The following is a 1,153,433-nucleotide window of genomic DNA, read 5'->3' as shown; positions in this document are numbered from 1 at the left end:
TTTCATTTAGTTAATTAGGAATGGCTTCTCATTTAATTAAATAACTTTGTTTAATTAATCAGAAGTACTCCATTTAATTAAATAATTTCATTTAATTATTTTAAAATTCTTTTTGAAACTAGTCAACTCAAGTCAACCGTGGTTAAATATGGTCAACTTTTGGTCAAACTAAATCTTTGCGTATGTGAATATGAGCAAATGTGAATATGAATTTCAGCAACAATTCGATGCAAATTCTCATTCAACCTTTAAAAATAAAGAGATGAGGGTCTCTTAAATAGACTTTCCTGAAATTCATCAATAGTTGAGAGTAATTTCAATCAACGGTCAGGATTAAAGGTGAAGTTCAGTCATAAAGGGAGATTTCCAAATTAAAGAGAGTTAACTGATTTAATTTGAGTAAAATAAGGAGTTAACTGATTCAATTTGTGTAGAAAAAGGAGTTAACTGATTTAACTCATTTTTGATCAATAGTAAACTGGAAATTTCCCTTTTTGAATTGAAGAGAGATTTTATTGAGATATTTAGTTTAATAAAATGAGATATGCTCTCATAATTACTTTTTCTATTTAATTAAATAATCTTTAATTAATTAGAGACACTTTTATTATTTAATTAAATAACTTCATTTAATTAAGTAGGAATGGCTTCTCATTTAATTAAATAAATTTGTTTAATTAATTTGAAGTAAGTACTCCTTTTAATTAAATAATTTCATTTAATTATTTCAAAATTCATTTCGAAACTAGTCAACTCAAGTCAACCGTGGTTTAATCTGGTCAACTTTTGGTCAAACTTGATCTTTGTGGATGTGAATATGAGAAAATGTGAGTATCAATTCCAGCAACAATTTGATTCAAATTCTCATTCAACCTTTCAAAATGAAGAGATAAGAGTCTCTTAAATAGACTTTCCTGGAATTCATCAACGGTTGAGATCGATTTCGATCAACGGTCAGGATTAAAGGTGAAGTTCAGTCATAAAGGGAGATTTCTAAATTAAACTGAGTTAACGGATTTAATTGGAGTAAAATAAGAATATAACTGATTCAATTTGAGTAGAAAAAGGAGTTAACTGATTTAACTCATTTTTGATCAATGGTGAACTGGAAGTTTCCCTTTTTGAACTGAAGAAAGATTTTGTTTAGGTATTTAATTTAATAAAATGAGATATGCTCTCATAATTACTTTTTCTATTTAATTAAATAATCTTTAATTAATTAGAGACACTTTTCTTATTTAATTAAATAACTTCATTTAATTAATTAGGAATGGCTTCTCATTTAATTAAATAACTTTGTTTAATTAATTAGAAGTAATTACTCTATTTAATTAAATAATTTCGTTTAATTATTTCAAAAAAAATTTCAAAAGTACTCAACTCAAGTCAACCATGGTGTAATGCCTCGCCAAGGGATCCAAAAGAATTAACCTAAAGTTTTACTAAGTTAGCCAAACTTTTGTTTTTTTTTAAACAAGGAAGTATAATGTACACATCAAACGCATAGTAGCGAAAGCAGTAACATGTAATCATGAACAAACATACCTAACAGGTTATATTCCCTAAGTATCCCAAGATGTTGAGTCCCATTTAAATTTAATTAATTCTAAGTCTAACAACTACCACAGTCATATGAAAGAATAATAAGAAAGTCCAATATCCATTTAATATACATTTGTTTCAAATGCCTCTTGGCAAATTAATTCGAAATGCTCAATCATCCACTGTACATGTCACAGGGTATGAAAGGCTAAAAGAATATACATAAGTAGAAATAAAGGTACATCATCCTCCAAGAATCTATGATACAAAGTATAGTAAAATAAATGAAACCATATACCATACATGATACATCCATCCATCCATCATAAAAGATATAAGCATCCAACATGAAATACATCTATCAATCCATCATAAAACACAACTAATCTAAGTGTGTGGTTCCTCCTAACCATCAATAGCATCATCAGACCATCGTGGGCCCTAGCCATCCCCCACACATAACATCCCAAGTCACCGATAAGATCGTCAGTACTATAGTATTAGGGATTTCACTACTAAACATACTACAACATATTCATAATGAAATCTAACATGCTAATCATCAATATAAAGAAATATATAAGTAAATAACATCATCTAATCATGATTAACAAGCATCCCAAGAAGCTCCAGCCACGGTGACTACGAATAGATCTCAAAGGTAAGAGTAAAAGCACTACCACCCGATCGTATGGAACCTAAATTGTCCACTCCCACCGCCCTGAGGAGATAGTCTCAAGTCCCAAAAAAGGTATCAAAATACAAAACAAAAGTACTCTCTAAGTCTAGAAAATTCTAAAAGTATACTAACTCAAAGGTTCCAACATAGATATACATCTAGACCCAGAGGCACACAAGACAAGTAGGAAACCTGCTATGCAAGCGGGAAAGTGTCATCGCAAAAGTCACGTTGGAAGTTACCTGAGCAATCCCTTAGGAATTTTTGGTCCCCTATGATCCTGCGGCCACTAGTATCCTCTCATACTAACGAGGCATACTACGAAATGCAAGGTCGTAACCAAGCGTTCTCTCTACCCCATCCTAGTCTGTACTAGCACTCAAGGCATGGAAGAGAACATACAATTATCTTATTAGGTTCATTTAAGTCAGTATTTAGGTGAGATGTTTTCACTTATTAAAACAAAAAACTTACAATGAGTCATGCCCAGAGCCACTTCGGGTCTCCCGTCCCTCATTGCAAGCCACTTCTCGACACTACACATAGATAACCTACCCTAGGTTCATGAAATCACAAAATCAAGTATCATAATAAAATCACTTCAGCCCTATAGAAGCAACTGAAAACATCATAAATATTATCCATAATCATTACATCAGTTCTCCATGAGCAATTGAATAGCCTCAAATAATAATCATAATGATCACAACAAACTCTATCAACATCTGAAAGCATCAATGATAAATCACAATATCCCATGGTTCTGCAATGAGCAACCAGAAAGAATTCCAATAATAGAACACAAAATTGATCAAAGACTCCAAAATGGTCAAGTCAAACATGTCACAACATGACATCATCAAGAGCATAGAAAAACACTTCACTCCCATCAATGCAACTGGAAAGCAACCCAAGTATAACTGATTGATGACTCCAAAATTCTTAAGTCAGGTAACTCAAATACATACACCTCAGTCTCACACAAGGAAACTAGAAAGCAATAACAACTAGTAAAAACATCCATATCATAGAGCACTCCATCACATTACTATGGTCGGGTTAAGAAAGATCGATAACAAAACAACATAGCATCACAATCACATAACCCCTGAGCCTCTGGTAACAACCTACGACTGGTCAAAACTAAACAACTCCCAAACTTCCAAAGCATAGATAGTACACAGAAAATATCATAGTGTTACAGTTCACAGTAAAGTTCCAATCTTCATTTTAGTGTGAGTTTTTTAGTATAAGAAGGTACATTTTAATCCATATAGATTGGTCCTTTTTCTTGAAAAAGTCTGATTACGCAGCTTGTTTTAAAGATCTAAAGGTAAGTTGTTTATTTAACTTATTGAAATAAATAAGTAATTTCAATCTAAGAAATATTATATTAAAAAAAAATTATAATATTACTGTAGATCTACAATTTTCATTTTAACTAAATTCATCATTAATTAAATTCAATTAAAATTCTATATATATATATATATATATATATATATATATTATTTTATTTTATTTTAATTAATAATTATCAAAAACCTAAATACTTATATTTCCAACTCAATAATTATCAATTATTAATAATTAATAAAATTACTCATAATTTTATTAATTGAAAATAAATTATATTTAAATGCATTATTTAAATAAACAATAATAAAATGCATGAATAATTATTATTGAGCAATATTAAAATCTTATTATAATATTAATAATAATTTACAATAATATTAAAATGGTTAATTAAATAAATTAATAGTTAAATGCAACTTATATTAAAATTATTAATTATTAATATTTTAAAAACATTACAATACACATTACAATTTATAAAAAAGCTGGTTTAATATGGTCGTGCAGCTGTTTAAAAGCCTTCCGGCACTTAATTATATGCGGCAGGACTACTGCGAATTCACAATATAGACCTGCGAATCAATCCACCACCATACAAATGAGTACGTGGGGGGGGGGGTGGGTCAGACCCCTCCTCACTTATATTATATATAATTTTTTTTAATAAAATATAATAAACATTATTATATTATTATTATTATTAATTTAAAATTATAATTTTATTTATTTTCATAAAACCAAACTCTCATGGATGACATTATATATATGATTTAATTTTAAATTTTATTTTTTTAATAAAATCTATTACAATCAATTTTTCCAAATTAAATTTCTCAATTCAATTTTAATTCAACTCGAAACCTGATTTAATCCAAGTTTCCTTTTTACTTATGAGTGAGGTTTTCTAAATAGTTTTCCAATCTAGATTTACAGACAAAATCAAATAGCAACAGATCTAGAATGAATAATTCACACATTCGAGAAGACAAGTTCTTACAATCACAACATAGACAGAACATATTAAATTTCTTAAATCATTTAGGGGTCAAAATACCAGACCCTACCTAAACCTGATGCTAATACGTAATCCCCAAAACTGTAAGAGGACTTGCTTCTCTTTAATAATTTTCTTCTAAAAGTCCTTCCTAGAATTCTCTTTCTCAAATTTGCTTACAAAAGTTCTTCCCCAAAAATCCTGTCTCCAAATTCTCGGTCCAAATTCGTGTCCCTCAAAAATGAACTCCCAAAGTTGTGATAAGGAGTTTTCTCCTCAAATCAGGGAACTAATTGAGCGTTCACCCAAGAGGACTCTTTGCTCAACTAAGTTAACTCCAAAATTAACTTTCTTTATCTTTGCTTTATCTTTTTAATGCACATTAAGTTGAATTATTAAATAACTTTATTTAATATTCCACTTGACTTCTATTTTAAATTAATTTATTACTTTAATCTCATGTGCACTTTATGAAATTAAAATAACATTATTATTTTCTATTATTTTATCTTTTAATTAATTTTTTTTATTTTCAACTCAAGCTCACATCATGCGATTTAGAAACTTTAATAATTTAATATCTTTCAACTTTTAATTTATTTTAGGAACATAATTGTTAAAATATTTAATTAATTTAAATAACAATAATATTTAGCATTTATTTAAAAATGAACTCTAGATATATTATTATTAAATTAAGTAAATATTTCATGTTCTAAGTTATCCTTAAACTTTTATCTCCAAATTCAATTCTTTTTATTTAATTAATTTCTTAATTAATTAACTATAATCAAATATTAAAATATCATAATAATTTTCTATTAAATTAAATCATTAATTAATCTTTTTAATTAGACTTAATTAATAGAAAATACATCAAGGACTCATAAACCAACACACGAAAACTCATCATAGAAAAATACATACTAAATCAAATAAAAGAGTTATAATCACGAAATAATATCATTTGATGCATTTGGAGGGTACTTAACTCAGATACTTGTCCTAATTATCAATTAGGACAATTGGCTAAAGGGTTTAGGATTTGGACTTAAGAGTTTATCTCCCCTCTCTTACCATTGAGATAATGCAATAGGGTACGCTCATCCTGGCAATTCAGGGAAGTCGATACTCGGTACCTGCAATCTACATAAAATATATGCATGTACAAACACAATATTCTAAGCTAAATAGACAATGGCAAGAAGTGGTGCATCGTGTAGATCCCGACTAGCAGTTGACTACGACTCCCTTCCTTAACCACATCAAAAACACCGTACATAAGGAAAACAAACACGCACACCATACACATGTAGTATGGGGTAAGTATCCATAAGAAAGCACATGTGATAATAAACCATCTAACTAATCATCATCGATAACTAAAAACATTGAATAATCATCATACATGCCCTAAATATAGAGTACCCAGTAATCTCATTATATAATAAACTGAATGTAAAACAATATCTGATAATCTGAATGTGATGCTACTAAACATCAAGTATAAAACTGGCTTAAAAGAGTTTGGAAATTAAGACAAAATGTGAACTAGGGGCAGGCACTACATCCACCCCCCCCTTGACTTAGGCTTACTCCTGGAAGCCTACAAGGATGGTAAAGTTAGGAACTCATTGTGCAGGTCCCATTGAACCCTTTCCCCCTATATGAGGATATGGCTTTACTAAGAACACTACAACACAATTAGAGCAATATGATTCTAGTTTAATAGTAAACCGAAAACCATATTGATCCGACATTCATCTTTCTTACCAAGTACTAAAATTGATCCCCTAACACTCTAAACCAGAATAACATAATACTCGCAAGGACAATCAAGGCATACTACTTCAAAGAATAGATGAAAGATACATATTTTGAAAATAGAATTCAATGTTCAATTTTGTCTATGTTTATGTTTACATATAATTTCAGTTTTGCCTATGTTAAGTGTTGAAGTATGAAAACTATACAACTAACAGTTTAAGTTATGTTTCAATTCAACTAGTTTCAAGTTTCAGTTTGAAAGAGATACACATAATAGTTTAATGCTTTTGTTCTTGTTCAACTAGTTAACACTAGTGGCGTTCCAATATACCCAGATCTCCCAATGTAGAAACTCGGGCTCTGATACCAGATGTAACACCCCGCCAAGGGATCCAAAAGAATTAACCTAAAGTTGTACTAAGTTTGCCAAACTTTTTTTTTTTTAAACAAGAAAGTATAATGTACACATCAAACACATAGTAGCGGAAGCAGTAACATGTAATCATAAATAAACATACCTAACAGTTTACATTCCTTAAGGATCCCAAGACGTTGAGTCACATTTAAATTTAATTAATTCTAAGTCTAACAACTACCACATTCACATGAAAGAATAATAAGAAAGTCCAATATCCATTTAATATACATTTGTTCCGAATGCCTCTTGGCAAATTAATTCAAAATGCTCAATCATCCACTGTACATATCACAGGGTATGAAAGGCTAAAAGAATATACATAAGTAGAAATAAAGGTACATCATCCTCCAAGAATCCATGATAAAAAGTATAGTAAAATAAATGAAACCATATACCATACATGATACATCCATCCATCCATCATAAAAGATATAAGCATCCAACATGAAATACAACTATCCATCTATCATAAAACACAACTAATCTAAGTGTGTGGTTCCTCCCAACCATCAATAGCATCATCAAACCATCGTGGGCCCTAGCCATCCCCCACGCATAACATCCCAAGTCACCGATAAGATCGTCGGTTCTATAGTATTAGGGATGTCACTACTAAACATACTACAACATAATCATAAAGAAATCTAACATGCTAATCATCAATATAAAGAAATACATAAGTAAATAACATCATCTAATCATGATAAACAAGCATCCCAAGAAGCTCCAGCCACGGTGACTACGAACAAATCTCAAAGGTAAGAGTAAAAGCACTACCACCCGATCGCGTGGAAACCAAATGGTCGACTCCCACCACGTTGAGGAGATAGTCTCAAGTCCCAAACAAGGTATCAAAATACAAAACACAAGTACTCTCTAAGTCTGGGAAATTCTCAAAGTATACTAACTAAAAGGTTCGAACATAGATATACATCTAGACCCAGAGGCACACAAGACACGTAGGAAACCTTGTATTTAAGCAGGAAAGTGTCATCGCAAAAGTCATGTTGGAAGTTACCTGAGCAATCCCTTAGGAATCTCAGGTCCCCTATGATCCTGCGGCCACTAGTATCCTCTCGTATTGACGAGGCATACTACGGAATGCAAGGTCGTAACCAAGCGTTCTCTCTACCCCATCCTAGTCTATACTAGCACTCAAGGCATGGGAGAGAAAATATAGTTATCTTATTAGGTTCATTTAAGTTAGTATTTAGGTGAGATGTTTTCACTTATTAAAAAAACAACTTACAATGAGTCATGCCCAGAGCCACTTCGGGTCTCCCGTCCCTCATTGTAAGCCACTTCCCGACACTACACATAGATAACCTACCCTAGGTTCATGAAATCACAAAATCAAGTATCATAATAAAATCACCTTAGCCCTATACAAGCGACTGAAAACATCATAAATATTATCCATAATCATCACATTAGTTCTCGATGAGCAACTGAATAGCCTCAAATAATAATCATAATAATCACAACAAATCTCTATCAGCATCTGAAGGCATCAATGATAAATCACAATATCCCATGATTCTCCAACGAGCAACCAAAAAGAATTCCAATAATAGAACACAAAACTGATCGAAGACTCCAAAATGGTCAAGTCAAACATATCACAACATGACATCATCAAGAGCATAGAAAAACACTTCACTCCCATCAATGCAACTGGAAAGCAACCCAAGTATAACTGATCAATGACTCCAAAATGGTTAAGTCAGGTAACTCAAATACATACACCTCAGTCTCACACAAGGAAACTGGAAAGCAATAACAACTAGTAAAAACATCCATATCATAGAGCACTCTATCACATTACTATGGTCGGGTTAAGAAAGATCGAGAACAAAACAACATAGCATCACAATCACATAACCCCTAAGCCTCTAGTAATAACCTACGGACTGGTCAAAACTAAACAACCTCCAAACTCCCAAAGCATAGATAGTACACAGAAAACATCATAGTGTTACAGTTCACAGTAAAGTTCCAATCTTCATTTTAGTGTGAGTTTTTGAGTATAAAAAGGTACATTTTAATCCATATAGATTGGTCCTTTTTCTTGAAAAAGTCTAACTATGCAGCTTGTTTTAAAGATCTAAAGGTAAGTTGTTTATTTAACTTACTGAAATAAATAAGTAATTTCAATCTAAGAAATATTATATATAAAAAAAATGATAATATTACTATAGATCTACAATTTTCATTTTAACTAAATTCATCATTAATTAAATTCAATTAAAATTCTATATATATATATATATATATATATATATATATATATATATATATATATATATATATATATATATATATATATATATATATATATATATATATATATATATATATATATATATATATATATATAATTTTTTTTTTAAATTAATAATTATCAAAAACCTAAATACTTATATTTCCAACTTAGTAATTATCAATTATTAATAATTAATAAAATTACTCATAATTTTATTATTTGAAAATAAATTATATTTAAATGCATTATTTAAATAAACAATAATAAAATGTATGAATAATTATTATTCAGCAATATTAAAATCTTATTATAATATTAATAATAATTTACAATAATATTAAAATGGTTAATTAAATAAATTAATAATTAAATGCAACTTATATTAAAATTATTAATTATTAATATTTTAGAAACGTTACAATACACATTACAATTTATAAAAAAGCTAGTTTAATATGGCCGTGCGGTTGTTTAAAAGCCTGCTGGCACTTAATTATATGAGGTAGGACTACTGTGAATTTGCAGTACAGACCTGCGAATCAGTCGGCCGCCATACAAATGAGTACGTGGGGGGGGTGGGTCAGACCCCTCCTCACACATATTATATATAATTTTTTTTTAAAAATAATAATAAAAGTTATTATATTATTATTTTTATTTATTTAAAATTATAATTTTATTTATTTTCATAAAACCAAACTCTCATGGATGACATTATATATATGATTTAATTTTAAATTTTATTTTTTTAATAAAATCTATTACAATCTATTTTTCCAAATTAAATTTCTCAATTCAATTTTAATTCAACTCAAAACCTAATTTAATCCAAGTTTCCTTTTTACTTATGAGTGAGGTTTTCTAAATAGTTTTCCAATCTAGATTTACAGACAAAATCAAATAGAAACAGATCTAGAATGAATAATTCACACATTCGAGAAGACAAGTTCTTACAATCACGAAGTAGACAGAACATATTAACTTTCTTAAATCATTTAGGGGTCAAAACACTAGACCCTACCTGAACCTGATGCTAATACGCAATCCCCAAAACTATAAGAGGACTCGCTTCTCTTCAATAATTTTCTTCTGAAAGTCCTTCCTAGAATTTTCCTCAAATTTTTTTACAAAAGTTCTTCCCCAAAAATCTCGTCTCCAAATTCCTGGTCCAAATTCGTGTCCCTCAAAAATGAACCCCCAAAGTTGTGATAAGGAGTTTTCTCCTCAAATCAGGGAACTTATTAAGCATTCACCCAAGAGGACTCTTTGCTCAACTGAGTTAACTCCAAAATTAACTTTCTTTATCTTTGCTTTATCTTTTTAATGCACATTAAGTTGAATTATTAAATAAATTTATTTAATATTCCACTTGACTTCTATTTTAAATTAATTTATTACTTTAATCTCATGTACACTTTATGAAATTAAAATAACATTATTATTTTTTATTATTTTATCTTTTAATTAATTTCTTTTATTTTTAACTCAAGCTCACATCATGCGATCTAGAAACTTTAATAATTTAATATCTTTCAACTTTTAATTTATTTTGAAACTTAATTGATAAAATATTTAATTAATTTAAATAAAAATAATATTTAGCATTTATTTAAAAATGAACTCTAGATATATTATTATTAAATTAAGTAAATATTATCATGTTCTAAATTATCCTTAAACTTTTATCTCCAAATTCAATTCTTTTTATTTAATTAATTAATTAATTAATTAATTATAATTAAATATTAAAAGATCATAATAATTTTCTATTAAATTAAATCATTAATTAATCTTTTTAATCAGCCTTAATTAATAGAAAATACATCAAGGACTCATAAAGCAACATACGAAAATCCATCATAGAAAAATGCATACTAAATGAAACAAAAGGGTTATAATCACAAAATAACATCATTTGATGCATTTGGAGGGTACTTATCTTAGATACTTGTCCTAACTATAAATTAGGCCAATTGGCTAAAAGGTTTAAGATTTGGACTTAAGAGTTTATCTCCCCTCTCTTACCATTGAGATAATGCGATAGGGTACGCTCATCCTGGCAATTCAGGAAAGTCGATACCTGATACCTGCAACTTGCATAAAATTCACGCATGTACAAACACAATATTCTAAGCTAAACAGACAATGGTAGGAAGTGGTGCATCGTGTAGATCCCGACTAGCAGGTGACTACGACTCCCTTCCTTAACCAAATCAAAAACACCATACATAAGGAAAACAAACACGCACACCATAAACATGAAGTATGGGGTAAGTATCCATAAGAAATCACATGTGATAATAAACCATCTAACTAATTATCATCGATAACTGAAAATATTGAATAATCATCATACATGGCTGAAATATAGAGTACCCAGTAATCTAATTATATAATAAATTGAATGTAAAACAATATCTGATAATCTGAATGTGATGTTACTAAACATCAAGTATAAAACTGGTCTAAAAGAGTATGGCAATTAAAACAAAATGCGAACTAGGGGCAGGCACTACATCTCAAATCTGGTCAACTTTTGGTCAAACTTGATCTTTGCGTATGTGAATATGAGCAAATGTGAGTATGAATTCTAGCAACAATTCAATGCAAATTCTCATTCAACCTTTCAAAATGAAGAGATGAGGGTTTATTAAATAGACTTTCCTGGAATTCATCAACGATTGAGATCGATTTCAATCAACGATCAGGATTAAAGGTGAAGTTCAGTCATAAAGGGAGATTTTCAAATTAAAGGGAGTTAACGGATTTATTTTGAGTAAAATAAGGAGTTAACTGATTCAATTTGAGTAGAAAAAAGAGTTACCTGATTTAACTCATTTTTTATCAATAGTGAACTACAAATTTACCTTTTTGAACTGAAGAGAGATTTTGTTGAGATATTTAATTTAATAAAATGAGATATGCTCTCATAATTATTTTTTCTATTTAATTAAATAATATTTAATTAATTAGAGACACTTTTCTTATTTAATTAAATAACTTCATTTAATTAATTAGGACTTCCTTCTCATTTAATTAAATAACTTTATTTAATTAATTAGAAGTAAGTACTACATTTAATTAAATAATTTTGTTTAATTGTTTCAAAATTCTTTTCAAAATTAGTCAACTCAAGTCAACCATGGTTAAATCTGGTCAACTTTTGGTCAAACTTGATCTTTGCGTATGTGAATATGAGCAAATGTGAGTATGAATTCTAGCAACAATTCGATGCAAATTCTCATTCAACCTTTCAAAATGAAGAGATGAGGGTCTCTTAAATAGACTTTCCTGAAATTCATCAACGGTTGATATCGATTTCAATCAACGGTAAGGATTAAAGGTGAAGTTCAGTCATAAAGGTAGATTTCCAAATTAAATAGAGTTAACGGATTTAATTTGAGTAAAATAAGGAGTTAACTGATTCAATTTGAGTAGAAAAAGGAGTTAACTAATTTAACTCATTTTTGATCAATAGTGAACTGAAAATTTCCCTTTTTGAACTGAAGAGAGATTTTGTTGAGATATTTAATTTAATAAAATGAGATATGCTCTCATAATTACTTTCTCTATTTAATTAAATAATCATTAATTAATTAGAGACACTTTTCTTATTTAATTAAATAACTTTGTTTAATTAATTAGAAGTAAGTACTCCATTTAATTAAATAATTTCGTTTAATTATTTCAAAATCTTTTTCGAAATTAGTCAACTCAAGTCAACCGTGGTTAAATCTAGTCAACTTTTGGTCAAACATGATCTTTGCATATGTGAATATGAATAAATGTGAGTATGAATTCCAACAACAATTCGATGCAAATTCTCATTCAACCTTTCAAAATGAAGAGATGAGGGTCTCTTAAATAGACTTTCCTAGAATTCATCAACGGTTGAGATCGATTTTAATAAACGGTCAGGATTAAAGGTGAAGTTAAGTCATAAAAGGAGATTTCCAAATTAAAGGGAGTTAACGGATTTAATTTGAGTAAAATAAGGAGTTAACCAATTCAATTTGAGTAGAAAAAAGAGTTAACTGATTTAACTCATTTTTGATCAATAGTGAACTCGAAATTTCCCTTTTTGAACTGAAGAGAGATTTTGTTGAGATATTTAATTTAATAAAATGAGATATCCTCTCATAATTACTTTTTCTATTTAATTAAATAATGTTTAATTAATTAGAGACACTTTTCTTATTTAATTAAATAACTTCAATTAATTAATTAGGAATGGCTTCTCATTTAATTAAATAACTTTGTTTAATTAATTAAAAGTAAGTACTCCATTTAATTAAATAATTTCGTTTAATTATTTCAATTTTTTTTTTAAAACTAGTCAACTCAAGTCAACCGTGGTTAAATCTGGTCAACTTTTGGTCAAACATGATCTTTGCGTATATGAATATGAGCAAATGTGAGTATGAATTACAGAAACAATTTGATGCAAATTCTCATTCAACCTTTCAAAATGAAGAGATGAGGGTCTCTTAAAGAGACTTTCCTGTAATTCATCAACGGTTGAGATCGATTTCAATCAACGGTCAGGATTAAAGGTGAAGTTCAGTTATAAAGGAAGATTTCCAAATTAAAGGGAGTTAACAGATTTAATTTGAATAAAATAATGAGTTAATTGATTCAATCTGAGTAGAAAAAGGAGTTAACTGATTTAACTCATTTTATTATCAATAGTGAACTAAAAATTTCCCTTTTTGAACTGAAGAGAGATTTTGTTGAGATATTTAATTTAATAAAATGAGATATGCTCTCATAATTACTATTTCTATTTAATTAAATAATCTTTAATTAATTAGAGACACTTTTCTTATTTAATTAACTAACTTCATTTTATTAATTAGGAATGACTTCTCATTTCATAAAATAACTTTGTTTAATTAATTAGAAGAAAGTAATCTATTTAATTAAATAATTTTATTTAATTATTTCAAAAAAAAATTTGAAACTAGTCAACTCAAGTCAACTGTGGTTAAATATGGTCAACTTTTGGTCAAACTTGATCTTTGCGTATGTGAATATAAGCAAATGTGAGTATGAATTCCAGCAACAATTTGATGCAAATTCTCATTCAACCTTTCAAAATGAAGAGATGAGGGTCTCTTAAATTGACTTTCTTTGAATTCATCAACAGTTGAGATCGATCTCAATCAACGGTCAAGATTTAAGCTGAAGTTCAGTCATGAAGAGAGATTTCCAAATTAAAAGGAGTTAACAGATTCAATATGATTAAAATAAGGTGTTAATTGATTCAATTTGAGTAGAAAAAGGAGTTCACTAATTTAACTCATTTTTTATCAATAATGAATTGGAAATTTTCCTTTTTGAACTGAAGAGAGATTTTGTTGAGATATTTAATTTAATGAAATGAGGTATGCTCTCATAATTACTTTTTCTATTTAATTAAATAATCTTTAATTAATTAGAGACACTTTTCTTATTTAATTAAATAACTTCATTTAATTAATTAGGAATGGCTTCTCGTTTAATTAAATAACTTTGTTTAATTAATTAGAAGTAAGTACTCCATTTAATTAAGTAATTTTGTTTAATTATTTCAAATAAAATTTTGAAACTAGTCAACCGTGGTTAAATCTGGTCAACTTTTGGTCAAACTTGATATTTGCGTGTGTGAATATCAGCAAATGTGAGTATGAATTCTAACAACAATTCGATACAAATTCTAATTCAACCTTTCAAAATGAAGAGATAAGGGTCTCTTAAATAGACTTTCCTAAAATTCATCAATGGTTGAGATCGATTTATATCAATGGTTAGGATTAAAGGTGAAGTTCAGTCATAAAGGGAGATTTCCAAATTAAAGGGAGTTAATAGATTTAATTTGAGTAAAATAAGGAGCTAACTGATTCAATTTGAGTAGAAAAAAGAGTTAACTGATTTAACTCATTTTTTATCAATAGTGAACTAAAAATTTTCCTTTTTGAACTGAAGAGAAATTTTGTTGAGATATTAAATTTAATAAAATGAGATATGCTCTCATAATTACTTTTTTTATTTAATTAAATAATCTTTAATTAATTAAAAACACTTTTCTTATTTAATTAAATAAGTTCATTTAATTAATTAGGAATGGCTTCTCATTTAATTAAATAATCTTGTTTAATTGATTAGAAGTAACTACTCCATTTAATTAAATAATTTGGTTTAATTATTTCAAAATTCTTTTCGAAACTAGTCAACTCAAGTCAACTTTGGTTAAATCCGATCAACTTTTGGTCAAACGTGATCTTTGCGTATATGAATATGAGCAAATGAGAGTATGAATTCCAGCAACAATTCGATGCAGATTCTCATTCAACCTTTCAAAATGAAGAGATGAGGGTCTCTTAAATAGATTTTCTTGGAATTCATCAAAGATTGAGATCGATTTCAATCTACGGTCAGAATTAAATGTGAAGTTCAGTCAAAAAGGAAGATTTTCAAATTAAAGAGAGTTAACAGAATTAATTTGAGTAAAATAAGGAGTTAATTGATTCAATTTGAGTAGAAAAAGGAGTTAACTCATTTAACTCATTTTTTATCAATAATGAACTGGAAATTTTCCTTTTTGAACTGAAGAGAGATTTTTTTGAGATATTTAATTTAATAAAATGAGATATGCTCTCATAATTACTTTTTCTATTTAATTAAAAAATCTTTAATTAATTACAGACACTTTTCTTATTTAATTAAATAACTTCATTTAATTCATTAGGAATGGCTTCTAATTTAATTAAATAACTTTGTTTAATTAATTAGAAGTAAGTACTCCATTTAATTAAATAATTTTTTTTAATTATTTCAAAATTTTTTACGAAACTAGTCAACCGTGGTTAAATCTGGTCAATTTTTGGTCAAACTTTATATTCTCGTATGTGAATATGAGCAAATATGAGTATGAATTCCAACAACAATTCGATGCAAATTCTCATTCAACCTTTCAAAATGAAGAGATGTGGGTCTCTTAAATAGACTTTCCTAAAATTCATCAATGGTTGAGATCGATTTCAATCATCGGTTAGTATTAAAGGTAAAGTTCAGTCATAAAGGGAGATTTCCAAATTAAACAGAGTTAACATATTTAATTTGAGTAAAATAAGGAGTTAACTGATTCAATTTGAGTAGAAAAAGGAGTTAATTGATTTAACTCATTTTTGATTAATAGTGAACTGAAAATTTCCCTTTTTGAACTGAAGAGAGATTTTGTTGAGATATTTAATTTAATAAAATGAGATATGCTCTTAATTACTTTTTCTATTTAATTAAATAATCTTTAAATAATTAGAGACACTTTTCTTATTTAATTAAATAACTTTATTTATTAATTAGGAATGGCTTCTCATTTAATTAAATAACTTTTTTTAATTAATTAGAAGTAAGTACTCCATTTAATTAAATAATTTCGTTTAATTATTTCAAAATTCTTTTCGAAACTAGTCAACTCAAGTCAACGATAGTTAAATAGAATCAACTTTTGCTCAAACTTGATCTTTGCGTGTGTGAATATGAGAAAATGTGAGTATGAATTCCAACAACAATTCGATGCAAATTCTAATTCAACCTTTCAAAATGAAGAAATGAGGGTCTCTTAAATAGACTTTTCTAAAATTCATCAATAGTTGGGATTAATTTTAATCAACGGTCAGGATTAAAGGTGAAGTTCAGTCATAAAGGGAGATTTCCAAATTAAAGGGAGTCAATAGATTTAATTTGAGTAAAATAAGGAGTTAACTGATTCAATTTTAGTAGAAAAAAGAGTTAATTGATTTAACTCATTTTTTATCAATATTTGCGTATGTGAATATGAGCAAATGTGAGTATGAATACGAGCAACAAGTCGATGCAAATTCTCATTCAACTTTTGAAAATGAAGAGTTGAGGGTCTCTTAAATAGACTTTCCTGAAATTCATAAATGCTTGAGATCGATTTCAATCAATGGTCAATATTAAAGGTGAAGATCAATCATAAAGGGGGATTTCCAAATTAAAAAGAGTTAACAGATTTAATTTGAGTAAAATAAGGAGTTAACTGATTCAATTTGAGTAGAAAAAGGAGTTAACTGATTTAACTCATTTTTGATCAATAGTGAACTGTAAATTTTTCTTTTTGAACTGAAGGGAGATTTTGTTGAGATATTTAATTTAATAAAATGAGATATGCTCTCATAATTACTTTTTCTATTTAATTAAATAATTTTTAATTAACTAGAGACACTTTTCTTATTTAATTAAATAACTTCATTTAATTAATTAGGAATGTCTTCTCATTTCAGTAAATAACTTTTTAAAATTAATTAGAAGTAAGTACTCCATTTAATTAAATAATTTCGTTTAATTATTTCAAAATTCTTTTCGAAACTACTCAACTCAAGTCAACCGTGGTTAAATCCGGTCAACTTTTGGTCAAACATGATATTTGTGTATGTGAATATGAGAAAATGTGAGTATGAATTCCAGCAACAAGTCGATGCAAATTTGCATTGAACGTTTCAAAATGAAGAGATGAGGGTCTCTTAAATAAACTTTCCTAAAATTCATCAACGGTTGAGATCGATTTCAATCAACGGTCAGGATTAAAGGTGAAGTTCAGTCACAAAGGGAGATTTTCAAATTAAAGGGAGTTAAAAGATTTAATTTAAGTAAAATAAGGAGTTAACTGTTTCAATTTGAGTATAAAAAGTAGTTAACTGATTCAATTTGAGTAGAAAAAGGAGTTAACTGATTTAACTCATTTTTGATCAATAGTGAACTAGAAATTTTTCTTTTTGAACTGAAGAGAGATTTTCTTTAGATATTTAATTTAATAAAATGAGATATGCTCTCATAATTACTTTTTCTATTTAATTAAATAATCATTAATTAATTAGAGACACTTTTCTTATTTAATTAAATAACTTCATTTAATTAATTAGGAATGGCTTCTCATTGAATTAAATAACTTTGTTTAATTAATTAGAAGTAACTACTCCTTTTAATTAAATAATTTCATTTAATTATTTTAAAATTCTTATCAAAACTAGTCAACTCAAGTCAATTGTGGTTAAATCTGGTCAACTTTTGGTCAAACATGATCTTTGCGTATGTGAATATGAGCAAATATGAGTATGAATTTCAGCAACAATTCAATGCAAATTCTCATTCAACCTTTCAAAATGAAGAGATGTGGGTCTCTTAAATAGACTTTCCTAAAATTCATCAATGGTTGATATCGATTTCAATCAATGGTCTGGATTAAAGGTGAAGTTTAGTCATAAAGGGAGATTTCCAAATTAAAGGGAGTTAAAAGATTCAATTTGAGTAAAATATGGAGTTAATGGATTCAATTTGAGTAGAAAAAAGAGTTAACTCATTTAACTCATTTTTGAGCAATAGTGAACTAGAAAATTTCCCTTTTTGAACTGAAGAAAGATTTTGTTGAGATATTTAATTTAATAAAATGAGATATGTTTTCATAATTACTTTTTCTAATTGATTAAATAATCTTTAATTAATTAGAGACACTTTTCTTATTTAATTAAATAAATTTTTTTAATTAATTAGAAGTAAGTACTCCATTTAATTAAATAATTTCATTTAATTATTTCAAAAAAAAATTGAAACTAGTCAACTCAAGTCAACCGTGGTTAAATTCGATCAACTTTTGGTCAAACTTGATATTTGCGTATGTGAATATGAGCAAATGTGAGTATGAATTCCAGCAACAATTCGATGCAAATTCTCATTCAACCTTTCAAAATGAAGAAATGAGGGTCTCTTAAATAGACTTTCATGAAATTCATCAACGTTTGAGATTGATGTCAATCAACGGTCAGGATTAAAGGTGAAGTTCAGTCAGTAAGGGAGATTTCCAAATTAAAGGGAGTTAACAGATTTAATTTGAGTAAAATAAGGAGTTAACTGATTCAATTTGAGTAGGAAAAGGAGTTAATTGATTTAACTCATTTTTTATCAATAGTAACTGAAAATTTCCCTTTTTGGACTAAGGAGAGATTTTGTTGAGATATTTAATTTAATAAAATGAGATATGCTCTTATAATTACTTTTTTTAGTTAATTAAATAATTTTTAATTAATTAGAGAAGCTTTTCTTATTTAATTAAACAACTTCATTTAATTAATTAGGAATGGCTTCTCATTTAATTAAATAACTTAGTTTAATTAATGAGAAGTAAGTACTAAATTTAATTAAATAATTTTGTTTAATTATTTCAAAAAAAATTTTGAAACTAGTCAACTCAAGTCAACCGTGGTTAAATCCGATCAACTTTTGGTCAAACTTGATCTTTGCGTATGTGAATATGAGCAAATGTGAGTATGAATTCCAACAACAATTTGATGCAAATTCTCATTCAACCTTTCAAAATGAAGAGATGGGAGTCTCTTAAATAGACTTTCCTTTAATTCATCAATAGTTTAGATCGATTTCAATCAACGGTTAGGATTAAAGTTGAAGTTCAGTCATAAAGGGAGATTTCCAAATTAAAGGGAGTTAGCAGATTTAATTTGAGTAAAATAAGGAGTTAACTGATTCAATTTGAGTAGAAAAAGGAGTTAACTCATTTAACTCATTTTTGATCAATAGTGAATTGGAAATTTCCCTTTTTGAATTGAAGAGAGATTTTTTTAAGATATTTGATTTAATAAAATGAGATATGCTCTCATAATTACTTTTTCTATTTAATTAAATAATCTTTAGTAAATTAGAGACACTTTTTAATTTAATTAAATAACTCCATTTAATTAATTAGGAATGACTTCTCATTTAATTAAATAACTTTGTTTAATTAATTAGAAGTAAGTACTCCATTTAATTAAATAATTTCATTTAATTCTTTCAAAAAATCTCTCGAAAGTAGTCCACTCAAATCAACCGTGGTTAAATCCGATCAACTTTTGGTCAAACTTGATATTTGCGTATGTGAATATGAGCAAATGTGAGTATGAATTCCAACAATAATTCGATGCAAATTCTCATTCAACCTTTCAAAATGAAGAGATGAGGGTCTCTTAAATAGACTTTCCTGAAATTCATCAACGGTTGACATTGATTTCAATCAACGGTCAGGATTAAAGGTGAAGTTCAGTCATAAAGAGAGATTTACAAATTAAAGGGAGTTAACAGATTTAATTTAAGTAAAATAAGTATTTAACTGATTCAATTTGAGTAGAAAAAAGAGTTAATTGATTTAACTCATTTTTTAACAATAGTGAACTGGAAATTTTTCTTTTTGAACTGAAGAGAGATTTTAATGAGATATTTAATTTAATAAAATGAGATATACTCTCATAATTACTTTTTCTATTTAATTAAATAATCTTTAATTAATTAGAGACACATTTTTTTTTTAATTAAATAACTTCATTTAGTTAATTAGGAATGGCTTCTCATTTAATTAAATAACTTTGTTTAATTAATAAGAAGTTCGTTCTCAATTTATTTAAAAAATTTTGTTTAATTATTTCAAAATTCTTCTCAAAACTAGTCAACTCAAGTCAACCATGGAAAAATCTGATTAACTTTTGGTCAAACTTGATCTTTGCGTATGTGAATATGAGCAAATGTGAGTATGAATTCCAGCAATAATTCGATGCAAATTCTCATTCAACCTTTCAAAATGAAGTGATGAGGGTCTCTTAAATAGACTTTCCTAGAATTCATCAACGATTGAGATCGATCTCAATCAATGGTCAGTATTAAAGGTGAAGTTCAGTCATAAAGGGAGATTTCCAAATTAAAGGGAGTTAACAAATTTAATTTAAGTAAAATAAGGAGTTAACTAATTCAATTTGAGTAGAAAATAGAGTTAATTAATTTAACTCATTTTTTATCAATAGTGAACTGGAAATATATCTTTTTGAACTGAAGAGACATTTTGTAGAGAAATTTAATTTAATAAAATGAGATATGCTCTCATAATTACATTTTTTATTTAATTAAATAATCTTTAATTAATTAGAGACACTTTTCTTATTTAATTAAATAACTTCATTTAATTAATTAGGAATGGCTTCTCATTTAATTAAATAACTTTGTTTAATTAATTAGAAGTAAGTACTCCATTTAATTAAATAATTTTGTTTAATTATATTAAAATACTTTTCGAAACTAGTCAACCGTGTTTAAATCTGGTCAACTTTTGGTCAAACATGATCTTTGCATATGTGAATATGAGCAAATGTGAGTATGAATTCCAGCAACAATTTGATGCAAATTCTCATTCAACCTTTCAAAATGAGGAGATGAGGGTCTACTAAATAGACTTTCCTGGAATTCATCAACGGTTGAGATCAATTTCAATTAACGGTTAGGATTAAAGGTGAAGTTCATTCATCAAAGGAGATTTCCAAATTAAAGGGAGTTAACAAATTTAATTTGAGTAAAATAAGGAGTTAACTGATTCAATTTGAGTAGAAAAAGTAGTTAACTGTTTTAACTCATTTTTGATCAATAGTGAACTGGAAATTTTCCTTTTCGAACTGAAGAGAGATTTTCTTAAGATATTTAATTTAATAAAATGAGATATGCTCTCATAATTATTTTTTCTATTTAATTAAATAATCTTTAATTAATTAGAGACACTTTTCTTATTTAATTAAATAACTTTTTTTAATTAATCAGGAATGGCTTCTCATTTAATTAAATAACATTTTTTAATTAATTAGAAGTAAGTACTTCATTTATTTAAATAATTTTGTATAATTATTTCAAAATTCTTTTCGAAACTAGTCAATTCAAGTCAACCGTGGTTAAATCTGGTAAACTTTTAGTCAAACTTGATCTTTGTATATGTGAATATTAGCAAATGTGAGTATGAATTCTAGCAACAATTCGATGCAAATTCTCATTCGACCTTTCAAAATGAAGAGATGAGGGTCTCTTAAATCGATTTTCTTGGAAGTCGTCAATGGTTGAGATCGATTTCAATCAACGGTCAGGATTAAAGGTGAAGTTCAGTCATAAAGGGAGATTTCCAAATTAAAGGGAGTTAACAGATTTAATTTGAGTAAATTAAGGAGTTAACTGATTTAACTCATTTTTAATCAATAGTGAACTGGAAATTTCCCTTTTTGAATTGAACAGAGATTTTGTTGAGATATTTAATTTAATAAAATGAGATATGCTCTCATAATTACTTTTTCTATTTAATTAAATAATCTTTAATTAATTAGAGACACTTTTCTTATTTAATTAGATAACTTCATTTAATTAATTAGTAATGGCTTCTCATTTAATTAAATAAATTTTTTTAATTAATTAGAAGTAAGTACTCCATTTAATTAAATCATTTCATTTAATTATTTCAAAAAAAAATTCAAAACTAGTCAACTCAAGTCAACCGTGGTGAAAATCGGTCAACTTTTAGTCAAATTAGATCTTTGCATATGTGAATATGATCAAATGTGAGTATGAATTCCAGCATTAATTCAATGCAAATTCTCATTCAACCTTTCAAAATGAAGAAATGAGGGTCTCTTAAATAAACTTTTTTTGAATTCATCAACAGTTGAGATCGATTTCAATCAACGGTCAGGATTAAAGGTGAAGTTATGTCATAACGGGAGATTTCCAAATTAAAGGGACTTAGCAGATTTAATTTGAGTAAAATAAGGAGTTAACTGATTCAATTTGAGTAGAAAAAGGAGTTAACTGATTTAACTCATTTTTGATCAATAGTGAACCGAAAATTTCCCTTTTTGAACTAAAGAGAGATTTTGTTGAGATATTTGATTTAATAAAATGAGATATGCTCTCATAATTACCTTTTCTATTTAATTAAATAATCTTTAATTAATTAGAGACACTTTTCTGATTTAATTAAATAACTTCATTTAATTAATTAAGAATGGCTTGTCATTTAATTAAATAACTTTGTTTAATTAATTATAAGTAAGTACTCCATTTAATTAAATAATTTTGTTTAATTATTTTCAAAATTCTTTTCGAAACTAGTCAGCTCAAGTCGACTATGGTTAAATTTGGTCAACTTTTGGTCAAACTTGATCTCTGCGTATGTGAATAGGAGCAAATGTGAGTATGAATTCCAGCAACAATTCGGCGCAAATTCTTATTCAACCTTTCAAAATGAAGAGATGAGGGTCTCTTAAATAGACTTTCCTGGAATTCATCAACGGTTGAGATCAATTTCAATCAACGGTTAGGGTTAAAGGTGAAGTTCAATCATAAAGGGAGATTTCCAAATTAAAGGTAGTTAACAGATTTAGTTTAAGTAAAATAAAGAGTTAACTGATTCAATTTGAGTAGAAAAAGGAGTTAACTGATTTAACTCATTTTTGATCAATAGTGAACTGAAAATTTCCCTTTTTGAACTGAAGAGAGATTTTGTTGAGATATTTAATTTAATAAAATGAGTACCAATTTTTAGAATTCTTTAAAATAACTGAGAGTGGGGGTGAATCAGTTATTCAAAGTCCAAATGCCCTATTAATACCTTTTTACTACTTTTAATGAATCCATACCCTTTTCATATGTTCAAACTTAAATCAATCATATAAGCAAGTTATAGTAAATCAGCATGCAAAGATAAAACACTCAAGATCAACACATGACACAATGATTTACGTGGAAACTCAATTTGAGAAAAACCATCAGTAACATGCTACTTGATTCTCACTCTTCTGAAATGATGCCCTGTTAAAAGTCTGCCCTGTTAAAGGCTTACAACACACTGTTAAATGTGTCCTTGTTAGAGGATTTCACCAAACTCTTAGGAATGGGCCTGGTTAAAGGTCTTTAGAACATTCACTTGGAATGTCACCCTATTAAAAGATTTTTCTAATGGTTGTTAAACCAACCTAAGTCCATAGGATTTAGACTTACAGTTACAATTGCTAGAAAGTAACAATAATGGTCTATTGATCTGATATAACTTACAACATACTTTGTAGATTTCAGATCACACTTTCAGTTCAATCCTTATGCTTGGCTTTAATCTCTTTAGCTTTGACTGCTTGTCTTCCTCTCAAGCTTCGTCTCCTTGAGTCTTCTAACTAATTCTATCAATGCAATCACCTTTGTGATCGTCTATACAAATAGAATTTCTGCGCTATCTTCTCCTAGGCACATTCTTCAGCATTTCATGCTTTTATGCTTGACCATTGTCTCCTTTCCTACTATCCCCTCTCGCTCTCTCTTTCTCTTATTAACTTATGTCTTCTTATATAGAAGTTTGATTTGCCTTTATCGCTCAATTCTCCCTCTTCAATTTTAGGGTTTCAAAATTGATTAGGTAGGATACAATGTATCTACCCCATATCTTGTTTTCTTCTTGAAACTTTGCCAGTTGTATCTTAAAAACATTCTACATGGCACTTGAACTTACTCGGCACTTGAACTTGCTCGGCACTTGATTCTACTCGGCACCACTCGACATCTGAAGTTTACTCGACATTAACTAGAACCTGCTCGACTCTTACTAGCTTGCCTGACTCCTTCTCTCTAATAAACTTAGTTTGAGATTTACAAAAGACTTAGTTAAAACCTTAAATCTTTGATATGTTTCAGTGTGCCCATTCTTTGTAGTATGTCATTAAATACATTCTTTCATCAATGGATTAGCTGATCCTTGTACTTCATTCCAGCATCATAACTTCAACCTTTCTCTAGGTATTTTAGTTACATCTTATTAATTGCCTCCACCTTGACAATAAACTAATTGATAGTATTTGGATCACTAAAGCAATTGTCATCCCTGCAAGTAGCAAGTTTGACATCAATGACAAAATAATGATTGAGGACATTCTTTACTAGTTCCATATTTTATTCCAACAATCTCCCTCAACTTTTCTTATAATTATTTCAATCATTTGCAACAATCTCCCTCTTTAGCATTGATGGCAAACCAAATTGATCAAATAATCAATTCAGTTACCACCAAGATTGTATACGTTGTCTTGTTGTATTTCACTACTGATCTCATATATCTCCTTCTTTCATATATATATATCCCTCTTTCTTTGCATTGATTAGTTTCCCTGCATATTTCTCCCTCTTTGACATAAATGCTAAAGATGTAGTATTTTTATCATGCAAAATATAAGCTTTGGCTTCTTGTTGTTTTTCTGCTTCTTTCGCCATTCTTGTGACTGATTTGGATTTTCTGTACCTATTGTCATCCTTTGCATCAACCTATTAATATTTTAATGATTTATTCTTGTTGATGCAAGGCAGCTTCCTTGTTGTCTTAAACTGCTTGGGTTAGGGGTATGACCCCCAATTTGCCTCTAAGATATTCATAGGCATCCTTGGGCAATGGTTTGGTGAAGATATCTGCAGTTTGTTCTTTTGTGTGAATGTATTCCAACTTCACTTTTTTGTCTTCTACCAATTCTCTGACATAATGATACTTGATTGCGATATGCTTGGTTTTTGCATGCATCACTGGATTTTTGGATATGTTTATAGCACTTGTATTATCACAATACAATATCACTGGTTTTGTTACTTCTTCTTTCATTCCATTGAATAGATGTTTGAGCCATACAATGTTTGTACAATTGACTGCAGCTGTCAGATATTCTGATTCTACAGTGGATTGGGATATACATGTTTGTTTCTTGCTAGTCCAAGTAACCAGCCTTTTGCCTAGAAATAATGCGCCTTCACTTGTGCTTTTTCTGTCATCAATGTTTCCTCCCCAGTTTGCATCTGTATATGCATTGAGTTCAAATTTTTCATTCCTTTTATAGTATAGACCAAAATCATTAGTCCCTTTGAGATATCTCATTATTCTTTTTACTGCTATGAGATGATTTTCTTTAGGATTAGCAAAAAACCTAGCCACTATTCCAACTGCTAATGCTATGTCTGGTCTACTATGCACAACATATTGTAGTTTTCCAATCATGGATCTGTACATTGTTTGATTGACTTCAGTTGACTCATCATTTTTGGACAGCTTATTTCCTATGTCCATTGGTGTTCTTATTGGTTTGGATTCCTCCAATCCAAACGTTTTAAAAATTTCTTTGATGTACTTTGATTGTGTAACAAATATTCCATGTTTAAGTTGGTGTACTTGCAATCCAACAAAAAATTTGATTTCTCCAAACATAAACATTTCAAATTCATGTTTCATACTATCAGTAAAGCCTTTGCAAAGTACTTCTTTACCACCAAATACTATGTCATCCACAAAAATTTTAGATACAATAATGCCTTTACTTTCTTCAACTTTAATGTACATGTTGTTGTTATCATCAGTTTTTTCAAATCCAATTTGCACCAGATACTTGTGAAGTCTCTCATACCATGCTCTAGGTGCTTGTTTCAAACCATAGAGTGCATTATGTAGCTTACACACCATATCCTTGTTGTTATCATCAACAAATCCTTCTAGTTGTTCAATGTAGACTTCTTCTTCTAGTATACCATTTAAGAAGGCAAATTTTACATCCATCTGATAGACTTTGAAATCTTTGTAGGCAGCATATGCAAGTAAAGTTCTTACTCCTTTCATTCTAGCAACAAGAGCGAATGTTTCTCCATAATCTATTCCTTCTTCTTGAGCATAACCCTTGCATACTAATCTGGCTTTATTTTTGGTAATCTCACCATTCTCATCTAGTTTGTTTCTGAATACCCATTTGGTACCAATCACATTATTGTCAGTTGGTCTGGGAACCAAACTCCAAGTTTTGTTTTTCTTTATTTGATTAATTTCTTCTTCCATAGCTTTATACCAGTCATCATCATGTAATGCACCATATACTGTCTTGGGTTCAAATTTTCTGATCATACATGATTCATGTCTTAGTCTATTCCTTGTCATTGGTCTTGCATCTTTGTCACCAATTATCTGTTCAGCAGGGTGATGTCTTTTTACATATTTGGATAATCTTGACTCTGTTCTTGTTTCCAAGTTTGATCTTTCAGATTTAGGATCACTATGCACTTCATTGTCAGGTTGTTCTTCATTATGTGTACTGTCTTCAGAATCAGATTGTGCATTTTCTTCATTTTGTAACTCGGCTTCTGAATGCAACTCGGTATTCACTGGTTGTGAATAGGCTAAAATTGACACTTGTTGATTTTCAATTTGATTGTCATCATCCTCATCAGCAGTCATTCCTTCATAAGAATATACAAAGGTTCTGTATTCTTCCATTTTCTTTGGTTCTTCAGCTTGGACTTTTGTGTGCTCATCAAAATTTACATTTGCACTTTCCACAATTTTGTTAGTGTTAACATTCAAACACTTATATGCCTTACTTCTAGTGGAGTAATCAAGAAATATACCTTCATCACTTTTTGCATCAAAATTTCCATTTCTAGTATCCTTCAGGATAAAACATTTGCAACCAAACACTTTGAAATGTTTTACATTGGGTGAGTAACCATACCATAATTCAAAAGGTGTTGTATTTGTACCTTTCTTGACTTGTACTCAGTTCAGTGTATGAATAGCTACACTTACAGTTTCTCTCCAGTATTTTAGAGCAACATTCTTTTCCATCATTAATGTTCTGGCATAGTCAATCACAGATCTGTTTCTTCTCTCAGCAATTCCATTCTGTGGGGGAGTTCTAGGAGCTTACGTTTGTCTTTTGATTCCATTTTCATTACAGAATATCTCAAATTATTTTGATGTAAATTCACCACCTCCATCTGATCTTAGGTATTTCAGGCTTTTTCCAGTTTCCTTTTCAACTCTGGCCACATACCATTTAAACATTTGAAAAGCATCAGATTTTTGTTTTAAGAACATAACAGTCATCATCCTAGAATATTCATCAACAAATAGCATTACGTATTTATCTCCTCTATAGCTTTGTATTTCCATTGGGCCACATAAGTCAGTGTGAACTAACTCAAGTATCTCTTTAGATGTATAGTTCTTGCTTTTGAAACTTGATTTTGTCATCTTTCCTAGCTGACATTGTTTGCACATGATATTATCAGGCTTTTTTAGTTTTGATAGACCTCTAACTTTCTTCATTTTACTGATGTTGACTAGATTATCAAAATTGACATGACATAATCTTCTATGCCATAACCATTCATCATCAAATTTTGCAAATAGACAAGAAGCATCATCCATATCAAGGTAAAACAAATTACTCTTTGTTTGATCTCTTTTTCCTATTAGTTTACCATCAGTATCATAGATTTTTGCAGTTTTGTTTCCAAATTCCACTTTGCAACCTATATTTCCTAACTGTGAGACACTTAGTAAATTGTAGTTTAATCCTTCAACATAGTATGCATTATCAAATGAAATCTATTCTGTGAGCTTAATGGAACCTTTTCCTTTGATTTGACATGGAGCATCATTACCAAATCTAACACTATTTCCATCATACTGAGTAAAGTTGACAAACTTACTTTTGTCTCCTGTCATGTGATGTGAGTATCCACTGTCTATGATCCATCTGTCATTCTTGTTTATACATGTCACCAGTGTCGTGGCTTCTTCTTCATCAGATTGGTCCTTCATGGCTACATAAACAACTTCATCATCATTGTCATCAAAATTTTCTTCAACAATATAACACTTCTTACCTTTTTCTTTGTAATCTCTTTTGTCATCATCTCTTCTGTTCTTGTATTTATTGCTTTCCTTGGAATCCTTTTTCTGTGGACATCTTGCAGCAATATGACCTACTTTATTGCTATTGAAACAGATGATAGGCATCTTACCTTTGAATTTTCCTTTGCCCCTGTGAAATCTTCTAGCGAGCAATGCTTCCAATTGTTTCACATCTTCCTCATCAGTGCTATTGTCACTAGATACATACTTCATTTTTCTTCCTTTCTTTGATTTTACCTGTTCAGCATCTTTTAGTGATAACTTTTCCTTAAAAGCAGATTCAACATTTTTAGGTTTGTAGTTGTCAAAGTTAGATAACTCAAATGCTGTGAGTCTACCTATTACACCTTCAAAGCTTAGAATATTTCCTGGTATGCATCTTAGTTCTTGTATTGCTGATACTCTAATAGCATAGATAGGGAGCAAGGTTCTTAAGAACTTACTATTAACAGTATCCTCATCCAGTTGACCACTCAAGTATCTTATTGCACTTACCACTTCTTTTATTCTTGCACCATACTGAGTAGCATTCTCATTTTCCTCCATTTTCATGTCGTCAAACTTTCCTCTGAGACATTCTCTTTTTGCTCTTTGTACATTTTGATCTCCTCCACAGATGTCTGATAGTGCTTTCCACATTTTGAATGCAGTGTCACATCCTTTGATATCATCAAATTCAGCATAGCTGAGTGCAGATGCAATTTTCAGCATTGTCTGATTGTGTTCTTGTTTGTTTTTCATGTCTTCTGCAGTAGGAGCACTTGTTGGATCTACATGTTCAATTACAATTCAATTTTGGGCATAATCTCCTATGGATCCAAGATGTAGCTTCATCAAACTTTTCCATGCAACAAAGTTGTCTTTGTTGAGCTTGGGAACTTCTCTTTTTGGCATTTTGATCTTTTCTGCTAGTAATCCCTTTAAACTGAATCAGCAGTCAAGCTCTGATACCAATTGTTAGAATTTTTTAGAATAACTGAGAGGGGGGATGAATCAGTTATTCAAGGTCCAAATGCCCTATTAATAATTTTTTACTAATTTTAATGAATCCATACCCTTTTCATCTGTTCAAACTTAAATCAATCATATAAACAAGTTACAGTAAATTAGCATGCAAAGATAAAACACTCAAGATCAAAACATGACACAATGATTTACGTGGAAACCCAATTTGAGAAAAACCACCAGTAACATGCTACTTCATTCTCACTCTTCTGAAGTGATGCCTTGTTAAAAGCCTGCCCTGTTAAAGGCTTACAACACACTGTTAAATGTGACCTTGTTAGAGGATTTCACCAAACTGTTAGGAATGGGCCTGGTTAAAGGTCTTTAGAACATTCACTTGGAATGTCACCCTGTTAAAGAATTTTTCTAATGGCTGTTAAACCAACCTAAGTCCATAGGATTTAGAATTACAGTTACAATTGCTAGAAAGTATCAATAAAGGTCTTTTGATCTGATATAACTTACAACATACTTTGTAGATTTCAGATCACACTTTCAGTTCAATCCTTATGCTTGGCTTTAAACTCTTTAGCTCTGTTTTCTTGTCTTCCTCTCAAGCTTCATCTCCTTGAGTCTTCTAACTCATTCTATCAATGCAATCACCTTTGTGGTCATCTATACAAATAGAATTTATGCGCTATCTTCTCCTAGGCACATTCTTCAGCATTTCATGCTTTTATGCTTGACCACTGTCTCCTTTCCTTCTATCCCCTCTCGCTCTCTCTTTCTCTTATTAACTTATGTCTTCTTATATAGAAGTCTGATTTGCCTTTACCACTCAATTCTTCCTCTTCAATTTTAGGATTTCAAAATTGATTAGGTAGGATATAATGTATCTACCCCATATCTTTTTTTCTTCTTGAAACTTTGCCAGTTGTATCTTAAAAACATTGTACATGGTGTTCTGTGCCACCAACTCATCATTCTTATCTTCTTTTTAATTTATAGATTTTTAGATAAAAACCTTGTCGGCTTAGATCTGGCAAATCTTCGCTTTCCTAAATAATGCAGCAACTCGTCATTATTGAGTTACTGGTGCTCGGCACCTCTGTGTTACTCGTCACCTATACTAGCTCGGCACTTGAACTTGCTCGGCACTTGAACTTACTCGGCACTTGAACTTGCTCGGCACTTGATTCTACTCGGCACCACTCGACATCTGACGTTTACTCGGCATTAACTAGAACTTGCTCGGCTCTTACTAGCTTGCCCAACTCCTCTCTAATGAACTTAGTTTGAGCTTTACAAAAGACTTAGTTAAAACCTTAAATCTTTAATATGTTTCAGTGTGCCCATTCTTTGTAGTATGTCATCAAATACATTCTTTCATCAATGGCTTAGTTGATCCTTGTACTTCATTCCAAAATCATAACTTCAACCTTCCTCTAGGTATTTTAGTTACATCTTATTAAGTGCCTCCACCTTGACAATCAACTAATTGATAGTATTTCGATCACTAAAGCAATTGTCATTCCTACAAGTAGCAAGTTTGACATCAATGACAAAACAATAATTGAGGACATACTTTACTAGATCCATATTTTATTCCAACAATCTCCCTCAACTTTTCTTATAATTATTTCAATCATTTCCAACAATATGCTCTCATAATTACTTTTTCTATTTAATTAAATCATCTTTAATTAATTAGAGACACTTTTCTTATTATATTAAATAATTTCATTTAACTAATTAGGAATGGTTTCTCATTTAATTAAATAACTTTTTTTAATTAATTAGAAGTAAGTACTCCATTTAATTAAATAATTTTGTTTAATTATTTCAAAATTCTTTTCGAAACTAGTCAACTCAAGTCAACCGTGGTTAAATCTAGTCAACTTTTGGTCAAACTTGATCATTGCGTATGTGAATATAAGCAAATGTGAGTATGAATTCCAGTAACAATTCGATGCAAATTCTTATTCAACCTTTCAAACTGAAGAGATGAGGGTCTCTTAAATAGAGTTTCCTGAAATTCATCAACAGTTGAGATCGATTTCAATCAACGGTCAGGATAAAAGATGAAGTTCAGTCATAAAGGCAGATTTCAAAATTAAAGGGAGTTAACATATTTAATTTGAGTAAAATAAGGAGTTAACTGATTCAATTTGAGTAGAAAAAGGAGTTAACTGATTTAACTCATTTTTTATCAATAGTGAACTGGAAATTTTCCTTTTCGAACTGAAGAGAGATTTTGTTGAGATATTTAATTTAATAAAATGAGATATGCTCTCATAATTACTTTTTCTATTTAATTAAACAATCTTTAATTAATTAGAGACACTTTTCTTATTTAATTAAATAAATTTATTTAATTAATTAGGAATGGCTTCTCATTTAATTAAATAACTTTGTTTAATTTATTAGAAGTAAGTACTCCATTTAATTAAATAATTTCGTTTAATTATTTCACAATTCTTTTCAAAACTAGTCAGTTCAAGTCAACCGTGGTCAAATCTGGTCAACTTTCGGTCAAACTTGATCTTTGCGTATGTGAATATGAGCAATTGTGAGTATGAATTCAAGCAACAATTCGATGCAAATTCTAATTCAACCTTTCAAAATGAAGAGATGAGGGTCTCTTAAATAGACTTTCCTAGAATTCATCAATGGTTGAGATCGATTTCAAACAACGGTCAGGATTAAAGGTGAAGTTCAGTCATAAAGTTAGATTTCCAAATTAAAGGGAGTTAACAGATTTAATTTGAGTAAAATAAGGAGTTAATTGATTCAATTTGAGTAGAAAAAGGAGTTAACTGATTTAACTCATTTTTTATCAATACTGAACTGGAAATTTCCCTTTTTGAAGTTAAGAGAGATTTTGTTGATATATTTAACTTAATAAAATGAGATATGCTCTTATAATTACTTTTTTTATTTAATTAAATAATCTTTAATTAATTAGAGACACTTTTCTTATTTAAATAAATAACTTCATTTAATTAATTAGGAATGGCTTCTCATTTAATTAAATAACTTTGTTTAATTAATTAGTAGAAAGTACTCCATTTAATTAAATAATTTTGTTTAATTATTTCAAAAAAAATTTGAAACTAGTCAACTCAATTCAACCGTGGTTAAATCTGGTCAACTTTTTGTAAAACATGATATTTACGTATGTGAATATGAGCAAATGTGAGTGTGAATTCCAGCAACAATTCGATACAAATTCTCATTCAACCTTTCAAAATGAAGAGATGAGGGTTTCTTAAATAGACTTTCTTACAATTCATCAATGGTTGAGATCGATTTCAATCAACGGTCAGGATTAAAGGTGAAGTTCAGTCATAAAGTGAGATTTCCAAATTAAAGAGAGTTAACAGATTTAATTTGAGTAAAATAATGAGTTAACTGATTCAATTTGAGTAGAAAAAGCAGTTAACTGATTTAACTCATTTTTTATCAATAGTGAACTGGAAATTTCCCTTTTTAACCTGAAGAGAGATTTTGTTGAGATATTTAATTTAATAAAATGACATATGCTCTCATAATTACTTTTTCTATTTAATTAAATAATATTTAATTAATTAGAGACACTTTTCTTATATAATTATATAACTTTATTTAATTAATTAGGAATGGCTTCTCATTTAATTAAATAACTTTGTTTAATTAATTAGAAGTAAGTACTCCATTTAATTAAATAATTTTGTTTAATTATTTCAAAATTCTTTTCGAAACTAGTCAACTCAAGTCAACCGTGCTTAAATCTGGTCACCTTTTGGATAAACTTGATCTTTGCGTATGTGAATATGAGCAAATGTGAATATGAATTACAGTAACAATTCGATGCAAATTCTCATTCAACCTTTCAAAATAAAGAGATGAGGGTTTCTTAAATAGACTTTCTTGAAATTCTTCAACGGTTGAGATTGATTTCAATCAACGGTCAGGATTAAAGGTGAAGTTCAGTGATAAAGAGAGATTTCCAAATTAAAGGGAGTAAACAGATTTAGTTTGAGTAAAATAAGGAGTTAACTGATTCAATTTGAGTAAAAAAAAGAGTTAACTCATTTAACTCATTTTTATTAATAGTGAACTGAAAATTTCCCTTTTTAAACTAAAGAGATATTTTGATGAGATATTTAATTTAATAAAATGAGATATGCTCTCATAATTACTTTTTCTATTTAATTAAATAATCTTTAATTAATTAGAGACACTTTTCTTATTTAATTAAATAACTTCATTTAATTAATTAGGAATGGCTTCTCATTTAATTAAATAACTTTTTTTAATTAATTAGAATTAAGTACTCCATTCAATTAAATAATTTTGTATAATTATTTCAAAATTCTTTTCAAAACTAGTCAACTCAAGTCAATGTTGGTTAAATCTAGTCACCTTTTGGTCAAACTTGATCTTCGCGTATCTGAATGTTAGCAAATGTGAGTATGAATTCCAGCAACAATTCAATGCAAATTCTCATTCAACCTTTCAAAATGAAGAGATGAGGGTCTCTTAAATAAACTTTCCTGCAATTCATCAATGGTTGAGATTGATTTCAATCAATGGTCAAGATTAAAGATAAAGTTCAGTCATAAAGGGAGATTTCCAAATTAAAGGGAGTTAACAGATTTAACTTGAGTAAAATAACGAGTTAACTGATTCAATTTAATTAGAAAAAGGAGTTAATTGATTTAACTCATTTTTGATCAATAGTGAACAGAAAATTTTACTTTCTGAACTGAAAAGAGATTTTGTTGAGATATTTAATATAATAAAATGATATATGCTTTCATAATTACTTTTTCTATTTAGTTAAATAATCTTTAATTAATTAGAGACACTTTTCTTATTTAATTAAATAACTTCATTTAATTAATTAGGAATGGCTTCTCATTTAATTAAATAACTTTGTTTAATTAATTAGAAGTAAGTACTCCATTTAATTATTTCAAAATTCTTTTCGAAACTAGTCAACTCAAGTCAACCGTGGTTAAATTTGGTCAAATTTTAGTCAAACTTGAACTTTGCGTATGTGAATTATAGCGAATGTGAGTATGAATTCCAGCAACAATTCGATGAAAATTCTCATTCAACCTTTCAAAATGAAGAGATGAGGGTCTCTTAAATAGACTTTCCTGGAATTCATAAATGGTTGAGATCGATTTCAATCAACGGTCAAGATTAAAGGTGAAGTTCAGTCATAAAGGGAGACTTCTAAATTAAAGGGAGCTAACAGATTTAATTTGAGTAAAATAAGGAGTTAACTGATTCAATTTGAGTAGAAAAAGGAGTTAACTGATTTAACTCATTTTTTATCAATAGTGAACTGAAAATTTCCCTTTTTGAATTGAACAGAGATTTTGTTGAGATATTTAATTTAATAAAATGAGATATGCTCTCGTATTTACTTTTTCTATTTAATTAAATAATCTGTAATTAATTAGAGACACTTTTCTTATTTAATTAAATAACTTCATTTAATTAATTAGGAAAGGCTTCTCATTTAGTTAAATAACTTTGTTTAATTAATTAGAAGTAAGTACTCCATTTAATTAAATAATTTTGTTTAATTATTTCAAAATTCTTTTCGAAACTAGTCAACTCAAGTCAACCATGGTTAAATCTGGTCAACTTTTGGTCAAACTTGATCTTTGCGTATGTCAATATGAGCAAATGCGAGTATGAATTCTGGCAACAATTCGATGCAAATTCTCATTCAACCTTTCAAAATGAAGAGATAAGGGTATCTTAAATAGACTTTACTAAAAATCATCAACGGTTGAGATCGATTTCAATCAATGGTCAGGATTAAAGGTGAAGTTCAGTCATAATGGGAGATTTCCAAACTAAAGGTAGTTAACAGATTTAATTTGAGTATAATAAGGAGTTAACTTATTCAATTTGAGTAGAAAAATGAGTTAACTCATTTAACTCATTTTTGATCAATAGTGAACTGGAAATTTCCCTTTCTGAATTGAAGAGAGATTTTGTTGAGATATTTAATTTAATAAAATGAGATATTCTCTCGTAATTACTTTTTCTATTTAATTAAATAATTTTTAGTTATATAGAGAGAATTTTCTTAATTAAATAAACTAACTTCATTTAATTAATTACAAATGGCTTCTCATTTAATTATATAACTTTTTTTAATTAATTAGAAGTAAGTACTCCATTTAATTAAATAATTTCATTTAATTATTTTAAAATTCTTTTCGAAACTAGCCAACTCAAGTCAACCGTGGCTAAATTTGGTCAACTTTTAGTCAAACTTGATCTTTACATATGTGAATATGAGCAAATGTGAGTATGAATTCCAGAAACAATTCGATGCAAATTCTCATTCAACCTTTCAAAATGAAAAGATGAGGGTCTCTTAAATAGACTTTCCTAAAATTCATCAACGGTTGAGATCGATTTCAGTCAATGGTCAGGATTAAAGGTGAAGTTAAGTCATAAAGGGAGATTTTCAAATTAAAGGGAGTTAACAGATTTAATTTGGGTAAAATAAAGAGTTAACTGATTCAATTTGAGTAGAAAAAGAGTTAACTGATTTAACTCATTTTTTATCAATAGTGAACTAAAAATTTCCCTTTTTGAATTGAAGAGAGATTTTGTTGAGATATTTAATTTAATAAAATGAGATATGCTCTCGTAATTACTTTTTCTATTTAATTAAATAATCTTTAATTAATTAGAGACACTTTTCTTATTTAACTAAATAACTTCATTTAATTAATTAGGAATGGCTTCTCATTTAATTAAATAAATTTTTTTAATTAATTAGAAGTAAGTACTCCATTTAATTAAATAATTTTGTTTAATTATTTCAAAATTATTTTCAAAACTAGTCAACTCAATTCAACCGTGGTTAAATCTGGTCAACTTTTGGTCAAACTTGATCTTTGCGTATGTGAATATGAGCAAATGTGCTTATGAATTCCAACAACAATTTGATGCAAATTGTCATTCAACCTTTCAAAATGAAGAGATGAGGGTCTCTTAAATAACCTTTCCTGAAACTCATCAACGGTTGAGATCGATTTCAATCAACGGTCAGGATTAAAGGTGAAGTTCAGTCATAAAAGGAGATTTCCAAATTAAAGGGAGTTAACAGATTTAATTTGAGTAAAATAAGGACTTAACTGATTCAATTTGAGTAGAAAAAGGAGTTAACTGATTTAACTCATTTTTGATCAATAGTGAAATAGAAATTTCTCTTTTTGAACTGAAGAGAGATTTTCTTGAGATATTTAATTTAATAAAATGAGATATGCTCTTGTAATTACTTTTTCTATTTAATTAAATAATCTTTAATTAATTAGAGACATTTTTCTTTTTTAATTAAATAACTTCATTTAATTAATTAGGAATGGATTCTCATTTAATTAAATAACTTTGTTTAATTAATTAGAAGTAAGTACTCCATTTAATTAAATAATTTCGTTTAATTATTTCAAAAAAAATTTTGAAACTAGTCAACTAAAGTCAACCGTGGTTAAATCTAGTCAACTTTTGGTCAAACTTGATCTTTGCGTATGTGAATATGAGCAAATGTGAGTATGAATTCCAGCAACAATTCGATCCAAATTCTCATTCAACCTTTCAAAATGAAGAGATGAGGGTCTCTTAAATAGACTCTCCTGGAATTCATCAACAGTTGAGATCGATTTCAATCAACGGTCGGGATTAAAGGTGAAGTTCAGTCATAAAGGGAGATTTTCAAATTAAACGGAGTTAACAAATTTAATTTGAGTAAAATAAAGATTTAACTGATTCAATTTGAGTAGAAAAAGGAGTTAACTCATTTAACTCATTTTTGATCAAATGTGAACTGGAAATGTTTCTTTTTGAACTGAAGAGAGATTTTGTTGAGATATTTAATTTAATAAAATGAGATATCCTCTCGTAATTACTTTTTCTATTTAATTAAACAATCTTTAATTAATTAGAGACACTTTTCTTATTTAGTTAAATAACTTCATTTAATTAATTAGGAATGGCTTCTTATTTAATTAAATAACTTTGTTTAATTAATTAGAAATAAGTACTCCATTTCATTAAATAATTTCGTTTAATTATTTCAAAAGAATTTTCTAAACTAGTCAACTCAAGTGAACCATGGTTAAATCTGGTCAACTTTTTTTTAAACTTAATTTTTGCGTATGTGAATATGAGTAAATGTGAGTATGAATTCCAGCAACAATTCGATACAAATTCTCATTCAACCTTACAAAATGAAGAGATGAGGGTCTATTAAATAGACTTTCCTAAAATTCATAAATGGTTGAGATCGATTTCAATTAACAGTCAGTATTAAAGGTGTAGTTCAGTCATATAGGGAGATTTCCAAATTAAAAGGACTTAACAAATTTAATTTGAGTAAAATAAGGAGTTAACTGATTCAATTTGAGTAGGAAAAGGAGTTAACTAATTTAACTCATTTTTGATCAATAGTGAAATAGAAATTTCTCTTTTTGAACTGAAGAGAGATTTTTTTGAGATATTTAATTTAATAAAATGAGATATGCTCTCATAATTACTTTCTCTATTTAATTAAATAATCTTTAATTAATTAGAGACACCTTTCTTATTTAATTAAATAAATTCATTTAATTAATTAAGAATGGCTTCTCATTTAATTAAATAACTTTCTTTAATTAATTAGAAGTAAGTACTCTATTTAATTAAATAATTTCGTTTAATTATTTCAAAATACTTTTCAAAACTAGTCAACTCAAGTCAACCGTGTTTAAATCTGGTCAACTTTTGGTCAAACTTGATCTTTGCGTATGTGAATGTGAGCAAATGTGACTATGAATTCTAGCAACAACTCGATGCAAATTCTCATTCAACCTTTCAAAATGAAGATATGAGGGTCTCTTAAATAGACTTTCTTTGAATTCATCAACGATTGAAATCAATTTCAATCAACGGTCAGGATTAAAGGTGAAGTTCAGTCATAAAAGGAGATTTGTAAATTAAAGGGAGTTAACAGATTTAATTTGAGTAAAATAAGGAGTTAACTGATTCAATTTGAGTAGAAAAAGGAGTTAACTAATTTAACTCATTTTTTATCAATAGCGAACTGGAAATTTTTCTTTTTGAACTAGAGAGAGATTTTGTTGAGATATTTAATTTAATAAAATGAGATATGCTCTCGTAATTACTTTTTCTATTTAATTAAATAATATTTAATTAATTAGAGACACTTTTCTTATTTAATTATATAACTTCATTTAATTAATTAGGAATGGGTTCTCATTTAATTAAATAATTTTTTTTAATTAATTAGAAGTATGTACTCCATTTAATTAAATAATTTCATTTAATTATTTCAAAATTCTTTTCGAAACTTGTCAACTCAAGTGAACCGTGGTTAAATTTGGTCAACTTTTGGTCAAACTTGATCTTGTCGTATGTGAATATGAGTAAATGTGAGTATGAATTCTTGCAACAATTCGATGCAAATTCTCATTCAACATTTCAAAATGAAGAGGTGAGGGTCTCTTAAATAGACTTTCCTAGAATTCATCAACGGTTGAGATTGATTTCAATCAACGGTTAGGATTAAAGGTGAAGTTCAGTCATAAAGGGACATTTCTAAATTAAAGAGAGTTAACAAATTTAATTTGAGTAAAATAAGGAGTTAACTGATTCAATTTGAGTAGAAAAAGGAGTTAACTGATTTAACTAATTTTTGATCAATAGTGAACTGGAAATTTTTCTTTTTGAACTGAACAGAGATTTTGTTTAGATATTTAATTTAATAAAATAAGATATGCTCTTATAATTACTTTTTCTATTTAATTAATTAGAGACACTTTTCTTATTTAATTAAATAAGTTTATTTAATTAATTAGGAATGGCTTCTCATTTAATTAAATAACTTTGTTTAATTAATTATAAGTAAGTACTCTATTTAATTGAATAATTTTGTTTAATTATTTCAAATTTTTTTTAAACTAGTCAACTCAAGTCAATCATGGTTAAATTTAGTCAAGTTTTGGTCAAATTTGATTTTTGCGTATGTGAATATGGGCAAATGTGAGTATGAATTCCAGCAACAATTCGATGCAAATTCTCATTCAACTTTTGAAAATGAAGAGATGAGGATCTCTTAAATAGATTTTCATGGAATTCATCAACGGTTGAGATCGATTTTAATCAACAGTCAAGACTAAAGGTGAAGTTCAGTCATAAAGGGAGATTTTCAAATTAAAGGGAGTTAATATATTTAATTTGAGTAAAATAAAGAGTTAACTAATTCAATTTGAGTAGAAAAAGGAGTTAACTGATTTAACTGATTTTTTATCAATAGTAAACTGGAAATTTCCCTTTTTGAACTGAGGGGAGATTTTGTTGAGATATTTAATTTAATAAAATGAAATATGCTCTCATAATTACTTTTTCTATTTAGTTAAATAATTTTTAATTAATTAGAGACACTTTTCTTAATTAATTAAATAATTTCATTTAATTAATTAGGAATGGCTTCTCATTTAATTAAATAACTTTGTTTAATTAATTAAAAGTAAGTTTTCCATTTAATTAAATAATTTCATTTACTTATTTCAAAAAAAATTTTGAAACTAGTCAACTCAAGTCAACCGTGGTTAAATCTGGTCAATTTTTTGTCAAGCTTGATCTTTGCATATGTGAATATGAGCAAATGTGAGTATGAATTCTAGCAACAATTCGATGCAAATTCTCATACAACCTTTCAAAATGAAGAGATGAGGGTTTCTTAAATAGACTTTCTTAGAATTCATCAACGGTTGATATCAATTTCAATCAACGGTTAGGATTAAAGGTGAAGTTCAGTCATAAAGAGAAATTTCCAAATTAAAGGGAGTTAACATATTTAATTTCAGTAAAATAAGGAGTTAACTGATTCAATTTGAGTACAAAAAGGAGTTAACTGATTTAACTCATTTTTTATCAATAGTGAACTGGAAATTTCTCTTCTTGAACTGAAGATAGATTTTGTTGAGATATTTAATTTAATAAAATTAGATATGCTCTCATAATTACTTTTTCTATTTAATTAAATAATCTTTAATTAATTAGAGACACTTTTCTTATTTAATTAAATAACTTCATTTAATTAATTAGGAATGGCTTCTCATTTAATTAAATAACTTTTGTTTAATTAATTAGAAGTACTGTAGAAACCTAAAAACTTTTAGAAAAAAAATTATATTTATTTTTTGAAAAATATCTGATGACATCATTATTTATTAATTAATTTTTATGCCGTTAAATCCCTTTATCTTAATTAAAAATATTTAATTAAGGAATCCCTCCCAAAATTTTTTAAATCTTATTTAAAAATTATTTCCTTATTTATTAATTATTTAATTAATAAATTGACCAAAAAATCCAAAATAAATAAAAAATTTATTTTTTGCTCAAAACTTGGCCAAGTTCTTTAAGACCACTAACCTATTCCAAAATCTTCTAATCTTTCTTTAATTTTGATTAAAGGCTAATCTCATAATTTCCTACCTCTAATCCCAACTCAAAATATTTAATTAAGATTAAATATTAATCCTCATGTTTATTAAAAAAGTTTTAATAAATATCTCCTCAACCCAAACCCTTGAAATAAATAAAACTTTATTTATTTCCTAAAAATCTAATTTATCCTCATCTTAAGAAGTTCTAGACTCTTCTAAAAAGTCTTCATCCTCATCCTAGGAAGTTCTAGACTATTTTAGAAAGTCTTTATCCTCATCCAAAGTTTAGACTCTTTTAGAAGATGTCTCTAGACCTAATCCTAATCCCCTCTTAATCTTGTCGCATTCTCTAAACATGGGTTAAAACTTACTAACCCAAGCCAAAGTTAACAAATATCTCCTCCTTCACCCACCCTCATTAAATGTTATCCACTTGCCTATCCCTAAGCTAATCATAAATTATCCTAATCGATCCTCTAATCATTTGCACAATTCTAAGCAAGATTAAAACCCTCCTAATCAAGCTCAAGTCGAAATTGCTCTCATCTCCCTCGAAATATCTCAACCATAAAACTTTATGAAGCCCACTAGGCCATAAATGACTTTTTCAAGGCCTTTTATTGCTCTTACAAGCCATTATGAGGGTCTTTATGAAGATTTTATCCCTTGAGCCTCCTTTGTTGACTCATCGTTCCCCTTTTCTCCATCCTCTCACCCTGTGACATGTGTCACTCCCTGATTGGTTGTAAGAAAGCACATTCCATGTGCTCTCTTCTCATGCAATCTGAGCCCTCCATGAGCTTTTTTCCATCCTTGCATCTGAGCCCTCAATCCCTCAAGCCTCTTGGCTATAAATTGGATCATTCCCCTTTGCAAAACAACACAATCCATGAAGTAAAGTCATAATGCCATTTTACATCAAAACCGTACACTCACACCCAAATTCCAACTCCATTTGAAGCCCTTTTTGAAGCATAAGCTTGAGCATACATCCTATCTATTTAGACAAAGCCACTCAACAAGAGAGCTTCTTATTGAGAGAGCCTATTAATGGTTCATATTCTCAATTTAGAGCTCATCTTAGTCTATCTTGAAGTTTATGAATTTTTTTTAGTTTGTAGAAGCTTTATTTAAATTTGGTTTCTATTAGCATACTAACATTGCTCATATACATTTTGGTGCGCCAGGTAGGGGACCTCGCATGGGTCATCTTAATTAGCTTTTTTAGTCAAATTTTGTATGTCATTTGCTAATTTTGGCTAATTTTGCTTATTTTTGTGATTGGTAGGATTGTATAAATTTGTTTTGTAGGTCCACATGAGCACAAAGAAGACAAAGGAACTCATAGTCTATCTCATAGTGTTTGCAGATTTTTCAAGCTTATAGGTGGACAAAGCACTTGGAATTCTTCTTCCTCTTCTTGTCTATATTCTTCTTATTCCATCTACTTCTTCTTCTTCTTCTTGTGGGAGATCTTGGCCATTTTTTTGAAGGAAGCAAAATCATACACACTTCTTTTTAGTGCTTAAAATGAACCCCCAAATCATACTTGAATCCATTAAAAAATTAAAAATTTGCAAAAAAGAAAAAATCTTTTAACAAGTGAAACTAAACCAATCCAATCATTTGCATCCTTGCAACATCAAGTTTTTAGATGCATTCATGCAAAGTTAGGAACACTTCATTTTTGAAAATTTAAAAAGAACTTCAAGTTTCCATTTCAAAAGGTTCAAAATCAACACTAAGTGCACACTAAAATCTAAATCAAACTCAAAGCATCAATCAAGGATAAAATGAACCTCATTTGCAAATATTTTAAAGTTCTTTTAAAAAAATCTCATGAAAACTAAGAGTCCTAAATGGTTGCCAAAAATTGTCCTAAAAGCTTTATTATTTGTTCCAAAAAAATGTCTTGTTGCAAAATCTTGAATGTTTTTTAGGTTTTTCATTTATCAAAACAATCTAGGAATATCATTTTTGGGCTTAAAATATGCAAACTAGAACACAAAATCTTGAATAAAAATCAAAATCCAAAGAGGCATTTTCACTTTTGAGTCCAAAACAATCTTGAATGATCTAAGGTTAAAACAAAGCACTTGAAAGTTCTTAAAATAACACACAAAATAAAGCTTTTTTTTTTTATGAATGCATGATTAAAACAACAAATCCAATCTTGAATGCCATAGATCAAATAATCATCTTTTGGGGCATAAAAAGAATCCACATTTTTGAAATATTCTAGGTTATAAAAATTAATAAAGACGCTTTGAGTAAGTTTGTATTTGGACTCACCCTCTTTAATCACCCATCAATTTATCCATTGGTTGCAATCTCAGTGCCATCTATGGGGATGGGTCTACTTGAAAAAGGTGTTAAATGTTCCACAATCTAACTCACTCACTTGGTCTTTGAATGTTTGCTTTAACTTTATCAAAATTCTTAAATGACCAAAACTCTAGACTAAATCGATCACACTTCAAGTTTGGGTACTAAAATTGAACAAATATTGACGTGGAGGGCCTCCGGACGCGCGCTTGAAATCGAATCTCACACATCATTGTTTTGGGCTTAAAAACAAAATCACACCAACTCTTGAATGCCTTAAAGAAAATTAATCGATACTTGACGTGGAAGGCCTCCAAGCACGCGGGTTTACTTTGTTGTTGACCCTAACTCTTCTTCTTGTATTCATTCTTCGCTCAATTTTTCTTTGTTGGTGCATTTCAAAGTTGGAATTGAATATTGTCTCTTAAACATGAGTGCTTGAAAAGTCTAGATCAACACACATAAGAGTCAGTTGGTAAAAAGAACAAGCTTGTTTTTTAGCCCAATGTCATCCAAGTCTTCTCTCCCCTTGTCATCTTTCAAGGCCATCTTGGGTGCATAAGATTAGGATCCAAAACCTTGTTTCTTTTTAGGAAGCCTGCTTAGGGATTTCATCACCCCTTGGATGACCTCAACTCCAGCGTTCCGACGGAGAATAAGAACCGGGAGGTGAAATTAAAGACACCTCTCTTAGGATCAAGATTTTGTCACTCGGGCTAAGCCTCAAGGAACTTTATACCCTTGAGAAGTGAAAGAGGAGAAGTGGGTTACCACTCCTCTCGACTGTGTCACATCTTTTTGGTTTTATCTACGGATTTGGGCCTCACATACCTTGGGTATATCGAGGACTTCCTAGCTAAACCAACTGTCAGCCTTGTAGACAACCATCTAAGATGTTAATGTGTTTGAAGTGATTGATCGAAACATTTGTAAAACATACACACTCCTTGGTGCAAGTATCATATTCTGGGAATCAAAACTTCTAACTGGTTGTTTCTATCTATTTCTTGGTCTTTTACTTATTGAATGCATATTTGCCAAACTTGGTCAATCCTAGCTTAGGGCACACTTAGCGTAGTCACTGCCTATTCCAAAAGTTGAACAAGTTGAAGCAAAATAACTGAGGTCTCTCAAAGCCAAGCATATTCAAGAATTGATGTCAGAGCAACCCAAACCCAAACAGAAGTTCCACAATGTTAAACTCAAACCATCTCAGGCATACCAAGAACTTTCAGCCAAGAGAAAGGAACTAACACCAAGTCCTTGAATTTCCAAACTCCACAAAGCAGAGGATAAAGCTATCGATGAAGCACTTCAAGAGGCCTCGTTAGAGTGCACCATCAAATTTAGCCAACATCCAAGAGTTAATCTTGCTTATGTCTTACCAACTAGGCATGATTTATATGATTAGACACCCTTGTTTCTCCACACCTTCTTAGATAAGCTTCACCTTAGAGTCATCTTTGTAGAAAAGTCAGCCATCTTAGGTTATCCCCTTAACCATTATTAGCTCATCTATCTCATTTAGGACCAAACCATCTAGCCAGCAATCCAAAATCTTCACATCCAAGCCTTCAAAAATTGTTGTCACCTTGCTAAAATTTTGCCATTCCTAAAATCTTTCAAAACCACCAATCTCACCAAGGTTATCCCTTTGACAAAGCTTTGTCTAGGGTAATCTAGCTTTGCCACTTGTTATCCCTCATCACCTTGAGCTAAAGGTTGGGATCCACAAGTGGTCAATCTCGTGTTCTTCCTAAAAGATCATCAATCTATCCTTAAGTTGACACAATCACCACCAAACTTGCACATAGGAAAGTAGACCTTTTGTGCTTTGACAACATATCTTTGAAGTTAGAATCCCAAACCCAATCCTCCTTAAGTTTGTTCATATAGCTTTGCCTCCCTTTTGCATCCACCAACATTTGTTGCATCTCATCCCTAGGAGCATTTTTCATGCCACTTGTCACTCACTTAGCCAAGAAGAAAGAAATACTGGAGCCCTATCATTTGGATCGAACAACCTCACCCCCCTTGAGCACTCAGCCATCCTTCAGCCCAGAGAAAGCTATGCCATCATCTACTGCCATTGAAGCTTTCATGAACCAACCAGAAAATGCAGTATTGGTAAACGCCATTATAGACAAGAACAAAGAGACAATCATGGCTAATTTTTGAAGGGACAATGTACGAACCTATGACTTTGGAAGACCCCCTCCACTATCAGATCCATTTAATTAATTAGAAATGGCTTCTCATTTAATTAAATAACTTTTTTTAATTAATTCAAACTAAGTACTCCATTTAATTAAATAATTTAATTTAATTATTCCAAAATTCTTTTCGAAACTAGTCACCTCAAGAGAATCGTGGTTAAATCTGGTCAACTTTTTGTCAAACTTGATCTTTGCATATGTGAATATGAGCAAATGTGAGTATGAATTCCAGCAACAATTCGATGCAAATTCTCATTCAACCTTTCAGAATGAAGAGATGAGGGTCTCTTAAATAGACTTTCCTGAAATTCATCAATGGTTGAGATCGATTTCAATCAGCGATCAAGATTAAAGGTGAAGTTCAGTCATAAAGGGAGATTTCCAAATTACAGTGAGTTAACAGATTTAATTTCAGTAAAATAAGGAGTTAACTGATTCAATTTGAGTAGAGAAAGGAGTTAACTGATTTAACTCATTTTTGATCAATAGTGAACTGAAAATTTTCCTTTTTGAACTGAAGAGAGATTTTGTTGAGATATTTAATTTAATAAAATGAGATATGCTCTCATAATTACTTTTTCTATTTAATTAAATAATCTTTCATTAATCAGAGATACTTTTCTTATTTAATTAAATAACTTCATTTAATTAATTAGTAATGGCTTCTCATCTAATTATAATAACTTTGTTTAATTAATTAGAAGTAACTACTCCATTTAATTAAATAATTTCGTTTAATTATTTTAAAATTCTTTTCAAAATTAGTCAACTCAAGTCAACCATAGTTAAATCTGGTCAACTTTTGGTCAAACTTGATCTTTGTGTATGTGAATATGAGTAAATGTGGGTATGAATTCAAGCAACAATTCGATGCAAATTCTCATTCAACCTTTCAAAATGAAGAGATGAGGGTCTCTTAAATAGACTTTTCTGGAATTCATCAACGGTTGAGATTCATTTCAATCAACGGGGCGAAGTTCAGTCATAAAGGGAGATTTCCAAATTAAAGGGAGTTAACAGATTTAATTTGAGTAAAATAAGGAGTTAACTGATTCAATTTGAGTAGAAAAAAGAGTTAACTAATTTAACTCATTTTTGATCAATAGTGAACTGGAAATTTCCCTTTTTGAAATGAAGAGAGATTTTGTTGAGATATTTAATTTAATAAAATGAGATATGCTCTCATAATTACTTTTTCTATTTAATTAGATAATCTTTAATTAATTAGAGACACTTTCCTTATTTAATTAAATAACTTCATTTAATTAATTAGGAATGGCTTCTCATTTAATTAAATAACTTTGTTTAATTAATTAGAAGTAAGTACTCCATTTAATTAAATAATCTCGTTTAATTATTTCAAATTTTTTTTTGAAATTAGTCAACTCAAGTCAACCGTGGTTAAATTTGGTCAACTTTTGGTCAAACTTGATCTTTGCATATGTGAATATGAGCAAACATGAGTATGAATGCTAACAACAATTCGATGTAAAATTCTCTTTCAACCTTTCAAAATGAAGAGATGAGAGTCTCTTAAATAGACTTTCCTGGAATTCATCAACAATTGAGATCGATTTCAATCAACTGTTAGGATTAAAGTTGAAGTTCAGTCATAAAGGGAGATTTCCAAATTAAATTGAGTTAACAGATTTAATTTGAGTAAAATAACGAGTTAACTGATTCAATTTGAGTAGAAAAAGGAGTTAACTGATTTAACTCATTTTTTATCAATAGTGAACTGGAAATTTCCATTTTTGAACTGAAGAGTGATTTTGTTGAGATATTTAATTTAATAAAATGAGATATGCTCTCATAATTACTTTTTATATTTAATTAAATAATCTGTAATTAATTAGAGACACTTTCCTTATTTAATTAAATAACTTCATTTAATTAATTAGGAATGGCTTCTCATTTAATTAAATACTTTTGTTTAATTAATTAGAAGTAAGTACTCCATTTAATTAAATAATCTCGCTTAATTATTTTAAATTTTTTTTTGAAATTAGTCAACTCAAGTCAACCGTGGTTAAATTTGGTCAACTTTTGAACAAACTTAATCCTTGCATATGTGAATATGAGCAAACATGAGTATGAATTCTAGCAACAATTCGATGCAAATTCTCATTCAACCTTTCAAAATGAAGAGATGAGCGTCTCTTAAATAGACTTTCTTGGAATTCAACATCGGTTGAGATCGATTTCAATCAGCGGTCAGGATTAAAGGTGAAGTTCAATCATAAAGGGAGATTTCCAAAATAAAGGGAGTTAACAGATTTAATTTGAGTAAAATAAGGAGTTAACTTATTCAATTTGAGTAGAAAAAGGAGTTAACTGATTTAATTCATTTTTTATCAATAGTGAACTGAAAATTTCCCTTTGTTAACTGAAGAGAGATTTTGTTGAGATATTTAATTTAATAAAATGAGATATGCTCTCATAATTACTTTTTCTATTTAATTAAATAATCCTTAATTAATTAGAGACACTTTTCATATTTAATTAAATAACTTCATTTAATTAATTAAGAATGGTTTCTCATTTAATTAAATAACTTATTTTAATTAATTAGAAGTAAGTACTCCATTTAATTAAATAATTTCATTTAATTATTTCATTTTGAAACTAGTCAACTCAAGTCAATCGTGGTTAAATTTGGTCAACATTTAGTCAAACTTGATCTTTGCGTATGTGAATATAAGCAAATGTGAGTATGAATTCTAGCAACAATTCGATGCAAATTCTCATTCAACTTTTCAAAATAGAGAGATGAGGGTCTCTTAAATAGACTTTCCTGGAATTCATCAACGGTTGAGATTGATTTCAATCAACGGTCAGGTTTAAAGGTGAAGTTCAGTCATAAAGGGAGATTTTCAAATTAAAAAGAGTTAAGAGATTTAATTTGAGTAAAATAAGGAGTTAACTAATTCAATTTGAGTAGAAAAAGGAGTTAACTGAATTAACTCATTTTTGATCAATAGTGAACTGGAAATTTCCATTTTTGAACTGAAGAGTGATTTTGTTGAGATATTTAATTTAATAAAATGAGATATGCTCTCATAATTACTTTTTCTATTTAATTAAATAATCTTTAATTAATTAGAGACACTTTTCTTATTCAATTAAATAACTTCATTTAATTAATTAGGAATGGCTTCTCATTTAATTAAATAACTTTGTTTAATTAATTAGAAGTAAGTACTCCATTTAACTAAATAATTTTGTTTAGTTATTTCAAAATTGTTTTCGAAACTAGTCAACTCAAGTCAACCTTGGTTAAATTTGGTCAACTTTTGGTCAAACTTGATCTTTGCATATGTGAATATGAGCAAATGTGAGTATGAATTCCAGCAACAATTGGATGCAAATTCTCATTCAACATTTCAAAATGAAGAGATGAGGGTCTCTTAAATAGACTTTATTAGAATTCATCAACAGTTGAGATCGATTTCAATCAGCAGTCAGGATTAAAGGTGAAGCTCAGTCATAAAGTGAGATTTCCAAAATAAAGGGAGTTAAAAGATTTAATTTGAGTAAAATAAGGAGTTAACTGATTCAATTTGAGTAGAGAAAGGAGTTAACTGATTTAACTCATTTTTTATCAATAGAGAATTGAAAATTTCCCTTTTTGAACTGAAGAGAGATTTTGTTGAGATATTTAATTTAATAAAATGGGATATGCTCTCATAATTACTTTTTCTATTTAATTAAATAATTTTTAATTAATTAGAGACACTTTTCTTATTTAATTAAATAACTTCATTTAATTAATTAGAAATGGCTTCTCATTTAACTAAATAACTTATTTTAATTAATTAGAAGTAAGTAATCCATTTACTTAAATAATTTTCTTTAATTATTTCAAAATTCTTTTCGAAACTAGTCAACTCAAGTCGACCGTGGTTAAATTTGGTTAATTTTTTGTCAAACTTGATCTTTGAGTATGTGAATATGAGCAAATGTGAGTATGAAATCCAGCAACAATTCGATGCAAATTCTCATTCAACCTTTCAAAATGAAGAGATGAGGGTCTCTTAAATAGAATTTCCTGAAATTCATCAACGGTTGAGATCGATTTCAATCAGCAGTCAAGATTAAAGGTGAAGTTCAATCATAAAGGGAGATTTCAAAAATAAAGGGTGTTAACAGATTTAATTTGAGTAAAATAAAGAGTTAACTAATTCAATTTGAGTAGAGTAAGGACTTAACTGATTTAACTCATTTTTTATCAATAGTGAACTAAAAATTGCTCTTTTTGAACTGAAGAGAGATTTTGTTGAGATATTTAATTTAATAAAATGAGATGTGCTCTCATAATTACTTTTTCTATTTAATTAAATAACTTCATTTAATTAATTAGGAATGGCTTCTCATTTAATTAAATAACTTTGTTTAATTAATTAGAAGTAAGTACTCCATTTAATTAAATAATTTTTTTTAGCTATTTAAAAATACTTTTCGAAACTAGTCAACTCAAGTCAACCGTGGTTAAATCTGGTCAAGTTTTCGTCAAACTTGATCTTTGCGTATGTGAATATGAGCAAATGTGAGTATGAATTCTAACAACAATTCGATTCAAATTTTTATTCAATGTTTCAAAATGAAGAGATGAGGGTCTCTTAAATAAACTTTTTAAGAATTCATCAACGGTTGAGATCGATTTCATTCAGTGGTCAGCATTAAAGGTGAAGCTCAGTCATAAAGGGAGATTTCAAAATTAAAGGGAGTTAAGAGATTTAATTTGAGTAAAATAAGGAGTTAATTCATTCAATTTGAGTAGAGAAAGGTGTTAACTAATTTAACTCATTTTTTATCAATAGTGAACTGGAAATTTCCCTTTTTTAACTTAAGAGAGATTTTGTTGAGATATTTATTTTAATAAAATGAGAATGCTCTCATAATTACATTTTCTATTTAATTAAATATTTTTTAATTAATTAGAGACAATTTTCTTATTTAATTAAATAACTTCATTTAATTAAATAACTTTGTTTACTTAATTAGAAGTAAGTACTCCATTTAATTAAAAAAATTCTTTTAATAATTTCAAATTTTTTTCAAAACTAGTCAACTCAAGTCAACTATGGTTAAATCTGGTCAACTTTTGGTCAAACTTGATCTTTGCGTATGTGAATATGAGCAAATGAGAGTATGAATTCAAGCAACAATTCGATGCAAATTCTCATTCAACCATTCAAAATAAAGAAATGAGGGTTTCTTAAACAGACTTTCTTGGAATTCATCAACGGTTGAGATCGATTTCAATTAGCGGTCAGGATTAAAGGTGAAGTTCAGTCATAAAGGGAGATTTCCAAATTAAAGGGAGTTAACAGATTTAATTTGAGTAAAATAAAGAGATAACTGATTCAATTTGAGTAGAGAAAGGAGTTAACTGATTTAACTCATTTTTTATCAATAGTGAACCGAAAATTTCCCTATCAGAACTAAAGAGAGATTTTGTTGAGATATTTAATTTACTAAAACGAGATATGCTCTCATAATTACTTGTTCTATTTAATTAAATAATATTTAATTAATTAGAGACACTTTTCTTATTTAATTAAATAACTTCACTTAATTAATTAGGAATGGCTTCTCATTTAATTAAATAACTTTTTTTAATTAATTAGAAGTAAGTACTCCATTTAATTAAATAATTTTATTTAGCTATTTCAAAATACTTTTCAAAACTAGTCAACTCAAGTCAACCGTGGTTAAATCTGGTCAACTTTTGGTCAAACTTGATCTTTGCGTATGTGAATATAAGCAAATGTGAGTATGATATCCACCAACAATTCGATGCAAATTCTCATTCAACCTTTCAAAATGAAGAGATGAGAGATTTTTAAATAGTCTTTCCTGAAATTCATCAACGGTTGAGATCGATTTCAATCAGCAGTCAGGATTAACGGTGAAGTTCAATCATAAAGGGAGATTTTCAAATTAAAGGGAGTTAACAGATTTAATTTGAGTAAAATAAGGAGTTAATTGATTCAATTTGAGTAGAGAAAGGAGTTAACTGATTTAACTCATTTTTGATCAATAGTGAACTGGAAATTTCCCTTTTTGAACTGAAGAGAGATTTTGTTGAGATATTTAATTTAAGAAAATGAGATATGCTCTCATAATTACTTTTTTTAAAAAAATTAAATAATCTTTAATTAATTACAGACACTTTTCTTATTTAATTAAATGTCTTAATTTAATTATTTATTAATAGCTTCTCTTTTAATTAAATAACTTTGTTTAATTAATTAGAAGTAAGTACTCCATTTAATTAAATAATTTCTTTTAGTAATTGCAAATTTTTTTCGAAACTGATCAACTCAAGTCAACTGTAGTTAAATCTGGTCAACTTTTGGTCAAACTTGATCTTTGCGTTTCTGAATATGAGCAAATAAGAGTATAAATTCCAGCAACAATTCGATGCAAATTGTCATTCAACATTTCAAAATGAAGAGATGAGGGTCTCTTAAATAGACTTTCTTGGAATTCATCAACATTTGAGATCAATTTCAATTAGCAGTCAGGATTAAAGGTGAAGTTTAGTCATAAAGGGAGATTTCCAAATTAAAGGGAGTTAACAGATTTAATTTGACTAAAATAAACAGTTAACTGATTCAATTTGAGTAGAGAAAGGAGTTAACTGATTTAACTCATTTTTTATCAATAGTGAACTGGAAATTTCCCTTTTTGAACTGAAGAGAGATTTTGTTGAGAGATTTAATTTGCTAAAATGAGATATGCTCTCATAATTACTTTTTCTATTTAATTAAATAATCTTTAATTAATTAGAGCCACTTTTCTTATTTAATTAAATAACTTCATTTAATTAATTAGGAATGGCTTCTCATTTAATTAAATAATTTTGTTTAATTAATTAGAAGTAAGTACTCCATTTAATTAAATAATTTCGTTTAATTATTTAAATTTTTTTTCAAAACTAGTCAACTGAATTGAACCATGGTTAAATCTGGTCAGGTTTTGGTCAAACTTGATCTTTGCATATGTGAATATGAGCAAATGTGAGTATGAATTCTAGCAACAATTCGAAGCAAATTGTGATTCAACCTTTCAAAATGAAGAGATGAGGGTCTCTTAAATAGACTTTGCTATAATTCATCAACGGTTGAGATCAATTTCAATCAGTAGTTAGGATTAAAGGTGAAGTTCAATCATAAAGGGAGATGTCCAAATTAAAGGGAGTTAATAGATTTAGTTTGAGTAAAATAAGAAGTTAACTGATTCAATTTGAGTAGAAAAAAGAGTTAACTGATTTAACTCATTTTTTATCAATAGTGAACTGGAAATTTTCTTTTTTGAACTGAAGAAAGATTTTGTTGAGATATTTAATTTAATAAAATGAGATATGCTCTCATAATTACTTTTTCTGTTTAATTAAATAATCTTTAATTAATTATAGACACTTTTCTTATTTAATTAAATAATTTAATTTAATTAATTAGGAATGGCTTCTCATTTAATTAAATAACTTTATTTAATTAATTAGAAGTAAGTACTCCATTTAATTAAATAATTTCGTTTAATTATTTCAAAATTCTTTTCGAAACTAGTCAAGTCAAGTCAATTGTGGTTAAATCTGGTCAACTTTTGATCAAACTTGATCTTTGCGTATGTGAATATGAGCAAATCTGAGTATGAATTCCAGCAACAATTCGACGCAAATTCTCATTCAACGTTTCAAAAAGAAGAGATGAGGGTCTCTTAAATAGACTTTTTTTGAATTTGTCAACGGTTGAGATCGACTTCAATCAACGGTCAGGATTAAAGGTGAAGTTCAGTCATAAAGGGAGATTTCCAAATTAAAGGGAGTTAACAGATTTAATTTGAGTAAAATAAGGAGTTAACTAATTCAATTTGAGTAGAGAAAGGAGTCAACTGATTTATCTCATTTTTGATTAATAGTGAACTGAAAATTTCTCTTTTTGAACTGAAGAGAGATTTTGTTGGGATATTTAATTTAATAAAATGAGATATGCTCTCATAATTACTTTTTCTATTTCATTAAATAATCTTTAATTAATTAGAGACACTTTTCTTATTTAGTTAAATAAATTCATTTAATTAAATAGGAATGGCTTCTCATTTAATTAAATAACTTTGTTTAATTAATTAGAAGCAAGTACTTCATTTAATTAAATAATTTCGTTTAATTATTTCAAAAATAAGTTCTAAACTAGTCAACTCAAGTCAACCATGGTTAAATTTCGTCAAACTTGATCTTTGCGTATGTGAATATGAGCAAATGTGAGTATGAATTCCTGCAACAATTCGATCCAAATTCTCATTCAACCTTTCAAAATGAAGAGACGGGGGTCTCTTAAATAGATTTTACTAGAATTCATCAAAGGTTGAGATCGATTTCAATCAACGGTCAGTATTAAAGATGAAGTTTAGTCATAAAGGGAGATTTCAAAATTAAAGGGAGTTAACATATTTAATTTGAGTAAAATAAGGAGCTAACTGATTCAATTTGAGTAGAGAAAGGAGTAAACTGTTTTAACTCATTTTTGATCAATAGTGGACTGGAAATTTCCCTTTTTGAATTGAAGAGAGATTTTTTTCAGATATTTAATTTAATAAAATGAGATATGCTCTGATAATTACTTTTTCTATTTAATTAAATAATCTTTAATTAATTAGAGACACTTTTCTTATTTAATTAAATAACTTCATTTAATTAATTAGGAATGGCTTCTCATTTAACTAAATAACTTTGCTTAATTAATTAGAAGTAGGTACTCCATTTAATTAATTAATTTCATTTAATTATTTCAAAATTCTTTTCGAAACTAGTCAATTCATGTCAACTGTGGTTAAATCTGGTCAACTTTTGGTCAAACTTGATTTTTGCATATGTGAATATGAGCAAATGTGAGTATGAATTCCAGCAACAATTCGATGCAAATTCTCATTCAACCTTTCAAAATGAAGAAATGAGGGTCTCTTAAATAGACTTTCTTGAAATTCATCAATGGTTGAGATTGATTTCAATCAACGGTCAAGATTAAAGGTGAAGTTCAGTAATAAAGTGAGATTTCCAAATTAAAGGGAGTTAACAGATTTAATTCGAGTAAAATAAGGAGTTAACTGATTCAATTTGAGTAGATAAATGAGTCAATTGTTTTAACTCATTTTTCATCAATAATAAACTAGAATTTTCCCTTTCTGAACTGAAGAGAGATTTTGTTGAGATATTTAATTTAATAAAATTAAATATGCTCTCATAATTACTTTTTCTATTTAATTAAATAATCTTTAATTAATTAGAGACACTTTTCTTATTTAATTAAATAACTTCATTTAATTAATTAGGAATGGCTTCTCATTTAATTAAATAATTTTGTTTAATTAATTAGAAGTAAGTACACTATTTAATTAAATAATTTTGCTTATTTATTACAAAATTCTTTTCAAAAGTAGTCAACTCAAGTCAACCATGGTTAAATATGGTCAAATTTTGGTCAAACTTGATTTTTGCATATGTGAATATGAGCAAATGTGAGTATGAATTCCAGCAACAATTTGATTCAAATTCTCATTCAACCTTTCAAAATGAAGAGATGAGGGTCTCTTAAATATACTTTCCTGTAATTTATCAACGGTTGAGATCGATTTCAATCAACGATCAGGATTAAAGTTGAAGTTCAGTCATAAGGGGAGATTTCCAAATTAAAGGGAGTTAACAAATTTAATTTGAGTAAAATAACGGGTTAACTGATTCAATTTGAGTAGAAAAAGCAGTCAACTGATTTAACTCATTTTTGATTAATAGTGAACTGAAAATTTCCCTTTTTGAACTGAAGAGAGATTTTATTGAGATATTTAATTTAATAAAATGAGATATGCTCTCATAATTACTTTTTGTATTTAATTAAATAATCTTTAATTAATTAGAGACAATTTTATTATTTAATTAAATAACTTCATTTAATTAATTAGGAATTGCTTCTCATTCAATTATTTAACTTTGTTGAATTAATTAGAAGTAAGTACTCCGTTTAATTAAATAATTTTGTTTAATTATTTAAAAATTCTTTTTGAAACTAGTCAACTCATGTCAACCGTGGTTAAATCTGATCAACTTTTGGTTAAATCTGATCAACTTTTGTATGCGAATATGAGAAAATATGTCTATGAATTCCAACAACAATTGGATGCAAATTCTCATTCAGCATTTCAAAATGAAGAGATGAGGGTGTCTTAAATAGACTTTCCTAGAATCCATGAACGGTTGAGATCGATTTCAATCATCGGTCAGGATTAAAAGTGAAGTTCAATCATAAAGGAAAATTTCCAAATTAAAAGGAGTTAACAGATTTAATTTGAGTAAAATAAAGAGTTAACTAATTCAATTTGAGTAGAGAAAGGAGTCAACTGATTTAACTCATTTTTTTATCAATAGTGAACTGCAAATTTCCTTTTTTGAACTGAAGAGAGATTCTGTTGAGATATTTAATTTAATAAAATGAGATATACTCTCATAATTACTTTTTCTATTTAATTAAATAATCTTTAATTAATTAGAGACAATTTTCTTATTTAATTAAATAACTTCATTTAATTAATTAGGAATGGCTTCTCATTTAATTAAATAACTTTGTTTAATTAATTAGAAGTAAGTACTCTATTTAATTAAATAATTTTGTTTAATTATTTCAAAATTCTTTTCGAAACTAGTCAACTCAAGACAACCGTGGTTAAATTTTGTCAACTTTTGGTCAAACTTGATCTTTGTGTATGCGAATATGAGAAAATGTGAGTATGAATTCTAGCAATAATTCGATGCAAATTCTCGTTCAACCTTTCAACATGAAGAGATGAGGGTCTCTTAAATAGACTTTCTTGGAATTCATCAACGCTTGAGATCGATTTCAATCAACGGTCAGGATTAAAGGTAAAGTTCAGTCATAAAGGGAGATTTCCAAATTAAAGGGAGTTAACAGATTTAATTTGAGTAGAATAAAGAGTTAACTAATTCAATTTGAGTAGAAATAGGAGTTAACTGATTTAACTAATTTTTGATCAATAGTGAACTGGAAATTTCTCTTTTTGAACTGAAGAGAGATTTTATTGAGATATTTAATTTAATAAAATGAGATATGCTCTCATAATTACTTTTTCTATTTAATTAAATAATCATTAATTAATTAGAGACACTTTTCTTATTTAATTAAATAACTTCATTTAATTAATTAGAAATGGCTTCTCATTTAATTAAATAACTTTGTTTGATTAATTAGAAGTAAGTACTTCATTTAATTAAATAATTTCGTTTAATTATTTGAATTTTTTTTTCAAAATTAGTCAACTCAAGTCAACCGTCGTTAAATCTGGTCAACTTTTGGTGAAACTTGATCTTTGCGTATGTGAATATGAATAAATGCGAGTATGAATTCCAGCAACAATTCGATGCAAATTCTAATTCAACCTTTCAAAATGAATAGATGAGGGTCTCTTAAATAGACTTTCCTGAAATTCATCAACGGTTGAGATCGATTTCAATCAGCAGTTAGGATTAAAGGTGAAGTTTAGTCATAAAGGGTTATTTCCAAATTAAAGGGAGTTAACAGATTTAATTAAAGTAAAATAAGGAGTTAACTGATTCAATTTGAGTAGAAAAAGGAGTTAATTGATTTAACTCATTTTTTATCAATACTGAATTGAAAATTTTCCTTTTTGAACTAAAGAGAGATTTTATTGAGATATTTAATTTAATAAAATGAGATATGCTCTCATAATTACTTTTTCTATTTAATTAAGTAATCTTTAATTAATTAGAGACACTTTTCTTATTTAATTAAATAACTTCATTTAATTAATTAGGAATGACTTGTCATTTAATTAAATAACTTTGTTTAATTAATTAGAACTAAGTACTCCACTTAATTAAATAATTAATAATTTTATTTATTTGAAAAAAAATTTCGAAACTAGTCAACTCAAGTCAACCGTGGTTAAATATGGTCAACTTTTGGTCAAACTTGATCTTTGCGTATGTGAATATGAATAAATGCGAGTATGAATTCCAGCAACAATTCGATGCAAATTCTAATTCAACCTTTCAAAATGAATAGATGAGGGTCTCTTAAATAGACTTTCCTGGAATTCATCAATGGCTGAGATCGATTTCAATCAGCGGTCAGGATTAAATGTGAAGTTTAGTCATAAAGGGATATTTTCAAATTAAAGGGAGTTAACAGATTTAATTAAAGTAAAATAAGGAGTTAACTGATTCAATTTGAGTAGAAAAATGAGTTAATTGATTTAACTCATTTTTTATCAATACTGAATTGAAAATTTTCCTTTTTGAACTGAAGAGAGATTTTGTTGAGATATTTAATTTAATAAAATGAGAAATGCTCTCATAATTACTTTTTCTATTTAATTAAGTAATCTTTAATTAATTAGAGACACTTTTCTTATTTAATTGAATAACTTCATTTAATTAATTAGGAATGACTTCTCATTTAATTAAATAACTTTGTTTAATTAATTAGAACTAAGTAATCCATTTAATTAAATAATTAATAATTTTAGTTATTTTAAAATTCTTTTCGAAACTAGTCAACTCAAGTCAACCGTGGTTAAATCTGGTCAACTTTTGGTCAAACTTGATCTTTGCATATGTGAATATGAGCAAATGCGAGTATGAATTCTAGCAACAATTCAATGCAAATTCTCATTCAACCTTTCAAAATGAAGACATGAGGGTCTCTTAAATAGACTTTCCTGGAATTCATCAATGGTTGGGATCAATTTCAATCAGCGGCCAGGATTAAAGGTAAAGTTCAGTCATAAAGGGAGATTTCCAAATGAAAGGGAGTTAGCAGATTTAATTTGAGTAAAATAAGGAGTTAACTGATTCAATTTTAGTAGAAAAAGGAGTTAACAGATTTAACTCATTTTTGATCAATAGTGAACAGGAAATTTCCCTTTTTGAACTGAAGAGAGATTTTTTTGAGATATTTAATTTAAAAAAATGAGATATGCTCTCATAATTACTTTTTATATTTAATTAAATAATCTTTAATTAATTAGAGACACTTTTCTTATTTAATTAAATAACTTCATTTAATTAATTGGGAATGGCTTCTCATTTAATTAAATAAATTTGTTTAATTATCTAGAAGTAAGTACTCCATTTAATTAAATAATTTTGTTTAATTATTTCAAAATTCTTTTCAAAACTAGTCAACTCAAGTCAACCATGGTTAAATCTGGTCAACTTTTGGTCAAACTTGATATTTGCGTATGTGAATATGAGCAAATGTGAGTATGAATTCTAGCGATAATTCGATGCAAATTCTCATTCAACCTTTCAAAATGAAGAGATGAGGGTCTCTTAAATAGACTTTCCTGGAATTCATGAACGGTTGAGATCAATTTCTAACAACGGTTAGGATTAAAGGTGAAGTTCAGTCATAAAGGGAGATTTTCAAATTAAAGGGAGTTAACAGATTTAATTTGAGTAAAATAAAGAGTTAACTGATTCAATTTGGGTAGAGAAAGGAGCTAACTCATTTAACTCATTTTTGATCAATAGTGAACTGGAAATTTCCCTTTTTGAACAGAAGAGAGATTTTGTTGAGATATTTAATTTAATAAAATTAGATATGCTCTCATAATTACTTTTTCTATTTAATTAAATAATCTTTAATTAATTAGAGACACTTTTCTTATTTAATTAAATAACTTCATTTAATTAATTAGGAATGGCTTGTCATTTAATTAAATAACTTTGTTTAATTAATTAAAAATAAGTACTCCATTTGATTAATTAATTTCGTTTAATTATTTCAAAATTATTTTCAAAACTAGTCAACTCAAGTCAACCATGGTTAAATCTGGTTAACTTTTGGTCAAACTTGATCTTTGCGTATGTGAATATGAGCAAATGTGAGTATGAATTCCAGCAACAATTCGATGCAAATTCTCATTCAACCTTTCAAAAGAAAGAGATGAGGGTTTCTTAAATAGACTTTTCTGAAATTCATCAACGGTTGAGATTGATTTCAATCAGCGGTCAGGATTAAAGGTGAAGTTCAGTCATAAAGGAAGATTTCCAAATTAAAGGGAGTTAACAGATTTAATTTGAATAAAATAAGAAGTTAACTAATTCAATTTGAGTAGAAAAAGGAGTTAACTAATTTAACTCCTTTTTTATCAATAGTGAACTGGAAATTTCCCTTTTTGAACTGAAGAGAGATTTTGTTGAGATATTTAATTTAATAAAATGAGATATACTCTCATAATTACTTTTTCTATTTAATTAAATAATCTTTAATTATTTAGAGACACTTTTCTTATTTAATTAATTAACTTCATTTAATTAATTAGGAATGGCTTCTCATTTAATTAAATAACTTTGTTTAATTAATTAGAAGTAAGTACTCCATTTAATTAAATAATTTTGTTTAATTATTTCAAAATTCTTTTCGAAACTAGTCAACTCAAGTAAACTGCAGTTAAATTTGGTCAACTTTTTGGTCAAACTTGATCTTTGCATATGTGAATATGAGCAAATGTGAGTATGAGTTCCAGCAACAATTTGATGCAAATTCTCATTCAACCTTTCAAAATGAAGAGATGAGGGTGTAATGTCCCGCCAAGGGATCCAAAGAAATAACTTAGAATTTCACTAAGTTTAGAAACATTTTTTTTTTTTTTATGATAGTAAACATCACATATAACTGATGCACAATAACGGAAGCAATAGCATTGTCCATCTGAAAGTAAACATAACATAAATAACATATTACATTCTTAAAGATCCCTTACATACATGAATCCATCTAGTACAACATCCACATGAAATAATAATGATACATCCAATATACAAATGTCCTTTCTGAATTACATTCTAGAATGCACAATCATCCACTGTACATGTCATAGGGTATGATAGGCACAAAGAATATACATATTTAGAATAAGGTACATCATCCTATTCTAATCCATGATACATAAAAGTAGAGATCATCACATGATACAACATCATAGAGAACATATACATCCATCATAAAGATCAAATAGAATAAACTAAATGCACGGTTCCTCCCAACCGTTAATAGCATCATTAGACCATCGTGGATCCTAGCCATCCCTCCTTGCGTAACATCCCAAATCACCGAAGAGATCATCGGTATTAACATAGTAGGAATGTCACTCCTAATGAATACAACATCATATGTAAAAGTAATCTAACATGCAAATAAAAGCATAAGATAACATCATCTAACATATGCTAATCATGAATGAAAAAGGATACATATCCACCATCATGAAGGACGCGTCAACCACGATGTCTCAATGAATCTCAAAATGATAAGAGTGGTAAATATACTACCACCCGACCACGTGGTACCAAAATGGTCCACTCCCACCGTGCTGAGGAGATAATCTCAAGTCCCAAACAAGCTATCAAAATCACATAGCACAAATCTCCATAAGTCCAGGAATCCTAAAAGTATACTAACTCAAAGGTTCCAATCACAAAACTAACATCTAATCCCAGAGGCACACAATGACATGTAGGAACCTACTATGCAAGTGGAAAAATGTTATCGCATTTATCATGTACAAGTTACCCTGGTAGTTAGCTAAGCTCCATAGGTCCATACTGATTTCATGCGGCCACTAGTATCCTCTCATACTGATGAGGCATACTACGAAATGAAAGGTCGCAACCATGTGTCTCACTACTCCCATCCTAGCCTGTATAAGCGCTCAAGGCATGGGCGAGAACAAGACACTTATCTTTTTAGGTTCATTTTGTTAGTATTAGGTGTGAATGTTATCACTTATTAATCCAACTTACAATGAGTTACCCTGGCAGCCTCTTAGGGCCCCGGACCCCATTGCAAGCCACTTCCTGTCACTACATGCAGATATCCTATTCTAATGCTCATGGACTCATAAATCTAAAAATCACAAAAGATAATCCATAATAAAATCATAAAATATGCATAAAAGCATCAAATCTCCATGAGCAAATATCCATAGAAAATCATGAACACAACAGCTCTCTATTGGCAACTGAAGTATCATTGATAATCAAATATTCAATGGTTCTCAATAACCAAAATATATATCTCAATCATATTGATCGAAGACTCCAAAAATGGTTGAGTCAAACATGTCACAACATGACATCATCAAGAATAAATCCACATCTCAGTCCCATCATTGCGACTAGAAAATAATCAAGGATAACTGATCGATGACCAAAATAATGGTTAGGTCAAGAGTGTCATACACAAGAATCTCAACTTTAACATTCAGTAATCACATCCAATACATAGAGCATTCCATCACAAACCATGGTTGGGTTTATAAAGATCGAGATTAAAACATCATCATGACATCACAATCACATAAACCCCCAAGCCTCTGGTAGATGTCCTATACTTCTCAACACTAGTCAACCCAAAACCCAAAACAATAGCATAAAGAATACACAATGTAAACACATGTTTTAGTTTTGCTAAGTTTTCAAATTTGAATTTAAAAGTTTCAGTTTACGTTTTTCCAAATTATATTAAGTGGAAAAATTTCATATTTTTCCTAACCCATGTATTTGTTTGATAGATAAAAGTTTCTCCCTAAAACTATTAGACTCAATTTTTTAATTGATCTAATAATATTTTGTTTCTCTAACATTGTTTGAAAATTGACACTCTCAATGAATCAAAACTTCAATTATATATTCTAATAACTAATCTTAATTAAACTGAGTTTAATTAAATTAATTATTAATATCTCTTCATAATTGAAAAGCTCAATATCAATATTTTAAATCATTAAAAGAGTAATCCATTAATTTAGAACTTTATAATATTCATTTATAATTAATTATATATACATATATACTTATATACATATATATATATACATATATACTTATATACATATATATATATACATAAATATATATATATATATAATAACATTTAATAATTAATAATATTGCAACAAAATCGAGATTCATATCCAAATCTTATATGAAATAATGTTGCAAATAAAACTTTATATAATTTAAAACCAAACTCAAATCTCAATGCGATTTTAAAATTGCGTGGCCCAATACATCCGCACCACAGGTACTAGCAGGCCTGCGGTGGGTGGGGTATATAATACCCGCCCAACATCATATATATATATATTTTTTAAATGCAATTTTCAATAACTTTTTTATAAAAATGTTCCCATGTGATATGATATACTATTAACATGAAACTCTATCGCGATTTGACATTCGATTATTATATAAATAAATAAATATATGTATATATAAACATATGTATGTATATATATATGGGTATATATATGTATATATATATGGGTATATATATGTATATATATACACGCAGAGTTTATCACCATCACAACACACACACACACACACACATATATATAATGATATATACATATATGTGTATGCAGATTCAAGAATATACACAGTTTATTGAGAAATTCTAATTTTCAAAATTTTCTTTTAAATCTTTGATCTTAAAATTTATCCAATAAATAATCTAATGGGTTTGGCTATGAATTTAAACCCTAGGCCCGTTTTCTTTCAGATCTATGCATACAAAGATTTCCACATAAATTCAATTGCCCATATTGAGAATGCATACAATAAAAATATGAAATTCCTCAAAAGTCATATGGAAGACACGAAGAAGACAGGGAATGCAAGATGCGGAAATAGCATAAGTAAAATCACAAGAATCTACCTGGATTTTGATACTAATTAACTCTTCCTCAGAAAAACCGTAGAACAAGCTCCCTCCTTCAGAATTCTGGAATCCTCCAATGCTCCAATTGCACTCCAAACTCTATATCTAAGCTTCTATGAATGCCTAAATATAAAGAGCTTTAAGGAAACATCTAGAATTATTCTAGAAACAGCTAGAAGGTGTCACCAACTAAGCATGGGTCTTTTCCAACCTTCAATATGAGCCATAGGGTTGTAGAAACCATGTGCTTAATTGATGCACTACCCCCCGTGTTGTTGACACATGAGAAATAGAAAAGTTCGTTAACTCCCATGCAAGCTTATAACTCCAATTTACTTTTATATAATTTCTATTTAAATGTTTATAACTTTTATTTTAATTTTTGTAACTTTTATTATTTTATTTATTTATTACTTTATTATTATTTTATTATTATTATTAATTTTAATTTCTAATTTTCTTTTATTTAATTCTTTTTCTCAATAATTCACATTTAATTAATTACAATCAAAATATCAAAGATCATGATATTTTATTAATTTTCTCCAAAATAATTAATTTATTAATTAAATCAATTTATTAAGACTTAATTAATAGAAAATTCAACATAGACCTCCAAGATAAAATATGAAAACCCATCATAGAACAAATCATACAAAATCAGTCTAAAGGGTTAAAAATCACAAAATATGTCATCTGACACATTCAGTGGGTACTCAACTCTGATACTTGTCCTAACTCACTAGGACAAATGGTTTAAGGGTTCGGAATTTGGACTTGAGAATTTATCTCTCTTCTCTTATCATTGAGATAGTATAATAGGGTACGCTCATCCTGGCAATTCAGGGAAGTCGATACTCGGTACCTGCAACCTGCAGAAAAACCATGCGTGTATATATAGTATATATAATGCTAAGCCAAACAGACAATGGCAGGAAGTGGTGCATCGTGTAGATCCTGACTAAGTAGGTGACTACGACTCCCTTCCTTAACCACATCAGAAATGCCATACAATATGAAAACACGCACACCATACACATGCAAGTATGGGGTAAGTATCCATAATAAAACACATGAGATAATATACCATCTAACTAATCATCATTAATAACTGAAAACAATGTAATGATCATCATACATACATGAAATGTAAAGTCTAAATGATCTCATCATATATCAACTAAATCCATATCATAATATCTGATAGTGTCAAAACAATACCACTAAACAATCAACATAAAACTAGTCCATCAAAGTCTAATAATAATAGCATCAATGTCCAAAAAAGATGTGAACGAGGGTAGGCACTACATCCACCCCCCCCTTGGGTTAGGCTTACTCCTAGAAGCCTACAAACAAGGAGGGATATAACTCCCTCAATCTAGCTGCATCCTCCCAAGTAGCTGAAAAATCATTAGTAGGGTCCCATTGGACCCTTACCTGCTCGATGGTTTGACCCCTGAGGGTCAACCCCCACTGCTCCAGAATACGAACCGGCTCCAAAGCCAACTGCCTGTCCTCTACCTAAAAAACATTCCAATCAAGAACATGCACAATATCAGGAATATATTGCCTAAGCACTGAAATATGAAAAACATCATGAATGTGAGCTAGGCTGGGTGGTAGACCAAGACGGTAAGCAACTAGGCCAATCCTCTCTAGAATCTCGAATGGTCCCACAAAATGAGGTGCTAGCTTATAACCCTTTCCATATCAGACTGGAATCTTTTGCGGTTGCACTCTCAAGAAAACCTTATCTCCCACAGCAAACTGCTTATCAATCCTATGAGCATCGGCATACTTCTTCTGCCTATCCTGTGCCATAGTCAAGTGCTCAGGGATACGCACTACCTGTTGCTCCATATCATGAAGCATCTCAGGACCCAATAGGATGCGATCCTCAAGACTGTCCCAACTCAATGGTGTACGACAAGGATGCCCATATAATGCCTGAAATGGTGCCATACCAAAAGAACTGTGATATCCGTTGTTGTAAGCAAACTCCACTAGGTAGAGATAATCCTCCCAATGTGTCTTCCTATCCATCACATACATCTGTAACATATCCTCCAAAACCTGATTCACCCTCTCTGTTTGACCATCAGTCTTTGGATGATATGCTGAACTGAAGTTTAGCTGTGCTCCAAGCTCATGCTGCAGCGATGTCCAGAATGCAGATGTGAATATAGGATCCCTGTCAGAAATGATATTTCTAGGAATACCATGTAACCTCACAATATCACGCATAAAGATATTAGCTACAAAAGCTATTGTGTAGGAAGACCTAATCGGTGAAAAATGTGCCACCTTAGTCAACCAATCAACGGTGACCATGATAGCATCATGATGCCGAACTGTCATAGGTAATCCTACAATAAAATCCATGGAGATGATATCCCACTTCCAAGAAGGAATGAGATTAGGCTGCAAAAGTCCAGCCGGGTGCTGATGTTCTGCCTTAACTCTTTGACACTCAAGGAACCTAGCCACAAAATCAGCAATATCTCACTTCATCCCAGACCAAAAGAACAAAAGTCTCAAATCAGCATGCATCTTCTTGACACCTGGATGTGCTGAGTAAGGTGTCAGATGGGCATTTGCTAGTATCAAGGTGTGAAGCTCATCCGAAAATGGCACATAAATCCTCCCCAAATGTCTCAAAAGACCATTTGATTCTTGAACATAACCTGCAAACTTACCTTCCAAAGATCTTCTTGAATCTATCTCTCTGCACACTTCCTGATACCAGGAATCTGTAGGAAGTGCCTAAGAACCTGACTCCTCAAATCCACACTAAGAGTGATCGATGATAACACATGTCTCCTGTGACTCAAAGCATCCACCACCACATTCTCCTTACCCTGAATGTACTTAACCTCAAAATTATACTTGCATAGAAACTCCATCCATCGCCTCTGGCGAGCATTCAAATTAGGCTGAGTAAAAATTTACTAGAGACTACAATGATCGCTATGTAGCTCAAATCTGTGCCCCAACAAGAAATCTCTCCACCTTGTCAAAGCATGAACTACTGCTGCTAACTCAAGATCATGTGTAGGATAATTTAACTCATGATCCTTGAGCTTGCATGATTCATATGCAATCACTCATCCATTCTGCATCAATACTGCCCCAATCCCTTCAAGAGAAGCATCTATACATACCATGAAATCACCTTTTGGATCTGGTACAACTAGAACCGGTGCACTGGTCAATAGCTCTTTGAGCTTCTGGAAAGCTTCCTCACATTTCTCTGTCCATACGAACTTCTTTCCTTTCCTTTGAAGAGAAGTGATAGGATGTTCTATCCTAGAGAAGTTCTAGACAAATCTGTGATAATAACCGGCTAAACCCATGAAACTATGAATCTTTGACACATTAGTTGGTGTAGGCCAATCTATTATTGCCTGAATCTTTGCAGAATCCACTGAAATACCATCACCAAAAATAACAAGCCCTAAATACTGGATCTTCGATTCGAAGAATTCATAGTTAGCTGCATTGGCATAAAGCTGATTGTCCCTTAAACCCTGTAATACCAACTGCAGGTGTTCCTCATGCTCCCTCTGAGTCTTAGAATATATCAATATGTCATCAAGAAACATGAGTACAAACCTGTCAAGATATGATCGAAAAACCCCATTCATCAAACTCATGAAAATTGATGGAGCATTAGTCAATCCAAAAGATACCACTGTGAACTCATAATGCCCATAACGAGTTCGAAAAGCGGTCTTGTGAATATCTGCTTCCTTAATACAAAGCTGGTGGTATCCTGACTTAAGGTCAATCTTGGAGAATACTATAGCTCCCTTGATTTGATCAAATAAGTCATCAATCATAGGCAAAGGATACCTGTTCTTAATAGTCACCTTATTCAACTGTCTATAGTCGATACAAAGGTGCAAAGAACCGTCTTTCTTCTTCACAAAGAGCACTGGAGCTCCCCATGGTGATACACTAGGTCAAATTCTCCCTTTGGCCAGAAGTTCCTCTAGCTGAAGACGTAGCTCACCCAATTCCTAAGTGGTCATGTGATAAGGAGCATTAGAGATAGGCTCCGCTCTAGGAATCAGATCAATACTAAAATCAATGTCCCTCTTAGGAGGCATGCCTGGAATCTCACTTGGAAAAACATCTGCATACTCCTGAAAAATCAGGTAATCCAAAGTCTTGCTCATGGGATCTTCTTCATCAAGATCGTTTACCATAACAGCAAATATCTGACATCCCTTACGAAAACTTCACTTCAATTGCATAGCAGAAATCACCTATAGAGATATAGGCCTCAGTATCCCAATTATCTGCACATCATTCCCTTGGTCATCTTGGCACAAAATAATCTTCTTCCTGCAATCTATACGGGCTTTATGAGATCCAAGCCAGTCCATGCCTAAAACCACATCATAGGAACCAAGGGGTATGACTCGAAGATCCACTGTCATATCAAAGCTTCCTAAGCTAAGCCCGCACTTATGAACTACAAAATTTGTAGAAACTTTAATGCTTGAGGCTAGTTCCACTTGCCAACCATGATCTTGCTTCACCGCATCCAGCTTACACTTAGAAACTATAGATGGTGAAATAAATGAATCTGTAGCTCCTGAATCAAACAATATTGAAAGAGATATACCTCTAATAGCACTTGTGGTCTCAACCACTGTTCCTTGGTGATCTGCCTGATGCTGATCAACTGCTGCAAAAACTCTATGAGCTCTACCTGCATCACCAATTGTAGGCTCTAAAATAGTAGGTCTAGGTCCTAAAAACTAAGGTTCTTGCTGAGGACACTAAGCTGCATAATGTCCAATCTGACCACATGAAAAACATTCTGTATTTCTGCCAGATCCACTACCCATAGGTGGTACATTAGATTGCTGGCGATTGTTCCTGCTCACAAAAGACTGGCTACTCTGAGCTGGCTGATTGGTCTAATTCTGTTTATTGTGCTGAGCATTGTGGTTGTTCTTGGTGTTAGAACCTTTGCCACCACCTTGAGCTTGATAATTTGATCCCTTTTGCTGCTGTGTCTGTCGAGATTGCTGCTAATATTGTTTCCCCTTAGAGAAAGAAAACTTCTTGTTACCACCTAAATTAAAGTTGCCTTTAGATCTTGATGTTGTTGGTGCTCCTACAAAACCACCTTGACCAAGGTTTACACTTTGCTCAACAAGGATAGCTCGATGCACCGCATCCTTGAGGGTTTTTGGCTCAAATAGCTTAACTCCCCCAATAATACAGTTATTCAAACCCCTAATAAAATGTTGTGTCAACTGAGCTGAATTTTCACTGAACCCTGAAAAAGGCATAAGCTCATAAAACTTACACTCATACTCTGTCATTGACAAGGTATACTATCTAAGATTATGAAATTCATCAGCCCTTTGTTGTTTCCATTCCTTTGGTGGGAATCGTTCACAGAAACTCTCTAGGAATAATTCCCATGTAACACTGCTCATATCGATTCCCAACTTCTTCTCCTCAATTGTCCACCAAGTGGCCCCAAAATTCTCTAAATTAGTGATCGCAAACCTTGCCTTAACATTGCTATCGAACTCCTACATGGCAAAAATCCTATCGAGAGAAATAAGCCACTATTCAGCCACATAACCAAAACCTTGCCCATTGAAAGGCTTAACCTTGGATCTTGAAAGATCCTTCATCTGAGTGGACACAATGAACCTCTGATGATCCCTCCAAGGACTCCTAGACCTGGGTCTATGCTCTTGTTCTGTCTGATGCACTTTAGGCTATTCTTGAACAGGAGGTAGACATTCTAGAATAGTCTGCATCATTTGTCTCAAACCAACCTCTTCAGGCTCAGCTTGGTCCTCTCTATGGCTCTCTTTCTGCTGCCTACTAGAGTGCTCTTCCCTGCTCTCTACATGAGCCGGTCGCTCATAGGTAGACTCATGGATACTGACAGCTCTGCCATGACCACCGCCTCTTCCACAGCCTCTACCATGGCCTCTAACAGAAGACCTAGTCCCAGATACCATCCTACAACAGTACAAAGTACTATTAAAATCACATGTTACCATAGACTATGTTCAGTTCTATGTTTAGGTTTAAGTAAAATTTCCAATTTTGAAAACTAAGTGTTGAAGTATGAAAAATATTCAAGTGACAGTTCAAGTCCTATTTCAGTTCACCTAGTTTCAAATTGAATAGATACACTTGATAGTTCAAAGTTCTAGTTGTTCCAAAATATCCAGAGCTCCTAATGTAGAAACTCGGGCTCTGATACCAAATGTAATGCCTCGCCAATGGATCCAAAGAGTTAACCTAGAATTTCACTAAGTTTAGAAATAATTTTTTTGTTTTCATGATAGTAAACATCACATATAACTTATGCAAATTAACAGAAGCAATAGCATTGTCCATCTGAAAGTAAACATAACATAAATAAAAGATTACATTCTTAAAGATCCCTTACATACATGAATCCATCTAGTGCATCATCCACATGAAATAATAATGATACATCCAATATACAAATGTCCTTTCTGAATTACATTCCAGAATGCACAATCATCCACTGTACATGTCACAGGGTATGATAGGCACAAAGAATATACATATGTAGAATAAGGTACATCATCCTATTCTAATTCATGATACATCAAAGTAGAGATAATCACATGATACAACATCATAGAGAACATATACATCCATCATAAAGATCAAACATAATAAACTAAGTGCATAGTTCCTCCCAACTGTTAATAGCATCATTAGACCATCATGGATCCTAGCCATCCCTCCATGCGTAACATTCCAAATCACCGAAGAGATCATCGGTATTACATAGTAGGAATGTCACTCCTAATATATACAACATTATATGTAGAAAGTAATCTAACATAAAAGCATAAGATAACATCATCTAACATATACTAATCATCAATGAAAAAGGATACATATCCACCATCATAAAGGACGCATCAACCACGATGTCTCAATGAATCTCAAAATGATAAGAGTGGAAAATACACTACCACCCGACCGCGTGGTACCTAAGTGGTCCACTCCCACCGTGTTAAGGAGATAATCTCAAGTCCCAAACAGGCTATCAAAATCACATAACACAATCTGCATAAGTCCAAGAATCCTAAAAGTATACTAACTCAAAGGTTCCAATCACAAAACTGACATCTAATCCCAAAGGCACACAATGACATGTAGGAACCTACTATGCAAGCGAGAAAGTTTCATCGCATTTATCACGTACAAGTTACCCTGGTAGTTAGCTAAACTCCATGGGTCCATACTGATTTCATGCGGCCACTAGTATCCTCTCATACTAACGAGGCATACTACGGAATGAAAGGTCGCAACCATGCGCCTCACTATTCCCATCCTAGCCTGTAAGCACTCAAGGCATGGGCAAGAACAAAACACTTATCTTTTTAGGTTCATTTTTTTAGTATTAGGTGTGAATGTAATCACTTATTAATCCAACTTACAATGAGTTACCCTGGCAGCCTCTTAGGGCCTCGGCTCCCATTGCAAGCCACTTCCCGTCACTACATGCAGATATCCTACCCTAATGCTCATGGACTCATAAATCTCAAAATCACAAAAGATAATCCATAATAAAATCATCAAATATGCATAAAAGCATCGAATCTCCATGAGAAAATATCCATAGAAAATCATGAACACAACAACTCTCTATTGGCAACTGAAGTATCACTGATAATCAAATATCCAATGGTCCTCAATAACCAAAATATATATCTCAATCATACTGATTGAAGACTCCAAAAATGGTTGAGTCAAACATGTCACAACATGACATCATCAAGAATAAATCCACATCTTAGTCCCATCATGGTGACTAGAAAATAATCAAGGATAACTGATCGATGAGCAAAATAATGGTTAGGTCAAGAGTCTCATACACAAGAATCTCAACTTTAACAATCAGTAATCACATCCAATACATAGAGCATTCCATCACAAACCATGGTTGGTTTTATAAAGATCGAGATTAAAACATCATCATGACATCACAATCACATAACCCCCAAGCCTCTGGTAGACATCCTATACTACTCAACACTAATCAACCCAAAACCCAAAACGATAGCATAAAGAATACACAATGTAAATACATGTTTTGGTTTTGCTAAGTTTTCAAATTTGAATTTAAAAGTTTCAGTTTATGTTTTTCCAAATTATATTAAGTGGAGAAATTTCATGTTTTTCCTAACCCATGTATTTGTTTGATAGATAAAAGTTTCTCCCCAAAACTATTAGACTCAATTTTCTAATTGATCTAATAATATTTTGTTTATATAACATTTTTTGAAAATTGACACTCTCAATGAATCAAAAATTCAATTATATATTCTAATAACTAATCTTAATTAAACTGAGTTAAATTAAATTAATTATTAATATCTCTTCATAATTGAAAAGCTCAATATCAATATTTTAAATCATTAAAAGAGTGATCCATTAATTTAGAACTTTATAATATTTATTTATAATTAATTATATATACATATATACTTATATACATATATATATATATATACATACATAAATATATATATATATATAATAACATTTAATAATTAATGATATTGCAAAAAAATTGAGATTCATATCCAAATCTCATATGAAATAACGTTGCAAATAAAACTTTATATAATTTAAAATGAAACTCAAATCGCAATACGATTTTAAAATTGCACGACCCAATACATCCACACCGCAGGTACACTGCGGTCCTTGCAGGCCTGCGGTGGGTGGGGTATATAATACTCGCCCACCATCATATATATATTTTTTAAAATGCGATTTTCAATAACTTTTTTTATAGAAATGTTCCCATGCGATATGATATATATTAACATGAAACTCTATCACGATTTGACATTCGATTATTATATAAATAAATATATATATGTATATATACATATGTACGTATATATATATATATATGGCTATATATATGTATATATTTATATGTGTGTACATATATATACATGCAAAGTTTATCACCATCACAACACATACATACATACATATATATATATATATATATATATATATATATATAATGATATATACGTATATGTGTATGCAGATTCAAGAATATACACAATTTACTTAGAAATTCTAATTTTCAGAATTTTTTTTAAAATCTTTGATCTTCAAATTTATCCAATAAATAATCTAATGGGTTTGGCTATGAATTTAAACCCTAGCCCCATTTTCTTTCAGATCTATGCATATAAAGATTTCCACATAAATTCAATTGCCCATATTGAGAATGCATACAATAAAAATATGAAATTCCTCAGAAGACATATGGAAGACACGAAGAAGACAGGGAATGCAAGATGTGAAAATAGCATAAGTAAAATCACAAGAATCTACATGGATTCTGATGCTAATTCGCTCTTCCTCAGAGAACTCGCAGAGCAAGCTCCCTGCTTCAGAATTCTCGAATCTTCCAATGCTCCAATTGCACTCCAAACGCTATATCTAAGCTTCTATGAATTCCTGAATATAAAGAGCTTTCAAGAAACATCTAGAATGCTTCTAGAAACAGCTAGAAGGTGTCACCAACTAAGCATGGGTCTTTTCCAACCTTCAAGATGAGCCATAGGGTTGTAGACACCATGTGCTTAATTGATGCACTAACACCCGTGTTGTTGACACATGAGAAAGAGAAAAGTGCATTAACTTATGCACAATAACGGAAGCAATAGCATTGTCCATCTGAAAGTAAACATAACATAAATAACAGATTACATTCTTAAAGATCCCTTACATACATGAATCCATCTAGTACATCATCCACATGAAATAATAATGATACATCCAATATACAAATGTCCTTTCTGAATTACATTCCAGAATGCACAATCATCCACTGTACATGTCACAGGGTATGATAGGCACAAAGAATATACATATGTAGAATAAGGTACATCATCCTATTCTAATCCATGATACATCAAAGTAGAGATAATCATATGATACAACATCATAGAGAGCATATACATCTATCATAAAGATCAAACATAATAAACTAAGTTGTCATGCCCAAAAATACGAGTGCAAAAACACACAACAATTTTTTTTTAAAAATTAATAACAATAAAATTCACCAAGGTTTAAGAGTTGAAAAGCAACAATAGATTTACTAAGTTCATCAAAAGTTTATCATCATGAGAAGAAAACCATTTCTATAGTTAAATATTCATCATTAAATCAGTATCACTTTTGATTTTCCTTATTTCAATTAGGTTACAATGATATTTTGAATAACAATACATATTAAATATGCCTAGGAAATATCATAATCTATTAATCTAACAACAAATTTACGAAGGTTCTAAAATTCTAATACTTTGCTCAGTAAACTCTTAACTATCAATCAATATTCACTATAAAATCATTTAAATATTAATCTTCATTAAAAAAAACTTTGAATAAAAGAAACCTAAACTATCGAAATTTAATTATCATAAGTTCTAAATTAACTATCAACCATAGGATAACAATGAACTAAAGCAAAACATAGAAATTAAATTAATTTATACAACTGCTTAATTGAAGAAAAACTAAAGTGAAAATTATTGCCATAATAAAAGAAAATTTAATCTAACTGAATTTAACGAATACTAACACCCAAACTTAATTTATAATTAAACAAACTATACTAACAAAAATTACTAACCTAAAACTAGCATAATTAATAACTAATTTTTAAAACAAAACAAACCAACTAAATTAAAACTATTAAAATATAAATATAAATGTTTACAATTCTCTAAACAATATTAATTACCATTCTCTAAACAATATTAACTTCATTAACTAAATCTTAAACTAACTAAAATACTAACTAAATTTAACAATAAAATAACTTAACCTAACTAAATTTCTTAACATCTAATTCAACCATTTCTAAAAAAATCATACATTAATAACATAAAATTTAAACTAACCATAACAAAATTAAACTAACTCTAATTATACTTCAAACTTATATTTAAATGGAAGCATACTTCATAAATGATTTAGCTAACTAACTAATTTAATATTTCCTTGGCCTAAGCTCCTACAAGCATGCGTTTACTCTCCTCCATGCTCAGGTTTGGAAAACTAACTTTTGTTTGGAAAATGGCAACTCATGTGCCCTACACAAATCAGATCTTCATAATTACAATATGCACTTTATACACCTCCTCACCCAATCCCATAAAGTCAAAATCTCTCTCCACCTATCTCATTAAATCATGAGACAAGGAGCTTCGCTGGTCGTGAGGAGGTGTACGAAAATTCAACAAAGTACTTAACTTTGGAGCTCCAGTCTGCTCACGCAAAGAGGCTATTGAATAGCCTAACACAAGTCAAATCCAACACAAGGTTTAGAAAGCAAAGTTTCCATATGTATCAAGGCATTTATGCCTATGTAATTGGTGACATACACATTTCTCAAAATTTAATGTTGATTGGATGGCCTTGGAGAAGGATTCGACTTGGCAGATGCATGAAGAGATATTATGCATTTCGAATCACATTTATTGTGCAACTATCCCACCAATGGGGTCGCATCATGGAGGGATCAAAGTCTAACTTTGTTATTTAATTAAGGTGAGTTTTTTTTTGTTTGAAAGAAATATATTCCACTTTATATCAAAGTAATGATATTTTAAATAGGCTATTATTTTATATGTCTGTAATAGATTGAGTTTTCCCCTTTTTGACAACCCATACATTTTCCAGAATGTTAAAAATACTTCTACAGGTCTCTCAAATATGTATATTTGATAAAACTTACATTACCTATTCCCTCCTCTCTCTGTGACCAAATTAATTTTCAAGTTGTTAATGTTCTAAAATTGCATTAATGATAGAAATCCCATTTTAATTAAGAAATCTTAATATAAACCATTATTGAAATTTCAACATAAGTCTACATGGATCTTACAAGAATTCTTGGTTAACAAATTTCATTAAACATCAAAAGTAATGCACTTCAGTGATATCCATACTACTAATTCAACCATTTACATACCCATTAACTATCTATTATGATGGATTGAACACATAACTAGAAAACATTGCAATTTAACCTATTCTTAAGTCAACTGAGAAGATAAAAAAAAAATATCAAGATGATAATGTTTTGATCATTCTTAAAGGAGTATCAAGGTACACAGTTCTTCCTTCAAATTATTCTCATCACAGTATCAAGCATAAACTTGGTTGATGAAAAGACATAATCACTCACATATGGGAAGTCCATGTGTTACATAGATTTATCAACTTCTCTTCTTAGGGACAACATGCTCATACCAGAATGTGAATATGATTATTCTTATTTCTTTCTATAATTTATGTTCTTAACAATCATCATATAACAAAAGTGTATGTTCCTTATTTTAGAATACAAAGTGATGCAGAGTTTCTTAATCAAATTCGATTGTGTCAACTATGAAACTTAACAATGAGAGAATTAAATTTGTGCTTACAATGTAGTATTTCCATTTCCTCTTAATACCTATAACATCAAATTGAAAGCTTTAACATATCCAATTGCTTTTCATTACATAATTGAAACTTAGAAATTTAGAATTCAAGGGTATTATCTATTAATCCATTTTCTCACCTACATATGCAAATTTTTGAAATCACATGAGAACAAAGAAAGGAGGTTTCCATAATCTTTTCTTTTATCTATTATTCATCCTATTTTTGATGTGCATATAAAATAACTGAAATTACAATTAAACCACCAAATAGGTAATAATACTCAATCACCAATTTCATTGGCAAACCTGATTCAAAGGCTCATTCGGGAAAGAACCAGGAGGAAAACCCAACATCGTTGCCTTTACAATAAAGTTTTGAGATAAAATTTACATAGGAATTTCAATCCTAAACTACAACACTTAAATGAAATTTCCTTCATGACCCTCAACAAGGGCTCCATATCCAATTCTGTAACACATTTCTAGAACCATAGAGGGAACAAAATTTGATCGGGTGACAACCAAGCATAACCAAGAGACAATCAACATACAAACTCATAAATGGTTTACACAATTGGATTCACAATGAATCAAAACGAGGGAAAGGTGGATTCTTCCAACCAGGAGAAGTCAAGCACAACACCAAATAGATGCCCAATCGGGGCTATATACCAAGAACTTTCGTTCTTCCATTTCAACATACTAGAATCATACAAGGTTTGTGCTAACAGGTAGGGGCCCATAACACCCTACCCTTTCTCCCTCTTCTCATCCTGAGAAGAGACTCTACACGGTTGGAGTCCGACTAAACAGACCTTTCCAAAAATTGGTCACTTTTGCCCTCTCCAAGGGTGAGTAATACCAAAACACCCATGCAAGAAAATCTCAAAATTACAAACATAAACATGAAAGGAAATCCCCCAAAAATAACATTTTTTTTTCCAAATCTTCCCAACATACCCACAAACATACAACCGTTTAAACAACAACAAGGTAGCATAAGCATGAATACAAGAATGAAATCTGAACAAGGGGCATGGGAATTCCAACCTTCACAAAGAGGTAATGGTAATGAAAAAGTTTGAGTAGAGATTCCTTCTCCTTGCTTCAATCTTTAAGAACTCCTCTCTAAATGTAGATATTGGGTAACCACCTCTACAAGTCCAAGCAGGGCCTCTAAATAAGTGTCAAACTCAACCACCAAAAGGAGCAATAACTATTTTCACCCACTAGAAATTCTAGAAACTCCTAACTCAACCCATACTATGGTTAAACACTAAGTGGAGGTGAGGTAAGGCAACTCATGGTAACCACTTGCAATTTTCGCACAAAGGTAAAATGAGACTTTTTGATGGATCTCCAAAGTCAACAAAAGGGGCTTAGGGGTTGGAAAAGACCCCCAACCCATACCCATACCCCTTGGGTATAATTATTCCATGTTTTAAAGCCTTCGGAATAGGTTTAGAGCCAAACAAAAGTCAAGAAATAATTAGGACCAACTAACAACTCAAGAAATGCAGATTAAGCACTAATTCAGATTAGGGATGGCTAAACTTGATTAAGAACCCAATTAGCAAAAGATACTATCTTAATCCGACTTAGGTCCAAGGTTTACACAGCTAACCCTAACTAGCATGCTAAAGAGCACAAATAATTCATGAGTGTCAATCGACACTAAAAGAACATAGTTACGAACATTAACATTTACTGAACACAGAAGGAAAATACATACATACATCTCACAATTAAAATACTTGAATTATGAACAACAAGGTTTTCAAAATTAACACATAGAGATCAGTTATGTTCCTCTGTCAGTTTCCTCGGCTAAAATATCTACACACTCATTGCACACATCAGTAGTCCCGTAAAATCACATGTACATATATATGTATCAGAGATTCACATAAATTGAAACATACATCAATCAGGGTTTCGTGCATCCTACTTATATCCTTCATCATAAAGATTCCAAAATTAATATGTTAATCCTACATTTTGATTAATTCATAAACATACCTATACATAAAACATTAAATGACAAGCATCAAATATCTGAAAGTAACATCACACATCATGAAATAATATCATATGTTCTAAGCATCAGATCATGTCTCGACATCTCGAGTCGAGAGTATCAAAATAATTAAGTAACAACTAAAGCTATGAAGGTTCAAGGTGAGGCCTCACATAAGTGTACGGTTCCTCCCAACCGTTAATAGCATCATTAGACCATCGTGGATCCTAGCCATCCCTCCATGCGTAACATCCCAAATCACCGAAGAGATCATCGATATTAACATAGTAGGAATGTCACTCCTAATGAATACAACATCATATGTAGAAGTAATCTAACATGCAAATAAAAGCATAAGATAGCATCATCTAACATATGCTAATCATCAATGAAAAAGGATACATATCCACCATCATGAAGGATGCATCAACCACGATGTCCCAATGAATCTTGGAAAATACACTACCACCCGACCGCGTGGTACCAAAGTGGTCCACTCCCACCATGCTAAGGAGATAATCTCAAGTCCCAAACAGGCTATGAAAATCACATAGTACAAATCTCCATAAGTCCAGGAATCCTCAAAGTATACTAGCTCAAAGGTTCCAATCACAAAACTGACATCTAATCCTAGAGGCACACAATGACATGTAGGAACCTACTATGCAAGCGAAAAAGTGTCATTGCATTTATCACATACAAGTTACCCTAGTAGTTAGCTAAACTCCACGGGTCCATACTGATTTCATTCAGCCACTAGTATCCTCTCATACTAACGAGGCATACTACGAAATGCAAGGTCACAACCATGCGTCTCACTACTCCCATCCTAGACTGTACAAGCGCTCAAGGCATGGGCGAGAACAAAAAACTTATCTTTTTAGGTTCATTTTGTTAGTATTAGGTGTGAATGTTATCACTTATTAATCCAACTTACAATGAGTTACCCTGGCAGCCTCTTAGGGCCCCGACCCCCATTGCAAGCCACTTCCCGTCACTACATGCAGATATCCTACCCTAATGCTCATGGACTCATAAATATCAAAATCACAAAAGATAATCCATAATAAAATCATCAAATATGCATAAAAGCATCAAATCTCCATGAGCAAATATCCATAGAAAATCATGAACACGACAGCTCTCTATTGGCAACTGAAGTATTACTGATAATCAAATATCCAATGGTTCTCAATAACCAAAATATATATCTCAATCATACTGATCGAAGACTCCAAAAATGGTTGAGTCAAACATGTCACAACATGACATCATCAAAAATAAATCCACATCTCAGTCCCATCATGGCGACTAGAAAATAATCAAGGATAACTAATCGATGACCAAAATAATGGTTAGGTCAAGAGTCTCATACACAAGAATCTCAACTATAACAATCAGTAATCACATCCAATACATAGAGCATACCATCACAAACCATGGTTGGGTTTATAAAGATCGAGATTAAAACATCATCATGACATCACAATCACATAACCCCCAAGCCTCTGGTAGATGTCCTATACTAGTCAACACTAGTCAACCCAAAACCAAAAACGATAGCATAAAGAATACACAATGTAAACACATGTTTTGGTTTTGCTAAGTTTTCAAATTTGAATTTAAAAGTTTCATTTTACATTTTTCCAAATTATATTAAGTGGAGAAATTTTACGTTTTTTCTAACCCATATATTTGTTTGATAGATAAAAGTTTCTCCCCAAAACTATTAGACTCAATTTTCTAATTGATCTAATAATATTTTGTTTATATAACATTGTTTGAAAATTGACACTCTCAATGAATCAAAACTTCAATTATATATTCTAATAACTAATCTTAATTAAACTGAGTTAAATTAAATTAATTATTAATATCTCTTCATAATTGACAAGCTCAATATCAATATTTTAAATCATTAAAAGAGTGATCCATTAATTTAGAACTTTATAATATTCATTTATAATTAATTATATATACATATATACTTATATACATACATACATACATACATACATACATACATATATAATAACATTTAATAATTAATGATATTGCAACAAAATCGAGATTCATATCCAAATCTCATATGAAATAACGTTGCAAATAAAACTTTATATAATTTAAAACCAAACTCAAATCGCAATGCGATTTTAAAATCGTGTGGCCCAATACATCCGCACTGCAGGTACACTGCGGTCTTGTAGGCCTGCGGTGGGTGGGGTATATAATACTCGCCCAACATCATATATATATTTTTTAAATGCAATTTTCAATAACATTTTTTATAAAAATTTTCCCATGCGATATGATAAACTATTAACATGAAACTCTATCGCGATTTGACATTCGATTATTATATAAATAAATAAATATATGTACATATATATATATACATATGCATGTATATATATATACATATGCATGTATATATATATGGGTATATATATGTATATATATGTGTGTGTATATATATACACGCAGAGTTTATCACCATCACAGCATATACATATATATATATGTATATAATGATATATACGTATATGTGTATGCGGATTCACAGTTTACTTAGAAATTCTAATTTTCAAAATTCTACTTTAAATCTTTGATCTTCAAATTTATCCAATAAATAATCTAATGGGTTTGGCTATGAATTTAAACTTTAGCCCCGTTTTTTTTCAGATCTATGCATATAAAGATTTTCACATAAATTCAATTGCCCATATTGAGAATGCATACAATAAAAATATGAAATTCCTCAGAAGACATATGGAAGACACAAAGAAGACAGGGAATGCAAGATGAAGAAATAGCATAAGTAAAATCGCAAGAATCTATCCGAATTCTGATCCTAATTCGCTCTTCCTCAGAAAACTTGCAAAACAAGCTCCCTTCTTCAAAATTCTCAAATCCCCCAATGCTCCAATTGCACTCCAAATACTATATCTAAGCTTCTATGAATGCCTGAATATAAAGAGCTTTCAGGAAACATCTAGAATGCTTCTAGAAATAGCTAGAAGGTGTCACCAACTAAGCATGGGTCTTTTCCAACCTTCAAGATGAGCCATAGGGTTGTAGACACCATGTGCTTAATTGATGCACTAACCTCCGTGTTGTTGACACATGAGAAATAGAAAAGTGTGTTAATTCTCATGCAAGCTTATAGCTCCAATTCAATTTTTATATAATTTCTATTTAAATATTTATAACTTTTATTTTAACTTTATAACTTTTATTTTTATTATTTATTTATTACTTTATTATTATTTTGTTATTATTACTTTTAATTTTTAATTGTCTTTTATTTAATTCATTTCTCTCAATTAATTCTCATTTAATTAATTATACTCAAAATATCAAATAACATGATATTTTATATTAATTTTCTCCAAAATAATTAATTTATTAATTAAATCCATTTATTAGGACTTAATTAATAGAAAATTCACCATAGACCTCCAAGGTAAAATATGAAAACCCATCATAGAACAAATCATACAAAATCAGTCCAAAGGGTTAAAAATCATGAAATATGTCATCCGAAACATTCGGTGGGTACTCAACTCTGATACTTGTCCAAACTCACTAGGAAAAATGGTTTAAGGGTTTGAGATTTGGACTTGAAAATTTATCTCCCTTCTCTTATCATTGAGATAGTATAATAGGGTATGCTCATCCTTACAATTAAGGGAAGTCGATACCCGATACCTGCAACCTACACAAAAATCATGCATGTACATACAATATATATATAATGCTAAGCTAAACAGAAAATGGTAGGAAGTGGTGCATCGTGTAGATCCTGACTAAGCAGGTGACTACGACTCCCTTCCTTAACCACATCAGAAATGTCATACAATATGAAAACACACACATAATACACATGCAAGTATGGGATAAGTATCCATAATAAAACACATGAGATAATATACCATCTAACTAATCATCATTAATAACTGAAAACAATGTAATGATCATCATACATACATGAAATGTAAAGTCTAAATGATCTCATCATATATCAACTAAATCCATATCATAATATCTGATAGTGTCAAAACAATACCACTAAACCATCAACATAAAACTAGTCCATCAAAGTCTGATAATAATAACAATGTCCAGAAAAGATGTGAACGAGGGTAGGCACTACAGAGGGTCTCTTAAATAGACTTTCCTAGAATTCATCAACAGTTGAGATCGATTTCAATTAGCGGTCAAGATTAAAGGTGAAGTTCAGTCATAAAGGGAGATTTTCAAATTAAAGGGAGTTAACAGATTTAATTTGAGTAAAATAAGGAGTTAACAGATTCAATTTGAGTAGAAAAAGGAGTTAACTGATTTAACTCATTTTTGATCTATAGTGACCTAGAAATTTCTCTCTTTGAACTGAAGAGAGATTTTGTTGAGATATTTAATTTAATAAAATGAGATATGCTCTCATAATTACTTTTTCTATTTAATTAAATAATTTTTCATTAATTAGAGACAATTTTCTTATTTAATTAAATAACTTCATTTAATTAATTAGAAATGGCTTGTCATTTAATTAAATAACTTTGTTTAATTAATTAGAAGTAAGTACTCCATTTAATTAAATAATTTTGTTTCATTATTTTTAAAAAAATTTGAAACTAGTCAACTCAAGTCAACCGCGGTTAAATCTAGTCAACTTTTGGTCAAACTTGATCTTTGCGTATGTGAATATGAGCAAATGTGAGTATGAATCCCAGCAACAATTTGACGGAAATTCTCATTCAACCTTTCAAAATGAAGAGATGAGGGTCTCTTAAATAAACTTTCTTGGAATTCATCAATAGTTGAGATCGATTTCAATCAACAGTCAGGATTAAAGATGAAGTTCAGTCATAAAGGGAGATTTCCAAATTAAATGAAGTTAACAGATTTAATTTGAGTAAAATAAGGAGTTAACTGATTCAATTTGAGTAGAGAAAGGAGTTAACTCATTTAACTCATTTTTGATCAATAATGAACTGAAAATTTCCCCTTTTCAATTGAAGAGAGATTTTGTTGAGATATTTTTTTTAATAAAATGAGATATGCTCTCATAATTACTGTTTCTATTTAATGAAATAATCTTTAATTAATTGGAGACACTTTTCTTATTTAATTAAATAACTTCATTTAATTAATTAGGAATGGCTTCTTATTTAATTAAATAACTCTATTTAATTAATTAGAAGTAAGTACTCCATTTAATTAAATAATTTTGTTTAATTATTTCAAAATTCTTTTCTAAAGTAGTCAACTCAAGTCAACCGTGGTTAAATCTGGTGAACTTTCGGTCAAACTTAATTATTGCGTACGTGAATATGAGCAAATGTGAGTATGAATTCTAACAACAATTCGATGGAAATTCTCGTTCAACTTTTCAAAATAAAGAGATAAGCGTTTCTTAAATAGACTTTCCTGGAATTCATCAACGGTTGAGATCGATTTCAATCAGCGGTCAGGATTAAAAGTGAAGTTCAGTCATAAAAGGAGATTTCCAAATTAAAGGGAGTTAATAGATTTAATTTGAGTAAAATAAGGAGTTAACTGATTCAATTTGAGTAGAAAGATGAGTTAACTGATTTAACTCATTTTTTATCAATAGTGAACTGAAAATTTCTCTTTTTCAACTGAAGATAGATTTTGTTGAGATATTTAATTTAATAAAATGAGAGATGCTCTCATAATTACTTTTTCTATTTAATTAAATAATCTTTAATTAATTATAGATACTTTTTTTATTTAATTAAATAACATCATTTAATTAATTAGGAATGGCTTCTTATTTTATTAAATAACTTTATTTAATTAATTAGAAGTAAGTACTCCATTTAATTAAATAATTTTGTTTAATTATTTCAAAATTCTTTTCAAAACTATTCAACTCAAGTCAACCGTGGTTAAATATGGTCAACTTTTGGTCAAACTTGATCATTGTGTATGTGAATATGAGCAAATGTGAGTATGAATCCCAGCAACAATTTGATGGAAATTTTCATTCAACCTTTCAAAATGAAGATATGAGGGTCTCTTAAATAGACTTTCTTGGAATTCATCAACGGTTGAGATCGATTTCAATCAACGGTCAAGATTAAAGGTGAAGTTCAGTCATAAAGGGAGATTTCCAAATTAAAGGGAGTTAACAGATTTAATTTGAGTAAAATAAGGAGTTAACTGATTCAATTTGAGTAGAAAAAGGAGTTAACTGATTTAACTCATTTTTGATCAATAGTGAACTGAAAATTTCAACTTTTGAACTGAAGAGAGATTTTGTTCAGATATTTAATTTAATAAAATTAGATATGCTTTCATAATTACTTTTTCTATTTAATTAAATAATCTTTAATTAGTTAGAGACACTTTTCTTATTTAATTAAATAACTTCATTTAATTAATTAAGAATGGCTTCTCATTTAATTAAATAACTTTGTTTAATTAATTAGAAGTAAGTACTCCATTTAATTAAATAATTTCATTTAATTATTTCAAAATTCTTTTCGAAACTAGTCAACTCAAGTCAACCGTGGTTAAATCTGGTCAACTTTTGGTCAAACTTGATCTTTGCGTATGTGAATATGAGCAAATGTGAGTATGAATTTCAGCAAGAATTTGATGCAAATTCTCATTCAAAATTTAAAAATTAAGAGATGAGGGTCTCTTAAATAGACTTTCCTGGAATTCATCAACGGTTAAGATCAATTTCAATCAATGGTTAGCATTAAAGGTGAAATTCAGTCATACAGGGAGATTTCAAAATTAAAGGGAGTTAACAGATTTAATTTGAGTAAAATAAGGAGTTAACTGATTCAATTTGAGTAGAAAAAGGAGTTAACTGATTTAACTCATTTTTTATCAATAATGAAAAGGAAATTTCATCTTTTGAACTAAAGAGAGATTTTGTTGAGATATTTAATTTAATAAAATGAGATATGCTCTCATAAATACTTTTTCTATTTAATTAAATAATTTTTAATTAGTTAGAGACAATTTTCTTATTTAATTAAATAACTTCATTTAATTAATGAGGAATGACTTCTCATTTAATTAAATAACTTTGTTTAATTTATTAGAAGTAAGTACTGCATTTAATTAAATAATTTCGTTTAATTATTTCAAAATTCTTTTCGAAACTAGTCAACTCAAGTCAACCGTGGTTAAATTTGGTCAACTTTTTGTCAAACTTGATCTTTGCGTATGTGAATATGAGCAAATGTGAGTATGAATTTCAGTAACAATTCGATGCAAATTCTCATTCAACCTTTCAAAATGAAGAGATGAGGGTCTCTTAAATAGACTTTCTTGGAATTCATCAATGGTTGAGATCAATTTCAATCAACCGTCAGGATTAAAGGTGAAGTTCAGTCATAAAGGGAGATTTACAAATTAAAAAGAGTTAACAGATTTAATTTGAGTAAAATAAGGAGTTAACTGATTCAATTTGAGTAGAAAAAGGAGTTAACTGATTTATCTCATTTTTTATCAATAGCGAACTAAAAATTTCTAGTTTTGAACTGAACAGAGATTTTGTTGAGATATTCAATTTAATAAAATGAGATATGCTCTCATAATTACTTTTTCTATTTAATTAAATAATCTTTAATTAATTAGAGACACTTTTCTTTTTAAATTAAATAAATTCATTTAATTAATTAGGAATGGCTTCTCATTTAAATAAATAACTTTTTTAATTAATTTGAAGTAAGTACTCCATTTAATTAAATAATTTCGTTTAAATATTTCAAATTTTTTTTCGAAACTAGTCAACTCAGGTCAACCGTAGTTAAATTTGGTCAACTTTTGGTCAAACTTGATCTTTCCGTATGTCAATATGACCAAATGTGAGTATGAATTTAAGCAACAATTCGATGCAAATTCTCATTCAACCTTTCAAAATGAAGACGTGAGGATCTCTTAAATAGACTTTCTTGAACTTCATCAACGGTTGAAATTGAATTCAATCAATAGTCAGGATTAAAGGTGAAGCTCAGTCATAAAGTGAGATTTCCAAATTAAAGGGAGTTAATAGATTTAATTTGAGTAAAATAAGGAGTTCACTGATTCAATTTGAGTAGAAAAAGGAGTTAACTGATTTAACTAATTTTTGATCAATAGTGAACTGGAAATTTCCCTTTTTGAACTAAAGATAGATTTTGTTGAGATATTTAATTTAATAAAATGAGATATTCTCTCATAATTACTTTTTCTATTTAATTAAATAATCTTTAATTAATTAGAGACACTTTTCTTATTTAATTAAATAACTTCATTTAATTAATTAGGAATGGCTTCTCATTTAATTAAATAACTTTGTTTAATTGATTAAAAGTAAGTACTCTATTTAATTAAATAATTTCATTTAATTATTTCAAAATTCTTTTTGAAACTAGTTATCTCAAGTCAACCGTGGTTAAATCTGGTCAACTTTTGGTCAAACTTGATCTTTGTGTATTTGAATATGAGCAAATGTGAACATGAATTCTAGCAACAATTCGATGCAAATTCTCATTCAACCTTTCAAAATGAAGAGATGAGGGTCTCTTAAATAAACTTTCCTTGAAATTCATCAACTGTTGAGATCGATTTCAATCAACGGTCAAGATTAAAGGTGAAGTTTAGTCATAAAGGGAGATTTGCAAATTAAAGGGAGTTAACAGATTTAACTCATTTTTTATCAATAGTGAACTGAAAATTTCCCTTTTTGAATTGAAGAGAGATTTTGTTGAGATATTTAATTTAATAAAATGAGATATGCTCTCATAATTACTTTTTCTATTTAATTCAATAATCTTTAATTAATTAGAGACACTTTTCTTTTTTAATTAAATAACTTCATTTAATTAATTAGGAATGGCTTCTCATTTAATTAAATAACTTTGTTTAATTAATTAGAAGTAAGTACTCCATTTAGTTAAATAATTTTATTTAATTATTTTGAAAAAAAAATTTGAAATTAGTCAACTCAAGTCAACCGTGGTTAAATCTGGTCAACTTTTGGTCAAACTTGATCTTTGCGTATGTGAATATGAGCAAATGTGAGTATGAATTTCAGTAACAATTCGATGCAAATTCTCTTTCAACCTTTCAAAATGAAGAGATGAGGGTTTCTTAAATAGACTTTCTTGAAATTCATCAACGGTTGAGATCGATTTCAATTAATTGTCAGTATTAAAGATGAAGTTTAGTCATAAAGGGAGATTTTCAAATTAAAGGGAGTTAACAGATTTAATTTGAGTAAAATAAGGAGTTAACTGATTCAATTTGAGTAGAAAAAGGAGTTAACTGGTTTAACTCATTTTTTATCAATAGTGAACTGGAAATTTCCCTTTTTGAACTGAAGAGAGATTTTGTTAAGATATTTAATTTAATAAAATGAGATATGCTCTTATAATTACTTTTTCTATTTAATTAAATAATCTTTAATTAATTAGAGACACTTTTCTTATTTTATTAAATAACTTCATTTAATTAATTAGGAATGGCTTCTCATTTAATTAAATAACTTTGTTTAATTAATTAGAAGTAAGTACTCCATTTAACTAAATAATTTTGTTTAATTATTTCAAAATTCTTTTCGAAACTATTTAACTCAAGTCAACCGTGGTTAAATTTGGTCAACTTTTGGTCAAACTTGATCTTTGCGTATGTGAATATGAGCAAATGTGAGTATGAATTCCAGCAACAATTCAATGCAAATTTTCATTCAACCTGTCAAAATGAAGAGATGAGGGTCTCTTAAATAGACTTTCCTTAAATTCATCAACGATTGAGATTGATTTCAATCAACGGGGCGAAGGTCAGTCATAAAGGGAGATTTCCAAATTAAAGGGAGTTAACAGATTTAATTTGAGTAAAATAAGAAGTTAACTGATTTAATTTGAGTAGAAAAAGGAGTTAACTGATTTAACTCATTTTTCATCAATATTGAACTGAAAATTTTTCTTTTTGAATTGAAGAAAGATTTTGTTGAGATATTTAATTTAATAAAATGAGATATGCTCTCATAATTACTTTTTCTATTTAATTAAATAATCTTTAATTAATTAGAGACACTTTTCTTATTTAATTAAATAACTTCATTTAATTAATTAAGAATGGCTTCTCATTTAATTAAATAACTTTGTTTAATTAATTAGAAGTAAGTACTCCATTTAATTAAATAATTTCGTTTAATTATTTCAAAATTCTTTTTGAAACTAGTCAACTCAAGTCAACTGTGGTTAAATCCGGTCAACTTTTGGTCAAACTTGATCTTTGCGTATGTGAATATGAGAAAATTTGACTATGAATTTTAGTAACAATTCGATGCAAATTCTTATTCAACCTTTCAAAATGAAGAGATGAGGGTCTCTTAAATAGACTTTTTTGGAATTCATCAACGATTTAGATAAATTTCAATCAACGGTCAGGATTAAAGGTGGAGTTCAATCATAAAAGGAGATTTCCAAATTTAAAGGGAGTTAATAGATTTAATTTGAGTAAAATAAGGAGTTAACTGATTCAATTTGCGTAGAAAAATGAGTTAACTGATTTAACTCATTTTTTATCGATAGTGAACTGGAAATTTCCCTTTTTGAACTAAAGAGAGATTTTGTTGAGATATTTAATTTAATAAAATGAGATATGCTCTCATAATTACTTTTTCTATTTAATTAAATAATCTTTAATTAATTAGAGACACTTTTCTTATTTAATTAAGTAACTTCATTTAATTAATTAGTAATGGCTTCTCATTAAATTAAATAACTTTGTTTAATTATTTAGAAGTAAGTACTCCATTTAATTAAATAATTTTGTTTAATTATTTGAAAATTCTTTTCGAAACTAGTTAGCTCAAGTCAACCGTGGTTAAATCTGGTCAACTTTTGGTCAAACTTGATTTTTGCGTATGTGAATATGAGAAAATGTGAGTATGAATTCCGGCAACAATTCGATGCAAATTCTCACTCAACCTTTCAAAATGAAGAGATGAGGGTCTCTTAAGTAGACTTTCCTGGAATTTATCAATGGTTGAGATCGATTTCAATCAACGTTCAGGATTAAAGGTGAAGTTTAGTCATAAAGGGAGATTTCCTAATTAAAGGGAGTTAACAAATTTAATTTGAGTAAAATAAGGAGTTAACTGATTCAATTTGAGTAGAAAAAAGAGTTAACTGATTTAACTCATTTTTTATCAATAGTGAACTGGAAATTTCTCTTTTTAAACTGAAGAGAGATTTTGTTGAGATATTTAATTTAATAAAATTTTAGTGCTTGCCCCTAGTTCGCATTTTGTTATTGTTGTTGAACTCTTTTAGAGCTAGTTTTATGTTGTTGGTTAGCAACATTCTTTTTAGATGATCAGATATTGTGCTATGGATTTAGTTTAGTATGTGATGAGATTACTTAGACTCTACATTTCATGTATGCATGATCATAATTACATTTCTTTTAGTTATTAATGATGTTTAGTAAGATGATTTATTATCATATGTGTTTTCTTATGGATACTTACCCCGTACTAGCATGTGTAAGGTGTGCGTGTTTGCTTTGCGTGTTTGCTTTTGTATGACATGTCTGATGTGGTTAAGGAAGGGAGTCGTAGTCACCTGCTAGTCGGAATTTAAACCCTTGGTTTGATTTTGTATGTATTTTGGCTATGATGGGTTTTCATATTTTTACCTTGTGAGTCTTTGATGTATTTTTTATTAATAAAGCCTAATTAAAATATTTAATTAATGGTTTAATTTAATTAAATAGAAAATTAATATGATATTTTAATATTTATTTTATTTAATTAATTGACAAATTAATAAAATAAAATAATTAAATTTGAGAATAAAAGTTAAAAGTTTAAATTTGGAATGTGACAATATTTATTTTAATAATAATATATTTGGAGTTCATTTTTAAATAAATGACTAAATAATATTATTATTAAAGCTAATAAATATTTTAGCAATTAAGTTTTGGGAAATGAAATTAAAAGTTAAAAATATATTTAAATTAATAAAAGATTCTAAATTTCATGTGCTTAAAATATAAATATATTAAGATTGAAAAGTGGAGATATTAAAATTAGTGCATGAGATTTAATAAATAAATAAATTAAATTGAAAAGAGTAAATTAAATATTATATTAATTAATATGCATTATTTTAATATTTTCTCACATAGGAGTCGGCAAATTCTTAAGAGTTGTCATGTAGACAACACTAGAGTTTGCACTCTAAGAAGGCACTAGTTGTCTACACTTAGGAGTTAGCATTTTATTTGAGCACATGGTGTCTACAACCTTAAGACTTATCTAGAAGGTTGGAGAAGACTCATGCTTGGTTGTTATGCTTATCTTCTAATTGTTTCTAGAGACACTCTAGATGCATCTTAGAGGCCTTTAAATTGAGGCTCTCCTAGTGTGTTTAGGCAAGCTGAATGGAAGCTACAAGTTACAAGATGAATGGAAGCTACAAGCTTCAAGCTAAAATGGAAGCTTCAAGCTTACTTGCATTTGAGAAGCTCGTATGCTTCTACATGCTCATATGTTTCTACATACTCTTATGCTTCTTCTAGCACTTCTAGTCACTTGGAGGATTCGATTGGCTTGGATCTTGGAGGAATCGTGGATGATGGAGAAGGAAGGTATTTTCTATGGATTTCTGAGGCATGGCAGATTAGCATCAGTGTCCAGGTGCACTCGTGATATTCGTATATTCTCTTTGCATCATTTCTCTTCCTGTCTTCATCATGTTTGTTATATGTGTCTGATTATATTCCATGAATGAATTTGCAATTTGAATCGGAATCTAGTTATGCTATTTGGTTGAGAAGAAAACATTAAAAAACCCTAGATCCAATTAAGGAAAAAATTATATCTAAACGGGTTTGGGTTCGAATTAGAATCAAATTGAGAATGATATTTTCAAATTTATAGTTAAACCTATTGGATGGATTATTGGATATGTTTAGAAAACAATTATTCTAAAGAGAAAATTCTTAATTTAAAGAATTTGAAAGCCTTTCTTATTTAAAGTTATATATATATATATATATATATATATATATATATATATATATATATATATATATATATATATATATATATATATATATATATATATATATATATATATCTGTGTTCTCTTTCTAATATATATATATATATATATATATATATATATATATATAAAATCTGTATACTTATATATATAAATATATAAGTACATATATATATTTATATATATTTCTAACACTGTGATACTGATTTATAATCTGTATATATATATATATATATATATATATATACATATATATATATACACATATATATATATACACATATATATATACACATATATACATATACATATATATATATACATATATATATACATACATATATATATATACATACATATATATATATATCTATACGTATATATATATACATATATATATACATATATACATATACATATATATATATACATATATATATACATACACATATATATATATCTATACGTATATATATATATATATATATATATATATATATATATATATATATATATATATATATATATATATATATATATATATATATACATATACGTATACATACATATATACATATACGTATAGATATATATATATATATATGTAATTGTCTAAATGATGTTTTATTAAATCCAAAATCGCATTTAAAATGCGAATTGCGAAACGTTATTTAAGAAACATTAAAAAAAAATTATTATTAAAAAATATGGGGGCGGAGCATGTCCTCATGCCTCTAATGTTAAAATATATATATATATATATATATATATATATATTGTTAAATATTAATAATGTGTGAATTATTATATATATATATATATATATATATATAATCATTAACCAATATAAATGAAGTTTCAATAATAGTTTTAGATTTAAATGTTTATATAGATTCAATTTAATTGGATTCATTTAAGTTGAGATATTTAAGATGATATGTGATTTAAAAGAACAAATTTTCAAAGAAGTATAGAGATTTTAATTTAAAGAGGGGTCATTTCCAATGTAAATTGTTATTGAACTATTAGTATGAGTATTAGCGAGTTGGTTTATAGTTGATTTTTAATCAACTGATGTTCTTTGGGTCATTAATATGGATATTTTAATGTTTGTTAGTAATGATTTAAATAAGAGACATTGAATTCATTTGAATATTGAGGGATTAGAAAACGGTTATATTTAATGTCTATTAAAAATTATTTAATATATATTAAATAATTAAGAGATGGTAATTTTATTTTACATTAATATTAGTTATTTAATGAAGTTGGATTTAATTGATAAGGGTCATAATCAATGTTATAACATTTAATAACCTTGCGATGATCTGAATTGTTAATATGTTATGCATTATTAAATAACTTATCGATATACCCTAATGGTGTTAAGAGTTAGTTAAGTATTAACTAATGAAGTTTATGGAGGGATTCTCTAGATCGATTATTTATAGTCTTGTTGAGTTTATATTTTATTAATGTTTGTGGGTCTAGCAAATTATTAATAAATAATAGAGTAATGATCAAAATGGTTATCATTAATATAGATTAGTATAAAAAGACGTATGTGATCATTATAGATTTAATAATAAGATTTCCAATATAGCTTAGCATTAAATATAAGCAAGTTATTATTATTGAACTATGAACATGAATATTTGTGTATGGTTGAATTTTGGTTATTAGTCAACTAATATTCTTTAGGTTGATGGTCTGATTGTGCAATTATTAATTAAATCAGTTAACTAGAGTTGATTAGATTTAATTAATAATTATTTAATATAGATTTAATTGATATAATTCTTTGGATCCCTTGGCAGGGCATAACAAAAATGAGATATGCTCTCATAATTACTTTTTTTATTTAATTAAATAATCTTTAATTAATTAGAGACATATCTTTTAATTAATTAAATAACTTCATTTAATTAATTAAGAATGGATTCTCATTTAATTAAATAACATTTTTTAATTAATTAAAAGTAAGTACTCTATTAAATTAAATAATTTTGTTTAATTATTTCAAAATTCTTTTCAAAACTAGTCAACTCAAGTCAATCGTGGTTAAATCTGATCAGCTTTTGGTCAAACTTGATCTTTGTGTATGTGAATATGAGCAAATGTGAGTATGAATTCTAGCAATAATTTGATGCAAATTCTCATTCAACCTTTCAAAATGAAAAGATGAGAGTCTCTTAAATAGACTTTGGTGGAATTCATCAACGGTTGAGATCAATTTCAATCAACGGTCAGGATTAAAGGTAAAATTTAGTCATCAAATGAGATTTCCAAATTAAAGGGAGTCAACAGATTTAATTTGAGTAAAATAAGGAGTTAACTAATTCAATTTGAGTAGAAAAAGGAGTTAACTAATTTAAATCATTTTTTATCAATAGTGAACTAGAAATTTCTCTTTTTGAACTGAAGAGAGATTTTGTTGAGATATTTAACTTAATAAAATGAGAAATGCTCTCCTAATTACTTTTTCTATTTAATTAAATAATCTTTAATCAATTAAAAACACTTTTCTTATTTAATTAAATAACTTCATTTAATTAATTAAGAATGGCTTCTCATTTAATTAAATAACTTTGTTAATTAACTAGAAGTAAGTACTCCATTTAATTAAATAATTTCATTTAATTATTTCAAAATTTATTTTGAAACTAGTCAACTCAAGTCAACCATGGTTAAATCTGGTCAACTTTTGGTCAAACTTGACCTTTGCATATGTCAATAAGAGCAAATGTGAGTATGAATTCCAGCAACAATTCGATGCAAATTCATCAAATGTGAGTATGAATTCCAGCAACAATTCGATGCAACCTTTCAAAATGAAGAGATGAGGGTCTCTTAAATAGACTTTCCTGGAATTCATCAACGATTGAGATCGATTTCAATCAACGGTGAGGATTAAAGGTGAAGTTTAGTCATAAAGGGAGATTTCCAAATTAAAGGGAGTTAACAAATTTAATTTGAGTAAAATAAGGAGTTAACTGATTCAATTTGAGTAGAAAAAGGAGCTAACTGATTTAACTCATTTTTTATCAATAGTGAATTGAAAATTTCCCTTTTTGAACTGAAGAGAGATTTTGTTGAGATATTTAATTTAATAAAATGATATATGCTCTCCTAATTACTTTTTCGATTTAATTAAATAATCTTTAATTAATTAGAGACACTTTTCTTATTTAATTAAATAACTTCATTTAATTAATTAAGAATGGCTTCTCATTTAATTAAATAACTTTGTTTAATTAATTAGAAGTAAGTACTCCATTTAATTAAATAATTTCGTTTAATTATTTCAAAATTCTTTTCGAAACTAGTCAACTCAAGTCAATCGTGGTTAAATCTGGTCACCTTTTGGTCAAACTTGATATTTGTGTATGTGAATATGAGCAAATGCGAGTATGACTTTCAGCTACAATTCGATGCAAATTCTCATTCAACTTTTCAAAATGAAGAGATGAGGGTCTCTTAAATAGACTTTCCTTGAATACATCAACAGTTGAGATCGATTTCAATCAACAGTCAGGATTAAAGGTGAAGTTCTGTCATCAAGGTAGATTTCCAAATTAAAAGGAGTTAACAGATTTAATTTGAGTAAAATAAGGAGTTAACTGATTCAATTTGAGTAGAAAAAGGAGTTAACTGATTCAACTCATTTTTGATCAATAGTGAACTAGAAATTTCCCTTTTTGAACTGAAGAGAGATTTTGTTGAGATATTTAATTTAATAAAATGAGATATTCTCTCGTAATTACTTTTCCTATTTCATCAAATAATCTTTAATTAATTAGAGACACTTTTCTTATTTAATTAAATAACTTCATTTAATTAATTAGGAATGGCTTCTCATTTAATTAAATAACTTTGTTTAATTAATTAGAAGTAAGTAATCCATTTAGTTAAATAATTTCGTTTAATTATTTCAAAAAAAATTTAGAAACGAGTCAACTCAAGTCAACCGTGGTTAAATCTGGTAAACTTTTGGTCAAACTTGATCTTGGCATATGTGAATATGAGCAAATGTGAGTATGACTTCCAGCAACAATTCGATGCAAATTCTCATTCAACCTTTTAAAATGAACAGATGAGGGTCTTTTAAATAGACTTTCCTGAAATTCATCAATAGTTGAGATCGATTTCAATCAATAGTCAGGATTAAAGGCAAGGTTCAGTCATAAAGGGAGATTTTCAAATTAAAGGGAGTTAACAGATTTAATTTGAGTAAAATAAGGAGTTAACTTATTCAATTTGAGTAGAAAAAGGAGTTAATTGATTTAACTCATTTTTTATCAATAGTGAACTGGAAATTTCCCTTTTTGAACTGAAGAGAAATTTTGTTGAGATATTTAATTTAATAAAATGAGATATGCTCTCGTAATTACTTTTTCTATTTAATTAAAAAATCTTTAATTAATTAGAGACACTTATCTTATTTAATTAAATAACTTTATTTAATTAATTAGAATGGCTTCTCATTTAATTAAATAACTTTGTTTAATTAATTAGAAGTAAGTACTCCATTTAATTAAATAATTTTGTTTAATTATTTCAAAATTCTTTTCTAAACTATTCAACTCAAGTTAATCGTGGTTAAATTCTGTCAACTTTTGGTCAAACTTGATATTTGCGTATGTGACTATGAGAAAATGTGAGTGTGAATTCCAGCAACAATTTGATGCAAATTGTCATTCAACCTTTCAAAATGAAGAGATGAGGGTCTCTTAAATAGACTTTCCTAGAATTCATCAACGGTTGAGATCAATTTCAATCAACGGTCATGATTAAAGGTGAAGTTCAGTCATAAAGGGAGATTTTCAAATTAAAGGGAGTTAACAATTTTCTTTTGAGTAAAATAAGGAGTTAACTGATTCAATTTGAGTAGAAAAAGGAGTAAATTGATTTAACTCATTTCTTATCAATAGTGAAATGGAAATTTTCTTTTTTGAAATGAAAAGAGATTTTGTTGAGATATTTAATTTAATAAAATGAGATATGCTCTCATAATTACTTTTTCTATTTAATTAAATAATCTTTAATTAATTAGAGACACTTTTCTTATTTAATAAAATAACTTCATTTAATTAATTAAGAATGGCTTCTCATTTAATTAAATAAATTTGTTTAATTAATTAGAAGTGAGTACTCCATTTATTTATATAATTTCATTTAATTATTTCAAAGCTCTTTTAGAAACTGGTCAACTCAAGTCAACCGTGGTTAAATCTGGTCAACTTTTGGTCAAATTTGATCTTTGCGTATGTGAATACGAGCAAATGTGAGTATGAATTTCAGCAACAATTCGATGCAAATTCTCATTCAACCTTTCAAAATGAAGACATGAGGGTCTCTTAAATAAACTTTTTAAAAATTCATCAACGGTTGAGATCGATTTCAATCAACGATCAGGATTAAAGTTGAAGTTCAGTCATAAAGGGAGATTTCCAAATTAAAGGGAGTTAACAGATTTAATTTGAGTAAAATAAGGAGTTAACTAATTCAATTTGAGTAGAAAAAGGATTTAAATTTTCTAACTCATTTTTGATCAATAGTGAACTGGAAATTTCCCTTTTTGAACTGAAGAGAGATTTTGCTAAGATATTTAATTTAATAAAATGAGATATCCTCTCATAATTACTTTTTCTATTTAATTAAATATTTTTTAATTAATTAGAGACACTTTTCTTATTTAATTAAATAACTTCATATAATTAATTAGGAATGGCTTTTCATTTAATTAAATAACTTTGTTTAATTAATTAGAAGTAAGTACTCTATTTAATTAAATAATTTCATTCAATTATTTCAATTTTTTTTCATAATTAGTCAACTCAAGTCAACTGTGGTTAAATCTAGTAAACTTTTGGTCAAACTTGATCTTTGCGTATGTGAATATGAGCAAATCTGATTATGAATTCCAGCAATTATTCGATGCAAATTCTCATTGAACCTTTCAAAATTAAGAGATGAGGGTCTCTTAAATAGACTTTCCTAGAATTCATCAACGGTTGAGATCGATTTCAATCAGCGATCTGGATTAAAGGTGAAGTTCACTCATCAAGGGAGATTTCCAAATTAAAGGGAGTTAACAGATTTAATTTGAGTAAAATAAGGAGTTAACTTATTCAATTTGAGTAGAAAAAGGAGTTAACTGATTCAACTCATTTTTTATCAATAGTGAACTGAAAATTTCCCTTTTTGACCTGAAGAGATATTTTGTTGAGATACTTAATTTAATAAAATGAGATATGCTCTAATAATTACTTTTTCTATTTAATTATATAATCTTTAATTAATTAGAGACACTTTTCTTATTTAATTAAATAACTTCATTTAATTAATTAGGAATGACTTCTCATTTAATTAAATAACTTTGTTTAATTAATTAGAAGTACGTACTCCATTTAATTAAATAATTTCATTTAATTATTTCAAAATTCTTTTCGAAACTAGTAAACTCAAGTCAATCATGGTTAAATCTGGTCAACTTTTGGTCAAACTTGATCTTTGCGTATGTGAATATGAGAAAGTGTGAGTATAAATTCTAGCAACAATTCGATGCAAATTCTCATTCAACCTTTCAAAATGAAGAGATGAGGGTCTCTTAAATAGACTTTCCTGGAACTCATCAACGGTTGAGATCGATTTCAATCAGCAGTCTAGATTAAAGGTGAAGTTCAGTCATAAAGGGAGATTTCCAAATTAAAGGGAGTTAACAAATTTAATTTGAGTAAAATAAGGAGTTAACTGATTCAATTTGAGTAAAAAAAGTAGTTAATTGATTTAGCTCATTTATGATCAATAGTGAATTGGAAATTTCACTTTTTGAACTGAAGAGAAATTTTGTTGAGATATTTAATTTAATAAAATGAGATATGCTCTCATAATTACTTTTTTTATTTAATTAAATAATTTTTAATTAATTACAGACACTTTTCTTATTTAATTAAATAACTTGATTTAATTAATTAGGAATGGCTTCTAATTTAATTGAATAACTTTATTTAATTAATGAGAAGTAAGTACTCCATTTAATTAAATAATTTCGTTTTATTACTTCAAAATTCTTTTCGAAACTAGTCAACTCAAGTCAATCCTGGTTAAATCTGATCAACTTTTGATCAAACTTGATCTTTGCGTCTGTGAATATGAGCAAATGTGAGTATGAATTTCAGCAACAATTCGATGCAAATTCTCATTCAACCTTTCAAAATGAAGAGATGAGGGTCTCTTAAATAGACTTTCCTGAAATTCATCAACGGTTGTGATCGATTTCAATCAACGGTCAAGATGAAAGGTGAAGTTCAGTCATAAAGGGAGATTTCCAATTTAAAGGGAGTTAACAGATTTAATTTGAGTAAAATAAGGAGTTAACTGATTCAATATGAGTAGAAAAAGGAATTAACTGATTTAACACATTTTTTATCAATAGTGAACTGGAAATTTCCCTTTTTGAACTGAAGAGAGATTTTGTTGAGATATTTAATTTAATAAAATGAGATATGCTCTCATAATTACTTTTTCTATTTAATTAAATAATCTTTAATTAATTAGAAACACTTTTCTTATTTAATTAAATAACTTCATTTAATTAATTAGGAATGGCTGCTCATTTAATTAAATAACTTTGTTTAATTAATTAGAAGTAAGTACTCCATTTAATTAAATAATTTTGTTTAATTATTTCTAAATTCTTTTCGAAACTAGTCAATTCAAGTCAATCGTTGTTAAATCTGGTCAACTTTTGGTCAAACTTGATCTTTGTGTATGTGAATATGAGCAAATATGAGGATGAATTCTAGCAACAATTCGATGCAAATTCTCATTCAACCTTTCAAGATGAAGAGATGAGGGTCTCTTAAATAGACTTTGCTAGAATTCATCAACGGTTGAGATCGATTTCAATCAACGATTAGGATTAAAGGTGAAGTTCAGTCATAAAGGGAGATTTCCAAATTAAAGGGAGTTAACAGATGTAATTTGAGTAAAATAAGGAGTTAATTGATTCAATTTGAGTAGAAAAAGGAGTTAACTGATTTAACTCATTTTTTATCACTAGTGAAATAGAAATTTTCCTTTTTGAACTGGAGAGAGATTTTGTTGAGATATTTAATTTAATAAAATGAGATATGCTCTCATAATTACTTTTTCTATTTAATTAAATAATCTTTAATTAATTAGAGACAGTTTTCTTATTTAATTAAATAACTTCATTTAATTAATTAGGAATGGCTTCTCATTTAAATAAATAACTTTGTTTAATTAATTAGAAGTAAGTACTCCATTTAATTAAATAATTTTGTTTAATTATTTCATAATTCTTTTCGAAACTAGTCAACCGTGGTTAAATTTGGTAAACTATTGGTCAAACTTGATCTTTGCGTATGTGAATATGAGCAAATGTGAGTATGATTTTCAGCAACAATTTGATGTAAACTCTTATTCAACCTTTCAAAATGAAGAGATGAGGGTCTCTTAAATAGACTTTCTTGGAATTCATCAAGGGTAGAGATCGATTTCAATCAACGGTCAGGATTAAAGGTGAAGTTCAGTCATAAAGGAAGATTTTCAAATTAAAGGAAGTTAACAGATTTAATTTGATTTAAATAAAGAGTTAACTGATTCAATTTGAGTAGAAAAATGAAATTTGAAGGATGAAATTTGTCAATGAATAAACTCTATCAGTTTTAGTACTCCATTTTTGTGCTTTTTAAAACAGTTTATTACATTGTCATTCAAAACTTTCATTTTACATGTTCTAGCTTCAATGTTTTCTTACTAACTCTTAGATTAAATTTGTATTTCATCTTGTTTATATTCATTTACTTGCATAGAAAATCTTTAATAAATCTTGCATTTATTTTCTTTACAATTCCTTCATTCTAGTTCAATCTATGGTCACTAAGCTCTCTTACATGCAGTGACAAATGTGAAAGGCATATAGGAAAAATTTTGACACATAATATTAACTTAGTATTCCTTTATCAATGGAATGAGTAAAGAAATACAAGTTTAGCTAATGTTAGGTAAAAGCAAAACTGTATAGATTATATTTATTTATTTTTAAAAAAAGTGTAAAATCTTATAAAATAAATTTAATCTTTTAATTGAAATTCATATGATTTAATTTGAGTAAAAAAAGAGTTAACTGATTTAACTCATTTTTTATCAATAGTGAACTAGAAATTTTCCTTTTTGAACTGAAGAGAGATTTTGTTGAGATATTTAATTTAATAAAATGAGATATGCTCTCATAATTACTTTTTCTATTTAATTAAATAATCTTTAAATAATTAGAGACACTTTTCTTATTTAATTAAATAACTTCATTTAATTAATTAGGAATGGCTTCTCATTTAATTAAATAGCTTTGTTTAATTATTTAGAAGTAAGTACTCCATTTAATTGAATAATTTCGTTTAATTATTTCAAAATTCTTTTCGAAACTAGTCAACTCAAGTCAACCGTGGTTAAATCTGGTCAACTTTTGGTCAAACTTGATCTTTGCATATGTGAATATGAGCAAATGTGAGTATGAATTCCAACAAAAATTTGATGCAAATTTTAATTCAACCTTTCAAAATGAAGAGATGAGGGTCTCTTAAATAGACTTTCTTGAAATTCATCAACGGTTGAGATTGATTTCAATCAATGATCAGGATTAAAGGTGAAGTTCAGTTAAAAAGAAAAATTTTTAAATTAAAGGGAGTTAACAGATTTAATTTGATTAAATAAGGAGTTAACTGATTCAATTTGAGTAGAAAAAGGAGTTAATTGATTTAACTCATTTTTGATCAATAGTGAACTAAAAATTTCCATTTTTAAACTGAAGAGAGATTTTGTTTAGATATTTAATTTAATAAAATGAGAGATGCTCTCATAATTACTTTTTCTATTTAATTAAATAATCTTTAATTAATTAGAGACACTTTTCTTATTTAATTAAATAACTTCATTTAATTAATTAAGAATGGCTTCTCATTTAATTAAATAACTTTGTTTAATTAATTAGAAGTAAGTAATCCATTTAATTAAATAATTTCATTTAATTATTTAAAAATTCTTTTCGAAACTAGTCAAGTCATGTCAACCGTGGTTAAATTTGGTCAACTTTTGGTGAAACTTGATCTTTGCGTATGTGAATATGAGCAAATGTGAGTATGAATTCCAACAACAATTCGATGCAAATTCTCATTCAACCTTTCAAAATGAAGAGATGAGGGTCTCTTAAATAGACTTTCTTGGAATTCATCAACGGTTGAGATCGATTTCAATCAGCGATCATGATTAAAGATGAAGTTCAGTCATAAAGGGAGATTTCCAAATTAAAGGGAGTTAATGGGTTTAATTTAAGTAAAATAAGGAGTTAACTGATTCAATTTGAGTAGAAAAAGGAGTTAACTGATTTAACTTATTTTCGATCAATAGTGAACTGGAAATTTCCCTTTTTGAACTGAAGAGAAAATTTGTTGAAATATTTAATTTAATAAAATGAGATATGCTCTCATAATTACTTTTTCTATTTAATTAAATAATCTTTAATTAATTAGAGACACTTTTCTTATTTAATTAAATAACTTCATTTAATTAATTAAGAATGGCTTCTCATTTAATTAAATAACTTTGTTTAATTAATTAGAAGTACTCCATTTAATTAAATAATTTCATTTAATTATTTCAAAATTCTTTTTGAAACTAGTCAACTCAAGTTAACCTTGGTTAAATCTAGTCAACTTTTGGTCAAACTTGATCTTTGCGTATGTGAATATGAGCAAATGTGAGTATGAATTCTAGCAACAATTCAATGCAAATTCTCAATCAACCTTTCAAAATGGAGAGATGAGGGTCTCTTAAATAGACTTTCCTAAAATTCATCAACAGTTGAGATTGATTTAAATCAACGGTTAGGATTAAAGGTGAAGTTTGTTAGTGTAGTTTTTTATTTTTTCTATGTTGCTAAGTTTTTCCTACATCTTTTAATAATCTCGCTTAGGTTAATAAAGCATGTCTTATTAGGTGAATGGTTGTGAGGTGTCACCTTCCTACATGTGAGCATCCATTAGCTATCTTGGGAAGATACTTTGCTATCTTTAGTCTGATAGATGGTTGTTCCTCATTGGTTGGTGTTGCTACCTCCTCCCTCTTCCTAGCCTATATAAGCATGCTACCTGGCTTGTATTTGCATCTCTTGTTTTTGCATCCTATTAATGTTATTTTGCTTCCAGCATTTGCATTACTCTCTTGGAGACTAACTCTATGATGTTATTTTGATTTTGTATCATTTGCATTCATAGTTTAGATGTTTACTCTTTGCACTAGTTTATTTTTTGAAAAACAAAGTATGCTTTTCTCTTGCATCTTTGGATGATCCTGAGAATCAGAAAAGTTTTGACAAAAACAATTTTTCTCTTGGGTTTCAATCTCAAATCTGACAACCAACTTACATATTTGGAGTTTTCAATCAGTTTTGCAAGTTCCAACATGCCATTGATGGACTTAAGAAGCTGATCCAGCATTTGCATGTCATATTTTGGTTACTGGGATCGTTTTTTGATTTTTGGAGCCATTTTTTACTGTTAAAGGCGTCTGATTTACACTACAGCAACATCTTCTGTACATCAACAAGAAAAACACTTTCTGGGTTGTGTTCGCAGCCCTGAAAAACCATCTGGGTATCTTTTAAATTTTGCATGCAAGCTGTATATTTTTTAGAATCGAGCATGCAAAGCTACAGCCATACCCCTCTCCGTTGGCAGTCGCAGATTTGAAAGCAGTTTTCAAATGTCTCATTCTTGCTCATACGGACTCCAATTTTGATTATTCTTGTTATGAACTTGGCTATTTTTTTGTGCTCTATCCACTAGTGGAGTTGTTTTTTGATTTTCATGCATGAATTCTTCAAAAATTGCAGATTCTCAGTCATGACTGTGCACAGTTCTCATTTTGGAAACTTCGGAGGATCATAACTTTCTCATATGACCTTGTATCGAGGCGATTCATTTTTTGAAAGTACATGATTTTTTGAGTAGATCGCAGTGGTGCTATTTGTTTCCTTGATTATTGTGCCCAAGTTTCACTTTTAGCATATGCTCTTCATGAGGGTTTGTAATGCATTGAAATCAAGACCACTAAGTATCTCTTTCTAGTGGTAGTTGTAAATGCACTAAAATAAAGTGCCAAATCATATTTCTTTGGGGGGGGGGGGGGGGGGGGTGTTCTTTAATTGAGTAAAAAGAGGGGGGCATTGTCGTGGTTGGGTTCTCTTCTTTTTAGCATTTCTTTGCATTTCTTCATCATGGATCAAACAAATATGCCCATCCTAACTCCATACAATTACTTTGAGTCGAAATCATGCATGATAATTCACTTAAGGAAAGCTGGATTAAATAGGATAACTATGGGACTTGAAACTAAACCTGCTAAAGATGAAGACAAGCCTAAGTGGTTTAACAAATGTGATGAGGCATATAGAACATTGTGTTTGTTTGTTTCTCCTGACTTGCTATTTCACATTAAGTCTTTGGATACACTAAATGAAGTATGGACAAAGCTACAAATATTATTTGGAACACAAGATTCAATGAGGGGTCATATGTTGGAAAATGAATTAATTAGTTTGAGTCCAGGCAATTTCAACATAATCCAAGATTTCTTTACCAAATTGAAATCACTAAGGTTGCAGTTAAAACAATGTGGAATTGAAAAGAAAGATGAACAACTGATTCTCAGTATTCTCTCTAAGCTAAGTTCGAAATATTCTGTGTTTGTCTCTACCTTCTATGATACTAAGGGTGCACTTGGTACTCAATTCACCATGCCATCTCTAGATGATTTTGTTGTCAATCTCACTCGAGAACAGGACAAGCTAATCCAGATGGGCACTCTTAAGTCCTCTAAGTCACATGCCTTAGCAACCAACCAAGGCACAAAAGAACAAAAAGGAAAAAGTAGTAACAACAATAGTAAGGATAAGAAATAAAATAATAGTGAGGAAAAGAAGGATCAGATACCAATTGCTTCAAAAGCAACTATTGATACCTCATCCTCTAAGGGCGATAAGCCTAAGAAAGAAAAGGTTAAATGTGCCTATTGTAAAAGACCCAGTCATGATGAACATAAATGTTTGAAGAAACAAATTGATCACTTGACATACATTCTTGAGAAGAATAATATTAGTGTTCCTGAGTCTATCAAACAAAGTTCTAATGAAGAGTCTAACAAGGCAAAAGAAAACAACAAAGGGAAAGGAAAGGGCAAAGCTCTTGTTGCAGTTGCTTCCTCGCCATCCACTTGGGTTCTTGATTTGGGTGCTTCGCACCACATGGCTTCATCTAAGGAAGAACTTGCATCCTTGGAGCCATGTACTATGCCTTCTATTTTGATGGGTGATGACACTCCTATTGAGGTGTGTGGGAGAGGGTCTGTTGATGTGGGGGATGGCACATTCCATGATGTTCTTTGTGTACCCTCATTATCAACTAATCTCCTATCAATATACCAAATCACTCACACAGGTTTAGGCAAGCGGGTTGAGTTCACTCCTGATTCAGTGGAGATACGTGAGTTGCATAGTGATTCTGTAGTTGCAGTTGGGAGAGCAGATCATCAGTCACAGCTCTATCTATTTTCTCACTTTGTTCCTGATCCTCCTTCATCTATTTTGCTCACTCACTCTAATGATGTGAGTAAATTATGGCATGAGCGATTTGGCCATCTTAACTTCCGCTATTTGCATCAGCTCAACCAGCAGAGCATGTTCACAGGGTTGCTTTCGGTTCAATTCTCAGGAGGTGTTTGCCAAGGTTGCATTCTTGGTAAGCATCCTAAGGAAAAGTTTGACAAAAGTAAGGCATGGAGAGCCTCACAGATACTAGAGTTAGTTCATAGTAATTTGGCTGGTCCATTTCAACATCCTTCTTTCAGCAGGGCCCGATATGTCCTCACATTCATTGATGACCTTTCTTGATATACATGGGTGTACTTTCTCAAACAAAAGTCAGAGGTATTTGATCATTTTCAAGACTTCAAAAATTTTGTAGAAAAGCAATCTAGGAAAGCCATCAAGGTTTTACGCACAGACAATGGTGGTGAGTATGTCAACCATCAGTTTGAAAGATTTTGCACTTCAGAGGGGATTGATTTACAGCATTCAGTTCCATACAATCCTCAGCAAAATGGTGTTGCAGAACGGAAGAATAGATCCTTGAAGGAAATGGCAAACTGTATGATTCACTCTAGATCTCTTGCACCATAGTATTGGGCAGAAGCCATTAACTGTGCTTGTTATATCCAGAACCGTGTTCCTCACCGAGCCTTGAAGGGAGTTACTCCTTTTGAAGCTTGGAGCGGTCGAAAACCATTAGTTAAGCACTTTCGAGTTTTTGGCTCCCCTGCATGGGCCCACATTCCTACAGAGAAACGTAAGGCCTTGGATCCACAAAGAAGACCTTGCATATTTGTAGGTTATCATGATGGTGTGAAGGGTTATCGATTGCTCCACCCTACTACACATGAGTTATTCATTGAGAGGAGTGTTCAGTTTGAGGAGGGATCTTCAAGCTCACTTTCTATCACTTCTCCAACTCCTTCTACCTTGACATTAGAGTCACTTGAAATACATGATAGATCTTCCGATGAGTCAGATTCACCTGAACAATCTTCTACCTCTACTTCTAATGCAAAAAGTGATTCAAAGAACTCACCTCCTTCCTCTCCTAGTCATCATTCAGAGGTTAATGATTCCCCTCCAGATTCTCCATCTTCTTGCCCACTTTGGGCTAGACAGACCTTGTAGTCTGCAGGTAATTAGGTTGGGGATCCATCAGACACCAGGCGAACTCGTTCACAATTCCAGGATGCTCCACATGTCTTCATTGCTACTGCCTCAGATCCACAGTCCTTTCATGAGGCTTCTAGTATTTCTAAGTGGGATATAGCTATGCAGGAAGAGTATAGTTCTTTGATGAGGAACCACACTTGGGATCTTGTCCCTCTTCTTAAAAGAAGAAAACTTATTCGATGTAAGTGGATCTATCGGACAAAATTTGCAGCAGATGGGTCAGTTGACAAACACAAGGCTCGCTTGGTCGCCAAAGGATTCTCCCAAATTTCTGAGATTGACTACTCTGAGACTTTTGCGCCAGTTGCCCGAATGAATTCTATTCAAATTATTCTTTCCATTGCTGCAGCTAATCATTGGGAAGTACATTAGATGGATGTGAAGAGTGCTTTTCTTCATGGTGACCTTCATGAGGAGATCTACATGGAGTAGCCACAAGGCTTCCTTCAGGATTCTTCACTTGTGTGTCATCTTCGAAAGTCTCTCTATGACCTCAAATAGGCTCCTCGGGCTTGGTATGCAGAGATGGACTCCTTCCTTCTATCAGTTGGGTTCACTCGGTGCCATTCTGATCCTAATGTTTACATTTTGCAACAAGGTGATTCACTTCTATTTTTGGTTTTGTATGTTGATGACTTGCTGATCACAGGAAGTTCTTCACCCACCATTAAGGCTGTCAAAGTGGCCCTTCAAGACAGTTTTTTGATGACTGATTTGGGCTTGTTGCATTACTTTCTCGGGATTGAGATCCTTTAGTCTCCTTCTGGGATCACCATCACACAATCCAAGTATGCTCTAGATTTACTCTCGAGGTTTCATATGGCTAACTGTAAGCCTGCTCTAACTCCCTTCCTTTCTGGAGTCAAACTTGAGGCTCAATGTTCTTCTCCACTTGTTGATGGCACTTTGTACCGCCAACTTTTTGGGAGTCTCATTTATCTGACTCATAGGAGACCTGACATCTCCTATACTGTAGGCATGGTCTCTCGATTCATGCAGGAGCCCCATGAGTTACACTGGAAAGTAGCCAAGCGGATCCTTCACTACATTCAGGGCTCTCATAGTTGTGGGATTCACTACGCAGCAAGTATTGAGCTTGATTTGGTGGGCTACACAGATTCAGATTGGGCAGGTAATTCTGAGGATCGCAAGTCTACTTCAGGGTATAGCTTCTCACTTGGGTCAGGTCCTGTTTGTTGGTTGAGTAAAAAGTAGTCTGCTATTGCTCTGTCTTCTACTAAGGCTGAGTATCAGGGGGCTGTAAATACCGCCACTGAGGCCATTTGGATTCAACATCTTCTCATTGAGTTTGGTATCCAGATCAGACGGCCATCAGTCATATTTTGTGACAACCAGAGTATCATTCAGATCTCACGAAATCTAGTTCATCATCAATGGACCAAACACATAGAGGTCCACATGCACTACATCCGGGAGCTCATCCATGGTCATGTCATTGACCTTCGCTATTGTCTGACTTCTGAGCAAGTTGCTGATATCTTCACCAAACCCTTCACTAAGACCAAGTTCCTTCATTTGCGAGCTTTACTGGGGGTTCGGGATGCTTCATCTTTTGGGGGGGCCTCTTCCTCTCACTTGGAGTCCTGAATTTTTGTGGGGGGGTCTCTTTTCTCTCTCTTTTGAGAAATCTTATGTACATGGGTACCTCATCAAGCTTGACTTGCCGAGACCCATTTCTACATCCCCCTAAGCTTCACTTATGGGGGGGTGTTAGTGTAGTTTTTTATTTTTCCTATTTTGCTAAGTTTTTCCTACATCTTTTAATAATCTCGCTTAGGTTAATAAAGCATGTCTTATTAAGTGAATGGTTGTGAGGTGTCACCTTCCTACATGTGAGCATCCATTAGCTATCTTGGGAAGATACTTTGCTATCTTTAGTCCGATAGATGGTTGCTCCTCATTGGTTGGTGTTGCCACCTCCTCCCTCTTCCTAGCCTATATAAGCATGCTACCTGGCTTGTGTTTGCATCTCTTGTTTTTGCATCCTCTTAATGCTATTTTGCTTCCAGCATTTGCATTACTCTCTTGGAGACTAACTCTATGATGCTATTTTGATTTTGTATCATTTGCATTCATAGTTTAGATGTTTACTCTTTGCACTAGTTTTTAGGGTTATTAATCTTTTCAGATTCTAACAAAGTTCAGTCATAAAGGGAGATTTTTAAATTAAAGGGAGTTAACGGATTTAATTTGAGTAAAATAAGGAGTTAACTGATTCAATTTGAGTAGAAAAAGGAGTTAACTGATTTAATTTGAGTAAAATAAAGAGTTAACTAATTCAATTTGAGTAGAAAAAGGAGTTAACTGATTTAACTCATTTTTTATCAATAGTCAACTGAAATTTTCCCTTTTTGAACTGAAGAGAGATTTTGTTGAGATATTTAATTTAATAAAATGAGATATGCTCTAATAATTACTTTTTCTATTTAATTAAATAATCTTTAATTATTTAGAGACAATTTTCTTATTTAATTAAATAGCTTCATTTAATTAATTAGGAATGGCTTCTCATTTAATTAAATAACTTTGTTTAATTAATTAGAAGTAAGTACTCCATTTAATTAAATATTTTTGTTTAATTATTTCAAAAAAAATTTCGAAACTTGTCAACTCAAGTCAACCGTCATTAAATCTGGTCAACTTTTGGTCAAACTTCATCTTTGCGTATGTGAATATGAGCAAATGTGAGTATGAATTCTAGCAACATTTCGATGCAAATTCTCATTAAACCTTTCAAAATGAAGAGATGAGGGTCTCTTAAATAGACTTTCCTGAAATTCATCAATGATTGAGATCGATTTCAATCAATGGTCAGGATTAAAGGTGAAGTTCAGTCATAAAGGGAGATTTCCAAATTAAAGGGAGTTAACAGATTTAATTTGAGTAAAATAAGGAGTTACCTGATTCAATTTGAGTAGAAAAAAGAGTTAACTCATTTAACTCATTTTTTATCAATAGTGAACTGGAAATTTCCCTTATTGAACTGAAGAAAGATTTTGTTGAGATATTTAATTTAATAAAATGAGATATGCTCTGATAATTACTTTTTCTATTTAATTAAATAATCTTTAATTATTTAGAGACACTTTTCTCATTTAATTAAATAACTTCATTTAATTAATTAGGAATGGCTTCTCATTTAATTAAATAACTTTGTTTAATTAATTAGAAGTAAGTACTCCATTTAATTAAATAATTTCATTTAATTATTTCAAATTTTTTTTCGAAACTAGTCAACCCAAGTCAACCATGGTTAAATCTGGTCAACTTTTGGTCAAACTTGATCTTTGCGTATGTGAATATAAGCAAATGTGAGTATAAATTCCAGCAACAATTCGATGCAAATTCCCATTCAACCTTTGAAAATGAAGAGATGAGGGTCTCTTAAATAGACTTTCCTGAAATTCATCAATGGTTGGGATCAATTTCAATCAACGGTCAGGATTAAAGGTGAAGTTCAGTCATAAAGAGAGATTTCCAAATTAGAGGGAGTTAACAGATTTAATTAGAGTAAAATAAGGAGTTAATTGATTCAATTTGAGTAGAAAAAGGAGTTAACTGATTTAACTCATTTTTGATCAATAGTAAACTGGAAATTTCCCTTTTTAAACTAAAGAGAGATTTTGTTGAGATATTTAATTTAATAAAATGAGATATGCTCTCATAGTTACTTTTTCTATTTAATTAAATAATCTTTAATTAATTAGAGACAATTTTCTTATTTAATTAAATAACTTCATTTAATTAATTAGGAATGGCTTCTCATTTAATTAAATAATTTTGTTTAATTAATTAGAAGTACTCTATTTAATTAAATAATTTTGTTTAATTATTTCAAAATTCTTTTCGAAACTAGTCAACTCAAGTCAATCATGGGTAAATCTGGTCAACTTTTGGTCAAACCAGATCTTTGAGTATGTGAATATGAGCAAATGTGAGTATGAATTCCAGCAACAATACGATGCAAATTCTCATTCAACCTTTCAAAATGAAGAGATGAGGGTCTCTTAAATAGACTTTCCTGAAATTCATCAACGGTTGAGAACGATTTCAATCAACGGTCAAGATTAAAGGTGAACTTCAATCATAAAGGGAGATTTCCAAATTAAATGGAGTTAACGGATTTAATTTGAGTAAAATAAGGAGTTAACTGATTCAATTTGAGTAGAGAAAGGAGTTAACTGATTTAACTCATTTTTAATCAATAGTGAACTGAAATTTTTCCTTTTTGAACTAAAGAGAGATTTTATTGAGATATTTAATTTAATAAAATGAGATATGCTCTCATAATTACTTTTTCTATTTAATTAAATAATCTTTAATTAATTAGAGACACTTTTGTTATTTAATTAAATAACTTCTTTAATTAATTAGGAATGCCTTCTCATTTAATTAAATAACTTTGTTTAATTAATTAGAAGTAAGTACTCCATTTAATTAAATAATTTCATTTAATTATTTAAAAATTATTTTCAAAACTAGTCAATACAAGTCAACCATGGTTAAATCTAGTCAACTTTTGGTCAAACTTGATCTTTGCGTATGTGAATATGAGCAAATGTGAGCATGAATTCCAACAACAATTCGATGCAAATTCTCATTCAACCTTTCAAAATGTAGAGATGAGGGTCTCTTAAATAGACTTTCCTGGAATTCATCAACGGTTGAGATCGATTTCAATCAACGGTTTGGATTAAAGGTGAAGTTCAATCATAAAGGGAGATTTCCAAATTAAAGGGAGTTAACAGATTTAATTTGAGTAAAATAAGGAGTTCACTAATTCAATTTGAGTAGAAAAAGGAGTTAACTGATTTAACTCATTTTTGATCAATGGTGAACTAAAAATTTGCGTTTTTGAACTGAAGAGAGATTTTATTGAGATATTTAATTTAATAAAATGAGATATGCTCTGATAATTACTTTTTTCTTTTTAATTAAATAATCTTTAATTATTTAGAGACACTTTTCTTATTTAATTAAATAACCTCATTTAATTAATTAGGAATGGCTTCTCATTTAATTAAATAACTTTGTTTAATTAATTATAAGTACTCCATTTAATTAAATAATTTTGTTTAATTATTTCAAAATTCTTTTTGAAACTAGTCAACTCAAGTCAACTGTGGTAAAATTTGGTCAACTTTTGGTCAAACTTGATCTTTGCGTATCTGAATATGAGCAAATGTGAGTATGAGTTCCAGCAACAATTCGATGCAAATTCTCTTTCAACTTTTCAAAATGAAGAAATGATGATCTCTTAAATAGACTTTCTTGGAATTCATCAACAGTTGAGATCGATTTCAATCAATGGTCAGGATTAAAGGTGAAGTTCAGTCATAAAGGGAGATTTCCAAATTAAAGGGAGTTATTGGATTTAATTTGAGTAAAATAAGGAGTTAACTGATTCAATTTGAGTAGAGAAACGAGTTAACTGATTTAACTCATTTTTGATTAATAGTGAACTGGAAATTTCCCTTTTTGAACTGAAAAAAAATTTTTGTTGAGATATTTAATTTATTAAAATTTGATATGCTCTCATAATTACTTTTTCTATTGAATCAAATAATCTTTAATTAATAAGAGACACTTTTCTTATTTAATTAAATAACTTCATTTAATTAATTAGGAATGGCTTCTCATTTAATTAAATAATTTTGTTTAATTAATTAGAAGTAAGTACTCCATTTAATTAAATAATTTCGTTTAATTATTCCAAAATTCTTTTTGAAACTAGTCAACTCAAGTCAACTGTGGTTATATCTGGTCAACTTTTGCTCAAACTTGATATTTGCGTATGTGAATATGAGCAAATGTGAGTATGAATTCCAGCAACAATTCGATGCAAATTATCATTCAACGTTTCAAAATGAAGAGATGCCGGTCTCTTAAATAGACTTTCCTAGTATTCATCAATGGTTGAGATTGATTTCAATCAATGTTCAGGATTAAAGGTGAAGTTCAGCCATAAAAGGTGATTTCCAAATTAAAAGGAGTTAACGGATTTAATTTGAGTAAAATAAGGAGTTATCTGATTCAATTTCAGAAGAAAAAGGAGTTAACTGATTTAATTCATTTTTGATCAATAGTGAACTAGAAATTTCCCTTTTTGAACAGAAGAGAGATTTTGTTGAGATATTTAATTTAATAAAAAGAGATATGCTCTCAAAATTACTTTTTCTATTTAGTTAAATAATCTTTAATTAATTAGAGAAACTTTTCTTATTTAATTAAATAACTTCATTTAATTAATTAGGAATGGCTTGTCATTTAATTAAATAACTTTGTTTAATTAATTAGAAGTAAGTACTCCATTCAATTAAATAATTTTGTTTAATTATTTCAAAATTAGTCAACTCAAGTCAACCATGGTTAAATCTGGTCAACTTTTCGTCAAACTTGATCTTTACGAATGTGCATATGAGCAAATGTGAGTATGAATTCTAGCAACAATTCAATGCAAATTCTCATTCAACCTTTCAAAATAAAGAGATGAGGGTCTCTTAAATAGACTTTTTTGAAATTCATCAACGGTTGAGATCGATTTCAATCAACGGTTAGGATTAAAGGTGAAGGTCAGTCATAAAGGGAGATTTCCAAATTAAAAGGAGTTAACGGATTTAATTTGATTAAAATAAGGAGTTAACTAATTCAATTTGAGTAGAAAAAGGAGTTAACTGATTTAACTCATTTTTGATGAATAGTGAACTGGAAATTTTGCTTTTTGAACTGAAGAGAGATTTTGTTGAGATATTTATTTTAATAAAATGAGATATGCTCTGATAATTACTTTTTCTATTTAATTAAATAATCTTTAATTATTTAAAGACACTTTTCTTATTTAATTAAATAACTTCATTTAATTAATTAGGAATGGCTTGTCATTTAATTAATTAGGAATGGCTTGTCATTTAATTAAATAACTTTGTTTAATTAATTAGAAGTAAGTACTCCATTTAATTAAATAATTTCGTTTAATTATTTCAAAAAAAAATTCGAAACTTGTCAACTCAAGTCAACCGTGGTTAAATCTGGTCAACTTTTGGTCAAACTTGATCTTTGCGTATGTGAATATGAGCAAATGTGAGTATGAATTCCAACAACAATTCGATGCAAATTCTCATTCAATCTTTCAAAATGAAGAGACGAGGGTCTCTTAAATAGACTTTTTTGGAATTCATCAACGGTTGAGATCGATTTCAATCAATGGTCAGGATTAAATGTGAAGTTCAGTCATAAAGAGAGATTTCCAAATTAAAGGGTGTTAATGGATTTAATTTGAGTAAAATAAGGAGTTAACTGATTCAATTTGAGTAGAAAAAGGAGTTAACTGATTTTTGATCAATAGTGAATTGGAAATTTCCCTTTTTCAACTGAAGAGAGATTTTGTTGAGATATTTTTTTTAATAAAATTAGATATGCTCTCATAATTACTTTTTCTATTTAATTAAATAATCTTTAATTATTTAGAGACACTTTTCTTATTTAATTAAATAACTTCATTTAATTAATTAGGAATGGCTTCTCATTTAATTAAATAATTTTGTTTAATTAATTAGAAGTAAGTACTCCATTTAATTAAATAATTTTGTTTAATTATTTCAAAATTCTTTTCGAAACTAATCAACTCAAGTCAACCGTGGTTAAATCTGGTCAACTTTTGGTCAAACTGGATCTTTGCGTATGTGACTATGAGCAAATGTGAGTATAAATTTCAGCAACAATTCGATGCAAATCCTCATTCAACCTTTCAAAATGAAGAGATGAGGGTTTCTTAAATAGACTTTCCTGAAATTCATCAACGGTTGAGATCGATTTCAATCAACGGTCAGGATTAAAGGTGAAGTTCAATCATAAAGGAAGATTTCCAAATTAAATGGAGTTAACAAATTTAATTTGAGTAAAATAAGGAGTTAACTAATTCAATTTTAATAGAGAAAGGAGTTAACTCATTTAACTCATTTTTGATCTATAGTGAACTAGAAATTTCCCTGTTTGAACTAAAGAGGGATTTTGTTGAGATATTTAATTTAATAAAATGAGATATGCTCTCATAATTACTTTTTCTACTTAATTAAATAATCTTTAATTAATTATAGACATTTTTCTTATTTAATTAAATAAATTTATTTGATTAATTAGGAGTGGCTTCTCATTTAATTAAATAACTTTGTTTAATTAATTAGAAGTAAGTACTCCATTTAATTAAATAATTTTGTTTAATTATTTCAAAATTCTTTTCAAAAGTAATCGACTCAAGTCAACCGTGGTTAAATCTGGTCAACTTTTGGTTAAACTTGATCTTTCTGTATGTGAATATGAACGAATGTGAGTATGAATTCCAACAAACAATTTGATGCAAATTCTCATTCAACCTTTCAAAATGAAGAGATGAGGGTCTCTTAAATAGACTTTCCTAGAATTCATCAACAGTTGAGATCGATTTCAATCAGGGGTCCGGATTAAAGGTGAAGTTCAGTCATAAAGGGAGATTTTCAAATTAAAGGGAGTTAACAGATTTAATTTGAGTAAAATAAGGAGTTAACTGATTCAATTTGAGTAGAAAAAGGAGTTAACTGATTTAACTCGTTTTTTATCAATAGTGAACTGAATATTTCCCTTTTTGAACTGAAGAGAGATTTTGTTGAGATATTTAATTTAATAAAATGAGATATACTCTCATAATTACTTTTTCTATTTAATTAAATAATCTTTAATTAATTAGAGACACTTTTCTTATTTAATTAAATAACTTCATTTAATTAATTAGGAATGGCTTCTCATTTAAGTAAATAACTTTGTTTAATTAATTAGAAGTACGTACTTCATTTAATTAAATAATTTCATTTAATTATTTTAAAATTCTTTTTGAAACTAATCAACTCAAGTCAACCATGGTTAAATCTCGTCAACTTTTGGTCAAACTTGATCTTTGCATATGTGAATATGAGCAAATGTGAGTATGAGTTCCAGCAACAATTCGATGCAAATTCTCATTCAACCTTTCCAAATGAAGAGATGAGGGTTTAATTCCCCGCCAAGGGATCCAAAGAAATAACTTAGAATTTCACTAAGTTTAGAAACTTTTTTTTTTTTTTTTGTGATAGTAAACATCACATATAACTGATGCACAATAACGGAAGCAATATCATTGTCCATCTGAAAGTAAACATAACATAAATAACAGATTACATTCTTAAAGATTCCTTATATACATGAATCCATCTAGTACATCATCCACATGAATTAATAATGATACATCAAATATAAAAATTTCGTTTCTGAATAGAATTCTAGAATGCACAATCATCCACTGTATATGTCACAGGGTATGATAGGCACAAAGAATATATATATGTAGAATAAGGTACATCGTCCTATTCTAATCCATGATACATCAAAGTAGAGATAATCACATGATACAACATCATAGAGAACATATGCATCCATCATAAAGATCAAACATAATAAACTAAGTGCATGGTTCCTCCCAACCGTTAATAGCATCATTAGACCATCATGGATCCTAGCCATCCCTCCGTGCATAACATCCCAAATCACCGAAGAGATCATCGGTATTAACATAGTAGGAATGTCACTCCTAATGAATACAATATCATATGTAGAAGTAATCTAACATGCAAATAAAAGCATAAGATACCATCATCTAACATATGGTAATCATCAATGAAAAAGGATAAATATCCACCATCATGAAGGACACATCAACCACGATGTCTCAATGAATCTCAAAATGATAAGAGTAAAAAATACACTACCACCCGACAACGTGGTACCAAAATGGTCCACTCCCACCGTGCTGAGGAGATAATCTCAAGTCCCAAACAAGCTATCAAAATCACATAGCACAAATCTCCATAAGTCCAGGAATCCTAAAAGTATTCTAACTCAAAGGTTCCAATCACAAAACTGACATCTAATCCCAGAGGCACACAATGACATGTAGAAACCTACTATGCAAGTGGGAAAGTGTCATCACATTTATCACATACAAGTTACCCTGGTAGTTAGCTAAACTCCACAGGTCCATACTAATTTCATGCAGCCACTAGTATCCTCTCATACTGACGAGGCATACTACGGAATGCAAGGTCACAACCATGCGTCTCACTACTCCCATCCTAGCCTGTACAAGCACTCAAGGCATGGATGAGAACAAAACACTTATCTTTTTAGGTTCATTTTGTTAGTATTAGGTGTGAATGTTATCACTTATTAATCCAACTTATAATGAGTTAACCTGGCAGCCTCCTAGGGCCCCGGCCCCCATTGCAAGCCACTTCTTGTCACTACATGCAGATATCCTACCCTAATGCTCATGGACTCATAAATCTCAAAATCAGAAAAGATAATCCATAATAAAATCATCAAATATGCATAAAAGCATCAAATCTCCATGAGAAAATATCCATAAAAAATCATGAATGTAATGCCCCGTCAAGGGATCCAAAGAATTAACCTAGAATTTCACTAAGTTTAGAAACAATTTTTTTTTTCATGATAGTAAACATCACATATAACTTATGCACATTAACGGAAGCAATAGAATTGTCCATTTGAAAGTAAACATAACATAAATAACATATTACACTCTTAAAGATCCCTTACATACATGAATCCGTCTAGTACATCATCTACATGAAATAATAATGATACATCCAATATACAAATGTCCTTTCTGAATTACATTCCAGAATGCACAATCATCCATTGTACATGTCACAAGGTATGATAGGCACAAAGAATATACATATGTAGAATAAGGTACATCATCCTATTCTAATCCATGATACATCAAAGTAGAGATAATCACATGATACAATATCATAGAGAATATATACATCCATCATAAAGATCAAACATAATAAACTAAGTGCATGGTTCCTCCCAACCGTTAATAGCATCATTAGACCATCGTGGATCCTAGCCATCCCTCCATATGTAACATTCGAAATCACTGAAGAGATCATCGATATTACATAGTAGGTATGTCACTCCTAATATATACAACATCATATCTAGAAAGTAATCTAACATAAAAGCATAAGATAACATCATCTAACATATGCTAATCATCAATGAAAAAGGATACATATCCACCATCATGAAGGACGCATCAACCACGATGTCTCAATGAATCTCAAAATGATAAGAGTGGAAAATACACTACCACCCGACCGCGTGGTACCTAAGTGGTCCACTCCCACCGTGCTAAGGAGATAATCTCAAGTCTGAAACAAGCTATCAAAATCACATAGCACAAATCTCCATAAGTCCAGGAATCCTAAATGTATACTAACTCAAAGGTTCCAATCAAAAAACTAACATCTAATCCCAGAGGCACACAATGACATGTAGGAACCTACTATGCAAGCAGGAAAGTGTCATCGCATTTATCACGTACAAGTTACCCTGACAGTTAGCTAAAGTCCACGAGTCCATACTGATTTCATGTGGCCACTAGTATCCTCTCATACTGATGAGGCATACTATGGAATGCAAGGTCACAACCATGCATCTCACTACTCCCATCCTAGCCTGTACAAGCACTCAAGACATGGGCGAGAACAAAACACTTATCTTTTTAGGTTCATTTTGTTAGTATTAGGTGTGAATGTTATCACTTATTAATCCAACTTACAATGAGTTACCCTGGCAGCCTCTTAGGGCCCCGGCCCCCATTGCAAGCCACTTCCCATCACTACATGCAGATATCCTACCCTAATGCTCATGGACTCATAAATCTCAAAATCACAAAAGATAATCCATAATAAAATCATCAAATATGCATAAAAGCATCAAATCTCCATGAGCAAGTATCCATAGAAAACCATGAACACAACAGCTCTCTATTGGCAACTGAAGTATCATTGATACTCAAATATCCAATGGTTCTCAATAACCAAAATATATATCTCAATCATACTAATCGAAGACTCCAAAAATGGTTGAGTCAAACATGTCACAACATGACATCATCAAGAATAAATCCACATCTCAGTCCCATCATGGTGACTAGAAAATAATCAAGGATAACTGATCGATGACCAAAATAATGGTTAGGTCAAGAGTCTCATACAAAAGAATCTCAACTTTAACAATCAGTAATCACATCCAATACATAGAGCATTCCATCACAAACCATGATGGGGTTTATAAAGATCGAGATTAAAACATCATCATGACATCACAATCACATAACCCCCAAGCCTCTAGTAGACGTCCTATACTACTCAACACTAGTCAACCCAAAACCCAAAACAATAGCATAAAGAATACACAATGTAAACACATGTTTTGGTTTTGCTAAGTTTTCAAATTTGAATTTAAAAGTTTCAGTTTACGTTTTTCCAAATTATATTAAGTGGAGAAATTTTACGTTTTTCCTAACCCATGTATTTGTTTGATAGATAAAAGTTTCTCCCCAAAATTATTAAATTCAATTTTCTAATTGATCTAATAATATTTTGTTTATATAACATTGTTTGAAAATTGACACTCTCAATGAATGAGAACTTCAACTATATATTCTAATAACTAATCTTAATTAAACTGAGTTTAATTAAATTAATTATTAATATCACTTCATAATTGACAAGCTCAATATCAATATTTTAAATCATTAAAAGAGTGATCCATTAATTTAGAACTTTATAATATTCCTTTATAATTAATTATATATACATATATACTTATATACATATATATATATATATATACATAAATATATATATTATATACATATAATAACATTTAATAATTAATGATATTGCAACAAAATCGAGATTCATATCCAAATCTCATATGAAATAATGTTGCAAATAAAAGTTTATATAATTTAAAACCAAACTCAAATTGCAATGCGATTTTAAAATCGCACGGCCCAATACATCCGCACCGCAGGTACTCGTAGGCCTGCGGTGGGTGGGGTATATAATACCCGCCCAACATCATATATATATATATATATATATATATATATATATATATATATATATATATATATATATATATATATATATATATATATATATATATTTTAAACGTGATTTTCAATAACTTTTTTTATAAAAACGTTCCCATGCGATATGATATACTATTAACATGAAACTCTATCGGGATTTGACATTCGATTATTATATAAATAAATAAATATATGTATATATATTTATGGGTATATATATGTATATATATGTGTGTGTATATATATATACACACAGAGTTTATCACCATCACAACACATACATACATACATACATATATATATATATATATATATATATATATATATATATAATGATATATACGTATATGTGTATGCAGATTCAAGAATATACACAATTTACTTAGAAATTCTAATTTTCAAAATTTTCCTTTAAATCTTTGATCTTCAAATTTATCCAATAAATAATCTAATGGGTTTGGCTATGAATTTAAACCCTATGCCCATTTTCTTTCAAATCTATGCATATAAAGATTTCCACATAAATTCAATTGCCCATATTGAGAATGCATACAATAAAAATATGAAATTTCTCAAAAGACATATGGAAGACACGAAGAAGACAGAGAATGCAAGATGCAAAAATAGCATAAGTAAAATCACAAGAATCTACTCGGATTTTGATGCTAATTCACTCTTCCTCAGAAAAACCGCAGAGTAAGCTCCCTCCTTCAAAATTCTTGAATCCTCCAATGCTCCAATTGCTCTCCAAATGCTATATCTAAGCTTCTATGAATGCCTAAATATAAAGAGCTTTCAGGAAATATCTAGAATGCTTTTAGAAATAGCTAGAAGGTGTCACCAACTAAGCATGGATCTTTTCCAACCTTCAAGATGAGCCATAGGGTTGTAGACACCATGTGCTTAATTGATGCACTAACCCCCGTGTTGTTGACACATGAGAAATAGAAAAGTGCGTTAACTCCCATGCAAGCTTATAACTCCAATTTACTTTTATACAATTTCTATTTAAATGTTTATAACTTTTATTTTAAGTTTTGTAACTTTTATTATTTTATTTATTTATTACTTTATTATTATTTTATTATTATTATTAATTTTAATTTCTAATTTTCTTTTATTTAATTCTTTTTCTCAATAATTCACATTTAATTAATTACAATCAAAATATCAAAGATCATGATATTTTATTAATTTTCTCCAAAATAATTAATTTATTAATTAAATCTATTTATTAAGACTTAATTAATAGAAAATTCACCATAGACCTCCAAGATAAAATATGAAAACCCATCATAGAACAAATCATACAAAATTAGTCTAAAGGGTTAAAAATTATGAAATATGTCATCCGACACATTCTGTGGGTACTCAACTCTGATACTTGTCCTAACTCACCAGGACAAATGGTTTAAGGGTTTGGGATTTGGACTTGAGAATTTATCTCCCTTTTCTTATCATTGAGATAGTATAATAGGGTACGCTCTATTGGATACAATTGGTTGATTGAGTGTTGTCTTTGATGTTACACAATTGTCATATCAGTCATCAGACAGAGTCTACCGAGCTTAAAAGGTAAGCATAGTAGTTTACAAAGTCTACCGAGCATTGTTGTATATTACACTGTAAAGATAGCTTCTACCGAGCTAACTTGGTTAACAAAGGAAGTTCAGTAGTTACCGAGCTCACTCGGTGATCAAAGAAAACTGTGATAGAGTGTTTACCGAGCTTGGAAGGTAAGCGAAGAAAACTTAGTGTTTACCAATCTGGGAAGGTAACCGAAGAAAAGTTAGTGTTTACTGATCTAGGAAGGTAAGAAAAGGAAAGCCAGTATTTACCGAGTTCACTCAGTGTCCAAAGGGAATTTGGAAAAGATAGTTTTCTACCGAGCTCACTCGGTCATCTATACTTACCGAGTTCTCCCGGCGATTGAAGAGATGTCACCGAGTTCACTGTATTAACCGGGCTCAGTGGGTTAACATAGGAATTATTTTATGAACAATATTAACCAAGCAGTGTCAGCCAATAAAGGGATTTGTTAGTTTGTAATTTTAATTATTTCTAGCCGACTATTGTATTTGTTTATTGGTCATTGATTAGAGCCGACTAAGATAATCTATAAGGTATATATGAAAGATCAAGTTGTGAATTCGTAAGATGTAAGAGTTTGGATGCATAAGAGTGAGAATGTATGGATATGAAATGAGTGAATATTGAACATATGAGCGAATGTTGAAGAAGTGTGATGAAGGATTAGACGTGTTGAAGGAGCTGCAAAGTTGTATGTGATCAGTAAGGATCCAATCAAGCATAACAGAGATCTACAATCAACAAAGATAAGTTGCACATTATATCAGGTCACTTCATTGTTGCTTTCTAACCATTGTAACAATGAACTCAAAATCTCTTAACAGAGTGGGTTTAATAGCCCTATTGTAAATCCTCTAACAAGGTGACAGTTCAGTTGAATTGTTCTAAAGACCTCTAGCAAGGCCACTCCTAACAAGGTGATTAAATCCTCTAACAGGGTCACACCTAACAGTGTGTTTTGTAACCTTTAATAGGGTTGGCTCCTAATGGGGCTCACTTCAGAGGATTGAAAAACAGTAACTAGTTACATTGGTGGTTTTTCCCATATTGGGTTTCCACGTTAAATCTGGTGTCTCTAGTGTTCATGATTGCTGAATTGTTTTGGTTATCAGTTCTTAATAATTATTAGTATTTGCTGTATTATCAAGTTTTAGTAATCTGTAACTAAGATCAAGATTTTAGACATGTAAGGGACTGTGAAATGTTTTTGTGGTAACTGATTCACCCCCTCCCCCTCTCAGTTACTCCATTCTCATTTCCAACAATTGGTATCAGAGCTTTTGGTACTTGCAAGAAAGGATTTCAAGGTTCTAAGCCAAAGATCAAGATGTCTTACAGAAGAGAAATTCCAAAACTTAACAGAGACAACTTCTCAGCATGGCAAGAATTGGTGAAACTTCATTTGGCTACTATTGGTGATACTGGACTGAGATACCTTGAAGAAAAATATGAAGAACCTTCTGGCACATTGTCAGTTAATGATATTGCTTGAAAAAAGACTCACAACAATATGATGATAGACATAGGATCTGCTCTCAGCTATGAACAATTTGATGACATTAAGGACTACAAAACTGCCTTTGACATGTGGAACAAGCTAAAGGAGATCTATGGAGGGGATGATAATGTGAGAAGAGCAAAAGCAGAAAGTCTAAGAGGAAAATTTGATCAAATGAAGATGAGAGAGGATGAAAACATTGCAAAGTATGTTGAAAGAGTTAAAGCATGTGTAAGTGCAATCAGGGCAGCTGGAGGTGAGATCAAAAGAGAAACAGTTGTAAGCAAAGTTCTCAGAACCTTGCTTCCCGTTTATGCAATTAGAGTCTCTGCAATACAGGAAAGAAGGTGTGAAGCAAATCATAAGATAAATCTTGAGGCCATAGTCGGAAGACTAACTGCATTTGAACTAGATAACTTTGACAACTATGTTCCAGCCTCCAAAAACATTGAATCAACATTTCAAGCCAAGCTCTCACTCAAAGAGAAAAGAAAAAAGAAGATAGAATCATAGTCAGAAAGTGAAAATGAATCAAGCCAAAGTTCAGACAGTGATCTCGAAGTGATTGAAGCTCTACTAGCCAGGAAATATTCTAGAGGCAGAGGAAAATACAAAGGTAAAGTTCCTCTAATCTATTTTTCTTGTGATGAAATTGGTCATATTGCAGCAAGGTGCCCAAACAAGCAAAACAATGATGAAAAGAAAGATCACAAATGGAATGGCAAGAAAGACTTTAAATCATCCAAGAACAAAGGTAAGAAATCATGTTTCATGGCTGAAAATTCTAAGGATTTCGATAATAGTGAGGATGAAATTGTTTATATTGTTGTTAAAGATAACTCTGATAGTGATGACGAAGATAAAATGGCTCTTATCTCTCATGTAAGTAAGAATGATACATGAATTATAGACAGCGGTTGCTCACATCATATGACTGGTGATAAAACTAAGTTTGATCAATTTGAAGACTATGATGGTGGCAGTGTGAGGTTTGGTAATGATGAACCTCATTTCATAAAAGGAAGAGGAAGAATCTATCTATCCAAAGAACTCATATGTAATAATGCCTACTGAGTTGAAGGTCTCAAACATAATTTGCTAAGTGTGGCACAGTTACTAAATACTGGATTCAAGGTAGAATTCATGCATGGAAAGGCGAGACTATTGAATGAGCAAGGAAAACTGATAGGATTTGGCACTCAAACTAAAGGTAACTTGTTCTATCTAGAACATGGTGAATGCTCATATTTTATTGCTCAAATTGAAGAGAGTTGGTTATGGCATAAAAGGTTGTGTCATGTCAATTTTGATAATTTGGTAAAAATAAGCAAATTCAAGAAAGTAAGAAGCATTCCTAACATCAAAAAACTTGAGGTTGGTCTATGCAAGAATTGTCAGATTGGTAAAATGGGAAAAACTAGTTTTAAAGGTAAAAAATATCAGTCTGAAGATATATTAGAAATTGTGCATACTGATTTATGTGGACCGATTGGAATAGAAAGCTATACTGGAGAAAAGTTTTTCATTCTTTTTGTTGATGACTATTCAAGAATGATGACTGTCATGTATCAAAGGAATAAATCAAAAGCATTTGAGAAATTCAAATGGTATTTGGCAAGAGTTGAAAAAGAAATAGGGAAAAAGCTCAAATGTTTAAGGTCAGACAAAGGTGGTGAATTCATTTCACATGAATTCAATAACTTCTGCATTGAAAGAGGTATTAAAAGACAGGTTTCAACACCAAGAACTCCAGAACAAAATGGAATAGCTGAAAGAAGAAACCGATCCATTATGGATTGTGCAAGAACCCTGATGATAGAAAAAAAAAATTGCTATCAAATACTAGAAGGAAGCCATCAGCATTGCAGTTCATACCTTAAATCGAGTACAGTTGAAGAAGGATTCATTCAAGACTCCCTATGAATTATGGTATGGCTACAAACCCAATGTAAGTTATTTGAAAATATTTGGAAGGAAATTTTATATTTTGAAAGAATCTAGAAATTGAAAATTTGATGTAAAAGGTGATGAATGAATAATTTTGGGTTATTCTTGCAAAAACAAAGCATATAGATGTTTAAATCTATCCACTCACAAAGTCATACAAAGTGCACATGTGAAAGTTGATGAGTTTGCAGACAAATCAGAAGAAGAAAGCAAAAAGATACCTGAAGACTACAAGAGATTTGTTTACATTGAACCTGATACTATACCAAGTATACCATTCATTCAAGAATCCTCAACTCTTGAGTCTTCAATAACCGAGTTGCAAATAGTTCAAACCGAGCCACAGCAACATTCAGACACTACCAAGCAAGTGTCTACTGAGTCTGAAGCAACCAAGCTAGAACATCCTGAATATGAAATTGAAGCACAAGAAGATATCAATGAAACTCATTCAAGAGGTAAAGAACCTGTATTAGCTAAATATGTCAGAAGACATCATACACCAGATCAGATCATTGGAGACAAATATGAAAGAACCCTGACAAGAAGTAAGTTGAAAACTACTTGTTTACTTGCTAATTTTGAACCTAGAAGTATTAAAGACGCATTGGCAAATGATAGTTGGATTGAGGCAATGAATGAGGAAATAGAACAGATAGAGAAGAACAAGACATGGACTCTTGTACCCAGGCCTAAAGATAAGAATATAATTGAAACCAAGTGGGTATTCAGAAACAAGTTGATTGAAGATGGTAAGGTATCTAGAAACAAAGCTAGATTGGTATGCAAAGGATACTCTCAAGAAGAAGGCATAGATTATGGGGAAACTTTTGCTCCTATTGCAAGATTGGAAGGAGTCTGAACCTTACTTGCATATGCTGCTCACAAAGGATTCAAATTTTATCAGATGGATGTCAAGTCAGCATTCCTCAATGGAATACTGGATGAAGAGGTTTACATTGAACAACCTGAAGGTTTTGTTGATCCAGAGAAAAGGAACATGGTCTGCAAATTACACAAGGCACTGTATGGTCTGAAGAAAGCCCCTAGAGCATGGTATGAAAGATTGCATAACTATCTTATTCAGATTGGTTTTCAAAGAACTAATGATAATAGTAGCTTGTATATAAAGGAAGGATTAGATAATAAGATTTTCTTGACAGAAATATTTGTAGATGATACTATTTTCACAGGGAATGATGATCTTTGCAAAGAATTTTTAGAACAAATGAACAAAGAATTTGAAATGTCTATGTTTGGTGAAATAAAATTCTTTTTTGGTCTTCAAATTCAACAAAATAAGAATGGCATCTTCATTACTCAATCAAAATACATCAAGGAGATATTAAAAAAATTTGGTATGGAGGACTGCAAACCTATTGGAAATCCTATGTGTACTGGATTGAAACTTACCAAAGATGATGAATCCAAAGAATTAGACCAAACATTGTATAGATCTATGATTGGAAAGTTACAGTATGTAGTTCATACCAGGCCAGATATTGCTCTTGCAGTTGGTATTGTTGCAAGATTTTCAGCAAAACCAAGAGACACTCACCTAATGGCAATCAAAAGAATAATGAGATATTTGAAAGGAACTAAAGATTATGGACTATGGTACAAACTTGGAGGTAATTTGGATTTGAAAGTTTTTACTGATGTTGATTGGGCAGGGAATCTTGATGACAGAAAAAGCACAAGTGGAGGAGCATTCTTTCTTGGAAAGAGATTGGTTTCTTGGACAAGTAAAAAGTAGAATTGTACATCCCAATATATAGTAGAGGTAGAGTATGTTGCTGCAGCATTAAATTGTTCCAACATTATTTGGTTTAAGCAGTTATTACAAGGAATGAAGATGGAAATCAAAGAACCAGTTGTTATGTTCTGTGACAATACTAGTGCAATCAACATATCCAAGAATCCAGTGATGCATTCCAAGACCAAGCATATAGCAATAAAATATTATTTTGTCAAAGAATTGGTGCAAGACAAGGAGATCAAACTGGAATATGTGCATACAAAGGAACAAATTGCTGACATATTCACAAAGCCATTACCTAAGGATACATTCTTGTATCTTAGAGGTAAGTTAGGGGTCACTCCCCTATCTGAAGTTCACTAAAATAAAGTTTTAAGTGATGCATCAACGTATGACAAGTTGAAAATCTATCAAGTTGATGCAGCAGAGTATTGAAGTCATTGCATATGAATCTGTACATAAGGTACACTGTAATCCAGTTGAGAAGTACTTGTGGCATACGAGAAGAGCTTTTACTGTGTTGTATTTTCTTTGGCATGTGTTGTCAAAGAGGGAGAGTAAAACTGTAATACCTATTCTGAAATTTGTAAGCATTTGTAAAGGGAGAATAAAACTATCATATCTTTCAAGGGAGAATAAAACTGTCATATCTTTCTGTTATACAATTCCTTCACAGAGGGAGATTATTAAAAGAGGGATAAGTTTCTATCTAAGAGGGAGAAGTATTATGTTGATACATTGTGCTGCACTAAGAGAAAGACTTGTTTTCAAATTTCATTCTGCTATGACATGTTGTGTTGCCATCAATGCCAAAGAGGGAGATTGTTGGATACAATTGGTTAATTGAGTGTTGTCTTTGATGTTACACAAATGTCATATCAGTCATTAGACAGAGTCTACCGAGCTCAGAAGGTAAGCATAGTAGTTTACAGAGTCTACCGAGCATTGTTGTATATTACACTATAAAGATAGCTTCTACCAAGCTAACTTGGTTAATGAAGGAAGTTCAGTACTTATCGAGCTCACTCGGTGATCGAAGGAAACTGTGATAGAGTGTTTATCGAGCTGGGAAGGTAAGCGAAGAAAAGTTAGTTTTAATCGATCTGGGAAGGTAATCGAAGAAAAGTTAGTGTTTACCGAGTTGGGAAGGTAAGCAAAGGAAAGCCAGTGTTTACCGAGTTCACTCGGTGTCCAAAGGGAATTTGGCAAAGACAGTTTTCTACCGAGCTCACTCGGTCATCTATACTTACCGAGTTCTCCCAGCGATTGAAGAGATGTCACGGAGTTCACTATATTAATCGAGCTCAGTCGATTAACACAGGAATTATTTTTTGAACAGTATTAACCAAGCAGTGTTGGCCAGTAAAGGGATTTGTTAGTTTGTAATTTTAATTATTTCTAGCCGACTATTGTATTTGTTTATTGGTCAGTGATTAGAGCCAACTAAGATAATCTGTAAGGTATATATGAAAGATCAAGTTGTGAATTCGTAAGATGTAAGAGTTTGGATGCATAAGAGTGCGAATGTATGGATATGGAATGAGAAAATATTGAACATATGAGCGAATGTTGAAGAAGTGTGATGAAGGATCAGATGTGTTGAAGGAGCTGCAAAGTTGTATGTGATCAATAAGGATCCAGTCAAGCATAATAGAGATCTGCAGTCAGCAAAGATAAGTTGCACATTATATCAGGTCACTTCATTGTTGCTTTCTAACCATTGTAACAATGAACTCAAAATCTCTTAACAGAGTGGGTTTAACAGCCCTATTGTAAATCCCCTAACAAGGTGACAGTTCAATTGAATTGTTCTAAAGACCTCTAGCAAGGCCACTCCTAACAAGGTGATTAAATTCTCTAACAGGGTCACACCTAACAGTGTGTTTTGTAACCTTTAACAGGGTTGGCTCCTAACAGGGCTCACTTCAGAAGAGTGAAAAACAGTAACTAGTTACATTGGTGGTTTTTCCCATATTGGGTTTCCACGTTAAATCTGGTGTCTGTAGTGTTCATGATTGCTGAATTGTTTTGGTTATCAGTTCTTAATCATTATTAGTATTTGTTGCATTATCAAGTTTCAGTAATCTGTAACTAAGATCAAGATTTTAGACATCTAAGGGACTATGAAATGTTTTTGTGGTAACTGATTCACCCACTCCCCCTCTCAGTTACTCCATTCTCATTTCCAACATGCTAATCTTGGCAATTCAAGGAAGTCAATACCCGGTACCTGCAACCTACAGAAAAACCATGCATGTATATACAATATATATAATGCTAAGCTAAACCGACAATGGCAGGAAGTGGTGCATCATGAAGATCCTAACTAAGCAGGTGACTATGACTCCCTTCCTTAACCACATCAGAAACGCCATACAATATGAAAACATGCACACCATACACATACAAGTATGGGGTAAGTATCCATAATAAAACACATGAGATAATATACCATCTATCTAATCATCATTAATAACTGAAAACAATGCAATGATCATCATACATACATGAAATGTAAAGTCTAAATGATCTCATCATATATCAACTGAATCCATATCATAATATCTAATAGTGTCAAAACAATACCACTAAACCATCAACATAAAACTAGCCCATCAAAGTCTGATAATAATAGCATCAATGTCTAGAAAAGATTTGAATGAGGGTAGACACTACATCCACCCCCCCTTGGGTTAGGATTACTCCTGGAAGCCTACAAACAAGTAGGGATATAACTCCCTCAATCTAGCTGCATCCTCTCAAGTAGCTAAAGAATCATCAGTAGGGTCCCATTGGACCCTTACCTGCTCGATGGTTCGACCCCTGAGGGTCAACCCCGCTGCTCCAGAATACGAACCGACTCCAAAACCAGCTGCCCGTCCTCTACCTAAAATGAATTCCAATCAAGAACATGCACAATATCAGGAATATACTACCTAAGCACTGAAACATGGAAAACATCATGAATGCGAGCTAGGCTGGGCGGTAGACCAAGATGGTAAGCAACTAGGCCAATCCTTTCTAGAATCTTGAATGGTCCCACAAAACAAGGTGCTAGCTTAGAACCCTTTCCATATCGGATCAGACCCTTTCGCGATCACACTCTCAAGAAAATTTTATCTCCCACAGCAAACTGGTTATCAATCCTATGAGCATCGGCATACTTCTTCTGCTTATCTTATGCCGTAGTCAAGTGCTCACGGATACGCACTACCTATTGCTCCATATCATGAAGCATCTCAGGACCCAACAGGATGCGATCCTCAAGACTATCCCAACTCAATGGTGTATGACAAGGATGTCCATATAATGCCTAAAATGGTGCCATACCAATAGAACTGTGATATCCGTTGTTGTAAGCAAACTCCACTAGGTAGAGATAATCCTCCCAATGTGTCTGCCTATCTATCACATACATCTGTAACATATCCTCCAAAACCTGATTCACCCTCTCTGTCTGACCATCAGTCTCTGGATGATATGTCAAAGTGAAGTTTAGCTGCGCTCCAAGCTCATGCTGCAGCGATGTCTAGAATGCAGATGTGAATACAAGATCCCTGTTAGAAATGATCTTTCTAGGAATACCATGTAACCTCACAATATCACACATAAAGACATTAGCTATAGAAGCTACTATGTAGGAAGACCTAATCGGTGAAAAATGTGCCACCTTAGTCAACCGATCAATGGTGACCATGATAGCATCATGACGTCAAACTGTCATAGGTAATCCTACAATAAAATCCATGGAGATGATATCCCACTTCCAAGAAAGAATGAGATTAGGCTGCAAAAGTCCAGTCGGGTGCTGATGTTCTACCTTAACTCTCTGACACTCAAGGCACCTAGCCACAAAATCAGCAATATCTCACTTCATCCCAGACCAAAAGAACAAAAGTCTCAAATCAGCATGCATCTTCTTGACACCTAGATGTGTTGAGTAAAGTGTAAGATGGGCTTCTGCCAGTATCAAGGTGTGAAGCTCATCCAAAAATGGCACATAAATCCTCCCCAAATGTCTCAAAAGACCATTTGATTCTCGACCGTAACCTGCAAACTTACCTTCCAAAGATCTTCTTGAATCTATCTCTCTGCACACTTCTTGATACCAGGAATCTGTAGGAAGTGCCTAAAGAATCTGACTCCTCAAATCCACACTAAGAGTGATCAATGATAACACATGTCTCCTATGACTCAAAGCATCTGCCACCACATTCTCCTTACCCTGAATGTACTTAACCTCAAAATCATACTCACATAGAAACTCCATCCATCGCCTCTAGCGAGCATTCAAATTAGGCTGAGTAAAAATGTACTGAAGATTACAATGATCGCTATGTAGGTCAAATCGGTGCCCCAACAAGAAATGTCTCCACCTTGTCAAAGCATGAACTACTACTGCTTACTCAAGATCATGTGTAGGATAATTTAACTCATGATCCTTGAGGTTGCGTGATTCATACGCAATCACCCGTCCATTCTGCATCAATACTGCCCCAATCCCTTCAAGAGAAGCATCTGTACATACCATGAAATCACCTTCTAAATTTGGTACAACTAGAATCAGTGCACTAGTCAAAAGCTCCTTGAGATTTTCGAAAGCTTCCTCACATTTCTCTATCCATACGAACTTCTTTCCTTTCCTTTGAAGAGAAGTGATAGGATGTGCTATCCTAGAGAAGTTCTGGACAAATCTGCGATAATAACCGGCTAAACCCATTAAACTACGAATCTTTGACACATTAGTCAGTGTAGGCCAATCTATTATCACCTGAATCTTTGCAGGATCCACTAAAATACCATCACCTAAAATAACATGCCCTAAATACTGAATCTCCAATTCGAAGAATTCACACTTAGCTGCATTGGCATAAAGCCGATTGTCCCTTAAACCTTGCAATACCAACCGCAGGTGTTCCTCATGCTCCTTCTGAGTCTTAGAATATATCAATATGTCATCAAGCAACACGAGTACAAACCTGTCAAGATATGATTGAAAAACACCATTCATCAAACTCATGAAAATTGATGGAGCATTAGTCAATCCAAAAGGTACCACTGTGAACTCATAATGCCCATAATGAGTTCGAAAAGCGATCTTGTGAATATCTGCTTCCTTAATACAAAGTTGGCGGTATCTTGACTTAAGGTCAATCTTGGAGAATACTGTAGCTCCCTTGATCTGATCAAATAAGTCATCAATCCTAGGCAAAGGATACCTATTCTTACTAGTCACCTTATTCAACTGTCTATAGTCGATACAAAGGCAAAGAACCATCTTTCTTCTTCACAAAGAGCACTGGAGCTCCCCATGGTGATACACTAGGTCGAATGCTCCCTTTGGCAAGAAGTTCCTCTAGCTGAAGATGTAGCTCACCCAATTCCTGAGTAGTCATGTGATAAGGAGCTTTAGAGATAGGCTCCACTCCAAGAATCAGATCAATACTAAAATCAATATCGCTCTTAGGAGGCATGCCTGGAATCTCACTTGGAAAGACATCTATGTACTCCTGTAAAATTGGGTGATCCAAAGTCTTCCTCATGGGATCTTCTTCATCAAGATCGTTTACCATAATAGCAAATATCTAACATCCCTTACGAAAACTTTGTTTCAATTGCATAGCAAAAATCACTCGCAAAGATATAGGCCTCGATATCCCTATTATCTGCACATCATTCCCTTGGTCATCTTGGCACAAAATAATCTTCTTCCTGCAATCTATACTAGCTTTATGAGATCCAAGCTAGTCCATGCCTAAAACCACATCATAGGAACCAAGGGGTATGACTCGAAGATCCACTATCGTAACAAAGCTTCCTAAGCTAAGCCCGCACTTATGAACTACAAAATCTATGGAAACCTTAATGCCTAAGGCTAGTTCCACTTGCCAACCACGATCTTGCTTCACTGCATGCAGATTACACTTAGAAACTATAGATGGTGAAATAAATAAATTTTTAGCTCCTGAATCAAACAATATTGAAAGAGATATACCTCTAATAGCACCTGTGGTCTCAACCACTATTCCTTGATGATCTGCCTGACGCTGATCAACTGCTGCAAAAACTCTATGAGCTCTACCTGCATCACCAACTGTAGGCTCTGAAATAGTAGGTCTAGGTCCTGAAAACTGAGGTGCTTGTTGAGGACACTGAGCTGCATAATGTCCAATCTGACCACATGAAAAACATTTCGTATTTCTGCCAAATCCTCTACCCATAGGTGGTACATTAGATTACTGGTGACTGTTCCTGCTCACAAAAGATTGGCTACTCTGAGCTGGCTAATTGGTCTGATTCTGTTTATTGCATTGAGCATTATGGTTGTTCTTGGTGTTAGAACTTTTGCCACCACCTTGAGCTTGAGAATTTGAGCCCTTCTGCTGCTGTGTCTGTTGAGATTGCTGCTAATACTATTTCCCCTTAGAGAAAGAAAACTTCTTGTTACCACCTGAATTAAAGTTGCCTTTAGATCCGGATGCTGCTGGCGCTCCTACAAAACCAACTTGACCAAGGTTTACACTTTTCTCAACAAGGATAGCTCGATGCACCGCATCCTTGAGGGTTTTCGGCTCAAATACCTTAACTCCCCCAACAATACAGTTATTCAAACCCCCAATACAATATTGTGTCAATTGAGCTGAATTTTCACTGAACCCTGAAAAATGCATAAGCTCATAAAACTTACACTCATACTCAGTCACTGACAAGGTATATTGTCTAAGATTATGAAATTCATCAGCCCTTTTTTGTTTCCATTCCTCTGGTAGGAATCATTCATGGAAACTCTCTAGGAATAATTCCCATGTAACACTGCTCATATTGATTCCCAACTTCTTCTCCTCAATTGTCCACCAAGTGGCCCCAAAATTCTCTAAATTAGTGATCGCAAACCTTGCCTTAACATTGTTGTCAAACTCCTGCATGGAAAAAATCCTATCGAGAGAAATAAGGTTTTGTTTGGCCACATAACCAGAACCTTGCCCATTGAAAGGCTTAACCTTCGATCTTGAAAGATCCTTCATCTGAGTGGACACAATGGACCTCTGACGATCCTTTCAAGGACTCCTAGACCTGGGTCTATGCTTTTGTTCTGTCTGATGCACTTTAGGCTATTCTTGAACAGGAGGTAGACATTCTAGAATAGTTTGCATCATTTGTCTCAAACCAACCTCTTTAGACTCAGCTTGGTCCACTCTACGGCTCTCTTCCTACTGCCTACTAGAGTGCTCTTCCCTGCACTCTACACGAGTTGATCGCTCATGGGTAGACTCATGCACTCTGACAGCTCTGCCATGACCACGGCCTCTTCCATGGCCTCTACCACGGCCTCTAACAGAAGACCTAGTCCCAGATACCATCCTACAATAGTACAAAGTACTATTAAAATCACATGTTGCCATAGACTATGTTCAGTTCTATGTTTAGGTTTGAGTAAAATTTCCAGTTTTGAAAACTAAGTGTGGAAGTATGAAAAATATTCAAGTGACAGTTCAAGTTCTGTTTCAGTTCACCTAGTTTCAAATTGAATAGATACACTTGATAGTTCAAAGTTCTAGTTGTTCCAAAATACCCAGAGCTCCCAATGTAGAAACTCGGGCTCTGATACCAAATGTAATGCCCCGCCAACGGATCAAAAGAATTAATCTAGAATTTCACTAAGTTTAGAAACAAATTTTTTGTTTTCATGATAGTAAACATCACATAAAACTTATGCACATTAACGGAAGCAATAGCATTGTCCATCTGAAAGTAAACATAACATAAATAACAGATTACATTCTTAAAGATCCCTTACATACATGAATCCATCTAGTACATCATCAACATGAAATAATAATGATACATCCAATATACAAATGTCCTTTCTGAATTACTTTCCAGAATGCACAATCATCCACTGTACATGTCACAGGGTATGATAGGCACAAAGAATATACATATGTAGAATAAGGTACATCATCCTATTCTAATCCATGATACATCAAAGTAGAGATAATCACATGATACAACATCATAGAGAATATATACATCCATCATAAAGATCAAACATAATAAACTAAGTGCACGGTTCCTCCCAATCGTTAATAGCATCATTAGACCATCATGGATCCTAGCCATCCCTCTGTGCAAAATATTCCAAATCATCGAAGACATCATTGGTATTACATAGTAGGAATGTCACTCCTAATATAGACAACATCATATGTAGAAAGTAATCTAATATAAAAGCATAAGATAACATCATCTAACATATGCTAATCATCAATGAAAAAGGATACATATCCACCATCATGAAGGACGCATCAACCACGATGTCTCATTGAATCTCAAAATGATAAGAGTGGAAAATACACTACCACCTGACCACATGGTACCTAAGTGGTCCACTCCCACCGTGCTAAGGAGATAATCTCAAGTCCCAAACAGGCTATCAAAATCACATAACACAAATCTCCATAAGTCCAAGAATCCTAAAAGTATACTAACTCAAAGGTTCCAATCACAAAACTAACATCTAATCCCAGAGGCATACAATAACATGTAGGAACCTACTATGCAAGCGGGAAAGTGTCATCGCATTTATCACGTACAAGTTACCCTGATAGTTAGCTAAACTCCACGGGTCCATACTGATTTCATGTGGCCACTAGTATCCACTTATACTGACGAGGCATACTATGAAATGAAAGGTTGCAACCATGCATCTCACTACTCCCATCCTAACCTGTACAAGCACTCAAGGCATGGGTGAGAACAAAACACTTATCTTTGTAGGTTCATTTTGTTATTATTAGGTGTGAATGTTATCACTTATTAATCCAACTTACAATGAGTTACCCTGGCAGCCTCTTAGGGCCACGACCCCCATTGCAAGCCACTTCCCGTCACTACATGCAGATATCCTACCCTAATGCTGATGGACTCATAAATCTCAAAACTACAAAAGATAATCCATAATAAAATCATCAAATATGCATAAAAGCATCAAATCTCCGTGAGCAAATATCTATAGAAAATCATGAACACAACAGCTCTCTATTGGCAACTGAAGTATCACTGATAATCAAATATCCAATGGTTCTCAATAACCAAAATATATATCTCAATCATACTGATCGAAGACTCCAAAAATGGTTGACTCAAACATGTCACAACATGACATCATCAAGAATAAATCCACATCTTAGTCCCATCATGGTGACTAGAAAATAATCAAAGATAACTGATCGATGACCAAAATAATGGTTAGGTCAAGAGTCTCATACACAAGAATCTCAATTTTAACAATCACTAATCACATCCAATACATAGAGCATTCCATCACAAACCATGGTTGGGTTTATAAAGATCGAGATTAAAACATCATCATGACATCATAATCACATAACCCCCAAGCCTCTAGTAGACCTCCTATACTGCTCAACACTAGTCAACCCAAAACCCAAAACAATAGCATAAAGAATACACAATGTAAACACATGTTTTGGTTTTGCTAAGTTTTCAAATTTGAATTTAAAAGTTTCAGTTTACGTTTTTCCAAATTATATTAAGTGGAGAAATTTCATGTTTTTCCTAACCCATGTATTTGTTTGATAGATAAAAGTTTCTCCCCAAAACTATTAGACTCAATTTTCTAATTGATCTAATAATATTTTGTTTATATAACATTGTTTGAAAATTGACACTCTCAATGAATCAAAACTTCAATTATATATTCTAATAACTAATCTTAATTAAACTAAGTTTAATTAAATTAATTATTAATATCTCTTCATAATTGACAAGCTCAATATCAATATTTTAAATCATTAAAAGAGTGATCCAGTAATTTAGAACTTTATAATATTTATTTATAATTAATTATATATACATATATATATATACATACATAAATAAATATATATATAAAATAACATTTAATAATTAATGATATTGCAACAAAATCGAGATTCATATCCAAATCTCATATGAAATAACGTTGCAAATAAAACTTTATATAATTTAAAACCAAACTCAAAAAATTGCGCGGCCCAATACATCTGCACCACAGGTACACTGCCATCCTCGTAGGCCTGTGGTGGGTGGGGTATATAATACCCGCCCAACATCATTTTTTTTTTTTTAAAATGCGATTTTCAATAACATTTTTCATAAAAACTTTTCCATGCGATATGATATACTATTAACATGAAACTCTATCGCGATTTGACATTCGATTATTATATAAATAAATATATATATGTATATATATACATATGTTTGTATATATATATATATATATATATATATGGGTATATATATGTATATATATATATGTGTACATATATATACACACAAAGTTTATCACCATCATAGCACATACATATATATATATATAATGATACATACATATATGTGAATGCAGATTCAAGAATATACACAGTTTACTTAGAAATTCTAATTTTCAGAATTTTCCTTTAAATCTTTGATCTTCAAATTTATCAAATAAATAATCTAATGGGTTTGGCTATGAATTTAAACCCTAGCCCCATTTTTTTTTAGATCTATGCATATAAAGATTTCCACATAAATTCAATTGCCCATATTGAGAATGCATACAATAAAAATATGAAATTCCTCAAAAGACATATGGAAGACATGAAGAAGACAGGGAATGCAAGATGCAGAAATAGCATATGTAAAATCACAAGAATCTACCCGAATTCTGATGCTTATTTTCTCTTCCTCAGAAAACTCGCAGAGCAATTAGTTTCCTCCTTTAGAATTCTCGAATCCTCCAATGCTCCAATTGCACTCCAAACACTATATCTAAGCTTCTATGAATGCCTGAATATAAAGAGCTTTCAAGAAACATCTAGAATGCTTCTAGAAATAGCTAGAAGGTGTCACCAACTAAGCATGGGTCTTTTCCAACCTTCAAGATGATCCATAGGGTTGTAGACACCATGTGCTTAACTGATGCACTAACCCCCGTGTTGTTGACATATGAGAAATAGAAAAGTGCGTTAACTTATGCATAATAAAGGAAGCAATAGAATTGTCCATCTGAAAGTAAACATAATATAAATTCATATTACATTCTTAAAGATCTCTTACATACATGAATCCATCTAGTACATCATCCACATGAAATAATAATGATACATCCAATATACAAATGTCCTTTCTGAATTACATTCTAGAATGCACAATCATCCACTATACATGTCACAGGGTATGATAGGCACAAAGAATATAGATATGTAGAATAAGGTACATCATCCTATTCCAATCCATGATACATCAAAGTAGAGATAATCACATGATACAACATCATAGAGAACATATACATCCATCATAAAGATCAAACATAATAAACTAAGTTGTCATGCCCAAAAATACGAGCGCAAAAAAACACAACAATTTTTTTTTTTAAATTAATAATAATAAAATTCACCAAGGTTTAAGAGTTGAAAAGCAACAACAGATTTACTACGTTCATCAAAAGTTTATCATCATGAGAAGAAAACCATTTCTATAGTTAAATATTCGTCATTAAATTAGTATCACTTTTGATTTTCGTTATTTCAATTAGCTTACAACGATATTTTGAGACTATTTTGAATAACAATACAAATTAAATATGCTTAGGAAATATCATAATCTATTAATCTTACAAAAAATTTACGAAGGTTGTAAAATTCTAATACTTTGCTCAGTAAACTCTTAACTATCAATCAATATTCACTATAAAATCATTTAAACATTAACTAGGAAGAACCAGGAAGAAAACCCGGCATCGTTGCCTTTACAACAAAGTTTTGAGATAAAATTTACATAGGAATTTCAATCCTGAACTACAACACTTAAATGAAATTTCCTTCATGACCCACAACAAGGGCTCCATATCCAATTCTGCAACACATTTCTAGAACCATGGAGGGAACAAAATCTGATCGGGTGACAACCAAGAGACAATCAACATACAAACTCATACATGGTTTACACAATTGGATTCACAATGAATCAAAACTAGGGAAAGGTGGATTCTTCCAACTAGGAGAAGTCAAGCACAACACCAAACAGATGCCCAATCGGGGCTATATACCAAGAACTTCCATTCTTCCATTTCAACATACCAGAATCATACAAGGTTTGTGCTAACAGGTAGGGGCCCATAACACCCTACCCTTTCTCCCTCTTCTCATCCTGAGAACAGACTCTACACCGGTTGGAGTCCGACTAAACAGACCTTTCCCAAAATTGGTCACTTATACCCTCTCGAAGGGTGAGTAATAGCAAAACACCCATGGAAGAAAATCTCAAAATTGCAAACATAAACATGAAAGGAAATCACGCAAAAATAACATGTTTTTTTTTTTCAAATCTTCCCAACATACCCACAAACATACAATTGTTTAAACAAAAACAAGGTAGCATAAGCATGAATACAAGAATGAAATCTGAACAAGGGGCATGAGAATTCCAACCTTCACAAAGAGGCAATGGTAATGAACAAGTTTGATTAGATTTTCCTTCTCCTTGCTTCAATCTTTAAGAACTCCTCTCTAAATGTAGAGATTGGGTAACCACCTCTACAAGTCCAAGAAGGGCCTCTAAATAAGCCTCAAACTCAACCACCAAAAGGAGCAATAACTATTTCCACCCACTAGAAATTCTAGAAACTCCTAACTCAACCCATACTATGGTTAAACACTAAGTGGAGGTGAGGTAAGGCAACTCATGGTAACCACTTGTAATTTTCGCACAAAGGTAAAATGGGACTTTTTGAGTGATCTCCAAAGTCAACAAAAGGGGCTTAGGGGTTGGAAAAGACTCCCAACCCATACCCATACCCCTTGGGTATAATTATTTCATGTTTTAAAGCCTTAGGAATAAGTTTAGAGCCAAACAAAAGTCAGGAAATAATTAGGACCAACTAACAACTCAAGAAATGCAGATTAAGCACTAATCCAGATTAGGGATGGCTAAACTTGATTAAGAACCCAATTAGCAAAAGATACTATCTTAATCTGACTTAGGTCCAAGGGTTACACAGCTAACCCTAACTAGCATGCTAAAGAGCACAAATAATTCACGAGTGTTAAGTGACACTAAAAGAACATAGTTACGAACATTAACATTTACTGAACAAAGAAGGAAAATACATACATACATCTCACAATTAAAATACTTGAATTATGAACAACAAGGTTTTCAAAATTAACACATAGAGATCAGTTATGTTCCTCTGTCAGTTTGCTCGGCTAAAATATCTGCACACTCATTGCACACACAGTAGTCCCGTAAAATCACATGTACATATATACGTATCAAAAATTCACATAAATTGAAACATACATCAATTAGGGTTTCGTGCATCCTACTTATATCCTTCATCATAAAGATTCCAAAATTAATATGTTAATCCTACATTTTACTTAATTCATCAACATACCTATACATAAAACATTAAATGACAAGCATCAAATATCTGAAAGTAACATCACACATCATGAAATAATATCATATGTTCTAAGCATCAGATCATGTCTTGACATCTCGAGTCAAGAGTATCAAAATAATAAAGTAACAACTAAGGCTATGAAGGGTCAGGGTGAGGCCTCACATCCTCTCCCACTAGGCATGAACTTCTTCCTAGAGTTCATCAAAAGATAAGGGTATAGAGATCGTATCTGTGTTGCATCCTCCCAAGAAAATGTGACCTCATCGTGACATTCCCACTAGACCCTAACTTGGTCCAGCTCTCGACCTCGAGGAGCTAGGGTCTATTGGGCAATAATAAGGATAGGATCTAGTGCTAACTGGCTGACCAACTCCACCTATAGCCTCAATAACTGTACCCTGATGCTTAGCTTGGGAGTTATCAACCACTATAAAAACTCTGTGGGACCTGCCCAAGTCTCCAACTGTCGGCTCTGAAAAAACCCCTCTCTGACCACTGGATGACTGCCCTTGCAGACACTCTCTAGCTATATGACCCATGCCACCACAAGTGTAGCATGGCCCTCAGGTATAAGATCATGTATCCTGTGATCCTGACTGTTGTGGGCCTCCTGACCTGCTAGACCCACTGTATGCACCCCTGGAAGACTATTGAGTCTACACTGACTGTGACTGTGGGGTATGTACTCTCTGATCCTGTTGTAACTGCCACTGCTTGGGCTTAGAGCCCTGATAACCCTGTAAGGGTTCCTATTGCTACTGTTGAGACTATTGGCCCTTAGAGGACCCTGGTGTATAGTTTTGATTCCCTTTCCAAGGGGGTTTCTGCCGGGTAGAGTTTTGGTTTTGAGATTGATCCCGTGTTTTCTGTATACCTTGAGTATCGTCTGCCACTAGTGCTATCTCCACTACTTGTTTGAAGGTGGTAGGGAAGGCCATCCGAATTGGACCCTGAAGTGAGAAATTCAAACCCATGATAAAATGATGTATCCTTAGTTTCTCGTCCTTCATGTATTCCACATAAGGAAGGAGCTCCAAAAACCTGCTCTCATACTGTGCCACTGTAAGACCTCTCTGATAAAGAGAATGAAACTCCTCTATCTGTTTCTGTCGAAAATGCTCTGACAAGTACCTCTCTCAAAATCTTCCTAGGAAAGACTCCCATGTGAGGGTATCCATCCTTACTCCACCTATGATCTCCTCCTGATGCCACCAATTGGAGGCATCCTCTCTAAACTGGTGAACTGCTAGGTGTGCCTTTAGATTACTCCCATAAGGGCGTAACCCAAAGCACCACTGTAGGCTTTGCAACCATGCCTCTGCTACTATCCCCTCAGTGCAACCTGTAAATAATGGTGGCCCAAGTCAAATCAATTCCCTGATATCATCTCCTACATGTCTAGGAGGTCTGCCAAGTGGGGGTCTTCTCTGGTGTATTAACTCACTTTCATACTCCTCCTGCCCCTCTAACTATCTTGGTGGGGGACTCCTAGTCCTCTCTCTGCCTCTGGGCCCACCTCCCCCGGGTCCCTCTGCTTCCACTACTGGAATCTGCTGAACTGGCTAAACCACAAGTACTACTCTCTGCTGAACTACACCGATCAAAGTCTGGAGTGCATCTATAATGTCCTGGTTTAGGTTTTGTGGTGGAGGTGGAGGTGGAGGTGGTCCATCCCCCTATCCTGCTCTACCACCTCTCGCCCTACGACCTCTACCTCGTTGGTTGCTTTGAGTAACAGGAGGCATCGTACACAATTTAATGTTTAATTTTAAGTTTCAAAAGCGTAAGGGTTTAAGGTTCCTCATGTTGAAACTAGGCTCTGATACCAAAATGCCATGCCCAAAAATACGAGCGCAAAAACACACAACAATTTTTTTTTAAAAAATTAATAATAATAAAATTCACCAAGGTATAAGAGTTGAAAAGCAACAACATATTTACTACGTTCATCAAAAGTTTATCATCATGAGAAGAAAACCATTTCTATAGTTAAATATTCGTCATTAAATTAGAATCACTTTTGATTTTCGTTATTTCAATTAGTTTACAACGATATTTTGAAATTATTTTGAATAACAAGACAAATTAAATATGCTTAGGAAATATCATAATCTATTAATCTAACAACAAATTTATGAAGGTTGTAAAATTCTAATACTTTGCTCAGTAAACTCTTAACTATCAATCAATATTCACTATAAAATCATTTAAACATTAATCTTCATTAAAACAAACTTTGAATAAAAGAAACCTAAACTATCGAAATTTAATTATCATAAGTTATAAATTAACTATCAACCATAGGATAACAATGAACTAAAGCAAAACATAGAAATTAAATTAATTTATACAACTACTTAATTAAAGAAAAACTAAAGTGAAAATTATTGCCATAATAAAAGAAAATTTAATCTAACTAAATTTAACGAACACTAACACCCAAACTTAATTTATAATTAAACAAACTATACTAACAAAAATTACTAACCTAAAACTAGCATAATTAATAACTAATTTTTAAAACAAAACAAACCAACTAAATTAAAACTATTAAAATATAAATATAAATATTTACAATTCTCTAAACAATATTAACTTCATTAACTAAATCTAACTAAATCTTAAACTAACTAAAATACTAACTAAATTTAACAATAAAATAACTTAACCTAACTAAATTTCTTAACATCTAATTCAACCATTTCTAAAAAAATCATACATTAATAACATAAAATTTAAACTAACCATAACAAAATTAAACTAACTCTAATTATACTTCAAACTTATATTTAAAAGGAAACATACTTCATAAATGATTTAGCTAACTAACTAATTTAATATTTGCTTGGCCTAAGCTCCTACAAGCATGCGTTTACTCTCCTCCACGCTGAGGTTTGGAAAACTAACTTTTGTTTGGAAAATGGCAACTCACGTGCCCTACACAAATCAGATCTTCATAATTACAATCTGCACTTTATACACCTCCTCACCCAATCCCATAAAGTCAAAATCTCTCTCCACCTATCTCATTAAATCATGAGACAAGGAGCTTCGCTAGTCATGAGGAGGTGTATGAAAATTCAACAAAGTACCTAACTTTGGAGCTCCAGTCTGCTCACACAAAGAGGCTGTTGAATAGCCTGACACAAGTCAAATCCAACACAAGGTTTAGAAAGCAAAGTTTCCATACGTATCAAGGCATTTATGCCTATGTAATTGGTGACATACACATTTCTCAAAATTTAATGTTGATTGGATGGCCTTGGAGAAGGATTCGACTTGGCAGATGCATGAAGAGTTATTATGCATTTCGAATCACATTTATTGTGCAACTATCCCACCAATGGGGTCGCATCATGGAGGGATCAAAGTCTAACTTTGTTATTTAATTAAGGTGAGTTTTTTTTTTTTTTGAAAGAAATATCTTCTACTTGCTATCAAAGTAATGATATTTTAATTTGGCTATTATTTTATATGTCTGTAATAGATTGAGTTTTCCCCTTTTTGACAACCCATACATTTTCCAGAATGTTAAAAATACTTCTACAGGTCTCTCAAATATGTATATTTGATAAAACTTACATTACTTATTCCCTCCTCTCTCTGTGACCAAATTAATTTTCAAGTTGTTAATGTTCTAACATTGCATTAATGATAGAAATCTTGTTTTAATTAAGAAATCTTAATATAAACCATTATTGAAGTTTCAACATAAGTCTACATGGATCTTACAAGAATTCTTGGTTAACAAATTTCATGAAACATCAAAAGTAATGCACTTCAGTGATATCCATACTACTAATTTAACCTTTTACATACCCATTAACTATCTATTATGGCGGATTGAACACATAACTAGAAAACATTGCAACTGAACCTATTCTTAAGTCAACTGAGAAGATAAGAAAAAAATATCAAGATGATAATGTTTTGATCATTCTTAAAGGAGTATCAAGGTACACAGTTCTTCCTTCAAATTACTCTCATCACAGTATCAAGCATAAACTAGGTTGATGAAAAGACATAATCACTCACATATGGGAAGTCCATGTGTTACATAGATTTATCAACTTCTCTTCTTAGGGAAAACATGCTCGTACCAGAATGTGAATATGGTTATTCTTATTTCTTTCTATAATTTATGTTCTTAACAATCATCATATAACAAAAGTGTATGTTCCTTATTTTAGAATACAAAGTGGTGCAGAGTTTCTTAATCAAATTCGATTGTGTCAACTATGAAACTTAACAATGAGAGAATTAACTTTGTGCTTACAATGTAGTATTTCCATTTCCTCTTAATACCTATAACATCAAATTGAAAGCTTTAACATATCCAATTGCTTTTCATTACATAATTGAAACTTGGAAATTTAGAATTCAAGGGTATTATCTATTAATCCATTTTCTCACCTACATATGCAAATTTTTGAAATCACATGAGAAAAAAGCAAGGAGGTTTCCATAATCTTTTCTTTTCTGTATTATTCATCCTATTTTTGATGTGCAATTCAAATAACTGAAATTACAATTAAACCACCAGATAAGCAATAATACTCAATCACCAATTTCATTGGCAAACCTGATTCAAAGGCTCAGCCCGGAAAGAACCAGGAAGAAAACTCGGCATCGTTGCCTTTACAACAAAGTTTTGAGATAAAATTTACATAGGAATTTCAATCCTGAACTACAACACTTAAATGAAATTTCCTTCATGACCCTCAACAAGGGCTCCATATCCAATTCTGCAACACATTTCTAGAACCATGGAGGGAACAAAATCTGATCGGGTGACAACCAAGCATAACCAAGAGACAATCAACATACAAACTCATACATGGTTTACACAATTGGATTCACAATGAATCAAAACTAGGGAAAGGTGGATTCTTCCAACTAGGAGAAGTCAAGCAAAACACCAAACAGATGCCCAATCGGGGCTATATACCAAGAACTTCCGTTCTTCCATTTCAATATACCAGAATCATACAAGGTTTGTGCTAACAGGTAGGGGCCCATAACACCCTACCCTTTCTCCCTCTTCTCATCCTAAGAAGAGACTCCACATTGGTTGGAGTCCGACTAAACAGACCTTTCCCAAAATTGGTCACTTCTGCCCTCTCCAATGGTGAGTAATACCAAAACACCCATGGAAGAAAATCTCAAAATTGCAAACATAAACATGAAAGGAAATCATGCAAAAATAACATGTTTTTTTTTTTTCAAATCTTCCCAACATACCCACAAACATACAACTGTTTAAACAACAACAAGGTAGCATAAGCATGAATACAAGAATGAAATCTGAACAAGGGGTATGAGAATTCCAACCTTCACAAAGAGGTAATGGTAATGAACAAGTTTGAGTAGAGTTTCCTTCTCCTTTCTTCAATCTTTAAGAACTCCTCTCTAAATGTAAAGATTGGGTAATCACCTCTACAAGTCCAAGAAGGGCCTCTAAATAAGCCTCAAACTCAACCAGCAAAAGGAGCAATAACTATTTTCACCCACTAGAAATTCTAGAAACTCCTAACTCAACCCATACTATGGTTAAACACTAAGTGGAGGTGAGGTAAGGCAACTCATGGTAACCACTTGCAATTTTTGCACAAAGGTAAAATGCGACTTTTTGAGTGATCTCCAAAGTCAACAAAAGGGGCTTAGGGGTTGGAAAAGACACCCAACCCATACCCATACCCCTTGGGTATAATTATTCCATGTTTAAAAGCCTTAGGAATAGGTTTAGAGCCAAACAAAAGTCAGGAAATAATTAGGACCAACTAACAACTCAAGAAATGCAGATTAAGCACTAATCTAGATTAGGGATGGCTAAACTTGATTAAGAACCCAATTAGCAAAAGATACTATCTTAATCCGACTTAGGTCCAAGGGTTACACAGCTAACCCTAACTAGCATGCTAAAGAGCACAAATAATTCATGAGTGTCAAGCGTCACTAAAAGAACATAGTTACAAACATTAACATTTACTAAACACAGAAGGAAAATACATACATACATCTCACAATTAAAATACTTGAATTACGAACAACAAGGTTTTCAAAATTAACACATAGAGATCAGTTATGTTCCTTCGTCGGTTTCCTCGGCTAAAATATCTACGCACTCATTGCACACATTAGTAATTCCGTAAAATCACATGTACATATATATGTATTAGAAATTCAAATAAATTGAAACATACGTCAATCAGGATTTCGTGCATCCTACTTATATCCTTCATCATAAAGATTCCAAAATTAATATGTTAATCCTACATTTTACTTAATTCATCAACATACCTATACATAAAACATTAAAAGATGAGCATCAAATATCTGAAAGTAACATCACACATCATGAAATAATATCATATGTTCTAAGCATTAGATCATGTCTTGACATCTTGAGTCGAGAGTATCAAAATAATAAAGTAACAACTAAGGCCATGAAGGGTCGGGGTGAGGCCTCACATAAGTGCAAGGTTCCTCCCAACCGTTAATAGCATCATTAGACCGTCGTGGATCCTAGCCATCCCTCCATGCATAACATCCCAAATCACCGAAGAGATCATCGTTATTAACATAGTAGGAATGTCACTCCTAATGAATACAACATCATATGAAGAAGTAATCTAACATGCAAATAAAAGCATAAGATAGCATCATCTAACATATGCTAATCACCAATGAAAAAGGATACATATCCACCATCATGAAGGATGCATCAACCACGATGTCTTAATGAATCTCAAAATGATAAGAGTGGAAAATACACTACCACCTGATCGCGTGGTACCAAAGTGGTCCACTCTCACCGTGCTGAGGAGATAATCTCAAGTCCCAAATAGGCTATCAAAATCACATAGCACAAATCTCCATAAGTCCAGGAATCCTAAAAGTATACTAGCTCAAAGGTTCCAATCACAAAACTGACATCTAATCCCAGAGGCACACAATGACATGTAGGAACCTACTATGCAAGCGGGAAAGTGTCATCGCATTTATCATGTACAAGTTACCTTGGTAGTTAGCTAAACTCCACGAGTCCATACTGATTTCATGTGGCCACTAGTATCCTCTCATACTAACGAGGCATACTATGGAATGCAAGGTCGCAACCATGCGTCTCACTACTCCCATCCTAGCCTGTACAAGCACTCAAGGCATGGGCGAGACCAAAACACTTATCTTCTTAGGTTCATTTTGTTAGTATTAGGTGTGAATGTTATCACTTATTAATCCAGCTTACAATGAGTTACCCTGGCAGCCTCTTAGGGCCCCGACCCCCATTGCAAGCCACTTCCCATCACTACATGCAGATATCCTACCCTAATGCTCATGGACTCATAAATCTCAAAACCACAAAAGATAATCCATAATAAAATCATCAAATATGCATAAATGCATTAAATCTCCATGAGCAAATATCCATAGAAAATCATGAACACAATAGCTCTCTATTGGCAACTGAAGTATCACTGATAATCAAATATCCAATGGTTCTCAATAACCAAAATATATATATCAATCATACTGATCGAAGACTTCAAAAATGGTTGAGTCAAACATGTCACAACATGACATCATCAAGAATAAATCCACATCTCAGTCCCATCATGGCGACTAGAAAATAATCAAGGATAACTGATTGATGACCAAAATAATGGTTAGGTCAAGAGTCTCATACACAAGAATCTCAACTATAACAATCAGTAATCACATCCAATACATAGAGCATTCCATCACAAATCATGGTTGGGTTTATAAAGATTGAGATTAAAATATTATCATGACATCACAATCACATAACCCCCAAGCCTCTGGTAGACGTCCTATACTAGTCAACACTAGTCAACCCAAAATCCAAAACAATAGCCTAAAGAATACACAATGTAAACACATGTTTTGGTTTTGCTAAGTTTTCAAATTTGAATTTAAAAGTTTTAGTTTACATTTTTCCAAATTATATTAAGTGGAGAAATTTCACGTTTTTCCTAACCCATGTATTTGTTTGATAGATAAAAGTTTCTCCCCAAAACTATTAGACTCAATTTTCTAATTGATCTAATAATATTTTGTTTATATAACATTGTTTGAAAATTGACACTCTCAATGAATCAAAACTTCAATTATATATTCTAATAACTAATCTTAATTAAACTGAGTTTAATTAAATTAATTATTAATATCTCTTCATAATTGACAAGCTCAATATCAATATTTTAAATCATTAAAAGAGTGATCCATTAATTTAGAACTTTATAATATTTATTTATAATTAATTATATATACATATATACTTATATACATACATATATATATATATATATATATATATATATATTTATATATAATAACATTTAATAATTAATATATTGCAACAAAATCGAGATTCATATCCAAATCTCATATGAAATAACATTGCAAATAAAACTTTATATAATTTAAAACCAAACTCAAATCAAAATGTGATTTTAAAATTGCGTGGCCCAATACATCTACACCGCAGGTACACTGTGGATCACAGGTACACTGCGGTCTCACAGGCCTGTGGTGGGTGGGGTATATAATACTCGCCCAACATCATATATATATATATATATTTTTTAAACGCGATTTTCAATAACATTTTTATAAAAATGTTCCCATGCGATATGATATACTATTAACATGAAACTCTATCGCAATTTGACATCCGATTACTATATAAATAAATAAATATATGTATATATATACATATGCATGTATATATATATGAGTATATATATGTGTATATATATACACGCAGAGTTTATCACCATCACAGCACATACATATATATATATATATATATATATATATGTATATAATGATATATACATATATGTGTATGCGAATTCACAGTTTACTTAGAAATTCTAATTTTCAGAATTCTCCTTTAAATCTTTGATTTTCAAATTTATCCAATAAATAATCTAATGGGTTTGGCTATGAATTTAAACCCTAGCCCCGTTTTCTTTCAGATCTATGCATATAAAGATTTCTACATAAATTCAATTGCCCATATTGAGAATGCATACAATAAAAATATGAAATTCCTCAGAAGACATATGGAAGATATGAAGAAGACACGGAATGCAAGATGCGGAAATAGCATAAGTAAAATCACAAGAATCTACCCGAATTCTGATGCTAATTCGCTCTTCCTGAGAAAACCCGCAGGGCAAGCTCCCTTCTTAAGAATTCTCAAATCCCTCAATGCTCCAATTGCACTCCAAACACTATATCTAAGCTTCTATGAATGTCTGAATATAAAGAGCTTTCAGGAAACATCTAGAATGCTTCTAGAAATAGCTAGAAGGTGTCACCAACTAAGCATGGGTCTTTTCCAACCTTCAAGATGAGCCATAGGGTTGTAGACACCATGTGCTTAATAGATGCACTAACCCCCGTGTTGTTGACACATGAGAAATAGAAAAGTGTGTTAATTCCCATGCAAGCTTATAACTCCAATTCACTTTTTATATAATTTCTATTTAAATATTTATAACTTTTATTTTAACTTTATAACTTTTATTTTTATTATTTATTTATTAATTTATTATTATTTTTTTATTATTAATTTTAATTTCTAATTTTCTTTTATTTAATTCATTTCTCTCAATTAATTCTCATTTAATTAATTATACTCAAAATATCAAATAACATGATATTTTATATTAATTTTCTCCAAGATAATTAATTTATTAATTAAATCCATTTATTAAGAATTAATTAATAGAAAATTCACCATAAAAATCCAAGATAAAATATGAAAACCCATCATAGAACAAATCATACAAAATCAGTCCAAAGGGTTAAAAATCATGAAATATGTCATCCAACACATTCGGTGGGTACTCAACTCTGATACTTCTCCTAACTCACTAGGACAAATCATTTAAGGGTTTGGAATTTGGACTTGAGAATTTATCTCCCTTCTCTTATCATTGAGATAGTATAATAGGGTACACTCATCTTGGCAATTCAGGGAAGTCGATACCCAGTACCTGTAACTTGCACAAAAACTATGCATGTACATACAATATATATAATGCTAAGCTAAACAGATAATGGAAGGAAGTGGTGCATCACGTAGATCCTGACTAAGCAGGTGACTACGACTCCGTTAACCACATCAGAAATGCCATACAATATGAAAACACACACACCATACACATGCAAGTATGGGGTAAGTATCCATAATAAAACACATGAGATAATATACCATCAAACTAATCATCATTAATAACTAAAAACAATGTAATGATCATCATACATACATGAAATGTAAAGTCTAAATGATCTCATCATATATCAATTGAATCCATATCATAATATCTGATAGTGTCAAAACAATACCACTAAACCATCAACATAAAACTAGTCCATCAAAGTCTGATAATAATAACAATGTCTAGAAAAGATGTGAACGAGGGTAGGCACTACAGAGGGTCTCTTAAATAGACTTTCCTAGAATTCATCAACGGTTGAGATCGATTTCAATCAACGGTCAAGATTAAAGGTGAAGTTCAGTCATAAAGGGAGATTTTCAAATTAAAGGGAGTTAACAGATTTAATTTGAGTAAAATAAGGAGTTAACTCATTCAATTTGAGTAGCGAAAGGAGTTAATTGATTTAACTCATTTTTGATCAATAGTGAACTAGAAATTTCCCTTTTTGAACTGAAGAGAGATTTTGTTGAGATATTTAATTTAATAAAATGAGATATGCTCTCATAATTACTTTTTCTATTTAATTAAATAATCTTTATTTAATTAGAGACACTTTTCTTATTTAATTAAATAACTTCATTTAAATAATTAGGAATGGCTTCTCATTTAATTAAATAACTTTGTTTAATTAATTAGAAGTAAGTACTCCATTTAATTAAATAATTTCATTTAATTATTTCAAAATTTATTTCGAAACTAGTCAACTCAAGTCAACCGTGGTTAAATCTAGTCAACTTTTGGTCAAACTTGATCTTTGCGTATGTGAATATGAGCAAGTGTGAGTATGAATTCCAACAACAATTCGATGGAAATTCTCATTCAACCTTTCAAAAAGGAGAGATGAGGGTCTCTTAAATAGACTTTCCTGGAATTCGTCAACGGTTGAGATTGATTTCAATCAACGGTTAGGATTAAAGGTGAAGTTCAGTCATAAAGGGAGATTTCCAAATTAAAGGGAGTTAACAGATTTAATTTGAGTAAAATAAGGAGTTAACTGATTCAACTTGAGTAGAGACAGGAGTTAACTGATTTAACTCATTTTTTATCAATAGTGAACTAAAAATTTCTCTTTTTGAACTGAAGAGAGATTTTGTTGAGATATTTAATTTAATAAAATGAGATATGCTCTCATAATTACTTTTTCTATTTAATTAAATAATCTTTAAATAATTAGAGACACTTTTCTTATTTAATTAAATAACATTTTTTAATTAATTAGAAGTAAGTACTCCATTTAATTAAATCATTTCATTTAATTATTTCAAAATTCTTTTGGAAACTAGTCAACTCAAGTCAACCATGGTTAAATCTGGTCAATTTTTGGTCAAACTTGATCTTTGCGTATGTGAATATGAGATAATGCGAGTATGAATTCCAGCAACAATTCGATGCAAATTCTCATTCAACCTTTCAAAATGAAGAGATGAGGGTCTCTAAAATAGACTTTCCTGGAATTCATCAACGGTTGAGATCGATTTCAATCAACGGTCAGGATTAAAGGTGATGTTTAATCATAAAGGGAGATTTCCAAATTAAAGGGAGTTAACAGATTTAATTTGAGTAAAATAAGGAGTTAACTGATTCAATTTGAGTAGAAAAAGGAGTTAACTCATTTAACTCATTTTTGATCAATAGTGAACCGAAAATTTCCCTTTTTGAACTGAAGATAGATTTCGTTGAGATATTTAATTTAGTAAAATGAGATATGCTCTCATAATTACTTTTTCTATTTAATTAAATAATCTTTAATTAATTAGAGACACTTTTCTTATTTAATTAAATAACTTCATTTAATTAATTAGGAATGGCTTCTCATTTAATTAAATAACTTTGTTTAATTAATTTGAACTAAGTACTCCATTTAATTAAATTATTTCGTTTAATTATTTCAAATTTTTTTCGAAACTAGTCAACTCAAGTCAACCATGGTTAAATCTGGTCAACTTTTGGTCAAACTTGATCTTTGCGTATGCGAATATGAGCAAATGTGAGTATGAATTCTAGCAACAATTCGTTGCAAATTCTCATTCAACCTTTCGAAATGAAGAGATGAGGGTCTCTTAAATAGACTTTCTTGGAATTCATGAACGGTTGAGATCGATTTCAATCAACGGTTAGGATTAAAGGTGAAGTTCAGTCATAAATGGATATTTCCAAATTAAATGGAGTTAATAGATTTAATTTGAGTAAAATAAGGAGTTAATTGATTCAATTTGAGTAGAAAAAGGAGTTAACTAATTTAACTCATTTTTTATCAATAGTGAACTAAAAGTTTCCCTTTTTGAACTGAAGAGAGATTTTGTTGAGATATTTAATTTAATAAAATAAGATATGCTCTCATAATTACTTTTTCTATTTAATTAAATAATCTTTAATTAATTAGAGACACTTTTCTTATTTAATTAAATAACTTCATTTAATTAATTAGGAATGGCTTCTCATTTAATTAAATAACTTTGTTTAATTAATTAGAAGTAAGTACTCCATTTATTTAAATAATTTCGTTTAATTATTTCAAAATTCTTTTCGAAACTAGTCAAGTCAAGTCAATCGTGGTTAAATCTGGTCAACTTTTGGACAAACTTGATCTTTGCGTATATGAATATGAGCAAATGTGAGTATGAATTCCAACAACAATTCGATGCAAATTCTCATTCAACCTTTCAAAATGAAGAGATGAGGGTCTCTAAAATAGACTTTCCTGGAATTCATCAACGGTTGAGATCGATTTCAATCAACGGTCAGGATTAAAGGTGATGTTTAATCATAAAGGGAGATTTCCAAATTAAAGGGAGTTAACAGATTTAATTTGAGTAAAATAAGGAGTTAATTGATTCAATTTGAGTAGAAAAAGGAGTTAACTCATTTAACTCATTTTTGATCAATAGTGAACCGAAAATTTCCCTTTTTGAACTGAAGATAGATTTCGTTGAGATATTTAATTTAGTAAAATGAGATATGCTCTCATAATTACTTTTTCTATTTAATTAAATAATCTTTAATTAATTAGAGACACTTTTCTTATTTAATTAAATAACTTCATTTAATTAATTAGGAATGGCTTCTCATTTAATTAAATAACTTTGTTTAATTAATTTGAACTAAGTACTCCATTTAATTAAATTATTTCGTTTAATTGTTTCAAATTTTTTTCAAAACTAGTCAACTCAAGTCAACCATGGTTAAATCTGGTCAACTTTTGGTCAAACTTGATCTTTGCGTATGCGAATATGAGCAAATGTGAGTATGAATTCTAGCAACAATTCGTTGCAAATTCTCATTCAACCTTTCGAAATGAAGAGATGAGGGTCTCTTAAATAGACTTTCTTGGAATTCATGAACGGTTGAGATCGATTTCAATCAACGGTTAGGATTAAAGGTGAAGTTCAGTCATAAATGGATATTTCCAAATTAAATGGAGTTAATAGATTTAATTTCAGTAAAATAAGGAGTTAATTGATTCAATTTGAGTAGAAAAAGGAGTTAACTAATTTAACTCATTTTTTATCAATAGTGAACTAAAAGTTTCCCTTTTTGAACTGAAGAGAGATTTTGTTGAGATATTTAATTTAATAAAATAAGATATGCTCTCATAATTACTTTTTATATTTAATTAAATAATCTTTAATTAATTAGAGACACTTTTCTTATTTAATTAAATAACTTCATTTAATTAATTAGGAATGGCTTCTCATTTAATTAAATAACTTTGTTTAATTAATTAGAAGTAAGTACTCCATTTATTTAAATAATTTCGTTTAATTATTTCAAAATTCTTTTCGAAACTAGTCAAGTCAAGTCAATCGTGGTTAAATCTGGTCAACTTTTGGACAAACTTGATCTTTGCGTATATGAATATGAGCAAATGTGAGTATGAATTCCAGCAACAATTCGATGCAAATTCTCATTCAACCTTTCAAAATGAAGAGATGAGGGTGTCTTAAATTGACTTTTCTAAAATTCATCAACGGTTGAGATCAATTTCAATCAACGGTTAGGAATAAAGGTGAAGTTCGATCATAAAGGGAGATTTCCAAATTAAAGGGAGTTAACAGATTTAATTTGAGTAAAATAAGGAGTTAACTGATTCAGTTTGAGTAGGAAAAGGAGTTAACTGATTTAACTCATTTTTGATCAATAGTGAACTGGAAGTTTCCCTTTTTGAACTGAAGAGAGATTTTGTTGAAATATTTAACTTAATAAAATGAGATATGCTCTCATAATTGCTTTTTATATTTAATTAAATAATCTTTAATTAATTAGATACACTTTTCTTATTTAATTAAATAACTTCATTTAATTAATTAGGAATGGCTTCTCATTTAATTAAATAACTTTGTTTAATTAATTAGAAGTAAGTACTCCATTTAATTATTTTAAAATTCTTTTCGAAACTAGTCAACTCAAGTCAACCATGGTTAAATCTGGTCAAATTTTGGTCAAACTTGATCTTTGCGTATGTGAATATAAGCGAATGTGAGTATGAATTTCAGCAACAATTCGATGCAAATTCTGATTCAACCTTTCAAAATGAAGAGATGAGGGACTCTTAAATAGACTTTCTTAGAATTCATCAACGGTTGAGATCGATTTCAATCAATGGTCAGGATTAAAGGTGAAGTTCAGTCATAATCGGAGATTTCCAAACTAAAGGGAGTTAACAGATTTAATTTTAGTAAAATAAGGATTTAATTGATTCAATTTGAGCACAAAAAGGAGTTAACTGATTTAACTAATTTTTCATCAATAATGAACTGGAAATTTCTCTTTTTGAACTGAAGAGAGATTTTGTCGAGATATTTAATTTAATAAAATGAGATATGCTCTTATAATTACTTTTTTTATTTAGTTAAATAATCTTTAATTAATTAGAAACACCGTTCTTATTTAATTAAATAACTTTATTTAATTAATTAGGAATGGCTTCTCATTTAGTTAAATAACTTTGTTTAATTAATTAGAAGTAAGTACTCAATTTAATTAAATAATTTTGTTTAATTATTTGTCAATTCTTTTCAAAACTAGTCAACTCAAGTCAACCGTGGTTAGTTTTCGTCAACTTTTTTTCAAACTTGATCTTTGCGTATGTGAATATGAACAAATGTGAGTATGAATTCCAGCAACAATTCGATGCAAATTCTCATTCAACCTTTCAAAATTAAGAGATCAGGGTCTCTTAAATAGACTTTCTTGGAATTCATCAACGGTTGAGATCGATTTCAATCAACGGTCAGGATTAAAGGTGAAGTTCAGTCATAAAGAGAGATTTCCAAATTAAAAGGAGTTAACAGATTTAATTTGAGTAAAATAAGGAGTTAATTGGTTCAATTTGAGTAGAAAAAGGAGTTAACTGATTTAAATCATTTTTTATCAATAGTGAATTGAAAATTTTCCTTTTTGAACTGAAGAGAGATTTTGTTGAGATATTTAATTTAATAAAATGAGATATGCTCTCATAATTACTTTTTCTATTTAATTAAATAATCATTAATTAATTAGAGACACTTTTCTAATTTAATTAAATAACTTCATTTAATAAATAAGGAATGGCTTCTCATTTAATTAAATAACTTTGTTTAATTAATTAGAAGTAAGTACTCTATTTAAATAAATAATTTCGTTTAATTATTTTAAAATTCTTTTCGAAACTAGTCAACTCAAGTCAACTGTGGCTAAATCTGGTCAACTTTCTGTCAAACTTGATCTTTGCGTATGTGAATATGAGCAAATGTGAGTATGAATTCTAGCAAAAATTCGATGCAAATTTTCATTCAACCTTTCAAAATGAACAGATGAGGGTCTCTTAAATAGGCTTTCCTGGAATTCATCAACGGTTAAGATCGATTTCAATCAACGGTCAAGATTAATGTTGAAGTTCAGTCATAAAGGGAGTTAACAGATTTAATTTGAGTAAAATAACTAATTAATTAAAGACACTTTTCTTATTTAATTAAATAACTTCATTTAATTAATTAGGAATGGCTTTTCATTTAATTAAATAACTTTGTTTAATTAATTAGAAGTAGGTACTCCATTTAATTAAATAATTTCATTTAATTATTTCAAAATTCTTTTCGAAACTAGTCAACTCAAGTCAGCCATTGTTAAATCTGGTCAACTTTTGGTCAAACTTGATCTTTGCATATGTGAATATAAGCAAATGTGAGTGTGAATTCCAGCAACAATTCGATGCAAATTCTTATTCAACCTTTCAAAATGAATAGAAGAGGGTCTCTTAAATAGACTTTCCTGGAATTCATCAACGGTTGAGATCGATTTCAATCAACTGTCAGGATTAAAGGTGAAGTTCAATCATAAAGGGAGATTTCTAAATTAAAGGGAGTTAACAAATTTAATTTGAGTAAAATAAGGAGTTAATTTATTCAATTTGAGTAGAAAAAGGAGTTAATTGGTTTAACTAATTTTTGATCAATAGTGAATTGGAAATTTTCCTTTTTGAACTAAAGAGAGATTTTGTTGAGATATTTAATTTAATAAAATGAGATATGCGCTCATAATTACTTTTTCTATTTAATTAAATAATCTTTAATTAATTAGAGACACTTTTCTTATTTAATTAAATAACTTCATTTAATTAATTGGGAATGGCTTCTTAATTGATTAAATAACTTTGTTTAATTAATTAGAAGTAAGTACTCCATTTAATTAAATAATTCCGTTTAATTATTTCAATTTTTTTTCGAAACTAGTCAACTCACGTCAACCGTGGTTAAATCTAGTCAACTTTTGGTCAAACTTGATCTTTGCGTATGTGAATATGAGCAAATGTGAGTATGAATCTCAGCAACAATTCTATGCAAATTCTCATTCAACCTTTCAAAATGAAGAGATGAGGGTCTCTTAAATAGACTCTCCTGTAATTCATCAATAGTTGAGATCAATTTCAATTAGCGGTCAGGATTAAAGGTGAAGTTCAATCATAAAGGGAGATTTCCAAATTAAAGAGAGTTAGAAGATTTAATTTGAGTAAAATAAGGAGTTAACTGATTCAATTTGAGTAGAAAAAGGAGTTAATTGATTTAACTCATTTTTGATCAATAGTGAACTAGAAATTTCCCTTTTTGAACTGAAGAGAGATTTTGTTGAGATATTTAATTTAATAAAATGAGATATGCTCTCATAATTACTTTTTCTATTTAATTAAATAATCTTTAATTAATTAGAGACACTTTTTTTATTTAATTAAATAACTTCATTTAATTAATTAGGAATGGCTTCTCATTTAAGTAAATAACTTTGTTTAATTAATTAGAAGTAAGTACTCCATTTAATTAAATAATTTCATTTAATTATTTCAAAATTCATTTTGAAACTAGTCGACTCAAGTCAACCGTGGTTAAATCTGGTCAACTTTTGGTCAAACTTTATCTTTACTTATTTGAATATGAGTAAATGTGAGTATGAGTTCCAGCAACAATTCGATGCAAATTCTCATTCAACCTTTCAAAATGAAGAGATGAGCGTCTCTTAAATAGACTTTCTTGGAATTCATCAAGGATTGAGATCGATTTCAATCAATGATCAGGATTAAAGGTGATGTTTAGTCGTAAAGGGAGATTTCCAAATTAAAGGGAGTTAACAGATTTAATTTGAGTAAAATAAAGAGTTAACTGATTCAATTTTAGTAGAAAAATGATTTAACTCATTTAACTCATTTTTTATCAATAGTGAACTGGAAATTTCCCTTTTTGAACTGAAGAGAGGTTTTGTTGAGATATTTAATTTAATAAAATGAGATATGCTCTCATAAATATTTTTTCTATTTAATTAAATAATCTTTAATTAATTAGAGACACTTTTCTTTTCTTCCAAGCCCTTTTATTGCTCTTACAAACCATTATGAGGGTCTTTACGAAGATTTTATCCCTTGAGCCTCCTTTGTTGACTCATCCTTCCCCTTTCCTCCATCCTCTCACCTTATGACATGTGTCACTCCGTGATTGGTTGTAAGGAAGCACAGTCCATGTGCTCTCTTCTCATGCAATCTGAGCCCTCCATAAACTTTTTCCCATCCTTGCATCTTAGCCCTCAATCCCTCAAGCCTCTTGGCTATAAATTGGATCCTTCCCCTTTGCAAAACAACACAATCCATGAAGTAAAGTCATAATGTCATTTTAAGAAGCCATTTTACATCAAAACCATACACTCACACCCAAATTCCAACTCCATTTGAAGCCCTTTTTGAAGCATAATCTTGAGCATACATCCTATCTATTTAGACAAAGCCACTCAACAAGAGAGCTTCTTATTGAGAGAGCCCATTAATGGTTCATATTCTCAATTGAGAGCTCATCTTAGTCTATCTTGAAGTTTATGAATTTTGTTTAGTTTGTATAAGCTTTATTTAAATTTTGTTTCTATTAGCATACTAACATTGCTCATATACATTTTGGCGTGCCAGGTAGGGGACCCCGCATTGGTCATCTTCATTAGCTTTTTTAGTCAAGTTTTGTATGTCATTTGCTAATTTTGGCTAATTTTACTTATTTTTGTGATTGGTAGGATTGTATAAATTAGTTTTGTAGGTTCACATGAGCATGAAGAAGACAAAGGAACTCATAGACTATCTCATAGTATTTGCAGATTTTTCAAGCTTATAGGTGGATAAAGCACTTGGAATTCTTCTTCCTCTTCTTTTCTATATTCTTCTTATTTCATCTACTTCTTCTTCTTCTTCTTGTGGGAGATCTTGGCCATTTTTTTTAAGGAAGCAAAATCATAAACACTTGTTTTTAGTGCTTAAAATGAACCCCCAAATCATACTTAAATCCATTAAAAAATTAAAAATTTGCAAAAAAAAAAAAATCTTTTAACAAGTGAAACTAAACCAATCCAATCATTTGCATCCTTGCAACATCAAGGTTTTAGATGCATTCATGCAAAGTTAGAAACACTTCATTTTTGAAAATTTAAAAAGAACTTCAAGTTTCCATTTCAAAAGGTTCAAAATCAACACTAAGTGCACACTAAAATCTAAATCAAACTCAAAGCATCAATCAAGGATAAAATGAACCTCATTTGCAAATATTTTAAAGTTCTTTTAAAAAAACTCATGAAAACTAAGAGTTCTAAATGGTTTCCAAAAATTTTCCTAAAAGCTTTGTTATTTGTTCCAAACAAATGTCTTGTTGCAAAATCTTGAATGTTTCTTAGGTTTTTCATGCATCAAAACAATCTAGGAATATCATCTTTGCTTTAACTTTATCAAAATTCTTAAATGACCAAAACTCTAGACTAATTCAATCACACTTCAAGTTTGGGCACTAAAATTGAACAAATATTGACGTGGAGGGCCTCCGGGCGCACACTTGAAATTGAATCTCACACATCTTTGTTTTGGGCTTAAAAACAAAATCACACCAACTCTTGAATGCCTTAAAGAAAATTAATCGATACTTGACATGGAGGGCCTCCGAGCGCGCGGGTTTACTTTGTTGTTGACCCTAACTCTTCTTCTTGTATTCATTATTTGCTCAATTTTGCTTTGTTGGTGCATTTCAAAGTTGGAATTGAACATTGTCTCTTAAACATGAGTGCTTGCAAAGTCTAGATCAGCACACATAAGAGTCAGTTGGTAAAAAGAACAAGCGTGTTTTTTAGCCCAAGGTCATCCAAGTCTTCTATCCCCTTGTCATCTTTCGAGGCCATCTTGGGTGCATAAGATTAGGATTCAAAACCTTGTTTCTTTTTAGGAGGCCTGCTTGGGGATTTCATCACCCCTTGGATGGCCTCAACTCCAGTGTTCTAGTGGAGTATAAGAACCGAGAGGTGAATCGAAAGACACCTCTCTTGGGATCAAGATTTTGTCACTCAGGCTAAGCCTCAAGGAACTTTATACCCTTGAGAAGTGAAAGAGGAGAAGTGGGTTACCGCTCCTCTCGGTTGTGTGACATCTTTTTGGTTTCATCTATGAATTTGGGCCTCACATACCTTGGGTATATTGAGGACTCCCAAGCTAAACCAATTGTCAGCCTTGTAGACAACCATCTACGATGTTACTGTGTTTGAAGTGACTGATCGAAACATTTGTAAAACATACACACTCCTTGGTGTAAGTATCACATTCTGGGAATCAAAACTTATATTTGATTTTTTCTATCTATTGCTTGGTCTTTTACTTATTGAATGCATATTTGCCAAACTTGGTCAATCCTATCTTAGGGCACACTTAGCGTAGTCACTGTCTATTCCAAAAGTTGAACAAGTTGAAGCAAAATAACCGAGGTCTCTCAAAGCCAAGCAAATTTAAGAATTGATGTGAGAGCAACGCAAACCCAAACAGAAGTTCCATAAAGTTAAACTCAAACCATCTCAAGCATACCAAAAACTTTTAGCCAAGAGAAAGGAACTAACACCAAGTCCTCAAATTTCCAAACTCCACAAAGTAGAGGATAAAGCTGCCGACGAAGCACTTCAAGAGGCCTGGTTAGAGCACACCATCAAATTTAGCCAACATCTAGGAGTTAATCCTGCTTATGCCTTACCAACTAGGCATGATTCCTATGATTAGACACCCTTATTTCTCCACACCTTCTTGGATAAGCTTCACCTTAGAGTCATCTTTGTAGAAAAGTCAGCCATCTTAGGTTATCCCCTTAAGCATTATTAGCTCATCCATCTCATTTAAGACCAAACCATCTAGCCAGCATTCCAAAATCTTCACATCCAAGCCTTCAAAAATTGTTGTCACCTTGCTAAAAGTTTTCCATTCGTAAAATCTTTCAAAACCACCAATCTCACCAAGGTTATCCCATTGACAAAGCTTTGTCTAGGGTAATCTAGCTTTGCCACTTGTTATCCCTCATCACCTTGAGCTAAAGGTTGGGATCCACTAGTGGTCAATCTCGTGTTCTTCCTAAAGGATCATCAGTCTATCCTTAAGTTGACACAATCACCACCAAGCTTGCACATAGGAAAGCAGACCTTTTGTGCTTTGGCAACATATCTTTGAAGTTAGAATCCCCGACCCAATCCTCCTTAGGTTTTTTCATATAGCTTTGCCTTGACCTAGGAAATCATTTGCATAGAAAAGCCTTCCTCCCTTTTGCATCCACCAGCATTTGTTGCATCTCATCCCTAGGAGCATTTTTGATGCCACCCGTCACTCGCTTAGCCAAGAAGAAAGAAACAATGGAGCCCTATCAATTGGATCGAATAGCCTCACCCCCCTTGACCACTCAGCCATCCTTTAGCCTAGAGAAAGCTATGCCATCATCTACTGACATTGAATCTTTCATGAAACAACCAAGAAATGCAGTATTGGTAAACGCCATTATAGACAAGAACAAAGAGACAATCATGGCTAATTTTCGAAGGGACAATGTAGGAACCTTTGACTTTGGAAGACCCCCTCCATTATCAGATCCATCTCACCCATTGTTTGGGCAGCTGCCACCACCCATAGGCTCTTATGATCCAAATTATCCTCAATATATGCCAAAAGAAGAGCCTCTAGCCAATCCATATGATCCAACAGACCCAAACATACCATCATCCACCCAAGTTGAAATCTCCATGCCGCAAGCCAACCCAGCCACCACCACTCCATCCTTGGTTCATACCTCTCCGCTCCAAACCCCCTTTACCCAAAACACCTCACCGTTCATACCCTTCACTATTGTTGCTACTGCTCGCCAACCCAACCTTCCAAATCCACCCATCTCCCAAATCAGTGCTAGCATCTTTGGTCAACCTTAGCAATATACAATAGGGATGCCACCCATGGGGCCAAGTAATCAACCTTTCATCACCCCCAGCTTGTTCACTACAGCCCAAAGCATAATCCCATCATTTCCATTAGGTCTTGGGAGCTCAGTGTCATCAGCCACAAATCCACAAGCTACTACCCTCACTCCACAAAGCTATCAAACCCCACAAGCTACTACCAATATTCTACCCAGCTCTCAAGTGGCCCAAGCTCCCGCCACCACTCTATCAAGCTTCCAAATCAAGCCACCAAGCTATCAAACCCCATCAATTCCATTTCCTAGCTTTCAATTCCCACCACCTCCACCACCAACTAATCCATTACCTCCTATTACCAACTACTTTTCAATGCCACTTCTAGGAGGTAACCCACCAATCCAGCCAACCACCAATTATTTGCAGGTACCATCCCAAATGGGAGCACAACCCACATACCTTGGTCAAAACCCACAAGCCCCCCGATCCTTTTCCCATGTTTCACAACCAACCTATACCTTACCTCCACAAAGAAATTCATTTATCCCATAGCCAGCTTATGTTCCTTAATCCCAACCTCAAATCCCATATCAACAGCAAGCCTCACAGCACATGTAGCACTATGCGCCACCTCCCCCTCAGCAAACTGTCATCCATCATGCAACTACCCAAATAATGTACAATCCCTATCAGCAAATCCCTCACAACCATTCATATTCAGTGGCCCCATCTAGTGCATACCTACCTCAAGGCACTCCTACATTGGGGGCACCCCAGCCATCACCCATTAATTCAGAATGGGAAGCCATTAAAATAGCTTTGAAGAACATCCAAGAGGGAAATGATCCAAAAACTTTCAATTTTGAGAATGTGTGCCCTTACCCATTTGACAAAGCCATTACCATGACACCATTCCCCAATCATTTTGAGACACCCAAATTTGACAAATTTAGAGGAAAAGGAGACCCTATCACACATATCAAAGAATTTTGCATGCACTGCCAAGAAGTGGCATACGGTGACGTCTTCCTCTTGTGTCTCTTTCCCAAAAGCTTGGCCAAACCAGCTCTTGAATGGTTTTATATAATCCCCTATGGCACAATTAAAATTTTTTGCTGAATTATCTGAGGCATTTGTAGCCCAATATGCCCATCTTGTTGAAAGAGAGCTATCAGTAGTTGATCTTGTCCACACCAAGCAAAAAGGTGGAGAAAGCCTTCCTGAATATCTACAAAGATGGAAAACACTTACCACCCACATATCTTGCACCTTGCCAAAGTGCCATTTGGTGAAAATGTTTATTGATAATGCCCATCCTAGCTTGGCTCACCACATGACCATGAACTGTTTGCAGATCTACAAAGATATCAAAGAGAAAGGAATGATCCTTGAGCAAGGACTCATTAAAGATGGTGTGGTCAATATTTACAAGGAAGCCAACCAAAATCAATCACATTCCAATGATAAGTCTAGGTATTGGAACAAAAACAAGCATGTTGCAACAGATGGCGTCACTGACACTAGACATGTGAATATTGTTGGTCCTTCTCACAACCAGTCCAACCCACCCTATCAACCAAACAATCAGCAAGCTATCAACTACCAACAGTAGAATAACCAAAGCTATCAAAACCACAATCCAAGACCAAACTTTCAAGGGTCTAGCAATCAAGCTAATGCCATCAATGTAGTTGCAGGACAAAAGCCCAGATTCTAACCTACACCCAGAAACTATACACCCCTTGGTGAGCCATTGGATGTCATTTTTGAGAAATTAGTCAAGGAAAACCTCATCAAATTTCCTCCTACCTAGCAAATTGACCCAAGCCAATCCAAAGATGCATGGTACAAAGACAATGAGTACTGCAAATTTCATAGGGTAAAAGATCACACTACCCTCAGATGCATGAAACTGAAAGACTATGTACAGGACCTCATTGACTGGAACAAAATCACTGTTGGTGCCCAAACCTCTCCTAATTCAGGCTTATAGATCTATCAAAATGCTTTTCCTCCTCACAACAATCATAATCCTGGAAAAGCACCTATCCAAACCAACAACAACAATACCAACAACCGTCAGCCAAACCAACAGCATGGGAAGAAAAATGACCACACTTCATCCTATATAGACTATGGTAGCCTTATAGGTTGTATATCCGAGAAAAAACCTTCTGTCAATGTTATCAATATCCAAGGACCAAACAATGAGTGTGCAGTCACCACTCGAAGAGGCTGATTTAACATCGCAAGCCCACCCATTTCACCAGCACCATCAGCTCCATCAAAAAGCCAGTACAATATCTTGGAACACCTTGGGAACATGCCAGCCCAAATCTCCATTTTAGACCTTCTTCGCACTAGTCCTGTGTACAAGAACATCCTTGACAGTGCTCTCATAGAATCCCGTGTCCCTTCTGATATCAATGCTACTAATTTTTGTAATCTTGTTGGACACCTTTCATCCTCATGTGCCCTATCATTCAAACCTATCAACATACCCATGGTCGAGCCAGGTCACACCCTTCCGCTTCGCATAGCTATCATGGTATCCAATTTTACCATGAAAAGAGTAATGATAGATAATAGATCAGCCTTGAATATTTGCACCCTAAAATTCATAAAACAAGCTGGGTATACTAAGGCAGATATCATCAGTGAGGTTATCACCATCAAAGCTTATGACAACTTGGAAAGAACCACAGAAGGAACTATTTTGCTGCCAATCAAGGTTGGGCCAGTCATCCAAGAAATACTCTACCATGTTATTGATCTAAACCTACCATTCAACATCCTCCTAGGTCGCCCATGGATTCATGCCATGAAAGCCGTTCCATCCACTTACCATCAGTGCGTCAAATTTTTGCATCAAGGCACTGAGGTAACCATCCATGCCGATCCAAAACCCTTTGCTTACTGCAATGCTGTTGAAGCTTCATATACAAACCATTTCCCTAGAATTGATATCGACACATCCATCGCCAGCTCATCCCACACTTGTAATGACCTAGAAACCATCCTCACCTCTACCCTATCTACCATGAAGATCAATAACAAGGGCTATGGAGAGTATAGTCTGTCGGATGCATTTGCTGTCGGGGCACTCCCACTTGATCCACATGCCCATGGATGACTGACATATCACAAAGCTAAGGAGATTCCACCTCCTCAATACAAACAATTTGGCCCAACAACCTTTGTATCCTCAAAAATCCCTCTTCATGAGGAGCTCACTCTAGATATCAACAATTGGTTACATAAGGATGCACCTCAAAGGAATCAGGCACGCCTTGATCACTTCAGCCAGAAGTATCCCCAAGAACATAAGCTCATCATTGACAAATGGAACTATCAAGGTGGTGGTCTAGGACTAGAAGAAAGAGGCATGCAGTGCCCCCTCGACGCACACAAGTGGGAATCAAAGTTAGGTCTTGGCTTTGGCATACCTACAACTGAGGAAACCAATACAGATGGTCACACTTTTTTGAACATTCACCGCGACCTTGTTGAAATTGAAGACATTCCTGAGGAAGTTGAAAAGAGAGCCTACGATGATATCCTAGACCAAATCTCCCTTAGAGACTCTGTTCTCCAAGAACTATCCATCCACCTCATTAACCTACCACTCGCCCATCCACAACTCATAGATTGGGACCAACCAAGCGTCATACACATTGATGAGTTCACATCAGAGGAAGCACTTCTTAGATTCATGGGAGCTAAAACACCTCACAAGAAAACAAAGCCAGATTCTGCCTATATCTACAAGCTAGATCCCAAGGGGTATTTTGGAGAAAATCCCCAACCTAGTTCCGATACAACCAAAACTAGAACTAAGGTGAATCTGAGACTAGCTAAGGTAGCAAAGAGAACCCATCAGCAAGAACATCTATAGCCACAAGAAGAACATGAGGATTTAGCATTACCTCCTCAAGATAATCGACCAGAGATATCTTCTATTCTAATTGAGGATACTAGGGAAGTCAACATCGGTTCTTCAGAGATCCCTAGGCTTGTTCACATTGTTGGATCCCTATCACAAGACCAAGCTGATCTCCTCTTTGAGGTCTTAAGAGAGAACATTGGCCGATTTGCATGGTCATATTAGGACATGCCAGGGCTTGATCCGAAGCTTGTAGTTCATCATCTTGCAGTCAATCCACAGATCAAGCCCATCAGACAAAAGCTTAGAAAAATGCACCCCAAGGTGGCATTACTGGTCAAAGCTAAGTTAGAAAGAATGTTAGCTGCTAAGGTTATCCGACCTATCGACTATTCAAAGTGGATCTCCAACATGGTCCCCGTCACTAAACCTTCTGGTGACATTAGAATTTGCACTGATTTTAGAGATCTTAACAAAGCTTGTCCAAAAGATGATTTTCCCTTGCCCAACATAGATATGATTGTAGATCTTACAGCTAGACATGAAATTTTATCCCTCATGGATGGATTTTCTGGGTATAATCAAATCAAGATTGCAGAAGAGGATCAACATAAGATAGCATTCACTACCCCTTGGGGAACCTTTTGCTACAACATGATGCCTTTTCTCCTAAAGAATGTTGGGGCTACCTATCAAAGAGCTATGACAGCCATTTTTCATGATCTCATCCATAGAATTTTGGAGGATTATGTGGATGATATCTTAGTCAAGTCTCATACCTTCATGGATCATCTTGCTGAGCTAGAGAAAGCCTTTGATAGGTTAGCCAAATATCATCTCATGCTGAATCCCAAGAAATGTGTCTTTGGGGTCACATCTGGCAAGCTTCTAGGCTTTATAGTTTCTAAACGAGGTATAGAGATCGACCCCAAGAAGGTCAAGGCTATCTTAGACATGCCTCCTCCCCAGACACTATGACAGCTTCGTTCTCTTCAGGAAAAGCTTTAATCTATTCAGCGCTTCATCTCCTAGCTTGTAGATAAGTGTACACGATTTTCACATTTACTGAAGAAGGATGAGAACTTCAAGTGGGATCCTTTATGTCAGCGCAGCTTCGACCATCTCAAGTAGTATCTCATCAATCCCCCTATCTTGGTTCCACCAGTTCTTGGTCATCCCCTGATTTTGTACATATCAGAAACACCTACTACTCTAGGGGCACTTCTAGCATAGCTCAATGACTACAGCAGAGAAAGAGCCATCTACTACATCAGTAGAACCCTAGTTGGTTATGAACTCAATTACACTTCTATGGAAAAAGCTTGTTTGGCAGTTGTTTTCTCAACTCAAAAGCTTCACCATTACATCCTAAGTCATACCATCCAACTAGTCTCCAAGATTGACCCTCTCAAGTATATGCTCTCCAGAATAGCACTTACAGGCCATTTGGCCAAATGGGTTATGCTCCTTAGTGAATTTGACATCCAGTATGTGGACAAAAAGGCAATCAAAGGGAAAGCTATAGCAGATCACCTAGCTGATGCACCTCTAACAGATGCTTATCCATTGTTCACAAAATTTCCAAATGAGCATATCTGTCTAATTGAAGAACAACCCGCATGGAAACTTTATTTTGATGGCTATTACCCTACAAAGAGCTAGTTGATTAGCTAACCCAGCATTTTACAAGGCTTCAGTTTACGCAAGTGCCTCAAATACAGAACAAAGCAGCAGATGCTATGGCTACTATAGGCTCGCTCTTGGAAATTCCCCAAGTAGCTACACAGTATGAGTTTTTAGTGGAGCAGCTCCTCACACCTGCCCATGCGAATGAGGATTCAAACCGTGTTTGTATCTTGGTTGGTCCCCAATCCCCTTGGTACCATGAGATTCATGCTTACCTTAACGATGGTATCATATCCCCTCACCTCATACGTACCCAATGCCAGAACCTCATCCAAAAATCATCCTGCTATGTTATCATAGCCAATACCCTATATCGTTGAGGTTATTACGATACTCTCTCTCGATGTTTAGACCAAAACGAGGCCGCGATGGTGTTAAAAGAAGTACACTCTAGACTTTGCGGTGCCCACACGAGTGGTATTGTCCTAGCATGACAAATCCTTAGAGCAGGCTACTATTGGCATACCATTGAAGAAGACTCATGTGACTTTGTCAGAAAGTGTCTCCCATGTCAGCAGCATGCAAATCTTGTGCACGCTCCAGCACAGGATCTACAACCTATTGCACCACCTTGGCCTTTCGCTTGTTGGGGCCTTGATCTAGTTGGAACTATCACACCCCTCTCATCTGATGGACATAAATAGATAATAATAGCTACAAACTATTTCACTAAATGGCTGGAAGCGGTCCCCCTAGTCTCAGCTACAGGAGTTCAGGTCTCCAAGTTCATCTTGTACCACATTATTTGCCGCTTCGGCATCCCATCCACCATCTTCACCGACCACGGAGGTAACTTTGAAAATCTCAACATGGAAGAATTATGCACTTCCCTTCACATCCATCATCACTTTCCTAGCCCATATTTCCCAGAAGGTAATGGCCAGGCAGAGGCAACTAACAAAACCCTCCTCAAAATCCTAAAGAAAGTTGTCAATGATTTCGGTCGTGATTGGCACCTACAAATAAATCCAGCCATATGGGCCTATCAAACTTCCTTTTGTACATCCACAGGCACAACTCCATACTCCCTAGTCTATGGTGCCAAAGCGGTACTACCTATAGAGGTTGAACTTCCCTCCTTGCGCATATCTTTGCAAGGGCAAATATCAAATGAAGAATACAGAGTAGCTCGGCTCACCCAACTAGATCTCTTAGACGAGAAGTGACAATAAGCCTATGATCATCTCACAGTCTATCAAACTCATCTCAAAAGGAATTTCAACAAGAAGGTGCTTCCATGACACTTTCAGCCAGGTGACATGGTCCTCAAAGAAAACATGAAAGTCCAAGCAGATCGAGAAAAGAAAGGCAAGTTTGAACCTACATGGCTTGGTCCTTATGTTGTCATTGCTTCCTTTGGCTCTAGAGCCTATCAGCTATCTACACCGAAAGGAGAACTCTTGAATGATCCTACTAACATCATTCATCTCAAGAAGTTCTATGCTTGAAGATCCTTGGTATACCTAGCTTTTAAAAAATACAAAAAAAAATAGTAAAGAGAAATAAGCGTCCAATGGTGAAAACTTGGCAATTCAAGCGCCTTGGATAGGTACCTTGGTGAAAACTTGGTAATTCAGGTGCCTTGTGTACTAAGACTAATCATTATCTATCACTATCCTATCCCTCATCCATTCACCCACCATCCCATAAAACACCTGCTTGTTCCCTTGGTGTTCCAACCAAATATCCAAAATCTAATGGAGCTTGTGAATACCTTCTGTATAGCTTGTAAAATCTTGTACCTCAGCTTGTAAAATCTTGTACCAAAGCTTGTATTATACCTTGTAAATCTTGTACCATACCTTGTATATCTGAATCTTGTTCAAAGTTTGTACCATATCTTAGCCTGTAAATAATCTTGTATCCTAGCTTGTATACTATCACGTGCACACACAAAACCCCATTTTCACTTAAGCTTTTCTCAAACCATCTACCTATCCACCTATCACCTATTATAGACATCCCATCCTTCAAAAACATTTCCATCTCACAAAAACCAAAACATGAACAAACTTGTACATTTGTAACATATCTTGGTCCATCAGCTTGTACATCCTCTTTAGTTTAGTACCATTGTACCTATCCAGCGTTCATGTCAGTTCGTCCTTGATCAACATCTTGCACCCATCGCACATCTTGGTTAGCTATTCCAATGCATCCTTTAGCTAGATTTCCTATCACCAAAGTGTTATCTTTCTTAGTTCAGCTTGCCAGACGCATCACTCATCCAAATCCACCAGCTTAGGTGCTCTCCGATAGGCCCTTGTAGGATATAGCTTTCCTCATGTCTGATCTTGATCTGTTAGTACCTCATCCTACCCATCTCGTTGGCAAATGGTTCTCTTTTGGATTTTCGTTTTCTTTTGATTTGGACTCTTTCTTGTTGGGTCTTGAAATATCTTTTCCAAGCAATCTCCTTGCTCCCTCCTCAAGGTTGCCACGATCTTCCATATCATGGTATACTGCGAATGGGGCAATCTAAGCGTAAGGTCTTGATCATGTCTTTTGCTTGTTTTCTTTTCTACTTGTGGGTTACCCAGTGTCGTTTCCACACTGCTTCCTCTGGGATTAATGTGTGATACTTGGGCAATCCTTGCGTGTTTGTTTTGAGTCAGTTCGTCAGTCTTCTGGATAGTTGGTGAAAAGGCCTTGATATTCTTGGTAACCTTGGCAATTAACCAACAGTCCTATAGCAAATCTAGTACTCAACTACATGGTGGTACTTCTCTTTGAAGTATCCCCCCGCTCAAAAAGCTTCAATGGTTTTCCTTCATCTCCATTATCCCCCATCCATATCCAACATTCGTCTCTCCTACCCCAGCTTATGCATTAGTATCTCTTTGAATCAGTCCTCACCTTTAGCTTTAGGGATCCACAATCCTAGTCTTAGGGATCCACCAATCCAAATCAATCCACCAAGCCTCATCTTTCGAGATCCATAATCCTAGTCTTAGGGATCTCCGAAACCCATCTTTCGCCAATTTGACTCTTTGAAATCCTGTTGCATCAGCTTTTTAATCCCCTCATCCATCTCCCCATCCTGGATTCCTTTTATAGTGCTTGGCTCCTTCATCCTCTTCAATCCTTGAGGTCTTAAGCTTGCTTCCTCTTGTGCATCTGATTCTCCTTTATCATTCTCCCATAGTGAGAATTTGAGCTAATTCAGCCTCTTCTCTTAAGCCAATCTGAGTCTTCTTGCTCTTCTTGGATTCTTGTACTTTTCAAGATGTTGTTGAGCCTCGCTTTCTCTCCCCGTCACCTTCTTGAGGGGGCATCTTCCAATCCATTCTCTACTCTTCTGCTCTAGCCTTGAGCATCTTATTTTCTTATCTTTGATGCCATGCCACTTGCGGCATCACATCAAAAAGGGGAAAAATGTAGACACCTAAAAACCTTTAGAAAATAAAGTATTTTTATTCTCTGAAGAATTCTTGATGACATCATCATTTATTAATTATTTAATTAATTAATTAATTAATTAATTTTTATGCCATTAAATCCCTTTATCTTAATTAAAAATATTTAATTAAGGAATCTCTCCCAAAAATGTTTAAATCTTATTTAAACATTATTTCCTTATTTATTAATTATTTAATTAATAAATTGACCAAAAAACTCAAAATAAATAAAAAAATTATTTTTTGTCCAAAACTTGGCCAATTTCCTTAAGACCACTAACCTCTTCCAAAATCTTCTAATCCTTTCTTTAATTTTGATTAAAGGCTAATCCCATCATTTCCTACCCCTAATCCCAACTCAAAATATTTAATTAAGATTAAATATTAATCTTCATGTTTATTAAAAAAGTTTTAATAAATATCTCTTCAACCCAAACCCTTGAAATAAATAAAACTTTATTTTTTTCCTAAAAATCTAATTGATCCTCATCCTAAGAAGTTCTAGACACTTTTAGAAAGTCTTCATCCTCATCCTAGGAAGTTCTAGACTATTCTAGAAAGTCTTTATCCTCATCCAAAGTTTAGACTATTCTAGAAGATGTCTTTAAACCTAATCCTAATCCCCTCCTAACCTTGTCACATTCTCTAAACATGGGTTAAGACTTACTAACCCAAGCCAAAGTTAACAAATATCTTCTTCTTCACCCACCCTCATTAAATTCCATCCACTTGCCTATCCCTAAGCTAATCCTAAACCATCCTAATACATCCTCTAATCATTTGCACTATCCTAAGCAAGCTTAAAACCCTCCTAATCAAGCCCAAGATGAAATTGCTCTCATCTCCCTAAAAATATCTCAACCATAAAATTTTATGAAGCCCATTAGGCCATAAATGACTCTTCCAAGCCCTTTTATTGCTCTTACAAGCCATTATGAGGGTCTTTATCAAAATTTTATCTCTTGAGCCTCCTTTTTTAACTCATCCTTTCCCTTTCCTCCATCCTCTCACCCTGTGACATGTGTCACTCCCTAATTGGCTGTAAGGAAGCACAATCCATGTGCTCTCTTTTCATGCAATCTGAGCCCTCCATGAGCTTTTTCCCATCCTTGCATCTTAGCCCTCAATCTCTCAAGCCTCTTGCCTATAAATTGGATCCTTCCCCTTTGCAAAATAACACAATCCATGAAGTAAATTCATAATGCCATTTTAAGAAGCCATTTTACATCAAAACCATACACTCACACCCAAATTCCAACTCCATTTGAAGCCATTTTTGAAGCAAAAGTTTGAGCATACATCCTATCTATTTAGACAAAGCCACTCAACAAGAGAGCTTCTTATTGAGAGACCCCATTAATGGCTCATATTCTCAATTGAGAGCTCATCTTAGTCTATCTTGAAGTTTATGAATTTTGTTTAGTTTCTAAAAGCTTTATTTAAATTTGGTTTCTATTAGCATACTAACATTGCTCATATACAAGTACTCCATTTAATTAAAAAATTTCGTTTAATTATTTCAAAATTCTTTTCGAAATTAGTCAACTCAAGTCAACCGTGGTTAAATCTGGTCAACTTTTGGGCAAACTTGATCTTTGCGTATGTAAATATGAGCAAATGTGAGTATGAATTCCAGCAACAATTCGATGCAAATTCTCATTCAACCTTTAAGAATGAAGAGATGAGGGTCTCTTAAATAGACTTTCCTAGAATTCATCAACGGTTGAGATCGATTTCAACTAGCGGTTAGGATTAAAGGTGAAGTTCAGTCATAAAGAGAAATTTCCAAATTAAAGGGAGTTAACCGATTTAATTTGAGTAAAATAAGGAGTTAACAGATTCAATTTGGGTAGAAAAAGGAGTTGACTTATTTAACTCATTTTTTATCAATAGTGAACTGGAAATTTCCCTTTTTGAACTGAAGAGAGATTTTTTTGAGATATTTAATTTAATAAAATGAGATATGCTCTCATAATTACTTTTTCTATTTAATTAAATAATCTTTAATTAATTAGAGACACTTTTCTTATTTAATTAAATAACTTCATTTAATTAATTAGGAATGGCTTCTCATTTAATTAAATAACTTTGTTTAATTAATTAGAAGTAAGTACTACATTTAATTAAATAATTTTGTTTAATTATTTAAAAAAAAATTCTGAAACGAGTCAACTCAAGTCAACCGTGGTTAAATCTAGTCAACTTTTGGTCAAACTTGATCTTTGTTGTATATGTAGTACGCACGGGAGAGAAGTGGGCAACCTTGGTCAATGTGTCAACTGTCACCAAAATGGCATCATGGCGATATTTTGTTGAGATATTTAATTTAATAAAATGAGATATGCTCTTATAATTAGTTTTTCTATTTAATTAAATAATCTTTAATTAATTAGAGACACTTTTCTTATTTAATTAAATAACTTCATTTAATTAATTAGGAATGGTTTCTCATTTAATTAAATGACTTTTTTTAATTAATTAAAAGTAAGTGCTCCATTTTATTAAATAATTTTTTTAAATTATTTCAAAATATTTTTCGAAACTAGTCAACTAATGTCAACCGTGGTTAAATATGGTCAACTTTTGGTCAAACCTTGATATTTGCGTATGTGAATATGAGCAAATGTGAGTATGGACTCCAGGAACAATTCGATGGAAATTCTCATTCAACCTTTGAAAATGAAGAGATGAGGGTCTCTTTAATAGACTTTCCTGGAATTCATCAACGATAGAGATCGATTTCAATCAGCGGTAAGGATTAAAGGTGCAGTTCAGTCATAAAGGGTGATTTCCAAATTAAAGGGTGTTAAAAGATTTAATTTGAGTAAAATAAGGAGTTAACTAATTCGATTTGAGTAGAGAATGGAGTTAATTGATTTAACTCATTTTTTATCAATAGCGAACTGAAAATTTCCCTTTTTGAACTGAAAAGAGATTTTTTTGAGATATTTAATTTAATCAAATGAGATATGCTCTCATAGTTACTTTTTCTATTTAATTAAATAATCTCTAATTAATTAGAGACACTTTTCTTATTTAATTAAATAATTTCATTTAATTAATTAGGAATGGCTTCTCATTTAATTAAATAACTTTGTTTAATTAATTAGAAGTAAGTACTCCATTTAATTCAATAATTTCATTTAATTATTTCAAAATTATTTTAGAAAATAGTCAACTCAAGTCAACCGTGGTTAAATCTGGTCAACTTTTGGTCAAACTTCATCTTTGCCTATGTGAATATGAGCAAATGAGAGTATGAATTCCAACAACAATTCGATGCAAATTCTCATTCAACCTTTCAAAATGAAGAAATGAGGGTCTCTTAAATAGACTTTATTGGAATTCATCAACGGTTGAGATCGATTTCAATCAGTGGTAAGGATTAATGGTGAAGTTCAGTCATAAAGGGAGATTTTAAAATTAAATGGAGTTAACAGATTTAATTTGAGTAAAATAAAGAGTTAACTAATTCAATTTGAGTAGAGAAAGGAGTTAACTAATTTAACTAATTTTTGATCAATAGTGAACTAAAAATTTCCCTTTTTGAAAATCGTCAACTCAACTAGTCAATAGTTTAATTATTTCAAAATTCTTTTCGAAACTAGTCAACTCAAGTCAACCGTCGTTGAATCTGGTCAACTTTTGGTCAAACTTGATCTTTATGTATGTGAATATGAGTGAATGTGAGTATGAATTTCAGCAACAATTCGATGCAAATTCTCATTCAACTTTTCAAAATGAAGAGATGAGGGTCTCTTAAATAGACTTTCCTGAAATTCATCAACGGTTGAGATCGATTTCAATTAGCAGTCAGGATTAAAGGTGAAGTTCAGTCATAAAGGGAGATTTCCAAATTAAAAGGAGTTAACAGATTTAATGTGAATAAAATAAGGAGTTAACTGATTTAATTTGAGTAGAAAAAAATAATTAACTGATTTAACTCATTTTTGATCAATAGTGAATTGAAAATTTCCCTTTTTGAACTAAAGAGAGATTTTGTTGAGATATTTAATTTAATAAAAAGAGATATGCTCTCATAATTACTTTTTCTATTTAATTAAGTAATCTTTAATTAATTAGAGACACTTTTCTTATTTAATTAAATAACTTCATTTAATTAGTTAGGAAAGGCTTTTCATTTAAATAAATTACTTTGTTTAATTAATTAGAAGTAAGTACTCCATTTAATTAAATAATTTCATTTAATTATTTCAAAATTCTTTTTGAAACTAGTCAACTCAGGTCAACCGTGGTTAAATCTGGTCAACTTTTGGTCAAACTTGATCTTTGCGTATGTGAATATGAGCATATGTGAGTATGAATTCCAGCAACAATTCGATGCAAATTCTCATTCAACCTTTCAAAATGAAGAGATGAGGGTCTCTTAAATAGACTTTATTGGAATTCATCAACGGTTGAGATCGATTTCAATCAGCGGTCCAGATTAAAGGTGAAGTTCAGTCATAAAGGGAGATTTCCAAATTAAAGGGAGTTAACAAATTTAATTTTAGTAAAATAAGGAGTTAACTGATTCAATTTGAGTAGAAAAAGGAGTTAACTGATTTAACTCATTTTTTATCAATAGTGAACTGAAAATTTCCCTTTTTGAACTGAAGAGAGATTTTGTTGAGATATTTAATTTAATAAAATGAGATATGCTCTCATAATTACTTTTTCTATTTAATTAAATAATTTTTAATTAATTAGAGACACTTTTTTTATTTAATTAAATAACTTCATTTAATTAATTAGGAATTGCTTCTCATTTAATTAAATAACTTTGTTTAATTAATTAGAAGTAAGTACTCCATTTAATTAAATAATTTTATTTAATTATTTCAAAATTCTTTTCGAAACTGGTCAACTCAAGTCAACTGTGGTTAAATCTGGTCAACTTTTTGTCAGACTTGATCTTTGCGTATGTGAATATGAGCAAATGTGAGTGTGAATTCCATCAACAATTCGATGCAAATTCTCATTCTACTTTTCAAAATGAAGAGATGAGGGTCTCTTAAATAGACTTTCCTGGAATTCATCAACAGTTGAGATCAATTTCAATCAACGGTCAGGATTAAAGGTGAAGTTCAGTTATAAAGGGAGATTTCCAAATTAAATGGAGTTAACAAATTTAATTTGAGCCAAATAAGGAGTTAACTGATTCAATTTGAGTAGAGGAAGGAGTTAAATGATTTAACTCATTTTTGATCAATAGTGAACTAAAAATTTCCCTTTTTTAACTAAAGAGAGATTTTGTTGAGATATTTAATTTAATAAAATGAGATATGCTCTCATAATTACTTTTTCTATTTAATTAAATAATATTTAATTAATTAGAGACACTTTTCTTATTGAATTAAATAACTTCATTTAATTAATTAGGAATGGCTTCTCATTTAACTAAATAACTTTGTTTAATTAATTAAAAGTAAGTACTCCATTGAATTAAATAATTTCATTTTATTATTTCAAAAAAAATTGTGAAACTAGTCAACTCAAGTCAACCGTGGTTAAATCTGGTCAACTTTTGGTCAAACTTGATCTTTGCTGTATATGTAGTACGCACGAGAGAGAAGTGGGCAAGCTTGGTCAATGTGTCAACTGTCACCAAAATGGCATCATGGCGATGAGACAACAAGGGAAGACCAATAGTAAAGTCCATAGATATAATATCCCACTTCCACTCAGTAATCTCGTGAGGTTGAAGGTGTCCATCGGGATGCCGATGCTCTGCCTTCACCCTCTGACACTCAAGGCATCTCGCAACTATGTTAGCAATCTGCACTCTCATGCCTTGTCAATGATATAACTGCCTCAAATATGCATGTAACTTCTTAACACTGGGGTGCGCTACATAAGGTGCTCTATGAGCCTCAAATAAAATGAACTCACGCACTCCCCTAGTGAGGGGTACATACATATGTCCTCTATGGCACAAGAGCCTGTCGGACTCCAAGGAATACTCTAAATACTTCCCTTCTAAGGGTCTCTGAGAATGCACCACCTGACTAACCTCTATATAAAGCTCATCCGCTGGCAAGTGCTAAAGAATCCTTTCCCTCAAATCAGTACAAGTAGTCATAGATGATAACTCATGGCGTCTCCTACTTAAGGCATCTGCAGCTACATTCTCCTTCCCCTTAATGTAATGAACATCAAAATCGTACTCACAAAGGAACTCCATCCACCTTCTCTGCCTAGCATTAAGGTTCGGCTGTGTGAATATGTACTATAAGCTCTGATGGTCAGAATGAAGCTCAAATCTATGACCCAGTAGAAAGTTTCGCCACCTCACTAAGGCATGAACTACTACCGCAATCTCTAGGTCGTGAGTAAGATAGTTGAGTTCATGTGTCTTCAACTTCCTAGACTCAAAGGAAATGGGTTGGCCATCTTGCATAAGGACTGTCCCTATACCATCCCAAGATGCATCAGTGCACACCACGAAGTTCACGGATGGGTCTAGTACTGCAAGAATCGGTGCACTCATGAGGGCTCTCTTGAGCTCTTGAAAAGCTCTATCACACTTCTTTGTCCACTCATACTTCTTTCCCTTCCTTTGAATAGATGTGATGGGGTGTGCCAATCTAGAAAATCCTACAATGAAGCGTCGATAATACCCTGCTAGACCCATAAAGCTCCTCATCTCAGCGACACTGGTGGGTGCCAGCCAATCCATGATGGCCCTAATCTTTGATGGGTCCATTGAGACACCATCGCCTGATATGACATGACCCAAATAACGTATCTCAGGTCTAAAGAATGCACACTTCGACAAGCTGCAAAACAACTGGTTCTCCCTCAATTTTTGCAAAACCTGTGTCTAGTGCTCTTCATGCTCTTGCTCATTACGAGAATATACCAAGATGTCATCCAAGAAAACAACCACAAACCTGTCCAAAAAGGTACGAAATACTGCATTTATGAGGCTCATGAATACAGCTAGAGCATTCGTGAGGCCAAATGATACCACAGTGAACTTTTAGTGGCCATACCTAGTATGAAATGCAGTCTTAGGAATATCACTATCCACAATCCTCAACTGATGATAGCCTGACTTGAGATCAATATTTGAAAATACTCGAGTGCCCTACAACTAATCAAAGAGGTCATCAATCCTAGGAAGAGGGTATTGGTTCTTGATGGTTACTTTTTTCAATTATCGATAATCAATACACAACCTAAGTGACCCATCCTTCTTCTTAACAAAGATCCCTGGTGCACCCAAAGGTGACACACTAGGTCAAATATGACCCTTCTCTAAGAGTTCCTCTAACTGAATCTTAAGTTCACTAAGCTCATGGGTAGTCATCCTATATGGTGCTCACGACACTGGCTCTGCTCCTGGCACAAGATCAATATAAAAATCTGCTCCTCTAGGTGGAGGCCTACCAGGAAGCTTTGAAGGAAAGACATCTACAAACTCCTGCAATATAGGTAAATCATCAAGGGATGGCTCCCCCTCAGGATCGTCCACACATTCCACTCTCTTTTTTTGACAGTCCATCTTGGCATTGTGGGCATACAACCAATCCGTCCCAAGAACAACATCATAAGAACCTAGAGGGGTAATACGTAGATCAAAAATTGTGGACATGTCTCCAATTTGAATCGGGCAACCATACACTATGGAACTAACTGACACTCTAGCTCCTGAGGCTAACTCTACCTCCCAGCTGACATCCTGACTAACTGCCACTAGCCCGCAACGCTCCACGATGAAAGGAGATATAAATGAATCAGTAGCTCCAGAATCAAATAAAATAGTAACCATGCTACCTCGTATACTACATGTAGCCTCAATAACTGTGGCCTGATGCTTGGCCTGGCGGTTGTCAACCACTGCAAAAACTCTGTGAGATCTGCCTATGTCACCAACTATTGGCTTTGAAAAATCCCCTCTCTGACCACTAGAGGACTGTCCCTGAGAACACTCTCTAGCAATATGCCCCATGCCACCACAAGTGTAACATGGAACTCATGTATAGGATCAAGCACCCTGTGATCCAGACTACTGTGGGCCTCCTGACTTGCTAGATCCACTGAATCCACCCCTAGAAGACTGCTGAGTCTTCGCTGGCTATGACTGTGGAACCTGTACTTTCTGATCCTACCTTGGACCCTATGAATGCCACTGCTTGGGCTTGGAGCCCTGATAACCCTGTGAGGGTTTCTGCTGCTACTGCTAGGGTTTCTACTGCTGAGGTTGTTGGCCCTTAGAGGACCCTGCTGTGTAGTTCTAATTCCCTTTCCAAGGGGGTTTCTGCTGGGTAGAGTTTCGGTTCTGAGACCAATCCCATGACTCCTGTCCACCTCGAGTGTCCTCTACCACTAGTGCCATCTCAAAAACCTTTCTAAAGGTGGTAGGAAAGGCCATGCGAGCTTGACCCTGAAGTGAGAAATTCAAGCCCCTGAACTAGACTCTGGGTCCGCCTCCTCCGGGTCCCTCTGCTTCCACAACTGAAATCTGTTGACCTGGCTGAACTATAGGTCCTACTCCCTGTTGAACTACACCGATCAAAGTCTAAAGTGCATCTATAATGTCCTAGTTCGGGTTCGATGGTGGTGGAGGTGGAGGTGGTGGCGGGGGTGGAGGTCCATCCTCCTGTCCTGCTCTACCACCTCTCACCCTATGACCTCTACCTCGTCGGTTGCTCCGTGTAACAGGAGGCATCCTACACAATTAAATTTTTTAGTTATGTTTAGAAGCATAATGGTTTTAAGTTTCTAGTGTTGAAACATGCGCTCTGATACCAAAATGTCATGCCCAAAATATAATGGCAAAACACACACAATTTTATTTTATTTTTCTTTTTTTAATGCAACAACTAAGATAGAAAGGATAATATGGTTGACAGAGATTATCACAATGACTGATTAACTACGTTTTAAATTTTTTTTCTAAAATCTAAACTAACCTTAAATTTTCTCCAACATACTTATAACCATCTAATTAATTAATTTATTGTCTACCATTAAAATTGATGACAAGAAAAAAAATACAATAAATCTATATTTTTGTCTAAACTTTATTTGAATTATCATAAATTTAAGTCCATATTAAAATTGATCGATAAAGCTCGCAATAGTATAAAACTAATTAATAAAACGTTAAAAATTTTCTAACTGAAATATTCTAATTTCACATTTAAAACTTTTTAAATTAAAACTAATTTAATATTTTAACACCCAAACACTTTTTAAACATAATAAAAATAACTAATCCTTATTTAAATTAATCATACATTTAAAACTAACTAAACATAAATATAATTAGAATGAACCTTGACTAGATTAAATATTACTAAAATAAACTAACTTAAAATAAATTCTAAACTAACATAGTTTTAATACTAACTAAAGAAATATCAAAACTAAATTAAATTATAATTATAATAATACTAAACTTAAAATTAAAACAAACTTAAACTAACTTAAAAATAAACAATAACTAAAAGGAATTTACTTAACTAAAACAATGCCTCTTAAAATTGAGTATACCTTATTTAACTAAAAACTATATTTAACAATTTCTAACAAACTACTCGATTCATGTTAACCTAATAATACAAGGTAATAGGTAACACTAAACACTAAAACTTTAACAATATTAATTAAATTTGCTACAATTGTAAAATTAATTTCAAATCTAACCTACCATCTGATCGCTTTAAATTTTAACTACACTAACCTTTAAACTGACTAACTTGTCTTTTTTTTTTTTTTAAAGCTAACCAAACTTCATTTAAATATAAATTTAAATAACTTTACTTTACTAAAATTTAAATAATTACTTATGCATCATTTCCTAACATTAATATGTATTAACTCTAAAAGTTGTCCTAACATCACATTTCTCAATACTCAACTAACTATTAATTAAGAACAATTTTAAAATTAAAAATAACAACTAAGCTCATTCTAGCTAAATTCAACTACTCCCAACCCAGCTAAGTTTAAGATAACTATCACTCAAGCCAAAACTAACCTACAACTAGATAACAACCTAGTCTACTCTCCACCTACCTCCCTTCCCGCATGGCACTTTAGTTCCCAAATGCAGAGGCGCGAGTTCCAAGCGCATGCCTAGTGGGAGGAGACAACATGCAAACCTAGGCTTCCTGCTGGCAGTGATGCGTATGGTGAAAGGGGAGAGGAGAGTTATGATTTGGCCAACCAAGACTCAAGTAAAATCAAGGTAGCATCTCAACTGCCCATCCTCATACGAACGTGACTGCAGATGTTGATGAGGGACAACAATGCATAAAGTCTCAGTGCCAAGATAGGGAGTATGGAAGATTAATAAGGTAAGAAATTAATTCCAAGTCTACCACCCACCATTGGTCCATGGTGCCCCATGACATGACAGGGTTTGGGGTGCATGGTACATGCATATAATAATAGATTCTTAGTTCTAGTGCTAAGAAGGTTGAAAAAGGGGTAAGGGGAGAGAGTAAAGCATTAGTGCTAAAGTTTATTAGGTGGGGGTTTTAGGATATAAGAACATATTTAAGTTTTTATTTCATTATATTTTGAAATTAAGCTTCAAAAAAAAAGAGAATCAAACAAAGAATATTCTCTGTGTCCAAAGGGGGGAATTAAAATTTTTCTCATACATTTTCTAGAGAGGTCTTTTAGACCTGGAGGTGCACATTTTATTAGAAAACCAATTTTGACTAAGTATTGGCATAAATTTTCTTTGCTATGAATTTATTTTTATCTTAAGAGTGCATAGGGTTATATCTTGTCTTTCATCTTATAATTTATGTTTTATCTATTCGTTATACATCAAGTTGTATGTTTTCTTTTTGAATTCTAGAAAATACATAATCTCATTGATCAAATTGATTTTGTTCATAATAAAACTTAACAATGAAGGTGATAACCTTGTGATCACAATGTAGGATTTGATTACACTAAAAACTTAGACATCAATTTGGATCTTCAACATAACAAATTGCCTTCCACTAACATAATTGAAAAATAGGAAATTCATAATTCAAAAACACTATCTATCATTCTATTTTTCTCACATACATATGCCAAATTTTGAGATCACATGAACAAAACAAGGAGGATCTCATAATTCTTTTCCTTCTCTATTATTCATCCTGGTTCAACTCTCCATCGAGAAAGAACCAGTAAGAAAACCCGATGTCTTTGCCACTACATCAAGTCAATTACAACTTACATAATATTACAATTCCTTGAGTTTTCTTCAAGGCTTGCACAAGAGAACTTTTATCAAATTTCTTCATTGCATCAAGGAAAAAACATGAAAGAGACAAGAACCAACATGGAGATAACAACACAAGGAGATAAACAAATTGAACATGCATTCTCACCCAGTTGCACAATAGGTCCAACAATGAACCAATATAGGGGAAAGGTGGATTTTATCAATATGAAAAGTCAATCACCATACCTTCACTTAGCCCTTTCGGGGCTAAAGCTTCAAGAACTTCCATTCTTTCACAAGGCCCTTTCGAGGCTATATCCACAAGGATTTTCATTCTATTTCACATTCAAGAATTCTCAATAACAACAAGGCATTGGATGACAAGTAGGGGCCCATACACTCTACCCTTTCTCCCTTCTCTCACCATGAGAGGAGACTCTACACCATTGAGGTCCAGCTAAGGCCCTTTCCCCAACATGGCCACTTCTTCCCTATCCAAGGGTGAGTGTTGACAAAATTTTCCCGTGAAAACTTTTCAAAAACAAACAAAACATCAAGAAGGCATATGAATAGCATCCAAGGAAAACAAGATAAAATCCCTCCAAATCCACCCCCAACACACAAGCAAGAAATGCATAACTACACAATGTCTGCCACATGATTCAAGAAAGATTCAAAACATGAACACACATAAAGAACCATCCATGGAGTGAAGAACTCCTACCTTCATAAAAGAGTTATGGCAATGGTGGTTTGAGAAGAGCTTCCCTTTCTTCCTTCAATCTTCAAGACTTCCTCCAAAACTAGAGGATTGGGTGACAACTAAAAACTCCCCCAAAAAAGCCTCTAAGTATGGTCCTTAACTCCACTAAGCTTCAAGTAACTCAAGATGAAGGTTTGGTTTCACTAACCCAAGTAAAGAGCAACCCATTTTCGAAATCAGCCTATAATAGGGTTTTTAAGAGACCCTAAAAGTCAACCTAGGAGGCTAAAGGGTTGGAAAGTACCCCCACCCATACCCTTACCCATAGGGGTACTTAAATTTAATGTTTCTAAGCCTTTAAAGGCTTATTTGGAATAATTAAAGGTTAGGAGAATAGTAAGATCAAATTACAACCTTGAAGAATTACAATATACAGTTAGCACAAAATTAACAAGTAGTTTAGCTCCACTTTTCTGTTGAGTTGTCTCGGCTAATTTTCCTACACACTCATTTCACACATCAGCAGGTCCAAAACCACATGCATAATGTGAATTACATATTAGAGGAATTATATGAATAAAAACATCCATTTCTTAATAAATAGTTGTTTATATAATTCTACTCATATTTCTAACCTTTCGACTTGCATAGCCAAATGTGTTAGTGTTGCATACATTTTCTTCATTGTTATGCATATTTAAAAGCATTAAATGATAAAATCAAATAACTAAAGTAAACATCACACATCGTAAAAATAGCTTAACAATTTTCAATGTATCCAATAATGTTCTGACATAACAAGCATGAGTATCAAAATAACAATGTATCATTAGTGTTAGGATGGGTCGGGGCAAGGCCTCACATCCTCCACCACTAGGCATGAACTTCCTCCTGGAGTTCATCAAAAAGATAAGGGTACTGTGCTCGTATCTACGCTGCATCCTCACAAGAAGCTGTAACCTCATCATAGCAATCCCACTAGACTCTAACCTGGTCCAGCTCTTGACCTCGAAGTGCTAGGGTCCGTCGGGCAATAATACAGATGGGTTGTAATGCTAACTGGTTGTCCGACTCCACCTGCAAAGCATCCCAATCTATAATATGAGACTCATCATAAATGTATCCTCTAAGTATGGAAATGTGAAACACATCGTGGATGCGTGACAGGTTAGGTGGTAGGGCTAAATGGTAGGCAACTTGTCCTATCCTCTCTAGGATCTCGAATGGCCCAACAAACCGGGGTGCCAACTTAGAGCCCTTTTCGAATTGAATCAAACTCTTATGTGGCCGTACCCTCAAAAAAACTCTATCGCCAACCTAGTATTCCCAATCTATCCTCTTCATATTTGCATACTTCTTCTGTCAATCCTGTGCTTCTCTCAGGCATTGTCTAATCAAAGTCACCTGCTGCTCCATCTCCTTAACCAACTGAGGGCCAATAGATGCTCAGTCCTCGATCCTGTCCCAACTCAATAGCATCCTGGAAGGTCTTCCATACAAGGCCTCATAAGGCAGAATACCTATGGAAGAATGATGCCCATTGTTATAGGCAAACTCGACAAGGTGTAGATATTCCTCCCACTTGACCTAAAGGTCTATCACGTACATACGCAACATGTCCTCCAAAACCTGATTCACTTGCTTGGTCTGCCCATCGATCTAAGGATGGTACACTATACTAAAATTGAGCTTAGTGCCCAATGCCAATTGCAACTCTCTCCAAAAGGATGAGGTGAACAAAGAGTCCCTGTCGGAGATGATCTTATGGGGAACGCCATGACATCTAACAATATCTTGAAGAAATACCTACGCTATGTTCCATGCTGTATATGTAGTGCACATGGGAGAGAAGTGGGCAACCTTGGTCAATGTGTCAACTATCACCAAAATGGCATCATGGCAATGAGACGACAATGGAAGACCAACAATAAAGTCCATAGATATAATATCTCACTTCCACTCAGCGATCTCATGAGGTTGTAGGAGCCCACCGGGATGCTGATGCTCTGCCTTCACCCTCTGACACACAAAGCATCTCACAACTATGTTAGCAATCTGCACTCTCATGCCTGGCCAATGATATAACTGCCTTAAATCTGCATGTAACTTCTTAACACCGAGGTGCGTTGTATAAGGTGCTTTGTGAGCCTCAAGTATAATGAACTCACACAATCACCTAGTGAGGGGTACATACATACATCCTCTATGGCGCAAGAGCCTGTCGAACTAAAAGAAATACTCTGAATACTTCCCTTCTAAGGGTCTCTGAGAATGCACCACCTGACTAACCTTTTTATAAATCTCATCCCCTGGCAAGTGCTGAATAATCCTTTCCCTCAAGTTAGTACAAGTAGTCATAGATGATAAATCATGGCACCTCCTACTTAAGGCATCTACAACTATATTCTCCTTCCCCTTGATGTAATGAACATCAAAATAATACTCACAAAGGAACTCCATCCACCTTCTCTGCCTAGCATTAAGGTTTGGCTGTGTGAATATGTACTGTAAGCTCTGGTGGTCAGAATGAAGCTCAAATCTATGACCTAGTAGAAAGTTTCGCCACCTCACTAAGGCATGAACTACTACCACAAGCTCTAGGTCGTTAGTAGGGTAGTTGAGTTCATGAGTCTTCAACTTCCTAGACTCAAAGGAAATGGGTTAGTGATCCTGCATAAGGACTGCCCCTATATCATCTCAAGATGCATCAGTGCACACCACGAAGTTCGCAGATGGGTATGGTACTGCAAGAATCGGTGCACTCGTGAGGGCTCTCTTGAGCTCTTAAAAAGCTCTATCACACTTCTCTATCCACTCATACTTCTTTCCCTTCCTTTGAAGAGATGTGATGGGGTGTGCCAATCTGGAAAATCCTACAATGAAGCATCGATAATACCCTGCTAGACCCATAAAGCTCCTCACCTTAGTGACACTGGTGGGTGCCAGCCAATCCATGATGGCCCTAATCTTCGATGGGTCCAATGAGACACCATCACCTGATATGACATGACCCAAATAATGTATCTCAGGTCTAAAGAATGCACACTTCGACAAGCTGCCAAACAACTGGTTCTCCCTCAATTTTTGCAAAACCTGTGTCAAGTGCTCTTCGTGCTCTTGCTCGTTACGAGAATATACCACGATGTCATCCAAGAAAATAACCACAAACCTATCCAAAAAGGTACAAAATACTCCATTCATGAGGCTCATGAATATAGCTGGAGCATTCGTGAGGCCAAATGGTACCACAGTGAACTCGTAGTGGCCATACCTAGTACGAAATGCAGTCTTAGGAATATCACTATCCACAATCCTCAACTGATGATAGAAAAAATTGAGATCAATCTTCAAAAATACTCGAGCACCCTGCAACTGATCAAAGAGGTCATCAATCCTAGGAAGAGGATATCAGTTCTTCATGGTTACTTTTTTCAATTGTCGATAATCAATACACAACCTAAGTGACCTGTCCTTCTTCTTAACGAAGATCACTGGTGTGCCCCAAGGTGACACACTAGGTCAAATATGCCCCTTCTCTAAGATTTCCTCCAACTGAATCTTAAGTTCACTAAGCTCATGGGTAGTCATCCTGTATAGTGCTCTTGACATTGGCTCTGCTCCTGGCACAAGATCAATATGAAAATCCACTGCTCTAGGTGGAGGCCTACTAGGAAGCTCTGAAGGAAAGACATCTGCAAACTCTTGCAATATAGGTAAATCATCAAGGGATGGCTCCCCCTTAGGATCTTCCTCCCTGTCACTGATGATGATAGCAAACAACTGACATCCCTTCTACGCGCACCATCTAAGTTGCATAGCAGAAATCATAAGAAGGGATATGGGTCTCTCAACCCCAAGGATCACTCTAGAGATACCATACTCATCCACACATTCCACTCTCTTTTGTCGATAGTCCATCTTGGCGATGTCGGCATACAGCCAATCCATGCCAAGAACAACATCATAAGAACCTAGAGGGGTAATACATAGATTAGACATCATGGACATGTCTCCAATATGAATCAGGCAACCATGCACCATGGAACTAACTGACACTCTAGCTCCTGAGGCTAACTCTACCTCCCAGCTGACATCTTGACTAACTGTCACTAGCCCGCAACGCTCCATGACGAAAGGAGATATAAATGAATCAGTAGCTCTAGAATCAAATAAAATAGTAACCATGCTACCTCGTATACTACATGTAGCCTCAATAATCGTGGCCTGATGCTCGGCCTGGCGGTTGTCACCCACTGCAAAAACTCTGTTAGATCTGCCTGCATCACCAATTGTTGGCTTTGAAAAATCCCCTCTCTGACCACTAGAGGACTGTCCCTAAGAACACTCTCTAGAAATATGCCCCATGCCACCACAAGTGTAACATGGACCTCATGTATAGGATCGAGCACCCTGTGATCCAGACTGCTATGGGCCTCCTGACCTGCTAGATCCACTAAATCCACCCCTAAAAGACTGCTGAGTCTTCGCTGGCTATGACTGTGGAACCTGTACTTTCTGATCTTGCCTTAGAACCTATGAATGCCACTGCTTTGGCTTGGAGCCCTGATAACCCTGTGAGGGTTTTTGCTGCTGCTGCTGCTACTAGGGTTTCTACTGCTGAGGCTGTTGGCCCTTAGAGGACCCTGCTGTGTAGTTCTAATTCCCTTTCCAAGGGGGTTTCTGCTGGGTAGAGTTTCAGTTTTGAGACCAATCTTATGACTCCTATCTACCTCAAGTGTTCTCTACCACTAGTGCCATCTCAAAAACCTGTCTAAAGGTGGTAGGAAAGGCCATGCAAACTGGACCCTGAAGTGAGAAATTTAGGCCCATGATAAATCGGTGCACTCGTAGTTTCTTGTCCTTCATGTACTCGACATAAGGAAGGAGCTCGAGAAACCTGCTCTCATACTGAGCTACGGTGAGACCTCTCTGATGTAGTGAATGAAATTCCTCTATCTGCTTGTGCCTGAAATGCTCAGAAAGGTACCTCTCCCTGAACCTCTCTAAGAATGACTCCCAGGTGAGGGTATCCATGCTCACTCCTCCAATGGTCTCCTCTTGATGCCACCAATTGGAGGCATCACCTCTAAACTGATGAACTGCTAGTCATTCCTTTAGATTACTCTCATATGGATGTAATCCAAAGCACCGTTGTAGGCTCTATAACCATGCCTCTACTACTGTCCCCTCAGTGGAATTGGTAAATAAGGGTGGCCTGAGTTGAATCAATTCTTTGATATCATCTCCTATATGTCTAGGAGGTCTGTCATGTGGGGGTCCTCTCTGGTGTATTGACTCTTCCTCGTGCTCACCCTATCCCTCTAATTGTCTCGGCAGGGGACTCCTAGTCCTCTCTCGGACTCTGGGTCCGCCTCCTCCAGGTCCCTCTGCTTCCACAACTGAAATCTGTTGACCTGGCTGAACTGCAGGTCTTACTCTTTGCTGAACTACACCGATCAAAGTCTGAAGTACATCTATAATTTCCTAGTTCAGGTTCGATGGTGGTGGAGGTGGAGGTGGTGGCGGGGGTGGAGGTCCATCCTCATGTCCTGCTCTACCACCTCTCGCCCTATGACCTCTACCTCGTTGGTTGCTCCATGTAACAGGAGGCATCCTACACAATTAAATTTTTTAGTTATGTTTAGAAGCATAATGGTTTTAGGTTCCTAGTGTTGAAACACGCACTCTGATACCAAAATGTCATGCCCAAAATATAAGGGCAAAACACACACACAATTTTTTTTTTTTTCTTTTTTTAATGCAACAACTAAGATAGAAAGGATAATATGGTTGACAGAGATTATCACAATGGCTGATTAACTACGTTTTAAAATTTTTTTCTAAAATCTAAACTAACCTTAAATTTTCTCCAACATACTTATAACCATCTAATTAATTAATTTATTGTCTACCATTAAAATTGATGACAAGAAAAAAAAAACAATAAATCTATATTTTTGTCTAAACTTAATTTGAATTATCATAAATTTAAGTCCATATTAAAATTGATTGATAAAGCTCGCAATAGTATAAAACTAATTAATAAAATGTTAAAAATTTTCTAACTGAAATATTCTAATTTCACATTTAAAACTTTTTAAATTAAAACTAATTTAATATTTTAACACCCAAACACTTTTTAAACATAATAAAAAGAACTAATCCTTATTTAAATTAATCATACATCAAAAATTAACTAAACATAAATATAATTAGAACGAACCTTGACTAGATTAAATATTACTAAAATAAACTAACTTAAAATAAATTCTAAACTAAAATAGTTTTAATACTAACTAAAGAAATATCAAAACTAAATTAAATTATAATTATAATAATACTAAACTTAAAATTAAAACAAACTTAAACTAACTTAAAAATAAACAATAACTAAAAGGAATTTACTTAACTAAAACAATGCCTCTTAAAATTGAGTATACCTTATTTAACTAAAAACTATATTTAACAATTTCTAACAAACTACTCGATTCATGTTAACCCAATAAAACAAGGTAATAGGTAACACTAAACACTAAAACTTTAACAATATTAATTAAATTTGCTACAATTGTAAAATTAATTTCAAATCTAACCTACCATCTGATTGCTTTAAATTTTAACTACACTAACCTTTAAACTGACTAACTTGTCTTTTTTTTTTTTTTAAAGCTAACCAAACTTCATTTAAATATAAATTTAAATAACTTTACTTTACTAAAATTTAAATAATCACTTATGCATCATTTCCTAACATTAATATGTATTAACTCTAAAAGTTGTCCTAACATCACATTTCTCAATACTCAACTAACTATTAATTAAGAACAATTTTAAAATTAAAAATAACAACTAAGCTCATTGTAGCTAAATTCAACTACTCCCAACCCAGCTAGGTTTAAGATAACTATCACTCAAGCCAAAACTAACCTACAACTAGATAACAACCTAGTATACTCTCCACCTACCTCCCTTCCCGCGTGGCACTTTAGTTCCCAAATGCAGAGGCGCGAGTTCCAAGCGCATGCCTAGAGGGAGGAGACAACACGCAAACCTAGGCTTCTTGCTGGCAGTGATGCGTATGGTGAAAGGGGAGAGGAGAGTTATGACTTGGCCAACCAAGACTCAAGTAAAATCAAGGTAGCGTCTCAACTGCCCATCCTCATACTGATGTGACTACAGATGTTGATGGGGGACAACAATGCATAAAGTCTCAGTGCCAAGACATGGAGTATGGAAGATTAATAAGGTAAGAAATTAATTCCAAGTCTTCCACCCACCATTGGTCCATGGTGCCCCATGACATGACAGGGTTTGGGGTGCATGGTACATGTATATAATAATAGATTCTTAGTTCTAGCGCTAAGAAGGTTGAAAAAGGGGTAAGGGGAGAGGGTAAAGCATTAATGCTAAAGTTTATTAGGTGGGGGTTTTAGGATATAAGAACATATTTAAGTTTTTATTTCATTATATTTTGGAATTAAGCTTCAAAAAAAAAGAGAATCAAACAGAGAATATTCTCTGTGTCCAAAGGGGGGAATTAAAATTTCTCTCATACATTTTCCAGAGAGGTCTTTTAGACCTGGAGGTGCACATTTTATTAGAAAACCAATTTTGACTAAGTATTGGCATAAATTTTCTTTGCTATGAATTCATTTTTATCTTAAGAGTGCATAGGGTTATATCTTGTCTTTCATCTTATAATTTATGTTTTATCTATTCATTATACATCAAGGTGTATGTTTTCTTTTTGAATTCTAGAAAATACATAATCTCATTAATCAAATTGATTTTCTTCATAATAAAACTTAACAATGAGGGTGATAACCTTGTGATCACAATGTAGGGTTTGATTGCACTTAAAACATAGACATCAATTTGGATCTTCAACATAACAAATTGCCTTCCACTAACATAATTGAAAACTAGGAAATTCATAATTCAAAAACATTATCTATCATTCTATTTTTCTCACATACATATGCCAAATTTTGAGATCACATAAACAAAACAAGGAGGATCTCATAATCCTTTTCCTTCTCTATTATTCAACCAGGTTCAAGGCTACATCGGGAAAGAACTAGTAAGAAAACCCGATGTCTTTGCCACTACATCAAGTCAATTACAACTTACATAATATTACAATTCCTTGAGTTTTCTTCAAGGCTTGCACAAGAGAATTTTTATCAAATGTCTTCATTGCATCAAGGAAAAAATATGAAAGAGACAAGAACCAACATGGAGATAACAACACAAGGAGATAAGAAAATTGAACATGCATTCCCACCCGGTTGCACAATAGGTCCAACAATCAACCAATATAGAGGAAAGGTGGATTTTCTCAATAGGAGAAGTCAATCACCATACATTCACTTAGCCCTTTCGAGGCTAAAACTTCAAGAACTTCCATTCTTTCACAAGGCCCTTTCGAGGCTATATCTACAAGGATTTTCATTCTATTCCATATTCAAGAATTCTAAATAACAACAAGGTATGGGATGACAAGTAGGGGCCCATACACCCTACCTTTTCTCCCTCCTCTCACCATGAGAGGAGACTCTACACCATTGAGGTCCAACTAAGGCCCTTTCCCCAACATGGCACAAAATTAACAAGTAGTTTAGCTCCGCTTTTCTGTTGAGTTGTCTCGACTAATTTTTCTGCACACTCATTTCACACATCAATAGGTCAAAAACCACATGCATAATGTGAATTACATATTAGAGGAATTATATGAATAAAAACATCCATTTATAAATAAATAGGTGTTTATCTAATTCTACTCATATTTCTAACCTTTCGACTTGCATAGCCAAATGTGTTAGTGTTGCATACATTTTCTTCATTGTTATGCAGATTTAAAAGCATTAAATGACAAAATCAAATAACTGAAGTAAACATCACACATTGTAAAAATAGCTTAACAATGTTCAATGTATCCAATAATGTTCTGACATAACAAGCATGAGTATCAAAATAACAATGTATCATTGGCGTTAGGATGGGTCAGGGCGAGGCCTCACATCCATTTAATTAACTAATTTTGTTTAATTATTTCAAAATTCTTTTCGAAACTAGTCAACTCAAGTGAACCGTGGTTAAATCTGGTCAACTTTTGGTCAAACTTGATCTTTGCGTATGTGAATATGAGAAAATGTGAGTATGAATTCTAGCAACAATTCGATGCAAATTCTCATTCAACCTTTCAAAATGAAGAGATGAGGGTCTATTAAATAGACTTTATTTTAATTCATCAATGGTTGAGATCGATTTTAATCAGCGGTTAGGATTAAAGCTAAAGTTCAGTCATAAAGGGAGATTTGCAAATTAAAGGGAGTTAACAGATTTAATTTGAGTAAAATAAGGAGTTAACTGATTCAATTTGAGTAGAAAAAGGAGTTAACTGATTTAACTCATTTTTTATCAATAGCGAAATGGAAATTTCCCTTTTTGAACGGAAGAGAGATTTTGTTGAGATATTTAATTTAATAAAATGAAATATGCTCTCATAATTACTTTTCCTATTTAATTAAATAATCTTTAATTAACTACAGACACTTTTCTTATTTAATTGAATAACATCATTTAATTAATTAGGAATGGCTTCTCATTTAATTAAATAACTTTGTTTAATTAATTAGAAGTAAGTACTCCATTTAATTAAATAATTTCATTTAATTATTTCAAAATTCTTTTCAAAACTAGTCAACTAAAGTCAACCGTGGTTAAATCTGGTCAACTTTTGGTCAAACTTGATCTTCGCGTATGTTAATATGAGCAAATGTGAGTATGAATTCCAGCAACAATTCGATGCAAATTCTCATTCAACCTTTCAAAATGAAGAGATGAGGAACTCTTAAATAGACTTTCCTGGAATTCATCAATGGTTGAGATCGATTTCAATCAGCAGTTAGGATTAAAGGTGAAGTTCAGTTATAAAGGGAGATTTCCAAATTAAATGGAGTTAATAGATTTAATTTGAGTAAAATAAGGAGTTAACTAATTCAATTTGAGTACAGAAAGGAGTTAACTGATTTAACTCATTTTTGATCAATAGTGAACTAAAAATTTCCCTTTTTGAACTGAAGAGAGATTTTGTTGAGATATTTAATTTAATAAAATGAGATATGCTTTCATAATTACTTTTTCTATTTAATTAAATAATCTTTAATTAATTAGAGACACTTTTCTTATTTAATTAAATAACTTCATTTAATTAATTAGGAATGGCTTCTCATTTAATTAAATAACTTTGTTTAATTAATTAGAAGTAAGTACAACATTTAATTAAATAATTTTGTTTAATTATTTCAAAATTCTTTTCGAAACTAGTTAGCTCAAGTCAACTGTGGTTAAATTTGGTCAACTTTTGGTCAAACTTGATCTTTGCGTATGTGAATATGAGCAAATGTGAGTATAAGTTCCAGCAACAATTCGATGCAAATTCTCATTCAACCTTTCAAAATGAAGAGATGAGGGTCTCTTAAATAAACTTTCCTGAAATTCATCAACGGTTAAGATCGATTTCGATCAGTGCTCAGGATTAAAAAAAGGTGAAGTTCAGTCATAAAGGGAGATTTCCAAATTAAAGGGAGTTAACAGATTTAATTTGAGTAAAATAAGGAGTTAACTGATTCAATTTGAGTAGAAAAAAGAGTTAACTAATTTAACTCATTTTTTATCAATAGTGAACTGAAAATATCTCTTTTTGAACTAAAGAGAGATTTTGTTGAGATATTTAATTTAATAAAATTAGATATGCTCTCATAATTACTTTTTCTATTTAAATAAATAATCTTTAATTAATTAGAGACACTTTTCTTATTTAATTAAATAACTTTATTTAATTAATTAGGAATGGATTCTCATTTAATTAAATAACTTTGTTTCATTAATTAGAAGTAAATACTCCATTTAATTAAATAATTTTGTTTAATTATTTCAAAATTGTTTTGGAAACTAGTCAACTCAAGTCAACTGTGGTTAAATCTGGTCAACTTTTGCTCAAACTTGATCTTTGAGTATGTTAATATGAGCAAATGTGAGTATGAATTCCAGCAACAATTCGATGCAAATTCTCATTCAACCTTTCAAAATGTAGAGATGAGGAACTCTTAAATAGAATTTCCTAAAATTCATCAACGGTTGAGATCGATTTCAATCAGCGGTCAGGATTAAAGGTGAAGTTTAGTTATAAAGGGAGATTTCCAAATTAAATGGAGTTAATAGATTTAATTTGGATAAAATAAGGAGTTAACTGATTCAATTTGAGTAGAGAAAGGAGTTAACTAATTTAACTCACTATTTATCAATAATGAACTAAAAATTTTCCTTTTTGAACTGAAGAGAGATTTTGTTGAGATATTTAATTTAATAAAATGAGATATGCTCTCATAATTACTTTTTCTATTAAATTAAATAATCTTTAATTAATTAGAGACACTTTTTTTATTTAATTAAATAACTTCATTTAATTAATTAGGAATGGTTTCTAATTTAATTAAATAACTTTGTTTAATTAATTAGAAGTAAGTACTCCATTTAATTAAATAATTTTGTTTAATTATTTCAAAATTATTTTCGAAACAAGTCAACTCAAGTGAACCGTGGTTAAATCTGGTCACCTTTTGGTCAAACTTGATCTTTACTTATGTGAATATGAGCAAATGTGAGTATGAATTCACACAACAATTCGATGCAAATTCTCATTCAACCTTTCAAAATGAAGAGATGAGGGTCTCTTAAATAGGCTTTCTTAGAATTCATCAACGGTTGAGATCGATTTCAATCAGCAGTCAAGATTAAAGGTGAAGTACAGTCATAAAGGGAGATTTCCAAATTAAAGGGAGTTAAGAGATTTAATTTGAGTAAAATAAAGAGTTAACTGATTCAATTTGAGTAGAGAATGGAGTTAACTGATTTAACTCATTTTTGATCAATAGTGAATTGGAAATTTCCCTTTTTGAACTGAAGAGAGATTTTGTGGAGATATTTAATTTAATAAAATGAGATATCCTCTCATAATTACTTTTTCTATTAAATTAAACAATCTTTAATTAATTAGAGACAATTTTTTTATTTAATTAATTAGAACTACGTACTCCATTTAATTAAATAATTTTTTTTAATTATTTCAAAATTCTTTTCAAAATTAGTCAACTCAAGGCAACCGTGGTTTAATCTGGTTAACTTTTGGTCAAACTTGATCTTTGCATATGTGAATATGAAGAAATGTGAGTATGAATTTCAGCAACAATTCGATGCAAATTCTCATTCAACCTTTCAAAATGAAGAGATGAGGGTCTCTAAAATAGACTTTCTTGGAATTCATCAACGGTTGAGATCGATTTCAATCAGCGGTAAGGATTAAAGGTGAAGTTCAGTCATAAAGGGAGATTTCCAAATTAAAAGGAGTTAACAGATTTAATATCAGTAAAATAAAAAGTTAACTGATTCAATTTGAGTAAAGAAAGGAGTTAACTGATTTAACTCATTTTTTATCAATAGTGAACTGGAAATTTCCCTTTTTGAACTGAAGAGAGATTTTGTTGAGATATATAATTTAATAAAATGACATATGCTCTCATAATTACTTTTTCTATTTAATTAAATAATTTTAAATTAATTAGAGACACTTTTCTTATTTAATTAAATAATTTCATTTAATTAATTAGGAATGGCTTCTCATTTAATGAAATAAGTTTGTTTAATTAATTAGAAGTAAGTACTCCATTTAATTAAATAATTTTGTTTAATTATTTCAAAATTCTTTTCAAAACTAGTAAACTCAAGTCAACTGTTGTTAAACCTGATCAACTTTCGATCAAACTTGATCTTTCTGTATGTGAATATGAGCAAATTTGAGTATGAATTTCAGCAACAATTTGATGCAAATTCTCATTCAACGTTTTAAAATGAAGAGATGAGGGTCTCTTAAATAGACTTTCCTGGAATTCATCAACGGTTGAGATCGATTTCAATCAACGGTCAGGATTAAAGGTGAAGTTCAATCATAAAGGGAGATTTCCAAATTAAAGGGAGTTAACAGATTTAATTTGAGTAAAATAAGGAGTTAATTGATTCAATTTGAGTAGAGAAAGGAGTTAACTGATTTAACTCATTTTTTATCAATAGTGAACTGGAAATTTTCATTTTTGAACTGAAGAGAGATTTTGTTGAGATATTTAATTTAATAAAATGAGATATGCTCTCATAATTCCTTTTTCTATTTAATTAAATAATCTTTAATTAATTAGAGACACTTTTCTTATTTAATTAAATAACTTTGTTTAATTAATTAGGAATGACTTCTCATTTAATTAAATAACTTTGTTTAATTAATTAGAAGTAAGTACTCCATTTAATTAACTAATTTTGTTTAATTATTTCAAAATTCTTTTTGAAACTAGTCAACTCAAGTCAACCGTGGTTAAATCTGGTCAACTTTTGGTCAAACTTGATCTTTGCGTATGTGAATATGAGCAAATGTGAGTATGAATTCCAGCAACAATTCTATGCAAATTCTCGCTCAACCTTTCAAAATGAAGAGATAAGGGTCCCTTAAATAGACTTTCTTAAAATTCATCAATGGTTGAGATCGATTTCAATCAGTAGTCAAGATTAAAGGTGAAGTTCAGTCATAAAGGGAGATTTCCAAATTAAAGGGAGTTAACAGATTTAATTTAAGTACAATAAAGAGTTAACGGATTCAATTTGAGTAGAGAAAGTAGTTAACTGATTTAACTCATTTTTGATCAATAGTGAAATGAAAATTTCCCTTCTTGAACTGAAGAGAGATTTTGTTAAGATATTTAATTTAATAAAATGAGATATGCTCTCATAATTACTTTTTCTATTTAATTAAATAATCTTTAATTAATTAGAGACACTTTTTTTATTTAATTAAATAATTTCATTTAATTAATTAGGAATGGCTTCTCATTTAATTAAATAACTTTGTTTAATTAATTAGAAGTAAGTACTCCATTTAATTAAAGAATTTTGTTTAATTATTTCAAAATTCTTTTCGAAACTAGTCAACTCAAGTCAACCGTGGTTAAATCTAGTCAACTTTTGGTCAAACTTGAACTTTGCGTATGTGAATATGAGCAAATGAGAGTATGAATTCCAACAACAATTCGATGCAAATTCTTATTCAACCTTTAAAAATGACCTGGAATTCATCAATGGTTGAGATCGATTTCAATCAATGGTCAGGATTAAAGGTGAAGGTCAGTCATTAAGGGAGATTTCCAAATTAAAGGGAGTTAACAGATTTAATTTGAGTGAAATAAAGAGTTAACTGATTCAATTTGAGTAGAAAAAGGAGTCAATTGATTTAATTCATTTTTTATCAATAGTGAATTAGAAATTTCCCTTTTTGAACTGAAGAGAGATTTTGTTGAGATATTTAATTTAATAAAATGAGATATGCTGTCATAATTACTTTTTTTATTTAATTAAATAACCTTTAATTAATTAGAGACACTTTTCTTATTTAATTAAATAACTTCATTTAATTAATTAGGAATAGCTTCTCATTTAATTAAATAACTTTGTTTAATTAATTAGAAGTAAGTACTCCATTTAATTAAATATTTTTGTTTAATTATTTCAAAATTCTTTTTGAAACTAGTCAACTCAAGTCAACTATGGTTAAATTTGGTCAACTTTTGGTCAAACTTAATCTATGCGTATGTGAATATGAGGAAATGTGAGTATAAATTCCAGCAACAATTCGATGCAAATTCTCATTCAACCTTTTAAAATGACCTAGAATTCATCAACGGTTGAGATCGATTTCAGTCAATGGTCAGGATTAAAGGTGAAGTTCAGTCATAAAGGGAGATTTCCAAATTAAAGGGAGTCTACAGATTTAATTTGAGTGAAATAAGGAGTTACCTGATTCAATTTGAGTAGAAAAAGGAGTCAATTGATTTAACTCATTTTTTATCAATAGTGAACTGGCAATTTTCCTTTTTGAACTGAAGAGAGATTTTGTTGAGATATTTATTTTAATCAAATGAGATATGCTCTCATAATTACTTTTTCTATTTAATTAAATAATCTTTAATTAATTAGAGACACTTTTCTTATTTAATTAAATAACTTTATTTAATTAATTAGGAATGGCTTCTCATTTAATTAAATAACTTTTTTAAATTAATTTGAAGTAAGTACTCCATTTAATTAAATAATTTTGTTTAATTATTTCAATTTTTTTTTCAAAACTAGTCAAGTCAAGTCAACTGTGGTTAAATCTGGTCAACTTTTGGTCAAACTTGATATTTGCGTATGTGAATATGAGCAAATGTGATTATGAATTCTAGCAACAATTCGATGCAAATTCTCATTCAACCTTTCAAAATGAAGAGATGAGGGTCTCTTAAATAGACTTTCCTAGAATTCATCAACGGTTGAGATCGATTTCAATCAGTGATCAGGATTAAAGGTAAAGTTCAGTCATAAAGGGAGATTTCCAAATTAAAGGAAGTTAAAAGATTTAATTTGAGTACAATAAAGAGTTAACTAATTCAATTTGAGTAGAGAAAGGAGTTAACTGATTGAACTCATTTTTTATCAATAGTGAACTGGAAATTTCCCTTTTTGAACTGAAGAGAGATTTTATTGAGATATTTAATTTAATAAAGTGAGATATGCTCTCATAATTACTTTTTCTATTTAATTAAATAATCTTTAATTAATTAGAGACACTTTTCTTATTTAATTAAATAATTTCATTTAATTAATTATGAATGGCTTGTCATTTAATTAAATAACTTTGTTTAATTAATTAGAAGTAAGTACTCCATTTAATTAAATAATTTCATTTGATTATTTCAAAATTATTTTCGAAACTAGTCAACTCAAGTCAACTGTAGTTAAATCTAGTCAACTTTTGGTCAAACTTGATCTTTGCGTATGTGAATATGAGCAAATGTGAGTATGAATTCTAGCAACAATTCAATCCAAATTCTCATTCAACATTTCAAATTGAAGAGATAAGGGTCTCTTAAATAGACTTTCCTGGAATTCATCGACGGTTGACATCGATTTCAATCAGCGGTTAGGATTAAAGGTGAAGTTTAGTCATAAAGAGAGATTTCCAAATTAAAGGGAGTTAACAGATTTAATTTGAGTAAAATAAGGAGTTAACTGATTTAATTTGAGTAGAGAATGGAGTTAACTGATTTAACTCATTTTTGATCAATAATGAACTGGAAATTGCCCTTTTTGAACTGAAGAAAGATTTTGTTGCGATATTTAATTTAATAAAATGAAATATGCTCTTATATTTAATTTTTTTATTTAATTAAATAATCTTTAATTAATTAGAGTCACTTTTTTTATTTAATGAAATAACTTCATTTAATTAATTAGGAATGGCTTCTCATTTAATTAAATAACTTTGTTTAATTAATTAGAAGTAAGTACTCCATTTAATTAAATAAATTTTAAAAATTATTTCAAAATATTTTTCGAAACTAGTCAACTCAAGTGTAGTGCCTACCCCTAGATCGCATTTATGTATCATTATCAAATTCTTTTAGGCTGATTTTATGCTTTGATTAGTTTTAGAGATACTAGATTTGTAATATTATGATATTATTTCATGACTTTGATTACAAATATATCGGTTATTATTGCTTAGTTGATTTCATTCATATTTGTTAATGATATTTTGATGATCCTAGTTAGTAAATGTGGTTTCTTTCATAAAAATGTTAACATGATGTCTTTAATGATGATTATGTTTAATTGACAGAGATGCATTATTATATGTACACATTTGATCTTAGATTTGTGATTTTTTTATACTTACCCCATACTTGCATGTGTATGGTGTGCGTGTTTATTTTATCTTTCTGCCTGACGTGTTTGATGTGGTTAGGGGAGGGAGTCGTAGTTACCTGCTAGTCGGGATCTACACGATGATTCACTCCCCGCCATTATCTGTTTAGTTTAGATATATATTATATACATGTACATGCTCGTCTTTTATGCAGGATGTAGGTACCGAGCATCGACTTCCTTGAATTGCCAGGATGAGCGTGCCCTATTACAAATACTCAAATGGTGAGAATGGAAAGATAATGATCAGGTCCAATCCTAGCCATAATGCTATAATACTTATCCTGCAAGGAGGACTCGTAATAGACTGTCTACCCTTTTTAAACCCGTGGGTATTTTGTGTGTATGTTGTTTTGTGTCTTTGATGAATTTCTATTAATTAAGTCTAATTAATAGATTAAATTAATAATTTAATTTAATGAAAATTATTATGATATTATGAATATTTAATTATATTTAATTAATTGAGAAATTAATTAAATATAAAGAATTAAATTGAAGATAAAAGTTTTAATATTAAATTTAGAACATGATAATATTTATTTAATTTAATAATAATATATTTAGAGTTCATTTTTAAATAAATGCTAAATATTATTGTTATTTAAGTTAATAAATATTTATCAAATTAAACGTTCTAAATATATTAAAAAGTTAAATAAAGTTTAAATTTAGAACGTGATTATATTTATTTAATTTAATAATAATATATTTAGAGTGCATTTTTAAATAAATGCTAAATATTATTGTTATTTAAGTTAATAAATATTTTATCAATTAAGCTTCTAAAAAAATGAAATTAAAAGTGAAAAGATATTTAATTATCATAAAGATTATAGTTCGCATGATTTATGCATGAGTTGAAAATAAAAGAAATTAATTGAAAAGATTAAACATGTGAAATTAATAAAGATATTTAATCGCATTAAGTGTGCATGAGATTTATAAGTTATAAATTGATTAAAATAGAAGTCAAGTGGCTAGTTAAATAAAGTAATTTAACAATTCACTTAAAGTGCATGAAGGAAAAATAAAATAATATTTTAATTAAAATCGAATTAATTGTGCAAGAAAGAATTAATTAAATAAAGTAATTATTATTTTAGAGTTGGGAGATAGAAACCCTAAAGGGTAATTAGATTCTATATTAGAGGGTTTTGGGGTCATTATTTAGGGGAGTTTTTTTTTAGACACAGATTTCAGGACAGACATAGGTTTGAAGAGAAAATCAGAGGGTTTGGAAAAGAAGGGAAGTTTTTCGTAGCTTGAAGGGTTTCACTTGTAGTAGGAATCTTTATCTAGCTACCACTGTTTAGCATCAGATCTAGGTAGGATCTCGTGGTTTAATTGTATAGTAGTTTTTCGCTTTTCAATTTTCTGTCTGCTCCGTGTCTTTTGCATGTGTTGTTTTTCGGGTATGCAATATTGTTCTTGTTTGAGAAATATCTGTACATGGCTTAGATGGATACTTCGTTGAATTTATTTTAGAGGATTGCATAAGATTGAATAAGAAATCAAACAATACAAGAATCTATTACATAATTGAAAAGGGGTTTGAAGTTTAAAAGTAAATTTAATTGAGAAATTCGAATGTTAGACAAACCTTTTTATCGGATGGTTTGGGAAGAATTTGAAAATTGAAATAAGACCTTGTACATTATATATTTATATATATGGTTAATAGAAAACTCTTCTATCAGACCATAATTGCAAAGATATGTTTAAAAAAAAAAAAACATATATATATATATATATAATTAATTTTTGGAGAAATGGTTTTTTTTTTTTATTATTTATTTTTGCATATTAAAATAAAAATTAAATAAAAAAAATAAATATTAAAATTGGGGAGGGGCGGGTTTTACCCCAGCCCCTACCCCCCTTACCTTTTTGTGGGCGGTATAGCTATTTTCGTAGCAGGGACTGCTGCTGCGCCAACAGCCTGCTATGGCAGAGTTGCCGCTGGCTCAGCAAAGGCTGCGGCCAAAAGCCGGCGGGCTTTAAACGTCTTTTTTTTTTGTTTTTTTTTTAATATATTGTAATTTAATTATAATTTAATAAATTTAAATTGTGTTAATTTTTTTTAGTTATTAAATTTAAATTATATAAAACTTTAATTATAATTTTAAAATTATATTATTATTAATTTTTGTTAATAACTAAATTAATTATTAAAGAATGAATTATGGTTTTAAAAGATTATTAATTAACATAATTAGATTAGATTAACTAAGAATTATTAATAATGGAGGTTGTTCAACGAAGTTGTAAACTTAATTATTGTAATACTAATAAAATTATAGATTATTTTCTTTGGAAGAGAACAAGTATTATCTTTAAATTATTACCTTGGGATTATTTTTAGGAAAATGACTTTAAATCAATTAGGGTAAAATTCGAACTAAGATCGGGTTAATATGTAAGGGAGATCTTTGAGACTTATTTACTTGAAATATACGTTAAGACAAACTGAAAATTTTATTGTTTAACTTGTTTCCAAATCAAACTAAACTATGAGACTGTATTGTTTTGCTTGTATTGTCGATGTTTTTGGATTTTGGAGTCGATTAGGTGTTGACCAGTCTAGGATGTACACCAGAGGTTTTGTGAGATTTTTTGTATACCATTTATGTGATTGGATGTCATGATGTTTTTTGACATTCATATTGGAGCTTATATTTATGAGTTTTATTTGTGGAGCTTTTATGTGTACTCGAATGGGAGAACCTTCTTGTTATCAGGTTGCCTGTTAAGGAACCGAGCTTGATCTTTATGGGTGTTGTGGTATGGGACACAACTGTGTTTTTTATGTGCTTAGGAGAGGTTGTCTAGGTACGTGACTTGGGAGTGGCTTGCATAGGGGTCCGGGACCCAAAGTGGTCAGTACCAGGGTAACCTAATGCAAGTTATGTAATAAGTGATAATCTAGTAATTAAAATTTTTTGGGGGGGGGGGGGGGGGGGGGGGAAACACACTAAAAAGATAAGTTAGAGATTTTTGATCTACCCATGCCTTTAGTGCTTGTACAGACTAAGGATGGGAATGAGATGAGTGCCTCGTCTTCTTGAGAGGGCTTTCTAGTTTCTATATGTGTGATGTTGAGGGTCCGGGGTTCAAAGTAACCAGTCTAGGGTAACTCAACGCTTGAGGGTCCAGGGTCTATTAAGAGATCAGTCCAGGGTAACTCAAGTAGCCATGTGATGACACTCCCTAGTATGTAGCCTGAGTCTCCTCTATAGATTTTGTGTATCTCTGGTGGTGTACTTATTGATTGTGTTTATTGTGGTTACTTACTTTCATTGATGATGATTGGTGATTCATGATGTTGTACTTTTGACGTGTGGCTTTTGACTTGAGGTGATTGTCTTTTTTTGACTTTATCTTATGATCTTGGTATTTGGTTTATACTTGGTTTGTGTATGATGTTTGATTATGTGGTGTCGGTATTTGAGTGAGTGTTCTTACTTTTGGATTATTTTATCTTCTTGAGTAGCATGTGTTACCTTTGAGGTAGTGTTGGCTATTAGGGGGTACCTTACCTAGGAATATTTTATGTTTGATTAGCCGTATGTGGATCGTTCATTATCTTCCCTACACGGTGGGAGTGGAAGCCTGACTAGGTAACCATGTGGTCGGGAGGTAGTGCCTTCTTACCATTTGGGTTCCCCTTCACATTGCCAGCTATTGGATGTTCATTGTAGAAGATGTACCTTTATCATTCTTATTTCTTATCTCAGAGACTTCTTTTCAGATGATGTATATATGTTATCATGTATTCTGATGTATTGTATCTTTTTTCACATATCCTGTGACATGTGCAGTGCATGTTATTGATTGGATGTACTTTCATTGTATTGTTTATACTTATGTATTTGCTTATGCGATTATGTATCTATTATTCCTTTATGATCTTGAGACATTGTACTTGGAACTTAAACTAATTAATTTAAAATTATTAAATGTGACGAAACGTAAAGGAATCCTTGAGGAATTGAAACTATATCTATAATTGATTATGTGTATTTGATGTGTATGTTCTTATTGCTTCCGCATTAATGTTATCTTGATGTTCTTTAAACTTTAAAAAAAAATAGTTCAGTAAACATTGTAACATGTTAGGTTTATTTCTCTTGGGTTCTCGAGTGGGGCGTTACATCAAGTCAACCGTGGTTAAATTTGGTCAACTTTTGGTCAAACTTGATCTTTGTGTATGTGAATATGAGCAAATGTGAGTATGAATTCCAGCAACAATTCGATGCAAATTCTCATTCAACTTTTCAAAATAAAGAGATGAGGGTCTCTTAATTAGACTTTCTTGGAATTCATCAACGGTTGAGATTGATTTTAATCAGCGTTAAGGATTAAAAGAGTAGTTCAGTCATAAAGGGAGCTTTCCAAATTAAAGGGAGTTAACAGATTTAATTTGAGTAAAATAAGGAGTTAACTGATTCGATTTGAGTAGAGAATGGAGTTAACTGATTTAACTCATTTTTTATCAATAGTGAACTGAAAATTTCCCTTTTTGAACTGAAAAGAGATTTTGTTGAGATATTTAATTTAATAAAATGAGATATGCTCTCATAATTACTTTTTCTATTTAATTAAATAATTTTTAATTAATTAGAGACACTTTTCTTATTTAATTAAATAACTTCATTTAATTAGTTAGGAATAGCTTCTCATTTAATTAAATAACTTTGTTTAATTAATTAGAAGTAAGTACTCCATTTAATTAAATAATTTCATTTAATTATTTCAAAATTCTTTTAAAAAATAGTCAAATCTAGTCAACTTTTGGTCAAACTTGATCTTTGCGTATGTGCATATGAGCAAATGAGAGTATGAATTCCAACAACAATTCGATGCAAATTCTCATTCAACCTTTCAAAATGAAGAGATGAGGGTCTCTTAAATCGACTTTCCTGGAATTCATCAATAGTTGAGATCGATTTCAATCAGCGGTCAGGATTAAAGGTAAAATTCAGTCATAAAGGGAGATTTTCAAATTAAATAGAGTTAATAGATTTAATTTGAGTAAAATAAAGAGTTAACTGATTCAATTGGAGTAGAGAAAGGAGTTAATTGATTTAACTCATTTTTGATCAATAGTGAACTGAAAATTTCCCTTTTTGAACTGAAGAGAGATTTTGTTGAGATATTCAATTTAATAAAATGAGATATGCTCTCATAATTACTTTTTCTATTTAATTAAATAATCTTTAATTAATTAGGAATGGCTTCTTATTTAATTAAATAACTTTGTTTAATTAATTAGAAGTAAGCACTCCATTTAATTAAATAATTTCGTTTAATTATTTCAAAAAAAATTTCAAAATTAGTCAACTAAAGTCAATCGTGGTTAAATCTGGTCAACTTATGGTCAAACTTGATCTTTTCGTATGTTAATATGAGCAAATGTGAGTATGAATTCCAGCAACAATTCGATGCAAATTCTCATTCAATCTTACAAAATGAAGAGATGAGGGTCTCTTAAACAGACTTTCCAAGAATTCATCAACGATTGAGATCGATTTCAATCAGTGGTCAGGATTAAAAGTGAAGTTCAGTTATAAAGGGAGATTTCCAAATTAAATGGAGTTAACAGATTTAATTTGAGTAAAATAAGGAGTTAACTGATTCAATTTGAGTAGAGAAAGAAGTTAACTGATTTAACTCATTTTTGATCAATAGTGAACTAAAAATTTCCCTTTTTGAACTGAAGAGAGATTTTGTTGAGATATTTAATTTAATAAAATGAGATATGCTCTCATAATTACTTTTTCTATTTAATTAAACAATCTTTAATTAATTAGAGACACTTTTCTTATTTAATTAAATAACTTCATTTAATTAATTAGGAATGGCTTCTCATTTAACTAAATAAGTTTGTTTAATTAATTAGAAGTAAGTACTTCATTTAATTAAATAATTTCGTTTAATTATTTCAAAATTCTTTTCAAAACTAGTCAACTCAAGTCAACCTTGGTTAAATCTAGTCAACTTTTGGTCAAACTTGATGTTTGCGTATGTGAATATGAGCAAATGTGAGTATGAATTCTAGTAACAATTCGATGCAAATTCTCATTCAACCTTTCAAAATGAAGAGATGAGGGTCTCTTAAATAGACTTTCCTAGAATTCGTTAACGGTTGAGATCGATTTCAATCAGCAGTAAGGATTAAAGGTGAAGTTCAGTCATAAAGGGAGATTTCCAAATTAAAGGGAGTTAATAGATTTAATTTCAGTAAAATAAGGAGTTAACTGATTCAATTTGAGTAGAGAAAGGAGTTAACTGATTTAACTCATTTTTGATCAATAGTGAACTGGAAATTTCTCTTTTTGAACTAAAGAGAGATTTTGTGGAGATATTTTATTTAATAAAATGAGATATGCTGTCATAATTACATTTTCTATTTAATTAAATAATCTTTAATTAATTAGAGACACTTTTCTTATTTAATTAAATAACTTCATTTAATTAATTAGGAATGGCTTCTCATTTAATTAAATAACTTTGTTTAATTAATTAGAAGTAAGTACTCCATTTAATTACATAATTTATTTTAATTATTTCAAAATTCTTTTCGAAACTAGTCAACTCAAGTTAACCATGGTTAAATCTAGTCAACTTTTGGTCAAACTTGATCTTTGCGTATGTGAATATGAAAAAATGTGATTATGAATTCCAGTAACAATTCGATGCAAATTCTCATTCAACATTTCAAAATGAAGAGATGAGGGTCTCTTAAATAGACTTTCCTAGAATTCATCAATGGTTGAGATCAATTTCAATCAGCGGTAAGGATTAAAGGTGAAGTTCAGTCATAAAGGGAGATTTCCAAATTAAAGGGAGTTAACAGATTTAATTTGAGTAAAATAAGGAGTTAACTAATTCAATTTGAGTAGAGAAAGAAGTTAACTGATTTAACTCATTTTTGATCAATAGTGAACTGGAAATTTCTCCTTTTGAACTGAAGAGAGATTTTGTTGAGATATTTTATTTAATAAAATGAGATATGCTCTCATAATTACTTTTTCTATTTAATTAAATAATTTTTAATTAATTAGAGACACATTTCTTATTTAATTAAATAACTTCATTTAATTAATTAGGAATGGCTTCTCATTTAATTAAATAACTTTGTTTAATTAATTAGAAGCAAGTACTTCATTTAATTAAATAATTTTATTTATTATTTAAAAATTATTTTTGAAACTAGTCAACTCAAGTCAACCGTGGTTAAATTTGGTCAACTTTTAGTCAAATTTGATCTTTGCGTATGTGAATATGAGCAAATGTGAGTATGAATTCCAGCAACAATTCGATGCAAATTCTCATTCAACTTTTCAAAATGAAGAGATGAGGGTCTCTTAAATAGACTTTCCTAGAATTCATCAACGGTTGAGATAGATTTCAATCAGCGGTTAGGATTAAAGGTGAAGTTCAGTCATAAAGGGAGATTTCCAAATTAAGGGGAGTTAATAGATTTAATTTGAGTAAAATAAGGAGTTAACTGATTTAATTTAAGTAGAGAAAGGAGTTAAGTGATTTAACTCATTTTTGATCAATAGTGAAATGAAAATTTCCATTTTTCAATTGAAGAGAGATTTTGTTGAGATATTTAATTTAATAAAATGAGATATGCTATGATAGTTACTTTTTCTGTTTAATTAAATAATCTTTAATTAATTAGACACACTTTTCTTATTTAATTAAATAACATCATTTAATTAATTAAGAATGGCTTCTCATTTAATTAAATAACTTTGTTTAATTAATTAGAAGTAAGTACTCCATTTAATTATTTCAAAATTCTTTTCGAAACTAGTCAACTCAAGTCAACCGTGGTTAAATCTGGTCATCTTTTGGTCAAACTTGATCATTGCATATGTGAATATGAGAAAATATGATTATGAATTTCAGCAACAATTCAATGCAAATTCTCATTCAACCTTTCAAAATGAAGAGATTGAGGTCTCTTATATAGACTTTCCTAGAATTCATCAACGGTTGAGATCGATTTCAATCAGCGGCAAGGATTAAAGGTGAAGTTCAATCATAAAGTGAGATTTCCAAATTAAAGGGAGTTAATAGATTTAATTTGAGTAAAATAAAGAGTTAACTGATTCAATTTGAGTAGAGAAAGGAGTTAACTGATTTAACTCATTTTTTATCAATAGTGAACTGGAAATTTCTCTTTTTGAACTGAAGAGAGATTTTGTTGAGATATTTTATTTAAAAAATTTAGATATGCTCTCATAATTACTTTTTCTATTTAATTATATAATCTTTAATTAATTAGAGACACTTTTCTTATTTAATTAAATAACTTCATTTAATTAATTAGGAATGGCTTCTCACTTAATTAAATAACTTTTTTTAATTAATTAGAAGTAAGTACTCTATTTAATTAAATTATTTTGTTTAATTTTTTCAAAATTCTTTTCGAAACTAGTAACCTCAAGTCAACTGTGGTTAAATCTGGTCAACTTTTTGTCAAACTTGATCTTTGCGTATGTGAATATGAGCAAATGTGAGTATGAATTTCAGTAACAATTCGATGCAAATTCTCATTCAACCTTTCAAAATGAAGAGATGAGGGTCTCTTAAATAGACTTTCCTAGAATTCATCAACGGTTGAGATCGATTTCAATCAACGGTCTGGATTAATGGTGAAGTTCAGTCATAAAAGTAGATTTTTAAATTAAAAGGAGTTAACAGATTTAATTTGAGTAAAATAAGGAGTTAAATAATGCAATTTGAGTAGAAAAAGGAGTTAACTGATTTAACTCATTTTTGATCAATAGTGAATTGAAAATTTTCCTTTTTGAACTGAAGAGAGATTTTGTTGAGATATTTAATTTAATAAAATGAGATATGCTCTCATAATTACTTTTTCTATTTAATTAAATAATCTTTAATTAATTAGAGACACATTTCTTATTTAATTAAAAAACTTCATTTAATTAATTAGGAATGGCTTCTCATTTAATTAAATAACTTTGTTTAATTAATTAGAAGTAAGTCCTCCATTTAATTAAATTATTTCGTTTAATTATTTCAAAATTCTTTTCGAAACTAGTTAACTCAAGTCAACCGTGGTTAAATTTGGTCAACTTTTGGTCATACTTGATTTTCGCATATGTGAATATGAGCAAATGTGAGTATGAATTCCAACAACAATTCGATGCAAATTCTCATTCAACCTTTCAAAATGAAGAGATGAGGGTCTCTTAAATAGACTTTCCTGGAATTCATCAACAGTTGAGATCGATTTCAATCAACGGTCAGGATTAAAGGTGAAGTTCAGTCATAAAGGAAGATTTTCAAATTATAGAGAGTTAACATATTTAATTTGAGTAAAATAAGGAGTTAACTGATTCAATTTGAGTAGAAAAAGAAGTTAGTTGATTTAACTCATTTTTTATCAATAGAGAACCAGAAATTTTGCTTTTCAAATGAAGAGAGATTTTGTTGAGATATTTAATTTAATAAAATGAGATATGCTCTCATAATTACTTTTTCTATTTAATTAAATAATCTTTAATTAATTAGAGACATTTTTCTTATTTAATTAAATAACTTCATTTAATTAATTAGGAATGACTTCTCATTTAATTAAACAACTTTATTTAATTAATTAGAAGTAAGTACTCCATTTAATTAAATAATTTCATTTAATTATTTCAAAATTCTTTTTTAAACTAGTCAACTCAAGTAAACCATGGTTAAATCTGGTCAACTTTTGGTCAAACTTGATCTTTGCGTATGTGAATATGAGAAAATGTGAGTATGAATTCTAGCAACAATTCGATGCAAATTCTCATTCAACCTTTCAAAATGAAGAGATGAGGGTCTCCTAAATAGACTTTCCTGGAATTCATCAACGGTTGAGATAGATTTCAATCAACGGTCAGGATTAAAGGTGAAGTTCAGTCATAAAGGGAGATTTCCAAATTAAAGGGAGTTAACAGATTTAATTTGAGTAAAATAAGGAGTTAACTAATTCAATTTGAGTAGAAAAATGAGTTAACTCATTTAACTCATTTTTGATCAATAGTGAACTTGAAATTTTCCTTTTTGAACTGAAGAGAGATTTTGTTGAGATATTTAATTTAATAAAATGACATATGCTCTCATAACTACTTTTTCTATTTAATTAATTAGAGACACTTTTGTTATTTAATTAAATAACTTCATTTAATTAATTAGGAATGGCTTCTCATTTAATTAAATAACTTTGTTTAATTAATTAGAAGTAAGTACTCCATTTAATTAAATAATTTTGTTTAATTATTTCAAAATTCTTTTCGAAATTAGTCAACCCAAGTAAATCGTGGTTAAATCTGGTCAACTTTTGGTCAAACTTAATCTTTGCGTACGTGAATATGAGCAAATGTGAGTATCAATTCCAGCAAAAATTCGATGCAAATTCTTATTAAACCTTTCAAAATGAAGAGAAGAGGGTCTCTTAAATAGACTTTCTTGGAATTCATCAACGGTTGAGATCGATTTCTATCAATGGTCCGGATTAAAGGTGAAGTTTAGTCATAAAGGGAGATTTCCAAATTAAAGAGAGTTAACAGATTTAATTTGAGTAAAATAAGGAGTTAACTGATTCAATTTGAGTACAAAAAGGAGTTAACTGATTTAACTCATTTTTTATCAATAGTGAATTGGAAATTTCTCTTTTTGAACTGAAGAGAGATTTTGTTGAGATATTTAATTTAATAAAATGATATATGCTCGCATAATTACTTTTTCTATTAAATTAAATAATCTTTAATTAATTAGAGACACTTTTCTTATTTAATTAAATAACTTCATTTAATTAATTAGGAATGGCTTCTGATTTAATTAAATAAATTTATTTAATTAATTAGAAGTAAGTAATCCATTTAATTAAATAATTTTATTTAATTATTTCAAAAAAAATTTTGAAACTAGTCAACTCAAGTCAATTGTGGTTAAATTTGGTCAACTTTTGGTCAAACTTAATCTTTGTGTATGTGAATATGAGCAAATGTGAGTATGAATTCAAGCAACAATTCGATGCAAATTCTCATTCAACCTTTCAAAATGAAGAGATGATGGTATCTTAAATAGACTTTCCTGAAATTCATCAACGGTTGAGATCGATTTCAATCAACAGTCAGGATTAAAGGTGAAGTTCAGTCATAAAGGGAGATTTTAAAATTAAAGGGAGTTAACAGATTTAATTTGAGTAAAATAAGGAGTAAACTGATTCAATTTGAGTAGAAAAAGGAGTGAACTGATTTAACTCATTTTTGATCAATAGTGAACTAGAAATTTTCCTTTTTGAACTGAAGAGAGATTTTGTTAAGATATTTAATTTAATAAAATGAGATATGCTCTCTTAATTACTTTTTCTATTTAATTATATAATCTTTAATTAATTAAAGACACTTTTCTTATTTAATTAAATAACTTCATTTAATTAATTAGGAATGGCTTCTCATTTGATTAAATAACTTTGTTTAATTAATTAGAAGTAAGTACTCTATTTAATTAAATAATTTCGTTTGATTATTTCAATTTTTTTTTCAAAACTAGTCAACTCAAGTAAACTGTGGTTAAATCTGGTCAACTTTTAGTCAAACTTGATCTTTGCGTATGTGGATATGACCAAATGTGAGTATGAATTCCAGCAACAATTCGTTGCAAATTCTCATTCAACATTTCAAAATGAAGAGATGAGGGTCTCTTAAATAGACTTTCCTAGAATTCATCAACGGTTGAGATCGATTTCAATCAACGGTCAAGATTAAAGGTGAAGTTTAGTCATAAAGAGAGATTTACAAATTAAAGGAAGTTAACGGATTTAATTTGTGTAAAATAAGGAGTTAACTGATTCAATTTGAGTAGAAAAAGGAGTTAACTGGTTTAACTCATTTTTGATCAATAGTGAACTTGAAATTTCCCTTTTTGAACTGAAGAGAGATTTTGCTGAGATATTTAACATAATAAAATTAGATATGCTCTCATAATTACTTTTTCTATTTAATTAAATAATCTTTAATTAATTAGAGACATGTTTCTTATTTAATTAAATAAGTTCATTTAATTAATAAGGAGTGGCTTCTCATTTAATTAAATAACTTTGTTTAATTAATTAGAAGTAAGTACTCCATTTAATTAAATAATTTCATTTAACTATTTCAAAAAAAAAATTTAACTAGTCAACTCAAGTCAACTGTGGTTAAATATGGTCAACTTTTGGTCAAACTTGATCTTTCCGTATGCGAATATGAGAAAATGTGAGTATGAATTCCAGCAACAGTTTGATGCAAATTCTCATTCAACCTTTCAAAATGAAGAGATGAGGGTCTCTTAAATAGACTTTCTTAGAATTCATAAACGGTTGAGATCAATTTCAATCAACGGTCAGGATTAAAGGTGAAGTTTAATCATAAAGGGAGATTTCCAAATTAAAGGGAGTTAATGGATTTAATTTGAGTAAAATAAGAAGTTAACTGATTCAATTTGAGTAGAAAACAGAGTTAACTGACTTAACTCATTTTTTATCAATAGTGAACTTGAAATTTTGCTTTTTGAACTGAAGAGAGATTTTGTTGAGATATTTAATTTAATAAAATGAGATATGCTCTCATAATTACTTTTTCTATTTAATTAAATAATCTTTAATTAATTAGAGACACTTTTCTTATTTAATTAAATAACTTCATTTAATTAATTAAGAATGACTTCTTATTTAATTAAATAACATTGTTTAATTAATTAGAAGTAAGTACTCCATTTAATTAAATAATTTTGTTTAATTATTTCAAAATTCTTTTTGAAACTAGTCAACTCAAGTCAACCATGGTTAAATTTGGTCAACTTTTGGTCAAACTTGATCTTTGCATATGTTAATATGAGCAAATATGAGTATGAATTCCAGCAACAATTTGATGAAAATTCTCATTCAACCTTTCAAAGTGAAGAGATGAGGGTCTCTTAAATAGACTTTCCTAGAATTCATCAACGGTTAAGATCGATTTCAATCAACGGTCAGGATTAAAGGTGAAGTTCAGTCATAAAGGAAGATTTTCAAATTAAAGGGAGTTAATGGATTTAATTCGAGTAAAATAAGGAGTTAACTGATTCAATTTGAGTAGAAAAAGTAGTTAACTGATTTAATTCATTTTTGATCAATAGTGAACTTGAAATTTCCCTTTTAGAACTGAAGAGAGATTTTGTTGAGATATTTAATTTAATAAAATAAGATATGCTCTCATAATTACTTTTTCTATTTAATTAAATAATCTTTAATTAATTAGAGACACTTTTAATATTTCATTAAATAACTTCATTTAATTAATAAGGAATTGCTTCTCATTTAATTAAATAACTTTCTTTAATTAATTAGGAGTAAGTACTCCATTTAATTAAATAATTTCGTTTAATTATTTCAAAATTCTTTTTGAAACTAGTCAACTCAAGTCAACTGTGGTTAAATTTTGTCAACTTTTGGTCAAACTTGATCTTTTCATTTGTGAATATTAGCAAATGTGAGTATGAATTTCAGCAACAATTTGATGCAAATTCTCATTCAACGTTTCAAAATGAAGAGACGAGGGTCTCTTAAATAGACTTTCTTAAAATTTATCAACGGTTGAGATTGATTTCAATCAACGGTCAGGATTAAAGGTGAAGTTCAGTCATAAAGGGAGATTTTCAAATTAAAGGGAGTTAACGGATTTAATTTGAGTAAAATAAGAAGTTAACTGATTCTATTTGAGTAGAAAAAGGAGTTAACTCATTTAACTCATTTTTGATCAATAGTGAACTTGAAATTTCCCTTTTTGAACTGAAGAGAGATTTTGTTGACATATCTAATTTAATAAAATGAGATATGCTCTCATAATTACTTTTTCTATTTAATTAAACAATCTTTAATTAATTAGAGACACTTTTCTTATTTAATTAAATAACTTCATTTAATTAATTAGGAATGGCTTCTCATTTAACTAAATAAGTTTGTTTAATTAATTAGAATTAAGTACTCCATTTAATTAAATAATTTCATTTAATTATTTCAAAATTATTTTCGAAAATAGTCAACTGAAGTCAACCATGGTTGAATCTAGTCAACATTTGGTCAAACTTGATCTTTGCATATGTGAATATGAGCAAATGTGAGTATGAATTCCAGCAACAATTCGATGCAAATTCTCATTCAACCTTTCAAAATGAAGAAATGAGGGTCTCTTAAATAGACTTTCTTGGAATTCATCAATGGTTGAGATCGATTTCAATCAGCGGTCCAGATTAAAGGTGAAGTTCAGTCATAAAGGGAAATTTCAAAATTAAAGGGAGTTAACAGATTTAATTTGAGTAAAATAAGGAGTTAACTTATTCAATTTGAGTACAAAAAGGTGTTAGGAGTTAGATGTTAACTTCATTTAATTTGTTAGGAATGGCTTCTCATTTAATTAAATAACTTCGTTTAATTAATTAGAAGTAAGTACTCCATTTAATTAAATAATTTTTTTTTATTATTTCAAAATTTTTTTCGAAACTAGTCAACTCAAGTCAACTGTGGTTAAATCTTTTCAACTTTTGGTCAAACTTGATCTTTGCGTATGTCAATATGAGCAAATGTGAGTATGAATTCCAGCAACAATTCGATGCAAATTCTCATTCAACCTTTCAAAATGAAGAGATGAGGGTCTCTTAAATAGACTTTTCTAGAATTCATCAACAGTTGCGATCGATTTCAATCAGCGTTCAGGATTAAAGGTCTTTTCAGTCATAAAGGGAGATTTCCAAATTAAATGTAGTTAATAGATTTAATTTGAGTAAAATAAGGAGTTAACTGATTCCATTTGAGTAGAAAAAGGAGTTAACTAATTTAATTCATTTTTTATCAATAGTGAACTTGAAACTTCCCTTTTTGAACTGAAGAGAGATTTTGTTGAGATATTTAATTTAATAAAATGAGATATGCTTTGATAATTACTTTTTCTCTTTAATTAAATAATCTTTAATTAATTACAGACACTTTTTTATTTAATTAAATAACTTCATTTAATTAGTTAGGAATGGCTTCTCATTTAATTAAATAACTTTGTTTAATTAATTAGAAGTAAGTACTCCATTTAATTAAATAATTTTGTTTAATTATTTCAAAAAAAAATTCGAAACTAGTTAACTCAAGTCAACCGTGGCTAAATCTGGTCAACTTTTGGTCAAACTTGATGTTTGCGTATGTGAATATGAGCAAATGTGAGTATGAATTCCAGCAACAATTTGATGCAAATTCTTATTCAACCTTTCAAAATGAAGAGATGAGGGTCTCTTAAACAGACCTTCCTGGAATTTATCAACGGTTGAGATCAATTTCAATCAACGGTTAGGATTAAAGGTGAAGTTCAGTCATAAAGGGAAATTTCCAAATTTAAGGGAGTTAACAAATTTAATTTGAGTAAAATAAGCAGTTATCTGATTCAATTTGAGGAGAAAAAAGAGTTAACTGATTTAACTCATTTTTGATCAATAGTGAACTGGAAATTTCTCTTTTTGAACTGAAGAGAGATTTTTTTGAGATATTTAATTTAATAAAATGAAATATTCTCTCATAATTACTTTTTCTATTTAATTAAATAATCTTTAATTAATTAGAGACACTTTTCTTATTTAATTAAATAACTTCATTTAATTAGTTAGGAATGGCTTCTCATTTAATTAAATAACTTTGTTTAATTAATTAGAAGTAAGTACTCCATTTAATTAAATAATTTCGTTTAATTATTTCAAAATTCTTTTTGAAACTAATCAACTCAAGTCAATCATGGTTATATCTGGTGAATTTTTGGTCAAACTTGATATTTGCGTATGTGAATATGAGCAAATGTGAGTATGAATTCTAGCAACAATTCGATGCAAATTCTCATTCAACCTTTCAAAATGAAGAGATGAGGGTCTCTTATATAAACTTTCCTGTAACTCATCAACGATTGAGATTGATTTCAATCAACGGTCAGGATTATAGGTGAAGTTCAGTCATAAAGGGAGATTTCCAAATTAAAGGGAGCTAACAGATTTAATTTGAGTAAAATAAGGAGTTAACTGATTCAATTTGAGTAGAAAAAGGAGTTAACAGATTTAACTCATTTTTGATCAATAGTGAACTGGAAATTTCCCTTTTTGAACTGAAGAGAGATTTTGTTGAGATATTTAATTTGATAAAATCAGATATGCTCTCATAATTACTTTTTCTATTTAATGAAATAATCTTTAATTAATTAGAGACACTTTTCTTATTTAATTAAATAACTTCATTTAATTAGTTAGGAATGGCTTCTCATTTAATTAAATAACTTTGTTTAATTAATTAGAAGTAAGTACTCTATTTAATTAAATAATTTTTTTTAATAATTTCAAAAAAAAAATTGAAACCAGTCAACTCAAGTCAACTGTGGTTAAATCTGGTCAACTTTTTGTCAAACTTGATCTTTGCGTATGTGAATATGAGCAAATGTCAGTATGAATTCCAACAACAATTCGATGCAAATTCTCATTCAACGTTTCAAAATGAAGAGATGAGGGTCTCTTAAATAGACTTTCCAAGAATTCATCAATGGTTGAGATGGATTTCAATCAGTAGTTAGGATTAAAGGTGAAGTTTAGTCATCAAGCGAGATTTCAAAATTAAAGGGAGTTAACAGATTTAATTTGAGTAAAATAAGGAGTTAAATGATTCAATTTGAGTAGAAAAAGGAGTTAACTGATTTAACTCATTTTTGATCAATAGTGAAATGAAATTTCACTTTTTGAACTGAAGAGAGATTTTGTTGAGATATTTAATTTAATAAAATGAGACATGCTCTCATAATTACTTTTTCTATTTAATTGACTAATCTTTAATTAGTTAGAGACACTTTTCTTATTTAATTGAATAACTTCATTTAATTAGTTAGGAATGGATTCTCATTTAATTAAATAACTTTGTTTAATTAATTAGAAGTAAGTACTCCATTTAATTAAATAATTTCGTTTAATTATTTTAAAATTCTTTTCGAAACTGGTCAACTCAAGTCAACTGTAGTTAAATTTGGTCAACTTTTGGTCAAACTTGTTCTTTGCGTATGTGAATATGAGCAAATGTGAGTATGAATTCCAACAACAATTCGATGCAAATTCTCATTCAACATTCCAAAATGAAGAGATGAGGGTCTCTTAAATAGACTTTCCTGAAATTCATCAACGGTTGAGATCGACTTCAATCAGCGGTCAAGATTAATGGTTAAGTTCAGTCATATTTCAAAATTCTTTTCGAAACTAGTCAACTCAAGTCAACCGTGGTTAAATTTGGTCAACTTTTGGTCAAACTTGATCTTTGCATATATGAATATGAGCAAATGTGAGTATGAATTCTAGCAACAATTCGATGCAAATTCTCATTCAACTTTTAGAAATGAAGAGATGAGGGTCTCTTAAATTGACTTTTTTTGGAATTCATTAGCAGTTGAGATCGATTTCAATGAGCGGTCAAGATTAAAGGTGAAGTTCAGTCATAATGGGAGATTTCCAAATTAAAGGGAGTTAACAGATTTAATTTGAGTAAAGTAAGGAGTTAACTGATTCAATTTGAGTAGAAAAATGAGTTAACTAATTTAACTCATTTTTGATCATTAGTGAACTAGAAATTTCCCTTTTTGAACTGAAGAGAGATTTTGTTGAGATATTTAATTTAATAAAATGAGATATGCTCTCATAACTACTTTTTCTATTTAATTAAATAATCTTTAATTAATTAGAGACAGCTTTCTTATTTAATTAAATAACTTTATTTAATTAGTTAGTAATAGCTTCTCATTTGATTAAATAGCTTTGTTTAATTAATTAAAAGTAACTACTCTGTTTAATTAAATAATTTCGTTTAATTATTTCAAATTTTTTTTTGAAATTAGTCAACTCAAGTCAACCATCATTAGATCTAGTCAACTTTTGGTCAAACTTGATCTTTGCATATGTGAATATGAGCAAATATGAGTATGAATTCCAGCAACAGTTCGATGCAAATTCTCATTCAACCTTTCAAAATGAAGAGATGAGGGTCTCTTAAATAGACTTTATTGGAATTCATCAACGGTTGAGATCGATTTAAATCAACGATCAGGATTAAAGATGAAGTTCAGTCATATAGGGAGATTTCTAAATTAAAGGGAGTTAACAGATTTAATTTGAGTACAATAAGGAGTTAACTGATTCGATTTGAGTAGAAAAATGAGTTAACTCATTTAACTCATTTTTGATCAACAGTGAACAGAAAATTTCCCTTTTTGAACTAAAAAGAGATTTTGTTGAGATATTTAATTTAATAAAATGAGATATGCTCTCACAATTACTTTTTCTATTTAATTAAGTAACTTCATTTAATTAGTTAGGAATGGCTTCTCATTTAATTAAATAAATTTGTTTAATTAATTAGAAGTAAGTACTCCATTTAATTAAATAATTTTGTTTAATTATTTCAAAATTCTTTTCAAAACTAGTCAACTCAAGTCAACCGTGGTTAAATCTGGTCAATTTTTGGTCAAACTTGATCTTTGCATATGTGAATATGAGCAAATGTGAGTATGAATTCTAACAACATTTTGATGCAAATTCTCATTCAACCTTTCAAAATGAAGAGATGAAGGTCTCTTAAATAGACTTTCTTAGAATTCATCAACCGTTGAGATCGATTTCAATCAACGGTCAAGATTAAAGGTGAAGTTCAGTCATAAAGTAAGATTTCCAAATTAAAGGGAGTTAACAGATTTAATTTGAGTAAAATAAGTAGTTAACTGATTCAATTTGAGTAGAGAAACGAGTCAACTGATTTAACTCATTTTTGATCAATAGTGAACTGAAAATTTCCCTTTTTGAACTGAAGAGAGATTTTGTTGAGATATTTAATTTAATAAAATGAGATATGCTCTCATTATTACTTTTTCTATTTAATTAAATAATCTTTAATTAATTAGAGACACTTTTCTTATTTAATTAAATAACTTCATTTAATTACTTAGGAATGGCTTGTCATTTAATTAAATAACATTTTTTAATTAATTAGAAGTAAGTACTCCATTTAATTAAATAATTTCATTTAATTATTTCAAAATTCTTTTCAAAACTAGTCAACTCAAGTCAACCGTGGTTAAATCTAGTTAACTTTTGGTCAAACTTAATATTTGCGTATGTGAGTATGAATTCCAGCAACAATTCGATGGAAATTCTCATTCAACCTTTCAAAATGAAGAGATGAGGGTCTCTTAAATAGACTTTTCTGAAATTTATCAACGGTTAAGATCAATTTCAATCAGCGATCAGGATTAAAGGTGAAGTTCAGTCATAAAGAGACATTTTCAAATTAAAGGGAGTTAACAGATTTAATTTGAGTAAAATAAGGAGTTAACTGATTCAATTTGAGTAGAAAAAGGAGTTAACTCATTTAACTCATTTTTTATCAATAGTGAACTAGAAATTTCCCTTTTTGAACTAAAGAGAGATTTTGTTGAGATATTTAATTTAATAAAATGAGATATGGTCTCATAATTACTTTTTCTATTTAATTAAATAATCTGTAATTAATTGGAGACAATTTTCTTATTTAATTAAATAACTTCATTTAATTGGTTAAGAATGGCTTCTCATTTAATTAAATAACTTTGTTTAATTAATTAGAAGTATTCCATTTAATTAAATAATTTCACTTAATTATTTCAAAAAAAATTTCAAAACTATTCAACACTAGTCAACCGTGGTTAAATCTGGTCAACTTTTGGTCAAACTTGATATTTGTGTATGTGAATATGAGCAAATGTGAGTATGAATTCCAACAACAATTCGATGCAAATTCTCATCCAACCTTTCAAAATGAAGAGATGAAGGTCTCTTAAATAGACTTTTCTGAAATTCATCAATGGTTCAGATCGATTTTTGTCAACGGTCAGGATTAAAGGTGAAGTTCAGTCATAAAGGGAGATTTCCAAATTAGAGGGAGTTAACAGATTTAATTTGAGTAAAATAAGGAGTTAACTGATTCAATTTGAGTATAAAAAATAGTTAACTGATTTAACTCATTTTTTATCAATAGTGAACTGGAAATTTCCCTTCTTGAATTGAAGAGAGATTTTGTTAAGATATTTAATTTAATAAAATGAGATATGCTCTCATAATTACTTTTTCTATTAAATTAAATAATCTTTAATTAATTAGAGACACTTTTCTTATTTAATTAAATAACTTCATTTAATTAGTTAGGAATGGCTTCTCATTTAATTAAATAACTTTGTTTAATTAATTAGAAGTAAGTACTCCATTTAATTAAATAATTTTATTTAATTATTTCAAAATTCTTTTCGAAACTAGTCAACTCAAGTCAACTGTGGTTAAATCTGGTCAACTTTTGGTCAAACTTGATCTTTGCGTATATGAATATGAGCAAATGTGAGTATGAATTCTAGCAACAATTCGATGCAAATTCTCATTCAACCTTTCGAAATGAAGAGATCAGGGCCTCTTAAATAGACTTTCCTGGAATTCATCAACAGTTGAGATCAATTTCAATCAGCGGTTAGGATTAAAGGTGAAGTTCAGTCATAAAGGGAGATTTTCAAATTAAAGGGAGTTAACAGATTTAATTTGAGTAAAATAAGGAGTTAACTGATTCAATTTGAGTAGAAAAAAGAGTTAACTTATTTAACTCATTTTTGATCAATAGTGAACTGGAAATTTCCCTTTTTGAACTGAAGAGAGATTTTGTCAAGATATTTAATTTAGTAAAATGAGATATGCTCTCACAATTACTTTTTCTATTTAATTATATAATCTTTAATTAATTAGAGACACTTTTCTTATTTAATTAAATAACTTCATTTAATTAGTTAGGAATGGCTTCTCATTTAATTAAATAACTTTGTTTAATTAATTAGAAGTAAGTACTCCATTTAATTAAATAATTTTATTTAATTATTTCAAAATTCTTTTCGAAACTAGTCAACTCAAGTCAACTATGGTTAAATCTGGTCAACTTTTGGTCAAACTTAATCTTTGCGTATGTGAATATGAACAAATGTGAGTATGAATTCTATCAACAATTCGATGCAAATTCTCATTCAAACTTTCAAAATGAGGAGATGATGGTCTCTTAAATAGACTTTCCTGGAATTCATTAACGGTTGAGATCAATTTCAATCAGCGGTCGGGATTAAAGGTGAAGTTCAGTCATAAAGAAAGATTTCCAAATTAAAGGGAGTTAACAGATTTAACTCATTTTTGATCAATAGTGAACTGGAAATTTCCGTTTTTGAACTGAAGAGAGATTTTGTTGAGATATTTAATTTAATAAAATGAGATATGCTCTCATAATTACTTTTTCTATTTAATTAAATAGTCTTTAATTAATTAAAGACACTTTTCTTATTTAATTATGTCATGCCCTAAATTTACCCTAAATGTACATTAAGCACAATTTTTTTAAAATTTATTATTATTATTATTATCATTCTTAATTAATTAATTTCATAATCCTAAATAACTTCCAAAAGATATATGTGTGTTACAACTATATCATCACTGAGTTGGATATCCCTCTAACATCTACTGACCCAGGGTTTGGAAAGAGAATACTGATACCTATTACTTCAATCTGTACTCCACATTTCAATGTCATCTTTACTAATATGTCATATGAGTTAACATTTCTTCAATGCATGTAACCCTCAATTAACCATCCATTAGAACTATCATCAACTTTGATGCCAACTATGCAACTCTAGGCAATCGATTCAAATAACAATATATACATAATTAACACTTTTCTAGAGTATTTAAAATGTTCCTAAAATCAACGGGTGTATATTTTTATTTTTTTCATATCCCAACTTACATCTTTCATTGACATAGTTATTAAGATTGAATTATCTATTTATTATTCATATTATATCTCTAATGCAAGCAACATCACATTTTAATATTAGGGTCAATACCTACTACAATTGAAATTGTAGTGAAAAGAATGATCAATTCATTTATATAAACATATATCATAAAAGAATGATTTTAAAAGATAATCTATCCTTACTAATACTAAGGTAACAAAATGAATGCATATGAACATATTAACTATCCATCTATCTAAAATACCCTATTAGTCATAGTCCATTAACTTGACCCCTCTCACATTTCTTTTAAGAAGATGAAATACTTTTTCTCTAGCAAAGTTCCAAATCACCCTACTACCCCGTGTTACTACCCCATAATCTTCTTCACTTACCCATGGACCAAGCAAATTCCTTGGGTTTCTCTCCATGGTGGACTCACTTACGAAATTTTTGGCCAAGACAAGCATAGGCGCCTTTTCCATGAGTCAAATCATATTAATTTTGAGCTAGAAGATATGCATTTCGAATTCCCATGTTAAATCGACTTGCTACTTGGTCCCATATTGTTGGCAGCGTGGAGTTTATCCTAGTCTTAATTAGGTGGTGTAACGCCCCGCTCGGGAACCCAAGAGAATTAAACCTAACATGTTACAATGTTTACTGAACTATTTTTTTAAAAAAAATTTAAACAACATCAAGATAACATTAATGCGGAAGCAATAAGAACATACATATCAAATACATATTTGCAATTACAGATACAGTTTCAATTCCTCAAGGATTCCTTTACGTTGAGTCACATTGAATAACTAGGATCATCAAAATATCATTAACGTCATGTGAAATGAAATCAACTAAACAATTATAACCAATATATATGTAATTCAAGACATGAAATAATATCATAATATTGTAAATCCAGTATCTCTAAAACTAATCAATGCATAAAATCAGCCTAAGGAATTTGACAATGATAACAGAAATGCGATCTAGGGGCAGGCACTACATCCACCCCCCCTAGAATTAGGCTTACTCCTGGAAGCCCATTACAAAGAAACATGAATCAACACAAAACTAAGGTCCACGATCGGGGCAATTTGTCGCTCTATGACCATATTGTCCACAAAAGTAGCAATCTCCACTAAAGCCTCCCTGAGCTCCAGGTGCACGCGACTGACCAAAACTACCAACACTAGCATCCTCACTGAGAGCTCGAGGAACTCAATCCAACTTGTTGCACATACTACACTTCCAGTTGTGATAGTTCCCTAACTGTGAACCACCACTGTTACCATGGAAGAACTTTCTTCCCGGCTTCTTTTGAATACCTTTAGAGAAGTTATGAGAATTTCTAGAACTTCTAGCCCCTTGAGACTGGTTATCCCTCAATGCTCCTGAATAAAGTGCCCCACTAGCTTGAACACCTGGTAGGCCACCTTTGCCTAAAGTCACACTCACCTCAACCAAAGTAGCTCGCAATATTGCATCCTTAAGGGTTTTAGGTTGGAAAACCTTAACACCCCCAATGATGTTAGCATTAAGTCCTCTAATGAAATGTTGGACCATCAATGGTGAACTATCACTAACTCCTGCATAAGACATAAGCTCGAAGAACTTATGCTCATACTCCACCACAGTCTTGGTACCCTATCTCAAGTCATGGAACTCATCTACCCTCTGAAGTTGCCACTGCTCTGATAGAAATCGCTCATGGAAGTGTTCGAGGAACAACTCCCATGTGACAGTCTACATATTTATCCCAAGTTTCTTCTCCTCTATATTCCACCAATTTTCTGCAAAGAGCTCTAAGTGGGTGATGGCATATCCTGCTTTGACATTGGAGTCAAAGTATTGCATGGAAAAACATCTATCTAGAGCAATCAACCAATTCTCAGCATCATATCCAGTACCTTCTCCATTGAAAGGTTTGATCTTGACCCGTAATAGGTCCTTCATCTGGATGGACTGGCTAGACCGCCTTATGCTCTCTAAATTCCTCCCTCTAGGACTCATAGACCTATCTCTATATCCATGCTCTAAATGATGAGCTCTATCCTGCAAGGGTAGGCGTGCTAGGATCTCCTTGACCAAGTCTCTAGTGACCAGTCCTTCTATCTCAGCATGATGCTTAACACTATTATCCTCTCTAGCCTCTTCCTGAATAGGGTCCCTTGAATGGACCAAGGAAGGAATACGGTGACTAACTCTCCCACGACTTTTACCACATCCTGAGCTATGACCGCTAGCAATGGATCTAGAACCAGAAGTCATCTCTCCTACAACACCCAAACACAACAACGACATCTAAGACTCCATCATAACCATAGGGTCATAACATACTGACATAAGGCAATAATCCAAAAAGTTTTATAAGTTTTCTAGTTCCATGTTTAGAATTTGTATCATTTCAGAGTTTGTTTTTCAACAGTTTGGTTTCAAGTTTGATGTCAATATAAGTTTGTCATTTAAATAAGTTGCAAGTTTACTAATTGCTCAAGTGATGGCGCACATAATGCCCAGAGTTCCCAATGTTGAAACCTGGCTTTGATACCATAATGTAACGTGCCACTCAGGAACCCAAGAGAATTAAACCTAACATGTTACAATGTTTACTGAACTTTTTTTTTTTTAAGTTTAAAAAACATCAAGATAACATTAATGCGGAAGCAATAAGAACATACATATCAAATACACATTTGCAATTACAGATACAGTTTCAATTCCTCAAGGATTCCTTTACAATGAGTCACATTTAATAACTAGGATCATCAAAATATCATTAACGTCATGTGAAATTAAATAAAATAAAGAATTAGAACCGATATATATGTAATTCAAGACATGAAATAATATCATAATATTGTAAATCCAGTATCTCTAAAACTAATCAATGCATAAAATCAGCCTAAGGAATTTGACAATGATAATAGAAATGCAATCTAGGGGCAGGCACTACAGGTGGGTGAAGAAAGACATATAAAATGCCATAACTTCTTCCAAGGAAAATCAAGGCATCAAGGACAAAATGGAAGCCATTCCCTCTTGTCAGAATTATGTCATAAACTTGCACGGTATTCCAATATAATATTTGAAGGCACAAAGCGCCTAGGGAATAGGTGGATGAAATAAGTCTTGGTCATGTCAGAGAAATTAAATACCTTGGTCTCCATAGCATATTAAATTTTTTTCTCATTCACCAACCCATGCTAGCCTAGGGTAGATAATATAGTAGGTTGTTTGTCACGCTATGTCTTGTTTAAAATATTACTTGGTGCTAGTTTAGGTTTGTTTAACATGAGCATTGTATATTTTTTTAAAAAAAAGTTTCTTTTGATTTGATAGGGTGTTGACTCGAGTTATGTGTCTCATATGAGGTCCCTTCTAATGCAACTAATATGATGGTTAGTTTATTATGTTAAAATATGCTTTATAGGTTATAGAGTCCTAGGAGTCTAAGGAATACTCTTGAATATTTTAATGTCTATATTAAGAGAAGAGATTTATTTTACTTTCTCATACATTTTCCAGAGGATAAAATGTGCATCTACAGCAAGCTTATGTCTTAAGTCTTGTATATTTTATATCATCACTTGATTTTCTTCTTCTGTAATCTAGGATTTTCAAGGTAAGTTATTGCAAGGATAATTAGGAGATAATTATAAACTAAGTACAGTTTTAAAATTTTGATTCATTTAGCATTCAAAAAATTAACTTAATCCAATAACTAAACATTTCATGACAACACTTTATATGAAGTTATCTGGATTATCCCTATCTATTAATTATGAAATTTAGAAACCATTTTCTCAACATTATCTTCTTATGCAGATCTAGATTTGAATGTACATTCATAATTCGTAAACAATGGAACTAAAATGATAATAGCAATCCACCTGGATAATCCTTCCTATGAATATTATCTCTTCTATGATATCAAATTTCTTTTGCATTCCACTAAAGAGCATCAAGTAATTTGGATCTCTAATTGGTGTTACCATCCAATAAAACAACAATATTATTACAATGAATTATCTTCAGTGATACCCTCATGATACACAAAAAGGTGGTGAAGTGAACATATCATAATATACACAATGGAAAATACTTTTACTACACATGAGGACTCACAACCTTTCCATTGACAATCAAACCAAGACAGTAGCTTTCTCTTACAATACATTTAGGCTCACATAACAAAATGGAGTTTTTCTCTCTATCTCATCTCAATGCAATATTGTCTTCTCCTCCTATGCACATGGAAGATAACAAGGACTCCAAGTTTCCAATATTTTTCTCTAAGAACTTGCAAATTCATCACAACAAAACAACAAGGACCATGGGTGCTTTCCACCCAACCATAGGCCTCAAAGAGACCACCCCCGTGCTAGGGGAACAAGGCTCAAACAAAATCCACATACACACTTGTAAGAAACATATACACCACATAACAAAACTGCAACAAATCCCATCCCAAGGATATTTCACAAAGGCTCACCATTGGAACCTTGAACATAGGGTGAAAGTGGAAAAACAAGGAGGTTTACCATTTCATATCATATTTTTCATAAAACTCATTCCCTTTTGGGGCTAAATCAACAAAATGCAAGGCCGTTTCGGGGCTTCATAATATCATGCCCTTTCGGGGCTTCATAAACATCTTCCACCACACACACTACCAACACAACATCCTCCACCACACACAACCAACAGCTTTAGCTTTCTACAAACCCATACTTCAGTTACTTCCTTCCTCATCATTTTTTTTTTTTTCTTATCCTCCCCCAAGGAAAAATATGAATATGACAATGGCATACAATGGAGCCCATACTCCAAGGTCCTCAACTATGCAATCCAACTGCTGCTCGTTCACCCTGGACTTCTCTTCCCTTCCCATAAGGGTGAGTGTAAGTCCCACACCCATAAGAACGCTCAAGCACAACAAGAAAACAAAACCAAGTAGCAATAAAATAATAGATTTTCAAGAGCACATCACATTATCAAAACACAATATCAACACCCATAATGCAACAAGGAAATAGAGGAAATCCAAACCTCATACTCACAATACTCCACACAATACAACAAGATGCACAATGGTGTCACACTAATCTACATGGAATGAACACCATTCAAACACTCACATGAATGCTACTCCACAATGCAATGCAATGCATACTCCATTGATAAACTCCACATTTGCAGATTGGCTTAACCATGCTAAAAGAAAGAAAAAGGAAAGGAAGCAAGCTTGAGATACCAACCTTGGTCCAAGCTAGGGTAAGGATAGTTGCAGTAGAGCTCCCCTCCTCTCCCTCCAAAACCTAACTGTCTCTAAAATTAGAGAGTGGCCAAGTGGTTCCTCATTTAGCCATACCTCTATATATATATCCTTCTCATTTTCGGATTCCATAAAGAATGTCATTTTCATGGGGTCTCCTAGGTCCACTAGACACCCTAGAGGTCATTAATAGCTCCCTAGCCTATAGTACTAACATGGGTGGGGTTAATTTTAATCCCAACTTACCTTAAAGTTACTTTATGACCCTCCCAAAGCTAGGTGATTCAAATTTCAAATTCCCCAAGGTGATGACCTTGTCCTTTTACTGACTAAGGCAATAATCAAATTCCTCAATTGAGACATTTATCACGGAATAAGGTGGCCACATGATCCATTGACGAATAACATGTCATATCACATAACAAGCACAAGTGTCAAGTGACACACACAAAATATCACATTATATTAAAAAAGATGACTTGTTTTAAAATAATACATGAACTAGGCTACTATGCACACATACAATTCACATATACGAAATAAAAAACATTGCAATTAGGTTTGAATCTTTTCCACTGATTCAACCTTGGTTATGTCATGTTCGTAGTAGTTTGAGCCTTAATTCCCCTTTAACCCATTGTCAAATTCTTGCACACTAAACTCGAGCATCAGTAGTCCAAGAAAATCATATAAGCATATGTAAAATAAATCATTATCTCATTCAACATTAGACTTGCATATATTTCATCATCTCAAATGAACTTTCCCTTTCTTAATCATTTCAAATATAACCTTCAAAATATTAAAATATCAAAACTTACATATCACATTCGACATTTGAGTTCCATACTTCATTCCTTATAATTACATTACTTCTTCTAACAATTTCCATGTAAAATGTTCAAAATACTATAAAACTAAACTTTACTTATCAACATAACATGGTTAATTTAATATTCTAAATAACTTCATATTCTATGACAAGATGCTGAATCCATAACTATTGAATCCCTAGATATGCGGGTTAGGTCTCAATGCATAACAAAATTTATCTTTTAACTCTAATTTCCACTGCAACATTACCTTCTTATATTACAAGCATTTCTACCATTCAATTTCTATTAAAGAAATGTCAATAGCTTACAACATGAAATATAATCATTAAATGCATCAATTAGGTCATAATATGCAGAGGTAATTGTGGATCATCAAAATGCAAATATTAAAATGACATAACCCTACAGTCTTAAAAGTGTATCAAACATAGGATTAAAATCAACGTAATGCAATTATCTCATTGGTACTATGACGAATTGGGTGAGGCCTCACATCCTCCCCCCCTAGGCATGAACCTCCTCCTGGAGTTCATCAACTAGGTATCAGTGTTGTGTTATTGCCTATGTTGTAATTATAAGAGCTGACCCTACTTGAGTATTCTACTGTTGGTGCCAAGTAATCCAATCCTTTCTTTAGTAAGGTCTAACTACTAAATTTCTTACATCCTTGCTTAGGGTCCCCAACATAACAGGCATCTATGGTCTTAACTAGTTTAATATACATAACATACCTATGGTAAAAGAGGTTGGTCCTTATTCCATATTTATGACATACAAAGGGGTTAGTGTCTTAGAAATCTTGTGTAGCAACTTTTCAATGGATAACTAGAATGTTTATAGGTACATTAATTCCCTAAATGGTTTGTCAAAGATTCTCCTTGGTATGGCCATTTCAATACAATCCAAGAAAATGCCTCAAAAGAAACTCACAAATAAAAGGAATATTTTACAAGAAAATAATATGTATGTGGCCACATTAGTAAATTTTCAAATAACACAAGACATGTCCCTAAGGCACAATGGGACCAACTTCAAGAAATCTAATGAAATGTGAAGTGTCAAATTATTGGTAGAAATAAAGATGATATAAATGTAAAGTTTGAACAAATTACCAACAAGAATTCACATCAAATATGAAGCTCACAGAAATAACATAGCCATACCAAGGTTCCCTGGTGGAGAAGAGGATACATTGTTGTTTTATGGAACTAATAGCTTAGTAAGAAGTCTCATATCCCCTTATGTCTCAAAGTGCTTCATCCATAGCTCGTGGTTTAATTGGGTGTACTAATACATCTTACACCAAGTTGTCATTTATTGCATATGTTGAAACATAATGGGTTAGGCACCTAGTGTTGTAACTAAACTCTACTAATAGTATAATGGATAGTATACCTTGTATTTTTATATTTGTAATAACCTCAAATTGGTCTCAAAAACTAACTTACTCCTAATCTTTCTAATGATCAACAAAATCCTAATTTATTAGGCATCTCTAGTCCTAATTGACTCTATTTGATTTAAATATCAATTGTAGAAAATCATTAATCTACAAAAATCACTATAAGAATTAATAAAGAAATAAATATAAATAAAATAATAAGCTCATGAATATTGACATCTTGGCTATTAAACCCACTAAATCAATTAATTTAATTTAATTTTCCTAATACTTTGATTATATTAATTTTGATATTTTCTAAAATTACATGCAAAATGAATTTATTACTTATTTGAATTAAATATCTACATATATATATTATTTGAATTTAAATATTCAAAATATGAGACATAATTTTAACAAAATCTCCAAAATCTTCTTTTGATTTGTTTTTATACAAAAAAATAGAAACATTAAGTGATTTTAAAAATAACAAGGAAACAAATCAATTAACTCTCTCTTAAATGGAAACTTCCATTTCAAAGTGAACATTCATTCAATCTCCACCATTCATCTAATTGATATACACCATTGATTTATTTTGGATTTCTCTATAAATTGGGAACTTATGTCTCTCATTTGAGAGGATGAAATTTGTGAATGAATAAACTCTATCAGTTTGAGTACTCCATTTTTGTGCTTTTTAAAATAGTTTATTACATTCTCATTCAATACTTTCATTTTACATGTTCTAGCTTCAATGTTTTCTTACTAACTCTTAGATTAAATTTGTATTTCATCTAGTTTATATTCATTTACTTGCATAGAAAATCTTAGATAAATCTTGCATTTATTTTCTTTACAATTCCTTCATTCTAGTTCAATCTATGGTCACTAAGCTCTCTTACATGCAGTGACAAATGTGAAAGGCATATAGGAACATTTTTGACACATAATATTAACTTAGTATTCCTTTATCAATGGAATGAGTAAAGAAATACAAGTTTAGCTAATGTTAGTGAAAAGAAAAACTGTATAGATTATATTTATTTATTTTTTTAAAAATAGTAAAATCTTATCAAATAAATTTAATCTTTTAATTGAAATTCAATTCTTGTTTATTGTTGATTTCTTTCTTTTCTTATTTTCACTATAATGATATTAGTAGTGCCTCAGAAAGATCTTTCATCTAGGAATGTTAGAGGTAAATGTTTTTATATATGTCTTATCTTGAAGTTGAGAACGACACTAATGATAGATGATTGTTCACCTATGAGATAAGGAAAATGCTAGCTCCTTGATGCTATCTATATAAATCTTTAGATCTATATGTAAGTCTTTATTTATAGTAATTTTATGACAATGGCTTGTACTAAATCTATATGTAGTGAGAGAAGGGTTTGGTGAATGTATTATTAGGGTTAATTATTTTATTTTAGTATTAATGAAATTATTATTATGATGATGAAAAAAGTTACCAATTACTAGGATAATTATATTGGTTAGTATCATTTAGAATAATCTATTTAATATGATTAAAAGTCATTTATAAAAAAAATTGGTCAAAGGTTATCTTATCAACAGGTCAAGAACAATAAGGGTGTTATGCTTTAGTTGACTCTCTCATAGCAGATACTAGCTTAAAAGATGAGTCAATTGAAGTTTTTCTCTTTTAAAGGTAACATTTAAATTTTACATTTGTTTATGGACCCATCAATGCCCAGTGCTTCAACTAGGCTCTGATACCAAAATGTCATGCCCTAAATTTACCCTAAATGTACATTAAGCAAAAAAATAAAAAAATTAAAATATTATTATTATTATTATTCTTAATTAATTAATTTAATAAGCCTAAATAACCTCCAAAATAAATATGTGTGTTACAACTATATCATCATTGAGTTGGACATCCCTTTGACATCTACTAACCTAGGATTTGGAAAGAGAATACTGATACCTACTACTTCAATCTGTACTCCACATTTCAATGTCATCTTTACTAATTTGTCATATGAGTTAACATTTTGTCAATGCATGTAACCCTCGATTAACCATCCATTAGAACTATCATCAACTTTGATGCCAACTATGCTACTCTAGGCAATCGATTCAAATAACAATATATACATAATTAACACTTTTCTAGAGTATTTAAAATGTTCCCAAAATCAATGGGTGTATATTTTTATTTTTTTCATATCCCAACTTACATCTTTCATTGAAATATTTATTAACCTTGAATTATCTATTTATTATTCATATTATATCTCTAATGCAAGTGACATCACATTTTAATATTAGGGTCAATACCTACTACAATTGAAATTGTAGTGAAAAGAATGATCAATTCATTTATATAAACATATATCATAAAAGAATGATTTTAAAAGATAATCTATCCTTACTAATACTAAGGTAACAAAATGAATGCATATGAACATATTAACTATCCATCTATCTAAAATACCCTATTAGTCATAGTCCATTAACTTGACCCCACTCACATTTCTTTTAATAAGATGAAATACATTTTCTCTAGCAAAGTTCCAAATCACCCTACTACCCATGTGCTACTACCTCATAATCTTCTTCACTTACCCATAGACCAAGCAAATTCCTTGGGTTTCTCTCCATGGTGAACTCACTTACCAAATTTTTGGCCAAGACAAGCGTAGGCACCTTTTCATGGAGTCAAATCCTATTAATTTTGAGCTAGAAGATATGCATTTTGAATTCCCATGTTAAATTGACTTGCTACTTGGTCCCATATTGTTGGCAGCGAGGAGTTTATCCTAGTCTTAATTAGGTGGGTGAAGAAAGACATATAAAATGCCATAACTTCTTCCAAGGCAAATCAAGGCGTCAAGAACAAAATGGAAGCCATTCCCTCTTGTCAGAATTATGTCATAAACTTGCACGGTATTCCAATATAATATTTGAAGGCACAAAGTGCCTAGGGAATAGGTGGATGAAATAAGTCTTGGTCATGTCAGAGAAATTAAATACCTTTGCCTCCATAGCATGTTAAATTGTTTTCTCATTCACCAACCCATGCTAGCCTAGGGTAGATAATATAGTAGGTTGTTTGTCACACTATGTCTTGTTTAAATAATTACTTGGTGCTAGTTTAGGTTTGTTTAACATGAGCATTGTGTATTTTTTTTAAAAAAAGTTTCTTTTGATTTGATAGGTGTTGACTCGAGTTATGTGTCTCATATGAGGTCCCTTCTAATGCAATTAATATGATGGTTAGTTTATTATGTTAAAATATGCTTTATAGGTTATAGGGTCCTAGGAGTCTAAGGAATACTCTTGAATATTTCAATGTCTGTATTAAGAGAAGAGATCTATTTTACTTTCTCATACATTTTCTAGAGGATAAAATGTGCACCTACAACAAGCTTATGTCTTAAGTCTTGTATATTTTATATCATCACTTGATTTTCTTCTTCTATAATCTAGGATATTCAAGGTACGTTATTGCAAGGATAATTAGGATATAATTATAAACTAAGTATAGTTTTAAAATTGTGATTCATTTAGCATTCAAAACATTAACTTAATCCAATAACTCAACATTTCATGACAAGACTTTATATGAAGTTATCTGGATTATCCCTGTCTATGAATTATGAAATTTAGAAACCATTTTCTCAACATTATCTTCTTATGCAGATCTAGATTTGAATGTACATTCACAATTCGTAAACAATGGAACTAAAATGATAATAGCAATCCACCAAGATAATCCTTCCTATGAATATTATCTCTTCTATGATATCAAATTTATTTTGCATTGCACTCAAGAGCATCAAGTAACTTGGATCTCTGATTGGTGTTACCATCCAATAAAACAACAATATTATTACAATGAATTATCTTTAGTGATACCCTCATGATACACAAATAGGTGGTGAAGTCAACATATCATAATATACACAATGGAAAATACTTTTACTACACATGAGCACTCACAACCTTTCCATTGACAATCAAACCAAGACAATAGCTTTCTCTTACAATACATTTAGGCTCACATAACAAAATGGAGTTTTTCTCTCTATCTCATCTCAATGCAATATTGTCTTCTCCTCCTATGCACATGGAAGATAACAAGGACTCCAAGTTTCCAAGATTTTTCTCTAAGAACTTGCAAATGCATCACAACAAAACAACAAGGACCATGGGTGCTTTCCACCCAACCATAGGCCTCAAAGAGACCGCCCCCGCGCTAGGGGAACAAGGCTCAAATAAAATCCACATACACACTTGTAAGAAACATATACACCACATAACAAAACTGCAACAAATCCCATCCCAAGGATATTTCACAAAGGCTCACCATTGGAACCTTGAACATAGGGTGAAGGTGGAAATACAAGGAGGTTTACCATTTCATATCATATTTACCATAAAAATCATGCCCTTTCGGAGTTAAATCAACAAAATATAAGGCCCTTTCGGGGGTTCATAATATCATGCCCTTTCGGGGCTTCATAAACATCTTCCACCACACACACTACCAACACAACATCCTCCACCACACACAACCAATAGCTTTAGCTTCCTACAAACCCATACTTCAGTTACTTCCTTCCTCACCATTTTTTTTTTTTTTCTTATTCTCCCCCAAGGCAAAATATGAAGATTACAATGGCATACAATGGAGCCCATACTCCAAGGTCCTCAACTATGCAATCCAATTGCTGCTCATTCACCCTGGACTTCTCTTCGCTTTCCACAAGGGTGAGTGTAAGTCCCACACCCATAAGAACACTCAAGCACAACAAGAAAACAAAACTAAGTAGCAATAAAACAATAGATTTCCAAGAGCACATCACATTATCACAACACAATATCAACACCCATAATGCAACAAGGAAATAGAGGAAATCCAAACCTCATACTCACAATACTCCACACAATACAACAAGATGCACAATGGTGTCACACTAATCTACATGGAATGAACACCATTCAAATACTCACATGAATGCTACTCTACAATGCAATGCAATGCATACTCCATTGATAAACTCCACACTTGCAAATTGGCTTAACCATGCTAAAAGAAAGAAAAAGGAAAGGAAGCAAGCTTGAGATACCAACCTTGGTCCAAGCTAGGGTAAGGATAGTTGCAGTAGAGCTCCCCTCCTCTCCCTCCAAAACCTAACTATCTCTAAAATTAGAGAGTGGCCAAGTGGTTTCTCATTTAGCCATACCTCTATATATATATCCTTCTCATTTTCGGATTCCATAAAGAATGTCATTTTCATGGGGTCTCCTAGGTCCACTAGACACCCTAGAGGTCATTAATAGCTCCCTAGCCTATAGTACTAACATGGGTGGGGTTAATATGAGTCTCAACTTACCTTAAAGTTACTTTATGACCCTCCCAAAGCTAGGTGATTCAAATTTCAAATTCCCCAAGGTGATGACCTTGTCCTTTTACTGACTAAGGCAATAATAAAATTCCTCAATTGAGCCATTTATCACGGAATAAGGTGGCCACATGATCCATTGAAAAATAACATGCCATATCACATAACAAGCACAAGTGTCAAGTGACACACACAAAATATCACATTATATTAAAAAAAATGACTTGTTTTACAATAATACATGAACAAGGCTACTATGCACACATACAATTCACATATACGAAATAAAACACATTACAATTAGGTTTGAATCTTTTCCACTGATTCAACCTTGGTTATGTCATGTTTTTAGTAGTTTGAGCCTTAATTCCCCTTTAACCCATTGTCAAATTCCTACACACTAAACTCAAGCGTCAGTAGTCCAAGAAAATCATATAAGAATATGTAAAATAAATCATTATCTCATTCAACATTAGACTTGCATATATTTCATCATCTCAAATTAACTTTCCCTTTCTTAATCATTTCAAATATAAACTTATAAATATTAAAATATCAAAACTTACATATCACATTCGACATTTGAGTTCCATACTTCATTCCTTATAATTACATTACTTCTTCTAACAATTTCCATGTAAAATGTTCAAACTACTATAAACCTAAACTTTACTTATCAACATAACATGGTCAATTTAATATTCTAAATAACTTCATATTCTACGACAAGATGCTGAATTCATAACTATTGAATCCCTAGGTATGCGGGTTAGGTCTCAATGCATAACAAAATTTATCTTTTAACTCTAATTTCCACTTCAACATTACCTTCTTATATTACAAGCATTTCTACCATTTAATTTCTATTAAAGCAATCTCAATAGCTTACAACATGAAATAGAATCACTAAATGCATCAATTAGGTCACAATATGCAGACGTAATTGTAGATCATCAAAATGCAAAAATTGAAATGACATAACCCTACAGTCTTAAAAGTGTATCAAACATAGGATTAAAATCACCGTAATGCAATTATCTCATTGGTACTATGAAGAATTGGGTGAGGCCTCACAAATTAAATAACTTCATTTAATTAATTAGGAATGGCTTCTCGTTTAATTAAATAACTTTGTTTAATTAATTAGAAGTAAGTACTCCATTTAATTAAATAATTTTGTTTAATTATTTCAAATTTTTTTTCGAAACTAGTCAACTCAAGTCAACCGTGGTTAAATCTGGTCAACTTTTGGTCAATCTTGATCTTTGCGTATGTGAATATGAGCAAATGTGAGTATGAATTCCAGCAAAAATTTGATGCAAATTCTCATTCAACCTTTCAAAATGAAGAGATGAGGGTCTCTTAAATAGACTTTTCTAAAATTCATCAATGGTTGTGATCAATTTCAATCAATGGTAAGGATTAAAGGTGAAGTTCAGTCATAAAGGGAGATTTCCAAATTAAAGGGAGTTAACAGATTTAATTTGAGTAAAATAAGGAGTTAACTGATTCAATTTGAGTAGAAAAAGGAGTTAACTGATTTAACTCATTTTTGACCAATAGTGAACTGGAAATTTCCCTTTTTCAACTGAAGAGAGATTTTGTTGAGATATTTAATTTAATAAAATGAGATATGCTCTCATAATTACTTTTTCTATTTAATTAAATAATCTTTAATTAATTAGAGACACTTTTTTTATTTAATTAAATAACTTCATTTAATTAATTAGGAATGGCTTCTCATTTAATTAAATAACTTTGTTTAATTGATTAGAAGTAAGTACTCCATTTAATTAAATAATTTTGTTTAATTATTTCAAAATTCTTTTTGAAACTAGTCAACTCAAGTCAATCGTGGTTAAATCTTGTCAACTTTTGGTCAAACTTGATCTTTGCATATGTGAATATGAGCAAATGTGAGTATGAATTCCAACAACAATTCGATGCAAATTTTCATTCAACCTTTCAAAATGAAAAAATGACGATCTCTTAAATAGACTTTCCTAGAATTCATGAACGGTTGAGATCGATTTTAATCAACGGTCAGGATTAAAGGTGAAGTTCAGTCATAAAGGGAGATTTAGAAATTAGAGGGAGTTAACAAACTTAATTTTAGTAACATAAGAAGTTGACTGATTCAATTTGAGTAGAAAAAGGTGTTAACTGATTTAACTCATTTTTTATCAATAGTGAACTAGAAATTTCCCTTTTTGAACTGAAGAGAGATTTTGTTGAGATATTTAATTTAATAAAATGAGATATGCTCTCATAATTACTTTATCTATTTAATTAAATAATGTTTAATTAATTAGAGACACTTTTCTTATTTAATTAAATAACTTCATTTAATTAATTAGGAATGGCTTCTCATTTAATTAAATAACTTTATTTAATTAATTAGAAGTAAGTACTCCATTTAATTAAATAATTTCATTTAATTATTTCAAAAAAAAATTCGAAACTAGTCAACTCAAGTCAACCGTGGTTAAATCTGGTCAACTTTTAGTCAAACCTGATCTTTGCGTATGTGAATATGAGCAAATGTGAGTATGAATTCCAACAACAATTCGATGCAAATTCTCATTCAACCTTTCAAAATGAAGAGATGAGGGTCTCTTAAATAGACTTTCTTGGAATTCATCAACGGTTGAGATCGATTTCAATCAACGGTCAGGATTAAAGGTGAAGTTTAGTCATAAAGGGAGATTTCCAAATTAAAGGGAGTTAACAGATTAAATTTGAGTAAACTAAGGAGTTAACTGATTCAATTTGAGTAGAAAAAGGAGTTAACAGATTTAACTCATTTTTGATCAATAGTGAACGAGCAATTTTCGTTTTTAAACTGAAGAGAGATTTTTTTGAGATATTTAATTGAATAAAATGAGATATGCTCTCATAATTACTTTTTCTATTTAATTAAATAATCTTTAATTAATTAGAGACACTTTTCTTATTTAATTGAATAACTTCATTTAATTAATTAGGAATGGCTTCTCATTTAATTAATTAACTTTGTTTAATTAATTAGAAGTAAGTACTCCATTTAATTAGATAATTTTGTTTAATTATTTCAAAATTCTTTTCGAAACTACTCAACTAAAGTTAACCGTGGTTAAATTTGGTCAACTTTTGGTCAAAGGTTATCCTTGCGTATGTGAATATGAGCACATGTGAGTATGAATTCCTGCAACAATTTGATGCAAATTTTCATTCAACCTTTCAAAATAAAGAGATGAGGATGTCTTAAATAGACTTTCCTGAAATTCATCAACGGTTGAGATCGATTTCAATCAACGGTCGGGATAAAAGGTGAAGTTCAGTCGTAAAGGGAGATTTTCAAATTAGAGGGAGTTAAGAGATTTAATTTGAGTAAAATAAGGAGTTAACTGATTCAATTTGAGTAGAAAAAAGAGTTAACTGATTTAACTCATTTTTTTATCAATAGTGAACAGGAAATTTTCCTATTTGAACTGAAGAGAGATTTTGTTGAGATATTTAATTTAATAAAACGAGATATGCTCTCATAATTACTTTTTCTATTTAATTGAATAATCTTTAATTAATTAGAAACACTTTTCTTATTTAATTAAATAACTTTATTTAATTAATTAGGAATGGTTTCTTATTTAATTAAATAACTTTTTTTAATTAATTAGAAGTAAGTACTCCATTTTATTAAATAATTTTATTTAATTATTTCAAAATTCTTTTCGAAAGTAGTCAACTCAAGTCAACTGTGGTTAAATCTGCTCAACTTTTGGTCAAACTTGATCTTTGCGTATGTGAATATAAGCAAATGTGAGTATGAATTCCAGCAACAATTCGATGCAAATTCTCATTCAACCTTTCAAAATGAAGAGATGAGGGTCTCTTAAATAGACTTTCCTAGAATTCATCAACGGTTGAGATCGATTTCAATCAACGATCAGGATTAAAGGTGAAGTTAAGTCATAAAGGGAGATTTCCAAATTAAAGGGAGTTAAAAGATTTAATTTGAGTAAAATAAGGAGTTAACTGATTCAATTTGAGTAGAAAAAGGAGTTAACTGATTTAACTCATTTTTTATCAATAGTGAACTGGAAATTTCTCTTTTTGAATTGAAGAGAGATTTTGTTGAAATATTTAATTTAATAAAACGAGATATGCTCTCATAATAAATTTTTCTATTAAATTAAATAATCTTTAATTAATTAGAGACACTTTTTTTATTTAATTAAATAACTTCATTTAATTAATTAGGAATGGCTTCTCATTTTATTAAATAACTTTATTTAATTAATTAGAAGTAAGTCATCCATTTAATTAAATAATTTTATTTAATTATTTCAAAATTCTTTTCGAAACTAAGCAACTCAAGTCAACCGTGGTTAAATCTGGTCAACTTTTGGTCAATCTTGATCTTTGCGTATGTCAATATGAGAAAATGTGAGTATGAATTCCAGCAACAATTCGATGCAAATTCTCATTTAACCTTTCAAAAGGAAGAGATGAGGGTCTCTTAAATAGACTTTCCTGGAATTCATCAACAGTTGAGATCGATTTCAATCAACGGTCATGATTAAAGGTGAAATTCAGTCATAAAAGAATATTTTTAAATTAAAGGGAGTTAACAGATTTAATTTGAGTAAAATAAGGAGTTAACTGATTTAATTTGAGTAGAAAAATGGGTTAACTGATTTAACTCATTTTTGATCAATAGTGAACTGAAAATTTGCCTTTTTGAACTGAAGAGAGATTTTGTTGAGATATTTAATTTAATAAAATGAGATATGCTCTCATAATTGCTTATTCTATTTAATTAAATAATCTTTAATTAATTAGAGACACTTTTATTATTTAATTAAATATCTTCATTTAATTAATTAGGAATGACTTCTCATTTAATTAAATAATTTTGTTTAATTAATTAGAAGTAAGTAATCCATTTAATTAAATAATTTCATTTAATTATTTTTTAAAAAAATTCAAAACTAGTCAACTTAAGTCAACCGTGGTTAAATTTGGTCAACTTTTGGTCAAACTTGATCTTTGCTTATGTGAATATGAGCCAATGTGAGTATGAATTCTAGCAACAATTCGATGCAGATTCTCATTCAACCTTTCAAAATGAAGAGATAAGGGTCTCTTAAATAGACTTTCCTAGAATTCATCAATGGTTGAGATCGATTTCAATCAACGGTCAGGATTAAAGGTGAAGTTCAGTCATAAAGCGAGATTTCCAAATTAAAGGGAGTTAATAGATTTAATTTGAGTAAAATAAGGAGTTAACTGATTCAATTTGAGTAGAAAGAGGAGTTAACTGATTTAACTCAGTTTTTATCAATAGTGAACTGAAAATTTCTCGTTTTCAACTAAAGAGAGATTTTGTTGAGATATTTAATTTAAAAAAATGAGATATGCTCTCATAATTACTTTTTCTATTTAATTAAATAATCTTTAATTAATTTGAGACACTTTTCTTATTTAATTAAATTACTTCATTTAATTAATTAGGAATGACTTCTCATTTAATTAAATAACTTTGTTTAATTGAATAGAAGTAAGTACTCCATTTAATTAAATAATTTTGTATAATTATTTCAAATTTTTTTTTGAAACTAGTCAACTCAAGTCAATCGTGGTTAAATCTGGTGAACTTTTGGTCAAACTTGATCTTTGCGTATGTGAATATGAGCAAATATGATTATGAATTCTAGCAACAATTCGATACAAATTTTCATTCAACCTTTCAAAATGAAGAAATGAGGATCTCTTAAATAGACTTTCTTGGAATTCATCAACGGTTGTGATCGATTTCAATCAACGGTTAGGATTAAATGTGAAGTTTAGTCATAAAGGGAGATTTTGAAATTAGAGGGAGTTAACAAATTTAATTTTAGTCAAATAAGGAGTTAACTAATTCAATTTGAGTAGAAAAAGGAGTTAACTGATTTTACTCATTTTTGATCAATAGTGAATTGGAAATTTCCCTTTTTGAACTGAAGAGAGATTTTGTTGAGATATTTAATTTAATAAAATGAGATATGCCTTCATAATTACTTTTTCTATTTAATTAAATAATCTTTAATTAATTAGAGACACTTTTCTTATTTAATTAAATAACTTCATTTAATTAATTAGGAATGACTTCTCATTTAATTAAATAACTTTGTTTAATTAACTAGAAGTAAGTACTCCATTTAATTAAATAATTTCGTATAATTATTTCAAAATTCTTTTCGAAACTAGTCAACTCAAGTCAATTGTGGTTAAATATGGTCAACTTTTGGTCAAAGTTGATCTTTGCGTATGTGAATATGAGCAAATGTGAGTATGAATTCCAGCAACAATTTGATGCAAATTTTCATTCAACCTTTCAAAATGAAGAGATGAGGATCTCTTAAATAGACTTTCCTGGAATTCATCAATGGTTGAGATCGATTTCAATCAACGGTCAGGATTAAAGGTGAAGTTCAGTCATAAAGGGAGATTTAGAAATTAGAGGGAGTTAACAAATTTAATTTTAGTAAAATAAGGAGTTAACTGATTCAATTTGAGTAGAAAAAGGAGTTAACTGATTTAACTCATTTTTGATCAATAGTGAACTGAAAATTTTTCTTTTTGAACTAAAGAGAGATTTTGTTGAGATATTTAATTTAATAAAATGAGATATGCTCTCATAATTTACTTTTTCTATTTCATTAAATAATCTTTAATTAATTAGAGACACTTTTCTTATTTAATTAAATAACTTCATTTAATTAATTAGGAATGGCTTCTCATTTAATTAAATAACTTTGTTTAATTAATTAGAAGTAAGTACTCTATTTAATTAAATAATTTTATTTAATTATTTCAAAATTCTTTTCGAAACTAGTCAACTCAAGTCAACCGTGGTTAAATCTGGTCAACATTTGGTCAAACTTGATCTTTACGTATGTGAATATGAGTAAATGTGAGTATGAATTCCAGCAACAATTCGATATAAATTCTCATTCAACTTTTCAAAATGAAGACATAAGGGTCTCTTAAATAGACTCTCTTGAAATTCATCAACAGTTGAGATCGATTTCAATAAACGATCAGGATTAAAGTTGAAGTTCAGTCATAAAGGGAGATTTTCAAATTAAAGGGAGTTAACAAATTTAATTTGTGTAAAATAAGGAGTTAACTGATTCAATTTGAGTAAAAAAAGGAGTCAACTAATTTAACTCATTTTTGATCAATAGTGAACTGAAAATTTCCCTTTTTGAACTAAAGAGAGATTTTGTTGAGATATTTAATTTAATAAAATGAGATATGCTCTCATAATTACTTTTTCTATTTAATTAAATAATCTTCAATTAATTAGAAATAGTTTTCTTATTTAATTAAATAACTTCATTTAATTAATTAGAAATGACTTTTCATTTAATTATATAACTTTATTTAATTAATAAGAAGTAAGTACTCCATTTAATTAAATAATTTCGTTTAATTATTTTAAAATTCTTTTTCAAACTAGTCAACTCAAGTCAATCGTGGTTAAATCTGGTCAACTTTTGGTCAAGCTTGATCTTTGCATATGTGAATATGAGCAAATGTGAGTATGAATTCCAACAACAATTCGATGCAAATTTTCATTCAACCTTTCAAATTGAAGGGATGAGGGTCTCTTAAATAGACTTTCCTAGAATTCATCAACGGTTGAAATTGATTTCAATCAATAGTCAGGATTAAAGGTGAAGTTCAGTCATAAAGGGAGACTTCCAAATTAAAGGGAGCTAACGGATTTAGTTTGAGTAAAATAAGGAGTTAACTGATTCAATTTGAGTAGAAAAATGAGTTAACTGATTTAACTCATTTTTTATCAATAGTGAACTGAAAATTTACCCTTTTGAACTGAAGAGAGATTTTGTTGAGATATTTAATTTAATAAAATGTGATATGCTCTCATAATTAGTTTTTCTATTTAATTAAATAATCTTTAATTAATTAGAGACACTTTTCTTATTTAATTAAATAACTTCATTTAATTAATTAGGAATGGCTTCTCATTTAATTAAATAAATTTGTTTAATTAATTAGAAGTAAGTGCTCCATTTAATTAAATAATTTCGTTTAATTATTTTAAAATTCTTTTCGAAACTAGTCAACTCAAGTAAACCATTGTTAAATCTGGTCAACTTTTGGTCAAACTTGATCTTTGCGTATGTGAATATGAGCAAATGTGAGTATGAATTCCAGCAACAATTCGATGCAAATTCTCATTCAACCTTTCAAAATGAAGAGATGAGGGTCTCTTAAATAGACTTTTCTGGAATTCATCAACTGTTGAGATCGATTTCAATCAACGGTCAAGATTAAAGGTGAAGTTCAGTCATAAAGGAAGATTTTCAAATTAAAAGGAGTTAACAGATTTAATTTGAGTAAAGGAAGGAGTTAGCTGATTCAATTTGAGAAGAAAAATGAATTAACTGATTTAACACATTTTTGATCAATAGTGAATTAGAAATTTTCCTTTTTGAACTAAAGAGAGATTTTGTTGAGATATTTAATTTAATAAAATGAGATATGCTCTCATATTTACTTTTTCTATTTAATTAAATAATCTTTAATTAATTAGAGACACTTTTCTTATTTACTTAAAAAACTTCATTTAATTAATTAGAAATGTCTTCTCATTTAATTAAATAACTTTCTTTAATTAATTAAAAGTAAGTACTCCATTTAATTAAATAATTTTGTTTAATTATTTCAAAAAAAATTTGAAACTAGTCAACTCAAGTCAATCGTGGTTAAATCTCGTCAAGTTTTGGTCAAACTTGATATATGCGTATATGAATATGTGCAAATGTGAGTATGAATTCCAGCAATTGTAATGCCCTGCTAAGGGATCCAATGAATTAACCTAGAATTTCACTAAATTTGGTCCTAAGTGAAACCTAAGTGGTCCACTCCCATCATGCTGAGGAGATAATCTCAAGTCTCAAGCAGTCTATCCATATCACATAAATCAAATCTCTATAGTCCAGGAATCCTAAAAGTATACTAACTCAAAAGTTCCAATCACACACAAAAATTTACATCTAATTCTCAAAAGCATACAAAGACATGTAGGAACCTACTATGCAAGCGGAATAATGTCATCGCATTTATCTCATACAAGTTACCCTAGCAGTTAGCTAAACTCCACGGGTCCATACAGATCTCAAGCGGCCACTAGTATCCTCTCATACTGATGAGGCATACTATGGAATGCAAGGTCGCAACCATGCATTCTCACTACTCCCATCCTAGCCTATACAAGCACTCAAGCCATGGGCGAGAACAAAAAATCTTATCTTTTTAAGTTCATTCAGTTAGTATTAAGTGTGAATGTTATCACTTATTAATCCAACTTACAATGAGTTATCCTGGTAGCCTCTTAGGGCCTCGACCACCATTGCAAGCCACTTCCCGACACTACAAGTAGATTACCTACCCTAGGCTCATAGAATCATAAATCACCACAGTGTTGTATAGGAAACTGTAAAGAAAATAAAAAAGATAATCCATAAAAAAAATCATCAAATAAGCATCAAATATCCATAATAAGAATCATCAAATCTCCAAGATAAGAATCATCAAATCTCCATGAGCATTCGAAAAGCATCCATAGAAAATCATGACCACAACAGTTCTCTATTGGCAACTAAAGGTATTACTGATAATCATAAGTATCCATTGGTTCTCAATAACCAAAATATATCTCAAAATAAATCACCATAATCATTGGTTCTCAACAAGCAACCAAGAATATCTCAAAATCATACTGATCGAAGACTCTAAAATAGTTGAGTCAAATATGTCATAACATGACATCATCAAGAATAAATCCATATTTTAGTCCCATCATGGTGACTAGAAATTAATCCAAGGATAACAAATCGATGACTCAAAAATGATTAGCTCAAGTGTCTCATACACATACATCTCAGCTTCATACATGAAGACTGATGAACAATAACAATCAGTAAATACAAACATTTCATAGAGCATACGATCACATTACCATGGTTGGGCTTATAAAGATCGAGACCAAATAAGATTAACATGCCAACACATCTCATAACCCCCGAGCCTCTGGTAACAACCTAAGACTGGTCAACACAAGTCAACCAAAAAATCCAAAACAAGAAGCATAAAGAATACATGATGCAAACACATGTTTTGGTTTTCCTATCTTACATAGTTGAATCAAGTGTAGAGGTTTCCAGTTTTCTGTTTGCAATTATATTTTCAAGTGTCTCAAGTTTTATCATTTGACCTACAAGTCAACCCGTTTGTTCCCCGATAACATTATCCTTCCATTAATAAGAATTATATTTAAAGAATAACTTAAGGATAAATATTCACTAAACTAATCATCATTGACCTTTAATTAAATTGTTCTCTTATTTAACCATGATTCATATTCTAATTGATTAACCTTTCAACTTTTCTAAGATCATTATTCGTTATATTATAAGAGGACCAATTATCATTCTTTGAATAAGAGATTATAACTCTATTTATCTTAATCCATTAGCATAGGTACACCATCCATGACCTATTAACATCTTTTTAGTTTTTAATTAGAAACTTAATTAAGTATTACTAAAGTTTGAGTCTTTGAATTTAATCGTCACCATCATTGACAACTATACAATATCTAAAGTCATAATTCAAGACATAAGAATAAGACCTATCAACTTCAATATAGATAATCTACAATCTTGTTAAAAGAATTATATCAAATAAATCTCTATTACATAACTTAATTATTAATTAAATCTAATGAACTCTCATTAATTGATTTAATTAATAATTGTATAACCATAGGAACGTTCTAATTAACATCAGTTGACTAATAACTAACTAGAATTCTATAAGTTAAAAGTCAACTATAATTCAATACTCAAATGATTATATTAATAATTCAATAATAATAACTTGTTATTATTTAATGACAAGCTATATTGGGAATCTTATTATTAAATCTTTAATGATCACATACATCACTCTGCAACAATGTTCTCATTTATATTTTAATAATAACAAGTTATAATAAATCTTCAATACCAGGTATTATTATCTCAAATAAGTTTTCCCTATGTACGTTGATTCAGTTAACTAATAATCCTCCAAATTATTAACCAATTCAATTTGATTAATATCTTTTACAGTACTTCGATCATTAACTAATCTCCTTTAGAGTAACTCTATTCGTATTAGTTGATAACTATTTATACTATTATTTATTATTAGTTTGTTAGACCCAAAAAACATTAATAAATAATAAACTTATCACAACTATAAATAATCAATCTAGAGAACTTTTACATAGAACTTCATTAGCTAACTCTTAGTACCATTAAGGTATTCAAACGTATTAACCAATAACATAATAATTCAATCTTAATCCAATATCATTTAGAGTTTCTAAATTTAAATCAACATAATATAACTTATTATCTTACAATTATTTAATCAATATTAAAATCAACCATTAGACTGCATTTTCTAATTGTTCTAATAATATTTTGTCTATACAAAAGTTGTTTGAAAAAGATCCCTATCACAAACCAATAAGACTCATTGTAGATTTTAACATGAATAATTTTCAAATTTTTAGTATTATCATCTTCATTAAACAACTCTAAAATTGTTTAATAGTATTCAATATACATTATAAAAAGTCCACTATATAAACTATATTAAAATCTTTTTTCTTTTAATTCATTTACTTAGATTGACTAATAATTAACTACACTTCTTCTACTATTAACTAATCTTAATTAAATTTGATTTAATTAGATTAGATAATAGACCATATAAAACTAATGTATATTAATAAGATTCTAATAAGGGAAGATTGCAATAATATCTTTAATTCATTAAATAATTTTCAATAGATTATCTCTAATCAAATTTGTTGATAATTATTTAAACCATTATTTATTAATAGTTTGTTAGATCTAATAAACATTAATAAATAATAACTTCATCAAACTATATTTCCATAAGTCCCATTAGTTATTATTTAACTAACCTTTAAGGCATATCAATAATTCAAATCGTAGCTATGTTATAACAATGTTATAATGTAACTATGACTCCTTGTCAATATAATAATTCTTATTTAAATCTAAATCCAATATCATTAAAATTTGAGTCTTTTAATAATCATCATTAAACACTTTTACCACTTCTTAACTATATATTAAATAGTATTTAATATACATTAAATAATTAATATTAAAAGTCATCCATTCTCTATCCATCAGCTCCATCCACAAACTTTTCATTAAAAATCTTCATTAATTCATTTAGAACATTCTTATTAGTCTTTAGACTAATTAAATAATTATTAAATTCTAATTATATTACTTTGATATATTATTTTTGTGAAGTTTAAGCATAAAGAACTCTTGGTTATGAAAAATGAAGAGACATCCGTTATTGAATAAAACAGTCCCAGTACAGCGGCCATATCTCCCTAATAAACCATTGGATCGGGCTAAAATTTAAATATGTTGGAGAGGGCTAAGTTGCACCAATTCTGATCGGAGCGATCAAATAAATTCGATCCCGATAAAAAGTTATGAATGATTGAATTCAAGTTTATCCAAGAGGCAGCGACAAGACAATTTGTGATGAATTAAGAATTTCCTCTTAAAATAATTGTTCTCTAAATTTAACCATAAAAGGGTTTGTTCATATGCATCTAAAAATATAATTGATAGAAAGATTACATCTAATCATTCGAATTTTCACCATAAAATTTCTATTTTAATTCCAAATCTTGTTTATCTAATTTCACAATATAATTTCGATCCAAAATCCGATTAAGATCTAATTATTTCTCCTTAATTGGATCTAAGATTTTTCTATTTTTTTCTTCCCAACCAAATAAAATATCTTGATTCCAATTTCAAATAGTAGATTCAATCATAGAGAGTATTAAAAAATATAAAACAGATATGATGAAGACATGAAGAGAAAGAGTGCAAAAGAAATATGAGAATATCACGAGTGCACCTAGGAATTGATGCTAATTTGTCATGCCTCAGAAGTGATTAGAAGTGCTAGAAGGAGCATAGAAGCAAGTAAAAAATATATGAGCATATGAATCTTCTCTCATGCATGTAAGCTTTGAAGCTTCTATTTTTACTTGTAACTCGTGGCTTCCATTAAGCTTGTAGCTTCCATTAAACTTGTACCTTCCATTAAGCTTTTCTTTTAAGCTTCTATGAATGCCTGAATATCAAGAGCTCTCAAGAAATTTTTGGAATGCTTTTTGAAACCGCTGAAAGGTGTCACCAACTAAGCATGGGTCTTTTCTAATTCTTTTTTGACGAGTCATAGAATTGTAGACACCTTGTGCTTAATCGATGCACTAACCCCTGTGTTGTTGACACATGTTAATTCCTATGCAAGTTTATAACTATAATTTACTTAACTCTTTCCAATTTTATTTATTAAGTCTCATGCACTAACTTTAATATCTCCACTTTTCAATCTTAATATATTTATATTTTAATCATATGAGATTTAGAATCTTTTAGTAATTTAAAATATATTTTTCACTTTTAAATTTTATTTTTCAAAACTTTATTGCTAAAATATTTATTAGCTTTAATAATAATATTATTTAGTCATCTATTTAAAAATGAGCTCCAAATATATTATTATTAAAATAAATATTGTCACATTCCAAATTTAATATTATAACTTTTATCTTCCAATTTAATTATTTTATTTAATTAATTTTTCAATTAATTAAATAAAATAAATATCAAAATACCATATTAATTTTTTATTAAATTAAATCATTAACGAAATCTTTTAATTAGGCTTAATTAATAAAAAATATTCTAAAGACTCACAAAGGTAAAAATACGAAAAACTCATCATAGCCAATATACATACAAATCAAACCAAGGGGTTTATATCACGAATTACATCATCTGATGCATTCGGAGGGTACTCAACTCAGATACTTGTCCTAATTTTTTCAATTAGAACAAATTGCTTAAAGGGTTGAGATTCGGACTTGAGAATTTATCTCCCCTCTCTTATCATTGAGATAATGTGATAGGGTACGCTCATCTTGGCAATTCAGGAAAGTCGATATCCAGTACCTGCAACCTGCATAAAAATCATGCATGTACAAGCACAATATATACTAAACTAAACAGGCAATGGCAAGAAGTGGTGCATTGTGTAGATCCTGACTAGCAGGTGACTACGACTCCCTTCCTTAACCACATCAGACACATCATACAAAAGTAAACACACAAAGCAAACACGCACACCATACACATGCAAGTATGGGGTAAGTATCCATAAGAAAACACATATGGTAATAAATCATCTTACTAATCATTATTAATAACTGCAAACAATTAAAATAATCATCATACATACATGAAATGTAGAGTCTAAGTAATCTCATCACATATCAACTGAATCGATAGCACAATATTTGATAATCTCATAATAATGTTACTGATCATCAACATAAAACTAGCTCTAAAAGAGTTCGGCAATGATAACAAAATGCAAACCAGGGGCAGACACTACATCCACCCCCCCTAGAATTAGGCTTACTCCTGGAAGCCTACAAGAATGAAAAGCTAAGATACTCACTATGTGGGTCCCATTGAACCCTTTTCTTCCTTATAGGAGAATATGATTCCACTAAAAATTTTACAACACACTTAGAGCAATATGATTTTGGTTTAATAGTAAACCGAAAACTATATTGATCCAACATCTTCCTTTAACAACTACTGAAATATATCCCTTAATACATTCTAAACAAGAGCAACTTAATGCTTGCAAAGATAAACAAATGTATACTACTTTGAAACTTAGATAAAAGATACATGTTTTGCAACTAGAATAAGTTTCAATTTTCAGTTTTGCCCTCATTTAATTTTTCAGTAGAATTTTCAATTTTGAAAGCTAAGTGTTGAAGTATGAAAAATATGCAAGTAACAATTTTAAGTTTTGTTTCAGTTCACCTAGTTTTAAGCTTTCAGGTTGAAAGAGATACACCTGATAATTCAAAATTTTCATTTTGATCAACTAGTTAACAACTAGTGACATTCCAATATACCCAGAGCTCCCAATGTTGAAACTCGGGCTCTGATACCAAATTTAATGCCCCACCAAGGGATCCAAAAAATTAACTTAGAATTTCACTAAATTTGGTAACATTATTTTTTTAAAAATTACATGAAAGTAAATACCACATATAACTTATTCACAATAATGAAAGCAATAGCAATGTCCATCTAAAAATAAACATAACATACTTAACATATTACATTCTTTAAGATCCCTTAATGTGAATTACATACATGTTTCCATCTAGTACAACATCCACATAAAATAATAATGATAAGTCAATTGTACAAATGTCCTTTCTAAATTACATTCCAGAATGCACAATCATCCACTGCACATGTCGCAGGGTATGAAGGCTTAAAAGAATATACATATGTGAAATATAGTACATCACTCTATTCTAATCCATGATATATCAAAGTAAAGATAATCACATGATACATCCATCATAAGATCAAACATAATAAACTAAGTGCACGGTTCCTCCCAACCATCAATAGCATCATTAGACCATCGTAGGCCCTAGCCATCCCTCCGTGCGTAACATTCCAAAATCACCGAAGATATCATCGGTATGAACATAGTAGGAATGTCACTCCTAGCATATACTATAGTATATGCAGAAAGTAATCTACATGCAAATAAAAGCATAAGATAACATCATCTAACAAATGCAAATCATCAATGAAAGGATACATATCCACCATCACGAAAGACGCAACATCCACGACGTCTTGATGAATCTCAAATGATAAGAGTGGAAAATACACTACCACCCGATCGTGTGGAACCTAAGTGGTCCACTCCCACTGTGCTGAGGAGATAATCTCAAGTCCCAAGCAGGCTATCCATAACACAACACAAATCTCAATAGTTTAGGAATCTTAAAAGTATACTGACTCAAAAGTTCCAATCACACAAAAATTGACATCTAATTCTCAGAGGCACACAAAGACATGTAGGAACCTACTATGCAAGTGGAAAAGTGTCATCGCATTTATCTCGTACAAGTTACTTTGGCAGTTAGCTAAACTCCATAGGTCCATACAGATCTCATGCGGCCACTAGTATTCTCTCATACTGACGAGGCATACTATGGAATGCAAAGTCACAACCATGCGTTCTCACTACTCTCATCCTAGCCTATACAAGCACTCAAGGCATGGGTGAGAACAAAAACTCTTATCTTGTTAAGTTCATTCAGTTAGTATTAGGTGTGAATGTTATCACTTATTAATCCAACTTACAATGAGTTACCCTAGCAGCCTCTTGGGGCCCCGGCTCCCATTGCAAGCCACTTCCCGACACTACAAGTAGATTACCTACCCTAAGCTCATGGAATGATAAATCATCACAGTCCTGTACAAGCGACTGTAAAGAAAATTTAAAAGATAATCCATAAAAAGAATCATCAAATAAGCATCAAATATCTATAATAAGAATCATCAAATCTCCAATATAAGAATCATCAAATCTTCATGAGCATCCGAAAAGTATCCATAGAAAATCATGACCACAACAGTTCTCTATCAGCAATTGAAGGCATCACTGATAATCATAAGTATCCATTGGTTCTCAATAACCAAAACATATCTCAAAATAAATCACCATAATCATTGGTTCTCAACAAGCAACCAAGAATATCTCAAAATCATACTGATCGAAGACTCTAAAATAGTTGGGTCAAACATGTCACAACATGACATCATAAAGAATAAATCCATATTTTAGTCCCATCATGGTGACTAGAAAGTAATCCAAGGATAACTGATCGATGACTCAAAAATGATTAGCTCAAGTGTCTCATACGCATACATCTCAGCTTCATACATGAAGATTGATGAACAATAACAATCAGTAAATACAAACATTTCATAGAGCATACGATCACATTACCATAGTTGGGCTTATAAAGATCGAGACCAAATAAGATCAACATGCCAACACATCTCATAACCCCCGAGCCTCTTGTAACAACCTAAGACTGGTCAACACTAGTCAACCAAAAAATCCAAAATAAGAAGCATAAAGAATACACGATGCAAACAAATGTTTTGATTTTGCTATCTTACATAGTTGAATCAAGTGTAGAGGTTTCCAGTTTTCTGTTTGCAAGTATATTTTCAAGTGTCTCAAGTTTCATCATTTGACCTACAAGTCAACCCATTTGTTCCCTGATAACATTAATCTTCCATTAATAAGAATTATATTTAAAGAATAACTTAAGGGTAAATATTCACTAAATTGATCATCATTGACTTTTAAATAAATTGTTCTCTTATTTAACCATGATCCATATTCTAATTGATTAACCTTTCAACTTTTCTAAGATCATTATTTGTTATATTATAAGAGGACCAATTATCATTCTTCGAATAAGAGATTATAATTTTATTTATCTTAATCCATTAACATAGGTACACTATCCATTACCTATTAACATCTTTTTAGTTTTCAATTAGAAACTTAATTAAGTATTACTAAGGTTTGAATCTTTGAATTTAATCGTCACCATCATTGACAACTATACAATATCTAAAGTCATAATTCAAAACATAAGAATAAGACCTATCAACTTCAATATAGATAATCTACAATCTCGTTAAAAGAATTATATCAAATAAATCTCTATTACATAACTTAATTATTAATTAAATCTAATTAACTCTCATTAATTGATTTAATTAATAATTGTAACCATAAGAACGTTCTAATTAACATCAGTTGACTAATAACTAGCTAGAATTATGTAAGTTAAAAGTCAACAATAATTCAATACTCAAATGATCATATTAATAATTCAATAATAATAACTTGTTATTATTTAATGACAAGCTATATTAGGAATCTTATTATTAAATCTTTAATGATCACATACATCACTCTGCAACAATGTTCTCATTTATATTTTAATAATAACAAGTTATAATAAATTCTCAATACCAGGTATTATTATCTCAAATATGTTTTCCCTATGTACGTTGATTCAGTTAACTAATAATCCTCCAAATTATTAACCAATTCAATTTGATTAATATCTTTTACAGTACTTCGATCATTAACTAATCTCTTTTAGAATAACTCTGTTCATATTAGTTGATAACTATTTATACTATTATTTATTAATAGTTTGTTAGACCCAACAAACATTAATAAATAATAAACTTATCACAACTATAAATAATCAATCTAGAGAACTTTTACATAGAACTTCATTAGCTAACTCTTAGTACCATTAAGGTATTCAAACGTATTAATCAATAACATAATAATTCAATCTTAATCCAATATCATTTAGAGTTTCTAAATTTAAATCAACATAATATAACTTATCATCTTACAATTATTTAATTAATATTAAAATCAACCATTAGACTCCATTTTCTAATTGTTCTAATAATATTTTGTCTATACAAAAGTTGTTTGAAAAAGATCCCTATCACAAACCAATAAGACTCATTGTAGATTTTAACATGAATAATTTTCAAATTCTTAGCATTATCATCTTCATTAAACAACTCTAAAATTGTTTAAAAGTATTCAATATACATTATAAAAAGTCCACTATATAAACTATATTAAAATCTCTTTTTTTTTAATCCATTTACTTAGATTAACTAATAATTAACTACACTTCTTCTACTATTAACTAATCTTAATTAAATTAGATAATAGACCATATAAAATTAATGCATATTAATAAGATTCTAATAAGGGAAGATTGCAATAATTTTTTTAATTCATTAAATAATTTCCAATGGATTATCTCTTATCAAATTTGTTGATAACTATTTAAACTATTATTTATTAATAGTTTGTTAGACCTAATAAATATTAATAAATAATAAACTCATCAAACTATATTTTCATAAGTCCCATTATTTATTATTTAACTAACCTTTAAGGCATATCAATAATTCAAATCATAGCTATGTTATAACAATGTTATAATGTAACTATGACTCCTTGTCAATATAATAATTCTTATTTAAATCTAAATCCAATATCATTAAAATTTGAGTCTCTTAATTATCATCATAAAACACTTTTACCACCTCTTAACTATATATTAAATAGTATTTAATATAAATTAAATAATTAATATTAAAAGTCATCCATTCTCTATCCATCAGCTCCATCCACAAACTTTCCATTAAAAATTTTCATTAATTCATTTAGAACATTCTTATTAGTTTTTAGACTAATTAAATAATTATTAAATTCTAATTATATCACTTTGATATATTATTTTTGTAAAGTTTAAGCATAAAGAACTCTTAGTTATGGGAAATGAAGAGACATCCGTTCTTGAATAAAATAGTCCTAGTACGGCGGTCATATCTCCCTAATGAACCATTGGATCGGGCTGAAATTTAAATATGTTGGAGAGGGCCAAGTTGTGCCGATTCTGACTGGAGCGATCGAATAAATTTGATTCCGATAAAAAGTTATGAATGACTGAATTTGGGTCTATCCAAGAGGCAGCGACAGGACAATTTGTGATGAATTAAGAATTTCTTTTTAAAATAATTGTTTTCTAAATTTAACCATAAAAGGGTTTGTTCATATGCATCTAAAAATATAATTGATAGAAAGATTGCATCTAATCATTCGAATTTTTACCATAAAATTTTTATTTTTATTCCAAATCTTGTCTATCTAATTTCACAATATAAATTCGAACCCAAACCCGATTAAGATCTAATTATTTCTCCTTAATTGGATCTAAGATTTTTCTATTGTTTTCTTCTCAACCAAATAAAATATCTTGATTCCAATTTCAAATAGTAGATTCAATCATAGAGAGTATTCGGACACATAAAATAGATATGATGAAGACAGGAAGAGAAAGAGTGTAGAGGAAATATGAGAATATCACGAGTGCAACTGGACACTGATGCTAATTTGCCATGCTTCAGAAGTCCATAGAAAATCTCTTCCTTTTCCATCATTCGCAATTCTTCCAAGAATCCAAGCCGATCGAATCCTCCAAGTGATTAGAAGTGCTAGAAGGAGCATAGAAGCAAGTAAAAAATATATGAGCATATGGATCTTCTCTCATGCATGTAAGCTTTGAAGCTTCTATTTTTTGTTGTAACTCGTGGCTTCCATTAAGCTTGTAGCTTCCATTAAACTTGTAGCTTCCATTAAGCTTTTCTTTTAAGCTTCTATGAATGCTTGAATATCAAAAACTCTCAAGAAACTTTTAGAATGCTTCTTAAAATCGTTGAAAGGTGTCACCAACTAAGCATGGGTCTTTTTCAAATTTTTTTTGATGAGTCATAAAATTGTAGACACCTTGTGCTTAATAGATGTACTAACCCCCGTGTTGTTGACACATGTTAATTCCTATGCAAGCTTATAACTCCAATTTACTTTACTCTTTCCAATTTTATTTATTAAGTCTCATGCACTAACTTTAATATCTCCACTTTTCAATCTTAATATATTTATATTTTAATCATATGAGATTTAGAATCTTTTAATAATTTAAAATATATTTTCCACTTTTAAATTTCATTTTTCAAAACTTTATTGCTAAAATATTTATTAGCTTTAATAATATTATTATTTTGTCATCTATTTAAAAATGAGCTCCAAATATATTATTATTAAAATAAATATTGTCACATTCCAAATTTAATATTATAACTTTTATCTTCCAATTTAATTATTTTATTTAATTATTTTTTCAATTAATTAAATAAAATAAATATTGAAATACCATATTAATTTTTTATTAAATTAAACCATTAACTAAATCTTTTAATTAGGCTTAATTAATAGAAAATACTCCAAAGACTCACAAAGGTAAAAATACGAAAAACTCATCATACCCAATATACATAAAAATCAAACCAAGAGGTTTATATCACGAATTACATCATCTGACGCATTCGGAGGGTACTCAACTCAAATACTTGTCCTAATTTTTTCAATTAGAACAAATGGCTTAAAAGGTTGGGATTTGGACTTGAGAATTTATCCCCCCTCTCTTATCATTGAGATAATGTGATAGGGTACGCTCATCTTGGCAATTCAAGAAAGTCGATACCTGGTACCTGCAACCTACAAAAAAATCATGCATGTACAAGTACAATATATACTAAACTAAATAGTCAATGGCAGGAAGTGGTGCATCATGTAGATCCCAACTAGCAGGTGACTACGACTCTCTTCCTTAACCACATCAGACACACCATACAAAAGCAAACACAAAGCAAACACACACACCATTCACATGAAAGTATGAGGTAAGTATCCATAAGAAAATACATATGATAATAATTCATCTTACTAATCATCATTAATAATTGCAAACACTGAAAATAATCATCATACATACATGAAATGTAGAGTCTAACTAATCTCATCACATATCAACTGAATCCATAGCACAATATTTGATAATCTCATAATAATGTTACTGATCATCAACATGAAACTAGCTCTAAAAGAGTTCAGCAATGATAACAAAATGCAAACTAGGGGCAGACACTACAGCAATAATTCGATGAAAATTCTCATTCAACCTTTCAAAATAAAAAGATGAGAGTCTCTTAAATAGACTTTTCTAGAATTCATCAACGGTTGAGATCGATTTCAACCAACAGTTAGGATTAAAGGTGAAGTTTAGTCATAAAGGAAGATTTTCAAATTAAAGGAAGTTAACAGATTTAATTTGAGTAAAATAAGGAGTTAACTGATTCAATTTGAGTAGAAAAAGGAGTTAACTGATTTAACTCATTTTTTATCAATAGTGAACTGAAAATTTTCCTTTTTGAACTGAAGAGAGATTTTGTTGAGATATTTAATTTAATAAAATTAGATATGCTCTCATAATTACTTTTTCTATTTAATTAAATAATATTTAATTAATTAGAGACACTTTTCTTATTTAATTAAATAACTTCATTTAATTAATTGGGAATGGCTTCTCATTTAATTAAATAACTTTGTTTAACTAATTAAAAGTAAGTACTCAATTTAATTAAATAATTTCGTTTAATTATTTTAAAATTCTTTTCGAAACTAGTCAACTCAAGTCAACCGTGGTTAAATCTTGTCAACTTTTGATCAAACTTGATCTTTTCGTATGTGAATATGAACAAACGTGAATATGAATTCCAGCAACAATTTGATGCAAATTCTCATTCAACCTTTCAAAATGAAGAGATGAGGGTCTCTTAAATAGATTTTCTTAGAATTCATCAACGATTGAGATCGATTTCAATTAACGGTCAGGATTAAAGGTGAAGTTAGTCATAAATGGAGATTTCCAAATTAAAGCAAGTTAACAGATTTAATTTGAGTAAAATAAAGAGTTAACTAATTCAATTTGAGTAGAAAAAGGAGTTAACTGATTTAACTCATTTTTGATCAATAGTGAACTGGAAATTTTCCTTTTTGAACTGAAGAGAGATTTTGTTGAGATATTTAATTTAATAAAATAAGATATGCTCTCATAATTACTTTTTCTATTTAATTAAATAATCTTTAATTAATTAGAGACACTTTTCTTATTTAATTAAATAACTTCATTTAATTAATCAGGAGTGGCTTCTCATTTAATTAAATAACTTTGTTTAATTAATTAGAAGTAAGTACTCAATTTAATTAAATAATTTTGTTTAATTATTTTAAAATTATTTTCGAAATTAGTCAACTCAAATCAATCGTGGTTAAATCTGGACAACTTTTGGTCAAACTTGATCTTTGCGTATGTGAATATGAGCAAATGTGAGTATGAATTCCAGCAACAATTCGATGCAAATTCTCATTCAACCTTTCAAAATGAAGAGATGAGGGTCTCTTAAATAGATTTTCCTGGAATTCATCAACAGTTGAGATTGATTTCAATCAACTGTCAAGATTAAAGGTGAAGTTCAGTGATAAAGGGAGACTTCCAAATTAAAAGGAGTTAACAAATTTAATTTGAGTAAAATAAGGAGTTAACAGATTCAATTTGAGTAGAAAAAAGAGTTAACTCATTTAACTTATTTTTAATCAATAGTGAACTGAAAATTTCTCTTTTTGAACTGAAGAGAGATTTTGTTGAGATATTTAATTTAATAAAATGAGATATGCTCTCATAATTAATTAGAGACACTTTTCTTATTTAATTAAATAACTTTATTTAATTAATTAGGAATGGCTTCTCATTTAATTAAATAACTTTGTTTAATTAATTAGAAGTAAGTACTCCATTTAATTAAATAATTTTGTTTGATTATCTCAAAATTGTTTTCAAAACTAGTCAACTCAAGTCAACCGTGCTTAAATCTGGTCAAGTTTTGATCAAACTTGATCTTTGCGTATGTGAATATGAGCAAATGTGAGTATGAATTTTAGCAACAATTTGATTCAAATTCTCATTCAACATTTCAAAACGAAGAGATGAGGGTCTCTTAAATAGACTTTCCTAAAATTCATCAACGATTGAGATCGATTTCAATCAACGGTCAGGATTAAAGGTGAAGATCAGTCATAAAGGGAGATTTCCAAATTAAAAAGAGTTAACAGATTTAATTTGAGTAAAATAAGGAGTTAACTGATTCAATTTGAGTAGAAAAAAGAGTTAACTCATTTAACTCATTTTTTATCAATAGTGAACTGGAAATTTTCCTTTTTGAACTGAAGAGAGATTTTGTTGAGATATTTAATTTAATAAAATGAGATATGCTCTCATAATTACTTTTTCTATTGAATTAAATAATCTTTAATTAACCAGAGACACTTTTTTTATTCAATTAAATAACTTCATTTAATTAATTAGGAATGGCTTCTTGTTTAATTAAATAATTTCGTTTAATTATTTCAAAATTCTTTTCAAAATTAGTCAACTCAAGTCAACCGTGGTTAAATCTGGTCAACTTTTGATCAAACTTGATCTTTGTGTATGTGAATATGAGCAAATGTGAGTATAAATTCCAGCAACAATTCGACGCAAATTCTCATTCAACCTTTCAAAACGAATAGATGAGGGTCTCTTAAATAGACTTTCTTGAAATTCATCAACGATTGAGATCGATTTCAATCAACAGTCAGGATTAAAGGTGAAGTTCAGTCGTAAAGGGAGATTTTCAAATTTAAGGGTGTTAATAGATTTAATTTGAGTAAAATAAGGAGTTAACTGATTCAATTTGAGTAGAAAAGGGAGTTAACTGATTTAACTCATTTTTGATCAATAGTGAACTGGAAATTTTCCTTTTTGAACTGAAGAGAGATTTTGTTGAGATATTTAATTTAATAAAATGAGATATGCTCTCATAATTACTTTTTCTATTTAATTAAATAATTTTTAATTAATTAGAGACACTTTTCTTATTGAATTAAATAACTTCATTAATTAATTAGGAATGGCTTCTCATTTAATTAAATAAGTATGTTTAATTAATTAGAAGTAAGTACTCCATTTAATTAAATAATTTTGTTTAATTATTTCAAAATTCTTTTCGAAACTATTTAACTCAAGTCAACCGCGGTTAAATCTGGTCAACTTTTGGTCAAACTTGATCTTTGCATATGTGAATATGAGTAAATGTGAGTATGAATTCCAGCAACAATTCGATGCAAATTCACATTCAACCTTTCAAAATGAAGAGATGAGGGTCTCTTAAATAGACTTTCTTGAAATTCATCAACAGTTGAAATCGATTTCAATCAACGGTCAGTATTAAAAGTGAAGTTCAGTCATAAAGGGAGATTTGTAATGCCTCGCCAAGGGATCCAAAAAATTTCACTAAATTTACCCAACAAATTATTTTTTAAACATGAAAGATAAACCATTCACAACACTTGCGAAAGCAGTTGAAACAATTCGAATAAAAGTAAACATAAAATACATAACAGATTTAATTCTTTAAAGATCCCTTAACGTTGAATTACATCTAACCATAACTATTCATCTAACATCACATCCTTATGAAATAAAAATGATACATCCAACATTCTTAAACCATATTCAAGTGTCTTGTTAGTAATTACATTTTAGATTACTCAATCATCTACTGTACATGTTACAAGGTATGAAAAAGCTTAAAAGAATAAACATCTATATAAATAAACCACATCATCATCCAATATTAATCCATGATGCAATAACATAAATGAAACTATAAACAATACATGATACATCATCGCAAAAGATATAAACGTCCATCACAAAATATAACCATATATCACAAACATAAATAATTAAGTGCATGGTTCCTCCCAACCGTTAATAGCATCATTAGACCATAGTGGATCCTAGCCATCCCTCCGTGCATAACATTCCAAAGCATCGAAGAGATCATCGATATTAACACAGTAGGAATGTCACTCCTAAAACATCCTACTAACATGCAAAGTAAAACATAGGATACCATCATCTAACATATGCAAATCATCAGTATAAGAAACATACCAATAAATACATCCATCATAAGGTATATCATCAATCGTAATGATCCAAGAACAGAATGAAGATAAATATCAACCAAGAAAGCATCAGCCACGGTGTCTCAGACGGCTCTCAAATGATATGAGTGGAAAAAACACTACCACCTGACCGCGTGGAACCTAAGTGGTCCACTCCCACCGTGCTGAGGAGATAATCTCAAGTCTCAAACAAGATATCAATTTACAAAGAAAAAATCTCTAATAGTCCAGGAATCATAAAAGTATACTAACTCAAAGGTTTCATCACACAAAATTGACATCTACTTTCTAGAGACACAACAATGACATGTAGGAAACCTACTCTGTAAGTGGAAAAGTGTCATCGCATTTATCACGTACAAGTTACCCTGACAGTTAGCTAAACTCCACGGGTCCATACTGATCTCATGCGGCCACTAGTATCCTCTCATACTGATGAGGCATACTATGGAATGCAAGATCGCAACCATGCGTTCTCACTACTCCCATCCTAGCCTGTACAAGAGCTCAAGGCATGGGTGAGAACATTAAAACAATTATCTTTTTAGGTTCTTTTAATCCCTATTTAGTGTGTAAATGTTATCACTTATTAACCAAACTTACAATGAGTTACCCTAGCAGCTACTTAGGGCCCCGACCCCTATTGCAAGCCACTTCCCAACACTACAAGTAGATTACCTATCCTAAGCTCATGGAATCATAATTCAGCATAGTCCTATACAAGTGATTGTAAAGAAAATCTAAAAGATAATCCATAAAAAGAATCATCAAATATCCATGATAAAAGCATCAAATATTCACAATAAGAATCATCAAATCTCCAAGATAAGAATCATCAAATCTCCATGAGCATTCAAAAAGCATCCAAAGAAAATAATGAACACAACAGTTCTCTATTGGCAACTGAAGGCATCACTGACAATCATAAGTATCCATTGGTTCTCAATAACCAAAATATATCTCAAAATAAATCACCATATCCATTGGTTTTTCAACAAGAAACCAAGAATATCAAATCATACTGATCAAAGACTCCAAAATGGTTGAGTCAAACATGTCACAACATGACATCATCAAGAAATAAATCAACATTTTAGACCCATCATGGCAACTAGAAAATAATCCAAGGATAACTGATTGATGACCCAAAAATGATTAGCTCAAGTGTCTCAGATACATATACATCTCAGCGTCACACATGAAGATTGATGAACAATAACAATCAGTAAATACAAATATTTCATAGAGCATGCGGTCACATTACCATGGTTGGGCTTATAAAGATTGAGACCAAATAAGATCAACATGCCAACACATCTCATAACTCCCGAGCCTCTGGTAACAACCTTGGACTAGTCAACCCAAAAACCCAAAACAAGAAGCATATAGAATACACGATGCAAACACATGTTTTGGTTTACTAAATTCACATAGTTGAATAATGTGTAGGGATTTCCAATTTTTTGTTTGCAAGTATACTTTCAAGTGTCTTAAGTTTCATCATTTGACCTACAAGTCAACTCAAATGTTCCCGAATAGCATTATCCTTCTATTATTAAGAATTACATTCTAAGAATAACTTAAGGATAAATATTTACTCCTTAAACCGATCATCATTGACCTTTAACTAAATCATTCGCTTTATTTGCTAAGATCAAAGTTACTAATTGAATAACTCTTCCTTATCATTAATTCAACTTTTCAACATAATCAAAGGATCATTATTCATTTATAAAAGAACCAATTATCAATCTTCAAATAGAAAGATTATAACTTTATTAAAACGATCAATTAAATCATTCAATTAACATAGGTACGCAAACCATGACTTTTATCATTCTAATAATACTTAATTAAAGCTTAATTAAATATTACTAAAATTTAAGCCTCTTAATAAAGTCATCACTAATAACCATTAAAATAACTAAAGTCTTTATTCAAGTTATTAGGATAAGAATTATCAGCTTTGTTATAGATAATCTACAATCTCATTAAAAGAATTATACCAATTAAATCTACATTACATAACTTAATTATTAATTAAATCTAATTAAATCTCATTAATTGATTTATTTAAGAATTGCATAACCATAGCAACGTACCAATTTAACATCAGTTGACTAATAACTATCTAGAATTCTGTAAGTCAAAAGTCAACTATAATTCAATAATAATAACAACAAGTTATTTTGGAAATCTTATCCATAATGACCACATTTGTCATACTAATGTTTTCTTAACAATTTTGTATTAATGATAATCATTTCCAGTTAAATCTCTATCGTATTTAATTATATTGACAACTCATTAATTGATTAAAATCAATTATAATCCAAATCCAAAAATTATTATCTTTTGCCAAACTTCAATCAATAAATAATCTCCACTAGATTAACTTTAATTGAATTAATCATTTATACTATTATTTATTAATAGTTTGTTAGATCCAACAAACATTAATAAATAATAACTCATAAAACTATAGATAATTGATCTTAAAAGAACCTTAGAAAGCTTCATTGGCTAATATTTAACTAACTCTTAGCACAAATAAGGGGTACCAATAATCGTATTATAACTCACTCCTTGAAAATTTAAATCGTAGTCCACTTTCATTAAAGTCTATAAATTACCATCTCAAAAATAGATATTAAAAGTCAACTATATTATCAGCTCAATAAATTATTTCAAGCAAGAAGACTTTATTCTGAGGCACTAATATTCCAAATGATCACTCAATATCATTATCCAATATCCAAAGTTGATTGATCCAATTAGAATTATTACATTAATTAATTTGATATATATCAACCCTTAATCTTCATCTATTGATTAACCTTAATTTTAGTTATGCTAATTATTAGATTCTTAAGATAGTGTCTCTCCTCCTTTAACTATAATTAACAAATCATTTTATTTTAGACATTCTTAACATTATTATATAACATTCAATATTCGATACTTATTAATATTAGCACACACACACACACACACACACACACACACACACACACACACACACACACACACACACACACACACACAATATAAAGCTATTATTTAAACTTTTAACAATAATCATTGTTTGTGCCACCGTCTGTGAAGTCATAGAGCGTACCACATTAACTGTGCTTTAAAACTGCGTGATATATATAAAAGGGATGGAAACATTTTTAAAAATTTTTAAAGTGATATTCATATCACTATCGTTCCCCTTTGTTAAGGGTCATGTGGCGATTAAAAAAAATCTGTCGCGAGTGCCCTACAAAACGCAAGTACCCTGCGACCCACGTACTTGCTGTCACATAACAGAGTGGGGTACGGGGTGGGTAATCTCGCCCCCCCTCAATTAAATGATTTTATTATTATTTAATAACGTGTTTAACAGATTCATTTCTCGCAATTGTGAATTGCAATTCAAATTTTAATAAATAAAATTTCTCATTTCAACTTACACAAATATATACATATATGTATATATGTATATATATACACAAAATTAGTTATCAATTATTACTGTATTTAAAGTGTATATATATATATATACTTGTAAATATATATATATATATATATATATATACTTGTATATATATATATATATATATATATATATATATAATACATAATTAGATTTAAAGGGCTTTTCTAAACAAGAAATTTTTTTTTTTTAAATAATTTTTTTCTAAACATATCCAATAATCCATCCAATAGGTTTAACTATAAATTTGAAAACATCATTCTCAATTTGATTCTAATTCTAACCCAAACCCGTTTAGATTTAATTTCTTCCTTAATTGGATCTAGGATTTTCTAATGTTTTCTTCTCAACCACATAGCATTACTAGATTCCGATTCAAACTGCAAATTCATTCATGGAATATAATCAGACACATATAACAAACATGATGAAGACAGGAAGAGAAATGGTGGAAAGAGAATATGTGAATATCACGAGTGCACCTAGACACTGATACTAATCTTTCATGCCTCAGAAATCCATAGAAAATCTCTTCCTTCTCCATCATCCGTGATTCCTCCAAGATCCAAGCCAATCGAATCTTCCAAGTGACTAGAAGTACTAGAAGAAGCAAAAGAGTATGTAGAAACATATGAGCATGTAGAAGCATATGAGCTTCTCAAATGCAAGTAAGCTTGAAGCTTCCATTTTAGCTTGAGGCTTGTAGCTTCCATCCATCTTGTAACTTGCAGCTTCCATTCAGCTTGTCCAAACACACTAGGAGAGCCTCAATTTAAAAGCCTCTAAGATGCATCTAGAGTGTCTCTAGAAATAATTAGAAGATAAGCATGACAACCAAGCATGAGTCTTCTCCAACCTTCTAGATAAGTCTTAAGGTTGTAGACACCATGTGCTCAAATAAAATGCTAACTCCTAAGTGTAGACAACTAATGCCTTCTTAGAGTGCAAACTCCAATGTTGTCTACATGACAACTCCCGAGAATTTGCCAACTCCTATGTGAGAAAATATTAAAATAATGCACATTAATTAATATAATATTTAATTTACTCTTTCCAATTTAATTTATTTATTTATTAAATCTCATACACTAACTTTAATATCTCCACTTTTCAATCTTAATATATTTATATTTTAGTCACATGAAATCTAGAATCTTTTAATAATTTAAAATATATTTTTCACTTTTAAATTTCATTTTCCAAAACTTAGTTGTTAAAATATTTATTAGCTTTAATAATCATATTATTTAGTCATTTATTTGAAAATGAGCTTCAAATAAATATTGTCACATTCCAACTTTTAAATTTTAATTATTTTATTTAACTAATTTTCTAATTAGTTAAATAAAATAAATAGTAAAATACCTTATTAAATTTTCATTAAATTAAACAATGAATTAAATCTTTTTAATTAGGCTTAATTAATAGAAAATACATCAAAGACTCACAAGGTAAAAATATGAAAATCCATCATAGCCAAAATACATACAAAATCAAACCAAGGGCTTTAAATCACGAATTATGTCATCTAATGCACTCGGAGGGTACTCAACTCGGATACTTGTCCTAATTTTCTAATTAGAACAAATGGCTTAAAGGGTTGGGATTTGAACTTGAGAATTTATCTCCCCTCTCTTATCATTGAGATAATGTGATAAGGTATGCTCATCCTGGCAATTCAGGGAAGTCGATACCCGATACCTGCAACTTGCATAAAAACTATGCATATACAAACACAATATATACTAAACTAAACAGGCAATGGCAGGAAGTGGTGCATCGTGTAGATTCTGACTAGCAAGTGACTACGACTCCCTTCCTTAACCACATCAGACATGCCATACAAAAGCAAACATGCAAAGAAAACACGCACACCATACACATGCAAATATGGGATAAGTATCTATAAGAAAACACATATGATAATAAATCATTTTACTAAACATCATTAATAACTAAAAGTAATGTAATGATCATCACGCATACATGAAATGTAGAGTCTAAGTAATCTCATCACATACTACACTAAATCCATAGCACAATATCTGATAATCTCAAAAGAATGCTGCTAACCAACAACATAAAACTAGCTCTAAAAGAGTTCAGCAATGATAACAAAATGCGAACCAGGGGTAGGCACTAAAAGATTTTCAAATTAAAGGGAGTTAACATATTTAATTGGAGTAAAATAAGAAGTTAACTGATTCAATTTGCGTAGAAAAAGGAATTAACTCATTTAACTCATTTTTTATCAATAGTGAACTGGAAATTTCCCTTTTTGAACTAAAGAGAGATTTTGTTGAGATATTTAATTTAATAAAATGAGATATGCTCTCGTAATTACTTTTTCTATTTAAACAAATAATCTTTAATTAATTACAAAAACTTTTCTTACTTAATTAAATAACTTCGTTTCATTAATTAGGAATGGCTTCTCATTTAATTAAATAACTTTGTTTGCCAATAGTGGCATGTTGTGATGGTTAAGTTGTTGTGTTGTTATCCTTGCCATCAAGGTTCAAATCTCATGGGGATGAGGTCCCCCATTTGTGGCCTCATTGGTTCATAGCTCCAGGTCAAAGCGTTTACCCCTCTTTAAAAAATAAATAAATAAATAACTTTGTTTAATCAATTAGAAGTAAGTACTCCATTTAATTAAATAATTTCGTTTAATTATTTCGAAATTCTTTTTGAAACTAGCCAACTCAAGTCAACCGTGGTTAAATCTGGTCAACTTTTGGTCAAACTTGATCTTTGCATATGTGAATATGAACAAATGTGAGTATGAATTCCAACAACAATTCGATGCAAATTCTCATTCAAGCTTTCAAAATGAAGAGATGAGGGTCTCTTAAAAAGACTTTCCTAGAATTCATCAACGGTTGAAATCGATTTCAATCAACGGTCACGATTAAAGGTGAAGTTCAGTCATAAAGGGAGATTTCCAAATTAAAGGGAGTTAACAGATTTAATTTGAGTAAAATAAGGAGCTAACTGATTCAATTTGAGTAGAAAAAAGAGTTAACTGATTTAACTCATTTTTTATCAATAGTGAACTAGAAATTTCTCTTTTTGAACTGAAGAGAGATTTTTTTGAGATATTTAATTTAATAAAATGAGATATGCTCTCGTAATTACTTTTTCTATTTAATTAAATAATATTTAATTAATTAGAGACACTTTTCTTATTTAATTAAATAACTTAATTTAATTAATTAGGAATGGCTTCTCATTTAATTAAATAATTTTATTTAATTAATTAGAAATAAGTACTCCATTTAATTAAATAATTTCATTTAATTATTTCAAAATTCTTTTCGAAACTAGTTAACTCAAGTCAACCATGGTTAAATCTGGTCAACTTTTGGACAAACTTGATCTTTGCGTATGTGAATATGAGCAAATGTGAGTATGAATTCTAGCAACAATTCGATGTGAATTCTCATTCAACCTTTCAAAACGAAGAGATGAGGGTCTCTTAAATAGAATTTCCTGAAATTCATCAATGGTTGAGATCGATTTCAATCAACGGTCAAGATTAAAGGTGAACTTTAGTCATAAAGGTAGATTTCCAAATTAAAGGAAGTTAACAGATTTAAATTGAGTAAAATAAGGAGTTAACTGATTTAACTCATTTTTTATCAATAGTGAACTGAAAAATTTTACTTTTTGAAATGAAGAGAGATTTTGTTGAGATATTCAATTTAATAAAATGAGATATGCTCTCGTAATTACTTTTTCTATTTAATTAAATAATCTTTAATTAATTAGAGACACTTTTCTTATTTAATTAAATAACTTCATTTAATTAATTAAGAATGGCTTCTCATTTAATTAAATAACTTTGTTTAATTAATTATAAGTAAGTACTCCATTTAATTAAATAATTTCGTTTAATTATTTCAAAATTCTTTTCGAAACTAGTCAACTCAAGTCAATCGTGGTTAAATCTGGTCAACTTTTGCTCAAACTTGATCTTTGTGTATGTGAATATGAGCAAATGTGAGTATGAATTCAAGCAACAATTCGATGCAAATTCTCATTCAAACTTTCTAAACGAAGAGATGAGAGTCTCTTAAATAGACTTTTCTGAAATTACGGTTGAGATCGATTTCAATCAACGGTCAGGATTAAAGGTGAAGTTGAGTCATAAAAGGAGATTTCCAAATTAAAGGGAGTTAACAGATTTAATTTGAGTAAAATAAGGAGTTAACTGATTCAATTTGAGTAGAAAAAGGACTTAGCTGATTTAACTCATTTTTCATCAATAGTGAATTGGAAATTTCCCTTTTTGAACTGAAGAGAGATTTTGTTGAGATATTTAATTTAATAAAATGAGATATGCTCTCGTAATTACTTTTTCTATTTAATAAAATAATCTTTAATTAATTAGAGACACTTTTCTTATTTAATTAAATAACTTCATTTAATTAATTATGAATGGCTTCTCATTTAATTAAATAAATTTGTTTAATTAATTAGAAGTAAGTACTCCATTTAATTAAATAATTTCGTTTAATTATTTCAAAAAAAATTTTGAAACTAGTCAACTCAAGTCAACCATGGTTATATCTGGTCAAATTTTGGTCAAACCTGATCTTTGCGTATGTGAATATGAGCAAATGTGAGTATGAATTCCAACAACAATTCAATGTAAATTCTCATTCAACCTTTTAAAATGAAGAGATGAGGGTCTCTTAAATAGACTTTCTTGAAATTCATCAACAGTTGAGATCGATTTCAATCAACGGTCAGGATTAAAGGTGAAGTTCAGTCATAAAGGGAGATTTCCAAATTAAATGGAGTTAACAGATTTAATTTGAGTAAAATAAGGAGTTAACTGATTGAATTTGAGTAAAAAAAGGAGTTAACTGATTTAACTCATTTTTTATCAATAGTGAACTGGAAATTTCCCTTTTTGAACTGAAGAGAGATTTTGTTGAGATATTTAATTTAATAAAAGGAGATATGCTCTCGTAATTACTTTTTCTATTTAATTAAATAATCTTTAAATAATTAGAAACAATTTTCTTATTTAATTAAATAACTTCATTTAATTAATTAAAAATGGCTTCTCATTTAATTAAATAAATTTGTTTAATTAATTAGAAGTAAGTACTCCATTTAATTAAATAAATTTGGTATAATTATTTCAAAATTCTTTTTGAAACTAATCAACTCAAGTCAACCATGGTTAAATCTGGTCAACTTTTGGTCAAACTTGATCTTTGCGTATGTGAATATGAGCAAATGTGAGTATGAATTCCAACAACAATTCGATGCAAATTCTCATTCAACTTTTCAAAACGAAGAGATGAGGGCCTCTTAAATAGACTTTCTTAGAATTCATCAACGGTTGAGATCGATTTCAATCAACGGTCAGGATTAAAGGTGAAGTTCAGTCATAAAGAGATATTTCCAAATTAAAGGGAGTTAATAGATTTAATTTGAGTAAAATAAGGAGTTCACTGACTCAATTTGAGTAGAAAAAGGAGTTAACTGATTTAACTCATTTTTCATCAATAGTCAATTGAAAATTTCCCTTTTTGAACCGAAGAGAGATTTTGTTGAGATATTTAATTTACTAAAATGAGATATGCTCTCGTAATTACTTTTTCTATTTAATTAAATAATCTTTAATTAATTAGAGACAACCTTCTTATTAAATTAAATAACTTTATTTAATTAATTAGGAATGGCTTCTCATTTAATTAAATAACTTTATTTAATTAATTAGAAGTAACTACTCCATTTAATTAAATAATTTCGTTTAATTATTTCAAAATTCTTTTCAAAAATAGTCAACTCAAGTCAACCGTGGTTAACTTTTGGTCAAACTTGATCTTTGCATATGTGAACATGGGCAAATGTGAATATGAATTATAGCAACAATTCGATGCAAATTCTCATTCAACCTTTCAAAACGAAGAGATGAGGGTCTCTTAAATAGACTTTTCAGAAATTCATCAACGATTGAGATCAATTTCAGTCAATGGTCAGGATTAAAGGTGAAGTTCAGTCATAAAGGGAGATTTCCAAATTAAATGGAGTTAACAGATTTAATTTGAGTAAAATAAATAGTTAACTGATTCAATTTGAGTAGAAAAAGGAGTTAACTGATTTAACTCATTTTTTATCAATAGTGAACTGAAAATATCCCTTTATGAACTGAAGAGAGATTTTGTTGAAATATTTAATTTAATAAAAGGAGATATACTCTCTTAATTACTTTTTCTATTTAATTAAATAATCTTTAATTAATTAGAGACACTTTTCTTATTTAATTAAAAAACTTCATTTAATTAATTAGGAATGACTTCTCATTTAATTAAATAACTTTGTTTAATTAATTAGAAGTAAGTACTCCATTTAATTAGATAATTTTGTTTAATTATTTCAAAATTCTTTGCGAAACTAGTCAACTCAAGTCAACCGTGGTTAAATGTGGTCAACTTTTGGTCAAACTTGATCTTGGCGTATGTGAATATGAACAAATGTGAGTATAAATTCTAAGAACAATTCGATGCAAATTCTCATTCAAACTTTCAAAATGAAGAGATGAGGGTCTCTTAAATAGACTTTCCTGAAATTCATCAACAGTTGAGATCGATTTCAATCAAGGGTTAGGATTAAAGGTGAAGTTCAGTCATAAAGAGAGATTTCCAAATTAAAGGGAGTTAATAGATTTAATTTGAGTAAAATAAGGAGTTAACTGATTCAATTTGAGTAGAAAAAGGAGTTAGCTGATTTAACTCATTTTTGATCAATAGTGAATTGGAAATTTTCCTTTTTGAACTGAAGAGAGATTTTGTTGAGATATTTAATTTAATAAAATGAGATATGCTCTCATAATTACTTTTTTTATTTAATTAAATAATATTTAATTAATTAGAGACACTTTTCTTATTTAATTAAATAACTTCATTTAATTAATTATGAATGGCTTCTCATTTAATTAAATAACTTTTTTTAATTAATTAGAAGTAAGTACTCCATTTAATTAAATAATTTCGTTTAATTATTTCAAAATTCTTTTCAAAACTAGTCAACTCATGTCAACCGTAGTTAAATCTGGTCAACTTTTGGTCAAACTTGATTTTTGCGTATGTGAATATGAGAAAATGTGAGTATGAATTCCAACAACAATTCGATGCAAATTCTCATTCAACCTTTCAAAACGAATAGATGAGGGTCTGTTAAATAGACTTTCCTGGAATTCATCAACGGTTGAGATCGATTTCAATCAACGGTTAGGATTAAAGGTGAAGTTCAATCATAAAGGGAGATTTCCAAATTAAAGGGAGTTAATAGATTTAATTTGAGTAAAATAAGGAGTTAACTGATTCAATTTGAGTAGAAAAAAGAGTTAACTAATTCAACTCATTTTTAATCAATAGTGAACTGGAAATTTCCCTTTTTGAACTGAAGAGAGATTTTGTTGAGATATTTAATTTAATAAAATGAGATATGCTCTCATAATTTTTTTTTCTATTGAATTAAATAATATTTAATTAATTAGAGACACTTTTCTTATTTAATTAAATAACTTCATTTAATTAATTAGGAATGGCTTCTCATTTAATTAAATAACCTTCTTTATTTAATTAGAAGTAAGTACTCCATTTAATTAAATAATTTTGTTTAATTATTTCAAAATTCTTTTCAAAACTAGTCAACTCAAGTCAACCGTGGTTAAATCTGATAAACTTTTGGTGTAGAGCCTGCCCCTAGTTCGCATTTTGTTATCAATGCTGAACTCTTTAGAAGCTAGTTTCATGTTGATGGTTAGTAACATTATTATGAGATTATCAGATATTGTGCTATAGATTCAGTTGATATGTGATCAGATTACTTAGACTCTACATTTCATGTATTTATGATGATTATTTTCAGTGTTTGCAGTTATTAATTATGATTAGTAAGATGATTTATTGTCATATGTGTTTTCTTATGGATACTTACCCCATACTTGTATGTGTATTTTGTGCATGTTTGCTTTGTGTATTTGCTTTTGTATGGTGTGTCTGATGTGGTTAAGGAAGGGAGTTGTAGTAACCTGCTAGTCGAGATCTACACGATGCACCACTTCTTACCATTGCCTGTTTAGTTTAGTATATATTGTGCTTGTACATGCATAGTTTTTATGCTGGTTGCAGGTACCGGGTATCGACTTCCTTGAATTGCCAAGATAAGTGTACCCTATCACATTATCTCAATCATAAGAGAGGGGAGATAAATTCTCAAGTCCAAATCTCAACCCTTTAAGCCATTTGTTCTAATTGAAAAATTAGGACAAGTATCTAAGTTGAGTACCTTCCGAATACGTTGCATAACATAATTCATGATTTAAACCCTTGATTTGATTTTGTATGTATTTTGGCTATGATGGATTTTCGTATTTTTACCTTGTGAGTCTTAGTGTATTTTCTATTAATTAAGCCTAATTAAAAGATTTAATTAATGGTTTAATTAAATGCAAAATTAATATGATTTTTTAATATTTATTTTATTTAATTAATTGAGAAATTAATTAAATAAAATAATTAAATTTGAAAATAAAAGTTAAAGGTTTAAATTTGGAATGTGATGATATTTATTTTAATAATAATATATTTGGAGCTCATTTTTAAATAAATGACCAAATAATATTATTATTAAAGCTAATAAATATTTTAGCAATAAAATTTTGAAAAATGAAATTTAAAAGTGGAAAATATATTTTAAATTATTAAAAGATTCTAAATCTCATATGATTAAAATATAAATATATTAAAATTGAAAAATGGAGATATTAAAGTTAGTGCATGAGACTTAATAAATAAATAAATTAAATTGGAAAGAGTAAAGTAAATTGGAGTTATAAGCTTGCATGAGAATTAACATGTGTCAACAACACGGGGGTTAGTACATCAATTAAGCACAAGGTGTCTACAACTCTACAACTCATCAAAAAGGTTGAAAAAGACCCATGCTTAGTTGGTGACTGTAGACACCTAAAAACCTTTTTAAAAATAAAGTATTGTTATTTTTTGAAAAAATTCTTGATGACATCATCATTTATTAATTAATTAATTAATTAATTTTTATGCCATTAAATCCCTTTATCTTAATTAAAAATATTTAATTAAGGAATCTCTCAAAAAAATGTTTAAATCTTATTTAAACATTATTTCCTTATTTATTAATTATTTAATTAATAAATTGACCAAAAATCTTAAAATAAATAAAAAATTTATTTTTTACCCAAAACTTGGCAAATTTTCTTAAGACCACTAACCTCTTCCAAAATCTTCTAATCCTTCTTTAATTTCGATTAAAGGCTAATTCCATCATTTCCTACCCCTAATCCCAACTCAAAATATTTAATTAAGATTAAATATTAATCCTCATGTTTATTAAAAAAGTTTTAATAAATATCTCCTCAACCCAAACCCTTGAAATAAATAAAACTTTATTTATTTCTTAAAAATCTAATTTATCCTCATCCTAAGAAGTTCTAGACTCTTCTAGAAAGTCTTCATCTTCATCCTAGAAAATTCTAGACTATTTTAGAAAGTCTTTATCCTCATCCAAAGTCTAGACTCTTCTAAAAAATGTCTTTAAACCTAATCCTAATCCCCTCCTAACCTTTTCACATTCCCTAAACATGGGTTAAGAATTACTAACCCAAGCCAAAGTTAACAAATATCTCCTCCTTCACCCACCCTCATTAAATGTCATCCACTTGCCTATCCCTAAGCTAATCCTAAACCATCCTAATCCATCCTCTAATCATTTGCACAAGCCTAAGCAAGCTTAAAACCCTCCTAATCAAGTTCAAGTCGAAATTGCTCTCATCACCCTCAAAATATCTCAACCATAAAACTTTATGAAGCCCACTAGGCCATAAATGACTCTTCCAAGCTCTTTTATTGCTCTTACAAGTCATTATGAGGGTCTTTATGAAGATTTTATCCCTTGAGCCTCCTTTATTGACTCATCCTTCCCCTTTCTTCTATCATCTCACCATGTGACATGTGTCACTCCTTGATTGGCTGTAAGGAAGCACAATCCATGTGCTCTCCTCTCATGCAATCTGAGCCCTCCATGAGCTTTTTCCCATCCTTGCATCTTAACCCTCAATCCCTCAAGCCTCTTGCCTATAAATTGGATCCTTCCCCTTTGCAAAATAACACAATCCATGAAATAAAGTTATAATGCTATTTTGAGAGCCAAATCCATACTAAAGCCATCTATCCACACCAAAAATCCACAATCATCCATTGAAGCTTTTGGAAGCATATTGAGCATACATCCTATAAGCTACTCAACAAGAGAGCTTCTTATTGAGAGAGTCCATTAATGGCTCATATTCTCAATTGAGAGCTCATCTTAGTCTATCTTGAAGTTTATGAATTTTGTTTAGTTTGTAGAAGCTTTATTTAAAATTGGTTTCTATTAGCATACTAACATTGCTCATATACAGTGACACCTTTCAGCAGTTTCAAAAAGCAATCCAAAGGTTTCTTGAGAGTTCTTTATATTTAAGCATTCATAGAAGCTTTAAAAAAAAACTTAATGGAAGCTACAAGTTTAATGGAAGCCACGAGCTACAAGCTAAAATAGAAGTTTCAAAGCTTACATGCATGGGAGAAGATTCATATGCTCATATATTTTCTACTTGCTTCTATACTCCTTCTAACACTTCTAATCACTTGGAGGATTTGATTGGGTTGGATTTTTGGAAGAATTGCGAATGATGGAGAAGGAAGAAATTTTTTATGGACTTCTGAGGCATGGTAAATTAGCATCAGTGTCTAGGTGCACTCGTGATATTCTCATATTCCCTTTGCACTCATTCTCTTCCTGTCTTCATCATATCTATTTTATGTGTCTGAATACTCTCTATGATTGAATCTACTATTTGAAATTTGGAATCTAGATATTTTATTTGGATGTGAAGAAAATTATAGAAAAATCTTAGTTCCAAATGAGAAAGAAATTAGATCTTAATCCGGTTTGGGTTCGAATTTATATTGTAAAATTAGATAGACAAGATTTAAAATTAAAATAGAAATTCTAAGTTGAAAATTCGAATGATTAGATGTAATCTTTCTATCAATTATATTTTTAGATGCATATGAACAAACCCTTTTATGGGTAAATTTTAGAGAACGATTATTTTAAGAGGAAATTCTTAATTCATCACAAATTGTCCTGTCATTGCCCCTTGGATAGACCCGAATTCAGTCATTCATAACTTTTTATCGTGATTGAATTTATTCAATCGCTCCAGTCAGAATCGGCGCAACTTGGCCCTCCCCAACATATTTAAATTTCAGCTCGATCCAATGGTTCATTAGGGAGATATGGCCGTCATACTGGGACTGTTTTATTCAAAGACAGATATTTCTCCATTTTCCATAACCAAGAGTTCTTTATGCTTAAACTTCACAAAAATAATATATATCAAAGCATGGAATGAATTAAGATATTATTGCAATCTTCCCTTATTAGAATCTTATTAATATGTATTAGTTTTATATGGTTTATTATCTAATCTAATTAAATCAAATTTAATTAAGATTAGTTAATAGTAGAAGAAGTGTAATTAATTATTAGTCAATCTAAGTAAATAGATTTTTAAATGAGAGAGAATTAAAAGAAAAGATATTTTAATAAAGTTTATATAGTGGACTTTTATAAAGTATATTGAATACTATTTAATATATATTAAACAATTTTAGAGTTGTTTAATGAAGATGATAATGTTAAGAATTTGAAGATTATTCATGTTAAAATCTACGATGAGTCTTATTGGTTTGTGATAGGAATATTTTTCAAACAACTTTATATAGACAAAATATTATTAGAACAATTAGAAAATGAAGTCTAATGGTTGATTTTAATATTGATTAAATAATTGTAAGATGATAAGTTATATTATGTTGATTTAAATTTAGAAACACTAAATGATATTGGATTTAGATTTAAATAAGAATTATTATATTGACAAGGAGTCATAGTTACATTATAACATTGTTATAACATAGCTACGATTTGAATTATTATATTAGTTATAAATTATTGATATGCCTTAAAGGTTAGTTAAATATTAACTAATGAGGCTTATGGAAATATATTTTGATGAGTTTATTATTTATTAATGTTTGTTGAGTCTAACAAACTATTAATAAATAATGGTTTAAATAGTTATCAACAAATTTGATTAGAGATAATCTAGTGGAGATTATTTAATGATTAAAGTTTTGTAAAAAGATATTAGTTTTTGAGATTTGAAGTATAATTGATCAATTGATATTCATTGAGCTGATATCATAACCATGATATTAATAATTAAGTTTTGTGATAGAGAGTTATTTGAAAAGAATGACGAATGTGGTCATTATAGATAAGATTCCCAACATAGCTTGTTATTAATTATTAACAAGTTATTATTATTGAATTATTAATATGATCATTTGAGTATTGAATTATAGTTGACTTTTAACTTATAGAATTCTAGTTAGTTATTAGTCAACTAATGTTAATTAGAACGTTGCTATGATTATACAATTATTAATTAAATCAATTAATGAGAGTTAATTAGATTTAATTAATAATTAAGCTATGTAGTAGAAATTTATTTGATATAAGAAATTTTTAACGAGATTGTAGATTATCTATATTGAAGTTGATAGGTTTTATTCTTATGACTTGAATTATGACTTTAGATATTGTATGGTTGTCAACGATGGTGACGATTAAATTCAAAGACTCAAACTGTAGTAATACTTAATTAAGTTTCTAATTGAAAACTAATCAGATGTTAATAGGTCATGGATGGTGTATCTATGTTAATGGATTGAGATAATGTAGTGCCTGCGCCTAGTTCGAATTTTGTTATCGTTGTTGAACTCTTTTAGAGCTAGTCTCATGTTGATGGTTAGCAGCATTGTTTCAAGATTATTAGATATTGTACTAAGGATTTATTTTATTATGTGATGAGATCACTTAGACTTTATATTTCATGTATGTATGATGATTATTTTTAGTGTTCACAATTATTGATGATGATCATTACATTGCTTTTAGTTATTAATGATAATTAGTAAGATGATTTATTATCATATGTGTTTTCTTAAGGATACTTACCCCATACTTTCATGTGTATGGTGTGTGTGTTTTCTTTGCGTGTTTACTTTTGTATGGCATGTCTGATGTGGTTAAGGAAGAGAGTCGTAGTCACCTGCTAGTTGGGATCTGCACGATGCACCACTTCCTTCCATTGCCGTTTTAGTTTAGTATATATTGTGCTTGTACATGCATGGTTTTTATGTAGGTTGAAGGTACTGGGTATCGACTTCCCTGAATTTGCCAGGATGAGCGTACCCTATCACATTATCTCAATGATAAGAGAGGAGAGATAAATTCTCAAGTCCAAATCCCAACCCTTTAAGCCATTTGTTCTAATTGGAAAATTAGAACAAGTATCTAAGTTGAGTACCCTCCGAATATGTTGGATAACGTAATTCGTGATTTAAACCTTTGGTTTGATTTTGTATGTATTTTGACTATGATGGATTTTCATATTTTTACCTCGTGAGTCTTTGATGTATTTTCTATTAATTAAGCCTAATTAAAAGATTTAATTAATGATTTAATTTAATGGAAAATTAATATGATAATTTAATATTTATTTTATTTAATTAATTGAGAAATTAATTAAATAAAATAATTAAATTTGAAGATAAAAGTTAAAAGTTTAAATTTGGAATGTGACAATATTTATTTTAATAATAATATATTTGGAGTTCATTTTTAAATAAATGACTAAATAATATTATTATTAAAGCTAATAAATATTTTAGCAATTAAGTTTTGAAAATGAAATTTAAAAGTGGAAGATATATTTAAAATTATTAAAAGATTCTAAATCTCATGTGATTAAAATATAAATATATTAAGATTAAAAAGTGAAATTATTAAAGTAAGTGCATGAGATTTAACAAATAAATAAATTAAATTGAAAAGAGTAAAGTAAATATTATATTAATTAATGTGCATTATTTTTATGTTTGCTCACATAGGAGTTGGCAAATTCTCGAGAATTGTCATGTAGACAACATTGAAGTTTGCACTCTAAGAATGCACAAGTTGTCTACACTTAGGAGTTAGCATTTTATTTGAGCACATGGTGTCTACAATCTTAAGACTCATCTAGAAGGTTGGAGAAGACTCATGCTTGGTTGTCATGCTTATCTTCTAGTTGTTTCTAGAGACACTCTAGATGCATCTTAGAGGCCTTTAAATAGAGGCTCTCATAGTGTGTTTGTACAATCTTAACTGGAAGCCTTATGGAAGCTTAATGGAAGCTACAAGCTTCAAGCTAAAATGGAAGCTTCAAAAGCTTACATGCATTGGAGAAGCTCATATGCTCATATGTCTCTACATGTTTCTATGCTTCTTCTAGTACTTCTAGTTACTTGGAGGTTTTCGGTTGGTTTGGATCTTGGAAGGATTGCGAATGATGGAGAAGGAAAAGATTTTCTATGTACTTCTGAGGCATGGCAGATTAGCATCAGTGTCCAGGTGCACTCGTGATATTCGCATATTCTCTTTGCACCATTTCTCTTCCTGTCTTCATCATGTTTGTTATATGTGTCTGATTATATTCCATGAATGAAATTGCAATTTAAATTGGAATCTAGATATTTTATTTGGTTGAGAAGAAAATATTAGAAAACCCTAGATCCAATTAAAGAAACATTAGATCTAAACGGGTTTGGGTTCGAATTAGAATTAAATTGAGAAAGGTGATTTCAAATTTATACTTAAACCTATTGGATGGATTAATAGTCATGTTTAGAAAACAATTATTTAAAAGAGAAAAATTCTTGTTAGAAAAGCCCTATTCGTTTTGATCTAAATATATGTTCTCTTTTGTAAAATCTACTTATATATATAAATATATATATATTTTTAAATATAGTGATAATTGATAACAAATTTTATATATATATATATATATATATATATACATAAATATATATATACATACATATACATATATACATATATACATACATGTATATATATTCATGAAAGTCGAAAAGAGAAACTTTATTTACAATTCGAATTTGTATATGGTGAAAATGTTTAATCGAAATCGTTATACATATACAATTGGGGGAGGGACGGACCCGTAGCCCCCTGTCTCTGTCCGTCGGAGGAGGTCACAGAGCAGGGTACCTACGGGTACCCCACACTGTAGAATGCCTGTGATGGGGGTGAATCTTAAAACTGCCACACGACATCGCCCACACCACTTGCAATATACAGATGTGTTGTACCTGCCATGGGCAGTCAACTGCATAGCGCAGAGCACCTGCGAATTGGGGTGGCTCCATTTAATAAACTGTGTGCCCATATATGTATCGCACGGTAGATAACATTGATCAGCGATTAGGGTTAGCATGGGGTCATTCCCACTGACTTGACATCGGATGGGTCGCAGGGTACCTGCGTAAGCAGGGTACCCACGACAGCACTTAGAGTCAATTTTTACATTTTACATATGTTTCAATATTGTAACATATGATGTGGAGATGTTATTATCATATGAATTCAAGGGTAAAATTTATAGATATCGACTATTATATATATATATATATATATATATATATATATATAATAGTCGATATCTATATATATATCTATATAATAGTCGATATATATATATATATATATTCAATTGAATATTAAATTATTATATATATATATATATATATATATATATAGTATAATACATTAATAAAGTTTTAATCAAGTTAATTAAATTTCAGTAAGTGATATATTTAGAATTTAATAAATAACTTAATTAAATTAAATTTAATTAAGGATAATTATTAGTGTATTATAGATCGAAGATTTAAGTTATTCAATTATTGTTATCGATGGTATTGGGTTTCAATAGAATTGCACATTGGTTTATTGGGAATCAATAGATAGGTGCAGATCGAATTTTAAAAGGAGTGATGGTAATTGTTATATCAAAGTTTATTGATTGTCCATGAGATGCTTAAAGGAGATTATAAATTATTTAATGACTCGTATAATGGGAATGTATCTTAAGGAAGTTATAATCAATTGCTAGTGACATTGTTGTTAGTAAAGTAATGAACAATCTACCATCATAGATTGGTATTAGCTATTAAATTATTATCAACTCAATTGTTAATAGAGTATAGATGATTATCATTGATATGAGTATGTTAAGAAGATATTGGTATGATGATTGTGGTCATTATGGATAAGATTTCATTATTACTAATAATATTATTGAAATATTAATATTTGTATTGAAGTTGACTTTCTACGTACAAACTACTATAGGTCAACTGATATTCTTTAAGTTGATGGTATGGTTGTGCAATTATTAATTAAATCAATTAACTAGAGTTGATTGGATTTAATTAATAATCATGTAATAGAGATTTAATTGATATAATTATTTTAGCGAGATTGTAAAAAATTGATACCAAGCTGATATTATAACTATGATATTAATAATTAAGTTGTGCGATAGAGTCTTATTTGAAAAGATTAATGATAATATGAATTTGTCAAGGGAATGTTGGTATTCTTTGAAAGATGACGAATGTGGTCATATAGAATTATTATTAAGATTTTCAATTATTATTATTGAATTATTAATATGATCATTTCAGTATTGAATTATAGTTGATTTTTATCTTACAAAATTCTAGTTAGTTATTAGTCAACTAATATTAATTGGAACATTGCTATGGTTATGCAATTATTAATTAAAACAATTAACTAGAGTTAATTAGATTTAATTAATAATAAAGTTATATAATAGAGTTTTAATTGATATGCTAATATCGATTCCTCTAGCAAAGTTGTAAAGTATTTACATCGAAATTGATAAGTCGTACTCTCATGACTTGAATAATAACCTTAGATGTTTTAATGGTAAAGACTTAGTAATGTATAATTGAAAACTATTAGAGTGATAAAAGGTCATGGAATTGTGTACCTAAGTCAATTGATGGATTTAATTGATCATTCTAATAAATTTATAATCTTCTTATTCAAAGACTAGTAATTGGCTTTCTTACATTTTGACGAATAATGATTCTTGTTTACATTGAAAAGTTGAAAGTAACATTAAAGGAGAGTTAATCAATTAGAATATGGATCTTAGTCAAATAAAGAAAGCAATTTAATTAAAGGTCAATGATGATCAGTTTAGTGAATAATTATCTTTAAGTTATTCTTAGGATAATGCTATCGGGGTACAAATGGGTTGACTTGTAGGTCAAATGATGATAACTTTATACACTTGAAGTAAACTTCAAAATGGAAACTAGAAACCCCTACACTTGATTCAACTATATAATATAGCAAAACCAAAACATGTGTTTGCATCGTGTATTCTATATGCTTCTTGTTTTGGGTTTTGGGTTAACTAGTGATGACCAGTCCTAGGTTGTTACCAGAGGCTCGAGGGTTATGAGATGTGATGGCATGTTGATCTTTTTGGTCTTGATCTTTATAAGTCCAACCATGGTTATGTGATCGTATTCTCTATGAAATGTTTGTTATTGTTCATCAGTCTTCATGTGTGAAGCTGAGATGTATATGTATCTGAGACACTTGAGCTAATCATTTTTGAGTCATCGATCAGTTATCCTTGAATTATTTTCTAGTCGCCATGATGGGACTATGATGTGGATTTATTCTTGATGATGTCATGTTGTGACATGTTTTGACTCAACCATTTTGGAGTCTTCGATCAGTATGATTTTAAAATATTCTTGGTTGCTTGTTGAGAACCAATGGATGTGATGATTTATTTTGGTTATTGAGAACCAATGGATACTTATGATTATCAATGATGCCTTCAGTTGCCAATAGAGAACTGTTGTGGTCATGATTTTCTATGGATGCTTTTTCAGATGCTCATGAAGATTTGATGATTCTTATCTTGGTGATTTGATGATTCTTATTATGAATATTTGATGCTTATATTGTGGATATTTGATGATTCTTTTTATGGATTATCTTTTGGATTTTATTCACAATCGCTTATACAGGACTGTGGTGATTTATGATTCCATGAGCATTAGGGTAGGTAATCTACTTGTAGTGTCGGAAAGTGGCTTGCAATGGGGGTTGGGGCCCTAAGTGACTGCCAGGGTAACTCATTGTAAGTTTGGTTAATAAGTGATAACATTTACACACTAAATGGGGATTAAATGAACCTAAAAAGATAAGAGTTTTGGTTCTCGCCCATGCCTTGAGTGCTTGTATAGGCTAGGATGGGAGTAGTGAGAATGCATGGTTGCGACCTTGCATTTCGTAGTATGCCTCGTCAGTATGAGAGGATACTAGTGGCCGCATGAGATCTGTATGGACCCATGGAGTTTAGCTAACTACCAGGGTAACTTGTACGAGATAAATGCGATGACACTTTCCCGCTTGCAGAGTAGGTTTTCTACATGTCATTGTTGTGCCTATGGGAATTAGATGTCAGTTTTGTGTGTGTTGGAACCTTTGAGTTAGTGTACTTTTAGGATTCTTGGACTTAAAGAGATTTATGCTTTGTGGTTTTGATATCCTATTTGGGACTTGAGATTATCTCCTCAGCACAGTGGGAGTGGACCACTTAGGTTCCACGCGGTCGGGTGGTAGTGTTTTTTTCACTCTTATCATTTGAGAACCATTGAGACACCGTGGCTGGAGTACTCTTGGTTGGTATTTATCTTCATTCTGTTCTTGGAGCATTATGATAGATGATATACCTTATGATGGATGTATTTATTGGTATGTTTCTTATATTGATGATTTGCATATGTTAGATGATGATATCTTATGCTTTACTTTGTATGTTAGTAGGATGTTCTTAGGAGTGACATTCCTACTATGTTTATAGCCGATGATCTCTTCGGTGCTTTGGAATGTTACGCACGGAGGGATGGCTAGGATCCATGATGGTCTAATGATGTTATTAACGGTTGGGAGGAACCATGCAGTTAGTTAGTTATGTTTGTGATATATGATTATCTTTTATGATGGATGTTTATATCTTTATGATGATGATGTATCATGTATGGTTATGGTTTTATTATGTTATTACATCATGGATTAATATTGGATGATGATGTACTTTTATTCTTTTAAGCTTTTCATACCTTGTAACATGTACAGTGGATGATTGAGCTAAACTAAAACTCTAAAAAGGACACTTGTATATTGTTTAAGAACATTGGATGTATCCTTGTTATTTCATTGTTAAGGATGTAATGTTAGATGAATAAGTTATGATTAGAAGTAATTCAATGTTAAGCGATCTTTAAAGAATGTAATCTGTTATGTTATGTTATTTTCAGTTGGATGTTACTATTGCTTCCACTATTATGTTAATGTTATGAATGGTTTTACTTTCATGTTTTAAAAAAAAAATTGTTTGGCAAACTTAGTGAAATTCTTTGGATCCTTTGGCGGGGCATTACAGATAAATAAAGTTATAATCTCTTATTCGAAGAATGATAATTGGTCCTCTTATAATATAACGAATAATGATCTTAGAAAAGTTGAAAGGTTAATCAATTAGAATATGGATCATAGATAAATTTAAAAAATTTAATGATGATCAGTTTAATGAGTAAATACTTATCCTTAAGTTATTCTTAGAATGCAATTCTTAATAATGGAAGGATAATGCTATCGGGGAACAATTGGGTTGACTTGAGATTTATGATTCCATGAGCTTAGGGTAGGTTATCTACTTGTAGTGTCGAGAAGTGGCTTGCAATGGGGGCTGGGGCCTTAAGTGGCTACCAGGGTAACTCATTGTAAGTTTGGTTAATAAGTGATAATATTTACACACTAAATGGGGATTAAATGAACCTAAAAAGATAATTGTTGATGTTCTCGCCCATGCCTTGAGCGCTTGTACAGGCTAGGATGGGAGTAGTGAGAATGCATGGTTGCGACCGTGCATTCCGTAGTATGCCTCGTCAGTATGAGAGGATACTAGTGGCCGCATGAGATCAGTATGGGCTCATAGAGTTTAGCTAATTGCTAGGGTAACTTGTACGTGATAAATGCGATGACACTTTCCTGATTGCAGTGTAAGTTTCCTACACGTCATTGTTGTGCCTTTGGGAATTAGGTTTCGATTTTGTGTGTGATTGAAACCTTTGAGTTAGTATACTTTTAGGATTCCTGGACTATAGAGATTTGTGCTATGTGTTATGGATAGTCTGTTTGAGACTTGAGATTATCTCCTCAGCACGGTGGGAGTGGACCACTTGGGTTTCACGCGGTCAGGTGGTAGTGTTTTTCCACTCTTATCATTTGAGATCCATCCAAGACACTGTGGTTGGAGTATTCTTGGTTGGTATTTATCTTCATTATGTTCTTAGATCATTATGATTGATGATATACCTTATGATGGATGCATTTACTGGTATGTTTCTTATATTGATGATTTGCATATGTTAGATGATGGTATCCTATGCTTTACTTTGTATGTTAGTAGGATGTGTTAGGAGTGACATTCCTACTATGTTAATACTGATGATCTCTTCGAAAATTTGGGATGTTACGCACGGAGGAATGGCTAGGGCCCACAATGGTCTAATGATGCTATTAACGATTGGGAGGAACCGTGCACTTAGTTATATTTTGTGATGTATGGTTATCTCTTATGATGGATGTTTATATCTTCTATGATGATGTATCATGTATTGTTTATGGTTTCATTTACTTTTATTGCATCATGGACTAATATTGGATGATTGAGCAATTCTAAAGTATAATTACTAAAAGGACACTTGTATATAGTTTAAGAATGTTGGATGTATCATTGTTATTTCATAAGAATGTGATGTTAGATGAATGGTTGATTTAGATGTAATTCAATGTTAAGGGATCTTTAAAGAATGTATCCTGTTATATATATATATATATATATATATATATATATATATATATGTTATGTTTACTTTCAGTTGGATGTTACTATTGCTTCTGTGAATGTTATGAATGGTTTTACTTTCTTGTTTAGAAAAAAAAATGTTACCAAACTTAGTCAAATTCTAAGTTAATTCTTTGGATCCCTTGGCGGGGCATTACATTTGGTCAAACTTGATCTTTGCGTATGTGAATATGAGCAAATGTGAGTATGAATTTCAGCAACAATTCGATGCAAATTCTCATTCAACCTTTCAAAATGAAGAGATGAGGGTCTCTTAAATAGACTTTCCTGGAATTCATCAACGGTTGAGATCGATTTTAATCAACGGTCAGGATTAAAGATGAAGTTTAATCATAAATGGAGATTTTCAAATTAAAGGGAGTTAACAGATTTAATTTGAGTAAAATAAGGAGTTAACTGATTCAATTTGAGTAGAAAAAGGAGTTAACTGATTTAACTCATTTTTTATCAACAGTGAACTGAAAATTTCTCTTTTTGAACTGAAGAGAGATTTTGTTGAGATATTTAATTTAATAAAATGAGATATGCTCTCGTAATTACTTTTTCTATTTAATTAAATAATCTTTAATTAATTAGAGACACTTTTCTTATTTAATTAGACAACTTAATTTAATTAATTAGGAATGGCTTCTCATTTAATTAAATAACTTTATTTAATTAATTATAATTAAGTACTCCAATTAATTAAATAATTTCAATTAATTATTTCAAAATTCTTTTCGAAACTAGTCAACTCAAGTCAACCGTGGTTAAATCTGGTCAACTTTTGGTCAAACTTGATCTTTGAGTATGTGAATATGAGCAAATGTGAGTATGAATTCTAACAACAATTCGATGCAAATTCTCATTCAACCTTTCAAAATGAAGAGATGAGGGTCTCTTAAATAGACTTTCCTGGATTTCATCAACGGTTGAGATCGATTTCAACCAACGGTTAGGATTAAAGGTGAAGTTCAGTCATAAAGGGAGATTTCCAAATTAAAGGGAGTTAATAGATTTAATTTGAGTAAAATAAGGAGTTAACTGATTCAATTTGAGTAGAAAAAGGAGTTAACTGATTTAATTCATATTTGATCAATAGTGAATTGAAAATTTTCCTTTTTGAACTGAAGAGAGATTTTGTTGAGATATTTAATTTAATAAAAAGAGATATGCTCTCGTAATTGCTTTTTCTATTTAATTAAATAATCTTTAATTAATTAGAGACACTTTTCTTATTTAATTAAATAACTTCATTTAATTAATTAGGAATGACTTCTCATTTAATTAAATAACTTTGTTTAATTAATTAGAATTAAGTACTCCATTTAATTAAATAATTTCATTTAATTATTTAAAAATTCTTTTCGAAACTAGTCAACTCAAGTCAACCGTAGTTAAATTTGGTCAACTTTTGGTCAAACTTGATCTTTGCGTATGTGAATATGAGCAAATGTGAGTATGAATTCCAGCAACAATTCGATGCAAATTCTCATTCAACCTTTCAAAAAAAAGAGATGAGGGTCTCTTAAATAGATTTTCCTAAAATCCATCAATGGTTGAGATCGATTTCAATCAACGATCAAGATTAAAGGTGAAGTTCAGTCATAAAGGGAGATTTTCAAATTAAAGGGAGTTAACAGATTTAATTTGAGTAAAATAAGGAGTTAACTGATTCAATTTAAGTAAAAAAAGGAGTTAACTGATTTAACTCATTTTTTATCAATAGTGAACTGCAAATTTCCCTTTTTCAACTGAAGAGAGATTTTATTGAGATATTTAATTTAATAAGAGGAGATATGCTCTCGTAATTAATTTTTCTATTTAATTAAATAATCTTTTATTAATTACAGACACTTTTCTTATTTAATTAAATAACTATATTTAATTAATTGAGAATGGCTTCTCATTTAATTAAATAACTTTGTTTAATTAATTAGAAGTAAGTACTCCATTTAATTAAATAATTACATTTAATTATTTCAAATTTTTTTCGAAACTAGTCAACTCAAGTCAACCATGGTTAAACCTGGTCAACTTTTGGTCAAACTTGATCTTTGGGTATGTGAATATGAGCAAATGTGAGTATAAATTTCAGCAACAATTCGGTGTAAATTCTCATTCAACCTTTCAAAATGAAGAGATGAGGGTCTCTTAAATAGACTTTCTTAGAATTCATCAACAGTTGAGATCGATTTCAATCAATGGTCAGGATTAAAGGTGAAGTTCAGTCATAAAAGGAGTTAACAGATTTAATTTGAGTAAAATAAGGAGTTAACTGATTTAACTCATTTTTTATTAATAGTGAACTGTAATTCATTAACGGTTGAGATTGATTTCAATCAATGGTCGGCATTAAAGGTGAAGTTCAGTCATAAAGGGAGATTTCCAAATTAAAGGGAGTTAACAGATATAATTTGAGTAAAATAATGAGTTAACTGATTCAATTTGAGTAGAAAATGGAGTAACGGATTTAACTCATTTTTTATCAATAGTGAACTGGAAATTTCCCTTTTTGAACTGAAGAGAGATTTTGTTGAGATATTTAATTTAATAAAATGAGATATGCTCTCATAATTACTTTTTCTATTTAATTAACTAATCTTTAATTAATTAGAGACACATTTCTTGTTTAATTAAATAACTTCATTTAATTAATTAGGAATGGCTTCTCATTTAATTAAATAACTTTGTTTAATTAATTAGAAGTAAGTACTCCATTTAATTAAATAATTTCGTTTAATTATTTCAAAAAAATTTTCGAGACTAGTCAACTCAAATCAACTGTGGTTAAATCTGGTCAACTTTTGGTCAAACTTGATCTTTGCGTATGTGAATATGAGAAAATGTGAGTATGAATTCCAGCAACAATTCGATGCAAATTCTCATTCAACCTTTCAAAATGAAGAGATGAGGCTCTTTTTAAAAGACTTTGCTAGAATTCATCAACAGTTGAGATCGATTTTAATCAACGGTCAGGATTAAAGGTGAAGTTCAGTCATAAAAGGAGATTTCCAAATTAAAGGGAGTTAACGGATTTAATTTGAGTAAAACAAGGAGTTAACTGATTCAATTTGAGTAGAAAAAGGAGTTAACTCATTTAACTCATTTTTGATCAATAGTGAACTGGAAATTTCTCTTTTTGAAATGAAGAGAGATTTTGTTGAGATATTTAATTTAATAAATGGAGATATGCTCTTGTAATTACTTTTTCTATTTAATTATATAATCTTTAATTAATTCGAGACGCTTTTCTTATTTAATTAAGTAACTTCATTTAATTAATTAGGAATGGCTTCTCATTTAATTAAATAACTTTGTTTAATTAATTATAAGTAAGTACTCCATTAAATAAAATAATTTCGTTAAATTATTTCAAAATTCTTTTTGAAACTAGTCAACTCAAGTCAACCGTAGTTAAATTTGGTCAAACTTGATCTTTGCGTATGTGAATATGAGCAAATGTGAGTATGAATTCCAACAACAATTCGATGCAAATTCTGATTCAACCTTTCAAAATGAAGAGATGAGGGTCTCTTAAATATACTTTCCTAAAATTCAACAACGGATGAGATCGATTTCAATTAATGGTCAGGATTAAAGGTGAAGTTCAGTCATAAAGGGAGATTTCCAAAGTAATGGGAGTTCACAGATTTAATTTGAGTAAAATAAGGATTTAACTGATTGAATTTGAGTAGAAAAAAGAGTTAACTGATTTGACTCATTTTTATCAATAGTGAACTAAAAATTTCCCTTTTTGAACTGAAGAGAGATTTTGTTGAGATATTTAATTTAATAAAATGAGATATGCTCTCATAATTATTTTTTCTATTTAATTAAATAATCTTTAATTAATTAGACACACTTTTATTATTTAATTAAATAACTTCATTTAATTAATTAAGAATGGCTTCTCATTTAATTAAATAACATTGTTTAATTAATTAGAAGTAAGTACTCCATTTAATTAAATAATTATGTTTAATTATTTCAGAATTTTTTTCGAAACTAGTCAACTCAAGTCAACTGTGGTTAAATCTGGTCAACATTTGGTCAAACTTGATCTTTGCGAATATGAATATGAGCAAATGTGAGTATGAATTCCAGCAACAATTCGATGCAAATTCTCATTCAACCTTTCAAAATGAAGAGATGAGGGTCTCTTAAATAGACTTTCTTGGAATTCATCAAGGGTTGATATTGATTTCAATCAACGGTCAGAAATAAAGGAGAAGTTCAATCATAAAGGGAGATTTCCAAATTAAAGGGTGTTAATAGATTAAATTTGAGAAAAATAAGGAGTTAACTGATTCAATTAGAGTAGAAAAAAGAGTTAACTGATTTAACTCATTTTTTATCAATAGTGAACTGAAAATTTCCCTTTTTGAACTGAAGAGAGATTTTGTTAAGATATTTAATTTAATAAAATGAGATATGCTCTCGTAATTACTTTTTCTATTTAATTAAATAATCTTTAATTAATTAGAGACACTTTTATTATTTAATTAAATAACTTCATTTAATTAATTAGGAATGACTTCTCATTTAATTAAATAACTTTGTTTAATTAATTAGAAGTAAGTACTCAATTTAATTAAATAATTTCATTTAATTATTTCAAAATTGTTTTCGAAACTAGTGAACTCAAGTCAACTGTGGTTAAATCTGGTCAACATTTGGTCAAACTTGATCTTTGCGTATATGAATATGAGCAAATGTGAGTATGAATTCCAGCAACAATTTGATGCAAATTATCATTCAACCTTTCAAATCGAAGAGATGAGGGTCTCTTAAATAGACTTTCTTGGAATTCATCAACGGTTGAGATCGATTTCAATCAACGGTCAGGATTAAAGGTGAAGTTCAGTCATAAAGGGAGATTTCCAAATTAAAGGAAGTTAATAGATTTAATTTGAGTAAAATAAGGAGTTAACTGATTCAATTTGAGTAGAAAAAGGAGTTAACTGATTTAACTCATTTTTGATTAATAGTGAACCGAAAATTTCCCTTTTTGAACTGAAGAGAGATTTTGTTGAGATATTTAATTTAATAAAAGGAGATATGCTCTCGTAATTACTTTTTCTATTTAATTAAATAATCTTTAGTTAATTAGAGACACCTTTCTTATGTAATTAAATAACTTCATTTAATTAATTAGGAATGACTTCTCATTTAATTAAATAACTTTGTTTAATTAACTAGAAGTAAGTACTTCAGTTAATTAAATAACTTTGTTTAATTAACTAGAAGTAAGTACTTCAGTTAATTAAATAATTTTGTTTAATTATTTCAAAATTCTTTTTGAAACTAGTCAACTCAAGTCAACTGTGGTTAAATCTGGTCAACTTTTGGTCAAACTTGATCTTTGCGTATCTGAATATGAGAAAATGTGAGTATGAATTTCAGCAACAATTCGATGCAAATTCTCATTCAACCTTTCAAATCGAAGAGATGAGGGTCTATTAAATAGACTTTCTTAGAATTCATCAACGATTGAGATCGATTTCAATCAACGGTCAGGATTAAAGGTGAAGTTTAGTCATAAAGGGAGATTTCCAAATTAAAGGGAGTTAACAGATTTAATTTGAGTAAAATAAGGAGTTAACTGATTCAATTTGAGTAGAAAAAGGAGTTAGCTGATTTAACTCATTTTTTATCAATACTGACCTAGAAATTTCTCTTTTTGAACTGAAGAGAGATTTTGTAGCAATATTTATTTAGTAAAATGAGATATGCTCTCGTAATTACTTTTTCTATTTAATTAAATAATCTTTAATTAATTAGAGACACTTTTCTTATTTAATTAAATAACTTCATGTAATTAATTATGAATGGCTTCTCATTTAATTAAATAACTTTGTTTAATTAATTAGAAGTAAGTACTCCATTTAATTAAATAATTTCGTTTAATTATTTCAAAAAAAATTTCGAAACTAGTCAACTCAAGTCAACCGTGGTTAAATCTAGTCAACTTTTGGTCAAACCCGATCTTTGCGTATGTGAATATGAGAAAATGTGAGTATGAATTCCAACAACAATTCGATGCAAATTCTCATTCAACCTTTCAAAACGAAGAGATGAGGGTCTCTTAAATAGACTTTTCTGGAATTCATCAACGGTTGAGATCGATTTCAATCAACGGTCAGGATTAAAGGTGAAGTTTAGTCATAAAGGGAGATTTCCAAATTAAAGGGAGTTAACAGATTTAATTTGAGTAAAATAAGGACTTAACTAATTAAATTTGAGTAGAAAAAGGAGTTGGCTGATTTAACTCATTTTTTATCAATAGTGAACTGAAAATTTCCCTTTTTGAACTAAAGAGAGATTTTCTAGAGATATTTAATTTTATAAAATAGAATATGCTCTTGTAATTACTTTTTCTATTTAATTAAATAATCTCTAATTAATTAGAGACACTTTTCTTATTTAATTAAATAACTTCATATAATTAATTAGGAATGGCTTCTCATTTAATGAAATAAGTTTGTTTAATTAACTATAAGTAAGTACTCCATTTAATTAAATAATTTTGTTTAATTATTTCAAAATTCTTTTCGAAACTAGTCAACAAGAGTCAACTGTGTTTAAATTAGGTCAACTTTTGGTCAAACTTCATATTTTCATCTGTGAATATTAGCAAATGTGAGTATGAATTCCAGCAACAATTCAATGCAAATTCTCATTCAACCTTTCAAAACGAAGAGATGAGGGTCTCTTAAATAGACTTTCCTGAAATTTATCAACGGTTGAGATCGATTTCAATCAACGGTCAGGATTAAAGGTGAAGTTCAGTCATAAAGGGAGATTTCCAAATTAGAGGGAGTTAACAGATTTAATTTGAGTAAAATAAGGAGTTAACTGATTCAATTTGAGTAGAAAAAGGAGTTAGCTGATTTAACTCTTTTTTGATCAATAGTGAACTGAAAATTTCCCTTTTTGAACTGAAGAGAGATTTTGTTGAGATATTTAATTTAATAAAATGAGATATGCTCTTGTAATTACTTTTTCTATTTAATTAAATAATCTTTAATTAATTAGAGACACTTTTCTTATTTATTAAAATAACTTCATTTAATTAATTAGGAATGGCTTCTCATTTAATTAAATAACTTTGTTTAATTAATTAGAAGTAAGTACTCCATTTAATTAAATAATTTCATTTATTTTTTCAAAATTCTTTTCGAAACAAGTCAACTCAAGTCAACTGTGGTTAAATCTGGTCAACTTTTGGTCAAACTTGATCTTTGCGTATGTGAATATGAGCAAATGTGAGTATGAATTCCATCAAAAATTTGATGCAAATTCTCATTCAACCTTTCAAAACGAAGAGATGAGGGTCTCTTAAATAGAATTTCCTAGAATTCATCAACGATTGAGATCGATTTTAATCAACGGTCAGGATTAAAGGTGAAGTTCAGTCGTAAAGAGAGATTTCCAAATTAAAGGGAGTTAACAAATTTAATTTGAGTAAAATAAGGAGTTAACTGATTCAATTTGAGTTGAAAAAGGAGTTAACTCATTTAACTCATTTTTCATCAATAGTGAACTGGAAATTTCCCTTTTTGAACTAAAGAGAGATTTTGTTGAGATATTTAATTTAATAAAATGAAAGATGCTCTGTAATTACTTTTTCTATTTAATTAAATAATCTTTAATTAATTAGAGACACTTTTCTTATTTAATTAAATAACTTCATTTAATTAATTAGGAATGGCTTCTCATTTAATTAAATAACTTTGTTTAATTAAGTAGAAGTAAGTACTCCATTTAATTAAATAATTTTGTTTAATTATGTCAAAATTCTTTTCGACACTAGTCAACTCAAGTCAACCGTGGTTAAATCTAGTCAACTTTTGGTCAAACCTCATTTTCGCGTATGTGAATATGAGCAAATGTGAGTATGAATTCTAGCAACAATTCGATGCAAATTCTCATTCAACCTTTCAAAACGAAGAGATGAGGGTCTCTTAAATAGACCGTCCTAGAATTCATCAATAGTTGAGATCGATTTCAATCAACGGTCGGGATTAAAGGTCAAGTTCAGTCATAAAGGGAGATTTCCAAATTAAAGGGAGTTAGAAGATTTAATTTCAGTAAAATAAGGAGTTGACCGATTCAATTTGAGTAGAAAAAGGAGTTAACTCATTTAACTCATTTTTGATCAATAGTGAACTGGAAATTTCCCTTTTTGAACTGAAGAGAGATTTTGTTGAGATATTTAATTTAATAAAATGAGATATGCTCTCATAATTACTTTTTTTTTTTAATTAAATAATCTTTAATTAATTAGAGACACTTTTCTTATTTAATTAAATAACTTCATTTAATTAATTAGGAATGGCTTCTCATTTAATTAAATAACATTTTTTAATTAATTAGAAGTATGTACTCTATTTAATTAAATAATTTTGTTTAATTATTTGAATTTTTTTTTCGAAACTAGTCAACTCAAGTCAACTGTGGTTAAATTTGGTCAACTTTTGGTCAAACTTGATCTTTGCGTATGTGAATATGAGCAAATGTGAGTATGAATTCCAGCAACAATTTGATGCAAATTCTCATTCAACTTTTCAAAATGAAGAGATGAGGGTCTCTTAAATAGACTTTCTTGGGTCAAGATTAAAGGTGAAGTTCAGTCATAAAGGGAGATTTCCAAATTAAATGGAGTTAACAAATTTAATTTGAGTAAAATAAGGAGTTAGCTGATTCAATTTAAGTAGAAAAAGGAGTTAACTGATTTAACTCATTTTTTATCAATAGTGAACTAGAAATTTCCATTTTTGAGCTAAAGAAAGATTTTGTTGAGATATTTAATTTAATAAAATGAGATATGCTCTCATAATTACTTTTTCTATTTAATTAAATAATCTTTAATTAATTAGAGACAATTTTCTTATTTAATTAAATAACTTCATTTAATTAATTAGGAATGGCTTCTTATTTAATTAAATAACTTTTTTTAATTAATTAGAAGTAAGTACTCCATTTAATTAAATAATTTTGTTTAATTATTTCAAAAAAAAATTTGAAACTAGTCAACTCAAGTGAACTATGGTTAAATCTAGTCAACTTTTGGTCAAACTTGATATTTGCGTATGTGAATATCTAATTCCCCACCAAGGGATCCAAAGAATTAACCTAAAATTTCACTAAGTTTAGTAGCATTTAATAAAAATAAAAAAAAATTGAAAACAAATACCACATATAACTAATGCACAATAACGGAAGCAATAGTAATGTCCATCTGAAAATAAACATAAAATAAATAACAGATTACATTCTTTAAGATCCTTTAACGTTGAATTACATACATGAATCCATTTAGTACAACATCCACATGAAATAATAATGATAAGTCCAATGTTTATACATTACATTTCAAATACTCAATCATCCACTGTACATGTCAGAGGGTATGAAAAGCTCAAAAGAATATACATACATAGAATAAGGTACATCATCCTATTCTAATCCATGATACATCAAAGTAGAGATAATCACATGATACACATGATACATCATCATAAAAGTCATATACATTCATCATAAAGATCAAACATAATAAACTAAGTGCACAGTTCTTCCCAACCATTAATAGCATCATTAGACCATCGTGGATCCTAGCCATCCCTCTATGCGTAACATTTCAAATCACCGAAAAGGTCGTCGGTATTACATAGTAGGAATGTCACTCCTAATAAATACAACATCATATGTAGAAGTAATCTAACATGAAAATAAAAGCATAAGATAACATCATCTAACATATGCTAATCATCAATGAAAAAGGATACATATCCACCATCATGAAGGATGCATCAGCCACGATATGTCAATGAATCTCAAAATGATATGAGTGTAAAATACACTACCACCCGACTGCATGGTACCTAAGTGGTTCACTCCCACCGTGCTAAGGAGATAATCTCAAGTCCCAAACATGCTATCAAATTCACATAGCACATATCTTTATAAGTCTAGGAATCCTAAAAGTATACTAACTCAAATGTTCCAACACAAAATCTGACATCTAATCCCAGAGGCAGACAATGACATGTAGGAACCTACTATGCAAGCAAGAAAGTGTCATCGCAATTATCATGTACAAGTTACCTTGGCAGTTAGCTAAACTCCATAGGTCCATACTGATTTTATGCGGCCACTAGTGTCCTCTCATACTGACGAGGCATACTATGAAATGCAAAGTCGCAACCATGCGTCTCACTACTCCCATCCTAGCCTGTACAAGCACTCAAGAAATGGGTGAGAACAAAACACTTATCTTTTTAGATTCATTCAGTCAGTATTAGGTGTGAATGTTATCACTTATTAATTCAACTTACAATGAGTTACCCTGACAGCCTCTTAGGGCCCTGGCCCCCATTGCAAGCCACTTCCTGTCACTATATGCAGATATCCTACCCTAATGCTCATGGAATCATAAATCTCAAAATCACAAAAGATAATCCATAATAAAATCATCGAATATGCATAAAAAGCATCAAATCTCCATGAGCTATCATCCATAGAAAATCATGAACACAACAGCTCTCTATTGGCAATTGAAGTATCACTGATAATCAAATATCTAATGGTTCTCAATAACTAAAAAATATATATCTCAATCATACTGATCGAAGACTCCAAAAATGGTTGAGTCAAACATGTCACAACATGACATCATCAAAAATAAATCCAGATTATAGTCCCATCATGGCGACTAGAAAATAACCAAGGATAACTGATCGATGACCAAAATAATGGTTAAGTCAAGTGTCTCATACATAAAAATCTCAACTATAACAATTAGTAATCACAACCAATACATAGAGTATTCCATCACATAACCATGGTTGGGATTATAAAGATCGAGATTAGAACATCATCATGTCACCACAATCACATAACCCCCAAGCCTCTGGTAGACGTCCTATACTAGTCAACACTAGTCAACCCAAAACCCAAAACAATAGCTTAAAGAATACACAATGCAAACACATGTTTTGGTTATACCAAGTTTACAAAATGTAGAGATCTCAGTTTTAGTTTCCAAGTTTGAATGGAGGAACACATATATTGTTTTTGGATAAAAGTTTTCCTTATTAGAACTAAAAAAAATCTATTTTCCAATTGATAATATTTGTTTGATACATTCCCCACCAAACTATCAATTTTTTATTTAATAATTTAAAACAATTAAATTATTAAATAGTTGAAAGTTATTAAAGAGTCACCTTTATGAAAATAAACCTTCAATATAAATCATTTATCAAATAATAATAACTTAAATTTATAAATAACATGTTTACATATTACATATATATATATATATATATAGTTAATACATTTTCATAAAATCGATTTAACAATTTCGATTGACACCATATTATATAGCAATGAGAATCGATTGTTTATAAACATTTTAACATAAACATTTTTTTTGCATCACATTAACATTAATTTACCCCCCCAAACACTTGCTGCGGTACGTAGTACCTGCGGTCGCAGGCACTGTGTCGACAGCGGGTATGTAGTACCCTTGTCACCACAGACTTGCGACGGCAAGTCTCTACCTTCCGTAGGCGTGGGTACAAATCGTGCCCACGGCATTTTATTATATACATTGATTCATGCGATATGAATCGCTTCTCCACTACGATTTATCAATCGCTCATTCGACGTATTATGTATAAATATACATAGGTATATATATATATATATATATATATATATATATATATATATGTATGTATGTATGTATGTATGTATGTATGTATGTATGTATATATGTATGTATATATATATATATATGTATGTATATATATATATTCGAATTTTATAATAGATTCATAATAAATGTATGCATATGCATATATATAAATATATATATATATGTATATGTATGTTGATCTGAATATATTTATACCATGTATGATTTTTTTATTTTCACAAAGATTATATGTACAATTTAAGAATAAAATATTTGCATTCTATAATGCATATAAAATTCTTCAATAAATTAATCGACCCATATTGAGAATGCATATAAATGTGAAACTTCTCAGAAGACATATGGAAGACACGAAGAAGACAGAGAATGTGTGATGCGAAAATAGCATAATTAAAATCACAAGAATCTACTCGGATTCTGATGCTAAATCGCTCTTCCTCAGAAAATCCACAGAGAAAGCTCCTCCCTTCTTCAGAATTCTCGAGTCCTCCAATGCTCCAATTGCTCTCCCAACGCTATGTCTAAGCTTCTATGAATGCCTGAATATAAAGAGCTTTCAAGAAACATCTAGAATGCTTCTAGAAATAGCTGGAAGGTGTCACCAACTAAGCATGGGTCTTTTCCAACTTTTAAGATGAGCCATAGGGTTGTAGACACCATGTGCTTAATTGATGCACTAACCCCCGTGTTGTTGACACATGAGAAATAGAGAAGTATGTTAATTCCCATGCAAGCTTATAACTCTAATTCACTTTAATATAATTTCTATTTAAATATTTATAACTTTTATTTTAATTTTTATAACTTTTATTATTATTATTTATTTATTACTTTATTATTATTTTATTATTATTAATTTTAATTTCTAATTTTCTTTTATTTAATTCTTTTTCCTCAATTAATTATAATCAAAATATCAAATAACATGATATTTTATATTAATTTTCTGAAATAATTAATTTATTAATTAAATCTATTTATTAAGACTTAATTAATAGAAAATTCACCATAGACTTCCAAGATAAAATATGAAAACCCATCATAGAGCAAATCACTCAAAATCAGTCTAAAGGGTTAAAAATCACGAATTATGTCATCCGACACATTCGGTGGGTAAAATATCCAGATACTTGTCCTACCTCACTAGGACAATTGGTTTAAGGGTTTGGGATTTGGACTTGAGAATTTATCTCCCTTTTCTTATCATTGAGATAGTATAATAGGGTACACTCATCCTGGCAATTTAGAGAAGTCGATACCTGGTACTTGCAACCTGCAGAAAAACCATGCATGTACATATAATATATATATGCTAAGCTAAATAGACAATGGCAGGAAGTGGTGCATTGTGTAGATCTCGACTAAGCAGGTGACTATGACTCCCTTCCTTAACCACATCAGAAATGCCATACAATAAGAAAACACGCACACCATACACATGCAAGTATGGGGTAAGTATCCATAATAAAACACATGAGATAATAATCATCAACTAATCATCAATAATAACTTAAAATAGTATAATGATCATTATGTATGCATGAAATGTAAAGTCTAAATGATCTCATCTCATAACCTCTGGATCCATAACATAATGTCTGATAGTGTCAAAACAATACCACTAATCCATCAACATAAAACTAGTCCATCATAGTCTAATAATAACAACAATGTCCAGAAAAGATGTGAACGAGGGTAGGCACCACATCCACCCCCCCTTGGGTTAGGCTTACTCCTGGAAGCCTACAAATAAGTAGGGATATAAATCCCTCAATTTAGTTGCATCCTCCCAAGTAGCTGAAGAATTATCAGTAGGGTCCCATTGGACCCTTACCTGCTCGATTGTTTGACCCTTAAGGGTCAACTCCCACTGCTCCAGAATACAAACCAGCTCCAAAGCCAGCTGCCCGTCGTCTACTTGCAACGCATTCCAATCAAGAACATGTACAATATTAGGAATATACTGCCAAAGTACTGAAACATGGAAAACATCATGAATGCGAGCTAGGCTGGGCAGTAGAGCAAGGCGATAAGCAACCGAGCCAATCCTTTCCAAAATCTCGAATGGTCCCACAAAGCGAGGTGCTAGCTTAGAACCCTTTCCATATCGGATCGAACTCTTTCGCAGTCGCACTCTCAAGAAAACCTTATCACCCACAGAAAATTGCTTATCAATCCTATGAGCATCGGCATACTTCTTCTGCCTAACTTGTGCTGTAGTCAAGTGCTCACAGATACGCACTACCTATTGCTCCATATCACAAAGCATCTTAGGACCCAACAGGATGCGATCCTCAAGATTGTCCCAACTCAATGGTGTACGAAAAGGATGCCCATATAATGCTTGAAATGGTGTCATGCCAATAGAACTATGATACCCGTTGTTGTAAGCAAACTCCACTAGGTAGAGATAATCCTCCTAATGTGTCTACCTATCCATCACATACATTCATAACATATCCTTCAAAACCTGATTCACCCTCTCTGTCTAACCATTAGTCTCTGGATGATATGCCGAACTGAAGTTTAACTGTGCTCCAAGCTCATGGAGCAAACAATGTCCAGAATGCAGATGTGAATATAGGATCCCTGTCAGAAATGATCTTTCTAGGAATACCATGTAACCTCAAAATATCACACATAAAGACATTAGCTACAGAAGCTACTATGTAGGAAGACCTAATCGATGAAAAATGTGCCACCTTAGTCAACCAATCAATGGTGACCATGATAGCATCATGACGTCGAACTGTCATCGGTAATCCCACAATGAAATCCATGGAGATGATATCCCACTTCTAAGAAGGAATAATATTAGGCTGCAAAAGTCTAGCTGGGTGCTAATGTTCTACCTTAACTCTCTGACACTCAAGGCACCTAGCCACAAAATCAGCAATATCTCGCTTCATCCCAGACCAAAAGAACAAACGTTTCAAATCAGCATGCATCTTCTTGACACCTGGATGTGCTGAGTAAGGTGTACGATGGGCTTCTGCTAGTATCAAGGTGCAAAGCTCATCCGAAAATGGCACATAAATCCTCCCCAAATGTGTCAAAAGACCATTTGACTCTTGAATGTAACCTGCAAACTTACCTTCCAGAGATCTTCCTGAATCAATCTCTCTGCACACTTCCTGATACTAGGAATCCATAGGAAGTGCCTGAAGAATCCAACTCCTCAAACCCATACTAAGAGTCATCGATGATAACACATGTCTCCTGTGACTCAAAGCATCTGCCACCACATTCTCCTTACCCTTAATGTACTTAACCTCAAAATCATACTTGCATAGAAACTCCATCCATCACCTCTGGTAGGCATTCAAATTAGGTTGAGTAAAAATGTACTGAAGACAACGATGATCGCTATGTAGCTCAAATTTGTGCCCGAACAAGAAATGTCTCCACCTTGTCAAAGCATGAACTACTGCTGCTAACTCAAGATCATGCGTAGGATAATTTAACTCATGATCCTTGAGCTTGCATGATTCATACACAATCACCCGTCCATTCTGCATCAACACTACCCCAATCCCTTCAAGAGAAGCATCTGTACATACCATGAAATCACCTTCTGGATTAGGTACAACTAGAATCGGTGCACTAGTCAAAAGCTCCTTGAGCTTCTGAAAAGCTTCCTCACATTTTTTTGTCCATACACACTTCTTTCCTTTCCTTTGAAGAGAAGTGATAGGATGTGCTATCCTAGAGAAGTTCTGGACAAATCTGCGATAATAACCGGCTAAACCCATGAATCTACAAATTTCTGACACATTAGTCGGTGTAGGCCAATCTATTATCACCTGAATCTTTGCAGGATCCACTGAAATACCATCACCTAAAATAACATGCCCTAAATACTGAATCTCTATTTTGAAGAATTTGTACGTAGCTGCATTAGCATAAAGCTAATTGTCTCTCAAACACTGCAATACCAATCACAGGTGTTCCTCATGCTTCCTTTTGAGTCCTAGAATATACCAATATGTCATCAAGAAACATGAGTACAAACCTGTCCAAATAAGATCAGAACACACCATTCATCAAACTCATGAAAATTGATGGAGCATTAGTCAATCCAAAAAGCACCACTGTGAACTCATAATGCCCATAACAAGTTTGAAAAGCAGTCTTGTGAATATTCGCTTCCTTAATGCGAAGCTGGTGGTATCCTGACTTAAGGTCAATCTTGGAGAATATTGTAGCTCCCTTGATCTGATCGAATAAGTCATCAATCCTAGGTAAAGGATACCTATTCTTAATAGTCACCTTATTCAACTGTCTATAGTCAATACAAAGGTGCAAAGAACCGTCTTTCTTCTTCACAAAGAGCACTGGAGCTCCCCATGGTGATACACTAGGTCGAATGATCCCTTTGGCTAGAAGTTCCTCTAACTAAAGATGTAGCTCACCCAATTCTTGAGTAGTCATGCGATAAGGAGCTTTAGAGATAGGCTCTGCTCCAAGAATCAGATCAATACTAAAGTCAATTTCCCTCTTTGGAAGCATGCCTGGAATCTCACTTGGAAAGACATCTGCGTACTCCTACAAAATTGGGTGATCCAAAGTCTCCCTCATGGGATCTTCTTCATCAAGATCATTTACCATAATAGCGAATATCTGACATCCCCTACAAAAATTTTGCTTCAATTGCATAGCAGAAATTATCCGCAGAGATATAGGCCTCGGTATCCCAATTATCTGCACATCATTCCCTTGGTCATCTTGGCACATAATAATCTTCTTCTTGCAATCTATACTGGTTATGTGAGATCCAAGCCAGTCCATGCCTAGAACCACATCATAGGAACCAAGGGGTATGACTCAAAGATCCACTGCCATATCAAAGCTTCCTAAGCTAAGCCCGCACTTATGAACTATAGAGTCTGTGGAAACCTTAATGCCTGAGGCTAGTTCCACTTGCCAACCACGATCTTGCTTCACCGCATCCAGCTTACACTTAGAAACTATAGATGGTGAAATAAATGAATCTGTAGCTCTTGAATCAAACAATATTGAAAGAGATATACCTCTAATAGCACCTATGGTCTCAACCACTATTCCTTGATGATCTGGTTGACACTGATCAACTGCTGCAAAAACTCTATGAGCTCTACCTGCATCACCCACTGTAGGCTCTAAAATTGTAGGTCTAAGTCCCAAGAACTGAGGTGCTCACTGAGGACATTGAGCTGCATAATGTCCAATCTGACCACATGAAAAACATGAACCATATTTCTGTTGGAACATCTTCCCATAGGTGGTACATTAGATTACTGACGACTATTCCTGCTCACAAAAGACTGGCTACTCTGAGCTGGCTGATTGGTTTGATTCTGTTTATTGCGTTGAGCATTGCGGTTGTTCTTGGTGTTAGAACCTTTGCCACCGCCTTGAGCTTGAGAATTTGAGCCCTTCTATTGCTGTGTCTGCTAAGACTATTGCTGATACTGTTTACCCTTAGAGAAAGAAAACTTCTTGTTGCCACCTAAATTGTAGTTGCTTTTAGATCCTGATACCACTGGCGCTCCTACAAAACCACCTTGACCAAGGTTGCACTTTTCTCAACAAGGATAGCTTGATGCACCGCATCCTTGAGGGTTTTTGGCTCAAATACCTTAACTCCCCCAACAATATGGTTATTCAATCCCCTAATAAAATGTTGTGTCAACTAAGCTGAATTTTCACTGAACCTTGAAAAAGACATAAGCTCATAAAACTTACGCCCATACTCGGTCACTAACAAAGTGTGCTATCTGAGATTATGAAATTCATCAGCCCTTTGCTATTTCCATTCCTCTAGTAGGAATTGTTCGTGGAAACTCTCTAGGAATAACTCCCATGTAACACTGCTCATATTGATTCCCAACTTCTTCTCCTCTATCATCCACCAAGTGGCCCCAAAATTCTCTAAATTAGTGATTACAAATCTTACCTTAACATTGTTGTCGAACTCTTGCATGAAAAAAATCCTGTCGAGGGAAATAAGCCACTGCTCAGCCACATAACCAGAACCTTGCACATTGAAAGGCTTAACCTTGGATCTTAAAAGATCCTTCATCTGAGTGGACACGGTGGACATCTGACGATCCTTCCAAGGACTTCTAGATCTGGGTATTTCTCTTGTTCTATCTGATGCACTTTAGGCTATTCTTAAATAGGAGGTAGAAGTTCTAGAATAGTCTACATCATCTATCTCAAACAGACCTGTTCAGACTCAGCTTGATCCTCTCTATGGCTCTCTTCCTGCTGCCTACTAGAGTGCTCTTCCCTGCTCTCTACATGAGCCGATCCATCATGGGAAGACTCATGGACACTAATAGTTTTGCCACAACCATGGCCTCTACCATGGCCTCTACCACGGCCTCTAACAGAAGACCTAGTCCCAGATACCATCCTACAATAGTACAAGGCACTAAGTTCAGTTCTATGTCTAGGTTTAAGTAAAATTTCCAATTTTGAAACTAAGTGTTGAAGTATGAAAAATATTCAAGTAACAATTCACCTAGATCAAGTTTGGAAAGTTACACTTAATAGTTCAAAGTTCTAGTTATTCAAAAGTACCCAGAGCTCCCAATGTAGAAACTCGGGCTCTGATACCAAATGTAATGCCCCACCAAGGGATCCAAAGAATTAACCTAGAATTTCACTAAGTTTAGTAGCATTTTTTTTTTTGAAAGAAAATACCACATATAACTAATGCACAATAACGGGAGCAATAGTAATGTCCATCTGAAAATAAACATAACATAAATAACAGATTACATTCTTTAAGATCCCTTAACATTGAATTACATACATGAATCCATTTAGTACAACATCCACATGAAATAATAATGATAAGTCCAATGTTTATACATTACATTTCAAATACTCAATCATCCACTATACATGTCACAAGGTATGACAAGCTCAAAAGAATATACATACATAGAATAAGGTACATCATCCTATTCTAATCCATGATACATCAAAGTAGAGATAATCACATGATCCACATGATACATCATCATAGAAGTCATATACATCCATCATAAAGATCAAACATAATAAACTAAGTGCACGGTTCCTCCCAACCATTAATAGCATCATTAGACCATCATGGATCCTAGCCATCCCTCTATGCGTAACATTCCAAATCACCGAAGAGATCATCGGTATCACATAGTAGGAATGTCACTCCTAATAAATACAACATCATGTGTGGAAGTAATCTAACATGCAAATAAAAGCATAAGATAACATCATCTAACATATGCTAATCATCAATGAAAAAGGATACATATTCACCATCATGAAGGACACATCAGCCATGATATCTCAATGAATCTCAAAATAATAAGAGTTGAAAATACACTACCACCTGACCGCATGGTACCTAAGTGGTACACTCCCACCATGCTAAGGAGATAACCTCAAGTCCCAAACAGGCTATCAAATTCACATAGCACATATCTTTATAAGTCCAGGAATCCTAAAAGTATACTAACTCAAAGGTTCCAACACAAAATCTGACATCTAATCCCAGAGGCACACAATGACATGTAGGAACCTACCATGCAAGCATGAAAGTGTCATCGCAATTATCACATACAAGTTACCCTGGTAGTTAGCTAAACTCCACGGGTCCATACTAATTTCATGTGGCCACTATTATCCTCTCATATTGATGAGGCATACTACGGAATGAAAGGTCACAACCATGGGTCTCACTACTCCCATCCTAGCCTGTACAAGCACTCAAGGCATAAGCAAGAACAAAACACTTATTTTTTTAGGTTCATTCAATTAGTATTAGGTGTGAATGTTATCACTTATTAATCCAACTTACAATGAGTTACCCTGGTAGCCTCTTAGGGCCCCAGCCCCCATTGCAAGCCACTTCCTATCACTACATGCAGATATCCTACCCTAATGCTAATGGAATCATAAATCTCAAAATCACAAAAGATAATCGATAATAAAATCATCAAATATGCATAAAAAGCATCAAATCTCCATGAGCTATCATCCATAGAAAATCATGAACACAATAGCTCTCTATTGGCAATTGAAGTATCACTGATAATAAAATATCCAATGGTTCTCAATAACCAAAATATATATCTCAATCATACTGATCGAAGACTCCAAAAATGGTTGAGTCAAATATGTCACAACATGACATCATCAAAAATAAATCCACATTATAGTCCCATTATGGTGACTAGAAAATAACCAAAGATAACTAATCGATGACCAAAATAATGGTTAAGTCAAGTGTCTCATATATAAAAATCTCAACTATAACAATCAGTAATTACAACCAATACATAGAGCATTCCATCACATAACCATGGTTGGGTTTATAAAGATCGAGATTAAAACATCATCATGTCACCACAATCACATAACCCCCAAGCCTCTAGTAGACGTCCTATACTGGTCAACACTAGTCAACCCAAAACCAAAACAATAGCTTAAAGAATACACAATGCAAACACATGTTTTGGTTATACCAAGTTTACAAAATGTAGAGATCTCAATTTTAGTTTCCAAGTTTGAATGGAGGAACACATATATTGTTTTTGGATAAAAGTTTTCCTTATTAGAACTAAAAAAAATCCATTTTCCAATTAATAATATTTGTTTGATACATTCCCCACCAAACTATCAATTCTTTATTTAATAATTTAAAACAATTAAATTATTAAATAGTTGAAAGTTATTACATTCCCCTCCAAACACTTGCTGCAGTACGCATTACCTACGGTCGCAGGCACTGTGCCGACAGCGGGTATGTAGTACCCTTGTCGCCGCAGACCTACGACGACAGGTCTCTGCCTTCTGCAGGCGTGGGTACAATTCATGCCCATGACATTTCATTATATACATTGATTCATACAATATGAATCGCGATGCGATTTATTAAATATCTCCACTGCGATTTATCGATCACTCATTTGGCATATTATATATAAATATACATAGGTATATATATATATATCAATATATATATATATGTATATATATATATATATATTCGAATTTTATAATAGATTCATAATAAATGTATACATATGCATATATATATATATGTATGTATGTATGTATGTATGTATATGTATGCTGATCTGAATATATAACCATGTATGTTTTTTTTTTCACAAAGATTATATCTACAATTTAAGAATAAAATATTTGCATTATAGAATGCATATAAAATTCTCCAATAAATTAATCTACCCATATTGAGAATGCATATAAATATGAAACTTCTCAGAAGACATATGGAAGACATGAAGAAGACATGGAATGTGTGATGCGAAAATAGCATAATTAAAATCACAAGAATCTACCCGAATTCTGATGCTAAATCGCTCTTCCTCAGAAAATCCACAGAGCAAGCTCCTCCCTTCTTATAAATTTTTGAGTCCTCCAATGCTCCAATTGCTCTCCCAACGCTATGTCTAAGCTTCTATGAATGCCTGAATATAACGAGCTTTCAGGAAATAGCTAGAAGGTGTCACCAACTAAGCATGGGTCTTTTCCAACCTTTAAGATGAGCCATAGGGTTGTAGACACCATGTGCTTAATTGATGCACTAACCCCCGTGTTGTTGACATATGAGAAATAGAGAAGTGCGTTAATTCCCATGCAAGCTTATAACTCCAATTCACTTTAATATAATTTTTATTTAAATATTTATAACTTTTATTTTAATTTTTATAACTTTTATTATTATTATTTATTTATTACTTTATTATTATTTTATTATTATTATTAATTTTAATTTCTAATTTTTTTTTATTTAATTCTTTTTCCTCAATTAATTATAATCAAAATATCAAATAACATGATATTTTATATTAATTTTCTGAAATAATTAATTTATTAATTAAATCTATTTATTAAGACTTAATTAATAGAAAATTCACCATAGACTTCCAAGATAAAATATGAAAACCCATCATAGAGTAAATCACTCAAAATCAGTCTTAAGAGTTAAAAATCACGAATTATGTCATCCAACACATTCGGTAGGTAAAATATCCAAATACTTGTCCTACCTCACTAGGAGAATTGGTTTAAGAGTTTGGGATTCAGACTTGAGTATTTATCTCCCTTCTCCTATCATTGAGATAGTATAATAGGGTACGCTCATCCTAGCAATTCAGGGAAGTCGATACCCGGTACCTGCAACCTGCAGAAAAACCATGCATGTACATACAATATATATATATATGCTAAGCTAAACAGACAATGGCAGGAAGTGGTGCATCGTGTAGATCTTGACTAAGTAGGTGACTACGAATCCCTTAACCACATCAGAAATGCCATACAATAAGAAAACACGCATCGCATACACATTCAAGCATGGGGTAAGTATCCATAATAAAACACATGAGATAATAATTATCAACTAATCATCAATAATAACTGAAAATGGTATAATGATCATCATGTATGTATGAAATGAAAAGTCTAAATGATCTCATCTCATAACCTCTGAATCCATAACATAATGTCTGATAGTGTCAAAACAATACCACTAATCCATCAACATAAAACTAGTCCATCATAGTCTGATAATAACAACAATGTCTAGAAAAGATGTGAACGAGGGTACGCACTACAGAATATGAGCAAATGTGAGTATGAATTCTAGCAACAATTCGATGCAAAATCTCATTCAACCTTTCAAAATGAAGAGATGAGGGTCTCTTAAATAGACTTTTTTGGAATTCATCAACATTTGAGATAGATTTCAATCAACGGTCAGGATTAAAGGTGAAGTTCAGTCACAAAGGAAGATTTCCAAATTAAAGGGAGTTAACAGATTTAATTTGAGTAAAATAAGGAGTTAATTGATTCAATTTGAGTAGAAAAAGGAGTTAATTGATTCAACTCATTTTTTATCAATAGTGAACTAGAAATTTTCCTTTTTGAACTGAAGAGAGATTTTGTTGAGATATTTAATTTAATAAAATGAGATATGCTCTCATAATTACTTTTTCTATTTAATTAAATAATCTTTAATTAATTAGAGACACTTTTCTTATTTAATTAAATAACTTCATTTAATTAATTAGGAATGGCTTCTCATTTAATCAAATAACTTTGTTTAATTAATTAGAAGTAAGAACTCCATTTAATTAAATAATTTCGTTTATTTATTTCAAAAAAAAATTTGAAACTAGTCAACTCAAGTCAACTGTGGTTAAATCTGGTCAACTTTTTGGTCAAACTTGATCTTTGCGTATGTGAATATGAGCAAATGTGACTATGAATTTTAGCAAAAATTCGATGCAAATTCTCATTCAACCTTTCAAAATGAAGAGATGAGGGTCTCTTAAATAGACTTTCCTAGAATTCATCAACGGTTGAGATCGATTTCAATCAACGGTTAGGATTAAAGGTGAAGTTCACTCATAAAGCGAGATTTTCAAATTAAAGGGTGTTAACAGATTTAATTTGAGTAAAATAAGGAGTTAACAGATTCAATTTGAGTAGAAAAAGGAGTTAACTAATTTAACTCATTTTTTATCAATAGTGAACTGGAAATTTCCTTTTTTGAATTGAAGAGAGATTTTGTTGAGATATTTAATTTAATAAAATGAGATATGCTCTCATAATTACTTTTTATATTTAATTAAATAATCTTTAATTAATTAGAGACACTTTTCTTATTTAATTAAATAACTTCATTTAATTAATCAGGAATGGCTTCTCATTTAATTAAATAACTTTGTTTAATTAATTAGAAGTAAGTACTCCATTTAATTAAATAATTTCATTTAATTATTTCAAAATTCTTTTCCAAACTAGTCAACTCAAGTTAACCGTGGTTAAATTTGGTCAACTTTTGGTCAAACTTTATCTTTGCGTATGTGAATATGAGCAAATGTGAGTATGAATTCCAGCAACAATTCGATGTGAATTCTCATTCAACCTTTCAAAATGAAGAGATGAGGGTCTCTTAAATAGAATTTCCTAAAATTTATCAATGGTTGAGATCGATTTCTATCAACGGTCAGGATTAAAGGTGAAGTTCAGTCATAAAGGGAGATTTCCAAATTAAAGGGAGTTAAGATATTTAACTTGAGTAAAATAAGGAGTTAACTGATTCAATTTGAGTAGAAAAATGAGTTAACTTATTTAACTCATTTTTTATCAATAATGAACTGAAAATTTCTCTTTTTCTTATTTAATTAAATAATTTCATTTAATTAGGAATGGCTTCTCATTTAATTAAATAACTTTATTTAATTAATTAGGAGTAAGTACTCCATTTAATCAAATAATTTCGTTTAATTATTTCAAAATTCTTTTCGAAACAAGTCAACTCAAGTCAACCGTGGTTAAATCTGGTCAACTTTTGGTCAAACTTGATCTTTGCGTATGTGAATATGAGCAAATGTGAGTATGAATTCCAGCAACAATTCGATGCAAATTCCCATTCAACCTTTCAAAATGAAGACATGAGGGTCTCTTAAATAGACTTTCCTAGATTTCATCAACGGTTGAGATCGATTTCAATCAACAGTCAGGATTAAAGGTGAAGTTCACTCATAAAGGGAGATTTCCAAATTAAAAAGAGTTAATAGATTTAATTTGAGTAAAATAAGGAGTTAACTGATTCAATTTGAGTAGAAAAAGGAGTTAATTGATTTAACTCATTTTTGATGAATAGTGAACTAAAAATTTCCCTTTTTGAACTGAAGAGAGATTTTGTTGAGATATTTAATTTAATAAAATGAGATATGCTGTCATAATTACTTTTTGTTTTTAATTAAATAATCTTTAACTAATTAGAGACACTTTTCTTATTTAATTAAATAACTTCATTTAATTAATTAGGAATGGCTTCTAATTTAATTAAATAACTTTGTTTAATTAATTAGAAGTAAGTACTCCATTTAATTAAATAATTTCATTTAATTATTTCAAAATTCTTTTCCAAACTAGTCAACTCAAGTCAACCGTGGTTAAATCTGGACAACTTTTGGTCAAACTTGATCTTTGCGTATGTGAATATGAACAAATGTGAGTATGAATTCCAGCAACAATTCGATGTAAATTCTCATTCAACCTTTCAAAATGAAGAGATGCGGGTCTCTTAAATAGACTTTCCTGGAATTCATCAACAGTTGAGATCGATTTCAATCAACGGTCAGAATTAAAGGTGAAGTTTAGTCATAAAGGGAGATTTCCAAATTAAGGAGAGTTAACAGATTTAATTTGAGTGAAATAAGGAGTTAACTGATTCAATTTGAATAGAAAAAGGAGTTAACTCATTTAACTCATTTTTTATCAATAGTGAACTGGAAATTTGCCTTTTTGAACTGAAGAGAGATTTTGATGAGATATTTAATTTAATAAAATGAGATATGCTCTCATAATTACTTTTTCTATTTAATTAAATAATCTTTAATTAAATAGAGATGCTTTTCTTATTTAATTAAATAACTTCATTTAATTAATTAGGAGTGGCTTCTCATTTAATTAAATAACTTTGTTTAATTAATTAGAAGTACTCCATTTAATTAAATAATTTCATTTAATTATTTTAATATTCTTTTCGAAACTAGTCAACTCAAGTCAATCATGGTTAAATCTGGTCAACTTTTGGTCAAACTTGATCTTTGCGTATATGAATATGAGCAAATGTGAGTATGAATTCTAACAACAATTCGATGCAAATTCTCATTCAACCTTTCAAAATGAAGAGATGAGGGTCTCTTAAATAGACTTTCCTGAAATTCATCAACGGTTGAGATCGATTTGAATCAACGGTCAGGATTAAAGGTGAAGTTCAGTCATAAAGGGAGATTTCCAAATTAAAGGGAGTTAACATATTTAATTTGAGTAAAATAAGGAGTTAACTGATTCAATTTGAGTAGAAAAATGAGTTAACTGATTTAACTCATTTTTTATCAATAGTGAACTGAAAATTTCTTTTTTTGAACTGAAGAGAGATTTTGTTGAGATATTTAATTTAATAAAATGAGATATGCTATGATAATTACTTTTTCTATTTAATTAAATAATATTTAATTAATTAGAGACACTTTTCTTATTTAATTAAATAACTTCATTTAATTAATTAGGAATGGCTTCTCATTTAATTAAATAACTTTGTTTAATTAATTAGGAGTAAGTACTCCATTTAATTAAATAAATTCATTTAATTATTTCAAAAAAATTTTTGAGACAAGTCAACTCAAGTCAACCGTGGTTAAATCTGTCAACTTTTGGTCAAACTTGATCTTTGCGTATGTGAATATGTGCAAATGTGAGTATGAATTTCAGCAACAATTCGATGCAAATTCTCATTGAACCTTTCAAAATGAAGAGATGGGGTTCTCTTAAATAGACTTTCCTAGAATTCATCAATGGTTGAGGTCGATTTCAATCAACGGTCAGGATTAAAGGTGAAGTTCACTTATAAAGGGAGATTTCCAAATTAAAAGGAGTTAACAGATTTAATTTGAGTAAAACAAGGAGTTAACTAATTCAATTTGAGTAGAAAAAGGAGTTAACTGATTTAACTCCTTTGTTATGAATAGTGAACTAAAAATTTCCCTTTTTGAACTGAAGAGAGATTTTGTTGAGATATTTAATTTAATAAAATGAGATATGCTCTCATAATTACTTTTTCTATTTAATTAAATAATCTTTAATTAATTAGAGACACTTTTCTTATTTAATTAAATAACTTCATTTAATTAATTAGGAATGACTTCTCATTTAATTAAATAACTTTGTTTGATTAATTAGAAGTAAGTACTCCATTTAATTAAATAATTTTGTGTAATTATTTCAAAATTCTTTTCGAAACTAGTCAACTCAAGTCTATCGTATTTAAATGTGTAGTGCCTGCCTTTGGTTCGCATTTTGTTATCATTGTTGAACTCTTTTAGAGTTAGTTTTATGTTGTTTGTCAGCAGCATTCTTTTGAGATTATCAAATATTGTGCTATGGATTTAGTTTATTATGTGATGAGATTACTTAAACTCTACATTTCATGTATGTATGATGATTATTTTTAGCGTTCTCAATTATTGATGATGATTATTACATTGCTTTCAGTTATTAATGATGGTTAGTAAGATGATTTATTATCTTATGTGTTTTCTTATGGATACTTACCCCATACTTGCATGTGTATGGTGTGCGTGTTTTCTTTGCATGTTTGCTTTTGTATGGTGTGTCTGATGTGGTTAAGGAAGGGAGTTGTAGTCACCTGCTAGTCGAGATCTACAAGATGCACCACTTCTTGCCATTGCCTGTTTAGTTTAGTATATATTGTGCTTGTACATGTGTGGTTTTTATGTAGGTTGCAGGTACTGGGTATCGACTTTCCTGAATTGCCAGGATGAGCATACCCTATCACATTATCTCAATGATAAGAGAGGGGAGATAAATTCTCAAGTCCAATTCCCTACCCTTTAAGCCATTTGTTCTAATTGGAAAATTAGGACAAGTATCCGAGTTGAGTACCCTCTGAATGTGTTTGATGATGTAATTCATGATATAAACCCTTGGTTTGATTTTGTATGTATTTTGACTATGATGGGTTTTCATATTTTTACCTTGTGAGTCTTTGAAGTATTTTCTATTAATTAAGCCTAATTAAAAGATTTAATTAATAGTTTAATTTAATGGAAAAATTAATATGATATTTTAATATTTATTTTATTTAATTGATTGGAAAATTAATTAAATAAAATAATTAAATTTAAAAATAAAAGTTAAAAGTTTAAATTTGGAATGTGACAATATTTATTTTAATAATAATATATTCGGAGCTCATTTTTAAATAAATGACTAAATAATATTATTATTAAAGCTAATAAATATTTTAGCAAATTACCTTTTGGAAAATGAAATTTAAAAGTGAAAAGTATATTTAAAATTATTAAAAGATTCTAGATTTCATGTGATTAAAATATAAATTTATTAAGATTGAAAAGTGGAGATATTAAAATTAGTGCACGAGATTTAATAAATAAATAAATAAAATTGAAAAAAATAAATTAAATATTATATTAATTATTGTGCATTATTTTAATAGTTGCTCACATAGGAGTTTGTGAATTCTTGAGAGTTGTCATTTAGACAACACAGGAGTTTGCACTCTAAGAATGCACAAGTTGTCTACACTTAGAAGTTAGCATTTTATTTGAGCACATGGTGTCTACAACCTTAAGACTCGTCTAGAAGGTTGGAGAAGACCCATGCTTGGTTGTCATGCTTATCTTCTAATTATAACTAAAATCCTTTGAAAAAGTCCCAATACTTTATAATCAAAATATTTTTGAAGAGTCACAACTATTCGTAATTATGACCCTTTCAAAGGTTCACATCATTTCAATATCGTTGATAGCTTTTCTGAAAGTCACTTTCTTATTTTCTTCATATTTCTTTCCTGTCCCATTTTTTCTTTTTGAACTCCTCACTTCTCTTCTTTTTTTCCCTCTCTAAAATAAACTCTCCTCCCTTTTATATCTTAAGTTTAAGGAGTCATGTCAATTTGTTAATCATCTCTTGAATTTTCATTAAAATTAATTCATTTATATTATTCTATGTTATATTATTTATTTGCTTACTTATTTGTGTTTATTAGTACTAATTATTAGATTCTATTTATAAAGTTAACATACTTTCTACAACATTGTCTATTGTATTTAATTTTATTTCTTTATTTACTCATTGAAATTTAATTATTTTTTAATTATTTTAAATATAATACTAAATACTATTTCATTAATAATATAGATTAAATAATTATTATTTCCTAGTTTTATATTTTAGTATTAGTTTTAATATAACTTTATTATCATTATTTATTTAATAATATTATATTATCTAATTATTATTAGCTCATATGCTTATATGTTTCTACATGCTTCTATGCTTCTTCTAGCACTTCTAGTCACTTGAAAGATTCGATTGGCTTGGATCTTGGAGAAATTGCGAATGATGGAGAAGGAAGGGATTTTCTATGGATTTCTGAAGCATGGCGGATTAGCATCAGTGTCCAGGTGCACTCGTGATATTCCCATATTCTCTTTGCACTATTTCTCTTCCTGTCTTCATCATGTCTATTATATGTGTCGGAATATTTTTGTGATTAAATCTACAATTTGAATTGGAATCTAGATATGCTATTTGGTTGAGAAGAAAACATTAGAAAACCCTAGATCCAATTAAAGAAGAAATTAGATCTAAATAGGTTTGGGTTCGAATTAGAATCAAATTGAGAAAGATGATTTTAAATCTATAGTTAAACCTATTGGATGGATTAATGGATATGTTTAGAAAACAATTATTTAAAAAGGAAAATTCTTGTTTAGAAAAGCCCCTTTTTGTTTAAGTCTAAATATATACTCTCTTTTGCAAATCTGCATGCATATATATATATATATATATATATATATATATATATATATATATATATATATATATATATATAGACACACACACATATGTATATAACCGTGAAAGTCGAAATAAGAAACATTATTTACAAATTCGTATTTGCAAATCGTATATTTTAGAATGCGATGGGAAAACCTTAGTTAGAATCCGAAACGCATTTGTTAAAAAAAAAGTTTATAATACTAATGGATTTGGGGAGGGGCGGATATATCCACCCCCTGCCCGCACCTGCCTTTATTTAATGGCACCAACGGTCACTAGTACCCATTGATGCAAGTATTACGACTGCCGTCGCAGGCCTTGCATTGAAAGGCAGGGCCGCATGGCTTGCCCGTGCCATAGCGATTATAAATTTGCTTAAACAAAACACTCTCCCAACAAATTTTAAAGAGCTCAGCATGTATAGATATTAAGTTGTGTTATATAATATTATTTGTTATTCGATATTCTTATATGTATATATATATATGTGTATAAATGTATGCATATATATATATATATATATATATATATATATATATATATATATATATATATATATATATATATATATATATATATATATATATATATATATAATTAATATTGTAATTCAACTTTGTAATTATTATGAAGTATTGGGTATTAATTGTTATATATATATATGTGTGTGTGTGTGTGTGTGTGTGTGTGTGTGTGTGTGTGTGTGTGTGTGTATAATTATATATATACATATATAATATTAGTAAAAATTTGTTTAAGTTATTAATCGAGTTATTGAAATTTCAATAAAGAAATATAGTTAGAATTTATAACTACTTAATTAGTCTAAAGACTAATAAGAATGTTCTAAATAAATTAATGGAAGATTTTAATAGAAATGATTGTAGATAGAACTGATGGAAAGATATATATATATATTAAATAACATTTAATATATATTAAATAATTTGGAGATGGTAATTTTATATTACGAGATGATTTTAAATTAAGTAATTCAAATTTTATTGATATTGGACAATGGGTCATTTCTACATTATAACATTGTTATAACATTGTTATGTTAATGTTAATACGTTCGAATTATTAGGTATCTTAATGTTATACCTTAATCGTACTAAGAGTTAGTTAAATATTAACTAATGAAGTTTATGTAAAGATTCTCTAGATCGATTAATAATAGTTTTGATGAGTTTATTATTTATTAATGTTTGTTGGGTCGAACAAACTATTAATAAATAATGGTTTAAATAGTTATCAATTAATTCGATTAGAGCTAATCTAGTGAAGATTATTTTATGAATGAAGTTTTGTAAAAGATATTGATTTTGGATTTGAAGTATAATTGATCAATTGATATTCATTGAGTTGATATTATAACTATGATATTAATAATTAAGTTTTGCTATAGAGACTTATTTGAAAAGATTAATGATAATACAAATTTATCAAGGGAATATTAGTATTCATTGAAAGAATGACGAATGTGGTCATTATAGATTTATTAATAAGATTCTCAATATAACTTGTTATTAAATATTAACAAGTTATTATTATTGAACTATTAATATGATTACTTGTGTACTGAATTATAGTTGACTTTTGAATTACAAAATTATAGTTAGTTATTAGTCAACTTATATTAATTGGAACGTTTCCTTGGATATGTAATTATTAATTAAATTAATTAATGTTAATTAGATTTAATTAATAATTATGTTATGTAATAAAGATTTAATTGATATAATTCTTTTAATGAGATTGTAAAAATATTGATATCAAAGTTGATAGGTCTTGTTCTGATGACTTGAATAATGACCTTAGATGTTTCAATGGTGAGACTTAGTAATATTAAATTGGAAACTATTAGATGTTAATAGGTCATGGATTGTGTACCTATGTTAATTGGTTGATGTAAATTGATCATTTTAATAAAGTTATATTCTTCTTATTCGAAGACTAGTAATTGGTTCATATAACGAATAATGATCCTAGAAAAGTTGAAAGGTTAATCAATTAGAATATGGATCATGGTTAAATATAGAGAACAATTTAATTATAGGTCAATGATGATCAGTTTAGTGAATATTTATCCTTAAGTTATTCTTAGAATGTAATTCTTAATAAAGGAAGGCTAATGCTATTGGGGAACAATTGGGTTGACTTGTAGGTCAAATGATGAAACTTAAGACACATGAAAATATACTTGCAAATAGAAAATTGAAAACCCCTACACATTATTAAACTATGTGAAGTTAGTAAACCAAAACATGTGTTTGCATCATGTATTCTCTATGCTTCTTGTTTTGGGTTTTGGGTTGACTAGTGTTGACCAGTCTTAGGTTGTTACTAGAGGCTCAGGGGTTATGAGATGTGTTGGCATGTTGATCTGATTTGGTCTCGATCTTTATAAGCCCAACCATGGTAATGTGATTGTATGCTCTATGAAATGTTTGTATTTACTGATTGTTATTGTTCATCAGTCTTCATGTGTGAAGCTGAGATGTATGTGTATGAGACACTTGAGCTAATCATTTTTGGGTCTGTAGTGCCTACCCCTAGTTCACATTTTTGTTTTAATTGCCAAACTCTTTTAGGCCAGTTTCATACTTGATGTTTAGTAGCATTACTTTCAGATTATCAGATATTGTTTTACATTCAATTTATTATATAGTGAGATTACTTGGTACTCTATATTTCATGTATGTATATTCAGTATTTTCAATTATCGATGATGATTAGTTAGATGGTTTATTATCACGTGTCTTTTTATGGATACTAACCCCATGCTACATGTGTATGGTGTGCGTGTTTGTTTTCTTTATGTATGGTGTTTCTGATGTGGTTAAGGAAGGGAGTCGTAGTCACCTGCTAGTTGGGATCTACACGATGCACCACTTCCTACCATTGCTTGTTTAGCTTAGAATATTGTGTCTGTACATGCGTGAATTTTATGCAGGTTGTAGGTACTAGGTATCGACTTTCCTGAATTGTGAGGATGAGCGTACCCTATCGCATTATCTCAATGGTAAGAGAGGGGAGATAAAATCTTAAGTCCAAATCCTAAACCCTTTAGCCATTTGTCCTGCTTGATAATTAGGACAAGTATCCGAGTTGAGTACCCTCTGAATGCATCAGATGACATTAATTCGTGATTATAACCCTTTGTTTTATTTAGTATGTGTTTTTCTATGATGGGTTTTCGTATGTTTCTTTATGAGTCCTTGGTGTATTTTCTATTAATTAAGTCTAATTAAAAAGATTAATTAATGATTTAATTTAATAGAAAATTATTATGATATTTTAATATTTAATTATATTTAATTAATTAAGAAATTAATTAAATAAAAAGAATTAAAATTGGAGATAAAAGTTTAAAGAAAAATTTAGAACGTGATAATATTTATTTAATTTAATAATAATATATTTAGAGTTCATTTTTTAAAATAAATGCTAAATAGTATTGTTATTTAAATTGATTAAATATTTTATCAATTAAGCTTCTAAAATAAATTAAAAGTTGAAAGATATTAAATTAATAAAATTCTAGATCGCATGATGCGAGCATGAGTTGAAAATTAAAGAAATTAATTAATAAGATAAAATAAGTGAAAATAATAATGTTATTTTAATTTCATAAAGTGCACATGAGATTAAAGTAATAAATTAATTTAAAATAGAAGTCGAGTGGAATAGTAAATAAAGTTATTTAATAATTCAACTCAATGTGCATGAAAAGATGAATGCAAACTAAAATAAAAGATAATAAAAGTTAATTTGGAGTTAACTCAGTTGAGCAAAGAGTCTTCTCGGGTGAACGCAAAATTAGTGCCCTGATTTGAGGAAAAAACTTCTTATCACAACTTTGGGGGTTCATTTTTGGGGAGAACTTTTGGAAGCGAATTTCAAAAGGCTAATTCAAAGAAAGATTTTCAGAAGAAGGTTATTGAAGAGGAGCGAATTCTCTTACAGTTCCTGGGGATTTCATAATAGCATTAGTATCAGGTAGGGTCTTGTGTTTTGATCATCGATTAAATACGCAATTATCCTTTCCTGTCTTCTTCATGTTTGTGGATTGTATAAAAAAAATCTGTATTCTCTGTGATAGAAGTTTAAGTATTTCAAATATTATGAATTTTTAGATGCTTGTCAATTAATTTATCTATACATAGGGATTAGAAAAGAAAAATGGAGAAACCCTCGTTCTAGAAATCAAAATATAATCAGGAAGGGTTGAGTTCTAAATAAAGTAAAAATTTGAGATTGAAAATTTGGATGATTAAAATATATATATATATATATATATATATATATATATATATATATATATATATATATATATATATATATATATATATATATATATATATATATATATATATATATATATATATATATATATATATATATATATATATATATATATATTCTCTATCAGAGTAATGTAGAAATTAAATTTAAAAAATATATATATATATATATATATAAAGAATCTCTGTGAAACGAGTATTTAATTGAAATTAACTATATTTAATTAATAAAATATTAGTTAAATATATATATATATATATACAATAATTTAATTTAATTTATGTATATTTAGATTTATCCATTTGAATGAAGTTGTTACCTTTATTAAAAAAATAAAGAAAATTAAAAAAATATATAGTTGGTGGGGGAAATACCCCCACCCATGCCCTTTTATAATGGCAGGCCGACTGCGACAGCAGTCGTGCACTGCAACATTACATGGAGGCAGCGATTTAATAAATCGCTATGTGATGCAAAAAAAATTTAAAGACTTTATTACGTGCCCTTGCCATATCCAAAATTTGGATTTTGTTATAAGTTATTTTAAAAAAAATAATATTAATTGTATTTTATTTTATATAAATTTTAATATTAATAATAATTTTATTAATAAATTTTATTATAATAATTTTATTATTAGTTTTATAAAAATATTTATAATAATTAATTGGAGGATTAAACTCAAATTTTTAGTTGTTAATTAATTAAGTTAATTAACTATATATAAAAATATAAAATTAAGGAATTTGTTAATGATTATTGATTATGTAATTAATAATTATTAGATAATTATTAATTCGAAAATGAATATGAAAATTGGAATTGATTTAAGCTAATGATAAATAGTATTTAATAATATTAAGTATATTTATCTTTTAGAAATTCGATTTTTAATGGGTTTGGGTTTATTTATTATTATTTAATAATCAACTATTATTATTATTTAATAAATTAAGAAATTATTATTATTACTTTTAAGTTGTGTTATGATTAATTATGAGAACGGGTTAATTCGTTGGGGTAAGCTGTGAAACTTAGTTATTTGAAACATACGTTAATCTGCAAACTGAATCCTTTACTTTTAACTCGATAATATACTTTCAAGCCAATCTGTGAGACTTGATGTTTTCTGTGTGTTCTCTATATTTTGGGGTTGTTCTAGTATTGACCAGTTTAGGTTGTTACCAGAGGCTCAGAGTTGTGAATGTGATGTTATGATGTTTTGGTCTCGATCTTTCTTAACCCAACCATGGTAATGTGATGGAGTGCTCTATGATGGATGTTTTTACTGTTTGTTATTGCTTTCTAGTTTCCTTGTGTGAAGTTAATGGTGTATGTCTTTGAAGTTACCTGACTTGACCATTTTGGAGTCTTCGATCCATTTTCTGTTCTATTATTGAGATTCTTTCTAGTTACTCATTGGAGAACCATTGGATATTGTGATTTATCATTGATGCCTTCATGTGCTGATAGAGATTTGTTGTGATCATTATGATTATTATTTGATGCTATTTAGTTGCTCATGGAGAATTGAGGTAATGATTGTGGATTATAATTATGATGTTTTCAGTCGCTGGTATAGGATTGAGGTGATTCTATTATGATTCTTTGATTCGTGATTTCATGAGCCTAGGGTAGGTTATCTATGTGTAGTGTCGAGAAGTGGCTTGCAATGGGGATCGAGGCCCTCAGAGGCTGCCTGGAGTAACCCATTGTAAGTTGTTTTAACAAGTGAAAACATCTCACCTAAATACTAACTTAAATGAACCTAATAAGATAACTGTATGTTCTCTCCCATGCCTTGAGTGCTAGTATAGACTAGGATGGGGTAGAGAGAACGCTTGGTTACGACCTTGCATTCCATAGTATGCCTTGTCAGTACGAGAGGATACTAGTGGCCGCAGGATCACAAGGGACCCAGGATTCCTAAGGGATTTCTTGGGTAACTTCCAACGTGACTTTTGCGATGACACTTTCCCGCTTGTATAGTAGGTTTCCTACATGTCTTTGTGGTGCCTCTAGGTCTAGATGTCTATCTATGTTGGAACCTTTGAATTAGTGTACTTTTAGGATTTTCCAGACTTAGAGAGTACTTGTGTTTTGTGTTTGATACCTTTTTTGGGACTTGAGACTATTTCCTCAGCGCGGTGGGAGTAGACCATTTAGGTTCCACGTGGTCGGGTGGTAGTGCTTTTACTCTTACCATTGAGATCCTTCCATAGTCGCCGTGGCTAGAGCTTTCTTGGTTGGCATTTACCTTCACTATGTTCTTGGATTATTATGATGGATGGTTAGATTTTATGATGGATGTTTTATCTTTTACGATGGATGGTGAATGGTTTCATTTATTTTTACTGTACTTTGTATCATGGATTCGTGCAGGTTGATGCATTTCTATTTTTACATATGTATAATTTTTTAAGCCTTTCATACCCTGTGACATGTACAGTGGATGATTGAGCATTCCGAATTAAATTGCCAAGAGGCATTCGAAACAAATGTATATTATGGACATTGGACTTTATTATTATTATTTCATGTGGATGTGGTAGTTGTTAGACTTAGAATTAATTAAATTTAAATGTGACTCAATGTCTTGGGATCCTTAAGGAATGTAACCTGTTATGTATGTTTGTTTAAGATTACATGTTATTGCTTCCGCTACTATGTGTTTGATGTGTATGTTATACTTTCTTACTTTAAAAAAAAAATGTTTAGCAAACTTAGTAAAACTTTAGGTTAATTCTTTTGGATCCCTTGGCGGGGCGTTACATATGGTATCAGAGCCCGAGTTTCTACATTGGGAGCTCTAGGTATATTGGAACGCCACTAGTGTTAACTAGTTGAACAAAAATGAAAACTTTAAACTATTATGTGTATCTCTTTCAAACTGAAACTTGAAACTAGTTGAACTAAAACATAACTTAAATTGTTAGTTGCATATTTTTCATACTTCAACACTTAGACTTCAAAACTAAAGTTATACTTAAACCAAAATTATAGTCAAACTAGAAATTGAAACTATCTTGTTTGTAAAACATGTATCTATTACTTATGCTTTAAGGTAGTGTGCTCTTTGATTGTCCTTGGGAGTATTATGTTGTTCTTGTTTAGAGAGTTTAGGTGATCAATTTCAATATTTTTTAGGAAGGATTCATGTTGGATCAATATGGTTTTCGGTTTACTATTAAACTAGAATCATATTGCTCTAAGTGATTTAAAGTAATATGTGTATGTTTATGATACCATCTTGTATCTGGATATTATTGTAGGATGATATCTGGGGTGAGATCTTCTGTTATAAGCCATAGCCTAGACCATGGTGAAGGCCATGGACAAGACAGAGCTATCAGTTTCCATGAGTCTATCCATGAAGAACCTATCCAAGATGGGAATAGGGAAGAGCATGTCAGTGAGCATCAGGAAGAGTAATATAGAGAGCAACAAGTTGTCTCTGAGGAGGTTGATCTGAGGCAAATTTTGCAGATCATCATTGATCACCTACCTCCTATTCATGACCATGATAGAGCACCTCGGGCAGGACTTGAGCATAGACCTAAGAGCATGAACTCTCGTCAAGCTCGTAATGCATGGCGTAATAAGCGCCACCAGCGTTACTAGCCATATTTGGGTAATCAAGGTGTAGGTGGCAATAGGAAATCTCCTTTTGGGGGTAATCAGCGGCAGGAAGAAACTTATCCTCCAACATAGTGTGGTGGCAATGGTTCTAATGCTAGGAACTATCACAAGGTTCATCGCAACAAGCCCAACCAGTATGATCAACTGTCTCAAAGTGTTCAACCTCATCCTAGTGGGGGTAGTTTCTTGTAGTCTAGTGCAACTAAAGTTCAGAGGAGCTTCAAGGGAGAGTGTTTCATATGTGGACAATGTGGACACAATGTGTCTCATTTTCCTCAAAGGAAACCTCAACCCTTGGATCAGAGACCCGCAGCTTCAGAACCTATGGTTGGTGATATGGGTAGATCCCAAAGAGTGTTCTCAGTGGAGACATATCCTCCTGTAGGGGAAAGGATCCCATGGGACCCACACAATGAGACCCTTAGTTTTATCATTCATGTACGCTTCCAGGAGTTAGCTTAAGTCTAGGGGGCAATGGATGTAGTGTCTGCCCCTAGTTCACATTTTTGTTTTAATTGCCAAACTCTTTTAGGCCATTTTTATACTTGATGTTTAGTAGCATTACTTTCAGATTATCAAATATTGTTTTACATTCAATTTATTATATAGTGAAATTACTTGGTACTCAATATTTCATGTACATATATTCAGTGTTTTCAATTATCGATGATGATTAGTTAGATGGTTTATTATCACGTGTCTTTTTATGGATACTTACCCCATGCTGCATGTGTATGGTGTGCGTGTTTGTTTTCTTTATGTATGGTGTTTCTGATGTGGTTAAGGAAGGGAATCGTAGTCACCTGCTAGTCAGGATCTACACGATGCACCACTTCTTGCCATTGCTTGTTTAGCTTAGAATATTGTGTCTGTACATGCGTGAATTTTATGCAAGTTGCAGGTACCGGGTATCGACTTCCTCGAATTGCCAGGATGAGCGTACCCTATAGCATTATCTCAATGGTAAGAGAAGGGAGATAAAATCTTAAGTCCAAATCTCAAACCCTTTAACCATTTGTCCTAATTGATAATTAGGACAAGTATTCGAGTTGAGTACCCTCCGAATGCGTCAGATGACGTTAATTTGTGATTATAACCTTTTGTTTTATTTAGTATGTTTTTTTCTATGATGGGTTTTTGTATGTTTCTTTATGAGTCCTTGGTGTATTTTATATTAATTAAGTCTAATTAAAAAGATTAATTAATGATTTAATTTAATAGAAAATTATTATGATATTTTAATATTTAATTATATTTAATTAATTAAAAAATTAATTAAATAAAAAGAATTAAAATTGGAGATAAAAGTTTAAAGAAAAATTTAGAACGTGATAATATTTATTTAATTTAATAATAATATATTTAGAGTTCATTTTTTTAAAATAAATGCTAAATAGTATTTTTATTTAAATTGATTAAATATTTTATCAATTAAGCTTCTAAAATAAATTAAAAGTTGAAAGATATTAAATTAATAAAATTCTAGATCGCATGATGCGAGCATGAGTTGAAAATTAAAAAAATTAATTAATAATATAAAATAAGTGAAAATAATAATGTTATTTTAATTTCATAAAGTGCACATGAGATTAAAGTAATAAATTAATTTAAAATAGAAGTCAAGTGGAATAGTAAATAAAGTTATTTAATAATTCAACTTAATGTGCATGAAAAGATGAATGCAAAATAAAAGAAAAGATAATAAAAGTTAATTTAGAGTTAACTTAGTTGAGAAAAGAGTCTTCTCAGGTGAACGCACAATTAGTGCCCCGATTTGAGGAGAAAACTTCTTATCACAACTTTGGGGGTTCATTTTTGGGGAGAACTTTTGGAAGCGAAATTCAGAAGGCTAATTCAAAGAAAGATTTTCGGAAGAAGGTTATTGAAGAGGAGTGAATTCTCTTAGAGCTCCTGGGGATTTCATAATAGCATCAGGATCAGGTAGGGTCTTGTGTTTTGATCATCGATTAAATATGCAATTATCCTTTCCTATCTTCTTCGTGTCTGTGGATTGTATAAAAAAAATCTGTATTCTCTGTGATAGAAGTTTAAGTATTTCAAATATTATGAATTTTTTGATGCTTGTCAATTAATTTCTCTATACATAGGGATTAGAAAAGAAAAATGGAGAAACCCTCATTCTAGAAATCAGAATATATTCAGGAAGGGTTGAGTTCTAAATAAAGTAAAAATTTGAGATTGAAAATTTGGATGGTTAAAAAATATATATATATATATTTTTTCTCTATCAGAGTAATGTAGAAATTAAATTTAAAATATATATATATATATATATTTATAAAAAGAATCTCTGTGAAATGAGTATTTAATTGAAATTAACTATATTTAATTAATAAAATATTAGTTTTAAAATATATATATATATATATACAATAATTAAATTTAATATATGTATATTTATATTTATCCATTTGAATGAAGTTGTTACCTTTATTAAAAAAATAAAAAAAATAAAAAAAAATATAGTTGGTGGGGGAAATACCCCCACCCATGCCCTTTTATAATGGCAGGCCGACTGCAGTGTAGTCGTACCTGCTGACGCAGGCCGACTGCGACTGTAGTCATGGACTGCAGCATTACATGGAGGCAGCAATTTAATAAATTGCTATGTGATGCAAAAAAATTTTAAAGACTTTATTACGTGCCCTTGCCATATCCAAAATTTGGATTTTGTTATAAGTTATTTTTTTAAAAATAATATTAATTGTATTTTATTTTATATAAATTTTATTATTAATAAATTTTATTATAATAATTTCATTATAATAATTTTATTATTAGTTTTATAATAAATTTTATAATAATTAATTGGAGGATTAAACTCAAATTTTTAGTTGTTAATTAATTAAGTTAATTAACTATATATATATATATAAATATAAAATTAAGGAATTTGTTAATGATTCTTGATTACGTAATTAATAATTATTAGATAATTATTGATTCGAAAATGTATATAAAAATTGGAATTGATTTAAGCTAATGATAAATAGTATTTAATAATATTAAGTATATTTATCTTTTAGAAATTTGATTTTTAATGGGTTTGCGTTTATTTATTATTATTTAATAATCAACTATTATTATTATTTAATAAATTAAGAAATGATTATTATTACTTTGAAGTTGTGTTATGATTAATTGTGAGAATGAGTTAATTCATTGGGGTAAGCTGGGAAACTTAGTTATTTGAAACATACATTAATCTGCAAACTGAATCCTTTACTTTTAACTCGATAATATACTTTCAATCCAATCTGTGAAACTTGATGTTTTCTATGTGTTCTCTGTATTTTGGGGTTGTTCTAGTATTGACCAGTTTAGGTTGTTACCAGAGGCTCGAGATTGTGAATGTGATGTTATGATGTTTTGGTCTCAATCTTTCTTAACCCAACCATGGTAATGTGATGGAGTGCTCTATGATGGATGTTTTTACTGTTTGTTACTGCTTTCTAGTTTCCTTGTGTGAAGCTGATGGTGTATGTATTTGAAGTTACTTGACTTGACCATTTTGGAGTCTTCGATCAGTTTTATGTTCTATTATTGGGATTCTTTCTGGTTACTCGTTGGAGAACCATTGGATATTGTGATTTATCATTGATGCCTTCATGTGCTGATAGAGATTTGTTGTGATCATTATGATTATTATTTGATGCTATTTAGTTGTTCATGGAGAACTAATGTAATGATTGTGGATTATAATTATGATATTTTCAGTCACTGGTATATGATTGAGGTGATTATATTATGATTCTTTGATTCATTATTTCATGAGCTTAGGGTAGGTTATCTATGTGTAGTGTCAGGAAGTGGCTTGCAATGGGGATTGGGGCCCTAAGAGGCTGCCTGAAGTAACCCATTGTAAGTTGTTTTAACAAGTGAAAAAATCTCACCTAAATACTGACTTAAATGAACTTAATAAGATAACTATATGTTCTCTCCCATGCCTTGAGTGCTAGTATAGACTAGGATGGGGTAGAGAGAATGCTTGGTTACAACTTTGCATTCTGCAGTATGCCTCGTCAGTACGAGAGGATACTAGTGGCCGTAGGATCACAGGGGACTCGGGATTCCTAAGGGATTGCTCGAGTAACTTCCAATATGACTTTTGCGATGACACTTTCCCGCTTGTATAGCAGGTTTCCTACATGTCGTTGTGGTGCCTCTGGGTCTAGATGTCTATCTATGTTGGAACCTTTGAGTTAGTGTACTTTTAGGATTTCCCAGACTTAGAGAGTACTTGTGTTTTGTGTTTGATACCTTGTTTGGGACTTGAGACTATTTCCTTAGCATGTTGGGAGTGGACCATTTAGGTTCCACGTGGTCAGGTGGTAGTGCTTTTACTCTTACCATTGAGATCCGTCTGTAGTCACCATGGCTAGAGCTTTCTTGGTTGGCATTTACCTTCACTATGTTCTTGGATTATTATGATGGATGGTTAGATTTTATGATGGATGTTTTCTCTTTTACGATGGATGGTTGTATCATGTATGGTGAATGGTTTCATTTAATTTTACTATACTTTGTATCATGGATTCATGGAGGTTGATGCATTTCTATTTTTACATATGTATAATTTTTTAAGCCTTTCATACCCTGTGACATGTACAGTGGATGATTGAGCATTCCGAATTAAATTGCCAAGAGGCATTCAGAACAAATGTATATTATGGACATTGGACTTTATTATTATTATTTCATGTGGATGTGGTAGTTGTTAGACTTAGACTTAATTAAATTTAAATGTGACTCAACGTCTTGGGATCCTTAAGGAATGTAACCTATTATGTATGTTTGTTTATGATTACATGTTATTGCTTCCACTACTATGTGTTTGATGTGTATGTTATACTTTCTTACTTTAAAAAAAAAAAAAAGGTTTAGCAAACTTAGTAAAACTTTAAGTTAATTCTTTTGGATCCCTTGGCGAGGCGTTACAGGGTCATCGATCAGTTATCCTTGGATTATTATCTAGTTTTCATGATGGGACTGAAATGTTGATTTATTTCTTGATGATGTCATGTTGTGACATGTTGGACTCAACCATTTTGGAGTCTTCAATCAGTATGATTTTGAGATATATTTTGGTTATTGAGAACCAATGGATATTTATGATTATCAGTGATGCCTTCAGTTGCCAATAGAGAACTGATGTGGTCATGATTTTCTATGGATGCTTTTCACATGCTCATGGAGATTTGATGATTCTTATTATAGATATTTGATGCTTTTATGCATATTTGATGATTCTTATTATAGATATTTGATGCTTATATTGTGGATATTTGATGATTCTTTTTATGAATTATCTTTTGAATTTTCTTTCTAATCGCTTGTATAAGACTGGGGTGATTTTATGATTCCATGAGCTTAGGGTTGTTAATCTACTTGTAGTGTCGGGAAGTGGCTTGCAATGGGGGTCGGGGCCCTAAGTGGCTGCCAGGGTAACTCATTGTAAGTTTGGTTAATAAGTGATAACATTTATACACTAAATGGGGATTAAATGAACCTAAAAAGATAAATGTTTTGATGTTCTCACCCATGCCTTGAGCTCTTGTACAGGCTAGGATGGGAGTAGTGAGAACGCATGGTTGTGATCGTGCATTCCGTAGTATGCCTCGTTAGTATGAAAGGATACTAGTGGCCGCATGAGATCAATAAAGACCCATGGAGTTTAGCTAACTGCCAGGGTAACTTGTACATGATAAATGCGATGACATTTCCCGCTTGCATAGTAGGTTTCCTACATGTCATTGTGTGCCTTTGAGATTTAGATGTCGATTTTGTATGTGTTGGAACCTTAGAGTAGTATACTTTTAAGATTCCTAGACTTATAGAGATTTGTACTTTGTGAATTGATATCCTATTTGGGACTTGAGATTATCTCCTCAGCACGATGGGAGTGGACTACTTAGGTTCCACGCGATCAGGTGGTAGTGTATTTTCCACTCTTATCATTTGAGATCCGTCTGAGACACCGTCGCTGATGCATTCTTGGTTGGTATTTATCTTTATTCTATTCTTGGATCATTATGATAGATGATATACCCTATGATGGATGTATTTATTGGTATGATTCTTATATTGATGATTTGCATATGTTAGATGATGGTATCCTATGCTTTACTTTGCATGTTAGTAGGATATTTTAGGAGTGACATTCCTACTATGATAATACTGATGATCTCTTCGGTGCTTTGGAATGTTACGCATGGAGGGGTGGCTAGGATCCACAATGGTCCAATGATGCTATTTACGGTTGGGAGGAACAGTGCACTTAGTTATTTATGTTTGTGATATATGCTTATATTTTGTGATGGATGTTTATATCTTTTGCGATGATGTATCATTTATTGTTTATGGTTTCATTTAATTTAATTGCATCATGGATTAATATTGGATGTCAATGTACTTGATTTACATGGATGTTTATTCTTTTAAGCTTTTCATACCACGTGTCATGTACAGTGGATGATTGAACAAATGAAACTGTAATTTATGAATGTTGGATGTATCATTGTTATTTCATAAGGATGTGATGTTAGATAAATAAGTTATGATTAGATGTGATTCAATGTTAAGAGATCTTTGAAGAATGTAGCCTATTATGTATATATGTTATGTTTACTTTCAGTTGGTTGTTACTATTGCTTTCGCGAATGTTATGAATGGTTTTACTTTCATGTTTTAAAAAAAATTGTTTGGCAAACTTAGTGAAATTCTTTGGATCCTTTGGCGGGGCATTACAAAATGTGGTCAACTTTTGGTCAAACTTGATCTTTGCGTATGTGAATATGAACAAATGTGAGTATGAATTCTAGCAACACTTCGATGCAAATTCTCATTCAAACCTTTCAAAATGAAGAGATGAGGGTCTCTTAAATAGACTTTCTTGGAATTCATCAATGGTTGATATCAATTTCAATCAACAGTCAAGATTAAAGGTGAAGTTCAGTCATAAAGGGAGATTTCCAAATTAAAGGGAGTTAACAAATTTAATTTGAGTAAAATAAAGAGTTAACTGATTCAATTTGAGTAGAAAAAGGAGTTAACTGATTTAACTCATTTTTGATCAACAGTGAACTGAAAATTTACCTTTTTGAATTGAAGAGAGATTTTGTTGAGATATTTAATTTAATAAAATGAGATATGCGCTCATAATTACTTTTACTATTTAATTAAATAATCTTTAATTAATTAGAGACACTTTTCTTATTTAATTAAATAAATTCATTTAATTAATTAGGAATAGCTTCTCATTTAATTAAATAATTTTATTTAATTATTTCAAAATTCTTTTCGAAACTAGTCAACTCAAGTCAACCGTGGTTAAATCTAGTCAACATTTGGTCAAACTTAATCTTTGCGTATGTGAATATGAGCAAATGTGAGTATGAATTCCAGCAACAATTTGATGCAAATTCTCATTCAACCTTTCAAAATGAAGAGATGAGGGTCTCTTAAATAGACTTTCATGGAATTCATCAATGGTTGAGATCGATTTCAATCAACGGTTAGGATTAAAGATGAAGTTCGGTCATAAAGGGAGATTTTCACATTAAAGGGAGTTAACATATTTAATTTGAGTAAAATAAAGAGTTAACTGATTCAATTTGAGTAGAAAAAGGAGTTAACTAATTTAACTCATTTTTTATCAATAGTGAACTGGAAATTTACCTTTTTGAACTGAAGAGACATTTTGTTGAGATATTTAATTTAATAAAATGAGATATGCTCTCATAATTACTTTTTCTATTTAATTAAATAATCTTTAATTAATTAGAAACACTTTTCTTATTTAACTAAATAACTTCATTTAATTAATTAAGAATGGCTTCTCATTTAATTAAATAACTTTGTTTAATTAATTAGAAGTAAGTACTCCATTTAATTAAATAATTTCATTTAATTATTTCAAAATTCTTTTTGAAACTAGTCAACTCAAGTCAACCGTGGTTAAATCTGGTCAACTTTTGGTCAAACTTAATCTTTGCGTATGTGAATATGAGCAAATGTGAGTATGAATTTCAGCAACAATTCGATGCAAATTCTCATTCAACCTTTAAAAATGAAGAGATGAGGGTCTCTTAAATAGACTTTCCTGAAATTCATCAACGGTTGAGATCGATCTCAATCAATGGTCAAGATTAAAGGTGAAGTTCAGTCATAGAGGGAGATTTTCAAATTAAAGGGAATTAACAGATTTAATTAAATGAGATATGCTCTCATAATTACTTTTTATATTTAATTAAATAATCTTTAATTAATTAGAGACACTTTTCTTATTTAATTAAATAACTTCATTTAATTAATTAGGAATGGCTTCTCATTTAATTAACTAACTTTGTTTAATTAATTAGAAGTAAGTACTCCATTTAATTAAATAATTTTGTTTAAATATTTCAAAATTCTTTTCGAAACTAGTCAACTCAAGTCAACCGTAGTTAAATCTGGTCAACTTTTGATCAAACTTGTTCGTTTCGTATGTAAATATGAGCAAATGTGAGTATGAATTCCAACAACAATTCGATGCAAATTCTCATTCAACCTTTCAAAATAAAGAGATGAGGGTCTCTTAAAAAGACTTTCTTGAAATTCATCAACGGTTGAGATCGATTTCAATCAACGGTTAGTATTAAAGGTGAAGTTCAGTCATAAAGGGAGATTTCCAAATTAAAAGGAGTTAACAGATTTAATTTGAGTAAAATAAGGAGTTAACTGATTCAATTTGAGTAGAAAAATGAGTTAACTGATTTAACTCATTTTTTATCAATGGTTAACTGAAAATTTCTCTTTTTGAACTGAAGAGAGATTTTGTTGAGGTATTTAATTTAATAAAATGAGATATGCTCTCATAATTACTTTTTCTATTTAATTAAATAATTTTCAATTAATTAGAGACACTTTTCTTATTTAATTAAATAACTTCATTTAATTAATTACAAATGACTTCTCATTTAATTAAATAACTTTGTTTAATTAATTAGAAGTAAGTACTCCATTTAATTAAATAATTTCATTTAATTATTTCAAAATTCTTTTCGAAACTAGTCAACTCAAGTAAACCGTGGTTAAATCTGGTCAATTTTTGGTCAAACTTGATGTTTGCTATGTGAATATGAGCAAATGTGAGTATGAATTCCAGCAACAATTCGATGCAAATTCTCATTCAACCTTTCAAAATGAAGAGATGAGGGTCTCTTAAATAGACTTTCCTGGAATTCATCAGAGGTTGAGATTGATTTTAATCAACGGTTAGGAATAAAGGTGAAGTTCAGTCATAAAGGGAGATTTTCAAATTAAAGGTAGTTAACGGATTTAATTTGAGTCAAATAATGAGTTAACTGATTCAATTTGAGTAAAAAAAGGAGTTAACTGATATAACTCATTTTTGATCAATAGTGAACTGGAAATTTCCCTTTTTGAACTGAAGAGAGATTTTGTTGAGATATTTAATTTAATAAAATGAGATATGCTCTCATAATTACTTTTTCTATTTAATTAAATAATTTTTAATTAATTAGAGACACTTTTCTTATTTAATTAAATAACTTCATTCAGTTAATTAGGAATGGCTTCTCATTTAATTAAATCACTTTGATTAATAAATTAGAAGTAAGTACTCCATTTAATTAAATAATTTCATTTAATTACTTTAAAATAAAATTTGAAACTAGTCAACTCAAGTCAACCGTGGTTAAATCTAGTCAACTTTTGGTCAAATTTGATCTTTGCGTATGTGAATATGAGCAAATGTGAGTATGAATTCTAGCAACAATTCGATGCAAATTTTTATTCAACCTTTCAAAATGAAGAGATGAGGGTCTCTTAAATAGACTTTCATTGAATTCATCAACGGTTGAGATCGATTTCAATCAACGGTCTGGATTAAAAATAAAGTTCAGTCATAAAGGGAGATTTCCAAATTAAAGAGAGTTAACAGATTTAAATTGAGTAAAATATGGAGTTAACTGATTCAATTCGAGTAGAAAAAAGAGTTAATTGATTTAACTCATTTTTGATCAATAGTGAACTAGAAATTTCCCTTTTTGAACTGAAGAGAGATTTTGTTGAGATATTTAATTTAATAAAATGAGATATGCTCTCATAATTACTTTTTCTATTTAACTAAATAATCTTTAATTAATTAGAGACACTTTTCTTATTTAATTAAATAACTTCATTTAATTAATTAGGAATAGCTTCTCATTTAATTAAATAACTTTGTTTAATTAATTAGAAGTAAGTACTCCATTTAATTAAATAATTTCATTTAATTATTTCAAAATTCTTTTCGAAACTAGTCAACTCAAGTCAACTATGTTAAAATCTGGTCAACTTTTGGTCAAACTTTATCTTTGCGTATGTGAATATGAGCAAATGTGAGTATGAAATCCAGCAACAATTCGGTGCAAATTCTCATTCAACCTTTCAAAATGAAGAGATGGGGTTCTCTTAAATAGACTTTCCTAAAATTCATCAACGGTTGAGATCGATTTCAATCAACGGTCACGATTAAAGGTGAAGTTAAGTCATAAAGGGAGATTTCCAAATTAAAGAGAGTTAAGAGATTTAATTTGAGAAAAATAACGAGTTAACTGATTCAATTTGAGTAGAAAAATGAGTTAATTGATTTAACTCGTTTTTTATCAATAGTGAACTGAAAATTTACCTTTTTGAATTGAAGAGAGATTTTGTTGAGATATTTAATTTAATAAAATGAGATATGCGCTCATAATTACTTTTACTATTTAATTAAATAATCTTTAATTAATTAGAGACACTTTTCTTATTTAATTAAATAAATTCATTTAATTAATTAGGAATAGCTTCTCATTTAATTAAATAATTTTATTTAATTATTTCAAAATTCTTTTCGAAACTAGTCAACTCAAGTCAACCGTGGTTAAATCTAGTCAACATTTGGTCAAACTTAATCTTTGCGTATGTGAATATGAGCAAATGTGAGTATGAATTCCAGCAACAATTCGATGCAAATTCTCATTCAACCTTTCAAAATGAAGAGATGAGGGTCTCTTAAATAGACATTCTTGGAATTCATCAACGGTTGAGATCGATTTCCATCAACGGTTATGATTAAAGGTGAAGTTCAGTCATAAAGAGAGATTTCCAAATTAAAGGGAGTTAACAGATTTAATTTGAGTAAAATAAGGAGTTAATTGATTCAATTTCAGTAGAAAAAGGAGTTAACTGATTTAACTCATTTTTGATCAATAGTGAATTGGAAATTTCTCTTTTTGAAGTGAAGAGAGATTTTGATTAGATATTTAGTTTAATAAAATGAGACTATTTTCTTATTTAATTAAATAACTTCATTTAATTAATTAGGAATGGCTTCTCATTTAATTAAATACCTTTGTCTAATTAATTAGAAGTAAGTACTCCATTGAATTAAATAATTTTGTTTATTTATTTCAATTTTTTTTCAAAACTAGTCAACTCAAGTCAACCGTGGTTAAATCTGGTCAACTTTTGGTCAAACTTGATCTCTAAGTATGTGAATATGAGCAAATGTGAGTATGAATTCCAGCAACGATTCGATGCAAATTCTCATTCAACGTTTCAAAATTAAGAGATGAGGGTCTCTTAAATAGACTTTCCTAAAATTCATCAACAGTTGAAATCGATTTCAATCAACGGTCAGGATTAAAGGTGAAGTTCAGTCATAAAGGGAGATTTTCAAATTAAAAGAAATTAACGGATTTAATTTGAGTAAAATAAAGAGTTAACTGATTCAATTTGAGTATAAAAATGAGTTAACTGATTTAACTCATTTTTTATCAATAGTGAATTGGAAATTTCTATTTTTGAACTGAAGAGAGATTTTGTTGAGATATTTAATTTAATAAAATGAGATATGCTCTCATAATTACTTTTTCTATTTAATTAAATAATATTTAATTAATTAGAGACACTTTTTTTATTTAATTAAATAACTTAATTTAATTAATTAGGAATGGCTTCTCATTTAATTAAATAACTTTGTTTAATTAATTAGAAGTAAGTACTCTATTTAATTAAATAATTTTGTTTAATTATTTCAAAATTCTTTACAAAATAAGTCAACTGAAGTCAACCGTGGTTAAATCTGGTCAACTTTTCGTCAAACTTGATCTTTGCGTATGTGAATATGAGCAAATGTGAGTATGAATTTCAGCAACAATTTGATGCCAATTCTTGTTCAACCTTTCAAAATGAAGAGATGAGGGTCTCTTAAATAGACTTTCCTTGAATTCATTAATGGTTGATATCGATTTCGATCAACGGTCAGGATTAAAGGTGAAGTTCAGTCATAAAGAGATATTTCCAAATTAAAGGGAGTTAACAAATTTAATTTGAGTAAAATAAGGAGTGAACAGATTCAATTTGAGTAGAAAAAGGAGTTAACTAATTTAACTTATTTTTTATCAATAGTGACCTGAAAATTTTCCTTTTTGAACTGAAGAGAGATTTTGTTGAGATATTTAATTTAATAAAATGAGATATGCTCTCATAATTACTTTTTCTATTTAATTAAATAATATTTAATTAATTAGAGACACTTTTCTTATTTAATTAAGTAACTTCATTTAATTAATTAGGAATGACTTCTCATTTAATTAAATAACTTTGTTTAATTAATTAGAAGTAAGTACTCCATTTAATTAAATAATTTTGTTTAATTATTTCAAAATTTTTTACGAAACTAGTTAGCTGAAGTCAACTGTGGTTAAATCTCGTCAAATTTTGGTCAAACTTGATCTTTGCGTATGTGAATATGAGCAAATGTGAGTATGAATTCTAGCACCAATTTGATGCAAATTCTGATTCAACCTTTCAAAATAAAGAGATGATGGTCTCTTAAATAGATTTTCTTAGAATTAGTCAACGGTTGAGATCGATTTCAATCAACGGTCAGGATTAAAGGTGAAGTTCAGTCATAAATGGAGATTTTTCAGTTAAAGGGAGTTAACAGATTTAATTTGAGTAAAATAAAGAGTTAACTGATTCAATTTGAGTAGAAAAAAGAGTTAACTGATTTAACTCATTTTTGATCAATAGTGAATTGGAAATTTCTCTTTTTGAACTGAAGAGAGATTTTGATGAGATATTTAGTTTAATAAAATGAGACATGCTCTCGTAGTTACTTTTTCTATTTAATTAAATAATCTTTAATTAATTAGAGACACTTTTCTTATTTAATTAAATAACTTCATTTAATTAATTAGGAATGGCTTCTCATTTAGTTAAATAACTTTGATTAATTAATTAGAAGTAAGTACTTCATTTAATTAAATAATTTTGTTTAATTATTTCAAATTTTTTTTCGAAACTCGTCAGCTCAAGTCAACCACGGTTAAATTTGGTCAACTTTTGATCAAACTTGATCAGTGCGTATGTGAATATGAAAAAATGTGTCTATGAATTCTAGCAACAATTCGATGCAAATTCTCATTCAACCTTTCAAAATGAACAGACGAGGGTCTCTTAAATAGACTTTCCTGAAATTCATCAATAGTTAAGATCGATTTCAATCAACAAGCAAAGATTAAAGGTGAAGTTTAGTCATAAAGGAAGATTTCCAAATTAAAGGGAGTTAACAGATTTAATCTAAGTAAAATAAGGAGTTAACTAATTCAATTTGAGTAGAAAAAGAAGTTAACTGATTTAACTCATTTTTGATCAATAGTGAATAGGAAATTTCCCTTTTTCAACTGAAGAGAGATTTTGTTGAGATATTTAATTTAAAAAAATGAGATATGCTCTCATAATTACATTTCTATTTAATTAAATAATCTTTAATTAATTAGAGACACTTTTCTTATTTAATTAAATAACTTCATTTAATTAATTAGGAATGGCTTCTGATTTAATTAAATAACTTTGTTTAATTAATTAAAAGTAAGTACTCCATTTAATTAAGTAATTTCGTTTAATTATTTCAAAATTCATTTCGAAACTATTCAGCTCAAGTCAACTGTGGTTAAATCTGGTCAACTTTTGGTCAAACTTGATCTTTGCGTATGTGAATATGAGCTAATGTGAGTATGAATTCCAACAACAATTCGATGCAAATTCTTATTCAACCTTTCAAAATGAAGAGATGAGGGTCTCTTAAATACACTTTCATGGAATTCTTCACCGGTTGAAAATGATTTCAATCAACGGTCAAGATTAAAGGTGAAGTTTAGTCATAAAGAGAGATTTTCAAACTAAAGGGAGTTAACAAATTTAGTTTGAGTAAAATAAAGAGTTAACGGATTCAGTTTGATAGAAAAAGCAATAAACTAATTTAACTCATTTTTGATCAATAGTGAACTAGAAATTTTGCTTTTTGAACTGAAGAGAGATTTTGTTGAGATATTTAATTTAATAAAATGAGATATGCTCTCGTAGTTACTTTTTCTATTTAATTAAATAATCTTTAATTAATTAGAGTCACTTTTCTTATTCAATTAAATAACTTCATTTAATTAATTAGGAATGGCTTCTCATTTAATTAAATAACTTTGTTTAATTAATTAGAAGTAAGTACTCCATTTAATTAAATAATTTCATTTTATTATTTCAAAATTCTTTTTGAAACTAGTCAGCTCAAGCCAACCATAGTTAAATCTGGTCAACTTTTGGTCAAATTTGATCTTTGCGTCTATGAATATGATTAAATATGAGTATGAATTTCAGCAACAATTCGATGCAAATTCTCATTCAACTTTTCAAAATGAAGAGATGAGGGTCTCTTAAATAGACATTCCTAGAATTCATCAACGGTTGAAAATCGATTTCAATCAACGGTTGAAAATTGATTTCAATCAACAGTCAGGATTAAAGGTGAAGTTCAGTCATAAAGGGAGATTTCAAATTAAACAGAGTTAACATATTTAATTTGAGTAAAATAAGGAGTTAACTGATTCAATTTGAGAAGAAAAAGGAGTTAACTGATTTAACTCATTTTTTATCAATAGTGAACTAAAAAATTCCCTTTTTGAACTGAAGAGAGATTTTGTTAAAATATTTAATTTAATAAAATGAAATATGCTCTCATAATTACTTTTTCTATTTAATTAAATAATTTTTAATTAATTAGAGACACTTTTCTTATTTAATTAAATAACTTCATTTAATTAATTAGAAATGGCTTCTCATTTAATTAAATAACTTTGTTTAACTAATTAGAAGTAAGTACTCCATTTAATTAAATAATTTTATTTAATTATTTCAAAATTCTTTTCAAAACTAGTCAGCTCAAGTCAGTCGTGGTTTAAATCTGGTCAACTTTTGGTCAAACTTGATCTTTGCGTATGTGAATATGAGCAAATGTGAGTATGAATTCCAGCAACAATTCGATGCAAATTCTCATTCAACCTTTCAAAATGAAGAGATGAGAGTCTCTTAAATAGACTTTCCTGGAATTCATCAACGGTTGAGATCGATTTCAATCAACTGTCAGGATTAAAGGTGAAGTTCAGTCATAAAGGGAGATTTTCAAATTAAAGGGAGTTAACAGATTTAATTTGAGTAAAATAAAGAGTTAACTGATTCAATTTGAGTAAAAAAAGGAGTTAACTGATTTAACTCATTTTTTATCAATAGTGAACTTAAAATTTTCCTTTTTGAACTAAAGAGAGATTTTGTTGAGATATTTAATTTAATAAAATGAGATATGCTCTCATAATTACTTTTTCTATTTAATTAAATAATCTTTAATTAATTAGAGACATTTTTCTTATTTAATTAAATAACTTCATTTAATTAATTAGGAATGGCTTCTCATTTAATTAATTAACTTTATTTAAATAATTCGAAGTAAGTACTCCATTTAATTAAATAATTTCATTTAATTATTTCAAAATTCTTTTCGAAACTAGTCAACTGAAGTCAACCGTGGTTAAATCCGGTCAACTTTTGGTCAAACTTGATCTTTGCGTATGTGCATATGAGCAAATGTGAGTATGAATTCCAGCAACAATTCGATGCAAATTCTCATTCAACCTTTCAAAATGAAGACATGAGGGTCTCTTAAATAGACTTTCCTGAAATTTATCAATGGTTGAGATCGATTTCAATCAACGGTCAGGTTTAAAGGTGAAGTTCAGTCATAAAGTGAGATTTAAAAATTAAAGAGAGTTAACAGATTTAATTTGAGTAAAATAATGAGTTAACTAATTCAATTTGAGTAGAAAAAGGAGTTAACTGATTTAACTCATTTTTTATCAATAGTGAACTGAAAATTTCCCTTTTTGAACTGAAGAGAGATTTTGTTGAGATATTTAATTTAATAAAATGAGATATGCTCTCATAATTACTTTTTCTATTTAATTAAATAATCTTTAATTATGTAGAGACACTTTTCTTATTTAATTAAATAACTTCATTTAACTAATTAGGAATGGCTTCTCATTTAATTAAATAAAGTTGATTAACTAATTAGAAGTAAGTACTCCATTTAATTAAATAATTTCATTTAATTATTTCAAAATTCTTTTCGAAACTAGTGTGCTCAAGTCAACCGTGAATAAATCTGGTCAACTTTTGGTCAAACTTGATCTTTGCGTATGGGAATATGAGCAAATGTGAGTATGATTTTCAGCAACAATTCAATGCAAATTCTCATTCAACCTTTCAAAATGAAGTGATGAGGGTCTCTTAAATAGACTTTCGTGGAATTCATCAATGGTTGAGATCGATTTCAATCAACGGTCATGATTAAAGGTGAAGTTCAGTCATAAAGGGAGATTTCCAAATTAAAGAGATTTAATAAATTTAATTTGAGTAAAAGAAGGAGTTAATTGATTCAATTTGAGTAGAAAATGGAGTTAATTGATTTAACTCATTTTTGATCAATAGTGAACTGCAAATTTCTCTTTTTGAACTGAAGAGAGATTTTGTTGAGATACTTAATTTAATGAATTGAGATATGCTCTCATAATTACTTTTTTTATTTAATTAAATAATCGTTAATTAATTAGAGACACTTTTCTTATTTAATTAAATAACTTCATTTAATTAATTAGGAATGGCTTCTCATTTAATTAAATAAGTTTGTTTAATTAATTAGAAGTAAGTACTCCATTTAATTAAATAATTTTGTTTAATTATTTCAAAATTCCTTTCGAAACTAGTCAACTCAAGTTAATCGTGGTTAAATCGAGTCAACTTTTGGTCAAACTTGATCTTTGCATATCTGAATATGAGCAAATGTGAGTATGAATTCCAGCAACAATTCGATGTCAATTCTCATTCAACCATTCAAAATAAAGAGATGGGGGTCTCTTAAATAAACTTTCCTGGAATTCATCAATGGTTGAGATCGATTTCAATCAATGGTCAGGAATAAAGGTGAAGTTCAATCATAAAAGGAGATTTTCAAACTAAAGGGAGTTAACAGATTTAATTTGAGTAAAATAAGGAGTTAACTGATTCAATTTGAGTAGAAAAAGGAGTTAATTGAGTTAACTCATTTTTTATAAATAGTGAACTGGAAATTTCCCTTTTTAAACTGAAGAGAGATTTTGTTTAGATATTTAACTTAATAAAATGAGATATACTCTCATAATTACTTTTTCTATTTAATTAAATAATCTTTAATTAGTTAGAGACACTTTTCTTATTTAATTAAATAACTTCATTTAATTAATTAGGAATGGCTTCTCATTTAATTGAATAACTTTGTTTAATTAATTAAAAGTAAGTACTCCATTTAATTAAATAATTTCATTTAATTATTTCAAAATTCTTTTCGAAACTAGTCAGCTCAAGTCAACCGTGGTTAAATCTAGTCAACTTTTGGTCAAACTTGATCTTTGCGTATGTGAATATGAATTTCAACAACAATTCGATACAAATTCTCATTCAACCTTTCAAAATGAAGAGATGAGGGTCTCTTAAATAGACTTTCCTAGAATTAATCAACGGTTGAGATCGATTTCAATCAACGGTTAGGATTAAAGGTGAAGTTCAGTCATAAAGGCAGATTTCCAAATTAAAGGGGGTTAACAGATTTAATTTGAGTAAAATAAGGAGTTAACTGATTCAATTTGAGTAGAAAAAGGAGTTAACTAATTTAACTAATTTTTTATCAATAGTGAACTGACAATTTCTCTTTTTGAACTGAAGAGAGATTTTGTAAAGATATTTAATTTAATAAAATGGGATATGCTCTCATAATTACATTTTCTATTTAATTAAATAATATTTAATTAATTAGACACACTTTTCTTATTTAATCAAATAAATTCATTTCATTAAATAGGAATGGCTTCTCATTTAATTAAATAATTTTGTTTATTTTATTAGAAGTAAGTACTCCATTTAATTAAATAATTTCGTTTAATTATTTCAAAATTCTTTTTGAAACTAGTTAACTCAAGTCAATCGTAGTTAAATCCGGCCAACTTTTGGTCAAACTTGATCTTTGCGCATGTGAATATGAGCAAATGTGAGTACAAATTCCAGCAACAATTCGATGCAAATTCTCATTCAACCTTTCAAAATGAAGAGATGAAGGTCTCTCAAATAAACTTTTCTGAAATTCATCAACGTTTGAGATCGATTTCAATCAGTGGTCAGGAGTAAAGGTGAAGTTCAGTCATAAAGGAAGATTTCCAAATTAAAGGGAGTTTACAGATTTAATTTGAGTAAAATAAGGAGTTAGCTGATTCAATTTGAGATGAAAAAGAAGCTAACTGATTTAACTCATTTTTGATCAATAGTGAACTGAAAATTTCCCTTTTTGAACTGAAGAGAGATTTTGTTGAGATATTTAATTGAATAAAATGAGATATGCTCTCATAATTACTTTTTTTTATTTAATTAAATAATCTTTAATTAATTAGAGACACTTTTCTTATTTAATTAAATAACTTTATTTAATTAATTAGGAATGGCTTCTCATTCACTTAAATTAGTTTATTTAATTAATTAAAAGTAAGTACTCCATTTAATTAAATAATTTTGTTTATTTATTTCAAAATTGTTTTCGAAACTAGTCAGCTCACCTCAATCGTGGTTAAATTCGGTCAACTTTTGGTCAAACTTGATTTTTGCGTATGTGAATATGAGCAAATGTGAGTATGAATTCCAACAACAATTCGATGCAAATTCCCATTCAACCTTTCAAAATGAAGAGATGAGGGTCTCTTAAATAGACTTTCCTGGAATTCATCAACGATCGAGATCGATTTCAATCAACGGTCAGGATTAAAGGTGAAGTTCAGTCATAAAGGGAGATTTCCAAATTAAAGGGAGTTATCAGATTTAATTTGAGTAAAATAAGGAGTTAACTGATTCAATTTGAGTAGAAAAAGGAGTTAACTGATTTAACTCATTTTTGATCAATAGTGAACTGGAAATTTCCCTTTTTGAATTCAAGACAGATTTTGTTGAGATATTTAATTTAGTAAAATGAGATATGCTCTCATAATTAATTTTTTTATTTAATTAAATGATCTGTAATTAATTAGAGACACTTTTCTTATTTAATTAAATAACTTCATTTAATTAATTAGGAATGGCTTCTCATTTAATTAAATAAATTTGTTTATTTAATTAGAAATAAGTACTCCATTTAATTAAATAATTTCATTTAATTATTTCAAAAGTGTTTTGAAAACTAGCCAACTCTAGTCAACTGTGGTTAAATCTGGTCAACTTTTTGTCAAACTTAATCTTTGCGTATGTGAATATGAGTAAATGTGAGTATGAATTTCAGCAACAATTCGATGCAAATTCTCATTCAACCTTTCAAAATGAAGAGATGAGGGTCTCTTAAATAGACTTTCTTGAAATTCATCAACGGTTAATATCGATTTCAATCAACGGTGAGTATTAAAGGTGAAGTTCAGTCATAAAGGGAGATTTCCAAATTAAAAGGAGTTAACAGATTTAATTTGAGTAAAATAAGGAGTTAACTGATTCAATTTGAGTAGAAAATGGAGTTAACTGATTTCACTCATTTTTTATCAATAGTGAACTGGAAATTTCCCTTTTTGAATTCAAGAGAGATTTTATTGAGATACTTAATTTAATAAAATGAGATATGCTCTCATAATTACTTTATTTATTTAATTAAATAATCTTTAATTAATTAGAGACACTTTTCTTATTTAATTAAATAACTTCATTTAATTAATTAGAAATAGATTCTTATTTAATTAAATAACTTTGTTTAATTAATTAGAAGTAAGTACTCCATTTAATTAAATAATTTTGTTTAATTATTTCAAAATTCTTTTCGAAACTAGTCAACTAAAGTCAACCGTGGTAAAATCTGGTCAACTTTTGGTCAAACTTGATCTTTGCGTATGTGAATATGAGCAAATGTGAGTACGAATTCTAGCAACAATTAGATGCAAATTCTCATTCAACCTTTCAAAATTAAGAGATGAGGGTCTCTTAAATAGACTTTCCTGAAATTCATCAACGGTTGAGATCGATTTCAATCAACGAATAGGATTAAAGGTGAAGTTCAGTCATAAAGGGAGATTTCCAAATTAAAGGGAGTTAACAAATTTAATTTGAGTAAAATAAGGAGTTAACTAATTCAATTTGACGAGAAAAAGGAGTTAACTGATTTGACTCGTTTTTGATCAATAGTGAACTAAAAATTTTCCTTTTTGAACTGAAGAGAGATTTTGTTGAGATTTTTAATTTAATAAAATGAGATATGCTCTCATAATTACTTTTTCTATTTAATTAAATAATATTTAATTAATTAGAGACACTTTTCTTATTTAATTAATTAGGAATGGCTTCTCATTTTATTAAATAACTTTGTTTAATTAATTAGAAGTAAGTACTCCATTTAATTAAATAATTTTGTTTAATTACTTCAAATTTTTTTTCAAAACTAGTCAACTCAAGTCAACCGTGATTAAATCTGGTCAACTTTTTGTCAAACTTTATATTTGCGTATGTGAATATGAGCAAATGTGAGTATAGATTTAATTTGAGTAAAACAAGGAGTTAACTGATTCAATTTGAGTAGAAAAAGGAGTTAATTGATTTAACTCATTTTTGATCAATAGTGAACTGGAAATTTCCCTTTTTGAACTGAAGAGATATTTTGTTGAGATATTTAATTTAATAAAATGAGATATGCTCTCACAATTACTTTTTCTATTTAATTAAATAATCTTCAATTAATTAGAGACACTTTTCTTGTTTAATTAAATAACTTCATTTAATTAATTAGGAATGACTTCTCATTTAATTAAATAACTTTGTTTAAATAATTAGAAATAAGTACTCCATTTAATTAAATAATTTTGTTTAATTATTTTAAAATTCTTTTCGAAACAAGTCAACTCAAGTCAACTGTGTTTAAATCCAATTAACTTTTGGTCTAACTTGATCTTTGCGTATGTGAATATGAGCAAATGTGAGTATGAATTTCAGCAACAATTCGATGCAAATTCTCATTCAACTTTCAAAATGAAGAGATGAGGGTCTCTTAAATAGACTTTCTTGGAATTCATGAACGGTAGAGATCGATTTCAATCAATGGTCAGGATTAAATGTGAGGTTCAGTCATAAAGGGAGAATTCCAAATTAAAAGGAGTTAACAGATTTAATTTGAGTAAAATAAGGAGTTAACTGATTCAATTCAAGTATAAAAAGGAGTTAACTGATTTAACTCATTTTTTATCAATAGTGAACTGGAAATTTTCCTTTTTGAACTGAAGAGAGATTTTGTTGACATATTTAATTTAATAAAATGAGATATGCTCTCATAATTACTTTTTCTATTTAATTAAATAATCTTTAATTAATTAGAGACACTTTTCTTATTTAATTAAATAACTTCATTTAATTAATTAGGAATGGATTCTCATTTAATTAAATAACTTTGTTTAATTAATTAGAAGTAAGTACTTCATTTAATTAAATAATTTTGTTTAATTATTTCAAAATTCTTTTCGAAACTAGTCAACTCAAGTTAACCATGGTTAAATTTGGTCAACTTTTTGTCAAACTTGATCTTTGTGTATTGGAATATGAGCAAATGTGAGTATGAATTCTAGCAACAATTCGATGCAAATTCTCATTCAACCTTTCAAAATGAAGAGATAAGGGTCTCTTAAATATACTTTCCTAGAATTCATCAACGGTTGAGATCAATTTCAATCAACGGTTGAGATCAATTTCAATCAACAGTCAGGATTAAAGGTGAAGTTCAGTCATAAAGGGAGATTTTCAAATTAAAGGGAGTTAACAAATTTAATTTGAGTAAAATAAGGAGTTAACTGATTCAATTTGAGTAGAAAAAGAAGTTAACTGATTTAACTCATTTTTGATCAATAGTGAACTGGAAATTTCTCTTTTTAAACTGAAGCGAGATTTTGTTGAGATATTTAATTTAATAAAATGAGATATGCTCTCATAATTACTTTTTCTATTTAATTAAATAATCTTTAATTAATTAGAGACACTTTTCCTATTTAATTAAATAATTTCATTTAATTAATTAGGAATGGCTTCTCATTTAATTAAATAACTTTGTTTAATTAATTAGAAGTAAGTTCTCCATTTAATTAAATAATTTTGTTTAATTATTTTAAAATTCTTTTCGAAACTAGTAAGCTCAATCAACCATGGTTAAATTTGGTCAACTTTTAGTCAAACTTGATCTTTGCGTATGTGAATATGAGTAAATGTGAGTATGAATTCCAACAACAATTCGATGCAAATTCTCATTCAACCTTTCAAAATGAAAAGATGAGGGTCTCTTAAATAGACTTTCCTGGAATTAATCAACGGTTGAGATCGATTTCAATCAATGGTCAGGATTAAAGGTGAAGTTCATTCATAAAGGAAGATTTCCAAATTAAATGAAGTTAACAGATTTGATTTGAGTAAAATAAGGAGTTAACTGATTGAATTTGAGTAGAAAAAGGAGTTAACTCATTTAACTCATTTTTGTTCAATAGTAAACTGAAAATTTGCCTTTTTGAACTGAAGAGAGATTGTGTTGAGATATTTAATTTAATAAAATGAGATATGCTCTCATAATTACTTTTTCTATTTAATTAATTAATCTTTAATTAAATAGAGACACTTTTCTTATTTAATTAAATAACTTCATTTAATTAATTAGGAATGGCTTCTCATTTAATTAAATAACTTTGTTTAATTAATTAGAAGTAAGTACTCCATTTATTTAAATAATTTTGTTTAATTATTTCAAAATTATTTTTGAAACTAGTCAGCTCAAGTCAATCGTGGTTAAATCTGGTCAACTTTTGGTCAAACTTGATCTTTACGTATGTGAATATGAGCAAATGTGAGTATGAATTCCAGCAACAATTCGATGCAAATTCTCATTCAACCTTTCAAAATGAAGAGATGAGGGTCTCTTAACTAGACTTTCTTGAAATTCATCAACGGTTGAGATCAATTTCAATCAACGGTCAGGATTAAAGGTGAAGTTCAGTCATAAAGGGTGATTTCCAAATCAAAGGGAGTTAACAGATTTAATTTGAGTAAAATAAGGAGTTAACTGATTCAATTTGAGTAGAAAAAGGAGTTAACTGATTTAATTCATTTTTGACCAATAGTGAACTGGAAATTACCCTTTTTGAACTGGAGAGAGATTTTGTTGAGATATTTAATTTAATAAAATGAGATATGCTCTCATAATTACTTTTTCTATTTAATTAAATAATCTTTTGAAAACAAAGTTTATGTAAACTAAATATTACTAGAGCAATTAGGAAATTGAGTCTAATGGAGAAACTTTTTATCTATCAAACAAATACATGGGTTAGGTAAAACTCTCCACTTGAAATAGTTTGGGAAATGTAAACCGAGACCTTTGCATTGAATTCAAAATTTAAAATTTAGCAAAACCAAAATATGTGTTTACATTGTGTATTCTTTATACTATTGGTTTTGGGTTTTGGGTTGACTAGTGTTGACCAGTTATAGGACGTCTACTAGAGGCTTGGGAGTTATGTGATTGTGATGTCATGATGATGTTTTAATCTCGATTTTTATAAACCCAACCATGGTTATGTGATGGAATGCTCTATGTATTGGTTGTAATACTAATTGTTATACATGAGACACTTGACTTAACCATTATTTTTGGTCATCAATCAGTTATCCTTGGTTATATTCTAGTTGCCATGATGGGACTGAAATGTGGATTTATCCTTGATGATATCATGTTGTGAAATATTTGACTCAACCATTTTTGGAGTCTTCGATCAGTATGATTGAGATATATTTTGGTTATTAAGAACCATTGGATACTTTTGATTATTAGTGATGCTTCAGTTGCCAATAGAGAGCTGTTGTGATCATGATTTTCTATGTATATTTGCTCATGGTGATTTGATGCTTTTATGCATATTTGATGATTTTACTATGGATTATCTTTTGTGATTTTGAGATTTATGATTCCATGAGCTTTAGGGTAGGATATTTGCATGTAGTGACGGGAAGTGGCTTCCAATGGGGGCCGGGGCCCTAAGGGGCTGCCAGGGTAACTCATTGTAAGTTGGATTAATAAGTGATAACATTCACACCTAATACTAACTGAATGAACCTAAAAAGATAAGAGTTTTTGTTCTTGCCCATGCCTTGAATGCTTGTATAGGCTAGGATGGGAGTAGTGAGAATGCATGGTTGCGACCTTGCATTCCATAGTATGCCTGGTCAGTATGAGAGTATACTAGTGGCCGCATGAGATCTGTATGAACTTGTGGAGTTTACCTAACTACTATGGTAACTTGTACGAGATAAATGCGATGACACTTTCTCGCTTGCATAGTAGGTTCTGACATGTCATTGTGTGCCTCTGTAAAGTAGATGTCAATTTCATGATTGAAACCTTTGAGTTAGTATACTTTTAGGATTCCTGGATTATAAGGATTTATGCTATGTGATTTTGATAACCTGTTTGGGACTTGAGATTATCTCATCAGCATGGTGGGAGTGGACCACTTAGGTACTACGCGGTCAGGTGGTAGTGTATTTTCCACTCTTATCATTTGAGATTCATTGAGACATTGTGGCTGATGCGTCCTTCGTGATGGTGGATATGTATCCTTTCATTGATGATTAGCATATGTTAGATGATGTTATCTTATGCTTATATTTGCATGTTAGATTACTTTCTACATATGATGTTGTATATGTTAAGAGTGATATTCCTACTATGTTAATACCGATGATCCCTTCGGTGATTTGGGATGTTACGCACGGAGGGATGGCTAGGACCCACGATGGTCTAATGATGCTATTAACAGTTGGGAGGAACCATGCACTTAGTTTATTTTGTTTGATCTTTATGATGGATGTATATGACTTCTATGATGATGTATCATGTGTATCATGTGATTATCTTTACTTTGATGTATCATGGATTATAATAGGATGATGTACCTTATTCTACATATGTATATTCTTTGAGCTTGTCATACCCTGTGACATGTACAAAGGATGAATGAGCATTTGAAATGTAATATTTAAACATTAGACTTATCATTATTATTTCATGTGGATGTTGTATTAGATGGATTCATGTATGTAATTCAACATTAAGGGATCTTTAAAGAATGCAATCAGTTATGTATGTTATGTTTACTTTCAGATGGACATTGCTATTGCTTCTGTTATTAAGTACAAGTTATATGTGGTATTTACTTTCATGTTATTTTTAAAAAAAAATGTTACCAAACTTAGTGAAATTCTAGGTTAATTCTTTGGATCCCTTGGCAGGGCATTACATTTTGTATCAGAGCCAAAGTTTCTACATTGGGAGCTTTGGGTATTTTGGAACAACTAGAACTGTGAACTATTAAGTGTATCTCTTCAACTTGAAACTAGGTGAAATGAAACAGAACCTAAACTGTATCTTGAATATTTTTCATACTTCAACACTTAGTTTTCAAAACTGGAGATTTTACTTAAACCTAAACATAGAATTGAACTTAGTCTATTGCAAACATGTGTCTTTTGATTGTAATAGTACCTTGTTTTGTTGTAAGATGGTGTCTGGGACTAGGTCTTCTGTTAGAGGCCGTGGTAGAGGCCGAGGAAGAGGTCGTGGTCGTGGCAGAGCTGTCAGTGCCCATGAGTCTGCCCATGAGGGATCAGCTCGTTTAGAGAGTAGGGAAGAGCACTCTAATAGCCAGCAGGAAGAGAGTCATAGAGAGGACCAGGTTGAGTCTGAAGAGTTTGGTTTGAGATAGATGATGCAGACTATTTTAGAACATTTACCTCCTAAAGTGCATTAGATAGAACAAGAGCATAGACCCAGATCTAGAAGTCCTTGGAAGGATCGTCAAAGGTCCATTGTGTCCACTCAGATGAAGGATCTTTCAAGATCCAAGGTCAAGCCTTTCAATGGGTAAGGTTCTGGTTATGTGGCTAAGCAGTGGCTGATTTCCCTCGACAGGATTTTTGCCATGCAGGATTTTGACAGCAATGTTAAGGCAAGATTTGCGATCACTAATTTAGAGAATTTTGGGGCCACTTGGTGGATGATTGAGGAGAAGAAGTTGGGAATCGATATGAGTAGTGTCACGTGGGAACTATTCTTAGAGAGTTTCCATTAACGATTCCTACCAGAGGAATGGAAACTACATAGGGCAGATGAGTTTCATAGTCTCAAGCAGTGCACTATGTCAGTGATCGAGTATGAGTGTAAGTTTTATGAGCTTATGCCTTTTTTAGAGTTCAGTGAAAATTTAGCTCAGTTGACACAACACTTTATTAAGGGTTTGAACAACTGTATAATTGGGGGTGTCAAGGTATTTGAGCCAAAAACTCTCAAGGATGCGGTACATCGAGCAATCCTTGTTGAGAAAAATGTCAACCTTGGTCAAGGTGGTTTTGTAGGAGCACCAGCAACATCAGGATCTAAAGGAAACTTCAATTTAGGTGGTCACAAGAAGCCTTTCTTTTCTAAGAGAAAACAATATCAGCAGCAGTCTTAGCAGACGCAGCAACAAAAGGGATCAAATTCTCAGGCTCAAGGTGGTGGCAAAGGTTCTAACTTTAAAAACAACCACAATTCTCAACACAATAAACAAAATCAACCCAATCAGCCAGCTCAGAGCAGCCAGTCATTTATTAGCAGGAACAGTCATCAGAAATCAAATGTACCACCTATGGGTAGAGAATCTGGCAGGAATATCAAATATTTTTCATGTGGACAGATTGGACATTATGCAGCTCAGTGTCCATAGTGAGCACCTCAGTTTTCAGGACCTAGGCCTATAGCTTCAGAACCCATAGTTGGTGATGCAGGGAGAGCTCATAGAGTTTTTGCAGCAATTGATCAGCGTCAGGCAGATCATCAGGGAACAGTGGTTGAGACCACAGGTGCTATTCGAGGTATATCTCTTTAAGTATTATTTGATTCAGGATCTACAGATTCATTTATTTCACCATCTATAGTTTCTAAGTGTAAGCTAGAAGTGGTGAAGCAAGATCATGTTGGCAAGTGGAGCTAGCCTCAAGCATTAAGGTCTCCACAAATTTTGAAGTTCATAAGTGTGGGCTTAGCTTAGGAAGCTTTGTTTTGGCAGTGGATCTTCAAGTCATACCCCTTGGTTCCTATGATGTGGTTCTAGGCATGGACTGGCTTGGATCTCATAGAGCTAGTATAGATTGTAGGAAGAAGATTATTTTGTGCCAAGATGACCAAGGGAATGATGTGAAGATAGTTGGGATACCAAGGCCTATATCTCTGCGGATGATTTTTTCTATGCAAATGAAGCGAAGTCTCCATAAGGGATGTTAGATATTTTCTATTATGGTAAATGATCTTGATGAGGAAGATCCTCTGATGAAGACTTTAGATCACCCGATTTTACAGGAGTACACAGATGTCTTTCCAAGTGAGATTCCAGGCATGCCTCCAAGAAGGGACATTGATTTTAGCATTGATCTAATTCCTGGAGCAGAGCCTATCTCTAAAGCTCCTTATCGTATGACTACTCAAGAACTGGGTGAGCTACGTCTTCAGTTAGAGGAACTTCTGGCCAAAGGGAGTATTCAACCTAGTGTATCACCATAGGCAGCTCCAGTGCTCTTTGTGAAGAAGACAGATGGTTCTTTGCGCCTTTGTATCAACTATAGACAGTTGAATAAGGTGACTATTAAGAACAGGTATCCTTTGCCTAGGATTGATGACTTATTTGATTAGATCAAGGGAGCTACGGTATTCTCCAAGATTGACCTTAAGTTAGGATACCACCAGCTTCGTATTAAGGAAGCAAATATTCACAAGACTGCTTTTCAAATGCGCTATGGGCATTATGAGTTCACAATGGTACCTTTTGGGTTGACTAATCCTCCATCAGTGTTCATGAGTTTGATGAATGGTATTTTTTGATCATATCTTGACAAGTTTGTTCTCGTGCTTCTTGATGACATATTGATATTTTCTAAAACTCAGAAGGAGCATGAGGAACATCTACGGTTGGTATTGCAGTGTTTGAGAGACAATTAGCTTTATGCCAATGCCGCTAAGTGTGAATTCTTCAAATCAGAGATTCAGTATTTAGGGCATGTCATCTCAGGTGATGGTATTTCAGTGGATCCTGCAAAGGTTCAGGCAATAATAGATTGCCCTACCCCAACTAATGTGTCAGAGATTCATAGTTTCATGGGTGTAGCTGGTTATTATCCCAGATTTGTCCAAAACTTCTCTAGGATAGCACATCCTATCACTTCTCTTCAGAGGAAAGGAAAGAAGTTTGTGTGGATAGAGAAATGTGAGGAAGCATTTCAAAGGCTCAAGGAGCTTTTGACTAGTGCACCGATTTTAGCCGTACTTGATCCAGAAGGTGATTTCATGGTATGTACAGATACTTCTCTTGAAGGGATTGGAGTAGTGTTGATGCAGAATGGACGGGTGATTGCGTATGAATCACGCAAGCTCAAGGATCATGAGTTAAATTACCATACACATGATCTTGAGTTAGCAGCAGTAGTTCATGCTTTGACAAGGTGGAGACATTTCTTGTTGTGGCATAGATTTGAGCTACATAATGATCATCGTAGTCTTTAGTACATTTTTACATAGCCTAATTTGAATGCTCGCCAGAGACGATAGATGGAATTTTTATGCGAGTATGATTTTGAGGTTAAGTACATTCAAGGTAAGGAGAATGTGGTGGCAGATTCTTTGTGTTGGCATTATGATACATTTTTGTCATTAGTTACAACACTTATTGGATTTTGAATGCTTACCGAGCTCTCACTGGACATTCTTTTGTAAGCCAAGCTTTACCTAGTTCTCAGTGTTTACCGAGTGATCGGGGTGAACAAAGAAGTCAGTGTTTATCGAGTGATCGAGGTGAACAAAGAAGCCAGTGTTTACCGAGTGTTCGAGGTAAAGAAAGGAATCAGTTTTGACCGAGTGGAGATGTACTTAATATTGACCGAGAACTTCGTGATAACTGAGCTCCTGAGGTTATCAAGGAAATTAATTTTACCGAGCTCAGACGGTTATCAAGGAAACTAACTATCACCGAGTCACAAGGTTCTATCGAGTGTTTCCTTTGATCACCGAGCTACAATTTAGATAGAAGTGTTCATCGAGTGACATCTCTTCTATCGAGTCTCCAGTGGTTACCGAGTTCAGAACTACTCAAAGTGTTTAGTATGGACCGTGCCTTCACTTCTACCGAGTGCATGACGATGCCGAGTAACGCAGTGGACGCCGAGTATCAGAAGGACACCGAGTCAGTTCAGTGAACCCGAGTTTTTACCTTGGGCTGACTTTGTATAGAGATTTGCACTTGTTGTTTTGGCCGACCTTGCATGTATTGTTTATTTGGATGGTATATATATGCAATGTATTGTATTATTCAAATGTAATGGTAATGAATGAAAATGTGAAAGTGTGAAAGAAATACATGCGTGCGAAAGTATGTGTGCTGAGTTGTGAAGGTATTCAGCAAGGTCAAGTTTTGGAGCAGAAAAGTTTTATCTATCACATCAAGGTGAATCAGAGCATAGCGGATCTTATCAGCAATCAGTTGTAATCAGATCCACTATTTCATTCTAACAGGTGAATCAGCTTTTGTAAATCCTTTAACAAGGTAGACTTAACAGTCTTTTGTAAATCTCCTAATAGAGTGCATACTTTATTGTATGTTTGTAAATCCTCTAACAAGGTGGATCTAGCAATCCTTTGTGCTCCTAACAGGGCAGATCACCAGAAGTGGTCATTGTAAGCCTTAACCGGCCAACTTCATACTGCAGTAACGAAGCTTTGTGAGTTTCATCCCCACCCCAGTTTTACTTTCTATTTGGAAGGTTTCTGGGTCACCAAATCTGTGTGTTCAAGTGTTGCAAATGATTTTGTTTCATGCTTACAGTAGGTTACTTGGATGAATGGTGAATATATCAGTATGCGGTTTTATTGTTTGAAATTTTAAAAGTTACTGATTCACCCCTCCCCTCTCAGTAACTTGTCATATCTTGAATATTTCCAAAAATTGGTATCAGAGCAATAAGGTTCTCAAGATAAAAGTTTCACAGCTTGAGCAAAGATCAAGGACAATGGAGATATTCAGACTTGACAAAACTATTGAGAATGAAAAGCTAGATCTGAAAATGGCCATGGCTCAACTCAATGAAGCAAAAGAGCATCTTTCACAATCCTTGAAAAGAAGAAAAGAACTTGCAAGGCAAATGAGTGATCATCAGTATGTTGAAGAAAATATTGAAGATCTCTCACCATCAAGTAGTTCAGATGAAGTTGACAAAGTAATTAAAGAACTTTTAGAAAAGAATGGATCTCTGCAGGAAGAAGTAAGAAAGCTGAAAAGGGAACAAGAAATCCAATCCATCAGGCTATGTAAAATCTTGGAGCAAAGGAACAAGGCAGCTGAAGACTTAGAGGTAAGGAATAATCAATCCTCTCAGCTTGAAAATCTTGTAACTCAATTATCTAATGCAAATGAAGAAATTATGAATCTAAGATCTGAGAATGAGAATTTGAGAAATGACTTAATTATTGAAAGGCAAATCAATGCAAGCTTACAAAGTGATCCAATCTCTGAAAAACAAGTCAATGAGAGAATGGTAAAATCTCAAAAGGACATGGATCAATTGAATCTGCAAAATGAAGAAAACTTTTATAAACAAAATGGTAAAGCAGGCCTTGGATACAAGGAAGAAGGTGAATCCTCCAAACAGGGTACTCAAAAGAATCAAAGACCTACTTGTAGCCAGTGTGGTAAGTTAGGTCATACATCTAACAGATGTTGGAGCAATGGAAAAGGCAAATTTAATGGAAAGTGCTACAATTGCAATCAGCATGGACACAAAGCCAATGAATGCAAAGAGAAACCGAAATTTGAAGGTAAATGTCACAAATGCCAAAAGCAAGGTCATAAGGCATCACAATGCAAATCCAAATCATTTAATCCAGCTGAACAACTTGTCAAAGCAATATTTGGTTGGGACTACAACACTTGGTGCAGATGTCATTATTGTGAAGAATATGGTCATACTGGCATAAACTGTGCAAGGCATCACCTAAGAAAAAGGGATACCACTGTAAGATGTTATACATGTACAGAACTTGGTCATATATCTAAAAACTGCATGAACATAAAGAAAGTCGAGGATGAGAAGAAAATCAAAGTAGATAATATTCGGAAGCAAATGAAGCAGCAATGGATTCCTAAGTCTACCGAGCCAAATAATTCAAGTGATGGAATGGTCACTCAAGAAGTGAGTGACTCTACCATTTCCAATTAAGACTCATCAGGATAAGACCAGGACTATATCTACAAAGCAATATCCTAAGCAGTCCTAGAATGAAAATATGTTCAAATCAGTATTTCAGATACATCAGGATCATGGTCGGTACATGACCTTACCGAGCTCAGTCGGGTGCAATAAGGCTTCTTTCACCAAGTTGCACTTACCGAGCATGGTTGGTTCTTCTCTTACCGAGTTAAGGTCGGTTTAACCTATTTTCTTTTGGTCACCGAGTTGTGAAGTTTAAGCCGAGCTAGTGGATGACAGTCTATCGATCGCAGCTACCTCCGTACTGAACATTAATGGCGAATTTTTCATCAAAAGGGCAGATTTCGACCTCATTTTTCATCGCAAATTCGAGATTTACACAAAAAAAAAAGGCTTTCAAGCGAGTTTAAGCAATTTGAAGATATTTTCCAACGAAGTATTCTTACGAAACCTTTTCACTCATCGAGCAGCAATGGCATCCGCAAGCACCAGCAGTAGCAAGGCGAAGAAGGGTTCTGAAATGCTTGTGAAAGGAACGGAATGGAAGGAACCTACGTTCAAGCTCGTTCCTGCCATCGCTGAATCACTCGATCCCAATGGAGCTCAATCACAGATTCCACCCAAGGTACTCCTCGTGAATGACATTCGCACTCATTTTAAGTGTGCTATTCAAGAAATAGGGACATTGGACATGGATAATGCCCTAGCGGAGTTATGTATAAATGGTTCTGTCAAAATCGAGCACAAACATTTGGAAACTAAAGGTTTGACTCACATTGCGCATATGCCTAGAAACTTTCAAACCAAATGGATTAGGTATATCTTGAGTTGAGTGCATAATGGTTAGTTGTGGTTGGAACAACCTGTTTTGATAACCAAGAAGATGATTCACAAAATCACGGGTCTCCCAATGCTCAGCAAAGCCAAAACCACCAAAACCCTAGGACGGGATGAGTTACAGAGGCAAACCCTAGCTGAGTGGGACGGTAGAGGTTTGAAGGTTAACACTGTAACAGATTCAGAACTAAGATTTGGCATACATATTATTGCATATAAGTTATATAGTTCCAGCAGGTTAAATAGTGTACCGTGTGAAGCTGTGGATTTGGCCCTGAAAATTGTAAAGAAGAATCTTGAGTTTGATCTGTCAGAAGTAATGTTGAAGCAGTTAAACAAGAACATGGATAGTATAAGGACATCGAAGAATAACCCCTGTAAATTTGGATCTTTGTTAATATGTTTACTATTTTATGTACAAAAATTCTTTCCATCAAAAGGAACCATAGAATGGAGAAAAGATGTCCCAATTTTGTATCAGATTAAAGAGTTTAAAACAGAGATGGGAGAAAATTTTGATAGTATCATGGATAACTATTTTGAAGACTTTAAGGAGAGGATGAATAACCGATTCAGAATTCCTCCTAGGCTTGTTGAAGAATATAAAGATGACGTATGTTTTATGGTTGACTGTGACAAGGTGTACATACAGACAGTTAGACCCCGAGTTGCATGGGTGAAACCTCTTCCATATGAGGTAAATATTGATGAAACAAGGGATATCATTGAAGCACTGGTAAATGAGCCAGTAGACCCAAGGCAATGGATTTTTGGTACTTATGATGAAGCAAAGGCCAGAATTGAACTGGAAATCAAAATTCCATAGGCCATCAGCAAAGGTAAGAGGAAAGTGGCCAAACTGAAAACTGCAATAGGTCCTCTTATGCCCACCAAAGGAAAAGGTGAAGATAAAGAAAGTGAAGAAGAAGAAGAAGAAGGAGAAGAAGAATCAGAAGAAGAGCAACTGGCAAAGAAGAAAGGCAAGGTAATCATTACCAAGCCCAAGAAGCAGCCTACTGCAGTATTTACTCGGAGGACAAGAAAAGGTATTCAGGAACCTGTATTGGTCAAGCCTGCACCTACATTCGAGAAAAGGCTCAAATCATTGGAAGAAGGAGCTGGCATCACAAATTTCAAGGCATTGAAATTTGAGACAAGGACTAATGCAGATAAAATGCAGATTGAGGAACTGGTACTTAACAAAATGGGAAAATGGAAATACTCCCCGGACCAGATTGCTCCTCATATCTCTAAAGAACTACTGGAGAGAGTACAATCAAGATGGGAGTTAGCCACCAAGATGGTAAAAGATATATATGAGCAATCCCTAAAGAATCTTCGGCCTAGTCTCACTGGAGTAGAGGTAAAATCTGAATTGAAAACCTATGAAGGTAAAATGATGATCAGATTCCACACTTGTTTGATTTTGATTAAAGATATAGAGCATGTTGTAAATGATGCTACAAACATGTGGAAAAAAATCTATCATCTACATAAGCCTAGTGTAGACCCAGTAGAAATAAAGGATGATGACAGCAGCAGTAGCAGTGATGAATCAGATAGCGCTCCATCCATCACAGTTACACCAGGAGAGTTGCATGCAATGATGGAAGAGAAAGAGGAAGAAGACAAAGAGGAAGAAGCTGAAGAGGAAGATAAGGAGGATGATCCAGTAAAAATTGCAGCAGCAGTTATTGCATCCCTTCCTCACTCCCCAGCTAAACCTGTGACATCATCAAGGTTGGAGTCAGCTTCAGCAGGTTCATCTACACCAAATTTACCATCTACACCTGTCATATCTCAGCTCCAGGTATCATCAGTGGAAGTGACTACCACTTCATCTACCGAGCTACATCCCTCTTCGTCTACCGAGCTGCACCCCTCTTCATCTACCGAGTTGGCCTCCTCGACTCCATCATCATCAGTTGGTATTGTTGTGAGTTCTCCAATTTTGACTACTCCAATTTGTTCTACAATTTTGTCGCCATCTACTTCAGGCACAGTAAGCTTACATACTATATTACTGAGTGTATCACCATTTTTGGCCAGTACTCAAATTTTTGACCCTGTACATACTCCTATTGGCACTCAACCCTCAAGCATCCCAGTTTTTACTACTAGTCCTTCTGTCTCTACTGTTGTGTCTATTCCAAAGGTCAAACCAGTCATCTCAGAAGTCAAACAAAAGAAACCATTAAGACTTATGATCACTGGAAAGGAAATTCCTGAAGACATTGACTTGGACACAGAGATAGTAATTCCAAAGATTGACTTTGATAATGCTACCATTGAAGAAATGAGGTATGCTAGTCAACTTATTGAGAAAAAGGCTACTCAGATGCAGTTAAGATCGGAAAGGGATAAGGAATACAGGATAATTGAGGATGCCCGAAACATAATTTCTGAGGCTATAGGTATTGATGTTGATACTTCTCAACACATTTTGATTCAATTGGAAGAGGCAGTTAATAAATTCAATGAAGATGCCTCCGGACAAGAAAAGCTGATTGAGCGTGCAGCAAAGAAATTTGATAATAAGGTGTTGGGGCACATTGCCCAGAACATTGCAATAAATCAGGTTGCATTAACCTCAGTTTTGGCAGATATGGAAAATTCTTTTAATAATGTAACATCTCTTTTTGCTAAGCTTTGTGATGTTACCGAGTACACTAAGGGAATAAGAGAGAAACTAAATAAAATTGATGAGGATCTGAAGGTGAGCGCACAGAACTTGAAGCTTGACCCTAGTTCAAGCTCATCTCATCACCTCAGGATCAAATTTTTGTCAAAGAAGCAGGCAGAGCTATTGAGAGAAGAGGCAAGGATCCGATCTACATTGATAGATATCCAAAACATGATCCTTCCCATCATGGATTCAATGCAGAAGCACATTGCACATTCAAAGACATTAATCCATGATAATAACTTCTCCATTGCAGACCATGTGATTGAACTTTTGGCTGAAGTTCAAGTAGCTCTTTCCACCTACCAAATTTTGCAAGAGAATTGGGATAAGACTCTCCAGCTTATTCTTCAGGTACATTTAGAGTTCATCTCTCATTTTGGTGTTTCTATATAAGTATATATATTCTTTTATTCTTTGGCATTATTGTCAAAAAGGGGGAGATTATTGTTGGATATGTATACTATGGGTGAATAAGTGTTTTCGGAGAAATTGTACAAAGGAAGAGATATACAGCTCATGTAAATACTGTATGTACATTCTATGGGGGAGTTGTATATAACGAAGCTATGTATATTCAGAATTAGTCATCAACATGTCAGATAAATTTTGTCTCATAAGTGTTTTTGTCACTAATGCCAAAGGGGGAGATTGTTGGCATTATGATACATTTTTGTCATTAGTTACAACACTTATTGGATTCTGAATGCTTACTGAGCTCTCACCGGACATTCCTTTGTAAGCCAAGCTTTACCTAGTTCTCAGTGTTTACCGAGTGATCGAGGTGAACAAAGAAGTTAGTGTTTACCGAGTGATCAAGGTGAACAAAGCAGCCAGTGTTTACCGAGTGTTCGAGGTAAAGAAAGGAATCAGTTTTGACCAAGTGAAGATGTACTTAGTATTGACCGAGAACTTCATGATAACCAAGCTCCTGAGGTTATCAAGGAAATTAATTTTACCGAGCTCAGACGGTTATCAAGGAAACTAACTATCATCGAGTCACAAGATTCTATCGAGTGTTTCCTTTGATCACCGAGCTACAGTTTAGATAGAAGTGTTCACCGAGTGACATCTCTTCTACCGAGTCTCCAGTGGTTACCGAGTTCAGAACTACTCGAAGTGTTTAGTATGGACCGTGCCTTCACTTCTACCAAGTGCATGACGATGCCGAGTAACGCAGTGGACGCCGAGTATCAGAAGGACACCGAGTCAGTTCAGTGAACCCGAGTTTTTACCTTGGGCCGACTTTGTATAGAGATTTGCACTTGTTGTTTTGGCCAACCTTGCATGTATTGTTTATTTGGATGGTATATATATGCAATGTATTGTATTATTCAAATGTAATGGTAATGAATGAAAATGTGAAAGTGTGAAAGAAATACATGCGTGCGAAAGTATGTGTGCTGAGTTGTGAAGGTATTCAGCAAGGTCAAGTTTTGGAGCAGAAAAGTTTTATCTATCACATCAAGGTGAATCAGAGCATAGCGGATCTTATCAGAAATTAGTTGTAATCAGATCCACTATTTCATTCTAACAGGTGAATCAGTTTTTGTAAATCCTTTAACAAGGTAGACTTAACAGTCTTTTGTAAATCTCCTAACAGAGTGCATACTTTATTGTATGTTTGTAAATCCTCTAACAAGGTGGATCTAGCAATCCTTTGTGCTCCTAATAGGGAAGATCACCAGAAGTGGTCATTGTAAGCCTTAACCGGCCAACTTCATACTGCAGTAACGAAGCTTTGTGGGTTTCATCCCCACCCCAGTTTTACTTTCTATTTGGAAGGTTTCTGGGTCACCAAATCTGTGTGTTCAAGTGTTGCAAATGATTTTGTTTCATGCTTACAGTAGGTTACTTGGATGAATGGTGAATATATCAGTATGCAGTTTTATTGTTTGAAATTTTAAAAGTTACTGATTCACCCCTCCCCTCTCAGTAACTTGTCATATCTTGAATATTTCCAACACTTTGAGTCGTAGGAGACATGTGGTAACATTGAATACTCTTAGTGTGGATTTGAGGAGTCAAATTCTTCAGGCACTTCCTATGGATTCTTGGTATCAGGAAGTGAGCAGAGAGATAGATTCAGGGAGACCCTTAGAAGGTAAGTTTGCAAGTTATGTTTGAGAATCAAATGGTCTTTTGAGACATTTGAGGAGGATTTATGTGCCATTTTTGGATGAGCTTCGTACCTTGATTCTAGCAGAAGCCCATCGTACACCTTACTCAGCACATCCAGGTGTCAAGAAGATGCATGCAGATTTGAGATGTTTGTTCTTTTGGTCCAGGATGAAGCGAGATATTGCTGATTTTGTGGCTAAGTGTCTTGAGTGTCAAAGAGTCAAGGCAGAACACCAACACCGCCAAGACTATTGCAGCCTAACCTCATTCCTTCTTGGAAATGGGATATCATCTCCATGGATTTTATAGTAGGATTACCTATGACAGTTTGACGTCATGATGCTATCATGGTTACCGTTGATCGGCTGACTAAGGTGGCACATTTTTCACCGATGAGGTCTTCCTACACAATAACTTTTTTAGCGAATGTCTTCATGCGGGACATTGTGAGACTACATGGTATTCCTAGAAAGATTATTTCTGACAGGGATCCTGTATTCACATCCACATTTTGGACATTGTTGCAGCATGAGCTTGGAGCGCAGTTAAACTTTAGTTCGACATATCATCCAGAGATTGATGGTCAGACAGAGAGAGTGAACCAAGTTTTGGAGGATATGTTACGGATGTATGTGATGGATAGGCAGACACATTGGGAGGACTATCTCTACCTAGTGGAGTTTGCTTACAATAATGGGTATCATAGTTCCATTGACATGGCACCTTTTCAGGCTTTATATGGTCGTCCTTGTCGTACACCCTTGAGTTGGGACAACCTTGAGGATCGCATCTTGTTGGGTCCTAAGATGCTTTGTGATATGGAGCAATAGGTAGTATGTATCCGTGAGCACTTGACTAAGGCACATGATAGGCAGAAGAAGTATGTTGATGCTCATAGGACAGATTAGCAGTTTGTAGTGGGAGATAAGGTTTTCTTGAGAGTGCGACCGCAAAAGAGTCCGATCCAATATGGGAAGGGTTCTAAACTAGCATCTCGCTTTGTGGGACCATTCGAGATTCTAGAGAGGATTGGCCCAGTTGCTTATCACCTTGCTCTACCACCCAGCCTAGCTCGCATTTATGATGTTTTCCATGTTTCAGTGCTTAGGCAGTATATTCCTGGTATTGTACATGTTCTTGATTGGAATGCGTTGCAGGTAGAGGATGGGCAGCTGGCTTTGGAGCCAATTCGTATTCTAGAGCAGCGGGAGTTGACCCTTAGGGGTCGAACCATCGAGCAAGTAAGGGTCCAATGGGATCCTACTGATGATTCTTCAGCTACTTGGGAGGATGCAGCTAGATTGAGGGAGTTATATCCCTATTTGTTTGTAGGCTTCCAGGAGTAAGCCTAATCCAAGGGGGGGTGGATGTAGTGCCTACCCTCATTCACATCTTTTCTAGACTTATTGTTGCTATTATTATCAGACTATGTAGACTAGTTTTCATTTAGACTTTACCTTTCATGTATGTATGATGATCATTACATTGTTTTCAGTTATTAATGATGATTAGTTAGATGGTTTATCATCTCATCTGATTTATTATGGTTACTTACCCCATACTTGCATGTGTATGGTGTGCGTGTTTTCTTATTGTATGACATTTCTAATGTGGTTAAGGGAGTCATAGTCACCTGCTTAGTCGGGATCTACATAATGCACCACTTCCTGCCATTGTCTATTTAGCTTAGCATTATATATGGTATGTACATGCATGGTTTTCTGTAGGTTACAGGTACCGGGTATCGACTTTCCTGAATTGTCAGGATGAGCATACCCTATTATACTATCTCAATGATAAGAGAAGGGAGATAAATTCTCAAGTCCAAATCCCAAACCTAAAAACCATTTTTCCTAGTGAGTTAGGACAATTATCAGAGTTGAGTACCCACCGAATGTGTCGGATGACATATTTTGTGATTTTTAACCCTTTAGATTTATTTTGTATGATTTGTTCTATGATGGGTTTTCATATTTTATCTTGGAGGTCTATGGTGAATTTTCCATTAATTAAGTCTTAACAAATAGATTTACTTAATAAATTATTTATTTGAGAAAATTAATAAAATATCATGATCTTTGATATTTTGATTGTGATTAATTAAATGTGAATTATTGAGGAAAAGAATTAAATAAGAGAAAACTAGAAATTAAAATTAATAATAATTATAAAATAATAATAAAGTAATAAATAAAATAATAATAATAAAAGTTATAAAAATTAAAATGGGAGTTATAAATATTTAAATAGAAATTATTTAAAAAGTAAATTGGAGTTATAAGCTTGGATGGGAATTAACATGTGTCAACACGGGGGTTAGTGCATCAATTAAGCACAAGGTGTCTACAACTCTATGACTCACCAAAAAAGGTGGAAAAAGACCCATGCTTAGTTGGTGACACCTTTCAGTGGTTTCAAGAAACATTCCAAAGGTTTCTTGAGAGCTCTTTATATTCAGGCATTCTTAGAAGCTTGAGAGAGTTTTTGGAGAGCAATTGGAGCATTGAAGGATTCGAGAGTTTTTGGAGAGGAATTGGAGCATTGAAGGATTCAGGAGTTTTTGGAGAGCAATTGGAGCAATGAAGGATTCGAGAGTTTTTGGAGAGCAATTGGAGCATTGAAGGATTCGAGAGTTTTTTGGAGAGTTATGAAGAAGGGAGCTTGCTCTGCGGGTTTTCTGAGGAAAAACGAATTAGCATCAGAATCCAGGTAGATTCTTGTGATTTTTCTTATGCTATTTCCGCATCATACATTCTTGTCTTCTTCGTGTCTTCCACATGTCTTCTGAGGAATTTCATATTTTTATTGTATGCATTTTCAATATGGGCAATCAAATTTATTTGAGAATTTTATAGATCTGAAAGGAAGATGGGGCTAGGGTTTAAATTATAGCCAAATCCATTAGAAAGTTATTGAGAAAATTTAAAGGGTAAATATTTTAGAATCGTATATATATATATATATATATATATATATATATATATATATATATATATATGATCTTAGATCTGCATTTTTAATGCATATTTATATATATATATATATATGTTTATAAAAATTCTGCATATATATATATATATGTACACACACACACACACATATATATAAAAATTTAAATATATATACATATACACATATATACATATATGTATATATATAAACATATTGAAAGTTCAAATGTCGTATCGCTCTGCGAATTTCATTTCTTGTAAAACGTTTATAAATTTCTTTATTAAAACCGAATGTCAATGGTAAAATGAAATTGCAATTGAAATATACATAAAATTTCATATGGAGGGGTGGGTTGTACCCCGTAACCCCCTCCCTTTCCACTGTTTAATATTTTGGTGGGACTGTCGCGGCGGACACGACTGACGTCATGACTCATATACTGTTCAACGACAGTAGTCGCAGGCATTCACTGCGGCCGTGGGTGGTACAGACCCGACACCCGCGCCGAGTATAGCCAAGCACAGGGTACAGGCGATAGCATATCGCTTATGCATAACGATTTTCTTATTCGGTTTTACATATAATGTTATTAAGTATTGTTCATTATTAGATAATGTTATTAATTATTATATATATATATATATATATATATATATATATATATATATATATATATATATGAGAGCATATATGTATATATATTATCAATAATTACATTATTTAAAATGATTTATATAGATGGATCAATTTGAAAAGATAGATGATTTAAAAATATGATTAATAATTTATCAACTATTATTAAGAAATAGTAATAATTAACTTAATTAAATTTAGTTTAATTAAGTATAATTATTAGAATGTGTTATAAGTCAAATTTTTGGAAATATGTAAATTTTGTTGATAATATTGAATTCATTGGAAATGTCTTTTGAAAACAAATTTTATGTAAACAAAATATTATTAGAGCAATTAGGAAATTGAGTCTAATGGAGAAACTTTTTATCTATCAAACAAATACATGGGTTAGGTAAAACTCTCCACTTGAAATAGTTTGGGAAACATAAACCGAGACCTTTGCATTGAATTCAAAATTGAAAATTTAGCAAAACCAAAACATGTGTTTACATTGTGTATTCTTTATGCTATTTTTTTTGGGTTTTGGGTTGACTAGTGTTGACCAGTTATAGGACGTCTACTAGAGGCTTGGGAGTTATGTGATTGTGATGTCATGATGATGTTTTAATCTCAATCTTTATAAACCCAACCATGGTTATGTGATGGAATGCTCTATGTATTGGTTGTAATACTAACTGTTATAGATGAGACACTTGACTTAACCATTATTTTTTCTCATCGATCAGTTATCCTTGGTTATATTCTAGTCGCCATGATGAGACTGAAATGTGGATTTATCCTTGATGATGTCATGTTGTGAAATATTTGACTCAACCATTTTTGGAGTCTTCGATCAGTATTATTGAGATATATTTTGGTTATTAAGAACCATTGGATACTTTTGATTATTAGTGATGCTTCAGTTGCCAATAGAGAGCTGTTGTGATCATGATTTTCTATGTATATTTGCTCATGGTGATTTGATGCTTTTATGCATATTTGATGATTTTACTATGGATTATCTTTTGTGATTTTGAGATTTATGATTCCATGAGCTTTAGGGTAGGATATCTGCATGTAGTGACGAGAAGTGGCTTGCAATGGGGGTCGGGGCCCTAAGAGGCTGCTAGGGTAACTCATTGTAAGTTGAATTAATAAGTGATAACATTCACACCTAATACTAAATAAATGAACCTAAAAAGATAAGAGTTTTTGTTCTCGCCCATGCCTTGAGTGCTTGTATAGGCTAGGATGAGAGTAGTGAGAATGCATGGTTTTGACCTTGCATTCCATAGTATGCCTTGTCAGTATGAGAGGATACTAGTCACCGCATGAGATCTGTATGGAGAAATGGAGTTTAGCTAACTACCAGGGTAACTTGTACGAGATAAATGCGATGACACTTTCCCGCTTGCATAGTAGGTTCCTACATGTCATTGTGTGCCTCTGGGAAGTAGATGTCAGTTTCGTGATTGGAACCTTTGAGTTAGTATACTTTTAGGATTCCTAGATTATAGGGATTTATGCTATGTGATTTTGATAACCTATTTGGGACTTGAGATTATCTCCTCAGCATGGAGGGAGTGGACCACTTAGGTACTATGCGGTCAGGTGGTGGTGTATTTTCCACTCTTATCATTTGAGATTCATTGAGACATTGTGGCTGATGCGTCCTTCGTGATGGTGGATATGTATCCTTTCATTGATGATTAGCATATGTTAGATGATGTTATCTTATGCTTATATTTGCATGTTAGATTTATTTTTACATATTATGTTGTATATTTAAGGAGTGACATTCTTACTATGTTAATATCGATGATCCCTTCGGTGATTTGGGATGTTACGCACGGAGGGATGGCTAGGACCCACGATGGTCTAATGATGTTATTAACGGTTGGGAGGAACCATGCACTTAGTTTATTTTGTTTCATCTTTATGATGGATGTATATGACTTCTATGATGATGTATCATGTGTATCATGTGATTATCTTTACTTTGATGTATCATGGATTAGAATAGGATGATGTACCTTATTGTACATATGTATATTCTTTGAGCTTGTCATACCCTGTGACATGTACAGATGATGAATGAGCATTTTAAATGTAATATTTAAACATTGGACTTATCATTATTATTTCATGTGGATGTTGTACTAGATGGATTCATGTATGTAATTCAATGTTAAGGGATCTTAAAAGAATGTAATTGATTATGTATGTTATGTTTACTTTCAGATGGACATTGCTATTGCTTCTGTTATTAAGTACAAGTTATATGTGGTATTTACTTTCATGTTATTTCAAAAAAAAATGTTACCAAACTTAATGAAATTCTAGGTTAATTCTTTGGATCCCTTGGCGGGGCATTACACGTGGTTAAATCTGGTCAACTTTTTGTCAAACTTGATCTTTGCATATGTGAATATGAGTAAATGTGAGTACGAATTCTAGCAACAATTCGATGAAAATTCTCATTCAACCTTTCAAAATGAAGAGATGAGGGTCTCTTAAATAGACTTTCCTGGAATTCATCAACGGTTGAGATCGATTTCAATCAACTGTCAGGATTAAAGGTGAAGTTTAGTCATAAAGGGAGATTTCCAAATTAAAGGGAGTTAACAAATTTAATTTGAGTAAAATAAGTAGTTAACTAATTCAATTTGAGTAGAAAAAGGAGTTAACTGATTTAACTCATTTTTTATCAATAGTGAACTGGGAATTTCCCTTTTTGAACTGAAGAGAGATTTTGTTGAGATATTTAATTTAATAAAATGAGATATGCTCTCATAATTACTTGTTCTATTTAATTAAATAATCTTTAATTAATTAGAGAAACTTTTCTTATTTAATTAAATAACTTCATTTAATTAATTAGGAATGGCTTCTCATTTAATTAAATAACTTTGTTTAATTAATTAGAAGTAAGTACTCCATTTAATTAAATAATTTTCTTTAATTATTTCAAAATTCTTTTTGAAACTAGTCAACTCAAGTGAACCGTGGTTAAATTCAGTCAACTTTTGGTCAAACTTTATCTTTGCATATGTGAATATGAGCAAATGTGAGTATGAATTCCAGCAACAATTCGATGCAAATTCTCATTCAACCTTTCAAAATAAAGAGATGAGGGTCTCTTAAATAGATTTTCCTGAAATTCATCAATGGTTGAGATCGATTTCAATCAACGGTCAAGATTAAAGGTGAAGTTCAGTCGTCAAGGGTAATTTCCAAATTAAAGGGAGTTAATAGATTTAATTTGAGTAAAAGAAGGAGTTGTTGGGTGTTCGTTTTGCACGAGGTCAACGGCAGGAATCCATAGTGTAATTCCTCTCTTGAAAAGCAAATCTTTTTAAGGATCCACTCCAAGGTTCAGTGTTTGTCTTGCGACGTACCAAAATCCACTCAGTAGAAGATAAATGTGAATGTTCACAAGGAGGCCTTTGCTGGTTCAAAAAACTCTTTACCTTGGAATCAAATAAAATCTGTTCGCTGTCTCAAAATATCACACCAAAAAGAACAATGTTTTTGTATATATATATATATTTTTTAATGAAGGCAACTCTAACAATGCAACTTACTATGAGGTCCTATTCTAACAGGGGGGTTAGAAAAGAAAATAATGAAATTGAAAGCAAATAACATGAAATCAAATAACTTGAAATTGAAATTCCTAAACGGACATAAGCTACAGAACACAACACGCTATGAGTTAAACCTTCAAAGAAATTAGTAGGAAACCAATGCAAACAGGAGTAGTGCTTCCTAGAATCCACTGATGCAATCGTCGGTGAGAATCTTTAACAAATCGAACGATGTTTCACTCTTCATCAAATTGCAAGGCCACAAAAAGTGCGCTCATGTGAGACAAAAAGCTATGTAGACACAATCGGGTGATCTCTTCTCAAGCTCGTTACGTCAATAGAATTCATATATCTGTAGCAAACACCAGAACTAAAAGATCGCACAACCAGAAACAATGCAATAAACCTTTGGCTCAATCACAATCTTATGAATAAAATCCACAAAACAATGACACATTTAGGCAAGAATAACTACACTCCAAATGCTAGCACCAAAAGCATAATTTTATTGCATAATAACGACGACCCTTTTTACATTTTACAATGGGGTATTTATAAGAAATTGTCTCTTCAATTTGTGTTGAGAGTGAGAGATATCTTAATGCAATAAAAATACCTTTAAAACATTAAAACAAACTAAATATATACAAATTGGTAATCTAACTGATGATTGGAGTGACTCCATCGATATTTTATTCATTAATTGGATGCATGAGCCCTTTACATGTTAAAACAATGAAAGCATGAGAGAGAAAATAGAAAGAAGCCATCAGTCGAAGTAGAAGTACATGGAGACACCAAAAATAGAAGCTAGCCCTTCACTTGATGTGTGTCAGAGTTATCTTGCCATCAAAATGTGTTTCCAATGGATGGAAAGTGTTATTTTTGGAACTGGCAGTTGACTGTCGGTGCACTTCTGAATTGCAAAGCCTCATGAAAATGCGGAGCTGTGGACCTGCGGACCTGCGAAGCTACGGACCTGCGGATCTGCGAAGCTACGTACCTATGGACCTGCGGATCTGTGAAGCTGTGGACCTTGACTGAGTCAAAAAACCTCAAAACTTTCTAAGTGTCAAAATTGAAATTCTGGCATCTGGGTTTTGTTCATCTTCATCCTAAAGATATGTTTGGATATTTGCCCTTAAATTTCTCTATAATCTCAATAATTTTAGTGACATCGGGAAGATCCAAAGCCTCATACTTATCTTTGACCTTCTGTCTATAGTTTTCCACCTCAATCTAAGTTTCTGCAAAATCCCCGAGTTTGGTATCCAACTCTAACAATGCTTCTTCTGTCCTGAAGGCTTGTCTGATATCTTCATCACTGGATGCTTCCTCTAAAGTTTTTCTAAAGTTTTCCACAACTACCTCAACTAGTAAAAGCTTCTCCCGTTCTTCATCTTCAAAAATATCCAAGCATGCATCACTATATAGCTTTTCTGCTTCCAAAATTCACTCTCGAGCTTGGTCCTTGAGCCTATGTATCTCATCATGCAATGTTTCCATCACTTTATTTCCCTTTGCAATCTTTTCTATCCAATCATCTATTATGTCTAGTTATTCGCCAGTATATACATCAATCAAAATGTGGTACCTTTGTCCTTTTATGGCCTATAGAATTTGCAAATCCTTGCCCCAAACTCGTACCTCATCCATAATGCTGAAATCCTGCCTCAAAATTGCCACGATCTTATCAATATTGTCTTGTGTAGCGTGCAATAATTTCAAACTTCCTATAATTATAGTGATACCCCTATCCTCAAGGTTGTCTTGCCAATCCTGACAAGCTCGCAAAAATGGATTGAGCCGTGCACCTTCCCCTTCTTTCAGAATGGTAGTCAAAGTCTCCTCGGGGCGTTCAGAGTCAAGAGGACCAATAACTTTAGCAAGATATCCTTTCAAGATCTCAACTTGCCTTCGAAGTGCTCTGATTTCAATCTCATCACATTCCATGTGGTTAAGAACCTCTTTGACTCCCATAGTCATCATTTGTCGAGAAGTATCCCGTGTAGGTTTCCCTAATGTGATATCCTTTACCTGATAGTCCTGAAGGCTGACAACTTCTTCATCTGTAACTTTTGGGGGATGAGCCACTTGAGCAAATAGGTCCTGATTCGAAGTAGTGGTAATGAATGCAAATGGTGTTGCATCCTATAATGGAGAGTCAGGCTTGCTCAAAATCTTTGCAATGTCACAGATATCATCTTCTGAAGCAAATAATTGATGCTTAGCAGTTCTCATTATTTCCTTCCGGAACCATCTCGGGATATGTCTTTCTCCAACCTTACCTCTAGATGATGAAGGGATGTGTTCAACTACCTCCTTCCCTTTGTCATTTTTTCTTGGAGTTTCCTGTTGTGAGGGTTCTTCTTCTGTAGTCTCAGTTTCTGTAGATCCCGTAGTTTGATCCTCAACTTCCTGAGAAGGCTGTTGTATACATTCCATTACCTGTGCCTCTTTTGATGGCTCACTAGTAACCCTTGGTTCTGGTTCTCCTTGTAATGATGATTCCTTCTGAACATGTTCTTCTAAACTCGGAGGTGGAGGTTTCACTAAAACCCTATCTACCATATAGATTGAGGTGAAGATGGGGGCGTTGAATGAGGACCTTGTGTCTCAGATGGCATCTGCATCCCATCTTGCTATTGAGATTCACCTATAGGAGTATCTCTAATCTTATCTCCAACCAATTCTGTACCCACTGGCATAAAATCAAAATTTGGAATGGAGAGAATATTATCACCTAGCTCTCTTTGCTCATTCACCCATCGTTGTACTTCATCTTCTGACGAAGAGAGCTCTACTATTTCAACTTGGGTGGGTGGCGGGATATTTGTGACATTCTTCTTTCTTTCCAATTCTATAGCTTTGGCAAGTTGGGTTCTCCCTTGTAGAGGCACTTAATCTTCCTCCCCATCTGACTCTGTTTCATCCTCATCTGTTTCCTCCAGAATAGTTTTAGGAATAGAGGGATTAGGCACTAATCTTTTATAAACTCTTTGCCTCTTGTTCATTCTGACCTTGACCCTCCTTTGCTTCTGTGGAGCCATAGGAGAAGCGAGCTCTTGATGCATCAAAGGAATGGATGTCTCTAGAATCTCTCCCTCCCCTTGCTGGCTTGACAAAATAGGAGGCAATGGAAAATCAACCTGGAAATGAGAAATCCCAGAGTTGTGGGGGTCCTGGGGAGTAGATTCATGTTGCTGCAAAGGGGCCTGTTCTTCAACATGCTCTATCTGGATCCTCTGAGGAGAGGCTCTCTTCCTATTTTCTTTCTTCTTCTCTGGTGGATGGTAATATCCCACTGGACGATCAAGCTGGTAGATCATTTTTGGCCTGATAGGAGACTGGAGCGCAAAGATAGGAACTGTGACTTTCCTCCCCTTTACCTTTTCTGGGTGAGCATGTATATGGAATATCACTGTATCCGGAATTGGATCAAGCAGAAAAGGTTTCTTGATCCAACTCTTTGTCATTCTAACGACATGTCTTGCTCGATGATTAATATCATCCCCTTCCTCTCTATCAATTTCTACATTCAGAATGGGCCTCTCGCCAACTTTATTTGTATTAAACAAGGGATCTAATAGCTCTTATGAATCTTGTATCCCTATCTCATTTGGGATGGTCAAATGGAGAGCTTTCTCTACTAAATACAAAGTCATTCTACAATAGTCCCTAATATGGACATCATAGTCATTTGTGGCATTCATCCAATGATCTTCAATAGTGTCCTTGTGGTAGAATTCCTTTCTTGCCAAATTTTCCACTTTACCAACACTATCAAAGAACAACCAAGGAGAGTTATATTGCTCAAGAGGATAGTTCTCCCATTCCCACTCAAAGGTTGGGATATCATGCTTTCGCTTTACTTGGTATGCCCCTATTACAAAAGGCCAATCCCAACAAGGCCTTCGTTGTTTCTTGATCCTCTCATAGGCTGACTCAATTTGCCGAGAAATTTCCATCAGAACCAACTTATCACTTGGGTACCTTGGGAGCTTCTTTGGATGGATAGATGCACCACCGACCCGAATGTATGTGAATGTCTGGAACTAGATAAAATTTGCACCAAGAGCTGTGATTTGTGCCTTGGCCTCATCAGACAATCTCTTTCCATAGTCGCCTTCGATGAATCGAAAGATGGCGAAGATAAAGGCATCATTCACAATCTGGTACTCTTTACTTTGCGGCGATATCTTTTTCTTAACTAGCTGAGGATAAACTATATAAGGCCATGCATTAGTATCCTGCATACTGCCCTTTTTATACAACCCGAGATAGTCGGTGGCCCTTGCTGCAAGTAGATAAATCACATAAGAAGTCATATAGAACTTCTTCTTGTCCTTTACTATCTGCAATTGACCACACAAGTTCTCACTAAGTGTGGTAGCCCAATCTAGTGGCATCTTTACGTGTCTGATGGTTTCAATGAAGTTAACCGTGAATGGAGCGAGATGACCTACTGCTGGCAGTCCCATAACTCTTCTCAGGAGAATGATTGAATATCCAATGTCATCCCTCATATATCCTCGAGCCATATCAACTTTGCTGATTGTCTTTCCTCAAGATGTCTTCTCAATGAAGTATGAGGAATATATAATGTCCATGGCCTCCTGGTGATGATCTTTATGCCACCTCTTAGCTGCTTCATATGAAAGCCTGATAAACTGATCGGCTCTAGGTAAGTGAAAGATTCTCTCAATATTATCAGGTCATAGATCCAAGACTACTTCCTTAGTGACACTCTTTACCACCCTTTCCTCGGGAACAAAATGTCAGGATAAGGTCATGATCAATTCAGCTGACTGAACAACCTCAGGATGTGATGTTGCATTTACCAATCTAGACTGTATTAAGGCGGATCTCAAAGAAGATCTTTCAGTTGGGTTATTACAAACCCTCAAAAATTCTCCCAAGTCTGTGTGTCCAAGTTCTGTGTCTTTGATCTCAGAGTGTTCATTGTGTAACTGTGACTTCGGGGTTATGCCTTGATACTTGTATACGACTTGCTTTGCTATTGATTCAGATGTTTACGCGATTAGATTATATTACCTGCATGTCACAAAAAGAAAAAATAATTAATTACTGGATACATAAAACACATTAAAAAAATGATACTCAAAAACCAATTTCATTTTACTTGTGGTTTTTTTTTTTTTAAAAATTTTTTTAATTTCAAATTTATTTATTTATTTATTTATATTTTTTTGTAATTCAAATAATCTAACTAATCAACTAATTTTCTTCTCCTGATTCTCAAAATGAGAGTCAGGAGTCGAAAAAGAAGAAGTTAGGGGGTCCCCATTCCGAACTCGGAATGGGGCATGTGTTGTGAATACCACAACAAATAGCCCCCAAAAAAGGAAGAAATGTGTTAAGCATTTCTTTATCAGCAAGCATCCTTCCGACGTGTATTGGACATCAACCTAGCTTTGAACATCTTAGGCTTATTTCGAATGACTTCATAGTCAAAATACCAGGACTCAAAACTTTGAAGCTTAGTGTGTGCGTTATGAATTCGTTCCCTTCGATGCCTTAGGATGTAGTCCATTGAAATTTTTTGACAACTCAAAAATGATCTTCCACTCCTCATAGCTCATTTGTTCAGAATCTCCACGAAAACTTTTATCAACCAATTGATTGACCAGATGATAGAATCAGTTCGAGGGCTCTTGGCAGGATGTCACGTTCTTTTGATTTTCAGGTCTTTTGAAGAATTGTTCCATGTTGTTTGAAATGCCACTTTTGATAGAGCAATACTTTGAACATAAGCTATTATGTTTTGAGAACATATCTTGGAGCCTTTTCAGATCTTTGGAATCCATCATTCTTAACACTGTTTCTCTTTTTTTTTTTTAATCTTCTGTATCTTGACTATGCTTAGATTGTGTAGTCAGAACATCAGTGTCATTTCACGGATTCAATATCTTCTGAACATCCCTTGCGTTCCTCTTTTAGAACTTTTTAGAAACTCTCACACAAATCAACGGTCTTAGCTATCTTTGAGGAGACCCCTCCCGTTTGAACCAGTTGGAGCTTGAATCATACCTCACCATCTTTGACTTCAATCCAACAACACCTAAAATGATCAAATTTTAAGATTTTCAAAGTGTTGAGAACTTGTTGGTCTAGAGTCCTGATTTCCTGACTGAAAAACTCTTTATTTCCACAAGAAATGTCCAATGTTTGGTTGGTGCATAACGCATAATCGTTTGAATGTTTTGACAAAGAAATACCCCTTCCTAAAATTGGGACCAAAGAGTTGTTAGTAGAATCCTGAGAAAAATCTCAAGTACACCTTACCCCCTAGCACTCAACTTTGAAAACAAAACCACAACTGAAAGGAAACACATGACTGAAAGCAAACAAACAACTTGAAATCAAACAAATCTTCTTCTTTTTTTAAAATTTCTTTTCTTTTAAATTTTTTTTTCTTTTTAAAATTTTTTTTTTTTCTTTTTTTTTTTTAGGCTTCAAAATAATATGGGCTTGTCCACAAGCATTGAAACTTAGTATGGCTTCTCGGCTTTTCTTTCGCCTTATCTCAAAGTAGGACTAGGTCAGAAATCCTAAAAGATTTTATAGTGGCCCTCTTGTCGAACCATCTCTTGACAACAGCTTGATGTTTAGCCATGTGTTCCAATGTAGTTGTTCATTTCTCTTCCATTTCTAGAAGATTCATCAATCAGATTTGCACTCTGTCAATGTCATCCGCATACCCACTCATGAATTTTAAAACAAGAATCTTAAGATTGAGCGGGAATACCGATTCTTGCCCGTAAACAAGTAGATAGGGAGAAGTACCCAAAGCCTTTTTTACTCTGACCCGATCTATCCACAAGGCGTATTTTAATTGTGTATGCCAATCTTGAGGGTTCTCCTTTAGCAGTCGTTTTATCACAGTGATCAAATTTTTGTTCGTAGACTCCGCTACCCCGTTTCCTTGTGGGTAATAATTTGAAGAGAATCAGATGATGACTTTGTTTTCAAATGCCCATTGTGTTAAAAATGCGGATGCAAATGTAGATCCATTGTCGCATACAAGAGCAAACAGCATTCCAAATCTAGTAACAATGTGCTCTTCCAAAAAGTCTGTCACCACCTTAGCAGTGCAATTTTTGAAAGTCTCAGCCTCTGTCCAACGTGTGCAGTAATCGGTAGCTGTAAGGATGAATGTGTGTCTAGCTGATGACGGTGGGTTTACTGGACCAATGAAATCCAGTCCCCACTTTACGAAAGGGTGCACCTCGTATACTGGTTGAAGTGGCATTGCTGGGTGCCTTTCTTTGTTAGCACTAGTTTGGCATGTATGACAGGAATGCACATGTTCAAATGTATCCTTGAATATTGAGGGCCAAAAATAACCCAACCTTAAAATCATGTGTGCTGTGGCTTCTGCTGAACCGTGTCCTGTACCATACTTGTCATGAAACTATTCCAGGACATCCTTAGCTTCTCCACATCCAAAGCATTTCAAATAAATCCCCTCGTAGTTCCTTTTATACAACTTGTTATCAAGTAACTTGTAAGACTCGCATTTCATCTTAAGTCCCCTACGTTGCGAACTGTTCATCCGTTTGGGGCATTGATCTTGTAGGAGATAATAAGCAATATCCTGGTACCACACATCTGTCACCAAACCTTGATTGATATCAACTTGTGATACAACCATCTTCTTTTGATCTTCTTCATCAGTTTCATCATCAAATTTGAATTCCTTTTGATTTCCTTCTTGGTTGTCAGCGATCATTTTGGATAATCCTTGACCTCTAACTAAATGCATAGGTTGAATCTCTAGATCAAATTCTTGAAGTATTGCCATCCACTTTCCTCTTCTTTCGCCAAATTCATTCTACATCAAAAGCATTTTTACTGCTAGGTATGGTACAATTGCATACACTTTACTTCTAAGTATATAGTGACGGAACTTCTTCACTACCTTGATTAACACAAAGGACTGTTTATCAAGATTTGAATATTATAACTCTACATTCTTTAGAGGACAACTCATAAAAGCAATGGGTCGCTCATCTTCCTTCTCTCTTTTTTGCGTCAAGATCCTTGTGCAAGAATGTTCGGAAGCAAAGGAATAGATCTTGAAAGGTAACTCGTAATCTGGGCTTACCAAAATAGGGGGTGTGGCAATGGCAACCCTAATATCTTGGAAGGATTTCTTTATCTCTGGTACCCATTCTATTTTAGCCCCCTTTTTGAGTAAATCATTGAGGGGGCAGACTATTTTCGTGAAACCACTTATGAATTTGTGTACAAAGTTTATCTTTCCAAAAAAAGATTTCAACTCCTTCCGACTGTGAGGGGGTACTAACTTCAGAATTGATTCAACTCTATCAGGATCAATTGAAATTCCAACCTCAAAAATGACATGTCCCAAGAGCTTTCCTTTAGTAACATCGAACGAACATTTCTTGGGATTGAGTGATATGTCGTACCTATGACATCTATTAAATACCTACCTCAGATCAGAAATATGAGTACTTCAATCTTTTGAAAAGACAGTCAAGTCATCCATGTAGATGACTATACATCTATTTATTAATCCTTTAAAAGCTTCATCCATTTCTCGTTGAAATGTAGCACCTGGATTAATCAACCTGAAAGGCATCCTTCAGTAGGCAAACATTCCCCACTTGGTTGTGAAAGCAGTCTTTAGCCTATCTTCTTCATCGACCATGATTTGGTTATATCCTGAGTAACCATCCAAGAATGACATCATCTTTGAACCATTAAGGATTTGCAACACTTCATCTAGCGAGGGTAGAGGGTAGTTATCCTTCTGAGATGCCAAATTCAAATTACAAAAGTCGATACAAAGGCAAATTTCTCTAGTCATTTTCCGTACAGGGACCAAATTTTCTACCCAGGTGGAATGACGGATAGGAAATATGATCTTAGCATCCATTAATTTCTTAACTTATTTCATTATCAATGGTTCGATTATCAAATTCACTGGTCGTTGTCTCTACCGAAAAGGTTTAGCATCTGGTTTCAACGGGATGTCATGTGTGATAATATTAGGATCATAAGTCTTTAACTCTTCATAACTCCAAGAAATCACATCTTTATCCTCGGTGAGAAACTTGAGCATGTCATCCCTTTGCTTTTGATTGCATGCTTTCCCTATTTGCACCATTTTTGGTTCTTCATTCGTGCTTAAATTGTATGAGTCACATTCTTCGATTCTTTCTCTTGAGTTGCCCTTCTATTGAGTGCTGATTCGTCGCGATCGAAGATGCGTTCAAGTTCAACCATCCCTTTCAGAATATTGTTGGTTTTCAAATTAAGGATTCCATCGTCATCCTCAATCTCATCATCTTCAAGCTTGTCTTCAGGTGTATCATCAATCTCTTGTCCTTGGAAATGGTGACTGCACATAATAAACTCGAGTATATGTTGATCATCTTGAAAGACCTAAAAGTTTGTGATATTATCGGGAATGGATGAAATTGCAAGGGCGTCAGTACCACATTCCTTCTTCTTGGAATGGATTTGATGTTGAGAGCTTGAAAGTCATCCATTATATCCCATACCCTTTTTCTGTAAGCGATTAATATTTTGTCATTGCATGAGTATATGGATTTTACTTGTCTTATCACTAGTTGAGAATCTCCTTCGATTATAAGAGGAGTAACTCCCTTTTCCAATGTAAAGAGAAGTCCTCGAATCAAGGCTTCATTTTCTGCGCCATTATTAGTACATCTAAACTGCAAATGATATGCGGCATAGAAAGACCTACCTTTTGGGTTGATTAGTTCAATACCTGCACCAGCTCCTGATTTGCATCTGGAACCATCGAAGCAGAGTGTCCAAACTGTATTTTCCTTGGGTTTTTTGACTTTGTGCTTATTCTTCCTCAACTTTTCTTTTACTTGAGCCTTGAACAACTATTTCTTGGGAAACCATTGTAACTTTTCTTGTGTGGGGCTTGATGAATCTCCTTCATATCGAAAGGATAAGGGAAGAGTGTGTTTTTCTTGCTTCTCCTAAATTTACCCTATTAGCCCATTGATATGTTCGACTTTAGGTTTAGGATGAATGACTACTAAAGTCCATCCTTTACCTTTGACATATCGTCTTCTTCTTTGAACTTTAATCATCCCGGGAGGAGGAGAAGACAAACCTCCACCATCTAAAGAGGTATCGATGTATGATACATTTAAATCTTGACTTTCCTCTTCAGTTTGCTCAATATAGTTGGATGAATTCACTGAATTTTGACTTTGGATAACTTCTTTGCTGGAGGTCTTCGTACTTTTTTTTCCCATTATTTGTGTCAAAACTTTCGCTACTGCTTCTTGGCATGCCGAACATTCGAACTCTGAATGACTAACTTTATGCAACTGAAAAAATCCTGGAAGGAGGAGGACACTAGGGTTAGCTTTCTTTCCTAAATACTATAGATTAGTCACCATACTTTCTATGAATTGTGTCACGATCTCAATTTTGGGGACCAAAACCTTAGGTTGTTCATTTTGCTCTTGAGATGTCTTGTTTGGAACTAGGTCCAATGCCATCACTTTATACGACCCCAAGTTAGATTGTAAGAATGCTACCTCATTCGGGGCATTGTAATCCATAATCATTGTTTTCAATTTGGGCTCAACATCTATCTTGATTTGATTGTTCAAACCTTTCCAGGGTACCCATAATTGAGTGAAATCTGTGGAGAACCATCCTCTAAGACTTTTTGTCCACTCCCTACTCAGGCACTCCCTACTCAGGAGTAATCTATATGTTTTTGGGATGTCCACCACATGTATGTCAACAATATCCTAGATCCAAGGATCAACTATTAGCTGTATCCGCACATCTTTTAATACTCCAATGACTTTTACCTCTATTTTATCCAACTGTATTACCACTCGGTTAGAGGGTTGAGGATCAAATCCTAGCCTTTGAGCTATTGATAATGGCATCACATTACACGAAGCTCCTGAATCAATAAGACAATTGTGAAGATTCTTCCCATATATCCTTATGCTCAGCAAAAATGGGGGTACCTTGATTTTTTCCTTAAACATAGTGGGCATTGCTTCTGCAGCATTTACTTGTTGTGGCACCATCTTTTGAGGGACATTATTTGTATTATGGCAGACCTTTGTATTATCCAATGTCTTCATGAGTGCTTCTCTTTGTTGTGGACAATTCTGCAACATGTCGAACATGAACATATTGGCCTTTTTTTTCTTCAGGTCTTCAACTGCGTTATATTTTTCAGTACACCAAGCAGGGTTCTTTAGTATTGTTGGTATGTTCACCTGATTCTGATACTGTGGTCCTCCTTGGGCTGGCCTTACCGGTGGTGGATTGTTGCTTGCTCTAGGATTAGGTGGAGTTGGTTGCAAACCAGGAGGAATTCCATCCCTCTTGTTTCTAAGATTATATGCGTTTCGATTATCATTTTGAAAGGCAAACATCTCATCATGTTGAAGATTGGGTTCTTGACCAAAAGGGAACAAGAATTCTTCATTTGCTTGTTGTTCCACTTGTACATTCTGTGTAGGATCATAAGATTCTAATAGCATTGCGTTGAATTGAACAAGAGGCAGATTATCATTCATTGGCGGGTTTTGATTCACATCCTGATTACCATTATAGTACACAACATCATTGCTAGGCATATCATCATACTGATTAATATCAGCATACTGAATGTTGTTATTATCAGCAAGAATACTTCCATTATTTGGTCGAGTGCTCCATTGTCGATTTTGTCTTTGGAAGCCATTGTTATGATCAGGAGGATTGACGTCGTTCCCTCCACCATTATTTCCTGCGTCGTTGTTACTGTTATTGTTGAAGTTCCTGTTGTAATTTTGACCAAAATTGTTGTTGTAGGGGCCAAAATTGTTTCTCTAGGATATGTTACTTTTTCCTTGTGACAATCTAAGACGAGTCAACTCATTGTTCATCTGTGACATGGTCTTCTTCATCTGACCAACTTCTGAAAGGAGATTGTTATTTGTTTCCATAGGAACCATTGCTTTTTGTTCAAAGAAGGCTGTTTTCGGGGGCTCATACCCTGGGAATGTTATCACTTGAGTTCGTGGAGCAGGTACCTATTGCAATGGAACTGGGTTCATAGGTATGAACTGACTAGGTACAGTGGGTGCTCCCACAGGAACCGTTGGCATGGTAGGAAGTGTTTGCGTTGGAAGCATCATTCCTCCTCCATTAGGATTAGCTTGCTTTGTGAACATGATTGCTTCTTCAAAGACTTTGTCCAACGTGTCAATATTTTCTACAGGAAGTCTTCTCAAAAAAATTGCAGTAAGAGGATCCATGGCATTGAAATAAACTTGGATGGCAGCTTCAACTAGAATTGTGTACGGTGTTTCTAACTTGCGGTAGGCCATATGAAAGCGATGATTGAAGCATGAAACTATTTTAGCTGGGTCCCTTTTTATTGATATGAATTGTTGATGTATCACTGCTGGATTGATGAAAGTTTTGAATTGTTCCAAAAATGATTTTTTGAAAGTGTCCCAGTCCCCAATACATCATGGTGGTAGGTTCACGTACCAATTGAAGGAAATCTCCCCCAGAGAGTAGGGAAATAAATGAAGAACCACATCTTCATTAGCAATTTTCTTTCGATTGCAAATTTCCTTAAAAATCTTGACGTAATCTTCAACGGTTCTTGTTTCTCCATAAATAAACCTTGGACAAAATTTCTCAGGATTCTTCGGGAGGTCATGGAGGGCACCTCTCAAGCTAAGGGGTGAATCAACTGCATTTGCGAAAAAGGCCATCGAAGGATTTTGTGGACCTAAAGGTGGGTTGAAAGGTGATGGGAGTGTTGGAATATGTAGAGGTCCACCTGGTGCTTGAATGGGTGGTGGAGTAGAAGAAGATGATGAAATGTCAAATGGAAGTGGTTGAATTCGGGGTATTCCTCTGTCACTGCGTGGCTTACAAAAATGAGTAAGCTCTAGAAATTCTTGGGCAATTGGTGAAGATCTTAACGCTCCCTGGAATGGGGATCTAGGATCAATATCTTCCAGCTTGTATCAATATAGGAAAAAATGCACCTCTGCAAAAGTACACTTCCTCACTTCTTCTAAATTTTGTGCACCACAAAGTTTTGAGGAGCTGCAGATCTGCGGACCCGCAGAGCTGAATTTCTGAAAATTTTAGAAGTGATTTCTGAACCTTTTATGTAGGGTAGATTATTGCAAGGGTGTAAAAAAAATTTTGAAACTTGATCAAATATATCTTGTTTCCAGTATTATGTTCTTTGTATTAGCCCCTCCTAGCACCACTTCTGTTGGGCGTTCATTTTGCACGAGGTCAACGACAAGAATCCATAGTGTAATTCCTCTCTTGAAAAGAAAATCTTTTTAAGGATCCACTCCAAGGTTTAGTGTTTGTCTTGCGACGTACCAAAATCCGCTCAGTAGAAGATAAATGTGAATGTTCACAAGGAGGCCTTTGCTAGTTCCAAAAACTCTTTACCTTGGAATCAAGTAAAATCTGTTCGCTGTCTCAAAATATCACACCAAAAAGAACAATGTTTTTGTATTTTCTGTTTTTTTTTCAATGAATGCAACTCTAATAATGCAACTTACTATGAGGTCCTATTCTAATAGGGGGGTTAGCAAAGAAAACAACAAAACTGAAAGAAAATAACATGAAATCAAATAACTTGAAATTGAAATTCCCAAACGGACATAAGCTATAGAACACAACACGCTGTGAGTTAAACCTTCAAAGAAATTGGTAAGAACCAGTGAAAATAGGAGCAACGCTTCCTAGAATCCACTGATGCAATCGTCAGTGAGAATCTTTAACAAATCGAATGATGTTTCACTCTTCATCAAATCGCAAGGCCACAGAAAGTGCGCTCATGCGAGACAAAAAGCTATGTAGACAGAATCGGGTGATCTCTTCTCAAGCTCGTTACGTCAATGGAATTCATATATCTATAGCAAACAACAGAACTAAAAGATCGCACAACCAGAAACAACGCAATAAACCTTTGGCTCAATCACAATCTTATGAATAAAATGCACAAAACAATGACACATTCAGGAAAGAATAACTACACTCCAAATGCTAGCACCAAAAGCATAATTTTATTGCATAATAACGACAACCCTTTTTACATTTTACAATGGGGTATTTATAAGAAATCGTCTCCTCAATTTGTGTTGAGAGTGAGAGATATCTTAATGCAATAAAAATACCTTTAAAACATTAAAAAAAACTAAATATATACACACTAGTAATCTAACTAATGCTTGGAGTGACTCCATCCATATTTTATTCATTAATTGGATGCATGAGCCATTTACATGTTAAAACAATGAAAGCATGAGAGAGAAAATAGGAAGAAGCCATTAGTCGAAGTAGAAGTGCATGGAGACACCAAAAATAGAAGCTGGCCCTTCACTTGATGCGTGTTGGAGTTATCTTGCCATCAAAATGTGTTTCCAATGCATGGAAAGTGTTATTTTTGGAACTGGCAGTTGACTGTCGGCGCATTTCTGAATTGCAGAGCCTCATGAAAATATGGAGCTGCGGACCTATGGACTTGCAAAGCTGTGGAGCTATGGACCTATGGATCTGTGAAGCTACAAAGCTGTGGACCTGCGGATCTCCAAAGCTACGGAGCTGCGGACCTCGACTGAGTCAAAAAACCTCAAAACTTTCTAAGTGTCAAAATTGAAATTCTGGCATCTGGGTTTTGTCCATCTTCATCCTAAAGATATGTTTGGATATTTACCCTTGAATTTCTCTATAATCTCAGTAATTTTAGTGGAATTGGGGAGATCCAAAGCCTCATACTTATCTTTGACCTTCTGTCTGTAGTTGTCCACTTCAATCCGAGTTTCTGCAAAATCCTCGAGTTTTGGTATCCAACTCTAACAATGCTTCTTCTGTCCTGAGGGCTTGTCTGATATCTTCATTATTGGATGCTTCCTCTAAAGTTTTTCTAAAGTTTTCCACAACTACCTCAACTAGTAAAAGCTTCTCCCATTCTTCATCTTCAAAAATATCCAAGCATGCATCACTATATAGCTTTTCTGCTTCCAAAATTCGCTCTCGAGCTTGGTCCTTGAGCCTATGTATCTCATCATGCAATGTTTCCATCACTTTATTTCCCTCTACAATATTTTCTATCCAATCATCTATTATGTCTAGTTCTTCGCCAGTATATACATCAATCAAAATGCGGTACCTTTGTCCTTTTATGGCCTGCAGAGTTTGCAAATCCTTGCCCCAAACTCGTAGCTCATCCATAATGCTGAAATCTTGCCTCAAAATTTCCATGATCTTATCAACGTTGTCTTGTGTAGCGTGCAATAATTTTAGACTTCTTGTAATTATAGTGATACCCCTATCCTCAAGGTTGTCTCACCAATCCTGACAAGCTCTCAAAAATGGATTGAGCCGTACACCTTCCCCTTCTTTCAGAATGGTAGTCAAAGTCTCCTCGGGGGCGTTTAGAGTCAAGAGGACCAATAACTTCAACTAGATATCCTTTCAAGATCTCAACTTGCCTTCGAAGTGCTCTGATTTCAATCTCATCATGTTCCATGTGGTTAAGAACCTCTTTGACTCCCATAGTCATCATTTATCGAGAAGTATCCCATGTAGGTTTCCCTAATGTGATAAACTTTACATCATAGTCTTGAAGGATGACAACTTCTTCATCTATACCTTTCGGGGGATGAGCAACTTGTGCAAATAGGTCCTGATTCCGAGCAGTGGTAATGAACGCAAATGGTGTTGCATCCTGTAATGAAGTTTCAGGCTTGCTCAAAATCTCTGCAATGTCATAGATATCATCTTCTGAAGCAAAGAATTGATGCTTAGCACTTCTCATTATTTCCTTTCGGAACCATCTTGGGATATGTCTTTCTCCAACCTTAGCTCTAGATGATGAAGGGATGTGTTCAGCTACCTCCTTCCCTTTGTCATTTTTGCTTGGAGTTTCCTGTTGTGAGGGTTCTTCTTCTATAGTCTCAATTTCTGTAGATCCCGTAGTTTGATCCTCAACTTCCTGAGAAGGTTGTTGTATACATTCCATTACCTATGCCTCTTTTGATGGCTCACTAGTAACCCTTGGTTCTAGTTCTCCTTGTAATGATGATTCCTTCTGGACATGTTCTTCTAAACTCAGAGGTGGAGGTGTCACTAAAACCCTATCTACCATCATAGACTGAGGTGAAGATGGGGGCATTGGATGAGGACCTTGTGTCTCAGATGGCATCTGCATCCCATCTTGCTACTGAGATTCACCTATAGGAGTATCTCTAATCTTATCTCCAACCAATTCTGTACCCACTGGCATGAAATCAAAATATGGAATGGAGAGAATATTATCACCTAGCTCTCTTTGCTCATTCACCCATCATTGTACTTCATCTTCCGACAAAGAGAGCTCTATTGTTTTAGCTTGGGTGGGTGGTGGGATATTGGTGACATTCTTATTTCTTTCCAATTCTGTAGCTTTTGCAAGTCGGGTTCTCCCTTGTAGAGGCACTTGTTCTTCCTCCCCATCTGACTCTGTTTCATCCTCATCTGTTTCCTCCAGAATAGTTTTAGGAAGAGAGGGATTAGGCACTAATCTTTTATGAACTCTCTACCTCTTATTCATTATAACCTTGACCCTCCTTTGCTTTTGTGGAACCATAGGAGAAGCAAGCTCTTGATGCATCAGAGGAATGGATGTCTCTAGAATCTCTCCCTTCCCTTGCTAGCTTGACAAAATAGGAGGCAATGGAAAATCAACCTGGAAATGAGAAATCCTAGAGTTGTGGGGATCCTGGGGAGTAAATTCATGTTGCTGCAAAGGGGCCTGTTCTTCAACATGCTCTGTCTGGATCCTCTGAGGAGAGGATCTCTTCCTCTTTTCTTTCTTCTTCTCTAGTGGATGGTAATATCCCACTAGATGATCAAGCTGGTAGACCATTTATGGCCTGATAGGAGACTGGAGTGCAAAGATAGGAACTGTGACTTTCCTCCCCTTTACCTTTTCTGGGCAAGCATGTATATGGAATATCACTGTATCCGGAATTGGATCAAGCAGAAAGGGTTTCTTGATCCAACTCTTTGTCATTTTGATGACATGTCTTGCTCGATGATTAATATCATCCCCTTCCTCTCTATCAATTTTTGCATTCAGAATGGGCCTCTTGCCAACTTTATCTATATTAAATAAGGGATCTGATAGCTTCCTTGAATCTTGTATCCTTATCTCATTTGGGATGGCCAAATGGAGAGCTTTCTCTGCTAAATACAAAGTCATTCTACAATAGTCCCTGATACGGACATCATAGTCATTTGTGGCATTCATCCAATGATCTTGAATAGCGTCCTCATGGTAGAATTCTTTTGCTGCCAAATTTTCCACTTTACCAACACTATCAAAGAACAGTCGGGGAGAGTTATATTCCTCAAGAGGATAGTTCTCCCATTCCCACTTGAAGGTTGGGATATCTTGCTTTCTCTTTACTTGGTATGCCCCAATTATAAAAGGCCAATCCCAATAAGGCCTTCATTTTTTCTTGATCCTCTCATAGGTTGACTCAATCTGCCGAGAAATTTTGATCAGAACCAACTTATCACTTGGGTACCTTGGGAGCTTCTTTGGATGGATAGATGCACCACCGACCCGAATGTATGTGAATGTCTGGAACTGGATAAAATATGCACTGAGAGCTGTGATTTGTTCCTTGGCCTCATTAGACAATATCTTTCCATAGTTGCCTTTGATGAATCAAATGATGGCGAAGATAAAGGCATCATTCACAATCCGGTACTCTTTGCTTTGCGGCAATAGCTGTTTCTTAACTAGCTGAGGATAAACTATATAAGGCCATGCATTAGGATCCTACATACTGCCCTTTTTGTACAACCTGGGATAGTCAGCGGCCCTTGCTGCAAGTAGATAAATCACATAAGAAGTCATATAGAACTTCTTCTTGTCCTTTACTATCTGCAACTGACCACACAAGTTCTCACTAAGTGTGGTAGCCCAATCTAGTGGCATCTTTGCGTGTCTGATGGTTTCAATGAAGTTAACCATGAATGGAGTGAGATAACCTGCTGTCGACAGTCCCATAACTCTGCTCAAGAGAATGATTGAATATCCAATGTCATCCCTAATATATCCTCAAGCCATATCCACTTTGCTGATTGTCTTTCCTCGAGATGGCTTCTCAATGAAGTATGAGGAATATATAATGTCCATGGCCTCCTAGTGATGATCTTTATGCCACCTCTTAGTTGCTTCATATGAAAGCCTGATAAACTGATCAGCTCTAGGTAAGTGAAAGATTCTCTCGATATTATCAGGTCGTAGATCCAAGACTACTTCCCCAGTGACACTCTTTACCACCCTTTCCTTAGGAAGAAAATATCAGGATAAGGTCATGATCAATTTAGTTGACTAAACAGCCTCAGGATGTGATGCTGCATTTACCAATCTAGACCGTATTAAGGTGAATCTCAAAGAAGATCTTTTAGTTGGGTTGTTACAAACCCTCAAAAATTCTCCCAAGCCCGTGTGTCCAAGTTTCGTGTCTTTGATCTCAGAGTGTTCATTGTGTAACCGTGACTTCGAGGTTACGGCTTGATACTTGTATACGACTGGCTTTGCTATTGATCTGGATGTGGACACCATTTGATTATATTACCTGCACGTTACAAAAAGAAAAAATAATTAATTACTGGATACATAAAACACATTAAAAAAATGATACTCAAAAACCAATTTTGTTTTACTTATGGTTTTTTTAATTTTTTATTATTATTATTTTTTAAAAAATTTATTTATTTATTTATTTTTTTGGTAATTCAAATAATCTAACTAATCAACTAATTTTCTTCTCCCGATTCTCAAAATGAGAGTCAGGAGTCGAAAAAAAAAAGGTTAGGGGGTCCCCATTCCAGACTCGAAATGGGGTGTGTGTTGTGAATACCACAAAAAATAGCCCCCAAAAAAGGAAGAAATGTGTTAAGTATTTCTTTATCAGCAAGCATCGTTCTGTTGTGTATCGGACATCAACCTAGCTTTGAACATCTCAGGCTTATTCCGAATGACTTCATAGTCAAAATACCAGGACTCAAAACTTTGAAGCTCAGTGTGTGCGTTATGAATTCGTTCCCTTTGATGCCTTAGGATGTAGTCCATTGAAATTTTCTGACAACTCGAAAATGATCTTCCACTCCTCCTAGATCATTCGTTCGGAATCTCCATGAAGACTTTTATCAACCAATTGATTGACCAGATGATAGAATCAGTTCGAGGGCTCTTGGCGGGATGTCACGTTCTTTTGATTTTTAGGTATTTTGAAGAATTGTTCCATGTCGTTTGAAATGCCATTTTTTATAGAGCAATACTTTGAACATAAGCTATTCTGTTTTGAGAACATATCTTGGAGCCTTTTCAAATCTTTGGAATCCTTCATTCTTAACACCGTTTCTCTTTTTTTTTTTTTTTTTTTAAAATCTTTTGTATCCTGACTACGCTTAGACTGTGTAGTCAGAACATCGGTGTCATTTCTCGGATTCGATATCTTATGAACATCCCTTGTGTTCCTCTTTTAGAACTTTTTAGAAACTCTCATGCCAATCAATGGTCTTAGCTATCTTCGAGGAGACCCCTCCCGTTTGAACCAGTTGGAGCTTGAATCATCCCTCACCATCTTTGACTTCAATCCAACAACACCTAAAATGATCAAATTTTAAGATTTGCAAAGTGTTGAGAACTTGTTGGTCTAGAGTCCTAATTTCCTGACTAAAAAACCCTTTATTTCCACAAGAAATGTCCAATGTTTGGTTGGTGCATAACACACAATCGTCTGAATGTTTTGACAAAGAAATACCCCTTCCTTAAATTGGGACCAAAGAGTTGTTAGTAGAATCCTGAGAAAAATCTCAAGTACACCTTACCCCCTAGGACTCAACTTTGAAAACAAAACCACAACTGAAAGGAAACACACGACTGAAAGCAAACAAACAACTTGAAATCAAACAAATCTTTTTTTTTTTTTTTTTTAAATTTAATTTTTTTTAAAAATTTTTTTTCTTTTTTAAATTTTTTTTTTCTTTTTTTTTTTTTTAGGCTTCAAAATAATGTTTCAGAAATTGCCCATTTATGGGCAAAGGTAAAAGCTCCCCCTATAAGGAACTTAGCCTAAATGTGTTTTCTCTGAGAATTTCCACAATCTGATATGGGCCTGCCCACAAGCATTAAAACTTAGTATGGCTTCCCGGTTTTTCTTTCGCCTTATCCCAAAGTAGGACTAGGTCAGAAATCCTAAAAGATTTTATAGTGGCCCTCTTGTCAAACCATCTCTTGACAACGGCTTGATGTTTAGCCATGTGTTCCAATGTAGTTGTTAGTTTGTCTTCCATTTCTAGAAGATTCATCAATCGAATTTGTACTTTGTCAATGTCATCTACATACTCACACATGAATTTTAAAACAAGAATCTTAAGATTGAGTAGGAATACCAGTTCTTTCTCGTAAACAAGTAGATAGGGAGAAGTACCCAAAGCCTTTTTTACTCTGACCCGATCTATCCACAAGGCGTATTTCAATTGTGTATGCCAATCTCGAGGGTTCTCCTTCAGCAGTCATTTTATCACAGTGATCAAATTTTTGTTCGTAGACTCCGCTACCCCATTTCCTTGTGGGTAATAATTTGAAGAGAATCTAATGATGACTTTGTTTTCAAATGCCCATTGTGCTAAAAATGCGGATGCAAATGCAGATCCATTGTTGCATACAAGAGCGAACGACATTCCAAATCTAGTAACAATGTGCTCCTCCAAAAAGTCTGTCACCACCTTAGCAGTGCAATTTCTGAAAGTCTCAGCCTCTGTCCAACGTGTACAGTAATTGGTAGCTATAAGGATGAATGCGTGTCCAACTGATGAGGGTGGGTTTACTGGACCAATGAAATCCAGTCCCCACTTTGCGAAAGGGTGCACCTCGTATACTATTTGAAGTGGCATTACTGGGTGCCTTTCTTTGTTAGCACTAGTTTGGCATGTATGACAGGAACGCACATGTTCAAATGTATCCTTGAATATTGAGGGCCAAAAATAACCCAACCTTAAAATCATGTGTGCTGTGGCTTCTGCTGAACCGTGTCCTGTACCATACTTGTGATGAAACTGTTCCAGGACATCCTTAGCTTCTCCACATCCTAAGCATTTCAAAATAAATTCCCTCATAGTGCCTTTTATACAACTTGTTATCAAGTAACTTGTAAGACTCGCATTTCATCTTAAGTCCCCTACGTTGCGAACTGTTCATCCGTTTGGGGCATTGATCTTGTAGGAGATAATAAGCAATATCCTAGTACCACACATCTGTCACCACACCTTGATTGATATCAACTTGTGATACAACCATCTTCTTTTGATCTTCTTCATCAGTTTCATCATCAAATTTGAATTCCTTTTGATTTCCTTCTTGGTTGTCAGCGATCATTTTGGATAATCCTTGACCTCTGACTAAATGCATAGGTTGAATCTCTAGATCCAATTCTTGAAGTATTGCCATCCACTTTCCTCTTCTTTCGCCAAATTCATTCTGCATCAAAAGCATTTTTACTGCTGGGTCAGGCACAATTGCATACACCTTACTTCTAAGTATATAGTGATGGAACTTCTTCACTGCCTTGATTAACGCAAAGGACTGTTTATCAAGATTTGAATATTTTAACTCTGCATTCTTTAGAGGATAACTCATACAAGCAATGGGTCGCTCATCTTCCTTCTCTCTTTTTTGCGTCAAGATCCTTGTGCAAGAATGTTCGAAAGCAAAGGAATAGATCTTGAAAGGTAACTCGTAATCTGGGCTTACCATAATAGGGGGTGTGGAAATGGCAACCCTGATATCTTGGAAGGATTTCTTTATCTCTGGTACCCATTCTATTTTAGCCCACTTTTTGAGTAAATCATTGAGGGGGCAGACTATTTTCGCGAAACCACTTATGAATTTGCGTACAAAGTTTATCTTTCCAAAAAAAGATTTCAACTCCTTCCGACTGTTAGGGGGTACTAACTTCAGAATTGATTCAACTCTATCAGGATCAATTGAAATTCCAACTTCAGAAATGACATGTCCCAAGAGCTTTCCTTTAGTAACATCGAACAAAAATTTCTTGGGATTGAGTGATATGCCGTACCTATGACATCTATTAAATACCTACCTCAGATCAGCAATATGAGTACTTCGATCTTTTGAAAAGACAGTCAAGTCATCCATGTAGATGACTATACATCTGTTTATCAATCCTTTAAAAGCTTCATCCATTGGTCATTGAAATGTAGCTCCTGCATTAATCAACCTGAAAGGCATCCTTCTGTAGGCAAACGTTCCCCACTTGGTTGTGAAAGTAGTCTTTAGCCTATCTTCTTCATCAGCCATAATCTGGTTATATCCTGAGTAACCATCCAAGAATGACATCATCTTTGAACCATTAAGGATTTGCAACACTTCATCTAGCGAGGGTAGAGGGTAGTTATCCTTCTGAGATGCCAAATTCAAATTACGAAAGTTGATACAAAGGCGAATTTCTCTAGTCATTTTCCGTACAGGGACCAAATTTGTTACCTAGGTGGAATGACGGATAGGAAATATGATCTTAGTATCCATTAATTTCTTAACTTCTTTCATAATCAATGGTTCGATTATCAGATTCACTGGTCGTTGTCTCTGCCGAAAAGGTTTAATATCTGGTTTCAACGGGATTTCATGTGTGATAATATCAGGATAATAAGTCTTTAACTCTTCATAACTCCAATAAATCACATCTTTATCCTCGGTGAGCAACTTGAACATGTCATCCCTTTCCTTTTGATTGCATGCTTTTCCTATTTGCACCATTTTTGGTTCTTCATTCGTGCTTAAATTGTACGAGTCACATTCTTCGATTCCTTTCTCTTGAGTTGCCCTTCTAGTGAGTGCTGATTCGTCACGGTCAAAGATGCATTCAAGTTCAACCATCCCTTTCGGAATATTTTTGGTTTTCAAATTAAGGATTCCATCGTCATCCTCAATCTCATCATCTTCAAGCTTGTCTTCAAGTGTATCATCAATCTCTTGTCCTTGGAAATGGTGACTGCACATAATAAACTCGAGTATATGTTGATCATCTTGAAAGACCTGAAAGTTTGTGATATTATCGGGAATGGATGAAATTGCAAGGGCGTCACTACCACATTCCTTCTTCTTGGAATGGATTTGATGTTGAGAGCTTGAAAGTCATCCATTATATCCCATACCCTTTTCCTGTAAGCGATTAATCTTTTGTCATTGCATGAGTATATGGATTTTACTTGTCTTATCACTAGTTGAGAATCTCCTTTGATTATAAGAGTAGTAACTCCCTTTTCCAATGCAAAGAGAAGTCCTCGAATCAAGGCTTCATTTTCTGTGCCATTATTAGTACATCTAAACTGCAAATGATATGCGGCATAGAAAGACCTACCTTTTGGGTTGATTAGTTCAATACTTGCACCAGCTCCTGATTTGCATCTGGAACCATCGAAGCAAAGTGTCCAAACTGTATTTTCCTTGGATTTTTTGACTTTGTGCTTATTCTTCCTCAACTTTTCTTTTACTTGAGCCTTGAATGACTGTTTCTTGGGAAACCATTGTAACTTTTCTCGTGTGGGGCTTGATGAATCTCCTTCATATCGAAAGGATAAAGGAAGAGTGTATTTTTCTTGCTTCTCCTAAATTTCCCCTATTAGCCCATTGATTTGTTCGACTTTAGGGTTAGGATGAATGACTACTGAAGTCCATCCTTTACCTTTGACATATCATCTTCTTCTTTGAACTTTGATCATCTCGGGAGGAGGAGAAGACAAACCTCCACCATCTGAAGAGGTATCGATGTGTGATACATTTAAATCTTAACTTTCCTCTTCAGTTTTCTCAATATAGTTGGATGAATTCACTGAATTTTGACTTTGGATAACTTCTTTGCTGGAGGTCTTCGTACTTTTGTTTCCCATTATTTGTGTCAAGAATTTTTCTATTGCTTCTTGGCATGCTCAACATTCGAACTCTAAATGACTAACTTTGTGCAACCAAAAAAATCCTGGAAGGAGGAGAACACTAGGGTCAACTTCCTTTCCTAAACACTGTAGATTAGTCACCATACTTTCTATAAATTGTGTCACGATCTCAATTTTGGGGACCAAAATCTTAGGTTGTTCATTTTGCTCTTGAGATGTCTTGTTTGGAACCAGGTCCAATGCCATCACTTTATATGACCCCAAGTTAGATTGTAAGAATGCTACCTCATTTGGGGTGTTGTAATCCGTAATCATTATTTTCAATTTGGGCTTAGCATCTATCTTGATTTTATTGTTCAAACCTTTCCAGGGTAACCATAATTGAGTGAAATCTGTGGAAAACCATCCTCTAAGACATTTTGTCCACTCCCTGCTCAAGAGTAATTTGTATGTTTCTGTGATGTCCACCACATGTATGTCAACAATATCCTAGATCCAAGGATCAACTGTTAGCTATATCCGCACATCTTTTAATACTCCAATGACTTTTACCTCTATTTTATCCAACTGTATTACCACTCGGTTAGAGGGTTGAGGATCAACTCCTAGCCTTTGAGATATTGATAATGGCATCACATTACACGAAGCTCCTGAATCAATAAGACAATTCTGAAGATTCTTCCCATATATCCTTATGCTCAACAAAAATGGGTGTACCTCGATTTTGTCCTTAAACAAAGTGGGCATTGCTTCTGCGGCATTTACTTGTTGCGGCACCGTCTTTTGAGGGACATTATTCATATTATTGTAGACCTTTGTATTATCCAATTTCTTCATGAGTGCTTCTCTTTGTTGTGGACAATTCTGCAACATGTCGAACATGAACATATTGGCCTTTTTCTTCTTCAGGTCTTCAACCGCGTTATATTTTTCAGTAGACCAAGCAAGGTTCTTCAGTATTGTTGGTATGTTCACCTAATTCTGATACTGTGGTCCTCCTTGGGCTGGCCTTACCGATGGTGGATTGTTGCTTGCTCTAGGATCAGGTGGAGTTGGTTGCAAAGCAGGAGGAATTCCATCCCTCATGTTTCTGAGATTATATGTGTTTCGATTATCATTTTGAAAGGAAAACATCTCATCATGTCGAAGATCAGGTTCTTGACTAAAAGGGAACGAGAATTCTTCATTTTCTTGTTGTTCCACTTGTACATTCTATGTAGGATCGTAAGATTCTAATAGCATTGCGTTGAATTAAATAGGAGGCAGATTATCATTCATTGGCAGGTTTTGATTCACATCCTGATTACCATTATAGTACACACCATCATTGCTAGGCATATCATCATATTGATTAATATTAGCATACTGAATGTTGTTATTATCGGCAGGAATACTTCCATTATTTGGTCGAGTGTTCCATTGTCAATTTTGTCTTTGGAAGCCATTGTTGCGATCAGGAGGATTGACGTTGTTCCCTCCACCGTTATTTCCTACATTGTTGTTAATGTTATTGTTGAAGTTCTTATTGTAATTCTGACCAAAATTGTTGTTGTAGGGGCCAACATTGTTTCTCTGGGAGTTGTTACTTTTTCCTTGTGACAATCTAAGACGAGTCAACTCATTGTTCATCTGTGACATGGTCTTCTTCATCTGACCAGCTTCTGAAAGGAGATTTTTATTTGTTTCCATAGGAACCGTTGCTTTTTGTTCAAAGAAGGTTGTTTTCAAGGGCTCATACCCGGGGTATGTTATCGCTTGAGTTTGTGGAGCTGCTGCCTATTGAAACGGAACTGGGTTCATAGGTATGAACTGACTAGGTACAATGGGTACTCCCATAGCAACCGTTGGCATGGTAGGAACTATTTGCGTAGGAAGCATCATTCCTCCTCCATTAGGATTAGCTTGCTTTGTGAACGTGATTAATTCTGCAAAGACTTTGTCCAATGTGTCAATATTTGCTGCAGGAAGTCTTCTCAGAAAAATCATAGTAAGAGGATCCATGGCATTGAAATAAACTTGGATGGCAGCTTCAACTGAAATTGTGTACGGTGTTTCCAACTTGCGGTAGGCCATATGAAAACGATGATTGAAGCGTGAAACTGTTTTAGCTGGGTCCCTTTTTATTGATATGAATTGTTGATGTATCACTGCTGGATTGATGAAAGTTTTGAATTGTTCCAAAAATGATTTTTCAAAAGTGTCCAACTCTCCAATACATCTTGGTGGTAGGTTCACGTACCAATTGAAGGAAATCTCCCCCAGAGAGTAGGGAAATAAATGAAGAACCACATCTTCATTAGCAATTTGCTTTCAGTTGCAACTTTCCTTAAAAATCTTGATGTGATCTTCAGCGGTTCTTGTTTCTTTGTAAACAAACCTTGGACAGAATTTATCGAGATTCTTTGGGAGGTCATGGAGGGCACCTCTCAAGCTAAGGGGTGAATCAACTGTGTTTGCGAAAAAGGCCATCAAAGAATTTTCTAGACCTTAAGGCGGGTTGAAAGGTGGTGGGAGTGTTGGAATATGTGGAGGTCCACCTGGTGGTTGAATGGGTGGTGGATTAGAAGAAGATGATGAAATTTCGAATGGAAGTGGTTGAATTCGGGGTATTCCTCTATCACTATGTGGCTTACAAAAATGAGTAAGCTCTAGAAATTCTTGGGCACTTGGTGAAGATCTTAACACTCGCTGGAATGGGGATCTAGGATCAATATCTTCCATCTTGTATCAATATAGGAAAAAATGCACCTTTGCAAAAGTACACTTTCTCACTTCTTCTAAATTTTGCGCACCACAGAGTTTTGCGGAGCTGTGAAGCTGAATTTCTAAAAATTTTAGAAGTGATTTCTAAACCTTTTACGTAGGGTAGATTATTGCAAGGGTATAAAAAAAAATTGAAACTTGATCAAATCTTTCTTGTTTCCAATAGTATGTTCATTGTATTAGCCCCTCCTTCTAGCGCCACTTCTGTTGGGCGTTCGTTTTGCACAAGGTCAATGGCAGGAATCCATAGTGTAATTCCTCTCTTGAAAAGCAAATCTTTTTAAGGATCCACTCCAAGGTTTAGTGTTTATCTTGCGACGTACCAAAATTTTCTTAGTAGAAGATAAATGTGAATGTTCACAAGGAGGCCTTTGCTGGTTCCAAAAACTCTTTACCTTGGAATCAAGTAAAATCTGTTCGTTGTCTCAAAATATCACACCAAAAAGAACAATGTTTTTGTATTTTCTATTTTTTTTTTTAATGAATGCAACTCTAACAATGCAACTTACTATGAGGTCCTATTCTAACAGGGGGGTTAGGAAAGCAAATAACAAAACTGAAAGCAAATAACATGAAATCAAATAACTTGAAATTGAAATTTCCAAATGGACATAAGCTACAAAACACAACACGCTGCAAGTTAAACCTTCGAAGAAATCAGTAGGAAACCAATGAAAATAGAAGTAGCGCTTCCTAGAATCAACTGATGCAATCGTCGATGAGAATCTTTAACAAATCGAATGATGTTTCACTCTTCATCAAATTGCAAGGCCACGAAAAGTGCACTCATGCGAGACAAAAAGCTATGTAGACACAATCGGGTGATCTCTTCTCAAGCTCGTTACGTTAAGGGAATTCATATATAACTAGCTTTGCTTTGCGGCGAGAGCTTTTTCTTAACTAGCTGAGGATAAACTATATAAGGCCATGTGTTAGGATCCTACATATTGCCCTTTTTGTACAACCCGGGATAGTCGGTGGCCCTTGCTGCAAGTAGATAAATCACATAAGAAGTCATATAGAACTTCTTCTTGTCCTTTACTATGCACAACTGACCACAAAAGTTCTCACTAAGTGTGGTAGCCCAATCTAGTGGCATCTTTACGTGTCTGATGGTTTCAATGAAGTTAACCATGAATGGAGTGAGATGACCTGCTGCCGGCAGTCCCATAACTCTGCTCAAGAGAATGATTGAATATCCAATGTCATCCCTCATATATCCTCAAGCCATATCAACTTTGCTGATTGTCTTTCCTCGAGCTGGCTTTTCAATGAAGTATGAGGAATATATAATGTCCATGGCCTCCTGGTGATGATATTTATGCCACCCCTCAGCCACTTCATATGAAAGCCTGATAAACTGATCAGCTCTGATTAAGTGAAAGATTCTCTCGATATTATCAGGTCGTAGATCCAAGACTACTTCCCCAGTGACACTCTTTACCACCCTTTCCTCGGGAACAAAATGTCAAGATAAGGTCATGATCAATTCAGCTGACTAAACAGCCTCAGGATGTGATGCTGCATTTACCAATCCAGACCGTACTTAGGCGGATCTCAAAGAAGATCTTTCAGTTGGATTGTTACAAACCCTCAAAAATTCTCCCAAGTCCGTGTGTCCAAGTTCTGTGTCTTTGATCTCAGAGTGTTCATTGTGTAACCGTGACTTCGGGGTTACACCTTGATACTTGTATACGATTGGCTTTGCTATTGATCCGGATGTGGATGCCATTTGATTATATTACCTACATGTCACAAAAAGAAAAAATAATTAATTACTGTATACATAAAAAACATTTAAAAAATGATACTCAAAAACCAATTTTATTTTACTTATGGTTTTTTTTTTGTTTTTTTTATTATTTTTATTTTTTTAATTTTTAATTTTTTTATTTATTTTTATTTTTTTTAAATTCAAATAATCTAACTAATCAACTAATTTTCTTCTCCCGATTCTCAAAATGAGAGTCAGGAGTCGAAAAAAAAAAAGTTAGGTTGTCCCCATTCCGGACTCGGAATGGGACGTGTGTTGTGAATAACACAACAGGAGTTAACTGATTCAATTTGAGTAGAAAAAGGAGTTAACTCATTTAACTCACTTTTTATCAATAGTGAATTGGAAATTTCTCTTTTTGAATTGAAGAGAGATTTTGTTGAGATATTTAATTTAATAAAATGAGATATGCTCTCATAATTACTTTTTCTATTTAATTAAATAATCTTTAATTAATTAGAGACAATTTTCTTATTTAATTAAATAACTTCATTTAATTAATTAGGAATGGCTTCTCATTTAATTAAATAATTTTGTTTAATTAATTAGAAGTACTTCATTTAATTAAATAATTTCGTTTAATTATTTAAATTTTTTTTGAAACTAGTCAACTCAAGTCAATCGTGGTTAAATCTGATCAACTTTTGGTCAAACTTGATCTTTGCATATGTGAATATGAGAAAATGTGAGTATGAATTCCAGCAACAATTCGATGAAAATTCTCATTCAACCTTTCAAAATGAAGAGATGAGGGTCTCTTAAATAGACTTTCTTGGAATTCATCAATGGTTGAGATCGATTTCAATCAACGGTTAGGATTAAAGGTGAAGTTCAGTCATAAAGGGAGATTTCCAAATTAAAGGGAGTTAACAGATTTAATTTGAGTAAAATAAGGAGTTCATTGATTCAATTTGAGTAGAAAAAGGAGTTAACTGATTTAACTCATTTTTTATCAATAGTGAACTGGAAGTTTGCCTTTTTGAATAGAAGAGAGATTCTGTTGATATATTTAATTTAATAAAATGAAACATGCTCTCATAATTACTTTTTCTATTTAGTTAAATAATCTTTAAAAAATTAAAGACATTTTTCTTATTTAATTAAATAACTTCATTTAATTAATAAGGAATGGCTTCTCATTTAATTAAATAACTTTGTTTAATTAATTAGAAGTAAGTACTCTATTTAATTAAATAATTTTGTTTAATTATTTCAAAATTCTTTTCGAAACTAGTCAGCTCAACTCAACTGTGCTTAAATCAGGTCAGCTTTTGGTCAAACTTGATCTTTGCGTACGTGAATATGAGCAAATGTGAGTACGAATTCTCGCAACAATTTGATGCAAATTCTCATTCAACATTTCAAAATGAAGAGATAAGGGTCTCTTAAATAGACTTTTATGGAATTCATCAACAGTTGAGATCAATTTCAATCAACGGTCAGTATTAAAGGTGAAGTTCAGTCATAAAGGGAGATTTCCAAATTAAAGGGAGTTAACAGATTGAATTTGAGTAAAACAAAAAGTTAACTGATTCAATTTGAGTAGAAAAAGGAGTTAACTGATTTAACTCATTTTTTATCAATAGTGAACTAAAAATTTCCCTTTTTGAACTAAAGAGAGATTTTGTTGAGATATTTAATTTAATAAAATGAGATATGCTCTCATAATTACTTTTTCTATTTAATTAAATAATCTTTAATTAATTACAGACAATTTTCTTATTTAATTAAATAACTTCATTTAATTTATTAGGAATGGCTTCTCATTTAATTAAATAACTTTGTTTAATTAATTAGAAGTAAGTAATCAATTTAATTAAATAATTTCAATTAATTATTTCAAAATTCTTTTCGAAACTAGTCAGCTCAAGTCACCCGTGGTTAAATCTGGTCAACTTTTGGTCAAACTTGATCTTTGCGTATGTGAATATGAGCAAATGTGAGTATGAATTCCAGTAACAATTCGATGCAAATTCTCATTCAACCTTTCAAAATGAAGAGATGAGGCTCTCTTAAATAGACTTTTCTGGAATTCATCAATGGTTGAGATCGATTTCAATCAACGGTCATGATTAAAGGTGAAGTTCAGCCATAAAGGGAGATTTCCAAATTAAAGGGACTTAACAGATTTAATTTGAGTAAAATAAGGAGTTAACTGATTCAATTTGAGTAGAAAAAGAAGTTAACTGATTTAACTCATTTTTGATCAATAGTGAACTGGAAATTTCCCTTTTTGAACTTAAGAGAGATTTTGTTAAGATATTTAATTTAATAAAATGAGATATGCTCTCATTATTACCTTTTCTATTTAATTAAATAATCTTTAATTAATTAGAGACACTTTTCTTATTTAATTAAATAACTTCATTTAATTAATTAGGAATGGCTTCTCATTTAATTAAATAACTTTGTTTAATTAATTAGAAGTAAGTACTCCATTTAATTACATAATTTCATTTAATTATTTCAAAATTTTTTTCGAAACTAGTCAACTCAAGTCAACCGTGGTTAAATTTGGTCAACTTTTGGTCAAAATTGATCTTTGCGTATGTGAATATGAGAAAATGTGAGTATGAATTCCAGCAACAATTCGATGCAAATTCTCATTCAACCTTTCAAAATGAAGAGATGAGGGTCTCTTAAATAGACTTTCCTGGAATTCATCAATTGTTGAGATCAATTTCAATTAACGGTCAGGATTAAAGGTGAAATTCAGTCATAAAGGGAGATTTTCAAATTAAAGGGAGTTAACAGATTTAATTTGAGTAAAATAAGGAGTTAACTGATTCAATTTGAGTAGAAAAAGTAGTTAACTGATTTAACTCATTTTTTATCAATAGTGAACTGAAAATTTCCCTTTTTGAACTAAAAAAATATTTTGTTGAGATATTTATTTTAATAAAATGAGATATGCTCTCATAATTACTTTTTCTATTTAATTAAATAATCTTTAATTAATTAGGGACACTTTTCTTATTTAATTAAATAACTTCATTTAATTAATTAGGAATGGCTTCTCATTTAATTAAATAACTTTGTTTAATTAATTAGAACTAAGTACTCCATTTAATTAAATAATTTCGTTTAATTATTTCAAAATTCTTTTCAAAACTAGTTAGCTCAAGTCAACCATGGTTAAATTCGGTCAACTTTTGGTCAAACTCGATCTTTGCGTATGTAAATATAAGCAAATGTGAGTATGAATTCATGCAACAAATTGATGCAAATTCTCATTCAACCTTTAAAAATGAAGAGATGAGGGTCTCTTAAATAGACTTTCCTAGAATTCATCAACGGTTGAGATCGATTTCAATCAACGGTCAGGATAAAAGGTGAAGTTCAGTCATAAAGGGAGATTTCCAAATTAAAGGGAGTTAACAGATTTAATTTAAGTAAAATAAGGAGTAAATTGATTCAATTTGATTAGAAAAAGGAGTTAACTCATTTAACTCATTTTTTATCAATAGTGAACTAAAAATTGCACTTTTTGAACTGAAGAGAGATTTTGTTGAGATATTTAATTTAATAAAATGAGATATGCTCTCATAATTACTTTTTCTATTTAATTAAATAATCTTTAATTAATTAGAGACACTTTTCTTATTTAATTAGATAACTTCATTTAATTAATTGGGAATGACTTCTCATTTAATTAAATAACTTTGTTTAATTAATTAGAAGTAAGTACTCGGGCGGGGGCCCTAGCTCAGGAGGCTAAATCTTTCCTATTGCGGGGCGTTGGTCACGGGTTCTAGTCTCCCTCGTCCCCGTGGTACTGGTGGGTGTGTCGCGCCAGCGCTATCAATCGCGTTAAAAAAGTTTACAAGGCGCATTTTTTTAAGAAAAGAAAAATATTAGAAGTACTCCATTTAATTAAATAATTTTGTTTAATTATTTCTAAATTCTTTTCGAAACTAGTCAACTGAAGTCAACCGTGGTTAAATCCTATCAACTTTTGGTCAAACTTCATATTTGCGTATGTGAATATGAGCAAATGTGAGTATGAATTCCAGCAACAATTCGATGCAAATTCTCATTCAACATTTCAAAATGAAGAGATGGGGGTCTCTTAAATAGACTTTCCTGTAATTTATCAACGGTTGAGATCAATTTCAATCAACGATCAGGATTAAAGGTGAATTTCAGTCATAAAGGGAGATTTCCAAATTAAAGGGAGTTAACAGATTTAATTTGAGTAAAATAAGGAGTTAACTTATTCAATTTGAGCAGAAAAAGGAGATAACTGATTTAACTCATTTTTGGTCAATAGTGAACTGGAAATTTCCCTTTTTGAACTGAAGAGAGATTTTGCTGAGATATTTAATTTAATAAAATGAGATATGCTCTCATAATTACTTTTTCTATTTAATTAAATAATCTTTAATTAATTAGAGACACTTTTTTTATTTAATTAAATAACTTCATTTAATTAATTAGGAATGGCTTCTCATTTAATTAAATAACTTTGTTTAATTAATTAGAAGTAAGTACTCCATTTAATTAAATAATTACGTTTAATTATTTCAAAATTATTTTCGAAACTAGTCAGCTCAAGTCAACCATGGGTAAATTTGGTCAACTTTTGGTCAAACTTGATCTTTGCGTATGTGAATATGAGCAAATGTGATTATGAATTCCAACAATAATTCGTTGTAAATTCTCATTCAACCTTTCAAAATGAAGAGATGAGGGTCTCTTAAATAGACTTTCTTAGAATTCATCAACGGTTGAGATCGATTTCAATCAACGGTCAGGATAAAAGGTGAAGTTCAGTCATAAAGGGAGATTTCCAAATAAAAGGGAGTTAACAGATTTAATTTGAGTAAAATAAGGAGTTAACTGATTCAATTTGAGTAGAAAATGGAGTTAACTTATTTAACTCATTTTTTATCAATAGTGAACTGGAAATTTCCCTTTTTGAACTGAAGAGAGATTTTGGTGAGATATTTAATTTAATAAAATAAGATATGCTCTCATAATTACTTTTTCTATTTAATTAAATAATCTTTAATTAATTAGAGACACTTTTTTTATTTAATTAAATAACTTCATTTAATTAATTAGGAATGGCTTCTCATTTAATTAAATAACTTTGTTTAATTAATTAGAAGTAAGTACCCCATTTAATTAAATAATTACGTTTAATTATTTCAAAATTCTTTTCGAAACTAGTCAGCTCAAGTCAATCGTGGTTAAATTCGATCAACTTTTGGTCAAACTTGATCTTTGCGTATGTGAATATGAGCAAATGTGAGTATGAATTCTAGCAACAATTCGTTGTAAATTCTCATTCAACCTTTCAAAATGAAGAGATGAGGGTCTCTTAAATAGACTTTCCTGGAATTCATCAACGGTTGAGATCGATTTCAATCAACGGTTAGGATAAAAGGTGAAGTTCAGTAATAAAGGGAGATTTCCAAATAAAAGGGAGTTAACAAATTTAATTTGAGTAAAATAAGGAGTTAACTGATTCTATTTGAGTAGAAAAAGGAGTTAACTTATTTAACTCATTTTTTATCAATAGTGAACTGGAAATTTCCCTTTTTGAACTGAAGAGAGATTTTGGTGAGATATTTAATTTAATAAAATGAGATATGCTCTCATAATTACTTTTTCTATTTAATTTATTAGAGACACTTTTCTTATTTAATTAAATAACTTTGTTTAATTAATTAGAAGTAAGTACTCCATTTAATTAAATAATTTCGTTTAATTACTTCAAAATTCTTTTCGAAACTAGTCAACTCAAGTCAACCGTGGTTAAATTTGGTCAAATTTTGGTCAAACTTGATCTTTGCGTATGTGAATATGAGCAAATGTGAGTATGAATTCCAGGAACAATTCGATGCAAATTCTCATTCAACCTTTCAAAATGAAGAGATGAAGGTCTCTTAAATAGACTTTCCTTGAATTCATCAACGACTGAGATCGATTTCAATGAATGGTCAGGATTAAAGGTGAAGTTCAGTCATAAAGGGAGATTTCCAAATTAAAGGGAGTTAACAGATTTAATTTTAGTAAAATAAGGAATTAACTGATTCAATTTGAGTAGAAAAAGGAGTTAACTGATTTAACTCATTTTTTATTAATAGTGAACTAGAAATTTCTGTTTTTGAACTAAAGAGAGATTTTGTTGAGATATTTAATTTAATAAAATGAGATATGCTCTCATAATTACTTTTTCTATTTAATTAAATAATCTTTAATTAATTAGAGACACTTTTCTTATTTAATTAAATAACTTTATTTAATTAATTGGGAATGGCTTCTCATTTAATTAAATAACTTTGTTTAATTAATTAGAAGTAAGTACTCCATTTAATTAAATAATTTCGTTGAATTATTTTAAAATTATTTTTGAAACTAGTCAACTCAAGTCAACCGTGGTTAAATTTGGTCAATTTTTGGTCAAACTTGATCTTTGCGTATGTGAATATGAGCAAATGTGAGTATGAATTCCAGCAACAATTCGATGCAAATTCTCATTCAACCTTTTAAAATAAAGAGATGAGGGTCTCTTAAATAGACTTTCGTGGAATTCATCAATGGTTGAGATCGATTTCAATCAACGGTCAGGACTAAAGGTGAATTTATGTCAATAAAGGGAGATTTCCAAATTAAAGGGAGTTAACAGATTTAATTTGAGTAAAATAAAGAGTTAACTGATTCAATTTGAGTAGAAAAAGGAGTTAACTGTTTTAACTCATTTTTTATCAATAGTGAACTAAAAATTTCCCTTTTTGAATGGAAGAGAGATTTTGGTGAGATATTTAATTTAATAAAATGAGATATGCTCTCATAATTACTTTTTCTATTTAATTAAATAATCTTTAATTAATTAGAGACACTTTTCTTATTTAATTAAATAACTTCATTTAATTAATTAAGAATGGCTTCTCATTTAATTAAATAACTTTGTTTAATTAATTAGAAGTAAGTACTCCATTTAATTAAATAATTTCGTTTATTTATTTAAAAATTCTTTTCAAAACTAGTCAAGTCAAGTCAACCATGGTTAAATCTGGTCAACCCTCGTTCACATCTTTTCTAGACTCATTGTTGCTATTATTATCATACATTATGTTATGGATTCAGTGGTTATATGATGTGATCATTTAGATTTTACATTTCATGCATACATGATGATCATTATATTGTTTTCAGTTATTAATGATGATTAGTTAGATGGTTTGTTATCTCATGTGTTTTATTATGGATACTTACCCCATACTTGCATGTGCATGGTGTGTGTGTTTTCTTATTGTATGGCATTTCTGATGTAGTTAAGGGAGTCGTAGTCACTTGCTTAGTCGGGATCTACACGATGCACCACTTTCTGCCATTGTTTGCTTAGCTTAGCATTATATATTGAATGTACATGCATGGCTTTTCTGCAGGTTACAGGTACCGAGTATTGACTTTTCTGAATTGCCAGGATGAGCGTACCCTATTATACTATCTCAATGATAAGAGAAGGGAGATAAATTCTCAAGTCCAAATCTCAAACCCTAAAACCATTTGTCCTAGTGAGTTAGGACAAGTATCAGAGTTGAATACCCACTGAATGTGTCAGATGACATATTTCATGATTTTTAACCCTTTAGACTAATTTTGAGTGATTTTATCTATGATGAGTTTTCATATTTTATCTTGGAGGCGTATGGTGAATTTTCTATTAATTAAGTCTTAATAAATAGATTTAATTAATAAATTAATTATTTGAGAAAATTAAATATCATGATCTTTGATATTTTGATTGTAATTAATTAAATGTGAATTATTGAGGAAAAAGAATTAAATAAAAGAAAATTAGAAAATTAAAATTAATAATAATAATAAAATAATAATAAAGTAATAAATAAAATAATAATAATAAAAGTTATCAAAATCAAAATGAAAGTTATAAAATTTAAATAGAAATTATTTAAAAAGTAAATTGGAGTTATAAGCTTGCATGGGAATTAGCGAACTTTTCTATTTCTCATGTGTTAACAAGACGGGGGTTAGTGCATCAATTAAGCACATGGTGTCTACAACCCTATGACTCATCTTGAAGGTTGGAAAAGACCCATGCTTAGTTGGTGACACCTTCCAGCTGTTTCTAGAAGAATTCTAGAGGTTTCCTGAGAGCTCTTTATATTCAGGCATCCCTAGAAGCTTAGACATAGCGTTTGGAGTGCAATTGGAGTATTGGAGGATTCGAGAGTTCTGAAGAAGGGAGCTTGCTCTGCGGGTTTTCTGAGGAAGAGCGATTTAGCATCAGAATCCAGGTAGATTCTTGTGATTTTACTTATGCTATTTCCGCATCTTGCTTTCCCTGTCTTCTTCGTGTCTTCCATATGTCTTCTAAGGAATTTCATATTTTTATTGTATGCATTTTCAATTTGGGCATATAAATATATTTGAGAATTTTATATGCATAGATCAAAAAGGAAAATGGGGCTATGGTTGAAATTCATAGTCAAACCCATTAAAATTAATTATTAGAAATTTTGGAGATCAAAGGTCTATGGGAGAATTCTGAAAATTAGAGGTTTTTAATAAACTGTGTATATACATGTTTATATTGGTCAAATTTGCATACAGAAAACATTTATAAATATATGCTGTAAAACTTGATTAAAGTCTGTGAATGCATATATATATATATATATACTGAACAAGGGCATTTTGTTATTCAATTTCGAACCACATCAATGGGGAAACGTTTTATTAAAAATGTTATATTTTATTAAGAAATCGCATCGAGATTTATCTTTGCGAAAAGCATTTAAAAAAAATGTTGTTTAAAAAAAAAAAAAATGTCTGGGCGGGTATGTACCCACGACAAAAGAACTGCCATACGGTAGTGGTCGCAGTTTACCCGTGACAAGTATGATCGCATGTCATCGGCGACAATTCAAATATATCAATTGCTTTCAACTTTGGTTATAAATTGTGATCGATTTTTTATATAATTTTTAAAAAAGTTATTAGCAATTGATATTAATATATAAATATATATTTATGTATGTATATATATATATATATATATGTATTTATTTATTTATTTATGTATGTATGTATATATATATATATATATGTATATAAGTATATGTATAAAAGATTAAAAGAATATGATTAATAATTATAATGAGGAGATAATAATAATTAACTTAATTTAGTTAATTAAGGTTAATTATTAGAACGTGATATAAGTTTTGATATATGCAAATTTTGTTCAATGGAAATGTCATTATTCAAACAAAGTTTATATGAATAAAATATTATTAGATCAATTAGAAAATTGAGTCTAATGGAGAAACTTTTTTATCTATCAAACAAATACATGGGTTAGGTAAAACGTGAAATTTCTCCACTTGATATAGTTTGGGAAACGTAAACTGAGACTTTTGCATTTGAATTCAAAATTGAAAACTTAGCAAAACCAAAACATGTGTTTGCATTGTGTATTCTTTATGCTATTGTTTTGGGTTTTGGGTTGACTAGTGTTGACCAGTTATAGGACGTCTACCAGAGGCTTGGGGGTTTTGTGATTGTGATGTCATGATGATGTTTTAATCTTGATCTTTATAAACCCAACCATGGTTATGTGATGGAATGCTCTATGTATTGGATGTGAATACTGATTGTTATAGTTGAGATTCTTATGTATGAGACACTTGACTTAACCATTATTTTGGTAATTGATCAGTTATCCTTGGTTATTTTCTAGTCGCCATGATGGGACTGTAATGTGGATTTATTCTTGATGATATCATGATTTGACATGTTTGACTCAACCATTTTGGAGTCTTCGATCAGTATGATTTGAAATATATTTTGGTTATTGAGAACCATTGGATACTTTGATTATCAGTGATACTTCAGTTGCCAATAGAGAGCTGTTGTGTTCATGATTTTCTATGGATGTCAGCTCATGGAGATTTGATGCTTTTATGCATATTTGATGATTTTATGGATTATCTTTTGTAATTTTGAGATTTATGAGTCCATGAGCATTAGGGTAGGATATCTGCATGTAGTGATGGGAAGTGGCTTGCAATGGGGGTCGGGGCCCTAAGAGGCTGCCAGGGTAACTCATTGTAAGTTGGATTAATAAGTGATAACATTTACACCTAATACTAACTGAATGAACCTAAAAAGATAAGTGTTTTGTTCTCGCCCATGCCTTGAGTGCTTGTACAGGCTAGGATGGGAGTAGTGAGAACACATGGTTGCAACCTTGCATTCCATAGTATGCCTTGTCAGTATGAGAGGATACTAGTGGCCGCATGAGATCAGTATGGACCGGTGGAGTTTAGCTAACTGCCAGGGTAACTTGTATGTGATAAATGCGATGACACTTTCCCTCTTTCATAGTAGGTTCCTACATGTCATTGTGTGCCTCTGGGAAGTAGATGTCAATTTTGTGATTGGAACCTTGAGTTAGTATACCTTTAGGATTCCTGGACTTATAGAGATTTGTGCTATGTGTTATGGATAGCCTGTTTGGGACTTGAGATTATCTCCTCAACACGGTGGGAGTGGACCACTTAGGTACCACGCGGTCGGGTGGTAGTACTCTTATCATTTGAGACTCATTAAGACATCGTGGCTGATGCATCCTTCGTGATGGTGGATATGTATCCTTTCATTGATGATTAGCATATGTTAGATGATGTTATCTTATGCTTATATTTGCATGTTAGATTACTTTCTACATATGATGTTGTATATGTTAGGAGTGACATTCCTACTATGTTAATATTGATGATCTCTTCGGTGATTTGGGATGTTACGCACAGAGGGATGGCTAGGGCCCACGATGATCTAATGATGCTATTAACGGTCGAGAGGAACTGTGCACTTAGTTTATTTTATTTGATCTTTATGATGGATGTATCTGTCTTCTATGATGATGTATCATGTGATTATCTCTACTTTGATGTATCATGGATTGGAATAGGATGATTTATCTTATTCTACATATGTATATTCTTTGAGCTTGTCATACCCTGTGACATGTACAGAGGATGATTGAGCATTTGGAAATGTAATGTTTAAACATTGGACTTATCATTATTATTTCATGTGGATGTTGTACTAGATGGATTCTTGTATGTAATTCAACGTTAAGGGATCTTTAAAGAATGTAATCTGTTCTGTATGTTATGTTTACTTTTAGATGGTCATTGCTATTGCTTTCGTTATTGTGAATAAGTTATGTATGGTATTTACTTTCTTGTAAAAAAAAAAAAAAAATGTTACCAAACTTAGTGAAACTCTAGGTTAATTCTTTGGATCCCTTGGCGGGGCGTTACATTTGGTATCAGAGCTCGAGTTTCTACATTGGGAGCTCTGGGTATTTTGGAATAACTAGAACTTTGAACTATAAAGTGTATCTCTTCAACTTGAAACTAGGTGAACTGAAAAAGAACCTGAACTGTTACTTGAATATTTTTCATACTTCAACACTTAGTTTTCAAAATTGGAAATTTTACTTAAACCTAAACATAGAATTGAATTTAGTCTATTGCAAACATGTGTCTTTTGATTTTAATAGTACTTTGTCCTATTGTAGGATGGTATCTGGGACTAGGTCTTCTGTTAGAGGCCGTGGAAGAGGTCGTGGTCGTGGCAGAGCTGGCAGTGCCCATGAGTCTGCCCATGAGGGATCAGCTCGTGTAGAGAGTATGGAAGAGCACTCTAGTAGCCAGCAGGAAGAGAGCTGTAGAGAGGACCAAGCTGAGTATGATGAGGTTGCGAACTATTCTAGAACATTTACCTCCTATTCAAGAACAGCCTAAAGTGCATCAGACAGAACAAGAGCATAGACCCAGGTCTAGGAGTCCTTAGAAGGATTGTCAGTGGTCCATTGCGTCCACTCAGATGTTAATGGGCAAGGTTCTAGTTATGTGGTCGAGCAGTAGCTTATTTCCCACGATATGATTTTTGCTATGCAGGAGTTCGATAGCAATGTTAAGGCAAGATTTTCAATCACTAATTTGGAGAATTTTTGGGCCACTTGGTGGACGATTGAGGAGAAGAAGCTTGGAATCGATATGAGCAGTGTCATGTGGGAACTATTCTTAGAGAGTTTTCGTGAATGGTTCCTACCAGAGGAATGGAAGCAGCAAAGGGCAGATGAGTTTCATAATCTCAAGTAGTACACTATGTCAGTAACTGAGTATAAGCATAAGTTTTATGAGCTCATGTCTTTTTCAGGGTTCATTGAAAATTCAGCTCAGTTGACACAACACTTTATTAGGGGTTTGAATAATCGTATAATTGGGGGTGTCAAGGTATTTGAGCCAAAAACTCTCAAGGATGCAGTACATCGAGCAATCCTTGTTGAGAAAAGTGTTAACCTCCATCAAGGTGGTTTTGTAGGAGCACCAGTAGCATCAGGATCTAAAGGAAACTTCAATTCAGGTGGTAACAAGAAGCCTTTCTTTTCTAAGGGAAAACAGTATCAGCAGCTGTCTCAGCAGACGTAGCAGCAGAAAGGATCGAATTCTCAGGCTCAAGGTGGTGGAAAAGGTTCTAACTTTAAGAACAACTGCAATGCTCAATGCAATAAATAGAATCAGTCCAATCAGCTAGCTCAGAGTAGCCAATCTTTTGTGAGCAGAAACAGTCATCAACAATCAAATGTACCACCTATGGGAAGAGGTTCTGGCCAAAATATGAAATGCTTTTCATGTGGTCAGATTGGACATTATGCAACTCAGTGTCCTTAGTGAGCACCTCAATTTTCAGGACCTATGCCTATAGCTCTAGAACCCACAGTTGGTGATGTAGGTAGAGCTCATAGAGTTTTTGTAGCAGTTGATCAGCGTTAGGCAGATCATTAGGGAATAGTGGTTGAGACCACAGGTGCTATTCGAGGTATATCTCTTTCAGTATTGTTTGATTCAGGAGCTACAGATTCATTTATTTCACCATCTATAGTTTCTAAGTGTAAGCTAGATGCAGTGAAGCAAGATCATGGTTGGCAAGTGGAACTAGCCTCAGGGATTAAGGTCTCCACGGATTTTGTAGTTCATAAGTGTGGGCTTAGATTAGGAAGCTTTGATATGGCAGAGTCATACCCCTTGGTTCCTATGATGTGGTTTTAGGCATGGACTGGCTTGGATCTCATAGAGCCAGTATAGATTGCAGGAAGAAGATTATTTTGTGCCTAGATGACCAAGGGAATGATGTGAAGATAGTTGGGATACCAAGGCCTATATCTCTGCAGATGATTTCTGCTATGCAAATGAAGCAGAGTTTCCGTAAGGGATGTTAGATGTTTGTTGTTATGGTAAATGATCTTGATGAGGAAGATCCTATGAGGAAGACTTTAGATCACCTGATTTTGCAGGAGTACGCAGATATTTTTCCAAGTGAGATTCTAGGCATGCCTCCAAAGAGGGACATTGATTTTAGTATTGATCTGATTTTTGGAGTGGAGCCTATCTCTAAGGCTCCTTATCGTATGACTACTCAAGAATTGGGTGAGCTACATCTTCAGCTAGAGGAACTTCTGGCCAAAGGGAGCATTCGACCTAGCATATCACCATGGGGAGCTCCAGTGCTCCTTGTGAAGAAGAAAGACAGTTCTTTGCACCTTTGTATTGACTACAGATAGTTGAATAAGGTGACTATTAAGAACAGGTATCCTTTGCCTAGGATTGATGACTTATTCGATTAGATAAAGGGAGCTACAGTATTCTCCAAGATTGATCTTAAGTCAAGATACCACCAGCTTCGCATTAAGGAATTGAATATTCACAAGACTACTTTTCGAACTCGTTATGGGCATTATGAGTTCACAGTGGTACCTTTTGGATTGACTAATGCTCCATCAGTTTTCATGAGTTTGATGAATGGTGTGTTTCAATCTTATCTGGACAAGTTTGTACTCATGTTTCTTGATGACATATTGATATATTCTAAGACTTAGAAGGAGCATGAGGAACATCTACGGTTGGTTTTGCAGTGTTTAAGGGATAATCAACTTTATGCTAATGCAGCTAAGTGTAAATTCTTCAAATCGGAGATTCAGTATTTAGGGCATGTTATCTCAGGTGATGGTATTTTAGTGGATCCTACAAAGATTCAGGCGATAATAGATTGGTCGACACTGACTAATGTGTCAGAGATTCATAGTTTCATGGGCCTAACTGGTTATTATCGCAGATTTGTCCAAAACTTCTCTAGGATAGCACATCCTATCACTTCTCTTCAGAGGAAAGGAAAGAAGTTTGTGTGGACAGATAAATGTGAGGAAGCTTTTCAGAGGCTCAAGGAGCTTTTGACTAGTGCACCGATTGTAGCTGTACCTGATCCAGAAGGTGATTTCATGGTGTGTACAGATGCTTCTCTTGAAGGAATTGGGGCAGTGTTGATGCAGAATGGACGGGTGATTGTGTATGAATCACACAAGCTCAAGGATCATGAGTTAAATTATCCTACGCATGATCTTGAGTTAGCAGCAGTAGTTCATGCTTTGACAAGATGGAGACATTTTTTGTTGGGGCATAGGTTTGAGCTACATAGCGATCATCGTAGTCTTCAGTATATTTTTACTCAGCCTAATTTGAATGCTCGCTAGAGACGATGGATGGAGTTTCTATGTGAGTATGATTTTGAGGTTAAGTACATTCAGGGTAAGGAGAATGTCGTGGAAAATGCTTTGAGTCATAGGAGACATGTGATAACATCGATGACTCTTAGTGTGGATTTGAGGAGTCAAATTCTTCAGGCACTTCCTATGGATTCATGGTATCAGGAAGTGTGCAAAGAGATAGATTCAGGAAGATCCTTGGAAGGTAAGTTTGCAGGTTATGTTCGAGAATCAGATGGTCTTTTGAGACATTTGGGGAGGATTTATGTGCTATTACTGGATGAGCTTCGCACTTTGATTCTGGCAAAAGCCCATCGTACACCTTACTCAGCACATCCAGGTGTCAAGAAGATGCATGCTGATTTGAGACATTTGTTCTTTTGGTCTGGGATGAAGCGAGACATTGCTAATTTTGTGGCTAGGTGTCTTGTGTGTCAGAGAGTCAAGGCAGAACACTAGCACCCGGTAGGACTATTGTAGCCAAATCTCATTCCTTCTTGGAAGTGGGATATCATCTCCATGGATTTTATAGTAGGATTACCTATGATAGTTCGACGTCATGATGCTATCATGGTTACTGTTGATCAGTTGACTAAGGTGGCGCATTTTTCACCGATCAGGTCTTCCTACACAGCAACTTCTATAGCGAATATCTTCATGCGTGACATCGTGAGATTACATGGTATTCCTAGAAAGATCATTTTTGACAGGGATCCTGTATTCACATCCACATTCTGGACATTGTTGCAGCATGAGCTTGGAGTACAGCTAAACTTTAGTTTAGCATATCATCCGGAGACTAATGGTTAGACAGAGAGGGTGAACCAAGTTTTGGAGGATATGTTACAGATGTATGTGATGCATAGGCAGACACATTGAGAGGATTATCTCTACCTAGTGGAGTTTTCTTACAACAATGAGTATCATAGTTCTATTGGCATTACACCTTTTCAAGAATTATATGGTCGTCCTTGTCATACACCATTGAGTTGGGACAGCCTTGAGGATCACATTCTATTGGGTCCTGAGATGCTTCGTGATATGGAACAACAGGTAGTGCATATCCGTGAGCATTTGATTATGGAACAGGATAGGTAGAAGAAGTATGTCGATGCTCATAGGACCGATAAGCAATTTGTTGTGGGAGATAAGGTTTTCTTGAGAGTGTGACTGCAAAAGAGTCTGATCCGGTACGGAAAGGGTTCTAAGCTAGCACCTCATTTTGTGGGACCATTCAAGATTTTGGAGAGGATTGGCCCAGTTGCTTACCATCTTGCTCTACCGCCCAACCTAGCTCACATTCATGATGTTTTCCATGTTTCAGTGCTTAGGCAGTATATTCCTGATATTGTACATGTTCTTGATTGGAATGCGTTGCAGGTAGAGGACGGACAGCTGGCTTTGGAGCCGGTTCATATTCTGGAGCAGCGGAGGTTGACCCTCAAGGGTCAAACCATCGAGCAGGTAAGGGTCCAATGGGACCCTACTGATGATTCTTCAGCTACTTGGGAGGATGCAGCTAGATTATGGGAGTTATATCCCTACTTGTTTGTAGGCTTCCAGGAGTAAGCCTAACCCAAGGGGGGGTGGATGTAGTGCCTACCCTCATTCACATCTTTTCTAGACTCATTGTTGCTATTATTATCAGACATTATGTTATGGATTCAGTGGTTATATGATGTGATCATTTAGATTTTATATTTCATGCATACATGATGATCATTATATTGTTTTCAGTTATTAATGATGATTAGTTAGATGGTTTATTATCTCATGTGTTTTATTATGGATACTTAACCCATACTTGCATGTGTATGGTGTGCATGTTTTCTTATTGTATGGCATTTCTAATGTAGTTAAAGAAGGGATTCATAGTCACCTGCTTAGTCGGGATCTACACGATGCACCACTTCCTGCCATTGTCTATTTAGCTTAGCATTATATATTGTATGCACATGCATGGTTTTTCTGCAGGTTGCAAGTACCGGGTATCGACTTCCCTGAATTGTTAGGATGAGCGTACCCTATTATACTATCTCAATGATAAGAGAAGGGAGATAAATTCTCAAGTCCAAATCCCAAACCCTAAAACCATTTGTCCTAGTGAGTTAGGACAAGTATCAGAGTTGAATACCCACCAAATGTGTCAGATGACATATTTTGTGATTTTTAACCCTTTAGACTGATTTTGAGTGATTTGCTCTATGATGGGTTTTCATATTTTATCTTGGAGGTCTATGGTGAATTTTCTATTAATTAAGTCTTAATAAATAGATTTGATTAATAAATTAATTATTTGAGAAAATTAAATATCATGATCTTTGATATTTTGATTGTAATTAATTAAATGTGAATTATTGAGGAAAAAGAATTAAATAAAAGAAAATTAGAAAATTTAAATTAATAATAATAATAAAATAATAATAAAGTAATAAATAAAATAATAATAATAAAATTTATAAAAATCAAAATGAAAATTATAAAATTTAAATAGAAATTATTTTAAAAGTAAATTGGAGTTATAAGCTTGCATGGGAATTAACGCACTTTTCTATTTCTCATGTGTCAACAACACGGGGGTTAGTGCATCAATTAAGCACATGGTGTCTACAACCCTATGGCTCATCTTGAAGGTTGGAAAAGACCCATGCTTAGTTGGTGACACCTTCCAGCTGTTTCTAGAAGCATTATAGAGGTTTTCTAAGAGCTATTTATATTCAAGCATCCCTAGAAGTTTAGACATAGCGTTTGGAGTGCAATTGGAGCAGTGGAGGATTCAAGAGTTCTAAAGAAGGGATCTTGCTCTGCGGGTTTTCTGAGGAAGAGCGATTTAGCATCAAAATTTAGGTAGATTCTTGTGATTTTACTTATGTTATTTCTGCATCTTTCTTTCCTTGTCTTCTTTGTGTCTTCCATATGTCTTCTGAGGAATTTTATATTTTTATTGTATGCATTTTCAAATTGGGCATATAAATTTATTTGAGAATTTTATATGCATAGATCAAAAAGGAAAATGGGGCTAGGGTTGAAATTCATAGTCAAACCCATTAGAGTTAATTATTGGAAATTTTGGAGATCAAAGGTCTATGGGGGAATTCTGAAAATTAGAGGTTTTTAATAAACTGTGTATATACATGTTTATATTGGTCAAATTTGCATACAGAAAACATTTATAAATATATGTTGTAAAACTTGATTAAAGTCCGTGAATGCATATATACAAATACATACATACATATATATATATATATATATATACTGAACAAGGGCATTTTATTATTCAATTTTGAACTGCATCAATGGGGAAACATTTTATTAAAAACATTATATTTATTAAGAAATCGCATCGCGATTTATCTCTACGAAAAGCGTTTTAAAAAAACACTGTTTAAAAATAATAATAATAATAAATAAATATGTCTGGGCGGGTATGTACCCCCCCACCTTTATCTGTCCACCGATATTTATATTGGCGGGTCGCAGGGTACCTGCAACACAGTGTACCTATGACAAAAGAACTGCCATACGACAGTGGTCGCAGGGTACCCGCAATGGGTATGATCGCATGTCATCGGCGGCGATTCAAATATATCAATTGCTTTTGGCTTTGGTTATAAATTGTGATCGATTTTTTATATAATTTTTTAAAAAGTTATTATCAATAGATATTAATATATAAATATATATTTATGTATGTATATATATATATATATATATGTATGTATATAAGTATATGTATAATAGTTTGAGAAACGTAAACCGAGACTTTTGCATTTGAATTCAAAATTGAAAACTTAGCAAAACCAAAACATGTGTTTGCATTGTGTATTCTTTATGCTATTGTTTTAGGTTTTGGGTTGACTAGTGTTGACCAGTTATAGGATGTCTACCAGAGGCTTGGGGGTTTTGTGATTGTGATGTCATGATGATGTTTTAATCTTGATCTTTATAAACCCAACCATGGTTATGTGATGGAATGCTCTATGTATTGCATGTGAATACTGATTGTTATAGTTGAGATTCTTATGTATGAGACACTTGACTTAACCATTATTTTGGTCATTGATCAGTTATCCTTAGTTATTTTTTAGTCATCATGATGGGACTGTAATGTGGATTTATTCTTGATGATGTTATGATGTGACATGTTTGACTCAACCATTTTGGAGTCTTCGATCAGTATGATTTGAAATATATTTTGGTTATTGAAAACCATTGGATACTTTGATTATCAGTGATACTTCAGTTGCCAATAGAGAGCTGTTGTGTTCATAATTTTCTATGGATGTTAGCTCATGGAGATTTGATGCTTTTATGCATATTTGATGATTTTATGGATTATCTTTTGTAATTTTTAGATTTATGAGCCCATGAGCATTAGGGTAGGATATCTGCATGTAGTGATGGGAAGTGGCTTGCAATGGGGGCCGGGGTCCTAAGAGGCTACCAGGGTAACTCATTGTAAGTTGGATTAATAAGTGATAACATTCACACCTAATACTAACTGAATGAACCTAAAAAGATAAGTGTTTTTTTCTCACCCATGCCTTGAGTGCTTGTACAGTCTAGGATGGGAGTAGTGAGAACAAATGGTTGCGACCTTGCATTCCATAGTATGCCTTGTCAGTATGAGAGGATACTAGTGGCCGCATGAGATCAATATGGACCCGTGGAGTTTAGCTAACTGTCAGGGTAACTTGTACGTGATAAATGCGATGACACTTTCTTGCTTGCATAGTAGGTTCCTACATGTCACTGTGTGCCTCTGGGAAGTAGATGTCAGTTTTGTGATTGGAACCTTGAGTTAGTATACCTTTAGGATTCCTGGACTTATAGAGATTTGTGCTATGTGTTATGGATAGCCTGTTTGGGACTTGAGATTATCTCCTCAACACGGTGGGAGTGGACCACTTAGGTACCACGCGGTCGGGTGGTAGTACTCTTATCATTTGAGACTCATTGAGACGTCGTGGCTGATGCGTCCTTCGTGATGTTGGATATGTATCCTTTCATTGATGATTAGCATATGTTAGATGATGTTATCTTATGCTTATATTTGCATGTTAGATTAATTTCTACATATGATGTTGTATATGTTAGGAGTGACATTCCTACTATGTTAATATCGATGATCTCTTCGGTGATTTGGGATGTTATGCACGGAGGGATGGCTAGGGCCCACGATGGTCTAATGATGCTATTAACGGTCGAGAAGAACCATGCACTTAGTTTATTTTGTTTGATCTTTATGATGGATGTATCTGTCTTCTATGATGATGTATCATGTGATTATCTCTACTTTGATGTATCATGGATTGGAATAGGATGATGTACCTTATTCTACATATGTATATTCTTTGAGCTTGTCATACCTTGTGACATGTACAAAGGATGATTGAGCATTTGGAAATGTAAAGTTTAAACATTGGACTTATCATTATTATTTCATGTGAATGTTGTACTAGATGGATTCTTGTATGTAATTCAATGTTAAGGGATCTTTAAAGAATGTAATCTGTTATGTATGTTATGTTTACTTTCAGATGGTCATTGCTATTGCTTTCTCTATTGTGAATAAGTTATGTATGGTATTTACTTTCGTGTAAAAAAATAAAAAAAATGTTACCAAACTTAGTGAAACTCTAGGTTAATTCTATGGATCCCTTGGCGGGGTGTTTCTATAATGCCCCGCCAAGGGATCCAAAGAATTAACCTAGAGTTTCACTAAGTTTGGTAACATTTTTTTTTACAGGGAAGTAAATACCATACATAACTTAATCACAATAATGGAAGCAATAGCAATGTCCATCTGAAAGTAAACATAACATACATAACAGATTACATTCTTTAAAGATCCCTTAATGTTGAATTACATATAAAAATCCATCTAGTACAACATCCACATGAAATAATAATGATAAGTCCAATGTTTAAATATTACATTTTCAAATGCTCAATCATCCTCTATACATGTCATAGGGTATCACAAGCTCAAAGAATATACATATGTAGAATAAGGTACATCATCCTATTCCAATCCATGATACATCAAAGTAGAGATAATCACATGATACATCATCATAGAAGACATATACATCCATCATAAAGATCAAACATAATAAACTAAGTGCACAGTTCCTCTCGACCATTAATAGCATCATTAGACCATCGTGGGCCCTAGCCATCCCTCCATGCGTAACATCCCAAATCACTGAAGAGATCATCGGTATTAACATAGTAGGAATGTCACTCCTAACATATAAAACATCATATGTAGAAAGTAATATAACGTGCAAATATAAGCATAAGATAACATTATCTAAAATATGTTAATCATCAATGAAAGGATACATATCCATCATCACAAAGGATGCATCAGCCACGATGTCTCAATGAGTCTCAAATGATAAGAGTGGAAAATACACTACCACCGAACTGCGTGGTACCTAAGTGGTCCACTCCCACCGTGCTGAGGAGATAATCTCAAGTCCCAAACAGGCTATCAAAATCACTTAGCACATATCTCTATAAGTCTAGGAATCCTAAAAGTATACTAACTCAAAGGTTCCAAACACAAAATCTGACATCTAATCCCAGAGGCACACAATGACATGTAGGAACCTACTATGCACGCAGGAAAGTGTCATCGCATTTATCACATACAAGTTACCCTGGCAGTTAGCTAAACTCCACGGGTCCATATTGATCTCATGCGGCCACTAGTATCCTCTTATACTGACAAGACATACTATGGAATGCAAGGTCGCAACCATTTGTTCTCACTACTCCCATCCTAGCCTATACAAGCGCTCAAGGCATGGGCGAGAACAAAACACTTATCTTTTTAGGTTCATTCAGTTAGTATTAGGTGTGAATGTTATAACTTATTAATCCAACTTACAATGAGTTACCCTGGCAGCCTCTTAGGGCCTCGGCCCCCATTGCAAGCCACTTCTCGACACTACATGCAGATATCCTACCCTAATGCTCATGGACTCATAAATCTCAAAATTACAAAAGATAATCCATAAAATCATTAAATATGCATAAAAGCATCAAATCTCCATGAAAAACCATCCATAGAAAATCATGAACACAACAACTCTCTATTGGCAATTGAAGTATCACTGATAATCAAAAGTATCCAATGGTTCTCAAAAACCAAAATATATCTCAATCATACTGATCGAAGATTCCAAAAATGGTTGAGTCAAACATGTCACAACATGACATCATCAAGAATAAATCCACATTTCAATCCTATCATGGCGACTAGAAAATAACGAAGGATAACTGATCGATGACCAAAAATTGTTAGGACAAGTGTCTCATAAATAAGAATCTCAACTATAACAATCAGTATTCACATCCAATACAAAGAGCATTCCAACAAAAAACCATGGTTGGGTTTATAAAGATTGAGATTAAAACATCATCATGACATCACAATCACATAACCCCCGAGCCTCTGGTAAATGTCCTATACTAGTCAACACTAGTCAACCCAAAACTCAAAGCAATAGCATAAAGAATACACAATGTAAACACATGTTTTGGTTTTGCTAAGTTTTCAAATTTGAATTCCAATGCAAAAGTCTCAGTTTATGTTTCCAAGTTTAGAGAAAGAATTAGAGGAACATTTTGTACGTTTTTCCATGTATTGTTTTTGGATGGATAAAAGTTTTCCTTTATAAAACTAAAATCCAATTTCCAATTATAATATTTTATTGAAATCGTTCCTCACCAACCTTTTAATTAAATTTCATATACTTTATATATTTTATAATTTAAAACTATTAATTAAATCTTAAATTATAAAATGATTCTTTATTATAAAAAATGAGCCCTTGAATATTTTATCAAAAAATAATAATTCAAATTTATTAATTACATATTTACATATTAAATATATAGATATATATATATATATATATTTAAATAAATATATATATATACTTACATATATAATATATAAATAATTATTATCGCATTTTATAAAATCGATTAATATTAATTTCGATTTATATCATATAACATATGAAAATCTAATACAATAAAAGTCAAATTCCATAACATTCTTTCCTTTTAACAAAACAAAGCCGAATTATAATATACAAACGCTGGCCGAAATCATATAACATTCGGCAGTTTTTTTAATAAAAAAATGAAGTTGTCTGCTTGATATGACGTGGTACCAAGTGTTTGGTACTCTGCTATCACAGAGTACTGTGGCGACAACATGTACAGAGTAACCCTGTCATCGTCGTACTTGCGACGACAGGTACTCTGTCGGCCCGTGTGGCTCGAAACACAATATTATATATATATAATATTTTTTATAACATTTTTAATAAAACGTTTCCCCATTGATGCAATTCAAAATTGAAATAAAATTTCATCGCTGCGAATAATAAAATGCCCTTGTTCAGTATATATATATATATATATACATATACATATACATATACATATATATATATATATATATATATATATATATATATATATATATATATATATATATATATATATATATATATTTTGTATGTAGATTTGACCAATATAAACATGTATATACATAGTTTATTAAAAACCTCTAATTTTCAGAATTCCCCCATAGACCTTTGATCTTCAAAATTTCCAATAATTAATTCTAATGGGTTTGACTATGAATTTCAACCCTAGCCCCGTTTTTCCTTTTTGATCTATGCATATAAAATTCTCAAATAAATTTATATGCCCAAATTGAAAATGCATACAATAAAAATTATGAGATTCCTCAGAAGACATATGGAAGACACGAAGAAGACAGGGAAAGCAAGATGCGGAAATAGCATAAGTAAAATCACAAAAATTTACCCGAATTCTGATGCTAATTTTCTCTTCCTCAGAAAACCCGCAAAGCAAGCTCCCGTTTTCAAAACTCTCGAATCCTCCAATGCTCCAATTGCACTCCAACTGCTATGTCTAAGCTTCTAAGAATGGTTCAATATAAAGAGCTCTTAGGAAACCTCTAGAATGCTCCTAGAATCAGCTAGAAGGTGTCACCAACTAAGCATGGGTCTTTTCCAACCTTTTTGATGAGTCATAGGGTTATAGACACCATGTGCTTAATTGATGCACTAACCCCCGTGTTGTTGACACATGAGAAATAGAAAAGTGTGTTAATTCCCATGCAAGCTTATAACTCCAATTTACTTTTTAAATAATTTCTATTTAAATATTTATAAATTTCATTTTAACTTTTTATAACATTCATTTTAATTTTTATAACTTTTATTATTATTATTTATTTAGTACTTTATTATTATTTTATAATTATTATTAATTTTAATTTCTAATTTTTCTTTTATTTAATTCTTTTTCCTCAATTAATTCTAATTTGATTAATTATAATTACAATATTAATTTTCTCAAATAAATAACTTATTAATTAAATCTATTTATTAAGACTTAATTAATAAACAATTCACCATAGACCTCCAAGATAAAATATGAAAATCCATCATAGAGCAAATCAATCAAAATCAGTCTAAAGGGTTAAAAATCATGAAACATGTCATCTGACACATTTAGTGGGTACTCAACTCTAATACTTGTCCTAACTCACTAGGACAAATGGTTTTTAGGTTTGGGATTTGGACTTGAGTATTTATCTCCCTTCTCTTATCATTGAGATAGTGTAATAGGGTACGCTCATCCTGGCAATTCAGGAAAGTCGATACCCGATACCTGCAACTGGCAGAAAAACCATACATGTACATACAATATATAATGCTAAGCTAAACAGAGAATGGTAGGAAGTGGTGCATCGTGTAGATCCCGACTAAGCAGGTGACTACGACTCCCTTCCTTAACCACATCAGAAACGTCATACAATAAGAAAACAAGTACACCATACACATGCAAGTATGGGGTAAGTATTCATAAAACACATAAGATAATAAACCATCCATCTAATCATCAATAATGACTAAAAATAATATAATGATCATCATGTATGCATGAAATGTAAAATCTAAATGATCTCATCATATATCAACTGAATCCATATCATAATATCTGATAGTGTCAAATTAATACCACTAAACCATCAACATAAAACTAGTCCATCAAATTCTGATAATAATAGCATCAATGAGTCTAGAAAAGATGTGAACGAGGGTAGGCACTACAGTTACAGTCATAAAAGGAGATTTCCAAATTAAATAGAGTTAACAGATTTAATTTGAGTAAAATAAGGAGTTAACTGATTCAATTTGAGTAGAAAACGATTTAACTCATTTAACTCATTTTTTATCAATAGTGAACTAGAAATTTCCCTTTTTGAACCGAAAAGAGATTTTGTTTAGATATTTAATTTACTAAAATGAGATATGCTCTCATAATTAATTTTTCTATCTAATTAAATAATGTTTAATTAATTAGAGACACTTTTCTTATTTAATTAAATAACTTCATTTAATTAATTAGGAATGGCTTCTCATTTAATTAAATAACTTTGTTTAATTAATTAGAAGTAAGTACTCCATTTAATTAAATAATTTTGTTTAATTATTTTAAATTTCTTTTCGAAACTAGTCAGCTCAAGTCAACTGTGGTTAAATGTGGTCAACTTTTGGTCAAACTTGATCTTTGCATATGTGAATATGAGCAAATGTGAGTATGAATTCCAGCAACAATTTGATGCAAATTCTCATTCAACCTTTCAAAATGAAGAGATGAGGGTCTCTTAAATAGACTTTCTTGGAATTCATCAACGGTTGAGATCGATTTCAATCAGCGGTTAGGATTAAAGGTGAAGCTCAATCATAAAGGGAGATTTCCAAATTACAGGGAGTAAACAGATTTAGTTTGAGTAAAATAGGGAGTTAACTGATTCAATTTGAGTAGAAAAAGGAGTTAACTGATTTAACTCATTTTTTATCAATAGCGAACTGGAAATTTCCCTTTTTGAAATGAAGAGATATTTTGTTCAGATATTTAATTTAATAAAATGAGATATGCTCTCATAATTACTTTTTCTATTTAATTAAATAATTTTTAATTAATTAGAGACACTTTTCTTATTTAATTAAATAACTTCATTAATTAATTAGAAATGGCTTCTCATTTAATTAAATAACTTTGTTTAATTAATTAGAAGTAAGTACTCTATATAATTAAATAATTTTGTTTCATTATTTCAAAATTCTTTTCAAAACTACTCAACTCAAGTCAATCGTGGTTAAATCTGGTCAACTTTTGGTCAAACTTGATCTTTGCGTATGTGAATATGAGCAAATGTGAGTATGAATTCCAGCAACAATTTGATGAAAATTCTCATTCAACTTTTCAAAATGAAGAGATGAGGGTCTCTTAAATAGACTTTCGTGGAATTCATCAACGGTTGAGATCGATTTCAATCAACAGTCAGGATTAAAGGTGAAGTTCAGTCATAAAGGGAGATTTCCAAATTAAAGGGAGTTAACAGATTTAATTTGAGTAAACTAAGGAGTTAACTCATTCAATTTGAGTAGAAACAGGAGTTAACTGATTTAACTCATTTTTGATCAATAGTGAACTGAAAATTTCCCTTTTTGAACTGAAGAGAGATTTTGTTGAGATATTTAATTTAATAAAATAAGATATGCTCTCATAATTACTTTTTCTATTTAATTAAATAATCTTTAATTAATTAAAGACACTTTTCTTATTTAATTAAATAACTTCATTTAAATAGTTAGGAATGGCTTCTCATTTAATTCAATAACTTTGTTTAATTAATTAGAAGTAAGTACTCCATTTAATTAAGTAATTTCGTTTAATTATTTCAAATTTTTTTGAAACTAGTCAACTCAAGTCAACCGTGCTTAAATCTGGTCAACTTTTGGGAAAACTTGCTCTTTGCGTATGTGAATATAAGCAAATGTGAGTATGAATTCTAGCAACAATTTGATGCAAATTCTCATTCAAACTTTTAAAATGAAGAGATGAGGGTCTCTTAAATAGACTTTCTTAGAATTCATCAACGGTTGAGATCGATTTCAATCAGCGGTCAGGATTAAAGGTGAAGTTTAGTCATAAAGGGAGATTTTCAAATTAAAGGGAGTTAACATATTTAATTTGAGTAAAATAAGGAGTTAATTGATTCAATTTGAGTAGAAAAAGGAGTTAACTGATTTAACTCATTTTCGATAAATAGTGAACTGAAAATTTACCTTTTTGAACTCATGAGAGATTTTGTTGAGATATTTAATTTAATAAAATAAGATATGCTCTCGTAATTACTTTTTCTATTTAATTAAATAATCTTTAATTAGTCAGAGACACATTTTTTTATTTAATTAAATAATTTTATTTAATTAGTTAGGAATGGCTTCTCATTTAATTAAATAACTTTGTTTAATTAATTAGAAGTAAGTACTCCATTTAATTAAATAATTTCGTTTAATTATTTCAAAAAAAAATTCGAAACTAGTGAACTGGAGTCAACCGTGCTTAAATCTGGTCAACTTTTGGTCAAACTTGCTCTTTGCGTATGTGAATATGAGCAAATGTGAGTATGAATTCTAGCAACAATTCGATGCAAATTCTCATTCAACCTTTCAAAATGAAGAGATGAGGGTCTCTTAAATAGACTTTCTTGAAATTCATCAACGGTTGAGATCGATTTCAATCAACGGTCAGGATTAAAGGTGATGTTCAGTCATAAAGAGAGATTTCAAAATTATAGGGAGTTAACAGATTTAATTTGAGTAAAATAAGGAGTTAACTGATTCAATTTGAGTAGAAAATGAAGTTAACTGATTTAACACATTTTCAACCAATAGTGAACTGAAAATTTACCTTTTTGAACTAAAGACAGATTTTTTTGAGATATTTAATTTAATAAAATGACATATGCTCTCATAATTACTTTTTCTATTTAATTAAATAATCTTTAATTAATTAGAGACATTTTTCTTATTTAATTAAATAACTTCATTTAATTAATCAGGAATGGCTTCTCACTTAATTAAATAACTTTGTTTAGTTAATTAGAACTAAGTACACCATTTAACTAAATAATTTTGTATAATTATTTCAAAATTCTTTTCGAAACTAGTCAACTCAAGTCAACCACGGTTAAATCTGGTCAACTTTTGGTCAAACTTGATTTTTGCATATGTGAATATGAACAAATGTGATTATGAATTCCAGCAAAAATTTGATCCAAATTCTCATTCAACCTTTCAAAATGAAGAGATGAGGGTCTCTTAAATAGACTTTCCTAGAATTCATCAACGGTTGAGATCGATTTCAATCAGCAGTCAAGATTAAAGGTGAAGTTCAGTCATAAAGGGCGATTTCCAAATTAAAGAGAGTTAACAGATTCAATTTAAGTAAAATAAGGAGTTAACTAATTCAATTTGGGTAGTAAAAGGACTTAACTGATTTAACTCATTTTTTATCAATAGTGAACTGAAAATTTCCCTTTTTGAAATGTAGAGAGATTTTGTTGAGATATTTAATTTAATAAAATTAGATATGCTCTCGTAATTACTTTTTCTATTTAATTAAATAATTTTTAATTAATTAGAGACACTTTTCTTATTTAATTAAATAACTTTATTTTATTAGTTAGGAATGGCTTCTCATTTAATTAAATAACTTTGTTTAATTAATTAGAAGTAAGTACTCCATTTAATTAAATAATTTCATGTAATTATTTCAAAATTCCTTTCAAAACTAGTCAACTCAAGTCAACCATGGTTAAATCTGGTCAACTTTTAGTCAAACTTGATCTTTGCGTATGTGAATATGAGCAAATGTGAGTATGAATTCCAGCAACAATTTGATGCAAATTCTCATTCAACCTTTCAAAATGTAGAGATGAGGGTATCTTAAATAGACTTTCTTAGAATTCATCAACGGTTGAGATCGATTTCAATCAGCAGTCAAGATTAAAGGTGAAGTTCAGTCATAAAGGGAGATTTCCAAATAAAGGGAGTTAATAGATTTAACTCATTTTTTATCAATAGTGAATTGGAAATTTCCCTTTTTGAATTCAACAGAGTTTTTGTTGAAATATTTAATTTAATAAAATGAGATATGCTCTCATAATTATTTTTTCTATTTAATTAAATAATCTTTAATTAATTAGAGACACTTTACTTATTTAATTAAATAACGTCATTTAATTAGTTAGCAATGACTTCTCATTTAATTAAATAACTTTGTTTAGTTAATTAGAAGAATGTACTCCATTTATTTAAATAATTTCATTTAATTATTTCAAAATTCTTATCGAAACTATTCAACTCAAGTCAACCGTAGTTAAATCTGGTCAAATTTTGGTCAAACTTGGTCTTTGCGTATGTGAATATGAGCAAATGTGAGTATGAATTCTAGCAACAATTCGATGGAAATTCTCATTCAACCTTTCAAAATGAAGAGATCAGGGTCTCTTAAATAGACATTCTTGGAATTCATCAATGATTGAGATCGATTTCAATCAATAGTCAGGATTAAAGGTGAAGTTTAGTCATAAATGGAGATTTCCAAATTAAAGGGAGTTAACAGATTTAATTTGAGTAAAATAAGGAGTTAACTGATTCAATTTGAGTGGAAAAAGGAGTTAACTGATTTAACTCATTTTTTATCAATAGTGAACTGAAAATTTCTCTTTTTGAACTGAAGAGAGATTTTGTTGAGATATTTAATTTATTAAAATGAGATATGCTCTCATAATTACTTTTTCTAATTAATTAAATAATCTTTAATTAATTAGAGACACTTTTCTTATTTAGTTAAATAACTTTATTTAATTAGTTAGGGATGGCTTCTCATTTAATTAAATAACTTTTTTTAATTAATTAAAAGAATGTACTCCATTTAATCAAATAATTTTGTTTAATTATTTCAAAATTCTTTTTGAAATTAGTCAACTCAAGTCAACTGTATTTAAATCTGGTCAACTTTTAGTTAAACTTGATCTTTGTGTATGTGAATATGAAAAAATGTGAGTACGAATTCTAGCAACAATTCGATGCAAATTCTCATTCAACCCTTCAAAATGAAGAGATGAGGGTCTCTTAAAAGGACTTTCCTAGAATTCATCAATGGTTGAGATCGATTGCAATTAGCGGTCAAGATTAAAGGTGAAGTTCAGTCAGAAAGGGAGATTTCCAAATTAAAGGGAGTTAACAGATTTAATTTGAGTAAAATAAGGAGTTAACTGATTCAATTTGAGTAGAAAATGGAGTTAAGTGATTTAACTCATTTTTGATCAATAGTGAACTAAAAATTTCCCTTTTTGAACTAAAGAGAGATTTTGTTGAGATATTTAATTTAATAAAATGAGATATGCTCTCATAATTACTTTTTCTGTTTAATTAAATAATATTTAATCAATTAGAGACACTTTCCTTATTTAATTAAATCACTTCATTTAATTAGTTAGGAATGACTTCTCATTTAATTAAATAACCTTGTTTAATTAATTAGAAGTTAGTTCTCCATTTAATTAAATAATTTTATTTAATTATTTCAAAATTCTTTTCGAAAGTAGTCAACTCAAGTCAACCGTGGTTAAATCTTGTCAACTGTTGGTCAAACTTGATGTTTGCGTATATGAATATGAGCATATGTGAGTATGAATTCTAGCAACAATTCGATGCAAATTCTCATTTAACCTTTCAAAAAGAAGAGATGAGGGTCTCTTACATAGACTTTCCTGAAATTAATCAACGGTTTAGATCGATTTCAATCAGCGATCAAGATTAAAGGTGAAGTTTAGTCATAAAAGGAGATTTCCAAATTAAAGGGAGTTAACAGATTTAATTTGAGTAAAATAAGTAGTTAACTGATTTAATTTGACTAGAAAAAGGAGTTAACTGATTTAACTCATTTTTGATCAATAGAGAACTGGAAATTTTCCTTTTTGAACTAAAGAGATATTTTGTTAACATATTTAATTTAATCAAATGAGATATGCTCTCATAATTATTTTTTCTATTTAATTAAATAATCTTTAATTAATTAGAGACAATTTTCTTATTTAATTAAATAACTGCATTTAGTTAGTTAGGAATGGCTTCTCATTTAATTAAATAACTTTTTTTAATTAATTAGAAGTAAGTACTCCATTTAATTAAATAATTTCGTTTAATTATTTCAAAATTCTTTTCAAAACTAGTCAACTCAAGTCAACGTGGTTAAATTTGGTCAATTTTTTGTCAAACTTGATCTTTGCGTATGTGAAGATGAGCAAATGTGAGTATGAATTCCAACAACAATTCAATGCAAATTCTCATTCAACCTTTCAAAATGAAGAGATGAGGGTCTCTTAAATAGACTTTTCTTGAATTCATCAACGGTTCAAATCGATTTCAATCAGCGGTCAGTATTAAAGGTGAAGTTCAGTCATAAAGGGAGATTTTCAAATTAAAGGGAGTTAACAGATTTAATTTGAGTAAAATAAGGAGTTAACTGATTCAATTTGAGTAGAAAGAGGAGTTAACTGATTTAACTGATTTTTGATCAATAGTGAACCGGAAATTTCCCTTTTTGAACTGAAAAGAGATTTTTTTGAGATATTTAATTTAATAAAATGAGATATGCTCTCATAATTATTTTTTATATTTAATTAAATAATCTTTAATTAATTAGAGACACATTTCTTATTTAATTAAAAAACTGCGTTTAATTAGTTATGAATGACTTCTCATTTAATTATATAACTTTGTTTAATTAATTAGAAGTAAGTACTCCATTTAATTAAATAATTTCGTTTAATTATTTCAAAATTCTTTTCGAAAGTAGTCAACTCAAGTCAACTGTGGTTAAATCTGGTCAATTTTGTGTCAAACTTGATCTTTGCGTATGTGAAGATGAGCAAATGTGAGTATGAATTTCAACAACAATTCGATGCAAATTCTAATTCAACCTTTGAAAATAAAGAGATGAGGGTCTCTTAAATAGACTTTCCTTGAATTCATTAACGGTTCAAACCGATTTCAATCAGCAGTCAGTATTAAAGGTGAAGTTCAGTCATAAAGGGAAATTTTCAAATTAAAGAGAGTTAACAGATTTAATTTGAGTAAAATAAGGATTTAACTAATTCAATTTGAGTAGAAAAAGGATTTAATTGATTTAACTCATTTTTTATCAATAGTGAATTGAAAATTTTCCTTTTTGAACTGAATAGAGATTTTGTTGAAATATTTAATTTATTAAAATGAGATATGCTCTCATAATTACTTTTTCTCTTTAATTAAATAATCTTTAATTAATTAGAGACAATTTTCTTATTTAACTAAATAACTTGAGTTAATTAGTTAGGAATGGCTTCTCATTTAATTAAATAACTTTCTTTAATTAATTCGAAGTAAGTACTCCATTTAATTAAATAAATTCGTTAAATTATTTCAAAATTCTTTTCAAAACTAGTCAACTCAAATCAACCATGGTTAAATCTTGTCAACTTTTGGTCAAACTTGATCTTCGCGTATGTGAATATGAGCAAATGTGAGTATGAATTTTAGCAAAAATTTGATAGAAATTCTCATTCAACCTTTCAAAACAAAGAGATGAGGGTCTCTTAAATAGACTTTCTTGGAATTCATCAACGATTGAGATCGATTTCAATCAGCGGTCAAGATTAAAAGTGAAGTTCAGTCATAAAGGGAGATTTCCAAATTAAAGGGAGTTAACAAATTTAATTTGAGTAAAATAAAGAGTTAACTGATTCAATTTGAGTAGAAAAAGGAGTTAACTGATTTAAGTGATTTTTGATCAATAGTGAACTGGAAATTTCCCTTTTTGAACTGAAGAGATATTTTGTTGAGATATTTAATTTAATCAAATGAGATATGCTCTCCTAATTATTTTTTCTATTTAATTAAATAATCTTTAATTAATTAGAGACACTTTTCTTATTTAATTAAACAACTGCATTTAATTAGTTAGGAATGGCTTCCCATTTAATTAAATAACTTTGTTTAATTAATTAGAAGTAAGTACTCCATTTAATTAAATAATTTCTTCTAATTATTTCAAAATTCTTCTCGAAACTAGTCAACTCAAGTCAATCGTGGTTAAATTTGGTCAATTTTTTGTCAAACTTGATCTTTGCGTATGTAAAAATGAGCAAATGTGAGTATGAATTCCAACAACAATTCGATGCAAATTCTAATTCAACCTTTCAAAATAAAGAGATGAGGGTCTCTTAAATAGACTTTCCTAGAATTCATCAACGGTTGAGATCGATTTCAATCAGCGGTCAGTATTAAAGGTCAAGTTTAGTCATAAAGGGAGATTTCCAAATTAAAGGGAGTTAACAGATTTAATTTGAGTAAAATAAGGAGTTAACTAATTCAATTTGAGTAGAAAAAGGATTTAACTGATTTAACTCATTTTTGATTAATAGTGAACTGAAAATTTCCCATTCTGAACTGAAGAGAGATTTTGTTAAGATATTTAATTTAATAAAATGAGATATGCTCTCACAATTACTTTTTTCTATTTAATTAAATAATCTTTAATTAATTAGAGACAATTCTCTTATTTAATTAAATAACTTCATTTAATTAGTTAGGAATGGTTTCTCATTTAATTAAATAACTTTGTTTAATTAATTAGAAGTAAGTACTCCATTTGATTAAATAATTTTGTTTAATTAATTTAAATTTTTTTCGAAACTAGTTAACCGTGATTAAATCTGGTCAACTTTTGGTCTAACTTGATCTTTGCGTATGTGAATATGAGAAAATGTGAGTATGAATTCCAGCAACAATTCGATGGAAATACTCATTCAACCTTTCAAAATGAAGAGATGAGGGTCTCTTAAATAGACTTTCCTGGAATTCATCAACGGTTGAGATTGATTTCAATCAGCGGTTAGGATTAAAGGTGAAGTTCAATCATAAAGGGAGATTTCCAAATTAAAGGGAGTTAATAAATTTAATTTGAGTAAAATAAGGCGTTGACTGATTCAATTTGAGTAGAAAAAGGAGTCAACTGATTTAACTCATTTTTTATCAATAGTGAATTGGAAATTTCCCTTTTTGAACTGAAGAGAGATTTTGTTGAAATATTTAATTTAATAAAATGAGATATGCTCTCATAATTATTTTTTCTCTTTAATTAAATAATCTTTAATTAATTAGAGACACTTTTCTTATTTAATTAAATAACTTCATTTAATTAGTTAGGAATGGCTTCTCGTTTAATTAAATAACTTTGTTTAATTAATTAGAAGTACTCCATTTAATTAAATAATTTCGTTTAATTATTTCAAAATTCTTTTCGAAACTAGTCAACTCAAGTCAGTCGTGTTTAAATCTAGTCAACTTTTGGTCAAACTTGATCTTTGCGTATGTGAATATGAGCAAATGTGAGTATGAATTCCAACAACAATTCGATGCAAATTCTTATTCAACCTTGCATAATGAAGAGATGAGAGTCTCTTAAATAGACTTTCCTTGAATTCATCAACGGTTCAAATCGATTTCAATCAGCGGTCAGTATTAAAGGTGAAGTTCAGTCATAAAGGAAGATTTTCAAATTAAAGGGAGTTAACAGATTGAATTTGAGTAAAATAAGGAGCTAACTGATTCAATTTAAGTAGAAAAAGGAGTTAACTTATTTAACTCATTTTTGATCAATAGTGAACTGAAAATTTCCCTTTTTGAACTGAAGAGAGATTTTATTGAGATATTTAATTTAATAAAATGAGATATGCTTTCATAATTACTTTTTCTATTTAATTAAATAATCTTTAATTAATTAGAGACACTTTTCTTATTTAATTAAATAACTTCATTTAATTAGTTAGGAATGGCTCCTCATTTAATTAAATAACTTTGTTTAATTAATTAGAAGTAAGTACTCCATTTAATTAAATAATTTTGTTTAATTATTTCAAAAGTCTTTTCGAAAGTAGTCAACTCAAGTGAACTGTGGTTAAATCTGGTCAACTTTTGGACAAACTTGATCTTTGCGTATGTGAATATGAGCAATTGTGAGTATGAATTCCAGCAACAATTTGATGCAAATTTTGATTCAACCTTTCAAAATGAAGAGATGAGGGTCTCTTAAATAGTTTTTCCTGGAATTCATCAACGGTTGAGATCGATTTTAATCAGCGGTCAGGATTAAAGGTGAAGTTCAGTCATAAATGGAGATTTCAAAATTAAAGGGAGTCAACAGATTTAATTTGAGTAAAATAAGGAGTTAACTGATTCAATTTGAGTAGAAAAAAGAGTTAACTAATTTAACTTATTTTTTTATCAATAGTGAATTGGAAATTTCCCTTTTTGAATTCAAGAGGGATTTTGTTGAGATATTTAATTTAATAAAATGAGATATGCTCTCATAATTACTTTTTCTATTTAATTAAATAATCTTTAATTAATTAGAGACACTTTTCTTATTTAATTAAATAACTTCATTTAATTAGTTAGCAATGACTTCTCATTTAATTAAATAACTTTGTTTAATTAATTAGAAATAAGTACTCCATTTAATTAAATAATTTCGTTCAATTACTTCAAAATTCTTTTTGAAACTAGTCAACTCAAGTAATCCGTGGTTAAATCTGGTCAACTTTTGGTCAAACTTGATCTTTGCGTATGTGAATATGAGCAAATGTGAGTATGAATTCCAACAACAATTCGATGCAAATTCTCATTCAACCTTTCAAAATGAAGAGATGAGGGGCTCTTAAATAGACTTTCCTGAAATTCATGAATGGTTGAGATCAATTTCAATCAACGGTCAGGATTAAAGGTGAAGTTTAGTCATAAAGGGAGATTTTTAAATTAAAGGGAGTTAACAGATTTAATTTGAGTAAAATAAGGAGTTAACTGATTCAATTTGAATAGAAAAAGGAGTTAACTGATTTAACTCATTTTTGATCAATAGTGAACTGGAAGTTTCCCTTTTTGAACTGAAGCGATATTTTGTTGAGATATTTAATTTAATCAAATGAGATATGCTCTAATAATTATTTTTTCTATTTAATTAAATAATCTTTAATTAATTAGAGACACTTTTCTTATTTAATTAAATAACTGCATTTAATTAGTTAGCAATGGCTTCTCATTTAATTAAATAACTTTGTTTAATTAATTAGAAGTAAGTACTCCATTTAATTAAATAATTTCGTTTAATTATTTCAAAATTCTTTTCGAAACTAGTCAAATCAAGTCAACCGTGGTTAAATCTGGGCAATTTTTGGTCAAACTTGATTCTTGCGTATGTGAAGATAAGCAAATGTGAGTATGAATTCCAACAACAATTCGATTCAAATTCTCATTCAACCTTTCAAAATGAAGAGATCAGGGTCTCTTAAATAGACTTTCCTTGAATTCATCAATGGTTCGAATCGATTTCAATCAGTGGTCAGTATTAAAGGTGAAGTTCTGTCATAAAAGGAGATTTTCAAATTAAAGGGAGTTAATAGATTTAATTTGAGTAAAATAAGGAGTTAACTGATTCAATTTGAGTAGAAAAAGGAGTTAACTGATTTAACTAATTTTTTATCAATAGTGAACTGGAAATTTCACTTTTTGAACTGAAGAGAGATTTTGTTAAGATATTTAATTTAATAAAATGAGATATGCGCTCATAATTATTTTTTCTATTTAATTAAATAATCTTTAATTAATTAGAGACACTTTTCTTATTTAATTAAAAAACTGCATTTAATTAGTTAGGAATGACTTCTCATTTAATTAAATAACTTTGTTTAATTAATTAGAAGTAAGTACTCCATTTAATTAAATAATTTCGTTTAATTATTTCAAAATTCTTTTCGAAACTAGTCAACTCAAGTCAACCATGGTTAAATCTGGTCAATTTTTGGTCAAACTTGATCTTTGCGTATGTGAAGATAAGCAAATGTGAGTATGAATTCCAACAATAATTCGATGCAAATTGTCATTCAACCTTTCAAAATGAAGAGATGAGGGTCTCCTAAATAGACTTTCTTTTAATTCATCAACGGTGCAAATCAATTTCAATCAGCGGTCAGTATTAAAGGTGAAGTTCAGTCATAAAGGGAGATTTTCAAATTAAAGGGAGTTAACAGATTTAATTTGAGTAAAATAAGGAGTTAACTAATTCAATTTGAGTAGAAAAAAGATTTAATTGATTTAACTCATTTTTGATCAATAGTGAACTGAAGACAGATTTTGTTAAAATATTTAATTTAATAAAATGAGATATGCTCTCATAATTACTTTTTCTATTTAATTATATAATCTTTAATTAATTAGAGACACTTTTCTTATTTAATTAAATAACTTCATTTAATTAGGTAGGAATGGTTTGTCATTTAATTAAATAACTTTGTTTAATTACTTAGAAGTAAATACTCCAATAAATTAAATAATTTTGTTTATTTATTTTAAATTTAATTCTGAAACTAGTCAACCGTGGTAAAATTTGGTCAACTTTTTGTCTAATTTGATCTTTGCGTATGTGAATATGAGAAAATGTGAGTATGAATTTTAGCAACAATTCGATGCAAATTCTCATTCAACTTTTCAAAATGAAGAGATGAGGGTCTCTTAAATAGACTTTCTTAGAATTCATCAATGGTTGAGATCGATTTCAATTAGCGGTCAGGATTAAAGGTGAAGTTCAATCATAAAATGAGATTTCCAAATTAAAGGGAGTTAACAAATTTAATTTGAGTAAAATAAGGAGTTGACTGATTCAATTTGAGTAGAAAAAAGAGTCAACTGATTTAACTCATTTTTTATCAATAGTGAATTGCAAATTTCCCTTTTTGAACTGAAGAGAGATTTTTTTGAAATATTTAATTTATTAAAATGAGATATGCTCTCATAATTTCTTTTTCTATTTAATTAAATAATCTTTAATTAATTAGAGACACTTTTCTCTTTTAATTAAGTAACTTCATTTAATTAGTTAGGAATGGCTTTTCATTTAATTAAATAACTTTGTTTAATTAATTAGAAGTAAGTACTCCATTTAATTAAATAATTTCATTTAATTATTTTAAAATTCTTTTCGAAACTAGTCAACTCAAGTTAACCATTGTTAAATCTTGTCAACTTTTGGTCAAACTTGATCTTTGCGTATGTGACTATCAGCGAATGTGAGTATGAATTGCAGCAAAAATTTGATCCAAATTCTCATTCAACCTTTCAAAATGAAGAGATGAGGGTCTCTTAAATAGACTTTAATGGAATTCATCAACGATTGAGATCTATTTCAATCAGTGGTCAAGATTAAAGGTGAAGTTCAGTCATAAAGGGAGATTTCCAAGTTAAACGGAGTTAACAAATTTAATTTGAGTAAAATAAGTAGTTAACTGATTCAATTTGAGTAGAAAAAGTAGTTAACTGATTTAACTGATTTTTGATCAATAGTGAACTGGAAGTTTCCCTTTTTGAACTGAAGAGATATTTTGTTGAGATATTTAATTTAATCAAATGAGATATGCTCTAATAATTATTTTTTCTATTTAATTAAATAATCTTTAATTAATTAGAGACACTTTTCTTATTTAATTAAATAACTGCATTTAATTAGTTAGCAATGGCTTCTCATTTAATTAAATAACTTTGTTTAATTAATTAGAAGTAAGTACTCCATTTAATTAAATAATTTCGTTTAATTATTTCAAAATTCTTTTCGAAACTAGTCAAATCAAGTCAACCGTGGTTAAATCTGGGCAATTTTTGGTCAAACTTGATATTTGCATATGTGAAGATGAGAAAATGTGAGTATGAATTCCAACAACAATTCGATGCAAATTCTAATTCAACCTTTCAAAATGAAGAGATGAGGGTCTCTTAAATAGACTTTCTTAGAATTCATCAACGGTTGAGATCGATTTCAATCAGTGGTCAGGATTAAAGGTGAAGTTTAGTCATAAAGGGAGATTTCCAAATTAAAGGGAGTTAACAGATTTATTTTGAGTAAAATAAGGAGTTAACTAACTCAATTTGAGTAGAAAAAAGATTGAACTGATTTAACTCATTTTTGATCAATAGTGAACTGAAAATTTCCCTTTTTGAACTGAAGATAGATTTTGTTAAGATATTTAATTTAATAAAATGAGATATGCTCTCACAATTACTTTTTCTATTTAATTAAATAATCTTTAATTAATTAAAGACAATTCTCTTATTTAATTAAATAACTTCATTTAATTAGTTAGGAATGGTTTCTCATTTAATTAAATAACTTTGTTTAATTAATTAGAAGTACTCCATTTAATTAAATAATTTTGTTTAATTATTTTAAATTTTTTCAAAACTAGTCAACCGTGGTTAAATCATGTCAACTTTTGGTCTAACTTGATCTTTGCGTATGTGAATATGAGCAAATGTGAGTATGAATTTTAGCAACAATTCAATGCAAATTCTCATTCAACCTTTCAAAATGAAGAGATGAGGGTGTCTTAAATAGACTTTTCTAGAATTCATCAACGGTTGAGATCGATTTCAAAAGGGAGATTTCCAAACTAAAGGGAGTTAACAGATTTAATTTGAGTAAAATAAGGAGTTAACTGATTCAAGTTGAGTAGAAAAAGGAGTCAACTGATTTAACTCATTTTTGATCAATAGTGAACTGAAAATTTCCCTTTTTGAACTAAAGAGATATTTTGGTAAGATATTTAATTTAATAAAATGAGATATGCTCTCATAATTACTTTTTATATTTAATTAAATAATCTTTAATTAATTAGAGACACTTTTCTTATTTAATTAAATAACTTCATTTAATTAGTTAGGAATGGCTTCTCATTTAATTAAGTAACTTTGTTTAATTAATTAGAAGTAAGTACTCCATTTAATTAAATAATTTCATTTAATTATTTTAAATTTTTTTTCAAAACTAGTCAACTTATGTCAATCGTGGTCAAATCTAGTCAACTTTTGGTCAAACTTGATCTTTGCATATGTGAATATGAGCAAATGTGAGTATGAATTCCAGCAACAATTCGATGCAAATTCTCATTCAACCTTTCAAAATGAAGAGATGAGGGTCTCTTAAATAGACTTTCCGAGAATTCATCAACGGTTGAGATTGATATCAATCAGCAGTCAGGATTAAAGATGAATTTCAATCATAAAGGGAGATTTCCAAATTAAAGGGAGTTAACAAATTTAATTTGAGTAAAATAAGGAGTTGACTGATTCAATTTGAATAGAAAAAGGAGTCAACTGATTTAACTCATTTTTGATCAATAATGAATTGGAAATTTCCCTTTTTGAACTGAAGAGAGATTTTGTTGAGATATTTAATTTAATAAAAGGAGATATGCTCTCATAATTACTTTTTTTTATTTTATTAAATAATCTTTAATTAATTAGAGACACTTTTCTTATTTAGTTAAATAACTTCATTTAATTAGTTAGGAATGGCTTCTCATTTAATTAAATAACTTTGTTTAATTAATTAAAAGCATGTACTCCATTTAATCAAATAATTTTGTTTAATTATTTCAAAATTCTTTTCGAGACTAGTCAACTCAAGCAACTGTGGTTAAATCTGGTCAACTTTTAGTCAAACTTGATCTTTGCGTATGTGAATATGAGCAAATGTGAGTATGAATTCCAGCAACAATTCGATGCAAATTCTCATTCAACCTTTCAAAATGAATAGATGAGGGTCTCTTAAATAGACTTTCCTGGAATTCATCAACGGTTGAGATCGATTTCAATCAGCAGTCAGGATTAAAGGTGAAGTTTAGTCATAAAAGGAAATTACCAAATTAAAGGGAGTTAATAGATTTAATTTGAGTAAAATAAGGAGTTAACTGATTCAATTTGAGTAGAAAATGGAGTTAACTGATTTAACTTATTTTTGATCAATAATGAACTTAAAATTTCCCATTTTGAACTGAAGAGAGATTTTGTTGAGATATTTAGTTTAATAAAATGAGATATGCTCTTATAATTACTTTTTCTATTTAATTGAATAATCTTTCATTAATTAGAGACACTTTTCTTATTTAATTAAATAACTTCATATAATTAGTTAGGAATGGCTTCTCATTTAATTAAATAACCTTGTTTAATTAATTAGAGGTAAGTACTCCATTTAATTAAATAATTTCGTTTAATTATTTCAAAATTCTTTTCGAAAGTAGTCAACTCAAGTCAATCGTGGTTAAATCTGGTCAACTTTTGGTCAAAATTAATTTTTGCGTATATGAATATGAGCAGATGTGAGTATGAATTTTAGCAACAATTCGATGCAAATTCTCATTCAACCTTTCAAAAAGAAGAGATGAGGGTCTCTTAAATAGACTTTCCTGAAATTCATCAACGTTTGAGATCGATTTTAATCAGCGGTCAGGAGTAAAGGTGAAGTTCAGTCATAAAGGAAGATTTCCAAATTATAGGGAGTTAACAGATTTAATTTTAATAAAATAAGGAGTTAACTGATTCAATTTGAGTAGAAAAAGGAGTTAACTCATTTAACTCATTTTTGATCAATAGTGAACTGGAAATTTCCTTTTTTGAACTGAAGAGAGATTTTGTTGAAATATTTAATTTAATAAAATAAGATAAGCTCTCATAATTACTTTTTCTATTTAATTAAATAATCTTTAATTAATTAGAGACACTTTTCTTATTTAATTAAATAACTTCATTTAATTAGTTAGGAATGGCTTCTCATTTAATTAAATAACTTTGTTTAATTAATTGGAAGTAAGTACTCCATTTAATTAAGTAATTTCGTTTAATTATTTCAAAAAAAAATTTGAAACTAGTCAACTCAAGTCAACCGTGGTTAAATCTGGTCAACTTTTGGTCAAACTTGATCTTTGCATATGTGAATATAAGCAAACGTGAGTATGAATTCCAGCAACAATTCGATCCAATTTCTCATTCAACCTTTCAAAATGAAGAGATGAGGGTCTCTTAAATAGACTTTCCTTGAATTCATCAACGGTTGAAATCGATTTCAATCAACGGTCAGTATTAAAGGTTAAGTTCAATCATAAAGGGAGATTTTCAAATTAAAGGGAGTTAACAAATTTACTTTGAGTAACATACAGAGTTAACTGATTTAATTTGAGTAGAAAAAGGAGTCATGTAATGCCCTGCCAAGGGATCCAAAGAATTTCACTAAGTTTGCCAAACTTTTTTTTTTTTTTTTTTTTTAAACATGAAAGATAAACCATTTACAATATTTGTGGAAGCAATACTAACATCCAACTAATAGTAATCATAGCACACTTAACAAATTACATTCTTTAAAGATCCCTTAATGTTGAATCACATTTAATCATATCTTATTTATCTAACATCACATCCTTATGAAATAACAATGATACATCTAATATTCATAAATTACATTTTCAATTGCTCAATCATCCACTGTACATGACACATGGTATGAAAAGCTTCAAAAGAATAAACATCCGTGTAAATAAAGTACATCATCATCCAATATTAATCCATGATGCAATTAGGGTAAATGAAACCATATATCATACATGATACATCATCATCATAAAAGATATAAACATCCATTATAAGAGATAACCATGCATCACAAACATAAATAAATAAGTGCATGGTTCCTCCCAACCGTAAATAGCATCATTAGACCATCGTGGATCTTAGCCATCCCTCAGTGCGTAATATTGCAAAGCACCGAAGAGATCATCGGTATTAATACTGTAAGAATGTCACTCCTAAAACATCCTACTAACATGTAAAGTAAAGCATAAAGTAACATCATCTAACATATGCAAAACAACAATATAAGAAACATACCAATAAATACATCCATCATAAGGTATATCATCTATCATAATGCTCCAAAATCATAATGAAGATAAATACCAACCAAGAAAGCATCAGCCACAGTGTCTCAGACGGATCTCAAATGATAAGAGTGAAAAATACACTACCACCCAACCGCATGGAACCTAAGTGGTCCACTCCTACCATGCTGAGGAGATAATCTCAAGTCCCAAACAGAATATCAATTCACAAAGCACAAATCTCTATAAGTCCAGGAATCCTAAAAGTATACTACTCAAAGGTTCCAACACACATAAAATTGACATCTAATTCTCAGAGGCACAACAATGACATGTAGGAAACCTACTATGCAAGCAGGAAAGTGTCATTGAAATGATCATGTACAAGTTACCCTGGCAGTTAGCTAAACTCCACGGGTCCATACTGATATCATGCGGCCACTAGTATCCTCTCATACTGACAAGAAATACTACGGAATGCATGGTCGCAACCATGCTTTCTCACTACTCCCATCCTAGCCTGTACAAGCGCTCAAGGCATGGGCGAGAACATCAAAAAAATTATCTTTTTAGGTTCATTTAATCCCCATTTAGTGTGTAAGTGTTATCACTTATTAACCAAACTTACAATGAGTTACCTTGGCAACCACTTAGGGCCCCGGCCCCCATTGCAAGCCACTTACCAACACTATAAGTAGATAACCTACCCTAAGCTCATGGAATCATAAATCTCAAAATCACAAAAGATAATCCATAATAAAATTATCAAATATGCATAAAAGCATCAAATATCCATAATAAGAATCATCAAATCTCCAAGATAAAAATCATCAAATCTCCATGAGCATCTGAAAAGCATCCATAGAAAATCATGACCACAACAGCTCTCTATTGGAAAATGAAGGCATCACTGATAATCATAAGTATCAATCGGTTCTCTATAACCAAAATATATCTCAAATAAATCACCATATCCATTGGTTCTCAACAAGCAACCAAGAATATTCTCAAAATCATACTGATCGAAGACTCCAAAATGGTTGAGTCAAAACATGTCACAACATGAAATCATCAAGAAATAAATTCACATTTTAGTCCCATTATGGCGACTAAAAAATAATCCAAGGATAACTAATTGATGACTCAAAAATAATGGTTAAGTCAAGTGTCTCATACACATACATCTCAACTTCACACATGAAGACTGATCAACAATAACAATCAGTAAATACAAACATTTCATAGAGCATACGATCACATTACCATGGTTGGGCTTATAAAGATTGAGACCAAATAAGATCAACATGCGATCATATCTCATAACCCCTGAGCCTCTGGTAACAACCTAGGACTGGTCAACACTAGTCAACCCAAAACCCAAAACAAGAAGCATAGAGAATACACGATGCAAAAACATGTTTTGGTTTACTAAATTCATATAGTTGAATAATGTGTAGAGGTTTCCAATTTTCTGTTAGCAAGTATACTTTCAAGTGTCTTAAGTTTCATCATTTGACCTACAAGTCAACCCATTGTCCTCGATAGCATTATTCTTTCGTTATTAAGAATTACATTCTAAGAATAACTTAAGGATAACTATTTACTCATTAAACTGATCATCATTAAATTTTTTAAATTTATCTATGATCCATACTTTAATTTATTATCTCTTCTTTAAGGTTACTTCAACTTTTCGAGATAATCAAAGATCATTATTCGTTAAATTACAAGAGAGCTAATTACCAATCTTTGAATAAGAAGATTATAACTTGATCAATCTAACCCACCAATTAACTTAGGTGCACAATTCCATGATCCATTAACATTTTAATGGTTAAAACTCAATTAAGTATCTCTAACACTTAAGTCTCTTAATTATAATCATTATTAAATTGTCACTAATAACCATTAAAATATCTAAGTCATTATTCAAGTTATTAGAATAAGACTTATCAACTTCGATATAGATAATCTACAATCTCATTAAAAGAATTATATCAATTAAATATCTATTACATAACTTAATTATTAATTAAATCCAATTAACCCTAGTTAATTGATTTAATTAATAATTGCATAACTACAACAATGTTTCAATTAATATCAGTTGACTAATAACTAAAGAGAATTCTGTAAGATAAAAGTCAACTATAATTCAATACTCAAATGATCATATTACTAATTCAATAATAACAACTTGTTAATAAATAACAAGCTATATTGAAACTCTTAATAATAATCTTGTAATATCCACATTCGTCATACTTATATGATCACTAATTAATTCGTATTATCCATAATCATTTAGATCATTACTCTATTATTTATTAATAATTTCCTAAACCCAACAAACATTAATAAATGATAAACTATAAATAATCGATCTAGAGAAAAACTTAACATAAGCTTCATTAGATAACTCTTAATGAGTTATTTATTAATACATAACGTATTAATAATAACATAGCAATGATATAATATAACAATGACTCTTTATCTTTGTAATACTTAATTAAATCTCATTTAATTTTCCATTTGCGACTTCAAACAACTTAAATAAGATTAGATTAAATATTATCCAAATTGGAATCTCTTAATTGAATTATTAATCATAATTATAATTAAAGGATGACTAACCATCTTCCCAACAGAACTACCCTCACTGTTTATTAGATCAACCTTCCCAATGTTTACCAAGAAATAATGGTTAATTAAGTTGAAGTCTTGAATTTAACCATCACATCAATGAATCCACATTTCTCATTTTATCGCAATCAACATCCCCTCAAACTCTATAGCTTAAACTTAATTATTTCCAAAACAATTAAATTAACCTAATAATATTTCCACATTAATACATACAAACTAATATCTCTTTTTAATTAAACTATTATTAAATTTGTTTTCCACATTTATCTTATAAAATAAAAATAATAACAAAGATTAACTTCATATATATATATAATGAGAATCGAATTATTTAATATCGATTTCTCATAACATAAACCCTTTTTAATAATCTTTTCCCACAAAAATATTGTAATAACTTCAACTGGAATTTTAAACATAATAATACATTAAAAGAGGGCGCATAGTGTTTAAGCGATTTTAAAAATCGCTATGCATAATTGTGCAAGGGCCGTGCGGAAGTTAAGAGGTCTGTCGCGGGTACCCGCAAGTACCCTGCGACCACGGTACCGTAGACGTATGAAGACAGAGGGGGGGGGGGGGGGGGGGGGGTACGAGGGGGTATACCCCGCCCTCCCTTATATTATATATATCCTTTTTTTTTAAACATTTTTTTCAAAACATGAAATGTGATGCGATTACATAAGATCTTCACTGCGATTTATTTCATTAGACCTCTTTCAAATATATACATATATACATATGTATATATATATGTGTACATAAATGTATATATGTATATATATGTGTGTGTGTGTGTGTGTGTGTGTGTGTGTGTGTGTGTGTGTGTGTGTGTGTGTGTGTGTGTGTGTGTGTACATAATTTAAAAAACAAAGGCTTTCAAATTAAAGATTTCTATAAAATATTTGTTCTCTAAATTTATCCAATAATTTCTCTAATAAGTTTGACTATAGTTTTAGAAACCATTTTCAAATCTATTTCAATTTGATTTTAAATTGCACCAAACCTGAATTAGATCTAATCTCTTCCTTAATTGAATCTAGGGTTTTTCTATTGTTTTCTTCTCAACCAAATAAAACATCTAGGTTTCAATTTAAATTGCAAATTCATTCATAGATTATAATCAGACACATATAAAAAACATGATGAAGACAAGAAGAGAAATAGTGCAAAGAGAATATGCGAATATCACGAGTGCACCTAGACACTGATGCTAATTTTTTCATGCCTCAGAAGTCCATAGAAAATCTCTTCCTTCTCCATCATTCACAATTCCTCCAAGATCCAAGCCAACTGAAAACTTCCAAGTGACTAGAAGTGCTAGAAAAAGCATAGAAGCATGTAGAAACATATGAGCATGTAGAAATATTGAAGCTTGTAGCTTCCATTAAGCTTTCATTTAAGCTTGTCCAAACACACTAGGAGAGCCTCTATTTAAAGGCCTCTAAGATGCATCTAGAGTGTCTCTAGAAACAACTAGAAGATAAGTATGACAACCAAGCATGGGTCTTCTCCAAACTTCTAGATAAGTCTTAAGGTTGTAGACACCATGTGCTCAAATAAAATGCTAACTTCTAAGTGTAGACAACTTGTGCATTCTTAGAGTACAAACCTCTGTGTTGTCTACATGACAACTCTCGAAAATTTGCAAACTCCTATCTGAGAAAATATTAATATAATGCACATTAATTAATTTAATATTTACTGTACTCTTTCCAATTTAATTTATTTATTTATTAAATCTCATGCACTTACTTTAATAAATCCACTTTTCAATTTTAATATATTTATATTTTAATCGCATGAGATTTAGAATCTTTTATTAATTTTAATATATTCTTCACTTTTTAAATTTCATTTTTCAAAAATTAATTGCTAAAATATTTATTAGCTTTAATAATAATATTATTTAGTCATTTATTAAAAATGAACTCCAAATATATTATTATAAATATTGTCATATTCCAAATTTAATCTTTTAACTTTTATTTTCAAATTTAATTATTTTATTTAATTAATTTTCCAATTAATTAAATAAAATAAATATTAAAATATTATATTAATTTTTCATTTAATTAAACCATTAATTAAATTTTTTAATTAGGTTTAATTAATAGAACATACTCCAAAGACTCATAAGGGTAAAAATATGAAAACCCATCATAGCCAAAATACATACAAAATCAAACCAAGGGTTTAAATCATGAATTACATCATTTGACGCATTCGGAAGGTACTCAATTTGGATACTTGTCCTAATTTCTAATTAGGAGAAATGGCTTAAAGGGTTGGGATTTGGACTTGAGAATTTATCTCCCCTCTCTTATCATTGAAATAATGTGATAGGGTATGCTCATCCTGGCAATTCAGGGAAGTCAATACCTGGTACCAGCAACCTGCATAAAAATCACACATGTACAAACACAATATATACTAAACTAAACAGGCAATGACAGGAAGCGGTGCATCGTGTAGATCCTGACTAGCAGGTGACTACGACTCCCTTCCTTAAGCACATCAGGCGTGCCATACAAAAGCAACCACGCAAAGCAAACACACCCACCATACACATTCAAGTATGGGGTAAGTATCCATAATAAAACACATATGATAATAAATCATCTTACTAATCATCATTAATAACTGCAAACACTAAAAATAATCATGCATACATGAAATGTAAAGTCATAGTAATCTCATTACATAATAAACTAAATCCATAGGATAATATCCAACAACATAAAACTAGCTCTTAAAAGAGTTCAGCACCGATAACAAAATGCGAACTAGGGGCAGCCACTACAAGTCAACTGATTTAATTCATTTTTGATCAATAGTGAACTGAAAATTTCTCTTTTTGAACTGAAGAGAGATTTTGTTGAGATATTTAATTTAATAAAATGAGATATGCTCCCATAATTACTTTTTCTATTTAATTAAATAATTTTTAATTTATTAGAGAATCTTTTCTTATTTAATTAAATAACTTCATTTAATTAATTAGGAATGGTTTTTCATTTAATCAAATAACGTTGTTTAATTAATTAGAAGTAAGTACTCCAATTAATTAGAAGTACTCTATTTAATTAAATAATTTCATTTAATTATTTCAATATTTTTTTTGAAACTAGTCAACTCAAGTCAATCGTGGTTAAATTTGGTCAACTTTTGGTCAAACCTGATCTTTGCGTATGTCAATATGAGCAAATGTGAGTATGAATTCCAGCAAAAATATGATACAAATTCTCATTCAACCTTTCAAAATGAAGAGATGAGAGTCTCTTAAATAGACTTTCTTGGAATTCATCAACGGTCGAAATCAATTTCAATCAACGGTTATGATTAAAGGTGAAGTTCAGTCATAAAGGGAGATTTTCAAATTAAAAGGACTTAACAAATTTAATTTGAGTAAAATAAGGAGCTAACTGATTCAATTTGAGTAGAAAAAGGAGTTAACAGATTTAACTCATTTTTCATCAATAGTGAACTGAAAATTTCCCTTTTGGAACTGAAGAGAGATTTTGTTAAGATATTTAATTTAATAAAATGAGATATTCTCTCATAATTACTTTTTCTATTTAATTAAATAATCTTTAATTAATTAGAGAAACTTTTCTTATTTAATTAAATAACTTTATTTAATTAATTAGGAATGGCTTCTCATTTAATTAAATAACTTTGTTTAATTAATTAGAAGTAAGTACTCCATTTAATTAAATAATTTCGTTTAATTATCTCAAAATTCTTTTCGAAACAAGTCAACTCAAGTCAACCATGGTTAAATCTGGTCAACTTTTGGTCAAACTTGATCTTTGCGTATGTGAATATGAGCAAATGTGAGTATGAATTTCAGTAACAATTTGATACAAATTCTCATTCAACCTTTAAAAATGAAAAGATGAGGGTCTCTTAAATAGACTATCTTACAATTCATCAATGGTTGAGATCGATTTCAATCAATGGTCGGGATTAAAGGTTAAGTTCAATCACAAAGGGAGATTTTCATATTTAAGGGATTTAACAGATTTAATTTAATTCATCAACAGTTGAGATCGATTTCAATCAACGGTCAAGATTAAAGGTGAAGTTCAGTCATCAAGGGAGATTTCTAAATTAAAAGGAGTTAACATATTTAATTTGAGTAAAGTAACGAGTTAACTGATTCAATTTGAGTAGAAAAAGGAGTTAACTAATTTAACTCATTTTTTATCAATAATGAACTGAAAATTTCCATTTTTGAACTGAAGAGAGATTTTGTTGAGATATTTAATTTAATAAAATGAGATATGCTCTCATAATTACTTTTTCTATTTAATTAAATAATCTTTAATTAATTAGAGACAATTTTCTTATTTAATTAAATAACTTCATTTAAATAATTAGAAATGGATTCTCATTTAATTAAATAACTTTGTTTAATTAATTAGAAGTAAGTACTCCATTTAATTAAATAATTTCGTTTAATTATTAGAATTTTTTTTTGAAACTAGTCAACTCAAGTCAATCGTGGTTAAATCTGGTCAACTTTTGGTCAAACTTGACCTTTGCGTATGTGAATATGAGCAAATGTGAGTATGAATTCCAGCAACAATTCGATGCAAATTCTCATTCAAACATTCAAAATGAAGAGATGAGGGTCTCTTAAATAGACTTTTCTGAAATTCATCAACGATTGAGATCGATTTCAATCAACGGTCAAGATTAAAGGTGAAGTTCAGTCATAAAGGAAGATTTTGAAATTAAAGGGAGTTAACAAAATTAATTTCAGCAAAATAAGGAGTTAACTGATTCAATTTGAGTAGAAAAGCGAGTTAACAGATTTAACTCATTTTTGATCAATAGTGAATTGGAAATTTCCCTTTTAGAATTGATGAGAGATTTTGTTGAGATATTTAATTTAATAAAATGAGATATGCTGTCATAATTACTTTTTCTATTTAATTAAATAATCTTTAATTAATTAGAGACACTTTTCTTATTTAATTAAATAACTTCATTTAATTAATTAGGAATGACTTCTCATTTAATTAAATAACTTTGTTTAATTAATTAGAAGTAAGTACTCCATTTAATTAAATAATTTTGTTTAATTATTTCAAATTTTTTTTTGAAACTAGTCAACTCAAGTCAACCGTGGTTAAATCTGGTCAACTTTTGGGTAAACTTGATCTTTGCGTATGTGAATATGAGAAAATGTGAGTATGAATTCTAGCAACAATTCGATGCAAATTGTCATTCAACCTTTCAAAATGAAGAGATGATGGTCTCTTAAATAGACTTTTCTAGAATTCATCAACGGTTGAGATCGATTTCAATCATCAGTCAGGATTAAAGGTGAAGTTCAGTCATAAAGTGAGATTTCCAAATTAAAGGGAGTTAATAGATTTAATTTGAGTAAAATAAAGAGTTAATTGATTCAGTTTGAGTAGAAAAAGGAGTTAACTGATTTAACTCAATTTTTATGAATAGTGAACTAAAAATTTCCCTTTTTGAATTGAAGAGAGATTTTGTTGAGATATTTAATTTAATAAAATGAGATATTCTCTCGTAATTACTTTTTCTATTTAATTAAATAATCTTTAATTAATTAGAGACAATTTTCTTATTTAATTAAATAATCTTTAATTAATTAGAGACACTTTTCTTATTTAATTAAATAACTTCATTTAATTAATTAGGAATGGCTTGATATTTAATTAAATAACTTTGTTTAATTAATTAGAAGTAAGTACTTCATTTAATTAAATAATTTCGTTTAATTATTTCAAAATTCTTTTCAAAACTAGTCAACTCAAGTCAACCGTGCTTAAATCTGGTCAACTTTTGGTCAAACTTGATCTTTGCGTATGTGAATATGAGCAAATGTGAGTATGAATTCTAGCAACAATTCGATGCAAATTCTCATTCAACCTTTTAAAATGAAGAGATGAGGGTCTCTTAAGTAGACTTTTTTGGAATTCATCAACGGTTTAGATCGATTTCAATCAACGGTCAGGATTAAAGGTGAATTTCAGTAATAAAGGGAGATTTCCAAATTAAAGGGAGTTAACAGATTTAATTTGAGTAAAATAAGGAGTTAACTGATTCAATTTGAGTAGAAAAAGGAGTTAACTGATTTAACTCATTTTTTTTTATCAATAGTGAACTAGAAATTTCCCTTTTTGAACTGAAGAGAGATTTTGTTGAGATATTTAATTTAATAAAATGAGATATGCTCTCATAATTACTTTTTCTATTTAATTAAATAATCTTTAATTAATTAGAGACACTTTTCTTATTTAATTAAATAAATTCATTTAATTAATTAGGAATGGCTTCTCATTTAATTAAATAATTTTGTTTAATTAATTAGAAGTATGTACTCCATTTAATTAAATAATTTCATTTAATTATATAAAATTTTTTTTTCAAACTAGTCAACTGAAATCAACCGTAGTTAAATCTGGTCAACTTTTTGTCAAACTTGATCTTTGCCTATGTGAATATGAGCAAATGTGCGGATGAATTCCAACAACAATTTGATGCAAATTCTCATTCAACCTTTCAAAATGAAGAGATGAGGGTCTCTTAAATAGACTTTCTTGGAATTCATCAATAGTTGAGATCAATTTCAATCAACGGTCAGGATTAAAGGTAAAGTTCAATCATAAAGGGAGATTTCCAAATTAAAGGGAGTTAACAGATTTAATTTGAGTAAAATAAGGAGTTAACTGATACAATTTGAGTAGAAAAAGGAGTTAACTCATTTCACTCATTTTTGATCAATAGTGAACTGGAAATTTTCCTTTTTCAACTGAAGAGAGATTTTGTTGAGATATTTAATTTAATAAAATGAGATATGCTCTCATAATTACTTTTTCTATTTAATTAAATAATCTTTAATTAATTAGAGACACTTTTCTTATTTAATTAAATAACTTCATTTAATTAATTAGGAATGGATTCACATTTAATTAAATAACTTTGTTTAATTAATTACAAGTAAGTACTCCATTTAATTAAATAATTTTGTTTAATTATTTGAATTTTTTTTTCAAAATTAGTAAACTCAAGTCAACCATGGTTAAATGTGGTCAACTTTTGGTCAAACTTGATCTTTGCGTATGTGAATATGAGCAAATGTGAGTATGAATTCCAGCAACAATTCAATGAAAATTCTCATTCAACCTTTCAAAATGAAGTGATGAGGCTCTCTTAAAAAGACTTTCCTAGAATTCATCAATGGTTGAGATCGATTTCAATCAACGGTCAGGATTAAAGGCAAAGTTCAGTCATAAAGGGAGATTTTCAAATCAAAGGGAGTTAACAAATTTAATTTGAGTAAAATAAGGAGTTAACTGATTCAATTTGAGTAGAAAAAGGAGTTAACTGATTTAACTCATTTTTTATCAATAGTGAACTGGAAATTTTCCTTTTTGAACTGAAGAGAGATTTTGTTGAGATATTTAATTTAATAAAATGAGATATGCTCTCATAACTACTTTTTCTATTTAATTAAATAATCTTTAATTAATTAGAGACACTTTTCTTATTTAATTGAATAACTTCATTTAATTAATTACAAATGACTTCTCATTTAATTAAATAACTTTGTTTAATTAATTAGAAGTAAGTACTACATTTAATTAAATAATTTTGTTTAATTATTTCAATATTCTTTTTGAAACTAGTCAACTCAAATCAACCGTGGTTAAATCTGGTCAATTTTTGGTCAAACTTGATATTTGCGTATGTGAATATGAGCAAATGTGAGTATGAATTCTAGCAACAATTCGATGTAAATTCGCATTCAACCTTGCAAAATGAAGAGATGAGGGTCTCTTAAATAGACTTTCCTAAAATTCATCAACGGTTGAGATCAATTTCAATCAACGGTCAGGATTAAAGGTGAGGTTTAGTCATAAAGGGAGATTTTCAAATCAAAGGGAGTTAATGGATTTAATTTGAGTAAAATAAGGAGTTAACTGATTCAATTTGAGTAGAAAAAAAAATTAACTCATTTAACTCATTTTTGATCAATAGTGAACTGAAAATTTCCCTTTTTGAATTGAAGAGAGATTTTGTTGATATATTTAATTTAATAAAATAAGATATGCTCTCATAATTACTTTTTCTATTTAATTAAATAATCTTTAATTAATTAGAGACACTTTTCTTATTCAATTAAATAACTTCATTTAATTATTTAAGAATGGCTTCTCATTTAATTAAATAACTTTGTTTATTTAATTAGAAGTAAGTACTCCATTTAATTAAATAATCTCGTTTAATTATTTCAATATTTTTTTTGAAACTAGTCAAGTCTAGTCAACTGTGGTTAAATCTGGTCAACTTTTGGTCAAACTTGATCTTTGCGTATGTGAATATGAGCAAATGTGAGTATGAATTCCAGCAACAATTCGAAGCAAATTCTCATTCAACCTTTCAAAATGAAGAGATGAGGGTCTCTTAAATAGTCTTTCTTGAAATTCATCGATGATTGAGATCGATTTCAATTAATGGTTATGATTAAAGGTGAAGTTTAGTCATAAAGGGAGATTTCCAAATCGAAAGGGAGTTAATGGATTTAATTTGAGTAAAATAAGGAGTTAACTGATTCAATTTGAGTAGAAAAAGGAGTTAAGTCATTTAACTCATTTTTGATCAATAGTGAACTGGCAATTTTCCTTTTTGAACTAAAGAGAGATTTTGTTGAGATATTTAATTTAATAAAATGAGATATGCTCTCATAATTAGTTTTTCTATTTAATTAAATAATCTTTAATTAATTAGAGACACTTTTCTTATTTAATTAAATAACTTCATTTAATTAATTAGGGATGGCTTCTAATTTAATTGAATAACTTTGTTTAATTAATTAGAAGTAAGTACTCCATTTAATTAAATAATTTCGTTTAATTATTTCAAAAATTTTTTCAAAATTAGTCAACTCAAGTTAACCATGGTTAAATCTAGTCAACTTTTGGTGAAACTTGATCTTTGTGTATGTGAATATGAGCAAATGTGAGTATGAATTCTAGCAACAAGTCGATGCAAATTCTCATTCAACCTTTCAAAATGAAGAGATGAGGGTCTCTTAAATAGACTTTCCTAGAATTCATCAACCGTTGAGATCGATTTCAATCAACGGTCAGGATTAAAGGTGAAGTTCAGTCACAAGGGGAGATTTCCAAACTAAAGGGAGTTCATGTATGTATGATGATCATTATATTATTTTCAGTTATTAATGATGATTAGTTAGATGGTTTATTATCTCATATATTTTATTATCGTTACTTACCCCATACTTGCATGTGTATGGTGTGCGTGTTTTCTTATTGTATAGCATTTCTGATGTGGTTAAGGAAGTGAGTCATAGTCACTTGCTTAGTCAGGATCTACACGATGCACCACTTCCTACCATTGTCTGTTTAGCTTAGCATTATATATATTGTATGTACATGCATAGTTTTTCTGCAGGTTGCATGTACCGGGTATCGACTTTCCTGAATTGCCAGGATGAGCATACCTTATTATACTATCTCAATGATAAGAAAAGGGAGATAAATTCTCAAGTCCAAATCCCAAACCTAAAAACTATTTGTCCTAGTGAGTTAGGACAAGTATTAGAGTTGAATACCCACCGAATGTGTCAGATGACATATTTTGTGATTTTTAACCCTTTAGATTTATTTTGTATGATTTGTTCTATGATGAGTTTTCATATTTTATCTTGGAGGTCTATGGTGAATTTTCCATTAATTAAGTCTTACTAAATAGATTTAATTAATAAATTATTTAATTGAAAAAATTAATAAAATATCATGATCTTTGATATTTTGATTGTGATTAATTAAATGTGAATTATTGAGGAAAGGAATTAAATAAAAGAAAACTAGAAATTAAAATTAATAATAATTATAAAATAATGATAAAGTAATAAATAAAATAATACTAATAAAAGTTATAAAAATTAAAATTAAAGTTATAAAATTTAAATAGAAATTATTTAAAAAGTAAATTGGAGTTATAAGCTTGCATGGGAATTAACATGTATCAACAACACAGGGCTTAGTGCATCAATTAAACACAAGGTGTCTACAACTCTATGACTCATCAAAAAGGTTGAAAAAGACCCATGCTTAGTTGGTGACACCTTCCAGTTGTTTCAAGAAACATTCCAAAGGTTTCTTGAGAGCTCTTTATATTTATGCATTCCTAGAAGCTTAGGGATAGCGTTTGGAGAGCAATTGGAGCATTGGAGGACTCAAGAACTCTGAAGAAGGGAGCTTGCTCTGCGAGTTTTCTGAAGAAGAGCGAATTAGCATCAAAATCTAGGTAGATTCTTGAGACTTTACTTATGCTATTTTCGTATCATGTATTCCCTGTCTTCTTCGTGTCTTCCATATGTCTTTTGAGGAATTTCATATTTTAATTGTATGCATTCTCAATATGGGTAGTTAAAATTGATTATAAGCATAGATCTGAAAAAAAAAAAATGGGGCTAGGGTTTAAATTCATAGCCAAACCCATTAGATTATTTATTGGATAAATTTGGGATTAAAAGTTTATAATTTTTTTTTGAGAATTATAATTTATATATATAGTGTATATGTTTGTTTATATCTGCACACACACACACACACACACACACACACACACACACATATATACATATGTATATATATTGAGGAATCAAATTTAATAATTGCAGTGAAAATATATATATACAAAATTGCATTTCGATTTGTATTTGCATTTTTGAAAAACGCTGCAAAACTAAACATTATATGTATTGACCATGGGTCGGGTAGACGTACCAACCCGTCTGTCCATCGTATGCAGACCCGTGCGCACGGTACCTGCACTTGGCAAAGTGTCGGTGCTGTAGGCCGCATGGCTTATGTGTGGCGACAGTGTATTAACCATTGAGTATGGTCACCGCTGGTAGTAATATGTGAAGCGCTTAACTTATAATGTGTCATCCATCGAATTTGTATAATTCGATTTTTATATTTCATTTTTTTTAAATGCGATAATAATTATTATTTATATATGTACATATGTATGTATATATATATTTAAATATATATATATATATATATATATATATATATGTATATGTATATGTATATGTATATGTTTATATGTAATATGTAAATATGTAATTAATAAATTTGAATTATTATTATTTGATAAAAGATTTAAGAATTCATCTTTTATAATGATGAATAATTTTATAATTTTATAATTAAGATTTAATTAATAGTTTTAAATTATAAAATATATAAAGTATATGAAATTTAATTAAAAGTTGGTGGGGAACGATTTCAACAAAATATTATAATTGAAAATTGGATTTTAGACTTATAAAGGAAATCTCTTATCCATCCAAAAACAATACACGAAAAAATGTGCAAAATGTTCCTTCAAATTCTTTCTCTAAATTTGGGAAACGTAAACCGAGACTTTTACATTCAAATTTGGAAACTTAGCAAAACCAAAACATGTGTTTATATTGTGTATTCTTTATGCTACTATTTTGAGTTTTGGGTTGACTAGTGTTGACCAGTATAGGACGTCAAGGGTTAGGTGATTGTGATGTCATGATGATGTTTTAATCTCGATCTTTATAAACCCAACCATGGTTATGTGATGGAATGCTCTATGTATTGGATGAGATTACTGATTGTTATAGTTGAGATTTTTATGTATGAGACACTTGACTTAACCATTATTTTTGGTCATCAACCAATTATGCTTGGTTATTTTGTAGTCGCCATGATAGGACTGAAATGTGATTTATGATGTCATGTTGTGACATGTTTGACTCAACCATTTTTGCAGTCTTCGATCAGTGTGTTTGAGATATATTTTGGTTATTGAGAACCATTGGATACTTTTGATTATCAGTGATACTTCAATTGCCAATAGAGAGTTGTTGTGGTCATGATTTTCTATGGATGTTTTCTCATGAAGATTTGATGCTTTTATGCATATTTGATGATTTTATTTTGGATTATCTTTTGTGATTTTGAGATTTATGATACCATGAACATTAGGGTAGGATATCTGCATGTAGTGTTGGGAAGTGGCTTGCAATGGGGGTCGGGGCCCTAAGAGGCTGCCAACGTAACTCATTGTAAGTTGGATTAATAAGTGATAACATTCACACTTAATACTAACTGAATGAACCTAAAAAAATAAGAGTTTTGGTTCTCGCCCATGCCTTGAGTGCTTGTGTAGGCTAGGATGGAAGTAGTGAGAACGCATGGTTGTGACCTTGCATTCCATAGTATGCCTTGTTAGTATGAGAGGATACTAGTGGCCGCATGAGATTAGTATGGACTCGTGGAGTTTAGCTAACTGCCAGTGTAACTTGTACGTGATAAATGCGATGACACTTTCCCGCTTGCATAGTAGGTTCCTACATGTCATTGTGTGCCTCTGAGAAGTAGATGTCAGTTTCGTGATTGGAACCTTTGAGTTAGTATACTTTTAGGACTCCTGGACTATAGAGATTTGTGCTATGTGTTATGGATAGCCTGTTTAAGACTTGAGATTATCTCCTCAGCATGGTGGGAGTGAGCCACTTAGGTGCCACGCGGTCGGGTGGTAGTGTATTTTTCACTCTTATCATTTGAGATTCATTGAGACATCGTGGCTGATGCGTCCTTCGTGATGGTGGATATGTATCCTTTCATTGATGATTAGCATATGCTAGATGATGTTATCTTATGCTTATATTTGCATGTTAGATTACTTTCTACATATGATGTTATATTTGCATGTTAGATTACTTTCTACATATGTTATATTTGGTCAACTTTTTGTCACACTTGATATTTGCATATGTGAATATGAGCAAATGTGAGTATGAATTCCAGCAAAAATTTGATGCAAATTCTCATTCAACTTTTCAAAATGAAGAGATGAGGGTCTCTTAAATAGACTTTTCTGAAATTCATCAATGGTTGAGATCGATTTCAATCAACGGTTAGGATTAAAGGTGAAGTTCAGTCATAAAGGGAGATTTTCAAATTAAATGGCGTTAACAGATTTAATTTGAGTAAAATAAGGAGTTAACTGATTCAATTTGAGTAGAAAAAGGAGTTAACTGATTTAACTCATTTTTGATCAATAGTGAACTGGAAATTTCTCTTTTTGAAATGAAGAGAGATTTTGTTGAGATATTTAATTTAATAAAATGAGATATGCTCTCATAATTACTTTTTCTATTTAAATAAATAATCTTTAATTAATTAGAGACACTTTTCTTATTTAATTAAATAACTTCATTTAATTAATTAGGAATGGCTTCTTATTTAATTAAATAACTTTGTTTAATTAATTAGAAGTAAGTACTCCATTTGATTAAATAATTTCGTTTAATTATTTCAAAAAATTTTACAAAACTAATCAACTCAAGTCAACCGTGGTTAAATCTGGTCAACTTTTGGTCAGGATTAAAGGTGAAGTTCAGTCATAAAGGGAGATTTCCAAATCAAAGGGAGTTAACGGATTTAATTTGAGTAAAATAAGCAATTAACTAATTCAATTTGAGTAGAAAAAGGAGTTAACTGATTTAACTCATTATTTATCAATAGTGATCGAAAAATTTCCCTTTTTGAATTGAAGAGAGATTTTGTTGAGATATTTAATTTAATAAAATGAGATATGCTCTCATAATTACTTTTTCTATTTGATTAAATAATCTTTAATTAATTAGAGACACTTTTCTTATTTAACTAAATAACTTCATTTAATTAATTAGGAATGGCTTCTCATTTAATTAAATAACTTTGTTTAGTTAATTAGAAATAAGTACTCCATTTAATTAAATAATTTTGTTTAATTATTTCAAAATTGTTTTCGAAACTAGTCAACTCAAGTCAACCATGTTTAAATTTGGTCAACTTTTGGTCAAACTTGATCTTTGCGTATGTGAATATGAGCAAATGTGAGTATGAATTCCAGCAACAATTCAATGCAAATTCTCATTCAAACTTTCAAAATGAAGAGATGAGGGTCTCTTAAATAGACTTTTTTGGAATTCATCAACGGTTGAGATTGATTTCAATAAACGGCCAGGATTAAAAGTGAAGTTCAGTCATAAAGGGAGATTTCTAAATCAAAGGGAGTTAACGGATTTAATTTGAGTAAAATAAGGAGTTAACTGATTCAATTTGAGTAGAAAAAGGAGTTAACTCATTTAACTCATTTTTGATCAATAGTGAACTGGAAATTTCCCTTTTTGAACTGAAGAGAGATTTTGTTGATATATTTAATTTAATAAAATGAGATATGCTCTCATAAATACTTTTTCTATTTAATTAAATAATCTTTAATTAATTAGAGACACTTTTCTTATTTAATTAAATAACTTCATTTAATTAATTAGGAATGGCTTCTGATTTAATTAAATAATTTCGTTTAATTATTTCAAAATTCTTTTCGAAACTAGTGAACTCAAGTCAACCGTAGTTAAATCTGGTCAACTTTTGGTCAAACTTGATCTTTGCATATGTGAATATGAGCAAATGTGAATATGAATTCCAACAACAATTCGATGAAAATTCTCCTTCAACCTTTTAAAATAAAGAGATGGAGGTCTCTTAAATAAACTTTCTTGGAATTCATCAATGGTTGAGATCGATTTCAATCAACGGTCATGATTAAAGGTGAAGTTCAGTCATAAAGGGAGATTTTCAAATCAAAGGCAGTTAACGGATTTAATTTGAGTAAAATAAGGAGTTAACTGATTCAATTTGAGTAGAAAAAGGAGTTAACTGATTTAACTCATTTTTTATCAATATTCAATTGGAAATTTCCCTTTTTGAACTGAAGAGAGATTTTGTTGAGATATTTAATTTAATAAAATGAGATATGCTCTCATAATTACTTTTTCTATTTAATTAATGAATCTTTAATTAATTAGATACACTTTTCTTATTTAATTAAATAACTTCATTTAATTAATTATGAATGGCTTCTCATTTAATTAAATAACTTTGTTTATTTAATTAGAAGTAAGTACTCCATTTAATTAAATAATTTCATTTAATTATTTCAAAATTGTTTTAGAAACTAGTCAACTCAAGTCAATCGTGGTTAAATCTGGTCAACTTTTGGTCAAACTTGATCTTTGCGTATGTGAATATGAGCAAATGTAAGTATGAATTCCAGGAATAATTCGATGCAAATTCTCATTCAACCTTTCAAAATGAAGAGATGAGGGTCTCTTAAATAAATTTTTTTAGAATTCATCAATGATTGAGATCGATTTCAACCAACGGTCACGATTAAAGGTGAAGTTCAATCGTAAAGGGAGATTTCCAAACCAAAGGGAGTTAATGGATTTAATTTGAGTAAAATAAAGAGTTAACTGATTCAATTTGAGTAAAAAAAAGAGTTAACTCATTTAACTCATTTTTGATCAATAGTGAACTGAAAATTTCCCTTTTTGAACTGAAGAGAGATTTTGTTTAGATATTTAATTTAATAAAATGAGATATGCTCTCATAATTACTTTTTCTATTTAACTAAATAATCTTTAATTAATTAGATACACTTTTCTTATTTAATTAAATAACTTCTTTTAATTTTCTAGGAATGCCTTCTCATTTAATTAAATAACTAGGTTTAATTAATTAGAAGTAAGTACTCTATTTAATTAAATAATTTTGTTTAATTATTTCAAAATTCTTTTCAAAATTAGTCAACTCAAGTCAACTGTGGTTAAATCTGGTCAACTTTTGGTCAAACTTGATCTTTGCATATGTGAATACGAGCAAATGTGAGTATGAATTCTAGCAACAATTCGATGCACATTCTCATTCAACTTATTAAAATAAAGAGATGAGGGTCTCTTAAATAGACTTTTCTGGAATTCATCAAAAGTTGAGATCAATTTCAATCAACAGTCAAGATTAAAGGTGAAGTTCCATAATAAAGGGAGATTTTCAAATCAAAGAGAGTTAACGGATTCACTTTGAGTAAAATAAGGAGTTAACTGATTCAATTTCAGTAGAAAAATGAGTTAACTCATTTAACTCATTATTGATCAATAGTGAACTTGAAATTTTCCTTTTTGAACTAAAGAGAGATTTTGTTGAGATATTTAATTTAATAAAATGAGATATGCTCTCATAATTACTTTTTCTATTTAATTAAATAATCTTTAATTAATTAGAGACACGTTTCTTATTTAACTAAATAACTTCATTTAATTAATTAGGAATGGCTTCTCATTTAATTAAATAACTTTATTTATTTAATTAGAAGCAAGTACTCCATTTAATTAAATAACTTTGTTTAATTATTTCAAAAAAAAATTTTGTACTAGTCAACTCAAGTCAACCGTGGTTAAATCTGGTCAACTTTTTGGTCAAACTTGATCTTTGCATATGTGAATATGAGCAAATGCGAGTATGAATTTTAGCAATAATTTGATGCAAATTCTCATTCAACCATTCAAAATGAATAGATGAGGGTCTCTTAAATAGACTTTCCTGGAATTCATCAACAGTTGAGATCAATTTCAATCAGTGGTCAGGATTAAAGGTGAAGTTCAGTCATAAAGGGAGATTTGGAAATCAAAGGGAGTTAACGGATTTAATTTGAGTAAAAAAAGAGTTAACTGATTCAATTTGAGTAGAAAAAAGAGTTAACTGATTTAACTCATTTTTGATCAATAGTGAACTGAAAATTTCCCTTTATGAACTGAAGAGAGATTTTGTTGAGATATTTAACTTAATAGAATAAGATATGCTCTCATAATTACCTTTTCTATTTAATTAAATAATCTTTAATTAATTAGAAACAATTTTTTTATTTAATTAAATAACTTTATTAAATTTATTAGGAATGGCTTCTCATTTAATTAAATAACTTTGTTTATTTAATCAGAAGTAAGTACTCCATTTAATTGAATAATTTCTTTTAATTATTTTAAAATTCTTTTTGAAACTAGTCAACTCAAGTCAACCGTGGTTAAATTTGGTCAACTTTTGGTCAAACTTGATCTTTGCGTATGTGAATATGAAGAAATGTGAGTATGAATTCTAGCAATAATTCGATGCAAATTCTCATTCAACCTTTCAAAATGAAGAGATGAGAGTCTCTTAAATAGACTTTTTCCGGAATTCATCAACGGTTGAGATCGATTTCAATCAACGGTCAAGATTAAAGGTAAACTTCAGTCATAACGGAAGATTTCCAAATTAAAGGGAGTTAACGGATTTAATTTGAGTAAAATAAAGAGCTAACTGATTCAATTTGAGTAGGAAAAGGAGTTAACTGATTTAACTCATTTTTTATTAATAGTGAACTGAAAATTTCCATTTTTGAACTGAAGAGAGATTTTGTTGAGATATTTAATTTAATAAAATGAGATATGCTCTCATAATTGCTATTTCTATTTAATTAAATAATTTTTCATTAATTAGAGACACTTTTCTTATTTAATTAAATAACTTCATTTAATTAATTAGGAATGGCTTCTCATTTAATTAAATAAATTTGTTTAATTAACTAGAAGTAAGTACTCCATTTAATTAAATTATTTCGTTTAATGATTTCAAAATTCTTTTCGAAACTAGTCAACTCAAGTCAACTGTAGTTAAATCTGGTCAATGTTTGGTGAAACTTGATCTTTGCATATGTGAATATGAGTAAATGTGAGTATGAATTCTAGCAACAATTCGATGCAAATTCTAATTCAAGCTTTCAAAATGAAGAGATGAGGGTCTCTTAAATAGACTTTCTTGGAATTCATCAACGGTTGAGATCGATTTTAATCAATGGTCAGGATTAAAGGTGAAGTTCGGTCATAAAGGGAGATTTCCAAATCAAAGAGAGTTAACGGATTTAATTTGAGTAAAATAAGGAGTTAAATGATTCAATTTGAGTAGGAAAAGGAGTTAACTGATTTAACTCTTTTTTGATCAATAGTGAACTAGAAATTTCCCTTTTTGAACTAAAGAGAGATTTTGTTAAGATATTTAATTTAATAAAATGAGATATGCTCTCATAATTACTTTTTCTATTTAATTAAATAATATTTAATTAATTAGAGACACTTTTCTTATTTAATTAAATAATTTCATTTAATTAATTAGGAATGACTTCTCATTTAATTAAATAGTTGTGTTTAACTAATTAGAAGTAAGTACTCCATTTAATTAAATAATTTTGTTTAATTATTTTAAAATTCTTTTCGCAACTAGTCACCTCAAGTCAACCGTAGTTAAATCTGGTCAACTATTGGTCAAACTTTATCTTTGCGTATGTGAATATGAGTAAATGTGAGTATGAATTCCAACAACAATTTGATGCAAATTCTCATTCAACCTTTCAAAATGAAGAGATGAGGGTCTCTTAAATAGATTTTCCTTGAATTCATCAACAGTTGAGATCGATTTCAATCAACGTTCAAGATTAAAGGTGAAGTTCAGTCATAAAGGGAGATTTCCAAATACAAAGGAGTTAATGGATTTACTTTGAGTAAAATAAGGAGTTAACTGATTCAATTTGAGTAGAAAAAGGAGTTAACTGATTTAACTCATTTTTTATCAATAGTGAACTGAAAATTTCCCTTTTTGAACTGAAGAGAGATTTTGTTGAGATATTTAATTTAATAAAATGAGATATGCTCTCATAATTACTTTTTCTATTTAATTAAATAATCTTTAATTATTTAGAGACACTCCTCTTATTTAATTAAATAACTTCATTTAATTAATTGGGAATGGCTTCTCATTTAATTAAATAACTTTGTTTAATTAATTAGAAGTAAGTACTCCATTTAATTAAATAATTTCGTTTAATTATTTTAAAATTATTTTTGACACTGGTCAACTCAAGTCAACCGTGGTTAAATTTGGTCAACTTTTGGTCAAACTTGATATTTGCGTATATGCATATGAGCAAATGTGAGTATGAATTCCAACAACAATTCGATAAAAATTCTCATTCAACCTTTCAAAATGAAGAGATGAGTATCTCTTAAATAGACTTTATTGGAATTCATCAATGGTTGAGATTGATTTCAATCAACGGTCCGGATTAAAGGTGAAGTTCAGTCATAAAGGGAGATTTCCAAATTAAAAGGAGTTAACAGATTTAATTTGAGTAAAATAAAGAGTTAACTGATTCAATTTGTGTAGAAAAAGGAGTTAACTAATTTAACTTATTTTTTATCAATAGTGAACTGAAAATTTTGTTTTTTAAACTAAAGAGAGATTTTGTTGAGATAATTAATTTAATAAAATGAGATATGTTCTCATATTTATTTTTTCTATTTAATTAAATAATATTTAATTATTTTGAGACACTTTTCTTATTTAATTAAATAACTTTGTTTAATTAATTAGAAGTAAGTACTTCTTTTAATTAAATAATTTCATTTAATTATTTCAAAAAAAATTTTGAAACTAGTCAACTAGTGTCAACCGTGATCAAATCTGGTCAACTTTTGGTCGAACTTGATCTTTGCGCATGTGAATATGAGCAAATGTGAGTATGAATTCCAGCAACAATTCGATGGAAATTCTCATTCAACCTTTGAAAATGAAGAGATGACGGTCTCCTTAATAGATTTTCTTAGAATTCATCAACGGTTGAGATCGATTTCAATCAACGGTTAGGATTAAAGGCGAAGTTTAGTCATAAAGGGATATTTCCAAATTAAAGGGAGTTAACAGATTTAATTTGAGTAAAATAAGGAGATAACTGATTCAATTTGATTAGAAAAAATAGTTAACATATTTAACTCATTTTTTATCAATAGTGAACTGGAAATTTCTGCTTTTGAACTGAAATGAGATTTAGTTGAGATTTTTAATTTAATAAAATGAGATATGCTCTCATAATTTCTTTTTTTATTTAATAAAATAATCTTTAATTAATTAGAGACACTTTTCTTATTTAATTAAATAACTTCATTTAGTTAATTAGGAATGGCTTCTCATTTAATTAAATATTTTTGTTTAATTAATTAGAAGTAAGTACTCCATTTTATTAAATAATTTCGTATAATTATTTCAAAATTCTTTTTCAAACTAGTCAACTCAAGTCAACGGTGGTCAAATTTGGTCAACTTTTTGTCAAACCTGATCTTTGCATATGTGAATATGAGCAAATGTGAGTATGAATTCTAGCAACAATTCGGTTCAAATTCTCATTCAACCTTTCCAAATGAAGAGATGAGGGTCTATTAAATAGACTTTCCTGGAACTCATCAATAGTTGAGATCGATTTCAATCAATGGTCAGGATTAAAGGTGAAGTTCAGTCATAGAGGGAGATTTTCAAATTAAAGGGAGTTAACAGATTTAATTTGAGTAAAATAAAGAGCTAACTGTTTCAATTTGAGTAAAAAAAGGAGTTAACTGATTTAACATATTTTTGATCAATAGTGAACTGGAAATTTCCCTTTTTGAACTGAAGAGACATTTTATTGTGATATTTAATTTAATAAAATGAGATATGCTCTCATAATTACTTTTTCTATTTAATTAAATAATACTTAATTAATTAGAGACAGTTTTCTTATTTAATTAAATAACTTCATTTAATTAATTAAGAATGCCTTCTCATTTAATTGAATAACTTTGTTTAATTAATTAGAAGTAAGTACTCCATTTAATTAAATAATTTTATTTAATTATTTCAAAATTCTTTTCAAAACTAGTCAACTCAAGTCAATTATGGTGAAATTTGGTCAACTTTTGGTCAAACTTGATCTTTGCGTATGTGAAGATGAGCAAATGTGAGTATGAATTTCAGCAACAATTCGATGCAAATTCTCATTCAACCTTTCAAAATGAAGAGATGAGGGTCTCTTAAATAGACTTTTCTTGAAATTCATCCATGGTTGAAATCGATTTCAATGAACGGTCAAGATTAAAGGTGAAGTTCAGTCATAAAGGGGGATTTTCAAATTAAAGGGAGTTAACAGATTTAAGTTGAGTAAAATAAGGGGTTAACTGATTCAATTTGAGTAGAAAAGGAGTTAACTGATTTAACTCATTTTTCATCAATAGTGAACTGGAAATTTCCCTTTTTGAACTGAACAGAGATTTTGTTGAAATATTTAATTCAATAAAATGAGATATGCTCTCATAATTACTTTTTCTATTTAATTAAATAATCTTTAAATAATTAGAGACACTTTTCTTATTTAATTAAATAACTTCATTTAATTAATTAGGAATGGCTTCTCATTTAATTAAATAACTTTGTTTAATTAATTAGAAGTAAGTACTCCATTTAATTAAATAATTTTGTTTAATTATTTTAAAATTCTTTTCGAAACTAGTCAACTCGAGTCAACTGTGGTAAATCTGGTGAACTTTTGGTCAAACTTGATCTTTGCGTATGTGAATCTGAGCAAATGTGAGTATGAATTCAAGCAACAATTCGATACAAATTTTCATTCAACCTTTCAAAATGAAGAGATGATTGTCTCTTAAATAGACTTTCCTGGAATTCATCAATGCTTGAGATCGATTTCAATTAACAGTCAGGATTAAAGGTGAAGTTCAGTCATAAATGGAGATTTTCAAATTAAGGGGAGTTAGCAGATTTAATTTGAGTAAAATAAAGAGTTAACTAATTCAATTTGTGTAGAAAAAAGAATTAACTGATTTAACTCATTTTTTATCCATTGTGAACTGAAAATTTCCCTTTTTGAATTGAAGAGAGATTTTGTTGAGATATTTAATTCAACAAAATGAGATATGCTCTCATAATTACTTTTTCTATTTAATTAAATAACTTTGTTTAATTAATTAGAAGTAAGTACTCCATTTAATTAAATAATTTTGTTTATTTATTTTAAAATTCTTTTCGAAACTAGTGAACTCAAGTCAACCATGGTTAAATCTGGTCAACTTTTGGTCAAACTTGATCTTTGCGTATGTGAATATGAGCAAATGTGAGTATGAATTCTAGCAATAATTCGATGCAAATTCTCATTCAACCTTTCAAAATGAAGAGATGAGGGTCTCTTAAATAGAGTTTTTCTGGAATTCATCAACGATTGAGATCGATTTCATTTAACGGTCAGGATTAAAGGTGAAGTTCAGTCATAAAAGGGAGATTTTGAAATTAAAGGGAGTTAATAGATTTAATTTGAGTAAAATAAGGAGTTAACTGATTCAATTTGAGTAGAAAAAGGAGTTAACTGATTTAACTCATTTTTAATCAATAATGAATTGGAAATTTTCCTTTTTGAACTGAAGAGAGATTTTGTTGAGATATTTAATTCAATAAAATGAGATATGCTCTCATAATTACTTTTTCTATTTAATTAAATAATCTTTAATTAATTAAAGACACTTTTCTTATTTAATTAAATAACTTCATTTAATTAATTAGGAATGGCTTCTCATTCAATTAAATAACTTTGTTTAATTAATTAGAAGTAAGTACTGCATTTAATTAAATAATTTTATTTAATTATTTTAATTTTTTTTCTAAACTAGTCAACTCAAGTCAACCGTGGTTAAATTTAGTCATCTTTTGGTCAAACTTGATCTTTGCGTATGTGAATATGAGCAAATGTGAGTATGAATTCCAGCAAAAATTCGATGCAAATTCTCATTCAACCTTTCAAAATGAATAGATGAGGGTCTCTTAAATAGAGTTTCCTAGAATTCATCAATAGTTGAGATCGATTTCAATCAACGGTCAAGATTAAAGTTTAAGTATAGTTATAAAAGGATATTTTCAAATTAAAAGGAGTTAACAGATTTAATTTGAGTAAAATAAGGAGTTAACTGATTCAATTTGAGTAGAAAAAGGAGTTAACTCATTTAACTCATTTTTAACCAATAGTGAACTTTGAACTGAAGAGAGATTTTATTGAGATATTAAATTCAATAAAATGATATATGCTCTCATAATTACTTTTTCTATTTAATTAAATAATCTTTAATTATTTAGAGACACTTTTTTTATTTAATTAAAAAACTTCATTTAATTAATCAGGAATGGCTTCTCATTTAATTAAATAACTTTGTTTAATTAATTAGAGCTAAATACTCCATTTAATTAAATAATTTTGTTTAATTATTTTAAAATTATGTTTGAAACTAGTCAACTCAAGTCAATCGTGGTTAAATTCGATCAATTTTTGGTCAAACTTAATCTTTGCGTATGCAAATATGAGCAAATGTGAGTATGAATTTCAGCAAAAATTTGATGCAAAATTTCATTCAACCTTTCAAAATAAAGAGATAAGGGTCTCTTAAATAGACTTTCCTGAAATTCATCAACGGTTTAGATTGATTTCAATCAACGGGCAGAATTAAAGGTGAAACTCAGTCATAAAAGGAGATTTCCAAATTAAAAGGAGTTAACAGATTTAATTTGAGTAAAATAAGGAGTTAACTGATTCAATTTGAGTAGAAAAAGGAGTTAACTGATTTAACCTTTATTTCATCAATAGTGAACTGAAAATTTCCCTTTTCGAACTAAAGAGAGATTTTGTTAAGATATTTAATTTAATAAAATGAGATATGCTCTCATAATTACTTTTTCTATTTAATTAAATAATCTTTAATTAATTAGAGATACTTTTCTTATTTAATTAAATAACTTCATTTAATTAATTAGGAATGGCTTCTCATTTAATTAAATAACTTTGTTTAATTAATTAGAATTCAGTACTCCATTTATTTAAATAATTTAATTTAATTATTTCAAAATTCTTTTCGAAACGAGTCAGCTCAAGTCAACCGTGCTTAAATTTGGTTAACTTTTAGTCAAACTTGATCTTTGCGTATGTGAATATGAGCAAATGAGAGTATGAATTCCAGCAACAATTCGATGCAAATTCTCATTCAACCTTTCAAAATGAAGAGATGAGGGTCTTTTAAATAGACTTTCTTTGAATTCATCAACGGTTAAGATTGATTTCAATCAACGGTCAGGATTAAAAGTGAAGTAGGGTCATAAAGGGAGATTTCTAAATTATAGGGAGTTAAGAGATTTAATTTGAGTAAAATAAAGAGTTAATTGATTCAATTTGAGTAGAAAAAGGAGTTAACTCATTTAACTCATTTTTGATCAATAGTGAACTGGAAATTTTCCTTTTTGAACTGAAGAGAAATTTTGTTGAGATATTTAATTTAATAAAATGAGATATGCTCTCATAATTAATTTTTCTATTTAATTAAATCATCTTTAATTAATTATAGACACTTTTTTTATTTAATTAAATAACTTCATTTAATTAATTAGGAATGGCTTCTAATTTAATTAAATATATTTTTTTAATTAACTAGAAGTACTCCATTTAATTAAATAATTTTTCTTAATTATTTCAAAATTCTTTTCGAAACTAGTCAACTCCAGTCAACTGTGGTTAAATCTGGTCAACTTTTGGTCAAACTTGATATTTGCGTATGTGAATATGAGCAAATGTGAGTATGAATTCCAGCAACAATTCGATGCAAATTCTCATTCAACCTTTTAAAATGAAGAGATGAGGGTCTCTTAAATAGACTTTCTTGGAATTCATCAATGGTTGAAATCAATTTCAATCAATGGTCAAGATTTAAAGGTGAAGTTCAATCATAAAGGGAGATTTCCAAATTAAAGGAACTTAACAAATTTAATTAGAGTAAAATAAGGAGTTAACTGGTTCAATTTGAGTAGAAAAAGGAATTAACTAATTTAACTCATTTTTTATCAATAGTGAACTAGAAAGTTTCCTTTTTGAACTGAAGAGAGATTTTGTTGAGATATTTAATTTAATAAAATGAGATATGCTTTCATAATTACTTTTTCTATTTAATTAAATAATTTTTAATTAATTAGAAACACTTTTTTTATTTAATTAAATAACTTCATTTAATTAATTAGGAATGGTTTCTCATTTAAATAAGTAAATTTATTTAATTTAATTAGAAGTAATTACTTCATTTAATTAAATAATTTTGTTTAATTATTTCAATTTTTTTTTCGAAACTAGTCAACTCAAGTCAATCGTAGTTAAATCTGGTCAACTTTTGGTGTAACTTGATCTTTGCGTATGTGAATATGAGCAAATGTGAGTATGAATTTCAGCAACAATTCGATGCAAATTTTTATTCAACCTTTCAAAATGAAGAGATAAGGGTCTCTTAAATACACTTTCTTGTAATTCATCAACGATTGAGATCGATTTCAATCAACGGTCATGATTAAAGATGAAGTTTAGTCAGAAAGGGAGATTTCCAAATTAAAGGGAGTTAACAAATTTAATTTGAGTAAAATAAGGAGTTAACTGATTCAATTTGAGTAGAAAAATGAGTTAACTGATTTAACTCATTTTTTATCAATAGTGAACTGAAAATTTCTCTTTTTGAACTAAAGAGAGATTTTGTTGAGATATTTAATTTAATAAAATGAGATATGCTCTCATAATTACTTTTTCTATTTATTTAAATAATCTTTAATTAATTAGAGACACTTTTCTTATTTAATTAAATAACTTCATTTAATTAATTAGGAATGACTTCTCATTTAATTAAATAACTTTGTTTAATTAATTAGAAGTAATTAATCCATTTAATTAAATAATTTCATTTAATTATTTCAAAATTCTTTTCGAAACTAGTCAACTCATGTCAACCGTAGTTAAATTTGGTCAACTTTTGGTCAATCTTGATCTTTGCGTATGTGAATATGAGCAAATGTGATTATGAATTCTAGCAACAATTCGATACAAATTTTCATTCAACCTTTCAAAATGAAGAGATGAGGGTCTCTTAAATAGACTTTCCTGGAATTCATCAACGGTTGAGATCGATTTCAACCAACGATCAGGATTAAAGGTGAAGTTTAGTCATAAAAGGAGATTTCCAAATTAAAGGGAGTTAACAGATTTAATTTGACTAAAATAAAGAGTTAACTGATTCAATTTGAGTAGAAAAAGGAGTTAACTCATTTAACTCATTTTTGATCAATAGTGAACTAGAAATTTTTCTTTTTGAACTGAAGAGAGATTTTGTTGAGATATTTACTTCAATCAAATGAGATATGCTCTCATAATTACTTTTTCTATTTAATTAAATAATTTCTAATTAATTAGAGACACTTTTCTTATTTAATTAAATAACTTCATTTAATTAATTAGGAATGGCTTCTCATTTAATTAAATAAATTTGTTTAATTAATTAGAAGTAAGTACTCCATTTAATTCAATAATTATTTTTAATTATTTCAAAAAAAAATTCAAAACTAGTCAACTCAAGTCAACCGTGGTTAAATCTGGTCAACTTTTGGTCAAACTTGATCTTTGCGTATGTGAATATGAGCAAATGTGAGTATGAATTCCAACAACAATTCGATGCAAATTCTCATTCAACCTTTCAAAATGAAGAGATGAGGGTCTCTTAAATAGATTTTCTTGGAATTCATCAATGGTTGAGATCGATTTCAATCAACGATCAGGAGTAAAGGTGAAGTTCAGTCATAAAGGAAGATTTTCAAATTAAAGGGAGTTAACAGATTTAATTTGAGTAAAGTAAGGAGTTAACTGATTTAATTTGACTATAAAAAGGAGTTAACTGATTTAACTCATATTTGATTAATAGTGAACTGAAAATTTCCCTTTTTTGAATTGAAGAGAGATTTTGTTGAGATATTTAATTCAATAAAATGTGATATGCTATCATAATTACTTTTTCTATTTAATTAATTAATTTTTAGTTAATTAGAAACACTTTTCTTATTTAATTAAATAACTTTATTTAATTAATTAGGAATGGCTTCTCATTTAATTAAATAACTTTATTTAATTAATTAGAAGTAAGTACTCCATTTAATTAAATAATTTCATTTAATTATTTCAAAATTCTTTTTGAAACTAGTTAACTCAAGTCAACCGTGGTTAATTTCGGTCAACTTTTGGTCAAACTTTATCTTTGCGTATGCAAATATGAGCAAATGTGAGTATAAATTCCAGCAACAATTTGATGCAAATTTTCATTCATCCTTTCAAAATGAAGAGATAAGGGTCTCTTAAATAGACTTTCCTGGAATTCATCAACGGTTGAGATCGATTTCAATCAACGGTTAGAATTAAAGGTGAAGTTTAGTCATAAAGAGAGATTTCAAAATTTAAGGGAGTCAACAGATTTAATTTGAGTAAAATAAGGAGTTAATTGATTCAATTTAAGTAGAAAAAGAAGTTAACTAATTTAAGTCAATTTTTATCAATATTGAACTGAAAATTTTCCTTTTTGAACTGAACAGAGATTTTTTCGAGATATTTAATTTAATAAAATGAGATATGCTCTCATAATTACTTTTTCTATTTAATTAAATAATCTTTAATTAATTAGAAACACTTTTCTTATTTAATTAAATAACTTCATTTAATTAATTAGGAATGGCTTCTCATTTAATTAAATAACTTTGTTTAATTAACTAGAATTCAGTACTCCATTTAATTAAATAATTTTATTTAATTATATCAAAAAAAAATTTGAAACTAGTCAGCTCAAGTCAACCATGCTTAAATTTGGTCAACTTTTGGTCAAACTTGATCTTTGCATATGTGAATAGGAGCAATTGAGAGTATGAATTCCAGCAATAATTCGATGCAAATTCTCATTCAACCTTTCAAAATGAAGAGATGAGGGTCTCTTAAATACACTTTCTTGGAATTCATCAACGGTTGAGATCGATTTCAATCAACGGTCAGGATTAAAAGTGAAGTTCGGTCATAAAGGAAGATTTCCAAATTCAAGGGAGTTAACAGATTTAATTTGAGTAAAATAAGGAGTTAACTGATTGAATTTGAGTAGAAAAAAGAGTTAACTGATTTAACTCATTTTTGATCAATAGTGAACTAAAAATTTCCCTTTTTGAACTGAAGAGAGATTTTGTTGAGATATTTAATTTAATAAAATGAGATATGCTCTCATAATTACTTTTTCTATATAATTAAATAATCTTTAATTAATTAGAGACACTTTTCTTATTTAATTAAATAACTTCATTTAATTAATTAGGAATGGCTTCTCATTTAATTAAATAACTTTCTTTAATTAATTAGAGGTAAGTACTCTATTTAATGAAATAATTTGGTTTAATTACTTCAAAATTCTTTTCGAAACTAGTCAACTCAAGTCAATCGTGATTAAATCTAGTCAACTTTTGGTCAAATTTGATTTTTGCGTATGTGAATATGAGCGAATTTGAGTATGAATTTCAGCAACAATTCGATGCAAATTCTCATTCAACCTTTCAAAATGAAGAGATGAGGGTCTCTTAAATAGACTTTCTTGAAATTCATCAATGATTAAGATAAATTTCAATCAACGGTCAGTATTTAAAGGTGAAGTTCAATCATAAAAGGAGATTTCCAAATTAAAGGGAGTTAACAGATTTAATTTGAGTAAAATAAGGAGTTAACTGATTCACTTTTAGTAGAAAAAGGAGTTAACTGATTTAAATCATTTTTTATCAATAGTGAACTAAAAATTTCCCTTTTTGAACGAAAGAGAGATTTTGTTGAGATATTTAATTTAATAAAATGTGATATGCTCTCATAATTACTTTTTCTATTTAATTAAATAATCTTTTATTAATTAGAGACACTTTTCTTATTTAATTAAATAACTTCATTTAATTAATTAGGAATGGCTTCTCATTTAATTAAATAACTTTGTTTAATTAATTAGAAGTAATTACTTTATTTAATTAAATAATTTCGTTTAATTATTTCAAATTTTTTTTCGAAACTAGTCAACTCTAGTCTACTCAAGTCAACCATGGTTAAATCTGGTCAACTTTTGGTCAAATTTGATTTTTGCGTATGTGAATATGAGCAAATGTGAGTATGAATTTCAGCAATAATTTGATGCAAATTCTCATTTAACCTTTCAAAATGAATAGATGAGGGTCTCTTAAATAGACTTTCTTGGAATTCATTAACGGTTGAGATAAATTTCAATCAATGGTCAGTATTGAAAGGTGAAGTTCAATCATAAAGGGAGATTTCCAAATTAAAGGGAGTTAACAGATTTAATGTGAGTAAAATAAGGAGTTAACTGATTCAATTTGAGTAGAAAAAAGAGTTAACTAATTTAAATTATTTTTGATCAATAGTGAAATATAAATTTTCCTTTTTGAACTGAAGAGAGATTTTGTTGAGATATTTAATTTAATAAAATGAGATATGCTCTCATAATTACTTTTTCTATTTAATTAAATAATCTTTTATTAATTAGAGATACTTTTCTTATTTAATTAAATAACTTCATTTAATTAATTAAGAATGACTTCTCATTTAATTAAATAACTTTGTTTAATTAATTAGAAGTAATTACTCTATTTAATTAAATAATTTCGTTTAATTATTTCAAAATTCTTTTCGAAACTAGTCAACTCAAGTCAACCGTGGTTAAATTCGGTCAACTTTTGGTCAAACTTGATCTTTGCGTATGTGAATATGAGCAAATGTGAGTATGAATTTCAGCAACAATTTGATGCAAATTCTCATTCAACCTTTCAAAATGAAGATACGAGGGTCTCTTAAATAGACTTTTCTAGAATTCATAAACGATTGATATCAATTTCAATCAACGGTTAGGATTAAAGGTGAAGTTTAGTTATAAAGGGAGATTTCCAAATTAAAGGGAGTCAACAAATTTAATTTGAGTAAAATAAGGAGTTAACTAATTCAATTTGAGTAGAAAAAGTAGTTAACTGATTTAACTCATTTTTGATCAATAGTGAATTGGAAATTTTCCTTTTCTAACTGAAGAGAGATTTTGTTGAGATATTTAATTCAATAAAATGAGATATGCTCTCATAATTACTTTTTCTATTTAATTAAATAATCTTTAATTAATTAAAGACACTTTTCTTATTTAATTAAATAACTTCATTTAATTAATTAGGAATGGCTTCTCATTCAATTAAATAACCTTTTTTAATTAATTAGAAGTAAGTACTCCATTTAATTAAATAATTTTGTTTAATTATTTCAAAATTCTTTTCGAAACTAGTCAGCTCAAGTCAACAGTGGTTAAATTTGGTCAACTTTTGGTAAAACTTGATCTTTGCGTATGTGAATATGAGCAAATGTGAGTATGAATTCCAGCAACAATTCGATGCAAATTCTCATTCAACCTTTCAAAATGAAGAGATGAGGGTCTCTTAAATACACTTTCTTGTAATTCATCAACGGTTGAGATCGATTTCAATCAACGGTTATGATTAAAGGTGAAGTTTAGTCAGAAAGGGAGATTTTCAAATTAAAGGGAGTTAACAGATTTAATTTGAGTAAAATAAGGAGTTAGCTGATTCAATTTGAGTAGAAAAAAGAGTTAACTGATTTAACTCATTTTTTATCAATAGTGAACTGATAATTTCTCTTTTTGAACTGAAGAGAGATTTTGTTGAGATATTTAATTTAATAAAATGAGATATGCTCTCATAATTACTTTTTCTATTTAATTAAATAATCTTTAATTAATTAGAGACACTTTTCTTATTTAATTAAATAACTTCATTTAATTAATTAGGAATGGCTTCTCATTTAATTAAATAACTTTGTTTAATTAATTAGAAGTAAGTAATCCATTTAATTAAATAATTTTGTTTAATTATTTCAAATTTTTTTTTGAAACTAGTCAACTGAAGTCAACCGTAGTTAAATTTGGTCAACTTTTGGTCAATCTTGATCTTTGCGTATGTGAATATGAGCAAATGTGATTATGAATTCTAGCAACAATTCGATACAAATTCTCATTCAACATTTCAAAATGAAGAGATGAGGGTCTCTTAAATAGACTTTCTTGAAATTCATCAACAGTTGAGATTGATTTCAATCAACGATCAAGCTTAAAGGTGAAGTTCAGTCATAAAGGGAGATTTCCAAATTAAAAGGAGTTAACAGATTTAATTTGAGAAAAATAAGGAGTTAACTGATTCAATTTGAGTAGAAAAAAGAGTTAACTCATTTAACTCATTTTTTATCAATACTGAACTAAAAATTTCCCTTTTTGAACTGAAGAGAGATTTTGTTGAGATATTTAATTTAATAAAATGAGATATGCTCTCATAATTACTTTTTCTATTTAATTAAATAATCTTTAATTAATTAGAGACACTTTTCTTATTTAATTAAATAACTTCATTTAATTAATTGAGAATGGCTTCTCATTTAATTAAATAGCTTTGTTTAATTAATTAGAAGTAAGTACTCCATTTAATTAAATAATTTTGTTTAATTATTTCAAAATTCTTTTTGAAACTGGTCAGCTCAAGTCAACCGTGTTTAAATCTGATCAACTTTTTGTCAAACTTGATCTTTGCGTATGTGAATATGAGCAAATGTGTGTTATGCCTGCCCGTAGTTCGCATTTTACTAACATTGTTAAACTCTTTTAAGAGCTAGTTTTATGTTGTTGGTTAGCAGCATTCTTTTGAAATTATCAGATATTGTACTATGGATTCAGTTTATTATGTGATGAGATTAGTTAGATGTTGCATTTTATGTATGCATGATGATTATTTTTAGTGTTCGCAATTATTGATGATGATTATTACATTGCTTTTAGTTATTAATGATGATTAGTAAGATGATTTATTATCATATGTGTTTTCTTATGGATTCTTACCCCATACTTGCATGTGTATGGTGTGCGTGTTCACTTTGCGTGTTTATTTTTGTATGACATGTCTGATGTGGTTAAGGAAGGGAGTCGTATTCATCTACTAGTCACGATCTACATAATGCACCACTTCCTACCATTGCCTATTAGTTTAGTGTATATTGTCTTTGTATATGCATAATTTTTATGTAGGTTACAAGTACTGGGTATCGACTTTCCTGAATTGCCAGGATGAGCGTACCCTATCATATTGTTTCAACGATAAGAGAGGGGAGACAAATTCTCAAGTCCAAATCCCAACCCTTTAAGCCATTTGTTCTAATTGAAAAACTAGGACAAGTATCTGAGTTGAGTCCCCTCGAAATACGTTGGATGACATAATTCATGATATTAACCCTTGGTTTGATTTTGTATGTATTTTGGCTATGATGAGTTTTCATATTTTTACCTTGAGAGTCTTTGATGTGTTTCTATTAATTAATCCTAATTAAAAAAGATTTAATTAATGGTTTAATTAAATGAAAAATTAATATGATATTTTAATATTTATTTTATTAATTGAAAAATTAATTAAATAAAATAATTAAATTTGAAAATAAAATAATTAAACTTCAAAAGTTGGAATGTGACAATATTTATTTTAATAATAATATATTGGAGTTCATTTTTAAATAAATGACTAAATAATAATATTATTAAAGCTAATAAATATTTTAGCAATTAAGTTTTGAAAAATGAAATTTAAAAGTGTAAAATATATTAAAATTATTAAAAGATTATAGATTTCATGTGATTAAAATATAAATATATTAAGATTGGAAAGTGGAGATATTAAAGTTAGTGCATGAAATTTAATAAATAAATAAATTAAATTAGAAAGAGTAAAGTAAATATTATATTAATTAATGTGCATTATTTTAATATTTAGGAGTTTGCAAATTCTCGAGAGTTGTCATGTAGACAACACTAGAGTTTGCACTCTAAGAATGCACTAGTTGTCTACACTTAGAAGTTAGCATTTTATTTGAGCACATGGTGTCTACAACCTTAAGACTCATCTAGAAGGTTGAAGAAAATTCATGCTTGGTTGTTATGCTTATCTTCTAGTTGTTTCTAGAGACACTCTAGATGCATCTTAGAGGCTTTTAAATAGAGGCTCTCCTAGTGTATTTGGACAAGCTTAATGGAGGCTACAAGCTACAAGCTTAATGGAAGCTACAAGTTTCAAGCTTCAAAGCTTATATGCATTTGAGAAGCTCATATGCTTCTACATGTTCATATGCTTCTACATGCTCACACTCATATGTTTTTACATGTTCTTATGCTTCTTCGAGCAATTCTTGTCACGTGAGAATTTTGGTTGGCTTGGATCATGGAAGAATTGCGAATGTTGGAGAAGAGATTTTCTATGAACTTCTGAGGCATGGCAAATTAGCATCAGTGTTCAGGTGCACTCGTGATAATCACATAATTTATTTGCATTCTTTCTCTTCCTATCTTCATCATGTCTGTTATATGTGTCTGAATACTCTTTATTATTGAATCTACAATTAAATTTGAATCTAGATATTTTATTGGTTGAGAAGAAAATAATAGAAAAACTTTAGATCCAATTAAAGAAGAAATTAGATCTAAACGGGGTTGGGTTTGAATTAGAATCAAATTGAAATAGATTTGAAAATGGTTTCAAAATTTATGGCCAAATCCATTAGTGAAATTATTGGATAAATTTAGAGAACAATTACCTTTTAAGAGGAAATTCTTAATTCATCACAAACTGCCCTATCGCTACCCCTTGGATAGATCCGAACTCAATCATTCATAACTTTTTATTGGGATCGAATTTATTTGATCGCTCTAGTCAGAATTGGCGCAACTTGGCCCTCTCCAATATATTTTAATTTCAACCCGATCCAACGGTTCATTAGAGAGATATGGCCATCGTACTGAGACTATTTTATTCGAGGACAAATATTTTTTCATTTCCCATAACCAAGAGTTCTTTATGCTTAAACTTCACAAAAATAATATATCAAAGCATGGAATGATTAAAGATATTATTGCAATCTTTCCTTATTAAAATCTTATTAATATGCATTAGTTTTATATGGTTTATTATCTAATCTAATTAAATCAAATTTAATTAAGATTAGTTAATAGTAGAAGAAGTGTAATTAATTATTAGTCAATCTAACTAAATGGATTTTTAAATGAGAAAAAATTAAAAGAAAAGAAATTTTAATATAGTTTATATAGTGGACTTCTTATAATGTATATTAAATACTATTTAATATATATTAAACAATTTAGAGATGGTAATTTTATATTATGTTTTTAAATTAGGAGACTTTAATGATAATGGATTAAGATTTAATTGACATGGAGTCACTGTTATAACATTGTTATAATTTGAATTACCATGATATTATTAATACGTTATATATTATTAACTAAATTATTGATATACCTTAATGGTATTAAGAGTTAGCTAATGAAGCTTATGTTAAGTTTTTTTCTAAATCGATTATTTATAGTTTATCATTTATTAATGTTTGTTGGGTCTAACAAATTATTAATAAATAATAGTATAATGATCTAAATGATTATTGATAATACAGATTAATTAAGGAAACATCGGTATTCATATAAGAAAGATGAATGTGGTCATTACAGAATTATTATTACAATTTTCAATATAGCTTGTTATTAACAAGATTATTATTATTGAATTATTAATATGATCATTTGAGTATTGAATTATAGTTGACTTTCAACTTACAGAATTCTAGTTGGTTATTAGTCAACGGATATTAATTGGAACGTTGCTATAGTTATGCAATTATTAATTAAATCAATTAATGAGAGTTAATTAGATTTAATTAATAATTAAGCTATGTAATAGAGATTTATTTGATATAATTCTTTTAACGAGATTGTAGATTATCTATATTGAAGTTGATAAGTCTTATGACTTGAATTATGACTTTAGATATTATATGATTGTCAATGATGATAACGATTGAATTAAGAGGCTTAAATTTTAATAATATTTAATTAAGTCTTAATTAAGATTATTAGATGTTAATAGGTCATGGATGGTGTACTTATGTTAATGGATTGAAATAAATAAAGTTATCTTCTTCTTATTCGAAGTTTGATAATTGGTTCTTTTATTAATGAATAATGATCTTCGATTTATGTTGAAAGTTGAAGTAACATTAAAGGAGAGTTAATCAATTAGAATATGGATCTTAGTTAAATAAAGAAAGCAATTTAATTAAAGGTCAATAAAGATCAATTTAATGAGTAAAGTATTTATTCTTAAAGTTTTCATAGAATATTATTTTTAAGTAATGGAAGGATAATGCTATTGGAGAACAAATGGGTTGACTTGTAGGTCAAATGATGAAACTTAAGACACTTGAAAGTATACTTGCAAAAAGAAAACTGGAAACCAATACACATTATTTATCTATGTGAATTTAGTAAACCAAAATATGTGTTTGCATTGTGTATTCTATATGCTTCTTGTTTTGGGTTTTGAGTTGACTAGTGTTGACCAGTCCTAGGTTGTTACCAGAGGCTCGGAGGTTATGAGATATGATGGCATGTTGATCTTATTTGATCTCGATCTTTATAAGCCCAACCATGGTAATGTGATCGTATGCTCTATGAAATGTTTTTATTTGTTTATCAGTCTTCTTGTGTGAAGCTAAGATGTATGTGTATGAGACACTTGAGCTAATCATTTTTGGTCATCGATCAATTATCCTTAGATTATTTTCTAGTTGCCATGATGGGACTGAAATGTTGATTTATTTCTTAATGATGTCATGTTGTAACATGTTTGACTCAACCATTTTGGAGTCTTCGATCAGTATGATTTTGAGGTATTCTTGGTTGTTTGCTAAGAACCAAAGGATATTATGATTCATTTTGAGATATATTTTAGTTATTGAGAACCAATTGATACTTATGATTATCAGTGATGCCTTCAGTTGCCAATAGAGAACTGTTGTGATCATGATTTTCTATGGATGTTTTTCCAGATGCTCATGGAGATTTGATGATTCTTATCATGGAGATTTGATGATTCTTATTATGGATATTTGATGCTTTTATGCATATTTGATGATTTTATTATGGATTATCTTTTGTAATTTTGAGATTTATGATTCCATGAGCTTAAGGTAGGTTATCTACTTGTAGTGTCAAAAAGTGGCTTGCAATGGGGGTCGGGGCCCTAAGTGGCTACCAAGGTAACTCATTGTAAGTTTGGTTAATAAGTGATAACATTTACACACTAAATGGGGATTAAATAAACTTAAAAAAATAATTGTTTTGGTTCTCGCCCATGCTTTGAGTGCTTGTACAGGCTAGGATGGGAGTAGTGAGAATGCATGGTTGCGACCTTGCATTCCATAGTATGCCTTGTTAGTATGAGAGGATACTAGTGGCCGCATGAGATCAGTATGGACCTGTGGAGATAAGCTAACTGCCAGGGTAACTTGTACGTGATAAATGCGATGACACTTTCTCACTTGCAGAGTAGGTTTCCTACATGTCATTGTTGTGCCTCTAAAAATTAGATGTCGATTTTGTGTGTGTTGAAACATTTGAGTTAGTATACTTTTAGGATTTCTAAACTTATAGAGATTTATACTTTGTGGTATTAATAGCCTGTTTGGGACTTGAGATTATCTACTCAGTACGATGGGAGTGGACCACTTAGGTTCCACGCGGTCGGGTGGTAGTGTTTTTCCACTCTTATCATTTGAGATCCGTCTGAGACACCATGGCTGATGCTTTCTTGGTTGGTATTTATCTTCATTATGATCTTGGAGCATTATGATAGATGATATACCTTATGATGGATGTATTTACTAGTATGTTTCTTATATTGATGATTTGCATATGTTAGATGATGGTATCCTATGCTTTACTTTACATGTTAGTAGGATGTTTTAGGAGTGAAATTCCTACTATATTATACTGATGATTTATTCGGTGCTTTGAGATGTTACGCACAGAGGGATGGCTAGGATCCACGATGGTCTAATGATGCTATTTACGGTTGGGAGGAACCGTGCACTTAGTTATTTATGTTTGTGATATATGATTATCTCTTATAATGGATGTTTATATCTTTTGTGATGATGTATCATGTATGACATGTGGTTTCATTTACTTTAATTGCATCATAGATTAATATTGGATGATGATGTACTTTATTTACATAGATGTATATTCCCTTAAGCTTTTCATACCTTGTAACATGTACAATGGATGATTGAGCAATCTAAAATGTAATATATGAATATTGGATGTATCATTGTTATTTCATAAGGATGTGATGTTAGATGAATGGTTGATTTAAATGTAATTCAACATTAAAGAAAATTTAAAGAATGTGATCTGTTATGTATGTTATGTTTTACTTTCAATTGGATGTTCTATTGCTTCTGCGAATATTATGAATGGTTTATCTTTCTTGTTTTTGAAAAAAAAATTGTTTGGCAAACTTTAGGTTAATTTTTTGGATCCCTTGGTGGGGCATTACAATGTGAGTATGAATTCCAATAACAATTCGATGCAAATTCTCATTCAACCTTTCAAAATGAAGAGATGAGGGTCTCTTAAATAGACTTTCCTGGAATTCACCAACGGTTGAGATCGATTTCAATCAACAGTCAAGATTAAAGGTGAAGTTCAGTCATAAAAGGAGATTTCCAAATTAAAGGGAGTTAACAGATTTAATTTGAGTAAAATAAGGAGTTAACTGATTCAATTTGAGTAGAAAAAAGAGTTAACTCATTTAACTCATTTTTGATCAATAGTGAACTGAAAATTTCCCCTTTTGAACTGAAGAGAAATTTTGTTGAGATATTTAATTTAATAAAATGAGATATGCTCTCATAATTACTTTTTCTATTTAATTAAATAATCTTTAATTAATTAGAGACACTTTTCTTATTTAATTAAATAACTTCATTTAATTAATTAGGAATGGGTTCTTATTTAATTAAATAACTTTGTTTAATTAATTAGAAGTAAGTACTCCATTTAATTAAATAATTTCATTTAATTATTTCAAAATTCTTTTCAAAACTAGTCAACTCAAGTCAACCATGGTTAAATTCGATCAACTTTTGGTCAAACTTGATCTTTGCGTATGTGAATATGAGCAAATGTGAGTATAAATTTTAGCAACAATTCAATGCAAATTATCATTCAACCTTTCAAAATGAAGAGATGAGGGTCTCTTAAATAGACTTTCCTAGAATTCATCAACGGTTGAGATCGATTTCAATTAACGATCAGGATAAAAGGTGAAGTTCAGTCATAAACGAAGATTTTCAAATTAAAAGGAGTTAACAGATTTAATTTGAGTAAAATAAGGAGTTAACTGATTGAATTTGAGTAGAAAAAGGAGTTAACTAATTTAACTCATTTTTGATCAATAGTGAACTGAAAATTTCCCTTTTTGAACTGAAGAGAGATTTTGTTGAGTTATTTAAATTAATAAAATGAGATATGCTCTCATAATTACTTTTTCTATTTAATTAAATAATCTTTAATTAATTAGAGACACTTTTCTTATTTAATTAAATAACTTCATTTAATTAATTAGGAATGGTTTCTCATTTAATTAAATAACTTTGTTTAATTAATTAAAACTAAGTACTCCATTTAATTAAATAATTTTGTTTAATTATTTCAAAATTCTTTTCGAAACTAGTCAACTCAAGTCAATCGTGGTTAAATTTGGTCAACTTTTGGTCAAATTTGATCTTTGCGTATGTGAATATAAGAAAATGTGAGTATGAATTCCAGCAACAATTCGATGCAAATTCTCATTCAACCTTTCAAAATGAAGAGATGAGGGTCTCTTAAATAGACTTTCTTGGAATTCATCAACGGTTAGGATTAAAGGTGAAGTTTAGTCATAAAGGGAGATTTCCAAATTAAAGGGATTTAACAGATTTAATTTGAGTAAAATAAAGAGTTACCTGATTCAATTTGAGTAGAAAAAGGAGTTAACTGATTTAACTAATTTTTTATCAATAGTGAACTGGAAATTTCCCTTTTTGAACTAAAGAGAGATTTTGTTGAGATATTTAATTTAATAAAATGAGATATGCTCTCATAATTACCTTTTCTATTTAATTAAATAATCTTTAATTAATTAGAGACACTTTTCTTATTTAATTAAATAACTTCACTTAATTAATTAGGAATGGCTTCTCATTTAATTAAATAACTTTTTTTAATTAATTAGAAGTAAGTACTCCATCCATTTAATTAAATAATTTCATTTAATTAATTCAATTTTTTTTTTGAAACTAGTCAACTCAAGTCAACCGTGGTTAAATCTGATCAAATTTTGGTCAAACTTGATCTTTGCGTATGTGAATATGAGCAAATGTGAGTATGAATTCCAGCATCAATTCGATGGAAATTCTCATTCAACCTTTCAAAATGAAGAGATGAGGGTCTCTTAAATAGACTTTCCTGAAATTGATAAATGGTTGAGATCGATTTCAATCAGTGGTCAGGATTAAAGGTGAAGTTCAGTCATAAAAGGAGATTTCCAAATTAAAGGGGGTTAACGGATTTAATTTGAGTAAAATATGGAGTTAACTGATTCAGTTTGACTAGAAAATGGAGTTAACTGATTTAACTCATTTTTGATCAATAGTGAACTGAAAATTTCCCTTTTTGAACTGAAGAGAGATTTTGTTGAGATATTTAATTTAATAAAATGAGATATGGTCTCATAATTACTTTTCCTATTTAATTAAATAATCTTTAAATAGTTAGAGACACTTTTCTTATTTAATTAAATAACTTCATTTAATTAATTAGGAATGGTTTCTCATTTAATTAAATAACTTTGTTTAATTAATTAGAAGTAAGTACTCCACTTAATTAAATAATTTCGTTTAATTATTTCAAAATTATTTTTGAAACTAGTCAACTCAAGTCAACCGTGGTTAAATTTGGTGAACTTTTGGTCAAGCTTGATCTTTGCGTATGTGAATATGAGCAAATGTGAGTATGAATTCCAGCAACAATTCAATGCAAATTCTCATTCAACCTTTCAAAATGAAGAAATGACGGTCTCTTAAATAGACTTTCTTGGAATTCATCAACGGTTGAGATCGATTTCAATCAACAGTCAGGATTAAAGGTGAAGTTCAGTCATAATGGGAGATTTCTAAATTAAATGCAGTTAACAGATTTAATTTGAGTAAAATAAAGAGTTAACTGATTCAATTTGAGTAGAAAAAGGAGTTAACTGATTTAACTCATTTTTGATTAATAGTGAACTGAAAATTTCTTTTTTTGTACTGAAGAGAGATTTTGTTTAGATATTTAATTTAATAAAATGAGATATGCTCTCATAGTTACTTTTTTTATTTAATTAAATAATCTTTATTTAGTTAGAGACACTTTTCTTATTTCATTAAATAAATTTATTTAATTAATTAGCAATGACTTCTCATTTAATTAAATAATTTCATTCAATTATTTCAAAATTCTTTTCGAAACTAGTCAACTCAAGTCAATTGTGGTTAAATATTTACAACTTTTGATAAAACTTGGTCTTTGCGTATGTGAATATGAGAAAATGTGAGTATGAATTCTAGCAACAATTCGATGCAAATTCTCATTCAACCTTTCAAAATGAAGAGATGAGGGTCTTTTAAATAGACTTTTCTGGAATTCATCAATGGTTGAGATCGATTTCAATCAATGGTCAGGATTAAAGGTGAAGTTCAGTCATAAAGAGAGATTTTCAAATTAAAGGGAGTTAATGGATTTAATTTGAGTAAAATAAGGAGTTAATTGATTCAATTTGAGTAGAAAAAGAAATTAACTAATTTAACTCATTTTTTATCAATAGTGAACTGAAAATTTCTCTTTTTGAACTGAAGAGAGATTTTGTTGAGATATTTAATTTAATAAAATGAGATATGCTCTCATAATTACTTTTTCTATTTAATTAAATAATCTTTAATTAATTAGAGACACTTTTCTTATTTAATTAAATAACTTTATTTAATTAATTAGGAATGGCTTCTCATTTAATTAAATAACTTTGTTTAATTAATTAGAAGTAAGTCTTCCATTTAATTAAATAATTTCGTTTAATTATTTCAAAATTGTTTTCGAAACTAGTCAACTCAAGTCAACTATGGTTAAATTTAGTCAACTTTTGGTCAAACTTGATCTTTGTGTATGTGAATATGAGCAAATGTAAGTATGAATTCTAGCATCAATTTGATGCAAATTCTCATTCAACCTTTCAAAATGAAGAGATGAGGGTCTCTTAAATAGACTTTGCTAGAATTCATCAACGGTTGAGATCGATTTCAATCAGCGGTCAAGATTAACGGTGAAGTTCAGTCATAAAGGGAGATTTCTAAATTAAAGGGAGTTAACGGATTTAATTTGAGTAAAATAAGGAGTTAACAGATTCAATTTGAGTAGAAAAAGGAGTTCACTGATTTAACTCATTTTTGATCAATAGTGAACTAAAAATTTCCCTTTTTGAACTGAAGAGAGATTTTGTTGAGATATTTAATTTAATTAAATGAGATATGCTCTCATAATTACTTTTTCTATTTAATTAAATAATCTTTAATTAATTAGAGACACTTTTCTGATTTAATTAAATAACTTCATTTAATTAATTAGGAATGGCTTCTCATTTAATTAAATAACTTTGTTTAATTAATTAGAAGTAAGTACTCCATTTAATTAAATAATGTCCTTTAATTATTTCAAATTTTTTTTCGAAACTAGTCAACTCAAGTCAACTGTGGTTAAATCTGGTCAGCTTTTGGTCAAACTTGATCTTTGTGTATGTGAATATGAGCAAATGTGAGTATGAATTCTAGCAACAATTCGATGGAAATTCTCATTCAAACTTTCTAAATGAAGAGATGAGGGTCTCTTAAATAGAATTTCTTGAAATTCATCAATGGTTGTGATCGATTTCAATCAGCGGTCAGGATTAAAGGTGAAGTTCAGTCATAAAGGAAGATTTCCAAATTAAAGGGAGTTAACGGATTTAATTTGAGTAAAATAAGGAGTTAACTAATTAAATTTGAGTAGAAAAAGGAGTTAACTGATTTAACTCATTTTTGATCAATAGTGAATTGGAAATTTCTCTTTTTGAACTGAAGAGAGATTTTGTTGAGATATTTAATTTAATAAAATGAGATATGCTCTCATAATTACTTTTTCTATTTAATTAAATAATATTTAATTAGTTAGAGACACTTTTCTTTTTTAATTAAATAACTTCATTTAATTAATTAGGAATGGCTTCTCATTTAATTAAATAACTTTGTTTAATTAATTAGACGTAAGTACTCCATTTAATTAAATAATTTCATTTAATTATTTCAAAATTCTTTTCAAAACTAGTCTACTCAAGTCAACCGTGGTTAAATCTAGTCAACTTTTGGTCAAACTTGATCTTTGTGTATGTGAGTATGAATTTCAGCAACAATTCGATGCGAATTCTCATTCAACCTTTCAAAATAAATAGATGAGGTCTCTTAAATAGACTTTCCTGAAATTCATCAACGGTTGAGATCGATTTCAATCAGTGGTCAGGATTAAAGGTGAAGTTTATTTATAATGGAAGATTTCCAAATTAAAGGGAGTTAACGGATTTAATTAGAGTAAAATAAAGAGTTAACTGATTCAATTTGAGTAGAAAAAGGAGTTAACTGGTTTAACTCATTTTTGATCAATAATGAACTGGTAATTTCCCTTTTGGAACTGAAGAGAGATTTTGTTGAGATATTTAAGTTAATAAAATGAGATATGCTCTCATAATTACTTTTTCTATTTAATTAAATAACTTCATTTAATTAATTAGGAATGGCTTCTCGTTTAATTAAATAAGTTTGTTTAATTAGTTAGAAGTAAGTACTCCATTTAATTAAATAATTGTAGTGCCTACCCCTTAGTCGCATTTTAGTTATCTTTGCCAAACTCTTTTAGGCCAATTTTATGTTTGATGATTAGTATTATTATTTTAGAGATTATCAGTTGTTGTTTTACACTCAGTTTATTATATGATGAGATTATTTGGTACTCTATATTTCATACATGTATGATGATTATTTAATATTTTCAATTATCGATGATGATTAGTTAGATGGTTTATTATTACGTGCGCTTTCTTATGGATACTTACCCCATACTGCATGTGTATAGTGTGCGTGTTTGTTTTCTTTATGTATGGTGTTTCTGATGTGGTTAAGGAAGGGAGTCGTAGTCAGCTGCTAGTCGGGATCTACACGATGCAGCACTTCCTGCTATTGTCTGTTTAGCTTATAATATTATGTTTGTACATGCGTGGATTTTATGCAGGTTGCAGGTACCAGGTATTGAGTTCCCTGAATTACCAAGATGAGCGTACCCTATCGCATTATCTCAATGGTAGGAGAGGGGAGATAAACTCTTAAGTCCAAATCCTAAACCCTTTAGCCAATTGTCTTAATTGATAATTAGGACAAGTATCTGAGTTAAGTACCCTTCGAATGCATCAAATGATGTAATTTCGTACTTATAACCCTTTTGTTTGATTTAGTATGTGTTTGTCTATGATGGATTTTTGTATGTTACCTTATGAGTCCTTGATGTGTTTTCTATTAATTAATTCTAATTAAAAAGATTAATTAATAATTTAATTTAATAGAAAATTATTATGATATTTTAATATTTAATTATATTTAATTAATTAAGAAATTTATTAAATTAAAAGAATTGAATTAGGAGATAAAAGTTTTAAGTATAATTTTAGAATGTGATAATATTTATTTAATTTAATAATAATATATTTAGAGTTCATTTTTAAATAAATGCTAACTATTATTATTAATTGAATTAATAAATATTTTATCAATTAAAGTTTCTTAAATAAATTAAAAGTGGAAAAGATATTAAATTATTAAAGGTTTCTAAATCGCATGATCTAAGCATGAGTTTAAATATGAGAAATTAATTAAAAAGATAAAATAAGTGAAAATAATAATGTTATTTTAATTTCATAAAGTGCACGTGAGATTAAAGTAATAAATTAATTTAAAATAGAAGTCAAGTGGAATATTAAATAAAATTATTTAATAATTCAAGTTAATGTGCATGAAAAGATGAATGCAAAATAAAAGAAAAGATAATAAAAGTTAATTTTGAGTTAACTCAGTTGAGCAAAGAGTCTTCTCAGGTGAACACACAATTAGTGCTTCGATTTGAAGAGAAAACTTCTTATCACAACTTTGGGGTTCATTTTTGGGGGGGCACGAATTTGGATGGGAATTTTTGGGAGACAACTTTTGAAAGCAAATTACAGAAGGCTAATTTCAAAGAAAGATTCTCGGAAGAAGGTTATTGAAGAGGAGTGAATTCTCTTACAGTTCTTAGGGATTGCATAATAGCATCAGGATCAGGTAGGATCTTATGTTTTGATCATCAATTAAATACGCAATTATCCTTTCCTATCTTCTTCGTGCCTGTGGATTGTATATCCAAATTCTCTGTGATGAAAGCTTAAATATTTCAATATTGTAAATTATTAAATGCTTGTCAATATATTTGGCATACGTAAAAATTAGAAGAGTGATCAGGAATTCTTATTTGATAGATTAATGAAATCTGAATTTAATCGGGGAAGGGTTAAATTCTAAACTTATAAATGAAAATTGTAGATTGAAATTTGAATGGTTAATATTATTTTTTCTATCAGAGTATATTTGTGAATGTTATAAAAAAATAATAATAATAATAAAATTTATAAATAAATTATTTATAAAATATTTATATAATAATAAAAAACATATCTTATTAAATTTTGAATAGGAAATAATTGAGAAACGATTTTAATTAAATTTAAAAGTTTCTTTTTAAAAATATATATAATAATAAAAATAAAATATTTATTAAATAAAACGCATGGGGGGGTCTTACCTTTTTTTCCCCCCAAGGATGTGAAATCGTCGGCGGCGACTTGCATCAGCAGGGGACCGCACGACTTTTAAAGCTTGCAGTACCCTGTGACGGGGCCGCATGACTCTTTTATTTAAGGGGCATCAGTTATGTCATACATAACTGTATTTTATTTTATTTTAACAATGTTTAATAATATAAATTTGTTAATAGATATTAATAATAAAAGTTGCTTTAATAAATTTTTAATTTATTAAAAATTGTTAATAATTTTATAATAATAAATGTTTTTATAGTTAAATAAAATATTAATTTATTTAATTAAATATGGTTAGAGTAATATCTGAAAATAGTAAAAGAGTTATTATTAAATGAAGATTAAATAATTGGGTTAAATTATAAGGGTAATAGTGAGAAACCTTTACATTAAAAACGTTCATTGAAACTCAAACTGAAAATTTCAACTTAAACCTTAGTGTGTATTATGGAAACAAACCCAAACTATGAACTGGATTATATTGTTTTGTTTTCTTTATGCTTCTATGATTTGGGGTTTTGGGATTGTCTTAGTGTTGACCAGTTTAGGATATTACCAGAGGCTTGGGCGTTATGCGATTGTGACGTTATGATTATTTGTTCTCGATCTTTCTAAACCCAACCATAGTGATGTGTCGATATGCTCTCTGATGGATGTATTTACTGTTGTTGTTGTTTTCCAATTTCCTTGTGTGAAGTTGAGGTGCTTTAAGTGATTTGTTCTTGATGATGTCATGTTGTGACATGTTTGACTTGACCATTTTGGAGTCTTCGATCAGTATTGTGTTTTATTTTGGGATAGTTTTTTTCGGTTGCTTGCTAAGAACCAATGGATATTGTGATTTATCATTGATGCCTTAAGTTGCTGATAGAGAACTGTTGTGATCATTATGATTATCATTTGATGCTTTCAGATTGCTTGTATAGGGTTGAGGTGATATTTGTGATTTGTGATTTCATGAGCCTAGGGTAGGTTATCTATGTGTAGTGTCGAGAAGTGGCTTGCGATGGGGGCTGGGGCCCTAAGTGGCTACCAGGGTAACTCATTGTAAGTTGTTTTAATAAGTGAAAACATCTCATCTAAATACTGACTTAAAGGAATCTAATAAGATAACTGTATGTTCTCTCCCATGCCTTGAGTGCTGGTACAGACTAGGATAGGGTAGAGAGAATGCTTGGTTGCGACCTTGCATTCCGTAGTATGCCTTGTCAGTACAAGAGGATACTAGTGGCTGCAGGATCATAGGAGACCTGAGATTCCTAAGGGATTACTCGGGTAACTTCCGACGTGACTTTTGCGATGAAACTTTCCCGCTTGCATAGCAGATTTCATACATTTTTATGTGGTGCCTCTGGGTCTAGATGTTTATCTATGTTGGAACATTTGAGTTAGTATACTTTTAGGATTTCCTAGACTTAGCGAATACTTGTGTTTCATATTTTGATACCTTGTTTGGGACTTGAAACTATCTCCTCAGCGTAGTGGGAGTGGACCATTTAGGTTCCACGCGGTCGGGTGGTAGTGCTTTTTACTCTTACTATTGAGATCCGTCTGAGACACCATAGCTAGAGTATTACTGTTGGCTTATACCTTCATTTTGTTCATGGATCATTATGACAGATGGTTATATCATATGATGGATGTAGTATCATTTTATTATGTATGTATATTTCTTGATGTATGGATTTATTATGTATGATGAATGGTTTCATTTATTTGATGCACGTGTATCATAGATCCGAAGAGGATGATGTTTATTTATCTTATTTCTATATATTCTTTTAAGCCTTTCATAACCTGTCACATGTACAGTGGATGAATGAGCATTCCGAATTAATTTGCCAAGAGGCATTCAGAACAATTGTATATTTTACAAACATTGGAGTTTTCATTATTCTTTCATATGGATGTATTAAATGATGGACTTGGTTTAGGATTAGATTTTATATGTGATTCAATGTCATGAGATCTTTAAGGAATGCAACCTATTATGTATGTTATTGCTTCTGCTACTTTGTGTTTGATGTTTATGTTATACTTTCTTTTATAAAAAAAAATGTTTAGCAAACTTAGTAAAAGTTTAGGTTAATTCTTTTGGATCCCTTCGTGGAGCATCACAATAATTTCGTTTAATTATTTCAAAATTCTTTTAGAAACTAGTCAACTCAAGTCAACTATGGTTAAATCTGGTCAACTTTTGGTCAAACATGATCTTTGCGTATGTGAATATGAGCAAATGTGAGTATGAATTCCAGTAACAATTCGATGCAAATTCTCATTCAACCTTTCAAAATGAAGAGATGAGGATCTTTTAAATAGACTTTTATGAAATTCATCAACGGTTGAGATCGATTTCAATCAGTCGTTAAGATTAAAAGTGAAGTTCAGTCATAAAGGGAGATTTCCAAATTAAAGGGAGTTAATGGATTTAATTTGAGTAAAATAAGAAGTTACCTGATTCAATTTGAGTAAAAAAAAGAGTTAACCGATTTAACTCATTTTCGATCAATAGTGAACTGGAAATTTCCCTTTTTAAACTAAAGGGAGATTTTGTTGAGATATTTAATTTAATAAAATGAGATATGCTCTCATAATTACTTTTTCTATTTAATTAAATAATCTTTAATTAATTAGAGATACTTTTCTTATTTAATTAAATAACTTCATTCAATTAATTAGGAATGACTTCTCAACTAAATAACTTTGTTTAATTTATTAGAAGTAAGTACTCCATTTAATTAAATAATTTCGTTTAATTATTTCAAAATTCTTTTTGAAACTAGTAAACTCAAGTCAACAGTGGTTAAATCTGGTCAACTTTTGGTCAAACTTGATCTTTGCGTATGTGAATATGAGCAAATGTGAGTATGAATTCCAGCAACAATTCGATGCAAATTCTCATTCAACCTTTCAAAATGAAGAGATGAGGGTCTCTTAAATAGACTTTCCTGGAATTCATCAATGGTTGAGATAGATTTCAATCAACGGTTAGGATTAAAAGTGAAGTTCAGTCATACAGGGAGATTTCCAAATTAAAGGGAATTAATGGATTTAATTTGAGTAAAATAAGGAGTTAACTGATTCAATTTGAGTATAAAAAGGAGTTAACTGATTTAACTCATTTTTTTATCAATAGTGAACTAAAAATTTCCCTTCTTGAATTGAAAACAGATTTTGTTGAAATATTTAATTTAATAAAATGAGATATGCTTTCATAATTACTTTTTCTATTTAATTAAATAATCTTTAATTAATTAGAGACACTTTTCTTATTTAATTAAATAACTTCATTTAATTAATTAAGAATGGCTTCTGATTTAATTAAATAACTTTGTTTAATTAATTAGAAGTAAGTACTCCATTTAATTAAATAATTTTGTTTAATTATTCCAAAATTCTTCTCAAAACTAGTCAACTAAAGTCAACCGTGGTTAAATCTGGTCAACTTTTGGTCAAACTTGATCTTTGCGTATGTGAATATGAGCAAATGTGAGTATGAATTTTAGCATCAATTCGAGGCAAATTCTCATTCAACCTTTCAAAATGAAGAGATGACGGTCTGTTAAATAAACTTTCCTAGAATTCATCAACGGTTGAGATCGATTTCAATCAGCGGTCAGGATTAAAGGTGAAATTCAGTCATAAAGGGAGATTTCCAAATTAAAGGGAGTTAACGGATTTAATTTGAGTAAAATAAGGAGTTAACTGATTCAATTTGAGTAGAAAGAGGAGTTAACTGATTTAACTTATTTTTGATCAATAGTGAACTGGAAATTGCCCTTTTTGTATTGAAGAGAGATTTTGTTGAGATATTTAATTTAATAAAATGAGATATGCTCTCATAATTACTTTTTCTATTTAATTAAATAATCTTTAATTAATTATAGACACTTTTCTTATTTAATTAAATAACTTCATTTAATTACTTAGGAATGGCTTCTGATTTAAGTAAATAAGTTTGTTTAATTAATTAGAAGTACACAATATAATTAAATAATTTCTTTTAATTATGTCAAAAAAATTTCCGAAACTAGTCAACTCAAGTCAACCGTGGTTAAAGCTGGTCAACTTTTGGTCGAACTTGATCTTTGCGTATGTGAATATGAGCAAATGTGAGTATGAATTCCAGCAACAATTCGATGCAAATTTTCATCCAACCTTTCAAAATGAAGAGATGAGGGTCTCTTAAATAGACTTTCTTGAAATTCATCAACGGTTGAGATCGATTTCAATCAGCGGTCAGGATTAAAGGTGAAATTCAGTCATAAAGGGAGATTTCCAAATTAAAGGGAGTTAATGGATTTAATTTGAGTAAAATAAGGAGTTAACTGATTCAATTTGAGTAAAAAAAGAAGTTAATTGATTTAACTCATTTTTTATCAATAGTGAATTGGAAATTTCCCTTTTTGAATTGAAGAGAGATTTTGTTGAGATATTTAATTTAATAAAATGAGATATGCTCTTATAATTACTTTTTCTATTTAATTAAATAATCTTTAATTAGTTAGAGGTAGTTTTCTTATATAAGTAAATAGCTTCATTTAATTAATTAGGAATGACTTCTCATTTAATTAAATAACTTTGTTTAATTAACTAAAAGTAAGTACTCCATTTAATTAAATAATTTTATTTAATTATTTAAATTTTTTTTTCAAAACTAGTCAACTCAAGTCAACCATGGTTAAATCAGATCAACTTTTGACCAAAATTGATCTTTGCGTATGTGAATATGAGCAAATGTGAGTGTGAATTCTAGCAACAATTCGATGCAAATTCTCATTCAACGTTTCAAAATGAAGAGATGAGGGTCTCTTAAATAGACATTCCTGAAATTCATCAATAGTTCAGATCGATTTCAATCAGCGGTCAAGATTAAAGGTGAAGTTCAGTCATAAAGGGAGATTTCCAAATTAAAGGGAGTTAACAGATTTAATTTGAGTAAAATAATGAGTTGACTGATTCAATTCGAGTAGAAAAAAGAGTTAACTGATTTTACTCATTTTTGATCAATAGTGAACTGGAAATTTCCCTTTTTGAACTGAACAGAGATTTTGTTGAGATATTTAATTTAATAAAATGAGACATGCTCTCATAATTACTTTTTCTATTTAATTTAGTAATCTTTAATTAATTAGAAACACTTTTCTTATTTAATTAAATAACTTCATTTAATTAATTAGGAATGGCTTCTCATTTAATTAAATAACTTTCTTTAATTAATTAGAGGTAAGTACTCTATTTAATGAAATAATTTGATTTAATTATTTCAAAATTCTTTTCGAAACTAGTCAACTCAAGTCAACCATGGTTAAATCTGGTCAACATTTGGTCAAACTTGATCTTCGCATATGTGAATATGAGCAAATGTGAGTATGAATTCTAGCAACAATTCGATGCAAATTCTCATTCAACATTTCAAAATGAATAGATGAGGGTCTCCTAAATAGACTTTCCTAGAATTCATCAACAGTTGAGATCGATTTCAATCAGCGGTCAAGATTAAAGGTGAAGTTCAGTCATAAAGGGAGATTTCAAAATTAAAGGGAGTTATTGGATTTAACTTGAGTAAAATAAGGAGTTAACTGATTCAATTTGAGTAGAAAAAGGAGGTAACTGATTTAACTCATTTTTGATCAATAGTGAACTGGAAATTTCTCTTTTTAAACTGAAGAGAGATTTTGTTGAGATATTTAATTTAATAAAATGAGATATGCTCTTATAATTACTTTTTCTATTTAATTAAATAATCTTTAATTAGTTAGAGGTAGTTTTCTTATATAAGTAAATAACTTCATTTAATTAATTAGGAATGACTTCTCATTTAATTAAATAACTTTGTTTAATTAACTAAAAGTAAGTACTCCATTTAATTAAATAATTTCAAATTTTTTTTCAAAACTAGTCAAACGTGGTTAAATTTTGGTCAAATTTTGGTCAAACTTGATATTTGAGTATGTGAATATAAGCAAATGTGAGTATGAATTCCAGCAACAATTCGATGCAAATTCTCATTCAACCTTTCAAAATGAAGAGATGAAGGTATCTTAAATAAAGTTTCTTGGAATTCATTAACAGTTGAGATCTATATCAATCAGCGGTAAGGATTAAAGGTGTAGTTCAGTCATAAAGAGAGATTTCCAAAGTAAAGGGAGTTAATGGATTTAATTTGAGTAAAATAAGGAGTTAATTGATTCAATTATAGTAGAAAAAAGAGTTTACTGATTTAACTCATTTTTGATCAATAGTGAACTGAAAATTTCCCTTTTTGAACTAAAGAGAGATTTTTTTGAGATAATTAATTTAATAAAATGAGATATGCTCTCATAATTACTTTTTCTATTTAACTAAATAATCTTTAATTAATTAGAGACACTTTTCTTATTTAATTAAATAACTTTATTTAATTAAATAGGAATGGCTTCTCATTTAATTAAATAACTTTGTTTAATTAATTAGAAGTAAGTACTCCATTTAATTAAATAATTTTGTTTAATTATTTCAAAATTCTTTTCGAAACTAGTCAACTAAAGTCAACTGTCGTTAAATCTGGTCAACTTTTGGTCAAACTTGATCTTTGCGTATGTAAATATGAGCAAATGTGAGTATGAATTTCAGTAACAAATCGATGCAAATTCTCATTCAACCTTTCAAAACAAAGAGATGAGGGTCTCTTAAATAAACTTTCCTAGAATTCATCAACGGTTGAGATCGATTTCAATTAGCGGTCAGGATTAAAGGTGAAGTTCAGTCATAAAGGAAGATTTCCAAATTAAAGGGAGTTAACGGATTTAATTTGAGTAAAATAAGGAGTTAATTGATTCAATTTGAGTAGAAAAAGGAGTTAACTGATTTAACTTATTTTTTATCAATAGTGAACTGGAAATTTCTCTTTTTGCACTGAAGAGAGATTTTGTTGAGATATTTAATTTAATAAAATGAGATATGCTCTCATAATTAATTTTTCTATTTAATTAAATAATCTTTAATTAATTACAGACCCTTTTCTTTTTTAATTAAATAACTTCATTTAATTAATTAGGAATGGCTTCCGATTTAAGTAAATAAGTTTGTTTAATTAATTAGAAGTACTCCATTTAACTAAATAATTTCGTTTAATTATTTCAAAATTCTTTCCGAAACTAGTCAACTCAAGTCAACCGTGGTTAAATCTGGTCAACTTTTGGTCAAACTTGATCTTTGTGTATGTGAATATGAGCAAATGTGAGTATGAATTCTAGCAACAATTCGATGCAAATTCTCATCCAAACTTTCAAAATGAAGAGATGAGGGTCTCTTAAATAGACTTTCCCGAAATTCATCAACGGTTGAGATCAATTTCAATCAGCGGTCAGGATTAAAGGTTAAGTTCAGTCATAAACGTAGATTTCTAAATTAAAGGGAGTTAACGGATTTAATTTGAGTAAAATAAGGAGTTAACTGATTCAATTTAAGTAGAAAAAAGAGTTAACTGATTTAACCCATTTTTGATCAATAATTAATTGGAAATTTCCCTTTTTGAACTGAAGAGAGATTTTGTTGAGATATTTAATTTAATAAAATGAGATATGCTCTCATAATTACTTTTTCTATTTAATTAAACAATCTTTAATTAATTCGAGACACTTTTCTTATTTAATTAAATAACTTCATTCAATTAATTAAGAATGGCTTCTCATTTAATTAAATAATTTTGTTTAATTAATTAGAAGTAATTACTCCATTTAATTAAATAATTTCGTTTAATTATTTCAAAATTCTTTTCGAAACTAGTCAACTCAAGTCAACCGTGGTTAAATCTGGTCAACTTTTAGTCAAACTTGATCTTTGCATATGTCAATATGAGCAAATGTGAGTATGAATTCCAACAACCATTCGATGCAAATTCTCAATCAACCTTTCAAAATGATGAAATGAGGGTCTCTTAAATAGACTTTCTTAGAATTCATCAAATTTCGAGATCGATTTCAATCAGCGGTCAGGATTAAAGGTGAAGTTCAGTCATAAAGGGAGATTTCCAAATTAAAGGGAGTTAACAGATTTAATTTGAGTAAAATAAGGAGTTAACTGATTCAATTTGAGTAGAAAAAGGAGTTAACTGATTTAACTCATTTTTGATCAATAGTGAACTGGAAATTTCCCTTTTTGAACTGAAGAGAGATTTTGTTGAGATATTTAATTTAATAAAATGAGATATGTTCTCATAATTACTTTTTCTATTTAATTAAATAATCTTTAATTTGTTAGAAACACTTTTCTTATTTAATTAAATAACTTCATTTAATTAATTAGGAATGGCTTCTCATTTAATTAAATAAGTTTGTTTAATTAATTAAAAGTAAGTACTCCATTTAATTAAATAATTATTTTAATTATTTCAAAATTCTTTTCGAAACTAGTCAACTCAAGTCAACCGTGGTTAATATTGGTCAACTTCTAGTCAAACTTGATCTTTGCGTATGTGAAAATGAGCAAATGTGAGTATGAATTTCAGCAACAATTGGATGCAAATTCTCATTCAAACTTTCAAAATGAAGAGATGAGAGTCTCTTAAATAGACTTTCTTGAAATTCATCAACGATTGTGATCGATTTCAATCAGCGGTCAGGATTAAAGGTGAAGTTCAGTCATAAAGGGAGATTTCCAAATTAAAGGGAGTTAACAGATTTAATTTGAGTAAAATAAAGAGTTAACTGATTCAATTTGAGTAGAAAAAGGAGTTAACTCATTTAACTCATTTTTTATCAATAGTGAACTAAAAATTTCTCTTTTTGAACTGAAGAGAGATTTTGTTGAGATATTTAATTTAATAAAATGAGATATGCTCTTATAATTACTTTTTCTATTTAATTAAATAATCTTTATTTAATTAGAGACACTTTTCTTATTTAATTAAATAACTTCATTTAATTAATTAGGAATGGCTTCTCATTTAATTAAATAACTTTGTTTAATTGATTAGAAGTAAGTACTCCATTTAATTAAATAATTTTGTTTAATTATTTCAAAATTCTTTTCGAAACTAGTCAACTCAAGTCAACCGTGGTTAAATTTGGTCAACTTTTGGTCAAACTTGATCTTTGCGTATGTGAATATGAGCAAATGTAAGTATAAATTCTAGCAACAATTTGATGCAAATTCTCAATTAACCTTTCAAAATGAAGAGATGAGGGTCTCTTAAATAGGCTCTCCTGGAATTCATTAACGGTTGAGATCGATTTCAATCAGCGCTCAGGATTAAAGGTGAAATTCAGTCATAAAGGGAGATTTCCAAATTAAAGGGAGTTGACAGATTTAATTTGAGTAAAATAAGGAGTTAACTGATTCAATTTGAGTAGAAAAAAGAGTTAACTGATTTAACTCATTTTTTATCAATGGTGAACTAAAAATTTTCCTTTTTGAACTGAAGAGAGATTTTGTTGAGATATTTAATTTAATAAAATGAGATATGCTCTCATAATTACTTTTTCTATTTAATTAAATAATTTGTAATTAATTAGAGACAATTTTCTTATTTAATGAAATAACTTCATTTAATTAATTAGGAATGGCTTCTCATTTAATTAAATAACTTTTTTTAATTAATTAGAATTAAGTAGTCGATTTAATTAAATAATTTCATTTAACTATTTCAAAATTCTTTTTGAAACTAGTCAACTCAAGTCAACCGTAGTTAAATCTTGTCAACTTTTGGTTAAACTTGATATTTGCGTATGTGAATATGAGCAAATGTGAGTATGAATTCCAGCAACAATTCGATGCAAATTCTCATTCAACCTTTCCAAATGAAGAGATGAGGGTCTCTTAAATAGACTTTCCTGGAATTCATCAACAGTTGAGATCGATTTCAATCAATGGTCAGGATTAAAGGTGAAGTTCAGTCATAAAGGGAGATTTCCAAATTAAAGGGAGTTAACAGATTTAATTTGAGTAAAATAAGGAGTTAACTGATTCAATTTGAGTAGAATAAGGAGTTAACTGATTTAAGTAATTTTTGATCAATAGTGAACTAAAAATTTCCCTTTTTGAACTGAATAGAGATTTTGTTGAGATATTTAATTTAATAAAATGAGATATGCTCTCATAATTATTTTTTCTATTTAATTAAATAATCTTTAATTAATTAGAGACTGTAACGCCCCGCCAAGGGATCCAAAGAATTAACCTAGAGTTTCACTAAGTTTGGTAACATTTTTTTTTTTTTTAAATAACATAAAAGTAAATACCACATATAACTTCTACATAATAACGGAAGCAATAATAATGTCCATCTAAAAGTAAATATAACATACATAATCTATTTTATTCTTTAAGAATTCCTTAACGTTGAGTTACATCTAAATTAACTGACATACATGAGTCCATTTAGTACAACATCCACATGAAATAATAATGGTAAGTCCAATGTTCATACATTATATTTCAAATGCTCATTGATCCTCTATACATGTCACAGGGTATGACAAGCTCAAAGAATATACATATGTAGAATAAGGTACATCATCCTATTCTAATCCATGATACATCAAAGTAAAGATAATCACATGATACACATGATACATCATCATAGAATACATAAACATCCATCGTAAGATCAAACATAACTAACTAAGAAAATGGTTCCTCCCAACCGTAAATAGCGTCATTAGACCATCGTGGATTCTAGCCATCCCTCCGTGCATAACATTCCAAAGCACCGAAGAGATCATCGGTATTATCATAGTAGGAATGTCACTCCTAAAACATCCTACTAAAATGCAAAGTAAAGCATAAGATAATATCATCTAACATATGCAAATCATCAATATAAGAAACATACCAGTAAATACATCCATCATAGGATATATCATCTATCATAATGATCCAAGAACATAATGACAATAAATACCAACCGAGAATGCTCCAGCCACGGTGTCTTAAACATATCTCAAATGATAGGAGTGGAAAAACACTACCACCCGACTGCGTGGAACCTAAGTGGTCCACTCCCACCGTGCTGAGGAGATAATCTCAAGTCCCAAACAGGCTATCCATAACACATAGCACAAACCTCTATAGTCCAGGAATCCTAAAAGTACACTAACTCAAAGGTTCCAATCACAAAACTGACATCTACTTCCCAGAGGCACATAATGACATGTAGGAACCTACTATGCAAGCGAAAAAGTGTCATCGCATTTATCACATACAAGTTACCCTGGCAGTTAGCTAAACTCCATGAGTCCATATTGATCTCTTGCGGCCACTAGTATCCTCTCATACTGACAAGGCATACTATGGAATGCAAGGTTGCAACCATGTGTTCTCACTACTCCCATCCTAGTCTATACAAGCACTCAAGGCATGGGCGAGAACAAAACACTTATCTTTTTAGGTTCATTTAGTTAGTATTAGGTGTGAATGTTATCACTTATTAATCCAACTTACAATGAGTTACCCTGGCAGCCTCTTAGGGCCCCGGCCCCCATTGCAAGTCACTTCCCGACACTACAAGTAGATAACCTACCCTAAGCTCATGGAATCATAAAATCAGCACAGTCCTGTACAAGCGATTGTAAAGAAAATTCAAAAGATAATTCATAAAAAGAATCATCAAATATCCATGATAAAAGCATCAAATATCCATAATAAGAGTCATCAAATCTCCAAGATAAGAATCATCAAATCTCCATGAGCATCTGAAAAGCATCCATAGAAAATCATGACCACAACAGTTCTCTATTGGCAACTGAAGGCATCACTGATAATCATAAGTATACATTGGTTCTCAATAACCAAAATATATATCTCAAGATAAATCACAACATCCATTGGTTCTCAAAAAGCAACCAAGAATATCTCAAAATCATACTGATGAGTCAAAATATGTCACAACATGACATCATCAAAAAATAAATCAACATTTCAGTCCCATCATGGCGACTAGAAAGTAATCCAAGGATAACTGATCGATGACTCAAAAATGATTAGCTCAAGTGTCTCATACACATACAACTCAGCTTCACACATGAAGACGGATGAACAATAACAATCAGTAAATACAAACATTTCATAGAGCATACGATCACATTACCATGGTTGGGCTTATAAAGATCGAGACCAAATAAGATCAACATTCCAACACAATCTTATAACCCCTGAGCCTCTGGTAACAACCTAGGACTGGTCAACACTAGTCAACCCAAAAACTCAAAACAAGAAGCATATAGAATATACGATGCAAACACATGTTTTAGTTTTTCTATATTACATAGTTGAATCAAGTGTAGAGCTATCACTTTTCTATTTGCAAGTATACTTCAAGTGTCTAAAGTTTCATCATTTGACCTACAAGTCAACCCATTTGTTCCCTGATAGCATTATCCTTCCATTAATTAAATTGTCTTCTATATTTAACCATGATCCATATTTTAATTGATTAACCTTTCAACTTTTCTAAGATCATTATTTGTTAAAATATAAGAAAGCCAATTATCAATCTTCGAATAAGAAGATTATAACTTTACTAAAATGATCAATTAACATAGGTACACCATCCATGATCTATTACATTCTAATAGTTTTCAATTAGAAACTTAATTAAGTATTACTAAAGTTTTATTCTTTTAATTTAATCGTTATAACCGTTGACAACCATATAATATCTAAGGTCATAATTCAAGTCATAAAACTTATCAACTTCAATATAGATAATCTACAATCTTGTTAAAAGAATTATATGAATTAAATCTCTATTACATAACTTAATTATTAATTAAATCCAATTAGCTATAGTTAATTGATTTAATTAATAATTTCACAACCAAACCATCAACCCAATGAGTATTAGTTGACTAACAATAGTTTGTACATCAAAGTCAATTTCAATCCAATACACAAATATTAATATTTTAATAATAATAATATTAACAAGTTATTTTAAAAATCTTATCCATAATGACTGCATTCATCTTTCTTAACGGTTTCGTATTAATGATAATCATTTCAAGTTAAAACTCTATCGCATAATATAATTATTTTGACAACTCAATGAATATCAATTGATTAAAATCAATTATAATCCAACTTCAAAAACTAATATCTTTACAAAACTTTAATCATTAAATAATCTTCACTAGATTAAATCTAATCGAACTATTTACACCATTATTTATTAATAATTTGTTAGACCTAACAAATATTAATAAATGATAAACTCATCAAAACTATTATTAATTGATCTTAAAGAAACCTTACAAACTTCATTGGTTAATATTTAACTAATTCTTAGCACGATTAAGGTGTACCATTAATTTATTTAATAATACAAATGTATTAATAATTTAAATCGTTGCTATATTATAACAATGTTATAATGTAGCTATGACTCTTTATCAATATAATAATTTTTATTTAAATTTAAATCCAATATTAATATTTCAACTAAATACTTCCTATGTTGGTTGATAAATAGATTAATTATACTTCTTCTACTATAAACTAATCTTAATTAAATTAGATTAGTTAATAAATCATATAAAACTAATGCATAAAAATAAGATTCTATTAAGGGAAGATTGCAATAATATCTTTATTTCATTTCATGCTTTGATATATTATTTTTGTGAAGTTTAAGCATAAAGAACTCTTGGTTATTGGAAAATGGACAAATATCTATCCTTGAATAAAACAGTCCTAGTACAACGGCCATATCTCCCTAATGAACCATTGGATTGGGCTGAAATTGAAATATGTTGGAGAGGGCCAAGTTGTGCCACTTCTGACTGGAGCGATCGAATAAATTCGATCATGATAAAAAGTTATGAATGACTGAGTTCAGGTCTATCCAAGGGGCAGCGACAGGACAATTTGTGACGAATTAAGAATTTTCTCTTAAAACAATTGTTTTCTAAATTTAACCATTAATTTCTAAATAGGTTTGACTATATATTTAGAAACCCTCTTCAGATCTATTTATCAATTTGATTCTAATTCGAACCCAAACTCGATAGATCTAATTCTTTCTCATTTGAAACTAGAGTTTTCTATTGTTTTCTTCTCAACCAAATAAAATATCTAGATTTCAATTTAATTATAGATTCAATCACAAGAGTATTCAGACACATATAACAGACATGATCAAGACAGAAAGAAATAAAGTACAAAGGGAATATGTGAATATCATGAGTGCACCTGGACACTGATGCTAATATGCCATGCCTCAGAAGTCCATAAAAAATCTCTTCTTTCTCCATCATTTGCAATTCCTCCAAGATCCAAGCTAATCGAATCCTCCAAGTGACTAGAAGTGCTAGAAGAAGCATAGAAGCATATAGAAACATATGAGCATGAAGGAGCATATGAGCATGAAGAAGAATATGAGCATATAAGCTTGAAGCTTTCATTTTTAGCTTGAAGCTTGTAGCTTGTAGCTTGTAGCTTCCATTCAACTTGTCCAAACACACTACGCGAGCCTCTATTTAAAGGCCTCTAAGATGCATCTAGAGTGTCTTTAGAAACAACTAGAAGATAAGCATGACAACCAAGCATGAGTCTTCTCCAACCTTCTAGATGATTCTTAAGGTTGTAGATACTATGTGCTCAAATAAAATGCTAACTCCTAAGTGTAGACAACTAGTGCATTTTTAGAGTGTAAACTCCTGTGTTGTCTACATGACAACCCTCAAAAATTTGCCAACTCCTATGTGAGCAAATATTAAAATAATGCACATTAATTAATTTAATATTTAATTTACTCTTTTCAATTTTATTTATTTATTTATTAAATCTCATGCACTTATTCTAATAATTCCACTTTTCAATCTTAATATATTTATATTTTAAACACATGAAATCTAGAATCTTTTAATAATTTAAATATATTTTTCACTTTTAAATTTTATTTTCAAAACTTAATTTACTAAAATATTTATTAGATTTAATAATAATATTACTTAGTCATTTATTTAAAAATGAACTCCAAATATATTATTATTAAAATAAATATTGTCACATTCTAAATTTAATATTATAACTTTTATTTTCAAATTTAATTAATTTATCAATTAATTAAATAAAATAAATATTAAAATATCATATTAATTTTCTATTTAATTAAACCATTAATTAAATCTTTTAATTAGGCTTAATTACTAGAAAATACATCAAAGACTCACAAGGCAAAAATATGAAAAATCCATCATAGCCAAAATACATACAAAATCAAACCAAGGGTTTAAATCATGAATTACGTTATCCAACGTATTCGGAAGGTACTCAACTCAAATACTTGTCCTATTTTTTTAATTAGGGAAAATGGCTTAAAGGGTTAGGATTTGGACTTGAGAATTTATCTCCCCTCTCTTATCATTGAGATAATGTGATAGGGTACACTTATCTTGGCAATTCAGGAAAGTCGATACCCGGTACCTGCAACTTGCATAAAAACTATGCATGTACAAACACAAATATACTAAACTAAACAGGTAATGGCAGGAAGTGGTGCATCGTGTAGATCCCAACTAGCAGGTGACTACGACTCCCTTCCTTAACCACATCAGACACACCATAAAAAAGCAAACACACAAAGCAAACACACACACCATACACATGCAAGTATGGGGTAAGTATCCATAAGAAAATACATATGATAATAAACCATCTAACTAATCATCATTAATAACTGAAAGCAATGTAATCATCATCATCAATAATTGCAAACATTAAAAATAATCATCATACATACATGAAATGTAAAGTCTAAGTAATCTCATCACATAATAAACTGAATCCATAGTAGAATATCTGATAATCTAAAAACAATGAAGCTAACGATCAACATAAAACTAGCTCTAAAAAAGTTCAGCAATGATAACAAAATGCGAACTAGGGGCAGGCACTACAGAGACACTTTTCTTATTTAATTAAATAAATTCATTTAATTAATTAGGAATGACTTCTCATTTAATTAAATAACTTTTTTTAATTAATTATAAGTAAGTACTCCATTTACTTAAATAATTTCATTTAATTATTTCAAAATTCTTTTCGAAACTAGTCAACTCAAGTCAACCGTGGTTAAATCTGGTCAACTTTTGGCCAAACTTGATCTTTCCGTATGTGAATATGAGAAAATGTGAGTATGAATTCCAGCAACAATTCGATGCAAATTCTCATTCAACCTTTCAAAATGAAGAGATGAGGGTCTCTTAAATAGACTTTTTTGGAATTTATCAATGTTTGAGATCGATTTCAATCAATGGTCAGGATTAAAGGTGAAGTTCAGTCATAAAAGGAGATTTCCAAATTAAAAGGAGTTAACAGATTTAATTTGAGTAAAATAAGGAGTTAACTAATTCAATTTGAGTAGAAAAAAGAATTAACTGATTTAACTTTTATTTCATCAATAGTGAACTGAAAATTTCCCTTTTCGAACTAAAGAGAGATTTTGTTAAGATATTTAATTTAATAAAATGAGATATGCTCTCGTAATTACTTTTTCTATTTAATTAAATAATCTTTAATTAATTAGAGACACTTTTCTTATTTAATTAAATAACTTCATTTAATTAATTAGGAATGGCTTCTCATTTAATTAAATAACTTTGTTTAATTAATTAGAAGTAAGTAATATATTTAATTAAATAATTTTGTTTAATTATTTCAAAAAAAAATTTGAAACTAGTCAACTCAAGTCAACCGTGGTTAAATCTGCTCAACTTTTGGTCAAACTTGATCTTTGCGTATGTGAATCTGAGCAAATGTGAGTATGAATTTTAGCAACAATTCAATACAAATTCGCATTCAACCTTTCAAAATGAAAAGATGAGGGTCTCTTAAATAGACTTTCCTAGAATTCATCAACAGTTAAGATCGATTTCAATCAGTAGTCAAGATTAAAGGTGAAGTTCAGTCATAAAGGGAGATTTCCAAATTAAAGGGAGTTAACAGATTTAATTTGAGTAAAATAAGGAGTTAACTGATTCAATTTGAGTAGAAAAAGGAGTTAATTGATTTAATTTTTTTTTGATAAATAGTGAACTGGAAATTTTTCTTTTTGAACTGAACAAATTTTTTTTTGAGATATTTAATTTAATAAAATGAGATATGCTCTCATAATGACTTTTTCTATTTAATTAAATAATCTTTAATTAATTAGAGACACTTTTCTTATTTAATTAAATAACTTCATTTAATTAATTAGGAATCGCTTGTCATTTAATTAAATAACTTTAATTAATTAATTAGAAGTAAGTACTCCATTTAATTAAATAATTTCGTTTAATTATTTCAAAATTCTTTTCGAAACTAGTCAACTCATGTCAACCGTGGTTAAATCTGGTTAACTTCTGGTCAAAATTGATCTTTGCGTATGTGAATATGAGCAAATGTGAGTATAAATTCCAGCAACAATTCGATGTAAATTCTCATTCAACCTTTCAAAATGAAGAGATGAGGGTCTCTTAAATAGACTTTCTTGGAATTCATCAACGGTTGAGATCAAATTCAATCACCGGTCAGGATTAAAGGTGAAGTTCAGTCATAAAGGAAGATTTCCAAATTAAAGAGAGTTAATAGATTTAATTTGAGTAAAATAAGGAGTTAACTGATTCAATTTGAGTAGAAAAAATAGTTAACTCATTTAACTCATTTTTTATCAATAGTGAACTAGAAATTTCTCGTTTTGAACTAAAGAGAGATTTTGTTTAAATATTTAATTTAATAAAATGAGATATGCTCTCATAATTACTTTTTCTATTTAATTAAATAATTTTTAATTAATTAGATACACTTTTCTTAATTAATTAAATAATTTCATTTAATTAATTCGAAATGGCTTCTCATTTAATTAAATAAGTTTGTTTAATTAATTAGAAGTAAGTACTCAATTTAATTAAATAATTTCGTTTAATTATATCAATTTTTTTTCAAAACTAGTCAACTCAAGTCAACCGTGGTTAAATTTGGTCAACTTTTGGTCAAACTTGATCTTTGCATATGTGAATATAAGCAAATGTGAGTATTAATTCCAGCAACAATTTGATGCAAATTCTCATTCAACCTATCAAAATGAAGAGATGAGGGTCTCTTAAATAGACTTTCCTGGAATTCATCAACGGTTGTGATCGATTTTAGTCAATGGTCAGGATTAAAGGTGAAGTTTAGTCATAAAAGGAGATTTCTAAGTTAGAGAGAGTTAACGATTTAATTTGAGTAAAATAAAAAGTTAACTAATTTAACTCATTTTTTATCAATAGTGAACTGGAAATTTTCCTTTTTGAACTGAAGAGAGATTTTGTTGAGATATTTAATTTAATAAAATTAGATATGCTCTTATAATTACTTTTTCTATTTAATTAAATAATCTTTAATTAATTAGAGACAATTTTCTTATTTAATTAAATAACTTCATTTAATTAATTAGGAATGGCTTCTCATTTAATTAAATAACTTTGTTTAATTAATTAGAAGTAAGTAATCGATTTAATTAAATAATTTCATTTAATTCTTTTTAAAAAAAAATTGAAACTAGTCAACTGAAGTTAAACGTGGTTAAATCTGATCAACTTTTAGTCAAACTTGATCTTTGCGTATGTGAATAGGAGCAAATGTGAGTGTGAATTCTAACAAAAATTCGATGCAAATTCTCATTCAACCTTTCAAAATTAAGAGATGAGGGTCTCTTAAATAGACTTTCCTGAAATTCATCAATGGATGAGATCGATTTCAATCAACGATCAGGATTAAAGGTGAAGTTCAGTCATAAAAGGAGATTTCTAAATTAAAGAGAGTTAACAGATTTAATTTGAGTAAAATAAGGAGTTAACTGATTCAATTTGAGTAGAAAAAGGAGTTAACTCATTTAACTCATTTTTCATCAATAGTGAACTGAAAATTTCCCTTTTTGAACTGAAAAGAGATTTTTTTGAGAATATTTAATTTAATAAAATGAGATATGCTCTCATAATTACTTTTTCCATTTAATTAAATAATCTTTAATTAATTAGAGACACTTTTCTTATTTAATTAAATAACTTCATTTAATTAATTAGGAATGGCTTCTCATTTAATTAAATAAGTTTATTTAATTAATTACAAGTACTCCATTTAATTAAATAATTTCGTTTAATTATTTCAAAATTCTTTTCGGAACTAGTCAACCAAGTCAACCGTGGTTAAATCTGGTCAACTTTTGGTCAAACTAGATCTTTGCGTATGTGAATATGAGCAAATGTGAGTATGAATTTCAGCAACAATTCGATGCAAATTCTCATTCAACCTTTCAAAATGAAGAGATGAGGGTCTTTTAAATAGACTTTCTTGAAATTCATCAACGTTTGAGATCGATTTCAATCAACGGTCAGGATTAAAGATGAAGTTCAATCATAAAGTGAGATTTCCAAATTAAAGGGAGTTAACAGATTTAATTTGAGTAAAATAAGGACTTAACTGATTCAATTTGAATAGAAAAAGGAGTTAACTGATTTAACTCATTTTTGATCAATAGTGAACTGGAAATTTCTTTTTTGAACCAAAGAGAGATTTTGTTGAGATATTTAATTTAATAAAATGAGATATGCTCTGATAAATACTTTTTCTATTTAATTAAATAATCTTTAATTAATTCGAGACACTTTTCTTATTTAATTAAATAACTTCATTTAATTAATTAGGAATGGCTTCTCATTTAATTAAATAACTTTTTTTAATTAATTAGAAGTACTCCATTTAATTAAATAATTTCGTTTAATTATTTCAAAATTCTTTTCGAAAATAGTCAACTAAGGCCAACCGTGGTTAAATCTGGTCTACTTTTGGTAAAACTTTATCTTTGCGTATGTGAATATGAGCAAATGTGACTATGAATTCCAGCAACAAGTTGATGCAAATTCTCATTCAACCTTTCAAAATGAAGAGATGAGGGTCTCTTAAATAGACTTTTCTAGAATTCATCAATGGTTGAGATCGATTTCAATCAACGGTTAGGATTAAAGGTGAGGTTCAGTCATAAAGGGAGATTTCCAAATTAAAGGTAGTTAACAGATTTAATTTGAGTAAAATAAGGAGTTAACTGATTTAGTTTGAGTAGAAAAAGGAGTTAACTCATTTAACTCATTTTTTATCAATAGTGAACTGAAAATATCCCTTTTTGAACTGAAGAGAGATTTTTTTGACATATTTAATTTAATAAAATGAAATTTGCTCTGATAATTACTTTTTCTATTTAATTAAATAATCTTTAATTAATTAGAGACACTTTTCTTATTTAATTAAATAACTTCATTTAATTAATTAGGAATGGCTTCTCATTTAAATAAATAACTTTGTTTAATTAATTAGAAGTAAGTACTGGATTTAATTAAATAATTTTGATTAATTATTTCAAAATTCTTTTCGAAACTAGTCAACTCAAGTCAAACGTGGTTAAATCTGATCAACTTTTACTAAAACTTCATCTTTGCGTATGTGAATAGGAGCAAATGTGAGTATGAATTCTAGCGACAATTTGATGCAAATTCTCATTCAACCTTTCAAAATGAAGAGATGAGTGTCTCTTAAATAGACTTTCCTGGAATTCATCAACGATTGAGATCAATTTCAATCAACGGTCAGGATTAAAGGTGAAGTTCAGTCATAAAGGGAGATTTCCATTTGAGTAGAAAAAAGAGTTCACTGATTTAACTCATTTTTTATCAATAGTGAACTGAAAATTTTCCGTTTTCAACTAAATAGAGATTTTGTTGAGATATTTAATTTAATAAAATGAGATATGCTCTCATAATTACTTTTTCTATTTAATTAAATAATCTTTAATTAATTAGAGACAATTTTCTTATTTAATTAAATAACTTCATTTAATTAATTAGGAATGGCTTCTCATTTAATTAAATAACTTTGTTTAATTAATTAGTAGTAAGTACTCCATTTGATTAAATAATTTCGTTTAATTATTTCAAATTTTTTTTCAAAATTAGTCATCTCAAGTTAACCGTGGTTAAATCTAGTCAACTTTTGGTCAAACTTGATCTTTGCGTATGTGAATATGAGCAAATGTGAGTATGAACTCCAGTAACAATTTGATGCAAATTATCATTCAACCTTTCAAAATGAAGAAAGGAGGGTCTCTTAAATAGACTTTCCTGAAATTCATCAACGGTTGAGATCGATTTCAATCAGTGGTCAGGATTAAAGGTGAAGTCTAGTCATAAAGGGAGTTAACAGATTTAATTTGAGCAAAATAAGGAGTTAACTGATTCAATTTGAGTAGAAAAAAGAGTTAACTGATTTAATTCATTTTTTATCAATAGTGAACTGGAAATTTTCCTTTTTGAACTGAACAAAGATTTTGTTGAGATATTTAATTTAATAAAATGAGATATGCTCTTATAATTACTTTTTCTATTTAATTAAATAATCTTTAATTAATTAGAGACACTTTTCTTATTTAATAAAATAACTCCATTTAATTAATTAGGAATGGCTTCTCATTTAATTAAATAAATTAGTTTAATTAATAAGAAGTAAGTACTCCATTTAATTAAATAATTTCATTTAATTATTTCAATTTTTATTTTTAAACTAGTCAACTCAAGTCAACCATGGTTAAATCTGGTCAACTTTTTGTCAAACTTGATCTTTGCGTATGTGAATATGAGCAAATGTGAGTATGAATGCCAGCAACAATTCGATGCAAATTCTCATTCAACCTTTTAAAATGAAAAGATGAGGGTGTCTTAAATAGAATTTCTTAGAATTCAATAACGGTTGAGATCGATTTCAATCAGCAGTCAGGATTAAAGATGAAGTTCAGTCGTAAAGGGAGATTTCGAAATTAAAGGGAGTTAACAGATTTAATTTGAGTAAAATAAGGAGTTAACTGATTCAATTTGAGTAGAAAAAGGAGTTAACTGATTTAACTCATTTTTTATCAATAGTGAACTGGAAATTTCCCTTTTTGAACTGAAGAGAGATTTTTTTGAGATATTTAATTTAATAAAATGAGATATGCTCTCCTAATTACTTTTTCTATTTAATTAAATAATCTTTAATTAATTAGAGACACTTTTGTTATTTAATTAAATAACTTCATTTAATTAATTAGGAATGGCTTCTCATTTAATTAAATAACTTTTTTTAATTAATTAGAAGTAAGTATTCCATTTAATTAAATAATTTCGTTTAATTATTTCAAAATACTTTTCGAAACTAGTCAACTCAAGCCAATCGTGGTTAAATTTGGTCAACTTTTCGTCAAATTTGATCTTTGCGTATGCGAATATGAACAAATGTGAGTATGAGTTCCAGCAACAATTCGATGCAAATTCTCGTTCAACTTTTCTAAATGAAGAGATGAGGGTCTCTTAAATAGACTTTCTTGGAATTCATCAACGGTTGATATCATTTTCAATCAACGGTCAGGATTAAAGGTGAAGTTCAGTCATAAAGGGAGATTTCCAAATTAAAGGGAGTTAATAGATTTAATTTGAGTAATATAAGAAGTTAACTGATTCAATTTGAGTAGAAAAAAGAGTTAACTGATTTAACTCATTTTTGATCAATAATGAACTGGAAATTTTCCTTTTTGAACCGAAGAGAGATTTTGTTGAGATATTTAATTTAATAAAATTAGATATGATCTCATAATTACTTTTTCTATTTAATTAAATAATCTTTAATATATTAGAGACACTTTTTAAATTTAATTAAATAACTTCATTTAATTAATTAGGAATGGCTTCTCATTTAATTAAATAAGTTTGTTTAATTAATTAGAAGTAAGTACTCCATTTAATTAAATAATTTCATTTAATTATTTAAAAATTCTTTTCGAAACTAGTTAGCTCTAGTCAACCATGTTTAAATTCGGTCAAATTTTAGTCAAATTTGATCTTTGCGTATGTGAATATGAGCAAATGTGAGTATGAATTTCAGCAACAATTCGATGCACATTCTCATTCAACCTTTCAAAATGAAGAGATGAGGGGCTCTTAAATAGACTTTCCTGGAGTTCATCAACTGTTGAGATCGATTTCAATCAACGGTCTGGATTAAATGTGAAGTTCAGTCATAAAGAGAGATTTTCAAATTAAAGAGAGTTAACAGATTTAATTTGAGTAAAATAAGGAGTTAACTAATTCAATTTAAATAGAAAAAGAAGTTAACTGATTTAACTCATTTTTTATCAATAGTGAACTGGAAATTTTCTTTTTTGAACTGAAGAGAGATTTTGTTGAGATATTTAATTTGATAAAATGAGATATGCTCTCATAATTACTTTTTGTATTTAATTAAATAATCTTTAATTAATTAGAGACACTTTTCTTATTTAATTAAATAACTTCATTTAATTAATTAAGAATGGCTTCTCATTTAATTAAATAACTTTTTTTAATTAATTAGAAGTAAGTACTCCATTTAATTAAATAATTTTGTTTAATTATTTAAAAATTCTTTTCAAAACTAGTCAACTCAAGTCAATTGTGGTTAAATCCGGTCAACTTTTGGTCAAACTTGATCTTTGCGTTGTGAATATGAGCAAATGTGAGTATGAATTCCAGCAACAATTCGATGCAAATTCTCATTCATTGCAAATAGAATTTCTTGGAATTCATCAACGATTGAGATCAATTTCAATCAACGGTCAGGATTAAAGGTGAAGTTCAGTCATAAAGGGAGATTTCTAAGTTAAAGAGAGTTAACAGATTTAATTTGAGTAAAATAAAGAGTTAAATGATTTCACTCATTTTTTATCAATAGTGAACTGGAAATTTCCCTTTTTGAATTGAAGAGAGACTTTGTTGAGATATTTAATTTAATAAAATGAGATATGCTCTCATAATTACTTTTTCTATTTAATTAAATAATCTTTAATTAATTAGAGACACTTTTCTTATTTAATTAAATAACTTCATTTAATTAATTAGGAATGACTTCTCATTTAACTAAATAACTTTGTTTAATTAATTAGAAGTAAGTACTCCATTTAATTAAATAATTTCGTTTAATTGTTTAAAAATTCTTTTTGAAACTAGTCAACTCAAGTCAACCGTGGTTAAATCTAGTCAACTTTTGGTCAAACCTGATCTTTGCGTATGTGAATATGAGCAAATGTGAGTATGAATTCCAGCAACCATTCGATGCAAAATCTCATTCAACCTTTCAAAATGAAGAGATGAGGGTCTCTTAAATAGACTTTCCTAGAATTCATCAATGGTTGAGATCGATTTCAATCAACGGTCAGGATTAAAAGTGAAGTTCAGTCATAAAGGGAGATTTCCAAATTAAAAGGAGTTAAAAGATTTAATTTGAGTAATATGAGAAGTTAACTGATTCAATTTGAGTAGAAAAAAGAGTTAACTGATTTAACTCATTTTTTATCAATAGTGAACTGAAAATTTCCCTTTATGAACCGAAGAGAGATTTTGCTGAGATATTTAATTTAATAAAATTAGATATGATCTCATAATTACTTTTTCTATTTAACTAAATAATCTTTAGTGAATTAGAGACACTTTTTTAATTTAATTAAATAACTTCATTTAATTAATTAGGAATGGCTTCTCATTTAATTAAATAAGTTTGTTTAATTAATTAGAAGTAAGTACTTCATTTAATTAAATAATTTCTTTTAATTATTTAAAAATTCTTTTCAAAACTAGTTAGCTCGAGTCAACCATGTTTAAATTCAGTCAACTTTTAGTCAAATTTGATCTTTGTGTATGTGAATATGAGCAAATGTGAGTATGAATTCCAGCAACAATTCGATGCACATTCTCATTCAACCTTTCAAAATGAAGAGATGAGGGGCTCTTAAATAGACTTTCCTGGAGTTCATCAATGGTTGAGATCAATTTCAATCAACGGTCAGGATTAAATGTGAAGTTCAGTCATAAAGGGAGATTTAAAATACAGAGTTAACTAATTCAATTTAAGTAAAAAATGGAGTTAACTGATTTAACTCATTTTTGATCAATAATGAACTAGAAATTTTCTTTTTTGAACTGAAGACAGATTTTGTTGAGATATTTAATTTGATAAAATGAGATATGCTCTCATAATTACTTTTTGTATTTAATTAAATAATCTTTAATTAATTAGAGACACTTTTCTTATTTAATTAAATAACTTCATTTAATTAATTAACAATGGCTTCACATTTAATTAAATAACTTTGTTTAATTAATTACAAGTAAGTACTCTATATTATTAAATAATTTCGTTTAATTATTTCAAAATTCTTTTCGAAACCAGTCAACTCAAGTCAACCATGGTTAAATCAGGTCAACTTTTGGTCAAACTTAATCTTTGCCAATGTGAATATGAGCAAATGTGAGTATGAACTCCAGCAACAATTCGACGCAAATTCTCATTCAACCTTTCAAAATGAAAAGATGAAGGTCTCTTAAATAGGCTTTCTTGGAATTCTTCAATGGTTGAGATCAATTTCAATCAATGGTCAGGATTAAAGGTGAAGTTCAGTCATAAAGGGAGATTTCCAAATTAAAGGGAGTTAACAGATTTAATTTTAGTAAAATAACGAGTTAACTGATTCAATTTGAGTAGAAAAAAGAGTTAATTGATTTAACTCATTTTTTATCAATAGTGAACTGGAAATTTCCCTTTTTGAACTAAAGAGGGATTTTGTTAAGATATTTAATTTAATAAAATGAGATATGCTCTCATAATTACTTTTTCTATTTAATTAAATAATCTTTAATTAATTAGAAACACTTTTCTTATTTAATTAAATAACTTCATTTAATTAATTAAGAATGGCTTCTCCTTTAATTAAATAATTTTGTTTAATTAATTAGAAGTAAGTACTCCATTTAATTAAATAATTTCGTTCGATTATTTCAAAAAAAAAATTGAAACTAGTCAACTCAAGTCAACTGTGGTTACATCCGGTCAACTTTTGGTCAAACTTGATCTTTGCGTATGTGAATATGAGCAAATGTGAGTGCGAATTCCAGCAACAATTCGATGCAAATTCTCATTCAACCTTTCAAGATGAAGAGATGAGGGTCTCTTAAATAGACTTTCCTAAAATTCATCAATGGTTGAGATCAATTTCAATCAACGGTCAGGATTAAACGTGAAGTTCAGTCATAAAGGGAGATTTCCAAATTAAAGGGAGTTAACAGATTTAATTTGAATAAAATAAAGAGTCAACTGATTCAATTTGAGTAGAAAAAGAAGTTAACTGATTTAACTCATTTTTGATCAATAGTGAACTGAAAATTTCCCATTTTGAACTGAAGAGAGATTTTGTTGAGATATTTAATTTAATAAAATGAGATATGCTCTCATAATTACTTTTTCTATTTAATTAAATAATCTTTAATTAATTATAGACACTTTTCTTATTTAATTAAATAACTTTATTTAATTAATTAGGAATGACTTCTCATTTAATTAAATAACTTTGTTTAATTAATTAGAAGTAAGTACTCCATTTAATTAAATAATTTTGTTTAATTATTTAAAAATTCTTTTCAAAACTAGTCAGCTCAAGTCAATTGTGGTTAAATCCGATCAAATTTTGGTCAAACTTGATCTTTGCGTTGTGAATATGAGCAAATGTGAGTATTAATTCCAGCAACAATTCGATGCAAATTCTCATTCATTGCAAATAGACTTTCTTGGAATTCATCAATGGTTGAGATCGATTTCAATCAACGGTCAGGATTAAAGGTGAAGTTCAGTCATAAAGGGAGATTTCTAAGTTAAAGAGAGTTAAACGATTTAATTTGAGTAAAATAAAGAGTTAACTGATTTCACTCATTTTTTATCAATAGTGAATTGGAAATTTCCCTTTTTGAACTGAAGAGAGATTTTGTTGAGATATTTAATTTAATAAAATGAGATATGCTCTCATAATTACTTTTTCTATTTAATTAAATAATTTTTAATTAATTAGAGACACTTTTATTATTTAATTAAATAACTTCATTTAATTAATTAGGAATGACTTCTCATTTAATTAAATAACTTTGTTTAATTAATTAGAAGTAAGTACTCCATTTAATTAAATAATTTTGTTTAATTGTTTGAAAATTCTTTTTGAAACTAGTCAACTCAAGTCAACTGTGGTTAAATCTGGTCAACTTTTGGTCAAACCTGATCTTTGCGTATGTGAATATGAGAAAATGTGAGTATGAATTCCAGCAACCATTCGATGCAAAATCTCATTCAACCTTTCAAAATGAAGAGATGAGGGTCTCTTAAATAGACTTTCCTAGAATTCATCAACGGGTAAGATCGATTTCAATCAACGGTCAGGATTAAAGGTGAAGTTCAGTCATAAAGAGAGATTTCCAAATTAAAGGGAGTTAAAAGATTTAATTTGAGTAATATAAGAAGTTAACTGATTCAATTTGAGTAGAAAAAGGAGTTAACTGATTTAACTCATTTTTTATCAATAGTGAACTGAAAATTTCTCTTTATGAACCGAAGAGAGATTTTGCTGAGATATTTAATTTAATAAAATGAGATATGATCTCATAATTACTTTTTCTATTTAACTAAATAATCTTTAGTTAATTAGAGACACTTTTTTAATTTAATTAAATAACTTCATTTAATTAATTAGGAATGGCTTCTCAATTTAATTAAATAAGTTTGTTTAATTAATTAGAAGTAAGTACTCCATTTAATTAAATAATTTCTTTTAATTATTTAAAAATTCTTTTCAAAACTAGTTAGTTCGAGTCAACCATGTTTAAATTTGGTCAACTTTTAGTCAAATTTGATCTTTGTGTATGTGAATATGAGCAAATGTGAGTATGAATTCTAGCAACAATTCGATGCACATTCTCATTCAACCTTTCAAAATGAAGAGATGAGGGGCTCTTAAATAGACTTTCCTGGAGTTCATCAATGGTTGAGATCAATTTCAATGAACGGTCAGGATTAAATGTGAAGTTCAGTCATAAAGGGAGATTTAAAATAAGGAGTTAACTAATTCAATTTAAGTAGAAAATGGAGTTAACTGATTTAACTCATTTTTGATCAATAGTGAACTAGAAATTTTCTTTTTTGAATTGAAGACAGATTTTGTTGAGATATTTAATTTGATAAAATGAGATATGCTCTCATAATTACTTTTTGTATTTAATTAAATAATCTTTAATTAATTAGAGACACTTTTCTTATTTAATTAAATAACTTCATTTAATTAATTAACAATGGCTTCACATTTAATTAAATAACTTTGTTTAATTAATTAGAAGTAAGTACTCTATTTGATTAAATAATTTCGTTTAATTATTTCAAAATTCTTTTCGAAACCAGTCAACTCAAGTCAACCATGGTTAAATCAGGTCAACTTTTGGTCAAACTTGATCTTTGCGTATGTGAATATGAGCAAATGTGAGTATGAACTCCAACAACAATTCGATGCAAATTCTCATTCAACCTTTCAAAATGAAAAGATGAAGGTCTCTTAAATAGGCTTTCTTGGAATTCTTCAATGGTTGAGATCAATTTCAATCAATGGTCAGGATTAAAGGTGAAGTTCAGTCATAAAGGGAGATTTCCAAATTAAAGGGAGTTAACAGATTTAATTTTAGTAAAATAACGAGTTAACTGATTCAATTTGAGTAGAAAAAAGAGTTAATTGATTTAACTCATTTTTTATCAATAGTGAACTGGAAATTTCCTTTTTTGAACTAAAGAGGGATTTTGTTAAGATATTTAATTTAATAAAATGAGATATGCTCTCATAATTACTTTTTCTATTTAATTAAATAATCTTTAATTAATTAGAAACACTTTTCTTATTTAATTAAATAACTTCATTTAATTAATTAAGAATGGCTTCTCCTTTAATTAAATAATTTTGTTTAAATAATTAGAAGTAAGTACTCCATTTAATTAAATAATTTCGTTTGATTATTTCAAAAACAAAATTGAAACTAGTCAACTCAAGTCAACTGTGGTTAAATCTGGTCAACTTTTGGTCAAACTTGATCTTTGCGTATGTGAATATGAGCAAATTGGAGTGTGAATTCCAGCAACAATTCGATGCAAATTCTCATTCAACCTTTCAAGATGAAGAGATGAGGGTCTCTTAAATAGACTTTCCTAGAATTCATCAACGGTTGAGATCAATTTCAATCAACGGTCAGGATTAAACGTGAAGTTCAGTCATCAAGGGAGATTTCCAAATTAAAGGGAGTTAACAGATTTAATTTGAATAAAATAAAGAGTTAACTGATTCAATTTGAGTAGAAAAAGAAGTTAACTGATTTAACTCATTTTTTATCAATAGTGAACTGAAAATTTCCCATTTTGAACTGAAGAGAGATTTTGTTAAGATATTTAATTTAATAAAATGAGATATGCTCTCATAATTACTTTTTCTATTTAATTAAATAATCTTTAATTAATTATAGACACTTTTCTTATTTAATTAAATAACTTTATTTAATTAATTAGGAATGACTTCTCATTTAATTAAATAACTTTGTTTAATTAATTAGAAGTAAGTACTCCATTTAATTAAATAATTTCGTTTAATTATTTCAAAATTCTTTTCGAAACTAGTCAATTAAAGTCAATCGTGGTTATATCTAGTGAACTTTTGGTCAAACTTGATCTTTGCGTATGTGAATATGAGCAAATGTGAGTATGAATTCCAGCAACAATTCAATGCAAATTCTCATTCAAACTTTCAAAATAAAGAGATGAGGTTCTCTTAAATAGACTTTCCTGGAATTCATCAATGGTTGAGATCGATTTCAATCAACGGTCAGGATTAAACGTGAAGTTCAGTCATAAAGGGAGATTTCCAAATTAAAGAGAGTTAACAGATTTAATTTGAGTAAAATAAGGAGTTAACTGATTCAATTTGAGTAGAAAAAGGAGTTAACTGATTTAAGTCATTTTTGATCAATAGTGAACTGGAAATTTTCCTTTTTGAACTGAAAAGAGATTTTGTTGAGGTATTTAATTTAATAAAATGAGATATGCTCTCATAATTACTAATTCTACTTAATTAAATAATCTTTAATTAATTAGAGATACTTTTCTTATTTAATTAAATAAATTCATTTAATTAATTAGGAATGACATCTCATTTAATTAAATAACTTTGTTTAATTAATTAGAAGTAAGTACTCCATTTAATTAAATAATTTTATTTAATTATTTCAAAATTCTTTTCGAAACTAGTCAACTAAAGTCAATCGTGGTTAAATCTGGTGAACTTTTGGTCAAACTTGATCTTTGCGTATGTTAATATGAGCAAATGTGAGTGTGAATTCCAGCAACAATTCGATGCAAATTCTCATTCAACTTTTCAAAATGAAAAGATGAGGGTCTCTTAAATTGGCTTTCCTAGAATTCATCAACGGTTCAGATCGATTTCAATCAACGGTCAGAATTAAAGGTGAAGTTCAATCATAATGGGAGATTTCCAAATTAAAGGGAGTTAATAGATTTAATTTGAGTAAAATAAGGAGTTAACTGATTCAATTTGAGTAGAAAAAGGAGTTAACTCATTCAACTCATTTTTTATCAATAGTGAACTAGAAATTTCCCATTGTGAACTGAAGAGAGATTTTGTTGAGATATTTAATTTAATAAAATGAGATATGCTCTAATAATTACTTTTTTTATTAAATTAAATAATCTTTAATTAATTAGAGACACTTTTCTTATTTAATTAAATAACTTCATTTAATTAATTAGGAATGGCTTCTCATTTAATTAAATAATTTTGTTTAATTAATTAGAAGTACTCCATTTAATTAAATTATTTTGTTTAATTATTTTAAAATTCTCTTCGAAACTAGTCAACTCAAGTCAATTGTGGTTAAATCTGTCAACTTTTGGTCAAACTTGATCTTTGCATATGTGAATATGAGCAAATGTGAGTATGAATTCCAACAACAATTCAATACAAATTCTCATTCAACCTTTCAAAATGAAGAGATGAGGGTCTCTTAAATAGGCTTTCCTGAAATTCATCAACGGTTGAGATCAATTTCAATCAACGGTCGGGATTAAAAGTGAAGTTCAGTCATAAAGAGAGATTTTCAAATTAAAGGGAGTTAACAGATTTAATTTGAGTAAAATAAGGAGTTAACTGATTCAATTTGAGTAGAAAAAGGAGTTAACTGATTTAAGTCATTTTTTATCAATAGTGAATTGGAAATTTTTCTTTTTGAATATAAGAGAGATTTTATTGACATATTTAATTTAGTAAAATGAGATATGCTCTCATAATTACTTTTTCTATTTAATTAGATAATCTTGAATTAATTAGACACACTTTTCTTATTTAATTAAATAACCTCATTTAATTAATTTGGAATGGCTTCTCATTTAATTAAAGAACTTTGTTTAATTAATTAGAAGTAAGCACTCCATTTAATTAAATAATTTCATTTAGTTATTTCAAAATTCTTTTCGAAACTAGTCAACTCAAGTCAACCATGGTTAAATCTGGTTAACTTTTGGTCAAACTTGATCTTTGCGTATGTGAATATGAGCAAATGTGAGTATAAATTCGAGCAACAATTCGATGCAAATTCTCATTCAACTTTTCAAAATGAAGAGATGAGGGTCTCTTAAATAGACTTTCCTGGAATTCATCAATGGTTGAGATCGATTTCAATCAGCGATAAGGATTAAAGGTGAAGTTCAGTCATAAAGGAAGATTTCCAAATTAAAGGGAGTTAACAGATTTAATTTGAGTAAAATAAGGAGTTAATTGATTCAATTTGAGTAGAAAAAGGAGTTAACTCATTTAACTCATTTTTTATCAATAGTGAACTAAAAATTTCCCTTTTTGAACTGAAGAGAGATTTTGTTGAGATATTTAATTTAATAAAATGAGATATGCTCTTATAATTACTTTTTCTATTTAATTAAATAATCTTTAATTAATTAGAGACACTTTTCTTATTTAATTAAATAACTTCATTTAATTAATTAGGAATGGCCTCTCATTCAATTAAATAACTTTGTATAATTAATTAGAAGTAAGTACTCCATTTAATTTTTTAAATGCTGAAAATATAGAGTTTTGTTCCCATCAAAGAAATATATGAAAATATTCATATTTTGGTCTGATTTTGGAATATGTTAGAGTCAACATGTATACCTAGTGCACCAAAAAAGAAAAATTGGAATTGAGCTAATATTTTTTAAGTTATAACTGGTCAAAGTCAAAGTTATCAGAAATTGACAATTTTTTTCTCTCGTCAAACTTTTTTCATCAAATCTACATATTTTTTTTTTAAAATTACATATTCTTAAAGAAGACTCTCTCCTCTAGTGCAACATTAAAAAATAATAATTTTTGAACATGATTTACTATTTTTTTCTTATTTTTGAATAGACATCTTCCTAAATCTTAAAATACCTACTTGTACTATTTTCAAATTATAACATATTATCCTTAATCAAAATTTTAAAAAAATTATATAATCATAATCTTGATTCTGATACCTACAAAAATATATTTTTAGTTTTAGAAAAAACTTCAATTTAGTAAGTCAAATTGGCCTTCAAAGTTAGGAGTTTGTAGAAGTTCTTATTTTTGCTTGTGTGGCTGCCACCTAGGATGCCACATAAGTAGTTTCGGTCGAAACTGTTTCAGCCATAACAGTTTCGGCTAAAAGCGTTTCGGCCATAACCCCCCAGTGTATAAAATTATCATCAATCACTTTTTGGCTATTTTTATGATATTTTGAGTTATTTGAAACATGGGATTTACGGCCAAAACTGTTTCGGTTGAAAGTGTTTCGGTTGTAACTGTGCGTGCCATGTCGATGAAAAAATTTGCCACATATGTACGGTCAAAACTTGTTCGGCCATAACCGTTACGGCCAAAACTATTTTGGCCGTAACCCCTCCAAATATCAAAAAATGATGACACAAGTTTGTGCTTTCACCCGAGAGTTAACAGATTTAATTTGAGTAAAATAAGGAGTTAACTGATTCAATTTGAGTAGAAAAAGGAGTTAACTGATTTAAATCATTTTTGATGAATAGTGAACTAGAAATTTCCCTTTGTGAACTGAAGAGAGATTTTGTTGAGATATTTAATTTAATGAAATGAGATATGCTCTCACAATTACTATTTCTATTTAATTAAATAATCTTTAATTAATTAGAGATACTTTTCTTATTTAATTAAATAACTTCATTTAATTAATTAGGAATGGCTTCTCATTTAATTAAATAACTTTGTTTAATTAATTAGAAGTAATTACTCCATTTAACTAAATAATTTCATTTAATTATTTCAAAATTCTTTTTGAAACTAGTCAACTCAAGTCAACCGTGGTTAAATCTGATCAACTTTTGGTCAAACTTGATCTTAGCGTATGTGAATATGAGCAAATGTGAGTATGAATTCCAGCAACAATTCGATGCAAATTCTCATTCAACCTTTCAAAATGAAGAGATGAGGGTCTCTTCAATAGGCTTTCCTAAAAATCATCAACGGTTGAGATCGATTTCAATCAACAGTCAGGATTAAAGGTGAAGTTCAGTCATAAAGGGAGATTTCCAAATTAAAGGGAGTTAATAGATTTAAGTTGAGTAAAATAAGGAGTTAACTGATTCAATTTGAGTAGAAAAAGGAGTTAATTCATTTAACTCATTTTTGATCAATAGTGAACTAGAAATTTCCCTTTGTGAACTAAAGAGAGATTTTGTTGAGATATTTAATTTAATAAAATGTGATATGCTCTCATAATTACTTTTTTTATTAAATTAAATAATCTTTAATTTTTTTTTTGCAAAAAGAGGGATAAAAATTTATTAAGACAGAAAGGAATACAACAAGGAGAGCTCAACAAGGAGATCGATCCTGAGCAACAAGATCATCAAATTCTTGCACCATCTCAAAGGATAGTTGCCCCCTATCCCTAATATTCCAACCCGGATCATGACTAGAAGCCCATTTGGCTAAACAATCAGCAGGTCTATTCCATTCTCGTGGAATATACTTGAACCCAATGAACTGAAAAGAGGAAGAGAAGAAAAGAATCTGCTTAACAACAGTGGCCAACTGCCAACTAACATCCTCAAGCTCTTGCGATGAAAGCATGTTCACCACCACCTGGGAATCAGACTCACAAATAATCTTACTCCATCCCCACAAGCAACACTATTCCACAGCATATAAAATAGCCTGAGCTTCCATGAGATTGTTAGTATAATCACTCTTATGAGTTGAGAAGAAAAATTTAACATTCCCAGAACTACAACGAGCCACTCCGCCAATACCAGCCGGACCAGGATTCCCACGAGAAGAACCATCAGTGTTAATTTTCAGAACTCCACAGGGAGGAGGAGTCCAGTGCCCATCCCGGTTAACCTGACCCTTCCTTTAATGGTGAAGCTGTCTGGACATAGAAGGAAATCTATGAGCCGCAACCCCATCCTGCAGATGAAAATTGAGGCGATTACAGATAGCAAGATCAACCGGATCCATACCCCCATCAAGCTCACACTTCAAAAGAATAGTTTCCTGGAGAGAATGTGATATTTTCCACCAAAGATGCAAAACACCAAGCCGAACATCTTGGAATATGCGACGATTCATCTCCAACCAGATATGCCAAAGCATGAAAGATGGGCCAGCAATCCAAGCAACATGGAGAGAAGAAGACTTGGAGGGAGCACTACCCAAGCGAGCCCAGAACTCAGGCAAAGAAGAAGCATGCCGACAAGAGCAATCCCAAGCGCTCCACCAAAGGTGCCATATCTGAGTAGAATAGGAGCAATGGAAGAACAGATTGGAGACAGACTCCTCTCCATTACCACACAAAACACAATAAGAGGGCCCCTGAAATCCACGTTTACAAAGATTATCCCAAGTAAGACAACGGTTGTGAGCCACTAGCCACATGAAAAAATTGCACTTGGACCAAGAAACTTTATTCCAGACTTGCTTCCACCAAGGGACCTCAGCATCCCCAAATAATTGTCTAGTTATCTCCTGATACCTAGCAAAGACATGATATTTACTAGACAAGGTACCGCCCCAAGCCAAAACATCTGGACCAAGCAAAGAGGAACACTCTCTAGAGGCCAAAATTTGAGAAAGCTCTTGACAATCCATGTCTGTACCTCCAGGAGGCCAATCAGAGGAATGCTTCCATCTATAACCAACAACAGGTCCGAATTGATAAGGAGTCTTGTAATGAGCCACTTTATCCCATCCAGCGGCCAGAAAAGAGTCACAAAGAGGCTGAAGATGAGGGTATATGGATAAAATGGAAGGGAATCCATCCCAAGCATCAGACCAAAACAAAGCCTGAGAACCTCCTTTACATATCCAGAACAGACCCCTCTTCACCAACATCGCACCTGTCTTCAAAGTATGCCAAACCATTGAGCCACGACCTTCAAGAGGAAGTGCAGAAATAGAGCAAGGATCAACACCATGAAAATATTTATGAGTGATAATATGAGCCCAAAGTTGATGCTGTCCAGAGCACCATCGCCAATAAAGTTTAGCAGCCAAAGCTTTTCTACTCAATAGAGCAGAATGAAGACCAAGACCACCCTCCTTTTTAGGCCTACAAACAGTTGCCAAATTAACCAAGCTCCATTTAGTACTACGCAAATTACCACTCCAAAGGAATTGTGGAGAAAAAGCATCAAACTCCTTGAGAAAGTAAATAGGTGCAGCATGAACCATGCTTTTATAAGTAGGAAGAGCTTGGATAACAGCTTGAAGAAGAGTAACCTGGGCAGTAGTAGAAAGCCATCTATGAGTCCAATGATTTACCTTATCCTAAAGCTTGGTAATCAAATTTTGCCAGAAGAGACGTGGCTACCTGGAAACAGCAATAGGAATGCCAAGATAAGTCAAAGCAAGTGAACCTATCTGAAACCGTAGGATACCAACAATCCTGTGCTGAATAGAATCAGGAGTGTTAAAAAAGTAAATGAAAGATTTGTGCTCATTAACTTTTTCGCCTAAAGCTGCCAAATAAACGTCCAAAGCATGTCGAAAGGCTTCAGCTTCCTTGATTTTAGCAAGACCGGCAAGAGCAGAATCATCAACAAATTGAAGATGGGAAAGAGAAGGTAAGCCATTACCCCACTGCCAGCCTTGAATAGAATTTTGGGACACCTGATGCTTAATGAATCTACCCAAGCCTTCAGCCATGATGATAAATAGATATGGGGAGAGAGGGTCACCCTGGCGGAGGACTCTAGAAGCACCAAATAGTTGTGAAGGTTGACCATTAATAAGAATAGAAAAAGAGGCAGAAGTAACGCAACTCATAATCCAACTCACCCAATCAGAGCTAAATCCAAAAGAAAGAAGAATACTCCTTAGGAAGCTCCATTTAACTCTATCGTAGGCCTTAGCCATATCTAGCTTAACAAACATGGCTCTCTCCCTTGAAGTAGCCATAGAGTGAATAGCCTCAGTAGCAATAACTACCCCATCCAAAATTTGTCTTCCAGCAACAAAACCACCTTGTTCTTCTGAGATAATAATGGGAAGCCACCTTTTCAGTCTCTCAGCAATCAGCTTAGTAATAACTTTGTAGACCACATTACATAAGGCAATTGGTCTAAAAAACTCCAATTGATTAGCACCCTCTCTCTTAGGAATAAGAGTCAAGAATGTAGAGTTCAAAGCTCAAAGCATTTGCTTGCTAGCATAGGATTCTTTAACCACCTCCAACAAATCATGATTAATGATGTCCCAAAATTCTTGAAATAATTCAACTAGAAAACCATCAAGACTAGGAGCCTTCCCCTTAGGCATGCCAAAGACCACCGCCTCCAGCTCTTCCAAAGAGATAGGACGCATGAGATAATAATTCATTTCCTGAGTGATAAGGGAAGGAATACAGGACAAAATAATATTTTCTTCATTATCAGCAGGAGGAGAGTCCTCAGAGAAGAGGGTAGAGAAGAACGAAATAGCCTCCTGGAACAAAGCTGGCAAGGAATTCAGTTGGATACCTTGAGAATTAACCAAAGAAGAGATAGTGCTCTGATTCCAGCGAGATTGCACTGTTTTATGGAAAAAGGCAGTGTTACGATCACCTTCTTGGAGCCAATCAACTCGAGCCTTTTGCTTCCAAAAAATTTCCTCTCAAAGTTTCCATTCTTCTAGAGCTCTAGAAGCAAGGGATTCAGCCTGGCCAAGATCCTCCGAGAAACCTCGATCTCTAATCTCCTTTGTGATGACATCAAGATTTTCTTGAGCAAGCCTCTTCATAAAGTGAAGATTCCCAAAGCATTCCCTATTCCATATCTTAAGCTGCCTTTTAACATATTGAAGCCTTTTAGAAAATGAGAACATTGCAGTACCATATGCAGGGGCACCATCTTTCCACCAACAAAAAACAAAATCATGAAGAGAGGAGTCACGAAGCCATATCAACTGGAACTTAAAAGGAGGATGCTTCAGAACATAAGCCCCTATAGTGGAAAATTTGATTGGCCAATGATCTGAACCCCTCCAATCAAGGATTTCTAAAGAGATAGTAAGGGTGCCACTAAGCCAGAAGCAAGAAACAAGAAATCTATCCAGGCGTTCTGAGATAGCAGCAACACCAGTCCTGCAATTATTCTAGGTATAGAGGCCATTAGAAGGCTTAACATCAGAGAGATGCAAAAGAGATATGTGTTGCCAAAGAAGAGCAGAAGAAGGCCCCAATCTAGCCAAACCACCATGCTTCTCATTTAATTAATTAGGAATGGCTTCTCATTTAATTAAATAACTTTGTTTAATTAATTAGAAGTAAGTACTCCATTTAATTAAATAATTTTGTTTAATTATTTCAAAAAAAATTTCGAAACTAGTCAACTCAAGTCAATCATGGTTAAATTTGGTCAACTTTTGGTCAAACTTAATCTTTGCGTATGTGAATATGAGAAAAATATGAGTGTGAATTCCAGTAACAATTCGATGCAAATTCTCATTCAACCTTTCAAAATGAAGAGATGAGGGTCTCTTAAATAGACTTTCCTAGAATTCATCAACGGTTGAAATCGATTTCAATCAACGGTCAGAATTAAAGGTGAAGTTCAGTCATAAAGGGAGATTTCCAAATTAAAGGGAGTTAACAAATTTAATTTGAGTAAAATAAAGAGTTAACTGATTCAATTTGAGTAGAAAAACAAGTTAACTGATTTAACTCATTTTTGATCAATAGTGAACTGAAAATTTCCTTTTTTGAACTGAAGAGAGATTTTGTTGAGATATTTAATTTAATAAAATGAGATATGCTCTCATAATTACTTTTTCTATTTAATTAAATAATCTTTAATTAATTAGAGACACTTTTCTTATTTAATTAAATAACATTATTTAATTAATCAGGAATGGCTTTTCATTTAATTAAATAACTTTGTTTAATAAATTAGAAGTAAGTACTCCATTTAATTAAATAATTTCATTTAATTATTTCAAATTTTTTTTCGAAACTAGTCAACACAAGTCAACCGTGGTTAAATCTGGTCAACTTTTGGTCGAACTTGATCTTTGCGTATGTGAATATGAGCAAAGGTGAGTATGAATTCCAGCAACAATTCGATGCAAATTCTCATTCAACCTTTCAAAATGAAGAGATGAGGGTCTCTTAAATAGACTTTCCTAGAATTCATCAACGATTGACATCAATTTCAATCAACAGTCAAGATTAAAGGTGAAGTTCAGTCATAAAGGGAGATTTTTAAATTAAAGGGAGTTAACATATTTATTTTCAGTAAAATAAGGAGTTAACTGATTCAATTTGAGTAGAAAAAAGAGTTAACTAATTTAACTCATTTTTTATCAATAGTGAACTGGAAATTTTCCTTTTTGAACTAAAGTGATATTTTGTTAAGATATTTAATTTAATAAAATGAGATATGCTCTCATAATTACTTTTTCTATTTAATCAAATGATCTTTAATTAATTAGAGACACTTTTCTTATTTAATTAAATAACTTCATTTAATTAATTAGGAATGGCTTCTCATTTAATTAAATAACTTTGTTTAATTAATTAAAAGTAAGTACTCCATTTAATTAAATAATTTTGTTTAATTATTTCAAAATTCTTTTTGAAACTAGTCAACTCAAGTCAACCGTGGTTAAATCTGGTCAACTTTCGGTCAAACTTGATCTTTGCGTATGTGAATATGAGCAAATGTGAGTATGAATTCTAGCAACAATTCGATGCAAATTCTCATTCAACCTTTCAAAATGAAGAGATGAGGGTTTCTTAAATAGGCTTTCTTGGAATTCATCAACGGTTGAGATCGATTTCATTCAATGGCCAGGATTAAAGGTGAAGTTCAGTCATAAAGAGATATTTTTAAATTAAAGGGAGTTAACAGATTTAATTTGAGTAAAATAAGGAGTTAACTAATTCAATTTGAGTAAAAAAAGGAGTTAACTGATTTAACAGATTTTTGATCAATAGTAAACTGGAAATTTCCCTTTTTGAACTGAAGAGAGATTTTGTTGAGATATTTAATTTAATAAAATGAGATATGCTCTCATAATTACTTTTTCTATTTAATTAAATAATCTTTAATTAATTAAAGAAATTTTCTTATTTAATTAAATAACTTCATTTAATTAATTAGGAATGGCTTCTCATTTAATTAAATACGTTTTTTTAATTAATTAGAAGTAAGTACTCCATTTAATTAAATAATTTCATTTAATTATTTCAAAAAAATTTTGAAACAAGTCAACTCAAGTCAACTGAGGTTAAATCTTGTCAACTTTTGGTCAAACTTGATCTTTGCGTATGTGAATATGAGCAAATGTTAGTGTAAATTCCAGCAACAATTCAATGCAAATTCTCATTCACCCTTTTAAAATGAAGAGATGAGGGTCTCTTAAATAGACTTTTCTAGAATTCATCAACGGTTGAGATCGATTTCAATCAACGGTCAGGATTAAAGTTGAAGTTCAGTCATAAAGGAAGATTTTCAAATTAAAGGGAGTTAACAGATTTAATTTGAGTAAAATAAAGAGTTAATTGATTCAATTTGAGTAGAAAAAGGAGTTGACTAATTTAACTCATTTTTTATCAATAGTGAACTAGAAATTTCCCTTTTTGAACTGAACAGACATTTTGTCGAGATATTTAATTTAATAAAATCAGATATGCTCTCATAATTGTTTTTCCTATTTAATTAAATAATCTTTAATTAATTAGAGATACTTTTCTTATTTAATTAAATAACTTCATTTAATTAATTAGGAATGTCTTCTCATTTAATTAAATAACTTTGTTTAATTAATTAGAAGTAAGTACTCCATTTAATTAAATAATTTCATTTAATTATTTCCAATTTTTTTCGAAACTAGTCAACTCAAGTCAACCGTGGTTAAATCTGGTCAACTTTTGGTCAAACTTGATCTTTGCATATGTGAATATGAGCAAATGTGAGTATGAATTCCAGCAACAATTCAATGCAAATTTTCATTCAACCTTTCAAAATGAAGAGATGAGGGTCTCTTAAATAGACCTTCTTGGAATTCATGAACATTTCAGATCAATTTCAATTAGCGGTTAGGATTAAAGGTGAAGGTCAGTCATAAAGAGAGATTTCCAAATTAAAGGGAGTGAACAGATTTAATTTGAGTAAAATAAGGAGTTAACTGATTCAATTTGAGTAGAAAAATGAGTTAACTGATTTAACTCATTTTTTATCAATAGTGAACTGGAAATTTCCCTTTTTTAACTGAACAGAGATTTTGTTGAGATATTTAATTTAATAAAATGAGATATGCTCTCATAATTAATTTTTCTATTTAATTAAATAATCTTTAACTAATTAGAGACACTTTTCATATTTAATTAAATAACTTCATTTAATTAATTAGGAATGGCTTCTCATTTAATTAAATAACTTTGTTTAATTAATTAGAAGTAAGTACTCCATTTAATTAAATAATTTCATTTAATTATTTCAAAATTCTTTTTGAAACTAGTCAACTCACATCAACCGTGGTTAAATCTGATCAACTTTTGGTTAAACTTGATATTTGCGTATGTGAATATGAGGAAATGTGAGTATGAGTTCCAGCAACAATTCGATGAAAATTCTCATTAAACCTTTCAAAATGAAGAGATGAGGGTCTCTTAAATAGACTTTCCTGGAATTCATCAACGATTGAGATCGATTTCAATCAGCAGTCAGGATTAAAGGTGAAGTTCAATCATAAAGGGAGATTTCCAAATTAAAGGGAGTTAACAGATTTAATTTGAGTAAAATAAGGAGTTAACTGATTCAATTTGAGTAGAAAAAGGAGTTAACTGATTTAACTCATTGTTTATCAATAGTGAACTGGAAATTTCCCTTTTTGAACTGAAGAGAGATTTTGTGGAGATATTTAATTTAATAAAATGAGATATGCTCTCATAATTACTTTTTTTATTTAATTAAATAATCTTTAATTAATTAGAGACACTTTTCTTATTTAATTAAATAACTTCATTTAATTAATTAGGAATGGCTTCTCATTTAATTAAATAACTTTGTTTAATTAATTAGAAGTAAGTATTTTAGACACCTAACAACCTTTAGAAAATAAAGTATTTTTATTTTTTTTAAATTTGTGATGACATCATCTTTTATTAGTTAATTAATTATTGAATTTATTTATTTATTTTTATGCCATTAAATCCCTTTATCTTAATTAAAAATATTTAATTAAGGAATCCCTCAGAAAAATGTTTAAATCTTATTTAGACATTATTTCCTTATTTATTAATTATTTAATTAATAAATTGACCAAAAAACCCAAAAAAAATTTTTAAAAAAATTTTTGCCCAAAACTTGGCCAATTTCTTTAAGAACACTAACCTCTTGCAAAATCTTCTAATCCTTCTTTAATTTTGATTAAAGGCTAATCCCATCATTTCCTACCTCTAATCGCAACTCAAAATATTTAATTAAGATTAAATATTAATCGTCATGTTTATTAAAAAAGTTTTAATAAATATCTCCTTAACCCAAACCCTTGAAATAAATAAAACTTTATTTATTTCTTAAAAATCTAATTTGTCCTCATCCTAAAAAGTTCTAGACTCTTCTAGAAAGTCTTCATCCTCATCCTAGGAAGTTCTAGACTATTCTAGAAAGTCTTTATCCTTATCCAAAGTTTAGACTCTTCTAGAAGATGTCTTTAAACCTAATCCTAATCCCCTCCTAACCTTGTCGCGTTCTCTAAACATGGGTTAAGACTTACTAACCCAAGCCAAAGTTAACAAATATCTAAATGCCATCCATTTGCCTATCCCTAAGCTAATCCTAAACCATCATAATCCATCCTCTAATCATTTGCACAATCCTAAGCTAGCTTAAAACCCTCCTAATCAAGCCCAAGTCAAAATTGCTCTCATCTCCCTCAAAATATCTCAACCATAAAACTTTATGAAGCCCACTAGGCCATAAATGACTCTTCCAAGCCCCTTTATTGCTCTTACAAGCCATTATGAGGGTCTTTATGGAGATTTTATCCCTTGAGCCTCCTTTGTTGACTCATCCTTCTCCTTTCCTCCATCCTCTCACCCTGTGACATGTGTCACTCCCTGATTGGTTGTAAGGAAGCACAATCCATGTGCTCTCTTCTCATGCAATCTGAGCCCTCCATGAGCTTTTCCCCATCCTTGCATCTTAACCCTCAATCCCTCAAGCCTCTTGCCTATAAATTGGATCCTTCCCCTTTGCAAAACAACACAATCCATGAAGTAAAGTCATAATGCCATTTTAAGAAGCCATTTTACATCAAAACCATACACTCACACCCAAATTCTAACTGACAAAGCCACTCAACAAGAGAGCTTCTTATGGAGAGAGCCCATTAATGGTTCATATTCTCAATTGAGAGCTCATCTTAGTCTATCTTGAAGTTTATAAATTTTGTTTAGTTTGTAGAAGCTTTATTTAAATTTGGTTTCTATTAGCATACTAACGTTGCTCATATACATTTTGGCGCACCGGGTAGGGGACCCCGCATGGGTCATCTTCATTAGCTTTTTTAGTCAAATTTTGTATGTCATTTGCTAATTTTGGCTAATTTTGCTTATTTTTGTGATTGGTAGGATTGTATAAATTGGTTTTGTAGTTCCACATGAGCATGAAGAAGACAAAGGAACTCATAGTCTATCTCATAGTATTTGCATATTTTTCAAGCTTATAGGTGGACAAAGCACTTGGAATTCTTCTTCCTCTTCTTGTCTATATTCTTCTTATTCCATCTACTTCTTCTTCTTCTTCTTGTGGGAGATCTTGGCCATTTTTTTTAAGGAAGCAAAATCATACACACTTCTTTTTAGTGCTTAAAATGAACTCCCAAATCATACTTAAATCCATTAAAAAATTAAAAATTTGCAAAAAAGAAAAAATCTTTTAACAAGTTAAACTAAACCAATCCAATCATTTGCATCCTTGCAACATCAAGGTTTTAGATGCATTCATGCAAAGTTAGGAACACTTCATTTTTGAAAATTTAAAAAGAACTTCAAGTTTCCATATCAAAAGGTTCAAAATCAACACTAAGTGCACACTAAAATCTAAATCAAACTCAGAGCATCAATCAAGGATAAAATGAACCTCATTTGCAAATATTTTAAAGTTCTTTTAAAAAAATCTCATGAAACTAAGAAACCTAAATGGTTGCCAAAAATTTTCCTAAAAGCTTTGTTATTTGTTCCAAAAAAATGTCTTGTTGCAAAATCTTGAATGTTTCTTAGGTTTTTCATGCATCAAAACAATCTAGGAATATCATTTTTGGGCTTAAAATATGCAAATTAGAACACAAAATCTTGAATGAAAACCAAAATTCAAAGAGTCATTTTCACTTTTGATTCCAAAATAATCTTGAATGATCTAAGGTTAAAACAAAGCACTTCAAAGTTCTTAAAATAACACACAAAATCTCAATCTTGAATGCTCAAAGGAAAAAACTTGAATGTTAATCACTTGTCTTTGAATGCATGTTGCTAAAATCACTCTTGAGTGCCATGGATTAAAATCAAGTTTTCTTTTTTTATGAATGCGTGATTAAAACAAAAAATCCAATTTTGAATGCCATAGATCAAATAATCATCTTTTGGGGCATAAAAAGAATCCACATTTTTGAAATCTTCTAAGTTATAAAAATTAATAAAGATGCTTTGAGTAAGTTTGTAGTTGGACTCACCCTCTTTAATCACCCATCAATTTAACCATTGGTTGCAATCTCAGCACCATCTATGGAGATGGGTCTACTTGAAAAAGGTGTTAAATGTTCCACAATCTAACTCACTCACTTGGTTTTTGAAGGTTTGCTTTAACTTTATCAAAATTCTTAAATGAGCAAAACTCTAGATTAAATTGATCACACTTCAAGTTTGGGCACTAAAATTGAACAAATATTGACGTGGAGGGCCTCCGGGCGCGTGCTTGAAATTGAATCTCACACATCTTTGTTTTGGGCTTAAAAACAAAATCACACCAACTCTTGAATGCTTTAAAGAAAATTAATCGATACTTGACGTGGAGGGCCTCCGGGCACGTGGGTTTACTTTGTTGTTGACCCTAACTCTTCTTCTTGTATTCATTCTTCGCTCGATTTTGCTTTGTTGGCGCATTTCAAAGTTGGAATTGAACATTGTCTCTTAAACATGAGTGCTTGCAAAGTCTAGATTAGCACACATAAGAGTCAGTTGGTCAAAAGAACAAGCGTGTTTTTTAGCTCAAGGTCATCCAAGTCTTCTCTCCCCTTGTCATCTTTCGAGGCCATCTTGGGTGCATAAGATTAGGATCCAAAACCTTGTTTCCTTTTAGGAGGCCTACTTGGGGATTTCATCACCCCTTGGACGACCTCAACTCCAGTGTTCCGATGGAGTATAAGAACTAGGAGGTGAATCGAAAGACACCTCTCTTGGGATCAAGATTTTGTCACTCAGGCTAAGCCTGAAGGAACTTTATACCCTTGAGAAGTGAAAGAGGAGAACTGATTGAAACATTTGTAAAACATACACACTCCTTGGCACAAGTATCACATTCTAGGAATCAAAACTTCTATCTGGTTGTTTCTATCTATTGCTTGGTCTTTTACTTATTGAATGCATATTTTCCAAACTTGGTCAATCCTAGCTTAGGGCACACTTAGCGTAGTCACTGCCTATTCCAGAAGTTGAACAAGTTGAAGCAAAATAACCGATGTCTCTCAAAGCCAAGCAGATTCAAGAATTGATGTCAGAGCAACACAAACCCAAACTGAAGTTCCACAAAGTTAAACTTAAACCATCTCAGGCATACCAAGAACTTTCAGCCAAGAGAAAGGAACTAACACCAAGTCCTCAAATTTCCAAACTCCACAAAGCAGAGGATAAAGCTACTGATGAAGCACTTCAAGAGGCCTGGTTAGAGCGCACCATCAAATTTAGCCAACATCCAGGAGTTAATCCTGCTTATGCCTTACCAACTAGGCATGATTTCTATGATTAGACACCCTTTTTTTTCCACACCTTCTTGGATAAGATTCACCTTAGAGTCATCTTTGTAGAAAAGTCAGCCATCTTAGGTTATCCCCTTAAGCATTATTAGCTCATCCATCTCATTTAGGACCAAACCATCTAGCTAGCAATCCAAAATCTTCACATCCAAGCCTTCAAAAATTGTTGTCACCTTGCTAAAAGTTTTCCATTCCTAAAATCTTTCAAAACCACCAATCTCACCAAGGTTATCCCTTTGACAAAGCTTTTTCTAGGGTAATCTAGCTTTGCCACTTGTTATCCCTCATCACCTTGAGCTAAAGGTTAGGATCCACAAGTGGTCAATCTTGTGTTCTTCCTAAAGGATCATCAGTCTATTCTTAAGTTGACACAATCACCACCAAGCTTGCACATAGGAAATCAAACCTTTTGTGCTTTGGCAACATATCTTTGAAGTTAGAATCCCCAACCCAATCCTCCTTAGGTTTTTTCATATAGCTTTGCCTCAACCTAAGAAATCATTTGCATAGAAAAGCCTTCCTCCCTTTTGCATCCACCAGTATTTGTTGCATCTCATCCCTAGGAGCATTTTTCATTTCACCCATCACTCACTTAGCCAAGAAGAAAGAAACAATGGATCCCTATCATTTGGATCGAATAGCCTCACCCCCCTTGAGCACTCAGCCATCCTTCAGCCCAGAGAAAGCTATGCCATCATCTACTGACATTGAAGCTTTCATGAACCAACTAGGAAATGTGGTATTGGTAAATGCCATTATAGACAAGAACAAAGAGACAATCATGGCTAATTCTCGAAGGGACAATGTAGGAACCTTTGACTTTGGAAGACCCCCTCCATTATCAGATCCATCTCACCCGTTGTTTGGGTAGCTGCCACCACCCATAGGCTCTTATGATCCAAATTATCCTCAATATATGCCAAAAGAAGAGCCTCCAGCCAATCCATATGATCCAACAGACCCAAACATACCATCATCCACCCAAGTTGAAATATCCATGCCGCAACCCAACCCAACCACCACCACTCCATCCTTGGTTTATACCTCTCCGCTCCAAACCCCCTTTACCCAAAACACCTCATCATTCACGCCCTTCACTATTTTTGTTGTTGCTCCCTAACCTAGCCTTCCAAATCTACCCATCTCCCAAATCAGTGCTAGCATCTTTGGCCAACCTCAGCAATATACAATAGGGATGCTGCCCATGGGGCCAAGTAATCAACCTTTCATCACCCCCATCTTGTTCACCACAGCCCAAAGCACAATCCCATCATTTCCATTAGGTCTTGGGAGCTCAGTGCCATCAGCCACAAACCCACAAGCTACTACCCTCACTCCATAAAGCTATCAAACCCCACAAGCTACTACCAATGTTCTGCCTAGCTCTCAAGTGACCCAAGCTCCCACCACCACTCTACCAAGCTTCCAAATCCAGCCACCAAGCTATCAAACCCCATCAATTCCATTTCCTAGCTTTCAATTCCCACCACCTCCACCACTAACTAATCCATTACCTCCTATTACCAACTACTTTTCAATGCCACTTCTAGGAGGTAACCCACCAATCTAGCCAACCACCAATTATTTGTAGGTACCATCCCAAATGGGGGTGCAGCCCACATACTTTGGTCAAACCGCACAAGCCCTCTGATCCTTTCCCCAAGCTTCACAACCATCTTATACCTTACCTCCACAAAGCAATTCTTTTATCCCACAGCCAGCTTATGTTCCTCAATCCCAACCTTAAATCCCATATCAACAGCAAGCCTCGTAGCACATGCAACACTATGCGCCACCTCCCCCTCAGCAAACCATCATCCACCATGCAGCTGCCCAAACAATGTACAATCCCTATCAGCAAATCCCTCATAGCCATCCATATTCAGTGGCCCCATCTAGTGCATACCTACCTCAAGGCACTCCTACATTGGGGGCACCCTAGCCATCACCCATTAATTCAGAATGGGAAGCCATGAAAATAGCTTTGAAGAACATCCAAGGGGGAAATGATCCAAAAACTTTCAAGTTTGAGAATGTGTTCCCTTACCCATTTGACAGAGCCATTACCATGACACCATTCCCCGAGCATTTTGAGACACCCAAATTTGACAAATTTAGAGGAAAAGGAGACCCTGTCACACATATCAAAGAATTTTACATGCACTACCAAGAAGTGGCATACGATGACGATTTCCTCTTGCGTCTCTTTTCCAAAAGCTTGGTCGGACCAGCTCTTGAATGGTTTTATAAAATCCCCTATGGAACAATTAAAATTTTTGCTGAATTATCTGAGGCATTTGTAGCCCAATATGCCCATCTTGTTGAAATAGAGCTATCAGTAGTTGATATTTTCCACACCAAGCAAAAAGGTGGAGAAAGCCTTCTCGAATATCTGCAAAGATGGAAAATGCTTACCACCCACATATCTTGCACCTTGCCAGAGCACCATTTGGTGAAAATGTTTATTGATAATGCCCATCCTAGCTTGGCTCACCACATGACCATGAACTATGAGAAAGGAATGATCCTTGAGCAAGGACTCGTTAAAGATGGTGTGGTCAAGATTTACAAGGAAGCCAACCAAAATCAATCACATTCCAATGAGAAGTCTAGGTATTGGAACAAAAACAAGCATGTTGCAACAGATGGCATCACTGACACCAGACATGTGAATATTGTTGGTCCTTTTGACAACTAGTCCAACCCACCCTATCAACCAAACAATCAGCAAGCTATCAACTACCAATAGCAAAATAACCATAGCTATCAAAACCACAATCCAAGACCAAACTTTCAAGGGTCTAGCAATCAAGCTAATGCCATCAATGTAGCTACAAGACAAAAGCCCAGATTCTAACCTACACCTAGACACTATACACCCCTTGGTGAGCCATTGGATGTCATTTTTGAGAAATTAGTCAAGGAAAACCTCATCAAATTTCCTCCTACCCAGCAAATTGACCCAAGCCAATCCAAAGCTACATGGTACAAAGACAATGAGTACTACAAATTTCATAGGGTAAAAGGTCACACTACCCTCAGATGCATGAAACTGAAAGACTATGTGCAAGACCTCATTGATCGGAAGAAAATCACTATTGGTGCCCAAACCTCTCCCAATGCAGGCTTATAGATCTATCAAAATGCTTTTCCTCCTCACAACAATCAAAATCCTGGAAAAGCACCTATCCAAACCAACAACAACAACACCAACAACCGTCAGCCAAACCAATAGCATCGGAAGAACAATGACCGCACTTCATCCTATATAGACTATGGTAGCCTTATAGGTTGTATATCCGAGAAAGAGCCTTCTGTCAATGTTATCAATATCCAAGGACCAAACAATGAGTGTGCAGTCACCACTCAAAGAGCTCGATTTAACATCGCAGGCCCATCCGTTTCACCAATACCATCAGCTCCATCAAAAAGCTAGTACATTATCTTGGAACACCTTGGGAACATGCCAGCCCAAGTCTCCATTTTAGACCTTCTTTGCACTAGTCTTGTGTACAAGAACATCTTTGACAATGCTCTCATAGAATCCCGTGTCCCTTCTGATATCAATGCTACTGATTTTCATAATCTTGTTGGACACCTTTCATCCTCATGTGCCCTATCGTTCAAACCCACCGACATACCTATGGTCAAGCCAGATCACACCCTTCTGCTTCGCATAGCCATCATGGTATCCAATTTTTTTGTGAAAAGAGTAATGATAGATAATGGATCAGCCTTGAATATTTGCACCCTAAAATTCATAAAACAAGCTGGGTATAATGAGGCAGATATCATCAGTGAGGTTATCACCATCAAAGCTTATGACAACTTGGAAAGAACCACAAAAGGAACTATTTTGTTGCCAATCAAGGTTGGGCCAGTCATCCAAGAAACACTCTGCCATGTTATTGATCTAAACCTACCATTCAACATCCTCCTCGGTCGCCCATGGATTCATGCCATGAAAGCAGTTCCATCCACTTACCATCAGTGCGCCAAATTTTTGCATCAAGGCACTGAGGTAACCATCCATGCCGATCTAGAACCCTTTGCTTACTACAATGCGGTTCAAGCTTCATATAAAAACCATTGCCCTAGAATTGATATCGGCACATCCATCGCCAGCTCATCCCACACTTGTAATGACCCAGAAACCATCCTCGCCTCTACCCTGTCTACCGTGAAGATCAATAACAAGGGTTGTGGAGAGTATAATCTATTGGATGCATTTGCTGTCGGGGCACTCCCACTTGATCCACATGCCCATGGATGATCGAAATATCACAAAGCTAAGGAGATTCCACCTCCTCGATACAAACAGTTTGGCCCAACAACCTTTGTATCCTCGAAAATCCCTCTTCATGAGGAGCTCACTCCAGATATCAACACTTGGTTACATAAGGATTCACCTCAAAGGAATTAGGCATGCCTTGATCACTTGAGCCAAAAGTATCCCCAAGAAAATAAGCTCATCACTGACAAATGGAACTATCAAGGTGGTGGTCTAGGACCAGAAGAAAGAGGCATGCAGTGCCCCATCGACGCACACAAGTGGGAATCGAAGTTAGGTCTTGGCTTTGGCATACCCACAACTGAGGGCACCAATACGGACGGTCACGCTTTTTTGAACATTCACCGCGACCTTGTCAAAATCGAAGACATTCCTGAGGAAGTTGAAAAGAGAGCCTAGGATGATATCCTAGACCAAATCTCCCTCGGAGACTCTATTCTCTAAGAACTATCCATCCACCTCATTGACCTACCACTCACCCATCCATAGCTCATTGATTGGGACCAACCAAGCATCATACACATTGATGAGTTCACATTAGAGGAAGCGCTTCTGAAATTCATGGGAGCTGAAACACCTCACAAGAAAAAAAAGCCAGATTCTACCTATATCTACAAGCTAGATCCCAAGGGGTATTTTGGAGAAAATTTCCAACCTAGTTTTGATACACCAAAAACTGGAACTAAGGTGAATCTGAGACTAGCTAAGGTAGCGAAGAGAACCCCTCAGCAAGAACATCCAGAGCCACAAGCAGAACATGAGGATTTAGCATTACCTCCTCAAGATAATCGACTAGAGATATCTTCTATTCTAATTGAGGATACTAGGGAAGTCAACATCGGTTCTTCAGATATCCCTAGGCTTGTTCACATTGCTACATCCCTACCACAAGACCAAGCTGATCTCCTCTTTGAGGTCTTAAGAGAGAACATTGGCCAATTTGCATGGTCATATCAGGACATGCCAAGGCTTGATCCAAAGCTTGTAGTTCATCATCTTGCAATCAATCCACAGATCAAGCCCGTCAAACAAAAGCTTAGAAAAATGCACCCCAAGGTGACATTACTGGTCAAAGCTGAGTTAGAAAGAATGTTAGCTCCTAAGGTTATTTGACCTATCAACTATTCACAGTGGATCTCCAACATGGTCCCCATCACTAAGCCTTTTGGTGACATTAGAATCTGCACTGATTTCAGAGATCTTAACAAAGCTTGTCCAAAAGATGATTTTCCCTTGCCCAACATAGATATGATTGTAGATCTTATAGCTGGACATGAAATTTTGTCCCTCATGGATGGATTTTCTAGGTATAATCAAATCAAGATTTCAGAAGAGGATCAACATAAGATAGCATTCACTACCCCTTGGGGAACCTTTTGCTACAACATGATGCCTTTTGGCCTAAAGAATGCTGGGGCTACCTATCAAAGAGCTATGACAACCATTTTTCATGATCTCATCCATAGCATTTTGGAGGATTATGTGGATGATATATTGGTCAAGTCTCATACCTTCATGGATCATCTTGCTAACCTGTAGAAAGTCTTTGATAGGTTAGCCAAATATCATCTCATGTTGAATCCCAAGAAATGTGTCTTTGGGGTCACATCTGGCAAGCTTCTAGGCTTTATAGTTTCTAAACGAGGTATAGAGATCGACCCCAAGAAGGTCAAGGCTATCTTACAAATGCCTCCTCCCCAGAAACTGTGGCAGCTTCGTTCTCTTCAGGGAAAGCTTCAATCTGTTCGGCGCTTCATCTCCCAGCTTGCAGATAAGTGTACACCATTTTCACATTTACTGAAGAAGGATGGGAACTTCAAGTGGGATCCTTTATGTCAGCACAGCTTTGACCATCTCAAGCAGTATCTCATCAATCCCCCTATCTTGGTTCCACCAATTCCTGGTCGTCCCCTGATTTTGTACATATTAGCAACACCTACTACTCTAAGGGCACTTCTAGCACAGCTCAATGACTACAGCAAAGAAAGAGCCATCTACTACATCAGTAGAACCCTAGTTGGTTATGAACTCAATTACACTCCTATGGAAAAAGATTGTTTGGCAGATGTTTTCTCAACTCAAAAGCTTCGCCATTACATGCTAAGTCATACCATCCAACTAGTCTCCAAGATTGACCCTCTCAAGTATATGCTCTCCAGAATAGCACTTATAGGCCGTTTCACCAAATGGGTTATGCTCCTTAGCGAATTTGACATCCAGTATGTGGACAAAAAGGCAATCAAAGGGCAAGCTATAGCAGATCACCTAGCTGATGCACCTCTAATAGATGCTTATCTGTTGATCATAGAATTTTTAGATGAGCATATCTATCTAATTGAAGAACAACCCCCATGGAAACTTTATTTTGATGGCTCATACACATCTCATGAATCAGGGGCAGGAATATTGTTGGTCACACCTCAAGGAGATTACATTCCAAAAGCCTTCAAGCTACAATTCCCTAGCACCAACAATATAGCTGAATATGAGGCCCTCATAGCAGGATTAAAGATAACTGCAGAATGGAACATTGCTGAGCTACAAGTCTTTGGCGATTCATAGCTCATCATCAAGCAAGCCCTAAATGAATATCAAACCAAAGATGAAAAGCTATTACCCTACAAAGAGCTAGTTGATCAGCTAACCCAACATTTTACTAGGCTTCAGTTTACACAAGTGCCTCGAATATAGAACAAAGTACTAGATGCTATGGCTACTATAGGCTTGCTCTTGGAAATTCCCCAAGCAGCTACACAGTATGAGTTTTTAGTGGAGCAACTCCTCACACCCGCCTATGCGAATGAGGATTCAAACCATGTTTGTATCTTGGTTGGTCCCTAATCCCCTTGGTACCATGAGATTCACGCTTACCCTAACGATGGTATCATATCCCCTCACCTCACACGTACCCAATGCCAGAACCTCATTCGAAAATCATCCTGCTATATTATCATAGCCAATACCCTATATCGTCGAGGTTATCACGATACTCTCTCTCGATGTTTAGACCAAAACGAGGCCACAATGGTGTTAAAGGAAGTACACTCTAGACTTTGCGGTACCCACACGAGTGGTATTGTCCTAGCGCAAAAAAATCCTTAGAGCAGGCTACTATTGGCCTACCATTGAAAAAGACTCCTATGACTTTGTCAGAAAGTGTCTCCCATGTCAGTAGCATGCAAATCTTGTGCATGCTCTAGCACAGGATCTACAGCCTATTGCACCACCTTGGCCTTTCGCTTGTTGGGGCCTTGATCTAGTTGGAACTATCACACCCCTCTCATCTGATGGACATAAATGGATAATAACAGCTATAGACTATTTCACTAAATGGGTGGAAGCAGTCCCCCTAGTCTCAGCTACAGGAGTTCAGGTCTCCAAGTTCATCTTGTACCACATTGTTTGCCACTTTGGCATCCCATCCACCATCTTCACCGACCATGGAGGTAACTTTGAAAATCTCAACATGGAAGAATTATGCACTTCCCTTTGCATCCATCACCACTTTTCTAGCCCATATTTCCCACAAGGTAATGGCAAGGTAGAGGCAACTAACAAAACCCTCCTCAAAATCCTAAAGAAAGTTGTCATTGATTCCAGCTGTGATTGGTACCTACAAATAAATCCAGCCCTATGGGCCTATCAAACTTCCTTCTGTACATCCATAGGAACAACTCCATACTCCCTAGTCTATGGTGCTGAAGTGGTACTACCTATAGAGGTTGAACTTCCCTCCTTGCTCATATCTTTGCAAGGGCAAATATTAGATGAAGAATATAGAGTAGCTCGGCTCACCCAACTAGATCTCTTAGACAAGAAGCGACAATAAGCCTATGATCATCTCACAGTCTATCAAACTCATCTCAAAAGGAATTTCAACAAGAAGGTACTTCCACGACAATTTTAGCCAGGTGACATGGTCCTCAAAGAAAACATGAAAGTCCAAGCAGATCAAGAAAAGAAAGGCAAGTTTGAACCTACATGGCTTGGTCCTTATGTTGTCACTACTTCCTTTGGCTCCGGAGCCTATTAGCTATCTACACCGGAAGGAGAACTCTTGAATGATCCTACTAACATCATTCATTTCAAGAAGTTCTATGCTTCAAGATCCTTGGTATACCTAGCTTTTGAAAAATATAAAAAAAAATAGTAAAGAGAAATAAGCATCCAATGGTGAAAACTTGGCAATTCAAGCGCCTTGGATAGGTACCGTAGTGAAAACTTGGTAATTCAGGCGCCTTGTGTACTAAGACTAATCCATTATCTATCACTATCCTCTCCCTTATCCATTCACCCACCATCCCATGAAACACCTGCTTGTTCCCTTAGTGTTCCAACCAAATATCCAATATCTAATGGAGCTTGTAAATACCTCCTGTACAGCTTGTAAAATCTTGTACCAAAGCTTGTATTATACCTTGTAAATCTTGTACCATACCTTGTATATCTAAATCTTGTCCAAAGTTTGTATCATATTCCAGCCTATAAATAATCTTGTATCCTAGCTTGTATACTATCACGTGCACACACAAAACCCCATTTTCACTTAAGCTTTTCGCAAACCATCTACCCATCCACCTATCACCTATTATAGACATCCCATCCTTCACAAACATTTCCATCTCACAAAAACCAAAACATGAACAATCTTGTACATTTGTAACATATCTTGATCTGTCAGCTTGTACATCCTCTTTAGCTTAGTACCATTGTACTTATCCAGCATTCATGTCAGTTCATCCTTGATCAGAATCTTGCACCCATCACACATCTTGGTTATCTATTCCAATGCATCCTTTAGCTAGATTTTCTGTCACCAAAGTGTTATCTTTCTTAGTTTAGCTTGCCAGACGCATCACTCATCCAAATCCACTAGCTTAGGTACTCTCTGATAGGTCCTTGCAGGATATAACTTTCCTCATGTCTAATCTTGGTCCGTTAGTACCTCATCCTACCCATCCCGTTGGAAAACAATTCTCTTTTGGATTTTTGCTTTCTTTTGATTTGGACTCTTCCCTGTTGGGTCTTGAAATATCTTTTCCAAGCAATCTCCTTGTTCCCTCTTCAAGGTTGCCACGATCTTCCATATCATGGTATACTGCAAATGGGGCAATCAGAGCGTAAGGTCTTGATCATGTCTTTTGCTTGTTTTCTTTTCTGCTTGTGGGTTACCCAGTGTCGTTTCCACACTGCTTCCTCTGGGATTCATGTGTGATATTGGGGCAATCCTTGTGTGTTTGTTTTGAGTCAGTTCGTCAGTCCTCTGGACAGTTGGTGAAAAGGCCTTAATGTTCTTGGTAACTTTGGCAATTAACCAACAGTCCAATAGCAAATCTAGTGCTCAACTACATGGTGGTACTTCTCTTTGAAGTATCCCCCCGCTCAAAAATCTCCAATGGTTTTCTTTCATCTCCATTATCCCCCATCCATATCCAACATCTATCTCTCCTACCCTAGCTTATGCATTAGTATCTCTTTGAATTAGTCCTCACCTTTAGCTTTAGAGATCCACAATCCTAGTCTTAGGGATCCACCAATCCAAATCAATCCACCAAGCCCCATCTTTCGAGATCCACAATCCTAGTCTTAGGGATCTCCGAAACCCATCTTCTGCCAATCTGATTCTTTGAAATCCTATTGCATTAAATTTTTAATCCCCTCATCCATCTCCCCATCCTAGATTCCTTTTATAGCGCTCCGCTCGTTCATCCTCTGCAATCCCTGAGGTCTTAACCTTGCTTCCTCTTGTGCATCTGATTCTCCTTTATCGTTCTCCCATAGTGAGAGTTTGAGCTAATTCAGCCTCTTCTCTTAAGCCAATTTGAGTCTTCTAGCTCATCTCAGATTCTTGTACTTTTCAAGAAGTCATCGAGCCTCGCTTTCTCTCCTCACCGCCTTCTTGAGGGGGCATCTTACAGTCCATTCTCTCCTCTTCTGCTCTAGCCTTGGGCATCTTATTTTCTTATCTTTGATGCCATGCCACTTGCGACATCACATCAAAGAGGGACAAAATGTAGACACCTAAAAACCTTTAGAAAATAAAGTATTTTTATTTTCTGAAAAATTTCTGATGACATCATCATTTATTAATTAATTAATTATTTAATTAATTTGTTTATTTTTATGCCATTAAATCCCTTTATCTTAATTAAAAATATTTAATTAAAGAATCCCTCCCAAAAATGTTTAAATCTTATTTAAACATTATTTCCTTTTTTATTAATGATTTAATTAATAAATTGATCAAAAAACTCAAAATAAATAAAAAAATTATTTTTTGTCCAAAACTTGGCCAATTTCCTTAAGACCACTAACCTCTTCCAAAATCTTCTAATCCTTCTTTAATTTTGATTAAAGGTTAATCCCATCATTTCCTACCCCTAATCCCAGCTCGAAATATTTAATTAAGATTAAATATTAATCCTCATGTTTATTAAAAAAGTTTTAATAAATATCTCCTCAACCCAAACCATTGAAATAAATAAAACTTTATTTATTTCCTAAAAATCTAATTTATCCTCATCCTAAGAAGTTCTAGACTCTTCTAGAAAGTCTTCATCCTCATCCTAGAAAGTTCTAGACTATTCTAGAAAGTCTTTATCCTCATCCAAAGTTTAGACTCTTCTAGAAGATGTCTTTAAACCTAATCCTAATCCCCTCCTAACTTTGTCGCGTTCTCTAAACATGGGTTAAGATTTACTAACCCAAGCCAAAGTTAACAAATATCTCCTCCTTCACCCACCCTCATTAAATGCCATCCACTTGCCTATCCTTAAGCTAATCCTTAACCATCCTAATCCATCCTCTAATCATTTGCACAATCCTAAGCAAGCTTAAAACCCTCCTAATCAAGCCCAAGTCGAAATTGCTCTCATCTCCCTCAAAATATCTCAACCATAAAACTTTCTGAAGCCCACTAAGCCATAAATGACTCTTTCAAGCCCTTTTATTGCTCTTACAAGCCATTATGAGGGTCTTTATGAAGATTTTATCCCTTGAGCCTCCTTTGTTTACTCATCCTTTCCCTTTCTTCCATCCTCTCACCCTGTGACATGTGTCACTCCCTGATTGGCTGTAAGGAAGCACAATCCATGCGCTCTCTTCTCATGCAATCTGAGCCCTCCATGAGCTTTTTCCCATCCTTGCATCTTAGCCCTCAATCCCTCAAGCCTCTTGGCTATAAATTGAATCCTTCCCCTTTGCAAAACAACACAATCTATGAAGTAAATCATAATGCCATTTTAAGAAGCCATTTTACATCAAAACCATACACTCACACCCAAATTCCAACTTCATTTGAAGCCCTTTTTGAAGCATAAGCTTGAGCATACATCCTATCTATTTAGACAAAGCCACTCAACAAGAGAGCTTCTTATTGAGAGAGCCCATTAATGGTTCATATTCTCAATTGAGAGCTCATCTTAGTCTATCTTGAAATTTATTAATTTTGTTTAGTTTGTAGAATGTTTATTTAAATTGGTATCTATTAGCATACTAACATTGTTCATATACAAGTACTCCATTTAATTAAATAATTTCATTTAATTATTTCAAATTTTTTTTTGAAATTAGTCAACTCGAGTCAACAGTGGTTAAATCTGGTCAACTTTTGGTCAAACTTGATCTTTGCGTATCTAAATATGAGAAAATGTGAGTATGAATTACAACAGCAATTTGATGCAAATTCTCATTCAACCTTTCAAAATGAAGAGACGAAGGTCTCTTAAATAGACTTTTTTGGAATTCATCAACGATTGAGATCGATTTCAATCAGCGGTCAGGATTAAAACTGAAGTTCAGTCATAAAGGGAGATTTCCAAATTAAAGGGAGTTAACAAATTTAATTTGAGTAAAATAAGGAGTTAATTGATTCAATATGAGTAGAGAACAGAGTTAATTGATTCAACTCATTTTTGATCAATAGTGAAATGGAAATTTCCCTTTTTAAACTGAAGAGAGATTTTGTTGAGATATTTAATTTAATAAAATGAGATATGCTCTCATAATTACTTTTTCTATTTAATTAAATAATCTTTAATTAATTAGAGACACTTTTCTTATTTAATTAAATAACTTCATTTAATTAATTAGGAATGGATTCTCATTTTAAAAAATAAACTTGTTTAATTAATTAGAAGTAAGTACTCCATTTTATTAAATAATTTCATTTAGTTAGTTCAAAATTCTTTTCGAAACTAGTCAACTCAATTCAACTGTGATTAAATCTAGTCAACTTCTGGTCAAACTTGATCTTTGCGTATGTGAATATGAGCAAATGTGAGTATGAATTCCAGCAACAATTCGATGCAAATTCTCATTCAACCTTTCAAAATGAAGAGATGAGGGTCTCAAAAATAGACTTTCATGGAATTCATCAATGGTTGAGATCGATTTAAATCAGCGGTCAAGATTAAAGGTGAAGTTCGGTCATAAAGGGAAATTTCTAAATTAAAGGGAGTTAACAGATTTAATTTGAGTAAAATAAGGAGTTAACTGATTCAATTTGAGTAGAAAAAGGAGTTAACTGATTTAACTCATTTTTCAACGATAGTGAACTGGAAATTTCCCTTTTTGAACTAAAGAGATATATTGTTGAGATATTTAATTTAATAAAATGAGATATGCTCACATAATTACTTTTTCTATTTAATTAAATAATCTTTAATTAATTAGAGACACTTTCCTTTTTTAATTAAATAACTTCATTTAATTAATTAAGAATGGCTTCTCTTTTAATTAAATAACTTTGTTTAATTAATTAGAAATACTCCATTTAATTAAATAATTTCGTTTAATTATTTCAAAATTCTTTTCGAAACTAGTCAACTCAAGTCAACCATGGTTAAATTTGGTCAACTTTTGGTCAAACTTGATCTTTGCGTATGTGAATATGAGCAAATGTGAGTATGAATTCCAGCAACAATTCGATGCATATTTTGATTCAACCTTTCAAAATGACGAGATGAGGGTCTCTTAAATAGACTTTCCTGGAATTCATCAACGGTTGAGATTGATTTCAATAAGCGGTCAGGATTAAAGGTGAAGTTCAGTCATAAAGGGAGATTTCCAAATTAAAGGGAGTTAACAGATTTAATTTGAGTAAAATAAGGAGTTAACTGATTCAATTTGAGTAGAAAAAGGAGTTAATTGATTTTACTCATTTTTGATCAATAGTGAACTAAAAATTTCCCTTTTTGAACTGAAGAGAGATTTTGTTGAGATATTTAATTTAATAAAATGAGATATGCTCTCATAATTACTTTTTCTATTTAATTAAATAATCTTTAATTAATTAGAAACACTTTTTTGATTTAATTACATAACTTCATTTAATTAATTAGGAATACCTTCTGATTTAATTAAATAACTTTGTTTGATTAATTAGAAGTAAGTACTCCATTTAATTAAATAATTTCATTTAATTATTTTAAAATTCTTTCCGAAACTAGTCAACTCAAGTCAACCATGGTTAAATCTGGTCAACTTTTGGTCAAACTTTATCTTTGCGTATGTGAATATGAGCATATGTGAGTATGAATTCTAGCAACAATTCGATGCAAATTCTCATTCAACCTTTCAAAATGAAGAGATGAGGGTCTCTTAAATAGACTTTCCTGAAATTTATCAACAGTTGCGATCGATTTCAATCAGCGGTCAGGATTAAAGGTGAAGTTATGTCATAAAGGGAGATTTTCAAATTAAATGGAGTTAACAAACTTAATTTGAGTAAAATAAGGAGTTAACTGATTCAATTTGAGTAGAAAAAAGAGTTAACTCATTTAACTCATTTTTGATCAATAGTGAACTGGAAATTTCCCTTTTTGAACTTAAGAGAGATTTTGTTGAGATATTTAATTTAATAAAATGAGATTTTCTCTCATAATTACTTTTTCTATTTAATTAAATAATCTTTAATTAATTAGAGACACTTTTCTTATTTAATTAAATAACTTCAGTTAATTAATTAGGAATGACTTCTCATTTAACTAAATAACTTTGTTTAATTAATTAGAAGTAAATACTCCATTTAATTAAATAATTTTGTTTAATTAATGCAAAAAAAAATTCGAAACTAGTCAACCGTGTTTAAATCTGGTCAACTTTTGGTCAAACTTTATCTTTGTGTATGTGAATATGAACAAATGTGAGGATGAGTTCCAGCAACAATTTGATGCAAATTCTCATTCAACCTTTGAAAATGAAGAGATGAGGGTCTCTTAAATAGATTTTCATGGAATTCATCAATGGTTGAGATCGATTTCAATTAGCGGTCAGAATTAAAAGTGAATTTCAGTCATAAAGGCAGATTTCCAAATTAGAAGGAATTAACAGATTTAATTTGAGTAAAATAAGGAGTTAAATGATTCAATTTGAGTAGAAAAAGGAGTTAACTAATTTAAGTCATTTTTTATCAATAGTGAACTAAAAATTTCCCTTTTTGAACTTAAGAGAGATTTTGTTGAGATATTTAATTTAATAAAATGAGATATGCTCTCATAATTACTTTTTCTATTTGATTAAATAATCTTTAATTAATTAAAGACACTTTTCTTAATTAATTAAATAACTTCATTTAATTAATTAGGAATGGCTTCTCATTTAATTAAATAACTTTGCTTAATTAATTAGAAGTAAGTACTCCATTTAATTAAATAATTTTGTTTAATTATCTCAAAATTCTTTTCGAAACTAGTCAACTCCAGTCAACCGTGATTAGATCTGCTCAACTTTTGGTCAAACTTGATCTTTGTGTATGTGAATATAAGCATATGTGTGTATGAATTCAAGCAAAAATTCGATGCAAATTCTCATTCAACCTTTCAAAATGAAAAGATGAGGGTCTCTTAAATAGACTTTACTTGAATTCATCAACGATTCAGATCGATTTCAATCAGCGGTCAGGATTAAAGGTGAAGTTCAGTCATAAAGGGAGATTTACAAATTAAAGGGAGTTAACAGATTTAATTTGAGTAAAATAAGGATTTAACTGATTCAATTTGAGTAGAGAAAGGAGTTAACTGATTTAACTCATTTTTTATCAATAGTGAACTGAAAATTTCTCTTTTTGAACTGAAGGGAGATTTTGTTGAAATATTTAATCTGATAAAATGAGATATGCTCTTATAATTACTTTTTCTATTTAATTAAATAATCTTTAATTAATTAGAGACACTTTTCTTATTTATTTAAATAATTTCATTTAATTAATTAGGAATGGCTTCTCATTTAATTAAATAACTTTGTTTAATTAATGAGAAGTAAGTACTCCATTTAATTAAATAATTTCATTTAACTATTTCAAAATTCTTTTCAAAACTAGTCAACTCAAGTCAACCGTGGTTAAATTTGGTCAACTTTTGGTTAAACTTGATCTTTGCGTATGTGAATATGAGCAAATGTGAGTATGAATTCCAGCAACAATTCGATTTCAATTCTCATTCAACCTTTCAAAATGAAGAGATGAGGGTCTCTTAAATAGACTTTCTTGGAATTCATCAACGGTTGAGATTGATTTCAATCATTAGTCAGGATTAAAGGTGAAGTTCAGTTCTAAAAGGAGATTTTCAAATTAAAGGGAGTTAACAGATTTAATTTGAGTAAAATAAGTAGTTAATTGATTCGATTTGAGTAGAAAAAGTAGTTCACCGATTTAACTCATTTTTGATCAATAGTGAACTAAAAATTTCCCTTTTTTGAACTGAAGAGAGATTTTGTTAAGATATTTAATTTAATAAAATGAGATATGCTCTCATAATTACTTTTTCTATTTAATTAAATAATCTTTAATTAATTAGACACACTTTTCTTATTTAATTAAATAACTTCATTTAATTAATTAGGAATGGCTTCTCATTTAATTAAATAACTTTGTTTAATTAATTAGAAGTAAGTACTCCATTTAATTAAATAATTTCATTTAATTATTTTAAAATTCTTTTCGAAACTAGTCAACTCAAGTCAACCGTGGTTAAATCTGGTCAACTTTTGGTCAAACTTGATCTTTGCGTATGTGAATATGAGCAAATGTGAGTATGAATTCCAGCAATAATTCGATGCAAATTCTCATTCAACCTATCAAAATGAAGAGATGAGGGTCTCTTTAGTAGACTTTCTTGAAATTCATCAATGGTTGAGATCGATTTCAATCAGCGGTCAGGATTAAAGGTGAAGTTCATTCATAAAGGGAGATTTCAAAATTAAAGGAAGTTAATAGATTTAATTTGAGTAAAATAAGGAGTTAACTAATTCAATTTGAGTAGAGAAAGGAGTTAACTGATTTAACTCATTATTTATCAATAGTGAACTGGAAATTTCCTTTTTTGAACTGAAGAGAGATTTTGTTGAGATATTTAATTTAATAAAATGAGATATGCTCTCATAATTACTTTTTCTATTTAATTAAATAATCTTGAATTAATTAGAGACACTTTTTCTTATTTAATTAAATAACTTCATTTAATTAATTAGGAATGGCTTCTCATTTAATTAAATAACTTTGTTTAATTATTTAGAAGTAAGCACTCCATTTAATTAAATAATTTTGTTTAATTATTTCAAAATTCTTTTCAAAACTAGTCAACTCAAGTGAACCGTGGTTAAATCTAGTCAACTTTTGGTCAAACTTGATCTTTACGTATGTGAATATGAGCAAATGTGAGTATGAATTCTAGCAACAATTCGATGCAAATTCTCATTCAACCTTTCAAAATGAAGAGATGAGGGTCTCTTAAATAGACTTTCTTGGAATTCATCAACGGTTGAGATCGATTTCTATCAGCGGTCATGATTAAAGGTGAAGTTCAGTCATAAAGGGAGATTTCAAAATTAAAGGGAGTTAACAGATTACATTGAGTAAAATAAGGAGTTAACTGATTCAATTTGAGTAGAGAAAGGAGTTAACTGATTTAACTCATTTTTGTTCAATAGTGCTTTGGAAATTTCCCTTTTTGAACTAAAGAGAGATTTTGTTGAGATATTTAATTTAATAAAATGAGATATGCTGTCATAATTACTTTTTCTATTTAATTAAACAATCTTTAATTAATTAGAGACATTTTTCTTATTTAATTAAATAACTTCATTTAATTAATTAGGATTGTCTTGTCATTTAATTAAATAACTTTGTTTAATTAATTAGAAGTAAGTACTTCATTTAATTAAATAATTTTGTTTAATTATTTCAAAAAAAAATTTGAAACTAGTCAACTCAAGTCAACCGTGGTCAAATCTAGTCAACTTTTGGTCAAACTAGATCTTTCCGTATAGGAATATGAGCAAATGTGAGTATGAATTCTAGTAACAATTCGATGCAAATTCTCATTCAACCTTTCAAAATGAAGAGATGAGGGTCTCTTAAATAGACTTTCCGATAATTCATCAACGGTTGAGATCGATTTCAATCAGCGGTCAAGATTAAATGTGAAGTTCTGTCATAAAGGGAGATTTTCAAATTAAAGGGAGTTAATAGATTTAATTTGAATAAAATAAGGAGTTAACTGATTCAATTTGAGTAGAGAAAGGAGTTAACTGATTTAATTCATTTTTTATCAATAGTGAACTAGAAATTTCCCTTTTTGAACGGAAGAGAGATTTTGTTGAGATATTTAATATAATAAAATGAGATATGCTTTCATAATTACTTTTTCTATTTAGCTAAATAATTTTTAATTAATTAGAGACACTTTTCTTATTTAATTAAATAACTTCATTTAATTAATTAGGAATGGCTTCTCATTTAATTAAATAACTTTGTTTAATTAATTAGAAGTAAGTAATCCATTTAATTATTTCAAAATTCTTTTCGAAACTAGTCAACTCAAGTTAACCATGGTTAAATCTGGTCAACTTTTGGTCAAACTTGATCTTTGTGTATGTGAATATGAGCAAATGTGAGTATGAATTCCAACAACAATTCGATGCAAATTCTCATTCAACCTTTCAAAATGAAGAGATGAGGGTCTTTTAAATAGACTTTCCTGGAATTCATCAACAGTTGACATCGATTTCAATCAACGGTCAGGATTAAAGTTGAAATTCAGTCATAAAGGGAGATTTGCAAATTAAAGGGTGTTAACAATTTTAATTTGAGTAAAATAAGCAGTTAACTGATTCAATTTGAGTAGAAAAAAAAGTTAATTGATTTAACTCATTTTTGATCAATAGTGAACTGGAAATTTCCCTTTTTGAACTGAAGAGAGATTTTGTTGAGATATTTAATTTAATAAAATGAGATATGCTCTCATAATTACTTTTTCTATTTAATTAAATAATCTTTAATTAATTAGAGACACTTTTCTTATTTAATTAAATAACTTCATTTAATTAATTAGGAATGGCTTCTCATTTAACTAAATAACTTTGTTTAATTAATTAGAAGTAAGTACTCCATTTAATTAAATAATTTCGTTTAGTTATTTCAAAATTCTTTTAGAAACTAGTCAACTCAAGTCAACCGTGGTTAAATCTGGTAAACTTTTGGTCAAACTTGATCTTTGCGTATGTGAATATGAGCAAATGTGAGTATGAATTCCAGCAACAATTCGATGCAAATTCTCATTCAACCTTTCAAAATGAAGAGATGAGGGTCTCTTAAATAGACTTTCATGGAATTCATCAATGGTTGAGATCGATTTCAATCAGAGGTCAGGATTAAAGGTGAAGTTCAGTTATAGAGGGAGATTTCCAAATTAAAGGGAGTTAATAGATTTAATTTGAGTAAAATAAGGAGTTAACTGATTGAGTTTGAGTAGAAAAAGGAGTTAACTAATTTAACTCATTTTTTATCAATAGTGAACTAGAAATTTTCCTTTTTGAACTGAAGAGAGATTTTGTTGAGATATTTAATTTAATAAAATGAGATATGCTCTCATAATTTCTTTTTCTATTTAATTGAATAATCTATAATTAATTAGAGACACTTTTTCTTATTTAATTAAATAACTTCATTTAATTAATTAGGAATGGCTTCTCATTTAATTAAATAACTTTGTTTAATTATTTAGAAGTAAGTACTCCATTTAATTAAATAATTTCGTTTAATTATTTCAAAATTCTTTTCAAAACTAGTCAACTCAAGTGAACCGTCGTTAAATCTGGTCAATTTTTGCTCAAACTTGATCTTTTCGTATGTGAATATGAGCATATGTGAGTATCAATTCTAGCAAAAATTCGATGCAAATTCTCATTCAACCTTTCAAAATGAAGAGATGAGGGTCTGTTAAATAAACTTTCCTGTAATTCATCAATGGTTGAGATCGATTTCAATCAGCGGTCAGGATTAAATGTGAAGTTCTGTCATAAAGGGAGATTTCCAAATTAAAGAGAGTTAACAGATTTGATTTGAGTAAAATAAGGAGTTAATTGATTCAATTTGAGTAGAGAAAGGAGTTAACTCATTTAACTCATTTTTTGTCAATAGTGAATTGGAAATTTCCCTTTTTGAACTAAAGAGAGATTTTGTTGAGATACTTAATGTAATAAAATGAGATATGCTTTCATAAGGTAAGTGCACAAAGTTGTGGTGCCAAAATGGGGGTATAAGTGGACACCTTTTTCTTGAAATCTGAAAATTTTTGACTTGAACAAGAATTTGGAGATAGTTACACTCAAAATTTTAAGATATGACAATAACAAAAGTCGTAGTCCTTTGAATCTAGTTTCTAAACTACTAATTTTTTTTCAAAATGGTTTAGTTTTAGGTCCTCAAAAAAGGGGGCCACAGAAAGTGGTACTGTTTATTCCAAAAAAACATAACATAGTTCAAAGTGTGGCCCCCCTAAAATTTTAACTTTTTTTTTGAAATTCTTTAATCGCTCGGTCAAAAGTTACGTAACACTATATAGTTTATCCCAGATTTTTTGGGTAATTTTATAATGTGTCTTTTTTTTTTAATGAATTTTTTAATTAGACCCATCCCAAAAACGTGAAATATATGTGTGCTCCCCCTAGAAATGATTGAAAACTAATCTAAAATCAAAACTTCTTTTTTTTCAAAGTGTGTAGAATGGAGTCTAGTTTCTATAAAACTAAATTGTTACAAAATTTGATGAATGAGCTAAAATCTACAACTCAATTAGTACATGGTAGTTTTTGACAAAAAATGAACATACATTCAAAAGAAATTATAGATGAAAGACTTAAAATAGTTCAAATTAAAAATAAATTATATGGTTAGATAGCTAACACAGAGACCTATAATATTATGTAACCTAATCTTATCGATACCCAACGACGAAGAATCTTGAAGGGGAGCACACAAGAAAAATCAATCATTTTTTGTATGTTTGCTAGAAAACACGTCTCAAACCTATTTATAAACTCCAAACCTTTGGGTTGGATCTCCAAGGAAAAACCAAGCCTTAGGCTTGGTTTTAATGCAAAGCTTTGAATAGCGTATGCGCCCTATAGCCCGCACGCACTATTAAAATGCTATTGAATTCGAGGTAGTGCACACGCGCTATAGTGTGCACGCACTATTGAGACCTAAATTGCAAAACAAAACCAAGAGAGAGATAGGGGGGGTGGGGCAAGGGAATGGCTATTTGTGTGTGTGAGAGAGATAGAGAGAAAGTAGGGGATGGGAGAGGAGAGAGAGGAAGTGAGAAAGAGTAGGGGTGGCAAAGAGAGTATAGGATGGGAGATAGAGGAAATGTGAGAGAGTAGGGGTGGCAAAGAGAGTACAAGATGCAAGAGAGAGGAAGTGTGAGAGAGAGAGAGTAGAGGTAGCAAAGAGAGAGTACGGGATGGGGGAGAGAGATCGAAAGTAGTGGATGGGAGAGAGAGGAAGTGTGAGAGAGAGTACAAGTTGGGAGAGAGAGATTGAGAGTAGGGGATAGGGGAGAGAGAGAGTAGGTGGTGGGAGACAGAGTGGGAGAGGAAGAGCGAGAGAGAGGAGGATGGGAGTGCATGTGTGTGAAAGAGAGAGAGTAGGGAATGGGAGAGGGGGAAGATAGAGTAGCTTGAGAGAGAGTAGGGGATGGAAGAGAGAGTAGGCAATGGGAGAGGGAGTGGGAGAGGGAGAGGGAGAGGGGGGATGGAAATGTGTGTAAGAGAGAAAGAGAGAGAGTGTGAAAATGTGAGAGAGGGTAGGGGGTAGCACAGAGAGAGTAGAGAGAGAGAGAGAGAGAGAGAGAGAGAGAGAGAGAGTAGGCAGTGGGAGAGGGAGAGCGAGTGAGAGAAAAAGTAGAGGAGGGAGAGGAGAGAGGGGGGATGGGTGTGTGTGAATGAGAGAGAGTAGGGAATGAGAGAGGGGAGAGAGAGATAGAGAGAGTAGGGGATGGGATAGAAAGAGAGTAGGCAATGGCAGAGGGAGTGGGAGAGGGAGAGAGAGGGTGGATGGAAGAGAAAGAGATTAGGCAATGGCAGAGGGAGTGGGAGAGGGAGAGAGAGGGGGGATGGAAGTTTGTGTAAGAGAGAAAGTAGGGGATGGGAGAGAGTGTGAGAGTGTGAGAGAGAGTAGGGGTGGAAAAGAGAGAGAGTGAGAGTAGGGGATGGGAGAGAGAGGGAGAGAGTGAGAGAGAGAGAGAGATAGTAGGTGATGGGAGAGGGAGTGGGAGGGAAAGAGAGAGGGGGAATGGAAGTGTGTAAGAGAGATAGAGTTGGGGATGGGAGAGAGTAGGCAATGGGAGAGGGAGTGTGAGAGAGAGAGAGAGGGGGGGAATGGGAATATGTATAAGAGAGATAGAGTAGGGGATGGGAGAGAGTGTGAGAGTTTGAGAGAGAGAGAGAGAGAACTTGAGAGAGAGAGATAGCAGGTGACCTGGGAGAGGGAGTGGGAGAGGAGGAGAGAGAGGGATGGGAGTGCGTGTGACAAATCTAGAGAGTAGGGGATGGGATAGAAGAGAGAGGAGGGATGGGAGTGTGAGTGAGTGTGTGTGTGTGTGTGTGTGTGTGTGTGTGTGTGTGTGTGTGTGTGTGTTTGTGTGTGTGTGTGTGTGTGTTTTTGTGTGTGTGTGTGTGTGTGTGTGTGTGTGTGTGTGTGTGTGTGTGTGTGTGTGTGTGTGTGTGTGTGTGTGTGTGAAAGAGAGAGAGTAGGGGATAGGAGAGAGTGTGAGAGTGTGAGAGAGAGTAGGGGGTGGCAAAGAGTGAGTACAAGATGGGAGAGATAGAGTGAAAGGATGGGAAAGAGTGTGAGAGAGAGTAGGAGGTGGCAGAGAGAGAGAGAGTATGAGATGAGAGAGACAGAGTGAAAGGATGAGAGAGAATGTCAGAGAGAGTAGGGGATGGGAGAGAGTGTGAGAGAGAGTTGGGGATTGGAGAGAGAGAGAGAGTAGAGAGGGAGAGAGATAGTAGGTGGTGGGAGAGGGAGTGGGAGAGGATGAGAGAGAGGGATGGGAGTGCGTGTGAGCGATCTAGAGAGTAAGGGATGGGAGAGGGAAGAGAGAGAGGGGGGAGTGTGTATCTGCAAAAGAGAGAGTTTAGGGGATGGAAGAGGGGAGAGAGAGAGTAGCCCAAGAGAGAGAGAGAGAGTAGCGGATGGGAGAGAGGGGCGGATGGGAGTGTGTGTAAGAGAGAGTAGGGGATGGGAGAGAGTGTGAGAGAGAGTAGGAGGTGGTAGAGACAGAGAATGGGATGGGGGAGAGAGAGAGAGTGAGAGTAGGGGATGGGAGAGAGTGTGAGAGAGAGTAGGGGATGGGAGAGAGTGTGAGAGAGTAGGGAGAGGGAGATAGAGAGAGGGGGATAGGAGTGCATGTGACAAATCTAGAGAGTAGCGGATGGGAGAGAAGAGAGAGGGGATGGGAGTGTGTGTGTGTGTGTGTGTGTGTGTGTGTGTGTGTGTGTGTGTGTGTCTATGAAAGAGAGAGAGTAGGGGATGGGAGAGAGTGTGAGAATGTGAGAGAGTAGGGGGTGGCAAAGAGAGAGTATGAGATGGGAGAGACAGAGTGAAAGGATGGGAAAGAGTGTGAGAGAGAGTAGGAGGTGGCAGAGAGAGAGAGTACGAGATGAGAGAGACAGAGTGAAAGGATGAGAGAGAGTGTGAGAGAGAGTTGGGGATGGGAAAGAGTGTGAGAGAGAGTTGGGGATTGGAGAGAGAGAGTAAGAGTAGGGGATGGGAGAGAGAGAGTAGAGAGGGAGAGAGAGAGAGAGATAGTAGGTGGTGGGAGAGGGGAGAGAGAGAGAGAGAGAGAGCAGACCAAGAGAGAGAGAGAGTAGCAGATGGGAGAGAGGGGCGGATGGGAGTGTGTGTAAGAGAGAGCAGGGGATGGGAGAGAGGCGAGAGAGAGTAGGAGGTGGCAGAGAGAGAGAATGGGATGGGAGAGAGAGAGAGAGTGAGAGTAGGGGATGGGAGAGAGTGTGTGAGAGAGAGTAGGGGATGGGAGAGAGAGAGTAGAGAGTAGGGGATGGGAGAGGAGAGAGAGAGGGGGATGGGAGTGTGTATCTATAAAAGAGAGAGTTTAGGGGATGGGAGAGAGAGAGTAGCAGATGTGAGAGTGTGAGAGAGAGAGTAGGGAGATAGGGGAGAGAGAGAGAGAGAGAGAGAGAGAGAGAGAGAGAGAGAGAGAGAGTAAGAAGTGGGAGAGGGAGGATGGGAGTGTGTGTGAGAGATCTAAAGAGTAGGGGATGGGAGAGGAGAGAGGGTGAGAGAGATAGAGAGAGTAGGCGGTGGGAGAGGGAGAGCAAGAGAGAGTAAAGGATGGGAGAGGGGAGAGAGAGTAGGAAGAGAGAGAGAGTAGGGAGAGAGAGAGAGAGTAGGGAGGGTGGAGAGTGATGTGTTCTCACATAGTGCGTATGCGCTATAGCGTGTACGCACTATGTGAAATCACCTAAAAATGGTCAAAAAGCAACTTTGGGGCCTGTTTCATTCATTCTTTGCTTTTGTTCTGTTCTGCACTCTGTTATCCCGACAGAAATTGCGGGTTTCAACACAACAAACACTCTTTCAAGGTGGCAAACACTATTTCAAGCTAACAAACATTATTTCAAGGTGGCAAACACTTTTGGAAGCTAGCAAACACCAAATTCAATCATTGGATACACGATTTGAAGACTTTTTGAATATTCCTTGTATAGAAAAGGTTAGTGCAATCTATTTTAAATATTGTTTGTTGATATATAGATACAAATTTGATTATAATTTGACATGTTGTTTAATATATAGTGAATTCATTGAAATTTGTATATTTCAATGAAATGTTATTTCAAAATGGTTAGAAATTTGACAAGTCATTTTATATATATATATATATATATATATATAGTGTATTCATTTAAATAATTATAATTTTTATATGTATTTGAATAATTTGTAATTTACAAATTTTAAGTAATTCAAATGTTTGAATAATTTGACATGTAGAAATCATCATCATGCCAAGGAAGAAACCAAAAAATCAAACAAATGAAGATAGGGAGAGAGATTTGGCAATTAAAAGAGATAAAATGAAATTACTATGTGAGCAAAGAAAATTGCAAAGCAATAATGAAGAATTAACTTTCGACGAGGATCAAGAACCACTAGTACCAAGAAACAAAAAGGAAGAAGTGGAAAGACAAAGAGAACGAATGAGACTATTACGCTCAAGAAGACAATTGAATTGTGAAGCTACACCATCTTCTAATGTTGGAGTCATATCGTCCGCTACACCATCTTCCAATGTTGAAGTCATATCGTCCTCTCATGTTGAAGAGACACCGATTTGTAGATCTGACGATATACACACTCCATCATGTCATGTTGAAGGCACAACATCAACACATCAAGTAGGTGATATTCCATCTTTTGCATCTTATTGCCAAGGCACATCATCTTCGGTTCAAGGTACGCAATACACTCAACCTTATGTTGATGTTCAAAATGTTGAGAGAATTGAAGAGATTATAACACCTTCTAAAATTCATTTTAGAAGACCAAAATATTTGATTGATATTGATAGTAACATTTTGAAATCAATGCCTGACAAGATTAGCAAGCGTACTTGTCAAAGAAAAGTTAATCATATGTGGAGGTTATTTTTTGATGAATTAAATATTACAGGTCAATGCCAATTATTTGTTGAAATGATGAGGAATTTAAAATATAGGCCTATCATGAAGATTCTTGGGCTAAAAACGATGGATGATTCAAATGAAAAAAACATTGTAAAGAATCTAATGAATGCTTATGACAAAGTGGGTTCTAAATCACGCACCAAAGATAGTAATATCGCAAGACGAGTACTTACATCAACAATAGTAAGTAGCCAAATGAAGAAATCTCGACTCATGAGAAAGAAAAGCAAAACATTAAAAATTGGTAGAGGTACTCTAAGGAGAGCCATGCTAAGGCATGAGAGATTGGAAGATCCAACAAAAAATGAGTTATGGACATTTAGTGATAGACTACCGCGAAAGGATAAAGAAATTAGTGAAGCCTTGAAATCATTGATTGAAGATTTTTGGAAAAATAGCACATGTGTTTCCCCTAATCAAAGAGATGTTGTAAGAAGGAGGATTGGTAGCCAAAATCGTGAGCCACATGCGAAACATTTTTTGGACACAACTCAGACACAATTTTTTGCAAAATTTATTGGTATGTATCCTCAAATTTGAATAAGTCAAAGATTTTTTGAGATGGGTAAACCTTTTTATGTGAAGATAAATCACACACGCACAACTTGTTGTTGTAGGATACATATTGAATTTTCTAACCATTTTGATGTTTTTAGGCATATATGCGTAATTTTGCATTCTCAGTTTGTTTTGCAGGATTGTGACATAAATGAGCCACCACGATCTTCAAGGGAATTCATATCCAACATTTTATGTGAAATAAGGGACGGCCAAAAATTTTACAAGACATCATGCTTGGATGCTACATGCTTATTTTGTGTTTCTTTGCAACTTTTATCAACTTCTCAACATATGGATAGTACACATGCAATTGGAAATGAAATAGTAGATTACGAAAAATTTAAGACAGTGACATATGCTCTAAAAGATGGGAAACATGGTAAAAGATGTGATTTAGTCATTGAAAAGATTCCAGTGTATGAGTTCATGAAGATTTTTTGTGAAAACTCTAAAATATACTCCAAAACCAACTACACTTGTTTTGTAAATATCACTCAAAACTGGCTATTTCAGTCTGCCAACTAGGCCTAGTTTGAGGCCATTTACAAAGCAACTCACAATCCCTTGACTTTTGGAACTCCCATGACACAAAAAAGTCTTAAGACACGACTCAAATGCAAGGATTCTTCTATTTTTTTGGTCTCATGATCAACTTTACAATGGTTTTTACAAAACCCTCCTTTCTAGCCCCTTTACCCTAGGGCTTTCTAGAACTCTTACTTTGCAACGTCTCTAGAACCCCAAAATGGTTCAAACATAAAATGCAACTCTTATTTGGAGAAAACACTAAATCCAGCTTGGGAGCAATCACATACCCCTTTTTATGCACTCAAATTTTAGGGAAAACTATGCAAATACTTCTTAAATGGTTTCAACACTCGAATTTTCAGATGGAAATGGTTATTATAGACTCAAACCAACAGAAAAATCCCAAACTTGAGATTTCTTAACACTCAACAATCAAATTTCAAAACTATTACCAACACTTACTACTAGGACAATTTTTAGTTTTAACGGTCAAACTCCCAAACCATACAAAGGAACCCCCACTGTTTTTGCATTTTTAAACACTCTTTTTGGAGACCTACAATAAACTCTCTCACTTTTTGGAGATCACACTCCATTTTCATTTTACGATGCCATCTCGGGTGATGCTGAGACTTGCAATGTTGGCTAGTACAAAGTTGCCAACTGCCAAATCTCTCTCACCTTTCCTCGTGGGATCGAACTGTCTACTCTGTTAGCTCCGTGTGGCTGGGTAAACCCTATCCCCAACCTCATCCTATCCCCTTCAGTGCTCAAACGTTCTCAGGCACGCCAATCCAGAATGTCCCCAAGGGTCACTAAATGCCATAGGGCTGCGATCTTTGACGGGGTATATCTCAGAGCTCGTGTGAGGTATGGATGTGATTCTAGTTCCTACAGGACCATGTTGTGGAGACCTACAATAACCTCTCTCACTTTTTGGAGATCACACTCCATTTTTGTTTTACAACGCCATCTCAGGTGATGCTAAAACTTGTAGTGTGGGCCAGTACAAAGTTGCCAACTGCCAAATCTCTCTCACATTTCATCGTGGGATCAAACTGTCTGCTTCGTTAGCTCTGGGTAGCTGGGTAAACCCTATCCCCAACCTCGTACTATCCCCTTCAGTGCTTGAACGTTCTCAGGAATGCCAATCCGAAATGTCCCCAAGGGTCACTAAATGCCATAGGGCTGCGATCTTTGATGGGGCATATCTCGGAGCTCGTGTAAGGTATGGATGCAATTCTAGTTCCTATAGGACTGTATTGTGGAGACCTACAATAACCTCTCTCACTTTTTGGAGATCACATTCTATTTTAATTTTACAACGCCATCTCGGGTGATGCTGAAACTTGTAGTGTTGGCCAATACAAATTTTCCAACTGCCAAATCTCTCTCATCTTTTGTCGTGGGATCAAACTGTCTACTCCATTAGCTCTGGGTGGTCGGGTAAACCCTATCCCCAACCTTGTCTTGTCCCCTTCAATGCTTGAACATTCTCAGGCACGCCAAACCCGAATGTCCCTAAGGGTCACTAAATGCCACAGGGCTGTGATCTTTGACAGGGCATATCTCAGAGCTCGTGCAAGATATGGATGAGATTCCAATTCCTAAAAGACCGTGTTACAGAGACCTACAATAACCTCTCTCACTTTTTGGAGATCACATACCGTTTTCATTCTACAATGCCATCTTGGGTGATGCTAAAACTTGTAGTATTGGCTAGTACAAATAAAACCCTATCCCCAACCTCTTCCTATCCCCTTCAATGCTCGAACTTTCTCAGGCACGCTGAACCAGAATGTCCCTAAGGGTCACTAAATGCCATAGGGCTGCAATCTTTGATGGGGCATATCTTGGAGCTCGTGTGAGGTATGGATGCGATTCTAATTCCTACAGGACCATGTTGTAGAGACCTACAATAAGCTCTCTCACTTTTTGGAGATCACATTCCGTTTTCATTTTACAACGCCATCTCGGGTGATGCTGAAACTTGTAGTGTTGGCCAGTACAAAGTTGCCAACTGCCAAATCTCTCTCATCTTTCATCATGGGATCAAACTATCTGCTCCATTAGCTCCGGGTGGTCGGGTAAACCCTATCCCCAAACTTTTCTTGTCCCCTTCAGTGCTCGAATGTTCTCAGGCACGCCGAACCAGAATGTCCCTAAGGGTCACTAAATGCCACAGGGCTGCGATCTTTGACGGGGCATATCTCGGAGCTCGTGCGAGATATGGATGAGATTCCAATTTCTACAGGACTGTATTGCAGAGACCTACAATAATATCTCTCACTTTTTGGACATCACATTCCATTTTCATTCTACAATGCCATCTCGGGTGATGCTAAAACTTATAGTGTTGGCCAGTACAAAGTTGCCAACTGCCAAATCTCTCTCATCTTTCATCGTGGGATCAAACTGTCTGCTCCATTAGCTCCGGGTGGCCGGGTAAACCCTATCCCTAACCTCTTCTTGTCCCCTTTAGTGCTCGAACATTCTCAGGCACGCTGAACCAGAATGTCCCTACGGGTCACTAAATGCCACAGGGCTGCGATCTTTGACGGGGCATATCTATGGGCTATCAATACTTTGACTATACTTTAAGTCAAAAATTATCAATATCTAAAAAAATGCAACTCGTTGTATTTTGAAGTACTGAGAAGATGGCCTTGCCCTTCCCCAGGAGTTTCAGAAATGGGAGACATTAGGTAAGAGAGTGAAAATGTTACTATCGCTTCAATGCACATGACGCAATTAGAAATGCAAATTTTGATGGTAATCATTTTTTGATAAGGGAGAGACTAGGGATGATCATTGTTACTATCTCTTTAGTAGTGGAATTTTGTTTTCTCTTGAATTTGGTGGTGGGGGGTCAGTGGTAAGTCTCCTTGGATATTCCTTCTTATGATGTTAGTGACAAGTGTTGCTCTTTGAAAACACTTGTACAATCTTTTTTAAATTATTAGATAAAAATAGAGAATTGTAAGTACTAAACATGATTAGCCTTTAGTTCCTAGAAGATCTTTATTTCCCCATCAATGCATTTAGAAAGTTAAGTTTTAAGAAGATCATAAATAGAAAAAATTAGAGAAGCGATTTAAACATTTATATTGATTGGAAACACGTGAGTCTTGAGTTTCCTCTACCTTTTAAAGAACATTCCTTAGCTAGCAGACCTAATTCCACATTCCATAAGACTGTCATTGCGCTAAATATTTAGGAAACCAACTGCTCTAAGATAAAGCTTCTCGGTCAATAATAATCTAGCCTATTGAGGTACATAATACTTCTCAATTAAACTTGTGTTAATTCAATATTAATTTTGTAATTAACTACAATTTCAGTATCTGTGTACAGGGGGTGACTGAGAAAACTATTCGAGGTCCAATTTGAAAATATATTTGTAAGGATCTCAACCAAGGTTCACAACTTCGATGATTAATACATTCATTTAGGCCAGAACCTCACTACAAAAAAATAATATATAAAAAAGGTAGTGAATAACGTCATGTCTAGACCCAAATCAACCAATGAAAGTCAAATTAGCATAATGTGGAACAACAATATATGGATTGACTGGGTTGTCATAAAAAAGCTTCATAATAAAATTCATGTCTAGAATTAAAAGACCTTAAAGAACATTTATGCTTGTAACACAAATGGCCATTCAAAACTGAATATGATTACAATATGTGAAATAGCATTACAAGAACTTGTAATGCTCTTGTGAACATCATGTTAATTCTTGTAAGAATCCCTAAGATGCTTGTTATACTCAAAATTTTGTTGAAATTGAATTAATTTTTATCCTGTCGGTTAATTGGCTTAGGGTGATATATGCTTCTTGGATGGAATAATGAGTTCGTGATTAACTCTATATTAAGATTCATAGCATCTTCTAGTTATTTGCAAAGGAAATTTATAAATTACTTGCTAATGTCATAAGGCTTGCTTGAGAAAGATGTCAGTGTTCTTATTGATGGGTACTAATGACTATCCACATTTAGTTCTTCAATATCCTATTTGACAAGCTTTCCATAGACATTTCTTTGCCATACTAAGTATTTTTGAAAATATATTTGAGTAGAAGGACTACAGTAGATACTACATGATGTTTTAACAAATAAAGTAATGGGTTAAAGACTATTATTTCTAAGGTATTATGTCATAGTATTTTAATTGTAATGATCTTAGACTAATGATATTCTTGAAGGTAACTTCGACATGCAGCAAGAAAGACAACCTGCAACCAAGGCTATATTGTGCCTACAACCAAAGCCATAAATGCTCACAGCCAAAGCCACTAGTGCACATAGCCAAAGCCATGGATGCTTATAGCCAAAGTTACAAGTGTTCGTAGCCAAAGCCATGAGTACATGAAGTCGATGATCACAATTGTTTACAACTATTCACCAAAAATAGCTTCTTTGCAGTTTTTGAGAAATACTAATAAAGCAAAAAAGAACATCTACTAGTTGGTAGACATAATGGTAACTCTCTAGAAATTTAATTTAATTTCATACATGCACATATCTAATTTAATGTCATACACAAACATATCTAATTTAACGTCATACATGAACAAACATATAATATAAAATGATAACCAATAATGTCATATACATTAACAAACACATAATATATTATGATAACCAATAATGTTGTATATGAACAAACATATCATATATTAACCAATAATGTCATACATCAAATATGTCATACATCAAATATAGAATTTCATATGTACATCAAATGTGTATCGAATATGTCTCTCAGATGCCTATATATATACATGGGGAAGGAAACAAGTCTCTATATATATGTATCAAATATCTCAACTACATCTTTTCCTTCCCATGAGGGGAAGGAAACAAGTCTCTCGACATCCTTTGCCGTCGTGTGGAGGGAGACAGTGGAGATGACGAGGCCCTCCTGACACGCTCACTTGACCTCTTGTTGAGGCTCTTCTCCAGGTCCAACTGATACAAAGAAAGTAGATATGCATCAATATTTATTATACGTTGAAATCAAATATATGTACTCACAAAATCAATTATTTTCTTACTGCCAACAAATAGTCACTCTGTAAGTCCACCTCAAATGCTTGTGGATGATTAGGCATGACAAGACCCTACAACAATTCAATAAATATAATCACTTTTAAATAACATGAGAAATTTTGAGATTAACTATTATCAACAAAAAATAAAACAAAGAAAATTCTTTCATACCTCTGTCAGTGGCTGTGAGCTAGCCACAGCTGCGGCCACTCCACTATCAACAGACTGTCGCAGATGAGGAGGTTTGTCCGACATCATGAGCTGCATGTCATACAATACACGTTATATCTAACATGAAACATGGAATAAATATAATCACATGAATTAAATTAACATGAAACAACTGTACCTGTGTGAAGCTTGTATGATGTCTCTACTCTGCGTCTGCGGTAAAGGTTGAGGGTCCTGTGGAGAACTGATGCACATGCATATTTTTTTGGTCAATCCTTAATATGATTACGTAATAAATATATGTATTAATTAAAATGATTAAATTGATACATACCTCAGGACTCGTCGAAGGGACAAAAAATGGGCTTGGAGGATCGCTGCTAGGCCCAGGAACACTTTGACCCTAAATTTTGAACAATGTCAATAAATCCTAATTAATTAATCATTCACTATACGTATGAAATGTGATCAAATTATTAATTTACCTGTGTGTCAATGCCAAATGTCTCATTCAGGAACTGATCGGTGAAAAGCCCATCATCTGCACCATCTCCGACATGAGTGCCAAATGTGCATAGGGATCTGCATGAAGTGCACATATGACCACGACGTATAGAAGGCTCCCCCTCAACTAATGGGCTCGTGAAATGGATGAGGGTCTGTGTCAAAGCATTAATGGTCCCTAGAATGTTGGCCTCTACATGTTCCTTCACAACTGAAGGAATAATCACATGCTTGCGCTGTGGATGGACCATGACTGCCCTAACTACATTAAGGTCACGATGTGCTCCTGGCCTCTCAAATGATGACCCCCCACCTCTACCCTAGGAGTCTAACATATCAAAATAATTGGGGATCTCCCCAAGGACAAACTCACAATATAATTTCTTCAAAAAATACATGGGGACCTCGTGATTGTTGCAAGGAGAGGCATCAAAAACCATCCACCATCTATCCCAAAAATTATTTCTAATAGCATCATGTATGCACCAGTGGATGGGGAATCGTTTAGTATCCTCTCTAATAGTATTTTGCTCATCGGGTTTTCTAAATAATGCACATATACTACCTTTTGGTATTTCCTTTTTTCTAACATCTTCATATGACAATTTATTTGCATAAAATCTTTTTTGTTCATCCCTCTTAGCCCGCCAAATATCTAACTGACCACTAACTGAGGCTATCTGAGTATTAATGGATTCGAGGGATGATGCCAATTGAGCCCTCATTGGATTGGTTTGTTCGAATTCTTTCAACTGAGCAATGATTCCTTCTAATTCAGTTTTGCCTCTCTCTATTTCATTTCTTATATTTTCTTGTGTGCCTGGTGGAGGTCTTGCAATTGGTTCGGGTTGTGGAATTTGTTCTTCTTCTTGAGGAGGGTTTTGGTTTTGGGGTTCTTGAGGGTTTTGATGTTCTTGTGGATTTTTTGGTTGATTATGAACATTTCCTAATAAAAAATGATTGAAATTCAAATAAATAAACAAATCTAAATGAAATTTGTAAAAACCCTACAAAAGAATATAAAAAACTTACAAAACAATATTAAAAATATATCAAACAATGCAAAGTTAGGTTTATATCACTTACAGCATTGTCGTGGGTGCACTTGTGGTCTTGGATTTCGTTGATGAGGAGGTATTTTGGCAAATGTTGGTGCAAATGTTGAGTCTTCAAATCGCGTATGCGCTACTTGCTGTAGGAATAGAAGAAAATGCTAATGAAAATGATGGGCTATGGGTTTGCAGCCCATCATATATACTTTTTATTTTTTTAAATAGTGCGTACGCGCTTTTTAAAATAAGAAAAGAAAAAAAAAATTGTCACCTTTTTGGCACCACAACTCGGTGCATATGCCCCATAATTACTTTTTATATTTAGTTTAATAATTTTTAATTAATTAGAGACACTTTTCTTATTTAATTAAATAACTTCATTTAATTAATAAGGAATGGCTTCTCATTTAATTAAATAACTTTGTTTGATTAATTAGAAGTAAGTACTTCATTTAATTAAATAATTTCATTTAATTATTTCAAAATTCTTTTTGAAACTAGTCAACTCAAGTCAACCGTGGTTAAATTTGGTTAACTTTTGGTCAAACTTGATCTTTGCGTATGTGAATATGAGCAAATGTGAGTATGAATTCCAACAACAATTCGATGCAAATTCTCATTCAACCTTTCAAAATGAAGAGATGAGGGTCTCTTAAATAGACTTTCTTGGAATTCATCAACGGTTGACATTGATTTCAATCAACGGTTAGAATTAAAGGTGAAGTTCAGTCATAAAGGGAGATTTCCAAATTAAAGAGAGTTAACAGATTTAATTTGAATAAAATAAGCAGTTAACTGATTCAATTTGACTACGAGGGCAAAAAACACACACAATTTTTTTTTTTTTTGGAATAATAATTAATAATTAAACATGCTCTAAGTTTGAAATGATTGAGATAACATTTTAAGTATAGGTTCTCTACATAACGTCTTAAGTTTATAGTCTTGAGGAGGAATTGAATCGTTAAATATGAACTCTCGATACAAATCTGTTATCGACAAAAGCTACCTTATTATTTTAATTAAAGAGAAATCTATTATAACTTAGAATGATTAAATCAAATTTTCTAATCTCAAAAAACAAAATAATTCTCTAGATGAATAATTAACATTAAAGTTAAATCTAACAATCTCACTTAATTTTACAACCTTTACTAACCTAAAGCATTTCAAGGTAAAATAATACGAACTTTTGTTTTAAGAACAATATAACCATTTATAATAAATCTCAAGCAATTTTAATGCAAATTAAGTATGCTAACTACTCAACTTAACAACACATTAAAATAATGCCTAATATACAATTAAATACACTTTTATTTTAATAACAATTTATTTAAAACTATAATCTAATTTATAATTAATAAATTTAACTAACAACTAAATGAACTTAAAACAATACTAACAACTTAATTACATTAAATACTAACTAATTACAAGTATTACCAATAACAAAAGTAACTACATGTAACAATTTATTATACTAAACTAATTTACAATAACTAACTTAAAAAATATATAAAAAAGAATAACACTATTCTAAATTAATATTTTAATCACTAACTTAAGTTAAACTAACTATTAAAATAAACTAACCTAACACTAACCTAACTAACCCCTAACACCTATTACTAACTTCCTATACTAACCTCTTATTTTCCCCCTATACCCTACTCTCCATCCTACACACCTCTCACCCAAGAAGGGCTTGGGCGAATCCCAAGCATACCCACGCAAATCGAGGGTCTGCAACACGCAGACCCAAGTGGACCTGACCCAAGTACATGGGACAGCAAGTCCACCAACCAAAAGCTCCCTTAAAAGGTGATTGGTGAGGAACATGGGTTGAAAACAAAATTTAATCTTATACACACCTACACACAACCCAAAACCAGCGTCCATAAAAAGGGAAGGCATGGCAGGTGATGTCATCACATAGGATGACACTACTCCAGCAATGCCTAGAACATAGGTACTTCCACCAGCCGATCCAAAGGATGTCTTCAGCATAAATGCCATTGTTTGGTTTAAAACCTCAGCGCTTTCCCAAAAGGAAATCGACCCCTGCACAAGTATAGGGTGACGTCACCTAAGATTGACGTCCTCTCCATTACCAAAAGGTTAATCATAACCTTCCTACGAGCTGGCTTCAAGTGGATGCAAGGAATTAATGCAAAAAGTTTATATGGTAAGAAAAGACTTTAGTAGCTTGGATATAAATTTTTTTTAAAGCATTGTTTTTCTTTTAAATTTCATTGGGGGGTCTATTATTTTATTAGTCTGTAATAGAATCAACTATATATGTGTTTTCCATACAAATTCCAGAATGATTTATGTGCTACTACAGGCCTTTTACAAGCATTTTGAAACTCACTTGTTGGTTTAAGTTTTTTTTTACTATGGAGTCTTATAGGATTAGTGTTTTAATTATTAAGGATATTCACTAATCATCTATTATACAACATGCTTAACAAAGAAACTTATTCTAAGATCATCAAAATCTACTTAAAACTCTCATGAGTTTTTGGTAAATAATTTTCATGAGCCTCAAATGCTATGCATTGCAATGATACCCACCTTATAAGGAACAATCATCTACATAATTCATTTAACCATCTATTATAACTGATGGATCAAAATTGGAAAACATAGTGACTAAACTAGTCTTAAGGCAATTGAGAAATAAAAAGATCAAACTGATAATGCTCTATTCAATTTTCTGGGAGTATCAAAACACACCAAGTTCGTTCCTCTATCGTCAACTTTTGGTCAACTTGATTTTTGCATATGTGAATATGAGCAAATGTGAGTATGAATTCCAGCAACAATTCGATGCAAATTCTCATTCAACCTTTCAAAATGAAGAGATGAGAGTCTCTTAAATAGACTTTCTTGGAATTCATCAACGGTTGAGATCAATTGCAATCAGCGATCAGGATTAAAGGTGAAGTTCATTCATAAAACGAGATTCCAAATTAAAGGGAGTTAACAGATTTAATTTGAGTAAAATAAGGAGTTAACTAATTCAATTTGAGTAGAAAAAGGAGTTAACTAATTTAACTCATTTTTTATCAATAGTGAACTGGAAATTTCCCTTTTTGAACTGAAGAGAGATTTTGTTAAGATATTTAATTTAGTAAAATATCTTTAATTAATTAGAGACACTTTTCATATTTAATTAAATAACTTCATTTAATTAATTAGGAATGGCTTCTCATTTAATTAAATAACTTTGTTTAATTAATTAGAAGTAAGTACTCCATTTAATTAAATAATTTCATTTAATTATTTCAAAATTTTTTTCAAAACAAGTCAACTCAAGTCAATCGTGGTTAAATCTGATCAACTTTTGGTCAAACTTGATCTTTGTGTATGTGAATATGAGCAAATGTGAGTATGAATTCTAGCAACAATTCGATGCAAATTCTCATTCAACCTTTCAAAATGAAGAGATAAGGGTCTCTTAAATAGCCTTTCTTGGAATTCATCAATGGTTGAGATTGATTTCAATCAGCGGTACGGATTAACGGTGAAGTTCAGTCATAAAGGGAGATTTTCAAATTAAAGGGAGTTAACAGATTTAATTTGAGTAAAATAAGGAGTTAACTGATTTAACTCATTTTTTATCAATAGTGAACTGAAAATTTCCCTTTTTGAACTGAAGAGAGATTTTGTTAAGATATTTAATATAGTAAAATGAGATATGCTCTCATAATTACTTTTTCTATTTAATTAAATAATCTTTAATTAATTAGAGACACTTTTCATATTTAATTAAATAACTTCATTTAATTAATTAGGAATGGCTTCTCATTTAATTAAATAACTTTTTTTAATTAATTAGAAGTAAGTACTTCATTTAATTAAATAATTTCGTTTAATTATTTCAAAATTCTTTTCGAAACTAGTCAACTCAAGTCAACCGTGGTTAAATCTGATCAACTTTTGGTCAAACTTGATCTTTGCGTATGTAAATATGAGCAAATGTGAGTATGAATTCCAGCAACAATTCGATGCAAATTCTCATTCAACCTTACAAAATGAAGAGATGAGGGTCTATTAAATAGACTTTCCTAGAATTCATCAACGGTTGAGATCGATTTCAATCAGCGGTCAGGATTAAAGGTGAAGTTCAGTCATAAAGGGAGATTTCCAAATTAAAGGGAGTTAACATATTTAATTTGAGTAAAATAAGGAGTTAACTAATTCAATTTGAGTAGAGAAAGGAGTTAACTGATTTAACTCATTATTGATCAATAGTGAACTGAAAATTTCCCTTTTTGGACTGAAGAGAGATTTTGTTGAGATATTTAATTTAATAAAATGAGATATGCTCTCATAATTACTTTTTCTGTAAAATTAAACAATCTCTAATTAATTAGAGACACTTTTTTTATTTAATTAAATAACTTCATTTAATTAATTAGGAATGGCTTCTCATTTAATTAAATAACCTTATTTAATTAATTAGAAGTAAGTACTCCATTTAATTAAATAATTCATTTAATTATTTTAAAATTCTTTTCGAAACTAGTCAACTCAAGTCAACCATGGTTAAATCTAGTCAACTTTTGGTCAAACTTGATCTTTGCGTATGTGAATATAAGCAAATGTGAGTATGAATTCTAGCAACAATTCGATGCAAATTCTCATTCAACCTTTCAAAATGAAGAGATGAGGGTCTCTTAAATAGACTTTCTTGGAATTCATCAACGGTTGAGATCGATTTCAATCAGCGGTCAGGATTAAAGGTGAAGTTCAGTCATAAAAGGAGATTTCCAAATTAAAGGGAGTTAACAGATTTAATTTGAGTAAAATAAAGAGTTAATTGATTCAATTTGAGTAGAAAAAGGAGTTAACTGATTTAATTAATTTTTGATCAATACTGAACTGGAAATTTTTCTTTTTGAATTGAAGAGAGATTTTTTTGAGATATTTAATTTAATAAAATGAGATATGCTCTCATAATTACTTTTTCTATTTAATTAAATCATCTTTAATTAATTAGAGACATTTTTCTTATTTAATTAAATAACTTCATTTAATTAATTAGGAATGGCTTCTCATTTAATTAAATAACTTTGTTTAATTAATTAGAAGTAAGTACTCCATTTAATTAAATAATTTTGTTAAATTATTTTAAAATTCTTTTCGAAACTACTCAACTCAAGTCAACCGTGGTTAAATCTGGTCAACTTTTGGTCAAACTTGATCTTTGCATATGTGAATATGAGCAAATGTGAGTATGAATTCTAGCAACAATTCGGTGCAAATTCTCATTCAACCTTTCAAAATGAAGAGATTAAGGTCTCTTAAATAGACTTTCTTGAAATTCATCTACGGTTGAAATCGATTTCAATCAAAGGTCAGGATTAAAGTTGAAGTTCAGTCATAAAGGGAGATTTGAAAATTAAAGGGAGTTAACATATTTAATTTCAGTAAAATAAGGAGTTAACTGATTCAATTTGAGTAGTAAAAGGAGTTAACTCATTTAACTCATTTTTTATCAATAGTGAACAAGAAATTTCCCTTTTTGAACAGAAGAGAGATTTTGTTGAGATATTTAATTTAATAAAATGAGATATGCTCTCATAATTACTTTTTCTATTTAATTAAATAATCTTGAATTAATTAGAGACACTTTTCTTATTTAATTAAATAACTTTATTTAATTAATTAGGAATGACTTCTCATTTAATTAAATAACTTTGTTTAATTAATTAGAAGTAAGTACTCCATTTAATTAAATAATTTCTTTTAATTATTTCGAAATTCTTTTTGAAACTAGTCAACTCAAGTCAACCGTGGTTAAATCTGGTCAACTTTTGGTCAAACTTGATCTTTGCGTATGTGAATATAAGCAAATGTGAGTATGAATTCCAGCAACAATTCGATGCAAATTCTCATTCAACCTTTAAAAATGAAGATATGAGGGTCTCTTAAATAGACATTCCTAGAATTCATCAATGGTTAAGATCGATTTCAGTCAATGGTCAGGATTAAAAGAGAAGTTCAATCATAAAGGGAGATTTCGAATTTAAAGGGTGTTAACAGATTTAATTTCAGTAAAATAAGGAGTTAACTAATTCAATTTGAGTAGAGAAAGGAGTCAACTGATTTAACTGTTTTTTGATCAATAGTGAATTGGAAATTTTCCTTTTTGAACTAAAGAGAGATTTTGTTGAGATATTTATTTTAATAAAATGAGATATGCTCTCATAATTACTTTTTTTATTTAATTAAATAATCTTTAATTAATTAGAGACACTTTTTTTATTTAATTAAATAACTTCATTTAAATAATTAGGAATGGCTTCTCATTTAATTAAATAATTTTGTTTAATTAATTAGAAGTAAACACTCCATTTAATTAAATAATTTTTTTTAATTATTTCAAAATTCTTTTCGAAACTAGTCAACTCAAATCAACCGTGGTTAAATCTGGTCAACTTTTGGTCAAACTTGATCTTTGCATATGTGAATATGAGCAAATGTGAGTATGAATTCCAGCAACAATTCGATGCAAATTCTCATTCAACCTTTCAAAATGAAGAGATGAGGGTCTCTTAAATAGACTTTCATGGAATTCATCAACGGTTGAGATCAATTTTAATCAAGGGTCAGGATTAAAGGTGAAGTTCAGCCATAAAGGGAGATTTCCAAATTAAAGGGAATTAACAGATTTAATTTGAGTAAAATAAGGAGTTAACTGATTCAATTTGAGTAGAGAAAGGAGTCAACTGATTTAACTCATGTTTGATCAATAGTGAACTGAAATTTTTCCTTTTCGAACTAAAGAGAGATTTTGTTGAGATATTTAATTTAATAAAATGAGATATGCTGTCATAATTACTTTTTCTATTTAATTAAATAATCTTTAATTAATTAGAGACACTTTTCTTATTTAATTAAATAACTTCATTTAATTAATTAGGAATGGCTTCTCACTTAATTAAATAACTTTGTTTAATTAATTAGAAGTAAGTACTTCATTTAATTAAATAATTTCGTTTAATTATTTCAAAATTCTTTTCGAAACTAGTCAACTCAAGTCAACCATGGTTAAATCTGATCAACTTTTGGTCAAACTTGATCTTTGCGTATGTCAATATGAGCAAATGTGAGTATGAATTCCAGCAACAATTCGATGCAAATTCTTATTCAACCTTTCAAAATGAAGAGATGAGGGTCTGTTAAATAGATTTTCCTAGAATTCATCAACAGTTGAGATCGATTTCAATCAGCGGTCAAGATTAAAAGTGAGGTTCAGTCATAAAGGGAGATTTCCAAATTAAAGGGAGTTAACAGATTTAATTTGAGTAAAATAAGGAGTTAACTGATTCAATTTGAGTAGAGAAAGGAGTTAACTGATTTAACTCATTTTTGATCAATAGTGAACTGAAAATTTCCTTTTTTGAACTGAAGAGAGATTTTGTAGAGAGATTAAATTTAATAAAATGAGATATGCTCTCATAATTACTTTTTCTGTTAAATTAAACAATCTTTAATTAATTAGAGACACTTTTTTTATTTAATTAAATAACTTCATTTAATTAATTAGGAATGGCTTCTCATTTAATTAAATAACCTTATTTAATTAATTAGAAGTAAGTACTCCATTTAATTAAATAATTTTATTTAAATATTTCAAAATTCTTTTCGAAACTAGTCAACTCAAGTCAACCATGGTGGAATCTAGTCAACTTTTGGTCAAACTTGATCTTTGCGTATGTGAATATAAGCAAATGTGAGTATGAATTCCAGCAACAATTCGATGCAAATTCTCATTTAACCTTTCAAAATGAAGATATGAGGGTCTCTTAAATAGACATTCCCAGAATTCATCAACGGTTGAGATCGATTTCAATCAACGGTCAGGATTAAAAGTGAATTTCAGTCGTAAAGGGAGATTTCGAATTTAAAAGGTGTTAACAGATTTAATTTGAGTAAAATAAGGAGTTAACTGATTCAATTTGAGTAGAGAAAGGAGTCAACTAATTTAACTCTTTTTTGATCAATAGTGAATTGGAAATTTCCTTTTTGAACTAAAGAGAGATTTTGTTGAGATATTTAATTTAATAAAATGAGATATGCTCTCATAATTACTTTTTTTATTTAATTAAATAATCTTTAATTAATTAGAGACACTTTTTTTATTTAATTAAATAATCTTTAATTAATTAGAGACAATTTTTTTATTTAATTAAATAACTTCATTTAATTAATTAGGAATGGCTTCTCATTTAATTAAATAACTTTGTTTAATTAATTAGAAGTAAACACTCCATTTAATTAAATAATTTTGTTTAATTATTTCAAAATTCTTTTCGAAACTAGTCAACTCAAGTGAACCGTGGTTAAATCTAGTCAACTTTTGGTCAAACTTGATCTTTGCGTATATGAATATGAGCAAATGTGAGTATGAATTCCAGAAACAATTCGATGCAAATTCTCATTCAACCTTTCAAAATGAAGAGATGAGGGTCTCTTAAATAGACTTTCATGGAATTTATCAACGGTTGAGATCAATTTTAATCAACGGTCAGGATTAAAGGTGAAGTTTAGTCATAAAGGGAGATTTCCAAATTAAAGGGAATTAACAGATTTAATTTGAGTAAAATAAGGAGTTAACTGATTCAATTTGAGTAGGGAAAGGAGTCAACTGATTTAACTCATTTTTTATCAATATTGAACTGAAAATTTTCCTTTTTGAACTGAAGAGAGATTTTGTTGAGATATTTAATTTAATAAAATGAGATATGCTCTCATAATTACTTTTTCTATTTAATTAAATAATCTTTAATTAATTAGAGACACTTTTCTTATTTAATTAAATAACTTCATTTAATTAATTAGGAATAGCTTCTCACTTAATTAAATAACTTTTTTTAATTAATTAGAAGTAAGTACTCCATTTAATTTAATAATTTCATTTAATTATTTCAAAATTCTTTTCGAAACTAGTCAACTCAAGTCAACCGTAGATAAATCTGGTCAACTTTTGGTCAAACTTGATCTTTGCGTATGTGAATATGAACAAATGTGAGTATGAATGTTAGCAACAATTCAATCCAAATTCTTATTCAACCTTTCAAAATGAAGAGATGAGTGTCTCTTAAATAGACTTTTCTGAAATTCATCAACGGTTGAGATCGATTTCAATCAGTGGTCAGGATTAAAAGTGAAGTTTAGTCATAAAGAGAGATTTCCAAATTAAAGGGAGTGAACAGATTTAATTTGAGTAAAATAAGGAGTTAACTGATTCAATTTGAGTAGAAAAAGGAGTTAACTGATTTAACTCATTTTTTATCAACAGTGAACTGGAAATTTCTCTTTTTGAACTAAAGAGAGATTTTGTTGAGATATTTAATTTAATAAAATGTAGTGTCTGCCCTAATGTTGCAATTTTGTTATCATTGTTGAACTCTTTTAGAGCTAGTTTTATGTTGTTGGTTGGCAGCATTCTTTTGAAATTATCAGATATTGAGCTATGGATTGAGTTTATTATGTGATGAGATTACTTAGATTTTGCATTGCATGTATGCATGATGAGTATTTTTAGTCTTTGCAGTTATTAATGATGATTAGTAAGATGATTTATTATCATATGTGTTTTATTATGGATACTTACCCCATACTTGCATGTGTATGGTGTGCGTGTTTGCTTTACGTGTTTTGTTTTGTATGATGTGTCTAGTGTGGTTAAAGAAGGGAGTCATAATCACTTGCTAGTCAGGATCTAAACGATGCACCACTTCTTGCCATTACTTATTTAGTTTAGTATATTGTGCTTGTACATGCGTAGTTTTTATGCAGGTTGCAGGCATTGGGTATCGACTTCCCTGAATTGCCAAGATGAGCGTACCCTATCACACTATTTCAATGATAAGAGAGGGGAGATAAATTCTCAAGTCCAAATTCCAACTCTTTAAGCCATTTGCAATAATTGAAAAATTAGGACAAGTATCCGAGTTGAGTACCCTCTGAATGCGTCAGATGTTATAATTAGTGATATTAACCTTTGGTTTGATATTGTATGTATTTTGGCTATGATGAGTTTTCATATTTTTACCTTGTGAGTCTTTGATGTATTTTCTATTAATTAAGCCTAATTAAAAAATTTAATTAATGGTTTAATTTAATGAAAAATTAATATGGTATTTTAATATTTATTTTATTTTATTGAAAAATTAATTAAATAAAATAATTAAATTAGAAGTTAAAAGTTTAAATTTGAAATGTGACAACATTTATTTTAATAATAATATATTTAGAGTTCATTTATAAATAAATGACTAAATAATAATATTATTAAAGCTAATAAATATTTTAGCAATTAAGTTTTGGAAAATGAAATTTAAAAGTGAAAAATATATTTAAAATTATTAAAAAATTCTAGATTTCATGTGCTTGAAATATAAATATATTAAGATTGAAAAGTGAAGATATTAAAGTTAGTGCATGAGATTTAATAAATAAATTAATTAATTTGGAAAGAGTAAAGTAAATATTATATTAATGATTGTGCATTATTTTAATATTTGCTCACATAGGAGTTGGTAAATTCTTGAAAATTGTCATGTAGACAACATAGGAGTTTGCAATCTAAGAATGCATAAGTTGTCTACACTTAGAAGTTATCATTTTATTTGAGCACATGGTGTCTACAACCTTAAGACTCATCTAGAAGGTTGGAGAAGACCCATGCTTGGTTGTCATGCTTATCTTCTAGTTGTTTCTAGAGACACTCTAGATGCATTCTAGAGGCCTTTAAATAGAGGCTCTCCTAGTGTGTTTGGACAAGCTAAAATAGAAGTTTCAAGCTTCAAGCTTACATGCTTTTGAGAAGCTCATATGCTTCTACATGCTCATATGTTTCTATATGCTCTTATGCTTCTTCTAGCACTTCTAGTTAGTTGGAAGTTTTCGGTGGGCTTGGATCTTGGAGGAATTGCGAATGATGGAGAAAGAAAGGATTTTCTATGGACTTCTGAGGTATGGCAAATTTAGCATCCGTGTCCAAGTGCACTCGTGATATTCACATATTCTCTTTGCACTATTTCTCTTTCTGTCTTCATCGTGTCTGTTATATGTGTCTGAATCTTCTCTATGATTGAATTTATGATATGAATTGGAATCTAGATATTTCATTTGGTTGAGAAGAAAACAATAATAAACCCTAGTTCTAAATAAGAAAGAAATTAGATCTAAAACGGGTTTGGGTTCGATTTGGAATCAAATTGATTAATGGACTTAAATAAAAAGGTTTCTAAAACTATAAGCCAGACCTATTAGAAGAATTGGATAAATTTAGAGAACAATTATTTTAAGAGAAAATTCTTAATTCATCACAAACTGTCCTGTCGCTGCCCCTTTGGATAGACCCAAACTCAGTCACTCATAACTTTTTATCGTGATCGAATTTATTCGATCGCTTCATTCAGAATTGGCGCAACTTGACCTTCTTCAACATATTTTAATTTCAACCTGATCCAACAATTCATTAAAGAGATATGACTGTCGTACTGAGACTGTTTTATTCAAGGATAGATATCTCTCCATTTCCCATAACCAAGAGTTCTTTATGCTTAAACTTCACAAAAATAATATATCAAAGCATGGAATGAATTAAAGATATTATTGTAATCTTCCCTTAGTAGAATCTTATTAATATGCATTAGTTTTATATGGTTTATTATCTAATCTAATTAAATCAAATTTAATTAAGATTAGTTAATAGTAGACGAAGTGTAATTATTAGTCAATCTAAGTAAATGGATTTTTATATGAGAGAAAATTAATAGAGAAAAGATATTGATATAGTTTATGTAGTGAATTTTTAATATTAATTATTTAATGTATATTAAATACTATTTAATATATATTAAATAATTAAGAGGTGGTAATTTATAAAGATGTTTAATGATGATTATTAAGAGATGCAAATTTTAATGATATTGGACAATGGGTCATTGTTACATTTTGACCTTGTTATATTGATTATAAATTATTGATATACCTTAATGGTATTAAGAGTTAGCTAATAAAGCTTATGTAAAGTTCTCTAAATCGATTAATAATAGTTTAGATGAGTTTATTATTTATTAATGTTTGTTAGGTCTAACAAACTATTAATAAATAATAGTATAAATAGTTTAAATAGTTATCAATTAATACGATCAGAGTTAATCTATAGGAGATTAGTTAATGATTGAAGTACTGTAAAAGATATTAATCAAATTGAATTGGTTAATAATTTGGAGGAGTATCAATTAACTGAATCAATGTACATAGGGGAAACTTATTTGAGATAATAATACTTTGTATTGGAGATTTATTATAACTTGTTATTATTAAAATATAAATGAGAACATTGTTGCAGAGTGACAAATGTGGTCATACAGAATTATTATTAAGATTTTCAATATAGCTTGTTATTAATATTAACAAGTTATTATTATTAAATTATTAATGTGATCATTTGAGTATTGGATTATAGTTGACTTTTATCTTACAGAATTTTAATTAGTTAATGGTCAACTGATATTTATTGAGTTGATGGTATGGTTGTGCAATTATTAATTAAATCAATTAACTAGAGTTAATTGTATTTAATTAATAGTTATGTTATGTAATAAAGATTTAATTGATATAATTCTTTTAACGAAATTGTAAAAAATATTGATATCAAAATTGATAAGTCTTATTCTAATGACTTGAATAATGACTTAGATACTTTAACAGTTATTAGTGATGATTTAATTATTATAATGATTAAGAGGCTTAAGTGTTGGAGATAATTAAGTTTTAACCATTTAAATGTTAATGGATCATGGATTGTGTTTCTATGTTAATTGGTCACTTTAATAAAGTTATATTCTTCTTATTCAAAGATTGATAATTGGTTCTTTTATAATATAACAAATAATGATCTTAAAAAAATTGAAAGGTTAATCAATTAGAGTATGGGTCATGGTTAAATATAGAGGATAATTTAATTAAAGGTCAATGATGATCAGTTTAGTGAATATTTATCCTTAAGTTAATAATAATGGAAGGATAATGCTATCGGAGAACAGTTGGGTTGACTTGTAGGTCAAATGATGAAACTTAAGACACTTGAAAGTATACTTGCAAACAAAAAACTGGAAACCCCTACACATTATTCAACTATGTGAATTTAGTAAACCAAAACATGTGTTTGCATCATGTCTTCTTTATGCTTCTTGTTTTGGGTTTTGGGTTGACTAATGTTGACCAGTCCTAGGTTGTTACCAGAGGTTCGGGGGTTATGAGATGTGATGGCATGGTGATTTTATTTGGTCTCGATCTTTATAAACCCAACCATGGTAATGTGATTGCATGCTCTATGAAATGTTTGTATTTGTTCATCAGTCTTCATGTGTGAAGCTGAGATGTATGTGTATGAGACACTTGAGTTAATCATTTTTGAGTCATCGATCAGTTATCCTTGGATTACTTTCTAGTCGCCATGATGGGACTGAAATGTGGATTTATTTCTTGAGGATGTCATATTGTGACATGTTTGATTTAACCATTTTGGAGTCTTCGATCAGTATGATTTTGAGAACCATTTATCTTGAGATATATTTTGGTTATTGATAACCAATGGATATTTTTGAATATCAGTGATGCCTTCAATTGCCAATAGAGAACTGTTGTGGTTATGATTTTTTATGGATGCTTTTCAGATGCTCATGGAGATTTGATGATTCTTATATTGGTGATTTGATAATTCTTATTATGGATATTTGATGCTTTTATCATGGATATTTGATGATTCTTTTTATGGATTATCTTTTGGATTTTCTTTACAGTCGCTTGTATAGGACTGTGGTGATTTTATGATTTCATGAGCTTAGGGTAGGTAATCTACTTGTAGTGTCGGGAAGTGGCTTGCAATGGGGGCTGGGGCCCTAAGTGGCTACCAGGGTAACTCATTGTAAGTTTGGTTAATAAGTGATAACATTTACACACTAAATGAAGACTAAATGAACTTAAAAAGATAATTATTTTGGTTCTTGCCCATGCCTTGAGTGCTTGTACAGGCTAGGATGGGAGTAGTGAGAACGCATGGTTGCGACCTTGCATTTTGTAGTATGCCTCGTCAGTATAAGAGGATACTAGTGGCCATGATCAGTATGGACCCGTGGAGTTTAGCTAACTGCTAGGGAAACTTGTACATGATAAATGGGATGACACTTTCCCGCTTGCAGAGTAGATTTCCTACATGTCATTGTGTGCCTCTGGGAATTAGATGCCAGTTTTGTGTGAATGGAACCTTTGAGTAGTATACTTTTAGGATTTTTGGACTTATAGAGATTTATGCTTTGTAGTTTTGATAGCCTGTCTGGGACTTGAGACTATCTCCTCAGCATGGTGGGAGTGGACCACTTAGGTTCCACGTGGTCGGGTGGTAGTGTATTTTCCACTCTTATCATTTTAGATCCGTCTGGGACACCGTGGCTGATGCTTTCTTGGTTGGTATTTATCTTCATTCTGTTCTTTGGTCATTATGACAGATGATATACCTTATGATGGATGTATTTATCAGTATATTTCTTATATTGATGATTTGCATATGTTAGATGATGGTATCTTATGCTTTACTTTGCATGTTAGTAGGATGTTTTAGGAGTGACATTCCTACTATGTTAATACCGATGATCTCTTCGATGCTTTGAAATTTTATGTACGGAGGGATGGCTAGGATCCATGATGGTCTAATGATGCTATTTATGGTTGGGAGGAACCATGCACTTAGTTTATTATGTATGTGATATATGGTTATATTTTATGATGGATGTTTATATCTTTATGATGATGATGTATCATGTATGACATGTGGTTTTCATTTATGTTATTGCATCATGGATTAATATTAGATGATGATGTACTTTATTTATATAGATGTTTATTCTTTTAAGCTTTTCATACCTTGTAACATGTACAGTAGAGGATTGAGCAATCTGAAAATGTAATTACAAAAAAAGACACTTCTATATGGTTTAAGAATGTTGGATGTATCATTGTTATTTCATAAGGATGTGATGTTAGATGAATAGTTAAATTAGATGTGATTCAACATTAAGGGATCTTTAAGGAATGTAATTTGTTATGTTGTGTTATGTTTATTTTCAGTTGGATGTTACTATTGCTTCCGCAAATGTTATGAATGGTTTTACTTTCATTTTTTTTAAAAAAAATTGTTTGGAAAACTTAGTGAAATTTTAGATTAATTCTTTAGATCCCTTGGCGGGGCATTACATTTGGTATCAGAGCCCGAGTTTCAACATTGAGAGCTCTGGATATATTGGAATGCCACTAGTTGTTAACTAGTTGAACAAAATGAAAACTTTAAACTATCATGTGTATCTCTTTCAAACTAAAAACTTGAAAACTAGGTGGATTGAAACATAACCTAAACTGTTACTTGCATATTTTTCATACTTCAACACTTAGCTTTCAAAGCTGAAAATTCTACTTAAATCTAAACGAGGGAAAAACTAAAAATTGAAACACATTCTAGTTGCAAAACATGTATCTTTTATCTATGTAGTAAGGTAATATGTTCTAGATTATCTTTGCAAGCATTAAGTTGCTCTTGTTTAAAATATATTAAGGGATCTATTTTAGTAGTTGTTAAAAGAATAAATGTTGGATCGATATTGTTTTCAGTTTACCATTAAACTAGAATTATATTGCTCTAAGTGTGTTGTAATATTCCAAGTGGAATCATATCCTCCTGTAGGGAGAAAAGGGTTCAATAGAACACGCAAAGTGAGTAACTTAGTTTTTCATTCCTGTAGACTTCCAAGAGTAAGCCTAATCCCAGGGAGGGTGGATGTAGTGTCTGCCCCTAGGTTACAATTTTGTTTTCATTGCTGAACTCTTTTAGAGCTAGTTTTATGTTGTTGGTTAGCAGCATTCTTTTGAAATTATCAGATATTGTGTTATAGATTGAGTTTATTATGTGATGAGATTACTTAGATTTTGCATTTTATGTATGCATGATGATTATTTTCAGTATTTGTAGTTATTAATGATGATTAGTAAGATGATTTATTATCATATGTGTTTTATTATGGATACTTACCCCATACTTGCATGTGTATGGTGTGCGTGTTTGCTTTTGTATGACATGTCTGATGTGGTTAAGGAAGGGAGTCGTAGTCACCTGCTAGTCGAGATTTACACGATGCACCACTTCCTAACATTGTCTATTTAGTTTAGTATATTGTGCTTGTACATGCGTCATTTTTATGCAGGTTGTAGGTACCGGGTATCGACTTCCCTGAATTGCCAGGATGAGCGTACCCTATCACACTATTTCAATGATAAGAGAGGGGAGATAAATTCTCAAGTCCAAATCCCAACTTTTTAAGCCATTTGTCCTAATTGAAATATTAGGGAAAGTATCCGAGTTGAGTACCCTCTGAATGCGTCAGATGACGTAATTTGTGATATTAACCCTTGGTTTGATTTTGTATGTATTTTGGCTATGATGGGTTTTCATATTTTTACCTTGTGAGTCTTTGATGTATTTTCTATTAATTAAGCCTAATTAAAAGATTTAATTAATGGTTTAATTTAATGAAAAATTAATATGGTATTTTAATATTTATTTTATTTTATTGAGAAATTAATTAAATAAGAAGTTAAAAATTTAAATTTGGAATGTGACAACATTTTTTTTAATAATAATATATTTAGAGTTCATTTTTAAATAAATGACTAAATAATATTATTATTAAAGCTAATAAATATTTTAGCAATTAAGTTTTGGAAAATGAAATTTAAAAGTGGAGAATATATTTAAAATTATTAAAAGATTCTACATTTCATGTGCTTAAAATATAAATATATTTAGATTGAAAAGTGAAGATATTAAAGTTAGTGCATGAGATTTAATAAATAAATTAATTAAATTGGAAAGAGTAAAGTAAATATTATATTAATGATTGTGCATTATTTTACTATTTGCTCACATAGGAGTTGGTAAATTCTCAAAAATTGTCATGTAGACAACACAGGAGTTTGCAATCTAAGAATGCACAAGTTGTCTACACTTAGAAGTTAGCATTTTATTTGAGCATATGGTGTCTACAACCTTAAGACTCATCTAGAAGGTTGGAGAAGACCCATGCTTGGTTGTCATGCTTATCTTCTAGTTGTTTCTAGAAATACTCTAAATGCATCTTAGAGGCCTTTAAATAGAGGCTCTCCTAGTGTGTTTGGACAAGCTAAAATGGAAGCTTCAAGCTTCAAGCTTACATGCTTTTGAGAAGCTCATATGCTTCTACATGCTCATATGTTTCTATATGCTCTTATGCTTCTTTTAGCACTTTTAGTCACTTGGAGGTTTTTGGTGGGCTTGGATCTTGGAGGAATTGCGAATGATGGAGAAGGAAAGGATTTTCTATGGACTTCTGAGGCATGGCAAATTTAGCATCAGTGTCTAGGTGCACTCGTGATATTCGCATATTCTCTTTGCACTATTTCTCTTTCTGTCTTCATCATGTCTGTTATACATGTCTGAATCTTCTCTATGATTAAATCTATGATATGAATTGGAATCTAGATATTTTATTTGGTTGAGAAGAAAACAATAATAAACCCTAGTTCTAAATGAGAAAGAAATTAGATCTAAAACGGGTTTGGGTTCGATTTGGAATCAAATTGATTAATGGACTTAAATAAAAAGGTTTCTAAAACTATAAGCCAGACCTATTAGAAGATTTGGATAAATTTAGAGAACAATTATTTTAAATTAAAAAAAAAATTTAATTCATCACAAACTGCCCTGTCGCTGCCCCTTTGGATAGACCCAAACTCAGTCACTCATAACTTTTTATCGTGATCGAATTTATTCGATCGCTCTAGTCAGAATTGGCGCAACTTGGCCCTCTTCAACATATTTTTATTTCAACTCAATCCAACATTTCATTAGGGAGATATGGATGTCGTACTGAGACTATTTTATTCAAGGACAGATATTTCTCCATTTCCCATAACCAAGAGTTCTTTATGGTTAAATTTCACAAAAATAATATATCAAAGCATGGAATGAATTAAAGATATTATTGTAATCTTCTCTTAGTAGAATCTTATTAATATGCATTAGTTTTATATGATTTATTATCTAATCTAATTAAATCAAATTTAATTAAGATTAGTTAATAGTAGACGAAGTGTAATTAATTATTAGTCAATCTAAGTAAATGGATTTTTATATGAGAAAATTAGTAGAGAAAAGATATTGATATAGTTTATGTAGTGAATTTTTAATATTAATTATTTAATGTATATTAAATACTATTTAATATATATTAAATAGTTAAGAGGTGGTAATTTATAAAGATGTTTAATGATGATTATTAAGAGATGCAAATTTTAATGATATTGGACAATGGGTCATTGTTACGTTTTGACCTTGTTATATTGATTATAAATTATTGATATACCTTAATGGTATTAAGAGTTAGCTAATAAAGCTTATGTAAAGTTTTCTAGATTGATTAATAATAGTTTTGATGAGTTTATTATTTATTAATGTTTGTTGGGTCTAACAAACTATTAATAAATAATAGTATAAATAGTATAAATAGTTATCAATTAATACGATCAGAGTTAATCTAGAAGAGATTAGTTAATGATTGAAGTACTGTAAAAGATATTAATCAAATTGAATTGGTTAATAATTTGGAGGAGTATCAATTAACTAAATCAACGTACATAGGGAAAACTTATTTGAGATAATAATCCTTGGTATTGGGGATTTATTATAACTTGTTATTATTAAAATATAAATGGGAACATTTTTGCAGAGTGACAAATGTGGTCATATAAAAATTATTATTAAGATTTTCAATATAGCTTGCTATTAATATTAACAAGTTATTATTATTAAATTATTAATGTGATCATTTGAGTATTGGATTATAGTTGACTTTTATCTTACAGAATTCTAATTAGTTAATGGTCAACTGATATTTATTGAGTTGATGGTATGGTTGTGCAATTATTAATTAAATCAATTAACTAGAGTTAATTGGATTTAATTAATAATTATGTTATGTAATAGAGATTTAATTGATATAATTCTTTTAACGAGATTGTAAAAAATATTGATATCAAAATTGATAAGTCTTATTCTAATGACTTGAATTATGACTTAGATACTTTAGCGGTTATTAGTGACAATTTAATTATTATAATGATTGAGAGGCTTAAGTGTTAGAGATACTTAATTAAGTTTTAACCATTTAAATGTTAATGGATCATGGATTGTGTTTTTATGTTAATTGGTCACTTTAATAAAGTTATATTCTTCTTATTCGAAGATTGATAATTGGTTCTTTTATAATATAACAAATAATGATCTTAAAAAAATTTGAAAGGTTAATCAATTAGAATATGGGTCATGGTTAAATATAGAGGACAATTTAATTAAAGGTCAATGATGATCAGTTTAGTGAATATTTATCCTTAAGTTAATAATAATGGAAGGATAATGCTATTGGGGAACAATTGGGTTGACTTGTAGGTCAAATGATGAAATTTAAGACACTTGAAAGTATACTTGCAAACAGAAAACTAGAAACTCCTAGACATTATTCAAGTATGTGAATTTAGTAAACCAAAACATGTGTTTGCATCATATATTCTTTATGCTTCTTATTTTGAGTTTTGGGTTGACTAGTGTTGACCAGTCCTAGGTTGTTACCAGAGGCTCGGGGGTTATGAGATGTGATGGCATGTTGATTTTATTTGGTGTCAATCTTTATAAGCCCAACCATGGTAATGTGATTGCATGCTCTATGAAATGTTTGTATTTGTTCATCAGTCTTCATGTGTGAAGCTGAGATGTCTGTGTTTGAGACACTTGAGCTAATCATTTTTGAGTCATCAATTAGTTATCTTTGGATTACTTTCTAGTCGCCATGATGAGACTGAAATGTGAATTTATTTCTTGAGGATGTCATGTTGTGACATGTTTGACTCAACCATTTTGGAGTCTTTGATTAGTATGATTTTGAGAACCATTTATCTTGAGATATATTTTAGTTATTGAGAACCAATGGATATTTTTTATTATCAGTGATGCCTTCTATTGCCAATAGAGAACTGTTGTGGTCATAATTTTCTATGGATGCTTTTCAGATGCTCATGGAGATTTGATGATTCTTATCTTGGTGATTTGATAATTCTTATTATGGATATTTGATGCTTTTATCATGGATATTTGATGATTCTTTTTATGGATTATCTTTTGGATTTTCTTTATAGTCGCTTGTACAGGACTGTGGTGATTTTATGATTCCATGAGCTTAGGGTAGGTAATCTACTTGTAGTGTCAAGAAGTGGCTTGAAATAGAGGTTGGGGCCCTAAGTGGCTGCTAGGGTAACTCATTGTAAGTTTGGTTAATAAGTGATAACATTTACACACTAAATGAGGATTAAATGAACCTAAAAAAATAATTGTTTTGGTTCTTCCCCATGCCTTGAGTGCTTGTACAGGCTAGGATGTGAGTAGTGAGAACGCATGGTTGTGACCTTGCATTCTGTAGTATGCCTCGTCAGTATGAGAGGATACTAGTGGCTGCATGAGATCAGTATGGACCCGTGGAGTTTAGCTAACTGCCAGGGTAACTTGTATGTGATAAATGCGATGACACTTTCCTGCTTGCAGAATAGGTTTCCTACATGTCATTGTGTGCCTCTGGGAATTAGATGTCAGTTTTGTGTGAATGGAACCTTTGAGTAGTATACTTTTAGGATTTCTGGACTTATAGCGATTTATGCTTTGTAGTTTTGATAGCCTGTTTGGGACTTGAGACTATCTCCTTAGCACGGTGGGAGTGGACCACTTAGGTTCCACATTGTAGTGTCTGCCCCTGGTTCGCATTTTGTTATCATTGCTGAACTCTTTTAGAGCTAGTTTTATATTGTTGGTTAGCAGAATTCTTTTGAGATTATCAGATATTGTGCTATGAATTTAGTTTAGTATGTGATGAGATTACTTAGACTTTACATTTCATGTATGCATAATGATTATTTTCAGTGTTTGCAGTTATTAATGATGATTAGTAAGATGATTTATTATCACATGTGTTTTATTATGGATACTTACCCCATACTTGCATGTGTATGGTGTGTGTGTTTGCTTTGCGTGTTTATTTTTGTATGGCGTGTCTAATGTGGTTAAGGAAGGGAGTCGTAGTCACCTGCTAGTCGGGATCTACATGATGCACCACTTCCTGCCATTGCCTGTTTAGTTTAGTATATATTGTGCTTGTACATGCATGATTTTTATGCAGGTTGCAGGTACCGGGTATCGACTTCCCTGAATTGCTAGGATGAGCGTACCCTATCAGATTATCTCAATGATAAGAGAGGGGAGATAAATTCTCAAGTCCAAATCTCAACCCTTTAAGCCATTTGTTTTTTTTGAAAAATTAGGATAAGTATCTAATTTGAGTACCTTTCGAATGCGTCGGATGATGTAATTCATGATATTAGCCTTGGTTTGGTTTTGTATGTATGCTAGCTATGATGAAATTTCGTATTTTTACCTTGTGAGTCTTTGATGTATTTTCTATTAATTAAGCCTAATTAAAAGATTTAATTAATGGTTTAATTAAATGAAAAATTAATATGGTATTTTAATATTTATTTTATTTAATTAATTGAGAAATTAATTAAATAAAATAATTAAATTTGAAAATAAAAGTTTAAAGTTTAAATTTGGAATGTGACAACATTTATTTTAATAATAATATATTTGGAGTTCATTTTTAAATAAATGACTAAATAATAATATTATTAAAGCTAATAAATATTTTAGTAATTAAGTTTTGGAAAATAAAATTTAAAAGTGGAAAATATATTTAAATTAATAAAAGATTCCAAATCTCATGTGATTAAAATATAAATATATTAAGATTGAAAAGTGGAATTATAAAAGTTAGTGCATGATATTTAATAAATAAATAAATTAAATTGGAAGAAGTAAATTAAATATTATATTAATGATTGTGCATTATATTTATATTTGCTCACATAGGAGTTGGCAAATTCTCGGGAGTTGCCATATAGACAACACTGGAGTTTGCACTCTAAGAATGCACTAGTTGTCTACACTTGAGAGTTAGCATTTTATTTGAGCACATGGTGTCTACAACCTTAAGACTCATCTAGAAGGTTGGAGAAGACTCATGCTTGGTTGTCATCCTTATCTTCTAGTTGTTTCTAGACACATTCTAGATGCATCTTAGAGGCCTTTAAATTGAGGCTCTCCTAGTGTGGTTGGACAAGCTTAAATGGAAGCTTAATGGAAACTACAAGCTAGAAGCTTAAATGGAAGCTTCAAAGCTTACATGCATTGGAGAAGATTCACATGCTCATATATTTTCTACTTGCTTTTATGCTTCTTCTAGCAGTTCTAGTCACTTGAAAGATTCAGTTGGCTTGGATCTTAGAGGAATTGTGAATGATGGAGAAGGAAGGGATTTTCTATGGACTTCTGAGGCATGGCAGATTAGCATCAGTGTCCAGGTGCACTCGTGATAATTGCATATTCTCTTTGCACTATTTCTCTTCCTGTCTTCATCATGTCTGTTAGATGTGTCTGAATACCCTTGTGATTGAATCTATAATTGAAATTGAAATTTAGATATTTTATTTGGTTGAGAAGAAAACATTAGAAAAACCTAGATCCAATTAAGGAGGAAATTAGATTTGAATCGAGTCTGGGTTCGAATTAGAATCAAATTGACAAATAGATTTGAAATTGTTTTCAAACTAGTAGTCAAACCTATTAGATGGAATTAACAAGCAGATTTAGAGAACAATTAATTTAAAGGAAAATTTCTTAATTTAAAGAATTTGAAAGCCCTTCTTATTTAAAGTTATATATGTTCTCTTTTAAATATATATAGAATCTGCATTCTTTTATGAATATATATATTTATATTTACAATGTAAAATACTGAAATGCAATGATTCTTGGTAACGATCTGCGTATATATCCATATATATATATATATGCTTATTAAAATATAATATACTTGATAAAAAATGCATATATATATATATATATACACATATATACTTATATATATATACACATGTACGTATACACATATAAATATATATACATATATACATATATGTATATACTTGATTAAAAACACTATTTTATTATCGCAATGAAACAATATTTAAAAAATACGGATCGCACAAGCGATTTACGTTTTGAAGAAAACGTTTATTAAAATAAATAAATGTTAGTGGGCGGGGGTATTACCTCACCCCACCCTTCCTTTTTATTTGCTGGCCTACGGTCTGCTGACACAGTCGTACCTACGACTGCGGCAACAGCCGTTAGCGCACAGCCCGTTTTAAATTAAACGAGAGCGATTCTTTGTTTTTTTTTAATTGCATTTAAAAAAAAAAAAAAACGTTTAAGTCTTACATAACGCAGGTTAATATATATGTTGTTTCATATATATGTAATTTATAATGTGTGTATTTTGATATTTCATTATTTGATATGATGTGAAATTAGTTGTTAATAGTATTTCATGTTTAGAATAATTATTATATTATTAAGTTTATTAATATATATATATATATATATATATAGGGATTAAATATGTGATTTAATAATAATTATTATATATATATATATATACATCCATCCAGTGTTTGACTTTAATATTGTTGGTTATAAATGTTGAATGTTGATAATTGTTAAATACGAATTTCGATTTAATAATAATAATAATAATAAGAGAGAGAGATTAGTTTGTTTGAATTTGTGAAATTTGGCTTGAAGAATTAATAATTAGCTTAATTAAATTAAGGGTATTTGATAGGGAATGTTATAAATTGAAGTTTCTAATTATTGTTATCAGCATTAAAATTCATTAACAATAATAATGAAATTGATATTGTATATTTATTTTCGATATAACTTGTTATTAGTCATTAACAAGTTATTATTAAATTATTAATTTGAATATTGATGAAGTGGGACCTGGTTAAATCTTAAATTCATGAAGTTATTGTTAATCAAATGATATGCATTGAGTGGTTAATCAAGATATGTAATTATTAATTGAAGAATTAATTAAATTTAACTAATAATTAAGTTATGTAATAGAGTATTAATTAATATGCTAATAACAATTCTTTAGTGGAGTTGTTAAGTATCGAAGTTGGTAAGCCTTATGACTTGAATAATGACTTTAGATATTATATGGTTGTCAACAATGATAACGATTAAGTTGAAAGACTCAGACTTTAGTAATATTTAATTAATTTTCTAATTGAGTACTATAAGAATGTTAATAGGTCATGGATGGTGTACCTATGTTAATTGATTGATTAAATTGATTATTTTAATTAATTTATAATCTTCTTATTCGAGGATTGATAATTGGTTCTTTTATAAAAGAATAATGATTCTTAGATTATGTTGAAAAGTTGAAATAATGATAAGGAAGAGATATTCAATTAGTAACTTGGATCTTAGCAAATAAAACAAATGATTTAATGAGTAAATATGTATCCTTAAGTTATTCTTAGAATGTAATTCTTAATAATGGAAGGATAATGCTATCAAGGAACAATTGGGTTGACTTGTAGATCAATGATGAAACTTAGACACCTAAAAGTATACTTGCAAACAGAAAACTGAAACCCCTACACTTGAAAATGCAAAAAGAAACTTTACACTTGATTTAACTATGAGATTTTAGCAAAACCAAAACATGTGTTTGCATCGTGTATTCTATATGATTCTTGTTTTGGGTTTTTGGGTTGACTAGTGATGACTAGTCCTAGGTTGTTACCAGAGGCTCAGGGGTTATGAGATGTGTTGGCATGTTGATTTTATTTGGTCTCGATCTTTATAACCCCAACCATGGTAATGTGATCGTATGTTCTATGAAATGTTTGTATTTACTGATTGTTATTGTTCATCAGTCTTCATGTGTGAAGCTGAGATGTATATGTATCTAAGACACTTGAGCTAATCATTTTTGGGTCATCGATTAGTTATCCTTGGATTATTTCCTAGTTTCCATGATGGGTCTCAAATCTTGATTTATTTCTTGATGATGTCATGTTGTGACATTTTTGACTCAACAATTTTGGAGTCTTCGATCAGTATGATTTGATATTCTTGGTTGCTTGTTGAAGAACCAATGGATATGGTGATTTATTTTGAGATATATTTTGGTTATTGAGAACCAATGGATACTTATGATTGTTAGTGATGCCTTCAGTTTCCAATAGAGAACTGTTGTGGTCATGATTTTCTATGGATGCTTTTCAGATGCTCATGGAGATTTGATGATTCTTATTTTGGAGATTTGATGATTCTTATTATGGATATTTGATGCTTTTATGCATATTTGATAATTTTATTATGGATTATCTTTTTTGATTTTGAGATTTATGATTCCATGAGCTTAGGGTAGGTAATCTACTTGTAGTGTCGGGAAGTGGCTTGCAATGGAGGCTGGGGCCCTAAGTGGCTGCCAGGGTAACTCATTGTAAGTTTGGTTAATAAGTGATAACATTTACACACTAAATGGGGATTAAATGAACTTAAAAAGATAATTGTTTTGGTTCTCGCCCATGCCTTAAGCACTTGTACAAGCTAGGATGGGAGTAGTGAGAATGCATGGTTGCGACCGTGCATTTCGTAGTATGCCTCGTCAGTATGAGAGGATACTAGTGGCCGCATGAGATCAGTATGGACCCATAGAGTTTAGCTAACTACTAAGGTAACTTGTATGTGATAAATGTGATGACACTTTCCTGCTTGCAGAGTAGGTTTCCTACATGTCATTGTTGTGCCTCTAGGAAGTAGATGTCAATTTTGTGTGTGATGGAACCTTTGAGTAGTATACTTTTAAGATTCTTGGACTTATAGAGATTTATAATTTGTGGTTTAGCTATCCTATTTGGGACTTGATATTATCTCCTCAACACGGTGGGAGTGGACCACTTAGGCTTCACGCGGTTGGGTGGTAGTGTTTTTTCCACTCTTATCATTTGAGATCCGTCTGAGACACCGTGGCTGGTGCTTTATTGGTTGGTATTTATCTTCATTCTGTTCTTGGATCATTATGATTGATGATATACCTTATGATGGATGTATTTACTGATATGTTTCTTATATTGATGATTTGCACATGTTAGATGATGGTATCCTATGCTTTACTTTGTATGTTAGTAGGATGTTTAAGGAGTGACATTCCTATTATGATAATACCGATGATCTCTTCGGTGCTTTGGAATGTTATGCACGGAGGGATGGTTAGGATCCACGATGTTCTAATGATGCTATTAATGGTTGGGAGGAACCGTACACTTAGTTATTTATGTTTGTGATATATGGTTATATTTTGTGATGGATGTTTATATCTTTTGCGATGATGTATCGTGTATTGTTTATAGTTTCATTTATGTTATTGCATCATGGATTAATATTGGATGATGATGTATTTTATTTATACAAATGTTTATTCTTTTAAGCTTACCATACCTTGTAACATGTATAGTGGATGATTGAGCAATATAAAATGTAATTACTAAAAAGACACTTGTATATGGTTTAAGAATGTTGGATGTATTATTGTTATTTCATAAGGATGTGATGTTAGATGAATAGTTATGGTTAGATGTAATTCAACGTTAAGGGATCTTTAAAGAATGAAATCTATTATGTATGTTATGTTTACTTTTATTTGAATTGTTTCTACTGCTTCTGCAAGTGTTGTGAATGGTTTATCTTTCGTGTTTTAAAAATGTGAGGCCTCACCCAATCCATCATAGTACCAATGAGATAATTGCATTACGGTTATTTTAATCCTATATTTTGATACACTTTTGAGACTGTAGGGTTATGTCATTTTAATATCTGCATTTTGATTATTCACAATTACTTCTGCATATTATGACCTAATTGATGCATTTAATGATTCTATTCATGTTTTAAGCTATTGACATTGCTTTAATAGAAATTGAATGGTAGAAATGCTTGTAATGTAAGAATGTAATGTTTAAGTGGAAATTAGAGTTACAAAATAAATAAATTTTGTTATGCATTGAGACCTAACCCGCATACTTAGGAATTCAATAGTTGTGGATTCAACATCTTGTCACAATGATAAAAATAGACTATGAAACTATTCATAATATTAAATTGACCATGTTATGATAAGTAAAGTTTGATGTTATAGTATTTTGAGCATTTTACATGGAAATTATTAGAAAAAGTAATTTAATTAAAAAGAATGAAGTATGGAACTCAAATGTTGAATGTGATATGTAAGTTTGATATTTTAATTTTTTGAAGGTTATATTTGAAATGATTAAGAAAGGGAAAATTAATTAGAGATGATGAAATATATGCAAGTCTAATGTTGAATGAGATAAAGATTATTTCACTTAGCTACTTATTGTTTACATGATTTTCTTGGACTACTGATGCTTGAATTTAGTGTGCAGGAATTTGACCATGGGTTTAAAGGGGAATTAAGGCTCAAACTACTACAAACATGACATTGCCAAGGTTGAATTAGTGGAAAAGATTCAAACCTCATTGTAATGTGTTTTATTCGTATATGTGAATTGTATGTGTGCATAGTAGCCTAGTTCATGTATTATTGTAAAATAAGTCATTTTAATGTAATGTGATGTTTTGTGTGTATCACTTGACACTTGTGTTGTACTTGTGAGGTTTGTCAAGAAGTAACCTAACCTAAACCTAACCCCAATGAAGAACCCAAGTTAACTTCACATAGAAAAATGCTATGAGGAGTCTCAATCAAAGGAAATTCGAATTTTGACTTGGCTAGGGTTTTTAGGGGTCATTAGGTGGTCCCTAAGTGTCTTTTAGGTGAAAATAAGTTACCCATATGATAGTGGATCATGTCAGGGACCTAATTTTGATCATGTGAGTGCCTAGATAGCCTAGGGAGCCCCTTTACCCATGCATTCTTCCATCAATTCGAATTTGGAGTTGTCTTATCTATGTTCCCACTAAGTCAAAAAAAAATAGAAAACTTAGGGGAGACAAGTTTATAAGAAGAGGTGGTTTAGTGTCTTTTGCTAAAAATAGCTAGTAGGAAGGCTTTATTAGAGGGTCTTGGCCAACTAGTGGGGTGTCTACCAACTCTCTAATTTTAGAGACTGTTAGGTTTTGGAGGGAGATTAAGGGAGCTCTACTACAACTATCTTTACCATAGCTTGGACCAATGTTGGTGTCTCAAAACTTGTTTCTTTCTCATTCTTGCTTTTAGCATGGTTAAACAAATCTGCAAGTGTGAGAGTTCATTAATAAAGTATGCATTTGCATTGTAAATCTTATGATATGGATTTTTGGGTATTGTGTGAAAGTGTGGTGTTCTTGTTGCATTATGAGCATTGATTATGTATTGTGACAATCTGAGAATGTGTGATGTTCTTATAAATTTCTTGGTTCACCTTCTTGGTTTTGTTTTTGTTGGAATGGAAAGTGAATGTGTTTTGTACTTTTGGAGATCCTTTCTTGGTTTTGTTGTTCTTCATTTTTTTTGTTGTTGTTGAATGTGAGTGTTGATTGTGATTATGGGTGTGAAGGCTTCACTCACCCTTGGGAGGGCAGAGAAGCCTTGGGTGAAGGGCATAAGTTGGGCTTGACATTGCAGGTGAGAAAGAAAATTTTATTTTTACCTCATGATGAGGTTGTTATTATGGAGCATGGGCTCCTTCATGGCCATGAAACTTGTTGTTTGGGAGGAACAAAGAGGTTTGGTGGATGAGGAGAAGATGGTTGTTTTGAAGGCGTTGAGAGGCAATGCAGTGGTAATATGTTGTTTATGTTGTGGAGGCCTTGAGAGGCAAAATGTATTGGCAATATGATATTTATTAATTTCTCCTCCTTGAAGAGCCCACCTTCACCCAACGTTTTATGATTCCAATGGTGAATCATTGTGCAAGCCATTAAAGGGTGTTGATTGTGTTTTGTGTTGTGTCTTCATGCAAAATTTTGTGATGTATTTGTGTAACCTGGTTTGAGCCTTGTTCCCCTAGCACGGGGGTGGTCTCTATGGAGGCCTATGGTTGGGTGGAAAGCACCCGTGGTCTTTGCTTTTTTTATTTGTGATGCATTTACAGATTTTGTGCTCAAGGGAGCAATGGAACAAGCTTGGAATGATCAGCTTATGGCCGTTGCATGAAGATAAAACTTGTCATTTTGCTTTGTAATTGTAAAGGTGAACTCTCCATATTGTTCGTGTAGTTGAAATGAATGATTGCATAGTAGAGAAGAAGAGATATGTCTTTTGGAGATATTATTTTCTCACAACATCAAATGTTGTATTTGTAAGAGTATAGTTCCTACTCTTTTTGCTTTGTGTGTTGAGCTATAAAAGAAAATCTCCATTTGTATATACCACTGTGATGTATGGGTTCATGGGCAGAGAAAATAATTTGGAGGTTCTCTTATTGAATACATTGTAAGACTCTATCTTTATGTGCTTTACTCGAATAAAGGAAGTTGATTATCTTCTCTTTCATATATGAGATAGTTTCATGTTAAGAAATAGTCATGATTATATTTTAGAATAACAAATTTAAGAGGCATTCAATTGTGATTGCTCATGGAAGAAGCTAGTTGATATAAATTTTCATCAAAGTTTCATTATAATGAATACTTCAGTAAAATTTTGAAATGGAACATGATCAAATGTAAGCTATAAAGTTGATGTAATATATCAAACCAATAGCATGGGAAGTTTTTTAGATTCTAGTTTTATTTACTACTATTACAAGTAGCATCAATAGAACCGATAATCTTATAAAAAAAGGATAGCCCAGTTAAGCCAAATTCAAACCCACACTCATATACTATCAAACGGAGAACAGGAGGAAATGCAATAAAACTCTTAGTGAAACTTGCTGTAGATGCATATTACCTCTCTGGAATTTGTATTGGAATGAGAAATATAATGGAAGCCTATTACAGTCTAATATTTTATTCAGCAAGAATATACTTAGAATCTTGTTAATAGGACACTATTAAAATAATAAAATGATTGAACAATATATAGTAGTAATAGATATAAAAATATGTCATCTTCAAATTTTGATATTAGGAGAAGAAACCCGTGAGCAAAGTCAACATAAAAAGGACATCTTAAAAAAAGATAAATGGAAGTATTTAAATGAATGAATTAAGAATAAATAAGTTTATAAAATTCACCCCTGCACTATCATAACCTAGAAATGGTACCACATAGAAACCGTATCCTAGAGCTAGGCGTTGAAATTGCCTATCACCTCAACTCAGCACCCTGCTTGGTCACGACCCTAATTCCGTACACACAACTTGGGAATTTGTGAATATGTTCTTTCGACTTGGGAAGGAGAGTAATCGCTACTACCAGTGTACTACATTTTCCAACCCCTCCCTTTACCATTAGATACGTAACTTTCTACACCACCTTAACTATGTACAGCTAGAAAAATCAAATTTTAAACATCGATTTCCTCTCCTCCAATTAATGTGCAGAGAAATCACATCCTACAGCTTTTTTATCCAACACATATCTTGTTCATAAGTAAATGCTGTGACTTTTGATTTGATGGGGTAATAATGCTATCTACATTACTTTGAATCTGTTCAGGTGCCTCCACATTGAGGTCCAAAGGGTGAGTGTCCCAAGGAGGATGCGTCCCATCCTACACCATTCACATATCACCTAAGACTCTCCACCATCCAGCGATTTGGGATGAAATTGTTGATGGTGTGTTTATAAAGTTTGGTAGTGGGGTAGTGTAGATTGGTTATTAACAAATGTTCTTGCTATAAGGTTAGGAGTAGATTTACTTAAGATAATTAAGAGAAATGAGTTAGAATAATGTATAATGGTAGCAGAGCCTTTATTAAATATGTTCTTTTTTGATAAGAGGGTGATATAACTAGTTAGTGACCTAGGAATAAATACAATTCAGTTAGTATAGTTAAGAGAATCATTGTAGATTATAATTTAGTTAATGTTTTTTTTTATTGGTAGGAATTTTTGGTGAGTGGTAGAAAGTTTAAGTTTAATATTAGTTTGAAGGTTGAGAATAGATTTGCATGTTTAGGGAAGAAGGAATTAGTATAGGTGAGTTTAAATTTTATTTTATTTTATTAGTTTCTTATTTTAGTAACTTATTTATTTAATTTCTATTAATTAATTTGTATTTATTTGTTTAGCTATTAAGTCTTGGAGATAGTTAGATCTAGTTTAGTTCAGATGTTTTGTTAGGATATGTTGCTAATCATATTAATTTTTAGTAAAAAGGTATTTAGTATACGTGTTTTGGATCATTAATGTTAGATTTATAATAGTGTTAGAATACATTTGAAAATTAATTAACTTTGTTATTGGTTGTATTATTTGGTTAAGACTTCTAAGATTATTGTTTGGTATTATGTTAATTATGGGGTAAGTATAAAGAAGATGGATTGATTTAAAATAATGTAGAATTATTATTTATGATTTAATTAACTATATTGATTAGATAATATTAGCCTAAATTTAATAAATGTTGTTATATTAGATTTAATAAATATGTTAGTATTTACCTTTAGAGAAATAATTAGTTTTAATTTAAAAGTTAATATAAACGAAATTGTATATTTGTTTAAAAGTAAAGTAATAACGAATGCTCAGTTTTAACGATCTATTCATAACCATCGGTCATAAACTTTTATGATATTGTCAGGACACTGTTAAGGGAAAGGCATTGAACATCTTGCAATGTACATGTGTTTTAAACTAATTTAAAACTATCAACTTAGTGGGTTTAATTATTAGTATCTCAGAAAAAAAAAAAAAATTTGGTGTGTTTTTGCTTTGAATTTTTTTTTGGGCATGACAAAAAAAAAAAATTGTTGGGTAAATTTAGTGAAATTCTTTGGATCCCTTGGCGAGGCATTACACACGTGGTCGGGTGGTAGTGTATTTTCCACTCTTATCATTTGAGATCCGTTTGGGACACCATGGCTGATGCTTTCTTGGTTGGTATTTATCTTCATTCTATTCTTAGATCATTATGATAGATGATATACCTTATGATGGATGTATTTATTGGTATGTTTCTTATATTGATGATTTGCATATGTTAGATGATGGTATCCTATGCTTTACTTTGCATGTTAGTAGGATGTTTTAGGAGTGACATTCCTACTATGTTAATACCGATGATCTCTTCAGTGCTTTGGAATGTTACACATGGAGGGATGGTCAGGATCCACGATGGTCTAATGATGCTATTTATGGTTGGGAGGAACCATGCACTTAGTTTATTATGTATGTGATATATGGTTATCTTTTATGATGGATTTTTATATCTTTATGATGATGATGTATCATGTATGACATGTGGTTTTCATTTATTTTATTGCATCATGGATTAATATTAGATGATGATGTACTTTATTTATATAGATGTTTGTTCTTTTAAGCTTTTCATACCTTGTAACATGTACAGTGGAGGATTGAGCAATTTGAAAATGTAATTACAAAAAAGGACACTTGTATATGGTTTAAGACTGTTGGATGTATCATTGTTATTTCATAAGGATGTGATGTTAGATGAATAGTTATATTAGATGTGATTCATATTTTTTTTAAAAAAATTGTTTGGAAAACTTAGTGAAATTTTAGATTAATTCTTTGGATCCCTTGGCGGGACATTACATAAAATGAGATATGCTCTCATAATTAGTTTTTCTATTTAATTAAATAATCTTTAATTAATTAGGGACACTTTCCTTATTTAATTAAATAACTTCATTTAATTAATTAGGAATGGCTTCTCACTTAATTAAATAATTTTGTTTAATTAATTAGAAGTAAGTACTCCATTTAATTAAATAATTTTGTTAAATTATTTCAAAATTCTTTTCGAAACTAGTCAACTCAAGTCAACCGTGGCTAAATCTAATCAACATTTGGTCAAACTTGATCTTTGCGTATGTGAATATGAGAAAATGTGAGTATGAATTCTAGCAACAATTCAATGCAAATTCTCATTTAACCTTTCAAAATGAAGAGATGAGGGTCTCTTAAATAGACTATCCTGGAATTCATCAACAGTTGAGATCGATTTCAATCAACGGTCAGGATTAAAGGTGAAGTTCAGTCATAAAGGGAGATTTTCAAATTAAAGGGAATTAATAGATTTAATTTGAGTAAAATAAGAAGTTAATTGATTCAATTTGAGTAGAAAAAGGAGTTAACTGGTTTAACTCATTTCTGATCAATAGTGAACTAGAAATTTCCCTTTTTGAACTAAAGACAGATTTTGTTGAGATATTTAATTTAATAAAATGAGATAAGCTCTCATAATTACTTTTCCTATTTAATTAAATAATCTTTAGTTAATTAGAGACACTTTTCTTATTTAATTAAATAACATCACTTAATTAATTAGGAATGGCTTCTTATTTAATTAAATAACTTTGTTTAATTAATTAGAAGTAAGTACTCCATTTAATTAAATAATTTCATTTAATTATTTCAAAATTCTTTTCGAAACTAGTCAACTCAAGAAAATCGTGGTTAAAACTGGTCAACTTTTAGTCAAACTTGATCTTTACGTATGTGAATATGAGCAAATGTGAGTATGAATTTCAGCAACAATTCGATGCAAATTCTCATTCAACCTTTCAAAATGAAGAGATGAGGGTCTCTTAAATAGACTTTCCTAGAATTCATCAACGGTTGAGATCGATTTCAATCAACGATCAGGATTAAAGGTGAAGTTCAGTCATAAAGGGAGATTTTCAAATTAAAAGGAGTTAACAAATTTAATTTGAGTAAAATAAGGAGTTAATTGATTCAATTTGAGTAGAAAAAAGAGTTAACTCATTTAACTCATTTTTGATCAATAGTGAACAGAAAATTTTCTTTTTTGAAATGAAGAGAGATTTTGTTGAGATATTTAATTTAATAAAATGAGATATGCCCTCATAATTACTTTTTCTATTTAATTAAATAATATTTAATTACTTAGAGACACTTTTCTTATTTAATTAAATAACTTCATTTAATTAATTAGGAATGGCTTTTCATTTAATTAAATAACTTTGTTTAATTAATTAGAAGTAAGTACTCCATTTAATTAAATAATTTCGTTTAATTATTTCAAAAAAAAATTCAAAACTAGTCAACTCAAGTCAACCGTGGTTAAATCTGGTCAACTTTTGGTCAAACTTGATCTTTGCATATGTGAATATGAGCAAATGTGAGTATGAATTCTAGCAACAATTCGATGCAAATTCTAATTCAACCTTTCAAAATGAAGAGATGAGGGTCTCTTAAATAGACTTTCTTGGAATTCATCAGTGGTTGAGATCGATTTCAATCAACGGTCAGGATTAAAGGCAAAGTTCAGTCATAAAGGGAGATTTTCAAATTAAAAGGAGTTAACAGATTTAATTTGAGTAAAATAAGGAGTTAATTGATTCAATTTGAGAAGAAAAAAGAGTTAACTCATTTAACTCATTTTTGATCAATAGTGAACAGAAAATTTTCCTTTTTGAAATGAAGAGAGATTTTGTTGAGATATTTAATTTAATAAAATGAGATATGCTCTCATAATTACTTTTTCTATTTAATTAAATAATCTTTAATTAATTAGATACACTTTTCTTATTTAATTAAATAACTTCATTTAATTAATTAGGAATGGCTTCTCATTTAATTAAATAACTTTGTTTAATTAATTAGAAGTAAGTACTCCATTTAATTAAATAATTTCGTTTAATTATTTCAAAAAAAATTTCAAAACTAGTCAACTCAAGTCAACTATGGTTAAATCTGGTCAACTTTTGGTCAAACTTGATCTTTGCGTATGTGAATATGAGCAAATGTGAGTATGAATTCCAGCAACAATTCGATGCAAATTCTAATTCAACCTTTCAAAATGAAGAGATGAGGATCTCTTAAATAGACTTTCTTGGAATTCATCAACGGTTGAGATCGATTTCAATCAACAGTCAGGATTAAAGGTGAAGTTCAATCATAAAGGGAGATTTCCAAATTAGAGAGAGTTAACAGATTTAATTTGAGTAAAATAAGGGTTAACTGATTCAATTTGAGTACAAAAATGAGTTAACTGATTTAACTCATTTTTGATCAATAGTGAACTAGAAATTTCCCTTTTTGAACTGAAGAGAGATTTTGTTGACATATTTAATTTAATAAAATGAGATATGCTCTCATAATTACTTTTTCTATTTAATTAAATAATCTTTAATTAATTAGAGACACTTTTCTTATTTAATTAAATAACTTTATTTAATTAATTAGAAATGGCTTCTCATTTAATTAAATAACTTTGTTTAATTAATTAGAAGTAAGTACTCCATTTAATTAAATACTTTCTTATAATTATTTCAAAATTCTTTTCAAAACTAGTCAACTCAAGTCAACCGTGGTTAAATCTAGTCAACTATTGGTCAAACTTGATCTTTGCGTATGTGAATATGAGCAAATGTGAGTATGAATTTCAGCAACAATTTGATGCAAATTCTCATTCAACCTTTCAAAATGAAGAGATGAGGGTCTCTTAAATAGACTTTCCTAGAATTCATCAACGGTTGAGATCGATTTCAATCAACGGTCAGGATTAAAGGTGAAGTTCAGTCGTAAAGGGAGATTTCCAATTTAAAGCGAGTTAATAGATTTAATTTGAGAAAAATAAGGAGTTAACTGATTCAATTTGAGTAGAAAAAGGAGTTAATTGATTTAACTCATTTTTGACCAATAGTGAACTGGAAATTTCCCTTTTTGAACTGAAGAAAGATTTTGTTGAGATATTTAATTTAATAAAATGAGATATGCTCTCATAATTACTTTTTCTATTTAATTAAATAATCTTTAATTAATTAGAGACACTTTTCTTATTTAATTAAATAACTTCATTTAATTAATCAGGAATGGCTTCTCACGTAATTAAATAACTTTGTTTAATTAATTAGAAGTAAGTACTCCATTTAATTAAATAATTTTGTTTTATTATTTCAAAATTCTTTTCGAAACTAGTCAACTCAAGTCAACCGTGGTTAAATCTGTTCACTTTTGGTCAAACTTGATCTTTGCGTCTGTGAATATGAACAAATGTGAGTATGAATTCTAGCAACAATTTGATCCCAATTCTCATTCAACCTTTCAAAATGAAGAGATGAGGGTCTCTTAAATAGACTTGCCCAGAATTCATCAACGGTTGAGATCGATTGCAATCAGTGGTCAGGATTAAAGGTGAAGTTCAGTCATAAAGGGAGATTTCCAAATTAAAGGGAGTTAATAGATCTAATTTGAGTAAACTAAGGAGTTAACTGATTCAATTTGAGTAGAAAAAGGAGTTAACTGATTTAACTCATTTTTTATCAATAGTGAACTAGAAATTGCCCTTTTTGAACTGAAGAGAGATTTTGTTGAGATATTTAATTTAATAAAATGAGATATGCTCTCATAATTACTTTTTCTATTTAATTAAATAATCTTTAATTAATTAGAGACACTTTTCTTATTTAATTAAATAACTTCATTTAATTAATTAGGAATGGCTTCTCATTTAATTAAATAATTTTTTTTAATTAATTAGAAGTAAGTACTCCATTTAATTAAATAATTTTGTTTAATTATTTCAAAATTCTTTTCGAAACTAGTCAACTCATGTCAACCGTGGTTAAATCTGATCAACTTTTGATCAAACTTGATCTTTGCATATGTGAATATGAGCAAATGTGAGTATGAATTCTAGCAACAATTCGATGCAAATTCTCATTCAACCTTTCAAAATGAAGAGATGAGGGTCTCTTAAATATACTTTCCTAGAATTCATGAACGGTTGTCATCGATTTCAATCAACGGTCAGGATTAAAGGTGAAGTTCAGTCATAAAGGGAGATTTTCAAATTAAAGGGAATTAACAGATTTAATTTGAGTAAAATAAGAAGTTAATTGATTCAATTTGAGTAGAAAAAGGAGTTAACTGGTTTAACTCATTTCTGATCAATAGTGAACTAGAAATTTCCCTTTTTGAACTAAAGACAGATTTTGTTGAGATATTTAATTTAATAAAATTAGATAAGCTCTCACAATTACTTTTCCTATTTAATTAAATAATCTTTAGTTAATTAGAGACACTTTTCTTATTTAATTAAATAACTTCATTTAATTAATTAGGAATGACTTCTTATTTAATTAAATAACTTTGTTTAATTAATTAGAAGTAAGTACTCCATTTAATTAAATAATTCTGTCTAATTATTTCAAAATTCTTTTTGAAACTAGTCAACTCAAGTCAACTGTGGTTAAATTTGGTCAACTTTTGGTCAAACTTGATCTTTGCGTATGTGAATATGAGCAAATGTTGGTATGAACTTTAGCAACAATTCAATGCAAATTCTCATTCAACCTTTCAAAATGAAGAGATGAGGGTCTCTTAAATAGACTTTTTTGGAATTCATCAATGGTTGAGATCGATTTCAATCAACGGTCAGGATTAAAGGTGAAGTTCAGTCATAAAGGGAGATTTTCAAATTAAAGGGAGTTAACAGATTTAATTTGAGTAAAATAAGGAGTTAACTGATTCAATTTGAGTAGAAAAAGGGGTTAACTGATTTAACTCATTTTTGATCAATAGTGAACTGGAAATTTCCCTTTTTGAACTAAAGAGAGATTTTGTTCAGATATTTAATTTAATAAAATGAAATATGCTCTCATAATTACTTTTTCTATTTAATTAAATAATCTTTAATTAATTAGAGACACTTTTCTTATTTAATTAAATAACTTCATTTAATTAATTATGAATGGCTTCTCATTTAATTAAATAACTTTGTTTAATTAATTAGAAGTAAGTAGTCCATTTAATTAAATAATTTTGTTTAATTGTTTTAAAATTCTTTTCGAAACTCGTCAACTCAAATCAATCTTGGTTAAATCTGGTCAACTTTTGGTCAAACTTTATCTTTGCGTATGTGAATATGAGAAAATGTGAGTACGAATTCCAGAAACAATTCGATGCAAATTCTCATTCAACCTTTCAAAATGAAGAGATGAGGATCTCTTAAATAAACATTCCTAGAATTCATCAACGGTCAGGATTAAAGGTGAAGTTCAGTCATAAAGGGAGATTTCTAAATTAAAGGGAGTTAACAGATTTAATTTGAATTAAATAAGGAGTTAACTGATTCAATTTGAGTAGAAAAAGGAGTTAACTGGTTTAACTCATTTTCGATCAATAGTGAACTGGAAATTTTCCATTTTGAACTGAAGAGAGATTTTGTTGAGATATTTAATTTAATAAAATGAGATATGCTCTCATAATTACTTTTTTTATTTAATTAAATAATCTTTAATTAATTATAGAGACTTTTCTTATTATTATTATTTTTTTAAAGAGGGGTAAACGCTTTTAATTTAGAGCTATGAACTAGTGAGGCCACAACGAGGGACCTCATCCCCATTAGTTTTGAACCCTGATGGCAAGGATAACAACTCAACAACTTAAGTATCACAACATGCCACTATTGGCAGAGACACTTTTCTTATTTAATTAAATAACTTCATTTAATTAAATAAGAATGGCTTCTCATTTAATTAAATAACTTTGTTTAATTAATTAGAAGTAAGTACTCCATTTAATTAAATAATTTTGTTTAATTATTTTTAAAAAAAATTTAAAACTAGTCAACTCAAGTCAACCGTGGTTAAATCTAGTCAACTTTTGGTAAAACTTGATCTTTGCGTATGTGAATATGAGCAAATGTGATTATGAATTCCAGCAACAATTCAATGCAAATTCTCATTCAACCTTTCAAAATGAAGAGATGAGGGTCTCTTAAATAGACATTCCTAGAATTCATCAACGGTTCAGATCAATTTCAATCAATGGTCAGGATTAAAGGTGAAGTTCAGTCATAAAGGGAGATTTCCAAATTAAAGGGAGTTAACAGATTTAATTTGAGTAAAACAAGGACTTAACTCATTCAATTTGAGTAGAAAAAAGAGTCAACTGATTTAACTCATTTTTGATCAATAGTGATCTGGAAATTTTTCTTTTTGAACTAAACAGAGATTTTGTTGAGATATTTAATTTAATAAAATGAGATATGCTCTCATAATTACATTTTCTATTTAATTAAATAATCTTTAATTAATTAGAGACACTTTTCTTATTTAATTAAATAACTTCATTTAATTAATTAGGAATGGGTTCTCATTTAATTAAATAACTTTGTTTAATTAATTAGAAGTAAGTACTCCATTTAATTAAATAATTTCATTTAATCATTTCAAAATTCTTTTCGAAACTAGTCAACTCAAGTCAACCGTGGTTAAATTTGTTCAACTTTTGGTCAAACTTGATCTTTGCGTATGTGAATATGAGAAAATGTGAGTATGAATTCCAGCAACAATTCGATACAAATTCTCATTCAACCATTTAAAATGAAGAGATCAGGGTCTCTTAAATAGACTTTTTCTGAATTCATCAACGATTGAGATCGATTTAAATCAATGGTCAAGATTAAAGGTGAAGTTTAGTCATAAAGGGAGATTTCTAAATTAAAGGGAGTTAACAGATTTAATTTGAGTAAAATAAGGAGTTAACTGAATCAATTAGAGTAGAAAAAGGACTTAACTGATTTAACTCATTTTTTATCAATAGTGAACTGAAAATTTTTCTTTTTGAACTAAAGAGAGATTTTGTTGAGATATTTAATTTAATAAAATGAGATATGCTCTCCTAATTACTTTTTCTATTTAATTAAATAATCTTTAATTAATTAGAGACACTTTTCTTATTTAATTAAATATTCTTATTTAATTAAATAACTTCATTTAATTAATTAGGAATGGCTTCTCATTTAATTAAATAACTTTGTTTAATTAAGTAGAAGTAAGTACTCCATTTAATTAAATAATTTTGTTTAATTATTTCAAAATTCTTTTCGAAACTAGTCAACTATGGTTAAATCTGGTCAACTTTTGGTCAAACTTGATCTTTGCATATGTGAATATGAGCAAATGTGAGTATGAATTCTAGCAACAATTCGATGCAAATTCTCATTCAACCTTTCAAAATGAAGAGATGAGGATCTCTTAAATAGACGTTCCTAGAATTCATCAACAGTTGAGATCGATTTCAATCAACAGACAAGATTAAAGGTGAAGTTCAGTCATAAAGGGAGATTTTCAAATTAAAGGGAGTTAACAGATTTAATTTGAGTAAAATAAGGAGTTAACTGTGTGAGGCCCCGCCTCGACCCATCCTAGCCTCGATGATACTATATTTTTTTTTTTATGGCTCGATATGTCAGAGCATTATTTGTGGCACTGAACATTATTTTGCTGATTTTGATGTATGATGCTTTATTTCAGATATTTGATTTCTGTAGTTTAATGTTTTATAACGTATATGCTGAAAAAAAAAAAAAAATGAATGAATGCAAACTAACACTTTGAATCTCTAATTTTAATGAGTAGAATGAGATGAATGAATAGGTCATAGAAGAATGGATGTTTTAAATTTCATGAAAATTGTTGAAGCGTATTTTTTATATATATGTACATGTGCTTCTCGAATTACTGACGTGTGCAATGAGTGTGCAGGAAATTTAGCCAGGAAATCCAATGGGAAGACAAAAGCTGGACCCCATGTTTATTTTGTGCTATATTCTTTTTTTTTACCTAGTCCATCTTTAAGGTGTATGTTTTTTTTTTGGTAGTTTGTTTTCCCTAGTTTTATTGTCCATATTAAATCCTTAAGTCTTAAAACTTCAAAATTAATTACCCTAAGGGTAAGGGTTTGGGTTGGGAGTGTTTTCCACTCCCCAAGTCTCCTTGGTTGACCTTTATGGTCACTCAAACACTCCATCTTTGCTTGAATTCGAAAATTGGTTGTCACTTCATAGGTTGGTGACCTTGACTCCACCAAGGGGTTTACCCTAAGCCTAGTTAAGTAGATCCTTATTTAGAGGCACTTGGGAAGTAGTGAAGGGGGGGTTACCCAATCTCTAGTTTTAGAGAGCAAGCTTAAAGATTGAAGGAAGGAGAAAGGAAAGAAGCTCTTCTCAAAAACTTCCATTGTTGCCATAACACTTGTGGAGGTAGGAATTTCTCTCTCATGGGCTTAGCTTTCCTTTTTGTTGATCATGTGTGAATCTTGTTTATAGTATTGTGAAGGTTCTTGTCTTTTTATGTTGTGTGTATTGGGAGGATATTGGAGGGAATTTTACCTTGTTTTGGATTTCATTTCTTGCTTTGTTGAGACCTTGTTCTTTGAGTTTTCATGGGGATTGTGATGGCATCACTCACCCTTGGATAGGGAAGAAGTGGCCATGTATGGGGGTAGGGCTTTAGTTGGACCTCATTGGTGAGAGTCTCCTTTCATGGTGAGAGGAGGGAAAAAAGGGTAGGGTGTATGGGCCCCTACTTGTCATCACCTTCCTTATTGAGGTTGTGAAATCATGTGTATGAAGAGCAAATGAGTATCCTTGTGATTGGAGCCCCGAAAGGGCCTTATAATGGAATGAAAATTCTTAAAATTCAAGCCCCGAAAGGGCCATGTAACGGAATGGTGATTGACTTCTCCCATTGGGAAAATCCACCTCCCCCCCTTGTTTTGATTCCATGTATAGATCTATTGTGCAAACCGGGTTTGGAGTGTATGTTTGATTTGACGTTGTTGTGATTATCCACCTTGTTTTAGTTTTGTCTTCCCCATTATCCTTTATTGTAATTTTGAAGTTATTTGGAAGATAGCACATGTTGGAAGTTTGTAGAGATTTATGTGAGTTGTAAAATGATGTAAAATGGATTGGAAACTTGGAAGTATTGGGCAATGACCTCGGGTTTTCTTACTGGTTCTTTCCCGAGTGGAGCCTTTGAACCAGGATGAATAACACAAAAAAAAGAGATTATGAGAATTTCCTTGCTTTGCTCCCATGTTTCTTTGGAAAATTTGCGTAATGTATGTTAAATGGTCTTCTCATTGTGTGAAACTTGTTATAGCCAATTCAATCACCTTTTTGTTCATGCATATTATTGTGATGGATGTATAAAAAAAAATGGATATGTAAGGGAGAATTGTTGGTTGTGTGAGACTATATTATTTACTCTCAAGCCTTGGGATGTATTGAAGGAAGAAAGGAAAGATGTATTGAGTCATCTTATATCTTGTATGATGGATTGAGAATGTTGAATGTTAATCTTGTATATGCAGGAATTATGTTAGGAAAGGCTGAGTTCAAATAGACATTAGAATGGTATGGAGAAAATATATGCATATGAATTTATAGAGAATTTAAACATCCTTTGTGATCTTTCTATTTTCCATTCTCATAGAGTAATTTGTTGCATTAGGTATAAACTTGAATTCATATACAGTTGTTGCATTTGTATGTAAAACAAAAAAAAATTGAGAATTGTATTGATCCAACCACAAAGGAAGAGAAACTAAAGTAAGTATATAAAAATTGTTATAAGCAAATCATTTGATTAATGTATGGTTGTGTTCATGATGTATTATGCAATGTATAGATTCACCAATCTATTGACACCCATGTCTCAAGATCAATGGAGAAATTTGATAAAGACTTAAACTCCAAAAAAAAAATAGAGGCCTGTAGGTGCTCAAACTTGCTGGAAAATGTATGGGCAAAAAAAAAAGGAGACCCATCTATTACAGTCAATAAAATATAGAAAACCACCCTCTTGTTATAAGTATTCAAAGGGTGGGCGACCTACCTTATTAAATGCAACCCCACAGTTTTAAAAAATAAAAAATTAAAAATTAAAAATAAACAAAAAAAAATTCGAATTTCGGGCAGAGCCTGCGGCTCGTACCCGGCGGCCAGTCCTCGTACGCGTGGAAGACCCCACGCATACCCATGCGTGAGGACCACGCATTTAAATGCGTGGGATCACCACGCATGTGTATGCATGAGGCCCACGCATATAAATGCGTGGGGCCGCACGTTTTAATTTTTTTTAAAATTTTTTTTTTGTTAGAATTAAAATCCGTTTAATATAGTTAGTTAAAAATAGTTGTTAGTAGTTTTTATTTTATTTTATTTGATTATTAGTTTAATTTATTATGTGTATTAATGAAGTTCATGAACTACTCATTATTTTTTATAAATTTAATAATACTGACTTAACGAATTTAATTATTAATGAATATTATTAATTAAAGAATCTTTCTAAAATAATTTTATCTGTTTATTGTTAATTTGTAACGCTAATTATTAACTTAAAGTGAATGCAAATATAGTTATTATTTAATGTAATTAAGTTTAATTATTCGATTAGCAATTCTTGATGAGAAGTTATTTTCGGGGTTAGTAAAATGTAGCTTAAATTTATATGTCTTAAACATTAGAATTACATAGTTTAAAATCTGACCTATGTCAATTGTAGGGACATGCAATCCAGATTAACTCATAAAATGAATGATAATTTTAGTTTTACTCCTTGTCGAAGTGGACGACAAATTCATATGCAAAATTGAAATAAATTGTGTTTAAGGAATTTACTAATGTTCTTAGAGTGTAAGTCCTTTAAAGGGATTTATTAAATCTATTAATTAATTGGGTCTTCTAATTAAATAAGAGTAGCTGTTAACTGAATCGATTGATTGTTAAGAGTTCGTGTAACCGCCTTCTTGGCATCCTTGTTCATGTGAACTGACTGTATCAACTTAGTGCACTTAAGTTTAAATAAATACATTTAATTTATTAAAAAAAAAAAAAAAAAAAAAAAAAAAAAAAAAAAAAAAATTGGTGTGTTTTTTTGGCCATAATTTTTGGGCATGACAAACTGATTCAATTTGATTAGAAAAAGGATTTAACTGATTTAACTCATTTTTTATCAATAGTGAACTGAAAATTTTCCTTTTTGAACTGAAGAGAGATTTCGTTGAGATATTTAATATAATAAAATGAGATATGCTCTCATAATTACTTTTTCTATTTAATTAAATAATCTTTAATTAATTAGAGACACTTTTCTTATTTAATTAAATAACTTTATTTAATTAAGTAGGAATGACTTCTAACTTAATTAAATAACTTTGTTTAATTAATTAGAAGTAAGTACTCAATTTAATTAAATAATTTCGTTTAGCTATTTCAAAATTCTTTTTGAAACTAGTCAACTCAAGTCAACCGTGGTTAAATTGTCATGCCCAAACTATGAGGGAAAAAACACAGAATTTTTAAAAAAAATTAATATGCACAATGCTCTAAGTTGAAATGATTGATAAAAGTTTTAGTACAGGTTCTCTACATTATGTCTTAAGATTGTAAACATGAGGATGATTACATCATTAAGATTTTGAAACTTTTGTTATAAGATTGATATCGATCATAGTCACGTTATTATGTTAACTTCACAACAACATTCTAAAATTATTTAAATAATAGTCTAAATGAGTACGGTTAAAATAAATTGAAATATCTAATAAAGTACTTATTAAAAGGAATATTGCGTCTACCTATACATATATGTATATACTTTAATGAACTTCACTCAAATCCCAATTTTATTTAAACCCATAATGCTATTAAGAATTAAACATTTCTAAAGATATTAACAATATAAATTACACTTAAATATGACTAGTTGATAAAGAAAAATGATTTTATCATTTTCTCTTTGTCTAACATATACTAACGTAATAAAGCAAGATAATAGGTCACAATAAGTTTCTAAAACTTTAAATGTATAAAATTACTACTAAATATATATTAAAAAATAAATAACTTTAAAAAAATTAACAATTAAACAAACATAATTGATAAGTAACTTAAACATATACTAATCTTATCCTACACTAACACGAATTTAAAACTACTAACTAAAACTATTACTTGACAATTAAAACTAAGTTAATCAAACTAAATTATTCAACATCTAGCTTGACTCACTCCACAATTAGTATAATGATAAGTAATAAAACATGTTAATACTAATATAACCACATAAAAATATATATATAAATTAAAATTTAAACAACCCTAATTAAACAACTAAATAATTAAAACTAACACTAACTAAATCTAAAACTTAATATTAATACTAATAAATCTAATACTAGAATTAACTAAAAGAAACAACTATCATTTTAAACTAATTCTTAAATTCTACTAACTTAATTTAACTAAAATATAAATTCAAGAAACTAATATACTAATAATTACCAAAACAAAATAAATTAAATAAACTAACAAACATACTAAAACATAACTAGACCAACTTAACACTAAAATATCTTAACTAAACTTAACTCTAACATTAATCCTACTCTACTAACTGTCTTCCCCTACACCCCTATGCCCACCCTACCCTTGGGCAAGCGCTTCCCAAGCGCTATCCTTGGGACAGTGCTCTGTCCAAGGGAGGTGCTGACATAGCTCTCCCCTCCCAGTCATCTCATGCGACCTAGGCGGTAGGTGAAGGAAAAAGCAAGAAACTTGCTTGTTAACAAAACTTAATGCTTTACCCCCCCCCCCCCCCCCCAAAAAAAAAAAAGATGAACGCCCAAACAGACAATGAAGAAGGTGATGGGACATGGGGGGGGCAGGGTGATGTCACACCCCCCCCAGTACATCTTGACTTGCCACTAAAACTTTAAAGATATTATTTTGTTTATATTATTTTTTTAATGCATTGCCCAAAAGTAATGCCCATGGGAAGATGGGAAGAAAATTAAGACAAAAAGATTATTAGGTAGAATAGGATATTTCAATATTGTTTTTTTTTATTTTAAAACTTAATTTACAAAAAAAGCAAAAGGTATAATGAGGGAATCTTTAGATTCTCTGTTGCAAAGAGGTGGAATTAAATTGCTTTTTCATACAAAATCCAGAGAGTTTTCACTCTCTTGGAATACTTTTTTTTTTTTTTGCTTTATTTTTCTAAGTATAAACTTTGAAATTGATTTATTAACCAAGAGGGGATTTTTATTTTTCTTTTCAAAGAAAATTCATAAGGACTTGTTACAACTTAATATACCAAAAGATTTGAATTATTCGTTTCATTCAATCATGCAATAATTATTTGATTTAAATCATCATGAAAACTGAATCTACATGCATGATCATAATCTTCATTTTCAATCATACAAGAAATTTTAAAATTTTTGCCAAATTTAATCAACATCAATTCCATCCTATTTTGATGTGCATACATCTAAATTTAAATCATAATTAAATCACATGATAACCAAATATGCTCAAACACCGATTTTATTGGCAAACCTGATTCAAAGGCTCAGCCAGGAAAGAATCAGGAAGAAAACTTGACTTCGTAGCCAATTACAACAAGGTTTAAAATACAATTTACAATAGGATCTCAATCCCAAATTTCAACAATTTAATCAAATTTTCTTCATGACCCTAATCAAAGGATTTATAATGTTTTTCTGCAACTCATTCTAGAACCATGGAGGAAACAAATATCTGATCGGGTAACAACCAAGCATAACCAAGAGAAAATCAAATATGCATAATCATACATGGTTTACACAATAGGATTCACAATGAATCAAAACTAGGGAAAGGTGGATTCTTCCAACCAGGAGAAGTCAAGCACAACACCAAACAAATGCCCAATCGGGGCTATATACCAAGAACTTCCGTTCTTCCATTTCAACATACCAGAATCATACAAGGTTTGTGCTGATAGATAGAGGCCCATAACACCCTACCCTTTCTCCCTCTTCTCATCTTGAGAAGAGACTCTACACTGGATAGAGTCTGACTAAACAGACCTTTCCCAAAATTGGTCACTTCTGCCCTCCCCAAGGGTGAGTAATACCAAAACACCCATGCAAGAAAAATCTCAGAATTTCAAACATAAACATGGAAGGAAATCAACCAAAAATACATGGTTTCCAAATCTTCCCAACATACCACAAACATACAAACCTTGAAACGACAACAAAGTATCATGAAAGTGAAACAAATATAAAAACTGAATAAGGGAGATGAGAATTTCCTACCTTCACAAGAGGTAATGGCAATGAACAAGTTTGAGTAGATTATCCCTTTTCCTTCCTTCAACCTTCAAGAATTCCTCTCTAAATGTAGAGATTGGGTAACAACCTCTACTAGTCCAACAAAGGCCTCTAAATAAGCCTCAAACTCAACCACCAAAGGGGATCAATAACTTCTCCCACCCACTTGCCATTCTACAAACTCCTAACTCAACCCACACCATGGTTAGACACTAAAAGGAGTTGGGGTAAGACAACACATGGCAACCACTTGCAATTTTCGCACAAAGGTAAAATGACACTTTTTGAGTGGCCTCCAAAGTCAACAAAAGGGGCTTAGGGGTTGGAAAAGACCCCCAACCCATACCCATACCCTTTGAGTATAATAATAACATGTTTTGAAGTCTTAGGAATAGTTTTAGAGCCATCCAAAAGCTAAGAATAAAATTAGGACCAAATAACAACTCTAAAAAGCAGATTAAGCACTAATTCGGATTAGGGATGACTAAACTCGATTAACAACTCAATTAGCAAACTGACACTAACTTAAACTGACTTAGGTCCATGGGTTACACAACTAACCCTAAACAACATATAGAAGAACATAACCAATTTACGAGTGTCAAGCGACACTAAAAGAACACAGTTACGAATACTAACATTCACTGAACATAGAAAGATACATACATGCATCTCACAACACAATACATGAATTATGAACAACAAGGTTTCCAAAATTAGCACATAGAGATCAGTCATGTTCCTCCATCGGTTTCCTCAACTAAAATATCTGCACACTCATTGCACACATCAGTAGTCCCGAAAATCACATGTACATATATACGTATCAGTAATTCTCATAAATTGAAACATACATTAATAAGGGTTTCTTCATCCTACTTAATCCTTAACCATTTAAAAACTCTTAAATCAAAGCATCAATCCTACATTTACAGATTTCATCAATGTACATATACCTACACCTTAAATGACGAAAATCAAATATCTAGAAGTAAGATCACATAGCATGAAATAATATGATAAGTTCAAGTATCTGATAATGTCTCAAAATCTTGAGTCGTGAGTAACAAAAAGATAAAGTAACAACTAAGGCTACGAAGGGTCGGGGCGAGGCCTCACATAAATCTTGTCAACTTTTGGTCAAACTTGATCTTTGCGTATGTGTATATGAGCAAATGTGAATATCAATTTTAGCAACAATTCGATGCAAATTCTCATTCAACCTTTCAAAATGAAGAGATGAGGATCTCTTATATAGACTTTCCTGTAATTCATCAACGGTTGAGATCGGTTTCAATCAACGGTCAGGATTAAAGGTGAAGTTCAGTCATAAAGGGAGATTTCCAAATTAAAGGGAGTTAACAGATTTAATTTGAGTAAAATAAGGAGTTAACTGATTCAATTTGAGTAGAAAAAGGAGTTAACTGATTTAACTCATTTTTTATCAATAGTGAACAAGAAATTTTACTTTTTGAACTGAAGAGAGATTTTGTTGAGATATTTAATTTAATAAAATGAGATATGTTCTCATAATTAATTTTTCTATTTAATTAAATAAACTTTAATTAATTAGAGACACTTTTCTTATTTAATTAAATAACTTCATTTAATTAGTGAGGAATGGCTTCTCACTTAATTAAATAACTTTGTTTAATTCATTAGAAGTAAGTACTCTATTTAATTAAATAATTTCGTTTAATTATTTCAAAATTCTTTTCAAAACTAGTCAACTCAAGTCAACTGTGGTTAAATTTGGTCAACTTTTGGTCAAACTTGATCTTTGTGTATGTGAATATGAGAAAATGTGAGTATGAATTCCAGCAAAAATTCGATGCAAATTCTCATTCAATCTTTGAAAATGAAGACATGAGGGTCTCTTAAATAGACTTTTCTAGAATTCATCAACGGTTGAGATCGATTTCAATCAGCGGTCAGGATTAAAGGTGAAGTTCAGTCATAAAGGGAGATTTTCAAATTAAAGGGAGTTAACAGATTTAAGTTGAGTAAAATAAGGAGTTAACTGATTCAATTTGAGTAAAAAAAGGACTTAACTGATTTAACTCATTTTTTATCAATAGTGAACTGGAAATTTCCCTTTTTGAACTGAAGAGAGATTTTGTTGAGATATTTAATTTAATAAAATGAGATATGCTCTCATAATTACTTTTTCTATTTAATTAAATAATCTTTAATTAATTAGAGACACTTTTCTTATTTAATTAAATAACTTCATTTAATTAGTTAGGAATGGCTTCTCATTTAATTAAATAACTTTGTTTAATTAGTTAAAAGTAAGTACTCCATTTAATTAAATAATTTTATTTAATTATTTAAAAAATCTTTTTGAAACTAGTCAACTCAAGTCAACCGTGGTTAAATTTGGTCAACTTTTGGTCAAATTTGATCTTTGTGTATTTGAATATGAGAAAATGTGAGTATGAATTCCAGCAACAGTTCGATGCAAATTCTTATTCAACCTTTCAAAATGAAGAGATGAGGGCCTCTAAAATAGACTTTTCTGGAATTCATCAATGGTTGAGATCGATTTCAATCAGCTATAAGGATTAAAGGTGAAGTTCAGTCATAAAGGGAGATTTCCAAATTAAAGGGAGTTAACTGATTTAATTTGAGTAAAATAAGGAGTTAACTGATTCAATTTGAGTAGAAAAAGGAGTAAACTCATTTAACTCATTTTTGATCAATAGTGGATTGGAAATTTTCCTTTTTGAACTGAAGAGAGATTTTTTGAGATATTTAATTTAATAAAATGAGATATGCTCTCATAATTAATTTTTCTATTTAATTAAATAATCTTTAATTAATTAGAGACACTTTTCTTATTTAATTAAATAACTTCATTTAATTAGTTAGGAATGGCTTCTCATTTAATTAAATAACTTTGTTTAATTAGTTAAAAGTAAGTACTCCATTTAATTAAATAATTTCATTTAATTATTTAAAAATTCTTTTCGAAACTAGTCAACTCAAGTCAACCGTGGTTAAATCTGGTCAACTTTTGGTCAAATTTGATCTTTGTGTATTTGAATATGAGAAAATGTGAGTATGAATTCCAGCAACAATTCGATGCAAATTCCCATTCAACCTTTCAAAATGAAGAGATGAGCGCCTCTTAAATAGACTTTTCTGGAATTCATCAATGGTTGAGATCGATTTCAATCAGCTGTAAGGATTAAAGGTGAAGTTCAGTCATAAAGGGAGATTTCCAAATTAAAGGGAGTTAACTGATTTAATTTGAGTAAAATAAGGAGTTAACTGATTCAATTTGAGTAGAAAAAGGAGTAAACTGATTTAACTCATTTTTGATCAATAGTGGACTGGAAATTTTCCTTTTTGAACTGAAGAGAGATTTTCTTGAGATATTTAATTTAATAAAATGAGATATGCTCTCAAAGTTACTTTTTCTATTTAATTAAATAATGTTTAATTAATTAGAGAAACTTTTCTTATTTAATTAAATAACTTCATTTAATTAGTTAGGAATGGCTTCTCATTTAATTAAATAACTTTATTTAATTAATTAGAAGTAAGTACTCCATTTAATTAAATAATTTCGTTTAATTATTTCAAAATTCTTTTAGAAACTAGTCAACTCCAGTCAATCGTGATTAAATCTGGTCAACTTTTGGTCAAACCTGATCTTTGCGTATGTGAATATGAGCAAATGTGAGTATGAATTCTAGCAACAATTCGAATCAAATTCTCATTCAACCTTTCAAAATGAAGAGATGAGGGTCTCTTAAATAGACTTTCTTGGAATGCATCAACGGTTGAGATCGATTTCAATCAGCGGTCAGGATTAAAGGTGAAGTTCAGTCATAAATGGAGATTTCCAAATTAAAGGGAGTTAACTGATTTAATTTGAGTAAAATAAGGAGTTAACTGATTCAATTTGAGTAGAAAAAGGAGTTAACTGGTTTAACTCATTTTTGATCAATAGTGAACTGGAAATTTTCTTTTTTGAACTGAAGAGAGATTTTGTGTAGATATTTAATTTAATAAAATGAGATATGCTCTCATAATTACTTTTTCTATTTAATTAAATAATCTTTAATTAATTAGAGACACTTTTCTTATTTAATTAAATAACTTCATTTAATTATTTAGGAATGGCTTCTCATTTAATCAAATAACTTTGTTTAATTAATTAGAAGTAATCCATTTAATTAAATAATTTCATTTAATTATTTCAAAATCATTTTTGAAACTAGTCAACTTAAGTCAACTGTGGCTAAATCTAGTCAACTTTTGGTCAAACTTTATCTTTTCGTATGTGAATATGAGCAAACGTGAGTATGAATTCCAGCAACAGTTCGATGCAAATTCTCATTCAACCTTTCAAAATGAAGAGATGAGGGTCTCTTAAATAGACTTTCTTAGAATTCATCAATGGTTGAGATTGACTTCAATCAACGGTCATGATTAAAGGTGAAGTTCAGTCATAAAGGGAGATTTCCAAACTAAAGGGAGTTAACAGATTTAATTTGAGTAAAATAAGGAGTTAACTGATTCAATTTGAGTAGAAAAAGGAGTTAACTAATTTAACTCATTTTTGATCAATAGTGAACTAGAAATTTCCCTTTTTGAACTAAAGAGAGATTTTGCTGAGATATTTAATTTAATAAAATGAGATCTGCTCTCATAATTACTTTTTCTATTTAATTAAATAATCTTTAATTAATTAGAGACACTTTTCTTATTTAATTAACTAACTTCATTTAATTAATTACGAATGGCTTCTCATTTAATTAAATAACTTTGCTTAATAAATTAGAAGTAAGTTCTCCATTTAATTAAATAATTTTGTTTAATTGTTTCAAAATTCTTTTCGAAACTAGTCAACTCAAGTCAACCGTGGTTAAATCTGATCAACTTTTGGTCAAACTTGATCTTTCCGTATGTTAATATGAGCAAATGTGAGTATGAATTCCAGCAACAATTCGATGCAAATTGTCATTCAACCTTTCAAAATGAAGAGATGAGGGTCTCTTAAATAAAGTTTCCTTGAATTCATCAACAGTTGAGATCGATTTCAATCAACGGTCAGGATTAAAGGTGAATTTTAGTCGTAAAGGGAGATTTCCAAATTAAAGGAAGTTAACAGTTTTAATTTGAGTAAAATAAGGAGTTAACTGATTCAATTTGAGTAGAAAAAGGCGTTAACTGATTTAACTCATTTTTTATCAATAGTGAATTGAAAATTTCTCTTTTTGAATTGAAGAGAGATTTTGTTGAGATATTTAATTTAATAAAATGAGATATGCTCTCATAATTAGTTTTTCTATTTAATTAAATAATCTTTAATTAATTATAGACACTTTTCTTATTTAATTATGTCATGCCCTAAATTTACCCTAAATGTACATTAAGCACAATTTAAAAAAAAAAAAATTTATTATTATTATTATTATTATTATTCTTAATTAATTAATTTCATAAGGCTAAATAACCTCCAAAAGACATATGTGTGTTACAACTATATCATCACTGAGTTGGACATCCCTCTGACGTCTACTGACCTAAGGTTTGGAAAGAGAATACTCATACCTACTACTTCAATCTGTACTCCACATTTCAATGTCATCTTTACTAATTTGTCATATGAGTTAACATTTCTTCAATGCATGTAATCCTTGATTAACCATCCATTAGAACTATCATCAAATTTGATACCAACTATGCTACTCTAGGTAATCGATTCAAATAACAATATATACATAATTAACACTTTTCTAGAGTATTTAAAATGTTTCCAAAATCAATGGGTGTATATTTTTATTTTTTCATATCCCAACTTACATCTTTCATTCTCGTAGTTATTAAGCTTGAATTATCTATTTATTATTCATATTATATCTCTAATGCAAGCGACATCACATTTTAATATTAGGGTCAATACCTACTACAATTGAAATTGTAGTGAAAAGAATGATCAATTCATTTATATAAACATATATCATAAAAGAATGATTTTAAAAGATAATCTATCCTTACTAATACTAAGGTAACAAAATGAATGCATATGAACATATTAACTATCCATCTATCTAAAATACCCTATTAGTCATAGTCCATTAACTTGACCCCACTCACATTTCTTTTAAGAAGATGAAATACTCTTTCTCTAGCAAAGTTCCAAAACACCCTACTACCCACGTGCTACTACCCCATAATCTTCTTCACTTACCCATAGACCAAGCGAATTCCCTAGGTTTCTCTCCATGGTAGACTCACTTACCAAATTTTTTTCCAAGACAAGCATAGGCGCCTTTTCCATGAGTCAAATCCTATTAATTTTGAGCTAGAAGATATGCATTTTGAATTCCCATGTTAAATCGACTTGCTACTTGGTCCCATATTGTTGGCAGTGTGGAGTTTATCCTAGTCTTAATTAGGTGGGTGAAGAAAGACATATAAAATGCCATAACTTCTTCCAAGGCAAATCAAGGCGTCAAGGACAAAATGGAAGCCATTCCCTCTTGTCAGAATTATGTCATAAAGTTGCACGGTATTCCAATATAATATTTGAAGGCACAAAGCGCCTAGGGAATAGGTGGATGAAATAAGTCTTGGTCATGTCAGAAAAATTAAATACCTTGGTCTCCGTAGCATATTAAATTGTTTTCTCATTCACCAACCCATGCTAGCCTAGGGTAGATAATATAGAAGGTTGTTTGTCACGCCATGTCTTGTTTAAAATATTACTTGGTGCTAGTTTAGGTTTGTTTAACATGAGCATTGTATATTTTTTTTAAAAAAAAGTTTCTTTTGATTTAATAGGGTGTTGACTCGAGTTATGTGCCTCATATGAGGTCCCTTCTAATGCAATTAATATGATGGTTAGTTTATTATGTTAAAATATGCTTTATAGGTTATAGGGTCCTAGGAGTCTAAGGAATACTCTTGAATATTTTAATGTCTATATTAAGAGAAGAGATTTATTTTACTTTCTCATACATTTTCTAGAGGATAAAATGTGCACCTACATCAAGCTTATGTCTTAAGTCTTGTATATTTTATATCATCGCTTGATTTTCTTCTTCTGTAATCTAGGATATTCAAGGTAAGTTATTGCAAGGATATTAAAATTATAAACTAAGTACAGTTTTAAAATTGTGATAATTATAAACTAAGTACAATTTTAAAATTGTCATTCATTTAGCATTCAAAACATTAACTTAATCCAATAACTCAACATTTCATGACAGTACTTTATATGAAGTTATTTGGATTATCCCTATCTATGAATTATGAAATTTAGAAACCATTTTCTCAACATTATCTTCTTATATAGATCTAGATTTGAATTTACATTCACAATTGGTAAACAATGGAAGTAAAATGATAATAGCAATCCACCAGGATAACCCTTCCTATGAATATTATCTCTTCTATGATATCAAATTTCTTTTACATTCCACTCAAGAGCATCAAGTAATTTGGATCTCTGATTGGTGTTACCATCTAATAAAACAACAATATTATTACAATGAATTATCTTTAGTGATACCCTCATGATACACAAAAAGGTGGTGAAGTCAACATATCATAATATACACAATGGAAAATACTTTTACTACACATGAGCACTCACAACCTTTTCATTCACAATCAAACCAAGACAATAGCTTTCTCTTACAATACATTTAGGCTCACATAACAAAATTGAGTTTTTCTCTCTATCTCATCTTAATGCAATATTGTCTTCTCCTCCTATGCACATGGAAGGTAACAAGGACTCCAAGCTTCCAAGATTTTTCTCTAAGAACTTGCAAATGCATCACAACAAAACAACAAGGACCATGGGTGCTTTCCACCCAACCATAGGCCTCAAAGAGACCACCCCCATGCTAGGGGAACAAGGCTCAAACAAAATCCACATACACACTTGTAAGAAACATATACACCACATAACAAAACTGCAGCAAATCCCATCCCAAGGATATTTCACAAAGGCTTACCATTGGAACCTTGAACATAGGGTGAAGGTGGAAACACAAGGAGGTTTACCATTTCATATCATATTTGCCATAAAACTCATGGCCTTTCGGGGATAAATCAACAAAATGCAAGGCCCTTTCGGGCTTCATAAACATCTTCCACCACACACACTACCAACACAACATCCTCCACCACACACAACCAACAATTTTAGCTTCCTACAAACCCATACTTCAATTACTTCCTTCCTCATCATTTTTTTTTTTTCCTATCCTCCCCCAAGGAAAATTATGAATATGACAATGGCATACAATGGAGCCCATACTCCAAGGTCCTCAACTATGCAATCCAATTGTTGCCCGTTCACCCTGGACTTCTCTTCCCTTCCCACAAGGGTGAGTGTAAGTCTCACTTCCATAAGAACACTCAAGCACAACAAGAAAACAAAACCAAGTAGCAATAAAATAACAGATTTTCAAGAGCACATCACGTTATCACAACACAATATCAACACCCATAATGCAACAAGGAAATAGAGGAAATCCAAACCTCATACTCACAATACTCCACACAATACAACAAGATGCACAATGGTGTCACACTAATCTACATGGAATGAACACCATTCAAACACTCACATGAATGCTACTCCACAATGCAATGCAATGCATACTCCGTTGATAAACTCCACACTTGCAGATTGGCTTAACCTTGCTAAAAGAAAGAAAAAGGAAAGGAAGCAAGCTTGAGATACCAACCTTGGTCCAAGCTCTGGTAAGGATAGTTGCAGTAGAGCTCCCCTCCTCTCCCTCCAAAACCTAAGTGTCTCTAAAATTAGAGAGTGGCCAAGTGGTTCCTCATTTAGCCATACCTCTATATATATATATCCTTCTCATTTTCGGATTCCATAAAGAAGGTCATTTTCATGGGGTCTCCTAGGTCCACTAGACACCCTAGAGGTCATTAATAGCTCCCTAGCCTATATTACTAACATGGGTGGGGTTAATTTTAATCCCAACTTACCTTAAAGTTACTTTATGACCCTCCCAAAGCTAGGTGATTCAAATTTCAAATTCCTCAAGGTGATGACCTTGTCCTTTTACTGACTAAGGCAATAATCGAATTCCTCAATTGAGACATTTATCACGAAATAAGGTGGCCACATGATCCATTGACGAATAACATGTCATATCACATAATAAGCACAAGTGTCAAGTGACACACACAAAATATCACATTATATTTAAAAAAATGACTTGTTTTACAATAATACATGAACTAGGCTACTACGCACACATACAATTCACATATACGAAATAAAACACATTACAATTAGGTTTGAATCATTTCCACTAATTCAACCTTGGTTATGTCATGTTTGTAGTAGTTTGAGCCTTAATTCCCCTTTAACCCATGGTCAAATTCCTGCACACTAAACTCGAGCGTCAGTAGTCCAAGAAAATCATATAAGCATATCTAAAATAAATCATTATCTCATTCAACATTAGACTTGCATATATTTCATCATCTCAAATTAACTTTCCCTTTCTTAATCATTTCAAATATAACCTTTAAAATATTAAAATATCAAAACTTACATATCACATTCGACATTTGAGTTCCATACTTCATTCCTTATAATTAAATTACTTCTTCTAACAATTTCCATGTAAAATGTTCAAAATACTATAAAACTAAACTTTACTTATCAACATAACATGGTCAATTTAATATTCTGAATAACTTCATATTCTACGACAAGATGCTAAATCCATAACTATTGAATCCCTAGGTATGCGGGTTAGGTCTCAATGCATAACAAAATTTATCTTTTAACTCTAATTTCCACTTCAACATTACCTTCTTATATTACAAGCATTTCTACCATTCAATTTCTATTAAAGCAATGTCAATAGCTTACAACATGAAATAGAGTCATTAAATGCATCAATTAGGTCATAATATGTAGAGGTAATTGCGGATCATCAAAATGCAGATATTAAAATGACATAACCCTACAGTCTTAAAAGTGTATCAAACATAGGATTAAAATCACCGTAATGCAATTATCTCATTGGTACTATGACGAATTGGGTGAGGCCTCACATCCTCCCCCCCTAGGCATGAACCTCCTCCTCGAGTTCATTAACTAGGTATTAGTGTTGTGTTATTGCCTATGTTGTAATTATCAAAGCTGACCCTACTTGAGTATTCTACTGTTGGTGCCAAGTAATCCAATCCTTTCTTTACTAAGGTCTAACTACTAAATTGCTTACATCCTTGCTTAGGGTCCCCAACATAACAGGCATCTATGGTCTTAACTAGTTTAATATACATAACATACCTATGGTAGAAGAGGTTGGTCCTTATTCCATAATTATGACATACAAAGGGGTTAGTGTCTTAGAAATCTTGTGTAGAAACTTTTCGATGGATAACTAGAAAGTTTATAGGTACATTAATTCCCTAAATGGTTTCTCAAGGATTCTCCTTGGTATGGGCATTTCAATAGAATCCAAAAAAATGCCTCAAAAGAAACTCACAAATAAAAGGAATATTTTACAAGAAAATAATATGTATGTGGCCACATTAGTAAATTTTCAAATAACACAAGACATGTCCCTGAGGCACAATGGGACCAACTTCAAGAAATCTAATGAAATGTGAAGTGTCAAATTATTGGTAGAAATAAAGATGATATAAATGTAAAGTTTGAACAAATGACCAACAAGAATTCACATCAAATATGAAGCTCACAGAAATAACATAGCCATACCAAGGTTCCCTGGTGGAGAAGAGGATACATTGTTGTTTTATGGAACTAATGGCTTAGTAAGAAGTCTCATATCCCCCTATGTCTCAAAGTGCTTCATCCATAGCTCATGGTTTAATTGGGTGTACTAATACATCTTACACCAAGTTTTCATTTATTGCATATGTTGAAACATAATGGGTTAGGCACCTAGTGCTGTAACTAAACTCTACTAATAGTTGATCTCAGAAGGAAACATACGCTTACGCAACCTTACTATAGAAATATCCTTTATCAATGATTCAATTTAACATCCTATCCTTGAGGGTAAGCATGATATCTATAAAGTAACATGTAAATTCTTTTTGAAACCTATATTCCCATTTTGAATTGTGTCCAAATGGATGTGCCTAAATAAGTAATTATCCAGCTTATCCAACATGTACACTGCCCTAATTTATATGCTATATTTTTATGACACCTAGACCCTTCAACACTATTATTAATTATAATTGCCATATATGTACAATTAATCATAAATAGTTAATGTTGTTAGTTATAGGAATAGTATTAAATTGGATCATAATATAATGGATAGTATACCTTGTATTTTTATATTTGTAATACCTCAAATTGGTCTCAAAAACTAACTTACTTCTAATCTTTCTAATGATCAACAAAATCCTAATTTATTAGGCATTTCTATTCCTAATTGACTCTATTTGATTTAAATATCAATTGTAGAAAATCATTAATCTACAAAAATCACTATAAGAATTAATAAAGAAATAAATATAAATAAAATAATAAGCTCATGAATATTGACATCTTGGCTATTAAACCCACTAAATCAATTAATTTAATTAAATTTTCCTAATACTTTGATTATATTAATTTTGATATTTTCTAAAATTACATGCAAAATGAATTTATTACTTATTTGAATTAAATATCTACATATATATATATATTATTTGAATTTAAATATTCAAAATATGAGACACAATTTTAACAAAATCTCCAAAATCTTCTTTTGATTTGTTTTTATAAAAAAAATGGAAACATTGAGTGATTTTAAAAAGAACAAGGAAACAAATCAATTAACTCTCTCTTAAATGAAAACTTCCATTTCAAAGTGAACATTCATTCAATCTCCACCATTCATCTAATTGATATACACCATTGATTTATTTTGGATTTCTCTATAAATTGGGAACTTATGTCTCTCATTTGAGAGGATGAAATTTGTGAATGAATAAACTCTATCAGTTTGAGTACTCCATTTTTGTGCTTTTTAAAACAATTTATTACATTCTCATTCAATACTTTCATTTTACATGTTCTAGCTTCAATGTTTTCTTACTAACTCTTAGATTAAATTTGTATTTCATCTAGTTTATATTCATTTACTTGCATAGAAAATCTGAGATAAATCTTGCATTTATTTTCTTTACAATTCCTTCATTCTAGTTCAATCTATGGTCACTAAGCTCTCTTACATGCAATGACAAATGTGAAAGGCATATAGGAACATTTTTGACACATAATATTAACTTAGTATTCCTTTATCAATGGAATGAGTAAAGAAATACAAGTTTAGCTAATGTTAGTTAAAAGCAAAACTATATAGATTATATTTATTTATTTTTAAAAAAAGAGTAAAATCTTATAAAATAAATTTAATCTTTTAATTGAAATTCAATTCTTATTTATTGTTGATTTCTTTCTTTTCTTATTTTCACTATAATGATATTAATAGTGCCTTAGAAAGATCTTTCATCTAGGAATGTTAGAGGTAAATGTTTTTATATATGTCTTATCTTGAAGTTGAGAACGACACTAATGATAGATCATTGTTCACCTATGAGATAAGGAAAATGCTAGCTCCTTGATGCTATCTATATAACTCTTTAGATCTATATGTAAGTCCTTATTTATAGTAATTTTATGACAATGGCTTGTACTAAATCTATAAGTAGTGAGAGAAGGGTTTGGTGAATGTATTATTAGGGTTAATTATTTTATTTTAGTATTAATGAAATTATTATTACGATGATGAAAAAAGTTACCTAGTACTAGGAGAATTATATTGGTTAGTATCATTTAGAATAATCTATTTAATATGATTAAAAGTCATTTATAAAAAAAATTGGTCAAAGGTTATCTTATAAACAGGTCAAGAACAATAAGGGTGTTATGCTTTAGTTGACTCTCTCATAGTAGATACTAGCTTAAAAGATGAGTCAATTGAAGTTTTTCTCTTTTAAAGGTAACATTTAAATTTTACATTTGTTTATGGACCCATCAATGCCCAGTGCTTCAACTAGGCTCTGATACCAAAATGTCATGCCCTAGATTTACCCTAAATGTACATTAAGCACAATTTTTTTTTAAAAAAAATTATTATTATTATTATTATCATTATTATTATTCTTAAATAATTAATTTCATAAGCCTAAATAACCTCCAAAAGACATATGTGTGTTACAACTATATCATCACTAAGTTGGACATCCCTCTGACATCTACTGACCCAGGGTTTGGAAAGAGAATACTGATACCTACTACTTCAATCTGCACTCCACATTTCAATGTCATCTTTACTAATTTGTCATATGAGTTAACATTTCTTCAATGCATGTAACCTCCAATTAACCATCCATTAGAACTATCATCAACTTTGATGCCAACTATGCTACTCTAGGAAATCGATTCAAATAACAATATATACATAATTAACACTTTTCTAGAGTATTTAAAATGTTCCCAAAATCAATGGGTGTATATTTTTATTTTTTTCATATCCCAACTTACATCTTTCATTGACATAGTTATTAAGATTGAATTATCTATTTATTATTCATATTATATCTCTAATGCAAGCGACATCACATTTTAATATTAGGGTCAATACCTACTACAATTGAAATTGTAGTGAAAAGAATGATCAATTCATTTATATAAACATATATCATAAAAGAATGATTTTAAAAGATAATCTATCCTTACTAATACTAAGGTAACAAAATGAATGCATATGAACATATTAACTATCCATCTATCTAAAATACCCTATTAGTCATAGTCCATTAACTTGACCCCACTCACATTTCTTTTAAGAAGATGAAATACTTTTTCTCTAGCAAAGTTCCAAATCACCCTACTACCCACATGCTACTACCCCATAATCTTCTTCACTTACCCATAGACCAAGCAAATTCCTTGGGTTTTTCTCCATGGTGAACTCACTTACCAAAGTTTTGGCCAAGACAAGCATAGGCGCCTTTTCCATGAGTCAAATCCTGTTAATTTTGAGCTAGAAGATATGTATTTTGAATTCCCATGTTAAATTGACTTGCTAATTGGTCCCATATTGTTGGCAGCGTGGAGTTTATCCTAGTCTTAATTAGGTGGGTGAAGAAAGACATATAAAATTCCATAACTTCTTCCAAGGCAAATCAAGGCGTCAAGGACAAAATGGAAGCCATTCCCTCTTGTCAGAATTATGTCATAAACTTGAACGATATCCCAATATAATATTTGAAGGCACAAAGTGCCTAGGGAATAGGTGGATGAAATAAGTCTTGGTCATGTCAGAGAAATTAAATACCTTGGTCTCCATAGCATATTAAATTGTTTTCTCATTCACCAACCCATGCTAGCCTAGGGTAGATAATATAGTAGGTTGTTTGTCACGCTATGTCTTGTTTAAATAATTACTTGGTGCTAGTTTAGGTTTGTTTAACATGAGCATTGTATATTTTTTTTTTTAAAAGTTTCTTTTGATTTGATAGGGTGTTGACTCGAGTTATGTGTCTCATATGAGGTCCCTTCAAATGCAATTAATATGATGGTTAGTTTATTATGTTAAAATATACTTTATAGGTTATAGGGTCCTAGGAGTCTAAGGAATACTATTGAATATTTTAATGTCTGTATTAAGAGAAGAGATTTATTTTACTTTCTCATACATTTTCCAGAGGATAAAATGTGCACCTACAGCAAGCTTATGTCGTAAGTCTTGCATAATTTATATCATCACTTGATTTTCTTCTTCTGTAATCTAGGATATTCAAGGTAAGGTATTGCAAGGATAATTAGGAGATAATTATAAACTAAGTATAGTTTTAAAATTGTGATTCATTTAGCATTCAAAACATTAACTTAATCCAATAACTCAACATTTCATGACAAGACTTTATATGAAGTTATCTGGATTATCCCTATCTATGAATTATGAAAATTAGAAACCATTTTCGCAACATTATCTTCTTATGCAGATCTAGATTTGAATGTACATTCACAATTGGTAAACAATGGAACTAAAATGATAACAGCAATCCACCAGGATAATCCTTCCTATGAATATTATCTCTTCTATGATATCAAATTTCTTTTGCATTCCACTCAAGAGCATCAAGTAATTTGGATCTCTGATTGGTGTTACAATCCAATAAAACAACAATATTATTACAATGAATTATCTTTAGTGATACCCTCATGATACAGAAAAAGGTGGTGAAGTCAGCATATCATAATATACACAATGGAAAATACTTTTACTACACATGAGCACTCACAACCTTTCCATTGACAATCAAACCAAGACAATAGCTTTCTCTTACAATACATTTAGGCTCACATAAAAAAATGGAGTTTTTCTCTCTATCTCATCTCAATGCAATATTGTCTTCTCCTCCTATGCACATGGAAGATAACAAGGAATCCAAGTTTCCAAGATTTTTCTCTAAGAACTTGCAAATGAATCACAACAAAACAACAAGGACCATGGGTGCTTTCCACCCAACCATAGGCCTCAAAGAGACCACAAAGTCTCACCATTGGAACCTTGAACATAGGGTGAAGGTGGAAATACACGGAGGTTTACCATTTCATATCATATTTTCCATAAAACTCATGCCCTTTCGGGGCTAAATCAACAAAATACAAGGCCCTTTCGAGGCTTCATAAACATCTTCCACCACACACACTACGAACACAACATCCTCCACCACACACAACCAATAGCTTTAGCTTCCTACAAACCCATACTTCAGGTACTTCCTTCCTCACCATTTTTTATTTTATTTTTTTCTTATCCTCCCCCAAGGAAAAATATGAATATGACAATGGCATACAATGGAGCCCATACTCCAAGGTCCTCAACTATGCAATCCAATTGCTGCCCATTCACCTTGGACTTCTCTTCCCTTCCCACAAGGGTGAGTGTAAGTCCCACACCCATAAGAACACTCAAGCACAAAAAGAAAACAAAACCAAGTAGCAATAAAACAATCGATTTTCAAGAGCACATCACATTATCACAACACAATATCAACACCCATAATGTAACAAGGAAATAGAGGAAATCAGAACCTCATACTCACAATACTCCACACAATACAACAAGATGCACAATGGTGTCACACTAATCTACATGGAATGAACACCTTTCAAACACTCACATGAATGCTACTCCACAATGCAATGCAATGCATACTCCATTGATAAACTCCACACTTGCAGATTGGCTTAACCATGCTAAACGAAAGAAAAAGGAAATGAAGCAAGCTTGAGATACCAACCTTGGTCCAAGCTAGGGTAAGGATAGTTGCAGTAGAGCTCCCCTCCTCTCCCTCCAAAACCTAACTATCTCTAAAATTAGAGAGTGGCCAAGTGGTTTCTCATTTAGCCATACCTCTATATATATATATCCTTCTCATTTTCGGATTCCATAAAGAAGGTCATTTTCATGGGGTCTCCTAGGTCCACTAGACACCCTAGAGGTCATTAATAGCTCCCTAGCCTATAGTACTAACATGGGTGAGGTTAATTTTAGTCCCAACTTACCTTAAAGTTACTTTATGACCCTCCCAAAGCTAGGTGATTCAAATTTCAAATTCCCCAAGGTGATGACCTTGTCCTTTTACTGACTTAGGAAGTAATCAAATTCCTCAACTGAGCCATTTATCATGGAATAAGGTGGCCACATGATCCATTGACAAATAACATGTCATATCACATAACAAGCACAAGTTTCAAGTAACACACACAAAATATCACATTATATTAAAAAAAATGACTTGTTTTACAATAATATATGAACTAGGCTACTACGCACACATACAATTCACATATACGAAATAAAACACATTACAATTAGGTTTGAATATTTTCCACTGATTCAACCTTGGTTATGTCATGTTTGTAGTAACTTTGAGCCTTAATTCCCCTGTAACCCATGGTCAAATTCCTGCACACTAAACTCGACCGTCAGTAGTCCAAGAAAATTATATAAGCATATTTAAAATAAATTATTATCTCATTCAACATTAGACTTGCATATATTTCATCATCTCAAATTAACTTTCCTTTCTTAATCATTTCAAATATAACTTTCAAAATATTAAAATATCAAAACTTACATATCACATTCGATATTTGAGTTCCATACTTCATTCCTTATAATTACATTACTTCTTCTAAAAATTTCCATGTAAAATGTTCAAAACACTATAAAACTAAACTTTACTTATCAACATAACATGGTCAATTTAATATTCTGAATAACTTCATATTCTACGACAAGATGCTGAATCCATAACTATTGAATCCCTAGGAATGCGGGTTAGGTCTCAATGCATAACAAAATTTATCTTTTAACTCTAATTTCCACTTCAACATTACCTTCTTATATTACAAGCATTTCTACCATTCAATTTCTATTAAAGCAATGTCAATAGCTCACAACATGAAATAGAGTCATTAAATGCATCAATTAGGTCATAATATGCAGACTTAATTGCAGATCATCAAAATGCAAATATTAAAATGACATAACCCTACAGTCTTAAAAGTGTATTAAACATAGGATTAAAATCACCGTAATGCAACTATCTCATTGGTACTATGACGAATTGGGTGAGGCCTCACAAATTAAATAACTTCATTTAATTAATTAGGAATGGCTTCTCATTTAATTAAATAACTTTATTTAATTAATTAGAAGTAAGTACTCCATTTAATTAAATAATTTCATTTAATTATTTCAAAATTCTTTTTGAAACTAGTCAACTCAAGTCAACTTTGGTTAAATCTGGTCAACTTTTGTTCAAACTTCATCTTTGCGTATGTGAATATGAAAAAATGTGAGTATAAATTTCAACGACAATTCGATGCAAATTCTCATTCAACCTTTCAAAATGAAGAGATGAGGGTTTGTTAAATAGACTTTCCTAGAATTCATCAACGGTTGTGATCGATTTCAACCGACGGTCAGGATTAAAGGTGAGGTTCAGTCATAAAGGGAGATTCCCAAATTAAAGGGAGTTAATAGATTTAATTTGAGTAAAATAAGGAGTTAACTTATTCAATTTGAGTAGAAAAAGGAGTTAACTGATTTAACTCATTTTTGATCAATAGTGAACTGGAAATTTCCCTTTTTGAACTGAAGAGAGATTTTGTTGAGATATTTAATTTAATAAAATGAGATATGCTCTCATAATTACTTTTTCTATTTAATTAAATAATCTTTAATTAATTAGAGACACTTTTCTTATTTAATTAAATAACTTCATTTAATTATTTAGGAATGGCTTCTCATTTAATTAAATAAATTTGATTAATTAATTAGAAGTAAGTACTCTATTTAATTAAATAATTTCGTATAATTATTTCAAAATTCTTTTCGAAACTAGTCAACTCAAGTCAACCGTGGTTAAATTTGCTCAACTTTTGGTCAAACTTGATCTTTGCATATGTGAATATGAGCAAATGTGAGTATGAATTGCAACAACAATTCGATGCAAATTTTATTTCAACATTTCAAAATGAAGAGATGAGGATCTCTTAAATAGACTTTCCTAAAATTCATCAACGGTTGAGATCAATTTCAATTAACGGTCAGGATTAAAGGTGAAGTTCAGTCATAAAGGGAGATTTCCAAATTAAATGAAGTTAACAGATTTATATTTGAGTAAAATAAGGAGTTAACTGATTCAATTTAAGTAGAAAAAGGAGTTAACTGATTTAACACTTTTTTTTATCAACAGTGAACTAGAAATTTCCCTTTTTGAACTAAAGAGAGATTTTGTTGAGATATTTAATTTAATAACGTGAGATATGCTCTCATAATTACTTTTTCTATTTAATTAAATAATCTTTAATTAATTAGAGACACTTTTCTTACTTAATTAAATAACTTCATTTAAATGGCTTCTCATTTAATTAAATAACTTTATTTAATTAATTAGAATTAAGTACTCCATTTAATTAAATAATTTTATTTAATTATTTCAAAAAAAATTTCGAAACTAGTCAACTCAAGTCAACCGTGGTTAAATCTGGTCAACTTTTGGTCAAACTTGATCTTAGAGTATTTGAATATAAGCAAATGAGACAATGAATTCCAACAACAATTCGACGCAAATTCTCATTCAACCTTTCAAAATGAAGAGATTAGGGTCTCTTAAATAGACTTTCCTAGAATTCATCAATGGTTGAGATCGATTTCAATCAACGGTCAGGATTAAATGTGAAGTTCAGTCATAAAGGGAGATTTCCAAATTAAAGGGAGTTAACAGATTTTATTTGAGTAAAATAGGGAGTTAACTGATTCAATTTGAGTAGAAAAAGGAGTTAACTGATTTAACTCATTTTTTATCAATAGTGAACTGAAAATTTCCGTTTTTGAACTGAAGAGAGATTTTTTTGAGATATTTAATTGAATAAAATGAGATATACTCTCATAATTCATTTTCTATTTAATTAAATAATCTTTAATTAAATAGAGAAACTTTTCTTATTTAATTAAATAACTTCCTTTAATTAATTAGGAATGGCTTCTCATTTAATCAAATAACTTTGTTTAATTAATTAGAAGTAAGTACTACATTTAATTAAATAATTTTATTTAATTATTTCAAAATTCTTTTCGAAACTAGTCAACTCAAGTCAACCGTGGTTAAATCTGGTCAACTTTTGGTCATACTTAATCTTTACGTATGTGAATATGAGCAAATGTGAGTATGAATTTTAGCAACAGTTCGATGCAAATTCTCATTCAACCTTTCAAAATGAAGAGATGAGGGTCTCTTAAACAGACTTTCCTGGAATTCATCAACGGTTGAGATCGATTTCAATCAACGGTCAAGATTAAAGGTGAAGTTCAGCCATAAAGGGAGATTTTCAAATTAAAGGGAGTTAACAGATTTAATTTAAGTAAAATAAGGAGTTAACTGATTCAATTTGAGTAGAAAAAGGAGCTAACTGATTTAACTCATTTTTGATCAATAGTGAACTGAAAATTTCTTTTTTTGAACTGAAAAGAGATTCTGTTGAGATATTTAATTTAATAAAATGAGATATGCTCTCATAATTACTTTTTTTATTTAATTAAATAATCTTTAATTAATTAGAGACAATTTTCTTATTTAATTAAATAACTTCATTTAATTAATTAGGAATGGCTTCTCATTTAATTAAATAATTTTGTTTAATTAATTAGAAGTAAGTACTCCATTTAATTAAATAATTTCATTTAATTATTTAAAAATTAATTTCAAAACTAGTCAAATCAATTCAACTCTGGTCAAATCTGGTCAACTTTTGGTCAAACTTGATCTTTGGGTATGTGAATATGAGCAAATGTTAGTATGAGTTCTAGCAAAAATTCGATGAAAATTCTCATTCAACCTTTCAAAATGAAGAGATGAGGGTCTGCTAAATAGACTTTCCTGGAATTCATCAACAGTTGAGATTGATTTCAATAAACGATAGGGATTAAATGTGAAGTTCAGTCATAAAGGGAGATTTCCAAATTAAAGGGAGTTAACAGATTTAATTTGAGTAAAATAAGGAGTTGACTGATTCAATTTGAGTAGAAAAAGGAGTTACCTGATTCAAGTCATTTTTGATCAATAGTGAACTGGAAATTTCCCTTTTTGAATTGAAGAGAGATTTTGTTCAGATATTTAATTTAATATAATAAGATATGCTCTCATAATGACTTTTTCTATTTAATTAAATAATCTTTAATTAATTAGAGACACTTTTCTTATTTAATTATTTAGGAATGACTTCTCATTTAATTAAATAACTTTGTTTAATTAATTAGAAATAAGTACTCCATTTAATTAAATAATTTCATTTAATTATTTCAAAATTCTTTTCGAAACTAGTCAACTCAAGTCAACCGTGGTTAAATTTGGTAAACTTTTGGTCAAACTTGATCTTTGCGTATGTGAATATGAGTAAATGTGAGTATGAATTCTAGCAAAAATTCGATGCAAATTCTCATTCAACCTTTCAAAATGAAGAGATGAAAGTCTCTTAAATAGACTTTCTTACAATTCATCAATGGTTGAGATCGATTTCAATCAACAGTCAGGATTAAAGATGAAGTTCAGTCATAAAGGGAGATTTCCAAATTAAAAGGAGTTAACAGATTTAATTTGAGTAAAATAAGGAGTTAACCTATTCAATTTGTGTAGAAAAAAGAGTTAACTGATTTAACTCATTTTTTATCAATAGTGAACTAGAAATTTCACTTTTTGAACTGAATAGAGATTTTTTTGAGATATTTAATTTAATAAAATGAGATATGCTCTCATAATTACTTTTTCTATTTAATTAGATAATCTTTAATTAATTAGAGACACTTTTCTTATTTAATTAAATAACTTCATTTAATTAATTAGGAATGACTTCTCATTTAATTAAATAACTTTATTTAATTAATTATAAGTAAGTACTCCATTTAATTAAATAATTTCAGTTAATTATTTCAAAATTCTTTTTGAAACTAGTCAACTCAAGTCAACCGTGGTTAAATCTGGTCAACTTTTTGTGAATCTTGATCTTTGCGTATGTGAATATGAGCAAATGTGAGTATGAATTCCAGCAACAATTCGATGAAAATTCTCATTCAACCTTTCAAAATGAAGAGATGAGGGTCTCTTAAGTAGACTTCCCTGGAATTTATCAACGGCTGAGATTGATTTCAATCAAGGGTCAGCATTAAAGGTGAAGTTCAGTCGTAAAGAGAGATTTCCATATTAAAGAGAGTTAACAGATTTAATTTGAGTAAAATAAAGAGTTAACTGATTCAATTTGAGTAGAAAAAGGAGTTAACCGATTTAACTCATTTTTGATCAATATTGAACTAAAAATTTCCCTTTTTGAACTGAAGAGAGATTTTGTTGAGATATTTAATTTAATAAAATTAGATATGCTCTCATAATTACTTTTTCTATTTAATTAAATAATCTTTAAATAATTAGAGACACTTTTCTTATTTAATTAAATAACTTCATTTAATTAATTAGGAAAGGCTTCTCATTTAATTAAATAACTTTGTTTAATTAATTAGACGTAAGTACTCCATTTAATTAAATAATTTTGTTTAATTATTTCAAAATTCTTTTCAAAACTAGTCAATTTAAGTCAACCATGGTTAAATCTTGTCAACTTTTGGTCAAACTTGATCTTTGCGTATTTGAATATTAGCAAATGTGAGTATGAATTTCAGCAACAATTCGATGCAAATTCTCACTCAACCTTTCAAAATGAAGAGATGAGGGTCTCTTAAATAGACTTTCCTGGAATTCATGAACGGTTGAGATTGATTTCAATCAACAGTCAGGATTAAAGGTGAAGTTCAGTCATAAAGAGAGATTTTCAAATTAAAGGGAGTTAACAGATTTAATTTGAGTAAAATAAGGAGTTAACTGATTCAATTTGAGTAGAAAAAGGAGTTAACTAATTTAACTCATTTTTGATCAATAGTGAACTGAAAATTTCCCTTTTTGAACTGAAGAGAGATTTTGTTTAGATATTTAATTTAATAAAATAAGATATGCTCTCATAATTACTTTTTCTATTTAATTAAATAATCTTTAATTAATTAGAGACACTTTTCTTATTTAATTAAATAACTTCATTTAATTAATTAGGAATGGCTTTTCATTTAATTAAATAACTTTGTTTAATTAATTAGAAGTAAGTACTCCATTTAATTAAATAATTTTATTTAATTATTTCAAAATTCTTTTCGAAACTAGTCAACTCAAGTCGACTGTGGTTAAATTTGGTGAATTTTTGGTCAAACTTGATCTTTGTGTATGTGAATATGAGCAAATGTGAGTATGAATTCCAGCAAAAATTCGATGCAAATTATCATTGAACTTTTCAAAATAGAGAGATGAGGGTCTCTTAAATAGACTTTCCTAGAATTCATCAATGGTTGAGATCGATTTCAATCAACGGTCAAGATTAAAGGTGAAGTTCAGTCATAAAGGAAGATTTCGAAATTAAAGGGAGTTAACAGATTTAATTTGAGTAAAATAAGGAGTTAACTGATTCAATTTGAGTAGAAAAAGGAGTTAACTGATTTAACTCATTTTTTAACAATAGTGAACTGAAAATTTCCCTTTTTGAACTGAAGAGAGATTTTATTGAGATATTAAATTTAATAAAATGAGATAAGATCTCATAATTACTTTTTCTATTTAATTAAATAATCTTTAATTAATTAGGGACACTTTACTTATCTAATTAAATAAATTCATTTAATTAATTAGGAATGGCTTCTCATTTAATTAAATAACTTTGTTTGATCAATTACAAGTACTCCATTAAATTAAATAATTTCATTTAATTATTTCAAAATTCTTTTCGAAACTAGTCAACTCTAGTCAGCCGTGGTTAAATCTGGTCAACTTTTGGTCAAACTTAATTTTTGCGTATGTGAATATGACCAAATGTGAGTATGAATTCCAGCAACAATTCGATGCAAATTCTCATTCAACCTTTCAAAATGAAGAGATGAGGGTCTCTTAAATAGACTTTCCTAGAATTCATCAACGATTGAAATCAATTTCAATCAACGGTCAGGATTAAAGGTGAAGTTCAGTCATAAAGGGAGATTTCCAAATTAAAGGGAGTTAACAGATTTAATTTTCGTAAAATAACGAGTTAAATTTTTCAATTTGAGTAGAAAAAGGAGTTAACTGATTTAACTCATTTTTATCAATAGTGAACTGAAAATTTCCCTTTTTGAACTGAAGAGAGATTTTGTTTTGATGTTTAATTTAATAAAATGAGATATGTTCTCATAATTACTTTTTTTATTTAATTAAATAATCTTTAATTAATTAGGGACACTTTTCTTATTTAATTAAATAACTTCATTTAATTAATTAGGAATGGCTTCTGATTTAATTAAATAACTTTGTTTAATTAATTAGTAGTAAGTACTCCATTTAATTAAATAATTTCATTTAATTATTTCAAAATTCTTTTCGAAACTAGTCAACTCAAATCAACCGTGGTTAAATTTCGTCAACTTTTGGTCAAACTTGATATTTGCATATGTGAATATGAGCAAATGTAAGTATGAATTCCAGCAATAATTAGATGCAAATTCTCATTCAACCTTTCAAAATGAAGAGATGAGGGTCTCTTAAATAGACTTTCCTAGAATTCATCAAGGGTTGAGATCGATTTCAATCAACAGTAAGGATTAAAGGTGAAGTTCAGTCATAAAGGGAGATTTCCAAATTAAAGGGAGTTAATAGATTTAATTTGAGTAAAATAAGGAGTTAACTGATTCAATTTGAGTAGAAAAAGGAGTTAACTGATTTAACTGATTTTCTATCAATAGTGAACTGGAAATTTCCCTTTTTCAACTGAAGAGAGATTTTGTTGAGATGTTTAATTTAATAAAATGAGATATGCTCTCATAATTACTTTTTCTATTTAATTAAATAATCTTTAATTAATTATAGACACTTTTCTTATTTAATTAAATAACTTCATTTAATTAATTAGGAATGGCTTCTCATTTAATTAAATAAATTTTTTTGATTAATTAGAAGTAGTAAGTACTCCATTTAATTAAATAATTTCATTTAATTATTTCAAAATTCTTTTCGAAACTAGTCAACTCAAGTCAACCGTGGTTAAATCTGGTCAACTTTTCTTCAAACTTGATCTTTGCGTATTTGAATATGAGAAAATGTGAGTATGAATTCCAGCAACAATTCGATGCAAATTCTCATTCAACCTTTCAAAATGAAGAGATGAGGGTCTCTTAAATAGACTTTCCTAGAATTCATCAACGGTTGAGATCGATTTCAATCAATGGTCAAGATTAAAGGTGAAGTTCAATCATAAAGGGAGATTTCCAAATTAAAGGGAGTTAATAGATTTAATTTGAGTAAAATAAAGAGTTAACTGATTCAATTTGAGTAGAAAAAGGAGTTAACTCATTTAACTCATTTTTGATCAATAGTGAACTAGAAATTTCCCTTTTTGAACTGAAGATAGATTTTGTTGAGATATTTAATTTAGCAAAATGAGATATGCTCTCATAATTACTTTTTATATTTAATTAAATAATCTTTAATTAATTAGAGACACTTTTCTTATTTAATTAAATAACTTCATTCAATTAATTAGGAATGGCTTCTCATTTAATTAAATAACTTTGTTTAATTAATTAGAAGTAGTAAGTACTCCATTTAATTAAATAGTTTCGTTTAATTATTTTAAAATTCTTTTCGAAACTAGTTAACTCAAGTCAACCATGGTTAAATCTAGTCAACTTTTGGTCAAACTTGATCTTAGCATATGTGAATATGAGAAAATGTGAGTATGAATTCCAGCAACAATTCAATGCAAATTCTCATTCAACCTTTCAAAATGAAGAGATGAGGGTCTCTTAAATAGACTTTCCTAGAATTCATCAACAGTTGAGATCGATTTCAATCAACGGTCAGGATTAAAGGTGAAGTTCAGTCATAAAAGAAGATTTTCAAATTAAAGGGAGTTAACAGATTTAATTTGAGTAAAATAAAGAGTTAACTTATTCAATTTGAGTAGAAAAAGGAGTTAACTGATCTAACTCATTTTTATCAATAGTGAACTGAAAATTTCCCTTTTTGAACTGAAGAGAGATTTTGTTGAGATGTTTAATTTAATAAAATGAGATATGCTCTCATAATTACTTTTTCTATTTAATTAAATAATCTTAAATTAAATAGGGACACTTTTCTTATTTAATTAAATAACTTCATTTAATTAATTAGGAATGGCTTCTCATTTAATTAAATAACTTTGTTTAATTAATTAGAAGTAGTAAGTACTCCATTTAATTAAATAATTTCATTTAATTATTTGAAAATTCTTTTCGAAACTAGTCAACTCAAGTCAACCGTGGTTAAATCTGATCAACTTTTGTTCAAACTTGATCTTTGCGTATTTGAATATGAGAAAATGTGACTATTAATTCTAGCAACAATTCGATGCAAATTCTCATTCAACCTTTCAAAATGAAGAGGTGAGGGTCTCTTAAATAGACTTTCCTAGAATTCATCAATGGTTGAGATCGATTTCAATCAACGGTCAAGATTAAAGGTGAAGTTCAATCATAATGGGAGATTTTCAAATTAAAGGGAGTTAACAAATTTAATTTGAGTAAAATAAGGAGTTAACTGATTCAATTTGAGTAGAAAAAGGAGTTAACTCATTTAACTCATTTTTTATCAATAGTGAACTGGAAATTTCCCTTTTTGAACTAAAGAGAGATTTTGTTGAGATATTTAATTTAATAAAATGAGATATGCTCTCATAATTACTTTTTCTATTTAATTAAATAATCTTTAATTAATTAGAGACACTTTTCTTATTTAATTAAATAACTTCATTTAATTAATTAGGAATGGCTTCTCATTTAATTAAATAACTTTGTTTAATTAATTAGAAGTAGTAAGTACTCCATTTAATTAAATAATTTTATTTAATTATTTCAAAATTCTTTTCGAAACTAGTCAACTCAAGTCAACCATGGTTAAATCTGGTGAACTTTTGGTCAAACTTGATCTTTGCGTATGTGACTATGAGCAAATGTGAGTATGAATTCCAGCAACAATTTGATGCAAATTCTCATTCAACCTTTCAAAATGAAGAGATGAGGGTCTCTTAAATAAACTTTCCTGAAATTCATCAACGGTTGAGATCGATTTCAATCAATGGTCAGGATTAAAGGTGAAGTTCAATTATAAAGGGAGATTTCCAAATTAAAGGGAGTTAAAATATTTAATTTGAGTGAAATAAGGAGTTAACTGATTCAATTTGAGTAGAAAAAGGAGTTAACTGATTTAACTCATTTTTTATCAATAGTGAACTGAAAATTTCACTTTTTGAACTGAAGAGAGATTTTGTTGAGATATTTAATTTAATAAAATGAGATATTCTCTGATAATTACTTTTTCTATTTAATTAAATAATCTTTAATTAATTAGAGACACTTTTCTTATTTAATTAAATAACTTCATTTAATTAATTAGGAATGGCTTCTCATTTAATTAAATAACTTTGTTTAATTAATTAGAAGTAAGTACTCCATTTAATTATTTCAAAATTCTTTTCGAAACTAGTCAACTCAAGTCAACCGTGGTTAAATCTGGTCAACTTTTGGTCAAACTTGATCTTTGCGTATGTGAATATGAGAAAATGGGAGTATGAATTCCAGCAACAATTCGATGCAAATTGTCATTCAACTTTTCAAAATAAAGAGATGAGGGTCTCTTAAATAGACTTTCCTGGAATTCGTCAACAGTTGAGATCGATTTCAATCAACGGTAAGGATTAGAGGTGAAGTTTAGTCATAAAGGGAGATTTCCAAATTAAAGGGAGTTAACAGATTTAGTTTGAGTAAAATAAGGAGTTAACTGATTCAATTTGAATAGAAAAAGGAATTAACTGATTGTCATGTCCCCTTTTCGAATCATTAAAAAAATAATAAACTTTGCTAAGGCAGGCAGGCTCCAAAAAGGTGAGGTTTCGAAAAAAAGGGCTAATCTTTGGAAACCAATAGACTAATAAATAAAAATTATTATTAAATTATATTTTATTAACCCCTCTTGTACGTGAGTTAGGGTTATGCCCTCTTTTAATGGGTTTGGAGGCATTTTGGGCTCATTCCAGAACTTGATTTTTTCTCATTTCTTTGTTGTTCGTCAGAGGCTGCCAAACCTGTGGAGAAGGAGACCCAAGAATGGGAGTTTGTCAGTTTTTTGTAAGGCTAAGGATGGAAGTTTGAATACATTCCATGTCCATGCTCATACAGAGTTTGGCTTTGTGTTGAACAGTGCAGATTTGTGGGTTTTTGGGTGTGTTTTTTGTATGAGTTTGATGTTTTCAGTTGAGTATTTCATATCAGTTTGGGTTGCTACTATATTTCAGACTTTAAGGTGTTAAAATAGAGATGAATATATGTATTGGAATATGATCAAAATTTTGAGATAGATTATTAGTATTTTTGTTATGTTTCCGGGCATTTTTGTGTTAATTTCGGGAGCCCGATGAGCATAGTTTTTGTCTTACATTTGTGAACTGTTGTGTAGAGGCTATACGAATTTGGAAATATCATTTTGTAGGCTTTTATGCTGCTGAAATTTCTGTAAAAATGTCCATTTTCAAATTTATTAATAATTTGTGAAGTTGTGAAGCTTTTGACACTATTTTCAGCATACCCGATTTGGGTTTATTGAGAAATTGGTGAATCTTTGTAATATTGGTTGTTTGATTTTAAAGATTTGATTTGAGGCTTGAAATATCATACAAAATCAGTAAAGGGACATTTCAGTGGTATCAGAGCCATGATCTTGCCAGCCTGAGGGTTTGTAGAAGTTGCATGTCAGTTTTAACAACTACCCAGATCTTGCATGTCAGTTTTGACAACTACACAGATCTTGCATGTCAGTTTTGACAACTACCCAGATCTTGCATGTCATATTTTATGGTTGCATGTTGCTTCTAATTAGTTGCATGTCAAAATTTATGGTCACATGCAACTAAGTGAAAGAGAAAAAAGATATTTGCAGCGAGAAAAGAATAAAGAAATTTTGATCAAACCCCTAGTTGAAAGTAGAAGTACAAAATCCAAGGAAGGAAAAAGTATGGCTGATCCAGATGAGATGGTAAAGAAATTCTTTCAAGAGATCCAAAATACTCAGAAGAAAATAGTGGATAGTTTGGCAGAAACTAGAGAGGCTTTGCAAATATTGACAGAAAAACTACAAGGGTTTGGTTAAGGCTTTCTCACCCTCAACCTTACAGGAAGCTATCAAAAGAAGCTTGCAACTTGAAACTTGTGTGCCTATGAAATCAATCACTAATCAAAAACCCCCAAATCTTTGGCAACATAAGTGAAATTTTTAGAAAAAGACTTTCCCAACACTACCACCAAAAGATGTGATAAATGTGGCAAAAAAGAAGGTAGATGAAGAGACTAGGAGTGAATTACGAAGGAAAATGCTTTGTTTCACTTGTAGAGAACCATGGGCTCCAGGAAATAGATGTTTGGGGAAAGGTCAAGTGCACTATATTGAAGTTGCTTCAGAATCTGATTCAGATGAGCATGAAGAATTTTATGATACTAAGGAGGAGGTAGAAGAAGAGAAAGAAAAAGAAAATAGCAAGGATGGCACTTTAGTAGCATTATCGGGAGTCCCAAGATACCATCCCTTTCGAATTTGAGGTGTACTAGCAGGTCAAAGGTTGACAGCTCTTCTTGATAGTGGGGCAACTCACAATTTTATTAATGAGGGATTTGTCATGAAAAGAGGGCTTAAAGTAGAAGATTTTGAGGGATTCAATGTTACGGTAGCTGATGGATTCACTATGCCTTGTACACGGGTGGTGAAACAACTCAAGATGGCCTTAGGAGATTATGAGTTATGTGATGACTTCTATGTGGTTGGTATTGGGGAGACAGATCTTGTATTGGGTGTTCAATGGTTGCATTCTATCGGAGGCTATTACATGAGCCATCAAACTATGGAGTTTAAATTTCATTCCAATGGGAAAGAAGTCATATTGAGAGGTTTATCGAATGGAGCACCTAAGGTGGTCTCTGCAAAGAGGATGGAGAGGACTTTTCGAAGAGGACAAGTAACATGGGCAGCAGGAGTCATAATCCAACCAACAAGCTCTCCAAAGAATCAAGGTAATTTCCATTTTGAAATTCAAAATATTCTTGATAAGCATAGTATAGTTTTCAATGATTTGCCTCCAGGATTACCACCAGATAGAGGTTTTGAGCATGTTATAGAGTTAGAACAGGGTGCCAAACCAGTTATAACAACCCCATACTGCCATCCAAGAGGTTATAAGGAAGAAATTGAAAAAACTATTAAAGAACTCCTGGACATGGGATTCATAAGGCCTAGCTCTAGTCCATTTGCATCATCTGTGGTACTTGTCAAGAAAAAGGATGGTACAATGAGAATGTGTATAGACTATAGGGCTCTAAACAAGAAGACCATAAACAATAGGTATCCCATACCACACATAGATGAACTCATTGATGAGTTACATGGTGTTGTATACTTCTCAAAAATTGACTTAAAATCAGGGTACCATCAAATCTGAATGAGGAGTGAAGATGTGAAAAAGACTGCTTTCAGATGTCACTATGGGCACTTTGAATTTCTTGTTATTCCATTTGGACTCACTAATGCACCTGCAACATTCCAATCTTGTATGAATAAGGTATTCAGCCAGCATCTCTGAAAATTTGTTTTGGTATTTTTCGATGATATCTTGATATATAGTAAAACATGGGAAGAGCATCTAAAGCACATAGACACTATTTTGAGAATCTTGGAGCAGCAATCCTTCTATGCTAAGCTATCTAAATGTGAGTTTGGTTTGACAGAGATCCTATATTTGGGACATATTATAAGTTCTAAAGGAGTATAGGTTGATCAACAAAAAATCCAGGCAATTTTGGATTGGCCTCCACCCACTAATCTTACATAGTTGAGAGGTTTCTTCGGGTTGTGTAGCTACTATAGGAGATTTTCCAAGGGATTTTCTCAGCTTGCTGCCCCCTTGACTGATTTGACAAAGAAAGGAGCTTTTTTTTGGATAGAAGAGGCACAAAAAACATTTGATAAGCTTAAGGAGGTAATGAGTTCATGCCTTGTGCTTGAAATTCCAAATTTCTCTTTACCTTTTGTTGTTGAATGTGATGCTTCTAGAGAAGGTATAGGGGCTGTCCTAACTCAAAGGGGACATCCAATAGCATTTGAGAGTAAAAAATTAAATAAATCAGAGAAAGGTTACTCCATCTATGATAAGGAAATGTTGGCAATCATGCATGCACTTCATAGGTTTAGACAATATTTGGTATGTGGAAGATTCATTGTAAAGACAAACCATAATAGCCTCAGGTTCTTCTTGAACCAAAGGGATTTGAATGATCATCAACAAAAATGGGTAAGAAAATTGCAAGCTTATGATTTTGATATTGAATACATGAAAGAAAAAAATAATGTGGTTGTTGATGCTCTCTCAAGAAAGCCCACTTTGTGTTCCTTATCATCTATCTCTGTTGATTGGAAAGTCTACATAATTTTAGAGTATGCTAAAGATTTCTCTGCCACCAAGATTTTGGATAAATTAGTGGATGATAATAGGTACAAGGTTGTTGATGAATTGATTTATTACAAGAACAAGATCTTCTTAGTGCCAGGGTCAAAAACTAAAGAGAGGATATTGAGGGCCTTTCATGACACACCTTTGGCTGGTCATTAGGGATACTTCAAGACATACAGGAAAATTTGAGAGCAGTTTTCATGGAAGGGTATGAAGGAGGATGTCCTTAAACACATTAAGGAATGTATGGTATGCCAACAAAGCAAGAGTGAGAAAATTTTTCCTGTAGGGTTGTTGCAGGCACTTCCTATTCCCGAACAAAAATGGGAAAGTATTTCCATGGACTTCATCACTGGGTTGCCCAAGGTTCAAGGTAAGGATTGCATATATGTGGTGGTAGATAGACTAACTAAGTATGCACATTTCTTTCCTATCACATCTGATTTCAAGGCATCACAAGTGGCTGAATTGTTCTTCAAGGAAATTTTTAGATTACATGGTTTGCCTAAAACATTGTTAGTGACCAAAAAAAAAGATTCCTTAGCTCTTTTTGGAAGGAGCTCTTTCATTTGGCAGGAACTAAACTCACTCTTAGTACTAGCTATCACCCTCAAACAGATGGACAAACAGATATAGTTAATAAATGAATAGAGGGATATTTGAGGAACTATGTTTCAAATCAACAACATGCTTGGGTGAGATGGTTACACCTAGGGGAGTATTGTTACAATACATCTCATCACATGTCTATTGGTATGCCTCATTTTCATGCTCTTTATGGTTATGATGCCCTTTCATTTGTTGATCGAATACTTTCTGATAGCAGAGTACCCGCAGCAAGTGACTTCGTCAAGCAAAGCTAAGACACAATAAGGTCCTTCAAGGATAATCTACAACATGCACAGAACCAACAAAAAATATATGCTGATAGGAAAAGGATTGAAAGATCTTTTGAGGTGGGAGATTTGGTATTTTTTAGGTTGCATCCATATAAGCAAAGCACCTTGAAGAGGAGTGGGGCAGAGAAACTCAAGCCAAGGTTCTATGGGCCTTATAAAATCATCAAGAAGGTAGGAGAGGTAGCTTATGAATTGGAGCTCCCACCAAACAAAAAAATACATAATATTTTCCATGTATCTTTTCTAAAGAAGGTTCTAGGCCAACAAACCCTAATATCTATAGAACTACCACCTCTTGATGATGAAGAGAAATTAGTTTTGATACCAGAAGTGATTTTGGATACAAGAGAGAAAAGATTGAGAAACAGGAGCGTCATAGAGCATTTGGTCAAATGGAAAGGATTACCACTAGAGGATGCAACTTGGGAAGGAGCACATATTCTTGAGAATTCCAACCTTCATTTATTGAGGACAAAAAATATTTGGGAGGGGAGGACTTTTCATGTCCCCTTTTCAAATAATTAAAAAAATAATAAACTTTGCTAAGGCAGGCAGACTCCAAAAAGGTGAAGTTTTGAAAAAAGGGGCTAATCTTTGGAAACCAATGGAATAATAAATAAAAATTATTATTAAATTATATTTTATTAACCCCTCTTAGATGTGAGTTAGGTTTATGCCCTCTTTTAAGGGGTTTGGAGGCATTTTGGGCTCATTCCAGAACTTGATTTTTGCTCATTTCTTTGTTGTTCTTCAGAGGCTGCCAAACCTGTGGAGAAGGAGACCTAAGAATGGGAGTCTATAGGTTTTCAGGAAGTCTAAGGATGGGAGTTTGAAGCCATTTCATGTGCATGCTCATACAGAGTTTGCCTTTGTGCTGAACAGTGCAGATTTGTGAGTTTTTGGGTGTGTTTTTTGTATGAGTTTGGTGTTCTCAGTTGAGTATTTCATATTAGTTTGGGTTGCTCTTGTATTTCAGACTTTAAGGTGTTAAAATAGAGCTGAATATATATATTGAGACGTGATCAAACTTCTAAGATAGATTATTAGTGTTTTTGTGGTGTTTCTTGGCATTTTTGTGTTAATTTCAGGAGCCCGATGAGCATAATTTTTGTCCTACATTTGTAAAATGTTGTGTAAAGGCTATACGGATCTAAAAATGTCATTTTGTAGGCTGTTATGCTGCTGAAATTTTTGTAAAAATGTCCATTTTCAAATTTATTAATAATTTGTGAAGTTGTGAAGCTTTTGGCACTATTTTTAGCATACCTGATTTGGATTTATTGAGAAATTGCTGAATCTTTGTAATATTGGTTGTTTGATTTTAAAGATCTGATTTGAGGCGTGAAATATCATACAAAATCAGTAAAGGGACATTTCACCGATTTAACTCATTTTTAATTAATACTGAATTGGAAATTTTCCTTATTGAACTGAAGAGAGATTTTGTTGAGATATTTAATTTAATAAAATGAGATATGCTCTCATAATTACTTTTTCAATTTAATTAAATTATCTTTAATTAATTAGAGACACTTTTTTTATTTAATTAAATAACTTCATTTAATTAAGTAGGAATGGCTTCTCATTTAATTAAATAACTTTATTTAATTAATTAGAAGTAGTAAGTACTCCATTTAATTAAATCATTTCGTTTAATTATTTCAAAAAAAAATTTGAAACTAGTCAACTCAAGTCAACCGTGGTTAAATCTGGTCAACTTTTGGTCAAACTTGATCTTTGCGTATGTGAATATGAGCAAATGTGAGTATGAATTCCAGCAACAATTCGATGCAAATTCTCATTCAACCTTTCAAAATGAAGAGATGAGGGTCTCTTAGATAGACTTTCCCGAAATTGATCAACGGCTGAGATCGATTTCAATCAATGGACAGAATTAAAGGTGAAGTTCAGTCATAAAGGGAGATTTCCAAATTAAAGGGAGTTAACAGATTTAATTTGAGTAAAATAAGGAGTTAACTGATTCGATTTGAGTAGAAAAAGGAGTTAACTGATTTAACACATTTTTGATCAATAGTGAACTGAAAATTTTCCTTTTTGAACTGAAGAGAGGTTTTCTTGAGATATTTAATTTAATAAAATGAGATATGCTCTCATAACTACTTTTTCTATTGTTTAATTAATTAAAATTAAGTACTCCATTTAATTAAATAATTTCGTTTAATTATTTCAAAATTCTTTTCGAAACTAGTCAACTCAAGTCAACTATGGTTAAATCTTGCCAACTTTTGGTCAAACTTAATCTTTGCGTATGTGAATATGAGCAAATGTGAGTATGAATTCCAGCAACAATTCGATACAAATTCTCATTCAACCTTTCAAAATGAAGAGATTGGGGTCTCTTAAATAGACTTTCTTAAAATTCATCAACGGTTGAGATCAATTTCAATCAACGGTCAAGATTAAGGGTGAAGTTCAATCATAAAGGGATATTTCCAGATTAAAGGGAGTTAACAGATTTAATTTGAGTAAAATAAGGAGTTAATTGATTCAATTTTAGTAGAAAAAGGAGTTAACTGATTTAACTCATTTTTTATCAATAGTGAACTGAAAATTTCCCTTTTTTAACAGAAGAGAGATTTTGTTGAGATATTTAATTTAATAAAATGAGATATGCTCTCGTAATTACTTTTTCTATATAATTAAATAATCTTTAATTAATTAGAGACACTTTTCTTATTTAATTAAATAACTTCATTTAATTAATTAGGAATGTCTTCTCATTTAATTAAATAGCTTTTTAAAATTAATTAGAAGTAAGTACTCCATTTAATTAAATAATTTTGTTTAATTATTTCAAAATTCTTTTTGAAACTAGTCAACTCAAGTCAATCGTGGTTAAATTTTGTCAACATTTGGTCAAACTTGATATTTGCATATGTGAATATGAGCAAATACGAGAATGAATTCCAGCAACAATTCGATGCAAATTCTCACTCAACCTTTCAAAATGAAGACATGAGGGTCTCCTAAATAGACTTTTCTAAAATTTATCAACGATTCAGATCGATTTCAATCAACGGTCAGGATTAAATGTGAATTTCAGTCATAAAGGGAGATTTCCAAATTAAAGGGAGTTAATAGATTTAATTTGAGTAAAATAAGGAGTTAACTGATTCAATTTGAGTAGAAAAAGGAGTTAACTGATTTAACTCATTTTTGATCAATAGTGAACTAAAAATTTCACTTTTTGAACTAAAAAGAGATTTTGTTGAGATATTTAATTTAATAAAATGAGATATTCTCTCATAATTACTTTTTCTATTTAATTAATTAGAGACACTTTTCTTATTTAATTAAATAACTTCATTTAATTAATTAGGAATGGCTTCTCATTTAATTAAATAACTTTGTTTAATTAATTAAAAGTAAGTACTCCATTCAATTAAATAATTTCTTTTAATTATTTCAAAATTATTTTCGAAACTAGTCAACTCAACTCAACCGCGGTTAAATCTGTTCAACTTTTGGTCAAACTTGATCTTTGCGTATGTGAGTCTGAGCAAATGTGAGTATGAATTCCAGCAACAATTTGATGCAAATTCTCATTCAACCTTTCAAAATGAAGATATGAGGGTCTCTTAAATAGACTTTCCTGGAATTCATCAGCTGTTGAGATCGATTTCAATCAACGGTCAAGATTAAAGGTGAAGTTCAGTCATAAAGGGAGATTTCTAAATTAAAGTGAGTTAACATATTTAATTTGAGTAAAATAAGGAATTAACTGATTCAATTTGAGTATTAAAAGGAGCTCACTGATTTAACTCATTTTTTATCAATAGTGAACAGAAAATTTCCCTTTTTGAACTAAAGAGAGATTTTGTTGAGATATTTAAATTAATAAAATGAGATATGCTCTCATAAATACTTTTTCTATTTAATCAAATAATCTTTAATTAATTAGAGACACTTTTCTTATTTAATTAAATAACTTCATTTAATTAATTAGGAATGGCTTCTCATTTAATTAAATAACTTTGTTTAGTTAATTAGAAGTAAGTACTCCATTTAATTAAATAATTTTATTTAATTATTTCAAAATTCTTTTCAAAACTAGTCAACTGAAGTGAACCGTGGTTAAATCTGGTCAACTTTTTGTCAAACTTGATCTTTGCGTATGTGAATATGAGCAAATACGAGTATGAATTCCAGCAACAATTCGATGCAAATTCACATTCAACCTTTCAAAATAAAGAGATTGGAGTCTCTTAAATAGACTTTCTTGGAATTCATCAACGGTTGAGATTGATTTCAATCACCGGTTAGGATTAAAGGTGAGGTTTAGTCATAAAGGAAGATGTCCAAATTAAAGGGAGTTAACAGATTTAATTTGAGTAAAATAAAGAGTTAACTGATTCAATTTGAGTAGAAAAAGGAGTTAACTAATTTAACTTATTTTTGATCAATAGTGAACTAAAATTTCTCTTTTTGAACTGAAGAGAGATTTTGTTGAGATATTTAATTTAATAAAATGAGATATGCTCTCGTAATTACTTTTCCTATTTAATTAAATAATCTTTAATTAATTAGAGACACTTTCCTTATTTAATTAAATAACTTCATTTAATTAATTAGGAATGGCTTCTCATTTAATTAAATAACTTTGTTTAATTGATTAGAAGTAAGTACTCCATTTAATTAAATAATTTTTTTTAATTGTTTCAAAATTCTTTTTGAAACTAGTCAACTCAAGTGAACCGTAGTTAAATTTGGTCAAACTTGATCTTTGCATATGTGAATACGAGCAAATGTGATTATGAATTCCAGCAACAATTTGATGCAAATTCTCATTCAACCTTTCAAAATGAACAGATGAGAGTCTCTTAAATAGACTTTCCTAAAATTCATCAACGGTTGAGATCGATTTCAATCAATGGTCAGGATTAAAGGTGAAGTTCATTCATAAAGGGAGATTTCCAAATTAAAGGGAGTTAACAGATTTAATTTGAGTAAAATAAGGAGTTAACTGATTCAATTTGAGTACAAAAAAGAAGTTAACTGATTTAACTCATTTTTTATCAATAGTGAAATAGAAATTTTTCTTTTTGAACTGAAGAGAGATTTTGTTCAGATATTTAATTTAATAAAATGAGATATGCTCTCGTGATTACTTTTTCTATTTAATTAAATAATCTTTAATTAATAAGAGACACTTTTCTTATTTAATTAAATAACTTCATTTAATTAATTAAGAATGACTTCTCATTTAATTAAATCACTTTGTTCAATTAATTAGAATAAGTGCTCTATTTAATTAAATAATTTTGTTTAATTATTTTAAAATTCTTTTCGAAACTAGTCAACTCAAGTAAACCGTTGTTAAATTTGGTTAACTTTCGGTCAAACTTGATTTGTGCGTATGTGAATATGAGCAAATGTGCGTATGAATTCCAGCAACAATTCGATGCAAATTCTTATTCAACATTTCAAAATGAACAGATGAGGGTCTCTTAAATAGACTTTCTTGGAATTCATCAACGGTTGAGATCGATTTCAATCAACGGTCATGATTAAAGGTGAAGTTCAGCCATAAAGGGAGATTTCCAAATTAAAGTGAGTTAACAGATTTAATTTGAGTAAAATAAGAAGTTAACTGATTCAATTTGAGTAAAAAAAGGCGTGAACTGATTTAAGTCATTTTTCATCAATAGTGAACTGAAAATTTTCCTTTTTGAACTGAAGAGAGATTTTGTTGAGATATTTAATTTAATAAAATGAGATATACTCTCATAATTACTTTTTGTATTTAATTAAATAATCTTTAATTAATTAGAGACACTTTTTTTAGTTAATTAAATAACTTCATTTAATTAATTAGGAATGGATTCTCATTTAATTAAATAACTTTATTTAATTAATTAAAAGTAAGGACTCCATTTAATTAAATAATTTTGTTTAATTATTTCAAAAAAAAATTGAAACTAGTCAACTCAAGTCAACCGTAGTTAAATGTGGTCAACTTTTGGTCAAACTTGATCTTTGCGTATGTGAATATGAGCAAATGTGAGTATGAATTATAGCAACAATTCGATGCAAATTCTCATTCAACCTTTCAAAATGAAGAGATGAGAGTTTCTTATATAGACTTTCCTAGAATTCATCAACGGTTGAGATCGATTTCAATCAACAGTCAGGATTAAAGGTGAAGTTCAGTCATAAAGGGAGATTTCCAAGTTAAAGGGAGTTTATAAATTTAATTTGAGTAAAATAAAGAGTTAACCGATTCAATTTGAGTAAAAAAAAGAGTTAATTGATTTTACTCATTTTTTATCAATAGTGAACTTGAAATTTTCCTTTTTGAACTGAAGAGAGATTTTGTTGAGATATTTAATTTAATAAAATTATATATGCTCTCATAATTACTTTTTTCTATTTAATTAAATAATTTTTAATTAATTAGAGATAATTTTCTTATTTAATTAAATAAATTCATTTAATTAAATAAGAATGGCTTCTGATTTAGTTAAATAAATTTATTTAATTAATTAGAAGTAAGTACTCCATTTAATTAAATAATTTAATTTAATTATTTTAAAATTCTTTTCGAAACTAGTCAACTCAAGTGAACCGTGGTTAAATCTGGTCAACTTTTGGTCAAGCTTAATCTTTGCGTATGTGAATATGAGCAAATGTGAGTATGAATTTCAGCAACAATTCGATGCAAATTCTCATTCAACCTTTCAAAATGAAGAGATGAGGGTCTCTTAAATAGACTTTCCTAGAATTCATCAACAGTTGAGATCGATTTCAATCAACGGTCAGGATTAAAGGTGAAGTTTAGTCATAAAGGGAGATTTCCAAATTAAAGGGAGTTAATAGATTTAATTTGAGTAAAATAAGGAGTTAACTGAATCAATTTGAGTAGAAAAAGGAGTTAACTCATTTAACTCATTTTTGATCAATAGTGAACTGGAAATTTCTCTTTTTGAACTGAAGAGAGATTTTGTTGAGATATTTAATTTAATAAAATGAGATATGCTCTCATAATTACTTGTTTTATTTAATTAAATAATCTTTAATTAATTAGAGACACTTTTCTTATTTAATTAAATAACTTCATTTAATTAATTAGGAATGGCTTCTCATTTAATTAAATAACTTTGTAGTGTCTGCCCCTGGTTCGCATTTTGTTATCATTGTTGAACTCTTTTAAGAGCTAGTTTTATGTTGTTGGTTAGCAACATTGTTTTGGGACTATTAGATATTGTGCTATGGATTCAGTTTATTATGTGATGAGATCACTTAGACTTTACATTTCATGTATGCATGATGATCATTACATTTGTTTCAGTTATTGATGATGATTAGATTAGATGATTTATTATCATATGTGTTTTCTTATGGATACTTACCCCATACTTGCATGTGTATGGTGTGCGTGTTTGATTTGCGTGTTTGCTTTTGTATGACGTGTCTGATGTGGTTAAGGAAGGGAGTCGTAGTGACCTGCTAGTCAGGATCTACACGATGCACCACTACCTGCCATTGTCTGTTTAGTTTAGTATTTATTGTGCTTGTACATGCATGGTTTTTATGGAGGTTGCAGGTACCGGGTATCGACTTCCCTGAATTGCCAGGATGAGCTTACCCTATCACATCATCTCAATGATAAGAAATGAGAGATAAATTCTCAAGTCCAAATTCTGACCCTTTAAGCCATTTGTTCTAATTGAAAAAATTAGAACAAGTATTTGAGTTGAGTACCCTCCGAATGCGTTAGATAACGTAATTCATGATATAAACTCTTGGTTTGATTCTGTATGTATTTTGGCTATGATAGGTTTTCATATTTTTACCTTGTGAGTCTTTGGAGTATTTTCTATTAATTAAGCCTAATTAAAAGATTTGATTAATGGTTTAATTAAATAAAAAATTAATATGATATTTTAATATTTATTTTATTTAATTAATTAAATAAAATAATTAAATTTGAAAATAAAAGTTAAATGTTTAAATTTGGAATGTGACAATATTTATTTTAATAATAATATATTTGGAGCTCATTTTCAAATAAATGACTAAATAATATTATTATTAAAGCTAACAAATATTTTAGCAATTAAGTTTTGGAAAAAGAGATTTAAAAGTGGAAAATATATTAAAATTATTAAAAGATTCTAAGTCTCATGTGATTAAAATATAAATTTATTAAGATTGAAAAGTGGAATTATTAAAGTTAGTGCATGAGATTTAATAGTAAATAAATTAAATTGGAAAGAGTAAATTAAATATTATATTAATTATTGTGCATTATTTTAATCACACAGGAGTTGGCAAATTCTCGAGAGTTGTCATGTAGACAACACAGGGGTTTGCACTCTAAGTATGCACTAGTTGTCTACACTTAGGAGTTAGCATTTTATTTGAGCACATGGTGTCTACAACCTTAATACTCATCTAAAAGGTTGGAGAAAACTCATGCTTGGTTGTCATGCTTATCTTCTAGTTGTTTCTAGACACACTCTAGATGCATCTTAGAGAGCTTTAAATAGAGGCTCCTCTAGTGTGTTTGGACAAGCTACAAGCTTCAAAGATTACATGCATTTGAGAAGCTCATATGCTTCTACATGCTCATATGTTTCTACATGCTCCTATGCTTCTTCAAGCACTTCTAGTCATGTGAGAATTTTGGTTGGCTTGGATCTTGGAGGAATTGTAAATGTTGGAAAAAGAAGGGACTTTTCTATGGACTTCTGAGGCATAGCAAATTAGCATCAGTGTCTAAGTGCACTCATGATATCCGCATATTCTCTTTACACTATTTCTCTTCCTATATTCATCATGTCTGTTATATGTCTCTGAATACTCTTTGTGATTGAATCTACAATTAAATTGGAATCTAGATATTTTATTAGTTGAGAAGAAAATAATAGAAAAACTCTAAATCCAATTGAGGAAGAAATTAGATCTAAACAGGTTTGGGTTCGAATTAGAATCAAATTGAAATAGATTTGAAAATGGTTTCAAGATTTATGGTCAAATCCATTAGTGAAATTATTAGATAAATTTAGAGAACAATTACCTTTTAGGAAAAATTCTTAATTCATCACAAACTACCCTGTCGCTACCCCTTGGATAGACCCGAACTCAGTCATTCATAACTTTTTATCGTGATTGAATTTATTCGATCACTCTAGTCAGAATTGGCGCAACTTGGCCCTCTACAACATATTTCAATTTCAGCTCGATCCAACGGTTCATTAGATAGATATGGCCCTCATACTGGGACTATTTTATTTAAGGACAGATATTTCATCATTTTCCATAACCAAGAGTTCTTTATGCTTAAACTTCACAAAAAATAATATATCAAAGCATGAAATGAATTAAAGATATTATTGTAATCTTTCCTTATTAAAATCTTATTAATATGCATTAGTTTTATATGGTTTATTATCTAATCTAATTAAATCAAATTTAATTAAGATTAGTTAATAGTAGAAAAAGTGTAATTAATTATTAGTCAATCTAAGTAAATGGATTTTTTTAAATGAGAGAAAATTAAAAGAAAAGAGATTTTAATATAGTTTATATAGTGGACTTTTTTATAATGTATATTAAATACTATTTAATATATATTAAATAATTTAGAGATGGTAATTTTATATTATGAAGATGATTTTAAATTAAGAGACTTAAATTTTTAATGATATTGGACAATGGGTCATTGTTACATTTTGACCTTGTTATAACATAGCTACGATTTGAATTATTGTTATGTTATTATTAATACGTTATGTATTAATAAATAACTTAATGATATATCTTAATGGTGTTTAGAGTTAGTAAAATATTAACTAATAAAATTTACGAAAGGATTCTCTAAATCGATTAATAATAGTTTTGATGAGTTTATTATTTATTAATATTTGTTGGGTCTAACAAACTATTAATAAATAATAGGATAAATAGTTTAAATAGTTATCAATTAATACGACCAGAGTTAATCTAGAGGAGATTAGTTAATGTTTGAAGTACTGTAAAAAATATTAATCAAATTGAATCTGTTAATAATTTGGAGAAGTATTAATTAATTGAATCAACGTACATAGGAAAAACTTATTTGAGATAATAATACTTGGTATTGGAGATTTATTATAACTTGTTAAAATATAAATGGGAGCATTGTTGCAGAGTGACGAATATGGTCATTATAGATTTATTAATAAGATTTTCAATATAGCTTATTATTAAATATTAATAAGTTATTATTATTGAATTATGAATATGAATATTTGTGTATTGGATTATGGCTGACTTTTAGTTATTAGCCAATTGATATTCATTAGGTTGATGGTATAGTTGTGTAATTATTAATTAAATCAATAAACTAGAGTTAATTGGATTTAATTAATAATTATGTTATGTAATAGAGATTTAATTGATATAAATCTTTTAACGAGATTGTAAAAATATTGATATCGAAGTTGATAAGTCTTATTCTGATGACTTGAATAATGACCTTAGATCTTTTAATGATGAGAACTAGTATTATTCAATTGAGAACTATTAGAAGGTTAAAAGGTCATGAATTGTGTACCTGTGTTAATTGATTGAGATAAATAAAGTTATATTCTTCTTATTCAAAGATTCATAATTGGTTCTCTTATAATTTAATGAATAATGATCCTCTGATTATGTTGAAAAGTTGAAGTAACATTAAAGAAGAGTTAATCAATAAGAATATGGATCTTAGTTAAATAAAGAGAACAATTTAATTAAGGGTTAACGATGATTAGTTTAATGAGTAAATATTTACTCTTAAGTTATTCTTAGAATGTAATTTTAAATAATGGAAGGATAATGTTATCGGGGAAACAAACAGGTTAACGTGTAGGTCAAATGAAAAATTTTATACATTTATATTTGAAACAAAAATTGAAGCTCTATACATTATTCAGCTATGTGTTTTTAATAAACCAAAACATGTGTTTGCATCGTGTTTTTTCTATGCTTCTTATTTTGGATTTTGGGTTCACTAGTGTTGACCAGTTATAGGACATCTACCAGAAGCTCAGGGGTTATGATTGTGATGTCATGATGATGTCGTATTCTGATCTTTATAAACCCAACCATGGTTATGTGATTGTATGCTCTATGAGATGATTGTATTATTGATTGTTATTACTTATCAGTCTTCTTGAGAGAATATGCTCTGATAATTAATTTTTTCTATTTATTTAATTATTAGAGACACTTTTCTTATTTAATTAAATAACTACATTTAATTAATTAGGAATGGCTTCTCATTTAATTAAATAACTTTATTTAATTAATTAGAAGTAAGTTCTCCATTTAATTAAATAATTTAATTTAATTATTTCAAAATTTAGACAGAGAACTAGTCAACTGAAGTCAACCGTGGCTAAATCTGGTTAACTTTTGGTCAAACTTGATCTTTGTGTATATCAATATGTGCAAATGTGAGTATGAATTCCAGCAACAATTCCATGCAAATTTTCATTCAACCTTTCAAAATGAAGAGATGAGGGTCTCTTAAATAGATTTTCCTAGAATTCATCAATGGTTGAGATCGATTTCAATCAACGGTCAGGATTAAAGGTGAAGTTCAGTCATAAAGGGATATTTCCAAATTAAAGAGAGTTAACAGATTTTATTGGAGTAAAATAAGGAGTTAACTGATTCAATTTGAGTAGAAAAAGGAGTTAACTGATTTATCTCATTTTTTATCAATAGTGAACTGGAAATTTCCCTTTTTCAACTGAAGAGAGATTTTGTTAAAATATTTAATTTAATAAAATGAGATATGCTCTCATAATTACTTTTTCTATTTAATTAAATAATCTTTAATTAATTAGAGACACTTTTCTTATTTAATTAAATAACTTCATTTAATTAATTAGGACTGGCTTGTCATTTAATTAAATAACTTTGTTTAATTAATTAAAAGTAAGTACTGCATTTAATTAAATAATTTCGTTTAATTATTTCAAAAAATTTTCTAAAGTAGTCAACTCAAGTCAACCGTGGTCAAATCTGGTCAACTTTTGGTCAAACTTAATCTTTGCGTATGTGAATATGAGCAAATGTGAGTATGAATTCCAAGAACAATTCAATGCAAATTCTTATTCAATCTTTCAAAATGAAGAGATGAGGGTCTCTAAAATAGACTTTTCTAGAATTCATGAACGGTTGAGATTGATTTCAATCAACAGTCAGGATTAAAGGTGAAGTTCAGTCGTAAAGGGAGATTTCCAAATTAAAAGGAGTTAACTGATTTAATTTGAGTAAAATAAGGAGTTAACAGATTCAATTTGAGTAGAAAAAGGAGTTAACTGATTTACCTCATTTTTTATCAATAGTGAATTGGAAATTTCCCTTTTCAAACTGAAGAGAGATTTCGTTGAGATATTTAATTTAATAAAATGAGATATGCTCTCATAATTACTTTTTCTATTTAATTGAATAATCTTTAATTAATTAGAGACACTTTTCTTATTTAATTAAATAATTTCATTTGATTAATTAGGAATGGCTTCTCATTTAATTAAATAACTTTGTTTAATTAATTAAAAGTAAGTACTCCATTTAATTAAATAATTTTATTTAATTATTTCAAAAAAAATTTCGAAACTAGTCAACTCAAGTCAACCGTGGTTAAATCTGGTCAACTTTTGGTCAAACTTGATCTTTTCATATTTGAATATGAGCAAATGTGAGTATGAATTCCAGCAACAATTCGATGCAAATTCTCATTCAACCTTTCAAAATGAAGAGATGAGGGCCTCTTAAATAGACTTTCGTCGAATTCATCAACGGTTGAGATCGATTTCAATCAACGGTCAGGATTAAAGATGAAGTTCAATCATAAAGGGAGATTTCCAAATTAAAAAGAGTTAATAGATTTAATTTGAGTAAAATAAGGAGTTAACTGATTCAATTTGAGTAGAAAAAGGAGTTAACTGATTTAATTCATTTTTTATCAATAGTGAACTGGAAATTTCCCTTTTTCAACTGAAGAGAGATTTTGTTGAAATATTTAATTTAATAAAATGAGATATGCTCTAGTAATTACTTTTTCTATTTACTTAAATAATCTTTAATTAATTAGAGACACTTTTCTTATTTAATTAAATAACTTCATTTAATTAATTAGAAATGGCTTGTCATTTAATTAAATAAATTTGTTTAATTAATTCAAAGTAAGTACTGCATTTAATTAAATAATCTTGTTTAATTATTTTAAATTTTTTTCTAAACTAGTCAACTCAAGTCAACTGTGGTTAAATCTGGTCAACTTTTGGTCAAACTTGATCTTTGCGTATGTGAATATGAGCAAATGTGAGTATAAATTCCAGCAACAATTCGATGCAAATTCTCATTCAACCTTTCAAAATGAAGAGATGAGGGTCTCTTAAATAGACTTTCCTAGAATTCATCAACGGTTCAGATCGATTTCAATCAACGGTCAGGATTAAAGGTGAAGTTCAGTCTTAAAGGGAGATTTCCAAATTAAAAGGAGTTATCAGATTTAATTTGAGTAAAATAAGGACTTAACTAATTCAATTTGAGTAAAAAAAGGAGTTAACTAATTTAACTCATTTTTTATTAATAGTGAATTGAAAATTTCCCTTTTTGAACTGAAGGGAGATTTTGTTGAGATATTTAATTTAATAAAATGAGATATGCTCTCATAATTCTTTTTTCTATTTAATTAAATAATCTTTAATTAATTAGAGACACTTTTCTTATTTAATTAAATAACTTCATTTAATTAATTAGGAATGGCTTCTCATTTAATTAAATAACTTTGTTTAATTAATTAGAAGTAAGTACTCCATTTAATTAAATAATTTTGTTTAATTATTTTAAAATTCTTTTCGAAACTAGTCAACTAAAGTCAACCGTGGTTAAATCTGATCAACTTTTCGTTAAACTTGATCTTTGCGTATGTGAATATGAGCAAATGTGAGTATGAATTCCAACAACAATTCGATACAAATTCTCATTCAACCTTTCAAAATGAAGAGATGAGAGTCTCTTAAATAAACTTTCTTGGAATTCATCAACGGTTGAGATCAATTTCAATCAACGGTCAGGATTGAAGGTGAAGTTCAGTCATAAAGGGAGATTTCCAAATTAAAGGGAGTTAACAGATTTAATTTGAATAAAATAAGGAGTTAACTGATTCAATTTGAATAGAAAAAGGAGTTAACTGATTTAACTCATTTTTGATCAATAGTGAACTGGAAATTTTCCTTTTTGAACTGAAGAGAGATTTCATAGAGATATTTAATTTAATAAAATGAGATATGCTCTCATAATTACTTTTTCTATTTAATTAAATAATCTTTAATTAATTAGAGACAATTTTCTTATTAAATTAAATAACTTCATTTAATTAATTAGCATTGGCTTCTCATTTAATTAAATAATTTCGTTTAATTGTTTCAAAATTCTTTTCGAAATTAGTCAACTCAAGTCTACCATGGTTAAATCTGGTCAACTTTTGGTCAAACTTGATCTTTGCGTATGTGAATATGAGCAAATGTGAGTATGAATTCGAGCAACAATTCGATGCAAATTCTCATTCAACCTTTCAAAATGAAGAGATGAGGGTCTCTTAAATAGACTTTCTTGGAATTCACTTGGAATTCATCAATGGTTGAGTTCGATTTCAATCAACGGTCAGGATTAAAGGTGAAGTTCAGTCATAAAGGGAGATTTCCAAATTAAAGGGATTTAACATATTTATTTTGAGTAAAATAAGGAGTTAACTGATTCAATTTGAGTAAAAAAAGGAGTGAACTAATTTAACTCATTTTTTATTAATAGTGAACTGGAAATTTGCCTTTTTGAACTGAAAAGAGATTTCGTTGACATATTTAATTTAGTAAAATGAGATATGCTCTCATAATTACTTTTTCTATTTAATTAAATAATCTTTAATTAATTAGAGACACTTTTCTTATTTAATTAAATAACTTCATTTAATTAATTAGGAATGGCTTCTCATTTAATTAAATAACTTTTTTTAATTAATTAGAAGTAAGTACTCCATTTAATTTAAAAAGTTTGTTTAATTATTACAAAAAAAAATTTGAAACTAGTCAACTCAAGTCAACCGTGGTTAAATTATAGTGCCTGCCCCTAGGTCGCATTTTAGGTATCTTTGCCAAACTCTTTTAGGCCAATTTTATGTTTGATGATTAGTATTATTATTTTAGAGATTATCAGATGTTGTTTTACGCTCAGTTTATTATATGATGAGATTACTTTGTACTCTATATTTCATGCATGTATGATGATTATTCAATATTTGTAGTTATCGATGATGATTAGTTAGATGGTTTATTATCACATGTGCTTTCTTGTAGATACTTACCCCATACTGCATGTGTATGGTGTGCGCATTTTTTTTCTTTATGCATGGTTTTTCTGATGTGGTTAAGGAAGGGAGTCGTAGTCACCTACTAGTCGGGATCTACACGATGCACCACTTCCTGTCATTGTCTGTCTAGCTTAGAATATTGTGTCTGTACATGTGTGAATTTTATGCAGGTTGTAGGTACTGGGTATCGACTTTCTTGAATTGCCAGAATGAGCGTACCCTATCGCATTATCTCAATGGTAAGAGAGGGGAGATAAACTCTTAAGTCCAAATCCTAAACCTTTTAGCCAATTGTCCTAATTGATAATTAGGACAAGTATCTGAGTTAAGTACCCTCTGAATGCATCAAATGATGTTATTTCGTGATTATAACCCTTTTTGTTTGATTTAGTATGTGTTTTTCTATGATGGGTTTTTGTATGTTGATTTATGAGTCTTTGGTGTATTTTCTATTAATTAAGTCTAATTAAAAGATTAATTAATGATTTAATTTAATAGAAGATTATTATGACATTTTAATATTTAATTATATTTAATTAATTAAAAAATTAATTAAATAAAAAGAATTAAATTTGTTGATAAAAGTTTTAAGTATAAATTTAGAACGTGATAATATTTATTTAATTTAATAATAATATATTTAGAGTTCATTTTAAAATAAATGCTAAATAGTATTGTTATTTAACTTAATTAAATATTTTATCAGTTAAATTTTTTAAATAAATTAAAAGTTGAAAGATATTAAATTATGAAAGTTTCTAGATTGCATGATGTGAGCTTGAGTTGAAAATAAAAGAAATAAATTAAAAGATAAAATAAGTGAAAATAATAATATTATTTTAATTTCATAAAGTGCACATGAGACTAAAGTAATAAATTAATTTAAAATAGAAGTCAAGTGGAATATTAAATAAATTTATTTAATAATTCAACTTAATGTGCATGAAAAGATGAATGCAAAAATAAAGCAAAGAATTAATAAAAGTTAATTTTGAGTTAACTCAGTTGAGCAAAGAGTCCTCTCAGGTGAACGCACAATTAGTGCCCCGATTTGAGGAAAAAACTCCTTATCACAACTTTGGGGTTCATTTTTGAAAAGGAGGAATTTGGATCGTGAATTTGGGGGAGACAAGAATTTTGGGGAGATTTTTTGGAAGCATATTTCAGAAGGAGAATTCTAGAAAAGATTTTCAGAAAAAAGTTATTGAAGAGGAGCGAGTTCTCTTATAGTTTTGGGGATTGCGTATTAGCATCAGGTTCAGGTAGGGTCTGGTATTTTGACCCCTAAATGATTTAAGAAATTTAAATATGTTCTATCTACTTCGTGATTGTAAGAATCTTGTCTTCTTGAATGTATCATTTCTTCGTTTTGGATCTTTTGCTATTCGATTTCATTTGTAATCTAGATTTGAAAAAAAAACTTCTTAGGAACATCTTTCAACAAAATTAAATCGGGATTTAGAATTGAATTAAAATGGAGTAGGGATAGAATTAATTGGGGAGAGTTTTGAGATTAAAAAGAAAATTCTAGTTTGGAAATTAAAAAGGATGTTTGTAGTTTCCTATCATGTTAATATTGGAAAATAATTTAAAAAAAATAAAAATAAAAATAAAAATAAAAGAATTAAATTAAATTATTAATTAACAAGAAAAAAATTGTGTGAACTTAATTTTTAATAAAATTTAAATTGAAAATGTATAAACTTGAAAAAAAACATTTTATAAAGGTATTTTATAAATTTTAAAAATATATATATATAATAATAAAAAAAAATTATTGGAGGGTGGGCAGTCACATCCCACCCCCCAGCCGGCAGCACTGTCCATGATAGTGGACTGCTGGAAGCCTTAAAGGCTGCGCGGCAGGCCACTGTCGCGGCAGAGCTGCGCGGCCACCCTTACTATAGGCGGCGACTGTATTTAACCAGCTCCCATTACATTTATAAATGTAGGCCATTGATATATGTGCACGACGATTAATGAGTTGCAGACAACGATTAATACAATCACTTTATTATATGTTTTTTTTAATATATATATATATATAGAAAATTTATATATGTGCCTTTTAACATAGTTAAAATTCATTTTTTTATGTGCATCAATTTTAATATTATAAATTGAATTTAATAATTTTTAATTAAATCAAATTTATGTTATTAATTATTAATAATTCAATTATTAAATTATATTAATATTTTAATATTTGATACAATAACACTAAATGTAATATATTATTAATAAATTTATTTGAATATAATTTAAATAATATTTATTAATAATTGATAGTTATTAATAATGACTTAATTTTCTTGATGTTAAAGAAAAATTGTTGATTTTAATAAAATAAAATAAAAATATAATTATTTTATTTAAAATCATTAATGGCTATTCTTATAACTTGATAAATTAAAAAGATTATCCTTAGATTATTTATAGGGTAATTGTACAATTATTTGAATATAGAAATGGGTTAATTGTAAGCGCTTAATTGCGAAAAACTTATTACCTGAAACATATATGAAACTAGAAATAGAGTCCTTACATTAGCTCAACAATATATTATCATTCATACTCAACTGTGACATGATCCTATTTTCTTTGTGTTATCTGTGTTATATGTGTGTTGGGGTGTTCGGGGTTGATTTTGCTTGACCAGTCTTAGGTTGTTTACCAGAGGCTTGGGAGTTATGCGAATGTGATACTATGATGATTTGTTCTCGATCTTTCTAAACCCAACCATGGTGATGTGTTGATATGCTCTATGATGGATGTGTTTACTGGTTGTTATTTCTTTCCAGCTTCTTGAGAGGACTAAGGTGTTTTAAAGTGATTTGTTCTTAATGATGTCATGTTGTGACATGTTTTGACTTGACCAGTTTGGAGTCTTCGATTATTATTGTGATCTATTATTGGGATACTTGTTGGTTGCTTGTTGGAGAACCATTGGATATTGTGACTTATCATTGAAGCCTTTAGTTGCTGATAGAGAACTGTTGTGATCATTATGATTATTATTTGATGCTTTCCAGTTTCTCGTGGAGAATTGATGTGACTATTGTGGTTTATCTTTTGATGCTATCCAGTTGCTTGTATAGGACTGAGGTGATTTTGTGTTTTGTGATTTCATGATCCTAGGGTAGGTTATCTATGTGTAGTGTCGAGAAGTGGCTTGCAATGAGGGATGGGAGACCCGAAGTGGCTCTGGGCATGACTCATTGTAAGTTGTTTTCTTTAATAAGTGAAAACATCTCACCTAAATATTGACTTAAATGAACCTAATAAGATAACTGTATGTTCTCTCCCATGGCTTGAGTGCTAGTACAGACTAGGATGGGGTAGAGAGAACCCTTGGTTACGACCTTGCATTCTGTAGTATGCCTCATCAGTATGAGAGGATACTAGTGGCCGCAGGATCACAAGGAACCCAGAATTCCTAAGGGATTGCTTGGGTAACTTCCAACGTGACTTTTGTGATGACACTTTCTCGCTTGCATAGCAGGTTTCCTACGTGTCTGTGTGGTGCCTCTGGGTCTAGATGTCGATCTATGTGTTGGGACCTTTGAGTTAGTATAATTTTAGGATTTCCTAAACTTAGAGAGTACTTGTGATTATGTGATTTGATATCCTATTTGGGACTTGAGACTATCTCCTCAGCGTGGTGGGAGTGGACCATTTAGATTCCACGTGGTTGGGTGGTAGTGCTTTTACTCTTAGCATTGAGATTCGTCTGTAGTCGCCGTGGCTGGAGCTTTCTTGGTTGGCATTTACCTTCACTATGTTCTTGGATTATTATGATGGATGGTTAGATTTTATGATAGATGTTTTATCATTATGGATGTATGGATGTATCATGTATGGTGAATGGGTTCATATATTTTTACCATACTTTGTATCATGGATTTGTGGAGGATGATCCATATCTATTTTTACATATGTGTATTCTTTTAAGCCTTTCATAACCTGTGACATGTACAGTGGATGATTGAGCATTCCGAATTAATTTGCTAAGAGGCATTTGGAACAAATGTATAATGTGGACATTGGACTTTATTATTATTCTTTCATGTGGATGTGGTAATTGTTAGACTTAGAACTAATTAAATTTAAAAGTGACTCAACGTCTTGGGATCCTTAAGGAATGTAACCTGTTATGTATGATTGCTGATGATTACATGTTATTGCTTCCACTACTATGTGTTTGATGTGTATGTTATACATTCTTACTTTAAAAAAAAAATTGTTTAGCAAACTTAGTAAAACTTTAGGTTAATTCTTTTGGATCCCTTGATGGGGCGTTACATAAATCTGGTCAACTTTTAGTCAAACTTGATCTTTGCGTATGTGAATATGAGCAAATGTGAGTATGAATTCCAGAAACAATTCGATGCAAATTCTCATTCAGCCTTTCAAAATGAAGAGATGAGGGTCTCTTAAATAGACTTTCCTGGAATTCATCATCGGTTGAGATCGATTTCAATCAATGGTCAGGATTAAAGGTGAAGTTCAGTCATAAAGGGAGATTTTCAAATTAAAGGGAGTTAACAGATTCAATTTGAGTAAAATAAGGTGTTAACTGATTCAATTTGAGTAGAAAAAAGAGTTAACTGATTTCACTCATTTTTGATCAATAGTGAACTGAAAATTTCCCTTTTTGAACTGAAGAGAGATTTTGTTGACATATTTAATTTAACAAAAAGAGATATGCTCTCATAATTACTTTTTCTATTTAATTAAATCATGTTTAATTAATTAGATACACTTTTCTTATTTAATTAAATAACTTCATTTAATTAATTAGGAATGACTTCTCATTTAATTAAATAACTTTGTTTAATTAATTATAAGAAAGTACTCCATTTAATTAAATAATTTTGTTTAATTATTTCAAAACATTTTTCGAAACTAGTCAACTCAAGTCAACCGTGGTTAAATCTGGTCAACTTTTGATAAAATTTGATCTTTGCGTATGTGAATATGAGCAAATGTGAGTATGAATTCCAGCAACAATTCAATGCAAATTCTCTTTCAACCTTTCAAAATGAAGAGATGAGGGTCTCTTAAATAGACTTTCCTGGAATTCATCAACGGTTGAGATCGATTTCAATCAACGGCCAGGGTTAAAGGTGAAGTTTAGTCATAAAAGGAGATTTCCAAATTAAAGGGAGTTAACAGATTTAATTTGAGTAAAATAAGGAGTTAACTGATTCAATTTGAGTTGAAAAAGGAGTTAACTGATTTAGCTCATTTTTGATCAATAGTGAACTCAAAATTTTCCTTTTTGAACTGAAGAGAGATTTTGTTGAGATATTTAACTTAATAAAATGAGATATGCTCTCATAATTACTTTTTTCATTTAATTAAATAACCTTTAATTAATTATAGACACTTTTCTTAGTTAATTAAATAACTTCATTTAATTAATTAGGAATGGCTTCTCATTTAATTAAATAACTTTGTTTAATTAATTAGAAGTAAGTACTCCATTTAATTAAATAATTTTGTTTGATTATTTCAAAATTCTTTTCGAAACTAGTCAACTCAAGTCAACCATGGTTAAATCTGGTCAACTTTTGGTCAAACTTGATCTTTGCATATGTGAATATGAGAAAATGTGAGTATGAGTTCCAACAACAATTTGATGCAAATTCTCATTCAACCTATCAGAATGAAGCGATGAGCGTCTCTTAAATAGACTTTCCTGGGATTCATCAACGGTTGAGATCGATTTCAATCAACCGTCTGGATTAAAGGTGAAGTTCAGTCATAAAGGGAGATTTCCAAATTAAAGGGAGTTAACAGATTTAATTTGAGTAAAATAACGAGTTAACTGATTCAATTTGAGTACAAAAAGGAGTTAACTGATTTAACTCATTTTTTATCAATAGTGAACTCGAAATTTTCCTTTTTGAAATGAAGAGAGATTTTGTTGAGATATTTAATTTAATAAAATGAGATATGCTCTCATAATTACTTTTTCTATTTAATTAAATAATCTTTAATTAGTTAGAGACAATTTTCTTATTTAATTAAATAACTTCATTTAATTAATTAGGAATGGCTTCTCATTTAATTAAATAACTTTGTTTAATTAATTAGAAGTAATTACTCCATTTAATTAAATAATTTCGTTTAATTATTTCAAAATTTTCTTTGAAACTAGTCAACTCAAGTCAATCGTGGTTAAATCTGGTCAACTTTTGGTCAAACTTGATCTTTGCGTATGTGAATATGAGCAAATGTGAGTATGAATTCCAGAAACAATCCGATGCAAATTCTCATTCAACCTTTCAAAATGAACAAATGAAGGTCTCTTGAATAGACTTTCTTGGGATTCATCAACGATTGAGATCGATTTCAATCAACGGTCAGGATTAAAGGTGAAGTTCAGTCATAAAGGGAGATTTCCAAATTAAATGGAGTTAACAGATTTAATTTGAGTAAAATAAGGAGTTAACTGATTCAATTTGAGTAAAAAAAGGAGTTAACTAATTTAACTCATTTTTGATCAATAGTGAACTGGAAATTTCTCTTTTTAAACTGAAGAGAGATTTTGTTGAGATATTTAATTTAATAAAATGAGATATGCTTTCATAATTACTTTTTCTATTTAATTAAATAATCTTTAATTAATTAGAGACACTTTTCTTATTTAATTAAATAACTTCATTTAATTAATTTGGAATGGCTTCTCATTTGATTAAATAACTTTGTTTAATTAATTAGAAGTAAGTACTCCATTTAATTAAATAATTTCGTTTAATTATTTCAAAATTCTTTTCGAAACTAGTCATCTCAAGTCAACCGTGGTTAAATATGGTCAACTTTTGGTCAAACTTGATCTGTGCGTATGTGAATATGAGCGAATGTGAGTATGAGTTCCAGCAACAATTCGATGCAAATTCTCATTCAACCTTTCAAAATGAAGAGATGAGGGTCTCTTAAATAGACTTTCCTGCGATTCATCAATGGTTGAGATCAATTTCAATCAACCGTCAGGATTAAAGGTGAAGTTCAGTCATAAAGGGAGATTTCCAAATTAAATGGAGTTAACAGATTTAATTTGAGCAAAATAAGGAGTTAACTGATTCAATTTGAGTAGAAAAAGGAGTTAATTGATTTAACTCATTTTTGGTCAATAATGAACTAGAAATTTCCCTTTTTCAACTGAAGATAGATTTTGTTGAGATATTTAATTTAATAAAATGAGATATGCTCTCATTATTACTTTTTTTATTTAATTAAATAATCTTTAACTAATTAGAGATACTTTTCTTATTTAATTAAATAACTTCATTTAATTAATTAGGAATGGCTTCTCATTTAATTAAATAACTTTGTTTAATTAATTAGAAGTAAGTACTCCATTTAATTAAATAATTTCATTTAATTATTTCAAAATTCTTTTCGAAACTAGTCAACTGAAGTCAACCATGGTTAAATCTGGTCAACTTTTGGTCAAACTTGATCTTGGCGTATGTGAATATGAGCAAATGTGAGTATGAGTTCTAGCGGCAATTCGATGCAAATTCTCATTCAACATTTCAAAATGAAGAGATGAGTGTCTCTTAAATAGACTTTCTTGGGATTCATCAACCATTGAGATTGATTTGAATCAACGGTCAGGATTAAAGATGAATTTCAGTCATAAAGGGAGATTTCCAAATTAAAGGGGGTTAACAGATTTAATTTGAGTAAAACAAAGAGTTAACTGATTCAATTTGAGTAGAAAAAGGAGTTAACTGATTTAACTCATTTTTTATCAATAGTGAACTAGAAATTTCCCTTTTTGAATTGAAGAGAGATTTTGTTGAGATATTTAATTTAATAAAATGAGATATTCTGATGGGGACACAACCCAACAACATAATGGACACAATAGAAAAGGGAAATTATGTTAACTGAGAAAATAAGCTAGTACAAACAGTGCAGAGAAAATAAACTTCAAAACATGTCCTAAGGGCTTACAATAGCATAAATCTGAAAAATATTCCTCCTTTTAGCAGCTCCTCTCAAACTCCACTCCGAACTGCCTTTTACAATACCAGAAATCTCCTTAAATAGACCTCAGAGGGTTAAGGACTAGGAGTACATTCTAGAAAGTGCTAGTAGGCATCCACCGACAAAATAGAAGGTTCCAGAAGCTACGTTAGAAGTCGGTGCAAATCTAGAAGAATCCAGAAACGGTAGCCGAACTTCCGGGAGGCATAACTTTTGAACCGTAGCTCCGATTGACGAGCCATTTACATTTTCGGAAAGCTCTCAAAGCGCTCTATAGCCCTATGGACAAGCTTTGCTCATTCCCCATTTTTTGACCCTTTTCAAGGTCATTTAATGACCCAAACCAGACTTTAAAGCATTCTTAGGAGGTCTCCAAAACCTAAAAAACTGCAATAACTTTCAAACCATGGGGCCTATTGACCTGATTCTTTTTCTAGAATGCTCTAAATCATGATTACATTCATCTGGCCAATTCACACCTTCTAGTTTACCAAAATGATGGCCCAAATACATGCTCCTATTTTTTCAAAATTTTCAAACGCACTGATAGTTGAACTATGAGAGTTGGAACCTTTATTTGAGCCAAATGGGTATCCAAAAATGTAAAGACATGAAACAGAAACTAAGTCTAAGTACATTTTTTTTGGGTGACACAGGATTGCCCTTATACCTTTGGATGCTCCTGCATCATATTCTCTCATAATTAGTGACATGGGTAGATCCCATAGAGTTTTTGCAGTGGTTGACAACCGCTAGGCTGAGCATCAGGCCACAGTTATCGAGGCTACAGGTATTATTCAGGGCCATATGTTTGTAGTTTTATTTGATTCCGGGGCTACTGACTCTTTTATATCTCAATTTTTGGTGGAGCGTTGCGGGCTAGTGGCAGTTAGATAGGATGTTAGTAGGGAGGTAGAGTTAGCCTCAGGAGCTAGAGTGTCAGTTAGTTCCATGGTGCGGAGTTGTCAGATGCAGATGGGAGACATGTCCACTAAGACTGACCAATGTATTACCCCTCTAGGTTCTTATGATGTTGTCCTTGGCACGGATTGGCTTTGTTCCCACAACGCCAAGGTGGATTGTCGACAGAAGAGGGTGGAATGTGTGGATGATGATGGTATCTCTAGGGAGATCTTCGGAGTGAAGAGGCCCATATCCCTTCGTATGATTTCTGCTATGCAGCTTAGACGGTGCATGCGAAAGGGTTGTTAGTTATTTGCTATCACTATTAGTGATTGAGAGGAAGATTCAGAAAGGCAGCCATCCCTTGATGATTTTACAATCCTTCAGGAGTTTGCAGATGTGTTTCCTTCAGAGCTTCCTAGTATGCCTCCACCGCGAGCAGTGGATTTTCACATAAACCTAGTACCAGGAGCTGAGCTAGTTTCAAGAGCACCATATAGGATGACTACGCATGAGCTTAGTGAGCTAAAGGCTTAGTTGGAGGAACTCTTGGAGAAGGGGCATATTCGACCTAGTGTGTCACCTTGGGGTGCACCGGTGATTTTCGTCAAGAAGAAGGATGGATCACTTAGGTTGTGTATCGATTATCGGCAATTGAACAAGGTGACCATCAAGAATTGATACGCTCTTCCTAGAATAGATGACCTCTTTGATCAGTTACAGGGTGCCCGAGTATTTTCAAAGATTGACCTTAAGTCAGGTTACCATTAGTTGAGGATTGTGGATAGTGATATTCCCAAGACAGCTTTTCGTACTAGGTATGGCCACTATGAGTTCACCGTGGTACCTTTCGGCCTTAAGAATGCTCCAGCTATATTCATAAGCCTCATGAATGGAGTATTTTGTACCTTTTTGGATAAGTTTGTGATTGTGTTTCTTGATGACATTCTGATTTATTCTCATGATGAGAGAGAGCATGAAGAGCACCTGAGATAGGTATTGCAGAGGCTAAGAGAGAATCAGTTGTTTGGCAGCTTGTCGAAGTGTGCATTCTTTAGACCTGAGATACATTATTTGGGTCATGTCATATCAGGTGATGGTGTCTCAGTAGACCCATCAAAGATCAGGGCTATCATGGATTGGCCAGCACCCACCAGTGTTACCAAAGTGAGGAGCTTTATGGGGCTAGCAGGTTATTACCGATGCTTCATTTCAGGATTCTCTAGATTGGCACACCCCATCACTTCTAGTCAGAGGAAGGGGAAGAAGCACAAGTGGATAGAGAAGTGTGGTAGAGCTTTTGAAGAGCTCAAGAGAGCCCTCACGAGTGCACCGATTCTTGCAGTACCAGATCCTGTTGCAGATTTTGTGGTGTGCACTGATGCATCTTTAGATGGGTTGGGAGCAGTCCTTATGCAGGAAGGACAACCTATTTCCTTTGAGTCTAGGAATTTGAAGACTCATGAGCTCAATTATCCTACTCATGACCTAGAACTAGCGGCAGTGGTTCATGCCTTGGTGAGATGGCAACATTTCCTTCTTGGTCATAGATTCGAGCTTCATTCTGATCACCAGAGCTTGCAGTACATATTTTCTCAGCCAAACCTTAATGCTAGGCAAAGAAGGTGGATGGAATTCCTGTATGAGTATGATTTTGATGTTCATTACATCAAGGGAAAGGAGAATGTGGTTACAGATGCCTTAAGCAGAAGGCGCCATGAAATTTCATCTGTGACTACTTGCACCGACTTGAGAGAGCGAATCTTGCAACACTTACCAACTGATGAGCTTTATGCAGAAGTAAGTCAGTTGGTACATTCTCAAAGACCCTTGGAAGGGAAGTTTGCAGAGTATTCTTTGGAGTTTAATGGACTTTTGTGGCATAGGGACGTATGTATGTACCTTCCATTGGGAGTTTGCGCGAGCTCATTGTACTTGAGGCTCACAGAGCACCTTATGCAGTGCACCCCGGTGTTAAGAAGTTACATGAAGATTTGAGGTAGTTGTATCATTGGCCAGGCATGAGAGTGCAGATTGCTAGCATAGTTGCGAGATGCCTCGAGTGCCAGAGGGTGAAGGTAGAGCACTATCATCCTGGCGGGCTTCTCCAACCACATGAGATTACAGTGTGAAAATGGGACACTATATCTATGGATTTTATTGTTGGTCTTCCTATGTCATCTCATCGCCATGATGCCATTTTGGTGATAGTCGACACATTGACCAAGGTTGCCCATTTCTCACCCATGCGTACTACATTTACAGCATGAGACATAGCTCAGGTGTTCTTGCAGGACATTGTTAGACTTCATGGTGTTCCCCGTAAGATCATATCTGACAGAGACTCTTTGTTCACTTCTTCATTTTGGAGAGAGTTGCAGTCGGCTTTGGGCACTAGGCTCAATTTTAGTACAGCGTACCATCCTCAGACCGATGGCCAGACTGAGCGAGTAAATCAGATTTTGGAGGACATGCTACGTATGTACGTGATGGACCATCAGGTCAAATGGGAGGAATACCTTCATCTTGTCGAGTTTTCCTATAATAATGGGCATCATTCTTCCATAGGTATGCTGCCATATGAGGCTTTGTATGGGAGATCGTGCAGGACACCCTTGAGTTGGGATAGGATCGAGGATCGAGTATCTATTGGGCCCCAGTTAGTAAAGGAGATGGAGCAGTAGGTGACCCTGATTAGACAACACTTGAGAGAGGCACAGGATGCGAAGAGGACTGATCGAGAGTATCGGGTTGGTGATAGAGTGTTCTTAAGGGTACAACCACACAAGAGTTCAATTCGATTCGAAAAGGGCTCTAAGTGGGCACCCCGATTTGTTGGCCTGTTCGAGATCCTTGAGAGGATAGGACCTGTTGCATACCATTTAGCTTTGCCACCTAGCTTGTCACGCATCCACGATGTATTTCATATTTCAGTACTTAGAGGATACATTTATGATGAGTCTCATATTATAGATTGGGATGCTTTACAGGTGGAGTCAGATGGATAGCTGGCACTGGAGCCTATCCGCATAATTGCCTGACGGACCCTAGCACTTCGAGGCTGAGAGCTGGACCAGGTTAGGGTCCAATGGGATTGTTACGATGAGGTCACAGCTTCATGGGAGAATACAGCGCAAATGCGATCTCAGTACCTGTACCTTTTTGATGAACTCCAGGAGGAAGTTCATGCCTATTGGGGGAGGATGTGAGGCCTCGCCCCGACCCATCGTAGCATAGTGATACATTACTCTTATTTTGTTATTCACGACTTGAGATGTCGAGACAGTATCTGATGCTTAGAACATATTTTATTATTTCCTGTTGTGTGATGTCATTTGCAGATATATTTGATGATTGTCATTTAATGTTCATGTATATATATGTTGACGAAATCAGTAAATGTAGGATTGAGATTTGATTTAAGATATTTCAAATGGTTAAGAATTATGTAGGATGAAGAAACTTTATTGATGTATGTTTTAATTTATATGAAATCTTAATACGAATACATTTATGTACATGTAATTTTACGAGACTACTGATGTGTGCAATGAGTGTGCAGATATTTAGCCGAGAAACCCTACGGAGGAACATAACTGATCTCCATGTGCTAATTTTGGAAACCCTGTTGTTCGTAAATCACGTAATTGTATTGTGTGATGTATGTATGCATCTTCGTTGCTCAGTAAATGTTAATGTTCATAATTATGTTCTTTCAGTGTCGCTTGACACTCGTAAAATGTTATGTGCCTCGGTGTGTTGTTTAGGGTTAATTGTTTAACCCTTGGATTCAAGTTAATGTCAATTTTTTATTAGGTTCTTAATTAGGGTTAGTCATCCCTAATTCGGATTAGTGCTTATTTTTGCAAGTTAGAGTTGTTAGATGGACCTATCTCATTCCTAGATTTTATTTGTCTCTAAACCTCTTTCCTTAAGCTTTTAACATGTTTTTATTCCAACCAAAGGGTATGGGTATGGGTTAGGAGTCTTTTCCAACCCCTAAGCCCCTTTTTTTGACTTTTGAGGTCACTCAAAAGTCCCCTTTTTGCCTTTGTGCGAAAATTGCAAGTGGTTGTCATGAGTTGTCTTACCCCACCTCCTTTCAGGGTTTAACCATGGTGTAGGTTGAGTTAGGAGTTTCTAAAGTGGCTAGTGGGTGGAGATAGTTATTGCTCCTTTTGGGTGGTTGTGTTGGAGGCTTATTTAGAGGCCTTCCTTGGACTAGTTGTGGGGTTACCCAATCTCTACATTTAGAGAAGATTTCTTGAAGCTTGAAGGAAGGAGGGATACTCTACTCAAACTGGTTCATTGCCATTACCTCCTTGTGAAGGTAGGAAATTCTCATCCCCCTTATTCAAATTTTATGTTTTGTTTCATGTTCATGTTACTTTGTTGTTGTTTCACTGTTGTATGGTTGTGGGTATGTTGGGAAGATTTGTAAACCATGTCATTTTGGTTGTTTTCCTTTCTTGTTTATGTTTGAAATTTTGAGTTTTCCTTGCATGGGTGTTTTGGTATTACTCACCCTAGGAGAGGGCAGAAGCAACCAATTTTGGGAGAGGTCTGTTTAGTTGGACTCCAACCTATGTAGAGTCTCTTCTTAGGATGAGAAGAGGGATAAAGGGTAGGGTGTTATGGGCCCCTACCCGTCAGCACAAACCTGGTATGAGTATGGCAAGTTCAAATGGAAGAACAAAAGTTCTTGGTTATTGGCCCTGATTGGGCATCTGAATTGGTGTTGTGCTTGACTTCTCCAGTTGGAAGAATCCACCTCTCCCTAGTCTTGATTCATTGTGAATCCTATTGTGTAAACCATGTATGATTATGCATGATTGATGTTCTTTTGGTTCTGCTTGGTTGTCACCCGATCAGATTTTTGCTTCCTCCATGGTTCTAGAAGTGAGTTGCAAAAAAACATTATAAATCCCTTGATTTTGATCATGAAGAAAATTTGATTAAATTGTTGAAAATTGGGATTGAGATCCTATTGTAAATGGTATTTTAAACTTAGTTGTAATGGCCACGAAGCTGGGTTTTCTTCCTGGTTCTTTCCTGGCTGAGCCTTTGAATCAGGTTGGTAATAAAATAAGTGATTGAGTAAACTTTGCTTCTCTTAAAATTTTTGTATTCTATGTTGTTATATGAATGTGTATCAAAGATGAGATTAAACAATGATGTGCAATTATGCAAGATTCAAATTGTAAATGTATGGTGTCTCCTTTGAGTTTGGTATGATTTAGTTTTTGGATGGTTGTGTTGAAAGTGAATTTGCAAGAACATGTAGGAAAGAATTATGTTAAGTTATCCAAACTTAAATTTAAAAATATGATAGAGGAAAGAACTTGGTGTGTCTTGATACTCCCATCAAAATGAATAGAGCATTATCATTTTGATCTCTCTCTATTTTCTCAATTGCCTTAAGACTAGTTTAGTTGTTCCAATGTTGATCCATCAGTTATAATAGATGGTTAAATGAATATGTAGATGGTTATTACATGTAATATGGTTTCATTGAAATGCATGGCCATTTGAGGTTCATGGAAATAATAAATTAGAAATTCATAAGAGAATGCATACACCTATTATTGTAATATAGTTGCAAAAAAAAAAAAAAAGGATACAATGAGTTTCAAGAGAGAGAGAGAGAAGACAAATTATCAAATAATCCACCTACAGGATGCTTGAGTTTGTATGAGAGAATGTAATAATTCTTGTTTTGGAATAGAGAATATTCTTTTAAATATCCTCTTTTAAAACATATGTTAAAGCTTGTAAAATTAAATTAGAATAATAATGATAGTTAGAAATGGTGTAAATATAGTTTTAAACTAATATAATAAAGATCTTAGTTTCACCTATAAAACTTTACCTCTTAAATTCTCTAACCACCTTCCTTGGGCATCAGATTTGGAAGGCCTATTAAAAAAAATAGTTTGTAAAAAATATATATAGCATTTCAAAGAAGACTAGATGGGAGGGTGACGTCACCTGTCTCCACCTCCCATCCCCAAAATCCCTTTTTCTTGTTTTGCGTATCATGGGTTTGAGACTTTGTTAAGGCTTATGCACTTTGTTTTTGAAAAATTTCCCCCTGTCAGCGTACGTCCCATCCTCTTCCCCTATTTGTGTTGGATGCTCAACCACCTTGGGAGGGTCATCAATGCGTCGGCTTGGGTCCTGGTCGCTGTCGACGCATTGGGTCCTGGTCGTTGTCCCTGCGTTGGACGCCACCTCACGCGTCCCCTCTGGACTGTGCCGCCACCGCCCACGCGGGATATAGGGAGGCCCAACCTACCAAGTGCAAACCTCGGGCAGCGCGTGCGCAGGGGAGAGGGGGTGGACTAGGCCTAGGCAGTAGGATGTGTAGGGAGTTTAGGATAGGGTAGATTAAATTGAGGTTAGTTTTAGTGTTTAAATAGATTTAAATTGTTTTAAGTGTTAAGTTTAATGTTAAAATATGTTAGTTAGTTTATTATTTACTTTGGGTTTTAGTTAAATATTTAAATAAGTTAGTGGTTAATGTATATTCTTTATGGTTAGATTTTATTAATTTATTGAGTTTTAGATTTAGTATTGAATTAGTATGTTAGTTTAGGTATATGTTATTTATTTTTGTTTGTTTAAATTGTTAATAAAATTAGTAAAAGATCATGTTAGAATAGTTGTATCATTTTAAAGTATTTGGTTTAAAGTTAGTTTAATATTAAATGTAATATAGTTAAAATTTTAAATTAAGTTAGTATTTTATGTTTAAGAAGAAACTTTAAATTGATTAAAGTATAGTTAGTTGATTTGATAAAGTTTAAGGTTATGTCATGTTTTGATTCAGGACATTTGTCATAATTGTTAATAATTTTAGTTATTTAGTTATGCTTGATTTTGTAAATACCAATTTAGTTAGTTTTGATTCAAATGTACTCTAATTGTTTTAACCATTAAGTAGATTAAGTTTATCGATTAATTGGCTATTAAAATAAGTTTTAATGTAGGTTTGATTGATTCGATATTGCAAGTAATTTTAATTCCGAATTCAAGTACATTGTTATTTAAGTAATTTTGATTGCATATCATTATAAATTAATGCAACATCATAAATTTATCACTATTAATCTAATAACGAAAGTTGCAAAATTTTAACGATGTTATCGTCCTCTTGTTTAAAATCTTAGGATGCAATGTAGGGAACCTGTACTAAAACTTCTATCTTAGTCATATCAAACGTAGAGCATGTTTAATATTATTTATAAAAAAAAAAAGTTGTGTGTGTTTTGCCCTCTAAGTTTGGGCATGACATCAAGTCAACAGTGGTTAAATTTGGTCAACTTTTGGTCAAACTTGATCTTTGCGTATGTGAATATGAGCAAACATGAGTATGAATTCCAACAACAATTTGATGCAAATTCTCATACAACCTTTCAAAATGAAGAGATGAGGGTCTCTTAAATAGACTTTCCCTAAATTCATCAACGGTTGAGATCGATTTCAATCAACGGTCAGGATTAAAGGTGAAGTTTAGTCATAAAGGGACATTTCTAAATTAAAGGGAGTTAACAGATTTAATTTGAGTAAAATAAGAAGTTAACTGATTAAATTTTAGTAGAAAAAGGTGTTAACTAATTTAACTCATTTTTTATCAATAATGAACAGGAAATTTCCCTTTTCGAACTGAAGAGAGATTTTTTTGAGATATTTAATTTAATAAAAAGAGATATGCTCTCGTAATTACTCTTTCTATTTAATTAAATAATCTTTAATTAATTAGAGACACTTTTCCTATTTAATTAAATAACTTCATTTAATTAATTAGGAATGGCTTCTCATTTAATTAAATAACTTAGTTTAATTAATTAAAAGTAAGTACTCCATTTAATTAAATAATTTCATTTAATTATCTCAAAATTCTTTTCGAAACTAGTCAACTCAAGTCAACTGTGGTTAAATCTGGTCAGCTTTTGGTCAAATTTGATCTTTGCGTATATGAATATGAGCAAATGTGAGTATGAATTCCAACAACAATTCGATGCAAATTCTCATTCAACCTTTCAAAATAAAGAGATGAGGGTCTCTTAAATAGACTTTCTTGGAATTCATGAACGGTTGAGATCGATTTCAATCAACGGTCAGGACTAAATGTGAAGTTCTGTCATAAAGAGAGATTTTCAAATTAAAGAGAGTTAACAGATTTAATTTGAGTAAAATAAAGAGTTAACTAATTCAATTTGAGTAGAAAAAGGAGTTAACTGATTTAACTCATTTTTGACCAATAGTGAACTGAAAATTTCCCTTTTTGAACTGAAGATAGATTTTGTTGAGATATTTAATTTAATAAAATGAGATATGCTCTCATAATTACTTTTTCTATTTAATGAAATAATCCTTAATTAATTAGAGACACTTTTCTTATTTAATTAAATAACTTCATTTCATTAATTAGGAATGGCTACTCATTTAATTGAATAACTTTGTTTAATTAATTAGAAGTAAGTACTCCATTTAATTGAATAATTTCATTTAATTATTTCAAAATTCTTTTCGAAACTAGTCAACTCAAGTAAACTGTGGTTAAATCTGGTAAACTTTTGGTCAAACTTGATCTTTGCGTTTGTGAATATGAGCAAATGTGAGTATGAATTCCAGCAACAATTCGATGCAAATTCTCATACAACCTTTCAAAATGAAGAGATGAGGGTCTCTTAAATAGACTTTATTGAAATTCATCAATGGTTGAGATCGATTTCAATCAACGGTCAGGATTAAAGGTGAAGTTCGGTCATAAAGGGAGATTTCCAAATTAAAGGTAGTTAACAGATTTAATTTGAGTAAAATAAGGAGTTAACTGATTAAATTTGAGTAGAAAAAGGAGTTAACTGATTTAACTCATTTTTGATCAATAGTGAATTGGAAATTTCTCTTTTTGAATTGAAGAGAGATTTTGTTGAGATATTTAATTTAATAAAATGAGATATGCTCTCATAATTACTTTTTCTATTTAATTAAATAATCTTTAATTAATTAGAGACACTTTTCATATTTAATTAAATAACTTCATTTAATTTATTAGGAATGGCTTCTCATTTAATTAAATAACTTTGTTTAATTAATTAGAAGTAAGTACTCTATTTAATTAAATAATTTCTTTTAATTATTTCAAAATTCTTTTCGAAACTAGTCAACTCAAGTCAACCGTAGCTAAATCTAGTCAACTTTTGGTCAAACTTGATCTTTGCATATGTGAATATGAGAAAATGTGAGTATGAATTCTAGCAACAATTCGATGCAAATTCTCATTCAACTTTTCAAAATGAAGAGATGAGGGTCTCTTAAATAGACTTTCCCTAAATTCATCAACGGTTGAGATCGATTTCAATCAACGGTCAGGATTAAAGGTGAAGTTTAGTCCTAAAGAGAGATTTCCAAATTAAAGGGAGTTAAAAGATTTAATTTGAGTAAAATAAGGAGTTAACTGATTCAATTTGAGTAGAAAAAGGAGTTAACTAATTTAACTCATTTTTTATCAATAGTGAACTGAAAATTTCCCTTTTCGAACTGAAATGAGATTTTGTTGAGATATTTAATTTAATAAAATGAGATATGCTCTCGTAATTACTTTTTCTATTTAATTAAATAATCTTTAATTAATTAGAGACACTTTTCCTATTTAATCAAATAACTTCATTTAATTAATTAGGAATGGCTTCTCATTTAATTAAATAACTTTGTTTAATTAATTAGGAGCAAGTACTCCATTTAATTAAATAATTTCGTTTAATTATTTCAATTTTTTTTTTGAAACTAGTCAACTCAAGTCAACCGTGGTTAAATCTGGTCAGCTTTTGGTCAAATTTGATCTTTGCGTATATGAATATGAGCAAACATGAGTATGAATTCCAGCAACAATTCAATGCAAATTCTCATTCAACCTTTCAAAATAAAGAGATGAGGGTCTCTTAAATAGAGTTTCTTGGAATTCATCAACGGTTGAGATCGATTTCAAGCAATGGTCAGGATTAAAGGTGAAGTTAAGTCATAAAGAGAGATTTCCAAATTAAAGAGAGTTAACAGGTTTAATTTGAGTAAAATAAAGAGTTAACTGATTCAATTTGAGTAGAAAAAGGAGTTAACTGATTTAACTCATTGTTGATCAATAGTGAACAAAAAATTTCCCTTTTTGAACTGAAGAGAGATTGTGTTTATATATTTAATTTAATAAAATGAGATATGCTCTCATAATTACTTTTTCTATTTAATTAAATAATCTTTAATTAATTAGAGACACTTTTCTTATTTAATTAAATAACTTCATTGAATTAAATAGAATGGTTTCTCATTTAATTAAATAACTTTGTTTAATTAATTAAAAGTAAGTACTCCATTTAATTAAATAATTTCATTTAATTATTTTTAAATTCCTTTCGAAACTAGTCAACTCAAGTCAACCGTGGTTAAATTTGGTCAACTTTTGGTCAAACTTGATCTTTTCGTATGTGAATATGAGAAAATGTGAGTATGAATTCCAACAACAATTCGATGCAAATTCTCATTCAACCTTTCAATATGAAGAGATGAAGGTCTCTTAAATAGACTTTCCTGGAATTCAACAACGGTTGAGATCGATTTCAATCAACAGTCAGGATTAAAGGTGAAGTTCAGTCATAAAGGGAGATTTCCAAATTAAAGGGAGTTAATAGATTTAATTTGAGTAAAATAAGGAGTTAACAGATTAAATTTGAGTAGAAAAAGTAGTTAACTGATTGAACTCATTGTTGATTAATAGTAAACAAGAAATTTCCCTTTTTGAACTGAAGAGTGATTTTCTTGAGATATTTAATTTAATAAAATGAGATATGCTCTCATAATTACTTTTTCTTTTTAATTAAATAAACTTTAATTAATTGGAAACACTTTTCTTATTTAATTAAATAACTTCATTTAATTAATAAGGAATGGCTTCTCATTTAATTAAATAACTTTGTTTAATTAATTAGAAGTAAGTACTCCTTTTAATTAAATAATTTCGTTTAATTATTTCAAAATTCTTTTCGAAACTAGTCAACTCAAGTCAACCGTAGTTAAATCTGGTCAACTTTTGGTGAAACTTGATCTTTGCGTATGTGAATCCGAGCAAATGTGAGTATGAATTACAACAACAATTCGATGCAAATTCTCATTCAACCTTTCAAAATGAAGAGATGAGGGTCTCTTAAATAGACTTTCCTGAAATTCATCAACGATTGAGATGGATTTCAATCAACGGTCAGGATTAAAGGTGAGGTTCAGTCATAACGGGAGATTTTCAAATTAAAGGAAGTTAACAGATTTAATTTGAGTAAAATAAGGAGTTAACTGATTCAATTTGAGTAGAAAAAATGAGTTAACTGATTTAACTCATTTTTGATCAATAGTGAACTGAAAATTTCCTTTTTTGAACTGAAGAGAGATTTTATTGAGATATTTAATTTAATAAAATGAGATATGCTCTCATAATTACTTTTTCTATTTAATTAAATAATCTTTAATTAGTTAGAGACACTTTTCTTATTTAATTAAATAACTTCATTTAATTATTTAAGAATGTATTCTCATCTAATTAAATAACTTTGTTTAATTAATTAGAAGTAAGTACTCCATTTAATTAAATAATTTCGTTTAATTATTTGAAAATTCTTTTCGAAAGTAGTCAACTCAAGTCAACCGTGGTTAAATCTGGTCAAATTTATGTCAAACTTGATCTTTGCTTATGTGAATATGAGCAAATGTGAGCATGAATTCCAGCAACAATTCAATGCAAATTCTCATTCAACCTTTCAAAATGAAGAGATGAGGGTCTCTTAAATAGACTTTGTTAAAATTCATCAACGGTTGAGATCGATTTCAATCAACAGTTAGGATTAAAAGTGAAGTTTAGTCATAAAGAGAGATTTCCAAATTAAATGGAGTTATCATATTTAATTTGAGTAAAATAAGGAGTTAACTGATTCAATTTGAGTAGAAAAAGGAGTTAACTGATTTTACTCATTTTTGATCAATAGTGAACTGAAAATTTCCCTTTTTGAACTGAAGAGAGATTTTGTTGAGATATTTAATTTAATAAAATGAGATACGCTCTCATAATTACTTTTTCTTTTTAATTAAATAATCTTTAATTAATTAGAGACAATTTTCTTATTTAATTAAATAACTTTATTTAATTAATTAGGAATGGCTTCTCTTTTAATTAAATAACTTTGTTTAATTAATTAGAAGTAACTACTCTATTTAATTAAATAATTTCGTTTAATTATTTCAAAATTCTTTTTGAAACTAGTCATCTCAAGTCAACCGTGGTTAAATCTGGTCAACTTTTGGTCAAATTTGATATTTGCGTATATGAATATGAGCAAATGTGAGTATGAATTCCAACAACAATTCGATGCAAATTCTCATTCAACCTTTCAAAATGAAGAGATGAGGGTCTCTTAAATAGACTTTCTTGGAATTCATCAACGATTGAGATTGATTTCAATCAATTGTTAAGATTAAAGGTGAAGTTTAGTCATAAACGAAGATTTCCAAATTAAAGAGAGTTAACAAATTTAATTTGAGTAAAATAAAGAGTTAACTGATTCAATTTGAGGAGAAAAAGGAGTTAACTGATTTAACTCATTTTTGATCAATAGTGAACTAAAAATTTCCCTTTTTTAACTAAAGAGAGATTTTGTTTATATATTTAATTTAATAAAATGAGATATGCTCTCATAATTAATTTTTCTATTTAATTAAATAATCTTTAATTAATTAGAGACACTTTTCTTATTTACTTAAATAACTTCATTTAATTAATTAGGAATGGCTTCTCATTTAATTAAATAACTTTCTTTAATTAATTACAAGTAAGTAGTCCATCTAATTAAATAATTTCGTTTAATTATTTCAAAATTCTTTTCGAAACAAGTCAACTCAAGTCAACAGTGGTTAAATTTGGTAAACTTTTGGTCAAACTTGATCTTTGCTTATGTGAATATGAGCAAATGTGAGTATGAATTCCAGCAACAATTCGATGCAAATTCTCATACAACCTTTCAAAATGAAGAGATGAGGGTCTCTTAAATAGACTTTCCCTAAATTCATCAGCGGTTGAGATCGATTTCAATCAACAGTCAGGATTAAAGGTGAAGTTTAGTCATAAAGGGACATTTCTAAATTAAAGGGAGTTAACAGATTTAATTTGAGTAAAATAAAGAGTTAACTGATTCAATTTGAGTAGAAAAAGGTGTTAACTAATTTAACTCATTTTTTATCAATAGTGAACTGGAAATGTCCCTTTTCGAACTGAAGAGAGATTTTGTTGAGATATTTAATTTAATAAAATGAGATATGCTCTCGTAATTACTTTTTCTATTTGATTAAATAATCTTTAATTAATTAGAGACACTTTTCCGATTTTAATTAAATAACTTCATTTAATTAATTAGGAATGACTTCACATTTAATTAAATAACTTAGTTTAATTAATTAAAAGTAAGTACTCCATTTAATTAAATAATTTCGTTTAATTATTTCAAAATTCTTTTCGAAACTAGTCAACTCAAGTCAACTGTGGTTAAATCTGGTCAGGTTTTGGTCAAATTTGATCTTTGCATATATGAATATGAGTAAATGTGAGTATCAATTCCAGCAACAATTAGATGCAAATTCTCATTCAACCTTTCAAAATAAAGAGACGAGGGTCTCTTAAATAGACTTTCTTGGAATTCATGAACGGTTGAGATCGATTTCAATCAACGGTCAGGATTAAATGTGAAGTTCTGTCATACAGAGAGATTTCCAAATTAAAGAGAGTTAACAGATTTAATTTGAGTAAAATAATGAGTTAACTGATTAAATTTGAGTAGAAAAAGGAGTTAACTGATTTAACTCATTTTTTATCAATAGTGAACTGGAAATTTCTCTTTTTGAATTGAAGAGAGATTTTGTTGAAATATTTAGTTTAATAAAATGAGATATGCTCTCATAATTACTTTTTCTATTTAATTAAATAATCTTTAATTAATTAGAGACACTTTTCTTATTTATTTAAATAACTTTATTTAATTTATTAGGAATGGCTTCTCATTTAATTAAATAACTTTATTTAATTAATTAGAAGTAAGTACTCTATTTAATTAAATAATTTCTTTTAATTATTTTAAAATTCTTTTCGAAACTACTCAACTCAAGTCAACTGTGGCTAAATCTAGTCAACTTTTGGTTAAACTTGATCTTTGTATATGTGAATATGAGAAAATGTGAGTATGAATTCCAGCAACAACTCGATGCAAATTCTCATTCAACCTTTCAAAATGAAGAGATGAGGGTCTCTTATATAGACTTTCCCTAAATTCATCAACGGTTGAGATCGATTTCAATCAACGGTCAGGATTAAAGGTGAAGTTTAGTCATAAAGGGAGGTTTCCAAATTAAAGGGAGTTAACAGATTTAATTTAAGTAAAATAAGGAGTTAACTGATTCAATTTGAGTAGAAAAAGGAGTTAACTAATTTAACTCATTTTTTATCAATAGTGAACTAAAAATTTCCCTTTTCGAACTGAAGAGAGATTTTGCTGAGATATTTAATTTAATAAAATGAGATATGCTCTTGTAATTACTTTTTCTATTTAATTAAATAATCTTTAATTAATTAGAGACTCTTTTACTATTTAATTAAATAACTTCATTTAATTAATTAGGAATGGCTTCTAATTTAATTAAATAACTTTGCTTAATTAATTATAAGTAAGTACTCCATTTAATTAAATAATTTCATATAATTATTTCAAAATTCTTTTCGAAACTAGTCAACTCAAGTCAACTGTGGTTAAATCTGGTAAGTTTTTGGTCAAATTTGATCTTTGCATATGTGAATATGAACAAATGTGAGTATGAATTTCAGCAACAATTCGATGCAAATTCTCATACAACGTTTCAAAATGGAGAGATGAGGGTCTCTTAATTAGACTTTACTGAAAGTCATCAACGGTTGAGATGGATTTCAATCAACGGTCAGGATTAAAGGTGAAGTTGTTGGGTGATGCGACGCGCTCCCCTGCCTACAGGTGGTTAATTATGTGGTGTTCCATGTTCACTAAGAGTCATGGCTTATGGTGCAACGACAAATGAGCCCAACAATTGGTATCAGAGCCTGGTTTTGGCCTGGTCATGGGTTCAAATCTCCCCGGTGCCTTCCCGACCCGTGTAAGCACTTGGTATGCGTGTCGAGGGGGAGATTGTTGGGTGATGCGACGTGCTCCCCTGCCCACAGGTGGTTAATTATGTGGTGTTCCATGTTCACTAACAGTCATGGCTTTTGGTGCAACGACAAATGGGCCCTACAGAAGTTCAATCATAAAGGGAGATTTTGAAATTAAAGGGAGTTAATAGATTTAATTTGAGTAAAATAAGGAGTTAACTGATTAAATTTGAGTAGAAAAAGGAGTTAACTAATTTAACTCATTTTTGATCAATAGTGAACTGGAAATTTCTCTTTTTGAATTGAAGAGAGATTTTGTTGAGATATTTAATTTAATAAAATGAGATATGCTCTCATAATTACTTTTTCTGTTTAATTAATATAATCTTTAATTAATTAGAGACACTTTTCTTATTTAATTAAATAACTTCATTTAATTAATTAGGAATGGATTCTCATTTAATTAAATAACTTTGTTTAATTAATTAGAAGTAAGTACTCCATTTAATTAAATAATTTCGTTTCATTATTTCAAAATTCTTTTCGAAACTAGTCAACTCAAGTCAACCGTAGTTAAATCTGGTCAACTTTTGGTCAAACTTGATCTTTGCGTATGTGAATATGAGCAAATGTGAGTATGAATTACAACAACAATTTGATGCAAACTCTCATTCAACCTTTCAAAATGAAGAGATGAGGGTCTCTTAAACAAACTATCCTGAAATTCATCAATGGTTGAGATGGATTTCAATCAACGGTCACGATTAAAGGTGAAGTTTAGTCATAACGGGAGATTTTCAAATTAAAGAGAGTTAATATATTTAATTTGAGTAAAATAAGGAGTTAACTGATTCAATTTGAGTAGAAAAAGGAGTTAACTCATTTAACTCATTTTTTATCAATAGTGAACTGAAAATTTCCTTTTTTGAACTGAAGAGAGATTTTGTTAAGATATTTAATTTAATAAAATGAGACATGCTCTCATAATTACTTTTTCTATTTAATTAAATAATATTTAATTAGTTAGAGACACTTTTCTTATTTAATTAAATAACTTCATTTAATTAATTAAGAATGGATTCTCATCTAATTAAATAACTTTGTTTAATTAATTAGAAGTAAGTACTCCATTTAATTAAATAATTTCATTTAATTATTTCAAATTTTTTTTTGAAACTAGTCAACTCAAGTCAACCGTGGTTAAATCTGGTCAAATTTTGGTCAAACTTGATCTTTACGTATGTGAATATGAGCAAATGTGAGTATGAATTCTAGCAACAATTTGATGCAAATTCTCATTCAACCTTTCAAAATGAAGAGATGAGGGTCTCTTAAATAGACTTTCTTAAAATTCATCAACGGTTGAGATCGATTTCAATCAACAGTCAGGATTAAAAGTGAAGTTTAGTCATAAAGAGAGATTTTCAAATTAAATAGAATTACCAGATTTAATTTGAGTAAAATAAGGAGTTAACTGATTCAATTTGATTAGAAAAAGGAGTTAACTCATTTTACTCATCTTTGATCAATACTGAACTAAAAATTTCCCTTTTTGAACTGAAGAGAGATTTTGTTGAGATATTTAATTTAATAAAATGAGATACGCTCTCATAATTACTTTTTCTATTTAATTAAATAATCTTTAATTATTTAGAGACACTTTTCTTATTTAATTAAATAACTTCATTTAATTAATTAGGAATGGCTTCTCATTTAATTAAATAACTTTGTTTATTTAATTAGAAATAACTACTCTATTTAATTAAATAATTTTATTTAATTATTTCAAAATTCTTTTTGAAACTAGTCATCTCAAGTCAACCGTGGTTAAATTTGGTCAACTTTTGGTCAAATTTGATATTTGCGTATATGAATATGAGCAAATGTGAATATGAATTCAAGCAACAATTCGATGCAAATTCTCATTCAACCTTTCAAAATGAAGAGATGAGGGTCTCTTAAATAGACTTTCTTGGAATTCATCAACGATTGAGATTGATTTCAATCAATGGTCAGGATTAAAGGTGAAGTTTAGTCATAAACGGAGAATTCCAAATTAAAGAGAGTTAACCGATTTAATTTGAGTAAAACAAAGAGTTAACGGATTCAATTTGAGCAGAAAAAGGAGTTAACTGATTTAACTCATTTTTGATCAATAGTGAACTGAAAATTTCCCTTTTTGAACTAAAGAGGGATTTTGTTTATATATTTAATTTAATAAAATGAGATATGCTCTCATAATTACTTTTTCTATTTAATTAAAAAATCTTTAATTAATTAGAGACACTTTTCTTATTTAATTAAATAACTTCATTTAATTAATTAGGAATGGCTTCTCATTTAATTATATAACTTTGTTTAATTAATTACAAGTAAGTATTCCATCTAATTAAATAATTTCATTTAATTATTTCAAAATTCTTTTCGAAACTAGTCAACTCAAGTCAACAGTGGTTAAATTTGGGCAACTTTTGGTCAAACTTGATCTTTCCGTATGTGAATATGAGCAAAAGTGAGTATGAATTCTAGCAACAATTCGATGCAAATTCTCATACAACCTTTCAAAATGAAGAGATGAGGGTCTCTTAAATAGACTTTACTGGAATTCATCAACGGTTGAGATCGATTTCAATCAATAGTCAGGATTAAAGGTGAAGTTCAGTCGTAAAAGGAGATTTCCAAATTAAAGGGAGTTAACAGATTTAATTTGAGTAAAATAAGGAGTTAATTGATTAAATTTTAGTAGAAAAAGGAGTTAACTGATTTAACTCATTTTTTATCAATAGTGAATTGGAAATTTCCCTTTTCGAACTGAAGAGAGATTTTGTTGAGATATTTAATTTAATAAAATGAGATATGCTCTCGTAATTACTTTTTCTATTTAATTAAATAATTTTTAATTAATTAGAGACACTTTTTTAATTTAATTAAATAACTTCATTTAATTTATTAGGAATGGCTTCTCATTTAATTAAATAACTTTGTTTAATTAATTCGAAGTAAGTACTCTATTTAATTAAATAATTTTATTTTAATTATTTCAAAAAAAAAATCGAAACTAATCAACTCAAGTCAACCGTGGCTAAATCTGGTCTACTTTTGGTCAAACTTGATCTTTGCGTATGTGAATATGAGCAAATGTGAGTATGAATTATAGCAACAATTCGATGCAAATTCTCATTCAACCTTTCAAAATAAAGAGATGAGGGTCTCTTAAATAGACATTCCCTAAATTCATCAACGGTTCAGATCGATTTCAATCAACGGTCAGGATTAAAGGTTAAGTTCAGTCATAAAGGGAGATTTCCAAATTAAAGGGAGTCAACAGATTTAATTTGAGTAAAATAAGGAGTTAACTGATTCAATTTGAGTAGAAAAAGGAGTGAACTAATTTAACTCATTTTTTATCAATAGTGAACTGGAAATTTCCCTTTTCGAACTGAAGAGAGATTTTGTTGAGATATTTAATTTAATAAAATTAGATATGCTTTTGTAATTACTTTTTCTATTTAGTTAAATAATATTTAATTAATTAGAGACACTTTTCTTATTTAATTAATTAGGAATGGCTTCTGATTTAATTAAATAACTTTGTTTAATTAATTAGAAGTAAGTACTCCATTTAATTAAATCATTTCGTTTAATTATTTCAAAATTCTTTTCGAAACTAGTCAACTCAAGTCAACCGTGCTTAAATCTGGTTAACTTTTGGTCAAATTTGATCTTTGCGTGTATGAATATGAGCAAATGTGAGTATGAATTCCAACAACAATTCGATGCAAATTTTAATTCAACCTTTCAAAATGAAGAGATGAGGGTCTCTTAAATAGACTTTCTTGGAATTCATCAACGGTTGAGATTGATTTCAATCAACGATCAAGATTAAAGGTGAAGTTCTGTCATAAAGAGAGATTTCCAAATTAAAGAGAGTTAACAGATTTAATTTGAGTAAAATAAAGAGTTAACTGATTAAATTTGACTAGAAAAAGGAGTTAACTGATTTAACTCATTTTTGACCAATAGTGAACTGAAAATTTCCCTTTTTGAACTGAAGAGAGATTTTGTTTATATATTTAATTTAATAAAATGAGATATGCTCTCATAATTACTTTTTCTATTTAATTAAATAATCGTTAATTAATTAGAGACACTTTTCTTATTTAATTAAATAACTTCATTTAATTAATTAGGAATAGCTACTCATTTAATTGAATAACTTTGTTTAATTAATTAGAAGTAAGTAGTCCATTTAATTGAATAATTTTGTTTAATTATTTAAAAATTCTTTTCGAAACTAGTCAACTCAAGTCAACTGTGGTTAAATCTGGTCAACTTTTGATCAAACTTGATCTTTGTGTATGTGAATATGAGCAAATGTGAGTATGAATTGTAGCAACAATGCGATGCAAATTCTCATACAACCTTTCAAAATGAAAAGATGAGGGTCTCTTAAATAGACTTTACTAAAATTCATCAACGGTTGAGATCGATTTTAATCAACGGTCAGGATTAAAGGTGAAGTTTAGTCATAAAGGGAGATTTCCAAATTAAAGGGAGTTAACATATTTAATTTGAGTAAAATAAGGAGTTAATTGATTAAATTTGAGTAGAAAAAGGAGTTAACTGATTTAACTCATTTTTTATCAATAGTGAACTGGAAATTTCTCTTTTTGAATTGAAGAGAGATTTTGTTGAGATATTTAATTTAATAAAATGAGATATGCTCTCATAATTACTTTTTCTATTTAATTAAATAATCTTTAATTAATTAGAGACAGTTTTCTTATTTAATTAAGTAACTTCATTTAATTAATTAGGAATGGCTTCTCATTTAATTAAATAACTTTGTTTAATTAATTAGAAGTAAGTACTCCATTTAATTAAATAATTTTGTTTAATTATTTCAAAATTCTTTTTGAAATTAGTCAACTCAAGTCAACCGTAGTTAAATCTGGTCAACTTTTGGTGAAACTTGATCTTTGCGTATGTGAATATGAGAAAATGTGAGTATGAATTACAGCAACAATTCGATGCAAATTTTCATAGAACCTTTCAAAATGAAGAGATGTGGGTGTCTTAAATACACTTTCCTGGAATTCATCAACAGTTGAGATTGATTTCAATGAACGATCAGGATTAAAGTTGAAGTTCAGTCATAAAGGGAGATTTCCAAATTAAAGAGAGTTAACAAATTTAATTTGAGTAAAATAAGGAGTTAACTGATTCAATTTTAGTAGAAAAAGGAGTTAACTGATTTAACTCTGTTTTTATCAATAGTGAACTGAAAATTTCCCTTTTTGAATTTAAGAGAGATTTTGTTGAGATATTTAATTTAATAAAATGAGATATGCTCTCATAATTACTTTTTCTATTTAATTAATTAATCTTTAATTAATTAGAGACACTTTTCTTATTTAATTAAATAACTTCATTTAATTAATTAGGAATGGCTTGTCATTTCATTAAATAACTTTATTTAATTAATTAGAAGTAAGTACTCCATTTAATTAAATAATTTTGTTTAATTATTTCAAAATTCTTTTCAAAACTAGTCAACTCAAGTCAACCGTGATTAGATCTGGTCAACTTTTGGTCAAGCTTGATCTTTGTGTATCTGAATATGTGCAAATGTGAGTATAAATTCTAGCAACAATTCGATGCAAATTCTCATTCAACCTTTCAAAAATGAAGAGATGAGGGTCTCTTAAATAGACTTTCTTGAAATTCATCAACGATTGAGATCGATTTCAATAAACGGTCAGGATTAAATGTGAAGTTCAGTCATAGAGGGAGATTTCTAAATTAAAGGGATTTAACAGATTTAATTTGAGTAAAATAAGTTGTTAACTGATTCAATTTGAGTAGAAAAAGGAGTTAACTAATTTAACTCATTTTTTATCAATAGTGAACTAGAAATTTTCCTTTTTGAACTGAAGAGAGATTTTGTTGAGATATTTAATTTAATAAAATGAGATATGCTCTCGTAATTACTTTTTCTATTTAATTAAATAATCTTTAATTAATTAGAGACACTTTTCTTATTTAATTAAATAACTTCGTTTAATTAATTAGGAATGGCTTCTCATTTAATTAAATAACTTTGTTTAATTAATTAGAAGTAGGTACTCCATTTAATTAAATAATTTCATTTAAGTATTTCAAAATTCTTTTCGAAACTAGTCAAGTCAAGTCAACCATGGTTAAATCTGGTCAACTTTTGATCAAACTTGATCTTTGTGTATGTGAATATGAGCAAATGCAAGTATGAATTACAGCAACAATTCGATACAAATTCTCATTCAACCTTTCAAAATGAAGAGATGAGGGTCTCTTAAAATAGACTTTCCTAGAATTTATCAACGGTCGAGATCGATATCAATCAATAGTCAGGATTAAAGGTGAAGTTCAGTCATAAAGGGAGATTTCCAAATTAAAGGGAGTTAATAGATTTAATTTGAGTAAAATATGGAGTTAACTGATTCAATTTGAGTAGAAAAAGGAGTTAACTGATTTAACTCATTTTTGATCAATAGTGAACTGAAAATTTTCCTTTTTGAACTGAAGAGAGATTTTGTTGACATATTTAATTTAATAAAATGAGATATGCTTTCATAATTACTTTTTCTATTTAATTAAATAATCTTTAATTAATTAGAGACACTTTTCTTGTTTAATTAAATTAATTATTAATATCTCTTCATAACCTTAATAATATTATTTTAAATCATTAAAAAAGTGATCCATTAATTTAGAACTTTATAATAATTATTTATAATTAATTATATATACATATATACTTATATACATATATATATACATACATAAATATATATAATAATAATTAATAACAATGCAACCGAAATCAAAATTCATACCAAATCGTATATGAGATGATGTTGCAAGTCATTTAAACCAAATGAAAAATTGCAATGCGATTTATTAAATCGCACGACCATATAAGGTACCGCATCACAGGTACCCTGCGGTCACAGGTACCCTACGATCGCAGGTACCCTGTGATCTCGCAAGCCTGCGGTGGGTGGGGTATTGAATACCCACCCACCCAACATTTGCATATGTATAAAACATTTTCAAAATGCTTCCATTGCGTGATGCGATTCAGATTTTTGATTAAAATTTAACATTTTTTTTCAAAAACATTTTTCGATTAATGATATTCGATTTTTAAACAAATACATATATACAGAAATTAAAAAATATTACAGTATATGAAAATATATACATACATATATATATATATATGTATAAGCTGATTTACAAATACAATTTCCAATTTTCAAAATTTCTCTATGAAACTTGATTTTCAAAATTTCTAATAATTAACCTAATGGGTTTAACTATGAATTTTCAACCCTAGCCTCGTGTCATTTTCAGATCTAAGCATATAGAATCCTCAAATAAATTTTAATTGCCCAATTTGAAAATGCATAATGAAATATGAGATTCCTCAGAAGACATATGGAAGACACAAAGAAGACAGGGAATGCATGATGCGAAAATAGCATAAGTAAAATCACAAGAATCTACCCAGATTCTGATGCTAAATCGCACTTCCTCAAAAAAAATCCTCAGAGCAAGCTCCTCCCTTCTTCAGAGTTCTCGAGTCTTCTAATGCTCCAATAGCTCTCCCCCTTTTTTTTTTTTAAAGCTTCTATGAATGCCTAAATATAAAGAGCTCTCAAGAAACCTTTGGAATGCTTCTTGAAACCGCTGAAAGGTGTCACCAACTAAGCATGGGTCTTTTCTAATTCTTTTTTATGAGTCATAGAATTGTAAACACTTTGTCCTTAATTGATGCACTAACCCCCGTGTTCTTGACACATGTTAATTCCCATGCAAGCTTATAACTCCAATTTACTTTTTAAATAATTTCTATTTAAATTTTATAACTTTCATTTTAATTTTTATAACTTTTATTATTATTATTTTATTTATTACTTTATTATTATTTTATAATTATTATTAATTTTAATTTCTAGTTTTTTTTTATTTAATTCTTTTTCCCCAATAATTCATATTTAATTAATTACAATAAAAAACTCAAAGATCATGATATTTTGTTAATTTTCTCAAATAAATAATTTATTAATTAAATCTATTTATTAAGACTTAATTAATGGAAAATTCACCATAGACCTCCAAGATAAAATATGAAAACCCATCATAGAACAAATCATACAAAATAAATCTAAAGGGCTAAAAATCACGAAATATGTCATCTGACACATTCGGTGGGTACTCAACTCTGATACTTGTCCTAACTCACTAGGACAAATGGTTTTAGCGTTTGGGATTTGGACTTGAGAATTTATCTCCCCTCTCTTATCATTGAGATAGTATAATAGGGTACGCTCATCTTGGCAATTTAGGGAAGTCGATACCAGGTACCTGCAACCTGCAGAAAAACTATGCATGTACATACAATATATATAGTGCTAAGCTAAACAGGCAATGGTAGGAAGTGGTGCATCATGTAGATCCCGACTAAGCAGGTGACTACGACTCCCTTCTTTAACCATATCACAAACGCCATACAATAAGAAAATACACACACCATACACATGCAAGTATGGGGTAAGTATCCATAATAAAACACATAAGATAATAAACCATCTAACTAATCATCAACAATAACTGAAAACAATATAATGATCATCATACATACATGAAATGTAAAGTCTAAATGATCTCATCATATAACAACTAAATCCATAACATAATGTCTGATAGTGTCAAAACAATACCACTAATCCATTAACATAAAGCTGGTCTATCATAGTCTGATAATAATAGCAATAATATGTCCAGAAAAGATGTGAACGAGGGTAGGCACTACATCCACCCCCCCTTGGATTGGGCTTACTCCTGGAAGCCTACAAACAAGTAGGGATATAACTCCCTCAATCTAGCTGCATCCTGCCAAGTAGCTAAAGAATCATCAGTAGGGTCCCATTGGACCCTTACCTGCTCGATGGTTCGACCCCTGAGGGTCAACCCTCGTTGCTCTAGAATACGAACCGGCTCCAAAGCCAGCTGCCCGTCCTCTACCTGCAACGCATTCCAATCAAGAACATGCACAATATGAAGAATGTACTGCCTAAGCACTGAAACATGGAAAACATCATGAATGCGAGTTAGGCTGGGCGGTAGAGCAAGGCGGTAAGCAATAGGGCCAATCCTCTCTAGAATCTCGAATGGTCCCACAAAAAGAGGTGCTAGCTTAGAACCCTTTTCATAACGGATCGCACTCTTTCACGATCAAACTCTCACAAAAACCTTATCTCCCACTGCAAACTACTTATCGGTCCTATGAGCACTGGCATACTTCTTTTGCCTATCCTGTGCCGTAGTCAAATGCTCTTGGATACACACTACTTGTTGCTCCATATCACAAAGCATCTCAGGACCCAACAGGATGCGATCCTCAAGGTTGTCCCAACTCAAGGGTGTACAACAAGGACGACCATATAATGCCTAAAAAGGTGCCATGCCAATAGAACTATGATACCCATTGTTGTAAGCAAACTCCACTAGGTAGAAATAGTCCTCCCAATATGTCTGCCTATCCATCGCATACATCCATAACATATCTTCCAAAACATGATTCACCCTCTCTGTCTGACCATCAGTCTCTAGATGATATGCCAAATTGAAGTTTAACTGCACTCCAAGCTCATGCTGCAACGATGTCCAGAATGCAGATGTGAATACAAGATCCCTGTCAGAAATGATCTTTCTAGGAATACCATGTAATCTCACAATGTCACGCATGAAGACATTAGCTACAGAAGCTGCTGTGTAGGAAGACCTGATGGGTGAAAAATGTGCCACCTTAGTCAATCGATCAACAGTGACCATGATAGCATCATGACGACAAACAGTCATAGGTAATCCTACAATGAAATCCATAGAGATGATATCCCACTTCCAAGAAGGAATGAGATTTGGTTGCAAAAGTCTAGCCAGGTGCTGGTGTTCTACCTTGACTCTCTGACACTCAAGACACCTAGCCACAAAATTAAAAATATCTCGCTTCATCCTGAACCAAAAGAACAAACATCTCAAATCAGCATGCATCTTCTTGACACCTGGATGTGCTGAGTAAGGTGTATGATGGGCTTCTGCCAGAATAAAGGTGTGAAGCTCATCCAGTAATGGCACATAAATCCTCCCCAAATGTCTCAGAAGACCATCTGATTCTTGATCGTAACCTACAAACTTACCTTCCAAGGGTCTCCCTGAATCTATCTCTCTGCACACTTCCTGATACTAGGAATTCATAGGAAGTGCCTGAAGAATCCTACTCCTCAAATCCACACTAAGAGTCATCGATGTTACCACATGTCCCCTGTGACTCAAAGCATCTGCCACCACATTCTCCTTACCCTGAATGTACTTAACCTCAAAATCATACTCGCATAAAAATTCCATCCATTGTCTCTGGTGAGCATTCAAATTAGGTTGAGTAAAAATATACTGAAGACTACGATGATCGCTGTGTAGGTCAAATCTGTGCCCCAACAAGAAATGTCTCCATCTTGTCAAAGCATGAACTACTGCTGCTAACTCAAGATCATGCGTAGGATAATTTAACTCATGATCCTTGAGCTTGCGTGATTCATACGCTATCACCCATCCATTCTGCATCAACACTACCCCAATCCCTTCAAGAGAAGCATTTGTACACACCATGAAATCTCCCTCTGGATCAAGTACTACTAAAATTGGTGCACTAGTCAAAAGCTCCTTGAGCTTCTGAAATGCTTCCTCACATTCTCTGTCCACACAAACTTCTTTCCTTTCCTCTGAAGAGAAGTGATAGGATGTGCTATCGTAGAGAAGTTCTGGACAAATTTGCGATAATAACCAGCTAAACCCATGAAACTACGAATCTCTGACATGTTAGTTAGTGTCAGCCAATCTATTATCGCCTAAATCTTTGCAGGATCTACTAAAATACCATCACCTAAGATGACATGCCCTAAATACTGAGTCTTCGATTTGAAGAATTTGCACTTAGCTGCATTAGCATAAAGCTGATTATCTCTCAAACACTGCAATACCAACCGTAGGTGTTCCTCATGCTCCTTCTAATTCTTAGAGTATATCAATATATCATCAAGAAACACAAGTACAAACCTATCAAGATAAGATCGAAATACACCATTCATCAAACTCATGAACACTGATGGAGCATTAGTCAACTCAAAAGGTACCACTGTGAACTCATAATGCCCATAGCAAGTTTGAAAAGCGGTCTTGTGAATGGCAGCTTCCTTAATGCGAAGCTGGTGGTATCCTGACTTAAGGTCAATCTTGGAGAATACTGTAGCTCCCTTGATCTGATCAAATAAGTCATCAATCCTAGGCAAAGGATACCTATTCTTAATAGTCAACTTATTCAACTGTCTGTAGTCGATACAAAGGTGGAACGAACCATCTTTCTTCTTCACAAAGAGCACTAGAGCTCCCCATGGTGATACACTAGGTCGAATGCTCCCTTTGGCTGGAAGTTCCTCTAGCTGGAGACGTAGCTCACCCAGTTCCTGTATAGTCATGCGATAAGGAGCTTTAGAGATAGGCTCCGATCCAGGAATTAGATCAATGCTAAAATCGATATCCCTCTTTGGAGGCATGCCTGGAATCTCACTTGTAAAAACATCTGTGTACTCTTGCAAATTTGGGTGATCTAAAGTCTTCCTCATAGGATCTTCCTCATCAAGATCATTTACCATAATAGCAAATACTTGACATCCCTTACGAAAACTTTGCTTCATTTGCATAGCATAAATCATCCGCAGAGATATAGGCCTTGGTATCCCAACTATCTTCACATCATTCCCTTAGTCATCTTGGCACATAATAATCTTCTTCCTGCAATCTATACTGGCTCTATGAGTTCCAAGCCAATCCATGCCTAAAACCACATCATAGGAACCAAGGGGTATGACTCAAAGATCCACTATAGAAACAAAGCTTCCTAAGCTAAGCCCACACTTATGAACTACAGAGTTCGTGGAGACCTTGATACCTAAGGCTAGTTCCACTTGCCAACCATGATCTTGCTTCACCGCATCCAGCTTACACTTAGAAACTATAGATGGTGAAATAAATGAATATGTAGCTCCTAAATCAAACAATACTAAAAGAGATATACCTTGAATAGCACCTGTGGTCTCAACCACTGTTCCCTGATGATCTGCCTAACGGTGTTCAACTACTGCAAATACTCTATGAGCTCTACCTGCATCACCAATTGTAGGCTCTGAAGCTATAGGCCTAGGTCCTAAAAATTGAGGTGCTTGCTGTGGACACTGAGCTGCATAATGACCAATTTTTCCACATGAAAAACATTCTATATTCTTGCCAAATCCTCTACCCATAGGTGGTACATTTGATTGCTGACGACTGTTCCTACTAGCAAACGAATGACTACTCTGAGCTGGCTGATTGGGCTAATTTTTTTTATTGCGTTGAGCATTGCGGTTGTTCTTAAAGTTAGAACCTTTGCCACCACCTTGAGCTTGAGAATTCGATCCCTTCTACCGTTGCATCTGCTGAGACTGCTGCTGAAACTGTTTTCCCTTAGAAAAGAAAGGATTCTTGTTACCACCTGAATTGAAGTTGCCTTTAGATCCTGACGCTGCTGGTGCTCCTACAAAACCACCTTGAACAAGGTTGACACTTTTCTCAACAAGGATTGCTCGATGTACCGCATCCTTGAGGGTTTTTGGCTCAAATACTTTGACACCCCCAATAATATGGTTGTTCAAACCCCTAATAAAGTGTTGTGTCAATTGAGCTGAATTTTCACTGAACCCGAAAAAAGACATGAGCTCATAAAACTTACGCTCATACTTGGTCACTGATATAGTGTACTACTTGAGATTATGAAATTCATCTGCCCTTTATTGTTTCCATTCCTCTAGTAGGAATCGTTCACGAAAACTCTCTAAGAATAGTTCCCAAGTGACACTGCACTTATCGATCCCCAGCTTCTTCTCCTCAATTGTCCACCAAGTGGCCCCAAAATTCTCTAAATTGGTGATCACAAATCTTGCCTTAACATGGTTGTCAAAGTCCTACATAGCAAAAATCCTATCGAGAGAAATAAGCCACTACTCGTCCACATAACCAGAACCTTGCCCATTGAAAGGCTTAACCTTGGATCTTCAAAGATCCTTCATCTGAGTGGACACAATGGACCTCTGATGATCCTTTCGAGGACTTCTAGATCTGGTTCTATGCTCTTGTTCTATCTGATGCACTTTAGGCTGTTCTTGAAGAAGAGGTAGACATTCTAGAATAGTTTGCATCATCTGTCTCAGACCAACCTCTTCAGACTCAGCCTGGTCCTCTCTACGACTCTCTTCCTGCTGCCTATTACAGTGCTCTTCCTTGCTCTCTATACGAGTCGATCCCTCATGGGCAAACTCATGGGAACTGACGGCTCTGCCATGACCACAGCCTCTACCACGGCCTCTAATAGAAGACCTAGTCCTAGATACCATCTTACAACAGTACAAAGTACTATTACAATCAAAAGACACATGTTTGTAATAGACTAAGTTCAGTTCTATGTTTAGGTCTAAGTAAAATTTCAGTTTTGACAAAATATATAAGTAACAGTTCAAGTTCTATTTTCAGTTCCCCTAGTTTCAAGTTTAAGAGATACACTTAATACTTCAAGTTCTAGTTGTTCCAAAATACCCAGAGCTCCCAATGTAGAAACTCAAGCTCTGATACCAAATGTAATGCCCCGCCAAGGGATCCAAAGAATTAACCTAGAATTTCACTAAATTTGGTAACATTTTTTTTTTAAAATTACATGAAAGTAAATACCACATATAACTTATTCACAATAACGAAAGCATTAGCAATGTCCATCTAAAAATAAACATAACATACTTAATAGATTATATTCTTTAAGATCCCTTAACGTGAATTACATACATGTTTCCATCTAGTACAACATCCACATGAAATAATAATGATAAGTCCATTGTACAAATTTCCTTTCTAAATTACATTCCAGAATGCACAATCATCCACTGCACATGTCGCAGGGTATGAAGGCTTAAAAGAATATACATATGTGAAATATAGTACATCACTCTATTCTAATCCATGATATATCAAACTAAAGATAATCACATGATACATCCATCATAAGATCAAACATAATAAACTAAGTGCACAGTTCCTCCCAACTGTTAATAGCATCATTAGACCATCGTGGGCCCTAGCCATCCCTCTGTGTGTAACATCCCAAATCACCGAAGAGATCATCGGCATTAACATAGTAGGAATGTCACTCCTAATAAATACAACATCATATGTAGAAGTAATCTAACATGCAAATATAAGCATAAGATAACATCATCTAACATATGCTAATCATCAATGAAAGGATACATACCCACCATCACGAAGGACGCTTTAGCCACGATGTCTCAATGAATCTCAAATGATAAGAGTGGAAAATACACTACCACCTGACTGCATGGTACCTAAGTGGTCCACTCCCACCATGCTGAGGAGATAATCTCAAGTCCCAAATAGGCTAACAAAATCACATAGCACAAATCTCTAAAGTCTAGGAATCCTAAAAGTATACTAACTCAAGGTTCCAATCACACAACAGACATCTACTTCCCAGAGGCACAAAATGACATGTAGAAAGCTACTATGAAAGCGGGAAAGTGTCATCGCATTTATCTCGTACAAGTTACCCTGGCAGTTAGCTAAACTCCACGAGTCCATACAGATCTCATGCGGCCACTAGTATCCTCTCATACTGACAAGGCATACTATGGAATGCAAGATCACAACCATGCGTTCTCACTACTCCCATCCTAGCCTATACAAGCACTCAAGGCATGGGTGAGAACCAAAAATCTTATCTTTTTAGGTTCATTCAGTTAGTATTAAGTGTGAATATTATTACTTATTAATCCAACTTACAATGAGTTACCCTGGCAGCCTCTTAGGACCTCAGCCTCCATTGCAAGCCACTTCCCGACACTACATGCAGATATCCTACCCTAATGCTCATGGTATCATAAATCATCAAAATCACCAAAGAAAATCTATAATAAAATCATCAAATATCCACAATAAGAATCATCAAATATCCATGATAAAATCATCAAATATGCATAAAAGCATCAAATCTCCATGAGCAACATCCATAGAAAATCATGAGCACAAAAACTCTCTATTGGCAACTGAAGTATCATTGATAATCAAAGTATCCATTGGTTCTCAATAACCAAAATATGTCTCAATCATACTGTTCGAAGACTCCAAAATTGGTTGAGTCAAACATGTCACAACATGACATCATTTAAAATAAATCCACATTTCAGTCCCATCATGGCGACTAGAATATAACCAAGGATAACTGATCGATGACCAAAAATAATGGTTAAGTCAAGGGTCTCAAACATAAAAATCTCAACTTTAACAATCAGTAATCATAACCAATACATAGAGCATTCCATCACATAATCATGGTTGGATTTATAAAGATCGAGAATAAAACATCATCATGACATCACAATCACATAACCCCCAAGCCTCTGGTAGACATCCTATACTGGTCAACACTAGTCAACCCAAAATCCAAAACATTAGCATAAGGAATACACAATGTAAACACATGTTTTGGTTTTGCTAAGTTTTCAAATTTGAATGTAAAAGTCTCAATTTACGTTTCCCAATTAATATCAAGTGGAGAAATATCACATATTACCTAACCCATGTATTTGCTTGATAGATAAAAGTTCCTCCATTAGATTCAATTTTCTAATTGATCCAATAATATTTTATTTATAAAAAATTTGTTTGAAAAATAAAACTTCGATTATATATTCTAATAATTAATCTTAATTAAAACTAATGTTTAATTAAATTAATTATTAATATCTCTTCATAACCTTAATAGCATTACTTTAAATCATTAAAAGAGTGGTCCATTAATTTAGAACTTTATAATAATTATTTATAATTAATTATATATACATATATACTTTTATATATATATATATATATATATATATACATACATAAATATATATAATAATAATTAATAACAATGCAACCGAAATCAAAATTCATACTAAATTGTATATGAGATGATGTTGCAAGTCATTTAAACCAAACGAAAAATTGCAATGCAATTTATTAAATCGTGCAGCCATATAAGGTACCGCACCGCAGGTACACTACGGATCGTAGGTACCCTGCGATCTCGCAGGCCTACGGTGGGTGGGCTATTGAATACCCGCCCGCCCAACATTTGCATATGTATAAAACGGTTTCAAAACGCTTCCATTGCGTGATGGGATTTAGATTTTTGATTAAAATTTAACATTTTTTTTCAAAAACATTTTTCAATTAATGATATTCGGTTTTTAAACAAATACATATATACAGAAATTAAAAAATATCACAGTATATGAACATATATACATATATATGTATGTATGTATGTATGTATGTATGTATAAGCAGATTTACGAATACAATTTCCAATTTTCAGAATTTCTCTATGAAACTTGATTTTCAAAATTTCTAATAATTAACCTAATGGGTTTAACTATGAATTTTCAACCCTAGCCCCGTGTCATTTTCAGATCTAAGCATATAGAATCCTCAAATAAATTTTAATTGCCCAAATTGAAAATGCATAATGAAATATGAGATTCCTCAGAAGACATATGGAAGACACGAAGAAGACAGGGAATGCATGATGCGAAAATAGCATAAGTAAAATCACAAGAATCTACCCGGATTCTAATGCTAAATCACTCTTCATCAAAAAAAATTTGCAGAGCAAGCTCCTCCCTTCTTCAGAGTTCCTAAGTTCTCTAATGCTCCAATAGCTCTCCCCCCTTTTTTTTTAATAAGCTTCTATGAATGCCTGAATATAAAAAGCTCTCAAGAAACCTTTGGAATACTTCTTGAAACTGCTGAAAGTTGTCACCAACTAAGCATGGATCTTTTCCAATTTTTTTTGATGAGTCATAGAATTGTAAAAACTTTGTGCTTAATTGATACACTAACCCCCGTGTTGTTGACACATGTTAATTCCCATGCAAGCTTATAACTCTAATTTACTTTTTAAATAATTTTTATTTAAATTTTATAACTTTCATTTTAATTTTTATAACTTTTATTATTATTATTTTATTTATTACTTTATTATTATTTTATAATTATTATTAATTTTAATTTCTAGTTTTTTTTTATTTAATTCTTTTTCCCCAATAATTCACATTTAATTAATTACAATCAAAAAATCAAAGATCATGATATTTTATTAATTTCTCAAATAAATAATTTATTAATTAAATCTATTTAATAAGACTCAATTAATGGAAAATTCACCATAGACCTACAAGATAAAATATGAAAATCCATCATAGAACAAATCATACAAAATAAATCTAAAGGGTTAAAAATCATGAAATATGTCATCCGACACATTTGGTGGATATCCAACTCTAATACTTGTCCTAACTCACTAGGACAAATGGTTTTAGGGTTTTCTATTTGGACTTGAGAATTTATTTCCCCTCTCTTATCATTGAGATAGTATAATAGGGTACGCTCATCCTGAAAATTCAAAAAAGTCGATACCTGGTACCTACAACCTACAGAAAACCCATGCATGTACATACAATATATATAGTGCTAACCTAAACAGGCAATGTCAAAAAGTGGTGCATCGTGTAGATCCCAACTAAGCAGGTGACTACGACTCCCTTCCTTAACCATATCAAAAATGCCATACAATAAGAAAACACACACACCATACACATGCAAGTATGAGGTAAGTATCCATAATAAAACACATGAGATAATAAACCATCTAACTAATCATCAATAATAACTGAAAACAATATAATGATCATCATACATACATGAAATGTAAAGTCTAAATGATCTCATCATATAACAACTGAATCCATAACATAATGTCTGATAGTGTCAAAACAATACCACTAATCCATTAACATAAAGCTAGTCTATCATAGTCTGATAATAATAGCAATAATATATCCAGAAAAGATGTGAACGAGGATAGGCACTACAGGTGAAGTTTATTCACAAAGGGAGATTTCCAAATTAAAGGGAGTTAACAAACTTAATTTGAGTAAAATAAGGAGTTAAATGATTCAATTTGAGTAGAAAAAGTAGTTAATTGATTTAACTCATTGTTGATCAATAGTGAACTAAAAATTTCACTTTTTGAACTGAAGAGAGATTTTGTTGAGATATTTAATTTAATAAAATGAGATATGCTCTCATAATTACTTTTTCTATTTAATTAAATAATCTTTAATTAATTAGAGACACTTTTCTTATTTATTTAAATAACTTCATTTAATTAATTAGGAATGGCTTCTCATTTAATTAAATAACTTTATTTAATTAATTAGAAGTAAGTACTCCATTTAATTAAATAATTTCGTTCAATTATTTAAAAATTCTTTTCGAAACTAGTCAACTCAAGTCAACCGTGGTTAAATCTAGTCAACTTTTGGTCAAACTTGATCTTTGCGTATGTGAATATGAGCAAATGTGCGTATGAATTCCAGCAACAATTCAATGCAAATTCTCATTCAACCTTTCAAAATGAAGAGATGAGGGTCTCTTAAATAGACTTTCTTGAAATTCATCAACGCTTGAGATCGATTTCAATCAACGGTCAGGATTAAAGGTGAAGTTCAGTCATAAAGAAAGATTTCCAAATTAAAGGGAGTTAACAGATTTAATTTGAGGAAAATAAGGAGTTAATTGATTCAATTTGAGTAGAAAAAGGAGTTAACTAATTTAACACATTTTTTTATCAATAGTGAAAAAGAAATTTCCCTTTTTGAACTGAAGAGAGATTTTGTTCAGCTATTTAATTTAATAAAATGAGATATGCTCTCATAATTACGTTTTCTATTTAATTAAATAATCTTTAATTAATTAGAGATACTTTTCTTATTTAATTAAATAACTTCATTTAATTAATTAGGAATGGCTTCTCATTTAATTAAATAACTTTGTTTAATTAATTAGAAGTAAGTACTCCATTTAATTAAATAATTTCTTTTAATTATTTCAAATTTTTTTTCGAAACTAGTCAACTCAAGTCAACCGTAGTTAAATCTAGTCAACTTTTGGTCAAACTTGATCTTTGCGTATGTGAATATGAGAAAATGTGAGTATGAATTCAAGCAACAATTCGATGCAAATTCTCATTCAACCTTTCAAAATGAAGAGATGAGGGTCTCTCAAATAGACTTTCCTGGAATTCATAAACGGTTGAGATCGATTTCAATCAACGGTCAAGATTAAAGGTGAAGTTCAGTCATAAAGGAAGATTTTCAAATTAAAGGGAGTTAACAGATTTAATTTGAGTAAAATAAGAAGTTAATTGATTCAATTTGAGTAGAAAAACGAGTTTACTGATTTAACTCATTTTAGATCAACAATGTACAGAAAATTTCTCTTTTTGAACTGAAGAGAGATTTTGTTGAGATATTTAATTTAATAAAATGAGATATGCTCTCGAAATTACTTTTTCTATTTAATTAAATAATCTTTAATTAATTAAAGACACTTTTCTTATTTAATTAAATAACTTCATTTAATTAAGTAGGAATGGCTTCTCATTTAATTAAATAACTTTGTTTAATTAATTAGAAGTAAGCACTCCATTTAATTAAATAATTTCGTTTAATTATTTCAAAATTCTTTTCGAAACTAGTCAACTGAAGTCAACCGTGGTTAAATTTGGTCAACTTTAGGTCAAACTTGATCTTTGCATATGTGAATATAAACAAATGTGAGTATGAATTCTAGTAACAATTCGATGCAAATTCTCATTCAACCTTTCAAAATGAAGAGATGATGGTCTCTTAAATAGACTTTCTTGGAATTCATCAACAGTTGAGATCGATTTCAATCAATGGTCAAGATTAAAGGTGAAGTTTAGTCATAAAGGGAGATTTTCAAATAAAAGGGAGTTAACAGATTTAATTTGAGTAAAATAAGGAGTTAACTAATTCAATTTGAGTAGAAAAAGGAGTTAACTGATTTAACTCATTTTTTATCAATAGTGAACTGAAAATTTCCCTTTTTGAACTGAAGAGAGATTTTGTTGAGATATTTAAGTTAATAAAATGAGATATGCTTTCATAAATACTTTTTCTATTTAATTAAATAATCTTTAATTAATTAGAGACACTTTTCTTATTTAATTAAATAACTTCATTTAATTAATTAGGAATGGCTTCTCATTTATCTAAATAACTTTTTTTTAATTAATTAGAAATAAGTACTCCATTTAATTAAATAATTTTGTTTAATTATTTCAAAATTCTTTTCAAAATTAGTTAACTCAAGTCAGCCGTGGTTAAATCTGATCAACTTTTTGTCAAACTTGATATTTGTGTATGTGAATATGAGCAAATGTTATTATGAAATCTAGCAACAATTCGATGCAAATTCTCAATCAACCTTTCAAAATGAAGAGATGAGGGTCTCTTAAATAGACTTTCCTGGAATTCATCAATGGTTGAGATCGATGTCAATCAACGGTCAGGATTAAAGGTGAAGTTAAGACATAAAGGGAGATTTCCAAATTAAAGGGAGTTAACAGATTTAATTTGAGTAAAATAAAGAGTTAACTCATTCAATTTGAGTAGAAAGAGGAGTTACCTGATTTAACTCATTTTAGTTCAATAGTGAACTTGAAATTTTCCTTTTTGACTTGAAGAGAGATTTTGTTGAGATATTTAATTTAATAAAATGAGATATGCTCTCGTAATTACTTTTTTTATTTAATTAAATAATCTTTAATTAATTAGAGACACTTTTCTTATTTAATTAAATAACCTCATTTAATTAATTAAGAATGGCTTCTCATTTAATTAAATAACTTTGTGTAATTAATTAGAAGTAAGTACTTCATTTAATTAAATAATTTTGTTTAATTATTTAAAAATTCTTTTTGAAACTAGTCAACTGAAGTCAACCGTGGTTAAATCTTGTCAACTTTTGGTCAAACCTTATCTTTGCGTATGTGAATATGAGCAAATGTGAGTATTAATTCCAGCAACAATTCGATGCAAAATCTCATTGAACCTTTCAAAATGAAAAGATGAGGGTCTCTTAAATAGACTTTCTTGAAATTCATCAACGGTTGAGATCGATTTTAATCAACGGTCAGAATTAAAGGTGAAGTTCAGACATAAAGAGAGATTTTTAAATTAAGGGGAGTTAACAGATTTAATTTGTGTAAAATAAGGAGTTAACTGATTCAATTTGAGTAGAAAAAGAAGTTAACTGATTTAACTCATTTTTTATCAATAGTTAACTGAAAATTTTCTTTTTTTAACTGAAGAGAGATTTTGTTGAGATATTTAATTTAATAAAATGAGATATGCTATCATAATTACATTTTCTATTTAATTAAATAATCTTTAAATAATTAGAGACAATTTTCTTATGTAATTAAATATTTTCATTTAATTAATTAGGAATGGCATCTCATTTAATTAAATAACTTTTTTTAATTATTTAGAAGTAAGTACTCCATTTAATTAAATAATCTTGTTTAATTATTTCAAAATTCTTTTCGAAACTAGTCAACTCAAGTCAACTGTGGTTACATCTGATCAGCTTTTGGTCAAACTTGATATTTGTGTATGTGAATATGAGCAAATGTGAGTATGAATTCTAGCAACAATTTGATGCAAATTTTCATTCAACCTTTCAAAATGAAGAGATGAGGGTCTCTTAAATAGACTTTCCTGAAATTCATCAACGGTTGAGATCGATTTTAATCAACGGTCATGATTAAAGGTGAAGTTCAGTCACAAAGGGAGATTTTCAAATTAAAGTGAGTTAACAGATTTAATTTGAGTAAAATAAGGAGTTAACTCATTCAATTTGAGTAGGAAAAGGAGTTCACTGATTTAACTCATTTTTCATCAATAGTGTCCTGGAAATTTCCCTTTTTGAACTGAAGAGAGATTTTGTTGAGATATTTAATTTAATAAAATGAGATATGCTTTCATAATTACTTTTTCTATTTAATTAAATAATCTTTAATTAATTAAAGACACTTTTTTTAATTTAATTAAATAACTTCATTTAATTAATTAGGAATGACTTCTCATTTAATTAAATAACTTTGATTAATTAATTAGAAGTAAGTAGTCCATTTAATTAAATAATTTTGTTTAATTATTTCAAAATTCTTTTTGAAACTCGTCAACTCAAGTCAACCGTACTTAAATCTGGTCAACTTTTGTTCAAACTTTATTTTTGCGTATGTGAATATGAGCAAATGTGAGATTGAATTTCAGTAACAATTCGATTCAAATTCTCATTCAACCTTTCAAAATGAAGAGATCAGGGTCTTTTAAATAGACTTTCCTGAAATTCATCAACGGTTGAGATCGATTTTAATCAACGGTCAGGATTAAAGGTGAAGTTCAGTCATAAAGGAGGATTTCCAAATTAAAAGGAGTTAACAGATTTAATTTGAGTAAAATAAGGAGTTAACAATTTTAATTTGAGTAAAATAAGGAGTTAGCTGATTAAATTTGAGTACAAAAAGGAGTTAACTGATTTAAGTCATTTTTGATCAATAGTGAATTAGAAATTTCCCTTTTTGAGCTGAAGAGAGATTTTGTTGAGATATTTAATTTAATAAAATGAGATATGCTCTCATAATTACTTTTTCTATTTAATTAAGTAATCCTTAATTAATTAGAGACAGTTTTCTTATTTAATTAAATAACTTCATTTAATTAATCAGGAATGGCTTCTCATTTAATTAAATAACTTTGTTTAATTAATTAGAAGTAAGTAATCTATTTAATTAAATAATAACATTTAATTATTTCAAAAATTCTTTCGAAACTAGTCAACTCAACTCAACCGTGGTTAAATTTGGTCAACTTTTGGTGAAACTTGATCTTTGCGTTTGTGAATATGAGCAAATGTGTGTATGAATTCTAGCAATAATTCGATGCAAATTCTCATTCAACCTTTTAAAATGAAAATATGAGGGTCTCTTAAATAGACTTTTCTAGAATTCATCAACGGTTGAGATCGCTTTCAATCAATGATCAAGATTAAAGGTGAAGTTCAGTCATAAAGGGAGATTTCCAAATTAAAGGGAGTTAACTGATTTTATTTGAGTAAAATAAGGAGTTAACTGATTCAATTTAAGTAGAAAAAGGAGTTAACTGATTTTATTCATTTTTGATCAATAGTGAACTAGAAATTTCCCTTTTTGAACTGAAGAGAGATATTATTGAGATATTTAATTTAATAAAATGAGATATGCTCTCATAATTACTTTTTCTATTTAATTAAGTAATCTTTAATTAATTAGAGACACTTTTCTTATTTAATTAAATAACTTCATTTAATTAATTAAGAATACCTTCTCATTTAATTAAATAAGTTTGTTTAATTAATTAGAAGTAAGTACTCCATTTAATTAAATAATTTTGTTTAATTATTTTTAATTTTTTTCAAAACTAGTCAACTCAAGTCAACCATGGTTAAATCTGATCAACTTTTGGTGAAGCTTGATATTTGCGTATGTGAATATGAGCAAATGTGAGTATGAATTCTAGGAACAATTCGATGCAAATTCTCACTCAACCTTTCAAAATGAAGAGATGAGGGTCTCTTAAATAGATTTTTCTCAAATTCATCAACGGTTGAGATCGATTTCAATCAATGGTCAAGATTAAAGGTGAAGTTCAGTCATAAAAGGAAATTTCCAAATTAAAGAGAGTTGAAAGATTTAATTTGAGTAAAATAAGGAGTTAACTGATTCAATTTGAGTAAAAAAAGGAGCTAACTCATTTAACTCATTTTTGATCAATAGTGAACTGAAAATTTGCCTTTTTGAACTGAAGAGAGATTTTGTTGAGATATTTAATTTAATAAAATCAGATATGCTCTCATAATTACTCTTTCTATTTAATTAAGTAATCTTTAATTAATTAGAGACACTTTTCTTATTTAATTAAATAACTTCATTTAATTAACTAGAAATGGCTTCTCATTTAATTAAATAACTTTTTTTAATTAATTAGAAGTACTCTATTTAATTAAATTATTTTGTTTAATTATTTAAAAATTCTTTTCGAAACTAGTCAACTCAAATCAATCATGGTTAAATCTGGTCAACTTTTGGTCAGACTTGATCTTTGTGTATGTGAATATGAGCAAATGTGAGTATGAATTTCAGCAAAAATTCGTTGCAAATTCTCATTCAAACTTTCAAAATGAAGAGATGAGGGTTTGTTAAATAGACTTTCCTATAATTCATCAACCGTTGAGATTGATCTCAATCAACGGTCAGGATTAAAGGTGAAGTTCAGTCATAAAGAAAGATTTCCAAATTAAACGGAGTTAACAGATTTAATTTGAGTAAAATAAAGAGTTAACTGATTCAATTTGAGTAGAAAAAGGAGTTAACTAATTTAACTCATTTTTGATCAATAGTAAACTAGACATTTCCCTTTTTGAACTGAAGAGAGATTTTGTTGAGATATTTAATTTAATAAAATGAGATATGCTCTCATAATTACTTTTTCTATTTAATTAACTAATCTTTAATTAATTAGAGACACTTTTCTTATTTAATTAAATAACGTCATTTAATTAATTAGGAATGACTTCTCATTTAATTAAATAACTATTTTTAATTAATTAAAAGTAAGTACCCCATTTAATTAAATAATTTCATTTAATTATTTCAAAAAAAAATTTGAAACTAGTCAACTCAAGTCAACCGTGGTTAAATCTGGTCTACTTTTGATCAAACTTGATCTTTGTGTATGTGAATATGAGCAAATGTGAGAATGAATTCCATCAACAATTCAATGCAAATTCTCATTCAACCTTTCAAAATGAAGTGATGAGGGTCTATTAAAGAGACTTTCCTAGAATTCATCAATTGTTGAGATCGATTTCAATCAATGGTTAGAATTAAAGCTGAAGTTCAGTCATAAAGAAAGATTTCCAAATTAAAGGGAGTTAATAGATTTAATTTGAGTAAAATAAGGAGTTAACTGATACAATTTGAGCAGAAAAAGGAGTTAACTGATTTAACTCATTTGTGATCAATAGTGAACTAGAAATATCCCTTTTTGAACTGAAGAGAGATTTTGTTGAAATATTTAATTTAATAAAATTAGATATGCTCTCATAATTACTTTTTCTATTTAATTAAGTAATCCTTAATTAATTATAGACACTTTTCTTACTTGATTAAGTAACTTCATTTAATTAATTTGGAATGGCTTCTAATTTAATTAATTAAGTTTGTTTTATTAATTAGAAGTAAGTACTTCATTTAATTAAATAATTTCATTTAATTATTTCAAAAAAATTTTTGAAACTAGTCAACTCAATTCAACCGCGGTTAAATCTGATCAACTTTTGGTCGAACTTGATGTTTGCGTATGTGAATATGAGAAAATGTGAGTATGAATTGCAGCAACAATTCGATGCAAATTCTCATTCAACATTTCAAAATGAAGAGATGAGGGTCTCTTAAATAGACTTTTTTGGAATTCATCAATAGTTGAGATCGATTTCAATCAATGGTCAGGATTAAAAGTGAAGTTTAGTCATAAAGGGAGATTTCCAAATTAAAAGGAGTTGAACAATTTAATTTGAGTAAAATAAGGAGTTAACTGATTCAATTTGAGTAGAAAAAGGAGTTCACTCATTTAATTCATTTTTGATCAATAGTGAACTGGAAATTTCCCTTTTTAAACTGAAGAGAGATTTTTTTGAGATATTTAATTTAATAAAATGAGATATGTTCTCATAATTACTTTTTTTATTTAATTAAGTAATCTTTAATTAATTAGAGACACTTTTTTTATTTAATTAAATAACTTCATTAAATTAATTAGGAATGATTTCTCATTTAATTAAATAACTTTGTTTAATTAATTAGAAGTAAGTACTCCATTTAATTAAATAATTTTGTTTAGTAATTTAAATATTCTTTTCGAAACTAGTCAACTCAAGTACACCATGGTTAAATCTGGTCAACTTTTGATCAAACTTGATCTTTACGTATGTGAATATGAGAAAATGTAAGTATGAATTCCAGCAACAATTCGATGCAAATTCTCATTCAATCTTTCAAAATGAAGAGATGAGAGTCTCTTAAATAGACTTTCTTGAAATTCATCAACGGTTGAGATCGATTTCAATCAACGGTCGGAATTAAAGGTGAAGTTCTGTCAAAAAGGGAGATTTCCAAATTTAAGGGAGTTAACATATTTAATTTGAGTAAAATAAAGACTTAACTAATACAATTTGAGTAGAAAAAGGAGTTAACTGATTTAACTTATTTTTTATCAATACTGAACTGGAAATTTTCCTTTTTGAACTTAAAAGAGATTTTGTTGAGATATTTAATTTAATAAAAAGAGATATGCTCTCATAATTGCTTTTTCTATTTAATTAAGTAATCTTTAATTAATTAGAAACACTTTTCTTATTTAATTAAATAACTTCATTTAATTAATTTAGAATTGCTTCTGATTTAGTTAAGTAACTTTGTTTAATTAATTAGAAGTAAGTACTCAATTTAATTAAATAATTTTGTTTAATTATTTCAAAATTCCTTTCGAAATTAGTCAACTCAAGTCAACCGTGCTTAAATCTGGACAACTTTTGGTCAAATTTGATCTTTGCGTATGTTAATATGAGCAAATGTGACTATGAATTCCAATAACAATTCGATGCAAATTCTCATTCAACCTTTCAAAATGGAGAGATGAGGGTCTCTTAAATAGACTTTTCTGGAATTCATCAATGGTTGAGATCGATTTCAATCAATGGTCTGGATTAAAAGTGAAGTTTAGTCATAAAGGAAGATTTCGAAATTAATGGGAGTTCACAAATTTCATATGAGTAAAATAAGGAGTTAACTGATTCAATTTCAGTAGAAAAATGAGTTAACTCATTTAACTCATTTTTGATCAATAGTGAACTGTAAATTTCCATATTTGAACTGAAGAGAGATTTTTTTGAGATATTTAATTTAATAAAATGAGATATGCTCTCATAATTACTTTTTTTATTTAAATAAATAATCTATAATTAATTAGAGACATTTTTCTTATTTAATTAAATAACTTCATTTAATTAATTAAGAATGGCTTCTTATTTAATTAAATAACTTTGTTTAATTAATTAGAAGTAAGTACTCCATTCAATTAAATAATTTCGTTTAATTATTTCAAAATTCTTTTCGAAACTAGTCAACTCATGTACACTGTGGTTAAATCTGGTCAACTTTTGATCAAACTTGATCTTTGCGTATGTGAATATGAGCAAATGTGAGTATGAATTTCAGATACAATTCAATGCAAATTCTCATTCAAGTTTTCAAAATGAAGAGATCAGGGTCTCTTAAATAGATTTTTCTTGAATTCATAAACAGTTGAAATCGATTTCAATCAGCAGTCAAGATTAAAGGTGAAGTTCAGTCATAAATGAAGATTTTCAAATTAAAGGGAGTTAACAAATTTAATTTGAGTAAAATATGGAGTTAACTGATTCAATTTGAGTAGAAGAAGGAGTTAACTGATTTAAATTATTTTTGATCAATAGTGAATTAAAAATTTCTCTTTTTGAACTGAAGAGAGATTTTGTTGAGATATTTAATTTAATAAAATGAGATATGCTCTCATAATTACTTTCTCTATTTAATTAAATAATCTTTAATTAATTAGAGACACTTTTCTTATTTAATTAAATAACTTCATTTAATTAATTAGGAATGGCTTCTCATTTAATTAAATAACTTTGTTTAATTAATTAGAAGTAAGTACTCCATTTAATTAAATAATTTTGTTTAATTATTTCAAAATTCTTTTCGAAACTAGTCAACTCAAGTCAACCGTGGTTAAATCTTGTCAACTTTTGGTTAAACTTGATCTTTGCATATGTGAATATGAGAAAATTTGAGTATGAATTCCAGCAACAATTCGATGCAAATTCTCATTCAACCTTTCAAAATGAAGAGATGAGGGTCTCTTAAATAGACTTTCTTGAAATTCATCAACGATCGAGATCGATTTCAATCAACGGTCAGGATTAAAGGTTAACTTCAGTCATAAAAGGAGATTTCCAAATTAAAGGTAGTTAACAAATTTAATTTGAGTAAAATAAGGAGTTAACTGATTCAATTTGAGTAGAAAACGGAGTTAACAGATTTTACTCATTTTTTATCAATAGTGAACTGAAAATTTCCCTTTTTGACCTGAAGAGATATTTTGTTGAGATATTTAATTTAATAAAATGAGATATGCTCTAATAATTACTTTTTCTATTTAATTAAATAATCTTTAATTAATTAGAGACACTTTTCTTATTCAATTAAATAACTTCATTTAATTAATTAGGAATGGCTTCTCATTTAATTAAATAAATTTGTTTAATTAATTAGAAGTAAGTATTCTATTTAATTAAATAATTTTATTTAATTATTTCAAAATTCTTTCTTAAAGTAGTCAACTCAAGTCGACCGTGGTTAAATCTGGTCAACTTTTGGTCAAACTTGATCTTTGCGTATGTTAATATGTGCAAATGTGAGTATGAATTCTAGCAACAATTCGATGCAAATTTTCATTCAAACTTTCAAAATGAAGAGATGAGGGTCTCTTAAATAGACTTTCTTGGAATTCATCAACGGTTGACATCGATTTCAATCAATGTTTAGGATTAAAGGTGAAGTTCAGTCATAAAGGGATATTTTCAAATTAAAGGGAGTTAACAGATTTAATTTGAGTAAAATAAGGAGTTAACTGATACAATTTGAGTAAAAAAAGGAGTTAACTGATTTATTTCAATTTTTATCAATAGTGAAATGGAAATTTCTCTTTTTGAATTGAAGAGAGATTTTGTTGAGATATTTAATTTAATAAAATGAGATATGCTCTCATAATTACTTTTTCTATTTAATTAAATAATCTTTAATTAATTAGGGACACTTTTCTTATTTAATTAAATAACTTCAATTAGTTAATTAGGAATGGCTTCTCATTTAATTAAATAATTTTGTTTAATTAATTAGAAGTAAGTACTCTATTTAATTAAATAGTTTGATTTTTATTATTTTAAAATTCTTTTCAAAACTAGTCAACTCAAGTCAACCGTGCTTAAATCTGGTCAACTTTTGGTGAAACTTGATCTTTGTATATGTGAATATGAGCAAATGTGAGTATGAATTCCAACATCAAGTCGATGCAAATTCTAATTCAACCTTTCAAAATGAAGAGATGAGGGTCTCTTAAATAGACTTTCCTGAAATTCATCAACGGTTGAGATCGATTTCAATCAGCGGTAAGGATTAAAGGTGAAGTTCAGTCATAAAGGGAGATTTCTATATTAAAGAGAGTTAATGGATTTAATTTGAGTAAAATAAAGAGTTAACTGATTCAATTTGAGTATAAAAAGGAGTTAACTGATTTAACTCATTTTTCATCAATAGTGAACTAAAAATTTTCCTTTTTCAACTGAAGAGAGATTTTGTTGAGATATTTATTTTAATAAAATGAGATATGCTCTCATAATATCTTTTTCTGTTTAATTAAATAATCTTTAATTAGTTAGAGACACTTTTCTTATGTAATTAAATAACTTCATTTAGTTAATTAGGAATGGCTTCTCATTTAATTAAATAACTTTGTTTAATTAATTAGAAGTAAGTACTCCATTTAATTAAACAATTTCATTTAATTATTTTAAAATTCTTTTCGGAACTAGTCAACTCAACTCAACCGTGGTTAAATCTGGTCAACTTTTGGTCAAACTTGATCTTTGCTAATGTGAATATGAGTAAATGTGAGTATGAATTCCAGCAACAATTCGATGCAAATTCTCATTCAACCTTTCAAAATGAAGAGATGAGGGTCTCTTAAATAGACTTTCTTAGAATTCATCAACGGTTGAGATCGATTTCAATCAACAGTCAGGATTAAAGGTGAAGTTCAGTCAGAAAGGGAGATTTCCAAATTAAAAGGAGTTAACAGATTGAATTTGAGTAAAATAAGGAGTTAACTGATTCAATTTGAGTAGAAAAAGGAGTTAACTAATTTAACCTAATTTTTGATCAATAGTGAACTGAAAATTTCCCTTTTTGAACTGAAGAGAGATTTTGTTGAGATATTTAATTTAATAAAATGAGATATGCTCTAATAATTACTTTTTCTATTTAATTAAATAATCTTTAATTAAATAGAGACACTTTTCTTATTTAATTAAATAACTTCATTTAATTAATTAAGAATCGCTTCTCATTTAATTAAATAACTTTGTTTAATTAATTAGAAGTAAGTACTTTATTTAATTAAATAATTTCATTTAATTATTTCAAAATTCCTTTCGAAAGTAGTCAACTCAAGTCAACCATGGTTAAATTTGGTCAACTTTTGGTCAAACTTGATCTTTGCGTATGTCAAAATGAGCAAATATGAGTATGAATTCCAGCAACAATTCGACGCAAATTCTCATTCAACCTTTCAAAATGAAGCGATGATGGTCTCTTAAATAGACTTTCTTGGAATTCAGCAACGGTTGAGATCGATTTCAATCAACGGTCAGGATTAAAGGTGAAGTTCAGGCATAGAGGGAGATTTTCAAATTAAAAGAAGTTAACGGATTTAATTTGAGTAAAGTAAGGAGTTAACTGATTCGATTTGAGTAGAAAAAGGAGTTAACTAATTTAACTGATTTTTGATCAATATTGAACTAGAAATTTCCCTTTTTGAACTCAAGAGAGATTTTGTTGAGATATTTAATTTAATAAAATGAGATATGCTCTCATAATTACTTTTTCTGTTTAATTGAATAATCTTTAATTAATTAGAGACACTTTTCTTATCTAATTAAAGAACTTCATTTAGTTAATTAGGAATGACTTCTCATTTAATTAACTAACTTTGTTTAGTTAATTAGAAGTAAGTACTCCATTTAATTAAATAATTTTGTTTGATTATTTCAAAATTCTTTTAGAAACTATTAAACTCAAGTCAACCGTGGTTAAATCTGGTCAACTTTTGGTCAAACTTGATCTTTGCGTATGTGAATATGAGCAAATGTGAGTATGAATTTCAACAACAATTCGATGCAAGTTTTCATTCAACCTTTGAATATGAAGAGATGAGGGTCCCTTAAATAGACTTTTCTGAAATTCATCAACGGTTGAGATCGATTTTAATCAATGGTCAGGATTAAAGGTGAAATTCAGTCATAAAGGGAGATTTTCAAATTAAAGGGAGTTAACGGATTTAATTTGAGTAAAATAAGGAGTTAACTGATTCAATTTGAGTAGAAAAAGGAGTTAACTGATTTAACTCATTTTTGATCAATAGTGAACTGAAAATTTCCCTTTTTGAACTGAAGAGAGATTTTGTTGAGATATTTAATTTAATAAAATGAGATATTCTCTAATAATTACTTTTTCTATTTAATTAAATAATCTTTAATTAATTAGAGACACTTTTCTTATTTAATTAAATAACTTCATTTAATTAATTAGGAATGGCTTCTCATTTAATTAAATAACTTTGTTTAATTAATTAGAAGTAAATACTCCATTTAATTAAATAATTTCGTTTAATTATTTCAAAATTCTTTTCGAAACTAGTCAACTCAAGTCAACAATGGTTAAATGTGGTCAACTTTTGTCCAAACTTGATCTTTGTATATGTGAATATGAGGAAATGTGAGTATGAATTCCAGGAACAATTCGATGCAAATTCTTATTCAACGTTTCAAAATGAACAGATAAGGGTCTCTTAAATAGGCTTTCCTAGAATTCATCAACGGTTGAGATTGATTTCAATCAACGGTCAGGATAAAAGGTGAAGTTCAGTCATAAATGGAGATTTTCAAATTAAGGGGAGTTTATAGATTGAATTTAAGTAAAATAAGGAGTTAACTGATTCGATTTGAGTAGAAAAAGGAGTTAACTAATTTAACTCATTTTTTATCAATAGTGAACTGAAAATTTCCCTTTTTGAACTGAAGAGAGATTTTTTTGAGATATTTAATTTAATAAAATGAGATATGCTCTAATAATTACTTTTTCTATTTAATTAAATAATCTTTAATTAATTAGAGATACTTTTCTTATTTAACTAAATAACTTCATTTAATTAATTAGGAATGGCTTCTCATTTAATTAAATAACTTTGTTTAATTAATTAGAAGTAAGTACTCCATTTAATTAACTAATTTTGTTTAATTATTTTAAAATGCTTTTCGAAACTAGTCAACTCAAGTCAACCTTGCTTAAATCTGGTCAACTTTTGGACAAACTTGATCTTTGCGTATGTGAATATGAGCAAATGTGAGTATGAATTCCAGCAACAATTCGATGCAAATTCTCATTCAACCTTTCAAAATGAAGACATGAGGGTCTCTTAAATAGACTTTCCTGGAATTCATCAACAGTTGACATCAATTTCAATCAATGGTCAAGATTAAAGTTGAAGTTCGGTCATAGAGGGAGATTTCAGAATTAAAGGGAGTTAATGGATTTAATTTGAGTAAAATAAAGAGTTAACTGATTCGATTTGAATAGAAAAAGGAGTTAACTGATTTACCTAATTTTTGATCAATAATGAACTGAAAATTTCCCTTTTTGAACTGAATAGAGATTTTATTGAGATATTTAATTTAATAAAATGAGATATGCTGTCATAATTACTTTTTCTATTTAATTAAATAATCTTTAATTAATTAGAGACAGTTTTCTTTTTTAATTAAATAACTTCATTTAATTAATTAGGAATGACTTCTCATTTAATTAAATAACTTTATTTAATTAATTAGAAGTAAGCACTCCATTTAATTAAATAATTTCGTTTGATTATTTAAAAATTCTTTTCGAAACTAGTCAACTCAAGTCAACCATGGTTAAATCTGGTCAACTTTTGGTCAAACGTGATCTTTGCGTCTGTGAATATGAGAAAATGTGAGTATGAATTCTAGCAACAATTCGATGCAAGTTCACATTCAACCTCTCAAAATGAAAAGATGAGGGTCTCTAAAATAAACTTTCCTAAAATTCTTCAACGGTTGAGATCAATTTCAATCAACGGTCAGGATTAAAGGTGAAGTTCAGTCATAAAGGGAGATTTTCAAATTAAAGGGAGTTGATAGATTTAACTTGAGTAAAATAAAGAGTTAACTGATTCAATTTCAGTAGAAAAAGGAGTTAACTAATTTAACTCATTTTTGATCAATAGTGAACTAAAAATTTCTCTTTTTGAACTGAAGAGAGATTTTTTTGAGATATTTAATTTAATAAAATGAGATATGCTCTCATAATTACTTTTTCTATTTAATTAAATAATCTTGAATTAACTAGAGACACTTTTCTTATTTAATTAAATAACTTCATTTAATTAATTACGAATGGCTTCTCATTTAATTAAATAAATTTGTTTATTTAATTAGAAGTAAGTACTCCATTTAATTAAATAATTTCGTTTAATTATTTTAAAATTCTTTTCAAAACTAGTCAACTCAGGTCAACCGTGGTTAAATCTGGTCAACTTTTGGTCAAAATTGATCTTCGCATATGTGAATATGAGCAAATGTGAGTATGAATTTCACCAACAATTCGATGAAAATTCTCATTCAACCTTTCAAAATGAAGAGATGAGGGTCTCTTAAATAGATTTTCCTGGAATTCATCAACGGTTGAGATCGATTTCAATCAACGGTCAGGATTTAAGGTGAAGTTCAGTCATAAAGGTAGATTTCCAAATTAAAGGGAGTTAACAGATTTATTTTGAGTAAAATAAGGTGTTAACTGATTCAATTTGAGTAGAAAAAGGAGTTAACTGATTTAACACATTTTTGATCAATAGTGAACTGGAAATTTCTCTTATTGAACTGAAGAGAGATTTTGTTGAGATATTTAATTTAATAAAATGAGATATGCTCTCATAATTACTTATTCTATTTAATTAAATAATCTTTAATTAATTAAAGACACCTTTCTTATTTAATTAAATAACTTCATTTAATTAATTAGGAATGGCTTCTCATTTAATTAACTAACTTTGTTTAATTAATTAGAAGTACGTCATTTAATTAAATAATTTCATTTAATTATTTCAAAATTCTTTTCAAAACTAGTCAACTCAAGTCAACTGTTGTTAAATTTGGTCAACTTTTGGTCAAACTTGATCTTTGCGTATGTGAATATAAGCAAATGTGAGTATGAATTACAGCAACAATTCGATACAAATTCTCATTCAACCTTTCAAAATGAAGAGATGAGAGTCTCTTAAATAGACTTTCATAGAATTCATCAACGGTTGAGATCGATTTCAATCAACGGTCAGGATTAAAGGTGAAGTTTAGTGATAAAGAGAGATTTTCAAATTAAAGGGAGTTAACGAATTTAATTTGAGTAAAATAAGGAGTTAACTGATTCAATTTGAGTAGAAAAAGGAGTTAACTGAATTAACTCATTTTTGATCAATAGTGAACTGGAAATTTCCATTTTTGAACTGAAGAGAGATTTTGTTGAGATATTTAATTTAATAAAATGTGATATGCTCTCATAATTACTTTTTCTATTTAATTAAATAATCTTTAATTAATTAGAGACACTTTTCTTATTTAATTAAATAACTTAATTTAATTAATTAGGAATGGCTTCTCATTTAATTAAATAACTTTGTATAATTAATTAGAAGTAAGTACTCCATTTAATTAAATAATTTTGTTTAATTATTTCAAATTTTTTTTCGAAACTAGTCAACTCAAGTCAACCGTGGTTAAATTTGGTCAACTTTTGGTCAAACTTGATCTTTGCGTATGTGAATATGAGCAAATGTGAGTATGAATTCTCGCAACAATTTGATACAAATTCTCATTCAACCTTTCAAAATGAAGAGATGAGGGTCTCTTAAATAGACCTTTTAAGAATTCATCAACGGTTGAGATCGATTTCGATCAACGGTCAAGATTAAATGTGAAGTTCAGTCATAAAGGGAGATTTCCAAATTAAAGGGAGTTAACAGATTTAATTTGAGTAAAATAAGGAGTTGATTGATTCAATTTGAGTAGAAAAAGGAGTTAACTGATTTAACTCATTTTTTATCAATAGTGAACTGAAAATTTCATTTTTTGAACTGAAGAGAGATTTTGTTGAGATATTTAATTTAATAAATTGAGATATGCTCTCATAATTACTTTTTCTATTTAATTAAATAATCTTTAATTAATTAGAGACACTTTTCTAATTTAATTATAAAACTTTATTTAATTAATTAGGAATGACTTCTCATTTAATTAAATAACTTTGTTTAATTAATTAGAAGTAAGTACTCCATTTAATTAAATAATTTTGTTTAATTATTTCAAAATTCTTTTCGAAACTAGTCAACTCAAGTCAACTGTAGTTAAATCTGGTCAACTTTTGGTCAACCTTGATCTTTGCGTATGTGAATATGAGCAAATGTGAGTATGAAGTCCAACAACAATTCCATGCAAATTCTCATTCAACCTTTCAAAATGAAGAGATGAGGGTCTCTTAAATAGACTTTCCTCGAATTCATCAACAGTTGAGATCGATTTAAATCAACGGTTAGGATTAAAGGTGAAGTTCAGTTATAAAGGGAGATTTCCAAATTAAAAGGAGTTAACTGATTTAATTTGAGTAAAATAAGAAGTTAACTGATTCAATTTGAGTAGAAAAAGGAGTTAACTAATTTAACTCATTTTTGATCAATAGTGAACTAAAAATTTACCTTTTTGAACTGAAGAGATATTTTGTTTAGATATTTAATTTAATAAAATGAGATATGCTCTCATAATTACTTTTTTTATTTAATTAAATAATCTTTAATTAATTAGAGACACTTTTCTTATTGAATTAAATAACTTCATTTAATTAATTAGGAATGGCTTCTCATTTAATAAAATAACTTTGTTTAATTAATTAGAATTAAGTACTCCATTTAATTAAATAATTTTATTTAATTATTTCAAAAAAAATTTTGAAACTAGTCAACTCAAGTCAACCATGGTTAAATCTGGTCAACTTTTGGTTTAACTTGATCTTTGTGTATGTGAATATGAGCAAATGTGAGTATGAATTCCAGCAATAATTTGATGCAAATTCTTATTCAACCTTTCAAAATGAAGAGATGAGGGTCTCTTAAATAGACTTTTTTGGAATTCATCAACGGTTGAGATCGATTTCAATCAACTGTCAGGATTAAAGGTGAAGTTCAGTCATAAAGGGAGATTTCCAAATTAAAGGAAGTTAACAGATTTAATTTGAGTAAAATAAGGAGTTAACTGATTCAATTTGAGTAGAAAAAGGAGTGAACTGATTTAACTCATTTTTGATCAATAGTGAACTGGAAATTTCCCTTTTTGAACTGAAGAGAGATTTTGTTGAGATATTTAATTTAACAAAATGAGATATGGTCTCATAATTAATTTTTTTATTTAATTAAATAATCTTTAATTAATTAGAGACACTTTTTTTGTTTAATTAAATAACTTCATTTAATTAATTAGTACTGTAACCCGGGTGCGCGCACCTGAGTCAAAAGCCCTGCGCACCCGGTGCGGGTGCGTCACGCACCCAAGCACCCCCGCCCACGGGTTTTTCGTCGCCACACCCCCACTGCACCGGTCAAGTACCGGGTGCTTGGGTGCTTCCTGGGTGCGAGGGTGCGTGGGTGCACCACGGGTGCTCACGGGGTGCTTCCTGGGTGCGCGAGGGGTGCGTCGAGAAGAGGCCCAATTTTTAAAAAAAAAACATTACTTTTTGCTCTTTTTTTTTTGTTTTTGTTTTTGAAGTATGCTAACCCTAATTTGGTGTGGGTGCAATGTAGTCTATTTGAAAACTTAATAAGACCAATAGATCTCTTATTCATTTCATCATTTCATTTCACCATTTTGGAGTAGCAAGGAGCTATGTGAGAAAGAGTGTTTGGAGGAGCTTGTGAGAGATTAGTGGGTGGTTTTGCAAGGGATTTTAAAATCAAGAAGAGCAAGAGGAGCAAGAAAGTTTTATTTGGCAAGTGTCTCCTCAAGTTCGAGCCTTCAAGTTAGGGTTTTTTTTATTTTACTTTGTTTTTTTGGTTTTAAAAATTAATTTATAATTTTTAAATTTAGTATTTAGTATTTAGTTTTACTAAGTTACGTTCAAGTTTCAAGTTTCATTCTTGAATCTTGTTGATAGTTGAATCTTCTTAGTTCTATAATTTTTTATTTTATTATTTATATTAATTTTTAGTTTTTTTCATTGTTCTTAAAATAAAAATATGGCAATATGGCATATGCTGAAACGTATTTAGTAAAATACATTTCAGCATATGCCATATTGCCATATTTTTATTTTAAGAACAATGAAAAAGTTTAAAAACTAAAAATTAATATAAATATTAAATAAAAAAATAAAAAATCATAGAACTAAGAAGATTCAACTATCAACAAGATTCAAGAATAAAAAATAAAACTTGAAACTTGAGAGTAACTTACTAACTTAGTAAAACGTTTCAACATATGCCATATTGCTATATTTTTATTTAGTATTTTACTATTTAGTTTCATTTTTTAATACTTTAAATTTTTAAATAGTAAATGCTAAAATTAAATAGTAAAGTTTTAAGTTTTAAATTATTTTTACTTGGGCTAAAATGTATCATGATCATTTTTATAATTTTACTTTCATTTTGTGAAATGCAGTTTTATAAATGGCTTCTAGATCCAGCCAAAGTGTAGAAGACATGGAAATTAATGAGCCAAGTGCATCTGATTATGAGCCTCAACTTGAGCCTGAAGGAAGTGATCATGGGGCTGATGTAGGTGGTCAATCTGAGCCTGCGGAAGAGCCTCCTTATGTTGCACTAGGGGTGCCTTCTACTGATTGCCCTTCAGAGATTTTGAGGAAGTATGCTAGGGGTCCTTATGACCCAAAGTCCCCTCTTAAACAGTTTGCTACAAAAATTACACGTCCTACACCTTCAGGGGGTGGCACACGCAAATGGAAGTGCAATATATGTGGAGTAGAATGGTTTGGCAGCATTACAAGAGTTAATTCACACCTTCTTTTTTGGAGTGGCTATGGTGTGAACCCATGCATGTTCTTATCAAATCCTAAGAATGTCAGATACAGAATTGAAGCAAATAAACTATGGGGCATTCCTGATGATAGTGTTATTCCAGTGCCTAGATCTTTGTCTGCTAGGCAACAGGTACAGCATATACAGCAGTTACAGGGGCAGCGAGATACATCTACTCGTATCTTGCATTAGAGAGTAGGGACTATGTCACCTACACCATGATTCTCCTCACCTACACATAGTTCAGCTAGGGACAACAATAGGGGGAAACGAAAAGCAACTTCAAGTGGTACTGATACTAACCCCATTGCTCATTTATTTAACATGCATGCAAGGGACCGGTTAGATGATGTTGTAGGTGATTTCTTCTTTGCCAATGGCATCTCTACACATGTGGCTCGATCTCCCTATTTTGTGAGGATGATTACCATGGCAGTGAATGAGGGAGAGCCATCATATGTGCCACCAGGTGACCACAAGCTGAGGACTACAGTGTTGGATAGAGCCTATGACAAGGTTGGGATCTTGATGGAGCAAATGAAAGCATGTTGGATGGACTCAGGTTGCAACATTATCATGGATGGGTGGGCAGACATTAGTCATCGTCCACTCATCAACATTATGGTTACATGCACAGAGGGCCCATATTTTTTGAAGGCAGTTGATTGTTCAGGGCATCGTAAAGATGCTGATTTTCAGTTTCATGTGCTTAGGGAAGCCATTGAGGAGGTTGGATCACAAAATGTGGTCCAAGTTGTGACAGATGCAGCACATGTGTGCAAAGCTGCAGGGAGGCTTGTTGAGGCAGCTTATAGGCATATTTGGTGGACTCCATGTTGTGTGCATGCCATGAACAATGCACTCAAAGACATGGGGAAAATAGAGTGGATTAGAAAGGTGGTTAATGATGGGAGAGAGGTGCAGATGTTTATCTGCAATCACCATACATCACATGCACTTTTTAGGAGCTTCGCAAAGAAGCAATTCCTGAAACTAGTTGAGACCAGGTATGCATCATATTATATTCTCTTGGAGAGAATGATTGAGTTGCAAGAGCCAATGCAACTCATGGTTATGACACAAGAATGGAATCGATGGCCTGAGTCCAAAATAGAGCAGGGGAAGAGGGTAAAGGAGATAGTGAAGAGTGATCAGTTTTGGAGTGATGCAAAATACATAGTCTCCATCATTACTCCAGTGTTTCAGGTGATCAGATATGGAGATGCAGATTCACCTAGCCTTGGAGAGGTTTATGAGTGCATTGATTCCATGCTTGGGCAGATGAGGGTTGTTGTGCGTGAGAGAGACCCCACTCTAGCATTCTATACGGAGCACATTGAGCCTATCATTCACCGCAGGTGGGAGAAGTTGAACACTCCTTTGCACATGGCTACCTATGCATTAAACCCGAAGTGGTACATACCTAGGCCTAATAGAGTCACACCACTTCAGGATGATGAGGTGAAGAATGGGTTCTTTTGATGCATTGCCAAAATGTATGATACTGAGACTACTAGTGAGATCCATACCGAGTGGTCCAAATTTGCTAGTCTTTCAGGTAATCCTTAAATCTTGATTCAATGCTCTAAACTCTTTATAATTATAAGTTCTTTTAATAATTAATTGTTACTTATAAGTTATAACTTTATTTAAGTTATTTATAATTTTAATATTATGTTGTAAACTTTAAAACTTGTAACTTGTAGGATACTCGGATATTGCAAAGGTGGATCTCAAAACCATGGCACAAAAGAATCCCATTTTGTGGTGGAAATGTCATGGGTCACAAAAGTTAAAGATAACCTCACTAGCCATTCGACTGCTTTCTCTGGTTTGTAATACTAATAACTAATTCTAGCCCTTTACAATCTTAACTTGAAGAGTTTTACCTTGCTGATTTTAATTTATGATTCATTGATTCAATAATTATTAATCATCAATTTACCATTTATCATTTGTTACAAATTGTATGAACATTTGTTTGTAACTTGTAAATTGTAACTTTCAACTTTGTTATCTCAGGTGTCTAGCTCCTCAGCTGCAGAGAGGAATTGGTCCACCTATAGCTTCATTCACTCTATTAACAGGAATAGACTTACCTCTAAGAGAGCGGAGAAGCTGGTTGTTGTACATGGTCACTTGCGGCTCAAAGATTGCAAGACACGCGGGTATAAGGAGAGCCTTGCAGCACGATGGGATGTGGAGCCAGAGGATCTAGCTCAGATTGATGAGGATGCCGATGTAGAAGCCAATGTAGGTCTAGTTGGTGTTCCTTTAGAGGATCAGGATCTTACCCAGGAGGAGTCTAGTAGTTTCAATGATTAGGACTTTGGCATAGGGGATGATTAGAGAGCACTTGAGAATCATCCATTCTCATTATTGGCATTTTGTCATTTTGTTGATTATACTCACTTTGATATGGCTATGATACATTATTATTATTTCACTGTTTCATGTTATTCAGCTCATTGTCATCATGAGCATCTTTATGATATATGATATTCATAAAATCATATTTGAACAATGAATTTTGAATCTTGCATCTTGAACTAAGTTAATTTGTCAAATGGTCATTAGTAATAGTAATGGTTATGAAATTTCAAGTTTCAAGTTTGAACTTATGGTTTGTGAATCACATTTTAATTTTCTCTATTCATTGTAGTCAACTATATTTGATATGTTATTGGTACATTGTTATATAATATATTGAAGTATCATTTCATAATTATCATTTTCAATCATATATATTAATAATATTATATATATACTATGCAACCTCCTTCCCCCCACTCTCTCTCCTCCCCCCCTCCCTTGAACCCCCCCTCTGCTCCCCTGCCGCCGCACCCTTGCCGTCCCCAAATTGAGGCTATTTTTTTTCCACACCCAAAACTCGTCCCGACGTCCCCCCGCATTGCCGCACCCCCGCGCTGGGGTAACACTGTTAATTAGTAATGCCTTCTTTTTTCATTAAATAACTTTGTTTAATTAATTAGAAGTAAGTACTCCATTTAATTAAATAATTTCATTTAATTATTTCAAAATTCTTTTTGAAATTAGTCAACTCAAGTCAACCGTGGTTAAATTTGGTCAACTTTTGGTAAAACTTGATCTTTGCGTATGTAAATATCAGCAAATGTGAGTATGAATTTCAGCAACAATTCGATGCAAATTCTCATTCAACCTTTCAAATTGAAGAAATGAGGGTCTCTTAAATAGAATTTCCTAGAATTCATCAACGGTTGAGATCGATTTCAATCAACGATCAGGATTAAAGATGAAGTTCAGTCATAAAGGGAGATTTCCAAATTAAAGGGAGTTAATAGATTTAATTTGAGTAAAATAAGGAGTTAACTGATTCAATTTGAGTAGAAAATTGAGTTAACTGATTTAACTCATTTTTGATCAATAGTGAACTGGAAATTTTCCTTTTCGAAGCGAAGAGAGATTTTGTTGAGATATTTAATTTAATAAAATGTGATATGCTCTCATAATTACTTTTTCTTTTTAATTAAATAATCTTTAATTAATTAGAGACACTTTTCTTATTTAATTAAATAACTTTATTTAATTAATTAGAAATCCCATCTCATTTAATTAAATAACTTTGTATAATTAATTAGAAGTAAGTACTCCATTTAATTAAATAATTTCGTTTAATTATTTCAAAAAAAAATTTGAAACTAGTCAACAAAAGTCAACCGTGGTTAAATCTGGTCAACTTTTTGTCAAAAATGATCTTTGCGTATGTGAATATGAGCAAATGTGAGTATGAATTCTAGCAACAATTCGATGCAAATTCTCATTCAACCTTTCAAAATGAAGAGATGAGGGTCTCTTCAATAGACTTTTCTAGAATTCATCAACGGTTGAGATCGATTTCAATCAACGGTCAGGATTAAAGGTGAAGTTTAGTCATAAAAGAAGATTTCCAAATTAAAAGGAGTTAACGAATTTAATTTGAGTAAAATAAGGAGTTAACTGATTCAATTTAAGTAGGAAAAGGACTTAACTAATTTAACTCATTTTTTATCAATAGTGAACTGAAAATTTTCCTTTTTGAACTGAAGAGAGATTTTGTTGAGATATTTAATTTAATAAAATGAAATATGCTCTCATAATTACTTTTTCTATTTAATTAAATATTCTTTAATTAATTAGAGACACTTTTCTTATTTAATTAAATAACTTCATTTAATTAATTAGGAATGGCTTCTCATTTAATTAAATAATTTTGTTTAATTAATTAGAAGTAAGTACTCCATTTAATTAAATAATTTCATTTAATTATTTCAAAATTCTTTTCGAAACTAGTCAACTCAAGTCAACCGTGGTTAAACCTGGTCAACTTTTGGTCAAACTTGATCTTTGCATATGTAAATATGAGCAAATGTGAGTATGAATTCCAGCAACAATTTGATGCAAATTCTCATTCAACCTATCGAAATGAAGAGACGAGGGTCTCTTAAATAGACTTTCCTGGAATTCATCAACGGTTGAGATCGATTTCAATCAACTGTCAGGATTAAAGGTGAAGTTCAATCATAAAGAGAGATTTCCAAATTAAAGGGAGTTAACGGATTTAATTTGAGTAAAATAAGGAGTTAACTGATTCAATTTGAGTAGAAAACGAAGTTAACTCATTTAACTCATTTTTTATCAATAGTGGACTGGAAATTTCTCTTTTTGAGCTAAAGAGAGATTTTGTTGTGATATTTAATTTAGTAAAATGAGATATGCTCTCATAATTACTTGTTCTATTTGATTAAATAATCTTTAATTAATTGGAGACACTTTTCTTATTTAAATAAATAACTTCATTTAATTAATTAGGAATGACTTCTCATTTAAATAAATAACTTTGTTTAATTAATTAGAAGTAAGTACTCCAATTAATTAAATAATTATATTAATTATTTCAAAATTCTTTTCGAAACTAGTCAACTCAAGTCAACCGTGGTTAAATCTAGTCAACTTTTGGTCAAACTTGATCATTGTGTATGTGAATATGAGCAAATGTGAGTATCAATTCTAGCAACAATTCGATGCAAATTCTCATTCAACCTTTCAAAATGAAAAGATGAGGGTATCTTAAATAGACTTTCCTAGAATTCATCAACGATTGAGATCGATTTCAATCAACGGTCAGGATTAAAGCTGAAGTTCAGTCATAAAGGCAAATTTCCAAATTAAAGTGTGTTAACGGATTTAATTTGAGTAAAATAAGGAGTTAACTGATTCAATTTGAGTAGAAAAAGGAGTTAACTGATTTAACTTATTTTTGATTAATAGTGAACTGAAAATTTCCCTTTTTGAACTGAAGAGAGGTTTTGTCGAGATATTTAATTTAATAAAATGAGACATGCTCTCATAATTACTTTTATTTATTTAATTAAATAATCTTTAATTAATTAGAGACACTTTTCTAATTTAATTAAATAACCTCATTTAATTAATTAGGAATGGCTTCTCATTTAATTAAATAACTTTGTTTAATTAATTAAAAGTAAGTACTCCATTTAATTCAATAATTTCGTCTAATTATTTCAAAATTCTTTTCGAAACTAGTCAACTTAAGTCAACCGTGGTTAAATCTGGTCAACTTTTGGTCAAACTTGATCTTTGCGTATGTGAATATGAGCAAATGTGAGTATGCATTCTTGCAACAATTCGATGCAAATTCTCATTCAACCTTTCAAAATGAAGAGATGAGTGTCTCTTAAATAGACTTTTCTAGAATTCATCAACAGTTGAGATCGATTTTAATCAACGGTCAAGATTAAAGGAGAAGTTCAATCATAAAGGGATATTTCCAAATTTAAGGGAGTTAAGAGATTTAATGTGAGTAAAATAAGGAGTTAACAGATTCAATTTGAGTAGAAACTGGAGTTAACTGATTTAACTCATTTTTTATCAATAGTGAACTGGAAATTTCTCTTTTTGAACTGAAGAGAGATTGTGTTGAGATATTTAATTTAATAAAATGAGATATGCACTCATAATTACTTTATCTATTTAATCAAATAATCTTTAATTAATTAGAGACACTTTTCTTATTTAATTAAATAACTTCATTTAATTAATTAGGAATGGCTTCTCATTTAATTATATAACTTTGTTTAATTAATTAGAAGTACTCCATTTAATTAAATAATTTTGTTTAATTATTTCAAATTTTTTTTCGAAACTAGTCAACTCAAGTCAACCGTGGTTAAATCTAGCCAACTTTTGGTCAAACTTTATCTTTGCGTATGTGAATATGAGCAAATGTGAGTATGAATTTCAGCAACAATTCGATGCAAATTCTCATTCAACCTTTCAAAATGAAGAGATGAGGGTCTCTTAAATACAGTTTTCTAAAATTCATCAATGGTTGAGATAGATTTCAATCAACGGTCAGGATTAAAGGTGAAGTTCAGTCATAAAGGAAGATTTCCAAATTAAAAGGAGTTAACGGATTTAATTTGTGTAAAATAAGGAGTTAACTGATTCAATTTGAGTAGAAAAAGGAGTTAACTCATTTAACTCATTTTTTATCAATAGTGAATTGGAAATTTCCCTTTTTGAACTAAAGAAAGATTTTGTTGAGATATTTAATTTAATAAAATGAGATATGCTCTCATAATTACTTTTTCTATTTAATTAAATAACTTTGTATAACAAATTAGAAGTAAGTACTCTATTTAATTAAATAATATCGTTTAATTATTTCAAAAAAAATTTGAAACTAGTCAACTCAAGTCAACCGTAGTTAAATCTGGTCAACTTTTGGTCAAACTTGATCTTTGCCTATGTGAATATGAGAAAATGTGAGTATGAATTCCAGCAACAATTCGATGCAAATTCTCATTTAACCTTTCAAAATGAAAAGATGAGGGTCTCTTAAATAGACATTCTTGGAATTCATCAACGATTGAGATCAATTTTAATCAACGGTCAGGATTAAAGGTAAAGTTCAGTCATAAAGGGAGACTTCCAAATTAAAGAGAGTTAACGGATTTAATTTGAGTGAAACAAGGACTTAACTGATTCAATTTGAGTAGAAAAAGGAGTTAACTTATTTAACTCATTTTTTATCAATAGTGAATTGGAAATTTCTCTTTTTGAACTGATGAGAGATTTTGTTGAGATATTTAGTTTAATAAAATGAGATATGCCCTCATAATTACTTTTTCTATTTAATTAAATAATCTTTAATTAATTAGAGACACTTTTATTATTTAATTAAATAACCTCATTTAATTAATTAGGAATGGCTTCGCATTTAATTAAATAACTTTGTTTAATTAATTAGAAGTAAGTACTCCATTTACTTAAATAATTTTGTTTAATTATTTGAAAAAAAATTTCGAAACTAGTCAACTCAAGTCAACCGTGGTTAAATCTGGTCAACTTTTGGTCAAACTTGATCTTTGCGTATGTGAATATGAGAAAATGTGAGTATCAATTCTAGTAACAATTCGATGCAAATTCTCATTCAACCTTTCAAAATGAAGAGATGAGGGTCTCTTAAATAGACTTTCCTGGAATTCATCAACGGTTGAGATCGATTTGAATCAATGGTCAGGATTAAAGGTGAAGTTCAGTCATAAATGGAGATTTCCAAATGAAAGGGAGTTAACGGATTTAATTTGAGTAAAATAAGGATATAACTAATTCAATTTGAGTAGAAAAAGGAGTTAACTGATTTAACTCATTTTTTATCAATAGTGAACTGGAAATTTCCATTTTTGAACTGAAGAAAGATTTTGTTCAGATATTTAATTTAATAAAATGAGATATGCTCTCATAATTACTTTTTCTATTTAATTAAATAATCTTTAATTAATTAGAGACACTTTTCTTATTTAATTAAATAACTCCATTTAATTAATTAGGAATGACTTCTCATTTAATTAAATAACTTTGTATAACTAATTAAAAGTAAGTACTCCATTTAATTAAATAATATCGTTTAATTATTTCAAAATTCTTTTCGAAACTAGTCAACTCAAGTCAATCGTGGTTAAATCTGGTCAACTTTTGGTCAAACTTGATATTTGCGTATGTGAATATAAGCAAATGTGAGTATGAATTTCAGCAACAATTCGATGCAAATTCTCATTCAACCTTTCAAAATGAAGAGATGAGGGTCTCTTAAATAGACTTTCTTGGAATTCATCAACGGTTGAGATCAATTTTAATCAACGGTCAGGATTAAAGGTGAAGTTCAGTCATAAAGGGAAATTTTCAAATAAAAGAGAGTTAACGGATTTAATTTGAGTAAAATAAGGAGTTGACTTATTCAATTTGAGTAGAAAAAAGAGTTAACTCATTTAACTCATTTTTTATCAATAGTGAACTGAAAATTTCTCTTTTTGAACTGAAGAGAGATTTTGTTGAGATATTTAGTTTAATAAAATGAGATATACTCTCATAATTATTTTTTCTATTTAATTAAATAATCTTTAATTAATTAGAGACACTTTTATTATTTAATTAAATAACTTCATTTAATTAATTAGGAATGGCTTCTCATTTAATTAAATAACTTTGTTTAATTAACTAGATGTAAGTACTCCATTTGATTAAATAATTTTGTTTAATTATTTCAAAATTCATTTCGAAACTAGTCAACTCAAGTCAACTGTGGTTAAATTTGGTCAACTTTTAGTCAAACTTGATCTTTGCATATGTGAATATGAGAAAATGTGAGTATCAATTCTAGCAACAATTCGATTCAAATTCTCATTCAACCTTTCAAAATGAAGAGATGAGGGTCTCTTAAATAGACTTTCCTGGAATTCATCAATGGTTGAGATCGATTTCAATCAACGGTTAGGATTAAAGGTGAAGTTCAGTCATAAAGGAAGATTTCCAAATTAAAGGGAGTTAACAGATTTAATTTGAGTAAAATAAGGATTTAACTGATTCAATTTGAGTAGAAAAAGGGGTTAACTGATTTAACTCATTTTTTATCAATAGTGAACTGGAAATTTCTCTTTTTGAACTGAAGAAAGATTTTGTTGAGATATTTAATTTAATAAAATAATATATGCTCTCATAATTACTTTTTCTATTTAATTAAATAATCTTTAATTAATTATAGACACTTTTCTTATTTAATTAAATAACTTCATTTAATTAATTAGGAATGGCTTCTCATTTAATTAAATAACTTTGTTTAATTAATTAGAAGTAATTACTCCATTTAATTAAATAATAACATTTAATTAAATAATAACATTTAATTATTTCAAAATTCTTTTCGAAAGTAGTCAACTCAAGTCAACTATGATGCAACGTCCCACCAAGGGATCCAAAAGAATTAACCTAAAGTTTTACTAAGTTTGCCAAACTTTTTTTTTTTTAAAACAAGAAAGTATAATGTACACATCAAACACATAGTAGCAGAAGCAGTAACATGTAATCATGAACAAACATACCTAACAGGTTACATTCCTTAAGGATCCCAAGACATTGAGTCAAATTTAAATTTAATTAATTCTAAGTCTAACAACTACCACATTCACATGAAAGAATAATAAGAAAGTCCAATATCCATTTAATATACATTTGTTCCGAATGCCTCTTGGCAAATTAATTCGGAATGCTCAATCATCCACTGTACATGTCACAGGGTATGAAAGGCTTAAAGAATATACATAAGTAGAAATAAAGGTACATCATCCTCCAAGAATCCATGATACAAAGTATAGTAAAATAAATGAAATCATATACCATACATGATACATCCATCCATCCATCATAAAAGATATAAGCATCCAACATGAAATACAACTATCCATCTATCATAAAACACAACTAATCTAAGTGTGTGATTCCTCCCAACCATCAATAGCATCATCAGACCATCGTGGGCCCTAGCCATCCCCCACTCATAACATCCCAAGTCACTGATAAGATCGTCGGTACTATAGTATTAGGGATGTCACTACTAAACATACTACAACATAATCATAAAGAAATCTAACATGCTAATCATCAATATAAAGAAATACATAAGTAAATAACATCATCTAATCATGATAAACAAGCATCCCAAGAAGCTCCAGCCACGGTGACTACGAACAGATCTCAAATGTAAGAGTAAAAGCACTACCACCTGATCACATGAAACCTAAATGGTCCACTCCCACCGCACTGAGGAGATAGTCTCAAGTCCCAAACAAGGTATCAAAATACAAAACACAAGTAGTCTCTAAGTCTGGGAAATCCTAAAAGTATACTAACTCAAAGGTTCCAACATAGATATACATCTAGACCTAGAGGCACACAAGACACGTAGGAAATCTGCTATGCAAGCGGGAAAGTGTCATCGCAAAAGTCACGTTGGAAGTTACCCAAGAAATCCCTTAGGAATTTTTGGTCCCCTGTGATCCTGCGGCCACTAGTATCCTCTCGTATTGACGAGGCATACTACGGAATGCAAGGATGTAACCAAGCATTCTCTCTACCCCATCCTAGTCTGTACTAGCACTCAAGGCATGAGAGAGAACATATAGTTATCTTATTAGGTTCATTTAAGTCAGTATTTAGGTGAGATGTTTTCACTTATTAAAACAAACAACTTACAATGAGTCATGCCCAGAGCCACTTCGGGTCTCCCGTCCCTCATTGCAAGCCACTTCCCGACACTACACATAGATAACCTACCCTAGGTTCATATCACAAAATCAAGTATCATAATAAAATCACCTCAGCCCTATACAAGCGATTGAAAACATCATAAATATTATCCATAATCATCACATCAGTTCTCCATGAGCAACTAAATAGCCTCAAATAATAATCATAATGATCACAACAAATCTCTATCAGCATCTGAAGGCATCAATGATAAATCACAATATCCCATGGTTCTCCAACGAGCAACCAGAAAGAATTCCAATAATAGAACGCAAAATTGATTGAAGACTCCAAAATGGTCAAGTCAAACATGTCACAACATGACATCATCAAGAGCATAGAAAAACACTTCACTCCCATCAATGCAACTGAAAAGCAACTCAAGTATAACTGATCGATGACTCAAAAATGGTTAAGTCAGGTAACTCAAATACATACACCTCAGTCCTCAATCTCACACAAGGAAACTGGAAAGCAATAACAACTAGTAAAAACATCAATATCATAGAGCACTCCATCACATTACTATGGTCGGGTTAAGAAAGATCGAGAACAAAACAACATAGCATCACAATCACATAACCCTTGAGCCTCTAGTAACAACCTACGACTGGTCAAAACTAAACAACTCCTAAACTCCCAAAGCATAGACAGTACACAGAAAACATCATAGTGTTATAGTTCGCAATAAAGTTCCAATCTTCATTTTAGTGTGAGTTTTTGAGTATAAGAAGGTACATTTTAATCCATATAGATTGGTCCTTTTTCTTGAAAAAGTCTGATTACGTAGCTTGTTTTAAAGATCTAAAGGTAAGTTGTTTATTTAACTTACTGAAATAAATAAGTAATTTCAATCTAAGAAATATTATATTAAAAAATAGAAGATAATATTACTATAGATCTACAATTTTCATTTTAACTAAATTCATCATTAATTAAACTCAATTAAAATTCTATATATATATAATTTTTTTTTTTTAAATTAATAATTATCAAAAACCTAAATACTTATATTTCCAACTCAATAATTATCAATTATTAATCATTAATAAAATTACTCATAATTTTATTAATTGAAAATAAATTATATTTAAATTCATTATTTAAATAAACAATAATAAAATGTATGAATAATTATTATTGAGCAATATTAAAATCTTATTATAATATTAATAATAATTTACAATAATATTAAAATGGTTAATTAATTAAATTAATAATTAAATGCAACTTATATTAAAATTATTAATTATTAATATTTTTAAAATGTTACAATACACATTACAATTTATAAAAAAGTTGGTTTAATATGGTCATGCGGTTGTTTAAAAGCCTGCCGGCACTTAATTATATGCGGCAGGACTGCTGCGAATTCATAGTACAGACCTGCGAATCAGTCCACCGCCATACAAATGAGTACGTTTGGGGGGTGGATCAGACCCCTCTTCACTTATATTATATATAATATTTTTTTTAAAAAAATATAATAAATGTTATTATATTATTATTTTTATTTATTTAAAATTATAATTTTATTTATTTTCATAAAACCAAACTCTCATGCATGACATTATATATATGATTTAATTTTAAATTTTATTTTTTTAATAAAATCTATTACAATCAATTTTTCCAAATTAAATTTGTCAATTCAATTTTAATTCAACTCAAAACCTGATTTAATCCAAGTTTTCTTTTTACTTATGAGTGAGGTTTTCTAAATAGTTTTCCAATCTAGATTTACAGACAAAATCAAATAGCAACAGATCTAGAATGAATAATTCACACATTCGAGAAGACAAGTTCTTACAATCACGAAGTAGACAGAACATATTAAATTTCTTAAATCATTTAGGGGTCAAAATACCAAACCCTACCTGAACCTAATGCTAATACGCAATCCCCAAAACTATAAGAGGACTTGCTTCTCTTCAATAATTTTCTTCCGAAAGTCCTTCCTAGAATTCTCTTTCTCAAATTTGCTTACAAAAGTTCTTCCCCAAAAATCCTGTCTCCAAATTTCTGGTCCAAATTCGTGTCCCTCAAAAATGAACCCCCAAAGTTGTGATAAGGAGTTTTCTCCTCAAATCAGGGAACTAATTGAGCGTTCACCTAGGAGGACTCTTTGCTCAACTGAGTTAACTCCAAAATTAACTTTTTTTATCTTTGTTTTATCTTTTTAATGCACATTAAGTTGAATTATTAAATAACTTTATTTAATATTCCACTTGACTTCTATTTTCAATTAATTTATTACTTTAATCTCATGTGCGCTTTATGAAATTAAAATAACATTATTATTTTCTATTATTTTATCTTTTAATTAATTTCTTTTATTTTCAACTCAAGCTCACATCATGCGATCTAGAAACTTTAATAATTTAATATCTTTCAACTTTTAATTTATTTTAGAAACTTAATTGATAAAATATTTAATTAATTTAAATAACAATAATATTTAGCATTTATTTAAAAATGAACTCTAGATATATTATTAAATTAAGTAAATATTATCATGTTCTAAATTATCCTTAAGCTTTTATCTCCAAATTCAATTCTTTTTATTTAATTAATTTCTTAATTAATTAATTATAATCAAATATTAAAATATCATAATAATTTTCTATTAAATTAAATCATTAATTAATTTTTTTAATTAGACTTAATTAATAAAAAATACATCAAGGACTCATAAAGCAACATACAAAAACCCATCATAGAAAAATACATACTAAATCAAACAAAAGGGTTATAATCGTGGAATAATATCATTTGATGCATTTGGAGGGTACTTAACTCAGATACTTGTCTTAATTATCAATTAGGACAATTAGCTAAAGGGTTTAGGATTTGGACTTAAAAGTTTATCTCCCCTCTCTTACCATTGAGATAATGCGATAGGGTACGCTCATCCTGGCTTGCAACCTACATAAAATTTATGCATGTACAAACAAAATATTCTAAGCTAAATAGACAATGGCAGGAAGTGGTGCATCGTGTAGATCTCGACTAGCAGATGACTACGACTCCCTTCCTTAACCACATCAGAAACACCATACATAAGGAAAACAAACGCGCACACCATACACATGCAGTATGGGGTAAGTATCCATAAAAAAGCACATGTGATAATAAACCATCTAACTAATCATCATCGATAAGTGAAAACATTGAATAATCATCATACATGCCTGAAATATAGAGTACCCAGTAATCTCATTATATAATAAACTGAATGTAAAACAATATCTGAATGTGATGCTACTAGACATCAAGTATAAAACTGGCTTAAAAGAGTTTGGCAATTAAAACAAAATGTGAACTAGGGGCAGGCACTACATCCACCCCCCCTTGACTTAGGCTTACTCCTGGAAGCCTACAAGGATGGTAAAGTTAGGAACTCATTGTGGGGGATATGGCTTTACTGAGAACAGTACAACATAGTTAGAGCAATATGATTCTGGTTTAATAGTAAACCGAAAAGCATATTGATCCAACATTCATCCTTCTTACCAAGTGCTAAAATTGATCCCCTAACACTCTAAACAAGAATAACATAATACTCGCAAGGACAATCAAGGCATACTACCTCAAAGAATAGATGAAAGATACATATTTTGAAAATAGAATTCAATGTTCAATTTTGTCTATGTTTATGTTTACATATAATTTAATTTTTGCCTATGTTTAAGTGTTGAAGTATGAAAAATATACAACTAACAGTTTAAGTTATGTTTTAATTCAACTAGTTTCAAGTTTCAGTTTGAAAGAGATACACATAATAGTTTAAAGCTTTTGTTCTTGTTCAACTAGTTAACACTAGTGGCATTCCAATATACCCAGAGCTCCAAATGTAGAAACTCGGGCTCTGATACCAGATGTAATGCCCCGCCAAGGGATCCAAAAGAATTAACCTAAAGTTTTACTAAGTTTGCCAAACTTTTTTTTTTTTTTAACAAAAAAGTATAATGTACACATCAAACACATAGTAGCAGAAGCAGTAACATGTAATCATGAACAAACATACGTAACAGGTTACATTCCTTAAGGATCCCAAGACATTGAGTCAAATTTAAATTTAATTAATTCTAAGTCTAACAACTACCACATTCACATGAAAGAATAATAAGAAAGTCCAATATCCATTTAATATACATTTGTTCCGAATGCCTCTTGGCAAATTAATTCGGAATGCTCAATCATCCACTGTACATGTCACAGGGTATGAAAGGCTAAAAGAATATACATAAGTAGAAATAAAGGTACATCATCCTCCAAGAATCCATGATACAAATTATAGTAAAATAAATGAAACCATATACCATACATGATACATCCATCCATCCATCATAAAAGATATTAGCATCCAACATGAAATACAACTATCCATCTATCATAAAACACAACTAATCTAAGTGCGTGGTTCCTCCAAACCATCAATAGCATCATCAGACCATCGTGGGCCCTAGCCATCCCCCACGCATAACATCCCAAGTCACCGATAAGATCGTCGGTACTATAGTATTAGGGATGTCACTACTAAACATACTACAACATAATCATAAAGAAATCTAACATGCTAATCATCAATATAAAGAAATACATAAGTAAATAACATCATCTAATCATGATAAACAAGCATCCCAAGAAGCTCCAACCACAGTGACTACGAATAGATCTCAAAGGTAAGAGTAAAAGCACTACCACCTGACCGCGTGGAACCTAAATGGTCCACTCCCACCGCACTGAGGAGATAGTCTCAAGTCCCAAACAAGGTATCAAAATACAAAACACAAGTACTCTCTAAGTCTGGAAAATCCTAAAAGTATACTAACTAAAAGGTTCCGACATAGATATACATCTAGACCCAGAGGCACACAAGACACGTAGGAAACCTGCTATGCAAGCAGGAAAGTGTCATCGCAAAAGTCACATTGGAAGTTACTTGAGCAATCCCTTAGGAATCTTAGGTCCCCTGTGATCCTACAGCCACTAGTATCCTCTCGTACTGACGAGGCATACTACGGAATGCAAGGTCATAACCAAGCGTTCTCTCTACCCCTTCCTAGTCTGTACTAGCACTCAAGGCATGGGAGAGAACATACAGTTATCTTATTAGGTTCATTTAAGTTAGTATTTAGGTGAGATGTTTTCACTTATTAAAAAAAACAACTTACAATGAGTCATGCCCAGAGCCACTTCGAGTCTCCCGTCCCTCATTGCAAGCCACTTACCGACACTACACATAGATAACCTACCCTAGGTTCATGAAATCAAAAAATCAAGTATCATAATAAAATCACCTCAGCCCTATACAAGCGACTGAAAACATCATAAATATTATCCATAATAATTACATTAGTTCTCCTTGAGCAACTTAATAGCCTCAAATAATAATCATAATGATCACAAAAAATCTCTATTAGCATCTGAAGGCATCAATGATAAATCACAATATCCCATGATTCTCCAACGAGCAACCAGAAAGAATTCCAATAATAGAACACAAAACTGATCGAAGACTCCAAAATGGTCAAGTCAAACATGTCACAACATGACATCATCAAGAGCATAGCAAAACACTTCACTCCCATCAATGCAACTAGAAAGCAACCCAAGTATAACTGATCGATGACTCAAAAATGGTTAAGTCAGGTAACTCAAATACATATACCTCAGTCTCACACAAGGAAACTGGAAAGCAATAACAACTAGTAAAAGCATCCATATCATAGAGCACTCTATCACATTACTATGGTCGGGTTAAGAAAGATCGAGAACAAAACAACATAGCATCACAATCACATAACCCCTGAGCCTCTGGTAACAACCTACGACTGGTCAAAACTAAACAACCCCCAAACTCCCAAAGCATAGATAGTACACAAAAAACATCATAGTGTTACAGTTCGCAGTAAAGTTCCAATCTTCATTTTAGTGTGAGTTTTTGAGTATAAAAAGGTACATTTTAATCCATATAGATTGGTCCTTTTTCTTGAAAAAGTCTGATTATGCAGCTTGTTTTAAAGATCTAAAGGTAAGTTGTTTATTTAACTCTTTAAAATAAATAAGTAATTTCAATCTAAGAAATATTATATATATAAAAAAAATGATAATATTACTATAGATCTACAATTTTCATTTTAACTAAATTCATCATTAATTAAATTCAATTAAAATTCTATATATATAATTTTTTTTTTTAAATTAATAATTATCAAAAACCTAAATACTTATATTTCCAACTCAATAATTATCAATTATTAATAACTAATAAAATTACTCATAATTTTATTATTTGAAAATAAATTATATTTAAATGCATTATTTAAATAAACAATAATAAAATGTATGAATAATTATTATTGAGCAATATTAAAATCTTATTATAATATTAATAATAATTTACAATAATATTAAAATGGTTAATTAATTAAATTAATAATTAAATGCAACTTATATTAAAATTATTAATTATTAATATTTTAAAAATGTTACAATACACATTACAATTTATAAAAAAGCTGATGGCCATGTGGCTGTTTAAAAGCCTGCTGGCACTTAATTATATGCGACAGGACTAGTGCGAATTCACAGTACAGACCTACGAATCAGTCTGCCGCCATAAAAATTAGAACGTGGGGGGGGGGGGTGGGTCAGACCCCTCCTCACTTATATTATATATAATTTTTTTAAAAAAAATATAATAAACGTTATTATATTATTATTTTTATTTATTTAAAATTATTATTTTATTTATTTTCATAAAACCAAACTCTCATGCATGACATTATATATATATGATTTAATTTTAAATTTTATTTTTTTAATAAAATCTATTACAATCAATTTTTCCAAATTAAATTTCTCAATTCAATTTTAATTCAACTCAAAACCTGATTTAATCCAAGTTTCCTTTTACTTATGAGTGAGGTTTTCTAAATAGTTTTCCAATCTAGATTTACAGACAAAATCAAATAGCAACAGATCTAGAATGAATAATTCACACATTCGAGAAGACAAGTTCTTACAATCACGAAGTAGACAGAACATATTAAATTTCTTAAATCATTTAGGGGTCAAAATACCAGACCCTACCTGAACCTGATGCTAATACGCAATCCCCAAAACTGTAAGAGGACTCGCTTCTCTTCAATAATTTTCTTCTGAAAGTCCTTCCTAGAATTCTCCTTCTCAAATTTGCTTACAAAAGTTCTTCCCCAAAAATCCTGTCTCCAAATTCCTGGTCCAAATTCGTGTCCCTCAAAAATGAACCCCCAAAGTTGTGATAAGGAGTTTTCTCCTCAAATCAGGGAACTAATTGAGCGTTCACCCAAGAGGACTCTTTGCTCAACTGAGTTAACTCCAAAATTAACTTTCTTTATTTTTGCTTTATCTTTATAATGCACATTAAGTTGAATTATTAAATAACTTTATTTAATATTCCACTTGACTTCTATTTTAAATTAATTTATTACTTTAATCTCATGTGCGCTTTATGAAATTAAAATAACATTATTATTTTTTATTATTTTATATTTTAATTAATTTCTTTTATTTTCAACTCAAGCTCACATCATGCGATCTAGAAACTTTAATAATTTAATATCTTTCAACTTTTAATTTATTTTAGAAACTTAATTGATAAAATATTTAATTAATTTAAATAACAATAATATTTAGCATTTATTCAAAAATGAACTCTAGATATATTATTATTAAATTAAGTAAATATTATCATGTTCTAAATTATCCTTAAACTTTTATCTCTAAATTCAAATCTTTTTATTTAATTAATTTTTTAATTAATTAATTATAAATAAATATTAAAATATTATAATAATTTTCTATTAAATTAAATCATTAATTAATCTTTTTAATTAGACTTAATTAGTAGAAAATACATCAAAGACTCATAAAGCAACATACGAAAACCCATCATAGAAAAATACATACTAAATCAAACAAAAGGGTTATAATCACGAAATAACATCATTTGATGCATTTGGAGGGTACTTAACTTAAATACTTGTCCTAACTATCAATTAGAACAATTGGCTAAAAGGTTTAGGATTTGGACTTAAGAGTTTATCTCCCCTCTCTTACCATTGAGATAATGCGATAGGGTACGCTCATCCTGGCAATTCACGGAAGTCGATACCTGATACCTGCAACCTGCATAAAATCCACGCATGTACAAACACAATATTCTAAGCTAAACAGACAATGGCAAGAAGTGGTGCATCGTGTAGATCCCGACTAGCAGGTGAATACGACTCCCTTCCTTAACCACATCAGAAACACCATACATAAGGAAAACAAACACGCACACCATACACATGAAGTATGGGGTAAGTATCCATAAGAAAGCACATGTGATAATAAACCATCTAACTAATCATCAGCGATAACTGAAAACATTGAATAATCATCATACATGCCTGAAATATAGAGTACCCAGTATTCTAATTATATAATAAACTGAATGTAAAACAATATCTGATAATCTGAATGTGATGCTACTAAACATCAAGTATAAAACTAGCCTAAAAGAGTTTGGCAATTAAAACAAAATGTGAACTAGGGGCAGGCACTACATCTCAAATCTGGTCAACTTTTGGTCAAACTTGATCTTTGCGTATGTGAATATGAGCAAATGTGATAATGAATTCCAGCCACAATTCGATGCAAATTCTCATTCAACATTTTAAAATGAAGAGATGAGGGTTTCTTAAATAGACTTTCCTGGAATTCATCAACGGTTGAGATCGATTTCAATCAACGATCAGGATTAAAGGTGAAGTTCAGTAATAAAGGGAGATTTCCAAATTTAAGGGAGTTAATGGATTTAATTTGCGTAAAATAAAGAGTTAACTGATTCAATTTGAGTAGAAAAAGGAGTTACCTGATTTAACTCATCTTTGATCAATAGTGAACTGAAAATTTCCCTTTTTGAACTGAAGAGAGATTTTGTTGAGATATTTAATTTAATAAAATGAGATATGCTCCCATAATTACTTTTTTTATTTAATTAAATTATCTTTAATTAATTAGAGACACTTTTCTTATTTAATTAAATAACTTCATTTAATTAATTAGGCATGGCTTCCCATTTAATTAAATAACTTTGTTTAATTAATTAGAAGTAAGTACTACATTTAATTAAATAATTTCATTTAATTATTTCAAAATTCTTTTTGAAATTAGTCAACTCAAGTCAACCGTGGTTAAATCTAGTCAACATTTGGTCAAACTTGATCTTTGCATATGTGAATATGAGCAAATGTGAGTATGAATTCCAGCAACAATTCGATGCAAATTCTCATTCAACCTTTCAAAATGAAGAGATGAGGGTCTCTTAAATAGCCTTTCCTGGAATTTATCAACGGTTGATATCGATTTTAATCAACGGTCAGGATTAAAGGTGAAGTTCAGTCATAAAGGGAGATTTTCAAATTAAAGGGAGTTAACAGATTTAATTTGAGTAAAATAAGGAGTTAACTTATTCAATTTGAGTAGAAAATAGAGTTAACTGATTAAACTCATTTTTTATCAATAGCGAACTGGAAATTTCCCTTTTTGAACTGAATAGAGATTTTGTTGAGATATTTAATTTAATAAAATGAGATACGCTTTCATAATTACTTTCTCTATTTAATTAAATAATCTTTAATTAATTAGAGACACTTTTCTTATTTAATTAAATAACTTCATTTAATTAATTAGGAATGGCTTCTCATTTAATTAAATAACTTTTTTGAATTAATTAGAAGTAAGTACTCCATTTAATTAAATAATTTCATTTAATTATTTCAAAATTCTTTTCGAAACTAGTCAACTCAAGTCAACCGTGGTTAAATCTAGTCAACTTTTGGTCAAGCTTGATCTTTGTGTATGTGAATATGAGCAAATGTGAGTATGAATTCCAGCAACAATTCGATGCAAATTCTCATTCAACCTTTCAAAATGAAGAGATGAGGGTCTCTTATATAGACTTTCCTAGAATTCATCAACGGTTGAGATCGATTTTAATCAACGGTCAGGATTAAAGGTGAAGTTCAGTCATAAAAGAAGATTTGCAAATTAAAGGGAGTTAACAGATTTAATTTGAGTAAAATAAGGAGTTAACCAATTCAATTTGAGTAAAAAAAGGAGTTAACTGATTTAACTCATTTTTGATCAATAATGAACTCGAAATTTCCCTTTTTGAACTAAAGATAGATTTTGTTGAGATATTTAATTTAATAAAATGAGATATCCTCTAATAATTACTTTTTCTATTTAATTAAATAATCTTTAATTAATTAGAGACACTTTTCTTATTTAATTAAATAACTTCATTTAATTAATTAGGAATGACTTCTCATATAATTAAATAACTTTGTTTAATTAATTAGAAGTAAGTACTTCATTTAATTAAATAATTTTGTTTAATTATTTCCAAATTCTTTTCGAAACTAGTTAGCTCAAGTCAATCGTGGTTAAATCTGATCAACTTTTGGTCAAACTTGATCTTTGCGTATGTGAATATGAGTGAATGTGAGTATGAATTCCAACAACAATTCGATGCAAATTCTCATTCAACCTTTCAAAATGAATAGATGAGGGTCTCTTAAATAGACTTTCTTGGAATTCATCAACGGTTGAGATCGATTTCAATCAACGGTCAGGATTAAAGGTGAAGTTCAGTTATAAAGAGAGATTTTCAAATTATAGGGAGTTAACAAATTTAATTTGAGTAAAATAAGGAGTTAACTGATTTAATTTGAGTAGAAAATGTAGTTAAATTGATTTAACTCATTTTTTATCAATAGTGAACTAAAAATTTCTCTTTTTGAACTGAAGAGAGATTTTGTTGAGATATTTAATTTAATAAAATGAGATATGCTCTCATAATTACTTTTTCTATTTAATTAATTAGAGACAGTTTTATTATTTAATTAAATAACTTCATTTAATTAATTAGTAATGACTTCTCATTTAATTAAATAACTTTGTTTAATTAATTAGAAGTAATTACTCCGTTTAATTAAATAATTTCATTTAATTATTTCAAAATTCTTTTTGAAACTTTTCAGCTCAAGTCAACTGTGGTTAAATTTGGTCAACTTTTGGTCAAACTTCATCTTTCCATAAGTGAATATGAGTAAATGTGAGTATGAATTCTAGCAACAATTCAATGCAAATTCTAATTCAACCTTTCAAAATGAAGATATGAGGGTCTCTTAAATAGACCTTCCTGGAATTCATCAACGATTGAGATCGATTTCAATCAACGTTCACTATTAAAGGTGAAGTTTAGTCATAAAGGGATATTTTCAAATTAAATGGAGTTAACAAATTTAATTTGAGTAAAATAAGGAGTTAACTGATTCAATTTGAGTAGAAAAAGGAGTTAACTCATTTAACTCATTTTTGGTCAATAGTAAATTAAAAATTTCCCTTTTTGAATTGAAGACAGATTTTGTTGAAATATTTAATTTAATAAAATGAGATATGCTCTCATAATTACTTTTTCTATTTAATTAAATAATCTTTAATTAATTAGAAACACTTTTATAATTTAATTAAATAACTTTATTTAATTAATTAGGAATAGCTTCTCATTTAATTAAATAACTTTGTTTAATTAATTAGAAGTAAGTACTCCATTTAATTAAATAATTTCGTTTAATTATTTCAAAATTCTTTTCGAAACCAGTCAACTCAAGTCAACTGTAGTTAAATTTGGTCAACTTTTGGTCAAACTTGATATTTGCATATGTGAATATGAGCAAATGTGAGTGTGAATTCTAGCAACAATTCGATGCAAATTCTCGTTCAACCTTTCAAAATGAAGAAATGAGGGTCTCTTAAATAGACTTTCCTGAAATTCATCAACGGTTCAGATCGATTTCAATCAACGGTCAAGATTAAAGGTGAAGTTCGGTCATAAAGGGAAATTTGCAAATTCAAGGGAGTTAACAGATTTAATTTGAAAAAAATAAGGAGTTAACTAATTCAATTTTAGTAGAAAAAGGAGTTAACTGATTTGACTCATTTTTTATCAATAGTGAACTGGAAATTTCCCTTTTTGAACTGAAGAGAGATTTAGTTGAGATATTTAAATTCATAAAATGAGATATGCTCTCATAAATACTTTTTCTATTTTATTTAAAAATCTTCAATTAATTAGAGACACTTTTCTTATTTAATTAAATAACTTCATTTAATTAATTAGGAATAGATTCTCATTTAATTAAATAACTTTGTTTAATTAATTAGAAGTAAGTACTCCATTTAATTAAATAATTTCGTTTAATTATTTCAAAATTCTTTTCAAAACTAGTCAACTCAAGTCAACTGTGGTTAAATCTGGTCAACTTTTGGTCAAACTTGATATTTGCATATGTGAATATGAGCAAATATGAGTGTGAATTCTAGCAACAATTTGATGCAAATTCTCATTCAACCTTTCAAAATGAAGAAATGACGGTCTGTCAAATAGACTTTCTTCGAATTCATCAACGGTTGAGATCGATTTAAATCAACAGTCAGGATTAAAGGTGAAGTTCAGTCATAAAGGGAGATTTTCAAATTACAGGGAGTTAACAGATTTAATTTGAGTAAAATAAGGAGTTAACTAATTCAATTTGAGTAGAAAAAAGAGTTAACTGATTTAACTCATTTTTGATCAATAGTGAACTGAAAATTTCCCTTTTTAAACTGAAGAGAGATTTTGTTGAGATATTTAATTTAATAAAATGAGATATGCTCTTAATATTACTTTTTCTATTTAATTAAATAATCTTTAATTAATTACAGACACATTTCTTCTTTAATTAAATAACTTCATTTAATTAATTAGGAATGGCTTCTCATTTAATTAAATAATTTTATTTAATTAATTAGAAGTAAGTACTCCATTTAATTAAATAATTTTATTTAATCATTTTTAAAAAAAAAATCTAAACTAGTCAACTGTGGTTAAATCGTGGTTAAATCTGGCCAACTTTTGGTCAAACTTGATCTTTGTGTATGTGAATATGAGCAAATGTGAGTATGAATTCTAGTAAAAATTTGATGCAAATTCTCATTCAACCTTTCACAATGAATAGATGAGGGTCTCTTTAATAGACTTTCCTGGAATTCATCAATGGTTGAGATCGATTTCAATCAACGGTCAGGATTAAAGGTGAAGTTCTTTCATAAAGAGAGATTTTCAAATTAAAGGGAGTTAACAAATTCAAATTCAGAAAAATAAGGAGTTAACTGATTCAATTTGAGTAAAAAAAAGAGTTAACTCATTTAACTCATTTTTGATCAATAGTGAACTAAGAAATTTTCCTTTTTGAACTAAAGAGAGATTTTGTTGAGATATTTAACTCAATAAAATTAGATATGCTCTCATAATTACTTTTTCTATTTAATTAAATAATCCTTAATTAATTAGAGATACTTTGTTATTTAATTAAATAACTTCATTTAATTAATTAGGAATGGCTTCTCATTTAATTAAATAATTTTATTTAATTAATTAGAAGTAAGTACTCAATTTAATTATATAATTTCATTTAATTATTTTAAAACTCTTTTTGAAACTAGTCAGCTCAAGTCAACCGTACTTAAATTTGATCAACTTTTGGTCAAACTTGATCTTTGCGTATGTGAATATGAGAAAATGTGAGTATGAATTCCAGCAACAATTCGATACAAATTCTAATTCAACCTTTCAAAATGAAGAGATGAGGGTCTCTTCAATAGGCTTTCCTGAAATTCATCAATGGTTGAGATCTATTTCAATCAACGGTCAGGATTAAAGGTGAAGTTCAGTCATAAAGGGAGATTTCCAAATTAAAGAGAGTTAATAGATTTAATTTGAGTAAAATAAGGAGTTAACTGATTAAATTTGAGTAAAAAAAGGAGTTAACTGATTTAACTCATTTTTGATCAATAGTGAATTAGAAAATTTCCCTTTTTGAACTGAAGAGAGATTTTGTTGAGATATTTAACTTAGTAAAATGAGATATGCTCTCATGATTTCTTTTTCTATTTAATTAAATAATCTTTACTTAATTAGAGACACTTTGTTATTTAATTAAATAACTTCATTTAATTAATTAGGAATGACTTCTCATTTAATTAGATAATTTTATTTAATTAATTAGAAGTAAGTACTCCATTTAATTATATAATTTTATTTAATTATTTCAAAATTCTTTTCGAAACTAGTCAGCTCAAGTCAACCGTGGTTAAATTTGGTCAACTTTTGGTCAAACTTGATCTTTGCGTATGTGAATATGAGCAAATGTGAGTATGAATTCCAGCAACAATTCGATGCAAATTGTCATTCAAACTTTCAAAATGAATAGATGAGGGTCTCTTAAATAGACTTTTCTGGAATTCATCAACGATTGAGATTAATTTCAATCAACGGTCAGGATTAAAGGTGAGGGTCAGTCATAAAGGGAGATTTCCAAATTAAAGGAAGTTAACAGATTTAATTTGAATAAAATAATGAGTTAACTGATTCAATTTGAGTAGAAAAAGGAGTTAACTGATTTAACTCATTTTTTATCAATAGTGAACTAGAAATTTTTCTTTTTGAACTGAAGAGAGATTTTGTTGAGATATTTAATTTAATAAAATGAGATATGCTCTCATAATTACTTTTTCTATTTAATTAAATAATCTTTAATTAATTATAGACACTTTTTTTATTTAATTAAATAACTTCATTTAATTAATTAGGAATGGCTTCTCATTTAATTAAATAACTATGTTTAATTAATTAGAAATAAGTACTTCATTTAATTAAATAATTTCATTTAATTATTTCAAATTTCTTTTCGAAACTAGTCATCTCAATTCAATCGTGGTTAAATTTGGCCAACTTTTGGTCAAACTTGATCTTTGCATATGTGAATATGGGGAAATGTGAGTATGAATTTCAGCAAACATTTGATGCAAATTCTCATTCAACCTTTCAAAATGAATAGATGAGGGTCTCATAAATCGACTTTCTTGAAATTCATCAATGGTTGAGATCGATTTCAATCAACGGTCAGGATTAAAGGTTTAGTTCAGTCATAAAGAAAGATTTCCAAATTAAGGGGAGTTAACAGATTCAATTTGAGTAAAATAAGGAGTTAACTAATTCAATTTGAGTAGAAAAAAGAGTTAACTGATTCAATTTGATTAGAAAAAAGAGTTTACTGGTTTAACTCATTTTTGAACAATAGTGAACTGAAAAATTTCCCTTTTTGAACTAAAGAGAGATTTTGTTGAGATATTTAATTTAATAAAATGAGATATGCTCTCATAATTACTTTTTCTATTTAATTAAATAATCTTTAATTAATTAGAGACATTTTTTTAATTTAATTAAATAACTTCATTTAGTTAATTATGAATGGCTTCTCTTTTAATTAAATAAATTTGTTTAATTAATTAGAAGTAAGTACTTCATTTAATTAAATAATTTCGTTTAATTATTTCAAAAAAAATTTGAAACTAGTCAACTCAAGTCAACCATGGTTAAATTCAATCAACTTTTGGTGAAACTTGATATTTGTGTATGTGAATATGAGCAAATGTGAGTATGAATTCTAGCAACAATTCGATGCAAATTCTCATTCAACTTTTCAAAATGAAGAGATGAGGGTCTCTTATATAGACTTTCCTGAAATTCATCAACGGTTGAGATCGATTTCATTCAACAGTCAGGATTAAAGGTGAAGTTCAATCATAAAGGGAGATTTCCAAACTAAAGGGAGTTAACAAATTTAATTTGAGTAAAATAAGGAGTTAACTAATTCAATTTGAGTAGAAAAAAGAGTTTACTAATTAAACTCATTTTTGATTAATAGTGAAGTGGAAATTTTTTTTTTTTGAACTGAAGAGAGATTTTGTTGAGATATTTAATTTAATAAAATGAGATATGCTCTCATAATTACTTTTTCTATTTAATTAAATAATCTTTAATTAATTAAATACACTTTTCTTATTTAATTAAATAACTTCATTTAATTAATTAGGAATGGCTTCTCATTTAATTAAATAACTTTATTTAATTAATTAGAAGTAAGTACTCCATTTAATTAAATAATTTCGTTTAATTATTTCAAAATTCTTTTCAAAACTAGTCAGCTCTAGTCAACCGTGGTTAAATCTGGCCAACTTTTGGTCAAACTTGATCTTTGTGTATGTGAATATGAGCAAATGTGAGTATGAATTCTAGCAAAAATTCAATGCAAATTCTCATTCAACCTTTCACAATGAATAGATGAGGGTCTCTTTAATAGACTTTCCTGGAATTCATCAATGGTTGAGATCAATTTCAATCAACGGTCAGGATTAAAGGTGAAGTTCTTTCATAAAGGGAGATTTCCAAATTAAAGGGAGTTAACAAATTCAAATCGAGAGAAATAATGAGTTAACTGATTCAATTTGAGTAGAAAAAAGTGTTAACTGATTTAACTCATTTTTGAACAATAGTGAACTGGAAAATTTCCCTTTTTGAACTGAAGAGAGATTTTGTTGAGATATTTAATTTAATAAAATGAGATATGCTCTCATAATTACTTTTTCTATTTAATTAAATAATCTTTGATTAATTAGAAAAACTTTTCTTATTCAATTAAATAACTTCATTTAATTAATTAGGAATGGCTTCTCATTTAATTAAATAACTTGGTTTAATTAATGAAAAGTAAGTACTCCATTTATTTAAATAATTTTTTTTAATTATTTCAAATTATTTTTCAAAAGTAGTCAACTCAAGTCAACTGTGGTTAAATCCGATCAACTTTTGATCAAACTTGATCTTTGTGTATGTGAATATGAGCAAATGTGAGTATGAATTCTAGCAAAAATTTGATGCAAATTCTCATTCAACCTTTCACAATGAATAGATGAGGGTCTCTTAAATAGACTTTCTTGAAATTCATCAATGGTTGAGATCGATTTCAATCAATGGTCAGGATTAAAGGTGAAGTTCAGTCATAAAGGGAGATTTCCAAATTAAAGGGAGTTAACAGATTTAATTTGAGTAAAATAAAGATTTAACTGATTCAACTTGAGTAAAAAAAGGAGTTAACTGATTTAACTCATTTTTGATCAATAGTGAACTAAAAAATTTCCCTTTTTGACCTGAAGAGAGATTTTGTTGAGATATTTAACTTAATAAAATTAGATATGCTCTCATAATTACTTTTTCTATTTAATTAAATAATCCTTAATTAATTAGAGATACTTTGTTATTTAATTAAATAACTTCATTTAATTAATTAGGAATGGCTTCTCATTTAATTAAATAATTTTATTTAATTAATTAGAAGTAAGTACTCAATTTAATTATATAATTTCATTTAATTATTTCAAAATTCTTTTCGAAACTAGTCAGCTCAAGTCAACCGTACTTAAATTTGGTCAACTTTTGGTCAAACTTGATCTTTGTGTATGTGAATATGAGAAAATGTGAGTATGAATTCCAGCAACAATTCGATGCAAATTCTAATTCAACCTTTCAAAATGAAGAGATGAGGGTCTCTTAAATAGACTTTCCTGAAATTCATCAATGGTTGAGATCTATTTCAATCAACGGTCAGGCTTAAAGGTGAAGTTCAGTCATAAAGAGAGATTTCCAAATTAAAGGGAGTTAATAAATTTAATTTGAGTAAAATAAAGAGTTAACTGATTAAATTTGAGTAAAAAAAGGAGTTAACTGATTCAATTTGAGTAGAAAAAAGAGTTAACTGGTTTAACTCATTTTTGAACAATAGTGAACTGGAAAATTTCCCTTTTTGAACTGAAGAGAGTTTTTGTTGAGATATTTAATTTAATAAAATGAGATATGCTCTCATAATTACTTTTTCTATTTAATTAAATAATCTTTAATTAATTAGAGACATTTTTCTTATTTAATTAAATAACTTCATTTAGTTAATTATGAATGGCTTCTCCTTTAATTAAATAACTTTGTTTAATTAATTAGAAGTAAGTACTTCATTTAATTAAATAATTTTGTTTAAATCTTTCAAAAAAAAATTGAAACTAGTCAACTCAAGTCAACCATGGTTAAATTCGATCAACTTTTGGTCAAACTTGATATTTGAGTATGTGAATATGAGCAAATGTGAGTATGAATTCCAGCAACAATTCGATGCAAATTCTCACTCAACTTTTCAAAATGAAGAGATGAGGGTCTCTTATATAGACTTTCCTGAAATTCATGAACGGTTGAGATCGATTTCATTCAACGGTCAGGATTAAAGGTGAAGTTCAATCATAAAGGGAGATTTCCAAACTAAAGGGAGTTAACAAATTTAATTTGAGTAAAATAAGGAGTTAACTAATTCAATTTGAGTAGAAAAAAGAGTTTACTAATTAAACTCATTTTTGATTAATAGTGAACTGAAAATTTTTCTTTTTGAACTGAAGAGAGATTTTGTTGAGATATTTAATTTAATAAAATGAGATATGCTCTCATAATTACTTTTTCTATTTAATTATATAATCTTTAATTAATTAAATACACATTTCTTATTTAATTAAATAACTTCATTTAATTAATTAGGAATGGCTTCTCATTTAATTAAATAACTTTGTTTAATTAATTAAACGTAAGTACTCCATTTAATTAAATAATTTCATTTAATTATTTCAAATTTTTTTTTGAAACTAGTTAGCTCTAGTCAACCGTGGTTAAATCTGGCCAACTTTTGGTCAAACTTGATCTTTGTGTATGTGAATATGAGCAAATGTGAGTATGAATTTCAGTAACAATTCGATGCAAATTATAATTCAACCTTTCAAAATGAATAGATGAGGGTCTCTTAAATAGACTTTCTTGGAATTCATCAATGGTTGAGATCGATTTCAATCAACAATCAGAATTAAAGGTGAAGTTCAGTTAGAAAGGGAGATTTCCAAATTAAAGGGAGTTAACAGATTTAATTTGAGAAAAATAAAGAGTTAACTGATTCAATTTGATTAAAAAAAGGAGTTAACTGATTTAAGTCATATTTTATCAATAGAGAACATGAAAATTTCCCTTTTTGAACTGAAGAGAGATTTTGTTGAGATATTTAATTTAATAAAATGAGATATGCTCTCATAATTACTTTTTCTATTTAATTAAATAATCTTTAATTAATTAGAGACACTTTTCTTGTTTAATTAAATAACTTCAATTAATTAATTAGGAATGGCTTCTCATTTAATTAAATAATTTTTTTTAATTAATTAGAAGTAAGTACTCCATTTAATTAAATAATTTTGTATAATTATTTCAAGATTCTTTTCGAAACTAGTCAGCTCAAGTCAACCGTGGTTAAATCTGGTCAACTTTTGGTCAAACTTGATCTTTGCGTATGTGAATATGAGCGAATGTGAGTAGGAATTTCAGATCCAATTCGATGCAAATTCTCATTCAACCTTTCAAAATGAATAGATGAGGGTCTCTTAGATCGGCTTTCCTGGAATTCATCAGTGGTTGAGATCAATTTCAATCAACGGTCAGGATTAAAGGTGAAGTTCAGTCATAAAGGGAGATTTCCAAATTAAAGGGAGTTAACAGATTCAATTTGAGTAAAATAAGGAGTTAACAGATTCAATTTGATTAAAAAAAAGAGTTAGCTGATTTAACTCATTTTTTATCAATAGTGAACTAGAAAATTTCTCTTTTTGAACTGAAGAGAGATTTTTTTGAGATATTTAATTTAATAAAATGACATATGCTCTCATAATTACTTTTTCTATTTAATTAAATAATCTTTAATTAATTAGAGACACTTTTCTTGTTTAATTAAATAACTTCATTTAATTAATTACGATGGCTTCTCATTTAATTAAATAATTTTATTTAATTAGTTAGAAGTAAGTACTCCATTTAATTAAATAATTTCGTTTAATTATTTCAAAATTCTTTTCGAAACTAGTCAGCTCAAGTCAACCGTGGTTAAATCTGTTCAACTTTTGGTCAAACTTGATGTTTGTTTATGTGAATATGAGCGAATGTGAGTGTGAATTCTAGTAACAATTCGATGCAAATTCTCATTCAACATTTGAAAATGAATAGATGAGGGTCTCCTAAATAGACTTTCTTGGAATTCATCAATGGTTGAGATCGATTTCAATCAACGGTCAGGATTAAATGTGAAGTTTAGTCATAAAGGGAGATTTCCAAATTAAGGGGAGTTAATAGATTTAATTTGAGTAAAATAAAGAGTTAACTGATTCAATTTGAGTAGAAAAAGGAGTTAACAAATTTAACTTATTTTTGATCAATAGTGAACTGAAAATTTCCCTTTTTGAATTGAACAGAGATCTTGTTGAGATATTTAATTTAATAAAATGAGATATACTCTCATAATTACTTTTTCTATTTAATTAAATAATCTTTAATTAATTAGAGACATTTTTCTTATTTAATTAAATAACTTCATTTAATTAATTAGGAATGGCTTCTCATTTAATTAAATAAATTGGTTTAATTAATTAGAAGTAAGTACTCCATTTAATTAAAAAAAATTGTTTAATTATTTCAAAAAAAATTTCGAAACTAGTCAGCTCAAGTCAAACGTGGATAAATTTGGCCAACTTTTGGTCAAACTTGATCTTTGTGTATGTGAATATGAGCAAATGTGAGTATGAATTTTTGCAACAATTCAATGCAAATTCTCATTCAACCTTTCAAAATGAATAGATGAGGGTCTCCTAAATAGACTTTCTTGGAATTCATCAATGCTTGAGATCGATTTCAAACAACGATCGGGATTCAAGGTGAAGTTCAGTGAGAAAGAGAGATTTTCAAATTAAAAGGAGTTAACAGATTTAATTTGAGAAAAATAAGGAGATAACTGATTCAATTTGATTAAAAAAAGGAGTTAACTGATTTAACTCATTTTTTATCAATAGTGGACTAGAATTTTTTTTTTTTTGAACTGAAGAGAGATTTTGTTGAGATATTTAATTTAATAAAATGAGATATGCTCTCATAATTACTTTTTCTATTTACTTAAATAATCTTTAATTAATTAGAGACACTTTTCTTGTTTAATTAAATAACTTCGTGTAATTATTTCAAGATTCTTTTCGAAACTAGTCAGCTCAAGTCAACCGTGGTTAAATTTGGTCAACTTTTGGTCAAACTTGATCTTTGCGTATGTGAATATGAGCGAATGTGAGTATGAATTTCAGCAACAATTCGATCCAAATTCTCATTCAACCTTTCAAAATGAATAGATGAGGGTCTCTTAAATCAATTTTCCTGAAATTCATCAATGGTTGAGATCGATTTCAATCAATAGTCAGGATTAAAGGTGAAGTTCAGTCATAAAGGGAGATTTCCAAATTAAAGGGAGTTAACAGATTCAATTTGAGTAAAATAAGGAGTTAACAGATTCAATTTGAGTAGAAAAAGGAGTTAAATGATTTAACTCATTTTTTATCAATAGTGAAATGAAAATTTCCCTTTTTGAACTAAGGAGAGATTTTGTTGAGATATTTAATTTAATAAAATTAGATATGCTCCCATAATTAATTTTTCTATCTAATTAAATAATCTTTAATTAATTAGAGAAACTTTTCTTATTTAATTAAATAACTTCATTTAATTAATTAGGAATAGCTTCTCATTTAATTAAATAACTTTTTTTAATTAATTAGAAGTAAGTACTCCATTTATTTAAATAATTTCGTATAATTATTTCAAAATTCTTTTCGAAACTAGTCAACTCAAGTCAACTGTGGTTAAATCCGGTCAACTTTTGGTCAAATTTGATCTTTGCATATGTGAATATTAGCACATGTGAGTATGATTTTCAGCAACAATTCGATGCAAATTCTCATTCAACCTTTCAAAATGAAGAGATGAGGCTCTCTTAAATAGACTTTCCTGGAATTCATCAACAGTTGAGATCGATTTCAATCAATGGTCGGGATTAAAGGTGAAGTTCAGTCATAAAGGGAGATTTCCAAATCAAATGAAGATAAAAAATTTAATTTGAGTAAAATAAGGAGTTAACTGATTCAATTTGAGTAGAAAAAAGAGTTAACTCATTTAACTCATTTTTTATCAATAGTGAACTGGAAATTTCCCTTTTTGAATTGAAGAGAGATTTTGTTGAGATATTTGATTTAAGAAAATGAGATATGCTCTTATTATTACTTTTTCTATTTAATTAAATAATCTTTAATTAATTAGAGACACTTTACTAATTTAATTAAATAACTTAATTTAATTAATTAGGAATGACTTCTCATTTAATTAAATAACTTTGTTTAATTAATTAGAAGTAAGTACTCCATTTAATTAAAAAATTTCATTTAATTATTTCAAAAAATTTCTCGAAACTAGTCAACTCAAGTCAACCGTGGTTAAATCTGGTCAACTTTTGGTCAAACTTGATTTTTGCGTATGTGAATATGAGCAAATGTGAGTATGAATTCCAGCAATAATTCGATGCAAATTCTCATTCAACCATTCAAAATGAAGAGATGACGGTCTCTTAAATAGACTTTCCTAAAATTCGTCAACGGTTGAGATCGATTTCAATCAACAGTCAGGATTAAAGGTGAAATTCAGTCATAAAGAGAGATTTCCAAATTAAAAGGAGTTAACAGATTTAATTTGAGTAAAATAAGGAGTTAACTGATTCAATTTGAGTAGAAAAAGTAGTTAACTCATTTAACTCATTTTTTATCAATAGTGAACTGGAAATTTCCCTTTTTGAATTGAAGAGAGATTTTGTTGAGATATTTAATTTAAAAAAATGAGATATGCTCTCATAATTACTTTTTCTATTTAATTAAATAATCTTTAATTAATTAGAGACACTTTTCTAATTTAATTAAATAATTTCGTTTGATTATTTCAAAAAAATTTTTGAAACTAGTCAACTTAAGTCAACCGTGGTTAAATCCAGTCAACTTTTGGTCAAACTCGATCTTTACGTATGTGAATATGACCAAATGTGAGTATGAATTCCAGCAACAATTTGACCCAAATTCTCATTCAACCTTTCAAAATGAAGAGATGAGGATCTCTTAAACAGACTTTCCTGCAATTCATCAACGGTTGAGATCGATTTCATTCAGCGGTCAGGATTAAAGGTGAAGTTCAAACATAAAGGGAGATTTCCAAATTAAAGGGAGTTCACAAATTTTATTTGAGTAAAATAAAGAGTTAACTGATTCAATTCGAGTAGAAAAAGGAGTTAACTAATTTAACGCATTTTTGATCAATAGTGAACTGAAAATTTTTCTTTTTCAACTGAAGAGAGATTATGTTGAGATATTTAATTTAATAAAAGGAGATATGCTCTCATAATTACTTTTTCTATTTAATTAAATACTCTTTAATTAATTAAATACACTTTTCTTATTTAATTAAATAACTTCATTTAATTAATTAGGAATGGCTTCTCATTTAATTAAATAATTTTATATAATTAATTAGAAGTAAGTACTCCATTTAATTAAATAATTTCATTTAATTATTTCAAAATTCTTTACGAAACTAGTCAGCTCAAGGCAACCGTGGTTAAATCTGGCCAACTTTTGGTCAAACTTGATCTTTGTGTATGTGAATATGAACAAATGTGAGTATGAATTTCAGCAACAATTCGATGCAAATTCTCATTGAACCTTTCAAAATGAATAGATGAGGATCTACTAAATAGACTTTCAATTCATGAATGGTTAAGATCGATTACAATCAATGGTCAGGATTAAAGGTGAAGTTCAGTCAGAAAGGGAGATTTCTAAATTAAAGGGAGTTAACAGTTTTAATTTGAGTAAAATAAGGAGTTAACTGATTCAATTTGATTAAAAAAAGGAGTTAACTGATTTAACTCATTTTTTATCAATAGTGAACTAGAAAATTTCTCTTTTTGAACTGAAGAGGGATTTTGTTGAGATATTTAATTTTATAAAATGATATATGCTCTCATAATTACTTTTTCTACTTAATGAAATAATCTTTAATTAATTAGAGACACTTTTCTTATTTAATTAATAAACTTCATTTAATTAATTAGGAATGGCTTCTCATTTAATTAAATAACTTTGTTTAATTAATTAGAAGTAAGTACTTGTTAGATTGTGGTGATACGAAATTGGTTCTTGCAGCGGTATTGAGCTGTAAGGGATTACGGATTGTAATCAGGTTGTAATCACTGGATTGTAATAAGATCGGACTTGCTGTTTGGTGGACGTAGCCCAGGGATTGGGTGAACCACGTTAAATCTTGGTGCCTTGTGTTCATTTCTGTGTGTTCTATTATTTTCTGTTATTGGTTATATTTGCATGTAGTTTTTATTTCTGTCCGTGGTTTATCCTAACAGTACTCAATTTAATTAAATAATTTTATTTAATTATTTCAAAAAAAAATTGAAACTAGTCAACTCAAGTCAACCGTGGTTAAATCCGATCAACTTTTGGTCAAACTTGATATTTGCGTATGTGAATATGAGCAAATGTGAGTATGAATTCCAGCAATAATTCGCAGCAAATTCTAATTCAACCTTTCAAAATGAAGACATGAGGGTCTCTTAAATAGACTTTCCTGAAATTCATCAACGGTTGAGATTGATTTCAATCAGCGGTCAGGATTAAAGGTGAAGTTCAGATATAAAGGGAGATTTTAAAATTAAAGGTAGTTAACAGATTTAATTTGAGTAAAACAAGGAGTTAACTAATTCAATTTGAGTACAAAATAGAGTTAATTGATTTAACTCATTTTGGAACAATAGTTAACTGAAAATTTCCCTTTTTGAACTAAAGAGAGATTTTGTTGAGATATTTAATTTAATAAAATGAGATATGCTTTCATAATTACTTTTTCTATTTAAATAAATAATCTTTAATCAATTAGAGACACTTTTCTTATTTAATTAAATAACTTCATTTAATTAGTTAGGAATGGCTTCTCATTAAATTAAATAACATTGTTTAATTAATTAGAAGTAAATACTGCCTTTAATTAAATAATTTTGTTTAATTATTTCAAAATTCTTTTCGAAACTAGTCAACTCAAGTCAACTGTGGTTGAATATGATCAACTTTTGGTCAAACTTGATCTTTGCGTATGTGAATATGAGCAAATGTGAGTATGAATTCCAGCAACAATTCGATGCAAATTCTCATTCAACCTTTCAAAATGAAGAGACGAGGGTCTCTTAAATAGACTTTCCTGGAATTCATCAACGATTGAGATCGATTTCAATCAATGGTCAGGATTAAAGGTGAAGTTCAGTCATAAATGTAGATTTCCAAATTAACGTGAGTTAATAAATTTAATTTGAGTAAAATAAGGAGTTAACTGACTAAATTTGAGTAGAAAATGGAGTTAACTAATTTAACTCATTTTTGATCAATAGTGAATTGGAAATTTCCCTTTTTGAACTGAAGAGAGATTTTGTTGAGATATTTAATTCAATAAAATGAGATATGGTCTCATAATTACTTTTTCTATTTAATTAAATAATCTTTAATTAATTATAAACATTTTTCTTATTTAATTAAATAACTTCATTTAATTAATTAGGAATGACTGCTCATTTAATTAAATAACTTTGTTTAATTAATTAGAAGTAAGTACTCCATTTAATTAAATAATTTAATTTAATTATTTCAAAAAAAAATTTGAAACTAGTCAGCTCAAGTCAACCATGGTTAAATCTAGTCAACTTTTCGTCAAACATGATCTTTGCGTATGTGAATATGAGCAAATGTGAGTATGAATTCTAGCAACAATTCGATGCAAATTCTCATTCAACCTTTCAAAATGAAGAGATTAGGGTCTCCTAAATAGACTTTCCTGGAATTCATCAACGGTTGAGATCAATTTCAATCAACGGTGAGGATTAAAGGTAAAGTTCAGTCATAAAGGTAGATTTCCAAATTAAAGGGAGTTAACAAATTTAATTTGAGAAAAATAAGGAGTTAACTGATTCAATTTGAGTAGAAAAAGGAGTTAACTAATTTAACTCATTTTTTATCAATAGTGAACTGGAAATTTCTCTTTTTGAACTGAAGAGAGATTTTTTTGAGATATTTAATTTAATAAAATGAGATATGGTCTCATAATTACTTTTTCTATTTAATTAAATAATTTTTAATTAATTAGAGACACTTTTCTTATTTAATTAAATAACTTTTTTTAATTAATTAGAAGTAAGTACTCCATTTATTTTTTAAAAATTGTATAATAATTTCAAAATTCTTTTCGAAACTAGTCAACTCATGTCAACCGTGGTTAAATTCGATCAACTTTTGGTCAAACTAGATCTTTGAATATGTGAATATTAGCAAATGTGAGTATGAATTCCAGCAACAATTCGATGCAAATTCTCATTCAACCTTTCAAAATGAAGAGATGAGGGTCTCTTAAATAGACTTTCCTGAAATTCGTCAACGGTTGAGATCGATTTCAATCAACGGTCAGGATTAAAGGTGAAGTTTAGTCATAAAGGAAGATTTCCAAATTAAAGGGAGTTAATAGATTTAATTTGAGTAAAATAAGGAGTTAACTGATTCAATTTGAGTAGAAAACGGAGTTAACTAATTTAACTCATTTTTTATCAATAGTGAACTGAAAATTTCCCTTTTTCAACTCAAGAGAGATTTTGTTGAGATATTTAATTTAATAAAATGAGATATGCTCTCATAATTACTTTTTCTATTTAATTAAATAATCTTTAATTAATTAGAGACACTTTTCTTATTTAATTAGATAACTTCATTTAATTAATTAGGAATGGTTTCTCATTTAATTAAATAACTTTATTTAATTAATTAGAAGTAAGTACTCAATTTAATTAAATAATTTTGTTTTATTATTTCGAAAAAAAATTCAAAACTAGTCAAGTCAAGTCAACCGTTGTTAAATCCAGTCAATGTTTAGTCAAACTTGATCTTTGCATATGTGAATATGAGCAAATGTGAGTATGAATTCCAGCAACAATTCGATGCAAATTCTCATTCAAGCTTTCAAAATGAAGAGATGAAGGTCTCTTAAATAGACTTTTCTGAGATTCATCAACGGTTGAGATCGATTTCAATCAACGGTCAGGATTAAAGGTGAAGTTCAGTCATAAAGGGAGATTTCCAAATTAAAGGAAGTTAACAGATTTAATTTGAGTAAAATAAGGAGTTAACTGATTCAATTTGAGTAGAAAAAGGAGTTAACTGATTTAACTCATTTTTTATCAATAGTGAACTGGAAATTTCCCTTTTTGAACTGAAGGGAGATTTTGTTGAGATATTTGATTTAATAAAATGAGATATGCTGTCTTAATTACTTTTTCTATTTAATTAAATAATCTTTAATTAATTAGAGACACTTTTCTTATTTAATTAAATAACTTCATTTAATTAGTTAGGAATGGCTTCTCATTTAATTAAATAACTTTGTTTAATTAATTAGAAGTAAGTACTCCATTTAATTAAATAATTTTATTTAATTCTTTTCAAAATTCTTTTCGAAACTAGTCAGCTCAAGTCAACCGTGGTTGAATTTGGTCAACTTTTGGTCAAACTTGATCTCTGCGTATGTGAATAGGAGCAAATGTGAGTATGAATTCCAGCAACAATTCGATGCAAATTCTCATTCAACCTTTCAAAATGAAGAGATGAGGGTCATAGACTTTCCTAGAATTCATTAACGGTTGAGATCGATTTCAATCAACGGTCAGGGTTAAAAGTGAAGTTCAGTCATAAAAGGAGATTTCTAAATTAAAGGGAGTTAACAAATTTAATTTGAGTAAAATAAGGAGTTAACTGATTCAATTTGAGTAGAGAAAGGAGTTAACTGATTTAACTCATTTTTTATCAATAGTGAACTGAAAATTTCTCTTTTTGAACTGAAGAGAGATTTTGTTGAGATATTTAATTTAATAAAATGAGTACCAATTGTTAGAATTCTTTAGAATAACTGAGAGGGGGGGTGAATCAGTTATTCAAGGTTCAAATGCCCTATTAATACCTTTTTACTACTTTTAATGAATCCATACCCTTTTCATATGTTCAAACTTAAATCGATCATATAAGCAAGTTACATTAAATCAACACGCAAAGATAAAACACTCAAGATCAACACATGACACAATGATTTACGTGGAAACCCAATTTGAGAAAAACCACCAGTAACATGTTACTTTATTCTCACTCTTCTGAAATGATGCCCTGTTAAAGGCTTACAACACACTGTTAAATGTGACATTTTTAGAGGATTTCACCAAACTGTTAGGAATGGGCTTGGTTAAAGGTCTTTAGAACATTAACTTGGAATGTCACCCTATTAAAGGATTTTTCTAATGGCTATTAAACCAACCTAAGTCCATAGGATTTAGACTTACAATTACAATTGCTAGAAAGTAACAATAATGGTCTTTTGATCTGATATAACTTACAACATACTTTGCAGATTTCAAATCACACTTTCAGTTCAATCCTTATGCTTGGATTTAAGCTCTTTAGCTCTAATTGCTTGTCTTCCTCTCAAGCTTCATCTCCTTGAGTCTTCTAACTAATTCTGTCAATGTAATCACCTTTGTGATCATCTATACAAATAGAATTTCTGCGCTATCTGCTCCTAGGCACATTCTTCAGCATTTCATGCTTTTATGCTTGACCACTGTCTCCTTTCCTTGTATCCCCTCTCGCTCTCTCTTTCTCTTATTAACTTATGTCTTCTTATATAGAAGTCTGATTTTCCTTTACCGCTCAATTCTCCCTCTTCAATTTTAGAGTTTCAAAATTGATTAGGTAGGATACAATGTATCTACCCCATATCTTGTTTTCTTCTTGAAACTTCGCCAGTTGTATCTTAAAAATGTTCTACATAGTGTTCTATGCCACCAACTCATCATTCTTATCTTCCTTTTAATTCAAAATTTTTTAGATAACAACCTTGTCGGCTTAGATCTAGCAAATCTTTGATTTTCTAAATAATGCAGCAACTCGACATTATTGAGTTACTGGTGCTTGGCACCTTTGTATTACTCGGCACCTATACCAGCTTGGCACTTGAACTTGCTCGGCACTTGAACTTACTCGACACTTGAACTTGCTCGGCACTTGAACTTACTCGACACTTGAACTTGCTCGGCACTTGATTCTACTCGGCATCTGAAGTTTACTCGGCATTAACTAGAACTTGCTCGACTCTTACTAGCTTGCCCGGCTCCTTCTCTCTAATAAACTTAGTTTGAGCTTTACAAAAGACTTAGTTAAAACCTTAAATCTTTGATATGTTTCAATGTGCCCATTCTTTGTAGTATGTCATCAAATACATTCTTTCATCAATGGCTTAGCTGATTCTTTTACTTCATTCCAATGTCATAACTTTTACCTTTCTCTAGGTATTTTAGTTACATCTTATTAATTGCCTCCACCTTGAAAATCAACTAATTGATAGTATTTGGATCACTAAAACAATTGTCATCCCTACAAGTAGAAAGTTTGACATCAATGACAAAATAATGATTGAGGACATTCTTTACTAGTTCCATATTTTATTCCAACAATCTCCCTCAACTTTTCTTATAATTATTTCAATCATTTCCAACAATCTCCCTCTTTAGCATTGATGGCAAACCAAACTGATCAAATAATCAATTCAGTTACCAACAAGATTGTATACATTGTTTTGTTGTATTTCACTATAGATCTCATATATCTCCTTCTTTCATATATATATATATATATATATATATATATATATATCTCCCTCTTTCCTGCATATTTCTCCCTCTTTGACATAAATGTCAAAGATGTAGCATTTTTATCATGCAAAATATAAGCTTTGGCTTCTTGTTGTTTTTCTCCCTCTGTCACCATGCTTGTGACTGATTTGGAGTTTCTGTACCTGTTGTCATCCTTTGCATCAACCTATTAATATTTTAATGATTTATTCCTGTTGATGCAAGGTAGCTTCCTTGTTGCCTTAAATTGCTTGGGTTAGGGGTATGACCCCCAATTTGCCTCTAAGATATTCATAGGCATCCTTGGGCAATGGTTTGGTGAAGATATCTGCAGTTTTTTCTTTTGTGTGAATGTATTCCAACTTCACTTGTTTGTCTTCTACCAATTCTCTAACATAATGATACTTGATTGCGATATGCTTGGTTTTTGCATGCATCACTGGATTTTTGGATATGTTTATAGCACTTGTATTATCACAATACAATATCACCGGTTTTGTTACTTCTTCTTTCATTCCATTCAATAGATGTGTGAGCCATACAATATTTGTACAATTGACTGCAGCTGCCACATATTCTGATTTTGTAGTGAATTGGGATATACATGTTTGTTTCTTGCTAGTCTAGGTAACCAGCCTTTTGCCTAGAAATAATGCACCTCCACTTGTGCTTTTTCTGTCATCAATGTTTCCTCCCTAGTCTGCATCTGTATATGCATTGAGTTCAAATTTTCCATTCCTTTTGTAGTATAGACCAAAATCATTAGTCCCTTTGAGATATCTCATTATTCTTTTTATTGCTATGAGATGATTTTCTTTAGGATTAGCAGAAAACCTAGCCACTATTCCAACTGCTAATGCTATGTCTGGTCTACTATGCACAACATACTGTAATTTTCCAATCATGGATCTGTACATTGTTTGATTGACTTCAGTTGACTCATCATTTTTGGACAACTTATTTCTTGTGGCCATTGGTGTGCTTACTGGTTTGGATTCCTCCAATCCAAACGTTTTAAGAATTTCTTTGATGTACTTTGATTGTGTAACAAATATTCCATGTTTAAGTTGGTGTACTTGCAATCCAACAAAAAATTTGATTTCTCCAAACATAGACATTTCAAATTCATGTTTCATACTTTCAGCAAAGCCTTTGCAAAGTACTTCCTTACCACCAAATACTATGTCATCCACAAAAATTTTAGATACAATAATGTCTTTACTTTTTTCAACTTTGATGTACATGTTGCTATTATCATCAGTTCTTTCAAATCCAATTTGCACTAGATACTTGTGAAGTCTCTCATACCATGCTGTAGGTGCTTGTTTCAAACCATAGAGTGCTTTATGTAGCTTACACACCATATCCCTGTTGTTCTCATCAACAAATCCTTTTGGTTGTTCAATGTAGACTTCTTCTTCTAGTATACCATTTAAGAAAGCAAATTTTACATCCATCTAATAGACTTTGAAATCTTTGTAGGCAGCATATGCAAGTAAAGTTCTTACTCCTTCCATTCTAGCAATAGGAGTGAATGTTTCTCCATAATCTATTCCTTCTTCTTGAGCATAACCCTTGCATACTAATCTGGCTTTATTTCTGGTAATCTCACCATTCTCATCTAGTTTGTTTTTGAATACCCATTTGGTACCAATCACATTCTTGTCAGTTGGTCTAGGAACCAAACTCCAGGTTTTGTTTTTCCTTATTTGATTAATTTCTTCTTCCATAGCTTTATACCAGACATCATCCTATAATGCACCATATACTATCTTGGGTTCAGATTTCCTGATCAGACATGATTCATGTCTTAGTCTATTCCTTGTCATTGGTCTTGCATCTTTGTCACAAATTATCTATTCAGCAGGGTGATGTCTTTTTACATATTTGGATAATCTTGGCTCTGTTCTTGTTTCCAAGTTTGATCTTTCAGATTCAAGATCACTATGCACTTCATTGTCAGGTTGTTCTTCATTATGTGTATTGTCTTCAGAATTAGATTGTGCATTTTCTTCATTTTGTAACTCAGCTTCTGAATGCAACTCGACATTCACTGGTTGTGAATCGGCTGAAACTAACACTTGTTGTTGATTTTCAATTTGATTGTCATCATCCTCATCAGCAGTCATTCCTTCATAAGAATATACAAAGGTTCTATATTCTTCTATTTTCTTTGGTTCTTCAGCTTGGACTTCTATGTGCTCATCAAAATTTACATTTGCACTTTTCACAATTTTGTTAGAGTTAACATTCAAACACATATATGCCTTACTTCTAGTGGAGTAACCAAGAAATATACCTTCATCACTTTTTCATCAAATTTTCCATTTCTAGTATCCTTCAGGATAAAACATTTGCAACCAAACACTTTGAAATGTTTTACATTAGGTGAGTAACCATACCATAATTCAAAAGGTGTTGTATTTGTACCTTTCTTGACTTGTACTCGGTTCAGTGTATGAATAGCTACACTTACAACTTCTCTCCAGTATTTTAGAGCAACATTCTTTTCCATCATTAATGTTTTGGCACAGTCAATCATAGATTTGTTTCTTCTCTCAACAATTCCATTCTGTGGGGGAGTTCTAGGAGCTTACGTTTGTCTTTTGATTCCATTGTCATTACAGAATAACTCAAATTCTTTTGATGTAAATTCACCACCTCTATGTGATCTTAGGCATTTCAGACTTTTTCTAGTTTCCTTTTCAACTCTGGCCACATACCATTTAAACATTTGAAAAGCATCACATTTTTTTTTTAAGAACATAGCAGTCATCATCCTAGAATAGTCATCAACAAATAGCATTATGTATTTATCTCCTCTATAGCTTTGTATTTCCATTGGGCCACATAAGTTAGTGTGAACTAACTCAAGTATCTCTTTAGATGTATAGTTCTTGCTTTTGAAACTTGATTTTGTCATCTTTCCTAGCTAACATTGTTTGCACATGATATTATCAGGCTTTTTCAATTTTGGTAGACCTCTGACTTTCTTCATTTTACTGATGTTGACTAGATTATCAAAATTGACATGACATAATCTTCTATGCCATAACCATTCATCATCAAATTTTGCAAATAGACAAGAAGCATCATCCATATCAAGGTAAAACAAATTAATCTTTGTTTGATCTCCTTTTCCTATTAGTTTACCATCAGTATCATAGATTTTTGCAGTTTTGTTTCCAAATTCCACTTTGCAACCTATATTGCCTAACTGTGAGACGCTCAGTAAATTGTAGTTTAATCCTTCAACATAGTATGCATTATCACATGAAATCTGTTCTGTGAGCTTAATGGAACCTTTTCCTTTGATTTGACATGGAGCATCATTACCAAATCTAACACTATTTCCATCATACTAAGTAAAGTTGACAAACTTACTTTTGTCTCCTATCATGTGATGTGAGTATCCACTATCTATGATCCATCGGTCATTCTTGTTTATACATGTCACCAGTGCTGTGGCTTCTTCTTCATCAGATTGGTCCTTCATGGCTACATAAACAACTTCATCATCATTGTCATCAGAATTTTCTTCAACAATATAACACTTCTTACCTTTTTCTTTGTAATCTCTTTTGTCATCATCTCTTCTGTTCTTGTATTTATTTCTTTCCTTGGAATCCTTTTTCTGTGGACATCTTGCAGCAATATGACCTACTTCATTGTAATTGAAACAGATGATAGGCATCTTACATTTGAATTTTCCTTTGCCCCTGTGAAATCTTCTAGCGAGCAATGCTTCCAATTGTTCCACATCTTCCTCATCAGTGCTACTGTCACTAGATACATACTTCATTTTTCTTCCTTTCTTTGATTTTACCTGTTCGACATCTTTCAGTGATAACTTTGCCTTAAAAGTAGATTCAACATTTTCAAGTTTGTAGTTGTCAAAGTTAGATAACTCAAATGCTGTGAGTCTACCTATTATACCTTCAAAGCTTAGATTATTTCCTAGTATGCATCTTAGTTCTTGTATTCCTGATACTCTAATAGCATAGATAGGGAGCAAGGTTCTTAAGAGCTTACTATTAATAGTATCCTCATCTAGTTGACCATTCAAGTATCCTATTGCACTTACCACTTCTTTTATTCTTGCACCATACTGAGTAGCATTCTCATTTTCCTCCATTTTCATGTCATCAAACTTTCCTCTTGGACTTTCTCTTTTTTTCTCTTTGTACATTCTGATCTCCTCCATAGATGTCCAATAGTGCTTTCCACATTTTGAATGCAGTGTCACATCCTTTGATATCATCAAATTTAGCATAGCTGAGTGCAGATGCAATTTCTAGCATTGTCTGATTGTGTTCTTGTTTGTTTTTCATGTCTTCTACAGTAGGAGCACTTGTTGGATCTACATATTCAATGACAATTCAATTTTGGGCATAATCTCCTATGGATCCAAGATGTAGCTTCATCAAACTTTGCCTTGCAACAAATTTTTCTTTGTTGAGCTTGAGAACTTCTCTTTTTGGCATTTACTGCTAGTAGTCCCTTTAAACTGAATCAGCAATCAGGCTTTGATACCAATTGTTAGAATTTTTTAGAATAACTGAGAGGGGGATGAATCAGTTATTCAAGGTCCCAATGCCCTATTAATACCTTTTTACTACTTTTAATGAATCCATACCCTTTTCATCTGTTCAAACTTAAATCAATCATATAAACAAGTTACAGTAAATCAGCATACAAAGATAAAACACTCAAGATCAACACAAGACACAATGATTTATGTGGAAACCTAATTTGAGAAAAACCACCAGTAACATGCTACTTGATTCTCACTCTTCTAAAGTGATGCCCTGTTAAAATCCTGCCCTGTTAAAGGATTACAACACACTGTTAAATGTGACCTTGTTAGAGGATTTCACCAAACTGTTAGGAATGGGCTTGGTTAAAGGTCTTTAGAACATTCACTTGGAATGTCACCCTGTTAAAGTATTTTTCTGATGGCTGTTAAACCAACCTAAGTCCATAGGATTTAGACTTACAGTTACAATTGCTAGAAAGTAACAATAATGGTCTTTTGATCTGATATAACTTACAACATACTTTGCAAATTTCAGATCACACTTTCAGTTCAATCCTTATGCTTGGCTTTAATCTCTTTAGCTCTGACTGCTTGTCTTCCTCTCAAGCTTCATGTCCTTGGTCTTCTAACTCATTCTATCAATGCAATCACCTTTGTGGTCATCTATACAAATAGAATTTCTGCGCTATCTTCTCCTAGGCACATTCTTCATCATTTCATGCTTTTATGCTTGACCATTGTCTCCTTTCCTTCTATCCCCTCTCGCTCTTTCTTTCTCTTATTAACTTATTACTTCTTATATAAAAGTCTGATTTTCCTTTACTGCTCAATTCTTCCTCTTCAATTTTAGGATTTCAAAATTGATTAGGTAGGATACAATTTATCTACCCCATATCTTGTTTTCTTCTTGAAAATTTTCTAGTTGTATCTTAAAAACATTCTACATGGTGTTCTGTGCCACCAACTCATCATTCTTATCTTCCTTTTAATTCACAGATTTCTAGATAACAACCCTGTCAGCTTAGATCTGGCGAATCTTCAATTTCTTAAATAATGCAGCAACTTGGCATTATTGAGTTACTAGTGCTCGACACCTATACTAGCTCGACACTTGAACTTGCTCGTCACTTGAACTTACTCGACACTTGAACTTACTTGGCACTTGATTATACTCGGCACCACTCGGCATCTGACATTTACTCGACATTAACTAGAACTTGCTCGGCTCTTACTAGCTTGCCCGACTCCTTCTCTCTAATGAACTTAGTTTGAGCTTTACAAAACAGTTAGTTAAAACTTTAAATCTTTGATATGTTTCAGTGTGCCCATTCTTTGTAGTATGTCATCAAATACATTCTTTCATCAATGGCTTAGCTGATCCTTGTACTTCATTCCAAAATCATAACTTCAACCTTTCTCTAGGTATTTTAGTTACATCTTATTAAGTGCCTCCACATTAAAAATCAACTAATTGATAGTATTTGGATCACTAAAGCAATTGTCATCCCTACAAGTAGCAAGTTTGACATCAATGACAAAAAAATGATTAAGGACATTCTTTACTAGTTCCATATTTTATTCCAACAATCTCCCTCAACTTTTCTTATCATTATTTCAATCATTTCCAACAATATGCTCTCATAATTATTTTTTCTATTAAATTACATCATCTTTAATTAATTAGAGACACTTTTCTTATTTAATTAAATAACTTTATTTAATTAATTAGGAATGGCTTCTCATTTAATTAAATAACTTTGTTTAATTAATTAGAAGTAAGTACTCCATTTAATTAAATAATTTTGTTTAATTATTTTAAAATTCTTTTCGAACCTAGTCAACTCAAGTCAACCGTGGTTAAATTTGGTCAACTTTTGGTCAAACTTTATCTTTGCGTATGTGAATATGAGCAAATGTGAGTATGAATTCCAGAAACAATTTGATGCAAATTCTCATTCAACCTTTAAAAATGAAGAGATGAGTGTCTCTTAAATAGACTTTCTTGAAATTCATAAACAGTTGAGATCAATTTCAATCAACGGTCAGGATTAAAGGTGAAGTTCAGTCATAAAGCCAGATTTCCAAATTAAAAAGAGTTAACAGATTTAATTTGAGTAAAATAAGGAGTTAACTGATTCAATTTGAGTAGAAAAAGGAGTTAACTGATTTAACTCATTTTTTATCAATATTGAACTAAAAATTTCCCTTTTTCAACTCAAGAGAGATTTTGTTGAGATATTTAATTTAATAAAATGAGATATGCTCTCATAATTACTTTTTCTATTTAATTAAATAATCTTTAATTAATTAGAGACACTTTTCTTATTTAATTAAATAACTTCATTTAATTAATTAGGAATGGCTTCTCATTTAATTAAATAACTTTGTTTAATTAATTAGAAGTAAGTACTCCATTTAATTAAATAATTTCGTTTAATTATTTAAAAATTCTTTTCGAAACTAGTCAGCTCAAGTCAACCTTGGTTAAATCTGATCAACTTTTGGTCAAACTTGATCTTTGTGTATGTGAATATGAGCAAATGTGAGTATGAATTCCTGCAACAATTCGATGCAAATTCTCATTCAACCTTTCAAAATGAAGAGATCAGGGTCTCTTAAATAGACTTTCCTAGAATTTATCAACGATTGAGATCGATTTCAATCAACGGTCAGGATTAAAGGTGAAGTTCAGTCATAAAGGGAGATTTCAAAATTAAAGGGAGTTAACAGATTTAATTTGAGTAAAATAAGGAGTCAACTGATTCAATTTGAGTAGAAAAAGGAGTTAACTGATTTAAATCATTTTTAATCAATAGTGAACTGAAAATTTCCCATTTTGAGCTGAATAGAGATTTTGTTGAGCTATTTAATTTAATAAAATGAGATATGCTCTCATAATTACTTTTTCTATTTAACAAAATAATCTTTAATTAATTAGAGACACTTTTATTATTTAATTAAATAACTTCATTTAATTAATTAGGAATCGCTTCTCATTTAATTAAATAATTTTATTTCATTAGTTCAAAATTCTTTTCAAAACTAGTTAGCTCAAGTCAACCATGGTCAAATCTGGTCAACTTTTGGTCAAACTTGATCTTTGCGTATGTGAATATGAACAAATGTGAGTATGAATTTTAGCAAAAATTCGATGCAAATTCTCATTCAACCTTTCAAAATGAACAGATGAGGGTCTCTTAAATAGACTTTCTTGGAATTCATCAACAGTTGAGATCGATTTCAATCAACGATTAGGATTAAAGGTGAAGTTCAGTCATAAAGGGAGATTTCCAAATTAAAGGGTGTTAATAGATTTAATTTGAGTAGAAAAAGGAGTTAACTGATTTAACTCATTTTTTATCAATAGTGAACTAAAAATTTCCCTTTTTGAACTGAAGAGAGATTTTGTTTGGATATTTAATTTAATAAAATGAGATATGCTCTCATAATTACTTTTTCTATTTAATTAAATAATCTTTAATTAATTAGAGAAACTTTTCTTATTTAATTAAATAACTTTATTTAATTAATTAGGAATGGCTTCTCATTTAATTAAATAACTTTGTTTAATTAATTAGAAGTAAGTACTCCATTTAATTAAATAATTTTGTTTAATTATTTCAAAAAAAAAATTGAAACTAGTCAACTCAAGTCAACCGTGGTTAAATCCGGTCAAGTTTTAGTCAAAATTGATATTTGTGTATGTGAATATGAGCAAATGTGAGTATGAATTCCAGCAACAATTCGATGCAAATTCTCATTCAACCTTTCAAAATGAAGAGATGAGGGTCTCTTAAATAGACTTTGATGAAATTCATCAATGGTTGAGATCGATTTCAATCAACGGTCAGGATTAAAGGTGAAGTTTAGTCATAAAGGGAGATTTCCAAATTAAAGGGAGTTAAAAGATTTAATTTGAGTAAAATAAGCAGTTAACTGATTCAATTTGAGTAGAAAAATGAGTTAACTGATTTAACTCATTTTTGATCAATAGTGAACTAGAAATTTTCCTTTTTGACTTGAAGAGAGATTTTGTTGAGATATTTAATTTAATAAAATGAGATATGCTCTCATAATTACTTTTTCTATTTAATTAAATAATCTTTAATTAATTAGAGACACTTTTCTTATTTAATTAAATAACTTCATTTAATTAATTAGGAATGGCTTCTCATTTAATTAAATAACTTTTATTAATTAATTAAAAGTAAGTACTTCATTTAATTAAATAATTTTGTTTAATTATTTCAAAATTATTTTCGAAACTAGTCAGCTCAAGTCAACCGTGGTTAAATCTGGTCAACTTTTGGTCAAACTTGATATTTGTGTATGTGAATATGAGCAAATGTGAGTATGAATTCCAACAACAATTCGATGCAAATTCTCATTCAACCTTTCAAAATAAAGAGATAAGGGTCTCTTAAATAGACTTTCTTAGAATTCCTCAACAGTTGAGATCGATTTCAATCAACGGTCAGGATTAAAGGTGAAGTTCAGTCATAAAGAGAGATTTCCAAATTAAGTGAGAAAACAGATTGAATTTGAATGAAATAAGGACTTAACTGATTCAATTTGAGTAGAAAAAGGAGTTAACTCATTCAACTCATTTTTTGTTAACAGTGAACTGAAAATTTTCCTTTTTGAACTGAAGAGAGATTTTGTTGAGATATTTAATTTAATAAAATGAGATATGCTCTCATAATTACTTTTTCTATTTAATTAAATAATCTTTAATTAATTACAGACACTTTTCTTATTTAATTAAATAATTTCATTGAATTAATTAGGAATGGCTTCTCATTTAATTAAATAACTTTGTTTAATTAATTAGAAGTAAGTACTCCATTTAATTAAATAATTTTGTATAATTATTTCAAAATTTCTTTCGAAACTAGTCAACTCAAATCAACCTTGGTTAAATCCAGTCACCTTTTGGTCAAACTTGATCTTTGCATATCTGAATATTAGCAAATGTGAGTATGAATTCCAACAACAATTTGATGCAAATTCTCATTCAACCTTTCAAAATAAAGAGATGAGGGTCTCTTAAATAGACTTTCCTGAAATTCATCAATGGTTGAAATCGATTTCAATCATCGGTCAGCATTAAAGGTGAAGTTCACTCATAAAGGGAGATTTCCAAATTAAAGGGAGTTAACAGGTTTAATTTGGGTAAAATAAGGAGTTAACTGATTCAATTTGAGTAGAAGAAGGAGTTAACTAATTTAACTCATTTTTTATCAATAGTGAACTGGAAATTTTCCTTTTTGAATTGAAGAGAGATTTTGTTGAGATATTTAATTTAATAAAATGAGATATGCTTTCATAATTACTCTTTCTATTTAATTAAATAATCTTTAATTAATTAGAGACAATTTTCTTATTTAATTAAATAACTTCATTTAATTAATTAGGAATGGCTTCTCATTTAATTAAATAACTTTGTTTAATTAATTAGAAGTAAGTACTTCATTTAATTAAATAATTTCATTTAATTATTTTTAAAAAAATTCAAAACTAGTCAACTCAAGTCAACCGTGGTTAAATCCGATCAACTTTTGGTCAAACTTGATATTTGCGTATGTGAATATGAGCAAATGTTAGTATGAATTCCACCAATAATTCGATGCAAATTCTCATTCAAACTTTCAAAATGAAGAGATGAGGGTCTCTTAAATAGACTTTTCTGAATTTCATCAACGGTTGAGATTAATTTCAATCAATGGTCATGATTAAAGGTGAAGTTCAGTTATAAAGGGAGATTTTCAAATTAAAAGGAGTTAACAGATTTAATTTGAGTAAAATAAGGAGTTAACTAATACAATTTGAGTAGAAAAATGAGTTAACTCATTTAACTCATTTTTTAACAATAGTGAACTGGAAATTTCCCTTTTTGAACTAAAGAGAGATTTTGTTGAGATATTTAATTTAATAAAATGAGATATGCTCTCATAATTACTTTTTCTATTTAATTAAATAATCTTTAATTAATTAGCGACACTTTTCTTATTTAATTAAATAACTTCATTTAATTAATTAGGATTGGCTTCTCATTTAATTAAGTAACTTTGTTTAATTAATTAGAAGTAAGTACTCCATTTAATTTAATAATTTCGTTTAACTATTTCAAAATTCTTTTCGAAACTAGTCAGCTCAAGTCAACCGTGGTTAAATCTGGTCAACTTTTGGTTAAACATGATCTTTGCGTATGTGAATATGATAAAATGTGAGTATGAATTCTAGCAACAATTCGATGCAAATTCTCATTCAACCTTTCAAAATGAACAGATGAGGGTCTCTTAAATAGACTTTCTTGGAATTCATCAACAGTTGAGATCGATTTCAATCAACGATTAGGATTAAAGGTGAAGTTCAGTCATAAAGGGAGATTTTCAAATTAAAGGGAGTTAACAGATTTAATTTGAGTAAAATAAGGAGTTAACTGATTCAATTTGAGTAGAAAAAGTAGTTAACTGATTCAACTCATTTTTCATCAATAGTGAACTAGAAATTTCCCTTTTTGAACTGAAGAGAGATTTTGTTGAGATATTTAATTTAATAAAATGAGATATGCTCTCATAATTAGTTTTTCTATTTAATAAAATAATCTTTAGTTAATTAGAAACGCTTTTCTTATTTAATTAAATAACTTCATTTAATTAATTAGCAGTGGCTTCTCATTTAACTAAATAACTTTGTTTAATTAATTAGAAGTAAGTACTCCATTTAATTAAATAATTTCATTTAATTATTTCAAAATTCTTTTCAAAAGTAGTCAACTCAATTCAACCGTGGTTAAATCTAGTCAACTTTTGGTCAAACTTGATCTTTGCGTATGTGAATATGAGCAAATGTGAGTATGAATTCCAGCAACAATTTGATGCAAATTCTCATTCAACCTTTCAAGATGAAGAGATGAGGGTCTCTTAAATAGACTTTCGTGCAATTCATCAAAAGTTGAGATCGATTTCAGTCAACGGTCGGGATTAAAGGTGAAGTTGAGTCATAAAGGGAGATTTCCAAATTAAAGGAAGTTAACATATTTGATTTGAGTAAAATAAGGAGTTAACTAGTTCGATTTGAGTAGAAAAAGAAGTTAACTGATATAACTCATTTTTTATCAATAGTGAATTGGAAATTTCCTTTTTTGAACTGAAGAGAGATTTTGTTGAGATATTTAATTTAATAAAATGAGATATGCTCTCATAATTACTTTTTCTATTTAATTAAATAATCTTTAATTAATTAGAGACACTTTTCTTATTTAATTAAATAACTTCATTTAATTAATTAGGATTGGCTTCTCATTTAATTAAATAACTTTGTTTAATGAATTAGAATTAAGTACTCCATTTAATTAAATAATTTCATTTAATTATTTCAAAATTCTTTTCGAAACTAGTCAACTCAAGTCAACCGTAGTTAAATCTGGTCAACTTTTGGTTAAACATGATCTTTGTGTATGTGAATATGAGCAAATGCAAGTATGAATTCTAGCAACAATTCGATGCAAATTCTCATTCAACCTTTCAAAATGAACAGATGAGGGTCTCTTAAATAGACTTTCTTGGAATTCATCAACAGTTGAGATCGATTTCAATCAACGATTAGGATTAAAGGTGAAGTTCAGTCATAAAGGGAGATTTCCAAATTAAAGGGTGTTAATAGATTTAATTTGAGTAAAATAAGGAGTTAACTGATTCAATTTGAGTAGAAAAAGGAGTTAACTGATTCAACTCATTTTTGATCAATAGTGAACTAGAAATTTCCCTTTTTGAATTGAAGAGAGATTTTGTTGAGATATTTAATTTAATAAAATGAGATATGCTCTCGTAATTACTTTTTCTATTTAATAAAATAATCTTTAGTTAATTAGAGACGCTTTTCTTATTTAATTAAATAACTTCATTTAATTAATTAGGAGTGGCTTCTCATTTAATTAAATAACTTTGTTTAATTAATTAGAAGTAAGTACTCCATTTAATTAAATAATTTCGTTTAATTATTTCAAATTTTTTTTTGAAATTAGTCAACTCAATTCAAGCGTGGTTAAATCTAGTCAACTTTTGGTCAAACTTGATCTTTGCGTATGTGAATATGAGCAAATGTGAGTATGAATTCCTGCAACAATTCGATGCAAATTCTCATTCAACCTTTCAAGATGAAGAGATGAGGGTCTCTTAAATAGACTTTCGTGCAATTCATCAACGGTTGATATCGATTTCAATCAACGGTCAGGATTAAAGGTGAAGTTGAGTCATAAAGGGAGATTTCCAAATTAAAGGAAGTTAACAGATTTGATTTGAGTAAAATAAGCAGTTAACTAATTCGATTTGAGTAGAAAAAGAAGTTAACTGATATAACTCATTTTTTATCAATAGTGAATTGGAAATTTCCTTTTTTGAACTGAAGAGAGATTTTGTTGAGATATTTAATTTAATAAAATGAGATATGCTCTCATAATTACTTTTTCTATTTAATTAACTAATTTTTAATTAATTAGAGACACTTTTCTTATTTAACTAAATAACTTCATTTAATAAATTAGGAATGGCTTCTTATTTAATTAAATAACTTTGTTTAATTAATTAGAAGTAAGTACTCCATTTAATTAAAAAATTTCATTTAATTATTGTAAAATTCTTTTCGAAACTAGTCAGCTCAATTCGACCATGGTTAAATCTAGTCAACTTTTGGTGAAACTTGATCTTTGCATATGTGAATATTAGAAAATGTGAGTATGAATTCCAACAACAATTCGATGCAAATTCTCATTCAACCTTCCAAAATAGAGAGATGATGGTCACTTAAATAGACTTTCCTGAAATTCATCAACGGTTGAGATCAATTTCAATCAATGGTCAGGATTAAAGGTGAAGTTTAGTCATAAAGGGAGATTTCCAAATTAAAGGGAGTTAATAGATTTAATTTGAGTAAAATAAGGAGTTAACTGATTCAATTTGAGTAGAAAAAGGAGTTAACTGATTTAACTCATTTTTTATCAATAGTGAACTGGAAATTTCTCTTTTTGAACTGAAGAGAGATTTTGTTGAGATATTTAATTTAATAAAATGATATATTCTATCATAATTACTTTTTCTATTTAATTAAATAATCTTTAATTAATCAGAGACACTTTTCTTATTTAATTAAATAACTTCATTTAATTAATTAGGAATGGCTTCTTATTTAATTAAATAACTTTGTTTAATTAATTAGAAGTAAGTACTCCTTTTAATTAAATAATTTCATTTAATTATTTCAAAATTCTTTTCGAAACTAGTCAGCTCAAGTCAACCGTGGTTAAATCTGGTCAACTTTTTGTCAAACTTAATCTTTGCGTATGTGAATATGAGCAAATGTGAGTATGAATTCCAGCAATAATTCGATGCAAATTCTCATTCGACCTTTCAAAATGAAGAGATGAGGGTCTCTTAAATAGATTTTTCTGAAATTCATCAACGGTTGAGATGGATTTCAATCAACGGTCAGGATTAAAGGTGAAGTTCAGTCATAAAGGGAGATTTCCAAATTAAAAGGAGTTAATAAATTTAATTTGAGTAAAATAAGGAGTTAACTGATTCAATTTGAGTAGAAAAAGGAGTTAACTAATTTAACTCATTTTTGATCAATAGTGAACTGAAAATTTCCCTTTTTGAACTGAAGAGAGATTTGGTTGAGATATTTAATTTAATAAAATGAGATATGCTCTCATAATTACTTTTTCTATTTAATTAAATAATTTTTAATTAATTAGAGACACATTTCTTATTTAATTAAATAACTTCATTTATTTTATTAGCAGTGGCTTCTCATTTAATTAAATAACTTTGTTTAATTAATTAGAAGTAAGCACTCCATTTAATTAAATAATTTTGTTTAATTATTTCAAAATTCTTTTCGAAACTAGTCAACTCAAGTCAACCGTTGTTAAATCTAGTCAACTTTTGGTCAAACTTGATCTTTGCATATGTGAATATGAGCAAATGTGAGCATGAATTCCAGCAACAATTCGATGCAAATTCTCATTCAACCTTTCAAAATGAAAAGATGAGTGTCTCTTAAATAGACTTTCTTGGAATTCATCAACGGTTGAGATCGATTTCAATCAACGGTCAGGATTAAAGGTGAAGTTCAGTCATAAAGGGAGATTTCCAAATTAAAGGGAGTTAACATATTTAATTTGAGTAAAATAAGGAGTTAACTGATTCAATTTGAGTAGAAAAAGGAGTTAACTCATTTAACTCATTTTTGATCAATAGTGAACTAGAAATTTCCCTTTTTGAACTGAAGAGAGATTTTGTTGAGATATTTAATTTAATAAAATGAGATATGCTCTCATAATTACTTTTTCTATTTGATTAAATAATTTTTAATTAATTAGAGACACTTTTCTTATTTAATTAAATAACTTCATTTAATTCATTAGGAATGGCTTCTGATTTGATTAATTAAAAGTAAGTACTCCATTTAATTAAATAATTTCGTTTAATTATTTCAAAATTCTTTTTGAAACTAGTCAACTCAAGTCAACTTTGGTTAAATCTAGTCAACTTTTGGTTAAACTTGATATTTGCGTATGTTAATATGAGCAAATGTGAGTATGAATTCCAGCAACAATTCGATGCAAATTCTCATTCAACCTTTTGAAATGAAGAGATGAGGGTCTCTTAAATAGACTTTCCTGGAATTCATGAACGGTTGAGATCGATTTCAATCAACGGTCAGGATTAAAGGTGAAGTTCAGTCATAAAGGGAAATTTCCAAATTAAAAGGAGTTAAGAGATTTAATTTTAGTAAAATAAGGAGTTAACTGATTCAATTTGAGTAGAAAAAGGAGTTAACTTATTTAACTCATTTTTGATCAATAGTGAACTGGAAATTTCCCTTTTTGAACTGAAGAGAGATTTTGTTGAGATATTTAATTTAATAAAATGAGATATGCTCTCATAATTACTTTTTCTATTTAATTAAATAACTTCATTTAATTGATTAGGAATGGCTTCTCATTTAATTAAATAACTTTTTTTAATTAATTAGAAGTAAGTAATCCATTTGATTAAATAATTTCGTTTAATTATTTCAAATTTTTTTTCAAAACTAGTCAACTCAAGTCAACTGTAGTTAAATCTGGTCAACTTTTGGTCAAACTTGATCTTTGCGTATGTGAATATGAGAAAATGTGAGTATGAATTTCAACAACAATTCGATGCAAATTCTCATTCAACCTTTCAAAATGAACAGATGAGGGTCTCTTAAATAGACTTTTGTGGAAGTCATCAACGGTTGAGATTGATTTTAATCAACGGTTAGGATTAAAGGTGAAGTTCAGTCATTAAGGGAGATTTCCAAATTAAAAGGAGTTAACAGATTTAATTTGAGTAAAATAAGGAGTTAATTGATTCAATTTGAGTAGAAAAAGGAATTAACTGATTTAACTCATTTTTTATCAATAATAAACTGAAAATTTCCCTTTTTGAATTGAAGAGAGATTTTGTTTAGATATTTAATTTAATAAATGAGATATGCTCTCATAATTACTTTTTAGTGCCTACCCTCATTCACATCTTTTCTGGACATTGTTATTATTATTAGACTATGATAGACTAGTTTTATGTTGATGGATTAATGGTATTGTTTTGGCACTATCAGACATTATGTTATGGATTCAGTGGTTATATGATGAGATCATTTAGATTTTACATTTCATGCATACATGATGATCATTATACTATTTTTAGTTATTATTGATGATTAGATGGATGGTTACTATCTTATGTATTTTATTATGGATACGTACCCCATACTTGCATGTGTATGGTGTGCGTGTTTTTATATTGTATGGCATTTCTGATGTGGTTAAGGAAGGGAGTCGTAGTCACCTACTTAGTCAGAATCTACACGATGCACCTCTTCCTGCCATTGTCTGTTTAGCTTAGCATTATATATTATATGTACTTGCATGGTTTTTCTGCAGGTTGCAGGTACCAGATATCAACTTCCCTGAATTGCTAAGATGAGCGTACCCTATTATACTATCTCAATGATAAGAGAAGGGAGATAAATTCTCAAGTCCAAATCCCAAACTTTTAAGCCAATTGTCCTAGTGAGGTAAGTCAAGTATCTGGATATTTTACCCACCGAATGTGTCGAATGACATGACTTGTGATTTTTAACCCTTTAGACTGATTTTGAGTGATTTTCTCTATGATGGGTTTTCATATTTTATCTTGGAGGTCTATGGTGAATTGTCTATTAATTAAGTCTTAATAAATGGATTTAATTAATAAACTAATTATTTGAGAAAATTAATATAAAATATCATGTTATTTGATATTTTGATTATAATTAATTGAGAAAAAAATGAATTAAATAAAAGAAAATTAGAAATTAAAATTAATAATAATAATAAAATAATAATAAAGTAATAAATAAATAAAATAATAAAAGTTACAAAAATTAAAATAAAAGTTATAAATATTTAAATAGAAATTATATAAAAAGTGGATTGGAGTTATAAGTTTGCATAGGAACTAACGCACTTTTCTATTGCTCATGTGTGAACAACATGGGGGTTAGTGCATCAATTAAGCACATGGTGTCTACAACCCTATGGCTCATCTTGAAGGTTGGAAAAGACCCATGCTTAGTTGGTGACACCTTCCAGGTATTTCTAGAAACAGTCTAGAGGTTTCTTGAGAGCTCTTTTTATTCAAGCATCCCTAGAAGCTTAGACATAGTGTTTCATGTTAGTAGTATTTCATATCGCATGGGAACGTTTTTATAAAAAAAATTTATTGAAAATCGCGTTAAAAAATATGTATATGATTTTGGGCAGGTATTATATACCCCACCCACTGCAGGCCTGGGAGATCGCAGGGTACCTGCGACCACAGTGTACCTGCGATCCGCAGTGTACCTGCAGTGCGGATGTATTGGGCCACGCAATTTTAAAATTACATTGCGATTTGAGTTTCATTTTAAATTATATAAAGTTTTATTTGCAATGTTATTTCATATGAGATTTGGATATGAATCTCAATTTGTTACAATATCATTAATTATTAAATGTTATTATATATATATATTTATATATGTATATATATATATATATATATTTATATATGTATATATATATATTTATATATGTATATATATATATATATTTATATATGTATATATAATTAATTATAAATGAATATTATAAAGTTCTAAATTAATGGATCACTCTTTTAATGATTTAAAATATTGATATTGAGCTTGTCAATTATGAAGAGATAATAATAATTAATTTAATTAACCTCAGTTTAATTAAGATTAGTTATTAGAATATATAATCGAAGTTTTGATTCATTGAGAGTGTCAATTTTCAAACAATGTTATATAAACAAAATATTATTAGATCAATTAGAAATTTGAGTCTAATAGTTTTGGGGAGAAACTTTTATCTATCAACCAAATACATGGGTTAGGAAAAACGTGAAATTTCTCCACTTAATATAATTTGGAAAAACGTAAACAGAGACTTTTAAATTCAAATTTGAAAACTTAGCAAAATCAAAACATGTGTTTGCATTGTGTATTCTTTATGTTATTGTTTTGGGTTTTGGGTTGACTAGTGTTGACCAGTATAAGACGTCTACCAGAGGCTTGGGGGTTATGTGATTGTGATGTCATGATGATGTTTTAATCTCAATCTTTATAAATCCAACCATGGTTTGTGATGGAATGCTCTATGTATTGGATGTGATTACTGATTGTTATAGTTGAGATTCTTGTGTATGAGACTCTTGACCTAACCATTATTTTGGTCATCGATCAGTTATCCTTGATTATTTTCTAGTCACCATGATGGGACTGAGATGTGGATTTATTCTTGATGATGTGATATTGTGACATGTTTGACTCAACTATTTTTGGAGTCTTTGATTAGTATGATTGAGATATATATTTTGGTTATTGAGAACCATTGGATATTTGATTATCAGTAATACTTCAGTTGTCAATAGAGAGCTTTTGTGTTCATGATTTTCTATGGATGTTTGCTCATGGCGATTTGATGCTTTTATGCATATTTGATGATTTTATTATGGATTATCTTTTGTGATTTTGAGATTTATGAGTCCATGAGCATTAGGGTAGGATATCTGCATGTAGTGATGGGAAGTGTCTTGCAATGGGGGCCGGGGCCCTAAGAGGCTGCCAGGGTAACTCATTGTAAGTTGGATTAATAAGTGATAACATTCACACCTAATACTAACTGAATGAACCTAGAAAGATAAGTGTTTTGTTCTTGCCCATGCCTTGAGCGCTGGTATAGGCTAGGATGGGAGTAGTGAGACACATGGTTGCGACCTTGCATTTCGTAGTATGCCTCGTCAGTATGAGAGGATACTAGTGGGCGTATGAAATCAGTATGGACCTGTGGAGTTTAGCTAACTACCAGGGTAACTTGTACGTGATAATTGCGATGACACTTTCCTGCTTGCATATTAGGTTCCTACATATCATTGTGTGCCTCTGGGATTAGATGTCAGATTTTGTTTTTGGAACCCTTGAGTTAGTATACTTTTAGGATTCCTGGACTTATAGAGATATGTGCTATGTGATTTTGATAGCTTGTTTGGGACTTGAGATTATCTCCTAAGCACAGTGGGAGTGGACCACTTAGGTACCACGCGGTCGAGTGGTAGTGTATTTTCCACTCTTATCATTTTGAGATTCATTGAGACATCATGGTTGATGCATCCTATAATGCCCCGCCAAGGGATCCAAAGAATTACACTAAGTTTGCCAAATATTTTTTTTTTTTAAAACATGAAAGTAAAACCATACACAACACTTGTGGAAGCAATAGTAATATCCAACTGAAAATAACATAACATAACAGATTACATTCTTTAAAGATCCCTTAACGTTGAATTAGTTCTAATCATAACTTATTCATCTAACATTACATCCTTAACAATGAAATAACAATGATGCATTCAATGTTCTTAAACAATAGACAAGTTTTCTTTTAGTAACTACATTTTAGATTGCTCAATCATCCACCATACATATCACATGGTATGAAAAGATTAAAAGAATAAACATCCATGTAAATAAAGTACATCATCATCCAATATTAATCCATGATGCAATAACATAATGAGACCATAAATCATACATGATACATCATCACAAAAGACATAAACATCCATCATGAAAGATAACCATATATCACAAACATAACTAACTAAGTGCACGGTTCCTCCCAACTGTAAATAGCATCATTAGACCATCATTGATCCTAGCCATCCCTCTGTGCGTAACATTCCAAAGCACCAAAGAGATCATCAATATTATCATAGTAGAAATGTCACTCCTAAAAACATCCTACTAACATGCAAAGTAAAGCATAGGATACCATCATCTAACATATGCAAACCATCAATATAAGAAACATACCAATAAATACATCCATCATAAGGTATATCATCTATCATAATGATCCAAGAACATAATGAAGATAAATACCAACCAAGAATACTCCAGCCACGGTATCTTAATGGATCTCAAATGATAAGAGTGATAAAACACTACCACCCAACCGCATGGAACCTAAATGATCCACTCCCACCATGCTGAGGAGATAATCTCAAGTCCCAAATAGGATATCAAAACCACAAAGCATAAATCTCTTTAAGTCCAGGAATCCTAAAAGTATACTAACTCAAAGGTTCCAACACACACAAAATTGACATCTAATTCTCAGAGGCACACAATGACATGTAGGAAACCTACTCTACAAGCGGGAAAGTGTCATCGTATTTATCTCGTACAAGTTACCTTGGCAGTTAGCTAAACTCTACGGGTCCATACAGATCTCACGCGGCCACTAGTATCCTCTCATACTGACGAGGCATACTACGAAATGCAAGGTCGCAACCATGCGTTCTCACTACTCCCATCCTAGCCTATACAAGCACTCAAGGCATGGGCGAGAACATCAAAAAAATTATCTTTTTAGGTTCATTTAATCCCCATTTAGTGTGTAAATGTTATCACTTATTAACCAAACTTACAATGAGTTACCCTGGCAGCCACTTAGGGCCCCAACTCCCATTGCAAGCCACTTCCCGACACTACAAGTAGATAACCTACCCTAAGCTCATGGAATCATAAATCTCAAAATCACAAAAGATAATCCATAATAAAATCATCAAATCTGCATAAAAGCATCAAATATCCACAATAAGAATCATCAAATCTCCAAGATAAGAATCATCAAATCTCCATGAGCATTTGAAAAAGCATCCATAGAAAATCATGACCACAACAGTTCTCTATTGGCAACTAAAGGCATCACTGATAATCATAAGTATCCATTGGTTCTCAATAACTAAAATAAATCATCACATCCATTGGTTCTCAACAAGCAACCAAGAATATTTCAAATTCATACTAATCAAAGACTCCAAAATGGTTGAGTCAAACATTTCACAACATGACATCATCAAGAAATAAATCAACACTTTAGTCCCATCATGGCGACTAGAAAATAATCCAAGGATAACTGATCAATGACACAAAAATGGTTAGCTCAGGTGTCTCATACACATACATCTCATCTTCACACATGAAGACTAATGAACAATAACAATCAGCAATTACAAACATTTCATAGAGCATACAATCACATTACCATGGTTGGGCTTATAAAGATCGAGACCAAAAAGATCAACATGCCATCACATCTCATAACCCCCGAGTCTCTGGTAACAACCTAAGACTGGTCAACACTAGTCAACCCAAAACTCAAAACAAGAAGCATATAGAATACACAATGCAAACACATGTTTTGGTTTACTAAAATTTCATAGTTGAATAATGTGTGGAGTTTCATTTTCCATTATTTAAGTGTAGTGGTTTTAGTTTTCTATTTGCAAGTGTACTTCAAGAGTCTTAAATTTCATCATTTGACCTACAAATCAACCCGTTTGTTTCTCGAAAGCATTATCCTTCCATTATTAAGAATTACATTCTAAGAATAACTTAAGGATAAATATTTACTAAATTTATCATCATTGACCCTTAATCAACTTGTTCTCTTTATTTAACTATAATCCATATTCTAATTGATTAACTTTCCTATAATGTTACTTCAACTTTTCACATAAATCAAGGATCATTATTCGTTATCATATAAGAAAGCCAATTATCAATCTTTGAACAAGAATATTATAACTTAATTAAAATGATCAATTAAATCAATCAATTAACATAGGTACACCATCCATGACCTATTAACATTCTAATAGTTTTTAGTTAGAACTTACTTAAGTATTACTAAAGTTTGAGTCTTTTAAATTAATCGTTATCATTGTTGACAACCATATAATATCTAAGGTCTTAAATCAAGTCATAGGGCTTATCAACTTCAATATAGATAATCTACAATCTCGTTAGAAGAATTATATCAAATATAACTTAATTATTAATTAAATATAATTAACTCTCATTAATTAATTTAATTAATAATTGCATAACTATAGCAACGTTCCAATTAATATCAGTTGACTAATAGCTAACTATATATTGAACGTTAAAAGTCAACTATAACTCAAATCCCTAATATTCATATTAATAGTTCAATAATAACAACTTGTTAATATTTAATAACAAGACCTAATAAATCCCCAATACCAAATATTATCATTTCAAATAAATTTCTCCCATGGTATGCTAAATATAATTTAATTAACTATTTAAGCCATTAATACCATTATTTATTGATAGTTTGTTAGACCTAACAAACATTAATAAATAATAAACTCATCAAACTATAAATAATCGATCTAGAGAATCCCTCCATAAACTTCATTAGTTAATATTTAACTTACTCTTAACACCATTAAGATATATCAATAATTTATTTAATAATACATAATGTGTTATAATAACATAATAACTCAAATCATAGTAATGTTATAACAATGTTATAATGTAACCATGACCCCTGGTCAATAGATCTTAACCAATATTGCTAAAGTCTCTTCATTTAAAAAAATGTAATATAAAATTACCATATCTAAATTATTTAATATATATTAAATAATGAATATTAAAATCGATCATTTTCTAATCCCTTAATATTCAATTTAATAATTAAAATGAATTCACTGTCTCTTCCGACTAATCAATAATTGACAAGTCAATATTTCATCTTTAACAATTCTCAACATCTAACATTTATTAAATAACATATATTAAAATCAATCTATATATATATATAGACACACACGCACACTAATAAAACTTATTGTTAATAATGCACAAATATTAATATATTACTAATTATTATTAATTAAAACTATTATCAAAATCTATATATAATAATAACATATATGTTTTAAATAAACATAATGTCAATATCATATATCAACTTCAATCAAATAATACATACCACTTATTACAAATTTATACTAATCGGCCACCCCCTGCACGTACCGTTGATTGTGATGATCACAATTCGTACCTTCGATATATAAAAAGAGAGGCGATTTAAAAGTTTTAAGTGATTATAATCACTTGGCGGCACTTTTGAAAAGGACCGTGCGGCCCTGCCCCTATCGCAGGGCCTGCGATAGCGGGTACAGGTGACACCAGTCATAAAACTACGAAGGTAGGTGGGGGTCGGGGTTAAATATCCGCCCCAAAGGTATATTTTATAACATTTTTTCAAAAATGTTAATCATGTGTGATTCAAATTTTTGTAAACTTCTTCATTGCACTTTTAAATATTTGACCTCTCCATTAATATTTATGTCTGTATATATATACATACATATGTATGTATATATATATATAAATATATATGTATATATATATATGTGTGTGTGTGTGTGTGTGTGTGTATATATATATATATATATATATATATATACATACATATATATATATATACATATATATATATATATATATACATACATATATATATATATATATACATACATATATATATATATATATGCAGAGTTTTGTACTACAATATAACATATATACATGTATATGGAGATATATAAACATATACACAAAAAAAAAAATTCAACTCTTAATAATTTCTTATAAAATATTTGTGCTCTAAATTCATCCAATAATTTCTCTAATAGGTTTGACTATAGATTTAGAAACCCTTTTCAAATCTATTTTTTTCAATTTGATAGAAAGGCTACATCTAACCATTCAATTTTTCAACTTAGATTTTCCATTCTAATTCCAAATCTTCTCTATCTAATTCACAATATAAATTCGAACCCAAACCCGATTCAGATCTAATTTTCTCCTTAATTGGATCTAGGATTTTCTAATGTTTTCTACTCAACCAACAAAATATCTAGATTCTAATTTAATTGTAGATTCAATCACAAAGAGTATTCAGACACATAAAATAGACATGATGAAGACAGCAAGAGAAATATTGCAAAGAGAATATGTGGTTATCACGAGTGCACCTGGACACTGATGCTAATTTTGCCATGCCTCAGAAGTCCATAGAAAATCCCTTCCTTCTCCATCATTCACAATTCCTCCAAGATCCAAGCAAATTGAATCCTCCAAGTGACTAGAAATGCTAGAAGGAGCATAGAAGCAAATAGAAAATATACGAGCATGTGAATCTTCTCCAATGCATGTAAACTTTGAAACTCCCATCTTAGCTTGAAGCTTGTAGCTTGCATTAAGCTTCCATTAAGCTTTTGTTTAAGCTTTCATTAAGCTTGTCCAAACACACTAGGAGAGCCTCTATTTAAAGGCCTCTAAGATGCATCTAGAGTGTCTCTAGAAACAACTGGAAGATAAGCATGACAACCAAGCATGGGTCTTCTCCAATCTTCTAGATGAGTCTTAAGGTTGTAGACACCATGTGCTCAAATAAAATGCTAACTCCTAAGTGTAGACAACTTTTGCATTCTTAGAGTGCAAACCCCTGTGTTGTCTACATGACAACTCCCGTGAATTTGCCAACTCCTATATGAGCAAATATTAAAATAATGCACATTAATTAATTTAATATTTACTTTTACTCTTTCCAATTTAATTAATTAATTTATTAAATCTCATGCACTTACTTTAATAATTTCACTTTTCAATCTTAATATATTTATATTTTAATCACATGAGATTTAGAATCTTTTATTAATTTAAATATATCTTCCACTTTTAAATTGTATTTTCCAAAAATTAATTGCTAAAATATTTATTAGCTTTAATAATAATATTATTTAATTATTTATTTAAAAATGAGCTTGAAATATATTATTATTAAAATAAATATTGTCACATTCCAAATTTAAACTTTTAAATATTTATTTTCAAATTTAATTATTTTATTTAATTAATTTCCCAATTAATTAAATAAACTAAATATTAAAATACCATATTAATTTTCCATTTAATTAAACCATTTATTAAATCTTTTAATTAGGCTTAATTAATGGAAAATACATCAAAGACTCACAAGGTAAAAATATACATACAAAATCAAACCAAAGGTTTAATATCACGAATTACGTTACCCAACGTATTTGGAGGGTACTCAACTCAGATATTTGTCCTAATTTTTCAATTAGAATAAATGGCTTAAAGGGTTGGGATTTGGACTTGAGAATTTATCTCCCCTCTCTTATCATTGAGATAGTGTGATAGGGTACGCTCATCCTGGCAATTCAGGGAAGTCGATACCCAATACCTGCAACCTGCATAAAAACCATACATGTACAAGCACAATATATACTAAACTAAACATGCAATAGCAGGAAGTGGTGCATCATGTAGATCCCGACTAGCAGGTGACTACGACTCCCTTCCTTAACCACATTAGACACGCCATACAAAAGTAAACAAGCAAAGAAAATACACACACCATACACATGCAAGTATGGGGTAAGTATCCATAAGAAAATACATATGATAATAAATCATTTTACTAATCATCATTAATAACTGCAAACATTGAAAATAATCATCATACATACATGAAATGTAGAGTCTAAGTAATCTCATCGCATAATAAACTGAATCCATAGCACAATATCTGTTAATCTCATAACAATGCTGCTAACCGTCAACATAAAACTAGCTCTAAAAGAGTTCAGCAATGATAACAAAATGTGAACTAGGGGCAGGCACTACACATCCTTCATGATGGTTGATATGTATCCTTTTTCATTGATGTTTAGCATATGTTAAATGATGTTATCTTATACTTTTATTTGCATGTTAGATTACTTTCTACATATGATGTTGTATATATTAGGAGTGACATTCCTACTATGTTAATACTGATGATCTCTTCGGTGATTTGGAATGTTACACACGGAGGGATGGCTACGATCCACGATGGTCTAATGATGCTATTTATAGTTGGGAGGAACCATGCACTTAGTTTATTATGTTTGATCTTTATGATGGATGTATATGTTCTCTATGATGTAGTATCATGTGATTATCTCTACTTTGATGTATCATGGATTAGAATAGGGTGATGTACCTTATTCTATGTATGTATACTTTTGAGCTTGTCATACCCTACAACATGTACAGTGGATGAATGAGCATTTGAAATGTAATGTATAAAAATTGGACTTATTATTTCATTAGGATGTTGTACTAGATGGATTAATGTATGTAATTCATGTTAAGGTATCTTAAAGAATGTAACTTGTTATGTATGTTATGTTTACTTTCAGATGGACAATGCTATTGCTTCCATTATTGTGCATAAGTTATATGTGATGTTTACTATCATGAAAAAAAAAAATTGTTTCTAAACTTAGTGAAATTCTAGGTTAAATCTTTGGATCCCTTGGCAGGGCATTGCATTTGGTATCAGAGCCCGAGTTTCTACATTGGGAGCTCTAGGTATTTTGGAACAACTAGAACTTTGATCTATCAAGTGTATCTGTTCAATTTGAAACTAGGTGAACTAAAACAAGACTCAAACTATTACTTGGATATTTTTCATACTTCAACACTTAGGTTCAAAACTGGAAATTTTACTTAAACCTAAACATAGAACTGAACATAGTCTATGGCAACATTTGATCTTAATAGTACTTTGTACTATTGTATGATGGTATCTGGGACTAGGTCTTCTGTTAGAGGCCATGGTAGAGGTCGTGGAAGAGGCCATGGTCATGGCAGAACTATCAGTGCCCATGAGTCTGCCAATGAGGGATCGACTCGTGTAGAGAGCAGGGAGGAGCACTCTAGTAGACAGCAGGAAGAGAGCCATAGAGAGGACCAAGCTGAGTTTGAAGAGGTCGGTTTGAGACAAATGATGCGAACTATTCTAGAATTTCTACCTCCTATTCAAGAATAGCCTAAAGTGCATCAGACAGAACAAGAGCATAGACCAAGGTCTAGGAGTCCTAAGAAGGATCGTCAGAGGTTCATTGTGTCCACTCAAATGAAGGATCTTTCAAGATCCAAGGTTAAGCCTTTCAATGGGCAAGGTTTTGGTTATGTGGCTAAGCAGTGGCTTATTTCTCTTGATAGGATTTTTTCCATGCAGGAGTTCGGCAGCAATGTTAAGGCAAGGTTTGTGATCACTAATTTAGAGAATTTTTGGGCCACTTGGTGGACAATTGAGGAGAAAAAGTTGGGAATCGATATGAGCAGTGTTACATGGGAGTTATTCCTAGAGAGTTTTTGTGAATGATTCCTACTAGAGGAATGGAAACAGAAAAGGTCTGATGAATTTCATAATCTCAGATAGTACACTTTGTCAGTGACCGAGTAGGAGCATAAGTTTTATGAGCTTATGCTTTTTTCAGGGTTTAGTGAAAATTCAGCTCAGTTGACACAATACTTTATTAGGGGTTGAATAACCGTATTATTGGGAGAGTTAAGGTATTTGAGCCAAAAACCCTCAAGGATGTTGTGCATCAAGCTATCCTTGTTTAGCAAAGTGTTAACCTTGGTCAAGGTGGTTTTGTAGGAGCGCCAACAGCATCAGGATCTAAATGCAACTTTAATTCAGGTGGTAACAAGAAGTTCTCTTTCTCTAAGGGGAAACAGTATCAATAGAAGTCTCAATAGAAGGGCTCAAATTCTCAAGCTCAAGGCGGTGGTAAAGGTTCTAACACCAAGAACAATTGCAATGCTCAATGCAATAGACAGAATCAGACCAATCAGCCAACTCAGAGTAGCTAGTCTTTTGTGAGCAGGAACAGTCGTCAGCAATCAAATGTACCACCTATGGGAAGAGGTTTCAGCAGAAATACTAAATGTTTTTCATGTGGTCAGATTGGACATTATGTAGCTTAGTGTCCTCAGCAAGCACCTCAGTTTTCAAGACCTAGGCCTATAGTTTCAGAGCCTACAGTTGGTGATGTAGGTAGAGCTCATAGAGTTTTTGCAGCAGTTGAGCAGTGTTAGGCAGACCACCAGGGAACAGTAGTTGAGACCATAGGTGCTATTCAAGGTATATCTCTTTCAGTATTGTTTGATTCAGGAACTACAGATTCATTTATTTCACCATCTATAGTAAGTTGGATGTGGTGAAGCAAGATCATGGTTGGCCAGTGGAACTAGCCTCAAGCATTAAGGTTTCCACAGATTTTGTAGTTCATACGTGTGGGCTTAGTTTAGGAAGCTTCAATACGATAGTGGATCTTCGAGTCATACCCCTTGGTTCCTATGATGTGGTTCTAGGCATGGACTGGCTTGGATCTCATAGAGCCAGTATAGATTGTAGGAAGAAGATTATTATGTGCCAAGATGACCAAGGGAATGATGTGAAGATAGTTTGGATACCGAGGCCTATATCTCTGCAGATGATTTCTGCTATGCAAATGAAGAAAAGTTTCCGTAAGGGATGTCAGATATTTGTTGTTATGGTAAATGATCTTGATGAGGAAGATCCTGTGAGGAAGAATTTGGATCACCCGATTTTGCAGGAGTACGCGGATGTTTTTCCAAGTGAGATTCCAGGCATGCCTCCTAAGAGGGACATTGATTTTAGTATTGATCTGATTCCTGGAGTAGAGCCTATCTCTAAACCTCCTTATCGTATGACTACACAGGAATTGGGTGAGCTACATCTTTAGCTAGAGGAACTTCTGGCCAAAGGGAGCATTCAACCTAGTGTATCACCATGGGGAGCTCCAGTGCTCTTTGTGAAGAAGAAAGACGGTTCTTTGTGCCTTTGTATTGACTACAGATAGTTGAATAAGGTAACTATTAAGAACAAGTATCCTTTACCTATGATTAATGACTTATTTGATCAGATCAAGGGAGCTACGATATTCTCCAAGTTTGACCTCAAGTTAGGATACCACCAGCTTTGTATTAAGGAAGTAGATATTCACAAGACTGCTTTTCAAACGCGCTATGGGCATTATGAGTTTACAGTGGTACCTTTTGGATTGACTAATGCTCCATCAATTTTCATGAGTTTGATGAATGGTGTTTTTCGATCATATCTTGACAGGTTTGTACTTGAGTTTCTTGATGACATATTGATATATTCTAAGACTTAGAAGGAGCATGAGGAACACCTGTGATTGGTATTGCAGTGTTTGAGGGACAATCGGCTTTATGCCAATGCAGCTAATTGTGAATTCTTCAAATCAGAGATTCAGTATTTAGGGCATGTTATTTCAGGTGATGGTATTTCAGTGGATCCTGCAAAGATTCAGGCGATAATAGAATGGCCTACACCGACTAATGTGTCAAAGATTCGTAGTTTCATGGGTTTAGCTGGTTATTATCATAGATTTGTCTAGAACTTCTCTAAGATAACACATCCTATCACTTCTCTTCAAAGGAAAGGAAAGAAGTTTGTATGGATAGAGAAATGTGAGGAAGCTTTCTAGAAGCTCAAGGAGCTTTTGACCAGTGCACCGATTCTAGCTGTACCTAATCCAGAAGGTGATTCCATGGTATGTACAGATGCTTCTCTTGAAGGGATTGGGGCAGTGTTGATGCAGAATGGACGGGTGATTGCATATGAATCACGCAAGCTCAAGGATCATGAGTTAAATTATCCTACACATGATCTTGAGTCAGCAGTAGTAGTTCATGCTTTGATAAGGTGGAGACATTTTTTGTTGGGGCACAGATTTGAGCTACACAACAATCATCGTAGTTTTCAGTACATTTTTACTTAGCCTAATTTGAATGCTCACCAGAGCCAATGGATGGATTTTCTATGCGAGTATGATTTTGAGGTTAAGTACATTCAGGGTAAGGAGAATGTAGTGGCAGATGCTTTGAGTCGCTGGAGACATGTGGTATCATTGATGACTCTTGGTGTGGCCTTGAGGAGTCAGATTCTTCAGGCACTTCCTATGGATTCCTGGTATCAGGAAGTGTGCAGAGAGATTGATTCAAGAAGATCTTTGGAAGGTTAGTTTGCAAGATATGTTCGAGATTCAGATGGTCTTTTGAGACATTTGGGGAGGATTTATGTGCTATTTTTGGATGAGCTTCGCACCTTGATACTAGCAGAAGCCCATCGTACACCTTACTCAGCACATCCAGGTGTCAAGAAGATGCATGCTGATTTGAGACGTTTGTTCTTTTGGTCTAGGATAAAGCGAGATATTGCTGATTATTGGCTGGATGTCTTTAGTGTCACAGAGTTAAAGCAGAACATTAGCACCCGGCTAGACTTTTGTAACCTAATCTCATTCCTTCTTGGAAGTGGGATATCATCTCCATGGATTTTATTATAGGATTATCAATAACAGTTCGGTGTCATGATGCTATCATGGTCACCATTGATCGACTGACTAAGGTGGCACATTTTTCACTGATTAGGTCTTCCTACACAGCAGCTTCTGTAGCTAATAACTTCATGCGTGATATTGTGAGGTTACATGGAATTCCTAGAAAGATCATTTCTGATAGGGATCCTATATTCACATTTGCATTCTAGACATCGCTGCAGCATGAGCTTGGAGCACAGTTAAACTTCAGTTTGGCATATCATCCAAAGATTGATGGTCAGACAGAGAGGGTGAACCAGGTTTTGGAGGATATGTTATGGATGTATGTGATGGATATGCAGACACATTGGGAGGACTATCTCTACCTAGTGGAGTTTGCTTACAAAAATGGGTATCATAGTTCTATTAGCATGGCACCTTTTCAGGCATTATATGGATGTCCTTGTCATACACCATTGAGTTGGGACAGTCTTGAGGATCACATCCTGTTGGGTCCTGAGATGCTTCGTGATATGGAGCAACAGGTAGTGCTTATCCGTGAGCATTTGACTACGGCGTAGGATAGGAAAAAGAAGTATGTCGATGCTCATAGGACTGATAAGTAGTTTGCTGTGGGAGGTAAGGTTTTCTTGAGAGTGCGACCACAAAAGAGTCTGATCTAATATGGAAAGATTTCTAAGCTAGCACCTCGTTTTGTGGGACCATTCAAGATTCTAGAGAGGATTGGCCCGGTTGCTTACCGTCTTGCTCTACCGCCCAGCCTAGCTCGCATTCATGATGATTTCCATGTTTCAGTGCTTCGGCAGTATATTCCTGATATTGTGCATGTTCTTGATTGGAATGTGTTGCAGGTAGAGGACGGGTAGCTGGCTTTGGAGCCGGTTCATATTTTGGAGCAGCGAGGGTTGACCCTTAGGGGTTGAACCATCAAGCAGGTAAGGGTCCAATGGGACCCTATTAATGATTCTTCAGCTACTTGGGAGGATGCAGCTAGATTGAGGGAGTTATATCCCTACTTGTTTGTAGGCTTCCAGGAGTAAGCCTAACCCAAGGGGGGGTGGATGTAGTGCCTACCCTCGTTCACATCTTTTTTGGACATTGTTATTATTATCAGACTGTGATAGACTAGTTTTATGTTGATGGATTAGTGGTATTGTTTTGACACTATCAGACATTATGTTATGGATTCAGTGGTTATATGATGAGATCATTTAGATTTTACATTTCATGCATACATGATGATCATTATACTGTTTTCAGTTATTATTGATGATTAGATGGATGGTTATTATCTTATGTGTTTTATTATGGATACTTACCCCATACTTGCATGTGTATGGTGTGCGTGTTTTCATATTGTATTGCATTTCTGATGTGGTTAAGGAAGGGAGTCGTAGTCACCTGCTTAGTTGGGATCTACACGATGCACCACTTCCTAACATTATCTGTTTAGCTTAGCATTATATATTGTATGTACATGCATGGTTTTTTTGCAGGTTGCAAGTACCGGGTATCGACTTCCCTGAATTGCCAAGATAAGCGTACCCTATTATACTATCTCAATGATAAGAGAAAGGAGATAAATTCTCAAGTCCAAATCCCAAACCTTTAAGCCAATTGTCCTAGTGAGGTAGGAAAAGTATCTGGATATTTTACCCACCAAATGTGTCGGATGACATGATTCGTGATTTTTAACCCTTTAGACTAATTTTGAGTGATTTGCTCTATGATGGGTTTTCATATTTTATCTTGGAGGTCTATGGTGAATTCTCTATTAATTAAGTCTTAATAAATGGATTTAATTAATAAATTAATTATTTGAGAAAATTAATATAAAATATCATGTTATTTGATATTTTGATTATAATTAATTGAGAAAAAAATGAATTAAATAAAAGAAAATTAGAAATTAAAATTAATAATAATAATAAAATAATAATAAAGTAATAAATAAATAAAATAATAAAAGTTACATAAATTAAAATAAAAGTTATAAATATTTAAATAGAAATTATATAAAGAGTGGATTGGAGTTATAAGCTTGCATGGGAATTAATGCACTTTTCTATTTCTCATGTGTCAACAACACGGGGGTTAGTGCATCAATTAAGCACATGGTGTCTACAACCCTATGGCTCATCTTGAAGGTTGGAAAAGACCCATGCTTAGTTGGTGACACCTTCCAGCTATTTCTAGAAACATTCTAGAGGTTTCCTGAGAGCTCTTTATATTCAGGCATCTCTAGAAGCTTAGACATAGTTTTTGGAGTGCGATTGGAGCATTGGAGGATTCGAGAATTTTGAAGAAGGGAGCTTGCTTTGCAGGTTTTCTGAGGAAGAGCGAATTAGCATCAGAATTTGGGTAGATTCTTGTGATTTACTTATGCTATTTCCGCATCTTGCATTCCCTATCTTCTTCGTGTCTTCCATATGTCTTCTGAGGAATTTCATATTTTTATTGTATGCATTCTCAATATGGGCAATTGAATTTATGTGAAAATCTTTATATGCATAGATCTGAAAGAAAATGGGGCTAGGGTTTAAATTCATAGCCAAACCCATTAGATTATTTATTGGATAAATTTGAAGATCAAAGATTTAAAGAAAAATTTTGAAAATTAGAATTTCTAAGTAAACTGTGTATATTCTTGAATCTGCATACGCATATACGTATATATCATTATATACATATATATATGTATGTGCTATGATGGTGATAAACTCTGTGAGTATATATATATATATATATAGACATATATATATACATATATATACTTTTATATATATACATACATATGTATATATATACACATATATATTTATTTATATAATAATCGAATCTCAAATCGCAGTAGAGTTTCATGTTAATAGTATTTCATATCGCATGGGAACATTTTTATAAAAAAATGTTATTGAAAATTGCGTTAAAAATATATATATATGATGTTGGGCAGGTATTATATACCCCACCCACCGCAGGCCTACGAGATCGCAGGGTACCTGCGACTGCAGTGTACCTACAGTGCGGATGTATTGGGCTGCGCGATTTTAAAATCGCATTGCGATTTGAGTTTGGTTTTAAATTATATAAAATTTTATTCACAATGTTATTTCATATGAGATTTGGATATGAATCTCGATTTTGTTGCAATATCATTAATTATTAAATGTTATTATATATATATATATATTTATGTATGTATGTATGTATGTATATATATATATATATATATATATGTATGTATGTATGTATATATGTATATATAATTAATTATAAATGAATATTATAAAGTTCTAAATTAATGGATCACTCTTTTAATGATTTAAAATATAGATATTGAGCTTGTCAATTATGAAGAGATATTAATAATTAATTTAATTAACCTCAATTTAATTAAGATTAGTTATTAGAATATATAATCGAAGTTTTGATTCATTGAGAGTGTCAATTTTCAAACAATGTTATATAAACAAAATATTATTAGATCAATTAGAAAATTGAGTCTAATAGTTTTGGGGAGAAAATTTTATCCATCAACCAAATACATGGGTTAGGAAAAACGTGAAATTTCTCCACTTAATATAATTTGGAAAAACGTAAACAGAGACTTTTAAATTCAAATTTGAAAACTTAGAAAAACCAAAACATGTGTTTACATTGTGTATTCTTTATGCTATTGTTTTGGATTTTAGGTTGACTAGTGTTGACCAGTATAGGACGTCTACTAGAGGCTTGGGGGTTATGTGATTGTGATGTCATGATGATGTTTTAATCTCGATCTTTATAAACCCAACCATGGTTTATGATGGAATGCTCTATGTATTGGATGTGATTACTGATTGTTATAGTTGAGATTCTTGTGTATGAGACTCTTGACCTAACCATTATTTTGGTCATCGATCAGTTATCCTTGATTATTTTCTAGTTGCCATGATGGGGCTGAGATGTGGATTTATTCTTAATGATGTCATGTTGTGACATGTTTGAATCAACCATTTTTGGAGTCTTCGATCAGTATGATTGAGATATATATTTTGGTTATTGAGAACCATTAGATATTTGATTATCAGTGATACTTCGGTTGCCAATAGAGAGTTGTTGTGTTCATGATTTTCTATGGATGCTTGCTCATGGAGATTTGATGCTTTTATGCAGATTTGATAATTTTATTATAGATTATCTTTTGTGATTTTGAGATTTATGAGTCCATGAGCATTAGGGTAGGATATCTACATGTAGTGATGGGAAGTGGCTTGCAATGGGGGTCGAGGCCCTAAGAGGCTGCCAGGGTAACTCATTGTAAGTTGGATTAATAAGTGATAACATTCACACCTAATACTAACTGAATGAACCTAAAAAGATAAGTATCTTGTTCTCGCCCATGCCTTGAGTGCTTGTACAGGCTAGGATGGGAGTAGTGAGATGCATGGTTGCGACCTTGCATTCTGTAGTATGCCTCGGCAGTATAAGAGGATACTAGTGACCACATGAAATCAGTATGGACCCGTGGAGTTTAGCAAACTGCTAGGGTAACTTGTATGTGATAATTGCGATGACACTTTCCTACTTGCATAGTAGGTTCCTACATGTCATTGTGTGCCTCTGGGATTAGATGTTAGATTTTGTGTTTGGAACCTTTGAGTTAGTATACTTTTAGGATTCCTAGACTTATAGAGATATGTGCTATGTCATTTTGATAGCTTGTTTGGGACTTGACATTATCTCGTTAGCATGGTGGGAGTGGACCACTCAGGTACCACGCGGGTGGGTGGTAGTGTATTTTCCACTCTTATCATTTTGAGATTCATTGAGACATCGTGGTTGATGCGTCCTTCATGATGGTGGATATGTATCCTTTTTCATTGATGTTTAGCATATGTTAGATGATGGTATCTTATACTTTTATTTGCATGTTAGATTACTTTCTACATATGATGTTGTATATATTAGGAGTGACATTCCTAGTATGTTAATACCGATGATCTCTTCGATGATTTGGAATGTTACGCATGGAGGGATGGCTAGGATCCACGATAGTCTAATGATGCTATTAACGGTTGGAAGGAACCGTGCACTTAGTTTATTATGTTTGATCTTTATGATGGATGTATCTGTTCTCTATGATTTAGTATCATGTGATTATCTCTACTTTGATGTATCATGGATTAGAATAGGGTGATGTATCTTATTCTATGTATGTATATTTTTGAGCTTGTCATACCCTATGACATGTACAGTGGATGAATGAGCATTTGAAATTTAATGCATAAACATTGGACTTATTATTTCATGAGGATGTTGTACTAGATGGATTCATGAATGTAATTCATGTTAAGGGATCTTAAAGAATGTAATCTATTATGTATGTTATGTTTACTTTCAGATGGACAATGCTATTGCTTCCATTATTGTGCATAAGTTATATGTGATGTTTACTATCATGAAAAAAAAAAAAATTATTTCTTAACTTAGTGAAATTCTAGATTAAATCTTTGGATCCCTTGGCGGGGCATTACATTTGGTATCAGAGCCCGAGTTTCTACATTGAGAGCTCTGGGTATTTTGGAACAACTAGAACTTTGAACTATCAAGTGTATCTGTTCAATTTGAAACTAGGTGAACTGAAGCAAGACTCAAACTGTTACTTGGATATTTTTCATACTTCAACACTTAGGTTCAAAACTAGAAATTTTACTTAAACCTAAACATAGAACTGAACATAGTCTATGGAAACATGTGATTTTAATAGATTGTACTATTGTAGGATGGTATCTAGGACTAGGTCTTCTGTTAGAGGCCATGGAAGAGGTCATGGTCGTGGAAAAACTATCAGTGCCCATGAGTCTACCCATGAGGGATTGGCTCATGTAGAGAGCAGGGAAGAGCACTCTAGTAGACAGGAGGAAGAGAGCCATAGAGAGGACCAAGCTGAGTTTGAAGAGGTCAGTTTGAGACAAATGATGCGGACTATTCTAGAATGTCTACCTCCTATTCAAGAACAGCCTAAAGTGCATCAGATAGAATAAGAGCATAGACCTAGGTCTAGGAGTCCTCGGAAGGATCGTTAGAAGTCCATTGTGTCCACTCAGATGAAGGATCTTTCAAGATCCAAGGTTAAGCCTTTCAATGGGCAAGGTTTTGGTTATGTGGCCGAGCAGTGGCTTATTTCTCTTGATAGGATTTTTTCCATGTAGGAGTTTGACAGCAATGTTAAGGCAAGGTTTGCAATCACTAATTTAGAGAATTTTGGGGCAACTTGGTGGACAATTGAGGAGAAGAAGTTGGGAATCGATATGAGTAGTGTTACATGGGAGTTATTCCTAAAGAGTTTTCGTGAACGATTCCTACCAGAGTAATCGAAACAACAAAGGGCTGATGAATTTCATAATCTCAGACAGTACACTTTGTCAGTGACCAAGTATGAGTGTAAGTTTTATGAGCTTATCCCTTTTTCAGGGTTCAGTGAAAATTCAGCTTAGTTGACACAATACTTTATTAGGGGTTGAATAACCATATTATTGGGGGAGTTAAGGTATTTGAGCCAAAAACCCTGAAGGATGCGGTGCATCGAGCTATCCTTGTTGAGCAAAGTGTCAACCTTGGTCAAGGTGGTTTTGTAGGAGCGCCCGCGGCATCAAGATCTAAAGGAAACTTTAATTCAGGTGGTAACAAGAAGTTCTCTTTCTCTAAGGGGAAACAATATCAGCAGCAATCTCAACAGAAGGGCTCAAATTCTCAAGCTCAAGGCGGTGGTAAAGGTTCTAACACCAAGAACAACCGCAATGCTCAACGCAATAGACAGAATCAGACCAATCAGCCAGCTCAAAGTAGCCAGTCTTTTGTGAGCAGGAACAGTCGTCAGCAATCAAATGTACCACCTATGGGAAGAGGTTTTGACAAAAATATGGAATATTTTTCATGTGGTCAGATTGGACATTATGTAGTTCAATGTCCTCAGTGAGCACCTTAGTTTTCAAGACCTAGGCCTACAGTTTCAGAGCCTACAGTTGGTGATGCAGGTAGAGCTCATAGATTTTTTACAACAGTTGAGCAACGGGTAAAAGCACAAACCTGTGTCACCTTTTATAAGGAAAAGTGATATCAAAATGTGACAGTTCAACATTAATGACAAAAAAAATGGTATTTGCGTTTAAAATATGAAGATGATGTAAACTGATGAAATGTGTAGAATTGTATGAATTTTATGACTATAATTTTTTTTTTTTTTTGACTAAGAATTTATTCATTTTATTTTATTTTGATGTCACTTTTTTAACTGTAAAAAATATAGGATGTAGTTCACGTCAAACAAGTATTTACAAATCATCTTTTTTTGTTATGATTTGAAAATATTTTATAGATGACATGTATAGCTAGTGCACAAAAAAAGAAATAATTATTTTTGATGTATATTTTCTTTGTTATAAGTACTGAAGTTCGACCTTGTCAGAATCCAACAATTTTTTCCTCCCGTCAAAACTTCCCTATCAAATCTATACCTTCTGGAAAAAAAATTACATATTCATGAAGAGGATTCTCTCCTCTAGTGATAAATATATATTTTTAATTTTTTTGATATGATTTACTATTTTTTTTAATTTTTTGAGAGAGCATCTTCTGAAATGTTGAAATATCGACTTATAATATTTTTAGATTATAACATATTATAACTAATCAAAACACTCAAAAATTTATATAATGATGATATTGAATCTGAAATCTATAAAAGGGTATTTTTAGTTTTTTTTTAAAATTGAGTTTTGATAGAGAAATGAGATTTGAGAAAAATAGATTTTTGTATCACAAATGGTGACACAGATCTATGCTTTTACCCCAACGTCAGGCAGATCACCAGGGAATAGTAGTTCAGACTACAGGTGCTATTCAAGGTATATATCTTTTAGTATTGCTTGATTTAGGACCTACAGATTCATTTATTTCACCATCTATAGTAAGCTAGATGCGGTGAAGCAAGATCGTGGTTGGCAAGTGGAACTAGCCTCAGGCATTAAGGTTTCCACAGATTTTGTAGTTCATAAGTGTGGGCTTAGTTTAGGAAGCTTTGATATGACAATGGATCTTCGAGTCATACCCCTTGGTTCCTATGATGTGGTTCTAGGCATGGACTAGCTTGGATCTTATAGAGCTAGTATAGATTGTAGGAAGAAGATTATTATGTGCCAAGATGACCAAGGGAATGATGTGAAGATAGTTGGGATACCGAGGCCTATATCTCTACGAATGATTTCTGCTATGTAAATGAAGAAAAATTTTCGTAAGGGATGTCAGATATTTGTTGTCATGGTAAATGATCTTGGTGAGGAAGATCCTGTGAGGAAGACTTTGGATCACCTGATTTTGCAGGAGTACGCGGATGTTTTTCCAAGTGAGATTCTAGACATGGCTCCTAAGAGGGACATTGATTTTAGTATTGATTTGATTCCTGGAGTGAAGCCTATCTCTAAAGCTCCTTATCATATGACTACAAAGGAATTGGGTGAGCTATGTCTTCAACTAGAGGAACTTCTAGCCAAAGGGAGCATTCGACCTAGTGTATCACCATGGGGAGCTCCAGTGCTCTTTGTGAAGAAGAAAGACAGTTCTTTGTGCCTTTGTATTGACTACAAAGAGTTGAATAAGGTGACTATTAAGAACAGATATCCTTTACCTATGATTGATGACTTATTTGATCAGATCAAGGGAGCTACGGTATTCTCCAAGTTTGATCTTAAGTCAGGATACCACTAGCTTCGCATTAAGGAAGTAGATATTCACAAGACTGCTTTTCGAATGTGCTATGGGCATTATGAGTTCACAGTGGTACCTTTTGAATTGACTAATGCTCCATCGGTTTTCATGAGTTTGATGAATGGTGTTTTTTGATCATATCTTGACAGGTTTGTACTTGTGTTTCAAAGGAAAGGAAAGAAGTTCGTATGGATAGAGAAATGTGAGGAAGCTTTCCAGAAGCTCAAGGAGCTTTTGACCAATGCACCAATTCTAGCTGTACCTAATCCAGAAGGTGATTTCATGGTATGTACAGATGCTTCTCTTGAAGGGATTGAGGCAGTGTTGATGCAGAATGGACAGGTGATTACATATGAATCACGCAAGCTCAAGGATCATGAGTTAAATTATCCTACACATGATCTTGAGTCAGCAGCAGTAGTTCATGCTTTGACAAGGTGGAGACATTTTTTGTTGGGGCACAGATTTGAGCTACACAACCATCATCGTAGTCTTCAGTACATTTTTAATCAGCCTAATTTGAATGCTCGCCAGAGGTGATGGATGGAGTTTCTATGCGAGTATGATTTTGAGGTTAAGTACATTCAGGGTAAGGAGAATGTGGTGGTAGATGCTTTGAGTCGTAGGAGACATGTGGTATCATCGATGACTCTTAGTGTGGACTTGAGGAGTCAGATTCTTCAGGAACTTCCTACAGATTCCTGGTATCAGGAAGTGTGCAGAGAGATTGATTCAGGAAGATCTTTGGAAGGTTAGTTTGCAGGCTATGTTCGAGAGTCAGATGGTCTTTTAAGACATTTGGGGAGGATTTATGTGCCATTTTTGGATGAGCTTCACACCTTGATACTAGTAGAAGCCCATCGTACACCTTACTCAGCACATCCAAGTGTTAAGAAGATGCATGCTAATTTGAGACGTTTGTTCTTTTAGTCTGGGATGAAGTGAGATATTGCTGATTTTGTGGCTAGATGTCTTGAGTGTCAGAGAGTTAAGGCAGAACATCAGCACTCGGCTGGACTTTTGCAACATAATCTCATTCCTTCTTGGAAGTGGGATATCATCTCCATGGATTTTATTGTAGGATTACCTATGAAAGTTTGACGTCATGATGATATCATGGTCACCATTGATCAGTTGACTAAGGTGGTGCATTTTTCACCGATTAAGTCTTCCTACACAACAACTTCTGTAGCTAATATCTTCATGTGTGATATTGTGAAGTTACATGGTATTCCTAGAAAGATCATTTCTGACAAGGATCCTATATTCACATCTGCATTCTGGACATCGCTGCAGCATGAGCTTGGAGCGGAGTGAAACTTCAGTTCGGCATATCATCCAGAGACTGATGGTTAGAGAGAGAGGGTGAACCAGGTTTTGGAGGATATGTTACAGATGTATGTGATGGATAGGCAGACACATTGGGAGGACTATCTCTACCTAGTCGAGTTTTCTTACAACAATGGGTATCATAGTTCTATTGGCATGGCAATTTTCCAAGCATTATATGGACATCCTTGTCATACACCATTGAGTTGGGATAGTCTTGAGGATCGCATCCTGTTGGGTCCTGAGATGCTTCATTATATGGAGCAACAAGTAGTGTGTATCCGTGAGCATTTCACTACAGCACAGGATAGGCAGAAGAAGTATGCCAATGCTCATAGGACTGATAAGCAGTTTGCTGTGGGAGATAAGGTTTTCTTGAGAGTGCGACCGCGAAAGATTCTGATCCAATATGGAAAGGGTTCTAAGCTAGCACCTCGTTTTGTGGGACCATTTGAGATTCTAGGGAGGATTGGCCCGGTTGCTTACCATCTTGCTCTATTGCCCAGCCTAGCTCGCATTCATGATGTTTTCCATGTTTCAGTGCTTAGGCAGTATATTCCTGATATTGTGCATGTTCTTGATTGGAATGCATTGTAGGTATAGGATGGGCAGCTGACTTTGGAGCCGGTTTATATTCTGGAGTAGTGGGGGTTGACCCTTAGGGGTCAAACCATCGAGAAAGTAAGGGTCCAATGGGACCCTAATGATGATTCTTCAACTACTTGGGAGGATGAAGCTAGATTGAGGGAGTTATATCCCTACTTTTTTGTAGGCTTCTAGGAGTAAGCCTAACCCAAGGGGGGGTGGATGTAGTGCCTACCCTTATTGACATCTTTTTCGGACATTGTTATAATTATTAGACTGTGATAGACTAGTTTTATGTTGATGGATTAGTGGTATTGTTTTGACACTATCAGACATTATGTTATGGATTCAATGGTTATATGATGAGATTATTTAGATTTTACATTTCATGCATACATGATGATCATTATATTGTTTTTAGTTATTATTGATGATTAGATGGATGGTTATTATCTTATGTGTTTTATTATGGATACTTACCCCATTGTATGTTTAGCTTAGCATTATATATTGTATGTACATGCATGGTTTTTTTGCAGGTTGCAGGTGCCGTAGATTGACTTTCTTGAATTGCCAAGATGAGCGTACCCTATTATACTATCTCAATGATAAGAGAAGGGAGATAAATTCTCAAGTCCAAATCCCAAACCTTTAAGCTAATTGTCCTAGTGAGGTAGGACAAGTATCTGGATATTTTACCCACCGAATGTGTCGGATGACATGATTCGTGATTTTTAATCCTTTAGACTAATTTTGAGTGATTTTCTCTATGATGGATTTTCATATTTTATCTTGGAGGTCTATGGTGAATTGTCTATTAATTAAGTCTTAATAAATGGATTTAATTAATAAATTAATTATTTGAAAAAATTAATATAAAATATCATGTTATTTGATATTTTGATTATAATTAATTGAATGGAATTAATTGAGAAAAAAATGAATTAAATAAAAGAAAATTAGAAATTAAAATTAATAATAATAATAAAATAATAATAAAGTAATAAATAAATAAAATAATAAAAGTTACAAAAATTAAAATAAAAGTTATAAATATTTAAATAGAAATTATATAAAAAGTGGATTGGAATTATAAGCTTGCATGAGAATTAACGCACTTTTCTATTTCTCATGTGTCAACAACACGGGGGTTAGTGCATCAATTAAGCACATGGTGTCTACAACCCTATGGCTCATCTTGAAGGTTGGAAAAGACCCATGCTTAGTTGGTGACACCTTCTAGCTATTTCTAGAAACATTTCAGAGGTTTTCTGAGAGCTCTTTATATTCAGGCATCCCTAGAAGCTTAGACATAGCATTTGGAGTGCAATTGGAGCATTGGAGGACTCGAGAATTCTGAAGAAGGGAGCTTGCTCTGTGAATTTTTAGAAGAAGAGCGAATTAGCATCAAAATCCGGGTAGATTCTTGTGATTTCACTTATGCTATTTCCGCATCTTGTATTCCCTGTCTTCTTCGTGTCTTCCATATGTCTTCTGAGAAATTTCATATTTTTATTATATGCATTCTCAATATGGGCAATTGAATTTATGTGTAAATCTTTATATGCATAGATCTAAAAGAAAACGGGGCTAGGGTTTAAATTCATAGCCAAACTCATTAGATTATTTATTGGATAAATTAAAGGGAGTTAACAGATTTAATTTGAGTAAAATAAGGAGTTAACTGATTCAATTTGAGTAGAAAAAAGAGTTGACTGATTTAACTCATTTTTTATCAATAGTGAACTAGAAATTTACCTTTTTGAACTGAAGAGAGATTTTGTTGAGATATTTAGTTTAATAAAATGAGATATGCTCTCATAATTATTTTTTCTATTTAATTAAATAATCTTTTATTAATTAGAGACACTTTTCTTATTTAATTAAATAACTTCATTTAATTAATTAGGAATGGCTTCTCATTTAATTAAATAACTTTATTTAATTAATTAGAAGTAAGTACTCAATTTAATTAAATAATTTTGTTTAATTAGTTCAAAATTCTTTTTGAAACTAGTCAGATAAAGTCAACCACGGTTAAATCTAGTCAACTTTTGGTCAAACTTAATATTTGCGTATGTGAATATGAGCAAATGTGAGTATGAATTCTAGCAACAATTCGATGCAAATTCTCATTCAACCTCTTCAAATGAAGAGATGAGGATCTCTTAAATAGACTTTCTTGCAATTCATCAACGGTTGAGATCGATTTCAATCAACGATCGAGATTAAAGGTGAAGTTCAGTCATAAATGGCGATTTCAAAATTAAAGGGAGTTAACAGATTTAATTTGAGTAAAATAAGGAGTTAACTTATTCAATTTGAGTAGAAAAAGGAGTTAACTGATTGAACTCATTTTTTATCAATAGTGAACTGGAAATTTCCCTTTTTGAACTCAAGAGAGATTTTTTTGAGATATTTAATTTAATAAAATGAGATATGCTCTCATAATTACTTTTTCTATTTAATTAAATAATATTTAATTAATTAGAGACACTTTTCTTATTTAATTAAATAACATCATTTAATTAATTAGGAATGGCTTCTCATTTAATTAAAGAACTTTGTTTAGTTAATTAGAAGTAAGAACTCCATTTAATTAAATAATTTTGTTCAATTATTTCAATTTTTTTTTTGAAACTAGTCAACTCAAGTCAACCGTTGTTAAATCTAGTTAACTTTTGGTCAAACTTGATCTTTGCGTATGTGAATATGAGAAAATGTGAGTATGAATTCGAGCAACAATTCGATACAAATTCTCATTAAAGCTTTCAAAATGAAGAGATGAGGGTCTCTTAAATAGACTTTCCTAGAATTCATCAATGGTTGAGATCGATTTCAATCAACGGTCAAGATTAAAGATGAAGTTCAGTCACAAAGGAAGATTTCCAAATTAAAAGGAGTTAACAGATTTAATTTGAGTAAAATAAGGAGTTAACTAATTCAATTTGAGTAGAAAAAGCAGTTAACTGATTTAACTCATTTTTTATTAATAGTGAACTGAAAATTTCCCTTTTTGAACTCAAGATAGATTTTGTTGAGATATTTAATTTAATAAAATGAGATATGCTCTCATAATTAATTTTTCTATTTAATTAAATAATCTTTAATTAATTAGAGATACTTTTCTTTTTTAATAAAATAACTTCATTTAATTAATTAAGAATGGCTTCTGATATAATTAAATAACTTTGTTTCATTAATTAGAAGTAAGTACTCCATTTAATTAAATAATTTCATTTAATTATTTCAAAATTCTTATGGAAACTAGTCAACTCAAGTCAACTGTGGTTAAATCTGGTCAACTTTTGGTCAAACTTGATCTTTGTGTATGTGAATATGAGCAAATGTGAGTATGAATTCCGGCAACAATTCGATTCAAATTCTCATTCAACCTTTCAAAATGAAGAGATTAAAGGTGAAGTTTAGTTATAAAGGGAGATTTTTAAATTAAAGAGAGTTAACAGATTTAATTTGAGTAAAATAAAGAGTTAACTAATTCAATTTGAGTAGAAAAAGGAGTTAATTGATTTAACTTATTTTTTATCAATAGTGAACTAGAAATTTCCTTTTTTGAACTAAAGAGAGATTTTGTTGAGACATTTGATTTAATAAAATGAGATATGCTCTCATAATTACTTTTTCTATTTAATTAAATAATCTTTAATTAGTTAGAGAGACTTTTCTTATTTAATTAAATAACTTCATTTAATTAATTAGGAATGGCTTCTCATTTAATTAAATAACCTTGTTTAATTAGTTAGAAGTAAGTACTCCATTTTATTAAATAATTTCGTTTAATTATTTGAAAATTCTTTTCGAAACTAGTCAACTCAAGTCAATCGTGGTTAAATTTGGTCAACTTTTGTTCAAACTTGATCTTTTCGTATGTGAATATGAGCAAATGTGAGTATGAATTCTAGCAACAATTCAATGCAAATTCTCATTCAGCCTTTCAAAATGAAGACATGAGGGTCTCTTAAATTGACTTTCTTGGAATTCATCAACGGTTGAAATCGATTTCAATCAATGCTCAGGATTAAAGGTGAAGTTCAGTCATAAAGGAAGATTTCCAAATTAAAGGGAGTTAACAGATAAAATTTGAGTAAAATAAGGAGTTAATTGATTCAATTTGAGTAGAAAAAAGATTTAAATGATTTAACTCATTTTTTATCAATAGTGAACTGAAAATTTCCCTTTTTTAACTGAAGAGAGATTTTGTTGAGATATTTAATTTAATAAAATGATATATGCTCTCATAATTACTTTTTCTATTTAATTAAATAATCTTTAATTAATTAGAGACACTTTTCTTATTTAATTAAATAACTTCATTTAATTAATTAGGAATGGCTTCCCATTTAATTAAATATTTTTGTTTAATTAATTAGAAGTAAGTACTCCATTTAATTAAATAATTTAGTTTAATTATTTCAAAATTCTTTTCAAAACTAATCAACTCAAGTCAACCGTGGTTAAATTTGGTCAACTTTTGGTCAAACTTGATCTTTGCATATGTGAATATGAGCAAATGTGAGTATAAATTTTAGCAACAATTCGATGCAAATTTTCATTCAACCTTTCAAAATGAAGACATGAGGGTCTCTTAAATTGACTTTCCTAGAATTCATCAACGGTTGAAATCAATTTCAATCAACGGTCAGGATTAAAGGTGAAGTTCAGTCATAAAGGGAGATTTCCAAATTAAAGAGAGTTAACAAATTTAATTTGAGTAAAATAAAGAGTTAACTGATTCAATTTGAGTAGAAAAAAGAGTTAACTGATTTAACTCATTTTTGATCAATAGTGAACTGAAAATTTCTCTTTTTGAACTGAAGAGAGATTTTATTGAGATATTTAATTTAATAAAATGAGATATGCTCTCGTAATTACTTTTCCTATTTAATTAAATAATCTTTAATTAATTAGAGACACTTTTCTTATTTAATTAACTAACTTCATTTAATTAATTAAGAATGGGTTCTCATTTAATTAAATAACTTTGTTTAATTAATTAGAAGTAGAAAAAGGGGTTAACTGATTTAACTCATTTTTTATCAATAGTGAACTGGAAATTTTCCTTTTTGAACTAGAGAGAGATTTTGTTGAGATATTTAATTTAATAAAATGAGATATGCTCTCGTAATTACTTTTTCTATTTAATTAAATAATCTTTAATTAATTAGAGACACTTTTCTTATTTAATTAAATAACTTTATTTAATTAATTAGGAATGGCTTCTCATTTAATTAAATAAATTTGTTTAATTAAATAGAAGTAAGTACTCCATTTCATTAAATAATTTCGTTTAATTATTTTAAAATTCCTTTATTAACTAGTCAACTCAAGTCAACCGTGGTTAAATCTGGTCAACTTTTAGTCAAACTTGATCTTTGCATATGTGAATATGAGCAAATGTGAGTATGAATTTCAGCAACAATTCGATGCAAATTCTCATTCACCCTTTCAAAATGAAGACATGAGGGTCTCTTAAATAGACTTTATTGGAATTCATCAACGGTTGAGATCAATTTCAATCAACGGTTAGGATTAAAGGTGAAGTTCAGTCATAAAGGGAGATTTGCAAATTAAAGAGAGTTAACAGATTTAATTTGAGTAAAATAAGGAGTTAACTGATTCAATTTGAGTAGAAAAAAGAGTTAAATGATTCAACTCATTTTTTATCAATAGTGAATTGGAAATATAACTTTTTGAACTAAAGAGAGATTTTGTTGAGATATTTAATTTAATAAAATGAGATATTCTCTCGTAATTACTTTTTTAATTTAATTAAATAATCTTTAATTAATTAGAGACACTTTTCTTATTTAATTAAATAATTTAGTTTAATTAATTAGGAATGGCTTCTCATTTAATTAAATAACTTTGTTTAATTAATTAGAAGTAAGTACTCCATTTAATTAAATAATTTCGTTTAATTATTTCAAAATTCTTTTCGAAACTAGTCAACTCAAGTGAACCATGGTTCAATCTGGTCAACTTTTGTTTAAACTTGATTTTTGCGTATGTGAATATGAGTAAATGTGAGTATGAATTCCAGGAACAATTCGATGCAAATTCTCCTTCTACCTTTCAAAATGAAGAGATGAGGGTCTCTTAAATAGACTTTCTTGGAATTCATCAACGGTTGAGATTGATTTCAATCAACGGTTAGGATTAAAGGTGTAGTTTAGTCATAAAAGGAGATTTCCAAATTAAAAGGAGTTAACAGATTTAATTTGAGTAAAATAAGGAGTTAACTGATTCAATTTGAGTAGAAAAAGGAGTGAACTAATTTAACTCATTTTTTATCAATAGTGAACTAAAAATTTCCCTTTTTCAACTATAGAGAGATTTTGTTGAGAAATTTAATTTAATAAAATGAGATATGCTCTCATAATTACTTTTTCTATTTAATTAAATAATTTTTAATTAATTAGAGACTCTTTTCTTATTTAATTAAATAACTTCATTTAATTAATTAGGAATGGCTTCTCATTTAATTAAATAACTTTATTTAATTAATTAGAAATAAGTACTCCATTTAATTAAATAATTTTGTTTAATTATTTTAAATTTTTTTTCGAAACTAGTCAACTCAATTCAATCGTGGTTAAATCTGGTCAACTTTTGGTCAAACTTGATCTTTGCGTATGTGAATATGAGCAAATGTGAGTATGAATTCCAGCAACAATTTGATGCAAATTCTCATTCAATCTTTCATAATGAAGAGATGAGGGTCTCTTAAATAGACTTTCTTGAAATTCATCAACGGATCAGATCGATTTCAATCAACAGTCAGGAATAAAGGTGAAGGTCAGTCATAAAGGGAGATTTCCAAATTAAAGAGAGTTAACAGATTTAATTTGAGCAAAATAAGGAGTTAACTGATTCAATTTGAGTAGAAAAATGAGTTAACTCATTTAACTCATTTCTTATCAGCAGTGAACTGGAAATTTTTCTTTTTGAACTGAAGAGAGATTTTGTTGAGATATTTAATTTAATAAAATTATATATGATATCATAATTACTTTTTCTATTTAATTAAATAATCTTTAATTAATTAGAGACACTTTTCTTATTTAATTAAATAACTTCATTTAATTAATTAGGAATGGGTTCTCACTTAATTAAATAACTTTGTTTAATTAATTAGAAGTAAGTACTCCATTTAATTAAATAATTTTGTTTAATTATTTCAAAAAAATATTCAAAACTAGTCAACTCAAGTCAACCGTGGTTAAATCTAGTCAACTTTTGGTCAAACTTGATCTTTGCGTATGTGAATATGAGCAAATGTGAGTATGAATTCCAGCAACAATTCGATGGAAATTCTCATTCAGCCTTTCAAAATGAATAGATGAGGGTCTCTTAAATAGACTTTCTTAGAATTCATCAATGGTTGAGATCAATTTCGATCAATGGTCAGGATTAAAGGTTAAGTTTAGTCATAAAAAGAGATTTTCAAATTAAAGGGAGTTAACAGATTTAATTTGAATAAAATAAGGAGTTATCTAATTCAATTTGAGTAGAAAAAGGAGTAAACTAATTTAACTCAATTTTGATCAATAGTGAACTAGAAATTTCCCTTTTTGAACTGAAGAGAGATTTTGTTGGGATATTTAATTTAATAAAATGAGATATGCTCTCATAATTAATTTTTCTATTTCATTAAATAATTTTTAATTAATTAGAGACACTTTTCTTATTTAATTAAATAACTTCATTTAATTAATCGGGAATGGCTTCCCATTTAATTAAATAACTTTGTTTAATTAATTAGAAGTAAGTACTCCATTTAACTAAATAATTTTATTTAATTATTTCAAAATTCTTTTCGAAACTAGTCAACACAAGTTAACTATGGTTAAATTTGGTCAACTTTTGGTCAAACTTGATCTTTGCGTATGTGAATATGAACAAATGTGAGTATGAATTCCAGCAACAATTCAATGCAAATTCTCATTCAACCTTTCAAAATGAAGAGATGAGGGTCTCTTAAATAGGCTTTCCTGAAATTCATCGACGATTGAGATCGATTTCAATCAACGGTCAGGATTAAAGGTGAAGTTCAGTCATAAAGGGAAATTTCAAAATTAAAAATAGTTAACAGATTTAATTTGAGTAAAATAAGGAGTTAACTGATTCAATTTGAGTAGAAAAAGGAGTTAACTGATTTAACTCATTTTTTATCAATAGTGAACTAGAAATTTCCCTATTTCAACTAAAGAGAGATTTTGCTGACATATTTAATTTAATAAAATTAGATATGCTCTCATAATTACTTTTTCTATTTAATTAAATAATCTTTAATTAATTAGAGACACTTATCTTATTTAATTAAATAACTTCATTTAATTAATTAGGAATAGCTTCTCATTTAAATAAATAACTTTGTTCAATTAATTAGATGTAAGTACTCCATTTAATTAAATAATTTCATTTAATTATTTCAAAAAAAAATTTGAAACTAGTCAACTCAAGTCAACCGTGGTTAAATCTGGTTAACTTTTGGTCAAACTTGATCTTTACGTATGTGAATAGGATCAAATGTGAGTATGAATTTCAGCAACAATTCGGTGCAAATTCTCATTCAACCTTTCAAAATGAAGAGATGAAGGTCTCTTAAATAGACTTCTATGGAATTCATCAACGGTTGAGATCGATTTCAATCAACGGTCAGGATTAAAGGTGAAGTTTAGTCATAAAGGGAGATTTCCAAATTAAAGGGAGTTAACAGATTTAATTTGAGTAAAATAAGGAGTTAAGTGATTCAATTTGAGTAAAAAAAAGAGTTATCTCATTTAACTCATTTTTTATCAATAGTGAACTATGAAGTTCCCTTTTTGAACTAAAGAGAGATTTTGTTAAGATATTTAATTTAAAAAAATGAGATATGCTGTCATAATTACTTTTTCTATTTAATTAAGTATTCTTTAATTAATTAGAGACACTTTTCTTATTTAATTAAATAACTTCATTTAATTAATTAGGAATGGCTTCTCATTTAATGAAATAACTTTGTTTAATTAATTAGAAGTAAGTACTCCATTTAATTAAATAATTTCAATCAACGGTCAGGATTAAAGGTGAAGTTCAGTCATAAAGGGAGATTTCCAAATTAAAGGGAGTTAGCAGGTTTAATTTGAGTAAAATAAGGAGTTAACAGATTCAAATTGAGTAGAAAAAGGAGTTAACTAATTTAACTCATTTTTTATCAATAGTCAACTGAAAATTTCCCTTTTTGAACTGAAAAGAGATTTTGTTGAGATATTTAATTTAATAAAATGAGATATGCTCTTATAATTATTTATTTTGTTTAGTTAAATAATTTTAAATTAATTAGAGACACTTTTCTTATTTAATTAAATAACTTCATTTAATTAATTAAGAATGGCTTCTCACTTAATTAAATAACTTAGTTTAATTAATTAGACGTAAGTACTCCATTTAATTAAATAATTTCGTTTAATTATTTCAAAATTCTCTTCGAAACTAGTCAACTCAAGTTAGCTGTGGTTAAATTTGGTCAACTTTTGGTCAAACTTCATCATTGCGTATGTGAATATGAGCAAATGTGAGTATGAATTCTAGCAACAATTCGATGCAAATTCTCATTCAACCTTTCAAAATGAAGAGATGAAGGTCTCTTAAATAGACTTTCTTCGAATTCATCAACGATTGACATCGATTTCAATCAATGGATAGGATTAAAGGTGAAGTTCAGTCATAAAGGGAGATTTCTAAATTAAAGGGAGTTAACAGATTTAATTTGAGTAAAATAAGGAGTTAACTGATTCAATTTGAGTAGAAAAAAGAGTTAACTGATTTAACTCATTTTCTATCAATAGTTAACTGGAAATTTCCCTTTTTGAACTGAAGAGATATTTTGTTAAGATATTTAATTTAATAAAATGAGATAAGCTCTCATAATTACTTTTTCTATTTAATTAAATAATCTTTAATTAATTAGAGACACTTTTCTTATTTAATTAAATAACTTCATTTAATTAATTAGGAATGGCTTCTCATTTAATTAAATAACTTTTTTTAATTAATTAGAAGTAAGTACTCAATTTAATTAAATAATTTAGTTTAATTATTTCAAAATTATTTTCGAAACTAGTCAACTCAAGTCAACCGTGGTTAAATCTGGTCAACTTTTGGTCGAACTTGATATTTGCGTATGTGAATATGAGCGAATGTGAGTATGCATTCCAACAACAATTCGATGCAAATTCTCATTCAACCTTTCAAAATGAAGAGATTAGGGTCTCTTAAATAGACTTTCCTAGAATTCATCAACGATTGAGATCAATTTCAATCAACGGTTAGGATTAAAGGTGAAGTTCAGTCATAAAGGGAGATTTCCAAATTAAAGGGAGTTAACAGATTTAATTTCAGTAAAATAAGGAGTTACCTGATTCAATTTGAGTAGAAAAAGGAGTTAACTGATTTAACTCATTTTTTATCAATAGTGAACTGGAAATTTCCTTGTTTGAACTGAAGAGAGATTTTGTTAAGATATTTGATTTAATAAAATGAGATATGATCTCATAATTAATTTTTCTATTTAATTAAATAATCTTTAATTAATTAAAGAAACTTTTCTTATTTAATTAAATAACTTCATTTAATTAATTAAGAATGGCTTTTCGTTTAATTAAATAACTTTGTTTAATTAATTAGAAGTAAGTACTGTAGACACCTAAAAACCTTTAGAAAATAAAGTATTTTTATTTTTTGAAAAATTTCTGATGACATCATCATTTATTAATTTATTTATTTATTTTTATGCCATTAAATCGCTTTATCTTAATTAAAAATATTTAATTCAGGAATCCCTCCCAAAAATGTTTAAATCTTATTTAAACATTATTTCCTTATTTATTAATTATTTAATTAATAAATTGACCAAAAAATCCAAAATAGATAATAAGTTTATTTTTTGCCCAAAACTTGGCCAATTTCCTTAAGACCACTAACCTCTTCCAAAATCTTCTAATCCTTCTTTAATTTTGATTAAAGGCTAATCCCATCATTTCCTACCCCTAATCCCAACTCAAAATATTTAATTAAGATTAAATATTAATCTTCATGTTTATTAAAAAAGTTTTAATAAATATCTCCTTAACCCAAACCCTTGACATAAATAAAACTTTATTTATTTCTTAAAAATCTAAATTATCCTCATCCTAAGAAGTTCTAGACTCTTCTAGAAAGTCTTCATCCTCATCCTAGGAAGTTCTAGACTATTCTAGAAAGTCTTTATCCTCATCCAAAGTTTAGACTCTTCTAGAAGATGTCTCTAAACCTAATCCTAATCCCCTCCTAACCTTGTCACATTCTCTAAAAATGGGTTAAGACTTACTAACCCAAGCCAAAGTTAACAAATGTCTCCTCCTTCACCCAGCCTCATCAAATGTTATCCACTTGCCTATCCCTAAGCTAATCCTAAATTATCCTAATCGATCCTCTAATCATTTGCACAATCCTAAGCAAGCTTAAAACCCTCCTAATCAAGCCCAAGTTAAAATTGCTCTCATCTCCCTAAAAATATCTCAACCATAAAACTTTATGAAGCCCACTAGGCCATAAATGACTCTTCCAAGCCCTTTTATTGCTCTTACAAGCCATTTTGAGGGTCTTTATGAAGATTTTATCCCTTGAGCTACCTTTCTTGACTCATCCTTCCACTTTCCTCCATCCTCTCACCCTGTGACATGTGTTACTCCCTGATTGGTTGTAAGGAAGCACAATCCATGTGCTCTCTTCTCATGCAATCTGAGCCCTCCATGAGCTTTTTCCCATTCTTGCATCTTAGTCCTGAATCCCTCAAGCCTCTTGCCTATAAATTGGATCCTTCCCCTTTGCAAAACAACACAATCTATGAATTAAAGTCATAATGCCATTTTAAGAAGCCATTTTACATCAAAAACATACACTCAGACCCAAATTCCAACTCCATTTGAAGCCCTTTTTGAAGCATAAGCTTGAGCATACATCCTATCTATTTAGACAAAGTCACTCAACAAGAGAGCTTCTTATTGAGAGAGCCCATTAATGGTTCATATTCTCAATTAAGAGCTCATCTTAGTCTATCTTGAAGTTTATGAATTTTGTTTAGTTTGTAGAAGCTTTATTTAAATTTGGTTTCTATTACCATACTAACATTGCTCATATACATTTTGGCGCGCCAGGTAGGGGACCTCGCATGGGTCATCTTCATTATCTTTTTTAGTCAAGTTTTTTATGTCATTTGCTAATTTTGGCTAATTTTGCTTGTTTTTGTGATTGGTAGGATTGTATAAATTGATTTTGTAGGTCCACATGAGCATAAAGAAGACAAAGGAACTCATAGTCTATCTCATAGTATTTGCAAATTTTTCAAGCTTATAGGTGGATAAAGCACTTGGAATTCTTCTTCCTCTTCTTGTCTATATTCTTTTTATACCATCTACTTCTTCTTCTTCTTCTTGTGGGAGATCTTGGCCATTTTTTTTAAGGAAGAAAAATCATACACACTTCTTTTTAGTGCTTAAAATGAACCCCCAAATCATACTTAAATCCATTAAAAAATTAAAAATTTGCAAAAAAGAAAAAATCTTTTAACAAGTGAAACTAAACCAATCCAATCATTTGCATCCTTGCAACATCAAGGTTTTAGATGCATTCATGCAAAGTTATGAACACTTCATTTTTGGAAATTTAAAAAGAACTTCAAGTTTCCATTTCAAAAGGTTCAAAATCAACACTAAGTGCACACTAAAATCTAAATCAAACTCAAAGCATCAATCAAGGATAAAATGAACCTCATTTGCAAATATTTTAAAGTTCTTTTAAAAAAATCTCATGAAAACTAAGAGTCCTAAATGGTTGCCAAAAATTTCCCTAAAAGCTTTGTTATTTGTTCCAAACAAATGTATTGTTGCAAAATCTTGAATGTTTCTTAGTTTCTTAGGTTTTTCATGCATCAAAACAATCTAGGAATATCATTTTTGGGCTTAAAATATGCAAATTAGAACACAAAATCTTGAATGAAAACCAAAATCCAAATATTCATTTTCACTTTTGAATCCAAAACAATTTTGAATGATCTAAGGTTAAAACAAAGCACTTCAAAGTTCTTAAAATAACACACAAAATCTCAATCTTGAATGCTCAAAGGAAAAAATTTGAATGTTAATCACTTGTCTTTGAATGTATGTTGCTAAAATCACTCTTGAGTGCCATGGATTAAAATCAAGTTTTTTTTTTTATGAATGCATGATTAAAACAACAAATCCAATCTTGAATGCCATAGATCAAATAATCATCTTTTGGGGCATAAAAGAATCCATATTTTTGAAATCTTCTAAGTTATAAAAATTAATAAAGACACTTTGAGTAAGTTTGTATTTGGACTCACCCTCTTTAATCACCCATCAATTTATCCATTGGTTGCAATTTCAGCGCCATCTATGGGGATGGGTCTACTTGAAAAAGGTGTTAAATGTTCCACAATCTAACTCACTCACTTGGTCTTTGAACGTTTGCTTTAACTTTATCAAAATTCTTAAATGACCAAAAATCTAGACTAAATCGATCACACTTCAAGTTTGGGCACTAAAATTGAATAAATATTGACGTGGAGGGCCTTTGGATGCACGCTTGAAATCGAATCTCACACATCTTTGTTTTGGACTTAAAAACAAAATCACACCAACTCTTGAATGCCTTAAAGAAAATTAATCGATACTTGACGTGGAGGGCCTCCGAGCACACGGATTTACTTTGTTGTTGACCCTAACTCTTATTCTTGTATTCATTCTTTGCTCAATTTTGCTTTGTTGGCGCATTTCAAAGTTTGAATTGAACATTATCTCTTAAACATGAGTGCTTGCAAAGTCTAGATCAGCACACATAAGAGTCATTTGGTAAAAAGAACAAGCATTTTTTTTAGCCCAAGGTCATCCAAGTCTTCTCTCCCCTTGTCATCTTTCGAGGCCATCTTGGGTGCATAAGATTAGGATCCAAAACCTTGTTTCTTTTTAGGAGGCCTACTTGGAGATTTCATCACCCCTTGGACGACCTCAACTCCAGTGTTCCGATGGAGTATAAGAACCTGGAGGTGAATTGAAAGACACCTCTCTTGGGATCAAGATTTTGTCACTCGGGCTAAGCCTCAAGGAACTTTATACCCTTGAGAAGTGAAAGAGGAGAAGTGGGTTACCGCTCCTCTCGGTTGTGTGACATCTTTTTGGTTTCATTTATGGATTTGGGCCTCACATACCTTGGGTATATCGAGGACTCCCTAGCTAAACCAACTGTCAGCCTTGTAGACAACCATCTAAGATGTTAATGTGTTTGAAGTGACTGATCAAAACATTTGTAAAACATACACACTCATTGGCACAAGAATCACATTCTGCGAATCAAAACTTCTATCTGGTTGTTTCTATCTATTGCTTGGTCTTTTACTTATTGAATGCATATTTTCCAAACTTGGTCAATCCTAGCTTAGGGCACACTTAGTGTAGTCACTGCCTATTCCATAAGTTGAACAAGTTTTGAAGCAAAATAATAGAGGTCTCTCAAAGCAAAGCATATTCAAGAATTGATGTTAGAGCAACCCAAACCCAAACAGAAGTTCCACAAAGTTAAACTCAAACCATCTCAGGCATACCAAGAACTTTCAGCCAAGAGAAAGGAACTAACACCAAGTCCTCAAATTTCCAAACTCCACAAAGCAGAGGATAAAACTACCGAAGAAGCACTTCAAGAGGCCTCGTTAGAGTGCACCATCAAATTTAGCCAACATCCAGGAGTTAATCCTGCTTATGCCTTACCAACTAGGCATGATTTCTATGATTAGACACCCTTGTTTCTCCTCACCTTCTTAGATAAGCTTCACCTTAGAGTCATCTTTGTAGAAAAGTCAACCATCTTAGGTTATCCCCTTAAGAATTATTAGCTCATCCATCTCATTTAGGACCAAACCATCTAGCCAGCAATCCAAAATCTTCACATGCAAGCCTTCAAAAATTGTTGTCAATTTGCTAAAAGTTTGCCATTCCTAAAATCTTTCAAAACCACCAATCTCACCAAGGTTATCCCTTTGACAAAGCTTTGTCTAGGGTAATCTAGCTTTACCACTTGTTATCCCTCATCACCTTGAGCTAAAGGTTGGGATCCACAAGTGGTCAATCTCATGTTCTTCCTAAAGGATCATCAATCTATCCTTAAGTTGACACAATCACCACCAAGTTTGCACATAGGAAAGTAGACCTTTTGTGCTTTGGCAACATATTTTTGAAGTTAGAATCCCCAACTCAATCCTCCTTAGGTTTTGTCATATAGCTTTGCCTCAACTTAGGAAATCATTTGCATAGAAAAGCCTTCCTCCCTTTTGCATCCACCAGCATTTGTTGCATCTCATCCCTAGGAGCATTTTTCATGCCACCTGTCACTCACTTAGCCAAGAAGAAAGAAACAATGGAGCCCTATCATTTGGATCGAATAGCCTCACCCCCCTTGAGCACTTAGCCATCCTTCAACCCAGAGAAAGCTATGCCATCATCTATTGATATTGAAGCTTTCATGAACCAACCAGAAAATGTAGTATTCGTAAATGCCATTATAGAAAAGAACAAAGAGACAATCATGGCTAATTTTTGAAGGGACAATGTAGGAACCTTTGACTTTGGAAGACCCCCTCAATTATCAGATCCATCTCACCCGTTGTTTGGGCAGCTGCCACCACCAATAGGCTCTTATGATCCAAATTATCCTCAATATATGCCAAAAGAAGAGCCTCCAGCCAATCCATATGATCCAACAGACCCAAACATACCATCATCCACCCAAGTTGAAATCTCCATGCCCCAAGCCAACCCAACCACCACCACTCCATCCTTGGTTCATACCTCTCTGCTCCAAACTCCCTTTACCCAAAACACCTCACCGTTCATGCCCTTCACTATTGTTGCTGCTGCTCCCCAACCCAACCTTCCAAATCCACCCATCTCCCAAATCAGTGCTAGCATCTTTGGCCAACCTCAAAAATATACAATAGGGATGCCACCCGTGGGGCCAAGTAATCAACCTTTCATCACCCCGAGCTTGTTTACCACAGCCCAAAGCACAATCCCATCATTTCCATTAGGTCTTGGGAGCTCAGTGCCATCAGCCACAAATCCACAAGCTACTACCATCACTCCACAAAGCCATCAAACCCCACAAGCTACTACCAATGTTCTGCCCAGCTCTCAAGTGACCCAAGCTCCTGCCACCACTCTACCAAGCTTCCAAATCAAGCCACCAAGCTATCAAACCCCATCAATTCCATTTCCTAGCTTTCAATTCCCACCACCTCCACCACCAACTATTCCATTACCTCCTATTACCAACAACTTTTCAATGCCACTTCTAGGAGGTAACCCACCAATCCAGCCAACCACCAATTATTTGCAGGTACCATCCCAAATGGGGGCGTAGCCCACATACCTTGGTCAAACCCCACAAGCCCCCTGAACCTTTCCCCAAGCTTCACAACCATCTTATACCTTACCTCCACAAAGCAATTAATTTATCCCATAGCTAGCTTATGTTCCTCAATCCTAACCTCAAATCCCATATCAAAAACAAGCCTCGTAGCACATGCAACACTATGCACCACCTCCCCCTCAGCAAACCATCATCCACCATGCAGCTGACCAAACAATGTACAATCCCTATCAGCAAATTCCTCACAGCCATCCATATTCAGTGGCCCCATCTAGTGCATACCTACCTCAAGGCACTCCTACATTGGGGGCACCCCAGCCATCACCCATTAATTCAGAATGGGAAGCCATGAAAATAGCTTTGAAGAACATCCAAGAGGGAAATGATCCAAAAACTTTCAAGTTTGAGAATGTGTCCCCTTACCCATTTGACAGAGCCATTACCATGACACCATTCCCCAAGCATTTTGAGACACCCAAATTTGACAAATTTAGAGGAAAAGGAGACCCTGTCACACATATCAAAGAATTTTACATGCATTTCCAAGAAGTGGCATATGATGACGTCTTCCTCTTGCGTCTCTTTCCTAAAAGCTTGGTCGGACCAGCTCTTGAATGGTTTTATAGAATCTCCTATGGCACAATTAAAATTTTTGCTGAATTATCTAAGGCATTTGTAGCCCAATATGCCCATCTTGTTGAAACAGAGCTATCAATAGTTGATCTTGTCCACACCAAGCAAAAAGGTGGAGAAAGCCTTCCCGAATATCTGCAAAGATGGCAAACCCTTACCACCCGCATATCTTGCACCTTGCCAGAGTGCCATTTGGTGAAAATGTTTATTGATAATGCCCATCCTAGCTTGGCTCACCACATGACCATGAACTATTTGCAGACCTACAAAGATATCAAAGAGAAAGGAATGATCCTTGAGCAAGGACTCATTAAAGATGGTGTGGTCAAGATTTACAAGGAAGCCAACCAAAATCAATCACATTCCAATGACAAGTCTAGGTATTGGAACAAAAACAAGCATGTTGCAATAGATGGTGTCACTGACACCAGACATGTGAATATTATTGGTCCTTCTCACAACCAGTCCAACCCACCCTATCAACCAAACAATTAGCAAGCTATCAACTACCAATAGCAGAATAACCATAGCTATCAAAACCACAATCCAAGACCAAACTTTCAAGGGTCTAGCAATCAAGCTAATGCCATCAATGTAGCTGCAGGACAAAAGCCCAGATTCCAACCTACACCTAGAAACTATACACCCCTTGGTGAGCCATTGGATGTCATTTTTGAGAAATTAGTCAAGGAAAACCTCATCAAATTTCCTCCTACCCAGCAAATTGACCCAAGCCAATCCAAAGCTGCATGGTACAAAGACAATGAGTACTACAAATTTCATAGGGTAAAAGGTCACACTACCCTCAGATGCATGAAACTTAAAAACTATGTGCAGGACCTCATTGATAAGAAGGAAATCACTGTTGGTTCCCAAACTTCTCCCAATGTAGGCTTACAGATCTATCAAAATGCTTTTTCTCCTCACAACAATCAAAATCCTAAAAAAGCACCTATCCAAACCAACAACAACAACACCAACAACCATCAACCAAACCAACAGCATGGGAAGAACAATGACCACACTTCATCCTATATAGACTATGGTAGCCTTATAGGTTGTATATTTGAGAAAGAGCCTTCTGTCAATGTTATCAATATCCAAGGACCAAACAATGAGTGTGTAGTCACCACTCGAAGAGCCTGATTTAACATCACAGGCCCACCCGTTTCACCAGCACCATCAGCTCCATCAAAAAGCTAGTACAATATCTTGGAACACCTTGGGAACATGCCAGCCCAAATCTCCATTTTAGACCTTCTTCGCACTAGTCCTATGTACAAGAACATCCTTGACAGTGCTCTCATAGAGTCCCATCTCCCTTCTGATATCAATGCTACCAATTTTCATAATCTTGTTGGACACCTTTCATCTTCATGTGCCCTATCATTCAAACCCACCGACATACCCATTGTTGAGCCAGATCACACCCTTCCGCTTCGCATAGCCATCATGGTATCCAATTTTTCTGTGAAAAGAGTAATGATATATAATGGATCAACCTTGAATATTTGCACCCTAAAATTCATAAAAACAAGCTGGGTATACTGAGGCAGATATCATCAGTGAGGTTATCACCATCAAAGCTTATGACAACTTGGAAAGAACCACAGAAGCAACTATTTTTCTGCCAATCAAGGTTGGGCCAGTCATCCAAGAAACACTCTGCCATGTTATTGATTTAAACCTACCATTCAACATCCTCCTCGATCACCCATGGATTCATGCCCAGAAAGCCGTTCCATCCACTTACCATCAATGCATCAAATTTCTACATCAAGGCACTAAGGTAACCATCCATGTTGATCCAAAACCCTGTGCTTACTGCAATGCGGTTGAAGCTTCATATACAAACCATTGCCCTGGAATTGATATCGGCATATCCATCGCCAGCTCATCCCACACTTGTAATGACTGAGAAACCATCCTCGTCTCTACCCTGTCTACCATGAAGATCAATAACAAGGGCTACGGAGAGTATAGTCTGTCGGATGCATTTGCTGTCGGGGCACTCCCACTTGATCCACATGCCCATGGATGACCGACATATCACAAAGCTAAGGAGATTCCACCACCTCGATACAAACAGTTTGGCCCAACAACCTTTGTATCCTCGAAAATCCCTCTTCATGAGGAGCTCACTCCAAATATCAACAATTGGTTACATAAGGATGCACCTTAAAGGAATCAAGCACGCCTTGATCACTTCAGCCAGAAGTATCCCCAAGAACATAACCTCATCACTGACAAATGGAACTATCAAGGTGGTGGTCTAGGACAAAAAGAAAGAGGCATGCAGTGCCCCATCAATGCACACAAGTGGAAAATCAAAGTCAGGTCTTGGCTTTGGCATACCCACAACTGAGGGCACCAATATGGACGGTCACACTTTTTTCAACATTCACTGCGACCTTGTCAATATCAAAGACATTCCTGAGGAAGTTGGAAAGAGAGCCTACAACGATATCCTAGACCAAATCTCCCTCGGAGACTTTGTTCTCCAAGAACTATCCATCCACCTCATTGACCTACCACTCACCCATCCACAACTCATAGAATGGGACCAACCAAGCATCATACACATTGATGAGTTCACATCAAAGGAGGTGCTTTTGAGATTCATGGGAGCTAAAACATCTCACAAGAAAACAAAACCAGATTCTGCCTATATCTACAAGCTAGATCCCAAGGCGTATTTTGGAGAAAATCCCCAACCTAGTTCCGATACACCCAAAACTAGAACTAAGGTGAATCTGAGACTAGCTAAGGTAACGAAGAGAACCCCTCAGCAAGAACATCCAGAGCCACAAGCAGAACATGAGGATTTAGCATTACCTCCTCAAGATAATCGACCAGAGATATCTTCTATTCTAATTGAGGATACTAGGGAAGTCAACATCGGTTCTTCAGAGATCCCTAGGCTTGTTCACATTGCTACATCCCTATCACAAGACCAAGTTGATCTCCTCTTTGAGGTCTTAAGAGAGAACATTGGCCAATTTGCATGGTCAAATTAGGAGATGCCAAGGCTTGATCCAAAGATTGTAGTTCATCATCTTGCAGTCAATCCACAGATCAAGCCTGTCAGACAAAAGCTTAGAAAAATGCACCCCAAGGTGGCATTACTGGTCAAAGCTGAGTTAGAAAGAATGTTTGCTACTAAGGTTATCCAACCTATTGACTATTCAGAGTGGATCTCCAACATGGTCCTCGTCACTAAGCCTTCTGGTGACATTAGAATCTGCAATGATTTCAGAGATCTTAACAAAGCTTGTCCAAAAGATAATTTTCCCTTGCCCAACATAGATATGATTGTAGATCTTACAGCTAGACATGAAATTTTGTCCCTCATGGATGGATTTTCTGGGTATAATCAAATCAAGATTGCAGAAGAGGATCAACATAAGACAACATTCAGTACCCCTTGGGGAACCTTTTGCTACAACATGATGCCTTTTGGCCTAAAGAGTGTTGGGGCTACCTATCAAAGAGCTATGACAACCATTTTTCATGATCTCATCCATAGCATTTTGGAGGATTATGTGGATGATATCTTGGTCAAGTCTCATACCTTCATGGATCATCTTGTTGACTTGGAGAAAGTCTTTGATAGGTTAACCAAATATCATCTCATTTTGAATCCCAAGAAATGTATCTTTGGGGTCACATCTGGCAAGCTTCTAGGCTTTATAGTTTCTAAATGAGGTATAGAGATCGACCCCAAGAAGGTCAAGGCTATCTTAGACATGCCTCCTCCCCAGACACTGCGACAACTTCGTTATCTTCAAGGAAAGCTTCAATCTGTTCTGCGCTTCATCTCCCAACTTGCAAATAAGTGTACACCATTTTCACATTTACTGAATAAGGATGAGAACTTCAAGTGGGATCCTTTATGTCAGCACATTGTAGTGCCTGCCCCTAGTTCACATTTTGTTTTAATTGCCAAACTCTTTTAGGCCAATTTTATACTTGATGTTTAGTAGCATTACTTTCAGATTATTAGATGTTGTTTTACACTCAATTTATTATATGATAAGATTACTTGGTACTCTATATTTCATGCATGTATGATGATTATTCAATGTCTTCAATTATCGATGATGATTAGTTAGATGGTTTATTATCACATATGCTTTCTTATGGATACTTACCCCATACTACATGTGTATGGTGTGCGTGTTTTTTTTCTTTATGTATGGTATTTTTGATGCGGTTAAGGAAGGGAGTCGTAGTCACCTGCTAGTCGGGATCTACACGATGCACCACTTCCTGCCATTGTCTGTTTAGCTTAGAATATTGTGTCTGTACATGCGTGGATTTTATGCACGTTGCAGGTACCGGGTATCGACTTCCCTGAATTGCCAGGATGAGCGTACCCTATCGCATTATCTCAATGGTAAGAGAGGGGAGATAAACTCTTATGTCCAAATCTTAAACCCTTTAGCCAATTGTCCTAACTGATAATTAGGACAAGTATCTGAGTTAAGTACCTTTCGAATGCATCAAATGATGTAATTTCGTGATTATAACCCTTTTGTTTGATTTAGTATGTATTTTTCTATGATGGGTTTCGTATGTTATTTTATGAGTCCTTGGTGTATTTTTCTAATAATTAAGTATAATTAAAGGATTAATTAATTATTTAATTTAATGAAAAATTATTATGACATTTTAATATTTAATTATATTTAATTAATTGAGAAATTAATTAAATAAAAAGAATTAAATTTGGGAGATAAAAGTTCAAAGATAAATTTAGAACGTGATAATATTTATTTAATTTAATAATAATATATTTAGAGTTCATTTTTAAATAAATGCTAAATATTATTGTTATTTAAGTTAATTAAATATTTTATCAATTAAGTTTCTAAAATAAATTAAAAGTTGAAAGATATTAAATTATTAAAGTTTCTAGATCGCATGATATAAGCATGAGATTAAATAAAAGAAATTTATTAAAAGATAAAATAAGTGAATATAATAATATTATTTTAATTTCATAAAATGTGCATGAGATTAAAGTAATAAGTTAATTAAAAATAGAAGTTAAGTGAAAATTGAATAAAGTTATTTGATAATTCATTTAATGTGCATTAAAAGATAAAGCAAAGAATTAATAAAAGTTAATTTTGGAGTTAACTCAGTTGAGCAAAGAGTCCTCTCGGGTGAACGCACAATTAGTGCCCCGATTTGAGGAGAAAACTCCTTATCACAACTTGGGGGTTCATTTTTGGGGGACACAAATTTGGACAGAGATTTTGGGGGAGACAAAATTTTGAGAACGAATTTTGGAGAGACGAATTGGACTCAAATTTTGGAAGCGAATGTTCTCACAATTCTCGGTTGGTTTCATGTTAGCATCAGGTTCATGCAGTCTCTTGAGTTTTATGCACCCAGTGAAAATTGTGTTATTTAAATAATTATGTCTTCTTTGTGACTGTGAATCTGAGTGGTTGTATATTGTTGCAACAAATCCTTCAATCCTGTAATTTTTAGAAAATCCTAATATGCATGTGCAAAGAGATCAAAGAAAAGTAAATCAACTGGAAATCCTTGTTTTGTAGCTGGAAGAAATTAGAATCCATTCGAAAAGGGTTTGAGATTTAAGAAAATAAAATTTTAATTTAGAAATTCAGATGGTTAAAGAATCTTTCCTATTAGATTATCGTTGAAATTTTTAAATTAAAAATAATAATAATAATAAAAACAAAAATTAAATTTTTTAAAATATATATATAAATAAAAGTTAAAATACATTAAATCCTTGTTAGGAGAGAAATTTTTTTAAAACATATATTAGAATTCTTAAATGAATTGTTTTAAGGCATATTGGATAACTCTTAAATAAATTATTTTAAAATATATTTCATAAACTTTAAATAAAAATAAATAATACATTTCTATTAAAATAAAAATAAAAATTATAATATAAAAATTGGGGTGGGCGGGGCCACCAACCCTCACCCCCCACTTACCTTTTTGTTTTGGCCGATCGCTGCCTGCGAATTCGCAGTACGTAGTGCCAGCAACGAATGAACTGGCCGCACGACTATATTGATAAGCTGGCAGCATGTGATCTTTTTGAATTGCATACACTTTGTAAGGGATGTTCAAGTTTATTTAATATTAATTACTAATGGATTTAATAAAAGTTTTAGTTAATAATTAATAAAAGTTTTAATTGAATATTAATTTAGTTATTATAAATTTAATTAATAGTTATTGACTGTATTTATATTAAGATTGTAATATTATTGATAATTAGTATTTTATTAATAATATTTATTTTACTTTTTTATTATGTAATAATAGTTATAAGTTTTAGTATTTTATAGAACTTTTAAATATAATTAATTTTTAGTTAATTAAATTATGGATAATTTTATTAATTATTAATTACTGATATTCATTGAGATATTAATATAAGTATTTAGTTGGATAATCATTAAATAAATTAATTAAAACTTAGTTAATTAAATTTAATTAATGATGAATATAGTTAAATGAAAATTGTAAGTTATCTTAATATTATTTTAATAATATTGTTAGATTGGAACTACTTATTTACTTTTATAAGTAACTTGTCGTTAGATTATTTTAGAAATTGATCTTTATAAAAAGGGTAACTTTATATAATTGAGTCGAATAAATGGATAAGTTATTGGGTGGATTTAACTAAGAACCTTATAAACTTGAAAACATACGTTCAACTGAAAATGGAAACATTGCATTAACTCAATAGTATATCATCAATCAAATTGAACTATGAGACTATTTACTTGAACACAAACATTGGAAACTAAAATCTTATTGTTTAACATTTTTCCAAATCAACCCAAACTATGAAATTGTATTGTTCTGATTGTACTATCTATGTTTTTTTTGGGGGTTTTCAGGGTTGTCTTAGTGTTGACCAGTCCTAGGTTGTTATCGAAGGCTCAGGGGTTGTGCGAGTGTGATGTTATGGTGATTTTGTTCTTGATCTTTATACCCCACCAAGGTAATGTGATAGTATGCTATATGATGGATGTATTTATTGTTTGTTATTGCTTTCTAGTTTCCTTGTGTGAAGCTGAGGTGTATGTTTATGTGATATCTGACTTAACCATTTTTGAGTCATCGATCAGTTATATTTGATAACCATTTTCGAGTTTCGATCAGTTATATTTGATAACCATTTTTGAGTCTCGATCAGTTATACTTGTATTACTTTCTGGTTGCTTTGAGATGACTGAAGTGTTTGTTTAGATCTTGATGATTTCATGTTGTGACATGTTTTGACTTGACCATTTTGGAGTATTCGATTAGTATTGTGATTTACTATTGGGATACTTTCTAGTTGCTCATTGGAGAACCATTGGATTTTGTGATTTATCATTGATGCCTTAAGTTGCTAATAGAGAACTGTTGTGATCATATGATTATTATTTGATGCTTATCAGTTGCTTATGAAGAACAAATGTAATTTTTGTGGCTTATCTTTTATGATGTTTTTCAATTACTTGTATAGGACTGATGTGGTTTTATTATGATTGTTTGATTTGTGATTTCATGAGCCTAAGGTAGGTTATCTGTGTGTAGAGTCAAGAAGTGGCTTGTAATGGGGGTCGGGGCCCTAAGAGGCTGCTTGGAGAAACCCATTGTAAGTTATTTTAATAAGTGAAAACATTTACACTAAATGAGAGAAAATGAACCTAACAAGATAATTGTATGTTCTCCCCCATGCCTTGAGTGCTAGTACAGGCTAGGATGGGGTAGAGAGAACGCTTGGTTACGACCTTGCATTTTGTAGTATGCCTCGTCAATATGAGAGGATACTAGTGGCTGCAGGGATCACTAGGGACCCAGGATTCCTAAGGGATTACTCGGGTAACTTCTACGTGACTTTTGCGATGACACTTTTCCGCTTGCATAGTAGGTTTCCTACATGTCTTTGTGGTGCCTTTGGGTCTAGATGTCGATCTATGTGTTGAAACCCTTTGAGTTAGTATACTTTTAGAATTTCCCAGACTTAGAGAGTACTTTTGTTTTGTGTTTTGATACCTTGTTTGGGACTTGAGACTATCTCCTCAACGTGGTGGGAGTGGACCATTTAGGTTCCACGTGGTCGGGTGGTAGTGCTTTTACTCTTACCATTGAGATCCATCTGTAGTCGCCATGGCTGGAGCTTTCTTGGTTGACACTTACCTTCACTATGTTTTTTGATTATTATGATGGATGGTTAGATTTTATGATAGATGTTTTATCATTATGGATGTATCATGTATGGAGGAGGATTTCATTTATTTTACTATACTTTGTATTGTGGATTTGAGGATGATGTATTTCTATTTTTACATATGTATATTCTTTTAAGCCTTTCATACCTTGTGACATGTACAGTGGATGATTGAGCATTTCGAATTAATTTGCCAAGAGGCATTCGGAACAAATGTGTATTGTGGACATTGGACTTTAGTATTATTCTTTCATGTGGATGTGGTAGTTGTTAGACTTAGAATTAATTAAATTTAAAAGTAACTCAACGTCTTGGGATCCTTAAGGAATGTAACTTGTGATGTATGTTTGTTGATGATTACATGTTATTGCTTCCGCTACTATGTGTTTGATGTGTATGTTATACTTTCTTACTTTAAAAATTTTTTTTTTAGCAAACTTAGTAAAACTTTAGGTTAATTCTTTTGGATCTCTTGGCGGGGCGTTACATCTGGTATCAGAGCCCAGTTTCTACATTGGGAGCTCTGGGTATATTGGAACGCCACTAGTGTTAACTAGTTGAACAAAAATGAAAAATTTAAACTATTATGTGTATCTCTTTCAAACTAAAACTTGAAACTAGTTGAACTAAAACATAACTTAAATTGTTAGTTGCATATTTTTCATACTTCAACACTTAGACTTCAAAACTAAAGTTATACTTAAACCAAAATTATAGTCAAACTGGAAATTGAAATTAGCTTGTTTGTAAAACATGTATCTATTGTCTATGTTTTAAAGTAGTGTGCTTTTGATTATCCTTGGGAGTATTATGTTGATTTTGTTTAGAGAGTTTAGGTGATCAATTTCAATATTTGTTAGGAAGGATGCATGTTGGATCAATATGGTTTTCGGTTTACTATTAAACCAGAATTATATTACTCTAAGTGATTTAAAGTAATATGTGTATGCTTATGATACCATCTTGTATCTGGATATTATTGTAGGATGATATCTGGGGCGAGATCTTCTGTTATAAGCCATAGCCCAGACCATGGTGAAGGCCATGGATGAGATAGAGCTATCAATTTCCATGAGTCTATCCATGAAGAACCTATCCAAGATGGGAATAGAGAAGAGCATGTCAGTGAGCATCAGGAAGAGTACTATAGAGAGCAACAAGTTGTCTCTGAGGAGGTTGATCTGAGGAAAATGTTGTAGACCATCATTGATCGCCTACCTCCTGTTCATGACCATGATAGAGCACCTCGGGCAGGACTTGAGCATAGACCTAAAAGCATGAACTCTTGTCAAGCTCGTAATGCATGGCGTAATAAGCGCCACCAGTATTACCAGCAATATCTGGGTAATCAAGGTGTAGGTGGCAATAGGAAACCTCCTTCAGGGGGTAACCAGTGGCAAGAAGGTACTTATCCTCCAGCACAGTGTGGTGGTGATGGTTCCAATGCTAGGAACTATCACAAGGTTCATCGCAACAAGCCCAACCAGTATGATCGACCGTCTCAGAGTGTTCAGCCTTATCCTAGTGGGGGTAGTTTCTTGTAGTCCAGTGCACCTAAAGTTCAAAGGAGCTTTGATGGAGAGTGTTTCATATGTGGACAACATGGACACAAGGTGTCTCATTGTCCTCAAAGGAAACCTCAACCCTTGGATCAGAGACCTGCAGCTTTAGAACCTACGGTTGGCGATATGGGTAGATCCCAAAGAGTGTTCTTAGTGGAGACATATCCTCCTGCAGGGGAAAGGTTCCCATGGGACCCACACAGTGAGACCCTTAGTTTTATCATTCATGTACGCTTTCGGGAGTAAGCTTAAGTCTGGGGGGGTGGATGTAGTGCCTGCCCCTAGTTCACATTTTATTTTAATTGCCAAACTCTTTTAGGCTAGTTTTATACTTGATGTCTAGTAGCATTACTTTCAGATTATCAGATTTTATTTTACACTCAATTTATTATATGATGAGATTACTTGGTACTCTATATTTCATGCATGTATGATGATTATTCAATATTTTAAATTATCGATGATGATTAGTTAGATGGTTTATTATCACATATGCTTTCTTATGGATACTTACCCCATACTGCATGTGTATGGTGTGCGTGTTTGTTTTCTTTATGTATGGTATTTCTGATGTGGTTAAGGAAGGGAGTCGTAGTCACCTGCTAGTCAGGATCTACACGATGCACCACTTCCTGCCATTGTCTGTTTAGCTTAGAATATTGTGTCTGTACATGCGTGGATTTTATGCAGGTTGCAGGTACTGGGTATCGACTTCCCTGAATTGCCAGGATGAGCGTACCCTATCGCATTATCTCAATGGTAAGAGAGGGGAGATAAACTCTTAAGTCCAAATCCTAAACCCTTTAGTCAATTGTCCTAATTGATAATTATGACAAGTATCTGAGTTAAGTACCTTCCGAATGCATCAAATGATGTAATTTCGTGATTATAACCCTTTTGTTTGATTTAGTATGTATTTTTCTATGATGGGTTTCGTATGTTATTTTATGAGTCCTTGGTGTATTTTTCTATTAATTAAGTATAATTAAAGGATTAATTAATTATTTAATTTAATGAAAAATTATTATGACATTTTAATATTTAATTATATTTAATTAATTGAGAAATTAATTAAATAAAAAGAATTAAATTTGGGAGATAAAAGTTCAAAGATAAATTTAGAACGTGATAATATTTATTTAATTTAATAATAATATATTTAGAGTTCATTTTTAAATAAATGCTAAATATTATTGTTATTTAAGTTAATTAAATATTTTATCAATTAAGTTTCTAAAATAAATTAAAAGTTGAAAGATATTAAATTATTAAAGTTTCTAGATCACATGATATAAGCATGAGATTAAATAAAAGAAATTTATTAAAAGATAAAATAAGTGAATATAATAATATTATTTTAATTTCATAAAGTGTGCATGAGATTAAAGTAATAAGTTAATTAAAAATAGAAGTTAAGTGAAAATTGAATAAAGTTATTTGATAATTCATTTAATGTGCATTAAAAGATAAAGCAAAGAATTAATAAAAGTTAATTTTGGAGTTAACTCAGTTGAGCAAAGAGTCCTCTCGGGTGAACGAACAATTAGTGCCCTGATTTGAGGAGAAAACTCCTTATCACAACTTGGGGGTTCATTTTTGGGGGACACGAATTTCCCCCTATCTTGGTTCCACCAGTTCCTGGTCATCCCCTGATTTTGTACATATTAGCAACACCTACTGCTCTAGGGGCACTTCTAGCACAGCTCGATGACTACAATAGAGAAAGAGCCATCTACTACATCAGTAGAACCCTAGTTGGTTATGAACTCAATTACACTCCTATGGAAAAAGATTTTTTGGTAGTTATTTTCTCAACTCAAAAGCTTCGCCATTACATGCTAAGTCATACCATCCAACTAGTCTCCAAGATTGACCCTCTCAAGTATATGCTCTCTAGAACAACACTTACAAGCCATTTGGCCAAATGGGTTATGCTTCTTAGCGAATTTGACATCCAGTATGTGGACAGAAAGGCAATCAAAGGGAAAGCTATAGCAGATCACCTAGTTGATGCACCTCTAATAGATGCTTATCCATTGATCATAGAATTTCCAAATGAGCATATCTGTCTAATTGAAGAACAACCCCCATGGAAACTTTATTTTGATGGCTCATACACATCTCATGGATCAGGGGTTGGAATATTGTTGGTCACACCTCAAGGAGATTACATTCCAAAAGTCTTCAAGCTACAATTCCCTAACACCAACAATATAGCTGAATATGAGGCCCTCATAGCAGGATTAAAGATAGTTGCAGAATGGAACATTGCTGAGCTACAAATCTTTGGCGATTCTCAGCTCATCATCAAGCAAGCCGTAAATGAATATCAAACCAAAGATGAAAAGCTATTACCCTACAAAGAGCTAGTTGATCAGCTAACCTAGCATTTTACAAGGCTTTAGTTTACACAAGTGCCTCAAATACAGAACAAAGCAGCAGATGCTATGGCTACTATAGGCTCGCTCTTGGAAATTCCCCAAGCAGCTATACAGTATGAGTTTTTAGTGAAGCAGCTCCTCACACCCGCTTATGCGAATGAGGATTCAAAATGTGTTTGTATCTTGGTTGGTCCCCAATCCCCTTGGTACCATGAGATTCACGCTTACCTTAACGATGGTATCATATCCCCTCACCTCACACATACCCAACGCCAGAACCTCATCTGAAAATCATCCCGCTATGTTATCATAGCCAATACCCTATATCTTCGGGGTTATCACGATACTCTCCCTCGATGTTTAGACCAAAATGAGGCTGTGATGGTATTAAAGGAAGTACACTCTGGACTTTGTGGTGTCCACACGAGTGGTATTGTCCTAGCGTGATAAATCCTTAGAGCAGGCTACTATTGGCCTACCATTGAAGAAGACTCCTGTGACTTTGTCAGAAAGTGTCTCCCATGTCAGCAGCATGCAAATCTTGTGCACGCTCCAGCACAGGATCTACAGCCTATTGCACCACCTTGGCCTTTCGCTTGTTGGGGCCTTGATCTAGTTGGAACTATCACACCCCTCACATCTGATGGACATAAATGGATAATAACAGCTATAGACTATTTCACTAAATGGGTGGAAGTAGTCCCCCTAGTCTCAGCTATAGGAGTTCAGGTCTCCAAGTTCATCTTGTACCGCATTGTTTGCCGCTTCGGCATCCCATCCACCATCTTCACCGACCACAGAGGTAACTTTGAAAATCTCAACATTGAAGAATTATGCACTTCCCTCCGCATCCATCACTACTTTTCTAGCCCATATTTCCCATAAGGTAACGGCCAGGCAGAGGCAACTAACAAAACCCTCCTCAAAATCCTAAAGAAAGTTGTTAATGATTTCGGCCGTGATTGGCACCTAAAAATAAATCCATCCCTATGGGCCTATCGAACTTCCTTCCATACATCCATAGGCACAACTCCATACTCCCTAGTCTATGGTGCCAAAGTGGTACTACCTATAGAGGTTGAACTTCCCTCCTTGCACATATCTTTGCAAGGGCAAATATTAGATGAAAAATACAAAGTAGCTCGGCTCACCCAGCTAGATCTCTTAGACGAGAAGCGACAACAAGCCTATGATAATCTCTTAGTCTATCAAACTCATCTCAAAAGGAATTTCAACAAGAAGGTGCTTCCACGACACTTTCAGCTAGGTGACATGGTCCTCAAAGAAAACATGAAATTCCAAGTAGATCGAGAAAAGAAAGGCAAATTTGAACCTACATGGCTTGGTCCTTATGTTGTCACTACTTCCTTTGGCTCTGGAGCCTATCAGCTATCTACACCGGAAGGAGAACTCTTGAATGATCCTACTTACATCATTCATCTCAAGAAGTTCTATGCTTGAAGATCCTTGGTATACCCAGCTTTTGAAAAATATTAAAAAAAATAGTAAAGAGAAATAAGCGTCCAATGGTGAAAACTTGGCAATTCAAGCGCCTTGGATAGGTACCTTGGTGAAAACTTGGTAATTCAGGTGCCTTGTGTACTAAGACTAATCCATTATCTATCACTATCCTATCCCTCATCCATTCACCCACCATCCCATAAAACACCTGCTTGTTCCCTTCGTGTTCCAACCAAATATTCAAAATCTAATGGAGCTTGTAAATACCTCCTATACAGCTTGTAAAATCTTGTATCAAAGCTTGTATTATACCTTGTAAATCTTGTACCATACCTTGTATATCCAAATCTTGTCCAAAGTTTGTACCATATTCCAACTTGTAAATAATCTTGTATCCTAGCTTGTATACTATCACGTGCACACACAAAACCCCATTTTCACTTAAGCTTTTCGCAAACCATCTACCTATCCACCTATCACCTATTATAGACATCCCATCCTTCACAAACATTTCCATCTCACAAAAACCAAAACATGAACAAACTTGTACATTTGTAACATATCTTGGTCCATCAACTTGTACATCCTCTTTAGCTTAGTACCATTGTACCTATCCAGCATTCATGTTAGTTCATCCTTGATCAGCATCTTGCACCCATCGCACATCTTGGTTAGCTATTCCAATGCATCCTTTAGCTAGATTTCCTATCACCAAAGTGTTATCTTTCTTAGTTTAGCTTGCCAGACGCATCACTCATCCAAATCCACCAGCTTAGGTGCTCTCTGATAGGTCCTTGCAGGATATAGCTTTTCTCATGTCTGATCTTGGTCCATTAGTACCTCATCCTACCCATCTCATTGACAAATAGTTCTCTTTTGGATTTTCGCTCTCTTTTGATTTGGACTCTTCCCTGTTGGGTCTTGAAATATCTTTTCCAAGAAATCTCCTTGTTCCCTCCTCAAGGTTTCCATGATCTTCCATATCATGGTATACTGCGAATGGGGCAATCAGAGCGTAAGGTTTTGATCATGTCTTTTGCTTATTTTCTTTTCTGCTTGTGGGTTACCCAGTGTCGTTTCCACACTGCTTCCTCTGGGATTCATGTGTGATACTGAGGCAATCCTTGCGTGTTTGTTTTGAGTCAGTTCGTCAATCCTCTTAATAGTTAGTGAAAAGGCCTTGATGTTCTTGGTAACCTTGGCAATTAACCAACAATCCTATAGCAAATCTAGTGCTCAACTACATGGTGGTACTTCTCTTTGAAGTATCCCCTCGCTCAAAAAGCTTCAATGGTTTTCCTTCATCTCCATTATCCCCCATCCATATCCAACATTTGTCTCTCCTACCTCAGCTTATGCATCAGTATCTCTTTGAATCAGTCCTCACCTTTAGCTTTAGGGATCCACAATCCTAGTCTTAGGGATCCACCAATCCAAATCAATCCACCAAGCCTCATCTTTCGAGATCCACAATCCTAGTCTTAGGGATCTCCGAAACCCATCTTCCACCAATTTAACTCTTTGAAATCCTGTTGCATCAGCTTTTTAATCCCCTCATCCATCTCCCCATCCTAGATTTCTTTTATACCGCTCCGCTCCTTCATCCTCTGCAATCCCTGAGGTCTTAAGCTTGCTTCCTCTTGTGCATCTAATTCTCCTTTATCATTCTCCCATAGTGAGAGTTTTAGCTAATTCAGCCTCTTCTCTTAAGCCAATATGAGTCTTCTTGCTCATCTCAGATTCTTGTACTTTTCAAGAAGTCGTCAAGCCTCGCTTTCTCTCCCCACTGCCTTCTTGAGGGGGCATCTTGTAGTCCATTCTCTCCTCTTCTGCTCTAGCCTTGGGCATCTTATTTTCTTATCTTTGATGCCATGCCACTTGCGGCATCACATCAAAGAGGGGCAAAATGTAGACACCTAAAAACTTTAGAAAATAAAGTATTTTTATTTTCTGAAAAATTCCTGATGACATCATCATTTATTAATTAATTAATTATTTTATTTATTTATTTATTTTTCTGCCATTAAATTCCTTTATCTTAATAAAAAAAATTAATTAAAGAATCCCTCTCAAAAATGTTTAAATCTTATTTCAACATTATTTCCTTATTTATTAATTATTTAATTAATAAATTGACCAAAAAACTCAAAATAAATAAAAAATTTATTTTTTGCCCAAAACTTTGAACTAAAGAGAGATTTTGTTGAGATATTTAATTTAATAAAATGAGATATGCTCTCATAATTACTTTTTCTGTTTAATTAAATAATCTATAATTAATTAGAGACACTTTTCTTATTTAATTAAATAACTACATTTAATTAATTAGGAATGGCTTCTCATTTAATTAAATAATTTTTTGTAATTAATTAGAAGTAAGTACTCCATTTAATTAACTAATTTTGTTTAATTATTTTTAAATTCTTTTAGAAACTAGTCAACTCAAGTCAACTGTGGTTAAATATGGTCAACTTTTGGTCAAACTTGATCTTTGCGTATGTGAATATGAGCAAATGTGAGTATGAATTTCAGCAACAATTCGATGCAAATTTTTATTCAACCTTTCAAAATGAAGAGATGAGGGTCTCTTAAATAGACTTTCCTAGAATTCATCAACGATTGAGATCAATTTCAATCAGCGGTCAGGATCAAAGGTGAAGTTCAATCATAAAGGGAGATTTTCAAATTAAAGGGAGTTCACATATTTAATTTGAGTAAAATAGGGAGTTAACTGATTCAATTTGAGTAGAAAAATGAGTTAACTCATTTAACTCATTTTTGATCAATAGTGAACTGGAAATTTCCCTTTTTGAACTGAAGAGAGATTTTGTTGAGATATTTAATTTAATAAAATAAAATATGCTCTCATAATTACATTTTTTATTGAATTAAATAATCTTTAATTAATTAGAGACACTTTTCTTATTTAATTAAATAACTTCATTTAATTAATTAGGAATGGCTGCTCATTTAATTAAATAACTTTGTTTAATTAATTAGAAGTGCTCCATTTAATTAAATAATTTTGTCTAATTATTTCAAAATTCCTTTCAAAACTAGTCAACTCAAGTCAACCTTGGTTAAATCTGGTCAACTTTTGGTCAAACTTAATCTTTGCGTATGTGAATATGAGCAAATGTGAGTATGAATTCCAGCAACAACTCGATGCAAATTCTCATTCAACCTTTCAAAATGAAGAGATGAGGGTCTCTTAAATAGACTTTCCTGGAATTCATCAACGGTTGAGATCGATTTCAATTAGCGGTCAAGATTAAAGGTGAAGTTCAGTCATAAAGGGAGATTTCAAAATTAAAGGGAGTTAACAGATTTAATTTGAATAAAATAAGGAGTTAACTGATTCAATTTGAGTAGAGAAAGGAGTTAACTGATTTAACTCATTTTTAATCAATAGTGAACTGGAAATTTCTCTTTTTGAATTGAAGAGAGATTTTATTCAGATATTTAATTTAATAAATAGAGATATGCTCTTATAATTACTTGTTCTATTTAATTAAATATTCTTTAATTAATTAGAGACACTTTTCTTATTTAATTAAATAACTTCATTTAATTAATTAGGAATGGCTTCTCATTTAAATAAATAATTTTGATTAATTAATTAGAGGTAAGTACTCCAATTAATTAAATAATTTTGTTTAATTATTTCAATTTTTTTTTCGAAACTAGTCAACTCAAGTCAACTGTAGTTAAATTTGGTCAACTTTTGGTCAAACTTGATGTTTGGGTATGTGAATATGAGCAAATGTGAGTATGAATTCCAGCAACAATTCAATAGAAATTCTCATTCAACCTTTCAAAATGAAGAGACGAGGGTCTATTAAATAGACTTTCTTGGAATTCATCAATTGTTGAGATCGATTTCAATCAGCGGTCACGATTAAAGGTGAAGTTCAGTCATAAAAGGAGATTTTCAAATTAAAGGGAGTTAACAGATTTAATTTGAGTAAAATAAGGAGTTAACTGATTCAATTAGAGTAGAGAAAGAATTTAACTGATTTAACTCATTTTTTATCAATAGTGAACTGGAAATTTCCCTTTTTGAACTGAAGAGAGATTTTGTTGAGATATTCAATTTAATAAAATGAGATATGCTCTCATAATTTATTTTTCTATTTAATTAAGGAATCTTTAATTAATTAGAGACACTTTTCTTATTTAATTAAATAACTTCATTTAATTAATTAGGAATGGCTTCTCATTTAATTAAATAGCTTTCTTTAATTAATTAGAAGTAAGTACTCCATTTAATTAAATAATTTCGTTTAATTATTTCAAAATTCTTTTTGAAATTAGTCAACTCAAGTCAACCGTGGTTAAATTTGGTCAACTTTTGGTCAAACTTGATCTTTGCGTATGTGAATATGAGCAAATGTGACTATGAATTTCAGCAACAATTCGATACAAATTTTGATTCAACATTTCAAAATGAAGAGATGAGGGTCTCTTAAATAGACTTTCCTGGAATTCATCAATGGTTGAGATCGATTTCAATCAACGGTTAGGATTAAAGGTGAAGCTCAGTCATAAAGGGAGATTTCAAAATTAAAAGGAGTTAACAGATTTAATTTTAGTAAAATAAGGAGTTAACTGATTCAATTTGAGTAGAGAAAGGAGTTAACTGATTTAATTCATTTTTGATCAATAGTGAATTGAAAATTTCCCTTTTTGAATTGAAGAGAGATTTTGTTGAGATATTTAATTTAATAAAATGAGATATGCTCTCTTAATTAGTTTTTCTATTTAATTATATAATCTTTAATTAATTAGAGACACTTTTATTATTTAATTAAATAACCTCATTTAATTAATTAGGAATGACTTCTCATTTAACTAAATAACTTATTTTAATTAATTAGAAGTATGTACTCCATTTATTTAAATAATTTCGTTTAATTATTTCAAAATTCTTTTTGAAATTAGTCAACCATAGCTAAATCTGGTCAACTTTTGGTCAAACTTGATCTTTGCGTATGTGAATATGAGAAAATGTGATTATGAATTCCAGTAACAATCCGATGCAAATTCTCATTCAACCTTTCAAAATGAAGAGATGAGTGTCTCTTAAATAGACTTTCCTGGAATTCATCAACGGTTGAGATCGATTTCAATTAGCGGTCAGGATTAAAGGTGAAGTTTAGTCATAAAAAAAGATTTCCAAATTAAAGGGAGTTAACAGATTTAATTTGAGTAAAATAAGTAGTTAACTGATTCAATTTCAGTAGAGAAAGGAGTTAACTGATTTAACTCATTTTTGATCAATAGTGAATTAGAAATTTCCATTTTTGAACTGAAGAGAGATTTTGTTGAGATATTTAATTTAATAAATTGAGATATGCTCTCATAATTACTTGTTCTATTTAGTTAAATAATCTTTAGTTAATTAGAGACACTTTTCTTATAACTTGATTTAATTAATTAGGAATGGCTTCTCATTTAATTAAATAATTTTTTTTAATTAATTACAAGTAAGTATTCCATTTAATTAAATAATTTCGTTTAGTTATTTAAAATTTTTTTCGAAACTAGTCAACTCAAGTCAACCGTGGTTAAATTTGTTCAACTCTTGGTCAAACTTGATCTTTGCGTATGTGAATATTAGCAAATGTGAGTATGAATTCCAGCAACAATTTGATGCAAATTCTCATTCAACCTTTCAAAATGAAGAGATGAGGGTCTCTTAAATAGACTTTCTTGGAATTCATCAACGGTTGAGATCAATTTCAATCAGCGGTCAGGATTAAAGGTGAAGTTCAGTCATAAAGGGAGATTTCAAAATTAAAGGGAGTTAACATATTTAATTTAAGTAAAATAAGGAGTTAACTGATTCAATTTGAGTAGAGAAAGGAGTTAACTGATTTAACTCATTTTTTATCAATAGTAGACTGAAAATTTCTGTTTTTCAACTGAAGAAAGATTTTGTTGAGATATTTAATTTAATAAAATGAGACATGCTCTCATAATTACTTTTTCTATTTAATTAAATAATCTTTAATTAATTAGAGACACTTTTCTTATTTAATTAAATAACTTCATTTAATTAATTAAGAATGGCTTCTCATTTAATTAAATAATTTTGTTTAATTAATTAGAAGTAAGTACTCCATTTAATTAAATAATTTAGTTTAATTATTTCAAAATTCTTTTCGAAACTAGTCAACTCAAGTCAACTATGGTTAAATCTAGTCAACTTTTGGTCAAACTTGATCTTTGCGTATGTGAATATGAGCAAATGTGAGTATGAATTCTAGCAACAATTCGATGCAAATTCTCATTCAATGTTTAAAAATAAATAGATGAGGGTCTCTTAAATAGACTTTACTGAAATTCATTAACGGTTAAGATCGATTTCAATCAGCAGTTAGGATTAAAAGTGAAGTTCAATCATAATGGGAGATTTCCAAATTAAATGGAGTTAACAGATTTAATTTGAGTAAAATAAGGAGTTAACTGATTCAATTTGAGTAGAGAAAGGAGTTAACTGATTTAACTCATTTTTGATCAATAGTGAACTGAAAATTTCCCTTTTTGAACTAAAGAGAGATTTTGTTGAGATATTTAATTTAATAAAATGAGATATGCTCTCATAATTACTTTTTCTATTTAATTAAACAATATTTAATTAATTAGAGACATTTTTCTTATTTAATTAAATAACTTCATTTAATTAATTAGGAATGGCTTCTCATTTAATTAAATAAATTTATTTAATTAATTAGAAATAAGTACTCCATTTAATTAAATAATTTCGTTTAATTATTTCAAAGTTCTTTTTGAAACTAGTCAACTCAAGTCAACCTTGGTTAAATCTGGTCAACTTTTGGTCAAACTTCATCTTTGCGTATGTGAATATGAGCAAATGTGAGTATGAATTCCTGCAACAATTCGATGCAAATTCTAATTCAACCTTTCAAAATGAAGACATGAGGGTCTCTTAAATAGACTTTTCTAGAATTCATCAACGGTTAAGTTCGATTTCAATCAATGGTCAGGATTAAAGGTGAAGTTCAGTCATAAAGGGAGATTTCCAAATTAAAGGGAGTTAACAGATTTAATTTGAGTAAAATAAGGAGTTAACTGATTCAATTTGAGTAGAGAAAGGAGTTAACTGATTTAACTCATTTTTGATCAATAGTGAACTGAAAATTTCCCTTTTTAAACTGAAGAGAGATTTTGTTGAGATATTTAATTTAATAAAATGAGATATGCTCTCATAATTACTTTTTCTATTTAATTAAATAATTTTTAATTAATTAGAGACACTTTTCTTATTTAATTAAATAACTTCATTTAATTAATTAGGAGTGGCTTCTCATTTAATTAAATAACTTTGTTTAATTAATTAGAAGTAAGTACTCCATTTTATTAAATAATTTCATTTAATAATTTCAATTTTTTTTCTAAACTAGTCAACTCAAGTCAACCGTGGTTAAATATGGTCAACTTTTGGTCAAACTTGATCTTTGTGTATGTGAATATGAGCAAATGAGAGTATGAATTCCAGCAACAATTCGATCCAAATTCTCATTCAACCTTTCAAAATGAAGAGATGAGAGTCTCTTAAATAGACTTTTGTGAAATTCATCAATGGTTGAGATTGATTTCAATCAACGGTCAGGATTAAAGGTGAAGTTTAGTCATAAATAGAGATTTCCAAATTAACGAGAGTTAACAGATTTAATTTGAGTAAAATAAAGAGTTAACTGATCCAATTTGAGTAGAGAAAGGAGTTAACTCATTTAACTCATTTTTGATCAATAGTGAATTAAAAATTTCTCTTTTTGAACTGAAAAGAGATATTGTTGAGATATTTAATTTACTAAAATGAGATATGCTCTCATAATTACATTTTCTATTTAATTAAATAATCTTTAATTAATTAGAGACACTTTTCTTATTTAATTAAATAACTTCATTTAATTAATTACAAATGGCTTCTCATTTAACTAAATAACATTAATTAATTAGAATTAAGTACTCCATTTAATTAAATAATTTCGTTTAATTATTTCAAAATATTTTTACAAATTAGTCAACTCAAGTCAACCGTAGCTAAATCTTGTCAACTTTTAGTCAAACTTGGTTTTTGCGTATGTGAATATGAGCAAATGTGAGTATGAATTCCAGCAATAATTCGATGCAAATTCTTGTTCAACTTTTCAAAATGAAGAGATGAGGGTCTCTTAAATAGACTTTCATGGAATTCATCAACGGTTGAGATCGATTTCAATCAGCGGTCAGGATTAAAGGTGAAGTTTAGTCATAAAGGGAGATTTTCAAATTAAAAGGAGTTAACATATTTAATTTGAGTAAAATAATGAGTTAACTAATTCAATTTGAGTAGAAAAAGGAGTTAACTGTTTAACTCATTTTTTATCAATAGTGAACAGAAAATTTCCCTTTTTGAACTGAAGAGAGATTTTTTTGAGATATTTAATTTAATAAAATAAAATATGCTCTCATAATTACTTTTTTTATTTAATTAAATAATCTTTTATTAATTAGAGACAGTTTTCTTATTTAACTAAATAACTTCATTTAATTAATTAGGAATGGCTTCTAATTTAATTAAATATGTTTGTTTAATTAATCAGAAGTAAGTGCTCCATTTAATTAAATAATTTCGTTTAAGTATTTTAAAATTCTTTTAAAAATTAGTCAACTCAAGTCAACCGTGGTTAAATCTGGTCAACTTTTTGTCAAACTTGATCTTTGTGTATATGAATACGAGCAAATGTCAGTATGAATTCTAGCAAAAATTCAATGCAAATTCTCATTCAACCTTTGAAAATAAAGAGATGAGGGTCTCTTAAATAGACTTTATTGGAATTTATTAACGGTTCAGATCGATTTCAATTAGCGGTCAGGATTAAAGTTGAACATCAGTCATAAAGGGAGATTTCCAAATTAAAGATAGTTAACAGATTTAATTTGAGTAAAATACGGAGTTAACTGATTCAATTTGAGTAGAGAAAGGAGTTAACTGATTTAACTCATTTTTTATCAATAGTGAACTGAAAATTTCCCTTTTTAACGGAAGAGAGATTTTGTTGAGATATTTAATTTAATAAATTGAGATATACTTATTCTATTTAATTAAATAATCTTTAGTTAAATAGGGACACTTTTCTTATTTAATTAAATAAATTCATTTAATTAATTAAGAATGGCTTCTCATTTAATTAAATAATTTTGTTTAATTATTTCAAAATTCTTTTTGAAATTAGTCAACTCAAGTCAACCGTGATTAAATTTGGTCAACTCTTGGTCAAACTTGATCTTTACGTATGTGAATATGAGCAAATGTGAGTATGAATTCCAGCAACAATTCGATGCAAATTCTCATTCAACCTTTCAAAATGAAGAGATGAGGGTCTCTTAAATAGACTTTCTTGGTATTCATCAACAGTTGAGATAAATTTCAATCAGCGGCCAGGATTAAAGGTGAAGTTTAGTCATAAAGGGATATTTCCAAATTAAAGGGAGTTAACAGATTTAATTTAAGTAAAATAAGGAGTTAACTGATTCAATTTGAGTAGAGAAAGGAGTTAACTGATTTATCTCATTTTTGATCAATAGTGGACTGGAAATTTCCCTTTTTGAACTGAATAGAGATTTTGTTGAGATATTTAATTTTATAAAATGAGATATGCTCTCATAACTACTTTTTTTATTTAATTAAATAATCTTTAATTAATTAGAGACACTTTTCTTATTTAATTAAATAACTTCATTTAATTAATTAGGAATGGCTTCTCATTTAACTAAATAACTTATTTTAATTAATTAGAAGTAAGTACTCCATTTAATTAAATAATTTTGTTTAATTATTTCAATTTTTTTTTCAAAATTAGTCAACTCAAGTCAACCGTCGCTAAATCTGGTCAACTTTTGGTCAAATTTGATCTTTGCGTATGTGAATATGAATTCCAACAACAATTCGATGCAAATTCTCATTCAACCTTTCTAAATTAAGAGATGAGGGTCTCTTAAGTAGACTTTAATGGAGTTCAATAATGGTTGCGATCGATTTCAATCAGTGGTCAGGATTTAAGGTGAAGTTCAGTCATAAAGAGAGATTTTCAAATTAAAGGTAGTTAACATATTTAATTTGAGTAAAATAAGGAGTTAACTAATTCAATTTCAATAGAAAAAGGAGTTAACTGATTTAACTCATTTTTGATCAATAGTGAACTTGAAATTTCCCTTTTTGAACTGAAGAAAGATTTTGTTGACATATTTAATTTAATCAAATAAGATATGCTCTCATAATTACTTTTTTTATGTAATTAAATAATCTTTAATTATTTAGAGACACTTTTCTTATTTAATTAAATAACTTCATTTAATTAATTAGGAATGGCTTCTCATTAAATTAAATAACTTTGTTTAATTAATTAGAAGCAAGTGCTCCATTTAATTAAATAATTTCATTTAATTATTTCAAAATTCTTTTCGAAACTAGTCAACTCAAGTCAACTGTGGTTAAATCTGATCAAAATTGATCTTTCCGTATGTGAATATCAGCAAATGTGAGTATGAATTCCAGAAACAATTTGATGCAAATTCTCATTCAACCTTTCAAAATGAAGAGATTGGTATCTCTTAAATAGACTTTCCTGAAATTCATCAACAGTTGAGATCGATTTCAATTAGCGGTCAGGATTAAAGGTGAAGTTCAGTCATAAAGGGAGATTTTCAAATTAAAGGGAGTTAACAGATTTAATTTGAATAAAATAAGTAGTTAAGTGATTCAATTTCATTAGAAAAAGGAGTCAACTGATTTAACTCATTTTTGATCAATAGTGAACTGGAAATTTCCCTTTTTGAACTAAAGAGAGATTTTGCTGAGATATTTAATTTAATAATTTGAGATATGCTATCATAATTACTTGTTCTATTTAATTAAATATTCTTAATTAATCAGAGACACTTGTCTTATTTAATTAAATAACTTCATTTAATTAATTAGGAATGGCTTCTCATTTAATTAAATAACTTTGTTTAATTAATTAGAAGTAAGTGCTCCATTTAATTAAATAATTTCATTTAATTATTTCAAAATTCTTTTCGAAACTAGTTAACCATAGTTAGATCTGGTCAACATTTGGTCAAACTTGATCTTTGTGTATGTGAATATGATCAAGTGTGAGTATGAATTCCAGCAACAATTCGATGCAAATTCTCATTCAACCTTTCAAAATGAAGAGATGAGGGTCTCTTAAATAGTCTTTCTTGGAATTCATCAATAGTTGAGATCGATTTCAATCAGCGGTCAGGATTAATGGTGAAGTTTAGTCATAAAGGGAGATTTCCAAATTAAAATGAGTTAATAGATTTAATTTAAGTAAAATAAGGAATTAGCTGATTCAATTTGAGTAGAGAAAGGAGTTAACTGATTTAACTCATTTTTTATCAATAGTGAACTGAAAATTTCATTTTTTGAACTGAAGAGAGATTTTGTTGAGATATTTAATTTAATAAAATGAGATATGCTCTCATAATTACATTTTCTATTTAATTAAATAATCTTTAATTAATTAGAGACACTTTTCATATTTAATTAAATAACTTCATTTAATTATTTAGGAATGGCTTCTCATTTAATTAAATAATTTTGTTTAATTAATTAGATATAAGTACTCCATTTAATTAAATAATTTTTTAAAATTATTTTAAAATTCTTTTCGAAACTGGTCAACTCAAGTCAACCGTAGTTAAATCTGGTCAACTTTTGATCAAACTTGATCTTTGCGTATGTGAATATGAGCAAATGTGAGTATGAGTTCCCCCAACAATTCGATGCAAATTCTCATTCAACCTTTCAAAATAAAGAGATGAGGGTCTCTTAAATAAACTTTCTTAGAATTCATCAATGGTTGAGATCGATTTCAATCAGCGGTCAGGATTGTGAAGTTCAGTCATAAAGGGAGATTTCCAAATTAAAGGGAGTTAACAGATTTAATTTGAGTAAAATAAAGAGATAACTGATTCAATTTGAGTAGAGAAAGGAGTTAACTGGTTTAACTCATTTTTTATCAATAGTGAACTAGAAATTTCTCTTTTTGAACTGAAGAGAGATTTTGTTGAGATATTTAATTTAATAAAATGAGATATGCTCTAATAATTAATTTTTCTATTTAATTAAATAATATTTAATTAATTAGAGACACCTTTCTTATTTAATTAAATAACTTCATTTAATTAATTAGGAATGGCTTCTCATTTAATTAAATAACTTTGTTTAATTAATTCGAAGTAAGTACTCCATTTAATTAAATAATTTCATTTAATTGTTTCAAGATTCTTTTCGAAACTAGTCAACTCAAGAGAACCGTTGTTAAATCTGGTCAACTTTTGATCAAACTTGATCTTTGCATATGTGAATATAAGAAAATGTGAGTATCAATTCCAGTAACAATTCGATGCAAATTCTCATTCAACCTTTCAAAATGAAGAGATGAGGGTCTCTTAAATAGACTTTCCTGAAATTCATCAACGGTTGAGATCTATTTCAATCAGCGGTCAGGATTAAAGGTGAAGTTCAGTCATAAAGGGAGATTTCCAAATTAAAGGGAGTTAACAGATTTAATTTGAGTAAAATAAGGAGTTAACTGATTCAATTTGAGTAGAGAAAGGAGTTAACTCATTTAACTCATTTTTGATCAATAGTGAATTGGAAATTTCCCTTTTTGAACTGAAGAGAGATTTTATTGAGATATTTAATTTAATAAAATGAGATATGCTCTCATAATTACTTTTTCTATTTAATTAAATAATCTTTAATTAATTAGAGACATTTTTCTTATTTAATTAAATAAATTCATTTATTTAATTAGGAATGGCTTCTTATTTAATTAAATAACTTGTTTTAATTAATTATAAGTAAGTACTCCATTTAATTAAATAATTTCGTTTAATTATTTCAAAATTGTTTTCGAAATTAGTCAACTCAAGTCAACCGTGGATAAATTTGGTCAACTTTTGGTCAAACTTGATCTTTGCATATGTGAATATGAGCAAATGTGAGTATGTATTCTAGCAACAATTCGATGCAAATTCTCATTCAACCTTTCAAAATGAAGAGATGAGAGTCTCTTAAATAGACTTTCTTGGAATTCATCCACGGTTGAGATCGATTTCAATCAACGGTCAGGATTAAAGGTGAAGTTCAGTCATAAATTGAGATTTCCAAATTAAAAGGAGTTAATAGATTTAATTTGAGTAAAATAAGGAGTTAATTGATTCAATTTGAGTAGAAAAGGAGTTAACTGATTTAACTCATTTTTTATCAATAGTGAACTAAAAATTTCCCTTTTTGAACTGAGGATAGATTTTGGTGAGATATTTAATTTAATAAAATGAGATATGCTCTCATAATTACTTTTTCTATTTAATTAAATAATCTTTAATTAATTAAAGACACTTTTCTTATTTAATTAAATAACTTCTTTCAAATAATTAGGAATGGCTTCTCATTTAATTAAATAACTTTGTTTAATTAATTAGAAGTAAGTACTCCATTTAATTAAATAATTTCGTTTAATTATTTCAAATTTTTTTTCGAAACTAGTCAACTCAAGTCAACTGTGGTTAGATCTGGTCAAGTTTTTGTAAAACTATCTTTGCGTATGTGAATATGAGAAAATGTGAGTATGAATTCCAGCAACAATTCAATGCAAATTCTCATTCAACCTTTCAAAATGAAGAGATGAGGGTCTCTTAAATAGACTTTCCTAAAATTCATCAATGGTTGACATCGATTTCAATCAACGGTCAGGATTAAAGGTGAAGTTCAGTCATAAAGAGAGATTTCCAAATTAAAGGGAGTTAACAGATTTAATTTGAGTAAAATAAGGAGTTAACTGATTCAGTTTGAGTAGAAAAAGGAGTTAACTGATTTAACTAATATTTTATCAATAGTGAATTCGAAATTTCTCTTTTGAACTGAAGAGAGATTTTGTTGAGATATTTAATTTAATAAAATGAGATATGCTCTCATAATTACTTTTTCTATTTAATTAAATAATCTTTAATTAATTAGAGACACTTTTCTTATTTAATTAAATAACTTCATTTAATTAATTAGGAATGGCTTCTCATTTAAATACATAACTTTGTTTAATTAATTAGAAGTAAGTACTCCATTTAATTAAATAATTTTGTTTAATTATTTCAAAATTTCTTTCGAAACTAGTCAACTAAAGTCAACCGTGGTTAAATCTGATCAACTTTTGGTCAAACTTGATCTTTACGTATGTGAATATGGGCAAATGTGAGTATGAATTCTAGCAACAATTCGATGCAAATTCTCATTCAACCTTTCAAAATGAAGAGATGAGGGTCCCTCAAATAGGCTTTCCTGGAATTCATCAACGGTTGAGATCGATTTCAATCAACGGTTAGGATTAAAGGTGAAGTTCAGTCATAAAGGGAGATTTCCAAATTAAAGGGAGTTAATAGATTTAATTCGAGTAAAATAAGGAGTTAACTGATTCAATCTGAGTTGAAAAAGGAGTTAACTGATTTAACTCATTTTTGATAAATAGTGAACTGAGAATTTCCCTTTTTTAACTGAAGAGCGATTTTGTTGAGATATTTAATTTAGTAAAATGAGATATGCTCTCATAATTATATTTTCTATTTAATTAAATAATTTTTAATTAATTAGAGACACTTTTCTTATTTAATTAAATAACTTCATTTAATTAATTAGGAATGGCTTCTCATTTAATTAAATAAATTTTTTTAATTAATTAGAAGTAAGTACTCCATTTAATTAAATAATTTTGTTTAATTATTTCAAAAACAAATTCGAAACTAGTCAACTCAAGTCAATCATGATTAAATCTGGTTAACTTTTGGTCAAACTTGATCTTTGCGTATGTGAATATGAGCAAATGTGAGTCTGAATTCCAACAACAATTCGATGCAAATTCTCATTCAACCTTTCAAAATGAACAGATGAGTGTCTCTTAAATAGACTTTCTTGGAATTCATCAACGGTTGAGATCGATTTCAATCAATGGTCAAGATTAAAGTTCAAGTTCTGTCCTAAAGGGAGATTTCCAAATTAAAGCGAGTTAATAGATTTAATTTGAGTAAAATAAGGAGTTAACTGATTCAATTTGAGTAGAAAAAGGAGTTAACTAATTTAACTCATTTTTTATCAATAGTGAACTAAAAATTTTCCTTTTTGAACTGAAGAGAGATTTTGTTGAGATATTTGATTTAATAAAATGAGATATGCTCTCATAATTACTTTTTCTATTTAATTAAATAATCTTTAATTAATTAGAGACACTTTTCTTATTTAATTAAATAACTTCATTTAATTAATTAGGAATGGCTTCTCATTTAATTAAATAACTTTGTTTGATTAATTAGAAGTAAGTACTCCATTTAATTAAATAATTTCGTTTAATTATTTGAAAATTCTTTTTGAAACTAGTCAACTCAAGTAAACCGTGGTTAAATCTGGTCAACTTTTGGTCAAACTTTATCTTTGCGTATGTGAATATGAACAAATGTGAGTATGAATTCCAACAACAATTCGATGCAAATTCTCATTCAACGTTTCAAAATGAAGAGATGAGGGTCTCTTAAATAGACTTTCCTGAAATTCATCAACGGTTGAGATCGATTTCAATCAGCGGTTAGGATTAAAGATGAAGTTTAGTCATAAAAGGAGATTTCCAAATTAAATGGAGTTAACAGATTTAATTTAAGTAAAAGAAGGAGTCAACTGATTCAATTTGAGTAGAAAAATGAGTTAACTGATTTAACTCATTTTTTATCAATACTGAACTGGAAATTTTCCTTTTTGAACTGAAGAGAGATTTTGTTGAGATATTTAATTTAATAAAATGAGATATGCTCTCATAATTACTTTTTCTATTTAATTAAATAATCTTTAATTAATTAGAGACACTTTTCTTATTTAATTAAATAACTTCATTTAATTTATTAGGAATGACTTCTCATTTAATTAAATAACTTTGTTTAATTAATTAGAAGTAAGTACTCCATTTAATTAAATAATTTGTTTTAGTTATTTCAAATTTTTTTTCAAAACTAGTCAACTCAAGTCAACCATGGTTAAATCTGGTCAACTTTTGGTCAAGCTTGATCTTTGTGTATGTGAATATGAGCAAATGTGAGTATGAGTTCCAGCAACAATTCGATGCAAATTCTCATTCAACCTTTCAAAATGAAGAGATGAGTGTGTAATGCTCCGGCAAGGGATCCAAAGAAATAACTTAGAATTTCACTCAGTTTAGAAACAATTTGTTTTTTTATGATAGTAAACATCACATATAACTGATGCACAATAACAGAAGCAATAGCATTGACCATCTGAAAGTAAACATAACATAAATAACAGATTACATTCTTAAAGATCCCTTACATACATGAATCCATCTAGTACATCATCCACATGAAATAATAATGATACATCCAATATACAAATGTCCTTTCTGAAATACATTCCAGAATGCACAATCATCCACTTTACATGTCACAGGGTATCATAGGCACAAAGAATATAGATATGTAGAATAAGGTACATCATCCAATTCTAATCCATGATACATCAAAATAGAGATAGTCACATGATACAGCATCATAGAGAACATATACATCCATCATAAAGATCAAACAGAATAAACTAAGTGCACGGTTTCTCCCAACCGTTAATAGCATCATTAGACCATCGTGGATCCTAGCCATGCCTCCGTGCATAACATCCCAAATCACCGAAGAGATCATCGTTATTAACATAGTAGGAATGTCTATCCTAATGAATACAACATCATATGTGGAAGTAATCTAACATGCAAATAAAAGCATAAGATAGCATCATCTAACATATTCTAATCATCAATGAAAAATGATACATATCCACCATCATGAAGGACACGTCAACCACGATGTTACAATGAATCTCAAAATGATAAGAGTGGAAAATACACTACCACCGGACCACGTGGTACAAAAATGGTCCACTCCCACTATGTTGAGGAGATAATCTAAAGTCCCAAACAAGCTATCAAAATCACATAGCACAAATCTCCATAAGACCAGGAATACTAAAAGTATACTAACTCAAAGGTTCCAATCACAAAACTGACATCTAATCCCAGAGGCACACAATGACATGTAGGAACCTACTATAAAAGTGAGAAAGTGTCATCACATTTATCATGTACAAGTTACCCTGGTAGTTAGCTAAACTCCACAGGTCCATACTGATTTCATGCGGCCACTAGTATCCTCTCATACTGATAAGGCATACTACAGAATGAAAGGTCGCAACCATGCGTCTCACTACTCCCATCCTAGCTTGTATAAGTGCTCAAGGCATGGGTGAGAACAAAACACTGATCTTTTTAGGTTCATTTTGTTAGTATTAGGTGTGAATGTTATCACTTATTAATCCAACTTACAATGAGTTACCCTGGCATCCTCTTAGGGCCCCGGCCCCCATTGCAAGCCACTTCCTGTCACTACATGCAGATATCCTACCTTAATGCTCATGGACTCATAAATCTCAAAACCACAAAAGATAATCCATAATAAAATCATCAAATATGCATAAAATCATCAAATCTCCATGAACAAATATCCATAGAAAATCATGAACACAACAGCTCTCTATTGGCAACTGAAGTATCACTGATAATCAAATATCCAATGGTTCTCAATAACCAAAATATATATCTCAATCATACTGATCGAAGACTCCAAAAATGGTTGAGTCAAACATGTCACAACATGACATCATCAAGAAAAAATCCACATCTCAGTCCCATCATGGCGACTAGAAAATAATCAAGGATAACTGATCGATGACCAAAATAATGGTTAGGTCAAGAGTCTCATACAAAAGAATCTCAACTTTAACAATCAGTAATCACATCCAATACACAGATCATTCCATCACAAACCATGGTTGGGTTTATAAAGATCGAGATTAAAACATCATCATGACATCACAATCACATAACCCCCAAGCCTCTGGTAGACGTTCTATACTGCTCAACACTAGTCAACCCAAAACCTAAAACAATAGCATGAAGAATACACAATGTAAACACATGTTTTGGTTTTGTTAAGTTTTCAAATTTGAATTTAAAAGTTTCAGTTTACGTTTTTCCAAATTATATTAAGTGGAGAAATTTCACATTTTTCCTAACGCATGTATTTGTTTGATGGATAAAAGTTTCTCCCCAAAACTATTAGACTCAATTTTTTAATTGATCTAATAATATTTTGTTTATATAACATTGTTTGAAAATTGACACTCTCAATGAATCAAAACTTCAATTATATATTCTAATAACTAATCTTAATTAAACTGAGTTAAATTAAATTAATTATTAATATCTCTTCATAATTGACAAGCTCAATATCAATATTTTAAATCATTAAAAGAGTAATCCATTAATTTAGAACTTTATAATATTCATTTATAATTAATTATATATACATATATACTTATATACATATATATATACATAAATATATATATATATATATATATATAATAACATTTAATAATTAATAATATTGCAACAAAATCGAGATTCATAGCCAAATCTCATATGAAATAACATTGCAAATAAAACTTTATATAATTTAAAACCAAACTCAAATCGCAATGCGATTTTAAAATCACGCAGCCCAATACATCCGCACCGCAGGTACTCGCAGGCCTGCGGTGGGTGGGGTATATAATACCCGCCCAACATCATATATATATATATATATATTTTAAATGCAATTTTCAATAACATTTTTTATAAAAACGTTCCCATGTGATATGATATACTATTAACATGAAACTCTATCACGATTTGACATTCGATTATTATATAAATAAATAAATATATGTATCTATATACATATGTATGTATATATATATGGGTATATATATGTATATATATATATATATATATATGTGTGTGTATATATATATATATGTGTGTATATATATATACATGCAGAGTTTATCACCATCACAGCACACACACACACACACACACACACACACACACACACATAATGATATATACATATATGTGTATGCAGATTCAAGAATATAGACAGTTTACTTAGAAATTCTAATTTTCAAAATTTTCTTTTAAATTTTTTATCTTCAAATTTATCCAATAAATAATCTAATGGGTTTGGCTATGAATTTAAACCCTAGGCCCATTTTCTTTTAGATCTATGCATATAAAGATTTCCACATAAATTCAATTGCCCATATTGAGAATGCATACAATAAAAATATGAAATTCCTTAGAAGACATATGGAAGACACGAAGAAGACAGGGAATGTAACATGCGGAAATAGCATAAGTAAAATCACAAGAATCTACCCAGATTCTGATGCTAATTCCCTCTTCCTCAGAAAAACCACAGAGCAATCTCCCTCCTTCAGAATTCTTGAATCCTCCAATGCTCCAATTGCACTCCAAATGCTATATCTAAGCTTCTATGAATGCCTAAATATAAAGAGCTTTCAGGAAACATCTAGAATGCTTCTAGAAATAGCTAGAAGGTGTCACCGACTAAGCATGGGTCTTTTCCAACCTTCAAGATGAGCCATAGGGTTGTAGAAACCATGTGCTTAATTGATGCACTAACCCCCGTGTTGTTGACACATGAGAAATAGAAAAGTGCATTAACTCCCATGCAAGCTTATAACTCTAATTTACTTTTATATGATTTCTATTTAAATGTTTATAACTTTTATTTTAATTTTTGTAACTTTTATTATTTTATTTATTTATTACTTTATTATTATTTTATTATTATTATTAATTTTAATTTCTAATTTTATTTTATTTAATTCTTTTTCTCAATAATTCACATTTAATTAATTACAATCAAAATATCAAAGATCATGATATTTTATTAATTTTCTCCAAAATAATTAATTTAAATTAATTAAATCAATTTATTAAGACTTAATTAATAAAAAATTCACCATAGACTTCCAAGATAAAATATGAAAACCCATCATAGAACAAATCATACAAAATCAGTCTAAAGGGTTAAAAATCATGAAATATGTCATCCGACACATTCGGTGGGTACTCAACTCTGATACTTGTCCTAACTCACTAGGACAAATGGTTTAAGCATTTGGGATTTTGACTTGAGAATTTATCTTCCTTCTTTTATCATTGAGATAGTATAATAGGGTACGCTCATCCTGGCAATTCAAGGAAGTCGATACCCAGTACCTGCAACCTGTAGAAAAACCATGCATGTACATACAATATATATAATGCTAAGCTAAAAAGACAATGGTAGGAAGTGGTGCATCGTGTAGATCCTGACTAAGTAGGTGACTATGACTCCCTTCCTTAACCACATCAGAAATGCCATACAATATGAAAACACGCACACCATACACGTGCAAGTATGGGGTAAGTATCCATAATAAAACACATGAGATAATATACCATCTAACTAATCATCATTAATAACTGAAAACAATGTAATGATCATCATACATACATGAAATGTAAAGTCTAAATGATCTCATCATACATCAACTGAATCCATATCATAATATCTGATAGTGTCAAAACAATACCACTAAACCATCAACATAAAACTAGTGCATCAAAGTCTGATAATAATAGCATCAATGTCCAGAAAAGATGTGAACAAGGGTAGGCACTACATCCACCCCTCCTTGGGTTAGGCTTACTCCTGGAAGCCTAGAAACAAGAAGGGATATAACTCCCTCAATCTAGCTGCATCCTCCCAAGTAGCTGAAAAATCATCAGTAGGGTCCCATTGGACTCTTACCTGCTCGATGGTTTGACCCTTGAGGGTCAACCCCTGCTACTCCAGATTATGAACCGGCTCCAAAGCCAGCTGCCCGTCCTCTACCTGCAACGCATTCCAATCAAGAACATGCACAATATCAGGAATATATTGCCTAAGCGTTGAAACATGGAAAATATCATGAATGTGAGCTAGGTTGGGCGGTAGACCAAGAGGGTAAGCAACTGGGCCAATCCTCTCTAGAATCTTGAATGGTCCCACAAAACGAGGTGCTAGCTTATAACCCTTTCCATATCGGATCGGACTCTTTCGCGGTCGCACTCTCAAGAAAACCTTATCTCTCATAGTAGACTGCTTATCAATCCTATGAGCATCAGCATACTTCTTCTGCCTATCATGTGCCATAGTCAAGTGCTCACGGATACGCACTACCTATTGCTCCATATCACAAAGCATCTCAGGACCCAACAAGATGCGATCCTCAAGACTGTCCCAACTCAATGGTGTACGACAAGGATGCCCATATAATGCCTGAAATGGTGCCATACCAATAGAACTGTGATATCCGTTGTTGTAAGAAAACTCCACTAGGTAGAGATAATCCTCCCAATGTGTATGCCTATCCATCACATACATCTGTAACATATCCTCCAAAACCTGATTCACCCTCTCTGTTTGACAATCAGTCTCTGGATGATATGCCAAACTAAAGTTTAGCTGCACTCTAAGCTCATGCTGCAGGGATGTCCAGAATGCAGATGTGAATACAAGATCCCTGTCAGAAATGATCTTTCTAAGAATACCATGTAACCTCACAATATCACGCATAAAGACATTAGCTACAGAAGTTGCTGTGTAGGAAGACCTAATCGATGAAAAATGCACCACCTTAGTCAAACGATCAATGGTGACCATGATAGCATCATGACGCCGAACTATCATAGGTAATCCTACAATAAAATCCATGGAGATGATATCCCACTTCCAAGAAGGAATGAGATTAGGCTGCAAAAGTCCAGCTGGGTGCTGATGTTCTGCCTTAACTCTCTAACACTCAAGGCACCTAGCCACAAAATCAGCAATATTTCACTTCATCCTAGACCAAAAGAACAAACGTCTCAAATCAGCATGCATCTTCTTGACACCTGGATGTGCTGAGTAAGGTGTATGATGGGCTTTTTCTAGTATCAAGGTGTGAAGCTCATCCGAAAATGGCACATAAATCCTCCCCAAATGTCTCAAAAGACCATTTGATTCTCGAACATAACCTGCAAACTTACCTTCCAAAGATCTTCTTGAATCTATCTCTCTGCACACTTCTTGATACCAGGAATCCGTAGGAAGTGCCTGAAGAATCTGACTCCTCAAATCCAGACTAAGAGTGATCGATGATAACACATGTCTCCTGCGACTCAAAGCATCCGCCATCAAATTCTCCTTACCCTGAATGTACTTAACCTCAAAATCATACTCGCATAGAAACTCCATCCATCGCCTCTAGAAAGCATTCAAATTAGGCTGAGTAAAAATGTACTGAAGACTACAATGATCGCTATGTAGCTCAAATCTGTACCCCAACAAGAAATGTCTCCACCTTGTCAAAGCATGAACTACTGTTGCTAACTCAAGATCATGTGTAGGATAATTTAACTCATGATCCTTGAGCTTGCATGATTCATATGCAATCACCCGTCCATTCTGCATCAATACTGCCCTAATCCCTTTAAGAGAAGCATCTGTACATACCATGAAATCACCTTCTGGATCTGGTATAGCTAGAATCGGTGCACTGGTCAAAAGCTCCTTGAGCTTTTGGAAAGATTCCTCACATTTCTTTGTCCATACAAACTTATTTCCTTTCCTTTGAAGAGAAGTGATAGGATGTGCTATCCTAGAGAAGTTTTGGACAAATCTGTGATAATAACCAGCTAAACCCATGAAACTACGAATCTTTGACACATTAGTCAGTGTAGGCCAATCTATTATCACTTGAATCTTTGCAGGATCCACTGAAATACCATCACTTGAAATAACATGCCCTAAATACTGAATCTTTGATTCGAAGAATTCACACTTAGCTGCATTGGCATAAAGCCGATTGTCCCTTAAACCCTGTAATACCAACCGTAGGTTTTCCTCATGCTCCTTCTGAGTCTTAGAATATATCAATATGTCATCAAGAAATGTGAGTACAAACCTATCAAGATATGATAAAAAAACACCATTCATCAAACTCATGAAAATAAATGGAGCATTAGTCAATCCAAAAGGTACCACTGTGAACTCATAATGCCCATAACGAGTTCGAAAAGTGATCTTGTGAATATCTGCTTCCTTAATATGAAGCTGGTGGTATCCTGACTTAAGGGCAATCTTGGAGAATACTATAGCTCCCTTGATCTGATCAAATAAGTCATCAATCGTAGGCAAAGGATACCTATTCTTAATAGTCACCTTATTCAACTGTTTATAGTCGATACAAAGGCGCAAAGAACTATCTTTCTTCTTCACAAAGAGCACTGGAGCTCCCCATGGTGATACACTAGGTCGAATGCTCCCTTTGGCTAGAAGTTCCTCTAGCTGAAGACATAGCTCACCCAATTCCTCAGTAGTCATGTGATAGGGAGCATTAGAGATAGGCTCCACTCCAGGAATCAGATCAATACTAAAATCAATGTCCCTCTTAGGAGGCATGCCTGGAATCTCACTTGGAAAAACATCCGCATACTCCTGCAAAATTGAGTAATCCAAAGTCTTCCTCATGGGATCTTCTTCATCAAGATCTTTTAGCATAACAACAAATATCTGACATCCCTTACGAAATCTTCGCTTAAATTACATAGCAGAAATCACCCGCAAAGATATAGGCCTCGGTATCCCAATTATCTGCACATCATTCCCTTGGTCATCTTGGCACAAAATAATCTTCTTCCTACAATCTATACTGGCTTTATGAGATCCAAGCCAGTCCATGCCTAAAACCACATCATAGGAACCAAGGGGTATGACTCGAAGATCCATTGTCGTATCAAAGCTTCCTAAGCTAAGCCCGCACTTATGAACTACAAAATCTGTGAAAACCTTAATGCTTGAGGCTAGTTCCACTTACCAACCATGATCTTGCTTCATCGAATCAGACTTACATTAGAAACTATAGATGGTGAAATAAATGAATCTGTAGCTCCTGAATCAAACAATATTGAAAGAGATATACCTCTAATAGCACCTATGGTCTCAACCACTGTTCCTTGATGATCTACTTGACGCTGATCAACTGCTGCAAAAAATCTATGAGCTCTACCTGCATCACCAACTGTAGGCTCTAAAACAGTAGGTCTAGGTCCTAAAAACTAAGGTGCTTGTTGAGGACACTGAGCTGCATAATGTCCAATCTGACCACATGAAAAAAATTCCGTATTTCTACCAGATCCTCTACCCATAGGTGGTACATTAGATTGCTGGCGACTATTCCTTCTCACAAAAGATTGGCTACTCTGAGTTGGCTAATCAGTCTGATTCTATTTACACTTTTCTCAACAAGGATAGCTCGATGCACCGCATCCTTGAGGGTTTTTGGCTCAAATACCTTAACTCCCCCAATAATACAGTTATTCAAACCCCTAATAAAATATTGTGTCAACTGAGCTGAATTTTCACTGAACCCTGAAAAAGGCATAAGCTCATAAAACTTACGCTCATACTCAGTCATTGACAAGGTATACTGTCTAAGATTATGAAATTCATCAGCCCTTTGTTGTTTCCATTCCTCTGGTAGGAATCGTTCATGGAAACTCTCTAGGAATAATTCCCATGTAACATTGATCATATCAATTCACAACTTCTTCTCCTCAATTGTCCATCAAGTGGCCCCAAAATCCTCTAAATTAGTGATTGCAAACCTTGCCTTAACATTGCTGTTGAACTCCTGCATGGCAAAAATCCTATCGAGAGAAATAAGCCACTGTTCAGCCACATAACCAGAACCTTGCCCATTGAAAGGATTAACCTTGGATCTTGAAAGATCCTTCATCTGAGTGGACACAATGGACCTCTTACGATCCTTTCGAGGACTCCTAGACCTGGGTCTATGCTCTTGTTTTGTCTGATGCACTTTAGGCTATTCTTGAATAGGAGGTAGACATTCTAGAATAGTCTGCATCATTTGTCTCAAACCAACCTCTTCAGACTCATCTTGGTCCTCTCTACGGCTCTCTTCCTATTGCCTACTAGAGTGCTCTTCCTTGCTCTCTACACGAGCCGATCGCTCATAGGCAGACTCATGGGCACTGACAGCTCTGCCATGACCACGACCTCTTCCATGGCTTCTACCATGGCCTCTAACAAAAGACCTAGTCTGAGATACCATCCTACAATAGTATAAAGTACTATTAAAACACTAATATATTTGGCATCAATTTGCGACGGCCATGTGTCAGAATTGTGACGCAAATGTGTCGCCACTACGACAGCAGTAGACGTCGTTGCTTTTTAGTCACAAATTACAATGTCTATTCTTGGACGTCGCAATTTCGATGCCTATCCATCGCAAGCTCAACATTCTAACCCAGCATTGCTCCTGTCGCAATGGATGTGGTTCCCGTCGCAATTCTGACATCTTCATCACGCATTGCGACGGGGTGGCATCGGCATCTGCCCACGGGTTTGCTGAGGCGGGAGCTTTTATAGCTCTTCCATGGGCATCGCACTTGCGATGTCCATGGAAACTTGCGATGATGCTAGCGGCATGGTAGCGCGGCTGTCGATGTCGCTGGCCGTCGCAATGTTTGTGAATGTGCCGCAATTGCGACGCAAAATCATCAATTGTAATGGCGTCGCTATGCACACGATGCTTATTTCATCGCAATACACGTGTGGACATTGCAATTGTGACGTCTGTGGTTAGCAATATGGCAGGTTTGCTATGGCGGTGACGCTAACTGCCATCGCCGCCACAGCGGCCCTGCCACAAGCATCATCTTTAGTTGCTAGCTCTAGCAATGTGTTCGCAGTCATGTCAAGCAGTTTTATTGCTCCTTCATCAAATGCGGTTGCCCATAGCTCCCCAGTGTGGTCTTGCAATTATAGGTGGACCATGTAGCTATAATTGCATTCTGTAAATTTCTTGTCGCATTTTTTACCGTACCATTCTTCATTTGCATTTTCAGACAACTTTTTCTTGCATTGCTTTCCTGCCACTTGGTTGGGGCAAGCTGGGTAGGATAGCTTGTCTGTGTTGACCTCTATAATGGTTGCTTTCATGATGCACTTTATAGCACAAGTAGAACGCAGAGTTTGATCATGTATGTCATGAATTGTCATTCTCAATACTGCAGGAGGTTGTGGGGCATAGCTAATCGATGGCTCACCATTGTCCTTAACATTGTCATCGAACCATGACTTTAACTCCACTGTCTTTGGAATTTGGAGATTGATCATCAGTTGTGTATTGCCTGTGGTGTTGAGTACTCTTCCATTGAACTCAGTAACATGGCCTCCCTTAACCACTAGAACTGTAGTGTCTTGCAAGTAGTAGCTTTGTTGCAATTTACTGCCCACACCCTCGGCTGCTGAGCCCCAAAGCGTCAGATCAATGGGCCTATGAGTCATATCAAGCAATTGGATGGCGCACCGAGAAACTTCCATTCCATTTGCTCTTCTTATCGTGGAGGTTGGTTATACACATATTGTTTGTCGGTGCCCTGTTATTGCTCCCTCTTCTGGTGTTGGAGATGGTCTTCTAACTCCATTACACGGCTAAATGAAATATATATTCTTGCCTTTTTGCTACCCATGCTTCTAGAATTTATACTTTTTACTATAACATTGTAATTCTCATAAGGTGTAGCTTGCTAAAGAATCACTGGTATGATGATGAAGCTCCATGGGTTGTGCCAATAGAGATATATACAAGCTTTCTTTAATTTATATCAATAACCAAGTGTCAAATTAAATCATAGTAATAGGAATCAGACATTGAAGTTAGTGAATTACAGGACCATACTATCTTAAACAGAAGAACAGAACACACACATCATTATATGTAAAATCGAGCTTGTTACAATTAAAGAATAAAAATGGAATTTGAATAAGATGATGAGATGCTAATTAATTAAAAAACACCTAAAGCAAATTTTGCAATGCAAAATATGAAGTTCAATGAAGTGGCTCATACACCCGCCTATGTAGATGTAATTTATCCGAACTTTAATGGATCCTGTCAGAAAGACCCCAGTGTGAAACAACAGCTCACTTGGAGGTCATGCAATCTGACACAGCCACTAGTAAAGATAGGCAAACTAAATTTCCCGGCCATCACAAGTAGCAACGTGAGGATTTCAGGGCAGAATGGTTTTGGTATAAGTTTTCAGAGGCTGACAACCTCAAGGATCCTGCAGAATAACAATGTAGAAGGGTGGATTGGTAGAACTAAACAATCCAAGAGACCAATACCTACAACAACTAAATTTAGGCCAGTGAAGGCATGGAACAATATTACACAACCCTAACTGGATATTGTCAATGTTTTCATCATTTGACTGCTCAAGGTTAAAGAGCACAAAAGAGATAAGGAACACAAACTCAATAGTAAAATCGAGACTCCAAATCTATAACAAATTTGTACACCAGTATTAAACAGGGACGAAGGCTAAAAATCCAAATTTCACAACAAAATAAGCTATCAAACCAAATCAGAACACCATAGAGCATGGAATCACATAATGGCATTTTACCTAAATCAGCGAAGAGAACTCCAAACACTATTGTCCACCTCTCCTACTGTCGTCCTAGTTCCTGTAAGAGGTAACAAAGAATGATGTAAGAAAATTTATTGAGAAGAAAAAAACATGCATTCTTTCCAAATGACAACAATCACACTTATCTATTCTAAATTTTATTAGTTCTTTAAATCCACTTGTTGCACAATCTTCGCAGAAGCAATTCCGTTTAGTAGTATGGATTACAAGAACTTGCAATCTCTAAGAGAAATCTTTGGACATATCCATAAAAATATTTAACATGAGTATGTTTGTGCAGGTTCTGAAGTTGAGTATCACACAAATTTGATAATTTTTTGAAATGAGCCACTATTGCTTTCCAATCAATACACCGCAGAAACCTGCAATGAAATGCAAGTTATCTAAAGCAGAAAAAAATTCTTGTGGAAGAGCTACCTTAACAATTCAGACAAAATGGGTATTAGCAAAATTCTGATCCAATCGAAATCCAATGCATTAATTACATAGTTACAAGAAAACCATCCAAATAGCCAGATATGTGGTTTTTAATATCCAATCTCAATTGCCAAATTGTTTTTTGAGGCAGGTTATTAAGAGATTTAGTTTTCATCAAATCAAAACCAAGCACATGGATGAACTACTCGTTAACCCCAACCGTGCACATTTTTATTTATAAATTAAATATATTTTGTAGTATTTGGGGTTGATAGGCATGTAGCATCTTACATCCTCCCAAAATCAATAGCGTATTGGTTGCCCAAATTTATCCTGACATGTCACAAAAAATAACCAATATCAATGTAGAAACAACCAAAGAAAACCAGGCCCTTATTGGCACAATTTGTGTGGCAAGTGAAGGAATCGAGGATTAAGCTGCACAAAATATGGCAAAATAAAAATACAATGTCCATGCAAGATTTGGGGTTTTGATGAAATAGTTCTTATTGCCAGGAGATGGGACCAAACTGACGTGGAAGTAGCCATTGATGATGTTGAAAACAATTGTTGTTTAATTTGAGCAGCTGCCAAAGAATGTGGGCATACCAGCCAAAAATAAATTACACCCCGGCTTATAGATCTTAGACCACAAGAATGGATCCATTCACTGTTGTGATTGGTGGGGAGGAGCAGAATATTGCTGTATGTGTCGAGAGGGCTTCCATGGTAAAACCTTATTCCACCTTAGGCATATAGTACACACATTTGTTAGAAGAGTCTCATCCCTTTCGGCGGGGTGGTCTTCTTGGGAAGTTTAGTTGGGCAGACTTTAGAAAATTGCATCCTAAATTGAGCTTGCAGATTGATTAAGGTATAGATAGAGACAATGCTATGAGCCTAGGGCTTGCCATAACACAATTTTTGTAATAATTTGAAGCTTGACTAAAAGGCCAGACCATCCAAGTAACATGTCAAACTGCGAGGAAGTGGAGGTTCAAGCTGGAAGGAATCATCAAATGTTTTGAATGGCCTGTAGGGGAAGTATAAGTGTGCCGCTTATAAACTTTAGGACTTGTTTGATCGCCTATATTTCATAATGCTCTAATTGACAACCACTCAACAAAACACTACAACACGGGAACAATATTTTTTTTCATTCTTTGACAATCATTAATAACATTTTTGACATTCCTCTTCTAGGGTTGATGAAGTTAATGACACATGAATTATCTCATCATGCAATCACTAAATTAATGCATTCAAAAGAATAGCTCTGAAAATTTTCTCAAGTCATCCAATGACATTCTAGAATGATTTCACAATAGTAGCACTACCCCTCAACTTCCTATGAATGTAATGGAAGTTTGAACCTCTTTTGTAAGAATATGCCGGTTCAGCATTGTGATAACATTCTTTGAAGGATGAGGATAGTTTTCCATGAGTATCTTGGGGATATTTCTCTTATCTAGTGATTTAGGACAATTTATCAGATCCTCAAACAAATGAGTAATGGAAATACATGCACTTCCATTTGTATTCTTTCAATCATATTCTAATCAAATCTTTCAAAACCACTCTTGAAAAATAACATCATCTTTGCTTTATTCACCATAATAACATTAAATTCCCTATAATAGATTTTTTCATCTCAAAATTGACAATTGCAGAAGCTTCAACTTAAAATTTGGTTGTCTCCCCTCTTAAGCTACAACAAATTTTGTAACATAAAATTCAGTCCACTGCATCATCATGCACCGGTGTTCCTAGCATAATACCAGGCGTATGCTATGAAACACCATACTTATCAAACATAGATCCCTTATGAAGCATTGGATCACATAAGTAAATTGAGCTATCTCAACCAAGTATTGGCTTATGGCTTTGGAAAATTAATGTAGGTTCTTTGGCCTACATATTGAAGGCTTGGATGAAGATTGAATGGACAATTTTATTTGGCTTTTTTAAGGAAATGGTTTTTGAACTCATAAGAAATTAGAGTGGTGATCTCTTATGAAGCGTTGGAGTTTATGAGTGTATCACAACCTAAATGGAGAATTAACACACATTCGTGCGTTTTGGGGTAGGGTGGTTATTTGAGTATATATCTTATGTTTCTTTTCTCCTCTTGTTTTCTCTTATGTCAACACTCTTCTTAATTTTTATATATTTGGTTTTGTTGCATTATTATCTTCAATGGTCTAAGGAGGAGTTCATTATATTTTCTTCTAGTATCAATAAAGTAAATATCAAATGTCTTACATGAGGAAGTACAAACAACTTAGATAAGTATTACTTTCAACTAGCCAAAAACTATTGTTATTGACACAAAATTTTCTTGTGCATTAAGAAGTTATAAGTTTTTTTAATGTTGTGATGTTGCTATCAGGATTCAATTGTGTAGTTTTCGGTCAAACTCATTGGTCTATGTTTATGAGTAGTGTTTCACAATAACTTCTTTCTCATTAGAATGAATAGAACACTAAATACTCATTGCATCTAGGTTTGCTCACGGAGGTGAAGCGTTGGGCTCTCTCGAGATGTTACCCACCCAAGCACCACTCCAACCCAAATGTTCTTAACCATGGAGTTTTTTAAAGGTTAATGTCATGCTCAAAAATTAAGGCTAAAGCACACAATTTTTTTTAAAAAAATGTAATAAAAAGTATCTTATTGAGCTTCACTTTGTTTTGAGAATAGTTTAATATTCTCTACTAAACATGGCCAACCACGTGAAGGTGGAAGCTCATTTGGCCCCACCCCCCTCCCCCTAACATCACTCTACACTCCCCGTTAACATCTAACATTCATTCATTCTTTCAACCATTAATAAAATGTAACATTCAATCAATATCACATGATAACATTCATTAACACATTAGATTCATTAACATGCAACATTCATCAATATTCTGCATTAACACATAATTCATGAACATTCATTAGCACATAATTAAATTCATTGAGACATAAAATACAGTCATTATCAATTAAGGTATGTAGTGACAATCATTTCTTTTTTTTCTTTCTATTTCTTTTTTCTATGTAAGCTCTAAGAGGAGCATTAGTGTCATCATCAATTCCCCCCTCATCAGTTGTTCTGTTCTCTGTTCTTGATGATCTCAAATTCCTATGCTGTTGCAAAGGGGGGTCCTCTGCAATAACAAATAAAAGAATTAAATTAAAAATAATTTATTATAATTGTTACAAGAATTTAATTATTTTAAATAACATAACTGTGTCTCTTTACCTGATCTGACCATATCATTTTGTCTGGACTCAACGTCAACACGGTCATGAACATCGACCCCTCGATCCTCTACAACTACTATACAAAATGTTACATTAATCCAAACACCAATTGCAATTACATATAAAAAATTTAATAGCAAATGTATACCTCCACCACTGGGATGCACATCATGCGAACCTTCGACATCCACAGATTGTGTAGAAGGATTGTCAGGCTGAATTCCAACATCCTACGCGTTGTTATCATTGCTTGCTTAAAACAGATATACTCACTTTATATTGGAACTTAACATCAAATAGACTAATTGGTAAAGTATTCAATTTGAAATAAATTTCATTTAGCTTATTTACCTGTGGCTCAGATGCATCAATATTAGAACCTTCCACACTAATTTCAGCTCGTAGCCATTCAACCACGGCTCTATAGCCTTGTTGGAAGCCAATTCTCTTATCGTCTTCTGTGAGGCATATCTTGAACTTTGAGCCCTACATTTTTGAGTGGTATGGTGAATTTTACTTGCATTGTTTCATCAACCAATGGAGGGTAGTTAAAATATCAACAGAAAATCATCTATATCCATCACAATATAATAGGAGAAAAATCGAGCAGTTTTGATGGAGTAATCTACTATATAAATGTTGCGTGTTTGTATGCTTTGCTTGTACCAACATATTTTCTCCAAATTCTTAAGTCGAGTAAGAGTTAGTTCAGCTCTTTGGAAATAAAAATGGTTGCAAGTGCTGTTGCATTCCCTCATTCTTTCAATCACTGCCTTTATTCTCAACTATTGGAGGAAAATTCAGTCAAGGGTGAGATTTTAAATAATGTCATATTAGTGAATCACAAGTTTTCTTCACTAATCTAGATTGCAGAGTCTTGACTTCAATTGTTGAATTGTTTATATTGAATATGAAAATCCACTACTGTTATTATATTATATTGACCTATTTATAATTGATGAGCTAAATAAGGGAGTCCTAGCATTTCCCTTCACATTATATAAAAAATTTGATACAATTTTTCATTTACTAATACTTACAACTCTTGCTTGAAGTTTCAAAAAACTACCAGAGCTGAGCTTGTGTGTCCCGTGCTTTTCTAGTCTTGCCTTTTTGCCTTTGATGTGTCAGGCAATCTATGAGAAGTTTGAAATATGTTAGATAGTATAAATATGGAGGTTAGTTAGTACATAATTAGATTCTCAACAGTATCACATACCTTGTTGTACTCTCCACTGGTGTAATATTATTTTTCTTGTCAGCTTTATACTTTTCATCCAAAATCAGAGCCTACCACTCAGCCTCAGGAACATAGGGCGGATGCTTGTACCTGGGGTTATCCCGTAAATTTTTTCTGTACTAGTCCCTAATATACTTTAAACATAAACCAGCTTTTTCAAGGAGCTTGTTTCTCTTGAATGCACGAGATCCAAAGAGTTGGGTCATGCTCTCTATAAGATCATCCTTCAACGGTTTGCGTTGGTGATTCCACCTTTTAAGTAAAAAAAATCATGTTAGACTCATAAATGAAGTGAAGCTAACTTTAATATAGTTCAAGAAATGGACGAAAAGGAAAACTATTATAGCAATGATATGAAATCAAAATAGTGGTTTGGGGTTTTAGTTAGGATATGATGTTCCACCAAGTACGCATGGTGGGCCCAAATATTCACAAACACTCATTACCAAGTTTTCTCCAAAATAGATCATTCCCTACAAAACAATCATGGGATCATTAGTCGATGAAGAGTGATCAAAAACTAAATTACTATTATATCACTATAGAATAATAATAACTTTAAAGTACCTGGAACTTTGGCTACTTTTAATGGAATGCCTTCATCATCGCTGACGATCAATGTGACATCCTTCACCGTTCCCGTACTAGGAACATAGGAACATCCAGGAAATGATGTTGCAGGTCCTATTGCAAAAAGTTTCATAAGTTTCATAAGTCTTTGTCATGATCGAAGTATAAAAGAACAAATGATAATTGATGTTATAAAGTTGTAAAAAAGAAATTGTTTGTTGCTTTCATAAGAGAGAAAAAGAGGGATTTGTGTACCAGCAGATGGTGCAATAGTCGATGCATGTAAGTTGTGTGTTGCTAAATCAGCAGTCAGAAAGAGATTTGTGGTTGTCCTGGATGGAGGCGGCATCATCGTAGGATTCAATTGATGTGAAGTTGAAGAATAAAATTGTTAGAGCATGCATAAATATAGAACGCGTGGACTAGCATGGACAAGATTGTTAGAGCATTAAAAAAAAGGATTGTTCGAGCATGTATTGTCAATGAGTATGATCATTCCTATATATATTCAGTGGAAAACAGAAGTGGGGAATGGAACATGCGATCTACCTGAACCACCTGCAGCACCCTCATCATGGGAACGGGGCTTGAAATCAAGCAAAAAACTTTGTAAAGACAACACATCCATATTTTAATTAATGCCATAAAAGAGCATAACATAAAAACCATTATTGAACTCTTGTTATAATTAAAAATTTCATTAATACTTACTTTTAAGGACTCAGAGGTGTGCAACAATTTAGATGCCCTATCTTTTATTTGTTGAGTCATAGGCTTTATGGTTGCCAAACATAGAATTTCTTTGCTCATTTTCTTTAAATTAATTTTAATCGAATTGATCGGGTCATCGGTCTCTGCTAAATTAATATAGAAAGGGTCCTCCTCAAGGGGGGCTTGTTGAGGGACTGTAGGTTCCTTTCCCTCCCTCTGACCACTAGCCCTCTGTGACAACAATAGTATTAGTATTATCAAAATTACTCCAAAACAATAAAGAAAACAACATTAAAAAAATAACATTTTGCTTCTATCTAGTTTGCACAATTACAAATGAGTTTTACCTGCTCATGTGTAGATGAGCCAAGAGCATTGTCAGCATCCCCTCTGGGCGGTTGCTACATATTGTGCCCCTGTGTCAAAGATGAAGTATAAAAATGTTAGCCAAAAATTTATTGACTAAATGGTATGTTGGAGTCATTGATTAGAAGTTGGTTTAATAGTATGTACCACCCCCATGATAGTAGCCTCATTTGTATCTATGCGGTTCAAATTGTAATCAATAAGAAGCTCTTCCCCTGCACGTATTGATTTTATCGCACAGATGAATACACGATTTGCCTCGCGCACCTCAAATATGCAATTGGGTTGCTTTATAGTTGACCCAGGTCGTGTACTATTTATAAAACCCACAAATTCCCTGTTGCTTTTGGCCTTCCATCAATGTATATAGCCACACTTTTACTTTGATTATTGTCTTGTTGTTGTATATAATTTGCTGAGAGGGCATACCTACGCATACTTTTTTTATATTTAACAATATGCATCCAACTTTTGTAATCGTAACATGGTCCAACATACTCCATCAATTCATAAACTTTGTTGTAAGACACCTTTATGCCGTCCATAGAAAATAGGCCCAAACCATGTAGTGATGATGGTGCTATGCGATATATCCTCTCGTTAACACAAAAGTCAGTGTTTATTGGAGGAAGTTCCTTGGGTACCCAATGTTTCTATAGATGTTGGTACCTTAAGGGCACCTCGATGTCGCCTTCCATCTCATCATCATAAGAACATGACCCCAATTTCATGCATTTATTGAATTTCCTTCTAGTCCTTTGACCTCTAGTTAATCTCCCTGTTCTAGATAAACTGCATGTCTCACTTTCCTCTTCTATTCCTATATTTCCCTCACTTGAGGAAGACACTTCTGACAAATACCTATTCGCTGGTACTTGCAAATGGGAGAGATATTAGAAGACATCAATCTTACTATTGATAACTGTATTAAATAGACTGTCTATAAGGAGTATTGACTTATACCTGTCAATCCATGAGACTATGCGGGATGCTCCTGAAAGGGGTTCAATTTCTTGCAAATGTAATTCAATTATTGTGAGCATAATCACATCATAATCATAATCACATCCATCATTAGCATCACATACAAATTAAAAACATTAAAAGGTACACAATAAAACATTTAAATCAGGCTCACATTATAAGCCTACTAGGGAAGTATGCCTAGTGAAGGGCTAAAACTGGGTTTTTGTATCAGCTGATGAGTTGATGGCTTAGTCACCTTGGGGACATGCTATTTGAAGTTGTTTGATGTGTGTGGAGGTGGAGGAAACACCTAGACTAAAGCCACTTGCATAACATTTTGAAATTCAGTTAGATATTTTATATTAATTAAGATAACTGTAATTTCTTCCAAAACCCATTATAATAATTTTAAAATGGATTACTGGTTTCTTTTTACTTACCATGTAAATCCCATAGATCCAAATACATGTACTGAAATAAGTTTTCTAGTTTTAGTCTGTAAATCAACATACTGATACAATGTTATTCCTATTCTAAAATGAAATGTTAGAGATACGTGAATTATTAACCAACAAATTGGGTAAGCACTTATATTATGTTTTCCCTATGAATTTTATTCTAGGTACAACTCCCTTTTAAAGATATTTAATGAATTCCCTTTTCTAAACTAAACACTTACAAATGCTTTTGACCTGAAAGAAAATAAGGCTCAATACATTCACACATCAATATGTGTTTTAAATAGTTTTATTTAATTAATTTAGATTAATAGTTAATTTAGATTAGTAGTATTCTATTTGTAGTTGAAACTTGTAGCTTTTAAATAGATAATGAATAAACTATGTAACCATATATATAAGACAAATATATTTCTATCAAGAAATGAATATTAAATAGATTAAGGATTGATGGCATACCTCTAAATTTCATCATCATCATCCTCGTTGTCGTCATCATCATCATCATCATCATCGTCCTCGTCATCATCATCGTCGTCATCATCATCATCCTCCTCGCCATCATCATCGTCGTCGTCGTCATCATCAACATCATCATCAACATCAACATCATCTTCATCATCATCATTAGTAGCAGCATCATCGTCATCATCATCTTCTTCTTCTTCTTCATGAAAATTTGTGTCAGGAACATCATCCAATAACTATCGATCGTGATCACCATCTACATCATCTTCTACTTCTTCGGTATCTTCTTCCATCGCATTATACTTTATTGGCCTTCCTCTCAGTTCATGTCTAACAACAAATGACCAACCCGGTTTATGTGGAACCTCTGAGTAAACTACCTACTCACATTGGCTTGGAAGAACATAAGGCTCATCCCCAACTGGCTCAAATGACCTTGTATTAACCATTGTAAATCTATTATCATGTTTAATAACAGTTCTATCGGGATCATTTGGATTAAGTCGTAGCTTGTACCATTTGACAATGAAGAGTACTAATTTGAAGGAACTAAAGTCACACTCAATTATCTCATCCAAAATGCCATAGTATCGATTTTCAAACTCTTGAGGATGTAAGTCATTTCTAGATGAAATATTAGTCACTTGAAAGACTGTAGTTATTCCTGAATCACAAGTTTTCTTCGTGTCATCCAACACTTTGACACGAAATTTATGACCATTACAGAACATAGCCTTGTGGTGTTTAACCTGCAAAAATATGTGAAACATATCAAAATTATTGTATCGAGAGTTGATAAACATACGGGTGATTAATAAATTTGTACATACCTAGAAATCTCTTGAACCACGTGCTAAATCTATTTCCCTTTGCGTAACATTGGAATCTCCATTACAATGAGCTTCTTTAACCAATGAAGATACACCTTTCCATGTTAATGTGCGACCAGAATGTTGACATCTTTCAATCCATACCGTCATCCAATCAAGATTGTTTGCAATATACAAATGTAGTGCATCCCACTCTCGAGCACCTATACAAAAAAAAAATAGACAACTTACAACCGATTTATTTTGAAGATTAAGAAATAATTTATTACAATAACATCTTATAATTTATTACCTCTCACTTTCCTCAATGTACCTTTCCCCATCAAGTACTCCCCTTCTAATTTTTTAAAAGGCTTGAGATCCCAAATGCGATCTACATGGATATTTGATGCAAACTTAGGAAGATATTCAGTAATGTACACCATAGTCTGGTATACCATAGAACCCTCAGGATGTGCTCTTTGTCGAACCAAAGCTTTCAAAGATTTCAAATGCCTCTCAACCATCCACATTGACCTAGTGTGTACAGGTCCACACAATTCAATCTCCTCAACTAGGTGTATGAGGTAGTGTTCCTATGCATTGAAAAAAGTTGGAGGTAGACACTTTTGCATTTCACATAGTAAATGAGGAATTCTTCTCTTCCAATAGTTTATATCTTCTTTATGGATTTCTTTAGATGACAACCACCTACATTAAGAGATTCAAGTCACAAAAAAATCTAGATATGAGACTTTACAAAATAATATATAATAGATTACATAGCAAGAAAAACAAATCATGAATATAATAAATATATACAACAAGTTGAACAGATATTACTACTTACCTCATATATTTTCCAAGATCGTATATCACTTGTTTGATGTTATTGTTGAAGTGCTCTGGAAGAGATAGAGGAAGCACGTACTACAGTAATTATAAACCAATCATTTCATTGTTTTCTAACATAACATAATGAACAATTCACGTAGTTTATGAATATATTGTAAATACAGAAGAACATAACTTACCTTGACGAAAGTATGCCAATCATGTGTTTTGAGCCCTGGTCCAAATTCACTTTTTTTTTATATGAGATATTTTATATTCGCAGCAAATCCTGTGGGAAATCAAATTTTTCGTATGACTTCTTTTATGGCATCACTTTGCTGCTTCGTTAATAACCATGGAAGGGCACTTATATTAATCTGATCTCTGTTGCTATTTGAGTGAATGAAATTTTTCAATGCATGATTGGATTCATGTATGTCATTACAAATTTTGACAATTTTTTCTTTGTCACGCCTTCCATCCAATATTTTCCACAATGTCTCTATTATATTCTTTCCAATATGCATAGTATCAAATAAATGCACAATTTGTAAGTTCTCATAGTAGGGCAACCTACTAAATTGTCTGGGATAGCTTTTTAGTCCCTTTGGAAGGTTGTCAGTATTGCCTTGACGACCTTCACGATCATCAATTACACAATTAGTCAACAAAAATCACAATAGAAATATATAAATTACAAACATAAACCATTAGGTGGAACGACATTACCTCGACGATTAATTCTATTATATTCCAACTTCCATAGGCGAGGTGTCATTCTTCGTGGCTTTGATGTAGTCTCTTCTTTCCCATTGAAAAGATGTTTTTTCGTACTTCGATACTTATGATTCCTATGGAGGAAGTGTCTACACTCATCAAGCACCTGCTTTCCTAAACTTTTTGAATGACGAGATTTCATCTTTGGACCACAAACTGGACATGCAAATTTTCCCTTTATTTGAAGACCTACAAGATAATGATGTAATTGGATTATTAAATATGTTGATTTTTATAATTAGAATTATTGTGCGCAACTTGAATTCACTATAACATACCACAAAAATGTGTTAGCCCTGGGGCATCATGTATTGTCTATGCAAGTATTGCATGGAATTGAAATTGTCTTTGTGGTATTGGTCTAGACACGTCATACATAGTGACATTGTTCCATAACTCCACCAACTCGTCGATAAGAGGCTCAATATATACATTCATATCTTTTACTTGATATTTACCTACTTGAATGAACAGTAACATTACATAGTTATTGTGACTGTTTTACTGCAAGATTTGTAAGTACGTGTAAATTAATAACTATCAAATGATAAGATACCTGGAACAATCATTTGACAACATAATGTGCTCCCTCTTTATTGACATCCACAGAGGAATGTTATTGATGATAACAAAAATAGGCCACACCGAGTAAACAGATCTCATCTCTCCAAATGGATTAACACCGTCTGCTACCAATGAAAGCCTGAGATTACGAGGTTCTTCTTTGAAGTGTTGCCACTTTTCCTCTATGTGCATAAATACAAAACCATCCACATGGATTTGAATAATGTCATCTTGACTTCTATTGCGTGCATGATAATCCATAATTTGAGCCAAGCTACTACACCTGAATAATTGTCGCATCCGTGGAATAATGGGGATGTAACGAAGAACCTTTTGGGGCACCTCTTTTGTTAGTCGATCTATTCAATATCTACTCGTATGAAATACAGGGAATTGTGTTGAAAATTCATGTTCTTTATAATATATAATATGATCATTGGGACAAGCATGTATTGCTTCATACTCCATTCCAATATCTTTCATAACAGCAGTTAATTTTTGATATGAGCGAGGTAGAATATTTGATGATGGTAATAGAAACTCGCCTATCAATCTACAACAAAAAATATAAGTTGTTAATATAAACAATATTAGTGGTACATTATTCACCCTTTGTTAACTATAAAGACATATATGACATACCTTAACATACGTGACATTTTTATGTTGGATAAACCATTCATAACCTTCAAGTTCAACAACAACAATACAGTAGAGAGAAGAGTTGTTTGGGAGTCTTTGTATAGGGGCTCGTATGCCTTCTGAAGTAGAGGTACATCGAGGCTATCATCATCATCATCATCAAATACGCTTGGACTAGATGTGTCATGGATCAATGTATTTATACCATCCTCTTCAATTGTGTTTTCTGGCGCATGATCGTCATCTTCCATGGGATCATTATCTTCACCTTGGATATTTGCACCTCCATGTTCCTCCACTTCGAAAACCATATTCTTCGGATTGTTGTGGTTCATATCATGTACTTCCCTGGGAAGATCAACCTATATAAAATTGATTAACATAAATAAACCATGATCATCAACTCATCATCAAGTGATTTCATATGAATATAAATTGTTAAAATGATATAATGAACGACTTACCAGTGGATGATAGTCATGCACCCCTTCAATGTGACCATTCTCCCTACAATGTCTCTTAACTGTTTTGATTAGCAGTCTTCTACGGTTTAAGCCCTTACAAATATTGCAAGGACAATAACATTTTCCATCACCTTTTCTTTTCAAGTTAGACCACAATCTAGCGATTGTCTCCCTATTTTGTTCTTCACTTATATTATCTGACATGATCGTTCTTTGCAGGAAGCAAAAATTGGGCTATGAAAACTTCGGTCTACAACTTTCAAAAACTAAGAAAAATTGTCAAAAGTACACAAATCTTCTTAGACCTAGCTAAATACTTGAATATTTTAAAAATAGTTTCTTTGACTTTATTCCTAAGATTATTTGTAAAACTTTGACCAACCGCCTGAAGGTCTTATTTCAAGAGACCTTACAACATTAAGCCACGAAAGAAATTTCAAAACATATAAGCTAAAAGTCTAGTTAAAATATACATTAGAATAAAAAAAAACAATTTTCATACCCGAGCGCGCGGCTATAACTCGTGCAACGGCCTTCTTGCTTAGCTGTAGAAGCTCTCCAGCAATCAAATTATACAAACTACAAGGCCTAACAAAAATTTCAAAACATATAAGCTACAAGTCTAGTTAAAATATACATTAGATTAGATTCAACAATAGCAAGCAATGTTATTCAGAATTAGATTCAACAAACCTTAGCAGTGTAAATAGCCATCTCCTCTAAACTGGACTCCAAACACGAGGGGGCATTCACATACTCTTCCCCTAAAGGTATCTTGAAGAACAAAAGCCACTATTCTTGAGTTTGTGAATTGCACCTTGAGATGAATGAAGCTTAAAAGGAATGAAAATTGTTTTTATACATTTAAATAAGGATGTAATATTTATTCATAAGTATATACCTTGCAAGCACTTAAAATTGTTGTTAAATGTGTTGCAGGAAAAGAAGAATTTTATACTTATGTGTATAGACGCACTTCCTGTATGCGATCCAAAGCTTGAATGTTATCAAGTGTGTCCAATGATGGGGAAAGACCTCCATGCAAGCAAAAGATCTGCAATGCTACACAGGGTACCAAAAAAATAGTGTATAATATCTTTTTCTTTACCTGGCTTTCAATTCAGCATGAGAGCCTTTAATAGAAAAGTCAAGTTGATAACATATTTAACAAGAGCTGCAGGGCAGCATAGTTCCTGCGTAAGTCCAAGAAAATGTGTGAGGATTAACATAGATTTGCGTAAGTCCAAGAAGATGTGTGAGCATTGACATAGATTTTGTGAACATTTTCTATGTAATGAAGATTTTACTGCAAATGGAATGAACCTAGGGGTGGATTGGTAAACTGATTATTTGTATCAAATGGTGTAAAATTGAAACTAAAACCATTTCAATTGGCCACGCCACTCATGGACTGTTCCTCCATATGTTATAATACTTTCATCATATATCACAAATATGAAATAGAATATGTAGCACACTAAAATAAAGCATTAAAAGATAGTGTCTAAATGTAATTAAATATATGGAACTAGTTATAAGAATTTGTACAAATCAATTAGAATGGGTTGAAATCAGTGCCCAACTTAAGAAGATCAACACTAATAATATGTCAAATATTTATTGTTAATTTTTGCTCGTAGCTGTAGGGAAATTAGGTAAGCGAGCAACAAAAGAGCTAATAGTTTGTAAGAGTATACCATTTAAACTGTGTATGCTCATTTAACAAGAGAGCCCATAATTTGGCATGAAATACTCAAGACAATATATTTGATATGCATCTTACTTCAGCATTTCATGTAAACGTGCATATCAACTCCAAGTGTCAAATGTCAGCTGTAAGTGCAACAATGCAAGTTTCCATCTATGTAACTTGTTTTTCTACTACAGTCAATGCTGATACATCCTGCTTTAACATAAATAGATTCAAAAGGAAGCATTGTCAACTTAAGAAAAATAGTAAAAATATATAGATGGATAAATGATGCATTTGTTTGGTATATTGTTAACTAGTTGAGCAATAACAGAAGCTACACTGACTGCTTGAAACTTTTTGTATGGCTTTTCCTACCCCTATGAAGAAGATGAAAAAATGCCATAGATAGTAATCAAAAGGAATTAAGCCTACTAACAACAACATGATTTGCATTGACAGAAAAAACCACAAATCCATACATTTAAAGAATGACTTGAGTGATCTTTCAAACAATTTGAAAATGAGCTTTGAACAAGTACTTTTAACCATATTTCCTTTTATTATGCTATGTCTCCCTGCAAGAAAAATAAATAGATCTACAAGAAAAATATTACACATGCTCATCTGCATGCCAAACTAAACATGCAATTAAACAAGTGTTACACCATTTGTAGAAATGGGAAGCTCAAGAGCACCCTCTGCAAGAATGATAGGCCCAACACTTTGGTACTTGCTCCCTCATGCCAAAATGTGCCAGCAAGCACAGCAACCTTCTGCTCTCTAACATCTAGATGATAGATCATAGAGTGAGATTTGAAACATTATGATTCAAAAAACATATACAATCTCTTCTAGAAACAACATCAAGTAAAATATTGGATAGCAGAAAAATTGTTATGTATAACAAAAAGTTGTTTTTAAATAAACTTAAGCAATTTTTAATTTACCAAAGTTTTTGCTAAGCCCACATTTGCCAATTGTGTAAGGAACTTCATATGATGCTGCGAGGAATGTGTTGATGAAGCCAAAAAATGTGATTTTTTGATTAATCACTAATTGCCAACATTCATGATTATGTAATTCTGAAGGACATGTCTGAATTGTATCTACTCTAATTTACAATCAATTTTCATCCTATCACTGTGAAAAATGGTTGAGAAATGTCAGGATAGCAAAAAAGTGAAAGCCTGACTTGGAAGGGAGACATAGTGGTGCATGTGAGGCTGAGCCCAATAACAATGGAGTGAGAGGTTGTTCTTAAAATTGGTTGATACTCTACTAGTTTTGGAGGCCGGTAAGAGTATTTTTGGGAGATTTAATATGCAAAAGATAATGTGTAATGAGGGGAGAAACCCGATAGAGGGAGCTCGAGAATGGAAGAGTGGAGAGCGGGTATGAAACCCAATAGTGGTAATTAGATAGTAGAAGTTAGTAGAAAACTTCGATAGTAGAGTGGGAGATTGTGGGAGCCCACAAGAAAGGAGGAACCGAGACTTAGACTGAGGTAAAGAAAAACAAAGGAATATGTGTGATGACAAATTTCCTTACTAGAATTTTGACATTTAAACTAGCATTTCCCATTTTCCCTCCAAAGGAAGAACAAAAAAAAGTAAAATGAACTTAAATTAGTCAATCTACAAGATCAAACTTGGGAAAGGAAAAAAAATGAAAAATTTCCATAAGGTGAATGTCTATTTGTTTGTTTTGCACTTTGCCAATGCGGGTCTGTGCCCGGCCCTTTCAATGCGTCGAGTTCGCCTTGCTCAATGCCCCTCTTTTCCTTTCTGCTAAAGTGATCTCTCGCCTTTCCTTTCTGGAAGAACCCTATGATCTCTCACGCGATTTATTTCAAATGAGGGTTTTTGGTTTTTTTTCTCTTATATCCCGTGGTCGTCACAATTGCGACTCCTGACGTCACAATTGCGACGGCATCGGGCTAAAATTGAAAAAAAAAGCCAAAAACACATTACCTTTTCCAACCGTCGCAAATTGACCTCTAATGTATTAGTGAAATCACATGTTGCCATAGACTATGTTCAGTTCTATGTTTAGGTTTAAGTAAAATTTCTAGTTTTGAAAACTAAGTGTTGAAGTATGAAAAATATTCAAGTAATAGTTCAAGTTCTATTTCAGTTCACCTAGTTTCAAATTGAACACATACACTTGATAGTTCAAAGTTCTAGTTGTTCAGAAATATCCAGAGCTCCTAATGTAGAAACTCGGGCTCTGATACCAAATGTAATGCCCCACCAAGGGATCCAAAGAATTAACCTAGAATTTCACTAAGTTTAGAAATAATTTTTTTGTTTTCATGATAGTAAACATCACATATAACTTATGCACATTAATGGAAGCAATAGCATTGTCCATCTGAAAGTAAACATAACATAAATAACATATTACATTCTTAAAGATCCCTTACATACATGAATCCATCTAGTACATCATCCACATGAAATAATAATGATACATCCAATATACAAATGTCCTTTCTGAATTACATTCCAGAATGCACAATCATCCACTGTACATGTCATAGGGTATGATAGGCACAAAGAATATACATATGTAGAATAAGGTACATCATCCTATTCTAATCCATGATACATCAAAGTAGAGATAATCACATGATACAACATCATAGAGAACATATACATCCATCATAAAGATCAAACATAATAAACTAAGTGCACGGTTCCTCCCAACCGTTAATAGCACCATTACACCATTGTGGATCCTAGCCATCCCTCCATGCGTAACATTCCAAATCACTGAAGAGATCATCGGTATTACATAGTAGGAATGTCACTCCTAATATATACAACATCATATGTAGAAAGTAATCTAACATAAAAGCATAAGATAACATCATCTAACATATGCTAATCATCAATGAAAAAGGATACATATCCACCATCATGAAGGATGCATCAACCACGATGTCTCAATGAATCTCAAAATGATAAGAGTGGAAAATACACTACCACCCAACCGTGTGGTACCTAAGTGGTCCACTCCCACCATGCTAAGGAGATAATCTCAAGTCCCAAATAGGCTATCAAGATCACATAACACAAATCTCCATAAGTCCAGGAATCTTAAAAGTATACTAACTCAAAGGTTTCAATCACAAAACTGACATCTAATCCCAGAGGCACACAATGACATGTAGGAACTTACTATGCAAGCGGGAAAGTGTCATCGCATTTATCACGTACAAGTTACCCTAGTAGTTAGCTAAACTCCATGGGATCATACTGATTTCATGCGGCCACTAGTATCCTCTCATACTGATGAGGCATACTACGGAATGAAAGGTGACAACCATGCATCTCACTACTCCCATCCTAGCCTGTGTAAGCGCTCAAGGCATGGGCGAGAACAAAACACTTATCTTTTTAGGTTCATTTTGTTAGTATTAGGTGTGAATGTTATCACTTATTAATCCAACTTACAATGAGTTACCCTAGCATCCTCTTTGGGCCCCGACCCCCATTGCAAGCCACTTCCCATCACTACATGCAGATATCCTACCTTAATGCTCATGGACTCATAAATCTCAAAACCACAAAAGATAATCCATAATAAAATCATCAAATATGCATAAAAGCATCAAATCTCCATGAGAAAATATCCATAGAAAATCATGAACACAACAGCTCTCTATTGGCAACTGAAGTATCACTGATAATCAAATATCCAATGGTTCTCAATAACCAAAATATATATCTCAATCATACTGATCGAAGACTCCAAAAATGGTTGAGTCAAACATGTCACAACATGACATCATCAAGAATAAATCCACATCTCAGTCCCATCATGGTGACTAGAAAATAATCAAGGATAACTGACTGATGACCAAAATAATGGTTAGGTCAAGAGTCTCATACACAAGAATGTTAACTTTAACAATCAGTAATCACATCCAATACATAGAGCATTCCATCACAAACCATGGTTGGGTTTATAAAAATCGAGATTAAAACATCATCATGACATCACAATCACATAACCCCCAAGCCTCTGGTAGACGTCCTATACTGCTCAACACTAGTCAACCCAAAACCCAAAACGATAGCATAAAGAATACACAATGTAAACACATGTTTTGGTTTTGCTAAGTTTTCAAATTTGAATTTAAAATTTCCAGTTTACGTTTTTTCCAAATTATATTAAGTGGAGAAATTTCACATTTTTCCTAACCCATGTATTTGTTTGATAGATAAAAGTTTCTCCCCAAAACTATTAGACTCAATTTTCTAATTGATCTAATAATATTTTTTTTATATAACATTGTTTGAAAATTGACACTCTCAATGAATCAAAACTTCAATTATATATCCTAATAACTAATCTTAATTAAACTGAGTTAAATTAAATTAATTATTAATATCTCTTCATAATTGACAAGCTCAATATCAATATTTTAAATCATTAAAAGAGTGATCCATTAATTTAGAACTTTATAATATTTATTTATAATTAATTATATATACATATATACCTATATACATATATATATATATATACATACATAAATATATATATATATATAATAACATTTAATAATTAATGATATTGCAACAAAATTGAGATTCATATCCAAATCTCATATGAAATAACATTGCAAATAAAACTTTATATAATTTAAAATCAAACTCAAATCGCAATGCGATTTTAAAATTGCGCGGCCCAATACATCCGGACTGCAAGTACACTGCGGTCCTCGCAGGCCTGCGGTGGGTGGGGTATATAACACCTGCCCAACATCATATATATTTTTTTTAAAACGCAATTTTCAATAACATTTTTTATAAAAACGTTCCCATGCGATATGATATATATTAACATGAAACTGTATCGCGATTTGACATTCGATTATTATATAAATAAATAAATATATGTATATGTATGTATATACATATGTATGTATATATATATATATATATATGCATATATATATATATGTGTGTGTGTGTGTGTACATATATATACATGCAAAGTTTATCACCATCACAACACATACATACATACATATATATATATATATATATATATATATATATATATATATATATATATATATATATATATATATATATATATATATATATATATATATATATATATATATATATATATATATATATATATATATATATATATATATATAATGATATATACGTATATGTGTATGCAGATTCAAGAATATACACAATTTACTTAGAAATTCTAATTTTCAAAATTTTCCTTTAAATCTTTGATCTTCAAATTTATCCAATAAATAATCTAATGGGTTTGGCTATGAATTTAAACCCTAGCCCCGTTTTCTTTTAGATCTATGCATATAAAGATTTCCACATAAATTCAATTGCCCATATTGAGAATGCATACAATAAAAATATGAAATTCCTCAGAAGACATATGGAAGACACGAAGAAGACAGGGAATGCAAGATGCAGAAATAACATAAGTAAAATCACAAGAATTTACCCGGATTCTGATGCTAATTCACTCTTCCTCAAAAAACCCGCAGAGCAAGCTCCCTCCTTCAGAATGATTGAATCCTCCAATGCTCCAATTGCACTCCAAACGCTATATCTAAGCTTCTATGAATGCCTGAATATAAAGAGCTTTCAAGAAACATCTAGAATGCTTCTAGAAACAGCTAGAAGGTGTCACCAACTAAGCATGGGTCTTTTCCAACCTTCAAGATGAGCCATAGGTTTGTAAACACCATGTGCTTAATTGATGCACTAACTCCCGTGTTGTTGACACATGAGAAATAGAAAAGTGCGTTAACTTATGCACAATAACGAAAGCAATAGCATTGTCCATCTGAAAGTAAACATAACATAAATAACAGATTACATTCTTAAAGATCCCTTACATACATGAATCCATCTAGTACATCATCCACATGAAATAATAATGATACATCCAATATACAAATGTCCTTTTTGAATTACATTCCAGAATGCACAATCATCCGCTGTACATGTCATAGGGTATGATAGGCACAAAGAATATACATATGTAGAATAAGGTACATCATCCTATTCTAATCCATGATACATCAAAGTAGAGATAATCACATGATACAGCATCATAGAGAACATATACATCCATCATAAAGATGAAACATAATAAACTAAGTTGTCATGCCCAAAAATACGAGCGCAAAAACACACAACAATTTTTTTAAAAAAATTAATAATAATAAAATTCACCAAGGTTTAAGAGTTGAAAAGCAACAACAGATTTACTACGTTCATCAAAAGTTTATCATCATGAGAAGAAAACCATTTCTATAGTTAAATATTCGTCATTAAATCAGTATCACTTTTGATTTTCCTTATTTCAATTAGTTTACAATGATATTTTGAAATTATTTTGAATAACAATATAGATTAAATATGCTCAGGAAATATCATAATCTATTAATCTAACAACAAATTTACGAAGGTTCTAAAATTCTAATACTTTGCTCAGTAAACTCTTAACTATCAATCAATATTCACTATAAAATCATTTAAACATTAATCTTCATTAAAACAAACTTTGAATAAAAGAAACCTAAACTATTGAAATTTAATTATCATAAGTTCTAAATTAACTATCAACCATAGGATAAAAATGAACTAAAGCAAAACATAGAAATTAAATTAATTTATACAACTACTTAATTAAAGCAAAACTAAAGTGAAAATTATTGCCATAATAAAAGAAAAGTTAATCTAACTAAATTTAACGAACACTAACACCCAAACTTAATTTATAATTAAACAAACTCTACTAACAAAAATTACTAACCTAAAACTAGCATAATTAATAACTAATTTTTAAAACAAAACAAACCAACTAAATTAAAACTATTAAAATATAAATATAAATATTTACAATTCTCTAAACAATATTAACTTCATTAACTAAATCTAACTAAATCTTAAACTAACTAAAATACTAACTAAATTTAACAATAAAATAACTTAACCTAACTAAATTTCTCAACATCTAATTCAACCATTTCTAAAAAAATCATACATTAATAACATAAAATTTAAACTAACCATAACAAAATTAAACTAACTCTAATTATACTTCAAACTTATATTTAAATGGAAACATACTTCATAAACAATTTAGCTAACTAACTAATTGAATATTTCCTTGGCTTAAGCTCCTACAAGCATGCATTTACTCTCCTCCACGCTGAGGTTTGGAAAACTAACTTTTGTTTGGAAAATGGCAACTCATGTGCCCTACACAAATCAGATCTTCATAATTACAATCTGCACTTTATACACCTCCTCACCCAATCCCATAAAGTCGAAATCTCTCTCCACCTATCTCATTAAATCATGAGACAAGGAGCTTCGCTGGCCGTGAGGAGGTGTACGAAAATTCAACAAAGTACCTAACTTTGGAGCTCCAGTCTGCTCACGCAAAGAGACTGTTGAATAGCCTGACACAAGTCAAATCCAACACAAGGTTTAGAAAGAAAAGTTTCCATACATATCAAGGCATTTATGCCTGTGTAATTGGTGACATACACATTTCTCAAAATTTAATGTTGATTGGATGGCCTTGGAGAAGGATTCGACTTGGCAGATGCATGAAGAGATATTATGCATTTCGAATCACATTTATTGTGCAACTATCCCACCAATGGGGTCGCATCATGGAGGGATCAAAGTCTAACTTTGTTATTTAATTAAGGTGAGTTTTTTTTTGTTTGAAAGAAATATCTTCCACTTGCTATCAAAGTAATGATATTTTAATTAGGCTATTATTTTATATGTCTGTAATAGATTGAGTTTTCCCCTTTTTGACAACCCATACATTTTCCAGAATGTTAAAAATACTTCTACAGGTCTCTCAAATATGTATATTTGATAAAACTTACATTAAACTTATTCCCTCCTCTCTCTATGACCAAATTAATTTTCAAGTTGTTAATGTTCTAACATTGCATTAATGATAGAAATCTCATTTTAATTAAGAAATCTTAATATAAACCATTATTGAAATTTCAACATAAGTCTACATGGATCTTACAAGAATTCTTGGTTAACAAATTTCATGAAACATCAAAAGTAATGCACTTCAGTGATATCCATACTACTAATTTAACCATTTGCATACCCATTAACTATCTATTATGATGGATTGAACACATAACTAGAAAACATTGCAACTGAACCTATTCTTAAGTCAACTGAGAAGATAAAAAAAAATATCAAGATGATAATGTTTTGATCATTCTTAAAGGAGTATCAAGGTACACAGTTCTTCCTTCAAATTATTCTCATCACAGTATCAAGCATAAACTAGGTTGATGAAAAGACATAATCACTCACATATGGGAAGTCCATGTGTTACATAGATTTATCAACTTCTCTTCTTAGGGACAACATGCTCGTACCAGAATGTGAATATGGTTATTCTTATTTCTTTCTATAATTTATGTTCTTAACAATCATCATATAAAAAAAGTGTATGTTCCTTATTTTAGAATACAAAGTGGTGCAGAGTTTCTTAATCAAATTCGATTGTGTCAACTATGGAACTTAACAATGAGAGAATTAACTTTGTGCTTACAATGTAGTATTTCCATTTCCTCTTAATACCTATAACATCAAATTGAAAGCTTTAACATATCCAATTGCTTTTCATTACATAATTGAAACTTGGAAATTTAGAATTCAAGGGTATTATCTATTAATCCATTTTCTCACCTACATATGCAAATTTTTGAAATCACATGAGAACAAAGCAAGGAGGTTTCCATAATATTTTCTTTTCTCTATTATTCATCCTATTTTTGATGTGCAATTCAAATAACTGAAATTACAATTAAACCACCAGATAAGCAATAATACTCAATCACCAATTTCATTGGCAAACCTAATTCAAAGGCTCAGCCGGGAAAGAACCAGGAAGAAAACTCGGCATCGTTTCCTTTACAACAAAGTTTTGAGATAAAATTTACATAGGAATTTCAATCCTAAACTACAACACTTAAATGAAATTTCCTTCATGACCATCAACAAGGGCTCCATATCCAATTCTGCGACACATTTCTAGAACAATTGAGGGAACAAAATCTGATTGGGTGACAACCAATCATAACCAAGAGACAATCAACATACAAACTCATACATGGTTTACACAATTGAATTTGCAATGAATCAAAACTAGGGAAAGGTGGATTCTTCCAACTAGGAAAAGTCAACCACAACACCAAACAGATGCCCAATCAGGGCTATATACCAAGAACTTTCGTTCTTCCATTTCAACATACCAGAATCATACAAGGTTTGTGCTGATAGGTAGGGGCCCATAACACCCTACCCTTTCTCCCTCTTCTCATCCTGAGAAGAGACTCTACACCGGTTGGAGTTCGACTAAATAGACCTTTCCCAAAATTGGTCACTTCTGCCCTCTCCAAGGGTGAGTAATACCAAAACACCCATGCAAGAAAATCTCAAAATTGCAAACATAAACATGAAAGGAAATCACCCAAAAATAACATGTTTTTTTTTTTTCAAATCTTCCCAACATACCCACAAACATACAACCGTTTAAACAACAACAAGGTAGCATAAGCATGAATACAAGAATGAAATCTGAACAAGGGGCATGAGAATTCCAACCTTCACAAAGAGGTAATGGTAATGAACAAGTTTGAGTAGAGTTTCCTTCTCCTTGCTTCAATCTTTAAGAACTCCTCTCTAAATGTAGAGATTGGGTAACCACCTCTACAAGTCCAAGAAGGGCCTCTAAATAAGCCTCAAACTCAACCACCAAAAGGAGCAATAACTATTTCCACCCACTAGCAATTCTAGAAACTCCTAACTAAACCCATACTATGGTTAAACACTAAGTGGAGGTGAGGTAAGGCAACTCATGGTAACCACTTGCAATTTTCGCACAAAAGTAAAATGAGACTTTTTGAGTGATCTCCAAAGTCAACAAAAGGGGCTTAGGGGTTGGAAAAGACCCCCAACCCATACCCATACCCCTTGGGTATAATTATTCCATGTTTTAAAGCCTTAGGAATAGGTTTAGAGCCAAACAAAAGTCAGGAAATAATTAGGACCAACTAACAACTCAAGAAATGCAGATTAAGCACTAATTCAGATTAGGGATGGCTAAACTTGATTAAGAACCCAATTAGCAAAAGATACTATCTTAATCCAGCTTAGGTCCAAGGGTTACACAGCTAACCCTAACTAGCATGCTAAAGAGCACAAATAATTCATGAGTGTCAAGCGACACTAAAAGAACATAGTTATAAACATTAACATTTACTGAACACAGAAGGAAAATACATACATACATCTCACAATTAAAATACTTGAATTATGAACAACAAGGTTTTCAAAATTAACACATAGAGATCAGTTATGTTCCTCCATCGGTTTCCTCGGCTAAAATATCTGCACACTCATTGCACACATCAGTAGTCCCGTAAAATCACATGTACATATATACGTATCAGAAATTCACATAAATTGAAACATACATCAATCAGGGTTTCGTGCATCCTACTTATATCCTTCATCATAAAGATTCCAAAATTAATATGTTAATCCTACATTTTACTTAATTCATCAACATACCTATACATAAAACATTAAATGACAAGCATCAAATATTTGAAAGTAACATCACACATCATGAAATAATATCATATGTTCTAAGTATCAAATCATGTCTCGACATCTCGAGTCGAGAGTATCAAAATAATTAAGTAACAACTAAGGCTATGAAGGGTCAGGGTGAGGCCTCACATAAGTGCACGGTTCCTCCCAACCGTTAATAGCATCATTAGACCATCGTGGATCCTAGCCATCCCTCCATGCGTAACATCCCAAATCACCGAAGAGATCATCGGTATTAACATAGTAGGAATGTCACTCCTAATGAATACAACATCATATGTAGAAGTAATCTAGCATGCAAATAAAACCATAAGATAGCATCATCTAACATATGCTAATCATCAATGAAAAAGGATAAATATCCACCATCATGAAGGACACATCAACCACGATGTCTCAATGAATCTCAAAATGATAAGAGTGGAAAATACACTACCACCTGACCGCGTGGTACCAAAGTGGTCCACTCCTACCGTGCTGAGGAGATAATCTCAAGTCCCAAATAGGCTATCAAAATCACATAGCACAAATCTCCATAAGTCTAGGAATCCTAAAAGTATACTAGCTCAAAGGTTCCAATCACAAAACTGACATCTAATCCCAGAGGCACACAATGACATGTAGGAACCTACTATGCAAGCGGGAAAGTGTCATCGCATTTATCACGTACAAGTTACCCTAGTAGTTAGCTAAACTCCACGGGTCCATACTGATTTTATGCGGCCACTAGTATCCTCTCATACTAACGAGGCATACTACACAATGCAAGGTCGCAACCATGCATCTCACTACTCCCATCCTAGCCTGTACAAGCGCTCAAGGCATGGGCGAAAAAAAAACACTTATCTTTTTAGGTTCATTTTGTTAGTATTAGGTGTGAATGTTATCACTTATTAATCCAACTTACAATGAGTTACCTTGGCAACCTCTTAGGGCCCCGGCCCCCATTGCAAGCCACTTCCCATCACTACATGCAGATATCCTACCCTAATGCTCATGGGCTCATAAATCTCAAAATCACAAAAGATAATCCATAATAAAATCATCAAATATGCATAAAAGCATCAAATCTCCATGAGCAAATATCCATAGAAAATCATGAACACAACAGCTCTCTATTGGCAACTGAAGTATCACTGATAATCAAATATCCAATGGTTCTCAATAACCAAAATATATATCTCAATCATACTGATCGAAGACTCCAAAAATGGTTGAGTCAAACATGTCACAACATGACATCATCAAGAATAAATCCACATCTTAGTCCCATCATGGCAACTAGAAAATAATCAAGGATAACTGATCGATGACCAAAATAATGGTTAGGTCAAGAGTCTCATACACAAGAATCTCAACTATAACAATCAGTAATCACATCCAATACATAGAGCATTCCATCACAAACCATGGTTGGGTTTATAAAGATCGAGATTAAAACATCATCATAACATCAAAATCACATAACCCCCAAGCCTCTGGTAGACGTCCTATACTGCTCAACACTAGTCAACCCAAAACCCAAAACAATAGCATAAAGAATACACAATGTAAACACATGTTTTGGTTTTGCTAAGTTTTCAAATTTGAATTTAAAAGTTTCAGTTTACGTTTTTCCAAATTATATTAAGTGGAGAAATTTTACGTTTTTCCTAACCCATGTATTTGTTTGATAGATAAAAGTTTCTCTCCAAAACTATTAGACTCAATTTTCTAATCGAATCCCCCAATGCTCCAATTGCACTCCAAACGCTATATCTAAGCTTCTATGAATGCTTGAATATAAAGAGCTTTCAGGAAACATCTAGAATGCTTCTAGAAATAGCTAGAAGGTGTCACCAACTAAGCATGGGTCTTTTCCAACCTTCAAGATGAGCCATAGGGTTGTAGACACCATGTGCTTAATTGATGCACTAACCCTCGTGTTGTTGACACATGAGAGATAGAAAAGTGCGTTAATTCCCATGCAAGCTTATAACTCCAATTCACTTTTTATATAATTTCTATTTAAATATTTATAACTTTTATTTTAACTTTATAACTTTTATTTTTATTATTTATTTATTGATTTATTATTATTTTATTATTATTAATTTTAATTTCTAATTTTCTTTTATTTAATTCATTTCTCTCAATTAATTCTCATTTAATTAATTATACTCAAAATATCAAATAACATAATATTTTATATTAATTTTCTCCAAAATAATTAATTTATTAATTAAATCCATTTATTAAGACTTAATTAATAGAAAATTCACCATAGACCTCCAAGATAAAATATGAAAACTCATCATAGAACAAATCATACAAAATCAGTCCAAAGGGTTAAAAATCATGAAATATGTCATCCGACACATTCGGTGGGTACTCAACTCTGATACTTGTCCTAACTCACTAGGACAAATTGTTTAAGGGTTTGGGATTTGGACTTGAGAATTTATCTCCCTTCTCTTATCATTGAGATAGTATAATAGGGTACGCTCATCTTGGCAATTCAGGGAAGTCGATACCTGGTACCTGCAACTTGCACAAAAACCATGCATGTACATAAAATATATATAATACTAAGCTAAATAGACAATGGCAGGAAGTGGTGCATCGTGTAGATCTTGACTAAGAAGGTGACTACGACTCCCTTCCTTAACCACATCAGAAATGCCATACAATATGAAAACACGCACACCATACACATGCAAGTATGGGGTAAGCATCCATAATAAAACACATGAGATTATATACCATCTAACTGATCATCATTAATAACTAAAAATAATGTAATGATCATCATACATACATGAAATGTAAAGTCTAAATGATCTCATCATATATCAACTGAATCCATATCATAATATCTGATAGTGTCAAAACAATATCACTAAACCATCAACATAAAACAAGTCCATCAAAGTTTGATAATAATAACAATGTCCAGAAAAGATGTGAATGAGGGTAGGCACTACAGAGGGTCTCTTAAATAGACTCTCCTAGAATTCAGCAACGGTTGAGATCGATTTCAATCACCAGGCAGGATTAAAGGTGAAGTTCAATCATAAAGGGAGATTTTCAAATTAAAGGGAGTTAATAGATTTAATTTCAGTAAAATAATGAGTTAACTGATTCAATTTGAGTAGAAAAAAGAGTTGACTGATTTAACTCATTTTTTATCAATAGTGAACTAGAAATTTCTCTCTTTGAACTGAAGAGAGATTTTGTTGAGATATTTAATTTAATAAAATGAGATATGCTCTCATAATTACTTTTTCTATTCAATTAAATAATTTTTAATTAATTAGAGACACTTTTCTTATTTAATTAAATAACTTCATTTAATTAATTAGGAATGGCTTCTCATTTAATTAAATAACTTTGTTTAATTAATTAGAAGTAAGTACTCCATTTAATTAAATAATTTCGTTTAATTATTTCAAAATTCTTTTCAAAACTAGTCAACTCAAGTCAACCGTGGTTAAATCTGATCAACTTTTGGTCAAACTTGATCTTTGCGTATGTGAATATGAGCAAATGTGAGTATGAATTCCAACAACAATTTGATGGAAATTGTCATTCAACCTTTCAAAATGAAGAGATAAGGTTCTCTTAAATAGACTTTCTTAGAATTCATCAACGGTTGAGATCAATTTCAATCAACGGTCAGGATTAAAGGTGAAGTTAAGTCATAAAGGAAGATTTCCAAATTAAAGGGAGTTAACAGATTTAATTTGAGTAAAATAAGGAGTTAACTGATTCAATTTGAGTAGAGAAAGGAGTTAACTGATTTAACTCATTTTTTATCAATAGTGAACTGAAAATTTCCCTTTTTGAACTGAAGAGAGATTTTGTTGAGATATTTAATTTAATAAAATGAGATATGCTCTCATAATTACTTTTTCTATTTAATTAAATAATCTTTAATTAATTAGAGACATTTTTCTTATTTATTTAAATAACTTCATTTAATTAATTAGAAATGGCTTCTTATTTAATTAAATAACTTTGTTTAATTAGTTAGAAGTAAGTACTCCATTTAATTAAATAATTTCGTTTAATTATTTCAAAATTCTTTTCGAAAGTAGTCAACTCAAGTCAACCGTGGTTAAATCTGGTCAACTTTTGGTCAAACTTGATTTTTGCGTATGTGAAAATGAAAAAATGTGAGTATGAATTCCAACAACAATTCGATGGAAATTCTCATTCAACCTTTCAAAATGAAGAGATGAGGGTCTCTTCAATAGACATTCCTAGAATTTATCAACGGTTGAGATCGATTTCAATCAGCGGTCAGGATTAAAAGTGAAGTTCAGTCATAAAAGGAGATTTCCAAATTAAAGGGAGTTAACAGATTTAATTTGAGTAAAATAAGGAGTTAACTGATTCAATTTGAGTAGAAAAAGGAGTTAACTGATTTAACTCATTTTTTATCAATAGTAAACTGAAAATTTATCTTTTTGAACTGAAGAGAGATTTTGTTGAGATATTTAATTTAATAAAATGGGATATGCTCTCATAATTACTTTTTCTATTTAATTAAATAATCTTTAATTAATTAGAGACACTTTTCTTATTCAATTAAATAAGTTCATTTAATTAATTAGGAATGGCTTCTCATATAATTAAATAACTTTATTTAATTAATTAGAAGTAAGTACTCCATTTAATTAAATAATTTCGTTTAATTATTTCAAAAAAAATTTGAAACTAGTCAACTCAAGTCAATCGTGGTTAAATTTGGTCAACTTTTGGTCAAACTTGATCTTTGCGTATGTGAATATGAGCAAATGTGAGTATGAATTCCAACAACAATTCAATACAAATTCTCACTCAACCTTTCAAAATGAAGAGATGAGGGTCTCTTAAATAGACTTTCCTGAAATTCATCAACGGTTGAGATCGATTTCAATCAATGGTTAGGATTAAAGGTAAAGTTCAGTCATAAAGGGAGATTTCCAAATTAAAGGGAGTTAACAGATTTAATTTGAGTACAATAAGGAGATAATTGATTCAATTTGAGTAGAAAAAGGAGTTAACTGATTTAACTCATTTTTGATCAATAGTGAACTCGAAAGTTCCCTTTTTGAACTGAAGAGAGATTTTGTTGAGATATTTAATTTAATAAAATGAGATATGCTCTCATAATTACTTTTTCTATTTAATTAAATAATCTTTAATTAATTAGAGACACTTTTCTTATTTAATTAAATATCTTCATTTAATTAATTAGGAATGGACTCTCATTTAATTAAATAACTTTGTTTAATTAATTAGAAGTAAGTACTCCATTTAATTAAATAATTTCGTTTAATTATTTCAAATTTTTTTTCGAAACTAGGCAATTCAAGTCAACCGTGGTTAAATCTAGTCAACTTTTGGTCAAACTTGATCTTTGCATATGTGAATATGAGCAAATGGGAGTATAAATTTGAGCAACAGTTCGATACAAATTCTCATTCAACCTTTCAAAATGAAGAGATGAGGGTCTCTTATGTAGACTTTCTTGAAATTCATCAACGGTTGAGATCGATTTCAATCAACTGTCAGGAGAAAAGGTGAAGTTCAGTCATAAAGGGAGATTTCCAAATTAAAGGGAGTTAACAGATTTAATTTGAGTAAAATAAGGAGTTAACTGATTCAATTTGAGTAGAAAACGGAGTTAACTGATTTAACTCATTTTTCATCAATAGTGAATTGGAAATTTCCCTTTTTGAACTGAAGAGAGATTTTGTTGAGATATTTAATTTAATAAAATGAGATATGCTCTCATAATTACTTTTTCTATTTAATTAAGTAATTTTTAATTAATTATAGACACTTTTCTTATTTATTTAAATAACTTCATTTAGTTAATTAGGAATGGCTTCTCATTTATTTAAATAACTTTGTTTAATTAATTAGAAGTAAGTACTCCATTTAATTAAATAATTTCATTTAATTATTTCAAAAAAAAATTCAAAACTAGTCAACTCAAGTAAACCGTGGTTAAAATTGGTCAACTTTTGGTCAAACTTGATCTTTGCGTATGTGAATATAGGCAAATGTGAGTATGAATTCTACCAACAATTCGATGCAGATTCTCATTGAACCTTTCAAAATGAAGAGATGAGGGTCTCTTAAATAGACTTTCCTGGAATTCATCAACGGTTGAGATCGATTTCAATCAACGGTCAGGATTAAAAGTGAAGTTCAGTCGTAAAGGGAGATTTCCAAATTAAAGGGAGTTAACAGATTTAATTTGAGTAAAATAAGGAGTTAATTGATTCACTTTGTATAGAAAAAGGAGTTAACTGATTTAACTCATTTTTTATCAATAGTGAACTAGAAATTTCTCTTTTTGAACTGAAGAGATATTTTTTTGATATATTTTATTTAAAAATATAAGATATGCTGTCATAATTACTTTTTCTATTTAATTAAGTAATATTTAATTAATTAGAGACACTTTTGTTATTTATTTAAATAACTTCATTTAATTAATTAGGAATGGCTTCTCATTTAATTAAATAATTTTGTTTAATTAATTAGAAGTAAGTAGTCCATTTAATTAAATAATTTCGTTTAATTATTTTGAAAAGAATTTTGAAACTAGTCAACTCAAGTCAACCATGGTTAAATCTGATCAACTTTTGGTCAAACTTTATCTTTGCGTATGTGAATATGAGCAAATGTGAGTATGAATTCCAACAACAATTCGATGCAAATTCTTATTCAACCTTTCAAAATGAAGAGATGAGGGTCTCTTAAATAGGCTTTCCTTGAATTTATCAATGGTTGAGATCGATTTCAATGAACGGTCAGGATTAAAGGTGAAGTTCAGTCATAAAGGGAGATTTCCAAATTAAAGAGAGTTAACAAATTTAATTTGAATAAAATAATGAGTTAACTGATTCAAGTTGAGTAGAAAAAGGAGTTAACTAATTTAACTCATTTTTTATCAATAGTGAACTGCAAATTTCCCTTTTTGAACTGAAGAGAGATTTTGTTGAGATATTTAATTTAATAAAATGAGATATGCTCTCATAATTACTTTTTCTATTTAATTAGGTAATCTTTAATTAATTAGAGACACTTTATTTATTTATTTAAATAACTTCATTTAATTAATTAGGAATGACTTCTCATTTAATTAAATAACTCTGTTTAATTAATTAGAAGTAAGTAATCTATTTAATTAAATAATTTTGTTTAATTATTTCAAAATTCTTTTTGAAACTAGTCAACTCAAGTCAACCGTGGTTAAATCTGGTCAACTTTTGGTCAAACTTGATCTTTGCGTATGTGAATATGAGCAAATGTGAGTATGAATTCCAACAACAATTCGATGCAAATTCTCATTCAACCTTTCAAAATGAAGAAATGAGGGTCTATTAAATAGACTTTCTTGGAATTCATCAGCGGTTGAGATCGATTTCAATCAACGGTCAAGATTAAAGGTGAAGTTCAGTCATAAAGGGAGATTTCCAAATTAAAGGGAGTTAACAGATTTAATTTGAGTAAAATAAGGAGTTAACTTATTCAATTTGAGTAGAAAAAGGAGTTAATTGATTTAACTCATTTTTTATCAATAGTGAACTGGAAATTTCTCTTTTTGAACTGAAGAGAGATGTTGCTGAGATATTTGATTTAATAAAATGAGATATGCTCTCATAATTACTTTTTCTATTTAATTAAATAATCTTTAATTAATTAGAGACACTTTTCTTATTTAATTAAATAACTTCATTTAATTAATTAGGAATGGCTTCTCATTTAATTAAATAACTTTGTTTAATTAATTAGAAGTAAGTACTCCATTTAATTAAATAATTTTGTTTAATTATTTCAAATTTCTTTTCGAAACTAGTCAGCTCAAGTCAACCGTGGTTAAATCTAGTCAACTTTTAGGCAAACTTGATCTTTGCGTATGTGAATATGAGCAAATGTGAGTATGAATTCTAGCAACAATTCGATGCAAATTGTCATTCAACCTTTCAAAATGAAGAGATGAGGGTCTCTTAAATAGATTTTTCTGGAATTCATCAACGGTTGAGATCGATTTCAATCAACGGTCAGGATTAAAGGTGAAGTTCTGTCATAAAGGGAGATTTTCAAATTAAAGGGAGTTAACAGATTCAATTTGAGTAAAATAAGTAGTTAACTGATTGAATTTAAGTAGAAAAAGGAGTTAACTAATTTAACTCATTTTTTATCAACAGTGAACTGGAAATTTCCCTTTTTGAACTGAAGAGAGATTTTGTTGAGAAATTTAATTTAATAAAATGAGATATGCTCTCATAATTACTTTTTCGATTTAATTAAGTAATCTTTAATTAATTAAAGACAATTTTATTATTTAATTAAATAACTTCATTTAATTAATTAGGAATGGCTTCTCATTTAATTAAATAACTTTGTTTAATTAATTAGAAGTAAGTACTCCATTTAATTAAATAATTTCGTTTAATTATTTCAAATTTTTTTTCAAAACTAGTCAACTCAAGTCAACCGTGGTTAAACCTGGGCAACTTTTGGTCAAACTTGATCTTTGCATATGTGAATATGAGCAAATGTGAGTATGAATTCCAGCAACAATTCGATGCAAATTCTCATTCAACCTTTCAAAATGAAGAGATGAGGGTCTCTTAAGTAGACTTTTCTAGAATTCATCAACTGTTGAGATCGATTTCAATCAATGGTCAGGATTAAAGGTGAAGTTCAGTCATAAAAGGAGATTTCCTAGTTAAAGGGAGTTAACAGATTTAATTTGAGTAAAATAAGGAGTTAACTGATTCAATTTGAGTAGAAAAAGGAGTTAACTGATTTAACTCATTTTTGATCAATAGTGAACTGGAAATTTCCCTTTTTGAACTGAAGAGAGATTTTGTTGATATATTTAACTTAATAAAATGAGATATGCTCTTATAATTACTTTTTCTATTTAATTAAGTAATCTTTAATTAATTAGACACACTTTTCTTATTTAATTAAATAACTTCATTTAATTAATTAGGAATGGCTTCTCATTTAATTAAATAACTATGTTTAATTAATTAGAAGTAAGTACTCCATTTAATTAAATAATTTCGTTTAATTATTTCAAAATGCTTTTAGAAACTAGTCAACTCAAGTCAACCGTGGTTAAATCTGGTCAACTTTTGGTCTAACTTGATCTTTGCGTATGTGAGTATGAGCAAATGTGAGTATGAATTCCAGCAACAATTCGATGCAAATTCTCAGTCAACCTTTCAAAATGAAGATATAAAGGTCTCTTAAATAGACTTTCTTGGAATTCATCAACGGTTGAGATCGATTTCAATAAACGGCCAGGATTAAAGGTGAAGCTCAGTCATAAAGGGAGATTTACAAATTAAATGAAGTTAATAGATTTAATTTGAGTAAAATAAGGAGTTAACTGATTCAATTTGAGTAGAAAAAGGCGTTAACTGATTTAACTCATTTTTGATCAATAGTGAATTAGAAATTTCCCTTTTTGAACTGAAGAGAGATTTTGTTGAGATATTTAATTTAATAAAATGAGATGTGCTCTCATAATTACTTTTTCTATTTAATTAAGTAATCTTTAATTAATTAGAGACACTTTTCTTATTCAATTAAATAACTTCATTTAATTAATTAGGAATGGCTTCTCATTTAATTAAATAACTTTGTTTAATTAATTGAAAGTAAGTACTCCATTTAATTAAATAATTTTGTTTAATTATTTCAAAATTCTTTTCGAAACTAGTCAACTCAAGTCAACCGTGGTTAAATCTGGTCAACTTTTTGTCAAAGTTGATCTTTGCGTATGTGAATATGAGCAAATGTGAGTATGAATTCAAACAACAATTCGATGCAAATTCTCATTCAATCTTTCAAAATTAAGAGATGAGGGTCTCTTAAATAGACTTTCTTGGAATTCATCAACGGTTGAGATCGATTTCAATCAACGGTCAGGATTAAAGGTGAAGTTCATTCATAAAGGGAGATTTCCAAATTAAAGGGAGTTAACAGATTTAATTTGAGTAAAATAAGGAGTCAACTGATTCAATTTGAGTGGAAAAAGGAGTTAGCTGATATAACTCATTTTTTATCAATAGTGAACTTGAAATTTCCCTTTTTGAACTGAAGAGAGATTTTGTTGAGGTATTTAATTTAATAAAATGAGATATACTCTCATAATTAATTTTTCTATTTAATTAAGAAATCTTTAATTAATTAGAGACACTTTTCTTATTTAATTAAATAACTTCATTTAATTAATTAGGAATGGCTTCTTATTTAATTAAATAACTTTGTTTAATTTTTGTGCCTACCGTCGTTCACATCTTTTCTAGACATTGTTGTTGTTATTATCAGACTTTGATGGACTAGTATTATATTGATGGATTAGTGGTATTGTTTTAAGACTATCAGACATTATGTTATGGATTCAGTGGTTATATGATGAGATCATTTAGACTTTACATTTCATGCATACATAATAATCATTATATTGTTTTTAGCTATTATTGATGATTAGTTGGATGGTTTATTATCTTATGTGCTTTATTATGGATACTTACCCCATACTTGCATGTGTATGGTGTGCGTATTTTTATATTGTATGACGTTTCTAATGTGGTTAAGGAAGGGAGTCGTAGTCACCTACTTAGTCAGGATCTACACGATGCACAACTTCCTACCATTGTTTGTTTAGCTTAAAGCATTATAAATATTGTATGTACATGCATGATTTTTCTACAGGTTGCAGGTACCAGGTATCGACTTTCCTGAATTGCCAGGATGAGTGTACCCTATTATACTATCTCAATGATAAGAGGAGGGAGATAAATTCTCAAGTCCAAATCCCAAACTTTTAAGCCAATTGTCCTAGTGAGGTAGGACAAGTATCTGGATATTTTACCCACCAAATATGTCAGATGACATAATTCATGATTTTTAACCCTTTAGACTGATTTTGAGTGATTTGTTGTATGATGGGTTTTCATATTTTATCTTGAAAGTCTATGGTGAATCTTCTATTAATTAAGTCTTAATAAATAGATTTTATTAATAAATTAATTATTTGAGAAAATTAATATGAAATATCATGTTATTTGATATTTTGATTGTAATTAATTAAATGTGAATTATTGAGGAAAAATGAATTAAATAAAAGAAAATTAGAAATTAAAATTAATAATAATAATAAAATAATAGTAAAGTAACAAATAAATAATAATAATAAAAGTTATAAAGTTAAAATGAAAGTTATTAATATTTAAATAGAAATTATATAAAAAGTGAATTGGAGTTATAAGCTTGCATGAGAGTTAGCGCACTTCTCTATTTCTCAAGTGTCAACAACATGGGGGGTTAGTGCATCAATTAAGCACATGGTCTCTACAACCCTATGGCTCATCTTAAAGGTTGAAAAAGACCCATGCTTAGTTGGTGACACCTTCCAGCTATTTTTAGAAGCATTCTAGATATTTCTTGGAAGCTCTTTATATTTAGGCATTCATAGAAGCTTAGATATAGTGTTGGGAGAGCAATTGGAGCATTGGAGGACTCGAGAATTCTGAAGAAGGGATGAGCTTGCTCTGCAGATTTTCTGAGGAAGAGCAATTTAGCATCAAAATCTGAGTAGATTCTTGTCATTTTACTTATGCTATTTTCGCATTATGCATTCCCTGTCTTCTTCATGTCTTCCATATGTCTTCCGAGAAGTTTCATATTTATATGCATTCTCAATGTGGGTAGATTAATTTTATTGGAGAATTCTATATGCATTCTATAATGCAAATATTTTATTCTTAATTGTAGATATAGTCCTTGTGAAAAAAAAAGAATTAAATGGTTATATGTTCAAATCTTCATACACATATATATATATGTATACAATTATTATGAATCAATTATAAAATTCAAATATATATATATATACATACATACATACATATATATATACCTATGTATATAATGCATCAAATTGAGCGATTGATAAAATCACAGTAGAAAATTTGATAAATCGCATTGTGATTCATATCGCATGAAACAAGTGTATATTATAATGTTGTGGGCACGATTCGTACCCCGCGCCTGCAGAAGGAAGAGACCTTCTGTCATAGGTCTACGGCGATAGGGGTACTACGTACCCGCTGTCGATGCTGTTCCTACGATCGCAAGTATTGCGTACTGCAACAAGAGTTTGGGGGGGTTTAATTGATGTTAATGTTATGCAAAAAAAATGTTATGGTAAAACGTTTATAAACAATCGATTCACATTGCTATATAAAATGGTGTCAATCGAAATTGTTAAATCGATTTTATGAAAACGGATTAATATATTTACATATATATATATATATATATGTAATATGTAAATAAGTTATTATAAATATTATTATTTGATCAATGAGTTATATTGATGGTTTATTTTCATAAAGGTGACTCTTTAATAATTTTCAACTATTTAATAATTTAATTGTTTTAAATTATTAAATAAAGAGTTGATAGTTTGGTGGGGGATGTATCAAACAAATATTATAAATTGGAAGATGGATTTTTAGTTCTGTTAAGGAGAACTTATATCCAAAAACAATGTATGTGTTCCTCCATTCATTCTTCAAACTTGGGAACTTAAATTGAGATCTCTACAATTCAAGTTGTAAAAACCAAAACATGTGTTTACATTGTGTATTCTTTATGCTATTGTTTTGGGTTTTGGGTTGACTAGTGTTGACCAGTATAGGATGTCTACCAGAGGCTTGGGGGTTATGTGATTGTGGTGACATGATGATGTTTTAATCTCGATCTTTATAAACCCATCCATGGTTATGTGATGGAATGCTCTATGTATTGTATGTGATTACTGATTGTTATAGTTGAGATTCTTATGTATGAGACACTTGACTTAACCATTATTTTGGACATCGATCAATTATCCTTGGTTTATTTTCTAGTCGCCATGATGGGACTGTAATGTGGATTTATTTTTGATGATGTCATGTTGTGACATGTTTGACTCAACCATTTTTGGAGTCTTCGATTAGTATGATTGAGATATATATATATATATATATATATATATAATTTATTGAGAACCATTGAATATTTTATTATCAGTGATACTCCAGTTGCCAATAGAGAGCTTTTGTGTTCATGATTTTCTATGGATGTTAGCTCATGGAGATTTGATGCTTTTATGCATATTTGATGATTTTATGGATTATCTTTTGTGATTTTGAGATTTATGAGTCCATGAGCATTAGGGTAGGATATCTACCTGTAGTGACGGGAAGTGGCTTGCAATGGGGGCCGGGGCCCTAAGAGGCTGCTAGGGTAACTCATTCTAAGTTGGATTAATAAGTGATAACATTCACACCTAATACTAACTGAATGAACCTACAAAGATAAGTGTTTTGTTCTTGCCCATGCCTTGAGTTCTTGTACAGGCTAGGATGAGAGTAGTGAGATGCATGGTTGCGACCTTGCATTTCGTAGTATGCCTCGTTAGTATGAGAAGATACTAGTGGCCGCATGAAATTAGTATGGACCTGTGGAGTTTAGCTAACTGCCAGGGTAACTTGTACGTGATAATTGTGATGACACTTTCTCGCTTGCATAGTAGGTTCCTACATGTCATTATGTGCCTCTGGGATTAGATGTCAGATTTTATGTTTGGAACCTTGAGTTAGTATACTTTTAGGATTCCTAGACTTGTAGAAATATGTGCTATGTCATTTTGATAGCCTGTTTGAGAATTGAGATTATCTCCTTAGCATGGTGGGAGTGGACCAATTAGGTACCACGTGGTCGAGTGGTAGTGTATTTTCCACTCTTATCATTTTGAGATTCATTGAGACATCGTAGCTGATGCGTCCTTCATGATGGTGGATATGTATCTTTTTTCATTGATGAATAGCATATGTTAGATGATGTTACCTTATGCTTTTATTTTCATGATAGATTACTTCTACATATGATGTTGTATTGATTAGGAGTGACATTCCTAATATGTAATACCGATGATCTCTTCGATGATTTGGAAGGTTACGCATGGAGGGATGGCTAGGATCCACGATGGTCTAATGATGCTATTGACGGTTGGGAGGAACCGTGCACTTAGTTTATTATGTTTGATCTTTATGATGGATGTATATGTTTTCTATGATGATGTATCATGTGTATCATGTGATTATCTTTACTTTGATGTATCATGGATTAGAATAGGATGATGTACCTTATTCTATGTATGTATATTCTTTTGAGGTTGTTCATACCGTGTGACATGTACAGTGGATGATTGAGTATTTGAAATGTAATGTATAAAAATTGGACTTATCATTATTGTTTCATGTGGATGTTGTACTAGATGGATTCATGTATGTAATTCAACGTTAAGGGATCTTAAAGAATGTAATTTATTATGTATGTTATGATGGACAATGCTATTGCTTCTGTTATTGTGCATGAGTTATATATATGGTATTTATTTTTCAAAAAAAAAAAAATGCTACTAAACTTAGTGAAATTCTAGGATAATTCTTTGGATCCCTTGGCGGGGCATTATATTTGGTATCAGAGCCCGAGTTTCTACATTGGGAGCTCTGGGTATTTTGGAACAAGTAGGACTATGAACTATTAAGTGTAACTTTCCAAACTTGATCTAGGTGAATTGAAACAGGACTCAAACTGTTACTTGAATATTTTTCATACTTCAACACTTAGTTTCAAAACTGGAAATTTTACTTAAACCTAGACATAGAACTGAACTTAGTACCTTAAACTATTGTAGGATGGTATCTAGGACTAGGTCTTCTATTAGAGGTCGTTGTCGTGGCAGAACTATTAGTGTCCATGAGTCTGCCCATGAGGGATTGGCTCATGTAGAGAGCAGAGAAGAGCACTCTAGTAGGTAGCAAGAAGATAGCCGTAGAGAGGACCAAGCTGAGTCTTAAGAGGTCCATTTGAGGTAGATGATGTAGACTATTCTAGAACGTATACCTCCTATTCAAGAATAGCCTAAAGTGCATTAGACAAAACAAGAGCATAGACCCAGATCTAGAAGTCCTCGAAAGGAATGTCAGAGGTTCATTGTGTCCACTCAGATGAAGGATCTTTCAAGATCCAAGGTTAAGCCTTTCAATGGGCAAGGTTCTAATTATGTGGCTGAGCAGTGGCTTATTTCCCTCGACAGCATTTTTGCCATGCAAGAGTTCGACAGCAATGTTAAGGCAAGGTTTACGATCACTAATCTAGAGAATTTTGGGGCCACTTGATGGACGATTGAGGAGAAGAAGTTGGGAATCCATATGAGCAGTGTTACATGGGAATTATTCCTAGAAAGTTTTCATGAATGATTCCTACCAGAGGAATGGAAACAACAAAGGGATGATGAATTTCATAATCTTAGACAGTACACTTTGTCAGTGACCGAGTATGAGTGTAAGTTTTATGAGCTTGTGCCTTTTTTAGGGTTCAGTGAAAATTCAACTCAGTTGACACAACATTTTATTAGGGGTTTGAATAACCGTATTATTAGGGGAGTTAAGGTATTTGAGCCAAAAACTCTCAAGGATGCGGTGCATCAAGCTATACTTGTTGAGCAAAGTGTCAACATTGGTCAAGGTGGTTTTGTAGGAGCGCCAACAGCATCAGGATATAAAAGCAACTACAATTTAGGTGGTAACAAGAAGTTTTCTTTCTCTAAGGGGAAATAGTATCAGCAGCAGTCTCAATAGACACAGCAACAGAAGGGATCGAATTCTCAAGCTCAAGGCGGTGGCAAAGGTGCTAACACCAAGAACAACTGCAATGGTCAACGCAATAAACAGAATCAGTCCAATCAGCCAGCTCAGAGTAGCCAGTCTTTTGTGAGCACGAATAGTCGCTAGCAATCAAATATACCACCTATGGGAAGAGGTTCTGGCAGAAATAAAGAATGCTTTTCATGTGGTCATATTGGACATTATGTAGCTCAGTGTCCTCAGCGAGCACCTCAGTTTTTAGGACCTAGACCTACCATTTTAGAGCCTACAATTGGTGATGCAGGTAGAGCTCATAGAGTTTTTGTAGTAGTTGATCAGCGTCAGGAAAATCATCATTGAACAATGGTCGACACCACAAGTGCTATTAGAGGTATATCTATTTTAGTATTGTTTGATTCAGGAGCTATAGATTCATTTATTTCACCATCTATAGTTTCTAATTGTAAGCTAGATGTGGTGAAGCAAGATCGTGGTTAGCAAGTGGAACTAGCCTCAGGCATTAAGGTCTCCACAGATTCTATAGTTCATAAGTGTGGGCTTAGCTTAGGAAGCTTTGATACTGCAGTGGATCTTTGAATCATACCCCTTGGTTCTTATGATGTGGTTTTAGGCATGGACTGGCTTGGATCTCATAGAGCCAGTGTAGATTGCAGGAAGAAGATTATTATGTGCCAAGATGACCAAGGGAATGATGTGCAGATAGTTGGGATACCAAGGCCTATATCTCTGCGGATGATTTCTCCTATGCATTTGAAGTGAAGTTTTCGTAAGGGATGTCAGATATTTGCTGTTATGGTAAATGATCTTGATGAGGAAGATTCCATGAGGGAGACTTTAGATCACCCAATTTTGTAGGAGTACGCAGATGTTTTTCCAAGTGAGATTTCAGGCATGCCTCCAAAGAGGGACATTGACTTTAGTATTGATCTAATTCCTGGAGCGGAGCCTATCTCTAAAGCTTCTTATCGCATGACTACTCAGGAATTGGGTGAGCTACGTCTTCAGCTAGAGGAACTTCTGGCCAAAGGGAGCATTTGACCTAGTATGACCATCTTGCTCTACTACCCAGCCTAGCTCGCATTCATGATGTTTTCCATGTTTTAATGCTTTGACAGTATATTCTTGATATTGTACATGTTCTTGATTGGAATGCATTGCAAGTAGAGGATGGGTAGCTGGTTTTGCAGCTGGTTCATATTTTGGAGCAGTGGAGGTTGACCCTCAGGGGTCAAACCATTGAGCAGGTAAGGGTCCAATGGGACCCTACTGATGATTCTTCAGCTACTTCGAAGGATGCAGCTAGATTGAGGGAGTTATATCCCTAATTTTTTGTAGGCTTCCAAGAGTAAGCCTAACCCAAGGGGGGGTGGATGTAGTGCCTACCATCGTTCACATCTTTTCTGGACATTTTTGTTGTTATTATCAGACTTTGATGGACTAGTATTATATTGATGGATTAGTGGTATTGTTTTGAGACTATCAGACATTATGTTATGGATTCAATGGTTATATGATGAGATCATTTAGACTTTACATTTTGTGCATACATAATAATCATTATATTGTTTTAAGCTATTATTGATGATTAGTTGGATTGTTTATTATCTTATGTGCTTTATTATGGATACTTACCCCATACTTGCATGTGTATGGTGTGCGTGTTTTCATATTGTATGGTGTTTTTGATGTGGTTAAGGAAGGGAGTCGTAGTCACCTACTTAGTCGGGATCTACACGATGCACCACTTCCTGCCATTGTTTGTTTAGCTTAGCATTATAAATATTGTATGTACATGCATGGTTTTTCTGCAGGTTGCAGGTACCAGGTATCGACTTCCCTGAATTGCCAGGATGAGCATACCCTATTATACTATCTCAATGATAAGAGGAGGGAGATAAATTCTCAAGTCCAAATCCCAAACCTTTAAGCCAATTGTCCTAGTGAGGTAGGACAAGTATCTGTATATTTTACCCACCGAATGTTTCGGATGACATAATTCATGATTTTTAACCCTTTAGACTGATTTTGAGTGATTTTCTCTATGATGGGTTTTCATATTTTATCTTGGAAGTCTATGGTGAATCTTCTATTAATTAAGTCTTAATAAATAGATTTAATTAATACATTAATTATTTGAGAAAATTAATATGAAATATCATGTTATTTGATATTTTGATTGTAATTAATTAAATGTAAATTATTGAAGAAAAATAAATTAAATAAAAGAAAATTAGAAATTAAAATTAATAATAATAATAAAATAATAGTAAAGTAACAAATAAATAATAATAATAAAATTTATAAAGTTAAAATGAAAGTTATTAATATTTAAATAGAAATTATATAAAAAGTGAATTGGAGTTATAAGCTTGCATGGGAGTTAGCGCACTTCTCTATTTCTCAAGTGTCAACAACACGGGGGTTAGTGCATCAATTAAGCACATGGTGTCTACAACCCTATGGCTCATCTTGAAGGTTGGAAAAGATCCATGCTTAGTTGGTGACACCTTCCAGCTGTTTCTAGAAGCATTCTAGATGTTTTCTGAAAGCTCTTTATATTCAAGCATTCATAGAAGCTTAGAAATAGCGTTGGGAGAGCAATTTGAGCATTGGAGGACTCGAGAATTCTGAAGAAGGGAGGAGCTTGCTCTAGGGATTTTTTGAGGAAGAGCAATTTAGCATTAGAATCTGAGTAGATTCTTGTGGTTTTACTTATGCTATTTTCACATTATGCATTCCCTGTCTTCTTCGTGTCTTCCATATGTCTTCCGAGAAGTTTCATATTTATATGCATTCTCAATGTGGGTAGATTATTTTTATTGGAGAATTTTATATGCAAATATTTTATTCTTAATTGTAGATATAATCTTTGTGAAAAAAAAAGAATTAAATGGTTATATGTTCAAATCTGCATACATATACTTATATATATATATATATATATATACAATTATTATAAATCAATTATAAAATTCAAATTTATATTTATACATACATACATATATATATACTGATACATATATATATATACCTATGTATATAATGCACCGAATTGAGCGATTGATAAAATCGCAGTGGAAAATTTAATAAATTGCATCGCGATTCATATCGCATGAAACAAGTGTATATTATAATGCCGTGGGCATGATTCGTACCCCACGCCTGTGGAAGGCAAAGACCTGCCATTGCAGGTCTGCGGCGAAAGGGGTACTACGTACCCGCTGTCGGCGCAGTTCTTGCGACCGTAGGTACTACGTACCATAGCAAGAGTTTGGGGGGGTTTAATTGATGTTAATGTTATGCAAAAAAAAATGTTATGTTAAAACATTTATAAACAATCGATTCACATTGCTATATAATATGGTGTCAATCAAAATTGTTAAATCAATTTTATGAAAACAGATTAATATATTTACATATGTATATATATATATATATATATATAATTTATACATACATACATACATACATACATACATACATACATATATATATATATATATAAATGTAATATGTAAATAAGTTATTATAAATATTATTATTTGATCAATGACTTATATTGATGATTTATTTTCATAAAGGTGACTCTTTAATAATCTTCAACTATTTAATAATTTTCAACTATTTAATAATTTAATTGTTTTAAACTATTAAATAAAGAGTTGATAGTTTGGTGGGGGATGTATCAAACAAATATTATAAATTGGAAGATGGATTTTTAGATCTGTTAAGGAAAACTTATATCCAAAAACAATGTATGTGTTCCTCCATTCATTCTTCAAACTTGGGAACTTAAACTGAGATCTCTACAATTCAAGTTGTAAAAACCAAAACATGTGTTTACATTGTGTATTCTTTATGCTATTGTTTTGGGTATTAGGTTGACTAGTGTTGACCAGTATAGGACATCTACCAGAGGATTGGGGGTTATGTGATTGTGGTGACATGATGATGTTTTAATCTCGATCTTTATAAACCCATCCATGGTTATGTGATGGAATGCTCTATGTATTGTATGTGATTACTGATTGTTATAGTTGAGATTCTTATGTATGAGACACTTGACTTAACCATTATTTTGGACATTGATCAGTTATCCTTCGTTTATTTTCTAGTCGCCATGATGGGACTGTAATGTGGATTTATTTTTGATGATGTCATGTTGTGACACGTTTGACTCAACCATTTTTGGAGTCTTCAATCAGTATGATTGAGATATATATATATATATATATATATATATTATTGAGAACCATTGGATATTTGATTATCAGTGATACTCTAGTTGCCAATAGAGAGCTGTTGTGTTCGTGATTTTTTATGGATGTTAGCTCATGGAGATTTGATGCTTTTATGCATATTTGATGATTTTATGGATTATCTTTTGTGATTTTGAGATTTATGAGTCCATGAGCATTAGGGTAGCATATCTTCATGTAGTGACAGGAAGTGGCTTACAATGGGGGCCGGGGCCCTAAGAGGCTGCCAGGGTAACTCATTGTAAGTTTGATTAATAAGTGATAACATTCACACCTAATACTAATTGAATGAACCTAAAAAGATAAGTGTTTTTTTCTCGTCCATGCCTTGAGTGCTTGTATAGGCTAGGATGGGAGTAGTGAGACCCATGGTTGCGACCTTGCATTTCGTACTATGCCTCGTCAGTATGAGAGGATACTAGTGGCCGCATGAAATCAGTATGGACCTGTGGAGTTTAGCTAACTGCCAGGGTAACATGTACATGATAATTGTGATGACACTTTCTCGCTTGCATAGTAGGTTCCTACATGTCATTGTGTGCCTCTGGGATTAAATGTCAAATTTTGTGTTTGGAACCTTGAGTTAGTATACTTTTAGGATTCTTAGACTTATAGAAATATGTGCTATGTGATTTTGATAGCCTATTTAGGACTTGAGATTATCTCCTTAGCATGGTGGGAGTGGACCAATTAGGTACCATGCGGTCAGGTGGTAGTGTGTTTTCCACTCTTATCATTTTGAGATTCATTGAGACATCGTGGCTGATGCGTCCTTCATCATGGTGGATATGTATCTTTTTTCATTAATGAATAGCATATGTTAGATGATGTTATATTATGCTTTTATTTGCATGATAGATTACTTATACATATGATGTTGTATTGATTAGGAGTGACATCCCTACTATGTAATACCGATGATCTCTTCGGTGATTTGGAATGTTACGCATGGAGGGATGGCTAGGATCCACGATGGTCTAATGATGCTATTGACGGTTGGGAGGAGCTATGCACTTAGTTTATTATGTTTGATCTTTATGATGGATGTATATGTTTTCTATGATGATGTATCATGTGTATCATGTGATTATCTTTATTTTGATGTATAATGGATTAGAATAGGATGATGTACCTTATTCAATGTATGTATATTATTTTGAGGTTGTTCATACCCTATGACATGTACAATGGATGATTGAGTATTTGAAATGTAATGTATAAACATTGGACTTATCATTATTGTTTCATGTGCATGTTGTACTAGATGGATTCATGTATGTAATACAACGTTAAGGGACCTGAAAGAATGTAATCTATTATGTATGTTATGATGGATAATGCTATTGCTTCTATTATTATGCATGAGCTATATATATGGTATTTATTTTTCAAAAAAAAAAATGCTACTAAACTTAGTGAAATTCTAGGATAATTATTTGGATCCCTTGGTGGGGCATTACATTAATTAATTAGAATTAAGTACTCCATTTAAGTAACTAATTTCATTTAATTATTTTCATTCTTTACCATATTCAAGAATTCTCAATAACAACAAGGTATGGGATGACAAGTAGGGGCCCATACACCCTACCCTTTCTCCCTCCTCCCTCCATGAGAGGAGACTCTACACTATTGAGGTCCAACTAATGCCCTTTCCCCAAGCATGGCCACTTCTTCCCTACCCAAGGGTGAGTGTTGCCAAATATATGCTCATAAAAATCTCTCAAAAACAATCAACACACCAAGAAGGCATAAGAATAACTTCAAAGAAAACAAAATAAAATCCCTCCCAATACCACCCTCAACACACAAGCAAGAAATGCATATCTACACATTGTCTCCAACATGATTCAACAAGATTCAAAACATGAACACACACAAGGAACCATTCATGGAGTGAAGAACTCCTACCTTCAAAAAAAGGGTTATGGCAATGGTGGTTTGAGAAGAGCTTCCTTTTCTTCCTTCAATCTTCAAGACTTCCTCCAAAACTAGAGGATTGGGTGACCCCCAAAAGGCCTCTAAGTATGGTCCTTAACTCCAATAGGATTCCAGTAACTCAAGATGGAGGTTGGTTTTACTAACCCAAGTAAAGGACAACCCATTTTCGAAATCAGCCTATAATAGAGTTTTTAAGAGACCCTAAGAGTCAACCTAGGAGGCTAGAGGGTTGGAAAGTACCCCCACCCATACCCTTATCCATAGGGGTGCTTAAATTTAATGTTGCTAAGCCTTAAAGGATTATTAGGAACAATTTAAAAGTTAGGAGGATGGAAAGATCAATTTACAACCTTTAAAGAATTACAATATAGGGTTAGCACAAAATTAATAAGTAGTTTAGCTTCGCTTTTCCGTTGATTTGTCTCGGCTAATTTTTTTGCACACTCATTGCACACATCAGTAGGTCCAAAACCATATGCATAATGCGAATTACATATTAGGGGGATTATATAAATTAAAGCATCCATTTCTAAGAATTAGTTGTTCATCTAATTCTACTCATATTTCTAACCTTCCAACTTGCATAACCAAATGTGTTAGTGTTGCATACATTTTCTTTCATCATTATACATATTTATAAGCATTAAATGGCAAAATCAAATAACCGAAGTAAGCATCATACATCGCAAAATAGCATAACAATGTTCAGTGTATCCAATAATGTTCTGACATGTTAGCATGAGTATCAAAATAACAATGTGTCATCGGTGCTAGGATGGGTTGGGACAGGATCGAGGACCGAGTAACTATTGGCCCTCAGTTGGTTAAGGAGATGGAGCAGCAGGTGACTCTGATTAGAAAGCGCCTGAGGGAGGCACAGGATCAACAGAAGAAGTATGCAGATGCAAAGAGGATAGATCGGGAATATTAGGTTGGCGATAGAGTTTTCTTGAGGGTGCGGCCACATAAGATTCCGATTCAATTTGGAAAGGGCTCTAAGTTGGCGCCCCGATTTGTTGGACCGTTCGAGATCCTAGAGAGGATAGGACCAATTGCCTACCGTTTAGCCCTACCACCTAGCCTGTCACGCATCCACGATATGTTTCACATTTTCGTACTCAGAGGATATATTTATGATGAGACTCATATTATAGATTGGGATGCTTTGCAGGTGGAGTCAGACGGCTAGTTAGCGCTACAGCCCATCCGTATTATTGCTCGACGGACCCTAGCACTTCGAGGCCGAGAGCTGGACTAGGTTAGAGTCCAGTGGGATTGCTACAATGAGGTTACAGCTTCTTGGGAGGATACAACGCAAATGCGAGCACAGTACCCTTATCTTTTTGATGAACTCCAGGAGGAAGTTCATGCCTAGTGGGGGAGGATGTGAGGCCTCACCCCAACCCATCCTAGCACTGATGACACATTGTTATTTTGATACTCATGCTAACATGTCAGAACATTATTAGATACACTGAACATTGTTATGCTATTTTGCGATGTATGATGCTTACTTCAGTTATTTGATTTTGCTATTTAATGCTTATAAATATGTATAATGATGAAAGAAAATGTATGCAATGCTAACACATTTGGTTATGCAAGTCAGAAGGTTAGAAATATGAGTAGAATTAGATGAACAACTAATTCTTAGAAATGGATGCTTTAATTTATATAATCCCCCTAATATGTAATTCACATTATGCATATGGTTTTGGACCTACTGATGTGTGCAATGAGTGTGTAGGAAAATTAGCCGAGACAAATCAACAGAAAAGTGAACCTAAACTACTTATTAATTTTGTGCTAACCTTATATTGTAATTCTTTAAAGGTTGTAAATTGTTCTTGCCATCCTCCTAAATTTTAAATTGTTCCTAATAAGCCTTTAAGGCTTAGAAACATTAAATTTAAGCACCCCTATGGATAAGGGTATGGGTGGGGGTACTTTCCAACCCTCTAGCCTCCTCGGTTGACTCTTAGGGTCTCTTAAAAACCCTATTATAGGCTGATTTCGAAAATGGGTTGTCCTTTACTTGGGTTAGTAAAACCAACCTCCATCTTGAGTTACTGGAATCCTATTGGAGTTAAGGACCATACTTAGAGGCCTTTTGGGGGTCACCCAATCCTCTAATTTTGGAGAAAGTCTTGAAGATTGAAGGAAGAAAAGGAAGCTCTTCTCAAACCACCATTGCCATAACCCTTTTTTTGAAGGTAGGAGTTCTTCACTCCATGAATGGTTCCTTGTGTGTGTTCATGTTTTGAATCTTGTTGAATCATGTTGGAGACAATGTGTAGATATGCATTTCTTGCTTGTGTGTTGAGGGTGGTATTGGGAGGGATTTTATCTTGTTTTCTTTGAAGTTATTCTTATGCCTTCTTGGTGTGTTGATTGTTTTTGAGAGATTTTCATGGGGATGTATTTGGCAACACTCACCCTTGGGTAGGGAAGAAGTGGCCATTCTTGGAGAAAGGGCATTAGTTGGACCTCAATAGTGTAGAGTCTCCTCTCATGGAGGGAGGAGGGAGAAAGGGTAGGGTGTATGAGCCCCTACTTGTCATCCCATACCTTGTTGTTATTGAGAATTATTGAATATGGTAAAGAATGAAAATCCTTGTGGATGTAGCCTCGAAAGGGCCTTGAGAAAGAATGGAAATTCTTGAAGTTTTAAGCCCCAAAAAGGCTAAGTGAAGGTATGGTGATTGCCTTCTCCTATTGAGAAAATCTACCTTTCCCCTATATTGGTTCATTGTTGGACCTATTGTGCAACTGGCTGGGAATGTATGTTCATTTTACTTATCTCCTTGTGATGTTATCTCCATGTTGTTTCTTGTATTTTCCATGTTTACTCTTGATGCAATGAAGTCAGTTGATAAAAGTTCTATTATGCAATCCTTGAAGAAATCTCCTTGAATTGTAATATTGTGTAAATTGTAATTGAATTTGATGTAGTGGCAAAGACATCGGGTTTTCTTACTGGTTATTTCCCGATGGAGCCTTGAACCAGGATGAATAATAGAGAAAGAAATTAATCATGAAAAAAAAAAAAAAAATTGTGTGTGTTACTGCCCCTTACTTTTTGCGCATGACAGATGGACAATTCTATTGCTTTTATTATTGTGCATGAGTTATATATATGGTATTTATTTTTCAAAACAAAAAATGCTACTAAACTTAGTGAAATTCTAGGATAATTCTTTGGATCCCTTGGCGGGGCATTACATTAATTAATTAGAAGTAAGTACTCCATTTAAGTAAATAATTTCGTTTAATTATTTCAAAATTCTTTTCAAAACTAGTCAACTCAAGTCAATCGTGGTTAAATCTAGTCAACTTTTGGTCAAACTTGATCTTTGCGTATGTGAATATGAGCAAATGTGAGTATGAATTCTAGCAACAATTCGATGCAAATTCTCATTCAAGCTTTCAAAATAAAGAGATGAGGGTCTCTTAAATAGACTTTCTTGGAATTCATCAACGGTTGAGATCGATTTCAATCAACGGTCAGGATTAAAGGTGAAGTTCAGTCATAAAGGGAGATTTTCAAATTAAAGGGAGTTAACAGATTTAATTTGAGTAAAATAAGGAGTTAACTAATTCAATTTGAATAGAAAAAGGACTTAACTGATTTAACTCATTTTTGATCAATAGTGAACTAGAAATTTCCCTTTTTGAACTAAAGAGAGATTTTGTTGAGATATTTAATTTAATAAAATGAGATATGCACTCATAATTACTTTTTCTATTTAATTAAGTAATCTTTAATTAATTAGCGGCACTTTTCTTATTAAATTAAATAACTTCATTTAATTAATTAGGAATGGCTTCTCATTTAATTAAATAACTTTATCTAACTAATTAAAAGTAAGTACTCCATTTAATTAAATAATTTTGTTTAATTATTTCAAAATTCTTTTTGAAACTAGTCAACTCAAGTCAACTATGGTTAAATCTGGTCAACTTTTGGTCAAACTTGATCTTTGTGTATGTGAATATGAGCAAATGTGAGTATGAATTCTAGCAACAATTCGATGCAAATTCTCATTCAACCTTTCAAAATGAAGAGATGAAGGTCTCTTAAATAGACTTTCCTAGAATTCATCAACGGTTGAGATCGATTTCAATCAACGGTCAGGATTAAAGGTGAAGTTCAGTCATCAAGGGAGATTTCCAAATTAAAGGGAGTTAACAGATTTAATTTGAGTAAAATAAGGAGTTAACTGCTTCAATTTGAGTAGAAAAAGGGGTTAACTGATTTAACTCATTTTTGATCAATAGTGAACTGGAAATTTTCCTTTTTGGACTGAAGAGAGATTTTGTTGAGATATTTAATTTAATAAAATGAGATATGCTCTCATAATTACTTTTTGTATTTAATTAAGTAATCTTTAATTAATTAGAGACACTTCTCTTATTTAATTAAATAAATTTGTTTAATTAATTAGAAGTAAGTACTCCATTTAATGAAATAATTTCGTTTAATTATTTCAAATTTTTTTCGAAACTAGTCAACTCAAGTCAACCGTGGTTAAATCTAGTCAACTTTTGGTCAAACTTGATCTTTGCGTATGTGAATATGAGCAAATGTGAGTATGAATTCCAGCAACAACTCGATGCAAATTTTCATTCAACATTTCAAAATGAAGAGATGAGGGTCTCTTAAATAGACTTTCCTGGAATTCATCAACAGTTGAGATCGATTTCAATCAACGGTCAGGATTAAAGGTGAAGTTCAGTCATAAAAGGAGATTTCCAAATTAAAGGGAGTTAACAGATTTAATTTAAGTAAAATAAGGAGTTAACTGATTCAATTTGAGTAGAAAAAGGAGTTAATTGATTTAACTCATTTTTGATCAATAGTGAACTAGAAATTTTCCTTTTTGAACTGAAGAGAGATTTTGTTGAGATATTTAATTTAATAAAATGAGATATGCTCTCATAATTACTTTTTCTATTTAATTAAGTAATCTTTGATTAATTAGAGATACTTTATTTATTTAATTAAATAACTTCGTTTAATTAATTAGGAATGGCTTCTCATTTAATTAAATAACTTTGTTTAATTAATTAGAAGTAATTACTCCATTTAATTAAATAATTTCGTTTAATTATTTCAAAGTTCTTTTCAAAACTAGTCAACTCAAGTCAACCATGGTTAAATCTAGTCAACTTTTGGTGAAACTTGATCTTTGCATATGTGAATATGGGCAAATGTGAGTATGAATTCCAGCAACAATTCGATGCAAATTCTCATTCAACCTTTCAAAATGAAGAGATGAGGGTCTCTTAAATACACTTTCTTAAAATTCATCAATGATTGAGATCAATTTCAATCAACAGTCAGGATTAAAGGTGAAGTTCAGTCATAAAGGTAGATTTCCAAATTAAAGGGAGTTAACAGATTTAATTTGAGTGAAATAAGGAGTTAACTGATTCAATTTGAGTAGAAAAAGGAGTTAACTGATTTAACTCATTTTTTATCAATAGTGAACTAGAAATTTCCCATTTTGAACTGAAGAGAGATTTTGTTGAGATATTTAATTTAATAAAATGAGATATGCTCTCATAATTACTTTTTCTATTTAATTAAGTAATCTTTATTTAATTAGAAACAATTTTCTTATTTAATTAAATAACTTCATTTAATTAATTAGGAATGGCTTCACATTTAATTAAATAACTATGTTTAATTAATTAGAAGTAAGTACTCCATTTAATTAAATAATTTCGTTTAATTATTTCAAAATGCTTTTCGAAACTAGTCAACTCAAGTCAACCGTGGTTAAATCTGGTCAACTTTTGGTCAAACTTGATCTTTGCGTATGTGAATATGAGCAAATATGAGTATGAATTTCAACAACAATTTGATGCAAATTCTCATTCAACCTTTCAAAATGAAGAGATGAGGGTCTCTTAAATAGACTTTTCTGGAATTTATCAACTGTTGAGATTTATTTAAATCAACGGTCAGGATTAAAGGTGAAGTTCAGTCATAAAGGGAGATTTCCAAATTAAAGAGAGTTAACAGATTTAATTTGAGTTAAATAAGGAGTTAACTGATTCAATTTGAGTAGGAAAAGGAGTTAACTAATTTAACTCCTTTTTTATCAATAGTGAACTGGAAATTTCCCTTTTTGAACTGAAGAAAGATTTTGTTGAGATATTTAATTTAATAAAATGAGATATGCTCTCATAATTACTTTTTCTATTTAATTAAATAATCTTTAATTAATTAGAGACACTTTTCTTATTTAATTAAATAACTTCATTTAATTAATTAGGAATGGCTTCTCATTTAATTAAATAACTTTGTTTAATTAATTAGAAGTAAGTACTCCATTTAATTAAATAATTTTGTTTAATTATTTCAAAATTCTTTTCGAAACTAGTCAACTAAAGTCAACCGTGGTTAAATCTGGTCAACTTTTGGTCAAACTTGATCTTTGCGTATGTGAATATGAGAAAATGTGAGTATGAATTCCAACAACAATTTGATGCAAATTCTCATTCAACCTTTCAAAATGAAGAGATGAGGGTCTCTTAAATATAGTTTCTTGGAATTCATCAACGGTTGAGATCGATTTCAATCAACGGTCAGGATTAAAGATGATGTTCTGTCATAAAGGGAGATTTCCAAATTAAAGGGAGTTAACAGATTTAATTTGAGTAAAATAAGTAGTTAACTGGTTCAATTTGAGTATAAAAAGGAGTTAACTGATTTAACTCATTTTTGATCAATAGTGAACTGAAAATTTCCCTTTTTGAACTGAAGAGAGATTTTGTTGAGATATTTAATTTAATAAAATGAGATATGCTCTCATAATTTCTTTTTCAATTTAATTAAGTAATCTTTAATTAATTAGAGACAGTTTTCTTATTTAATTAAATAACTTCATTTAATTAATTAGGAATGGCTTCTCATTTAATTAAATAAATTTGTTTAATTAATTAGAAGTAAGTACTCCTTTTAATTAAATAATAAAATTTAATTATTTCAAAATTCTTTTCGAAACTAGTCAACTTAAGTCAACCGTAGTTAAATCTGGTCAACTTTATGTCAAACTTGATCTTTGCGTATGTGAATATTGTTAGATTGTGGTGACTGATTAGGAAAGTACTGTACATACTTCATAAAAAAAAAAATTTGGGAAGTAGCCGACATATTATGGCCGACATATGGCCGACATGTTATAACCCTAAAGCGGTTTAATACTTGTTAAAAAAGGGCTTAGGGTTGGGTATTTTTCATAAGTGGTGATACGAAATTGGTTCTTGCGGCGGTATTGAGCTGTAAGGGATTACGGATTGTAATCAGGTTGTAATCACTGGATTGTAATAAGATCGGACTTGCTGTTTGGTGGACGTAGCCCAGGGATTGGGTGAACCACGTTAAATCTTGATGCCTTGTGTTCATTTTTGTGTGTTCTATTATTTTCTGTTATTGGTTATATTTGCATGTAGTTTTTATTTCTGTCCGTGGTTTTTCCTAACAAGTGGTATCAGAGCAAGGTTGTCTTTCAGTTATCCTCTGCAGGAAAGTCTCACGGTTAAGTGGGAGTCTCACAGTTGAGTGGGAGCGATGGCAGATGAGGGTAAGTTGAGGGTTGATAGGTTTAATGGGCAAAACTTTCAGTTATGGAAGATGCAAATGGAAGACTATTTATATCAGAAGGATTTATGGAAGCCGTTGGAAGGAAAAGCCAAGAATCAGGGAACTATGTCAGAGGCTGAATGGGATCTTTTGGACAGAAAGGCACTCGGAAGCATTCGGTTATGCTTGGCACCATCGGTGGCATTTAATATTACAAAAGCAAAGACGACAAAAGATTTGATGAAAATCCTAGCGACACCGTATGAAAAGCCCTCCGCTTCAAATAAGGTATTTCTCATGAAGCATTTATTTAATATGAAAATAGCAGAAGGTGGATCTGTTGCAGATCATTTAAATGAGTTTAATACTATTACTAGTCAATTATCTTCTGTGGGTATCAATTTTGATGAAGAAATTAGGGCTCTCTTGATTTTGTGTTCTTTGCCTAAAAGCTGGAATGGCTTGGTAATGGCGGTGAGTAATTCTATTCCTGGATCTAGTACCCTAAAATATGATGATGTGATCGGTGTTATTTTAAGTGAGGAAACTCATAGAAAATCTTCAGGTGGATCTACATCAGGAAGTGCTTTAAATGCACAAAGCAGGGGCAGAATGACTGAAAGAGGAAGTAACTCTGGAAATCATGGGAAATCAAGAGGAAAGTCAAAGGGGAGGAGGTCTCAATCGAGAGGACCAAATGATTGCTGGTACTGTGGGAAATCAGGGCACAAAAAGAAAGATTGCTGGACTTGAAAGAAAAATGAAGGAGATAAATCAGATGGAGACAAAGAGGCAAATGTGGTAACTAACAAATCCAAAGAGGATGCTTTGCTTCTGTCTTTAGAGAGTGTTGATGATTCATGGGTTTTAGATTCTGTGCTTCTTTTCATGCTACACCTCATAGAGGTTATTTCATTGATTATGTCCAAGGGGATTTTGGGCTTGTTTATTTGGAGGATAATGAGCCCTGTCAGATTATTGGAAAGGGAAAAATTAAGATTAAGTTGCAAAATGGGAATCATTGGCTACTACATGAGGTAAGGCATGTTCCAAAACTCAGTAAAAATTTATTTTCAGCAAGGCAACTCGGTGATGAGGGTTGTGTAGTTACTTTTAATGATAAAAATTGGAAGGTTTCAAAAGGTTCCCTTGTAGTAGCAAAAGGTGTGAAAGTAGGCACCTTATATCTTTTTATAGGTCATATTGTTCCTTCTACTTTGATTGTTTCAGAGAAAAATGAATATTCAGGAACAATTACTGCAGTTGAGCAGGGAGAACAAATAGCTGCTGTAGATTCTGATACAGCGCTGTGGCACAATAGACTTGGGCACATGATTGAGAAAGGTATGAAATTACTTCATTCAAGGAAATTTTTACCAGGTCTAAAATGTGTGAATATGGATTTCTGTGAAAGTTGTGTGTATGGAAAACAAAAGAGAGTGAGTTTTGTAAAGACAGGGAAGGAAAACAAAAAGGAGAAATTAGAGCTTGTGCATACAGATGTATGGGGACCGGCTTAGGTATCTTCCCTTGGTGGCTCTCATTATTATGTTACATTTATTGATGACGCAACTAGAAAAGTATGGTTTTATTTCCTTAGACAGAAATCTGATGTATTTCAAACTTTTAAGAAATGGAAATGCTTGGTTGAAAATGAGACTAGTAAGAAATTAAAATGTCTTAGATCTGATAATGGTGGTGAGTATTGCAGTCATGAATTTGAAGATTATTGCTCCACTAATGGTATTCGTAGACAAAAAATTGTTCCAAGGACTCCACAGGAAAATGGAGTGGCTGAATGCATGAACATGACTATAATGGAGCGCGCAAGGAGCATGAGGTTGCATGCTGGGTTGCCCTTACACATGTGGGCAGAGGCTATCAATACTGAAGTATATTTGATTAATAGAGGTCCCTCTACTCCTTTGGGTTGTGGTATTCCAGAGGAAGCATGGATTGGTAAGAAGGTGAGTTATTCTTTTCTCAAGACCTTCGGTTGTGAAGCTTTTTCTCATATAGACTCTGAAAATAGAACCAAGCTAGAAGCTAAATCAAAGAAATGTGTCTTTGTTGGATATGGCATTAATGAATTTGGCTATAGGCTTTGGGATTTTGAAAATCATAAAATTATAAGAAGCCGGGATGTCATATTCAATGAAAAAGTGTTGTACAAAGATCTGTTGCAGCAACATGAGAAGAAAGAAGATGATTATGTAGTGCTGGATGATACTCCAAAAGCTGATGTTCTAGCCATTCCTCATGATGTGCAACAACTGCAACAACAAATACCACACACACCAGTGAATGTTAGACGGTCAACAAGGCCAATTAGACCTCCACAAAGGTTTTCTCCCTCTTTGTATTCTATTTTACTTACTGATGCTGGTGAACCTGAAAGTTATGATGAAGCTATGTAGGTGGATACTAAGATCCATTAGGGGTCTGCAATGAAAGATGAAATGGACTCTTTGCTGAAAAATAAGACATGGGATTTGTGCAAGTTGCCTGCAGGTAAAAAGGCTTTACAAAATAAATGGGTTTACAGGTTGAAAGAAGAGGAAGGAGGTAAGAAAAGATTTAAGGCCAAGTTAGTTGTAAAAGGATTTGCACAGAAAAAGGGAATTGATTTTGATGAGATATTTTCTCCTGTTGTTAAAGTGACTTCTATTCATACTATTTTAAGTCTTGTGGCTACTGAAGATTTTCATTTAGAGCAGATGGATGTTAAAATAGCCTTTCTTCATGGTGATTTGGATGAAGAAATATATATGGCTCAGCCACAGGGTTTTGAGGTCAAAGGTAAGAAGAACTTAGTGTGCAAATTGAAGAAAAGTTTATATGGCTTGAAGCAAGCACCTCGGTAATGGTATCTGAAATTTGACAGTTTTATGCATGAGCATGGATATAATAGGTGTCATTCAGATTACTGTGTTTATTTTAAGAGGTTGGATGATGATAGCTACATTATTTTATTTTTATATGTTGATGATATGCTTATAGTTGGGTCTAACATGGATCATATTAAGGGGCTGAAATGCCAATTAGCACATGCATTTGCTATGAAGGATTTCGGGGCAGCAAAACAAATCCTTGGTATGAAGATTTACAGAGATAGGAAGAATAGAACATTGATGCTATCTCAAGCTGATTATGTTGAGAAGGTGTTGCAACGTTTCTCTATGGAGAATGCTAAAGCTGTCAGCACACCTTTACCTGGTCATTTGAAATTGACTAAGGAGATGTGTCCCAAGACACGGGAAGATGAGGATAAGATGTCCAAGGTACCCTATGCTTCAGCTGTAGGAAGTTTGATGTATGCTATGGTATACACTAGGCCAGATATTGCACATGCAGTGGGAGTCGTTAGCAGGTATATGAGTCATCTAGAATTTGAGCATTGGAATGCTGTCAAGTGGATTCTCAGATATTTGAGAGGAACATCCAATAAGTGTTTACACTTTGGGGGCTCTACTACTGATTTACAGGGCTATGTTGACTCAAATTTGGTTGGGGATATTGATACCAAGTGGAGTACTATAGGTTATGTCTTTACTGTTGGTGGGGCAGCTATGAGCTAGGTTTCTAGGCTACAGAAGATTAATGCTCTCTCGACTACAGAGGAAGAGTATGTTGCTGCTATAGAGGCAGCCAAAGAGATGATATGGCTTCAGTTCTTCTTGGAAGAATTGAGACATCCTCAGAAGGATAATTATTTGTTCACAGATAGTCAGAGTGCCATTCATCTTGCTAAGAAATCAGCTTTGCATTCTAAGACCAAACACATATAGTTGCGGTACCATTTCATTCGGTCAGTTTTGGAGGATAGACAGTTAAAGCTGGAGAAGATACATACCAATGAAAATCTAGCAAATATGTTGACAAAGGTTGTAACAAGGGAGAAGCTGAACTCCTCTTCAGCTTTAGTTGGCCTTTTAGACTAAATGTGAATAAAAGAACAGTAGAGTCTAGGGTGGTTTGATCTAGTGGGAGCCCCATGCGGTAGTTGTATTGCTACAGGATCAGTCTCCAAGTGGGAGATTGTTGTTTAGTGTGGAGCCTGATCAATCCCCAAGTGGGAGATTGTTAGATTGTGGTGACTGATCAGGAAAGTACTGTACATACTTCATAAATTTTTTTTTTTGGGAAGTAGCCAACATGGTAGCCGACATATTATGGCCAACATATGGCCGACATATTATAACCCTAAAGCAGTTTAATACTTGTATAAAAAGGGCTTAGGGTTGGGTATTTTTCATAAGTGGTGATACGAAATTGGTTCTTGCGGCGGTATTGAGCTGTAAGGGATTACGGATTGTAATCAGGTTGTAATCACTAGATTGTAATAAGATTGGACTTGTTGTTTGGTGGACGTACCCCAGGGATTGGGTGAACCACGTTAAATCTTGGTGCCTTGTGTTCATTTCTGTGTGTTCTATTATTTTCTGTTATTGGTTATATTTGCATGTAGTTTTTATTTCTGTCCGTGGTTTTTCCTAACAAATATGAGTAAATGTGAGTATGAATTCCAGCAACAATTCGATGCAAATTCTCATTCAACCTTTCAAAATGAAGAGATGAGGGTCTCTTAAATAGACTTTCCTGGAATTCATCAACGGTTGAGATCAATTTCAATCAATGGTCAGTATTAAAGATGAAGTTTAGTCATAAAGGGAGATTTCCAAATTAAAGGGAGTTAACAGATTTAATTTGAGTAAAATAAGGAGTTAACTGATTCAATTTGAGTAGAAAAAGGAGTTAACTAATTTAACTCATTTTTTATCAATAGCGAAATGAAAATTTCCCTTTTTGAACTTAAGAGAGATTTTGTTGAGATATTTAATTTAATAAAATGAGATATGCTCTCATAATTACTTTTTCTATTTAATTAAGTAATTTTAAATTAATTATAGACACTTTTTTTATTTAATTAAATAACTTTATTTAATTAATTAGGAATGGCTTCTCATTTAATTAAATAACTTTATTTAATTAATTAAAAGTAAGTACTCCATTTAATTAAATAATTTTGTTTAATTATTTCAAAATTCTTTTCGAAACTAGTCAACTCAACTCAACCGTGGTTAAATTTTGTCAACTTTTTGTCAAACTTGATCTTTGCATATGTGAATATGAGCAAATGTGAGTATGAATTCTAGCAAAAATTGGATGCAAATTCTCATTCAACCTTTCAAAATGAAAAGATGAGGGTCTAATAAATAGACTTTCCTGGAACTCATCAACAGTTGAGATCGATTTCAATCAACGGTCAAGATTAAAGGTGAAGTTCAGTCATAAAGGGAGATTTCCAAATTAAAGGTAGTTAACAGATTTAATTTGAGTAAAATAAGGAGTTAACTGATTCAATTTGAGTAGAAGAAGGAGTTAACTAATTTAACTCATTTTTTATCAATAGTGAACTGAAAATTTTCCTTTTTGAACTAAAGAGAGATTTTGTTGAGATATTTAATTTAATAAAATGAGATATGCTTTCATAATTACTTTTTCTATTTAATTAAGTAATCTTTAATTAATTAGAAACACTTTTCTTATTTAATTAAATAACTTCATTTAAGTAATCAGGAATGACTTCTCATTTATTTAAATAACTTTAATTAATTAATTCTAAGTAAGTACTCCATTTAATTAAATAATTTCATTTAATTATTTCAAAATTCCTTTCAAAACTAGTCAACTCAAGTCAACCATGGTTAAATCTGGTCAACTTTTGGTCAAATTTTATCTTTGCGTATGTGAATATGAGCAAATGTGAGTATGAATTTCAGCGACAATTCGATGCAAATTTTCATTCAACCTTTGAAAATGAAGAGATGAAATTCTCTTAAATAGACTTTCTTGGAATTCATCAACGGTTGAGATCGATTTCAATCAACGGTCAGAATTAAAGGTGAAGTTCAGTTATAAAGGGAGATTTCCAAATTAAAGGGAGTTAACAGATTTAATTTGAGTAAAATAAGGTGTTAATTGATTCAATTTGAGTAGAAAAAGGAGTTAACTGATTTAACTCAATTTTGATCGATAGTGAACTAGAAATTTCCCTTTTTGAACTGAAGAGAGATTTTGTTGAGATATTTAATTTAATAAAATGAGATATTCTCTTATAATTACTTTTTCTATTTAATTAAGTAATCTTTAATTAATTAGAGACACTTTTCTTATTTAATTAAATAACATCATTTAATTAAATAGGAATGGCTTCTCATTTAATTAAATAACTATGTTTAATTAATTAGAAGTAAGTACTCCATTTTATTAAATAATTTCGTTTAATTATTTCTAATTTGTTTTTGAAACTAGTCAACTCAAGTCTCTTAAATAGACTTTCCTAGAATTCATCAACGCTTGAGATCGATTTCAATAACCGATCAGGATTGAAGGTGAAGTTCAGTCATAAATGGAGTTTTCCGAATTAAAGGGAGTTAACAGATTTAATTTGAGTAAAATAAGGAGTTTAATGATTGAATTTGAGTAGAAAAAAGAGTTAACTGATTTAACTCATTTTTGATCAATAGTGAATTGGAAATTTCTCTTTTTGAACTAAAAAACAAATTTTGTTGAGATATTTAATTTAATAAAATAAGATATGCTCTTATAATTACTTTTTCTATTTAATTAAGTAATCTTTAATTAATTAGAGACTCTTTTCTTCTTTAATTAAATAAATTCATTTAATTAATTAGGAATGGCTTCTCATTTAATTAAATAACTTTGTTTAACTAATTAGAAGTAAGTACTTCATTTAATTAAATAATTTCATTTAATTATTTCAAAATTCTTTTCAAAACTAGTCAACTCAAGTCAACCATGGTTAAATTTGGTCAACTTTTGGTCAAGCTTGATCTTTGCGTATGTGAATATGAGCAAATGTAAGTATGAATTCCAGCAACAATTCAATGCAAATTCTCATTCAACCTTTCAAAATGAAGAGATGAGGGTCTCTTGAATAGACTTTCCTGAAATTCATCAACGGTTGAGATCAATTTCAATCAATGGTCAGGATTAAAGGTGAAGTTCAGTCATAAAGGGAGATTTTCAAATTAAAGGGAGTTAACAGATTTAATTTGAGTAAAATAAAGAGTTAACTGATTCAATTTCAGTAGAAAAAGGAGTCAACTGATTTAACTCATTTTTTATCAATAATGAACTAGAAATTTCCCTTTTTGAACTGAAGAGAGATTTTGTGGAGATATTTAATTTAATAACATGAGATATGCTCTCATAATTACTTTTGCTACTTAATTAAATAATCTTTAATTAATTACAAACACTTTTCTTATTTAATTAAATAACTTCATTTAATTAATTAGGAATAGCTTCTCATTTAATTAAATAACTTTGTGTAATTAACTAGAAGTAAGTAATCCATTTAATTAAATAATTTTGTTTAATTATTTCCAAATTCTTTTCGAAACTAGTCAACTCAAGTCAACCATGGTTAAATCTGATCAACTTTTGTGAGTATGAATTCCAGCAACAATTCGATGCAAATTCTCATTCAACCTTTCAAAATGAAGAGATGAGGGTCTCTTAAATAGACTTTCCTGAAATTCATTAACGGTTGAGATCGATTTCAATCAAAGGTCAGAATTAAAGGTGAAGTTCAGTCATAAATGAAGATTTCCAAATTAAAGAGAGTTAACATTAACTGATTCAATTTGAGTAGAAAAAGGAGTCAACTGATTTAACTCATTTTTCATCAATAGTGAACTTGAAATTTTCCTTTTTCAATTGAAGAGAGATTTTGTTGAGATATTTAATTTAATAAAATGAGATATGCTCTCATAATTACTTTTTCTATTTAATTAAATAATCTTTAATTAGTTAGAGACAATTTTCTTATTTAACTAAATAACTTCAATTAATTAAATAGGAATGGATTCTCATTTAATTAAATAGGAATGGATTCTCATTTAATTAAATAACTTTGTTTAATTAATAAGATATAAGTACACCATTTAATTAAATAATTTTGATTAATTATTTCAAATTTCTTTTCAAAACTAGTCAACTCAAGTCAACCGTGGTTAAATCTGGTCAATTTTGGTCAAATTTGATCTTTGTGTATGTGGATATGAGAAAATGTGAGTATGAATTCTAGCAACAATTCGATGCAAATTCTCATTCAACCTTTCAAAATGAAGAGATGAGGGTCTCTTAAATAGACTTTCCTGGAATTCATCAATGGTTGAGATCGATTTCAATCAACAGTCAGGATTAAAGGTGAAGTTCAGTCATAAAGAGAGATTTTCAAATTAAAGGAAGTTAACAGATTTAATTTGATTAAAATAAGGAGTTAACTGATTCAATTTGAGTATAAAAAGGAGTCACCTGATTTAACTCATTTTTGATTAATAGTGAATTAAAAATATCCCTTTTTGAACTGAAGAGAGATTTTGTTGACATATTTAATTTAATAAAATGAGATATGCTCTGATAATTACTTTTTCTATTTAATTAAATAACTTCATTTAATTATTTAGGAATGGCTTCTCATTTTATTAAATAACTTTGTTTAATAAATTACAAGTAAGTACTCCATTTATTTAAATAATTTTGTTTAATTATTTCAAAATTCTTTTCGATACTAGTCAACTCAAGTCAATCGTGGTTAAATCTGGTCAACTTTTGGTCAAACTTGATCTTTGCGTATGTGAATATCAGAAAATGTGAGTATGAATTCCAACAACAATTCGATGCAAATTCTCATTCAACCTTTCAAAATGAAGAGATGAGGGTCTCTTAAATAGACTTTCCTAGAATTCATCAACAATTGAGATCGATTTCAATCAACGGTCAGGATTAAAGGTGAAGTTTAGTCATAAAGGGAGATTTTCAAATTAAAAGGAGTTAACAGATTTAATTTTTAGTAAAATAAGGTGTTAACTGATTCAATTTGAGTAGAAAAAGAAGTCAACTGATTTAACTCATTTTTTATCAATAGTGAACTGAAAATTTCCCTTTTTGAACTGAAGAGAGATTATGTTGAGATAATTAATTTAATAAAATGAGATATGCTCTCATAATTACTTTTTTCTATTTAATATAATAATCTTTAATTAATTAGAGACACTTTTCTTATTTAATTATATAACTTCATTTAATTAATTAGGAATGGCTTCGCATTTAATTAAATATCTTTGTTTAATTAATTAGAAGTAAGTACTCCATTTAATTAAATAATTTCAGTTAATTATATCAAAATTCTTTTCGAAATTAGTCAACTCAAGTCAACTGTGGTTAAATCTGGACAACTTTTGGTCAAACTTGATCTTTGCATATGCAAATATGAGCAAATGTGAGTATGAATTCCAGCAACAATTCGATGCAAATTTTCATTCAACCTTTGAAAATGAAGAGATAAGGGTCTCTTAAATAGACTTTCCTGGAATTCATCAACAGTTGAGATCGATTTCAATCAACGATCAATATTAAAGGTGAAGTTCAGTCATAAAGGGAGATTTCCAAATTAAAGGGAGTTAACAGATTTAATTTGAGTAAAATAAGGAGTTAACTGATTCAATTTGAGTAGAAAAAGGAGTTAACTCATTTAACTCATTTTTGATCAATAGTGAACTGGAAATTTCTCTTTTTGAACTGAAGAGAGATTTTGTTGAGATATTTGATTTAATAAAATGAGATATGCTCTCATAATTAATTTTTCTATTTAATTAAATAATCTTTAATTAATTAGAGACACTTTTCTTATTTAATTAAATAACCTCATTTAATTAATTAGGAATGGCTTCTCATTTAATTAAATAACTTTGTTTCCTTAATTAGAAGTAAGTACTCCATTTATTTAAATAATTTCGTTTAATTTTTTTAAAATTCTTTTCGAAATTGGTCAACTCAAGTCAACCGTGGTTAAATTTGGTCAACTTTTGGTCAAACTTGATCTTTGCGTATGTGAATATGAGCAAATGTGAGTATGAATTTCAGCAACAATTCGATGCAAATTCTCATTCAACCTTTCAAAATGAAGAGATGAGGGTCTCTTAAATAGACTTTCGTAGAATTCATCAACGGTTTAGATCGATTTCAATCAACGGTTAAGATTAAAGCTAAAGTTTAGTCATAAAGAGAGATTTCAAAATTAAAGAAAGTTAACAGATTTAATTTGAGTAAAATAAGGAGTTAGTTGATTCAATTTGAGTAGAAAAAAGAGTCAATTGATTTAACTCATTTTAGATCAATAGTGAACTGGAAATTTCCCTTTTTGAACTGAAGAGAGATTATGTTGAGATAATTAATTTAATAAAATGAGATATGCTCTCATAATTTCTTTTTCTATTTAATTAAATAATCTTTAATTAATTAGAGACACTTTTCTTATTTAATTAAATAACTTTGTTTAATTAATGAGAAGTAAGTACTCCATTTAATTAAATAATTTCATTTAATTATTTCAAAATTCTTTTCGAAATTAGTCCACTCAAGTCAACTGTAGTTAAATCTGGACAACTTTTGGTCAAACTTGATCTTTGCGTATGCGAATATGGGCAAATGTGATTATGAATTCCAGCAACAATTTGATGCAAATTCTCATTCAACCTTTCAAAATGAAGAGATGAGGGTCTCTTAAATAGACTTTCCTGGAATTCATCAACGGTTGAGATCGATTTCAATCAACTATCAATATTAAAGGTGAAGTTCAGTCATAAAGGGAGATTTCAAAATTAAAGGGAGTTAACAGATTTAATTTGTGTAAAATAAGGGGTTAACTGATTCAATTTGAGTAGAAAAAGGAGTTAACTGATTTAAATCATTTTTTATCAATAGTGAACTGAAAATTTCCCTTTTTGAATTGAAGAGAGATTTTGTTGGGATATTTAGTTTAATAAAATGAGATATGCTCTCATAATTACTTTTTCTATTTAATTAAATAATCTTTATTTAGTTAGAGACAATTTTCTTATTTAACTAAATAACTTCATTTAATTAAATAGGAATAGATTCTCATTTAATTAAATAACTTTGTTTAATTAATTAGAAGTAAGTACACAATTTAATTAAATAATTTCGATTAATTATTTCAAAATTCTTTTCGAAACTAGTCAACTCAAGTCAACTATGGTTAAATCTGGTCAATTTTGGTCAAATTTGATCTTTGCGTATGTGAATATGAGCAAATGTGATTATGAGTTCCAGCAAAAATTCGATGCAAATTCTCATTCAACTTTTCAAAATGAAGAGATGAGGGTCTCTTAAATAGACTTTCCTGGAATTCATCAACGGTTGAGATCGATTTCAATCAACGGTCAAGATTAAAGGTGAAGTTCAGTCATAAAGGAAGATTTTCAAATTAAAGGAAGTTAACAGATTTAATTTGATTAAAATAAGGAGTTAACTGATTCAATTTGAGTAGAAAAAGGAGTTAACTAATTTCACTCATTTTTGATTAATAGTGAATTAGAAATTTCTCTTTTTGAACTGAAGAGAGATTTTGTTGAGATATTTAATTTAATAAAATGAGATATGCTCTCATAATTACTTTTTCTATTTAATTAAATAACTTCATTTAATTATTTAGGAATGGCTTCTCATTTTATTAAATAACTTTGTTTAATAAATTACAAGTACTCCATTTAATTAAATAATTTTGTTTAATTATTTCAAAAAAATTTCCAAATCTAGTCAACTCAAGTCAACCGTGGTTAAATCTGATCAACTTTTGGTCAAACTTAATCTTTACGTATGTGAATATGAGCAAATGTGAGTATGAATTCCAACAACAATTCGATGCAAATTCTCATTCAACCTTTCAAAATGAAGAGATGAGGGTCTCTTAAATAGACTTTCCTAGAATTCATCAACAATTGAGATTGATTTCAATCAACGGTCAGGATTAAAGGTGAAGTTTAGTCATAAAGGGAGATTTCCAAATTAAAGGAAGTTAACAGATTTAATTTGAGTAAAATAAGGAGTTAACTGATTCAATTTGAGTAGAAAAAGAAGTCAACTGATTTAACTCATTTTTTTATCAAGAGTGAACTGAAAATTTCCCTTTTTGAACTAAAGAGAGATTTTGTTGAGATATTTAATTTAATAAAATGAGATATGCTCTCGTAATTACTTTTTCTATTTAATTAAATTATCTTTAATTAATTAGAGACACTTCTTATTTAATTATATAAATTCGTTTAATTAATTAGGAATGGCTTCGGATTTAATTAAATAACTTTGTTTAATTAATTAGAAGTAAGTACTCCATTTAATTAAATAATTTTAATTAATTATTTCAAAATTCTTTTCGAAATTAGTCAACTCAAGTCAACTGTGTTTAAATCTGGACAACTTTTGGTCAATCTTGATCTTTGCGCATGCAAATATGAGCAAATGTGAGTATGAATTCCAGCAACAATTCGATGCAAATTCTCATTCAACCTTTCAAAATGAAGAGATGAGGGTCTCTTAAATAGACTTTCTTGGAATTCATCAACAGTTGAGATCGATTTCAATCAACGATCAATATTAAAGGTGAAGTTCAGTCATAAAGGGAGATTTCCAAATTGTAGGGAGTTAACAGATTTAATTTGAGTAAAATAAGGAGTTAACTGATTCAATTTGAGTAAAAAAAGGAGTTAACTCATTTAACTCATTTTTGATCAATAGTGAACTGGAAATTTCCCTTTTTGAACTGAAGAGAGATTTTGTTGAGATATGCTCTCATAATTACTTTTTCTATTTAATTAAATAATCTTTAATTAATTAGAGACACTTTTCTTATATAATTAAATAACTTCATTTAATTAATTAGGAATGGCTTCTCATTTAATTAAATAACTTTGTGTAATTAATTAGAAGTAAGTACTCCATTTAATTAAATAATTCCGTTTAATTATTTCAAAATTCTTTTCGAAACTAGTCAACTCAAGTCAACCATGGTTAAATCTAGTCAATTTTGGTCAAGCTTGATCTTTGCGTATGTGAATATGAGCAAATGCGAGTATGAATTTCAGCAACAATTCGATGCAAATTCTAATTCAACCTTTCAAAATGAAGAGATCAGGGTCTCTTAAATAGACTTTCCCAAAATTCATCAATGGTTGAGATCGATTTCAATCAATGGTCAGGATTAAATGTGAAGTTGTAATGCCCCGCAAAGGGATCCAAAGATTTAACCTAGAATTTCACTAAGTTTGGTAACATTTTTTATTTTTTTTATAACATGAAAGTAAATACCACATATAACTTGTACATAATAATGGAAGCAATAGCAATGTCCATCTAAAAGTAAACTTAACATACATAACTAATTTAATTCTTTAAGAATCCCTTAATGTTGAGTTACATCTAAACTAACTAACATACATGAATCCATCTAATACAACATTCATATAAATAATAATGATAAGTCCAATGTTCATATATTACATTTTCAAATGCTCAATCATCCACTATACATGTCACAGGGTATGAAGGCTTATTAGAATATACATATGTGAAATAAGGTACATCATCCTATTCCAATCCATGATACATCAAAGTAGAGATAATCACATGATACATCATCATAGAAGACATATACATCTATCATAAAGATCAAATAAAATAAACTAAGTGCATGGTTCCTTTCAACCGTTAATAGCATCATTAGACCATCATGGGCCCTAGCCATCCCTCTGTGCGTAACATCCCAAATCACCGAAGGGATCATCAGTATTAACATAGTAGGAATGTCACTCCTAACATATACAACATCATATGTAGAAAGTAATCTAACATGTAAATATAAGCATAAGATAACATCATCTAACATATGCTAATCATCCATGAAAGGATACATATCCACCATCACGAAGGACGCATCAGCCACAATGTCTCAATGAATCTCAAATGATAAGAGTGGAAAATACACTACCACCCGACCACGTGGTACCTAAGTGGTCCACTCCCACCATGCTGAGGAGATAATCTCAAGTCCAAAACAGGTTATCAAAATCACATAGCATAAATCCCTATAATCCAGAAATCCTAAAAGGATACTAACTCAAAGGTTCCAATCACGAAACTGACATCTACTTCCCAGAGGTACACAATGACATGTAGGAACCTACTATGCAAGCGAGAAAGTGTCATTGCACTTATCTCATACAAGTTACCTTGGCAGATAGCTAAACTCCACGGGTCCATACAGATCTCATGCGGCCACTAGTATCCTCTCATACTGACGAGGCATACTATGGAATGCAAGGTCACAACCATGCATTCTCACTACTCCCATCCTAGCCTATACAAGCACTCAAGGCATGGGCGAGAAAATAAACTCTTATCTTTTTAGGTTCATTCAGTTAGTATTAGGTGTGAATGTTATCACTTATTAATCCAACTTACAATGAGTTACCCTAGCAGCCTCTTAGAGCCCCGACCCCCATTGCAAGCCACTTCCCGACACTACATGCAGATATCCTACCCTAATGCTCATGGAATCATAAATCTCAAAATCACAAAAGATAATCCATAATAAAATCATCAAATATGCATAAAAGCATCAAATCACCATGAGCAAATATACATAGAAAATCATGATCACAACAGCTCTCTATTGGCAACTGAAGCATCACTGATAATCAAAAGTATCCAATCGTTCTTAATAACCAAAATATATCTCAATCATATTGATCGAAGACTCCAAAAATGGTTGAGTCAAATATTTCACAACATGACATCATCAAAGATAAATCCAGATTTTAGTTTCATCATGGTGACTAGAAAATAAACAAGGATAACTGATCGATGACCAAAAATAATGGTTAAGTCAAGTGTCTCATCTATAACAATCAGTATTACAACCAATACATAGAGCATTCCATCACATAACCATGGTTGGGTTATAAAGATCGAGATTAAAACATCATCATGACATCACAATTACATAACCCCCAAGCCTTTGGTAGACGTCCTATAACTGGTCAACACTAGTCAACCCAAAACCCAAAAACAATAGCATAAAGAATACACAATGTAAACACATGTTTTGGTTTTGCTAAATTTTCAATTTTGAATTCAAATGCAAAAGTCTTGGTTTACGTTTCCCAAACTATATCAAGTGGAGAGTTTTACCTAACCCATGTATTTGTTTGTTAGATAAAAAGTTTCTCCATTAGACTCAATTTCCTAATTGCTCTAATAATATTTTGTTTACATAAACTTTTTTTGAAAAAGACGTTTCCAATGAATTCAATATTATCAACAAAATTTACATATTTCCAAAAATTTGACTTATAACACATTCTAATAATTATTCTTAACTAAACTAAATTTAATTATGTTAATTATTACTATTTCTTAATAATAGTTGATAAATTATTAATCATATTTTTAAATCATCTATCTTTACAAATTGATCCATCTATACAAATCATTTAAAATAATGTAATTATTGATAATATATATACATATATGCTCATATATATATATATATATATATATATATATATATATATATATATATATATATATATATATATATATATATATATATATATATATATATATATATATAAAATAATTAATAACATTATCTAATAATGAACAATACTTAATAACATTATATGTAAAACTGAATAAAGAAATTGTTATACATAAGCGATATGCTATCGCCTATACCCCGTGCTTGGTTATACTCGGCGTGGGTGTCGGGTTTGTACCACCCACGACCGCAGTGAATGCCTGCGACTACTGTCGCTAAACAGTATACGGGTCACGACGTTAGTCGTGTCCACCGCGACAGTCCTGCCATAATAATAAACAGTGGAAAGGGAGGGGGTTACGGGGTATAACCCACCCCTCCATATGAAATTTTATATATATTTCAATTGCGGTTTCATTTTACCACCGACATTCGATTTTAATAAAGAAATTTATAAACGTTTTACAAGAAACAAAATTCGCAGAGCGATATGACATTTGAACTTTCAATATATTTATATATATACATATATGTATATATGTGTATATGTATATATATATATATATATATATGCAAAAATTTTATAAACATATATATAAATATGCATTAAAAATGTAGTTCTAAGATCATATATATATATATATATATATATATATATACGAATTGTAAAATATTTACGTTTTAAATTTTCTCAATAACTTTCTAATGGATTTGGCTATAATGTAAACCCTAGCCCCATCTTCCTTTTAGATCTATAAAATTCTCAAGTAAATTTGATTGCCCATATTGAAAATACATACAATAAAAGTATGAAATTTCTTAGAAGACATATGGAAGACACGAAGAAGACATGAATGCATGATGCGGAAATAGCATAAGAAAAATCCCAAGAATCTACCCGAATTCCGATGCTAATTTGCTTTTCCTCAGAAAACCCGCAGAGCAAGCTCCCTTCTTCAGAACTCTTGAATCCTTCAATGATCCAATTGCTCTCCAAAAAACTCTCGAATCCTTCAATGCTCCAATTGCTCTCCAAAAACTCTCGAATCCTTCAATGCTCCAATTGCTCTCCAAAAACTCTTGAATCCTTTAATGCTCCAATTGCTCTCCAAAAAAACTCTCGAATCCTTCAATGCTCCAATTGCTCTCCAAAAACTCTCCCAAGCTTCTAAGAATGCCTGAATATAAACAGTTTCTCAAGAAACCTTTAGAATATTTCTTGAAACCGCTGAAAGGTGTCACCAACTAAGCATGGTTCTTTTCCCACCTTTTTGGTGAGTCATAGAGTTGTAGACACCTTGTGCTTAATTGATGCACTAACCCTCATGTTGTTGACACATGTTAATTCTCATGCAAGCTTATAACTCCAATTTACTTTACTCTTTTCAATTTAATTTATTTATTTATTAAGTCTCATGCACTAACTTTAATATCTCCACTTTTTAATCTTAATATATTTATATTTTAATCATATGAGATTTAGAAGCTTTTAATAATTGAAAATATGTTTTCCACTTTTAAATTTAATTTTTCAAAACTTTATTACTAAAATATTTATTAGCTTTAATAGTAATATTATTTAGTCATTTATTTAAAAATGAACTCCGAATATATTATTATTAAAATGAATGTTGTCACATTCCAAATTTAATATTATAACTTTTATCTTTCAATTTAATTATTTTATTTTATTAATTTTTCAATTAATTAAATAAAATAAATATTAAAATACCATATTACTTTTTTATTTAATTAAACCATTAATTAAATCTTTTAATTAGGCTTAATTAATAGAAAATACTCCAAAGACTCACAAAGGTAAAAATTTGAAAAACTGATCATAGCCAAAATACATACAAATCAAACCAAGGGGTTTAATATCACGAATTATATCATCTGACATATTCAGAGGGTACTCAACTCAGATGCTTGTCTTAATTTTTCAATTAGAACAAATGGCTTAAAGGGTTGGAATTTGGACTTGAGAATTTATCTCCCCTCTCTTATCATTGAGATAATGTGATAGGGTATGCTCATCCTAGCAATTCAGGGAAGTCAATACCCGGTACCTGCAACCCTACATAAAAATCATGGATGTACAAGCACAATATATACTAAACTAAATAGGCAATGGCAGGAAGTGGTGCATCGTGTAGATCCCGACTAGCAGGTGACTACGACTCCCTTCCTTAACCACATCAGACACACCATACAAAAGAAAACACACAAAGCAAACATGCACACCATACACATGCAAGTATGGGGTAAGTATCCATAAGAAAACACATATGATAATAAATCATCTTACTAATCATCATTAATAACTGCAAACACTGAAATTAATTATCATACATACATGAAATGTAGAGTCTAAGTAATCTCATCACATATCAACTGAATTCATAGCACAATATTTGACCATCTCATAATAATGTTACTAACCATCAACATGAAACTATCTCTAAAAGAGTTCAGCAATGATAACAAAATACGAACCAGGGGCAGACATTATAGAAGTTCAGTCATAAAGAGAGATTTCCAAATTAAAGGGAGTTAACAGAATTAATTTGAGTAAAATAAGGAGTTAACTGATTCAATTTGAGTAGAAAAAGGAATCAAGTGATTTAACTCATTTTTTATCAATACTGAACTGGAAATTTCCCTTTTTGAACTAAAGAGAGATTTTGTTGAGATATTTAATTTAATAAAATGAGATATGCTCTCATAATTACTTTTTCTATTTAATTAAATAATCTTTAATTAATTAGAGACACTTTTCTTATTTAATTAAATAACTTCATTTAATTAATTAGCAATGGCTTCTCATTTAATTAAATAACTTTGTTTAATTAATTAGAAGTAATTACTCCATTTAATTAAATAATTTCATTTAATTATTTCAAAATTCTTTTCAAAACTAGTCAACTCAAGTCAACCGTGGTTAAATCTGATCAACTTTTTTGTAGTGCCTGCCCCTAGTTTACATTTTCGAGCTATATTTATGATATGATTGCCAAACTCTTTTAGGCCAATTTATGTTTGATGAGTAGTATTATTATTTTAGAGATTATCAGATGATGTTTACACTCAGTTTATTATATGATGAGATTACTTGGTAATCTATACTTCATGCATGTGTGATGATTATTCAATGGTTTCAGTTATCGATGATGATTAGTTAGATGGCTTAATATTCCATGTGCTTCTTACGGATACTTACCCCATACTGCATGTGTATGGTGTGCGTGCTATTTTATTTATGTATGGTGTTTCTGATATGGTTAAGGAAGGGAGTCGTAGTCACCTGCTAGTCGGGATCTACACGATGCACCACTTCCTGCCATTGTCTGTTTAGCTTAGAATATTGTGTTTGTACATGCGTGGATTTTATGCAGGTTGCAGGTACCGGGTATCGACTTCCCTGAATTGTCAGGATGAGCGTACCCTATCGCACTGTCTCAATGGTAAGAGAGGGGAGATAAACTCTTAAGTCCAAATCCTAAACCCTTTAGCCAATTGTCCTAATTGATAATTAGGACAAGTATCTGAGTTAAGTACCCTCCGAATGCATCAAATGATGTAATTTCGTGATTATAACCCTTTTGTTTGATTTGGTATGTATTTTTCTATGATGGATTTTCGTATATTGCTTTATGAGTCCTTGGTGTATTTTTCTATTAATTAAGTCTAATTAAAAAGATTAATTAATGATTTAATTTAATAAAGAATTATTATGATATCTTTATATTTAATTAATTAATTAATTTAATAAGAGAATTAAAGTTGGAGATTAAAGTTCAAAGATATATTTAGAACAGGATAATATTAATTTAATTTAATAATAATATATTTGGAGTTCATTTTTAAATAAATGCTAAATATTATTATTATTTAAATTAATTAAATATGTTATCAATTAAGTTCTAAAATAAATTAAAAAGTTGAAAGATATTAATTTATTAAGAATTCTAGATCGCATGATCTAAACATGAGTTAAATATAAGAATTAAATTAAAAGATTAAATTATAAAAATTAATAATGTTATTTTAATTTCTTAAAAGTGCACATAAGATTTAAAGTAATAAATTAATTAAGAATTGAAGTCAAGTGAAATTTTTAAATAAAGTTATTTAATAATTCAACTTAATGTGCATGAAAGTTGAATGCAAAAGAATAAGAAAAGATAATAAAAGTTAAATTGGAGTTAACTGAGTTGTGCAAAGAGTCTTCTTGGGTAAACGCACAATTAGTGCCCCGAATTGAGGAGAAATTGCTTATCACAACTTTGGGGGTTCATTTTTGAGATAGACGAATTTGGACGAGAATTTTTGGGAGACAATTATTGGAAGCAAATTTCAGAAGGTTGATACGAAGAAAGTCTTCGAGGGGAAGGTTATTGATAGGAGCGAATTCGCATACAGTTCCTGGAGATTGCATAATAGCATCAAGATCAGGTAGGGTCTTGTGTTTTGACTATCCATTAAATATGCAATTATCCCTTCCTGTCTTCTTTGTGTCTGGGGTTTGTAGATCTAAATTCGCTGTGATGAAAGTTTTAACTGTTCAATATTGTAAATTTTATTAATTGCTCTTCAATAATTTCTGTATCCATGGAGACTGGATGAATTTTTAGAACCCTTGTTTTCTCGATTTAGAAATTAACATTTTATTTAGTAGGGGTTTTGATTTTTTTTGAAATTGAAAAGTTTTAGATAAAAATAAATAAATAAATATATATATATATATATATTATATATTTATCCTTTGGGAGAAATTGTTTTATTGAAAATTAAACAAAATTAATTTTTAAAAATAAAACTTGATTTATTTTATTTATATTAAAATTAAATAAAATAAAACTAAAAAATATATATATATATATAAAATATATTTATATTATAGTGGGGGGGGAGGGAATCACCCCGTACTCGCCCCCCACTGTCGGAGGCCAACAGTACCTGCGTCGCAGGTACTACGACGGCAGGTACAGAGTACCTACCGCCGCAGGCCCTGCGACCGCAGGCCTGCGGCCAAAGCCGACGGGCTATAAACGTGGTGTGGTAAGAAAATAAAATATAAAACTTTGTTTTCATTTTTTTTTTATTTTTTTATTTTTTATAATTTTTTTAAAATTATTAAAAACAAATTTTATTTATTTAAAATTTTTAAATAATAAAATTATAATATATTCAATTTTATAATAGATTAAATTTTTTTAATATTTAATAAATAAATATTAAATGCATAGATATAGTTGTAAATTTTAATTTATTAATAATTTTGCTTAAAAATTAATAAATTAACAATTATTAGTTAGATTAAAAATAAGTAATTAGATCAAACGAATATTGATTAATTTTATTAAAATTAGTTTAATTAAGTTAATTAATAATGAATTTTATTTGACTAAATTATAAAGTTGGATATTGATTTAATGAAAGTTATTATAGAAATGGGTTATTCGTAAAAGGGTAGTTGTGAAAACTTTGTTACTTGAATTCGACATTAAACTAAAACATAAACCTTACCTTAACTCAAATAATATACTTTCAGATCCAATCTCTGAGACTTTGATGTTGCCTTTGTACTTTGAATGTTTTGGGGTTGGTTTAGCGTTGACCAGTTCAGGTTGTTACCAGAGGCTCGGGGTTGTGAATGTGATGTCATGATGATTTGGTCTCGATCTTTCTTAACCTGACCATGGTAATGTGATGAAGTGCTCTATGACATGATTGTGTTTACTATTTGTTATTGCTTTCCAGTTTCTTTGTGTGAAGCTGAGGTGTATGTATTTGAGAATACCTAGCTTAACCATTTTTGAGTCTCGATCAGTTATATTTGATAACCATTTCTGAGTCTCGAACAGTTATACTTGTATTACTTTCTGGTTGCTCATTAGAGAACCATTGGATTTTGTGACTTATCATTGATGCCTTCAGTTGCTGATAGAGGACTGTCGTGATTACATGATTACTATTTGATGTTATCCGTTGCTCATGAAGAACTGATGTAATTTTGTGGATTATCTTTTTTATGATGTTTTTCAGTTGCTCGTATAGGACTGAGATGGTTTTATTATGATTCTTTGATTTATGAGTTCATGAGCTAGGGTAGGTTATCTATGTGTCAAGTCGGGAAGTGGCTTGCAATGGGGGTCGGAGCCCTAAGAGGCTGCCTTGAGAAACCCATTGTAAGTCATTTTTAATAAGTGAAAACATTTACACTAAATGAGAGAAAATGAACCTAAAAAGATAATTGTATGTTCTCTCCCATGCCATGAGTGCTAGTACAAACTAGGATAGGGTAGAGAGAACGCTTGGTTATGACCTTGCATTCCATAGTATGCCTCGTTAGTACGAGAGGATACTAGTGGCCGCAGGATCAGTAGGGACCTGGGATTCCTAAGGGATTGCTCGGGTAACTTCTACGTGACTTTTGCGATGACACTTTCTCGCTTGCATATTAGGTTTCCTACGTGTTTTGTGGTACCTCTGGGATTTAGATGTCGATCTTTTTAGGAACCCTTGAGTTAGCATACTTATAGGATTTCCTGGACTTAGAGAGTATTTATGATTATAGGTTTTGTTATCCTATTTGGGACTTGAGACTATCTCCTCAGCGCGGTGGGAGTGGACCATTTAGGTTCCACACGGTCAGGTGGTAGTGCTTTTACTCTTACCATTGAGATCCGTTTCGTGGTCACCGTGGCTGGAGATTTCGGGATTGGCATTTACCTTCACTATGTTCTTGGATTATTATGATGGATGGTTAGATTTTATGATAGATGTTTTATCATTATGGATGTATGGATGTATCATGTATGGTGAATAGTTTCATATATTTTTACTGCACTTTGTATCATGGATTTAAGGATGTTGTATCTTGATCTTTACATATGTATATTCTTTTAAGCCTTTCATACCTTGTGACTTGTACAGTGGATGATTGAGCATTCTGAATTAATTTGCCGAGAGGCATTCAGAACAAATGTATAATATGGACATGGGACTTCTGATTATTCTTTCATATTTAAGTGGTATTTGTTAGACTTAGAATTAATTATTTAAACGTGACTCAACGTCTTGGGATCTTTAAGAAATGTAACTTGCAATGTATGTTTGTCGATGATTACATGTTATTGCTTCCGCTACTATGTGTTTGATGTGTATGTCATACTTTCTTACTTTAAAAAAAAATTGTTTAGCAAACTTAGAGAAACTTTAGATTAATTCTTTTGGATCCCTTGGCGGGGCATTACATTTTTGTCAAACTTGACCTTAGGTATGCGAATATGAGCAAATGTGAGTATGAATTTCAGCAACAATTCGATGCAAACTCTCATTCAGCCTTTCAAAACGAAGAGATGAGGGTCTCTTAAACAGACTTTCCTCAAATTCATCAACAGTTGACATCGATTTCAATCAACGGTCAGGATTACAAGTGAAGTTCAGTCATTAAGGGAGATTTTTAAATTAAAGGGAGTTAAAAAATTTAATTTGAGTAAAATAAGGAGTTAACTGATTCAATTTGAGTAGAAAAAGGAGTCAACTGATTTAACTCATTTTTAATCAATAGTGAACTGAAAATTTCCCTTTTTGAACTGAAGAGAGATTTTGTTGAGATATTTAATTTAATAAAATGAGATATACTCTCACAATTACTTTTTCTATTTAATTAAATAATCTTTAATTAATTAGAGACACTTTTTTTATTTAATTAAATAACTTCATTTAATTAATTAGAAATGACTTCTCATTTAATTAAATATCTTTCTTTAATTAATTAGAAGTAAGTACTCCATTTAATTAAATAATTTCATTTAATTATTTATAAATTCTTTTTGAAACTAGTCAACCCAAGTCAATCGTGGTTAAATCTGGTCAACTTTTGATCAAACTTGATCTTTGTGTATGTGAATATGACCAAATGTGAGTATGAATTTCAGCAACAATTCGATGCAAATTCTCATTCAACCTTTCAAAATGAAGAGATGAGGGTCTCTTAAATAGACTTTCTTGGAATTCATCAACGGTTGAGATCGATTTCAATCAACGGTCAAGATTAAAGGTGAAGTTCAGTCATAAAGGGAGATTTTCAAATTAAAGGGAGTTAACAGATTTAATTTGAGTAAAATAAGGAGTTAACTTATTCAATTTGAGTAGAAAAAGGAATTAACTGATTTAACTAATTTTTTATCAATAGTGAACTGGAAATTTCCCTTTTTGAACTGTAGAGAGATTTTGTTGAGATATTTAATTTAATAAAATAAGATATGCTCTCATAATTACTTTTTCTATTTAATTAAATAATCCTTAATTAATTATAGACACTTTTCTTATTTAATTAAATAATTTCATTTAATTAATTAAGAATGGCTTCTCATTTAATTAAATAAATTTGTTTAATTAATTAGAGGTAAGTACTCCATTTAATTAAATAATTTCATTTAATTATTTCAAAATTCTTTTTGAAACTAGTCAACTCAAGTCAACCGTGGTTAAATCTAGTCAACTTTTAGTCAAACTTAATATTTATGTATCTGAATATGAGAAAATGTGAGTATGAATTCCAACAACAATTCGATGCAAATTGTCATTCAACCTTTCAAAATGAAGAGATGAGGGTCTCTTAAATAGACTTTCCTGGAATTCATCAATGGTTGAGATCGATTTCAATCAACGGTCAAGATCAAAGGTGAAGTTCAGTCATAAAGGAAGATTTCTAAATTAAAGGGAGTTAACAGATTTAATTTGAGTAAAAGAAGGAGTTAACTGATTCAATTTGAGTAGAAAAAGGAGTTAACTAATTTAACTCATTTTTTATCAATAGTGAACTGGAAATTTTCCTTTTTGAATTGAAGAGAAATTTCTTTGAGATATTTAATTTAATAAAATGAGATATGCTCTCATAATTACTTTTTCTATTTAATTAAATAATCTTTAATTAATTAGAGACACTTTTCTTATTTAATTAAATAACTTCATTTAATTAATTAAGAATGTCTTCTCATTTAATTAAACTACTTTGTTTAATTAATTAGAAGTAAGTACTCCATTTAATTAAATAATTTTGTTTAATTATTTCAAAAAAAATTTCAAAACTAGTCAACTTAAGTCAACCGTGGTTAAATCTGGTCGACTTTTGGTCAAATTTGATCTTTGCGTATGTGAATATGAGCAAATGTGAGTATGAATTCTAGCAACAATTCGATTCAAATTCTCATTCAACCTTTCAAAATGAAGAGATGAGGGTCTCTTAAATAGGCTTTCCTGGACTTCATCAACGGTTGAGATCAATTTCAATCAACGATCAGGATTAATGGTGAAGTTCAGTCATAGAGGGAGATTTTCAAATTAAAGGGAGTTAACAGATTTAATTTGAGTAAAATAAGGAGTTAACTGATTCAATTTGAGTAGAAAAAGGAGTTAACTCATTTAACTCATTTTTGTTCAATAGTGAACTCGAATTTTTCTTTTTTGAAATGAAGAGAGATTTTGTTGAGATATTTAATTTAATGAAATGAGATATGCTTTGATAATTACTTTTTGTATTTAATTAAATAATCTCTAATTAATTATAGACACTTTTCTTATTTAATTAAATAACTTCATTTAATTAATTAGGAATGGCTTCTCATTTAATTAAATAACTTTGGTTAATTAATTAGAAGTAAGTACTCCATTTAATTAAATAATTTCATTTAATTATTTCAAAATTCTTTTCGAAATTAGTCAACTCAAGTCAACCATGGTTAAATGTGGTCAACTTTTGGTCAAACTTGATCTTTGCGTATGTGAATATGAGCTAATGTGAGTATGAATTCCAGGAACAATTCGATGCAAATTCTCATTCAACCTTTCAAAATGAAGAGATGAGGGTCTCTTAAATAGACTTTCCTAGAATTTAACAATGGTTGAGATCGATTTCAATCAACGGTCAGGATCAAAGGTGAAGTTCAGTCATAAAGGGAGACTTTCAAATTAAAGGGAGTTAACAGATTTAAGTTGAGTAAAATAAGGAGTTAACTGATTCAATTTGAGTAGAAAAAGGAGTTAACTGATTTAACTCATTTTTGATCAATAGTGAACTTGAAATTTCCCTTTTTGAACTGAAAAGAGATTTTGTTGAGATATTTAATTTAATAAAATGAGATATGCTCTCATAATTACTTTTTCTTTTTAATTAAATAATCTTTAATTAATTAGAGACACTTTTCTTATTTAATTAAATAACTTCATTTAATTAATTGGGAATGGCTTCTCATTTAATTAAATAACTGTGTTTAATTAATTAGAAGTAAGTACTCCATTTAATTAAATAATTTTGTTTAATTATTTCAAAATACTTTTCGAAACTAGTCGGCTCAAATCAATCATGGTTAAATCTGGCCAGCTTTTGGTCAAACTTGATCTTTGCGTATGTGAATATGAGCAAATGTGAGTATGAATTTGTTGGTAAACAGATTTGTCACAGTAGAATTGCCTAACGGAATGTGTGGCAAACTGTTCACAACAGTTGGATAGGCCCTTGATATCCAGCCTTCCTCTGCGTTGGGAGGGGCAGCTCCCTCGTAAGATATAGTTTTTAAAGGGATTTTTCAATTAAAGGAATCTAAAACTTCAAATTTCAAGAGAAAGTCATTCAGGATGAATGCACCACATGCCTTCACAGCCTTCTTCGATAAACAAAATCAATAACAAAATCAATAACAGAGGTGCTCAAGAGCTACGCTTGAAAGCAACTAGTATTATTAAGCACATTCATAATCTTTCATAAACACTCACATAGCACCATGAGAATGTCTACTAACGCGTATAACAATTTGGATTTTAAAATAAGAAACCCAAAGAACATCTCATTTCATTTCCTTGCACCAAGAAAGTAATAGAGATTTTTCAATTCAGAGATAAAAAGTGTACATACTTTCCAAAATTTATCCCTAGATCAAAATTTCAGCATAGTGTTCCCTTATTTTTTCAACCAAAAAGTCCCTTTACACAGCCAAAAGGCGTCCTTATATAGACATAGAGGTTAATAACTACCTTTTTGTGGTTAATAACCACCTCCAAAATACATAATTTTGGAGGGTTAATTAACCTCAAGAAAATTAACCAAGAATGACTTGAAACTTAATCTTCACACCTTCACCATATCTATGACTATGCTTGCATCATGCGTGGAAAATGATTGTGAATGAAATTTAAGCAATGTGGTCTCATTTATGTCTGAACTGGAGAAATTAAAAAGATATCTTGCTCGGACATCTCATCCCAATTCTTACTCATTCCACTCTGCTCTTCTACAATCCAGAGCCCAAATCTATTGAATGATTAATCAACTATAATGTCCATTAAAAAAATTCATTTGTGCTAAGGAATGTCGGATCTGGGCAATTCCATTAAAAAGTTTGCAGGCTTTGTCAAGGAATTTGAATCGATTTGTATGAGAAAGCCTATCAGTAATCAAATTTGTTTCCTTGCCAACCAGCTCGTAAAGATCTTTGGGATCCTCTGGCATTTTAAGATTTTGCTCTTGAATGCAACTATGAATACCTATAGAATTTAAGTAAGGGGACTTGTCTGTGGAATTCTGATACAGTAAGTATTATATCCTAGAAAAATGCAAATCATCCCAAAGAAAATAGCCCCAACTGAAATTCTAAAGCCATCATCTCATCGCTCATTGTTTTGAACCCAAGCTAATACTGCCACTCCAAAGAGTTAACTGATTCAATTTGAGTAGAAAATGGGGTTAACTGATTTAACTCATTTTTTATCAATAGTGAACTAGAAATTATCCTTTTTGAACTGAAGAGAGATTTTGTTGAGATAGTTAATTTAATAAAATGAGATATGCTCTCATAATTACTTTTTCTATTTAATTAAATAATCTTTAATTAATTAGAGACACTTTGCTTATTTAATTAAATAACTTCATTTAATTAATTAAGAATGGCTTCTCATTTAATTAAATAACTTTGTTTAACTAATTAGAAGTAAGTACTCCATTTAATTAAATAATTTCATTTAAGTATTTCAAAATTCTTTTCGAAACTAGTCAGCTCAAGTCAACCATGGTTAAATTTGGTCAACTTTTGGTCAAACTTGATCTTTGCGTATGTGAATATGAGAAAATGTGCGTATGAATTTCAGCAACAATTCGATGCAAATTCTCATTCAACCTTTCAAAATGAAGAGATGAGGGTCTCTTAAATAGACTTTCCTGGAATTCATCAACGGTTGAGATCGATTCCAATGAACAGTTACGATTAAAGGTGAAGTTCAGTCATAAAGAGAGATTTCCAAATTAAAGGGAGTTAACAGATTTAATTTGAGTAAAATAAGGTGTTAACTAATTCAATTTGAGTAGAAAATAGAGTTAACTGATTTAACTCATTTTTGATCAATAGTGAACTAGAAATTTCCCTTTTTGAACCGAAGAGAGATTTTCTTGAGATATTTAATTTAATAAAATGAGATATGCTCTCATAATTACTTTTACTATTTAATCAAAAAATCTTTAATTAATTAGAGACACTTTTCTTATTTAATTAAATAACTTCATTTAATTTATTAGGAATGGCTTCTCATTTAATTAAACAACTTTGTTTAATTAATTAGAAGTAAGTACTCCATTTAATTAAATAATTTCATTAAATAATTTCAAAAAAAATTTCAAAATTAGTCAGCTCAAGTCAACCGTGGTTAAACCTGGTCAACTTTTGGTCAAACCTCATCTTTGCGTATGTGAATATGAACAAATGTGAGTATGAATTCCAGCAACAATTCGATGCAAATTCTCATTCAACCTTTCAAAATGAAGATATGAGGGTCTCTTAAATAGAGTTTTTTGCAATTCATTAATGGTTGAGATCGATTTCAATCAACGGTCAGGATTAAAGGTGAAGTTCAGTCATAAAGGGAGATTTCCAAATTAAAGAGAGTTAACAGATTTAATTTAAGTAAAATAAGGAGTTAACTAATTAAATTTGAGTAGAAAAAATAGTTAACTGATTTAACTCATTTTTGATCAATAGTGAACTGGAAATTTCCCTTCTTGAACTGAAGAGAGATGTTGAGATATTTAATTTAATAAAATCAGATATGCTTTCATAATTATTTATTTTATTCAATTAAATAATCTTTAATTAATTAGAGATACTTTTCTTATTTAATTAAATAACTTTATTTAATTAATTAGGAATGGATTCTCATTTAATTAAATAATTTTATTTAATTAATTAGAAGTAAGTACTCCATTTAATTAAATAATTTTATTTAATTATTTCAAAATTCTTTTCGAAACTAGTCAACTCAAGTCAACTGTGGTTAAATCTGGTCAACTTTTCGTCAAACTTGATCTTTGCGTATGTGAATATGAGGAAATGTGAGTATGAATTCCAGCAACAATTCGATGCAAATTCTCGTTCAACCTTTCAAAATGAAGAGATGAGGGTCTCTTAAATAGACTTTCCTTAAATTCATTAGCGGTTGAGATCGATTTCAATCAACAGTCAGGATTAAAGGTGAAGTTCAGTCATAAAGGAAGATTTTCAAAGTAAAGGGAGTTAACAGATTTAATTTGAATAAACTCAGTTAACTGATTCAATTTGAGTAGAAAAAGGAGTTAACTCATTTAACTCATTTTTGATCAACAGTGACCTGAAAATTTCCCTTTTTGAAGTGAAGAGAGATTTTGTTGAGATATTTAATTTAATAAAATGAGATATGCTCTTATAATTAGTTTTTCTATTTAATTAAATAATCTTTAATTAATTAGAGACACTTTTTTTATTTAATTAAATAACTGCATTTAATTAATTAAGAATGGCTTCTCATTTAATTAAATAACTGTGTTTAATTAATTAGAAGTAAGTACTCGATTTAATTAAATAATTTTGTTTAATTATTTCAAAATTATTTTCGAAATTAGTCAACTCAAGTCAACCGTGGTTAAATTTGGTCAAATTTTGGTCAAACTTGATCTTTGCGTATGTGAATATGAGCAAATGTGAGTATGAATTCCAGCAACAATTCGATGCAAATTCTTATTCAACCTTTCGAAATGAAGAGATGAGGGTCTCTTAAATAGACTTTCCAAGAATTCATCAGTGATTGAGATCGATTTCAATGAACGGTCAGGATTAAAAGTGAAGTTCAGTCATAAAGGGAGATTTCCAAATTAAAGGGAGTTAACAGATTTAATTTGATTAAAATAAGGAGTTAACTGATTCAAGTTGAGTAGAAAAAGGAGTTAACTGATTTAACTCATTTTTTGTCAATAGTGAATTGGAAATTTCCCTTTTTGAACTGAAGAGAGATTTTGTTGAGATAATATTTAATTAATTAGAGACACTTTTCTTATTTAACTAAATAACTTTATTTAATTAATTAGGAATGGTTTCTCATTTAATTAAATAACTTTATTTAATTAATTAGAAGTAAGTACTCTATTTAATTAAATAGATTTTCCTAGAATTCATCAACGGTTGAGATCAATTTCAATCAACGGTCAAGATTAAAGGTGAAATTCAATCATAAAGGGAGATTTTCAAATTAAAGGGAGTTAACAGATTTAATTTGAGTAAAATAGGGAGTTAACTGATTCAATTTCAGTAGAAAAAAGAGTTAACTGATTTAACTCATTTTTTATTAATAGTGAACTCGAAATTTCCCTTTTTGAACTGAAGAGAGATTTTGTTGAGATATTTAATTTAATAAAATGAGATATGCTCTCATAATTACTTTTTTTATTTAATTAAATAATCTTTAATTAATTAGACACACTTTTCTTATTTAATTAAATAACTTTATTTAATTAATTAAGAATGGCTTCTCATTTAATTAAATAACTTTCTTTAATTAATTAGAAGTAAGTACTCCATTTAATTAAATAATTTCATTTAATTATTTCAAAATTTTTTTTGAGACTAGTCAACTCAAGTCAACTGTGGTTAAATCTGGTCAACTTTTGGTCAAACTTGATCTTTGCGTATGTGAATATGAGCAAATGTGAGTATGAATTCTAGCAAGAATTCGATGCAAATTCTCATTCAACCTTTCGAAATGAAGAGATGCGGGTCTCTTAAATAGACTTTTCTGGAATTCATCAACAGTTGAGATCGATTTCAATCAACGGTCAGGATTAAAGGTGAAGTTCAGTCATAAACGGAGATTTCCAAATTAAATGGAGTTAACAGATTTAATTTGAGTAAAATAAGGAGTTAACTGATTCAATTTGAGTAGAAAAAGGAGTTAACTCATTTAACTCATTTTTGATCAATAGTGAACTGGAAATTTCCCTTTTTCAACTGAAGATAGATTTTGTTGAGATATTTAATTTAATAAAATGAGATATGCTCTCATGAATACTTTTTATATTTAATTAAATAATCTTTAATTAATTAAAGACACTTTTATTATTTAATTAAATAACTTCATTTAATTAATTGGGAGTGGCTTCTCATTTAATTAAATAACTTTGTTTAATTAATTAGAAGTAAGTAGTCAATTTAATTAAATAATTTCATTTAATTATTTCAATTTTTTTTTTGAAACTAGCCAACTCAAGTCAACCGTGGTTAAATCTGGTCAACTTTTGGTCAAACTTGATCTTTGCGTATGTGAATATGAGCAAATGTGAGTATGAATTCCAAGAACAATTCGATACAAATTCTCATTCAATGTTTCAAAATGAAGAGATGAGGGTCTCTTAAATAGACTTTCCTGGAATTCGTCAGTGGTTGAGATCGATTTCAATCAACGGTCAGGATTAAAGGTGATGTTTTGTCATAAAGAGAGATTAACAAATTAAAGAGAGTTAACAGATTTAATTTGAGTAAAATAAGAAATTAACTGATTCTATTTGAGTAGAAAAAGGAGTCAACTGATTTAACTCATTTTTTATCAATAGTGAACTGAAAATTTCCCTTTTTCAACTGAAAATAGATTTTGTTGAGATATTTAATTTAATAAAATGAGATATGCTCTCATAACTACTTTTTCTATTTAATTAAATAATCTTTAATTAATTAAAGACACTTTTCTTATTTAATTAAATAACTTCATTTAATTAATTAGGAGTGGCTTCTCATTTAATTAAATAACTTTGTTTAATTAATTAGAAGTAAGTAGTCAATTTAATTAAATAATTTCATTTAATTATTTCAATTTTTTTTTTGAAACTAGTCAACTCAAGTCAACCGTGGTTAAATCTGGTCAACTTTTGGTCAAACTCGATCTTTGCGTATGTGAATATGAGCAAATGTGAGTATGAATTCCAACAACAATTCGATGCAAATTCTCATTCAACGTTTCAAAATGAAGAGATGAGGGTCTCTTAAATAGACTTTCTTGGAATTCGTCAATGGTTGAGATCGATTTCAATCAATGGTCAGGATTAAAAGTGATGTTTAGTCATAAAAGGAGATTAACAAATTAAAGGGAGTTAATAGATTTAATTTGATTAAAATAAGAAGTTAACTGATTCAATTTGAGTAGAAAAAGGAGTCAACAGATTTAACTCATTTTTGATCAATAGTGAACTGGAAATTTCACTTTTTGAACTGAAAAGAGATTTTGTTGAGATATTTAATTTAATAAAATGAGATATGCTCTCATAATTACTTTTTCTATTTAATTAAATAATCTTTAATTAATTAGAGACACTTTTCTTATTTAATTAAATAACTTCATTTAATTAATTAGGAATGACTTCCCATTTAATTAAATAACTTTGTTTAATTAATTAGAAGTAAGTACTCCATTTAATTAAATAATTTCGTTTAATTATTTCAAAACAATTTTTGAAATTAGTCAACTCAAGTCAACTGTGGTTAAATATGGTCAATTTTTGGTCAAACTTGATCTTTGCGTATGCGAATATGAGCAAATGTGAGTATGAATTCCAGCAACAATTCGATGCAAATTTTCATTCAACGTTTCAAAATGAAGAGATGAGGGTCTCTTAAATAGACTTTCCTGGAATTCATCAACGGTTGAGATCGATTTTAATCAATGATTAGTATTAAAGGTGAAGTTCAGTCATAAAGGGAGATTTCCAAATTAAAGGGAGTTAACAGATTTAATTTGAGTAAAATAAAGAGTTAACTGATTCAATTTGAGTAGAAAAAGGAGTTAATTGATTTAACTCATTTTTTATCAATAGTGAACTCAAAATTTCCCTTTTTGAACTGAAGAGAGATTTTGTTGAGATATTTAATTTAAAAAAATGAGATATGCTCTCATAATTACTTTTTCTATTCAATTAAATAATCTTTAATTAATTAGAGACACTTTTCTTATTTAATTAAATAACTTCATTTAATTAATTAGGAATGACTTCTCATTTAATTAAATTACTTTTTTTAATTAATTAGAAGTAAGTACTCCATTTAATTAAATAATTTCATTTAATTATTTCAAAATTCTTTTCAAAATTAGTAAACTCAAGTCAATCGTAGTTAAATCTTATCAACTTTTGGTCAAACTTGATCTTTGCATATGCGAATATGAGCAAATGTGAGTATGAATTCTAACAACAATTCGATGCGAATGTAGTGCCTACCCTCGTTCACATCTTTTCTAGACTTATTGTTGCTATTATTATCAGACTATGTAGACTAGTTTTATGTTGATGGTTTAGTGGTGTTGTTTTGACACTATTAGATATTATGATAGGGATTCAGTTGATATATGATGAGATCATTTAGACTTTACATTTCATGTATGTATGATGATTATTACATTGTTTTTAGTTATTAATGATGATTAGTTAGATGGTTTATTATCTCATGTGTTTTATTATGGTTACTTACCCCATACTTGCATGTGTATGGTGTACATGTTTTCTTATTGTATGGCATTTCTAATGTGGTTAAGGAAGGGAGTCGTAGTCACCTGCTTAGTCGGGATCTACATGATGCACCACTTCCTGCCATTGTCTGTTTAGCTTAGCATTATATATTGTATGTACATGCATGGTTTTTTTGCAAGTTGCAGGTACCAGGTATTGACTTCTCTGAATTGCCAGGATGAGCGTACCCTATTATACTATCTCAATGATAAGAGAAGGGAGATAAATTATCAAGTCCAAATCCCAAACCTAAAAACCATTTGTCCTAGCGAGTTAGGACAAGTATCAAAGTTGAATACCCACCGAATCTGTCCGATGACATATTTTGTGATTTTTAACCCTTTAGATTTATTTTGTATAATTTTTTCTATGAATTTTGATTGTAATTAATTGAATGTGAATTATTGGGGAAAAAGAATTAAATAAAAGAAAACTTAAAATTAAAATTAATAATAAGTATAAAATAATAATAAAATTATAAATAAAATAATAATAATAAAACTTATAAAAATTTAAATGAAAGTTATAAAATTTAAAAAGAAATTATTAGAGTTATAAGCTTGCATGGAAATTAACGCACTTTTCTATTTCTCATGTGTCAACAACACGGAGGTTAGTGCATCAATTAAGCACATGGTGTGTACAACTCTATGACTCATCAAAAATGTTGGAAAAGACCCATGCTTAGTTGGTGACACCTTCCAGCTGTTTCAAAAGGCATTCCAAATGTTTCTTGAGAGCTCTTTATATTCAGGCATTCATAGAAGCTTAGGGAGAGGGTGGAGAGCAATTGAAGCATTGGAGGACTCAAGAACTCTGAAGAAGGGATCTTGCTCTGTGGATTTTATGAGGAAGAGCAAATTAGCATCAGAATCTGAGTAGATTCTTGTGATTTTACTTATGCTATTTCTGCATCATGCATTCCTGTCTTCTTCGTATCTTCCATATGTCTTATGAGGAATTTCATATTTTTATTGTATGCATTTTCAATTTGGGCAATTAAATTTATTTGAGAGTTTCATATGCATAAATTTAAAAAAAGAGAAAATGGGGCTAGGGTTGAGATTCATAGCCAAACCCATTAGATTAATTATTGAAAATTTTGGAGATCAAAGATCTATGGAGGAATTCTGAAAAATTGGAATTGTAATCATAAATTGTCAATTTGCTTACACACACACACACACACACACACACATAGATGCATATATCTATGTGTGTGTGTGTGTGTGTGTGTGTGTGTGTGTGTGTGTGTGTGTTTGTGTGTGTGTGTGTGTTCATATATTGTGATATTTTTAATTCTGTATATATTAATATATATTTGTTAAAAAAAATCGATTACATACTGTGGGCGAAAATGTTTTTTAAAACGTTAAAACCAAATCGCAAGGTCTGTATGGAAATCGCGTAAGCAATTGTTAAGAAATAAATATATATATATATATAAAACATTGGACAGGTGGGTACTTCGTACCTCACCCACCACAGGCCTGCGTGATCGCAGGGTACCTGCGACCGCAGTGTACCTGCGGTGCGGCACTTTAATACCCGTGCGATTTTAAATCGCATTGTGTTATATGTGTTGGTTTTAAATTATATTTGCAACGATTATTTCATATACGATTTGGATATGAATTTCGATTTCATTTTTTTATAAGTTACAATGTTATTATATATATGTATATATTTATGTATGTATATATATGTATATAAGTATATATGTATATATTATTAATTATAAATGATTATTATAAAGTTCTCAATTAATGGATCACTCTTTTAATGATTAAAATATTGCTATTAAGCTTGTCAATTATGAAGAGATATTAACAATTAATTTAATTAAACTTAGTTTTTAATTAAGATTAATTATTAGAATATATAATCGAAGTTTTTGATTCATTGAGAATGTCAATTTTCAAACAATGTCATATAAATCAATTAGAAAATTGAGTCTGATGGAGAAACTTTTATCTATCAAACGAATACATGGGTTAGATAAAACGTGAAATTTCTCCACTTGATGTTAATTTGGGAATATGTAAACTGAGACTTTTGAATTCAAATTTGAAAAATTAGCAAAACCAAAACATGTGTTTACATTGTGTATTCTTTATGCTATTATTTTGGGTTCTGGGTTGACTAGTGTTGACCAGTATAGGACGTCTACTAGACACTTGGGGGTTATGTGATTGTGATGCCATGATGATGTTTTAATCTCGATCTTTCTAACCCAACCATGTTTATGTGATGGAATACTCTGTGTATTGGATGTGAATACTGATTGTTATAGTTGAGATTCTTACTTATGAGACACTTGACTTAACCATTATTTTTGGTCATCGATCAGTTATCCTTCATTATTTTCTAGTCGCCATGATGGGACTGAAATGTGGATTTATTCTTGATGATGTCATGTTGTGACATGTTTGACTCAACCATTTTTGGAGTCTTCGATCAGTGTGTTTGAGATATATTTTGGTAATTGAGAACCATTGGATACTTTTGATTATCAGTGATGCTTCAGTTGCATTTAGAGAGCTGTTGTGATCATGATTTTCTATAGATGTTTGCTCATGAAGATTTGATGCTTTTATTTGATGATTTTATTATGGATTATTTTTGTGATTTTGAGATTTATGATTCCATGAGTATTAGGGTAGGATATCTGCATGTAGTGACGGGAAGTGGCTTGCAATGGGGGGCGGGGCCCTAAGACGTTGCCAGGGTAACTCATTGTAAGTTGGATTAATAAGTGATAACATTCACACCTAATACTAACTGAATGAACCTAAAAAGATAAGAGTTTTGGTTCTCGCCCATGCCTTGAGTGCTTGAATAGGCTAGGATGGGAGTAGTGAGAATGCATGGTTGCGACCTTGCATTCCATAGTATGCCTTGTCAGTATGAGAGGATACTAGTGGCTGCATGAGATCAGTATGGACCCGTGGAGTTTAGCTAACTACCAGGGTAACTTGTACATGATAAATGCGATGACACTTTCCCGCTTGCATAGTAGGTTCCTACATGTCATTGTGTGCCTCTGGGAAGTAGATGTCAATTTCGTGATTGGAACCTTTGAGTTAGTATACTTTTAGGATTTCTAGACTATAGAGATTTGTGCTATGTGTTATGGATAGCCTATTTGTGACTTGAGATTATCTCCTCAGCACGGTGGGAGTGGACCACATAGGTATCACGCGGTCGAGTGGTAGTGTATTTTCCACTCTTATCATTTGAGATTCATTAAGACATCGTGGTTGATGCGTCCTTCGTGATGGTGGATATGTATCCTTTCATTGATGATTCGCATATGTTAGATGATGTTATCTTATGCTTATACTTGCATGTTAGATTACTTTCTACATATGATGTTGTATATGTTAGGAGTGATATTCCTACTATGTTAATACCGATGATCTCTTCGATTATTTGGGATGTTACGCACGAAGGGATGGCTAGGGCCCACGATGGTCTAATGATACTATTAACGGTTGGGAGGAACCGTGCACTTAGTTAATTATGTTTGATCTTATGATGAATGTATATGTATTCTATGATGATGTATCATGAGTATCATGTGATTGTCTTTGATGTATCATAGATTAGAATAGGATGATGTACCTTATTTCACATATGTATATTCTTTTAAGCCTTCATACCCTATGACATGTAGAGCAGATGATTGAGCATTTGGAAATGTAATGCATGAACATTGGACTTATCATTATTATTTCATGTCGATGTTGTAATAGATGGATTCATGTATGTTAGTTAATTTAGACGTAAATATACATTAAGGGATTCTTAAAGAATGAAATCGGTTATGTATGTTATGTTCACTTTTAGATGGATATTGCTATTGCTTCCGTTATTATGTACAAGTTATATGTGGTATTTACTTTCATGTCATTTTTAAAAAAAAAAAATGTTACCAAACTTAGTGAAATTCTAGGTTAATTCTTTGGATCCCTTGGCGGGGCATTACAGCAAATTTTCATTCAACCTTTCAAAATGAAGAGATGAGGGTCTCTAAAATAGACTTTCCTAGAATTCATCAATGGTTGAGATCGATTTCAATCAACAGTCAAGATTAAAGGTGAAGTTCAGTCATAAAGGGAGATTTTTAAATTAAACGGAGTTAACAGATTTAATTTGAGTAAAATAAGGAGTTAACTGATTCAATTTGAGTAGAAAAAGGAGTTAACTAATTTAACTCATTTTTGATCAATAGTGAACTCAAAATTTCCCTTTTTGAACTAAATAGAGAGCTTTTGTTGAGATATTTAATTTAATAAAATGAGATATGCTCTCATAATTACTTTTTCTATTTAATTAAATAATCTTTAATTAATTAGAGACACTTTTCTTATTTAATTAAATAACTTCATTTAATTAATTAGGAATGGCTTCTCATTTAATTAAATAACTTTGTTTAATTAATTAGAAGTAAGTACTCCATTTAATTAAATAATTTTGTTTAATTATTTCAAAATTCTTTTCGAAACTAGTCAACTCAAATAAACTGTGGTTAAATCTGATCAACTTTTGGTCAAATTGGATCTTTGCGTATGCGAATATGACCAAATGTGAGTATGAATTCCAACAAAAATTCGATGCAAATTCTCATTCAACCTTTCAAAATGAAGAGATGAGAGTCTCTTAAATAGACTTTCCTAAAATTCATCAATGGTTGAGATCGATTTCAATCAACAGTCAAGATTAAAGGTGAAGTTCAGTCATAAAGGGAGATTTTTAAATTAAAGGGAGTTAACAGATTTAATTTGAATAAAATAAGGAGTCAACTGATTCAATTTGAGTAGAAAAAGGAGTCAACTGATTTAACTCATATTTGATCAATAGTGAACTGGAAATTTCCCTTTTTGAACTGAAGAGAGATTTTGTTGAGATATTTAATTTAATAAAATGAGATATGCTCTCATAATTACTTTTTCTATTTAATTAAATAATCTTTAATTAATTAGAGACACTTTTCTTATTTAATTAAATAACTTCATTTAATTAGTTACGAATGGCTTCTCATTTAATTAAATAACTTTGTTTAATTAATTAGAAGTAAGTACTCCATTTAATTAAATAATTTCATTTATTTATTTCAAAATTCTTTTGAAATTAGTCAACCCAAGTCAACCATGGTTAAATCTGGTCAAATTTTGGTGAAACTTGACCTTTGTGTATGTGAATACGAGCAAATGTGAGTATGAATTCCAGCAACAATTCGATGCAAATTCTCATTCAAGCTTACAAAATGAAGAGATGAGGGTCTCTTAAATAGACTTTCCTGGAATTGATCAACGGTTGAGATCGATTTCAATCAACGGTCAGGATTAAAGGTGAAGATCAGTCATAAAGGGAGATTTCCAAATTAAAGTGAGTTAATAGATTTAATTTGAGTAAACTAAGGAGTTAACTGATTCAATTTGAGTAGAAAAAGGAGTTAACTCATTTAACTCATTTTTGATCAATAGTGAACTAGAAATTTTCCTTTTTGAACTGAAGAGAGATTTTTTTGAGATATTTAATTTAATAAAATTAGATATGCTCTCATAATTACTTTTTCTATTTAATTAAATAATCTTTAATTAATTAGAGGCAATTTTCTTATTTAATTAAATAACTTCATTTAATTAATTAAGAATGGTTTCTCATTTAATTAAAAAACTTTGTTTAATTAATTAGAAGTAAGTACTCCATTTAATTAAATTATTTCAATTTTTTTTTTGAAACTAGTCAACTCAAGTCAACCGTAGTTAAATTTGGTCAACTTTTGGTCAAACTTGATCTTTGCGTATGTGAATATGAGCAAATGTGAGTATGAATTCTAGCAACAATTCGATGCAAATTCTCATTCAAACATTCAAGATAAAGAGATGAGGGTCTCTTAAATAGACTTTCCTAGAATTCAACAACGATTGATATCGATTTCAATCAACGATTAAACGTGAAGTTCAGTTATAAAGGGAGATTTCCAAATTAAAGGGAGTTAGCAGATTTAATTTTAGTAAAATAAGGAGTTAACTAATTCAATTTGAGTAGAAGAAATAGTCAACTGGTTTAACTCATTTTTGATCAATAGTGAACTGGAAATTTTTCTTTTTGAATTGAAGAGAGATTTTGTTAAGATATTTAATTTAATAAAATGAGATATGCTCTCATAATTACTTTTTCTATTTAATTAAATAATCTTTAATTAATTAGAGACACTTTTCTTATTTAATTATATAACTTCATTTGATTAATTAGGAATGGCTTCTCATTTAATTAAATAACTTTGTTTAATTAATTATAAGTCAGTACTCCATTTAATTAAATAATTTCATTTAATTATTTCAAAAACAATTTCGAAACTAATCAACTCAAGTCAGCCGTGGTTAAATCTTGTCAACTTTTGGTCAAACTTGATCTTTATGTATGTGAATATGAGCAAATGTGAGTATGAATTCTAGCAACAATTCGATGCAAATTCTCATTCAACCTTTCAAAATGAAGAGATGAGGGTCTCTTAAATAGACTTTCTTGAAATTCATCAATGGTTGAGATCGATTTCAATCAACGGTCAGGATTAAAGGTGAAGTTCAGTCATAAAGGGAGATTTCCAAATTAAAGAGAGTTAACAAATTTAATTTGTGTAAAATAAGGAGTTAACTGATTCAATTTGAGTAGAAAAAGGAGTCAACTGATTTAACTCATTTTTTATCAATAGTGAACTCAAAATTTTCGTTTGTGAACTGAAGAGAGATTTTTTTTAGATATTTAATTTAATAAAATGAGATATGCTCTCATAATTACTTTTTTTATTGAATTAAATAATCTTTAATTAATTAGAGACACTTTTATTATTTAATTAAATAGCTTCATTTAATTAATTAGGAGTGGTTTCTCATTTAATTAAATAACTATGTTTAACTAATTAGAAGTAAGTACTCCATTTAATTAAATATTTTTGTTTAATTATTTCAAAATTCTTTTCGAAACTAGTCAACTCAAGTCAACCATCGTTAAATCTAGTCAATTTTGGTCAAGCTTGATCTTTGCGTATGTGAATATGAGCAAATGTGAGTATGAATTTCAACAACAATTCAATGCAAATTCTCATTCAACCTTTCAAAATGAAGAGATCGGGGTCTCTTAAATAGACTTTCCTAAAATTTATCAATGGTTGAGATCGATTTCAATCAACGGTCAGGATTAAAGGTGAAGTTGTAATGCTCCGCAAAGGGATCCAAAGAATTAACCTAGAATTTCACTAAGTTTGGTAAGATTTTTTTTTTTTAATAACATGAAAGTAAATACCACATATAACTTGTACATAATAGTGGAAGCAATAGCAATGTCCATGTAAAAGTAAACATAACATACATAACTGATTTCATTCTTTAAGAATCTCTTAACGTTGAGTTACATCTAGACTAACTAACATAGATGAATCCATCTAGTACAACATTCATATGAATAATAATGATAAGTCCAATGTTCATACATTACATTTTCAAATGCTCAATAATCCACTGTACATGTCACAGGGTTTGAAGGCTTAAAAGAATATACATATGTGAAATAAGGTACATCATCCTATTCCAATCCATGATACATCAAAGTAGAGATAATCACATGATACATCATCATAGAAGACATATACATCTATCATAAAGATCAATCAAAATAAACTAAGTGCATGGTTCCTGCCAACTGTTAATAGCATCATTAGACCATCGTGGCCCCTAGCCATCCCTTCGTACGTAATATCCCAAATCACCGAAGGAATCATCGGTATTAACATAGTAAGAATGTCACTCCTAACATATACAACATCATATGTAGAAAGTAATCTAACATGCAAATATAAGCATAAGATAACATCATCTAACATATGCTAATCATCAATGAAAGGATACATATCCACCATCACGAAGGACACATCAGCCACAATGTCTCAATGAATCTCAAATGATAAGAGTGGAAAATACACTACCACCCGACCGCGTGGTACCTAAGTGGTCCACTCCCAACGTGCTGAGGAGATAATCTCAAGTCCCAAAGAGGTTATCAAAATCACATAGCATAAATTCCTATAATCTAAGAATCTTAAAAGTATACTAACTCAAAGGTTCCAATCACGAAACTGACATCTAATTCCCAGAGGCACACAATGACATGTAGGAACCTACTATGCAAGCGAGAAAGTGTCATCGTATTTATCTCGTACAAGTTACCCTGGCAGTTAGCTAAACTCCACGGGTCCATACAGATCTCATGCGGCCACTAGTATCCTCTCATACTGACAAGGCATACTATGGAATGCAAGGTGGCAACCATGCATTCTCACTACTCCCATCCTAGCCTATACAAGCACTCAAGGCATCGACGAGAACAAAAACTCTTATCTTTTTAGGTTCATTCAGTTAGTATTAGGTGTGAATGTTATCACTTATTAATCCAACTTACAATGAGTTACCCTAGCAGCCTCTTAGGGCCCCGACCCCCATTGCAAGCCACTTCCCGACACTACATGCAGATATCCTACCCTAATGCTCATGGAATCATAAATCTCAAAATCACAAAAGATAATCCATAATAAAATCATCAAATATTCATAAAAGCATCAAATCACCATGAGCAAATATACATAGAAAATCATGATCACAACAGCTCTCTATTGGCAACTAAAGCATCACTGATAATCAAAAGTATCCAATGGTTCTTAATAACCAAAATATATCTCAATCATGTTGATCGAAGACTCCATAAATGGTTGAGTCAAATATTTCACAACATGACATCATCAAGGATAAATCCACATTTTAGTCCCATCATTGTGACTAGAAAATAAACAAGGATAACTGATTGATGACCAAAAATAATGGTTAAGTTAAGTGTCTCATCTATAAGAATTAGTATTACAACCAATACATAGAGCATTCCATCACATAACCATGGTTGGGTTATAAAGATCGAGATTAAAACATCATCATGACATCAAAATCACATAACTCCCAAGCCTCTGGTAGACATCCTATAACTGGTCAACACAAGTCAACTCAAAACCCAAAAATAATAGCATAAAGAATACACAATGTAAACACATGTTTTGGTTTTGCTAAATTTTCAATTTTGAATTCAAATGCAAAAGTCTCGGTTTACGTTTCCCAAACTATATCAAGTGGAGAGTTTTACCTAACCCATGTATTTGTTTGTTAGATAAAAAATTTCTCCATTAGACTCAATTTCCTAATTGGTCTAATAATATTTTGTTTACATAAACTTTGTTTGAAAAAGACATTTCCAATGAATTCAATATTATCAACAAAATTTACATATTTCCAAAAATTTGACTTATGACACATTCTAATAATTATGCTTAATTAAACTAAATTTAATTAAGTTAATTATTAATATTTCTTAATAATAGTTGATAAATTATTAATCATATTTTTAAATCATTTATCTTTACAAATTGATCCATCTATACAAATCATTTAAAATAATGTAATTATTGATAATATACATACATATATGCTCATATATATATAATAATTAATAACATTATCTAATAATGAACAATACTTAATAACATTATATGTAAAACCGAATAAAGAAATCGTTATACATAAGCGATATGCTATCTCCCGTACCCTATGCTTGGTTATACTCGGCGCGGGTGTCGGGTCTGTACCACCCACGACTGCAGTGAATGCCTGCGACTACTGTCGCTAAACAGTATACGGGTCACAACGTTAGTCGTGTCCGTCGCGACAGTCCTGCCATAATAATAAACAGTGAAAAGGGAGGGGGTTACGGGGTATAACCCACCCCTCCATATGAAATTTTATATATATTTCAATTGCGGTTTCATTTTACCATCGACATTCGATTTTAATAAAAAAATTTATAAACGTTTTACAAGAAACAAAATTTGCAGAGCGATACGACATTTGAACTTTCAATATATTTATATATATAGATATATGTAGATATGTGTATATGTATATGTATATATATATATATACGAATTCTAAAATATTTATCTTTTAAATTTTCTTAATAACTTTCTAATGGATTTGGCTATAATTTAAACCCTAGCCCCATCTTCCTTTTAGATCTATAAAATTCTCAAATAAATTTGATTGCCCATATTGAAAATACATACAATAAAAATATGAAATTCTTCATAAGACATATGGAAGACATGAAGAAGATAGGAATGCATGATGCGGAAATAGCATAAGAAAAATCACAAGAATCTACCCGAATTCTGATGCTAATTCATTTTTTCTTAGAAAACCCGCAGAGCAAGCTCCCTTTTTCAGAACTCTTGAATCTTTCAATGCTCCAATTGCTCTCCAAAAAACTCTCGAATCCTTCAATGCTTCAATTGCTCTCCAAAAACTCTCGAATCCTTCAATGCTCCAATTGCTCTCCAAAAACTCTCAAATCCTTTAATGCTCCAATTGCTCTCCAAAAAAACTCTCGAATCCTTCAATGCTCCAATTGCTCTCCAAAAACTCTCCCAAGCTTCTAAGAATGCCTAAATATAAAGAGCTTCTCAAAAAACCTTTGGAATGTTTCTTGAAACCGCTGAAAAGTGTCACCAACTAAGCATGGGTCTTTTTCCACCTTTTTGGTGAGTCATAGAGTTGTAGACACCTTGTGCTTAATTGATGCACTAACCCTCGTGTTGTTGACACATGTTAATTCTCATGCAAGTTTATAACTCCAATTTACTTTACTCTTTCCAATTTAATATATTTATTTATTAAGTCTCATGCACTAACTTTAATATCTCCACTTTTCAATCTTAATATATTTATATTTTAATTATATGAGATTTAGAATCTTTTAATAATTGAAAATATATTTTTCACTTTTAAATTTCATTTTCCAAAACTTTATTACTAAAATATTTATTAGCTTTAATAGTAATATTATTTAGTCATTTATTTAAAAATGAACTCCAAATATATTATTATTAAAATGAATGTTGTCACATTCCAAATTTAATATTATAACTTTTATCTTCCAATTTAATTATTTTATTTAATTAATTTCTCAATTAATTAAATAAAATAAATATTAAAATATTATATTAATTTTTTATTTAATTAAACCATTAATTAAATCTTTTAATTAGGCTTAATTAATAGAAAATACTCCAAAGACTCACAAAGGTAAAAATACGAAAAATCCATCATAGCCAAAATACATACAAATCAAATCAAGGGGTTTAATATCACGAATTATGTCATCTGACATATTCGGAAGGTACTCAACTTACATACTTGTCTTAATTTTTCAATTAGAACAAATGGCTTAAAGGGTTGGGATTTGGACTTGAGAATTTATCTCCCCTCTCTTATCATTGAGATAATGTGATAGGGTATGCTCATCTTAGCAATTCAGGGAAGTCGATATCTAGTACCTGCAACACTGCATAAAAATCAAGCATGGACAAGCACAATATATACTAAACTAAACAGGCAATGGCAGGAAGTGGTGCATCGTGTAGATCCTGACTAGCAGGTGACTACGACTCCCTTCCTTAACCACATCAGACACACCATACAAAAGCAAACACACAAAGAAAACACGCACACCATACACATACAAGTATGGGGTAAGTATCCATAAGAAAATACATAAGATAATAAATCATCTTACTAATCATCATTAATAACTGCAAACACTGAAAATAATCATTATAAATACATGAAATGTAGAGTCTAAGTAATCTCATCACATATCAACTGACTTCATAGCACAATATTTGATAATCTCATAATAATGTTACCAACCATCAACGTGAAGCTAGCTCTAAAAGAGTTTAGCAATGATAACAAAATGCGAACCAGGGGCAAGCACTACAGAAGTTCAGTCATAAAGAGAGATTTCCAAATTGAAGGGAGTTAACAGAATTAATTTGAGTAAAATAAGGAGTTAACTGATTCAATTTGAGTAGAAAAAGGAGTAAAGTGATTTAACACATTTTTTATCAATACTGAACTGAAAATTTTCCTTTTTGAACAAAAGAGAGATTTTGTTGAGATATTTAATTTAATAAAATGAGATATGCTCCCATAATTACTTTTTCTATTTAATTAAATAATATTTAATTAATTAGAGACACTTTTCTTATTTAATTAAATAACTTCATTTAATTAATTAGGAATGACTTTTCATTTAATTAAATAACATTGTTTAATTAATTAGAAGTAATTACTCTATTTAATTAAATAATTTCATTTAATTATTTCAAAATTCTTTTTGAAACTAGTCAACTCAAGTCAACCGTGGTTAAATCTGATCAACCTTTTGTCAAACTTGACCTTAGGTATGCGAATATGAGCAACTGTGAGTATGAATTCCAGTAACAATTCGATGCAAATTCTCATTCAACCTTTCAAAATGAAGAGATGAGGGTCTCTTAAACAGAGTTTCCTCGAATTCATCAACTGTTGAGATCGATTTCAATCAACGGTCAGGATTACAGGTGAAGTTCAGTCATAAAGGGAGATTTTCAAATTAAAAGGAGTTAACAAATTTAATTTGAGTAAAATAAGGAGTTAACTGATTCAATTTGAGTAGAAAAAGGAGTGAACTGATTTAACTCATTTTTTATCAATAGTGAACTGAAAATTTCTCTTTTTGAACTAAAGAGAGATTTTGTTGAGATATTTAATTTAATAAATGAAATATACTCTCATAATTACTTTTTCTATTTAATTAAATAATCTTTAATTAATTAGAGACACTTTTCTTATTCAATTAAATAACTTCATTTAATTAATTAGGAATGGCTTCTCATCTAATTAAATAACTTTCATTAAATAATAAGAAGTAAGTAGTCCATTTAATTAAATAATTTCATTTAATTATTTCAAAAAAAATTTCGAAACTAGTCAACCCAAGTCAACCGTGGTTAAATCTGGTCAATTTTTTGTCAAACTTGATCTTTGTGTATGTGAATATGAGCAAATGTGAGTATGAATTCTAGCAACAATTTGATTCAAATTCTCATTCAACCTTTCAAAATGAAGAGATTAGGGTCTCTTAAATAGACGTTTTTGGAATTCATCAACGGTTGAGATCGATTTCAATCAACGGTCAAGATTAATGGTGAAGTTTAGTCATAAAAGGAGATTTCTAAATTAAATGGAGTTAACAGATTTTATTTGAGTAAAATAAGGAGTTAACTAATTCAATTTGAGTAAAAAAAGGAGTCAACTGACTTAACTCATTTTTTATCAATAGTGAACTGGAAATTTCCCTTTTTGAACTGAAGAGAGATTTTGTTGAGATATTTAATTTAATAAAATGAGATATGCTCTCATAATTACTTTTTCTATTTAATTAAATACTCTTTAATTAATTAGAGACACTTTTTTTATTTAATTAAATAACTTCATTTAATTAATTAGGAATGGCATCTCATTTAATTAAATAACTTTTTTTAATTAATTAGAAATAAGTACTCCATTTAATTAAATAATTTTGTTTAATTATTTCAAAATTCTTTTCGAAACTAGTCAACTCAAGTCAACCGTGGTTAAATCTGGTCAACTTTTGGTCAAACTTGATCTTTGCATATGTGAATATGAGCAAATGTGAGTATGAATTTTAGCAACAATTCGATGCAAATTCTCATTCAACCTTTCAAAATGAAGACATGAGGGTCTCTTAAGTAGACTTTTCTGGAATTCACCAACGGTTGAGATCGATTTCAATGACTGGTCAGTATTAAAGGTGAAGTTCAGTCATAAATGGAGATTTCCAAATTAAAGGGAGTTAATAGATTTAATTTGAGTAAAATAAGGAGTTAACTTATTCAATTTGAGTAGAAAAAGGAGGCAACTGATTTAACTCATTTTTTTATCAATAGCGAACTAAAAATTTCCCTTTTTGAACTTAGGAGAGATTTTGTTAAGATATTTAATTTAATAAAATGAGATGTGCTCTCATAATTACTTTTTCTATTTAATTAAATACTCTTTAATTAATTAGAGACACTTTTCTTATTTAATTAAATAACTTCATTTAATTAATTAGGAATGGCTTTTCATTTAATGAAATAATTTTGTTTAATTCATTAGAAGTAAGTACTCCACTTAATTAAATAATTTCGTTTAATTATTTCAAAATTGTTTTTGAAACTAGTCAACTCAAGTCAACCGTGGTTAAATCTGATCAACTTTTGGTCAAACTTGATCTTTGCGAATGTCAATATGAGCAAATGTGAGTATGAATTTCAACAACAATTTGATGCAAATTCTTATTCAACCTTTCAAAATGAAGAGATGAGGGTCTCTTAAGTAGACTTTCCTGGAATTTACCAACGGTTGAGATCGATTTCAATGAATGGTCAGGATTAAAGGTGAAGTTCAGTCATAAAGGGAGATTTCCAAATTAAAGGGAGTTAATAGATGTAATTTGAGTAAAATAAGGAGTTAACTGATTCAATTTGAGTAGAAAAAGGAGTCAACTGACTTAACTCATTTTTTATCAATATTGAATTGGAAATTTCCCTTTTTCAACTGAAGAAAGATTTTGTTGAGATATTTAATTTAATAAAATGGGATATGCTCTTATAATTACTTTTTCTATTTAATTAATTAATCTTTAATTAATTAGAGACACTTTTCTTATTTAATTAAATAACTTCATTTAATTAACTGGGAATGGCTTCTCATTTAATTAAATAACTTTGTTTAATTAATTTGAAGTAAGTACTTCATTTAATTAAATAATTTTGTTTAATTATTTCAAAATTCTTTTCAAAACTAGTCAACTCAAGTCAACTGTGGTTGAATTTGGTCAACTTTTGGTCAAATTTGATCTTTGCGTATGTGAATATGAGCAAATGTGACTATGAATTCCAGCAACAATTCGATGCAAATTCTCATTCAACCTTTTAAAATGAAGAGATGAGGGTCTCTTAAATAGACTTTCGTAAAATTCATCAACGGCTGAGATCGATTTCAATCAATGGTCAGGATTAAAGGTGAACTTCAGTCATAAAGAGAGATTTCCAAATTAAAGGAAGTTAACAGATTTAATTTAAGTAAAATAAGGAGTTAACTGATTCAATTTGAGTAGAAAAAGGAGTCAACTAATTTAACTCATTTTTTATCAATAGTGAACTAAAAATTTTCCTTTTTGAACTGAAAAGAGATTTTGTTGAGATATTTAATTTAATAAAATGAGATATGCTCTCATAATTACTTTTTCTATTTAATTAAATAATTTATAATTAATTAGAGACACTTTTCTTATTTAATTAAATAACTTTATTTAATTAATTAGGAATGACTTCTGATTTAATTAAATAACTTTGTTTAATTAATTAGAAGTAAGTACTCCATTTAATTAAATAATTTTGTTTAATTATTTCAAAATTCTTTTCGAAACTAGTCAACTCATGTCAACCGTGGTTAAATCTGGTCAAATTTTGGTCAAACTTAATCTTTGCATATGTGAATATGAGCAAATTTGAGTATGAATTCTAGCAACAATTCGATGCAAATTCTCATTCAACCTTTCAAAATGAAGAGATGAAGGTCTCTTAAATAGACTTTCCTGGAATTCATCAACGGTCAAGATTGATTTCAATTAACGGTCAGTATTTAAGGTGAAGTTCAGTAACAAAGGGAGATTTCTAAATTAAAGGGAGTTAACAGATTTAATTTGAGAAAAATAAGGAGTTAAATGATTCAATTTGAGTAGAAAAAGGAGTTTACTGATTTAACTCATTTTTGATTAATAGTGAACTCGAAATTTACCTTTTTCAACTGAAAAGAGATTTTGTTGAGATATTTAATTTAATAAAATGAGATATGCTCTCATAATTACTTTTTCTATTTAATTAAATAATCTTTAATTAATTAGAGACATTTTTCTTATTTAATTAAATAACTTCATTTAATTAATTAGGAATGGCTTCTCATTTAATTAAATAATTTTGTTTACTTAATTAGAAGTAAGTAATCTATTTAATTAAATAATTTTGTTTAATTATTTCAAAATTCTTTTCGAAACTAGTCAACTCAAGTCAACCGTGGTTAAATCTATTCAATTTTGGTCAAACTTGATTTTTGCGTATGTGAATATGAGCAAATGTGAGTGTGAATTCCAGCAACAATTCGATACAAATTCTCATTCAATGTTTCAAAATGAAGAGATAAGGGTCTCTTTAATAGACTTCCCTGGAATTCATCAACGGTTGAGATCGATTTCAATCAACGGTCAGGATTAAAGGTGAAGTTCAGTCATAAAAGGAGATTTCCAAATTAAAGGGAGTTAACACATTTAATTTGAGTAAAATATGGAGTTAACTGATTCAATTTGAGTAGAAAAAAGAGTTAACTGATTTAACTCATTTTTTATCAATAGTGAATTGAAAATTTTTGTTTTTCAACTGAACAAAGATTTTGTTGAGATATTTAATTTAATAATATGAGATATGCTCTCATAATTACTTTTTCTATTTAATCAAATAATTTTTAATTAATTAGAGACACTTTTCTTATTTAATTAGATAACTTCATTTAATTAATTAGTAATGGCTTCTCATTTAATTAAATAAATTTGTTTAATTAATTAGAAGTAAGTATTCCATTTAATTAAATAATTTTGTTCTAGTCAACTTTTGCTCAAACTTGATCTTTGCGTATGTGAATATGAACAAATGTGAGTATGAATTCCAGCAACAATTCGATGCAAATTATCATTCAACCTTTCAAAATGAAGAGATGAGGGTCTCTTAAATAGACTTTCTTGAAATTCATCAACAGTTGAGACCGATTTGAATCAACGGTCAAGATTAAAGTTGAAGTTTAGTCATAAAGAGAGATTTTCAAATTAAAGGGGGTTAACAAATTTAATTTGAGTAAAATATGAAGTTAACTGATTGAATTTGAGTAGAAAAAAGAGTTAACTTATTTAACTAATTTTTGATCAATAGTAAATTGAAAATTTCTCTTTTTGAACTGAAGAGAGATTTTGTTGAGATATTTAATTTAATAAAATGAGATATGCTTTCATAATTACTTTTTCTATTTAATTAAATAATCTTTAATTAATTAGAGACACTTTTCTTATTTAATTAAACAACTTCATTTAATTAATTAGGAATAGCTTCTAATTTAATTAAATAACTTTGTTTAATTTATTTGAAGTAAGTAGTCCATTTAATTAAATAATTTTGTTTAATTATTTCAAAATTCTTTTCGAAACTAGTCAACTCAAGTCAACCGTGGTTAAATCTGGTCAATTTTTGGTCAAGCTTGATCTTTGCGTATGTGAATATGAACAAATGTAGGTATTAATTCCAGCAACAATTCGATGCAAATTCTTATTCAACCTTTCAAAATGAAGAGATGAGGGTCTCTTCAATAGACTTTCTTAGAATTCATCAATGGTTGAGACTGATTTCAATCAACAGTCAGGGTTAAATGTGAAGTTTTGTCATCAAGGGAGATTTTCAAACTAAAGAGAGATTTTGTTGAGATATTTAATTTAATAAAATGAGATATGGTCTCATAATTACTTTTTCTTTTTAATTAATTAGAGACACTTTTCTTATGTAATTAAATAACTTAATTTAATTAATTAGGAATGGCTTCTCATTTAATTAAATAACTTTTTTTAATTAATTAGAAGTAAGTACTCCATTTAATTAAATAATTTCATTTAATTATTTAAATTTTTTTTCCAAACCTGTCAACTCAAGTCAACCGTGGTTAAATTTGGTCAACTTTTAGTCAAACTTGATTTTTGCGTATGTGAATATGAGCAAATGTGAGTATGAATTCCAGCAACAATTCGATGCAAATTCTCATTCAACCTTTCAAAATGAAGAGATGAGGGTCTGTTTAATAGACTTTCTTAGAATTCATCAACGGTTGAGATCGATTTCAAACAACGTTCAGGATTAAAGGTGAAGTTCAGTCATAAAGGGAGATTTCCAAATTAAAGGGAGTTAAAAGATTTAATTTGAGTAAAATAAAGAGTTAACTAATTCAATTTGAGTAGAAAAAAGAGTTAACTAATTTAACTCATTTTTTATCGATAGTGAATTGGAAATTTCCCTTTTTGAGCTAAAGAAAGATTTTGTTGAGATATTTAATTTAATAAAATGAGATATGCTCTCATAATTACTTATTCTATTTAATTAAATAATCTTTAATTAATTAGAGACAATTTTTTATTTAATTAAATAACTTTATTTAATTAATTAGGAATGACTTCTCATTTAATTAAATAACTTTGTTTAATTAATTAGCAGTAAGTACTCCATTTGATTAAATAATTTCGTTTAATTATTTCAATTTTTTTCAAAACTAGTCAACTCAAGTCAACTGTGGTTATATCCGGTCAACTTTTGGTCAAACTTGATCTTTGCGTATGTGAATATGAGCAAATGTGAGTATGAATTCCAGCAACATTTCGATGCAAATTCTCATTCAACCTTTCAAAATGAAGAGATGAGGGTCTCTTAAATAGACTTTCTTGGAATTCATCAACGGTTGAGATCGATTTCAATCAACGTTCAAGATTAAAGGTGAAGTTCAGTCATAAAGGGAGATTTCAAAATTAGAAGGAGTTAACAGATTTAATTTGAGTAAAATAAGGAACTCATAATTAATTGATTAAACTCATTTTTTATCAATAGTGAACTGGAAATTTCTCTTTTTGAATTGAAGAGAGATTTTGTTGAGATATTTAATTTAATAAAATGAGATATGCTCTCATAATTTTTTTTTATATTTAATTAAGTAATCTTTAAATAATTAGAGACACATTTCTTTTTTAATTAAATAACTTCATTTAATTAATTAGGAATAGCTTCTCATTTAATTGAATAACTTTGTCTAATTAATTAGAAGTAAGTACTCCATTTAATTAAATAATTTTGTTTAATTATTTCAAAATTCTGTTCGAAACTAGTCAACTCAGGTCAACCGTGGTTAAATCTGGTCAACTTTTGATCAAACATGATCTTTGCCTAATTGAATATGAGTAAATGTGAGTATGAATTCCAACAATAAAATGCAAATTCTTATTCAACCTTTCAAAATGAAGAGATGAGAGTCTCTAAAATAGACTTTCCTAAAATTCATCAACTGTTGAGATTGATTTCAATCAACGGTCAGGATTAAATGTGAAGTTCAGTCGTAAAGGGAGATTTTCAAATTAAAGGGAGTTATCATATTTAATTTGAGTAAAATAAGGAGTTAACTGATTCAATTTGAGTAGAAAAGGGTCTTTACTGATTTACCTCATTTTTTTTATCAATAGTGAACTAAAAATTTCTCTTTTTTAACTGAAGAGAGATTTTGTTGAGATATTTAATTTAATAAAATGAGATATGCTCTCATATATACTTTTTCTATTTAATTAAATAATCTTTAATTAATTAGAGACATTTTTCTTATTTAATTAAATAACTTCATTTAATTAATTAGGAATGGCTTCTCATTTAATTAAATAACTTTGTTTAATTAATTAGAAGTAAATACTCTATTTAATTAAATAATTTCTTTTAATTATTTCAAACTTCTTTTCGAAACTATTCAACTCAAGTCAATCGTGGTTAAATCTGGTCAACTTTTGGTGAAACTTGATCTTTGCATATGTGAATATGAGCAAATGTGAGTATGAATTCCAGGAACAATTCGATGCCAATTCTCATACAACCTTTCAAAATGAAGAGATGAGGGTCTCTTAAATAGACTTTCCTAGAATTCATCAACTGTTGAGATTGATTTCAATCAACGGTTAGGATTAAATGTGAAGTTCAGTCGTAAAGGAAGATTTCCAAATTAAAAGGAGTTAACAGATTTAATTTGAGTAAAATAAGGAGTTAACTGATTCAAATTGAGTATAAAAAGGAGTTAACTCATTTAACTCATTTTTGATCAATAGTGAACTGAAAATTTCTCTTTTTGAACTGAAGAGAGATTTTGTTGAAATATTTAATTTAATAAAATGAGATATGCTCTCATAATTACTTTTTCTATTTATTTAAATAATCTTTAATTAATTAGAGACACTTTTCTTATTTAATTAGATAACTTTATTTCATTAATTAGGAATGGCTTCTCAGTTAATTAAATAACTTTGTTTAATTAATTAGAAATAAGTACACCATTTAATTAAATAATTTTGTTTAATTATTTCAAAATTCTTTTCGAAACTAGTCAACTCAAGTCAACAATTGTTAAATCTGGTCAACTTTTTGTTAAACTTGATTTTTGCATATGTGAATATGAGCAAATTTGAGTATGAATTCTAGCAACAATTCGATGCAACTTCTCATTCAACTTTTAGAAAAAAAGAGATGAGGGTCTCTTAAATAGACTTTCCTGAAATTCTTCAACGGTTGAGATCGATTTCAATCAACGGTCAGGATTAAAGGTGAAGTTCAGTATTAAAGGGAGATTTCCAAATTAAAGGGAGTTAACAGTTTTAATTTGAGTAAAATAAGGAGTTAACTGATTCAATTGGATTAGAAAAAAGAGTTAACTCATTTAACTCATTTTTGATCAATAGTGAACTGAAAATTTTCTTTTTTGAACTAAAGAGAGATTTTGTTGTGATATTTAATTTAATAAAATGAGATATGCTTGCATGATTATTTTTTCTATTTAATTAAGTAATCTTTAATTAATTAGAGACACTTTTCTTATTTAATCAAATAACTTCATTTAATTAATTAGGAATAGCTTCTCATTTAATTAAATAACTTTGTTTTATTAATTAGAAGTAATTACTCCATTTAATTAAATAAGAACGTTTAATTACTTCAAAATTTCTTTCGAAACTAGTCAACTCAAGTCAACCATGGTTAAATCTGGTCAACTTTTTGTCAAAATTGATCTTTGCATATGTGAATATGAGCAAATGTGAGTATGAATGCCAGCAACAATTCAATACAAATTCTCATTCAACCTTTCCAAATAAAGAGATGAGGGTCTCTTAAATAGACTTTCCTGAAATTCATCAATGGTTGAGATCAATTTCAATCAACGGTCAAGATTAAAGGTGAAGTTCAGTCATAAAGGGAGATTTCCAAATTAAAGGGAGTTAACAGATTTAATTTGAGTAAAATAAGGATTTAACTGATTCAATTTGAGTAGAAAAAGGAGTTAACTGATTTAACTCTTTTTTGATTAATAGTGAACTGTAAATTTCCCTTTTTGAACTGAAGAGAGATTTTGTTGAGATATTTAATTTAATAAAATGAGATTCGCTCTCATAATTACTTTTTCTATTTAATTAAGTAATCTTTAATTAATTAGAGACACTTTTCTTATTTAATCAAATAACTTCATTAAATTAATTAGGAATGACATCTCATTTAATCAAATAACTTTGTATAATTAATTAGAAGTACTACATTTAATTAAATAATTTCGTTTAATTATTTCAAAATACATTTTGAAACTAGTCAACTCAATTCAACCATGGTTAAATCTGATCAACTTTTGGTCAAACTTGATCTTTGGGTATGTGAATATGAGCAAATGTGAGTATGAATTGCAGCAACAATTCGATGCAAATTCTTATTCAACCTTTCAAAATGAAGAGATGAGGGTCTCTTAAATAGACTTTTCTAAAATTCATCAACGGTTGAGATCGATTTCAATCAACATTCAGGATTAAAGGTGAAGTTTAGTCATAAAGGGAGATTTCCAAATTAAAGAGAGTTGACAAATTTAATTTGAGTAAAATAAAGAGGTAACTGATTCAATTTGAGTAGAAAAAGGAGTTAACTGATTTAATTAGAAGTAAGTACTCCATTTAATTAAATAATTTTGTTTAATTATTTCAAAATTCTTTTTGAAACTAGTCAAGTCAAGTCAACCGTGGTTAAATTTGGTCAACTTTTGGTCAAACTTGATTTTTGCGTATGTGAATATGAGCAAATGTGAGTATGAATTAGGAATGGCTTCACATTTAATTAAATAACTTGGTTTAATTAATTAGAAGTACTCCATTTAATTAAATAATTTTGTTTAATTATTTCAAAATTTCTTTCGAAACTAGTCAACTCAAGTCAACTGTGGTTAAATTAAGTCAACTTTTTGTCAACGTTGATTTTTGCTTATGTGAATATGAGCAAATGTGAGTATGAATTCTAGCAATAATTTGATGCAAATTCTCATGCAACCTTTCAAAATGAAGAGATGAGAGTTTCTTAAATAGACTTTCTTAGAATTCATCAACGGTTGAGATCGATTTCAATTAATGGTCAGGATTAAAGGTGAAGTTCAGTCATAAAGGGACATTTCCAAATTAAAGGGAGTTAACAGATCTAATTTGAGTAAAATAAGGACTTAACTGATCCAATTTGAGTAAAAAAAGGAATTACTTGATCCAATTTGAGTAAAAAAAGGAGTTAACTGATTTAACTCATTTTTGATCAATAGTAAACTTAAAATTTTCCTTTTTGAACTGAAGAGAGATTTTGTTGAGATATTTAATTTAAGAAGATGAGATATGCTCTCATAATTACTTTTTCTATTTAATTAAGTAATCTTTAATTAATTAGAGACAATTTTTTTATTTAATTAAATAACTTCATTTAATTAATTAGCAATGGCTTCTCATTTATTTAAATAACTTTGTTTAATTAATTAGAAGTAAGTACTCCATTTAATTAAATAATTTTTTAAAATAATTTTAAAATTCCTTTCGAAACTAGTCAACTCAAGTCAATCGTGGTTAAATCTGATCAACTTTTGGTCAAAGTTGATCTTTGTGTATGTGAATATGAGCAAATGTGAGTATGAATTTTAGCTATACTTCGATGCAAATTCTCATTCAACCTTTCAAAATGAAGAGATGAGGGTCTCTTAAATATACTTTCCTGGAATTTATCAACGGTTGAGATCGATTTCAATCAACGGTCAGTATTAAAGGTGAAGTTCAGTCATAAATGGAGATTTCAAAATTAAAGTGAGTTAAGAGATTTTATTTGAGTAAAATAAGGAGTTAACTGATTAAATTTGAGTAGAAAAAAGAGTTAACTAATTTAACTCATTTTTATCAATAGTGAACTGAAAATTTCCCTTTTCGGACTGAAGAGAGATTTTGTTGAGATATTTAACTTAATAAAATGAGATATGCTTTCATAATTACTTTTTCTATTTAATTAAATAATCTTTAATTAATTAGAGACAAATTTTTTATTTAATTAATTAGGAATGGCTTCTCATTTAATTAAATAACTTTGTTTAATTAATTAGAAGTAAGTATGCCATTTAATTAAATAATTTCGTTTAATTATTTCAAAATTCTTTTCGAAACTAGTCAACTCAAGTCAACCGTGGTCAAATTTGGTCAACTTTTGGTCAAACTTGATCTTTGCATATGTGAATATGAGCAAATGTGAGTATGAATTCCAGCAAAAATTCGATGCAAATTCTCAAACAAACTTTCAAAATGAGGAGATGAGGGTCTCTTAAATAGACTTTACTAGAATTCATCAACGGTTGAGATCGATTTCAATCAACGGTCAGGATTAAAGGTGAAGTTCAGTCATAAAGGGAGATTTCCAAATTAAAGGGAGTTAACTGATTTAATTTGAGTAAAATAAGGACTTAACTGATTCAATTTGAGTAGAAAAAGGAGTTAACTCATTTAACTCATTTTTGATCAATAGTGAACTGGAAATTTCGCTTTTTGAACTAAAGAGAGATTTTGTTGAGATATTTAATTTAATAAAATGAGATATGCTCTCATAATTACTTTTTCTATTTAATTAAATAATCTTTAATTAATTAGAGACACTTTTCTTATTTAATTAAATAACTTTATTTAATTAATTAAAAATAGCTTCTCATTTAATTAAATAACTTTGTTTAATTAATTACAAGTAAGTACTCCATTTAATTAAATAATTTTGTTTAATTATTTTAAATTTTTTTTCAAAACTAGTCAACTCAAGTCAATCGTGGTTAAATCTGGTCAACTTTTGGTCAAACTTGATCCTTGTGTATGTGAATATGAGCAAATGTGAGTATGAATTACAACAACAATTCGATGCAAATTCTCATACAACCTTTTAAAATGAAGAGATGAGGGTCTCTTAAATAGACTTTACTGAAATTTATCAACGGTTGAGAATGATTTCAATCAACGATCAAGATTAAAGGTGAAGTTCAGTCATAAAGGGAAATTTTCAAATTAAAGGTAGTTAACAGATTTAATTTGAGTAAAAGAAGGAGTTAACTGATTGAATTTGAGTAGAAAGAGGAGTTAGCTGATTTAACTCATTTTTGATCAATAATGAACTGAAATTTTCTCTTTTTGAACTGAAGAGAGATTTTGTTTAGATATTTAATTTAATAAAATGAAATATGCTCTCATAATTACTTTGTCTATTTAATTAAATAATCTTTAATTAATTAGAGACACTTTTCTTATTTAATTAAATAACTTCATTTAATTAATTAGGAATGGCTTCTCATTTAATTAAATAACTTTTTTTAATTAATTAGAAGAAAGTACTCTATTTAATTAAATAATTTTTTAAAATTATTTCAAAATTCTTTTCGAAACTAGTCAACTCAAGTAAATCGTGGTTAAATCTGGTAAACTTTTGATCAAACGTGATCTTTGCATATGTGAATATGAGCAAATGTGAGTATGAATTCCAGCAACAATTCGATGCAAATTCTCATTCAACCTTTCAAAATAAAAAGATGAGGGTCTCTTAAATAGACCTTACTGGAATTCATCAATAGTTGAGATCGATTTCAATCAGCGGTCAGGATTAAAGGTGAAGTTCAGTAATAAATTGAGATTTCCAAATTAAAGGGAGAACTAACGGATTTAATTTGAGTAAAATAAGGAGTTAATTGATTCAATTTGAGTAGAAAAAGGAGTTAACTGATTTAACTCATTTTTGATCAATAGTGAATTAGAAATTTCCCTTTTTAAACTGAAGAGAATTTTTGTTGAGATATTTAATTTAATAAAATGAGATATGCTCTCATAATTACTTTTTCTATTTAATTAAATAATCTTTAATTAATTAGAGACACTTTTCTTATTTAATTAAATAACTTCATTTAATTAATTAGGAATGGCTTTTCATTTAATTAAATAATTTTTTTTCATTAATTAGAAGTAAGTCAACCGTGGTTAAATCTAGTCAAATTTTGGTCAAACTTGATCTTTCTGTATCTGAAAATGAGCAAATGTGAGTATGAATTTCAGCAAAACTTCGATGCAAATTCTCATTCAACCTTTCAAAATGTAGAGATTAGGGTCTCTTACATAGACTTTCTTAGAATTCATCAACGATTGAGATCGATTTCAGTCAACGGTCCGGATTAAAGGTGAAGTTCAGTCATAAAGGAAGATTTCCAAATTAAAGGGAGTTAACAGATTTAATTTGCGTAAAATAAAGAGTTAATTGATTCAATTTGAGGAAAAAAAGGAGTTAACTGCTTTAACTCATTTTTTATCAATAGTGAACTGGAAATTTCCCTTTTTGAACTGAAAAGAGATTTTGTTGAGATATTTAATTTAATAAAATGAGATATGCTCTCATAATTACTTTTTCTATTTAATTAAATAATCTTTAATTAATTAGAGACACTTTTCTTATTTAATTAAATAACTTCATTTAATTAATTTGGAATGGCTTCTCATTTAATTAAATAACTTTGTTTAATTAATTATAAGTACTCCATTTAATTTAAATAATTTTGTTTAATTATTTCAAATTTTTTTTGAAACTAGTCAACTCAATTCAACCGTAGTTAAATCTGGTCAACTTTTTGTCAACTTTGATCTTTGCATATGTAAATATGAGAAAATGTGAGTATGAATTCCAGCAACAATTCGATGCAAATTCTCATTCAACCTTTCAAAATGAAGAGATGAGGGTCTCTTAAATAGACTTTCCTAAAATTCATCAATGGTTGATATCGATTTCAATCAGCGGTCAGGATTAAAGGTGAAGTTCAGTCAGAAAGGAAGATTTCCAAATTAAAGGAAGTTAACGGATTTAATTTGAATAAAATAAGGAGTTAACTGATTCAATTTGAGTAGAAAAAGGAGTTAACTGATTTAACACATTTTTGAACAATAGTGAACTGGAAATTTCCCTTTTTAAACTGAAGAGAAATTTTGTTGAGATATTTAATTTAATAAAATAAGATATGCTCTCATAATTACTTTTTCTATTTAATTGAATAATCTTCAATTAATTAGAGACACTTTTCTTATTTAATTAAATAACTTCATTCAATTAATTAGGAATGGCTTCTCATTTAATTAAATAACTTTGTTTAATTAATTAGAAATAAGTACTAAATTTTATTAAATAATTTTATTTAATTATCTCAAAATTTTTTTCGAAACTAGTCAACTCAAGTCAACCGTGGTTAAATTTGGTCAACTTTTGGTCAAACTTGATCTTTGCGTATGTGAATATGAACAAATGTGAGGATGAATTCTAGCAACAATTCGATGCAAATTCTCATTCAACCTTTCAAAATGAACAGATGAGGGTCTCTTAAATAGACTTTCTTGAAATTCATCAATGATTGAGATTGATTTCAATCAGGGGTCAAGATTAAAGGTGAAGTTCAATCATAAAAGGAGATTTTCAAATTAAAATGAGTTAACAGATTTAATTTGAGTAAAATAAGGAGTTAACTGATTCAATTTGAGTAGAAAAAGGAGTTAACTCATTTAACTCATTTTTTATCAATAGTGAACTGAAAATTTTGCTTTTTGAACTGAAGACATATTTTGTTGAGATATTTAATTTAATAAAATGAGATATGCTCTCATAATTACTTTTTCTATTTAATTAAATAATTTTTAATTAATTAGCAAAACTTTTCTTATTTAATTAAATAACTTCATTTAATTAATTAGGAATGGCTTCTGATTTAATTAAATAACTTTGTTTAATTAATTAGAAGTAAGTACTCCATTTAATTAAATAATTTCGTTTAATTATTTCAAAATTCTTTTCGAAAGTAGTCAACTCAAGTCAACCGTGGTTAGATCTAATCAACTTTTGGTGAAACTTAATCTTTGCGTACGTGAATATGAGCAAATGTGAGTATGAATTCCAACAACAATTCGATGCAAATTCTCATTCAACCTTTCAAAATGAAGTGATGAGGGTCTCTTAAATAGACTTTTCTGGAATACATCAACGGTTGAGATCGATTTCAACCAACGTTAAGGATTAAAGGTGAATTTTAGTCATAAAGAGAGATTTCCAAATTAAAGGGAGTTAACAGATTTAATTTCAGTAAAATGAGGAGTTAACTGATTCAATTTGAGTAGAAAAAGGAGTTAACTGATTTAACTCATTTTTTATCAATAGCGAACTGAAAATTTCCCTTTTTGAACTGAAGAGAGATTTTGTTGAGATATTTAATTTAATAAAATGAGATATGCTCTCATAATTACTTTTTCTATTTAATTAAATAATCTTTAATTAATTAGAGACACTTTTCTTATTTAATTAAATAACTTCATTTAATTAAGTAGGAATGGCTTCTCGTTTAATTAAATAACTTTATTTAATTAATTAAAAGTAAGTACTCCATTTAATTAAATAATTTTATTTAATTATTTCAAAATTCTTTTCGAAACTAGTCAACTCAAGTAATTCGTGGTTAAATCTGGTCAACTTTTGGTCAAACTTGATCTTTGCATATGTGAATATGAGCAAATGAGTATGAATTCCAGCAACAATTCGATGCAAATTCTCATTCAACCTTTCAAAATGAACTGACGAGGGTCTCTTAAATAGACTTTCTTGAAATTCATCAACGGTTGAGATCGATTTCAATCAATGGTTAGGATTAAATGTGAAGTTCAGTCATAAAGGGAGATTTCCAAATTAAAGAGAGTTAACGGATTTAATTTAAGTAAAATAAGGAGTTAACTGATTCAATTTGAGTCGAAATAAGAGTTAACTGGTTTAACTCATTTTTGATCAATAGTGAACTGGAAATTTCTCTTTTTGAACTAAAAAGAGATTTTGTTGAGATATTTAATTTAATAAAATGAGATATGCTCACATAATTACTTTTTCTAATTAATTAAATAATCTTTAATTAATTAGAGACACTTTTCTTATTTAATTAAATAACTTCATTTAATTAATTAGGAATGGCTTCTCATTTAATTAAATAACTTTGTTTAATTTATTCAAAGTAAGTACTCCATTTAATTAAATAATTTCGTTTAGTTATTTCAAAATTCTTTTCGAAATTAGTCTACTCAAGTCAACCGTGGTCAAATCTAGTCAACTTTTATTCAAACTTGATCTTTGTGTATAGAAATATGAGCAAATGTAAGTATGAATTCCAGCAACAATTTGATGCAAATTCTCAATCAACCTTTCAAAATGAAGATATGAGGGTCTGTTAAATAGACTTTTGTAGAATTCATCAATGGTTCAGATCGATTTCAATCAACGGTTAGGATTAAAGGTGAAATTCAATCATAAAGGAAGATTTCCAAATTAAAGGGAGTTAACGGATTTAATTTGAGTAAAATAAGGAGTTAACTGATTCAGTTTGAGTAAAAAACAAAGTTAACTCATTTAACTCATTTTTTATCAATAGTGAACTGGAAATTTCCCTTTTTAAACTGAATAGATATTTTGTTGAGATATTTAATTTAATAAAATGAGATATGCTCTCATAATTACTTTTTTTATTTAATTAAATAATCTTTAATTAATTAGAGACACTTTTCTTAGTTAATTAAATAACTTGATTTAATTAAATAGGAATGGCTTCTCATTTAATTAAATAACTTTGTTTAATTAATTAAAAGTAAGTACTCCATTTAATTAAATAATTTCATTTAATTATTTCAAAATTCTTTTTGAAACTAATCAACTAGAGTCAACCGTGGTAAAATCTGATCAACTTTAAGTCAAACTTGATCTTTGCGCATGTGAATATAAGTAAATGTGAGTATGAATTCTAGCAACAATTTGATGCAAATTCTCATTCAATCTTTCAAAATGAAGAGATGACGGTCTCTTAAATAGACTTTTCTGAAATTAATCAACGATTGGGATTGATTTCATTCAACGGTCAGGATTAGAGGTGAAGTTTAGTCATAAAGGGAGATTTTCAAATTAAAGGGAGTTAACGGATTTAATTTGAGTAAAATAAGGAGTTAAATGGTTCAGTTTGAGTAGAAAAAGGAGTTAACTGATTTAACTTATTTTTTATCAATAGTGACCTAGAAATTTCTCATTTTGAACTAAAGAGAGATTTTGTTAAGATATTTAATTTAATAAAATGAGATATGCTCTCATAATTACATTTTCTATTTAATTAAATAATCTTTAACTAATTAGAGACACTTTTCTTATTTAATTAAATAACTTCACTTAATTAATTAGGAATGGCTTCTCATTTAATTAAATAACTTTTTTTAATTAATTAGAATTAAGTACTCTATTTAGTTAAACAATTTTGTTTAATTATTTAAAAATTCCTTTCGATACTAGTCAACTCAAATAAGTCATGGTTAAATCTGGTCAACTTTTGGTCAAACTTGATCTTTGCATATGTGAATATGAGCAAATGTGAGTATAAATTTCAGCAACAATTCCATCTAAATTCTCATTCAACTTTTCAAAATGAAGAGATGAGGGTCTCTTAAATAGACTTTTCTGAAACTCATCAACGGTTGAGATCAATTTCAATCAACGGTCAGTATTAAAGGTGAAGTTCAGTCATAAAGGGAGATTTCCAAATTAAAGGGAGTTAACAGATTTAATTTGAGTAAAATAAGGAGTTAACTGATTCAATTTGCGTAGAAAACAGAGTTAACTGATTTAATTCATTTTTGATCAATAGTAAATTGGAAATTTCTCTTTTTGCACTGAAGATAGATTTTGTTAAAATATTTAATTTAATAAAATGAGATATGCTCTCATAATTATTTTTTCTATTTAATTAAATAATCTTTAATTAATCAGAGACACTTTTCTTATTTAATTAAATAACTTCATTTAATTAATTAAGAATGGCTTCTCATTTAAATAAATAACTTTTTATAATTAATTAGAAGTAAGTACTCCATTTAATTAAATAATTTCGTTTAATTATTTCAAAATTTATTTCGAAACTAGTCAACTCAAGTCAACCGTGGTTAAATCTGGTCAACTTTTGGTCAAACTTGATCTTTGCGTATGTGAAAATGAGCAAATGTGAGGATGAATTCCAGCAACAATTCGATTCAAATTTTTATTCAACCTTTCAAAATAAAGAGATGAGGGTCTCTTATATAGACTTTCTTGGATTTCATCAACAGTTGAGATCGATTTCAATCAACGGTCAAAAATAAAGGTGAAGTTCAGTCATAAAGGGAGATATCTAAATTAAATGCAGTTAACGGATTTAATTTGAGTAAAATAAGAAGTTAACTGATTCAATTTGAGTAGAAAAAGGAGTTAACTCATTTAACTCATTTTTTATCAATAGTGAATTGGAAATTTTCCTTTTTGAACTGAAGAGAGATTTTGTTGAGATATTTAATTTAATAAAATGAGATATGCTCTCATAATTACTTTTTCTTTTTAATTAAATAATCTTTACTTAATTAGAGACAATTTTCTTATTTAATTAAATAACTTCATTTAATTAATCATGAATGTCTTCTCATTTAATTAAATAACTTTGTTTAATTTTTTAAAAGTAAGCATTCCATTTAATTAAATAATTTTGTTTAATTATTACAAAATTCTTTTCGAAACTAGTCAACTCAAGTCAACCGTGGTTAAATCTGGTCAACTTTTGGTCAAACTTGATCTTTGCGTATGTGAATAGGAGCAAATGTGAGTATGAATTCCAGCAACAATTCGATGCAATTTCTCATTCAACCTTTCAAATTGAAATAATGAGGGTCTCTTAAATAGAATTTCCTGGAATTTATCAACGGTTGAGATCGATTTCAATCAATGGTTAGTATTAAAGGTGAACTTCAGTCATAAAGGGAGATTTCCAAATTAAAGGGAGTTAATGGATTTAATTTGAGTAAAATAAAGAGTTAACTAATTCAATTTGAGTAAAAAAAGGAGTTAACTGATTTAACTCATTTTTGATCAATAGTGAACTGAAAATTTCCATTTTTGAACTGAAGAGAGATTTTGTTGAGATATTTAATTTAATAAAATAAGATATGTTCTCATAAGTACTTTTTCTATTTAATTAAATAATCTTTAATTAATTAGAAACAATTTTCTTATTTAATTAAATAACTTTGTTTAATTAATTAGAAGTAAGTACTCCATTTAATCAAATAATTTCATTTAATTTAAAATTCTTTTTGAAACTAGTTAACTCCAGTCAACCGTGGTTAAATCTGGTCAAACTTGATCTTTGCGTATGTGAATATTAGCAAATGTGAGTATGAATTTCAGCAACAATTCGATGCAAATTCTCATTCGACCTTTCAAAATGAAGAGATGAGGGTCTATTAAATAGACTTTCTTGGAATTCATCAATGGTTGAGATCGATTTCAATCAACAGTCAGGATTAAAGGTGAAGTTTAGTCATAAAGGGAGATTTCTAAATTAAAGGGAGTTAACGGATTTAATTTGAGTAAAATAAGGTGTTAACTGATTCAATTTGAGTAGAAAATGGAGTTAACTAATTTAACTCATTTTTTAATCAATAGTGAACTAGAAATTTCCCTTTTTGAACTGAAGAGAGATTTTGTTGAGATATTTAATTTAATAAAATGGGATATGCTCTCATAATTACTTTTTCTATTTAATTAAATAATCTTTAAGTAATTAGAGACAGTTTTTAATTTAATTAAATAACTTCATTTAATTAATTAGGTATGGCTTCTCATTTAAATAAATAACTTTATTTAATTAATTAGAAGTAAGTACTCCATTTAATTAAATAATTTCGTTTAATTATTTCAAAATTCTTTTCAAAACTAGTCAACTCAAGTCAATCGTGGTTAAATCTAGTCAACTTTTAGTCAAACTTGATCTTTGCGTATGTGAATATGAGCAAATGTGTGAATGAATTCCAGCATTAATTCGATGCAAATTCTCATTCAACCTTTCAAAATGAAGAGATGAGGGTCTCTTAAATAAACTTTTTTGGAATTCATCAACGGTTGAGATTGATTTCAATCAATGGTCAGGATTAAAGGTGAAGTTCAGTCATAAAGAGAGATTTCCGAAGTAAAGGGAGTGAACGGATTTAATTTGAGCAAAATAAGGAGTTAACTGATTCAATTTGAGTAGAAAACGGAATTAATTGATTTAACTCATTTTTTATCAATAGTGAACTGGAAATTTCTCTTTTTGAACTGAAGAGAGATTTTGTTGAGATATTTAATTTAATAAAATGAGATATGCTCTCATAATTACTTTTTCTATTTAATTAAATAATCTTTAATTAATTAGAGGGAATTTTCTTATTTAATTAAATAACTTCATTTAATTAATTAGGAATGGCTTCTCATTTAATTAAATAACTTTGTTTAATTAATTAAAAGTAAGTACTCCATTTAATTAAATAATTTTATTTAATTATTTCAAAAAATTTTTTGAAACTAGTCAACTCAAGTCAACCGTAGTTAAATATGGTCAGCTTTTGGTCAAACTTGATCTTTACGTATGCGAATATGAGCAAACGTGAGTATGAATTCCAGCAACAATTCGATGCAAATTCTCATTCAACCTTTCAAAATGAAGAGATGAGGGTCTCTTAAATAGACTTTGCTGAAATTCATCAATGGTTGAGATCGATTTCAATCAACGGTCAGGATTAAAGGTGAAGTTCAGTCATAAAGTTAGTTTTCCAAATTAAAGGGAGTTAACGGATATAATTTGAGTAAAATAATGATTTAACTGATTCAATTTGAATAGAAAAATGAGTTAACTGATTTAACTCATTTTTGATCAATAGTGAACTTGAAATTTCCCTTTTTGAAGTAAAGAGAAATTTTGTTGAGATATTTAATTTAATAAAATGAGATATGCTCTCATTATTACTTTTTCTATTTAATTAAATATGTAACACCCCGCCAAGGGATCCAAAGAATTAACCTAGAGTTTCACTAAATTTGGTAACATTTTTTATTTTATTTTAAATAACATGAAAGTAAATACCACATATAACTTGTACATAATAACGGAAGCAATAGCAATGTCCATCTAAAAGTAAACATAACATACATAACCGATTTCATTCTTTAAAAATCCCTTAACATTGAGTTACATCTAAATTAACTAACATACATGAGTCCATCTAGTACAACATCCACATGAAATAATAATGATAAGTCCAATGTTCATACATTACATTTCCAAATGCTCAATCATCCACTGTACATGTCACAGGGTATGAAGGCTTAAAAGAATATATATATGTGAAATAAGGTACATCATCCTATTCTAATCCATGATACATCAAAGACAATCACATGATACACATGATACATCATCATAGAATACATATACATCCATCGTAAGATCAAACATAACTAACTAAGTGCATGGTTCCTCTCAACTGTTAATAGCATCATTAAACCATCGTGGATCCTAGCCATCCCTTCGTGCATAACATTCCAAATCACCGAAGAGATCATCGGTATTATATAGTAGGAATGTCACTCCTAATAAATACAACATCATATGTAGAAGTAATCTAATATGCACATATCTCTATAAGTCTAGGAATCCTAAAAGTATACTAACTCAAAGGTTCCAAATACAAAATCTTGCATCTAATCCCAGAGGCACACAATGACATGTAGGAACCTACTATGCAAGCAGGAAAGTGTCATCGCATTTATCACGTACAAGTTACCCTGGCGTTGGAAAATGAAGAAGGGGTAACTGAGAGGGGAGGGGTGAATCAGTTACCACAAAAACAAATTCAACAGTCCCAAAGATGCCTTAAACTTAGTTGCTGCTACTACTCAATAAACACATAAATTACTTCTTAAAACTTGATAGATGTTTAGTTAATTTATTAAGCATTTACTGAAATAAGTGACCATGCAAAAGAAAGTAATCATGAACACAGTAGACACCAGATTTACGTGGAAATCCAATATGGGAAAAACCACCAGCAACTTGTCACCAATTTTCACTCTTCTGAAGTGAGCCTTGTTAGGAGCCAACCCTGTTAAAGGTTACAAAACACACTGTTAGGTGTGCCCCTGTTAGAGGATTTAATCACCCTGTTAGGAGTGGCCTTGTAAGAGGTCTTTAGAACAATTCAACTGAATTGCCACCCTGTTAAAGGATTTATGGAATGGCTGTTAAACCAACTCTGTTAGGAGATTTTGGAATCACTGTTACAATGGTTAGAAAGCAACAATGAATGATCTGAAAATACATGCAACTTATCTTGCTGAATACAGATCTCAGTTTAGCTCCACAAGATCCTTACTGATTAAATATATCTTTGCAGCTCCAAAATTTCCCTCTGCTCAACTTTGCTTAGGCACACGCAAGTCTCTTCCTTGCACTTCCTTGCACTATCCGTATACACTCTCTATTCCACACTTTTCCGCATCTTGAGCACCTCTTTATATACTATACATAATACCAGGTCGGCCCAACCAACTTGACAAAACATATTCCAAAGTCGGCTTAAACTAATAATCAAAAAAAAATTCTTCACTGGCCGAGGCTGCTCGGTCAATACAGAACAAAAAAAAACTGCTTCCTGTGTTAACCGGTAGAACTCGGTAAAAACTACAATTACCGAGGAATTCGTTAAACCTGCCACTTCTTTTGAAAATTGACTAGACTCGGTAAAAGTTGTCTTCGACTACCGAGTGAGCTCGGTGAAAACTAAGCTTTCCTTAGCTTACCGTGCAAACTCGGTTAACACTAACTCACCGTGTGACATACAGGAACGCTCGGTATACACTGCAAAAGGCTTTACTGACCGACTGAGCTCGGTAGACTCTGTAAACTATTTTGCTGACCGACAGAACTCGGTAGACTCTGTCTGATAACTGATATGGCATTTGTGTAGCATCAAAGACAATACACAATTACTTAATTGTATCCAACAATCTCCCTCTTTGGCATTGATGGCAACACAACATGTCATAGCAGAAATGAAATTTGAAAGCAAGTCTACAGCAACACAACACAATTAACAATTCTCCCTCTAAGATAGAGAACTCTCCCTCTTACAGTAATCTCCCTCTGTGAAGGAATTACATAATCAAATTTTGGAAAGATATGACAGTAAAACTCTCCCTCTTTAACAACACATGCCAAAGACAATCCAATTTCAATGAATTTCATTGTACCTTTGGTACTCATTCATATGCAATATTTCCTTGATTTGCTGCATCAACTGATGATTGTTCAATTTTGTAAGAGCTGATGCATCACTAAAACTTATTTTTAGTGAACTTTAGATAGGGGAATGACCCCTAACTTACCTCTGAGATACAAAAATGCATCCTTAGGTAAAGGCTTTGTGAATATGTCAGCAATCTGTTCCTTTGTATGGACATATTCCAATCTGATTTCCTTGTCCTGCACCAATTCTCTGACAAAGTGATACTTGATTGCAATGTGCTTAGTCTTAGAATGCATTACTGGATTCTTAGATATGTTGATTGCACTTGTATTATCACAAAACATGACAACTGGTTCCTTGATTTCCATCTTCATGCCTTGTAGCAATTGCTTAAACCAAAAAATATTAGAACAGTTTATTGCTGCAGCAACATACTCTACCTCTGCTGTTGATTGAGATGTACAATTTTGCTTTTTGCTTGTCCAAGAAACCAACCTCTTTCAAAGAAAGAATGCACCTCCACTTGTGCTTTTTCTGTCGTCAAGGTTTCTTGCCCAATCAGCATCAGTAAACACTTTTAAGTCTAGGTTTCCTCCAAATTTATACCATAATCCATAATCTTTAGTTCCTTTCAGATATCTCATTATCCTCTTGATTGCCATCATGTGATTTTATCTTGGTTTGGCTGAAAATCTTGCCACAATTCCAACTGCAAGAGCAATATCTGGCCTAGTATGAACTACATATTGTAACTTTCCAATCATAGATCTATACAATGTCTGATCTATTTCCTTTGAATCATCTTCTTTGGTAAGTTTTAGTCCAGTACACATGGGAGTTCCAACTGGTTTACAATCTTCCGTACCAAACTTTTTCAATATCTCTTTGATGTATTTTGCTTGAGTGATGTAGATGTCATTCTTGTTCTGCTGAATTTGAAGTCCAACAAAGAATTTGATTTCACTGAACATTGACATTTCAAATTCCTTGCTCATTTGTTCTGAAAATTCTTTGCAAAGATCATCATTCCCTGTGAAAATAGTATCATCTACAAATATTTCTGCTAGGACAATCTTATTTTCTGGTCTTTCTTTGATATACAAACTACTGTTATCATTATTTCTTTGAAATCCAATTTGAATAAGATAGCTATGCAATCTTTCATACCATGCTCTAGGGGCTTGTTTCAGACCATACAGTGCCTTGTGCAATTTGCAAACCATGTTCTTTTTATCTGGATCTATAAAACCTTCAGGTTGTTTAATGTAGACCTCTTCATCCAGTATACCATTTAGAAATGCTGACTTGACATCCATCTGATAAACTTTAAATCCTTTGTAAGCAGCATATGCTAATAAGGTTCTAACACCTTCCAATCTAGCAACGGGAGCAAAAGTTTTTCCATAATCTATGCCTTCCTCTTGAGAATATCCTTTGCACACTAATCTAGCTTTGTTTCTTGATACTTTACCATTTTCATCTAACTTATTTCTGAAAACCCACTTTGTACCGATTATATTTTTGTCTTTAGGCCTAGGTACAAGAGTCCATGTCTTGTTTTTCTCTATCTGCTCTATTTCTTCATTCATTGCTTCAATCCAATTATCATTTTCTAATGCATCTTTGACAGTTCTAGGTTCAAAATCAGCAAGTAAACAAGTACCTTTCAACTTACTTCTTGTGATGGTTCCTTCAGATTTATTTCCAATGATCTGATCTGCTGAATGATGTCTCCTGACATACTTGGATAGAACAGGTTCTTTTCCTTTTGGATGAATCTTGTCGTTATCTTCTTGCATTTCTCCTTCATGCTCAGTTTTCTCTGGCTCGGTATCAACTGGCTCGGTATGCACATGCTCGGTTACCTCTGGCTCGGTAATCTCTAACTCGGTATTCTCTGACTCGGTAGACGTTGGCTCGGTAGATGTTGGCTTGGTAGATGTTTCCTGCAACTCGGTTAGTGATGACTCGGTAGAAGAAGGTTTCTGATTCTCAGATGCAGTTGATATTATATCCGGTTCACTGAAGATGAATCTTTTGTAATCTTCTGGTTCTCTTCTGCTTTCTTCTTCAGTCTTTTCTGCAAACTCATCAACTTTCACATGTATACTTTCTATGACTTTGTGAGTAGATAAGCTCAAGCATCTATATGCTTTACTCTTGCATGAGTATCCAAGAAATATACCTTCATCACCTTTTACATTAAATTTACCTTTTTTAGATTCTTTCAAGATATAACATTTGCTTCCAAATACTTTCAGATAACTTACATTGGGTTTATAGCCATACCATAATTCATAGGGAGTTTTGAATGAGTCTTTTTTCAACTGTACTCGGTTTAAGGTATGAATTGCTATACTGATAGCCTCCTTCTAGTATTTGATAGCAACATTCTTTTCTATCATCAAGGTTCTTGCACAATCCATGATGGATTTGTTCCTTCGTTCAGCTATGCCATTTTGTTCAGGAGTACCTGGTGCTAAAACCTATCTTTTGATTCCTCTTTCAATACAAAAGTTATTGAATTCATGTGAATTAAATTCACCACCTCTGTCTGACCTTAGGCATTTCAATCTTTTCCCTGTTTCTTTTTCTACTCTTGCCAAATACCATTTGAACTTTTCAAATGCTTCTGATTTGTTCCTTAGGTACATGACGGTCATCATTCTTGAATAATCATCAACAAAAAGAATAAAATATTTTTCACCAGTATAGCTTTCAGTTCCAATAGGTCCACATAAGTCAGTATGCACAATTTCTAATAAATCTTCAGACTGATAATTTTTGCTTTTGAAACTAGACTTACCCATCTTTCCAATTTGACAATTTTTGCATAAACCGACCTTTGGTTTCTTTAAATCAGGAATGCCTCTCACTTTCTTGAATTTTCTTATCTTTACCAAATTGTCAAAATTCACATGACATAACTTTTTATGCCATAACCAACTCTCTTCTACTTGAGCAATAAAACATGAATGTTCACCAAGTTCAAGATAGAACAAGTTACCTTTAGTTTGAGTACCAGATCCAATCAACTTTCCTTTACCGTTCGGCAGTCTTGCTTTGCCTTGGATGAATTCTACTTTGAGTGCATTGTTAAGTAACTGTGCCACACTCAAAAAATTGTGCTTTAGGCCTTCTACCCAATAAGCATTATCACATACAAGTTCCTGGGTTAGAGTGATTCTTCCTTTTCCTTTGATGCAACAAGGTTCATTGTTTCCAAATCTTACACTGCCACCATCATACTCTTCAAATTGATCAAACTTTGTTTTATCTCCAGTCATATGATGTGAGCAGCCACTATCAATGATCCATGTATCATTCTTACTTATGTGAGAGATGAGTGCCATTTCTTCATTGTCAGATTTATCTTTTACAGCAATGTAAACAATCTCATCCTCTTCTTTATCATTAGAATCATTAGAATCTTTAGCCATAAAACATGATTTCTTACTTTTATCCTTAAATGATTTGAGATCTTTCTTACTGTTCTATTTATTATCTTTCTTTTCATCTTTATCTTTCTTGTTTGGACAACTTGCAGTAATATGACCGACTTCTTCACATGAAAAGCAGATTAGGGGTACTTTACCTTTGTATTTACCTCTTCCTCTTGAATATTTTCTTGCAAGTAGAGCTTCAATTACTTCAAAGTCACTGTCAGAACTCTGATCTGATTGATCTTCACTCTCTGACTGAGATTCCTTCTTCTTCTTGCCTTTTTCCTTGAGTGAAAGCTTGGCTTCAAATGCAGACTAAATGTTCTTTGCAGCTGGAATATAATTATCAAAATTATCTAGTTCAAATGCTATCAATCTTCCAACTATGGCCTCTAGGTTTATCTTGTGATTGGCCTCACACCTTCTTTCTTGAATGGCTGATACCCTGATGGCATAAACTGGAAGTAGAGTTCTAAGAACTTTACTTATGACTGTGTCTTCACTGATACTTCCTCCAGAAGCTTTGATAGCACTGACACATGCTTTAATTCTTTCAACATATTTGGCAATGTTTTCATCTTCTTTCATTTTCATCTGATCGAACTGTCCTCTCAGACTTTCAGCTTTGGCTCTTCTGACATTGTCATCTCCACCATAGATCTCTTTCAGTCTTTCCCACATTTCATAGGCAGTAGTGCAGTCCTTGACATCATCAAACTCTTCATAACTCAAGGCAGATGCAATATCAATCATCATAATGTTATGAGTCTTCTTTATAGCAATGTCATTGACTGATAATGTACCTGATGGTTCTACATATTCCTCATCAAAATATTTTAGACTAGTGTCACCAATGGAAGCTAGATGAAGTCTCATTAATCCCTGCCATGCTGAGAAGTTGTTTCGGTTAAGCCTTGGGATTTCCCTCTTGTAAGATATCTTGATCTTTGGCTTAGATCTTTGAAATCTCCTCCTACAAGCACCAAAAGCTCTGATACCAATTGTTGGAAAATGAAGAAGGGGTAACTGAGAGGGGAGGGGTGAATCAGTTACCACAAAAACAAATTTAACAGTCCCAAAGATGCCTTAAACTTAGTTGCTGCTGCTACTCGGTAAACACATAAATTACTGCTTAAAACTTGATAGATGTTTAGTTAAATTATTAAGCATTTACTGAAATAAGCGACCATGCAAAAGAAAGTAATCATGAACATAGTAGACACCAGATTTACGTGGAAACTCAATATGGGAAAAACCACCAGCAATTAGTCACCAATTTTCACTCTTCTGAAGTGAGCCCTGTTAGGAGCCAACCCTGTTAAAGGTTACAAAACACACTGTTAGGTGTGACCCTGTTAGAGGATTTAATCACCCTGTTAGGAGTGGCTTTGTAAGAGGTCTTTAGAACAATTCAACTGAATTGCCACCCTGTTAAAGGATTTATGGAATGGCTATTAAACCAACTCTGTTAGGAGATTTTGGAATCACTGTTACAATGGTTAGAAAGCAACAATGAATGATCTAAAAATACATGCAACTTATCTTGCTGAATACAGATATCAGTTTAGCTCCACAAGATCCTTACTGATTAAATATATCTTTGCAGCTCCAAGATTTCCCTCTGCTCAACTCTGCTTAGGCACACACAAGTCTCTTCCTTGCACTTCCTTGCACTATCCGTATACACTCTCTATTCCACACTTTTCCGCATCTTGAGCACCTCTTTATATACTATACATAATACCAGGTTGGCCCAACCAACTTGACAAAACATATTCCAAAGTCGGCTTGAACTAACAATCAAAACAAAATTCTTCACTGGTCGACGCTACTCGATCAATATAGAACAAAAAAAAACTGCTTCCTGTGTTAACTGGCAAAACTTGGTAAAAACTACAATTACCGGAGAATTCGGTAAACCTGCCACTTCTTTTGGAAACCGACTAGACTCGGTAAAAGCTGTCTTCGACTATCGAGTGAGCTCGGTGAAAACTAAGCTTTCCTTAGCTTACCGTGCAAACTCAGTTAACACTAACTCACCGTGTGACATACAGGAACGCTCGGTATACACTGCAAAAGGCTTTACTGACCGACTGAGCTCGGTAGACTCTGTAAACTGTTTTGCTGACCGACAGAACTCGGTAGACTCTGTCTGATAACTGATATGGCATTTGTGTAACATCAAAGACAATACACAATTACTTAATTGTATCCAACAATCTCCCTCTTTGGCATTGATGGCAACACAACATGTCATAGCAGAAATGAAATTTGAAAGCAAGTCTACAGCAACACAACACAATTAACAATTCTAACTCTAAGATAGAGAACTCTCCCTCTTACAGTAATCTCCCTCTGTGAAGGAATTACATAATCAAATTTTGGAAAGATATGACAGTAAAACTCTCCCTCTTTGACAACACATGCCAAAGACAATCCAATTTCAATGAATTTCATTGTACCTTTAGTACTCATTCATATGCAATATTTCCTTGATTTGCTGCATCAACTGATGATTGTTCAATTTTGTAAGAGCTGATGCATCACTAAAACTTATTTTTAGTGAACTTTAGATAGGAAAATGACCCCTAACTTACCTCTGAGATACAAAAATGCATCCTTAGGTAAAGGCTTTGTGAATATGTCAGCAATCTGTTCCTTTGTATGGACATATTCCAATTTGATTTCCTTGTCCTGCACCAATTCTCTGACAAAGTGATACTTGATTGCAATGTGCTTAGTCTTAGAATGCATTACTGGATTCTTAGATATGTTGATTGCACTTGTATTATCACAAAACATGACAATTGGTTCCTTGATTTCCATCTTCATGCCTTGTAGCAATTGCTTGAACCAAACAATATTAGAATAGTTTACTGCTGCAGCAACATACTCTGCCTCTGCTATTGATTGAGATGTACAATTTTGCTTTTTGCTTGTCCAAGAAACCAACCTCTTTCAAAGCAAGAATGCACCTCCACTTGTGCTTTTTCTGTCGTCAAGGTTTCCTGCCCAATCAGCATCAGTAAACACTTTTAAGTCTAGGTTTCCTCCAAATTTATACCATAATCCATAATCTTTAGTTCCTTTCAGATATCTCATTATCCTCTTGATTGCCATCATGTGATTTTCTCTTGGTTTGGCTGAAAATCTTGCCACAATTCCAACTGCAAGAGCAATATCTGGCCTAGTATGAACTACATATTGCAACTTTCCAATCGTAGATCTATACAATGTCTGATCTATTTCTTTTGAATCATCTTCTTTGGTAAGTTTTAGTCCAGTACACATGGGAGTTCCAACTGGTTTACAGTCTTCCTTACCAAACTTTTTCAATATCTCTTTGATGTATTTTGCTTGAGTGATGTAGATGCCATTCTTGTTCTGCTGAATTTGAAGTCCAACAAAGAATTTGATTTCACTGAACATTGACATTTCAAATTCCTTGCTCATTTGTTCTGAAAATTCTTTGCAAAGATCATCATTCCCTGTGAAAATAGTATCATCTACAAATATTTCTGCTAGGACAATCTTATTTTCTGGTCTTTCTTTGATATACAAACTACTGTTATCATTATTTCTTTGAAATCCAATTTGAATAAGATAGCTATGCAATCTTTCATACCATGCTCTAGGGGCTTGTTTCAGACCATACAGTGCCTTGTGCAATTTGCAAACCATGTTATTTTTATCTGGATCTATAAAACCTTCAGGTTGTTCAATATAGACCTCTTCATCCAGTATACCATTTAGAAATGCTGACTTGACATCCATCTGATAAACTTTAAATCCTTTGTAAGCAGCATATGCTAATAAGGTTCTAACACCTTCCAATCTAGCAACGGGAGCAAAAGTTTCTCCATAATCTATGCCTTCCTCTTGAGAATATCCTTTGCACACTAATCTAGCTTTGTTTCTTGATACTTTACCATTTTTATCCAACTTATTTCTGAAAACTCACTTTGTACCGATTACATTTTTGTCTTTAGGCCTGGGTACAAGAGTCCATGTCTTTTTTTTCTCTATCTGCTCTATTTCTTCATTCATTGCTTCAATCCAATTATCATTTTCTAATGCATCTTTGACAGTTCTAGGTTCAAAATCAGCAAGTAAACAAGTACCTTTCAACTTACTTCTTGTGATGGTTCCTTCAGATTTATTTCCAATGATCTGATCTGCTGAATGATGTCTCCTGACATACTTGAATAGAACAAGTTCTTTTCCTTTTGGATGAATCTTGTCGTTATTTTCTTGCATTTCTCCTTCATGCTCGGTTTGGTCTGGCTCGGTATCAACTAGCTCGGTATGCACATGCTCGGTTACCTCTGGCTCGGTAATCTCTAACTCGGTATTCTCTGACTCGGTAGACGTTGGCTCGGTAGATGTTGGCTCGGTAGATGTTTCCTGCAACTCGGTTAGTGATGACTCGGTAGAAGAATGTTTCTGATTCTGAGATGCAGTTGATATTATATCCGGTTCACTGAAGACGAATCTTTTGTAATCTTCTGGTTCTCTTCTGCTTTCTTCTTCAGTCTTTTCTGCAAACTCATCAACTTTCACATGTATACTTTCTATGACTTTGTGAGTAGATAATTTCAAGCATCTATATGCTTTACTCTTGCATGAGTATCCAAGAAATATACCTTCATCACCTTTTACATCAAATTTACCTTTTCTAGATTCTTTCAAGATATAACATTTGCTTCCAAATACTTTCAGATAACTTACATTGGGTTTATAGCCATACCATAATTCATAGGGAGTTTTGAATGAGTCTTTTTTCAACTGTACTCGGTTTAAGGTATGAATTGTTGTAATGATAGCCTCCTTCCAGTATTTGATAGCAACATTCTTTTCTATCATCAAGGTTCTTGCACAATCCATGATGGATCTGTTCCTTCTTTCAGCTATGCCATTTTGTTCAGGAGTACCTGGTGCTGACACCTATCTTTTGATTCCTCTTTCAATACAAAAGTTATTGAATTCATGTGAAATAAATTCACCATCTCTGTCTGACCTTAGGCATTTCAATCTTTTCCCTGTTTCTTTTTCTACTCTTGGCAAATACCATTTGAACTTTTCAAATGCTTCTGATTTGTTCCTTAGGTACATGACGGTCATCATTCTTGAATAATCATCAACAAAAAGAATAAAATATTTTTCACCAGTATAGCTTTCAGTTCCAATAGGTCCACATAAGTCAGTATGCACAATTTCTAATAAATCTTCAGACTGATAATTTTTGCTTTTGAAACTAGACTTACCCATCTTTCCAATTTGACAATTTTTGCATAAACCGACCTTTGGTTTCTTTAAATTAGGAATGCCTCTCACTTTCTTGAATTTTCTTATCTTTACCAAATTGTCAAAATTCACATGACATAACCTTTTATGCCATAACCAACTCTCTTCTACTTGAGCAATAAAACATGAATGTTCACCAAGTTCAAGATAGAACAAGTTACCTTTAGTTTGAGTACCAGATCCAATCAACTTTCCTTTACCGTTTGGCAGTCTTGCTTTGCCTTGGATGAATTCTACTTTGAGTGCATTGTTAAGTAACTGTGCCACACTCAAAAAATTGTGATTTAGGCCTTCTACCCAATAAGCATTATCACATACAAGTTCCTAGGTTCGAGTGATTCTTCCTTTTCCTTTGATGCAACAAGGTTCATTGTTTCCAAATCTTACACTGCCACCATCATACTCTTCAAATTGATCAAACTTTGTTTTATCTCCAGTCATATGATGTGAACAGCCACTATCAATGATCCATGTATCATTCTTACTTATGTGAGAGATGAGTGCCATTTCTTCATTGTCAGATTTATCTTTTACAGCAATGTAAACAATCTCATCCTCTTCTTCATCATTAGAATCATTAGAATCTTTAGCCATAAAACATGATTTCTTACTTTTATCCTTAAATGATTTGAGATCTTTCTTACTGTTCCATTTATTATCTTTCTTTTCATCTTTATCTTTCTTGTTTGGACACCTTGCAGCAATATGACCGACTTCTTCACATGAAAAGCAGATTAGGGGTACTTTACCTTTGTATTTACCTCTTCCTCTTGAATATATCCTTGCAAGTAGAGCTTCAATTACTTCAAGGTCGCTGTCAGAACTCTGATCTGATTGATCTTCACTCTCTGACTGAGATTCCTTCTTTTTCTTGCCTTTGTCCTTGAGTGAAAGCTTGGCTTCAAATGCAAACTCAATGTTCTTTGTAGCTGGAACATAATTATCAAAATTATGTAGTTCAAATGCTGTCAATCTTCCAACTATGGCCTCTAGGTTTATCTTGTGATTGGCCTCACACCTTCTTTCTTGAATGGCTGATACCCTGATGGCATAAACTGAAACTAGAGTTCTAAGAACTTTACTTATGACTGTCTCTTCACTGATACTTCCTCCAGAAGCTTTGATAGCACTGACACATGCTTTAATTCTTTCAACATATTTGGCAATGTTTTCATCTTCTTTCATTTTCATCTGATCGAACTATCCTCTCAGACTTTCAGCTTTGGCTCTTCTGACATTTTCATCTCCACCATAGATCTCTTTCAGTCTTTCCCACATTTCATAGGCAGTAGTGCAGTCCTTGACATCATCAAACTCTTCATAACTCAAGGTAGATGCAATATCAATCATCATAATGTTATGAGTCTTCTTTATAGCAATGTCATTGACTGATAATGTACCTGATGGTTCTACATATTCCTCATCAAGATATTTCAGACCAGTGTCACCAATGGAAGCTAGATGAAGTCTCATTAATCCCTGCCATGCTGAGAAGTTGTTTCGGTTAAGCCTTGGGATTTCCCTCTTGTAAGATATCTTGATCTTTGGCTTAGATCTTTGAAATCTCCTCCTACAAGCACCAAAAGCTCTGATACCAATTGTTGGAAAATGAAGAAGGGATAATTGAGAGGGGAGGGGTGAATCAGTTACCACAAAAACAAATTCAACAGTCCCAAAGATGCCTTAAACTTAGTTGCTGCTGCTACTCGGTAAACACATAAATTACAGCTTAAAACTTGATAGATATTTAGTTAATTTATTAAGCATTTACTTAAATAAGCGACCATGCAAAAGAAAGTAATCATGAACACAGTAGACACCAGATTTACATGGAAACCCAATATGGGAAAAACCACCAGCAACTAGTCACCAATTTTCACTCTTCTGAAGTGAGCCCTGTTAGGAGCCAACTCTGTTAAAGGTTACAAAACACACTGTTAGGTGTGACCCTGTTAGGAGTGGCTTTGTAAGAGGTCTTTAGAACAATTCAACTAAATTGCCACCCTGTTAAAGGATTTATGGAATGGCTGTTAAACCAACTCTGTTAGGAGATTTTGGAATCACTGTTACAATGGTTAGAAAGCAACAATGAATGATCTGAAAATACATGCAACTTATCTTGCTGAATACAGATCTCAGTTTAGCTCCACAAGATCCTTACTGATTAAATATATCTTTGCAGCTCCAAGATTTCCCTCTGCTCAACTCTTCTTAGGCACACACAAGTCTCTTCCTTGCACTTCCTTGCACTATCCGTATACACTCTCTATTCCACACTTTTTCGCATCTTGAGCACCTCTTTATATACTATACATAATACCAGGTCGGCCCAACCAACTTGACAAAACATATTCCAAAGTCGGCTTGAACTAACAATCAAAAAAAAATTCTTCACTGGCCGAGGCTGCTCGGTCAATACAGAACAAAAAAAAATTGCTTCCTGTGTTAACTGGCAGAATTCGGTAAAAACTACAATTACCAGGGAATTCAGTAAACCTGCCACTTCCTTTGGAAATTGACTAGACTCGGTAAAAGCTGTCTTTGGCTACCGAGTGAGCTCGGTGAAAACTAAGCTTTCCTTAGCTTACCGTGCGAATTTGGTTAACACTAACTCACCGTGTGACATACAGGAATGCTCGATATACACTGCAAAAGGCTTTACTGACCGACTGAGCTTGGTAGACTCTGTAAACTATTTTCCTGACCGACAGAACTTGGTAGACTCTGTCTGATAACTGATATGGCATTTGTGTAACATCAAAGACAATACACAATTACTTAATTGTATCCAACAAGCTAAACTCCACGGGTCCATACTGATCTCATGCGGCCACTAGTATCCTCCCATACTGACGAGGCATACTATGGAATGCAAGGTTGCAACCATGCATTCTCACTACTCCCATCCTAGCCTATACAAGCACTCAAGGCATGGACGAGAACAAAACACTTATCTTTTTAGGTTTTTTCAATTAGTATTAGGTGTGAATGTTATCACTTATTAATCCAACTTACAATGAGTTACCCTGGCAGCCTCTTAGGGCCCCGACCCCCATTGCAAGCCACTTCCCGACACTACATGCAGATATCCTTCCCTAATGCTCCTGGACTTGTAAATGTCAAAATTACAAAAGATAATTCATAAAATCATCAAATATGCATAAAAGCGTCAAATCTCCATGAGCAAGCATCCATAGAAAATCATGACCACAACAGCTCTCTATTGGCAACTGAAGCATCACTGATAATCAAAAGTATCCAATGGTTTTCAATTACCAATAATATATCTCAAACACACTAATCGAAGACTCCAAAAATGGTTGAGTGAAACATGTGACAACATGACATCATCAAGAATAAATCCACATTTCAGTCCCATCATGGTGACTAGAAAATAACCAAGGATAACTGATCGATGACCAAAAATAATGGTTAAGTCAAGTGTCTCATAAATAAGAACCTCAACTATAACAATCAGTATTACAACCAATACATAGAGCATTCCATCACATAACCATGGTTGGGTTCATAAAGATTGAGATTAAAACATCATCATGACATCACAATCACATAACTCCCAAGCCTCTGGTAGACGTCCTATAACTGGTCAACACTAGTCAACCCAAAACCCAAAACAATAGTATAAAGAATACACATGTTTTGCTAAGTTTACAACTTAAATGCAAAAGTCTCAATTTATGTTTCAAGTTGGTTAATGAATGGAGAAACATTTTATATGTTTTTCCTAGCCCACGTAATTGTTGATAGATAAAAGTTTTTCCCTCTAACTCTTACAACTCAATTATCTAAATGTTTTTAAGAATATACGTTATACGTCATTCTAGTATTGAGTTATCATAACTCAATTTATAATATTGAAAAGGGTTAAAATATTTGATAATTTAAATGTTATAACTTTTAAATTTACCTTAATTAGACTAAATTCTAATTAAGTAATTTTGATTAATTAAAACCCAAATTATTTATTTAAAAACTCTAAATAACTTTGAATATTAAAATTTCATTTTATTACATATATACATACATACATACATATATATATATATATATATATATAATAATAATAAATAACATATAACAATATTTACTAATGCATATAACAATTAATATTTAATTTTAATACAAAATCAAATTTTGTTTAAGCAACTTATAACAAAGCCAAATGTATTTATAAACAAAGGAGAGTTTATACTCGCACCACCATTTATATACGACAGCGTCGTGGAGCCTGCCTTTGTCAAGGGGCCTGCGACGACAGTCGCAGTACCTGCGACAGCAGGCCCGCTGCCGGCAGCTCTAAAGAATGGGTCGGGTGGAATAAAAACCCCTGCCCTTCTTAAAACAAAGGTTTTGAAAACAAAAATTTTGCATACATATCGCATACGAATATATTTTTCACAAATCATTTACTATGAACAATTTTAGATTAATAAATATATTATATATATTTTTGAAAAACGTTTCAAATAATGATTTTTCATATATAATTTTTAAAGAAATGTTAAATCGTGGTTAAATCTGGTCAACTTTTGGTCAAACTTGATCTTTGCGTGTCGGAATATGAGCAAATGTGAGTATGAATGCTAGCAACAATTCGATGCAAATTCTCATTCAACCTTTCAAAATGAAGAGTTCAGGGTCTCTTAAATAGACTTTCCTGGAATTCATCAACGGTTGAGATCGATTTCAACCAACGGTTAGGATTAAAGGTGAAGTTTAGTCATAAAAGAAGATTTTCAAATTAAAGGGAGTTAATGGATTTAAATTGAGTAAAATAAGGAGTTAACTGATTCAATTTGATTAGAAAACGGAGTTAACTAATTTCACTCATTTTTTATCAATAGTGAACTCAAAATTTTCCTTTTTGAACTGAAGACATATTTTGTTGAGACATTTAATTTAATAAAATGAGATATGCTCTCATAATTACATTTTCTATTTAATTAAATAATCTTTAATTATTTAGAGACATTTTTTTATTTAATTAAATAACTTCATTTAATTAATAAGGAATGGCTTCTCATTTAATTAAATAACTTTGTTTAATTAATTAGAAGTAAGTACTCTATTTAATTAACTAATTTCGTTTAATTATTTCAAAATTCTTTTCGAAACTAGTCAACTCAAGTCAACCGTGGTTAAATCTGGTAAACTTTTGGTCAAACTTGATCTTTGCGTATTTGAATATGAGCAAATATGAGTCTGAATTCTGGCAACCATTTGATGCAAATTCTCGTTCAACCTTTCAAAATGAATAGATGAGGGTCTCTTAAATAGACTTTCCTGGAATTCATCAACGATTGAAATCGATTTCAATCAACGGTCAGGATTAAAAGTGAAGTTAAGTCGGAAAGGGAGATTTTCAAATTAAAAGGAGTTAACAGATTTAATTTGAGTAAAATAAGGAGTTAACTGATTAAATTTGAGTAGAAAAAGGAGTTAACTAATTTAACTCATTTTTGATCAATAGTGAACTGAAAATTTCCCTTTTTGAACTGAAGAGAGATTTTGTTGAGATATTTAATTTAATAAAATGAGATATGCTCTCTTATTTACTTTTTCTATTTAATTAAATAATCTTTAATTAATTAGAGACACTTTTCATTTTTAATTAAATAACTTCATTTAATTAATTAGGAATGGCTTCTCATTTAATTAAATAACTTTGTTTAATTAATTAGAAGTAAGTACTCCATTTAATTAAATAATTTCATTTAATTATTTCAAAATTCTTTTCGAAACTAGTCAACTCAAGTCAACTGTGGTTAAATTTGGTCAACTTTTGGTCAAACTTGATCTTTGCGTATGTGAATATGAGAAAATGTGAGTATGAATTCTCGCAACAATTCGATGCAAATTCTCATTCAACCTTTCAAAATGAAGAGATGAGGGTCTCTTAAATAGACTTTGCTGGAATTCATCAACAGTTGAGATCGATTTCAATCAATAGTCAAGATTAAAGTTGAAGTTTAGTCATAAAGGGAGATTTTCAAATTAAAGAGAGTTAACAAATTTAATTTGAGTAAAATAATGATTTAATTGATTCAATTTGAGTAGAAAAAGGAGTTAACTGATTTAACTCTTTTTTTATCAATAGTAAACAGAAAATTTTCCTTTTTGAACTGAAGAGAGATTTTGTTGAGATATTTAATTTAATGAAATGAGATATGCTCTCATAATTAATTTTTCTATTTAATTAAATAATCTTTAATTTATTACAGACACTTTTCTTATTTAATTAAATAACTTCATTTAATTAATTAGGAATGGCTTCTCATTTAATTAAATAACTTTGTTTAATTAATTAGAAGTACTCCATTTAATTAAATAATTTCGTTTAATTATTTTAAAATTTTTTTCAAAATTAGTCAACTCAATTCAACTGTGGTTAAATCTGGTCAACTTTTGGTCAAACTTAATCTTTGCGTATGTGAATATGAGCAAATGTGAGTATGAATTCCAGCAACAATTCGATGCAAATTCTCATTCAACCTTTCAAAAGGAAGAGATGAGGGTCTCTTAAATAGACTTTTCTGGAATTCATGAATGGTTGAGATCAATTTCAATCAACGGTCAAGATTAAATGTGAAGTTCAGTCATTAAGGAAGATTTCCAAATTAAAGGGAGTTAACGGATTTAATTTGAGTAAAATAAGGAGTTAACTGATTCAATTTGAGTAGAAAAAGGAGTAAACTGATTTAACTCATTTTTTATCAATAGTGAACTGAAAATTTCCCTTTTTGAACTGAAGAGAGTTTTTGTTGGGATATTTAATTTAATAAAATGAGATATGCTCTCATAATTACTTTTTCTATTTAATTAAATAATTTTTAATTAATTTGAGACAATTTTCTTATTTAATTAAATAACTTCATTTAATTAATTAGGAATGGCTTTTCATTTAATTAAATAACTTTGCTTAATTAATTAAAAGTAAGTACTCCATTTAATTAAATAATTTCGTTTAATTATTTGAAAAAAAAATTCAAAACTAGTCAAATCAAGTCAACCGTGGTTAAATCTGGTCAACTTTAGGTCAAACTTGATCTTTGCGTATGTGTATATGAGCAAATGTGAGTATGAATTCCAGCAATAGTTCGATGCAAATTCTCATTCAACCTTTCAAAATGAAGAGATGAGGGTCTCTTAAATAGACTTTCCTGGAATTCACCAACGGTTGAGATCGATTTCAATCAACGGTCAGGATTAAATGTGAAGTTCAGTCATAAAGAGAGATTTGCAAATTAAAGGGAGTTAACGGATTTAATTTGAGTAAAATAAGGAGTTAACTCATTCAATTTGAGTAGAAAACGGAGTTAACTGATTTAACTCATTTTTTATCAATAGTGAACTAAAAATTTCTCTTTTTGAGCTAAAGAGAGATTATGTTGAGATATTTAATTTAATAAAATGAGATATGCTCTCATAATTACGTTTTCTATTTAATTAAATAATCTTTAATTAATTAGAGACACTTTTCTTATTTAATTAAATAACTTCATTTAATTAATTAGGAATGGCTTCTCAATTAATTAAATAACTTTGTTTAATTAATTAGAAGTAAGTACTCCATTTAATTAAATAATTTCGTTTAATTCTTTCAAAAAAAAATTTGAAACTAGTCAACTCAAGTCAACCGTGGTTAAATCGGGTCAACTTTTGGTCAAACTTGATCTTTGCGTATGTGAATATGAGCAAATGTGAGTATGAATTCTAGCAATAATTCGATGCAAATTCTCATACAACCTTTCAAAATGAAGAGATGAGGGTCTCTTAAATAGACTTTCGTAGAATTCACCAACGGTTGAGATCGATTTCAATCAACGGTCAGGATTAAAGTTGAAGTTCAGTCATAAAGGGAGATTTCAAAATGAAAGGGAGTTAACGGATTTAATTTGAGTAAAATAAGGAGTTAACTGATTGAATTTGAGTAGAAAAAGGAGTTAACTGATTTGTAGTGCCTCCCCCTAAGTCGTATTTTCGGTTATCTTGCCAAACTCTTTTAGGCCAGTTTTATACTGGATGTTTAGTAGCATTACTTTTAGGTTATCAGATATTGTTTTACATTCAATTTATTATATAGTGAGATTACTTGGTACTCTATATTTCGTGTATGTATATTCAGTGTTTTCAATTATCGATGATGATTAGTTAGATGGTTTATTATCACGTGTCTTTTTATGGATACCTACCCCATGCTGCATGTGTATGGTGTGCGTGTTTGTTTTCTTTATGTATGGTGTTTCTGATATGGTTTAGGAAGGGAGTCGTAGTCACCTGCTAGTCGAGATCTACACGATGCACCACTTCCTGTCATTGTCTGTTTAGCTTAGAATATTGTGTTTGTACATGCATAGATTTTATGTAGGTTGCAGGTACCGAGTGTCGACTTCCCTGAATTGCCAGGATGAGCATACCCTATCACATTATCTCAATGGTAAGAGAAGGGAGATAAACTCTTAAGTACAAATCCTAAACCCTTTAGCCAATTGTCCTAATTGATAATTAGGACAAGTATCTGAGTTAAGTACCCTCTGAATGCGTCAAATGATGTTAATTCGTGATTATAACCCTTTTTGTTTGATTTAGTATGTGTTCTTCTATGATGGGTTTTCATATGTTGTCTTTATGAGTCTTTGGCGTATTTTTCTATTAATTAAGTTTAATTAAAAAGATTAATTAATGATTTAATTTAATAGAAGATTATTATGATATTTTAATATTTAATTATGTTTAATTAATTGAGAAATTAATTAAATAAAAAGAATTAAATTTGGAGATTAAAATTAAGGATAAATTTAGAACGTGATAATTTTTATTTAATTAAATAATAATATATTTAGAGTTCATTTTTAAATAAATTATAAATAGTATTGTTATTTAAATTAATTAAATATTTTATAAATTAAGTTTCTAAAATAAATTAAAAGTTGAAAGATATTAAATTATTAAAATTTTTAGATCGCATGATGCGAGCATGAGTTGAAAATAAAAGAAATTAATTAAAAAGATAAAATAACTGGAAATAATAATGTCATTTTAATTTCATAAAGTGCACATGAGATTAAAGTAATAAATTAATTTAAAATAGAAGTCAGGTGGAATATTAAATAAAGTTATTTAATAATTCAACTTAATGTGCATGAAAAGACGAATGCAAAATAAAAGAAAAAGATAATAAAAGTTAATTTTGAGTTAACTCAGTTGAGAAAAGAGTTCTCTCAGGTGAACGTACAATTAGTGCCCCGATTTGAGGAGAAAACTCCTTATCACAACTTTGGGGGTTCATTTTTGGGGAGACATGAATTTGGACCAGGAATTTGGAGACAGGATTTTTGGGGGAAGAACTTTTGTAAGAAAATTTGAGAAGGAGAATTCTAGGAAGGATTTTCAGAAGAAAGTTATTGAAGAGAAGCGAGTCCTCTTACAGTTTTGGGGATTGCATATTAGCATCAAGTTTAGGTAGGGTCTGGTATTTTGACCCCTAAATGATTTAAGAAATTTAATATGATTTGTCTACTTCGTGATTGTAAGATCTTGTCTTCTCGAATGTGTGAATTATTCATTCTAGATCTATTGCTATTCGATTTCATCTGTAAACCTAGATTGGAAAACTATTTAGAAAACCTCATTCGTAGGTAAAAAGGGAATTTGGACTAAATCGGGTTTTGGGTTGAATTAAATAGAATTGAGAAATTTAAATTTGGAAGGAGTTTAAATCTTTGAAAATAAAAATTTTAGATGAAATTCGAATGGTAAATCGAATTTAGATAGTAAATTCGATTGGTTGATTGTTTTCTTCCTATCAGAGATTTGCTAGGTTTTTACAAAAGAAAATATGTATATATAAAATAAATAAATAAAAATAAAAATAAAAATATTATTTAAAACAAGAATTTGTTTTATTAAAAATTTTCTTGAATTTATAAAAAAAATCATTTAATGAAATGTTTTGTAAAAATATTGATTATAAAGAAAATTTATATTTAGAAGAAAATAATATTAAATTTTTTTTTTTTTGGGTGGGGTCTATTCCACGCACCCCACCCACCTTTGGTACTGCTGCCGGCAATCTGCTGGCGCAGGGACTGTGTCAGCCAGGCTGCTGCAGGCCCTGCGTTAGTAGGCCTGCCGTGCTGGCCTGTTTGAAAGGCCGATGGCCTATAGTATTATAAAAAGTTTTATTTTATTTTTTAAATTTGATTTTAATTATTATATATATATATATATATATATATATATATATATATATATATATATATATATATATATAAGAAGTTTTATTGATATTTTAATAATTCTTAATTATTATTTATATTATAATTATTAGCAAAGTTTTATTATTGTTTAATTAATTTAAATAGTAATGTATTTAAATAAGTTTATTTTATTTAATAAAATTATTAGTAATTATATTAATTATTAATAATTGATAATTCTAGAGTTGGTAATATAAGAACTTAGTTGATTATCATTAGTTAATTAAACATTAGTTTAATTAAAATTAACCATTGATGAATATAGTTAAATGAAAATTGTAAATTTATAAATTACTTATTTATTTTGATAAGTATCTTGTCTTTAGATCATTTCAGAAAATTGTTTTTAAACCAAATTAGGGTTTTAGCTTGATCCTAATTAAATATAAGAATAGGTTAAGGGATACATTGTAAATCATAAGTACCTAGATTATACATTGGAAATGAGAATAGAAACCCGTACAATTGAATTAACATTATATTATTAAGATTAAATCAAATTGTGAGACTATTCTATATTTCTATGTGTTATCTGTATTATGGGGTGTTTAGGTTTTGTCCTAGCGTTGACTAGTCCTAGGTTGTTACCAGAGGCTCGGAGATTATGTGAATGTGATGTTATGTTGTTTTTTATCCCGATCTTTTAAACCCAACCCTGGTGATGTGCTTAGTATGCTCTATGATGGATGTTTTTACTAGTGGTTGTTGCTTTCTAGTTCCTTGTGCGAAGGTGAGGTGTATGTATTGAGATACCTGACTTAATCATTTTTGAGTCATCGATCAGTTATATTTGATAACCATTTTTGAGTCTCGATCAGTTATACTTGGATTACCTTCTAGTCACTTTGAGAGGACTGAAGTGTTTGTTTTGCTCTTGATGATGTCATGTTGTGACATGTGTGACTTGACCATTTTGGAGTCTTCGATCAGTATTGTGATTTATTATTGGGATACTTTCTGGTTGCTCATTGGAGAACCTTTGGATATTGTGATTTATCATGGATGCCTTCAGTTGCTGATAGAGAACTGTTGTGGTCATCATGATTATTATTTGATGCTTATCAGTTGCTCATGGAGAACTGATGTGATTATTGTGGATTATATTTATGATGCTTTCAGTCGCTTATATAGGACTGAGGTGATTTTATTATGATTTTTCAATTTGTGATTTCATGAGCCTAGGGTAGGTTATCTATGTGTAGTGTCGGGAAGTGGCTTGCAATGGGGATCGGGGCACTAAGAGGCTGCCTAGAGTAACCCATTGTAAGTTGTTTTAATAAGTGAAAACATCTCACCTAAATACTGACTTAAATGAACCTAATAAGATAATTGTATGTTCTCTCCCATGCCTTGAGTGCTAGTACAGGCTAGGATGGGGTAGAGAGAATGCTTGGTTACGACTTTGCATTCCGTAGTATGCCTCGTCAGTACGAGGGGATACTAGTGGCCGCAGGATCACAGGGGACCCGGGATTCTTAAGGGATTGCTCGAGTAACTTTCAATGTGACTTTTGTGATGACACTTTTTCGCTTGCATAGTAAGTTTTCTACGTGTGTCTTTGTGGTGTCTTTGGGTCTAGATGTCGATCTATGTGTTGGAACCTTTGAGTTAGTATACTTCTAGGATTTCTTAGACTTAGAGAGTACTTGTGATTATGTGATTAGATATCATGTTTGGGACTTGAGACTATCTCCTCAGCGTGGTGGGAGTGGACCATTTAAGTTCCATGCGATCGGGTGGTAGTGCTTTTACTTTTACCATTTGAGATCTGTCTGGTGCTACCATGGCTGGAGCTTCTTGGGATGCTTGTTCATAATGTTTAGGTGATGTGTTGTACTTTGGAGGATCATCTTATGCTTTATTCTTGCATGTTAGAATTCTTTATGCATATCTAGTAGCATGTTAGATTTCTTTATGCATATAATGTAGTATGTTTTAGGAGTGATGTCCCTATTACTATACTACCGATGATCTCTTCGGTGACTTGGAATTTTACGCGTGGGGGATGGCTAGGGCCCATGATGGTCTAATGATGTTATTGATGGTTGGGAAGAACCATGCACTTAGATTAGTTGTGTTTTATCATGGATGGATAGTTGTATTTCATGTTGGATGTTTATATCTTTTATGATGGATGGATGTATCAAGTATGGTATATGGTTTCATTTATTTAATTGTACTTTGTATCATAGATTTTTGGAGGATGATGTATCTTTATTTCTACTTATGTATATTATTTTAGCCTGTCATACCCTGTGACATGTATAGTGGATGATTGAGCATTCCGAATTAATTTGCCAAGAGGCATTCAGAACAACTGTATATTAAATGGACATTGGACTTTCTTATTATTCTTTAATGTGGATGTGGTAGTTGTTAGATTTAGAATTAATTAAATTTAAATGTGACTCAACGTCTTGGGATCCTTAGAGAATGTAACCTGTTATGTATGTTTGTTGGTGATTACATGTTATTGCTTCTGCTACTACGTGTTTGATGGGTATGTTATACTTTCTTACTTCAAAAAATAAAATGTTTAGTAAACTTAGTAAAATTTTAGGTTAGTTCTTTTGGATCCCTTGGCAGGGCGTTACATGATTTAACTCATTTTTTATCAATAGTGAACTAAAAATTTCCCTTTTTGAACTTAGGAGAGATATTGTTGAGATATTTAATTTAATAAAATGAGACATACTCTCATAATTACTTTTTTTATTTAATTAAATAATCTTTAATTAATTAGAGACACTTTTCTAATTTAATTAAATAACTTCATTTAATTAATTAGGAATGGCTTCTCATTTAATTAAATAACTTTGTTTAATTAATTAGAAGTAAGTACTCCATTTAATTAAATAATTTTGCTTAAGTATTTAAAAATTCTTTTCGAAACTAGTCAACTCAAGTCAACCATGATTAAATCTGGTCAACTTTTCGTCAAACTTGATCTTTGCGTATGTGAATATGAGCAAATGTGAGTATGAATTCCAGCAACAATTCGATGCAAATTCTCATTCAACCTTTCAAAATGAAGAGATGAGGGTCTCTTAAATAGACTTTCCTGGAATTTATCAACGGTTGAGATCAATTTCAATCAACGGTCAGGATTAAAGGTGAAGTTCAGTCATAAAGGGATATTTCAAAATTAAAGGGAGTTAACGGATTTAATTTGAGTAAAATAAGGAGTTAACTAATTCAATTTGAGTAGAAAAAGGAGTTAACTGATTTAACTCATTTTTGATCAATAGTGAACTGGAAATTTTCCTTTTTGAACTAAAGAGAAATTTTGTTGAGATATTTAATATAATAAAATGAGATATGCTCTCATAATTACTTTTTCTATTTAATTCAATAATTTTTAATTAATTAGAGACACTTTTCTTATTTAATTAAATAACTTTATTTAATTAATTAGGAATGGCTTCTCATTTAATTAAATAACTTAGTTTAATTAATTAGAAGTAAGTACTCCATTTAATTAAATAATTTCACTTAATTATTTCAAAATTCTTTTCAAAACTAGTCAACTCAAGTCAACCATGGTTAAATCTAGTCAACTTTTTGTCAAACCTGATCTTTGCGTTTCTGAATATGAGAAAATGTGAGTATGAATTCCAGCAACAATTCAATGCAGATTCTCATTCAACCTTTCAAAATGAAGAGATGAGGGTCTCTTAAATAGAATTTTCTAGAATTCATCAACGGTTGAGATCGATTTCAATCAACGGTCAGGATTAAAGGTGAAGTTCAGTCGTAAAGGGAGATTTCAAAATTAAAGGGAGTTAACGGATTTCATTTGAGTAAAATAAAGAGTTAACTGATTCAATTTGAGTAGAAAAAGGAGTTAACAGATTTAACTCATTTTTTATCAATATTGAACTGGAAATTTTTGTTTTTGAACTGAAGAGAGATTTTGTTGAGATATTTAATTTAACAAAATGAGATATGCTCTCATAATTACTTTTTCTATTCAATTAAATAATATTTAATTAATTAGAGACACTTTTCTTGTTTAATTAAATAACTTCATTTAATTAATTAGGAATGGCTTGTCATTTAATTAAATAACTTTGTTTAATTAATTAGAAGTAAGTACTCCATTTAATTAAATAATTTTGTTTAATTATTTTAGAATTTTTTTCGAAACTAGTTAACTCAAGTCAACTGTGGTTAAATCTGGTCAACTTTTGGTCAAACTTGATCTTTGCGTGTGTGAATATGAGCAAATGTGAGTATGAATTCTAGCAAAAATTCAATGTAAATTCTCATTCAACCTTTCAAAATGAAGAGATGAGAGTCTCTTAAATAGACTTTCCTAGAATTCATCAATGATTGAGATCGATTTCAATCAACGGTCAGGATTAAAAGTGAAGTTCTGTCATAAAGGGAGATTACCAAATTAAAGGGAGTTAACAGATTTAATTTGAGTAAAATAAGGAGTTAACTGATTCAATTTGAGTAGAAAACTGAGTTAACTGATTTAAATCATTTTTTATCAATAGTGAACTGGAAATTTCTCTTTTTGAGCTGAAGAGAGATTTTGTTGAGATATTTAATTTAATAAAATGAGATATGCTGTCATAGTTGCTTTTTCTATTTAATTAAATAATATTTAGTTAATTAGAGACAATTTTATTATTTAATTAAATAATTTCCTCTAATTAATTAGGAATGGCTTCTCATTTAATTAAATAACTTTGTTTAATTAATTGGAAGTAAGTACTTCATTTAATTAAATAATTTTGTTTAATTATTTCAAAATTCTTTTTGAAACTAGTCAACTCAAGTCAACCGTGGTTAAATCTGGTCAACTTTTGGTCAAACTTGATCTTTGTGTATTTGAATATGAGCGAATGTGAGTATGAATTCTAGCAATAATTCGATGCAAATTCTCATTCAATCTTTCAAAATGAATAGATAAGGGTCTCTTAAATAGACTTTCTTAGAATTCATCAATGGTTGAGATCGATTTCAATCAACGGTCAGGATTAAAGGTGAAGTTCAGTCATAAAGGGAGATTTCCAAATCAAACGGAGTTAAGGGATTTAATTTGAGTGAAATAAGGAGTTAACTGATTCAATTTGAGTAGAAAAAGGAGTTAACTGATTTAACTCATTTTTGATCAATAGTGAACTGGAAATTTCCCTTTTTGAACTGAAGAGAGAATTTGTTGAGATATTTAATTTAACAAAATGAGATATGCTCTCACAATTACTTTTTCTATTTAATTAAATAATCTTTAAGTAATTAGAGACAGTTTTTAATTTAATTAAATAACTTCATTTAATTAATTAGGTATGGCTTCTCATTTAAATAAATAACTTTATTTAATTAATTAGAAGTAAGTACTCCATTTAATTAAATAATTTCGTTTAATTATTTCAAAATTCTTTTCAAAACTAGTCAACTCAAGTCAACCATGGTTAAATCTGGTCAACTTTTTGTCAAACCTGATCTTTGCGTATGTGAATATGAACAAATGTGAGTATGAATTCCAGCAACAATTTGATGCAGATTCTCTTTCAACCTTTGAAAATGAAGAGATGAGGGTCTCTTAAATAGAATTTCCTGAAATTCATCAATGGTTGAGATCGATTTCAATCAACGGTCAAGATTAAAGGTGAAGTTAAGTCATAAAAGGAGATTTCCAAATTAAAGGGAGTTAACAGATTTAATTTGAGTAAAATAAAGAGTTAACTGATTCAATTTCAGTAGAAAAATGAGTTAACAGATTTAACTCATTTTTTATCAGTATTGAACTGGAAATTTCCCTTTTTGAACTGAAGAGAGATTTTGTTGAGATATTTAATTTAACAAAATGATATATGCTCTCATAATTACTTTTTCTATTTAATTAAATAATCTTTAATTAATTAGAGAAACTTTTCTTGTTTAATTAAATAACTTCATTTAATTAATTAGGAATGGCTTCTCATTTAATTAAATAAATTTTGTTTAATTAATTAGAAGTAAGTACTCCATTTAATTAAATAATTTCGTTTAATTATTTCAAAATTCTTTTCGAAACTAGTCAATTCAAGTCAACCGTGGCTAAATTTGGTCAACTTTTGGTCAAACTTGATCTTTGCGTATGTGAATATGAGCAAATGTGAGTATGAATTCCAGCAACAATTCGATACAAATTCTCATTCAACCGTTCAAAATGAAGAGATGAGGGTCTCTTAAATAGACTTTCCTGGAATTCATCAACGGTTGAGATCGATTTCAATCAACGGTCAGGATTAAAGGTGAAGTTCAGTCATAAAGGGAGATTTCTAAATTAAAGGAAGTTAATAGATTTAATTTTAGTAAAATAAAGAGTTAACTGATTTAATTTGAGTAGAAAAAAGAGTTAACTGATTTAACTCATTTTTTATCAAAAATGATCTGGAAATTTTTCTTTTTGAGCAAAAGAGAGATTTTGTTGAGATATTTAATTTAATAAAATGAGATATGCTCTCATAATTTCTTTTTCTATTTAATTAAATAATCTTTAATTGATTAGAGACACTTTTATTATTTAATTAAATAACTTCATTTAATTAATTAGGAATGGCTTCTCATTTAATTAAATAACTTTGTTTAATTATTTAGAAGTAAGTACTCCATTTAATTAAATAATTTTTTTTAATTATTTCAAAATTAGTCAACTCAAGTCAACTGTGGTTAAATCTGATCAACTTTTGGTCAAACTTGATCTTCGCGTATGTGAATATTAGCAAATGTGAGCATGAATTCTAGCAACACTTGGATGCAAATTCTCATTCAACCTTTCAAAATGAAGAGATGAGGGTCTCTTAAATAGACTTTCCTAGAATTCATCAACGGTTGAGATCGATTTCAATCAACGGTCAGGATTAAAAATGAAGTTCAGTCATAAAGGGGGATTTCTAAATTAAAGGGAGTTAACAGATTTAATTTGAGTAAAATAAGGTGTTAACTGATTCAATTTGAGTAGAAAAAGGAGTTAAATGATTTAACTCATTTTTGATCAATAGTGAACTGGAAATTTCCCTTTTTGAACTGAAGAGAGATTTTGTTGAGATATTTAGTTTAATAAAATGAGATATGCTCTCATAATTACTTTTTCTATTTAATTAAATAATCTTTAATTAATTAGAGACACCTTTCTTATTTAATTAAATAACTTCATTTAAATAATTAGGAATGGCTTCTCATTTAAATAAATAACTTTGCTTAATTAATTAGAAGTAAGTACTCCATTTAATTAAATAATTTCATTTAATTAGTTCAAAATTCTTTTCGAAACTAGTCAACTCATTTCAACCATGGTTAAATCTGGTCAACTTTTGGTCAAACTTGATCTTTGCATATGTGAATATGAGCAAATGTGAGTATGAATTCCAGCAACAATTCGATGCAAATTCTCATTCAACCTTTCAAAATGAAGAGATGAGCGTCTCTTAAATAGACTTTCCTAAAATTCATCAATGGTTGAGATTGATTTGAATCAACGATCAAGATTAAAGTTGAAGTTCAGTCATAAAGGGAGATTTCCAAACTAAAGGGAGTTAACAAATTTAATTTGAGTAAAATAAGGAGTTAACTGATTCAATTTGAGTAGAAAAAGGAGTTAAATGATTTAACTCATTTTTTATCGATAGTGAACTGGAAATTTCCCTTTTTGAAGTGAAGAGAGATTTTGTTGAGATATTTAATTTAATGAAATGAGATATGCTCTCATAATTACTTTTTCTATTTAAATAAATAATCTTTAATTAATTAGAAACACTTTTCTTATTTAATTAAATAAATTCATTTAATTAATTAGGAATGGCTTCTCATTTAATTAAATAATTTTGTTTAATTATTTCAAAATTCTTTTCGAAACTAGTCAACTCAAGTCAACCGTGGTTAAATATGGTCAAATTTTCGTCAAACTTGATCTTTGCATATGTGAATGTGAGCAAATGTGAGTATGAATTCCAGCAACAATTTGATGCAAATTCTCATTCAATCTTTCAAAATAAAGAGATGAGGGTCTCTTAAATAGACTTTCTTGGAATTCATCAACGGTTAAGATCGATTTCAATCAACTGTCACGATTAAAGGTGAAGTTTAGTCATAAAGAGAGATTTCCAAATTAAAGGGAGTTAACAGATTTAATTTGAGTAAAATAAGGAGTTAATTGATTAAATTTGAATAGAAAATGGAGTTAACTGATTTATCTTATTTTTGATCAATAGTGAACTGGAAATTTCCCTTTTTGAACTGAAGAGAGATTTTGTTGAGATATTTAATTTAATAAAATGAGATATGCTCTCATAATTACTTTTTCTATTTAATTAAATAATCTTTAATTAATTAGAGACACTTTTCTTATTTAATTAAATAACTTAATTTAATTAATTACGAATGGTTTCTCATTTAATTAAATAACTTTGTTTAATTAATTAGAAGTAAGTACTCCATTTAATTAAATAATTTCATTTAATTATTTCAAAATTCTTTTCGAAACTAGTCAACTGAAGTCAACCGTGGTTAAATCTGGTCAACTTTATGTCAAACTTGATCTTTGCATATGTGAATATGAGCAAATGTGAGTATGAATTCCAGCAAAAATTCGATGCAAATTCTCATTCAACCTTTCAAAATGAAGTGATGAGGGTCTCTTAAATAGACTTTTTTGAAATTCATCAACGGTGGAGATCGATTTCAATCAACAATCAGGATTAAAGGTGAAGTTCAGTGATAAAGGAAGATTTCCAAATTAAAGGGATTTAACGGATTTAATTTGAGTAAAATAAGGAGTTAATTGATTAAATTTGAGTAGAAAATGGAGTTAACTGATTTATCTTATTTTCGATCAATAGTGAACTGGAAATTTCCCTTTTTGAACTGAAGAGAGATTTTGTTGAGATATTTAATTTAATAAAATGAGATATGCTCTCATAATTACTTTTTCTATTTAATTAAATAATCTTTAATTAATTAGAGACACTTTTCTTATTTAATTAAATAACTTCATTTAATTAATTAGGAATGGCTTCTCATTTAATTAAATAACTTTGTTTTATTAATTAAAAGTAAGTACTCCATTTAATTAAATAATTTCATTTAATTATTTCAAAATTTTTTTTGAAACTAGTCAACTCAAGTCAACCGTAGTGTAACGCCCCGCTAAGGGATCCAAAAGAATTAACCTAAAGTTTTACTAAGTTTTCTAAACTTTTTTTTTTTTTAAAACAAGAAAGTATAATGTACACATCAAACACATAGTAGTGGAAGCAGTAACATGTAATCATGAACAAACATACCTAACAGGTTACATTCCTTAAGGATCCCAAGGCATTGAGTCACATTTAAATTTAATTAATTGTAAGTCTAACAACTACCACATTCACATGAAAGAATAATAAGAAAGTCCAATATCCATTTAATATACATTTGTTCTGAATGCCTCTTGGCAAATTAATTCGGAATGCTCAGTCATCCACTCTACATGTCACAGGGTATGAAATGCTAAAAGAATATACATAAGTAGAAATAAAGGTACGTCATCCTCAGAGAATCCATGATACAAAGTATAGTAAAATAAATGAAACCATATACCATACATGATACATCCATCCATCCATCATAAAAGATATAAGCATCCAACATGAAATACAATTATCCATCTATCATAAAACGAAACTAATCTAAGTGCGTGGTTCTTTCCAACTATCAATAGCATCATCAGACCATCGTGGGCCCTAGCCATCCCCCATGCATAACATCCCAAGTCACTGATAAGATCGTTGGTGCTATAGTATTAGGGATGTCACTACTAAACATACTGCAACATAATCATAAAGAAATCTAACATGCTAATCATCAACATAAAGAAATACATAAGTAAATAACATTAGCTAATCATGATAAACAAGCATCCCAAGAAGCTCCAGCTACGGTGACTATGAATAGATCTCAAAGGTAAGAGTAAAAGCACTACCACCCGACTGCATGGAACCTAAATGGTCCACTCCCACTGTGCTGAGGAGATAGTCTCAAGTCCCAAACAAGGTATCAAAATACAAAACACAAGTACTGTCTAAGTCTGGGAAATCCTAAAAGTATACTAACTAAAAGGTTCTGACATAGATATACATCTAGACCCAGAGGCACACAAGACACGTAGGAAACCTGCTATGCAAGCGGGAAAGTGTCATCGCAAAAGTCACGTTGAAAGTTACTTGAGATATCCCTTAGGAATCTTAGGTCCCCTATGATCCTACAGCCACTAGTATCCTCTCGTACTGACGAGGCATACTACGGAATGCAAGGTCATAACCAAGCATTCTCTCTACCCCATCCTAGTTTGTACTAGCACTCAAGGCATGGGAGAGAACATACAGTTATCTTATTAGGTTCATTTAAGTTAGTATTTAGGTGAGATGTTTTAACTTATTAAAAAAAACAACTTACAATGAGTCATGCCCAGAGCCACTTCGGGTCTCCCATCCCTCATTGCAAGCCACTTCCTGACACTACACATAGATAACCTACCCTAGGTTCATGAAATCACAAAATCAAGTATCATAATAAAATCACCTCAGCCCTATACAAAGTGACTGAAAGCATCATAAATATTATCCATAATCATCACATCAGTTCTCCATGAGCAACTGAATAGCCTCAAATAATAATCATAATGATCACAACAAATCTCTATCAGCATCTGAAGGCATCAATGATAAATCACAATATCCCATGGTTCTCCAACAAGAAACCAAAAAGAATTCCAATAATAGAACACAAAACTGATCGAAGACTCCAAAATGGTCAAGTCAAACATGTCACAACATGACATCATCAAGAGCATAGCAAAACACTTCACTCCCATCAATGCAACTGGAAAGCAACCCAAGTATAACTGATCGATGACTCAAAAATGGTTAAGTCAGGTAACTCAAATACATACACCTCAGTCTCACACAAGGAAACTGGAAAGCAAAAACAACTAGTAAAAACATCCATATCATAGAGCACTCCATCACATTACTATGGTCGGGTTAAGAAAGATTGAGAACAAAACAACATAGCATCACAATCACATAACCCCTGAGCCTCTAGTAACAACCTACGACTGGTCAAAACTAAACAACCCCCAAACTCCCAAAGCATAAACAGTACACAGAAAACATCATAGTGTTACAGTTCTCAGTAAAGTTCCAATCTTCATTTTAGTGTGAGTTTTTGAGTATAAGAAGGTACATTTTAATCCATATAGATTGGTCCTTTTTCTTCAAAAAGTCTGATTATGCAGCTTGTTTTAAAGATCTAAAGGTAAGTTGTTTATTTAACTTATTGAAATAAATAATTAATTTCAATCTAAGAAATATTATAAAAAAAAAAATGATAATATTACTATAGATCTACAATTTTCATTTTAACTAAATTCATCATTAATTAAATTCAATTAAAATTCTATATATATATATATATATCTATAATTTTTTTTTTAAAAATCAATAATTATCAAAAACCTAAATACTTATATTTCCAACTCAATATTTATCAATTATTAATATTTAATAAAATTACTCATAATTTTATTAATTGAAAATAAATTATATTTAAATGCATTATTTAAATAAACAATAATAAAATGTATGAATAATTATTATTGAGCAATATTAAAATCTTATTATAATATTCATAATAATTTACAATATTATTAAAATGGTTAATTAATTAAATTAATAATTAAATGCAACTTATATTAAAATTATTAATTATTAATATTTTAAAAACGTTACAATACACATTACAATTTATAAAAAAGTTGGTTTAATATGGTCGTGCGGCTGTTTAAAAGCCTGTCGGCACTTAATTATATGCGGCAGGACTACTACAAATTCGCAGTATAGACCTACGAATCAGTCCGCCGCCATACAAATGAGTACGTGGGGGGGGGGGGGGGGTGGGGTCAGACCCCTCCTCACTTATATTATATATAATTTAAAATATATATATATAATAAACGTTATTATATTATTATTTTTATTTATTTAAAATTATAATTTTATTTATTTTCATAAAACCAAACTCTCATGCATGACATTATATATATGATTTAATTTTAAATTTTATTTTTTTAATAAAATCTATTACAATCAATTTTTCCAAATTAAATTTCTCAATTCAATTTTAATTCAACTCAAAACCTGATTTAATCCAAGTTTCCTTTTTACTTATGAGTGAGGTTTTCTAAATAGTTTTCCAATCTAGATTTACAGACAAAATCAAATAGCAACAGATCTAGAATGAATAATTCACACATTCGAGAAGACAGATTCTTACAATCACGAAGTAGACAGAACATATTAAATTTCTTAAGTCATTTAGGGGTCAAAATACCAGACCCTACCTGAACCTGATGCTAATACGCAATCCCCAAAACTGTAAGAGGACTTGCTTCTCTTCAATAATTTTCTTCTGAAAGTCCTTCCTAGAATTCTCCTTCTCAAATTTGCTTACAAAAGTTCTTCCCCAAAAATCCTGTCTCCAAATTTCCGGTCCAAATTCGTGTCCCTAAAAAATGAACCCCCAAAGTTGTGATAAGGAGCTTCTCCTCAAATCAGAGAACTAATTGAGCGTTTAGCCAAGAGGATTCTTTGCTCAACTGAGTTAACTCCAAAATTAACTTTCTTTATCTTTGCTTTATCTTTTTAATGCACATTAAGTTGAATTATTAAATAACTTTATTTAATATTCCACTTGACTTCTATTTTAAATTAATTTATTACTTTAATCTCATGTGCACTTTATGAAATTAAAATAACATTATTATTTTTTATTATTTTATCTTTTAATTAATTTCTTTTATTTTCAACTCAAGCTCACATCATGCGATCTAGAAACTTTAATAATTTAATATATTCCAAATTCAATTCTTTTTATTTAATTAATTTCTTAATTAATTAATTATAATTAAATATTAAAATATCATAATAATTTTCTATTAAATTAAATCATTAATTAATCTTTTTAATTAGACTTAATTAATAGAAAATACATCAAGGACTCATAAAGTAACATATGAAAACCCATCATAGAAAAATACATACTAAATCAAGCAAAAGGGTTATAATCACAAAATAACATCATTTGATGCATTTGGAGGGTACTTAACTCAAATACTTGTCCTAACTATCAATTAGGACAATTGGCTAAAAGATTTAGGATTTGGACTTAAGAGTTTATCTCCCCTCTCTTAACATTGAGATAATACGATAGGGTACGCTCATACTGGCAATTTAGGGAAGGCAATACCCAATACTTGCAACCTACATAAAATCTACGCATGTAAAAACAAAATATTCTAAGCTAAACAGACAATGGCAGGAAGTGGTGCATCGTGTAGCTCTTGACTAGCAGGTGACTACAACTCCCTTTCTTAACCACATCAGAAACACCATACATAAGGAAAACAAACACGCACACCATACACATGAAGTATGGTGTAAGTATCCATAAGAAAGCACATGTGATAATAAACCATCTAACTAATCATCATCGATAACTGAAAACATTAAATAATCATCATACATGCCTGAAATATAGAGTACCCAGTAATCTCATTATATAATAAACTGAATGTAAAACAATATCTTATAATCTGAATGTGATGCTACTAAACATCAAGTATAAAACTGGCCTAAAAGAGTTTGGCAATTAAAACAAAATGTGAACTAGGGGCAGGCACTACATCTTAAATCTGGTCAACTTTTGGTCAAACTTGATCTTTGCGTATGTGAATATGAGAAAATGTGAGTATGAATTGTAGCAATAATTCGATGCAAATTCTCATTCAACCTTTCAAAATGAAGAGATGAGGGTCTCTTAAATAGACTTTCCTGAAATTCATCAATGGTTGAGATCGATTTCAATCAATGATCAAGATTAAAGGTGAAGTTCAGTCATAAAGGGAGATTTCCAAATTAATGGGAGTTAACGGATTTGATTTGAGTAAAATAAGGAGTTAACTGATTCAATTTGAGTAGAAAAAGGAGTTACCTGATTTAACTAATTTTTGATCAATAGTGAATTGAAAATTTCCCTTTTTGAACTGAAGAGAGATTTTGTTGAGATATTTAATTTAATAAAATGAGATATGCTCTCATAATTACTTTATCTATTTAATTAAATAATCTTTAATTAATTAGAGACACTTTTCTTATTTAATTAAATAACTTCATTTAATTAATTAGGAATGGCTTCTCATTTAATTAAATAACTTTGTTTAATTAATTAGAAGTAAGTACAACATTTAAGTAAATAATTTTGTTTAATTATTTCAAAATCCTTTTCGAAATTAGTCAACTCAAGTCAACCATGGTTAAATCTGCTCAACCTTTGGTCAAACTTGATCTTTGTGTATGTGAATATGACCAAATGTCAGTATGAATTCCAACAACAATTCGATGCAAATTCTCATTCAACCTTTCAAAATGAAGAGATGAGGGTCTCTTAAATAGACCATCTTGGAATTAATCAACAGTTGAGGTCGATTTTTATCAACAGTCAAGATTAAAGGTGAAGTTCAGTCATAAAGGGAGATTTCCAAATTGAAGGGAGTTAACGGATTTAATTTGAGTAAAATAAGGAGTTAACTAATTCAATTTGAGTAGAAAAAAGAGTTATTTGATTTAACTCATTTTTGATCAATAGTGAACTGGAAATTTCCCTTTTTGAACTGAAGAGAGATTTTGTTGAGATATTTAATTTAATAAAATGAGATATGCTCTCATAATTACTTTTTCTATTTAATTAAATAATCTTTAATTAATTAGAGACGCTTTTCTTATTTAATTAAATAACTACATTTAATTAATTAGGAATGGCTTCTCATTTAATTAAATAACTTTGTTTAATTAATTAGAAGTAATTACTCAATTTAATTAAATAATTTTATTTAATTACTTCAAAAAAAATTTTGAAACTAGTCAACTCAAGTCAGCTGTGGTTAAATTTGGTCAACTTTTGGTCAAACTTGATCTTTGCATATGTGAATAAGAGAAAATGTGAGTATGAATTTAAGCAACAATTCGATGCAAATTCTCATTCAACCTTTCAAAATGAAGAGATGAGGGTCTCTTAAATAGACTTTCCTAGAATTCATCAACGGTTGAGATCAATTTTAATCAACGGTCAGGATTAAAGGTGAAGTTCAGTCATAAAAGGGGATTTTCAAATTAAAGGGAGTTAACGGATTTAGTTTGAGTAAAATAAGGAGTTAACCAATTCAATTTGAGTAGAAAAAGGAGTTAATTGATTTAACTCATTTTTGATCAATAGTGAACTCGAAATTTCCCTTTTCGAACTGAAGAGAGATTTTGTTGTGATATTTAATTTAATAAGATGAGATATCTTCTCATAATTACTTTTTCTATTTAATTAAATAATCTTTAATTAATTAGAGGCACTTTTCTTATTTAATTAAATAACTTCATTTAATTAATTAGGAATGGCATCTCATTTAATTAAATAACTTTGTTTAATTAATTAAAAGTAAGTACTCCATTTAATTAAATAATTTCGTTTAACTATTTCAAAATTCTTTTCGAAACTAGTCAACTCAAGTCAACCGTGGTTAAATTTGGTCAACTTTTGGTCAAACTTGATCTTTGCGTACGTAAATATGAGAAAATGTGAGTATGAATTCTAACAACAATTCGATTCAAATTCTCATTCAACCTTTCAAAATGAAGAGATGAGGGTCTCTTAAATAGACATTCCTGGAATTCATGAACGGTGGAGATCGATTTCAATCAACGGTCAGGATTAAAGGTGCAGTTCAGTCATAAAAGGAGATTTCCAAATTAAAAGGAGTTAACCAATTTAATTTGAGTAAAATAAGGAGTTAACTGATTCAATTTGAGTAGAAAAAATAGTTAACTGATTTCACTCATTTTTGATCAATAGTGAACTGGAATTTTCCTTTTTTAAACTGAAGTGAGATTTTGTTGAGATATTTAATTTAATAAAATGAGATATGCTCTCATAATTACTTTTTCTATTTAATTTAATAATCTTTAATTAATTAGAGACAGTTTTCTTATTTAATTAAATAACTTCATTTAATTAATTAAGAATGGCTTCTCATTTAATTAAATAACTTTGTTTAATTAATTAGAAGTAAGTACTCCATTTAATTAAATAATTTTGTTTAATTATTTCAATTTTTTTTTGAAACTAGTCAACTCAAGTCAACCATGATTAAATCTGGTCAGCTTTTGGTCAAACTTGATGTTTGCGTATGTGAATATGAGAAAATGTGAATATGAATTCCAGCAACAATTCGATGCAAATTCTCATTCAACCTTTCAAAATGAAGAGATGAGGGTCTCTTAAATAGACTTTCCTGAAATTCATCAACGGTTGAGATCGATTTCAATCAACGGTCAGGATTAAAGGTCAAGTTCAGTCATAAAGGAAGATTTCCAAATTAAAGGGAGTTAACAGATTTGACTCATTTTTGAACAATAGTGAACTTGAAATTTCCCTTTTTGAACAGAAGAGAGATTTTGTTGAGATATTTAATTTAATAAAATGAGATATGCTCTGATAATTACTTTTTCTATTTAATTAAACAATCTTTAATTAATTAGAGACTCTTTTCTTATTTAATTAAATTAGTTCATTTAATTAATTAGGAATAACTTCTCATTTGATTAAATAACTTTGTTTAATTAATTAGACGTAAGTAATCCATTTAATTAAATAATTTTGTTTAATTATTTCAAATTTTTTTATTAAACTAGTCAACTCAAGTCAACCGTAGTTAAATCCAGTCAACTTTTTGTCAAACTTGATCTTTGCGCATGTGAATATGAGCAAATGTGAGTATGAATTCCAACAACAATTCGACGCAAATTTTCATTCAACCTTTCAAAATGAAGAGATGAGGGTCTCTTAAATAGACTTTCCTGGAATTAATCAACGGTTGAGATCGATTTCAATCAACGGTCAGGATTAAAGATGAAGTTCAGTCATACAAGGAGATTTCCAAATTAAAGGGAGTTAACAGATTTAATTTGAGTAAAATATGGAGTTAACTGATTTAATTTGAGTAGAAAAAGAAGTTAACTGATTTAACTCATTTTTTATCAATAGTGAACTGTAAATTTCCCTTTTTGAACTAAAGAGATGAGATTTTGTTGAGATATTTAATTTAATAAAATGAGATATGCTCTGATAATTACTTTTTCTATTTAATTAAATAATCTTTAATTAATTAAAGACACTTTTCTTATTTAATTAAATAACTTCATTTCATTAATTAGGAATGGCTTTTCATTTAATTAAATAACTTTGTTTAATTAATTAGAAGTAAGTATCAATTTAATTAAATAATTTTGTTTAATTATTACAAATTCCTTTTTGAAACTAGTCAACTCAAGTATACTATAGTTAAATCTGGCCAACTTTTGGTCAAACTTGATCTTTGCATATGTGAATATGAGCAAATGTGAGTATGAATTCCAACAACAATTCGATGCAAATTCTCATTCAACCTTTCAAAATGAATAGATGAGGGTCTCCTAAATAGACTTTATTGGAATTCGTCAATGATTGAGATCGATTTCAATCAACGGTCAGGATTAAAGGTGAAGTTTGGTCATAAAAGGAGATTTTGAAATTAAAGGGAGTTAACAGATTTAATTTGAGTAAAATAAGGAGTTAACTGATTCAATTTGAGTAAAAAGAGGAGTTAACTGATTTAACTCATTTTTTATCAATAGTGAACTGGAAAATTTTCCTTTTTGAACTGAAGTGAGATTTTGTTGAGATATTTAATTTAATAAAATGAGATATGCTCTTATAATTACTTTTTCTATTTAATTTAATAATCTTTAATTAATTAGAGACAGTTTTCTTATTTAATTAAATAACTTCATTTAATTAATTAAGAATGGCTTCTCATTTAATTAAATAACTTTGTTTAATTAATTAGAAGTAAGTACTCCATTTAATTAAATAATTTTGTTTAATTATTTCAAATTTTTTTTTGAAACTAGTCAACTCAAGTCAATCGTGGTTAAATCTGGTCACCTTTTGATCAAACCTTATATTTGCATATGTGAATATGAGCAAATGTGAGTATGAATTCCAACAACAATTCGATGCAAATTTTCATTGAACCTTTCAAAATGAAGAGATGAGGGTCTCTTAAATAGACTTTTCTGAAATTCATCAACGGTTGAGATCGATTTCAATAAATGGGGAGAAGTTCAGTCATAAAGGGAGATTTTCAAATTAAAGCGAGTTAACAGATTTAATTTGAGTAAAATAAGGGGTTAACTGATTCAATTTGAGTAGAAACAGGAGCTAACTGATTTAACTCATTTTTTATCAATAGTGAACTGAAAATTTTTCTTTTTGAACTGAAGAAAGATTTTGTTGAGATATTTAATTTAATAAATTGAGATATGCTCCCATAATTACTTTTTCTATTTAATTAAAAAATCTTTCATTAATTAGAGACACTTTTCTTATTTAATTAAATAACTACATTTAATTAATTAGAATTGGCTTCTCATTTAATTAAATAACTTTTTTTAATTAATTAGAAGTAAGTACTCCATTTAATTAAATAATTTCTTTTAATTATTTCAAAATTCTTTTCGAAACTAGTCAACTCAAGTGAACCGTGGTTAAATCTGGTCAACTTTTGGTCAAACTTGATCTTTGCGTATGTAAATATGAGCAAATTTGAGTATGAATTCCAGCAAAAATTCGATACAAATTCTCATTCAACCTTTCAAAATGAAAAGATCAGGGTCTCTTAAATAGACTTTCTTGGAATTCATCAACGGTTTAGATCGATTTCAATCAAAGGTCAGGATTAAAGGTGAAGTTCAATGAGAAAGGGAGATTTCCAAATTAAAGGAAGTTAACAGATTTAATTTGAGTAAAATAAGCAATTAACTGATTCAATTTGAGTAGATAAAGGAGTTAACTGATTTAACTCATTTTTGATCACTAGTGAACTGGAAATTTACCTTTTTGAACTGAAGAGAGATTTTGTTGAGATATTTAATTTAATAAAATGAGATATGCTCTCATAATTACTTTTTCTATTTAATTAAATAATCTTTAATTAATTAGAGACAATTTTCTTATTTAATTAACTTCATTTTGTTAATTAGGAATGGATTTTCATTTAATTAAATAACTTTGTTTAATTAATTAGAAGTAAGTACTCAATTTAATTAAATAATTTTGTTTAATTATTACAAAATTCTTTTAGAAACTAGTCAACTCAAGTCAACTGTGGTTAAATCTGGCCAACTTTTGGTCAAACTTGATCTTTACGTATGTGAATATGAGCGAATGTGAGTATGAATTCCAGCAACAATTCGATGCAAATTCTCATTCAAGCTTTCAAAATGAATAGATGAGGGTCTCCTAAATAGACTTTACTAGAATTCGTCAATGGTTGAGATCGATTTCAATCAACGGTCAGGATTAAAGGTGAAGTTTGATCATAAAGGGAGATTTTGAAATTAAAGGGAGTTAACAGATTTAATTTCAGTAAAATAAGGAGTTAATTGATTCAATTTGAGTAAAAAGAGGAGTTAACTGATTTAACTCATTTTTTATCAATAGTGAACTGGAAAATTTCCCTTTTTGAACTAAAGTGAGATTTTGTTGAGATATTTAATTTAATAAAATGAGATATGTTCTCATAATTACTTTTTCTATTTAATTTAATAATCTTTAATTAATTAGAGACAATTTTCTTATTTAATTAAATAACTTCATTTAATTAATTAAGAATGGCTTCTCATTTAATTAAATAACTTTGTTTAATTAATTAGAAGTAAGTACTCCATTTAATTGAATAATTTTGTTTAATTATTTCAATTTTTTTTTTGAAACTAGTCAACTCAAGTCAACCGTGGTTAAATCTGGTCAACTTTTGGTCAAACCTTATGTTTTCATATGTGAATATGAGCAAATGTGAGTATGAATTCCAGCAACAATTCGATGCAAATTTTCATTCAACCTTTCAAAATGAAGAGATGAGGGTCTCTTAAATAGACTTTTTTGAAATTCATCAACGGTTGAGATCGATTTCAAGCAATTGGGAGAAGTTCAGTCATAAAGGGAGATTTTTAAATTAAAGGGAGTTAACAGATTTAATTTGAGTAAAATAAGGAGTTAACTGATTCAATTTGAGTAGAAACAGGAGCTAACTGATTTAACTCATTTTTTATCAATAGTGAACTAGAAATTTTTCTTTTTGAACTGAAGAAAGATTTTGTTAAGATATTTAATTTAATAAAATGAGATATGCTCTCATAATTACTTTTTCTATTTAATTAAATAATATTTAATTAATTAGAGACACTTTTCTTATTTTTTTAAATAACTTCATTTAATTAATTAGAATTGGCTTCTCATTTAATTAAATAACTTTGTTTAATTAATTAGAAGTAAGTACTCCATTTAATTAAATAATTTTTTTTAATTATTTCAAAAAAAAATTCGAAACTAGTCAACCCAAGTGAACCGTGGTTAAATCTGGTCAACTTTTGGTCAAACTTGATCTTTGCGTATGTAAATATGAGCAAATTTGAGTATGAATTCCAGCAACAATTCGATACAAATTCTCATTCAACCTTTCAAAATGAAAAGATGAGGGTCTCTTAAATAGACTTTTCTCAAATTTATCAACGGTTGAGATCGATTTCAATCAATGGGGAGAAGTTCAGTCATAAAGGGAGATTTTCAAATTAAAGGGAGTTAATAGATTTAATTTGAGTAAAATAAGGAGTTAACTGATTCAATTTGAGTAGAAAAAAGAGTTAACTAATTTAACTCATTTTTTATCAATAGTGAACTGGAAATTTCCCTTTTTGAACTGAAGAGAGATTTTGATGAGATATTTAATTTAATAAAATGAGATATGCTCTCATAATTACTTTTTCTATTTAATTAAATAATATTTAATTAATTAGAGACACTTTTCTTATTTAACTAAATAACTTCATTTAATTAATTAGGAATGGCTTCTCATTTAATTAAATGACTTTGTTTAATTAATTAGAAGTAAGTACTCTATTTATTTAAATAATTTCTTATAATTATTTCAAATTTCTTTTCGAAACTAGTCAACTAAAATCAACCGTGGTTAAATCTGGTCGACTTTTGGTCAAACTTGATCTCTGCATATGTGAATATTAGCACATGTGAGTATGAATTCCAGCAACAAATTCGATGCAAATTTTCATTCAACATTTGAAAATGAAGAGATGAGGGTCTCTTAAATATACTTTCCTGGAATTCATCAATGGTTGAGGTTGCTTTCAATTAATGGTCAAGATTAAAGGTGAAGTTTATTCATAAAGGGAGATTTCCAAATTAAAGAGAGTTAACAGATTTAATTTTAGTAAAATAAGGAGTTAACTGATTCAATTTGAGTAGAAAGAGGAGTTCACTGATTTAACTCATTTTTTATCAATAATGACTTGAAAATTTCCCTTTTTGAACTGAACAGAGTTTTTGTTGAGATATTTAATTTAATAAAATGAGATATGCTCTCATAATTACTTTTTCTCTTTAATTAAATAATCTTTAATTAATTAGAGACACTTTTCTTATTTAGTTAAATAACTTCATTTAATTAATTAGGAATGGATTCTTATTTAATTAAATAACTTTGTTTAATTAATTAGAAGTAAGTACTCCATTTAATTAAATAATTTCGTTTAATTATTTCAAAATTCTTTTCAAAACTAGTCAACTCAAGTCAACCGTGGTTAAATCTGGTCAAATTTTCGTCAAACTTGATTTTTGCTTATGTCAATATGAGAAAATGTGAGTATGAATTCTAGCAACAATTCGATGCAAATTCTCATTCAACCTTTCAAAATGATGAGATGAGGGTCTCTTAAATAGACTTTGCTGGAATTCATCAATGGTTGAGATCGATTTCAATCAACGGTCAGCATTAAATGTGAAGTTCAGTCATAAAGGGAGATTTCCAAATTAAAGGGAGTTAACAGATTTAATTTGAGTAAAATAAGGAGTTAACAGATTCAATTTGAGTAGAAAAAGGAGTTAACTGTTTTAACTCATTTTTTATCAATAGTGAACTGGAAATTTCCCTTTTTGAATTGAAGAGAGATTTTGTTGAGATTTTTGATTTAATAAAATGAAATATGCACTCATAATTACTTTTTCTATTTAATTAAATAGTCTTTAATTAATTAGAGACACTTTTCTAATTTAATTAAATAACTTCGTTGAATTAATTAGGAATGGCTTCTTATTTAATTAAATAACTTTGTTTAATTAATTAGAAGTAAGTACTCCATTTAATTAAATAATTTCATTTAATTATTTCAAAAAAAAGTTTTGAAACTAGTCAACTCAAGTCAACCGTGGTTAAATTCAGTCAACTTTTGGTCAAACTTGATCTTTGCGTATGTGAATATGAGCAAATGTGAGTATGAATTCCAGCAACGATTCGATGCAAATTCTCATTCAACCTTTCAAAATGAAGAGATGAAGGTCTCTTAAATAGACTTTACTGGAATTCATCAACGGTTGAGATTGATTTCAATCAACGGTCAGGATTAAAAGTGAAGTTCAGTCATAAAGGGAGATTTCCAAATTAAAGGGAGTTAACAAATTTAATTTGAGTAAAATAAGGAGTTAACTGATTCAATTTGAGTAGAAAAAGGAGTTAACTGATTTAACTCATTTTTGATCAATAGTGAACTAGAAATTTCCCTTTTTGAACTAAAGAGAGAATTTGTTGAGATATTTAATTTAATAAAATGACATATGCTCTCATAATTACTTTTTCTATTTAATTAAATAATCTTTAATTAATTAGAGACACTTTTCTGATTTAATTAAATAACTTCATTTAATTAATTAGGAATGGCTTCTCATTTAATTAAATAACTTTGTTTAATTAATTATAAGTAACTATTCAGTTTAATTAAATAATTTCATTTAATTATTTTAAAATTCTTTTCGAAACTAGTCACCTCAAGTCAATCGTGGTAAAAACTGATCAACTTTTCGTCAAACTTTATCTTTGCGTATGTGAATATGAGGAAATGTGAGTATGAATTCCAGCAATAATTCGATGCAAATTCTCATTCAACCTTTCAAAATGAAAAGATGAGGGTTTCTTAAATAGACTTTCCTAGAATTCATCAACGGTTGATATCGATTTCAATCAACGGTCAGGATTAAAGGTGAAGTTCAGTCATAAAGGGAGATTTCCAAATTAATGGGAGTTAAAAAATTTAATTTGAGTAAAATAAGGAGTTAACTGATTCAATTTGAGTAGAAAAAGGAGTTAACTGATTTAACTCATTTTTGATCAATAGTGAATTGGAAATTTCCCTTTTTGAATTAAAGATAGATTTTGTTGAGATATTTAATTTAATAAAATGAGATATGCTCTTATAATTACTTTTTCTATTAAATTAAATAATCTTTATTTAATTAGAGACATTTTTCTTATTTAATTAAATAACTTCATTTAATTAATTAGAAATGGCTTCCCATTTAATTAAATAACTTTGTTTAATTAATTAGAAGTAAGTACTCCATTTAATTAAATAATTTCGTTTAATTATTTCAAAATTCTTTTCGAAACAAGTCAACTCAAGTCAACCTTGGTTAAATTTGGTCAACTTTTGGTCAAACTTGATTTTTGCGTATGTGAGTATGAGCAAATGTGAGTATGAATTCTAGCAACAATTCGATGCAAATTCTCATTCAACCTTTCAAAATGAAGAGATGAGGGTCTCTTAAATAGACTTTTCTGGAATTCATCAATGGTTGAGATAATTTTCAATCAACGGTCAGGATTACAGGTGAAGTTCAATCATAAAGAGAGATTTTCAAATTAAAGGGAGTTAACAGATTTAATTTGAGTAAAATAATGATTTAACTGATTCAATTTGAGTAGAAAAAGGAGTTAACTGATTTAACTCATTTTTTATCAATAGTGAACTGGAAATTTCCCTTTTTGAACTGAAGATAGATTTTGGTTAGATATTCAATTTAATAAAATGAGATATGCTCTCATAATTACTTTTTCTATTTAATTAAATAATCTTTAATTAATTAGAGACACTTTTCTTATTTAATTAAATAACTTCATTTAATTAATTAGGAATGGCTTCTCATTTAATTAAATAACTTTATTTAATTAATTAGAAGTAAGTACTCCATTTAATTAAATAATTTTGTTTAATTATTGAAAAATTCTTTTCAAAACTAGTCAGCTCATGTCAACTGTGGTTAAATCTGGTCAACTTTTGGTCAAACTTCATCTTTGCATATGTGAATACGAGCAAATGTGAGTATGAATTTCAGCAACAATTTGATGCAAATTCTCATTCAACTTTTCAAAATGAAGAGATGAGGGTCTCTTAAATAGACTTTCTTGGAATTCATCAATAGTTGAGATCGATTTCAATCAACGGTCAGTATTAAAGGTGAAGTTCAGTCATAAAGGGAGATTTCAAAATTAAAAGGAGTTAACAAATTTAATTTGAGTAAAATAAGGAGTTAACTGATTCAATTTGAGTAGAGAAAGGAGTTAACTATTTTAAATCATTTTTGATCAATAGTGAACTGAAAATTTTCTTTTTTAAACTGAAGAGAGATTTTGTTGAGGTATTTAATTAAATAAAATGAGATATGCTCTCATAATTACTTTTTCTATTTAATTAAATAATCTTTAATTAATTAGAGAAAATTTGCTTATTTATTTAAATAACTTCATTTAATTAATTAGAAGTAAGTACTCCATTTAACTAAATAATTTTGTTTAATTATTTCAAAAAAAATTTTGACACTAGTCAACTCTAGTCAACTGTGGTTAAATCTGGTCAACTTTTGGTCAAACTTGATTTTTGCATATGTGAATATGAGCAAATGTGAGTATGAATTCCAGCAACAATTTGATGCAAATTCTCATTCAACCTTTCAAAATGAAGAGATGAGGGTCTCTTAAATAGACTTTCCTGGAATTCATCAACGGTTGAGATCAATTTCAATCAACGGTCAGGATTAAAGGTGAAGTTCAGTCATAAAGGGAGATTTCCAAATTAAAAGGAGTTAACAGATTTAATTTGAGTAAAATAAGGAGTTAACTGATTCAATTTGAGTAGAAAAAGGAGTTAATTGATTTAAATCATTTTTGATCAATAGTGAACTAGAAATTTCTCTTTTTGAACTGAAGAGAGATTTTGTTGAGATATTTAACTCAATAAAATGAGATATGCTCTCATAATTACTTTTTCTATTTAATTAAGTAATCTTTAATTAATTAGAGACACTTTTCTTATTTAATTAAATAACTTTATTTAATTAATTAGGAATGGTTTCTCATTTAATTAAATAACTTTGTTTAATTAATTAGAAGTGAGTACTCCATTTAATTAAATAATTTTATTTAATTATTTCAAAATTCTTTTGGAGACTAGTCAACTCAAGTTAACCGTGGTTAAATATGGTCAACTTTTGATCAAATTTGATCTTTGCGTATGTGAATATGAGGAAATGTGAGTATGAATTCCAACAACAATTCGATGCAAATTCTCATTCAACCTTTCAAAATGAAGAGATGAGGGTCTCTTAAATAGACTTTCCTTAAATTCATCAACGGTTGAGATCAATTTCAATCAACGGTCAGGATTAAAGGTGACGTTCATTCATAAACCGAGATTTCCAAATTAAAGGGAGTTAACCGATTTTATTTGAGTAAAATAAGGAGTTAACTGATTCAATTTGAGTAGAAAAAGGAGTTAACTGATTTAACTCATTTTTGATCAATAGTGAACTAAAAATTTCCCTTTTTGAAAAGGAGTATGAGAGGATACTAGTTGTCGTAGGATTAGTAGGGACCCGAGATTCCTAAGGGATTGCTCGGGTAACTTCTACATGACTTTTGTGATGACACTTCCCCGCTTGCATATTAGGTTTCCTACGTGTCTTGTGGTACCTTAGGGTTTTGATGTTGATCTTTTTAGGAACCCTTGAGTTAGCTTACTTATAGGATTTCCTAGACTTAGAGAGTATTTATGATTATAGGTTTTGTATCCAATTTGGGACTTGAGACTATCTCCTCAGCATGGTGGGAGCGGACCATTTAGGTTCCATGCGGTCGGGTGGGAGTGCTTTTTACTCTTACCATTGAGATCCATTCCGTGGTCACCGTGGCTGGAGTTTTCATGATTGGCATTTATCTTCACTATGTTCTTGGATTATTATGATGGATGGTTAGATTTTATGATAGATATTTTATCATTATGGATGTATGGTTGTATCATGTATAGTGAATAGTTTCATATATTTTTACTGTACTTTGTATCATGGATTTGAGGATGTTGTATCTTTATCTTTACATATGTATATTCTTTTAAGCCTTTCATACCCTATGACTTGTACAGTGGATGATTGAGCATTCCAAATTAATTTGCCAAGAGGCATTCGGAACAAATTTATATTATGGACATGGGACTTTCTATTTATTCTTTCATATGTATGTGATAGTTGTTAGACTTATAATTAATTAAATTTAAACATGACTCAATGTCTTGGGATCCTTAAGAAATGTAACTTGCAATGTATGTTTATTGATGATTACATGTTATTGCTTCCGCTACTATGTTTTTGATGTGTATGTTATACTTTCTTACTTTTAAAAAAAAAAATGTTTAGAAAACTTAGTGAAACTTTAGGTTAATTCTTTTGGATCCCTTGGCGGGGCATTACAGCTCGGTCATGTGTTCGAGAAAGTGCATATGGGTGGACCCTAGCCATGTATACCTCTGGCTACGGCGATGCTTACATGAGATTGCTATGCGGAGTGTGTCCTACACGTGCTTTCTCCATCAAGCCACCAAGTGAGGCTTGGATCACAGATTATTGATTTTGGACTATGGATGTGGGTTCAGACAGTTATATGGTACAGTGCACTTCAGACCCAGATGAGATTAACATTTTACCTCTTGAGCATTCATGAACCTTGTGATGTGTTTATCCCAGTGATGTGGCTTGTGTATAAGTGTATAGGATGTCAATGGGTGTGAAGGCTTCACTCACCCTTGGGAGGGAAGAGATTCCTTGGGTGAAGGGCTTAGTTGGGCTCAACATTGAAGTTGAGAGATTCTCCTCCTTGGAGAGCCCACCTTCACCCATTGTTTCATGATTCCAATGGTGAATCATTGTGTTAAACCTTGGAAGGGATTTTATGTGTTGTTATGATACGTTGTATGCCTTGTTGGTGCTTGAGTGTAACTCGTTTGAGCCTTGTTTCCCTAGTTGAGTGTTTCAATTTTGTTTAATATATCATGTTTTATGTATGCTCATACAATTATAAATTGCTAAATGTTGGAAAGATCACTTACATGAGTAGGAATTGATAGATAGAACAAAAAAACAAAAAAAAAAAAACAAACAAACAAACACTGGTGACTTCCAGGAGGAAGTCAAAGACTAGTGGAGGGGAATGTAAGGTCCCATCCAAGTAAGGACTAGAACGATTGTTAATTTGTCTACAATATAATTTGATTAGTAGAAAATATTAATTTTCTCATCAGAAGAACATTATAAGACTTATGCAATAACATGATTAGGGAGAATCCTTATGTGACTTGCTATGATTAGTATTGTTGAAAAAAGATTGACTTATCATTCGTAACCATCTAAATATTAGGTGCAAATATGGATGTGATACTTTGTATAGAAGAATTCTACTTATTTAATTAATGTGCAAAGTTAGACTCAACTTATGATCAACTGTGGATTTTGTTCATACAATTGACAATAATTACAAATAGAAATGGTCGGACCTCTTTACATATGATACGATAGTTTAGATAGTTTATGAGACTGGTAGCATTAGAACTAATTCACACTATGATGAATTGTGTAATTTATGTTAACATCTTGATTAGCTAATGTGAGTTACCTTATGGATAAATAATTTATATTATTCATCTTATCTCATCATGATAATTAGATATTTTTAGTAATTGAAATTATGGCCAATTAAATTGAATAGATATTTTGTTGTGGTAAATACATTCGACATAAGGTGACTATGAAAATGGAAATCAAGTTTGCATTATGTGATTATTGTTTTGAAGTAAATTATGTATCATTTTAATTCAAAATAAAGAAGTACATAAATGAATAGAATATAGATAACACAATGAATACTAGTGATACTTGTTATCTTATTCTCAGAGATATTATGATTTGAATCCTATAATTAGTGAGAGTAAGTACTTATGCTTGATAAATTTGATTAATGCATGTGTAAGGTGTAAGGTGTTTTGATACATATGCTATGAATTATTAATGTGGTTATTATTCTTGAAAAGTTTGTAATTAGAGAAATTAAAGTAAAAAGAATGATACTTATTTGTAAATGAATTTCATATGCAAATGATTCTGAAGAAATAATGTTGGAATATGATATTGATCTAATGGGTTGATCTATGGTTAATTCAAGGATGTGTATTAATGTTTACAGTCTTATATTTATATGTTTGAGTTACTAATGTTAAATTTGAATTTGTACAGTGGATGTTTATGAAGGCCTAATCAAATGATTATGAAGACCTTTGAGAAAACTATGCCAACTCTTGTACAACAATCAAAGTCGACCTCAATGCAAACTTTTTGTAAAATCGGATATGAACTAAAGTTGGACTTTAGAGGGGTTAAAATGGATCCTAGAGTGCATTCTGGGTTAAAATAACCTAACCCACTTATACTACCTAAGGTTGGGGGTTAGTTGAGGGTCAAATCATGGTTAAAATTTACAATATGACACCTCAAAAGGGCCCCACTTCAAATGTGACGAAAATTAATAGTGGGAAACAATGGGTTATGACACATTGATAAGAGAGCCATGTGCCTTCATTAAAGAGGGAGGAAGACTTTGGAGGGGGGACTTTTTCACCATTGTTGGAGATGAAAAGGGGAAGATATATGCAGAAGAGGAGGGGAGAATGACATAAATATGGAGAGGAAGAAGAAGATGGAGGAAGAGGAGGAATGATTCTTGGTTGAAGATGAAGATCCATCTAAATGGAGAGCTCTTGAAAAGATAAGTAACTTATATACATTTAAAGTAGTTCTTACTTATTGAGATGAAATATTGTTAGAAAATTTATGACATAGTGTTTAGAGAGAACTCTTAGGATTGCATCCATGATCTCTTGGTTGAAATGAGTTCTCTTGCCCAGGGGTATGGCTAGGGCACAAGCAACCTCATGATGCCATTATGGTAGGGTGGAAAAGGGCACTTGTGTGAATGGTTTTGATAATTAATGTTGTAATCTTGCAAATGAATATGAATGGAAATTTAGATCTTAAGTTTTTTATAATATATGTAAACTTGTGTATGAGAGAAGAAGTTGTGATGAAGATTATAGAAATAATGCTATTGTTATTTGAGATATTGTAGATCTGTTCTAAAAGCTATTGTTATTTATGGTATTGTTAGTTAAGAGAAATTATTTTGGATGTTAAATTTGTGAGTTATTTCATTAGAAACAAGTGGCTAATGCTCAAGATATGTTATCAACATGTCTATTGTGGATCTAAATACTAAATCTAAATCTTGATAGTTATTTGATAAATTTAAATGAGTTTTTGGTAGAAAAAAAAAATGGGCATGACATTTTGGTATTAGAGCCTGGCTTCAACATTGGGACATTGTTTGGGACCATTATAGGCATGGGAAAATATAATGAAATTTCTTCATGACTTAGTACCATAAGAAAAAGTCTATTAAAATACCATTATGATAGAAAAACCCAGTTTATTAGGTTCATGTTTGATCATGTTTTAATTCCATTTTATAGATTAAGAGATTTTTAATGGATTCATTGATTTAGATATTTCTTTGAAACATTAAAATACCCTCTTATTAATATCATTCACAATATCATTATTGATGGAGAAAATAAATCAAACAAATACTATAGACAAAATAATCTAAAAAGAAACACAAGGGCAAGATAAAAACTAAAAGCTGGGAGAGAGTATTAACTCTCTGGAATTTGTATGGAAAGTGGAAAATATCCTACTCCCAATTACAGAGTAATATTTTATTGAATAAGAACCTACCTAAGAATCTAAAAGAATTGACAACTCCTAGCTAGAAACAAAATTCAAAACAAACAATAGACTATAAGACATAAATGTCTCATCACTATCAATAAAGAAACAAATTTAAAAAGATATATATAATAGTGCTAAATAAATGTCATTCTTCACTTTTGTGACAGCCCTTTGAAAACCCAAGGCGCCATCTTTTCATAGCACTAAACAAAGCCTAAAAATATAATAGAGTAAGTATCTTCCATGCTAAGTTGTAATCAATCTTAGGCGCCATCATTTAGGGATATTAAAAGGAGTACTTAGAGAACATTAATGCTGCTGACTATGTCTTGAACCCCCTTTGTCCTTTTTGACAGTGACATACTCCATGAGTTTTAGGAAGGGAGAGTTGGCACTGGAGAAAAGGGAAAATAATTTAATGCAAGAAATGACTTTGTCAGTCCATGTCAACCACCCACTTTTGTAATAAGGCATATCACATTTTGGAGAAAGGACATTGTTTGGAGCGCATGCCAAGGCAAGGAAAGAGATAACAAAAAACATACTCCATAGGTTCATTTTTTCAAAAAGATTACATAACCTCATGCCTTGGAAGAAGCATCCACTCCTAGTGTATGGGCCTTAAAAAAAAAAATAGAGATTAATTCTTCATGTAATCATATATCTAGATTAGAGAAAATAGAGAATGATTAATACAAATAAAGTTTAGTAATAAACGTCTATAGTAGAGGGCATACAAACAAAATTTACAAAGTTGCAAAATGAAAGTATGGGTATTATTATGTCACAAAAAGGATAAGCATGGCTCTCTGCTCAAATCTGCAACCCTAATGGATGAATATGCTTTATGAATATTTACACAACCAACATGAGTAAATATGCATCAAGTATATACACGCACCATGAATCTTTCATCAAAGCTTCATTTTCAACCTGCAACAAAATCTAGAATAACAAAATTTTGAAAAATAGAGATGAAAAGAATGCTAAATCTCTTTCATTGAGCTCTTGAATCCAAACCTGCAACACAAATAAACAAGAGCAAGAAACAATAATGAATAAGAACAACATGCATTAGGGTTAGACTATGAAAGGAGAAGAAGAGAAAATAAAAGAAACAAGATTGAAATGAAAATAATGAAAGAGTAGATTTAGGTTTCTTTCTATAAATTTTTTTTGGAGAACCCTAATTAGGTTGTGATTATTTTATTTATTTCCTTGTTGACTTTTAATTTTCTATTGGAAAGTGAATTTAAACTTCAAATTTAAAATAAAAAAGAAAGTGTTTTCATTTTAAATGTTGAAGTGGGATTTTAATAAAGATTTCTTTCTAATTTCAATATTAGCAAGTTAGTAAAATAGTGAGCTTTTAATCTAAAAAGATTTCCTTCTAAGTTCAATATTTAAGTGGTGTATAGTGATTTTTTTGATTTATTATGAGGGAAACATGATTTTTCTCTTTTAGTAAATAGTAGAATTTATAAAGTGCTTTAAATTGAATAAATGCAAGTTTGTTTCTAAACAACATTTTAGAAATTGGATTTTAAATTTAGTATTATTATAATAGTAATTAATAAATTAAAGAGAGTAATTAATTAGAATATTTCATTACTATCTTTAGTATTTCTTAAATTTAAGAGCGAGCTTAACAAGGAGGATTGTTAGATTAAATATTTGTGTCCATTTAATTAATAGAATTAATAATGTTGTTTTAAAATATTCATTATGATGTTAAGGAAATAATTAATAGTTTATATACAATAATGTAATGGAATTAATTAATCCATTTAGATATTAAGTCATTAAAATGAAAATAACATTGGGGATTACAAAATTTTATATATATATAATTTCACTTTAATAAAGTTAGTCTAAAATCAATAAATGAAAATTTATTGCTATGTTGTAAAACAAAGTGAAGGGGAGCTACCAATAAGGAAATAATATAAAGTGACCTTGCAAAGAAGTAGCATAAATGGCAACCTAGTTGTAAGTTATATTTTTTATACATACATATGTATTGGTAATTTAATTGTCTTGAGCATTCATTTTATTACCTAGTTAAATAATAATAGTTATTATTTTGTCACTTGATTCTTATGGGTTTAAATGACTTTGTATTGATAATGCATAGAACATTTGAATTAATGGTTGAAGGGATTGTACTATTAGTAATCAACCTATGCCATCCTTATATTAAAGAGGGAACAATGAAAGATTTAGAATTTTAGGTTTTTTTTTCAAAAAAGGGGGCAATAAGTTTATAACTAATGGCATCTCATATTGGTTTTAAAGAAATACAACTCATATTATGTCGAATGCAAATATTTTGCTTAGGACATTTTATCTTTTGGTTTATCATTTACTTTCAAAAGTGAAATTAAAATCAATAATAAATAATTAAATAAATAAATAAAATTGGTAATTAGATAAAAATAAATAAAATCCTATATTAAGTAATAGTTGGAAGTGAAGACACTGGATGTTCAAGTTTGTTTGAATTTTAAGATATTGAATGTTGTATAATTAGTCAAGCGTGAATTTTATTAAATTGCTTTCTTTGAAATAAAATTTTGGGATTAATGTTTTAAGAATAATCTTATATAAAAAAAGGGTAGTTTAAAAATAACATTTTTATATTCAACAAACTACTGAATATAAGATTTCACATTTAGCCTATGAGATTATCAAAATTAGTAGATATCATGAGAACTCTAGTTCAAATGCTAAAAGTCTAAACTATGAGAGACAAATCAAATTTTTATGTTTTTACAAAGAAACATAATCTCAAGGAGTATAATTGAATTAGGATTGGTACATTTAGAAGATTTATGATGTTGACTTGTGAAGAGATTACTTTTAACCTTGTGCTAGTTTTGAAGTAGGTAAGAGAGTCACTAATTTTGTGTTACAATTTAAGCAAGAGGGTTTTTTTTAAATTTGGGTCGCAATCTATTAAATATGAGACTTTACATGAGGCATTTTATTTATGATTATGTTTTGTTAAATAAGTCATTCATAGTTTTTAAATTTTGAAGGATGTAATAAGAAACTTCTTATAGGAATTAGATTGCTAAATGTACTTAAAACCTTCAGTAAGGCCTTAGAATGAGGATAATCAATACCTATAGAGGAATTGGAATATAAGTTATATATCATTTTCACTCTCAAATCTAAAATTAGTGATATACTTTGTTATTTGGTTAATTTTCTCTATTTTCCCCTGTTTAAGTGTGTATTCAAAAATTGAATGTTCATGTGTACCATCTTATATTAGTGATTGAAAATGTTGATTATGCATGTTCCCAATAGATGCTCCTTGCTTAATTTAAGGTATGTATTGTAAGAGAAGAAAATTTATATATGTATGAGGATAGCTTGTATGTTATGGTAATGACAATGTGAGCTATTTTGTTCAATAATAAACTAGTGGATGGAATAATGAGTAGAGTAGAGATCCAATGAAAAATGAAATCATGCAATGATGTACATGGGCTAATATGTTCTTGTGTTGATAAGATTTTTTTTTATGTTGTGGGAATATCTTATGTGGCTATAAATATTGTTGATGTACTCATCTAGGGAAGATTAGATGGGCATTGTGGTTAATGCTAATATTACATGTGGTTATGTAGATGCAAGCGTATGGGTTCATGAAGCAATATAATATATCATACCTTCCTTTATATATGTTAGTAACCTATGTGAAGCCATGACTCATGACATCTTGTGTTTCCTCATCCATGTGATTTAACCAGTGTTGCCATTTGTGTTGAAGTGTTGTATAAAACCAACAATTGTCATGTGTGCCCATGTAAATTAAAAACAAATGTTCTTGGAAATTATGTTTGTACATAAGTATGTGGAAGTCATACCTTGTATGAGTTATTGCTTGGTTGTAACCCTACTAAATACCACCTTTAAGGATGTTTACAAAGGATAATGTTGTTACCTATTCCCATAGTTGAAAACAAAATACCAGTACTCAGAATAAGACTCCTTAGACATATTTGTGTATATTCTCCTATGAGATCCAACATGTGGAAGGAGGATTTTCCCATGTTGTGATAGATACCATTTCCGCACATGTTTTGACATGATGCAAAGGGTAATGATTCCATGTTGCTGATGGTAGCGAGCCGAGCTCGAGAACACGATGCCACGTATATAGTTACATGAAGGCGCTATTGTTTTTGTATGTTTCAATTCCCACTTGATGCAGAGCATATAGGAGATGCTTGCATTCTTGTGGAGGGGTACCCATGGATGCTCATGTAATGCCCCACCAAGGGATCCAAAAGAATTAACCTAAAGTTTCACTAAGTTTGCTAAACATTTTTTTTTTTAAAAGTAAGAAAGTATAACATACACATCAAACACATAGTAGCAGAAGCAATAACATGTAATCATCGACAAACATACATTGCAAGTTACATTTCTTAAGGATCCCAAGACGTTGAGTCACATTTAAATTTAATTAATTCTAAGTCTTACAACTATCACATACATATGAAAGAATAATCAGAAAGTCCCATGTCCATAATATACATTTGTTCTGAATGCCTCTTGGAAAATTAATTCGGAATGCTCAATCATCCACTGTACAAGTCACAGGGTATGAAAGGCTTAAAAGAATATACATATGTAAAAATAGAAATGCATCAACCTCTACGAATCCATGATACAAAGTACAGTAAAAATATATGAAACTATTCACCATACATGATACATCCATACATCCATAATGATAAAACATCTATCATAAAATCTAACCATCCCTCATAATAATCCAAGAACATAGCGAAGGTAAATGCCAATCACGAAACTCTAGCCACAGTGACCACAGAACGGATCTCAATGGTAAGAGTAAAAAGCACTACCACCCGACCGCATGGAACCTAAATGGTCCACTCCCACCACGCTGAGGAGATAGTCTGAAGTCCCAAATCGGATACAAAACCTATAATCATAAATACTCTCTAAGTCCAGGAAATCCTATAAGTATGCTAACTCAAGGGTTCATAAAAAGATCAACATCTAAACCTAGAGGTACCACAAGACACGTAGGAAACCTAATATGCAAGTGAGGAAGTGTCATAGCAAAAGTCATGTAGAAGTTACCCGAGCAATCCCTTAGGAATCTTGAGTCCCTATTGATCTTGCAGCCACTAGTATCCTCTCGTACTAACGAGGCATACTACGGAATGCAAGGTCATAACCAAGCATTCTCTCTACCCCATCCTAGTCTGTACTAGCACTCAAGGCATGGGAGAGAACATAGAATTATCTTGTTAGGTTCATTTTCTCTCATTTAGTGTAAATGTTTTCACTTATTAAAAATGACTTACAATGGGTTTCTCAAGGTAGCCTCTTAGGGCTCCGACCCCCATTGCAAGCCACTTTTTGACTCTACACATAGATAACCTACCCTAGGCTCATGAAATCATAAATCAAAGAATCATAATAAAACCACCTCAGTCCTATACAAGCAACTAAAAAGACATCATAAAAGATAAGCCACAAAATTACATCAGTTCTTCATTAGCAACAGATAAGCATCAAATAATAATCATATGATCACGACGGTTCTCTATCAGCAACTGAAGGCATCAATGATAAATCACAAAATCTAATGGTTCTCCAATGAGCAACCAAAAAGTATCCCAATAGTAAATTACAATACTGATTGAAGGCTCCAAAATGGTCAAGTCAAAACATGACATCATCAAGAACATAACAAACACTTCAATCCTCTCAAGCGACCAAAAAGCAATCCAAGTATAACTGATCGAGACTCAAAAAACGTTATCAAATATAATTGATCGAGACTCGAAAATGGTTAAGTCAGGTATCTCAAATATATATATACACCACAACGTCACAAAAGAAGACAGAAAGCAATAACAACTAGTAAATACATCCATGTCATAGAGCACTCCATCACATTACTATGGTCGGGTTAAGAAAGATTGAGACCAAATCATCATGACATCACATTCACAACCCCAAGCCTCTAGTAACGACCTAAACTGGTCAACGCTAAACCAACCCCATAACACTCAAAGCACAAAGAAAACATCAAAGTCTCAGAGATTGGATTTGAAAGTATATAATTGAGTTAAGGTAAGGTTTATGTTTCAGTTTAACGTCGATTTCAAGTAATTAAGTTTTCATAACTACCCCTTACAATTAACCCATTTCTATATTAACTTCCATTAAGTCAATAATCCAAATCTACCATTTAATCAATAATATTCATTATTAATTAACTTTAATTAAACTAATTTTAATTAAATTAATCAATAATTACTTATTCTAATTACTTATTTTAATCTATTTATTAATTGTTAATTTATTAATATTTAACCAAAATTATTAATAAATTAATATTTACAAAATATGTTAAATGTATTATTATTTAATTATTAAATATTAATAAATATTAAAATATTTATTAATTAAAATATATTAAAAAAATTCTTAATTAAAAATTTTAAATAATAATAATTTTTTTTTTTTATAACTAATAAAAAAATTATATATATAAAAAAATGAAATAAAACAAGTCTTATAACATACGTTTAAAGCCCGTCGACTAAAAAGGTCTTTGCGGTCTGTCGCAGACCTGCGGTCGTAGGACCTGCGATGGCAGGTACTCTGTACCTGTCGTCACAGTACCTGCAACACAGGTACTGTCAGCCCGCCGACAATGGGGGTGGGTATGGGGTGATTCCCTCCCCCCCACTTAAATATATATTAAATTATATATATATATATATATATATATATATATATATATATATATTTTAAAAGAATACAATTTGTTTATAATAAGATTTTATTAATAATCCATTTAATTAAGGATATATATATAAATTTATAAATATATATATATTAAAATAATTTCTTTTAATATATATATAAATATATGCATTGAAAAATTGTTTCCTTCTTTATATTGATATAGAAAATATAGTCAATCATCCAATCATTTAATTTAAAATTTCAGTCTAAGATTCAACCCTTTCCCATTTAAATCTTATGTATACAGAAGTTTATTGACAAGCATCTAATAAATTCCAATATTGTAATGTTTAAACATTCATCACAGAGAATTCAGATTTACAAACCCCAGACACGAAGAAGACAGGAAAGGATAATTGTGTAATAAATCGATAATAAAAAACACAAGACCCTACCTGATCCTGATGCTATTATGCAATCTCCAGGAACTGTAAGAGAATTTGCTTCTCTCAATAACCTTCCTCTGGAAAACTTTCTTGGTATCAGCCTTCTGAAATCCGCTTCCAAAAGTTGTCTCCCAAAAATTCTTGTCCAAATTCGTGTCCCCAAGAAAGAACCCCCAACATTGTGATAAGCAATTTCCTCCTGAAATCGGGGCACTAATTATGCATTCACCCGAGAAGACTCTTTGCACAACTGAGTTAACTCCCAATTAACCTTTCTTATCTTTTCTTTTATTTTGCATTCATCTTTTATGCACATTAAGTTGATTTATTAAATAACTTTATTTAATATTCTACTTGACTTCTATTTTAAATTAATTTATTACTTTAATGATGTAACGCCCCGCCAAGGGATCCAAAAGAATTAACCTAAAGTTTCACTAAGTTTGCTAAACATTTTTTTTTTTTAAAAGTAAGAATGTATAACATAGACAACAAACACATAGTAGCGGAAGCAATAACATGTAATCATCAACAACATACATTACGAGTTACATTTCTTAAGGATCCCAAGACATTGAGTCATGTTTAAATTTAATTAATTCTACGTCTAACAACTATCACATACATATGAAAGAATAATCAGAAAGTCCCATGTCCATAATATACATTTTTTCCGAATGCCTCTTGGAAAATTAATTCGGAATGCTGAATCATCCACTGTACAAGTCACAGGGTATGAAAGGCTTAAAAGAATATACATATGTAAAAATAGAAATGCATCAACCTCTACGAATCCATGATACAAAGTACAGTAAAAATATATGAAACTATTCACCATACATGATACATCCATACATCCATAATGATAAAACATCTATCATAAAATCTAACCATCCCTCATAATAATCCAAGAACATAGCGAAGGTAAATGCCAATCACGAAACTCTAGCCACGATGACCACAGAACGGATCTCAATGGTAAGAGTAAAAGCACTACCACCCAACCGCGTGGAACCTAAATGGTCCACTCCCACCGTGCTGAGGAGATAGTCTCAAGTCCCAAACAGGATAACAAAACCTAATATCATCAATACTCTCTAAGTCTAGGAAATCATATAAGTATGCTAACTCAAGGGTTCCTAAAAAGACCGACATCTAAACCTAGAGGTACCACAAGACACGTAGGAAACTTAATATGCAAGCGAAAAAGTGTCATCGCAAAAGTCATGTAGAAGTTAGCCGAGCAATCCCTTAGGAATCCCAGGTCCCTACTGATCCTGCGGCCACTAGTATCCTCTCATACTAACGAGGCATACTATGGAATGCAAGGTCGTAACCAAGCGTTCTCTCTACCCCATCCTAGTCTATACTAGCACTCAATGCATGGGAGAGAACATAGAATTATCTTGTTAGGTTCATTTTCTCTCATTTAGTGTAAATTTTTTCACTTATTAAAAATGACTTACAATGGGTTTCTCAAGGCAGCCTCTTAGGGCTCTGACCCCCATTGCAAGCCACTTCCCGACTCTACACATAGATAACCTACCCTAGGCTCATGAAATCATAAATCAAAGAATCATAATAAAACCACCTCAGTCCTATACAAGCAACTGAAAAGACATAATAAAAGATAAGCCACAAAATTACATCAGTTCTTCATGAGCAACAGATAAGCATCAAATAATAATCATATGATCATGACAGTTCTCTATCAGCAATTGAAGGCATCAATGATAAATCACAAAATCCAATGGTCCTCCAATGAGCAACTAGAAAGTATCCCAATAGTAAATTACAATATTGATCGAAGACTCCAAAATGGTCGAGTCAAAACATGACATCATCAAGAACATAACAAACATTTTAGTCCTCTCAAGCGACCAAAAAGCAATCCAAGTATAATTGATCGAGACTCAAAAATGGTTATCAAATATAATTGATCAAGACTCGAAAATGGTTAAGTCAGGTATCTCAAATATATATACACCACAACGTCACATAAGAAGATCGAAAACAATAACAACTAGTAAATACAATCATGTCATAGAGCACTCCATCACATTACCATGGTTGGGTTAAGAAAGATCGAGACCAAATCATCATGACATCACATTCACAACCCCGAGCCTCTAGTAACAACCTAAACTGGTCAACGTTAAACCAACCCCATAACACTCAAAGTACAAAGAAAACATCAAAGTCTCAGAGATTGGATTTGAAAGTATATTATTGAGTTAAGGTAAGGTTTATGTTTCAGTTTAACGTCGAATTCAAGTAACTAAGTTTTCACAACTACCCCTTATGATTAACCCATTTCTATAATAACTTCCATTAAGTCAATAATCCAAATCGACCATTTAATCAAATAATATTCATTATTAATTAACTTTGATTAATCTAATTTTAATTAAATTAATCAATAATTACTTGTTCTAATTACTTATTTTAATCTATTTATTAATTGTTAATTTATTAATATTTAATCAAAATTATTAATAAATTAATATTTACAAACTATGTTAAATGTATTATTATTTAATTATTAAATATTAATAAAGATTAAAATATTTATTAATTAAAATATATTAAAAATTTATTAATTAAAAATTTTAAATAATAATAAAATTTATTTTTATAAATAATAAAAATTATATTAAAAAAAAAATGAAATAAACAAAACTTTAAAACATACGTTTAAAGCTCGTCGGCTTAAAAGTCTGCCGCAGGCCTGCGGTCGCAGGGCCTGTAGCGGTAGGTACTCTGTACCTATCGTCACAGTACCTGCAATGCAGGTACTGTCAGCCCGCCGATAGTGGGGGTGGGTATGGGGTGATTCCCTCTCCCCCACTTAAATATATTAAATTATATATATATATATATATATATTTTTAAATACACTTTGTTTATAATAAGATTTTATTAATAATCTAATTAATTAAGGATATATATATAAATTTATAAATATATATATATATATATTAAAATAATTTCTTTTAATATATATATATAAATATATGCATTGAAAAATTGTCTCCTTCTTTATATTGATATAGAAAATATAGTCAATCATCCGAACATTTAATTTAAAATTTCAGTCTAAGGTTCAACCCTTCCCATTTAAATCTTATGTACATAGAAGTTTATTGACAAGCATCTAATAATTCCAATATTGTAATGTTTAAACATTCATCACAGAGAATTCAGATTTACAAACCCCAAACACGAAGAACACAGGAAAGGATAATTGCGTAATTAATTGATAATAAAAAACACAAGACCCTACCTGATCCTGATGCTATTATGCAATCTCCAGGAACTGTAAGAGAATTCTCTTCTCTCAATAACCTTCCTCTAGAAAAATTTCTTGGTATCAGCCTTCTGAAATTCGCTTCCAAAAGTTGTCTCCCAAAAATTCCCATCCAAATTCATGTCCCCCAAGAAAGAACCCCCAACGTTGTGATAAGCAATTTCCTCCTCAAATCGGGGCACTAATTTTGCGTTCACCTGAGAAGACTCTTTGCACAACTGAGTTAACTCAAATTAACCTTTCTTATCCTTTCTTTTAATTTGCATTCATCTTTTGTGCACATTAAGTTGATTTCATGGTGTGTACAGATGCTTCCCTTGAGGGTATTGGAACAGTTCTAATGTAGAATAGTCGAGTGATTGCATATGAATCACGCAAAGTCAAGGATCATGAGTTGAATTTTCCTACACATGACCTTGAGTTAGCAGTAGTAGTTCATGCCTTAGTGAGATGGAGACATTTCTTATTGGGTCACGGATTTGAACTACATAGCGATCATCATAGCCTTCAGTACATATTCACGCAGCCTAATCTAAATGCTAGGCAGAGATGTTGGATGGAGTTTTTGTGCGAGTATGACTTTGAGGTAAAGTATATCCAAGGGAAGGAGAATGTAGTAGCTGATGCTTTGAGTCACAGGAAACATGTGATATCATCTATGACTCTTAGTGTCGATTTGAGGTGTCAGATACTTCAGGCACTCCCCATTGATTCATGGTATCTGGAGGTGTGCAGTGAGATCAATTCAGGGAGACCTTTGGAGGGTAATTTTTTAGGCTATGTTCTAGAGTCAGATGGCCTTTTGAGACATTCAGGAAGGATCTATGTGCCACTACTAGATGAGCTTCGCATATTGATCCTATCAGAGGCCCATTGTGCACCTTACTCGGCACATCCAGGTGTCAAGAAGATGCATGCAGATTTGCGACATTTATTCTATTGGTCCAGGATGAAGCGTGACATTGCTGATTTTGTGGCTAGATGTCTTGAGTGTCAGAGAGTCAAGGCAGAACACCAGCATTCGGCAGGACTTTTGCAACCGAATCTCATTCCTTCATGGAAGTGGGACATCATCTCTATGGATTTCATAGTAGGATTACCTATGACTCCTCGTCGTCATGATGCTATCATGGTCACCGTTGACCGGTTGACTAAGGTGGCACATTTTGCACCAATCAGGTCTTCCTACACTGCAGCTTCAGTAGCTAATGTCTTCATGCGTGACATTGTGAGACTACATGGTATTCCCCGAAAGATCATTTTGGATAGGGATCATGTTTTCACTTCTACATTTTGGACATCGCTACAGCATGATCTTGGAGCCCAGTTGAATTTTAGTTCAGCATATCACCCTGAGACAGATGGGCAGAGAGAGAGAGTGAATCAAGTTCTCGAAGATATGTTGAGGATGTACGTGATGGATAGGCAGACTCATTGGGAGGACTATCTTTACCTAGTGGAGTTTGCTTACAACAACGGGTATCACAATTCTATTGGCATGGCACCTTTCCAAGCCTTATATGGACGCCCTTTCCGTACACCTTTGAGTAGGGATAGCCTTGAAGATCGCATCCTATTGGGTCCAGAGATGGTTTGTGACATGGAGCAACAGGTTGTCCATATCCGAGAGTGCTTGACAACAGCACAAGATAGGTAGAAAAAGTATGTGGATGCACATAGGATAGATAAGCAGTTTGCTGTGGGAGAGAAGGTTTTCTTGAGAGTGCGTCCACGGAAGAGTCCAATCCATTATGGAAAGGGCTCGAAGCTAGCACCTCGCTTTGTGGGACCATTTGATATTCTTGGGAGGATTGGTCCAGTTGCCTATCGTCTTGCTTTACCGCCTAGCCTTGCTCGCATTCACGATGTTTTCCATGTTTCAGTACTTAGATAGTATATCCTTGATGTTGTACATATTCTTGATTGGAATGCATTACAGGTAGAGGACGGGTAGCTGGCTTTGGAGCCAATTCATATTTTGGAGCAGCGGGAGTTGACCCTCAGGGGTCAAACCATAGAGCAGGTAAGGGTCCAATGGGACCCTAGTGATGACTCTTTAGCTACATGGGAGGATGCATCTAGATTACATGATTTATATCCCTATTTTTTAATAGGCTTCATGGAGTAAGCCTAAGTCTAGGGGGGGTGGATGTAGTGCCTGCCCCTAGTCTACATTTTCTAGTTACATTCCTGATATCATTGCCAAACTCTTTTAGGCCAATTTATGTTTGATGATTAGTATTATTATTTTAGAGATTATCAGATGTTGTTTTACACTCAGTTTATTATATGATGAGATTACTTGATACTTTATATTTCATTCATGTATGATTATTATTCAATGTTTTCAGTTATCGATGATGATTAGTTAGATGGTTTATTATTCCATGTGCTTCTTATGGATACTTACCCCATACTGCATGTGTATGGTGTGCGTGTTTGTTTTATTTATGTATGGTGTTTCTGATGTGGTTAAGGAAGGGATTCGTAGTCACCTGCTAGTCAGAATCTACACGATGCACCACTTCCTTCCATTGTCTGTTTAGCTTAGAATATTGGGTTTGTACATGCGTGGATTTTATGCAGGTTGCAGGTACTAGTTATCGACTTCCCTAAATTGCCAGGATGAGCGTACCCTATCACATTGTCTCAATGGTAAGAGAGGGGAGATAAACTCTTAAATCCAATTCCTAAACCCTTTAGCCAATTGTCCTAATTGATAATTAGGACAAGTATCTGAGTTAAGTACCCTCTGAATGCATCAAATGATGTAATTTCGAGATTATAACCTTTTTGTTTTGATCTAGTATGTGTTTTTCTATGAAGGGTTTTCGTATGTTGTTATATGAGTCCTTGATGTATTTTCTATTAATTAAGTCTAATTAAAAAGATTAATTAATGATTTAATTTAATGGAGAATTAATATGATATCTTTAATATTTAATTAATTGAGAAATTAATTAAATAAAAGAATTAAATTTGGAAATTAAAGTTCAAAGATAAATTTAGAACAGGATAATATTTATTGAATTTAATAATAATATGATGTAGGAGCATCCAGAGGTATAAGGGCAATCTTGTGTCACCCAAAAAAATGTACTTAGACTTAGTTTCTATTTTATGTCTTTACATTTTTGGATACCCATTTGGCTCAAATAAAGGTTCCAACTCTCATAGTTCAACTATCAGTGCATTTGACCATCATTTTGGTGACCTAGAAGGTGCGACTTGGCCAGATGAATGTAATTGTGATTTAGAGCATTCCAAAAAAAGAATCAGGTCAAAAGGCCCCACGGTTTGAAAGTTATTTCAGTTTTTCGAGTTTTGGAGACATCCTAAGAATGCTTCAAAGTCAGGTTTGGGGCATTAAATGACCTCGAAAAGGGTCAAAAAATGGGGGACGAGCGAAGCTAGTCCATAGCGCTATAGAGCGCTTCGAGATCTTTTTGAAAATGTAAACGGTTCGTCAATCGGAGCTACAGTTCAAAAGTTATGCCTCCCGAAAGTTTGGCTGCCGTTTCTGGATTCTTCTAGATTTGCACCGACTTCTAACGCGGCTTCTGGAACCTTCTATTTTGTCGGTGGATGCCTACTAGCACTTTCTAGAATGTACTCCTAGTCCTTAACCCTCCGGGGTCTATTTAAGGAGATTTTGGCATTGTAAAAGGCAGTTCGGATTGGAGCTTGAGAGGAGGTGCTAAAAGGAGAAATATTCTCCAGATTTATGCTATTGTAAGCCTGTAGGGCATGTTTTGAAGTTTATTTTCTCTGCATTGTTTGTACTAGCTTATTTTCTCAGTTAATATAATTCCCCTTTTCTATTGTGTCCATTCTGTTGTTGGGTTGTGTCCCCATCAAGTGGTATCAGAGCGGGTTTTTCTGAGTGTGTAGATAGAGCATCGACTGTGAGGCAGTTTGCACTAGGACTGTATGGTTGTGGGTTCAAGTTAGAAGATGCCTCCACGAAGAGAGCATGGTGGAAGGGCCAGAGCTATTGATCCTGAGGAGGTTAGAGCGCTCCAGAGATAGGTACAAGCATTGCAAGAGGAGCTTCGTAGAGGAGCAAATATTGCCACAAATGACAATAGTGAGGATGACAATGAAGAGGAAGTAATGGAAGTTGACGGGGAAGTTCTGAATCTTGTAGAGGAAAGGCTTTTTAGGGCCATTACTAGGTTTGGGAAAAGACCTACAATTGAAGTGGGTATATTTTCAGGAAATTTGAAACCAGATGAGTTGATCGACTGGATCAATGAATTGGATGAATACTTTGAGTATGAGGATATAAGGGACCCAGATAGGGTTAAGTTTGCAAAGGCAAAACTAAAAGGCCATGCCAAAATCTGGTGGCAAGAGGTTCAACTGGAAAGACTTAGAAGAGGAAAGGAGAAGATCACAAGATGGGATCGCATGGTGGACAAATTGAAGAAGCAGTTCATTCCTGTGGACTACGAGCTTGATCTGTTTAAGAAGATGCATGGGTTAAAGCAAGCAGGAAGCTCAGTCCAAGAATATACAGAGGAGTTTTACCAACTCCTGATTAGAGCGGGGCATGCAGAAGCAAATAAAGAGAAGGTTTCTCGTTATATGAGTGGGTTACAACCTAGCATCCAGGAGGAATTAAGTCTGGTAAGAATGACCAGCATTGAAGAAGCATACCAGTTTGCCCTACGAGTTGAAGAGAAGCTGAGTAAAAGGTTTGAAGGAAGACAAAGAGGGTGCGGTCAAGGAGGAAGGGGAAGTGGTAGATCATTTGGAGGCCGCAATGAAACTCAAAAGAAAAATGAAGATGAGGGTACTAGCAGGAACCAGAGGAATGAGGGTTTCAATCGCTCCCGTGATCAAGATTTTGGAAATCAAAGAGGAAGAGGTAGAGGACGTGGGCAAGGAAGAGGAGGCTTCTGTGGTGCCTGTTTCCATTGCAATGAAGAAGGTCATCATGCCTTTGAATTCCCTCAACGACAAGGAAGGACAGATAGGAGAGCTGATGGCCAAGCTAGGGTTGCTCATGTGGATGAGGATGCACAATCATCACATTCAGAGGATGCAGAAAGAGGAGAGGCCTTGGTAAATGAAAGAGTCCTACTAAGTGGTGAGAATGAACCAGGGAAACGGAGGAGTTTGTTCCGTACCGGATGCAAGTGTGAGGATAAATGTTGTGATGTGATCATTGATGGTGGTAGCACTGATAACCTGGTATCAGAAGAGATGGTCTCTAAGCTGAAGCTCAAGAGGGAGAAACATCCCCAGCCCTATCATATTTCTTGGGTAAAAGATGATCATAAGGTCCTGGTAAGTGAACAATGTTTAGTAAAATTCAAAATTGGGAGTTACCATGATGAAGTTCTTTGTGATGTTATTTTGATGGATGTTTGCCATCTATTATTGGGTAGACCATGGCAGTTTGATAGACATGCAATACATGATGGACATGCAAACACATACTCTCTGACAAAGGATGGAGTTCGCCACAAATTGAAGCCCATGAAAAAGGAAGGTGAAAAGGTATGTAGCAGTGCTAGGATTTGTCTTGTTGATGGAAGGAAGTTTTTAGATGGCATGAAACATCAGCGTATGTGCTATGCTTTGATTCCTAGGAAAGATAAAGAAGTTAGTAGTGAAATACCATTTGAAGTTTCAGATTTACTAGGAGAATTTGGAGATATTATCTCTGATAATGTTCCAGATGGATTGCCACCAGTAAGGCAAATCAGTCATCAAATAGATCTGATTCCAGGAGCTAGTTTGCCTAACAAGGCTGCTCATAGGATGACTCCTACTGAAACAGAGGAGCTAAATAGACAAGTTCAGGAGCTGTTGAGGAAGGGCTTGATTCGAGAGAGCCCGAGTCCATGTGCAGTACCTGTAGTACTTGCACCAAAGAAGGATGGAGAGTGGAGGATGTGTATAGATTCTCGAGCTATAAATAGGATAACCATCAAGTACCGGTTTCCTTTACCAAGGATGGATGATCTTATGGACTGCTTGAGCAGAGCTCAGTACTTCACAAAGATAGATCTGAAGAGTAGCTATCATCAGATACAGATTCGAGAAGGAGATGAGTGGAAAACAGCCTTCAAGACCAAGGAGGGTCTTTATGAGTGGTTAGTCATGCCCTTTGGATTGACGAACGCCGCAAGCACCTTCATGCGGCTCATGAATGAGGTACTTAAGAAGTTCTTGGGAAAATTTATTATTGTCTATTTGGATGATATTTTAATTTTCAGCAAGACTTTGGGAGAACATTTACTACATATTCGTAGTGTCCTTGAAAGGCTAAGGGAAGAGAAACTGTTAATTAATCTAAAGAAGTGTGTCTTTGCAAAAAGGGAGTTAGTCTATTTGGGATTTGTTATATCACCTGAAGGTCTCAAAATGGATCCAGAGAAGGTAAAAGCCATCTTGGAATGGCCTAGTCCAAGGTCTGCTACTGAGGTAAGATCATTTCATGGTCTGGTTAGTTTTTACAGGAAGTTTATTAAGAATTTCAGTGGCATATGTGCACCTCTAACTGATACAATAAGAGGGGATAGAAAAGAGTTCAAATGGACTGCAGCAGCTGCGAGAAGTTTTGAATTGCTGAAGAAGAAGGTGACTGAACAGCCTGTGTTGGCACTTCCAGATTTCAGAAAAGTATTCTAGGTGGATTGTGATGCTAGTGGTAGCACTATTGGGGCTGTATTAAGCCAAGAAGGTAAGCCTATTGCATATTTTAGTGAAAAATTGAATGATGCAAAGAAGAAGTATTCTGTTTATGATCAAGAGTTCTATGCAATAGTTCAGGCCTTAAAGAAATGGAGGCATTATTTATTGCCAAAGGAATTTGTTTTGTATACTGATCATCAAGCATTACAGTACCTAAATAGCCAAGGTAAATTGAATCAGAGGCATATGAAGTGGGTAGAATTCTTGCAGAGTTATACATTTGTGTTGAAGCATAGAAGTGGAAAATCTAACAGGGTTGCAGATGCATTAAGTAGGAGACAGTTGTTGCTTACAACAATGCAAGTTGAAGTAGTTGGGTTTGATGAACTCAAGAATTTGTACCCTGAGGATCTTGATTTTGTTGAAGCATGGAAAGCTTGTAAAGAACCTGTGGCTGTAGATAGAACCAAGTGGTTAGACTATTTGATTTAGGATGGCATGTTGTTCAAAGGTAGTCAATTGTGCATTCCAAGGAGTTCCATGAGGGAAAATCTGATTAAGGAGAAACACAGTGGAGGGATGGCAGGACATTTTGGTTGGGATAAGACCATTGCCATTCTTAGAGAACATTATTTTTGGCCTCAAATTACACAGGATGTGAAGAAGTTTGTACAGAGTTGCCAGGTTTGTCAAGTTGCCAAGGGGTTTAGTCAAAATACTGGCCTATATCAGCCATTGCTTGTTCCATCAAGGCCATGGGAGGACATAAGTATGGATTTTGTTCTTGGATTGCCAAGGACACAAAGGGGTAATGACTCAGTATTCATGGTGGTTGATAGGTTCTCCAAAATGGCACATTTCATTCCATGCCACAAAACTCATGATGCTGTCCATATTGCAGACTTGTTTTTCAAAGAGGTGGTAAGACTACATGGTCTTCCAAGGAGTATAGTTTCTGACCGAGATACTAAATTTGTGGGGTATTTCTGGAGGACATTGTGGAAGAAGTTGAGAACAGACTTGAAATTCAGTTCCACGCATCACCCATAGACTGATGGCCAAACAGAAGTGGTAAATAGAAGTCTAGGCAATTTGCTGAGATGTTTAGTTGGAGATAAGCCCAAGGGATGGGATTTGATTCTACCACATGCAGAGTTTGCTTATAATAACTCTGTAAATAGGAGTACTGGAAAATCACCATTTCAAATTGTATATGGAAATAGCCCAAGGACTGCACCAGAATTGAGGAAGATAGAACAAGGGGAGAGAACAAGTGCTGAAGCTGAAGAATTTGCTGAACACATCAAGCGTCTACATGAGGAGGTTCAAGCACACATTATCAAGATGAATCAAGAGTATAAAGCTAGGGCTGATGCAAGAGAAGACATAAGGAATTCCAAGTAGGGGATCTAGTCATGGTGCACTTACGAAAAGAAAGATTTCCAGTTGGTACTTACAACAAGCTGAAAATGAAGAAATTTTGCCCCTGCAAAGTTTTGAAGAAACATAACTCAGGAAATGCATATGAGGTGGAGCTACTAGATGGTATTCACATTTCTCCCATTTTCAACATTGCAGATTTAACAGAGTATCATGATGATGGTGCAGATGAGGAGCTGGTTTTAGAGCCATGCCCAATTCATGCTTCTAAGAAGGAGGAGATAGAAGACATTCTAGATCATCGTGTGGGTAGGAGTACCAGAAATAGGCAGTATGAAGAGTATTTGGTCAAATGGAAAGGATGATCAATCGAAGACTCAACTTGGATTTCAGCAGCTGAGGTTTCCCATTTGGGATTTCCTCTACCATCCATAAAGTGACAGGGTCACTTTTAAATCTACCCTGGGTGTCTGATGCAGGAGCATCCAGAGGTATAAGGGCAATCCTGTGTCACCCAAAAAAATGTACTTAGACTTAGTTTCTGTTTTATGTCTTTACATTTTTGGATACCCATTTGGCTCAAATAAAGGTTCCAACTCTCATAGTTCAACTATCAGTGCATTTGAAAATCCCAAAAAAAATAGGAGCATGCAATTTGACCATCATTTTGGTGACCTAGAAGGTGCGACTTGGCCAGATGAATGTAATTGAGATTTAGAGCATTCCAAAAAAAGAATCAGGTCAAAAGTCCCCATGGTTTGAAAGTTATTGCAGTTTTTCGAGTTTTGGAGACCTCCTAAGAATGCTTCAAAGTCAGGTTTGGGGCATTAAATGACTTCAAAAAGGGTCAAAAAATGGGGGACGAGTGAAGCTTGTCCATAGCACTATAGAGCGCTTTGAGAGCTTTCTGAAAATGTAAATGGTTCATCAATCGGAGCTACGGTTCAAAAGTTATGCCTCTCGGAAGTTTGGCTACCATTTCTAGATTCTTCTAGATTTGCACCGACTTCTAACGCGGCTTCTGGAACCTTCTATTTTGTCGGTGGATGCCTACTAGCACTTTCTAGAATGTACTCCTAGTCCTTAACCCTCCGGGGTCTATTTAAGGAGATTTTGGCATTGTAAAAGGCAGTTCGGATTGGAGCTTGAGAGGAGGTGCTAAAAGGAGAAATATTCTCCAGATTTATGCTATTGTAAGCCCGTAGGGCATGTTTTGAAGTTTATTTTCTCTGCACTGTTTTTACTAGCTTATTTTCTCAGTTAATATAATTCCCCTTTTCTATTGTGTCCATTCTGTTCTTGGGTTGTGTCCCCATCATAATATATTTGGAGTTCAATTTTAAATAAATGCTAAATATTATTGTTATTTAAATTAATTAAAATATGTTATCAATTAAGTTCTAAAATAAATTAAAAGTTGAAAGATATAAAATTATTAAGAATTCTAGATCGCATGAATTAAGCATGATTTTAAATATGAGTAATAAATTAAAAGATTAAATTACAAAAATTAATAATGTTATTTTAATTTCATAAAGTGCACATGAGATAAAAGTAATAAATTAATTTAAAATAGAAGTCAAGTAGAATATTAAATAAAGTTATTTAATAAATCAACTTAATGTGCATAAAAGATGAATGCAAAATAAAAGAAAAGATAAGAAAGGTTAATTGGGAGTTAACTCAGTTGTGCAAAGAGTCTTCTCGGGTGAACGCACAATTAGTGTCCCAATTTGAGGAGGAAATTGCTTATCACAATGTTGGGGGTTCTTTCTTGGGGACACGAATTTGGACGAGAATTTTTGGGAGACAACTTTTGGAAGCGAATTTCAGAAGGTTGATACCAAGAAAGTTTTCCAGAGGAAGGTTATTGAGAGAAGCGAATTCTCTTACAGTTCCTGGAGATTGCATAATAGCATCAGGATCAGGTAGGGTCTTGTGTTTTTTATTATCGATTTATTACGCAATTATCCTTTTCTGTCTTCTTCATGTCTGGGGTTTGTAATTCTGAATTCCCTGTGACGAATGTTTAAACATTACAATATTAGAATTTATTAGATGCTTGTAAATAAACTTCTGTATACATAAGATTTAAATGGGAAAGGGTTGAATCTTAGACTGAAATTTTAAATTAAATGTTCGGATGATTGACTATATTTTCTATATCAATATAAAGAAGGAAAAAAAATTTCAATGGATATATTTATATATATATTAAAAAAAATTATTTATATATATATATATATTTATAAATTTATATATATATCCTTAATTAATTGGATTATTAATAAAATCTTATTATAAATGAATTGTATTCTTTTAAAAATATATATATATAAAATTTAATATATATTTAAGTGGGGGGGAGGGAATCACCCCATACCCACCCGCACTGTCGGCGGGCCGACAGTACCTACGTCGCAGGTACTGTGACTGCAGGTACAAAGTACCTGCCGCCGTAGGCCCTACGGCAGACTGCAGAGACCTTTTTAGTCGACGGGCTTTAAACGTATGTTATAAGATTTGTTTTATTTCATTTTTTTTTATATATAATTTTTTTATTATTTTTAAAAAAAAATTATTATTATTATTTAAAATTTTTAATTAAGAAATTTTTATATATTTTTTAATTAATAAATATTTTAATCTTTATTAATATTTAATAATTAAATAATAATACATTTAACATAGTTTGTAAATATTAATTTATTAATAATTTTGGGTTAAATTTTAATAAATTAACAATTAATAAATAGATTAAAATAAGTAATTAGAACAAGTGATTATTGATAAATTTAATTAAAATTTGTTTAATTAAAGTTAATTAATAATGAATATTAATTGATTAAATGGTAGATTTAGAATATTGACTTAATGGAAGTTATTATAGAAATGGGTTAATCGTAAGGGGTAGTTATGAAAACTTAGTTACTTGAAATTCGACATTAAACTGAAACTTAAACCTTACCTTAACTCAATAATATACTTTCAAATCCAATCTTTGAGACTTTAATGTTTTCTTTGTGCTTTGAGTGTTATGGGGTTGGTTTAGCGTTGACAAGTTTAGGTTGTTACCAGAGGCTCAGGGTTGTGAATGTGATGTCATGATGATTTGGTCTCAATCTTTCTTAACCCGACCATGGTAATGTGATGAAGTGCTCTATGACATGATTGTGTTTACTATTTGTTCTTTTTTTCCAGTTTCTTTGTGTGAAGCTGAGATTTATGTATTTGAGATACCTGAATTAACAATTTTCGAGTCTCGATCAGTTATATTGATAACCATTTTTGAGTCTCGATCAGTTATACTTGGATTGCTTTTCGGTCGCTTGAGAGGACTGAAGTGTTTGCTATGTTCTTGATGATGTCATGTTTTGACTTAAACATTTTGGAGTCTTCGACCAGTATTGTAATTTACTATTGGCATACTTTCTGGTTGCTCATTGGAGAACCATTGGATTTTGTGATTTATCATTGATGCCTTCAGTTGCTGATAGAGAACCGTCATGATCATATAATTAAAGGGAGTTAACAGATTTAATTTGAGTAAAATAAGGAGTTAACTGATTCAATTTGAGTAGAAAAAGGAGTTAACTAATTTAACACATTTTTGATCAATAGTGAACTGGAAATTTCTCTTTTTGAACTGAAGAGAGATTTTGTTGAGATATTTAATTTAATAAAATTAGATATGCTCTCGTAATTACTTTTTCTATTTAATTAAATAATCTTTAATTAATTAGAGACAATTTTCTTATTTAATTAAATAACTTCAATTAATTAATTAGGAATGGCTTCTCATTTAATTAAATAACTTTGTTTAATTAATTAGAAGTAAGTACTCCATCTAATTATATAATTTTGTTTAATTATTTCAAAATTCTTTTCGAAACTAGTCAAATCAAGTCAATCATGGTTAAATCTGGTCATTTTTTGGTCAAACTTGATCTTTGCGTATGTGAATATGAGCAAATGTGAGTATGAATTCTAGCAACAATTCAATGCAAATTCTCATTCAACCTTTCAAAATGAAGAGATGAGGGTCTATTAAATAGACTTAACTAGAATTAATCAATGGTTGAGATCGATTTCAATTAACGGTCAGGATTGAAGGTGAAGTTCAGTCCTAAAGGGAGATTTCTAAATTAAAAAGAGTTAACAAATTTAATTTGAGTTAATTAAGGAGTTAACTGATTCAATTTGAGTAGAAAAAGGATTTAACTCATTTAACTCATTTTTTTATCAATAGTGAACTCGAAATTTCCCTTTTTGAACTGAAGAGAGATTTTTTGAGATATTTACTTTAATAAAATGAGATATGCTCTCGTAATTACGTTTTCTATTTGATTAAATAATCTTTAATTAATTAGAGACACTTTTCCTATTTAATTAAATAACTTCATTTAATTAATTAGAAATGGCTTCTCATTTAATTAAATAACCTTGTTTAATTAACTAGAAGTAAGTACTCCATTTAATTAAATAATTTCATTTAATTATTTCAAAATTCTTTTCAAAACTAGTCAACTTAAGTCAACCGTGCTTAAATCTAGTCAACTTTTGGTGAAACTTGATCTTTGCATATGTGAATATGAGAAAATGTGAGTATGAATTCTAGCAACAATTCGATGCAAATTTTCATTCGACCTTTCAAAATGAAGAGATGAGGGTCTCTTAAATAGACTTTGCTGGAATTCATCAACGGTTGAGATCAATTTCAATCAATGGTTAGGATTAAAGGCGAAGTTCAGTCATAAAGGGAGATTTCCAAATTAAAAGGAGTTAACAGATTTAATTTGAGTAAAATAAGGAATTAATTGATTCAATTTGATTAGAAAAAGGAGTTAACTGATTTAACTCATTTTTTATCAATAGTGAACTGAAAATTTCCCTGTTTGGACTAAAGAGAGATTTTGTTCAGATATTTAATTTAATAAAATGAGATATGCTCTCATAATTACTTTTTTTATTTAATTAAATAATCTTTAATTAAATAGAGACACTTTTCTTATTTAATTAAATAACTTCATTTAATTAATTAGAAATGGCTTCTCATTTAATTAAATAACTTTGTTTAATTAATTAGAAGTAAGTACTCCATTTAATTAAATAATTTCGTTGAATTATTTCAAAATTCTTTTCGAAACTAGTCAACTCAAGTCATCCGTTGTTAAATCTGGTAAACTTTTGGTCAAACTTGATCTTTGCGTATGTGAATATGAGCAAATGTGAGTATGAATTCCAGCAACAATTCGATGTAAATTCTCATTCAACCTTTCAAAATGAAGAGATGAGGGTCTCTTAAATAGAGTTTCCTGGAATTAATCAACGGTTAAGATCGACTTCAATCAATGGTCAGGATTAAAGGTGAAGTTCAGTCATAAATAGAGATTTACAAATTAAATGGAGTTAATGAATTTAATTTGAGTAAAATAAGGAGTTAACTGATTCAATTTTAGTAGAAAAAAGAGTTAATTGATTTAACTCATTTTTGATCAATAGTGAACTGCAAAATTTCCCTTTTTGAACTGAAGAGAGGTTTTGTTGAGATATTTAATTTAATAAAATGAGATATGCTCTCATAATTACTTTTTCTATTTAATTAAATAATCTTTAATTAATTAGAAACACTTTTCTTATTTAATTAAATAACTTCATTTAATTAATTAGGAACGGGTTCTCATTTAATTAAATAACTATGTTTAGGTAATTAAAAGTAAGTATTCCATTTAATTAAATAATTTAATTTAATTATTTAAAAATTCTTTTCGAAACTAGTCAACTCAAGTCAATCGTGGTTAAATTTGGTCAACTTTTCGTCAAACTTGATCTTTGTGTATGTGAATATGAGCAAATGTGAGTATGAATTCTAGCAACAATTCGATGCAAATTCTCATTCAACCTTTCAAAATGAAGAGATGAGGGTCTCTTAAATAGACTTTAGTAGAATTCATCACCGGTTGAGATTGATTTCAATCAACGGTCATGACTAAAGGTGAAGTTCAATCATAAAGGGAGATTTCCAAATTAAAGGGAGTTAACGGATTTAATTTGAGTAAAATAAGGAGTTAACTGATTCAATTTTAGTAGAAAAAGGAGTTAACTGATTTAACTCTTTTTTGATCAATAGTGAACTGAAAATTTCCCTTTTTGAACTGAAGAGAGATTTTGTTGAGATATTTAACTTAATAAAATGTGATATGCTCTCATAATTACTTTTTCTATTTAATTAAATAATCTTTAATTAATTAGAGACACTTTTCTTATTTAATTAAATAACTTCATTTAATTAATTAGGAATGGCTTCTCATTTAATTAAATAAATTTGTTTAATTAATTAGAAGTGCTCTATTTAATTAAATAATTTCATTTAATTATTTCAAAATTCTTTTCAAAACTAGTCAACTCAGGTCAACCGTGGTTAAATCTGGTCAACTTTTGGTGAAACATGATCTTTACGTATGTGAATATGAGCAAATGTGAGTATGAGTTCCAGCAACAAATCGATGCAAATTCTCATTCAACCTTTCAAAATGATGAGATGAGGGTCTCTTAAATAGACTTTCTTGGAATTCATCAACGGTTGAGATCGATTTCAATCAACGGTCAGGATTAAAGGTGAGGTTCAGTCATAAAGTGAGATTTCCAAATTAAAGGGAGTTAACGGATTTAATTTGAGTAAAATATGGAGTTAACTAATTCAATTTTAGTAGAGAAAGGAGTTAACTGATTTAACTCATTTTTTATCAATAGTGAATTGGACATTTACCTTTTTGAACTAGAGAGAGATTTTGTTCAGATATTTAATTTAATAAAATGAGATATGCTCTCATAATTACTTTTTGTATTTAATTAAATAATCTTTAATTAATTAGAGACACTTTACTTATTTAATTAAATAACTTCATTTAATTAATTAGGAATGGCTTCTCATTTAATTAAATAACTTTCTTTAATTAATTAGAAGTAAGTACTCCATTTAATTAAATAATTTCTATTAAATATTTCAAAACTCTTTTCAAAACTAGTCAACTATGGTTAAATCTGGTCAATTTTTGGTCAAACTTAATCTTTGTGTATGTGAATATGAGCAAATGTGAGTATGAATTCTAGCAACAATTCGATGCAAATTCTCATTCAACCTTTCAAAATGAAGAGATGAGGGTCTCTTAAGTAGACTTTCCTAGAATTCATCAAAGGTTGAGATCGATTTCAATCAACGGTCAGGCTTAAAGGTGAAGTTTAGTCATAAAGGGAGATTTCCAAATTAAATGGAATTAACAGATTTAATTTGAGTAAAATAAGGAGTTAACTGATTCAATTTGAGTAGAAAAAGGAGTTAACTGATTTAACTCATTTTTTATCAATAGTGAACTAGAAATTTCCCTTTTTGAACTGAAGAGAGATTTTGTTGAGATATTTAATTTAATAAAATCATATATGCTCTCATAATTACTTTTTCTATTTAATTAAATAGTCTTTAATTAATTAGAGACACTTTTCTTGTTTAATTAAATAACTTCGTTTAATTAATTAGGAATGGCTTCTCATTTAATTAAATAACTTTGTTTAATTAATTAAATGTAAGTACTCCATTTAATTAAATAATTTCATTTAATTATTTCAAATTTCTTTTCAAAACTAGTTAACTCATGTCAACCGTGGTTAAATCTGGTCAACTTTTGGTCAAACTTGATATTTGCGTATGTGAATATGAGCAAATGTGAGTATGAATTCCATCAACAATTCGATGCAAATTCTCATTCAACCTTTCAAAATGAAGAGATGAGGGTCTCTTAAATAGACTTTCAAGGAATCCATCAACAGTTGAGATCGATTTCAATCTATGTTCAGGATTAAAGGTGAAGTTCAGTCATAAAGGGAGATTTCCAAGTTAAAGGTAGTTAACAGATTTAATTTGACTAAAATAAGGAGTTAACTGATTCAATTTGGGCAGAAAAAAGAGTTAACTGATTTAACTCATTTTTTATCAATAGTGAACTGGAAATTTCCCTTTTTGAACTGAAGAGAGATTTTGTTGAGATATTTAATTTAATAAAATGAGATATGCTCTCATAATTACTTTTTCTATTTAATTAAATAATCTTTAATTAATTAGAGACACTTTTTTTATTTAATTAAATAACTTCATTTAATTAATTAGGAATGGCTTCTCATTTAATTAAATAACTTTGTTTAATTAATTAGAAGTAAGTACTCCATTTAATTAAATAATTTTGATTAATTATTTCAAAATTCTTTTCAAAACTAGTCAACTCAAGTCAACCATGGTTAAATCTGGTCAACTTTTGGTCAAACTTGATCTTTACGTATGTGAATATGAGAAAATGTGAGTATGAATTCCAGCAGCAATTCGATGCAAATTCTCATTCAACCTTTCAAAATGAAGAGATGAGGGTCTCTTAAATAGACTTTCTTAGAATTCATTAACGGTTGAGATCGATTTCAATCAATAGTCAGGATTAAAAGTGAAGTTCAGTCATAAAGGGAGATTTCCAAATTAAAAAGAGTCAACGGATTTAATTTGAGTAAAATAAAGAGTTAACTAATTCAATTTGAGTAGAAAAAGGGGTTAACTGATTTAACTCATTTTTAATCAATAGTGAACTAGAAATTTCACTTTTTGAACTGAAGAGAGATTTTGTTGAGATATTTAATTTAATAAAATGAGATATGCTCTCATAATTAGTTTTTTTATTTAATTAAATAATCTTTAATTAAGTAGAGACACTTTTCTTATTTAATTAAATAACTTCATTTAATTAATTAGGAATGGCTTCTCATTTGATTAAATAATTTTGTTTAATTAATTATAAGTAAGTACTCCATTTAATTAAATAATCTCGTTTAATTATTTTAAAATTCTTTTCAAAACTAGTCAACTCAAGTCAACCGTGGTTAAATCTGGTCAACTTTTGGTCAAACCTGATCTCTGCGTACGTGAATATGAGCAAATGTGATTATGAATTCCAGCAATAATTCGATGCAAATTCTCATTCAACCTTTCAAAATAAAGAGATGAGTGTCTCTTAAATAGACTTTTCTAGAATTCATCAATGGTTGAGATTGATTTCAATCAATGGTCAGGATTAAAGGTGAAGTTCAGTCATAAAGGGAGATTTCCAAATTAAAGGAAGTTAATAGATTTAATTTGAGTCAAATAAGGAGTTAACTGATTCAATTTGAGTAGAAAAAAAAGTTAACTGATTTAACTCATTTTTTATCAATAGTGAACTGAAAATTTCTCTTTTTGAACCGAAGAGAGATTTTGTAGCCCATATTTTCCACAATGTAACAACCAGGCAGAGCCAACTAATAAAACCCTCCTCAAAATCTTAAAGAAAGTTGTCAATGATTTCGGCCGTGATTGGCACCTACAAATAAATTTAGCCCTATGGGCCTATCGAACTTCCTTCCATACATCTACAGGAACAACTCCATACTCCCTAGTCTATGGTGCGAAAGCGGTACTACCTATAGAGGTTGAACTTCCCTCCTTGTGCATATCTTTGCAAGGGCAAATATCAGATGAAGAATACAGAGTAGCTCGGCTCACCCAGCTAGATTTCTTAGATGAGAAGTGACAACAAGTTTATGATCATCTCACAATCTATCAAACTCATCTCAAAAGGAATTTCTACAAGAAGGTGCTTCTACGACACTTTCAGCCAGGTGACATGGTCCTCAAAGAAAACATGAAAGTCCAAGTAGATGGAGAAGAGAAAGGCAAGTTTGAACCTACATGGCTTGGTCCTTATGTTGTCACTGCTTCCTTTGGCTCCAGAGCCTGTCAGCTATCTACACCAGAAGGAGAACTCTTGAATGATCCTATTAACATCATTCATCTCAAGAAGTTCTATGCTTGAAGATCCTTGGTATACCTAGCTTTTGAAAAATAAAAAATAAAAATAGTAAAGAGAAATAAGCATCCAATGGTGAAAACTTGGCAATTCAAGCGCCTTGGATAGGTACCTTAGTGAAAATCTGGTAATTTAGGCACCTTGTGTACTAAGAATAATCCATTATCTATCACTATCCTATCCCTCATCCATTCACCCACCATCCAATAAAACACCCGCTTGTTGCCTTGGTGTTCCAACCAAATATCCAAAATCTAATGGAGCTTGTAAATACCTCCTGTACAGCTTGTAAAATCTTGTACCTCAGCTTGTAAAATCTTGTACCATACCTTTTATATCCGAATCTTGTCCAAAGTTTGTACCATATTCCAGCTTGTAAATAAGCTTGTATCCTAGCTTGTATACTATCACGTGCACACACAAAACCCCATTTTCACTTAAGCTTTTCGCAAACCATCTACCTATCCACCTATCACCTATTATAGACATCCCATCCTTCACAAACATTTCCATCTCACAAAAACCAAAACATGAACAAACTTGTACATTTGTAACATATCTTGGTCCATCAGCTTGTGCATCCTCTTTAGCTTAGTACCATTGTACCTATCTAGTGTTCATGTTAGTTCGTCCTTGATCAGCATCTTGCACCCATCGCACATCTTGGTTAGCTATTCCAATGCATCCTTTAGCTAGATTTCCTATCACCAAAATGTTATCTTTCTTAGTTCAGCTTGCTAGACGCATCACTCATCCAAATCCACCAGCTTAGGTGCTCTCTGATAGGTCCTTGCAGGATATAGCTTTCCTCATGTCTGATCTTGGTCCGTTAGTACCTCATCCTACCCATCTCATTGGCAAACAGTTCTCTTTTGGATTTTCGCTTAATTTTGATTTGGACTCTTCCCTATTGGGTCTTGAAATATCTTTTCCAAGCAATCTCCTTGTTCCCTCCTCAAGGTTGCCACGATCTTCCATATCATGGTATACTGCGAATGGGGCAATCAGAGCGTAAGGTCTTAATCATGTCTTTTTCTTATTTTCTTTTCTGCTTGTGGGTTACCTAGTGTCGTTTCCACACTGCTTCCTCTGGGATTCATGTGTGATACTTGGGCAATCCTTGCATGTTTGTTTTGAGTTAGTTCGTCAGTCCTTTGGATAGTTGGTGAAAAGACCTTGATGTTCTTGGTAACCTTGGTAATTAACCAACAGTCCTATAGCAAATCCAGTGCTCAACTACATGGTGGTACTTCTCTTTGAAGTATCCCCCCACTCAAAAAGCTTCAATGGTTTTCCTTCATCTCCATTATCCCCCATCTATATCCAACATTCATCTCTCCTACCTCAGCTTATGCATCAGTATCTCTTTGAATCAGTCCTCACCTTTAGCTTTAGGGATCCACAATCCTAGTCTTAGGGATCCACCAATCCAAATCAATCCACCAAGCCTCATCTTTCAAGATCCACAATCCTAGTCTTAGGGATCTTCGAAACCCATCTTCCGCCAATTTGACTCTTTGAAATCCTGTTGCATCAGCTTTTTAATCCCCTCATCCATCTCCCCATCCTGCATTCCTGTTATATTGCTCTGCTCTTTCATCCTCTGCAATCCCTGAGGTCTTAAGCTTGCTTCCTCTTGTGCATTTGATTCTCCTTTATCATTCTCCTATAGTGAGAGTTTGAGCTAATTCAGCCTCTTCTCTTAAGCCAATCTGAGTCTTCTTGCTCATCTCGAATTCTTGTACTTTTCAAGAAGTCGTCGAGCCTCGCTTTCTCTCCCTGTCCCCTTCTTGAGGGGGTATCTTGCAGTCCATTCTCTCCTCTTCTGCTCTAGCCTTAGGCATCTTATTTTCTTATCTTTGATGCCATGCCACTTGCGGCATCACATCAAAGAGGGGAAAAATGTAGACACCTAAAAACCTTTAGAAAATAAAGTATTTTTATTTTTTGAAAAATTCCTGATGACATCATCATTTATTAATTAATTAATTATTTAATTAATTAATTTATTTTTATGCCATTAAGTCCCTTTATCTTAATTAAAAATATTTAATTAAGGAATCCCTCCCAAAAATGTTTAAATCTTATTTAAACATTATTTTCTTATTTATTAATTATTTAATTAATAAATTGACCAAAAAACTCAAAATAAATAAAAAATTTATTTTTTGCTCAAAACTTGGCCAATTTCCTTAAGACCACTAACCTCTTTCAAAATCTTCTAATCCTTCTTTAATTTTGATTAAAGGCTAATCCCATCATTTCCTACCCCTAATCTCAATTCAAAATATTTAATTAAGATTAAATATTAATCCTCATGTTTATTAAAAAAGATTTAATAAATATCTCCTCAACCCAAACCCTTGAAATAAATAAAACTTTATTTATTTTCTAAAAACCTAATTTATCCTCATCCTAAGAAGTTCTAGACTCTTCTAGAAAGTCTTCATCATCATCCTAGGAAGTTCTAGACTATTCTAGAAAGTCTTTATCCTCATCCAACATTTAGACTCTTCTAAAAGATGTCTTTAAACCTAATCCTAATCCCCTCCTAACCTTGTCACATTATCTAAACATGGGTTAAGACTTACTAACCCAAGCCAAAGTTAACAAATATCTCCTCCTTCACCCACCCTTATTAAATGCCATCCACTTGCCTATCCCTAAGCTAATCCTAAACCATCCTAATCCATCCTCTAATCATTTGCACAATCCTAAGCAACCTTAAAACCCTCTTAATCAAACCCAAGTCAAAATTGCTCTCATCTCCCTCAAAATATTTCAACCATAAAACTTTATGAAGCCCACTAGGCCATAAATGACTCTTCCAAGCCTTTTTATTGCTATTACAAGCCATTATGAGGGTCTTTATGAAGATTTTATCCCTTGAGCCTCCTTTTTTGACTCATCCTTCCCCTTTCCTCTATCCTCTCACCCTGTGACATGTGTCATTCTCTGATTGGCTGTAAGGAAGCACAATCCATGTGCTCTCTTCTCATGCAATCTGAGCCCTCCATGAGCTTTTTCCCATCCTTGCATCTTAGCCCTCAATCCCTCAAGCCTCTTTCCTATAAATTAGATCCTTCCCCTTTGCAAAACAACACAATCCATGAAGTAAAGTCATAATGCCATTTTAAGAAGCCATTTTACATCAAAACCATACACTCATACCCAAATTCCAACTCCATTTGAAGCTCTTTTTGAAGCATAATCTTGAGCATACATCCTATCTATTTAGACAAAGCCACTCAACAAGAGAGCTTCTTATTGAGATAGCCCATTAATGGCTCATATTCTCAATTGAGAGCTTATCTTAGTCTATCTTGAAGTTTATGAATTTTGTTTAGTTTGTAGAAGTTTTATTTAAATTTGGTTTTTATTAGCATACTAACATTGATCATATACAAGTACTATATTTAATTAAATAATTTCATTTAATTATTTCAAAATTCTTTTTGAAACTAGTCAACTCAAGTCAACCATAGTTAAATTCGATCAACTTTTGGTCAAACTTGATCTTTGCGTATGTGAATATGAGCAAATGTGAGTATGAATTCCAGCAACAATTCGATGCAAATTCTCATTCAACCTTTCAAAATGAAGAGATCAGGGTCTCTTAAATAGACTTTCTTGAAATTCATCAACAGTTGAGATCAATTTCAATCAGCAGTTAGGATTAAAGGTGAAGTTCAGTCATAAAGGGAAATTTTCAAATTAAAGGGAGTTAATAGATTTAATTTGAGTAAAATAAGGAGTTAACTGATTCAATTTGAGTAGAGAAAGGAGTTAACTCATTTAACTCATTTTATATCAATAGTGAATTGGAAATTTCCCTTTTTGAACTAAAGAGAGATTTTGTTGAGATATTTAATTTAATAAAATGAGATATGCTCTCATAATTACTTTTTCAATTTAATTAAATAATCTTTAACTAATTAGAGACACATTTCTTATTTAATTAAATAACTTCATTTAATTAATTAGGAATGGCTTCTCATTTAACTAAATAATTTTTTTTAATTAATTAGAAGTAAGTACTCCATTTAATTAAATAATTTCGTTTAGTTATTTCAAAATTCTTTTCGAAACTAGTCAACTCAAGTAAACCGTGGTTAAATCTGGTATACTTTTGGTCAAATTTGATCTTTGTGTATGTGAATATGAGCAAATGTGAGTATGAATTCCAGCAAAAATTCGATGCAAATTCTCATTCAACCTTTCAAAATGAAGAGATGAGGGTCTCTTAAATAGACTTTCATGAAATTCATCAACGGTTGAGATCGATTTCAATCAGCGATCAGGATTAAAGGTGAAGTTCAGTCATAAAGGGAGATTTTCAAATTAAAGGGAGTTAATAGATTTAATTTGAGTAAAATAAGGAGTTAACTGATTCAATTTGAGTCGAAAAAGGAGTGAACTGATTTAACTCATTTTTGATCAATAGTGAACTAGAAATTTCCCTTTTTGAACTGAAGAGAGATTTTGTTGAGATATTTAATTTAATAAAATGAGATATGCTCTCATAATTACTTTTCCTATTTAATTAAATAATCTTTAATTAATTAGAGACACTTTTCTTATTTAATTAAATAACTTCATTTAATTAATTAGGAATGACTTTTCATTTAATTAAATAACTTTGTTTAATTAATTAGAAGTAAGTACTCCATTTAATTAAATAATTTCATTTAGTTATTTCAAAAAAAAATTTGAAACTAGTCAACTCAAGTGAACCGTGGTTAAATCTGGTCAACTTTTGGTCAAACTTGATCTTTGCGTATGTGAATATGAGCAAATGTGAGTATGAATTCCAGCAACAATTTGATGCAAATTCTCATTCAACCTTTCAAAATGAAGAGATGAGGGTCTCTTAAATAGACTTTCCTCAAATTCATCAACGGTTGAGATCGATTTCAATCAGCTGTCAAAATTAAAGGTGAAGTTCAGTCATAAAGGGAAATTTCCAAATTAAAGGGAGTTAACAGATTTAATTTGAGTAAAATAAAGAGTTAACTGATTCAATTTGAGTAGAGAAAGGAGTTAACTGATTTAACTCATTTTTGATCAATAGTGAACTTGAAATTTCCCTTTTTGAAGTAAAAAGAGATTTTGTTGATATATTTAATTTAATAAAATGAGATATGCTCTCATAATTACTTTTTCTATTTAATTAAATAATCTTTAATTAATTAGAGACACTTTTCTTATTGAATTAAATAACTTCATTTAATTAATTAGGAATGGCTTCTCATTTAATTAAATAACATTGTTTAATTAATTAGAACTAAGTACTCCATTTAATTAAATAATTTTGTTTAATTATTTCAAAAAAAAATTTGAAACTAGTCAACTCAAGCCAACCGTGGTTAAATCTAGTCAACTTTTGGTCAAACTTGATCTTTGCATATGTGAATATGAGCAAATGTGAGTATGAATTCCAGTAACAATTCGATGCAAATTCTCATTCAACCTTTCAAAATGAAGAGATGAGGGTCTCTTGAATAGACTTTCCTGAAATTCATCAACGGTTGAGATCGATTTCAATCAGCGGTCAGGATTAAAGGTGAAGTTCAGTTATAACGGGAGATTTCAAAATTAAAGGGAGTTAACAGCTTTAATGTGAGTAAAATAAGGAGTTAATTGATTCAATTTGAGTAGAGAAAGGAGTGAACTGATTTAACTCATTTTTGATCAATAGTAAACTGGAAATTTCCCTTTTTGAACTGAAGAGAGATTTTGTTGAGATATTTAATTTATTAAAATAAGATATGCTCTCATAATTAGTTTTTCTATTTAATTAAACAATCTTTAATTAATTAGAGACACTTTTCTTATTTAATTAAATAACTTCGTTTAATTAGTTAGGAATGGCTTCTCATTTAATTAAATAACTTTATTTAATTAATTAGATGTAAGTACTCCATTTAATTAAATAATTTTTTTTAATTATTTCAAAAAAAAATTCGAAACTAGTCAAATCAAGTCAACCGTGGTTAAATCTGGTCAACTTTTGGTCAAACTTGATCTTTGTGTATGTGAATATGAAGAAATGTGAGTATGAATTCCAGCAACAATTCGATGCAAATTCTCATTCAACCTTTCAAAATGAAGAGATGAGGGTCTCTTAAATAGACTTTTCTAGAATTCATGAACGATTGAGATCGATTTCAATCAGTGTTTAGGATTAAAGGTGAAGTTCATACATAAAGGGAGATTTCCAAATGAAATGGATTTAACAGATTTAATTTGAGTAAAATAAAGAGTTAACTGATTCAATTTGAGTAGAAAAATGAGTTAACTCATTTAACTCATTTTTGATCAATAGTGAACTGAAAATTTCCCTTTTTGAACTGAAGAGAGATTTTGTTGAGATATTTAATTTAATAAAATGAGATATGCTCTGATAATTACTTTTTCTATTTAATTAAATAATCTTTAATTAATTAGAGACATTTTTCTTATTTAATTAAATAAGTTCATTTAATTAGTTAAGAATGGCTTCTCATTTAATTAAATAGCTTTGTTTAATTAATTAGAATTAAGTAATCCATTTAATTAAATAATTTTGTTTAATTATTTCAAAATTCTTTTTGAAACTAGTCAACTCAAGTCAACTGTGGTTAAATCTGGTCAACTTTTGGTCAAACTGGATTTTTGTGTATGTGAATATGAGCAAATGTGAGTATGAATTCCAGCAACAATTCGATGCAAATTCTCATTCAACCTTTCAAAATGAAGAGATGAGGGTCTCTTAAATAGACTTTCCTAGAATTCATCAACGGTTTAGATCGATTTCAATCAGTGGTCAGGATTAAAGGTGAAGTTCAGTCATAAAAGGAGATTTCCAAATTAAAAGGAGTTAACAGATTTAATTTGAGTAAAATAAGGAGTTAACTGATTCAATTTGAATAGAAAAAAGGGTTAACTGATTTAACTCATTTTTGATCAATAGTGAACTGGAAATTTCTTTTCTCGAACTGAAGAGAGATTTTGTTGAGATATTTAATTTAATAAAATGAGATATGCTCTCATAATTACTTTTTCTATTTAATTAAATAATCTTTAATTAATTAGAGACACTTTTCTTATTTAATTAAATAACTTCATTTAATTAATTAGGAATGGCTTCTCATTTAATTAAATAACTTTGTTTAATTAATTAGAAGTAAGTACTCCATTTATTTAAATAATTTCGTTTAATTATTTCAAAATTCTTTTCGAAACTAGTCAACTCAAGTCAACTATGGTTAAATTTGGTCAACTTTTGGTCAAACTTAATCTTTGCGTATGTGAATATGAGCAAATGTGAGTATGAATTCCAGCAAGAATTCGACGCAAATTTTAATTCAACCTTTCAAAATGGAGAGATGAGGGTCTCTTAAATAGTCTTTCCTGGAATTCATCAACGGTTGAGATCAATTTCAATCAATGGTCAGGATTACAGGTGAAGTTCAGTCAAAAAAGGAGATTTTCAAATTTAAGAGAGTTAACAAATTTAATTTAAGTAAAATAAGGAGTTAACTGATTCAGTTTGAGTAGAAAATGGATTTAACTCATTTAACTCATTTTTTATCAATAGTGAAATGGAAATTTCCTTTTTTAACTGAAGAGAGATTTTTTTGAGATATTTAATTTAATAAAATGAGATATGCTCTCATAATTACTTTTTCTATTTAATTAAATAATCTTTAATTAATTAGAGACACTTTTCTTATTTAATTAAATAACTTCATTTAATTAGTTAGGAATGGCTTCTCATTTAATTAAATAACTTTGTTTAATTAATTAGAACTAAGTACTCCATTTAATTAAATAATTTCAAAATTCTTTTTGAAACTAGTCAACTCAAGTCAACCATGGTTAAATCTGGTCAACTTTTGGTCAAACTTGATCTTTGCGTATGTGAATATGAGCAAATGTAAGTATGAATTCTAGCAACAATTTGATGCAAATTCTCATTCAACCTTTCAAAATGAAGAGATGAGGGCCTCTTAAATAGACTTTCCAGGAATTCATCAAGGGTTGAGATCGATTTCAATCAGTGGTCAGGATTAAAGGTGAATATTAGTCATAAAGGGAGATTTCCAAATTAAAGGGAGTTAATAGATTTAATTTGAGTAAAATAAGGAGTTAACTGATTCAATTTGAGTAGAAAAAGGAGTTAACTGATTTAAATCATTTTTCATCAATAGTGAATTGGAAATTTCACTTTTTAAACTAAAGAGAGATTTTGTTGAGATATTTAATTTAATAAAATGAGATATGCTCTCATAATTACTTTTTCTATTTAATTAAATAATCTTTAATTAATTAGAGAAAATTTTTTTATTTAATTAAATAACTTCATTTAATTAGTTAGGAATGGCTTCTCATTGAATTAAATAACTTTGTTTAATTAATTAGAAGTAAGTACTCCATTTAATTAAATAATTTTGTTTCATTATTTCAAAAAAAATTTCAAAATTAGTCAACTCAAGTCAACCGCGGTTAAATCTGGTCAACTTTTGGTCAAACTTGATCTTTGCGTATGTGAATATGAGCAAATGTGAGTACGAATTCTAGCAACAATTCGGTGCAAATACTCATTCAACCTTTCAAAATGAAGAGATGAGAGTCTCTTAAATAGACCTTCTTGGAATTCATCAATGGTTGAGATTGATTTCAATCAACGGTCAGGATTAAAGGTGGAGTTCAGTCATAAAGGTAGATTTCCAAATTAAAGAGAGTTAACAGATTTAATTTCAGTAAAATAAGGAGTTAACTGATTCAATTTGAGTAGAAAAAGGAGTTAACTGATTTAACTCATTTTTGATCAATAGTGAACAGGAAATTTCCCTTTTTGAATTGAAGAGAGATTTTGTTGAGATATTTAATTTTTAAAAATGAGATATGCTCTCATAATTACTTTTTCTATTTAATTAAATAAACTTTAATTAATTAGAGACACTTTTCTTATTTAATTAAATAACTTCATTTAATTAGTTAGGAATGGCTTCTCATTTAATTAAATAACTTTGTTTACTTAATTAGATGTAAATACTCCATTTAATTAAATAATTTCAATTTTTTTTCAAAACTAGTCAACTCAAGTCAACCGTGGTTAAATTTGGTCAACTTTTGGTCAAACTTGATCTTTGCATATGTGAATATGAGCAAATGTGAGTATGAATGCCAGCAACAATTCAATGGAAATTCTCATTCAACCATTCAAAATGAAGAGACCAGGGTCTCTTAAATAGACTTCCCTGGAATTCATCAACATTTTAGATCAATTTCAATCAACGGTTAGGATTAAAGGTGAAGTTCAGTCATAAAGGGAGATTTCCAAATTAAAGGGAGTTAACAGATTTAATTTGAGTAAAATAAGGAGTTAACTGATTCAATTTGAATAGAAAAAAGAGTTAACTCATTTAACTCATTTTTGATCAATAGTGAACTAGAAATTTCTTTTTTTTAAGTGAAGAGAGATTTTGTTGAGATATTTAATTTAATAAAATGAGATATGCTCTCATAATTACTTTTTCTATTTAATTAAACAATCTTTAATTAATTAGAGACACTTTTCTTATTTAATTTTGTCATGCCCTAAATTTACCCTAAGTGTACATTAAGCACAATTTTTTTCTTTTTTAAATTATTATTATTATTATTATTCTTAATTAATTAATTTCATAAGCCTAAATAACCTCCAAAAGACATATGTTTGTTACAACTATATCATCACTGAGTTGGACATCCCTCTGACATCTACTGACCCATGGTTTGGAAAGAGAATACTCATACCTACTACTTCAATCTATACTCCACATTTCAATGTCATCTTTACTAATTTTTCATATGTGTTAACATTTCTTCAATGCATGTAACCCTTTATTAACCATCCATTAGAACTATCGTCAACTTTGATGCCAACTATGCTACTCTAGGCAATCGATTCAAATAACAATATATACATAATTAACACTTTTGTAGAGTATTTAAAATGTTCCCAAAATCAATGGGTGTATATTTTAATTTTTTCATATCCCAACTTACATCTTTCATTGAAATAGTTATTAAGATTGAATTATCTATTTATTATTCATATTATATCTCTAATGCAAGCGACATCACATTTTAATATTAGGGTCAATACCTACTACAACTGAAATTGTAGTGAAAAGAACGATCAATTCATTTATATAAACATATATCATAAAAGAATGATTTTAAAAGATAATCTATCCTTACTAATACTAAGGTAACAAAATGAATGCATATGAACATATTAACTATCCATCTATCTAAAATACCCTATTAGTCATAGTCCATTAACTTGACCCCACTCACATTTCTTTTAAGAAGATGAAATACTTTTTCTCTAGAAAAGTTCCAAATCACCCTACAACCCACGTGCTACTACCCCATAATCTTCTTCACTTACCCATAGATCAAGCGAATTCCTTGGGTTTCTCTCCATGGTGGACTCACTTACCAAATTTTGGCCAAGACAAGCGTAGGCGCCTTTTCCATGAGTCAAATCCTATTAATTTTGAGCTAGAAGATATGCATTTCGAATTCCCATGTTAAATCAACTTGCTAACTGGTCCCATATTGTTGGCAGTGTGGAGTTTATCCTAGTCTTAATTAGGTGGGTGAAGAAAGACATATAAAATGCCATAACTTCTTCCAAGGCAAATCAAGGTGTCAAGGACAAAATGGAAGCCATTCCCTCTTGTCAGAATTATGTCATAAACTTGCACAGTATTCCAATATAATATTTGAAGGCACAAAGCGCCTAGGGAATAGGTGGATGAAATAAGTCTTGGTCATGTTAGAGAAATTAAATACCTTGGTCTCCATAGCATATTAAATTGTTTTCTCATTCACCAACCTATGCTAGCCTAGGGTAGATAATATAGTAGGTTGTTTGTCACGCTATGTCTTGTTTAAAATATTACTTGGTGCTAGTTTAGGTTTGTTTAACATGAGCATTGTATATATATTTTTTTAAAAGTTTCTTTTGATTTGATAGGGTGTTGACTTGAGTTATGTGTCTCATATGAGGTCCCTTCTAATGCAATTATTATGATGGTTAGTTTATTATGTTAAAATATGCTTTATAGGTTAAAGGGTCCTAGGAGTCTAAGGAATACTCTTGAATATTTTAATGTCTATATTAAGAGAAGAGATTTATTTTACTTTCTCATACATTTTCCAAAGGATAAAATGTGCACCTACAGAAGGCTTATGTCTTAAGTCTTGTATATTTTATATCATCACTTGATTTTCTTCTTCTGTAATCTAGGATATTCAAGGTAAGTTATTGCAAGGATAATTAGGAGATAATTATAAACTAAGTACAATTTTAAAATTGTGATTCATTTAGCATTCAAAACATTAACTTAATCCAATAAATCAACATTTCATGACAAGACTTTATATGAAGTTATCTGGATTATCCCTATCTATGAATTATGAAATTTAGAAACCATTTTCTCAACATTATCTTCTTATGCAGATCTAGATTTGAATGTACATTCACAATTGGTAAACAACGGAACTAAAATGATAATAGCAATCCACCAGGATAATCCTTCCTATGAATATTATCTCTTCTATGATATCAAATTTCTTTTGCATTCCACTCAAGAGCATCAAGTAATTTGGATCTCTGATTGGTGTTACCATCCAATAAAACAACAATATTATTACAATGAATTATCTTCAGTGATACCCTCATGATACACAAAAAGGTGGTGAAGTCAACATATCATAATATACACAATGGAAAATACTTTTACTACACATGAGCACTCACAACCTTTCCATTGACAATCAAACCAAGACAGTAGCTTTGTCTTACAATACATTTAGGCTCACATAACAAAATGGAGTTTTTCTCTCTATCTCATCTCAATGCAATATTGTCTTCTCCTCCTATGCACATGGAAGATAACAAGGACTCCAAGTTTCCAAGATTTTTCTCTAAGAACTAGCAAATGCATCACAACAAAAAAACAAGGACCATGGGTGCTTTCCACCCAACCATAGGCCTCAAAGAGACAACCCCCACGCTAGGGGAACAAGGCTCAAACAAAATCCACATACACACTTGTAAGAAACATATACACCACATAACAAAATATCTACAAATCCCATCCCAAGGATATTTCACAAAGGCTCACCATTGGAACTTTGAACATAGGGTGAAGGTGGAAACACAAGGAGGTTTACCATTTCATATCATATTTTCCATAAAACTCATGCCCTTTCCGGGCTAAATCAACAAAATGCAAGGCACTTTCGGGGCTTCATAATATCATGCCCTTTCGGGGCTTCATAAACATCTTCCACCACACACACTACCAACACAACATCCTCCACCACACACAACCAACAGCTTTAGCTTCCTACAAACCCATACTTTAGTTACTTCCTTCCTCATTATTATTTTTTTTTTTTCTTATCCTCCCCCAAGGAAAAATATGAATATGACAATGGGATACAATGGAGCCCATACTCCAAGGTCCTCAACTATGCAATCCAATTGCTTCCCATTCACCCTGGACTTCTCTTCCCTTCCCACAAGGGTGAGTGTAAGTCCCACACCCATAAGAACACTCAAGCACAACAAGAAAACAAAACCAAGTAGCAATAAAATAATAGATTTTCAAGAGCACATCACATTATCATAACACAATATCAACACCCTTAATGCAACAAGGAAACAGAGGAAATCCAAACCTCATACTCACAATACTCCACACAATACAACAAGATGCACAATGGTGTCACACTAATCTACATGGAATGAACACCAGTCAAACACTCACATGAATGCTACTCCACAATGCAATGCAATGCATACTCCATTGATAAACTCCACACTTGCAGATTGGCTTAACCATGCTAAAAGAAAGAAAAAGGAAAGGAAACAAGCTTGAGATACCAACCTTGGTCCAAGCTAGGGTAAGGATAGTTGCAGTAGAGCTCCCCTCCTCTCCCACCAAAACCTAACTGTCTCTAAAATTAGAGAGTGGCCAAGTGGTTCCTCATTTAGCCATACCTCTATATATATATCCTTCTCATTTTCGGATTCCATAAAGAATTTCATTTTCATGGGGTCTCCTAGGTCCACTAGACACCCTAGAGGTCATTAATAGCTCCCTATCCTATAGTACTAACATGGGTGGGGTTAATTTTAATCCCAACTTACCTTAAAGTTACTTTATGACCCTCCCAAAGCTAGGTGATTCAAATTTCAAATTCCCCAAGGTGATGACCATGTCCTTTTACTAAGGCAATAATCAAATTTCTCAATTGAGACATTTATCACAAAATAAGGTGGCCACATGATCCATTGACGAATAACATGTCATATCACATAACAAGCACAAGTGTTAAGTGACACACACAAAATATCACATAATATTAAAAAAAATGACTTGTTTTACAATAATACATGAACTAGGCTACTACGCACACATACAATTCACATATATGAAATAAAACACATTACAATTAGGTTTGAATCTTTTCCACTAATTCAACCTTGGTATGTCATGTTTGTAGTAGTTTGAGCCTTAATTCCCCTTTAACCCATGGTCAAATTCCTACACACTAAACTCGAGCATCAGTAGTCCAAGAAAATCATATAAGCATATGTAAAATAAATCATTATCTCATTCAACATTAGACTTGCATATATTTCATCATCTCAAATGAATTTTCCCTTTCTTAATCATTTCAAATATAACCTTCAAAATATTAAAATATCAAAACTTAAATATCAAATTCGACATTTGAGTTCCATACTTCATTCCTTATAATTACATTACTTCTTCTAACAATTTCCATGTAAAATGTTCAAAATACTATAAAACTAAACTTTACTTATCAACATAACATGGTCAATTTAATATTCTGAATAACTTCATATTCTACGACAAGATGCTGAATCCATAACTATTGAATCCCTAGGTATGCGGGTTAGGTCTCAATGCATAACAAAATTTATCTTTTAACTCTAATTTCCACTTCAACATTACCTTCTTATATTACAAGCATCTCTACCATTCAATTTCTATTAAAGCAATGTCAATAGCTTACAACATGAAATAGAATCATTAAATGCATCAATTAGGTCATAATATGCAGACGTAATTGCAGATCATCAAAATGCAAATATTAAAATGACATAACCCTACAGTCTGAAAAGTGCATCAAACATAGGATTAAAATCACCGTAATGCAATCATCTCATTGGTACTATGATGAATTGGATGAGGCCTCAAAAATTGAATAACTTCATTTAATTAATTAGGAATGACTTCTCGTTTAATTAAATAACTTTGTTTTATATAACCTTTCAAAATAAAGAGATGAGGGTCTCTTAAATAGACTTTCCTGGAATTCATCAACAGTTGTGATCGATTTCAATCAACGGTCAAGATTAAAGGTGAAGTTCAATCATAAAGGGAGATTTCCAAATTAAAGGGAGTTAACAGATTTAATTTGAGTAAAATAAGGATTTAACTGATTCAATTTGAGTACAAAAAGGAGTTAACTAATTTAACTCATTTTTGATCAATAATGAACTGGAAATTTCCCTTTTTGAACTGAAGAGAGATTTTGTTGAGATATTTAATTTAATAAAATGAGATATGCTCTCATAATTACTTTTTCTATTTAATTAAATAATCTTTAATTAATTAGAGACACTTTTCTTATTTAATTAAATAACTTCATTTAATTAATTAGGAATGGCTTCTCATTTAACTAAATAACTTTGTTTAATTAATTAGAAGTAAGTACTCCATTTAATTAAATAATTTCATTTAATTATTTCAAATTTTTTTTTGAAACTAGTCAACTCAAGTCAACCGTGGTTAAATCTGGTCAACTTTATATCAAACTTGATCTTTGCGTATGTGAATATGAGCAAATGTGAGTCTGAATTCTAGCAACATTTCGATGCAAATTTTCATTCAACCTTTCAAAATAAAGATGTAGTGCCTACCCTCGTTCACATCTTTTCTAGACTTATTGTTGCTATTATTATCAGACTATTTCGACTAGTTTTATGTTGATGGTTTAGTGGTGTTGTTTTGACACTATCAGATATTATGATAGGGATTCAGTTGATATATGATGAGATCATTTAGACTTTACATTTCATGTATGTATGATGATCATTACATTGTTTTCAGTTATTAATGATGATTAGTTAGATGGTTTATTATCTCATGTGTTTTATTATGGTTACTTACCCCATACTTGCATGTGTATGGTGTGCGTGTTTTCTTATTGTATGGCGTTTCTAATGTGGTTAAGGAAGGGAGTCATAGTCACCTGCTTAGTCGGGATCTACATGATGCACCACTTCTTTCCATTGTCTATTTAGCTTAGCATTATATATTGTATGTACATTCATAGTTTTTTTGCAGGTTGTAGGTACTGGGTATCGACTTCCCTGAATTGCCAGGATGAGCGTACCCTATTATACTATCTCAATGATAAGAGAAGTGAGATAAATTCTCAAGTCCAAATCCCAAACCTAAAAAAAACCATTTGTCCTAATGAGTTAGGACAAGTATCAGAGTTGAATACCCACCGAATGTGTTGGATGACATATTTCATGATTTTTAACCCTTTAGATTGATTTTGTATGATTTGTTCTATGATGGGTTTTCATATTTTATCTTGGAGGTCTATGGTGAATTTTCCATTAATTAAGTCTTAATAAATAGATTTAATTAACAAATTATTTATTTGAGAAAATTAATAAAATATCATGATCTTTGATATTTTGATTGTGATTAATTAAATGTGAATTATTGGGGAAAAGGAATTAAATAAAAGAAAACTAGAAATTAAAATTAATAATAATTATAAAATAATAATAAAGTAATAAATAAAATAATAATAATAAAAGTTATAAAAATTAAAATGAAATAAAATTTAAATAGAAATTATTTAAAAATTAAATTGGAGTTATAAGCTTGCATGAGAATTAACATGTGTCAACAACACGGGGGTTAGTGCATCAATTAAGCACAAGGTGTCTACAATTCTATGACTCATCAAAAAGGTTGGAAAAGACCCATGCTTAGTTGGTGACACCTTTCAGCGGTTTCAAGAAGCATTCCAAAGGTTTCTTGAGAGCTCTTTATATTTAGGCATACATAGAAGCTTAGGGAGAGAGAGCGTGGAGAGCAATTGGAGCATTGGAGGACTCAAGAACTTTGAAGAAGGGAGCTTGCTCTGCGGGTTTTCTGAGGAAAAGTGAATTAGCATCAGAATCCAGGTAGATTCTTGTGATTTTTCTTATGCTATTTTTGCATCATGCATTCCTATCTTCTTCATGTCTTCCATATTTCTTCTGAGGAATTTCATATTTTTATTGAATGCATTTTCAATTTGGGTAATTAAATTTATTTGAGAATTTTATATGCATGGATTTTAAAAAAAAGAGAAAATAGGGCTAGGGTTAATTCATAGCCAAACCCATTAGATTATTTATTGGATAAATTTGAGATCAAAGTTTATAGGAAATTTCTGAAAATTAAAATTTCTAAATAAACTGTGTATATACATGTTTTTATTTTTTTTAATCTGCATAGACATATACATACATACATATAAATATATATATATATATATATATATATATATATATATATATATATATATATATATATATATATATATATATATATATATATATACACACACACACACACACACACATATATATACATATATATATACATACATATGTATATATAATATATATATTTAATTTTAAAAAAAATGAATATCATTAATCCAAAACATTTTTTGAAAAACGTTGAACTTTATTTAAAAATCGAATCGCATACTCGCGAATGGAAATCGCATAAGCAATTTTTTTTTTAAAAAAAGAAAATTTAATGCAAATTGAGGCGGTCGGGGAGGGTCGAGCCCGTACCCCCACCCCACTATGTATATGTGGCAAAGGCCGGCGAAAATGCTGCCGCAAGCTCTGCGACACTGTCGCAGGCCTACAACAATAGGCCCGCACGGTACCTCCTCTGTGTAGTGATATAGATATATATGAATTGACTTCCAAGGTTGTGACACAATTTTGCGATTTGCGGTTTGATTATTATATTTTGTTTTATAAAATGTTATTATTATTATTATTTTTTTATATGTATAGATGTATATTTATGTATATATATATATATATCTATATATACATATATATATATATGTATATATACTTATATACATATATATATATACATATATATGTATATATATATACATATATATGTATATATATATACATATATATGTATATATATATACATACATATATATATATATATATATATATATATAAGTATATATGTATATATATATTATTAACTATAAATGATTATTATAAAGTTCTCAATTAATGGATCACTCTTTTAATGATTAAAATATTGCTATTAAGCTTGTCAATTATGAAAAGATATTAACAATTAATTTAATTAAACTTAGTTTTTTTTTAATTAAGATTAATTATTAGAATATATAATCAAAGTTTTTTCATTGAGAATGTCAATTTTCAAACATTGTCATATAAATCAATTAGAAAATTGAGTCTGATGGAGAAAACTTTTATCTATCAAATGAATACTTGGGTTAGGAAAAACGTGAAATTTTTCCACTTGATATAATTTCGAAAAACATAAACTAAGACTTTTAAAATTCAAAAAAAACTAGCAAAACCAAAACATGTGTTTACATTGTGTATTCCTTATGCTATTGTTTTGGGTTTTGGGTTGACTAGTGTTGACCAGTATAGGACATCTACCAGAGGCTTGGGGGATATGTGACTGTGATGCCATGATGATGTTTTAATCTCGATCTTTATATCCCAACCATGGTTATGTGATGGAATGCTCTATGTATTGGATGTGAATACTAATTGTTATAGTTGAGATTCTTATTTATGAGACTTAACCATTATTTTTGGTCATCGATCAATTATCCTTGGTTATTTTCTAGTCGCCATGATGGGACTGAAATGTGGATTTATTCTTGATGATGTCATGTTGTGACATGTTTGACTCAACCATTTTTGGAGTCTTTGATCAGTGTGTTTGAGATATATTGTTGGTAATTGAGAACCATTGGATACTTTTGATTATCAGTGATGCTTCAGTTGCCAATACAGAGCTGTTGTGCTCATGATTTTCTATGGATGTTTGCTCATGGAGATTTGATGCTTTTATTTGATGATTTTATCATGGATTATTTTTGTGATTTTGAGATTTATGATTACATGAGCATTAGGGTAGGATATCTGCATGTAGTGACGGGAAGTGGCTTGCAATGTGGGCCAGGGCCCTAAGAGGCTGCCAGGGTAACTCATTGTAAGTTGGATTAATAAGTGATAACATTCACACCTAATACTAACTGAATGAACCTAAAAAGATAAGTGTTTTGGTTCTCGCCCATGCCTTGAGTGCTTGTATAGGCTAGGATGGGAGTAGTGAGAACACATGGTTGCGACCTTGCATTCCATAGTATGCCTTGTCAATATGAGAGGATACTAGTGGCCGCATGAGATTAGTATGGACACGTGGAGTTTCACTAACTGCCAGGGTAACTTGTACGTGATAAATTCCATGACACTTTCCCGCTTGCATAGTAGGTTCCTACATGTCATTGTGTGCCTTTCGGATTAGATGTCACTTTTGTGATTGAAACCTTTGAGTTAGTATACTTTTAAGATTGCTGGATTATAGGGATTTATGCTATGTGATTTTGATAACCTGTTTGGGACTTGAGATTATCTCCTCAGCATGGTGGGAGTGGACCACTTAGGTACCACGCGGTCGGGTGGTAGTGTATTTTTCACTCTTATTATTTGAGATTCATTGAGACATCATGGCTGATGCGTCCTTCATGATGGTGGATATGTATCCTTTCATTGATGATTAGCATATGTTAGATGATGTTATCTTATGCTTATATTTGCATGTTAGATTTCTTTCTACATATGATGTTGTATATGTTAGGAGTGACATTCCTACTATGTTAATACTGATGATCTCTTCGGTGATTTGAGATGTTACGCACGGAGGGATGGCTATGGCACACGATGGTCTAATGATGCTATTAATAGTTGGGAGGAACCGTGCACTTAGTTAGTTATGTTTGAACTTACGATGGATGTATATGTATTCTATGATGATGTATCATGTGTATCATGTAATTTTCTTTGATGTATCATGGATTAGAATAGGATTATGTACCTTATTTCACATATGTATATTCTTTTAAGCCTTCATACCCTGTGACATGTACAGTGGATGATTGAGCATTTGGAAATGTAATGTATGAACATTGGACTTATCATTATTATTTTATGTGGTTGTTGTACTAGATGGATTCATGTATGTAATTCAACGTTAGGGATCTTAAAGAATGAAATCGGTTATGTATGGTATGTTTACTTTTAGATGGACATTGATATTGCTTCTGTTATTATGTACAAGTTATATGTGGTATTTACTTCCATGTTATTGTAAAAAAAAAAAAAAAAGTTACCAAACTTAGTGAAATTCTAGGTTAATTCTTTGGATCCCTTGGCAGGGCATTACATTTGGTATTAGAGTCCGAGTTTCTACATTGGGAGCTCTAGGTATTTTGGAACAACTAGAACTATGAACTATTAAGTGTATCTCTTCAACTTGAAACTAGGTGAACTGAAATAGAATGTGAACTGTTACTTGAATATTTTTCATACTTCAACACTTAGTTTTCAAAACTGGAGATTTTACTTAAACCTAAACATAGAATTGAACTTAGTCTATTGCAAACATGTGTCTTTTGATTGTAATAGTACCTTGTTCTATTGTGGGATGGTGTCTGGGATCGGGTCTTCTATTAGAGGCTATGGTAGAGGCCAAGGAAGAGGTTGTGGTCATGGCAGAGCTGTCAGTGCCCATGAGTCTGCCCATGAGGGATCGGCTCGTGTAAAGAGTAGGGAAGAGCACTCTAATAGGTAGCAGGAAGAGAGCCGTAGAGAGGACCAAGCTAAGTCTAAAGAGGTTGGTTTGAAACAAATGATGCAGACTATTTTAGAATGTCTACCTCCTATTCAAGAACAGCCTAAAGTGCATCAGATAGAACAAGAGCATAGACCCAGATCTAGAAGTCCTCGGAAGGATCGTCAGAGGTCCATTGTGTCTACTCAGTTGAAGGATCTTTCAAGATCCAAGGTCAAGCCTTTCAATGGGCAAGGTTCTGGTTATGTGGCCGAGCAGTGGTTGATTTCCCTCGATAGGATTTTTGCCATGCAGGATTTTGATAGCAATGTTAAGGCAAGATTTGCGATCACTAATTTAAAGAATTTTGGGGCCACTTGGTGGACGATTGAGGAGAAGAAGTTGGGAATCGATATGAGCAGTGTCACATGGGAACTATTCTTAGAGAGTTTTTGTGAACGATTCCTACCAGAGGAATGGAAACTACAAAGGGCAGATGAGTTTCATAATCTCAAGTAGTACACTATGTCAGTGACCGAGTATGAGTGTAAGTTTAATGAGCTTATGCCTTTTGCAGGGTTCAGTGAAAATTCAGCTCAGTTGACACAACACTTTATTAGGGGTTTGAATAACCGTATAATTGGGGGTGTTAAGGTATTTGAGCCAAAAACTCTCAAGGATGCGGTACATCGAGCAATCCTTGTTGAGAAAAGTGTCAACCTTGGTCAAGGTGGTTTTGTAGGAGCACCAGCAGCATCAAAATCTAAAGGCAACTTCAATTCAGGTGGTAACAAGAAGCCCTTCTTTTCTAAGGGAAAACAATATTAGCAGCAGTCTCAATAGACGCAGCAATAGAAGAGATCAAATTCTCAGGCTTAAGGTGGTGGAAAAGGTTCTAACTTTAAGAACAACTGTAATTCTCATCGCAATAAACAAAATTAGTCCAATCAGCCAGCTCAGAGTAGCCAATCTTTTGTAAGCAGGAATAGTCACCAGCAATCTAATGTACGACCTATGGGAAGAGGATCTGGCAGGAATAAAGAATGTTTTTCATGTGGTCAGATTGGACATTATGCAGCTCAGTGTCCACAATGAGCACCTCAGTTTTTAGGACCTAGGCCTACAGCTTCAAAACCCACAGTTGGTGATGCAGGGAGAGCTCATAGAGTTTTTGCAGTAGTTGATCAGCATCAGGCAGATTATCAGGGAATAGTGGTTGAGACCACAGGTGCTATTTGAGGTATATCTCTTTCATTATTGTTTGATTTAGGAGCTACAAATTCATTTATTTCACCATCTATACTTTCTAAGTGTAAGCTGGATGCGGTGAAGCAAGATCATGGTTGGCAAGTGAAACTAGCCTTAGGGATTAATGCCTCTACGGATTCTGTAGTTTATAAGTGTGGGCTTAGCTTAGGGAGCTTTGATATGGCAATGGATCTTTGAGTCATACCCCTTGGTTCCTATGATGTGGTTCTAGGCATGGATTGGCTTGGATCTCATAGAGCTAGTATAGATTGTAGGAAGAAGATTATTTTGTGCCAAGATGACCAAGGGAATGATATGAAGATAGTTGGGATACCGAGGCCTATATCTCTGCGAATGATTTCTGCTATGCAAATAAAGAGAAGTTTCCGTAAGGGATGTCAGATATTTGCTATTATGGTAAATGATCTTGATGAGGAAGATCCTGTGAAGAAGACTTTAGATCACTCAATTTTACAAGAGTACGCAGATGTCTTTTCAAGTGAGATTCTAGGCATGCCTCCGAAGAGGGACATTGATTTTAGCATTGACCTAATTCTTGGAGCGGAGCCTATCTCTAAAGCTCCTTATCATATGACTACTCAGGAACTGGGTGAGCTACGTCTTCAGCTAGAGGAACCTCTGGCCAAAGGGAGCATTCAACCTAGTGTATCACCATGGGGAGCTCCAGTGCTCTTTGTGAAGAATAAAGACGGTTCTTTGCACCTTTGTTTTGACTACAGACAGTTGAACAAGGTGACTATTAAGAACAGGTATCCTTTGCCTAGGACTGATGACTTATTTGATCAGATCAAGGGAGCTACAATATTCTCCAAGATTGACCTTAAGTCAGGATACCACCAGCTTCGTATTAAGGAAGCAGATATTCACAAGACCGCTTTTCAAATGCACTATGGGCATTATGAGTTTACAGTGGTACCTTTTGGGTTGACTAATGCTCCATCAGTGTTCATGAGTTTGATGAATTGTTTTTTTCAATCATATCTTGACAAGTTTGTTCTCATGTTTCTTGATGACATATTGAGATTTTCTAAGACTCAGAAGGAGCATGAGGAACACTTGCGGTTGGTATTGTAGTGTTTGAGAGGCAATCAGCTTTACACCAATGCTGCTAAGTGTGAATTCTTCAAATCGAAGATTCAATATTTAGGGCATGTTATTTCAGGTGATGGTATTTCAGTGGATCTTGCAAAGATTTAGGTGATAATAGATTGACCTACCCCGACTAATGTGTCAGAGATTTGTAGTTTCATGGGTTTAGCTAGTTATTATCATAGATTTGTCCAGAACTTCTCTATTATAGCAGATCCTATCACTTCTCTTCAGAAGAAAGGTAATAAGTTTGTGTGGACAGAGAAATGTGAGGAAGCATTTCAGAGGCTGAAGGAACTTTTGACTAGTGCACTAATTTTAGCTATACCTAAACTAGAAGGTGATTTCATGGTGTGTACAGATGCTTCTCTTGAAGGAATTGGAGCAGTGTTGATGCCGAATGGACGGGTGATTGTGTATGAATCACGCAAGATCAAGGATCATGAGTTAAATTACCCTACACATGATCTTGAGTTAGCAGTAGTAGTTCATGCTTTGAGAAGGTGGAGACATTTCTTGTTGGGGCACAAATTTGAGCTACATAGTGATCATCGTAGTCTTCAGTAATTTTTTACTCAGCTTAATTTGAATGCTCGCCAGAGACGATGGATGGAATTTTTATGCGAGTATGATTTTAAGGTTAAGTACATTCAAGGTAAGGAGGATGTGGTGGCAGATGCTTTGAGTCACAGGAGACATGTGGTAACATCGATGACTCTTAGTGTGGATTTGAGGAGTCGAATTCTTCAGGCACTTCCTACGGATTCCTGGTATCAGGAACTGTGCAGAGACATAGATTCAGGGAGACCCTTGGAAGGTATGTTTGCAGGTTACGTTTGAGAATCAGATGGTCTTTTGAGACATTTGGGGAGGATTTATGTGCCATTACTGGATGAGCTTCGCACCTTGATTGTGGCAAAATCCCATCATACACCTTACTCAGCACATCCAAGTGTCAAGAAAATGCATGCTAATTTGAGACGTTTGTTCTTTTGGTCCAGGATGAAGCGAGATATTCCTGATTTTGTGGCTAGGTGTCTTGAGTGTTAGAGAGTTAAGGCAGAACACCAGCACCCGGCAGACTATTGCAGCCTAATCTCATCCCTTCTTGGAAATGGGATATCATTGCCATGGATTTTATAGTAGGATTACCTATGACAGTTCAACGTCATGATGCTATCATGGTTACCATTGATCGGTTGACTAAGGTGGCACATTTTTCACCGATCAGGTCTTCCTACACAGCAGCTTCTGTAGCAAATGTCTTCATGCATGACATTGTAAGATTACATGGTATTCCTAGAAAGATCATTTCTGATAGGGATCCTGCATTCACATCTGCATTTTGGACATCGTTGCAGCATGAGCTTGGAATGCAGCTAAACTTTAGTTTGGCATATCATCCAGAGACTGATGGTCAAACAGAGAGGGTGAATCAGGTTTTGGAGGATATGTTACGAATGTATGTGATGGATAGGCAGACACATTGGGAGGACTATCTCTACCTAGTGGAGTTTGCTTACAACAATGGGTATCATAGTTCTATTGGCATGGCACCATTTTAGGCATTATATGGACATCCTTGTCGTACACCCTTGAGTTGGGACAACTTTGAGGATCGCATCCTGTTGGGTCCTGAGATGCTTCGTGATATGGAGCAACAGGTAGTGTCTATCTGTGAGCACTTGACTACGGCACAGGATAGGCAAAAAAAGTATGCGGATGCTCATAAGACAGATAAGCAGTTTGCTATGGGTGATAAGGTTTTCTTGAGAGTGCGACTGCGAAAGAGTCTGATCCCATACGGAAAGGGTTCTAAGCTAAAACCTCACTTTGTGGGACCATTCAAGATTTTGGAGAGGATTGGCCTGATTGCTTACCGCCTTGCTCTACTGCCCAGCCTAGCTCGCATTCATGATGTTTTCCATGTTTCAGTGCTTAGGCAGTATATTCCTGATATTGTGCATGTTCTTGATTGGAATGCGTTGCAGGTAGAGGACAAGCAACTGGCTTTGGAGTCGATTCGTATTCTGGAGCAGTGGGGGTTGACCCTCAGGGGTTGAACCATCGAGTAGGTAAGGGTCCAATGGGACCCTATTGATGATTCTTTATCTACTTGGGAGGATGTAGCTAGATTGAGGGAGTTATATCCCTATTTGTTTGTAGGCTTCCAAGAGTAAGCCTAATCCAAGGGGGGGTGGATGTAGTGCCTACCCTCGTTCACATCTTTTCTAGACTTATTGTTGCTATTATTATCAGACTATGTAGACTAGTTTTATGTTGATGGTTTAGTGGTGTTGTTTTGACACTATCAGATATTATGATAGGGATTCAGTTGATATATGATGAGATCATTTAGACTTTACATTTCATGTATGTATGATGATCATTACATTGTTTTTAGTTATTAATGATGATTAATTAGATGGTTTATTATCTCATGTGTTTTATTATGGTTACTTGCATGTGTATGGTGTGCGTGTTTTCTTATTGTATGACATTTTTGATGTGGTTAAGGAAGGGAGTCGTAGTCACCTGCTTAGTCAGGATCTACACGATGCACCACTTCCTGCCATTGTCTGTTTAGCTTAGTATTATATATTGTATGTACATGCATGCTTTTTCTGCAGGTTGCAGGTACCGGGTATCGACTTCCCTGAATTGCCAAGATGAGCGTACCCTATTATACTATCTCAATGATAAGAGAAGGGAGATAAATTCTCAAGTCCAAATCCCAAACCTAAAAAAAACTATTTGTCCTAGTGAGTTAGGACAAGTATCAGAGTTGAATACCCACCGAATGTGTCGGATGACATATTTCATGATTTTTAACCCTTTAGATTGATTTTGTATGATTTGTTCTATGATGGGTTTTCATATTTTATCTTGGAGGTCTATGGTGAATTTTCCATTAATTAAGTCTTAATAAATAGATTTAATTAATAAATTATTTATTTGAGAAAATTAATAAAATATCATGATCTTTGATATTTTGATTGTGATTAATTAAATGTGAATTATTGGGGAAAAGGAATTAAATAAAAGAAAACTAAAAAATTAAAATTAATAATAATTATAAAATAATAATAAAGTAATAAATAAAATAATAATAATAAAAGTTATAAAAATTAAAATGAAAGTTATAAAATTTAAATAGAAATTATTTAAAAAGTAAATTGGAGTTATAAGCTTGCATGGGAATTAACATGTGTCAACAACATGGGGGTTAGTGCATCAATTAAGCACAAGGTGTCTACAATTCTATGACTCATCAAAAAGGTTGGAAAAGACCCATGCTTAGTTGGTGACATCTTTTAGCGGTTTCAAGAAGCATTCCAAATGTTACTTGGGAGCTCTTTATATTCAGGCATACATAGAAGCTTAGGGAGAGAGAGCATGGAGAGAAATTGAAGCATTGGAGGACTCAAGAACTTTGAAAAAGGTAGCTTGCTCTGCGGGTTTTCTGAGGAAAAGCGAATTAGCATCAGAATCCGAGTAGATTCTTGTGATTTCTCTTATGCTATTTCCGCATCATGCATTCTTGTCTTCTTCGTGTCTTCCATATGTCTTCTGAGGAATTTCATATTTTTATTGTATGCATTTTCAATATGGGCAATTAAATTTATTTGAGAATTTTATATGCATGGATTTTTAAAAAAAAAGAGAAAACGGGGCTAGGGTTAATTCATAGCCAAACTCATTAGATTATTTATTGGATAAATTTGAGATCAAAGTTTATAGGAAATTTTTGAAAATTAAAATTTCTAAATAAATCGTGTATATACATGTGTTTATTTTTTTTAATCTGCATACACATATACATATATATATATATATATGCAATATGTATACATGATTATATGTTGTGATGTTTTTTTTAATATATATATATATATATATACACACATATATATATATACACATATATATATACATACATATGTATATATAACATATATATTTAATTAAAAATATATATATATATATCATTAATCTAAAACATTTTTTGAAAAACGTTAAACTTTATTTAAAAATTGAATCGCATACTCGCGAATGGAAATCGCATAAGAGATTTTTATTTTTATTTTTTAAAGAAATTTAAAGCAAATTGAGGCGGGCGGGGAGGGCTGCGCCCGTACCCCCACCCCACTTCGTATATGTGGCAGAGGCCGGCAGCACTGCTGCCGCAGGCTCTACGACACTGTCGCAGGTCTGCGACAGTAGGCCCGCACGGTACCTCCTCTGTGCAGTGATATAGATATATATGAATTGACTTCCAAGGTTGTGATGCAATTTTGCAATTTGCGATTTGCGAATTGTAGTTTGATTATTATATTTTGTTTTATAAAATGTTATTTAAAAAAAATAAAATTTATATGTATAGATCTATATTTATGTATATATATATATATATACAAGTATATATGTATATATATATATATTATTAACTATAAATGATTATTATAAATTTCTCAATTAATTGATCACTCTTTTAATGATTAAAATATTACTATTAAGCTTGTCAGTTATGAAGAGATATTAACAATTAATGTAATTCAACTTAGATTTTTTTTAATTAAGATTAATTATTAGAATATATAATCGAAGTTTTTTCATTGAGAATGTCAATTTTCAAACATTGTCATATAAATCAATTAGAAAATTGAGACTGATGGAGAAAACTTTTATCTATCAAATGAATACTTGGGTTAGGAAAAACGTGAAATTTCTCCACTTGATATAATTTGGAAAAACATAAACTAAGACTTTTAAAATTCAAAAAAACTAGCAAAACCAAAACATGTGTTTACATTGTGTATTCCTTATGCTATTGTTTTGGATTTTGGGTTGACTAGTGTTGAACAGTATAGGACGTCTACTAGAGGCTTGGGGGTTATGTGACTGTGATGCCATGATGATGTTTTAATCTCGATCTTTATATCCCAACCATGGTTATGTGATAGAATGCTCTGTGTATTGGATGTGAATATTGATTGTTATAGTTGAGATTCTTATTTATGAGACTTAACCATTATTTTTGGTCATCGATCAGTTATCCTTGGTTATTTTCTAATCGCCATGATGGGACTGAAATGTGGATTTATTATTGATGATGTCATGTTGTGACATGTTTGACTCAACCATTTTTGGAGTCTTCGATTAGTGTGTTTGAGATATATTGTTGGTAATTGAGAATCATTGGATACTTTTGATTATAAGTGATGCTTCAGTTACCAATAGAGAGCTGTTGCGCTCATGATTTTCTATGGATGTTTGCTCATGGAGATTTGATGCTTTTATTTGATGATTTTATTATGGATTATTTTTTTGATTTTGAGATTTATGATTACATGAGCATTAGGGTAGGATATCTGCATGTAGTGATGGGAAGTGGCTTGCAATGGGGGTCGGGGCCCTAAGAGGCTGCCAGGGTAACTCATTGTAAGTTGGATTAATAAGTGATAACATTCACACCTACTACTAACTGAATGAACCTAAAAAAATAAGTGTTTTGGTTCTCGCCCATGCCTTGAGTGCTTGTCTAGGCTAGGATGGGAGTAGTGAGAATGCATGGTTGTGACCTTGCATTCCATAGTATGCCTTGTCAGTATGAGAGGATACTAGTGGCTGCATGAAATTAGTATGGACCCGTGGAGTTTAGCTAACTGCCAGGGTAACTTGTACGTGATAAATGCGATGAAACTTTCTAGCTTGCATAGTAAGTTCCTACATGTCATTGTGTGCCTCTGGGAATAGATGTCAGTTTTGTGATTGGAACCTTTGAGTTACTATACTTTTTGGATTCCTAGATTATAGGGATTTATGCTATGTGATTTTGATAACCTATTTGGGACTTGAGATTATCTCCTCGGCACGGTGGGAGTGGACCACTTAGGTACCACGCGGTCGGGAGGTAGTGTATTTTCCACTCTTATCATTTGAGATCCATTGAGACATCGTGGCTGATGCGTCCTTCATGATGGTGGATATGTATCCTTTCATTGATGATTAGCATATGTTAGATGATGTTATCTTATGCTTATATTTGCATGTTAGATTTCTTTCGACATATGATGTTGTATATGTTAGGAGTGACATTCCTACTATGTTAATACCAATGATCTCTTCAGTGATTTGGGATGTTACGCACGGAGGGATGGCTAAGGCCCACGATGGTCTAATGATGGTATTAATGGTTGGGAGGAACCGTACACTTAGTTAGTTATGTTTGATCTTACGATGGATGTATATGTATTCTATGATGATGTATCATGTGTATCATGTGATTGTCTTTGATGTATCATGGATTAGAATAGGATGATGTACCTTATTTCACATATGTATATTTTTTTAAGCCTTCATACTCTGTGACATGTACAGTGGATGATTGACAATTTGGAAATGTAATGTATGAATATTGGACTTATCATTATTATTTCATGTGGTTGTTGTACTAGATGGATTCATGTATGTAATTCAACGTTAGGGATCTTAAAGAATGAAATCGGTTATGTATGTTATGTTTAATTTTAGATGGACATTGCTATTGCTTCTGTTATTATGTACAAGTTATATGTGGTATTTAATTCTATGTTATTGTTAAAAAAAAAAAAAAAATATTACCAAACTTAGTGAAATTCAAGGTTAATTCTTTGGATCCCTTGGCGGGGCATTAAAGAAAAGATGAGGATCTCTTAAATAGACTTTCTTGGAATTCATCAACGGTTGAGATTGAGACTTTCTCTTAAATAGACAGATTTAATTCATTTTTTATCAATAGTGAACTAGAAATTTCCCTTTTTGAACTAAAGAGAGATTTTGTTGGGATATTTAATTTAATAAAATGAGATATGCTCTCATAATTACTTTTTCTATTTAATTAAATAATCTTTAATTAATTAGAGTCACTTTTCTTATTTAATTAAATAACTTCATTTAATTAATTAGGAATGGCTTCTCATTTAATTAAATAACTTTTTTTAATTAATTAGAAGTAAGTACTCCATTTAATTAAATAATTTCGTTTAATTATTTCAAAATTCTTTTCGAAACTAGTCAACTCAAGTCAACCATGGTTAAATATGGTCAACTTTTGGTCAAACTTGATCTTTGCGTATGTGAATATGAGCCAATTTGAGTATGAATTTCAGCAACAATTCGATGCAAATTCTCATTCAACCTTTCAAAATGAAGAGATGAGGGTCTCTTAAATAGACTTTCTTGGAATTCATCAACGGTTGAGATCGATTTCAATCAATGGTCAGGATTAAAGGTGAAGTTCAGTCATAAAGAGAGATTTCCAAATTAAAAGGAGTTAACAGATTTAATTTGAGTAAAATAAGGAGTTAATTGATTCAATTTGAGTAGAAAAGGTGTTAACTGATTTAACTCATTTTTGATCAATAGTGAACTGAAAATTTCCCTTTTTGAACTGAAGAGAGATTTTGTTGAGATATTTAATTTAATAAAATGAGATATGCTCTCATAATTACTTTTTTTATTTAATTAAATAATCTTTAATTAATTTGAGACAATTTTCTTATTTAATTAAATAACTTCATTTAATTAATTAGGAATGGCTTCTCAATTTATTAAATAACTTTGTTTAATTAATTAGAAGTAAGTACTCCATTTAATTAAATAATTTCATTTAATTATTTCAAAATTCTTTTCAAAACTAGTCAACTCAAGTCAACCGTGGTTAAATATGGTCAACTTTTGGTCATACTTGATCTTTGCATATGTGAATATGAGCAAATGTGAGTATGAATTCTAGCAACAATTCGATAAAAATTCTCATTCAACATTTTAAAATGAAGAGATGAGGGTCTCTTAAATAGACTTTCCTAGAATTCATTAACAGTTCAGATCGATTTCAATCAACGATCAGGATTAAAGGTGAAGTTCAGTCATAAAGGAAGATTTCCAAATTAAAGGGAGTTAACAGATTTAATTTGAGTAAAATAAGGAGTTAACTGATTCAATTTGAGTAGAAAAAGGAGTTAGCTAATTTAACTCATTTTTGATCCATAGTGAACTAGAAATTTCCCTTTTTCAACTGAAGAGAGATTTTGTTGAGATATTTAATTTAATAAAATGAGATATGCTCTCATAATTACTTTTTCTATTTAATTAAATAATCTTTAATTAATTAGAGACACTTTTCTTATTTAATTAAATAACTTCATTTAATTAATTAGGAATGGCTTCTCATTTGATTAAATAACTTTCTTTAGTCAATTAGAAGTAAGTACTCCATTTAATTAAATATTTTTGTTTAATTATTTCAAAAAAAATTTCGAAACTAGTCAGCTTAAGTTAACCGTGGTTAAATCTAGTCAACTTTTGGTCAAACTTGATCTTAGCATATTTGAATATGAGCAAATGTGAGTATGAATTCCAGCAACAATTCGATGCAAATTCTCTTTCAACCTTTCAAAATGAAGAGATGAGGGTCACTTAAATAGACTTTCCTGGAATTCATCAATAGTTGAGATCGATTTCAATCAACAGTCAGGATTAAAGGTGAAGTTCAGCGATAAAGGGAGATTTCCAAATTAAAGGGAATTAACAGATTTAATTTGAGTAAAATAAGGAGTTAACTGATTCAATTTGAGTAGAAAAAGGAGTTAACTAATTTAACTCATTTTTGATCAATAGTGAACTAGAAATTTTTCTTTTTGAACTGAAGAGAGATTTCATTGAGATATTTAATTTAATAAAATGAGATATGCTCTCATAATTACTTTTTCTATTTAATTAAATAATCTTTAATTAATTAGAGACACTTTTCATATTTAATTAAATAACTTCATTTAATTAATTAGGAATGACTTCTCATTTAATTAAATAACTTTGTTGAATTAAATAGAAGTAAGTACTCCATTTAATTAAATAATTTCGTTTAATTATTTAAAAATTCTTTTCGAAACTAGTCAACTCAAGTCAACCGTGGTTAAATCTGGTCAACTTTTGGTCAAACTTGATCTATGCGTATGTGAACATGAGCAAATGTGAATATGAGAAAATGTGAATATGAATTCCAACAACAATTCGATGCAAATTCTCATTCAACCTTTCAAAATGAAGAGATGAGGGTCTCTTAAATTGACTTTCTTAGAATTCATTAATGTTTGAGATCAATTTCAATCAACGGTCAGGATTAAAGGTGATGTTCAGTCATAAAGAGAGATTTTCAAATTAAAGGGAGTTAATAGATTTAATTTGAGTAAAATAAGGAGTTAACTGATTCAATTTGAATAGAAAAAGGAGTCAACTCATTTAACTCATTTTTTATCAATAGTGAATTGGAAATTTCACTTTTTGAACTGAAGAGAAATTTTGTTTAGATATTTAATTTAATGAAATAAGATATGCTCTCATAATTATGCTCTCATAATTACTTTTTCTATTTAATTAAAAAATCTTTAATTAATTAGAGACACTTTTCTTATTTAATTAAATAACTTCATTTAATTAATTAGGAATGGCTTTTCCTTTAATTAAATCACTTTGTTTAATTAATTAGAAGTACTCCATTTAATTAAATAATTTTGTTTAATTATTTCAAAATTATTTTCGAAATTAGTCAACTCAAGTCAACCGTGTTTAAATCTGGTCAACTTTTGGTCAAACTTGATCTTTGCGTATGTGAATATGAGCAAATGTGAGTATGAATTCCAGCAACAATTCGATGCAAATTCTCATTCAAACTTTCAAAATGAAGACATGAGGGTCTCTTAAATAGACTTTCTTGGAATTCATCAACGACTGAGATAGGTTTCAAACAACGGTCAGGATTAAAGTTGAAGTTCAATCATAAAGGGAGATTTCCAAATTAAAGGGAGTTAATAGATTTAATTTGAGTAAAATAAGGAGTTAACTGATTCAATTTGAGTAGAAAAAGGAGTTAACTCATTTAACTCATTTTTGATCAATAGTGAACTGGAAATTTACCTTTTTGAACTGAAGAGAGATTTTGTTGAGATATTTCATTTAATAAAATGAGATATGCTCTCATAATTACTTTTTTTATTTAATTAAATAATCTTTAATTAGTTAGAGACACTTTTTTTATTTAATTAAATAACTTCATTTAATTAATTAGGAATAGCTTATCAGTTAATTAAATAACTTTGTTTAATTAATTAGAAGTAAGTACTCCATTTAATTAAATAATTTCGTTTAGTTATTTACAAATTCTTTTTGAAACTAGTCAACTCAACTCAAGCATGGTTAAATCTGGTCAACTTTTGGTCAAACTTGATCTTTGCGTATGTGAATATGAGCAAGTGTGAGTATAAATTCTAGCAACAATTAGATGCAAATTCTCATTCAGCCTTTCAAAATGAAGAGATGAGGATCTCTTAAACAGACCTTCTTGGAATTCATCAACGGTTGACATCGATTTCAATCAACGGTCAGGATTAAAGGTGAAGTTCAGTCATAAAGGAAGATTTCCAAATTAAAGGGAGTTAACATATTTAATTTGAGTAAAATAAGGAGTTAACTGATTCAATTTGAGTAGAAAAAGGAGTTAATTCATTTAACTCATTTTTTATCAATAGTGAATTGAAAATTTCTCTTTTTGAACTGAAGAGAGATTTTCTTAAGATATTTAATTTAATAAAATGAGATATGCTCTCATAATTACTTTTTCTATTTAATTAAATAATCTTTAATTAATTAGAGACACTTTTCTTATTTAATTAAATAACTTCATTGAATTAATTAGGAATGGTTTCTCATTCAATTAAATAACTTTGTTTGATTAATTAAAAGTAAGTACTCCATTTAATTAAATAATTTTGTTTAATTATTTCAAAAAAAATTTCGAAACTAGTCAGCTCAAGTCAACCGTGGTTAAATCTGGTCAATTTTTGGTCAAACTTGATGTTTGCGTATGTGAATATGAGCAAATGTGAGTATGAATTCCTGCAACAATTTGATGCAAATTCTTATTCGACCTTTCAAAATGAAGAGACGAGGGTCTCTTAAATAGACTTTCCTGCAATTCATCAGTGGTTGAGATCGATTTCAATGAACGGTCAGGATTAAAGGTGAAGTTCATTCATAAATGGAGATTTCCAAATTAAAGGGAGTTAACAGATTTAATTTGAGTAAAATAAGGAGTTAACTGATTCAATTTCAGTAGAAAAAATAGTTAACTGATTTTAACTCATTTTTTATCAATAGTGAACTGAAAATTTCCCTTTTTGAACTGAAGAGAAATTTTGTTGAGGTATTTATTTAATAAAATGAGATATGCTCTCATAATTACTTTTTCTATTTAATTAAATAATCTTTAATTAATTAGAGACACTTTTCTTATTTAATAAAATAACTTCATTTAATTAATTAGGAATGCCTTCTCATTTAATTAAATAACTTTGTTTAATTAATTAGAAGTAAGTACTCCATTTAATTAAATAATTTTGTTTAATTATTTTAAAATTCTTTTTCAAAAAAGTCAACTCAAGTCAACTGTGGCTAAATCTGGTCAACTTTAGTTCAAATTTGATCTTTGCGTATGTGAATATGAGCAAATGTGAGTATGAATTTCAGCAACAATTCGATGCAAATTCTCATTCAACCTTTCAAAATGAACAGATGAGGGTCTCTTAAATAGTCTTTCCTAAAATTCATCAACACTTGAGATCGATTTCAATCAACCGTCAGGATTAAAGGTGAAGTTCAGTCATAAAGGAAGATTTCCAAATTAAAGGGATTTAATAGATTTAATTTGAGTAAAATATGAAGTTAACTGATTCAATTTGAGTAGAAAAAGAAGTTAACTAATTTAACTCATTTTTTATCAATAGTGAACTAGAAATTTCCCTTTTTGAACTGAAGAGAGATTTTTTTAAGATATTTAATTTAATAAAATGAGATATGCTCTCATAATTACTTTTTCTATTTAATTAAATAATCTTTAATTAATTAGAGACACTTTTCTTATTTAATTAAATAACGTCATTTATTTAGTTAGGAATGGCTTCTCATTTAATTAAATAACTTTATTTAATTAATTAGAAGTATGTACTCCATTTAATTAAATAATTTCAAAATTATTTTTGAAACTAGTAAACTCAAGTTAACTGTGGTTAAATCTGGTCAACTTTTGGTCAAACATGATCTTTGCGTATGTGAATATGAGCAAATGTGAATATGAATTTTAGCAACAATTCAATGCAAATTCTCATTCAACCTTTCAAAATGAAGAAATGAGGGTCTCTTAAATAGACTTTCCTAGAATTCATCAACGGTTGAGATCGATTTCAACCAACGGTCAGGATTAAAGGTGAAGTTCAGTCATAAAGGGAGATTTTCAAATAAAAGAAATTTAACAGATTTAATTTGAGTAAAATAAGGAGTTAACAGATTCAATTTGAGTAGAAAAAAGTGTTAACTAATTTAACTCATTTTTTATCAATAGTGAACTAAAAATTTCCCTTTTTAAACTGAAGAGAGATTTTGTTGAGATATTTAATTTAATAAAATGAGATATGCTCTCATAATTACTTTTTTAATTTAATTAAATAATCTTTAATTAATTAGACACGCCTTTCTTATTTAATTAAATAACCTCATTTAATTAATTAGGAATGGATTCTCATTTAATTAAATTTGTTTAATTAATTAGAAGTAAGTACTCCATTTAATTAAATAATTTCATTTAATTATTTCAAAACTCTTTTCAAAACTAGTCAACTCAAGTCAATCGTGGTTAAATTTGGTCAAACTTTGGTCAAACTTGATCTTTGTGTATGTGAATATGAGCAAATGTGAGTATGAATTCCAACAATAATTCGATGCAAATTTTCTTTCAACCTTTCAAAATGAAGAGATGAGGGTCTCTTAAATACACTTTCTTGGAATTCATCAACGGTTGAGATCGATTTCAATCAATGGTCAGGATTAAGAGTGAAGTTCAGTCATAAAGGGAGATTTTCAAATTAAAGGGAGCTCACAGATTTAATTTAAGTTAAATAAGGAGTTAACTGATTCAATTTGAGTAGAAAAATGAGTTAATTGATTGAACTCATTTTTTATCAATAGTGAACTCGAACTTTCCCTTTTTGAACTTAAGAGAGATTTTGTTAAGATATTTAACTTAATAGAATGAGATATGCTCTCATAATTACTCTTTCTATTTAATTTAATAATCTTTAATTAATTAGAGACACTTTTTTTTTTAATTAAATAACTTTATTTAATTAATTAGGAAAGGCTTCTCATTTAATTAAATAACTTTGTTTAATTAATTAGAAGTAAGTACTCCACTTAATTAAATAATTCTATTTAATTATTTTAAAATTCTTTTCGAAACTATTCAACTAAAGTCAACCGTGGTTAAATTTGGTCAACTTTTGGTCAAACTTGATCTTTGCATATGTGAATATGAGCAAATCTGAGTATGAATTCAAACAACAATTCGATGCAAATTCTCATTCAACCTTTCAAAATGAAGAGATGTGGGTCTCTTAAATAGACTTTCCTGAAATTCATCAACGGTTGAGATCGATTTCAATCAGCGATCAGGATTAAAGGTGATGTTCAGTCATAAATGGAGATTTCCAAATTAAAGGGAGTTAACGGATTTAATTTGAGTAAAATAAGGAGTTAACTGATTCAATTTGTGTAGAAAAAGGAGTTATCTGATTTAACTCATTTTTTATCAATAGTGAATTGGAAATTTCCCTTTTTGAACTGAAGAGATATTTTGTTGAGATATTTAATTTAATAAAATGAGATATGCTCTCATAATTACTTTTTCAATTTAATTAAATAATCTTTAATTAATTAGACACACTTTTCTTATTTAATTAAATAACTTCATTTAATTAATTAGGAATGGCTTCTCATTTATGTAAATAACTTTGTTTAATTAATTAGAAGTAAGTAATCCATTTAATTAAATAATTTCAAAAAAAAATTCGAAACTCGTCAACTCAAGTCAACCATGGTTAAATCTGGTCAACTTTTTGTCAAACTTGATCTTTGCGTATGTGAATATGAGCAAATCTGAGTATGAATTCTAGCAACAATTCGATGCAAATTCTCATTCAACCTTTCAAAATGAAGAGATGAGGGTCTCTTAAATACACTTTCCTGGAACTCATCAACAGTTGAGATCGATTTCAATCAATGGTCAGGATTAAAGGTGAAGTTCAGTCATAAAGGGAGATTTTCAAATTGAAGGGAGTTAACAGATTTGATTTGAGTAAAATAAGGAGTTAACTGATTCAATTTGAGTTGAAAAAAGAGTTAACTAATTTAACTCATTTTTTATCAATAGTGAACTGGAAATTTCCCTTTTTGAATTGAAGAGAGATTTTTTTGAGATATTTAATTTAATAAAATGTGATATGCTCTCATAATTACTTTTTATATTTAATTAAATAATCTTTAATTAATTAGAGACACTTTTCTTATTTAATTAAATAACTTCATTTAATTAATTAAGAATGACTTCTCATTTAATTAAATAAGTTTGTTTAATTAATTAGAAGTAAGTACTCGATTTAATTAAATAATTTTATTTAATTATTTCAAAATTCTTTTCGAAACTAGTCAGCTCAAGTCAACTGTGGTTAAATCTGGTCAACTTTTTGTCAAACTTCATCTTTGCGCATGTCAATATGAGCAAATGTGAGTATGAATTCTAACAACAATTCGATTCAAAATCTCATTCAACCATTCAAAATGAAGAGATGAGGGTCTCTTAAATAGACTTTCTTGGAATTCATCAACGGTTGAGATTGATTTCAATCAATGGTCAGGATTAAAGGTGAAGTTTAGTCATAAAAGAAGATTTCCAAATTAAATGGAGTTAACATATTTAATTTGAGTAAAATAAGGAGTTAACTGATTCAATTTGAGTAGAAAAAAGAGTTAACTAATTTAACTTAGTTATTATCAATAGCGAACTGAAAATTTCCCTTTTTGAACTGAAGAGAGATTTTGTTGAGATATTTAATTTAATAAAATGAAATATGCTCTCATAATTACTTTTTCTATTTAATTAAATAATCTTTATTTAATTAGACACTTTTCTTATTTAATTATATAACTTCATTTAATTAATTAGCAATGGCTTCTCATTTAATTAAATAACTTTGTTTAATTAATTAGAAGTAAGTACTCCATTTATTATAATAATTTTGTTTAATTATTTCAAAATTCTTTTCGAAACTAGTCAGCTCAAGTCAATCGTGGTTAAATCTGGTCAACTTTTTGTCAAACTTGATCTTTGCATATGTGAATATGAGCAAATGTGAGTATGAATTCCAGCAACAATTCGATGCAAATTCTCATATAACCTTTCAAAATGAAGAGATGAGGGTCTCTTAAACAAACTTTCCTGGAATTCATCAACGGTTGAGATCGATTTCAATCAACGGTCAGGATTAAAAGTGAAGTTCAGTCATAAAGGAAGATTTCAAAATTAAAAGGAGTTAAACAATTTAATTTGAGTAAAATAAGGAGTTAACTGATTTAACTCATTTTTTATCAATAGTGAACTGAAAATTTCCCTTTTTGAACTAAAGAGAGATTTTGTTAAGATATTTAATTTAATAAAATGAAATATGCTCTCATAATTACTTTTTTTATTTAATTAAATAATCTTTAATTAATTAGAGACACTTTTCTTATTTAATTAAATAACTTCATTTAATTAATTAGGAATGGCCTCTCATTTAATTAAATAACTTTGTTTAATTAATTAGAAGTAACTACTCCATTTAATTAAATAATTTTGTTTAATTATTTCAAAAAGCATTTCGAAACTAGTCAACTCAACCCAACCGTGGTTAAATCAGGTCAACTTTTTGTCAAACTTGATGTTTGCGTATCCGAACATGAGCAAGTGTGAGTATGAATTCCAGCAACAATTCGATGCAAATTCTCATTCAACCTTTCAAAATGAAGAGATGAGAGTCTCTTAAATAGACTTTCTTGGAATTCATCAATGGTTGAGATCGATTTCAATCAACGGTCAGGATTGAAGGTGAAGTTCAGTCATAAAGGAAAATTTCCAAATTAAAGAGAGTTAACAGATTTAATTTGAGTAAAATAAATAGTTAACTGATTCAATTTGAGTAGAAAAATGAGTTAACTGATTTAACTCATTTTTTATCAACAGTGAACTAAAAATTTCCCTTTTTGAACTTAAGAGAGATTTTGTTGAGATATTTAATTTAATAAAATGAGATATGCTCTTATAATTACTTTTTCTATTTAATTAAATAATCTTTAATTAATTAGAGACACTTTTCTTATTTAATTAAATAACTTCATTTAATTAATCAGGAATGGCTTCTCATTTAATTAAATAAATTTGTTCAATTAATTAGAAGTAAGTACTCCATTTAATTAAATAATTTTGTTTAATTATTTCAAAATTTCTTTTCGAAACTATTCAACTCAAGTCAATCGTAGTTAAATCTGGTCAACTTTTGGTCAAACTTGATCTTGGCATATGTGAATATGAGCAAATGTGAGTATGAATTCCAGTAACAATTCGATGCAAATTCTCATTCAACCTTTCAAAATGAAGAGATGAGGGTCTCTTAAATAGACTTTCCTAGAATTTATCAACAGTTGAGTTCGATTTCAATCAACAATCAGCATTAAAGGTGAAGTTCAGTCATAAAAGAAAATGTGTAAATTAAAGGGAGTTAACAGATTTAATTTGAGTAAAATAAGGAGTTAACTGATTCAATTTGAGTAAAAAAAAGAGTTAACTGATTTAACTCATTTTTTATCAATAGTGAAATGGAAATTTCCCTTTTTGAACTTAAGAGAGATTTTGTTGAGATATTTAATTTAATAAATTGAGATATGCTATCATAATTACTTTTTCTATTTAATTAAATAGTCTTTAATTAATTAGAGGTACTTTTCAAATTTAATTAAATAACTTCATTTAATTAATTAGGAATGGCTTCTCATTTAATTAAATAACTTTGTTTAATTAATTAGAAGAAAGTACTCCATTTAATTAAATAATTTTGTTTAATTATTTCAAAATTCTTTTCAAAACTAGTCAGCTCAAGTCAATTGTGGTTAAATCTGGTCAAATTTTGGTCAAACTTGATCTTTGCGTATGTGAATATGAGCAAACGTGAGTATGAATTCTAGAAACATTTTGATGCAAATTCTCATTCAACATTTCAAAATGAAGAGATGAGGGTCTCTTAAATAGACTTTCCTAGAATTCATCAATGGTTGAAATCGATTTCAATCAATGGTGAGGATTAAAGGTGAAGTTCAGTCATAAAGGGAGATTTTCAAGTTAAAAGGAGTTTACAGATTTAATTAGAGTAAAATATGGAGTGAACTGATTTAATTTGAGTAAAAGAAGAGTTAATTGATTTAACTCATTTTTGATCAATAGTGAACTAGAAATTTCCCTTTTTGAACTGAAGAGAGATTTTGTTGAGATATTTAATTTAATAAAATGAGATATGCTCTCATAATTACTTTTTCTATTTAATTAAATAATTTTTAATTAATTAAAGACACTTTTCTTATTTAATTAAATAACTTCATTTAATTAATTAGGAATGGCTTCTCATTTAATTAAATAACTTTTTTTAATTAATTAGAAGTAAGTACTCCATTTAATTAAATATTTTTGTTTAATTATTTCAAAATTCTTTTCGAAACTAGTTAACTCAAGTCAACCGTCGTTAAATCTAGTCAACTTTTGGTCAAACTTGATCTTTACATATGTGAATATGAGCAAATGTGAGTATGAATTTCAGCAACAATTCGATGCACATTCTCATTCAACCTTTCAAAATGAAGAGATGAGGGTCTCTTAAATAGACTTTTTTGGAATTCATCAACGGTTGAGATCGATTTCAATCAACGGTCAGTATTAAAGGTGAAGTTCAGTCATAAAGGGAGATTTCCAAATTAAAGTGAGTTAACAGATTTAATTTGAGTAAAATAAGGAGTTAACTGATTCAATTTTAGTAGAAAAAGGAGTTAACTAATTTAACTCATTTTTTATCAATAGTGAATTGAAAATTTCTCTTTTTGAACTGAAGAGAGATTTTGTTGAGATATTTAATTTAATAAAATGAGATATGCTCTCATAATTACTTTTTCTATTTAATTAAATAATCTTTAATTAATTAGAGACACTTTTCTTATTTAATTAAATAACTTCATTTAATTAATTAGGAATGGCTTCTCATTCAATTAAATAACTTTGTTTAATTAACTAGAAGTAAGTACTCCATTTAGTTATATAGTTTCGTTTAATTATTTCAAAATTCTTTTCGAAACTAGTCAACTCAAGTCAACTATGGTTAAATTTGGTCAACTTTTGGTCAAACTTGACCTTTGCATATGTGAATATGAGCAAATGTCGGTATGAATTCTAGCAAAAATTCGATGCAAATTCTAATTCAACCTTTCAAAATGAAGAGATGAGAGACTCTTAAATAGACTTTCTTGAAATTCATCAACGGTTGAGATCGATTTCAATCAACGATCAGGATTGAAGGTGAAGTTCAGTCAAAAAGGGAGATTTCCAAAGTTAAAGGGAGTTAACAGATTTAATTTGAGTAAAATAAGGAGTTAACTGATTCAATTTGAGTAGAAAAAGGAGTTAACTGATTTAAATCATTTTTGATCAATAGTGAACTGAAAATTTCTCTTTTTAAACTGAAGAGAGATTTTGTGGAGATATTTAATTTAATAAAATGAGATATGCTCTCATAATTACTTTTTCTATTTAATTAAATAGTCTTTAATTAATTAGATACACTTTTCTTATTTAATTAAATAACTTCATTTAATTAATTAGGAATGTCTTCTCATTTAATTAAATAACTTTGTTTAATTAATTAGAAGTAAGTACTCCATTTTATTAAATAATTTTGTTTAATTATTTAAAAATTCTTTTCGAAACTAGTCAAGTCAAGTCAACTGTGGTTAAATTTGGTCAACTTTTGGTGAAACTTGATCTTTGCGTATGTGAATATGAGCAAATGTGATTATGAATTCCAACAACAATTCGATGCAAATTCTCATTCAACCTTTCAAAATGAAGAGATGAGGGTCTCTTAAATAGACTTTCCTGGAATTCATCAACAGTTGAGATCAATTTCAATCAGTGGTCAATATTATAGGTGAAGTTCAGTCATAAAGGAAGATTTCCAAATTAAAGGGAGTTAATGGGTTTAATTTAAGTAAAATAAGGACTTAACCTATTCAATTTGAGTAGAAAAAGGAGTTAACTGATTTAACTCATTTTTTATCAATAGTGAATTAGAAATTTCCCTTTTTGAACTGAAGAGAGATTTTGTTGAGATATTTAATTTAATAAAATGAGATATGCTCTCATAATTACTTTTTCTATTTAATTAAATAATCTTTAATTAATTAGATACACTTTTTTTATTTAATTAAATAACTTCATTTAATTAATTAGGAATGGCTTCTCATTTAATTAAATAACTTTATTTAATTAATTAAAAGTAAGTACTCCATTTAATTAAATAATTTCGTTTAATTATTTCAAAATTCTTTTCGAAACTAGTCAACTCAAGGCAACCGTGGTTAAATCTGGTCAACTTTTGGTGAAACTTGATCTTTGCATATGTGAATATGAGCAAATGTGAGTATGAATTCTAGCAACAATTCAATGCAAATTCTCAATCCACCTTTCAAAATGAAGAGATGAGGGTCTCTTAAATAGACTTTCCTAGAATTCATCAATAGTTGAGATCAATTTCAGTCAACGGTCAGGATTAAAGGTGAAGTTTGTTAGTGTAGTTTTTAATTTTTCCTATTTTGCTAAGTTTTTCCTACATCTTTTAATAAACTCGCTTAGGTTAATAAAGTATGTCTTATTAGGTGAATGGTTGTGAGGTGTCACCTTCCTACATGTGAGCATCAATTAGCTATCTTGGGAAGATACTTTGCTATCTTTAGTCTGATAGATGGTTGCTCCTCATTGGTTGGTGGCAGATTCTAACATGGTATCAGAGCTTTTCTATGTGCAAGAGTAGATTTTAGTTTCTTTATTTGAGAGATTCGGGGGGGGGGCAAATAAACTTTATTGTAGTTTTTTGAAAAATAAAGTATGCTCTTCTCTTGCATCTTTGGATGATCCTGAGAATCAGAAAAGTTTTGACAAAAATAGTTTTCCTCTAGGGTTTCAATCTCAAATCTGACAACCAACTTGCATATTTGGAGTTTTCAATCAGTTTTGCAGGTTCCAGCATGCCATTGATGAACTTAAGAAGCTGATCCAGCATTTGCATCTCATATTTTGGTTGATGGGGTCATATTTTGATTTTTGGAGCCATTTTTTACTATTAAAGGCATCTAATTTACATTACAAAAACATGTTATGTACATTAGCAAGAAAATTTCTTTCTGGGTTTTGTTCGCAGCCCCGAAAAACTATTTGGGTATCTTTTAGATTTTGCATGCAAGCTATATATTTTTTAAAATTAAGCATGCAAAACTACATCCATACCCCTCTCCGTTGGCATTTGCAGATTTGAAAGCAGTTTTCAAATGTCTCGTTCTTGCTCATACGGACTCCAATTTTGATGATTTTTGTTATGAACTTGACTATTTTTTTGTGCTCTATCCACAAGTGGAGTTGTTTTTTAATTTTCATGCATGAATTTTTCAAAAATTGCAGATTCTCAGCCGTGACTGTGCACAGTTCTCGTTTTGGAAACTCCGAAGGATCATAACTTTTTCATACGACCTTGTATCGAGGCGATTCTTTTTTTGAAAGTGCATAATTTTTTGAGTAGATCGCAGTGGTGCTATTTTTTTCCTTGATTATTGTGCCCAAGTTTCACTTTTAGCATATGCTCTTCATGAGGGTTTGTAATGCATTGAAATCAAGACCACTAAGTATCTCTTTCTAGTGGTAGTTGTAAATGCACTAAAATAAAATGCAAAATCATATTTCTTTGGAGGGGGTTCTTTGATTGAGTAAAAAGGGGGGGGGGGGGGGCATTGTCCTGGCTGGGTTCTCTTCTTTTTAGCATTTCTTTGCATTTCTTCATCATGGATCAAACAAATATGCCCATCCTAACTCCATAAAATTACTTTGAGTGGAAATCACGCATGATAATTCACTTCAGGAAAGCTGGATTAAATAGGATAACTATGGGACTTGAAACTGAACCTGCTAAAGATGAAGACAAGCCTAAGTGGTTTAACAAATGTGATGAGGCATATGGAACATTGTGTTTGTTTGTTTCTCCTGACTTGCTATTTCACATTGGGTCTTTAGATACACCAAATGAAGTATGGACAAAGCTAGAAACATTATTTGGCACACAAGATTCAATGAGGGGTCATATGTTGGAAAATGAATTAATTAGTTTGAGTCCAGGCAATTTCAACACAATCCAAAATTTCTTCACCAAATTGAAATCACTAAGGCTGCAGTTAAAACAATGTGGAATTGAAAAGAAAGATGAACAACTGATTCTCAGTATTCTCTCTAAGCTAAGTTCAGAATATTCTGTGTTTGTCTCTACCTTCTATGCTAATAAGGGTGCACTTGGTACTCAATTCACCATGCCATCTCTAGATGATTTTGCTATCAATCTCACTCGAGAACAAGACAAGCTAATCCAGATGAGCACTCTTAAGTCCTCTAAGTCACATGCCTTAGCAACCAACCAAGGCACAAAAGAACAAAAAGGACAAAGTAGTTACAACAATAGTAAGGATGAGAAACAAAATAATAGTAAGGAAAAGAAGGATCAGATACCAATTGCTTCAAAAGCAACTATTGATACCTCATCCTCTAAGGGCAATAAGCCTAAGAAAGAAAAGGTTAAATGTGCCTATTGTAAAAGACCCGATCATGATGAACATAAATGTTTGAAGAAACAAATTGATCACTTGACATACATTCTTGAGAAGAATAATATTAGTGTTCTTGAGTCTATCAAACAAAGTTCTAATGAAGAGTCTAACAAGGCAAAAGAAAACAACAAAGGGAAAGGAAAGGGCAAAGCTCATGTTGCAGTTGTTTCCTCACCATCCACTTGGGTTCTTGATTCGGGTGCTTCGCACCACATGGCTTCATCTAAGGAAGAACTTGCATCCTTGGAGCCATGTACTATGCCTTCTATTTTGATGGGTGATGACACTCCTATTGAGGTGTGTGGGAGAGGGTCTGTTGATGTGGGGGATGGCACATTCCATGATGTTCTTTGTGTACCCTCATTATCAACTAATCTCTTATCAATATATCAAATCACTCACACAGGTTTAGGCAAGAGGGTTGAGTTCACTCCTGATTTAGTGGAGATATGTGAGTTGCATAGTGATTCTATAGTTGCAGTTGGGAGAGCAGATCATCAGTCACGGCTCTACCTATTTTCTCACTTTGTTCCTGATCCTCCTTCATCTGTTTTTCTCACTCACTCTAATGATGTGAGTAAATTATGGCATGAGCAGTTTGGCCATCTTAACTTTCGCTATTTGCATCAGCTCAACCAGCAGAGCATGGTCACAGGGTTGCCTTCGGTTCAATTCTCAGGAGGTGTTTGCCAAGGTTGCATTCTTGGTAAGCATCCTACGGAAAAGTTTGACAAAAGTAGGGCATGGAGAGCTTCACAGATACTAGAGTTAGTTCACAGTGATTTGGCTGGTCCATTTCAACATCCTTCTTTTAGCAGGGCCCAATATGTCCTCACATTCATTGATGACCTTTCTTGATATACATGGGTGTACTTTCTCAAACAGAAGTCAGAGGTATTTGATCATTTTCAAGACTTCAAAAATTTTGTAGAAAAGCAATCTGGGAAAGCCATCAAGGTTTTGCGCATAGACAATGGTGGTGAGTATGTCAACCATCGATTTGAAAGATTTTGCACTTCAGAGGGGATTGATTTACAGCATTCAGTTCCATACAATCCTCAGCAAAATGGTGTTGCAGAATGGAAGAATAGATCCTTGAAGGCAATGGCAAACTGTATGATTCACTCTAGATCTCTTGCACCACAATATTGGGTAGAAGCCATTAACTGTGCTTGTTATATCCAGAACTGTGTTCCTCACCGAGCCTTGAAGGGAGTTACTCCTTTTGAAGCTTGGAGTGGTCGAAAACCATCAGTTAAGCACTTTCAAGTTTTTAGCTCCCCTGCATGGGCCCACATTCCTACAGAGAAATGTAAGGCCTTGGATCCACAAAGTAGACCTTGCATATTTGTAGGTTATCTTGATGGTGTGAAGGGTTATCAGTTGCTCCACCCTACTACACATGAGTTATTCATTGAGAGGAGTGTTCAGTTTGAGGAGGGATCTTCAAGCTCACTTTCTATCACTTCTCCAACTCCTTCTACCTTGACATTAGAGTCACTTGGAATACATGACAGATCTTCCGATGAGTCAAATTCACCTGAACAGTCTTCTACCTCTACTTTTGATGCAGAAAGTGATTCAAAGAACTCACCTCCTTCCTCTCCTAGTCATCATTCAGAGGTTAATGATTCCCCACTAGATTCTCCATCTTCTTGCCCACTTTGGGCTAGACAGACCTTGCAGTTTGTAGGTAATTGGGTTGGGGATCCATAAGACACCAGACAAAATCGTTCACAATTCTAGGACACTCCACATGTCTTCATTGCTACTGCCTCAGATCCACAGTCCTTTCATGAGGCTTCTGGTATTTCTAAGTGGGATATAGCTATGCAGGAAGAGTATAGTTCTTTGATGAGGAACCACACTTGGGATCTTGTCCCTCTTCCTAAACGAAGAAAACTTGTTCGATGTAAGTGGATCTATCAGACAAAATTTGCAGCAGATGGGTCAGTTGACAAACACAAGGCTCGCTTGGTCGCCAAAGGATTCTCCCAAGTTTCTGGGATTGACTACTCTGAGACTTTTGCACCAGTTGCCCAAATGAATTCGATTCGAATTGTTCTTGCCATTGCTGCAGCTAATCGTTGGGAAGTACATCAGATGGATGTGAAGAGTGCTTTTCTTCATGGTGACCTTCATGAGGAGATCTACATGGAGCAGTCGTAGGGCTTCCTTCAAGATTCTTCACTTGTGTGTTGTCTTCGAAAGTCTCTCTATGGCCTCAAACAGGATCCTTGGGCTTGGTATGCCAAGATGGACTCCTTCCTTCTATTAGTTGGGTTCACTCAGTGCCATTCTGATCCTAATGTGTACATTTTGCAATAGGGTGATTCACTTCTATTTTTGGTTTTCTATGTTGATGACTTGTTGATCATAGGAAGTTCTTCACCCACCATTAAGGCTGTCAAAGTGGCCCTTCAGGACAATTTTTTGATGACTGACTTGGGCTTGTTGCATTACTTTCTTGGGATTGAGATCCTTCAGTCTCCTTCTGAGATCACCATCACACAATCCAAGTATGCTCTAGATTTACTCTTGAGGTTTCATATGGCTGACTGTAAGCCTACTTCGACTCCCTTCCTTTCTAGAGTCAAACTTGAGGCTCAATGTTCTTCTCCACTTGTTGATGGCACTTTGTACAGCCAACTTGTTGGGAGTCTCATTTATCTGACTCATACGAGACTTGACATCTCCTATGCTGTAGGCATGGTCTCTCGATTCATGCAGGAGCCCCATGAGTTACACTGGAAAGTATCCAAGCGGATCCTTCACTACATTCAGGGTTCTCATAGTTGTGGGATTCACTATGCAATAGGTATTGAGCTTGATTTGGTGGGCTACACAGATTCAGATTGGGCAGGTAATTCTGAGGATCACAAGTCTACTTCAGGGTATAGCTTCTCACTTGGGTCAGGTCCTGTTTGTTGGTCGAGAAAAAAGAAGTCTAGTATTGCTTTGTCTTCTACTAAGGCTGAGTATCGGGGGGCTGTAAATGCTGCCATTGAGGCCATTTGGATTCAACATCTTCTCACTAAGTTTGGTATCCAGATCAGACGGCCATCAACCATATTTTGTGATAACCAGATTGTCATTCAGATCTCATGGAATCCAGTTCATCATCAACGGACCAAACACATAGAGGTCCACTTGCCAAGACCCATTTCTACATCCACCTAAGCTTCGCTTATGGGGGGGTGTTAGTGTAGTTTTTTATTTTTCTGATTTTGCTAAGTTTTTCCTACATCTTTTAATAATCTCGCTTAGGTTAATAAAGCATGTCTTATTAGGTGAATGGTTGTGAGGTGTCACCTTCCTACATGTGAGCATCCATTAGCTATCTTGAGAAGATACTTTGCTATCTTTAGTCCGATAGATGGTTGCTCCTCATTGGTTGGTGTTACCACCTCCTCCCTCTTCCTAGCCTATATAAGCATGCTACCTGGCTTGTATTTGCATCTCTTGTTTTTGCATCCTCTTAATGCTATTTTGCTTCCAGCATTTGCATTACTCTCTTGGAGACTAACTCTATGATGCTATTTTGATTTTGTATCATTTGCATTCATAGTTTAGATATTTACTCTTTGCACTAGTTTTCTGGGTTATTAATCTTTTCAGATTGTAACAAAGTTCAGTCGTAAAGGGAGATTTTCAAATTAAAGGAAAATAACGGATTTAATTTGAGTAAAATAAGGAGTTAATTGATTCGATTTGAGTAGAAAAAGGAGTTAACTGATTTAATTTGAGTAAAATAAGGAGTTAACTGATTCAATTTGAGTAAAAAATGGAGTTCACTCATTTAACTCATTTTTGATCAATAGTGAACTAGAAATTTCCCTTTTTGAATTGAAGAGAGATTTTGTTGAGATATTTAATTTAATAAAATGAGATATGCTCTGATAATTAATTTTTCTATTTAATTAAATAATCTTTAATTATTTAGAGACACTTTTCTTATTTAATTAAATAACTTCATTTAATTAATTAGGAATGGCTTTTCATTTAATTAAATAACTTTGTTTAATTAATTAGAAGTAAGTACTCCATTTAATTAAATAATTTTGTTTAATTATTTCAAAAAAAAAATTGAAACTTGTCAACTCAAGTCAACCGTGGTTAAATCTGGTCAACTTTTGGTCAAACTTGATCGTTACATATGTGAATATGAGCAAATGTGAGTATGAATTCCAGCAACAATTCGATGCAAATTCTCATTCAACCTTTCAAAATGAAGAGATGAGGGTCTCTTAAATAGACTTTCCTGCAATTCATCAACGGTTGAGATCGATTTCAATCAACGGTCAAGATTAAAGGTGAAGTTCAGTCATAAAGGGAGATTTCCAAATTAAAGGGAGTTAACAGATTTAATTTGAGTAAAATAAGGAGTTAATTGATTCAATTTGACTAGAAAAAGGAGTTAACTGATTTAACTCATTTTTGATCAATAGTGAACTAGAAATTTCCCTTTTTGAACTGAAGAAAGATTTTGTTGAGATATTTAATTTAATAAAATGAGATATGCTCTCATAATTACTTTTTCTATTTAATTAAATAATCTTTAATTATTTAGAGACACTTGTCTTATTTAATTAAATAACTTCATTTAATTAATTAGGAATGGCTTCTCATTTAATTAAATAACTTTGTTTAATTAATTAGAAGTAAGTACTCCATTTAATTAAATAATTTTATTTAATTATTTCAAAATTCTTTTTGAAACTAGTCAACCATGGTTAAATCTGGTCAACTTTTGGTCAAACTTGAGCTTTGCGTATGTGAATGTGAGCAAATGTGAGTATGAATTCCAACAACAATTCGATGCAAATTCTCATTCAACCTTTGAAAATGAAGAGATGAGGGTCTCTTAAATAGACTTTCTTGAAATTCATCAATGGTTGAGATCGATTTTAATCAACGATCAGGATTAAATGTAATGCTCTGCCAAGGGATCCAAAGAATTTCACTAAGTTTGCCAAAAAAAAAAAATTTTTTTAACATGAAAGTAAATACCACATATAACTTGTACATAATAATGGAAGCAATAGCATTGTCCATCTAAAAGTAAACATAACATACATAACCGATTTCATTCTTTAAGAATCCCTTAACATTGAGTTACATCTAAACTAACTAACATACATAAATCCATCTAGTACAACATCCACATGAATAATAATGATAAGTTCAATGTTCATACATTACATTTCCAAATGCTCAATCATCCACTGTACATTTCACAGGGTATGAAGGCTTAAAAGAATATACATATGTGAAATAAGGTACATCATCCTATTCCAATCCATGATACATCAAAGTAGAGATAATCACATGATACATCATCATAGAAGACATATACATCTATCATAAAGATCAAACAAAATAAACTAAGTGCACGGTTCCTCCCAACCGTTAATAGCATCATTAGACCATCATGGATCCTAGCCATCCCTCCATGCGTCACATTCCAAAGCACCGAAGAGATCATTGGCTCTTAACATAGTAGGAATGTCACTCCTACAAACATCCTACTAACATGCAAAGTAAAGCATAATAAATCATCAACTAACATATGCAAATCATCAATATAAGAAACATACCAATAAATACATTCATCATAAGGTATATCATCTATCATAATGCTCCAAGAACATAATGAAGATAAATACCAACCAAGAATGCTCCAGCCACGGTGTCTCCGACAGATCTCGAATGATAATAGTGGAAAATACACTACCACCCGACTGCATGGAACCTAAGTGGTCCACTCCCACCATGCTGAGGAGATAATATCAAGTCCCAAATAGGCTATCAAAATCACATAACAAAAGTACTTTATAAGTCCAGGAATCCTAAAAGTATACTAACTCAAAGGTTCCAATCACACACAAAATCGACATCTAATTCCCAAAGGCACAAAATGACATGTAGGAAACCTACTCCACAAGCGGGAAAGTGTCATCACATTTATCACATACAAGTTACCCTGGCAGTTAGCTAAACTCCACGGGTCCATACTGATCTCATGCGGTCACTAGTATCCTCTCATACTGATGAGACATACTACGGAATTCATGGTCGCAACCATGCATTCTCACTACTCCCATTCTAGCCTGTACAAGCACTCAAGGCATGGGCGAGAACATCAAAACAATTATCTTTTTAGGTTCATTTAATCCCCATTTAGTGTGTAAATGTTATTACTCATTAACCAAACTTACAATGAGTTACCCTGGCAGCCACTTAGGGCCCCGACCCCCATTGCAAGCCACTTCCCGACAATACAAGTAGATTACCTACCCTAAGCTCATGGAATCATAAATTTCAAAATCAAAAAAGATAATCCATAATAAAATCATGAAATATGCATAAAAGCATCAAATGTCCATAATAAAAATCATCAAATCTCCGAGATAAGAATCATCAAATCTCCATGAGCATCCGAAAAGCATCCATAGAAAATCATGACCACAACAGTTCTCTATTGGCAACTGAAGGCATCACTGATAATCATTGTAATGCCCCGCCAAGGGATCTAAAAGAATTAACCTAAAGTTTTACTAGGTTTGCTAAACATTTTTTTTTAAAACTAGAAAGATAGATCATACACATCAAACACATAGTAGCGAAAGCAATAACATACTATCAACTGTAAACATACATAACAGGTTATATTCCTTAAGGATCCCAAGACGTTGAGTCACATTTAAATTTAATTAATTCTAAGTCTAACAACTACCACATCCACATGAAAGAATAATAAAAAAGTCCAATGTCCATTTAATATACATTTGTTATGAATGCCTCTTGGCAAATTAATTCGAAATGCTAAATCATCCACTGTACATATCATAGGGTATGAAAGGCTTAAAAGAATATACATAAGTAGAAATAAATATACATCATCCTCCAAGAATCCATGATACTAAGTACAGTAAAATAAATGAAACCATATACCATACATGATACATCCATCCATCATAAAAGATATAAACATCCAATCATGAAATACAACTATCCATCAATCATAAAACATAACTAATCTAAGTGTGTGGTTCCTCCCAACCATCAATATCATCATTAGACCATCATGGGCCCTAGCCATCCCCCACGCATAACATCCCAAGTCACCAATAAGATCATCGGTACTATAGTAATAGGGATATCGCACCTAAAACATGCTACAACATATGCATAAAGAAATCTAACATACTAGAATAAAGCATAAGTATACAACATCATCTAAATATGATAAACAAGCATACCAAGAAGCTCCAACCACGGTAGCAATGAGAAGATGGATCTCAAATGGTAAGAGTAAAAAAGAACTACCACCCGACCGCGTGGAACCTAAATGGTCCACTCCCACCGCGCTGAGGAGATAGTCTCAAGTCTCAAACAGGATATCAAATCACATAATCACAAGTACTCTCTAAGTCCAAGAAATCCTAAAAGTATACTAACTCAAAAGTTCCAACACATAGATCGACATCTAGACCCAGAGGCACCACAAAGACACAAGTAAGAAATCTACCATGTAAGTGGGAAAGTGTCATCGCAAAAGTCACGTAGAAGTTACCCGAGAAATCTCTTAGGAATCTCGGGTCCCTAGTGATCCCTGTGGCCACTAGTATCCTCTCATATTGATGAGTCATACTACGAAATTCAAGATTGTAACCAAGCGTTCTCTCTACCCCATCTTAGCCTATACTAGCACTCAAGGCATGGGAGAGAACATACAATTATCTTATTAGGTTCATTTTAATCCCCATTTAGTGTAAATATTTTCACTTATTAAAATAACTTACAATGAGTTACCCTGGTAGCCACTTAGGACCCCGGCCTCCATTGTAAGCCACTTCCCGACACTGCACATAGATTACCTATCCTAGGCTCATGAAATCACAAATCTCGAAATCACCTCAGCCCTATACAAGCGACTGGAAAGCATCATAAGTATAATCCACAATAACCACATCAGTTCTCATGAGCAACTGAAAAGCATCAAATAATAATCATATGATCACAGCAGTTCTCTATTAGCAACTGAAGGCATCAATGATAAATCACAATATCCAATGGTTCTCTAATGAGCAACCAGAAAGTATCCCAAAATAAATCACAATACTGATCGAAGACTCCAAAATGGTCAAGTCAAAACATGTCACACAATGACATCATCAAGAACAAATCATACACCTCAGTCCTCTCAAAGTGATTGGAAGTAACCCAAATATAACTGATCGAGACTCAAAAATGGTTAAGTTAGGTATCTCAAATACATACACCTCAGCTTCACACAAGGAAACTGGAAAGCAATAACAACCAGAAATACATCACATCATAGAGCATATCACAACTCAAAATTAACATTTATTAACCTTTGCTTTTATCTTGCATTAATATTTTTCATGCACATTTATGAATTATAAAATTACTTTATTTAAATATGTTGGAGAGGGCCAAGTTGCGCCGATTTTGACTGAAGCGATCGAATAAATTCGATCACGATAAAAAATTATGAATGACTGAATTCAAGTCTATCCAAGGGGCAACGACAAGACAATTTGTGATGAATTAAGAATTTTTTTTTAAAATAATTGTTCTCTAAATTTAACCATAAAAGGATTTGTTCATATGCATCTAAAAATATAATTGATAGAAAGATTACATCTAATCATTTGAATTTTCACCATAAAATTTCTATTTTAATTCCAAATCTTGTCTATCTAATTTCACAAGTCAGAACTCAAAATTAACTTTTATTAACCTTTGCTTTTATCTTGCATTAATATTTTCCATGCACATTTATGAATTATAAAATTACTTTATTTAATATTCACTCAACTTCTATTTTCAATCTTTATTGCTTTTAATCCCATGCGCACTTTATGAAATTAAAATAACATTATTATTTTCACTTATTTTATCTTTTAATTAATTTCTCATAATTTAAACTCATGCATACATCATGCGATCTAAAATCCTTTAATAATTTAATATCTTTTCACTTCTTAATTTTATTTTAGAAACTTAATTGATAAAATATTTATTAATTCAATTAATAATAATATTTAGCATTTATTTAAAAATGAACTCTAAATATTTTATTATTAAATTAAATAAATATTATCACATTCTAAATTTAAACTTTTAACTTTTATCTCCAAATTTAATTATTTTTATTTAATTAATTTCTCAATTAATTAAATATTAAAATGTCATAATAATGTCTAATCGGAACTTATTCTCCTCATATCACAAGTCACAACTCAAAATTAATTTTTATTAACCTTTTCTTTTATCTTGCATTAATATTTTCCATGCACATTTATGAATTATAAAATTACTTTATTTAATATTCACTCAACTTCTATTTTCAATCTTTATTGCTTTTAATCCCATGCACACTTTATGAAATTAAAATAACATTATTATTTTCACTTATTTTATCTTTTAATTAATTTCTCATATTTTAACCTCATGCATACATCATGCGATCTAAAATCCTTTAATAATTTAACATCTTTTCACTTCTTAATTTTATTTTAGAAACTTAATTGATAAAATATTTATTAATTCAATTAATAATAATATTTAGCATTTGTTTAAAAATGAACTCTAAATATTTTATTATTAAATTAAATAAATATTATCACATTCTAAATTTAAACTTTTAACTTTTATCTCCAAATTTAATTCTTTTTATTTAATTAATTTCTCAATTAATTAAATATTAAAATGTCATAATAATTTTTCCATTAAATTAAATCATTAATTAATCTTTTAATTAGACTTAATTAATAAAAATTACTCCAAAGACTCATAAAGCAACATACGAAAACCCATCATTGCAAAACACATACTAAATCAAACAAAATGGTTATAATCATGAATTAACGTCATTCGACACATTCGAAGGGTACTGATTCAAATACTTGTCCTAATTTTCAATTAGGACAAATGGCTTAAAGGTATGGGGATTTGGACTTAAGAATTCATCTCCCCTCTCTTATCATTGAGATAATGCGATAGAGTACGCTCATCCTAGCAATTCAGGGAAATCGATACCCGGTACCTACAACTTGCATAAAATTCATGCATGTACAGACACAATATTCTAAGCTAAACAGGCAATGGCAGAAAGTGGTGCATCGTGTAGATCTCGACTAGCAGGTGACTACGACTCCCTTCCTTAACCACATCAGAAATGCCATACATAAAGAAAATAAACACGCACACCATACACATGCAAGTATGGGGTAAGTATCCGTAAGAAAACACATGTGATAATAAACCATCAATATCTGAAAACAGTGTATAATCATCATGCATATATGAAATATAGAATAAAAATCAATTGAATCTAAGACAATATTTGATAATCACCAAACAAAACTACTAATCATTAAACATAAAATTAGCCTAAAAGAGTTCGACAAAAATAACGAAAATGCGAACTAGGGGCAGGCACTACAATCATAAGTATCCATTGGTTCTCAATAACCAAAATATATCTCAAAATAAATCACAATATCCATTGGTTCTCAACAAGCAACCAAGAATATCTCAAAATCATACTGATCGAAGACTCCAAAATGGTTGAGTTAAATATGTCACAACATGACATCATCAAGAAATAAATCAACACTTTAGTCCCATCATGGCGACTACAAAGCAATCCAAGGATAACTGATCAATGACTCAAAAATGGTTAGCTCAAGTGTCTCATACACATACCTCTCAGCTTTACACATGAAGATTGATGAACAAATACAAATATTTCATAGAGCACATGATCACATAACCATGGTTGGGCTTATAAAGATCGAGACCAAATAAGATCAATATGCCAACACATCTCATAACCTCCAAGCCTCTGGTCACAACCTAGGACTGGTCAACACTATTCAACCCAAAACTCAAAACAAGAAGCATATAGAATACACGATGCAAACACATGTTTTGGTTTTGCTATCTTACATAGTTGAATCAAGTGTAGAAGTTTCCAGTTTTTTGTTTGCAAGTATATTTTCAAGTGTCTTAAGTTTCATCATTTGACCTACAAGTTAATCCATTTGTTTCTCGATAGCATTATCCTTCCATTATTAAGAATTACATTCTAAGAATAACTTAAGGATAACTATTTACTCATTAAACTGATCATCATTAAATTTTTTTAATTTATCTATGGTCCATATTCTAATTGATTAACCTTTCAACTTTTTTAGGATCCTTATTTGTTATATTATAAGAGGACCAATTATCATTCTTCGACTAAGATATTATAACTTTATTTATCTCAATCCATTAACATAGGTACACCATCCATAACCTATTAACATCTTATTAGTTTTCAATTAGAAACTTAATTAAGTATTACTAAAGTTTGAGTCTTTGAATTTAATCATCACCATCGTTGATAACCATACAATATCTAAAGTCATAATTCAAGTCATAAGAATAAGACCTATCAACTTTAATATAGATAATCTACAATCTCGTTAAAAGAATTATATCAAATAAATCTCTATTACATAACTTAATTATTAATTAAATCTAATTAACTCTCATTAATTGATTTAATTAATAATTGTATAACCATAGCAACGTTCTAATTAACATCAGTTGACTAATAACTAACTAGAATTCTGTAAGTTAAAAGTCAACTATAATTCAATACTCAAGTGATCATATTAATAATTCAATAATAATAACTTGTTAATATTTAATGACAAGCTATATTGGAAATCTTATTATTAAATCTTTAATGATCACATACATCACTCTGCAACAATGTTCTCATTTATATTTTAATAATAACAAGTTATAATAAATCCTCAATACCAAGTATTATTATTTCAAATAAGTTTTCCCTATGTACGTTGATTCAGTTAACTGATAATCCTCCAAATTATTAACCAATTCAATTTGATTAATATCTTTTACAGTACTTCGATCATTAACTAATCTCCTTTAGAGTAACACTGTTTGTATTAGTTGATAACTATTTAAACTATTTATATTATTATTTATTAATAGTTTATTAGACCCAACAAACATTAATAAATAATAAACTTATCACAACTATAAATAATCAATCTAGAGAACTTTACATAGAACTTCATTAGCTAACTCTTAATACCATTAAGGTATTCAAACGTATTAACCAATAACATAATAATTCAATCTTAATCCAATATCATTTAGAGTTTCTAAATTTAAATCAACATAATATAAATTATCATCTTACAATTATTTAATCAATATTAAAATCAACCATTAGACTCTATTTTCTGATTGTTCTAATAATGTTTTGTCTATATAAAAGTTGTTTGAAAAAGATCCCTATCACAAACCAATAAGACGCATAATAGATTTTAATATGAATAATCTCCAAATTCTTAACATTATCATCTTCATTAAACAACTCTAAAATTATTTTATATATATTAAATAGTATTTAATATACATTATAAAAAGTCCACTATATAAACTATATTAAAATATCTTTTCTTTTAATTTTCTCTCATTTAAAAATTTATTTACTTAGATTGACTAATAATTAATTACACTTCTTCTACTATTAACTAATCTTAATTAAATTTGATTTAATTAGATTAGATAATAGACCATATAAAACTAATGCATATTAATAAGATTCTAATAAGGAAAGATTACAATAATATCTTTAATTCATTTCATGCTTTGATATATATAATTTTTGTGAAGTTTAAGCATAAAGAACTCTTGGTTATGGGAAATGAAGAGACATCCGTTCTTGAATAAAATAGTCCCAGTATGACGACCATATCTCTCTAATGAACCATTGGATCGGACTAAAATTTAAATATGTTGGAGAGGGCCAAGTTGCGCCGATTCTGACTCGAGCGATCGAATAAATTCGATCACGATAAAAAGTTATGAATGACTGAATTCAGGTCTATCCAAGGGGCAGCGACAAGACAATTTGTGATGAATTAAAAATTTTCTCTTAAAATAATTGTTCTCTAAATTTAACCATAAAAGGGTTTGTTCATATGCATCTAAAAATATAATTGATAGAAATATTACATCTAATCATTCGAATTTTCACCATAAAATTTCTATTTTAATTCCAAATCTTGTCTATCTAATTTCACAATATAAATTCGAACCCAAACTCGATTAAGATCTATTTATTTCTCTTTAATTGGATTTAAGATTTTTCTATCGTTTCCCTCTCAACCAAATAAAATATCTTGATTTCAATTTCAAATAGTAGATTCAATCATAGAGAGTATTCAAACACATAAAATAGATATGATGAAGATAGGAAGAGAAAGAGTGCAAAGGAAATATGAGAATATCATGAGTGCACTTGAACACTGATACTAATTTGCCATGCCTCAGAAGTCTATAGAAAATCTCTTCCTTCTCCATCATTCGCAATTCTTCCAAGAATTCAGGCTGATCGAATCCTCCAAGTGATTAGAAGTGCTAGAAGGAGCATAGAAGCAAGTAAAAAATATATGAGCATATGAATCTTCTCCCATGCATGTAAGCTTTGAAGCTTCTATTTTTGCTTGTAACTTGTGGCTTCCATTAAACTTGTAGCTTCCATTAAGCTTTTCTTTTAAGCTTCTATGAATGCCTGAATATCAAGAGCTCTCAAGAAACCTTTGGAATACTTTTTGAAACTGCTGAAAGGTGTCACCAGCTAAGCATGGGTCTTTTCCAATTCTTTTTGATGAGTCATAGAATTGTAGACACCTTATGCTTAATTGATGCACTAACCCTTGTGTTGTTGACACATGTTAATTCTCATGCAAGCTTATAACTCCAATTTACTTTACTCTTTCCAATTTAATTTATTTATTTATTAAGTCTCATGCACTAACTTTAATATCTCCACTTTTCAATCTTAATATATTTATATTTTAATCATATGAGATTTATAATCTTTTAATAATTTAAAATATATTTTCTACTTTTAAATTTTATTGCTAAAATATTTATTAGCTTTAATAATAATATTATTTAGTCATTTATTTAAAAATGAGGTCCAAATATATTATTATTAAAATAAATATTGTCACATTCTAAATTTAATATTATAACTTTTATCTTCCAATTTAATTATTTTATTTTCAAATTTAATTATTTTATTTAATTAATTTTTCAATTAATTAAATAAAATAAATATTAAAATTATCATATTAATTTTTGCATTTAATTAAATTATTAATTAAATCTTTTAATTAAGCTTAATTAATAGAAAATACATCAAAGACTCATAAGGTAAAAATACGAAAAATTCATCATAGTCAAAATACCTACAAATCAAATTAAGGAGTTTATATCATGAATTATATCATCTGACGCATTCGGAGGGTACTCAACTTAGATACTTGTCCTAATTTTTTAATTAGAACAAATGACTTAAAGAGTTGGGATTTGGACTTAAGAATTTATCTCCCCTCTCTTATCATTGAGATAATGTGATAGGGTATGCTCATCCTGGCAATTCAGGGAAGTCGATACCCAGTACCTACAACATGCATAAAAACCATGCATGTACAAGCACAATATATACTAAACTAAACAGGCAATGGCAAGAAGTGGTGCATCATGTAGATCTCGACTAGTAGGTGACTAAGACTCCCTTCCTTAACCACATCAGACACGCCATACAAAAGCAAACACACAAAGCAAACACGCACACCATACACATGCAAGTATGGGGTAAGTATCCATAAAAAAACACATATGATAATAAATCATCTTATTAATCATTAGTAATAACTGAAAGCAATGTAATGATCATCATTAATAATTGCGAACACTAAAAATAATCATTATATATACATAAAATGTAGAGTCCAAGTAATCTCATCACATATCAACTGAATCCATAGTACAATATCTAATAATCTCATAATAATGTTACTGACCATCAACATAAAACTAGCTCTAAAAGAGTTCAACAATGATAACAAAATACGATCTAGGGGCAGACACTACATTAAAGGTGAAGTTCAGTCATAAAGAGAGATTTTCAAATTAGAGGGAGTTAACGGATTTAATTAGAGTAAAATAAGAAGTTAACTGATTCAATTTGAGTAGAAAAAAGAGTTAACTCATTTAACTCATTTTTGATCAATAGTGAACTAGAAATTTCCCTTTTTGAACTGAAGAGAGATTTTGTTGAGATATTTAATTTAATAAAATAAGATATGCTCTCATAGTTACTTTTTCTATTTAATTAAATAATCTTTAATTAATTATAGACACTTTTCTTATTTAATTAAATAACTTCATTTAATTAATTAGGAATGGCTTCTCATTTAATTAAATAACTTTATTTAATTAATTAGAAGTAAGTACTCCATTTAATTAAATAATTTTGTTTAATTATTTCAAATTTTTTTTCGAAGCTAGTCAACTCAAGTCAATCGTGGTTAAATTTGGTCAACTTTTGGTCAAAGTTGATCTTTGCGTATGTGAATATGAGCAAATGTGAGTATGAATTCCAGCAACAATACGATGCAAATTCTCATTCAACTTTTTAAAATGAAGAGATGAGGGTCTCTTAAATAGAATTTTCTGGAATTCATCAATGGTTGAGATCAATTTCAATCAACGGTCAGGATTAAAGGTGAAATTTAGTCATAAAGGGAGATTTCCAAATTAAATGAAGTTAACGGATTTAATTTGAGTAAAATAAAGAGTTAACAGATTCAATTTGAGTAGAGAAAGGAGTTAACTGATTTAACTCATTTTTGATCAATAGTGAATTGAAAATTGTCCTTTTTGAACTGAAGAGAGATTTTGTTGAGATATTTAATTTAATAAAATGAGATATGCTCTCATAATTACTTTTTCTATTTAATTAAACAATCTTTAATTAATTAGAGACACTTTTCTTATTTAATTAAATAACTTCATTTAATTAATTAGGAATGCCTTCTCATTTAATTAAATAACTTTGTTTAATTAATTAGAAGTAAGTACTCCATTTAATTAAATAATTTTGTTTAATTATTTCAAAAAATATTTTGAAACTAGTCAACACAAGTCAACCGTGGTTAAATATGGTCAACATTTTGGTCAAACTTGATCTTTGCGTATGTGAATATGAGCAAATGTGAGTATGAATTCTAGCAACAATTTGATGCAAATTCTTATTCAACCTTTCAAAATGAAGAGATGAGGGTCTCCTAAATAGACTTTTCTGGAATTCATCAACGGTTGAGATCGATTTCAATCAACGGTTAGGATCAAAGGTTAAGTTCAGTCATAATGGGAGATTTCCAAATTAAATGGAGTTAACAGATTTAATTTGAGTAAAATAAGGAGTTAACTGATTCAATTTGAGTAGAAAAAGGAGTTAACTGATTTAACTCATTTTTTATTAATGGTGAAATGAAAAATTTTCTTTTTGAAAAGAAGAGAGATTTTATTGAGATATTTAATTTAATAAAATGAGATATGCTCTCATAATTACTTTTTCTATTTAATTAAATAATCTGTAATTATTTAGAGACACTTTTCTTATTTAATTAAATAACTTCATTTAATTAATTAGGAATGGTTTCTAATTTAATTAAATAACATTTTTAAATTAATTATAAGTAAGTACTCCATTTAATTAAATAATTTCATTTAATTATTTCAAAATTCTTTTCAAAACTAGTCAACTCAAGTCAACTATGGTTAAATTTGGTCAACTTTTGGTCAAACTTGATCTTTGCGTATGTGAATATGAGAAAATGTGAGTATGAATTCCAACAATAATTTGATGCAAATTCTCATTCAACTTTTCAAAATGAAGAGATGAGGATTTCTTAAATAGACTTTCCTAAAATTCATCAACGGTTTAGATCGATTTCAATCAATGGTCAGGATTAAAGGTGAAGTTTAGTCATAAAGGGAAATTTTCACATTAAAGGGAGTCATCAGATTTAATTTGAGTAAAATAAGGAGTTAATTGATTCAATTTGAGTAGAGAAAGGAGTTAACTGATTTAACTCATTTTTTATCAATAGTGAACTGGAAATTTTTCTTTTTCAACTGAAATAAGTTTTTGTTGAGATATTTAATTTAATAAAATTAGATATGCTCTCATAACTACTTTTTCTATTTATTTAAATAATCTTTAATTAATAAGAGACACTTTTCTTATTTAATTAAATAACTTCATTTAATTAATTAGGAATGGCTTCTCATTTAATTAAATAACTTTGTTTAATTAATTAAAACTAAGTACTCCATTTAACTAAATAATTTCGTTTAATTATTTCAAAATTCTTTTAGAAACTAGTCAACTCAAGTCAACTATGGTTAAATCTGGTCAACTTTTGCTCAAACTTGATATTTGCGTATGTGAATATGAGCAAATGTGAGTATGAATTTCAGCAACAATTTGATGCAAATTCTCATTCAACATTTCAAAATGAAGAGATGACGGTCTCTTAAATAGACTTTCCTGTAATTCATCAACGATTGAAATTGATTTCAATCAACGGTTAGGATTAAAGGTGAATTTCAGTCAGAAAACGAGATTTTCAAATTAAAGGGAGTTAACGGATTTAATTTGAGCAAAATAAAGAGTTAACTGATTCAATATGAGTAGAAAAAGGAGTTAACTGATTTAAATCATTTTTTATCAATAGTGAACTGGAAATTTCCCTTTTTGAACTGAAGAGAGATTTTGTTGAAATATTTAATTTAATAAAATGAGATATGCTCTGATAATTACTTTTTCTATTTAATTAAATAATCTTTAATTAATTAGAGACACTTTTCTTATTTAATTAAATAACTTCATTTAATTAATTAGGAATGGCCTCATTTAATTAAATAACTTATTTTAATTAATTAGAAGTAAGTACTTCATTTATTTAAATAATTTCGTTTAATTATTTCATAATTCTTTTCGAAACTATTCAACTCAAGTCAACCGTAGTTAAATCCGGTCAATTTTTGGTCAAACTTGATCTTTGCGTATCTGAATATGAGCAAATGTGAGTATGAATTCCAGCAACAATTTAATGCAAATTCTCATTCAACCTTTCAAAATGAAGGGATGAGGGTCTCTTAAATAGACTTTCCTGAAATTCATCAACGGTTTAGATCGATTTCAATCACTGGTCAGGATTAAAGGTGAAGTTCAGTCAAAAAGAGAGATTTCCAAATTAAAGGGAGTTAACAGATTTAATTTGAGTAAAATAAGGAGTTAACTAATTCAATTTGAGTAGAAAAAGGAGTTAACTCATTTAACTCATTTTTGATCAATAGTGAATTGAAAATTTCCGTTTTTGAACTGAAGAGAGATTTTGTTGAGATATTTAATTTAATAAAATGAGATATGCTCTCATAATTACTTTTTCTATTTAGTTAAATAAGCTTTAATTAATTAGAGACACTTTTTTTATTTAATTAAATAACTTAATTAATTAATTAGGAATGGCTTCTCATTTAATTAAATAACTTTGTTTAATTAATTAGAAGTAATTACTCCATTTAATTTAATTTTTTTATTTAATTATTTCAAAATTCTTTTCGAAACTAGTCAACTCAAGTCAACGGTGGTTAAATCTGGTCAACTTTTGGTCAAACTTGATCTTTGCATATGTGAATATGAGCAAATGTGAGTATGAATTCCAGCAACAATTCGATGCAAATTCTCATTCAACTTTTTAAAATGAAGAGATGAGGGTCTCTTAAATAGACTTTTCTGGAATTTATCAATGGTTGAGATCGATTTCAATCAATGGTCAGGATTAAAGGTGAAGTTCAGTCATAAAGGGAGATTTGCAAATTAAAGGGAGTTAACACATTTAATTTGAGTAAAATAAAGAGTTAACTGAATCAATTTGAGTAGAAAAAGGAGTTGATTGATTTAACTGATTTTTGATCAATAGTGAACTGGAATATTCTCGTTTTGATTTGAAGAGAGATTTTGTTGAGATATTTAATTTAATAAAATAAGATATACTCTCATAATTACATTTTCTATTTAATTAAATAATCTTTAATTAATTAGAGACACTTTTCTTATTTAATTAAATAACTTCGTTTAATTAATTAGGAATGGCTTCTTTTTTAATTAAATAACTTTGTTTAATTAATTAGAAGTAAGTATTCTATTTAATTAAATAATTTCGATTAATTATTTCAAAATTCTTTTTGAAACTAGTCAACTCAAGTCAGTCATGGTTAAATCTGGTCAACTTTTGGTCAAACTTGATCTTTGCATATTTCAATATGAACAAATGTGAGTATGAATTTCAGCAATAATTCGATGCAAATTCTCATTCAACCTTTCAAAATGAAGAGATTATGGTCTCTTAAATAGACTTTCCTAGAATTCATCAATGGTTGAGATTGATTTCAATCAGTGGTCAGGATTAAAGGTGAAGTTCAGTCATAAAGGGATATTTTCAAATTAAAGGGAGTTAACAGATTTAATTTGAGTAAAATAAAGAGTTGACTGATTCAATTTGAGTAGAAAAAGGAGTTAACTGATTTAACTCATTTTTTATCAATAGTGAACTGGAAATTTCCCTTTTTGAACTGAAGAGAGATTTTGTTGAGATATTTAATTTAATAAAATGAGATATGCTCTCTTAATTACTTTTTCTATTTAATTAAATAATCTTTAATTAATTAGAGACACTTTTCTTATTGAATTAAATAACTTTATTTAGTTAACTAGGAATGGCTTCTCATTTAATTAAATAACTTTGTTTAATTAATTAGAAGTATGTACTCCATTTAATTAAATAATTTCATTTAATTATTTGAAAATTCTTTTCGAAAGTAGTCAACTCAAGTCAACCGTGGTTAAATCTGGTCAACTTTTGGTCAAACTTGATCTTTGCGTATGTGAATATGAGTGAATGTGAGTATGAATTTCAGCAACAATTCGATGCAAATTCTCATTCAACCTTTCAAAATGAAGAGATGAGGGTCTCTTAAATAGACTTTCCTGAAATTCATCAATGGTTGAGATCGCTTTCAATCAACGGTTAGGATTAAAGGTGAAATTCAGGCATAAAGGGAGATTTCCAATGTAGTGCCTACCCTCGTTCACATCTTTTCTAGACATATTATTTCTATTATTATCAGACTATGATAGACTAGCTTTATGTTAATGGATTAGTGGTATTGTTTTGATACTATTAGACATTATGTTATTGATTCAGTTGATATATGATGAGATCATTTAGACTTTACATTTCATATATGTATGATGATCATTGTATTGTTTTCAGTTATTGTTGATGATTAGTTAGATGGTTTATTATCTCATGTGTTTTATTATGGATACTTACCCCATACTTGCATGTGTATGGTGTGTATATTTTCTTATTGTATGGCAATTCTGATGTGGTTAAGGAAAGGAGTCATAGTCACCTGCTTAGTCGGGATCTACATGATGCACCACTTCCTGCCATTGCTTATTTAGCTTAGCACTATATATATATATATTGTATATACAAGCATGGTTGTTCTGCAGGTTGCAGGTACTAGGTATCGACTTCTCTGAATTGCCAGGATGAGCATACCCTATTATACTATCTCAATGATAAGAGATGGGAGATAAATTCTAAAGTCCAAATCTCAAACCCTAAAACCATTTGTCCTAGTGAGTTAGGACAAGTATAGAAATTGAGTACCCACTGAATGTGTCAGATGACATATTTCATGATTTTTAATCCTTTAAAATGATTTTGTATGAATTGTCCTATGATGGGTTTTCATAGTTTATCTTGAAGGTCTATGGTGAATTTTCTATAAGAATTTTTCTAGTCTCATTTTTCCTTTTCAGATCTATGCATATAGAATTCTCAGAAAAAATAACTAATAGAAAAAATATAAAGATAAAATGGTGATTTAGAGACTTATAGAAAAATTCTGAGAATTGAAATTTATATATATTTATATTTCCAAATCTGAATACATATATATGTATATATGTCTAAACCCTATATATATATACACACACACATATATATATACATATATACTTTAATATATATATATATACATATGTATATATACATATATATATATATATTTTATTAAAAAATTGAATATCATTTACAGCGAGCGAATGACACATCGCTATGGGGGAATGCGTTTTAATGAAGTGCAAATATAATTATAAACTTTGTGCGGGGAGACGTGTTTTCCCACCCCCGCCGGTGGAAATTGCTATAGTAAATCGGCGGCACTGCAGTGTACCTACGGTCTGCAGTGTACCTGCGACCGCAGCGTACCCTGCGATCCGTAGGTATTACGTATATATATGTTTTGTATAAAGTTTTTAACATTGTTTTATGATATAAATGAAATCGTATTTCATTTCAATTTTCATATGATATTTGGATTCAATCGAAATTAATGTTATTCAATTTTCTTTATAAATCGCGATAAAAATAAATATTTATATATTATATATGTATGTATATATATATTTAAATATAAATATCTGTATATGTATATATGTAATATGTAAATATGTTATTTATAAATTTAAATTGTTTGATAAAAGATTTAAGGATTCATTTTTATAATGATGAATTATTTTATAATATTATAATTTGACTATTAAGATTGAATTAATAGTTTTAAATTATAAAATATATTAAGTATATGAAATTTAATTGGAAGTTGGTGGGGAACGATTTTAATAAAATATTATAATTGGAAATTGGAGTTTAGAGGAAAACTTTTAATCCATCCAAAAATAGTACATGTGAAAAACATACAAAATGTTCCTTTAAATTCTTTCTCTAAACTTGGAAATGTAAACTGAGAATTTTGCATTTGATTTCAAAATTTGAAAACTTAGCAAAACGAAAACATGTGTTTACATTGTGTATTCCTTATGCTAATGTTTTGTGTTTTGGGTTGACTAGTGTTGACCAATTATAGGACGTCTACCAGAGGCTCAGGGGTTATGCGATTTTGATGTCATGATGATGTTTTATTCTCGATCTTTATAAACCCAACCATGGTTTGTGATGGAATGCTCTATGTATTGGATGTGATTACTGATTGTTAAAGTTAAGATTCTTGTGTCATCGATCAGTTATCCTTGGTTATATTCTAGTCGCCATGATGAGACTGATATGTGGATTTATTCTTAATGATGTCATGTTGTGACATGTTTGACTCAACCATTTTGGAGTCTTCGATCAATATGATTTTGAGATATTCTTGGTTGCTTGTTGAGAACCAATGGATATGGTGATTTATTTTGAGATATATTTTGGTTATTGAGAACCAATGGAAACTTTGATTATCAGTGATACTTCAGTTGCCAATAGAGAGCTATTGTGGTCATGATTTTCTATGGATGATGCTCATGGAGATTTGATGCTTTTATGCATATTTGATGATTTTATCATAGATATTTGATGATTCTTATTGTGGATATTTGATGATTTTATTATAGATTTTCTTTGGTGATCTTGATGATTTATGATACCATGAGCATTAGGGTAGGATATCTACATGTAGTGTTGGGAAGTGGCTTGCAATGGGGGTCGAGGCCCTAAGAGGCTGCCAAGGTAACTCATTGTAAGTTGGATTAATAAGTGATAACATTCACACTTAATACTAACTGAATGAACCTAAAAAGATAAGAGTTTTGGTTCTCGCCCATTCCTTGAGTGCTTGTATAGGCTAGGATGGGAGTAGTGAGAATGCATGGTTGCGACCTTGCATTCCATAGTATGCCTTGTCAGTATGAAAGGTTACTAGTGGCCGCATGAGATCTGTATGGACCCGTGGAGTTTAGCTAACTGCCAGGGTAACTTGTATGAGATAAATGTGATGACACTTTCCCACTTGCATAGTAGGTTCCTACATGTCATTGTGTGCCTCTGAGAAGTAGATGTCAGTTGCTTCATGATTGGAACCTTTGAGTTAGTATACTTTTAGGATTCCTGGACTTTAGAGATTTGTACTATGTGATTTTGATAGCCTATTTGGGACTTGAGGTTATCTCCTCAGCACAGTGGGAGTGAACCACTTAGGTACCACGTGGTCGGGTGGTAGTGTATTTTCCACTCTTATCATTTAAGATTCATTGAGACAATCGTGGTTGAAGCGTCCTTCGTGATTGTGGATATGTATCCTTTTATTGATGATTAGCATGATGTTATCTTATGCTTATATTTGCATGTTAGATTACTTCTACATATGATGTTGTATTTATTAGGAGTGACATTCCTACTATGTTAATACCGATGATCTCTTTGATGATTTGGGATGTTACGCACAGAGGGATGGCTAGGGCCCACGATGGTCTAATGATGCTATTAATGGTTGGGAGGAACCGTGCACTTAGTTTATTTTATTTGATCTTTATGATGGATGTATATGACTTCTATGATGATGTATCATGTGTATCATGTGATTATCTTTACTTTGATATATCATGGATTAGAATAGGATGATGTACCTTATTTCACATGTGTATATTCTTTTGAGCTTGTCATACCCTATGACATGTACAGAGGATGATTGAGTATTTGAAATGTAATGTATAAACATTGGACTTATCATTATTATTTCATGTGGATGTTGTACTAGATGGAAACATGTATGTAATTCATGTTAAGGGATCTTAAAGAATGTAATCTATTAAGTATGTTATGTTTGTTTTAGATAGACATTGATATTGCTTCCGTTATTGTGGATAAGTTATTTGTGGTATTTACTTTCATGTAATTTTTAAAAAAAAATGTTACCAAACTTAGTGAAATTCTAGGTTAATTCTTTGGATCCCTTGACAGGGCATTACATTTGGTATCAGAGCCCGAGTTTCTACATTGGGAGCTCTGGGTATTTTGGAATAACTAGAACTTGAACTATTAAGTGTATCTCCTCAACTTGAAACTAGGTGAACTGAAAAATAGAACTTGAACTGCTATTTGTATATTTTTCATACTTCAACACTTAGTTGTCAAAACTGAAATTTTACTTAGACCTAAACATAGAACTAAACTTAGTCTATTACAAACATGTGCCTTTCAATTGTAATAGTACTTTGTACTATTTTAGGATGGTATCTGGGACTAGGTCTTCTGTTAGAGGTCGTGGTAGAAGCCATGGAAGAGGTCGTGGTCATGGTAGAGCTGTTAGTGCCCATGAGTCTGCCCATGAGGGATCGACTCATATAGAGAGCAGGGAAGAGCACTCTAATAGGCAGCAAGAAGAGAGCCGTAGAGAGGACCAAGAAGAGTCTGAAGAGGTTGGTCTAAGACAGTTGATTCAGACTATTCTAGAATGTCTACCTCCTGTTCAAGAACAGCCTAAAGTGCATTAGACAGAACAAGAGCATAGACCCAGATCTAGAAGTCCTCGGAAGGATCGTCATAGGTCCATTGTGTCCACTCAGATGAAGGATCTTTCAAGATCCAAGATTAAGCCTTTCAATGGGCAAGGTTCTGGTTATGTGGCCAAGCAGTGGTTTATTACTCTTGACAGGATTTTTGCTATGTAGGACTTTGATAGCAATGTTAAGGAAAGATTTGCGATCACCAATTTAGAGAATTTTGGGGCCACTTGGTGGACAATTGAGGAGAAGAAGCTAGGGATGAATATGAGCAATGTCACTTGGGAGCTATTCTTAGAGAGTTTTCATGAATGATCCCTACCAGAGGAATGGAAATAGAAAAGGGTAGATGAATTTCATAATCTCAAGCAGTACACCATGTTAGTGACCGAGTATGAGCGTAAGTTTTATGAGCTCATGCCTTTTTCAGGGTTCAGTGAAAATTCAGCTCAGTTGACACAACACTTTATTAGGGGTTTGAACAACCATATTATTGGGGGTGTCAAAGTATTTGAGCCAAAAACCCTCAAGGATGCAGTACATCTAGCAATCCTTGTTGAGCAAAGTGTCAACCTTGGTCAAGGTGGTTTTGTACGAGTGCCAGCAGCGTCAGGATCTAAAGGAAACTTCAATTCAGGTGGTAACGAGAAGCCTTTCTTTTATAAGGAAAAATAGTTTCAGCAGCAGTCTCAGCAGACGCAACAGCAAAAGGGATTCAATTCTCAGGCTCAAGGTGGTGGCAAAGGCTCTAACTTTAAGAACAACCGCAATGCTCAACGCAATAAAAAAAATCAGCCCAACCAGCCAGCTCAGAGTAGTCAGTTGTTTGTTAGTAGGAACAACCATCAGCAATCAAATGTACCACCTATGGGTAGAGGATCTGGCAAGAATACAGAATTTTTTTCATGTGGACAAATTGGTCATTATGTAGCTTAGTGTCCATAGTGAGCACCTCAATTTTCAGGACCTAGGCCTACAGCTTCAGAGCCTACAATTGGTGATGCAGGTAGAGCTCATAGAGTATTTGCAGCAGTTGAACACCGTCAGGTGGATCATCAGGGAACAGTGGTTGAGACCACAGGTGCTATTTGAGGTATATCTCTTTTAGTATTATTTGATTCAGGAGCTATAGATTCATTTATTTCACCATCTATAGTTTTTAAGTGTAAGCTGGATGCAATGAAGCAAGATCATGGTTGGCAAGTGGAACTAGCTTCAGGTATCAAGGTCTCCACGAACTCTATAGTACATAAGTGTGGGCTTAGCTTAGGGAGATTTGATACTGCAGTGGATCTTCGAGTCATACCCCTTGGTTCCTATGATGTGGTTTTAGGCATGGATTGGCTTGGAACTCATAGAGCCAGTATAGATTGCAGGAAGAAGATTATTATGTGCCAAGATGACCAAGGGAATGATGTGAAGATAGTTGGGATACCAAGGCCTATATCGTTGTGGATGATTTCTACTATGCAAATGAAGCGAATTTTCTGTAAGGGATGTCAAATATTTGTTGTTATTGTAAATGATCTTGATGAGGAAGATCCTGTGAGGAAGACTTTAGATCACCCGATTTTGCATAGTACGCAGATGTTTTTCCAAGTGAGATTCTAGGCATGCCTCCAAAGAGGGATATAAATTTTAGCATTGATCTAATTCCTCGAGTGGAGCCTATCCCTAAAGCTCCTTATCGCATGACTACATAGGAACTGGGTGAGCTACGTCTTCAGCTAGAGGAACTTCTGGCCAAAGGGAGCATTCAACCTAATGTATCACCATGGGGAGCTCTAGTGCTCTTTGTGAAGAAGAAATATGATTCCTTACGCCTTTGTATCGACTACAGATAGTTGAATAAGGTGATTATTAAGAATAGGTAGGATTGATGACTTATTTGATCAGATCAAGGGAGCTACAGTATTCTCCAAGATTGACCTTAAGTCAGGATACCACTAGCTTCGCATTAATGAAGCTGACATTCACAAGACCGCTTTTCGAACTTGCTATGGGCATTATGAGTTCACAGTGGTACCTTTTGGGTTGACTAACACTCCATCAGTGTTCATGAGTTTGATGAATGGTGTATTTCAAACATATCTTGACAGGTTTGTACTTGTGTTTCTTGATGATATATTGATATACTCTAAGAATCAAAAGGAGCATGAGGAACACCTGTGGTTGGTATTGCAGTGTTTGAGAGACAATCAGCTTTATGCTAATGCAGCTAAGTGAAAATTCTTCAAATTGAAGATTCAGTATGTAGGGCATGTTATCTCAGGTGATGGTATTTTAGTGGATCCTGCAAAGATTCAGGCGATAATAGATTGGCTGACACCGACTAACGTGTCAGAGATTCATATTTTCATGAGTTTAGCTGGTTATTATCGCAGATTTGTCCAGAACTTCTCTAGGATAGCACATCCTATCACTTCTCTTCAGAGGAAAGGAAAGAAGTTTGTGTGGATAGAGAAATGTGAGGAAGCATTTAAGAAGATCAAGGAGCTTTTGACTAGTGCACCGATTTTAGTAGTACCTGATCCAGAGGGAGATTTCATGGTATGTACAGATGCTTCTCTTGAAGGGATTGGGGCAGTGTTGATGCAGAATGGATGGGTGATAGTGTATGAATCACACAAGCTCAAGGATCATTAGTTAAATTATCCTACGCATGATCTTGAGTTAGCAGCAGTAGTTCATGCTTTGACAAGATGGATACATTTCTTGTTGGGGCATAGATTTGAGCTACACAACTATCATCGCAGTCTTTAGTATATTTTTTACTCAGCCTAATTTGAATGCTCGCCAGAGACGATGGATGGAGTTTCTATGCGAGTATGATTTTGAGGTTAAGTACATTCAAGGTAAGGAGAATGTGGTGGCGGATGCTTTGAGTCGCAGGAGACATGTGGTATCATCTATGACTCTTAGTGTCAATTTGAGGAGTCAAATTTTTCAGGCACTTCCTACGGATTCATGGTATTAGGAAGTGTGCAGAGAGATAGATTCAGGAAGACCCTTGGAAGGTAAGTTTGCAGGTTACGTTCGAGAATTAGATGGTCTTTTGAGACATTTGGGGAGGATTTATGTGCCATTACTGGATGAGCTTCGCACCTTGATTCTAGTAGAAGCCCATCGTACACCCTACTCAACACGTCTAGGTGTCAAGAAGATGCACGCTGATTTGAGACGTTTGTTCTTTTGGTCCGAAATGAAGCGAGATATTGCTAATTTTGTGGCTAGGTGTCTTGAGTGTCAGAGAGTCAACGCAAAACACTAGCACTCGGCTGGACTTTTGCAGCCAAATCTCATTCCTTCTTGGAAGTGGGATATCATCTCTATGGATTTCATTGTAGGATTACCTATGACTGTTCGTCATCATGATGCTATCATGGTCACTGTTGATCGATTGACTTAGGTGGCGCATTTTTCACCCATCAGGTCTTCCTACACAACAGCTTCTGTAGCTAATGTCTTCATGCATGACATTGTGAGATTACATGGTATTCCTAGAAAGATCATTTCTGACAGGGATCCTATATTCACATCTGCATTCTGGACATCATTGCAGCATGAGCTTGGAGCGCAGTTAAACTTCAGTTCGGCATATCATCCAGAGATTGATGGTCAGACAGAGAGGGTAAATCAGGTTTTGGAGGATATGTTACGGATGTATGTGATGGATAGGCAAACATATTGGGAGGACTATCTCTATCTAGTAGAGTTTGCTTACAACAATGGGTATCATAGTTCTATTGGCATGACACCTTTTCAAGTATTATATGGTCATCCTTGTCGTACACCCTTGAGTTGGGAAAACCTTGAGGATCGCATCCTATTGGGTTCTGAGATGCTTCGCGATATGGAGCAACAGGTAGTGCGTATCCACGAGCATTTGACTACGGCACAGGATAGGCAGAAGAAGTATGCTGATGCTCATAGGACTGATAAGCAGTTTGCAGTGGGAGATAAGGTTTTCTTGAGAGTGCGACCGTGAAAGAGTATGATCCATTATGAAAAGGGTTCTAAACTAGCACCTCATTTTGTGGGACCATTCAAGATTCTAGAGAGGATTGGCCTGGTTGCTTACCGCCTTGCTCTACCGCCTAGCCTAGCTCGCATTCATGATGTTTTCCATGTTTCAGTGCTTAGGCAATACATTCCTGATATTCTACATGTTCTTGATTGGAATGCGTTGCAGGTAGAGGACGGGCAGCTGGCTTTGGAGCTGGCTCGTATTCTGGAGCAGCGGGGGTTGACCCTCAGGGGTCGAACCATCGTGTAGGTAAGGGTCCAATGGGACCCTACTGATGATTCTTCAGCTACTTGGGAGGATGCAGCTAGATTGTGGGAGTTATATCCCTACTTGTTTGTAGGCTTCCAAGAGTAAGCCTAATCCAAGGGGGGGTGGATGTAGTGCCTACCCTCATTCACATCTTTTCTGGACATATTATTGCTATTATTATCAGACTATGATAGACAAGCTTTATGTTAATTGATTAGTGGTATTGTTTTGACACTATTAGACATTATGTTATGGATTCAATTGTTATATGATGAGATCATTTAGACTTTACATTTCATGTATGTATGATGATCATTATATTGTATGATGTCATATTTATATTTCCAAATCTGAATACATATATATGTATATATGTCTAAACCCTATATACACACACAAACACACACACACACACACACACACACACATATATATACTTTAATATATATTTATATATATATATATATATATACATATGTATATATACATATATATATATATATATATATATTTTATTAAAAATTTGAATATCATTTACAGCGAGCGAATGACGCATCGCTATGGGGAAATGCATTTTAATGAAGCACAAATATAATTATAAACTTTGGGCAAGGGGACGTGTTTTCCCACCCCCGCCGGTGGAAATTTCCATAGTAAAACGGCGGCACCGCAGTGTACCTGCGACTGCAGCGTACCCTGCGATCCGCAGGTATTACGTATATATATGTTTTGTATAAAGTTTTTAACATTTTTTTATGATATAAATGAAATCGTATTTCATTTCAATTTTCATATGATATTTGGATTCAATCGAAATTAATGTTATTCGATTTTCTTTATAAATCACGATAAAAATAAATATTTATATATTATATATGTATGTATATATATATATATATATATTTAATTATAAATATATGTATATGTTTATATGTAATATGTAAATATGTTATTTATAAATTTAAATTGTTTGATAAAAGATTTAAGGATTCATTTTTATAATGATGAATTATTTTATAATATTATAATTTGACTATTAAGATTGAATTAATAGTTTTAAATTATAAAATATATTAAGTATATGAAATTTAATTGGAAGTTGGTGGGGAACGATTTTTATTAATATTATAATTGGAAATTGGAGTTTAGAGGAAAACTTTTAATCCATCCAAAAATAGTACATAGGAAAAGCGTACAAAATGTTCCTTTAAATTCTTTCTCTAAACTTGGAAACGTAAACTGAGACTTTTGCATTTGATTTCAAAATTTGAAAACTTAGCAAAACCAAAACATGTGTTTACATTGTGTATTCCTTATGCTAATTTTTTGGGTTTTGGGTTGACTAGTGTTGACCAATTATAGGAAGTCTACCAGAGGCTTGGTGGTTATGGGATTGTGATGTCATGATGATGTTTTATTCTCGATCTTTATAAACCCAACCATGATTATGTGATGGAATGCTCTATGTATTGGTTGTGATTACTGATTGTTAAAGTTGAGATTCTTATGTTTGAGACCCTTGACTTAACCATTGTTTTTGGTCATCGATCAGTTATCCTTGGTTATATTCTAGTTGCCATGATGGGACTGACATGTGGATTTATTCTTAATGATGTCAGTTGTGACATGTTTGACTCAACCATTTTGGAGTCTTCGATCAGTATGATTTTGAGATATTCTTGGTTTCTTGTTGAGAACCAATGGATATGGTGATTTATTTTGAGATATATTTTGGTTATTGAGAACCAATGGAAACTTTGATTATCAGTGATACTTCAGTTGCCAATAGAGAGCTGTTGTGGTCATGATTTTCTATGGATGATGCTCATGGAGATTTGATGTTTTTATGCATATTTGATGATTTTATCATGGATATTTGATGATTCTTATTGTGGATATTTGATGATTTTATTATGGATTTTCTTTGGTGATCTTGATGATTTATGATACCATGAGCATTAGTGTAGGATATCTGCATGTAGTGTCGGGAAGTGGCTTGCAATGGGGGCCGGGGCCCTAAGAGGCTACGAGAGTAACTCATTGTAAGTTGGATTAATAAGTGATAACATTCACACTTAATACTAACTGAATGAACCTAAAAAGATAAGAGTTTTGGTTCTCGCCCATTCCTTGAGTGCTTGTATAGGCTAGGATGGGAGTAGTGAGAATGCATGGTTGCGACCTTGCATTCCATAGTATGCCTTGTCAGTATGAAAGGATACTAGTGGCCGCATGAGATCTGTATGGACTCGTGGAGTTTAGCTAACTGACAGGGTAACTTGTACGAGATAAATGCGATGACACTTTCCCGCTTGCATAGTAGGTTCCTACATATCAATGTGTGCCTCTGGCAAGTAGATGTCAGTTGCTTTGTGATTGGGACCTTTGAGTTAGTATACTTTTAGGATTCTTGGACTTTAGAGATTTGTGCTATGTGATTTTGATAGCCTATTTGGGACTTGAGATTATCTTCTCAGCACGGTGGGAGTTGACCACTTATGTACAACGTGATCGGGTGGTAGTGTATTTTCCACTCTCATCATTTGAGATTCAGTGAGGCAATCATGGCTGAAGCATCTTTCGTGATGGTGGATATGTATCTTTTCATTGATGATTAGCATGATGTTATCTTATTCTTATATTTGCACGTTAGATTACTTCTACATATGATGTTGTATTTATTAGGAATGACATTCCTACTATGTTAATACCGATGATCTCTTTAGTGATTTGGGATGTTACGCACGGAGGGATGGCTAGGGCCCATGATGGTCTAATGATGCTATTAACGGTTGGGAGGAACCGTGCACTTAGTTTATTTTGTTTCATCTTTATGATGGATGTATATGACTTCTATGATGATGTATCATTGTATCATGTAATTATCTTTACTTTGATATATCATGGATTAGAATAGGATGATGTACCTTATTTCACATATGTATATTGTTTTGAGCTTGTCATATCCTGTGACATGTACAGAGGATGATTGAGTATTTGAAATGTAATGTATAAACAATAGACTTATCATTATTATTTCATGTGGATGTTGTACTAGATGGAAACATGTATGTAATTCACGTTAACGGATCTTAAAGAATGTAATATATTAAGTATGTTATATTTGTTTTCGATGGACATTGCTATTGCTTCCGTTATTGTGGATAAGTTATTTGTGGTATTTAATTTCATGTAATTTTAAAAAAAAAATGTTACCAAACTTAGTGAAATTCTAGGCTAATTCTTTGGATCCCTTGATGGGGCATTACATCCAAATTAAAGGGAGTTAACAGATTTAATTTGAGTAAAACAAGGAGTTAACTGATTCAATTTGAGTAGAAAAAGGAGTTAACTTATTTAACTAATTTTTGATCAATAGTGAACTGAAAATTTCGCTTTTTGAACTGAAGAGAGATTTTGTTGAGATAATTTAATAAAATGAGATATGCTCCCATAATTACTTTTTCTATTTAATTAAATAATCTTTAATTATTTAGAGACACTTTTCTTATTTAATTAAATAACTTCATTTAATTAATTAGGAATGGCTTCTCATTTAATTAAATAACTTTGTTTAATTAATTAGAAGTAAGTACTCCATTTAATTAAATAATTTTGTTTAATTATTTTAAAATTCTTTTCGAAACTAATCAACTCAAGTCAACTGTGGTTAAATCTGGTCAACTTTTGGTCAAACTTGATCTTTGCGTATGTGAATATGAGCAAATGTGAGTATGAATTCCAGCAACAATTCGATGCAAATTCTCATTCAACCTTTCAAAATGGAGAGATGAGGGTCTCTTCAATAGACTTTCCTAGAATTCATCAACGGTTGAGATCGATTTCAATCAACGGTCAGGATTAAAGGTGAAGTTCAGTCATAAAGGGAGATTTCCAAATTAAAGGGAGTTAACAGATTTAATTTGAGTAAAATAAGCAGTTAACTGATTCAATTTGAGTAGAGAAAGGAGTTAACTGATTTAACTCATTTTTGATCAATAGTGAACTGGAAATTTTCCTTTTTGAACTGAAGAGAGATTTTGCTGAGATATTTAATTTAATAAATGAGATATGCACTCATAATTACTTTTTCTATTTAATTAAATAATATTTAATTAATTAGAGACACTTTTCTTATTTAATTAAATAACTTCATTTAATTAATTAGGAATGGCTTCTCATTTAATTAAATAACTTTGTTTAATTAATTAGAAGAAAGTACTCCATTTGATTAAATAATTTCGTTTAATTATTTCAAAATTCTTTCTGAAACTAGTCAACTCAAGTCAACCATGGTTAAATCTGGTCAACTTTTGGTCAAACTTGATCTTTGCATATGTGAATATGAGCAAATGTGAGTATGAATTCTAGCTACAATTTGATGCAAATTCTCATTCAACCTTTCAAAATGAAGAGATGAGGGTCTCTTAAATAGACTTTCCTAGAATTCATCAATGGTTGAGATCGATTTCAATCACCGGTCAGGATTAAAGGTGAAGTTCAGTCATAAAGGGAGATTTTATAGGATTTCCTTGAGTTAGCATACTTATAGGATTTCCTGGACTTAGAGAGTATTTATGATTATAGGTTTGTTATCCTATTTGGGACTTGAGACTATCTCCTCAGCGTGGTGGGAGTAGACCATTTAGGTTTCACGCGGTTGGGTGGTAGTGCTTTTTACTCTTACCATTGAGATCCGTTCTGTGGTCATCGTGGCTGGAGTTTTTGTGATTGGCATTTACCTTCACTATGTTCTTGGATTATTATGATGGATGGTTAGATTTTATGATAGATGTTTTATCATTATGGATGTATGGATGTATCAAGTATGGTGAATAGTTTTGTATATATCTTTACTGTACTTTGTATCATTGATTCGTGGAGGTTGATGTATTTCTATTTTTACATATATTATCACTTATCTTTTTAGGTTCATTTTGTTAGTATTAGGTGTGAATGTTATCACTTATTAATCCAACTTACAACGAGTTACCCTGGCAGCCTCTTAGGGCCCCGACCCCCATTGCAAGCCACTTCCCGTCACTACATGTAGATATCCTACCCTAATACTCATGGACTCATAAATATCAAAATCAAAAAAGATAATCCATAATAAAATCATCAAATATGCATAAAAGCATCAAATATCCATGAGCAAATATCCATAGAAAATTATGAACACAACAGCTCTCTATTGGCAACTGAAGTATCGCTAATAAACAAATATCCAATGGTTCTCAATAACCAAAATATATATCTCAATCATACTGATCGAAGACTCCAAAAATGGTTGAGTCAAACATGTCACAAGATGACATCATCAAGAATAAATCCACATCTCAGTCCCATCATGGCGACTAGAAAATAATCAAGCATAACTGATCGATGACCAAAATAATGGTTAGGTCAAGAGTCTCATACACAAGAATCTCAACTTTAACAACCAGTAATCACATCCAATACATAGAGCATTCCATCACAAACCATGGTTGGGTTTATAAAGATCGATATTAAAACATCATCATGACATCACAATCACATAACCCCCAAGCCTCTGGTAGATGTCCTATACTGCTCAACACTAATCAACCCAAAACCCAAAACAATAGCATAAAGAATACACAATGTAAACACATGTTTTGATTTTGCTAAATTTTCAAATTTGAATTTAAAAGTTTCAGTTTACGTTTTTCCAAATTATATTAAGTGGAAAAATTTCACGTTTTTCCTAACCCATGTATTTGTTTGATAGATAAAAGTTTCTTCCCAAAACTATTAGACTCAATTTTCTAATTGATCTAATAATATTTTGTTTATATAACATTGTTTGAAAATTGACACTCTCAATGAATCAAAAATTCAATTATATATTCTAATAACTAATCTTAATTAAATTGAGTTTAATTAAATTAATTATTAATATCTCTTCATAATTGACAAGCTCAATATCAATATTTTAAATCATTAAAAGAGTGATCCATTAATTTAGAACTTTATAATATTGATTTATAATTAATTATATATACATATATACTTATATACATACATACATATATATATATATATATATATATATATATATATATATACATACATACATAAATATATATATATATAATAACATTTAATAGTTAATGATATTGAAACAAAATTGAGATTCCTATCCAAATCTCATATGAAATAACATTGCAAATAAAACTTTATATAATTTAAAACCTAATTCAAATACCAATGTGATTTTAAAATTGCGTGGCCCAATACATCCGCACCACAGGTACACTGTGGATTGCAGGTACATTGCGGTCTCGTAGGCCTGTAGTGGGTGGGGTGTATAATACTCACCCAACATCATATATATATATATTTTTTAACGCAATTTTCAACAACATTTTTTATAAAAATGTTCCCATGCGATATGATATACTATTAATATGAAACTCTATCACGATTTGACATTCGATTATTATATAAATAAATATATATATATGTATATATATACATATGCATGTATATATATATATATATATGGGTATATATATGTATATATATGTGTATATATATATATACACATAGAGTTTATCACCATCACAGCACATACATATATATATGTATATAATGATATATACATATATGTGTATGCAGATTCACAGTTTACTTAGAAATTCTAATTTTCAAAATTCTCCTTTAAATCTTTGATCTTCAAATTTATCCAATAAATAATCTAATGGGTTTGGCTATGAATTTAAACCCTAGCCCCGTTTTCTTTTAGATATATGCATATAAAGATTTCTACATAAATTCAATTGCCCATATTGAGAATGCATACAATAAAAATATGAAATTTCTTAGAAGACATATGGAAGACACGAAGAAGACACGGAATGCAAGATGCAGAAATAGCATAAGTAAAATCACAAGAATCTACCCGAATTCTGATGCTAATTCGCTCTTCCTCAGAAAACTCGCAGAGCAAGCTCCCTTCTTCAGAATTCTCGAATCCTCCAATGCTCAAATTGCACTCCAAACACTATATCTAAGCTTCTATGAATGCCTGAATATAAAGAGCTTTCATGAAACATCTAGAATGCTTCTAGAAATAGCTAGAAGGTGTCACCAACTAAGCATGACTCTTTTCCAACCTTCAAGATGAGCCATAGGGTTGTAGACACCATGTGCTTAATTGATGCACTAACCCCCGCGTTGTTGACACATGAGAAATAGAAAAGTGCATTAATTCTCATGCAAGCGTATAACTCCAATTCACTTTTTATATAATTTCTATTTAAATATATATATATATATATAACTTTTATTTTAACTTTATAACTTTTATTTTTATTATTTATTTATTACTTTACTAGTATTTTATTATTATTAATTTTAATTTCTAATTTTCTTTTATTTAATTCATTTCTCTCAATTAATTCTCATTTAATTAATTATAGTCAAAATACCAAATAACATGATATTTTATATTAATTTTCTCCAAGATAATTAATTTATTAATTAAATCCATTTATTAAGATTTAATTAATAGAAAATTCACCATAGACCTCCAAGATAAAATATGAAAACCCATCATAGAACAAATCATACAAAATCAGTCCAAAAGGTTAAAAATCATGAAATGGTTTAAGGTTTTGGGATTTGGACTTGAGAATTTTTCTCCCTTCTCTTATCATTGAAATAGTATAATAGGGTACGCTCATCTTGGCAATTCAGAGAAGTCGATACTCGGTACCTGCAACCTGCACAAAAACCATGCATGTACATACAATATATATAATGCTAAGCTAAATAGATAATGGCAGGAAGTGGTGCATTGCGTAGATCCCGACTAAGCAGGTGACTACGACTCCCTTCCTTAACCACATCAGAAATGCCATACAATATGAAAACACGCACACCATACACATGCAAGTATGGGGTAAGTATCCATAATAAAACACATGAGATAATATACCATCTAACTAATCATCATTAATAATTGAAAACAATGTAATGATCATCATACATACATGAAATGTAAACTCTAAATGATCTCATCATATATCAATTGAATCCATATCATAATATCTGATAGTGTCAAAATAATAACACTAAACCATCAACATAAAACTAGTCCATCAAAGTCTGATAATAATAACAATGTCCAGAAAAGATGTGAAAGAGGGTACGCACTACAGAGGGTCTCTTAAATAGACTTTCTTAGAATTCATCAACGGTTGAGATTGATTTCAATCAGCAGTCAGGATTAAAGGTGAAGTTCAGTCATAAATTGAGATTTTCAAATTAAAGGGAGTTAACATATTTAATTTGAGTAAAATAAGGAGTTAACTGATTCAATTTGAGTAGAGAAAGGAGTTAATTGATTTAACTCATTTTTTATCAATAGTGAACTGGAAATTTTCCCTTTTGAACTGAAGAGAGATTTTGTTGAGATATTTAATTTAATAAAATGAGATATGCTCTCATAATTACTTTTTATATTTAATTAAATAATCTTTAATTAATTAGAGACACTTTTTTTATTTAATTAAATAACTTCATTTAATTAATTAGGAATGGCTTCTCATTTAATTAAATAACTTTGTTTAATTAATTAGAAGTAAGTACTCCATTTAATTTAATAATTTTGTTTAATTATTTGAAAATTAATTTTGAACCTAGTCAACTCAAGTCAACCGTGGTTAAATCTGGTCAACTTTTAGTCAAACTTGATTTTTGCGTATGTGAATATGAGCAAGTGTGAGTATGAATTCCAACAACAATTCGATGAAAATTCTCATTTAACCTTTCAAAATGAAGAGATGAGGGTCTCTTAAATAGACTTTCCTGGAATTCATCAACAGTTGAGATCGATTTCAATCAACGGTCAGGATTAAAGGTGAAGTTCAGTCATAAAGGGAGATTTCCAAATTAAAGGGAGTTAACAAATTTAATTTGAGTAAAATAAGGAGTTAACTGATTTAATTTGAGTAGAGAAAGGAGTTAACTGATTTAACTCATTTTTTATCAATAGTGAACTGAAAATTTCTCTTTTTGAACTAAAGAGAGATTTTGTTGAGATATTTAATTTAATAAAATGAGATATGCTCTCATAATTACTTTTTCTATTTAATTAAATAATCTCTAATTAATTAAAGACACTTTTCTTATCTAATTAAATAACTTCATTTAATTAATTAGGAATGGCTTCTTATTTAATTAAATAACTTTTTTTAATTAATTAGAAGTAAGTACTCCATTTAATTAAATAATTTCGTTTAATTTTTTTAAAATTCTTTTCGAAACTAGTCAACTCAAGTCAACCGTGGTTAAATTTGGTCAACTTTTGGTCAAACATGAATTTTGCGTATGTGGATATGGGCAAATGTGAGTATGAATTCCAGCAACAATTTGATGGAAATTCTCATTCAACCTTTCCAAATGAAAAGATGAGGGTCTCTTAAATAGACTTTCCTGGAATTCATCAATGATTGAGATCGATTTCAATCAGCAGTTAGGATTAAAGGTGAAGTTCAATCATAAAGGGAGATTTCCAAATTAAAGGGAGTTAACAGATTTAATTTGAGTAAAATAAGGAGTTAACTGATTCAATTTGAGTAGAAAAAGGAGTTAACTGATTTAACTCATTTTTTATCAATAGTGAACTGAAAATTTCTCTTTTTGAACTGAAGAGAGATTTTGTTGAGATATTTAATTTAATAAAATGAGATATGCTCTCATAATTACTTTTTCTATTTAATTAAATAATCTTTAATTAATTAGAGACACTTTTTTTATTTAATTAAATAACTTCATTTAATTAATTATGAATGGCTTCTCATTTAATTAAATAACTTTTTTTAATTAATTAGAAGTAAGTACTCCATTTAATTAAATAATTTCGTTTAATTATTTCAAAATTCTTTTCGAAACTATTCAACTCAAATCAACCGTGGTTAAATCTGGTCAACTTTTGGTCAAACTTGATCTTTGCGTATGTGAATATGAGCAAATGTGAGTATGAATTCTAACAACAATTCGATGCAAATTCTCATTCAACCTTTCAAAATGAAGAGATAAGGGTCTCTTAAATAAACTTTCTGTGAATTCATCAACGGTTGAGATCGATCTGAATCCGTGATCAATATTAAAGGTGAAGTTTAGTCATAAAGGGTGATTTCAAAATTAAACGGAGTTAACAGATTTAATTTGAGTAAAATAAGGAGTTAATTGATTCAATTTGAGTAGAAAAAAGAGTTAACTGATTTAACTCATTTTTTATCAATACTGAACTGGAAATTTTCCTTTTTGAATTGAAGAGAGATTTTGTTGAGATATTTAATTTAATAAAATGAGATATGCTCTCATAATTACTTTTTCTATTTAATTAAATAATCTTTAATTAATTAGAGACACTTTTCTTATTTAATTAAATAGCTTTATTTAATTAATTAGGAATGGCTTCTCATTTAATTAAATAACTTTGTTTAATTAATTAGAAGTAAGTACTTCATTTACTTAAATAATTTTATTTAATTATTTAAAAATTATTTTTGAAGCTAGTCAACTCAAGTCAACTGTGGTTAAATCTGGTCAACTTTTGCTCAAACTTGATCTTTGCGTATGTGAATATGAGCAAATGTGAGTATGAATTATTGCAACAATTTGATGAAAATTCTTATTCAAACTTTCAAAATGAAGAGATGAGGGTCTCCTAAATATACTTTCCTGAAATTCATCAAAAGTTGAGATCGATTTCAATCAGCAGTCAGGATTAACGGTGAAGTTCAGTCATAAAGGGAGATTTCCAAATTAAAGGGAGTTAACAGATTTAATTTGATTAAAATAAGCAGTTAACTTATTCAATTTGAGCAGAAAAAGGAGTTAACTAATTTAACTCAAGTCAACTGTGGTTAAATCTGGTCAACTTTTGGTCAAACTTGATCTTTGCGTATGTGAATATGAGAAAATGCGAGTATGAATTATAGTAACAATTCGATGCAAATTCTCATTCAACCTTTCAAAATGAAGAAATGAGGGTATCTTAAATAGACTTTCTTGAAAGTCATCAATGGTTGAAATCGATTTCAATCAACGGTCAAGATTAAAGGTGAAGTTCAGTCATAAAGGGAGATTTCCAAATTAAAGGGAGTTAACATATTTGATTTGAGTAAAATAATGAGTTAACTGATTCAATTTGAGTAGAAAAAGGAGTTAACTCATTTAACTCATTTTTTATCAATAGTGAACTAGAAATTTCCCTTTTTGAACTAAAGAGAGATTTTGTTAAGATATTTAATTTAATAAAATGAGATATGCTCTCATAATTACTTTTTCTATTTAGTTTAATAATCTTTAATTAATTAGAGACACTTTTCTTATTTAATTAAATAACTTCATTTAATTAATTAAGAATGGCTTCTCATTTAATTAAATAATTTTGTTTAATTAATTAGAAGTAAGTAATCCATTTAATTAAATAATTTTGTTTAATTATTTCAAAATTCTTTACGAAACTAGTCAACTCAAGTCAACCATGGTTAAATCTAGTCAACTTTTGGTCAAACTTGATCTTTGCATATGTGAATATGAGCAAATGTGAGTATGAATTCCAGCAACAATTCGATGCAAATTCTCATTAAACCTTTCAAAATGAAGACATGAGGGTCTCTTAAATAGAGTTTCTTGGAATTCATCAACGGTTGAGATCGATTTTAATCAATGGTCAAGATTAAAGGTGAAGTTCGGTCATAAAGGGAGATTTCCAAATTAAAGGGAGTTAACAGATTTAGTTTGACTAAAATAAGGAGTTAACTGATTCAATTTGAGTAGAAAAAGGAGTTAACTGATTTAACTCATTTTTTATCAATAGTGAACTGAAAATTTCCCTTTTTGAACTTCAGAGAGATTTTGTTGAGATATTTAATTTAATAAAATGAGATATGCTCTCATAATTACTTTTTCTGTTTAATTAAATAATCTTTAATTAATTAGAGACACTTTTCTTATTTAATTAAATAACTTCATTTAAATAATTAGGGATGGCTTCTCGTTTAATTAAATAACTTTGTTTAATTAATTAGAAGTAAGTACTCCATATATTTAAATAATTTTATTTCAAAATTCTTTTCGAAACTAGTTAACTCAAGTAAATCGTGGTTAAATCTGGTCAACTTTTGGTCAAACTTGATCTTTGTGTATGTGAATATGACCAAATGTGAGCATGAATTCTAGCAACAATTCGATACAAATTCTCAATTAACCTTTCAAAATGAAGAGATGAGAGTCTCTTAAATAGACTTTCCTGGAATTCATCAACGGTTGAGGTCAATTTCAATCAACAGTCAAGATTAAAGGTGAAGTTCAGTTATAAAGGGAGATTTCCAAATTAAAAGGAGTTTACAGATTTAATTTGAGTAAAATAAGGAGTTAACTGATTCAATTTCAGTAGAAAAAGGAGTTAACAGATTTAACTCATTTTTTATCAATAGTGAACGAAAAATTTCTCTTTTTGAACTGAAGAGAGATTTTGTTGAGATATTTAATTTAATAAAATGAGATATGCTCCCATAATTACTTTTTTTATTTAATTAAATAATCTTTAATTATTTAGAGACACTTTTCTTATTTAATTAAATAACTTCATTTAATTAATTAGGAATGGCTTCTCATTTAATTAAATAACTTTGTTTAATTAATTAGAAGTAAGTACTCCATTTAATTAAATAATTTTGTTTAATTATTTCAAAATTCTTTTTGAAACTAATCAACACAAGTCAACTATGGTTAAATCTGGTCAACTTTTGGTCAAACTTGATCTTTGCGTATGTGAATATGAGCAAATGTGAGTATGAATTCCAGCAACAATTCGATGCAAATTCTCATTCAACCTTTCAAAATGAAGAGATGAGGGTCTCTTCAATAGACTTTCCTGGAATTCATCAACGGTTGAGATTGATTTCAATCAATGGTTAGCATTAAAGGTGAAGTTCAGTCATAAAGGGAGATTTCCAAATTAAAGAGAGTCAATGGATTTAATTTGAGTAAAATAAGGAGTTAACTGATTTAATTTGAGTAGAAAAAGGAGTTAACTGATTTAACTCATTTTTTATCAATAGTGAACTGGCAATTTCCCTTTTTGAACTGAAGAGAGATTATGTTGAGATATTTAATTTAATAAAATGAGATATGCTCTAATAATTACTTTTTCTATTTAATTAATTAATCTTTAATTAATTAGAGACATTTTTTTGATTTAATTAAATAACTTCATTTATTTAATTAGGAACGGCTTCTCATTTAATTCAATAACTTTGTTTAATTAATTAGAAGTAAGTACTCCATTTAATTAAATAATTTCATTTAATTATTTAAAATTTTTTTTCGAAACTAGTCAACTCAAGTCAACCGTGGTTAGATCTGGTCAACTTTTGGTCAAACTTGATCTTTGCGTATGTGAATATGAGCAAATGTGAGTATGAATTCCAGCAACAATTCGATTCAAATTCTCATTCAACCTTTCAAAATGAAGAGATGAGGGTCTCTTAAATAGACTTTCCTGGAATTCATCAACGGTTGAGATCGATTTCAATCAACAGTCAGGATTAAAGGTGAAGTTCAGTCATAAAGGGAGATTTCCAAATTAGAGGGAGTTAACGGATTTAATTTGAGTAAAATGAGAAGTTAACTGATTTAATTTGAGTAGAAAAAGGAGTTAATGAAAATTACTCATTTTTTATCAATAGTGAACTAGAAATTTTTGTTTTTGAACTGAAAAGAGATTTTGTTGAGATATTTAATTTAATAAAATGATATATGCTCTCATAATTACGTTTTCTATTTAATTAAATAATCTTTAATTAATTAGAGAAACATTTCTTATTTAATTAAATAACTTCATTTCATTAATTAGGAATGGCTTCTGATTTAATTAAATAATTTTGTTTAATTAATTAGAAGTAAGTACTCCATTTAATTAAATAATTTCATTTATTTATTTCAAAATTGTTTTCGGAACTAGTCAACTAAAGTCAACTGTGGTTAAATTTGGTCAACTTTTGGTAAAATTTGATCTTTGCGTATGTGAATATGAGCAAATGTGAGTATGAATTCTAGCAACAATTCGATGCAAATTCTCATTCAACCTTTCAAAATGAAGAGATGAGGGTCTCTTAAATAGACTTTTCTAGAATTCATCAACGGTTGAGATGGATTTCAATCAACGATCAGGATTAAAGGTGAAGTTCACTCATAAACGGAGATTTCCAAATTAAAGGGAGTTGACGGATTTAATTTGAGTAAAATAAAGAGTTAATTGATTCAATTTGAGTAGAAAAAGGAGTTAACTGATTTAACTCATTTTTTATCAATAGTGCACCGGAAATTTCCCTTTTTGAAATGAAGAGAGATTTTGTTGAGATGTTTAATTTAATAAAATGAGATATGCTATCATAATTACTTTTTATATTTAATTATATAAACTTTAATTAATTAGAGACACTTTTCTTATTTAATTAAATAACTTCATTTAATTAATTAGGAATGGCTTCTCATTTAATTAAATATCTTTGTTTAATTAATTAGAAGTAAGTACTCCATTTAATTAAATAATTTTGTTTAATTATTTCAACATTCTTTTCGAAACTAGTCAACTGTGGTTAAATCAGGTCAACTTTTTGTCAAACTTGATCTTTGCCTCTGTGAATATGAGCAAATGTGAGTATGAATTTCAGCAACAACTCGATGCAAATTCTCATTCAACCTTTCAAAATGAAGAGATGAGTGTCTCTTAAATAGACATTCCTAAAATTCATCAATGGTTGAGATCGATTTCAATCAACGGTCAGGATTAAAGGTAAAGCTCAGTCATAAAGGAAGATTTCCAAATTAAAAAGAGTTAATGGAATTAATTTGAATAAAATAAGGAGTTAACTGATTCAATTTGAGTAGAAAAAGGAGTTAACTGATTTAACTCATTTTTTATCAATAGTGAACTCGAAATTTCCCTTTTTGAACTAAAGAGAGATTTTTTTTGAGATATTTAATTTAATAAAATGAGATATGCTCTCATAATTACCTTTTCTATTTAATTAAATTATCTTTAATTAATTAGAGACACTTTTCTTCTTTAATTAAATAACTTCATTTAATTAATTAGGAATGGCTTATCATTTAATTAAATAACTTTCTTTAATTAATTAGAAGTAAGTACTCCATATAATTAAATAATTTCGTTTAATTATTTCAAAATTCTTTTCGAAACTAGTCAACTCAAGTCAACCGTGGTTAAAATCGGTAAACTTTTGGTCAAATTTGATCTTTGCGTATGTGAATATGAGCAAATGCGAGTATAAATTCTAGCAACAATTCGATGCAAATTTTCATTCAACCTTTCAAACTGAAGAGATGAGGGTCTCTTAAATAGACTTTCCTACTATTCATCAACGGTTGAGATCGATTTCAATCAACAGTCAGGATTAAAGGTGAACTTTAGTCATAAAGGGAGATTTCCAAATTAAAGGGAGTTAACAGATTTAATTTGAGTAAAATAAGGAGTTAATTGATTCAATTTGAGTAGAAAAAAGAGTTAACAGATTTAACTCATTTTTTATCAATAGTGAACTAGAAATTTCCCTTTTTGAACTGAAGAGAGATTTTGATGAGAAATTTAATTTAATAAAATGAGATATGCTCTCATAATTACTTTTTCTATTTAATTAAATAATCTTTAATTAATTAGAGACACTTTTCTTATTTAATTAAATAACTTCATTTAATTAATTAGGAATGGCTTCTCATTTAATTAAATAACTTTGTTTAATTAATTAGAAGTAAGTAATCCATTTAATTAAATAATTTCGTTTAATTTTTTTCAAAATTCTTTTCGAAACTAGTCAACTCAAGTCAACCGTGGTAAAATCTGGTCAACTTTTGGTCAAACTTGATCTTTGCGTATGTGAATATGAGCAAATGTGAGTATGAATTCCAGCAACAATTTGATACAAATTCTCATTCAACCTTTCAAAATAAAGATATGAGGGTCTCTTAAATAGACTTTCTTGGAATTCATCAATGGTTGAGATCGATTTCAATCAACGATCAAGATTAAAGGTGAAGTTCAATCATAAAGGGAGAGTTCCAAATTAAAGAGAGTTAATGGATTTAATTTGAGTAAAATAAGGAGTTAACTGATTCAATTTGAGTAGAAAAAGGAGTTAACTAATTTAACTCATTTTTTATCAATAGTGAACTGAAAATTTCCCTTTTTGAACTGAAGAGAGATTTTGATGAGATATTTAATTTAATAAAATGAGATATGCTCTCATAATTACTTTTTCTATATAATTAAATAATCTTTAATTAATTAGAGACACTTTTATGATTTAATTAAATAACTTCATTTAATTAATTAGGAATGGCTTCTCATTTAATTAAATAACTTTGTTTAATTAATTAGAAGTAAGTATTTCATTTAATTAAATAATTTCGTTTAATTATTTCAAAATTCTTTTCGAATCTAGTCAACTCGAGTCAACCGTGGTTAAATCTGGTCAACTTTTGGTCAAACTTGATCTTTGCGTATGTGAATATGAGCAAATGTGAGTATGAATTTCAGCAACAATTCGATGCAAATTCACATTCAACCTTTCAAAATGAAGAGATGAGGGTCTCTTAAACAGACTTTCATAAAATTCATCAATGGTTGAGATCAATTTCAATCAACGGTCAAGATTAAAGGTGAAGTTTAGTCATAAAGGGAGATTTCCAAATAAGAGGGAGTTAATATATTTAATTTGAGTAAAATGAGGAGTTAACTGATTCAATTTGAGTACAAAAAGGAGTTACCTAAAATTACTCATTTTTTATCAATAGTGAACTAGAAATTTCTCTTTTTGAACTCAAGAGAGATTTTGTTGAGATATTTAATTTAATAAAATGAGATATGCTCTCATAATTACTTTTTCTATTTAATTGAATAATCTTTAATTAATTAGAGACACTTTTCTTATTTAATTAAATAACTTCATTTCATTATTAGGAATGGCTTCTGATTTAATTAAATAATTTTGTTTAATTAGTTAGAAGTAAGTACTTCATTTAATTAAATAATTTCATTTAATTATTTTAAAATTCTTTTCGGAACTAGTCAACTCAAGTCAACTGTGGTTAAATCTGGTCAAGTTTTGGTCAAATTTGATATTTTCGTATGTGAATATGAGCAAATGTGAGTATGAATTCCAACAACAATTCGATGCAAATTCTTATTGAACTTTTCAAAATGAAGAGATGAGGGTCTCTTAAATAGACTTTCCTGGAATTCATCAATGGTTGAGATCGATTTCAATCAAGGGTCAGGATTAAAGGTGAAGTTCAGTCATAAACAGAGATTTTCAAATTAAAGGGAGTTAACGGATTTAATTTGAGTAAAATAAAGAGTTAATTGATTCAATTTGAGTAGAAAAAGGAGTTAACTGATTTAACTCATTTTTTATCAATAGTGAACTGGAAATTTCCCTTTTTGAAATGAAGAGAGATTTTGTTATGATATTTAATTTAATAAAATGAGATATGCTATCATAATTACTTTTTCTATTTAATTAAATAATCTTTAATTAATTAGAGACACTTTTCTTATTTAATTAAATAACTTCATTTAATTAATTAGGAATGGCTTCTCATTTAATTAAATAACTTTGTTTAATTAATTAGAAGTAAGTTCTCCATTTAATTAAATAACTTCGTTTAATTATTTCAAAATTCTTTTCGAAACTAGTCAACTCAAGTCAAATGTGGTTAAATATGGTTGACTTTTAGTCAAACTTGATCTTTGCGTATGTGAATATGAGCAAATGTGAGTATGAATTCCAGCAAAAATTTGATGCAAATTCTCATTCAACGTTTCAAAATGAAGAGATGAGGGTCTCTTAAATAGACTTTCCTGGAATTCATCAACGGGTGAGATCAATTTCAATCAACGGTCAGGATTAAAGGTGAAGTTCAGTCATAAAGGGAGATTTCCAAATTAGAGGTGTAGTGCCTACCCTCGTTTAACATCTTTTCTAGACATTGTTGTTATTATCAGACTATGATGGACTTGTTTTATGTTGATGGATTAGTGGTATTGTTTTGACACTATCAGACATTATTTTATGGATTTAGAGGTTATGAGATGAGATCATTTAGACTTTACATTTCATGCATATATGATGATCATTATACTATTTTCAGTTATTATTGATGATTAGTTGATGATTATTATCTCATGTGTTTTATTATGGATACTTACCCCATACTTGCATGTGTATGGTGTGCGTGTTTTCTTATTGTATGGCATTTCTGATGTGGTTAAGGAAGGGAGTCGTAGTCACCTGCTTAGTCAAGATCTACACGATGCACCACTTCTTGCCATTTTCTGTTTAGCTTAGCATATATATATATATATATATATTGTATGTACATGCATAGTTTTTTTACAAGTTGCAGGTACCGAGTATCGACTTTACTGAATTGCCAAGATGAGCGTACCCTATTATACTATCTCAATGATAAGAGAAGGGACATAAATTCTCAAGTCCAAATCCCAAACCCTTAAACCAATTGTCCTAGTGATGTAGGACAAGTATCTGGATATTTTACCCACCTAATGTGTCGGATGACATAATTCGTGATTTTTAACCCTTTAGACTGATTTTGAGTGATTTGCTCTATGATGGATTTTCATATTTTATCTTGAAAGTCTATGGTGAATTTTAGATTAATTAAGTCTTAATAAATAGATTTAATTAATAAATTAATTAATTGAAAAAATTAATATAAAATATCATGTTATTTGATATTTTGATTATAATTAATTGAATGGGAATTAATTGAGAAAAAAAAATTAAATAAAAGAAAATTAGAAATTAAAATTAATAATAATAATAAAATAATAATAAAGTAATAAATAAATAATAATAATAAAAGTTATAAAAATTAAAATTAAAGTTATAAATATTTAAATAGAAATTATATTAAAGTGAATTGGAGTTATAAGCTTGCATGGGAATTAACGCACTTCTCTATTTCTCATGTGTCAACAACATGGAGGTTAGTGCATCAATTAAGCACATGGTGTCAACAACCCTATGGCTCATCTTGAAAGTTGGAAAAGACCCATACTTAGCTGGTGACATCTTCCAATTATTTCTAGAAGCATTTTAGATGTTTCTAGAAGCATTTTAGATGTTTCCTGAAAGCTCTTTATATTTAGGCATTCAAAGAAGCTTAGACATAGCATTGGGAGAGCAATTGGAGCATTAGAGGACTCGAGAATTCTGAAGAAGGGAGGAGCTTGCTCTGCAAATTTTCTGAGGAAGAGCGATTTAGCATCAGAATCCAGGTAGATTCTTATGATTTTGATTATGCTATTTTCACATCACACATTCCTTGTCTTTTTCATGTCTTCCATATGTCTTCTGAGAAGTTTCATATTTATATGCATTCTCAATATGGGTAGATTAATTTATTGGAGAATTTTATATGCATTCTATAATGCAAATATTTTATTCTTAAATTGTAGATATAATCTTTGTGAAAAAATATATATATACATGGTTATATATTCAAATCAGCATACATACATACATACATACATACATACATACATACATACATATATATATATATATATATTTATGTATATATATATATATATTTATATATATGCATATATATACATTTATTATGAATCTATTATAAAATTTGAATATATATATATATATATACACTGATATATATATATATATATACCTATGTATATTTATATATAATACATCGAATGAGCGATTGATAAATCTCAGTGGAGAAATTTAATAAATCACATCGCGATTCATATCGCATGAATCAATGTATATAATGAAATGTCATGGGCACAAATTGTACTTACACCTGCGGAAGGTAGAGACCTGTCGTCGCAGGTCTGCGGCGACAGGGGTACTACGTACCCGCTGTCGACGCAGTGCCTACGACCGCAGGTACTACTTACCGCAACAAGTGTTTGGGGGGGGTAAATTAATATTAATGTGATGCAAAAAAAAATGTTTATATTAAAACGTTTATAAACAATCAATTCTCATTGCTATATAATATGGTGTCAATCGAAATTGTTAAATCAATTTTATGAAAACGTATTAACTATATGTATATGTATATGTATATGTATATGTATATGTATATGTATGTATATATATATATATATATATATATATATATATATATATATATATATATATAAACATATATATAAACATATACATATACATATACATATATAAATAGTTAATACGTTTTCATATATATATATATATAATATGTAAACATGTTATTTATAAATTTAAGTTATTATTATTTGATAAATGATTTATATTGAAGGTTTATTTTCATAAAGGTGACTCTTTAATAACTTTCAACTATTTAATAATTTAATTGTTTTAAATTATGAAATAAAGAATTGATAGTTTGGTGGGGAATGTATCAAACAAATATTATTAATTGGAAAATGAATTTTTTTAGTTATAATAAGGAAAACTTTTATCCAAAAACAATATATATGTGTTCCTCCATTCAAACTTGGAAACTAAAACTGAGATCTCTACATTTTGTAAACTTGGTATAACCAAAACATGTGTTTGCATTGTGTATTCTTAAAGCTATTATTTTGGGTTTTGGGTTGACTAGTGTTGACCAGTATAAGACGTCTACTAGAGGCTTGAGAGTTATGTGATTGTGGTGACACGATGATGTTTTAATCTTGATCTTTATAAACCCAACCATGGTTATGTGATGGAATGCTCTATGTATTGGTTGTGATTACTGATTGTTATAGTTGAGATTTTTATGTATGAGACACTTGACTTAACCATTATTTTGGTTATCGATCAATTATCCTTGGTTATTTTTTAGTCGCCATGATGGGACTATAATGTGGATTTATTTTTGATGATATCATATTTTGACATGTTTGACTCAACCATTTTTGGAGTCTTCAATCAGTATGATTGAGATATATATTTTGGTTATTGAGAACCATTGGATATTTGATTATCAGTGATACTTCAGTTGCCAATAGAGAGCTGTTATGTTCATGATTTTCTATGGATGATAGCTCATGGAGATTTGATGGTTTTATGCATATTTGATGATATTAAAGGTTGGGAGGAACCATGCACTTAGTTTATTATGTTTGATCTTTATGATGGATGTATATGACTTCTATAATGATGTATCATGCATATGATGTGATTATCTCTACTTTGATGTATCATGAATTAGAATAGGATGATGTACCTTATTCTATGTATGTATATTCTTTTGAGCTTGTCATACCCTGTGACATGTACAGTGGATGATTGAGTATTTGAAATGTAATGTATAAACATTGGACTTATCATTATTATTTCATGTGGATGTTTTACTAAATGGATTCATGTATGTAATTCAATGTTAAGGGATCTTAAAGAATGTAAACTGTTATTTATGTTATGTTTATTTTAAGATGGACATTACTATTACTTCCATTATTGTGCATTAGTTATATGTGGTATTTGCTTTCAAAAAAAAAAATTGCTACTAAATTTAGTGAAATTCTAGGTTAATTCTTTGGATCCCTTGGCGGGGCATTACAAAAGAGAGTTAACAGATTTAATTTGAGTAAAATAAGGAGTTAACTGATTCAATTTGAGTAGAAAAAGGAGTTAACTGATTTAACTAATTTTTTATCAATAGTGAACTGAAAATTTTTCTTTTTGAACTGAAGAGAGATTTTGTTGAGATATTTAATTTAATTAAATGAGATATGCTCTCATAATTACTTTTTCTATTTAATTAAATAATCTTTAATTAATTAGAGACACTTTTCTTATTTAATTAATTAAGAATGGCTTCTCATTTAATTAAATAACTTTGTTTAATTAACTAGAAATAAGTACTCTATTTAATTAAATA

The sequence above is a fragment of the Cupressus sempervirens genome, chromosome 6, assembly GCF_028749045.1.
Source record: "Cupressus sempervirens isolate cs-2001-9-10 chromosome 6, ASM2874904v1, whole genome shotgun sequence".
NCBI classification, from domain to species: Eukaryota; Viridiplantae; Streptophyta; class Pinopsida; order Cupressales; family Cupressaceae; genus Cupressus; species Cupressus sempervirens.
The sequence above is the reverse complement of the archived record's forward strand: the minus strand, read 5'-3'. Positions refer to the sequence as shown.